The sequence below is a fragment of the Paralichthys olivaceus genome, chromosome 8, assembly GCF_024713975.1.
Source record: "Paralichthys olivaceus isolate ysfri-2021 chromosome 8, ASM2471397v2, whole genome shotgun sequence".
NCBI classification, from domain to species: domain Eukaryota; kingdom Metazoa; phylum Chordata; class Actinopteri; order Pleuronectiformes; family Paralichthyidae; genus Paralichthys; species Paralichthys olivaceus.
The window spans coordinates 25,817,461-26,895,956 of NC_091100.1; the positions used below are offsets into that span (position 1 = coordinate 25,817,461).

The following is a 1,078,496-nucleotide window of genomic DNA, read 5'->3' on the forward strand; positions in this document are numbered from 1 at the left end:
GCTGTTTTTAATTATTTTATTAATTACTTTTTCCTCAAAGCTCTTGTCTGTCATCTGACGAGATCAGAGAGAACTACAGATATCGTGAGTTCTTGCGGTGCTTATGCGATGTGTGCACACAAACCTGTATTCGTCATGGTGTAAATGATGATTTTAGGGTCACTTGAATCTCATCAATGTTTTCCTACCATTTATCGATGCATCACTTCAGTTTTATTCCTATGTACTTCCTTACAGTATATATGTCTTCCCCTACTTTTCCTTACCACCATATGCCTAATGAAAGGCACTTGCACCACCGCCTAAGCACCCTGTCTTCAAATTAGTTTTGATAAGGTACATTGTTAGTGCATTGTTATCTTGAGGCAGTGGAATTGAACTGCACTTTTGACTAACAAATATCTCATCTATAGTCAGTGGTACAGTGTTTTACTCTTGTTATAAGAACATGTAATATACAATATAATATATAATAATCTGCTTGTGTACAAAGTGAAAATGTTTCCTCAGCAGGCCTGGCAAATCCACCATTTGTCAGGGTGAGGTGTGCAGGTGGACTTAAAATGCAGAAGCAAGGTTAAATAACAAAGATTTTATAATTAATAAGGCAAAAAAAAAATACTAGAAAGAAATGACATACAAAAGCAAAACAGGATTCCAAAAAAACAAGATCAAAAGTCACCTGCAAGGAAACACTAGGGGAACAGGAAAAACAGGGTGGACATCTGAGCGGGGAGCAGGAACTGGTGACACACAGACAGACGAGTGACATCTGTCATGACCTCCGATGCTGAAACAGGAGTGACGTCTGAGACTGGAGGTTGCAGACAGGACTGGAGGTAACTGCGGCCCAACTGGGAGCTGAGCTGAATGGCTGTTAGTTCAAAATAAAACAGGAAAAGTCCACAATCAAAAAGTGTCCAACCAAAATCCCCAAACTATCTCAGAGCCATGACACCCTTATAGTTGCAGTCCTCAAGGTACAGGCTTATCTGCCTCTGAAACAGAATGGGAGATGGCACTCCAATAGGTTTAGTGAATGTTGCGCCTAAAGACACATCTATGATTAACTAAGAGACTACATACAACCCTTCTGAACCAACAACCCCCGTTTACACACTTGAGCCCGAGTGTATATTCTTCTTTTCTATCTTGATCCATCTGTCAGTTCCTCTATTATCTTTCCCTCTCTCCTTTCTTGAGGGTTTTTAGTCTTTTACTGCTCTCAGAAATCATGGCCTTGATCCCTATGGGGAAATTTGTCCTGATAAAATGACACTCACACATACTCACATGCAAACGTACTCATATACACTAAAGTGTGCACACACACTTATACACACAAACAAATACACTCACGCACATTTCCAAAAAGCCTGTATTTATCCTAATAAAACGTCAAGCCAGCAGCAAAATGAACCGTAATGACTTTCAGGCTGTACTAATGGCCAATAAATCCTGGATTACGGAGCTCACACACACTCCCTCCCTCTCTCTCTCACTCTCTCTCTCTCACACTAACACACACACTGAGGCACACACTCTAACACACACTCATAGGAACACACCCACACAGGGTCATGTTTCATGGCGTGCTGTGCTGGGTTCATTCAGGAGTCAGATGGGTAAAGTTTTAAGCTGTTTTCTGCTGTTAATGACTGTTGTGCTGACTTTTATAATAACAGCATGGAAAAGAATCATCAGGAATTAGCATGCCAGGATCATTTAAACTGATGATTCATGATGACTGGGACTGAAAGACACACACACACACACACACACACACACGCACGCACACAGAAGCAGCGTTTACACACAAATGCCTCCATCAGAGAATTTCACTTTGTGACAGTTCAGAGTCATTTTCCAGCTAAATGTACAAAATAAAATCCCGGAAGCAGTGTCTCCATTGTCTTTTAGCATCAGCTGTGTGATGGATGCATCTCACTGTTGAATTTTAGTCAGAATCAGCGGGATAAAGTATAAATGAGGGGGGATTTGTGTATGAGAAATTCTTAGGGGGAATTTGTACTGTAATGTGTCGATGAAAATGATTGTTAGATTACACAGAAAGGTCCAGGATAATTCATAAATCTGGAAGCTGAGATATATATGGCTCAAATTAAGCAGGTTTATAGGGAACAATATGAATATAGAAAAATACCACAGTACTTTAAAGTTATAAATTAATCTTTGTGATTTTAAATTCGTGTTAAGCCAACTACTTTTGAAAACAACCACCTGCCAAGTTCCTACCCTTTTCATAAAAAATTCTAACAAAGCGATTTCAGATGATCATCCCAGTTGTGGCTCAGGAGGAAGAGCAGGTCATCCTCTTAGCAAGAAGGTTGGCTCCTCCAGGCTGCATATCTAAAGACTGGGCCACACTTTGCAGGTCTCTGTCGTTCACACAGGCGGAGAGTCTGCTGCTAGATGAGGTTCCTGTTTTGAATACTGTATTTCCTCCAATTAAAGCTACATACAGCTATATATGCATTCAATGCCAGCACAATACTGTATGAAAGCATGCTTCTTCCGAACATGTGATAGACATGTTAAGAGAGATTCAGTCAAGAGAAACAATAGGAATGTATGGGTGCAGGAAGTGTTGCATTTTCATGTGTATGTCATACTCAACAGTTAGACTTTTAAACTGTGGTAAAAGGTCATTATCGCTGTCTATTTTAGCTTGCAGCATTCAGAGATAGTAGGCGAGACTCGGACTCTCTAGAAGAGCAGCAAGGCTTGTGGACCTAAATAAAAGAAAGAAGTTCTGCAATGTACATGTGCCACTACTCTAGCCAGTGTGGCCTGGGCACAAGTGTCCTTGGGCAAGACACAGAACCCTAAACATTGCCCTTGACAGCTGTTCTGTCAGTGTGTGAGTGATGTAATAGAAAACTTTTCTTATAAAAGTTCTGTATGAATCTGTGTGAATGTTTGAAAGTGACTATTGAACAGTACTCTGACTGAACCTTACGCCTGGAAAAATGCAATAAATGCAGTACATTGAGGTCGTAGCCTTTCTGTCAGCTCCAACCAATCATCATTCTCTTCTGACCTCTCTCATCAACATTACTGCTCACGAGATAATTCTTGTTTTTGACCCTACATACACCCACCTGTGTGAGACCAACAATCATGTCAGCCAAAGTCACTGAAATTATTTATTTTCATCAGTTTGGTATTTGATAAGATCATTAATTGAAGCTCCTGACCTGTATCTGCAGGATTGTAGGTATTGTACTGCAGCAATCCATCGAAGGCGGCCCAGATTTCAAAGCATTTGACAGCCACACTTTAGCAAAGAAGAAGTACGGAAAGTTTCTTTTTTTCTTATAGAAATCATTGGTCATCTCGGAGGATAATTTAGCTGAATTCCTTTCAACCTCAGCACTTCACACACTGTAGTGTTTTTTTAGGTGAAGTAAAGAGAATTTCAAAAAAGAGTGCAAACTCAGTGGCAAGGAAAGATGGTCAAGGTCATGTCGAGGAAACATTTATGGCAGAGGAGCACATGGGAGCAGTTTTGCCCTCGAGGCTTTATAAAAGAAAGCTGAGGATCCCAGACAGAAAGTCAGATAGAAAACAGAAAAATAAGATAGAAAGAGGACGAGGGCATACTTTGGTAGTGCATTGACAGAGTTGGTAAACTTGAAGGATCCACATTTCTTTAGGAAATCACATTCCAATGATTATCCACAGGTTATTTTAGTCAAACGAAGGGTTGTTATTGCATGTTTTTAATGTAGGATTCATACTTTATAATGGAAGATGACATGTTCACAATTTACAGGTGCACAGACCACAGTTTGTGCCTAGGTGTCAGAACATATCATGGATGATAAGGTGACTGATTTTCAGATATAGCATGATTGGATCACGTGTGACTTATCATAATAAAGTTTATATTATGGAAACTGATATCAATGGTAAATGGTTATTTAGAACTTTTCTTAAAGCACTTTACAGTACAGTTTTGCCATCCCCCCTTCACACATACAGTCTGGTAGTTGGACAGAGAGACATAACTTTTTAAATGCTGCCTCTGTACACCACCACACTGGATTGGAAATTAAGCAATCAAGATGTGATTGAAGTGTAGACTTTCAGCCTTCATTTAAAGGGTTTAACAAAAATATTACATCACCCGTTTTAGAAATTACAGCCATTTTTACACATAGTCTCTCCATTTTCCAAGGCTGGAAAGTAATTTGACAAATGACAGTTTCCGTGGCCAGATGTGACCTGTTTCTTTGTAATTTCATGACGAATTAAGCAGAGAAAAGGTCTGGAGTTAATACCAAGTGTTGGATTTGCATTTGGTAGCTGTTCATGGAAAGCCTCAGTGTGCGGTTCAAAGAGGTGTCTATACAAGTGAAGGACATCATCTTTAGACTGAAAAAACAAACAAACCTGACAGATAGCAGAAACTTTAGCAGAGGCCATATCAACAATTTGGTATATTCTTAAAAAGAAAGAATACATTGGGTTCCAGACTTCATTCAGTTATTAACTACAATGGATTTTCAAAAAAGGATCCTTTAATTATCCCCATATTTATATTAGTTTGTCCAATTACTTCTGATGGAGTGACTATGTACAAAAATGGCTGTAATTTCTAAATGGTTGATGTGATATTTTTGTTACAGCCCTTGAATTAAAGCTGAAGATGTACACTTTGATCACATTCTGATTTCTTGATTTTAAATCTCTTTTTGCCCATTCATGCAGTGCATCGAAGTGCAGCACTTTTCTCTATCGTTTGTACAATGCTGGAGCAGTCATCAGGGGTAGTTTGGGGTTCAGTATCTTGCCCAGGGACACTTCCACAGGCAAAATGGAAGAGACGGGGATTGAACTGCAGACTGGTTGGTGGACGACCCACTATACTTTCTGAGCTGATGTGCTTTTCAAAAATTGAGCTTCTAAATGATATTTAATATAATAATAAATGTTTTGGTAAACATGCTCAAGCTTACTACAACTCTGTGGTGTAGACCTATGTGTTTCTACTATAAATCAATTACCTACTACATCGACCAATGCATCAGACATCCCATTTACACTTAACATTAAAATGTGTTTTGGGTGAACAGGTTGCAATTAGATAGAGTTTGTCCACAAGATAGGCACAGTTATAGATGCACCCACAACACATAGAGGACAGATTGTGATCCAATTGCCCATACAGCTTTTGGGGGTGGTCATGGACACAGTGTTAATGCTGTTGCATTGTCAATCCACATAGAACAACTACAGTATGTGGGAGGTAACAATAATCACATGTGACTGTGACCTTTGAGGTTTCCTGAAAAGGGAGAGGCCGTCCTCTCTGCAATCCTCACGTTATTCAAGACTCTTGATCAAGACAAGAACAATCAAAAAGCACCAAAACACAATAATGCAGCTTCACAAGTGGCAACCATCTATGTTTGTTGTAACTTAAGCTGGGCAGAGCAGTCAGAACTCAAAGTAGAATGTTAATACTATGGTTAACCAGTGTAATCAGGTTCAAATCATATCTAGATACAATGTGAATACAACATATTTGAACCCATTTCTGTGTACATGCTTACATGCTTGCGAATTTGACCACTGTGTAACATACAGTTATGGCCTTTCCACAGGCAACCAGTATATTATTAACCACCTCTATAATAAATCAAACTTCATCATATCCATTATGTCAGAGGTGAACAACACATACTGGACAGCAGCCCATTTCTAATAATCTGACTACACATTAATAATAAAGTAATAAGTAAATAATAATTAAGGGGAATAACATCTTGTTTTCAAAGGACACATTGATCATAAAGATCTATCCAGTAGAGGTTGGTTAATAGAGGGCGCTATGGCACCGCCCTCCCTTGTGGAGAGTGTTTTATTTATTTTTTTTAATAAAAAGAAATCTTACATTAGCTATGACAAATTATTGAAGTAATTATGTGCGCCCATAAAGCAGACAGGACTAGCCAATAAGGGACCGTTGCTGGGTAAGATATGCACAATGGATTTGGCAAATCAACACTGTCAAAAATAATGCCCGAAGTGCAATTCTGATAGCGCCCCAAGCCCAGTTCCTCAGTGTCGTGGTGGAGGAAATCAGACGGTACGTGCAACAATGACGGCCACAGGTATGCAAGAAGCATTGCAGCTGCCAAATTCTGTACAATCTCTTCTCAAACCTCCATACGAGAGGAGAACTTTGGTTGAAAGTTAAATTAATTATAGAAATTGGACCAGATTAACCTGATATTAAAATCAGCCAACAAGCCAGCAAAAAAGGGCAAACGTACACCTGAGGATATTCCCATCACTGCTACAGCAGAAAGGCTTGGCTAGCAGGATGTATAGAGTATGAGTCACAAGATATCCAGCAGCATACGGCACCTCCTTTTATTTTGTATTAATAGTGTTTGTTAATAGCACTGTATATGTTTCAGGAATGTGTACTTAGTAAACACTATGTAACCAGAATCAGTCTGTAGTCTAATGATGCATTCTCTACTTAATATCTGAGCACAAGGGCAACAACTATTTATCATTTATATTAGTTTTTCAAGCAGCTGATTATTATTATTTTTGTATATATTTTTTTGATTTAGTTTTCTAAGTTTAGTTTTTTAAGTTCGTGTGTGCAGCATGCAGTAAACTGTTAGCTGTCTGTTTTTGTGTAAAAATGAATGACATGTTTATTATTGTTTATTGATTAAATAATTAACTACTATTACACAAAGAAGTGTTTGTGTTTAATCCTAGTGGGATGGTTACTGAAAACTGAGTATGGCACAACACAGCCCCACCAAGAATTATTTTCACCAGCCACCACTGGATCTATCCATCATCCACTGTCTTACATTTATCTGAGTTCGGATCACAATGGCAGCTGGATGTCCCTCTTCTCAGCCACACTTTCTGGGTCTTCCTTGAGGATCCTGTGGTTTTACTAGACTAGATGGGATATGTAGTCTCTCCGGCGAGTCTCTTCCCAGTTGGCCATCCCCACTAATGGAAGGCACTTCATGCGCATGCAATTGTTTTTCTTGGAAAAAAACAAATGTTGATTCGGAAATATCCAAAATTCTTCTCCATGTGCTTTAGATCATGCACTTAGGTCATTAAAGTAAAGCCAATCACCTTTACTTGGGCAGGTCCTCCAGGTGTATTAACGTATATTATGTCTTAAATAGCTGAGCCATTCCCTCTTTCCATGCCTTTCCGTCCTCATTTTTACTCAGTTTGTGTGTGTAATCACCAGAAATCCATCCACTTATGAATGCCAACTTTATAAAGACCTAATCGTTCAATATAGAAACACTGAACTGTAATTTGTGTGCTGGTTTTGCTTCCACCTCTTGTTCTCTGTAACTAAGGCCAGTCACCTCCTGCCGCTGCAGTCTCCTCATCTAGCCCAGCTCCATGTTTGTTAGTCTGTTCAATGTTATTCAATTTGACACCATTTTATTTGTATAGCACCAAATTATAGCATACATTATTTCAAGTCACTTTACATAGTAAAGTCGAGACCTCAGAATAATAACACTGATGACTGTGGTGTGAAAAAACCTTTTATGTAACAGGAAGAAATCTTTAGACCAAGACTTGAGAAAAATGAGAGAGGAGAGGTAGAGGGAAAAGAAAGTAAAGCAAGAGGAGAGAGAGACCAGGAACAGTTGTGTAAACGTTGGTTGAAAAAATGAAATAATGAAAATAATAAGCGTGATATTTATAGATGCACTTATGTTATTAATGATAGCAGCACCAGTTACCATTCTAAAGTGAGGTTTTGTAACAAATATACAGAGAAATGGTTGAAAATCTGTGCACTCCTTTACACACCGAAAAGCTCTGTCAGCTGGAATGTATACAGGAAGTTTAGGCAATACATTTATTCTTAGCCTTGAAGAAACTTACAAGAATCTGTGACGTGGTCCATTGATAAAGGAGGTATTTGTTCTTGTGCTGACTTTGTTCTTCTTGAACCTGTGCATCGCGTGTATTGATGAGTGTGTAAATGTTTTCTTCTGCCTCTCCTGTTAGCAGCTTAACACAAATAATTGGCTTTTGGCTTTAACTTTAAATTTGCGAGATAGGGCTTTTTGAAACATTTTGAAACATTTTCAACACAACTTGATTTATCAGAGAATAATTCATGGTTCTTGATGATAAAAAAATCAGTGGAGTGGTGGGACACAGTCCAAGGAAGAACCCAATAACTTTAGACTGGATCCAAGTGAATGATGGTCGCTGGGGTGCACATGCACATTCACAAAGGGTGCACTCAAGCTCAGCAGATTCCAAGTGACAGTTACAAAGAGTGAAAGAGTAAAGTAAAGAGTGAAGGAGAAGTTCTTGCATTTGAGAGAGTACAGCATTGCATGCCACTTGTGGGTACATTCACAGCTGCAACTGAAACTATGAGGTCTCCCTCTTTATCTACATCAGGAGCGTCTTCTACAGTAGCCCAGAATGGACAAACATTGGCTCTAGAGAGTGCCTTTTGCATTTTCTTACCTGAGGGCCACTGTATGTTCTCACATGTTTGGGAGAGTGTGAGGCAAGGAATATTACGTTTTTTGCAGCTGAATAACCCCAAACTCTGGATGCTACTAAATCCTACACAATGAACCTTTTATACTGTGTTTTCTAAAACGAATTCTTGGCTTCTTCATGTCTTGATGGGATATGACCTGGCCTTCACACTGGTGTGGTCAGGACAGTGTGTTGACCTTTTCAGAACACATGCAAACACATGCATGCTCACATGCATTCATACAGAGAAATACAAACAGCCAGGTTCATTCTTGATGGCAGTATGGGAAGTAGATGTGTCGTTATTGGAGCATATCACTAGATGGACTGATCAGCAGTATTGCACCACACAGAGACACACACGCACACAAACATCTATAAATTCCATGACCACTGAACCCTAGCCGACAAGCTGTCAGTGGACAAAAAAAAAAGACATCTTACAATCCACAATGTGTTTGAATTGACTCTGTTTATGTGAGAGCTTCAACAAAGACATGATTCCCTTCTCAAATCTCAACCCAAGAATCGTCGTACAGGGTGTGTGTGAGTGTACACGTGTGTGTGTGTGTGCGTGCATTTATATTTTCTGCAACAGCAGCACACACTCTAATTGTCTAAAAGGAAGAGCGCTGGAGTTTTCTCAGCTGCATGAGCAACTGCAAAGTGCTTATTTTCCATTTTTCCACACTGCTTTCTGCTGAGTTTTTTATCACCTCAGAGAAAACAAACTCCACAAATTCTTGGAAGGTTTTCTGTCTTTTGCCTTTCATCCATTCTATCCCTCTCTCCACCTCACAGCAAATATATTTTTATGGAAGTAAGCCCTCTTGAATGTCTGTTACTCTTGTTCAGTAAACAGAATTGTATATGAAAACAGAAAGTAGTTTTAGCCTTCTCACACTAAACTTGGTCTAAGACATTTTAGCAGCCTCATTCTATACAGAAAACTTGAAAAGTATCATTAGTTGTTGAAAAAATACTGAAAACCTGAGAATCCCTTTCTCAGGTTGAGACTAGAAACTGGTTTTGAGCATCAGCTGCCGTAAAGAAAACATTTAACCCTCAGAGAAGTAAGGTTGAAAACGTGAAGGTTTCTGGTCAGCATTTGCTCTAATCCTCACTAAGGGTAGTAAGTTAAACGAATAATGCTGCATGGTCTGAGTGTATGTCACAGTGTGGGGATTTCAGTGATTCCGAGGGAACAAAGTAAGACAATTTTCACTAACATCCTTACAAATGTCTGTATTATTGCTCAGTATATACATATCCTGTAATAATACCCAGTAGTTAAATAATAGCAACAATATAAATTCTTTGTTCCAGATTATACCTCAGTAGATCATACACATACCCTTTATGTGGTAAAAATAACTGCAGTATAAATTCTTTGTAGAGTCAAAAAAATGTACCCTCTTATTGCACCATAATTTTTGTGTACTGTTACATAAATGTTATTCTGTAATACCAGATTAAATACAAGGCATGTGTTAGACTGATTCAAGGGTGAGGTCTGAAGACTCAGGCACAAAGCAAAGGTTCAGAAAACAGTCTTAGCTGGCTAAGGTTCAGTACACAGAAGTTCAGTCAGGATCATGCAGAGGCATCATAAACCCAGAGACATGATGTCATACATGGAAATCTACTGGACTGCTCACAGGGAAATAAGAAGATGAAGAGGCAATGAGGTATAGAGTTAGATATAATCTAAAACAATCCAACTCAGCAGCACCACAATACAAAGCTTGTAGTTGAGTGTTTGATGATATATAATGTCAAGTCTATGGTCTGGTCAAGACCAAGGTTATTGATGCAGTTTTACTTACAGATAAGAGAAGGCCAGTATATCAGAATAGCCTCCTAGAATATCAGTGGTGCGACCAGAAGTAACATTGTGTTATTTTATAAGAAATGCCACAATATAGTAAGCTTTATTTTGAGAATCTCCAACCGCTGCGCATGCTAACATGAGCAAAATCTTCAAACTAATTAGAAAGCAGACTGAAGGGTGAGAGAGGTAGCAGCTGGGGGTTTGTGAATCCAGCTGTGGACCATAGTTTTAGCCTTGAGCTGTGTCTGGGCGCGCACACGCACATCTCAAATGCCACCAACATTTTTTCTAATCCACAGGGATACAACTTGGCATCTAGTGGAACCTTCCCTCACTGTGACAGTTTTAGCTCACTGATTCACAAAGTGTATGTGTGTGTGTGTGTGTGTGTGTGTGTGTGCGTGTGTGTGTGTGTGTGTGTGGGCCTGCCTGCCTACATATGTATGTGTTATTGTGTCCATAACATCTTCTCTCTCTGACTCTCACTCTCTCTTCCGCCTTTGCAGCTACACTATTGTCTCTTCTCGGTTTGAGGGATTCAACATGAGTGCTTCAACAGCTCACTATGCTCATTACAAACACACACACACACACACATGCACGCATTAATAAACATACACAAACACACACACACGCACTCTAGTGGCCCGAGGTGGAGCAGGTTGTCCACTAACTGTAGGGTTGGCAGTTTGATCCTCTTTGATACTCTGCCTCCAGAAGTGACCTTGAACAGGGCACTGAACATTTGCCTGAATGAGGGATGTATGCACATAGATGCAATGCATTAATGCTCAAAAGTGAAATGTAAAGCATACACACGTGTGTATGTATATAAAATGAGGATTGCACAAAAAAGGAAATTTCATGCTGGAAAGGAGTAGAAAGAAGTCCATACCTTGGTCCAACCCCCCTTCTTTTAAATCAGTGAACTGTTAATCATGAATATCAACCCAGTGTCCATCATACACAACTTCAGTCATCGCCTCTTTGTTCATACATAAACATCCTCACTGTTCATCTTTTCTCTACAAACATCCACAATGTTCATCCTCTTTATTCAGACATGCTCTCTGATATGTCGGCATCAACAAATGTCAAACCTCTGAGACACCAAATTACATTTTACCCTCAAGCTCCAACCCCCAGAAGAATGAAACATCTTGCCTGGAATATATTAATTTATTGTTGTACATTATGTGTGTAGTCTGTAATTCCACTAGATCTGTGACTTTCATAGTATGTGTCTATACAAATAGCTTCTTAGTTCATGAGATCCTTCAGTGTTTCCAATTCAGAGTTACTCTGTTTGTAGAATGGTAAATGGTTTGTATTTTTAAAGCACTTTTCTACTCTTGACGACCACTCAAAGCACTTTAAAGTACAGTTTTCCATTCACACACATTCATACAGTGCATCTATCAGCAGCACTTATGAGGGGCAATTCAGGGTTCAGTATCTTGCCAAAGAACACTGGCATGCAGATGGGGAACGCTGTAATTGAACTGCTGACCTTCTGGTTGGAGGACGACCACTCTACCCCTCAGTCACAGCCGCCATATGCATATTGAATATGAAGTGCTTTTGTATGTGCTAGCCCACACCTCCACACAGTAATGTGCCTTTTCTTCCCACAACAGTAAAGCAAAATTAATGTGAGAAGAGCGACAGAGATGAGCAGACAAACACACACACACACACACACACACACACACACACAAGCAACGCCCCTTAGGTTATTATAAATATCACTTCTACCTGTGAGTGATTAGAGTGATTAGAAAAGAGCAGAGGATCAAAATTACTTGATGTAATGTGCCTTGTGTGTGTGTGTGTGTGTGTGTGTGCCATGTGTGTGTGTGTGTGTGTGTGTGTGTGTGTGTGTGTGTGTGTGCGGGGTGGGGGTTTCAGATCATGATCCAAGATATATTAGCTAAGACTTGAAAACAACCATAATTGTGATTTTGCTGTAATTTAAATTTAAATTTATAAAGGTTTACAACCAATCAAGGTTTGTAGATAACTACACCTACTGAAATAGATGTCTTTAAAAGTTAGTAGCAGGCTTAGAATTAAATGTTGTTGCATCAGAAATAAAGGTCAATTTAATTTAACATAGTTTTGCATTCCTTGCTGAGACTAAACGCATCTGTGTTCCCATAACATGAAAAAAAGAAACAAAGCTCTCTGTAATATGTATGAGTTTACATTAATATTTGAAAAAGTTGTAGTAAATGTACAGTGTAAATGTTAAATTTACATATGTCCAGAGAATACTTGCTTTGGTTTCTCATTCTGAACTCAGAGTATTGTTGATTTCCTTCAAAACACTGTATACAGTTTGTTACAATTAAACCTAAATCTGAAACATGCAGAACTCAGTTATTCCTTATCTTATAACAATACTTTTTTTTTTAATGACTTAGGAACTGTGCAACAGTGACAAATAAACTGTCTTTGCACATGTCATGTTGGACATGAGTGTGTATGTCCAGGAGCATTTTAGCATAAGAAACAAATTAAGATTAAGATTCCTTTATTGTCCCACAAAATCCACATAAAAAATTAAAACAAGTTGTGTGAGTTTTAACAGTTTGATTCTGTATCTGCCTTCCTTTGGGTTTTTATCACAAGCGGAATGCCTTACAGTTTCCATATTGCACTTTGTCATATAACATCACTCTGCTGAGCCAAATGGGAACCTCAGCATGTTTACATCCCCTGGCAGCTCTTATAGAATGACATCCGTGATAATTAAACACAATACAGTTGAATTCCACCATGACCAATTTAATCAGTCCTGTCTGGATGGGAGGTAAGAATGGTCTGTCAGATGGGAACTGTCTGTCTGAAGGCATGGTATCCAGGGGGACCATGGTGACAGACAGACCAACTAAGAATAGCAGAGGATGGAGGACAAATTCACACCTGGCCGATGATAACAGTTATAAATCTACAGCCATATTTCCTTCTGTTGTGTGTAAAAACTACATTAAATATAAATATGTCTCCTAAAACATGCAGTAAAAAAAAGTTTGGATTCGTTAGAGCCATGTACATAAGAAATATACTGTACATCTTGAGACAACCCTACTCAGAAGTTGCCAATGACAATGAGAATCACTGTAAATGTAAATGTCATTGTCCTTCTAATACACCTCAGTGCAGCTTTCTTTTGAAAACAATGATGCAGTAAAATAAACCACTGTTCTATCGCAAGTAGAGTTAGTTTTGACAACAGCTTTTAGCAGTAGGTTAACTTAACCATGACTAACTCCATGTGTGACCACTAAACTCTGCGGAGTGATGACCTAGAACAGTGGTGTCAAACTCAATCACAGAGAGGGCCACAATGAAAAAGTGGGACTAGGTCGAGGGCTAAACAGGGTCAACATTTCTTAAACAGGATGGACAGGATATTGGATAAAGTGCAAAAAGAAAACAGATTAAGGTCGGCTACATTCTTCTTTTATGTACATGTGCCAGAGCCAGATGTTTGGCATTTGCCAGTTTATTAATGTTTGGGGTTAGGTTCTGTGCTCCTCAAGATGGAGTGAAGGTGTGCATCAGTGAGACGACTCCTGTGTGGGTTTTTGTTCATCTTCATCACAGAGAAAAGCGTGTGGGGGAACTTGACAGGGCACAGACAGCAGCACACAAGCACTGGGATCTCTGGAACACTGGAAACATAATTAACTGACACCAAATACTGGCAGGTGAGGAGGGGCGCTCATTCCGTGTGCGTCTAGCCGGGCATTGCACACCGTGGCTCGGCCAGTGGAGCCCGTTCACGCCACCTGGCTCCCACTCGGTGAGTTGAGTTGGTGTGTCTAGCCGGGCACTGTGCACCGGCGGGCCAATTAAGATAGACATATGATATTTTATCACAGGACGGATATAATTGTACCACGGGCCGGAAGTGAGTGAGTTTGACATCTCTGACCTCACTCCAAATTGAAGCGGATGCGAGTGAGAAACAGGTTATAAAAAAGATAAGATCGAGAAAAGAGAGAGAATAGGAGGAGCAGAAAGAAACAGAGTACAAGCTCTACAAGCTGATGTGCTAAACGCAGCAACTTGTGTAAAACAAGCTTGTTGCTAAGTGAAGCTAGAACAAGTGAGTTGATGGTAGTTACAGATTCATTCTCGAGTGTGTGAGAGAGTTTTGTTGAATGCTAAATGATACACTGCCTGGCCAACTGAGTGTACTTTGTAAGTGTAGGACACTGTTGTTTAGTGAAGTCTTGAAGTATTTTTCACGAAAGTGAGACCATAGAGTCTGCCAGTCTTGTACAGCGGCTCTGAAGGAACAAAGCAAACACTGGCTTTTCAATCTTGTGCAAAGCAGCATCAAGGACGACAGACACATTTGTCATTTTCTCATCAAGTGCCTTGGTTGTTTACATAGATAATGTGTGTGAGGCCATCTACTTGAGCCTATACCATGTGTTGGTCTTGTGTGGTGTGGTCAGCAGAAAGTGACTGACTAACAAAAACCTATTCTGAAGTCAGTGAGGAAATGTTTCATTGTCATTCAAAGGCTCATTATCAAGAAAGTAACGTGCATATAGAACAGTCAGGTGCACAACAGGTGTACACAATACTTCTTACTCACACAATGATCTACTATTTTCTACTAAGTGAAAGTGTTTTCTCTGTAGAAAACCAAGAAGATCCACGACATTGGACTCTGCTTGGTTTATAGCTTGTTACACCTAAAATACATCCACCCACTTAAACTTAGAGAAGTGGATTTGGACACAAACTTAACACACTTTTTCCTTGTGCTTTCGACCATTTACTTGGTTTAATAAAATACTGTTACATGAAGGTCTCCCTTGGTTCTCCTACATGCTTGGAATGACAGGGTGAGGAAGGGTGTTCAGTTGTTATAATGATGATTACAAAGTAGAATTTATAGCAGAAGCTGATACTTTTCCATCTTTATATGAATTTCTTAAGAGAAAGAAAATGATGTGCTGCTTTTTTAAGAGGAACTGTTAAGTTTCGCTTGCTTAATACGTGTTACACTGCCATTATGCTAGCTGAATGAGGAGCTAATATTGGCACAGTACTAAAATAATCTTCAGTCTCCCTCCATCTTTTATCATTATCTCACTTTCATGGGATTCATAACTCTGTGCGTGTGTATGGGCATGCACACACATTTATACTGGTTTGCCTTTGTGTGTGTGTGTGTGTGTGTGTTAAGAAGAGGAGAGAAAAGCACATGCATAAGTGCATAAAAAGAGCATGCATTTGTGTTGCTGGTGACTTTGTGTGTATATGTGTGTGTATGTGGTGGAAAATGAGTGTGCATGCATCCTCTAAATCACATCAGAAGGCTAATGTAGATGTTAAATTCAATCGGCTGTTGCATCATTTGTCTGGTGGATCGTTACTGGTAATACGTCTGTCATATTAGCAAAGCATTCCTCATCTGGACAGAAAAATCTCTTCCCTCTACTCACTGGAATGGCCCTGCTTAAGTGGTTGTATTTTTTCATTTGTGTTTTCCAGAAATTGTGCAATCTCACAAACAAGACAAATGGCATGCTTAGACAATTTATTGTGACTCCAAATACATCCTGGGTTTAATCCAGTATTAGACAGCAGACCGATTACTGTACAGCACAAAGCTATGTGGCATATTTTGTTTTATATTTCACATAAAAGTCCCTCTTTAAAATAGCTGTTTCTAAATCTGTCATCTAAGTATAGCTTGGACTCTGACTTCTGGATCAGGAAGATACTAAACTGTTTACTTTTGGCTGATCTGAATTCTGAGGCCTTCTATTGATTATCATAGGTGAGAGAAGGATTGGCCATCTTTGGTTATTCCATTTATATTTTAATTTGCTTCTTTATTTTTTGATATAATATGGACCACACAGATAAACATTATTTCATAAAACAGCCTGGGTCTGGTTCTGTTGGAGGTTTATTTTTGTTTGTTTCTCTGCACTGTCACGAAAGATTCCCACTGAAGTTCGACTGTATGATCCATTGTCCTAACAGAGCAAGAAACAAATGGGCAAGTAGAGAACATAATTATGTAATCTAGATAAAGTAGACTGTTTGATGAAAGTGTTGCACAACATAAACTGCACAGACAGTAATTATTGAACAAGAAAACTGACTTGTACTGTACTGTTTGGAAAATCATACACCATATGTGGTTTTGTTGCCAGGGAGAGTTTACCCACTTTCAGTCCCAGTCATACTCAAAAGATGCGAAATTCTGCTCCGACAAACTTACTCGAAATTCTGAACAGCAAGCACACTCAAAACTACCATTTTAGTTTGAGACACATTTGCCTAAAATCCAAATGGTGCAAATGTAAAAATAAACCATTTGAGTCAATTGTAGAAGGAGTAGGACGTACATTTCTGGGAGCAGTTTTTCCACCTCTTTTCAGCACGATTGAGACAGAAAGCAGCACTGCAGACTGCAGCAGAAACTGTTAATTTGAGCCCATTTGATCAATCATTGATCAATCAATCAATCAATCAGACAGGTTTCATTAATGGCTTAAAATGAAAAAAACTATGCCTCTCAGAGCAGGTCCTGAAGAATGCAGAGGGATCATCCCCCAAGAGGACCACAGTCCCCAAAGAATGAGGCACCTGATATCTGCTGGCTCATTGACCTGCAGATATCAGGTGCCTCATTCTTAGTAGATAGTGGATGTAGAATAAGACAACACAACACAGTTCGTTATGGATACTCACGTATTTATCAAATAAAATAAGCATATTCTCATTTTTTATTACCTCACTGCAAATATCCAGCATTGGAAAGTGTAGGAGAGAGGACAAGATGTGAAAGTAAAAGAAAAAAGAGGAAAAGGACAGGACAGATGGGTAAAGGAAACTAAAAATTTAAAATTAAAGAAAAAGGACACAGAAGATTAAACGAGGGGAATTAAGAGGAAAGAAGAGTGATGTCGACCTGGAGCATTTTGGTTCTATAATTACCCATCTTGAACTTCAAACAGTTTTTCCACCCATCATAGCTGGAGGATGAGCCTGATTCTTTAAGACAAGTATGTGTTTCTACTAAGGCTTTTGCAACATCTTCGAAATCTTGCTTGGTTAGGTATGCTTTAAATGCATGCAATTTCTCAAGGATATCATGTTTCAGCTCTTTTGTCACTTTGACAAAAGTTGCATCCCTGAAATACAACAGGCGACTATGACAGAGTCAATATTCAACAGAAGATGTGGGAATATCAAATACCTCTGGCCACTGAGAACTTCGGTTTAAATGGGAGTTGGACAGGATGTCAGTGTCTGCCTGGTTGCCTGTGTAACTGCTTGATTTAGTTTGTGCAGTAACTGGTACAAGCTCAATCATTGGGATCATTTTGATGGTTGGCTTCTCTGGAAGCTCAGAAAGATCTGTAAGGCTACACAGTTTGTTGTCAAATTCAGAATATATGTATTATAAAGCAAAGGTGTAGTTTGCTTGAAGAGAATCTTGAAGCCTGCCGATCAAATCTTCAAGTGTGTCAGGTTGTGATGTCATCATCAACTTTCTTATATCTCCTTTAAAGACAATAACCCTAATGGTGAATTTCTGTTGTACAATTATTGGGTAAAAAAAAGATAAACAAGTATTCAGTTACCAGAAGTTCTCCTTGTACCCTTGTATGCTGCTAACAAGAGTACGTCATTCTACTCTAGCATCTTAACTAAAAATAGAGGAGACATCACCCCAGAGAAGTCTGTAAGATCTCAAATACTCACAGTGCCATGCTGACATTTTGTGACAGACAAACAGGATATCTGAGTTTACTGTGACAATATATTCAATCTGTGCAAATACAGGAAAACCTGAACATGATCTAGTAGAGAGTATCATGTCTGGCTTATATTTGACTCCAAGAAACTGATCCTTGCTTTGTAACATTTTGAGCAATTTCTCTTTGAACATTTAAATGGAAAGAAGTGCATTGTCCCAACATCACACATGGAACCAAATTTCCTTACAAGCTGAGAGTAATGTTCCAGATAGTGATGCTTTGGTCTGACATCTGGAAATGTTGACTGCAGCAGCTGTGCTCTGCTATCTTACAGTCCAGGAACTGCAGTGATTCTTCAGTATGCGTTCTTGCCACAGCCAGCTCAATAATGTCAATAATAGAGAGGGATGAGCATTTCCTATGTGTTGTCACACTCAGGGACACAGTGACCAATGAGAAATGGAAGGAGTCACCAATTCTCATGGGCGTTTCCCCGAATGGTACCTGTGGTGGAAAAGCCCCGTCTGACTCAATCTCTCTCCTCCTGCACCTGCCTATCATGGGAGTCTTTGTCTTTGAGTTGTCTGAAACCAGAACTTACTACTCTAGCCAAACACAGTGAAGCTCTCAAGGAATCCTGCAAGGGAGTGAGCACCAAGGTTATCAGCGGCACCATACAAGACTATGTCTTTCACACATCACTCAAGGTAAATGCCATTTTGCTCCAATGACTTTAGATCACAGACAATAGGTTCCAGCACTCTTGCATATCCACACTCTTCGACTGTGGAGGTGTTGCACAGTCAAAGAGTGTGGATTGAGTTGACCTACATTTCAAAGGTATGTTTGCAATGACCCAATATTCTACTTCTAATTAGTAGAATATACTTGCATTTGATAGTAATGCTATCATCAATTTGTATGTATTTGACCACTTCAGCCCAACACTATTAGGTCTCTTTAGTCTATTTTTATTTCAGTGAGTCAGTTATTGTCTAATACTAATTTATCTTGTCTGTCCTACCTCTCCTTTATTTTAACCCTCCTTCTCTCCCAATCTGCTTTCCCTTTCCTTCCCCTCTCCTTAGTTTTTAGAGCATGTAACTGTACAGTTCACAGATATCCCTAAAGAAATGCCCTGAACAAGAGCAGCTTAAACACTGCAAATTATTTGGTTCTTACCAAGAAAAAAAAACTTAGATTTAGAAGTGTTAGATAATTTGTCTTGTTTTAAGAGTTAATTTCTTATTTTAAGTGTTCAACTTTACACTACAATCTTATATCAAGCAAACCTTGTCTTTTTTGTCTCAAATAGGCAGGGAATCTTAAAATGAGGTAAATAACTGTTAAAATAAGATAAATTACATCTTTTACCCAAAGTCTCCTCAAATAAATCTTGTTTTAAGATTCAGTAACAAACTCAACTTGCTTGATTCAAGAGTCACACAAAAAGCATCTGAAAAACAGAGTTTATTTCTCTGACTTCAAGCTGATGATGTTCACAAAACTGGCAAAGCAAACAGAAAACAGGCAAACTGGGTTCACCCAACACAATACATGTGTATGGTATGATACACCCATACATACAGTACTTATTGTTCCTCCAGATTATTGTCTGTGGGCAATAATGTCACAAAGACTGTATTTTATTGGAACAAAGGTATTGTCTTTGAAACTAACTGGAAAATAGGAAATGCAGTCAATTAGTTCTTTTACAAATTCTGTAGCCTGGGCAACATTGGGAACTGCCACCTCATATGTCAGCAACTCTGGATTAAGATTCAGTGTTTCATAACGTTGGTACTCAAAAGCAACTAAAGAGGAATCTATCACAAAGATATCTTTTATCAGTCCGAACACTGGGAAAGCAGCATCTACATCTACAATAATCATAGATTTCCCACTTATGTACTTATTTCCATTGAGGATGTACCATTTCACAGAGACAACAGATTGCATGACCTCTATGCCTAAAAAATCTTTGACTTTTCTTTTAACATAATCAACATTTTTGACAGCTGAGACAGGCCCTGATTCTCTTTCACTAGCAAAAATTGGATGCTCAGTGCCTATTTCATTTTGACAACATTCAAGGAACTGATTATGGTTTGCAAGCGATTTACATACATTTTTGAAATTTAACTTGGAAGCCCACTGCTTAAAATAGCTATGCTTAGCTTCAAATCGCATACACATACTTCTTACTAAAGGACCAAAAGATATGATTTGGCTAGGTAGATGGAGCATGTAATGCTGCTTGGGAATGACATTGGATTCAGAAAAAAGTTCTTTGAACTGATGCAGATGTTGCTCAATCATGTGCCTGAGCCGCAATACAGTTTCTAATGAAATAACAGGAGCAAGGATAATTTGAACAATCTGAATTAATTTGAGAATAAATTTGACATACTCACTGTCCATATCATTCAAAATGAAAGGTAGTATTTTCAAAAGTATTAACATTTGTCCACATGACTGTTTTATTTTATTGTCATTAGCAGCTAAAGTGCTGACACTAATAGGACATGGCTTATCTCGTATATCTAGAGGTGAGTAAGGAAAATTTATAATAGCTGAGTTAATCTCATCTAATTCTATCTGTCCTGACAGAATCAGGTTTTTTAACACAAGCTTTATTTCCATTGGGGCAACACCTTCAAAAATTACATGCATTATATCCTGTGGAGTTTGTTTGATCAGGTCAAATGCTGGAAAATCAACTAGCCTGCTTCTTCTGTTAATCCCGTAAGTGGTTTTGAGGGATGCTTTCAATGTTTCTGTGCTTGCTTTGTCTATTTCAAGACATTGCCTGATGTGCTTTTCCAAAGTTCTTTCAGCAAACTTATTCTCCTCAAAAATACTTTGCATAGCATCAAAGGAGCATTCACAATGTCTACATTTGCTATAAGCAAAACCAACACCTTGTTTAAACCCAGCAAGGTCATGTTGGGCAAGTGTATCTCCACATAAGGCTATCACCGCACCAAACAACTCAATTTCACCATTTGGGGTTTCAATCCTATCACCATTGTAAAGAAGTGTCAGATCTTTTAGGATTCTTTTTAGTATAACATCAACACCGCATTGAGAAATATAATTTGCCTTGGCAATAGCAAGGAGTCTTATAGCAGCCAACTTGGACCTAAATTTTGGATCAATATTCCCTAAAGTGTAATAAAACATCAATAATTTATTTGCAGAGGCATGGGGGCCTAAAGCGTTACATATTTCAATTTCATCGGTGTACAATAGTATTTGCAATGCATTTGGCCTTTGAGAATATAAGGGGTGGGATGTAAAAAGGGCTCCATCAGTAAAATCATACAAGAATCCCTCTCTACTTCTTTGTGGTACAGTGGTCAACATTGTGAAGATTCTAGAATTGGTCAGTAACTGCTTGAGACTTTGAATGAGTGGCACATAGTAAAAACTTTTGTTTCTTAAGGCCATGACCCTTGAAGGACCACGCTTTACCCAACAAATCTTCTGGGACATCACAACTTCCTCTGGGTTGACTGGATTGAATAGTTCCCGGATAGTTTTATTATGTCCATATGCTGTGGTTGAGAAAGGATCCGTGAATGTATCAAAAGTAGCCAAAGCCTCATCTTGGAGCTGAGCAGTTGTCTCTGGATTCTCTTCAAACACCCTTCTGATTCTCTCCCTTAGTGTGTCAAGGAGAGCAGCTTGGTACTGTTGCACCCCCGAGATGACGCTGTTGACAGTTCTCTGTGAAAATATATTAAAAAAAAAAAAAAATATATATATATATATATATATATATATATATATATATATATATATATATACATATATATTCCCCTCATATAATTATTGCTAACAGGCCCATAGTTAACATTGAAATATAGAAAGGAATTATTACAGTAATTATATTTTTTTATAAACATTGTATCAAGGAATTATTATACGATATCAATAGTACCATTAAAGCATTTGTCCATCAAGACAAATTTACCTGTGACAAGTGGCACTGTTCCCGGACACTGATGGCGAATGCCGCTGCAGATCTAGCAATATCAGGTCTGGCTCTGGATGTCACAGCAACAGCCTGCTCCTTCAGAAAGTGATAAAAGTAAGAGTAGATAGAGACAATCAGGGTTGATGTGAATTGTTGTTGTTTTTTTGTTTTTCTTACAGTGAAGTGTTTTTTTTTTTTTTTTTTCAAGATTATAAATTGGACTACAACAAACAATGAGTGTGTAAAATTGACTCAGACAGCAGTGTTATTATTCAGCAAGTAAGTACCCAGCTCTAATTACCGAGGTAACCTTAACTTTACTGGGTACTACTTTGTTTACAACTAAAAACTAAATGAACTAAAGCACGTAAATAATACAGTCTATGAGAAAATGTTTCCAATTATTGCCCTCTGTATAACGTTACAGTAGTTGAAAACATTTTGTCCCATTTCTCCTTATGGAGAAAAGCGTGCCATAATACGGACTAATTGATGAGGAACAGGACGCACGAGAGGGGAAAAAATTATTTTAATCCCACATTTGCCTCACTGGTCTTGGACCTGAGCAGCTCTATCGTCTCTTCCCAAGGTAAGTGTGAAGTTCGTTCAATTATGTGCGTTTCTCGTGAATAACGTCGTGTTACGGAGGTAACTTAGCATTCACTGAAGACAATTACTGTATATGAAAGAGAAAGTGTCTCATATAGACTGTAAAAAGAAGGTCATATAGCCTACTCCTGATTAATGCGTGCATTCCCGGTATGGATTCAAGGAAGCCAGGCTTTGAATACACCATTGTATGTGGGAAATAAAATAAAATAAAACAAAACAAAACACTTTACACAAGTCAGCATCACACAGAGAGCAAATTAATTGGCGAGATAGGCCCTCAGAGGTCAAAACGAATGGAACTGTGGAGACTTACGGATTCAAGGCGGCCGACAGCGTCAGGCTGCTGTGACGGTTCAGGTAGAGAGGCACCAGGTGGGACAGCCACAGTGCTGTCCGCTGCAGGGGTGCTACAGCTGGCAAAAACGGACACACCAAATGTTTCCTGTCCCAGAGAGCGAGAAGAAGGCGTCGTACTCCATCCACTTGGTGGGCTTCCAGTCCGAAAATACTGAAGGTGCGTCCGTTTAATGTGGCGAAAGAAGGAGTTGAAAACTCTAAAGTCCTGTTCACATCCATCAATACCACAGTAAACCCAAAAATCCGGGCTGCGCCTGTGGCTTGCATTAATGTGGCTTAGTAGGACTTTAAGACTTAGAGCAACAAAGACGAAACAAATCATACACCTCCACGCTGCCATGATGCCGAACCGTCTGTAGTGATGCACCGTTGGCGCCAGGTTTGCGCGGCGATATTGTTGTCGCTGGCTGATGACCCTGAGGTGGATGGGGGAGGGGGCACTCATGCTATCATTTGTATTTATTATTTGAACACAAAATTTCTCCGAGTATATGTTATATCATTAATTTTAAGATGGTAAATGTTTTGTTTTAAAAATCTTTTATTAACAAGCTAATGTTTACATCCTCAGTTCATGTCGGCTCATGTCCTCCAACTGTCCCACCTCAATGACGTCAGGATTTACGTTACGTCCAAGTGATTTCCCCGCTTGAGTAACGGAAGGAGGCACGTTACATTCGTGAAGGAACAGCGGCTCAAGGTCAGTAAACTTAATTGAACTTTTAATATTAGTCGCGAAAATCATATTTTAGAGCAGATTGTTGCTGTGACGGTTACCGTTTCAATTGTTTTTCACCGGGGTACTTGCTTAGCAAGCTAGGTGGTGTTAGCTCATGTGCACTTTTGCATGCTAACTAACGAGCTCTGTTTGGCTGTGTTTTTGCTAGGTAGCCTATCACCTGTTAGGCCTAATTCGTCGGGGAGCCGATGAATCCAGAATGGATATTTTTGACAATGCCACTGTATCGGTCTTGGAGGGTAAGTCACAAATAAAGTTTATATTTGATGTATAGGTGCTTTTGGCATATAGTTTGTAGGAATAATAATAAAAGCTGATAGCTAAAGAAAACCAAATTAGTAAATTTGCTATTCATTATCTGATTTTTTGAGTAATAGCCACAGTTGCAGCTCAAATGTGCTGATTAATAATTTAAATGAATTAATTAAATTAGTTAATGTAAATAATTAAAAAAATATGACCAACACTGAACTTATGGCATAAAGGTAGCCCAATGTTTAAAGTCCAGACTTTAACATTTTTACCCTTGATTTTATTTGGGGCTGGCATCTTTGTGAGATAGGCTTATGATTATTTTCGCTGACTTTAAGGAGGCTTCATAGCACAGACAACTAGTTAAACAGTTTACAAATGTGTTGGAGCTCAGAGGGAGAGATAAATGGCACCTCTTTATGTTGCTTGGTACTGTAGCTTGGCATTGCTTCATCTTAAGATATTTATTTGTCATATTACAGCTGCTGGTGTTGATGAGGAGGCTTTGAAAGGCCTTAGCCGGGATGACCTGAAGGATCTTTTTCCTGGTCCTGGAAATTTTCTCAGAAGAAAGAAACTTTGGGAGTTCATCAATCAAAATGTAAACACAAATTGGAATAAATAACAGTTATTAAAATTAAATTGTACCATATTTTAATGGTCCTAATGCATTTTGTTTTCATCCTACATAATCCTAATAGTGTGAAAATACCACAGACCAAGATGCCAGCACTTGCAGTGGAAGCGGGATTATGCCCTCAACTAGCTCCATGCCACCATGCCAGCCGCAAGCCTCCACCCCCATATCTGCTGAGAAAACAATGAAAATGCCAGACCCTCCAGAGTATGTGGTGTACACAGATTCAGAGTTAGACATGGTGCGTAGTCAGTACTTTGCATTGCTCTGCAATGGAAAGGAAAAGAACTACAAGATGTCAAAGGAGCTATGTTGCAGACTTGTAAGGAACACAATCACTAGCATGGTTGCAATCCTGCGTGCTAGTCCCATGGGTAAACAAGCAAGATACCCCTCCAAACTGGAAATGAGAGCCATGTCACAGAAGATTGTCGACTATTATCCTATGTTACGTGATGCTGACACAAATATGCCATATGTAAGTAATATTTTTCATTTTTCTCAACCAAAACTGTGGACAGGTCAGCAACAAGACAAACAATTTATCTCACATTCTTTCACCACAGCTGACCATCTACACCAAAATGTACAAGCGACTTCAGAATATGAGAACTCCAAGGAAGAGGCAGGGCTCCATACCACAAAGAGGAGCGGCCAAGACAGCTCTCTTCAGCGCAGACAACCAGGACATGGAGACAGATTGGACAGACACAAGCTACTCGAGTGATAATACCATACTTCTTGAGAGCAATGATGACATCAGCGGGGACAGCTCTGCAGGTATGCAAATTGTGGGAAAAAAATGAAAGGGTGGCTGTCATACAAATTTGTTTATGACTAAAAGTGTTTAATCATGTGATGAAACTATAGTTGTCCACATTTGTTGAACCAGAGTTCATGGCTAGACATGCACTGTGTTTATATATGCCTATTTTGCCCTGTCATATAATTGTATTGAGAATTTTTTCATTATTTCTAAAAAAAAAAAAAGCATCCCCACTACCACTCCCCTCTGTGCGAAAGAAGCCAAAGAGTGGCACCAAAACATCACTGCTGCCATCCGAGTCAGCCTCATGCTCCGCACCCACGACTGTGATTGCTTCACCAACCACGTCTGCTTCACCAGCCACGTCTGCGTCACCAGCCACGTCTGCATCACCAACCACGCCTGCAAAGGATGTTTTTGGTAAGCCCACCTCAGCACACCTCTCAGCCTGTCATCCATGAAATTGGATTAAAGTTTCCCAAAAAATAGTGCATTGTATTTTAACCACGCTTTATTTCCCCTGTGTTGTTGTTAAAGTGTTAACATTGAAATGTCTTGGCTTGGTTTTTTGTCATTTCAGTGGGCAAGGACAGTCTGAAGATGCAGGCTAGGCACTACAGAACATTGAGCAACATGTACAATAAGCCCAATGCAAAACCCAATCAAAATGATGTTGCTCAAATTTTGGACCTTGAGTTTGAGGCCAGACGGGCTTTCATTGATGCAGATGTTACAAAGGAAGAGGACCGACCTGCAAAAATCTTTGAGGCATATCCATGCTTCAAAGATGTTCGAAATGTATGTTGGTTTGTTGTACTTGAGTTACTGTGTATCCATCTGTGTACTGAATTTCAATGCATTGTTAACTGTTGAACTGTGCACAATGCTGTTTTAGGCAATGGATGAGCTGCGGCGCATAGTAGGTGGCACCAACAGCAGATACATTGAGGAAGTAAAAGGAAGATGGGCAGAATTCTGTGCCAAGGTGCAGTTCTACGGTGTGAGGAAGAAAGTCCTGAAACCCCCTTTCCCTTTGGATGTCCGCAGTGGTAAGTTGCTGTTCCATACAATATGTATATGTATTGATATTTGTACAACATTCAGACCATTCTGTTCATTCTTATATTCTTTAGTGGATTTCACACTCGCCCTCTTCAATGCACTCCCATCCCTCTTCCCCTCACCAACTTCACCACCAAAGAAGCTTGGGAATAGCTGTGAGGCACTTCTTCATATCCTGAAGGTGAGAAATGTTTGTGTTGATTCCTTACTGTCCTCTTTGAAGTGCCTTTATTTTCTCACATTATTGTGCTTGTTCACATTTAGTAACAATACACCTAAGTTCACAGTTATAGATATGACCTAATTTATGTCAAAAGGGGAAAACAGAAGTGCCTCTAGTGTCCCTCAAATGGTGTTGACAGAAGGAAATAACAAAAAATGTTTTGCAAAACCTTTAATTATTTCATTCATTCATTCATTCATTCATTCATTCACTGATGAAACATTAGCACCTTGCATCAGCTTGTATCAGGTATTAAAGCAGAAGTAAGTGGTCCGGTCGTTTTCGCTAATGCTGCGTTCCAGGCAGGCTTTTGAAATCGTAAATTACAGCTTCAAGTCACAACTTACGACTTTGTAGCGTTTCAGGCAACCCACTCGTGTTTTTCCGACCTGTTTTACCGGTGAAAGTCACTATAACGGCCACTCGTAACTTCCGACCGGTGAACTCGTACCAGATCGACCTGGTACCACTTCACGGTCGGAAAAATACGAGTTTCCTTGAACGCACCAAACAGTCCTCGTCCCTACGTCGCCACATTCACGGCGTCCCTTGGCTGCACACACAGCCCTGCATGCCGTTCTTTCTCCTCATTGGATAAAAACTGTAGGATACGATAAATGTTTTCTCCTCGGCTCAGAGCAGAGCAGAGGGACTGACAGACCCGTGTTTCAGTCCAAACACTCTATGTAAGTGATTGCTGTCGGAAGATATAACTATTTAAGACTTATATTAACACAAATATATCACTTACTTTTGCTTTAATCAATCCTAAATTCCTACATCAGTTTAACATGTTCCCCCCTACACTATTGTAAAGCAATTCATCTGATAATAATGAGTGTGAGTTTTTAAACATGAATTTAAATTTAAGAGTGCTCAAGTCATTGGTTGCAACCTGATAGTTTCATTTTAAAAATGATCATACACTTTCAATACATTTTTATGTCTTCTCACTCTCTACGCATTGTTCTTTTTTTTCTGTTCCAGTCAGGCGAAGACCCCACCCTGTATCTGGAGAAGCGTCCTCTCTCCTCCCCAGTTTTGCTTTTTGATGGATCAACCACCATCGTGGCTGTTGGTAATGTACCTGTGACCACCCTTCCACAGGAAGATTTCTCAGAAGGGATGTTGGTGCTAATGGCATACTACTACACGTTGCATTTAACATACCCTAAATGTGTTGCAACGCTCCTCTCTGTTATTCAAACAGAGGTCATTGGTGACACAATCCACGATCAAGATGCCACTAGTGCATATAAGAAAGCAATGGCTGATTGGAAATCATTCATTGACAAGTAGCTGAATGTCAAGCAGTATTTTGTCTTGTCATTCATTGACAAGTAGCTGAATGTCAAGCAGTATTTTGTCATGTCAGTTGTTCTTGTTATTGTTACCCATGCCTTACAATGGTTTTGTGTATTCCACAAGTTTATTACAGTGTCACTTAATTATTTGCTTGAATTGTTTTACCTCATCGAGGCCTGCACTGTAAAATGTAACTAATGGTTTCAACTTAAAAATATGAGCGAAAGGGCTGCCTTAAAATTTCAAGTTAAGTGAAAGAAAAAAAGACGCTACGGTCGCGGCCGCACCCCTGTTTCAGTTGAGTTGTCTGAACTAGCAAATCTGTTTAATTTGAATTAAAAATGTAAGTTCTGTAAATCTTTTGTGTCATTTGATTTATTAATTGATTGAACTGCTTGGTTGTTATTTGAATTTGCAAATCTATCTTAGTTTAATTAATTTTCAAGATAAACCTGCTTGGATTAAGACAGAGCTTAGTCATTCTTCACTAATAGTATAGTATTTTTCTCTAAATTTAATATTTTTCTTAACTAATCTTCAGCTAAATTTGCTAAAAGAAGGAAAGATTTTGTTTGTAATTGCTTATATTTAGTATATTTCACTTATTTTGAGGCTGTAAAAAGTTACTTTTTTAAGTAATCTCATTTTAAAACCAGCATTTTATGCTTAAATTTAGTATGTTTCACTTATTTCTAGGCTGTAAAAAGTTACTTTTTAAGTAATCTAATCTTAAAAACGAGCATTTTATGCTTATATTTAGTATATTTCACTTGTTTTGAGGCTGTAAAAAGTTACTTTTTAAGTAATCTCATCTTAAAACCAGCATTTTATGCTTATATTTCACTTGTTTTGAGGCTGTAAAAGTTACTTATTAAGTTACTCATCTTAAAACCAGCATTTTATGCTTAAATTTAGTATATTTCACTTGTTTAGAGGCTGTAAAAAGTTACTTTTTAAGTAATCTCATCTTAAAACCAGCATGTTTGGCTTATTTTAAGCCTTCCAAACACCTCTGTAGACATGCTTATTTCTAGATTTAACAATCTTAATTTAAGAAATCTTGTCAAGTGAAATTATCTTGCTGCATGGACAGATAATTTCACTTGTTTTGAGTACATTTTCCCTCAGATTTAGTGTTTTTATCTTGTTTTTAGACCCCCCTTTTTTGCAGTGAAGGGATAGTTCATCCAAAAATGAATATTCACACATTTTCTATTCACAGTTAGATCAGGATCTCTCAGTTTAAAAGCTTAAGATAGCTCCAACCAGTACTGTGGAACTTGGTTTGAATCTGATTTAAATTACATATTTAATTCAGATGCATCTTGGGTTAAATCAGTCATTTAAATCTGATTATCATTTAAATCTGTCAACCAATGGCTGTGTTCCTGACTTATCGACCAATCAAGGCTGACTGGGCATGTTATCTACTATTACATTACGTTCACACTGCAAGCCTTAGTGTCTCAATTTCAGATTTTTTCGTAGCTGTTCACAGTATTAATATGGAAGACTGCTTTTAACACACCCCTAGGGAATTTTGAGTACCTCGTTATGCCTTTTGGTTTGACTAATGCTCCTGCTGTTCTGGTGGCCCAGGCTGATGCAGACACTTGCAAATGTGTTGCTGCCTGTTCGGTTTGCACCAGGAGTGTGGTGATTCTGGTGTTGGGTGTGTTGTCTCTGTCTCCCCCTTCTGTTCTGTTCCTATCCTGCAGGTGGTGTGTGTGGCAGGGGGTGTGGCTGGCTTCCTCACTGCAGCTAACAAGGCACACCTGCAATCATTCACCCATCAACCCCTCCATAAAAGCCTGGTCCTGACTCCACTACTCTGGCAGTTAATTCCGTCTAGTCCGGTAGCGAACATTGATGGTGACCTCTGATTCTTACTCCTCGTTTTTTTTTGTTTCGTACTTAACCAGTATTGTTTTCTTTTGCTACACAGACTCCTCGGTGTGCCTTGTTGCTGCTCCTCGGTTTTCGTTTTCCCTTGTGCGTGTTTTCCCTTGGATTATTCGGCCAGCCAGCACCCTGCCTCCACAGCCTGCCTGCTGTTTTCTGTTGTTAATAAACTTTTCGTTAATACTAGACTGCTCTCAGTGTCTGCTTTGGGGTCCAACCAAGAACCACCCATAACAGAATTAACTGCCAATAATGGACCCTGCAGATGCTGATAAGTTTAGACAGGCTCTTTCGAACCAAGGAGTTCGTATGGGTCAGCACGAGACGGCTCTACAAGAGATTATGGAGGCGCTCCAGAATCTCTCCTCCAATGTGGCACAAGTCGGTGGCCGCTTGGACCAGCTGTCTACTCACCTCACCACGACGACGTTCCCGTCCACATTCCAGCTTCGGTTCCAGCTCCAGCACCACCACCACCAGCTCTTCCCATCGCTCATTCTGCACAACCCCGGGAACCCTTCATCCCCACGCCCATCAGGTATTCAGGAGAATTAGGGTCATGTAGACAGTTTCTTCACCAGTGCAGTCTCGTTTTTGATCAGCAGCCACTCACATATTCCTCAGACCAGTCGCGGACCGCCTTTGTTATGAGTCTCCTGTCAGAGCGCGCCGCGGCTTGGTCTGTTGCCATTTCACACGCTAACTCACCCATCTGCGATTCCTTTCAGTCATTCTCTGCCGAATTTCTCAGGGTTTTCGACCATCCCCTACGTAGCAAGGAGGCCAGTAGTCGGCTCCTTTCGCTACGCCAAGGACAAAATTCAGTGGCGACTCATTCCATCGATTTCCGCATTCTCGCAATCGAGAGCGGGTGGGATGAGTGGGCCCTACAGGCGGTTTTCCTCCGGGGTTTGCGGGAGGAGTTAAGGAACGAATTAGCGGATCGGGACGAGACCGCCTCTCTGGATGAGTTAATTTCTTTAGCTATTCGTTTAGATAGTCGGCTCCGTGAGAGACGTAGGGAGAGATCAGAGAGAGAGAGAGACACGCACCTCCCGTGAGACAGACAATGAGCTCTCACCATCGGGGTTCTCTCTCGTCCGCCATCCCCTTCCCACGGGACTCCTTCGCGGACAGCCTCTTCTCCTCTCTGCCCTGAGGAGCCCATGCAACTGGGGTGGATGAGGCTCACTCCTACGGAACGTCAGCGTCGTCGCCTCCAGAGGCTCTGCATGTACCGTGGTCAGGAGGGTCATCAGATGGCTCATTGCCCTGCATTGCCAAAAGGGGGGGCTCATCAGCCACAGGAGGAGCGCTGGTGAGCCACTCATCTATTATGTTGTCTCCTCCTCGTCTGCTACTTAAGGGCACCGTGTCATGGTCACAGGTTTCCCTACCCCTGTCCGTCCTTATTGACTCCGATGCAGATGACAATTTTATTGACTCTGACTTTATTATTCAGTCCAACATTCCCTCTGAGCCCCTTCCTCAGCCTAAGGATGTGTTTGCCCTTGATGGTAGGCTCCTGGCTCGTGTCACTCACTGCACTGTTTCCATTTCGCTACTACTCTCCGGTAACAATCACGAAACTATATCCCTTTACATTATCCCATCTCCCACGTCTCCGCTAGTGTTAGGTCTCCCCTGGCTAAAACTCCATAACCCACACATCGACTGGTCTACCTCCTCCATAACCAATTGGAGTCTTTTTTGTCACTCCCACTGTTTACATTCTGCCATTCCCTCCAGGGGAGCGACCACACCATCTCCACCCAAACCGGTTGATCTTACCTCTGTTCCCTCTGTTTACCATCATCTCCAAGATGTATTTATTAAGGATCTTGCCTTGTCCCTTCCCCCTCATAGACCCTATGATTGCTGTATCAATTTGCTTTCTGGCGCCCCCTATCCGTCCAGTAAACTGTACAATTTGTCCAAACCTGAAAGAGATGCCATGGAGGCATATATCACGGACTCTCTCAAGACTGGTCTCATCCGACCCTCCTCTTCACCAATGGGAGCTGGCTTCTTCTTCGTAGCTAAGAAGGACAAGTCGCTCCGCCCCTGTATTGACTATAGAGGATTAAACAACATAACTATTAAGAATAAATATCCCCTCCCTCTGATTGACTCAGCCTTCGGGCCCTTACACGAAGTGACCATCTTCTCCAAATTGGATCTTCGTAATGCCTATCATTTGGATATATTTTGATATATTTTACAAGATATTTTGAATATCTTGTAATGCCTTTCGGTCAATCATTCACCCATCATCCCCTCCATAAAAGCCTGGTCCTGACTCCACTACTCTGGCAGTTAATTCCGTCTAGTCCGGTAGCGTACATTGATGGCGACCTCTGATTCTTACTCCTCGTTTTTTTTTTGTTTCGTACTTAACCAGTATTGTTTTCTTTTGCTACACAGACTCCTCGGTGTGCCTTGTTGCTGCTCCTCGGTTTTCGTTTTCCCTCGTGCGTGTTTTCCCTTGGATTATTCGGCCAGCCAGCACCCTGCCTCCACAGCCTGCCTGCTGTTTTCTGGTGTTAATAAACTTTTCGTTAATAGTAGACTGCTCTCAGTGTCTGCTTTGGGGTCCAACCAAGAACCACCCGTAACAAGGAGCAAGGCATCCCACCATCCTCCAGCCGGCTTTCTGCACCCACTTCCAGTTCCAAGCCACCCTTGGTCAAACATTGCCTTGGATTCTGTCAAGGTAACACAGCTGTACTCATTGTTGTAGATCCATTTTCCAAGGCTGTCCATTTTCATGCCCCTCCTAAATTACCATCTGCTCAAGAGACTGCTAACTTATTAGCTGACCATGTTTTCTGTGTACACGGCATACCAGCTGACATTGTTTCAGACAGGGGTCCCCAGTTCACCTCTCATGTATGGAAGGCTTTTTGCCAAATTCTTGATGCTAAGGTCAGCTTATCATCTGGATACCATCCACAGAGCAATGGACAAACAGAAAGGGCTAACCAGGACTTGGAGTCTGCCCTGCGCTGCATTGCAGCATCCAATCATTCCACCTGGAGTTCTCACCTGACCTGGATCGAATATTCCGATAACTCCTTGACCAATGTGGCCACAGGTATGTCCCCTTTTGAAGCTTCTCTGGGCTATCAACCACCTCTGTTTCCCTCCCAGGAGAGTGATTTGGCTGTATCCTCTGTTCAGCAGCACCTCAGTCGCTGCAGAAAGGTCTGGAAGGACACCCGTTCAGCTCTTCTTTGCTCTGTGGATGCCAACCAACGCTTTGCTGACGTAGGATTCCTGCACCTGCATTCGAGCCAAGTCAGTCAGTGTGGCTCTCCTCTAAAGACATTCCATTGAAGTCCATATCCAAGAAGTTAGCCCCTCAATTCATAGGACCATTTACTATTGAAAGGGTTATCAATCACTCTGTTGTTAAATTGAAGCTACCGAATACTATGAGAATCTGTACTATTTTTTTTCCCAAGCCCCTTTTTTATTTTTTCTCTCCTGTGTGGCTATCTGGAGCAGGGCGGGGCCTCCTGTTGCCTACCTGTGCAGCTGAGTTTCATCCCCTCATCTATGGGACGATCTGGTTAAGACAGGAGAGATGAGCTGGGTTCTTCTAGACTGAGGAGAGGTAGCATTCCTGGCTTAACAATTGAGACTCGTTCTTCTGATAGTAAGTTTTTTGTGCCTTGCCTTCTTTTGTTCTCACCAGTGTGAACCAGCTGCGCAGCATTCCCCTGTTTGTTCACCTGCATCTCCTCTGGCCTCAGCCTGCCTGCACCACCGGATCACCACTGCCCGCCACCCAACCATCTAACAAATAAACTTTTCCTGTTTTTTGCCACCCTCAACCTGCTGTGTGTGTGTTCTGCGCTCTGGGTCTACGCAAAACTGATCCTTACAATAACTGGGGGAATAATCTTATATTTTTAAACTGATTTACATATAAAATAAACTAATTGTGTAATTTATTTTAGCTTTATAAATACACACCCTATTTCACTGTACAAAAAGACACAAATCGATAATTAAAGTTGAACAATACATCTTAAAACATATCTGAAGGCATCTCATTTTTGTGTCCTCCCTAAAAAACTCTGCATATACACATATTAATAGAACCACTCACCTTTCTGTCTTATTTGTGACAGCACCTTGGGATCCCTGTCAATCCTTTCCACAGCAATGACCACTTGTGCACACAAAAAAAAAAAAATCACACCACTCCAAGCCTGAAAGGAGAAGCTGGCCTTGAACTTGCCAGTAGAAGACTGGTGACAATCCTTCATACGAATGTGTTTTTCAATCCACAAAGCTTGGTATATTTGGGCACTTGAATTCAACCTAACCAAAAGGTGGGTGCTCAAGAGGTTTAAACACCTTGCTGGCAGGGGACGATGCAAGCCAGGGGACATCAGGGTGTATCACTAGGCCATGGGGGGTAGTTTATGTTTTACAACTTGGCATACTCGATCACTGCCTCCATCTCCTTTCCAGTCCCCTCCTCAAGATCCTCTCAGCCAGATTAGATGCTGAAGACCCAAAACATGGCAAGCCTCTCTGATCCTGGATGAGGTCAGTCTTGGCTTGCTAAGTATTTGCCACTCAGAAATGGTGCTGCTCTTTTGTTGCCTCTGTATTTTCTGATCTGCCTCAAAGGTGACCTGAAGGGACTTTATGTGAAGCTCACCATGCAGACTTAGGACAAAAGACCATCCTTATAGACTCTGGTCAAGCCTGTAATCCACCAGGAGAAGTAAAGGGAACCGTGGAACATCTTTATGATGGCTGATGTGATGTGCTTTCACTAGGGGCTGTTGGTAAGAGAGTTGGGGGCTGTTGCCTCAAATATTTTATAAATATATTCTGGCTCACATACCAGACATCACATCTGGTAAAAGGATATTTAACCCCAACAAAAACAGACATGATAGATTACATCATGATATGGTAGATATGTGTCTCTCATTTACAAGATTTTAGTTTGTATCAACTAGGGCTGCAACAGTGAACCCATTATATCAATACTGTGGTCATGTGATGCCAAACTGAGCACACCTCAACATCTACTCTGGCTCTCTATACATTGACTAAGTTTACAAAGTTGGTTGTTTCTACCAAGGCGGAGTTTACGCGTGTCTGATCATATTTTTGTGTGTGTGTCTGGATGGAGAGCACGTGCAAGTAGGACAGTATGCGTGTGTGCTTGCATGCGCCATTACCTTTCCCCCAAGTTATGGGACTATCGTACAGGAGATCCACAATTCGCTTATAGTTATCAACTGCTTATAGACATCAATTTTACCCAGGACTAACGTGATCACTATAAGCAATTTTCACTTTATGAGAATATTGTTGGGAGGCGGAGGAAGCACAAAATTGGGAGTGGTAATATTTTGCTATATTACCACTGTGAGAAAAAATACCGTCACAGCCCTAGTAGCGGTTAAACAAATTTGTTTAAAAAAAGAGCCCAGCAAACCAAAGCCTCTTTCTTCCAGCTGCCATGCAGCCCAAGAACAAGTTTTAGGTTTCCAAGCTGTGCAAAACCCCAAAGCCTCATCTACCTAGCAACACTGATCCTTAACTACCAAGCTATCCAAAGCCTTCACTGCTCAGCAAAGACAATCTGTTCAACTATTTAGAGCTTCTGCTGCTCCTTATCTTCAGTCTGCAGTTTGACCATCACCAGTTCTGATCTCTAGTCTGCCATTCCTGCACTGCCTGGCCTAAGTCAACAGCTGCTGACACTCAGCCAGGGGTCTGCCAATGTTGCCTGAGCATGTTGAAATTGTGGTTCACCAATTCCCTCCTGAACAGTTCTGCCTGTCAGTTCAACCCGGGCCATCTGCCTAAGGACTCTTGCTCCCCCTCAACATCCTCCTGCTGTCCCCCTCAGATATCTTCCTCAGCTCCTTGTCTGCTCTGTTAGGCTAGCACCAATTGCGAAACTATAGTAGTCTTTGATGCGGCTAATTTGGGTCTTTATTTTCTTATTTGTTTTTGACTTGTATTTATGTGATAGCAGCACCAGCTAATAGTTGTAGTAATGATATAAATAATTACAAAATTGCAGTGACCCCTCCTCCATAGACCATGTTGAAAATAGAAAAGAAAGAGTAATAATATGAGTATTAAGGATGTGAGTATGTTTAAACTCACATGTTCTTCTTGTTGCAGCAAGGATTCAGTCCTATATGATAAATCAATGGGATTCAATTTCTCTCCACAATCCAACAGTTAACAGTTGACCCTGGTTTATAATTTGCCAAGGCTACGGCCCTGCTGTTTACCAATTCACCAAAGCCAGATTGCACTAGGTTTACTACAACGTTTTATGGGTTGATGCTCACCAACATCATTATCATGTCAAAGGACATGGGTCTGTGTGGGGATATCACCAAAAATTTCAAAATAACTATGAATAAGCCTTACCACATCACCAAGAGCTGGCTCAGACAAATATGACAGTAACTCATCCAATTTGAACAAAATGAATGGATTTTTCAGGTGAGCACAGGGAACAGGGAACCTCGCTCAATTCATCCCCCTAACTGCTGGGGAGTAACATTTTAACATGCTCACATGAAATACCCAGTATTTCATGAGTCGTTCTGGGGTTTTAATCACTTAATAAGTGTCACTCAAACGGCGGTCCACATTATAGGGACCGTAAAATTGAGCCGCCTGGATTTTAAATACAAAGCACCTCAACCTCGCTCGGCTAACTGATGCTAACCGGCTGCCAGGGTCCTTAACCAAGCAGATAGGAGAGCTGTTTGGCCTAAAACTGTGGATTTATCTCTGAGAGCTTTTGTGGACTTACTGAGGACTCTCAGTTTTAAGTACCTTTACAGACATACTAATATTATGATGGCTGGATCTGAGTCTGAATCTTGCAATCTTACCGTGTCAATGCTGAGGGAAAGCATTATTTCTCTGAAGGCTGAACTCAAGGAGAAAGACAAGCTCATCATGGGCTTCACCACTGTCACCACGACTCAGGCATCACACATCGTGGCCTTGAAAACTTCTGGTTGCACCTGAACGCAACTAGGCCAAGTCTCTATGGCTATTTGAGCGAGCAGGCCCCGTGCATCAATGCTCCTATCTTCATGGTTTTCTGCAGCAACTTCCTCAAGGACACGTGTAATAGCAGGTAGTCTTTCAAGTATGTCGTACCAGACTTGTGTTACCATACTTGTGTTACTAAGTGTTACTTCAAAAAATGGTGTGTGTCCAGCACCAACATATAAACTCACTCACACACACACAAGCTCCCTGAAGAGGAATGAGGATAAAGGACTTTGGAGACCCTGGCTGGCTGTATTAGTTTGTAAAAGTTGAACTTGCACACACAAACCCAAATGTTTAGAACTACGGAACGAAAAAGAAAGAAAAGTGACAGACAACGCAGGAAGCTGTGTTAATGCCTAAGTGACTGCTGCTCTCAGAGATTCCCTTATTATGCCGGCAAGCCCACCTTGTGTCACTCAAGAGTAGAAGCTCTCTTGGTGCTCCAGCATACATTTCTTTCTGTCTGTTACTTTGTGTGAACATAAGAGCCAGACATAAATACATATAGTCACTGCAACTATGCAAAAAAGCAATCAGCTTGAGGGACTGCTTTGATTGTTTTTGGCCTTCTTTGCCAAATCCTTAATACGAGATTGAACGACGGAGTGCTTGCCACTCAAGACAGAAGCACCGTCATACGATTGCCCAACCAGATTACTTTTGTAGTCCAGGGTGTATCTCTCAAATACTTAGATTATTTTTTCTGTCAATCCATTTAGTTTCATCTGCCATTACAGAAAAAACACCACTTTCCTTGACCTCATTTATGATGGAAGAGCGTACCATCTCAGCTAATGTATCCAAAATCTCATTTTGAATTTGATGGCTGGTGTATTTTGCATTGCGAGGCCCTGTCAGTTTCTTTTTTACAACTGGGTCATGGTTACCAATTGCATCCAATATAGCCAAGAAGTTTCCCCTGTTGTCTGCATTGCTTGTTTCCCTGAGACCCATTTGTTAAATATTTTGGGTTGCAGTTAAAAGCAAGACTTCAGCTACAGTTTTGATATAGGTACTATTTTCCTGTATCTGCTTACTTACTTATTTGCTTTTTCCCCTCGCTCAAATTCCTTCCAAGCCATCGTTACATTTATGTGAGCCTCCCCCTTTACACGTACAGCAAATCCTCCATCTTTGTATGTTGCTTTTTTCCCAGTTCTTGTACCCCAACACTGAAGTAAACACTGACTCTGTGCCAAAATGCCTGCATGCATAGCAGTATGCAGAGTCTTGGCTCTGGGAGTATTCGAGCCATGGGTGTTTATGGTACCATGAGGCTTGAACGTTTCTCCTCCTGTCATCCTGGAGTGTTCTAGGAAAGAGCTTCAGATGTGGCTGGACCGGTCCATCAGCTCTTGATTTGGATATGTCTATTTAAGAAAAGAAAAAAAAGCAACTTCACTTATTCAAATACAGACGAGATTAATAATTAAGATCACACAATTAGTGTAACTATTGTCACATTTTACATCTAATGGATGGATGAGGTGTTTATATGAGTGAATCAGACCTATTCATGAATTATCAGGCCACCAGGTTAACATAGCTACCGCATCATATCTGGCTTAAGTACAATTCCAAGTGACTAATGTGTAGGTGTTAGTATACCTGGAGGTCCTCTTGATCCACTGGTCAGTGGGGGCTCCTCTTTCTCACTCTCTGAGTCTGTCTGCTCATCATGAGGTCTTTCAGTAACATCTAAAAATAGAAGTGTCATATTTTAAGGTGTTTGAATAGTTATCCAAAAGGTGTTATAATCTCTCACTCTCTGAGTCTGTCAGCTGGGCTCTTTGGGAAACAACTGAAAAAGAATGTGTCTGACTTAAATTTAAATCCCATGTTAACTAATTTTCAACATGACCTGTATATGAACATAACACACTTGTGGACATGCATGTGTGAGAGGGTTTGTTTACCTGGAGGGTGACCTGGGACCACTCCACTCACTGGGCACTCCTCTTCCTCACTCTTTGATTCTGTCTCTTCCATCTGATCTGTCTGTTTATTCTTCTTCCTGACTGCACCCTTACTGAAGAAGGTAGCTATGTGTGCTGTCTTTCTCTCCATGTCCTTACACCAATGCTAAATGCAGAACATATCAACAGTACCACCATCATTATAGCTAGTACTAGCAAAGTTAACTAAACAAATACATTAACAAAATTGACTGCTCATCTTATCAACTATTACATATTTAGTATGTACTGCATGATTCAACTTATTTGGGGGAGTTATCTAACATTAAAAACATGTACCGAGTCGACACAGATGATAGTCAATTTCCCTGTTATTAAAATGATTAAAAAAGTAATGTAACTTTAGTTGGAATGAGTAAAAAATGTGAGGGATGTGACAGCGCTTTGGTGACGGAGGAGCGGAGTAACTCCTAACTGAGACAGACTTTAAAGACGTCGCGTTGGAGCCGGCCCAGCCTGACTCCGCGGGCGGTGAACTCCGACGGGAAATCCCACCCGGCTCAGGTTACGGAAATGATGCCCGTTTGCTCGGGGTCAGGCTGGGCCGGCTCCACCACGGCGTCTTTACCGTCAACCTTACAGCGGGCTGACAGCAGCGGGGTCGAGTTCGGCTGGAGTTCCATTCGTCCCAGCGGAGTTACTCAGCTCCTTCCTCACCAAAGAGCAGAACTTTTCCCTCACAGACATATTTAATCCCGCTCTCCCATTTAACATAAGCGACGTGGTGAAATGAATTTCGCGGCAGATAATGTCTTATATAGAGGCTGCATTGTCCGTTCAATCCTATTATGAATATTCACCAAAATGTTATGGGTGAATAAATTAATGTATCTAGGGTCAGGCCAGGATTCAGAATGAGGTGGCCACGGCCCCCCCCTGCCACCCCACCCCTCCGCCACTGCACATCGGATCAAATGATACCAGTCGCCAGTAATCCGAGCTGACAAAAGCCGTCTTCATCTGTCTGTTTAACCTGCTGAACAGCACTGGAAAGTCTGCCTTCTTCTCGGGTCCTATTCCCACAATGGGTTGCAGAATTGGTCGTTGTAGCAGGATCCTCAGCCCCACACCTGGCTCCAATTAGTATGCTGTTACAGGACTGTCTATTTGATAATCAGAAAGCCGCAAATCTGCAAAAACTTCATCCCCATAAACTGTCAGAGGCCTCAGATTGTTTTTAATACTCTCACAAACCCCCGTAATCCTACTCAACCCACACCTGACCTCTGTGATTCATTTCTTAAATTCTTTGTTGAAAAAATTTCCGCTCTTAGATCATCTTTAACTATGCCCAGTGACCATGACCCCTCTATCCCTCACATGCGCTCAGCTGTCTTGGGTCAGTTTGAGCCAATCAATCTCCTCCCTACCGGAGGTGGTCCACCATCTGCGACCCACAAACTACCCCTCCTATAGCATCCCTGCTCGTCTTCTTAAGGAATTCTTCTACGCTGTTGGCCCATCTATTCTGTCAATGATAAACACCTGCCTTCTCTCTGGTTGTGTCCCAGAACCCTTGCCAAAGAAAGAAAATCTCTGTTCTCTCTAATTAGAGGCCCATTTCTAAACTGCCCTTCTTGTCCAAAGTCCCAGAGAAGGTAGTTCTCACCCAGTTGCAAACATTTCTAATCAACAATAATGTGTATGAAATGTTCATCTCTGGTTTAAACCACTTTACAGCACTGAAACAGCCCTTTTTAGAGTATTTAATGATTTGATTTTTAACTAATCCTGTTTTCACGTCTAGAAAACTCTGTGGGGATTAAAGGTACAGCACTCAGTGTAGGCTTCTGCTGGCCTGCTGACCAAAAACAAAATGAGAGACCATATCACACCTGTGTTGCCCTCCCTTCACTGGCTTAATCTCTTAACAGACTGGCACCGACTTACTTAGTTGAACTTTTCCATATACACACTCCAGTAAGGGAGCTGAGATCAGCCACTCAGCTCCTCCTGGACTTACCTAAAGCAAGACTCATAACAAAAGGTGATCGTGCCTTTGCAGTAGCCTACCACTTATGGAACCACTTACCACTCCACATTAGATTTGCTGCCTCTCTTTCACACTTCAAATCACTCCTAAAAACATATCTGTTCTCATTGGCTCTCTCCTCGATTTGAGTAAGTTGTTATCCCAGCTGACTTATTTATTGCTTGGCCTTTAACAGGCACAGTCTCAGGATAGCAAGTTGCAGCACAGGTATACAGGATATACTGGTAGCTGAATTTAGTTATGGAAAATGTGGTCCTACACAATTAATCAAGATGTGTTCAAATGGTTCACCTTGTACAGGGATAGGGTGCGAGTAAAGAATTATTTGGTTTTTGGTTTCCAAAATGGTGCCACTTTTCAATTTTATCCCAGCCAGAAAAAATAACTGAGGATGCGCCAATACATTTTGCGAATGCCCAAATGACCTGACAGGCTAAGATCATGGGCTACACTCAACACTTGAACACTAAAGGGAGTTGGCACTACTAGTTGCTGCACAGTATTGTGGTTGCTGCCAGGCCCAGAAGACCACCTTCCAATGAGGATTCCATCCTCAAAAAGTAACTGACAAACCGCTCCTTTCTAATTTCTAAAGCTGCAGACAAACTTATTAACTAAAGTACAGTAACGCTGTTGGCTGTTGTGTTACAACCCCCTGTATTGGGAATTGGGACCGCAAACCAACTTGTATGTGGCCGAACACAGCCGAAGAGGAAAGCTGCATAGTATGGAGAGGCACACATAGAACCCTCATTTTAACAGGCACAGGACTAGCTCCAGCCTTGGGCATGAACACAAAACCATCTGAGATGAGCAGTTTAAAGTCAGTGTCAATTTCATCCTCCTGTTCTACCTGAGCTACTGTTCGAGCTACCCTAGGCACTGTTTAAATCAGCCTGACAGCAGAGGGACTCTGTCTTTTTAAACTGTTCCTTTTCAAATGTCCACTTTCATAACAGTAGAAACACGTATGTTTATCGCAGACAACTGGCGCAAAGGATTCTGGGGTGATTTTTGTCTTTCACATAGAACTGCCCGATCACGGGACATGAATGAGGAAAACATGCGTCAAGGCAAATTCACTGGCAAGCACTGCTGCTCATGCAACTTTTGCTCTTTCAAGTACACCACAATATTTTCAGGCAAGCGTTTCTTAAACTCCTCAAGTAGCACAAGTTCCCACAACTGAACAAAATCCTTTGTTTCAGTGACATGACAGCAAAGCAGATTAAGGTACATACACTGATGCACGAGACATCTCATCTCAGGGTCATAACAAGAGGAAGGCAATAAGATGCAGAAATTCAATTTTAGCGCGACGTGTTGGTGGTCACTACCTGAGAGGGTAGTCTAGTACACAGGAGTGGCATTTATCACTGATGCTGATTTAAAGGAGAGTTGGACAAACAAGGGGGTTTCCAAGTTGGTCACCTACATCCGGAACAGACAGGTCAGCCTCTGTCAGAACACACGCCAAGATAAAAAAATTATCTGCAACTTTTGCCCATACTGAAGGAGCAGGTGTTAAGAATCAGTCCTTTATAAAGCAATCTAACCGTGGGCATCATCCTCAAAGTAACCACAGAGCAAAAAATCTCTCCAGACCTTTTTTGGGGAAAACTTGTATCCAAAGAATAATGGCAAGAAGATTCCAGGCACTCACAATGGTTTGAAAAATGTAAAAGGCCTTTATTTAAATTGGCTTGACAGTTTAAAATACACCCACTAACTAGACCTGTTTAGGATATCTTGTTGATGGACTTCAATCAATGGACTCAATACAATGTCAAAAGTCTTGTTTGAATGCTGCTAACTGTTAGTTTGATCCCATGTGATCCATGTGTTATGTTTTAGCGTACAGTGTATCTTCCAGAGCTGACTCACATCGTGTCTTCCAGTGTCCGAATAAACTCAAGACACTTAGCAGCAATCGGCCTGAATGGCTGACTAAAGAGAAGTGAATCAAGACAAATACAGGAGGTGTGGAGAAACTGATGCTGACATTTGACACCAGCAAGGATACAGCACTCATCCTCTTTTCAGCTGAGAGATCAGGAATGACTAAGAGGAGGGCATGAATAAGTGCATTAAAGCTGAGATGTAACACTAGGTAGCTGGTTGAAGTGGTATCTTGGTCTGGAGTGGCTGAGGGCTCCAAGGTAACATAACATGTGAAAGCTCTGTGGCAGATGCTTTGCCTGGCTGTCCACCATGGTAATTAATCAATGAGAATAAATATCACTGGAAACACCAGAGCTGGAGACAAAATAATTTTAACTACCTAATCTGTGCTATTGTGTGGATAAAGTCTTGCAGTTTTGTTAAAGTTTTGTTGCCTGAGCATTTTCTGATTTCTGAATGTATACAATGTTGAGCAAACTTTAAAATTGAGCTAATTGCTATTTTTTAAAATTATCCTGCCCCATGAATCTTTTGAATTCATACATACTTTTTCATGATAGCTACTTGACATGTAAACAATAAGATAATAAAATAAAGAAAATTATAATAATATGTAAAGCCCACTAATTTATCTGTGAGGAATCAAAACAAATGACCACATACAGACAGCATGCTGTTTAGGTGAGTGTGTGGGAGAGACAGTGAGTTGCAAATATAAGAACTATGAATACTAATGTGTATGTGAACATATAACGCTACCTTCATATATTCATGCGTTACTCTGTATGTGCGTGAGTGTGTGAATAGGTATGACCAGTGATGGATAGGCTGCTGACAATTCAAAGATGTCGGCTCAGTAAAGTATGCTAATGTCAGTCGCTGCTCAGCATCCAAACAAAGCAACACATTCCAGACTGTGCCTGGAGCACTGCTAATTAGCTGTGTATGCACGCGCTTGCGCACACCTCAAGTTTTTCTGTATATCGAATAAGGTCTAAGTTTTAATGATACATTATTATGTCTATTTAAACTGTTAGTCTCAACTGTTAGTTGTAATGCCACTACAGCTACTGTCCTACCACTGTTCTCTCTCTCCCATTCACACACACACATGCTATTTCTGTCTTCTAAAAAAGGAAAGGGTCCACCACCAGCCACTCACATATCACCAAACATGAGGACAATTCACCTCAATAATGTGCCCCGGGAAATTGATAATTTCTTAGTTCTGTATCAATTTCAAAACCATCCATCCGTATACTTTGGCACGTTGAAACATAACTTCAAGCCTACTTTGTGCACCCTCTACAAAAAACATTTGGCACTTATGTGCTGTTTGACCCGATATTTGTATATTATAGCAAACATTTCCTCTCACAATCCATGATTATAACATAAATGATGCAAAAATACAAACATCAGAAACCCTCACACATTCTATGAAATAAACACAACTTTATTACCCTGCAGGCCAAAACAGCCGTAAAAAAAAATTCAACCCTGTGTGTGTGTGCTTGTCTAAAATATCAATGCATGGAATATTACTATTATTATATTGTGAGGGTACCTCCAAATAATTAACTTTTAGGGCTGAAGAGTCAAGGTTCAAGACAATTCAGAGACAATCTGAAGCTTCTATTGATCAGATGATGATGTTTTATCAATTATTATGATGTAATATAAGTGCAGTTATGATGAAGTGTGACATCATGGATTGTTCATCCATCAAGGACTATAGACCCGACCCAAGTCTTATGTAGTTAGTAAAAATCATTTATAATAATGTGGCAGAGCTGGTGGCCATGGCTCATGGGGTAGAGTGATTTGTCCTCTTACCAGAAGGTTGGTGGTTCAACCCCGGTGTTCCCGTTGATTGGTCAAGACTGGAAAAGCTACAGACCATTTCAGATAGCGATGTCCCACTGCCCTTTCATAATGATGTCAGGGTAAGCATCGCCCGATGCTCCGATGCTTTTCATTTGTAACATCTTTTCTTATTGAACATTTGACGGATATGATTCCAAAAACTAGGGTGGAAGGTTTGTAAACTGGCAGTGCCAGCAGGGCAGTCACATGTTACATATAATCCTTATCTGCTATGAAAATAAAAAGTCACTTAAAAATAAAAGATTGTCATTGTCTTTAAGACAAGTAATTGATGAGCCATATGGGTGTAAACTACATCACCAATCATTTATGTGAGAGAGATGATATATTTCTATTCATTATGACCGTTTTTTCAAGATGTAATTCATTACTTAAGAATAGGATCAGAAACTTCAGATGCTGTGTTGAATAATGGATTTATAAAGTATGAAGTGGCAGCACCTTGAGAACTTTATAGGAGACTTAAGTTCATACTGGTTCCCAAGTGTTATTATTAGAGGTTTGATGTCTGAGGCATTACTTCAGTTAGCAAGAGATGAAAAGCAAAACATCATGGTAGAGACCATCAAAATAAATACCATAATATACAGAAACAGAGTTTAAATTTTCACATTGATATAAAAAGAAAGAGATGAGTATATCTAATGTACCTGAAAACAAACATGAATAAAGAAATTAATGAGAGAGAAACAAAGGAGAAACTAATTTGACATATGACACATATAACACATGTATATATATTTATTAACCACCAAAGTATTTTGCCTTTATTTTTTGTACTGTGTATTTGCATGTATTATTTCCATGATTAGGCATATTATGCTCACTGTACCTCATTTTGAATTTCTTTAGTGTGGTAATAATTTAAAGGTAAAATGAAAATAATGTTATGATCATTTCCATCTATATGTTATATTTATAAACATTCTGTTTTCATATTTTACATTTGATTTTGTCTCACTTTCAAAGTATATTCACTTGTGCCTCTCCTAAATTAAATTAAGATGGAGCTGCTTCATGTGATTTTGTGTTGACCAAGTAGCACAAGTGTCAAGTCAAACACAAATCCTCTTTTGGCATTTGTGTATTATTGTGTACGATGAGCACTGACTGGAAATCTGTGCTATCTGTTTTTATGCTCTTTTTCCCTCCTGTCTTTGTTGCATTCAGCTGCCTGATACACACAAAGAAAAGGAAGGAAAAGTAAAAATACAGTGAGATTATTCTAGATGAAAATTCAAGGTGACAGTCATCATATGAACAAACAAAATTATGAGATAACATATGTATTTTTATAAAAGGAAAGTGTGAAATGAGGTGGGCCTTGTGGGGACCAGCGTCTGCATTTCTAGCATGAATGAATAAATCATTCTACTGGCCTGTCCAACTCCAAACACTCCTCCACACAAGACTATTTCTGAGGAAGCACTGCTATATCACTGTATTTCAACTGATAAGACCTCAATGGGAAATAAAGTTAAAATAGTTTCCAACCCAGTCTGGCTTAATAAAACTCAAAACCACAATCCACACACTTGGGTGAGAGGGTTAATGTAATTGCAGGGAGGTTCACTGTGGCAGGAGAGTAGGCCAAACTTATCTATACAAGCTCATTGTGTGTGTGTGTGTGTGTATATCACACAAAAGTCAGTGTCCCCTGAACACACATTAGATGGTCTGGCCATTTTTCTCTCTCTCACTCTCTCTCTCTTGCACACACACGCTGTCACTTTCTGGCTTGTGCAGTTCATTGCTTGCTGGTGACAGAGCTGACAACTTGCTTCATGGCCCCTACACACCTGTCCTGGGTTGGCTGTGACAGGTGTGTGTGCACGTGCATTTGTGTGTGTGTGTGTGTGTGTGTGTGTGTGTGTGTGTGTGTGTGTGCGTGCGTGCATTTGAAGAAAGACAGAGAGAGGAATGGAGAGTGAGAGATTTAGAGGTCATCCAATCAAAGTATACAAATAAAACTCCACCTCTGAGCTTTGCCTGATTCTGCTCATTCCTTTGTCACAGTCCTGTAAAACAATCAGTTGTTCAAACATTAGAAAGGCATGTGGCCAAATACAGGGCTCATCTCACCGTCTGGGGGACAACAAAAAATGTGGATTGGGCTTCAGGTTATGGCAGTGGAGTGAGCGGATGTTTTTCTTTGTCTCACCCTGCTTATTACATTGCTGCTAATATTTCACCTTTCTTCAAAATGTTTAGTAGGCTATTCAGTAACTTTGCAGAATGCTGAGACCACAATAAGAGCACAAACTCAACCAGTATCTGAAAGATGGAAGATTCCGCTGCCACAGGTGATGCTAACACTAGCATTGGGCCCGGTACAAACTCTAAAGGTGTGTTGCTTTAACTTTCATCAAAGGCTCTAAGTTGAGATCACATCACTAAGGTAGTTAATAAACAGAGCCAGCATATGCAGAAGTTGACTAATGGAACTTTCACTAAATTGGATGAGTAAACTGATATGGATGTTGTTGTATAGAACTTTTCAATAAAAGTGAAGTGCTTTACAACAAACCTGAAATTCACAATCTGTGTAAATTAATTATAATAAATAAAAGACAATAAAAGTCATAAACATCAAATGATAAAATCTTTTTCATGAAGATGTGTCTTAAAAATAAAACAGGTAACCAATTTTTCTTGGCTAATCTCTTCTGGCACATTGTTCCAAAGTGATGATGGTTCCAACGGCAAAGGGATTGGTCAGTCCTAGGGACAAGGGATTGTGGGTATTCTTCAAAGATATCCAGGAACACCATAAGGTGTGTGTTGAAGTCCACAAGCATATATATTGTTAACTATATGAAATGTAGATATTAGTTAAGCTGGATTTATTTAGTGTGATTTTACATGTCTAGGATACATTTCACCACGGTTTTTATTCAGTTACTAATCCTCTTTTATGTGTTTTAGCTGACATTATATACAGTGTGCTGTCTTTACAGTGAGCATGCCACTGCCTTGTGTTGATGACCCTTCCGCTCATGTGTTTTATATGAAATATGCAGGTATGTTCATTAAACGTCATGTTACAAACTGTTTTAATATTATGCAGCTTAGATATTTGCTGTTGTTTAGTTAATGTGTCTTGTTATGTCACTAACTGTTATGACTGAAAAGGAAACTAAAAAAGATTGTTGTAGCATGTTATGTGAGGTCTGTAAAATAATTCTGTTTTTTATTTATTTTATTTACCTGAACCAAATTCAACTACATGATCACTAGATTATAGACTCAAAACAATAACTCCTTGAATGAACTTAAAAAAATCATGGAAAGTATTTAAATGGCTTTCTTTCAGCATTAAGCAATTTTGTTAGTCCAACTTGATGCACATTTATAAGGGTTGATTGAACTTATTTACTATCAATCAATCAATCAACATTTATTTATATAGCACCTTACAACAACCAAGGGTTAACCAAAGTGCTTCACAATTGCAAATCAAACATACACAAACAACAAGCACAAGACAAGAACAACAGTTTCAGTTAAAGGCTAGATCAAACAAGTATGTTTTTAGCTTGGTTTTGAACAGAGGCAGGTCAGTGGTGGTGCGTAACTCAGAGGGCAGTGCATTCCAAAGTTTGGGACCTGTTACTGCAAATGATCGGTCACCCCACTGTTTGCTCCTAGATCGGGGGACCTCTAGCAGGTGCTGAAAAAAAAAAAAAAAAAAGTTTACTAAATTAGTGTAAGATGATCTGAACTCCAAGATATATTTGGGAGTTGGATCCCATCTGTGCAGTCACATTCCCCTTTAAACATTTCTCTTTCCCCTAAAACATTTGCACAAATCTTCTCTTTCCCCTAACATATTTACACAACACATTTAAACTAAATGGTGAACATTAACAGAAACTGAGCACTTCTTCACTTCCCTCTGTCTCTCTGCGCCCCCCCCCCCCCCCCCCCCCACACACACCTGTTTGTTTATTTATTTATTCATTTTAACATGTCATCATGTCAAAGTGTCACTTTGTCCTCCCATAGTCCCTCTGGCTCTTCTCTCTATCTCGTTTCAGATAACTCTGGCACTGGGACTGCAGGACAACAACGACTACCATCACCATTGTCATCATTAATTACAATAACTCAGTAATTCATAAATAGATATAATCCTGTTGTAGATCACTACATTGTTATTGTTATAGTCAGCTCTGATAGTGATTGGTGCCCAATTGCTCCCGGTCTCTCTCTCTCCACCTCATCTCTCTCTTCTCTCCCACGCTTTCCACCCATCTCTCCTTTCCTACCCCCTTACTTTTCTTTCCTCACCCCAACCGGTCGAGGCAGATGACCGCCCACATTGAACCTGGTATTGCCAGAGGTTTCTCCCTGTTAATGAGGGAGTTTTTCCTCTCCACAGTCGCCTGTTGACATCACCAGTGAGCAGTGCTGAGCAGCAAACGGAGCAGGAGTCTGGCGTCAGAGAGAGGTAAAGGTGAGAAAGAGAGAGACAGGAGCAGAGAGAGAATGGCAGCTGCTGCAACCATCACCACGCCGAAACTCGTAGATAAACCAGGTACGTGAAGTGCTACATGGAATTATTTCGGCTTGAAAACAAATGAGCACGGTGAAGCCATTAACACCGATGCACCACTATGCAAACGGTGTTACTAAACCTGTGGGGCCAAGGGTGGAAACACTTCCAACTTGGCAAACACTTGAAGGAAAAGCACCCAGACCTGCACAAGGAGTTCAGAGAACGACAGGTAATAAGTTATATACCCATGAAAAAAAGCCACATTCAGTGCTAAAAGTAGCTCTGGAAAAAATGTAAGCCTGTCTTAGTGGTATTTTATTTAATTTACTGATGCATGATGTTATAGTTCTAAGTTTTTCAATTAAAATACAGTCAATAATGACATTTTTTGTGTTCTCTTTTTATTTCGAAAAGTACAGAAAAGTATCGAAATACATGTTGGTACCGGTACCAACACTAGTCCAGACTGGACAAACTGAACACCTTTTGAGTTTTTATGACAATTAAAGGCTGCCACAGTTTCTTTTTCATGTTTGGAAAGCGAGGGTGAGGCGAGGGGAGTTCCGAAGGGAGTAAAATTTCAACACTAGATATCACTAAATTCTACACACTGTACCTTTAGTCTAGTACAGTCTACAGTCTTTAGTCTAGTACAGTAACAGAGCAATATGATGAATTTTCGGGAGCTCTTCTATTTTTTCCTTGTTCAGTCTTTTGGCAGGTGGCAACGGACATCATGGTGCATCCACTGACTTGGTGCACTGTTCCACCTTTTATTTTTATCTCTTGAAGATGGAAAAGATGTTTGAAAAAAAGGAAGAGAGGAAGCCACGCTTTTTGCGAAGCCGTCTTTTCAAAGAGGAGACAATTGATTCCTCAAGTTCTGGCTCCCTTAAACGAAAGGCAAACAGCAAGTTCTGAGGTTTCCACTTCTTACGCAACTCCTTGAAAATGGCTTTGTCAAGGTCTTTGATTATCTGTGGGTTAACAGCTAAGTCAATGTCTTTGACCTCCGCCCATATTCCCTCCAGCAGTTGATGACTTATGTCCATTATGTCGTCACCGATCCTGGTCATCCTGGCATTATCATAGATTTTTGTGATGAGCTGGTCCACAAGAACCCTGACATACATTTTATATCTTTCTGCTGCAAACATCTTTACATTCTCTGATGATATTGACTGATTCGATTCCCTGCTGCTGACCAATGATGGTGTTGACTGATTAGATGAGTTCCTCACCCTGCTACTGACCACTGATGATGTTGACTGATTTGAAGAGTTCCTCCCCCTGCTACTGACCAATGATGATGTTGACTGATTAGATGAGTTCCTCCCCCTGCTACTGACCAATGATGATGTTGACTGATTAGATGAGTTCCTCACCCTGCTGCTGGCCCTCGATGATGACTGACTCAATGTGCTGTTCTTCCTGTTGTTGACCACTGATGATGTTGACTGATTTGAAGAGTTCCTCCCCCTGCTACTGACCAATGATGATGTTGGCTGATTCGATGAGTTCCTCCCCCCGCTGCTGGCCCTCGATGATGACTGACTCAATGTGCTGTTCTTCCTGTTGTTGACCACTGATGATGTTGACTGATTTGAAGAGTTCCTCCCCCCGCTGCTGGCCCCTGATGATGACTGACTCAATGTGCTGTTCTTCCTGTTGTTGACCCCTGATGGTCTTGACTGATTCGATGTGTTCTTCCTCTTGCTGTTGACCCCTGATAAAGTTGACTGATTCTTTGTTTTCTCCTCATTGCTGCTGATCTCTGATGATGTTGACTGCTTCGATCTTTTCTTCCCTCTGCTGTTGATCTCTGATGATATTGACTGCCTCGATGTGTCCTCCTCAATGCTGCTGATCCCTGATGATGTTGACTGCTTCGATATTTTCTTCCTTTTGCTGTTGATCTCTGATGATATTGACTGCCTCGATGTGTCCTCCTCAATGCTGCTGATCTCTGATGAAGTTGACTGCTTCGATCTTTTCTTCCCTCTGCTGTTGATCTCTGATGATGTTGACTGCCTTGGTGTGTCCTCCTCAATACTGCTGATCTCTGATGATGTTGACTGCTTCGATCTTTTCTTCCCTCTGCTGCTGATCTCTGATGATATTGACTGCCTCGGTGTGTCCCCCTCAATGCTGCTGATCTCTGATGATATTGACTGCCTTGGTGTGTTCTCCTCAATGCTGCTGATATCTGATGATGTTTCCATTGTGTCAATGGCATTTAAAGCCTCTGTCACCCTATCTGTGTGGCTGTTAACCTGGTTATTCAGCCACCAGCTTATCAAGGACAGGAAACAAAACACTCTGGTCTGTATGTCTGCATACATGCCCTTATGTGCCTTAGGAACAGCCACTGGACTTGAACTGGGTTCTGCAATCTTTCCAGGTATGATGTGCTCATAGATTAGATCAGAAAGCTGTTTTGTGAATGCAATAACCTTTTCAGATGTAGGCTTTTTCAGTGTTTGGGAAGCACAACTTTCATTTCCACCTCCCTGCTTCTCCTGCTTCAGAAGCACAGCATCAATACTCGCTATCAGTGAGGTTATTGCCTGCCTGCTTTTGAATTCAGTCTCCTTTTTGAATTTCTTTGCGACCTGTGTCAGTATTTGGAGCGTCCCTGCTGATGCAAAAGTCTTTATGAAAAGCCTATTGATTGTCCGCATTCCTTTACGGATTGAGGAGCTTGGCTCTTGAGATTCCTTCCCTTTTTTGCCTTCCTTAAGGATTGACTCAATAATATCATCTAAAGCCTCATAAATCTCTCGAGAAATCGAAGCATTGAGCTTAAGACTGTCATTGAACTCATTAAAGAATGTTGTGATGTCAGTCAAACTATTGTTGATTGTTTCCTGGATAATCCTCTTTACACTTTCTACACTACTGGTTGGTGAACCCTCTGAGGAAATTTCCGACTTGGAACTGATTCGTGACGAGTGGGAGCTTGAAGAGCTCCTAGCCTTCTGAACAGAATGGTCTGTAGTGTTCTGCTCTTCTGAGGAAATGGAATGACTTATCCTGTGAGATTGACTCTTGAACAAGCGTTTGATCTGTTTGTCTGCCTTTAACGTCTTGCAGGCATAACAGATCATCTCCTGGAGTTTATTTGGGTTAATGGTGCGGGATGGTATCCCAGAGCTCACACAGGCTGAGCTTGCAGACAAGATGGAGTTGACAGTCTCCGTCACCTCCTCTACAACCAGGTCTGTGAGTTGATCCAAACTCTTAGAACATTTTGTGTTGCCTGGTGAAAAACCGTTCTTGACAGTGTTGCCAAGAATGGACTGAACCCTTTCCTGAGACACAGGTACGTGGGTACTTTGCTTTGAAACGGCATTGGAGATGGTCATCATTAAGTTCAGCATAAGATCTGCCAACAGTATTGTTGTGGCTTCATCCGGTTTGCTTGACTTCAACAGCCTCCACTGCTCCGCGGTGATCTTCTTAAAAAAGGAATTGAAGTATGGGCGGACAGTCTCAGCATTTATGTCTGACTGGTTACCTGACTGGAGAGTCTGTGTCTGAATTGTCCCCATTGCAACTGTTGTATCAATATGAGTGTGCAAAAATTGTTTTCTCTGAGCTGTTCACACTGCGTTTTCCAAAGTGTCTTGTGAAGAATCTTCTGTTTTTGCCAATTGGCTGGTTGCTTAAGACTGATTCTTCACTTCCTTTTTGTCTTTGACTAAAGGATGATTAAAGGAATTTAAGCATGATAGGTAATTAACGCAAAGAAATCAAAAGAAAGGAATTTAAAGGAATTGAATGATCAAAGGAAACCCCAAGTGAGAAGCAGCCCCACCCCTCAACTGTGACTGTAACAAAGGCAGACAAAAAGGTAATCACTCATTGAACTATATTCATTAGCATAGTATTAGGCTTTGGTTTCACAGACAATATCTGTGCTTGCTCCATCCACTCAGATCAACCTGGTACTGCAGTACCTCCAGGAACTGTGCAACAACTCAGTAGATGGTGGAAATGCACCTTGATGTTGGTTGCCACCAGCTAATAAACCTATGAAGAACTATATCCATTCCTAAAAGTTTTGCTTGATACAAACACATAATTACTATCATATCGCAGGAATTATATGTGATGTAAAAGATCACTTATTTTTAAACAGTGAAAGAAATGGAGCAAACCCTGCAAGCTAATTCAGGCAGCCAACTCGAGCTGTGCTGCTCACATCATGTGACATACCTCATTCTCCACAATCATCTATTATACACACCCACCTTATTAGGCGGCCTATTTAAGCAGAGAGACATTTCCCATCAACCCCTTTGCTCGCAATGCTGCTGCAGTATGATTACCAGTTGCTTCACCCCCTCCACCACCCTAGTATCCACCTGTACCACAGCAATACCGATGCAGCAGCCGGTCAAGCAAAGGGAGTAATGGGAAATTTTCTCTTCTTAAATAGACAGCTCGGTGTGTAATATAGATGATTGTGGAGACTGAGGTACGTCACATGATGTATGTGTAGCCCGGCTATACTGACAGACGGGGTTGGGTTCGTGTCCGCAGCATATTTGTGCCGCTTGGCGCAACACTCTTGCCCTTCTGCGCATAGGAAAAGGCTGCAGTTAAGTGTGTGGCTTGTCTCTCGCCAACACTCCCTGGAGTAGTTCTGCTGTTTTGGCTCTGTGGGTTCTGTTGGGATCTGGTAGCTCTGCCCTACGCTGGTTCTGGTGCTGGCTGGCCGCTTTATTCACGGCATCTCCACCCGTGTTGATCAGCTGGTGGTGTAACCTTGGGCAGGCAACGTCTGACACCACTATTTTTAACCATTGATATATTAATTTGGTTAATTTAGTTTTGTTCCATTTCTATAAATTGTAGGGTTTATTCTGGTTTGTATTTCTGTTATTTTGTAGTTAATTTGTGGATTACTTGTTTTTCTTTCTTTGAGTGTGGTTATATTATTTTCTATCATTGGTCCTGAGTCGCTCCACCAATGGCTAGAGATCTCACTTAATATTTGGAGGTTTGTTTATTGGTTTGACTGTAGGGCTGCACAATTTAAAAAAATAGCACAATACTCATGAGAGGAGCCCCTCTCTGTCTCTGGTCCCCTTTGCTGACAAAAAGTGTCCTTGGAACTGAGCTCAATGTTTTGGAGGGCAAGGCATTGGCAGTAGTTCTTGTTAGCCGTTTTCAAACATGACCTTTAGGTAAAACCTGGTGAATTGGCTGCAGAGTTTACCCTTAGTCTGCCTTTCACACATGCACAACACAGCGAGAGTGTAGCTGATGTCATCACATGCTCGCTGTGGGCTCGTTTGTAAGTGACGCTGCTTTGAGTCGAATTTTAATGTTGGGGCTTACAGACACTTGGATGACACACACACTGCTTATTGGTATTGAGATAATGTTTATTATGATTTTACTCAATATCTGTGGCGCCCCCAGTCAGTCTGTTGGTGTATATATGGCTGGCATCGATAAAAATGTTTATATCAGTCAATAATCAGGATAATTATCATGATAATTTTTTTTTTTAGCTCACGAGTGCAGGTTGTGGTTTTAAACTTTTCTCATTGAACAAGAGAATGAGAAAAAATTTGTCTTACCTTCTCGCTGATGAAAATTGTGTTACATGCGATCATTTTGATAGCTTTTTATCGTAATACATGTTGGTACCGATAGCAAAATGTTGGTACCTTGACAACACTCAAACACAGATGTATGAAAAAAAGCATTAGAGAAAAGCTTATGCATCGTGACATTTAACACTAAAAATGTTTTACCTCAGTCAGAGCGTGGAGTTGACCTTCGTGCACACAAACCCCGAGAAACCTAAGGAGAGGTGGGGAGCTGAATACACCTTACGGTGATACTTGGACATGTCATCAGTGAAGAACCGAGGGTCATAGGGTGTTTCGGGTCTTTGAATCTTCATACACCCTCTCCTGGGCGACCCAGCCGGGGATGATCAGTCCCCGGCTTGTGTCCAAGTGGCGCGTTGTTCCACGGATCCCCCCTGCAGATCCACAGCCACCTTGAGGCTCTCTCCGCGGCCTCTAGCGTGTTCTTGGTGGCTCTTTTGGTGTGCAGACCGTTTGCTCCAAGGAGTTTGAGGGTTCGTGCCAGTGACTGGCCAGCAAAGCCACGGCACCCAACCTCAACTGGCTCGCAGCGGGCTTTCCAGCCATTGCTCCGGCACTCAGCGATGAGCTCGGCGTACTTGGCCCTCTTTCGCTCGTTTGCCTCATCGATGCGGTCCTCCCAGGGGACAGTTAGTTCTATCAGCACCACTTGCTTGGTGGACTCTGATGTTAATACCATGTCAGGGCGGAGAAGCGTGGTTGTGATGATGATTGGGAACTTTAGCTGTCTACCGAGGTCAACTTGGAGCTGCCAGTCGCGAGCTGAGGTGAGGATCCCCCCTGTCGAACTGGGCTGGTGTTTGCGTGCCTTCTGGCCCGGTCTAATGAAGGACATTGACTGTTTGGGGGCAGCCTGGGTCTTGCTGTGCTGGATCGCTGTGCAGATGGCGTCTGCCAAAGATCTTAAAACTTGGTCGTGGCGCCAGCGGTACCGTCCCTCTCCTAGCGCTTTTGGGCAGCAGCTCAGGATGTGCTCCAGGGTGCCCCTCCTCTGGCACAGCTTGCATTCGGGTGTATCTGCTAAGCCCCAGGTGTGCAGGTTGGCAGGGCTCGGTAGGACGTTATAGACTGATTGGATGAGGAACTTGATGCGTAGTGGCTCCGCTCTCCACAACTCTGTCCAAGTGATCTTGCGGGGTTCTGCATGCTCCCACCGAGTCCATGCCCCTTGCTTGGACATGCCGACCATCCTGCTGTATCGGTTTTCCTCCTCCTCCGCTCTGATCTCATCCTGGACCAGCTGGCGCTTTTCCTTTCCCCGGGCTTGGTCGTACCGCGGTTTTGGAAAGCTGCCCAGCCCTGCCCGCCCCCTTGCAACCGAGCCCACTAGCATCTTGTGCCTCAGTCGCGTCTCAGCTCTGGTGATGGCCTCCTGAGCTTGCCACTTTTTCCCAGTCTTCACGAGGATCCCTGCTGTCGTGACTCTGATGTCCGTGGAATCCCTGTACATCATCGCCTCTCTGGTGCGGGTGACTTTGAACTCCTCCGTAAGTCCGCTAAAAGGGAGCTGCAGTTTGGTGGAATGGCCGTACAAGGCGATGCTGCTCAAGGACCGAGGGAGCCCCAGCCATCTCCTGAGAAATTGGCTGATGGACTTCTCTAGAGCCTCTACCGTTGTTATCGGTACCTTGTAGACCAGCAGGGGCCAGAGTATCCTTGGCAGGACTCCGTGCTGGTAGATCCAGGCTTTAAATTTCCCTGGGAGACCAGACTTGTCGATAGTGGTGAGCCAGGTTGCCAGATCACACTTAGTCTGTTTTATGGCTGCTGAGTCCTTCAGGGAGCTGTCAAAGATCTTGCCCAGGGTCTTGACAAGTTTTTCGGTCACAGATGGAATTCTGGTCCCTCCCAGAGCAAAGCGGAACTGGTCAGTCACTTTGCCTTTCTTCAGGACCAGGGACCTAGACTTGGCGGGCTTGAAGCTCATCCTTGCCCACTGGATGAGCCGCTCCAGTCCCTGGAGGAGCCATCTGCACCCTGGAACAGATGTTGTAAGAAGAAAATGTGGTTCAAAAAGTAGTGTGTATCATATTTGTATTTTTCCAACAATCATTATTTTCACATTCCCCTTCTGATTATTACATCCCTCCTTACAAAGCCCCAACATACAAACTAACCCCCCACTTCTATTTCTCACAGGTAGTGAAGTTGCAGTATTTGAAATGGTCAGTCTCAACTGAGTGATGAAACACTTCTGTTTTTTATTCAGTCAAACAGCACGACCCCGCCAGCTGCTGAAACTTTGCTTTGAAATATGGATTGAGATGATCTGTATTTCAAAAACATTCACAGATTTTCTAACTGTATTGTTTCTGTTTTTGAGAAATCAGCAGCAATTGAGTTGAACACAGGCATTCAGGATGGGATTAATACCTCATATACAAATGTTAAGTATACACTTTTTCATTCACACTCGATATCCCATTAGGAAAAAGAGAAACTCATTTTTTAAAGAATGTTTTGCAAATGCATTAAAACTTTAAAAACTTTTATTTCAAAAACTATTTTGACAATTTGTTGAGGCACAAAGTCAACCAGTTCAGAAGGGCACACAGCATAGGTCCTGCAATTCACAGGAGCAAACACTTCTAAAGCTCTTAGTGTTACTAGGAGCACAATGACATGGAAGAACATTTTCTTATGTACAAATCCTCTTCATTTATGTTAGACGCTGTCTCTCCTCGTCAATGTTAAATATTGTTATTTTATCTATTGCACATCTGACATTCTGGGAGAGGGATCCCTCACTTGTGGATCTCACCGAGGTTTCTATGGTTTTCCCCTGTTAAAAGGTTTTTTTTGGTAGTTTTTCCTTACTCATGTTGAGAGTTAAGGACAGAGGATGTCACACCTTGTTAAAGCTCTGTGAGACAAATTGTGACTTGTGAATATGGGCTCTACAAATAAAATTGGATTGATTGATTGCTATGGATAGAGCTGATATTACAAAATGACACAAGCACCACTCACCTCTGTTTTTAATAATAAAAAATACACCCTCTAGATCTAAACTTTACTGGTAAAATAAAGGCATCGTACTGTGAGTTAGACGTCTTCTTAAATAAATATTATTACTTATGTGATGGAAATCTAAAAATAGAAGAGGCTGGGTTACCAAATTTGTCTTTGTGTATTTTATCGGGAGCTTTCTGCAGAAAGGATCAACACAGAGAGTCACAAGGATCTCAGAGTGCAGTCAAATGCAAACGTCCAGTATAGGAGAACTAAGGCTGTTTGTCTCAGCCAGTTCAGACTGGTTCTGTAGGCACAGTTTGAGACAGGAATTAAGACACAGGGAACTTATTTGTATTAGTTTCCTCTGAAGATAGAGCAGACAGAAAATAAGTCCTCGCACAGTCAGTAAGTAATTGAAAGGTCATAAAAGCTTCAGGTCACAGTTCAGTTCATAAAAGGCCAAGACAGGAATATAAAAGTTCCATTTAAACTATAAAAGATTTCCACCACACTTACCTGAGTATATTAGGGTGACAGAGCCTGTTCATGAGCTGAACTTCTCGTAGCATGTTAGCCTTGTTGCTAGCCAGTGTGTTCATTTTCAGTGCCATCACCTGCCCTGTGATCCGATGCTGCACCTGGACAACAAGCAGAGGAGGTTTAGAGTGAGAGAACACACAGAGAGTGAGGTGCACTGCTTCACTGAGAAAACGCCGTCAGTAGATGGAGTTGCATGTTCATTTAAGGGAAAATCCTGCACATTTTTGCAGTTAATAAGGTCACACAATTTGCTACAGTGAGCAGAGGAATGATCCATCTGTGAAGAGATGGCATACAAATTGCCCAGACAAGCCATTGTACACGCACTATTCACAAGCCACAACGAATGCTGTAGTGTGGAAAAGGACCAGAAATCTCAGATTATAGTCTAGAGATGTCCCTAACATCTGTTGGTCACTAACATCCACTAGTAGATGGCACCCTAATAAGTGCCATATTCTCCATCTTGACCAATGTTCTAAACTGGGAGAGCTTTTGACTCTGCTGACTGACAGTAGGTGTTTAGTTTAAAAAGGCATAGAGCAATGATCTGCTGAGCAGGCCCCCTGGCTTTCATAGTACTGCCATACAAGCTAGAAGCCAGTCAGACTTATCTTTAGCCTCAGCGTACCCTCAACTTCAGCCTGTATCAAGGGCAAAACACTTGAAAGGTGCACAACTGAAGATTTGTCCCCAACATCTGTTAACATCAACTGGTGGTTGGCATCATAATAAATAGACCTTCAAACATACAAGAGATATTCTCCAGCTTGTCCTGTTTGAAATATTCACATATGCACAGATTTGTACTGTATTACAATATTAAGCAATACAATTCCTCAAAAATAAATTAGAAATGAATCATTAATTATCAATCAAATGTTTGCATGTAAACAGTATATATAAATATATATATATAGATTTATTTTATTGTAATGATTTATTTTATGTGCAGCAATTTCTCTATCATACATAAATCGTACACCATCGGCACAGGCAATGTGGAGTCTAATATCTTGCCTAAGGACACTTCAGCGCTCGGGAATGGGAGACACAGGGATCGACATGCCAAACTTTTGGTTAGTGGACAACCTGCTCTACCTCCAGAGCTACAGCCGGCAGAAACCAACAAATATTATATCTTAGATCCATTTTTACCTTCCAAAATGAATTTCGAAACATTGTAACATAACACAGTGGCAGCTGAGAATAAGGGTTTCTCACACAGACCAGAGGGTCATCTCAGGAGCTGGACTGTGAGCTGCTGAGATGACCTCTGGTCTCATCCAACAGGCAAGTCCTCACATTAGCTATCAGGCTCCTCTCCTATGGAACCAGCTCCCACTCTGGGTTCGGGAGGCAGACACTGTCCCAGCGTTTAAAGTAAAACTAAAAACCTTCCTCTTTGACAAAGCCTATAGTTAGTTCTGGATCAGGTGAGTCCTGAACCATCCCTTAGTTGTGCTGCTATAGGTTTAGACTGCTGGGGGAATTCCCATCATGCACTGAGCACTTCTTCACTTCCCTCTGTCTCTCTGCCCCCCCACACCTGTTTATTTATTTATTTATTCATTTTAACATGTCATCATGTCAAAGTGTCACTTTGTCCTCCCATAGTCCCTCTGGCTCTTCTCTCTATCTCCTGGCACCGGGACTGCAGGACAACAACCACCTCATCTCTCTCTTCTCTCCCACGCTTTCCACCCATCTCTCCTTTCCTCCCCCCTTACTTTTCTTTCCTCACCCCAACCGGTCGAGGCAGATGACCGCCCACATTGAGCCTGGTTCTGCCAGAGGTTTCTCCCTGTTAATGAGGGAGTTTTTCCTCTCCACAGTCGCCTGTTGACGTCACCAGTGAGCAGTGCTGAGCAGCAAACGGAGCAGGAGTCTGGCGACAGAGAGAGGTAAAGGTGAGAAAGAGAGAGACAGGAGCAGAGAGAGAATGGCAGCTGCTGCAACCATCACCACGCCGAAACTCGTAGATAAACCAGGTACGTGAAGTGCTACATGGAATTACTTTGGCTTGAAAACAAATGAGCGCGGTGAGGCCATTAACACCGATGCACCACTATGCAAACGGTGTTACTAAACATGTGGGGCCAAGGGTGGAAACACTTCCAACTTGGCAAACACTTGAAGGAAAAGCACCCAGACCTGCACAAGGAGTTCAGAGAACGACAGGTAATAAGTTATATACCCATGAAAAAAAGCCACATTCAGTGCTAAAAGTAGCTCTGGAAAAAATTTAAGCCTGTCTTAGTGGTATTTTATTTAATTTACTGATGCATGATGTTATAGTTCTAAGTTTTTCAATTAAAATACAGTCAATAATGACATTTTTTGTGTTCTCTTTTTATTTCGAAAAGTACAGAAAAGTATCGAAATACATGTTGGTACCGGTACCAAAATGTTGGTACCGTGACAACACTAGTCCAGACTGGACAAACTGAACACCTTTTGAGTTTTTATGACAATTAAAGGCTGCCACAGTTTCTTTTTTATGTTTGGAAGGCGAGGGTGAGGCGAGGGGAGTTCCGAGGGGAGTAAAATTTCAACACTAGATATCACTAAATTCTACACACTGTACCTTTAGTCTAGTACAGTCTACAGTCTTTAGTCTAGTACAGTAACAGAGCAATATGATGAATTTTCAGGAGCTCTTCTATTTTTTCCTTGTTCAGTCTTTTGGCAGGTGGCAACGGACATCATGGTGCATCCACTGACTTGGTGCACTGTTCCACCTTTTATTTTTATCTCTTGAATATGGAAAAGATGTTTGAAAAAAAGGAAGAGAGGAAGCCACGCTTTTTGCGAAGCCGTCTTTTCAAAGAGGAGACAATTGATTCCTCAAGTTCTGGCTCCCTTAAACGAAAGGCAAACAGCAAGTTCTGAGGTTTCCACTTCTTACGCAACTCCTTGAAAATGGCTTTGTCAAGGTCTTTGATTATCTGTGGGTTAACAGCTAAGTCAATGTCTTTGACCTCCGCCCATATTCCCTCCAGCAGTTGATGACTTATGTCCATTATGTCGGCACCGATCCTGGTCATCCTGGCATTATCATAGATTTTTGTGATGAGCTGGTCCACAAGAACCCTGACATACATTTTATATCTTTCTGCTGCAAACATCTTTACATTCTCTGATGATATTGACTGATTCGATTCCCTGCTGCTGACCAATGATGGTGTTGACTGATTAGATGAGTTCCTCACCCTGCTGCTGACCAATGATGGTGTTGACTGATTAGATGAGTTCCTCACCCTGCTACTGACCAATGATGATGTTGACTGATTCGATGAGTTCCTCACCCTGCTACTGACCAATGATCGTGTTGACTGATTAGATGAGTTCCTCACCCTGCTGCTGACCAATGATGGTGTTGGCTGATTCGATGAGTTCCTCCCCCCGCTGCTGGCCCTCGATGATGACTGACTCAATGTGCTGTTCTTCCTGTTGTTGACCACTGATGATGTTGACTGATCTGAAGAGTTCCTCCCCCTGCTACTGACCAATGATGATGTTGGCTGATTCGATGAGTTCCTCCCCCCGCTGCTGGCCCTCGATGATGACTGACTCAATGTGCTGTTCTTCCTGTTGTTGACCACTGATGATGTTGACTGATTTGAAGAGTTCCTCCCCCCGCTGCTGGCCCCTGATGATGACTGACTCAATGTGCTGTTCTTCCTGTTGTTGACCCCTGATGGTCTTGACTGATTCGATGTGTTCTTCCTCTTGCTGTTGACCCCTGATAAAGTTGACTGATTCTTTGTTTTCTCCTCATTGCTGCTGATCTCTGATGATGTTGACTTCTTCGATCTTTTCTTCCCTCTGCTGTTGATCTCTGATGATATTGACTGCCTCGATGTGTCCTCCTCAATACTGCTGATCCCTGATGATGTTGACTGCTTCGATATTTTCTTCCTTTTGCTGTTGATCTCTGATGATATTGACTGCCTCGATGTGTCCTCCTCAATACTGCTGATCTCTGATGAAGTTGACTGCTTCGATCTTTTCTTCCCTCTGCTGTTGATCTCTGATGATGTTGACTGCCTTGGTGTGTCCTCCTCAATACTGCTGATCTCTGATGATATTGACTGCCTCGGTTTGTCCCCCTCAATGCTGCTGATCTCGGATGATATTGACTGCCTTGGTGTGTTCTCCTCAATGCTGCTGATATCTGATGATGTTTCCATTGTGTCAATGGCATTTAAAGCCTCTGTCACCCTATCTGTGTGGCTGTTAACCTGGTTATTCAGCCACCAGCTTATCAAGGACAGGAAACAAAACACTCTGGTCTGTATGTCTGCATACATGCCCTTATGTGCCTTAGGAACAGCCACTGGACTTGAACTGGGTTCTGCAATCTTTCCAGGTATGATGTGCTCATAGATTAGATCAGAAAGCTGTTTTGTGAATGCAATAACCTTTTCAGATGTAGGCTTTTTCAGTGTTTGGGAAGCACAACTTTCATTTCCACCTCCCTGCTTCTCCTGCTTCAGAAGCACAGCATCAATACTCGCTATCAGTGAGGTTATTGCCTGCCTGCTTTTGAATTCAGTCTCCTTTTTGAATTTCTTTGCGACCTGTGTCAGTATTTGGAGCGTCCCTGCTGATGCAAAAGTCTTTATGAAAAGCCTATTGATTGTCCGCATTCCTTTAGGGATTGAGGAGCTTGGCTCTTGAGATTCCTTCCCTTTTTTGCTTTCCTTAAGGATTGACTCAATAATATCATCTAAAGCCTCATAAATCTCTCGAGAAATCGAAGCATTGAGCTTAAGACTGTCATTGAACTCATTAAAGAATGTTGTGATGTCAGTCAAACTATTGTTGATTGTTTCCTGGATAATCCTCTTTACACTTTCTACACTACTGGTTGGTGAACCCTCTGAGGAAATTTCCAAGTTGGAACTGATTCGTGACGAGTGGGAGCTTGAAGAGCTCCTAGCCTTCTGAAGAGAATGGTCTGTAGTGTTCTGCTCTTCTGAGGAAATAGAATGACTTATCCTGTGAGATTGACTCTTGAACAAGCGTTTGATCTGTTTGTCTGCCTTTAACGTCTTGCAGGCATAACAGATCATCTCCTGGAGTTTATTTGGGTTAATGGTGCGGGATGGTATCCCAGAGGTCACACAGGCTGAGCTTGCAGACAAGATGGAGTTGACAGTCTCCGTCACCTCCTCTACAACCAGGTCTGTGAGTTGATCCAAACTCTTAGAACATTTTGTGTTGCCTGGTGAAAAACCGTTCTTGACAGTGTTGCCAAGAATGGACTGAACCCTTTCCTGAGACACAGGTACGTGGGTACTTTGCTTTGAAACGGCATTGGAGATGGTCATCATTAAGTTCAGCATAAGATCTGCCAACAGTATTTTTGTGGCTTCATCCGGTTTGCTTGACTTCAACAGCCTCCACTGCTCCGCGGTGATCTTCTTAAAAAAGGAATTGAAGTATGGGCGGACAGTCTCAGCATTTATGTCTGACTGGTTACCTGACTGGAGAGTCTGTGTCTGAATTGTCCCCATTGCAACTGTTGTATCAATATGAGTGTGCAAAAAATTGTTTTCTCTGAGCTGTTCACACTGCGTTTTCCAAAGTGTCTTGTGAAGAATCTTCTGTTTTTGCCAATTGGCTGGTTGCTTAAGACTGATTCTTCACTTCCTTTTTGTCTTTGACTAAAGGATGATTAAAGGAATTTAAGCATGATAGGTAATTAACGCAAAGAAATCAAAAGAAAGGAATTTAAAGGAATTGAATGATCAAAGGAAACCCCAAGTGAGAAGCAGCCCCACCCCTCAACTGTGACTGTAACAAAGGCAGACAAAAAGGTAATCACTCATTGAACTATATTCATTAGCATAGTATTAGGCTTTGGTTTCACAGACAATATCTGTGCTTGCTCCATCCACTCAGATCAACCTGGTACTGCAGTACCTCCAGGAACTGTGCAACAACTCAGTAGATGGTGGAAATGCACCTTGATGTTGGTTGCCACCAGCTAATAAACCTATGAAGAACTATATCCATTCCTAAAAGTTTTGCTTGATACAAACACATAATTACTATCATATCGCAGGAATTATATGTGATGTAAAAGATCACTTATTTTTAAACAGTGAAAGAAATGGAGCAAACCCTGCAAGCTAGTTCAGGCAGCCAACTCGAGCTGTGCTGCTCACATCATGTGACATACCTCATTCTCCACAATCATCTATTATACACACCCACCTTATTAGGTGGCCTATTTAAGCAGAGAGAGATTTCCCATCAACCCCTTTGCTCGCAATGCTGCTGCAGTATCATTACCAGTTGCTTCACCCCCTCCACCACCCTAGTATCCACCTGTACCACAGCAATACCGATGCAGCAGCCGGTCAAGCAAAGGGAGTAATGGGAAATTTTCTCTCCTTAAATAGACAGCTAGGTGTGTAATGTAGATGATTGTGGAGACTGAGGTACGTCACATGATGTATGTGTAGCCCGGCTATACTGACAGACGGGGTTGGGTTCGTGTCCGCAGCATATTTGTGCCGCTTGGAGCGACACTCTTGCCCTTCTGCGCATAGCAAAAGGCTGCAGTTAAGTGTGTGGCTTGTCTCTCGCCAACACTCCCTGGAGTAGTTCTGCTGTTTTGGCTCTGTGGGTTCTGTTGGGATCTGGTAGCTCTGCCCTACGCTGGTTCTGGTGCTGGCTGGCCGCTTTATTCACGGCATCTCCACCCGTGTTGATCGGCTGGTGGTGTAACCTTTGGCAGGCAAAGTCTGACACCACTATTTTTAACCATTGATATATTCATTTGGTTAATTTAGTTTTGTTCCATTTCTATAAATTGTAGGGTTTATTCTGGTTTGTATTTCTGTTATTTTGTAGTTAATTTGTGGATTACTTGTTTTTCTTTCTTTGAGTGTGGTTATATTATTTTCTATCATTGGTCCTGAGTCGCTCCACCAATGGCTAGAGATCTCACTTAATATTTTGAGGTTTGTTTATTGGTTTGACTGTAGGGCTGCACAATTTAAAAAAAATAGCACAATACTCATGAGAGGAGCCCCTCTCTGTCTCTGGTCCCCTTTGCTGACAAAAAGTGTCCTTGGAACTGAGCTCAATGTTTTGGAGGGCAAGGCATTGGCAGTAGTTCTTGTTAGCCGTTTTCAAACATGACCTTTAGGTAAAACCTGGTGAATTGGCTGCAGAGTTTACCCTTAGTCTGCCTTTCACACATGCAGAACACAGCGAGAGTGTAGCTGATGTCATCACATGCTCGCTGTGGGCTCGTTTGTAAGTGACGCTGCTTTGAGTCGAATTTTAATGTTGGGGCTTACAGACACTTGGATGACACACACACTGCTTATTGGTATTGAGATAATGTTTATTATGATTTTACTCAATATCTGTGGCGCCCCCAGTCAGTCTGTTGGTGTATATATGGCTGGCATCGATAAAAATGTTTATATCAGTCAATAATCAGGATAATTATCATGATAATTTTTTTTTTTTAGCTCACGAGTGCAGGTTGTGGTTTTAAACTTTTCTCATTGAACAAGAGAATGAGAAAAAATTTGTCTTACCTTCTCGCTGATGAAAATTGTGTTACATGCGATCATTTTGATAGCTTTTTATCGTAATACATGTTGGTACCGATAGCAAAATGTTGGTACCTTGACAACACTCAAACACAGATGTATGAAAAAAAGCATTAGAGAAAAGCTTATGCATCGTGACATTTAACACTAAAAATGTTTTACCTCAGTCAGAGCGTGGAGTTGACCTTCGTGCACACAAACACCGAGAAACCTAAGGAGAGGTGGGGAGTTGAATACACCTTACGGTGATACTTGGACATGTCATCAGTGAAGAACCGAGGGTCATAGGGTGTTTCGGGTCTTTGAATCTTCATACACCCTCTCCTGGGCGACCCAGCCGGGGGTGATCAGTCCCCGGCTTGTGTCCAAGTGGCGCGTTGTTCCACGGATCCCCCCTGTGGATCCACAGCCACCTTGAGGCTCTCTCCGCGGCCTCTAGCGTGTTCTTGGTGGCTCTTTTGGTGTGCAGACCGTTTGCTCCAAGGAGTTTGAGGGTTCGTGCCAGTGACTGGCCAGCAAAGCCACGGCACCCAACCTCAACTGGCTCGCAGCGGGCTTTCCAGCCATTGCTCCGGCACTCAGCGATGAGCTCGGCGTACTTGGCCCTCTTTCGCTCGTTTGCCTCATCGATGCGGTCCTCCCAGGGGACAGTTAGTTCTATCAGCACCACTTGCTTGGTGGACTCTGATGTTAATACCATGTCAGGGCGGAGAAGCGTGGTTGTGATGATGATTGGGAACTTTAGCTGTCTACCGAGGTCAACTTGGAGCTGCCAGTCGCGAGCTGAGGTGAGGATCCCCCCTGTCGAACTGGGCTGGTGTTTGCGTGCCTTCTGGCCCGGTCTAATGAAGGACATTGACTGTTTGGGGGCAGCCTGGGTCTTGCTGTGCTGGATCGCTGTGCAGATGGCGTCTGCCAAAGATCTTAAAACTTGGTCGTGGCGCCAGCGGTACCGTCCCTCTCCTAGCGCTTTTGGGCAGCAGCTCAGGATGTGCTCCAGGGTGCCCCTCCTCTGGCACAGCTTGCATTCGGGTGTATCGGCTAAGCCCCAGGTGAGCAGGTTGGCACGGCTCGGTAGGACGTCATAGACTGATTGGATGAGGAACTTGATGCGTAGTGGCTCCGCTCTCCACAACTCTGTCCAAGTGATCTTGCGGGGTTCTGCATGCTCCCACCGAGTCCATGCCCCTTGCTTGGACATGCCGACCATCCTGCTGTATCGGTTTTCCTCCTCCTCCGCTCTGATCTCATCCTGGACCAGCTGGCGCTTTTCCTTTCCCCGGGCTTGGTCGTACCGCGGTTTTGGAAAGCTGCCCAGCCCTGCCCGCCCCCTTGCAACCGAGCCCACTAGCATCTTGTGCCTCAGTCGCGTCTCAGCTCTGGTGATGGCCTCCTGAGCTTGCCACTTTCTCCCAGTCTTCACGAGGATCCCTGCTGTCGCGACTCTGACGTCCTTGGAATCCCTGTACATCATCGCCTCTCTGGTGCGGGTGACTTTGAACTCCTCCGTAAGTCCGCTAAAAGGGAGCTGCAGTTTGGTGGAATGGCCGTACAAGGCGAGGCTGCTCAAGGACCGAGGGAGCCCCAGCCATCTCCTGAGAAATTGGCTGATGGACTTCTCTAGAGCCTCTACCGTTGTTATCGGTACCTCGTAGACCAGCAGGGGCCAGAGTATCCTTGGCAGGACTCTGTGCTGGTAGATCCAGGCTTTAAATTTCCCTGGGAGACCAGACTTGTCGATAGTGGTGAGCCAGGTTGCCAGATCACACTTAGTCTGTTTTATGGCTGCTGAGTCCTTCAGGGAGCTGTCAAAGATCTTGCCCAGGGTCTTGACAGGTTTTTCGGTCACAGATGGAATTCTGGTCCCTCCCAGAGCAAAGCGGAACTGGTCAGTCACTTTGCCTTTCTTCAGGACCAGGGACCTAGACTTGGCGGGCTTGAAGCTCATCCTTGCCCACTGGATGAGCCGCTCCAGTCCCTGGAGGAGCCATCTGCACCCTGGAACAGATGTTGTAAGAAGAAAATGTGGTTCAAAAAGTAGTGTGTATCATATTTGTATCATATTTGAATTTTTCCAACAATCATTATTTTCACATTCCCCTTCTGATTATTACATCCCTCCTTTCAAAGCCCCAACATACAAACTAACCCCCCACTTCTATTTCTCACAGGTAGTGAAGTTGCAGTATTTGAAATGGTCAGTCTCAACTGAGTGATGAAACACTTCTGTTTTTTATTCAGTCAAACAGCACGACCCCGCCAGCTGCTGAAACTTTGCTTTGACATATGGATTGAGATGATCTGTATTCAAAAACATTCACAGATTTTCTAACAGTATTGTTTCTGTTTTTGAGAAATCAGCAGCAGTTGAGTTGAACACAGGCATTCAGGATGGGCCTCCACACTGAGGGTATTAATACCTCATATACAAATATTAAGTATACACTTTTTCCTTCACACTCGATATCCCATTAGGAAAAAGAGAAACTCATTTTTTAAAGAATGTTTTGCAAATGCATTAAAACTTTAAAAACTTTTATTTCAAAAACTATTTTGACAATTTGTTGAGGCACAAAGTCAACCAGTTCAGAAGGGCACACAGCATAGGTCCTGCAATTCACAGGAGCAAACACTTCTAAAGCTCTTAGTGTTACTAGGAGCACAATGACAATTTCTTATGTACAAATGTTTCCTCTGCATTTATGTTAGGCGCTGTCTCTCCTCGTCAATGTTAAATATTGTTATTTTATCTATTGCACATCTGACATTCTGAGAGAGGGATCCCTCACTTGTGGATCTCACTGAGGTTTCTATGGTTTTCCCCTGTTAAAAGGTTTTTTTTGGTAGTTTTTCCTTACTCATGTTGAGAGTTAAGGACAGAGGATGTCACACCTTGTTAAAGCTCTGTGAGACAAATTGTGACTTGTGAATATGGGCTCTACAAATAAAATTGGATTGATTGATTGCTATGGATAGAGCTGATATTACAAAATGACACAAGCACCACTCACCTCTGTTTTTAATATTAATAAAAAATACACCCTCTAGATCTAAACTTCACTGGTAAAATAAAGGCATCGTACTGTGAGTTAGACGTCTTCTTAAATAAATATTATTACCTATGTGATGGAAATCTAAAAATAGAAGAGGCTGGGTTACCAAATTTGTCTTTGTGTATTTTATCGGGAGCTTTCTGCAGAAAGGATTAACACAGAGAGTCACAGGGATCTCAGAGTGCTGATGAAGAACAGTCAAATGCAAACGTCCAGTATAGGAGAACTAAGGCTGTTTGTCTCAGCCAGTTCAGACTGGTTCTGTAGGCACAGTTTGAGACAGGAATTAAGACACAGGGAACTTATTTGTATTAGTTTCCTCTGAAGATAGAGCAGACAGAAAATAAGTCCTCGCACAGTCAGTAAGTAATTGAAAGGTCATAAAAGCTTCAGGTCACAGTTCAGTTCATAAAAGGCCAAGACAGGAATATAAAAGTTCCATTTAAACTATAAAAGATTTCCACCACACTTACCTGAGTATATTAGGGTGACAGAGCCTGTTCATGAGCTGAACTTCTCGTAGCATGTTAGCCTTGTTGCTAGCCAGTGTGTTCATTTTCAGTGCCATCACCTGCCCTGTGATCCGATGCTGCACCTGGACAACAAGCAGAGGAGGTTTAGAGTGAGAGAACACACAGAGAGTGAGGTGCACTGCTTCACTGAGAAAACGCCGTCAGTAGATGGAGTTGCATGTTCATTTAAGGGAAAATCCTGCACATTTTTGCAGTTAATAAGGTCACACAATTTGCTACAGTGAGCAGAGGAATGATCCATCTGTGAAGAGATGGCATACAAATTGCCCAGACAAGCCATTGTACACGCACTATTCACAAGCCACAACGAATGCTGTAGTGTGGAAAAGGACCAGAAATCTCAGATTATAGTCTAGAGATGTCCCTAACATCTGTTGGTCACTAACATCCACTAGTAGATGGCACCCTAATAAGTGCCATATTCTCCATCTTGACCAATGTTCTAAACTGGGAGAGCTTTTGACTCTGCTGACTGACAGTAGGTGTTTAGTTTAAAAAGGCATAGAGCAATGATCTGCTGAGCAGGCCCCCTGGCTTTCATAGTACTGCCATACAAGCTAGAAGCCAGTCAGACTTATCTTTAGCCTCAGCGTACCCTCAACTTCAGCCTGTATCAAGGGCAAAACACTTGAAAGGTGCACAACTGAAGATTTGTCCCCAACATCAACTGGTGGTTGGCATCATAATAAATAGACCTTTAAACATACAAGAGATATTCTCCAGCTTATCCTGTTTGAAATATTCACATATGCACAGATTTGTACTATATTACAATATTAAGCAATACAATTCCTCAAAAATAAATTAGAAATGAATCATTAATTATCAATCAAATGTTTGCATGTAAACAGTATATATAAATATATATATATAGATTTATTTTATTGTAATGATTTATTTTATGTGCAGCAATTTCTCTATCATACATAAATCGTACACCATCGGCACAGGCAATGTGGAGTCTAATATCTTGCCTAAGGACACTTCAGCGCTCGGGAATGGGAGACACAGGGATCGACATGCCAAACTTTTGGTTAGTGGACAACCTGCTCTACCTCCAGAGCTACAGCCGGCAGAAACCAACAAATATTATATCTTAGATCCATTTTTACCTTCCAAAATGAATTTCGATACATTGTAACATAACACAGTGGCAGCTGAGAATAAGGGTTTCTCACACTGACCAGAGGGTCATCTCAGGAGCTGGACTGTGAGCTGCTGAGATGACCTCTGGTCTCATCCAACAGGCAAGTCCTCACATTAGCTATCAGGCTCCTCTCCTATGGAACCAGCTCCCACTCTGGGTTCGGGAGGCAGACACTGTCCCAGCGTTTAAAGTAAAACTAAAAACCTTCCTCTTTGACAAAGCCTATAGTTAGTTCTGGATCAGGTGAGTCCTGAACCATCCCTTAGTTGTGCTGCTATAGGTTTAGACTGCTGGGGGAACTCCCATCATGCACTGAGCACTTCTTCACTTCCCTCTGTCTCTCTGTCCCCCCACACCTGCTTATTTATTTATTTATTCATTTTAACATGTCATCATGTCAAAGTGTCACTTTGTCCTCCCATAGTCCCTCTGGCTCTTCTCTCTATCTCCTGGCACCGGGACTGCAGGACAACAACCACCTCATGTCTCTCTTCTCTCCCCCGCTCTCCACCCATCTCTCCTTTCCTCCCCCCTTACTTTTCTTTCCTCACCCCAACCGGTCGAGGCAGATGACCGCCCACATTGAACCTGGTTCTGCCAGAGGTTTCTCCCTGTTAATGAGGGAGTTTTTCCTCTCCACAGTCACCTGTGCTTGCTCATGGGGGCAACTGTTGGGTTTCTCTATGTTAATATTGTTTTAAAGTCTTGACCTTTCAATGTAAAGTGCCTTGAGATAATGTAAATTATGAATTGGCGCTATATAAATAAAATTTAATTGAATTGAAAGTCTACAGCTTGCTTAGTCTCAATGGTAAAAACATAAGAAACTAGTTGTTGCCATAACATAGTTTTTCTCCAAATAGGCAATAATAGTGCAACAGTTTTTTTTTTTAAACTGGTAAAATAATACAGCATAATGCTTCCCCTGATTTTTGAAAGTGCCAAGAGAATGAATCACAGTACCTGTTGCTTAAGCCATCAAAAAAGTCTTTAAAATGAGTGTAAGATGATCTGAACTCCAAGATACTGTTAACACAAACACAGTTTTTATTATTTTTCTGACAAGCTGATTAAATAACTCATATACAGCTCACTGCTCCCTTTATTTTTGAAAGTACCAATCAAATGGATCAAATCAAATACTTGGTACTTAATCCATAAAAAAAGCAGCCTATAAAAATGAGTCTATGCCATGATACTGCCTTGCCTTGCTTTTTACCTTTGACCTTTTGGTAAATTGGACAATGCCATTGCACATTCCCCTTAAATATTTGCACTTGTTAAGTTTTGCACCTGTATGTGCTGGTGAACTCACAGAAACACAGGTTAACATAAGACCATGTCCATACCACATTTATGGGACATTTTTCAGTAGTCTCAAAAAGTCATTTACAGTATAGAAAACTAGTTCAAAATGTAACTGAGAAAAATAAAAGTTAACCCTCCTGTTCTCTTCCTGGGTCAAGGGAAAGAAGAAGGAATGATGGGGGGGGAAGAAAGAAAGAAAGAAAGGATCAGAAAAGGGATGGTGGAAAGAAGGGGGGAGACAGGAAGGAATGAAAGAAGATTGGAAAAGGCGAACAGATTGGTTCGGGGAAGGAAGGATCAAGGGAAAGAAAGTGAAAAGGAAAAAAAGAGGGATAGAGAAATAAAAGAAACAAGGAAAGGAAAGGAGGGGAAGAAGGGAGAACGAAAGGAAGGAAAGGAGGATGGATGGAGGGAGAGAAGAAAAGGAGGAAAGGACCAGTCAAAACAGAGTCAGTTAGACCAAGGGGGACAACAAAGAATCAGTGTCAGGGACTCCTTCAAATGTAACCAGTTATCAGAGCTCCAAATCCTCTCTTTGTCAATTGCAGTGACAATGATTCTCCATTACTTTACTAATGGCAAAGCAATGTTTTGAGAACTTTTTTCGGCTGCCCCCCCCCCCTTGATCGCCGGGATGAACCGTGAGGTGGTCCTCTGCAAGTGTCACTGCCGCCTCCAGCGTCGCTGGCCGATGGTAGCGCACGCATGCCATGGTCCGGTCCGGAAGACCCTCCCCCAGCATTGTTTTTTTTCCCCCTGTCCGATCCCCCTGGCTGCAGCCACCGTCTCGCTGCGTAACGGGCGGTCTGCCTGCCCTAGCCTGGCGTCCCGGCTCCGGCAGATATACCTACCAGAAAAGCTCTCATTAAAACCAGCTAAACTGTGAGCTCCCAGATATCTGCTGCAACCAACTGAATCATGCCTTTAAGACATCTGCCAAGCAATGGAACGAAAACTCCCTTTTGCTCCAGAGTTTTCATATCTTGAAGAAGGTTATAACCAAACTTGTTCACATCCTCAGTTTTACACAAGAGTGCCAAGTAAAATGAAGACAGTGATGAATGCGAGCCTGGAGGGAAATTATTTAAATTCCAATAGATTCCACAGAGGTTGTGTTTCTTACGAGAAGTACCCAGAGGGTTGCAAATCTCAAAATCATCGATGTATAAACTTGCTAAAATTCTCAACTCATCCACTAATAGAAAACTGTTTTCCTGGAAGAATGAACCACCCTGAGAAGATTTGTAAGTAGGTTGCTCACCAGTCACCCTATTACTCTGCTGTGCTTTGTGGTTTTCAACTACCTTGTCTGCAACATCTCTCCTGTCAAAGATCTGCTGCAAAGACTTCAGTACAGGCACATACTGAAAACGTCTTTTTTCCTTGGCATCAAGTATGTACTCGATGAGTTCTACAACCTTAAAGCTTTCTTTATAATACTGTTTGTGGAGATAAGATGTGTTCAGGGGACCAACCTTCCCTTTGGCTTTGAGCAATGGGTTAGATGCGCAGAGAGCAGTGGCTACTTCTGTTACCTAAGACCTATCAGTTGTGGGACTATGTTTCTGAAAAACACCTTCAAGAATGTTCATGGAGAGGGGTAATGTTGCTGAACGTAGCAAGTAGTGCAGTTCCTCTAAGAAGTCATCAATTTCTGTGCCTGGAACATGTGCAAAATGCTCCAACTAGAGCAACGCTGCAGCAAAATTTTGCTTAATTACTTTAGGCAAGTTCTTAGTTACATCCACATCACTACTTGAACATGCATGGTCGGTTTCAAGTGCAGAGTCATCTTGATTAAGTGCCTCTTCCTCAGGATTATCAGAGGATTCTTGTGAAACTCCAGTATCTACACCTGGCTTAAAATATTTAAACATATGTGGGTTGTGTTTCCTATTCTTGTGAGAGTGAAATGTTCTGTATACATTTGTTTGAAAACTGCAAACCCCAAACATACAAGCAACAGTTACATTCCTCAAATGAGTGCTACATTGCTGTAGTCTAAAATGTTTTAGTAGCTCAAATCTACAGGACAGAGATAGATTACACTCCCTACAACTCCACATCTCCTCACCTAAAGAAATTCACTGTTTTCTGAGCAGGCACTTATTCAGCTGAACGGCCGACACAGGTGTGGTTGGATGGAGGACACTCTTTTGGTCAGGAGTTGCTGTGATAAATTGAGAGAACAATCAATTAATGCTCATGAAAGTTAGCATGTAATCACTGACAGACGTGGATCTGGACAAGTGGAACAGGTAGCTAGCTCACAGACAGACTAAGAATTGATCAGTCAATTAGATATGATTAATAAGTTCAAAACATATACAGCAGGATATTTGTGTGATTGTGTAAAGCAGGTGTGTGCTGGTATAATCATGTCAATATGACTATTAAGAGAAAACTTTCACCATGCATTTTGTTTTGCATAGCTCACGCAGGATGTGTGAACAGAAATACTCTGTCACAAGTAAAAATCCTGCACTGAAAACGTTACTAAAAGGACAAAAAAGCAGCAACCCCCCATCCCCACCCCACACATACTTCATACCTTTTTCAGAAAAGATGCAGGCACCAATGTAATGTGTGGTCAGACAGCACACTCTCAGTCTAGTGACAGGACAACTCCAGGGTTGTCACACATGGCTGTTTCTTAAATGATGAAAACACAATTACACAACCTCATTGTGAGTTGTCAAAGACCACACCCAACAGCCTGTGCCAAGGCCCGAACTTAGCAGTCTCATTAGGTTATATATTCTCCTGTTGGCCGAGTTGCTCATGGGGAATGGCCACACAGTGGCTGTTGCCTTGGCCCACACATAGAAGACACTTAAATCAGTCACGTCAGGCTCTAAACTTGTGCAGGTCCAGAGGGGTTGAGGATATTTACTCACCACTCCCCATTATATCAATGTAATTATATCTGTAGAAATGATGAAGTCAGAGACTAAATGCCAAAATCCAACTACATTCTGCTGCTCCAGTCTGCAGCAGTTGTCTGATTGAAATGGAATAGTTTAGGCAGTCCACTCTGATTGGGTTTGTATTTATATAGAGCTTTTCTAGTCTTGATGACCACTCAAAGCACTTCAGAGTACAGTTTCTCTCTCACACACACACACGTGCGCACACGCACACACGCAGCACTTTTCTTTATGAGAAGGGGCAATTTCGGGCTCAGTATTTTGCCCAAGGATACATCGAAAAGGGGAAGACTGGGATCAAACTGCAGACCTTCAATTCTATTTTATTTGTATAGCGCCCAATCATAAAATACATTGTCACTCTACAAAGAAGATCAAGACCTTAAAATCGTATTAAATAAAGAGAAACCCAACAGTTCCTACAATGAGCAGCACTGTGGAGAGGAAAACCTCCCTCGTTAACAGGGAGAAATCTGCCACGACTGGTTGGGGTGAACCTTCTGGTTACTGCTCTAACTACCGAGCCACCCATAGGTCTGTAAATGTCAAACTTGAATGTCGGGGCTAACGGACACCACAGGAGCAGTGTGGAGTACTACTCTAATTTATTTTTTCTTTTGATTTTGTACATTTGAAAAATCAGTCACCATTTCTTCAATTGTAATTGACTTGGCTGCAAAGCTGTTTGAGTCCATAAAAACACTGGAGTTTCAGGAATCTAAACACTTCATCCATACCTAGGTATAGTGGTGAGTAGATAATGAGTGAATCTTTAATTTTTCTCTTTAAACCATACAAATAACATCCAGAAAAGTACTTTAAAAAACTGACTGGAGGTCTGTACGTTTGACCTAAAGAGAGTCCAATTGGATGGACAGTGTTTTAGGGCTGCAACTGATGAGTATTCAGATAGTCAATAAATCTTTTGATTATTGAAATCATTGATCGACTAATTGGATTACGAATCAAACAATTACTCAATGGCTCTTATTTAGCTTTTCAGCTTTTAAATTTAGCTAGTGGTTGTTTTTGGCATGTGAGAACTAACAATAAAGATCAATATATACAGACACACACACTACAAAAGATTAGTGCTGATATAAATCAGCATGCAGATGGTTGAAGACTGGGATTGAACTGTCGACCTACTGGTTGGAGGACGACCACTCTACCCCTCAGACACACTACACAAGGTTTCAATTCCTTTGACATAACTGAGTGACACTCATGATGACGTCTGACTAAACTTCCTGACATACAAGTTACAAAAGTACAGACTGAAATAAGTCTCCTTTCCCATATTTCACAACATAACTTTAAAACTCGTCCACTTTCAGTTTGAAGAGAAGAACTAAAGCTGGAGCACAGGAAATGTAAGCAGAAGAAGGGTAAGTGTGAGCATGGGTACTGAGTGAAAGCTTTATAAAAGTCTGGATCATACTACACAACAGATCCTCACATGCAGACAGCACCACAGCAGCACTGCTCAGACGTCTGCTCCATGATGTAGCATATCATTTATCATGTGTTGTTCTCAGTTTAAAACCCTCAACCAACCACCTGTTAACATTATAAGTTACGAAAGTGGCTCGGCTAAAAGCAGAACAGGTGACAGTTGGCGATGCGTAGGACAGCGCAGATCATGATGCATTATGGGAAAGCATGAGTGCACTATATTGGGGATGTAAGACAAACATCCAGACACCTCTACATAATTGAAAACTCACTTTATAGTGGACTATATAGGGATGAGTCAGTGGTTTCAGACAAAGCCTAAAACTTCTGGATGAAATTTACAAGAACAATTATATTGAATTTGAATTAATCATAAAATTAATTAAATCATTTGATTTAACTTTTGACTTCATAATCAGGGCAGAATCCATGTGCTAAAATGATTATAATTCAACTCAATTCAGATTATGTTAGATACACTAAAGTAGCATTAGTTTTTGTTAATGTTATGTATTACATTTTTTTTCCTTAGTGATGATATAGGTGTTACAAACAATAGAATGAAACCGAAATGACAACAATAAACTGAATATGGATGGGTGGAGGGGGAGTAGATTCTGAGGCATTGGAGCAGGATGTGTAAAGTGAAAGGTGGGGTCATGGCTGGAGTGTAATGGAGAAAATCTGTGATAAGTCAAGGAGCAAAATAGGCCTGAGGAATGAAAACAAACACTAAGAACACATGAGACACTAAGCTGATGCAATGAACAACAGGTGAGTGAGAGCAGAGCTGCAGGGGAAGATCATGCCCAGAAACAGAGACAGACAGGAATTAAATAAATTAAAAATCTTGCTTTGGCTGCCGCCAATAGCTTCAAGACTCATCTAAATGCTTTGGTTCTGTGAAGGCTCCTTTATGCATTGATGCTTCTTAGCAAAGCTTCTAAAAGTGCAGGCTTTTGAAAACCAGTAGGATAGAATGTAGTGGAATATATCTTCAGCAAGTCTCGAGTACTACACAGTTCATGGTGTGAAAGGGTGAGTCATTATTTTCATGGCCTTATTTCCACCTTGAAGGGTCATTTGAACAGGGGATCACAAAACAACTGTTTTCTTTAAAGTATTTAGATAGTAACTTCCCTATATTTTGATTAAAAATGTCGAGTGCAGGAAAGCTGTACGCCAAATGTTTCAAATTGACACCAGGTACTTGTAACCAAATTATCTGCAAAATACATGCCAAACCAACCATGTTGTTGGTCTTTCAAATCAATCAACATTTGGTTGCTGCTACAATAAGATGAACTGTGTGGACAACAATGGATCCATCGATCTTTACAGTTTTAGAGAAAGCAACAGCTGGCCATATTTCTGTCACAGCGGTATAGTTAAGCTGCAAATGCTGAGTACACCAAGCTAAATCTACCACATGCCTGGTTGAATTGTGCATGTTCATCAGGTGCGATCGATCCAGACAGATTCTCACATGACTAAACGCAGTGTACACTTATCCTGCAGAAAAGATTTGTTAGAGACAATACAGCCTCAATGACATGCCCAGGGAAGCTTTTCTAGAAACTGACACAGTCCACCTTTGTCAGTCACTCTTGACTCTTTGGGTTTAATACCTGTAGAGCCCATTGCAACAGCTGGTGCATAAGCAAAGTGTTTTCTCCTGTGAGTGGCTACTTTACGGTCATCAAATTTGACAAACACAGTTTGACGAACATATTTTTATCATTGGAAAAGAAATATGAGCAACTGTGTCACAAACACCAACCATCACATCAACATTTTTGCAGAACATAACACATGTATCTCTCAAATATAGCCGTTCATCCAGACATGTGTGAGATGTTCGAGCATGAAGTACAGTCATCAGTTCAAGCTTTCCTCTTTACAAAATCCTGAGCAGTTATCACAATATATTTAAGACAAGTTTTAAAGAGCTGCTCAGTACTGTTCTCATTTACTAGTTTATTTTTGGCATAAATGTGTAAAGCTGTGCTGACTTTACCTGTCTCGCAACACTTCAACACGACTCTCCAGCATTAATGTCTTTTTGAATGAGTTCTCACTCTGTTCAACATCTCAGAAAATGCAGGACTCGTTTGTCGCACAGTGGTGTTCAACTCGGAGACTTTAAACAGACTAGATCACAAATTTACATCTACATAATTTATAAAAAAGGGGTTTCCCTTTAACTGGATATACTCTCCAACTGCAGCTGCCATTTCCAAATAGGGAATCACCTGATTGTTAAATTTCTTTTAATCTTCCACAGATGTAGGCCAAAAGCCTGTGATCAACCATGGAGGTGTTGTCAATGATCAAAAGCTGCAATTTGCTATATTTAGCACGTAACAAGTTTGGCTTTTCCTCCACAAAGGTGTGTATTACAAGTGTAAATCTTTTCCAATGCCAAATGCATTGTGGATAGTAGTGGCATATAAATTGTATGCAGCTATCCCAGTTGGAGCAGGCAATACAACACAAATGTCATCTGGAATAGGATACTGTGTGGACAACAGTTGAATTGCCTCGTAGTAAAAAGCCTTTATTAAATGGCTCTTACTTGTCCCTGGACTGGCTGTAGTAAAAAGGTCTATCGGGTCAAAGCAGATCGAGGTAATGCCAGACTGTCACTTAAGTTGTTTCTCTTTTCCAAGTGTCCAACTTTCTACCTCAGCGCTAAATCTGGAATATTTTCCATGGTTCATAAGGCGCAGGTTTCTTTTTGGAAAGCAGCTGTTGGCACTCAGAATGCTCCAATTCCTGCTCTGGCACCAGACATTCTCTACAACACTCTCATTGTAAATGGAACTTTGGATATTATCCAATTCATCTGCATCCATTTCAAATGTGCTTCCATTGAAATCAACAATTGATTTGACTGAATGCAGCGCTCCATCACCCAGTCTCACATGATTAGTGATGTAGAAATGCTTGTGTGTCTAAAATCCTGCTGGTTTGAGTTGCACATCTTCACAATATGGTAGAAACAACTGCAAAATGATCCAATTCTGGACTTTGTCTTAGAAAAGCGTACACAATAAACTGCAGATTGTGTGAGTGTGTGTTCCGTAATATAACACCACAATCATTGTCAAGCTTTATGCTATTCAGAGATGTCTAATCTCTAGACAGAAAACGATACTCGGATACAAATGTTACCATGCTCATGTTATTAAATATTGCATCTCATGGCTTGTTCCTGTACCTGTTAAGAGAACTAGCCATATACATATCCTCTGTGGTAAAATTTTGTGATGACGCCTTTTATTTTAACAGACATAATGGCAAACTCATCTTAACCACATCTCCCCCAATTCACACAAATACAATCTTTCTAGAACACGCATTTCCTAATCAATCTCTACTTTAGATTTGGAAATGTTTAAGACGCTGTATGCTATGCATAGGCATCAACAACAAAATGTATATCAAGCATTCTTATAGTGGTGCATTATATTGATTGATTGATTGATTCAAACCTCATTTGGCTGCCTTTTCAACACCATTTGTGTATTCCTGGCAATGTGATTGTATGCAATTTCAAAGATGGTCTGATTAATGCCCAAGTGTGCAAACAACCACTCTACAGTGTCATAACTTGCATGATCAACTGAAAAAGCTTAATCATTTTTGAAGCATGCCCTTTATCCATTTTCTCGGGTTTTTTTCTTCTCGATTCTTGCATGCACATTTCAACACGCCATTTGCCCAACATGAACATGTTTTTCTTGTCTTACTCTTTAGTCACACTGCGGGTTAAAAACATTTTTGCAGACATTGGCAGAGAAAAATTGAAGCAACAAACCATTCTAATCTTTTTTACAAACTCTGATGTGTCACTTTGAATGCTGTTTAACTGATAGGACAATAATAGCCAACAGTGTTTTATCTTGATGTGGCCATCCACAGGTCACATACTGATCAGTGAATTGAATTATATCTTCATCCATGTTCTTATCAATCAGCAGGGAATTCTCAATCGAGAATAGGAATAGGCAATTGTCATGTAGTGAACCACATTGCTCAAATTCCATCCCATTAAAATAGTCCTTTATTTTGCCAACTGGTTGAGAAAAAGACATCAGCAGGGCTGCAACAGCATAAATCACACCTATTTGCATACTCACAGTCCTCAACTGTTCGTGCTCTGCCATCCTGCTACAAAATGCTGTTAAGGTTCTTATGCCACATCAGTGGATGAAAATGTAATGTACTGAACTAAGATTTAGGTGCTCCCTTTCCTTTCCATAGAGCTGCAGACACATGGAGACATGTGGAGCATCCCAATGGAAACACTGGAGAAGTCAAACAAGTTAAAATGCAATTCTTATGAAAGTCCCTCAGGATATCTCCTCTCCTCTTAACCTCACTTGAAGATTTCAAAGTTTATAATCTTACAAGTCTGCATGCAATGTGCATCTCTACAGCAGACAAGACATGAAAAATAAAAAATATTTTTTAAATTTATCTTTTAAAAATCCAACTTATCCAATCAAGGAACTGTGACTAAAGGCCTGTTTCACAGAGAGGTAGGTAGCACTTCAGCTTCTGGTGTTTAAAGTAATTTACTCTCAGTAAATGTTCAAACGTGAATGTGTAAAATTCATTTTTCAGGAGGAAAAAAATACAGAAGAGGCAATAGAATAATAATTAACAACTCTAAATTGAAGAATAAACTTTTTCTTCATTTCACTCTACCTTACCACTCAACATCACGTGAAGGATCTCATCTAAATAATTCCACCTACTGACAAAGAATGAATGACAGGTATTTTGACTGACCCGGGCTGTTCTCAATAAAAAGACATTTGACTCATTATATCCCTTTCTGAAGTTGAACAAGTTGATCGTATGAATCAGAGAAATAAGGTATGTTCAAATGCTTTGAGACTGGCCCTTTTCATAAAGAGTTCATACATTCTTTACTTGAGAGCAACACAGATTAAATCTCAATCCCTGCTCTTTATAGTATCATTGAATATGTCTGGGTTTTACTCCAAAACAAAAGGCCTAAAATGTTCTTTTCAGATTTGGCTCAATAAAAAAAAAAAAAAAAAAAAAAAAGACATCTGGTACTAATAAAAGTCAAAAAAATTACTTTCTAAATATGAAAACAAAAAAAACTAGATTAAGAATAAATCCATGTTATACATAGTAGTGTGGACCCCCTCATTCACCCTTGCATAAATCTGAAAATTTAAAATACACACAACCTCAAAACACCTAACAGAGTACTTTTAACAAAACACCTTTAACAAAACAAAAAACGTCCAAAACGCAAACTAAACCTTAGCAAAGCCGTCCGTGTTCTGTCTGAGAGGAAACTCCATCACATCTGCACAAATATAAAAAATAAGATACCATTCATTATGATATTTCATTAAGTCACAGTGATACTGTGTTTACACATAAACAGAATTCTTAAACACAAAATAAAAAAACAAATAGCTAGTTGGACACTAACACTAATAGTACGAGTGTATTGGATTGAAAACAGACTGGAACCTGTTATAGCAGTTCCAATAAAACACACACGCAACAAATGAACATTGAAAACATAATAGAAAATGCAACCACATCAAGGGACTATAGATCTTTGACTAATATTGCAGAGGCCTCAGCACCTCCACGTGTGCAGGGCATGCTCCAGCTTGCCTCAGTCTTTCAGCTGCCTCCGTTAAAACACGGCCTGATGCTGTGCAGCCCTCTTAGGGCACACCTGCAGCACATGGAGCTCTATGGCTTTGCCATGGGACTCATTGGTGAACCGGTACAGCTGCCCCTGGCGCACTGCTGAATCTAGGCATGCATACTACAAATAGAAAGCTAAGCTAATAGTGTCACGTTCACAAACTGCCATTAACTTATCCACAAATGAATAAACTCAGAACTATCCGCTGTCACATCAATACTTTACACACCCATAGTAATAATGTTGTTCAAATACACACAATGGCATTTAGAAATCCCTCCCTGCCCTCGACAAAGTGTAAAACATTAACTGCATGTCCATAATAACACCACCTTGAGAATTTTTGTATTAAAAATCTGAAATTGCCAGATAATCTATATTTTCAGTATCATGAGTTACTCAGAATGAATAGTAACCACTTTGAAAACTTACAGAAGAAACTTGGAGTAGCTTCGACCTCACCAACATTTAGTGGAGGATGGGTTTGCCGTTTCTGTCAAACATAAAACAGTTCACATTATATCATGGACATACTAATTCATCATCAACAGGCCTAACTACCATGTTAACATCACCCGTACTATATCCACATCCATGCTGTTGTGTAAAGCTGCTTGCAGGTCTAGTTACCTGGAGCACTGTTGCAGCAGACGTAGGAAAAGCGTGTGCTCTGCAGGACTCTTTAAACTGGCTGACTGGTGATCAAGAGCAGCTGCAGTGAAAAGGTGGGAGTTGGGACTGATGATGTGGGTGTGGCTAACAGGCTGGATGGGTGGGATGAATGGAAAAGTACTGAATGAAAGCTGTAGTGAGGCTGACTGGTCAAATTAGGTCCCCTACCTAATTTGACCAGTCAGCCAAGCAATAACACCAGATCAATATTCATGTTATCCACTGTTATAATCCTCTTATTTAGTTGCTCGTCTGTCTTCAGGTGGCCTCCTTAGATTTCCGTTTCCCTTATGTGTGTTTCTTAGTTTCTCTCAGAAGCTCCTGGTTATAGTTGCTGCAACCTAATTCCAGTGTATTTTATAGTTTAGCTTGAGGGACCTCATGTCCCTGTGTTCTTTCTTTGCCTTTACATTACATTACACATCACTTAGCTGACGCTTTTATCCAAAGCATCTTCCAATAAGTGCATTCAACCATGGGGGTACAAACCAAGAACAATAAGAATCATGCAAGTACATTAACTTAAAAAAAGGGAAAATACAAAGTGCTACATGAAAGTGCAACTTAACCTAGACCCTCCACTGCCAAGGTGTAGTGGGACGAGATCTGCCTTTCTTATTTTTGTGCAAAGCTCAAAAGAAAGATATTTATGATAATTGTTTTTCAGCTGCATTTCTATAATTTATGTGTTCTGAACGATTTTGCTATACACAAAAAAACATGTTTTAGAAAAAACTCACATGGCATCACAGAGCAGGTCATAAATATTAGGCTCTCTAAACAATATTCCTCCATGTGGAGAAATGGATTCTTTGTGAAGTCAGCCATTATTCTCCAACAGTGCTGAAACATTTACTGTGCATCATTACCCGTGGCCATAGCACCACATGATGACAGCATTTCACAATTTCCACAAATGTTAGGCCTAAATGACATGCATACAGACACAGTTTTTTTCTGTCCTGCTTATAATAAGCGAACAAAATAGGAACATAAATGAAAAACAGAGTCGATAGGTTCTTCACAAGGTGACAGAAGTATATGCTATTAAATTTCATAAAGCGGCACATAATTCCGACGTTTACTGCATATTTTTTTATCCAAATGTACTTTTTATCTTACACGTTCCAACATTTTGAACTACATCCATACAGTACATATTTTACAGCTATAGTGCTTTTGCACATTACAGTCCATTACTGGAAGCCTTGCATGGAGACCGATTGTTTGTGTGACAATGGGAGACAGACTGCAGACGATTTCTTTCCAGTAAGTTGGTTGTGCTTGATGATGTTTCTAACACGCGACGGATGCAGCAATGAAAAAGAAATCTCAGGCGAGCCATACATGTAGAAGACACCAAATAATATGTCAAGAGAGGATTTGGTGATGAAGGCTGGCGGCAGTGTTGATGTGATGGAATTTATACATAACACCCTTACCAACTGCCTGCCTGCTGAACCACCTCTCACCTGGATGTAGCATTAATTCGGTGTGGCGAATGAATGTGATGAATAATACTTCCAGAACCTGATGAGGCTTTATTGTGAGTTCTTCATTAGATGGCGTGGCTTACTGCCGAGAAAACAGGAAGTTGTTAAAGGACTATAAATGATCAAAAGTAACATCAACCTAATGACACTATTTACTAAATTCATGAGAAGACAGTGTCTAACATGAATACAGGGGTTTATCAACATTTTTAATATTTATACTAAATAAAATTTCTTACAGATGATGAGAGTAGGAATGATAATTGTAATGTAGTATGTGTGAGTAGGTTCATCATATATGTAAGAAATCTAAGGTAATCATAATTTTACGATCAGCTGCTACAATGATCCACGATGAGCCTGCAACCGAGATCCTGGATCTGACAAAGCTCAAGGGCTCGGGGAGGAAGTCAGGTCAGTAATGTGCTGATGAGACATTAATGTGATACGAGGGGAAGTAAGGAAAGAGAGAAGCTTGACAGCTGATAAGTTTGTGTACAGGTCCTGACATGGTTTTCTCATTAGGGTTTGTGCTCTTGACAAGAAGATGACGGTAGATGAGCCTTCTGGAAAAACACAAACTGTGTTTGAGCTTTGTTGTCATCAGGAGAGGTTATTAGAGCTAGCATCAGACATAGCAGGTAGACAGGTAGAGGGATAATAATAGTGAGTGATACCATGCACAGTATATTTACTCATACATAGGAATTACGAGCATTCAGTAATCTTCTTTGTCTTAGTGTTTTATGCTATATTTTGCAAGCTAAGGTATATCACATTCACCCACCATCCTGACACAGATGTCAGGGGCAATTTGTGATTCAGTACCTTGCCTAACAACTGTGTGTGAATGCAGACTGGAGGAGCTGGCTATTGACCCACCAACCTTGCATTTAGTGGATGACCCTCTGTGCCTCCAAATCTGCCCTATTCTCTCCTGCTGCTGCCATTGTTCAGTCTAGCTTTCAATATATGTGTGAAAGAGGGGATCTTTTATGTTGCGTACAAAACATTCCAATATGAATATCATCATATTTGGATTCATCATCAGAGACCCAAGTACATGTCCAAAAGCACTGAAATAACATTTTCATAATGTGTTTCCTTTAATTCAGTCCTTGTGCATAAGAGCTTTGACAATGTTTGCAATCTTTTGTTTTTCGATGTATTGGTGATCCATTCATCACACTGGTTTGAGGGGAATTGAGAAATGTGAAAGACAACTGGGAACATGATGCTCCCATAGGAGCCTTATTAACCTTCTCTACATCATTAACAAAAAAAAATTAATTGGAGTAAAAAAATCCAACCAGTTAGAACCCTACCTTGTTACCACAAGCAAAAACATGGCAAGGAACTTGATGATTGATGAGTCATCTGCCTTTACTTTTATCACTACTTGTGCACTGATAGGTGAAGTATGCAAACAGTGAAAATATTCTGGACAGCACAACTAACCATACAATAAGACTTGTGTGCTGGTGCATGCTGGGAAGGTGTAGCATACAATGCTCCCCAGAAAACCACTGTATATTTTATGAGAATTTGCTGAGGAGCCACTTTATAAGAATTGGATCCTTTTTTTGGAATAGCAAGATATAATGACTTTTTCCATCATGAATCATTGGACCCATGTCACCATAATACAAAATGGCTTGTGTGCGTAAACAGAAATACATGCATGTCTAAAACATGAATAGACACAAACTAACTTGCCTTAAAACGATCATAAACAACACTGTTATAAGTTGGTGGCGAGAGAGTGCGAACACCAAGCTTTGTCAGTTTGTGAAAAGTTCTCTATTAAATAATAAAAACAGTTTAGAAACAGTTTGCACTTTAACTGTTTACAATGTAGTCACTTAGCTGACACTCTCTCCCTGACTACTGGCCATGACTGTAGCAGTGGAACAAGTCAGCACATTTATTTATCAAAAGTTTGGCGCAGCTGCCAAAGAAAAGAGAAAAAAACTGAAAATGCAAATTCAGGAGATGGTTTTGAGACACTGCAAAATTTAAAACACCCCAGTAAATAAATAATAATATGGGAAATATGGTGGTGAATGTGCAGTTGAGCCAGATCAAGCACATCATTAACTCATTCAACCTTTGTTGCTGCGTTGAGGGGGAAAAGTAAAGGATAGAGTAAAAGCCACAGATAAAGTGGGAAAAAGGAAAAAAACAAGGGTGGGTAGGGGGTAAGAAGGCAGATATTTTGCAGAGACTGATAAGGGGGAAAATACAAATGAGGGAGAGAAATAACAAGTCAGATAAACAAAGACGGGAGGAGATAGGACGTGAGAGAAATAAAGTGGCAAATGGAGAGAGCGTAAGAGAAAGCAATATCCAGGTGGCAGACAAGCGGAAACTTCTTCTGAATGGAAAGAGGTGGCACTTCACACCTCTATTGTACTAACTTACTATTGAAAAGAGCTCATCTCCAAGGAGGCATAGAGATGAAGACCACACACACATACACACACGTCTAATTGGAGACAAAGTGAACTTCTTTTCACTCACGATCTTGCATTGACATTTATGTATTTCACACTCTTTTCACCCTTCAATGCATACCCATTCAAGCTATTTATATTATGAGTGTACCACTGTGTAAGTGTGTGTGTATGCAGCCACAGAAGCAGCTTTGAGAATTATACATTTGAAACTTGAAGTCTCAAACATGTACGGTTGCCGATCAGGGGGAAGAGAAGCATCTGGCCTCAGGCCTCTAATTTCTTAAGCAATGACAAACTGCCATATTACTTTAACCCTACAGCATGGGCTTTTTTAAACATTCAGCTAAAGCACAATGATGTCAAGACGAGCAGGCTCAGAATGTGATAATGTAATTGTCCAACCAGCATATTTGGATTGTTAAATTCAGATTTCAGTGGAGCAATTTGGAACCGTTTGGATTTTTCTTGCACACCCAATTTCCTGTTGATATATTAATACTTCAGAATCTAGATCCGTTGCTTGTTTGTGTTCACATTTAAGAAAATAAGAGACAGTTGTGAACATTGTCCATGTCCAATTTACTAGGGGTCTACCAATCCATCAAATAATCTTTGCCAATGCCATGTTTTACAAACTATCATTATTGGTGACACTGTTTCAGGTGCTGGCTGATAGCTACACAGCCACATTAATAGTTTGTAAGAGTGACATTTAACAGTGCAACAGGAAGCACAACTGAAATAATCCTGGCCTGTCAAAACAGCCATAGAATTGTTCTATTCTCTTAAATGGTGCTTTACATTACAGTTTGCCATTCACACACACATTCAGTGCATCTGTGGGCAGCACTTCTTCTATGAGGGGCCATTCAGGGTTCAGCATCTTGCCCGAGGACACTTCGGCATGCAGATGTGGAACCGTTGACCTTCTGGTTGGAGGACGACTGATTTATCCCTCAGCAACAGTCGCATCTTTAGCTGATATGGTTTTTTTTTGCAGCTCATGCTAGCTACACAGATGTCTTTTGGATGAGCAATCTGTTAAAGCATCACTGTACAGTATTAACCCAATGATGCACTGCAAGAGACAACCAGACACCTGAAGTCACTGTCACTCTATTATTGTTTGCACAAAACTGAAAAGTGCACCTTTATGTAACGTTTGTTTCCTTAATAAGGTCAATTATTACATCACACATGGCCATGGATTTTTTGTCTCCTCCCTTTGAACTGGACAAACCTCTTATTTTGACTCGAACATCTCTTAAAGCACCATCATGATTTAAGTTGATTAAGGCTTGTGGAACAATTCCCTACTGCGACATGGAACATTTTGTTAAGAGTGCTTTTCGATTATAGTCCCTCCACCTTGTGTGCATATTACCTCTAAATACAAATTGGCTGAATGTGTCAGTAAGTGGTGCGTTGAATTGCCACTTCCAGGTCCACCCAGGTGGTCTCTGCAAGTGCTTGTTTTACATCTCATCCAGTGTTCTTTTACAGATCATTGTTTGCGAATGAAATGAACCCCCTCCTGTGTTCTTGTCATTTGTGCCAGTCAAAGCACTTATGTGCTGCCCAGCAAGACACAAGAAAGACTGGATCACTGGTAAGAGAAAGACAGAGGAGGCAAAGGAAATATGAAAGAGAAAGACAGAAGACACTATTTGGGGTTAAGAGACAAAAGGTAAAAGGTATGCACTTGTTTTCCAATGGAATCACTCTCAGAGGTATTGAAACAAAAATCTGAAATAGGACATTTCTCACACACCAGTAAACGCTAAACTTTTAAGTTAGTTTCTGAATTATTGTACTGCTAAAATTGTAAAAAAATAAATAAAAAAACATAAGGTATTTGTGCAAATGCAATGGCATGGATGAACACAGGAACCATACAACGTTATTGACCTTAAAAAATTCACAAAAAGAATAAATTATTGACTCAGGAACATGCTACTAACACTGGCAAGAAATGCAGACACAGACAAGGAGTCAGCGGTAGAACGTTTTACTGTAATAACCAGGTACTGAATACGCATTGAGTAAAGTGAGGAAGTGGAGAAGGTGTTTGAGCATGGTGGTGTGGGCAGGTGAGCAGTTTGGATTAGCAGAGGGCTGGAGGAATGAAAACAAACACAAAGAATTCAATTACAAGATGTTGCTGTGGGCTGTACAACAATGTGGCAAGGAGTGGTCTAAGAGCCAGGGTTTAATACTGGAGTAGATGAGTAATGGAAGGCAGGTGTTCAGATTAGAGATGGAGTGACGAACCAAAAAGCGAGCTGAAAAAATGTGAATGTAAGTACTCAACATGTTAAAACTAATTTTCAACATTTTTAATCAAACGAAGAACCTTTTCGTCTGTAGCTTTGTTGCTAGGCAAGAGCCTGTAACGGTTGGACATGGTGGTGACGCAATAGTAAGACCAGACTGTCTCATTTTGGTTCGTCTGGTGCGGTGTTCACGGCCGACAGCGGCTGCGTAGACCGGGTCCTCCGCAGGCTGCTGCCTCTCAATTGAGTGACAAACAACAACATCCCAGATCCTGACAGAACAAAGCACATGATGGAACTGATGGAAGTGCAAAACTCAAAGACACTATTTGGCAATAATATAACTTCTCCAACTGGCTACAAAGTTTTTATGGTGAAACCGAAGTGAAAGCTGTCTGTAGTCTAAGTGAAGTGATGTTAGTTTGTCATTATTCTGGTGAAACTGTGAAACTGTGACAGATGCTCCAAATCATATTGTAAAAATAAAATATGTATTGGAACCATTAGGGACCTAAGGACTGAAATGGGTTTGTGAAAAAGAATGTATCTGTGGTATTATTTAATTGTTCCTTTACTATAGGATTCCCCACACAACAATGTCACAGCCCTATTGCAGTACAAGATCATAATGACACCACAGATCTCTTGCTTACCCAGTCTTACCCTCTCACAAGCTCCTGCGATTGTTCATAGGTTTATCCAATGCATGCAGAAAGCCAGACCTCATAGTTTCAGCTGCAGCTGTGAGAGGCAGTCAGTGCAGTTCCCTCGCATGGAGAACTTCTCTTTCACTGTAGTCTTGTGCCTGTCACTCGGTTGCACATGAGAGCAAACCCTGTGTGTGTGCAAGTGCACCCTCATTACCGCGACATACTGAATAAAGGATGTGCAAAACACTGGTTATGATGCCTTTCCACTTATCAGTATATTTAACCAGGAAGCCAAAATACTTGCGCAATGAATACTTTAAAAAGTGACAACAGCATTCAAAATTTATTTTACACTAATATGTACATTTTTGCAAATAATCTTCAGTTCACATGTTCCAAATTGTGGGGGTTGATCCATACAGATCACGTAATAACTGTGGTCCATTACACCACCACCTGTGGTAATGCTGGATGCAGTTTTCTTTTTGAAACTGTAAACGTAACCAGCAGTAATTGAGCGTGGTACAGATCGGCTGTAGGACTCAGTCCACAGAACTCTGAAGCCACCACTGCTCCACATAGAGCTGTACACCTGAATCAGTTGTCGTTGCTGCTGTCATGATCAACAACGTCACTTAGATCGATGAGTCCTGGCTGACAGTCGTACAGAGTGCTGGTTGCAAAATCGCACCAAATTTGACACTGCACTTGCTTGGGCCCATAGGAATACACAGGCACAGTGTGAAGCCGATAAGATGAGTTCTTAAGATATGTGAGCCACATACAGTCAGACAGACAAGCCTTCATTCCATTTCTTTGTTGTAACGGTTTGATACATCTTAGGCTATCACTGCCATAATTACTGCCATATATATATATATATATATATATATATATATATATATTGGATATCGGCCCAGGAACATCCATGCGTGTCAGGCTCTACTGAAATGCATTTTAATATCACAGTACTGACAATATATTGTAGCTAGCTGATGTTAGCCACTTCCTAATGCCACTCCACAGGTGCGCTAGTTGGGGTTGGAGTGTTCTTCGTCATGTACATGTTTTTGACGTTTGAGAACTGATTCAGAGTCTCAAGCTCACACCCCCCTGACCTTAATTAGTCCATTATGTTTTTTTCTGCCCAAGTGGCTGTCCTGGGGTTCTGTCTCAACTGCAAAGAAGTCCATTTCATCAATGCTGGGTAACGTGGACACAAAGACACGGCCCTTTCTGAACTTCAGACAACTGGCAGCTGCAAGAAGTGCATCTTTGCTATCCAGTACACCAGCAAAACGAGTGGCCTCAAAAATACTATTTGATTTTTTATAATAGTTGTATGATTAGTTATGCATCATTTGAATTTTATATATGCTGGCAATAGCTGAGGACCTGAACCATCCTTAATATCATAGATTTAATTTAGTTTTAAGCGGTTTACAGACCCCTTCATCTTATGATATTGTGATGATTCTCATTATTTTGACTACTGTTGTTTTCAAGATTGCAGTGACTGCTTTCAAAACAAATATTGCAGTAAAACCTGTTTCTTCTGTCACTGAATGGTGCAATGAAACAAATCTTACTGAGAGGAGAAGTATAGCTTCACAATGTCATCTGGAAGGCCAGCTGTCATCCTTGAGAAGATGTCTGTCAAGATGTCCAATGCTGCTGCAGGCAGCTTCATAATGGTGCAGGACTTGGTACTCCTTTTCGTTGAGGCACTTAATGCCCAGTTTGATGCAGAGGCCTTTCAGCTTGTTCATGGGAATTTGTGTTGTTCTAGGAACAGCCTCGTCGAATGAATTCCGTCTCGTGGATGACGACACCAGTAGTTTTCTAAGGCTGACTTCCTCCTTTGTATGTTTGTTTTGAAGTCACAAACTTAAGTGGTGAAAAAAAGTTAAATTATGTTTTTTAAAACCTTAACACCAAAAAAACAACAATTTGGTCATAAGGTATGTGGTCAGCTCATAAGTCATTACAGCACAACAAAAACAAAACAAGCAAACAAGGAACTTCCTCTTACAGAATGCCTGACCTTCCCCTCCCTTATGAGCACATCCACTGAGGACCACTAGGGCCTGGCCCCTCTGAAGGCCAACCCTTGTATTTGGGCCTTCTAGCTCTTCTGCCCTGACTGAATCTCATACACAGGCTACTCGTCATCTAACTCCTCAAAGCTAGTTCCCTCGAGACTAATTCTAATCAGGTTGTCCACTGTGTCCACATGCAGGGGACCCTCTGACTTTAGATTCAATCCTCTCCAGTGCTGATAATCCTGTCATATATATTATTGCCGATATATTATTGGACATTGGCTATGCTGCATTTTTAATTTGTGTTAATTTAACTACAAGTTTAGGATAAGAATACACACACATGTTCTTACATGAGGGCCATCGTCCTTGCCTCTCTATCATGTTACCCTGGAAGTGTGTGTGCATGCATCTTTTTGATGACCAGTTAGAGTGGAAACATGCAGTTTGTGAAAATGTTTGAATTTGAAGTAGAAAGCGATAAATTGATTGACACTTTTTAAAGTTAATGTCGGTAATGAAACCTTAGAAAACACTAAAACAGATTAACTAAAAAATGTTCCATTGTCTTTGTAATGATAATGTTTCAAAGTTATTATGTCAAGTATTTAAAGTACTTCTTATTGTTGTTATAGTACAAAGAACAACTTAATTTCAAAACACAAATTTAATCTTTATTCTGTATTTTTTTCTCAAATGTAACTTCAAATTTATCATCACGTCACTCATCCTGCAAGCATTCTGATGTGCTTTATTGTATTTGATGAGAAGATGCTTTGCATGATCTCCCATTTAACATAAATCTTTCAACTTGTGCACACGTCTGTGATAGGGATAGATGTTTCATCCCTTTAAACTCAGGATGTGAGCAGTCAGTCAGTCAGTCTGTGAGAAAGTGCAACAATGAGACCAGACGTCGAGGAGCTTGGTTCAGAGCTCTGATTTTACTTTCTCACAAGATGTGACATCAATACACAAAAACTCACAGACCGATAGAAGGGGACCCCAGCCCACAGACAAAGTTGGCCTAAAGCCTCAAACAATAGGTTTTTATAAATTTGGGTAAAACCATCCCTTAAATAGAAAAGGTAAAATGAAAACAATTAAAGCAAACAAGAATATTAATAATGTGTCTTTAAATTAGTACATAAAAGAGTACAATAACTCTACAACAAGTGATTAAGGCTAGAGTTAATATGACTTAAGCTAGGACAAAAAGAAAATACCAAAGAAAACCAAATGCTCCCTCCCCCTATTTCTCATTCCTACATGGTTTAGTCCACATTGAAACCACCTGGTGGAGATGTGAAATTCATGTGCACTCCTCCATGAGCACCAGCCTCAACCAGGAAGTGAACTTCAAAGAAGACTTCATGTCAATACTCTAAATAATTTAGTTTGTATATGTTCTTATATTCTTTTCTTATATATTCTTTTAAACATGGTCCTAATTTTTATTTCACGATGGAAGCCAGCCTACTTGTGGAATATTTTGAGTTGCATATTTTAATTGTTACCAAAAGCACATTTTTATTCATTAACACAAAATAATATTGTATGGAAGCTGCACTCCAAAGACATCAGTATGGTGATCGCCTTCAAAGACCTTCATGCAGTCAGACTCCACTCGTCAAATCCCATTCTGTGTGTGTTCATGTGTGTGGTTGAGCTAAAAGAGTGATGGGATTACTCTTGTTATGTGGAATCAGATGTGCTCTGTTTGTCTGCTTTATGTCAGTGGAAGAGGCTGGTCCCAGTCAAAATGTGGGATCAGTGTCAGGATCAGTCACCATCTCCAGTAGCTACGACACACAGCATTTGGTTACCGGGACATGAACATGCCCAACTTCTCATTTTATTTCTGTGTGTGTGTGTGTGTGTGTGGCATGTGGGTCACAATTAAATTAAATCAGTCATAATAGACGGTATTTATTTATGTCTTGTCTTTTATAAGACCAACAGTGTAATTAACCAAAACCCACACAGTGAATTTTAACTAAGTGTCACTTGTCATTGTGATAGCAGCTGGACTCAACTGGACTTTTAAGAGGAAATAACCAGTGGGGGATTTTGCACATTCTTTTAATCAGCAAAAGAGGGATAGTGGAAAACCTGGATGAAAATTGTCCTTCTGATGTGGTCCAGTCTGACCAGTCATTATGAAACAAAGTCATCAGGTCACAGAATTAGCAGAGGTGTATTTAGAAATGGATGGTGAACGCACCCCCCATAATTATATTCATGCCATTGGTTTTCTGTCACTCAGTTGCACATCACCTCAATGATATAATGTTCACGTTGTGGGTCAATTAACCGTGTTTGTGTAGGTACCTTAGTACTAGATTTACTCGACCAGAGTTTAGTACTCTACCAGATTTACTAGATTCACATACAGATTAAAGCATCCACAAGTGTGGGCAGCGCGGCTTTGGTACGGCTCAGCTACACAAGGTCATTTCAACAGTTTTGTCCACAGTTGTCATGTTTTACACAAACACTGTTGGCTTGTTAAACTAATGCAGTCTACCTGCTGTACCATCAGAGAGTGAATAACAGCAGCAGCAGAGGGACGAGGACAAAGGACAGACTCATTTTCATGTTTGTTGAACAGTTGGTCAGTAAAGCACTTTATTGGCATTTTACTTTCTATTGCACAGTAACAGGCGTAGTCGTCATCAACTGGTTCTAGTTACTTCACCTATAGGCTGTCCACTGCAGCTCCACTGTCAGCTCTGCTCTGCTGGCTCCACATTTGTGTGGGTGTGGAGGAGCATGCACAGCATATACAGTCTCACCAAAATCTGTCATGTATGTTGTGCTGTGTGCCACAATAATGCAGGGACAGCTAAGCACCCTCCTCATCTGATGCCTGCAGATGACCTCGAAAGTGTTTTGCTAGTTAGTCAGTATTGGGAGCAAGGCACGTATCGTCAAACTGTCCAGTTATGCAGATCAAGCAATAGTCGAAAAGGTAAGAACCCTGCTGCTGTTACCAATCCGGCTTTAGACATACACCCTGCATTAACATACAGACACAGATAGGCAGCTGTGGCTTCGATCCTGTCCTTGGACAAAATACTGAACCCAAATTGCCCCTGACTGCTGTGCCCGCAGTATATGAATGAAGTGATAGAAATAGTGCTGCGTATAGGAGTGCTGTGTGAATGGTTAAATGTGACTTCTACTGTAAAGTGCTTTGAATGGTCAATAAGACTGGAAATCAGAAATACATAACTAAATAAATTCAGACATATTTTAATAAATAAACATATAAGCGTGATAAAACATAATTAAATCAATTGATGGTTTGGATTTATATATTGGATTTATATAGCGCTGTTCTTGTCTTGATGGCCACTCAAATCGCTTTACAGTACAGTTTTCCATTCCCCCATTCTCACACACATTCATACAGTGCATCTACTTCTATGTGACATCCATTGCATGTCTGTCTGTCCTGGGAGAGGGATCCCTCCTCTGTGGCTCTCCCTGAGGTTTCTTCCACCTTCTTTTCCCTGATAAAAGGATTTTTTGTGGGCAAGTTTTTCTACTCACTCAAACCGAGGGTCTAAGGACAGAGGGTGTCACTCCCTGTACAGATTGTAAAGCCCTCTGAGGCAAAATTTGTTTTGTGAATTTGGGCTACACAAATAAAATTTGATTCGATTTGATCTACAAGCAGCATATGAGGGGCAATCTGGGTTTTAGCATCTTGCTCAAGGACATTTCGACCGGCAGATTGAGAAGACTGGGATGGAGCTGCCGACCTTCTGGTTGGAAGACCACCACTCTATCCCTAGCCCCAAGTCACAGCCGCCCCTAATACATAAATGTGTTTCAGTTTGAGGGATAGAGAGAGAGAACAAGAGTGGGCAAATGTATGATTAATGAATGAATGTGTGCTGCTATAAAGAAAGATTTGACCAATTGAAGTCATTATGTGATGTTTCATGTTAACATTATATTCGGTTCATGCACCGATCCTGTTTCAAACTCGGCTGTTGATTGGCTGTAGATTCTGTGACAGCATTTCAGATTTGATTGTGGTTTACTTCAATATATTTGATTTATTCTATGTGTTCAACTAATATATTGAAATAGCATTAATCACTATATGAGGGGATGGGGTAAATTTTGTCCTCACTGGCAATAAAAATGATTCTGCAGAGGCAAGGATAAAAATGCTCCCTTCCATGATGTGATTGAATGTATTTTTGGATGCTGGCTGGAAATAGTGAAAAGTGATGCAGTGGCGCCCCCAAAGATTTTAACAGGGGTGCCCACATGAATCCATTGAAAATCTTAGGGCATCATACCAAAATGAAGAGCCAATACTGAATTTCATGTATGAACTCTATGCTATTATAGTTAATAGACTAGTTGAAAACCCTGTCAATATGAGAGTCAAGGTATCATATACTGACATACTTGGTTTGTATTAATGCAATTCATTGACTCAAAATGCAACAGTTAACATCTCTGCAGAAATTTGTTTAAACACTTGTAGGGATTTGTTCTTTTTTTACACACAACCACCTTTTTAGAATTGTGTTTTAACATAATTAGTAAATTCACCTTCAACTTTTTTACAGTGGCAAAGGCAGGGTTTATGTTTCTCAATAAAACTAGCAGGGCCATTTTCACTCACATACCAGATGAAGTCTGACGCAATAAAATTGAGCAAAAATAGATCGACTTTAACTTGGTTGTCATATTTAGTCTCTGTAATGAGATGACAAGGCAGTAGATTACTGCTGTGTATGAATAGAATATTCAATTTGGAGAATTGTTTGTTGATTGTTAATGGTTTTCAACCATGCTTCATTACCCTGCGCTAAGCAGGGTGTCGTTATCACCTCTGTATGTGTGTGTAGCCCAACAACACTTGGATTTTCACCAAACTTGGTGTGAATATTGCTTATCTGCACACAATTAACTTTTGCAGCTGATTGATTGGGATGAGAGGGCGTATGTATGCTTGTTTTGAAATCCGCACAGTGAAAGTGGTATCTACCATCATTTGAAAATAAACATCGGATCCCACAAGTTAATTACATGTATTAACTATAGAATGTTCATCTGCACATGGCTGCATCTCTGCTCCAAACTGCCAAGAATTAGCTTATGGACACCCTGGACGGGCTGTTCAGGCTCGATCTTCAGTCTGTTATGGAGCAGATGCAGAAGAGGAGGCAGAGAAGTTAGAAGGCATATGGCTCCTCAACCTGACTTCTTCTAAATTGCATCACAAATCTCAAAGGAGCAGTCATCTCATTTTTTTTTTACATAAACTGCAGATTCCACAATTTTCATTTTTTTAGAGCTGCTTTCAGACATGCCCCGGAGTAGGTTTATGTGTGAATATAAATGTCCTGAGTTTCTGTGGACTTTCCGTGTCTGTCTTTCTGGTATAAAATCTACAGTATCTCTGGAAGGGCCGATGTGATAACCCAGCTGGAAATCCTCTGCAGGATTCACCACGAATGAATTTGGTGGGGAGGGAGGGGAGTTTCTCACACGCAACAGATGCAAAACTGAAAAAACTAAAACAAAAAACAGAAAAATATCTCAGGATGAAAAAGCTGTGCAGACTGACAAAGATGTCAAGATTTTGTGGTTATAAGGGCTGATGCCGGTGTTGATGTGCTGTACACAAAAACAGGTTTTCTCACAATTAATATGTTATGTCTTGCCTCTACCTGCTCCACCACCCCTCACTGGAATCCTGCCTGATGTGTTGCTTTAGTAAATGTATCTGAACAGAGAATCTCCCGCTGTGATGTTGATAACAGGCAACCTCTGATGAAAGTGCGGACCCAATTCTTGGGATATCTTCCTGACGTCCTGTTTGAAAATGGCTTAGGACGTCCACGTGTACACAGAAATTCTCTATCTGCACAGACAGCACTCATTCTCACATGGGCTGGATGAGAGGGGATGGCAGGATTGGCAGGTTAAAAAGAGGGATGAATTTTATCATTTTGGGTCAGAGGGAGTTTTTCTCTCATTGTTGACTTTTTCTTGAGAAATACTTGCATCATTACATGGCTCTAGCAATCCTGCAACTTAATCAGTGAGAGGAAACAATGACTCCATTCAGACCTGGCAATAAAATGAGTTTCATATCTAGAAAGGCTCTCAGTTCATATCTCTACCAAGGCCCGGTAGTCCCCTCATGAAACCCCATTTAAAATTACTAGATCCAGATTTTTATTTGGATTTGCACCAGATTATTCTGAGAATTGAAGACAAATTCAAAAAATACCATATCTTGCAATGTTAGAGAAAGTAACAAAAACAATCCTGGATCTGCTACTTGATCTGAATTGGCACCAAACTTTCAAGAGTTCTTCCATGACCCATACTAACAAACAAACAACTGCAGACAAACACATAACATCTGTCTTGGGGTAAATTTGACTTTAATGTGATTTAATTTACACCTGCTATTATTTTCCCCTGCAGCACCTGCATTAAAGTGTTTTGATGGTCAGGCATTACTCAGCATGTTTGTAATTAATGGATGACCACATTAAGGGGTGTTGTTTTCTATAGGAATGCTTGCTTGTGGGATTTTAAGGCAGACTTAGTTTTGTTTCTGTTTATTTTGTTTTATAGATCTATTTAGTAATATGACTGTCTACATTTATAAAAAGTAGTAGTAAGAATACTACGTCTAATGACTTGCTCATTAAGATTCAGGCTGAAGGTCTGAATTAAACAGCCTACATACAGTTTGACTTGGGATGGATACACGCGTTTCTACGTAGCCTTGACATTCATTTATTAACATATTTGGTACTGGAGGAATAATACTGCCTCTCCTCACATAGTCATGACTTGACAGGATAATAACATTTATTATTAACTGTGTTCAACTTATGTCACTTCTTTTGAGTGAGAGGAAGGAGTTAGGAAATTTGACCATATTGAGATCATGGCGGGAGTGTCAAAAGAGCAATAACCTTTGACTGCTTATCTTTGTATATTGTGTGTGTGTGTGTGTGTGCACTGTATAAAGATATACATTTAATATTATTTTGGAATATTATTTCATGCAAAGGACACAGGCAATAACATTTTATCGCTTATTGAAATGCATTAAATCATGCTCAGCCTTGATAACAGATACACTGCAAATAGTGTGATTCAATATTATGAGTCTTAAAACATCTAACACAACCATTAACTTCAAATCCTTTGTGGCTCCTCTTATTTCACAGTCCTGCACAGGCAGCTCCGGTGAACCAAAAGCCTTCAACTGTCCCAGGGTTGACGCTCCATCTTCACCTCTTGTTGGGTTTGGAACAAAATGCAGTGGATCATCCATGTCATTTAGATTTTGCATATAAAACATGAAAATTAGAAAGATGAATTCAGTTTTCCACTTTTCTTTGTACTCTTGCCTCGGGGTTCTTGAGAGGGCTTTAACTAAGTGTCTGGCTCAGCTAGCATCTGATTAACCAGCAGGACAGCCCAACGTTCTGTCACACCAAGGACCACATCCAGGCTCCTGACTGACAAATAGATGTAGGTTCCGTACAACAGTGTGGCAGTGTTTCTTTACCTATCCAAATAATTCTGGTGCAGTAGCTGGAGCCAGAATGAAATAGAAACAGCCACAGATACAGATGAGTGAAATTAGCCGATATGTGTAACGTTGATAGATCTCCATCAAAGCCACCTAATGGATAAGGAATTTGTGTCATACATGTCCCATCATGTTTTTGCATCCTCCACAAACAAATGTATGATTTGTTTGTAATGTGACGCCCCGCCACCTTTAGATGCTACTATTCTGTGTATCCAGCAAATTGTCATACTCTCTTTCTGTCTCTCATCTATTTTCACAACTGTTAACACTTATTTTGATTATGTTCCACATTGGATCCAAAACTGAAGTGACTTTAAAAAATATAATACTGTCCATGATCCGACCATTTGAAGTGAGCTAATGTTAGCTGTTGCTCGATCTGGATATGCATAGGTAAAAAGTAAGTAATAACAATTATTGTTATAATTATTATTATTATTATTAAGTTGTGCTGCTTTCATTAATAACATCATTACATATATAAATATATCACTCTTACCATTTTCCATTATGAAAAAATATGAATGAATTGTCGAAATGTTCAGAAGGGCTAGCTATTATTGCTGGTGGGCCTGTTTTGGCTGACGGGCAAACAGTTGATTGCCACTGCAACAGGAAAGCAAACCATGCTAGATCAATCTCTTATCATGACTTGCATCAAGAGTCATCTGGTCATTAAAGATTTTAGAGTTAGTACAGACATAAGACTAAGAAAAAACAATTCTGTAATTTTTCAGATTTTCCTTTTCTTGTGTCAAGGGCAGTGACATACAATTATTCGGTTTCATTCTTTCATTTTCCCTCCCCCTGATTAAGCTGAAAGGATGCCCATGTACAAGTGAGAGAATGATAGAGAGGGTGGTGAAAAGGGGCTTGGAAATGAAAATGTAGTAAAAGTGAAAGAATGAGTAAAATATGAAGTTGAGAAGTTAGCAAGGGGAAGAAGAATAGAGCAAGGGAAGGACTGAATATTTGAGAAGGAAAAAGATTCATGAGGGCTTCAATAAAAAGCTCCAGTGAGCACAGCACAAACAGACAGGCCTGATTGTCTTTCTCTCTCTCACACACACACATACATGTATGCACACACAGCAGGGGAATTTGATATCAACCCTGTTTATTCAAACTCGTCCTGCTCATCACAGAATAGCACCATGCATTCACGCCAACAGTCCTGCCCTTTCAGAGAATAACAAGCACCCTTCACCAAAAGGCTGATCTGAAAGAGCAGGCTCTAATCATGGCCGCACAAGAACAGGTGTATACATAGTACACAGGAATATCTGTGCCTGGTGTGGCCTGGAAGTCCCAGGGTCACGATGGAAGAAACCTCCAAGGGTGGTTGAGAATGACTGAGATAAGGTCCTGTGGGACTTCCAGATTCAGACAGATAAAATGGTTAGGGATAGCCCCTAACCCCTAACCCTAAGCAAACAACCTCTCTCTCAATGTCAGCAAAACGAAGAAGATGATTGTGGACTGCAAAAGACAGCAGGGACGTGGACACCCCCCCATCCATATCGGCGATGCTAAGATTGAGATCTGCAGCTTCATGTTCCTCAGTGTGCACATCACTGAGGACCTCTCCTGGACACTTCAAACAGACACCGTGGTCAAGAAAGCTCATCAGCGATTCTTTTTTCTTAGGAGACCGTTACAGGCCTCGGCAGTGTCTCTTATTTCTTCACAGGTAAAGCGTTCCTCCACCCAACGCTACTTGAGGGGATTCTGCCTGGAGCACTGCCCATGGGCCAAGAGCCCAGTGGTCCCCTGTTGTGGCCGTCTCCTCCCCCGAATTGCGACGATGACCAATCCCGCTTTTGTCTGTGAGTTTTCTGTGATCAGTTCGTCTAGGTGTATTTTGTCATAGTATGGGACTAGTGCTGTGCGATATGGACAAAGGTATTTAGGTAATTTTATATCCCAATAACGATATATATCCCGATATAGTATTTTTTCCTAAAATTATATATATATATGAAACGAATGGCAATTTCTTTTCTCTTTTTCATTTATAAAACACAATAAAAAATAAATAAAAATAAAATAAAACACAAATATCCAGTGGACAAATACCACTCAAAATATCTGGTAGTGTAATCAGTTTTCAAGTAATGCAATAAAGTGCAAAGAAAAAAAAAATACAACATTCAAGTATGCCTACCATTTAACAAGTAAAAGTGCTAATAAATGAATGGTTTCAGAGGAATACAAATTATTCAGCTTGTTCTGACATGAAATGAAACCTCTTAAAATAACTTGGCATCAAACCCTCGAAAATAAGCTTTTTTTACGTTTTGTTTCACGTGTTTCACAGGTTGAGAGATAAGAAGACAAGCTGGTCAACTCGTTCAGGCTTGAGACATGATCTCTTACATGTAACTTTGTTCCCACAAGCACTGAAGACCCGCTCGGAGAACTAGTCGCGGGGATACATAGGTATTTTTTGGCAAGCTTTGCCACTAATGGGAAGTTGACCTCATGCTGCCTCCACCATACAAGAGGCTCTTTCTCTGCATCCAGGTCAGCTGTCTGCAGGTACATGTTGAGCTCCAGTTCAATGGATGCTCTGCTTGGCTTTGAGGTGCCTTGGCCTGTGGGTGCTGCTGGTTTCTTGAAGTAGCTGGATAAACTCTTCTTTGCCTTTTTGGCTGCAGGAAGCTCTGATTCATCCGCAGCAGCTGCAGGGACAGCTGATGGTGGTGGAATGGAGACTGCTGGTGCTGCTGTTTCACCTCCAGCCACCAGGTGCTCCATTTCTGCAGCAGCTCTTGTCTTCATGAAGTCGATTCTCTCTTCCTTTATGTAGGCTGTTTTAAATCGTGGATCGAGGAGTGTAGCCATGTCAAGCAGCTTTTCAGTGGTGGTGTCGTCGTCATATTTGTCATTGAGGTAATTCAGGATGCCCTCTTTGATGGTTCTAGTGAGTGGGGACTCATCATCCTGAGACTTGAGGATTTCGTGCTTGAAGAGATGCAGTACAGGTTTAACATAAGAAACAATAACATACTTCTCCCCAGACAAGGCATCTGTAAATTCCATGAGAGGGCTCAATGCCTTGTCCGTGGACTCCAGAATTTCCATGTCTTGCCAGGTCGAGATCAGATGCCTCACCTTCTTGTCTTCAAGGACCTGGCAAATTAATTCAAATGTTATTTATATAGTGCATTTCACACACATAGGCAACACAAGCGCTTCACAGAAAATTACAAGCTACATCACAGAGCACATATTATGCATGCCTAGCATGATACATATCAAATACCTGTGCAAGAGCTTTCTCCTGCTCGATGAACCTGCTGATCATCTGCTGCCGTGAGCCCCATCTGGTGGGGGTCTCACTCTTGAGCTAGTGAGTGGGCAGGCCAAGGTCAACTTGAGCCTTCGCCAGGTCACGTCTTCACTTGAATGAATGGGAGATGGCACTCGTCACCTGCTTGCAGACCCCAACTGCACGTTTCACAGCCGCTTGGGTTTGAGGAGGAGGTATTTTCAGGCTACAGAGATACAGAGGAAACAGAAGAAGGTTAAAACTTTGTGTAAGTGTAAATTGTTTACATTAAAACATGTTTGGACAGCATCAGATAATTACAATGTAGGCATTTTATATTTAAATGTATAGATCAGAGTTATTATAGTTTAGTATTTTTCAACACAGCACTTTGTGAAGGCAACATTTGACTCACAGTCATTTAGACCCATCTCAGTCTCAATAAACACATGCACCAGTGCCTCCTCAGGCTTGTTGTGTTGACACATTGTATATTATAATAAAAATATATTAAAACATGTTTCAACAGTCACACTACAGCAGATAATTACACAGGCATTTCAAAGCATATATGTAGGCCTATATTAACAATATGTGTAATATTCATTGTTAATGTTGTGCTCCACTCACCTATGGCCAGCTGCAGACGGTGCCCAAAGCACTGTAGCCTGTTCCACTCGTTCAGTTGCAATGCACTGATGTTATTAGTAGCATTATCTGTGGTCACGCAGATGAGCATATCTTCACGCAGATCCCAGGATTGAAGTGCTTCTCTTAGGGCTGTGGCTATCATCACTCCCGTGTGGTCTTCAGGGAAGTAGCTTGTCTGTAGGCATCGGCTACTTAGTATCCAGTCGTTGTTGATCAAATGAACTGTTAGGCTCATATATGGCTGTGTGACTCTGCTCGTCCACAGATCAGTCGTCAATGCGTAATATTCCACATGTTGACGTTCCTCTTTCACCTTCGCACGGCATCCTTCATACATGCAGGGCAGCTGGACATAACTGAAGTGTTTTCGATCAGGCATGTTGTATCTGGGGTCAAGGGTTTTCACCAGTGCCATGAAGCCCTTCTTTTCGACAGTATATACCGGGGCCATGTCTTGACATATGAATTTAGAGATGGCGTCTGTGATTTCGCGATGTCTGCGGGACTGCTTGTCATAGGGGATGCCTTTGGTCAACGATTCGTTCAGGCTCGTTTGGTGTGTTTTTTTCTTCGTTTGTGGTTTTGAGGTAGTTTGTCGCATCTTCACGCTGTCTCTGTACTGTTCTTCGTGTCGTGTTGTCAAGTGATAGAACAGATTAGACGTGTTCGAGTCGCTAGTAATGACTTGTTGGCGGCATGTTTTGCTAATTACCGTTTTCTGGTCGGTGTCTGACTTTTTAAATCCAAACCAAAACCACACTATGGAATTCCGGTTACCTCTTTTCGGCACTAATTCCTCTCTGGGTTCTGTTCCCATCGTACTCTCCGCCAAACTCTCTGCCTCTACCATGTTGTTGTTCTTATCTCTGCATGCTCCCCTAGCACTGCTGTAAATGACTCTTTGCGGGTGACGTAAAAATGCTACCGCAAAGTAGTAGCGTTGCTTCAGTTACATCTAGCCGTCATTCATTTTTCATACAACGTGTAATTTTAATTAAAAAAGACGATATAAACAATAGAGGGCTATATCGTACGGTAGACATTTTTACGACATGTATCATAATATCGCACAGTACTATATGGGACTAGTGGTAACTGAGGTTATTTGTTTGCACTAATGTTGGTCATTAATATTTTGAATCATTACCTTTTTATAGATGAACATCAACTAATACATACAGTACTATTTGCTCTCTCCTCTCTATCCCATCCTGTTGCTAAGATGTTTTCAAATTGCACAGAATGTTCTTCTAAATTGCATATCCAAGAAAAGAGTACGTTCCCTGAACAACCACATTTCCAAATTAAGTAAATGGTCTCTTCACCTGCAGTATTCTTTCAATCTTTTCATGACACGTCTGAGTAAAATACTGATTTGGTACTCAAAGTGTTGATGATGCTTTACTCAGTGTTAGCTCATGTGTGAACCAGCTATAGGGTTTAAATCACTGATGCTCCTTCTTCCCTTTGCTCATTTTCGCGTCTCATGTATGTGTTGTAAGTCCATCTGCAAGTGCTGAATTAAATCTCAGAAAGACCAGCATTAACTTTGCTCTTTATTCAACACAAATTACCTCATAATTTGTCTGAGGGTGAAGAAAACCCTTATTTTTTGAATTAGGTAATGATAACAACTTAAATCTGCATGTAAGGACAAAGCTTTAGTAGTTACAGACGTGGAGAACATGAACTCCACACAGAAGCACCCTGACAGTACTAACCACTGCATCACAGTACTACCTATAGGTTTTTTTATATATCTTTATTTGAATAAATGATGCCATAATAGTAAAGCGTTTGCTAAACTTAATTTGAGGGGTCAAATAAAAATATTGCTTATTTCATGAGAAATAATAATATAATATAATATATAATAATAATAATTGATTGAATAAAATAATAATTTATTGATCAGTCTTAAAGAAAGACTAATGATAATTCAATGCTGTTTTACTCACAATAGATAGTAAAGATCAAATAGTTTACTTTCACTTCCAGGCCACAAACATGATAAAGAATAAGTGATGATTAAGTTAAGTATAATTTCATGACGGTTTCTGTGGGTTGGATCTGGTTCAAAATCTTTTGACATCAAAGATTACATCGCAATTAAAGATAAATCATACTTCAGTCACCTCAGTCAATGCTTTCATTAATGTGTTTTTCATGCATGAGATCATGAATGAGCAATTTCAAACTGTTTATTCCTGCTGATAGATTTTAATGCATTACATCAGTCATAATTCATGTGCCCTCACATCAAGTATTCCCAAAACTGTTGTTTACCTGTGAAACAAATGTCATATGCAATTGTCAACAAAAAAACAATGATATTTTAACACAACTCTTTGCAAGGGCAGATAATGTATATATATATATATATATATATAAATTAAGATTTGAACTGCCTAAATATACAAACAGCTTCACTGAAAGGAATTGTTTTGTTGGCTAAATGAGAGAGAGAGAGAGAGAGGGAATAATGCAAATCAAATATCATTTCCTGACAAGGTTTTCAAAGCACATTTAGGTGAGATAGGTGATGTCAACTCACTGTGTGTTTGTGAAACAAAGCAAGCAATTGAAATGTTTGTAAAGCCATGTATTAGCTCCTGACACCTTTCCTCTGTGTAGTCAGATGATATACACTCTCTCCCTGTGTATGTGTGTGTGTGTGTGTGTGGTTGTGTGTGTGTGCATAAAGTGTAGCTTAATTCTGTATGTTCTCTATGTGTGCCCATGTAATTCTATCACCCACAAACAGAAGTGCATGTATATGCATAAAGTATTTACATACAGCACAGTGAACCCTACATTCAAAGCAATGTCCCCATTTTCTGTAGTTCATAGTTAAATATCTTCAATACTATTGTAAATAATAAATAACAACGATACAATAAACATCAACCTTTGCTCTCTGCCACACTGGACCAGTCTGGACTGAAGTCAAAATGGCAAATTCCTAGAAATGTATGAATGAACACCATTTCACTATTTTGATCTTTTTGTCATATCTGATACACAAAGTCGGACCTATCTGTGATGAGCACTCTGTTTTTATTTTTCCATTTAAACATATCAAAATGATATTGATAATTCTGGAGATGTAATAAAACATGGGGCTCTAGTGTAACAACAAATAATCCTCTTAATAATACATGCTAATCACCAACTCTCAATACAAAACAGTTTAAAGAACTTACAGGACCTACAGTCTTCAACATCTTTTAGGTTTGTGGAATATAGACACATGTTGCTACAAGACTGATAAGTTGGTGTTATTTTGTAATGGCTAAGACACTGTATTCACATCAGAGATTCATAAATTAATTTAATTTAACAATAATATTTGTGCATCCCTTATCACAACTTATCAAGAGAAGCACTACAGCTGAGTTATTCATATAATTAAACCGCATCAGTATAGTTTAAGGAAACATAATCACTGCCTGGATTATTTTTAGAGACAACATTTATTTGAAGTGATTGATTTGGACTACCAGTTTAGTAAGGACACAGTTCTGTCCCTCCAGAGGCCTGTCAGTGGCCCTTTGACTAAGGTCAGATGGAGGTAGGTGTGGTGCATTGTATCAGAAATCTATTTTTGTGTTTTTACATTAATAGACAAAATATATCGATTAAATCTGCAAGCAGCATTGAACAACCCGTTACGCCCTTGTGAGCGAGAAGTAATGAGAAGCAGTGAGAGGCAGACGTGATTGTACCACAGACGTGCACCAAACACACAGTCTATTGTTACCCCCGGCCCTTTGTTTTTGTCTGAGCGAATGTCAGAAAAAAACAATAAAACCTACATAAATTAGGCATTTTCTAAATATCTTGTGTTTTGTTTGATGCAACAATTACTAATTGTAAAGAGCCTGAGCAATCTCACACACTCTCATAGGAAATGTTATGTTCTGTTTGCTATTAAATAGGTATCAGGTAAGAATAATATTAATCAGTTGATTTCATCAAAATGCCGAAAATGACACAGATAAAATTATTACCTCAGATTTAAATAATATTGAATTTGACCCTTATTCTCAATATTGTTTATCACTTACTGTTAGTTGCTATTTGACTTTTGTCTTATTTAATACTTACTGACATGTGTATATTCTATTCCCTGCACTCTCTGCATCTCCTAAATAAAATGTATTTGAATATTTCTTTTTGTATTAATAAATCATTAAAATATAATGACATTACTTATAACAGCAGCACAAAGGAACGTTTTATGATGGGATTCCTAGGACTATGAATCTAAATTAAATGAGAAAGCACAATACAATACATGGAAAATATTCAAATGAAGCAGGAGGGGAAAAGTGATTTTATGAAATTTAAACTGGTTACACACACACGCACACACACACACACGCACACACACATACACACAATAAATACGATTGCCCAACCAGAACTAACAAAGGCCCACTACAGACAGTCCTGTCAGCACAGCGAGGGGGGGTATTGTTGCATGTGTTTGTGTGTGGTTGTCCGTGCGTGCGAGTGTGTTTGGGTGTGTGGCTTCTTTCACACACTAAGGAATGGTAATTGTCTCCAGGGAAAGTCTCTTCTGCTCATCATAAGCTATACTCATTTACACTCAAAAATTGGTGTGTGTGTGTGTGTGAGAGAGAGAGAGAGACAGAGAGAGAAAGAGAGAGCATGAGAGATTGTCATAAGTAGAATACTGGACTGGGATTGTGTGTGATACTCTACATGCTGTGTGTGAGAGAGAGTGTGTGAAAAAACCCTGTGTGTATGTCAAAAGCTCATGTTTTTACATCCACACAATCTGTGTGTGTGTGTGTGTCTGTGTGTGTGTGTATATGTACACTATATGCCACACTCATTTAGCCTCAGCTGCTGAAGAACAGGGAATTCCAATAATGATCCTAAAACCTATTTTTATTTTCTCTGTTTGAGTCCCTCACTTTTCAACACATACAGTACATGCATGCACACGCACACGCACAAACACACACACACACACACCACACTCAAACCCTCTTATGTGCCATTCTGGTAGCTGGGGCGATCGTCACAGTTATTACATTGACTGTTGTCTGCCTTGTTACATTTTCACTTTATGAGCTGAGAGCCTAACACGGTCCCTCAATACTTAGCATAGAGCAACTTAGACAGTGTGTGTGCGTGTGGCTGCTGTTTTCTTTTCATCAGCAGATAGGCCACTGGGTCCTGAACTATTTAACAAACCCAACTATTTAATAAGCACAGCAGGCGGACATTTGTGTGTGTGTGTGTGTGTGTGTGTGTGTGTGTGTGTGTGTGTGTGTTTGTGTGTGTGTGAGAGAGAGAGCGGGGAAGGGGATAAAGAAAGACAGAATGAGAAAAAGACATAATGACTATGTCTCTGTGACAGAAATCATTAATAGCATTCAGTAATTCAAGTGATGTATATTAATAGAAAACACACTGGGGGATTCAGAGTTGTCTGTGTATGTGTGTGTCTATCAGGTGACCCAGATTAATGGCCTTACTGATCCCTGATGGATTTAATTGATTTTGCGTCACTGACATGAGGTGGAGAAAATGGGTTCATTAAAAAGATAAGTATAAAAGATATTTAGAGGTACTGGGAGTGGACACTTTGTGTCTAAATGCTAATATGATATTTGCTCTTCGGTTTTGGTTATAGTACTGTACATGCGTGTCAATATCAAACTTCCACTCATCACAAATGTATTAGTTTGATGGGAAGCATATGTGTCTTCATGCCTTCATAATAAATGTAACAAAGCAATTCTCTCAAATGTATTCTGATAAATAAGAATTCAATTCACAATTTTAGACTGTATGCATATGTTTCATTAGAAAACATAGACACACTTGAATTACAGCCTATAATCTTTGAAAGATAAAGTACTTCACAATACTGCTTTACAACCATGTAACTGCTTTAGTCAAAAGGAACTAAAAAGAAGCAAAACTCAGAACTGTGTCTGACCTGTATAAGTCAGTACAAGTCTTACAGATGTTCACTTTTCAAAAACATGACAATAGCACACTAGAGCTGAAAAAATTATTCAAATATTCACTGAATTCAATTCAGTGTCATTTGTATTGCACTGAATCATAACATACATCACCTCAAGGCACTTCACATAGTAGGGTCAAGACCTCAATGTTTTTAAAATGCTAGAAAGCTTAAGTAAATAGTATCTAATATCACTATGAGACTGCTGCTAGGCAATAGTTCTGATAAGGTTTGCGAGTTGCTGATGTATTATTTATTAGGATTCTGAATGTAATTAATGTGAATAATTGATTTCCTACCACAAATCAGTGTGATAATATACAGTGAACTCTGAAATGGTTTTACCGGTGACACCTAATGGATGTCTCTCAGAGGAAGTGATAAATATAGCCCCTGTCATAAACATTACCCACATCATTTAGAAGTGACTGCTTAACATTGTTACAGACACTGGTTGAGGTTAGCCAATGAGAGCAGGGCTCGATTCACGATGGAAAAATGGACCGTGTGCCTTGTGAGAGTGAAACGCTGAACTAGTCCATCACACTTCACCAATACTCTCCCCTGAAGCCTCTGCCATGCCATGACCGGTTTTACAGTGTTGAACCAAACCACCCACCATGGTAAATCCTGTTGGTCCAATATTCTGTGCATACTAACAATAATAAAACCATATTGAATGTCTGTGGTCATTGAGGAACTTTCATTTCTGTCGAAGATGGAACACAGTGACTGGACGTCTACTGATTTTATCTGACACCAGTACCACAAAGCAGTAGAGCAGTTTGTTCATTTTGGAAATGAATTGCTTTATTTTTGTCAGCTCAGTGGTATTTGGCTTCGCTTCAGCCGACAGTGTGAACAATAACCTAGAGTATAATAGGCCTGTTATATTTTTAATAAACACAGCAGGCAACTGTAGTCTGCGGAGGCTCGTAGCTAAATGGATGGAGAGATGGCCAATGAGTCACCATGGAACACTTACTCCTGATTACAGAAACGCAGCACTTGCTGTGCATAACCCCTGCGTGTGTGTGCATCTGCAATGTGTGTGTCCAATTGCACAAAAGATCTTTTTTAGTGCATGAAACCTACTATGTGTATCCATGCTTGTGTGTGTGTGTGTGTGCATGTACTTATGAGTTACAGTTTTTCATTAGCACACAATAATATGTGTGTCCACATGAGTATGCAGACACTTTCTCATCCAAATTTCGAAGTTGTGCATGCAGTCAAATGTGTATGTGTGTGCATCCCATTACTTTCTCTCTAAATCAAACCCAGTCTTAGCAGTTTCTCCTCCTCAGCACCCATTCACTGTCCCAGTGCTCCCCACACAATATTAGATATTTCCCCCAGTCCCCGCGCACTGGCAAGGCTCACCAGCTCACTGTCTCGATACATGCTTTTTCCTGCCTGCGTGACGTCTTTATGTCTGTCAAACAATATCAGGTTGAATCTCGGGTGTAACATATGATCAAAGCGCTGAAGGCAGGGAGTGTTTTACTTCTATTGTCTTCCAGCAGAACAGCTTATGAAGATGAACCAGGGAGACATAAAGGAGAGTTGTTGTTTCTTTTCAATGATCAATAACTTTCCATTCTTAATCAAGTTATATTAAATCTCCAGAATTTAATATTGTGAGGATTCCAATTACTAACTATGTCATAAAGTAAAGTGACTGGAGAAAAGTGAACTAGTGTTCATATTAATTTACCTAAATGCAACCAATGCCTTGCTCTTTATTATAATTTATTTATTATTACCAATGTGTTTTTATTATTGCAGCAGTGGCAGAGGAACTGTGAGAGAGGCTCTCACATAAACATTTATAATACATACAATATTTGCTGATTTTAATAAAAAAAAAGCAAAAAAACATCAACTTTAGTGGCCAGCATTAAACTATTATGGTTATATAAAATAAGATTTATAAATTAAATTAAAATACCGTATTTCTGAAAAGGCAGGATCCAGCCTGCCTTTTCAAAATCATTTATGGCTAACACACATTTTCATTCTGTCCCCTTGGCTGGTAATAAAAATGTTAAACTACTATAATACTATACATTATATATTATTTAGTCCAAATATAATCTTACATATTGTATAACATGTATACATTATATGGTAATTGTCAAAATGATTATAGATGGATTAATAATACATTTACACAGACATGTTTTCAGCATGTTTCAAAGTATTGTAATTAAATGCTCCTTCATGATCACTCAGTGGGAAGATCATATTCAGTGTATTTTTAATTTAAGAGTAAGAGATGAGGGAGTGCATGTGAAAATGTAAAATGAGTGTGGCACATTTACATGTGCTTTGTATTATTTACTAGCAAAACATCCATGTGAATATTTTCTCTTTAGTAATAAAATTACCAATTTATAAAATATATATTTTTAGATTATACTGTTACTATGCAGTGTATAAATGTATAAATACATCATAAAATCATTCAATTACACATATCATACAGTGAATCAGTGTTAGGACATTATAAAATTATATTTGGAATGAACTCATTTAAGTGAGAAACACATGTATTATATTACAGTAAATCAATCCCATTTTCACGCCGTGCCAGTGTTTGGCTCTGACCCCAGTTATGGGAACAACAGATGATTAATTTCAGGCTCCATGTTTAATCCATCCATCGCTTCCTCTATTTAATTTACACTCCCATGAACGATAAGCGCAGCATTCCGAATCACAATGAACTAATTGCTTCTGACTTGGTGTCATGAGAATAAATTAAACCAGGCTCACCTCCAAATACTTCATTTTCCGGCTACATATTTGATTCCAGTTAATGTCACACTTACCGTATCCTCTACCTGTTGTTTTATGATAATGAGATCATTCATTGTGCTCTGTGTCTGGATCCCCTAAACAAAGTGGGATTTATTTATTAAGAAGATGCAAAAATCTTTAAAAGATTTAACACATCAATTATGTGAACATATTCTTTCCAATTTACACTATGAATCAAGTCCATTAATGAGAGTTACATGAAGTCACAATTTGTAATGTCTCAATGTCTCAATCTTTTATTGCTTAAAATAATTTACTTCAATTTCAAATTCTTTGTATAACTCTTTATCACAATTAATATTATCTCAAGTTATTATTCTTAGTTTTGTAAAACCTTCAACAATTAAGAGAAACACAACATTTCCCAGAATCTGCAACACAGAGCAAAATAAATGAATGAAATACTGTATGAATACATCACGCTTCTATACAAAGTATAAATATATTTTATCAAATGACTTTCTTTTATAAAGGTGACATTTTCAGCAGGTACAACACATTTGCATGTTTGTAGTGATACCAGTCTTGGATTTCTATTATCATATCATATCAGTCTGATATCACATCATGACTGCATTCCAGTCCAAACCTGTGAGGCCACGATGCAATCTTATGAGATGTCACCTGCGGGATCATTTGTGAAACATTGTCATTAGATGATACTCACATCAGATGTATAGCTTCAACTTGAATAAATAGGGACCACAGGCAGCAGCACAACTGTATATTGTTTAAACGTGTACAGAATTATTGAATGAGTATAAAACATTTAGGATATGATCAAACTGCAACTCTGGCATATTGTCTTTGTGTATTTTAGTTATATTGTTTGTATCGATTATTTCTCTTTTCTTTTTGTGAACACATCGTTTAATAAAAACAGTCATCCTGTTGAGGTTAGAATATATGTTATGAATGTTTTTTGTGGACGAAGGACAGTCAGTGGGGATCACTCAGAAACAGGTGGATGCTATGTAAAAGATGACAGTGTGTATATGCAACACAACATCTGCAAACAAATACTTCATAACCAATCCCTTATTTTAGAGATGTGATTACTTTTGCAGATCAACTTTTTTTTTATTTCACATTTTTGTCCTTGTTAATGTTCTGCCCTCTTAAATGTGTTCGTTTTTGTTTTTGTTTTGAGTTTCCTGTGTATTTCTTCCCTTAATTAACTTGAACACCATCTATAATCAACATTATTCTGCTGCTGTTATGAGACTAATGTCATAATATTCACCAAACATTTCCAAATTAGCCGATTACTTCAGCCTCTGAACCATGTAAACAAACAATAAAATCATTTCACTGAGCTCAATGCGAGGACACACGATGTTCCCAGAGCTTCACATGAGCCCAGTCAGAGGCAAGATGAGTCTGACTCTGAGAATTGTGTGTTAAAACGTGCTCTTATTAGAAGGCCGCTGACGTGGTACACTTCATTACTTTTTTCATCAAATCAAAACATTTTAATTCCCTCTGCAAACATTTAAATACATGGCTAAACATGAATACATATATTTGTCTCTATTAAAGTTTTTTTTTTATTGTCACTCTGACAGCTAATGGTGATGGAGCCTGCTGCCTCACTCACTGAATCAGAACCCAAACAACTGGTTGTGAAATGCATGTGCAGTGGAGGAACCTCCATCATCCTGCAGTGTAGACCATGCACGTGTGTGTTGATGTGTATTGGAAAAGTCTTAACATCCTTTTATTGTTTGCAGTGTTTCCTTCAACACTGACTTTCCAAGTGTGAATGATCTGTTCTGAAGAGTACAATAATAACATTTTAACATTTTTATATGTAAGAAAATTTGATGATAAGGGGCAAAGAAATTCAAATGAATACATGTAATTAAAGTTGTATATATGTGACATAACATTATGACAGCTATGTTTTATTGTATGTGTGTCAACATCAAAAAATAAACACACACACACTCACACATATTATATTAGATGACCAAGTAATCAACAGAAAAAAAGAAAACCCCAATGATAACATATGAACACATGACATCATCAATACAGGCGTACATAGTGTGAGGCAGCCTACCAGTGTGTTCAGCGTGCTGTGGTCAGCTGTGTCACATGTTTGGTTCAACAAGGGTTAAAGAGAGAGAGAGCAGCCTTCATATTACCCTCCCTCTCCGTTATCCTGCACACTACATCCAGTTACCGACAGCCTCGCGCTCCCCCCGGTAACACGCACTCTCACACACCCTCTGCCTCCACCGCTCTCCTCTCCCGCACGCACACAGAGACACAGTCGCACACACAGACACACACCTGCTGCAGGAGGAGGAGGAGGAGGAGGAGGAGGACAGAGCAGAGTCACCGGGCCCAGCAGAGCATCTGGTCTCCTGTTGCATCAGACACGGCGGAGGCAGACGAGCACCGGGCGCTGCGCGGCTCCAGGTAAGAACTGGGACGGTCTCCGCTGCCGCTTTGTTTGACTGCGCGCCTGCGCTCGGAGGAAGTTGATCACTGAGTGTGCATGTGGATGGAAGCTTGTCCTTGTAGTAGGTGCACGTGGGGAGCGGACTGGCGGCGTTTCATGGAGAAACTCCGGACTGCGGGTCAGAGGCTGTGAGGTCAGCTCTGGAGCAGCCGGTGTGGCTCTGTTTGCTCCAGCTGGTTCCAGCGGGGCAGGTGGCTGCTGGGGAGGTGGACATGCGCACCGGGGAAAACTCCGGACAAACTTCACTTCACTAACAACACTTACACACAGAGAGAGAGAGAGAGAGAGAGAGTGTGTGTGTGTGTGTGTGTGTTGGGGGGGGGGTTCTGAACTGATATCATTTCAATTACATTTAAAAAGTGAAGGGTAATTGAACAGTTAAATATGGTCTTAATTAAAATCTTCATTTGAAAAAGAACAGTTGAACAGTTTCACATTCAGATGTTGTTTTATAGTTTATCACAGTGTATGATGTTGTCTGGTAAACATGTCAGTCAGGACACTCAGACATGTGCATGACGCTCCTCCTGTGGCTCTTTCAAGCATCACTTTGGTTCGTTAGCGTGTTTTCCACAAGTGCATGAAGCAGAACCAGTCACCAGACCCTAAGGCCCTTTTTGTCACCTCTCTTTCATTTCTCACTGCAGCCTGAAAATAAGTACGCATTAACTAAAGCAACACGTGTGTTAATTAACTGGAACCATGAGATGGTGTGATTTTGCTTGGGGTAATGTGTGACTGACACTTTTATTTAACTTTTTTTAAAGGGACTATGGGGCATTACTGCCTTAATTATACTGTGACAGGGAGAGGACAAGTGGGGGAGGTGGTGGGGTTTGAGACATGTATCAAAGGTCCCTGGCTGGACTTGAACCATGCAATTGCATAGTGAGCATCATCAAGCCATTGCACATACATACATGGTACACACACAAAAGCATATAGTCGACTGTAGACTATGGTATATTCATATATTATATTTAATTTAAGAGACTGAATATTTTTTGTCAAACAGTGGCTTACAATTTAATGACAAAATTATCTTTTCTGTCGATTTTTTTTAACCCCTGGAAACTGAATTTTGAAATATAAGATAGCTGTCTATGTATTTATTTTATTTAATGCATTTTATTTGTTGATTATACAGGTATACTGCTTAGAGGAGACCTTAGTTTCCAAGGTTAGTTTGTTGCTCATGGGCATATCAGCACGATGCATGGCTGGCAGTACTACATGACTGAAGCCGAGCTGTCTGCCTCAGGGATGATTAGTGTGTTGATGAATGATGTGTAGCTTTGAAAAGACAATGACTTGCTCAAGTAAAGTTGAATAAAGTTGCAGTTCAAGGTGGTTGAACACTGCAAATACCACAGCTGAATACTGTTGTCACACATGTACTCTTTTTATAAAGTGGCGTCCAGTCTTCAGTATTCAGTTTTACACTAAATCATTCTATGTCTCCGGAATTGAAATAAATATAAACTGCGACGTTTAGAGTTCATGTCTATAAATTCCAATTCTTTCAACAAAGCGTAATCATGCTCAGCCTCTAACCAAAAGAATCATACCTGGGTAAACACCATGAATCGGAGTGGGAGGCTTACCCTCTCTGTAGGGATAATTGTGTCATGCTATATACATTACAACATGAAGTAAGTCAAAAAACACTCTTAAAGATTTACAGGTACAAATGTTGAAATTCTATTTTATCTTTCCTTTTCCATTGCCTCTCTGGTTTTGATTCTTGCATTTTAAGATCACACCCCTGATATCAGTTCAGTTTGGATTATATTGTTAAATATAAATGGTTTGTATTTATAAAGAGCTTTAAAGTATTGATGACCACTAGAGGACGTTTATCCATTCACACACACATTCATCTATTAGCAGCACTTTTTGTTGTTCTATGGGGCAATTTCGGGGTTCAGCATCTTGCCCAAGGACACTTCGGCATACAGATGGGAAGACTAGGGATTGAACTGCCGACCTTCTTGTTGGAGGAACACCGCTCTACCCCTCAGCCACAGCCGCCTCTGTTACATGCTTTCCATCCTTGTACAGTGCTGATATTGTGGTACATATTAATTCAACCTCAATGTGTAATTATTAAACTCTCAAAACAATTAAAGGATTATTTTTACAGTTATTAAAATGTAAGCAATGTTTCAATACATTTTGACATCTAATTAAGTTATAGAAAATTATTATTGATATGTCATGCTTAGTGGTAGTTTCTAGTTAATTATGTTCAAATCAAATTGACTTTATGAATTATGATTAACATGATGACATATTTTGTGGGCTCTGTGTTGTTTCCATAAAATATTTTGTCATTTGATTAAGTGTATTTCTGAAGGAATTAGAGGGTTTTTGTGTGATTTCCCCCACATTTTCTGTCTTTGTTTCTCCTTCTGTAAGTGTTTTTCCTTTTTCTTTTCTGTTTTTAATTATTTTCTGTCTGTCTGGGGTTTTTAATCCTGATCTATACCTGTTTTTAATGAGATAATTTCTTTTCTCCCGAGGAAATGTACCAAAGGAAGAATAATAGTGGGCTGTTGCCGTGTCTATTAGGTCCACCCAGCTAAGAGTAATGCATTGACATACAACAGACCTGCAAAAAATCCTGTGTTCATCGAGGTTATAATGTTCAGTTTTTCTTGAAACTCAGTTAATAAGGTGCTGATACAACTATTGTTGTTTGTGAGGATGGTAAACTGCACTTTACAGTTCATGTTATTTAGCCCATCTTTATTGATAATGTAGAGATAATAAGACTCTGAAATGATCATGCATTTATTCAACAGTTTTTTCTACAAAAATAGAACATTATAACTTTCTTGTTGGAAGGGTTTATGTGACTGTATTCATTTCAACATTCATTAATAAGTAAATAAATAAGTTAAGTTAGATTATTTTCTATGTTTGTGCTATGCAGTTTATGATTTTTCTCGATTGCAAATATGCTACAAATCATAGATCACTCTTTTTGCAGGTTATTAATAAGCTGATCAAGAGTAATTTTTTACACTTGTATGACTTTAATGCATCACTGTGGCAGAAAAACATTTAGACTGGGTGAAGAAACTGATGTGAGATCTGATTAATTTGGATTTAGGCCTTGGGGAGGATTATACTGGTGATGCCCGCCTGAACATGGATTAAAAACAACCTCAACAGTCTGATCAGGCAAGATATTGTAACATCTAAAGACAGAACTGAACACAAACCCACGACAACAGACAGTCTTAGTGCAATCAATGTGGTTTATTTACCGAAGAGCAGAAATTGACAGGCAAGGGTCAAAACCGGGATATCAGTCCGTAAAGCAAACAAATCCTAAAGGGGCAGGCAAGACGGGAATCCAAAATCCAAACGGGTTTGTAATCAGGTCAGGAACAGGCAGGCAAGAATTCGGAATGAAACTGCTGGATAGCTAGGCAGGAATACACTAGACAATCTGGCAGATAAACCGGTAACTGACCAATATAAATAGACTGAACTAATGAGGAAATGGGGAACAGGTGAGTGTGTGTGGGGGGAGACTCGTGAACGGAATGAGGTGATAAGCGGCTTGTGAGGGTGACTGGATCTGGATTGACAGAGAGACATGATTATAAACAAGGCATTGGTAGATAGTTGTGACAGAACTCCCCCTTTTAGGGATGGCCCCTGGTCAGGGTGGTTTCAGTGAAAATCCCTGATGAGGGATGGGTCTAGGATGCTGTGTACAGGAATCCAGGAGTGCGCTTCCGGTCCATAGCCCTCCCAGTCCACCAGGTACTGAAAACCTCTCCCACGGAGTGATGCCTTAATGAGACAGCGGACCATGTAGGTGGGGCCACCCTTTATTAGTTGGGGGAGCGGAGGGGGTCTGGAGGAGGGTTGGAGTAAGCTCTCCTTGACAGGTTTCGGCCGGGAAACGTGGAATGTGGGATGGACCCTCATAGACCGGGGCAGGCGGACCACTGCAGGGTTGATAATCCTGGAGATGGGGAATGGTCCCACGAACCTGGGAGCCGGCTTCTTGTTGTCCACCCGGAGCGGAAGGTCCCGAGTGGAGAGCCAGACACTCTGTCCTGGAGCGCATTGGGTTGCAGGGCGACAGTGCTGGTTGGCGTTGCGCTGAAGGTCAAGACCTTAAAATCTTATTAATATAGAGAAACCCAACAGTTCAACACAATGAGCAGCACTTTGGCGACTGTGGAGGAAAAACTCCTTAATAACAGGGAGAAACCTCCAGAAGAACCAGACTCAGTGTGGGTGGTCATCTGCCTCGACCGGTTGGGGTGAGCAAAGAAAAATGGGAGGAGAGGAGAGTGAGAGAAAGTGGGGAGGGAGAGGAGGGGGAGAGAGAGAGGCGAGAGAGACTTGAACACTTGAGCACCATCAGATCATCATATCAGATCTGACTAGTTAAAATGTAAACAATAACAGTGTAAAGAGTTATTGATTATTATTATATAACAGTCACAATTCATAAAATAATTAATTATTGTTAGTATTGTTTTTATTAACAATAATAATAACAATAATAGTTGCGTAGACAGGACCCTGGCTTCCTGCTCAGGGAAGAGAGGAGGTTGGTGACCCCTGGAGCACTGGAATGGAGAGAGGCCTGTGGCTGAATTTGTGTGAAAATGAGGCACATGGATGGACCTTCTGATCCTCCACTGATCTCTGGGACAGGATGGTGCTGACCCCTGAGTTAGAAGCGTCCACCTCCACCACAAACTGCCGAGAGGGTCTGGAAACGTGAAAATAGGAGCAGAGGTGAATCTATGTTTTAACTCACCAAAAGCCTTATCAGCTTCCAGGGTCCACTGGAATGGAGACCTCTGGGACGTGAGGGCTGTGAGAGTGGCGGCCACTGAGCTACAGTTCCGAATAAAATGGTGATAGAAGTTTGCAAACCCCAGGAACCATTGGAGATCCTTGCAAGTGGATGGCACAGGCCACTGGGTGAGTCCATCATGATACCTCCGTTATTGATGATGAATCCAAGGAACAAGACCTTGGACACATTGAACTCACATTTCTCAGCTTTGACGAACAGCTTGCTCTCCAGGAGTCTCTGGAGAAATTGACAAACGTGCTGCATGTGTTCCTGGGGAGACTTTGAAAAGATAACGATATCATCCAAATAAACGAACACAGACATTGAGCAGGTCACGTAGTACGTCATTAACCATGGCCTGAAACACAGCAGGGGCATTGGTGAGACCAAAAGGCATGGCCAGGTATTCATAATGTCCACTAGGTGTGTTGAAAGCAGTTTTCCATTCATTACTTTGCTTATATGAACCAGATGATAAGCATTTCTGAGGTCAAGCTTGGTATCTCCCTGCAACAGTTCAAAAGCGGAGGCAATGAGTGGAAGGGGGTACCTGTTCTTAGTGACATCGTTGAGACCTCTGTAGTCAATACATGGCCAGAGGATCTTTCCTTCTTTTTCACAAAAAAGAATGCTGGCGATGAAGACGGGCAGATGATCCCAGCTGTTTACGACTCCATTTCTCCATGGACCTTGTTTCTGGGGCCGATAGCGAGAATAGCTGACCCTTAAGAGGTGTGGAGCCGGGGAGAAGGTTGATGGTGCAATCATATGGGGGCTTAGGAGGCAGAGACATGGCCCTGGATTTATTGAACACTTCTTTTAGGTCCAGATATTCACAGGGAATTCCTGAAAGGTCAGATAACTCAGGGCAAACTGAGAGGTTGGAAGTGGAGGGGCACGCAGAATTAAGACACACAGCATGACAGAAGTTACTCCACTGTAATATAGCCCCAGTCACCCAGTCAATATGAGGGTTGTTTTTCCTTAACCATGGATAGCCCAGAATAACAAGTTGTTGGGTGGTTACCTGATATGCCCAGCAAAGAGGAGCAATCTGGTGGGTAACCGTGCACAGGAGTCGACCATCCAGGGTGGTGGTGTTGATGGGTCTCTCCAGAGGAAACCGGTGGAGGTCCAACTGATTAGTGAGCTGAGTTTCTATCAAGTTGCTGTCTGCACCAGAATCAATGAGCACAGAGCACAGCGCCCTCTGGATTACTGGTGAGCCATAGCTTTTACAGGGCATTTATAACATTTATAGTTACATTTACGTCTTGATCTGGCTGTCACTTCGATCCAGAATGACTCCGGGCTGAGAAATAAGACTAAAGTTTCAGTGCAGTTGAAGAGCTTGAGGTACTAAATGTTCAACTGTTCAGTAAGACAATCCGCAATAGATGAGGCAAGAAGTACACCATGTGGTACTTGCATATCGTCACCTTGTTAAAATAATCGCCCAAGTCATTTTTTCAAGTTTTTCAGGAAACACAAAAAACTGAGCCATATGTTCAATATATGATATTTTTTAATTATTTTACTCAACAAGGTTATGACAACATATCACTATTAACATACTAATAACAATGTATGTAATTTTTGTAACATGAGAAAAAAAAAAGACTTTTATGAACATGCCTGTGTGACTTAAGCAATTTAACACCTTTAATTCTCTCAACAATAAAGCATAACAAACTCACGAACTTAACATAATGCTGAGGAGGCATGTGCATCTCCTCACTTCTCCTTCCAGCTCTACTTTGCTGGGTTCTTGACTGATGCCAATAATGTGGCAAATTGTCAAAGAAGTGATGACACTCAACAGGCATGTGTTTCATTGACTGGAGGTCCTGGAACTTTCTCTCCTTGATTGGCAGAGCACATGGGAACATTCTTATCCATGCTATTGGCTCATTTGGCACCTGTACCCTCTATGGCAGTGCCTCCCACACAGAGTCCTCTGAGAAGGACAGCTTGAAATTAACCTTGCCTACACTGCTAAACTGAAGACCCCGCAAGTCAAGCACTGTCGGATCTCCAGCTTTTTTGCCTGGTCTGATGCTAATGAAGTAGGATCCATTCAGTTTCAGGAACTCATCATGCTTGACCACCTTCACGTGATAAGGTGATGGCCTGATTCTTGCAGTCTGGAGTATGATGGCATAATCTCTTGGGGTGAAGATATCCGTAACCATTTTGCGTTCAACAGTGCTGTGCATGCTGTCACACTCCATTTTCGTGTGCCCTGCAACAAGGTATTTCTGTGTTATTAGTACCCCATATTTCCTTGCAAGCTCAGAGAATGCATTGGCCACACATGCATTTCGTTTTTGAGCACAGCTTGCAATTCCATTGTCCAAACAGACCTTCATTATTGGCAGAATCCTTGTCACAGGATTTCTCTTGCCTTGGTTCATCTTTCTGGGTGACATGTGCATCATATTCTGCCTTAGTGATATTCCCATGCTTGAATGAAACACAAACATCACACTGATCATTTCTTGGAATGAATACGGAATACGTCTCTTCATGGAACACATCTGAGAAGTATTTTATTCCAACGGCCCTCACTCCAGCAGTTGCAGCTGCCTGTTGATATTCCCGATGTAGTTGGGAGATGGTTGTGCCTGGGCGAAGTAACTTTTTGTCTTTGTAGGTGTTTGTGCTTCTGTAGTAGTGTGAATCAACAGTGGGCAGGTCTCTCAACCAGTCCTTAAGGAAATCCATGTCATCAGTTTCAAGCTTTGCATGCTTGCCACTCTTCGGTCCACATTTAAGCGCTGGCGCTTCTTTATCAGGGTCAGTGTTGTTTTTGTTTAGCCAGCATCCAATGGTTCTTTCAGGGACACCAAGTGTAGAGGAAAAAAGTGCCTTGCATACTTTGAGACTTGTTCCATCTTGAGGCTTCAGTTGGTAGGACAATGATGAACTGCGTCGGGATACCTCAGCAACTTTCGTTTGCTTTATGTTGAGCTTTGTGACCAAAGTGGAGACATACAACCGACGTTCATCCCAGGTGCTCATTGCCCAAATCTTCTGAAATATCCACTGCCGCTGCTGTTCTGTAATGGTTTGGCAGTGTCGAGTTGAGACTCGCTGACAGAACTTTGAGTTGCAGGGAGGACCCATAGCTTTTGCACTCACTTCTTTGCCACCTTTGCTCTTGTATAACATCCCTTTGAGACGTTTCTCCTTGGATTCATTTTGCTTCCATCTGTCCGAAGCAAGGCGTTTATTTTCTTTTTGGCCGTTTTGTTTAAATCAATCAATCATGTTCATCCTGATTTTCAGGGACAGAGGACTCATCACAGCATGGGCTATAGTTTGGATCACTCATGAAATCATCATCATCATCATCATCAGATATTTCCTCTTCAAGGTGTGGATGTGTCTGCTTGGCATCTTCAACAACATCAAAAGGAGTGTTTAAGGTCTTGTCCGCTCCATCTGAAACACAGTCTTGGCCTGATGCATGCTGCTTCATTTCTTCAACAACGCTCTCAATGTCATTTTCATCGGATGAGGCCTGATCGATGTCTGAATTGTTTAGCGCATCTCTTACCAAAGAGGAAAAACATTTTAACTCTTGAGGTATACAGTCATACAGTCACAAATGGGTGATCATTCTGAAAAATTAATTGCATTGTGTGCAGACACTGCAGACACTGCACAACAGGCACACTATATTAAGAGTCAAATGGTGATATGATTACTAATATTATGTTCAAGTGACATCCTGATTAAATACATTTAAAACAAAACATTACAAAGTACATCTTTTGTAATTAGTTATACAAATCATTTCAAGGTGTTAGATTGTAATACAGTATTCAAATTTCTCTTAATTAAATCTTGTAATGTGGAAAAAATAAGACAAAAACTGGAATTCCACTTTCCACTCTTGGTCCAAAATATCTAAGCACAATAGCTTAGTCCATGCACATCATTAAGTTAGCTTTAGGTAGCTTCATTTAGCTAGCTATTTTGCTGACTAAAAAGACAAAATAACTATGCCGTATTTATAGCCTAGCTTATATTATAGTACACCTCATCGCTTACCAACAGGGGATAAGCTTTGAATCATGGAAATAACTTCAGTGGCTTGGCAGATTTTTCTCCTCCTTGAAGCAGCCGCCATCTTGACAAGCTCGTACAATTGCCTAGGTCACATTGTCTTTTGACTTAGGTAGGCCTACTCTTTGGAGGAACCTTGTGGCTGTGAAGGAGCATAGGCCTGTATGATTGAGTTGATTGCCATCTAGTGACTCTTCATTTAACTGCAGCCTGCACTCTCCACATCAAACAGTAGTGGGTGCAATTGTAGTTTTGTTGTCCAACAGCAAACAAATGAGTCTTGAGTTGGTAATCTTTTAATGCGCATGCTAATGCTACTTATGGTGTTGACCTTTAATAATTTTTTGTTTGGACGTGACACACGGCCTCGCCCACACTGGAATAATGGACAATCCTTTTGTCTATTTTGAAAGGTCAAAATTGAATCATTTCTAAATTTGAATAAAAATTCAGACTCTGCCAATTATTATCATTAGTATAGAGAATAACAGGCAGTTTAAGACACACAAAGTCTTTATATGACTATGGCAAAGCAGCTATAGTTTAGTCCAAGAATAAAAACATGGAGCTGTAGATAAGCATAATGGGTCTCCTTTAAGACATGGTTTTGAGCTAGTAGCCCATCTCTGACTCATCGCGATACCGCATCATTATTTGTGTCTTTCCTACACCACAGACACTTATTGCTGATACGTATCAAAAAGTTTAATAGAAGATGAAGAAACAATGAGACGTGAAGCAATATTTTAACTTCTGGTGTAAAATATCAACAAAGCTCCTCAGGCCAGTTGATGAAAAATGGTCATTACTATTGTGTTGTGTGTGCCTCAGCAGTGAAGCCATTTTCAGACATGTCCGACAGAAATGTATACACAACGCTTTGATGACAAAGTCACGATTCAGGTATCTTCTGTGGTACTGCCTTTTCATCTGGAGATCTTTATATTCTTTTACTTTTTTGTGTCTGTCACATGTTAGAAGCTTCATCAACCTCCCCCACCTGCTCCCAGTAAATCAAGCAGGGGATCTCCTGCTGTGTTCTTTCCAGACTTTCTGCAGACTTAATACCAGGGGGCCTGGCGAAGAAGTCAGCAGAAACTCCTCACTCTGACATTTGCGTTCACGTGTGTGTGTGTTACTTTTGTAGTTTGACTTAACTTTTTGCGATTAGAAAATAAAGAAAATCAAACAGAGGTAAATAATGGATTTGAATCACTGAATGCAGCTTTCTATCAAGGACACTGACATCATGCACAATTCTATGAGTTTTAAATGAATGAGAGATGGCTGCTGAGATAAGTGTATACTGATACAGTTATTAATATAAATGCAGCAGTGCTATCCCCTTCATTTCCTGGTGAAGAGGGAATTTTGACTGTGAACCCTGGAGTCATTAGGCTGTGACACCACAGAGGAAGGCAGACAGATGATATACTTACAGTGGAACCAGATGACTGGTCAACATCTGAAAAAGGTGATGGTGTCAAGACCAAAAAGCCAAATTATGAACAGGAATCAAACCTACATACAGGAGGGTGAGAAATGGTAAAAAATGCTGAGCGGGCACAGGGGATTCTGATTTTGTATCATGATGACAAGAGGCGAAGATTAAAGCACCTATGAGAGAGTGTTTATTGTTGCAATGATGTGACTGCAGAGATGACAGGAGCTTTAGGCACAAAGGCTGCTGGCTGGTGTGTCTACAGGAACAGTGACTATACTTCAACATATCCAGTAAGATTACACAAGATGTGAGTAAAATGGGTCTGGAATTATTGTTGAAAGTGCACATTTGATGACAATGATGCTCAAGCATTAGTGAGATATGTGAGAAAAAAATAGCAGCTCTTCCTCAGCCGACTAAGGTATTTGGTCATCATGAACCCAGCCACAATTACATTACAGTTGCAGTGTATACATCCATCCATCATCATTACAAAGGTGAATGTAGATTTTAGAAGTACAGTATACATATATATTTATTAATTTATTTATTTACATTCCTCATTTTCAGATGATTATATACTTTCTCTTCTTTGGCATCTTATATCTTTGGCACACATACACATATAAATATACAAATATATATATATATTTATATATATATTATTTTAATGTATATAGTATGTACTGGTGTACTGAAACATATTCAGAGAAGAAAAGGGAGAAAATGTGTATGAAGGAGAGAAGGTCCTGCAACCATGTCTTATTTATTGTTAGGTCACTGGCAGGGGGACCCACACTGCTAAATTATGAAGAATACAGCAGTGAAAGTACATGACTGTCTCTCACACACACACACACACACACACACGCACACACTGCATTAATACCCAACATAACAATTCCTAAAAATCTGATCCAGGACTTAGAGTAAGAAACCAGTATCTTACTGAAGATATCGGCAATAATAATGTTGCCCTTATCAATTGTGTGCCATGTAAGCTCTCAAAGGAGTGTGTACAACACATCTCTTTTTTACAAAGGCAGCAACCTTACAGGACATGGACACTTTCTGATACAAATACACCAGAGCCATTTGGCACAATCCTTCACATTACACCCCCCCCCCCCCAAAAAAAATAAAAAATTAATATATTAATATATAAACAGCAACTTGGCTAACAAGTAAGTTGCTCTTTGCTGATGGTTCCAAACGTATTTAGCTAATACTAAATTAAGATTTGTGAACTGTTTATTCACAGCAGCAACTCGACAGTAACAGGAGGCTACGTCTAGCAGAGGTACAACTTTCTAGCAGAGGGCATGTGAGATGACGACAACATAAAAAAGTGTCATTGTAAAACAAAAAGTGACTCAAGCATGTAAGTTGTTAAAAAACACTTTGAAAAAAAAACTGGAATAAAAACAAACTCATGTGAAACAAACAACAAAACATTTCAAATCCACAATTATTGTGTTTCATATATTTAACACATTTGTCCATGTGATCTTTTTTTCATTACTTCTTATTTATATGTTCAATATTGCACACTTCGAGGTCTATATGTCACTGCCTCTCTATCTCAGTCTGGTTCAACACCCTCACATTCCTCCCCAATGTCCAAATTCATGTCCAGCTCACAAACATTAGAAGCTCGTCCAGGGTAGTTATTGATTTCCACCCTCTGCCTGTCTCCCACACAGACGTGGGGATTCATGTTGCAACACCCTGACACATGCAGGAAATCCCCCTCTGACTTAGTTTGAAAATTTCACTTGAGCCTGCAATGTGACTGGTTCGGTGAAAGCTTCTTTAAACTGGGAAAAAAACATTTTGCATTTCTGCCAGACGTGTGTTCTTATTTCTTATATAATCAATGTAAAAGCACATGTTTTATACTCCTGAGATGTAGCACATCATTGTTGTCCTGCTGCAAACACATTTGATTGATTGATTGTAGATTTTTTTTGTATTTCCTTTACCCACACTCCTGTTTGTTGGTGACATTTTATTTAGGTATTTTTCTCCTACCTAATACAGCTGCATAGTGAAGAGTTCATCTCAAAATTAGTAACATATAAATATGTTAATTAAGGATAAAATTGTGGGACATTTTTGACAATATTTCTTTTTTTGGAAATCATTATTTAAAGTGCTGTTACTTTTTATTTCCTGTGTTTTGTAGATTATTTGCTCACAACTCTGTTTTAACATGGCACAAAAATACAATTATGTACACCCTCAAATTATGAAGAGACATCAACTGGGCCGCTCCTGATGCACCACAAATAGGTGATCAACCCAATGTAAAAAGCTAACGTAGAATCTATGCTAACTATTACTTTTCTTTAACTATATATAAACTGTGGTTAACCCTAACCCAATAAAGCTAAAGTACCAAAATAGTGCAATATGGTCAAAATTTTTAAATACTTAAATAAAACACCTTACAATTAAGGTTAATTACTGTTATAATAGAGTTTAATGAAGTAACTGTCATAAATTGAGCTACATAAATAATTGTTTACATACATAAATATGGTACTGTCAGACTAGTTTATTTACAATAGGAGAAATCAAATAAACAACTGTTATGGTTAAAGTTAAATATGTGTGCTTTCTGTTGGGAGTGTCTGCACAGTTTGTTACTTTATTGTATATTTTGAGAAATATTAAATAAATATGGTACAAATTAAATTATACATTTACTTGATGCTTAATAGTCATCATCATCTCTTTCAAGTTGAATTGAAGTAACACACTGTGAAATGACGTGATGTACAATACAATACAATAAATACCTTCCAGTGAACCTAAAAAAAAAACACACGTTGACTCATTGCCCGATGTTGCTGCACATTTTTTCTTAGTTTTGTATAATAAAGTAGAAATTACACTTGTAAGTGTCTCACAATCGCATGAACATTCAAGATGAATTGTGAATTTCTGGATTATGAAATGACTGAATAGAGAAATGTAAAATTGTAAATGTTATGTATGGGCTGAACAAATCCTGCTCAGCATAAATTAATGACCGTGTCAGTAGCTCATCCAGTTTGAAGAAGAAAGTGTCAGGATCCATAGATGCACAGCAGTCTGACTCTCAGCATTTCCTATTTCCTCTTTGACCACTTGCATGTGAACCAGATGATATATTTCAATAATAAACGATATATATTTTACGTTTTATGTATATTTTACGTGTTTAATATTCAACATATTTGAAGACATCTACATAATCCAATTATGGCTTCACAAGGGATGACGTAAGACTAAAACCAAAAGTGGGCATCAGTTTGGGCTAAGACTGTATGATAATTACATACAATTTAAACTTTTAGGGAGAGAACTCTGCAGTTGCCCAATGAGATCCACCAGAAAGGATACTTTCTGCCAAACCAAACTACCACAGGGCAGTCACAGTGTCAAATAATCCATTCCAAAAATTCGGACTGTCTGAGATCATTTTTTAGCATCGAGGAGCCACATATGGCACTGCACCTGCTTCAGCTGTCGGCCATAGTGTTGGCTGTTTCCCTCTGACAGACATAGAGATGAGTAGATAATGACTGGATTGTTATTTCGGGACACAATATATTATCTACAGCCTTTGCACCTGACATTATCAAAAGCAAATATTCAGTCGCTTTAAACATGTGCATCCTTTTGGAATTTTTGATGCTTTAGTCTTAATTGCATTCCACTGATTCTAGTCTGGGCAGTAAATTCAGCCAAAGTGCCTCTCAGTGTGCAATGAAAATGTTGCTATACACATTTATTATAGAAACTAGGGCTGAATATTTTATTAAAAATTTTAATTATCTGTCATTCAAGTTAAGTAACATTCTTTGTCAGGTACAGCCTGAGCAGAGACTGATAACTGAAAAGCAGCTCATTTGCTACCGATCAACTTCAGACAAACACTCTAACATGCAAATGTGGCATGTGTGCATGTGTGTAATTTTTAAATTGAGGGTTACCATGTCCATTCTGAAACTGCCTCCCCGCAAAAAGTGAATATAGAAGGCTGCACTAACATGATGTTGAAATTTGTAATGTGTGAACTGGTGCCCATGCCGATCGTGGGCCGTAGATAATGGACAACCATAGACTTTTCCACTGTAACCTGCACAATAGTATTGTAACAAGACTGTTATGACTTTGATACCTGTCTAAATACACTGAAACAATACCACAAGCCTGTTCTCATGAGGCCCTGCTGTTGCAAATATTGATTTGTGTGTTGACACCTGTTAATGTTGACATTGGCTATGTAGCAAAAACCTACATATATATATATATATATCCCTTAATTTTTTGTGTACATCCATACTTCCATCTATTGCTTTAGTTTTATTTATATGGCCCAAAATCACAAATTAGCCTCAACGGGCTATGCAATTTACACATTAAACACCATTCTCTATCTATAGAACCTTTATCTATGATTCATCCATTCCTGTACCTTTGCAGAGTTGTGGGATAGGGCGGGGTTGGGGGGATGAAGCCTATTCTAGTAAGTGAACCTATAATTTGAATTGGTGATTGTCAAACTGATGATCAAAAGATGGGACAAAAAGGAGTGCTGCTCCCTCTGAAACATTGGGGCAAACTGTTTTCAATGTGTTGCCACTGAGTGTCTTTAAAACTGCTCTTCATCCGCTTCAGATTAGATGACTCTTGCTGCTGTGTAAAGTCTTATCTCAACATCATCTGGAGGGCTGCTCTGACAACTACGCCTTCCAAACAACAAGAAACAAAAATCAATAAATCTATTCCTGAGGTGTGATTTGAGTTCATGCTACAATGAATGGAAGTCAATGTCATTTCTTGACAAGGGCAGCTGCTCAAAAGTGTTTGTTTCTTTTTGACAGTTTCTTGTTTCTTTCTATGTCCTGGCCTCAGTAGAATTATAAAAATCCTCCAATAAGATTCTACTCAGTGGTGGATTCATAAAAAGTGCCACCGATTGGAAATCTGCAGGGAATAGTTTTGATCTTTTTGTGGATGCCTTACCCAGAGAGATGTTGATTGTTTATACAGTAGTGAGGGAAGATATATCCACTCCAAGTTCTACCACGATTTGTCTCAGGAACTTCTCATCACAGATACGTATTGTCAGTCATTTCAAAATGCAACACTAGTTCAACTTTTTATATCGGTTGTAGCAAAGTAAGAGTGATAAGTGTGAGGTTAATGCATTGTTACTCCAGTTCTGTGAGAAGAAGAAAATTTTATACAACTGCAACTCATGAATGCAGTACTGCAGATGCAAATTGAGTTGGTCATAGTGCCAGCAAGTTGCACACAACTTCTTCCAAGCCTTAAAGAGACAGGAAAGTTTTACATATGGAGGATTGTCTGATTACAACAGAAACTCCTTGATTAAATTGTATTATCTGCAATTAGTCTAGATTCCCACTCAAAAATGTGAGTGCAGATGAGGTGAAATGTGTGGATACTAATGAGCATAAAAGGTGCATGGACACTCTGCTTTTAGTTTCGCTTTGGACACCACTCAAATGTCCAGACATGTTTGATGCACTGTCAAAACAAAATCGTTGTAGGCGCTTGAGAGGTAAGTTCAAGGGGAGAACATGTTCTTGATGCATGAAAACAGGGTCTCTAGTGATCAATCGCAGGGACTGTAAACCATGACCCTTTTAGAAAACCAACACCCTCCCCGAAAAGGTATTCCTTGGCACCTCCGAATACTGCATTCATTAGCTCCCTCTACTGTCCTTACCCACTATTCTTGGTATTGTTAATGTCCTTGTTGTAATAAGTAACAGGAAACCCTTCAAAGAAACATACTCCAACATAGCAGGGGCTATAATCTTGTTCCTTCTCAAACCACCCCTCTGTGGACAAAGCGACACCTGGTAAACTGGCTTCACTAGATGTAAGGTCTCTCTTACTTTCCCTTGGTAAGTTGGACTCTTTATTTTAACTGTTTCCTTGTGACCACAGCCAAATGCTTAAGCTGTGCCTCCTTAACTATAAATATCTAGCGACAGCAGCTAATGTGTTGGCTTGGCTTTTGTGTTTTAAAATCTATTCATTTGTTGCCCAATATGAGTTCTAAAGTTTTAAAGGCCTCCATGTTTAAGATCTGACACACCTGTCATTATTTTTTAAACTTTGACACAGCTATTGTTGGTGGGAGTATTAATATCAATATTTATGATTCAGCTAAAGGTTTAGCAAGTGAAGCTTTAGAAATAATTTAGTCCAGCATACAGTATGTCTGTTCCTACTCATAACAGTGGTCACACACTTGATATTGTTTCCACCCTTGGTCTGAGCATCATCTCTGTATGATGTTTGATGCTGTTGTCCATGCTGCACCAAACGCTCCTCTTGAACATGGTGGTACTTCAAAATTTTCTTTACACTTTACACAAATGAAAGCATAAACCCTCCAGATAGAGTGCTACTAAGTAAGACAGTGATAGCTAGGGCATTTGTGGTGCTGTGTTAAAGTAGTATTCTTTAAAGGAACTCTACCCATTACTTCATCTCTTCCTGTAGCTCTTTTTCCCCATTTCATCCCATACTTTCAAATATCAGGTGCTATATCAACAGTGAAAATTAAGCAGTCACACAGTGATAATTGACTTCCACTCACTCTATATGTCGACCTAGGTGTCTGTCCTATGTGATAATTGCCTCAAAGTCAAATATAGCATTTATCTTAATTTGACATTGATCGTAAGAGCACACACTGACTTTAACACACATATATGTACATACGCAAGCAGCTGCTGTCCCCTGTGTAATGCCAGAAAGAGAGGTGATAACAATGTGTCTGACACTCATTTCTCTCCAACAATCTCCAGAGCTGACAGGACACTCTCACTGGCTCCTGTTGGTTTGAGTTAACCACTTCTTAGATTTTCATTTGTTTGAGTTCTGTTCTATAACTCAAGGAACTGAATTTTCACATCCTTGATGTTGTTCAAACACAGAAGGCAAGCATAATCTCAATCAATTTATCCAGTGGCGCAGATGGTTTTGATTTTATTTGGCAATTTACTGAGGGATCAGCCTTTTGCTGCCACCGCAATGCAACTAAGGTGAATGGAATTTTGTTTGTGATGCTAAAAAGTATTGCAAGTATTTTAATTGTCAGGGCTTACTGACACTTGGATGACACCACAGGAGCAGTATAGAGGCATTTAAAGTTTTTTTTCTGTAGTTTATTTTACATTTGAAGAATCAGTCCCCATTTACTTCAATCATATTGGATTTGGCTGCAACACTGTTTACACCTGAAACTCCAAAAGTGTTTTGTGGATTCAAACACTTCACCCACCCCTCCATTAGCATAGTTGTTAGTAGATAATGTGTGAATATTCATTTTCGGGGGAACTATAAATTTAAAGGATACGTTGCAATTAATTGTGGAATTGTAGATGTACTGTATGTAGAAGTTAGAGGAACACATTGTTTTTTCAGCGCATCCACTTCATGCATTATCTCAGAGCACTTAACATTAAGTGTAGAATATTAAAGAGAAACCTTTACAGTTCCCACACGAGTAGGCATTTAGCGAGAAACCACCAGAAGAACCAGACTCAGTGGGAGACCACCTACTTCAACTGGTTTGAGGAGAGAGGAAAAGTGGGTGGAAAAGAGGGGAGAGAAGAGACAAAGAGGGAGGGGCGGGAGCAGTTGTGTTTTAAGACTGACATACTGGTTGTTATATGAAAATAAGTATGGTGATACTATAGGTGTAATGATGTTATTAATGTCAGCAGCACCAGTTAAAGTACATTGTTGCTGAAACTCTTTTTAACTTTGTTCAAATAATCTTCATGTGACAAAATATTTGTCTGAAAAGAAAGAAGAAAAAAGCCGTTGTGTGGCCCTTGCAGGATTGTAAAAAACAAGTCCAAAATGCATTTGCTGATATAACTGTCTGTCACAAACCCACCTGCCTGCCTGTGCCCACCCAGCCCATGATCTCACAGTGCATGACTGGAGTTGTCCCACCAATCCCCACAAGTTAGTGAGTGAGTCATGGAAATGTCAGCTTTTGGCAGCTGTCTGGCAGTGTCATGTGGGTGTAAGCTTTGGTAAGAGTGCCAATGATGGTGGGATGTATCGGTTGTACATTTTCCAAGTTTAATCTGCTCCTGCAGGTTTACCAACCGTAGCTTTAATAGTAGAAGTAGTGATAATGATAATGCTGATAAACAACCACAGAAAGTGTCAGATCTGGATCCTGCAGAAAGAGACAGAGGAGGAATACTATTTTTCTATCAAGTCTGTCTAGCTATAGCTATGGATTGATAAATGCTTTAATCAAACTTTAATCATATGTAAGTGTGAAAGGTTAATTAAGCATTAACATATCAATCAACCAACTCAGCTTGATTGGTATTCACACACACTGAAATGGCTGTATGTCAAAGCTGCCATTCACTGGGAACCTGTGCAGGGTGTACCTTGCCTCTCGCCAAATGGGATTGGCTCCAGTGCCCCCTGCGACCCGCTAAAGGATAAATGAAACAGATTACGTTTTCTAACTTCACTCTGCACCATAGACCATAAAAAGCACACAAGCAATGACAAAGTGACAGTTTATTGGAGACGTGTTTGAGGAGAGCTCACTAATGACAAGGAATAATTCAGAGCATTAACACAGGCCAAGCAAAAAAGACATTACAAACAAGTAGGTTTATAACGGGCACTGCACAAATTGAGTTCATCTTCTGTTGGTTTGGCAGTGATAATGTCTCTCTTGAAAATAAAATGCTAAGGATTGCCAGCACTCTAAAGTTCCCAAAATATATAATTCAACATAAACCTAAGAGACCATACAAAATAAAAGTTATATCCAGACCTGCCACACTCGTCTTTAACTACTGAAACTGTCTCAACCCACATTACTATCACAGACCTAACACTTCACCATGACAGCACTTCCAATACCAAAAGACAAATGTATCATTCAACATCAGTCACATGACTAAACTCTGTGTACATTTATACATTATCCGAGTCATACAAATGTCAAATTCAGCAAATTCAACATCATTTCCAAAACAGAAATTACATCAGCACTCTCCAATTGTAACATATGGGCTTCACAGATAGCAACACCGAGATTCTGACATCCCCACCCTCAGCGCCCCCCCTCTCCCCCTCCATCTGTCTTTCAGGCAGGATCTCCACATATAACTCTGAGCAGACTTCTTAATCGTGTTGACTGTAGCCAAGAAAACTATATTAGTTAACTATAAATAATAATAACTCACGCAGAGAGAGAGAGATCAGGAACATCACATTTGAGAGACAATACATGATCAATAAGTCCTTTATCAATCCAATTTACAGAAACCTTGAAAAAAAAATGTACCCTAAAGGAAAATGTGACCCTGATTCTTTCAGGCTGCTTGGTTTCTCTTTCACAGATCTTTGCACCCAAATTGTGACAGACCAAAACAACAGACCTTTTTTATTTGATTTTATTCTATGAATGTCTTTTGCTTGTTATGGTAAACACTGATACTAATAATAGCATTACTGATAATAAAATTAGGACAGAATAGTAAGTTAAGGGGGTGAATAAATATGGCAGCGTATGTACAGTACATGAAGTGCATCTCTGACAGACACAGTGTGCAGTAACACTTTGAAAGAGGGACAGCTACATTTGAAACTGTAAATTCTTTCCTCTTTTACAGGATGTATTTTATCTCAACATGGCCCCATCTAACACACATACACACACACACACACATACACATCTTATGATTAAGAGTGTGGTTGAAAAGCCATTTTTCTTAGGTAAGACTTGTTAGTTTTTAATTTGCATGGCTTTGATCAGAAAAGCCCTGAAGGTTCCAAACATCTCCATGCAAATGATTTAACCCCCCCCATACATACACACTTAAGCAATCCAGCATCACATACCAATAGATGAACTAAGATCAAAAAGCATGCTGTCATTTTAAATGACAATGCACAGATAACACACTACTCTATGTCTGTGTGTGTGTGTGTGTGTGTGTGCTATTGTTGCCTCGCTAAATGTGACTGTGACTAAGTGAAGAGTTGTCTTCATTTGTTTTGATCTGAACCATTACTGTCCCCAGTGCCATTAGCTAGCACCATAGGTCACACATATTACTCTGACTGGCTCTGTCTGTGTGTGTGTGTGTGTGTGTGTGTGTGTATGTGTGTGTGTGTGTGTGTGTTTGTGTGTTTGTGTGTGTGTGTGTGTGTGGTAGTTGTTGGGGGGGGGTTGGATGTGGGGAAAGTGATGATGTTTAATATGGAGGACAAACCTTGCTGTTTCACATTGTTCTATTGCAGCACGGCATGTTTCACTGTTCACCATGCCAGCTGGGAGCTTTTTTGAGCACTTTTGAGGACTCATGGAGGCAATTTAAAATACAGATATATCTATGGAATTGAACTGTTGTCGGTTGCAGAAACAGCTTGACGGCACAGTGTCAGAAGGGGCAAGATTTGGAGTTTGGTGCCTCTCTGTCGGGGCATCTGAACTAGGTAAGAAAATCCTTCAACATACTACACTACAATGTACTGCTAGTTGGCCCTTTATCTCTAACCGGACCTTGGGCGACGCTTGGAGAGAATGGAGTATCTCTGAAATGAGACAGGCTCCGTCTCCTCATGGTAAACAGATGAAATGGTTAATAGTAAATGGTTGTATTTATATAGAGCTTTGATAGTCTTACACACATTTATACAGTGCATCTATTAGCAGCACTTTTTTTGTTCTTATTCGGGGGTATAGCATCTTGCCCAAGGACACTTTGGCATGCAGATGGGTAGACTGGGGATCGAACTTCCTTCTGGTTGGAGGACGACCGCTCTACCCCTCAGCCACATCTAATGTGTGAGCATGGTCCACAATTCTCTCACAGTACCATATCCCACATTTATTGCAGGTTATTTTTTACAGTCATAATACATTTTCCAATTCATCACCTTTTTTGCAACAGAATAACACTCCCACAAAAAACAACTTCTCACTAATGGGAGATTCCATAACCATGTGTTTGGGTTTGCACACTTTATTTGGCTGGCTGATTCTGATAAAACCTTTAGGCCCCTGGTTAAAAAATGGTTAATTAAGAGGTCCAAGAGTTATTGTTCTAATGAACAACACATTTAATTTGCTCTTCTTAACGCCTAAACAGTAGCAGAATATTTGTCCTGGGTGTGGAGCTAGAAGAGAGACCATGGTGATGGGTGCTTTCCTTTGGTATAATGGTGCTCAGTGAATTTCATTTGGTAAAGGGTCTGTATTTACTTTACTTTTCTAGTCTTGATACACTCAAAGCGTTTTACATTACAGTTTTTCCCATTCTTCATTCACACACAGATTAATACAGTGTGTCTATGTGCAGCACTTTCTCTATGGGAATGGGGCAATTTTGTGGGGGTTCAGTATCTTGTCTGGACACTTCTGCATGTGGAATGGGAAAGACAGGGATTGAACTGCCAACCGCTCCACCCCTTGAGCCACAGGTGCCCAACAGAGTGGACATACCACTAATCTAGTGGTAGATTAGTGGTGTCTAATCTAGTAGGAGCATTTTTTTCAGTAGTATGATGGTCCCGTATCATTAAGGGTTTTATTCGTAAGGAAGAACATTTTACAATTCTATTCTGACTGGTGGAGCCTGGTAATAGTGAAGTCATTGAAGCAGAGAGGGATTTTTCAGCATTTCGTGAGACATGTCATGCCTAATTTCTTTGTTATGTAGGTGAAAAAAAGGAAGTTGTTGAGATTTTTTTGAAATGTTAATCAAAGGACAAATCCAGATCAGTGATAACTTCCATATTCTTGGTAGTTTCACTAGAGGCAAAGGCAATGTATTAGAACGCTTGTTTTGTCTGAATTTAATAACAGATAATTACTTGTCATCCATTTTATTATGTCCTTCAAACATGCTTGAAATGTACCTGATTACTTCTGGTTTCATGGATAAGTACAGCTTCACCTGACTTTGGATTCAAATATGACCTATAACACTAATCTAAGAACTAGAAAACAAATAATTTCCCTATTACAAGTTTGTTTCAAGTAAAAGTCAGTTACCTTCTTAGGTTTAGGTCACTATTAAAGGAAATAATGTAATAAAGTAGAGGAAATGAGTATTCAGCGGTTTGGCTGACAGCCTTATGGAAAACTCATCACCTCATTTATGTTCTCTATAGTCACAAAATAAACATATTTAATAACGGTTTGAGAATTAATGCAAAATTACATTGTTGAAGACATGTAAGGTTGAGTGTCCTCTGATGACATGAGCCTCCGCCCAATGTAACCCCTGGGTATAATACCTCAGCTCTAATGGAATACGTGTCCATTCTAATTATAGGAGATATGAAGATTTTTTTATAGGCTAGTTTTTTCTCTACTCCTCTAATAACACACAGCATCTGTTTCATACCTCAACAAATCCCAGATTCACTCACACATACCTATCAATGCTTTTGAAAGGAACAGATCTGCATATGTTTCTACCACATCCAGCAAAAGCTGTCACAGTTCATTCATTTTTCCCTGGTTGCTTTAATCTCTCTCTCTTTTTGACAGTTGCTCTTTGTGATAGATGGTTAATACATGGCTGCTAATGATTATTTTACGAATGCCTTACCAAGCCTTTGTCTCTTGCTTTCTTTGTTTTGTAACTGTGACACCCAAAACTACCTCAACTCAATGTGCATTCTAAGGTTTAGACCTGTGTTATTATTAATCTTACTTTTTTTACTTTCAATTTTACAGCAGACATTCTAAGTAGTATTGTAGTATTGCTGGATAACTTAAGTAAACTCCCCTACACTATGTTCTTTTAATTACTATGGACATGGGAGACTATATATATGTGGTCCTAGATTCATTAGGTGTCTGTTAGCGTAGATCATTTGATCAATCACAACTACAAATATGTGCTGACCACAATATCAGCTCCATTGATTAGGCCTAAATCTCTTGGTTTTGAAACATTCCTCTAGAAGTCAGAGCCACAATATACAAGAATAATACAGGGACCATATTAATTAATCGTACAATTGTGAGATTCAAACTTGCCAACTAATAAACACAGTGTGTGGACACTGTAAGCGTCTCTCAAAGAAAATGAAGCGTCTGAAACATCAAAATATTTATATTTATTTTATATTTTGAAGAAATTACAACAATATTTTTTTCTGTGTGTACAAGGACTCTGGTTTATTAATCACGATCCCCATTCATCTGCTGCTAAATACCACCATATGTACATTAGAAATATTTTTTATATATTCTTATTTATTAACAGGAAAGCTATAAAGTTCACATTTTCAACATTGGAAATAATCCAAAAAATTAAAAACAACAATCTGTTACATAAAAAGAGCAGACAGTAGACAAAGTTCCAAAATATAATCAAAAAAAAAAAAGTACAATACAATGTAACAAAACATATTTAAAAAATCCCGAGCATTTTGAACTGAGTTGGATGAAGAATGAGGAGAATTTTCCCCCTAACCAGATACCCAGGCATTTGTTCTGTGCCCTCACAAATTTGAGCCTCCAATATCGCAGCATTGATAATAATCTTCTACTCTTTTGGATCTGCTGAAATAGAACTATGTAACTTGTCTCACCTGAATTTAAGTTTAATCAGGGCCTTTAGCCAAAAACTCTGACTTTAGATTGGATCAAGCTCCCAGAGGGAGGGGACATATAAATGACTGTGATGTCAGCAGAGTAAAGAATAGAGCTGAAATTGATAAGTCAGGATCACATGATGTACAATTTGAACAGGATCGGATCTATTATTCAACCCTGTAGGAAGCCTAGCTTCACTTCCAGGAAACTGGATTGATGACTATGTCTATAATTATTCCTTGAGTTCTGTCAAACCTATAATTTTTGTGAAACCAGTTACATGCATTTGTTTCAAAAATAGCTAATGTGAATTAGAATATGCTTTGCACACAACAAATAACAGGGCTATAAAATTGTACTTATTAAAAAATATAGGCTTCAAGTAAGGTGGTTTAATAGGCAGACGTGATGACTTCGTCACCTTATCACTGGTCTGCATTATTAATACAAGGTGTTATCCAAACACCCAAAGCTATTTACAGGTAGGCCAAATCAGATATCACAGCTTACAAAGAGTCCTTGATGCTTAAAGGGATAGTTCACCAAAAAATGAAAAGTCACCCATTATCTACTCCACACAACGCTGATGGAGGGGTGATTGAAGTGTTTGAGTCCACAAAACACTGTTCCAGGGGTAAACGGTGTAGCAGCCAAATCGAACACAATTGAAGTAACTAGCGACTGATTCTTCAGACGTAATAAAACAACAGGTCATTTTCACCAGCTTTTAAGCCTAAAACTTCACAGGAGGTGGCAAAGCTCGTGGACTTAACCACATGATGGTGTGTCCGAGTGTCCGTGAATGCATCTCATAGGAAGATATCGGAGAACTTTTAGGATGCTTCAAGCTGAATTTGAATGTCAGGGTTTGCGGACACTTGGATGACACGAGCAGTATGGAGGCATGTTGTGATTTTTTTATGTTGTTTTTTTACATCTGAAGAAGAGGACACCATTGACTTCAATTGGATTGGATTCTGCTGCAACACAGTTTACCCCTGAAACTCCAAAAGTGTTTTGTGGACTCAAACACTTCACATAATTCTTCCATCAGCATAGTAGTGAGTAGATGATGAGTGCATTTTTCATTTTTTCCGGTGAACTATCCCATTAATGTCCAATAATCAAATTTTCCTCACAAGGACATTATGTGTTGCTAGAATGTCAATTTATATACAGATAACGACTATTTCCAGAGATTTAGAGTGATAGACCTTGAGCCTTTCTCTCATTTTGTTCTACTGCAACTTGCCTTCTTGGCTTCTGGGAGTGTGAGAAGGCCTAATGGCTCCAATGGGAGTGACACCAAACTGGTTTTGATAAATTGTTTTTAAATTACAACATAATTTTATTTGGGCTGCAATTTTCATGAGACTCCCACTGAGAAGTGATTCTGGCTACATTGGGGTTGGCTTACAAACACACACACACACACACATGCAGGCTCTCACACACTCCTGCAAATGTGCTCATGCACATAAACTCAGAGTCATCTGCTTTGGCGAGGATAGTGTTACATGACCTGCAGCCCGGAGGCTAACCTAATTACCACCTCCAAACTACTAAAGTAGTCATTATGAACACTCTCTCGCTCTCTGTCTCTTTATACTTGTCTTTTGCTCAGTTGCTGTTGTTTTTCATGTTCTTAAACTTGCCCCTTTCGTTTCTCTTGATCATATCTATTGTTCTATCTCTATGTTTTTGCCTGGTCTTCTCTCTCTTCTTGTTTTTCTTTGATTCTTTGTGCTGGTTGCTCCTATTTCTCTTTCTCTTGTTTTTGAAATCTCTATCTGTCTGACAGCAAAAGCTTGAGATTGTTGCCTTCTTCAATATGACTGTATTACAAGCAGTCAGCTGTGTATCATTACTCACAAACAAGCATGCACAGACACTTGTGCCTACACACACATACATGCTCTCTCTCTCTCTCTCTCTCTCTCTCTCTGTTTATGACAAACAAGGTTTGCAATGTAATATCAGTGATGAATGACTAAATGATCTGTAATGATCCAGAGGCTCAAATCTTGTTTGCCTTGCCCCACTTAGGGAAAACACACACACACACACACACACACACACACACAAGAGGGAGGTTGATTCTCCCTCATGTTCATGTCAGTTAAGTGCTTTGATTAAAAAAATACTCCTAAAAACAAAATCTCATGTTTTTGCTGCCATTACAATTGAACACTTTTAATTATCATGTTAAAGTATTCATGCTTTCCTCCCTTTTATGGTTATAGTATGAAGCACTGCTGTAGAAAAATCACCATAAAAAAGAGAAAAGGGGAAAGTCATTTTTCACACCTGGCACTGGTCTAACTGGTCTACATCCTGTTCCAGAGCAATGCTGTGGGGCTTTTAACAGCAGCACGACAAATCACAGCGGTTTCAGTTTATTTACTTGAGTTCTATCATTTGAATCTATGTGTTTACTTTCACCATTCACTGCATTATATTGCTGTTCTCCTCTGTCTCCTCTCCTATGCTCACCTTTCACCACAGGGAGGAGCCTCTAGTCTTTTAAACGTTAACCAGAGGTGATCATGCTTTCAACGTTGTGACTCGTTGACTCTGGAGCAACATTCTTCAAACTCGCAGGACAAATGAATGCACACTTTGAATTGAAAAAAGACATCTCAAACACTCGCGTGCTCCGTGCAAATGTTCTGCCTGCTCTCTCTTTGATCTGTTGTCCATTACATGACTGAATGAGACATCACAACAGCATGGAATTGGAAGTATTTGTCAATTTATAAATGAAGACTTAATGTCTATTTTTGCTACATTAATTTGAGTAATTTCCCTTCAAACATATTATTGTATACAGTGTCACCTAAGTAATGTCATGACTTTAGAAGACTTGTTACTCAACTTGGACTGTCATCCTGACTCATGTAGTCACTTTGATTTTAGCTCTTTGACTTAGCACGACTTGATATCCTCTCTATGAACAAATGTTAAAATGTATGTTCATAGATGAACAACAATGATTATAATTTATTCACCCAAGAGTAGGCAATCACACTGCACAAGCAAGATGGACAGATGAGTCTGCTAGTGCACATCAGTGCATCATCAAACTCAAACATGAACGCATTCAGGGGAAACATAATTACACATGTTGACTAGTTACAATAACAATTACACCGATGACAAATTATATCAGCTGTCAATGAGAGGCCTATACCGCTGATCCTGAATGTGCCCCGCTCTGCAAGCACGCATGGGGGAGGAGGGGATGATTTAACTATGATACCATTGAACTGTGATTTGGTGGGTAGAAGCACTAACTATACCAAAATATATCAGGAAAAAAAAAATTTAATATTAAACTGACCAGTGTTTTCCACTGTGGCGGTATGACAGGTGCACCTGCATGCACATTATTTCCACTCTCACATGCAACACACAGATACACAGACAAGAGAGTGGAATAGAAGTTCTAAAAAATGCTACTGTCCATTGCACATGCACCCTCACATGGTTAGATCATGAACTGTATATCAAATACCCAAACAAGCAAGTACCTCACACACAAAGATCCAACTAATAATCCGTTCTGATCACAAACATGAATCACATTATTATACAAAATCTGATAAAGTGAATAGTATGAAATACCACGAAACAGTTAAATGCAATAATTATGAATAAATAACTGTATGGTATTGTTTGAATTGGACAGCTTTAAGCCCATATATGTCAGAAAAATACCAATTAATTACCACTCTGTCTATTCTAAGTTGTTGAGTCATCAGTGAAGGCAAGAGACAAGGAGGAACTTGTTTATATCTGCGTTTATATTTTAATGATATTAAAAGTTCCTTTAAAGAACTTTTCATTTTCCATTGATTTTGGCGCCTCTTCACAAAAGCAGTAGTGTATCCACTGTCACCTGTCATAAAAACCTTGTTCCAGACAGTGTGTGCATTTGTTTTGAAAGAAGTGAATAAAATCAAATGAGGACACTGGTCCACTAGCTCTGGTACTCTTATTAACAGCCCCCACGACTCAACTGTATAGTTATTTTGGGAATAATACAGTAGTACAGTTTGGTGGGCCACCTGGGCCTAAAATGCCAGGACCAATATTTTGTCCCAGTCCGGCTGTTACGTTTCCCAAAATAAAATCCAGAGGATGAGAGGGGTGTAACACAATGAGGAAGTTATATTTTAAAGAAGAACGGAAACAATGGATGTTTTACCATCTTCATTTACAACAATTTAAAAAAATACGTTGGTGAATAAAACCAATTCACAAAAAATCGCACCGGGAACATTTGGATCGTAAAAAAACCAACAAACCAACGCAGTTAACACCAGCCCCAGTCAATCCACAGTAACTTGAATATGTGGACATTGAAAACATTTAGTGTCAAACCAAACCAATAAGTGATCCACACTGCAAATAGTTGCTCTTATATATTACTCGTACACGTTGAACTTTGGTTTGGATTTTGGAGCTAATGCTTTTATACTTTCTTGCTACCCTCATGGTTGAATAAACTTATTGGAAGTCGCTTTGGATAAAAGGGTCAGCTAAATGATATGTAATGTAATGTAATGTAATGCAACAGCAACTGTCTAAACACGTGACCCGCAGAATCATGTTAGGCTTCAGTGAATTATCTCACATCATTGAGATCCATCTGCCACAACTCAAGGAGTACACACACACACACACACACACACACAGAGGAGTACAATTGGACAACAGATTGCTATTGGAAATTCTAATGATGTTGCATGACAAATAATATGCATTGCCTTTGAGCTGCAAATACCACATATGCTGTAAACAGCCGTGGGACACAGTCAGCTCATTAAATGCATTGTTAACATCATTTACAGCGACGGGTGACTGTAGGAGGTTAATTTGCCCTGGAACAGCTAAAGGTAAAAAAAACATTGATTAACATTTCTGTCACAGACATATCACATACACACATACATAATCAGTAACTCTCCGTCTAGCTATGATAACATTTTCCAAAAGTGGCCTTTATTTGGCTCAGCTGCAAATAAACAAGAATATCACAGGTCATTATTTATTTCTTTTTTGTGAGAATGTTGGTTAAATTTTGAATAAGAAGCCATCCTGTTGTTTGATCTGCCCCTGTTTTAATTTCACACAACTTATATATATGCAATATTGTATATCCACCCCTGTGCAAATGTAACCATTGCAGCCAAAATAAAACTGGGTATGAACAAGATTGACAAGTCTATTCACATCTCTTCCCCTGCTGGGTCTGTGGCTCTACTCACTACGACTCTGTGAGAATGTTTTGAAGTATGGGATCCACAAGGCTGCAGTACTGCAGCAAGTGTTGGCAACTGTGTCTGATGAGAGAAGTTTGATTCAGTGAAATTACAGATTTTAATAGGAGAAAAGCTCACTTTGTGAGATTCAGAGCTATTCACTTGTGGCCGAACCACAGTGATTTGGACTAATCAGTGTCCTTTGAAAATGGAGCTAGTGGCAGAAGCTTCATTTAAGTTGTGACAAGTGTGAGGAGTGAGTATTTGCAGCGTGTGAAGATTAGCAGTTACGTCAGAATTGGAGAGTATTTCTTCATAAAGAAGAGCAGCAATCAAGACTAAAGGCCGGCCCTTGCCTGGCTGTGGCGGCCCTGATTGATGCTGATAATAAATATAAGAATAAGCTCTCTTGTGCTTTCAAAGCCCAATAACTAAATATATCTGGACATCATAGCCCATTATGTTGTGGTTTTGAAGAGATTGTTGCTTTTTAATTTCTACTGTCACTTTTATTCGGTTTTTCTCTTTACCAACAACATAAGAGTAGTTCAGAAATGACTACGGACTGGTGGATTTGACAAAGTGGAAAATAAATGTGCCCCATAAAAGGAGAACCCCCCCCAAAAAAAACAATTATGAATATTTGTGTCTTTACTCTCTTTGTCTTGCTCTCTTTATGTGTTTTGTGCCGCTTTATTTGGTCTGAGGGCCGACGCTGCAGTACCGGTGTGTATTTGGGAGTGTATATGAATGGTAGCCATGTCCATCCAAATGACCTCTCCTGGGGTAATAGCTGCTTTCTCTGTTTTATGACTTGTCATAAACACAATCATGCACACACGCACAGGCACACACACACGCCCACACTCACACACATATACACACTGTATAGTGAAATATATTCTCTGTACATGATCCCATGTGTGTATGTGTGAGTACTCAAACCAAGGACCTTTTCGTTCCTCTGGGTGTGGGAACAGTAAAAGCTTCAATGTACTTCAAGCAGCAGTATGACACATATATATTAACTTGTTAACATCCTACAAGAGTAGGTATATTTTCAGCAGAGGAGCAGAGGTGATACATTTTGTATAAAGCACTGTGTGGCTGACAGACAGGAAACAGCTATAATGTTACACACTAACTGCTTTGAACTCCAAAGTCAGAGTGAGACGCTCAGCAGTCTCTGGACTTTCTCCGCCTGGCCTCCAGGTAGAAATCCAAGAGAAATCGATGCGTGAACACTTTAGGGGATCCCTGCTGGATTCACCGCAAGCGAACGAGGGGTTGGGAGTCAGACACAAAAATGTGTGTTGTCACGTGACCTCCCCCTACTTCACTCTTGGTCAGCTGGCTGCAAGAGAATAATTATCGAATCAGCTACTCAATAAGGTGGAAGACCATGACCTGATGTGTTTTGTCCCGCTTTATTTGAGGGCCAACGCTGATGTCACCTCCCACTGTGTGTATTTGTGAGTGTATATGATCATATATAATACTGTTGATTGAATATAAATATATATATATATATATATATATATGTGTGTGTGTGTGTGTGTGTGTGCATGGGGGTCCGGACCCCCCAATCCTTGGAGTGAGAGACTTGTCTCCCTCATTAACATTGCTAAGGTAGCTATAACTTTACATGGTATAATAACATTGAATAAAATCACTTGTGCTATTTATAGATGAAACTTCCAGCGTTTCTAAGTTTTGAAAGCCTGAACCCCCTCTCACACAAGTCAGTGAATTCTTTCCTCCAGGAAGTCGCAGCCCTGCAACAGTTAACTAAGAGCAAAGGATGTGTGAGACATGTTGCTTTAATTTTACCACCAACAATGAGATGTAAAAGTATCCACCATGGCACAGACATAGAGATCTTCTCTGACACACACACACACACAAAACACAAACACGCAGGTCATACATCAGCTGGCGCAATTTGGGGTTCAGCACCATGACAGTTTGACATGGGTTAGAGTGAGTGTTCACACCCACCACAGCCACAAAACCTCCACTATAAAAAGGTGACCCTTCTGCTTGAATTTCATTTTGGGGAAGAGGAAGAAATTGCAGGGAGTCAAATCTAGTGAGAAGAGTGGGTGGGGATTAACCAATGGCTTATAATACCAACCTTGTTGTTGTTTGGATGGAACATCTGGTTGTCATCATCGGCCACAGCAAAGGTTGTTTTACCAAAGGTTTTTCCTCTGACACCTGACAATGGTGCAGTAGAAATTGGAATTACCAGTCTGACCCTGGGGAACAAATTCACACTGCACAACTTCGCACAGGTCAAAGAAAATGAAGAGCATGCACCTGATGTGCCTTCCTCAGAGTGGTCTTCTAGAAAGAGAGGAAGGAAATATTGCTGGTTGGTCTCTGGGTCTTAGCTATGGATGCAACTCTTATCACAGGTGAGAAATGAAGAGATCCTTACAGAAATCCACATGGTGCTTCTGGAGAAATACCAAATGTGATTAGTGATTAACCCATGCTGCCTTCTGACCCACAGCACTGATACCCAAACATGGACCAAACAAAATGACATAGTTCAGGGTGGTAGTCATGTTGGTGGTGTGTTAAAGAAACCAAATTTTTCAGTGGTTAAAAAGGGTCTCGCAATGGGTGTCAGGACAGGGGAAGAAAATGTTGATTTTAGCAAATTTTCCTGCCAAGTATGATGTCGACCTGGTCACAAATGTGCTTCTAAAGCTTCTCTGTGAGGTTGAAATTGTGTCTTGAAATTGTTTATACAAATTGTTGATATAAAGGTCACTATGGTTTAACTGCTCACAACATGCAACCTATGATGTGTGGTCACAAGCCACGATGATTATATTCTGTATGTTCTAAACCAAACTTCTGATGAAAACCTCTGACAAAAGTGTTCAGCAACAGAATGCTGAGCTGTAGGTAGGGTGGTGTCATCGTCACGTTTCAAAACTGCAGTTTTCTTAGTAAGAGAGGACATATAGTTGTATTTCTATCCTGACTGTAGGATGAGTATTGAAGATGTATTGAAATGTTGGGCCTGTGCAGCAAGTGTATGAATACATACATCTTTACAAAGACATATTTTAAATTGCCAAAATACATTTCTGGCTAACAATGACATTAATATAATCCACACAGAAAAACAAACACAGCAGCACAAAGCTTAATACATCTGTTATTAACAGATGGAGAGACAGAGAGGAATAGATAATCTTCAGACGTAAGGAAATAATAAAGTTGAGAAATGAGAGATGAGATAAAGAGAGGATTGAGAAAAAGACATAAGGATTTCAGGCAAACACAAAAATCATTGGAGAGAAAGGAAAGAACTGAGAGAAAAGGTGAAGAAAGAGAAAGGGGGAAGGATGAATGAAAGGACACAAAGTGGAATGGTTTGATATGTACAAGGCTTGATAAACATGAACACAGAAAATAGAAAGAGCAAGAACAGAAAAAAAGAAGAACAAAAGCTGGCTTCAATATGTCACAAGGTGGAACTGAAGTTAAACGGAACTTTTCTAATTCAAGGTCGCTCAGTCTTTAACATTAGTTCTTCCAGAAAGCTCTGAGTGGTCATTGCTCATTGATGGATCTTCATTGTTTTACTTAGACCAGAGAAAAGAAAAACAGAGGCAATACATATTTTGAGCCAAGAGTGGAAAAGACTGTGCTCCAAACTATACAGTCCCCAGGGAAACAGAAAACCACCAAGTGACAGTTCCTCCCCCCTGTTGTTCGGCAGTGTTATTCATAGTACTCTCCAGACATGCATATTGCATACCTTAGAAATTCCTCTCTACATCATTAGTGTCACCTACAGTGTTGTGTGGACCTGTTTAAGTTAATGTGCATAAATGTCTGTCAGTGTGTGTGTATTTGTATCCTTTCATACAGATATGTGTGTGCATACGTGTGTGTCTGTATGTATATATGTATATTTATAGGGCTGCATAATGGGTCCCTTGTGTTTGTATTTCTTAGAAATATTGTGTTTGGCCTTTCATATGAATGTGAAACTATGTATATACAGTATCAACACATGCACACACTGTGCTGCTGTCTACCCCCCCACACAGTGGGATGTAAAGTAGTGGCTTTTTAAGTATGAGACTGTCACTAAGTAATTACATGGAGGAGCCTTAGGAGATGACAACATATTAAAAACCATAAAGAAACACATCTTGATGTACAATAAAACAGCTGCCTGGTGCATAATGCATGATACACCTCTAATCACATTCATTTTTTCCTCGTTCCTCTCTGACCATCCAGAGGCTTGCTGTCCTCTGCTGCAATGCAAAATTTCAAGTATCATGATCATCATCATCATCGATTCATATATATTTTATTAATAGAATAATAATAATGGCAGCATTCTCATTGTTGAATTTTCCAGTGGTTAGCAATGCATTTTTTACCATATGATTTACTGTAGCACCACCATCAGACTGAACATTGTATTCTGTTAAAAGATCTTGAAATATTTCCTCACTTTCTGTATTGAAATTGAATCAATACAACAACAAAAGATAAACACCACATTGCTGTATATTTGCTCAGTGTTTAAAATAAAGAACCTCTGGCTGCTTTGTCTCCTGTCGGCACTGACGCCGTGAACTCACTGTTTCTTGAAATGTTCATCATATGTTTGTGTTTCTGTACTAATGAGACGGAATGGATGATGGACATTTGTTGAAAGGCATCCACATCATTTTTCTCACGGATGCTTTCCTGAGCGGATTTTTTAAGGATTTCCCCACTGATTTGTATTTATAAGCTCTTCACAGGAATAAGTACAAAATGATGGTCCTGCTTTGAATTTATTTACACCCACACACTGAATATGCATCTTCAGTCTGTCATGCACCGGCTGTGCACAATTAGGTTTATGGGTATATCAGTCATGCACATGCACATATTTACAGAGCAGCACAGAGTTATCCCTGCCTTAACACACCTACAGTGCTGTTTGTTCATACTGCATATGCAGGATAACGCTCACCTGATCTACTCAGCGAGAAAGCCATCACAACAAACACTATAATTTCTGATGAACACTGTTAAACAAATCTATGCTCAGTCCTTCCACTCCTCTTTCTTCTGACTGTACCATTTGAGGGATTGAAGAATCCAGAGAGAAGCCAGAGGACTACATCTTCTACATTTATGGACACTTTGACTGTGGACTGACAGATATCCCACTTTTTTATGTGAAGCCTGGTTCAGATGATTCTGACAGTAACTCTGACACAGTCTGGTTTCGATTATTTAAATCTTGAATGCTAACTCTTGACTTGGGTTAGTTTCTGTTGGGGTAAACCAATGTTGTTCACATACTTCCGTTGTACACTGGTGTCTTATGTTGCCACTACTTATGCTGTGACCGTGTGCAAAGGGTCACAGCATAAGTACTTTTCAAACATCTACAGTTGTTGCCATCCTTTAAATCATTTGATTGAAGAGGTTTCAGCCTGTGTCAGATTTAAGTGGGGCTTAAACCATTCCTCGAGTAGATCAATCAAAATAAGTCTATTACTAAAAATCGTTGATTTGAATTCTTTGCCTCGAATCCATATACTGCAAGAAAGATCTTTAGACGGGCCCTCGTACTGTGTTTAACATGAAGACATTGATATTACTGTTGTGCATTGAGTGTGTTTAGAGTTCCACCAAAAGTGCAGACGATTGCCTGAGGAAGTTCACAGATTACGCTGCCAGTTGTTGTTTTCACCACCATTTCTTGTTCTTTGTTCCCCTGTGCATTACAAAAGAACTGAGATACCAGAAAGCATCATTTACAATGCAGACATTTACCCCATAAGTTTTGTTTATGGTGCTGCCTTGAGGTGCTGCTGAAAAACCAAAACCCATCACAGAGTACAACCAAGCTAAAGTCTCCCGATGTACACAGTTTGCTCAGTAACTTTTTTTTAAATGATTACACCTGTATAATTAAAAATAATTGTTTAATTGCAGCGTCGTCTGTTCACAGCTTGCTTTTGTCCTGACATGACCTGGACTCATCACCTGTATGTGTGCTTCTGTTTCGGCATAACAAAGTCTGGTGGCTCCAGCTCCACCGCTAGTTACTGTTAATCGGTGGAGAGGGAAGTAATGCTTTTGGAAAATCCTGCAAACAAGTAATGAATATATTGTTCTATATCATAGTGGACACTGAAATCATAGTCAGTGGCAGGCTGCAGCCGTTTGTGTCTAGCGGGAGGGGACCTCACAAGTTGGCTCGACTCACACACACGAACTCTCACTCACACACGCTCTCTTTTTAGCCAGAAATGTGTGTGGAGCCCCTTCCTCCCCTGCCACAGCATGCACAGGCAGTGCACTACCAACCTGCTCATGTCCTTCTTCCAGATGCACCACCCCAGTCTTTCTATCATCTTCAACAACCTGGGCTTCAGTCTTTCAAGCTACATCCAGCATGTCTACTCCTTCAGAGGAGAGGCTCATGCCAGGAATAGCTGCCCCGCAATCCATCCAAGTGACTGACAGGTGCAGCACTCGATTAATCGATTAAAGGAAATGTAGTTACCACTGCTCAAAATCATCCATAATGCAATTTTGTTCACTCTCTCATCAATGGCTTCACACAAGTTCTATTCAGGTATAGAAGTACTTTCTTGTACAGATGGATGCACCAAATGCCAGTTACTAGCCCTTCCTGGCTACCCCATTTAAGCCATCCACATAATTCTTCTAGCCAAATTCTTAATAAAAGCTGCATCCATCCCCTCTTTCCAAGATATCATCATTATGGACAATGCATCAACCCGTTGACATTCAACTTCACACAGACACAGCTCTTGCCATTCGCTGGCTGCTATAGAAGAAGATTGTCAGCCTCGAGCATTGAAATCTTTCAATTTAGTCTCACTCTCCGTCATCTGTGCTCTATGAACCATACCCCATCACCATAGCTGCCATTCTTTCAGGGCATTAATGGTTTAAAAGGTCTGTAATAATTTACACTGACAACACAGTAATCATTGAGATTCTAAATAAGGGTCTCTCTCATGCCTCAGCTATTACTCAGTTTCAGTGCAGCACAGACTCACATTGCTTTTGGCTCAACATCAGCCGATCCTGAAAGAAGCCCATATTCCTGGCTAACACAACAACATAGCTGATTATTTGTCTCCTTTATCTTTACCCAGAAATTCAAGCACTTAGCTACAGAATCGGACACTCATCCAACGACAGTCCCACCATTTTCAGTTGCAATATTCAATCAGAGCCTGTACTGTCCACGATCTTGGTCATTAGTCTCTCAAGCATATTGTCCCTATATATCGATGACCTCCACAAAGCTTGAAGCCCTTTCAGGGTGCATAATTAGCTTGAGTAGAATGATGCCTGAGATGGAACCCCCACACTGAGACTCCCTCTGCCTAGTCACCAGTGCATCCTCCAAGGCCATTCGCTCTGACACATCTGACTGACTTTTTTTACCAGGAGCACTGTAGCCCATCTTATATCAACCTGCAGCACAATCATTCAGTTTCCCTCATAAATATACAATTTACAGAAATTACAATGTCAGGGCTCCAGACTAACTTGCTCTCACTAGTAGCACTGGTTTTAGGGGCACCGACACAAAATATAGGCACACCACTCACAAATACTTTTTTTTCCATCTTAAGTAACTGATAAATGTATTGGGAATAAATAGAACATTTACAAAATAACAACCACAACAACACAAGTAAACAAGGAACTTCCTCTTACAGAAGGCCTCTCCTTCCCTCCCTTTAGAGCCCATGCCCCTCAGGACCACTAGGGCCTGGCAGCTCTGAAGGCCAACCCTTGTATTTGGGCCTTCTAGCTCTTTTGCACTGACTGAACCTCATCTGTACAGCCTCCTGTAATCCTCTTCTGTGCTGAGAATCCTGTCATTTGTTATTCTGAAATTGGTTATTCTGCACTTTAAGTACATGCAGATTAGGACTGGGTATTGCCACTGATTTCCCAAATCTATTTGATTATGATGAACAAGGTCTCGATTCAGTTCAATATTGATTCAGTTAGGGATATTTCAGTCTTCAATACCAATTTTGCTTGGATATGAAAGAAATTCTCAGAGAACTAAAGGTGTAAACTGTGAAAGGGAACCTCTAACTTGGTGCATTATTTAAAAAAATAATGTAGGCAAATTTTGTTGGATGATATTATCCCAGAAACTATTGTGATAATTACTATTATTGTTATCATTTTAAAACATTTTCATGCCACTGAAAAAATTATAATATTAGAGCATAATCCTGCATTACACCCTTTTAAAGAGCAATGAACGATCAATATTTAAGAATATTCAGTCTGACATTTGAATTAGAATTAAACATATAATATCCTCATGAATAAAATAGACCACACACACAACCAGAACAATAAATACAATGGACTCTGGCTCTGTTAACAAAAATTGCCCTCGAATAAATATTAAACGATTGGCTCAGGGTATATGTAATCAGCTCGGTAAACAGGGTGGGATGGTTATGATTTAGATGACAAACTTACAATCAGTGTTCAAAGTTCAGGTCATACAGATACGAAATGAATAAGTTCATCGTTCTAAAAATGAACTAGTTCACGTTCATTTGTTCCATTTTTTATTGGGATGATTTAGATGAAAAACTTATGATCCTGTATTTAGTTATTCATTATCGATGAATTATCGATGGTGTTGGATCATGAATCCATGTCGCTACTACTCTTTCACTCTGACTGTGTCTCATGTTGTACTGAGCACAAAACGTTGACGACACATTTTTGTTGTTTAAACAATGTTTAACTTAGTCTCATAAACTCTGAAGCGAATCAAACAAACACTAAGTTACTTCATGTACTGATCAGGTCCTGATAACTTGTGATGAGTGTTTATTATTTAAAGTGAGATCAGGTCACAGGACACAAAAACTCCAGCTGGGTACAAACCAACCTTCTGATCATTGAGCAACTGTGGACCAGATAGAAACTCTGTATGTTTCCACTGTTCTTCAACAAAGTCACTTGCCGGCTGCTTCACGTGCACAAGCTGCTCCTGCTCCTCTTATCTGATTGTGTGTAGCTGTGCGGGTGAGCGGGGCTGGGGTCCACACCAAAATTTACTTTTTTGCGGGACATGATCTATGTGTGGTTAAAGGGTAAGTCCAGAGTCGATCCACACACCAAGATATTTATATGAGTCCATTTTCTAAAGTGGCTTTTGAGATGTAAATAATATTATCATCAGCATATAGTTGAGTAGAACAATCAGAAAAGATAAGTGGAAGCTCATTACTAAAAATAGAAAAGAGAAGTGGTCCTAAAGTAAATCCTTGAGGCACACCTCTGCTGAGTCAGTAAATCAGATTTACAGCCTCTTAAAAAAACACACTGCCTTCTGTTGTGGAGAGAGAGCAGTAGTTGTGGAGAAGTTAGACCTGAAACCAACTTGATATTGAGAAAGAATTATCATTGTTAAGGTGCTGTGATAATTGGTTAAAAATAACTTTTTTGAAATACTTTGGCTATGGAACATATAACTGAAATAGGTCTTTAGTTGTTGGGATCAAGCGTGTCCCTGCCCTTGTGTAGAGGAGTAATACGTGCAGTTTTCAAAATGGCCTGCATTTCATATGTATATAATGATAGATTAAACAAGTCAGCCTGTGGAAAAATCAGCATGTGGGATGCTAATTGAATAAACTTTGTTTCAATTCCATCAAGTCCCGGACCACTGCTATCTTTCAAATTGTGAATTGCATTAGAAACATAAGTGGAGTTATTATCTAGAAATTAAAAGAACTTTGACAGGATGGACTGGCATTGGAAGTTATGTGTGTGCTATTTGGAATTAAATTAGAGCAGACAGACGAGAAATGCTGAGTGAATGCACATGCAATAAGTGAGGGATCATTAAATAATGTACCAGCAACTCTTTATTGACTAGCAAAGGGTTTGTGTGTGGCTGTGGCTGAGGGTTAGAGTGGTCTGTACAGTTCCCAATCAGCATGTCTCCCTGTCTAATGACATGTTGCCCATGCTTTACCCCTCTGCCTAAAAAGACATATGAGTTCTGAATTGATCCAAAGTGTTTGCCTTTAACTTTTGACAGTTTCCAGGAAGCATGTTTGTCAACAACTTTGGTAAATTCATAGTAAAATAAACCAAAGCATTTTGAACATCAGGTATTAACTAGAATATATCCCAGTAGTTAAATCAGAAATAAATGTGTCTTGATCCATTTTCTTATATTGTCTGATTCTGTTTTGGCGGGGATCTTGGTACTTTTATTTTCCATACACAGTAGACTATGGAGTGGTCACTAAAACAATCTGACAAAACACCAGCCTTCGCGATTCCATTTGAATATGAGACAAGAATCCAGTCAAGTAAAGACTGAGAGGTAGGAGTGACTCCAGCAGGATCATTAATTAGTTAAATTAGGTTCAGATCTCTGCTAGAAGACCATTTTTTTTAAAGTCATCTAAAATAAGTTAATTGCTGCAATCAGTGGAGTTAATGTTAAATCAAGCAGTTAAATGATTCAGCAGGTCTGGGGGTCTATACACATTTCCAATTGTGAAATATTTGCTCTCATGAAGAATTACTTTAACAAAAAAACATTTAAAGTATTTTGGCTCTACAAGAGGTTTAATTAATTCAGAGGCTAAGCTAGATGAAACATATGTAGCCACACCACTGCCTCTGCTACATCTGTCAGCTCTATATAAGAAATGGTTAGGAATATTGATTTCAGTGTCTGCAATTTTGCTACTCAGCCAAGTTTCAAAAAGGCAGCTATCCTAGACACTTGTTTTATGTGTTGGTCAAATGACATGTCCTGGTCAAACATAACTCCAAGGTTCCTCACAGTGGAGCTGGAGGCCAAACTGACATCATCCAAGGTGACTATCTGTTCAGACAGACAAACAAAGAAAAACACAGGCTATCACTCATATAAAGAAATATCTGAACAATGCACATGGTCAGGGCGTTTGTCTGTTGTGTCTGTTTTGTGCCTCCACATAATTAATCACCTTGTGAATGGATTTTCACATCACTGCATATATACTGTTTAAAAACCTCTTTTATACTGCACAGTACATTTAATGAAGAAATCTGTGTTGCTGAGTGTCTCACTGCTACTTGTACACAATATACTGAATGTGAGTGTGTAGGTGTGATTGAACAGGTATATGTGTGTTTCCTTGGATATGGCAGCGGAGTCATACTCAACTGTCATGTTTCCTCATTTCACAGTACACAGACCAGCGAGAGACAGTGAGAGTGTCAGTGTTAAGTGCAGTAGGAAAGTAGATTGGTTTGAGAGGTATAAAAAATCTCTTGCTGCAGGTCCTTTATATGTCTGCCCAAGTGTGTGTGTGTGTGTGTGTGTGTTTGAGGGAGGGCATGTTCGTACCTTTTGCGTGTGGTTAAAGCTTTTTCACAACATTATTTCATTTTGTGTGGAACTCTTACTCCATGCATGTTTCTGCGTGAGCGTGTGTGATGCACACTGCCGCTCCATCAGAACAGTTAATACATGTGAATGCAAGCTCCAAATAGAAAAACATTGGCAATTTCTGGATGAAAATACCATCACACGTGTGCACGCACACACACAGACACACACACACACACACACACACACACAAACACACACACACACACACACACACACAGGTAGCACTGATGCCTGCAGTCATTCTGAATGTGATATCCTTGTAGATATTGCCTACAGCTTTCTCACTTGCACTCTCTCAGGGTGCACATGAGTAATAAGCTGAATGTAGCTGACCAAGTGTGTATGTGTGTCTGTGTGTGTGTGCACGCTCCACTGCCTCCTCCATCAGGCTGTTATGTGGCTATTTCTCATGGACGTGATTAGCTGCAGACAGGAGCCCTCCAGTCTGACACTGTAATGTATAAGAACAGTGTGATATCCACACTTTGCTTCAGCCAATGGACAAGACCAAACCAACTTCCATCCAACCTTATTCATTTTAAAAATCATATTTTATATTAGCAGCTGAGGTGCAAAAGAAAATAAATCTTCAGTCAAAGCTTTAAATGTTTTCAGTATATATGGCTCCAATCTTCAGGGTGGTACACCACACATCATGCAGCTAGAAAGAAAAAAAAATCGAGTTGATGTAAAAGTAAAGTAAAAGAAATAAAGAAAAATATGTGTATATCATCTAATGACTAACTCCGTACAGGTATCAATGGGACAGATACATTAAAGTGTCACAAATATTTGATGCCATGTGAGACAAGTTATAGTTTTAACACATTAAATAAATTCCTCACACAACCGCAAACATAATTATATATTTTTTTTAATTTGACATCAAAATACTATTTGAGCTAAATATAAACTGGAAGTAAAATATTTAGTATTTCAAACTGAAATATATGTCGAAAAAGTTCAATTCACATCCCTGCAGCTCCAAAACATGTTGAGTATAAGGTGCAAGCCCTGCTCTTGCTGCCATTATTACTCTCCCCAGATACAGCTGAATGCAACAAGTTCAGTTGAAAGGCATTCTGGGAAATGATGAGGAGTAAAATTAGACCGAGCCGACAAAGAGAAAGTGGGCCAAGGCAGCAGTTTGAGGAAACGGTAAATCTCTGCTCTCCATCAAACAATAAGTGTTTAAAAGCACAAAGGATCACAGATCGATGAGATCTAACAGAATAAAAGTGGGCACAAGGGGATTTTTGTCCTTTCATAATGTGAAATTATATAGCTGACACTATAGCTCAGTCTCTTGACACTGTGGTATGACACACTCAATGGGAGAGGAGGTTGTGCGGATTCTTATTAAGACTCCAGTGGCTAAAAACTGCTATTTCTAAAATATGGTCACAATGTTTTTGACAAATTATTGTATATTTTCCAGACCTCAATGAAAAGAACAAACACAAATCCAGGACTTTAAGTGTCATTATCTGGGCCAGAGAGACCACATGCCAACATGAACTCCTGTACTGTGAATTTGACACATTTCCAGCAATGCTTCTTTTGAAACCACTGCCAACTTTGATTCCTTTGAAACACCATCTATGGTAACTCTGACTGAGTGTCCACAGACAAAATGAAACTCTAATCATGCGCTGTTGACGTCCTACCCACAACATTTCTGAAGAAAGTATATGGATCTTAGCCCATATATACTCCACATGATTAATAACCCACTGTTGTCCGGTTTCTCCTAGGTTTTAGAAAAAGTTGATTCTGAACATCTTTTTGCTTTTTAAACAGAAATGAGACATTTCAGTTGTATTTTAGATCAAACCACAGCACAGAGACAGGACTCCTTTAAATGATTTGCTATTTAATGTTGATGCTGGAAAATTGCTGTATGTGTTTTGTTAACTATTAACAATAGCTTACTTCCTTAAAGTATACAAACATTTAAAAACTCTCAATAAATGTTTATAACAAAATCATGAATTAAATTAAACCTAATTCAACTACAATTATGAAACACTAACAGTTTCAGGGCTTATTACAGCAAAACACTTGAAACCCGTCATCAAACTATCCTAACCCCAACCCTAACCCAGATGTACTTGTCCTGGGGTCATGCAAGTGTGTGTGTGAAAACCCAACCTAAGCCTGTCTCAACCTAATAATACAAGGACAACTAAAGGGCACTGTTGGGCCTTGGTGGAGATGTGCGCTCTACTGAGTGTCACTCTTGTTTATTTTGGAATGGTTTAATTAAATTATGACTTTATCAGCATCTCATTTATACCGCTTGATGAAGAAGATACGTTAATCTAAATCTGTAATATTACTGGGTGGGTGCAAATGTTAATGCATCACTTCACTATATGATGTCTTCTTCCGACTTAATAGTAATGTCATGATGATGTTCTAACATGAATTGTTTTTCTATTTATAAGCTTTAACCCTCGCTAAATGTGTTTTTGCATGACTTCATTGTGACTTCTTTGTGACCTTTTCACATCTTCACTTATCTTATGGGAAATCATTTATCTGATCAATATAATCTTTAGATTGTATCTCTATTTTTGCAGGTGTCATCCTATCCTCATTATGGACTTTAGGATCCATCTTCTCAGACTCTAAATTGCCCATATACTGTATATGACAGTATATGTGAATACTTGTTTGTCTCTCTTCCCTTTGAAAAAGGTTAATTCTGTACTACAACTATTAAAATATTTTTGGACACGAGCAATTGAATACTTGAACCAACTGAACCCAGTACAGGTTTACTGCATAAAAGGAACAATCCTGTCTCAAGCATGCCACATGAAAAGAAGCAAATTTCAGGGAAGGGTAGCTCATTTTCTTGTAAAAACGAAGTAAAGAAAGAACGTGTGGGGGAACTAACATGGTCGTTTAGTCACAGTGAGTCGAGTAGTTGTTGGGTGTAGACGTCGTGGAAATGAAACAGACAGCCAGGGACAATATTTTGGATTTTGTACACAGTGATGTTGTCCTTCTCGCTCCTTCAGAAAAGCAGCGAGGTTTAGGCTTTTTGTGTTCAGAGTCAAGGTTGGGGTTGGATAGACAGTGAATAAAGGGAATTGAATGTCCTCATTACAGCTGGCTGTTGAATGTGTGAATGCAGCAATGTATATGTGTTTGTGTTAGTGTTAGTGTTGTCAGGATACCAACATTTCTGTGTTCATACCGAGTCGTGAATTTTGATATCTCTTAAAAAAGAGAGTCACTCTAGCTGAGGGTTTAATTAGTTTGTGAGGCTACCTGTAGCGTGCAGGCTAATCCTGGGTTTGAGCTTCATCACCATGAAATGTCAAACTTACAATTTAATACAGCTCATTATTTCCACGCTCAATAAATTGGTAGTTTATCTGTTAGGTGCTGTAGCATTAGGCTATATATCAGTTGGATTATTGTAAAGATCAAGATCATAACTTTTATTTTACTTTACTAATTTTAGTAACATAATGTCTTATTATAGATGTACATGGGACAGCTGCTGCAGTCTATAGGAAGCAAAGAGTTGAACACACAGGAGACATACATCTCTTATTTAAACAGTCACGCTCGGAGCACACCGGCATCGGAACGACCACTGTTCAGCTGTGTTCTTCTGGATGATTTGTTCATACATTTTTGCAACACTTCCTGTAGGATACCTACACTTTTCAAAATAAAAGCACTACAGCAATTGTTGATGTAATGAGAATTGAATTCAAAATGAAACTGATATTACTAATGATAAATATTTCCCTTACAATGGGACCTTTAAAAGCACATACTCAGGTTGACGTACAGCTCACCTGATAGAGCCGCAGCACCTCAACCCACAGCGGCACAGGTCCGGTGGCCCTTTCTGCACTGTCCTCCCCCATTGTCTCTCTGTCGCCCTTTCACCGCTTGCTCTCCTCACTATTGATTAAACGCAATAAAAGCCAGAAAAATATACTTCAAAAAAAAATTTGAACCCAAATACAAGTGTGGACACTTTAATACACTTCAACTCAAATAGCCTTAGCCATCATTGAATATAATCTTCACAGTTTATTACAGCTCCCACTCCCAAGGTTGAGGTTTTGAAAGGCTGCAATCACTTACTTTCCAGACCTTACATGCATACAAGTGTGCAACCACTGTTCCAATTTATTCCAAAGGTGTATCATCCCAATAACTGCCTTCTTATTCTACTAATGTGATAAAATGACTTCATACAGAATTAGCTGAAATGCAAGTGTCTTCTCTGTGTGAGTATAAGGTGCGGTGTGGATTTTCTTACCCTACATATTTTGCCACAGTTTGATTATTGGGAGCTATTTCTGTATTTACTGAATCAATGCAGGGCAGTGATGGACTCTAATGTAGCTCTCTAGAGGTGACTTTCTCTCTCTCTCTCTCTCACACACACAGACACACACACACACATAAACACATATGCACACTCTCACACACACATATGCCTGTTGCAGAAACATGTAGCCACTTTATCCACCTTGTTCCCTCTGCCTCTCTATTTCTATCTGTTCCATGGAAAACCATTCATCCTCGTCATACCAGAGGTGATTACTTCTCTTGTCAGCTCTTTGTGTGTTTGTCTCTGTGCGTTTGTCCATTGGTGCTGTCGTCATCAGTCAAAGGAAAATTGAAGGAACATCAATTCTCCTTTTTTCTTTGTTCTTCAGAACAAGTCACAGTTTTGGTTTTCAGCAGTCAGAGTCAGGGAGGTGGTCATGGTCAGGGTAGGGAAGTTAAAGTAACAAATGCTAATCTTGTCATTGGTTATTATTGATTTGTGCTTGCTGTCTGCACAGTGAACCTTTCAGTCAGATGGTTGTAATCCTCATCACCAGGGCACTTGATTAAGATCTGTACAGTATATATATATATATACATGTATATATATATACAATACAATATAACCAATCATTTCTACTCTACAGCTTGATCTTTCATTCTTTCTTTTGAATGGCTGGTTGATTTACTGGATCCAGTGAAGACCAGGAGTATCTCATTCTGTCTCAGAGTTGATCTGACATTTTCTCTAAAACTGGACAGAGAGGAAAAACAAGAGAGTCCTACAGCTGTATTCATTAAGAAATAATGTTCAACTGTAATATAAAAATATGATTTCAGCACATTATGCCTTTTCCCCCTGGGCAGGAAAAGTGAATGCCGCACTACAACTTCTTGGATAGATGTCTCATGTCCTTCAAGATGCAATCTGAAGTCTTATCAAAGCTTCTGACAGGCTTCTTTGTGTGATGGATGTGAGTGCAGTATATCCTAAGAAGAAACTGAAATAGTCAGCCTCCCTCCACTCTCCCGCTGTAAGTGCCTGGGACTTAGATATCGGCAGCCTGAAGCACATCTGGGCCCTTGTGATGAGCTTCTTGAACCCTTGAGGATTTATCAGACTGGTAGTACTAATGTACATCACAACCATGGGGGCTCTTATGTTAAGACACACACACACACACACACACACACACACGCACACACAATGTATGAACCCAGAGGTACATCTGAGTCAGTATCATTTAAAGTTCTGGCATTGACCGTCAAAGAAAAAGCCCTGGGACTACGGTCTTTAGCCTCATTATCCTAAGAAGAGAAAAAAAAATCAAGAATCATCTTTTAATCACAGGGTTGAAATATGTTCATAATTACATAAGGGAAATGTATTCACACAAATGACTGGGAGGCTATTCGGCTATCACAGACTTCATTATAATTAAGGAATTTCATCTTATTATTAATAGGTGTGTGTGTAGGTGGGTGTACCCATACAGCCGTCTATGTACTATAGATGTATTTGCTTGTATATGCATTTATTTGTATGTGTGCCTGTGTTTTGTCTGCCTTGTAATTACAAGTTCAATTAGCATTTAAATTGGAATGTATGTAATAATAATTATGAGTCCTGGGTTTTATTATCATGACCCCTGGCGCCACTTTGGGGGAAGGAGGAAGGGAAGAATAGATGAATGGAAGGTTGATGGATGGATGTAAAGGGGTTTGGGGGGAGAAAGAGAAGATGAGGTAAGATGAAATGGGAAGGAATTAATAATGGTGTTGTGGAAACTTTGATGTCCTTGTAATATTAAAGGTGTAGAAGTACAGAATTTATTTGCCCTCCGTGTAGAACATAGCTTCACCTTTATCATATGTTGTCCCTCCTGAAAGTATAATGACATTAGTTTTTTTATGCTTCTGCTCTGGTGACAGCCAGTTTTCGGGTTGTCCGTCCTCAAGAATGCCTTGAGTGAATTTCCTCAAATTTGGTTCAAATATTCACTTAGTCTCAAGGATGAACTGATTCAATTTTGGTGGTCAAAGGTCAAGGTCAAGGTGACACCATCAAGGAATCCTCTTACATTTGCCACAAACATTTACTCACTTGATTCTGGAATATTTTTCTTGAACGTGATATCTTAAAATCAGCCTAAGGGGATCTCTGCAAATTTTGTACAAACATTCAGTTTGACTTGAAAATGAACTGATTACATTTTGGTGGTTAAAAGGTCAAGGTCATATGGCCTTGCATTGTTTTGATTATATCAGGAATGCCCAAAGGGAATTTCATCAAGTGAATGAAGGTAATTGTCACATCACAAAGCACATTTTTTGCCTTGTGAATGCAATATTTTTCTGAAAACCTGGAGGAAATTATTCCACATTTGGCACAAACCTTTACTCGGATTTTATCTTGGTAGCCTGATGTTAAAGGTCATGGTGGCCTCACAAAGTATGTTTATGTTTCACATGAACTTGATATCTCAAGATCAGCTCGAAGGAATGTCTTCAAATATTCACTTGGACTCAGAAATGAATGGTTCGTTTTTGGTGTCTGGAGGTCAAAGGTCAAGGTTACAGTGTCCTCATGTTACTGTGAATGTGACATATTAGGATGGCCCAAAGGGAATTTCATTACATCTGGCACAATTCACTTGAACTCACTAATAAATTGATTGCATTTCAGTGGTAAAAGGACCAGATCATGGTGGCTTCAACAAAGCGTGTTATGGCCTCTTGAATGTGATATCTCAAGACTACTTGTGGGAATTTCATGAATTTTTGATCAATGAAATGGTCTGGGTTTGTGAATACTAGCGTACAGATAAATATTAATAAGGACTGTTGATTTAGGTCCCCTATTCGTGAATGTTTCTCACTTTCAAAAGATTGATTTTGAAGGTTCCATTATATAACTGCTGCTCCCTTCCTACTTATTTGGTCCATGCTTGTTGTCATACTGTCATTCAAGCCATTGATGTCAGTTTCTAATTCATTTGTTGTCACTGCACATGAACAATAAGATTAAATCCTTTTTGTGAAACAGAGGCGATTTCGAAGAGGGTATACAGGGTACCCCTGTGTACTCGCTGGACTACACCACTGATCATAAGTATAAGGAATCAAAAGCAGCCTGAGGAAGAACAGTTGAGATAAAAGAAATGCTTATATGAGGGTTAATCGAGTAAACAGTGAGCAATGAACAAGCAGTCCAATCAGACATACATGGAAGGGAACTAATTAAAGCTAAGACATATTAGCTAACAGACTGTCTTTCCAGCACCTGTGGTTCCAAGCCCTCTGATCATAGGAATAAAATACTCCCACTACCTGTCTCCTCACTAATTTCCAGCTACATAATACCTTAAATTACATGAGAAACTGAGAGAAACAGTGAGAAAAACAAGACCTGGGGAGAAACCTGAAGAGATAATGTCTTGCACTGCCCTCTGGTTTTGCTCTTTGCTCCTGATGGCAGCCTACAAGACTCCAGCTGCCCTGCAGCCCATTTAAAGAGCATTAGAGGAGGGAAATTGTCAGAGAGCCCAGATGGGGTCACACACCATAGAATGTGAGTTATTGTGTGTGTGTGTGTGTGTGTGTGTGTTCAGCAGTTTCCTCTTAAGGTTAGGTATTGTCAGACAGAGTAGAAAGCCAGAAGGCAGAGAAAATGAGAGCTCTTTTTACAGTTTACCTGGTTTCGCAAGACCTGAAAAAACCCACTAATGGTGAGAGCTCTGGTCTGGATTAAATGCTTTCCGATGGATTTTCATTTAAAGCAAACTGATGGCTGTGTCATTATTGCACTGCTTCACAGGGGGTTACTGGTCAGCTGAGTGGGCAGTCAACTCAGTGCAAAGAAAATAGCTCCTTTCTTCAGCATTGCACCTTTTTGAATAGAGTTATTTGATTTTCAATAACAGGCCAGAACTTGTTATGAACACATGGTGGCATGACCTTCATGGATTTTCATATGACAAAAACATACTCCCAGATATTAACAGTGAAAATAATGAATAATAAAAAATCAATGGGGTAATGCATGCCCTGTGCATGTGTTGATACCCAAATCTGACAATGTTTACTGTTTTTATATAGCAATAATGCCAGTTCATAATGACATCATCATAACGTGATTTATACCATATGATACTGAATGACTGGTTAATCTAAAACTGCAGATTGTGTCAACCCAGAATTGGTTCTTACACAGCTTGTATCAATTTGAAAGAACAGGTATGCGTAGTGTTTGACTGCTTGCGTGACCACATGTCAAGCACATCAGCTGGGTAGTGTGGGCATCCCTGGACCTGGTGGTGAGGAGGAGTTTGGAGCTTGAGTATTTTCTTGTATTAAGCAATGAAACTGTTATTTAAATTATTGTAGTTGGTTTATTTTTTATGTTATTTTGTTATATTAATTTGTTGATATTTGTAGATTTAAGTTAAGTATATTTTTATAACAGTTAATCGATCATTTCAACTTCCACTTGACCTTTGCACTATTCAGGCATAGGAACCGTTTTAAGAGTATCAATTTAGCACCAGTCATGGATGGCTTGCAAAGAAAATAATTTTCCCCTAGAATCAAACTCATCAATGACCCCATGCACAATAATGGCTATTTGAATTGTTGTCTGCTCTTTTGCTATAGGCCAGAGAGAAAAAGTCGAAACTGTGACCTCCAGACAGTTGAGAGCAATGAGACAAACTGACCGATAAGAACAATTTTACTCTGTTTCTTACAGGTCCGCAGCAGCAACAAGGCTCCTTTGCAAATTCTCCTTCTGGAAGATGACTCAGCTTCGTAGCTCTAACGTGATTTATCACTAAAGAGTTTTAATTTGTTTATCCAAGAGCTTCTGTCCCTTCATCTCCTCCACCGTAGTTGAGTGTCTTTCAGCTGAAATGATGTTCACTCGCTATGTTACACGAGCACTACACTATCTCTGACTGAAAAAAATGAAATCCATCGATCACACCTCTGTCCTCCCTTCATCCACAGCTTCCCCCTCCCTTAGTCGTCTCAGCCAATGTTTGAAGCCCAGTGAAAGCAGCCCCTAAACATACACAACAGCCGGACTGACTCTGCTCTGGTATAGTCCAGCTCTTTGCTTTTTCATTTTTCATCACTTCAGGCCATCCTTCATCTGGGCCTCTTTCATTTACATACATGGAGCATTAGTAGGATTACAGATAGAATTCAAATCAAATAATAAGTATTTGATTTGGTACATATTTAGTATTGTTAAAAAGGATTTAATGCAGAAAATAAAGTGCACTGGTTAAATTATCTAACTTAATTCCTACATGTGAATGGAGGTGCAAAATCATTATTTTGGGACATAAAGATAGGTGTTCATTGTTAGTGAAGTATATCTCTGAATCAAGCCAGCTACACTGATAATTAAGCTGCTAAACAGTCACTCTAACATTATTTTTGTTGAAAATATTTTTGGGGCTTGCTTTATTTATCAGCGTCTCTTGAAAGGTGCTGTATAAATTCAAGCTATTATTATTATCAGTTTAAAAATTGATATACAGGTATATGTCACACACAGAATGTGCAAGTTGTTTAAATAGTCTGGGAATGATGCAGTGATAGACAGGCAGATAGGCAGTCTGACACAGGTGGCCAAGCAGAGATAATGTGAATGTGTCAGTGATCACATATTACTGCGCCTCCCCTGAGAAATTAACCAGAGTCATTACACATGGCTCAGACACGGAGACAGAGTGAGAAAGAAAGGAATCATGTTGATGATGAGGAGAAAAGCATTTTTATTCCATGACTCCATTATGTCTCTGTCATGCGAGCTGATGGTTATCTTTGACGTTGTCACCACAGACAGAGGCAGAAGTTGAAGGGGAAATGAATTAAAGGTGCTTTGAAATAAATATAAATCATTGAAACTGAGTGTTTATACAGTGCTTGCAAATTCCCCTATTGTGGGACTAATACAGGATTATCTCATCTCATCTTCAGTTGGAATGTGGGTTAACTTCAGTTACCACTGAAAAAGGGTGAAACGTGCAAACAAAAATGGTTATATATATATATACTATATATATATATATATATATATATAATGTAGATTTTTAGCTTAAGGTGATGCTAAAATATTCAATTTATTATAATGTAATACTAAAACACAACATGTTCTTCAAATACCTTTATCAAATGATCATGATGTGTAAATAATAAATAATAATGAAAAAGGCCATTAATAGTTGATACATTGCTGTATTCCATAAACAGCTGAAAATACAGACTATATGCGAAGTCAACATGATTTCTCTCCTTTGCACGAGTCACTTTTAAGCAAATAAAATGTTTTTACCATGAAGTAAATGACATAATTCAGAAAATGTAGTAATCTAACTGGTTGATGATGGTAAATGTTACTTGGGCATCGTGTCTTATTCACAAAATTAGTCACAAGTCACACACTGAAATATATGTGTTGAGTCTATCTGTAACTTTTTGTGGAACAAAAACAACTGAGAGCTGTGTTGTGATGTTTTGCATAGAGCTGCAACAACTAAGTTATAAAAGGGTGCATTTTGTATTTTGGGTTCTGGACTGTTGGTGAGACAAAACCTCATATTTTAAGATATCAACTAATAATTCTGATGTCTCATGATAAATAATTAAGAAAATAATATATATTGATAATGAAAATAATTGATAGTTGGAGTCTTAATTGTATGGTATTTCTCACCACAAAATAATACAATAAAGAACCTTTTGTACTTTAAGGTACCAAATGAAATATGCAAAGAACCATCTCATAGAAATGATCTTCAATCGATAATGACTGTAAAGAACAAGTCTTTTGTAGAACCATATAAGAACCCTTTTTTTCTGAGAGTGAAGGGTCTTGGAGAATTTTCTGTTTAAAAAGAATGGAGGTTACATCTAATCTGCCTTACGTTGCTGAATTATTGATAAATTACAAAAATTATTTAGTCAATGTCATAGCATCTCATACAGGAACCACCTAACAACTAGTTGGTCGATGAAATAACTTCATCCATTTATTATATTTATGTTCTTAATTATCTGTTGGCTGAATCTGCACTTCTCACATATAAGAAGGACTATGATTTCTGAATTGTTCTTGTTTAGTTCATTTGAACCTTGGATTACCCAGTTGATGAACTGGTTTTACTTTGTGAAGAAAGCTGCTTCCTGTGTGTTTACCTCTAGGTGGCAATATTATCACAAGCACAGCAGGAAGAAGACCCAGCTTCAATGTACACTCCTGATCTGTGTTATTCTCAAAGGAGGGGAGGAGCTTTAACTGGAAAGTTTTCCTCTTGGTGACTCCTCTACTTTCACCAGAATGTACTTCTCTTTTCATCTCTGGAACTTAGGAATCTGCTCTTGGACCAAAATAGCAGCCCTTAAAATTCTATTGTAATCACAAAGTCCTTGTTGCACATATTTCTACACGCATTGTACACAACACAGAATACAACATGAGACTGTGACTTAGCTGAAGTGAGCTGAGAGCATGTGTGTTCGATATTCCAAAAAGCAGGCACTGCTTTTATGAAAGTCTAGTAAATTGAAATTGAATTTGCAGGTCACTGTTTTCAATTAAGTTATATTTCTTCATTCATTCATTCATTCAATACGTGTTTGCAGTGTAGAGCAGCATATTGGCCTCAGACAGTCACTGTTGGGGTAGCCTGCCCCTGGTGCTTGTTTACAGGCCTAGATTAACTACTAGGTTTATGAAAGCACCGGTTTACTGTGTCAACTGATTTATGGCATAGTTTTTCAGATTAATTGTATGTATGTTTTGTGCTTACAGAGTATGTTACATATTCCAAAATTACTGTGAAAATAGGGTGGCTGTGGTTCTGGATGTAGTGAGTCGGCATTAGGATTGGCTATTCGATCCCGGTCTCCCCCTTTCCGTGTGCCGAACTCCTAAATTGCCCCTGACGGCTGTGCCGGCAGTGTGTGAGTGTGTGACAGAGAAACTGCTGCACATACTGTAGATGCACTGCATGAATGTGTGTTGGAATGGGTGAATGGCAAAACGGCACTGTAAAGCACTTTGAGTGGTCATCAAGACTAGAAAACAGCTGTATAAATACAGACCATTTGCTATTTGATAATATTACCACACAGCAAATATTGGGCTAAGTAGTATTCTATAGTCTACACAGAAATTAAATTTACTTATGAATGTATTATTGTAAACAAATTTAAAATGTTGGCAGTAACTGTGTGGGTATGATATGGACATTTGAAGATATGCAAGGTGAAATGGCTAAAAACACAATGACTTGCTGATTGGAAAATGAGTGCCCTTAAATTGCAGAAAGCATTCATTGGTTTGTAATTCTTTTTAATGATGGGTTACAATCAGTGCCAGTATTTTTAATGCCCTTAGACCACTTGAGGCTTTTCAGTTATTAACTTCTTTTTATATTTTTTGTCATGTTAATGCCCATAGCATGACATTCGCAAAGGATATGTATTTTTCTGGAATCAAAAAAGTTCACCCTCTGTTCTTTTGATATGTTTATAATACACTTAGTTAAAATACTCCCTCTCAGTGTCTTCTGAACACAAATGTATCCACTGAAAGCTGTTAAACAGTTTTTTTTTTTTTAATCCCACCTTACAACATAAAATGATGCATTCCACGTTCTTACACTTTCTTTCTGAGGTCTTGGCCTATACATTTTTTTATTTTATTATTTACATCATATTGAGCCAGTTCCCCATATATGGTTACAATACACTTTTTCCTGGTAAACAAGGTTGTGTTTATCAAAAAAAAAAAAAATCCCCCCGTTCGGTATGTGGAAAATAATGCATTGTTTCTTTGTTCCTTATATGAAACATTTTATAATTACAAATCTGAAAATGTATTCATGATTAAAACTGATGTTGGTTAAATTAAAATGTCATGGGAAGAGAAACAATAAGTATTTTTAAAGGAGTTTTGGGGAGGGGATAGATTGAAGAGACTACAAACACAATTATAGTGCAAACACATTAACTTTGTTGCTGAGAAGTGAAATATCCCAGGGTGTCAACCCTCCAAAAGAAATATTATTAACATGTAGTAAATGGAAAATAAACTGATATGTAATCATGCTGGTAAAAGGTAAAAATACTGATAATTATGTTTTTAATTTATAATTTACATTATATATTCATATATGAAGACTAATGTTGCTTTAAAAAATTAGGTCATTGAATAAATATAAATATATATATTAGTGCTGCAGGATATTTGAAAACCATGCAATATGCAATAACCTTGTTGAATATTGCGATATATAACAATATAACAATATATCTTAGGATAAAAGAAACGTCTTTCTGTTTAAACGTGTCCGATCACACTGTTTGTGTGTATGAGCATGTGTGTGTGTGTGTGTGTGTGAGTGAGAGAGAGTGAGAGCAGCAGAGTCAGTGTGTGCGTTACTTTTCCCTCAGGTTCTGGGACTATCATAATCTACGCAGTTCTTTCATATAATCAACCGCGGGACGAGATCTCTAGAAGTTTCCATGGTAGAATTTAAACAGTAGGAGGCAGAGCGAGATTTGATGGAGCCACCTCACAATTCTCTCTCTATTCTCTTCTTCCAACAATGATTCATTGACAGAAAAAACCCCATAAATGATCTGAATATCTTTCATTTATTATGTAGGGCAGCAGGGCTCCATGTGACTGGCACAGGAAACACAATTTATCGCAGTTCAAGCTCTTATTTTTGCGATACAAATTTCGTGCATGTTGATATTGTGTTTACGATACATTATCGATATATCGTTCAGTACTTATATATCTATATCTATATCTATAGTGTATATCGTGTTTCATAGAAGTTTTAGGGAGGTTTTTATTATTATTAATATTATTATTATAAGGTAGCCTATGTGGTTGGGAAAAGGTATTGGTTACTGACAAATGTTGATTATGACACAGCACAATCTGTAGTCTACTGTGCTACATAAGCCCTTCTACCACCCCCACCTTCCCTGTCTTTCACCATGAAGAAGTCACTCCTTCCTGCTCTGGTGCAGAACATTGGCACTCGACAGAAATTGTGTGCTGCAGAATTGTCCAATATGGATGTGATTTTTGGAATTGGAAAAAGCGTTGGGGGTGGTAGATGAACCAACAGCATGAGGGAGTATAAACCTCCTGCATCACATCGGAATGATTTCTTCTTTTTTTTTTTTACTCTGACTTTCAGTTATAGGAATAATAGGAATGAAATGAGTATCCGCGGTCGGGCAGGAACCTTCATCATATCAGAGACAGTCCACACTGGCTGGAACCAAACTGATTTTTTATCAAAGGACAATATCAGCTCAAAGCTTTAGCCTAGCACAACTTTAAGCCCTCTGCTCCCTCTCACATACTGGCTTTCTTCCTCTGTGGTATGTCTTGGACAGAGGTTTTTATTTGACAGTACTTCTAGTCGGGTAAAGACTTGTAAGAATGGTCAACTACGCTTCAACTTGGTTCCTTGTTTAAACTCAAACCCAAGACAACCACAGGGATTAAATGTCTGTCATCTCAAGTTGTCCTTCTCTGAGGGACTCAAACACACACACACACACACACACACACACATACAAACTCTGGAAACTCAATGTGTTTTCCTTTGAGGAACTAAAACTCCTGCACAGCTTCAACAATGTGCTTGACAAGAGGTGGCGGCCCAATGTGTATGTGTGTGTGTGTGTGTGTGTGTGTCTGTGTGTGTAAAATAAAACTTCCTTTTGACTCACACCCCCTATGCCTGCAACTGTTTAGCAGAGTGGAACTGAGAACAGGGCTTCACCACTGCCTCTCTGTCCATAGTTTTGATGCTTGTAGAGCAGTGGGAGTGAAGGGGCTCGCTCCACACCATTAGGCCTGGGTTGGGGTTGGGGGAGGAGGAAGCTCCCTCGACTCTGCCCCTTGTCTCTGTACTAACACCATCCCCCCCATCACCTTTTAGGACATGTGGGAGCTTGCTATGGGCGCCATCCACTGAGCTGTCACCTGCCAACAGGAGGCCCTTAGTGGGAAAAGAAGATTTAAGAAGACATGAATAGCTGGAGGAGGAGGAGGAGGAGGAGGAGGAGGGAATAAACATCTCTTGATTATGTTCTTTATCGATGTGGTATTGGACCAGCTCGAAGCACAATTTGTGCAACTTCCAACAATGATTTGAAGTCCTCCACCCAGTATTTTGTGCATGTAAATTCCCAGCTTGATGACACTATGAACAGTATAAAGCTTTGCTGCAGCAGAGAGGGCTTTTTTGCTTTTGAGCCCTGAGTTTCACCACTCAGTCAAACTGTCCTAATCTCTTATGGTGATGGTGATGGGCTGTACGCAGGATGACAGGAAGTTTTCCAGTGACCAGAAAAAGAATCTAAATTTAGAATTGCCGTGATATTCTTTCACCTTTAATCAGAGAGGGCCTGAGAGTCATAAAAAGAGTTCAAAACAGTGGAAAGCATCGAATCTGCACATTTGGGAAATTCCTAACGCGACAAAAATAACTTTTATTAATTAGCAAATTACTTCATCATTAATGAAAATCGGCATTCTGGTTATTTCATTTTCTTCATTAATCTAAATAATTCAGCAATACTGACAGACCTCAGGAAATTTTAGTCAATGTTGATGAGGTTTTCACAAGTTTACACAAGTTACAGTAATAACAAATACAATGGATTGCAAATTCTAACTGTATCGTTATGGTGAGACAATAAAGCAGTTGATTCTTTACAATGAGACATATATTTTTTGGATAGCTGGAAGTTTTCAAAAAATAATGTGTGTCTTCATGAATTAATTTTCTAATGCTTCTTTGATTACCTAATTTACTTGTTTTTCCATATCAGATATCTGAACATTGGATAAAACCAGGTTCAAAATATTTGCTTCATGTGATGTTTGATCTGTTTTTTCAGTCCACAAATCAGAAAAAAACTGCTATAACAACATGCTGTACAAATCAGGCTGTGAATGATATATAAGAACAATCCTCTATAAAAACTCTCAGAATATAGACTGGAATAAGAATGAAACGTTTGGTTGTGATACACAAGTGGAGATTATTGGCACAGAATATAAGAACAATCTCATTTTGAGAAAATAGCCTTAAATATGTGAACTGTAATTGGAATCGAACGGCACAAACAGACAAAATGAGCTGAAATAAACACTGACTGTGTATCTGGGCTCTTTTCCTTCAAACTACTCTGTAAGAAAACTGAAGCAAACTAACCCAAAGTCTCAAAATTGAGCAGTGCATGAAAAAACAGTGTCTACCTCTGGAGTCTCTCCTTAAAGAGCTGGTTCAGTTGTATCATGTTGAAAGTCCAGTGTTTACTCTGTGATATTCTCTGTCGGTAGCTCCAGTCATGTTGAACCGGACAGGTGACTGATGACCAGCTTTACTATCTCTCATCCTGCAGCAAGAGAGCCGGATAACAAACGACAGGCAACAAACGATCAGTACAGGCAGTTTGTTGCACCTTCCTAAATGCACCGTAGACTGCGAGAATTGATGAGGACATTCCACTTTCCTCTGGCAGTCATTTTATAGTTATTACCCCGTAATGTGTTGTAATTCATTCTAGAACCCACATCCATCTGCTCAGCAAAGGGTCTGTGGATTAAACACACACAAGGTTGATTTCAGTTTAATTGAAACCTTCTTTAAGCTCGCATGTATTGTTCCATTACCAAAGATTCTAAAAGGTCATGATAAAGTGTAGATTACTAACTGGTGAACTCAATCATGTTTGCTGACTTATAGGACTAATGAAATGTTCTGAAATGTGCATGTTTGAAATTTAACTCAGTAAAGATGACACATTACAACATCCACTACACAATGTAAATTGGTGCCGTCTGAATTCCACCATAGGTGTGAAACACATCTAAACTTTCTACAATAATTTGTTATATCAGTATCACACACACAAAGACACACAAAGAACCTCATTATTAAAAAAGAAGTACATTTCTTTTGTCTTGGAAAGTAATAAGAACTTGCCAGAGTACCTTTGATAATAGTTAAATGAATTGATGTCAATGTTTAAATCTTAATTAAAATGAAACCCTAAATTAGATGATACTTTACCATTAATAATTACTACAGTGATAAAAAAAAAATTTTCATTGGACATTCAAGAGTTTAAAATAATGTGTTGACTCCTGGCCAGTCGGAACTTTTACTGACTCCACTACAAATCAAAATATCACAATAAAAATGCTTAAAATGATAAAAAAGTAGGAACCTTCATAAAAGCAGCAGAAGACTGACCCTCCTTTAAAGTACAATAACTATCGTGTTTACTGGGTTATGGCCATAGACTAGACAATCAGCTCACCAAGTGTGTGTGTGTGTGTGTGTTTGTTTAAGGTATTTTTTTGTGTGCACAGTGAGTACTTAGATTTTCCATTCTTTTATTTTAATTTTGTTTAATTTGTATTAAATGGAGGTATTAAGAAATTTTCTTTTTTCTCCAATTAAGTGTAACCATCTTGAAACAGCTGCACCCCCCCCCCCCCCCCCCCCCACACACACACACACACGCACACAACCACCGTTTAGATTGTGATTTTATTGATTCAGTTTAATTTTATATTCAATAGAATTATTTAAAACCACACTTACTTCTAACCAAGCATAGTGATGGTCAAGTACTACACGACTGCACAATAAAATTAAGTCTGTTTCACTCTCTACCAGTTGCAGCTGTTCTCAGTTGTAGGTTTCAATACATTTTATATTATAATAAAATACAGCACGTCCAGGAAGACTAACTGAAAGGTTAAAAAAAGTCTTTCTTGAATTAGTTCTGAAAAAGATAACTTGATAATCTAATTGAAATATTTACTACATCTTATGTAAACTTCATATTAAATAACAATGTGCAAATGTCCTCTGGTGTAACAATTTCCACACACACACACACACACACTTCATATTGAAACACCTTATGTATTCGCATTTTATTTTACAGTATATTGAAATTTCACCTGGTTTTTATGGGCATATCCTGTTTAAGCTGTATTTTATGTATTTGTCTATGTGTAGATTCAGTACTTGTTGTGTGTGCTGTCATGTTCTGAAACTTTATATAACAGATCTGATTGTAATGTAGCCGCTGCCCTAAATCCTAACACAAAATCTGCTCTACAAATAAAAATGATTATTATTACTATTGTTAATTAGAATGTGTGACAGTTAATGCTCTTTATATTAAACGATAAACTAAATAATGGACTTGATTTTTGTAAATTGTACAGAATTTAAACATTTTAAATGAATCTGTTTTCTTCCCTTAAGTAATTATCCTTATCAATCAATGCTATTTTAGCCGTTCTATGAACACAAGATCACATTTCTTTTGTCCTTTCTTTCTATTTACCTCTTACCTGCCTCCCTGTCTCCTCTTCATTCTTCTCCTGATACTCCTCTCTTGCATCCTTGCTTTTATCCACATGTGCACTTCATGTCCAAATCACTGACTATACTTGCTGTATTGATGTATTTAGTCCTTTTCACCTTTCCTTCTCTAACTGGTGTCACTGGGAAGTTTCAGTGTTGCTGTGGTTTCTTCCTTTGTGTCTGGGTCAGTAGATGGCGCAGGAGAGCTGCTGTTCATTGAACGGTCCCTGTATTACTGTACAAACACACACACACACACACACACACACACACACACACACATGCAGTGTCATATTATGCATTCATTCATATATACCTTAGAAGAAGTATACATGGTGGAAAGCTTAAAAGAACACGGGGTTATAACAGTATCACTGTTTATTACTGAGCCTGTGTGTGTGTGTGTGTTTGTGTGTGTGTCTGTGTGTGTCAGACAACACTTCACTGTATATTTCTGATGGAAAAACACAGAAGGCTCCGTTCATAATACTTCATTAAATCTTGGTTGCTTTGAAGCTTAATCCTTGAATCATCGTTTACAGAAATGATAAAAAGGTTTTCTTCCGACAGCCAACAGTAATCTTTGTATTGCTTTATCACATTTTCTGTCGCACTGAGAAAAAAATAAATAATCAATATCTGAGAGCATTTTTTGATTCATTTTAGCTTACAAATTTTCTATGGAATTCTTTCCTTGAAAAATGGGTGACCTCAACAGTCTTCTTTTCTCTCTCCACAGCTCTTCCTTCCCTCCACCTTTCAATCAGTCAATGCTGAAGTGAAGAAGTGGAAAACAGCCAATGTAAGTCAAATTTATTTCCTTCCTCCATTTTTGGTTTGCGTCCCATCTCTGCTTTCTGTCCTTGCTATTTTATTTCTTTCTACCTAACCTTACCCTTCAACATTATTCACTGTATTACTATCTTCCTTCTTCACCATCCATTTCTTCCATTTTATTAATCTGTTCAACACCATCCATATTCCTTTTTGCCCTGATCTCTCTTTTACAAATTATTTTACTTTTACAAATGATTAATGTTCCCTTGTTTCATTCTTTCTGTCTTTCCCTGTCCATTTAATGCCATCTCATTTCTTTAGTTCATCCTTCTTTTTCCCTCTATCATCTTTCTTCTGCCTACCCCCACCCCCCATTGTTCATTCCTCACCATTTTTTTTACTTGCATCATGCTGCTATCCCATAATCCAAAGCTCCACAGATGGGGTCCAGCTCCCTACCCACCATACTCGCCCTCCTATCGACAGTATCAAGGCGCATGTGTGTGTGTGTGTGTGCTTGTATGTGAGACACTGCATGAGTGTGAGAGTGAGTGTGTGTGTTTTCATGTTCATGCTTCCAGTTGTGGATAGCGCTGTTGTTTTGTAAAAGCCCTGTCATGACTACTACCCTCTGATATTGTCCTCAGAGGGCTGAGAAAACAGTGTGTGTGCGTGTGTCAGAGTAGGGTTAAGTAGCTAAAGTGTGTTGGCGTGCAGGCAAAATGCAATCTAGCAGAGTGATTGTACATATACAGCAGCTGACTTCATGAGTTTTGTTATTTATGCCTAATTATAACAGTGATGCGATTCGACTTAAAGTTTTAGCTGAAATTTTAGTTTCATGTGAAGTTGGAGAAAATGTTTTTCCTCCTGACTGTAGCTGCAGAGACAACACACAACACTGAAAAATATCAACGGAAGCAGATCTCTGACATTCCAATGAAAAAACACATTTGAAAAAAAAAAAAATCAACATATAAACATACAAAATATAATAGAGACCCTTTCATCAATTATTATTTAATTTAGAAGCACAAAAGTAAGAGAATTACTATACGTATGCATAAGATAAGATAAGATGTGGCTTTACTGATCGTCAGTGGAGGAAATTCGCAAATGACACAGTAGCACAAGGAAGTATACAGTGTAAGGGGACAATATAGTAAGAATAAAAATATGAATAAAAATACTGTATACAATAAAGTACAAATAATAGGATATATACAAGGCTGATATACTTTTTTTCAAAAATGTGCAATGTACGGATAGGGATCAAAGTTGTGTTATTGTAAAATTCACCCACTCTGTATTATACAGTCTACAAAATGTGCAGCATTTCTTTTTTGAAACATAGATGTTAGTGTTTGACTGTGGGTGCTGTGGCGTGGTGCAGTCTAATGACTGATGGCACATGGCTGTGGTCCCATTTACTACAGCGACATGGGATGCCTTATTAATGAGTTTAGATGCTGGATTATCAAGACCAAATTAGATGGGAAAAAAAACAAGACAAACAGGACACACTGAGGAATATTTGGAAAGAGGAGCGATATTTGATGTTGTTTATTTTGACTGTGATCTTCAAAACACGCAGACTAATGTTGGATGCAAATGCGGCAATTGGCAAGGGTGTGTCCAAGTGAGTATTGCTGTGCTTTGTTATACTTTGCTGCTTTAACATTGTGCTTGACAAGAGGTGGCGGCCCTCTGTGTGTGTGTGTGTGTGTGTGTGTGTGTGTGCCAGTCACCCCAGGGTGAGGGGATTAAGTGTGAGCCAATGCAGTAAAGGTTAGCGCTTGGTCTCTCACTGAGGCCTCTATCACACACACAAATCTCTGAAAAGACAGAGGGGGAGAGAGGGGGAGAGAGATGACATTATTATGTGCCCACAGCTCTGCTACCCCAGGGATGAGTTTTCACAAAGCTCATCAAGTCGCCAAGGAACATTGATAAAATCACCACACAAATTCTCAACACAGAGAGTAATTGAACTAAACTGAAGATGAAAAATATTGACGGGGACTTTCTTAAACGTAAGCCAGACTTTGGAGTTCATCATTTTTTTCATTTTTTTTCAAACTGTGGATTATTAGTTCATTTCTCATGGCAGACATTTTAGGATATTTTTGGCCCTGAGATCTCTCAAAATGGCGGATTGGAGGATTGCAACGAGATGAGCTATTAAGGAGGTATGAGCGTGCAGTTGCGGCGTGTGTGGGTATTGCTGTGTCAGCTAATTTGGAAACAGCGTGGAGCAGCTGCAGAATCTTGAAGTCTTGCTGTGAAAATCTGAATTAAAAAAGTAATTTTCCTTTCAAAATTTTCTAGGATAGCAGTAACACGCGTGGTATTTCAGTTAACTTTCTTGTGGTGCTCTGATTTTCTTCCACGCTACAGTACTGACAACTGCTTATGCTATAACCTGTGCTTTTCATTTTCAAGTTTTTTTCCACAATAATAATTGTCTGTATTTGGTTATGTACCAAAACCCAACTCATTTTTTATCCAGTATCTTATAATTGTGTTGCATTTTATGTTGGTGGCAAGTTAATGAGGTCAATTCAGCGTATCCAAATCAAATACAAACACAAGATGAATAACAAAAAAAGATGCTTAGGTTGAAGAATACAGGATAAGACCAGCTCTGTAACATCTTGTTCAGTGGACTCTTACACTTACTGATGCCTTTATTTCTCTAAAACATTCTGTGATTTCTGTTTGCACTATGGTCCATTTAGCATATAATGTGACATTATTTTTCAACGTTCTTAATAAATCATTCGTAATAAATTACCATGACCCTGGTATTTAAACTGAAAGTTGACAGAACAATGAGTGCAGACATATGCCACTGATAATTCATTATAAACCACAAATCTTGATCAAAACTGTCACTGACTCTCATTTGGAATTCAGCTCTGTCTTGCTTTGCTCCAACACTTTTACCATACTTGCTACTTGTGACTGGAAACTCTAACCATGACCTAGTTTTTCCAACTTTGTTGCATTGCAGTGATGTGGCTAGCCAATCACAGTCCCCGCCGTAACACATGCAAACTGCTCAATAAATGACCAAGAATCAAGCCTAGTACAACAGTCTGACGCTGGAACAAACATCCTGTAGCCTAGGCATTGCTAACCGGAACCAATGTTACAATATATGTGGTCTGTTGTGGAAGTGTTTTGCAGAAGCAATCCTGTATGAATTTTGAATAAGTCCCTACAGCTCCTGAGCTGCAGACTAAATGCTGTTTGAAAGTGAAACAGTTCAGCAGGTGACTATTTGAGTAAGACAGACAAAGAATAGAATAAACCTCAAGTGAATGACCTCTGAACTGCCCTGTGAAAAACATCAGTGAAGGCCGCACTAGAGGAGTTTCTATGATAAATATAGGAAATGTTTCAACATGGCTGTGATCCACTTATAATCTTATATGTGATTTTTCCTATTTTCACAATAGATATGATGCATATATTATCAAAGTAATAACAGCATAAAAGAAAGGTCAGGACCACCACAACACGCGTACACCGTGGAGTAGTCAAAAATGTTTTGGAAATTACAGCTGAACAACAGTAACATCCAGCCTTTATGTGTATGTATGCGTTTTTTAAATCCCAGCTGGTACTTCATTTTGGCCAAATCAAAAAAGTCTCTGCATGAGAGAGTTTAGTGCTGTGATACTTATTTATGTATAGTCCCGTTGAGATTAAAAAGGGAGGCAGGCAGCAACACAAAGTACAAGTTTAACAGGTAAAAAACAATCAGAGTTACAATAGAAAAACAAGAATCAAGGTGCAAAACAAACCAAACATGCAACATCGGTAAAAACATCAACATCCCATTGACTTCCTGGTCTTTTAAAATGGATTTAGAAGCATCCAATCAAATCAAATGGTGTAGTTTTAAAAGCTTTTGTAATATATGCCAGTCCGAGAGGACTGATGCAGATGTGCATTTCTGTGTAAGAGACCAAGTGTTTTGAAATACAGTAGCTTATGGTTGCTGTGTATGTGCATGGATGTCAACCTGCATACATATCCTTGACCACTGTGTAAGTGAGCCAGCAGGGGACTTTCTTAAAGTCAAGAGGCCACTTGGCTCAACGCATTCACTTTCCACTTCATTAGCACTCACATTACTTTAGATTAGCAGAAAGTGGACATTTACAGGCAGTGCTGACGCCTGTAATTAAAATTAATTTAAAAAGAAAGATGCAAAGAGAAGTAATTACTCGAAGTGTTAAAGGTTTTCGCCCCGGCAACTTCTCTTATCGTTTTATTACTCTGTTCTTACCAAAGGAAATAAAAATGCAAAAGAGGGAGTGGACTTAGTGAGGAGAGAAATTAAGCGCTAGCGGACGCTCATTAATGACTTCACCTGATTATTGGGAATGGGAAGTCTCCTGTAAAGGTTGAGTAGTTTACAATGAATTTTTTTTTAATTAGAGCGGATTTGCTCTGATTGAAATGAAATATAAAGGCTCCTTAAATAGCTTATCACAACCTCTGTGACTTGCCAAGCCCCCTCCACTGGCTGAACAGTTTTCTGTGGCAAACAAAGTGGGTTTTTTTCTGGAAAAAGGATCCTACATTTGCAAAAACAATATTTATATTTGGCACAGTCACTTAGTACAAGCAAGTACACCTGATAGCAAGAGGGTTCGTAATCCAAGATGTTTGTGTCGTAGACACTGGTGACTCTGTGCATGCTGGAACAGAGAAGAAATAGAGTGAATGAATGTATGACTTATCCTATAATGATTTAAAATAAGAGAATATCCCAAACTTTATAATATTTCCAGTACTTTTTATTAGCTTGTGACTGAATATATTTTAATTATTTAAATACTCTGACATGGAGAAAAAGAGACAAAATAGCAGCCACAGTGCTAGTAGGTGGCTCCAGTAGTAGCTCTAACCTGGGAGCGGGAGCTAGAAACTACTGGGAACAATTCTGAGTAGGATTTGTTTGGTCATATATAAACATGACCAAAGTGTCATTGAACCAAAACTAGAAACTGATTGACTACAATCAATTTAAAAAGTCTTTCAGTGTAATCAGTAAGGCTGGAAGGGTTTGTACTGGTGCAGCGGCAAGTTTTATTTGTGTAAAGAAAAGACAGTATCAAAGAACCTTCTAAACACTCAGTTCCAAAACAGCTGGATGATTGAGAAGATCAGAATTTAATGACTAAGTTCATACCCAGACGCTGATATGTTTGTGTCTGTAATGGTAGATTGTTAGTGGTATTTTAACTACATTATTGAACCATTGTGACTTTAATGGAGATGGAAACCTTTGTATTCTGCCTGTAGACAGTGTTCTCTGTTGTTTGTCAACACATTTTTCTGACTGCATTTGAGCTTGGTTACAACGCTACAGTTCAATTGTAGTTTGTTCTTTTTGCCATTGTTACAAAGTGAGGCTGGCAACACTTTTGCTATTATCACCACATCCCTAGGAAATACTAAAACAAACCACTCCTTAGTTTGTCTCTCCCCTCGTAGCATATTTGTTTCTCCTGAACAGATATTCATAAATATATAGTTCAATTTTAGATAAATAAACAAAATGGGGGAATTTCCTAAAACCACATTTTGTTATGTTATTTGATATTGTACTACTGTTATAGTGAGTTTTTGATAAAATATGCAAATACATCCCATATTGGTTGTTTTGTGGGATTTGTCATCATAAATCATAGAGAACATTTATCTCCCTATCCTTTAAATATATGGATAAAAAATGATGACTGCTAGATAGAGAAAAATCTTCTGCACTGATAGTTGATGAAAGATGGCTCTTTTTCTAATCGGTGTTTACTGTGGTGAATAAAATGATTTCCTGGATGAGCCTCAGTTCTCCTTACTTGAATATATGAGTTCATTACAACGTGGATCTGTGTACAGAACAGTTCTGGTCTAACGTGCATGAGGACCGTCAAACCAAAAAACTTGAAGGACAATAGAAGCATTTCAGTATTATCCCAAATGGAAGGGAACAGATAACAGACACTATAGGTCATGTCATGATACCCATTATCCTCATGAGCGTGGAGATTTTCTCCAGGTTCAACTTTATCCCAACACCAGAGACAGGACGGCAACTCCTGTCACAAAACATAAAACATAGAAAGTGTTTCTGCAGAGGCCGTCAGAGCTCTCAGGTAAACCATCTGTGAGATGTAGTTTTGGTCACAGGTATTACAAACTGGTCAACGCAGGTGGCCGCCCACACTGAGTTCTAGTAGAGGTTTCCCCTGGTCAAAGGGAGTTTTTTCTCTCCACAGTTCCCTTACACTGCTGACGTGAGTGGGGCATTTTGTGAATATTAAATTTTTTCCTGCTCTTATTACACTTATTTAGTGACTTACATTTCCCCACCACACACACACACACACACATACTCACAAATCACCTGCCAAATACCTGCTCACATAGCAAACAAAGGAAAAAAAATGCAACACTAGCTGACTTTTTGGAAAGATCTTATTTCATTGGCATGGACCCAGGGATACCATCCCAATGTGTAAAAACCACCCCATGCATATGCCTCATGTAACATAAAAAATGTCATATTACATCTATAGTGTCATGTATTATTACCAGTATAAATGATGTAAAACCCAAACTCATTGACTTAAAATCGGATGTTTTTTTAATGCAAACTGAAAATGTGAGCAGCTTTAATGTGCTCAGAGACGTGATACCTGTAGACTGGCTAGGATACATTGGTTGATCTCTATGCACATACATCCCCTCAGGTTCTGCTGGAGTGACTCTTAAAATAAAACCATCACATTTTTTGGGTAGACCTTTAAGTTGTGGCACCAAGCAAGAAATTGTACGTGATAAAAATCTGTTCAGAGCCTGTACTTTTTAAAGACAAGCCACTCAGCGCTAAGCACCATGATATGCACTTACCCCATGTGTGTGTGTGTGTGTGTGTGTTTGAGATATTGCAACAGGAACAGTGAACTTCGGACAGCAGGATTTGAATGAGGCATCTTTCTCTCTCTCACACACACACACACACACACACACACACACACACACACACACACAGAGAGAGAGCAGCCTGCTCTGTGTAGATAAGCAATGGAGTTGAGTAGTCACTGAAGTATACTTTAACCAAAAAGAGAGAAAGAGAGATTGATATTGTACATACATATTTACCCTGAGAGAATAAAGAGAGAGAGAGAGGGCAAGGGAGAAAAAGGGAAAAAAGAGAGCAAGAAGGGTGCATATGATGTTATCTCTGAGTGAATATTTACTTCTCAGTGAGAAATATTTGCCTGCTGTGTCTCAGTGTGACAGCACACACAGCACTCACTTACTGCCAGGAGCTGCATGTGTGTCTACAGTTGATTTTCAGTTGATTTTACAATCTTTCTTATTAATCAAAGTATTTTTGATCATGGTGTAAGTCCTAATCTAATGTAGAGACCTGGTGTGATTTCAAAATGCAGCGTGAAAACATTAGTAAAAGCTTTTTTTTTTTTTCTCCAGAAACTGATCAAACAAGGAGCGAAGTCTTTGTAGATGAAGCAGGTGAACCACGGGTAAAACTCTACTTTTGGCAAAAGCAGTTTATACAGTGATCACCATTTCACATGAAGGGAGATACCTGACTAAAGAGGCTGCTAACTGTGACTCTCATTTATCTGCCTTCAAAGAAAACATCTGAATCACTTCCTGGAGGTTACCCTCATGCCAAGCTGACATTCTCTCTGTTGAATCTGAACCGAAATATATTGCTTCCCCATTGCACCAAGCAATTTAAAAAATATTTACCAGCTGGTATTGATTTAACCCTGTATCTGTGTGTGTGTGTGTGTGTGTGTGTGTGTGTGTGTGTGTGTGTGTGTGTGTGTGTGTGTGTGACCTTGGTAAAATGTGGCCCTGGAGACACCTTTAGTGGAGGGAATTACCACAGAGGTGGTTTAGAATACTTTGGCAAGTATATCTCTCTGTCTGTCTGTGTGTCAGGGGGCAGGTTTTGCCATAATGAAAGCATCACAACTGTGCAATATAAAGTCACAGAAGTTTGAAGGCGCTTAGTAGAGGTCAGAATGAAGACCAAGTTTGAAGATGGGTGTGGGCCAACCCATGAGGGCATAGTACTGATGTGACATAATTAGAAGTAGTATGGAGTACTGATGTCATAATAATGCAGTAATTACAAATGATTATTCATCTACTAATATAAGACTACTGAGGGCTTGTGCAATATGTAGTACAGACTGCTGAGTATTGATGTAAAACTAGTCTTGATGACTGAGTAAATGTGTAAAATGTATCTGATAATGATGATAATGTAGTTTTGACTACTCAGTCTCTTAATAATATAGTCATGATGACTACTGAGTATTATTATAAGTATGTAAGTTAAGACAGCGAAGAACTGATAAGACTGCTAAGTACTTCTTTAATAATGTAGTACTGACCACTGAGTCTCATGTACCAATGTAGTAATGACTACTGAGTCTAATATAGTGTTGTCATATCATCTCGAGTCCTAAGCAAGGCAGGAATTTCACAGTGGCCACACCAGCCATGGCCTCTGGTTCCTCTTGCTCTGGCCAAAATACTTTGAAAATCCTTGCATGCCCGACAGCCAGCATGACCTTTGTGTTCCAGCTACTGCAGGGCTGTGTGCAGTGTTCTTTGCCCCATTGCTGTTTTCTCTCTCTCTTTCACTCCCTCGTAAGGCGTCAGCGGCCCGTAAAAACATCAATATAGATTTTACCTGCCCCTGCAGGCAGGCATAATTCAGCACAAACTTGAGAGTAAGCATAGCCTCATTAGGGTGTACGCAATGTGCAAGCACAAATGCATTTACAGGGAGTTGTTTTCACGCTGTGTGTGTGTGAGTGTGTGTGTGTGTGTGTGTGCAACAGACATGTACAGATTATCACCAAACAAGTATTCTCTGATAGTGAAGATGAGTTATAAAACACACACTCTTGTACACACAGAGGACTGCATTTTGAAGTTCCCCTCCACTATGGTATCTGTTTGTTTTTCATGTTCATACAGTTGAATGAGCAACATGGTGTATATTTTAGTGGTCAAAAAAACCCCTTCAAAAACAATATGTCTTTTTAATGTACACTATTATCCAGTTTAGTATATAAACAAACCCACCTTCCAAACTACAAAATAGGCTTAGTTGCACACAATTAATCCTTTGTATATTTTGCAGAGCGTCCTCCTTGGTTGCATAGGCAGAGATTATATTTTAAATGAGGCTGACAAAGGTTTGTGGGGCATCTTTTCACACAAAAAGGGACTTAAAAAAACCGTAGAAACAAAAGTAGAAGTAGAACATATGCAAAAAACAATTTAAACTTAAAATCAGCAATAAATGTACTTTTCCTGTGCACTCAGTCTATAAAGCAGATACAAAACAGCTCCCTGCTTCCAACCACGATAACATATTCGTTTGTCCTGCATTTATAGCCTCTGTTGGTTTTGTTAAGATCACATTTGTGAAGTATCTGCTGCTGGTAATGTCAGACATTCCTGTACGCCAGATGTGGCAGGCCTATCTTGAGTGTGGAAGGCCTGTCATGAAATGAAGAATGAATTTCACCCGACAGTTATGGAAATCAGCTTCAATATTATTGCTATGGCAGCTTTTTCAAAGCTGTTGGAAACATTTACTTTTGGTGATTTCTGCAGTTTTCCTTCATCAGCACACCTTGTTGAGGTGGGGAAATCAGAGACCACTCATCACTGGAGTGAGATAAGGTGAATACAGCAAAGTAGTCACTCAAGCTATAGCAGTCAATAAAGAGTGTGGCATATCTTCGAAAACTATAATTCAGCAATATCTGTCTCGACATATCATCAGTGAGTTTGGAAAGGTGGTAATTTAACAGAGGACTTTTTAATTGTTAGCACTTTATTTATAATTGTCATTTCGTGACTTTAATTTGAAAAGGTAGAATATGTCACTTTGTATAACTGATGGGTAGGGCTGTCCCATAAATCATGGGAGTGCATTTTGAAGTTGGACCACTTTAATGGTCCTTGACATGATTTTGATGATCATGGCAGAATGCTTTGACGTAATTCTAATCATGATGCTTGTAGCATCTGGGGGTCTGATAAGAAAACACCATGCTGTTTAAAAAGACAATAACAGCTTATATATGATAACCCAAAGTATTGTTTCCACTTCTCAGTGTGTCCCATGCATTGACCTATTTGTGACCTCTTCCACAATATAAACACTAAGCCCAAAATATGAATTTCTATTTATCAGTTTGATTGTACAGTATCTCTGTAACATTGTTCACTTTATATTTTTAATATTATTTATAGTTGTATAAAACAATTTTATTTCTACAGTTACTTTCTAGTTTTTTTATATAGTTTTGTATAGTTTTTGCACATTTTCTGCAAATATTTTAACTTTAATATTCAATATTTAATATTCCTGCACATTTTTAATTCCTCTGTATATATTTAAATCCAATGCAAATGTTTAATTTCTCTGTAAAAGTTTAATTTTGCTTCAATTGTTTAATTTAATTAAATTTCCTTAATTCCTCTGTACACATTTAAATTTACATTCCAATTTCAACGTATGGTTACTGTGTTATAAATTAACTCTAATGTATAGTCAAGTCTAATGTATGGTCAATGTATGTTACTGCCACTGGTTGCTTGAACTTCTTTCAGGATCAATAAAGTATCTATCTATCTATCTATCTATCTATCTATCTATCTATCTATCACATGCAAACACCATCTGGATCAAACAATGCTTATGATAGTACTTCTCTGCATTACAGTTAAAAGGAACACAATGTGTTCTATTTCATATAAAATAACCAAAAGCATATTATTATAATTTTGTTATACATTTTTCATTCATTGATGTTGATATTGGTATGTTGGTATTCTACTTTATATATTCTTGTCAATACTAACAGGACCGGTGAGTTACACCATGTAGCCAATAAAATGTAAGGTGTTTTACTATGCTCCAAGTTCCTAGGTTACATAGCCAGCAGCTTCCTGTTTTGACTTGGGTTCCAATTAAGTTTAGCCTAGACTCAACATACTTATCCTTCAGGAAGGTGATCCAAAACTTTGCATTGCACTGCTCTTGTTGAGTGATGGCTTCACAATAAAGGAAGCAGGATGCACCTGGTGTTTTGCAGGTTTTAAAATTCTGATTTGGGCCATAAAGGTCCAGTTTGTTAGATTTAGGTGAAAGGGAACTATTGGCAGAGATTTAATTTAGAATAATCCTCATGATGTTTTCACTAGTTCGTTTCATCTGAATTGTATGAATTGTAGTTTTCTTTACCCCAGAAAAGACCCTTTATATTTAAATACTTTATATTTACATTGAGTGGGTCCTCTCTACTGAGGCCGCCATGTTTTTTACAGTAGCCCAAACTGGACAAACTAAACACCTTTTGAGTTTTTATGACAACTGAAGTTTCTCTCTCATGTTTGGAAGGGGAGGGTGAGGTGAGGGGTGTTCAGCTTCAACAAGTTATTGGTCATCTACCTGCACATCCAGTTACCATCCTCCACAGCCAACTCTAAGGAGACGTCTTCCGTTCACAGTTAGTGAGGACACTCAAAGCTTTAGAAATGGTTTCATAACCTTGCTCTGATCTATGCTTAGCCACAATTGTATTGCAGATATCTACAGAGTTCCTTTAAATTAATTTCTTTGGTTCTGTCCTGACATGTAATCTGGTTTGTTGGACCTCTGGTGTGTGCCCTCCTCAACTTCCCATTTGCTGATAGAGTCATAGACATTTCTCAGAGATTATAGAGATGTACATGATGTACCTGGCCATAATAAGAGTGCCACAGAAAAGGGCCTGAATAGTTTTTGTGAAGATTCTGCTCTAGATTTCTAGTATATTTCCTACACATTTTTATAAACAGTTGTAGTTTGGGTTACTGAGTGTAGATTTGTGGAAAATGGAAAGTGACTTGAATAATATCATTAACTGTTGGTGCCAGGTGACTGGTGTATTTCTGAAACTCAATCCAATGTAATTCAATCATAATTATTCATATTGTGCCAAATTGCAACAAAAATCAAATCAGATCATAACTTACAAACTGCTGATCTCCTTTTCATGCACAACATTTTTATCAGAATGGAGGGGAAAAAACAGTGAGCAGAAGAGAGCAGAGGACCTTGTTAGAATCCCCCCCTCAAAAAATAATAAAAAGCTTGCATGCACCAATTGCTGGGGTTGTTTCTCTGGCAGAGATGTGTGTTGTGTCATACATTGCAATATTGCTGTAACTGTCGTTCAGTGCTTAATCAGCAGTTTTGGGCAAGTTACTGAAGAATACTTAGTATTTTCAGTGACAATATTTATTTCAATGTACAGAAACAAATTAACTGCTGGGAACGGCAGGTTTTATCGTTGTGCTTCAACTCTCTACTGCTTGCAAATCTGTATCATTGTGTTAAGTGTTGCTGAGACTGTGGAACAGGCAACTCAAATTGTATCCATCACTGTGGCCATTATCACTATGATGAAGTAAGAAGTGGAACGATAAAAACATAACTGACATGTGTTGATTGGCCTGTTTATTGTACCTTCAACAGGCCTTTACATCAAGGCAGTGTTTTGGAAATGAGAAATTAAATAAGTATTTCTCATTTATCAGGTGCTTCAGAGGATATGTCGTATTTCTGGCTTGGGCTGTCGACTTCTGGGCTAATGCTGAAAGAGTAGTCAAGGAACATCTGCATTTGTCTAATTTCACATTTCACAGAAAATAAAAGTAACAAGGAATTTAAATTTTTAATCCTTGTAATTGTCATACTTAAACTGGATGACCAGTATTATGCCTTTCAGAGTCCCTCTTTCTTTTTATCTGCCTGCCTGCTACACATTATTCTCTATCTATATCAGTGTGTTTTTCCTTCCTCTCAATCTCTCATCATGGCTCCTTTTATTGGTGACTATTTTCTTTCTTCAATCCTTCATCCATCCCTATTTGCTGCACCTCTATATGTTGAAGTAAACGGCTGTTGGAGGACAAAGTTGGCTGTTCATCATATCAGTATCACTTACATTCAGTCAAGTCAGTACCACTCAAGGTTACTTTTTCTTTTCCATTGTCTCTTCATTCTCCTCATAAGCCTTTTTCAAGTGTTTGAAACAGCAGGTTCTGATCCACTTTTTTGTAATTCAAGGCCAAGGCCAACTGTTTTTGTACATTGGTGAAACCAGGTGTATCACAGGACAAATATTAATGTAGAGGACCTGTCATTTACAACCAATACGTTTAAAATTATCTCATTCACTCAGATCCGATTCAGACCTGGTAATAAAATCCATCTTCAGTCATCTGATCACATGTGAACAGCTCTCAGTACACAAGTTCACACCTGTGATTGGAATATGTATCCACAAGTGTTTCCAGTGACCCACTTGTGATCAGACCTCACTTCTCCTCTCTACATGCAACCAAACACATGTTTATTTCAACCAGGAGCACTATACAGATGGGTTCGATGTTGATGTGGTTGTGTTTCAGTATGATGCACTGTACGCAGCTCTGCCATGATAGAATGTTTTACCGATTGCAAAATGTATACAAAAAGACAATTAACATATTTTGGTGAGTGGTAATATTGTAGTGGTGGCTACAAATATCAATGAATGGGAAATACTGAGAAGTAGAAAATATATTTGATGAGAGGTCAGAGGAGAATGGTCAGACTGTTTGAAGGTGACAAGAAAAGCCACAATATCCTTGTTAACCACTCTCTACAATCATCGGGAGCAGAGAGCCATCTCAGTCAAAAACATAATCTGATGCTGCAGTGGACACAGAATCACCAACACTTGACAATCAAAGACAACAGCATGTCAACCAGGAGACATGTATAGAGAAACAACAGTGCATGATGGGAGTCCCCCAACAGTCTAGGCCTATAGGCGTTATCAGAAAGGAATGTTTTAAGTCTAACCTTAAATGCAGAGATGGTGTCTGAATCCTGAACCCAGAGTGGGAGCTGGTTCCACAGGAGAGGAGCCTGGTAGCTGAATGCTCTACCTCCTGTTCTACTCTTACAGACTCTTGGAACCACAAGAGAGCCTGTATTAAGGGAGCCAAGTAATCTTTTGGGATAATACGGTGCTATGAGGTATTTAAGATATTCTGGGCTTTGTATGTGAGAAGCAGCTTTTTCAATTCTATTCTGAATGGAGCACAGGCAGACAAGCAAAGACAGGAGTAATAATATAATCTCTTCTATTAGTTCTTGTCAGCACTTGTGCTGCAGCATTTTGGATCAACCTATTGATACAGGATGTTTCATGATATTGTGCAATATCATGTGAAATCAGAAACAAAAGGTGGAAGTACTTCTTGTTCCTAATGAAATGCTCAGAGAAGTTCCTGCTTATAAAAAAAACAAACGTTTGATTATTCATGTCTCAGCATCAGCCATCCAAGCCAAAATGTTGAGACTAGCAACATGCACTAGTCCTTCATGAACGTGGCTGGGTAAGGGCAACAAGTACATAACATCTCTCTGGAATAGCCCTTCTTTATTAACCCATCTCTCTTCCTGTATCTTTTTTACTCTCATATCAAACAGACCTGTTAGGATTGCTTGAGATTGCCTCTATGACCTTAGTTATCTTTAATGTTTATCACGTTTAGGAATTCTTGTCCATCTCTTCCTTTCCTCCTTTCTCTGTCAGCTGAAGTTGCAATTATCCTGATTCAGCCCTGATGTTCCACTAAACAGAAACTGCAGAATATATATATATATATATATATATATATATATATATATATATATATATATATTAAGTTGCAGGCTATGTGTCTATGCACATCTGTGTTTTCAACACCCTTCTGTCAATATTTCACTGTGTTCAGCAGTGGAGGTAGATGAAGGCAGGGCAGGTGCAGATTCATAGTGTCGGATTTTTTCCAACACTAATTAAATGTAAACGTGATGCTAATGTGACAGTAGAGCAGTAATGAAATTGGAGGCAGTCAGATGTGATGCTGTCAAAGTGAAAGAAAAAACTGCTCAGGTTGCAGCTCAGCTTTTTTTTTTTTCACGAGTTATGTCAAAGTAAAACATTCATTTTATAACACCCCCAGAAACCATTTTGATTATGAAGACATTCAAGAATCTCAGCTTTTCTGATCAGCCAATTTATTATACATTGTTCGTTATTACTAACGGAACGATTTTCTTAATCTAATGTATTTATCAGTTCTGGAAAAATACAGACAAATCTTTAGTCTACAAACTCAATGTTTGACAATTGCTGAGGATTCATTAATGTGGGTTCAAAGTCTGATTTTGATATTCATTTGACAGCACAAGCCAGTTAACACAATATTGTACCTTGATCTACAAGAGAGGGGAATTGGGAACACACGTAGCTAACTATTCCCTCACAGTTATTCTGGCAAACACATGCTTTATTCGGACTTTTAGCAATGGTACTCTGTGAGAATTAGCATTAGGTCTCCCTGTTGGCTGCCAAAGCTCAAGGGTTGGACCAGTCTAGTTTAAAATGACCATAATTAAACTTCAGAGGAATTAATCATGTATTGGTGATTAATTCTGTTACACAGAGAGTGACTCATACACAATACATCCACCTTTATGTTGAGAGCAGCATTATAAAAATACTACTGCATTTATTTTTCTTAATGGGTAAAACCAGACCAACAAGTATTTAGAATCTTCTTTTTTAAATTAAGTACTATAGGTATATTTTATTTTATTTAAGCATATATATTAACTTTAAAAACTGAGGGTTATTATGAGATCTTCTTTATTTCTTTCTCGTCCAAATTGTACCTATGTTCCCTATTTTACCCTCTTTTGAAATCGGCAGATCTACGTGAAGAATCAGAGAATCACAAAATAAGAATTTAGGAGGCAGAAAAAGATCTAGCTTTAAGGTCCCTGCCTTAAAAAGTAAAGAGACAGGCAATTAGTGTGCTCCATTATTTAAATGTGTAAAAAATCATTGTACATTTATATGTTGTAGTAAAATAGGGCATATGTTTAATGTTCCTTTGCTGTGATTTTCACTCACCTGCTTTGCCACCAAACCAGAAGAGCACAACAGTTTTGCTATTCTTCTTGCTGACACACAATATATGTAGCTCATGTCTATGTTACTAACATTATAGTTTGGTTGTAGGTCTGGTATGATGCAATAGACTGTATCACAGGGTAGAGAAGTGACCTACATGGTCACTGATGTTGGAAGACTTGTTTTATTCTATCATTGTAAAAGAAAACCATCATTTACAATGAAAACTCAGCAGTTTCCAGTAAATTTGTGCATGACAGTGTTCAAAAGGAAATTCAACGTAGTTGTATTTTGCAACCAAAGTGAAGTAGGTGTACATATTGTGACAGGCTTATTATTGCATGGAAAGGGTTGTGGCTGTTTGTCTTTGACTTGTCAGAAAATCAACTCAGCAAGACGATGTGCAGCCTTTTATGCCAAGGGTTTTCATGAATGTCCACAGGCAGCAAAACACACAATTCTCCACCAGTCCATATGCACGATGACACGTATCTTTAATGACTGATCAAGGCCCTACAGTATAAGCAGGGGAAGTCAAATGTATCAATGAATACACACAGACAGTGGATTGATTTTTCTTCTATGACTGTCAAGGAGCCAAAAATGATATTTTCAACATCCCAGAGAAACTGCACAAATGATGGAGGGCTCTGATGGAAAGCATTTTCCTTTATCCAACTTCACACAGCATCATATAGTCTCTCACAGTCTCTCCTTACTGGGAAAAATGGATTAAAAACACTGAAGCTAAGGAAATAAATGCTGCATGAACACGCACCTGAAGAGTACATGCAAAACCTCCAAGTCCAAATAATCTGTGGGTCTTTTCCTACTATATGCTTTCATAGTTTCAAAGTTGGACATTATATTTAATTTAGGATTTGATGAACCCTAAAGCACTTAAATTATCCTCAATCGACTTGTGTAGTATTAAAGGTACAGTCTGTAGAATTTTGTGATATCTAGTGTGGAAATATTAGTTGCAGCTGAACACCCCTCACCTCACCCTCCCCTTCCAAACATGTAAAAGAAACTGTGGTAGCCTTTAATAAAAACTCAAAAGGTGTTTAGTTTGTCCAGTCTGGACTAATGTAAAGAACATGGCGGCCTCCGTAGAGAGGGTCCCCTCAATGTAAATATAAAGTGTTTGAATATAAAGGGCCTTTTCTACAATTTATACAATTTACATGAAACAAACCAGTGAAAACATCATGAGGATCATTCTACATTAAATTTCTGACAATAGATCCCTTTTACCTAAATCTTACACACTGGAACTTTAAACTAAGGGAATATGAATAATATTTTTTGTTTCTTGGTTAACACACTTCAACAGCTGTTTCCCTTTCACGAAACCCATTTTGCTGCAAATAGTTTTTTTTGCTCTTCTTCGTAAGATTAAAACATCAACTATGTTCTCAACTTGTCAGTGTAAGCTCAGTAAAATGTTATCGCATTGGACAGTAAAAGCTCTCCACTAACCTAACAGCTAATACAGTTAATTCTCCTATTGAACATTACAACTCAACTTGAACTAGATGATGATACAGTTTCAATGCAAATCAATATATTAAATAATAAATTAAAAATAGAAAGAAAAGCAAACAAAAAAATAAAATAAAAAATCGCTAACATTTTTTATACAGATATTAAATATGACCATGTCGCTATCTGGGAGATTAGTAGCCCAGTATTACAGCTGATAATGTCTGTACAAAATCAAAGAGCTGCCTAATGAAATGAAGGTGCAGAAGATGTGTATCTTCACACCTAAAAAAACATCTACTCTCAGCCAGGAATTTAGGGCCAATATAATTACCCTGAAGCACCAAAGTAGAAACTTTTACTTCCTTCCTTCAGGAGCTGCTATAATGACTACATGATATGGTAATTAAAGATGATTAAAGATTAGCAGTTTCTGTAATTACACCTTGAACCAAACTAATGTAGCAATCAGAGAAAAGTTTAAGTTTTTTTTACCTTCTGCACTCTTTTATCTCGGAGTCATTTCATATTGGGTTTTTTTTTCTATGAACTATGATTTCTACATGTTCTCTAAAAGAGAGACAGACAGAAATAATTTGTGTAATTAGAAGTGAAATTCACCAATTCTTCATGCAACTCTTCACTTCTTTTGCAAATACTCAAGTGAAAAAAATCTTCAAGTAGGTTTTTCTATTTCTTTCTCAAAGGTTTCACATCTATGCTCACACACATGCACATGCATGCACAGACACACAGACACAGACACGTATCAATGCACAAACACCATCTATTGCTAGATTTTTACAATGCTAGAATGGCAAAATGAATAATGTTGGCCAAACAGTCCAGATCATATATGGTTAGATGTTATTGTCTCTCTCAGTCCCTTTATCAAAAGAGCACACACACACACACACACACACACACACACACACACACACACACACACACACATAACTTTGGAGAGTCTGCTGTGAACTCTTTTGTCATGTTGTGAGTATTTGGTTGTGTTGCAACTAATTGGTTGAGTTGCAAGTATTTGGTAGTGTTGCAGGTATTTAGTTGTGCTGTGATTATTTGGTTGAGGTTGTGAGTATTTTAGGTGCAAGTGTTGTCAAATTGATACGTTGTTTTCTCCATTGGAATGTGTTTTTTCTCAAATTGTGGTCATTGAGCTCTTAAGGACACCGTAGGTTTATCCTACAAAAACATTAAAACTGGCTCAGTTCACAGTGGTTATATCATGCACACATTCCTGGTAGTTCATATATTAATATGAGTTTTTTACATTTGAACTAATTATCAATCATCAAGAATTACATTGAAATAATTGCAGCAGTGACACAGTGATAAAGATGTAATTCAGAATTCACATGTTTTAGAGCAACATGGGACATTTAAACTCCCAATACAAACAGCTCAGAGATTTAATGCAGGTACTGAACTGTCAACAACTAAAAATATAAAACAGCACGAATAAATTCTTCAAGGACTTCCTATTATAACCACAGGCTTTATGGGTATCATTTCCAATATGATCACACTGGGACAGAGGAAATGTATTACAATAGACAAAGGAGGAATTAAAGCTCAGGCTGTGAAAGACTTGGTGAAAGTAATAAATTACTTTCCATTTACCTCTGTTAAGGTTGTAGTTTTAATACTTCATACAGAACTGTATCTGTAAGTGCAATTACTTCTGATAAGTTACATATAGTTCTCTTCATTTCCATTCACTGTAATTTAAAAATGTTATTGTCATATCTGTAAATTGATTGTGCTAATCGGTTCAATATATCTTCTGTGTTAAGTGGTGGTTACTGATGTCACTGTCTGATTAGTTTGAACTGTCTTGTTCAAACTAATCAGGCTGCTCCATTGTGTAGTTGAAAACCAAGTCCACAACTTCATTCAGCTGGATAAAAGGTATTGCAGCAGCAAAATTAATGTTGTGTCTACTTCGTAGACAAATGGCAAGGTGGAAGTGAATCCAAAGATCAGCACCAACCTCCTGTGAATGTCTGTCAATCTGATAAAGTGGAGTAAAGGAAACAAATAATCAAAATGATCTTGCAGGGATTCTGACCCATGGTTTGACCCACAATAAGCATTAGCGTTATTTGTGCATGCGCAACAAGCTTCTAGTCACCTCCTCTCATCTGCATAGCAACTTTCCTGGTTCCAAAATGTTTGCATGCATGGGTTAGAGTTTACATAATACTGCGCACATTCTCCCGTCAAGTCGGTTTAAATAGATGTCAACGTTTGCCTGAGAAGTAGAAGCTTCCATATAGAGCACATAGTAAAGTAAACGCTTTCATAAATGTGACAAGGATGTGAATCATGTGCAATGGCCTCTTTTTATTGTGACAACATATTGATGATAATTTATTAATGTCAAGAACCAAGGAAACAGTTAAAGTAGAATATTGTTTATGTATTTTTTCTTTGACGATATCAATATATCATCGACGGGGTCATCATTAACATGGACACTTTATGGAGCCTGGTGCAAATGCTTTCAGTGCTGTCAGATGATGATGTCTCTGTAACACCATTAAAGCTTAACATAGATGCAGAGGTTTGACAGATAGTTGCACGTCGGCTTCAAAGGGTCATTAGCTCAACAATTTCAGTCACTAATATTATTTTTGAATGCTGCAGTTCAAGGCTTGTTTAAAATCTGTTGACTTACTTTAGCAGAGGTCAAGAGAGGGGGACTGCAGTCCATATCTGGACCCAGACACTGCCCTGTCCGCACCCCACCATATAACTGATAAATCATTGAGAAGTGTCCTGCCTCGTCTAGCATTTATGGCACTGGTTTTGTGGCCCAGAAAATTCACAGACCAATTGCTCCTGTTGTAAATCATCTCACATGATGTCACTCAGCCAATCAAATCTCTGTATTCTGACAAGCAATCCAACAGTCGGTGAGTGAGACACACACCAGAGACAGACACGGGCAGATGAGAGAAAAAACAGACAGTTAGAAATGAGTCCGAAAATTAAGAAGAGTACATGGTGTGTTTGAAAAAGAAAAACTAGACAGCAAAAGCTTTGGACTGGCTTTTATGAATTATTTTATATATTTTAATATTTGTTCTTTCAAATAAAAAGCATGTTAAAGGCAGCAGTGAAAACACCACTACACCATGCCAGCCCAAATCTAAAATCCTGACAGGACAAGCTAGAGTGAACTTCTCTCATCGAACAAAGAAAGTGGGAGTGGGATATAAGCAGAAGAGAAATGTTGGCCTATGGTTTATTTGATAGGGACAGATACAATGTGCACAGACAATAGAGGTGCGGCCGAACACAAAACTTCCCAAAATAACACAAGAAATGTTAAGTTGGTCTTTTGCCTCGTCTCTCACCCATGGATGTGTGTGTGATTTGTACTTAAAAGCGCATTGGAGCGTTGTCAATTTATTCGGTAAAAATTACAATATTTCGGTCAATGCAATTACAGGCAAAAATCTAATAAATTATAAGGAGAATGAAGTTTGTAAAATAGTCAATATTTAATATGGTTTTATTGCTAAAGGTCAGCGATTTTCCACGTATTTGAAATTACAAAGCCTGCTTGGTCCACTGTAATCTTCTGGTCTTTATTTAGTCACGATGTGAGGTTGTGTTCAGCACTGCTTTTGTTTGCTGTCTCATTTTTCTCTAGTTTTCCTTATTTAGTAATTTAAACCAAATTAAGTTTTAAAATATATATTTATTTATTATATTTTTAATGACAAAAAAATATTACAGTTTTATGATACTATGGAATAAATATAATTTATTCTACAGACATGAAAATAATAAATATACTGAAATCAAGCCCACCATTTTTAGAGAAAGTGCGTGTGACTGGTATTTATACATATTTCCTTAAATTATAATCTTGTGTGTCAGTTTGGACAATTGATTTCAAAATATCAGTTTGAATAAATTGAATCCAGACACAATTGCCAGAGTTCATGAAGCTGCTTTTGTTGCATTTAGAAAACTTGGCCTGTCTGGTCTTCTCACCACAAGCGGTGACACTCAGCTAATTCAGTGAGCCTCTCCTCCATGTTGGATGATGAATGTCGGCTAAGCTGCCCCAGTGCTCTCCTGTATAACCAGCTTCCCTGCCTCTCCAGACACTTCTCTATAAATGCCGACCCACTGGGCTAATTTAATAAAAGCCTTTTCTATGTTACCACGGAGACACACCAGGTAATTAAACCCACAGGCTAGCCTGCACGCACATGTTATTATGGGATATAAAATTGATCTAAGTGTGCCTAGGGGTTGCCACAGGAGACGGATGGCCACCACCATGTCTTGTCTCTTGTGGCTGTGGAAACGGAAGGTAAACGAGCACATTAACAAGGCGTCCGCTAACAGTACCCTCTACACACACAAACACACTACTGAAAGGACAGTTTAGCTAATTTATTCTGTAATCGAATAATGAGATTAACAGGAGACAAGACTCCTTCCTGTCTCTAACACCTGTTCAAACAGCATCCACTTCATTTCAATCCACAAGTCAACACAGCCACTCAATTGATGGGCCTTTTAGACGATAAGAAAGATTGAAGTAATAGAAAAGAGCAATAAAGAATGAGGGAGGGGAAAAACATGCTGCAACGTTTAAAAACCTTCATTTAAGACCCTGGTGTGTTTTTAAGCAGTTTCATTATTACGACAAGGTGGAGAGAGCCAGTGAGGATATGTGTGTGTTATTTCATTATTAGTAGGGGAGAAGGGAGCGGAGTCAAGAGCAGGAATTGTCCAAAGACTTTTAATTGGATTGCTAAAGCACTTTCTTAATTGAGTTCTGTATTCTTGCTAATATAAAAGTGTACATCTTTATGTTGTGTTGTACTAACACACACCGACACACACACAAATGGGCTCACGCCTAAATTGAACCCAGGGGGTCAGAGGTAGGAGGAGGAGATGAGATTTGATGATGCCGGACGCTTCAGTAAAAATTCAATTTAGACAGCCTTAGATTGACTGGTTAATTTCTAACAGCTTACCTATAATAGCCTTTCGTACTGTTGCCTTAATTAAGTTTTCACATTGATGCTTTAGTAGGGAATCTGCACACTTTAGAACCTGTTAACACACATTTCTCTGGTGGTCAGAGCCCCCCCCCCCCCCCCACACACACACACACACACACACAATCACTCTCTGTGACTGTGCGAAAACCACGCACTCACACACAAATTAATAAAGCTGTGAAAGGGCCTTGTGGAGCAGCACCTGATTACACAAATACAGTCATCCATTGGATTCCTAGGATATCGGGACCACAGCAAATATGTTGTTCTGTCATGACAAGCAAGGAACATAGCTGCTCACGGAGTTTCAATCCAAATTTAAAATGCTTTTGCTCCCTGCTAGAAAGTGACCGCAGAGGACATGCTGACACTGAGAGTTACTTGACACTTCTCCTAGCTGTAGGCTATACAAGAAGACATACATCTGCCACAGTGTGCTTAAACATGAAATCCAATCTTGTAATGTGGTTGAAGTGGTTGCAGTATAGTTTCTTTGCTCCACTGAATAGATCGGAATGTGCAGTGTGAGGTTAAAATAACGTCTGGAAGTAAAATAGACTTAAATTAATTCCAAATGGTTTTACTGAAGGAGTTTGCAGTGCCCATTTGGAACCTGTTGTCAAGGTGTGTTAACTTTGTATTACCACTTTACACTTAAGTATATGAATTTGAGTGGATTTAATGACGAGCTCCTTTTCTTCCCAGCACATCTGCACAGACCAAGGGACTAGTTTCTCTACATGTCTGACAACCAAATGTAATTTAAGAATGTGATGTTCCGTCACTTGGATTTTGTAATGCTCATCAGGTTTTTATCTAGCATGAGAATGCTCTCTGCTGACTCTGCCATAGCTGATGGCTGCTACACAAATGCTGAGAAAAGCTGAAAATGATATGAAGAGCTTGATTTAAATTGTTCTACAGATATGTCAGTTTCCATTCCTGAGTTTAGGGCCTTGCCAAAAGGTTAAAACCTAATGTTCTAAAATACTGATATTTGTCTGAGCACTTGGTCTCGGTGCTATGGTTCTTTTGATGCAAAAAGCTAAAATGTTGCACAATGAATAATTTATTCAACATCAGGATATAGTTCATTCGTCCTCAAGGGGAAATCTGTTACATTGCTACATTTTATAATAAATTATCAAATTAACAGCACTGAGCAACAGAAAGGCAATAAAAACCCACCTGTCATACAGAAGATAAGTATGAAACAGCATCATGCTCAAAATTATCTTTTAATTGTTTACCTGAATATGAAAAATATGATGCAATTTCAAAATAATTCATAGCAAAGTAAATATAATGTTCTCATAATGTTAGCAATAGCTGCTTAATGCTTAAGTGTGCACATTCACTGACCAAAGTGCAGAATATCTGCCCTGTCTCGCTGAGCTCTGCCATTTTTAGTGGTGAGGTTTTGTAATGCTCTCTTAACTCCTCTTAACTCTTCCAAAAGCTGCACACACAGTATACAAAACTAAGTACATGTTTCCTGTGTATGATGCAGTTACATTTTTAATTTTATGTATATTTAAAAACAAACAGTATAATTAGACTTCACTGAAAATACAAAAAAATACAGATTCACGTGCAATTAAAGTGATGCCTGTGATTTCCAGTTGAAAAAGTTTATAAAAACAGCAATGAACATCAACGACCTCCACAGCTGTGTCCTGGGTTGTGTCTAATGCAACATGAATCTACATGTCGGGGAAGTTCCTTAACGCCTTAACAATAAGAAACCAGATGGTAACACATCAGTAACAGGTTAAAAAAGACAGTAAGTGCGTCTGACTGAAATAAAGTCAGTTTACCTGTGAACATGAAAAAAAGTGATTACACGTGTGAATACGTTTTATTGCTTACAATGAAGAAATATATTCAAAGAACACGTAAGGCTAGTGATAAACTAAATCGCTGTTAAATAAATAATCTACTTCAAATAAACAATTATTGTTACATCTGAAGTTGAGTTTCCAACAACAGCTCTATATTTAAACAGTCTGTGTGTGTGTGTGTGTGTGTGTGTGTGTGTGTGTGTGTGTGTCAAGTCTGATTATCAAGCACTTGGTCTTGGTGCTATGCTTCTGCTCATCGACGCAGAATGCTAAAATATGGCACAATGAAGAATTTACTCAACATCAGGATAGAGTTTATTTGTCCCAAGGGGAGTGTGTGTGTCCATTGTGTTGATTGAGCAGTGAGATGTGAGAAAAGCCCCATTATCTGTACTGATATACAGCAGCTAGAGGATAGGAGATAGATACGTGTCTGTGTGTGTGTGTGTGTGTGTGTGTGTGTGTGTGTGTGTGTGTGTGTGTGTCTCTGCACTACAACGATACATCAACAGCCTTGACCGAGTCAATTTGTTCTGCTCTCCCGACAATTTATCTGTTCCATTTTGACATGCAGGTAATTCACTCTGACAACTCTTGGAGTTGTCAGACACTTGCACTCCAAGTGTTTGTGTGCTTACATGTGTAACCTAGTGTGTTTCTGTCAATGTGTGATGTGTGATGAATCTAATGGGCCATGCAAGTTATTTATATGCTTCACAGTCTGCAACTGAAACATATAAATGGACTTGTTGATTTTCAACCAGCAAGCACTCCTGCCACCCGCTCATTGCCTTGATTAAGGCTGTCATGTCTACTGGTTGACTGATTAACACTGTCACCAGTCCTCAGCTCGCAGCACCCTTTTACACTCTGAGTAAAGTATGCCGCCTCACACCATCACAGGTGATTAGCATGAAGGAACCACATAATGGTGCTATCAAGTGCCTTTTCTCATGCTAAATAGGAATGATTTTAGAGTATCTTATTTTTCAGATTTGAAACCTTTCCTTTTTATGTGTTCATGCAGCCTACAATGCCAACACTTTATTTTTATGTACCGTGTACAACATCAATGGCTTTTTGGTTATCTAGGCTATATAGAGAACATATGTTTTACAGATTAAAGGTTTTTAACATGCATGATAGTCAACGGCAAAACAGCACCTGTTGTTTTCTATTCATTTCTCACACCAGCAGCATCTTGATGTGCACCATTGCTTGTTGGGGCATGTCAGCACATCAGGATATGCTGCTGTCCTATTTCTCCAGCATCAACACACATCATTGCTCCAGAAAATCAGCCGTTTTGCTACATTCATTCCTCGGCACTGCACATTGAGGGCAAGCTCACTCCCAAGTCGTCATATGGACGCTTGGTCTGGAACTCTTGGTGCCAGTGTTTGAAATCACACTGTGTACCCATTTAGTGTCATTTTTCAATGTGCAGGCTAGTCAGACTTTGTGCTCTTTGCTGCAACTGAAAGCTGGTGCATGAGTCAGGCAGAGTTTATGTGTCTAATATTGAATTGATATCAATATTTTTCTCTTCCTGTATTTATTTAGTTTTCCAGACATTGTACTGCTGTTTTTCTATAATTGCAATTGTAGGACCTGGAATCTAATTCCATTTTATGTAGCTGCTTTTCCTCAGTCTTAACACAGACTAACACATCCAGTGTTGGTTTCACTCACAGTTCACTGAGATCAAAGAAGTTCCACAACACTGACACATCTCTGATCCAAAAAGATATTTTATAGAATGGCAGTGATACTCTCAGTGCAAGCTGTCAATACATCTTGCACTACACTTGTATAATTGTGTGAAAGCTGGTTTGTCATTGACTTCATTGCTTAATCCATACTAAGTGTGTTTACCTATGATGACAGTGAGACTCCGCGTTTACCAGATAGGCAATGATGCCCCTCACCCTTTGTTTCCAGAGGATACACTAATGTAACAATGCATGTGCTTACATGCATTTAAATCAACAGTCACACAGAGACACCAGTGGTAATCATGGACTATGCAGTAATTACTGTAAATCCATAGAATCTATTATTCCTAACATAATTATTCTATCAACGTGCTACATTAATGAAACGGAAGAGGAAGGAAAAGTCTCTTAAATGTGCAAAACGTAGACACTTCTTCACAGTGGGACACTGCAGTACAAAATTTATTACATTTAGTTATTATTACAAAAATGAAAGCTTCGATACTCTCGGGAAACCAGAATCTAAGGGTTGACCTTTATACTAAAAAGACACACTAGTATCAGTGACCTTTATGGTTGCTGTTCCTCTGTGGTTGCCATTTTGATGTATTGTATGCTGCCCTGTTCACTGCACCGAGCCCACTACCATGAAGCTTCATCTTCTCTCCTCCAAGGCAGAAAGGGAAACAAGAGAGAACAGTGCACCCCAAAATGGTCAAATAATCAAAGAGGTGCCCCGGTCATTTGTGGATGACAGGATTACTACACATGCATTTGTGTACAGAGAAGATGAACTGGTCAGTTGGTTTTTGGGACAGCCAATGGGATTGTCATAGTATTTTCAGAGCGGCGATTGGCTGTTCTTTGAAAAGACTCTCCCCCACTTCTTAGATACACAGCAGCCAGTCACAAGAGGATTTTATGAAAGCAGTGTATGGCACAAACTCAAGCTGCTCCCTCTTTGTCTCTTATCATCTCTCTAACACTCTCCCTCCCTCTCTCTCTCTCACCCACACACACACACACAGTTCAGTTCCACTAATTGAGTGATAGTAAGCTCGATTGGCTTCCTGTACATTCATTTGGATTCACAATGAACCTCAATGGCCATTCTTTACAATGTAGCATAGATTCGTTTTGTGTGTGTGTGGGTGAGAGAGAGAGGGAGAATCATATTTTAAGCAAATATATATCACCAAATTAAATTTCTAGTTTGTACAGTTTTTCCTGACAAAATATTCATTCATAATTCAAAATTGAGAAAAAGTCATAAAAGTCTGAAAGACAGTAAATAAAGTAAGTAGGCATCAAGGAGAACCATGTTTGCTCGAGTTACACTCTTTCTTAATCCAAAATCATCAATCTTATTTCTTGAGAAACTACAAAACACAGATGTAACCTACAATATGCAGTCAACTGCAATGACCCATGTTCTTCTCCACAAAAAAGGCCATATCCTCCAAGTTGTGTCTCCCAAACTACGCACAATTATTTTAAAAGTCCTTATACTGAGAAGATCAAGTTTTTGGTCTTTCGTTAAACCTTTACTTAACAGGCCTAATCTAATCAAATAAAATTTTAATGGTTTAGCCCCTATTCACAAACCCCCAGATTGCTTCACATTCCTCATTTTAATGCAGGCAACAGGCTCATATGTATCCTATCCTCGACTTTATTATCATAATATGCAGACTTTGCTTTTGTAATATTGTGATTTTATTCTCAAAATCTCCATATTCTTCATCTGTACTTGGCCCGAATCCTCCGTCTTACATTCATGTGTGTTTCCGTTTATAATGCTTGCATACACAGACTTAAATATTTTGGACTCCATGTGGATAGTCCATCTCCAGGATTTTGTGGAGATGACGATGAAGATAATTTGGGTCCCAGCAATCAGCTACTTTCTGTGCGTTCTCTCATTCATGAAAATAGCATTGAAGAGGGAAAAAAAAGAAGCACAGAGATTCTCACACCAGAGAGAGATCAGAGATTGGAATCTGGATTTCAGAGATGCAGAAAGAAAAGTGAAGACTTTTTAGCAGCTTCAACGGTGGGATTTGGAGACCAACTAAAGCAGTGCAGTTAATGCTGTCACCCGTGGATTGTACTGTCACTGACATAATGAAGAAATTGTTCGATATGAAAATGACTTAAAAAAGCATCTCACCACAGCGAGGCAATCAATGGCTGCAACGGGAGGCAGTCAAGGCTAACTCTCCGTCACTAATAGGGATGAAAAAAATATGTGCAATAATTTGATGTTACACTGGTATTGGTGCTGGATCAGGCAGTGGAACACCTTCATTCACAGCAGTATTATACTATATGCAGTAAATAATCTGATATGTTGTCTGTGGCGTGAAGAGCAGCTGCCAGCTGTGTCAGGGCACATCTTCCTGACCTTCACAACAGCGACTCCGGGCTATACCACAGTGCAATTGCGTATGTGACACTCGTATGTGTGCTCCTGTCCTGTCTGGGGGTTGTTGAGAGGTGTCCTGAGACTGAGAGTGTATGCTTAACATAGGTGGACCTTAAAAAAATAGTCCGATGATTTGAAAATAGCTTACATGGTGACAATTAACAATTGACAAGTCCTGCCAGCCATCTCTCTCCGTGCCCTGCATGCCAACTGCACTGTTTTGCAGTGCAGAGGAGTTGTACACTCCCCTGGACAGCACAACAATTAGCAGGTGCATTAATACTTTCAGAATTATATCATCATTAAAGTTATGGAGTTAAAGAGAATGATGTCAACATAATTATGAGGTGTAATTCATACATATTTCTTTGCAATTGCCCCGAAGTAATGAGATATATTTATCCATTAGTGAAACTAATTTCACTCCTACGACAGGTCTCGGCTGCTTGTATAATTCTGTTCACGTCTGAAAGAAAATTCAACTTAAGAACAAATCAGTCCGCAACAACTGTTCTTGCATGAGGTCCTTGAGTTTACAACATCTTCCAGAGGCACTTGGAGGGCAGCAAAACAGTAAGGACTAAGACAACTGTCACACACCACAACAACATAATGAAAACAGTTTAGAATAATACATATAATAAGCATTTTAATCCTGTATACATTTACTTTTTCGTTTGTAACCCTGTAATGTGTAATTTATGTTATCTGTATATGTAAGATATACAGGCCACAGTGTTTTGGAAGAGTTCATTCATCTGAACCTTCAGTAATATGATATAAAACCTAAAAATGTTATGGTTTCATGGCTTGATTAACAAAATTCACTGATCAACCACAAAAAGTATTTACATGTATTAACATTGAATCAATCTTGTGGGTGATCAGTTAATCTTATACAAACTTGTAGGCTGCTAGGTTTTTCCCTAGCTGTTGATCCAGCAGGCCTCTACAAGCACACTGAATATTTTCAGTGTGCTTGTAGGTAAATGGAAATTGTTACATCTTGTTTGTCTGGGAATTCCAAGAGGGACAATCTGTACCTCAGTTAAGGCTCGTTGGGTCAAAGTTACATCAACCCAGTGTCAGAGATTGAAAGTGACAATAAAGCAGAACTCTTGTTGTGAAGTTTCTGTTGTGTTCCTTGTGTTTCACTGAAAATGGGCCTGTCTGAATGACACTTCATGGAGGTTGTCACTCACAACCAAGTTAGTTAAAGCACATTATCTTCTGACTTTTCTACATTATAGATACCGGCAGCAGCGTCTACAGATGTCAGAGTGGCTGATGGAAGGCCCCCCACCTTGAGCCAAACTGTCCTGCAGTTTGCCTCAAACTCTTATTTGGCTATTTGTCTAATATCGCTGAACCATCCAGTATCATTAAGTCTTATCCTGCACTGTGCAACTGTTCTCCCAGGAGCTGAGCAGAACAAATTAACCAAATGTGTTTTCCTCTCCTGCTCTAATTTAATGGAAGGTGCTGCATATTTGCTTGTTCTGTGAAAGGACATCAGTTTCCTCAGGGGAGAAGCTGTGGTGATGGAAGAGAATGGTCCGGTTCTGCTTCCAAATTATCAGAGCACCATGGCACAGAGTGCAGTGCTTTTAAAAGGGAGGGGATGAGGTGATTTGATTGGTTATATCTAAAACCTCAGCAACTGATAATGTATTCCCCCTAATCCAACTCCAACTGGGTTAAGAAAGGCATGCAGTTAATGGAGGGCCCTTAGAAGTCTAGTTATACAGATGTGTTTGTGTTTCCCACTGTGTTACCTATGCTTCACCCAGCACTCTGCTGATGTGTAGAATACTGATGAACAAAGAAAGATCAATGCACGTTCATTACAAAGGCACAAATACATTTCAAAAATCTTCTCTCAAGGAACTCCCTTCTTCCTGCCAAAGGTTTTTGTTATTCAATCTGCCCTCTACACGTCTCTTGTTCTCCAGCTGTGTGTGTGTATATATATATATATACTTGCATTCAGTGTGGACAGATTAATCACAATTGACATCTCACCACCAACCTTAACCAGGATCCAGAAATAACAGTTAGGATTGGTCCTGAAAAGGGCTGGGTTCATATTAAAAAGGTCCTGAAGAGGAAACACAAATGAGTACACACACACACACACACACACATTAGAGGGTTTATAACTGTTTATCCAATTTTCAATAATACTTTGAATTAATCAATACAATACACAGTACAGAAAAGTATTAATATATCTTAAACAGACACACTTCCTTTAGCATGCCCTAGCAAGGCCCCATGCTGTTACTGAATAAAAACCAGCTGATAAGCTGTCAGCTATGCTGAGGACCGAGGAAGACCTTGCCTGTTAATGGGAGTAGATTATTGGGACTGCTGACTGAAGAAGCATGCAGTACACTCTGTTGTTCACCGAGTGTCAAGAGTGTAACGCCATGTTCTGCCTGTCTAGAAGAATCTTAAAAATGCTGCACAGAGCTCTACAATCAGTTGTGCAAGTGATTAAGAACATTTTAATCTCGTTGGGACAGTGGTCAAATACATTTAACAGTTTTACAAAATTATTATTGATTTAACAATCCCGAGTATTCTAAATGGAAGCCATTTTACATGCAGTAAGAAAAACTGTGTTCTTAAAATGATTTTACTTTGGGTAAAATAATTCCAATATTGTATTTCTCAGCAAAAACTCAGGTCCAGTACATCTCATGGACACCAAAGCTAACTGACATCCTGGTTGGGACAAAGATGTAAAATATGGTTGGGTGGAGATTAGGCATGTTATGGTTAGGCTGTGCACAATGACTACTAGTCAAAGCAAAGTCCTAATATGAATAGCTGCACAAACCTGTGTGTGTGTTTGTGTGTGTATGTGTGTGTGTGTGTGTGTGTGTTCTAGTTCAAAGGCAGCAGCAGTCAAAGGCCTCCTGCTGAGTGTGTCAAACTAAAAAATCTCTCTGAACTCCGAATTAACTGCATCTTCCTATCGCTCCTCTTTCGTGTGCTCTGCACCTCTGTGCATTCTATTCTCCTTTCCCACAATTCTCTCTTCTTTCTTTCTGTCCACATTATTTACCTGTTTTATCTTACGTTGTTTGTCTTCACTCTTGTCTGTCTTTTCATTTCTTCTACTTTGTCTTGACAAATATTCCCTATCACTTCTCATATTTTTTTTAAGTACCTTAAGATCTGATGTTTGCCAGGTGACCAGATCATGTTTTATACTAATATCATGAGGAAATGTTCCTTTACATGTGTCAGACTCACATCTTGCAGAATAACCACACATAGTGATGCATACAGAGACCTTAATTGGTCCTGATGATGGACCATATCTTGCTCTTCTTTTGCTTAATGTAGCATAGCGTGCGTTGTACATTTATGGAGGACTGATTTTCCTCATCTACTTAAATTGCTTGTTATTGCTAAGTCCTTCTATCTCCCCAAGTTTTGTTTCCATACAAAAACATTTTCCTTTTAGCACTTCTTCTTTTCTTTCATTTCATTCTGTTGCCATGACAGCCTGTCCGTGTATGTCCTCACTTGCCTTTGTGTTGTCAGTCGGTCTGGCATTTATTTTAACATGTAACGTGTCAGATATACAGACAACATACAGAGCAAAATATAAAGGCTGCGAGTCAGCTTTCTAAATAATGTAGTCTCTGAGAAATGTCCCCATATTAACATCTCAACAAGACATCTATGACACTGCAACAAGACAGGGCCCAAAATGTACTCACCAGTTTGCAATCATTCCATGCAGACTTCCAGACCAGAAGAATAGGATTCTTAGTAGCCACCATATCTATGTGGAGGGCAACCAGCATGTCATAGAGCAGATGAAAAGTCCTGGTGAGCCTCCAAAGATGGCTGGGTTGTCATTGGGCTGAATGTCTCTGGAATAAGCTTTTTAGAGCCACTTAACAATAGTAGTTTAAAGTTGTGTAATGTAGAGCAGGAACCAATGTTCACAGTTATCACATTCAGCTGACACTACAGTGAATCTGAGACATTTCCTTTGCCCTCTGCTGATCGTCTCTGGATTGAAGCCACTGGTCCAGCCTTCCCAAATAAACTCTAAAGCCAAGAAGCAAAGACATTTTAAAAAAAATTAAAACACTTATAAACTTATAGTGTGTGCAATTTTCTTTACTGTAGTGTCTAATGTGAAGGCATCACAAACTCACATTTGATTAGTTAATTTGAACACTAAGTCAAACTGTTGAGACGAGTGATTTTGGCATATGGGAGCATGTATGGAGAATCTAGGGGATTGGCAAGCCACTTTTATCTGATTAAATATTCGCAAAGAAACTTCTAAGATGGAGTTTTATTGGATTAACGTTTCTACCGAGAAAAAAAAAAAGCGCAGAAGAGGACATTTTATAAGCTGTGAAGGATTCCTCTCCATAGCTGCGCCTCTGCCTTTCCAGTAGGTAGAAGCCCAGGAATTAGCTGCCCAGGAGCAGTGTTTCAAAACTGTCAGGCCAAAACTGCCCTACTTAAGGGATTTGTTTAAATGAACCTTGGATATTCTCCATCATCTGTAGCCCCATATGAATGTCAATATGTTAGAATTTAACTTCTTTAAAAAATGTGGACTGATAAGGACAGATGAAAACTTTGGTTGGCTCAGAATTGTAATTGCATTCACCAGATTGTATTGTCTTTGAAGGTACAGTGTGTAGAAGTTTGTGATATCTAGTGTTGAAATTGCATGTTGCAGCTGAACACCCCTCACCTCACCCTCCCCTTCCAAACATGATAACAAACCTGTGCCTATTCTAGGGTAAAGAAAACTACAATTCATACAATTTAGATGAAATGAACAACTGAAAACATCATGAGGATTATTCTACATTCAATTTCTGCCAATAGTTCCCTTTCACCTAAATCTTACACACTGGACCTTTAAATCATTCCTGAAGTTGAAATACGTGGTTAGTTTCATCTGGTTTCATGACGTACTCTAAATTCTGACTGAACATTCTCAAACAAAGCATTCCAGTGCAAAGAAATCTGTTAACTGGTTTGCAACACCTTCCACAAAGGTTTTAGATATGGTGCTTGGATGTGAAATATGGCGGGAGTGCGACAACAACTCTACTGAATCCCAAACAAAAATTTAAATCCAAAAACTAGTCAAACCAACACCTGACATTGTCAGACTAATTGATGGATAGCCTTAAAATGCTTGTAAAAACCGGGAATACACAAAATACAGAACATAATCCCAATATACAGATTGATAACATGCACAAGGTTTTTAGCCTCCCTTTTCTCACCACCTCCAATGTCAGGTAGAAATCATGCTGAGCTACTCACAGAGAAAATGGAGATTACTCGTGTGTGTGTGTATGTGTGTGTGTGTGCGTGCGCAAGTGAGTGACGAGATGAGTAGGGTGGGAAATCTTTGTTGTGCTAATCATTACATTCTCAGCTGACATCAGTAGAGTTTTATGTGCAGCACACACATACACGATCACAGGAAGATACACCCATGGCTTCCAGCTGTTTCTACGCTGTATCCATATAATATGTCTAGAATGTTATATACCATTGTTTCATGAATTATTAATCACCTTAAACCCTGTTTGCACTACACTTCATTCAATGTGAGACCTATTAAAAATAGCCAACCATGGTGATGTCCTGTTCAAAATCAAATTGTAAATTAATAAATAAGTGACCTGTTTCAGATTCAGAGATACATTTTCTTTTTGGCACAAAGAACACTCAAAGCTGTGCCATTTCTCCTCTGGGTATGAAATCTCCATTTGTTCTTCTGGTGTGGTTAGAAAACATTTATTAAAAAAGATATTGGACTGAGTCATACAAGTCAAAATTGCAAAATATGTCCCACACTCCAATTCACTCTACACGGCATTAAACCAGTGGGGACAGCCAAACCCACATATGTTTTATAAAACATTAACTATGACAGCAAAGCATTTGGTAGTAGTCTGTATTTATATAGAACTTTTCTAGTCTTGATGACCACTCAAATATCTCTACACTACAGTTTTTACATCCGCCCACTCACTCACACATACCTACATCTATCTGCAGCACTTTCTATTTCTAACATCAATCATACACTACTGCCACATCTTTCAGGGTCATTTTGGGGTTCACTGTGTTGCCCAAGGACACTTCAGCACATGGAATGTACGAGACAGGGATCGAACCAAAAAGTTTTATGTTGGCAAGCAATTCAGAGTCAAGAGTTTGCACAAAGGCACAGATTCCATCCAGGAAGAGGGATTTTCTAGATGTAATGTCATGGTTGACAATGCTGCACAAAAGCTATGCTTATTATGGTTAGAGGGATTGTGTTAATGGCAAATGGAATGTGGTTAGGCAAACATTGATGGCAGAGTAGTGTATATTTGATTTTGTTGTACATCGTAATAGAAGGTGGATATCTGAGCCTATCAGGGGCTGTGTGGTCGTGTTTACATAAGAAAAATATATAAATAAAATAAACAATTCTCTCAGTCGGTCATTTAAAAAAAATTACGGAACCAGTAATTCTCACAAATATTTTATGCTGTTTATATTGACAGTTATTTAACCTGCCTGCAGTAATATTTGTATTTTTTATTTGACAAGGATCAAAAAGGGGGGAGATTCTCTTGTGTCACGCTCGAGCTGATGCCTCATAGTCCGTCACGCACTCTTCTTCTGCCATTATATTGATCTGTATGTCTGTAAGGGCTTTTTGTTTCTTTTTCTTTTGATTGGCAGAACATTAAAGGAGCTGTTTAACATTACTCGATTGTAAACACCTAATACAAGATTTACTCCTATTATAGATTTGTGTTCTTACATCTTAAATGATTAGTTTCACGAAGAAACAAAAAAATAGCAAATATGTTTATCTTTTACAGCTGTGAGCACCTAAATAAATTTTGTGATATCTTGTGTTGCAGCTGAACACCCCTCACCTCACCCTCTCCTTCCAAACATGAAAAAGAAAGTGTGGTAGCTTCAGTTGTCATAAAAACTCAAAAGGTGTTTAGTTTGTCCAGTGTGGACTAATGTAAAAAACATGGCGGCCTCCATAGAGAGGACCCCCTCGATGTAAATATAAAGTATTTAAATATAAAGGGTCTTTTCTGGGTTAAAGAAAACTATAATTCATACAATTTAGATGTAAAGAACTAGTGAAAACATCATGAGGATTATTCTACATTAAATGTCTGCCAATAGATCCCTTTCACCTAAATCTTACACACTGGACCTTTAAGTGTCCTTGGGCAAGATACTGAACCCACAAATTGCCCCTCATAGAAAAAGTGCTGATCATAGATGTACTGAATGAATGTGTGTGTGAATGGGTGAATGGCAACGAACTGTACTGTAAAGAGCTTTGAGTGATCAAAACCAGAAGAGTGCTATATAAATACAGACAATTTACCATTTCAGGTTGTGTGGTTCTTCAGTCAGACAGCTTAGAATTGCATTTTTGCACACTGTCGACAGACCTTCATCAAATGATGTCACCTTATTGGATAATGAGATTTCTCATCGTATAAAACCTTTGGAAAAATGTAACAGAGATGAAATACTCATTATTTTCTTTTTCTAATATTTTCTGAGTATGTGTTGTTTAAAGAGACATCAAAGTTCTGCCTTATTTCACCTTATTTTCAGATGAATGAACTTGAAAGACAAGAGGTGTTTTCTCACTTTCCTGGCCTTAGTAGAAAAAAAACGTTAATGATAAAAGTTTCAAATTCATGTTCTGAAAAGAGAGAAATATTGGCCACTGCTTGCAAACCTAAAATACTTGTGTTTTTGGAAGTGTTATTCCAGCTTCAAACACTTTAACATCATCCAGAAATATGTACAAAAGACTCCAGGAGAACACGCTTCACAGACCTTATTGCTAGCCTAACTATGTTCTCCACTAGGATTCACGTCATGTTCGCAGTCTTCTTATCAGGCTAAAATAGTGAAAAGTACATGCTTCAGGTTTGCTCATGTCAGGAATCAGAAGAAGGAACATGTACTTTGTTAAAGAAAAAAAGCCAAATCAATGAGTCCTTCTAATACTGAATCTTATTTTTACAGAAGCTCTTCAAAGTTGTTCTTGTGCAGTGATAGCTGCAGACCTTTGGATGTGTGTCATAGTGCTGCACTTAGTTGTTCATGTAACTCACATAAATAGCTGTGTAAAAAGTGATAAAAGCGACTTGCTTCCTGTCTGACCACCACAAACCTGGGCTATCATATATAAAACAAATGTTGCCAAGGTAGTCAGTGTTGAGGCACATACCACTTATATAACTTGTCCACCAACAACACCCTCTTTCACTTTTAAAGACATAAAGCTAGTTAGGATATTTTTTGTGAATAAGTGGGAAGTGTTTTTTTAACTTATTATAAATACTTAATGTGCTCTGTGACGTACACCCGCTGTTCACGCTTCCAGTGCAGCCGACGGTTATGTTGTTAGGTCTGATGCTGCAGTTCTTTCATAAAAATAAAGGGCAAGAGAATATTAACCAAGCTCGACCCGAGCCCAGTGCAGTTGCTCTGTCCCTGACACACATCGTTATTGCTTGTTTACCCCGATTACAGACATTTGCAGTGCAGTTTGAAAAAAATCAGACTCCCCTGCATTGCAGACTAGCTTTAGTGATGTAGAACCTGAGCTGACGTGGTAGAGCAATTCCAGCTGTATATAATTGGCCTCAATGCACAGCGTGGGTTCGGGAACCAAACTCCTGGAAAAGGGACTCCTTTTTCATTTCCCCAGGGTGTTAGGCACCAGGCGATAGTGCCAGGAGCAAAGGGGAAGCCTCTTTGGTAAATAAGGCAATCTGTATCCTCAAACAGCAGCTCATGGTAACCACCCTGTCTGGATCCCTGGGTGGCATCCTGGAAAGGGTTCCACTTGGGTGTATAAGTCTAGGGGACTTAAACACTAACATGAGCAATGATGGTAAAAACTGGATAGAGATTGGGATGAAGGTCCTACCTAATCATAATCTGAGTAGTATCTTGTATCTGGACTTCATGTGATTGCCATGGATTAGCAATAACAAACACCATGTTCGAACATAAGGTGGTTCATAAGTTCACGTGGAACATACTGTTGGCTAACAATCGATGGTATGTTTTTGAGAGAAGCAAAGCTGCCAACTGATCACCACTTAGTTGTAAGATGGATCAAATGGTGGGAAAGACTGTTGGACAGACCTGGAAAACCCAGACATACAGTGAGTTTCACCTGGGAATGTCTTGTGGAGGCCCCTGAGCTTTGGGTCTTCAACCTCTACCCCCCAAAACATTTCTTGTGCATTACGGGGGAGGTGCAATCCAAGTCGGCCATTGTGGAGGTGGCTCAGAGAGCACTTCCAGGTGAACTTGGGAGAGTTGTTTGGCAGAGCGGAGATTCGTAATTCCCCCTGGATTCAAAATCAGCAGTAGAGCTACCACAGGAGAAGAACATGGAGAAACACATAACAGGGACACAAGGAGACCAGAGGAGACACATGAGAGAAGCTTTATGTGTATTCCTGATAGATGAATAATATATGCTAAAAAGTGAATGGTTTGTCTCTGGCTGTTGTGGAGAGACCCCAGTTCCGGGTGGTTGCTTGATAATGAAGGTGGTGGCCTCAGCTCCTCGTACGGGTCCGTCGGCTGGGACACCGCCAGGTCCTGTCCGGTCAGTCAGCTGTGATGTCAATGCAGGCTCCTTGTCTGTCGGCTGTAATGTGATTGCATGCTCCTGGTCCGTCAGCTGTGATGTTGACGCATGCTTTGATACCTGGAGGTGGCTCAGAGAGCACCAGAGAGAGTTGATTGGCACAGCTGAGATTAGTTGGCCAGATAACTCTCCTGCAGGGCTGCAGGAACCAAAACTTTGGTGTGTCAGGAGCCTTTCGAGGACTTTCAGTTAGTTCTGGCAAACCATTTACACCCAGTCTACATGTTTTTTGTGAATTTCAGACTTGTTTGATCCCAGTGTTGCCCCAGTACATAGGTATATGTTTGAATTATCTCTGTGTAAAGGATTAGAGTCTGCAGCCCTGACAAATATTATCCTATAATGGTTTCTAAGACTGATCAAGCAGGTGGCAGAGAGACTTACCTTGCTTCTAACTGCCCAACCTGCTTTGACTGATGAAGCACCTGAGTAATCCCTCTTTGAGTTATATACATTCATACATCACACTGCTCTCCTTTTATAGCTCTGACCACTGTTTAAAATCGCAAGGATTTGGTTTAGAGGTCTACTAAGGACCCAATGATACGTTTGATTAATTGGTGAGTAAACTTGAGGGATAGTTCACTGAAAAATGCCAATTCAATCATCATCTACTCACCACTTTACAGATGGAGGGGTAGGTTAAAAGTTTATTGAGTCCACAAAACAATTCTAGACTCTCAGGGGTTCTCAGCGTTGCAGAAAAAATCAGATAAAATTAAAGTTACCGGCGGCTTATACTTCAGATGTCATCAAACAACATAACAAACATAACATGCCTCCATATTGCTTGTGCAGTGTCATCCAAGTATCCGTTAGCCCGAGCCACCACACGGGCTGTATGGAGGCATGTTTTGTTAATTCTGTTGTTTAATGACATCTGAAGAAGAGGAAAATTGACTTAAATTGTTTCAGATTCGGCTGTTTACCACATGCAGATGTATAATTGTTGTTCAAATGGCATATTCTTCCATTACCAATATATATAACTTTGATTATTTTAATAATTCATTCATTGTTTTCCGTATTTTTTTTTTAAACAAAATTTTCAAAGACTCTATGGGGCATCTCATCTACTTCTTTTAAGTAATCATCAAAAGCAACGATCCTGCTGTCAAATTCTCCACAGACAAAAATTGCCTCAGCACAAAGCATAAATAACTTTGACAAAAGATAATTCAAGAAAAATACAGCCATCCTTTCCCTTTATGAAGTGTCAGGTGGCAGGTGTGACGTAAAAACAACAAATGCATACCTTGATTTCAATCACTTGTTTGTCTGTTCTATCAGATGTGTATATTTCTAACAGCTCAGTCTTAAGGAACAAAACTACCACCACCCCCCAGTGCTTCTCTGATACTTTCTTTAAATGTTTGCATCCATATTTACTGACTTGGTTGGTTCTTTGCAGCCTTTCTTGGTGCATAACACATCTTGTTTCAGACTGATGCAGCTGCTATTTTCATGTGTTGTGTATGATGTTGTAATCATAGAAAATTGGGTGTATTGGTCTTAAAATGGGGGATATCATCAGTTGAGTTATTGGTACATTAGTATCTATTAGTAATACAAAGAGATTATGCTTTTTACCAACAAAAACCTGGTCTGTGGTCAGTGCTGACATTTTTCACTCATATTTTTAAGGCACATTATTAACATAGCAATGTGAACTTACATAGGCGGGTGTACAATGTGTGCGCACACATCTTATACATGTTTCATTTCATGCACAAGCAGTGTAAACTGATTCCAACCTAGTAAATATGCTATTTGATCCTCATGTACACACAAAATATGCAGATAAGGACTACATGCAATGGGCATTGCATCACAGCAACTGTCCTTGTATGCATTTGTGAAAAGGCCATAAGCCTTAGGCACCGAGAGTAACAAACATGAACCAACATGCAAACCATTGGTCTACCAGGCTCCATCAACTTGAGAGACTTTAAGTATTATCAATAAATGGGCAACATGTTTCCTCTGCTGCCTTTCATGTGGATCTGTAGTCTGTCTGAATAGGGCTCAGTTTTATTATTACACATGTCTTACATCATGTGGCTGAGTGGTAGTGAGTGAGACATAGCTACCAAGAGAATTTGAACAAGGATATATTGCACACTCTGTATGTAGGTCCGTTCACAGAGAGTAAAATGACAGAAAGAAGTTGGACAGTCTAAGATTCTCCAGAGTGTAATACTGTTTATCATGACAGGCACCTCAGTGAAATCTTGTACACCCCATGTGACTTTCCAAGCACAGTACTGTCAGTGTCAGAAAACAGCAGCCCTTGTTGAATTTAGTCTTTTCTGAAACCCCAGCGTTTCAATATCCTGTAATGACCTCCTATCCTCAAATCTTTCCTGCAGCTTGCAGAGTCAGGGAGAAAAGATACAAATACAGATGCATTCATCCAAAACATCTTGGCACCAACCAACAACAAACTCTGACAGGGGAAATGTAGTCATAACGAGGAAATTAGTGCTACTGATGGTTATATTATAAATGTGGGTGGATGTTTGAAAACAGCCAGCCTTTTCACTGTCCGACATCCACAATATGTCTGACAGGTGTAGATTTAGTTTGTGTAATCAAACTAAATCTACAAAAAAAAAAAAATCAAAAATCAATAAAAATCAATTACTATACATTTCAGTACAATCAAATCTGTTTGTGCTGTGTGCTTTAACCATTTCACCCAATCAAAGTAGTTGCAATATAAAAGTTCTAAACATGAGAGACAGTTTGTTTTGTATCTCTGGTTCTTACCATCTGTCCAATCTATTAAAACCTAAGCAGAAAGAAAAAAAACAAGTTGACAACACAAACCTCCCCTGAAGTTTTTAAGTCTTTGGTGTTCTCGTTTAGCAAACTTTTGTAAACCCTTATGAAACCTTTTGATTATATGTGTTTCCTACGATAAAATATTTCTGAGGAACACACTTAATGATGCAGACAACTAAATCTACCGCAGAATTCAAAGAAAAGAACAGTGACATCATTTAGATGTGTCAATGTGCTTGAGGAGCTCAACTGAGGTCACCCTTGCTGGCCTTGTGTGCAAACTGCAGGGAGTCTATTTAAAGACCCATCACTGGCAGGGTACCGTCTGACAAGCTTATCCACTGTAGTCTTCACTGTAGATGTTACTGTGACTGTTGTGAAATGCTATTTCATTAGTCTTGTGGAACACAGCGTGGGAAACCACAGAGTGCTTGGGGGAAGATACTTTGAAGATGTGTCCAGAAGGTCATTAGTGCACAACCTTTGTCAAGTTTAAATCTTATGTTTAAGAGTTGGACATTCAGCTGTGAGAACAGTGGAGATAACTCAAGTTGTGTTCTTTCATCGATAAGCTTTGTGTTTGTCGTAAGAAAGAAGTTAAACAAGGACATGCTGATTTTAACATATATTCCAATAAGTAAATAAACGTTGTTACCTATCCAAGGAAATATCTCAACTTCTAATAGTTCTACTGGTCACCAACTATTTTTGGAAGCAAATCATAACCGTAATTACCTTAGATGAGCAACCAAAAATCTAATTCAGTGACCACCTGTAATCATTGCTGAATACTTCTACTTAAAATTAAAATACAATTTATTTCACTGAAATATATGATTTTGAAAATTGTTTTACATTTATGTTTGACTTACATTCAACATCCATTAAGTGTAGAATAAAGTGCATTTGGCCAAATTACCAGTGTGTAAACTGTTTTCCAACAAAGTTGATCTGTAAGCTTAGGTCAGTGAATGACTGCCTTTTTGTAGAAAAAAAAACCAAACAAAAAACACCGTTATGTTTTACAGTTTAGTGACTTCCTCTGACTCTATATGCAATCTGACTCCCCATCAGAGATTAAGGGAGGAAGTCCGGGTGGGAACAGTGGGAGATGGTGTGGCAGCAGCTTTGTGAAGTGAGACAGTGAGACTCTATCGCTCAATCTTAGCACCACTGGTTAAAAAACCTTAAAACAAATAACACAAAATATAATGAATAGAATACCAGATATTGCCAGTGGGGAGACAGGGCCGCTGACATCTTATGCAGACTCCAATGTATCCAAATATATCTTTCTTTAAATGCATCATCGCTTGAACAACCACTGCGGGATAATGTTCCAACAGATGTGGTAGAAAATGTTTTAATAGTATAAGGTCCTAGACCCACACATTCAGAGCAACTTTTATGAGCCAGTCTGGAATACAAAGGAACTACAGTGTAATGAGGAGGAAGAGGCCCCTATAGGCCAGAGTAAAGTGTCACCAGCCTGAGGAGAGTGGTGCTGAACTGCCCTGTACCAGGGACAACTGATGCTGCTGCAGTAAACAGAGGTGAATGGAGTGAATTTCACCCCAACCAGTTTATTTTATTTTGAAGTTTCTTTATTTGCAAAGCTCCAGACCACAAATGGACAGAGGAGATGGAAACTCAATCCTGAAATACTGACTGAAAAAAACAAACAAAGCCTGCAGGTCAAAATGGATACCTTGAGCATAGAGAACAATGGAAATGTACACAGCAATGTAACATTGTACAAACATTCAATACACATCTTTTAGTGTGCCTGATCAAGACTAACATGACACGTACACTGCCCTAGTTTGCTACCCACCTGTGTAATCAGAGTGTTGCAAAAACATAGTAACTCTGACCAGAGGCGGACTTAACCATTAGGCAAAGGCCGGCAATTGCCCAAAATACCATAGGCCCCATAAAGAACCTAATAAACTTATGGATAATATATTTGTTTTACTTTTTCGTTAATTAATCATTTCTTTCTAAAAGTCCATAAGCTAAAACAGCATCAGAATGCCTATAATTCACAAGTAACTAGTGTCTCTACAACCCCCCTCTACAATGGACTATTCCATGAGTCCTTCAGGGTGTAAACAGAGACTGACAGAAGTGTTGCGCCAGTTCAAAAAATCGAGTTCAGTTCATACAGATGAAAATGAACTAGTTCACATTCATATGTTCCATTTTTTATCGGGATTATTTAGATGATGATCCTGTGTTTAGTTATTAATCGATGGTGTCGGATCATGAATCTGTGTCGCTCCGGTCACTTAAACACTGAGTCCTGTGTGTGTCACCTCTCATGTTGTACTGAGTGCACTAATTATGTGGATGACTTATTTTTTATGATGTTTAAATGAGCCTCATAAACTCTGGAATCAAACAGTCACGCAATCACCAGCACTCTCACCTGAGGACCATCTGAAGCCATGGGTTCACCTGCTGTGAAGGTTGGACTATGGAGGGAGGCAGGAGTCCCCGGCGGGACCAACGCACCCTTGGGAACGTCCACGTGGAGATTCCCGGGCTGAATTCAAGCCCATGACCTGAGACTGTGTGCGTGTGCACACACACAAACACATTTTCACTGCTGCTGGTATTTCACATAATGGCCTTGACGATGATGATTTAAAAAAAGGGAGCGTTGTTTGAAGAGAAAGACATGAATATCAAAACATTCAAGGGAGAGGGAAAAAAAGACAGGGACACAGTATGTTATTTCTGTAACTCCATAATTGACCTCCTATTTCCTTGTGTGTTATCTTCTCACTTAAAACAAGATATAAGACAGAGGCCTATCATCAGCTGAAGCTGCTGATAACCAAGGTTATTCCATGTGAATGAACAATACGGTTCATTCTTATTGTACAGAGATCATATTGTTTATAAAAATAAGATTTTACTGTGAGTGCATTTGTTAAACTATTAATATGTTTTGTTGGTTTGGGAAGAAGTTACAAGTAGAACTTTCTTAGATAAATAAGGATTGAAAACATATTGAGAACAACATATGCCGAGGGCCCCATGCCTGTGTTCGCCTTGGGCCCCCAAATTGCTACATCCGCCACTGACTCTGACTGGCTCTTTGTAGTATATGGGAGGTAACCACCAACTCATCTGAAATAGCTGTGTACTTGCAAAACACAGTTCAGTCTTCATCCAAAAAAGCCAGGAAGCCTGTAAACGTGTTATGTGAGATAGATAGAGAGGACATGTAATCTTTCTTTCGTTCTTTTCATTTTCAATAATTTGACACAGTGGTGTTAGCTCAGATTCTAGTAATGCATGCAGTCATATCCTCGTCACAAATAAAAGTCTGCAAAGGGCTTCTGCAATAACAACAGGGCACTGAGAAATAGTGAGAACAAGCAGAATAGTGGGTGTCATGTAGTCCTGCAGTACCTCAAGGAACGGTGCACCAACAGCCGCTACATGTTTCTCTGTCGACCCCAAGACAGTGAGAGATTGGCGAAAAAATAAAACTTAGCTTCAGCGTCTGTCCAAGGAGGACAGCAGAAGAGCCAGGCTGCCTGGTGGAGGTAGGAAGAAGGCTAGCGAGGAGCTTGAGATAAACATGCGGGAATGGGTTATCAGCAAACGGGCAAGCCACGAGAGAGTGTCCCGCAAAATGATCAGGGCGATGGCGAAACAAATGTACGCCACCGTGAGCGACAGCAGAGATGAGGAGTTTGCCGCGAGTGCTGGTTGACTAAACCGTTTCCTCCGCTGCAACAACTTCACTTGCAGAAGACGTACAGCTATTAACCAGAAGGATTTTGTGAGAAAGAAATTAAACGCCTGTCCCACACTGCCGCCTGGTCCCAAATAAACGCCTGGTCTGTTAAGTGATTAAAACAAATAAACGCTCCGCCTATTATTTGGTAATTTACGGCATATCATATATATATATATATCTTATCGCCATGGAGTTACCCTTTTCTGAGATAAAATCACTAAATCACTAAATGAGCTAATACTTCACAGTGCTCAATAGACTGTTCAGAGTAAAAACAAGAAGTAATGCACTTTATTAAATTGTGACAAATGTGTGCTAATGAATATACAGTGATTTCCATTATATCAACATAACTAGTGTACAAATAACTAATATTGTGGCCATAAGTATACGTTTCTGATCCAAAACCGAACAAATGAAAATGACACATTCAAGATTTGTTTTTCACATTTTGTCAACAAGCAATATCCATTTTTTATGTTTATTGATTTATGCACAGATTTAAACATTTAATTGCATTTAGGATTATTATTTTTATTTTTTTTCAAAGTTTCCTTTAACACTCTAACTTATGTTGTACTAATTATGAAGCAAACATATGGACTTGGAAAACTTTGTTATAGACAAACTTCCTTGAAAGAAGCCAGTATTTGTATTCATTGAAATACATGTTGAATTCTGTCCCTGCCCTTAGAGGAAGTGTGTGTTTTGCATATTAAGCAGACATGGTGAGCGGTAACTTAAATACACCCACACCAAACATATGTGCTAGTATCACCTGGACCAGACCAGATTGCATAGAATAACTCTCTCTCTCTCTATCACACACACACACACACACACACACAAACATGCATCAGTCTTAATGGTAAACCTCAACCATATAGCAGCCAAACAAGGCCTGTCAGATGCTGTTGGTTAATTCAGATTATTGACCTGCATACTCACAGTGTGAGGGGGATATTTGGATTCTTACCAGCCTTCCTTTAATTTGAATAACATGTTCTAGAACAACGGGCTCTGAAATTGTTTTCTTAGTGTCGTCAAATTCAGCACTAAGATGTTTACAGAGATAGGTCCATTGTTTGACGCCCTGGGAGGGACATTGGTAACTTGCAGCAGTGCCGTTTGTGTGCTATGATGTTCTTTAGGGTAGTAGGATATAGCTTTCTACATTTGGGTCAACAGTTTTTTATATTTAGTCGTACACATTTTATCATCCTACATGATGTTCTTAATATTGTAGGTGCTTCTAATTGTCATTACATTGTTATGTATAACATCTCAGGATTTACTTTTGATTAAATTAACTTAGGAGGTCACAAGCAGACAGATTTTCAGCGGGGTTTCAGGCGAGTGACTGCTCTAACAGAAGCACAGAAAAGCCTCCTAACAGGCCTTTATGGTACAGTGGCTGTACTGAAGATCTTTCGTGCAAACAGAATATGACAGGCAAATTGGAGTTTGTCAAACACCATTTAAGGGACTCTGAGGGCTTGAGGAAAAAAATGCTCTGGTTGAATGCCGGCATGGCACACTAAGAGAGATCTTGGTCTGAAGCTGAAGGCCAGCTAGGGCCTCTCTGTGTTGATTGTGCATGTTCTCCTTTCGTCTGTGTGAAGTTTCCCTGGGTACTCTGGCTTCCTTCCTTAGTCAAAAGACATGAATCATCAAAGGTTATTAGGGAACTCTTAAAAAACTCAAACGTGTGAAGGTAAGAGCACCGATTGCCTATTGTCAGCTGGGATTGGCTCCGGCCCCCGTGCAGCCTTCGGAAGATAACTAGTATAGATAATGGATGGTGTAATATGACAAACAGCTATTTTTTTTCAATCACTTGGAAAACATAATATTTATGTGAAGCACAGTGGCGGCAGCTTCATGGTCGGGGGCCTGTGGGTCAAAAAATTGAGGGAAGGCTGAACACAGTCAAATAAAGGATTAAGAGGTTTTCAGACTTACAGTTTTCATGTTATGTGGTATGTTTCATAATAAAATGTTGTGATACAGCATCTGACTCTGCTGTAAGGCTCACAGGGCCCCCTCTTTTCTGTCGATGTCTGTTTCTATCTTAATCCTGAGAGAGCATACAAGCAGGGGCTTGACATGTTGGTGAGGTTGTTATACTCACTTGTCAGTTTTCCTATCTGTTTGTCTTTCTGTGTCATGGGAGATGTGTGAGATTGAGAGACTGTCATTATCTTCACTATCTTATGTCTCTCTTTCCCATCTTCCCCTTTGTCTAAATCCCAAGTATGGGCAGAGTTAGACATGTCAGCTACAAGAAAGTCACTTGTTAGGTTCCTATCTAATCTCACCTCTCCAGCCTGTGAGCCTCTGGTGTTTGTTGGTATCGACTGGCAGCTTTTTGCAGGTCAATAAACTCACCTGTTGGCTTCAGAGTGTCTGCGAGTTACATCGAGGCAACACTTTTTAAGGCCAGGTATAATGACATAGAAAACCAATTTCCACTCTGGAGAGTTTGAAAATTATGTAACATTAAACAGCCTTTATACAGGACAATAATACTGCTATAGAAGAGTACATTTTATTTTTTATATTATGCAACATGTCCACTTGTAAGGCTTTGAATTTAGAAAACTGAATTTGTCTTTTTCACTGCTGAAACTTCTATTGTTCAATTTGCTCATTTGGAATCACTGCTTTATTCTTTACAAAAACATGAAAAACATATTTCTGTAGGTGAAGCAAATGTTGCAGCATACTGCAGAAGTAACCGGAAACTAAATTGGTTTGGAGGGAAGAATAATGGTTCAGTCACTGTAATGCTTAAAAAGGAAACCAAACATGTGACCCCAGGAGATATTGTACTTTCCGGATTTGCTTGCAAAGTGATGAAATAATAATCATCAAAGATTCTGTGATCATTCAGTATCATCATTCAGTTGCTACCCTCTGTAAGTAAAATGTGTTGATTGTTGTGTATTAACAGAGCAGTGGTGCAGTCTCTTTACCTTTAACAGTGCACTGCGTAGTGAATCCAAAACTAAGATTGGCAGATGTTGTCATTATGATCATCATGTTATCATCATCATTATCATCATCACCATAACCATCACCATTATCATCATCATCGTTATCATCATCAACAATCTTTTTGGATCTGTTCTTGTAATGAGCTCATAACAGCATGGGAATGATTGCATAGACTGACACACAAACACACACACACACACACACACACACACACACACACACAGCGGAACAGCTGGCATCTGTTCAGTATGGTATCTTCATTGAAGGGGACATCATCTGCCCTCTATCTCTACTTTCCTATTTCCCTTATTATGTCTGTTTCTTCATCACCACTCTTTCTTTCCGTCTCTATTATCCACATGCCACATCATCTTGAATCTACCTACAGGATACACACGCACACGCACATGCACACACACACACACACACCCTTGAACTGGCCCAGTGTCACCTCTTCTGTTTCTTGGCTGCCAAACAAATGCCCTCTAGTTTACCATCCAGCCATTCAAGGATACACACACTTCTTTTCATGTCTGCTTCACAGAGATGACTTGAGAGAATATCAAAGATCCCACCATTCACAATGATTCTTCTGTATGAAGATAGCTTTTCTGGATGTTGAATGTTTGCATGTGTCCAGGTAAAAAAAAAAAAAGACAGGACTTTGTAAGTTTGTTCATGCCATAATGAAGAAAAAAAAAAGAAGGAAAAAGCTGCATCAAAACCTTGTTGGCCTCCAGCGTCTGTTGTGGACAAGGTGGAAAAAAAAAAAAAAAAAGCCACTGCTGTGAGAACAAAAAAGCCTTTATTTCATGGTTTCAAGTTGTCTGTGGATTGTTTTCAAAACCTTTGTCCTTTGGAGAAGTAATTGATCTTAAAAACTTAAAGTTCTTTGGAAAATCTTTTTCACAGTTTTTTCTGCCAGTTAACTCTGTTTACTGTATGTGTTAGAATAGCACATTAAATACAAGCAGTAAAACATAACAACATTTAAAATATTAAAACTCAGAGAAAGCCCCATGTGATTGAGCCCTCTCCCTGGACGGACAGAATTGTCAAATGTTTTTAATTTGATATTAGTGGGCCGCATCAGTTGGAGACGCCCAGTTGACAGGTGAGCTAATGCTAACAGCTAACCGCTACACTGTAGTGTTTGGAGTGATGGAAAAGTTCCTTAAGCGGAAAAGCAACGACACCAACGCTACTAACCCACCAAAAAATGTCACATTTGTACGTAGGTACATCCCCGATTTCATTAAATATGGTTTTGTTAACGGAGGTGAGGGTGTGGAGTGCGGCTTGAGGCTTTCACATGAGGCGCTGAACCCTTCCAAGCTAAAGCTGCATCTTGAGACAAGACACCCAACTCACCCAGCTGGGAAGCCAGTCGACTACTTCCAAAGAAAAGAAAATGGAACCCAAACACAGAAAAGGTCTCTTTGATTTCAAACTCCAAATGTGCAATGAAAGCCAGCTACTTGGGCCTGCTTTTAAAGCACTTCCGTGTTTGCTGTGGCAAATAAGGAATCATTACTATTAGCCTGTTGGGTTGTACTTCATCAGATACTGTCAGTTCAAATTAATATAGAATGTTGTGTGTGTAGGTTTACATTGACTTTTGTACAATAAATCCCTCTGGGCAGAGACATTGGCTTTTTTTGGCTTCTGTCACACCCATATCATTTTTAAAGAACCTGTATTTGATTATTTTTTTTCTGTAAAGCAGGGAGTGGCTTTGCTGTAGATATTTACTACAATTAAGATATAACATAGACTAGAATCAATTAGCCAAAAACAATTAAATATATATGTGTTAATGGGCCCTGGACCACTACATGTATGAAAAGGTGGGCCTTGAAGTAAAAAAGGTTGAGAACCGCTGCAATAGATGGTGCATATAACAGAGCACATCAACAAAATAACAATGTTCCAAACATTCATGGAGAGATGTATTAATGTTTAAAGTATTTATACAAAATAAAATGCCTGACAGAGATGAAGGGAGCAGTAATGAGTACACAATACCATCAGGATTATGACCTGCCATCACAGTCACAATCCATGATTTCGATCAACTATCAAAATCCACAATGTGAAGCCATCCTGGATATGCAAACGATAAAGCACAAGGACCTCAGGGAAGAAGTCAAGTCAGTAACATGTATTGATGAGACATTAATAAGATGAAGATGGAGATGAGGAAGCGGAAAGAGAACTTAGAGTCTAGACCTATATTAGCATAGCTCAGAGCAGGTCCAAGAGAGACCTGAACTATAAGCCTTATCAAAAACAATGGTTTCAAGCCAACTCCTTAACAGAGAGAGTGTCAGCCTCCCACACTGAAACTGGGAGATAAAGTCACAGGTGAGGAGCCTGAAAGCTGAAGGCTCTGGCTCCTAGTCTACTTTAGGGAAGGTATAATCAAAAGATAAGGAAAATTATTGTGCTACATTAACTGACTGTATTGGCTGTGCCTTAACTTTAGGATGAATTAATATGAATGTGTATCCATGAACATTTTCAATCAAATCATAACCCTTTTGTCTCCATCCCATGATTGTGGTTTATTGATCTCTGAAAGCATGTTTTTAGTTTATGAACTCATTGATGGCATTTGGACAATTTAAAAGGACATACATAGGACAGAGAGTCAACAATGAAACTTCTCAAATTCTCAAATGCACACATTTGTGAAACTATCACGTTGACACGATCTTGTTGATTTGATGGTGGTCAAGGGAGGGTTTCATCCCTCCGTTTAACTTGCCACCTGCCATCTCTATCCCCCAGTAGCAGAGTGAGTGCAGCAGCAGAGGCATTGTTTAGTTAAAGGTGTAAGTGTTTAAGTGTGTAAGATTCAGGTGAAAGGGAATTATTGTCAGAAATTTAATGTAGAATAATCCTCATGATGTTTTCATGAGTTTGTTTCATCTAAATTGCATGAATTGTAGTTTTCTTTTGAACTATGAACTGGCTGGGGTCCATGGCCCCCCACCATGTCTCTGAAACATCAGTAATATAACTACTCTGTATTGATGAATCTATGGTGCTGAAGTACAATCATTTGTATATTATTCCATCATTATTCAGTCATTTGTATGCTGCAGAAAATACACCTCTGTGACATTTTAGGGGAGACTTGACTAAAATTATACACTGTAGTGTTGACTATGGATGTATGGTGCATACCCCAGGAGTGAATCAGGTCACGTGACTGAGGAAGTCAAGTTTACAAGTCTATGACATTAAATCTAAAGTGTTCAAGAATGAATCGCTGTTAAAATGCTGAATGCCAACATCCAGAGTAGACCTATACAAAATATATTGCCTTATAGCAGATCTGTGAAATCAAAATCATAAACTCAATTCCTCCTATTGAGCCCCCCTTCCCTGTAAGAAAATGTCCTTTATTCAGTTTTATTTGTTTTACAGCTATACTGACTAAGTCAAAGGTCTGGAAAATGATGCTTCGTTTAGGCACGTAGAAATTGTGTGCCCAGTATCAGTTGCTTTGATTATATTTCCACCTGTTCATATAAACATCCCTCTCACTCTATTCTACATCAAAAGAAGGCATCATACTGATTATCTTGTTTCTAACTCAGTGCAATTTACTCTTTTCCACCAAGTCTTTATTGTCTCCATATTCTCTTTTCTCCCTGGCTGTGGAAATTCTTCTGACCTTAATCTTTCTCTCTTTCTCCCGTCCATGCCTGACCCTTTTATATAGTGAGCCGCGTCTGACGCCAAGCTGTACAAAAGGTGCTGTCACACACAAAACAATGAGCAGACAGGGAGATGTCTCTGTCTGCTCGCACACACAGACACACATACACAAACAAACGGCAGACCAATGCTGATTTTAATCTGCACTGAACACCAAGCTTAATGTGTTTAGCTGCAGCTGTCTGTATTGATCTGTAAAAGCGTGCATTGAAGAAGCTCATGATAGTGTCGGGCCTGTCACCGTTACCTACACTTAGTTTTCCTGTAGTCTGATATAAAGATATAAGAAATAATATCAATATATGTATTGCAAAAAATACACCCTCAATCTTACATCTGATCAAATCATTTTCATTTTTACATTTCTTCTTTTCTTTTCTTCCGTCTTTCAAGAACATTTTATTCATAATGATCTACAAATACATTCTGAATTAATAAGAAAATATTGCAAGTCTTTTCTTGTAAATGAAAAACAAGATAGGATGATAATAACAGCTGAAAAAAGTTGTTGTTTGCTTGTCATAGTCATGCTTGTTATCCAGTTTTTTTAATAATAATAATAATAATAATACATTGTATTTATGCAGCACCTTTCATAGATAAAATGCAGCTGAAATTGCTTCACAATGAAAAGTAATGAGAGATCAAAATGTGTGTTAAAAAAGAAGATACAATTAATTAAAAGCAAGATCACACAGATAGGTCTTGAGGTGTTTCTTAAAAGCTTGTCTCGTGTGTGGTGGGAGTTTGTTCCAAACCTTTGGTGCATAGCAAGAGAAAGCTGCTTCCCCAAACTTTTCATACTTCGTGTTTGGGATATTGAGCCAACCCACAGGAGACAACCTGAGGAAATGATTTGGAACATACTCTGATAGACAATATATGAGGGTGCTGTACCAATAAGAGACTTAAAAACAAGTAAAATAAAAACAATCCTCAGTGATATTGGAAGCCAGTGTAAAGACGTTAAAACCAGAGTAATTTGATCTCTTTTCCTATTTCTCATTATCAATAGATTTTTTCGGTCATCCCGAATATAGTGCATTACAGTAGTCTAGACGAGAAAGTATAAAAGCATGAGTCAACTTCCAGAGTGAGGTACGGTCTTACTCTTGCAGTGTTTCTTAAATGATAAAAGTCATATCGTTTTTGTTGGAATTAAAATCTAGTTCTGAGTAAAGTGTAACACCCAGGTTCTTAACATTTGATTTGTTGGGATGCGCCAGACTTCCGGGTTTGTTAATAATCGTTTGTCTCTGATCATTAGTACCAATTACAAGAATTTCTGTTTTATCTTCCATTACTTTGAGAAAATTGTTGCTCATCCATTGTTCGAAGCTGGAGAGGCAATTTAATCATCATCTGGTGCTATGGATCAATATAATTGAGTATCATCAGCATAACAGTTACAGTTCACACCATGGTCACTCATTTTTTTCCCAGTGGTAACATATATAAGCCAAATAGTAAAGGGCCAAGAATGGAACCCTTTGAAATTTCAATTTCAAAAAGTTATCATGCTTTTGTGAAACATGGTCACTGAGAAATATGTTCTACCAGTGAGGTTTGTTCTGATCCAGTTTAGAGCTGTGCCTGTGATACCAATCCAACTTTCCAGTCTGTGTAAAAGGAGCTTGTGATCTATGGTGTCAAATATAGCAGATAAGTCGAGGAGCGCCAGGATAGATGCATTTTCCTTATCTTCCCTCACTCGAAGGTCATTTATTATTCTCACCAGTGCTGTTTCGGTGTGGTGTCCCTTTCTAAAACCAGACTGAAATCGGTTGTGTATATGATTCGTGAATAGGAATTCATCCAACTGTTGTTCAGCATAAAGTAATAAAGATTTGTTTTTTTAAGAAGGAGCTTTACCAGAGCTGTTTTAAGTTCATCTGGAGTCAGCAATTTAAAACTTCTAAAAGATTGAGAATAATATCTAGTTGGGGTTGCATCCAGCGAACATGTGGAAGACTTCAGCTGCGCAATCATTTTACAAAACTCTGCTTCACTGATTTTTCCAGAATGAATTAGAGTCTGGGAAGAGGTTGGGGTTGAGTTTTTTGGTGTTTCCATGGTGTTCACAATACTGTTACTCATACTTATTATCTTGTTTTCAAAAAATTCAGCAAGCTCTTTATATTTTGATTGTGAGGCAGGACATGTATATTCAGAGAGCAGCAACAGATTTAGAGGTGATTGATTGTTGAAAATAAAAACCTAGGATTGTTTCTGCATGTCTCTCAGAGTGCACAGCTTTTTTGTAAATGAGGAGCGATCTAAAAATCTCTCTGTGGATTGTTAACTTGCTTTTTCTTCACATTCTCTCAGCTCTACAGCATTCCCTCTTTAGCAGACATAGTCTCTCATTTGTTTCATGGCATTAGTTTAGTCTGTGATTTCTTTTTGATATTTCTCAGGTGCCACACTTTCGAGAGCTGATCTTAATTTAGAGTTAAAATGATTTACTGTATCATGTATGGATTTAAAATCCTTGGGCAGAGCTTGATTTTGATTTTGCATGTAAGTACAGAACTCGGCTACTGAGGATGAACACAAGAATATCTATCAAACCCAAATGACAGAACGGAGCGTTAGTGGTCATTGCTTCCCAACAAGAAGGTTGTGGGTTTGAAATGACTTTGAAACCTTGGTTATTAATATGTTGATTGGTTCTTCCTGTCACACTTCAAAGACATGCAGTCAGCGGAGTAACCTGAGAATTAGCTTGCCTAGATTCTGTTCGGTAAGAAGTTCTGAAGACAGAGCATCACAACAGGTGAATAATAGTGGATAATATTTTAAATTGTGTCAGTGTGTGTGTGGGGAATGAACTGTTGCACTAGAAACATACAGTGATGTGAAGTATAATGGTATTTCTAAAGAGAAACACGGAACATAAAAGATCTTGCCTATACATTTCTACAACAATAACCAATATATTTTAACACTGCGGGGGACACTCAAGCTCTTAAAGGGGGTTCCAGTTCAGCAATAATAAAGTCAGGATTTCTTCTTCAGGCTCATATTTAATTGTTTTATTTTCTGTTTGTACTTTATGTTTCTTTATGTTGAAACTTAATGTTTCGATTGCTGCCACTACAGGTTTTTATTGTTTGAAAATAATAATTAAATGAAAAGATACAATAAATGATTTTTTTGTGATACAAAAAGTGCATTCATTTTATATTGTGTAATTATTTGAAACTTATACATTTACATTAAAAAATAATGCAGTAAAGCCTTTTACAGTACTGAATATTTGCTCTAATGAAAAATACTGCACCCTATTAGTGTGATGATAATAACAGTTTTGTGACTATTACTGTTCTAAAAATTAGCATAGTTAACAGGCACTGTTGGATTTACTAAATCAACTTATTGGCTGCCAGCCAGGTTCTGTCTTGACTGAACAGCCCAGGTTTAGGCACAAAAAGTACTTGGTTTGGTAAAATATTACATTATAGCATTTAATACGCACTCAAGGTTGTGGAACGCTCCCTGCTACTACTACTCTAAGGCAGTTGAAGAATCAATTCACTTTACGTCTATACATTTCACAACCCACCCCAGATACTTAAAGTTCAGAGGTGAAGTGTCATGTTGCAGCTGAACACTCCTCACCTCACCCTCCCCTTCCAAACATGAAACAGAACCTGTGGTGAACTTCAGTTGTCATGACAACTCAAAAGGTTTTAGTTTGTGCAGTTTGGACATCAGTAAAAAACATGGCAGCCTCCACAGAGAGGAGCCCCTCCATGTTAATATAAAGTATTTAAATATAAAGGGCCCATTCTATGGTAAAGAAAACTACAATTCATACAATTTAGATGAAACACACCAGTGAAAACATCACTAGGATTATTATTTATTCAATTTATTCCAATAGAATAAATCTTACACACTGAACCTTTAAGGCAATGATGCGGCCCAGACAAAATAGAAGTGAGCTCTACAGTGGCCCCTATTTTACAATCGCAAATGAGGCCCAAATATCCCCAAACTAATATGGGCCTTTGGCAAACATGAAGTGCTCTAGGCAAGATGTGATCTGGATGTGAACCTAAAGTGGCCCATGTGGCCATTTGTGAATATGACCCAAATAATACAAAACAAATTCAGGTCACCGTTTGTTGACATGCGCTATCTGGCTCACTTGTGGCCCAGATCTGGTGAAAAAGAGCAAACCACCACATTCCAGACAGTATGTTCCTAGAAGACACTATTCCGTGTCGGCCAAATCTCAATCAAAACAATTCCCCAAGAAGACCAAGAAAAGTCCCCTGCAGCTGGCACAATAAGGAGGATGGACGTGGTGAGAAAACTTTGTTTCCCAGGTCCCAGACATCTCTGAGCCCTAACACAGTGGTTTGGTTGGAGGAGGTAAATAGGATAAGGAATGAAAACAGGGAGGAGGGGTGGTAGCTTTAAGTATTTCCATTCAAGGTTGTTTGGTTTTCTTGTGGTGATGTGCTGAGAGCCAGGAGAAGGGTCATCACTGCCATCCTGCAAATAGAAAGACATTGTAGTTCAAGGTCGGTTTGTTAAAGCCCTTTTTTTTAACTAGAGTTGTTAGTGTTTACACATAAATGAGTAAATGTATGTTTCCAAACCCTATACCCACATACAATACCTACTCCGAAACATATACTACAGTTGTAGTATCTAGAGTTTCATACAGTGGTGGGTATTGAAGATTCATGTCTGAGGTCCTGGTTAAGGTTAGGTTAGGCTGTTCACAAAGAATGACAGTCAAAGCGAAGTCCTAATAAGAATAGGATAAGGTGTGTTTTTGTGTGTGTGTGTGTCTCTCTCTCTCTCTCTCTCTATGTGTGTGTGTATGTGTGTGTGCACACAATAGAATAATGTGTCTTATCCAACAGTGAGGCTATGCTTATCTCCTCTCACACACTTCATCCCTAGGCTACTTAGACAGCTATCCTGCTGCTCTACACATGAACATACAAACACAGGTGTGCACATACACACAAACACACACACACACACACACACACACACACACACACACACACACACACACTCACCTTCCAGATTTAACAGTAGATTTAACATTCATGGCATTATCAGAAATTATTATTGTGACCATTACGGAAATGGACAAATAATGATTGGAGCACAGACACCGCTGGTCCGTGCATATCAGGATCGTTTTCAGAAACTGTTGGGAGTAGCATCTGAAAGTCTGTTCTGAATTTAATCCACAAAGTGTGATACAATGACAACAGTCACCCCTCTATCTTGACTAGAATGTAAGCTGCAAGGTACATTTTAATTACTCTCCAAAGAAAAAAACTATGCACCAAATTTGAAGATTTGTCATTTTTACAGATAAATGAATGTCCCCGTCTGCAGGGCAAGAGGGATCTCTGAATGAGAGAGAGAGAGAGAGAATGGACGTCACCAGTCACTTCTCAGTGAGCAGATCTCCACCCAGTTGAACACAGTTGAGAGATTCTGGACTTGTATTAGACAGTGCTCTTCACTACCTTTATCAGAATAGAAGGAAGGAATGGAGTTTATTCATCATTCCCTGATCCAGAGATTTGGAGAATTTATGCTAAAGAGCACTGTAGCTTTTCTGGAGGTACTCTCTGTTTAATTCCTCACTTCTTTGTCAGAGCTGTTTATAAATAATTATATAAGAGGTAATGAAATAAACTTAATTTAAATTTAACCTGTTGCATTCCGATCATCATGGCTTATCATATTTCAATGCAAACACAGATTTAAGTTGTTGCCTGTCCAGTCATATGTGACTAGGTTCGGGTATCATTTTATTGATTCCAGTTCCTAATGAATGTGATCTTTGATTCTGACATGGTGAATAGTTAGTCAAATGTTTAGATGACAAACATTTCACAGGAAGGACACATTTAATGAGACTCAAAAGGAGCAGAAATTAAGAATGCTCAGTCCTTCTCAGAGGTTCCACTACAACATTCAAATGTGGTTTTGCAATAATTTGACAAGTACAAGTTGCATCGAAATTATGATTATACAAAACGATGATTCCCTCTGACCTGAGCGCCATCAACAGAGTAGTGCATTAGTATTTTGCATGTGTCTGATCATGCACTGATGAAAATGTGACCAGTTTTGAAAAATTCGATTTTCTTGCAATTCAGCTTTAAATCAAACTTTTATTCAATCGTGAGGACAGCACAGTGAGCTTTAGAATAATATGAGAACCATTTCTCTGTGACCTATAGTTCGGGAGATATGACCCCACAAAAGTTTGACATTTGTACGCCCACATCTCTCTTGATTATGATTCCACACATGGAACTTCGGCTCCATAGTTTTCTCACATGACCAAAACAGCATGACTGTTTTCATTGATACCTGTGACTGTGCTGCCCATAAGTGTGATGAGAGGCACAACTGTAGGTGATTGTGGCTGAGCAGGCACACTCACTCCTGGGGACTGCAAGATAAGAAACACAGTACATTGCTTTAAATCACTGCCATGCTGCCTTAAATGTTTGGCCAGAGGAGCAGCCCGACTTGCAGCTAATGAAGGCCTCGTTAAAAGTATTGTCAGGCTTTTGATTAATTACCAGGGTCCATCTTTCACACTGCTGCTTTCACGTTAATCACGCATGCTAAGTTCTAGCTCGTATGAAAACACAGGTTCTGTTACATTGATTTGCGATGAAGACAGACAGGTCCTGGCAAGGGAATAAAAGGCTCCCTGTAGGTAGAGATGTAAATAAACATGTACATATATATATATTGCATTTGCACTCCTTTTTCATTTGGAACCAGGTTTTGATTCCCAACCCAATTTGTGATTTTATCAAAGAAGGTGAACTGAAATGTAAGGAGGCCAGTCAGGTTCATCACTTCAATTTGTGAGGATGATGAGCATTTTAGAAAAGGAACCATTGGGTTTTTTCTCTTATTTAGAAGTTTCCAACAGCTCCTATCTCTACACCTCTGACACTTTTAGGTCAGTTAACTCAGTGTGTGATCAAACAGTCATTATTTAGTAGGAAGGTTCCCAACTGAGACTCAAGTCTGCCATCCACCATGACACCTAAAGGTTAACAGCTCAACATGAAGCACCTCCATATATCACACTGGGGCTGGTGGAAACATACACAAGCTACTGGTCTCTCACTGTGTCTGATACACACACTCACATACACACACACACAGGCATCAGAGTGTTCTCACAGTCTTTGTAGTGTGTGTGTGTGTGTGTGGCATGTCAGATTGACAATGCAGATGTAAAGCTCAGCCCAGCTGACTGACTCACGCCCTTTCTCTGTCCTCCACAATACAGAAATCCATAATTCAACTGTCATTGCTGTACCCCACAGCAAACCATATCACTGTGTGTGTGTGTGTGTGTGTGTGTATGTTCATTGTTTTCTGACAACATTTTCTCTCACTCTCTCCCCACCAGGTAAATCCCTGCCAGTCTTCTCACCTACAGTACACTAAAAGTAAGAAAATCAATACTTGTGATCTGTGTTTCTTTCTCTCTCCCTTCCTCACGCCCTTGTGCTCTGTCTTGCTCTCTGCGGTTTTACACACGCACACACACACACACACACAGACACACACACACGTGCAGCAAACCCATATTGGACTGACACTTTTTTATACAGTGCTTTTATTCATAAGATCCACAGAAACAAGGGAATAGATGTGTGACTGAATTTCTATGCTGTGATCATATGACCATGAGTACTTTAATGTGGTATTGGCGAATAGGTGTATTTCATTAAGGAAAACCATCATCCTCATATTGATAGGTAAGCAAGCAGGCCAAAACATGTTACACAAGCCTTCAGAAACTCCTGCAGGTTGATTTAGTGCTGACTAAGTCTAAAATCCTGTATGTAAAATGCAAATCAAGAAGTTTATAACTTAATTCCTTGAAAATGCTTGTTTGGAAGTTTTTAAAGGTTACGAAGATATTCATACATACAGTTTTGGTTAATTTAATCTATTTAAAAAATATTGTTTATAGAATTTATGCCTTTTCAGATCAAGTTGTTTTTTATATATATATATATATATATATATATATATATGTGTGGAAGGTGTTTTATATTTACATATACACGTTCACACGCAGATTGTCCATCTACCCACGCAGAGATCTTTAGAGAAATAATACGGATGGATTTGCTATGCACGACGGGGAAGAGTCGTCATGTTATGCACCCGTCTTAACCAAGTAGGGTCGGAAAGAAGTAGTGTTAAATGTGTTCATTCACATCACTTTCTGTGGCATTTCTGTGGGATGTGTAAAAATCTGTCATTCAGCTTTCACTGTGATTAATATTGGTTTTTTCTGACTTGTTAAGCTGTCCATTTTTTTCATGCTGAGGAGCAAAAGCCTGTTGCCTGATTTTAAATCAACTGGTAAAACCTATACAGAGCAGGACCCAAATGAGAAAAGAAAAAAACAAAGACATAAAGTAGGAATTAAACTTCTCGGAGCAGAAAGTTGAATTTGTTCTCTATATTCTAAGGGGGAGGATTTGTTTTGGCTTTAATATATACTAAGTACTTTATATCCATATGAATGACTAGTTTAGTCTTGTGAAGATGAATGTGAAGAGGGGCTGTAATTCCTCTCAACCAGCCCGACATTTAAGGATGTGTCTGTCAGGATCGTGACAAAAAGAAAACAGAAAAAAGATTAAAAGAAATAGCAGAATAGAAAAGGAAAAAGAAATTAAACCATCCAGGCGTTGGTAGCTTAATCCACCTGAGCTGGTTGTAGAAAGAGGTGCAAAAATAAGGACTGGAACAAAGTGACATGCATAGTAGAAATCCAAAGAGATGGTGAGAGGAGAGAGAAGATGGACAGTCAATCGTTGTAAACCGGTGAGAAGTGAGAGAGAGGGAATGCTAATCTCACTTGTCCTTCACACCTGGAGACCTCTGTCATTCAAATGACAGGATGTAACAGGGGTTTAAGTGATGACACTGCTTCATTCGATGTCAGTAGTTTTTCGGGCATGGGATTTGGTCCCTAGGAATTTGTAGTTCACATCTCAGAAGCTATGAGGAATCAAATCAAACATTATAGTAATTGGAACACATTAGACATAACTTTGAGCTCATTGTAAACAATTTATCCATCCGTCACTATACTGTGTGGACTCAATCAGTGTTTCTTTTTTTTAAGGTTAATAAAAACCTACACTCAATCTTAATCTTTACATAACCTGTACAATTTTGCCAAACAAGCCCATTAACCTCATCAACCCTAACTGTAATATTTTTAAATCATTACTGGCCGAATGAGTAAAATACAGTGGAGGTTTAATTTTACCTTTAGAAATAATCTGTTGTTTGTTGTCCGTTTCTCTTGAAGTGCTTGTGATTGTATTGTTCTGTTGAGAGTCTAATACTGGAAGCTAAATGTAAATGATAATCTACTGACGTATATATTGTCATGTTTAGAATTTCTGGCAGACCCCAAAGCAGACCAAAGCGGCAGGATGGTTTTGTGGAATTTAATTAAACAGGCTTAATTAAACAGGCTGGCTGCCAAACAAGCAAACAAACTACAGAGAAATAAGAAGACAAACTGAAAACGCAGAGTGGGGACCACAGAGACTATTTACACAAGCAGGGATAATAGAATTTAGGTGTGACACATTAGAGCAGGTCCAGACAATCACTGGAGCTTGAAAATCAGTTAAGTAGAGGAGAGATACAAGGAAAGAAGCTTCTGAGTAAGGAGACAGATGCATTGTGGGGGTTTTAGTATCTCTACCTTTTGGGGAGAAAGGAATACCTTCTTTAAATGCTAACAGTAAACTCTGTAAACTCGACTTAATTGAATTAAGCCTAGAACGTTGGAGAGGAGGGCTTCTCTTTGTGGTGTTTTTGTAATTGACCATGATAATTTGGCATTCAATATTGATGGCTGTATTAATACTGAAAACTATTGGATTTTCTTTAAGAGCATGCAGACCCATACCGGACCAGACCTGAACCACAACTGAATTTTATCAGTTAAGAAAGCTGGTCCCAGCAACACATAATGTAAAGTTAAAAAGAGACTCTGACCAATTGGCCCCTAGGTCCCAGGGTTCAAGTGGAGTGGCTCTGGCTGAGGGGTAGAGCGGTCGTCCTCCAACCAGAAGGTCGGAAGTTTGATCCCCAATCTTCCCATCTGCATGCCGAAGTGTCCTTGGGCAAGATGCTGAACCCTAAATTGCCCCATAGAACAAAAATAAGTGCTGCTAATAGATGCACTGTGTGAATGGGTGTGAATGGGTGTGAATGGGTGAATGGCAAACTGTAGTGTAAAGAGCTTTGAGTCATCAAGACTAGAAAAGCGCTATACAACCATTTACCTACATGAAATGCAACCTTTGTTGACTTGGATTTAGCTAATGGGGACTAGAGACTCAACTTGGACACAAGGTTTAGTAATTTTACTACAATTTGGACATTGTAGTGTATATTGTAATGTGTTTTAGTAATGAAAAGTGTACTTATATTGCATATTTTGAGTTTGACGACTGAGCCAGCTCCTAAAGTAATCCCTGGCATTCTTATATTCCTTGACAATATGGACATCATCAGATCCCTCTTGAAAAAGTTCAGATCACTACACTTCCTGTTAGTAGAGTAGAAGTACCTAACATGATGAGACTGAATAACCATTTGCCCATCTCAGTCTTTGAACTGCTGATACACACGCACACAATTATATCCACATACATGTTACAATGTGGCATTTAAGTTAATGACATGGAAATAAAATTAGAAATGGAGCAGCGTATTGAAAGACCACTTGACATTTGCAGCCTGATGTGTGAGATTTCTGATGCAGTGCAAGGGCTTTTTAAATCTATCTATTTCACAGTTAGACCAGCATTACAGCCATCTTACTTTACTTACATTGAAAAATAAAAGTAGAGTTTAAATCTTTAAGATTTAATGATTCAATCTTTCTATCTATTTTCAATGGTATGCACTTGTGAATTCAATAACTTCTTTTTGCAGGATTATGAACACCAAAGAAAAAGAAAAGAAAAATAGCCATGATTTGGTTTTTTTTTTATTAATCTTTGATATATTATGAACTACAGTGCAATTGCTGACCTCCACACTACACTGTCCATTTGCTGCGACAGTTACATTAAAATCATAAAATAATGTAAAAAAATGGAGAAAGGAAGAAATGAATGGTTTACTGAAATAACAAGATGATTTTCTTCCTTCCTCACTTCAACATTGCCATAAGGCTCTTCCCATATGCCCCATCCCAATACATATGCTACAAGCAAACTCGGAAATAGGAACAAAACATTGTATCGGCGAATTAGGAATAGTGTGAATTAATGACCTCCCCCCCGCAAGCTGTTAGAATGTTTAATCGTCACTATCTCTGACAGCATGCTGTAAACAGCAACACCTGTTGTAGGGCATTGGCAATTAGTTCCATCGCCTCAAGAAGATGATTTATGAGCTTAAACCCGCAGAACTATAGTTTATGGAGAGCAGTGTTCCACAGTGATAGACATTTTCACACAGGGGCTTCAATTCCAGCTCTATATTCATGACAGCAATAATAGATATAAAAATATCTAACAGTGTTCAAAACGTCTAGCACTTCCACCAAACTTTTTTGGTGTGTTCTACTTGAACTTGTTTCAAGTTGGGTTGGGATCAGATGAAAGGAGCTTTTGGTACTACAATTTGGTACATTTAATCAGACAATGTTGACATCATGACATAATGTTTGTCTGCAGCAACAGCTCAGTTGTCCTGAATCTTCATGTGGAGCCTTGCAGATGGAAAAGGGAACATAAATGATCTGCTTCAAATTAAGGAGAACAGTGATTTGTGTTGATTAACAGTGTTCACAAAAAGCAATCAGCGTCTGGCGTCAATTGTTAGTAATTGATCTGATCGCCAATCAGTATAGCATATGGTGTTTAGGACGCTTAAAATGAAGCAGTCAATAACAGTCTGAAGCGCCCATATGAGAAATGCAACACCACAGTACGTTACAGTCAACCCAGTGAAAGACAAACAGCTACAGCAACAGCAGCATGTCTGTGAAAATAAAGTCTTCACTGTTTAGTGTTTCAAATTACCTGTAATAAAACTAGTGATTGTTATTCTCGCCCAGAGATTGTTTCTAAGTAACTGCAGGAATTATGAGACTTTTAAATATTGGACAATGGAAACAGAGCTATAGTTCTCCAAATGGGAAATATGCAAAATTAGCTGGTTCTGACTGCCACAACTATAAAGGACACATCCACCTCACTCACATTTAATAAGGATATTTTAAATATTTATAATACAGTTCATTTTTGGATTCTGCTGAGATGACAACTGATTAATTTCCATTAGTCAAAGGTAAACTTCAATAAAGGTCCATGTACATCATAAGCATGTAACTACTATCTGCACTGTCACAGAAAGTGCTGTGGGTAATAATAATAATAAGTATTATTATATTTGTTAGTTAGTTTGCTCATTGATTTCAAAAAATCCTAGAATGTGTTTTCACTTTTGGTTATTCATTATTGGCTATTAAGTGTTTCATGAAAAAAAATAAATAAATTCTGCATCATAGTAAAGAGAGGTATTACCCAAAGTTACAATTACACTTTCAGAATAGAAATATTTTAATGTTATGTTACAAGTTATGTAAAAAAACTAATTATATTACAAAATACAAGAGGATGTTAGAGCATTTTAAGACTCATGATTTGAAAAAAGATAGACGTTTGATAGACTAAGCTGTGAAATATGAAGAATCTACCTGTCAACTATAGTTAAAAGGCAGAAATTCAGTTTTTTCAGAGAAATCAAATTTTTTAAAGAATATTTAGAACACACACACACACTGAAAAGTAGTGATGGTCCTGACAGAGAGCTTATTGATTAAATCATTACACCACTAATTGACTGAAGGCATTGATCTTAGCTCAACACACCTTTAAAACAAAACACAAAGAGATGCTGTACTTCCTGCTTTTGGGTGTGGATTTCTTATTGTCCATGGGCCTACTGTCAAACACAATATCCCCATATGTCTTCATTCCATTCTTTATTACCATCACCTTTCTTTGTCTTTTTTCTGTCTCTCTCTCTAACAGTCTCACACACACACAGGTCAATCATGCGCATGTTGAAAAGCACACTCTGGAGCCTTGAGACCCACCACAGTTTAAACACCCATTAATGCTTAATGAAAGCCGTGAAACTGATGAAAATGATTGATTAGATTTTATTAGCTCCTCTGTGGGAAGGTGAGAATGGCCTTTTGTTAACCGATTAGATTGCAATAAATAAGTAATTGGATCGGGGGTAGAGACAACTTCCTCAGCCAAGGATTTGAAACTGATTAAATGTAGTGTCTCTCGCCTCAAAAATCCTTCTGCTGTCTCTTTCCATCCTGATATCTTTGAATATAAATCTTACTATCTTACCAGTGGGGGCATTTTACCAAGCTTCTGAGTCCTGAGTGAGCCATGACATGCAATTGCACAGATGATGCTACTCCAGTTGTCTGTGGTGCCTGTGCTGCTTGACTTGGGTGGCAGGGAAGCAGGTGAGTCTGCCAATTAGTCTTTCAGTGTAAAGTCCTGTCCCTGTAAAGTTTTGTGAAAGCATAGCTTTTCTATGAGCCTTGGCCTTCATCCATGAGTAATTGTCATTGTAGACTGCTGAGAGGTGAGCTTGTGCAAAACTATGTGCGTGTGAAAAAGTTGCCGTCATGTATTATAAGGAACACTCTTGGGTTTTAAAATTAGCCAAAAATCCGTTTAAAACTTTTAACCCTGCTCACATATAATGTTTATTGTTAAAATCTAGCACTGAGCATATAGTTACAGTGATTTTACTTGGAAACATGTCTCACCTCTGGCCTTATCATTGGTGATGTTTCCCTAAAGGTTGAACAATTGAAAAGCCCTTTGAAGTTTGACATTTACAGAGGATAGTTATCATTTTGTTTTATCTGGGTTTAGATGTGCACACACACACGCACACACACACACACACACACACACACACACACACACACACACACACACACACACAGTCTTACCCCTTAAACATCCCTTTGAAGAATTCACTTTTCTGAACAATGCCAAAATATGTTCACAAAGATGTCTTTGTCTTTACACTCACTACATTTCATGTCATGTGTCTCAGCTCCACAGAGCATCACACAGCAGGCTGTATACAGTAGACATGCACAGCTCCGCGCCTGCTATAGGTGAAACAAGGATACAGAATACTCACATACAAGACTAAAGAGAGTAAAACTCATTTGTAACATGCAAACAGCAACACCAGCACACCTGTTGATGCTGCAGTGTTGAGTGGCTCCTAGTTCGGTCCAACTATACACAGCTATACACAGCAGGTGGCCAATTAGCTGCAGCCTGAGGCGGGACCTCCTGCTGTGGTTATAGCTCCTGACCAATTAGAGAGCTTGATTTATAGCAGCAATAATTATAAATACTCACAGGTTTGCGTGAGCTCTTTTGCATAGGTATATATTGTGGGGAACAATATATACATAGAAAAAAGGAGGCATAAGTATTGTGGCAATCCGCAAATACACACATGCTAATACACACAGCCCCCCTATATGGGCTATAATCAGCAACTGGAGCCTGGAGCAGGATCCGTTGTTTGTCAGCTTGACTAACTGTTGCAGTATCAGCAGAGATAAACCTGTTCTATACAGACCTTTAAATGTGCATGGACATGAATATGGTGCACTCTCCCCCTCCTCTCCCCTTACCACATAACTTATACATTGAATTGTTACTCTCTGTATTATTTATTTCAATGCATTGGGTTTTCATCTTTTTGAAACCATTTTTTTTGCTCTTTTGGGTAATGTCTCCACTGTTTACGAACACTATGTGCACATGTGTTGCGTCTCAGGCAAAGGGATCCTTGCTTGATCCTAGCTGACCTTTTACTCCAGATTGTGGTTCTGCGTTGCATTTACTGGTCATAAACAATATAAGATGTTTAGTGATGAGAATTACTGATATGTAGAAGTACCCCCATAGACTTTTCTTCTGTGTATTTTAATTTTGCTCGTCATTTAGTTTATAGAAGATATTGTATCTGCTGTGGAGACTAAGATCTTTTGGAGCATAGGGAAAACTCCTGAAGTCCTTTTTTTACGACTCTGTGATGGCATTAGTAATTTACTTTGGAGCAGTCTGTTGCGGCCGCTTGGTGCAGGGATACCCAGTTGACCCAGTGGAAGTGGTGCGACAGAGGAGAATGAGAGCTAAGATTAAGATTCCTCTTTTTGGTCCCACACACAGCATGCAACATGCAAACATGGGGAAATTTGACCTCTGTATTTAACCCATCTGTGTGAACGGAGCACACACGGAACACAATCCACACAGTGACCACAAACGGAACAGTGGGCAGCCATGAAGGCGCCCGGGGAGCAATTGGGGGGTTCAGTGCCTTGCTCAAGGGCACCTCGGCAGTGCTCCTTCAGTGACAGGTTGATGACACCTGATGGTGTTTGAAGGAGAGGTGCTTTCCTGCAGCTTTAAGACTACAACCAGCTCTGCTCCGAGTAGACCACTCTAAATCTAGGGTTGCACTATAAAATAATTAACTAATTTAATTGTGCCACACTAATTTCTATCTGTGCAATTCAAAGTCTTTTGTGCAGTCCCTTGTGCTGTATAAATTCTGATTACACAATTATTTTGAATTCCTTGTGCTCATATTGCATGCTTACTTATTTATCACTTGTACTTTCTGTTTTCACTATCCCCTTTGCTACTGTAACACAGCAAATTTGATAGTTTATGTTATCTGCTTGTGTCTCTCATCCTTTGCCACTGATGACTGAATTTCACCAAGCTTGTCCTCTTTTCACAACAGCAGCATTCATTTATATTATGGAGTTAAAGCCATAATTAGAGTTAGTCTCAGAGTGTCAGAATTAGAGCTCCTGGATTATAAGTGACAAACATGTCCAGTTTGAGGTAGAGGGCCAGGTGCAACCAAACAACAATCGATGCAGGAGCGCTCAAGCCTCCCTTTTGCAACCGAGCTGCCATACGTACTAGCTGTTTCTGCTACCATTTAAATAAATAGATCCCTACCCCAAGATACTCCAAGATACCCCAAGCTGGTACTGTAAGTGCGTGGCTGTGGCACAGGAGGACATTCACTAATCAGAGGGTTGCAGGTGTGAGACATGGTCTACTCCTCTAGTCCACAAGGACACTTTGACACTGAATGTGCTACCACGTGTGAATGGATGATTGACAGATTAGCACTGTGTATACAAGTACTGTGTGAATGTTCATGTGAAAGTGTCAATGTGACCTGTCTTGTAAACTGCTTTCAAGTTTGTTGAGATTAGAAAAGGGTTAATTGCTTAACTTGATAGTGAAGATAATATTGATCAAAATACCAGGACATTTTCAAGCCTGGGCCTCAACAGATCTTAGTACATTTCCTCAGAGTGTGAAAGGATCAACCTCTAGGCAACAGGGATTTTTAGAAAGGTCAGAAGCTCAGTAAATACTGTCATCCTTGCAGATTATCCACAATTTGCCCTGCTGGCAGTACCAAAGAAACAGCCAGGGACGTCACTAAAATCACAATGAATTTCCCTTGTAGGGATGTGAATATTCAGTTTTGTAACAGTCTGATCAGTGTTGAACAGGTAGATATTGCCAGCTTGAAGGCCGTCAGTAGCAAGTAAAATAAATAGAGAAAATGCAAATAAAAAGATAAATGAAATACAACATTAAGAAGAACAAGCTGGATCTGCCATACCCAAGGAGGTATTTGATCACTGGCAGTCAAGCAGACACAGTTAGTGTCCAGTTCGCTTGTCAGGGAAAGTGGTTTAGTTCAGTAAGTGAAAAGTGGCCTTTGTATTTCTCAAAGCAATGGCTTCACATTAGGACTCTTAGGCGGCCTTTCAACTGACATTATATTCCGCATGGGCGATGAGATTGCCTTCAGATAGAGCAAAACAGCATCATAAAGTACTTAAAAACCCTTTAGGACAGACTTAAAAGTACACAGTGACAGGTGCAATCAAATATCTGCCATACTCTACAACGTGGCTGCAGACAATTTTTAGTTACAGCCAAAAAATAAAGGAGAAGGTGAAATGATAGTTTGGCCAACTGCTTCTGAATGCAAATCAACTGTGTCCAATGTTAGCCTTAAAGTTCAACATGGCATCAGAAAGGGCAAAATATAAGACATTGCAACATTGTAAGAAGCTGATCTTCATCTCATAAGCTGCTTCAAAAGGTAATGTGGCTTTATCTATACCGAGGTGTATTTAACCAGCTGATTATACTGGGAAAGGCCACATTTCTGTATTATAAAGCATAAAACTATCCAATATGTGGCCATCGGTCAGAAAATAAAATGTGATTAATGTGTAAACATGGTTTCTCCACAGAAAGTACCAGTATTATCAAATCCCTTTTGATACTGCTGTAAAAGAAATTACTAAAGACACTGAGATGAAACAAGAATGAAATGGTCACTCCAGTCTTGATGAGAGTTGAAGAATAGATCAAGTTAAAGTTCTAATTACCCTGTTTACTCTGGAAACATTACTCACACTTAGTACAAATAAATATTTGAAAGCAGTGTGGTTAGTGTAACCCTAACTTTGTAGTTTGCAAATTGAGTCTTTGTTTAACCTGATTACTTTTGTTCATTTTGTAAAACGCAAAGCCGAACAAAATGACTCAGTAACTAAACCACAAATGTATATCGTAGATAAAATGATATGGAAAAACATGTCGACCTTATTTTAGTATTTTGGTAATGCAACAAACATGACATCACCAAGACTAAGGGAACGGTCACTCCACACGAAGCCATGCCAATTTGCCTCTTCTATTCATTTGTCTCATTAGTCACACAGATTGAAAGAGGAGATGGTTTACCACTAATACATAGATTATGTGTGACCGGGCCAAATTTTGGGGAAAGTACCAAACTCCAGTATTCCAAAACGAGGCTTGAGACTGATCAGCTAACTCTGGGAAAGAAAGTAGCACATATTTTTTGTCTTGTACGAGTGTTGCCATGGGATGGTAGGAACATTGTAAAAGCAGAGCAATCCGTCTTAAGAACACATACCCTTAAAATAATGATCTCTTGACAAAAGACATAGTCACTCCATACAATATGTTTACTGAAACTAAATATAGTAGTCCTATCATTTTATAATTTGGTACCTGCTAGAAAATGGTGGACTTCCCCTTTTGAATTGGGTTTCATTTTGAAGTATTAAATGTGAATTACGGGATTTGTGCAAGAGGAGCATATATTGCCTAGTACCGAACTGTCATAGTGGTGAGGGAGCCAAGTCTTTAGACAACCCCAAAATAAATTTTCAGACATCCATGAAGATCCCGGGGTAAAAACCTGCTCCTTAACACCTACATTTAAGCGGGGCAGTTGAGGTAGATGAAATATCTGTTTGGGGTGCCGCTACACTTAGACCAAGATCTAGGTTATATATCCCATCTGGTAAGGGAATGTCTGGATCATCAAGAACTAGCTGACAGCATCTGGGAACTTTGCTGCAACTATGACTTAGACAAGCAGCCAACGCTGGATGGGTTAATCCTCCCATGTTATTAGTGCAATATTTCTTTAGTTTTAAATTTGAAGACATGTAGTGCATTGTGACACCAAGAATAAAAACGAAAAAGATTATCTCAAAGATTTGGAACCCTATTCCTCAAGCTCATATGAACTGGGACTTCTTCTTGTCAGATGTTGTTTCTGTAGGTGTTTCAATTAAATCTGAAAGATCAGAGTAGCTATTCTTAACATGTTTAAACCCAGGTGGATAAAAGGCCTAAACAACAAGCCTGCTGTATCTCATGAATGTAACATATCTGACTTCTTTGTGTAAAACATGGCAACCCAAAAAAGAAAAAAGAAACCTCGAAGGATAAGACTTGACAACTGCTTGGCACGCCAGTGAGAGGCCCAGGACAACATTGTGTGTGTGGGCGGATGTGTGTGTTTGTGTGCGCAGGCCTCATTAAAAGAGCCTCTTGTCAAGAGTGCTGTGTCTCACCCCAGATATTCTTGCAGTAAGTTGCATGACTGGGATGTCAGTCCATCTATAAGTGCTTTTGTCATCTAGCACTGTATCTTTGATTACAAAATCCGCCCTCTCCTGGACTTTATTTCTTCTTTTCTGATTCTAATCGTGTTTACCCTTTATCCTCCTTTTCTCTCTTCATTTCCTCTGCATTTGATCTTTTTTTCCATTTGCTTCCACCCTATCCTCCTACATTGCCGTTTTCTCTCACCCCATTCCCTCTGGTCACCTTGAGTTCCTGTCCTTTATCACTTTTTTTCTTTCTTCTTCCCTCTCCCCCTTTTTTTCTCAGTCATTTCTCATCCTCTCCCCCCTCTATTACCATACTGCCTCACAAAATCCATCCCAGTTTTTCCCTTTTCTTCTCTTTCCCCTTTTTCATTAGTTTTTTTCTTAGCTCCATCAAGTAACATATATATTTAAGTAAAAAAAACACACATAAACTAAACAATTAAAAATGAGACAGCAGTGTACAGTAAACAATCTACCTGGGACATTGTTGCAGGACATAAGGGGGGAACAAAATTATATTAGCAAGTAAAACAGAAAAAAATGTCTCACCTTAAAGGTACCTTTATAGTTTCCTCGTAAACCTTATGTTTAATATTACTCACTGAAAAGTGATTTTCATCAATACTAACAAATGCTTTTTTCTTTCTGCCTTTGCTGGGGCACTCCTGCCTGATATGGCCTTTTACTGCCAAAACCTTTTTTTTTTTAACCACAGTGAAACCAAAGACAAGAAATGTGGATGGAATGCATGTCCAAGTGTGTGCTTGTGCATCCTCTGGAACATGCATGTGAAAATCCACATAGACCTGCTTACAGAGAAACACCTTTAATAGTGTAAGAAGCGGTTAAAACCTCCACGGAAAACCTTGAATTTTCAGCATGAACATGTAATTATTGTCCCAAAAAGGCAAAGATACTATGCAGCAAGTTTATCATTTCTTGAAATATCAGTGATACATATAGCTGCTTTCAAACATACACTCAAATTATCTCCTGAGAGATTCACATGTGGGGCTCTGGACATTATCCAGTTTTTTTTTTCCTGCCAACCCCCTTGTAAAAACTTAGGATACTGTGCAGATGAATGCATGTGAGAATACAGCAGGCCATTATCAGGATGATTCACTGCAAGCTACTGGGTGTGTTGATGACATTTCTAACAAGCGACATGCAAAACCAAGAAAAACAAAAATAATGCAAATATCTCAGGATTAAAAAAGGTGTCATACATGCAGAAGACACAGAAATTTTAACAGATGATGTGATTTGAGAGCTTTTGGTGATATAGGCTGCTGCAGCAAAGAGAAACACACTACAAATGTTGCAAAACCTCTGCCTGAAGGCTTGAGAGATCATCCTAATGTTGTGAACACATCTGACAGAGAATCTCCTGCTGCATTCTTCATATGTGTCAAACTCAGGAAAATGTCTGAAAATGGCGATTCAGTCCTCCACGTAAAAAATAAAATAACGTATTGATCACTCAAAGGCTAGATGTAACATATGAGCATATTTGTATTATCTTTGTATAAGACATGGAACCATAAAAATACTTGTGTTTTGCTAAATTTCAAGTCCAGAAGGCAAATGCATTATGGGAAATAGATTTGAAAGTTTTTAAAGTCATGTTTCAGACAACAGCTGATGACCTGCTTAAAGAGAGGAACATAGATACAGCAGTTAGATGCATAAATAAATCCATTGGAAAGCTTAGACATATTTATAGAAAATTCAATATTAAAAGAAAATCAATACAAATTCAAATAGAAGAAATGTTAATGTCCTTGTCGTGTCAGTCACATCCAGTTCCAAAGGAAAGACATTGAGCCTGACAATCTTGATCAAAATAATGTTTTTTTAATTCTAAAGTTGTCTAGGAGTATGATTCTCGCTTGGGGTGCATGAGGTCCCGGATGCAAATCCTGGACGAGCCCCCATTTGTTACAGCTTGGCTCAGGGTTGTAACAACAGGGAAATCACACACACCGATAAGGCCGAAACAATGTGATTTATTCAAATAACCAAAGAAATAAACTCAAACGACGAAGTATGTAAGTATGGTGAGTATCAGTAGTGTAAGGCGTGTGTGCATGAGGGAAAGTGTAGGTGAGAGTGTTGAAACAAATGCAGAAACAAACCCAAACTAAACCGTTACAGAGGCCATGATGTCAGGTGGCAGCTGCCCAGGGAGAGAGGACACAGACTGGGGAAGCAACCCCTTTATGCCTTTTGCTCCTCCCACCTCTCAGGTGCAATCAGTTACTCTCACGACCCACCCAGGCTCCTTCAAGGAGTGACATCAACAGGAAGTCACTTTGTGGGCCGTCACAACAGTGAGATGGAAACTACCGCAATATTTTATCATTTTTATTTTAACAAGACAAACAAGCTTTAGTGCATTTTTTATTTCTTTTTTACAAATTTGTATTAATGTCTTAGAGAATTCACACAGATAGACATGTTAGTCAAAATAGTGACTCATCTTTAGGTGTAACTTACTGGTCTTTCAACACTAAATGTGTCACATGGTTTTACAGCTTTTACTTAAAATTTACTTTACAACTGTGCAACTTTCTCCAGATACGACTTTCGTTAAACACATTACTGTAACCTTTGTCATTTTTTTTGTTAATTTGTATCCAATTCTGACACTACAAAATTCGACATCTTGTTTTACAGTTTAAGTCTGCGCCCCATCGTCTTTACATTTTTCCCTGAGACATCCTTGAGTTCTTAAATATCCTTTCCAGTGTGATTTCTGTGTGTGCACATGGCACTGCAGTCTATTGCCCTTTTATGGGCATTGGCTATGCTAATAGGAACTTAGAAGACATGGTGTTCATCAATGCAAGAACACAGGTTTGGACAATTCAGTTTTCTTAGGAACCTTCTTAAGAGCAAATTGAAGAAACATCTAATGAAGACATTGGTGAATGAGGCCCATTGATAGTAAAAGCCAAAAGGTGTAAGCTCTCAAATGGTTGTATGTGTTTGTTTGTCAGCAGGATCACACAAAAACTACTGAGCTCATTTTCACTAAACTTACTCAAAGGATGGGTCAACAAACAATATGATACTGGGGTTTCTTTTTCACTGTCTTTTTCACCATTGTTAGATGTTTTCACCAAGTGATGCATGGTGCAGCTTGATTGAAGTTAAGGTGAATGTTGGGCCTTGGTGGTGCACTGCTGCAGTCTTGATAACCACTCAATGTGCTTTGCAGTACAGTTTGACATTCACACAAACATTACAGAGCATCTATTAACAGCTCTTTTTTTCTATGAGGATACATTTGAAGTTCAGTATCTTGCCCAAGGACACTTTGGCATGCAGATGGGGAAGACTGGGATCGAACTGCCGACCTTCTGGTGGAAGGTGGACCGCTCTACCCTTCAGCCGCCCACGTTGAGTAGAGGTGTTATACTGTAAAAGTTCCACAGTGTTGTCACCCTCATCATAAGCACAAGGGTCAGAGTTAAATCAAGCCTGATTATTGGATAACAAGTATGAGCTACTGAAATACAAACATCCACATGTAGCATAATTACCACGGCCAGGGAGGTTATGTGTTTGCTTGTCCTTTGTTTGTCAATAGTATAATACAATAACTCATTTCAGATTTCCATGAAACTTGGTGGAAGGATACCATGCAAGAACCCACTAAATCAAGAACACACTAAGTTATCTGATCAAGGACTTTTACTTCACATTGCAAGATTGCAAGCATTCTTGAAAAAATAAAAAATCAGGCATATTTAGGGGACAGCTTGATATAATGAATTCAAGGGCAATGTCAGGCCTTGATAGAAGAATACACTCTACAGACTCTACAAATTGTATCATGTTGAGCTGTACCCTTAATGTTTATCTGCTTTTAGGAATGACCAGTTGTTGACAAGAGCTAAAGATAGATACATTTGCATCATAATGTATTGGGATTGGAACTGCTGACCTACTGGACATGTAAATGCTGCGTCAAATCCACCAGAGACAGAAAGTGATCCAGAGGACCAGCTGTCCTGTGCCCTGCGACTGGCTTGTATACCTGATATTCCAATTAACCAGAAACCACTGTTCATGTGATTGCTTGCTCTGTGTACAGAGAATTATTTTTATATAATCAGTGACCTCGTCTGTGTGTGTGTGGTGTCTGCCTTTATTCAAATCGCATGTGGGTCCCTGCTTTCCAAGATGAGTCCTAAGCCCTGAAATGAAATGCAGCCTAGCCTGTCAGACACACACACACAGACACACACACACACACACACACACACTACTACACGTGATTACACAGAGGGTCTTCCTTGTATGCACCCCTGCGTAATGACACTCAGATAGACTTTCATACATACAACCAGAGAAACAAAATGTCTTTACCACACACACACACACACACACACACACACACACCACAGACACAGGTAGCCTGCCTGCCTCCCATGCCAAGTGGAGGATTACAGTGCAAATCAGAGGCTTACCTGGAGTGACTGTAATGTAAAAACAGACAATCCACCATGATGGCCATCTGGATACACACTGGGAGAGATTGTCAACATTTCGATGTTTGAGTAACATGGACACAACAGCTGCAAGGATGTGTTTCTAGTTGGTCATTAAGCATTTTTCATCTCTACAATCAATATACAGTGACTGATGCAGTATAAACTGGTAATCTAATGAATTTAAGATTTTCACTGATGGTTTTTAAGCTGATTTGACTTTCCTTCATGGCAGAACTTCAATACTTCATTTTGACCCTAAAAAGGCTAATTGCTTAAAATAGGTTTCTTTGTGAGAAGCAGTTAAATGTAGGTGGACCAGTGCAGTATTACAGATAGTGGTATGTCACAGAAGGGAGGCAGACCAGTTTGTTACGAGGTGCAACATTTGTAATAGCATCCTATGGTTTAAAAGACAGCAGTGTGGTAAATGAGCTAATTACACTGAAACTTTTCTGTTGTCACAGTTATGTTTAACAGCAGTTGTTGATGGTGCAGTATGTGAGAGCAGTTCTGCAGTCAGGACATATGAGAGCAATGGGTCTTGAGTGTTTTAACAATTATTAATTGACGAACAACAGTATATGTATGTAAACTATGCTATATTTATACCACAGTTTCATAATAATAAGAATTTGGTTTTAAAATGTCAAACAAATGTGTTTTTCACAGTTACTTGCGCTGTTTCTCCACCGCCCTCCCCTCTCTTTCAATTTCTCTCTCCCTTACACAAACAAATACAATGGCTGGCCTGACACACGAGTGCCACTACATTCATACAGAGCAAACACAAAAGAAAACTGCAGTTACAGTTGTTTACGGTACCATTGAAACATCCAGAAAACATGTAAGTGCAACATTGAATTCATGTTGTTAAGTTATGCATCAAAAGTTTAGTTATGACTTGCCCTGCATTAAAAGAACAGAACCAACAGTACCAATTAGCGGTTGATAAATTATGGATAAATTCTGTTTGATTCACAATTCATGCAATTGGCCTAATTTTCTGCAGTTAGACTGTTAAACTTTATTAATGTTGCAAATATATAGAAACCAACTGTGGAGTGAGCTACTGACTTATTGAAATGGAATTTTATCAGCTGATTTAAATCAGACTAAGTTAAAATAACCAATTGCAAGATCCTGGATGTTTCATAGAATAGTGAAAAGAGAGGCATTAATGTTTCTGATGTTATTTTAAGATCATAAAGTTTTGACTGTCTGCAAATCTCCTTTAAATTAAGTAACCGACAGAATAGTGTGTGAGATCAAAATATGTATTCACAACTAGGCCTACTTAATTTTACAGATAAATAAAAACATGCATACAATGTTAAAAATAAATTATATACAACATTATGTGGACATGATGTAAAAGTCAATGTAGGTTAGAATTTAGAGATTCCAGTTTGAGAAAATCTTTGTTGGTACTGATGTGCATCTATGCAGAGTCTGGCCACAGATGTTGCGTTTTTATACCCCATTTTCCTGGTCTTCCCCCAAGGGCAGTGAATCTCCACCCTGGCGATGACAGACTCTCTCAAACAGCCCCTAATCTCCACTAAGCCATCAGAGGTGGTATTTTGATTGGTGACTGCCTCAGCCTCTCTATCATCAAAGTCCTCCCAAAACAAAGGTTGCACTGATGGACGGTCAGCTGGGCTGGCAGTCTCTCCCAGTGGTAAATCCACCTGCCCATAGGACATCCCCCTCATGGCTCTGACTACAGTTTTTGAGGCTTCATCCACTGCCAGTGAATCATTAAAGCCCTGCTGCTTTAACCGGGGGTCACGCAAGGTTTGCCTGGCCAACACAGATATATTCCACATTGTGAAATGTGTGCTGCATGTCTTAAGACAGTAACCTCATCACTTCCAGGGCTGGGCGATGATCCAACACACCTGAAGAGCAGAAAAACTAGACAGAAAACACATTCTGAAATTATGTTTATCTCTCTCTCTCTCTCTCTCTCTCTATATATATATATATATATATATATATATATAGAGAGAGAGAGAGACCCTTTTTTGCCTCACCTTTATCCAATATAATATCTCATAATGCTGTTATTTAGCGTTGTGTTAAGATAAATGTGTTTAGATAAATATGCAGCTGGAAAAGACCATAAGAAAACATTGAGAAAACAATGAGAACCATTTGTGAACTGACAACAGTGAGATATTAAGGGAGACACATTTTGAACTTTGTTAGCCCATATCTAACTCAATTAGGATCCGAAAACACATGACATTTTGTTTGCATAGGTTTCTCATGTGCCCAATTCAACATGAAAACTTTGTCTTTATCTGTGACAGTGTGGCCAAAAAGTGTGATGATTTGACACGGACTGACCTGCAAATGTAAACCATGGATAAAATGTATATAATGGAGAAACATATTGATCATTAACATTCTATTTCAGGGAGCTCCATTATACCATAGACTTTAACCTGATTCATAAAGACTCAGCATATGAAGCCAACATAGGTTCATGTTCTAGAAAGGTCTCTACTGAAGTAATGGTTTGGTACAGTCAAGGCAAACAAAAGTATCCAAAACAGGCAGTCATACAGAAGGAGGCTATTACAAACAGACAACATTGGTCTGCTGACAGTTTCAAGACAAACTGGCAGGGAGTGAGGGGATGGAGTCAGGGGAGGTCCCAGACTAAATACTCTATGGGTGAGAGAGTTAACAGGACAAAGGAAATGCAATGAGGGCGGAGCAGGTAATCAAAGTGGTGGGAAAGGAAACGATGGCAGAAAGCGAGGAGGTGAGTTTGCAAACTAAAACAGGAAATCAACTAAACAAAACACTAAACCAAAGATGTGTGAACAATTGTTACAACTAAATCAAAAAGAAAAATAACGGCCACAATAAGGTGTAATAAAGTTACCAACAAAACTTTGTTGGACAAGCACTTTTCTTTTCATGCCTTAACTTTACTACACTCTTGTCTGATTTTGTTGTGGAGAAGAAGATATGGTGATGGGAAGGATGTAAAAGAGTGACAATGCAAGGGAGAACATTAGGCATTGTCACATAGCGTGTGTGTGTGCGTGTGTGTTGTGTGGGTATAAGAGAGAGAGAGAGAGAGAGAGAGTTTATGACAGTATTGTGCCACCTACTGCTGTGATGCTGCATTTTAAACAGAAATGCCATCAATAAGTAATGACAATAGCAGCAAAGTGTATAATGAACACACACCCACACACATACAAACACACTCTCACACAAACATACTAACGCTGTCAGATGCATTGTGTAGAGGGCTTGTGGGCAAGTTGTAACCCTCCTAGTTTGCTTGTTTGTGTAGATTTCTGTTGTGATAATGCTTATACCCATAATGAGAGGTGATGCTTTTTCATACACAAACACACACAGAAGAGAGAGAGAGGGTTCCTTGGTTTTTAAATGAGTGGCTGAGAAGAAACAAGAAAGTCTTTTGCATTTGTCAAAAATTTTGAGTAAGTTAAATTTATTTAGAGACAAGGTAAGATGTCTTTGCCTTTCTTTAGACAAAGTGCACTCCTTGTGGTACAGATGATCTCACCTTCCTTGATGCCTCAATCTTTAAGCCAGAGTGCCCCTGGTGCCCCCGCTGTTCTTTAATCCATAACTTTGCTATTGCCAGATAGTTTAATGTCTCACTCAAAAGAATTCCTTAAAGCTTCAGTGTGAAAGATTTAGATGAAAGGGATCTATAGGCAGAAATTGAATATAAAATAATCCTAGTGACGTTTTCACTAATGTGTGTAATCTAAATTGTAGCATTTGTTGTTTTCTTTACCCTAGAATAGGCCCTTTATATCTAAATACTTTATATTTACATCGAGGGGGTCCTCTCTACGGAGACCACTGTTTTTAACAGTACAAACTAAAGTTTTATGACAACTGAAGGCTACCACAGGTTCTCTGTCATGTTTGGAAGGGCTGGGTGAGGTGAGGGGTGTTCAGCTGCAACATGACACTTCACCACTAGATATCACTAAATTCTACACATTGTACCTTTAAAGTAGAATAAACGTTATGTTTGAATAATTCGAACAACAAACACAAAATAATAACAGAACGTGAGACAGAATACTTCACGTTATCAATAATAAACAGCTGTTGTGCATCCCCTTTGAAGACTGATGGTAGGAGTACTACAGCATTGACAATCTGGCCTGAAAAAAGCAAATACATTGTTAAGACAAAGGTGTCATTCTCAATAACACATACCATGGAACATGGTAAAGTTCAAAATTCAAACTTAAATTCATAAATATATATATATATATATATATATATATATATATTGTGTGTTTTTTCAAATGATTACTTACCCGCCCATGTTAACTGATGCAGCTGTGCAGACTGCAGGTCAAACAGCAGCGCAAAGCTTCATGCTTGTCCAGGATCTGCACTGGTAGTTTCAACTTCCGGACTAGCTCATTACACAGTGTGAGCAAATCTGGCAAGAAATCAACACTGATTATTATGATAAACAATACAATTGTAAAATATAACATGCATATTGTATTATAATAAGATTAATTCTAATAAGTTTAACTTTTAAACTTAAACACTTAGCCTTAAACATGGCAAAAGCAACTTAGTCAACAGATAACATTAATATGTCAATGAACTGTTGTAATATACTGGTTATAATACTATAATATACTGGCCATAACCTACTACTCAAGAAATATATAGGTTGCGGCAGTGGTGTTGAAATGTTTATCATTGTGGCTAAGGGGTAGAGCGGGTCATCGTCCAACCGGCCTTCACATCACCTTGACTTCCACACCCAGGTGGTTGAAACACCGTCTTCTTGACTGCAACTCAGCTGCCACCATTCCATTCCATGCACGTAGTAAGTGTTACAGCTTATTTCAGGGCTGGACTGACCGGTTTTAGCCGGACCGGACCATACCAGCTTACATTTTTTGTCGTCATTATTTGTTTTTGTCAGCTTGCTTTGGTGTATTGTTGACATAGCAAACGCTCTTAGCATCTTTGTACTCTCCATACAGTTTATCTCTGTAGCAGTATCATACACCTTAAAAAGTCTTCCCAGGGGAGTAGGCTCTTGCTGTTAATAGTACCCCACGCCATCTGCTATTCAGACTCAGGTTATGGAACCTCCTGAGACTGCACAATACAATCCACCCCTGAACATCCACACACACATTGAAGACCATCATTATGGTCTACCTCATAATAGCTCTTTGACTACCTTTAATGTACATTAAAAGGCTATGAACATGCTAACCAGTGTGTTACCACGTGAAAAAACCTGATTGAAAAGGCCTCCCACTGTTTTCTTGAAAGTCTTAATACAAAGACTGGATCTATAAATAAAGGCGAAACACCAATTTTCTTGCACATGGGGTTTAATTTAAAGCTTGTCTTTGAGAATTTTGTCAATGTATGCAGCAGTGAGTCATGTTGCACTGTAACATGTTCTTTTATTACCATGAGGCACACACTGTTCTTTCTGTTTAGAAAGTCTACAGTTCAGTGGGAGATCCTGAAAGATCAGTGACTGAGTGTGAGTTGGCCATTGGCCTTTCATAATGAATAGCAGTAATTTGATCAGCAGGGCATCTACCTGCAGTATGGAAAACTCATTGCATCTGTCGCCATATTGCTCAAACAAGCACATATTGCCAAATCTAGCAACTTTTTGGACAAACCATAGCTGCTCACCATAGAAAATCTACTCTGATTAATGAGTGTCAGACAGAGCAGCAACTTGTTACCCAGACACATGAAGTTTGAATGGGGTGGCCGATATATTGAATATACGCAATATATCAAAAATACTCTGTATGGCTTGTTCCACGGGACGTGTTTTAGGCAGCATGAAATTCTCTTTGAGTTTCGCTTCTCTCTTCTAATGCCCCTCTCACAGAAAACAGCTCACTCGCTGGCCCATCCAGAAAACTCTCCTGCCCACATGTGCATTTTTGTATCAGGAGAGGAGGGAGGAGAGGAGGGAAGAGAGCATGAAGAGAGCGAAAGAAAGTGAAGTGTCCCAGAGAGTCTACGAGTGTTCAGAGATGGTTATTGACAGTGTTCTTCATGTTCTTTGTGAACACTGAACTGAACAAAATCAGTTTACAAATGATGAACGTGAGCGGCGTTCACTCCAGCTCCAGGCCCCGGGGCTCCGCCCCCACTCAATTTGCTGCACAGTGAGATGAGAGGCGCGTTCATGTAAAGCGGCCGGTCAGTGACTTTGTTGAAGAACAGAGTTTCCTCTCTGATCCACAGCTGCTCAATGATCAAGGCAAGTAATTAATTTTACTAAAAGTTATTTTCTTTACCCTAGAATGGTCCTCTGATATTTAAATACTTTATACAGTATTTATATTAGAAGTAGGTCCTCTCTATGGAGGCCGCCATGTTTTTTACAGTCATCTTAACTGGACAAACTAAACACAGCTGCAACATGCATCCACTAGATGTCACTAAATTCTACACACTGAACCTTTAAGCCAATTGTACCTTGGCTGAACACTTCAAGACGTTGGTAAATCATAGCTGGATTGGAACCATCTTCTCACAATAACAAATTTAATTTTGATGTTATTTATTTTTATAATTTTGAAGCTAAAGAAAAGTTATTTTCCTGTCATCAGTTTAGAGCAGACACACTTCCCTTGTGAGCCACGCATCTCATGCATGTGAGCCATGCTGCTGTTCCAGAGAGTTGAGGTCTTGCCTTTTTTTTCTTGATGTACTGTGCACGGCTCACATGATCTTTTACCAAAGCTTTAAAGTTCATGTACCTCTTGTAAAGCACTTTAGTGTATGTTTTGGCTGAACAGTCATTTGTCATTTATTTTAACAAATGTTTTATTGCCAAAGATGCACAGCTTAAGTTGAGTACATAGGCTCACTTCTATTCAATAAAAAAAGTCATACTAAACATTTCTTGTGCATCGAGTGAAGGTTGCATAAGATTTTTGTGTATATGTAGTCAACATTTAACATTACCAAAAGAAGGAAGTAAACCCTGCATTAGCCCAATAAATTAAGGAATATAAAAACCTCTCTAACCTAACTGGTAGCAGACAAATGATTTTAACCCAGAATGAAGCACTGATAGAGATGGAACAGCCTAATCAGCCGAAATCATTATGTGTTAGCAACAAATTGAGAAAAGCTAATTTTTATGTCACTGTGGAAAGAATCAGTGACTAAAGAGAAATCCAGCTGCTGCTGTGGTTACTCCAGTATGCACATTTAAGGTGTCCTTGGGCAAGATACTGATTCCCAAAATGAATAAGTGTTTGTTAATCGGTCAGTGTAGTGTAAAATGCAAAAGTATTGCAGTTCATTTAACACAGTATTTAATTATAAATAAGGCAATATTGGAAGAGTATAAATGTATAGAGTCACAAAAATGAAATGCATTTAATGAGCAGTTAGTTTTGTTAAACTGATCACTACAAAACAAATATAAAACAGAAAAGAAATTTAAAAAATAATGGGAATTACTTTTTTCTTCTGTCTTTTCAAAATACCTAGCTAGTTTTCTTTTTTAATTTTAGCTTATTCTCCCTTCGGACTTCTACATGTGTTGACATGATGGAATAAAAAGTAAGAAGAACTTGTCATCACCATCTATTGTCAGAAGTGGATGTTAACTTTTAACATTTTAAACATACACCACAATATGACAAAACACAAAATGATGCCTGTTAAATCAAAAGGGAAAACTGTGAATACTGAACAGATGGCTACAACTCACTTATCTTTGAGGTACTGATAAAAAAAAAAAGTGGGGACTGTTGCAAGGATTTGAGACAGATTTTGAATGTTGCAGATGCAATATCAATGCAAGGTTGGGGCCTGTTAACAACAGCAAGTGCTGATCTTGAGGACCACTGACACATCACAATGCCTTTTTGTGAATTTTTGCATCTTTGGCTTAATGCCCAGTCCTTGGTATAAAGACGTTTCAGAAGTTATGTTAATTCTGCAGCCTGTGCTGTAAAGTGACTTTGGATGAAAGTGTTTTTGATAACAGGCATACTGTGCTTGTGAAGTAGACTAGTTAGCAGTTAGCCAGCATACTGGCTCAGTGTGTTTCCAGTTACCATAACCTGCTAGCTCAGTATGTCTCCTTCAACACCTTGACTCTGCGCTAATTGGGACAAACCCCCCATGGTGTGACCCTCAAGGGGAGCAGTTCTGGTGTGTGTGTGTGTGTGTGAGTGTGTGAATCACAACATGAGGAAGGAACAGAGAAGTGATGCTGTTAGCATCAATAATGCTCCCATTGAGCGTTTCTCTCCATTTTTCATATCCGATTGCTTTTCCCACACAACCAACGGGTTACAGTCGTAATGTTACACCAGGTATGGGGCATGCAAGGATTTGGTCATGAAAACAAAGGTTACTTGACCCAGATAAAAAGTTCCTTACTGCAGTTACTGTGTGGGTTCCCAAGGAAGAGTTCCCACTGTTTTTCAACCCCTATGCCAAGCAATGCTGTGGTTTTCATGTGTACATGTAAGTGTGCCTGTGTGTGCTGCATCATTTATTAATGTTGTTGCATCCTTGAACCAGTTTCTTCACAGAAGTAGATGTCATGCTGGGTATTGCAACGGCACACCCTCCCATGTCCTTGGCAATGGTAGTTCAATGCTACTCCTTCTCCTCTCTGCACTCATTTTAACCTATTTAGGGTTGTTTATCAATTAATGTAAGACTTAGCACTGAATTAAATCTAAGTGGCACTTTTTATTATTTACTAGTGAGGAGGCATTTTGATTTGTTAGTTTCTAAAAAAGAATTAATAATCCAGGGACTCATAATCGGTCCATAGGTTGGTGTGTAATAGGCTATTATAGGTATATTAATGACTGTAAAGTGCCAAAACATCAAGTAATATTTAAAAACTGTTAAATATTCACCAGATGATTGCATTGTTGGCAGTTAGTTAGTACACCCCATTTTTGTTATTAAAAAAGCAGTGGGATATTTGGTTGCTTCTGGTCAAAAGTCCCAACTTCAAAAACTGCTGATTTCCATGAAATGTTGTGGATGGGTGGGGCATTACTTACATATACTACTCACGCTATACACTATATGTCCGCATTAGCACAGCTGGACACTCACTCAGCATGCTGATCTGTTTTTTACTAACTACTGATTCTAATATGTGGCTTGATTATTATGGGGTTTGTATAAGGAACATGATTTTGAACTATATTCTGAATGTTACATGGAGCCAATGCAGAAAACCCAAAACAGATATTTTATGATCTCTCCTTCTTGTTCTCGTCAGCATTTTTGCTGCAGAATTTGATGAACTGGAGGCTTTTCATAGACTCACCATCCAGTTGACAGGTAACAATTGCATGGGCTAGTTTCTCAGCATTGTTTTGAGACAGGGTGTTTCCAATTTTTCCGAGTTGGGTAAAAGCTGTCCTAGAAACTTGTTTATGTGTGAGTCAAATTACATGTCCTGGTCAAACACAATGCCAAGGTTCCTCACAGCAGAGTTGAGGGCCAAACTAATGCTTCTCTGGGGTGTTAAGGGCCAAGTACAGTGACTTCGGTTTTGTCTGAATTTAGAAGTAATTCAAGTCATCCAGGCTCTAATGTGTTTAAGGCATTCCTGATGTTTAACAAAGTGATTTAATTCATATGAGTTCATAGATAAGTAGAGCTGGGTGTCATCTGTGTAACAATGGAAATGTTTGTGGTGCTGTGTAATAATATTGACAAAAGAAGTGAAAAGTATTGGTCCAAGCCCAGAAGCTTGTGGAACTCCACGACTTACCTTTGTGCGTATGGAGGGGTCATGGTCAGTGTAAGGTAAAAGCACAAAAAGATTAGAAGTGATTTCAAAACAATGTAAAGACCACAACATAAGAGTGACTTTGACTGCAAGAAATTGATTAATGCTAGTTTTCAATTTGCACTGTTAAAAAATATGTTAAAATAATCCTCGAATTTGGCTTCATTAAAGCCTGGGAGCAGTCTCATCATGTACAGACCCAAACTAAGTATGGGAGTAAAATCACTCCAATAGTAAACATTATCATTAACTCATACTTCATGATGTATTTGGCAGCAACCAAAATCTTGCTTGTGGCCAATATATAATCATAACAGAGTGGGAGCACGGAGTGATGAGCTATAATTAAGCAGCATGTTTTCTTAAAGATATTGCATTTATGTATGTGTATATATATATATATGTTTGGGCATTGGGCATCAAGCATTGACAAAAGTTCATTTTGTACAGTCAATGCATTGTCAAGCATTTCTGATGTTCAGTGGATCGCCCTTGGATTGAGAAATATGTCAGGGAGTTGCTGTGACTCTGAGGCTTGAGGTCAATGTTAACATGCAGGCTCAAGCGCTTGCAGAATAAAGAAGAATGTTGGTGTAGATAAATCTGTATTGTTGACCTGTAGATTTACGATAGCAACACAAGCTATGCTAATCTTTCTGAAGATTCTTCTGAAAAGGGCTATTATAGTACATAGTTAAAAAGGTGAAGACATACATATATCTTCATCAGTTCAAATAAATTCTGAATTTATACTTATTTGAAGATACAGTTTATCATCACTATCTCTAAACTGTCTTGATTGTCCAAATGTTCTCCTTTAGATTATAAATCTAAAGTAACCAGTGCAAAAACTGAAGCACTCACCCTAATATGATCAGCCTTTGTAGCAGCGCTTCTGATTGAGTTAAGTCTTTCAGCAAGTGTTGACCCTCTCCCTATCCGAGGATTCTTCAAACGTAGCCCTCAGCACTTGAAATAATAAGAAAGATCTTAGCATTACAACAGTCTGGATAATAATAGCACCGTTTTTCATTTTCATATATGCTCCCCTCACCAAACAAAAAGGTTGCTCTTATACTTCACTCCCTCCAGCAATAACGACCAGTGAAGGAGTTATTAAGGAACAGTGTAACTTTCCTAAGTGGTTGGATTGTGGATGGGAGTGTTTGATGGGTAAATTAGGAGCTGTGGGGCCTGGAGACTCCACAGCCTTGAGTCTCAGCGCCATGCCAATGCCAAACAATCTATAATTGGCACCAAATAGAGACACCCAAGTGTCACCCATAAGGAGAGTCAGGAAATGAGAGGAATAGAAGAGTCTGAATTAAGAGATGGCAAGACCAGTGAATCTATCACTGTGACAAATATGAATCCAATCTTTCTCTTCTTGTCATTTCTTTTCATTTCCAAACTATCTTTTTATATACTCTAAATCCATCCAAGTTTTCCATGCTTTTTTGTTTCTTTTTTCCTTAATGTTTGTTTCTCTCTAGTTCTGTAATTTCATTGTTCTTAATATTTCCCCATCTGTAAATTTCCTACTAAACAAGCCAGTTAGGTTTAGTCGTGAATATTTAGTTGTGTCACTCACTTTGTGTCATTACCTGGATACGTTGATGTGCATTGTGCATCTGCTGTTTGCAGTGGTGCGATGCAGGATCTACAAAGACAGCTTTATTGATTTTGGTGTATTGCAATCTGTTACATGTCTGTCTGTCACAGTAAGAACTTTAGTAGTTTTACTGCAATTGAGATTAAACTAGACAGGTTGGTTTTGGGGTGAGGTCAGCATGCTAATGATTTTCTTTTTCAAGTCAGTCAACGTTCAAGGTAGGGCTGGGCAATATGGCCTAAAACAAATATTGCAATATTTTTTGGCTATATCGCAATACACAAATTATATCTTGATATTTTGAAATCTCCTTTAAATCACTGTTCAAATGTTATATATTCATAAAAGTCCACAGGAAGTGGCTAAGCTATCAGTTGTTAGCATTTCTGACAGTCCCTGAATGCACCTCTACTAAAACACGGTGTCAATGACCTTGTTTCGAGTCGAATATAAATGTCAGGGCCTTTTAATCATTGAGCAGCTGTGGATCGGAGAGGAAACTATTTGTTTCCACTGTTCTTCAACAAAGTCACTGACCGGCTGCTTCACATGAACGCGCCTCTCATCTCACTGTGTAGCGGAGTGAGTGGGTGCAGAGCCCCCGGGGCCTGCTCACTCCGACCACAGACATACACGCGTTCACTCCTGCTCGCGTTCATCATTTGTAAACTGATTCGTTCGGTTCAGTGTTCACAAAGAACATGAACAACACTGTCAATAACCATCTCTGAACACTGGTGGACTCGCTGGGACTCTTCACTGTCTTTCACTCTCTCCGTGCTCTCTTCCCTCCTTTCCTCCCTCCTCTCCTGACTCAAAAATGCACATGCGCGCAGGAGAGTTTTCTGGATGGGTGGCAGGTGAGCTGTTTTCTGTGAGAAGGGCATTAGAAGAGAGAATTTCGTGCTGCTTAAAACATTCACTTGACAATTTGTACTCAATGGTCGCGATATAGTCATTTCATATATCTCACGTGGAACAAGCTGTGATATATAGAGTATATTCAATATATCACGTATATTTGATATATTGCCCACCCCTAGTTCAAGGTCACAGCATGGAATCTAAGTGTTAGCATAATGCTAATGCGTACAATACACACATACAATTGGAAACAATTCAGTGTAAAGAGAGGAACACAACAAACTTAAAGAAGTTGCTGGTGACGTATACAGGATACATTTGAAAGCAGAGGGATGTACCATATATACCTGCTTGTGTGACCCTGGCTGCAGGACTCAGTTGGCAGAACCCTGAAGCTGTTCCACCGCTGCTGCACAATGAGTTGTTTGGTGAAGCTTTGCTGATGTCAAACTGCAGCAAGTGGCCGTGAGCTGGACAGCAGACGAGAAAGGCATAGATAACTGACAAAAATAGAACACAGCAAGATCAAATGTTTCAAGGAGCAAATTCCCAAAACTGAGACAGAGGTTTAAGTACTGGCGTTGATGGGTAGATGAGATACAGGTTAGTCCACTCAGCAGAGAGAGAGAGAGAGAGAAGCAACGCCCACCAAAACACACAAACACAGAGACACAAGGGAGGAGGAAAAACCTTAGGAGCAGACAGGAAAAAATACTGAGGTCATGATTCACCATGACAGCCAGTAGACAGATTGTTAAAACAGTGTGGAGGCCTTGACAGTCAGTACTGACAGACAAGCTTCAACTTCTCTTAAAGGCAATGGAGGAAACATCAAAGCAAGGTCAGGGTGGTAAGGATGAAGTATACTTGCTATGGCCAACATGTTTTCAGAAATAGGCATTTGATGTATTTAGGGAATTCACCGTGTGATAGGATTCAAATTCCTTTACACTGACATTGGCTTGTGATGAAAGGACAATGTAGCTTTTTTCATACATTTCATATTGCAGTCTGAGTTTGTCAGTTGAGCTCATTTCAGTTTTGACTGACCATCACCTTTTTTATTTACTGGTGAGATCTACCAAGCTGCTGTGGCGGGATACAATCTGTGTTTGTACTGGCTCTGTGTCACTCAGAAAACAGCCAATCTGAATAGAGATTGTAAAACAGACAAAATGCCCTGGTCTTGCTAAAGCTACAGCTACCATGAGATGGATTTTGGTACTTCAGCAACGAACATATCAACACTTCAAACATGTAAGTGTCAGATATGGGATTTTGCAATAGAAAACCACGCTCACTGATTCAGCCTTTCACCACCAATGCCGTCCACACAATCAAGACTCAAATTTGAAGGATTATAATGCACGTACAAACTAATTTGCTAAATTAAGTATTATCCTATAATTTATTTTAAAGGTTCATTGTGTAAGATTTAGGTAAAAAGGGATCTATTGGCAAAAATTATGTATTTAATCCTAGCTATGTTTTCACTAGTGTGTTTCATCTGAATTTTACAAATTATTGTTTTCTTTAACCTAGAATGGGCCCTTTATATTTAAATACTTTATATTTACATCAGGAGAATGGCCTCTGTACGGACGCCACCATGTTTTTTACATCAGCCCAGACTGGACAAGCTAAACACCTTTAGTTGAGGGGTATTCAGCTGCAACATGCAACTTCACCACTAAATGTCACTGAATTCTACACACTGAACCTTTAATGTTCATGAATGCAGACTTTATGTTCAGTGTGAAATATTACATACTGTAGCGAAAACACATTTAAAGAGGGCTAACAACGTCACATAGAGTGAGTATCTCAATGCTCCAGCTGTGTTTTCTTTTCTTTTTGGTGGGATTACACCTTTAAACTTAAACTAGTTATAATGGGCAAGTGAGTTTTCAAGCATTCTGCTAACACCTTGCAGCGCACCAGGGTGATGGCTACATGCAGCCCAAGCCACGTGCGTGTGTGTGTGCGTGTCTGTGTGTGAGCACTCAGTAGTCCAAAAGCCCCCCAACAGTGTTTCGCCGTAGGTGTGCAGATGAAAGGGCTGCCAGGGAGTGTGTATAGACACACAAACGCACACACACGCACACAGAGACAGAATGTTTGAAGTGGCACCCAGCAGCCGAGCTGAGTAGTGGTCTTCTTCAGTTTGACATCTGGCTAAAACCGTCCTGAAATCGGCACATACGGGCTTGTGCTCCTTCCTTCTCTCCCTGGCTCACCATGTATGAATGATTGGCAGTTAACTGTAGTGATGTCACCAAATTGAGTTGTACCTGAGTAAAACAGCTGTGTGTGTGAGTGTGTGTCAGAGAGAGAGCTTGTATTGAACGTTGTGTTGAATATGGATTTAAATCTGTGTCTACATACCAACCAGTGATGTCATTTCATCTTGAGCTGACACGGACATGTTCACCCTTAAATTTCGAAAACCCATTTTTCTAATCTAGACGGGCGCTCTGGGAGTGCATAACTCTGCCAAGGCTAATGCACTATCCAGCCATGTCAGGGCAGAGTTTCCAATTAATCATCGACTGTGGCAATCCGTCATATACTAATTTGCCCTGCCCCTCTTTGATATTGAAACTATTTCCTTACACTGTTCAAAATAACCCAACAGATCTCTAATTTATTGTTTTGCTCCGTTGCTGCATTTAACCTTATACAGTGCTGATTGCTTCTTTATTTGGTGCATTTGCAGACTGCCCACGTAGACAGTCAAACCTCAAAGTTTCCGCTGCAGTTGTGTGTATGGTGACATGCAATGGAGTTCTCTGTCTCATGCCAGAACTGTCAACTGTCTGTTGTTTCTTTCTCCCTCAAACTCATCAACAAGCAAACGTTGTAGATTAATAGGCCATTTTGCACATTTACAAAGTTTTCTTTACCCAAACCTAACGAATTTCATTATAAAACCTAATAAATCTACATTCTGCCACATCTACATCTGACATGGCGAAGGACAAAACGTCCAATCACAACCAGTATAGTTGAAGACCAGCTCAATTGTGTTGCCTGAAAAGAGCCAGCGCTGGCTTGCAGTGCTGTCAATGAGTATCCTTTTAATTTGTTTATCCTATTTGTTTTATATCAACACAATTTCTGCAAACTGTGTGCATTTTGGAATTACTCATACAAAAATACCTTCTGTATTCATAGTAGCCTCAGGTCCTTATTATAATTCTTTAATAGACACATAACCAGTGTACCTATTCAGGGGCCACATCCCTCAGAAGCTGCACTTGAAGACCGATTGCATAGCAATAGTCTGAACAGTTTGTCCCATTTTAAAAGTGTCTGCATGAATACAACTGCAAATGCACCCTTTCATTCGCAAGCAACAAAGGATCCATCTCGGGAACCGTCATGTGCCAACCATTTCCTTGCGTCACAGATGATGAGCTAGCTATGCAGGGGGAGGCAGAGCTGCGGTCCCTCAAAGTAGCTTATGATGCAATGGTAAGAGTAGGACAAGCTGGTGATGCAAATATGAAATCCACCGTAGACCAGACTCAAGTCCCCTGTGGGGTGCAGCCCCTGAATTGGGACACAGCTTTAATACATCTTGCCTACGGGAAAAATTAGGTGTAGCTTAACATAAAGTTAGCAAATGGTGTGTGTGTATAATTTCTATGAAGTTAAAAAAGATGGATTTTTAAATTATTCTTTGTTGAAAAAAACATGTTCTGCAACAAATAAAGCAGTTAAAATGGTGAAAGTTTTGCCTTATTTGTCCTGAAGCTGAAAATAATGGCACTGGACAGATATTCATAACAAAGAATATTATATAAGATGTAAAAAATAGGTGTTTGTCTGTTATGATCAATTATTAATTATCCTGCCGGATGGATTCCATCGATGCTGAGTGTGAATGTGCAGTATTTGTGTTCTCTTGTGCTCTGGGTCTGTCTGTCATCTGAGCTGTCAGTTCCGGTTGTGTAGTAGTAGTTCTGCAGTTGCTGGAACTCTTCACCACTCAGAGGTTTGTCAGTTCTTTTTAGGAAACATGAATTCTCATTTTTCTTTTTACTTTTTTATGTCTCTGTTATGCTTAACTATATTAATTAACAATAATAACTGTATTTGTATAGCATGTATCTAAACAAGATAAGATAAACATGTATTTATTTTTATCTGATTAAGTTTCCTTCATTTTACTTTGATTATTAGATCATTTCATTTTTCATGTTTTCATGTCATACTTTTTCACTCCAGATATAACCTCTGTAGATTGGATCAAATGTGTGTGAGTTCTTTTGAAATTCACCAAAAATAAGTTATATCTTCTGGGATTCCTGCTGGGCTGGCATTCCTTTTACTTGTTTGTGTGACCATGTGTGCATCGATGTGTGTGTGTGTGTGTGTGTGTGTGTGTGTGTGTGTGTGTGTGTGTGTGGTCTGAAGGCATACCTGTGATACCTCCAGCAGAGTTGGTAATGAGCTCTATTGATTGAAGCTGTAATTAAGACCAGATTTTAATAAATCATGTTCCCTGAACCTGTTATAAATTATTCCTGACAGATAGACACTTGTTTTCCACATAACAGATGTCATCAAGTCATCAGGCGGGTTTTCAGTAAAGTGTCATGAAGAGATGTGAGTATTCAGCCAAGTCTAAAATAATAATCCTGCTTTTCTTAATGCTGTGGATGAAGAAAACATGTCTAGCCCTAAACCAAGCTGTTCAACCTACAGTGATCAGACTACTCATTGTGTTGCCTCGACTGACTTTATTTGAATTTCAAATAAACTCAAGAGCTTCTAAAACTTACCAGAGTTGAAAAGCATTTTTTTTCTGGAAAAGAAGCAGCTGGCTCACAATGGTGTTATACTGTATGCGTGCCTCATTCCTGAGCAAGCAATTTCACATTTGGGGCAAAGAAAAATATATTTTGCAAGCATATAAATTACATGCTGACGCTTAAAAAATAAATGGAAGAAAATTATATTATGAATTTATCATTTAATTTATATTTAATTTATAATATAATTTATAATAACAGGACTGTAGTCAGGATTGAAGAAATACTGTAACATGTTCAAATTAATGCTGTTATAATGTTTTAAATTTAAAAAACAACGAATGATGGAATATTTTTTTTTTCTTTTTTTTTTTACCACATTTTCTTTATACTCGCTCAGCAGTCACCACTTGTGACATTCTTTCCACAATGGCTATTCACTATTGTTCAGAGCTTTCCATTTCATCCAAAACCAGCTCCAAGTCAGTTTCTTCATCCCCGAAAACGACAAATGTCTGGTGAACTTAAAGGTTATTCAAGGGGAGTCAACTGCCTAAATAAAAAAAAAATAATTTAACTGTTGCACTTTGTGACAACATTGTTGTGGACAATCGTCAGCTAAATGGATAATCACACAGTGAAAGACAGATGTTTTTTGTTCTGGAGATTCAGGATATTAAAGAGGATAAATAAACATATACATCATTGTGGTAGAACCTACTGACGCACAGGACTCAAACTAAATATGTTTGGATCTTTGAAGGACTTCAGTGCTCTGTTTATAAAGACAGCATTTGCTGTGGTTTCTCGGGCAAACACAAAGATGGAAAGCATTTGAAATATATGAAAACAATTCTTTTTATTTATCTTAGGCTAAATGAAACTGGTTTGTTCTGTTCCTCAGTTACACTGGCATGTTTACATTAAAAGCTTTCATGAAGCTGTTCTGTTTGCTTCTCTCTTTTTATCTCACTCTGTTGTGTTTTCTGTCAGAATGAGCTTTTATTGGTGAATCAGGACACAACACAGTCAGGGAGTATTTACCAAATAAAGGGAATCCCCCCCCGCCCTTGTATGTCGTGTCCTTGTGCCCCCTGTATGATTCCTGTATGTCCTCTGACCTCACCTCCTCTACCCTCCCTCCCTCTGCACTCATTTCTTTCTCTTCTCCACCCAGCTTGCTTCCATCGCTTTCATTTCCTTTCATCTTTGGGATCTGTTTTATTTCCCCCGAGCCAGACTTCACCACAACACACAGTGTAGCAGCCAGTAAATACTTTAGACTCAACTGTATGCAGACTGTTCGCGCTGTAATGACACATATAAGCAAGCTCAGCTACCATGCACTCAATTAATTGTTACTGTGGAGATGGAGGGCTAGGCTAGGACATCAAAATAATTTAAAAAACATACTAGAAATGAGAAAACACTGTGAAGAGAATACCTCCAGCAAGAGCGACCTTCAAAAGTCATTTTCACTGTGCTAAATATTTATAGTATAGTATAGCAGTATTGATCTGCATCTTCTGGAGATATTTCTCGGTATATTCTACATAGTGGTGCCAAATTGTAGAGACAATGGGTTTCTGTTCACAGATTAATGACCATATAATCTATTTCCTCTTTTTTGCTCTAGTATCGAATACTCTGGAAAATGTAACCAATTATAGATACAGACATTGGAAAGTTATCGACAATTTTATTTTGGGTAGAGGGATATAGATGAGGATTCAGGATCAAAGCTCTGGAGAACCATGTAGACTTTCATGGTAAATTATGCAGAATACTCAAAGTCCTCATTAAAAAGGTTAAGGGAAATGTTTCAGTCTGTCTGTGTGTAAGACAACCCTTCCCTGTGTTTGTCAGCATGTGCAGACGCTTAGTGAGTTTACATTCCACTGTGTGTGTGTGTGTGTGTGTGTGTGTGTGTGTCTGTGAGACATCAGGTCACGGTGCTACAAGGATTAGCATGGCAGCGGCTTGTGTGTCAGGGTGCAAACAGCCAGGACATTCACTGCAGCAGTGACATGTTACTGCTGCAGACCTCTAGTTCGAGAACATTTGTCACACTGGTTAATGACGTTAATTCCACTTCAACCTCTCTATCTCTCATGGTTCTGCTCCTTGTCAGCGGCTGTTGAGCAAATCCAATTTGGATACTTTACCCATAGTAACAGGGCGGCATTACTGACTGACCCTTATTCTTCTGACCTACATCAGGCAATACAAAATTAAAGTGTAAATGTGGAAGAAAAAAAGCTTACTTTTGTGAAATTTAGTGATTCATACAGAGAGTGAATGTTTTAAATCTGACGTCTGTCACATATCTGAGTGTGTTTGTTCACATTACATTAAAACCCTAATTTAGACCAATATTGGAAAATGTAGGCAAGATGATCCCAAAGACATCATGAATATGTTGTTTTAATATTTTACAGGTGTGGGCTACTGTAACTTCCTAGGAAAGTCCTATCAGTTAGATTTTTGTTGAAAGAGCTGTGTGATTTATGCAAACATAACCTTGAGCCAGTGAATGGAAGCTCTGATCAACATGCAAAAATATCAAATAAACCTAGAAGCAAACACACAAATCAAAGTATCAGGATATGAAAAAGGAGACTTTGGTGAATATATACAAGAGAGTAGGAGAACAGTAAAATGATCAGTAAACTTGTCTGTTGGACATCTTCCGTACAGCTCGGACTGACGTGCTGTCATCCTCGTCTCGCTGGTCTTCTTGTAGTTGTGTGTTCAGGGGCCCTGACTTACTGCCTGTAAATGAAATGTAAGAAATCCATTTTGATTTGTCTAACTTTTCATATTTCTAGCACTATAGGGATCTTTTTAGTGACTTTGGTCTTTATGATGTTGTTATTATTTGTAAAACCAGTGGCCTTTGAAAACACAGCTCAAGTACTAATCAAGCACCATGTTACCTTGAGGGTTTAGTGCATGTTAAGATGTTTAAAGCAGTCTGAGCAGATTCATGTAAAATGCAAACAGATAATGGTAAACATCACTACTAAAGTTTCAGTGTATTCATATTTGGAGGATTAAAAAAATGGCTGCGGAGAGCTTGGCAAATTTAGGCAGACAATAACAACAGGCATGGGAAATGATCAGCTATGTTTGTGTTAGGTAATAATGTTTTTATCTTTGCTTGAAGACATGATTACTGTTCACGCAGAAAGGATGAATGTGTAAATAAAATGCTGCTCACCGTGAGTTCACAAAAGTACAGTGTGCATAGTTCCCACTGGTCACCTCATTGAGGCTGTGAAGAGACATTTTCTTGGCAGAATGAGTCTGCAGTGATGAAATACATGAATTGCTGAGAAGGGTGATTAGCATTATCGCCTCCCAGCGAGAAGGTTCCCGATTGGAATCTCGATTCAGCAAAGGGTCTTTCTGTGTTGAGTTGGTTATTCTGCGTGTCTGCGTGGGCTTTTCTCTCAATTTTCTCTCTGGTATAGATAATAGATGGATGGATCTATTGCTGAAATTACAGGGTGCCATAAATGCTTTGAGATCATTTTATGAGACTAAATATTGGGTTATATGTATGGTGCGTTACTCTACACTCTAATATCCCATCTGGGATGAATAAATATATATATTTCAATCTATCTGAAATATTATCCATTATTAAAAACTACCTAATAATCATGTTATCTCTGTGCTTTAGAAAAAAAAGTATTTATTTAAAAGACTGGCAAATGCTATTATATTTATTATCAATATCTCTACAAAATAAACCAGCCAAGACATTAAGTCTTCCTTAGTTAGAGTTACATTCAGGAAAATTCCTATATTTATTGTTTCTTTTATCACCATAAGGCATCATTCCTGTTGAATTAGAGGTGGAATAACAAAATGAACCAGTTTGCTGCTTATTTAGTCAAAGTAGGTGTGGCACGCACTAAAGTTAGCACGGTTATGTGGTCTACTGGAAATGCATCCATTATGAGACCTGAGAAGCCCACTAGCTCACCAGCCTACTCCTCTCACTCTCAAAGACAGGTCCCCTGAAGACATGGAATTTTGATTACATTGATTTCCTCTACCTTCTATATTCTCTTTTGGGATATATGGAATACATTAAAAAACAAAAACACATTGTGGTAATATCTGATCTGTTAAATACCCCAAGAAAATCAAGCACTCGAGGGTTTTATGGTTTTATTCCAGTCCAAAAACATGAGCCGTCCCTGTGCATGGCAGTCAGATAGGAGGCATGACATCTTGATTTCATGTGAAGTCGTCAGTTCTCTTGGGATAAATCCAAAGACAGCAAATGCAATTATTTGCATAGCACATCAATGAAAGGTCATTTATGTTAAAGATCTAATGAATAAGGACCAAATAGTCAAGTGTTGCTCAATGAATAATGTGGTATCTATCTGCTGAGCACACCAATAAAAGCTACAGAAGAAATATAACAATGACGTAGATGTAGTGAGCAACTCATCAGGATTATGTTTGATTTTCTTTTTCTATTCTTTTGAAGATTACAAAAAAAATGTAGCAGTGCAAACAAAAAAAAGAAGGTAAAGCCTTACTAGTGGTGGGGAGATGTGGTTATGGCAAATGAACAACAGTCAACTTGGAAATAACAACATTTTACAACATAACCAAACATCTGAAGGCAAAATTTGTTATACCTGTCCAAAGTGACCACACTAAGACAGGGTGTAAATTACAAAAGGAGTGGGTGTGGGGGTTCAGGCACTGTCTGAGTATATGGCATGCACCTCAAAGGAGGCATGGCACCTACACACCTTATGGTTAGAGACTGATGTGCTCTCCTGTCTCTCATGCACATGTTTTATACACTACACACTCATGAACCTGGAGCTGCACATCCTTACTTTACACCACACCATCTAAAGAGCACACTACTGCAATGGGACTGAACATCGGCACTGGACGTGTCCGTCAAAGCTTTGCAATGAAATGCAGAGTTCAATTTATTTATTGTGAAACCTCCAAAATAGCTGCATTCCACCGTTTTCTAGTTACAAAATAGGTCAACTGTCGCTTTTCTGTTCAACGATGAGCTAATTCTAGCAGAATCCAGTGTGTTGGGTTCATAGAATCCTACAGTATTTACGTGTGTGCGGTGTGAAATACCGTCAGTTTTCATTACGGAACATGCTACTGAGCTGTGGACTGTGTGTTGAGCTGGTTTAGCAGACAAAAGTGGAAGGTGTTGGGGGCATGTTTTGACAAAATGTGAATGTTGAGTGGTTTCCATCGGGGTCTGGAAAATAAATGATACATTCTCCATTTCACAGAATTTCATGTGCTCACACACACACACACACACACACACACGGAGCTCCAACTGTTAGCAAAGACAGGATTACCCACTCACCCCCATTTTTCGTTCCTTCTCCAATCACTGTCCCTCTCTGTTTTCTGTCATCCAATGTCTTTGTCTCTCCTGTCAGCACATTTCAAAAATACATTCCCATTTTTCCCCCCATTCTGTCCCTGCTTCCACAGTTACACATATACATGCACCCTCCCCTACCCCCCCAACGCTCTCCGCAGGGTGCCATAGTAACTCGGTGGGAGGGGAGCGTCACCCCAGCCTTACTTTTCTCTGCAACCACACCCCCATCCTCTTCCTGTTTCCCCTCCAATCATGTCCTGTTTGCTCAACTTGTCCAATACCCACATCCCCTACGCCTGCAGGTTGTCTCCAGCTCTCAGCCAATAGGAACTGCTGGTTTCTGCGTCCCAGCAGGGGGTGTAAAGCTGCTCAGCAACAATGAGGGGAAAAAAGAGATCGTAGTAAAAACGATGACCTACTTTTCTCTTTTCTTTTCTGTTTTTTTCAACACCCCTACCTTTTAAATTCCCTCTCCTCTGTACTTGTAAAAACCCTCTTCAGAAAACACCAGCTGCAGAGATCCTCTCCAGGCTGAGTGGGATCAGCAGAGGAAGGTTTGATTCATATGGGTTTTAATAGGGTGAAGCATACTCTATCAAACAGCTCTGTAAAAATACCAACTGCACACCTTCAACTGTCCAGGGTGATCACACACACACACACACACACACACAATCAATCAACTTTCAATAACATTAGATTTAAATATACTATTTATTTGATAGGCAGAAAGAAATTCACAACATTTTTGGATTCAGTGATAAATGTATAAGACAGAAAAAGATCCCTCAAAGTAACATAATGCGTACACTTGCAGATTTAAATGTCTTTCATGTACTGAAATTGTGGCTGCTAGATTCCACTTGATATTGAGGAGAACTGGGGTGTATTAGATATTTCTAATCTATAAGGATGTATTAAAACTTGGCAAAAATGAGACAATGGAAATAAGTACACAAAGGAAAATAAATTGCAGGACTTGTTCATTATCACTGACATTTCTCAGTCATTATTAAATCTAGAGTTTGGACTTTTAAAACCAGTGTAGTTTTTCATATATTGGCATATAAAGTAAATAAGGGGTGTGGCGGCTGTGGCTTAGGGGTCAGAGCGGGTTGTCTTCTAAACAGAAGGTCAGCAGTTTGATCTCAGTTTTTTCCCATTCTGCGAGCCGAAGTGTCCTCGGGCAAGATGCTGAACCCCAAATTGCCCCTGACAGCTGTGACGTCTCATAGAAAAATTGTATGCATCGTATGAATATGTGTGTGAATGGGTGAACTGTGCTGTAAAGAGCTTTGAGTGGCCATCAGCACTAGAAACGTGTCAGATAAATATGTGTGTATTTTAGTAATTTTCTGATTATAGTGGTATAAGCAAAAACCACACACACACACACACACAAAGAAAATCTGGAAGCGGCTTCTTGTCCTCGCTGGGTGCATGTTGGAGTAACAACCAGCAGCTTTGATTTCAGTAGGGAGGATGTAATGATTTGAAACTGCTCACATAAAGGCAACCAACTCACTAGTTCAGTTTTGATAGGCAATGCCAAACACAGAGCTGTTTCTGATCTGGTTCAAATGTCTACTCAGCGGTTAAAACATGTTGATAAATGTCTTCATTCAGGCCATAGCTAATTCAAAAGTGAAAGACGCAGGGATTGGTGACTTTGATGTGAATCTGAAATGAAAACCCTGTGTGATATTCCGTGCAGTGCCCAGAGAGGTGCCTGTGAGATTGGCAGAAAATTGTGACCCTGGAACTCGGTATCTGCTCGTAGTAATTACACAGAGTCTCAACATGGCACTCTGCCACAAAGCCAAAAAAGTTGTCATTAAAACTCCTTACTTTTTGGAGAAGAATGGGAGTGCTTTGATTTAGGTCACAAAAAAAGCGGACTTTTTCTGAAATATAGACACACAGTGCCGCCCTGAAGTGCCAGCTTGGCAACATACCGATGATTGAAATCACAGATATGGTTTTGATGTGGCTCAAATGGTAAGCCATTGTTCAACAAGCTCTGCTTTTTTTGACTATATTTCCTGCCAACATTTCCACAGAAAACCCCCAGTACCCTTCCATATGGCACATGGAGAACCAGTTCTCTTTGAAACAGCTTGATTTTTTTCAAGAAGGAGATTTTGCACTTTGATGCTGATTCAAAGAGAAGTGTGTGATTCAAACGCACAATGGCCCACTAAGGTGCCAACATAATAAGTGCAGTTTTAGGGTGGCCCAGAGCCACACAGATGTAAAATGCAATTAAACCTTAGAAAAAGTATTAGTTTGGCAAGATTTGGCTTTGAACAGTTTACAACTCATGTAAGTATAACCCATCCTCAATCTGACCCATAGCTGAAGTACTGGGAAGTTACAAAGAAGGGATCATTTCTCAAAAGAAAATGTTTGGTTTTGTCTGTAATAGTGTGTCTAACAAACATGAGCTAATTGATCAGGTCTGAAAACAGTTTCAATGTGTTGTGATCCAAAAATATGTGATCTGTGCAGCGGAATTAATACTCTACCTCCTGCCTCTGCGACACCTCGCCCGAACAGTCCCGAGATTTCTGTGTTGCTGTGAAAGCGTTTGAACAGAGAATATCCCGCTGCATTGTTCATGTGAAAGGCAACCTCTGGAAAACGTCTGGACCACATCCCCCCGCAGATCATGTCTGAAGACAGATCAAGAACCCAATGGCAATGGAATCCCTCAAATTACTGTTGGAATTTTGTTGAGACATTTACTAACTAACATTGTTATCCCCAACAAATATGCAGATAACCTTGGTGTTTTTTGTAAGTAATAGAGTTACAGATACAAAATCAGCAAAGAGATATGAAGATACAGTTTTCCAGCATATTCATAGTTACCATCAAACTGTCACTGACATATAATTTAAAGAGAAGATGCTCTATCTGCATTTAGTCCCATCAGCCTGATGACATAAGAGACATTGTGAAATTACTTTAGTTGACTTTGAAAAAAATTCAAGGAGGAAAACGTAGGTCTTATATATCACAAATACATTACACACATACTTGCTCATCATTAGTTGACTAAATTGTTCCTCACATGGTATGCTGATGGCCCACTATAAAAATACATGAATCTAAATGATTGAATATTTGCCTCAATTAAAGGCATTGTGCAGGGGTGGGTGGGGGTGCTGATGACTCTTGAAGTTTAAATGTCAACAATACAACCAGACCTTCTGAAATTAAGAAAATTGACAACAGGTCATCTTGAGCACAATTAAAGCCACTTGATGAAAGGTGTCCTTATTTTAACAGTTTTACACTTACTAGTATTAAAGTGCCATCTCTGCCCAGATATCTTTTATTTCTAAGTGCAGCTGGTTACAATGTACAGCGTAGTGGGGAGCACATGCTGTAGCAGTGAGACAAGAATACTCTTCTAAATTCTTGTTCTTATTCAGTTGAACAAATATAATATGGTGTTTATTTTCCTCCTCTGAACTCCACAGGATGGCAACACAGCACAATATTATTACTGGAACCTTGATGTGGTGGCTCATAAATATTTTGGAATGGGCAATTCTTTTCTTTTCCAATGCTGGAGCCATGAGATAATGATTCTTTTGCATGTTAATGAATGGATTGGAGTGACTGTTCCAATTCCAGGTGGCAGGGAAAGAGATATTTCTTGCTAAAAGCTTTTACTGTGGGTGCCACAATGTATTAATTAAGAAAAGTTAATATGAGGAAAGACATTGGTCATAATGAGAGTAAGCTAGGTTTCAAGCATTTCAACTTCACATGATTCATAATTAACATGAACCCTCATGTCATATTTTAAAATTGTGTATTTAAAATTAAGATGTGCTCAAACACTGTAATTTAACAGAAGTTGCAATATGAATGATCACAATACAATTAATAATTATTTCCTGGTTTAACACCACTTTTTTTTTTGTTTTGTTTTTTGTTTAGTCCTATTCTGCAATATATGCTATAGATTTGAGTGATGAAGTAAGCATCTAAATGTATCTATTTGAATGGGGAAAAGTCATTTACCCTTTTTAATGCTGATCCAGAGCTAAAATTAGTCTAGTTCTGTGATTTGCTCAAATAATATTTAATTGCATTAATAACATGATTTGATATAATATTTTTTGCTTAAACTAAAACCACATTATGTTATTGTTCCACCTTACTGAATCTAATCAGTAATATATATATTTTAATAAAGCCAATTATCTCTCTGCATGTACTGGTCATATTAGTAATAGAAGTGTATTTAACACGATTATAAAGTCTTCAAATTGACTACTGCAACCTTTTGCATTTGACCTTTAGAATTTCAAAGAAACCCAGTAAAAACAGCTCCATATGTAGGGTGGTTAGGATGATTTGCCTAATAAAAAAACAACACGTTTCTTAATTGTAGAGCTGTGTAGAGCGTTCTTTTCCCTTTGCTCTCTCACACACACGTCAACACATTAAGCTGTCTGTCAACTTGGGCTGATCAGAAATCCTTCCGGGTCACTGTAACAACCACGGCTTAATGAGTAGCATCAGCTGGTAGTCAAGATAGCTTCCAGAGACAGTATTTTGGGCAGTAAATATCAAAATGAATTCAAACAAGCAACATCTGATCCTTTATTGGACAGAGCACTGTTCTCAGATCAGATGTAAGGACAGATATTTATCTTTGCATGATGTTTACCTTTAGCTAAATCAGGTAAAGCACGGCTTGACTTGTTTGCTCTGTACAATATATACATTTTTACAAATGAAATAGATACTATTTAAACACTTCATATTCTTACAACCCTTTAGATTCATACTTTACATTTGATTGATGTAAACTACATATATACAATACATTCATTCTGTTTGCACTTTGCTAAATTGAACATTTAGATTTTATCCCCTTAACTCGATAATCCATAATTACAAACATTAAAAACATGTATATTGAAATTTTATGCAAATTTCATTTCAATTAAAAACTGAATCTTTATCACTAAAATTACGAAAGAAAACCCTTAGTTCAGTGCTTTGTGGAAGCATGTTTGGCAGCAGCTTCAGCTTATACTCATCTTACGTAAGTCGCTACAAATCTTTCACTTCACTTCCATTCTTCATGGCAGAGGCTCTCAAGCTCCATGTCAGTTTCAGCTCTCAGGTCATTGTACTGCGGAGATTGGGCTTTGGCTGGACCACTCACGGAGACTCATACTGAAGCCAATTTAATGTTTGTACGTGGCTGCATTCATCCCTCCATCAATTCCGACCAGTCACCATGTACCCCTGATGCTGCCACCATCATGCAACACTGCAGGGATGGTGTTAGCCAGGCGATGAACCAGATTGACCAGATTAGAATTTTGGCCAAGACTTAACTTTTTGAATCATAAGAAAATCTCACTGCCTAACACAAAGATACGTTTTTGACATTGCTACATAGTCAATGTCAGCTTTAACAGCTGAATACCTACCAGTCCGGCAGAAACAACTGGCCTCTATTTATTGAATGCTTAAGTAATTTAGTGAGCCCTCTCCAAAAGGCACACAGAAAATACAAGGCAGAAAAAGAATGCTCAAAATTGAAGCAGCAGACACCAACCTTTGAACCATTCCCCACTGTGCAATTCAGTAACACAGTGGTGCCCAACCATGGGATCAGAACCCCCCTCTTACTACGTTTTTAGCAGCTTTTTTAAGCAGTGATGATCGTGGATGTAGTGACAAATTTAAAGCTTCAAGAATTCTCATCGGTGTTAAAATTAACTGAAATAGTTTGTCTTGCTTACTTTACCAATCAACCACATGATAATGTCTCAATCACAAAGACATTTTTTGTACTTAGTGTGTTGAATGTTTTTTAGATCCATGAAAAGACCTGTTATTAATGTCTCGTCTTTAAACACAAACCAACACCTGCTCACTGTCTGTGAACAATCTTTTTCTGATGTTGGAAAGCTCCCCTCAGAGCCTCAGATGTCTTCAACTCCTACATTATGACTATTTATATTTTTTAAATTACTTACAGTGCAATACAGTTTGGTTATAAACACAAAGAAATATATGGCACAGCAAAAACTAGAGGGATGTGTGTGGATGAGGGGAAAAAGGGGCTCTGTGTAAAGATGTAAAGCGTAGAGAGAGCAGAAAAGCTCTCTCTACGAGAGAGACAACACGACCAAATTCAATAAAGGGAGAAAGAAAAGAGAAAAAGAAAGAAAGAGAAGAGATAGAGAAAAAGAAATGCAAGGTGGCGAAAGGCATCACTTGTTTGGAACTAAACAAAGAGAAAAGTTGGGTCAGAGCCGAATTATATTTTCATTAATGTCTATTTTTTTTACTCACCTGCCCCCATTGGCCCTTTCAGTCTCCTCCTTAACTTCATTAACCTGCAGGCCCCATTTCATTAATACTAGTGATATTAGTGTTTTAAAGTATCCTTCATATAAGTGAACCGGCATACATTTGTAAAATCAGTGATGTTTTAATTAGAAATTAAGAAAAAATTAAGTTTACTATTACATGAAGATTAAAATAAATTGCACAATGATGTTTTATAACTGACAACAGTCAATTAGGATGTGGCAGGTTTAAACTGCAATTGTACACATTTTATCAAGACAGGTTGGGATGATTGTCATCGTCTGTGGCCCTTTACTTTGTATTCAAGGGTCTGACTATTGTGAAACCACACAGAGGAACGATGTTACTGATAATAATCGATTTGACAGAGTCTAGAAGTTAGGTGCTATTGAACACACACACACACACACACACACACACACACACACACACACACACACACACACTCATACACACACAAACACACACACACACACTCATACACACACACACACACACTCATACACACACACACACACACACACCCATACACTCATACACACAAAAAGGGAGGATGCATCAAATTAACTGTAACTTTTTGACATCCCCTCTCAGTGGAGAGAAAGACACATAGGAAACAATTATTGTTGATTGGCTCATGTTTTACTTACACTCACAGACACACATCCACAGCCAATCAAACCAGATGGAGCTGCTCTACTGATGCCATTTACATAATGATAAAAACACCATTTGAGTGCCACCCTAAAAAGATTGACACACACACACAAATACACACTACAAAAAAGAAAGGAAGCCTGGACACACCACTGTCAGTTTCACTTTCTTGCAGTTGGTTGTGTGTGCGTGTGTGTGTGTGTCTGTGCGTGCGTGCATGAATTCCCTAGATTACTGGACTGTTACAGTGGCCAGTGAGAATACGCTCTACTGAACCCTGTCACTGAGAGCGACATGGAGGCAAACACACAGAGAGAGAAAAACTGAGAGGGGGAATGCAGGACAGGGATTAGAAAAAATAAGAAAGTGAGAGAACAAGAGTAACCAATTGAAACTACAGGGAACAACTGAAAGAGGGGACAGGAGAGAAAAGAAAGCAGTGACAGTACTATGTCTCTGTGTGTGTGTGTGTGTGTGTGTGTGTGTTTATGGGATTATTTTCAATTTATTTATGTAGGGACATCAGACAACCATGTTCTGTTGTGGAACTGTCACTTTCTGACACTATCCATTCACATCAAGTGAACGTGGCTCATGTGGAAGAGCAACCTGTCCAATAATCAGAAAATTGGTAGTTTGAGCCCCAACTGCTCCAGTTTGTATGAAGTGTCCTCAGTCAAGACACTGAACCCTGATTTCAACACCTACATGTGAGGATGAGGTGTACAGGGAAGCACAATACACAGAAGCACTTTATGAATGTTTGCATGAATGCATAGATGTAAATCATTGTGTAAAGTGTTTTGAGTGGTTAAGAAGTACAGAAATTCACACCACATTTTACACTGCACCTCCCTGAGACCCTAACAAGTCACTAAGGTACAGGTCATGAGAGCTGCATTCCACAGACGGACAGACGTTTTGGAATTAATAGGCAGATACAAGATTCTCTGAATAAAGACACTGCACAGGGTCCACATCACACCTTGTCCATTAAAAAGGACTGACCCTACATTATCCAAATTGTGTTGGTATGTTTGTGAGAGGGCATGAGGTAGAAGATGCAGTTGTTATGATACTGTTTTCTTGTTCGGTTGGTTGGATACTACAGGAAATAGTTCAGTTTGTTTAATAAACCTCAGTCAGGAACACTTTTATGACACAGTTATGATTGGCGCTGAAGGCTCCGTTCTTTGGATGATCCCTGGATTAGTTGAGCAGCGTGCTAAGATAAAACAGGGAACATGTGCAGAACCCGCTGTTGGGCGTAGCAGGCAAGGTACATTTGTTTAAAATGAATATCGTTTACCACGACCGTGTTTGGACTCTGTGCTAAAAGGTGGAGGCTGGGGCGGTGGAGGCAAGTTGTCGACAGCAGGCGTGGGTGGCAGTGTAGCTGAGCAGGGATCAGTGTGGATGAGGTCGTATTTGAAGGGACCGCTTTGGTGAGAGAATGAGCTGTGATTGGTGGGTGACTGACGAGCACACATAAACCTGTAGCTGACAGCTGAGCACATGACTCCGTGTCCTGCATGAACTAACGCAGTGCTACATTTCTTCATTACCTTTCATACCAGATTTATACAGTGTAACTTTTTCAGGTATAACTAACATCTGTTGCTAACATCAGTGACCTGCTATGTTAAATTAGAGTGATCAACTATTTTCTCCCTGCCACAAGTCACTACACAATAAGCTAAATGAGCACTGTGTGTTATCACACTAAATTAAAAAAAATAGCAATTAGTGTGGCAAGTTGAGAAACAACACTCATAAATATATGTGCTTTCTGTGAGAAACATCTATTTATTGAAGGCAATTATTCAATTTAACTTATCATTTTGTTACCTTTCTTTTTATTTTAAGTCTGTGTTCTCTGCATAGCATGTTGTGCTGTAGCCAAGGCTAATAAGCATCAACATACTTTGTAACTATCGTGGGTTCCATCAACTTTGATGGTGTACAGTGAAAAACTCTATTATGTCAATAATAGCAGAATATATTGTATCTCAGTGTCAGCTGGTCTGCATGGACAAAAGTCTCTGTTCCCATCTGTCTACATCGTCTGTACTCTTTCCACTCAGACTAGTATCTCATGTGTTCTTTAGAGAAAATATGCTTGTTCAGTGACTTAGTCTAGGTCATGTTTCTACTCAGTAAATTCTTTCATGTTGAATGGTGTGTCCAGGAATTTAGCTTGCCATAAGCAAAACAAAGCACGGCAACTGCTTTGAACGAGTATTCAAGCCAATCCTTACCAACTGTGTCAGGGTTCGTGAGAAGGGGAGGACCAAAAAGCAGAAACTAAATATGGTTTAACAAAAAGTGTGTTTTATTTAATAGGGGTAAACATAACAAAAGAAATCTTCAAGAAACAAAAGTCACACTCAAAAACAAGAGTGGAAACACAGGAAGGACAGGAAACAAACTTACGGGGAAACGTGACGAGAGCTGACGGGACACATGAACAGAACTAGAATCTAGATGACGAACAGGACCAGACCAGAAATGACGATTACGTACCAACAACCACAAGGGGGGAACACCAAGACTTAAATACACACTGGAACTAATGAGTAACTGGGGACAGGTGGCACAAGACAAACAGGTGAACCTGATGAGGGCAGGAAGTCAACGGGCGAAAACACACAGGGAGCAAGGACTACAAAATAAAACAGGAAGCACTGAACAAACTTATCAACGAGAACAATAACCAAGACAGGGATGAACACAGGAGAGGCACAGGGTGAAACACAGCGAGGGACAAGGAGGGGAACACAGGAGAGGGACAGAGAGAACAACACAGGACAATCACAGGGTGGAACATAGCGAGGGACAAGGAGGGGAACTCAGGAGAGGGACAATGAAAATACATAACTGTGACAAACTGTAGCTAGAATAACACTTTTTCAGTGGTTTCATTGGGTATGTCTCCCAAATCAACTACTTGGGTATATCAGTACCAAGGTCACACACTGAGATTAATATCTCTGGTCTGCTAGTGCTGCCAGTGCTAGCAACGGCTCAACCATCAAGTCTTTGTGGTTAGAAAATATCTTAAGAATTACAAAAAAGTATAAAATGTTGATCTAATGTGTAAACCAGATATCGGAATAAATCACAGTCAAAATTGCAAAAAATGTCCCAGAGTACCCAAATTAACCATACTGATATGAATCATCACACCCAAAAATATATACTTATAACTAAATAAGAAAATATTAGAGAAAAAAGGAGAGGGCTATATGATTAATTTTTTAACCCTTCAGTTAGTTGGAGGGGTCACAGAAGCTGAGTCTGCATCCAAGTTATATTCCATGAATTCTAAAAAGAAAAGCAAATGACATTGAAAGTGACCTTAATAGATTTATAGCACAGATGACTTGCAAACTTTCTCATTATCTTTTAAATTAACCGAATATTGTTTACATATGCGATACATAATTTGATAAAACAGATCTCAGAATATAGGTAGAATAAAACTAATTTTGGCAGGACTGCAGCAGTAAGCTGTAGGATTTATAGGCCTTAGTGATCGTGCTGAACTAGATTTGGTTATACAAGTGTGTAGAACAGATTGTAAACTAACATTTCAACAACATATTTGGAATTATACAGCTATATAAACACACACTGGCCATCACAGACCCATTTCTGAAATGTGTATGGTAATTAAATTGTATGTGCTTTAACATGTATATCATGATTAATGCACCAAAAAAGTAAATGTTTGACAAAAGTCAATGTAGGTGACTGAGCTACTGACTTGTACTGATACTTAAATAGCTAGTCCCTATTTGATAACAGTGTGATTCAGAGAGAGGGAGAGAGAGAGAAAGAAAGCTTGTTAGTGATAATTACTGATTTGACAGGATCTAGAAGTTAGGTACCAGTTGTACTGAGAGTAAGGTTTAGTGAGCAGACACAAACGTTTGTACATCTATCTTAGTGATGACACTCATTGGCATAATGAGTGTTTGTCAGTAATTGTGTGTTTGGCCAGCCAGTACACACAGAACACTGTGATGTATTTTGACATGCTCTGTTTCTTGACAATAACATGTTTTCATGTTAATTCATTCTTGACAAACCCTTTCATTGGAATGGGAGTGTCAGTCTTCAATTTCAGGTTTTTGTGTGCTCCCATTATGTCCCAATTATTGACTAGACTCCACAGGATAACACAAAGGGCAATGAGAGCATGATCAGGACCACATGAATATTAATATCAATATTTTACGATACAAAATAAATCTGTGCCAATTTTACAAGATGTTTTCAAAATAAAATCAGACAAGGCACAAGTTGGAATAGGTCATTCAGTGTGACAACATAATTATCATCTGCCATTTAGCCATGCTATTTCTCATAGCTCACTTCCATTCGTTTGTGAGCTACATAAAACCAAAAGATGAAAATCAGGAAACAAGCATGCTCAAAAGTCACTGTGCCACATTTCTGACAATATAATGACTAAAAGGGACAAAAGACCAAACAAATCAACTGAGATTGTGCTGGACACTACTTATTTCCAAGTTCAAGTCCAGCCAAAAAAAATTGAATGGAAGAAGAGTTTCACTAATAGAAGTCTGGGAATTACACAAAATGTGTACTGGATGAACCCGCAGCAGGAAATCAATCCTTTGCTAGGGGTGTAATGGTACACCTATTTGAAAAAATTGGTTTGGGCCACTGCACATGTGGAACGTTTTGTTTATAGAACTCAATTTGAAACTTTGTAGTTCCCCCAAGCATTTTTATCAAAGGACCTCATGTTAGTTCAGCTCATGTGCTCAGCACAGCCTCATAGCTTCAGTGAGGCCAAACAAATTACAGCTTGAAAACCCTCCATTATCACTAAAGTTTGGGAACACTATGGTTTCTTAGTAAACTGCAATGACAATGGTCAGACAGCTGGATCGGACAAAAAAGCAAAAGAAAGCGATATATTGGCATTGCTACCGGGTATGTAGTGGTAGCTCATTGAACTTGCCCCCTCATTTAAAACAGCATCAATCAAACATGAGCTTCAGTGTTAAAAGAAAAAAAGTGGACCCGAAAAAAATTGTACCCAAGACCAGATCCAGGACCCATACTGGATGGGATCCATGTTTTTCTCAGTTCAGTCTAAGTTGTGTCCTGTTCTGTTACCGCAGGTCCTGGGTCTGTTTAACATTTTGTGTAAGAAATGAGTGGACCAGAAGTGACCATGTCAGACAGCACGGATGAAAGTCCTCTGTTGATGATAAAAAATAAAAATATATATATGGTAATAAAAGCTGGAAAAGAGTGGCGCTTGTCATTTGGTAAGGATGGGAGAGGAGGTCATTGAGGTCTGTAGAGCCCCTAACTGAAACAAAACTGATGTGCACGTAAGCACACCGTGAGTTTTAATGATACTGCCTTTTAAAGCCATGCATTGAACGTCGGTGGAAGAAAAATAGGAAGACTGTTCAACTGTGAAAGAAATCAAAGCTACCATCAGAGGGAGCCTGAGAGACAGATACAGTGACAGTGCTCTTCAGGACATCCTATAGTCTCTCTGCAGTGATTAAGTCCATTAAAAGAACTGAACTTTTGGAAATTTTGCATGATGCTGTTATGCATTATCACCACCACTGCTTAATTTAAAACATTTTACTGCTGCTACAATATTAATAACATTCTTTTTGTCAAGTCAGCACAGAGGCAACAGGAGCCACATTAGCCACAGAGGAGAGCAGACCCAGAGGAATCCGCAGAGACTCCTCCTGTCAAATAGTCAGCCATGGCTGAACTGTATGAAGCTCTTCATGACTGAGGAGGGAAACACAGTTTTCTTTACAGCTGGTGAAAGAAGAGGTTATTCATACATGAGACCTCCCTGGATTCCAAGCCCCTTGCATGATGCCAGTGAACCCAAATATCCTCATGTAGCCATGTTAGCAAAGCATTACCTGGCTGCATCTGTATCATTTTGACAGCGAAGCCAAACATTTCTTGGCTCATGTGCAGTTTTAGTTTTCCTAGTGGCCGTCGGCTGCTTCAAGCATTTCTGCATTGGCTTTGACAGTCTTCATGTTGGTGCATGCTTGAAAACCTTTATAACAAACATCCAAAGACAAGAATGATCAAAGAACAGTTTATGAAAAAAAATGAAGCTTGATGGAAACCATCCAAAAAACGAATACAAAGTTTAGGACTGTTTTACCCAACACTACTCAGTTACTGCATACCTGTCCAGAGAGACAGTATTAATACACACACCTGCTGTGAGCAGTTATGACCTCTGAGAGCTCAGAGAGGAAGAGTCTCAGGCGCAGTAAAAAACCACAGTTCGGTGTAATGCGCAGCTCTTTACTTTTGAAGAAGGAGTCCCCAGTTACTTCATTTGTGTTGGATTTAGCTGCATCACTGTTTACCTCTGAAATTTCAAAAGTATTTTATGGACTCAAACACTTCACCCGCCCCTCTATCAACATAGTGGTGAGTAGATGAGTGAATTTTCATTTGTCAGGGAACTATCCCTTCAAGTTTTTTGTAACATCCTCACTGTTGGGTTGATAGAGGGAACCTTACATTTTTAGTATCACTACTAAGGTCTAGGATTAGCAAAAAGTGTCAGTATGTTGAAAGTTCATGCCTCTACAATACGTCATTACAACATCATTCTGGGATTGGATGACTGTTGCAGTTTTATCCTTCTGTCGAAATGTGTTCAACTGCAGAGTTTATAACTGAATGACACCAACTGGCACTTTGTGAGTGTGTTGCTGAAAGATACGTGTAATACACAACAATGCACAGGTCACCTGCCTCCCTTTGGACTCTCCTGGTGTCCAGGGAGGACAGAGCAGAGGGCACTGGGACATGTTGAGGGATGGGCTGGGCCCTCTTTGCTCCCTAGATCAGTTGCAGCCCCGGGCAAGAGAAATCCAGAAGAATTGTCCTGGCCCGTCCAAAGAGTATTATGAGCCATCTGCAGTCCCTGAGGACACGCTGTCTTTAAATCTGCTCTGTTGCTTACAGATCCTCACGTGAGCCTTGACAGTACCACTCTATTAAATGAAAGCACATTTTGTCAATCGTTGAATTGTGGTTAAATTGTTCACATTGTTATTAACAGACGCATATAAATACATTGAGTATATTATCAGCACATTTCTGAGAATGCTGAAATGTGTAAATCTATGGAACGTATGATAGTCAATCATACACATTCATCATCTCAGTGTTTTTAAATCTATGCATCAATCGAGTTGGTGTTTTCTCTTTGTTTTTCACTGTTGTGTGAAATATAATTTGTTATTTTCAAACTGATCCAAAATCTTTGTCAAAATCGTATTCACAACTATTTCTATTCAGAAACAGATACACAATGAAAACAAGATAGCCTGCACTCTAAGTTAAAGGTTTGCTTGGAGTTGAAAGAAAGCTTAACAGCCAGCTAGCTCTTATTAGTGAACTCGACCTCTTTTCAACATAGTTATTCTAGTAGACCAGCCACAGACTGACTTACATACCATGAATAGGAAACGTAAGTGCTTTCTGTAGCACTCTTTCTGTTTCAAGGCCAGAGATCAGCAACCGTTGGCCATGGAAGGCAGAGGCTCGGTAGCTTTTCATTCCATCCAAACCCTACATCAGAGACCTTTTGGAGAAAGGTCCTGTGTGTGCAGCTGTGCCTGTGTCTCAGAGAAAATGTCTAAAGCGTTATCGCATTGGTGAGTGTAAGAGACGGAGAGCCTGTGAACAGATATTTCTGTAGAGCTCAGCTCAGCAGGATTTATTTACCAATTAAAATATCTATTTTTCCACTTTCTGCATTCATATTTATTTAGGATTGTTTACAAAAAAACATAATTTCAACAATAAAACAAAACAGAGATAGTTATAACAAATAAAACAAATTGTTCAACTTTTTTGTTTACCATTTAAATAATACTGAGTTCAATCAGTGCATTACTGCATTAACAAATCATCAATCCTTTAACCTAAAAAAATTAAATAACTAAAAGAAATTACCACTAAATGCAGAATTTCTAGGTTCTCTCATCCTTTAACCTCACTTATATTGCAAAAAAAAAGCTTTGGTAGGAATCACTCAATTCAGTAAGATTGCAGGAGCTTAAGACTTTTAAAGTTTAGCCCTTCAAAGTATTTAAAACACTAAAGAATGCATAACAAAAACACAAATTACAAAATAATTCTATTATTATTGTTCCTGCTAAATGTCTCCAGGGGTTACACAAGTCACATTTTTCTTCAGGAGGGCAGGTGTGACCCATTGTATGATGGTGAAAGCAATCAATCATATAATCATTATATATCAGACATGTTTTTGAACTCAGAGCTTTATTATAGCAGTTAGCTTGCCTGAAGACTTAACACTGTATTTATATCCACCACAATCCTCCACTTATTATCCTCCATAATCACTCACAACTTTTTACCTGGAAACAAGATTGACATCTCTCGTGATGAACAACTCAGCTGTGGTATTTAGTACAACTGGAGCATGAGTAAATGTCCAGTGTGACAGAATATTAATTTAACTAATTGGCACTGCCAGTGTGAAATCTATTGCTATTTTATGAAGTTGACAGTTTTATTTAACTATGACTTCCAGATTTTCCTTCGTGGGTAAGAATTGGTTTGATTTGGTGTGATTTCAGTATGACAAGTTTTATAACCAGTATTTAACGATTCATTAGCAGAAACTTGAGGCAACTTAAACATCCCAGCAAAAAGGCCAAAACATCTTCCGCTGCAGACTAAAGACACATCTTTTCTGACCACACCTTGTTTAAAAAATAAACTTTAGTTAAACTTATATGGCACTTACATGTAGCACTTGTAGTTTGGCTTTTTTGAAGCAAATTGTACTTGATTCTTGTTGTTCTGGGTTTGTACCCTCATGGTTGATGCACTTATTGTAAGTCGCTTTAGATGAAAGTGTCAGCTAAATGAAATGTAATGTAATGTAATGTAATACAACAGTGCCTTCAGATGGATTCATTTGTTGTACTGCTCACTGACATCACCGTTTATCCATCTAATCTAAAACAAATGCATTGACAATGTTTTCCATCCATCCATGACAGTCATTTTTCGATAGAAGTATGCATACAAAGTATGCATGTAAATGCTAGTATATCCTCCAGATACACAAATACTTGCTCTCTTATCTTTTAGAGGACACTTATTTGCTTAATGCATTCCATGGACCCTTACTCTAACAAACTTGAACCTTCACAACTTCATGTGCAACCTCAACCCTTACCCAAACCTAACAAAACCTTGTTATGAACCCCAAAACCAAGTGTTAACCCTTATCCTTCTGAAGGTGTGTCAGGAAGTGAAGTCCAGACAAAATGTTCATCCTTTCCCAACATGTCCTTATTCTGTAAGGTATTAAAGTCAAACCGGTCCTCACAAACATAGACTTACAAATACACACAAAGAGAGACACAAAGTCACACTCACAGCTTGATGAGCGCATGATGTGTCAGACCTGCCAGTGACCCAGAAGATTGAAGTGAAGCACTCTGACAGAGCGCGTGTATACGTGTGTCTTTGTATGTATGTGCGTGTTGGTGTGCGTGTGTGTACCGGTGTGTTTGACAGTGGAAAAAGAGCATTTGAGGGCAGAGGAGGCCAAATAAGAGCTCACCCTCCTTTCTGTCCTCTTCCACACACACACACACACACACACACACACACATACAGAGGTGACATCTGGAGTGTTTCTGCCTCACTGCTATTGTTGCTCTCCTGGTTGGAGTGACAGTCGGGCTCTCTCTCTCTCTCTCTCTCTCTCTCATTTTTCTGTTTTAAAATAAAAGCCTTGTGTATTCAGCCACTGATGCGTGTCCCAATCATTCATAATTACGTGCCCTAGAAAAGTGATCTCTTTAATTTATGGATGTGTGTCTGCCATTAGCTTAAGGACCTGCAAAAAGTTGTTGATGTGCCATTCACCTGTATTTGTGTCACCTTCAATTAAATACTTAGACCACTGAGCCAGCAAGTGTCTGTACATACTAAAGGAAGGACGGACACAAGCTCTTTGTCTTTTCAAAACCAATCCTACTTTTACTATTTTTCATAAAAAACATTTAGTTGTGTGCTAGTGTCTGGAATTTGTGAGGAACATTGATAACTCGTCAGAAAACACGTTCCTGGAGGATGGTGCACCCAGATCAGATGCAGTCAGAACACTGTATGTGTACATTCATACATTAATGATGAGTTACTTGGTATGAGTGGAATACCAAGTAGTGTACTAAATTCTTACCAACTATTGTGATTACATCCCATATCTGATATCGTCAGTATATTTACCATGTTATGTTATGCATTTATGTAAAATTATTACAACACACCACATATCACATTCACCTTACTATTTTACTCAGTGGGTAAACAACCAAGACCACTATATCATTTTGTATGCAATGATTCTCCACCCACCTTCCACCCTCACATAGTCTGTTGACTAGCGTGGCTGCTCACACACAAATGTTTCTGTTCTAGTGTAAGTGTTTTTAAATTATGTATCAAAAAAGGCATTTTTCAAATTACTTTTGATCAGTAACACAGTGGGCACCTAGTGACATGAATGCACATGTGCATACGCATACAATTTATCTCATAGGGCTTAACAAGACATGACATCCTCTGCCCTTAACCCTCAACAAGAGTAAGGAAAAACTACAAAAAAACAGGAGCAAAAAAAACGCAGAAAACCTCAGAGAGAGCCACATGTGAGGGATCCCTCTCCCAGGATGGACAGAAATGCAGTAGATGCCATGTGTAGCAGAGAACATCAGTTCTGTATGTGAGTAGGCATATTGTAGATTAAGCAGTCTTGTGTATCACAAAGAACAGCAGTGTACTTATAGGGTGTGAAGCATCATCTATGTGTTGCTGAGTTTTATACCATTCTAGAATAAAAGAGTGTTATCACATTACTCACTTGTGTTTCATAAATAGTTGTGTAACAAAACTGACCCCCATGGTTTAGAATTAATTGCAGAGTTTAGATTACTGTAATTACTGTCATGAGTTGCGTGTTCAAGTAAACTGCACATGTTAAAAGCAGTCGATGGTGAAAGCCAGGATGACTGGAGGAGCAGAAGAATTGGAAAGTCACATGTACAGGACACCTTTGGCTCCCCAGTCAAATAAACTGATGATGAAAGAAAAAGTGGCAGAAAAGTTACAGTATGTTGGTGCTATGCCACGAGAAGACCATGACAATAGCAATACATCGAGCATGGCCACACATTTGGCCACTCGCATGCTCACACAGTTTGCTCACGCAGCAGCAAAGTCTGATTGATAGTTAAACAGACTACAGAGTGGAAGTGAAGTTCTCAATTGTAAGATAACTGCCCTGAATGCCACACCTGGGTACACACACAACTGCAGCTGAAACTATGAGGTCTGGCTGTCTGTGTGGATGGTAAAAAGTTCATGGACAAGAGCGAGAGGGAGAGGCAACGCCCTCTGCCATCTTTTCAATGACTGAAATCTCCTTCTTTATTGCTACAACCAAGACAGTGAAAATATGTGTGATAAAAGGGCTTTTACTTCAGAATGTCCTCATATTGTCAGAGTAAGACTCTGAGGTCACCGGTGAACTTTCATTTTTAAGTGAAATTAGTCTGTACAAACTGAAAGTTTCTCAATGTCAGTTATTGTGTTGCGTGAATTTATGTTTTTTTTTATTGCAAAGTTTGACTGGTTAATATATAAATATATTCCTTCAGTCTGAAATGTCTGTAAAATAGTTTCACATGCCGTTGTAATCTTTTTCATTAATTGTATTTATGATTTATCATTGCTTCATTCAGTTAAACTCATTTTGTGTATTTTAAATTATTCATTAATTTGTTCCCTGATTATTTCATGCATTCACAGACTGAACTTAATGCTTAGAAACAATGCATTGTGAAATGAGTGGGGGCTAGTTTGACCATGTGTTTTGGAGTGGAGGCTGGTTTGACCACAGTCCTGTATACTGCTGCACTGTGTCACTAACTGACCTGGTCCCTTCCTGGTGAAAATGTCACTTATTTTGCAATATGAAGCTATGCAGTATGTAGCCACTACAACACGACTGCTTGATATACAATATCTCTCCTCAGATACTTGACCTTTAGTGACAATAATCCCTAAATTCATTTACCTTCACTGTTTACTCTGTATGCTGTAATTACTCTTATTTTTCTGACGTTCTCCATTACACGTGGCATCTATTGCACTTCTGTCAGTCCTGGGAGAGGGATCCCTCACATGTGGCTCTCTCTGAGGTTTCTACGTAATTTATTTTCCCTGTTAAAAGGGTTTATGGTAGTTTTTCCTTACTCTTGTTGAGGGTTAAGGGCAGAGGATGTCACAGCTTGTTAAAGCCCTATGAGACAAATTGTGATTTGTGAATATGGGCTATACAAATAAAATCTGATTGATCTGAGGAAAGTGCTTCTCTCTTCTTAATTCTCTCCTTCTCTTATCCACCTTTTATTTTCTTCTGACCACAACCTTCCAGCTGTGACTTGTTATAATAATATCAGAAACGGATGCATGGTCGCTACAACAATTTCAGATTGCAGAGCTGTAATATCATTTGGCTGCTATACCACTGAAAGACATCAAGTCTGACATTATCACGTCGGTTACATCAGTTGCCAGATAAGTGGATTTTAAAGGTTCAACTAATACCTGCTTGTTTTTATTGCTGATCAACTTATCACTTCACTGCCAAAAAGACCATCAGGCCAGCGGAAAATGTCCCTGTGCTCCAGATGTGCAGTATGCCGCTGCATGAGAGTATCTAGATCAGTGCTCACAAATCTCCCTTCATTTATCCATAAGTTTCACCCATACCACAACACAGCTTTCACCTCATGTGGTCATGTTATCCTGCCACAAGAATAAAACTCCTATTTAGAGCTATGCCACAAAGAACACTCTACTCCTGTGAAATGTTTCCCTTGATGACAAAAGCAGTGTGGGACAAATGTGATTCTTGATCCAAAAAGTGCGAAAACCTTCTCTATGATCTGCCATTCAACCCAGAATCCAGAGAGAGTGTGTTCTATCATGACTACAGGTTATTGTAGTCATGTTTCCCTTCCCTTTCTTTGAATTGTAAATATCTTAACAAACCTGGAAGATACACAGTTGTGAGATGTGGTAGGGAGGTCTTAGGTAGGAATTGGTGGGCAGTGGAACCTGAGTTCAATTTGCCCATTGTTACAACTTCCAACAGCACATTAAAAAAAACAACTTCACTTCTATTTCCTTTTTAATTTTATTGGAGGGATGAAGATGTGGACCATGAGGTTAGGTTCGGATCAGAACAAACTATTTCAAGTGGCTGAGAATTTATTGAACCAAACTAAAAAGTCTTATCGAAAGCTAAATAAAAACTTTGAACTGCATGGCATTGAAAAAAACAGCACTATCAGCATATACAGATCTCTACTGAAAGGGGTTTGTCCCCCATACCCCCAGCTCCAAATTTCAATCGTTTTTATTTTCTTCTGCATCATTTAATTGCTGTTAGACGTAAGCAGCAACATCTTTTCTTTCATTGTATTGTACTTCCTAATGATTTTTTTTTCTAATGCATGTTTCTTCCTAATTTATCAAATACGATTTTTTTTTTTTTAAATCCATCACATGGAGTTTTTTTTTTTCAGAAATTAAATATTTTTTTGTTAAAATGTAGAGCTTGGAGTATCACACTCCCTCCCTACCTACAATGACCCCAATCAACAAAACATACACATTATAAAGATCCATACCTGAAAAGTCAGCTGCAATGGACTAATCAATATGCTGAACCTCAAAAGAAAGAAATGTCTGTGTATATATCTTTGACTGATAAGAGATACTAGTGTGAGAAGGATGTTTCCTCCTACACTGACCTTGAGGGCTGATTGTCCTCTGCTTTGTTATAAGATGACAGAAATCCCTTAAACAAGTAAAACTGTTTTTAAAACTTAAAGTAGTCCACTAGTAGAATGATTCAGTACTGTAAGACTGAATGTATCCTTAATAACTTTTTCCTTTATTTTTGTTTAACAGATTCCTCAGATACAAGTTGGAGTGCTGTTCTCCAGAGTGGTAAACAGAGCCAGTGGACTCCAGATCCAGTGGAATTCACAGAAACACACATGAACAGAGGTACGCATGTGCAAACACAAACATGGCTCAAGAGTTTGAGCAGGTTGTCCACTTATCGGAGGGTTGGTGGTTCAACCCCCTGCTCCTCCATGCCAAAGTTTATTTGGGCAAGACACTGAACCCCAATGATGTATGATCGGGCACTAAGCAGTCAACCCAATTCATCATTTCCATTACCTTTCCCTGCTACACTGGAAACAATACAGGTATCCATTTATGTCAGACCACAAGCAAGGGAATGAATGCTATTTGCTGAGGTCCACCTTAAAAACAAATATTCAGATCACAATAAATTGTATTTTATAGAACACTGATGTTTTCTTTACTGATGTAGTGTTTAGAGCCTCCCTGACCATCAGTACAAAGACAGAGGTTCTTTTGTCCAGTTTCTTCAAATGCTGTCCAAATGAGTGTTTAAGCTCTTTATCAGAAATATTTTTTTCTAACATACCTGATGGATATTCAGTATATCATGCATATATATCATAACTTCATGTATACTGCGCAATGGCTGGCTAGACGCACACATTGCGAGCGCTCCTATCCTCTCCCTCGCCGAGTATTTGATGATATCAAATTATTTTTCCAGCGTTCCAGAGATCCCAGTGCCTGCTCGGTCAACTTCACCGTGTCTCTCAGTCTTATCTCTCTCTCATTTTCCTTCCGTCTTTCTCTCTCCATCTCGCTCTGGCCAGAGAGCCAGGCAGAGTGCACAGGCTCCACTGGCTGAGCCACAGTGCGCAGTGCCCGGCTAGACACACACGGAACGAGCGCCCATCCTCACCTGCCTGTATTTGGTAAATTATGTTTCCAGTGTTCCAGAGATCCCAGTGCCTGTGTCCTCCCGTCTGTGCCCTGTCAAGTTCACCCACACGCTTCTCTCTGTGATGAAAATGAACAAAAACCCACACAGGAGTCGTCTCACTGATGCACACCTTCACTCCATCTTGAGGAGCACAGAACCTAACCCCAAACATGAAGGAACTTGCAGCCAAGAAAGGATGCCAAACATCTGGCTCTGGCAGATGTACATAAAAGAAGAATGTAGCCGACCTAAATCTGTTTTCTTTTTGCACTTTATCCAATATCCTGTCCATCCTGTTTAAGAAATGTTGACCCCGTTTAGCCCTCGACCTAGTCCCCTCTCTGTGATTGAGTTTGACACCACCATCTTACAGGGACAGTGTGTGCAGGTGAGCATACTGTAGTTAGTGCTGCTAACTAAATTGTGGGATCTGCAGTTTACTTTTAGAAATGATGAAAACCAAATAGCATTTGAAAACAAACAGCATTATATCGCCTCACTCTCCCTCTCTCTCCCACACAAGCACATTGACCCTCTGACAGTCAGCCATTAGCAGCACCCGGAGAAATTCTACCCACCTTGTTGGCCATTACATCACCCATGAAGATCTTACCGTTTTTAGCAGGCAGGTCTCACCTTAAAATCTGTAACATACTGTTCTTTACTGCAGGCTGTCATCCCCACACACTCAGCTCTAAAAGTCCATTATGGAGAGATACCCTCTCAAGTGATATCCACACCAAGTTAGGTGAAAATATGCATGCTTAAAAATCTGCAGAATATGAGAGAGTAAGAGAGAGATAGAGAAACTATGTGAGGGAGAAGTTAGTGACATGTTATCTGCCTCCTGCGTCGGTGGCTGTGTGAGCCAGGATGAGCTGGTTGTCCACTAACCAGAGGGTCACGGGTTTGAGCCCTGTCACCCACATTCTGCGTGCCTAAGTGTCCTTGGGCAAGATACTGAGCCTGAACTTCCCCCCATATGTGCCCACAGTATATGAATCATGTGTGATAGAGAGGTTCAGTTTTGTGGGCATCAATACATAATCTCTCCATGACTAACTTGTCTTCACATGGAGGAGTCATTGTTAACATTAACAAATTGTTATATATCTGATAAATATGACTTAAACCAGCCTAGTGCTGTTCCTTTCATCCCTGGATTCTAAATCCTGATTGAAATTCTTCAAACAAACCATATTGTGCAAGTAAGCAAGTAACTGGTAAGCAAAAGCCCTTTCAAGGATTTTGGAAATAAAGGGAAAGTTTGGCTCTGTAATTTGCTAAAACATCTGGGTCAACAGTGGGCTTTTTTAGGGGGTTTAATAGGTTTAATTACTGCTACTTTAAAAGCCTGCAGTAGAAAGCCAGTGAACAGAGACATATGTATCAGATCTTACATGGAACTGTCAATGAGAGGAATAACTACCTTAAAAAGTTTAGTTGGAACAGGGTCTGAAGGACAAGTTGATGGTTCAGAGCAGAGTGAAGTCAGCTTAGAAAGCTCTATTGAATAAAAGCGATCTTAAAATAAAACTGCTGCTTCAGTTGGTTCTAATGTTTCTGTACTGGACTATTCGTAGGGAAGAGTTGAATATTTTTCCTGATGTTCACAATTTTGTTTGTAAAGAAGCTAATGAAATCATTGCTGCTAAGAGCTTAAGGAATAGATGGTTCAGTCGAGCCTCTGTCAGCCTGGCTACAGTGCTGAAGAGGAACGTGTGGGTCGTTCTTATTTTCTTCTATCAACAATGAATAATTTGAGGTTCTGGCATTTCTGAATGCTTTCTTGTAAGTTATTAGACTGTCTTTTCAGGCTAGGCAAAAATCTTCTCTTTCTAACTTGAGGGATGCCTGTTCTGATGTGTTTGAGGATTATATCATGGAGCTGATCTCCTCTGATTCACCCCCTTGTATTTCAGAGGGATGACAGTGTCAATGGTTGTTTGCAGTGAGGCTGCTGATCTATTTTTTATAGTCATCAACTAGCATGCTGATATTGTGATTATGTTCTTGTATTTTCCTGACATATGGCTGTGCAGCAAATGTCAGAGGAATATTTTCCTTAAATTGTTGTTTACAGTATTATCTGATAACCATCAACTACAGTAGAAGTTTTAACCAAAACCAGTGTAGTTGATGATTGTAAATGCAAATGTATCTCAAGAAAAGTGAGCCAGAGGAGGGTTTTTTGGGAGTTTTATAGAATGTTCCATTTCTATGCCATATGTCAGAACAAAAACATGAGTATGATTAAAATAGTGAGTGAGGTTATTTACATGTTGACTAAAACCAATTGAGTCGATAGCAATATATGCATAACTAAGGCTGTGATCAGAAACATCGACATAACAGATAAATACTCAAATATATAAAAATGAGCAGAATGGTCACTTCTATTAAAGGATTTTTTAACAGTGTATATAACTGCTGATCTTCTGTTCAGCAGTTCTTACACACAACTGATAGAATGTGACACTTTTCTAAACTCTGTCATTTCTGTGAGGTAATAATGATAATGCCAATGCCTCTGCATCAGATTATTGGACTGCTAATTCATTCACTCATTTTGTGTTCATTTTTCTCCTAATTGCTGACTCTGCAGAGCAAGTTGAACTTGCCACCCAGGCCCTTGGAGAAACGAAAGGCGCTGTTTGTCAGTTTATTACAATTTGATTGTAATTGATATTAATAATTAGAAACATATTGCATATGCTTAAATCACAGCAAATTCAACACTGCACTCCTTTAGGAACATAAAATACACATGCCAAGTGTGAAGCCAATAACTCCCCTTTGATCAGAGAAAAAAAGAATCATCTTTATAGCTGCAATGTGCTTTCTTACCTTTATAATTGCACACAATGTTTTAATGGCACAATGAAATCTATATGTTGTACTATTTATCCCCCGACAGTCTAAGAATCGTAACCGCCACAAATCCCAATTTTATTTATTTAGCTAGCTGTGTTTTTTAATTATTGCAATCTATCTATAAGCTGAATTCTCAAGATATGCAAGCCACGGACAGACAGAGAGATAGACGGACAGACATAGATTCATGTAATTAGATGTAAACACATCTAATTACAATGAAATTCTGATCCTCTTTTGCATCTCTGCATATCTTTTATTTACACACCATTTTTCTTCAGTCCAACTCAATCCTGCTAATTAAAATTTCTTCCCATCTTGGTGTCTGAGAATACCCTTATTTTATTAACAGGGAACCTGCTGAGAAACCGTCCCTCAAAATGAGCCAGCCCTTTGAAAACTGACCCTTTTTTTATATCTGAGCACACTGCTGTGCTTTTAACTTAAAGTTTATGCCTTACACATAAGTAAAGTAAAATCTGTTCCATCAAATAGTTGTATAACCTTTTTTTCAAACTGTTACATCACACAATAGTATAGTTTAGAAGTGAATAGAATGGGGGTAAGGTCACACTCTTCATCTGCTGAATGTAAGAATTGGGCCAGTTTCCTTTTTGTCCTCTCAAGCTTGCCTTCTCTCTCAACCCAACTTTATATCCAATTAAGCACTTAACTTGGGAAGCAACTGGGTAATCATTCATTACAGAAAATTAATAATCCACAATCTTGATGACTGAGGATCAAATGTGGTTTAAAAATATATTTTTGATGTATAAATAATATATAATTTCAGCATCATACAGTTTATAAAGATCTCGAACACGAGAATGTAATTATTTTCATAGCAAATGTTATTGAAGGTTCCTTAAATGCATAATGCATTTATTACTTTCCCTCTTCCCATTCTGTCTTCATTAAGTCATCAGATTTCCTTGACATGTTCGCATCTGGCTGCCATGTCCTTTAACATCATCCATCAGCTACTGTGCAATTACTGTAACTATTAACCTATGCAATGATTAACGATTTACGTCTTGTTGCTCATACTGAACTGCTCATATCTCTTATCATGCCAATCCATCTCTAAATCCATTCTAATCAAAATAATGAATCAACCATATGGGATAATTAACCTATTCAGTCTGTGTTGATTGATTCATCAAAAGTGTCTGGATGATGTAGGCTTTTCTTATTATTATGTGTCCGTCTTATTTATGTCTTGTAGATATACATGCATCATCATTTCTGATTGTTTCATCATCATCATGTAGCCTTACCATACTTGAACTGCTATCGGTTCGTAATGACACGCCTTCAACTTTTGGCAGTGAGGCTGGTCCATTTCATATTCTCGATATAGGTTGCTGGATTACTTTGACTGTGCCTTCAAGCACAATGCATGTCATTGAGTCAGAAATAGCAATGCATCCTAATAATATACATTCAGACAGTGCATCTATTAGCAGCACTTTTTTTGTTCTATGGGGCAATTTGGGGTTCAGCATCTTGCCCAAGGACACTTCGGCATGCAGATGGGGAGGACTTGGGATTTAACTTCTGGTTGTAACCATAACGATTTGCACAAAAAAAATCCCACCTTTAGGGTAACATGGCTTGCACAGATGGTATTACCTACCCAATTTTAAACTGAGTCATAACAAACATCACCCAAGTATTTATGTGTGCTCAATCACTGCTGTTATTTTAACTCAACACCAAGCGATGATTTCAACTATTTTATTGGTGCACACCTAATACCACACAAACATCCATGCCATCCTGGCACTTGGCAATTGTCCTAAATCAAATTGTTACTCCAAGGGCCACTAGGTATGGTGCCATATCAAGTTGAGTCATTCTCGTCCATAGTCATAATTTTACCCTCCTAATTTTTGATTGCACTAATTATTGGTGTGAAGCTGCTATCTTTTAGTGTGGCATAGAATATTGCCTCTACCAAGGTTTGTTTTCATTGCCATTTTTGTGTTTGTCTATCCGTCTGTCTGTCAGCAGGATTATTTCAAAACTAATGAATGTATCTCTGGTATTTTGTAGAGGAAAGAGGAAACTAATTTTGGGGGAATATAGGTTAACAGGCAGATCCAGGAATTGTCCTTCCATTACTTTGACATGAGAAGATATGAGATTGCTTGTATGCATGAGTTGCAAACATTTAAAGGTACAGTGTGTAGAATTTAGGGACATCTAGTGGTGAAATTGCATGTTGCAGTTGAACACCCCTCAACTAACCCTCCACTTCCAAACATTAGAGAGAACCTTCTTTCTCTATCTCCTCTACTTCCAAAATCATATCTATTGCAGTTTTAAGTTGAAAGAGTCTGGTAGATATGAGAGATCATATCAGACTTGGCCATCAGCAACTAATGAACAGTCTGTCATTTTTTTCCCCCATATTGGTTGTTAAATAGTCTCTGCCAGACCATTTGTCTGATTATATTCAAAGGATATCAACACCAATACTGCTAATTTCAAGGAAGGTGAAGTTTCTCTGTGCATCTTAGAATGTGAACATTCCAGGTGCAAATATTGATGTACTGTTTGTTAAGTCATTGCAACACTGAATGTGTCAGACTTTGGCGTTCCTGAAAAAATGACTTCCCCCAGAGGTACATGCAGTGCAGTCAGCCGCTCCCCCAGTATCACCGTCACCATGGTCCCACTATTTGTTGACCGTATCATAGAGTGACAGCTCAGCCGCCAGTGCTGTCATCCAACACCCTGCTGCCATTCAGTAAATGCAACAGTGGTAAAGGAGGCTGACCGGCACTAGTACTTGTACAGGAGACATCCCTGAAAATCTTACGTCAGTTAAAAGGCACTCAATCATCCCCAACTGGTCAGATGCAGTTTTCCATTTTGCCCAGTGCAACTGATTGGTCAGGTTCTAATACATCAATTTCCAAATAAGTCAACCCAGTATTTGCCTTTTATTAAATAGCTCATCAGCCCATCCCACTTGCTTGCCCTGACACATGGTTTGCAGAGCACAGCGTTAATGATAGAGACATAGAGAGGAGCAGTAAATTACTGTTAATTTTTTTTTTTATAACTTTTACAATCCAAACATGTATGAGAAGACCCAAAATGCGGACTGCCTGATCACAAAGATTCTGTCCAAGCTTTTTGATCCATATAAATGGTAGATTACTACATCCCTGATCACTATGTGATGCACTTAGTGATTTCCACTGTATGATCAAAGCAATCTTCTTTCATGCACGGGAAATCAGATGTAGAAATGTGGCATTCACTTACAAGAAAGCTAAATTAATAATTATATCATTAACGGACGAACAAACAAAACAGAGGAATATATCTGTGCTTTGGGACTTGTGCAATTTTCTTAATGATGCTCATTGCACAAATTCACTGTCCTGGATTCAAAACCAATTACAGTTGTCTTCCCCTGGCTAAACTGCGCTCGTGTCTGTCCAACACCATAAACTGAAACCACTGAGGCAAGTTTCCCAAGAGTCTCGTCCTCATGTTCATGTGTTATAAAAGGGTGCAGTAAAATACTGTTCACTTTCCTTGACTGATCTTGATCGTTTTAGTTGTGCAGAAGGGGTATCACATAGAGTTGGACTGACATCATCAAAGTCAAATTGTAGATTATGACTGGGCAGACTGTGGCAACCACTGTCTGCGTCACCTGTGTGTAGTCCACTCTTTAGTTTGTCTCAGATCTCTGATAAAAAAATTTTTTTTAACAAATGAGGTAAGAACACTCAGAGAAACATACTTGGACCCAGGCACATTTGAAATATTAAGAGGTTGTCCTTCCTCTCTGAGTTAAAATAAATGGTGATTTTTTTGAGTTATAGTCCTAGTCCTAGTTTTGAAAGTGTTTAAAAGATATTTGGAGATTACCTTATGTGAATCATTGCCCAGAAGTCATACCTCATATAAAAATGTTTCTATTGGTATTTTATTATCTTAATATTATAGATTAACTTCTGGGCAAATACTGACAGCTTGTAATGGGACTTCTGGACAGAAAAATACTTCTTGAGTGGCAAATGAATAAGCCATGATCAAGGACCGGCCTTTTGTATTTGGTGTATTTTGTTAACAGAAAAGTTGATCACTCAGTGCCCCTCAGTGGGATCTTGACACCTGAATACAGAGGTCCCAGCATGCCTATCACTGTACTGTATTCAACAGTAATCCTTTTTTAAAAATATTGCATTCAGCTGCCTCTGGCTGGGAGTTGGCCTACTTCTCTTTCAGTTATGTGCATGAGGATACTTGAGGACAGAAAAAATGAAACACACACACCTTCAATATTAAGCCAAATTGAATAAATAGGTGACAGGCAGTAGCAGTCAATGGGGGCTGGGCAGTGTGCCACACGTTTTTGGACTGAGTGCAAAATGTCTCCTTCTACCTTCTCAAATAAAATACAGCAGCGGTTGACAACTGGGCCAAACCAGTTTTTTTTTTTAACTTCACCATATTGGAGTGAGACAGACACACAGCACAGGTGCTGATCTCCATCATGGCACATTTATGGAATCACTTCCTCTTTAGCAAGTTGTCTTTCAAAGTAAAAGCACAATGTTCCTTTGTTGCCTTAGTGCTTTTAAGCAAGCCAAATTATAAGAGGTCTTTTTTGAAAAGTTGTTACCTTTGGTCTGACGATTGTGCTGATTGCACAAAAGACCTCTGAAACAGCCAACAGTGTTTGAAAAAATAGCACCAGTTCAGTAAATCTTTCAAACTTTTTATAAACCACACCCAATAAGACCAAGCAGATTCAGTTTCATTTTATGAAAAACTTTGACTACATTGCAGATAATACAGGTAAGACTAACACAAACTTTGTTTATAAAAAAACTCTGCACACATCGTCCAGCACGGAAACAATACAAAGTGAGAGTACATTGTAGAACTGAACTGATTCACTAATGACAAAGAATGATGAAAAACTATCTCCAGAGCATTACCACAGTATATATATTGCATCCTTTGCAAAAACTGGCAACTGGACAGTTTCCAGACAAAAATATGGATCAATGCAACTATATATATCCCACTTCAGGCAAGATATATAGCCCAAGGATTAAGTTTGTTTTTTCTCTAAAATCAGTAAATACAAACATCAGAGACAAACTCTTCCTGACACCTCGGGATATAGGCTGATATAAAACAGTTCTCAGTCTAACTGGAGCCTCTCATTCTAAAATGCTTCCACTGTAAGCCTTCTAGGATAAAAGTGTGGCCCAGATGGCTGATATTTATGTTCATGTACGATAATTGGAGTGATAAATGCAACTTTGATCTGCTGGCTTGGCATGTGTTTTCCAACAAGATGATGAATGGTTGGCATTAGACCGCTTTCTTAAAAGGCCTCTCTAGGAAAATCCATTGGCTCTGGTAAGTGAAATCATCACTCTAAAAAAATGAGTGTGAGGGAAAAGGTGCTTTACAGAACCATAAGCATTTGAAAGTCCATGTACATTTAGATGTTTTCCTCATCATGTTCAGTATGGAAATACATGCGTTTTGTTGCTTTATGATTTAAAAATGACTTTTGTATCACAATGTCCAATGTAAAGGAAATTAAACAATCAGGCAATAAATCCCTTATCGCCTCATGGTAAACATTCCCTCTCAAAGGGTTAAGTTAAGAATAATAATATTATGCAATTCTATTATTGTCAAATCCTACCAAAACTGTATCTGTTTAACAAGTAGGTCAAATGTCTCTGTCATAAAAAGCCTGTTTTAATTTTTCTTCTGTGTCGTTGTTTAAAAAAAAAAGGAGAAAAATCTGAAAACTGTCACATCTCAACCAAAGGTTTTTATTTCAACCAACTCAGCTTTTCTAGCCTTTACAACACTGGTTGAGAGGCCCAGGGAACTCACAGACCGATAGCATGCTAGGAAATAATCTCACTTGATGCCACTCAGTCAATCAAATCTGTGAATTCTGACGAGCATTCCAACAATCGGTGGGTGAGACACACACCACGAGAGGAGGATGAACAGACAGAGAAAAGTGGGGGTGGGATAAGAGGAAAAGAAAGGAAGAAAAAACAGGCGTTGAAGCTATTGGCTATTAAGATGTGTAGAAAATGTTTGAAAATTGGTTGAGACTGTTAATTTAAAATTAGTAACAAAAAGAAGAGAAAGCGAAACTACACTAATCCACTTTGTTTTTAATCAAGCATGTTTTTAAAATATGTAAATTGAAAAAGGCATCAGTAAATTATCTTATTTGTAGTTTACATGAGATGTAGATGGTTTGATCACAAAACATGCCTTTATGTTCACAACTGGCAAATTATACAGACAGACTATTAATTAGTTCTAGAGCATAATTACAACCAGTGAGCTTTTTGAATGTTGTTGCTGGTCGGTATATGATTCAACCATTTTAGCATCACATCAACCATTAATTCTGATTTCATTACAGCCACCTAACAGTGATCATGTTTGCATAAAACTCGGTGAGGAGTTTAGTGAGCTGTAAATGTTTTTCCTGATGCTTCCCCCTCTGACAACAATGCAAATAAAGCAAGAAACCCAAAAGGAAATGGACACAAAACAAAAATGGTCAGAGCAACATCTGACCCAGAGAAGTCAAATGCAGCCCATGACATCAGTTAACAAGAAATAGAGATTAACAGTGTAACGAATAGAGCAAAGAGAACGTTTGATGGTACTTTTGTGCATCTTCTCCTCTTCAGCGTGGCCCATGCTTAGGTCAACTGATACGAAAAGGAGTTTTATGCACTGGTCAGAAGTTACTTTCATTGGCGCCACCCAGTCGCACTCCACCAAACCATGCACTTACCAAAAGCCCACTGGTAAAGAGGCATTCAGCCCCATATCTCCCCAACTTCCCCCCGTAATTAGGTGATCAATTATTAACACACCAATAAACTTCCTGAATAAGTAATGCTGTTAAGGCTTATGTGGGGTTTCAAGCCCACTACCCAGACATTTGGTCAAATATTTGTTGTTGGTGTCTGTCGAGAAAACTGTCTTGTTTATTGGATGAAACATTTAGCTAATTTTAATTTTGATCATGTCATTTACTTTAGCCAAGGGAACAATGTTATTATTTAGGGCTGTTAGTCAGCAACAAACTTACGATGAAGCCAGAAAAGACATGCGGGCATATGAAGACTGAAGGGTTTGGAAGTGGTGAGTATTTCTGTTTCTTTTTTGGCTTGTTAGCTCTTTAGGACGCTTTTCTGCCTTCATTTCTTTTTTAATGCTTTCTAATTGAATTCCAGGTCAATTCTGAAATTTCAAGTATGCTTATTTTACTAGTTTACTATTTGAAAACAGGCTATTCAATCTGGGGCTAAACTGAAAAACGTCAGCATTGGAAGTGCTCACTAATACAAGATTAAACCTGTTATCCTGGCTGCCTCACCAACAACAGTAAGGCCCAGACTGTAACCTCCATTCATAATGATGAAGGCTAAAGTATTTTAATGAGGTTTTAAATTATACCCTCTGTTGAAAAAATGGAAATTTGATTAGCTGCAACAGATTCAAATGTTGAATTTAATTTGACTGAATCTCCCAACAAGAAACTGGAATCTTTGGTCTCTCTGAAAGATTCCTTTCAGTTTTGCACTGGGCCATTGGTTCCTGTTCATGTACTGATATGTAGTCCTTATTTTCTGTTGAGCTCTCTGTGTTGATCTGCACACGTGTGCATCTCTGTTTTATTTGTCACAGGTCTAAATAAGTGAGATCTCTCTGTGTAAAGTGATAAAAATATCAATGTAAACAGATGCTTGTATTGTTACACTGATATATTCTGCATACAGTAAGTAATTCTAGTTTTGGGTGTAGTTATTCATACAACCTGTTTTAAAAAGGACAAAAACAAACCTATAACCTAAAAAACCCTATTGGTATATATTTGAAATATTAGGTAGGATATACAGGATATTGTTTATTGATGTATATTTACTTGGATGTTCACTAACACAGGGTAATTCCTCCCACCAAGTTATATTTATGAATAGTAAAAAAAGCAAAAATAATATTGTCAAATGCAAATGCCAATAGATTGCAAAGGGTCAGTGTTTCTGGGAATGCTGACACAAGGCTAAATTTGGTGATGCATTTTTGTATCTAAAACTTTTTTGCAGAATAAAAAGCACTTAATATAAATTGAAAATAGGAGAACTGTGTTCTCTAATGTCTAATGTCGTTATTAGAATCATCCTTGTAGAAATAGTATCCAAATGGAAATACAAATGTAGCCACAAAAACTTTTTATTCTGCAAAACATACACATAGTATCACAATATGTCACGTGAGGTGATTAAAATAAAATAACAAGAGAACAAGGGAAACATTTTAAGTTAAAGTCATTCTTTTCAAGAACTCTTTCAATTTAGTATATTGTTGAGTGCAAAAGTAATTCATAGATTACATTTCAGATCAATTCAGTCACATTATACTTCGTGAATATGTATAATAATATGTATTATATGTGGTATTCTAGTGAGGCAGCTTCTACATTTGCCATTAGATTAATTGTTAATTGTTATTTTTACTTATGAATATTAACACTATAGGAAGGTTGACAACAAGGAAACAGTTCTACTAGCTGATTTGACAAAATACTACTATGATTATGAAAGTAGTATTATTAGTAGTTGCAAGGACACACTGGCATCTAAATTAAAATCTCCAGTGGGTGTTTTGTGTTCAGTAAACAGGCTTGAAATGCTCTGCTAGATTTGAGTAAAAATTTAGAGGAGACTTATCTTTTGAGGTTCTAATGTTCTTATTATTAAGGCAGTAAAATTGTACATTCAGAGACCTGTCAATTTTTACCAAATCACAAACCAGTAGGAAATCAAATTGTAATATAACGTGGTGTTTGCTTCACTATATCATTAAAATCATTAGAATTTTAAATAGATCGAGTAAAACCACAGTTTCTTTTCTACTGCTGAAATATCACGTCTCTGTGAAATGTTATTAAAACATAATTCAAAATGGAATTAAAAACATTTTTCTATTGGTTTGTACATATAACAATTTTCTATACACACACTCACACAGATTGGAATTAGTTTTGTCTGACTTGTGCACATGCAGAAGGCCAGTCCTCTCTTTCATTCAGCCAAAACTGCCTCATTTGCAAAGTCTCATCACATAATAAATAACCATAATTTTTGTTCAAAAGAAAGTAAATTAGTCTGATCGCCCCATGTAAAAAACAAGTTGCTTACAGTCAAGGCTTTGAAGCCAAACTGTAGAAATGTGGTATTTTGTTTTCATCTCTGCAGCCTCTCTTGTCTGACTTTTCAGACTTGTCTATTTTCTTCACCCTCTGCTGTTTCAAGGTTTTAAAAAAAGTGTATATTCTCTTGGGCATTTTGGGAGCCTTTTGAAAATGTCTGTAGTTCTTTCAGTTGAATGTAAAGGAACAAAAATAATGACTAACCTACTTCCTGTACATAAACTAACTACCATCCTGCCTGTTTGGGATTATTGAATATTCATAGCGTACGATAATTTGGACACAGAAAAACAACTGTTTGGTCCGATGTTTAAAAGAACTCATTGTATGTTCAAACTGTGTGATGAGATTGTAATTTTGCATCAGTCGTCTCTTCTCAACCATGAGGGCAAATTAATTCCCAATCAAGACTACACCCTACCTTTGCCCCGTCCTAAACAGATCAGAAAAAAAGCTGCAGCTCATTGAGGGAATAGCCCAGAAGACTACGTGAAATGACCTGTTTTGTTGAGGACTTATTGAGAATTTGCTCGACAAGGTACCTGAGAGGATGAAGTGCAGTGTGGCTACAGTGTGATTTGTACAACAGCAGCCTGTGGAGGATCTATTGCACTTTGCATTCGTCATTAGGTTGACTTGTTCATTTGAGACGGGAGCTCCATCTGCCTCAGCTCCATCACAGCTCTTTCATCTGGCTCATGCTGAGGTGTAATAACTTCCTCTTTTGTTCTTTTCTTCTTTCAATCTCTAGATGTGTCCTCTCTGCATTCACACCCTTCTTGCTCTTTACTCTCGGCATCTCTTTCTTCTTTACCTTCTCTTCCCTACCAACTATTCAGACAGGTTAAAGTAACATGCTGGCAATAATGCCGCACTAACATCTATTGTATTCTGACTTTATTACACTTGTATGTGTTACTGTATATGTGTACCACAGTACCTTCACTACTCAATTATAGTTTACAGCATATTTATTCTGAAAAAAAGAAAAACATATCACTAAATTTGAATAATGTATGATTTACTTACTTTTTGGAAAAAAAAATATATATATATTTGAATACCACGGGGACGGTCACAGCACAAATTAATTATGCATATTTGAAAAACTAATTAAACATTTTATATTATACAGATACAAATTAACACAGACCATTCTTACATTAAAACGTTTTTTAAAATAATGAAAAGGTAGATGTCATAAAATTTTAGATTTTGCACAGTTACTTAACTCAAAAACTGAATACAATATGTGAGTTAAAGTTTAATTTGTGAGTTAACACAGGGTCAACAGTACAATGAAAGGTTAGGTGAGAAGAAACAGATCAGCTCAGCAGAGCAATAGTTAAATTAAAATAAAAAGCAAGGTAGAAAGAGCAAAATATAAAAAAGTCAAATACAACATAATACTCAAAAACTATATCCAGTCTATGGTGCGGTGTATTATTCGAGGATGCAAATGTAGTGACAAGTTTACCTGTATGGAATGTGTATGTATAATTTACTAGAGTTGAGTTGAGAATAAAAGTGCAAAGAGGCAGGAAAACTGATGTGCAGAGGGTCGTTAGTCATGAGCGGACTGCAAGTTTAGGAGCCTGATGGTAGAAACTATTCTTAAGTCTGGTGGTGCATGCAGCCCTGCTCCTGTACCTTCTCCCAGATGGTGGTTAATGTCCTGGATGGCCGGGAGACGTTTTCCAGTAGGGTCTTTCCTCCTCCACCACTCTGCAGTGATTTGCGGCTGTGAGCAGAACTGTTATCGTACCAGACTGCGCTGCAGCCCGTCAGCAAGCTCTCGATGGTGCAACGGTAGACGTTTGTGAGGATGCTCTCATTCATGCCAAATGTCCTCAGTCTCCTGAGAAAAAAAAAGGAGCCGCTGAAGAGCTGACGAGAAAGCGCTTCAGCAGTAATATTGATTTACATTGATTTAGAACAAATAGAAAAAGTCCATGAGATGTTTGTGGCATGTAGAATAAAGCATGTGTCTGTTCTAATAGTGTGAGATGAATAAATCACAAACAAAAGCAATGGAATCAACATACAGATAAACAAACTCATTGCTCGTGTAAATGATGGGACACTTGCTGTTGTGGTGTCCGACATCTGCATGGATACACTGCAACACATTGAATCTGCATTTGTAGAGATGCTGATACCAGAAGTCAACGAAAAACGGCTAAATGACAGCAGCGGTGCAACAACCTTCCCTGTGTAAAATACTATAACTATACAAACGATTTTGTTAGATGTTTAATTAACAGATCGTTGACTGTGTTCATTACCACCAGTTCCTCTTATCTATCCACATTCAACACAATCACAAATACTTGTATTTCCTTTAAAATTCCCAGGATGCATTGCAATCTATAATTATTGACTGGAAATTATGTATTACAGTATTATGATTTAAATGAAAAAGAAAACACCTAAGTTACTGTCTCAATAATGTGCCTTAAAACATTGGTATAATACTGCACTGCTGACTCCAGATCACGTGTTTCCCAGTCAAAAGAATTTGCTTTCTAAAATATGAATATGCAACATGTGTGTCGTACTTTGTGCCACTTAAAGCAGTTTGAGACAGGACTGCATGTCTCAGGGCTCCATTTTGGTTTGGAGGACACTCATTTACTTTCTTTTCTTTAGAAATCCTTCATTTAATGGTGACAGAGTATACGATTTGTAGGAAGCCTTCATTACTTTGTTTTAGTCTCTCATCAACCTGAAGGCCTGTCTGAATGTCTCACCGAAACATATTCGAGGTTGGCTGTCAAAGCAAGGAAACATGGCATATCTGGGTCATCAGGAGTCATTTCAAAATCAATGAAATGACAAAAAACAGAAATGAACATCAAATTGATTCAGAACCCTAACACAATGATGACGATGCAGTTCATTGTTTAAACCTGTAGTTAATGTCAAGTGAATGTCACGTTCTCTTGTGTTCATTTGCATCATGGCTTTCTCTCTCACGCTAAGTGATATTTAGCTTGACTGTTGAAGGATAAAATCACTTCATAAAGAGAGATATGCAGGTGATTCACACATTTTAAATACTGTCACATCCATTGAATAAATAAAGAGCAAATCCGAACAAACTAATTAGCACAGTTTATTTTAAACAGAATTGTTTACTTGGGATTGAAAACAATAGGAACAGAAAATATTTGATAGTGAGATATTTGACAGTACTATTCAATATGTTTTACTGTATTTACTTTAGCCTATCTTATCAAAAACCACCTGCATTTATTTTCAAACATGTCATCAACTATGGGGAGATGAAGTTAAAATGATTAACTAATAACAAAGACAAATAGAATAACAATCACGGCATTCTTCCGCCAAGATCCACCAGCTCCTGCATAAAACCAAATCTGGGTCAGGATTTTTATTTGGATCTGACACTCGTAGAAATATATTTCCTGGATATTTTTTTCAAGATCCATGAAGTTATCTCTGAGAGATCAAAAAAAAGTTGCATGTCATTGTAATCACTGCAGTAGTTTTTGCGTAATTATGAAAACAAACAAATACAAAGGAAATATAACCTCCTCGGCAGAGGGAATAAATAATCGTGTTATTTTTGTCCATACTGAATGCACAATAAAAACAGTGAAACCATTCGTCTAATGATGGATTATTAGAGTTGATGAATATTTGTATAAAAGTGAAGTTAGAAAACTGTGTTCAAAGGCTACTTGTGTGAGGGGATGTCATCATCTGCAGGGTCTCCTCAGAGGTGTGTCTTGTCACCACTCCTTTATTTTTTTTATTATGATGACTGTCAGAATAACACACATTAAAAAAAAAAGATGACTCAGTCATTGTCAGTCTCCTTCACGCAGTTAAAGGGCCCTGCTGCTGACAGTTATATGCACTGGTGTTAATTCCATTTCTGAGACTCAATGTGGCAAAGACACACGCTCTGCAGAGGGTTTGCACCTAAAGGCTTTGTCCATATCTTTTGTCTTTGCCACATTGAGTCTCAGAAATTACACCAGTAACATTTTTACAACAGTAAAAATGAATAGGACCCAGATTTGGTTTTATCAGGGGACTGTTGGATCTAACATCAAGGGGTCAACAGTAGAAGTGGTAGAAACATGTAACCAATACTTGGGAAGTTCCATTTCAATTACAATGCAATTATTTATAAATAATAAAGGCCAGCAATAACTGCTCTGCCTTTGTAAACTAGCAAAGTTAAATATAGACTCTCATGGCTCAATTTTATATTTAAAAATATATAAATCCTATATTGCGTTGGTTTGAGAATGTGTCAAATCCAAAATGGCCTTTACTTCAGCAGTAAAGTCCTGGGGTTCCAGCAAGCTAACCTCTCTGACTTGTACAACAACAGGTTGTGAGGAAAAGCAACTCTCTTGAAGAGGTGAGTTCTCACCTCCTTCACCCTGAGTTCCAGTTTTTAACTTCTGGCTTCCAGTTCAGATTCCCTTCTGCAAAAATGGCAATAGATTCAGACACTCATTCCGTTTCACTGCTCTTCTCCTCTGGGCTCTGGCCAGGTGGGCAGATGGCAGTGATAGCGTTCTTCTGGTTTTTATTGCATAGATTTCACAATTATCAGGTAAAGAAAGCAGCAAGACCAGGAACAGTGCATCATGTGTCAGCTCTGACAGACTCGTTGTTATAATCAAAACAAAAAGAGTGATAACTATACATGTAAATATGTTGCAGCACCAGTTAATATAATTATAATAATAACAACAATGATGATAAATAACAACAACTCATTGGATGCATGGGGCGGATCTTTCTTTAACATCGGGACATAGATTCTCCAATATTTTATTGACTTGGTGGAGATAAGTTCTCTACTGAATGCAATTCTACTTACTTACACCAATGAAGTTATGTTTTGTTTCTGTTTGTTTGTTTGTCTGTTAAGGAGAATATGTTTTTGTCTCTGTTTGTTTTTTAAATTAGCGGAATTACGCAAAAACTACAGATTTCAATGGAATTGTGTGCAAGGGTGGGGCATGACCCGAGAATGAACCCTATAAATAGTGGTGCGCATCCACACCAGGCGTTATTTCCAGGTATTTATTTCATCTTTCTTCAACATTTTCAGTGATTTCCCAGAGAAGAATTCATAGATTTTCATTCATGAAAAAATATATTGTCAATTTATTGCCAATCCTTTATCTCTGACTCAATAATTCAACAGCAGATCTTGATCTATGTGTTTGCATGTGTGTTGGCGTGTTCCTGTACATTCAGTGTATTTTTTCATAGCTAGGATTTATTGTAATTTTGAGATGTTCTCTGCCGAGTTTTCCCACTGCTAATGAGCATCATTTAGCAGACACGCAAACAACAAATTAGTTGTGATTCCCACCTTATTACCTGACTTCAGACAAATTGCTCCATGCAAACTATCTCATTTGTTTGCTTTGACAAATTCAAATTGAGAACAACCTCTTTTAATATGCCCTGGCCATATGGGATTGTTAAGGGACGCTATTCAATTATGAAAGTTTCCACATTGGTAATTAGTCAGGGTTGCAACGTATTGTTTTATGGTCTTGATTGTGCGTCGATGTGGGAATGAGATGTTTTTAATGTGCGCACTGAGAGGATTTTGATTGTTAATGTGATGAAGCTATCCAATCTAATAAGCAAAGCGGGTGACGAACAGACGACTTCACACTTCAACATTTCCTCTCTCTCTCTCTCTCTCTGTCTCTCTCACACTCACTCACACACACACACACACATAGATCAGCTAAAGGCCAAATTATATTTAAGAGAAAACTTGTTGAAGTCTATTGTGATGTTAACATCAATATAAAGACCCTAGAAGTCTGATTTATGATCAGAGTATATTAAGGAAAACTTCTATAAGTATTAACTTTAAAATTAATCACAGCTTGAAGTGCAGAGGGATTACTACACCACTTCTAAATACATAATACTTTTTTTTTCTCCATATGCACTGTACAATATATATATAATATTTATTGGGTATTTTCTTTTCCAAAATAAAGGAAAAGCATAAATATACAGGAACTTTTCCTAACTCATGGCAGTGTAGATGATATTTTAATTTCATTAAAAAACAGAAAACAAACAACACAATTATAAATTAAATGCAATTACAAGTCTGTGAAATGTAAGTCTATGTCTGAAGTTCTGATAGTGATTCATTTGTATTTTAAAATACATTATAAAGACATAATTATGTACCTGCAATGTACAAGGTACACAGCGAATTCACACTCTGCTTGTTACACACGGATTATTTGCCCGTACACAACGTGAAAGCGTTCTTTCTTACTAACATTATAATAACTGGTGCAGTGCCCGCTTGCTCGGTCTGTGGTAATGATGGCTGCAGCATGTTATGTTCATGCTTTAATTAAATGTTTAGGATTTTTTATGACAATTTAAAATATATTTAGAAAATATATTTTAAAAAGGTTTGAATAAGGAGTGTTTGTATTTGTGTTATTTTTTTATAAACAAATAAATATATCCTTCACCCCAATGCAGAAATAATCATGTCAATGTCAAATTGTTAAAAAGAGGCAAAAAACAAGAATAACAAAAAAAAATCCCCCCCCACACACACACACACACAGGATGTCGTTATAAAGGATCAGAATTTCAGATTAAGGAGGCCAACGTTTTTATTTTAAAAAAAGAGGAAAATAATACTCAGAGGAAAACAAACTACAACTTGTTCTCTTGCTTCTGAGACAAATAACACTTTTATAGATTCAGGGATTTTTTTACCACTGCTTATATTTGAATTACTGCACTTGCAAATCCTGCTGTCTTTCTCTGTTTCCAGCCCCAATGAGTCTTCATCAGTCATTACCAGAAGGCCCAATGTAATCAGCCGCCGCTAAACACAGGGGTGAGAATGGGCAATAGATGGGGAAAAAAGAAAGGAAGAGAAAAGAGCGGAAGGGGATGGGGAATGAATCCTCAGATGTGTTGATGAAGTCCATTTAAAAAGGTTTACCCCTGGCATTTAAATCCACTCTACCTGCAAACCATTTGACTTTTCCACAACTATAATTACTATTAGTGAGCAATGTTTTTCAAGTGTTGTTGACCCATGTGTGTTATTTAAGCCCCACTAACAATGCAGCAAGAGGCTTAATTGGCCAGTTATTAACCAGCCACAGGTGAGGAGTGTGTGGGGGGTGATGAAGAGCGATAATATGCAATTGGCGAATAATACTAATACTTATACTATTAATAATTACAATACTGCAACACAGAATAAAACCCAAAAGTCCAGCTCGTGATCTGCGAGGGTTCAATAATCATTACAACCTCACATCTCGAATAAGACTGGACATGTGACTTTTTTAATCTTAGAGCCTTGCAGGGCTAAAAGTTTAATGAAAAAAATGTAATTATTGGAAGGCTAAAAAATTAAAAAAGCTTATCTTCTTGGGAACAAAATGTCCTCAGCAAATTACATAGCAAAGTTAAACATTTTGGCCAGTGGGAAGTGTGAGAGAAAAAACTCATAGAGTGTATTAAATGGAGAGGCTTCATCCTGACATGACAGTCACGGCTTCCCATTAGTTGTGTTTTTTTGTCTTTATGCTTTCGACACACACACACACAGAAAAAAAAAACACAAAGAATTGTCCTGAAGGAATTACTGAACAGTTGGGGCATCCTGTGAGAGGATCCCGTAAGCTTCTGCTCATGCAGTTTGTAATTTTCTTGGTGTTAAACACCACACAAAGATGCTTTGATCATGATCTATACATACAAAGACACTTGCAGTTTGAGGAAATTTATTTCATGGGGGTTAGAAAATAGTTTCAACTAGAGGAACTTCTGTACGCAACAGTTTTTGAATTATTGTTCCATGCATCTCTCATTAAATAATTGTGTTTCATTTAAGTGCAGTCAAAAAGAATACAGGTTTCAAAAGAGACATGGGTTTCCTAACAAACAAAACAAAAAGTGTTTGTTCTGGAGCAACTGCAGCTTTTACATATCTTTGGCCAAACTGTGTGTGCACCCAGTGAGGGAACAATGATTTCAAATGATCATGTACAGGACAACTGGAAACACTTGATTCCAGATGCATGTGAAGTGGATGGATGGTCCAGGACTAGGTAATCAATACATGCTGGAGACTTTCATATTGTCTTTTTGCTGCCAACAAGGTCTGGGCTGGGATTCAGAGACCTTGCCATTCTTGACTTTGTCTAGCTCTAAGTTTGGACCTCTGAATGAAAAATTGATTGACTCCGTGGAAATGGCTGCAGCAAGGAGAACAGATGATATAAAAGAAGAGTGCAGAGAGAAGCCAGGGAAGTGGGGGAACAGAGTTGAGGAGAGGGGAAGAAAAGAAAGGGGAGGTTAAAATAAATTAGTTCAGCAACCCTGTCCCCTACAAATTATGTTTCTATACAGATAAACTGCAAGTATATGGAACAATAAGTATAAGCATATGTTTGTGTGTGTAATTACTATGTATTAAATGTTTTAATTATGTTAATAAATAATTGTATCCAGTCATTTCCAATCAAACATATTTTAAAATAACATTTTAAAAACATATTTGACCTCATGTTTAGGTAACAAGTTTAAACAGACAAGACTGGAGGGTAAAGAAAGAATAGACGTTGACAGATGAAAGACAGAATGACCACATGATATAAAAGAAGTGGGGAGACAGGAGAAGATAAGTGCCAGAGCAAAATAAAATAAGGAGGAAGACGAGAATGTTTAGCAACCCCATTAAAGCACACAAGCTCACACACCCACACACACACCAGTTGCATTATAATAGGATTAGCGCGCCTCTAAATGGAAGAAAGAAAGCGGCGAGACACAAACACACATTCAAACTCATGCAAAGCAAGAAACATCCATTAGCAATGAACAGGCAGCCTCCTTTCACACTATCTCACGCCCCTCTGCATGCTTATTAGTGTATAAGCTTTCTTCCTCTGTCTCACTTGTCTACTGTCTTTATCAGCGACATTCACCAAGTGTTTTTCACACATCCACATACACTGTATGTGATCATCCCGTATGGAACCCTTATAAAATCTCATATTTAATGATTAAAAATCCTGTTATTACAGTGGAACTCAGGTGAGAACTCTTTGATACTCTTTGTGTGTGATTTAGTAAACTCTCTTACCTTCACAAACATGTCAGGGAATGAGCTTTAAAGTTCAACAGCCACAACCTGAAAAGTCTCTTTGTTTGAAGCATGGAGTCAGGAACGGCCAACAAACTCTGTGCCGAGAGCTAATCGCAGTCAAAAGCTCAAGTCTTGCATAATGCTGCCGTGAGGTCACAATTCCTCTACTTATGATGTCATTTACTGCTCCGTTAGAAAATCAGGAACCATCACCAGAACTTAATCAGAATTTTGCCAGGCTTCAAATGAAAAACATGGCACAGATTGTTCCGGTATTTTCTCTTTTAATTAAGAATGTAACGTCTTATCAAATGCCAGGGTTGACAAACCACAGAGAATTTATTTGTTACACTTTGAAAGACATTTAAAAAACGTTGCGCGAAGTCGCTCACATTTACACACCACTGTGTACCAGATAAATGTGGGGACTGTGTGTGTCGTCTAATCCTAAATTAGGACCCTAATTCTGTTTGCATGTTCAAGATGTTTAATGCTCTACTTGGAAACTTTGCTTTCACAGTGGAGAAAAAGAAGAGACTAGAGGCTTTCCTTTTCTTTTGTACAAAATGGCTTGTATAAGGATATATTCCAAATATTGTGGCTTTGTTATATTTTATGAACACATTGGTAATTCAGGACATTTAACCTGAAATGCGACCACAGCTTTTTACACCAAAACCAGAGCTCATAAAAAGCCAAACAGCAGAATTGTCTTTTTTTTCTAATTCTTAATGTTATCAATGAAGTGAATAAGCTCTGGAGCTCTGTCACCTGGTGACTCTCTTAAATAAGAGGACAGACAAAAGCACAGTTTGTGTGGGGGTTGGACTGAGCCAGCATTTGTATGTCAGAGCAGAAATGCATGTGAGGGCCGAGCCATGCAGTGCTAAAGAAAGTGCTTTACAAGTAACCTGATTTAAAGTTGTTTTGATCTTGTTAGAAGCCTTTCTACAGCCAAAGACTGAGGTTAAAAACCCAAAAGAAGGAGCAGATTATGAAACGAAAAGCAATTAAGTATTGTTGGAAAAATGACCACAAAAAAAGTGTGAGACATTGTGGTTTGAGAAATCATATTGGTTTTCCCTCATTTAGCTGCAGGAGGCTTTTAACCATCCAACATTTTATTCTGAAGTTGTCAAGGCAGCAGTTGAGTTTAATTGTTATTAACAGTCTAAAGTTAAAGGGCATGTTGGATGTTGAGCAGTGTAGTTGAATGGGATGTGAATTAACTGTCAACAGGGACTGAGTAAAGCTTTCATTTTTCACCTGGGTGAACTATTATGCACAATCAAGGACAACTGTTTTTTAAAATGTCAGAACTTTGTGCACAGCAGCCACTAAAACTAAATGTGTGAGTCTGTCTGATGTTGTTTCATCCTAGTTAGAGTAGATGTTATTGCTGAGAGGGCAAAGACACTGACATAGAATTCCTTCAACTTGTAGATAACCTCTGAAATTCTGAAATGTTTTCAAGTGGCATACTTGTGTGTATCATAAAATATGGATTAAGCCTGGATTAAATAACATTCCTAGGGCTTAATCCCTGCTGGTTAATCTTTATTTATAAAGCGGGCAGAATGGTTCTTGTGGAAAAGATATGAACAAGGAAAGATATCTTGTTAGATACATCTTTTATTATCTTTCGTTTTATTGAATACATCTCTGTCCTGATTTCTGCTCTGCAATTCAACATTGCATCATGGCTTCAGTTTACCCCAGCATGGCATTGCTGGGAGAATTTGTGCTTCTTTGGAATCTGTGTCTCGGATCATCTCCTTTTGAGTTCAAAATAAGGAAGGGGGGTGGGTCTATGATGCTGGGTATGCAAGTTGGGAGGGAGAGAATAGACTCGGGGGGCGGGGGTGATGGGAGACAGTGATGTATGTTGAGTTGAACAGCAGCAGGGAGCAAAAGAAGAGGACACAGTAGAGACATGGGAAGTAATGGTTAGGTAGATGTTAAGCAGCTGTTCATAAGCTTTTTTGTCTCTTCATACTCTAACTACTTCTTGTTAAATTTACACAAGCTGCACCAGCTGACACTGATAATATTCCCTTGTCAAACATGCGCAGGCTTACATTAAAAAACGTGTAAAATCAAAGCATTTACTAAAGGGGAAATCACTCAAACATAGTAAAACAGAGAGAAATGCTGCAGGTTAGAAAAGTCCAGCTGAAATGAGGAATGATGGAATCAAACATTGTAACTTTACCTTCTATAATAATCATAATAATAATAAATAATAATAATGTACTTCTACTCCTTTACATTAGTTGGGAATATTGTACTTTAAACTTATTATTCATTATTTCTGCAGGTTAAGATTGTATCTAGAAAACATGAGATTAGAGGATGATGTGCTTTCTCATATTAACCGGCGCATTAAATGAGCTGCAATGATAAAATGCTGCGTAAACTCTAATGCAACAGAAATAATAATACCATTTTATGGTTTATGCAAATGTTTAAAATAAAGCTATGACACAGTCACTGCACCTGTGATTGGTGGTGAACTTTACAACAAATTAGGTGTGTATTATAAAAAGGAACAATTAGTTGGTCAGGGAGTGAGTTCAGACACACACACCATCAGCTTACATCCAATTACAAACTCATGATTACCACATTATGAAGCTGTAAAAACTCTTCCTATGCATTCAGTTACATATCAGTTCCTTTATAATAATAGATAGATAGATAGATTACTTTATTAATCCCCGAAGGGAAATTAAGTCGTCATAGCAGCCGGTATATTTGAATACAATAAAATATTGAGGTAGAAAGAATAAAAAACAGAAACACAAGATAAATAGGTAGATAAGATAAGATGCAGTGGCAATATGATGGTAATAGTACTGATGATATGATGGTAATGTTATTGTTAGACAGTATATACAAATAGTACAGTATATATAGTATATAATATAACATAATATATATTTATATAGATTGTAATTATACCAATATAATAGCAGTATATAGTAATAATGGCAGCAACAGTATATAATAATAATAGTAATAATAGTAAATATAATAATAATAACATGTACACATGTTCCAGTATATGGAGCGGAGTGTTGTACAGGGTACACAGTGCAAGGAGACAGGTTTATTTAGTGCAGTTCTGTGATGGTCTTTATTATCCTATTCATTGATTGTAAATGTTAATCTAAAATAAAGTACTGCTTATATTAAAATCAAAGTAAATATAACATTGTCATTAAATCGCTGTTTCTTATTTAAATCTTATTTTAGACAGGTGAAAACCTCTACAGCACTAAAAAAAAAATTTTTTCTATTTCCACTTCATCCAGGTTTTGTGGAATGGGGGAGAAAGTGGCTCATTGTTTTGTTAGGGGGATTTTTTTGTGTTTCTTATTGCTGAAGCTGTAAAATGTGGGTCCTCTAACTATGTCTGTTCTCATCTAGAGAGCAAGGGGAGAGGGTTTTATTATTTCAAAGGGGAAGCAGCTTTGATAATTATTTCTTAAAATAATGATGGTCCCCATTACAAAGATGCATCTTCCACCATGGTCATCTCATCCTCTTTTTGCCATGAGAATACATAATGAAAAGGATTACAGGATTTTTCTCTCTTCTGCTCTCCTTGCTCTTTTTCACTTGCTCACTCTATAGATAGAGTGTTATTCTCCAAAAGAAATCTTTCAGGCATATCCAATTGGCTCTGGCCACCACATGCATGTCTCCCTTGTGGGAATAAACCATAAAAATCTCTTTCTTTCTCCAACATGCTTGCGCACACACATGCACACACGCACATGTCTAAATGAAGCTGTGACTCAAGGAATAGGTCTCTAAGAGAACATCAGACTTCTCATTAAAGGCTTGCAGCTATACTGTCCCTGTCCCCTTTATGTGTGTGTGAGAGAACGAGAGAGAGAGAGAGAGTGAGAGCGAGAAAGAGAGTTTAATGTGAGCAAGTGTGAAACAGAGACTGATCCTGATCTATGCCTGCTTATGTGCCACATTGGTCATTGGTCCTTTTTACTGGACCCTTGCTTTCCACACACACACAAACACACACACACACACACACAAATGAAGTAAATTGGATAGATTTATGTATTTGCTGTTGTAAGAAAATTTTCTTTACTTCCCTTCGTTTCTACCTTCTTATTATATTCTCCTCATTGTTTTTAATTTGTTATGCAGAGGCATTTTTCCCCTTGTTCTTCTTCTGTCTTGTCTTTCCTTCTACCTCCTTCATCTATCCCTTTCCTTTTGAGCTTGCACGACTAATGTTGAGTTGCTGTAGAACCTTATAGTTTTAGATTATATATTGTGATGGCATGGTTTAAAAAAAACAATTTAAAGACAATTTCTATGAACTCACTTCAGTTGCAAAGATGTTTGATTTGGTTTGTTATTTTCATTTAATTGAAAGGCGGCTATATGAAGGTCAGTCTTCGTTTTTAATCCATTTTAACTATAGATACTTTAATACTGAGGGTAGTGTTTGCATATAAAAGTAAATACACCTACAACAAGGCCACAGTGCAGCGCTCTCGAGAGATTATTTTACAGTTAAATGGTATTTTGTATTCAGCCTCTGGAACTAGAGGATTTACATCAAAATGCACATCATGATGGTCAGTTATGTGGACTGGTTCACGGCATCACAATCTGTTGTAGCTAGTGGTTCAGCATGGGAACCGTTTAGAACCAGTTTGCATTTCAATCGGCTAGAGTTGCCTTTGAGCCATGTCATTACATCACCGTATATGTAACTATCTACATGGCTGCACTGTATGAATGTGTGTGTGAACGGCAAACTACTGTAAGTGGTCATTGCGACTAGATAAGCACTACATAAATACAAACCATTTACATATCTACGCCTAAACTGTAATGAAACCACAAACTGGAATCTGTATTCATAGCAGCACACGTTCATTGTTTTCTGCAACCCCCCCCGACGCCGCTCACTTGCTCGTTCTGTTCCTCTCTCACTCGCGCTGAGACGCAGACACTCACACCGTGTTATAAGACACATCTGGAAACTCACACTAGTTGAGAACAACATACTAAAGTGTATAACAACTGGGCAACGATGAGTGGTGGTGAAAAGTGCGCCTCGGTTAAATCTCTTATTTGAAGTTTCAGCTGCCATTCTGAAAACTAAAATACATTTCTGGGGTAAATTAGGTTTGAGTCCTTCATGTTATAGGCACAAAGTTAATTTGTTACATGAAGCAGAGTGACTTCAGTATTTTAAAATATTCACAAAAATGGATTAATGTATTTTATCTTCACCATGTCACAGCATACTGGGAAGAGTTTGGCACAGTAATACACAGGCAAAATATATCTATGCAACCAATGCAGCCAACCGACTGTATTTCTCTCAGTATTCCTCATTTCTGAGCCTCAGGGTGGTGCATGCATGTTGTACCCCAGCAGTGAATAAAAATAGATTAGAACGATCGAGCTAACGCAATGTCAGCTTGATAAATCTACATTTCTGCTTCTTCTCTTTCTTTTTCTCCTCTTCGCCACTCCATACCTCGAGCCGCTGCTGCAGCTGCACTTGCTTGCCTTGGCAGAATGTCAGTACCAGACTTCCTGTATCCGTTGTGTCAACTTTAAAGCACTTTGCAGAGTTGTGTAATTGTGACTTCTTGACATTGCAGCTGCATCAGGCAATAGCCCACCACTGCAAAGTGTGTGTAGTGGAAACACAGCAACAATTGGCATCTGACATCATTTTGACAACTGTCATCTTACCCTAGTGGAAGATACAACCAAGACTGAATCCCACATAATAGTACTATGGTTGAAGAGGTGTTTGAAGGGCTAGATGGCCGCTATCCCTCCATCACATAGAGAAATGGGACAAAACTCCCTTTCACAGCCACGCACAAACGCAGGGGTAGAGCCAAGTGGTAGGGTAAGGGGTGGATGGGACAGGCCCTCAGTGACAGGGGAGAGGGCAAGAAAGCTCATTGAACTCACTGTATGTTCATGTCACTTTGAAAATGATCCTGCCAGTAGAAGCCATTAGGTGATGGTGAAAAGTTATTATCACTGCATTAGGCACCAGCACCTTATGTGTCTTAAGTGTACTTTGTTTTAGTAAGTATCTTCTTGATCTTACATGCAGTACTGATCTGTGGAACACAGCATTTGCTCCATATATGAAGAGTGTTTAACATGTATATTAAGTTACATCCAGAATCATCAGAAAAAGATGAATGTTTGAGTCTTCATCTGAGAGGAGTGGAACCTGACGTGGTGTCCACAGTTATAAAAGGTGGTTATCTGAGGTGTTGTCTGCTCTCACTAGTCAGACCATTCTCCTCTGACCTCCACCATCTTCACAGTGTTCCCATCCACAAGAACGGCCGCTCAATGGATGGTTTTTGTTTGTTTCGTTTCCGGCTCCATTCTGACTAAAACCTGAGCAGACTGTTGTGTGTGGACATCCCAGTGACTTCAGGAACACTCAACCCAGCAGGTCTGATACCAACAATCATGGCACAGTCAAAGTTATCTTCTGGTGTTTACCTGCAGGACCTAATGCACTGTACCGCTGCCACATGATCGGCTGATTAGAAATGCATTAATATGCAGCTGTACAGTTGTTCTTAATCTATAGTCCTTTCCCAGCAACATACTTTATTAATAAGCAGGCATGAATCAGCTCACTCTCTCTTCCATTGCACTGCTGCTCGATCATTTCCTTCCTTTCTCTGTTCCCACCTGTTGTTCTTTGACAGTGTTCTCTCTTTCTTGTTATCTGTCATTTTTTCTCTATCTCATCGTTCTTATCTCACTTTCATAGCTAAGCCCCCCTACTGAGGTAGGGGGCTTAGCTATGGCCTTGAAGTACACTAGCTTAGATTACTGCAGCAGGCAAATCCATCTCCTTTATCCTCCCTGTTTCTTTCCTCCTACCTTCCCCTCTCATTTCACAGTCTTTTTTAAACATTTTGTCTTCTTTTTAAAAAATCTAATTAAAAGTTGCTTTTCTTTCACAATCTGAATTAGGTAAATTTTGTCTTTCTGCTTTTCACACATGGCATCTATGTTAAAAACAACCAGTACTGTTATTACCTTCTCTTTCGTGTGTGTGCGTGTGTGTTGTGTGTTGAGTGAGTGAGTGAGATGTGTGGAGAATGTTAACATGTTTCAAGAAAACGGATAGTGAAAATTGAAAATACACAAATGCTTCTTTGAAGTATAACAGAGACTTTTCAGTCATCAACAAGAGAAGGAACATTCAATGCTTCCAAACAAAGATTCATGTTCATCCTGTCTTACTCTCCATTTCATAAAAAGGCCTTTTGACTTCTTGTGTTGTTCTTTTTTCAAACTGGTACAAGCAGAGGCTGTGTTTTTGTGTTCGATTTTGCATTTTGCATATTTATCAATATTGTTAATTAAAATGACGTGTCTGATGAGGCCGCAGCAATTTTACCCAGTGTTGTGTCCCATTCTTCTAATAATATTTCAGTGGATATTTTTCCTACATTGTGTATATTTGAACAAAAGCTAGTTTAGTATAATTATCACTGACTTACAGACTAGATACAGACCAGTGGCAGGTTAACACTGGGGCTAGATAGTTGAATGGCCCAGGGGTGGATGGTCCATGTTGCTTTTATCCAAGAGTAGCTGAGGTATCAGTAAAGAAATAACAGTTTTAACCATCATCACAATAAAGAGTCAAATGATTCATCTTTAGTTAGACATTGATAAATTAAGTTAGTCTCTGTTCAATATCAGATAATCCATAATGATGAATTAGAAAATACACATATTTTGCAGTGAAGTGTACAGTGGTGGAGGAAGTACTCAAAGATAAAATAGAAATAAATAGGAAAGAATTTACTCAAGTCCAAGTAAAAGTACCACAGGAAATGTTTTACTTTATAAAAAAAGGTAGGTATTCCTTTAAAACAAAGTTAAAGTATTAACTTTAAATAAGTCTACTTGCTTAGTGTATCCTATCCCTTGTGGAACAGTTCATCACATTGTTACCTGGGCTGACTCTCGTGGTGTTGAGTTCTGCTGCAGGCACACTTTGCTCGATCAGTGGAACAGGTTCCCACCTTGATACTGATGACTTTTAAACATTTTAATAACAATGTCAACATGTAACGTACCGCATTGTCAAAATGTACTGCTGTAGAACGTACAGGCATATATGTTGTGTAATAAAAGGGAAAAGTATCTGAAAATAAATCTATTTCAGTAAAGTACAGATACATGAAAAATGTGCTCAAGTATTAACAAAGTAACATCCCACCATATTAGTGACCTTAAGGTGCTTTCTAAAGTGGCCCAACACTAAAAGTAGAAACCATTAATTACGTTATGCTTTTTTGTTTTTCTCACATCCATTCTTTCATTTTCTGTACTGAACAATTATGCCCACATTGTTAATATGTTCATCTTTGTGTTTCTCTTCTTTGAGTTTCTTTGATGTATGACCATTTGATTACATCTGATTTGGAATTAGCCAGCATAATAACTGTCTGCATAATGATTAATCAGAGCCCAGTGTGTGTTAAAAAAAACAGGAAAGAAAAAAATTTTGCTCAGGCTCAACCAGTTAATTTTACTTTTAATTTTTCTATTTAATTTTTCTGTTAGAAAATAATACATATTAAATGTATCAAATCGCTCTGCATTTTAATCTCACAAAACAACATGTTCAGAATGTATTTGAATCCTCATAAGCAGAGGCTTCCCTCCATTTATTCTTTCTTTCTTTTTCTGTCTTTCATATGCTGGAAACAATTTACAAAGAATATGATAATATGATAAAAGATTTCGTCATACAGCTAAGAGAGAACTAATGGATCTGGTTCCAGCACACAGTGTCAACATGAAGCCTTTTCAAACTGCTGGTGCTGTGACAGAAAAGAGACAATGAGTGTAAGAACAAATAATTGTTTAGAAATTGAAAATCTTCCTAATATTTACTGACATATGGTATTAAGGTTACAATATTAATTGTGTTACAGTTTGATACTTTTTTCACATTACATTATTTCACCATTTTGATAGCTTGTCCAAGGTAATTCATAAAGATTATTAATAATAAGATTGCATGTATTTTTTTCTGTGAGAATGGAAGAGATACAGTTCAGTTATGCAGTTTTTTCTTTTTTATTAAAAATTATTTCTGCATGTACTCTGTATGTTCAATCCATTTTCTTTAGTTGAGGTAAAAGTGGTAGAAAGTAGAAATATATTTGAAAACTTCTATTTAGCCTTTTATATACTTTAAATTCAAGTAAAGCTATTCATTAATTAATCTATGGAATTGTTTCCATCATTTTTAGATTCAGATTCTACATACAAAACAACTCATTGAACTACATACCTCACACAGTCTCGTTAATATAAGCATAACTTCAATACATGTTCTTTTGAATATCACCATGACAACAACACCAGAGTACTGACAGCTTTAATCCAAAACAATTAATATCAGTCGGTGCTACGCATCCTCTTCAAATACAGCGTATTAGTCTGTGAACTACAAGCCTTCCCAACTAGTTTCCACAAGCCGGTATCATCTATCATCTATGATATGAACCTGTGTGTGTGTAATGGATATGTCTGATGTCTGGCGTCAGTGTTGACCATATCTTTCCCCGGTGACATTGCATTATTGTTCACGTGACGTTTATTTAGACACACACAAACACACACACACACACACACACACACACATCTTGTTGATGATAATAGGAAAGTCAAAACATTGCAGATCTTCTTACTCTCTTGGCCTCCACACAAAGCTTTTAAAAGGCGTGTTAGGTGCTGCCAGTTGCATATGTAAATCATAATCAGAAAGGCACCTTGGGTTTTTGGAGCAAAAGAGACAAATGCACCCTGAAGATCCTCCCCACCTAATGCATGTGTGTTCTGTCTCTCTCTCTCTCCCTTATTCGTACTCTGCATCCCTCTCTCTCCCTGCTCCGCTCTCTCTGGAGAGTGTTTAAGTCCTCCTCTCTGGGTTTGGAGCAGACATACTGTCTTCGGCTGGAACAGACTGAGCACTAATTGGCTAGAAAGAAGTTTGGAGACAGCATAAAGAAGTAGAGAGAGAGAGAGAGAGAGGCAATGGGAGGGCAGGAGAGAAAGAGAACATGCTGTAAAGTGCGAGAAAATGAAAGAGTGAGTCAGGAATGTTTAGAAGACTAAAAGTACTTTAAACCCATAATGGATCTATTTCCAGACAGGCGCCATTTACACCCCCCCAGCCCCCACCCGCCCCAAACGCACACACACACACACAAACACACACAACCTCCCTTCCCCCAACACACAAACACACACGTACACATTTTTTGGCCAAAGCTAAAAAATGCAATTGCAGAATGTCTCAATTGCTGTCTTATTTTATTTGTCATTATTTTTTCATTATTTCTCTCTTATACCACTGGAAATAATGTACCGCTGAGTTAAACAAAGAGAGATATGGAGTGTTTTAAGGATTTTGTGTGCTCAGTCTCCAGCTCTTTATTTTACTTTACTATTTTGTTACAAAAAAAATAACATCGAATCGTTCAGCATTTTCATCTCACAAAACAATGTGTTCAGAATGTATTTATATTGTCAAAAGCAGGGGCTCTCCCTCCATTTATTTATTCTATCTTTCACACAGTAGCTTAGTTGACTTCCTCACTGAGCTGTCAGCACACCAGTTGTTTTCTGCCCACTGTGTGTGCCCATACGAGTGAAGCAAAGAAAATGCAAATGTTATTTAGGTTTTTTTATTTTAAATAAAAGTTCAATAATTGAAATCTCATATTGTCCTCCAATCATGTAGCCCTGTTGTATTGTGTAATAGTGGACATACATTCATGTCCATCTGAACATGTGAGTAAAATGGACAAACAGCCACAATAATAATAATAATAATAATAATAATAACAATAAAAATGAAAACATTATAATACTGGAAACATTGCACAACTTTGCTAAAACATATTAACATGATATTAATTGCTAAATTGCAATTTACACTGCACAGCCTTTTCTAGTGCCTTTATTATTAATTATTTAAAGAGCATTTTAATTGGGATGCATCACAACATTTGATTCAAATCCCGTGAAACTGAACAAAGTCTCAAAAGCTCCAATGCTCATTTACACTCAGAGTATTCAGTATTGATTATTGTTCATCTATTTCATGATGCAGTCTTAATATTTAAACTTCAGCATATTTTAAGAATATATTGACCTATTTTTTATATTTAACAATAATAATAATAAGCATAATTTATCATACCTTTACAAAAAAGTCACCTTTATTATAAAAGATGATGCAGGTAAATAAAATACAAAACATAATATGTAACACGATAAAATACTATAGTTTGTACTACTTCAATGGTTAAGTAGAATGCATAATACAGTCGGAGTTAGGCAGCAATATTTGCAGATCGCAGATATAGACGAGTGCCTGACCTTAAATTAAAACCTTAAAATTGAGCAGTTAGGTCTTTAAATTAATTGTAAAAATAACAATGAACAGCAGCAACGATTGCTGTAATGAGATTACTTCTCTTAACATGTTAGAAGCCTGTCAGCAGCGTTTTGTATAGGTTTTAAACTTTATATGGATCATCACTTCCAAGTCTTTAAAAGAAAGGAAAGATCTAATTTCTGTAACACGAGTGCACCACTTTGATCACATATAAAGTCAGCTCAGACTCAAAAGTAACTCAGGTTGTAGGCTTCTTCGCAGACATTGGTTGAAAGGGCGCCCAGGCTGTAATCACCTCTGATTTTGAGTTATTCAATTCATTCAGCTGCAAAGGATTTTTTGGCATTCTGTTTTTGATTTCTTCTAGCAAGGACAAAATGAGGGAAATATTAGTGGAACCAGACTTCAGGGTGAGCTTTAACAATAATTTTCTGTTTAGGGTCTTTGAGGCCCTGAGCCCTCCAAGCCCAATGATCATAAATAACATTTGTTTACAACTTGACAATAATTTTTTGTGGCATTTTACAATAATTGCTTATTGATATGATTTTGAACTGATGATGTGTTAGAGGTGAAGAGGGAGCTGAGTTGGGAGGTTATATTCCAACCCTGATCTAGGATCATGCACCTTGAGTAACGACCAAAAGGACACAAACAGCTGAAATGGGATTCCTCCGTAAGGCAGAAGAATTGCTGTTGTTTCATGATGAAAGGAGCAAGTTGAGGTGGTTTAGGCATCTGATCAGGATGTGCTGTTACCACCTCGCAATGGAGATTTTGTCCTTCTGGTAGGAGGCCCAGTGGTAGACCCAGAACATGCATATCTTACCTGGCCTGACAAAACCCCAGAGTACCTGAAACGTTAAAGGGGGTAGTAGCATCTGAGCTTCCTTGTTTAATCTGCTGCCACCATGAGCCAACTCTGGATATGCTGTAGAAAACAGAAGAGGGCTGATGGATGTTGACATGCAATTGTTTAGTATTACTGTCTTCAAATGACAATAATTAGAGTCGAGTAACCACGTGTTTTGTGTAGAGGGTAGCCTAAATAAATAATTGAATACATTTAACAGATGTATCAATTTCCTGTCAGGATAGACACACATGGACATGTTGTATAAAACTGATGTCTTAATGAGACCGAAAAAAGAACCAAGCTTGTTTACAGTAAACAAACACACGTTTGTTCTACTTGTGTGTAATTTTCAGTGTTAGTTGTGACTCCTGCAGCAGAATTGACACCAGCTCATGCTGTTATGTATCGCTGTATCCAGAGCCTTCCTTTAGTCACAATGAAAAACAATAATTCATACTAGCAAAGTTAAACAGATTTAAACTGGTGGCTTTTATAGTAACCCATAGTGTTTTAATTGAAATATCAGTACATGAGTTGAAGAATACCTTGAACGTAGAATTCACTGTGGGGTGAAATACAATGTACAATGTATACAATGTATATTTCAGATTAAAGGTTATTTATAAAGTTTTATTCTTCCTAATAAGATGCCAACTATGACTTATAATCATAAAGATTCTTAAGTATCAGTAATTCACAGCTCTGCACACAACTGTTAAGCCCTTAGTGTAAAGCAGTTTGGCATTATGGATCTTCTAATTTCATATGCAGTGATTATTACAGAAGGGAATGCTGGGAATAATTTTGATTGGAGCCTGCAGAGTAAATGAATTGTCCTGCAACCACGCAGCAGTCTCTGGACGAGAATGAATTACACTGATTGAACACCTCAATAAGTGGGAGTAGGACTACACACACATTCGTGCACACATACACACATGAAGAAACACTCTCCCCATCACTCATACAATTGCACACAGGCCCAGTCTCCATCATACACACAAACACAATCAATTTACACATCAGGCTTTGTATTGATCAGGCTATTTGCTGCTCAGGTCCCCTGCCATGGCCTTTCAATTAAGACGGGAAAGAGAGACAGAGAAGGGAGGACTGAAATATAGATGAGCCACTACTGATTAATAAAATGATCATCATTTTTCAATCTGCATTCCTTCATCAAAACTTAGATCTTTTATCTTTTACTGAAATGTTTTATTGTAATTTCTACTGTGTGTGTGTGTGTGTGTGTGTGTGTGTGTGAGAATGTTTTAAGACATGCAGATGTCTTTTCCAACTTTTCCATGTGTTACTGGTTAAAATGAAAATAAACCAGGATGCCACTCAGTGTAGTACATACCTCAGCTGAGGCCGGACCATTGTGCAATATCTAGTTCTCATAGTAGAAATATAAAAGAAACAAGGAAGTGGTCTGTTATCCAAATTGATTTGTTCCATTGGAACCATTGTCCTTAACAGTGGAGATTCATCTGTGTATTACTCCGCGAAATATTTTGAATGTGTTAAATGTGTGCGTTACAGGAAGTGATTTAATAAACCTATATCCTGCCTTTATACCAAAATGTAATGGGTTCTTTTTCATTTCATTTTCCCACGTCAAATTCTTTTTACTGAATTTGGTAGGAAATAGTATTTTTTGTGTAATCGTCAAACATCGGTGAAAAGATGACCCACTATTCGCAGGTAGAAAAATCAAAGAACACCATTTGGAGAAAGACAGATGGAGGGAATTTTGTAGATGTCCAGCATCATGTCAATAGTTGGCATGTCACCAGTGAGCCACAGGTTCAATCCCCATAGTTTCCTCAGATGAAACAGATTACGACTTCAAAGACATTTATTCAAAGGAAAATCTTTGGAATTGCCACTTAAACAGAAAACTGTTTAAAATATTATATGACTCTCAAAACAGCAACAGCAACATAATTCTCTTCATGTCCACTTGTATGTGTAGTATGTTCCAAACACCTACACCTCAATAGGTCACAAAGGAACACATGTGAAAACTATTTTTATTTTTCTCTATCAACAGAGTACCACCAGAGAGGACAATTGTTCTGAACATACAGTAACAAACTTTCCATGCCATCCTATCAAAGAGAAGGCCCTCCAGTGTTGCATGCTAGCACTGACTGAAGTGTGGTTATTATTTCCACTTACATAGTTGTTATATGTGGATTGACAACACAACTGCACTTACATTTGTGTTCACTGTGGTCTCAGCGTAACGGATCGGATCGAAATCTGTCCCTAATGCTTCTTATCAAGATTTAAACCTTTACATTCAAGTGGTCAAGCTCTATGTGATTGAAATTGAATCACCGGACATGTTTTAATACAGTTGTAAATGGGATATAACACTCCTAGATTAGGTTTCAGAACTGAAAAATGTGAACGTAACTCAAAGTTAACAACACAATGTTTCTTTCCATAACAATGCACCTGCCAAAGCTCCTCGACAATCAGTGAAAACAGAAAGTATAGAAGTGTAGTGTAGGTTGTGATGGATGGGGTTTCATGTAAAAGAGATTTTAAAATAGAGAAATAGATTGATCTTCTAGACCCTGGAAGAGCGAATCAGAGGTGAAGCTTCTCAGTGAAGACAGGACCTTTGCTAACAAAACCCTGAAATCAATAACTCAACTGCCTTGGATTTCTAAAATGATTTGATTTTCTCTTCTTTTGAAAAGGGAAAAATATTCAACAACCAGATTTTTCAATGGAAAAACTATTCAGAAAGTCTATGTGTTGTATGTTTTCAGAGGAGTCAATTTAAGCATATTCAATCTCTCTGGTATCATGACAGTATATCTAAACAGAGATGTGTGTGTGTGTGTGTGAGTGTGAGTAAAAACTTACTATGATTATGTAAAAAATATCAAATATTGCTTCATAATGCCTTTTATAATAAGCAACTGTTGGAACTGAACAGCATGCAAAATCTGACCGTCTAGCTGTGTGGTAATAATGTTGGCCACTAAAAAAATATTTCTTTTCTGAACACCACAAAGAGCACCACATGTCACACGTCAACTAGCACATTAGTTTCCTCAACATAGAAGTGGCAAATGGAATTTTGAGTTCAGCAAAGGCAGGTGAAGCCATGTGAGTATGACCACCAACAACCCCGAAGTCTTCAGCTATCATCTTTGGATAAAACATATCAAAGCAATGAGCATCATAAAATGTTCAGATTTTTTAATTGTATCCATTTGCTGAAACCAGATCTTTAAACCTCTTAAGTGTATTCAACTTAAAACTAAAGTTTTCTGCATGTGAGTTACCTGAATATAGATTGACTTGTTCTGCAGCATTTTGTGATTATGCTATTTAAAACTGAGTTAGTTTAACATTTTCTAATAGAATCAGTACAAAAGCAACATGTGATGCTGCTCCTAACTGACTTTGTACAAATCCTCACCATGCAGGGTTGGGACTCTCCATTCACTATGAACCTTCATCGTGGTTAGTTTTCATTGTTTTGTTTTCCTACTGCTAATACTTTCTTTAAAATGCTAATTTCATGGACTGAGTGAACTCTCTGCTGTTATTTATATTTAACTCATCATTTTAAGCCAGACAATCTTGATGGCTTCTCCAAAACGTCTTGATGGTTCCCTGGTGGCTGGCTGCAGCAAAACTCAAAAGCCCCACCTCCTCCACATTAGCTGATGGGACATTAACCAAACCTGGAAATTTAAAGCAGATGAAACTTTGGCCAAATATTATTTTCATGCTGACCACACTGATGTTCAAGTGTTTCTGATAAGTTTTCATTTTAATACCATAATAAGGCGTCATGACTGACAGCTGAGACTGACTTATGATTGGTTGCCTGAAGTCTCACAGTGGTACTTTTTGATCACTACTGTGCAGAGCCCGTATCCAGTATATTTTTGATAATTTCCACTACATTACTGTTGGATGTTTACAGAGCGGTGTTGATAGCTGTTTGTTAAACAGAGATACACACTCATGCACAGTTACCCTATTTGTTGTCATCTTACAGGTATTTCGAATAAATGCACACCAAGCACTTTCTCTCCTGCAACATTAATGCAATAGAAGTGACCCTTGCTTGAACTCTGCAGTAAAAGATGTGTGTGTGAGTGTGTGTGTGTCAGTGTGTGTGTGGGCGTGTGTGTGTGCCAGCATGTGCGAGTGTGCCCTCCAAAGCCTAGTCATGTCTCTTAAACCTCCCCAGCTAACTAAAGGAAGACAGAACGTCTCACATTAATTATTGAACCACAGAAAAGAGGGGGGGGGGGGGGGGGGGGGGGGGGGTTGAGAGAAAGAGGAAGGGGGGCAGAAAGAGATATTGAGAGACGGATATAGGAAAATAAGATGACAAAGTGAAATGAGGAAGGATGGATAGATGGATGGAGTAAGACAAGAGAAAGACAAGACTTTGATGCTCAGCAATGGAGATGGACAGAGAGCAAGGTGTGAGTCATACAAGTGTTTAATTCATGGTTTGGTTGGGGAAAAAAGTGGTGAAATATTAATGTCTATAAAATGTTTTTGGCTTGACCTCATCACTCATTCACGCTCAGGTCATGGTAAAATAGACTGTTAAGTGCAGGAGGTGAATAGAGCTGAAGTGACATTTTTTAAATTCTTTTTTTACTCATCCACAAACAACAAAGAACACACAAACACACAATTCAACAAAAGGAAGAAAAGGAAGTGAAAAAGAGGTACAGAGAAGAAAAGATTGAAGAAATTGCAAACAATATGCGGTAATGGAAAAATCTTGTTTTTATATAAAAGTATTTTGATGAGATTTAGAGCTTCAAAAATGTAGTCAATTCATTCGGTGTGGCCATCTGTTCCCAGCACCTCTCAAGTCACGCTTTAACCTGGTTTCCTCAGAACAGATTGTGACATATTCCACTTTACTGAGAGTGTCCAAGTGATGGAAGAACAATTTTATAATCTGTTTAGCTGTTTAGAGCTTCCAGATGCCAAAAGCTCCATACATACATACTTATTGGCTATATGTATAATTTTGAGTTTCTGGGCACCTCTAATTGAAGCATGTGTGTATTGCCATCTGTCCATTGAGAAACACACATCTGACAACATATACCTTCTGTCATAGTATTTCTGTAGGGGCAACATTGACAGTATTTCCTCCGCCTCGTACTCCAGTGAAGAATAATTTACCTCAGTCAATATCAACACTGACTACTGAACGATATGCTGCAGCGATATATGGGACTGTGTTATAATGGCTGAACACATTTGTTGGAAAGACTCCAATATTATTCTCCAAATCTATTATGAGGAGCCCATGACCAGGGCAAATAACCAAGTTAGATGGCACCTTGGGGCATTCAGCTGGCACTGTACTGTACTGTAAGTCTCTTCAGCAAGTAATGGTGACGACTAATTTCATGCAATGATGAATTTGAAGTTGTGTTCCATGGAAGCTTCCCTTTTAGATAAGACTGCCCCATTGACACAACCTTCTTTTCTTCCTTGTTAATGTAGAACACATTAAAGAAACAACAAATGAATATCACTCTCTCAAGTAATAGAATGTAATTGTATTACAAACAGTATAATATACATGATATATAATAATATGATAGTAAGACAAATTTATATTCAGTAATCAGGGTGTTCAGACTGCAATTACCCATCAATAAGTGACATCATTTACCAGTTCCGGCCATCAGCCTGAAGTGCTTCAATAGTCCTGCTGTAAAGCAGCTTATTAGCTGAAATAAAGTTGGTCACTGGCCTGCAGGGACATGACTAGGATCACATTTCTGTGGACTAATCATTTTGGAAATAGATATTTTGTCTCTAGTAACTGTTGAACGGTTTGGTAAATTTGTGAAACTCAGTGAATCACTCACTCACTAAGAAGTGTAAATTATCATTTAAAAACAAATGAGCGAAATATTTCCATTTCAGTTAATATACTGGCATGTCGAGAAAGTACTGTATATTTATTATAGAATAATTAATACTGACAGGCAAAGGTGAGCCAGACTGGAACTTTCTTTACTGCCTCTGACATAAAACTGTTTCCCCCACACAGCTGCACTGCTAATCCATGAACATTTCTCCATGTACAAGAAATAAATTGGTACGTTTGTGTATTTGCGGAGTGTTACTGTCTGCTTTTGCACTGTTGAGCTTACTGGTGAACGAGTGATTGTTAAGCGATTGCAGTGATAAATGCAACATTCCAACCAGATGTCTATGGAATAAATCAAGTGTGCTTTTACTGTGACCTTGATAAATGACACATCACACTTAAAAATGCGGCTCGAGCAGAAAAGCTTCATGGATAATAAACAGTGAGTCAGATAAAGAAACACTCTGAGGAAAGGTAGTGGTAAAGAAAGAAAATATAGATATGCGTCACTGTTCATAGGCCAGGTGTGGTTTCTTAAGATGACCTGCTCATTACTCAGAAAATGAACATAAATCAGAAAACTCTCTCAGATGGTCCATCTGTCTGGCAGTTAGCAGGATTCCACAAAAACAACTTGGTAACATGGGCCAAGCCAGAAATTCTCTTTCACTTTCTCTGCAGCATTTCCCATGAATTCATTTATTTCATGGTGGTAACAGGAGTGCACATGCATGTGCACTAAGGTCACACTCACACCTAACATGAAGTGACAAGTGAGTGATAAAAGAAAAAGACATGTGTGAGAGATCAGAATTGTGGGTATATGACAACTATGACTGTCTGCGTGGACGGGAACAACTTTATTTCAGCAGTTACACATAAAACATGCAGCTGAACTGCAGTGACATAATTATCTTGCACAAAAAGATGATTTCACAAGACTTCTCCTGACAGAATGTTATGCAGGCAGCTCAGAAGCTGAAACCTCATTTGGAATCAGTGAAGTAGCGGTGAAGTAGCGGTGCTAACACACACAGTGCGCTTGCCCTTGGGTGAGAGCTTGTGTGCACTGTGTGCAGTGTTTCCGGTGTGTGCGTACTCCAAGGACGATATCAGAGGACTTTTAGGCTTAAAACACAGTGTAAATTAGTTTCAGCATCAAGTCAAATTTGAATGCTGGGCTTCTGCCCACTTGGATTACACCACGCAAGCAGTATGTTATGTTTTCTTTTGTTTTATTACCTCTGGAGAAGGAGTGAATTTTCATTTTTCGATGAACTATCCTTTTAAAGACATTTCTCATTATTCAGGTGGAGGACTAAAATAAACTGATCAAAATCAGAGGGTGCCTACCTCCGCCACAGCCCAACAGTCACTTTTAGATTCCTTGGATCTGCACCAAATTGTGCATACTCATAAAAACCAGTCCCTTGCACATGCTAGATTTCTTTTTTTAACAAGATTCATTAATTATTCTCTGAAAAATCAACTTAACTATTACAAAATGCCCTAACTCACAATGTTAGAGCAAAGTGATTAAAAATGACTGGATCCGTCATCGTCACTCAGAATCTGTTGCGTGTGAGAATGACTTTGAGGCTCAGGCTAATGCCATAGATGTGATAAATTCTGTGGGAATTTTTTCAGAGAAAGTAAATCAAAATAATATTTTATGGATCCCCAAGATATTTAATGATTTCTTTCTTGAACCAGCATCTCCCCACCAGTTTCATGGTAATTCATCCAGTAGTGAAAACACAACCTTCTTCGCGGACCAGTGTGTGATGTAGGTTTTAATAGTTTGCCGATACATTTTCCAGGAAAACCAACTGTCTCCTTGAAACTCTTAAATACTATCTCATTTGTTTTGTCATAATTGATATCTGTTCCTTGTGCAAGTATAGGACTTCAACACAGGAGAGGTTTCCCATGGTTATAGATTGAGGTAAGGGAAGCACTTTGGTTAAGGTCATTGAATAATGCGGTTTTTAGTTGGATGGTTGGTTTTGGGAAATATGTCACTTATTATGAATGAAAAGTAGTTTCACTCTTTTCTTATATATATTGCTCTATTATAAAGATCTATCTGCATTTAAAACCCATCACTGTCAAAAGGAAGTAAAAGTGTCCCTACACACACACACACACACAGAGAGAGACCAGTGATACATGATCTGTCTCTAATGTTCTTAATGTGAGTTTTAGAGATTAGATGATGGAAAAGGCCAGAAACACAAACACACGCACACACACACGCACACACACACACACACACACACTTATGACTCCGGCCACAGTGATAGCCTCTTTGTGTGTATGTGTGTATAAATTTCTATGTGTGAGCTCTTGACGTTGATGGTTTACAAATGCAGACGAATGATCGGCGAATGACAATTCCCGTAATCGTTAGCCCCCAACCCCCCTACACACACACCCTCCCTCTGGCAATACATCAGAGAGAGAGAGAGTGAGAGTCTGTGTGTGTGTGTGTGTGTGTGTGTGTGTGTGTATGTGTGTGTGTGTGTGCACTATCCATCAGGAGAGAGTAGAAAGAGGGGGAGTCCCGAGTGTCACATTTGTCTAGGGGAGAGAGAGGGGAAGAGAGAGCGAGACAGCAGACAGACAAAGATAAAGATAAGATTCTCTATAAACTCCTTTACTAAACTACTCTCTTTCTCTTTCTTTGGTTCTTCCATGGCATTTTTTAGGGTTTTTGTATCACCTATATGGTTTTTATTTATTTTTTTGGCATCATGACATATGTTCCACTTATTAAGTATATCATGATAACACAATCTTACAAATTACCCCAAAAACAGTGTGTTTAAAGCACATAATCATTAAAACAATAATCTATGCACAGTGGACTGTGAAATATGCCAACATTCCTGATGTGATTTTTAATCATTTTATTTGTCATTTCCTTTTTTACTACAAGATTATTTTTTTTTTTGCAACAGCATAGTTTTAAATAATTCATAATAATACATTTTGTCAACCTGGTAGTTTCCTATCTATTGCCTCAAAGAATAATTACTATGCAAGACAATATCATTTAATAATATGTTTTAATGATGGTAGCAAGTCAGTTAAATATCACAAAAATAAAATCAGTCTCCAAATTTCAGAGAAGCAATTCACAAATAAAGTGAACTATTAAAACATAAATAATTATAATAAGATAATTCCTCTTCAAAACTGCACATAAGACCACATTATAATTTAAAGATTTGATAATTTGTGGTGTATTTTGTTTTTTTCATGTGTTTGTTTGTTTTTGCAAAACAGCATGCATTCCAAAATGTAGTAGTTCTTTAATGGAAACATGAGGAAATTATCTAAACAGCAGCATCGTATATTTTGTTTTTCAAAGAAACTACATTTATTCAAAGGTAAAGATCGATAAAATGTGCCAGAATATCAGAAGTCAATTATTGATAAATAATAATTAAGTTACTTAGTCAAACATTAATGTGTAACCAGCCAGAGTTTTACTTTTATCTTTTTCATATCTATTCAAACCAATCGGTAGTTCAATCTGGAACAATGTATTTTATATTATTGGCTTATATTATTATTATCATTTGTTTTGCATGTGTTTTAATCTGTAAATTAAAAACGATTCTTAAATGGCAAATATATGTACATGAGTAAAAATTAATATTTAGTAGAAATGTATTGCATGAACGAAAAGTTATCAAATAAATCACATGCTCAGTACTTAAAGTACAATTTATGACTATTTATTCTGGTCTGTAGGTGATTACATTATAAAATGTTATTTCTCCCTACAAGCAGCACAGTAAAAAATCAGTATTATTGTAGTATTAAATAATTCTTATAAAGAAGTGACCAATACAGATGTTTTACATTTGTTAATTTATTCAATTTGTAGTTTGCAAACGCTGCCTCTTGTATTCTTGTAATCCCTTTATTACAGCTGTATTTCACAGCTCTGTCCTCACGTAACACTTCCTTCATCTCAAGTAATTACATTTTGTAACTATACATGACTATAACCATGACTATAACCATGTCAAATCTTTTTTCTTTTCGTTTTGGATGGACAGTATGTAGGTCATATTGATTCCTATGTTTTCAAAGTATGAAGCTAAATTCAAATCCCACATTTATCCAAACCAGTGATGGTAAATGAATTGTGTGAATGTCTGTCTTTGCAACTAATCGTCAATCAATAATTTTATTTCATTTGTATCCTCTGCCCTTACACCCCAAGAGTAAGGAAAAACTACCTGAGGAAATAACCCTTTCAGGAGAAGACAAACGCATAGAAACCCCAGAGAGAACTAGATGTGAATCCCTTCCCAGGATGGACGGAGATGCAATAGATGCCACACATAATAGAGCAAGTCAACAAAATAACCATTTTCACATGATTTGAAAAGACAGTGTCCATAAATGGATTCAATTATGAATGTTTGAAGTAATTCCACAAAAGACTGAGATGAAAGGAGCAGTAATGACAATTAGAGGTATTTAATGTAACAAAGGAAGAGTCCCCACATTAACCTCTGGAATTTTGACTTAAACTAACTACTGCTGAAGAAAAAAGAGTGAATGAAAAATGTATAAAATAATTGATCAAGCTCAAATGTTGGAACACATTGCCACATCACAATAAACATTCAATGTCCCAATTAACTTTCTGCCAAATGACTGACTCTGCTGTCCTGAGCATGTGTGTTCCCACTGACTATACTGCAACATACATGCTGAGCAGATGTTCCATGTCTCCCTTTGTCTTTTACTTTGTCTTCGTCTCGGCATATTATTGCTTCTTGCTGTCTCCCTTTGTCTGCTCTCTACACCCCCCACCCCCCACACATGCACGTTGGCACAAACCTAGGAAGCAATAACAATCAAATTCCTCCCTCCCTAGTTGTCCCTGACCCACCCACCCCTCCCCTTCCTACACTCCACCACCAGCACCTTTTACCCATCCCTCCCCTCATCTCTGTCCATCTAATTTTATGAGTGTCTGGGGAGTTTGTCTGTGTATGTGTTTTACTTGGTGTGTGTGTGTGTGTGTGTGTGTGTGTGTATCGCATGACGCTATGCATATGTCTGTGTGACGATATTGTGTGTGTGCGCGCGCGTGCATGTGTGCATTCGTAACTCTAGCAGAAAATGGCTGCCTGTCACATTAGCGGTTAGATGGGCTAAAAAATCACCTCAGTAATCACATTTAGATGTCAGGCCCGGTCATGTTAACCTCTTTATTTAGAGGCAGGGATGGATTTTAGGATGGCTACAGGGATGGAGGGATTGAAAGAGACCAGATGCTATTGTTATTACATGTAGGATTAATTTTACTCTTTCTCGATCACTTTATATTGTGGGTCAAACAGATTCTTAAAATTTCATACTTTAAAAATTCAGGAGCGGAGATTGCCACTTTCTCTGTGATAAAATATATTACAGTACATATATTCATTGCTTGTAGCATGGATAATTAACAAAGTCTTTTAAAATCTGAATGTTTCCCATTACAAGTCGAGGTTTTGCTTGTAACTAACTCATTTGTGCTCTATAATCCATCATGAAATTTCAAAAACATCTGTCTGTCTGTATGTGGAGGTATATCTCCCAAACAGTTCTTCTAATTGGCTTCACACTTGGCATGAGTATTTTAAATGGCCCCAGGAGTTTTGTGCAATATGGACGTACCTTCATATTAATAAGAATTATATCAACAGGCGACCAGCACTTGGAAGCAGTCAGTAGGGGTGGGGCAGTGGGCCTTCAGTCTGTGGATCAAGTTTATCATATCCTAATCAAAATCCTTGGATAAACTACAGCAGCAGTCGGCAACTGGCCAATAATATCTGACCATGCCTAATAGTGATTATTTTTATTAATCATATCAGACTGATATTCATGGCTACTGCAAATGCTTATCTCCATCATGGCAGCAACATTTATGGAATTACTTTATTTTGAAAAGTTGTGAACTAGGTGTAAAGATTGTGTTGATTGCTCAAAAGAACTCTGACATGCAGCATATCAAAAAATACACTAGTTCAGTAAATCATTCAGACCTTTATATAAGCCGCACATGTGAACTGTAATAAAGCCAATTCAGAAAAATATTGACAGTAAAACTTAATTGCAGATAAACCAGGAAGGATGTTTTCTAACTTTACTCTCCACCAAAGACTGTGCATACTAAACTCTGCACACAAAATACATAAGCAATACAAAAGTGATACTGTAGAACTGACTGACGAGGACTCACTAATGACAAGGAATAATTCTGAAGTAGCTGTGGCACATTAACACAGGCCAAGCAAACAGACCATTCCAAACAGGCAGGTGTAGAATGGGCTCTGTCTGTATGTGAAAGCATATCTCGAGAACCTTTCATCTTACCTGCTTCACACTATGTATGTGTTTTGTTAAGCCCAAGGAAATGTTGTGTTGAAACAGTATATATATATATATATATACTCAATATTGAAAAACAGCTGTAACAGGGGCAGCTTGGACTCATCAGCACAAGTTACATTGTCAATCACACTGACGGTGTATTCACGATAATGTCAGCAGCAACTGAGTCTCCACCTAAGGGTTCTATGTACTGAGTCAAGCTTCATTGAATAAACAGGTGAACAGCTCTTGGTGCAGCAGCTTTGGTGCGACTTCAAGGTTCCATGGACTGAGTCCTACAGTTGTTTTTTATTGGCTGTGGCTCAATTAATGCAGGTCACTTCTCCAGTTTCAAAAATTAATCTGCAACCAGCATTGCTGCAGGCCAACCAAACAGTCCATTCAAAAAAGGCACTGTCTGGATATTGTGGATATAATTAAAAGTTGAGTGTCTAGCTACATCTGTAGGTGTGCTGGGACACAGCAAGCTTTCCAGCCTCTCCTCCAACACCGCTCCACAAGCTCTAGGTACTTGAGGCGCTTGCGCCCATTGGCCTCTTCCGCGCAGTCCTCCCAGGGGACTGTCAGCTCTACTAAGAGGACCTGCTTAGAAAAGGCAGATGTTAGCATCATGTCTGGCCTCAAAGAGGCTGGTGTCATGTGGTCTGGGAACTTGAGCTGCCTGCCCAAGTCAGCTCGCAGCTCCCAGTCTGATGCAGATGAGAGTGAGCTGGCTGATGGTGTAGACTGTGGACATGGCTTCTCCCAAGCTCTTACAAAGTAGAATATCTTCTGAGCCACTGACTTCAGCACCTGGTGATGTCACCAGTGGTAGCAGCCCCCTCCAAGGGCTGCTGGGCAGCTGCTCAGAATGTGCTCCAGTGTACCCTTTCTGGGGCAGAGAGGACAGGTTGGATACTCACTCTTGCCCCAGACATGCAGGTTTGCCGGGCTGGGTAGCACATCGTAGACAACTTGTACCATGAACTTGATTCACTGTGGTTCTGCCTGCCAGATGTTGGTCCAGGTCAACTTCCTCTCCAGCACTCCTTACCTTGTCCATCCCCCCTGCTGCTACATGCCCACCATCCTATCTTGTACAGGAGACCCTGAACTCCTCTTCCAGGCTGCTGATGGGAATGTGCTTGTGCAGACACATGTTCCTGGATAAGGAACGCTTTTAAAGTCTGTTACCCAAAAAGCAGCTTTCCTCTTTCTGGGGAAGCAGCAGCAAGACCCCTGCACTATTTGTGCTCATCCCTGAATGCTACATTATGTAACACCCTTCAATATCATCCTCGGCATTGTATTAATTGAAAAATGTAAGTAAAATCAATTTGACTGTCTTTTTTCCTATAAATCTTTGTTCGAGGCAAAAAAATGTGACCTAGCTGCAAACCATCAATCAAGGCACAATACAATAGAATACATTGTTTTATGTGGCATAGTCCCTGATTTAGCCAAACCTACATAGGGGAATATAAACTATGAAGACTTCCAACTTGAAAGTGTGATAATGTTTATGCAACTCTGACGACTATGCCACGCTGCCTGGTGTAGTTTATTAATACGCCTATTTCATTGAATTCCAATAGCAAATGATGATATATGATGAACTTTAATTGAAATAATTCTGGTCAAACCTAAGTGCTTTGCAGTGCCTATGCAGAGACAGAAGAAATCTTCTAACAGGATATGTCATTCGGAATCTTTTCATGTTATGTTTGTAATAATTCATAACCTTATTAGACATTATAATGTTTTCTCATTTTATAAAACCGGGTTGGCCGGCCCCTGGTAGAATGTGAAACAGTTCATTCGGGAGTGTAATGTGTGTCTTACTGTCTGTAACTGTCCAGTAAATCCTTATTCAGCCTTCAGCGTCTGTCAGGACTGAATATGTAATCAGAAAAGAGACCACAATCACAGGGGATGCTGTTGCTTCCTTGTCCCTGTCCCTGTCACTCTATCTGTCACACTTACACACTGACTCTCTCCCTTTCTCTGCTGTCAGTCTCTCCCAGGTCAGGACAGGGACACTTTTTCTGCCTCCATGCTGTATTCACAGCAGAACAGAGGTGGTCTACTCTTTTCAAGGCAGTACTTTTTTTATTATCCCTTACATACATACATGCATACTGGGCAAATTAATTGTATTGATATCTTGACTTCAACTTTACCTCTGTTGTTTTCTCGCTGGTTTTAACTGGAATTTGAAAAATATATCACATGTCATAGTATAAGTTATTTGTAATTGTTTATGTAGTTCCTAAATTCCTCAGTTGCACAATTAAGCCAGTGAATTGTTACATTCATTCTTAGGACCACAATGTGTAGAGTTGATGATATTTGTTTATAAGTATAGATAACTGTAACGCACGAGTTGCTCCACTCCATGTTTAACTACTTGTTAGCTGATGTTTACAAAAGCATAATACAGTTCAACCTATTGGTCCTTTTCTTAGCCCAGGGCTAATAGCAGTCCTTGACTCTTGCCTTAGCATACACAGAGGTTTCACATCATTCAAAAGGATTTGACATTGATCTTAGCCTTGGGCCAGTCTAGTTCTGCTCTGAGAACACGCTACAGCTCACTCCTGAAAGTCTTACAGTAAAGATTTGGAGAAGTTGCTGCAGAGTGCAAAGCAGTCAAAATAAGCCTCAAGCCAAATGTTGGTCTCTACTTGGTTTAAATAAAGAAACAACTAGGCGGCTGCTATCAGTCAAGCACAGTGGCAGACTGCCTTGTTGCTAGGAGAATTCTGATGAATCTTGCAATCTGCAATTTGTGTATGATTTGTTCTGGTGTGCACACTCTCGCAGCTGTGCAGGAATGAATAGACTAAAGTAAGACTGTATACTGTAAAAGGTGACTGCTTACACTGGTGTGCTTGCTGTTTGTAATGGGCAGCTATGGGTTTGTTGAGATTACCGTGAGCGCAAATAGCAGTGCTGCTGTTCCCACATAAACCCTGAACAGCTGTATGTTAAAGGCATAGCAACACTGCAGTCAAAAAAGCCTTGACAGGAAATCAGGGGTGCTAACTGACAAATGAGGAGCAAATACTGTATCAGAGCCAGGATCAGCCATGGTGAAGCTGGTTTACATTGCACTGCTCAGCTTCTTTGTTCCCAGCTTCCCAGCAACTTTCAGTAATTATCTGTGAGAGGTGATGTTGAAATGACACTGCTCCGATGAATCAAACCTGATAACACGACATGACCCTGATGAAGTGGGCTTGATGAGACACAGAATCCATCATCTGCAAATTGGCTGCTGTGGAGACTGGCCTATGACCTTCTTGAGGTGGAGCTAGAACATAATGGAAAAGAAAGAGGCAAGGCTTTGCAGCCAAAACTGTATCCTGTGTGAATGATTTCTTGTGTTAACTTTGTTGAAAATGCTTATGTGGACAACAAAGAGGCTGCATCTTAACATTAAAAAAACTACACTGATGAGAATAATAATGTGTCTGAAAGAAATGGATGGGTGAATAAAACATATGAAATCAATTTCTGGCTCTCATATGATTTCTCAGATTTAAATATTGTATTTACCAATCTTAAAATCATATTTATGCAAAAAGTTAGTGAAGCAAATCTTGTTCGCTATAAGACTTAGATAATGACTATAGCTTAGAAAACGTACTAAAATCTTGTTGCGTAAAGTTTAAAAATAACATTTTGCTTGATTTCTAACACGGAAGTATTTGAGCACTATGAACACCAGTGCACAATAATACATCTTCTTCTTTGTCCAGTGTATTGGGAGGTGGCATTCAACATCACTGTGCCTGCTTCTTCTTCATACTTCTTCAGAATGCTCGATTCCCCCCATTGTTTTCATTGTTCGTATTATTCTTTACAATGCAACGTAATACAAACTTCTTATTTTGATCATCCTTTAATGATCTGCTGTTATTGTGACAGAGAGTTGTAATTTAATCCTGTGCAACTCCACCAGTTATGGTGTCACAGAAACTAAATGTGATGTCATAAAAGTGTGCAATATAAATTTATTTCTTTCTATGGTGGAAAAGTGTCTCAAACAGAATAAAACCCAATTAAGCCATGAATGGTAATGGAACATTTATATAGCACATTTTAGTGTTAACGACCACTCAGAGCAGGTCACATTCACCCAACAGTCATACAGCACTTTGATTCATAGCACTTATCCATCATACATTCATACACTGATGGCATGGGGAATTTGGGGTTCGGTGTCTTACCCAAGGACGTGGGGAGACAAGAGGAGCCAGGAATCAAACCAACCTATCCCGGATTACCCCATTGGGGCATTGGGCATTACCTCGGGGCATTTTAATTTTGCATGGAGTGAATATTGAGCTTTGGCACTCCAGACTAGCAGAGGCCATTAACATGGTTATGATGGTGGATCCACATTATTATATTATATACCTTATTGAGGATGAGTTGCCTCCAGATGACGGGAGGTTAAACAGTCCTGACAACTCAAATACAATTGAAAGATAACTATAGATTTTTCATTCAGTGTTCAATCCACTATATTGGCAATGTGATTACAACAAGCCTGGAAGATGACAGCCCAATTACATGTTGTCACGGCAAACGTAAAGAACATAAACATAGAGAATAAAATAGCAAAATCATCGATTAATCCATTTTAAGAGGGTGTTCACAGTGTTCAGTCTATTCCCTGAAGAAAACTATTTTTTTTCTCTGTAAAAAGTCAACTCATGTCTGCATCTCTGTTTAGTTCCCCCCAGTTTCACAGAGCCACACCGTGCTATGTTCAGAGACTCTCTTTTCCATTAGCAGCTTTGGGCAATGACAACCTTTTAACCTCCATCCACTCTACAACACAGGTAGACTCCCCCCCCTCCTTCTGTCTCTCTTTGTCTCTCAATATTTCACGGTTTCCAGGTGGAGACACTTTGGGACAACTGTGGTGCACTTTGATTGACCTCACTTTGTGAAAGATGAATGCAGAATTCGCAAGTTCAGGGTGGGGTGTGTCAGAGTAGCTAGTGTGACCTCAGAGTGTGAATTATGAATAAGCACTATGCTCTGTAAATTTTCATCTTCACTAATTTTTTAAAATGCAGACGTGTGTGTGTGTGTGTGTGTGTGTGTGGGGGGGGGGGGGGGGGGGGGGGGGGGGGGGGGGGGGGGGTATTGTTAGGGTACGGGTGTAAATATAAATCGACTCCCACATGCACTTTAAAGAATGATGTGTCATCTGCAGATCCACGTGTTAACAGTTTGAAAAAGCTTGTCTGCATTTCTTCAGCACAATGACTCTGTCTGCTTGTTTATCAGTTATTATTCTGCTAGGTACAGGATACCAGAGACCTCGGGTTCATGTCCTACTTCTCATGCATGGTTACATTATTGTTACTGAAACTCGTTAATAATAGACACATCTGTCCTGTTAAAAATCCAATCCTTCATTATGCTTTCACTGCAAGGGAAATTTATAAGCCCAGTTTGTTTTAAAGTTGAGCCACATTGAATCATGTGCTAACTGCACAGACGGTCATCCATATATGATGGACATAAAGCCAGATTTTACATTTATATTCATTTATATTCACACCTCTAATAACATCAGCACAACAGTCATGCCAGTCTGAATGAATGTGTTTCTCTGAAAAAAAACAGAACTTTTCCACTTGTGTTTCCTTTGAAACTCAACACTTTTCTCATGTGGTGTGGTTCAGTGTTGAGTTATAATACAGAAGTGTTCATCTTTTATCAGCAGGTTTCAAGTGATTGTAATATTTACACACTATCATAATATGTTATTCCAGTCCTGCAAAATACAGCAAATTTACTTTGAAGCCAAAGGTGTTTTTTTGTGTCTCAATAATTATGTGTCAAAAGGCTGCTCTCGTCTTTTGTGTCTTTGGGGTGAAATATTCCTTCCTGTGGTTGCTGTGTTCAATTTCTCTGATCCGGGGCCTAATTTAGAACCGTTGTGATGGGTGGTGTGGGAAAGATTCATTCACCATTTCTCACAAACTAGTTGGGATCTAAAAAACAATCATGACGGGGAAAAAACATGCCTGTGCTTAAACTCTGATCCCTGCATACAAACAATTTTAGAGACGCAAAATGCAGATGTGAGTTAATGATTTTAATCCAGACCTATTTCATCATGAGCATTATTTGTGTTATTTGTGCTTGTAAGGCATAACTTTTCCATAAGCACCTTTCAATTATAAAAGATATAAACCAACAAAAGAATTATACAGCATAATTTAGAGATTATATGATACATCTAAAGTGACAGAGCTCTGTTGTGAGCCGGGGTGAGAATCTGGGCTTGGTACCCTCTCTCTCTGAAGCGTGTTTTGTTTATTTTGTTCATTGTGTCAAGCACCTAGAGGCTCTTCCATTTTCTATATTATATTTATTGTGCAATGCCCTCAGAGGCCAGTTAAAATAGTGCATGTGTTCACCCTGCACACCTGTAGTGACTCTGAGTGTCAGTACACCCTGATGAAGGCATAAGCCAATACATGTTGATGTATTTTGATGCTTCAAGCCCATTGAAATAAAGGTCTTATACTTTTTTCAAACCACTTTGCCTAGTGCCTGGACCTGGAATGTTCATGCCATTGTCTTTTGATTTTTTGATAAGCCCTCTCCACTCTGGCTACCAGCTGTTGAATAAGGTGACAGGTGTGTGTTTGATCTGATGAACATAAAATAAATCATTATATTATATAATCCCACATTGGTACAATATGTATATATTAAAGTCATTCCTGAGTTTATGAATGCCTGCAGTTTTTGATGGGATCCTTGATTTATTATATTTATGCACTTACTGCATTAACCGCATCAGCAACATGTTGCCACTTGTTTTTCTTTGTGCTTCTTCTCGTTTGATAAAATGATTCACCAGAAAAAAAACAATGATCATCAGGGTTATTCATATTCATACAGTACTTTGCAGTGATGGTTTGTGATTAAATGTGGGCGTGTGGAGGGCAGAACATGAGATGAGAAGTTTGAAAGTTTCCACATGGACTTTGAATTATAAAGGGAATATTCCCTTCAGGTGTGTGTGCGCACAGTTGAATAAATCAGATCTGGGCTTTTGTTGTTTTTTTTTTTGCATGCCCATTTTTGGCTTTTGTGAGCATTTACACTTTTAATTTAAATCCTACACACTCTGATATAAAGGAGCCTCTGGCCCAGTTGTGCCAAGTGTACAGAAATAAGTGTTGGACAGGAAATACACTTTTCTTCTTTTTGTCTTATTTATCATGATACTGTTATTCTCTCTGTATCCAAAGAATGTGGGGGTGTGGAGGTGTCCACATACTCAAAGATTTGTTGTGTCTGTACCACTCTGCGTGGGCATTATGCGACAAGAGCTCAAACCGAGTGGATTCCAAGTGGACAAAAAAATTTAATTAAAATAACTATGTGCAACCATGGCGTCTGCAGCTGTCCAAGTATAATTGAGGCTGACAGTGTAATTTATAACTTATGTGCGTTTCCAAACAACTTTCTCATTGCACATCCTCCAGGCACATGTCTCGGTTGTTTCCAGATATATTTATTTCAACACTCACTGTCTCTTATTCCACTTTCAGGTACTCTAATGAAATAGCCAAATTCAAGCATCTCCTCTGCATTTCTGGTAAGTGCTCTTTCTTATTTCTAAACTCTTCATAATGGGATCTAACTACAAGCATCCACTTTATAATAGGGTTAGGCTTATGGTCTATCCACTGCCTCCAGAAATCTCTGTCGGCCTGTCTGTCTGGATGTGGAACAGACATCTTGAGAAATGTTTATCTCTCTCTTTAATGCTTGGCATGTGTATTGTTATGTGATTTTTGCAGAACAATGCAGTTTGGTTCTAATTTCTTGCAAATATAGATGACTGGAGTTGTTTCATAAGACATTGTTGAATTGAATTAAACCTTTTCTCTTGACTAAACAGATGTACAAATAATTGCTGAAAAGTAAAATTGTATTCCATGTCTCCCATTAGAAATCTAACGATATGATAATTGATTTCCTCAAAGGGGGACATTGATTCAAACTTTGATATCTTGTTGGGCTGCTTTTAGTCGTTCATCGACATGTTATAAGCAATAATGTTTTGAGCCTGGGTCCCAGTGAAAGTAGCAATTCTTTCATTTGAGCTTGCATAGGTGGATAAAGTTAAAAAATCCCTTGAAGTAAGAAAGTTTCAATGTAAAAGGAGAAGAAACCAGTGGTCCCTCAGATATGGTCTGCTGCTTTCCTACATTCCTGTCTTCACAAACACAGAACACTGTGGTTTTCCAGCCTGTGTATCCTCAGTGCATTTGTGTGTGTGGGTGTGTGTGCGTGTGTGTGTGTGTGCCTACGTGCACACACTGTGACTGAGAGTAGTGGGTCTTCAGAGGCAGCTCTGTACCCAAGGCTCATTTTAATATATGTAAAAGCTATGGCTCACTGGAGAGTCTGTACAATGGACTGATCGGCCTCAGGGATGTGTCAGAGACCAGTGTGCGTGTGCGTCTGAGATGAGGGAGACAGTGGCCGAGGTTCGGACACGCGTCAATGGTCCTTCTGCACACTGCAATCACAGCCACTGACACTTAACACACACACACAAACACACACACACCAGTAGGCCCTTAGGTCAGTCACATTTGCATATGTCTGTCCACTACGGCCTAGCCCTGCAGTTTCACTCAATGCTGAAAACTCCAGAGCATTCATTCTCGACTTCCTGATATGTATTGCTCAGTGGACTCTGAGCAGCGCATGTAGCTTTTTTAATCTGAACAGTGTTCCCTCTTTTTTGACCAATTACGGGCAAGCCAGAAAGCTGCAACAGGGTTTAAAGCAACTTGTAACAAGCAAATTTGAACTTATTGACACGGGTCACATGGAATGATTTTCAGATAAATAGTTTTGAACTGTTATGGTAATTGAGTCAATGTTACTGTGCGATACTAGCAGACTCACAGCAGCCTTTTCATACACTATTCTGCTGGGAGTCAAAAAAATAAGAAACTCTTAATCATATTAATGGGTTACACACATAAAATGATCGCGTGTGTTACTCACGTGGTTTGTTCTCAATAACTCGTGTTGTGAGTCAGTGGCGTCAGGTGTACCTGAGACGCCGTTGAGGGTCGACCAATCACATTAGATTAAAAAAAAAAACGTGATTTGAATGTGTTGCATTTCAACAAGAAGCATCACAGGAACATGGTGTCCATGTTGAATCCATCATGTCCTGTCAACCTTTTCATCTTGGGTGGGTGGCGTGGTTTTTGGAGCATTTGCCGACTTATCATTAAACCTTTTTTCTCATTTATTGCCACTTGTCCAGTGCTTATTCGAAACTTGCCTGTTCTCATGTGTTAAGAAGAAGAAGATAGAAGATTTACTTTTATTGTCACGTTAACACTTTACATGCATACATGAAATTGTTCTCCGCATTTAACCCATCCAGTTGGCACCTGTCGAAACACGCATAGAAACACACATTGACAGATGCCATGTACACACATATACTGGAGCGGTGGGCTGCTGTTGCCTGCGCCCGGGGAGCAGATGTTGGGGGGGGGGGTGCCTTGCTCAAGGGCACCTCGGTCGCGGCGATCTAGAGCTACTTCAACATTATTCCTTGTCATTAGTGCGTCCTCCTCAAACAGTTCTACAACGAACTGTCACTTTTTATTGTAAGTGTGCTGGACGTTGTGTGCAGAGTTTTTTATAAACAGTCTATGGTACAGATTTAAGTTGTGTTCATCCTTTATCTGCAATGAAGATTTCATTATCAATATTTTTCGTAAAATGAAACTGAATTCATGTATGTGATTCATATGTAATTTACTTAACTGCTGTTATTTGCATGTCTACTTCAGAAGCCTGATTAGCAACTGACACAATATTCAAAACAAAAGCTATATAATTCTGCTCATTTTAAAGCATTGCAATAACCAAACAAATGTTGTGCTTTTACTTTGAAGACAATTAATTATAAGAAAATTATTTGTGAATTTTGTTACCATGCAAAAAACTATACTCGTTTCAGGTCAGTCCATCTATGTCTGTGTCTCAGTCCAATATGGTAAAATATAAATAATCAAATCATCAAAATGATCTGGTTGTGATTTTGACCCACAGTTTAAAAACCCCAACACACACATACACTGACTGCTACAGAGCACTGGTTGCCGTTTTATTCAATATTTATCATATACTCTTCGACAATTTAAAGTAAACATGCAAAGTGTGAAGCACATTAGATGAAGGGTTTGTGACATATGCATTCCACATTCAAACAGATGTGGAATCAATAGATAGATGTCTGTGTGCCCGCTTGCCTCAGCTGGTCACCCCTCATGGTGGAGTATTAGAGTAAAAAAGAGTAAGGACAAGAAGATATCATTTTGATAAAGGACAAAGAATACAGTGTACTAATACAAGCTAAGAACTATTTTTCTGTGCAGTTGTGTTTAAATCACAATTTCTAAAAGAAGTACATCTTCAAATGGACAAATCTTACAGCGTGTGAACAAATCAAGACATGTAGAACAGCCATAGAGAATGTTTAAAAGATTATCATGTGAAGAGAAAGAGATAGTTGGATTTATTTTCCTTCATCGTTGTGACGGACAACAACTGGAAGCTTACTTGTCCCCAGCTATTACTCAGTCATGTGAAAAACACATAAAGAACAGCTGGAGTGTGAAATTATGACCTGTCAATAGAACAGCAACATTGAATGGCAAGTAAAACAGGAAGACAAAGATGTAAAATAGCAACAAAAACTAAGAGGCACTTTGTGCACTGACTGCCATGCTTAGCTGAAGGAAATTAACTCAGGCATATATGCATAACACAGACAAAAATGGATGGATGCATGCAAGAGACAGCACTCACGCATGTGTGGCTGCACAGATGCATCTGTAGCTTCCCTTACGCATGCTGAGTACAGGGATAATCTTAATGCTATATTTCATGCCTATATAACACCTTTTAATCGAACATCCTCGCTACAATATATTTGACCTATGGTAAGCAAAGCATTCAGAACCTAAGGGTATGTCAGACATTGTTAAAGCTGCACTCTCTACAGTATATTAGCAAGCGTCCCTCCACCTCCCTGGGAACTTTCTAAGAAGCCCTGTGTAATGCTGCACTGGGGTCAGCCAGAGGTTAAAACACTCATAAATATTTTACCTGCTCAACCAGGGGAAGAAAAAAGGCACTATACTTGTCTGGTGTGCTGTGTTCACAGGAAGCACTGGGGGAGAAACAGGGAGGCATGTCACATTGTGCATTTACACTCACAGAAAATAATACTTAAACTGTAAATAGAAAGATTGCAGGGCTGCAACAGCAATTTTACGATGCAAAAAAGTGGAAATCAAATAAGAGACATTAAAAAAAGACAAAATAGATCAATCATCAGAATAGATGCAGCAAAAGCCAAAAATGTGGACATCATTTTAATCACAAGACTGACCTTGATGTGTAAAAATTTTACATTAATTAATAATAAGCTTATAGTAAATTATAATCAATAAATCTGCAGTGTTCACACTGCAGATTTGCATGGGGATTATTGGAGTAGAAAAAGAGACATACTTTGATCTGCTTATAACATCAGGGCACAATTCCTCCTGATTACTTCAGTAAAGCAAGCAAAGAGATGTTTTAAAAAAAAAAGTATGATTGAGGGTACATCTTTTGACATCTATTATGAAATTTGAACATGACAAATTAATTTCAAATAAAATCAAAGAAGAGTAGAGGAATAGTGAATGAAACCTAGTCCTCACAAGAAGGGTTATATAATGTGTGTGTGTGTGTGTGTGTGTGTGTGCGTGTGTGTGCGTGTGTAAAGCACTTGCCCTCACAAGTGCTGGGGCAGCTCCAGTGAGTCACAGTGCCATGTATACTTCTCTCATCCAACATTTACAAGCCTTCTGTGCGCTCTCTCTCTTTCGCTCGCTTTCTCTCTTTCTCAGTCTCTGCCTCTCTCTGCAGCCAACGCATTACCCATGCTCCACCAGATTTTGTCATATTTCATTATCCTGCATTGTCTTTTTTGTCTTTCATGTTCTTGAATTTCTTCTTGAATTTTGAGTTTCAGCTCCCCTTCTTCCCATTTCATATCATCTCACATTACCTTATTGCAGGTCTACTGCATTAGATTGCACTGTACTGCACATGTTACTGCATCCACCCCCACAAAGCTACCACTATTCCCCATAGCAGTATTCCTAAACAAATAAGCTCACCATGAAGTGTTTTTCCTTTGGCTGAAGTGTGATATATGCCTGCTGTTGTTTGTGTTTGGGAAACAATATCACATGAAAGAAAAATAAAATGATGCTTGAGTATTACTTATACCTATTTAAGGAAGTGATTGTTAAATACAAAGAGTGAATACAAGTAGAATCACCCGTGTTGACATGACGCAAAAGCCAAACTGCTCACTGTCAGATGTCCAAATTTACTGAAAAAGTGGTAAGATGAAGGCTGGAGGAACTGGTTTTTTGTCACAAAAAATGCCCTTAAGCACTAATTATCCCACTTATTGGGTAAATTATTTTCTAAATTCCAAATCTCATGCCTGCCTGTAGCCATGGTTGAAAGCACATATGTAATGTAGGAAATAAAAAAGGTAACCTGAGAATTTGTATTTGTTGTGATGATTCACTGGCCTACAGTCGCACAATAGTAATGTAGCCCCGTCCTACTGGCTTTCATTCAATCTCAAGTATTTAATCGGCTTTTAATCCTCTGCCTCTGCATGATCACCTTTAACCTTTTATTAACCTAATGCCAACACTGGAACTGTAAAGTGCTTTGATCTCAGATAGTTTCATTTTAAACTTTCTTTCTGTATGTCAACTTAGTCGCCACTAAGCCTGGTTCTCCTCAAGTTATCCAGGTCACATAGTCAGTAGCCCCAATAATATGTTCTTAATGATCACCTTCAAAACAGAGATCATGCATCAGCCTACTAATACAGTGTAAAACAGACATGGGACATCTGGTAGTGAGGGTTGTTCACAGAAAGTTGGTGGCTCCTCCAGTCTGTATTCGAAAGTGTCTTACAGCAAGATACTAAATTCCAAATTGCCACTGATGATAATGCATGTGTAATTGTATGAATGGTCAGTGTGAATGGGTGACTGCAACTTGTAAAGTCCTTTGAGTGGACGAAAAGTCTAGAAAAGAGCAATATGTAAATGCTGTCCATTTACAGTCCATATAATGATGTGAACATGAAACACTAGAGCTTGGACATGTCAAGGTTAGTGCAGCCATTACAGCTGGCAAAAGATTTCAATGCTCTACTTTAAATATTAACATTTAGTTGTTGGATAAATACCCACCAAGATGCAAAAAAGCTGACAGTGATAATAAACAACTAGTATTAGCATAGAGATGTTTGTTAGCCGTGATAATGGGTATTTACTTTTCCTGTGCCAGAACACTCAGGGCCTGATCTACTAAATGTTTGCGTGCGTAAAAACATGTGCAAACTTGATTTCACCCGCAAAAAAATATGCAAGCTGATCTACTAACGTTGCGCACTGAAGATTCCGTGCAGAATAACAGCCGCTGAAAAAAAAATGGTGGTAGTGGTTGTGACTGCGTCTATGTTTATTATGTTTGAAAGGTAGGTGCTAATCGGCACAGCGTTGCACACAGATGGCTGCTGCCAAACAAAACTGAGCATTCACAGCCACTAAAGAACAGAACATCTACCTCAAGCCTAAAGAAAAATTGATATTCATCATTTCTCCCTATTTCCCTCTTTTTGCCAACATTACATTTTTAGCTGGGGGTTTTCTTTTTCGCATGTTGTGCTTGTCTCCAGTGCATTTATCCAGTGCACTCTCCTCCCTCTCCATTCCCCGGCTGCTCCGTTGTGGGACCGCTTGTATTGCCAGACCTCACCACTGCCTGTACCCCATCTTCGATCCCTCTTGCCAGACTGCACATGCTGCACAATATTGTTCAGAGGCATCTCTTCCACCGGCCCACCACTGTTCTAATTGCCGAGGTTTTATTATGAGCTATTTTTTCGCTGTTCTTTTTTTGTTCTTCTTCTTATGTCCTGCCATCTTCTCTTATATTCATCGCTCTTTGTTTTACCCACTGCATTTACTTTATCACAGATACTCTCCCATATCACGTTTCTTTGAGTCATATTAATTTTTCTTTGCTGTAGCCCAACATGTTTGTTTACCTCTTCCACTAACACCTCCCATTCCATTGCATTACATTTCGCTTTGCAGTCACTCTGCTCTATGTAATGCTCCATGGCGGAAACCAAATTTAACTACCACTGCCTCTACCATGTTTGCATTTGTTATCATTTACGCAATTGTTTTTAGTAGATCACCCATAAAATGTGCAATCTCTTACAATGCACACACAATTAAGCTCTCTTTATTTGGGATCTTAGTAGATCAGGCCCTCAGTAACTACTGTCTGATGCTTGTAGAATCCTGTGTTGTGGCTGTATTACTTCATGACTTAGAGAGTAGAGACATTGAGATATTAGGTATGAATGGGAAAAATTACAAACAATTAAAGATGTCCCTTTCCCACAGTCTGTATGCCTTGCTAGTTTTTTAGGGTATTGACAAAGATTACAACAGCAAACAAAAACATGGATCCAAGATTAAAAACTACACCAAAACTTTCTTTTGAATTGATGTTCTTTGCTCTCACTGATAAAAATAATCTCAGACAGCAAATTCTGCTGATGATTGTATATATATGTGTGTATGCATTAGTGGGTAGTGGTAGTGGTAGATTAGATTAGGTTTACCTTTCCGACGAGCAAGATTTTTTGCAAAATGCCATTTAGATGGGCTCTGCAGCATTACAGTGGCTAGTACTGTTGTCCCCATGCTCACTAAGTTAGCTGGGATTGGTCCCAGCCCCCAGCAGAATATCTGTCGATGAGCTTGCCTTTGGTAAATCTTCATTCGGATATTCAATTCTAAAAGGTTTGGATTAAGCTTCACTTATCACTTTTGATTCAAACCATGTGATTTACTAAACAAGATAAAGGACACAGTTACAGTAAATGCATTGACACAGTGAAAACTGAAGACAAATAAAAACAGACCATGTGACTGGTAGAATAAGATAAGCAACACATATATTGTTACTACTGATTACTAAGATTTGAGGATTGATTTAAAACGTGTCACTGTGTTTGCAAATCTTTGTTCCTCGTGCATGGAATTCCAGAGCAGCACAGCTCCAACAGAAAAACTGTTCTTTTAGTAATGAAGCGATTCTATATCTAACAGGTAGTGGGTGTAGTGCTGCAAGCATGAGTGTAATATGGTCTTGTCTCACAGAGACGACAGACAAGAGATGAATTTATAGCTAAGCCTCAAGATCTGCAGATACAATAATCCAGACATGATTAAATAAGAGCATACATGCATACATACTTTTTCTTAAACTCTGCTTAAAATAAAAAAGTTACATGTTTGCAATATTCCCAAATTAGAGGAAGCACGATTGCACTACTTTTGCGATTAGAGTTTCAACAAAGCACATAGCCAAATTACAGTGCTTAACATTGACAGACAAGTCAAATCTCACATCTGATCAGGCAGAACTGGAAGAACTTTTTCTGAATTCCAGCATTTTCTCTCAAGCCATAACTTGAGAAATCCCTGCCAGACAGCTGAACATAAAGCTGTGTACTGTATGCATACATTTTTTTTTACATTGTTTCTTCAGATTTTCTCACCCAGAGGAAGCATAAGTAGCATAAATGCAAATTAAGTTTTCATGGTAGTAAATAGTGATATTGTGGTTAACTTTATCACAGTACTTGGGGAAACTGGTCCCCTCGGTCGTCTCTGAAAGCAGCTTATTATGACCCATAGTTGTTGAGGAGTAGTTAGGATGTCTGGGTCTACAAAAACATAGGACTTTCACACAGGAAACGGATGCATGTTTCCTGTTTCACACTGATCGCCTTAACAACATGTTTATAATTGTATAATCATGAAATCATAAGTTGTCTAGCCTTCCAAAACCAGACACTAGGGCCACGCAACTCTGTGAGGTTTCTGGTATTACTAATGTTTTGTCTTGCATAAAAGTTAGTTTATATTCTCAACCAAATGACAGGACATTACCCAATGAAGCTGTGCATCTTCAGGTCCTGCAACAAATATCAAAACCCATGAATTGATTCAGTCAGCAGAAGCCCTGGAATGCTTTTACTTTGAAACGGGTACAAGAATTGTCATATTATTTATATAAATGCTTGTGCATATAAAACAGATATAGACATTGAAGCTGTCATGAAAGTTCATTTTCAACATCTGCTTTGCTGTGAACAGTGTGCGGCAGTTCACCAGCCAGATCTTGACTGTCCAGAAGAGAACGCACTGCTCAAGCAGACAGTGTGGCCACTCTAACCTGATAACACGGGCGCCTAAATCAAAAGCTAGACGGGTCTGCATCACACACGTGCCGCAGCCCTAATGAAATTGGTTCAGATGATCTCATCAGAATTCTTAATGATGTAGCACATTATCTATATAATTATTGTGATAGCTGTTTCATAGAGAAGTGTATTGCTGTCACACTGAAACAAAAAAAAATCTATCATATGACATGATTACAAAGTGTGACGGTGAAAAAATATTCGAAACGTTCACTCCAGTGCAGTGTAGGCTCACCAAAATCAATAAACACAAAAATGGTGTATTCAGACTACAACCTTCACTTTGGAAATGAAATACTTAAAGGGTCAGTGTGTAGAATTTTGTGACGTCTGCTGGTGAAGTTGTATGTTTGCACCTCACCCTCCACTTCCAAACCTGAGAGAGAATCTGTGGAAACCTTCTGTTGCCACAAAAACTCAAAAGGTTTAGTATATCCAGTTTGGACGACAGAAAAAAACATGGCAGCCTCCACAAAGAGGACCCACTCCAGACGTAAATATAAAATGTTTAAATATAAAGGGCTCATTGTAGTAACATCAGTAAGATCGTTTTGTATTACATTTCTTTCAATGGATCCCTTTCACCTGAATCTTACAAGCTGAACCTTTAAATATAATTTTGAGGATCTTTGTAATCTTTACATGAATTAATAACTCCCCCCCTGTTGGCTGGGGAATCACTCCCCAATTGCATTCTTCAATCTTTCAATTACTAATGAAAATATTATTTTGGTGACACAGGAGTGAAGGTAGAAAATCCTCAAAATTATTCAAGAGCAAAATAATTGTGAATAAGAAGAGACCATTTATATGTGAGGTGATTTTGGTGAACACAATGTGATAATATTTCACATTATAACATGAAAATGTCTCACTTTATACATGAAACGTTTCATGTTATAACGTGATATGTTTTTCTGGTGTGACAGCAATATGCTTCCAAAATTAAACCCCAGTGCCAAAACAACCACTCAAGAATGAGCATTTTGGTTGCAAATCTTGTATGTGAAGATATTTAGTGAAATTGAAAATGACATCTCATGTTGTCGAGACAACTTTCCTTTGTCATGCTTCTTAACCACTCTATGTGTCCAGTGGCTTTATTGTTAGTTTGTTTGTCTAATTTCAAGCTCAGTGGTTCAAGTTTCATTTTTATTTTCTCACGTCCATGCTTGAACAAAATTGATTCATTTTGTCCACATATTTTCTTGAATTCATTTCCACAACTTGCTGTTTCTGCTTGGGCAATTACAAACAAGATTTGCAGCTGCAAAGAGTGTAACTTTGAATTTGAAAAAAATCCACATGAAGAACATTTCATCGTGATATGTGAAATTGTCTGGCAACATTCTGGTCTTTTGCTTTGTTTTTTTTTAATTTTTTGTCAGATCTTGCAAAGAGCAACCTAGTGTTTTTTTTAAATCTTTTTATCTTTTCAGTCTTGCTTTATGACTTGCTTCTCTGTCTTTCATCATTATATATTCTGAGATATTAGCATGAATCCATGGACCCAACCTGGTGGTTTAATGGTCTAGGGTATTTGGGGCCTTTAATTCCAATCAAACAGGAGACATGAAGGACATTGTGAGTTTTGTTGCTGACCATTTTTATCCCTTCATGGCCACAGCTTACCATCCTTTATTGGTTACTTCTTGCTCCACATCAAAAAGTAAAAGTAATTTCAAACTGGTTTGATATGAATCACACCTTTGGAATGTGGTAGAACACAATATTGACATATCTGCAGAAATAATGTGATGCAGTCATGTCAAAATGGAGAAATAAAACCCCTGCCACAATATGTGTGTGTGTAGTTGTGTTTGTTACCTTGTCCTATGCACATCAGCGTATATATAGATGGCTAACATCTGGCACAACAAGTTGGAGTGAAAGACCAGGAAGTGGACCCCAGAGGCCACAGGAGAAGTCATTCGTATGCAGGTGAAATCAGGCAAGGTCATTGCAAGCCAGCCAGACAAGTTGGGTTTAGTTTGTTCATCTATGTTAACAGGCAACTTCTCAGCTATAAATGGTAGCATTGCCACAAATCTACCTCTAAGTCCAAGGTGATTAAAACCTTTGCAAAATGTCAGTAAGTGAACAACTACAGCATATAGTATGATGTGGGATGTGTGTGCTGGGGGAGGTGTTATGTGAGGCCAAATGTTTGATTGGTTATTTAAAAGTTTGCTTCAATGGTTAATTATTTAACAAATCAGCTTTCCCTTATTAGCAATGTGAGCTTTGTGAAATGGTGCATTATCCTGCTGGAAGTAGCCATCAGAAGACACTGTGGTCATAAAGGGATGGACATGGTCAGCAACAATACTCAGGTAGGCTGTGGCATTTAAACGATGCTGAGTTGGTACTAAGAGGCCCAAAGTGTGCCAAGAAAATATCCCCCACACTGTTACACCACCACCAGCCTGAACTGTTGATACAAGGCAGGATGGATCCATGCTTTCATGTTGTTTACACCAAATTCCGACCATCTGAATGTCACAGCCGAAATCAAGACTCATCAGACCAGGCAATGTTTTTCCAATCTTCTATTGTCCAATTTTGGTGAGCCTGTGTGACAGGAGTGGCACCGAGTGTGGTCTTCTGCTGCTGTAGCAGTGTTGTGCGTTCAGAGATGGTATTCTGTTTACTGTTGCCTTTCTATCATCTTGAACCACTCTGCCCATTCTCCTCTGACATCAACAAGGCATTTTCGTCCACACAACTGCCGCTCACTGGATATTTTCTCTTTTTCGGACCATTCTCTGCAAAACCTTAGAGATGGTTGTGTGTGAAAATCCCATTAGATCAGCAGTTTTTGAAATACTCAGACCAGTCCGTCTGGCACCAACAACCATGCCACGTCACTTAAATCCCCTTTCTTCCCCATTCTGATGCTCAGTTTAAACTTCAGCAAGTAGTTTTCACCACGTCCAGATGTCTAAATGCATCGAGTTGCTGCCATGTGATTGGCTGATTAACTATTTGTGTTAACAAGCAATTGAACAGGTGTGCCTAATAAAGTGGCCGGTGGGTGTATATGGATGAAGGAGCATTAGGAGCTGTCACCCTCAAACTGTGGGATTGGCTCCGGCAGATCCCGGGTTGGACATCAGAAGCCTCTTTCTGACAGAGTGCAGTCCTAGAACAGCGAAGATACTGCGCAGAACCGTCATACTCCCAGTTCTCTGGAGGACCCAAGCTTGAGGAAGACATACAACCCCATAGGGAGTTTTGGGAGGTTTTTTTTTTATAGTAAAGTAAAAGTAAGTCTGTTACATGTAAAAATGAAATTTCAGACACAGCAACCTATTTCAAGGGTAGATCCCACGTTACAAAGGCAAGATGAAAGAGACTGGACTGCCCTGTATAAACATTTAAACAGTCAACTGAGAGAGAAAGGTTTTAAAGATCAGTCAAGTGCATTTAAATCTATACAACTCTTACATCATCAATGGCAGCAGACAGTAAGCTAAGGACTGGCTCACATCAGACACTGAGATAACATGTTCCATCAGCCAGGACGACTGCACCTTGTTCTTGTCTATATAAACGATCTCTTTAGTGCTAAATTCAAGTGCCTGCATATATGTGTGTGCACGCTAGCACATCAGTGCGTCTTTGAAAATATCAAGTCTTCCCTGTAGTGCTCAGCTTCTTTCAGTGATTTTATTTGAACAGCGCATTGTAGAAATCCACTGTGACCAGCTCTCCCCTTGGAAGAGAGGAGACTAGGAGACTCAAACAGTTTGAGAACATGAGAGAGAGAAATTTATTAGGAGACTGTTTGTCCAAAGATATGTCGACACACACACTGATGAGCTACGCAAAGGCCACAGTGTGAGACAGCCAATAACGAGAAATTCAGTGGAGAATATCATCTTGAACAGCTGAAATGTTGGACAAGGTTTAACGGGGTTGTATATTAAAGTTTGAATTCATACAGCGGTCGGAGTGGCACAAACAATATCCAAGGTCTAAAATGTGTTTAAAGGAGAGATCTAATGGAAGTGAATAACATAGTGACCTGAGGTAAAGCAACACAGTTTAGGCAATAAGATGCTGTCGTCTATTATCTTAAGTGTCTTCATTCAGGCCCCTTTGAGGATAAGAGATAGGAAAAATCACCATCAAGAGTGATGGTGGTGGAATACAGTCACATGCTTAAAGGAATTCTTTGATTGTGGAGAAAAGGAAGAGGTGTCGGTGTGAAAGACATCAGGATTGTGAGAAGAAAACATTGACAGCATGGAAAAGTGGAAGTGAAGGACACAACAGGTTCAGGATTATATTTTAAACAAATTTTCAGAGCATAGGCACACGGGCTGTAGATGTCACAGGCGGCTCCAATGGCAACGAGTCATGTCGGACATTGGAGTGCAGCATATAGCTATTCGCTGCAGGCAGTACATATGTTGGCGAAAATGTCTCCTATGTCTCCTATATGACAGCACCTCTTCCAAAATATATATTTGCTGATGCAATCAGTAGAGACTGGTGATAACATTTTCTGGGGGGGCACTGAAGCTAGACTCAACAAATACAACAGCAACACAATACCCCAATCCTGTGGCCTTCATCAACCTGCTGAGCAATGCTAAGCCTGCCACAAAAATGTAGCCTCATTGTGTCTAAGTGACTGTGGGAAACTTTCATGGCATTTTTCAGAGAGATGTTTAAGTCTTGATCCCCGGTCGTTGTCCGCAGTTCCTCCTTGCCGACACTTTGAAACAGCAAACAGATGAAGCAGTAAAATGCATTACATCACATCCAGTTAGACTCTGTTTCTCATAACAAGAGCTGGAGAAGGCGTAAGCTCGTCCTTTTCACTTGCTGCTGAATCTGTAAATCAGGTCGGTCCGGACCAAGCTCCTTTGACCTCTTTGTTCTTGTTTTTGTAAAGAAATCACAGGATTTGTCGCAGTTCCACCTGAAGTCACCATATCTTTGCCAGTCAGCTCACAGCGGACATAACTCAGTGACGGCGGGTCACTGAGTCGAGGGTCGACCAATCGTATTAGATAAAAAAAACATAAATCAGTACCTTGTGGCTGTAAAATAAAAGTAGGATTGTCCAGGGTGCAGTGTCCAGTGAAAAATCTGCAACAACCAATTAAAGAGCAGCCTCAGGTCCTGTGTTTGCCAAAATTATCAGGACCCCATTCACCTCCATTTGGCCGGCGGCCCACTCCAGGAAGTATATTTATATATATATAGACAGAAATGAACCAAATACAACTTGTATTGAATACTCACAGGCGCTATTAATTTTTGTCTCAGTTACAGTGTAAATGCATTATATGTGTCACATTAGACCTGATATGTGTTGATAAATGAATATAATCAATTATCATCATTCACTTAGGCAGACAATAAAAGCAGACCTTTAAGATTTTATATAAAGGCTGCGCAAGACCAGTGGAATCCTAATCAAAAGTAGATGTGACCTTTAAAGTATTTTAAAAATGTTTAACTATGGGACACAAGACCAGGATTGAAATCCAACCTCATACCAACATTAAGCACTGACTTCTTAACTATCATTTGTTAAGAATGTGTCTACATTTATATACTGTTGTTAGTTAATGCATTGATAGTGTATGAATAATAAAACCATGTTGGCAGTTTTTATACAAGCATCTTAGTCTTTAAATGTGAAGGTTTTTACTGTTTTGGGTTGTCAATATGTACATCTCATTTTTGTAAACACAATGTCTCGAGAACAACTTGAGATAATTTCTTCAAATTTAGCGCAAATGTATAGTCAAAATCAAAGAGTTTTTGCATTTTGGTTTCGGAAAGTTAAAGGTCAAGGTCATAGTGACTTCATGTTCTCGTAAACATGATAAATCAGGAACACATATTGGAAATGTCATTACATCTGGCAAAAAATATTCACTTAGACTCAAGGACTGCCTCTTTGGTGGTCAAAGGTTCAGGTCACTGTGCTCTTGGAAAACATGTTTTTGGTCTTGTGAATGCAACATCGCACGAGCAGTTTGAGGACATTTCTTCAAAGTTGGTACAAATAATCACTTAGAGATGATGTAATGGAAGGTCGACGTCAGAAACACCCTGTTTTGCTTCATGAATGTGATTATATGCAGCGTAATTCTAGTTTTGTCTGTGTGTTGGCATGTTAACCTAGTTAATATGATTTTAGATTTATAAAGACTTTTTTTTTTTTTATTTTGTAAAATATATTACAACTCCTAGTTTAATTTAGAATTTTGCATTTAATCTTTCAACCATTTTTTTCAGTTTTCTAGTGTGTGTGTGTGGCTGACTCGGCAAAGGATGATCTGAATGCGATTAGTTAAAACCCATGTGCACAGACACACTCACATACACACAAACAACTGCTCACAAACAGTGATGATCAAGTATTTACACACTGAGGTACCAAACATTTCTCTGTGACATCATGAAGAAGCTAAATAAAGACTTATTTTTCAAATCCATATAATCCAACAAATTAGACAAGGTCTAGATAAATCCAAAGAGACTGAGAGAAGAGAGCTTGTGGTGATATGCACTGTAGCACTGGAATCCAATGACTTTTTAGATGATGAAAGATGCATTTCAGATTTTGTATGTCAACTCAGCAAGTTGTAGTCAGCACAGCTGAGCTTTAGTAATATTTCACTTTTGTTCTTTATTTGGAAATCTTTAATCCATACCCCTCTCTCTCCCTGCTCCCCCTCCCCTCTAATATCCAATTCCTTTTGTTATCTCCGTCTTTCTTTCTTTATCTCCATCTTTTCTCAGCTCTGTATTCCATTCTTTTCACTGCTTATGTAATAAATGTGTTTTGCTGACTCTATGCTTACATCTGTGGACTTTGGTATTTTTTGAGACGTTTAAATCTATTACATTTTTGATGGCATAGATTTGTTCAAAGAGGGTTCCACTATCGTGAAGATAATTAGATACTTGTTTGTGAGCGAGGCTTCTGCCTTCTGAAAAGTTCTCACAGGACCTGTTCAGACCTTGTATTAAAGGGATGGTTCACCGCAAAATGAAAATTCACTCATCATCCAATACAATTCAAGTCAATTGGGACATGGTGTAAATGACCTCTTTTTGAGTAGAACATAAATGTCAGGGCTTATGGACACTTGGGTGACACCACACAACCAGTATGGAGGCATGTTATGTTATTCCTGTTGTTTTATTACTTCTGAAGAAACAGTCACAATTGACTTCAATTGTATTGGATTTGGTCAAAACATTGTTTACCCCTGAGACTCCAGAAGTGTATGTGGACACAATCACGTCACCCACCCCTCCATCGGCATAGTGGTTAGTGGATAATGAATGAATTTTCATTTTTCGGTGAACTATCCCATTAACAACTGTCCTAAGAGATCCGATCACAAGTGGCAGCTTTGTGTACGTGAGTTTGCAACCAGCATTAAAATGTGTCTCCTGTGATGACTTGTGATCAGATCTTACTTCACCGCTCTATATGCAAATAAACATGTACATAATTTCTGTCTGTGAAGACGAATGCTGTTTGAAGATGTGAGTCTGTATGACACACAAGGGAGTGAGTAAAAAAGTGAGAGCAGTTAAGAGGGGTGAAATTAATCTTATGCAGATGTGCAGTGAAGAAAGATTTTACAGATTTAGGAAAGTGATTTCTGTGTGTTTTTTTATTTACAATATGTGATTGGTTTTTTTTTTTTACATTTTTTGAAAACCATGATGTTTTCATGAATGAGTTAATAGTAGTTTTGTTGTTAAAACCAAACGTAAGTGAAATTAAAGAATGTTTTTTTATAGAAAATGTACATCCCTAATAAATCACTAAGCCTTGAAATAGGTCAGTAAAAGTCCCATACACATGAAGGGAGGATTAAATGAAGGGGCATCCATCATCCTACCTTTGCTCAGCAAACACAGAGCAGTTGGTCAAGGGATTTTGGAGGAGAGGAATAGAGAGAGAAATCGGAAGATTAATGAAAAAGGCCAGTGTAAAACAATAATGCAAAAAGTGAACAGGGAGAGTGAGATTTTTCAGGACAGAAGGAGAAGTCAGTGTGTGACCGAGAGTGACACTGCAGAGGGCTTGGTGAACAGGCTCCTTTTATGCAGAGGCACGGCTGCCTGACAGAGAGCTCTGATACGGAGCATTAACTCTCTCACACACACACACACACACACACACACACACACACACACACACACACACACACACACATACTTTAAACCAATAAACACCAAGCTAGTGATAAGGTGCATTACATATTACAAGCTGTAAAATCTGCAGTCAGACCAGATGTGTAAGTATATAAGACAAGCACAGTGGAGGCCGCAAACCTGCTGCATGTGTCCATGCAGGCAGGCTCACAACACTGCAGTCATTGAGATCATAAACAAGGGTCGATCTCATGCCTCAGCCATTACACAGTTTCAGCACAACTCTCGACATCAACCTATACTGCTGGCTACCAATACAGGACAGTTGAATCTCTGTATTGTTGTTATATGTCTAATTGTATAATTGTGAGTTTCCCTCTGCTTGGTCACCAGTGGATTATCCTACAGCAGCCTGTGAAATGCATTTTTACCTCAACCTCTTCACTCAGTGTTTTTCCCTCAAGGTCCATTATACCAATTTCCATTCAAACCTTTTAAACCTTTATATTGTGGCGTGGTATTGTTAGTGAAACCTGTATGCAGCATATTTGTGGTTGGAATACTATGTGGCAAACAAGTAAAACTTCGACCAAATATGTTTATCCACAATGAGACAATGTTGCTTGACATCATGAAACAACTATACAACTATTTTAGCTTTACTATTTAGCTATTTTTTTAAACTGAGAAGACAAAATTACACAGAGCATTTTTCTAACAATTTTTAATTTCATTAATGTTTTCAGTTTTTTCTTGAAGAATCCATCAAACAACGTGGAATAGGAAAGCATCTAAAGTGACAATGCACTGTAAAACTTTAAAATAAATACTTTAGAGTAAAAAGTTCTGCACATGGATGCACTGTATGAATGTGTGTGAATGGGTGGATGGCCAAAAACGTGGTCATCGTTCTAGAAAAGCGCATTAACCCTGTATCACACAAAGCAAGAGAAAATGACTCACTGATAAGATAAACCACAGACATTTTCAAACATTATAAAACATATGGTGTGGAAACATATTGATCATATTTTACACAGGGAACTCCATTGCATCATATAAAACATGAGTCAGTGTCTCTCCTTCCTCCTGTCCTATGTCCTCCTGTCTGTCTGATTCACTGTCCTGCAATACCACTATTAGAGGGGGGGGGGGCCTGTGATGCATATTTTTAAGAAAGAGTCGAAGTAATATAACTTGACAATAACTGTTTGTGCTGCCAAAGCAGAGAGGAGAGAAACAATGTATATATATGGCCCCTGGTTGTCATCCACTGATCTCTGCTCTGATCGTTGTGTGTGTCAGTGTTTGTGTTTATGTGCGTGTGTATATGCATGAAAGTGAACCCCAACCCAGGAGGAGAAGAACATCAGGTGGAACAGGAGCAGATCAAAACAAGGCTGCTCAGAGATACTCTTTAGTTTTAGCATATCAAGCAGACGGCATCCTATACACGCAGTTTTACAGGCCATAGAACAGTTCTAAACGGCAGTATCCAGCTGGGGGCCACGAGCTGAATAGGCCTTTCATAGGCTCGACTTTTTTTAAATACGAAACTTGATGGCTTATCGGCTGAGTGTCACTTCTTCCTGTATCTTTGAGATGTAATTTAAAGCTTTCCTGTGTTTTTCTTAGGTCTTATATTGGCTGTAATCTTTATTAGTTCTCTGTTGTAAATAATTTTTCCTGTTCGCACGCATATATTTTTAGGGCCAAATGTAAGTGAAATGATGCACTTGTTTATTACAAGTTTCGTCATCCCTTCACACAGATGTTCATGCAGTGCCTCTAAATACAAAATATATTTTTTTCTATCACACATCATTCATACACTGCTGTCCGGGGCAATTAAGAGTTAATGTCTTGCTCAAGGATACTTTTCCATGCAGACTGGAGGAGCTGGGGATTCAGACTACAGACCCTCTAGTTAGTGGACATCCACCCACAGATGCACAAAAAGGTAATAACTCCTAAGATGTTGTCATTAAACCCTTATGGCCAAGAAATGTTACCTTTTCTAACATTCCTAGGTAAATAAAAGAAAACACAAATACAACCAAATATATTTGAACTTGAATTAAGAAAGTTAACGTGATTTGTAAAGAATAATGTACACATTTTACATGCACACTGTAAATACAAAAATGAAAGAAAATAAACAATATTAATAGACTGCCATTTATGATGGACAAACTAGGTAACACCATTGTCAGCCGGGAAAACATCATTCATTTTTCATGGGCCAACTGATCAACTAGTAAATTGTCATTTTCCATTGAAGGTATTTACGACCAAATGGTATCAGTTACATGTCAAGCATGTATAATCATATGAATGAAGAGCATACGCTCCAATTTATCAGTGCATTTTAGAGAAACATCCTCCGCATTTAAATAGCAAAGGCAACATTAAGTTCAATAGATGAAAGGACTTAATCAATACATATGCAGTAAATGGATTTGAGGAAAGTTAATATATTCAAAGCGTAAGACTGCAGAACAGGAAAGACTCGTTTATGATACATATTTTACTATCCGGCTGCAGAATACACCAACAGAGATAGCTATTTGTTTCTATTAATATAGCCTTCCACATGTCTTTTAGAACAAAACAAGCTGACGTCAGCTTGTCACATGTTTTTTACACGGTCATTCACTTGTAGCACGGTTCACTCTCCAAGGACAGTCGTATAAATATTTCAGGAGTATGTCAGTTCTTGTGGGGGACAGAGCTGCATCTTCCTCAAATGCACCTGTCAATCACTGTAGGTTTGTGCAGAGATTTTCCAAAATATTTTGGAGGATCACTGCCTGTTCTTCTCAAACTCCCTGAGTGCCTTCACCTGCATTGATGCCAATTACTGGAAAATTAAGTTAGAAAAAAGAAGCTCTGAAAGAGACATTCCTGTTTCTGCATTGGTTTATGCTGACTGAATATTGATGAAGTTTTAAAAAAATCTCCAGAGGACTCAAAGTTCAGAGGGCTCCAATAATCAAATTTCTAACATGAATTTGAAATGTGAAACTCTCAATATGAGTTTGTAGGACTCAATGTTGTTGAAAAGGGTAACTATTAACACTTGAGAAGAAACCTCTTATCAAAAGATAGCATCTCAATTTTAACAGTGACTCACAACCCAGTACCATCACAGAAGAGGTGCAGATGAGGACAAGAAGTCATTAAAGGCCACAAAAATGAATAGTTATTAAAATGAACTCTGATGCACACTTATCTGTTTTGTCCAAAGTATGATCTTTTGTCCCTAATTAAGACAATATAATGCATTTCACTTTAAAGAGGATGTGTTCAGAAAACACAGTGACCTCACTTCAAAGAGACATAATATACTAAATTCAAACCTAAGAGGACAAGGACAGTGGATAATAAGGAAGATGTCACGAAACAAATTTTGATAATGTATCTGAAGGGTGAACAATGGCATTGAAATACTTTGAAGCCAACAATTAAAAAAGATCCTCCCTATCGTGTTCATCAGAGAAGTATTTATCAAACAAGAGAAGACATTTTGGCTGCAGCAGATTTTTAATCTGTTGGCTGAGTAATGAAACAATAAGGAACCATTGATAAAGTAAACCTATCCTGTCATTCACCAATGTTCAGTTGCAGTGTAACCACATCCACCAGTTTATCAACTGCTGTATCTACCCAATTATTACAGGCCCAGTGATGCTCAGTGTCAAATCTAGTGCGATTTGGAAACACAACACATTCAATATTAAAAGAAGTTCAATAAACGGGCAAACAGCGTTCTGGTGATGGGGCAGCAATCCCTCCTATACCAATTCAGTAAATCATTCAAACAGTCATACAAAACAGCAAATCTGGTTTTATTTGATGAAAATTAAATTAAATTTTCATTGCAGGTAAACCAGGTAGGATGAATCCAAAGTTTTCTAACCTCACTATGCACCTTACACTGACTGACTGCACAGCCTTCCTCGTCATTCCTCATCATCTGATTTTTATATTGTATTTTTTTACACTGTATTTATGGATTGTCTGTTGTTGTTGTCATGCACTGACTGACTTGAGACAGGTTATCAAAAGCCCTGCACACAATGTCCTGCACACAAACAATACAAAAGTCACAGTATATTATTAGAGGGCTCACTAATGTCGAGGAACAATTTTGAAGTAGCAATAGAGTATTACCCCACTTTGAATAAACAGACGAGCAGCGCTCTGTAGTAGCAGCAACAAGGACTCATTAGAAGCTGGTACTCATCAATGTTAGTGATGTTGATCACAACAACAGATCATTATGACGATGGCAAAGACATCTGATTCTCCAGTTCAGGAGACTGAGCTTCACTGAATTATGAATAAACAGGTGAACAGCTCTTTGTGGTGCAGCTTCAGGGTGGACTGAGTCCTGCAGCTGGTCTTTTCTTGTTGCAGCTCAATTACTGCAGGTCACTTTGTCAATTTTGGACAGAAAGCTGCAACCAGCATCACTGCTGGCTGAGTAAACAATAGAGGCATGTTGAGAACGATCAGTGCATAGGGTTTTACATAGTGGTTGGTAACATTGTTTTCATTCAGTAATAAACTGTACTTGCTTTTATCACCAGTAATCACATATGAAGCCAAATCAACTATGATCATATCTTATTTGTGGTACCACCAGCTCATGTGCTGTAAAAAAAAGAGGGGGGGGGGGGGGGGGGGGGGAGTTGTACACAGATGTCAGCTATAACAGAGGTTTATTTCAATTAAAATAAGATGTGGTAGTTAGAATCAGTAATTGGAGGGAGTGCATGGTTGCAGTGACCAGTGTGGAGCAGTTTGTCAGTGTAAGCACTTGAGAGCAACACAACGAGGAGCCGCACACAGAGCAAAGAGATGGGGCACACTGGTGTCTGGGTAGGCCGGCTTAAGAAGCTGGGAACTCTGAGCAGGTGTTTTCAGTTAACTTAAAAGCTCCTCAGCTGCAGCTAGTCAAAGACCTGAAAGACAAACAGGCACACAGTACACAGGCCTGAGGCTCTGGTGCCATCACTTTAGGAAAACATGTGCTGAATGTTGGTAGGAGATAAGATTGGAATCACCATCACAGGGTTCAAAGTCACATGTGTTGTATGCCCAACGACCCACCCTGACCTCCCAGAGATTTCTAGTGGTCGTCAGATTTGATTGTCACACTGTAACTCTTGCCGTTGCAGCTCATAAATGACAAGGATTTGTTCTGTCTCCACCACATACCACCCAAATGTGCACCCCTGAAACCTCTAGCTAAATCTGTCAGAGATGTTTAGACCAGCGTCAGGCCTGAGTGTGCTCGCAGTTTGCAAACAGTTCCCAAATTAGCTACAATCTATTCCACAATCCACTTTGTAATGATGAAATATTCATTATCAGGGGCACAGTGGTGAATGGAAAGGTGCTGCCCAGTACACATCCAGTCTATCATTGTCGATCACTGGGGTTGTTGTAGGTTGTTGGAGTGGTGGAGATCAAGAGGAGAGTGTGAGTCAAGAGCAGCTAGCCTGTGGAGACAGGACATGAGTTTCCAGTGTGCTAGGGCTGAGTTCTTGATCTATAAATTAACAGGGAACAAAGAATAAGTCTAGCGGATAGGAAAAAGATTTGACCTCTATGCCCTATCCAATTCACCCCTTAGCCTTACTACTTGGCGCTACCCCTTTGTTTTGCACGTGGCCGTGGACAGGAGTGTCCCATTTCTCTATGTGGTGTAGGGGTAGTTGCCATCTAGCCTTTCAAACACTTCTTCAAACATTTTTATCCCTCTCCCCTGTGGCTCCATTTGGATACTCCTATAAGGCCACCTCATATCAAGGGATAGGGGCAATGGAGAGGAATTGGGACAGGGTCTAAATCAATGACTTGATGATGTAATGTGTTTATTTGCCTTGCATGCAGCAGTCGAATATTCTTTGTCCGTTGCGACAGCATACTTCTCTAGACTGTCAAACTATTGAAAGCTTTTCCAGCTTCTTTTTTTTTTTACCATTCATGTGTCATTCTGTCTGCCTGCTCCATATTTATATATCACATTTCTAAAGGAACAATAACAGCCAAATTCAGTTCAAAAGTGATTTAAAAAGCTACAATAAACCATGGTGATTCTGTCTAGGCTTTTTGTATCAAAATAATAAGATTTGTATGAATCAGCAGGGCTGCTGAATGGAAGTATGTGAAACAAAGTAAACAACATAAAAACCCACCCTTAAGAGTTCTGTATTCCTAAGGAAACACAGGGACCCTCTGTCTGTATTGTTGAGCCCACTGTGCTAACACTGTATCCTAGTTAAGGTAGATGAGCTGCATTTATGCTTTTCTAGAGTCATTCAATTCAATTCAATTCAATTTTATTTATATAGCGCCAATTCATAATTTACATTATCTCAAGGCACTTTACATTTAAAGGTCAAGACCTTAAAACAATAGTAACATAGAGAAACCCAACAGTTCCCACAATGAGCAAGCACAGGCGACTGTGGAGAGGAAAAACTCCCATCCCAGTCATGCATGCAGCACTTCTCTATTACACACCCTGTTCACACACTGCCACAGTCATCAATTTGGGTTTCAATATCTTGCCCTAGGACACTTTAAAAATGCGAAAGGAGACTGAATGTCTTGGAAATGGGGTATAGTTATGGTTATTTTATTCTGCAGTACAAGTGAGGTTAGATTAATCTAAGCTTTAGATTGTATCTGATCTGATGAGAAATCTTGAAAAGTTAGATTTTCTGATCATAGTTTTGTTTACCTTGAACTTTGAAAAAACCAAAAGTTAAAGATCTGTAGATACCCCCCAAGTAATATTCCCACCTGGTTTGGTAAAATTCACCTGTGCACTGATATATTTTGCATACATACACACACATGACCAAACACACACACACACGGGTGAAAACAATACCCTGCATGCATAGCTTTGCCTTTCTGCAGGGAAATTTAAAAAATGGTGGCGGGATCTCTTAAATGCATGTGCAGATGTTACTTATACAAACACATTTGACTGACAGTGAAAATCCAACATACTGTGATGACTACAGTTTTTCTCTATCTTCAAAGGGACATGGTGACAAAAGAAATCATGTTTCTGTCGTAATCAAGGCTTTGTGAGAGTATGACAATATTGGATGCTAAATTGTATGACTTGCTTGTTCTCGGCAATTCATAGAATTCGAAAAGCATTTGATCTGAACCCAGATTAGAGCACTCTGATACTTCTAATTCATCACCTTGAACTGCTTGGTTTAAAAGGATAAAAGTGTGTATCCTTTGAATGTTTCCATATGAATGTGGACTTATGGAGACAAAACAGGTGGATTATATAATCTTTGTTTGAGGGGACAGAATTCCTTTTGATGGAAGGTAATGTGGCCTTGAGCACAAAATAACATTTCATATTCAAAGAACAGACTGCACACAATTAGACAAGCATATAGCCTTGAAATCAGGCATTTTGCCAGTAGTGCGTGTCGTATATTTGAAGAAACTGGGAGTGTGTGTGTGTGACAGCGTAAGACCCTGGCCACGGTCTAAGGATGTCTATTAGCATGAGCTGAATTAATCCAATAGCTGGTACACAATGGTGCCAGTGGCTGTTTAGTGAACACACACACTCACACACACACACTCAACAAATGGAAACCTTTAACAGAATGACAGCAACTTCTTTACTTTGGTGAAAAGAAAGTATGCATGGATCTTAAGTGGATCTGATTGATTTCTATGGTAGCAGCCATCCCAGTGACAGTGTAACTAAACAATTGTAAAAGGGACACATCTGTCCAGCAGAAGCAGATGCTTAACAAGCCCAGACTCAAGTAACAGTCTGGGGCCAAGCCTTATTCTGGAAACTATCCAAGTGAAGCCAACTGAAATGTTTTCTTAACACTCAATAGTCCAAGTAGTCTGGTTGATGAATGCACAGGCAGAAAGCAATCAGATTGCTTGTGGTTTAATGTTTTGCAGGAGAGAAGTTAGTTTACAGCCGGTTGGTGAACTTTAACATCCCTGACACGATACCAGGCTTGTACAAACTCTCAGAACAAGGAGTGCTGACCTGTCCCAATGAGACTTGTCTTGAGAAAGAACAGAAACATCATTTGGCTGGTTTTTGGTCCACAGGAGTACCTACAGGAAAAATTAGGATTCTCAAATCGGCCAGAAATCCCAAAGACTTAAATGTGTGATAGAGGCAAATGGCAGGTAGAGTAAATATTCTGGCACTGGTCAAATTTATTTACTTAGCATTTGCAATTGAGTGCATTGAAAGCCTATCGTCAGAGAGAATACCATATTTACCAATTGCGATAATTAAAAAGCATCTTCAAAACTTGAAATGTTAACAGTCTTTGTGGGTTCGCAGAAACAAAGAGAGCCAAACATACTCAAAAATAACTTTTAAAAAACTTAAGTTTTTAAGATTGCTTCCAATCCTGCTTGACTCAGTAATAGAAACTGATTTACTGGAACACATCAACAACCAGAGATAACATTTGTAACCACAAAATGGGGTTTATGTGGCGTCAAAACATGTGGGGCACTGTATCACTTTAACTCACGAAATGGTTCCGCTTTCTGAAGCTGTCCACGGATCTTTGAATGAACTCATTTTGATGAAACTTTTACCTTGTGTTGCAGCACATTTAATGGAGCAGTTTAGCCTAAAAATACTGGACTGCAACCAGGTCGGCATGTGTTTGCATCGCAGGGAAGATGGACTCCAGTCGTGAAAAGGAATGGAGGAGCTGTCTTTGTGATCTTTGGGATCGTGAGCCAAATCATTTGATAGTCGTAGTGTTTAAAAAATGACATAGGGGGGTGGGCGTCTAAAATGTCCTCCACAGCGGGGTTCCATTGAAACAATTACTATAAATGTACGGCAGGAGCACTTTCCTCTCCATACGAGATTTTATAACTTCGCCAATGAAGTTTGAATCGAGCCAACTAATTTGTCTGGCAAATTAGCTTTAGCATGTCTCGCAGCGTGATTCGACACTTACGACAATTGGAGTCAAATTGTTTTTTAGCATTTGTGCGTCTGGCGTCTTGATAAATGGCTCGTCTGAAAATGGGGAAGCGCTGTTTTAACTATCAAATTAAATGGTTTTTAATCAGTTGGTGTTTTTAATGGTGGCTCAATGCGGTTCAGTTGTGCTCAACACCAACAATAGAAAGAAAGTAATGCGGCAGCTTTGTAATTGAAAGTGCCGTGATACCTCAGTTAAATAGTGGTATTATGATGGTGTTATTTTGGTTTGCTCACTTGCGCAGTTTGACAATCATGTTTTTTGTTACTTGAGGGACTTTGGAATTGGTTTGTGTTTTGTTATAATGGGAATACATTTGTGAAAGCATGATGGCGTATGTGCAGTTGGCAATTATTGTGTTGAGTGTTTTGGCCTTTTCATGCTTTAACTATGAGAATGCTGGCAAATGATGACAAATAATTTTTAAATTAACATTAAAATTTAATATTTAATGTATTTAAGGTGACAGGACACAAGCATATACTCATATTGTAAAACTGTCCTGCCAATAACAAATGATCTTAGGAGCATTGCTCAAAAGCAATAAAGGCATATTTGCCAGATAACATCTCTCCGGGTGTGTGTGTTTTAATGAAGTACATTTCTTGAATTGTGCTGTGCGTTCTTGTCACAGAAACACACACAAAGACACTGGCCTAGCCTTGGCTGTATTTACCTGAAGATTAAGGATGAGACCCAAACTCCTACTGGCTAAAATACATTTACAAAGCCACATGCAAAACAGTAACTGTCAATCTTTGGCAGAAACTCCTCTGGCATTCCCCATCCATCACAAAAGCAAATACTGTGGCTATAATAAGTCCACAAACTTTTTTCCTGCAGTAGCATTGTGCAATGAAGTGAAATAGTCATTATTTTTGGGTGTCTGATTTACGTGGACTGAGCGCTTCACAAAACAAATTATTTCTTGGTCAGAGACAAAAGAAGTAGTTGGTGTGTAAACAGGGGATCATGTTTACATGCATTAACTCCTAAGTGATTGTAATATAATGAGTTTGAGAATTAGGCAGCTGACCAGTTAACAAGACACACACAGTAGAAATTGTAATACCAGTAGGGTAGGTTTAACATTTCTTCTATATTTATTTATAAATTGTTTTAGTCTATCTTTCAGTTTGATTGTTTAAACACAACACAATTATAATTAAATAATAATCATATTAATAATAATACTAGAAATACATTTACATTTACAGTATTTAGTATTCAGGCCATCATGTAGGCAAAATTAATATGCACAAAAGGGTGTGGGATTTCAAAATCTATTCAATAGAATTAGGTGTTTAACTTTTGGTCTAATATTGTAACGTCAGCCATCTATCAAGAGCATCTCCAGCTAAAACAAAACCATTAATAAACAACAAGCTGTACAGCACATATGTCCTTTTTTCTGAAAGGTTGTTGAGAGTAAAGAAGCGTTAAGGGAACATTTGTGGAATGTATTCTTCATTCTCTGAACAGGAGAATTATCTTTAACGTCTTACACTGGTGACTCTACTGTTAACTCACAAGATGTTTCAAATTTTAAATGAAACCCTCTACTTTGGCCAAATCATTTAAAATGTATAAATTTGATTGCCGAATTTTAACTTTGAATTCAGCATAAAGATGAATAAAAATGTATGACAGTTAAATACAAGCACGATGGCAACCTTATTACTACTGACACATTTTTCTAAAATTATAAACATGCTGTCCTTTTTTCTTTGTATCTTGTAATAGATTTGTAAAAAAAAAGAAAATACAATAATTTTTTCTTCTATTTTATCTAACACAATATCTCAGATACTAATTTGATTTACTCACAGCCACCTCCACTATTGCGTGATGTGAGTCTCAAGCATTTCTGCTCTGTAGGCTCCTATGATCTCACTGAGTTATTGAACTCTAACCATCTACCTTGATTCCCCTTCCAGGGTCCTTATTTAAACTGTTTTACTTGTTTTAATGATTCTTTAAATGATTTTCTTTTTTCTCTTTGCATGAAAACTGCCATCAGATCGCTTCTAATTAGAATGACAATCAGCAGAGTGCATACAGTACCTCCACCAAGGCCCAAAAGTGAAATGAAACCACCTTTAAATTTACTAGATCTGGATTTTTATTTGAATATCTGCCAAATTGCATTCACTCATAACTTTACATGCCTGATTTATTTCATCAAGATCCACTAATTATTGTGTGAGAAATCAATGAAATGTTGAAATCTTACAACGTTAAGTGAACAAAAAATTCCTGGTGCAATCCTACCTGCATAATGAAATGTTATTTTCACACTTGAGACTCTCATCAACAAATATGAACTATTATAAATGGTAAATGGAGTGCATTGATATAGCACCTTTCTAGTCTTAAAAACCACTCAAATCACTTTACAGTCAAGTAGATAGAACAAGCCACTTAAAGCAGTTCTCGCTTATTCATACAGTGCTTCCGTACGCCATACTTTTCTTTCAGACATCACTCACACTCTGTGCTGCGCAATCAGCGGCAATGTGGGTTTCACTGTTTTAACCAAGGACACTTTGGTATGTTGACCACCAACCTTGTGATCATTGGACAACCTTCTCTTCTCCTGAGCCACAATCACTCAGCTAGTTTGTGTCCCTCAAAGTTGCATTTTAGGCCCCCTTCTTTTTCACTTAAACATGCCCTTGTTATGGCTTAATGTTAATGTCATCAGCATACATAACATAACTACAACATAGCTGTCTAATAACCACTTCATGCCCTGGCTACATAGTATATGCTTGACATGCAGTATTCCACTATATGTTTGTGTATACTTATGTGTCTGTATGCATGCATGTGTCTGTTCACAAGTACATTTCACTCTTTATTCTGTGATAATGACGATGCCAGCGGGGTCTCACCAAAACAGCCGGGGACAAACATGTTGCTTTTCAGCATTCTTTTTATTTTCACTTAAACAAACAAAATACATTCAAACAACTCAAGTTATATTGGCCAGCAGTTTCTGCTGGCGTCTAAGCTTTGCAGCTTAGCTCTGTCCCTTCAGGTCTCTGTGTTCCTCTCATGTCTCATCTGGCAGCTCTGCTGCTGCCTTTCGAATCTAGGGGAGTTGATTGGCCAACTCGTCTCATCTGTGCCAAACACCTCTCCCTGGTTCACCTGGAGTTGCTCTGAGCCACAGTATAGAACACTGAACTGCTTTTGTGTGAAATGGCGTCATACAAAGTTGAGTTAATAGCAGTAATAACATGCTGGGATGTTCAGGTAAATGGTTTGTATTTAAATAAAGCTTTTCTAGTCTTGATGACCACCCAAAGTGCTTTACAGTACAGTTTTCCATTCACCCATTCACACACACATTCATGCAGTGCATCTATTAGCAGCACTTTTTATCACAGTAATTTAAAAAAAACATAATTTACTCTGGCAACATGGCTGATGAATTCAACTTTCTGGTCATCAGCTGGGACCCCTTGCCCCCCCCCATTCCCTGTCTTTTCTCTTGCATTGACTACCCTCCTGTGTGCCAGTATACTGTGTGAGCGCCTGCTCGTGGTCACACTGGGTCCTTCGCTGCCAAATCAATATCTCATCATGCATGAAAGCAAAACTCTGGAATGGAACAGAATGCATCCTGGTTTGATGGACTCAGAGCGCCAAGTGTTTACGTGAGAGACCGTTTTGACAAGATGAATAGGAAGAGGTTTAAGGTGACTAAAATCAATACGCAATCATAACGCAGATGTATTGAGGGCTCCCTCCACATCACATCTCGGTGTAGTTTGAACAACATGTAAGACTCACACATGTCATGAGCAAGATAGTTCTGTTTAACTGACATTCACAGAGCAGGGGTCACAGTTCTACTGACCACACCACAGTCAACAGACATAAATCAGAATTGGCCAAATTGCATACAGTCTCTTCATCAATGTCTTAATAATATTTACTGTTTGATAAATTAATTGAATCATGGAGGCAGGCAGTAATCCCACAATATCCCGCTGTACATTTTATCTTGCAATTGGTATTAGGAGAGAAAAAAGACAGATCGCTGCAATCTTTAGCCTTAGATATTTTGAGGTAAAAAAAAAGAAAGTTTGGGAACATGGCAAGAAAGAGAGGGATGACAGGGATGGTAGTGAGCAAGATGTGTTGTTGAAAAACTATTATGTTGGGCAGAATTGTATGAGTTGTATGCTTTATTTGTGATAGACCACTGACTGTATGTAATGATGGACAACATGACAGCTCCCATCAGCCATAAATAAGTTGGTGCAAGCCTCTGCAAGGGCCTTTACGACTCATATAGAACCTTTGCCTCTGCCCAGGGGGTCCAGGGAGCTCAGGGGTTAGCATGCATAGCACGGGTGAGTCCCTGGTTCCCCATCACCCAAGCTTTGTCGAGCTTTCAGACTTAAAACAGTCATCAGTGTTAACCTGTAAATTACATGAAACAACATTTATAAAAAAATAGATCCATCATATTTACATAAAATGGTACACAGAACATCTAATTTAGCAACAATATGTATTATACATGCATAAAAAATTTAAATGCAAGTATTACCCAGTAAATCCTTCACATCTGATGAGAGCAAGAGGAAAATAATCCCGAAAATATGAGCATTGTGCTTTGGGCATTTATCAGTAGTTAAGTTTTAAGCATGTTTCGTTGAGTCCTAATTAGCATGACTTAACATTCAAAGGTTGAGAAATCTCCCTAGTGCAAACAATGCAGGTAAACAAGTCAGGAAAGATGGTTGTTATTCCACCCACTTTCTTGCCTTGTCTAGCAGAAGGAGAAGCCTAGGTGAGTGTAAGTATCACGGTGGCAGGAAATAAAAGCAAACACTCACTGTGAAATACAAAATGTTTTGAGAAATAGAATTATTAATTACTAAAAAAATCTTACTTGAGAACAAACTTAATGTGGAATAATGCAAACTTCAAATCATCAGACACAGACATGGCCGGGGCAGGATTAACATTTTTTTTTAAAGCTGATTCAGCTTTTTATTGTTGAAAGGTGGTGAATACTGCAAAAAACATTAATGTTCTCCGTTGTTGATAATGATAATAGAGTTTGTGACTGTTATTATTAAATTGTCACAATAATTATTTGGGCTGTAGGGGGAGCTGGTTATACAAACAGGAGGTGAAGAAGTCTGTGGATACAAAGAGGAGCAATCAGTGACTGGCGTGTTGTTGAGAGCTGTTGTGGAGCAAATAGGATTCAGTCAGTAGAAAAGACGTGTAGTAAGTACTGAGACTGCACTTGTGCCATATTACATAAAATATCTGCTGAAGCATGTACCCTGACAATATTCAAAGTTTTGATAGAAAAAAAATATATATTGACAAACTGCAGCCATGTTTAAAGTCAGAGCAGCCAACTAAAACATTTACCTGATGCAGGGATAGAGCATGACATAAAGACAGTTTCTGAGTGAATCAAAAAGAGTTATAATCTCACATCAGACGTTTTAAACTTCAGATTGCTGTTTGGTGATGTTGTTTGTGCCATCATGGTATATAACATTAATGTGTGCTGAGAAGACACAGGATCTACTGCATAATGGCAGCTACTACACAGCGAGTGACAAAACCGCTTTGATTTGTAGTGTGACAAACTGACAAAGAAGGGGGCACTAGTGCATGTGCAGCCAGAGGCTGTTGCATTGGCGCCCCCTGTAACCAGGGTATCAAGTAATCATTCATCATCACTGATTTGGTGGAAATGTCCTTTCAACTCAGCAATGGTTTGGCCCAAGCAAAGTTAGTGGTCACTCCCAGATTGAATTTTCAGTTGTGGTGTCAGACAATAGCTGGGGAGACAAAGAAATAAATAGAAACTTACTATTGCAGGCCCAAACACTGGGCCCACTGTGATCAATGAGAATCCAGCAAGTTTAGATAGTGTGCTCATAGGCAGCCATAAACTTTCAATTGCTCAATTCACTCCATCTGATGACTGAAATATTTTACCCAATCGAAACATGTTGGTAAAAGAACAGGGTCTGAAAGTTGTATAAAATCATGTCTTTTAAAGTGGACGAAATTTAGGACAGAGCTTCAAATCAGCAGCGCTGACACATCCATCCTTCGAGGTATTTTATTTACAGCTCTGTGGAAGTATGTGGTTATCTTAATCTGTCTAAAATTCTCCTCCTAATATTCGTCTCCCCCAAATTTGTCCTTTCCAGACATACCGTCATCTTTCTCTTTCTCTCCCCACCTCTATGCTGCAGCCTGCTAACATCTCGAACTACAACACGCTCTCTCTCTCACTGTACTCGACACATTTTAAACATTGGCATATATCTTGTTTGCATCTGGAAAAGGCAGCTGGTATATAGTTAGTCCTAATACTTCCCTCCAAAACAAGGTGAATAAGACACACTCTATTTTCTGTGTGACAACTTCAACCTCAACATTCAGCATCATGCTTGACGCCAAGTTCCAGTCACACAAACATCTGTGGTAGTAATCTTGCTTTGAAATAAAGCTTTTGTCATAGCTCTGTGCTTCGGAGTTAAGAAGTTGAGCACATTTTCATCGAAGGTCTAATTGCTAAAACAAAGCAGAGCATAACATGTAAGCTAGGGCTTTTATTGCTGTGTGCAGGTAAACACAACCAATGGCAATACTACAGCAGAGGTTAAAGCCTTCTATTTTTGAAAGAATAGCTAAAATCCTGAACACATTAAAGTGACTAACAGATCAAATGTAAACTTAAACTTCCTTTATTGATCCCACAAGGGGAAATTCTTTTTACACTCATGTTTTCATTTTATACATGCATTAACCCACAATCCCACACACACACAGGGCTCAAAGACATGCACATTTTGGAGAGAGATGGTAGAGTGATTGGCAGCCCCCAGGAAAAGCACCCTATGAGCAATTGGGGGGTACGGTGCCTTGCTCAAGGGCACCTCTCCAGCTACCAGTCCACCTTTGATGCTTATGATCCATGCTGGACTTAAACTGGCCACCCTCTGGTTCCCAAGCTATGGACTGAGCTACTGCTGTCCCAAACGGTTAAAGGGCTGAGACCAGGTCTGGACTGGGACAACAAATCCAACAAATCCGACAACAAATTTGCCCCAGACCGACCCCATCCCTAGTCCTTCATGTATTTCCAGGATTATAATGGAATATCACCTACTCAGAAAAGAATTGCAATTAGAACCTACTTTGCGTAAATTCAACAAATATTATAAATGATTGAAAAAAGAAAAGTGTCTTTTCTATTGATGTTTCTCTGCACCTGTGTTTCTTTTCCATTTTGTTTAACTATTCAGAGCCCAAAGGGGGAGGTGTTTGAAGATGTGACTTGACCAGCCCAGTGTTAATTAAAAAAACAAAAAACACTGGGCCAGGGTACCTGCTTTATGGGCCGATCAACAAATCATAATGGTCACAATTAAACTATAAGAAGGTGACTTAAGCCTGGACAGAGCACTAAAGCTGAAGCTGGTGTTCTCCCCCCAATTGTCTCGATGTTCATATTATGGTTTGACTGTGAAAGTTTGTTCTGTGTCTCAAACTTAAAAGAAAAAATTGCATGATGGTTGTTGCGCAAAACGAGCAAAGTCCAATCCCAAAATGAAGCCTGGGTTCTTTTGGCCCATTTTGACCTTTTGTTTGAAGAGCTCCAGTGAACACACGACAACCACCCACATTCATGGGGAAGGTTCTTTCAGACAGGTTCTTTCAGACAAGAATTGGTTACCATTGGTCTTCTTTACAAAGTGATCCACATTTTCCACGTATTCACTACAGTTATAGAGCACACACACACACACAGAGAGAGAGAAAATAAAACGGGGTGTTTTTAGATACATTAAAGAGAAAAAAAAAAGAAGTTAATAAATTATGAAAACATAATCAAACAAAAAAATGGAACTTACTGAAACCTCAAAGAGATAGTGATTCTTTTCATCATGAAAATGTCATCAATTAAATCATACCAGTCTTCTATGGATGAGGTGACATTTTGCTTTGCCAGAATGTGTAATCTGAAGTTAAGAAAAACTCAAGTAGCAGCCCAGACCCCAGTCAATCAAATCACATTAAAGCGTATACAGATCCTGACAGACTGCACATATCTAAATGGTGGAAATATTGATTATTAGCATATAAATCAGGAATCAGCCTGTTGATGATAATATACAGTTCTCTGTTTACTAAAAATACAAGATAAAGATGCTAGGTCACAAAACTGCTCTTTGTTACTGACATTCAGTTACACAGTGACAAGCTGCTCAACGGGAGACTTATTTATGGCTAAAGAAACAATCCTCAGGCCTCAGATGTAGGTGTCCTCCCTACCCATCCTTCTATTGACATTCTCAGAAACTTACCTGAAGGGAAAATATCGTACCTCTTATTTGGGCTGATGTGGGCTGACCACGAGCAAATAAGATGTAGTCATCGACTGCAGTTACCATGGAAATTAAAGAGAACATATGGATTTGATGGTGGTCTATGGTTACGATTTAAAGGTTCAGTGTGTAGAATGTAGTGACATCTAGTGAAGTTGTATGTTTGCAGCTAAAAACACCTCACCTCACCCTCTCCTTCTAAACATGAAAGAGAACCTTCACTTGTCATAAAAACTCAGAAGGTGTTTGTCCAGTTTGGACGACTGTAAAAAAAACATGGCGGCCTCCATAGAGAGGACCTGCTCCCGCTGTTAATATTAAGTATTTAAATATAAAGGGCCCATTCTAGGATAAAGAAAACAATAGATCCCGTTCACCTAAATCTTACACACTGGACCTTTAATGTTATTTTTTTTTTTACAAAAGATACAACTGAAAGTGCTGAAAATGTCAAGTGGTGTAACCGCAAAAGAATAAGAAAGGTTAAATATTTCATCCATCTAGAGTGTATTTAAGTGTACTCAGAAAAAGAATTAATTATTTCAAAAATATCACAGGACATATGCTGAAATCCTCCTTTTGTTTTCTAAATAATCTTTGAGAAACACAAACTATGTCTTACTCTGCAATAGAGGAACATACATTTTTTCATATTATCATGTTTTTTTTTATAAGAAATACTGGTTACTCTAACCGACACAAGCCAGTTGCACAACCTGACCATGTAGCTTCTACAGTGAAAAGTAGTATTTGTTTAAGGAACAAAAGCCAAAGAGAGAAACAAGGAGACAGTTATGTCCTACTGCTGTCCTGTCCCACGTGCCAGTGTTACAGAATACTGGAGATGGATCATAGCACTTAAATATAAGTGAATGGTATATAAATATTCATCAAAACTAAACAATTCAAAACACCATGGTGGTACAACATAATGATTTAGCTAAAACAGGAAATTACATCTTTAATAAGCAACATAAACTTTTAACCAAAAGGCTTGTTAGAGGACTCAACTGAAAACTGGTGAAATCACACCTATGTAACCACATTTGGTTTAAAGATTCTAAAGTATGTACATGTATCCATAGTACACTTGACCATACCCAAAACAACCAGACTTTGAATTGTGAATTACGAACCTTTGCATGCAGCTTTTAGGCTGAGCATGGGTCCCTCTGTGACATTATTCTCTATCACATGGTCTTCCTGCACAAATTGGAAAAGTGCAAAATGGTTCCTTGAATGGTGGTTGCACCACCTTGACATTTAAGGAAGTTGACTTGACTCACATGATTCCACAAATTCATAATAATATTAGGACCATTTCAGGCATATAAAACAAATGCATGAATAGGCAGAACTAGTTGATAAATTGTTTTAAGAATTGCACTTTTTTAAGCAAGTTCAATTATTTGGTACCAAGTTTTTATGGTAACACCACATTGACACAGCCGTCATCCTCCAAATATTATCAATCAATCAATAAAATGTATTTATATAGCAAAGAATCTGAACAAACAGTTGTCTCAGGGTGCTGCACAAAAGTCCAAGATCTTAAGAAACACAAAATCCAACTTGTTCCACTCTGAGCGAGCATGAGCAACAGCGGGGAGGAAAATCGCCCAGGTGGAAGAAACCTCCGGCAGAACTGGGCTCGGTGTGGACGGTCTCTGCCAGGACCGGTTGGGGTGATGGAGAAAGAACAAATAATATATGGGAACAAAAGGAAATAAAGGAGGGGGTGAGTCACAGTGTCAGGTCAAGGACTGGAATCCAGCCCGGGAATCTCCACATGGATGTTCGCACAGTCTTCCAAGGGCGCAGGGTCCCCCCAGGCACTCCTGCCTCCCTCATGGTCCAACATGCGCAGTAGAAGGACCCATGGCTCCAGAGGTGAGAGGTCCTCAGATGAGAGTGCTGGTGGATGCGTGACCCTCCATGTCAGCCCTGCGACAGAAAGGCGACCTCACTAGGTCCATCCATCATCAGGACCCAAGCCAGGATGGGCTCCAGAGAGCCGCACAGTATGGACCAAGGAGGGGAGGAGAAGACCCATAAATGATTAAATCTACACATTTTAGACTAGACCCTCAAGAAAACAATGTATGCAAATAATTTGTATGTTTAATTTTGTATTTTCATCCTTTTAAATTTGACTAAACCATATGGACACAAAAAATGGACGTCATGTCATTGATACAGACTTACAGACATACATTTGCATAGACATATAGGTATGCAGGTAAGAAGACAAACACACTTACTGGCACACTTTGAAGCACAGCATGGAGGCACTGCAAATAGCAAAATGGCCTTAGCAGAGTGCTGGAGCAATGGCTGCTACTTACTGCAGTCAAAAGAGTTTAAAAAGAAATAATAAAAAAAACTGTTATAAAAGGGAGGGAGGTCAAGAGAGAGAGAGTTGGTCTGAAGGCTGGAGGAAAAGCATGGCACCAAAACTTTAAATAAGAAGAACAACCTCAAAACAGCACAATTAAACAACCACACACTCAAGCAAAAACCCACACACAGACATGTTAACACACAGACAAACAGCACTAAAAGTAAGCATAAAAGTCTTGCAGGATGGCATCCCATGCAATCGCATTGATTTTCATGTATTCATTTCCACAGGACTCTGAAAACTACCAACATTAATTTGCCAGTGTTTGTATCAATGAATGGTTGATTGGGGAATGAGACTCACACACTATGAGTCATGTATAGATGGCATCTTATCTTTAAGAAGAATATTCAATATTCAAGGTATCAGCATTTTCATGCATAAAACAGGAACAGCCACAGAACCATCTTACGATTTCAATGAACTAGAAAACAACATGAGGACAAAGGAACAGTATTTGTAACGTTAAGAGTCCCTTGAATGGAAGGATATAGTGTGTATAATTTAGTTTAAGCTAACTTCTGATTAATTGTTTTATTATTTGCATTAACATGGGTCAAAGCCAATATGGTGTATTTTATGGCGCTTTTCCAGTCTTAATGACCACTCAAAGTGCTTCGAAGTACAGTAAGTGGACGACCTGCTCTACCCTCTGAGCCACAGCAATAAAGACATGGATCTAGGCTGATTTAATCAGCATGTGCTGGGTGGTCCAGCTCTTTGTTTTACATACGAAACCAATTTAGTTTGAATTTGGGCTAAGAGACAGCCAGTCCCCCCACCTTCCCTCTGCCACTGGCCACTGCCGACTAGGATGCCAGTGGATTGGGGCTAAGTGGGCTGATTGCTGAGGGCACAAAGAAAAAGGTATCCCACAGAATAATATCTGAGATGTCAGCTCAAGGCGAAAATCTTCTTTGCCTGTGTAGCTGTTGTGCAGATTTAACTGTACAGAAAATCCCTTTCATGCAGCTCTGCAGAGAGCTTTTGCATGTCTTCCTTCAGGTTAGTAACCCCTCTGTTATTGTGTGTGCAGCAGACAGTCTAAACAGGGCATATTGTGATGTTGACTATAATCCCCACTGGCTAGCTAGCAAACAGGAAGGCTACTAGAGACAGGCTAGAGTTGTGGAGAGTTTATTTGTGTGGTTAGTGTAAGAACCGTGAACCTTTTAAGACATAAAACAACTAGGAGAAAAATAATCTAGATGCTCATTGCTTAGACCCCATCTTAAAACGGCATAAAATGTAGAGTAAATTAAAATAGCTTATCTTGAACAGATCAGTGCAGTATTGACATAAATTATACATAATTGGATCTTTTTCATAATCCCCATTATATAATACATCAGAATATGTAGGCCAATCATAAATCCCAAATTTGAATGATATCTGCCGTTTCAGGTATCTGCAGAATGCAAATCCAGTAAAGTTGAAAAATAGTAGCAAATTATACTCCACTCTGTCATAGAAAACATTAGAGACCTAGTGTGACCACAGAATACAATTAACAACTGTCACAATCACTGCTGAATGTTGCTTGTTAGAAAGACCTGTCATCGGACTCTGCATTTCCCAGAAGCAGAGCATTTCACTACTAGAAAATAGTGTCAAAAAGCTTGTCAGCTCTAAATAATCAGTTCTTTCAAATACAATTGTCGACCCTTCTTCTTTTACCGCTCCACTCTCTGTAACAGTCAAAGTACCCTGCCACTCTACTTCAAAAGTAAATAGCACCTTCAGATTGTACTACCATCTTTCCAGTCTTCTGAAAACATTTAAATATTTTCTGTCATAGTTTATCTCCTGTATCCTACTAACAGCAAGCTACCATGGTCATATTTCAACTAGGGCTTTCAAACGATTAACATTTTAATCAGATTAATCACAGGGTAGCTGCAGATTAATTACAATTAATCACCATTTGTAAATATGCTTGAAAAATCCCAATTTTCTCTGTATGTTGTTGTGGAAACGGAAAGATAAATGACAGAAGGTGCATATATACATTTAACATTTGTTTTTTTTTATTGATGACAAGTCCAAATGATGGTGTTATTAAGATTGAAAAATCTAATTTAATCAAACTAAAACATACCACACCATAATTCAATTTGGCTGTCTGTTTGCTATGCCTCTGAACAAATATAGGATAAATTATCAAACTAAAAGATCACCTCATCCTAAACAATTGTTCCATGTTAGCTTTTGCTCTTTTTTAAATTTAATATAGGTTTAATGATGGTTTCCTTTTTAAACGAGTTTGAAGTTCAGTTCATGCAGATGAAAGTGAGCTAGTTCACGTTCATAGTTCATTTTTTATTGGGATGATGTAGATGACAAATGTACGATCATGTATTCAGTTATTAATCGATGGTGTCGGATCATGAATCTGTGTCGTTCCACTCACTTTAACACTGAGTCCTGCTGCTCACGTCACATCTCGTGTTGCACTGATCACAAAATGTTGACAAGTCATTTTTCATGATGTTTAAATGAGCCTCATAAACTCTGGAGTGAATAAAACAGATACTGAGTTACTTCATGTACTGCTCAGGTCCTGATAACTAGTGATGAGTGATTATTAGTTAAAGTGAGAGCAGGTCAGAGCGGAGGAGGAAACAGAAACTCCAGCTCGATACAAACCAACTGCAGCTTCAGCTCTGATCATGAAGCAGCTGATCACTGAGCAGCTGTGACCAGAGGAACTCTGTGTTTCACTGTTTCCACTGTTCTTCAACTAAGTCTCTGACCGACCGCTCTCACTGTGAGTTGCTCTGAGCGAGTGGGTGGGGGCAGGTATGGTATATGGAGCGGGTCATTCTGCGCATCTTTAAAAAAGGAATGTGTTTATTCCACAAATTAATCATCCTGCGTTAATTTTGACAGTCCTAATTTTAACATAATATTTAGTTTTCTTACACTCAAGGGTAGTATGACAAATTTGTCTGAGATGAAATCAGTCCTTTGAAGAGGTTGTGTTAAATTCTGCATTCTGTTTCCTCAATCTGCTCTGTGGCATTTTGTGGGTACATGTAAAGAAACTTTATTTGAAAGTGAGTCCCTGCTAACGCACTAACTGTGCAACTGGAAAGCAAAATAAAAACAGAATAATTCATGCGGTTGGGATTAATCACATATTAGAAAACTATTCTTTATTTAACATAGTCACAGCTCACCTGTAGATGCATAAATGTATAACATCTATGTTATTTATTATATATATTATATATATTATACATATATTTTCATCAATGATGTGTAACCAGACAACAATATGAAACCTTCTCCATCTCCTAGTCAGCTCAGTGGACTGTTATCATTTGCTGGACCTTCGTTGTCAAGTAACGCTGACAGTTGATTAGGTGTTCCATCCATCCCCCTGACCTCCTGTCCTCGAAGACGTTGTCACATGACTTAAACTCCTGTCACAATTATTTCTCCAGACGTGTCTTGTCATGTCTCTGTTTAGCTCTCAACACTTTCCAAATAATCCTGCATATATCATGTATTTTTTTCTTGGCCAGTAGATCAAATATCACAGAGCATTTTTCTCTCTGTCTTTCTCCTCCCTTGACAATTATCAGAGAATTACACCCTCTCTTCCTGGTTAAATATGGCCTGATCCTCGACCCCAGTCTCCATGACAACAGAAAACACTGGCTGTGCAGTAGCCATGGTGATCAAAGCAGGTGGCTGCTGAGGTGTTTGGGGTGAGGCAGTACAGATTCAGGATGGAATTTTGAGGGAATGGAGATAGTGACGAGAAGAACTAAGGAAAGAAAATTTGGAATGTCTCAGAAAGGAGACTGCAAAACAGGAAAAGAAAGAACAGAAGAAGACAGACAAAGTAAGTTAAATAATTAATGAAGGAATCCATTCTGTTCAAGATGTGTATAGAGAATGCAAAACTTAAGATGTGTCTGCTATTCTGGTTGGTGTTAGCAGAGGGAAAAAAGGTGCTCCTACTTGTGCAGTCTGCATTACCATCCATGTTTAGCATTTATAACACCTATTGTTAGAATTAGGACTTAAAGGTCCAGTGTGTAAGATTTAGGTGAAAGGGATCTATTGGCAGAGATTTAATGTAAAATAATCCTCATGATGTTTTCACTAGTTCATTTCATCTAAATTATATGAATTGTAGTTTTCTTTACCCCAGAAAAGTCCCTTTATATTTAAATACTTTATACTTACATTGAGGGGACCCTCACTACGGAGGCTGCCATGTTTTTTACATTAGTCCAGACTGGACAAACTAAACACCTTTTGAGTTTTTATGAAAACTGAAGCTGCCACAGGTTCTTTTTCATGTTTGGAAGGAGAGGGTGAGGTGAGGGGTGTTCAGCTGCAACATGTAACTTCAACACTTGATATCACTAAATTCTACACACTGTACCTTTAAGTCGAGTCTTACATTAATGGGTTGAGTTTGATTCAGAATTGATGTAATGTGTTGAGCTTGCAGGACTCCAGAGACTGAAGTTGTGTTTGAAAATACCTTCACTAATGTGTTTTATTTTGTTCACTTTGTACAGAATGGATCATTTTGTGATGTAGCTGATAATATGGATTTATAAACACGCCTGCAAGTGGCCAATAAAATAATCTCACTTCATTGGTAAATATACTTGATATCGTCTACGATGCTTTCTAAGGTGCTTTTCTTGTCTTATCAACCACTAAAAGCATTTTACTGTGTACATCACATTCACAAATTCACACATTTATTCTTACTTTAATACACAGCACTTTGTCTATCACTCACCATTCACACACTGCTGGCAAAGCTGTTGGGGGCAGGTTAGGGTTCAGTGTCTGACCCAATAACACTTTGTCATGTGGACTGGATGAGCCAGGGATTGAACCTTCTGTCAGGTTTGGGGCTGTCCCGCTCCTCATCACAGCCACACGCAATAGTTTTACTATTTTAAGAGTTTGGACTTTACATTATGATAAAAAAAAATGTCTTTGATGGCGTGCTGGACTCCTGAAGACACTGAACGTTCGAATCAAATGCTGTGTTTGACACTTATAGAGAACATTTAAATATTGACCAAATCCTGTCGCTGTGTTGGTAGATTTAAAAGATCAATGAAGTTACTGTTTTACAATGATCGAACACTTTGCACAACCTGTCTCTCACAGCAGAAACTCTAATTAAAACACATGTTCCTGCTAATGTGTGATAAATACAGTTGTTACATCTACTGCATGGGAAATATCTAAGACACTGATGTTTCTTTGGGACATCAGGTCACTACCAGGTCACCACTTGGATACTATTGTGGGTAAAAATGTTCAGTCACAATAAAAGGTGCATTTTAATGCAGTTATGAATCTGCAGTAGAAAGACAAAATGTGTTGCAAACACTGACAGAGGACACATATAACACTTCGGCCAGTTCTGTGCATGCACCACTGATGATTAAAGTTGCAAACATTGCTGAATAAGTTTTAACACAAATGCAATTTCATGCAAAAATGAACACTAAAACTGCACTACACCACGTAATCAGCATGAAAACAGCCTTGGCTGCGTCTCTCTTCCAATCTCAGTTCAAACGTGTTCCTTTGGTGCAGTGAAATTACCAAACAGGTGCAAACTCTGAATAGAGACCTAGGAAAATTTGGGGGAAAAATGTGTTTTACTGAGTCAATGTTAATAAGTGGATCATCATTAGGTGATTAGGACACTTGTTAGCTAGTCTTTGTCAATCTGTATTACTGTATTTGGTAACTATATACTAATTGTTCATATGTACAAGTGTATCTGCATTGTAAGCTACCACAAACTGTTGTTGCCAAGGAATCACCTACTGTCCCAAAATTCAGAGCTACAGAGAGCTGATTTTGACCAATATAAATATTTATTTACCCCAAAATGTTTTTTGGCAGAAAGAGAAGTGATTTATCAAATTAATTCAAATTCAAATTTAAGTTAAGAATCCATCAATTTATTTATTTTATTATTTATTTGTGATCTCAGGAACTTAGACTTATAAATTAATCGATTACATTTCATTGGTCAAAGGTAAAAGGTCAAGGTCTCGGTGGCCTCACGTTAGTGGGCACTTGGACTTGAAGATTAACTGTTTAGATTTCAGTGATCTAAGTTAAAGCTCACAGTGACCCTATAGGAATCTAGATGAAGAATATATGTAAACAGAAACTGGGCTGGTGGGAGGAGGCATGCAACTGAAATGCTGGATTTCTGGTTTTATTTGAGGGACTTGTTCACTCTAGCAGATTCAGGGGACCAGCAGGTGGCTACAAGCTGGTTAGCATGGCTAGCAATGTCCACGTAATCTTGACATGCTGTGTGTCCCCCATCGATGATATAAAAATAACATCGAACCATATCGTGCCTGTTTTACCAGCACCATGGTGAGCAGGTGTCAGCTGTGTTTGCAGCGTTTGTGTCTCTGGCTGAGGGGTAGAGTGGTCGTCCTCCCCATCTGCATACCGAAGTGTCCTTGGGCAAGATGCTGAACCCTGAATTGCCCCTCATAGAACAAAAAGTGCTGCTAATAGATGCACTGTATGAATGTGTGTGTGAATGGCAAGTGTTAGTTGGCATTAATGGCATGTTGTTAGGTTAGAGCAGCCACACTACCCGCATGAGCTGCACGTCTCAGGTTGCTCTTCTCGACAGTTGCAGTCTCGCCTTTATTCTCCACTATTTGCGGTGCACGCTAGTGAAAATGATCTTTCACCACAGTTTTAGTGTCTGTCGAATAAGTCACATACATATTTACAGCAGACACGCAGCAGATACGCTCCCTGTGTGAACAACAGACGTGCAAGACGGCTGAGCAGAGACATAGCTGTTGTGTGCTGAACATGCAGCCAGTGTGGCCCAAGCTTAACACACGCCAACTATCCCACGTTTTCCAGTTGGTCATCCAGTTTGTTGCTGGGTTCCTGTAAAAATGGAGTGTCTAACAGGATGAAGGTGTCATCAGTGGAAATGCTTGTAGAAACTCAGAACTGATATTGAAATCTCTCGCGGTCCCTCTCTCTCACACACACACACCATCCTTTCCTTGGAACAGAAAATAAACAAAGTGCAGACTATAATTGCCCTCAAGGATCTGTGGCGCCTGTTGCTGTGCAGATGTGTGTATGTCCATGCTCTGGTCTATTATGGTGTATTGATGGTCATTAAAATTAATGATCAAGGGCTAATGTCACAAAGTCAGAGAAACAAGTGTGTGTGTGTGTGTGTGTGTGTGTGTGTACACATGCATATAAAGGCGACAGGATGATAGTCTTCAGTTATATATAGTTGAGAAGCATGTTTGTGAGCATGAATTCATGTCATTTAGAATGCACACGTTTTTCTGTCCAACAACATAAGAGAAGACATGTGGGACTTAAGATGCTTGGGCATTAAGCATGACCTGACTTTTTCCCCGAGTGTTGGTTAATCACTTGGAAAGGGTGAGAAGTGGGAAGAAAGGTGTGCGTCACTGCCAAAATGATAAACAAAGCGGCTGTGGCTGAGGGTATAGAGGTCGTCCTCTAACTAGAGGGTCGGCGGTTGGGTCCCAGTCTTCCCCATCTGCACACCGAAGTTTCCTGAGGGGGAGTTGGGCAAACAGTGTCATTGCCCAACTCCCCCTCAGAAAAAAAAATGCTGCGCATAGAGATTTATTCAGGGAACTTAATTAAGGTTTGTCTATCTGCAACTTGTGTCCAATATGAGGGATTATATTGATTCCGTGTCACATTGGACACCAGATCATTTACTCACTCTGTGGACAGCTTGACATTTGTGCACTTTGCTTTTGTCCCTTTCATATATTTGCTTTGGCAACAAAGAAAGTGAATGCAAACTAGGATTGAATAACTAAAGATTGATGAACTTACGAGTATGAGGAAGACGGATGAAGAAGAGAGAGAAAAAAGAGAGCAAGAAAGACTTCAAGTAGCCTCTATAGTCTTCACCAGACCTAACACTGTCCCTCTTCCTAATTCTATGCTTCACAATCTCTTTGCTGATGAGGACATCTCACAGACAGACGTACACGTATGCTGCACTGTACAGCAGTAAAACAGCTCGCCTACTGATTCTGAAACACTCGGTTTAACCTCTGGGACGTGCTGGTTTCCTGAGCGCACACGCCAACACACACAAACACAGACCTTTTAAAGGAACAACTTAACCTCAGAGAGTTGATCCTTGCTAAAAACTACTGAAATATGAAAGAGCTGGCAGGAGGAGGAGAGGAGGCTGAGCACATGCAGACACAAAGAGGGGGGAGAGAGGAGGAAGGAGATGCAGAGGGAGTGAGTGAATATTAGATGGGGAGAGACAAGGTCATGGAAAGGTCTGCGACATGTGCTGTGTCAGGGCCACTACATGTTGGGAGAGCTACTGTGGCAGAACAAGCTCTTGCAGGGGTGGAGAGCCTAAAACATCTGACCTCATTCCAAATTCAAGTACTGTGATGTTGTTGAACTTTTCTCAAAAAGGAAAGTCAAGCTTATCTGAAAGAAATTCAACATTATTGGAAAACAAATAACTACTTTTAGCTGAAACTTAATGATTTCATCTTTCTTACATGCACTTTTTTGTGTAGAGGTTATTCTGAGTGTCGCTGCCAAAATAATAAACTAAATAAACTAAATTACAGTTTACTCTACGTTATCTCACAACAGAAAAAAAAAGGAAAATAAATACAGGGACTTCACATGCCTTCTGAACAGAAAGAGGAGACAATTGACAATTGCTTAAAAAGCAATGTAGCAATTTAGCATAAAAGACATTTAAACTATTTACAATATTTTATCAGCTGCCCATGGGAGGACTGATACCACGATCGTCTTCTTACTGCGACCCAGCACCTGCACTGACACTCCTCCTGCCCAACTTGTTTACCTGAGTAGAGTCAATGAGGCACAACCCAAACGATATAATATTTCTTGCAAAGCGTCTGCATGATCAGACCACATTATAGAAAAAAACACGTTGTCATCGTAGTGAAAGTAGCACAAGCATTTCTTTATCCAAAAGGCATCATTGTGTACTGTTAGGAGTGTCATGAATCCCTCAGCAGATCCAACTTGGTGACGTACTTGGCCGTCCCTACATGATCTACACAATCATTAATGCGAAGAGGAAATGAGTTGTGGTGAAGTGATGGCATTTTCTTATCCATTTCCATCCTTTCCATAAGATCTCCTTTTGCACTTTAGCACGCTTTGTTGGGTTGACACAGTGTAGATGATCCCCTAATAGGCAGCTGATCATGCACACTAAGTCATGCTGTGCCAGAAACTAAAAAAGAGGAGAATGTAACAGTGTGACCTGCATAAAACACACTATGACTGGTTGGAAAAAAGGCCAAACACTGTGCCATGCCACCTAATGCTTTGCACCAGTATCTTGTTGAATGGAAATCAGAACGCTATCACTCACTGCCAAAAAACTATGCGAAATGAAAGGCTTGAAGTCACTGTCATCCTCTTCTCGTCCACCAAAAGTTCCTGCCGTCCAGTAATTGGCTCGTACTGATTAAATCCTACAGCGGAAGGGCTTTTACTCGGAGACTGGTATTTTTTCTTTAACGATGGACAGACTGCAATGAGATGACCAAGTAACGACAGTAAAAACAGTGCTGGTTTGTCTCTTCACCAGATGGATTGTGCCAGAAGGCTTTAGGCGAGCAGGTTTTTACAATCTGCTCTGGAGCAGGTTGACTTCAGAGGATCAGATCAACGCCTGTCAACTGCCCAACTTATGATCAATATGATCATTGGACAAACAATCACCATTCTACAGGATGCTGACAGGGAAAAAATAAAAATAAAAATAAACAGCAGCAGATGTTTTCATCAATGTATGGAATAGTTTTGTTGTTCCAGGCTTTCCATGTGCCCACTCTATAAACAGAGCTTCTATCAAATGGAGGCAGATATCACCACAGTAAATACATCACAATTAATTTAGCCTTATTTAAATCAAACAAATAATAATAATAATTTGATTACCAAAAGAACTCCTGGAAGTGATGATGTATTTTATTAAAATAATTATCCACACGTTGTTCAAGGTTTTCCATTATAACAAATGAACATTTTTATTAGTTAAACTGAGCACATTACATGTTCGCAGTACTTTATTTATCATCAGACGTAAGAGTAATATCACTTTATCGATAATAGACTTAACAACACTTGTGTTATTCACAGTTTTTTAGTCTGTCTGCAACGACTGTAAATTGTTTATGTTGTTTCTTCTTACATCCTTCTACTACACTGATAAATGGTATATTCTAAAGATGCAGCGTGATTGGAATTAACAAGTGGGTCTTTTTGACATGAAATCACTTGTAGCTGGAAAATCTAGAGTTAACTGACTCACTTAATGAGCAGCTGCAGGTTAGCAGGATGGCTGTTGTCCAGGTATCCCTGGTATGTCGAATTGGTTTTATAGTCACAGCACTGACCTTACATAGCTCAAGATGTGTTCACTACACTATTTGATAAGAGCACTTTAGTGATTGGTTTGTTTCAGATGGCTGTAGAGCAGCAGACATGATAAAACATTTATGCGGAGCAAGAAAAGGTAAAGAAAAGAATATCCACATGGGAGAAACACACAAATGCAGACAAACAAACATACAAATTCACTGCCTGAGGAATTACAGAGAGGTGTGACAGGGTCAGCTGCTGAGAGGTTCTATTTTCCCACAATGCATTTGTATAAGCCTGCCCAGAGACCCAAACAGAGTAAGATGTAGGTCAGGTTGTCATCAGCACATAAAAAGAAACAACACAAATGTCAAGATGTCAAGACATGCATAAAAGTAACACATACACACACGTTTACATTTGTTAAGTTTGAAAAATGTTTCTGTCGTGTTGTTGGCTAATCATGGCATTTTGCATGGTATCTGCTAGCTTGTTACCTCAGTGTTACTGGTGCTGTTATTGGGAGAAATTACTTTGTACCTTCACCAAAGGTAAAAGGATTCACATAAATCCAAAAGAGTCACAACTTGACACTCTGCACTAGCGACATTGACATGTAAGAACACCAGAATAAACTCTTTACTGGCACAAAGCACACACAGACATATTTAGAGACCCTTAACTTAACCTCAGAGAGTTGATCCTTGCTAAAAACCTAATGAAATATGAAAGAGCTGTTGGAGTGAGTGAAGGGGGATGGAGGCAGACGCAAAGAGGGAAAGAGAGGGTTGAGTGAATATTAGATATGGAGAGACGAGGTCACAGAAAGGTCTAGGACATGTCTCATGAAAATCTATTGTTATCACCTCTTATCTTAAGTAAAGGTCTTGCTTTATTCTAAGAACAAGTCAGGCTGACAGTTTGGCTTTGCTAATCAGCATTATTGTTTATTGACTTTTATATGAATGGAACTCATATTTTTCTTCACTTAAATTACGTCCAAATGAATGATTAAAACCATTCAAATTCACAAAATCAGTATATGAATTATTGATTTCACACCTGTAAATGACTGTCAGATGTAATGTGCAACAGTTCATTGAACTAACACATTTATATAAGATTGGTTAAGAAACTTCCCACCAATGAAAGTGAAGTGTAGGCTGGTCTTTTTGGCTTTCAGAATATGTCTGCAAAGGGAGGGTGGTTGTTTATAATGACTGCTATTATCCCTCCCTCCCTTCCTCTAAGTGAAAATGACATGTTTATACTCACTGACTCTGTGTTTTACATTGAACGCTAATGCACATATGTTCTGTTAATAACACTTTCTTAAACTTTTGAGAGGATACACAGTCCTTAAATGTCAGCGTGTGTGTGTATGGTACGTGTCGATGTGTGTGTGTGAAGCTGCTCTGTTTATGTCAGTGTGTTTAGAAAGTCTGTTCTTTGAAGATATGTCCCATACCTTGAGCGTCTGTATGAATGTTTCCTTACATTTATGTTTCAACTTTCTGAGAGCTAATGAATTACAGACCGGGTTAGACACTCACACTCAAACACACACACACACACACTCACACACACACACACACACACACACAAACAAGGTGAAGAGCGACAGAAAGAGAGGGAGAGAGAGAGAGAAAGAGAGAACACAATAAAAAACGGTTACTAGCAGGTTGAGACAGACATCACATTTGTTGTTTATGTTTTCGCTGTTCATTCTTAATTTTCTAATTCCTAATTTTCATTTTAATACTTCACGACTTGTTAAACATATAGAACACTCAACAAAACATGCCATAATTAAGATGAGTGCATATGAAGAAATAGTAACCCTTAGGCACCATTTTGGGTGTTTTACTGCCATTTTGCTCCAGGACCCCACTAGATGGTTCATTTCCCCCACTGGCTAGTGACTCTGTTTTTTTATGGTTGAAAAGCTGAGTCTCAATGGCTCAATGGATACTTTTTACTATATTCATCTTGTTTTCACATTTGTGCATATGGACCTCTCGGAACAACACCTTTTAACCTAAGCTGCCATCTCTCTCTTTGACATTAACCAAAGAGCTTTTGTTCCATTTATCTGAGCAAACCTTAATTTCCAGTGTGAAAGATGTTTGCTTTGCTTTGTATGCCTTCTATCTCCCACCTCCACTGCTGTTCATTTATCCAAAACATTTGTCACCTTTGAACATAATCCAGCCAGCAATTACATTTCCTACATTGTTTGAATAGCATTTGTTTTGGCTTGGATAACACTAGTTTGACTCTAGATGAAAATTAAAAAGTCAAGTGCAAAATCCTATGTTTCTTTGGGCTTTATGTTGCTGTGTAGGTGGGATAAAGGGTGTAATTATTAGATTATCTCTACAGACTCCATTAAAGGCTGTAAGTAGTCAGACCTTAAGTACCCTGCAACCACTAGAAAGCCCTTCACCGGCAATCACCTCACATTGTCAAGTGCCCAACAATTTATTTACAGTGGCTTTACTGAACACCTTTAAATGGTCACTGACCATGTTTGTGTATGCATGTGTTTGTTTATAAGTGTGTATCTGTAGGCTTATATGAATATAAATGATTGCATGTTCAAAAATGTGCTGGCGTGCATATGTGTGACGGAGTAGGCTGCTCGTGTGTCTAATTTGCTTGTTTATAGACTATAAAAAGACAGCAAAACAAAATCCTGACCCCACATAGTTGTTAAAATGGGACAAAGAGTTTCTGGGGAGTTTGCCATTTACAGTTAGGCACTGTGAGCAGCTCCCCTATGGGAACCAGAAACACCGAGTCCCCTGGGACATCAATGCTGTGTTTTCCAAAGAAGATTTATGACTGTTTATGTTTGGCTTGGTATTTAAACAAAACAAGTGATAAATACCGGAGATATGCAATAAAAGTAGGCTAGACTAACAAGAGGACAAACCATTTAATTGCACTGAAGAAATTTCATAGGATATTAAACCTGAGAAATCCTTGGAGACTATAAAAATGAAAAGGTAAAACATTCTCTTCAGGGTGTGTTTTTGTATGCAGAACAGTACACTGTGATATTTCACAATCATGTGAAAGAATGTTTGTGTTTTAAGAAGCTGAGCTCAGGTGTATCAGTGAAGTCATAAAAAGCTTAATGTTCAAGTATTGGGGCCTTAGAAAGTGTGATGGTTCCAAGTGTCTGCTGCCATTTGTTCTTCTTTCTCCGAGGCAGTGTTCTAATTTTGAGATTGCAAATACTGGATCCATTCATCCTGACACAGCTTTCAATGTTTTGATATACATTGCCTACACATTTACAAGCGAGATCTCTTATTTCTGCCCTGATATTTTGGAGATCAAAATCTCTAGCGGCACTGGACCCTTTCCATTTAGTCACTGAGCTTTCTCCCTGCATTAATGTCAATAGTCCTGATACATTCGAAGCAAAAGAAAATGTGTGAGCATTTTGATGTTTGGGTAATAAACACTGCATCTAGGAAAAATGGGTTATTGATGCATGCAAAATTCATAAATCATTTAAAAATGTCTTCTGAACAGGTCACAGAATTTGCTGAAACATTTTACGCTGGATCTGGGTGTGCCAGATTATTGTTTTGGGGAGTCGTGATTTGTGACAGAAGAGTGGGTGCATTAAAAAGCATGTGATGCAAAAAGTGTCATTGATTATGCTGATGATGAAATTACTGGAAGAGAGAATGGTGATGCCCAAAGTCACTGTCTACAACGACTAACCCGTAACCACAGCCACGAATGTGCTTGCCAAGCAAATATAAATAAACAGCCAAAAATGGGAGTGAGGATGGCTTAACAATGTGTTTTATTCCAAGCAAATTAATCACTAGTCCACTGAGACCAAGTTTCTTGAAAAGATACATCTGAATACCTGTGGCATATATGCATCCCTTTGTGTGTGTGTGTGTGTGTGTGTGTGTGTGTGTGTAGTTTTACACAGTATAAAAAGTGCATATATATGTGCTACCATTAATAATGTGAAATTACTGATTCTAAAAGCTATTGAGAGCCATGATGAGCTGTTATATAGGGTGGGAACTTTTTGTTCACATTACACTTCGTGATTTCATGAGTTTTTGAGATATTGATTCGTACACTTTTAATTTGGTAGAAAAAAGGATGAATGAATGAACCATGCTAAATTATGAATAAACTTTAATTACAATAAATACACAAGACTAAAGTAAAGTCAATCAATCCAGTGGTTTCTATGTGCAGGTTGTTAATTTAGAGATATTCAGGTATAAGGTTTTCCATTCAAAAGCAAACTATCTTCAGAGGGACTAGTTCTTTGTTGGAGGGCAGTTTCAGTGAAAGCTGTTGCCTTTTTTGACTCTTTCTTAATTCAGTCAGGAACACTATGTCATGATTTACCCATTTGTTGCTAATGGGGACACAGTTATGATTGGCGCTGAAGGCTCCATTCTTTGGATGTTCCCTGGATTACCCGAGCAGCGTGCTAAGATAAAACAGGGAACATGTGCAGAACCCCCTGTTGGGCGTAGCAGGCAATGTACGTTTGTTTAAGATGAATATCGTTTAGCATGACCGTGTTTGGACTCTGTGCTAAAAGGTGGAGGCTGGGGCAGTGGAAGCAAATAGTCGGCAGCAGGCGTGGGTGGCAGTGTAGCTGAGCAGGGATCAGTTAGGATGAGGTCGTATTTGAAGGGACTGCTTTGGTGAGAGAATGAGCTGTGATTGGTGGACGACTGACGAGCACCATAAAACTATCGGTAGCTGACAGCTGAGCACATGACTCCGTGTCCTGCATGAACTAACGCAGTGCTACATTTCTTTGAGCACCTCACCAAGTTCAACTTAGCTGTACCTTACTGAAGTGGAGGTAAATATGTTAGACGCTAGTATCTTAACTTAAACTATCTACATGGCTACATACCACCAAGGGGTGAGCAAGAAATTATGTGTTTCTTTAATTTCTCTGTGCAAATGCATTACAAAGACACAAGAGGACTGACCCTATTTGTCCCAGTCATTGGACCCTCACTTTCCCCTGGCCTTATTCCGAACCAGGTCTGAGAGGAGATCCCCCAGGACACCATCCACTGACTCATCAGGAGCACGCCCAGACGACAAAATGTACATTTTCAACTTGAATATTTTGTTCATTGAGATCCTGTGTTTGATTTCAGTGTTCCCTTATTTTTTTTTAAAAGGGTATTTATGTAAATATGAATGGACTTTTCTGTGTTAAGCTTTCACAACACAAAATGAATTCACCAGATTTATTATTATCATTATTTATTGTAAAAAAGACAGATTTAATGTGAAGTGATTCCATGTGGGGTTTTATAAGGTTTTAGTCAGAAACAAACCACCTTCTATTAAACTTTCTGGTTCTGCCTTAATAAAAGTCAGTCAGTCTACAGTGTAAAACATGTCTACATCCTCAGATAAACCACAGCTGTGGTCGGAGTAAAAATCTCAGTCAGGTCATTTTAATAATTTGATCATTTTCAGTTCACCATATCGGACTGATGCAGACATTAGCAGGTGTCGGTTGTTGATCTCTGACATGGCAACAAAATGTATAGAATCACGTCCTCGTTAGCAATTTGTCTTCAAAGTAAAAGCACAATGTTTGTTTGTCGCTGCAATTATTTGTATTGAGCTAAATTAAAGAGCTTTTATTTTTAAAAGATTTGAACTTGGGTCTAAAGATTGTGTCAGTTGCATAACAGACCTCTGAAATGGTTAACATGCGATATATGAGAGAGTCACACCAGTTCACTAAATCATTCAAACTCATCTATAAACCACACATGTAAAACAGTAATAAAGTGAATTCAGTTTTATTTTATGAAGAACATTCACTGTGAAATATTCATTGTAGATAAACCATGGATGAACACTGTCTCAACTTGAGAGTGTGTCATATTTGTGTGAGTATCTCTATGTGTACTCTTACTCAAAGTTATATTAGTTTGTGTGTGAGTGAGTGTGTGTGACATGATCAATTTGCTGTGGAATATATCTAACAATTAAAGTGAAATGGACTAAATGTGATGTAGTTCATAAATCACCCTTTTTATCCTGGCTAAAAGGCCTTCTGTGTGTGTGTGTGTGCGTGCATGCATGCATGTGTGTGTGAGGGAGAGCAAGAGTGAGAGATTATGTGATAGCTATGTGAGAAAGAAACACAAGAGTTATTGTAGGTAATAAGGTTTATTTTCAATTGCTACCAGGTATGTGGGTAAAACAAAGACGTGGGAGAATAAGAGACTCCCACCTCGCATTTTGCTCAATTTGTCTCACTCTGCTCTGCCTTCCTTCTCCCCTCATTTATTTGTCTTTACCTTGTACCTCTTCTTTTTTTCTTTCTTTCTTTTTTTCTATTGTCTAGCAGCTCATTTTTCCTCTTTGTGTACACGTGATTGTGCTCTATTTAGTGTGGGTATCAAGGGATCATGAAGATGTTTTGCCTTAAAAGTTAACCAAAATCATTTAATTGATCGATCGATCCAATTGTATTGGTCTACCCTTTTTAAAAAATTATAATTTGTGAGGGATCCCTCTCTCCAGGGACAGACAGAAGTGCAATAGATAAAAAGAAAAAGTCTGACTGAGATGAAAAGAGCAGTAATTACAATATAGATGAGGTAAAGGTATAGCCAATTATGGGAGAATATGTGAGTAGGCATATTGTATTTCCAAGCAATCTAGTTGCAATCCTAATCCACGATCACCCGCAACCCCCAGCCATGATCGTGAACCATTATCACGATCCACAATCTGCAACCCACCATTTTGATCATGATCCACCATTACGATCTACGATGTGGCCGCAGCAGCGATCCTGGATCTGCAGCGATATAGCACAAGGCCTCTAGGGAAGAAGTCAAGTCAGTAACATGTATTGATGAGAGACTAATGTGATGAAGAGGGAGAGGAGGAAAGAGACACTCCATGTGTCATACGTCCCCCAACAATCTTGGCAAAAAGCAGCATAACAGAACTAGTCTAAGAAAGAACTGAGCCACCTAACTACAAGATAACTTACTCTTAAACATAGAGGGAGTGTTAAAGAGTCTCAAACTGAAAGTGGTAGCATGATAGTTAGCTGATTTTCTTCTGGGTTCATAATAAAACTGGATTAGGGTGTAATTTGCATGGCAGGGAAATTTTAGTGTTTCCTCATAATGTTACCTGGAATGGAAGCAAATATAATGTACATAGAGTTGGGCTGAGCACAGAGCCCTGAGGAACCTTGTGATTATACTTATTATCCTTCCTGACTGATTCTTCTTAAGTTCTGTGTCCTGCTTGTGGTGGGTGGCAGCGGGTCAGTGATGGACTGGGGAGGCATATCCTTAGAGGGTCTCACAGACCTCCATGTCATAGCCAACAGCCAATAGCTGACTGCTGTTAGGCACCAGGATGAAATGCTCAGAGTGATTGTCAGACCTTACACTGGTGCAGTGAGCCCCGGGTTCCTTCTGGACAATGCCTAATGTGGCGTTGGTGTGTAGGCAGTTCCTGGATGACGAAGGAATTAATGCCATTGACTGAACCTCACGTTCCCCTGACCTAAATCCAATTGAGCACCTATGGGACGTTATGTATCGATGCATCTGATGTCGCCAATTACTAGCACAGACTGTGCAGGAGCTCACTGATGCCCTGATCCAGGGCTGGGAGGAGGTCCCCCTTGGACATTATCCACCAACTCATCAGGATCATGCCTAGATATCTGGAGTGCATATTGGTCAGTGGAGGCCATACACACTGCTGAGTCTCATTATGACTTGCTCTGATGAAATTCACACATGTTGGATTTTTTGTTCTAAACAAATTATACAATGCACATCAATCTTGAATAATTTGTTCATCAAGATCTGATGTGTTTCTTAAATTTTTTTGAGCAGTGTATTTTGGCAACACATTCTCACAACATATGGGGTATTAGGAAGTTATAGGCTTAGCCTTCTGAAAGATGATTGGAGGCTTGAATTTCTCATGGATTTACCACAGACAACAGCTGTTACAAGGCATTTTAAGGATTTTATGAATGCATTTCGCCCAACACAGAAGCACACAGCTTTCCCTGGAATATTTCCATTTGTTTGAATGTTGTCAACCATGTTGGTAGTGGTGTACAGTTTTTGTGAATCTGCATAAAATGTAATCTGACTGTACCTCAGATAATTCTTCCTCAACAGTCCTATTTCACTTTCACTGTTAACCTCCAATCCTGTGAGTTCAGAAAGAAACACTAATCATGACTTCTACTGCAGAAACATTTTAGCTTTAAAAATATGTATTTACACAGATAATCAAATATCATTCTCTTAGAATAGAATACAGTCAAATTGAACTAATTTATTAATGTTATTATGCCAATACATCACGGTTATTTTAAGTTTAGGGATCTTATTTCTAATATTACTCATTAAATTATGACTTCTTGTAATTTTACAACTTTATTTTGAAATACTCCTAAATTTAAATTTTTTCTTTTGAGTGTGCGTGTAGAAGAATAATTTGTCTCTCAGGTAATAACACTAAAAATGTATGTCACTCAAATAACTTTTTTAAGATCTAGTAAAAGCTGTAAAAAAGGAGTGCAAAACAACTGCCTTGGAAAATCTCTTCATCTAACAGGAAGACCTTACTTAATCTTTAATTTCCATATAAAGTTAAGATCAAGGATGAAAGCAAATGCCTTGTAAAGATGGTAATGTGCATTAAGTCCTACCGTGGGGAATTTCTGTCTCGAGGCCAATCAGAAGTAACATTTTGGACTAGAATTATATTTGACTTATTAAATAACTTGTTTGGCAAGGGTGCACAATGCAGACATCGTGACTGAAATTAAATCGAGCAACAATACATGGTTTAGGGAATACTTGCAGTGAAGGAAAGCTAATTTGTTATTCTCTATCATCTCATAAATATTCCAAATGGTAAACAGGCTCACAGAAAATCATTTGGTTGGAGAATGATATTGAGAGTTAATGAGTTGAAATTTGTCCTCAGAGTAATGTCATGAGAAAGACAATGAAACCTTGTTGCACAAAGCTTTATGAAGTGATATGACTGCAAGATAAGCCGCCCTAAATCTATAGTGACAGATTTTGAAACAAGCTGGGAAACTGTTGATAAATGTTGTATCATCAAATTCAGGGCACGATGGGAGATTAGTGACACTCAGCCTTTTATTTGTCCTCTGATATGACATCTGTAACAAACAGCACAGAAGTGAATGATTCTATTCAATCAAAGGGAGCAAGTGAAGTAATTGCATGATCGAAGGAATAAAAAGAGGAACAAAGGGTTTAAATCCCACAAAATGTTACACTCAATACCTTTAAAGTGAACTCCTGTGAGACCTGCTCAGTTGAATCATGTGTAATTTGTGACAATCTCAGAGGATTAATTACACTGGAGAGAATGGATTCATTTAATGACTGCTTACATTATGACTATGAACAGTGAAAGACCTTGTCTCTTATCATTCAGAAATATCATTGCACAATAAATGGAACAAACATTTCAGTATTTAATAATCAATAATTGGTTCCTTTATTAACATTGTCAAGGACTATGAGCATTATGAAAATGTATGTATTTGGGCCCCACCAAAGAACTTAATCATGTTTCTTTTTGTCATAATAATGACAACAGAAAAACACAGGGTCATCCTATACCCAGAAGGTTGGAGGTTCGATCCCAGTCTTCCCCATTCCGCACGCTGAAGTGTCTTTGGGCAAGATACTGACGCCTGTGCCGTTCTCTTAGAAAAAGTGCTGCTCATAGATGCACTGTATGTGTGTGTGAATGGCCAGAAACCAAAAGCATTTTGGGTAGTCATCAAGACAAGAAAAGCTCTATATAAATACAGTCCATTTACTGTTGCTCTTTCTTTTCACTCTCCTGTCTCTTCTTTCTTTTCACTTTTAGTAGCCCTCTGCCTCTCTCTGACTTTTGTTTATATCTTGACTGATACTGTATTTGTTATATCATAAGTATCACTATTGCATGTGAAGTGAAGTGAAGTGGCCGACTAATGTTGCTTTCAGACATGCCCTCAACTCCAAATAATCTCCTGATATTATCTGGAGGGGCTGTATGTGAGAACGCAATTGCTCGAGTGAGAGGCTTCTGAGTTTCTCTGGCCAGGTCCCTAGTGAAATTCTGGATGAGTCCATGTGAGAATACAACAGGAGATCCTCCGGAGGATTCAACCTGAGCAAGTGGCCATGCTGATGATCTTTCTAACATCTGACGGATGCAAAACTGAGAAAAACACAAGGAAATATCTCAGGATATCTCACACATGTAGAAGACCCAGACAAAGATGTCAAGAGAGTTTTTGGTGATGAGAGATGACACCAGTGTCAGTGTCAAAATCTCCAGAGAAAGTCCAAACCATATTCTGTGAACATTCACCGAAGTTGACGTCTGAAAAAAACTTTAAGATTCATCAATTGCAAGGATTATATAAATACACACAGAAGTTTTTTTATTTATTACATTTTGGTTTTAGTTGATTCAAATGAATAATTCCACAAAAAGGTATCATTTTTGATTAGTTTTGTCTCTTATATGGATGAATGGATGGATAGATAGATAGATAGATAAATAGATAGATAGATAGATAGGCATGTTTGGACAGCTGGCCGTATTAAGGTCATAGGGTTCGATGCCTGAAATTTCATTCAGTTACCAGTTACAATGTGCCCCCTGCAGAGCGTGCAGAGCCAATGAAATAATAAAAGACCAGAGGAGAGCAGCAGAACGACAGAGCTTCGCTCCGGTGGCACAAAATGGCTGACAACAGAGATGCAATGGCATGAAATGGTATTTGTCAGAAAGACACTGGTTGGCTATGTATGGGGTCTAACCCTGTAACTCTTGAAGTAAAGGGATTATGCTGAGAAGACACAACAAATACAAAAAAAACACTCCCAACGGTTTATCACGTATCATTGCGTGTTAATGTTAGGTGACCTCTAGTGGCCATAATAATAATTATGAGGCAAAGGAGGAAGTCAGTTGACGTATAAAGAGCATCAAAGTAAGGAGAAGTACATGGTGGATGGCTGAAGTGACACAGTAGACTGCTGCTTGTTTTTCACTCAAAAATAGTGATAATTTCTATGTCCTTTAACCAGGGACAAGTAACATGTATGGTCAGTCAGGTTGGAGGACACAATGTGTTTAACCGCAATGCTAGTTTAAAATCATATTGTAGCAACCTCCAGAGAATTGTCACAAATCAGAGTAAACACAGACATACTCATGTCAAGAGTTATAGCTGTCAATACACCATTGTTAGAAAACAAATCTCTGGACAGAGAAAATGATGTAATGTCACATTCAAACACTTATTGATGTTTCAAAACCAACTAAGTGATTCTGAATTTAAAGAAACCAGTCTGCAAGGATTCCAAGTACCAATGACCACCTGATAGCTGAGATCTCACAGAATGATTCTTAACTCATCAGGATCATGCCGATACGTCTGGAGTGCATAAAGGTCAGCGGACGCCATACACACTGCTGAGTCTCGTTATGACTTGCTCTGATGAAATTCACATGTTGGATCACCATCATAACAGTGAACATGGCAGACTCAATTCACATATTTGAGAAACTCTGGCCAAAGCCAATGATGTTTAATGTTAGCCAAAATAGTTCAATGGTTAAAATTTGGTTAACTTTTTACATGATATATATTAGAATATTACAGGATACTGTAATACGTGTTATATATGTGCAGGATATAGGATTGATTGTCCTGAATTAAGATGACCTTGGTGACGTGGAAGGACCGCAACATTATAGGGCAAACTCTGAGTTTAAAGTTTTGAAGGATCAGAAATCACAACTGTAAGTGATGCTGAAAATAAAGAATGTATTAACATGGTTATTATACACTGCCTTCTAACTTAGCAGTACCTGCTTCCTTGGGATAAATGAACTGGCTGCCCAAGGACAATACTTTGCCATGGAACACAATCAGACAGACAGACACTGCTTGTCCAGGGGTGGTCTAGCAGAGCTGGGGTTCCCTGTAGAGTCTGTGCATTGCCTACCGAGTTTCCCATGACCGTTCATTTTGTAAGGGCTTGGAAACATGATGGCTTGTGAAGGCTGAGGCACAATGCACATGACAAAGCACACCAAGAGAAGATAGTACAGTGCAGCGAGGCTTTCAGTCTACTTTCTTCATACTTTTCACCTGCTTACATTCTAGTCCAGCTTCATTCCTCAGTCTCCTGGAAAGAGATTTTATTCAGCTTCTTTGGCAGCATAGTGGTTGTGTTTCAAGAAGTTGAGTGGGTCGGTGGTTCAAGCCCGGTCTCCCCCGTTATGTGTGTCAAAGTATCCTTGGGCAAGATATATAACCCCAAATTGCCCCTGCGCCCTGTATGAGTAATGTGATAGAGACACACTGTATGAATGTGTGAGTGCATGGCAATAAACAGTACTGTAAAGCGCTGGTGGTCATCAAGACTAGAAAAGTGCTTTATAAATCTAGACCATTTCCAGACCAAGTACCATTCTATAGAGTAAGGGGCCGTTTGTCCTTCCAAGGGCCATTTCAATTGTAATAACACCCTTTGTTGGTCAAAATAAATTATCGAAGTTATTGTTTGTGGTTAATATACAAGTGATTTACTGATCTGCTGTTATTTCTTTCATACATGACACAATCTTAAGATCCAGTTGCCAATCAGGAAGCGCTTCTATTAATGTTGTTGCCATGACGGAGCTCAGCAGCCGTCAGTCCATCTGATGAATTAAAAATAATTTACTTATTAAAGGTTCCGGTGGTAATTTTGGTCCGTGATGTGACTGAGGTCCGACCGCTGCTGTAGTTTATCCGCGGACATAGAAGAAGACACTCTGCCCTGCTGCCACTGACTGCTGCAGAGCGCTGGTCGCCTGTTTATTTATTTTGTAGGAATATTAAGCCCATTACGTGTCCAAACCATACCAAACTCTGAACTGCACGTTCTCGGGCCATTAACAATACACATACCAAAAGATATGCATTCCACAGACAGGAAGACAGACAGACTTTAGAGAGAAAAATTGAAAAACAATAATCTGCTCTGTAACAGTTCTTTGAGAAAAAGTGACACTTTATGCATCAAAGCTGTAGGTTGAGCAAAAAATTATTTTAACTGTATCCAAGACTTAAGAACTTGTTTAGCTGCATGTGGTAATGAAGCTTGAGATTGATATTTTTCATCACTGCAACAGCATCCCTGCAAACTACATACACTGGATTGCCTTTATGAGTTCTCCATTTCTCTAGGGCAAGAGCTACTTCATGGGTACTGAGTCAAACGAAGGGCTACCAGTTTGATCCACTCTTCTGAAATAATTTGCTCTGTTTGCCTTTAGTTATATATCATTATTAATGATGGGAAACAGATGATATCAATATTCAACACTTTATTTCTATTAATCTCAGCAATTGTTTACATTTTCAGACGATCACTTCTACAATATATCATAAGAAAAATGTCCAATTTTCACTAGCCACTGACAAACCCTTTTAACAAATCATAGTCAATAGTCAACTTCAATATGGGAATAAAAATTTGGCAGTATAAAAATGAAATAATTCAATTTAATTAGAAACGCATATCAAATTTTAGACGCAGCTCACTGGTGAGTTGTGTTATTTTTAGAACAGGCCTGTGGGCGGCTCATGTGGTCCTTTGGGGCTACCTGGTGCCCCTGGGCACCGTGTTGGTGACCCCTGCTCTAGGGAAACTACAGCTTTTGCATCTACTCTCGCAAAGATATGATAGTGTACCATTTCACCTTATTTTATTGAAAACAATTAGTTTTGTTTTTCTGAGTTAAATTGTCTTGCTTTTTAGAGAGTTAAGACATTGAGTAAACGTCTGGTATTTAATGTGCTGTTCTTGATGCAGAAACATGCCCCTGATTGATTTATGGAGTCATGATTTTGTAAAAGCCTGCCCTTTACTGATCCTTTAAGTCAAACACATATTCACCATTCTCTCTCTCTCTCTTACAGGTATTGGTGTTTCTTTTGGCTTCATCACGCTATGACAGATCAATGAGTACTTCTCTTCGATCAGTAAGACGACGTTAATCACAGAAAAAGACACTGACCCACCTTTCAAGATCATTAAATACTGGTAAGATTGTTTTCTGTCCATGGGAATGTTTTTGTCTACAGTTAATTGGATTAGGAATGGAACAGGAACAAAAACACATAATTAAGCACTCTGAGATCACATTCAGAGATCCAGTGTCAAAGGTGCATCATCGCTGTGTTTCTACCAGTTCATTTAATTACATTAACAAGCCAAAAAATCAAGCATCAGTGGAGTTTAAATATATCCCCACTGCAGGAGGAGGCAGTGGTTCCACACTTAAACAGACTCACCAGCACACAGAGATCCATGAGTCCATGAGTCATGTGTTGGATAGTTGTTAACATATCTGCAGCTTTGACCTGCAGCTTTTCTTCTTAAGGAATTCAATATATTGCACATTGAAGGTGTCCCTGTCACTATTTCCTTACTGTTATTGAATTGTTTGGGTTTTTTCATGACATCTGTTATTATGCCACAAATCAGTGAAACACGCAGTTGTAAGAATAGTGCTCTGCAAAACTTCTGCAATGACCAGAGCTAATTGGCTTTAAAGCCTTCTTCTCATAAAAGGAAATGATATCAGTAAACATGGCTGCAACCTTATTGCACCTATGCATGTTCATTGGCTGTTGAATGTTGCTATGGGAAAGCTGTCTTGCTGGGGTTGGAAAGATTGCAAAATGAGAGACAAAAGAACATGTGACTTCCTTGGAAACCACACTATGCATGTAACCAATTAAAATGCTTCCTGCAGCGGAGACCAGCCAGTCAGCTTCATGGCACTGTGAATCGCTTACCCAGTCACAATGCAGGGTCTTACATATATGAATTACGTAGTCCATACACTGATTATGGTGAATGGTTGGTTTTGGTTTTCATTTGAGCCACATTTACTTTCAGTTGACAGCCAGTTTTGGTAAACAGACCTCACAATCTTCGGACATCAGGACAGTAAGAGGTCGCAGCTCGTAGTGAGATATTAGAGGCTTCTGCTGTACATGAAATAAGGAGCCAATCATTACATGATACATTATATATTTCTCTGGAGCACCACAACTGTCGGTCAAATGACTATAAAATATTTCAATAATAGATATCTAACTAAACAGTTAAAACAATTACTCATAAAATATTTAGCAAACTAATTCATTCATCAATAAATGACTAGATTACTGAGTATTCAATTGATTATTATTTTAAACGGTGAATAAAATAATTAATAATAAAAAATAGGGATTTATATGGAATAAACAGACAGTAGATCAATTTAAAAAGGAGACTCTCTTTTCCTTTGTGCATATAAATTCTCCTGCTGCTTTTTCCTTTTTCTTTAAGCTTGTGCTCTTCCATGACACGTCAGGCAATCAAAGTGGTGGTTACGTTCCATGGTTACATTGTATTATTTGACATCGATATACCAGCTCAAGGCCCAAAGGACAATAGAAATGACAAATGGAAAAAGCAACAGGAAAATAGATTTTTGTGCTTTATTGTTAATTCCATTTTTTCTGGTATTTAAAACTTCATTTTCAGTTTGAAATTTAAATCCAATAATTTATTCTGGAATGAATCCTTTAATTAAAAATAAAAGATTGACTCATTGACCATTTGTTATTTGTACAATATATTGCTGGATTCATATTCCACTTGCAACTTAATGCGCATTAAATATCAATTAATTAAATTCTAAAGTAATTTAGCTTACATGGATTAATTCATTTATTTAATTTCTCAATTCTGTCCATTAATTAAATTCAAAATGTATCAGAATTTATTGACAAATGTATATGCATAAAAAGTACAGTACCTTTAATTGAAATGTGTGAGAACATGTGATAAAAAAGGGGGAAAAAAATGTTTTATATAAATATTTTCCTTATCTGCTTTGTATTCACAAGTATCAACTTGCATTCTTCATTTTGAAAGAGAAGCTTCTTATTGGTGTGTGGAGTCAATATAAAGGGACTTCAAGCAGAAAGACAGGAAATAAGAAAGAATTGAAATCTGATAGTCACCCCAGTCACCAATCCAGGGTGGTGTGGATCCATGCTGTCCTATTTCCCACTATTGACTTTGAGTGTAGCATCATCACACATTGTGTGTTTGTGTGTGTGTGTGTGTGTGTGTGTGTGTGTGTGTGTGCGCTTGTGTGTGTGTATTGAACATGTGCTTCTGTTTGACTTGGAATTACATTTGTCTTGATACTTGTGTATACTTGAAAAGCTTGTGTGTTCATTGTTCAGTACGGTACAGTAGAACGACACTTGTGTTGGGGGAGTGTCTCTGTGTATGTGTCAGAACCCCCTCTGGAGCTTATTTGCCATCTCTATGACAGAGCATACAGCTGCATCTCAAGACAAACTAGGCCAACAGTAGCTCTGCAGAGATGGAGCTGCTGACATTTGGCACCTGTTATCCAATCCCTTAGGACTTTGTTACATCAGAAACTTTCAGGTGTGAACAACTCTTCTATCCTGACCGGGATTTATTTCCCCTACATGTAATATTTCATATTTAACCCTAGGCTATGACAGTGAACTGGAGAGAGACAACATTTCTGAATGATAAAGTCACTACTGCAAACTCCAGATACACTACAACAATACAATAATACAGTTGATGCTGACTCAGATACTGTCTTACAATATAGTATCTCTTGTATCCATGAAGAAAGGATTGTGAGTCTGTAAGTACTGTGGCTGTAAGGTTTTAGACAGCTACAGCAGCATTTCACAAGCGTCCTAAATTTAAATTTAAATAATATATTTATTTGTATTTTCAAGCCAGCTATGACAGTACAGATATAATTTACACAAGTGTAAATTGAAAACTTCTTCCATCAAAAACATAAAAAAAGATATTTACAGATATATTTCATGTCATCTAAACACTTAAACTAACAATGTAGGTCTTCAACCAAACACATGTTTATGTCAAAACACTCACACTGATTATTTTACATATCAGCTGTATTTTTATGACACTGCAGCAGAGTTGCTGACTGTTTATAACAGTTAAATAATTATAAATGAAAACCAACATCAAGTGTGCTGCAAGATGTTCAGCTTGGTTGTAATTCTGTGATGAGATAAAAATCTGTAAAATCTTAATTTCCTACTGAACTTAGAAAAGCTGCTTTCGGCAACATCATAAGTTGGCCAGTTGAAATTGCAGTGAAAGCAAGCTGTATGAAAACATAAATAGGAAGGGATTCTGTAAGATCAGGGCAGTATAAGGACTAAATCCCCAACACGTCTGTGATGATTTATACCAAATAGAACCAAAAGCTGCAGAGAACCCATAAAATGTGATGTTGATACGTACAACTTTCTTTGAACGATGCACACCCACTGCTGTTTAGGTGACACTATTTTTTTTTAATTTAATGCTAATACTGTGCCCAACAGTGTCCATACCAGCATCAGAGGAAACACAATTAATGTGTGGCATCTCAATTAGTGAGGATGGGCTGCTGCAGCCCTACTTTAACCACAGACGTGTGTGTTTTGGGTGTGAGTGTGTTTTCCCCACATATAAATGAGCCTGATGCAGCTTTTATGTGCTGTATTTTGCATTTCAAACCAAAGTGGGACAAACCAGAGCTTTGGAGATGCAGAGGTGACATTTGGCATTCCCAGCAAATCTCCAGAGTTCCTCTCAGAAATTCTATTCTTATCTTTGTTACATTAGGTATGTTTATTTCCCCCAGTGTCTTTATGTTTGACGTACACTTTTTTTCTTCTTTCATGCCATTCTACCTTTTTGGTCCATGTTCTTATGACCTGAATTTGGCCACATTAGACAACAAGTTAAAAGAAACTCAGTAGGTAAAAAGGATGATCATCGATGGGGGGAAATTTGCCTCATTAAATGAAATACCATGAAATGTTTGTACCCATTGTGAAGTATTCAACAGCATAGAAAAGGAGATGTAGAGGCATGACTTGTACAGTATGTGCAGGTTGGATATCAGCAATATTTAGTAGTCTGATGGGGGAAGGAATAAAGACATTTCCGTAGCCATTTGTTTTCTGTGCGGGTGCACAATAGTGCTGCCCTGAGGGCATAACTGAGAATTTCCTGGAAAGTGCATGGCCAGGTTGACTTATAATTCCTTCTGCTTTCTGGACCACTGGCTTCTTCCAGAGAGAGCACACATTTCTGTTTTGTTTTCCAGACTCAAGTGATCTTGTAGCAGACCTTACCAATGTTCTTTAAACAGTTTAAAATAATACAATCAGTGTTCTCATCAACTTTGATTGTGAGTCAAACACTGTTCCAAGGTACTTATACTTCAATTTATTGTAACTGCCCTCTAGGTGAATTGCAGCCAATTACATCAGCGTCAATAGGAAGTGTACAGGCTCTTTGTCGAAGTGTTCCTTGGTCCTGTGTTTTGGTGGCCCGTCCACCCCCCCCTAACTTCCTTGTGCATACTTGCTTGCATTACCTGACCTTCTACTTGTTCCCATCATAATTGCTACAGCACCTAGAGGTGGTCTTCCAATTGAATGATACTGTGGGTCGTACTAACCTGCTGGGCTTGTTTTATTAGGACAGTCTCAAAGAAATACCATATGTTCATCAGTTGTGTCTGTATATGTGTGAAGTAGAAGGGGGGTTGTTCATTTACCATGAATTTCTATGAATAGAATGGTGTTTGTTGCAGCTTCTCCATAAAATGTCGTAAACAGGCGTGTCTGACTGCAGGACCTTTTGGCAGAAAGAGGAGAGCAAATAATAATGGGTGGAGGTTGAGAAAAATACATACCACTACACACACACACTCAAGGGATTGACAAGCAAGGGTAGTGTGCGTAGTGTGATAACTTCATCTCAGCATGGGGGCAAGTTGTGGGAGAGCGAAGTGCCTGGGGAGAAAAGGATTATGGGCAGGGAGTGGGGCGCGGCATTGAGATCACACGCTGAGTGAGAGGACGCTTGACCCAGACAGAGCAAGAGATGCTCATACTATCACACACACACAACACACACACACACTAATGCATAGCTTTACTTAGTTACAGAAACACGAACACAAAGACGCACACGCTCCCTCAAACAAATCTCCCTCTGTCTCCCTCCACAAGTTGCACAATGATTCTATCTATCAAGGAAGGGAGAGTAGAGAAAAGGCTTCTCCCTTGACCCTTACACGGTGACAGATTTATCAGCTGCCTCTCCTCTTTGTCCACCCTTTCCATTCCCCTTCATCTTGTCTCTGTTCCCTTCTGCTGGCTTTGTCTGACTGCATGGCATCCCATTTGACTACCAGTTACCATGGCAAATGACATGCACAAAGAGCATGACTTGCACAATTATAGATCTGTCCATCTCAGTTGCACATGCAAGCAGTGGTGGCATCACACTTGGCGTACTTTGACCTTTTGTGACAGAGAGATTTAACAAAGTGTGAAAGAAGAAGAAAAGAGCAATAGAGGAAAAGAGCAGCAATTAAAAGATAATTATCTCCTAGAAAGGGCCACAACTTAGAAAGATGAAGAAGGAGAACGAGTGGGTTCCTTGCAGTGTAAATGTCAAACCCTTGTTTTGACTTTTTGCCACCTTCTTGTAGTTCTGTTGCTACAGTGTCATTTTGAATCAGACTGACTGCTTTCAATTGAACTTCAACATCCTCTAAAGAAATGATCAAACAGCCAAGAATTATTGCATTTGAAAATCTGCCCATAATTGGCAAATGCTTTTTTTCCCTCTGATGTCAGCTTCACAGCCAACAACCTCCTCTGATTCAAAATCTGAGCAAGCCATTTCTGACCGACTCCAACCTGGCCCCAACACCTACATGTAAACCTATACTCAGAGATGCTAAAATGCTCCTCATGATTCAGTTTGGTTCCCAATAATGACACTTAATCACACTCATACACCATTTTTCTTTTCACATTGCGTTGACTGAGATTTGAATTTCACCCTCTATTAGCCACAATGATCCGTCATGTCTGTTGGTCACACACTGTGTAACATTGTATATATTTGTGGGGATAGAAAATGTTGAACTCTTATACCACACTGTAAATTATGAAACTGTGGCATCAGTTGTTTGTTTGCATATTTCTTTTCAGTGAAATGTTCAAACACATAATGTCAAAAGTCAAAGGAAAGTGTTATGATGAGTTGCTTGTATTATTATGTGTAGTGCAGGGAAATTGAAATAATTAGTGGAAATTACAGCACCTGCCATTTGTATGAGAGCGTGAGAGCACTCTCCTCAAGTAAAAAAAGAAAACGAGTCAGGGTTGGTTTAATATGCCAGCCCTCAGAAAAAAGCTGAGAAGGACCGTTAACACCGAGAGCTTTGATTGAGGCTCGGGGATAACCGAGAATATATCTTATTCCTTCAATTGCCAAATTTGAAGTGGGGTCAATTTTTTTGCATAATATATTTGTGTCCTTTGTCAGTTACATGTCTGTCTATCTCACAGACTAAAAAAAACAATTTTTAGTGTTGGAAAGTCACATGTTTAGGACACATTAACGTCAGTTGAAAATAGTTCATCAATTTCACTTGATTATCCACAAGAGGAAAGTTGTCAATCAACCACAGGAAGCACAAAACTAGCCTCAGTAACTGAATCTTTATCCAAGGGGAGCAGTCTAAACTCTCTGTACAAAGGACGAGTATGTCACTCAATGTGACTCAAGCCTTCCATACGTCTTTTGACGAGTTTGTTAAGCAGACCAGGCCATCTGACACCAGATCATGATTTTAAACTCCATAACCACAGTGCTCCCTCTCTAAGACAGGGGTTCCTCCACCCAGAATAACAAGTTATTCTCTCCACTTCATGGTAATTCAAACATCAATCAGACCTTGTGATGCAAACACACTCAATCCAGACCTAAGCTGTCAGATCCCCAACTAAACAACTAGACAATTAATTCCCTGAGCATGTTCACCTGCAAACAAGTAACCCCCCGTTTTCTGTGTTATCCTGGTTTTGACGAAAAACACAATGCATGATATCTTACAGCTCAATTTAACTTCTGGCTGCTGAACTCACACTCAGTCATCACACTCTGGGAAGTCAGGCTGCTACATAGTTCGACCTCCTGCCAAATTTCTCAGGGGGAGCAATTGTTACGATGACGGCTAAGGTTCCCTGATTAATGTGTAAATACATGAATCTGTGTCGCTCCACTCACTTTAACACTGAGTCCTGCTGCTCACGTCTCTTCTCGTTCTGTACTGAGCACAAAATGTTGACAAGTCATTTTTCATGATGTTTAAATGAGCCTCATAAACTCTGGAGTGAATCAAACAGACACTGAGTTACTTCATGTCCTGATCAGGTCCTGATAACTAGTGATGAGTGATTATTAGTTAAAGTGAGAGCAGGTCAGAGGGGAGGAGGAAACACAAACTCCAGCTCGGTACAAACCAATAAGTAAAAGACAAGCCATAATATTTATGGTCAATATTATCCGTGTCGGACACTCCCCTCCCTCTCATCATTGAATTGTTATTGTTTTTTCCTCAAAGCGATCATCACAAGCGATCTCTCATATTTTTGTTGTACTGACAAATACAAATCAATATTCGATATAAAAGGTTATCAGAGGCCAAACCTAGAAGTTTCAGTGCTGCAAAAAGAGAAGTAATATAGTGCATGTTAAAGCACCCCATCAAATGGACTCCTGAGAGGTTCAGTTCCAAAGCATTGCGACTGCAGTGTAGCTGTAATGGTGTTGTGTAATGTACAGTATATAATAAGGTATTTAATTAGAGGTACAGAAGCCACACTAACACACACACACACACACACACCATGTTTATATGCCAGTATCCATGTTTCATATATGACACTCTCCTAAAACCTGAATAAGGCTTAAACAACAGTGTGTAGAATTTAGTTATATTGAGTGTTGAAGTATGTTGCAGCTGAACACCCCTCATCTCACCCTTCCCTTCCAAACATGAAAAAAAAACTGTGGTAGACATGGCGGCCTCCGTAGAGAGGGTCCCCTCCATGTAAATATAGAGTATTTAAATATAAAGGGCCTTTTCTGGGGTAAAGAAAACTACAATTCAAACAATTTAGATGAAGTGAACTAGTGAAAACATCATAAGGATTATTCTACATTAAATTTCTGCCAATAGATCTCTTTCACCTAAATCTTACTACACACTGGACCTTTAACAAGGTTTTTGACACGTGAAAATGTTGATTAAATGTAGTAACAACGCAGCTGATACAATGTGAGCACTAAATAAATCTGGCCACATGCTGGGTATTTCTGGTTTTGACTGGAGAATATAAGATACAATACAGTGGATGCATATCAATTGACAGGACCCTGATCTTTCTATCCATCATAGATATTTGTATGGCAGATCGTCACCACTGTGATTATATCAACATCCAAATGTGACCTCAGAAAGGCCTCAGTGGTTTCTGTTTTAAAGATTAAGTAACTTGCCATGGTGTTCCTTTCAAGGTGTAAATGAATCAGCCACTGAGCAGAAACGGTAGGGATCTGAAGTCAATAGATGTTGATGACCTTGGTAATTAATGTATATTATCATGCATATTGCTAAGAAGCCTTAAAGAATCTCACTGAAAGTTGCTATTGATGGAAAAGGTCAGACCTGTGTTTTTCTTTCTTTTCTTTATCTCTCTTTCTCTCAAACTGCTATTTTATGAAAGAATTCTTCCCAAAGTGTCTCTAATATTATTACCACTCCAATAGTTATGGAAATCACAGCAGTCTGTTGAAGACATGGCCTTTTCTGAAGGACCCCAAGGATCATGCAGTCATAATACAGTTTTTTCTCTCAATCTCAGTATTTTCTTTTTCATTCGTCAGAATTCCTCCACCTACCTGCTCACACAAGTAAGTCGCACACACTTATGCATTCACTTTCACACATAACTCAAGGACATACACATACAGTGTAGCTACAAACATATGATCACACAGTTCACCTCAACTATATAGTAGACTTGATAGAGCCATTGAGAAACCACACATGAAGTTAGGGCTAACAGATATTCAGTGTTACTACTGTTTAAAATCAATCATACATACATACAGACTTACCAGCCTGCATATCCCAAAGTAAACTGCCTTATGATGAGGTTCTAATAACAACAGAGTGGAAAGGTTCACCTGGCTCTATCCCAGTAAACCTTTTGCTTCAGTATGCTGACAGCAGAGCTTCTACATCTGCAGGATTTATCAGGGCAATATGACAAATCAGCGTTCTATAATATCCTCAAAAATGCTTGTATGCTTTGACGAGGATTTTCCCTGGGTGAATATGGTTTGTTGTTACTTTTTGGCCATGATAATCAGATGTTTTAAAGTTCTATCTTTTCTACATTATATACAGTAATATATATATATATATATATCAATTGTAAAGGACGATCTATCAAGCATTTTTACATGTTGATTAATAAATAAGTCCCTGCACCATTACAGAATCCATATTAAGATAGAAATAGGATTAGATTCAAGTGTACAGTATTGGGTAATTGGAATTCTTGTGCCAAAATAAAATATTTCTTATGTTATGAGTAGAGATCTCAAAAGTGGGTCATGGTCTCTGTTTTTGGTTGGTCCTCCTATAACAAGAAAGCATCCTAATGAGTTTAAGTCCATGAGAGAAGAAAAATGTATTCCATTTCTGTCCCAGGCTGAGAAAGTTTAAAGAACCGCCACAGTAGGGGATTTTCAAGTTGCCCCCTCCTGTGATTCTTCAAATACTGCAACCGTCAAATGGCTTGGGTTTGGATTCAATACATCAAACAGAGGATAGCCCATAATTTCATTTAAATATTAGAGGGAATTCTATCCTGTTCTTACTGTCCTCATTGCTGTAGGCCTTAAATGGAGGGTCATGACTAAAGAAATGGGCCACAGGCTTATTTGTAGTCAATTCAAGTCAAATCTTTATTTATAAAGCCTAGTATCACAAATCACAAATGTTTGCTCCAAGAAGATTAACAATCAGCGCCCCCTCAGTTCTTTGGCCCTTGAACCAGACAAGGAAAAGCTCCCCACACAGACTTTAATGGGAAAAAAGTGGAAGAACAATACAGTGTTCAAAATATGAAAACTGCACTGGCTCTCAGCATGACTGGTGTGTTTTTCCAACTCTGGCTCCCAGGCTGGCAAAGTACATGCACTACTACTATAGAGTATGTTTTAAAACCCCACTGACACTAGATTATCATTAAATAGAGACCCCGGACAGAGACATATACAGCATTCAGGTTTATGTAAATTCACACACGTTTAATTCCCTGCAAATGTGATGCAAAGAAGCAATGCTAATTGTATTTGTACAGCCCTTATTCACAAATCACTATTAGTCTCATAGGGCTTAACAATGTGGTTGATATAAGGGACACAGAACTTTAAGTTGCAGCTGAAGACAAGGGGCCTCATACAAGAACAATTTGTATGAACAGATGTGTTCTTAATTGGCTAAGTGGTTCAAGTGAATTAGGAGAATTTCACCTATTCTCAAACTTTCTTTCAGGTATGAACAAAATTTCAAGGTGGTCCAGACCTGTTGTAGGAGTCACAGAAAAATGAGACTACTGTAATTCAAATAAGGTATTTCACTAATGGATTGTATAATATTGAAGGAATTTTAAATTAATATATACATTACACCTCATAAATATGTTGACATTATTCTGACCAACCCTGCAAATCTAAATAATAATTCTAAGTATTTTCGTGTAGCTGCTAAATGTCGTGGCTTGGTGGCCATAGGAGCACACAAATCCTGATGTACAATTGATGCAGTCGGCATCTTAGGGCATGAAGATGGTTGGTTTGACAATGTCAGTTGTTAATTGTCACCATGGAAGCTATTCTCTGATCATTTATCTGAAACTCACTTCTTTCTCAACGTGAATGATGTCATGCTTTAGTCGCTGGAAGTGCTTATATAACAATATCTCTGAACATGTCACGCTGTTTTACTCTCTTTTCCTTGGATGAACACTTCCCCGTTCAAAGGGTGAACAGAGTGGAGACTTATATTGTATAGTTGGGGAGTTCATTATGGTAATTTGCTGTCCTTGTGCAGGTTTACTTGAATATGAATCAGTGGCATTCATAATGTTTATGCATGTCATTCACACACAGAATATATCATGTCATGTACAAATGATCTTAGTACAACTGAAGAAGTACATTTATGAGCAATTGCTTTCCTTTTTTGAGCATCTTTCTGGCTGCATCCACTTTGTCTTACAACCAAAGATTCTAGAGCACTACTTTGCTCACATTAAGAAGCTTTTTGATTGTTCATTGGGGGACCTAGGTTTGGTTTTGCATATTGTCATTAGCTTGTCTATACAGAAAAGTTTGAAAGAAAAAAAGAGATACCAAGGCATAGTGATTTGTTCTGAATATAAACTACTGCATATGAACTGCTGCATGGGGCAAAATAGCACAGTACAGCTGTCAGATCCCAACAAAGTACACGCTGAAGAAAATGAGGAGCAAATGGTTAATGCACTGAAATAATAATCAAAGCTGTAAGCAGCGTTGAATGTGCACGTGGGGGGTACAGGCAGGACGCTGGTCAACACAGCTGTGTGGCCTCGCTACCATTGGACTCTGTGCAAATGAGTTAGATGCCATTTCTTGCTTGTTTGCATGGCATGATTGCACATTGAGTGCACATTGTGTGTGTAATTCTTGACTGGGCCATGAAAACACATTTAAATTCACTAACCTTACCCTCAACCAAGGTGTTAATGAACTGACTGCTTTGCTTTGACCTATTTCTCATCTTTTAAATCTGTAATCAGAGTGTAATTATGCTGTTGTAGCAGAGGGCTTTCTCAACTACAAACCCATATTTGAATTGTGGATCATGTATAACAACAGTATTGTAAAAGGTTCTGTGTTTATATACCCTTTCAGGTCCAAATGGCTGCTTTGAAAAAGGTGCAAAAAGCAACATTTCTTTCAGAAACCCTCAAAGTGTTGTCTCAACTGTCACTCAACCTGTACTTTGCACCCAGCTCCTAAAAAGTACAAACAACTAAATATCATCTGAATACGGACTGTGATATTCAAATCGTGATGGATTGTTGTTAACGCCCCAGAGTGTAATATTTACAATATCATATATTTCTGTTGGGCAGTAAACTGACATATTCTACTTATTTTAATTGTCTTGTTTTAATATGTAAATGGTTTATTTTATTTGACAGTCATTGAGATTTAAATGAATATTTCTTGGTAGATATTTAAAAGAGGTCAGCATAGAAACAATTAATTAACAATTAATCCAAAAAAACGATTAACAGAATATTTATGTAGACACAATATTAAGTTGTGATGCAACAAAAACATTCAGGAATATGCTGGGTTTTGTAGAATTAACAACCTGACAACCCAGCTATGATGAAGATTTCTTCAGATTGACTTTGCAATCAATGACCACACTTTTAAAATTATAAAATCAATGTGAAGCTAAATGTGAAACATTACAAAACAATAATACACCTCACTGTTAATTTCAGAAAGACTTCAAATGAAAACCATCATCCTTTCTGTAATTTAGGGATGAATAAGGTCTATTGAATAAGTGCTATTCAGTTTCTCTAATGACATTATGACAATACAAGTTACTGTTATGTGAGGTTTTTGCTTTCCATCAGTTTAATTTAAAAGTTTTATCTTTCCAGAAGTGAATTTTAGCCCAATACGCACACTGTCATTACTGAATCAAATGTTATCAATTGGCAATGATTCTCAAACTAGCAGTTTGTCTCCATTGAGATTTATTCTAGAAAAATTCAGTTTCTGTATCTATATTATAGTCAGAATGAGTCCCAAAGGCTTTTAAAATGACAATGACCTGAAAAAGATGTTGCGTCTGTTTGGGCAGATTTGGAGATGCTTTGTCTGTAATGAAACAGTTTTATTGATCCTGATGTAGTAATGTGCTGTGTAAAGAAGTAGTGTAATTGCCATAATAACGACAGTACATCTGACAACCTAAATCTAGTGCTCGAGGAGATGAACTGCCTTGAAGAACAATAAGCTGTGTGTGTGCACGGCCATATGTGCATATAGCTGTGTTTGTGTGTGTGTGTGTGTGTGTGTGTGTGTGAATGGCTCTATCTTTCAGCCTCCAACCCCTTTTTATTTTCCATGTTAAAGTGCCCAGTCAGCAGGACTTGGTGTGGATCCACCAGCTTGTTAGTTTTCTCCACAGACACCACGGACTATATATAAAAGGACAGACACACACACTCTCCCCAAAAGGCAAAGCCAGAGTACTTGGACTGTAACTGGTCTTTACTGACACCTCTATTTTCTTCTACTCTGTTAGATTTTCAGACCGAAAAATAGAAAAAAGGAATCTTTGTTGGTTGGTTTGTTTAGATTTCTTTCTTTTTTCATACATTTAAATTCTTTTGTATGTCTAGTGCCATTTTAACCACTAGCAGGAAGGCCCCGGGCCACTGTATAATATTGCAGTGAGCAAGTAAATATGCCAATATATTACATTTTAAAGTGATATGGCCCCTGGATCTACCTTTGAAATATTAATAGATATTTTTATTTATTGAATATATACTATTCACACTGATCACGTTGTACCTCTTTTACAAATCAGATAATTAAATAATGAGACAAATTAACACAGCAGACTCTCTCCATCTCTCTTCCACCATTCAAGATGGTGACATTAATACACAATTTACAGTCCTACTGAAGTTCCAATGTGATCAATGTTCTCAATGTTCTCAATCAGAATTACTCTAACAGTAGTAAAACAGGTGTCGTACTCTTAACTACTTGTATCTGCAGTACTGTACTGTACTGTACTGTTGCTATAGAATACAAACATTATTATCCAACACAAAAAATAAACAACAATAAACAACAGTTTTTTTACGAAATCTGAAAATATGCAGCAGTCTGCAATTTACTTATGACATATCTGACATTATGACATAAGAGTATCAAGGAAAAATATTGAAGAAATATAATTATATCTTCATTATGGCATTAACCTTTTAATGACACATACGGTATTTATTAATACACTTCTTAATACACTCAACTAAAAAATAACTGGTAAAACGCACGTTAACAGCGAGTGAAAAAAATGTATTTATGTATAAAATAGAAAAAAGGTGTGCATCACAAATTCAGTTTTTAATTGGATCTGTACCAAATTGACACACTTGGAAATATTAACCCTCTAAATGTGCCTGCTTTGTTTTGCATCAAGATTTGTGCATCATTCCCTGACTATCAACAAACACTAAGAAAAATCCCCTAAATTGAAAACGAAGAAAGAGAAAAAATTCCAGAATCCACCTCTAAATCGTCATCTATGCCAGATTTCAATATGTCCTTCGCAGGTACGCGCTCCATTATCAAGTTGGTGTTCAATTAAGTAGTTTTATGTAATCCTTGCTAACAAATCAACACTAAAAAGAACTGCACACCATTGCTGAAACTGTGAATGAAAGAAAATAATTCTAGAAAAGTGTATATCTACATTTTGATCTGGTGATAGGATTGATCAACCTCCTGCAACCTTTTCTCCAATGATCAATTTTCACCCTGCAAAATAAGGGGATATCCTTGGTAGCTTATATTCAGCTAACAAGCCCAACCTTTTCTTTTACATGGAACCTCACGTGGACGCACACGGCACCAGATGACCATTACCTCATATATTCACCTGAGCTATAATCAATAGAGAACTTACAATATAAATAACATGCATATGAAACAATAATTGAAAAGCATAAATATCAATAGACAGCACAGGAGGTTGTTGAACTGTGTTTTTTGATATTCATGATTTTCAAAAAACAGGGTTGAGTCTCTCTGCTCATGCAGAGTATAAAACATGAATAGACTTTTCATGATGTAGGGATTATGTTGGCTACAACTTGAATGCACACAGAATAAAATTGTGTCTGTATGAGCATAAAAACACATACCGGTAAAATGCATTTGGATCAAAATGGACAGGGAAGTGAGAACAGATCTTTTGTGTGGAATAAGAAAAACAGAACGAAAGACCTCAATGAATAAAAAAGAGCAAAGCACACCAGTCGGCTAAGATAACACATTCAAACACCCCTTCAAGGAAGATCACGTGGCACTTAATGTGTTTCCACTTTTTGTGTGTAAGTACAAAGGTACATGGGAACGTGTACTGAAAGAGAGACATCACAGAGTGATCTCAAAAGTATTTTCAGAGCTATATGTTTGTCCATTTTCCTGTAAGTGGAACACTCAATCAAATCACACGACTTGACACTGTGGACTGCGTATAGTGTGTGTGTGTGTGAGAGAGAGAGAGAGAGAGATTTGGCATTTAGTGGCAGACTTTGCCACAAAATTCCCTGGGGTATTTTTCATGACTGACAAGGCTCGATGGATAGCATGTTATATAGCATGGTATATGTGTGCATGTGATCTGGGTGAAAAACCATGTCCCTGTTGTTAAGACATGGGGACATCCTCTCTGCCTGGGGAGGGAGAGCGAGAAAGACAGAGCTCAGTGAAAATCAGACACACGGAGTTGCTACGTGGTTCTGACCTCACAGTCCAAGATGTGGAAGCATCTGTGTGTCACAAAAGAAAGTGGGTGAGTTTACTGTTAGGGTTATGGTTTAATGTATATATGTATATGTATTACCCTTAGCCTCACCACACACACTCACACACACACACACACACACACACACACACACACACTGACAGTGACACAGAGAGAATTTCCGCTTGACTACACACCTGTCCTTTCACTCTGTGGTACACAGCACACAGCCTGACCACAAGCCATGTTCTCTCTCTCTCCCTCTCTCCCTCTGTGTGTGTGTGTGTGTTTCAAAGGACCTCATCATTTACACACACAGCACCTCATAGACCAAAAGTCCTGTACAACAGCCTCACGCCCTCATTGTTTCTCTTTTTTTAATTATTATTTTGAGGTTTATTTTATTGATAATCTGTGCTTGTCTGTACTGTGCTTTATTTCTCTCTCACACGCTTGATCGCTTGCTCCCTGCTCTTCATTCTTACTTTCTTCATCTCCCCTTCATCCCCAGGGCACTCTCTCTTTTGCCCCATAGGAGGAATACATCTGCATGATTTTCCTTCTGAAATGTCCCCAGATATTGTGTGTCAGTAAATCAGATTGGGGCATGTCAGTGGTTGTCTGTGTTTGCATGTGGACACTTGTGTGTGTGTGTGTATGCATGGGTCAATGTGAGTTTATCAGAAACTGATAATGACACACACACACACACACACACACACATTGTGGTTTTTATTTATTTACTTTGGGAAAAGACTTTTTCTTTTACTTTCCATAAGCATTTTATATTTTCACCCCAGTCAGTTAATCTGTTGGTTGATTTGTAAGAAAGATTATGCAAAAAGTATAGGTCGGATTATCATGAAAATTAGTGGAAGGATGCAGTATGTGTCAAAAAAATAAAACATTTAGTTTGAATTTAAAAAAGTTTTTTTTCTCTCACTTCCTATGTCATTGTGACATAGGATGTATTTTATCATTTTCCTTTTTTTCTGAAAAAACAATTCATGGATCTTGATTTTTTTTAAATTAGGCATAATTAGGGAACTGATATTTATGTGCGTGCAATTTGCTGCAGATCCAAATAAAAATCCGGATGTAGTGAATTAAAATATGATTTCATAAGGGGACTGTTGAGCCTTGTCGTGCAGAGTCTTGTCGTGTAGTGCCCTTCATGTAGGTAATTATATTAATATTTTTATCATTATAATCTTTCTGTTTGCTGTTGATTAGTGCCATGGTGGCTATGAAATGTGAGTGAAAGATGTGTGATGGCTTCTCACAGGCTTCAGGTTTAAGTCAAACAAATCCATAGAAATTGCACAATCTGTCAGTGTCCCCATGTTCTGAACGTCGCAGACTTGAACCTAAATGCCTTGTCTTGTGCAGGCTGTCGTATTCTGTAATGTATATATGTTCCAAGGCTGGTAGGAGAGTGTTGCTGTCAGGCAAAGTGTAGGTCAACTGTCATGGGTTATTCCTTCACTCTCTTTCTTTGGCAGAATCTATGAATACAATTTCTGTACAGGCACACTAATAACCCTTTAAGGTTGTTATTTAGACCAGTGTGTAAGTAAGCAGGAAATGTGTTAAATAGGCTGCTTATGTAATCCAAAATATATGGAGGCATGGCGACACTTTTCTCATGCTTTCAGTTTTACCTGATGAGGAGCAGGCTGAGATGACAAAGAAGCATAAGTGCCTCTACCAGGCACCATTTGATTACTCAGTTGGATCAGTAATGCTGATGATGTCACAGGTTCTTTTCTAGCCTCTAAATCAGAGACGTTTGGTTAAACTACGGATCTTGTTTTAGTTCAGAGGTTGTGTTTAAGTCTGGTTGGGGAGAAATGGAGACACCTCACCGATTGGTTCTTATCAGTCGCAACTCGACGACAACTCGACGGTGAATGCAAAGTGCTGCCATCACTTACTGTCAGTAATTTTCATCTCACCATTGGTCCGAGACGAGAAATCCCCAGTATTTTCTCTAACTAAGCAATCAACTGCAAATAGATTATCTGCTACCTGTTTACTGACACACACAGTGAATGTGAATGGTCTTGTGAGATGGGTTTTCATGTGTGTCAGTATGGATGGAATTATCTCTGATGCACTTTAAAATGAAAACGTTGAACCTTAAAGTACAGACACTTCAAAATCATGTTTCGATTATGTTCTGATTGATGAGTGAGTGCTGCTCCAGAACCTATTTTTCCCACAGAACAATGAATATACATGCGTTATGCCTTTTTTTTTTCAAAGCAGATTTACAATTACTTTCGATGCTCGTGATTTGCCCTTGGGCTAGGCGGTGACCTATGAACAGCTCAAGGGGTATCTCTTCATAGATGTTTGTACTAATATTCCATTACATGTATGTAATTTATGTGTGTGTGCGTGTGCCTGCTTGCGGGGTTTCTGTGTGTATGGTTGTATGAAAAATGTGTAAATGTTGTGCGCGTGTAGGCCTCTTTATGCATAATATTACACAAAGACAACATCACGACTGTTTCATTGATTAAGAGTATTTCTTTTCTCAGCCTACATTTTATTATGTGTGTGTGAATTACAATGTGCATGTGCTGCTCGCCTGCCGTCTCCTGTCACAGTCAGGGCAAACAGTTCAAAAACACTCTGACCCTCCACCACCCCACACACACACACACACACACACACACACACACACACACACACACACACACACACACACCAGTAGGGACGTCAGGATTGGACGCAGCAGGGGATCCCCAGCATTCCGCTTCTGCCTCGCTTGGCGTATCGGCAGCACATCCTCTCTCGCCGGCTCACACTTCACTTGAGGAGGGCAGCAGTAACAGAGGACACGCGTGTCTCTGTGCCTGTGGCGCCTGGACAGCGCAGAGAGAGGGAGCTCGGGAGAGAGGTGGTCCGCCACCACAGTGACTTCTCCTTGAGACAAAGCGACACTTTGGAGCAGCTCGCCGAGAGAGAGGAGCGTGTCATCACTTCATCATCGCACCGCGCGTGCTGCTGACAGCCGCGCGCACCGCGCTGCCTCTGTTGTTGTTCCGCGCGCGCCCCTTTATTTTTTGACAGAAAAGATCAAAACAACCTGAAAAAAGATCAAAGCGTTTCCTTTTTTTCCTGCTTCAACAGTTGAGCTCGGTGGGAATTAACTGATTGCGACGCGTGTAAATTGAAAAGGACGGTGCGTCACTATCATGAGGCGAATGCGCTTTTATTCTTTTGCGTAATTTGCAAGATTCAATCACAAAGAGTGAACTTGACGCTGAACAAGTAGCAGAAGTTTTCTTGGGAAAACCAGAAGAAGAGCAACGGGCGCATGGCAGCGAGGATCCGCCGCAGCACCACGAACAGGTAGGACACAAGCCGAGCAGCCAACACGACAGAGAACCGGCAGGAGTACCGCAGGACACGCGCTGCTCCCCCGCGCTGCTCCCCCGCGCTTCACTGTCCACCACAGGTGCGGGTCTGCGCCTCCAGCCCGACAGGTCGTATCTATGAACACATTACTGGGACTTTTCGAAGGTTCTTGTTTGCTTCCGCCGCCGTGAAGAACGAGACGAGCGGTGGACGTGTTCGAAAAGTTCTTTAGATTTAAACCCACTTCAGAATCCACCATGTAACTGTTTCAAATGTGCAATCTGAATTCACTGTCGCGATCAAGCGTCCCGTGTCAAATACAAATCAGAGCTTTGTCTGCGTAGTACTTCATGTTTAGTATCTGGGCGGAAACTTGGGTCCTAATGCGTGTTGCTGTCTAATTGACTTGTCAGATTGTCGAGACTGGGTCTCTGGTCTAATAATAATGAAGGCGATCGTTTCAGTGTGTGGGGGGGGGGACATGTAAAGGTCACTCACAAGAGGAGCTTCAATTCACACTGATCTGAGCTGAAGGAAACAATAATGAAACATGGGGGTCTGCGGATTCTGACAAGGTTCGCATGTGCACATATTTAGAAAATTGTATTGTATATTGTGAAAAACTGCTTCACTCTACACTTTCCATTTTGATAGAATTAATTTCCACACTGTCAACGGGGTGATGGTGATTGTATGAATCGAATTTAGAAGTGGAGGGATCTGTAGTACAGGTAGGACTTTTAATTATAAACTGTCATCTGCCTGCGCACTGTAAAACCAGAACGCAACTGTTCCTCCTCTGCATAGTCCACCGGCATATAGACAGATTATTACCAGCGTGTGTGTGTGTGTGTGTGTGTGTGTGTGTGTGTGAGAGAGAGAGAGAGTTGGAAAGGGGAATGTATTACCATCTTGCTATGAAGTATTTCTCAAGATAGTGAAGGAGCAGGTGTCTCTCTCCTTGTACTTCATCTCTTCCCGTCTCTTATATTTTTTTTATATTTCTAGTGGCAGCGGCAGCTCACTGTAGTCTCTTTAATTCCCATCATGTAAAATGTACAATAGATATTTTTACAATCCAGTATTTGTAATTGTGTGCTTTTATTTTCTAGCTTTTTATAAACACACAGTCCTTCTTCTCTATGGATTTGAAAGTACAGAATGAATGTCCTTGTTTTCTTTGACAGCATTTGATGGCCGGTACTAACAGCAGCTTTGTTCCACTGCATTATTTTACTTTGGGATGGATAGATACGGTCCTCAAGTTGCATTTCATGGAGTCACTTTTGTAAAGAAGCTGGAGCTTAGTTACTGTACAGCAATCGTGTGGATGTTGCAGCAAACGTGTAAAGTGTGTTAATTTGAGTGAAATATCCAAGTACAAAAGTTATTTTCTTTTTTATTCAAAGGAATCTTCCTTTTGATCCTCGCTACTCGTGTCATCGATAGAATTAAACTTATAAAACACACTCATCATGAGAAAGTTGATAAAAGGGCAGTTGTGTGGAGGCAGGTGCAAGTGTTCTATATTGTGCGATCAATGTAAACTCATTTTAAGTGCATTTAACATATATCCAGAGGTTATTGTCGAGCAAGGCACTATATTGATCTAATAGCAATATAATATTGATACTATATTAACATGCACGTGTTGTCTTTTCCTTGAAGTGGCTGCATTACCCCCCTAAGTTGATAGTTATTGGTCCCTGAAGTACAGAAACTGTTTTTAATCTGTACCATGATCTAGTTGTCCCACACAGAAGAGTCATTTATTACAGCCAACAGGCTGCAGTGGCAGACAAATGACTGTACACCACTGTACATTTCACAGATGTCTCACGCAGCCCCCTCGCTACACACAAGAAGAAGTGAGCAGGTGTAATACTGCTTGATAAAGACAGAACTGAAAACTGTTTTTCTTGAAACAATAGAAGTTGATAGTCTCTGGTTCAATAGAACAGATTGCACACAGGTAGGCATCTGTGTATAGGTTATGTTTAAAGGATACTAAATACAGTATGCAGTATATATATTATGTTACACTTATATTCATGTATTCAACTCATCGCTGAGACGTTGTGAAGTTGCATTCACACAAAAAAGACACAGGAAGTGGAGTTATACGGTGACACCTGAGGTGAGGAAGTACATGTATATTCAGCAGCAGCAGAAGCAGAGAGGGAGGGAAGGAAGCGAAAAAAAAAAAAGAGAATCAAAAGAGAGTTTGTTTAATTACTAAGAATCAGAATAAAATCTAGCGCGTGAAGCTCCTAACATGAGAATATTTCTTTCGATTTTTTTTCTTGCTTGTTAGAATGGCATTTGTCTCAGTATATTTAAGCGTGCAGGCGTGGTTGTTTTTAGGAAGATGTGGGAAGTGATGACTTAATGATATTGCATGAAAAAACTTAAGTTCCTCCTGCAAAACTACTTTAATTATGCACTCCTTTTTTAGGCAGCCATAAAATCAAGAGCATCATTTTTACCTGAATTATTATGGTTAATATTTGATGCTTTGTTTGACAGTTGACTTGAAATACTGCACGTTAAAACTTTGCTGTGGCACTCATATTAGAAGAATTTGCACCACTATCAAGGGTATTCACGTAATTCGGTTTGGTGCATCTCTCCAGCTGCAAACACTTTTCAACTCGATTCCATCTGTGTTTTTGTTACAAATGGAAATATAGTAAATGTTTATTTAACTGTAATTTGTTTTACTGGTTGATCACCAGTTGATAAATGAATATAGTGCCTCTAGACTGACCACATAGATCTACAAAATATCTAAATCTGACATTTCTGTAAATCAGGAGGTCATTGAAAGTCAGTGTGTGTAACTGTATCAGGTTCAAAATCTCTTGATATGTCTTGGCCTTATAGCAGCAGAGAAAGATCTAATGGTCTGTGGATATATATCTCCTTACAGTAAGGTGCGGCTATGTGTTAACATTACATTGTGTTGTAATAATCCACAGATTAGATGTGAGTCTTCACCTGAGGTACAAACATGTAATTGTAATTGTGTGAGTGAACTTGTCCGCTGTGTGTGTGTGTGTGTGTGTGTGTGTGTGTGTGTGTGTAATCATTGAAAATACACACACACACAAACACACTCACCTATTTGTGCGCCTGTTGTATGCTTGTGCCTGATGTGTGCTTGTGTGTGTGTGTGTGTGTGTGTGTATTTTCAATGATTACCATGAGAGCCCTCAAACTGAAGATTTATCCGCATAGTGTGTGTGTTTGTGCATGGGTGTATTATCCAGGGAGTGCTCAGACTGAAGATCCAGCTGATGAAAGCTACCTGGAGCTTCATAAATGGATCCTTTGTCGAACGATGGAGCCTGCGTGCGGGGCTTCAGGGCTTTCCACAATTATATAGAGGAGCTCGGCAGTGGGAAAAAGGTAGCCAGCTAAGGGGGTCTGAGGCATGTGAAAACTTTGGCCATAAAAAAGTCTAAATTTGTGGCCACTGGATCAAAATAATGCCACTATTCAATCATATACACTTATCTTTATTTTAATGACTTATCTTCTGTATGTAGTGAATTATTGTCCAGAAGAATTTGGCTTCACCCAAATAGTCTGAAAATAACTATTCACAACTATTTGCGACTGATCCAAATTAGTGATCAGTGCATCTGCACTCTGTTTTCCTACCTGCTCTATAAAACAAAAACTCTGATTCATGTTGCAGATAAACGTCAATATTCTACATGTCATTTAACATGGCATCAGTCCTAAACCAAACAACACAACATATGTGTCAAAGCCTTCAGGGAAAATGTAGCCTCATTGTGACTGAGGTTGCATTTTTTAGAGAGATGTTTTAGGTCTCAAAAAACACCCCACTTACACCACATCCAGTTAGATTCTGTTTCTCATAACAAGAGCGGGAGAAGGTGTAAGTTCGTCCTCATCACTTGGTGCTGAATCTGTAAATCAGGTTGGTCCGGACCAAGCTTCTTTATCCTCTTTTTTTCTTGTTGGGGTGGTTTTGAAAATAAATCACCAGATTTGTCGCAGTTCCACCTGAAGCCGGTCAGCTCGCATGCGGCGGAAGTAACTGGCGGATGTACCTGAGATGGCGTCGAGGGTCAGCCAATCACATTCGATGAAAAAACATAAATTAGTACCTATTGGCTGTAAATAAAAGTACAGGCTGCAGAGAGCTGCGTCCGGTGAAAAATCTGCATCAACCAATTAAAGAGCAGGTCCAGTGGTTGCCAAGACTATCAGGACCCCCATTCTTCGCCATTTGGCTGGCGGCCCACTCTAGGAAGTATATGTATTTAGACAGAAATGAACCAAACACAATTTGAAAACAACTTATACTTAATGCTCACAGGCGCTTACGATTTACCAGGAGCATTGTGTGAGTAATCTATTATTATCTTATTAAATTATGTTCACCAGTTTTTATTTCTATAAATTGTATATTATTTAATTAAATTGATAGAAATTGTATTATTCATAAATAATTATTTGTTTTTATTTATCTATTTTTATTGAAGTTTTTTGTCTCAGGATGCTTGAGGGGGCAGCGCTCCAGAGCGCCGTATTAACCAGCTGCCACTGGTGGTGAGTTGATAATGAGTGAATTAAAATTTTTCCAGTGAACAATCCCCTTAAGGAGGCGTGTGATGCCCTTACATCTTGTGAAGACGCTCACCAGATGAACAAATTTGGGGAAATTAAAATAGACCCTTAAACGTGTTAAAAGTTAAGAAATACAGTGAGAAAAACCTCTGACAAACACGTGAACACATCACAATGATATTTCTGCAAGGCCAGCCAGCCAGCAACAAAATATGGGTCTGTTGCCACCCTAGTGGTCTCTTACTGGTTGACTGGTTAGTTCTACACACACACACACACACCACCATCACCACCACCAACATGCAGTGTGTTTCAGCACATTAGTTGTATGTGTCTCTTGCTGGATGGTTGGTTATATTAAAAGCTGGCTCATTGGTGCTCAGCCACTCGTAAAGATGAGTGTGTATATGCTGGTTCACAGTAGTGTGTGTGTGTGTGTGTGTGTGTGTGTGTCAGTGAAATCTTCAACTGGAACATGGTAGGCCATACACCCCTTTTAAACAGAGATGACACTATATTGCCATGAAGAAGACTCCTCAGTATATATATATTAGTTTACACTGATCCAAATGAGGATGTGCATATTACAGCAAGAAGAGGAACAGCAATGACTTAAGCATTTGTACCTGTTATATGGAGGTGGAATAAAGTTATAACATTCCTGCCTTGAACAGGCTATGTAAAAGGTGATATAAATCACATAGTTTGACATGAATAATACATTTTTCAACTTGTATCACCTTTGCACTCTGCAGTCACGTTTTGCCTTCATTATTTGTCCATGTCTTTTCTCACTGTTTGATTGCTCTAATTTGAAGACGGGACGCACCGTGTTGCTTCAATCTTTAAGAGCTTATTTCAGTTAAACAAGGATTCTTCCTTTTGATTGAATAAAATCCACCATGTGCACAAAACATCCAGACAGATTAGAACGTTATATAATGTTAGGAAATGTATTTGATTATCCAACAATATAGGCAATAACAAAGTGTTAAATCTAAAGTGAATGTAATACCTATTATCATATATTTTTATGATAGACACATTATATTGGATATTTCATTATTTGTGTAATTTTTACAAAAGATTTCCTAATGGCAAAATGTCCTGCCCTCTCCCCTTTCAGCCCATTATGTGCTCCCTGTCTCTTCAGCATGCAAACTTAACAAGATGTAGCCAGTTACCCAGAGTAGCAAAGAGCTCATTCAGACCCGCATATCGACATCTGTCCCGAGTGGTCTGATCACAAGTGGACAATGCTAAGTACATGTGTGAACACACCCAAACGCACCCTCAATGCATCGTGAGATCAGATCCCTCCGACCACATACGGATGTGGTCTAAGATGCATGTGGCCTCACACCTTAGAGAATTGAGTCTGGAGTTTACCCAGTTTGCCTTTCACACATGCACAATGCAGCGGAAGGTTCACTGCATGGACGCATTCACAACAGCAACAAATCCTCAGGCGAGAGGTGAAGCAGCTGGCTGGAGCAGACCGGACAGGAAGTGACGTATTAACTCTGTTGTGGGGATCACGTGATCATTTTTACAGCACCCTGACCTCCGTCGACGGCTCTTATCACCACAAACTCCCTTGACATCTTCGTCAGTGTCTTCTATGTGTGTCACCACTTTATCACTATCTATCTCTCTATCTATAGATTTGATAGATTGATAAATAGGTAGATAACAAACACACATTAATGCACTGAGAACAAACACTTCTGCATAGTAAGACTAGATAAAAACATCATTTTGTGTTTGTAAGCAAAGTGAGACCTGACCTGATCCGGTCACAGGGGAAACGTTCAGGACACATTTCAATGGCAGGTGTGAACAGACGAACATAGCAGCCCCATGTCAGGATTTAGTTTTCTTGCACCAGCTGCAGGTTTGGTTCCAACCAGTCTGTCCAATCAAAGAAAGGATGAAATGCCAAGAAAGTGTGTTATAAACAACCATCAGACTCAAATTATACAAGATGCTTTTTCCCTTGACACACCATATGGCAACGAATTGTGACGTTGGAAGGAGACAAACAGCTGCTGTTATATCTTAACATCTGCAAAAACATCTGCCAAAACATGGAGCCAATTTACACAGTGGAGAGAAGGTAGTAACAAGTAACAAGAGTAGCAAGTTATTACTAACGACATATATCCTCATGTGGATATGAAATTACCTCTATCAGGATACAAGGTTTTGGTAATAATGGCATATTATCAGGATGATATTCCATGTCATTTTGCTGGATTTTGTTTTATGGGTGTTGGTGATGTTGGAAAGTGGATGACAATCCCTAATGCAGTGCTTTCCTCAAGGGCTGGGTGTCGGCCAAATAGCTGCTACTCTTTAAAAGTCCAGCCTGCTCCTTTATTAGGCTCAAACAGTGACCAGAGGGTAACAAATGGAGCTTTATTAGGTGCAAGCTCGCTTTGGCTTTTAATTTTAATTCCCTGTTTGATATGTATAATTAGCCATATTAAAATAAGAGGCTTCATTTTGATCCACTCTCATTCGTCCTGATTCTCCGTCCTCTCCCATTAGGGCAGGGCTGCATATGCATGCACATAAACGCACACGGACACACGCAGACTGAGCAGAGCAACGATGCTTTGGTGGACTGTACCATTCAATTCAACATATGGACATGTTTTAATTTTCTGGCTCTCATCTTATAACGAAATGTTAATCTACGAAGCTTGATATCGACTCACTGAATTAACCTGGGGTTGTTCTATCCATTTACGAGTGCGTTCTTGTGCGTTCGTGTTGAATTTAGTGACATCTAGTGATGAAGTTGCATGTTGCAGCTGAAAACACCAGTGGTAGCCTTCATCATAAAAACTCAAAATGTGTTTAGTTTGTCCAGTCTCGACGACAGTAAAAAACATGGTGGCCTCCGTAGAGAGGACCCGCTCAAGATGTAAATATAAAGTATTTAAATACAAAAGGCTAATTATAGGGTAAAGAAAACAACAATATGTACACCTTAGATGAAACATGACTAGGATTATTTTATTATTTATTTTATATATTCAATTTCTGCCAATAGATCCATTTCACCTAAATCTTACACTGAACCTTTAAAGTTAAAGTTTTGGCCTCTTGAACTTGATATCTAAAGTCTGGAATATCTTCGACATGGACTCGAAGATTTCAAAAACTCATGCCAGTAATTCTAGTTTTGTATAATTAATTATAATCATTATCAATTATTTTTTTGTCATTCTTTCCCCAGTTTATTTCCTTTTTCTTTTACAGTGAAATCTCTCAAGTATTGAACAAAAAATGCTACACTTTGTTTGTATTGGGCTACAAATAATGATGGAAGAGTTTCACAACATTGCATTTATGTAACATAGGAACCTTCCATGAAATGTAAAATTATTTATTAACAAATCTTTACAGTAGGTTAGAATTTAAAACAAGTTACTGAAATATGTAAAAAAAAAAAAAAACTATATCTCTATCTATCTATAACCTCAACCATTGGCTCTTTCTGACAATTTGCTTTATACATGTGAGAAAACTGCAGGGACTCACCAAGAATTTCTCTTCTAAAGTAACTTGCATTTTCCAATACTTTAAAGGTGCAGTGTGTAAGATTTAGGTGAAAGGGATCTATTGGCAGAAATTTAATGTAGAATAATCCTCATGATGTTTTCACTAGTTCATTTCATCTAAATTGTAAGAATTGTAGTTTTCTTTACCCAGAAAAGTCCCTTTATATTTAAATACTTTATACTTACATTGAGGGGACCCTCTCTACGGAGGCCGCCATGTTTTTTACATTAGTCCAAATTGAACAAACTAAAAACCTTTTGAGTTTTTATGAAAACTGAAGTCTACCACAGGTTCTTTTTCATGTTAGGAAGGAGAGGGTGAGGTGAGGGGTGTTCAGCTGCACGATGCAATTTCAACACTAGATATCACTAAATTCTACACACTGTACCTATAAGTTAAAGATCAATTACTTAGCTTAGAAGAGAAAAATATTTTTCATATCAGAGATTGTCACTCCCTTCAGCAAATTTCTTACCAACATGTTTGTTTGTTTTTAGCGCTGTGCACTGCTGAACAACACTGATGCTTCAGTGTAAGGCTCCCCTCTGCAAAACACCTGCCAGCACAGGTAATGATGTATGACAGCACACATGCAGACAGATAAAAACACAGGCTATGTCTGCTGCAAGGGTTGGTAAGGAGCTATGGTTAGGCCAGTGTGTTTACATGAGTGTGCATGCGTGCAGTGGTGCACACACAGCCCACATGGACCAGAGAACAACTGGCTGAGTTTAGTCTTAAGACCGTATTGGCACTTATTTGTTGCACAGGGACTTGGTAGAACTCCCAGAAATAGTGTTTTAAGCCATAGACACCCAACACAAAGAGCTAGAGCACATTGTTCAATTCTCATTTCATTCATGCTTTACTTTGGCAGCAGGCCAAAAACTAGAGCTTATCACTACTGTCTGGACTCACAGAGCTCCTAAAAGAAAGAGGGGGATGTCTATAATATTGTGTTGGTTTTATTTATATATTTTGCAGTAGTAGTACACTCTTGTGGAGGTGTATGTGCAATGTGTAAATGAGAAAAAACAGATGTTCTTCCTGAACAATTTAACCTTAGTATAAAAAGTTCACAAAACATTTTCCTAGCAGTGTTGTGGTGTCAAGTTTCCCTATGGCAAAGTTTTGGTGCATTGGTGTTTTTTCCCCTTCCCACCACCACTACTCCTGGGGATTGGACGTTATGCAACTATTTACCCTTCTTCATCTTGGAGAATTAGTTTGTTAAATTCCAGATTACCTTGCGATGCATATCGCAGGTCATCCTGTATAGTTTTTACCTATAGTTTCAGCTTTTTGTGAGGAGGAAACAATTGTCAGTGTCAGTGAATGTAATGTTTACTGCAAAAAGCTTCAGCCTTGCAAAAGGGACTGACCATACATGCCACACCATATTATGTGTGAGAAACTTTGGCAAAGACAAAAATTTGCATTTGTGTTAGGATTGTATGGCTGTGGGTGATTATTATCTAAGTTTGAATATATCCTAGAAAAATATCCATATCTGAAAAAATTGCCCTTACCATTCCCAGAATGCAATCTACATAAGTCATTAATTTTAATATGAAATAATAGAGCTGGTGAGGAAACTGGTAACAAAGCATATTATTGAGGAAACAGCAGTTAATGGACTATTGTGCTGCGTTTTGTTGATGAAAGCTACACCATTCGAGAAACACTCCTGACAATCTCAAATGTCAGACGCAAGTGATGCAACATTCTCACACAGAGAACTTTTTAGTTCAGAACTTTAAAGAGACAAAATACAAAATCACAATGGGGCCTCACTAATATCAGTGGGTTTCAAAGACTCTTTCATGTTGAGCTGGACAGAGGACTCCCATATGTTCAGTGCATCAACCACCAACTTTTCTTGGTTGTTGTTTGTGCCATGTCCTCAGAGAGGGCTTTTAAGGATTGATTCAGTATCTGTAATGTCCTCTACAGGTTTACCAGAAAGCCCAGTATTAGGGAACTCACTGAAGTGTATACTTGAAGAGTCCTTTCATGCTATATCTGAAATAGTTTCCCCTTTCCCCTTACAACATGGGATGTGACATACTACAGGGAATGCTGGGTCTAGATATAAAAGGTGGTATGTAATCACAGCATTAGCCTTCATGCTGTTGTGACATTATCCATTCTTTAGCCACTTTATAGAATTCTAGACAGTCGTCAAGCTTGTTAACACCGGTACACAGTGTGTTAGGGCCCGCCACACACTGAGGAAATGTTTATGGAGTTGTGGAGTGTGCAAAGCAGCCAGAGGCTACTGACTGCTGCAACAGTAAGAGAAGGTGCACTGTCGACAGAAACTTGGATGTTTTGTTTAGGAGAGATCAAGAACACAAGAAAACCAGATTTCAGCTGGGCTGATGCAGTTCATGGGGAAATGCTGCACTGCTTCGGAGAGTGAAACCTTGCATTTATTGAATGTACTGCTTTACTTAGCACAATGAACTATGCTCATTGACGCAAAGTTCAGTGTCACTTGACACCTCATTCACAAGCACAAAGCTAATTTTATTCAACTTGCTTTGGAAAAGGACCTGACCAAAAAATGCACGACAGAGAATTAAGACAGTTTACTGACCAGATTCCACTCCATCAACAGTTTTATGTTCAGTCTTATGTTCAGAGCCACTTCTATAAAGCCACAGTTGTTTTGCTGATTTGTTGCACTTGGTTGTGATACTTAGTCTGTTTCATCTTGCCAATATTAAGTAATAGATATGTAAGAGACAGAATAAAACCTCTCCTGAGCTGGCTGCACAGTGTTATGGTCCTCCTGGTTTGGTGTGTGTTGTCAGTCATGCTTATACAGCTCTCACTGTGTCATTTCTTTGTGACTTTAATTGAGATCAGTGCACTAATAACTGACTGAATTCTGAGAGGCTGTGTGTTTGTGTGTGTTTGTGTTTTCCATACTGGTCAATTCTTTCCAGATTTCAAAAGAAAGGATCACAAGCGCAATAAAAGACTTTAGTTTCAAGGTGAATTAATCGTCCCCTTGTTATTTATGAAACAGCAGCACAAACCATAAAATAGGCAGCTGAGATTTCAACTATTCCCTTTACTTGAGGCTCTTTTCCTTTTTAGTACGTTTCAGATTTGATTGAATTCCTAAAGGTTGACCGCTACCCCCTAATCCACTTTTCTCTCTCCTTACTTCCTGATTTGGGCCCCTGAGGTTTGCCCTGCGGTGGCGTAAAAGTCAATCAAGTGGCTTTAACTGTAGGGAGGTGGTTCCAGTGGGACCATAAAACCACTACAATGGCCAGGAAATATTAGAGGAAAAAAGGAAGACTTCTCTTGTTAGGTATTAATCACCACCCTCTTTCTGTCTCACTCACTTCTTACATGTACTTTGTGTCATGCAAATACAAATGCTCTTCAGCTCTTGTGTAGTTACTCTGGATGCTGTGTTCCAGTCGTTTTCCAAGGGGCATGAGTGATGAATATGATCTCATCCATCCATTTCTATTGTTCTGTTAAGATGAATGTATGTACATTCTATTTCTCTCTCTAAATAAATAAAGAGGTTAAAGTATGGGCAGGATGTCAAGTTCTATCAACCAGTTCCTGTCTTTACAAAAGTAACTGAAACGGAAGCTAGATCAGTGAATCACAGAGGGACACACCCACATGGCCGTCTTATTAAAGGGGAAGGCTGGGCCGGTAACACTGACAAGCTATCATCAAGTTAGACAGACAAACCATGGCATTTCTCCTCACTCCAATAAAACCAAAATATGACCACATTTTGGGGTGGCTTCGGCTCAGGGGGTAGAGCGGGTCATCCTCTAATCCCTGGGTTGGCGGTTCGATCACAGTCTTCCCTGTTCCGCATGCGGATGTGTCCTTGGGCAAGATCCTGAACCCCAAATTGCTCCAGATGGCTGTGGCTTTCTCGTAGATAATGTGCTGCCCATAGATGCACTGTGTGTGAATGGAATTCTTAGAAGAGCTGCGCTGCATGTTTATGGTGCTGTAAAAAGCAGGAGGGTAGAAGGAAAGGGTTTGTATTTGTTGAAATGAAATACAATACTAGAAAAACATACCCATGGTAATATTATAACTAATGTAAATCACATTGCCCTGACTGCGTGTGTGGTCCTGAACTTGATTGTGTTTGATGCCACATGGATTCATACCGTTGTTCAGTTCCTTTAACACACGTGTTTTATTAGAGAATAAAAACCCATTGAAGCCCACAGCAATCAAAGCCCCCTGTTAATTAGAATCCAGCTAGTTATTAGCAAGGTCTTGTTAATATATTGTTGATGTAATTGCATAGTTAATTGCTAATTAGGCGGCTAATTGTTAATTGCATTGGTTGAACTTGTAATTGATGTGTGGTGATGTTGTTGATACAGTAGTGAAGTGTGGAGAAGATTTTACTGTGTGTGTCTTTTTTTTGCTGATTCCTGACATTGTTTTCAGTTACAACATTTCAATTGTTTGTCATTGCAGGTTGAATTCATTGGCTATATAATATAGTGCAGGATCAAATTTGCCTGTTGAGACCAGTTTGATCATTTCATATTTTCTGAAAAACCATTTATGTCCATGCTGCATCACAAACTGCATTACAATAGGTCAACGCGCTGTCCTTTGTTGTGTAGATTCTGTTGTGTAGCTCTTGGCCTTGGTTGCCATGGTAAGAGTGCACCCTGTATAATACAGTTAGTACAGACACACACACACACACACACACACACACACACACACACACACTACAAAGTTGTTTCTGTGTTGGCACATACAGTAGCTCCTGAGAAATAGAGGGAGGGAGATAGTTAACTGAATTCATCAGACTTACAGTAGAATGGCAAGGGAGAGAGCTGTATTTTTGAGACAGTTAAGTGAAAAACTTTAAATCATTTAAATGATTTAAAAATCATTTAAATCAAATATGATTGCAGTAGCAGGAACGCAAGTAGGATGTCTGTTACCATAGGAACTTGGCTATAGAGGTCAATGTTTGGCTCTCCAACCTTATTTCATATTGATTTACAATGTATATGATTGAAGTTATATATAGTTTGTATATGTAGATAGATATATATACAGTATATATATATCGATTGAATATATAGACTGAACTTACATATATATAAATATTATACTGTATATATATTTTATTTTATATCACACAACGGAGCGTCGGAATGGATTAAAATATATTGTCGAAGACAAAACAACATGAATACAGGTACAACATGATTAACAATAGACTAGTATTATTTTAAAATGATTATTAGTTGTATTATTATAATAATTGCTTTTTGTGGGTTGCGTGGTGTTGAGTGTACAATCTTGAATACTTAATTGAATTAAAAACAGTATTGTTATGTGTGCATCAAGCCCATTGCTGATAATGTCAAAGTGGCATTTAATTATTTATAATTAAGCAGGCCAGGTTCCAACACGCAATGACTCAGGGCCTGTTGCCATGCTGTATTTTATTCTAAAAAACTGAACCTGTGTGTTTTTTTAAAGCTTTAAAGCCTTTGAGTCTCTATTCTGAGCGTTCTAATTTCTGAACTTTCAGCCTCTGGTGTCTTGCATGAAGCTAATTTTCAGGCAATCACTCAGATGGGTGAGACTCGTCACCTGGTAACCAAGAATAATGAAAAGAATGCTCTGGTCTTTTTGTCTACACCAAGCTGAATGATGTACCAGACACTTTCAGAACAAAGACTTTGTGGGTTTTCTGAATGTTGCTGGCGAGTATTGTGCTTTTGTTTTTTTTGACAAAGAAATAAAACCTTTGTGCAGCACTTTTTTGATGAAGCACTGCGATGAAGCACTTCACAGAGCCCACCAGCTCTTTTCTGTGAGAGGTAAATGCATCTGAAATTAGTGAGGGTACACTCATAGCTACAGTGCAGGCTGGTTACAATTAGGATCAGGATCTGTTTTATTAGCCAAATATACAAGCATACAGAAAGTGTCTTGGTGTTCGCGTCACAAATATAGCATAGTAGAATGAGAATTAAAAACAGTGAGGCAATGATTAATAATAAGACCTTCAAAACTGAGATACATTATACATTAAAGTGATGAGAGCAAAAAATGAATGGCACATGAAACCAATAATTAGGTTAAATAACAGTCGAGGTAGAATGTGATGTACTCACTGAAATAGTAAAGTCAATGATTAAATGACAACTGTGCAGCCAGTCAATGATATAAACGTGGAGGCGGGGTGTAATGTTCATTGTACTTTGTTAATCGTATAGTTGAGCTATTTATCAGGACGTGTTCTTGGAGAGAAGCTGCACATGGAAGCTTTCATGGTTCAGTGTGGTGGGATAGGTTGGAAATGATCTCGTCGGCATTGACCCTGCTGGAGTGCAGCTGCTGCATGGCTGACAGTTTGCAGCCAGTCTTCTGGGCTGAGCGAATGATGTGCTGTAGCCTCTGAACAGCTCTGAACTAATGATTGCTTCAAATGAAAATGATTTATATCTAATTATGTTGAAATAAATTGTTTGTTGCAGGATCTGTTGTCCACAGCTGCTTTATATTGATTTAATTCATTTAGCATCTGAGGGCAGCAGGACTAATATGGTATGAAATCGGCAGTGTTCAAAGTGCTGTTTAAGAGCGCAGTGCTGCTACACACACCCGTTTACCACACACGCTTTCATTAGATTCCCCAAAAAACACCAGGGAGAACCATACACACCTCTACACACATAACACGAGCATATCATATCCTGATAATCTGCTTTTATGAAGAAACACACAAATTAAGTAGCATGAATTAGGAGAATGGATAATGGTGTGTGTATGTGTGTGTATGTGTAGGTGTTTGTGCACATACATAACTGACTTCAATTAATCACAAACAAAACAGGCGGCTGTGGCTCAGGAGGTACAGCGGGATGGTTGGTAAATGTACTTCCATGCTGAAGTGTCCTTGGGCAAGACAATGAACCCCAAATAGCTCCTGACAGCTGTATCAGGAGCATGTGAATGAGATGCCTGACTGGTAGACAAAGCACTGGATAGAGGCACAGTGTGAAAATGTGCATGAATGTAAATCACTTGGAGTGGTCGTTAAGTATAGAGAGGAGCTACGTACATTTTTCACCCTCAACTAACACGTCATATCTATTTTTCAGTGTGAACACATGGCAAGTTGTATGTATAATAGAAGGTGATGCTTTAGCATCTAGTCCTCTATTACCATTTCTAACCACATAGTCATAGTGTGTGTGTCAGGGTGTGCAATGATGGCTCAATTTGTTTTTGATGTACCAACAGCAGGGCAAAGCACATCCGTTTATGAACTCAAATGCACATCACATTTTGTTTCTGGTGGATTTCGATTTTCAAGTGGGAAAAAAGTTTGTTGCTTCATAGTTCCCCAGCGAGTGGGCGAAATTGACTTGTCACAATATGTTACTTTAGTTCCATCAGCCTTTCACTCCATTTCTCTCTGCCTCTGTCCACTTGTCCCTGATGCAGTTATACCACATATATACTGACAATTGATGTAATCTGTGGTTCGGTTCTCTATGCCGTAGTGTGTGTTTTCAAAAGCAACACAAGGGGAACCAGCATGCCAAATGCTGAGTCAAGGGTAAAGCAGAACAACTTAAAATTGCTATTCTAGTGTGTTTGCAATTGCATATACATACACAGAGACACAATGACATTGTCATTGGCTGTTCAATTTAGCACCTGCTTCCATTTCACTTTTAGCCAGGTCTGGGGAATGGAACATCATTTCAATACAATATCGAGCTTGCATAAACAGCATTTTCCATGGCTTCAATTAGAGGAGGAGAATGCAAAGACCACTTTTATCACAAAATGTATTTTAGATGTAACAACACGTATATATGTAAACTATTTGGGATAAACTGTTCTTTTTTTTATCACTTATTGATAAAATATAATCTGATCTTCATAGATAACAGGTACTAACCTCTTCTTCAAATGTAAAAAAACAACTGAAAAATTGATAAAATGTCTCCTTACTGCTCCTTTGGTGTCATACAAGTGTCCCTAAGCCCCAACATTCAAATTCAACTCGAAACGAGGTAATTTCCACCATGTTTTTTATCCACTGTTATCCCCAGAGCTTCATTCACGATTGTGCACGGCTCCACGCTCTTGCCCAGGGGCCACGTGATGACATCAGCATTACTCGCAAGTTCTGACCACAGGAGCAGTAGGGTTTTTTTCTGTTGTTTTTTTACATTTGAAGAAATGGTCACCTTTGACTTCAATAGTATTGGATTTGGATGCAACGCTGTTTACCCGTTCACTCTATCGAACAAGTTGTCATGTTACCTGCCCCCTACTCACCTGAATGAAATACAGACCTGCATCGATTTGGCATTCAGCGTCATGTGTTCGTATTTTCTAAAGAGAAAACATAGGAATAGAGCAGCCTTTGTGTCCTGATTCACATTATATTTTATTATATTGCTGATGAAAAAAGAATCTTACCTTCTACTTTCAGCGGCATCCTGGGACTTGATGCTCATTGAACTATATAAGTGGGCTCATCATGTTGGAACCCAGCAAAAGCGGGGCAGCAACACTTTGGGTCCCAAGCCATAATAGATGAATCACACATCCACTGCAGGTATTTAGATCTGTCCCAGTTCACCTGAACAATCTGCATGTGCCTCTAATTGGCTCTCAGCTCACAGCAAGTATATCTTCATAGGCTCAAATTGCTCCAAGAGGGCCTGTCATTGGTCCCTGCAGCAGGGAGGGACACACACATACACACGCATTCATGTACACACTCCCACGAATATACAATCAAAACATATATAAACTGTAAATCTGCATTAGTCATGTGATCATGCAGTAGGAAAAGCAGTTATATTGACCTTATGTCAATATGACAGAAAGTCCAATAATGTATGCAGTATGCTGTATTTCCCACTTATGTGGATATTGTACTGACTTTGCACTGTTCACCTTCATTGTAGAGATTGAGGGAAACAAGGACTCACAGAAAACAGCATGTATCATGCAAACCAGCCTGAGCCTCCAAGAGCTTTGCAAGTAAACATCATCTTCAGTCTCTGAGTCTGACTAAAAGCAGGATCAGCCGTAAGGCCAACTGAAATCAGGGATGTCATAAACCCCCCCACTTGCTTAGGTTAATCTGATGGACGATCTCCTGATATGCGCTCATCTTGACTTTTGTGGACTTTCTGCAGATTTTATACTAGGGGGACAGGCAGAGAAAGTCTGCAGAAACTTTGGGTGCTCTCACATGGACATTTGCGTTCACCCATACTGCTGAGATATCACATTCTTTATAATTTAGGTATATATATATATATATCTCTATATATATATATATATATATATAGAGAGAGAGAGAGAGAGAGAGAGATGTAGATATACGCATGTGGACCAACAACAGTGGTTACATTTTTGATATGGGTGATAATTAATTGAAAATGAGGGAAGGTGCTATTGAAAACTGTCAGCATGTCACCAAATTCAAATCAGACTCAAAGAATTCCTACTGCCTATAGTATTTGCTTGTATCACTGGAATTCGACTTTATCTCCTGGCCCTTCGGTAAATGCTCAGTTAAGTACAGATCATTATGGTCCCTCATAGACTCTTAAAACAATTTTTATGTTCTGTCAAATATTATTTTTTATTATCCCTAGATGATGGAATGTTATAGTCTGGAGCCTTGGACCAGGTTTTAATAAAAGATCAATATCACACCCATGTTGCATCACAATGCAAAAATTTACTACGATATTAACAAACTTGAACACATTCAAGACAAAGTAACCAATTCTCCCATGTTTGTATGATCACATACACTAGATCAGCCCAAGGAAGGAAATGGAAGTCAGTGAAGACATGAGCAGCATCTGTCTGGATTATCAGGCTGCTGATGCGTTGATTTTACACATCTACCGCTCGTCCGTGCCCTGTGTTTTTGATCATGGAAAGTGTAAAAGGCAAAGAGAAACAACATGTGACAGGTCCGTGTGTGTGTGTGTGTGAGGGAGAGAGAGGAGACGTATTTGTTAGTCTCTGTATTGTGCGCACGTGTGCTTATGTGTACATGTATAACATAACTGCAGGCGCTGAGCACAGATAACCTTCTTGGTGTCCTCTTACTGTCCCTTTCGCACACCTCTGATGTGTGTGTGTGTGTGTGTGTGTGTGTGTGTCCAGATGCTGAAACCAGATGCTTTCCTTCAGACTGTAGGCGCCTCTGATAGTGACAGGGAGCGAACACGCACAAGGTTATCACACAGACTCTCAGACACACACATCTCAGCTAGATTTCCAGGTCACATTTTGTGCTCTATGATATATCATTGTATTACAGTATTAATTTGTTTATCATCACTCTACTAAAAGACATGTCACTTACTTATAGGTATTTAAAGATGAAGTAATCCAATCTGCAAACATCTTTTCACATTCTCTTATCTGTAGTGTAGCATTACCCTCATGCCCAGGAATATGTCCTGTACAGATTATTCGCTGCTGTATGTAGGATTCACATATTTCTACTTTAAAACTTCACTTTACACTAACTACTTATATATGTGTTATGACAGAATCCCCACCTCTGCTGACCCACAACTGAGTAAAAATGTTTCCCATTAATAGTTTTTTCCTGTATTTTTAAATAAAATGATGCTACTTTCTTGTTATGGTGGAAATACCTTTGAGCATAATTTAAATGAAATGTTCTTCCAGATTATGGAGCAACATTTGAAACCTCTATTTTAAAAATGAGCATCATCTTCAATGACAAATTGCAAATACTCCAACATTTATAACTTATTGAAGTCCAAACTTGTAATATACAGTCACAATCAGGCCAAGGATCCTGATAGTATAAGATCAAATTTGATGCCAGTTGTATGTACCTCTCTAAGACTAATTTCAGCTTTTACTATAACTGCAAGCCTCAGAATTGTCAATGGAGTGTGATCACAGCCATTTGTCCTCAAATTTACTTTTTTCCTGCATTAAGTTTGTTTAGCCTGCTAGACTATTTGAACAAGCAGTGTTGGTTGCCTAGTAATGGCAGCCGCAAATGTAGTGCAACTTCCTTAGCAACTTACAGCAGGAATACAGCATGACTGCCATTTAAAACGCGATGTTGCCACTACACCTGAACAGCCCCTAATACAATTAGCACACACATGCACACAAGCAAACAAAAACAGTCCTTGAACACATCCATATATTTGCTATCATTTTCAAAAGCAAAAACTCTCTATCTCCATCACACGCACACACACACACACACACACACACTTTCAGACACACAGCGACCCTGTAAAGTAATGGTTTCATGAATAAATTACATTGCAGTAATGGAACAGTGTGGTGTTGTGAGAAAAAGGCTGACGCTGCCATGACAACCTCAAGGGTCATGTGAGGTCAACCGGCGCTGTTGCTGCAAGGCCACCTCTCCCTGAATGTTTGGATTCTGGGGTAACCATTACAGCTGCACGATTAATAGTGATGAAATTGCACATGCTTATGCAATCTCATTTCTAACTGTAATTTTAATTGAGTGAGAGAGGATGAGAGATAACAGAGTCAAGAGGAACTGAATAAATAATGAGCTGGAGATCTGCAATGAAGAAAGATTTGAAGCGATTTAAAAAATGGAAACGATGTGTTGATCAGTGTTGATAGTGTGGCAGTGGCCACAAACAAATCAGCCTCTGTTAACTGAGAATCATAATACTTTTGATTCATTGTGAAACTGTAGCAGGCCAACAAAGTCACCTGGGCAGGCGGTCCTTCACATATTTTACACTGGTAAAAGAATGAGGCCCCTGGTGACTGTATGGGCTCTGAGTGATTGGATCTCAGTACACATTTCCGCGCGTTCAGACTTCATCACCGCAAAGTGCAATATAATGAAGCAGCATAGGCCAAGAAAATGTGAGGACAAAATCCCGTTAGCCAGACACAGACATCAATAACAGATAGGGCGCGATCATATTTTTGTCGTTCCCTTTTGCAGGTCAACATTTATGTAAGAAAACAAAGTGAGCATTGTAATCTCAATTCTAAGCATGAACATTGTAATTCTCATTCTCAAAATTGACATTTGCTAGCATACAGTCTTCTTCACTACCTTTGTGGATGCTGAGTGTTACCTTTTGTTAATTATCTTTTGATCACGAGAACAATTGGCTGGAACATTTATTATTTATCACATGATTAATGACACATGACGTGCGTGTGCTTCCATGTGTAGTGGGGGCAGTGTGTTTTTGTTTGCCTTCTCCTTTGATTGAACATTAACCCAGCAGTGCCCGTTCTAGTAAAGTAAGTACACACCAGCTGTTTTATATCCGCAATAGTAGAGATGCAGCACCTATAAACCAAACTAAAGACAAAAATATAATTAATTAGATTTCTTTTCATAAAGAAGATCTCTAATATTTCACTGTTAGTAGAAGTCCCAATTATGAAGCCGAAAACAAACCGACCTTATATTTACACTTTGTTATAATTGTGTCTTTTTTATTTATCAAGTCAATTATAAAGGAATTTACACCACTGCATTTTTCACACAGTGAGAATTTTTTTTTGACCTTCCTTCAACTGCAGCAGCAGCAGCACCGTCACTGGTAACTCAAACAAGGCAAAAGTAGAACTCAAGGCAAACTTAATGATACATTTAAAGTATGACTGTACAGACAATAAAGAATTGTGTGCACTACAAGTAGGAACCTTATACTATACTATATAATATATTGTTATGTATCTATTTTGCTGTTGAATACATATAAATGTATTCAATGTAATGTAAATAAGGTCAAAGCTAAACAAGATGAGTAAATAAATATATAAGTAAACTGAGCGCAGGAGGGTGACTCACATTTAAAGTCCACGTTGGGCAGCAGATGCAGCCATCACATGTTCCATAGATGTACCCTGAAATTTTCAAAATTTGAGTTAATCATTTTGTAGGATTTTCGTCATTGTTCCACATCATCCTGTCCCATTGAATGTCTGTCACGATGTGTTATGCTGCAGCTTGAGTCAGCAGAAACAAGACATTGATACAGATTGGAGACTAAAAAATAAAAGACAAAAACAACGTGAATTTTTGTTTGAAAATGAAACACTGTTGCAAATATACTTACAGCATTTTGGATAAATTCACTGATTAGCAGGTACTATGGAAAAATGGACAGATGGATAGATAGTTGGATGATGAGGAGATAAAGTGGGAGGGGGTGTGGAAGCAATTCCTTGCACACCTCTCAGTCATAAATATGGAAAAGGAACAGTGCGGCTCAGCCAACCCTCCTACGAGCAGAATGTTATCCTGCTTCTTTGGCAGGGTAAAAAATACCTCTAGCTAAGAGAGATGCAGAGCACAGATAAACAGATGAATGGAGTTACTAACAGAGAGAGACACACAAATAATCAGAATGGAGAGTTTTGTTAAGTTGTTTTGATTCCTCGTTTAAAGTTTAGTTATGTTTTAAGTTAAGTTTTTTCAAAATGAATTATAAGGCTAAATATTAAATAGAAAGAACACTAAAATGTCTTATATCAAAGTAAACATCGATCAGCCTCATTAAAACTGGTAAATGCTTTTAATGATGTATACCGAGCTACCGGAGCCCACAATGGGTCACACATCATTTATATTCAGACACCTAAATATTGCATTAATGTATATTTACTGTCATTATGAAAAAATGGGATATCCTCTGATGCTATAATATCCTCCACTCTTTTGCACTAGAGGTTGTAACATTAATTTACGCATAGCACAGTGGAATTCAGAGACCCAATTTACAACATCATAATTGTTGAATTTTTGAATTGTTGAATCTTGATAACACTGATGTGTTTGCGTGCTTATGTGAAGAACTCTAAATAGAATCAATATAAGTTGCGGAACAGGTCAAAGATGAAGAAGTGGAGACTCAAAGGTGTCGATGTGTTTGCTTGAGTCTGTGAACCTGACGCAGACGATTTATCCGTTTTTAGACAGGATGTCTGCAAAATTAGATCCAGCAACAATGCATTCACAACAGCTCGGAAACCTCCGGAGGATTCATGTGAGGGGTAGTGCAGCATGCTGAGGCAGGCCGTAAAGTATTAATTCCACCACAGAGATCATTTGTTTTTGTTGACAGCACATCAACACTTTCTGTCTGTGCTTATCACCAAAAGATCTCTTGACGTCTTCGTCAGTGTCTTCTATGTATCGCAACACTTTTTTATCCTGACATATTTTTTTGGGGTTGTATTTCATCAATATGCCAACTCAGACCCTGATGATCCCAGGCTGTGTTCTCACATTGACTCATTCGGACATTCTCCTGAGTTTGTTGCAAGAGAAACTCCCATACAGCCTGTTCGAAGAAAGTCTGGAGTTCAGTACATGTTTCAAAGCAGCTTTACTGTGTGTGTCCCTGCCTTTTGCCACATAAAATCTATAATTGCCATTTACATGTTGCTGTTGATTGCAGTAGTTGTGTACTGATAGGTCTCAAAAGGGTAAAGCTGTGATACTGTGATATTTCTAGTTTTAGGTCTAGTTCACAATATTTACTACAGTAATAAGTGTATTCCCTCACATACAAGTATGCATATTTGTCACAGGACAGATCAAAGTACGCATGCTCTTTCTATCTATAACATTTGTATTTAACTATACCTTTCTCTAAATGTAACTGCATTCAACAGCGAGCTTTTTCCAGTGTGGTAACTATTGAATGGACAGCCTGAGGCCCTTTTCATAATCTGGGTCAAGTGTGTCATTGTTATTGACCTGGTCAAGAAGCTGCTTTCACTGTAGCCTCAGACCTCTGCTTTTCTGTCAGCTTTCATCTGTTTTATTTCAGAAGACTCAGATTTGAAGCCTATTTAGTTTTGTGTGTTGTTGCATCCATGTTAACTGTATTCAGAATTTACTTGAGACTCCTTTTCAATCGGGTGGCGGTGCCCTGCTGCTGAAACTCTTTGCAGCTTTTGTAAAGGAGATGGCTTTTAAATGTGAGGAGTGGTTATGGGGTAAATAGTTGTTTATTCATCGTCATGGAGTACATGTGGCTGTTGACATGCATTAGTGAGTAAATAGGAATACTTCTCTGCACTCTAAAAGCTCTTCTACTGATTAGTGAGAATGTAGAGCGATAGAGAAGAGAAGGATTTGTTTATCAAACACCTCCCTCCCTCAAATCTGATTAGCTCAATGTCACATTGAAGAGCTGGACCTCTCAAGTCTCTGGTGCGTGTGTGTATGTGTCTTTTCCTACATGCAAGTGTTTTGGCTCACTATAAAAACATACGTTGCTTTTTCTCTCTCACTGAGATTTCTTGTGTATGTTCTGTGTCTTCCTCTTCCTCTTCGCCAAATCCCTTTTCTCAGTTAATTTACTACCTGAAGGTGTATTTGAGGGTGTTGGGGGGGAGGGGGCAGTTCTTATGTGTATTTAAACTTGATATACACAAATGGAATTGAAATTGATGAGAAAATTAAATATTCATACACTTTATTAGTGACCGACAGGAAACTGGACACCTTACCACATGATTACAGGATTTTCTTTCCCCTCTCAGGACACAACACAGCAAATGCTGAAATAATAAGAAAACTCTTTAATCTTCATGGAAAATGAGACAGATTCGCCATGATTTAGGACATATTTTATTGAGGTTGCCTTTACCAAGCCAGTTCTTCACAATTCCAGGATAAAAAATATATAAATTCAACAATACTGCACCTGTTGTTGTGCACTAATGACCTTTAAATAAACCTGCAACTCCTCTCAGTGATCCTGTTTGCCCCCTGTAATGGTTAAGGCACATTTATCTAGAAAGGATTGTGTGTGTGCGTATGTGTGTGTGTGTGTGCTTCCACCACTGTCAGACTTCACCAAAACAACTCCACAGACACTCCTCTTATCAGGTCATCCTCTGTACAGTCAGTTATATATATTTATATGTATAAAATATCCTTCTTACACATCTGTCAACTATATCTCAGCCTAAAAGCTGGCAAGTCAACCTGAACTAGTCCGAGTTTTGGATGATGATCCATGATCCATGATCCTGATGTCAGATGAACAGTAAAAAGAAAAAAATGAAAACCGTCTTTACAGTCAAATTAGATATATTAAGCATTTCCTGCCGAGAGACCTCCTGCGCTTCTGCAGAAAGCACCAGTCGTTTAGTTAAACAACATATGTAGCCCTGTAGAAGACAGAAGAATCATGTGTTTTATGTCACTGAAAACTGGCATGTCATTTGTATTGCTGTTTACATTCATAGTCAACCCAGAGTCAACGTTTGGTTCGTTGAACCACGGTAATAGTGATTTGTCCCTTGTCTTCATTCAACTGATGGGGTTCTTGCCGTGCCAAAAGGCTTAAAGCCTGAAGGGTGACCGTTGTTAGTGTCTTTTCTATCGTCACACCTTTGCTAGTAAGACAGTAGGAGAATAAATAAATAAAGCATATTGGAAATTACTTGTTTCTGATTTTATACTTTTCCTTTTTTCTGTCCCTAGCTCGGAACGTACAGAAGGGAATGACTCGACTTAACAGCAGATCAGTGCCACTCATCTGCTAGACTGCTCAACAAGTTGGTAGGTTCAACTCAAACCTTCTACTTGTCTGTGTCTTCATCTGTTTCTCACTCGATCCCTGTATAGTTTTTATCTATCTGTCTCTCGGTCGTCCACTTTAGTATAGCTAGCTTTCTATCTTGTTCACTTTTGCTGAAATTGTTCTTTCTGTTTCTTGCCCTTCATCTCATTAAAGAATAAGAAGATTAACACCAATTTGCCTTGATTGGGCCATTCTTCTTGCAGTTCAGAAAATAAAAACGGAAGAAAACATGCTCTGCAATTTGAACACGTGCAGCAAACAAGTGATTGCAATCAATAAAAAAGAGAGAAGGAAAAGGGGGGGAAAAGTGAACAAGTAAAGCAATGAATTGCCAATTTTTGTTCCTGTCAAGTGCTTTTGGAAGGCAGCTCTTGAGGAAAAGCTGTTTCCGCTGAAGGACTCTGACAGCATTTGTGTGTGTGTGTGTGTGTGTGTGTCTGTGTGTGTGTGTGTCAGTCAGAGGCAGTGACGATGGTTGCTCAGCATTCAACAGAGCCTTATTATTAGCCTTTTTAATTTTATTTCCACAATGGTAATGTGAGATTACAAAATCTGCAAATATGATGTATGAAAGAAAAAACAAGTCTCAAGGTCACTGTGATTCCAGGTGCTGTTTTTGTGTTTCACATCTTTTTAAAATGCAGTTTGCAGTCTGCCACAGTATTTTGTGTTTCGGCAGCACAAAGGATGTAAAATATTCAGCATCAATTCTCACTGAGTGACACTGTGGGCATCAGGGACTATTAACTCTCATTTGTTTGTGATGGAGATACTGCTATCATATTTCTGTTTAAGTGACAGGTCAACAGCACATTGTTGCAGTGCTGTAGGAAAATAAACTGACTTCTGTTACAATGTCATCATGGTACTCAGGAAAAATACGGGCCCAGTACCACTACTTCTTAGTGTATGCATAATGACAGGCTGTTTCAGTTCTTCCCCTTACAGTTCAGACTTTAAGAACACAGCTTGTTGAATCCATAGCTTGGGCAGCTGTGTGCCATTCTAATGTTACTTTAGGCGTACAGATTTAGGGGGAAGTTGTCCTCAAATATTAGACTCAAAAAACTCTCGAAGTTGGTTTGCAAAAATCAGTGGTTGGGTAGATTCTGATAAAGCAGTTGCTCACTGGAAACCAAACCCATGTCAACCAATCACATGTCAGAGGAACTGAAATTCACTCCACCCAGACCTGTCAATTGATAATTGTTTATTGCCTTTTATGTAGTGAGACAGAAGATATGATCTTTCACTCTTTCCAACGCCCCTCCCTCCCGCTTTCTTTATTTTTTCCATCTTCAACATTAACATTAACCAAGTGTTACTGTGTGTTAACAAGCCACTGCTTTTTTCCCCTCCCCCTTCTCTTTAGATTTGTATCCATCTTCTTTGTCCCTTGTGTGCCGATAATACAAAAGGGCACATCAGTTACAATTACAACATCTTTTGTGTTGTAGCAAGTTGAAATTGTAACTGAACAGGAAGGAGTAGGTCTCGAATAATGAGCAAAAATGTAGGGAAGTCAGATGGGTGAGGAGGGAAAGCAATAAAGAAATGAAACCCAACATCATCCACGGTGAAGTGAAGTAAAACATGAAAGATATTAAAAAGAAACAGACAGAAAGGAGAGGGGGTAAAATGAGAGGGGAGTGAGATAGGAGAGATGGAAGACACAGGAAAGAGGGATCATGAAAGATTGAGAAGTTGTGAAATTGAAATCAATCATGTTTGCAGTATCAGTTAAAACAACAGACATATCTTCATTACTTTTCTTATTTCTACTGGCTTCAAAACATTTGGTTTAAATGAACTAAACTGATAGATTATCAATAAAAAGTAAAAAAAGTAGATATTATTATGATCATTTTAATTTCACATATCCTCCATCACTGATGATATTATTCTTGCTAGTGGTGCACCACTGCTAGATGAATGTACAAGACAAAGCTCTATTAAAAGAAGTTGATATTTGCTAAATTGCTACTAAATTTCTATGTTAGACCAAATTAAATTTTTGGTTGGTTTCATGGTTAGCCTGTAATAATAACAACGCCCATGTGTCTACTTGTTTGTTTTATGGATGGCAATGCCCAGTGGCAGTGTAAATAAAGACAGACAGCACAGCACACTGCTGCCACCTTTCTGGTCTTCTGTCCTTGTTTATCTCACTTCTGTGTCAAGTCAGTTTATTCACAGTCAAATGACAACATGCATTCTCTCAGGGCACTTATCATGTAGCTCAGGTCGAGACATAACTCTTACTGATGAATTTACAGAGACACAGACACTTGGAGAGAATGACAAGGGAGCATTTTTAGTTTTCCAATCAATTTTTTCACCACAGATGTCCATGTGAGCGTGTTGTTGACTCACAGACGGTGGCATCCCTGTAACTGTCTTTCTTTTATTCATCCCTCTCTCTTTTTTAATCCCAGAGGAGAGAGGGGGATTAGGTGGGAGAAGGGGAAAGGTAGGGGATGGAGAGAGAGAGATTATCCCAGCAGATTTGCACTTGTGAACTCTGTGAAACTCAGGTCAGATAATGTGAGAGTTATATGAACAGAAGGAATGAGAGAAAGAATGGAAAAGAGGAATGAGACAAATGCCAAAGAGTAATAGGAAAAGGGGAGGGTGAGATGATTGGTGGAGTAGATACAGAAAAAGGAATGTATGGATTATTTCAGATGAGCATTGTTGACTTGATTGTTGTGCAGCTGGGACAGAAATCCTGAACCTAAGAAAACCTAACCTAACTGCTTCTTCTCTATAAAGCTCTTACAGAAACCCCTTCTTATATTATCCATTATAGTTTTTACATAGTGTTTACATTTTACTACATTTGATTTTAAAGTCTGTGCAATTTTATCTGTAGCGGAATTAGTTTTTGCTATTTTCTTTTTGTGTTATGTGGGAATTCTTCTTTATTTGAGAGGAGAAGTGTGGACATTTTCTCATGGAGTAATACATTTGTGGAAACACCTTTGTTAACAATTATTTACATGAAAAGACATGAGTCAGCTCAGTATCTGCAGAGCTCTGATTTTGATCTTTAACATTAGATTTGGCTGTAGGCAGCCTCACTCTTGTGGTGCACTTGAAGTTGCGAGTTTGTGGATTAGAAGCCCTACCTCCAGAGGCTGCCACCTTCGTCGCACAAAGTTTTTGGATGATCTTTTTTATCCCCAAGGGGCTATTTGACTTGCAGGTGTAAACACCAGTGCACTCATTATAAACTAGATGGAGTTCAGAAAGCACATACCTCCAACAAGCCTAAGTCTCTATAATACTAAGTTAAAGAAAGTTAAAAGGATCTGTCTGTTTATATGAATCTGCTTGAAAATGCAATGGGTTCTTTTTGAGTCATGCCAACCCCTCCACTGAATTTCATGGAAAGTATTTTTTATGTAATCTATCAAACAAGCAAAAACAGATGAAAACATAACCTCCTTGGTGGAGATAACAATAAATTAGACAAAATAAACAGAAACCAAAAAAACATAGACATACTTCTAAAAACCCTGCTTGTCCTTGTCAAAACATGCATGCAATAACTAGTCGATCTACAGCATGTTTAAAAACAGCCGATGGGACAAATCTTCTCAAGTAAGATTCGTCCCTGCTTAGGTAGGTGTTCTTCCTTCATAATGGCAAGAGACTAAACTCTGGGTGAAGAGGGTGAGTGTCTGCCAAAATGGCCTTTGCCCTCTGAGTGGCTCCAACTTCATAAACATAGCGGAGGTTATTCAAGTTAGAGCAGATGGTATCCTGGCAGAGATTTAGAATCTTCAGCAGTCTGTTCTTGTTAGTCACAAGCGTTGCCAAACCAGCAGATAATTGCAAAAGCTAACCCCCCCCCGACAAAAAAAATCTGTTCTCCTCCAGCATCAGGTTAAATCTGAAATGTGACAGCTTTTTGCTTTGCTTCTGAATCCTTTTCCTTGTTGTCAACTCTCCTCTCATTACGTGGTCAGACTCCACTGACATGTGATGTGACTCTGCTGCTACACTTACAGTTTATAGCTGCAGTGTCAGACTATGTGGTGATAAGTAGTTTCTTCAGTCAATTAACGTTGGCACCTTTACCGCGAAAATTAACCATATGGGAGTTATCTAATTAATGTATTATTGTTTTACTGTGTAACACCAGTCACACGGCAGCGACTAGACATAATTCTCTCTGGCCTGGAGGATAGTGATAAAAAAATGTCTTGCTAATGTGCTGGAACGTGGGCAATCCCAGAACATAGGGGTAAGTAAGACTGGTGACTGCCCAAATTGGTCAATAATCGTGCATTGTTTTTTATATTATTATAATTGTGAAGGACAGATTTTTGTATCTGGAAAGTCAACTGTGGATAGCATCATTATCGCTACCATCTGACATCAGGTGTCTCGTACAGAGAAGCAGTTCAAGATGTTCATTAGAATGGTTATGTGAGAATTTAAATTGCTTTTTGGAAAAGGTCCCTCGATCTTCACAAGCAGATTTCTCTCCTTCACCCATTTAAAATCTGTAATTCGGCCTACACGCTGCCGTCCAAAATCATGCCTCCCCACAGGTACTTAGAAATCATTGCACTTTTTTGTGTTGTTGTGGATTGATCATAAAATTCTTTGCAGAATTATGAGAGACATTTTCTCCCAACTCCTCCATCATCACACCCTTCTCATCTGTTCCATCTGGCAGTGCATGCTGGATTTTGATGTCATTGGAGTCTTTCATAACAGGAATGTGATATGAGCCCTGGCAGTACCTGGTCTCCGTGAACAACCACTGTTCTCCTCGCTCTCTCACTGGATGGCACGGTTTGTGTTGAAACCAAATTCCGGTGCTCATTTTCAGAAAGGTCTATGAAAACAATGTTGCTGGTCTTAGAACCTCTGGAATTCTCTGTGGAGTATAATGAAATGACACAATGGCCACAGTGCTTTCAAGAAATATCTCCTGAGAGCTGACTGTTTGAAATGAAGAAGTTTACAGGGCTGTAGCCACACTGAGAGATGAATTGGAAGACTGATTCTGAAAGCCCTAATCTCTCCAAAGAGCCCGAATCGGCTGTGACTGTATGGACTGTCAGTTTCTTTTCTCTATGAGGTCAGTTGAAACCTAAGAAGAGTGAGTTTGTATTGGTTTTCAATTGTTTTACTGTCATCAACTGTCACCTCTTGATAGTCCAACTAAAATAAGGGACCCAGGGGATGTCTCCTATTTGGAAAGAACAGGTCAACTGATTGTGTATTACATCCCTCTTCTGAGCATCCTTTTAAATATTTACTTTACTTCTTTCCCCTCTCTGTTTGGTTCCCGCTCTCATATTTCATTATTATGACTAAACCATCCTACTTCTATTTTCCTCTTTGCCTTCAGAGCTTTTTTTCTCTTGTGCTTTGTGGTAAATTTCGTTTTCAGCAGAGTTGCTGCTGTTTTCCTTCCATCGACAAAATCCTAACCCTTCTGAATTATCACCATATGATGAAAACTCTGCACCTGTCATCACCTGTATGGTGCTGATGTCAATCCAGACATGGACAATTGGAATTATTTAAAAGAGAAATGTTACTTATTTATCTGGAATTGATTAAAACAAGAATGCCCCAAATGTGTATGTTTTGAAGATGCAATCAAACAATTCTCTGTCTCAAGAAGTTACTTAGGTCATCCATCCTGTGAAACTGATTCACACTCATTACGCCTCTGCTGCACGGTAGAGGGCTGGTTAATGGTCATCTGTGGCATTTGTCTGTCCTCTCGTCAAAGGACAAGGTCACAGTGCGGTATCAACATTTTATGCTACTAAGAAGTTCAATGAAAACACATATACAGACATATACAATCACTATTCTCTTTAATTCAGCTACACATTGTTTAAATATGTCACATCTTGTTATGCAGCATTGTAATGAATATCTACACCACACATTAACACAATGAATGCATATTGAACATTAAAACATGCTGCATGGCTGTAACATTTCTCTGAGTGCATTTCTAGTTTTATTTGTCATCATCATGCATATATACACATCAAGAGTCTTGGGTAACAGATGAGCCAGGATTTTGCAAAGGAAGTGAATAGTGTGCAACCACCTCACGAGAACACATTTTTGTTTTGTTGTTTTAATACCTGCAGCGATCTCACCATCAAAACTTTTAATTGTGTCTGTTGACGACGTGTGTTGTCCACATTTATACACAGGCCACCCCCACCCATCCTACCACTACAATAATTGGATACTCAAAATGTCCAATGTGCTGGACATTGTATGCAGAGCTTTTCATTTACACTATGGTGCAGAGTGACGTTAGAACACTTTCAGTCTATCAAATTGTGATACAACATTTTATAGACAATGTTTTTCACAAAATGAAATCAAATTTGCTTAATTATTTTCACGTCTGACTTTATTTTCGCATTTCTGATAATGATTCACTTAACAGGTCTTCTTCAGAGGCCTGTTAGCTTCTTAGTGTTACAGAGCTCTGGATGCTGGTTTATTACATTTTTTATAAATGATGAATGTATCTCGTTTCCAAATCACACCAAACTCAGCACTGCACTTCCCACTAAGAAAACACATGCCAAGTCCATTAGCACAGCGTATGCAGTCCAAATACAGAACTGTAGACAGACAGAAACAAAGACAGACATTTGCTGAATTAGTTGGTGGATTTAGATTATGCATATGAATATGTTCTCTGGGTTTAAGGTTAATGGAATATTATTTGCTGCTAAAATACGTGAATAAAGATGACAAGTAAAACCAATTACATCTGTCAGCAGTTAAAAATTAATTGATATACTCAAATAAAGAGGAGGGCTGAGCTGTCGCTTTAATACCGATGAGCTTTTCTTCACTTTTCATTGATGCACAGAGTTCTTAATTAACAATTTGATTATTGATGATACATCTGATCAAACTCTATTCATTCACAAATTAAGAAAGATGCATTCACTCCTCTTTTTCCCTCTCCTTTGCTCCCTCATCATAGTGAATTGAATATACCTGACAAATGTTCAACACTGGCTCCACTATAGAGGATAATCAGACAGATTCTAGGACTGATTCACCCTTCCCAACAGTTGCAGGGGTGCTGCTGATTCATGGTTGATCTGAACAGATTTGCGGTTTACAGACAGGTTTCTCTGTATGTGTGAATGCAAATATCCGAGTGAGAGCCTCTTGACTTTCTTTGGACTTTCTCCATTCGGCCCCCTGGTATAAAGCTGTTGTGAGAACACAGCAAGAGAACCTCTGCAGGATTCAACGTGAGCGAGTTGGCGGGTTGATGATATTTCTAACACACAACAGATGCACAATTAAGAAAAAGCAACAAAAAAACCCCACTAATTTCTCTGGATGAAAAGCTGTGCTATACTTGGAAGACACAGACGTGGTGATAAGAGCACATCTATTACAATTAATACAATACATCCCAACTCTGCCTGGTGCACCATCATTTTCTATTACTAATGTATTTTGCATTCATTTGTCAGTCTTTATTTTTACATTAATTAATTCCTATATTTCTGTAAATAAATGTATAAATGTAAAGTACAGTCAACTACATGCATAAATAAAAGTGGAGGTACTTTCACTATAAAAACTAATATATTTCGTTTTACTGTTGTATTCAAGTATTTATTAATGAATGGCATTCACTTATTTCTCATATGTTATCAAGCTCTTTATATCCATCCATTATTTAAAGCTGTGGCTCAGGAGGTAGAGTGGGTCATCCACTAACCAGGAGGTTGACAGTTTGACTCCAGTATCCCCTATATCGTGTGTCTTGGTGAAGGATATTAAGCCCCAAATTGCCCCTGATGGCTGTGCTGGCAGTGTATGATTGATGCATGAAAGAGAAAGTGCTGCATGTGCAGCTGTGTGTGAATGTGTGAATGGCAAAACTGTTCTTTGAGCACTTTGAGTGGTCATCAAGACTAGAAAAGTTCTATATAATTACAGACCATTTACCATACCGCTTATCATTTTGAGACTGGCGGAGAAGCTGAAGTATTTAATTAACTTAATGGCATTAGGATACGTGTCTTTGGACTGTGGGAGCAAACTGAAGTACCCAGAGAAATCCCACGCTAACAGAGGAAGAAGCTGCAAACTGCACACAGAAAGACCAGACAGGCCAAACAGGATTCGACCTGAGCGTCTTCATGCTGTGAGGCAACCGTGCTAACCACTGAACTCCCGAGCTGACTTGGTTATATGTTCATTATTTTTATTTCTTGATCCGCCCGTTAATTTGGATCTGTACCGAAATTGAGTGGGTTCTCACCTGACCCATACTGCATCCTTCCACCAATTTCATGGTCATTTGTCCTGTAGCTTCTGCTCATTAACGCCAGACAAACAAGACAAGAACATAACCTCATTGCCGAAGGTAATTAAAAAATGTTTCAAAAGTTCTTAACAGAACCATGACAAGGAGTGGGACTCTGCGAGGTTTCATTAAATCTGTTTACCAGGACCCTGTACTGCATTAAAGCGTTTGTTGTGTAATTGATTTTTATCAACGTTTCATATCATACAGTTCAAGGGAATGTTTTTCTGTTGTCTGTTGCTGCAGGTTGTGAGGTTTTTCATTAACTCTATCAACAAATATTGAGAGCTTAATCCAAATACATGTGATAAGAGATGTCAATGAATTTAGAGTGAATATTTGGATTTGATAACAGCTTTGACTACATTTAATTGTACCCCAAATGTGTTGCTGTGACGCATTTTATGTCTGCAGTAAGATAATGTTTTATTTGGGTCTCAAGTCAAGCAATACAGCACAGTGGTGCAGCCAGCAGTCAGTGCATGGCAAAACAGATTTTCAATAATACAATGCAAATAAATACGCTACAAAAATCAGCAGGAAAAAATGAGCCCCTCATTTAGGGAATCTTTTCTAAGCAGTAAAATGATTTTAGAATTTTACAGAATGTAAAATGGTCAAAAAGAAAAGTTAAAAAGTACACCCTATGAAGAATAGCATCTTAGTGACAGCACTATCAATGTTACTGATGTCACATGATATGAACGGGTGTATCACATCTATCCCAAATTAGTTGAGGTTATGTTTTCTATGTAAAACCGTGGGTCTGCCGGCCAGGACAAAGATAATCATTCACTTTTCTCAATGATACGGACAAATTATTGATTTATCCTCAAATTGAATGAATGTATCCTGTTTATTCATTACAGAATAAGATGCAGAAGTTATTTGGTAAGAACTGTCTGTGTCATCATTCACGTTGTGTGAAAATAGATGAGAAACAGAGAGAGATGGTGTCTTTGAATTAAAAATTAGGAGTGAGGAAATTGAAAAAAAGAAAGAGGGCAGGATGTCCCTGAATAAAGAATGTGTGTGTTCCTGGGAGCCCTTGAAGTCGAGCAGTTCACTGGACAAAAAACTCAAGAGCAAAGTGATTAAAGAAGCAGCAGCACATAGCTCCACCGTGTTAAACGCCTCTTTAAAGCTCTGGCTCTATTCTGTACACAGTTCATGTCATACTCACAAGTTGCACACACACACACACCCACCCACACTCTGAATAAGGAGACTTATCATTTACATCCATCAACACATAAAGACATTTTTTGATCATCTTTTTCCTACAGTTTTATCTAATGTATGTGTAGATTTCTCTAGTTAGACTTGTGGTAATTGCAAATTAACAATTGAATCCAATTTACGAGTAAATCAGTTTGTCTACTTAAGCAGGGTAAACCGCTGAAACAGTAGCTGTGCTCTGAAAGTAACAAGCAAAATGACAGAATATGTGCTTCTAACAGTACGTACTGCTCACAAGTGGGTCAAAATGGGGTTTTTAAAACAAGCTGAACTGATCACCTTCACGATAAATGAACTGATTGAAGCAGTAGATATCGTATTCTCATTTTGTAGATCTAATCTGTTAATCAGAGGTGTTGATATGTTGTAAATGGACCAGTTACTTTCAGTGAGTAACAATGTATGCAACATATATTGTAATGAATACAGGTGTTAAATTAAAATCCGGTTGTGTTGAGGGTTGATTTCCGATCAGCAGTTAATATGTGATTATCATGTGGCTCCATGATGCTCCTGTTGTTCTTCTTGAGGACATCAGGTCATGTGAAGTGGGAAGTGCAGACTCTGACGTTCAAGGTTCTGCACTTATACACTGACACAGACATATGTTGAATAGAAATAAGAACATGTGGTAAATGAATGATTAGGTTTATTATTACTCCTGAGCAGCTTTGTTCCTCATCCTCCTCTTATTCAAGATGCAATTATAAAAAATGAGATTCATTCTCATAGGCAAATAGAAGGTAACGCACAAACCAAAGACTCTGGACAGTAAAGTGCATCACACAAACAACCACGCACATCAATAACACACATACACACATGCATAAACATCCAGAAGGTAGAGGATTTAGGGCTCAGCGTCTCAGATTAAGTTGATGGTTTATAAAGCTGGCCATGACTGGCTGTCATTTCTTCCCCCTCTCTCTGCTTTACTCACCCTCTCGTTGTGTCTCTTCTTGTGTGTGGCTGAACTCAGTGATCAATATTTAATTTGAGTTGTTAAGAAATTCAAAAAAATGATAAAAAAAAAGACAAATGATATTCTTGCACATATTTTATACTCCGGTCTCTGTGTGGGGAATACAAATCCAGCAAGTCTGGCAACCAAGTGAACAATTATTTTGTGTGAAGGCAATTTAAAGCTTTGTGTAGCAATTGAAAGCTAACTAGTGCAGTCCATTGTAAACCTGCCTCTTTGGAATGGGTTGTTTATTTGGCCTGTGTTAATGCTCTGGAGCTAGAATTATTTCTTGTCATCAGTGAGTCCTCCTCAAACAGTTCTGCTTGTTATTGTTTGTGTGCTGGATGTGGTGTGCAGAGGTTTTTATAAACAGTCTATGGTGCACAGGTTAGTCGGAAAACTTTGCATTTATCGTAACTGGTTTGTCTGCCCAAAGGTTTATAGTCAATGTTTTTCATAAATTGGGGCTGAATGTGCTTTATTACTCTTCACGTGTCTGTTTTTTAAATGAACTTTGGATGATTTGCTGTACTGCTGTTATGTTTTCATACATGCACGCCACTAATTCTGAGGTCTGTTAAGCAGCCAACACAATCTTCAGTATTCAACTTTCAAAATAAAAGCTCTGCAATTCCGCTCAGTATAAACAATGATGACAACACAGGAGCAGTATGGAGGCGTGTTACGTTTTATCTGTTGTTTTCTGTACGTCTGAAGAAGGGGTTCCATTTACTTCAGTTGTATTGGATTTGGCTGCAGCACTGTTTACCCCTGAGACTCCTAAAGTGTTTTGTATGATGGATAATGAGTGAATTTTCATGTTTCTGTGAACTATTCCTTTAATCTTGGTCACATATTGCACAGAAGTGGAGGTCATCCTTACTTTACAAAGTTAGGTGATTATTTATTTACATTCATGAAAAAAACCTTATGTTTTACAGTTGCATTCATGCTTTGATGAATATCAGAGCAGGCATGTACATCACACGTTACACAGTACATTTAGACTGAAAGCTATGAGAGTGGCTGTGTATCCTCCATACTAAATCAAATCTTTGAGGTAGTTTTGCTCTTCAGTAGATATAGAAACCACATAAAACTTTGATTGAAGAATCAATCAAGGGAGAAGCATTAATACAAAAATGAATAGAAGCATACGACATGAAGTGAATGTCTTATTACTAATTAAGGGAAACCCATTCACACACACATTCATACAATGCATCTTTGTGCAGCAAAGACATAGCAAGGACACTTCGGCACACGGAATGGGTAAGACGGGAATCCAACCGCCGACTGATTAGTAAAGCAACCGCTCTAACCCCTGCCACTGCCGCCCTAATGAGTCATTGTGTTGGCAGTCCAACAGCCCCTCACTCTTTCTATCTGAGTTTCTCTGGCTTCATCCTTTATCTTCTTCTGTCTTTGTTCCTCTCTGTGTGTATGTCTTTCCACCTATGCAGCTGTACAGCAGCATGCCTTTATGTTTGCCTCCAGCACAAGCAGAAGCATTATGGAAGTGAAAGAGCGACGTCCATACTGCTCACTCACCAAGAGCCGCAGAGACAAAGAGGGACCATACACTGGTGAGACTGTTCAGATTGCTTACTGATTCTTATTCAATTATTTGTTGACTTGTTTTTCTTTCTCTGTGTGTTTAGTCAGCCATTAAATGTCAGAGATCATTTCCCTTAGGGAATAACACATTGTAGAAGACAATTTAAAGTTCACCATCTTCTATTTACTGCTGCTATGAACACTGCAAGAGCAGGAAGTATGTATAGAAGTGCGTCATTGTCATATACCAAGAGGTGGACTGAGCTGATATTATACTGAGGGGAAAGTCCTTAAATTTGGAAAATGTAGGTTCTGATGAAGAACTTTGGTTCATACAACAGTGTATTAAAACCAACATTTCAAATTAAAAATGAATAACATATATTCAAAATATTAAATAAAAATAAACTGTCTATTAAAAAAATATTTCTGGAATTCATTTGAATAAAACATTTTATTTCATTTTTCACTTGTCTTGATTTTTGCATTCACAGTAGTGTAGACGTGGGAAACATCAATTCTTAAAAGATGGCTCTGGTGTAATTGATCGTGCTTATACTATAGTTGGTGCCAAGTGCTGTCCAAAACAGCTGGATAAATACAACTCAGTCACTGCTGTCAGTTTGCCAATCTCTTCAATAAGGTCTATGAAAAGTGTACACTCAAACTTTTTGCAGTATGATCCCAGGAGGCAACATGATCGAGGAACTTCCCCAGCTTTTTGTCTTGGTCTGTCACTCAGGAATCCACACTCCTCTCAGTTGATGCCACGCACTCCACACCAGAGCCAGACCTCAAAAAATACAATGCCAAAGTAAAAGCCTGGATTTGGCTCAAAATACCTCCCCCAGTTTGTCATCAGACAAACCATCCTAGAAGTAGCAGAGGGTCATGACCACTAGCAACAAGGAGAATCAATGTCAAGGATTCTTCCAAGCAAGGAGAATCAATGTCCTAGCATAAATAGCCCATTGAGGCAAAAATGTTTTAATTTTCCCAAAATGTCCTCAAATAGAGTCCATGCTCCTGATTAAGATTTCAGTTCAAGTACATACACACACACTAGTAGTAGTATTAGGATTACCTCATTTTAAATTGAAAATTCATCATACTTGAGTGCTTGTGAATGTCCCTCTGTACTAGGTTCATCAGGGGACAGTGAAGACTGTACCATTGGCTCTCAGGGACTACGAGTCCCTACTCAGAAGTCCTACTCCTCCAGTGAAACACTCAAGGCCTTTGACCAACACCAAGACCAGACCAGGTAAGAACTGCGATTACACACAAAAGGATGTCTACTATCTTGCACTGATCAGAAGTAGCACTCAGAACTTTGTTATTTTATCTTGCACAATGACAATGAAAGCTTTCATTCATTCATAATCCAATGGATATCGTTAGACCTGTATTGTGGATAGTGGATTGTGGATCAAGCATCACAACATATATTTAAATGACCTTTTCTAACGTATAGTTTTTGCTCATCTGGAATGGTTAGAGTAATTACTTTTTTCTAAATTCTGATATGTGCTCAGTAATGTCTACTTCTTTAAGCTGTTGTTTCTGGTTTGTTTGAACTAACATAGCACTTCCTGATTATACCAATGGCTCTGTCTGTTTTGATTATTCAGTAGGCTAGTTGGCTGAGATACAATTGAGATTAAAATGTATTCCACTCTTTTATGTATATTTGGTTGAGAATAGCAATGTACTGTGTGAGGTGCAGCACCTGTTGAATGGATATAGACTTAATCTTCACCTTTTACTTGAAATATATTTAAATGTGAAATATGTATTTCTAACTTGAAAGCCACCTTAGCTCTGCTACAATAAACATTCATTTTTCAAATGTTTTACAAGAATCCTTAGCTCTTCAGTCAAAGTCAGCGGCTGTTCTTTATTATAGTAACACAACTGACAAATTCTGTTGCTGGTTGCTGATAGGTTACTGTACGGGACAACCAAGGGACACAAAGAAATGGTTCACCGTGAACAGGATGATTATAACAGACAAGGTGAGTCCATTCACAGACACACTCTTTTCTTTCTTTGGTTATCTGTGCAGACTTATAGCAGTTGGCCTCACCTGTTGAAGTAAGTGGGTTACATGTTTTTGCCTTGCCATCGACTCCTTGAAATGTCATATTAATTACAAAATTCCTCTCATGGGTTCTTTTTAAATGTATGAATACCATGACATTGACCCATATTTATATGTCCTACCATATAAATCTTGACTTAGCATATCCAATATCCAAACTATGTGTAGTTAAAACTGGCTTAACACAGGAATGGTCCACAGGAGCATGTTAAACCGATATATATTATTAAATATGTTTGATGGAGGCTTTAATGAGCTATTGAAAGTGACACATCTGCACATTAAAAGAAAAATACTTAACCAGAGATAGCATCCATTGTTCTCTAGCTCCAATTAACACAGAGTCAATATTTGAGGATTGAAAAAAAAATCATAATTACTCAGTCATCTTATCACCTTCGTTTTCATTGCTGGCCTAATTGGAGCTCATTTAAAATTAATATAACTTTTAATTGAACGGCAGCATTCGCTATCTCTTGTTGTGCCATTAATTACAGAAAGCTTTTATAATTTCCCTTTTCATTTGCTAATTGAAGATGAAGAGGCACAAACTCAGATTATACAGATACTTTGTTTGTCTTCTTTTCATTTATATTTTAGAGGATTGTCACCATTTCCAACTGATATGAAATAGGTACTCTTGATGATTTATTAAATTTCATTTAAAAGGAAATCCGTCAATGTAATCTACTCATTAAATACTTTCCCCGGTCTTCATTCTTTATAATATTGCTGGCAAATGGAAATAAACAACAGCCCATTTTAAATGAATGAGACTTGAACTGGTAAAATCATAGTTGTAGACTTGCGTGGTGAAATTACAGACAAATTGGATTATCTGAGCTGCAGAGTGAACTTAGAAACTTTACATTTATTATTCCTGGCTTAATAACAATGAAGATTTTGTAGTCAATGTTTTTTGTGAAATTAATATGAATTATCTTTATTATTGTTCTTGCGTGACATAAGTTTGAATGATTAAAAATTAAAAGTGTTGTAATTCAGCTCGATATAAAGCATTGCTGCAAAAAACTGTTGTACATAATAACAATGATAATAATAATAAAATATGTACAGATTCATGATAATAAAGATGAACATCAACATAATGTGAGTTTCCCTACCAGCTCAGATTATCTCTCTATTCCTCTTCTCCAGTAACGATTGAAGTGTTTTTTAAGGAATCAAGTCAATTAAATAAAATTGTACTTGTACATAATCAAATAATAAAATACATTTTCTTAATACCCAGTGAAAACTGAGGGGTCCCCCCAACCTCCTGCTCCAGTGTAATGCTGGGTCTGACATGCATGATCGGACCTCCCCCCAATAAATAAATAAATAGATAACATAATTACATCATAAGTGATGATTATATTGTGATTATTTTGACGCTCTCATCATGAATGCACTAAGGCTTATGTGGTTATTTAAACATTGATCCTTATAAAACCTGCTGAATTCATTTGAATGTGTTGATGGATAAATGAGGCGTCGCTTCTTCTGCAACACTGAAGTTAAAACACATATATTTAGCTGTGTGTGTGTGTGTGTGTGTGTGTGTGTCTGCCCATCTCTGTCACTCTTGAAACAAAAGTCACAGTTATAAGATTAATTTACAACATTTTTTAAAATATTTTTTCCAGACACCAAGTGTCAATCAGACCCCCTGTATTTCACACCCAGGGAGTTTGTCACATATACATGTACAGTAATATTTACCATTAGTTTGAAGTGAAACATATTCACTAGTATGTATAATATTTAGGGCTGTCAAATGATTAACATTTTAATCAGATTAATCACAGGGTAGCTGTGGATCAATAACGATTAATCACCATTTGTAAATATGATGATGAAATCCCATTTTTCTCTGTATGTTGTTGTGGGAACGAAGAGATAAATGACAGAAGGTGCATATATACATTTAACATTTGTTTTTTTTTATTGATGACAAGTCCAAATGATGGTGTTATTAAGATTGAAAAATCTAATTTAATCAAACTAAAACATACCACACCATAGTTCAATTTGGCTGTCTGTTTGCTATGCCTCTGAACAAATATAGGATAAATTATCAAACCAATCAAACGTTGTCATGGGCTCCTGAATGAGCAGCATTGTTGTGTCACTTCATACTGAAAAAGAATGAGTTCAAAGTTCAGTTCATGCAGATGAAAGTGAGCTAGTTCACGTTCATAGTTAATTTTTCATTGGGATGATGTAGATGACAAATGTACGATCATGTGTTCAGTTATTAATCGATGGTGTCGGATCATGAATCTGTGTCGCTCCGCTCACTTTAACACTGAGTCCTGCTGCTCACGTCACGTCTCGTGTTGCACTGATCACAAAATGTTGACGAGTCATTTATCACGTTTATTCCACAAATGAATCATCCTGCATTAATGCGTTAATTTTAACAGCCCTAATAATATTATAATGAAACATTTAAATTTCAAATGAATTCCAGGCTGTCTAACATTTTTATGTTTCAGGTCAGCATTTCAGTCTTCGTCAGCTGGGAATCTGTGAGCCACCATCACGTCGTGGCCTGGCGTTCTGCTCTGACATGGGCCTGCCTCACCGCGGGTTCTCAGTTGGCACAACCCCGGACTTAGACACTGATAGTCAGGCCGTGATGTCACCAGAGCGCGCCATGCGGCTTTGGGGCCGCGGCGGTCTGGGTAAATCATCCGGGAGGAGTTCCTGCCTGTCCAGCCGTTCCAACTCAGTGCTGACTCTTACTGACACCGAGCATGAGAACAAGTCAGACAGCGACAATGGTAGGGAATCAACCTTTTCTCCCTGTTTTGTTTTTTCCATATGCTCAAATCCTCACCCGATAGATTTTTGTACTTTTGGTATTTCTTAAATCTCAAGGCTTTGATTGGGATTAAATTGTAGTCTGTGGTTGACTGGAAAACCTCCTCTAGGGTTAATCAATTTCTACTTTTCAGTCTTGATTGTGGTCCTTTGGAAGTATGCATAGGAAGCTTGTTTCCATAGGATAGGTTCAATGTCCTGACAACTCTAATGTTCACCACCAGCATGTCTAAATGTCTCCAGTTATTGGGACATTCCTTTATTTATTCCACACACTCGTAGTGGATGCCTCCGGTCACTCTAATGCCCTGTCTTAACACTTACAGGATACAGCAAGTTTCAAGAAAAAAATGTTTGGTCTGGAATCTGTTTTGGTCAAGTCAAGTCAAGTCAAGTCAGCTTTATTATCAATAATGCCATATGTGCAGGACATACAGAGAATTGAAATAGCGTTTCCCTCTTATCCCTGGTGCAAACAGCATTAAACATGAAATATAAAATATCAAAAATATAAGTAATTAAAAGATCAAAACAGGCAGTGGCAAATCTAGACATGTATAAATATGGCAGATATGGCGGGATGAACAGAATTAGCAGTATAAATATAAGCAGAGTTATCAATGGAATATAAATATAAATATGGCAATATGGCAGTATTAACACAATTACAGTATAAATATAAATTTGGCAGATAAAAACAGGATTAAGAGTATAGGCAGTGAAGTCTATCAAAAAATAAGATGTATAGGCCTACAGTGCAAACAGTGTTGTAAACAGTTGGTGTACAGCAGTCGACTGTACACAGTGCAATTGGTTTGTAGAGTTTATTTATATATATTTTTGTTTGGTTTTGTTTTTTGAGTTTATAAAAGTGGCTGGTGCTCACATTCAATTTTTTATCAATTGAATACTGAAAATGAAATTTGTTGTTTTGATCTTATGCTCTAGAAGGAGTATTGGACAAGATTCCTTGCATCCTGTTATTTATTTAATCAGAGAATTTAACCTTCTCTGTGGTTAAATCAGAATGTGGCTCTGCTGGTTGTGGTTTATGTGTGAGAGAAAAAAGGGATAAGGTGTGCTCACCTTTTTTGTTCTGCCAATTTCTCTCATCTGGAGAATCCCATTGTGTTCTGTCAAGGAGGTAACATTTGAACAATTACACAAATCTTATTTCCTATATTTTTACCTATGTTCAATGGAAGATTTTTTTGGTCTGAGACAATTTAATTCCATTAATTAAAGGCTAAATAAAATAATAAAGTACGATTGGAATATTTTTGGATGCTCAACTCTGCGGTAGATGTAATATATTTATTTTTTCGTTGACTAAATACAATTAGATAAAGTAATAAGCAACGGCATTTCTTCTAGTTTGGTAATATTAATGTGATTGTGTGTCTGAAAACATTAAAATGTTATGTTGCTGAATTAAGCATTTTGAAATTGAAGCATCCGTTCAAATAAATGAAACAGTCACAATGAAAGAAGGAAAAAAAACTTGGATAAGGGTGAAACAGGGATCTCTCAGAGTGGTAATCTCACTGTAATTGTAAACCTCCACTGTCTCTCTGGTTTTGAGGGGAGGAGGCAGTACATGGGGTCAAAGGGGGGGAGGACTGCTGAACACAAAAAGTCCTGAGTATTACTGTAATTCAATGTGTCTTGATATGTATCATTGGTATGTTTGAATCATCCTCAACCTAGTTTTCTCTAACAGGGGTAAATTATATTGTTCATAAAGGACTTTATTATTACACACAAATACAGTCTCACACACATACAAACACAAACAAATACATAATGAGCTACACAAATTCACACAATGGGAGATGTAATGTTGCAATTAACAGTGAGATAAAGTGCTGAGTCATTGTGTTTGTAATATTAAGTTTGATAATGTTTTTATTAAATAGCATTATGCTGTCGACATTAATGCTTTGGAGGTTTCACCCATTTCTAAAAGTGAGTCGTCGTCAAGTTTTCAGAGGCTAATTGACTCTATATAATGCCATGTGTGTGTGTGTGTGTGTGTGTGTGTGTGTGTGTGTTCGCGTGCGTGCGTGTGTGTGCGTGTGTGTGTGGCTATGGACTTGAGCTTGTTGGTTTTGAACATTTTAATATAGGAAAGGTAGACAGGGAAAACAGAGATTTTAATCAAAACTGGACAGACATATTCGTTTTTCCCAGGGGAGGTTCCAATGTCTTATATGTTCTGAGACCATGGTGATTGTTAAAAGTAGCACTGCAGAACAAAACTTGACCATTCCAGCTCCGCTTCGGAATCCTTACACAACAAGCCAGAGCATTGGGGTGGGATATATGAGGAAAAGAAGCGAGGAGAATAGCAGGTACTGCTTTTAGGATGTGAGGAAAATGAGAAACCTAATTTACACTATTTATAAAACTTCCCTGTAAAATTAAGCACTTTTTTAAGATGTGCATTTAAAGAATACTTTCTATAATCTTTATGTATTTTATTTTTACTTAACGTTAGAAAATAATTTTTATTTACTTGTGTGGGAATAAAAAGATATTGTTAAAATAGTTCTGCTTTATGCTTCTGAATCGACAGTCAGTCATACTGACATGGATACATCTACTATTTACATATATATTGTACTGAATCATAACACTATAGACATTATGGTCTTCTGGACCTTTGCTTGCAGACATGCTCTCTATCTGGACATCTGAATTTTAAACTAATACCCCTGCATTAGGGTACATGAGTAAATTGCTGTGGTGAAAACACCTAGAAACAGTATAGTAATGCTGCAGTCAATACAAGTGGTTACTGATATATCAGAATAGTGAATATGTCTCTATATATTTGCATCTTATCAAACACCTAAATTAAAAACAGGTCCACATTATGTTAATAGAAAATACAATGTTGTTATAATCATGTTTCCTATGATCAGATGTATATAAATGCCATTTGTCAAAGACAGGATTGCAAATGGAGCTTACAGTGATGTTATTGTGCTTTAAACAGCAGACAATTGGTTAACTCCACTGAGGCACCTATTGTTGCTCAGTATCTTGATACTGATCGTGGTTCACAGCAGACTGTGTGTGTGTGCGTTCGTGCGTGTGTGTATTGCTTGTATACGTGTGTCTAAGTGTGTACAGCAACGAAAAAGTATGTGATTCTATCACCAGCTTTGTTCAAGAGGAAGGGAGAGTACAAATATATATATCACTGGTGGAGAGTAAAATGGGGGAGCGGAAGAGGAGGACATTTTTTTATCTTAAAGAGAAGCAGGGAAAGTTGAGAATAAAGGCAAAACTGGGGAAGGGAGAATCCTCTGCATTGTTTGTTCTCCCAAGAGGAAATATTAGACCAGAGATGTCTGGCTAGCTCCCCAATGGACACATACACACACACACACACATACTGGCAAACATAAACTCTTTTGTGGCATCCGGGTCCATGGGTGCCCAGCTGCTGCTTGCCTGGTTACTTGATATTGGCGACCTCAACTACAGAGACAGAAAACAGAAGATATATTTACTTCTTCTCTAGCCAACGCACTGTTGCAGGTGTGACTATATCTTTGAAAAAGTCCTCTGGTGTACATAAGGTGAGGCCTTTTAAATAAATACTAATTATAAAACCCTTCAAATCTCTGTAATAAGAAGAAAGCTGAAACAAAGGTGTACTACATTAAAAATATATTGTGGAGATACAGCTTATGTGTGTATTTACTGTGTATAGCACTTGTCTAGTCTTGATGACCATGCAGAGTGCTTTACAGTTTTACATTCATCCACAAACACACACATTCATACAGTGCTTCTTTGTGCAGCACTTTCTCTATCATTTGTCACTCACACACTTCTGGCACAGACATCAGGGGCAATTTGTGTCAGTGTCTATCCCAGGGACAGCACAGCACACGGACTGAGGGAAACTAGGATTAAATTCAATTCAGTTTTCTTTGTATAGCGCCAAATTAAAATATAGGTTATCTCCAGGCACTTTAGGTTGAAGGTCAAGACCTTAAAGATTATAGAGAAACCCAACAGTTCCCACAATGAGCAGCACTTTGGCGACTGTGGAGGAAAAACTCCCTCATTCACAGAGAGAAACCTCTAGAACCAGACTCAATGTGGGCGGTCATCTGCCTCGACCGGTTGGGGTGAGCAGAGAAAAAAGGGGAGGAGAGGGTAGATGGGTGGAAAAGAGGGGAGAGACAAGAGAGAGATAGTGGGGAGGGGGAGGAGGGGGAGAGAGAGAGGTGAGAGAGACCGGGAAACCCTCGAGCTGTCTACCTTCTGGTTGGTGGACGGCTCGCTCTACCTCCTGAGCCCCAGCAGCCCCCTTAAGTTATATTTGCTGACCTCTGCTGTCTAAACACTGTGAAGTTAAATTAGGTCTCTGCAAGTGTGTGTTGTGCGTTAATGGCATACGAAGACAGCAATGCACAAGAGATAAAGTGTGGGAGGGAGAAAGACATGATGTGATGGAAATGTAAAAAAGACCAACAAAGGAGAGTGAATCACAGAGATGGAGACAGATAGAAAGATAGAGAAGAGGTGTGTATTTTGTCCTGCTAACCGGATTACTTCACTATATGTCAACAGAACACTTAATCCATTTGGCTGCACTAAGCTACACACACACAAACACTCTCTCTCTCTCTCACACACACACACACACACACACACACAGCTATATTTGTTAGGACATTATAGTTAGGACATTTTGCTTCATTGGTCTCGGTGTGTAACAAAGTCCAAGTTCAATCTTAAAGCCCTCACAGGTTACCTTTTCAGTTTTGTTGATTTTGGCGCCCCTGTGGACAAAAGCGGTAGTGTTTCCAAACCTCGGTCTGGCCGGCAAGTGCATTTGTTTTGAAAGGTGTGAAAAAGCGACACAGCTTTTGGAAGGAAGCTTAGTGCCGAAGGTCATACATCTTTTTGTTGCTGTATGATTGATAACTTATAACAACGTTCTACATTTGTTTTAGCTGTTCATACACTAACCCTAACCCTGCCATAAATCGCCTTATCTGACCCGAGCACAGACATTCAGAATGGTTTTATGTCCTTTATGGAGTAGGTGTGAGGCAAGATGTATGTGAAGGAAGAGTAATGGGAAAGACAGACATTAGTAAGTTGAGTCGATTTAGTAAATCCACATTATTTTCGAAAAATGATCCCCATACTTTGTTAGTTCCTACAGTTTTTTCATAACATAAATAAAAAATAAATATCTAAGCTTGAAGACATGAGATTAAAACATGTTAGCTTTTCTAGTCAAACAATACTGAACACCATCATCCTGACATATCTTGATACATCTTTCAGTGAGGGTGTCTATGCAAAAGAAGCAATAAATGAATCAAAATTAAAAACTGGCCCTCCTGTGCTATTGCCTTATGGAAATCCACTGCCACCTGTCAGCTGCAGACCTTACAGTGTGTCAGCCAGAGGGTGGGATGTGTCAACTGAGAGGGTCTCCAGTGACACAGCCACAAACAGGAAGGCAGACAGATGGAGACGGACAGTGATGGATGGATCTTTTCACACCATGATTTCTCCCAGTGTTTCAGTAAAATTTTCTGATGGTACTTTTTTGAAAGGGATGCAATCGATGGTGTGATACAAACAGAACAACACCAAACTAGACCTGGATACTGTAAATATCCTGTTGTCATTTTACATTTACTATTGATAATTTTTGTCACACTGAATTACAAACTTCAGTATAAGGATTTTTTGGGGAGAATAACTCAGTCGCAGTGTTCCTCACTATGTGTGTGACTGTGTCTACCCCTACTCATTCTACATTACATTGCCATACCCATAAATAATGTTATAGATGGGCCTGCACAAAAGATGGTGGTCCATCTTTTTGCAAAAAAAAACAACTTATAAAAACGTAAAATGAAAGTGGAAAAAAGGGCAAAACTTATTTTACTTAGCAACACTCTGCATGACAAAGACAATGACAGCAAAACACTGCCTAAACACCCTATTTTGGGTTTAACCCCCACAAGTAGATGACATCAAAAGACATAGTACCCCAAAGATTAAAAACTTTATCTCAGGAACGGTGCGTGCTAGAGACTTACTTATTTTGCTCAGAACGTTAGCATTGTGCCATTTCAATAAGGGCTTTGCATTGATCATATCCCTTTCAGAACATTTTTTAATCCAGCCTTGAACTTTACTGTCTTTTTGGAGACATAAATCCATAATGAGAAATTCCAACACTGGATGTTTTCTGTGAATATGTATCCATTGCTCTGAGTTTAAAACAGTTATTGTTGTTAGCGTGGTTGTTCCTGACTTGCCGACCAATCAGAGGCTGTGTTTCTGACTGGGCATGTGCATAGTAGATCTGATCTCAAACACATAGTTCAATTGAATGACATGAGATTGAGTCTTTCCTGGTATCTATAGATGTAGTAATAGAACTAGTGTGGTGTGGCCGTCTGTCTCATTTCAGACAGGAACTGCTCAGGGGCATGGCACAACTGTTCAATAAAAATAAAAACAGAAGGTCACATCTTTAAAAACGTGGATAGTTTTTGATATGTGTTGGTTAGAATGTTCTTTTTTGTCTCCTGATTACCCAGACTTGGGGAAACAATTTTCAAAAGACGAAAACCTTGTTCATTATTGTTCTCTGTGTTATTTGAGTACATTTCTGTTAAATTTAATTTCCATTCTTTTTTGGGGGTGTGTGTCTGTATGATCATATAACTATTTATATATTCATAGGACATCACTGCATTATACATAATCTGACAGCCCTGGCTGTTTTAAAATTATCCATCCAGACACCAACAAGAGTGGGGTTTATCTTGATGCTGCTTATGGTCAGTCTGACTCATAGGGTTGACTTTGATGTTCAAGATGCTTCCTACAGCTTATTTCAATGGTTCTGTTTTATTTAGAAGAAAAATAAAAAATATACTACAAGTCACTTATTTCCTTTCTCATATATTTTAAGTAACACAATGTATTTTGATCAAAGTTGGCTGGGTGGGCCAGAATCTTTCTTTCACCTCTTTTAATTTCACTATTTTCCCTTATATGTGAACGTGTTATGTTATGTTAAATGATATAATCAAGACATCACTGAACATAATTGGCAGGATATTTAGAAATCATCTTAGCTATTAAAAGGGATGGACAAAGGCCACAGCCGAAGTGCTCTGTGAGGCTGTAGAAGTGGCATGACTCTAACTACAGTGTAGTAATGACATATTCTTGTTCTTTATGGTTTATTGCATTCAAAATGGTCATACAGACTCACTGAGCTGAACTTGTATCCAAACCAAGATTATCAGCTATTATCTTTCACTCAGGATAATGCTAATACCTAAACTGTAAAATTAAAGTGTTGCCTATGCGTTCCTACAGCTATACCATGTAAAACCAAATAAACTGCTTATTTCCCTGACTTATTGATAAGAAAATTCTCTAAAACATCTAAGTATTTTTTTCTTATATTATGTTGACGAATTCTCACTCTGTCCCTTTCAGCAGTGTAGAGTCACATCATTGAGTAGAAAAATCTAATCATGTGACCAGAGGAGATGATGAAGGAGGATGAGAATTTGATGTTGTGGTACGATAATAGGTTATGGAAGTTTTGAAGGTCCAACAGTTCATTGATGTGTTAGAGCGAGAGAGAGAGAGAGAGTGATAGCAGTACACACATCATGCAGGCTGCCTGCAGGGAAAAATAATATTACAGATTTCAGTAAGCGCTCTAAAGACACTGAGCCAGCTCACATCTTTTCCTCAGAGTGGGTAACACCAGTTTGTCATGCGTTTCTTACTGTGACATCCTTATTAACAAAGTAATCTTTTCAATAGGAGAGGCAGGGACTTCTTCTGTTAAGCAAAAGTGCTGACTTCTCATCCATAAATGCCTGAGATGCATATAAAGGATTTTAATTGTTTAGCTAATATATTTTGTCATGTAGTATTATCTAAATTACTATATTACAATTACCTGTAACTTTAGGCTATATATTACATATTTTATGATTAATGTTTTTCTAAAATGTTTTTATATGTGATGGGTATGCACCACATAGAATTTTTTTTTTTACAGCATAAGTATATGCAATTATCATCAAACCCCTCACAAGACACTAGAACAGTTGAAGTGCCAAAGCCGCCAAAATCCAAGCTAAAACTTTCATGCAAAAACAAACTTTTTTTTACCTCTATTAAAATTCCCCGTGGCCTGGATGGAAAGAAAAAGCACCTTTTCAAGGAAAGAATACTTTCACAAAGGGTTAACTGAATACTTGAGTGAAGAGGGCTCCCAAAGCTGAATACGTTCTCTCTGTGCCAGTGGACAGGTCAGGTGAAAAACTGGAAAAAGTTTTCCACCCATAACTCCAGTGTTCAGTAGCTTCACAGTAAGCCAGCCCTGCACACACACTCACACACAGCCCTGGTGCCAGTCATATTCAATACAAATTTAGTGCTGACCAGAGAAATCAATGAATAACAGACTAACTGACTAGATGGTTTAACTTTGGCGCCACTAATGAAGACACTTCATTCCATCAAGTGCCTAGCGATAAATCATTAACCATACAGCATCACTCTCTGCGCCTCCTCCTTTCTTTTCTCTCTTCCTATCCTCCATTCTTCTCTTTCCACCTCTCCTTTCTATCTGTGAAAGAATACAATTCCTTCAGGGCCAGCCTGTGGCTGGTTCAGATGGGTTTTACTCACAGCACAGTGGAGACAGACATCACAACAACTCAACATTCAGAGTCAAGGTTTTATATTCTGAAAACAATGGGTTGTGAGCTGGGATAATTTAGGCACTGTGTGACAACAAAACATAAATACAGTTTACACAGACATTTGTGTCGGTAGGTTAGTTGGTAAATGTGTCCAATGTGATCGAATAAAAAACAGCACACTGATATACACTTGTCCTATGAGGATCTATAACTGATAAAACATTGAGAATTGTCAAAAACTGAAAGTGTTTCTATTCTAACCAGAGCAGCTTTTCTAGCCTTTATGGCACATTAAACTGCTCAAGACACTCACCAACTAACAGCATGTATTTTTTACATCTTAGCATGTCTAAAGGGGGACCGGGGACTCGAGCATTTCAGTGCCAGCAACTGCTCAATGTAATTGTTGTGCATATGACAATAAAACCCTTGAACCTTGAACCTCACATGGCGCCACCCACCTAAACAAGGAGGAGTGATTTACAGAATAGTACGAAAATGAACATAGCACGGCTTACTCAAAAAAAAGAAAAGTAGATTTAAAGGTTCAATGTGTAGAATTTAGTGGCATATGCAGGTGAAGTTGCTTGTTCACCTCCCCCTCCCCTTCCAGAGGAACAGAAAGGAAGAGAAAAGCAGGTGTTAAAACTGTTCATTTATTAAGATGTGTGTTTTTGTGTTGAGGCTCTGTATATGATTATTACCTTGGTCAATGAGTTTATGGTTTTTTCTTCTGCATTTGTTTGTAACAAGGATTACGCAAAAACTAGTAAACCGATTTCCATGAAATTGTATGGAGGGATAGGGCAATTTTGCAGTAGATCTGAATAAATGGGCAGATCCAGGAATTTTTATTCCTCTGTATTGAACATGGCGAGATGGGCCATTGTCCTTTGCAGACGTATGTGGTCTTCTAATTATTCAAGTATAGCTTATTGTTTTTATAATGTTAAACATATCAAAAACTGCAACTAATCTCTGTATAAATATATATCAATAAATTAGAAACGTATTAAAATACCAATAATTAGTATTATCAATTACACAAGGAACAAGTCTTCCATTCCTCTTGCCTTACCACACCTCCCCTCTTCTTCCTCTCTTGACCTGTGTTTCTCAGAATCCATTCAACTAGATCCATTACCAGAAGTGCAGAGGGAGAAGGAGTGAGTGAGGTATAGAGAGAGAGGAATAGAGAGAGGGAGATAGAGGAAGTGTTCAGCCTAAAATATTCGACAATAATGTCTCTGAGTTTCCCTGAGTCTTTTGATCTGATCCCTACAGATCACTTATCTTTTGAAAAACAGAAATAAAACAGATTTTTCTGTGTTTTGCCCAACTGCATCTCGCATATGCACAGAAGATATTTAACTTAGAATATCTGGAATTTTAATGGTGCCTGGTTTTTCAGGATTTTAATAAAACAATCCTAAGAAGGCATCCCACCCACCTCACATTAAAATATACAGTATCATACAGTTGTCAATCAATTAAATTTCATTTGTATAGATCATATTCACAAATCACAGGCTGTCTCATAGGGTTTAACAAGGTGGGACTTCATCCGTCCTTAACCTTCAGCAAGAGTAAGGAAACAGGGGAACGACAGAAGTGGAGAAGCAGAGCACATCAATAAGATAAAAATGTTGACAACATTCATGAGAAAAGACAGCATCTAACATAAATGAAGAGGTGTATCAATGGTCTAAGTATAAATATACATAAGAAAATGTCCAACAAAGATGCAGGGAGCTATCTAGTTATATTCATAATCAGCTGCCACCATGATCCAGGGTGAGGATCCACCACCAGAATCTATGATCAGCTGCCATGATCACAATCCGTGACACTTAAAGTATGCTAAATGTTTGCCTGGTCTGATGAATCTGGATTCTGCATGAGGCTGCAAAAATTAGGCTCAGAATTTGGTGTCAACAGCATGAGTCCAGACAGCTGGTGTGTGTGATGGTGTGGACAACGTTTCCAAGTCAGACTTTGGGCATCAACACCATCAATCATGTTCCAAGGCTAAAGTCCATTCGATATTTGTTGCTGATCATGACACAGAGGTTGTGTGTGGATGAGGGCTTAAAGAATAAATTCATAGAAACATCATTAGCACAATTTTTGTTATTTCAAGCTTCTTTTTTCTGGATTTTTTATTTTATTTTATGGATTTCCTTGGGCTATGTGTGTACTGTTAATGGGACATGAGCTATTTTAAGTTATCACCTAGGGCTCTATAACAGACTAAACAATTACAAAAGTTATTGAAAGAAAAATTTAATAAAACTTAATAAATAAATAAAAAACATGTGCAAACCTAGATGATTCTAAAACATGGGTCTTGTCTTTTTGTGATAGCATAACAACTGGTATTTGAATCGGAGGTGCAATTCTTTCATCATGTGAATATGCAGTACAGCTTGGAAATTTCTGATAAGTAAAAAGATGCACTGTTGGCTGTGCACATTAATGCGTACGAGTTTGTGTGTGGGTTGAGAGGGATTGGAAATATTCAAGGTGAGAAGTAAGATCGGCTTTCAAGCAGATCAGGTTCAGATTGGGTTTCATATCTGTCACATTGTAATAGGAGAATTGTTAGAGGACACACACACACACACACACACACACACACACACACACACACACACACACACACACACACACACGCAGTACATCTCCATAACATTTAGTGTTTGAAATTGTTTGTCTCTTTTATGTATACTATTCTATTCTCTTCATTTCTCAAAATTCAATTTTGTATTAATTTTATATGTATTTTATATGTTTTCGTTACATGCTTGTTCCATCTCTCTGTATCAAACACATGCATGTGTGCATGTACACACACACACACACAATCATTATTATGTTGAGATGTGTAATAGGTGGATCAATAGCCATGCTGGTCTTACAGGATCATTTGCACTCTGAAGCAAATGCTCTGACAGCCACTACATCATTAGGACATTGCCTCTCGCCTTGCTCCCTTTTACCTTCTCCTCTTCTCTCTCAGTCTAACACTGTCCTGTAAAAAACATGGTATGCAACCTTTTGTGGCCGGTGAGGTGGGGTATAGGGCAAGTCTGTATTTGCAGGAGGGTTTCTGAAGGATCGATGCTCCACTGGAAACAGGAGACAGCTGTATGATATTATATTGTTGTTTCCTTCTTTCACTATAGGTCTTCAACTTAAAGTGTGTGTATTGTTGTAATGATGACAGTAAAGTTCCTTTATCCTATTGGAAGTATTTATTTTTATTCCATATCAAGATCTTTCCTATGGGGTCAGATCAGTCTCAATATTCACAAATGTGCACAGAAGGATCACAAATACATTCCAATGCACACACAAATAGTTATCAATGTATATAAATGTAAAGAAAATCACCAATAAACTAATTTGGATGAATATATTTCTGCATTTGTGTGTGGATTTTTCTATTTGTTTGTGCATTGGAATGTATTTGTGTGTGGATTTGTATGCATTTGTGTGTGGATCACTCTCCATTTGTGTGGATCGCTCTACATTTGTGTGTGGATCACTCTCCATTTGTGTGGATTGCTCTCCATTTGTGTGGATCGCTCTACCTTTGTGTGGATCGCTCTACATTTGTGTGGATCGCTCTATATTTGTGTGTGGATCGCTCTCCATTTGTGTGGATCGCTCTATATTTGTGTGTGGATCGCTCTCCATTTGTGTGGATCGCTCTCCATTTGTGTGTATCACTCTACATTTGTGTGGATCGCTCTATATTTGTGTGTGGATCGCTCTCCATTTGTGTGGATCGCTCTCCATTTGTGTGTGGATTGTGTGGATCACTCTCAATTTGTGTGGATCACTCTACATTTGTGTGTGGATCGCTCTACATTTGTGTGGATCGATCTACATTTGTGTGTGGATCGATCTACATTTGTGTGTGGATCGCTCTCCATTTGTGTGTGGATCGCTCTACATTTGTGTGTATCACTCTACATTTGTGTGTGGATCGCTCTACATTTGTGTGTATCACTCTACATTTGTGTGTGGATCGCTCTACATTTGTGTACACAGTGCATACAAATCCACACGCTGAAACTTTTTTTGAATTTGTGAAATTTGTTTTACATTTATATACATAGATAACTATTTGTGTGTGCATCGGAATGCATATTTGTGAATCCTTCTTTGTGCATTTGTGAATATTGACAGTGATCTGACCCCATACATTTTCTTGTCACTCAAACAAATCATAACCATTTCACAAGCTCAACCATGTGCATGCTATTTTTATGCTCCTATGTGACATATTATTATTACGCAGGTCTGGTAATCATACTATTGGCACAATCCTAAAGGATGTATCCAGGGGTAGGGTGCAGGAGAAATTCTGAATGTTGATGGTTTCTAAAGACTTAACATGGAGAGGAGAGCATGGCTGTTCTTTGAAAGAACCTCTAGAATACTGTGTATTATGTGTCATTATAATGAATATAAACCCTGATGAGGTTGATCCTGTTAGTCATACTTTCCATCCTCTATACAATGGCCCTTTGATGTTAACTCTCATGTTTCTCTTCACGACTGCCCAACAATTTATAACAGAGAATTACATCATCATATCCTAATGTTTTTCCCCAAGGGAAAAGGAAGCCATGTGGTCATTGAGAGGATTGTACAGTGTGCGTCTCTGCATCTTCATTCCTTCCTTTTGTCGGCTTGCTCTTTCTACTGTTTACATCATTATGATCTTTTTTTTCCTTTAGTGACAGTTTTTTCACATTTTATTTTGTTTTATAATTGTATTTCTATTGCACACAATTCCCTTTAATTTGTACATCATTGAATACAAATCAGGACTAACATGGGGATGATTGTCATTTGGAGAAATGTGCTTGTGTGCTTGCTTGCAGAGATCGAAATTGTTTGTGGCCTTCCAGTGTGATGACTTTTAGTATGAACCTTGTACCAAACTAAGATAACAATGCTGAGCATAGTCAGCTGACACTGCTGTCTTTTACTGATATTCAACCCTGTAGCAAACTGAAGGGATACAAAGGAGCATTTGAAAGTTACACTTAGATTAAAAATGTTTAAATTGGGAAAGGAGACTTGGATTCAATGTGTCAGTGTTGTTCACATTGGATGGAGAGATAACTATCATTTTCTGAATGTCTCACCCTACCTCCCTCTGTTTCTCACATACACTCACACACTGACATGCTAGTCTGCCCAAAAGTGTCTGTGAAGCTAGTGATAGTGTGGCTGACCTGAGCATATGGATGATTTTACTGAGAAACTTACACACACACACACACACACACATACATACACACACACACACACTCCTTTTTTTCATCTCTCTTAGTTGCATACAAACTCACACTCCCACATCGCCTTGTCTGTCCTTGGCAGCTATTTCTAGTGTCATATGGCTTCTAAACGTGATTCTGACACTAACAAAGGCGGTTTAGCTGTGTGTATGAAAGTGTGAGTGTATGCAGGCCTGTTGAGTGGGTTGGCCAGTCTGTCTGTCCCGCAGACTAGTCAGCTTAAAATGACACTTAGATTGCTCCGCTCCTTTCACTTACTGTCTTCTATAAAGCATTATGGTAATATACCGAACAGCATTAGGTAAACAAGTAAAAAAATAAAGAGAAAATAATAATATTTCAGTGAGACATGTAGCTCACTGACAAAAATGTTAAAATATCCCTCAGATACTCAAGATACTCGGTTGGGTACCAGATAAAGAACCGGTACTGGTGCCTGGAATTCGAGACAAGTCCCAGATGTAGACCACACTATCAAACATGGTACAATCATTAGTTTTGTACCTGTACATATTTTGTTGCTACAAATATGGCAACTGCATCATCTTTTAAAAATGTAAACCTCCCTTGCAACCTCTTTTGGCATGCCCTGTCTTACTATGTCCTCATGATAGAATTTCTGTAAATGATTATTGTGACCAAAACAATTCACAAAAGCAATATTAACATGGTATCTGTAACAAAACTATAAATAAAATAAATAAAAAAGATAATCAGTCAATATCATCAGAACCAGATCCAAAAAGTAGCTGGACCCAAGGTGCCAAGATGCTTCTGACGGTCCAGCACATAGCAGCGGGGTGTAAGATGCAAGCTGGGACAGCATGAGGCATAAACCAAGTGGGTGGGATAGTGTACAGAAATATCTGTGCTGAGTATGAATAAGAGGTACCCAATGCAACATACCACCGAAAGTGGTTGAGAATGACAGAGCTCAGATCCTGTGCAATTTCAAGTTCCATGCTGACAAATAGTTACTGACTAACCACCCAGACATAGTGGTGGTCGACAAGGAGCAGGAGGGGGCAGTATAGATGAGGCAATCCCGCTAACAGTAAGACAGAAGGAGCAGAAGAAGGTTGAGAAGAACTACTGGAACACGTGGAAGATGACGTGGGGTGAAATTGAGCCCTGTGGGAGGAGTATTAAAGAATGTGAACCACAAACTGGGAGAATGGTTCCAGCAGATTCTAGGCAAAACATCTGAGGTCTATGTCTAGTGGGGGTGAGAGGGAGAGTTTGGAATATATATATATATATATATATATGGCTCACAATAAAATCTAATAAAATGAATGCTGACCATAAACATAATTATCCAATATTTTAATCCATAATTCATGCAATTACCACCATTTATCAAAGCTTCTGGAGATATAACAGCCATCATCACATGTACAAACTGTGTGTGTGTGTGTGTGTGTGTGTGTGTGTGTGTGTGTGTGTGTGTGTGTGTGTGTGTGTGTGTGTGTGTTTGTGTGTGTGTGAGAGGGAGAGGGAGAGAGGGAGGGGACAGGTTAGTGGTTTGTGCAACAGGAGGTGAGGAGGAGGTATTTGAATGGCACCTCTGCTGTGAGCCAAACACACTCACACACATAGTTCATAAGGGCATGCATATGTGCCCTCTGTTTCCACCCCCATCATCATGATGAGTGGATGGAAGCTTTTAAGTAATCACATCATCTAAAAGGAGAGAACAGAGGTGAGAGAATAAGAAGAACAGGAGTGAGACAAAAAATCTAAAGCTTGTGTGAAGGGAAGGTGAAATATGTTGTTTGAATGAGTCATGCACTTTTCATTACTTCATCTTTTTCACTCTGTCTCCCTCTCTTGGCCCCTTCTCCCCATCCACTCCCCCAACACCACCCCACTCTCTCAAGTCTTATCTCCCTCATTTTGCACTCTCAAGGTATTTGTAATCTGCTTATACTTGTTCAACCTTCTTCTACATTGTAACTTAAGATGGGTCGTGCCCCTGTATGTGTGTGTTAGATATAAGCTGACAGTATTACTGTATTTACCGCCTGCCTTTATTCATCTTGACCTCTCTCTCTTTCTGTCTCTCACAACACATGCATTGTGAAAGGTTCACACCATACAGAATTTTTGTGTAAATAATGATGAAGTGATGGACAACAATGGATGAAAAGATATATGAGAGTGAATGAGAAACAAAGAGCAAAGGAGGAAAGGAAAAGCAAAGTGCATACTTTGAAGGTATGCAGGCTGTCATTCCATCTGTCCATTCAATGCTCCAGCATCGACTTTATGTGTGAGTGGGGCACCTTTTTATTTCATGTTATCTCACACACACACACACACACACACACACACACACACACACAGAAAGAGAGAGAAAGCTGGTCCTGGAATACAAAGTCCTTATCTGAAACTCCGTGTTGGTTTATAACCCTGCTCTCCTTACACTCAGAAGACAGTGTTCCAGGAGCCAGAGTGAGAAAAGGAAACTGTGTTTAATAAAATGCATTTTCACTTGCTGTTTTAAATAACATGGAATTGGAATTTCAGTTTGTTCCTTGAATCATTGACTTTCATTACAGCTCAGATCTGATTAAAATGACCTGAATGACAACTTAACTCTGATTACTTTGACCCAGCTCTGCTCTGGGTGGACAACCAAAGATTAACATCTACCACAAAAGAAAGTACTGGCTATGTTCCTCCACCTTGGATTTTGGATAAAAATAAATGTTTTAATACAATACAGTCCGTACATAAACACAGACAGAGGTCTGGCTATGAAATACTTGGGAAAAAGGTTTAAAAGAAGCACACTATACCATTACATGCATACATTCATACCCAAACCTACATACAGCAACAACAACGATATAATCATAATAATCATAATAACAATCATAATCAGAAAGCCTTTGTTAAAAAGTAAGATCCTCTTTGGTGCATAAAAAACATAAATTAATCTAAAATGTGATTAAAAAAAAAACAACCTTTTTTGTTATATTGTTTGTTAAAAGTATAGAGCTAAGCTTAATGTGACATTATAAAAATGGCTTTAACAGTAAACAAGGAAAGGAGGTGGGGTTGGAGGGGGATAAAGTCTCAAATTATGCTTGTCAATGAATGATTGGTTTAAAGAAGAAAGTGGGTTGATCAGAATATGCATGTGATATCCATGTGTAGGTGTATGATGTGTATGAAAAGGAAGAAAAACATACATACATTTGACAGAAAAACATGATGGTAAAACACAAATACACCCTATAGGTGCTGTGTGTAAATGTAGCCATGTACCCCAGGCTCTACAGATACACACAGCAGTTTGGCGCCCCTTTCACTAAGATACAAGAGTTTCTTGATTTTTGATTAGGGCACGTTTTCTACAACTATAAATCCCTTTCTACGAGAATTCTGTTGTCACTCAGTTGCACAACGGAAGCATTACCATGTTACTGCTTTCAATGTTCTCTTTCTTTTTACAGATCATGGCATGATCCCATACAAAGCTCACACTTTGTATGCAAGCCTCAAATTTAAATTGTAGCTTAAAAAATAGAAAATGAATTATATTAATTTATAATTGACCAAAGTCCGGTTACGAGCATTCCTGTGAGCACTGGGCTGTGATGTGTGCGAGCCGCTACAGTTTCACAAAGAATCAAAGGTTTATTTACACCTCTCAATGCCCAAACATTTCCTTTGTTTGTGACCTCTGTTACAATATCAACCCTCACCACCACATAACGATGTCCAATCTTTCTTCATAGCAGAGCCGTGCACTGCTCATTCATCCACTCACCCCCCCCGGCTGCTCTCTCTCTACCTCTCTCACTCTTTCACTTGCTTGTGTCGACACGATGACAAACACATGCACAGACATAACGTGCGTACACACACGTTAAGACTGGGCACATCTGTATACTTAGACTTTTACATAACACAAAACACATATTTCATATGGAGCAGGGTAGTGAGATGTAATATCAAACAGTCAGTGGCGACACATTCAAAACTTATTCTAATGCAAGGTGTGAATAGAAAGACTTTTTACACACACACACACACATGCAGATTCAGTGGTCTCTTTGGCACACAGCTATTGAACCTTTTCCAGAGGGTATGTGTTCCACTTATATGTCTGCTCATCTATTTCTAAATAATATTGGATTGCCCAATACATCTTGTGTGGCCAAGAATTTATTATACTTTCCATCATGTGACTTTAAAAAGATAGCAATCTGTGTGGGTTTGTGCATTCAGTTGTGTTTGTGTGTTCCGCTGTGTTTAAACCACAGGTGGGTAAAGCAGCAGGTCGCCATCATTTATCCTAAATGGTTTAGTCCACCCCCATATGATCTTAGTAATCACTGTTATTCAGAATGGACTGCACAGAGGTTGACAGGCTAATGCGCCTGCACATACACATGCACTGTTCTCTTCTGCTCCCTTACACCCAGCTACAGGGTGCACTGGTCAAGATGATTACTGTTATTTTGTAGTCTGGCCAGGAGCCTCAAATGTCCAAACTCATTGTGATGCACGCACTGGGAGACTTTATATCATAAGCTGCTTTCTGACACGCACTGAACTCCAGATCGCAGGCAGACCCTCTGTATTCTGCCCGGAGGAGGTGCTTCTGTGAGCGCCAATGTCAGAGTTACATCCTCCGCAGTCTCTGCGGACTTTTTCCGCCTGGCCTCATGGTCTGAAGTGCGCAGAAAGAGAGCAGAATCCGCTGTGTGAAGACAGCAGGCGATCCCCTGCTGGATGGGGGGGAAGGCGCTTCTAACACGCGACTGTAAACACAAAAAATAAAACGGTTGAAGACACAGACGAAGATGTCAAGAGAGTGTGTGGGGATGAGACCAGCGACGGTGCCGGGGTGCCGGGGACATCGTCACGTGATCCACCTCTCGCCTAAATAATGCTGAGGATTTGATGCTGGTGTGAACGCGCCTGTGCGCAGAACATGCCGCTGCATTGTGCACGCGCGAAAGGCACAGTCCGGGTAAAGTCTGGAGAAGTGGGTCCGGTATAGGTTGAGTATACACGGGCTACTTTTTTCCAGACGTCATACCAGAAAGCTCACACAACAGCTCCGCAGCAGACACACTCCCCGCGTGAACGACACACGCCTGCAAGACGCAGCCGTCGCGCGCTGCACACGCACCTGGTGTGGAGCAGACATAGAGAACATCACCAATGTGCCCAATCGGATATGGTGAATTCTGTGGACAATATCCTGCTGTATGCACCCATTTACATGCTCACATACCTCCGATTTTAGGAGGATATCCAGAGTTTAGTGAATGTCTGAAAGCAGCTTTAAGGATTAAGAAAAAAAGACATCTGCTTTTTCCCTCTCACATCTGCTGGTTTATGATACTGGTATCACTTCACCACTTACTTTGTTTAAGCTACTGTTCCTCTCCTCTCTGGTTTGTTTCCCTTCTCTTATTGTAAATCAGCATTGATCAGAGAGGGACCCATGTCACCCACACTTACACCCATATACACACATAGGCAGTTTTATTGCTCCTGAACTCACACTCAAACATGTATATACACACACACACAAACACACATCTCCCCCTCTCACAAACACTCTGAAGGCGTATAGAATCAGTATTGTGTGGGTCAGTGGGGGGCACCAGCAAATACACTGGTGTTAGAAAAGCCTCACTGCTGGAAGGAGGGAAAACGTTCCGCAGGGTTTTGGGATCTAAAATAGCCACATAGAGAACTGCATGGAGGATGTTTTTCTCACGGAAGTTTATTTTAATGTGGGTAAATATGGAGAAGTGCAGGAGATTTAAAGGAATTCCTTCTTCTTCACGCTCCATTAGAGACAGGAACTCCAGAGTGGGCCTTCATGGACACTTTGGTCAGTTCTGATGCTGAAATGCATGTTATTGAGCTGAATTAATCACGACAATTTGTTGACATGGGTCTGAAGATTGAATCGATTGCGCAACAGACCTGTTAAATAGCCGACATGCAAAATGAGCACCAATTAAGAAAATGATTCACTCTTAAACAGTACTAAAGGAAATTCAGTTCCATTTAATGGAAAACACTGACTATAAAATCAGAGCAAAAACAGAATCCAGTTGATCATGGCTGCACAACAGCTGTGTTGCAGATAAACCAGGTAGGATGAAAGCAACATTTTCTAACTTTCTCTCTGCAACATAGATTAAATATATAATGCTCTGCACCCAATCTCCAGTAGGCAAACAATAACAAAGTGACAGATCATTGTAGGTATGTATGGGTAAGACTCACTTATGACAGGGACTAATTCTAGTACCCATAGAATACACAGTTATATTCACAATATTGAATGGGGAGATTAAACTGATTGTTAAGAGCATTTTATCCGTCTAATAATTCGATAAATCTCATATCTCAATAACCTGTCATCTGATCAGCTTCACACTTGGCATGTGTATTGTCATGGGCCCAAGGAAATTCAGGAATTTGGTGCAATTTGGACACGCACTATATTCAGTATTATTCAACTTTTAATATCTGTAGCAATGGCAACGGCAGTGCTTTCATGACAGTGGGAGTCAATACGGTTACGGCTGATTCTCCAATTTGGGGTTCTGTGTACTAAGTTGAAATTCATCTAACTTTAAATAAACATGTTCAGAATGGACACGATAGACTAATGAGCAGAGTGACCCCATTCTCATTTGGTTTGTACTGATGCATTTTGGTTTGCTCAGATATTTATTTTGCAAATGTAGTGGCCTTGAGACATGGACTGAATGGATCATCTGGACTTTCTCCACAGGGGCTGTATGTGCGAATGCAGCTGAGACCTTACGGACTCTCTGCAATCTTTCTCTGGCCAGGGTTACGGTTAGGGACAGAATAAAGTCGTGGAGGGAATAGAAAGTGAGAACACAGAAGGAGGTCCTTCACAGGACTTACTACGAGCGAGTGTGTGTGTGACAATTGTGACACGCAAAACATGCATTAAAAGCAGCAGCATTAAGGATGAGGATAATTCTATACTTACCGCATGTCCTTACCAATGGCTTAAAATCAATATTCCATTAACCTTTATGGGAGAGGATGCGTCTATCAGTATTTTGTGTGTGTATAAGTAAGGGTTATAATAATGTATAGATTGATCAAATATTTAGTTCACACACAACCTGTATCATGACAAAATTTGTTCTGTCAGCAAAAGCTCAATGTACATTTCAGGATGAAATGAGTTCATAGAAAATAACTGGCTCAATAAATATGTATATACTTGTGTTTATTGCTGCACATTCATCTCATGCTTTCTTCTTCCGCCTTTTTTCTCCCTGTCTTGATGTAATAGTCATCATTGAAAAAGCTCAACACACCTTTGAGCTTTTCTAACATGACTTCTGTCACTGACCTTAACACTTTTCTATGAGTGTTAACAGGCTGGTTTTGGGTCAGTGACAAATAAATGCAAAAATGTTATCAAAACCTTTTCATTTGTTAAATATTTATATATTGTATATTTTGTATTTATGTTGGTTTTATTTTATTTGAAAGAACATTTATGTCGTTTTTCACAAAAGACTGAAAGTGACTGAAAATGTCAAGTGGTGTAACTACAAAAGGATAACACGATAAAAATAATCAATTCATTTTAAAATATCACATGAAAATTAATTTCTATTAAGATCATCTCTAAATTAAAAATGTGTGCCTTTTGCAACACAGAGAACGGGCCATATGCTGAAAGCACTGTTTGGTTTCTAAATTGCCTTTAACAAATTGAGCACAAACTGTTAAAAACTATGTTGTCACGCTGCAATAGAGGATAACTTTTCATTCCACATATATTTACTTGTATATTATCATAAAATACTGGTTACTCCAACTACTGACACAAACCAGTTAAACAACCTGGCCATATATATATATATATATATATATATATATATATATATATATATATATACATGTGAGAGAGAGAGAGAGAATGTGTGTGAGTCCTTGTAAAGTACATTCATGCTGCTCTGTTACTGAATCCTCTGTTAAGCCCAGTCACTCCCCCTCTTTCTCTCTTAGTACCTTTGGTATATACATCAGTCCAACACACACACACACACACACACACACACACACACACACACAGCACATTTCTGCTTGTGAGAGTGAGACAGAAAGAGAGAGCTCATGTGTGAGGCTGAGCGGTGTAGTTGCTGTGCTATGAATACATATGCGGTCGGGAAATCGGGGAGATCAGGGCAAAAGAATGCAGAGGGAGAAGAGAGGGTGAGAGGTAGAGAGGGAAGAGACAGGAGAGAGGGAGAGAGAGAGGAGAGAGAGAGAGGGGGAGAGAGAAGAGAGTTTGAGAGAGAAGAGAGGTTGAGAGAGAAGTGAGGTAGAGGGAGAGAGAGAAGAGAGGTTGAGAGAGAAGTGAGGTAGAGGGAGAGAAAGAAGAGAGGTTGAGAGAGAAGTGAGGGAGAGAGGGAGAGATTGAGAGAGGGAGTGCCCTGCACCCCGGTCCTCCTCTCATCCCGCCCCCCCTCAGAGTCCCTCCTTCCAAGTATTTCCTCCTCTCACGATTCTCACCATCTCTCTCTCCCTAACCCCCCCGTCGGTGTCAGCCAATCACATTCTTCCCTCTGCGACCCCCCCTCCCCCCCTCCCCCATGACTCCGCCCCCTCTCTCGCTCTAGCAGCGAGAGAGCTTGAAAGTGACAGGGGCGCAGGAGAGAGAGAGAGGGGGGGGGAAGCGGGGCGGCGGTGGGAGTCAGTCAGAGGGAGGCAGAGGGGCTCAGAGCGAGGGAGAGACTGGTGCACTTTCCCAAACTGACTCAGAGGAGGAAAAGAAAGGAGCGACGACATTTCCATTTTGCGTCTCCTGCCGTCACCTGGAGGCTCCGCGGCTGCAGGAGGAGAAGTGAGAGGCAGGAGCGAGGCAGCGAGAGAGACGTCAGGACACGCGGCGTGCGCTTTGTGAAGCTCCTCCAGAGAAGAGGGGAGCGAGGGGAGGCAGAGAGGAGGTGTGATGTTATTTTCCCCTCGGCAGCGGGGAGAGTCGGTGTCCATGCTGCCTGGAGGGAGCCTGCGTGCCTTCTGGGAACATTAACTCTTCCATTCAGGCGAAGCTGGAGTACTCACACACACAAGGTAGAGCCCGAAGTCCGCTTGGGTTTCCTTCCAGCTGCCCAGTGCGCGCGCGTGTGTGCGCGCGTGTGCGTGCGTGCGTGCGCGTGTTTACCTTTCATGGTTTAAATCCGCTGACTGAATTAAAAAGTCATTGACAAAACACGAGAACGCGCGGGTGTGTTTGGCCTCATGCTTTGATTCGTGGAGGAAGTGGCAGGAGAGAGAGAGACAGAAGATGAGTGAGGTAGATTCGCCATTTGTCTCCCTGTCTTTGATTTCCTTTTCTTTTCTATTTTCTCCTCTCACCTGTTTCCCTCTGACCCCCCCCCCCCCCCCCCCCCCCCTCACCCTCTCACCCTCTCAACTCAAGACTAAAAAGCTAAATCTAGTGGAGAGATGGTGAGTGAGCCCCCAGTCTCTGCTGCTGCAGCCACTTCTTCTGTTGTCTTTGCCTTCTCTTCCAGTCACTTTCTAGTCACTCACACATCAGCTCGTTCGACATCACTGTCAGCTTCTCCTCCAGTAAGTAGCCTGCCGCCAACCAATTAGTGACTGCTGCCTTTGTCTCCTCGCTGCAGTTCTCATACGAGACACACACGAAATATTTCTGCGGTCAATCATACATGGGGAGCATTAGCTTCAAGGCCTGCTTTTGATTTTGAAGCCATTATGTGCGGGCAATATTTACAGAGGAGATTGGGAGTATTGGTATAATTAGAGTACCAATCAATGTGGAGGACATACTGAGAAACAAACTGCTGTCACTCACTCTCACTGGCAAAGTGACAGTGAGGGTAAATTTACACCAGCGAGTTTATTCCAGACAGATAAAAGAAACTGAATTGTGACTCTGAACAAAAAGCAGCTGGCCCTTGAATTAATTAAAGTTTCAGAAAATGTATTTATTTGTTCCTTTTTGATCTATTCTTGTTCTTGCTGTTGATGCTACCAATTATGAGGGTGCTTTGAATTTCAACTTTAAACATTCAAAATGTGAAAGAAGGATAAATCAAGTCGACTTTGAAATGATCACACTTAATATTAATACACTTCACAGCTGCCCTCCTGTCTTTCTACTCGGAGTGGAGTAGAAATCCTCAGCCCATGGTGTAACAACACACCTCAGGCTCGGTTCATAATGCGTGATCACTCAGTGTCTCCGGCTTTCAGCAGTCCTCGGTCCATTGCTTTTGGTTGTGATGACATCAAATCATGTTTGTACAGGAACTGGTGACATGCTGGTATTGTATTTTGACTTTTCTCAGTCTTCATATTTTGGCATTTGTGAAGTTTGGATTTGACCTCAAATGTAGTGAGTGTAGGTGCTTTTTGTTTTATTTTATACAACAATACTGTCCTTACTTACGATAAACACAAGTCCTGGTTCTAAAAGTCTAAATTCAATTAGGAACTGAAGGTGGGAATATGTTCGTCATGCTGCCTGTCACCCTGACATAAGTGAATAAACTGTATTTAACCAAGGAGGTTAAACTCAGGAAAAAACATCTGCAGTGTGATTTGGCTTTCAGGTAATTTATCGTGTCTGCTTCTAGCATTTTGTGCTTTGAAAGGCCTGCTGGTGTGTGTGTGTGTGTGTGTGTGTGTGTGTGTGTCTGTGTGTGTGTGTGTGTGTGTGTGTGTGTGTGTGTGTGTGTGTGTGTGTGTGTGTGTGGGGAGGTGAGGGTTACAGTGGCTGGACTTAGTGCTGCTGCTCAGACACAGAAAGAGAGGCTTTTGCTTTTTGCCTAATCATTTCCAGACATGGAGATTTGCATTCCATAGCTTTCTCCCTGTGCTGTGCGCATGTGTGTGTGTGTGTGTGTGTATGCCTGTGCACGCAGGTCTGTGAGTTTGTCTCTTTTCTCGTTCTTTTCCCTGTGTTCTCCTCTGAAGTTTTACCTTTTCAATTAGAAACATAAATTTTGAGATGCTCCTAAGAACGTGTGTGAATAATGAAGCGGAAAGGAAGTCGGTGATGGATTGAAGGAATTAAACTGTCACTGTGGGAGGAAACCTGCTTAAAAACGACTTTGAATGGACAGATCGTAAAGAAAGGAGGCCAGAGAAAGTGGTAGAGAACATGTGTAACTGATTAAGATTCCAGTGGGTCCATTAGGAATGATACGCCAGAGCAATAATATTAGTATGTCACAGCTGAAAGGATGAAGAAATGTTCACATCCAATTCATACAGATTTATAGCGATAGACCTATTCATTGGTCGCCTGATTCGCATTTCTTAATTTTCAGCAGCAACTTTTTTTCCATACAATTATTTTTTTACACATTTTAGTTTAATAAGTAGAGTGTAGATCTATGTTAACATAGAACTTTTTTTTCTATTTTAATTATCAAGTTCAGCAATTTTGTTTGAATTTATTATTAATATTATTATTAACATTTTATTAAAAAAAGATACAAACATAAAAATACGAACATAATATAATCATCTTAAAGACGGACCGCCCTGACTTCTATATACAAGCATCGGCCATTTATTTTGGTGGACCACTTGCAGATTCAGCATAAAATTCAAAGCCGTACAAAAACATCACAATAGTAACTATTTACATAATACATATAATATATTATACAAATGTATGACACATATTATAAAATGTTTTTGAGCCTAAATCAAAAGGCAGATGCAGAGGATGTTTGACATGAAGACAAATATTCAGTAAGAATTTTGACAAATTCCCCAATATAATTAGCTCATGTGAAAGGTCCCGGATATATTTGATATGTCACTTTTTGTTCACACGTGGGCTTTTTTCTGATCTCTGGAATGTTTGAGAATTCAGAGGACTGGGAGTTTCGGACCTACCACTATGAGAGACTGTGCAGTGAGTCGGTCAGCACAGAGACGTTACATGGTGGTTTCACTAATGAAAAGAGCAACAAAAGAACGTTTGAAAAATGAGTGTCCAACAGCACAAGTTTTCACCAGCATGATTATGAAGCACCTTGTTGCTCATGCCATTATAAGCTGTTTTGATTCACATAAAACTGTGTGATTATATTATTTTTATAGTCAAAGCTCGGCTGAAAAAGTAGTACAAAGGGATTTAAATATAATACACCTAATAACTTTCTATTATGACAGCTACATTACCATTTTTATTATACTGTTAAAACAAAGAAGCTTCAATGAATGTATTAATGGAAAACAATATCCAAAATTTCAAAAAAATCTAATTAAACTGTAATTACTGTCGCTTGAAAATGCCAAATGTGTTATTAAATTAAGCAGCAGTATCAGTATCATTCAACGATCCACCTTATAGAATAATACATATGCAGGAAACATATTTAATAATTTTATAGCTAGAATAAATTGTCACACAGCTTCGTGTAAAACATGAAACTTGGATTTATTTAGATTTTCTATTTATTTTTATGCCAATCATGTAGGCATGATTAACTCAAGTTAAAACCTACTTGGCAATAAAACCTATTTTCCTATCAAAATGGGAATAAGACACAAAATGTACAGCAATTTAAACAGTTTGCTGTGTGAACTCATCTTAAGCTTTTCAGGTTGCTTTTACTGTTCTTTGATTTGGGGTTTTATCTCTTCTATTTCTAATGGTATGTTATTGGTCCATTCTCTCTTGTGGTTTTTTTGTCTTTGATTTGAAACATGATGATTAATAATATGTTTAGTGATGTATATCAGTAGAAATGTCAACATTTATAATTTGATTTTTTTAGAAGGACATCAATGTGAACAATGGAGTCTTTGTAAATTTTACTGTGCAGACGCAAGGTCACATTGTTTCTGATATTTTTTGTTTCACATTATAATTATGTGACCAGTCAAACATCATCTGTAGGATCCCACCATTAATGCAATTTGTAGACACACACACACACACACACACACATGTTTATGGCCATCCATGTTATTGACAGATATGTAGACATTCAGTGAGTGATCAAGAATGTCTTTACAGAACACACACAGTGTTTTGTTTCTTTCCTTGGTTTAAAAAAACAAGCTGTCGATTTCATTTACTGTGCGAGTGTGTGGGTACATTTTGTGTGTATGTATATATTAAAACACGGGTAGCTCAAATCTGTCACCATCCACAAATAGAGCATTATCCCTTGGCAACAATGCCTTTGACAGTCTATTTTGAGAAAGATATCTTGTCTGTGATATAGGGGTCTGCTTTTTGTGTGTGTGTGTGAGATCATTCTTCAAAGCTAGATGATGAAATATAGCACAATGACATCACTTTGAAACAGAAGTAAAGGAATGAATGCAGTGTGTGTGTGTGTGTGTGTGCGTTTGTGTGTGTGTGTTTTCATACTGATATAAATTTCCTGATTACATGCTTACATTACATTACACACACTAGGGCTGTCACTTTTCCCCGAAAATGAATAAATGGCTGTTACCTGACATGTAATAACTGCATTAAGATCTTGTGATAGATGTCGTGATTCTCCGCTCAGTACGGTATTGCTTCACTACGTCCTCCATTCTCATAGCAAAACAAGTAACACTACCAGCTTACTCACTTAACTGAGGTCAAGAGGGCATTTAGAAGGTCAAGCTGATGGTGAGTGCCCTCTGCTGGATCATGAAGCAAACTACTTCAAAAGTTCTTATGAGCTTGAACAATTTCAATATATTAGAATGGTTACAATTCGAATATGAATATTTTTCACACACACACACTTTCTATTTCTCCCAAATTTAAATAAGCTTTATTGGCAAACCAGTACAGAAAACTAACAGACACAAATCAATGAACAATAATGTTCAAATATCCACCATTGTTAAATCCATTAAATAAAACATTAAACAACAAAAGTTATTTGACTCACAAGTCTATAGGACCGGGACGTATGGAAGGAATGTATTTAATATATAGAATAACATGGACAGCCGCAACTTACCTAACGTGTACCAATGTAATCCGTCATAAACAGAGCTTGTTCTCCTTGTGTTTATTCTGATGCTAATACTACACATTGAATTTTCTCACCATTCAGACTAGAAAAGCTGTTTGGCATAATGAATTCCAGTGTGACCTCCATAATATCGTGTACCACTTTAGATAATAGCTGTTAACTAGAGCTAGATTTTGTGGGCTTAGTATTGGAAAGATGAATGAGTTTAGGGGCAAATAAGGAAATCTTGAAAAAAGAGGTAACACTGAGAAGCATGGTGCCAAGAGATACTGAGTGACTTAAACAATGCACACGCACGCACACACACACACAGACACACACATACAAACACGTTCCCCCTCTAATCACCTATACATACAGCACCACCTTCAGCTACTCATGTGCTCATGGTTTATTTTCCCATCACATCATCCGTCTTCATTTCCTAGAGCAGCCAGATAAGACCTGAAAGGAACCTGCTAGTGATACGAGGGTGTGTGTGTGTGTGTGTGTGTGTGTGTGTGTGTGTGTGTTATTTATTTGTATTGTTGGAATGCAGGAATGTTTTAATATGCTCCACAGTGGGTATCCTTCACGGAGCCATTCCTTGGTGTTTTATGATAAAGCCAAACATATCAAGCAGCTGACAACTGGTCGCTAATTTGTATCATTCATGTAAATATATATACATCATAAGAAACAAACCTCTTTGGCAGCTTCAGCTGCATTTAGCAACAGTGTAATGTCAGTGTTAATTTTATTCTTTTCGCCTGTGGGTGTGTGAGGAGCTGATCATTTCTGCTGGCACCAGTCTGCAGAATACAATGCAGAGCAGTGTCTTAAAGATGGGCAGGTGTCCCCACAGTGTTTGCTTATTTTGGATTGGGTTAGCTATCCATGGCCAATACCTAACGGTTGCCCTGATCACAGGCAACATGAACAGCACAGCATGTGGGAAGATAGATAGAGTTTATTGTTTGAAAGGGCTCAACAATACACACACAATTCAAATTTAACATTACATTTAACTCTGGTGGCAATACACTCTCTACATAAATGGGTTAGGTTTCATTCATAGTGTGAGTATGAATATGTTGGGAGTTTTGCACTTATTTAGATTTGCATATTTAAGTACAGTATATTTTAAACTTTTAATGTGATAAGTTTCAACTTCCAATCTGCATTTGCAATAAAACAAAACGCCCACCATCATTCTGTCTTTTTCCCCAAGAAAAGAGGAACAGTTCTGGCTTAATTGTACCAGAGCCTTTTTTAAAGTATTCATTTCGCAGTGTTGGAAAAAATCCCAAACTATACCTAACCTTAGCTGTGCAAACTGTTTGGTATTTTTCTATCACCCTTTTCTGAACTCCAGAGAGTGTCGCACAATGGGGTCTGGACTTTCTCTGGAGTTTGTCTTTCACGTATGAAGATGGTAGCAGGAGATTCATCATCATCATTTACTTATGTAAAACCTTGGAAAACAAATCGAGGTAGACTAAAACACTTTTTTAAAATGCACATTTTTTGAAAAAGTTTACTGTTTGGTATTTTATTTTTTTTGCCATGAAAATATTGTTAGACATGCTGTCCATCTTCCTGCTAGCCACATGCGGTACGCGGTGAAAATAGGGTGACCCTGACTCTCTAGAAAAGCATGCAGCTCACATGTAGATGACCTGATTACATGGGTGCCAGAATGAAAAGCAAACTGTTCCACCATGCACACGCTCTGCTCTCACATCCTGGGTGGCCCAGGCGCTAGGGTGAGTTTATGTTCAGCAGTTCTTATAACAGTTAAAAATTGGAATCATCTTTTTAAAACTGTTTTTGATTATGGGGGTCTGAAAACTGACATTTAATACTGTCCAGCATCAGCCAAAGTTGGAAACAGTATCCTAGAGGCAGGAATAACATGCAATGTGGATTTGGATGAGTCTGTTGTGTGATGGTGTTTTGGTTTTATAATGGTGCACTTCAAATGCAAGTCAAGTAAACCTTTAGCTCAGGATGGGGGACATGTCATGATTTGTCTGTCTGCCTCGCTAATAGCTTGTCAATATTAAACTAAAGCTTTTAGTGACACTACCTGTAAGTATTATATTGCACATTGTTTTGCCTCTGTTGCACCATCACACTTTGCTCCTAATACGATTGTGTAGTTCATTTAAAATCTGACAGCTGTGGAATTGGTGTATCAGGAGAAACATTGTAGAATCATATACTCCTCTGTAGTTATGCCATGTATTAGGCATTTCAGTTAAACTATTTTCAAACATGATCTCCTGATATTGTCCAAACCATCTTGTCCAGAGAGAGACAGAGAGAACAAACAAACTATAGGAGGGAAAAAAATCAAGTTATTGACATGTAGTAAAATAAATGGGGAGGTACAGAGACAGTGAGGGGGAGAGAGCACTTAGTGCATGATGGGCGTTCCCCCAGTAGTCTAGGCCTAGAGTGGCATAACTAAGGGATGGTTCAAGACTCATCTGATCCAGCCTTCATTACAAGCTTTATCAAAAAGTAAGGTGTTAAGTTAAACCTTTAACCTCCACTCTTGTGTGTGGTTTGTCCCTGTGTTACCCCCCCCCCACTGTTTGTCAGTGTGTGTATTACCTTAATGTTTTTCCTATACAGAATCACAACCCCCCCACCAGGCCAACAAATATATCTTTTTTATTTAACTTTGCTAGACAAGAGACAAGACATTGACGTTAAAATATGAACAAGAACATGTACAGGCCTTTGGAATAACAAAGCATTGTGTGTGTGTATTGTTTTCTATAAAAATGCTAATTATGTTTCATGTTTGATTTTAACAATCAAACCACTTAGATCTTACAAAATAATAATAATATGATAATCCTGGAGATTCTTTTGAAATGAAATGAAATGATAACCATTACTATAATGATAATAATATGTATAATCATTCAATTATTATTACTATCATAATAATGATTATGATTATAATACATAAAATAATCATTACTATGGCCAATATATTTATATGTATATGTCTATTTGTTTTTTTTTTGTATTATTATTGCCTTTCACTGATTGGTTCAGCTCTGGGCTGCTCCCAAACCTTTATAGGAGGGAGTTAATCCATTGTGGGCTATTTCCCTTGAAAGCTGCGCCCAGACCCAGAGGAGGGAGCCAGTCTTGTGGGGATTCACAGTCAGTTTGTTTGGTGATAATTTTGAAGCCACAGGCCGCTGTAGTTTCCTGGCATTTATAATAAATAAATAATAATAATAGCTTTATCTTTATAACACTTATCTAAATAAGGTTACAAAGTGCTTCACGCGAAAAAGCCATGGCAAAATGAAGAATGAATTATACTAAAATATATTCAGTTCAGTTCAATTTCAAGGACCAAATCATAACATAAAAAGGTCAAGACCTTAAAATTTATAGAGAAACCCAACAGTTCCCACAATGAAGCAGCACTTTGGCGACTGTGGAGAGAAAAACTCCCTCATTAACTGGAAGAAACCTCTTGAGGAACCAGACCCAGTGTGTGCGGCCATCTGCCTCAACCGGTTGGGGTGACTGGAGAAAAATAGGGAGGAGAGAAGCGGTATCAGGGCCCAGTCATCTTGTATCTCGCGCCACCTCACAGTGACATAACAACAAAATAAACCGCTTAATAACAAAGTGAAAAATAACCAGTGCATTCCACAAGTGCCTGCTTCTTATTGAAGTTCAGTCGGTTACTATATTAAGGCTTGTTTGGCCTTTATTTCTAATTCTCTCTTTGATCTGTACTTGGCCATATTTTAATACGAAACCCTGTTTTGATCTACTTCCACTCTCTAATCCTCTTTCCTCTCCTCCTGGGTTAGGGCTGCATATTCACATTATATATACATGTAATTAAAACATAATTGTCCAAGAAAGAAATGTAAAGATTAACACAAGCAGGAAGTAGTTGTAAAGTAATAATACTTTAATCATCAAAAGTCTACCATCTACACAAACTTAGCAGCTCCATTACGCAGATCCTTTCTTTGTCTCTTCAAACAGTATGAACCTTGAGGATGGGATTCTAAATTTTGTCATGCAAAAATATTTTGCTATCCAAAATGTCTTTGTCCTCACCCCTTTTTCAATGAGAAAAAAAGTCCTTTACCTCATAAGAAGCAGAGGCACTTTTTGATTCCAAACCTGGTAAAATCATTACTCAAATCTTGTTCCAGTTTTGACAGACAGTGCATTACGTCCTCTTTTGATTACTCTTTGGCTCGGTCCCTGTAGGTCTACAGAGGCATCTTTGTTACCTCACTCTGCCGTCTTCTCTTGAAAAGAATCATTTGTGAAAGAACGACTCTCTGGGAGTCTTTCATGTTGTGGGGTCAGGTCCTTCCAAAAGTTTCTATTTAGCCTCCTCCTCTGAAGACTTCAACACTTCATGAAGCTGCATCACATCTTCGATCAGTGATATAATTTGTCATTTCTTTCATCTGTCTTTTGTTTGTTCATGCATGGCATGCCATGCTGAGGTCCTACCTTGTAGATACTAGGCCCAAGAAGCTCTTCACATGTGGCCCAATCACATTGTCACATGTTGCCTTCAGTGAGTGTCTTTATTCTAAAGCAAAAGATGGTGTGTTGTACCTGTTCTGAGAGCCTTGATGAAACCAGATGCTTCTCTTGTGGCTTCCACTGCTAAAGAAAACTTGGTTGGCACTAAAACATCTTGAAGACTCTTTGTGGTCAAGAGACTTGGCACCAAGTACAATCTGTCTGTAGGTTACTGTCTCAACCTGTCCTTTCTGCAACAAATTAATGTTATGAAAGTAATTACCCTGCCTGATAAGTTTCTCTAATATTTGGCAATGTTTCTTGGACTTTAGTGGAGGAGCTGTGGCCACTTCTTTTTCAGTGTTGTGAGTCCGTATTGCAATATACACAATAATGTTCCTTGTCACGCTTTCGTTTTTTACTGTGGCATGTGAACTACCCTCATCCTCATCTTCATACTCGGCTTCATTCTCATCCTCACTGTGAGCCTTGTAATCTGTGTTATAACTCTTGTATCTGGGCCTCTAAGTTTTGGTAGCAGTACTTCTACTGCTTGATGAGGGTGGTTGTGGAGTAATTGTTATTGTGTCAGTAGGTGTTAATAATATTCATTCAAAATGCATGGTTTGATACATAACTTCGAGAATTATAATTTTTTGTAATAGTTAATAATAGTAGCAATAATTATGGAAGCATTATGTGTTGGTCATTATAAAGTCTATTAGTTAATTTTACTTCTATGTATGTCATTCCAATAATCAAATAACATATAATGTAATTAAGTCATTAAACATACAAAAATCTATATTTGCTGTTTTCTTCTTGTTGAAATCTTCTAACAGCTGATAGTACCTGCCGCTTTGTGCATTAACGGAGTCAGGGTCTCAAGTGACTAAAACAGCCAATCACAAAAGTCCCCAGCATTAACTAAATGGCGAATAGGATTGCTGGAATGAAATTTTGCCTGCAGTAACAGACTACCAGACATTTCAGAGTTTACTATTTTTGTGAGGACGTCTTGTTTAACTTCTACAGAATAGTCATTAGGGCCAATGGAGGCTACCCTTGGATTGTTTTTGTTAGTATCAGGGAAAATGTCCTCGCTGCAAAATTTGTCCTCACAATGTTGGTTTACTGTCCTCACAACAACAGAATGACAAGTGTACACACACACACACACATTGATAGCTACTACCATTTTTTTAGTTTTTTTTATTACCCACAAGGACAGGTTTAATTGTTCTTTGTTCTGCATTTTGAATTTGAATACGTGGTGCAGAAGAGTGGATATGACCTCCTTCTCAGGATACAACTCCAATTTCTGTCTTGGGTATAGACATCCATCCATCCATCCATCCATCTATTCATCTATTCATCCATCTATCCATCTATCCATCCATCCATCTATCAATCAATCATACCACTTATCCTTTTGAGGGTTGCAGGGGTAGCTAGAGCCAATACCAGATGACATTGTGATGGGTGCACCCTAGAAAGGTCCCCAGGGAATCACAGAGACAAAAAACCATTCACTCTAATATTCACACCAACGGTCAGTTCCCTCTTCAATTAACCTAACCCCAAATTAATTACAGTACGTTTTTTTATGGTAGAAGTATATAGCCTACATACTGTGTGGTATATTTACACTGTTCACCTATAGCACCCAATTCACTGATGTACCACTGCTCTGAGCTGAAGTGTGAATTTCTGCACAAAAGCTCTGATGATACTCTTCTGATTGAATTTGTAAAGGCACCTAACAATTAGCTGGTTAATGTGTGCGTTCACATAGCCTGGCTGATTCAGTCACAGTAACACTCAGCTAATTGCCTTGCGAGTAATTGACCTCGAGACTCAGCAATGTCTGATAGAGAGGCCTGCTGTAGTCTGGCCATGAGAATTTTCAGAGAGACAGAATAGTTTTTGTATGGCTAGTTATACAGTAGGTGGTTGAGGTGATTGGATTAGAGTTTTACACAAAGTTTTAAAGTGCTATCATATTCAGTAGTTTTGGAAAGTACATTCTTGTTTTTGTGCAAATGCTTGTGCCATGGAAATTCAGAAAAGATTATTTTGTCAGCATTCATCAGGATAGATAACATAACGTTGCCATTAGACGAATGCTTTTTGATATTCACAGAAGAGAGAAGTGGCTAATTTTGCCCAGGCTTTTGACCAATATGGATTTTGGAGGGCTGATACTGATATTCGGGAGTAGAAATTCATGCCAACCAATATTTTGGGCGGGTTCCAATACAATGCATAGTGCTATTTGCTACCACATCATGTTTAAATGTCCACTCTGCTCCTTGTCCTGAGGTTAGGACTCTAATTTCTGCTCAAAAACACCAAGTCATGTCAACAATTTTGTCACAAATACAACCTAGTAATGTTAGGTTTTGGTGTGTTGTCAGATTGAAATGTATTCAATGTGAAGGCCACAGCCTGTTTATAGCATATTATCAGGTGTTCCTTACTTTTGTCCACACCCTGTACACAGTGGAGCTGGGAAGTAAAAGCTCTCAGACTTTAATTCCTAGACGCCAGTTTGTGGCCATTGCTGTTTTGCTTGTGACTTCAAATGGCAATTGGGATTAGTGTGGGCTTGTGTGTGTTCTCTGTTCTCTTGAAAACATCAAGTGGATGAGGTATATTCCTCTCTGTTTGTAGACCATGCTGTAATTCCTCTCTGTTTCTGTGCATGAATTCCATCATGCACTTTTGTATCTATGCTGTTTTTTACTGGGCTGTAAAAACCCCAAACAAAATACAGACAAATATCAATTTGAATCATTATAAAGAGTCTCGGGCCTTGATTAAAAATATAAACTGTGATGCGTCAGTTTCGCCTGCATCCCTGCATGCCTTGTCTGCCATGTCAAGATTCAAGAAGATGTATTGTCATTCCAAAACAAGAGGTACAGGAGGGGAACAAAACTAAGTACTGAGGTCCTTTAAGCAGAGGCAGCAAATAAATACAACAATAGAATCTCAAACTAAACTAAGTTGCTTTCAATGAGCCAGGGTCCAAGAGTGAGTTTTCTGCGGTAATGAATTTGTTGATTGGTTGTAAACTTTGACTTTAACAAAATAGATGACTGAGCAAGCTGGCTGTCTTAACCCTAACGCCCCTATCAGTAATGATCCAATACAAATTCACAGCCACATTTAAAGGCAGTTGGTGGGTTGTCAGTTCTGTAGACCTGCATTGGATTAAATGAACCGTAACAAACTCAAAATGACCCTTAATGGAATCATTTTATGAAAAAGGCATAAACAACTGAAATATCTGTGTTGTGTATGTGACTGAACAATCTCACCATCTGCACTTGTAAACATACTCAAAAGAAACTAGAACTGCACTTAGTAGAGTTCCTACCTTTGCCAATGCCCAACAGTCCCCTAATGAAACCACATTTTAGTGGTAATCCATCGGAGAAAGCGAGAGACAGAGACACAGAGAGAAAGAGACAGAGTGAGAGACCATTGCAGTGGAAAAGGATTAGTGACCTAGATCACAGCAAGGTGCCATTCAGGTGCACCGTGTTAGAGCACGTTCTTGTGTGTGTGATGTGCATGTATTGTTGTCAGCATATTAGTGCTTCAACAAAAACTGCAGTGAATAAAATATGCGTAGTAAATGCTTAAAGGATGTGTATGTTTGTGTGTCTGTGTGTGTGTGTGTGTGGAGAGAGAGAGAGAGAGAGAGAGAGAATCAGTAAGCTTGTCAGGAAATATTAGGAACAGATTGGTGGGAATATAAACTCAAACAACTCAGGCCATTTACGTTTTAGCTCAGTCTGATTGAGTTAGTGGATTTATGGCTTTGAGGTTGTTAGAATGAATCACAGGTAATGAAGTTTGATTAATATCTTTACACTCAAAGCTTTCTCTTGTTTGTTCCAATCTTCTCTAGCTGGGAAGTCCCTCTAACCATTGTTTTACATGCATTCCATCTGCAAGAACTATTATACTTTTCAGTCACCTAGTCAGGTGAACACCACAATAACATGAGATGTCTCGTGTGTCGGGTGAAGACGTTGGTCTGGTAATGTCAATAACAAACAACATGCTTTATCAACAGAAATCGCACTTCAATCAACCCTAAAGTGACACCTGTGCTGTTGCTTTTCTCCCAATTAAGGCCTAGATTAGCATTGATGCTAATATTGTTCATGTAATGTCCTCTAGTGTGAATAGTGAAATGTCTAGTTTTCAAGTTTCAGTTTCGGTCATAGCGCCACCTTCTGAGAACAGGAAATATTTATATCAGATGTGCCTCAAATCTTGTCAGAATAGTCTAAGACCTTGATGATGATTTAAAGAAAAGCCTTTTCAAGATAAGTTGTTTACGTGGCGACGCATTATGGACCACAAGGACTTGCTTGGCATTCTTGAAAACCCAAACTTTGGCACACACATCAGGAGGCCAAACATATTTATAATCTGATGGGGTTGTTTTGCATTTGCCAGCCAAGACTGTGCATGATATCTGAAGTCTCTTGGGTCTTGGGCTGCAACTAACAACTTTTTAAATAATTGATTAATCTGTTGATTATTTTCGGATTAGTTGATTATTAAAAGGGATAAAAAGACTCAGGCAAAATGTTATCCCTTCCAGCAGTTTATTTGAAAATCAACATCCTCATCTTCTATCAATGCTCTTTTAAATATATATTACAGACATCTGCAACTTAATTATGACTATAATTCTAGTTTCAGATATCTACAATTAAGCTCTGATTAGTAGTGATTCAAGTTCAAGTGTGCACAGTTGTTTACAAATTGCCAGTAATGAAGAATACTGCAAAATATTTGATGTCTTGATTATAACATTTTTATAAAGATTATGTCAGTTGATCTCTGTCAGCTCTGTAAAAGGCAAGCTGCTCAGAGGTGGAAGATTTGACCCCTGCCAGCATTATTGGATGCTGTCACCCATTTGACTGCCTGCTGCAGTTCTGTATACTCAACTCTTTATGCCTTAACGTCCTAATGCCACAACCAACTGACATACACAAATGCCATGTCATCTGAGCTGGAGTGTCCTTCACTGTTTTTAATGTCAGTCATCGCTGTCTGTCTTTGTAATGGTCTGAATGAAAGCTGAATAGGCATGTCTGTACACCTGCAAGCCTCAGTGATCAAAGTTCACAGGGAAGGGAGGGAAGATGGATAAAGAGTCAGACATGAGGAGGAATGTTGGATGTCAGAGGGGGGGGGTTTAAAGAGAATAGCAGAAATCCCTTGACGTCTGTCCGAAAAAATGTGACAGAAATCTTTGACAATTACGTGCCTCAAAAAAGGGGACGAAAAAGAATGGTGACAACGTGACAGATGTACATTGTTTCTGAAGTAGCATATTGTATTTGCTAAACAGATGGTAAAGAGAATGAACATGAAACTGAGAAAAGGGCAGACATTTTTTTATTACGCTATTTCAATTCTGATATGATGAAATGATCTGTCCAGTTAACTGGTTTGTGCTACATATACATCTATGTGTCTGAATCCCTAACTTCACTCACACTACTCGGAGGGTAGAGCTGAAACAATGGATGAGACACACTGCTTCACACCACACACACACACACTCATGCACGCACACACACGTCTAAATGTGGACTTCCATGTGAAATGACAGCAGGGTCTGCGTTGGCATTTTAACTGCTGACCCATTTGTCTGGATGAGGCGCATTGACCCACACATATAATCAAGCCTAGCTGCAGCACTTAAAAAAAAAAATATTATTAACACTATTAAACTAAAAATGAATGAAAACTTGCCTCCACATGGCATTAAGGCTCATATTTAACCATCGTGACAATTTTCCAAGAAAGAAGTTCTATACATGCTCAAATAGAGAGACACACACACAGCCGCTATGTGTGTTGACACGTAGTGTGATTGGAGCTAGCTACATGACCCAAGGGTACTTTGCTTCATATTCAGTCCGGTAAATCGATCTTGACACAAGTAGAATTAGATGGAGACAAATGATAACAATAGAGGCCAGTTATAAAAGGCCCTTTGTGTTCGTCAGTGCTCTGCCTTGTGTGTCCATGCTCCTTTTCAGGGCATAATTGTGAATAACTCTTTTGTAGAGCTTTTCACTTATGTAGCTCTGGGGAAGGGTGTGTGTCTTACATACATGTAGATGGTCAAGCTGCCTTTTCGTTAGAACTAATACATCCATTAGTTGTACATCTCATCCTTTGAGGGTCGCACGGTGCTGGTGTCAATCACAGCTAACACTGACTGAAAAATGCTCACACATATGGGCGATATGTAGTCACCAATTACTAGGGCTGTAACGTTTCTCGAACCAAAAATGTCCAGACATCCATGGTTTCGGTTCGCAATACGCAAACACATCTCCTTGCCCAGCCCCACAAACTGCCACAGCAGCAGGTGCAGCCCACTGTTGGTGTGAGGACATTTTGACTGGTCCTCACAAATTCAAAGGGTTGTTTGAGTACGAAGACTTGGTTTTAGGGTTAGAATTAGGTTAAGGCTGGGTGAGGGGCTAAGGATACTAGTAATGTCCTATAGAGAGACAAGTGTAAGTGTGTGTGTGTGTGTGTGTGTGTGTGTGTGTGTGTGTGTGTGTGAGAGAGAGACCATGTCCCCTATCAAAATGTTTTATAATAATTTGGTGTTCAGCATGTTATACTAATCTATTACCCTTGAACTCTCCACCTGCAAAGAAATAAATCATCCTCTGTGTGTGTGTGAGGGTGAGACTGAGTGACTGTAATAAATCTCTCTACCAGTTCTGTGCTGCAGTACACTGATTACAGAGGGAGAGAGAGAACATCTGAAAAAGAGGGAATGAGCAAAGCCAAACCAGAATCCCTCTAAGGACTGGTCAGAGAGGAGAGGAGGGTGAGAAAGTGTGTGTGTGTGTGTGTGTGTGTGAGTGAGAGAGAGAGAAGATCATTGCAGCTATGAATGGACTGACTCATTTTAGAAGTCTATTTGGACATACACACTATTGGATAGCAGCTACAAACCTTAAAGGTAGGATTGGCAAGTTGTTTCGGAAACTATTTATCTTAATTGATGAAATCCTTCGTAATAAATAATAAAGTTGTCTGCTATAAAATATATATGTATAAATGTTTTTTTATTCAGACGGATTTGCCAGGGTACCTGCCTGTCATGAATGACCCTGTTCGCCTAAGTGCACTCTGCCAATGCTCTCACGGCCCATGACCTGCGTTTTCACAAACCGAGCACTGGTGATAGCCAAAAGTTAGCGAGTGAGTCACAGAAAAGCTTGTAGCAGTTGTCAGGCAGTGCACGTTAATGTTTTTCAGGGCGTATCTTTGATGAGAGGGCTGATGGCAGGGATTGGAATTCTCGTATTCATATATTCTAATGTAGCCAGCTCTTGCTAGCTTTTCCAGGCTGTCCAACTCTAGCTTGAACCTTGGTAGAATTCATGTTTTACTCCAGAGACTAGAACCCAAATTGCCCCTTAGCTAACTGTAGTGTCCACTTACTTCTCTTGCTAGTAAATTCCAAATTAATCTGCTCACGTGTGTAACCTGTGTCGTAAGTGTGTGTCTAATGAAATTTGGATAATTAAGGATATAAAGCTGATAATATATAAGAGAATATGTGTTTTGCTGAACACAATTATTTTAGGATTATGCTTTGTAACAAACGATTGGCTGGTATTATAGGAACTAGCTACATCATGCATGTAAGCATATGTTCCATTGCCATGTATTAAGTTAAAATGTTTCAGTTGAACCTTTTTGCTTTTAACCTGACACAGTATTGTCACACAGCCATAGTGAACAGTGATTGCAAACTGAAATAAATGGAGGTCGGATTAGAACACAGTGGATTATTCAGCGTCATAATAATCAGAGACAGAATGGCATGTGCTACATGTTGCAGTTATTAAGGCAGCATGCAGCTCCAATCAGGATAATTATGAGTGAGAGAAACAGAGACGATTATTGCAAATGGTGATCCGCATGGTACCATCTGTCCTCCTCTGCTGCTGTCACACTCACACAAATGTAAATTTGAAGACCAGTATGGACACATATACATCCATACAATGCAGCTGTGCAGACACATAGGCGCTAAATACATATGTATATTGAGGCACACCCACAGTCACTGTAGCTAAGACTGAAAGGAAGCTCGTGAAATACAGTGTGCAGGACACATGGAGACTGAGAGATTAATAATTTCATTGACAGATGCAGGATGGATTTCATTCCATTTGGTCAGTGAACAGAGCAACTTCACACACCGGCAGCTGGGAAAACATGAATCCGTCAAACAGTTTTGCTAAAATGCTGCATTTTTTAAATTTGGCTTTCACATAATCTATCATTATTGCATTTTTGTGAGAGTATAAATCAGCTAAAAGAGAATGTTGCATTAGTCATTGCATTCGTTGCATTATGAGTCTATATGACTGTATATACAGTATCATAAAATACTAGCACATTTATATGGTGAAGTCTGTCAAGAAAATAAAAATGACAGCTTGTGAGTACGTCATTGTATTCTAAGTCTTTGATTTGACAGTGAGAATATCAGCTTGATCTTTACTGACAGATCTGAAACATGGAGCATTCAAGTGAGAATCCCGCCACAGGGGAAATGGCCAAATGGTGTTAGACCTGTTTCTATTTGACTAACTGCTAATTTTGCCTTGGTGAGATGTGGTCCAACACAACCAAATGAGTTGAAAAAAATTGCATATAATATAGATATGATTGCAAAGGTAGTAGTACTTCAACTGAGCAATAAAGAGACACGTGCATATTTTGAAGGTAGTATACTGGAATTTTTGTCAACAACAGTATATCCTAAGGGATGGACATTTTGAAAAACATTACGGATGGTAGCCAACACTTTCAACTCGACCATTACTAACTGTTAAACGTTAACCAATATGATTAAAATGCACACACACTCACACATATACATACACACATAAACATACATCAAATTAATATGATGCAATAATAAATTAGCAGTTTTCCTATGTACTGCATACTCCAAACACAGCCATACCTGTAGTGAGACAGAATCTCAGCCGAAAGCTTAACTGAAACAGAGAACTACAGAGACCCTCCATCATCACTGTCCAAGTCACGTAAATAAGTCATTCGGTTTCCTTCCTCATACCCTGACAGCGAACAGGTGTCTCCTGAGCAGAGGAGGGAATCTCCAGATCATTACTGGTGGGGGAGAGGCACAGGATGCATAATTTAAACACTTCTAGCCCTAATGGCTCAAATACAGTTGCTGCATTTTGTTGAGTGTTTTGTCAATATCGCTCCAGCACTGTGTTAATAGTCTCGTTTGCATACACTCTACACATTAGCTGTTTGTATTCCACTTTCACAACCTCTGCGATGACAAGAGATGCAGACCAGGGCCAGGGGGTAAACACACACACACACACACACACACACACACACACACACACACACACACACACACAAACACACACTTACAGACACTCAACTTGGAGGTTACTGTTAGCCTTAGGGCTAAACCAAAGCAGTCACTGAACACACAAGCACATAAAGGAAGTGGACAGTGTATGCACATGCCTTCTCATGTATGTTTGACCTGGTTGGTCATTGTGGCAGTGTTTTCAGCATACACTATTGTGTGACTGTGACTGCTCCTGTAGCAGGATGCACAGGAGCATAGCTGACTGTCCACAGAAATTCATACACAAAGAGTCCCAACTTACTCCTCTTAGTGACATAAAGCAGCCATATCCTGGCCTCTCAGGCTCAGTTATCTGCTCACCATGATTTTCATGTAAAGGGATATAAGCTCAATCTATTGAGCAGATCAAGGACATAGAGATTGAGACGGACAGAGCAGAGATGTATATTTAGATTTTTTTTTCTTCTCACCATTCTGCTCATTTACAGACCAATAATGGTCAAAATGTTTTATCTGTGTCTATGTTCTGTTGGACTGAAAGGGTCTGTGGCAGATTTTATATAGACTAATACATTTATAATTTACATTTGCAAATAACAGCATAACCAAAAGAATGTTAAGATCCACACACTGCTGCTGTGAATGGAGTAAGATAACATCATACTGACCGATAGACCTACACAGTGTTTCCCAATCAAAGCCGTTGACTGTGTATAAGGATGGAAGACATGACAACCCCCTAAAGTGATTTAAGGTGTCTTGATTAGCACCCAGTGGCTGGCTGCAGTATAAGTCCCGCCCCCTCCATGTTAGTGCATGTTTTTTTTATACAGTGGCTCTGAGAGCTCAACACGTGCAACGCAAATACAAAACATGAAGCAAATACTCACAATAAAACCAAATCCTATGACTCAAGCAAGCCTTCTCAACACAACAGAGGGGTTTCCAGGGGACACTAAAATGATTGAACATGGCTGGGACACTCAACTAATTAACAGGCTCATATTGCCTTGACTGGCAATATAACATGCTATCTTTTTCTGTGGTGTTAATGTGCAAAAAACAAAGCTAGCATGTTATAAAGCTAACTCTGGGTACCCAAGATACAGAAATACAAAACTGATATCATATGCCTGAGTCTGGGCTGTAACAAAATAAAACACCTCATCTTAATAAATGGAGATTTCTAAATTTAAAAGTGAGTTAATCCAAAATTTATTTATGCGCATGTGTAAATTGTGGCTTCCTTGTCTTGAGTTTGAGGGTTCTTACTGAAAAGCAACTTGGGAGTCATAGTTTACTTAATCACCTTAAATTTTATGTACACATTCTTGTACCTTTAGTAAGATTGTGTCAAGATATTTTCTAACACAGTTGTATGGGTGTTTAAACCAAGAGAGTTTACTGTCAATTAGAGCTATATACGTGTTTTACTGCAGGAAGCCAAGCCAATAGTAACTTCTCTTACTTCACAACTCTATATATTCGTGGTAAAAAATGATTTGTGAATAAATAGTTGTCACTAGTGGTGAAAGACAAATGAAGGGGGTTTAACAACTGGTACAAGGGAAGATGCACATTTTACAGTCCACTTCCTATAGGGTACTTTATCTATGAGAGATTAAGAGATTCAGCTTGCTGGCTGTCTTAGTCTGTCTGAGGAAGAAGTGTGGCTGTTGAAAGAAATGGTAATTATTGCTCTCTTTTGTGGAGTCCCCTATGGATAGGACTAATTTATACCACACAGAAATGCGCAAATCATTCCTCCAAAGGACACATTAGCAAAATATGTTAGGAGACAGAATACGTGTGTGTGTGTGTGTGTGCTGCATCTGGCTCTGCCCCTCTTTGAAATGATTTGCAAATGTTAATGCTTGCTTGTTTGTTTGCCGGTGTAAAACCAATCACAACAGGGCTGAAGTGAAAACAAAAGGAAAACTCAGAAACAAGAAGAACTTCAGCAATTTCTGAGTGTGTGTGGTCAGAGGTTTTATCACGTGTCTCTCTCTAGTCACAGTTGTTTATGTAACTGTACCCAGGGGACACAGTGGCTGAACACTCACTTCCAGTCCACAGGAACAAAAGACTGACTTAATCGTACTCCTGAAAAATAAAGACAGAAATGATGGAGAAGGGAGAATTAAATGGGCCAGCTCTGGCCCAGTTTGAGTTTCTTGTTCTATTGTATTTTCCTCTTATCCATCTGTGTCCATAAAAGCGGAGTAGTGACAAAACTAAATCGTCTAGCAAGAAAGGAAGAATGGAAGTGTCTTGTGACGGTTTTACACTTTTTTTCCTCACTGAATAAAAAACATAGAAGTCAATGCGTGCCTGTGTGTGTAAGGGAGGATATACCTGTGAAGAGATAATTGTGTCTCTGGCCTCATGAAATTGTATGACAATATGTCAGGATAAGATCAAGACGAAAAAGAGGTGCCATACATCCAGAAGACAAAGGTGACAACTAGCGATAAGGGCAGATGTCAATGTTAACAAAAGCACTGTGCTTTCTGCAGCTGAATTTATGCTTCTTGTCCTGCCTCCTGCATGCACTACCAGGAGCCGCCCCTCACCCGAATGCTCTGGAAATGTTCCTGTTTTTGTGAATGTTTTTAATATCACTGAAGACATATTATTGACAGTCTGACTTTTTTCATGAGATCCTTAATGTCCTGAGAAGCCACAATTAAATTATCCATGTTGGATAACAGCTCTACAGACACCATTAGATCAACTCAAATCATAAAAAGTTGGTTATCATTATTGATTGAGATGCTGCCGAGTCATGCATCATTTGTTTACTTACAGGTACAATCTATTAAGTTTTCTTTATATCAGAACCACTTTGTAATCAATATATCATGAGCTTTTTGTCAGCAGTAGCCAGTCAAAACACATTATGTAACTGAAGCTGTAGTTGTTACTGTTAAAGTCCACCCTTCTTGTTACAGCTTTATGTTATGCACCCACCCACACAGGAAACAATAGATTGAGTTTAGTATTAGTGTGTGTGTGTGTGTGTGTGTGTTTATATAGTTCTTATATAGTTCTATGGCTGTGATTGACATGATACTCAAATGTTTTGAATTGCTGCAGTGGTCAAACATACTGTAGTAGTGTTAAAAAATGCAAAGCTATTAGTTTGGAGAGGTTTTTATTTCATTGGTCTGCTAAACGTCATATTTATTTGCCTCTTTTTGGCTGAAATAATAATTTTGTTACTTCCTCCACAAAGTCCTTTGATGCAATTAAAATATAATTGCATCAAAGGTGGATTTTATTTATATAAAAAATATAGTAACTTTGATTGGATGGATGAAATTAAATGTAGCTGTTATATTCTCGTGACAAGTGTGACAAGTGTGAATGCAATCTTAAAAGTAGAGCAAAAGACTGAAAGCCCAAGAAAACAGTGAGAGAGAGCTTCATCGGGAAACTTAAGCAATCACATATGTGTGTGTGTGTCTGTGTGTGTGTATGTCAAAACCAAGCCAAGCAAGGATGAAGAATGAGGAGGCACTGAAGGAGCCAGGTGTTCAAAACATAAAAAACACACACTCTCTCTTCAACAGCTGCGTAAGAGCTTAGTTTGCATTTGTTTTATGTGATAAGGGTACAAATGTTCTAAAAACATTCAAAACAATTTAAAATCAATAAAAACTGTTCCCATCAGTTGAATGTCTTTTATAAATATAGTGGGTCAGAACTTAATGTTAAGGTACAAAAAGCATTAACAAAAAATACTAATCCTAAAAAATATATTTTTTTAATCACAAATTGCCATTAATACTATTTGTATGATAAATGTTTTTATGTAGAGAACAGTAATGCAGCTCAGTTCAGCTCAGCTACACACACATACACAGACAGAGAGAGAGAAAGAAGCAGCTGTGCCTCAGGAGGTAGAGCAGGTCAATTGGATTGTTGATGGTTTGATCCATGGCTCCTTCCACCTGCACGTGAAAGTGTCAAGGCAAGTGATTTCAGCAAGATACTGAAGATGTAGAAGCTGTGTGAATGTATGTATGATAGAGAAGCACTTTACAAATGTGTTAGACTGTTGTACAAAGTACTTTAAATAGTTGTTAACACTAGAAACAAAGAGAAAACACACTGTATCCTTCAGTAGAAGTGTTCTGGGCGGCTGTGGCTCAGGGGATAGAATGGTTGTCCTCTAACCAGAAAGTCAGTGGTTCATTCCCTGTCCTCCCGATTCCGCGTGCTGAAGGGTCCTTGGGCAAGATAATGGACCACAAAATAGCCCCTTCTCATAGAGAGTGCTGCACATAGATCCCTGTATGAATGTGAGTGAATGTGTAAATGGAAAAAATTGAACTGTAGCGCTTTGAGTGGTCATCAAAGCGCTTTAAAAAACAGTCCATTTACCATCCCTGTCAAAGTAGCAATATGGAACTTGGGGTGTTTTTTTCCATGATAATAATAAAATGTATAATATTAATAATAAATGTCATTTCTTAATACATCAAATTAATTAATTAAATTCAAAATTAGGAACCTTTTCCAATTGTCCCAGATTTCCTCAAACTTAGTTTCCTGGAGCCTCATGGAAGGTGATTCATTCCATTACTGTTGTAGAAGGGCCAACCCAACTGGTTTTGTCTCCTCGTCTTCCCCTTTATTTTTTTTCACAGTTGTTGGACAGCATGTTTTTTTACACAATTACAATCATGCAATCAGTCAATCAACGTTGCCTCTAGTGCCACCATCTAATGACACTATGCTTGTCTGTTCACTCCAAATGAAGGAAATGCAACATTTCAAAATTTAGCTTCTTAATGGAACCATGGCTTGCGACACTTCTTGCGTGTCGTCTTCATCACACTATCCAGCCCGTCATATCATGTCTACAAATCTACATGGATAAGTAGCTACAAGGTTGGCAGTTTAATTTGACGCTGAAGTCCCTTTGGCAAGATAAATTTCCTCTGACGGCTGTGCCAACAGTGTAAGAGTGACATATGGTAGGGTGCTGTACATAACTGCATTGTATGAATGTTTGTGTGAAGGGGTTAATGGCAAACTGTGTGGTCTTTGAGTGTTCATTAAGATTTACCATTTACATCTCAGGAATTTCTTCAAATGTCGTGCAAACGTTCACCTGGACTCAAAGATGAACTCATTTGTTTTTGGTGGTCCAAAGTCAAAGGTCAAGGTCATGGTGACCTCATGTTCTTGTGAAGAAGAAGGTTAGGAACACCCATCCCACACAACCATTCACTTGGAGTCAAGTAATACCTGGTGAATAATTTGGTGGTCAAACGTCAAGGTCATGATGACACACACAAAACACTCTCTCTTGATCATGATATCTCAAGTCTGCCTTTTGGGAAATGTCTTCAAATTTGGACCAGTTGTCACTCCAAGTTTTACGCTGCAAATGCTAACCCAAAGAAAATTGAAATTCTTTCCCCTAAAAGTGCCCTTTTATTGATTTTGTATTTAAATTATCCTGTCCTTCCTCCGATATGTGAGAGATTTAGAATGAGACATAACACATTTTATCTGTGAAGCCTAACACCATGATAACTGTTGACTTTTTTTTTCAACAGCTAATTACACTCTTGTGTGGCAACACATTTGTTTGAAGATACATGGCTGGACACACAAAGACTCCTAAACACTAATGTACAAAAACAGAACGAAGGGCCACTTTGCATTCAGAAGTTACTAAATGCCAAGGTTGCCACATCGATACACAATTGATTTTGCACACTCTGCTTGTAAGACAGAGCCTTGACCTGATGCTCAGACTGACACTTGACACGGTGCAACAGCTTTGGCCAAGTTCTCTGTCAATTACAAGTGAGTGATGGTGAAGATTCATTGTGAAGTTTCATTGTAGGATCTATAGGGCTGTAGAATGAGTATTGATAAGCTTGGAGTGTGATGAGGAGGCACAGGGACGAGTGGTAGGAGAAATCAGAATAAATAGTTTTGTTTTTCAGGCAGTAACTGGAAGAGTGATGATGCTCTGACTGTGTAACATAATATATAATAAGAGATTTGATTTATACAGCACCTTTCATAGATGAAATGCAGCTTTACAATAAAATCAAAGAGATGAAATAAGATTGATAATAATATAATGTCAATTATGTAAAAAAAAGAAAGAAAATACAATTAATTAAAAGCAAGATCATAGAAATAGATCTTTGTTGTTTCCTAAAACAATCAACCGAAGTAGCGTTTCTGATGTGTGGTGGAAGTTTCTTCCAAACCTTTGGCAAGACAAAGATGCTTCCCCAAACTTTGGGGACTTGACTCTAATGTGACAAGTACAACGCAGGGACTGTCCTTCACTGGCTGTAACTTTATTGCTTTAATCTCTCATGCAACAACTTTTAGTCAAACCATCAGCAATAATCACCATAGTCCACTGCTCAGTCATACATTGCTTTAAGGTTTTGTTGCTTTTGTTGTTGTTACTTTTACTCATTCTTCCAATTCATCATTCCTTTGTTTTCCTTTTTTTGGTTGTATTCTTTTATAGGTTCTCCCATGCCATCCCCCTTCTGCCCATCATCTGTCATTGACCAATCACATCCGCAAACAGGCAGTCCACAGGACAACCTGTTATTAGGCGACACGATTGAGCCAGACTCAGAGGAAGAGGAGGAGGAACAAGAGGAAGAGGAGTATGCAGCCCAGTTGTACTCATCTGTCACACATGGTAAAGGGACATTCGTTACTTCATTAAAAATCTTTATAGAAGCTATTTAGGTTTTCTTTATAACCTCAACAGGATTTCTTTGGTTGAGGTGTTTCCGTAATATTTATACTGAATACAGTTTTGTGTCACATTTAAATACGATGAACACTGGCACATAATATTAAGAGCAGGAAAAAGGTCAAGACATTTGCCCAGTTATTAGCATCTCACTACAACCCTTGATATGTTACTTACATTACATTATACAGATTGTAATGTGTTGAAAGCTTAGCCCATCCCACCAAGTTTTGCCTGTAAAATTGCATCTTGGGAATTTTTGTGCATTACTCTAATCTGCTGCAGGAAATGTCTGGAAGCATCTGCTATTATACTATGGATACATTATCAACCAAACATGTAGCAAAAAACCGGTTTAAATTCTCGACCACAGTGTGTTGGTCTCAAAGAGTTCATGTAAAACTGAATTCATCCCGCTTCCTCTTAACATTTTAGAGCTGTCTCTCTTGCTACTTGCGAATGATGATTGTTGAGGTCACTCAGCACATTGTAGGGGCTTGAACTTCTGATAACTTTTTGTGTGATGCCAATGACAATCCTCAATAGATCAGCTGACCTGGGTGGGAGACTGACATTTTCTCTCAGCCTTTCTTTAATGCCTGTTTCCTTTCCAACCTTCACTTTCTTTCATGTCTGTCTCTGTCTCTTATCATCCGGAACCCTCAAACCTTCTGCTGTTGGAGAGCAACTGAAAGACAGACACCAATAAGGTTTCTGACTCCAACACAGTCAGCAATCTGTAAATAAAAAGAAATAAATGTAACTATGGCTATTTTCTTGATTGATTTTCAGTCTCTATTGCATGATTATAGATGTATAGAGACCAGAAAGTAAGTCTGTACAATATAGAAAGCATTTTGAAAGCAGAACATTTTAAAAACAATCTTCAGTTATTAAGTATGAGCCATTTTCAGCTATGGTGGATAACAGTTATAAATTACAGCCATGCCCAAAACTGTTATAGTTTTTTTTTTCACGTATTAAGGTCACAACACATTCTTTAAACAATTTATTTTCCACATACATGACACACACATACTTATAACTCATAATGGAAACCAAGGTTAGGACACACGTATGGAACAAGTTTAAGTGTTAGAGCCCTAATACAGACAGACAGGACTCTGACACTTGGGTTGAACCAATATGTAATTTGATCAAAACTCAAATCAAGACTTTGTTTTGGTTAGAAACAGAAAACGAGTTAAGTGCAGTGTGGAGACTATAGTTTCCATTCTTGTTTCAACAGTGGGAACACCAGTCCAAGCAGAAGTCTTTGTTTGAGTTTGACACGAACAGGATCTCCTAGTTGCCGTTATGCCTGCTCCTTGAGGCAATCCACATGGCAAATGTTAGGGTGCAAGTTGAGAATGAAACCCTAGTGTGGCTGTTTGAAACACTGGGGCCATAGGGGCTGATTTTGGTTCAAATCAGAGTGAGACCTGTTTGCCTGTGGAGGTTGACAAGCACCAGATGCTATGTCCCCTTGGCTGGCCTGTGTCTCTGGATCAGTCGTCTTATACTTATGAGTTTGATAGGAAACAGACTTTGATGGTATGAAGAAAGGAACTTAGTTGACCACAAGTAGGGTTAGACTACATCAGGAAAGGGGGCATGAAAGGGAGAAATAAAGAGGGAGGCAATTTGGAAGAATGACAAAGACAGCTGCATAGAGTGATGGAAAAAGAGAGACAGACATATGTCTACTCATATATACATTGCCATCTAAACATAATCAGAAACAACCATGAAATAGGGTCCTGAAATGGCTAAAAGGTTGTTCGTGTGTGTGGTCCTCTTTTCCCAAAGTAGTCCCAGTCTGTCCTAACCAGCCAATGTTCAGCCAAGCATTTAAAATTTCACTCTCACCACTTCCTGCTCTTTATTTTTTAACTTTATCACTTATAGCTGTCTATGCCCTTTAGTCCAGTTAATCTTTTTTGTTTCTGTCTTTTTAGGAAGTCAAGCAAGCACTGAAGCAAAGTAAACAAGAGGCCTTTAGCTGCATATTTTCTTGCAAGACATCAACAAATGCAGAAAGCTGTCTTTTCAAAAAACTTCTTGTTTTCAAATGGTAGAGCAGGAAGAGAAAGCAAAACAGGAGAAGAGGGGACAGAATCAAATTTTTTTTTAAACTCAGATAAACATGTTTTATTGGCTGTTTACTGGAATAAATCTTGACTGAAGCGTCAGAGACAGCAGTTGGAAACAATTTTTTTCAGTGTTTAAATATTGCTCATGGAGCCAAACAACCTTTTTCTCCATAGCTTCTATTCTGAATCCTGTTATGGAAGTGTTCTGGAAGCTGGTGAAAGGAGAACTCAGGCTGCAGCTGATGTCTTATGGAGAAGAGTTTAATTTAGAATTGATGCATCAAAGAGACCAGAAGGTGAAACAATATACAAACGCTAACAGAGTAACATGACCAATTTTCACAATTTTCACATCCACGAAAGGCTAGAATTGCTGTCATTCCCTATGTTACATGTAGGTGTTCACATCCTATTGGATACGCCTTAAGTAAAGTATGCATACCTAAATCATGTTGTGTCCTTATGTCTTGCCACAGGTGTAATACGCAAAAGAGTTAAAGTTTAGTGCCTCTCTGTATGGAGCATCTGAGTTAGATATGAAAGTCCCTGAGCCTGGACACTACAATGCAGTTTTGGTTGGTCCTTTATCTATAACCTGACCTTGGTACTGCTTAGAGAGAGAAGGGAGTGGGATCTGTGGAACAAAACAGGCCCCACTCTCCCAATGGCGTACAGATGTAATGTGTGAGGATAGTCCAAGAATCCTCAACAAATCCCATTCTCAATGAAGGACAGTGAGGCATATGCTTAGGAATTACCTTTGTCAGGCAGGGGTTTAAATTGAGCTTCATCTCCTTCAAAATAAGTATCATCATATCATATTGTAAATTTCCACTAAATGTCTTGTTCCCATTGAGAAATGTTCTAGACTACATAAAGATGTCAATGTCAGTAATAGGTTACTTGTATCAATTGTCAAACATCAATAGTCATCAAATGCTTCAACATGGTTTGTTATCACAATGTTAATGGTGACAAACAAATTATAAAGTTTATCCATTACCTTCAACATTCTTCACAGCAGCAAAGGCAACTAACCATGGATAACTGTGAACAAAACAGAGACACTTAAGATTGAGGATTATCCTTAGGTCCTGTCCTATGTCATGTTACCTAATATGCACCTTAACAATCCCCTTAGTACTGCTTGAGTCAAACCATCTCACCATATATTATATATTTCAACTTCAAATGTTGATGTCACTATCTTTACGATGTGGAGAACCCTTAGTCATATGTATTTTCATCGAAATTCTACATTGAATTCCTGATCCGAACAAAACATCTCATTTGATTTAAATAAGATTAGTATTTACAATAGACAATCAATAGTCTTAGTTCCTCAAACTGTTAAACCCAGTACATTCAAATAAATACCAAGTTTGTCTTTTCCCCTTGTGAGTGCAAAGACATCAAAAACCCTCCCCCCTTTACATGTCTCAGAGACGCCAATGCTATTAGCTCTGAGTGGAAAAAGCAACAGAAAAAGACAAGTTTCTTTGCAAACAGCACGATCACGCCCAGGCTTATCGACAATGTCTATGCTGAAAGGGAATAAGGAAGGTCAGACTGAGGTGGGGAGAGAAACACAAATAACACTTAGTGCATTTTATGTTGGGTCCAAGAAGGCAATTCTCCTGAACACCAGAACTAATCAATGATCCATTGAATGAGCTATTGAATGACAGAAAGGAAAGAGAGAGAGGAGTAAAGAAAAATAAACATTTCTCCTCAACACCAGACATAATCAATGATGTTGATGGGGGGAAGAGATGGAGAGAAGGAAGGAAGAAAAAAAGAAATGATCCCTCTTGACATGAGAATGAATCAATGAGCCATTGATAGAGAATGAGGAAGAGAGTGGAGTCAAACGATAAAACAGGTAATTGGGAGGAGAGGAAAGGAGAAGAGAGAAGTCAATCATTGATCATACGATCGAATCTTGGGCTGGGTGGCTGGGATCTAAAGGAGACACATAATGCTTTTTCAGTTTTTCCTTTTCCTCTTATGTGTTGTATATTTTATGCCTCCATGCTGGCAAAAGCCAGGGGCTGGAGGCATTATGTTTATGGACTGTCTGTCTGTTCGTACATTCCATTCTTTTAGAACAAATATTCAATTGGATTCAAGGATGAATTGATTCGATTTTGGTGGTCAAGTTAAAGGATGCTGTGACATCACAAAACACAGTTTTTGCCTCGTGAACACAATATCTTAGGAATACCTTGAGGGAATGTCTTCAATCTTGGTACAAATGTTCATTTTTGAAAAGAATTTAATGGTTAACGGTCAAACTCACTTTGACCCCACAGAACACGTTTTTAGACCTGCGAACTTAATATCTCCTGGCCTGTTGTAATCCAGTAATTGAACATAGGCAAATGACGACTCAGTCTGCAGAACCATGAAACTGCAACACTGCTGCTGCACAAAGAGCTATTCACCTGTTTATTCAAACTCCAATGACGTTTGACTCAGAACACAGAACCCAGCTTGTCTCTTATTTGCTTCCTGAACACAATATCTCCAGGACTCAAGAGAATCTTTTCGCGTCGCGGTAATTTATCTGGCGTCCACAATGCTCTGGAGATTTTGACTGCCTTAAATTAAGTTTGAAAGCACTGTTGACCCCGTTTTAGTTGAAAAACTCTGGGGCTGCATTGTAGTCTGGACTAGGCTTGTTGAAAAATTTAATATACTTTGATACTTGTTCATTATCTCATTAAAACACAATCTCTGTTAATTACCCTTTCAATAGTATCAAAACGTACCAAAGCAGATCCAAAGTAAACACATTTCCAACACAAGTCATTCCCCTAGAAGCGATTATATCACATAACTGCAGGCTGAAGCACAAAAAGGCAGCAGCATCTCAGGGGTAGGTGCGCAACCTGTTGCTGTAGTGAAATAAACTAGAGGTGACCACCATGACGAGTGCAGTATAAGTACCAAACATTATGGCAAAAGAAAAGGGTCTGTGTGCTGCTTGGGGATATTTTGTCTGGAGGACGGATTCTCAAGGAAAGGTGAAAGACTCAAACAAGCCAATTTGTAAAAGGTGTTACAAATTGGTTTCAACCAGAGGAGGAAATGCCACAAATTGTGTAAGTTATAAAAGTGGCCTTTGCTGCTGTGAAGACAGAAGGACCATGTCATAGTAATGCTGCATGAACAGGGACCTTCTATTCCTCTTCAATGATGGCAAACATAAAAAAACATTACACAGCCTTGCAGTTATTAAGTGTATCTAGTCACACGTTTCAGCTGACTAAAGTAACAGAACGTATACCTTATAGAATGAAGTTCTCTGTGACTGCAGCAACGTGCTGGTACTTCTCTAACACACCGAAAGACTCACTTCACTTCTTGCAACAAACCTTCTAGTTGGCGTCACACAGCTCACGGGGATCAAGTCGTATGCAGAAAAATGCCCCCTGACTGTTACTATACTATTTTATCACTAAAATATTATTAATCATGCATTAAAAACCTTCTTGAGGTGAAGCTTGTTTTTCAGCATTATGTAAAGGAGTGCAACTTTTGATTATTATAATTTTTTCATGTACTGAGTCTCCAACAAGACCACTGTACTGTGAAGCAACCATAGAGTAAAGAAAATACAAAAGGCAAAAACAAGTCAGGGAAAACCTTTAAGAATAATATTAATAATGTTTGTATGTGTTCACAGACTTCTTTGTACCAAAACTGTGTATTTGGTTGTTAACAAAAAATGTGTCATATACTGAATTTGTTACTGTGTATTTTTTATTTTTTTATATAGTATTGAAGCAAAGTCTAAAATGTTGGTATTGTGATGACCTTAGTCAGGATGGACAAAAACTAAGACACACAGAAACGATGATGCAATCTTCATTATTCGCTTCTTGATTGTTTTTTATCACAACTCTTAGCAGTGAATCCAAAATGTTTACTTTAAGTAACACCAAAGAATGAATCCCTCATCTTTCTTTTCACAATATTTTTTTTTGTAGTATATCTGTAAGCAAGTGACAAAGTGCAGAATTCACAGTGGAGATTGTTTTAAAACACGCTACAACACATGTTGCTGCTGGCCCCATTTTAGTTTGAAAACTCCAATCCACCTTGTTTTCGTATGAAACAAATCCCTGATCCTACTTTTCACCACTGCTGTTAGTAGTATTAACTGTAATTTAGGAACCAACAACAAATAGATGTCTCCTTCCTGTTTACATTGGCACATGCATGTCCAGTGAATGTGGACGGATGGATCGTTAGAGGATATAGGTGAAGAGAAGGAGAGTGTGACAGGCAGTGCAATGATACACAGATGGAGAAATATTTTGAAATGATTTACTACCATGTATTTTTTACTCCCAGCACACAGCTCTATTGTCTCTGTGGTTTCCTGACTTATCACTGCATTCAGACAACTGATGAGCTGGGTCATCTTCCAAGTCCTGGTTATAGGTATTTTTGATCACATTAATATTCAGTACTTTTTAAATGCTCATCTTGGTAAAGGATGAGGTCAAATGTGGTTCCACCAGGTACTAAATGTTTTTGTGATGTCCTCAAGTATAAAACTGAAATTCCAAACATGAATGTAGCTTGTGCATATTATGAGCAAACTAATATGATTTGTTATAAACCCAGCATTGTACTCCTAATAACCAATCAATGCTGCAAAGGATTAAGGGAACCTTTTCCCATAAATTCATTCACTGTGGTCATTTTACATCATGCCTTTCTGCAGGGTAATGTTGGCTTTGCTTTTGCCTTGTGGATTAGGGATTTATAACCACAAACCAGGCCCAAGGCCGCCAATTTGCACTCATGCTGAATAAACAGCGAGTTTGCATATGAATACACTTGGTCCTCTCTTGTAGAGTATGGAAAAGGCTTTAGCAGTAGCCTTAACCCTCTTCACACTGCATGTTTCAGATGAAATCTTGTAATCTATATGAGCCACAAGAAATGGATGTGAAAAAATCTTTGATATATATTTGCACTTGACATTCCCTCTGTGTCTAGTTTCTGTATGTAAAGCCTGCTCATCTGTGAGGATGAACATGGACTCACTGCTATAAAGAAAATAGGTCAAAACAAACCTACCACAAATATCTAACAGAAGCAGAGTAATTTAGGATGAGTCTGACATGTCAATCATGAATAAAATTCTCCTGAATATTTCTTTTTTTTAAACTTAAGTGTTTATACTGAAAAGGAAACAAGCGAGCAATTGAAGAGCTTGCTGTGAACACAACAAAATGGGTTCCTTGAAATGCTTGCGAAGATTAGAATTGAAAGTAAAAGGACATGCAAAGGTTGTGTTCCTCAGGAATTGAATGAAATGGTTTTTTCATGCTGTCTTTTTTCTTCGTGGTGATTTTGCAGAGGGCTTTCAAACCTTTATGTCAACATTCTGTATTTCCTTCCAAAACCAATATGTCCTAGTTATGACACATACAAAAAATGCAAGGCTGCTTTGTAGAGGTTAGGGAAGCAAATGGTTAAAAAGAATTATTGCTGACTGTAGTCTCATGGTGTCACAGCCAGACTTGACTTTCTTTGGCATTAGTGGAGGTAGGCAGTCTAACTAGTGCCATTCTTGTTTTGTTGACACACCGTTGGATCCACTGAACTGTAGCAGCATACCACCAGCAGGTGTACCAGACCTCCATTGTCATGGTAACAGTAATAAACACATACAGGATTTGAAACACAAATGACTGATCAGGTTTCACATAGATAGTCTGCAGCAGTCTGCTGTGTCAAAGTCCATTCTTCTTGTCTGACCTGCATTTAATATGAACTTTACCTTTCTATATATAATGTCACCCAACTCCCTCCTTTCCTCCCGTCATAATTAGTGTGGCCGCTAGAGGTCACCTAACAATAAGGCTTCACATGAGCTGCTTGAACTAACAAACACAGGTTTCATTTTTACAGAACTGTCTCGATTAAAGACACAAATGATGTTGTGATTTCCCTGGTGAGTACATGAACCCAGGGGGGAATTTATAGCCCATCTGCTGTAAAACTCCTAACAATAGCAAAATTGTTTGTGTGTGTGCCATTCACCGATTTAAAATAGAGAAACAGACAAACATGTAGTTTCAAGTGGCTCACCAATCTGAGTGCAGTTTTCATTCAGATAAAATTTAGATTGTAATACTCTTGCATTAACTTTCATCTAATACTCAATTCAATAAAGTGAAAAGTGTTTGGAAAAAGAAAAAGTAAGATGCCTGCTGGCTGAGAGTAAAAAGGTAAAATAGCAAAAGCAAACAATGACTCAATGATTGCGAGGATCACAGCAAGAGGAAAAGAACAGAGAGGGGGCACTCAGAGATGGAAGAGAGAGTGGATGACGGGTCAGTGCATGGGTGCCGCAGTGGGGAGAGATAAATGTGGGGGACTGATGAGAGGCGCTGAAAAGGCTGCAGCTGTCCATACTTAAAACTTAGTGGAAGATAAGATATTGAAGTGAGAGGTCAGATGAAGAGGATGTTGTATGTGGGAGGGTCGTGAAAAACAGAGATATGAAGGGGGAGAAGGAAAAGATGGAAATTAAGCCATGTCAAAGTTTGATGGTCGATGCAGAGAATGTTCCTTTTGACTGTGTTTTGTCCAAATAATCTTTTCGGTAGAGAACAGATATCTATACTGTCCTCTATCTCTTGGTTTATGTCTCAACATTTATTTGGTCTCCTGTCCTTGTTCCCATTACAATCACTTTCCTTACAATCAGTAACACCTTTCCCTCATTCTTCTTTTCCTAAGCAAATAAATTAGCTGTTTTGGCACAAATCTCAGATAGACACATGACCTGGCACCTGATTTGATTCAAGTAACGAATCAAAATTACATCTGTATCCTGGTCAAGGGAGGATATGTTTTCATTACCTCCAAGTGCCAGTTGACGATCTCCTTGTGTTACATACACACACACTTGACAGATTTTCCATTTCATCATGTTCATCCAATGGAGACTCTGAAGAGCAGAGAGCTTCCTCAATAGTTCAGTCCCCTGTTTTGTTCTTCAAGGCCATGTTGCACTTCAGATGCCTTGTTTTCTATCAATAATGAGATGTTTCCAGACATGACCTTCGGATAAAGTACAGAAAATTGAGTCCAAACTTTAACTGGATTTTACCTTACACACATGCACGGTGCGACGGGAGGATCTCTGCACAAACGCATTCACAACAGCATCAAATACTCTGCATTACTCAAGCGAGGGGTGTGCAGCAGGCAGAGGCAGGAAGTTACATATTAATGCTGCTGCAGAGATCACGTGATCACGTTTCCAGCACATCGTCACCATCGTCGGCTCTTATCACCATAAACTCTCCTGACATCTTCGTCGGTGTCTTCTACGTGTTAGCTCCGCTTTTTCACAACAAAATTGTGGTTTTCTTGTTCGTGTTAGAAGCGTCATCAACACCTAGAAAGACTAGAAAAGCGCTATATAAATACACACCATTTACGTGATCTACGCGGCAGAAATAATATTTTACATTCTGCCTCTGCCCCTGCATGCTGTGCCACCCCTCACCTGGAAGCTCTGGAGACCCTGTTGTGTTTTTCATGTGTGAAAGGCAACTCTGGAGTGTCTGGACCCATTATTGCAATACCCGTCTAGTTCATGTCTGAAAATGGTGGTGGCGTCCACTTGGAGAACTGATTGTCCCTTCTTTTTTTTGTAAAAAAGGAAAGCTTGATTGTGCCAATGAGAGTGGAGTATTTGTATTTGTTTTACAAAACTGCAAACCCACACTGTTACAAAGTGGTGAAACAGTGAACACAGCCTGCTCTCTGTGTAATTTCTATCCATGACCACTTTCTTTTCCATTTTTTAAGCTTTTTTTTTTCTATCTTTTTCCCTAGTATGGGTCAGTAAGCAGAGATGAGCACTCTCCCCATGCATATAGCACAGAGGCAGCTCCCTGCTCAGTGCAGAGGCCTGCCTCACTCCCCTCTCCTTGCCAGGAGTCTAAAGGTGGAATGAGTTTTCACGCCTCAACAAACACGGGTCTTAACTCTTCTACTGACCCTTTTCCACTATGTCGACTACTCTTTTACCTTTTCCAGGATCTATTCTCTCCTCTCTATTCTTTTTTATCCTCTAAATCTCTCACAACTGTCATTCTTGTGCGTCCTCTTGTCTGTCTTTCGGCCTACACCTCTTGCTGTGCCTCTCTTACAGTTGTTCACTCTGAACACCTCATTTAATCTCTGTTGTTGTTGCTTCTGAAACTTTTAATTGACTTCCTCTGTCACCTCCTGTTCTTTCTTTACCCTCTTTGCTCCTGCCCTTTTTCAGTTTTATATCAACACTGATAGAGTTTAACCCAAATACAGACATAGGGGGCAGCTGTGGTTGAGGGGTAGAGCAGTTGTCCTCCAAAAAGAAGGTCGGCAGCTCAATCCCCAGTCCTCCCATCTGCATGCCGAAGTGTCCTTGGGCAAGATGCTGAACCCCAAATTGCCCCATAGAACAAAAAAAGTGCTGCCAATAGACTAGTATGAATGTGTGTGTGAATGGGTGAATGGCAAACTGTAGTGTAAAGCACTTTGAGTGCTCATTAAGACTAGAAAAGCTCTATGTAAATACAACCATTTACATAAGCTTAAAGCTTCAACTGGATATTCATATGAATATCTGAACAATGTTAACATTTTAGTTTGTATATTTGACTTTTGACCAATTTACTTACATTTTTAGACTTTTTGGTGCTTGTGATTTTTCTTGCTTGCACAAAGCTTTTGACAAATGACATCCTCCAAACTTTAACAGCCTACCGTCCAATATCAAGCAAAAATTAAAAAAGAAAACAAACATATCTGGGTGAAAAGGTGGTGACACACTCATAGAAGGCACAGAAGAAGATGTTTAGAGAGTTTGTGGTGATAAGAGCTGACGCCGGTGTCTGTGATCTGCCAGTGGAGTTAATACGTCGTTAGCTCCACACGCCTGCTCCACCGCTCGCCTGAAGAATGCAGAGGATTTGATGTCTGTAAAAAGTGGAAGGAAGGTGGCCAAAGACTAGTGAGTGTAGGAGCCATTATGCTGGATAAAACCAAGATCCAGAAGTCAAGGAAGCTCCTCCCAAGTGATGATCTGCTAAAGGATGACCCCAGAAAGCAGAAACCCAATGATGATGATGAGGAGGTAGAGAAGTAACGATCATGGAAGAACAAGCCCCTGCATGGCATGAACTATTAACAGATAGAAGAAGAAATCCTACCAGTGCCTGGATAAAGCTGGTCTGAAAAATAGCACAGAGGCACTGCTCATAGCAGACAGGACCCCAGCTGCAGGCTGAGCAAAGATGCAAGATGCCCCTGAAACAGTTCAGCATATAATAGCAGAAGGGTGCAGGGAGGAATGGTGCACATGGAACAGCAAAAGAGTTAGAACGTGGAGAGCAGAGATAAAGCATCCGGGTCTGTGTTTTTTATTTCTCTACAATGTGATTTGTTCTGGGAACAAAGTTTTTCAGAAAACTGAATGACCATGAAATTTTGACTGAGGTTGTCTGAGTGAAGATGAAGTCAAGTTTTGTAGTTTCATGCATGCAAGAGAAAAATCCATGTTAAGAAACGTGTTCAGTTCAATTCTGGAAGCATTGCTGTCTCAAATCAAAGTGTATATACCAGCATAAAAACTATGACCTGTCCAGCTATATTTCATTTGTTCCTAAAATGTGGGAATCAACGAATTCAGGTAATATTCTTAATATCGGATCATTCATTCAGGTGACATGGACCCCACTAGGGAATGCTACTTCCCATCATCTGTACTGCACATAGTGAGTTCTATAGATAGCTCATGGTAAATGCTAATTCCCTATGTCATTTTTCTACCATCAATCATTACAATATGCTCGCTGTTTGAAAACCATAACTCCCTCACACATTTTGAAAGACAGTGGGTTTCCTCTGCCAGTGGTTTCATCTCTTTTCCCTCCATCAGTTCTTATCTGTCCTTTTCAGGGTCTGTAGCGCTCTCTCTCTCTCTTTGCTGCTGGTCTGTCTCGCTCTTAATCTTTCCTGTATCTGTATTTTTCTCCTGAAAAAAGAAGCAACTGGAAAGGGTGTGTGTGTGTGTGTGTGTGTGTGTGTGTGTGCATGTTTGTGACCTGAATGTTTATTATCCTGCAGGGATCAGGACTTGGCTGAAGGAAGGGGGATTTAGCAATACAATGTTTGCTCCCTGATGTTTATTTTTGAACATCGAGAAACTGATTAAAACCCAGCTAAAGCTTTATCCTATATTAGGATGTCCCTGACGTTAGAGCTGGGCCACATTAGTCTGATCAACAGGAGAGGAAGAAACTATTTTTAATGACTCAGTTCAGTCGGTACCACAAAAAACCACAAGGGACATAACTTTAATATTGTATTCATATTGTCTGATTAGACAGCAAGTTGCAAAGGCTCATGGGACTGTTATGTGTTTGGCGATATTTAGCCATTTTGACTGATAATTGGTTGATTTTCAGACTTTTGTGGGTTTTGTGTTTATTTAAGTTCACTTGTGTAGTCACCCGGACTATTATGTAGTGTCTGTTATAGGGTCCAGTCCTGAACCCTCAACACAACACATGTAGTTCACTGTAGATCAATTTCTCCTCCACCTACCAGACCGATAATTGTTCCATCTCCAGTAAATATTTATCTACATGTTATCAAAAACTGAATTGGCAGTTGTATTAGATATTGCATGATGACTGTGGTAAACAATGGCAATCAATGGCTCTCTGAAAGACCTCGGACACATATCAGACAATGATGATGGATGATTTCTAAATGCTTCATGGCCCATTTTCACAAAACATCTGAAACCTAAATATAATGATAACGTCAAAAAGATGTGCCAGAGCCAGATGTTTGGCATCCTTTCTTGGCTGCAAGTTCCTTCATGTTTGGGGTTAGGTTCTGTGCTCCTCAAGATGGAGTGAAGGTGTTCATCAGTGAGACGACTCCTGTGTGGGTTTTTGTTCATCTTCATCACAGAGAGAAGCGTGTGGGGGAACTTGACAGGGCACAGACAGCAGCACACAGGCACTGGGATCTCTGGAACACTGGAAACATAATTAACTGACACCAAATACTGGCAGGTGAGGAGGGGCGCTCATTCCGTGTGCGTCTAGCCGGGCATTGCGTACCGCTGCTCAGCCAGTGGAGCCTGTGCACGCTGCCTGGCTCCCACTCGGGGAGTGGAGATTAGGGCTCGCTCGCTCCGTGTTTGTCTAGCCGGGCACTGTGCACCGGTGGGCCAGTTAAGATAAACATATGACATTTTATCGCGGGCCGGATATAATTATACCACGGGCCAGAAGTGGCCCGCGGGCCTTGAGTTTGGCATCTCTGCACTACAACATTGAAATTACAGACACACACATCCAAACTCTTTTTAAGGGATTAAACACACTCACACACGGAGGTGATAAGCACACGTGTGGCATTCAGCGTTTAGCCTTGAAGATTCCCTTATCCCTTCTCTCCTGTCTTTGCTGTATATTTTCTTGAGTGAGGGCAGTGGAGAATGAACAACAGCAGGGCTGGGAAATGGAGACTTGATGCTCTTTATGCAAATCAAATAGCAGCATTGCCATTCATTTCCTCCTGAGCACCCCAGGGACAGCAGAAAAGCTAAACAGCGCAGAGAAAAACTGCAGGGAAAGTTGAAGCCAGGTCAACTTGGAGCTAATATTTCTTCACAGAGTGGGGTCTTGTGTAGGCAGTATTCAGCCTGGCTGAGGTGAGTGCAGCATTGGGGAATATTTCTCACCCCCTGTATGACAAAAAATGTATTAAGTGAATTTGAACCAGATTCAAAGATTCTCACTAATAGCATTGCATTCATAAATTATTTTCATCACTATGTCTCATATTATTTAGACTGAATCTCATTGACAGTAACAACAAATGCATGATAATGAAAACCTGAATGTTAGTAGCTGTTTGTTCTGTGGAATGGTGCTTCAGGGCTGAGCTGGAACATTTCAGAAAGGAAATGAAAAGACGAGGTCACAGGCAGTGTGAACTATTCCATCATTTCTTCCTATTTAACTGGGATTCGTGGAAAAATCTATATATGCTGTCAGTTAAAGGTCCAGTGTGTAAGATTTAGGTGAAAGGAAACTATTGGCAGAAATTTAATGTAGAGAAATTCTCATGATGTTTTCACTAGTTCGTTTCATCTAAATTGTATGAATTGTAGTTTTCACTTGAAGAACAAGTAGTAAAACATGGCTTAATAATTCACATTCTGAGTCACAATTGGCCTGAAGAACACACACACACACACACACACACACAGATGTAGACACATTCTGTAATTACCTTAAATTTCATCATCATAAATTGTAAAGTTCTGCAGTTGATCTTGCTCACCATCTTTAATCTGGCCGTCTAGTCTTGAGGCTAATACATTTGAAGTGGCTGTCTTCTCAACAGGTTGCTGGCATCAGAGTTTGCTAATTAGAGCATCACAGGAATTAATATTTACCTTCATGAATAGAAAAGTCTATATTATCTGAAGTGAATAGTTGTTTGCTTGGATGATGATGAAATCTAATCTGAAATGTGATGGAAGTTCTCTTGTTAATGATGCAAATGTTAAATCATTATTAAAAGGGATGGCAGTGTGGAGAGTGTCTTCAAGTTTGACTGTCCCCCTGAGAGTTCAAACTAATCGTAAAGCAGCTATGCTACAAATGGCAGCTCTACAACTAAAGGGGCTTTCACACCCAACTTCTTTAGTCTATACCTCCTGACTTTTCAGTTTCGTCCCACCAAAAGAGGTGGTCTTGGTCCAGAAACTACGTCTCAGTTCTTTTGCAGAATACACCTCCAGAATACACCCTTTCCAAACCCCACAATCCACATTTTTAGGAGAGGAGGAGAAGAGGAAGGGTTACACATACTTTGTCATATAAATGATTAAGTGTTGACTTCGTGGACACAGTTAACCTGTTCTATGTTTAAAGTGAAAATCTTTAATCTCATTTCATCAAGAAAAATCACAAAACAGAAAATGGATGGATATTCTTTGTGCAGATTGAAGGCCAAGAGTTTCTCCTTCACCTAAAAAGTTCTCGATAGAAAGGGAAAACGGGCCTTTGCTTTTTCTCATTAAAGTTTGAAAAAGTACCACTCTACATTGCTCGATGGTGCGTTGATCAGTTAAAATGCGATAAATGCAAAGCAAAAAAGAAGCCCTTCAACCATGCTTCCCTTCTGTTTGCAGAGCAACAAGCCAATCATCACGGCTCCACCCTGCCTCCTGTGCCACCCCCTCACCGCCAGCAGGCCTCGGTGACAGCTCTCAACCAATCTCTGAGCTCGACGCACCACGCTGGACAGTCCTTGAATTCAACGCGGCAGCTTAACCCACCTACTGGAAGCTCGGCCCCCGTGGCCGGCCAATCACCAGCCGAGCTGCAGACCACGCCCCCCGAGAGTGTCCCGCTGCAAGACAGCTGGGTGCTGGGTAGCAATGTGCCTCTGGAAACAAGGTACCCTGACCTTATCTTTTCATATGTCTCTGCTCTTTTTCTTCAGATACTAAAGAGTTGAAGATGTAGCCATCAGTGTCAGAATGGATGGTAATTGTGATGAAGGAGGGAAATGAATGACTTAGATTGTACCAAGATATAAAATAACCTTCATCCATCACACATCTTTACTCACACAGACTATCATTACCCTGTGCACCACAAGCAGTGTGTGTGTAAGTACAAGTGTGTGTTTGTGCCATTTCACCCTAATAACAATCAGACAGCCCCTCACATAGAATCCTTCAGCACAACATCTCCATGTTACGTAATGGTAGGTTAGCTTACCTGCCCCTATCCTTTTACTTGCCCAGCCTATGTAGCAGCTGTTAGAGCAGAGCTGATTCATACAAATTATAGCCATGAAATACTTTTTATGTTTCATGTAATTTATTATCCTCATGAATTTCTGTTTCTCTTATTTGAACAGATTTGGGGGTAAATAAAGTCTTTCATTCTGACAAAAATAAAACTCTACTTAAAGTTTCACATCAACAAAACTTTGTGATGGAAATGTTTACAATTATTTTATTTCAAATTTGAAAGGTCAATCAAATAATCTCCTTTTTCATTTGATTTTGACTCTGATAATTATCCACATGCATACAAATGATTATCACTGTAATGTTAAGTATATACAGATGCTATGTTACATTTCATGTGCCATGCATTGACTTTCACTGAGTGAGGCTGCTGCATGTGATTTATTTTAAATATTAAGTAAAGTGACACCCAGAGTTTTTTACAGCATTACTTCAATACCTGACTGGAAAAATATGTTTTGTCTTTATTTTTTCAGTCACTGTACTGATAAGCACCTTGAGTGGTAATCAAGAATAATGTATATAAAAATACAGACCAGACCATAGATAACCATGTCGCATTGTTAGTGGCTGTGGCTCAGGAGGCTGAATAGACCAATAAGTAATCAGAAGAATCCATTTACTCCAGTCCACATGTTGAAGTGTCCTTGGGCAAGACACAAAACCTCACATTGCTCCAAATGATTACCATTGTGGAAAGAACAAGTGTGTGTGTGTTTGTGTGTGTTTGTGTGAGTTAGTGTGTGTGTGTGTGTGTGTGTGTGTGTGTGTGTGTGTGTGTGACCAGGTGACTAGAAGTGTAAAGCGCTTTGAGCAAGCTTTATAAATACAGTCCATTTACCACTTTCATCACAATGACTCACATTGCAAAAAGGACTAATGCTAAGAAGAGTGAGTTAGTAATCTAATGGCAGGTTTATCTTTGGCTTTTTGGCCTGAAAAGCTCACTTTGCTGCAAACAAGATCACCATGGTAACTAAAGATATGAGGCTGTGTGTCATGCTTTGAGTAACCATGGTCGGAACAGGTGCTGCATGAACATTATTTTAAATGGTATTTTAATTCAGCAGCAAAACACACCACAATGTTTCATTTCCTGCTTCCAGTTTACTACCATCACACACATTCACTGTTCCCCACCATGTTCCACAAAGCCACTGTACAACATCAAATTAAATAATGTCAGATTTTTAGTCAGAACATTTTTTCAAAATGAGTTTGTTTTGCAAAAGATGATGCATTTAAACATGTCTGACACATTGTGACATGACAAACTACAGAATTGCATATTTTTTAATGCAAGGTTGATAGAAGATCAAGATCAAGATCAAGTGCTTATAATGAAATGTCAAATGTCTTTTTTATTAATCTTGGTGAAATGCTGAAAATTGACACAGACTTCACTTTGTGCTGAAAGTCATAATTTTACTACAACTGGGACAGACAAAACGTAAAATTTAAGATAGAGACAAAGACTAAAGTCTAATTTTAAAGGAGGAGGAAATTGGATGAGATGTAATAGGAGAGTGTGAATGTGGCCGTTTAGAGCTGGTAATCTCTACGCTATTGACACACACACTCTCAAAGACAAATGTTTTACCTTCAGAGAAAAAGACACACACTAACACACACAGCCTCAGATTCATGTGCATGCTACTGTTTTATCAATGGACAAGCAACAGATTATGACAACAGTGATTCTTGCTGTTATGTCTTAATCCTTTATTTAATATTAAGAGCAACGCTTACGTATTTTTCAGCAGCGTCCATATATTTCTAAAGATCTGTATAAAATATATCTACTTCAACAGTTATCTCCAAATATGTGATGCAAATATAGTCATGTTTTCTGTCTAATACGAAGAACATTTTCTGTTGCAGAAATTTGGGAAATACAACCAACCAAAATGATGAGAAAAATTTGTGATGACTTAATTCACTTGTGGATAACTTTTGTTTTAGAATTATAAAAATCTAAAAAAAAAATCTAAAAACATTTCTCCTCCTCTCCTCGTTCAATTTGTGTATTTTGTGTATTTTCCTCTGATCTTCTCAAACTGTTTACAGTTTTTAATGCGACTTCGCTTTTTAAAACTCTTTGCAGTCAGCACAACAGAGGTCGATGTGGACTGTGGCATTTTTCTTGCTTTGACACAAAATGTATTCAATGTCCACATCTTTAGCAATTCGAAAAATGTTCTCTCTTCAACTCAGCCATCAGCAAAACAATTGTGTATTTACAATTCCATTAGCACTTTAGCATATTATAAAAACTGTTACATTTAAGTACAAAACCAAACAGAACAGAAAATTGCTGCCATCTACATCCGACTGGGAATTCAAATTGAAATTGCTTTATGAAGAATTAGGCCACTGATTCAGTATCCAAACTGTTTTTTTTTACATGAAATAAATACATTTATAATGAAACACATTTTAGTACAAACAGGTACACGGAAATATCAATAATCAAATATTGTTCTAGTAGTTTAATATTTTCTTGCACATTTATGCATTATGCTAATTGAAGAGGCAGAAATCAGAATAAGTTAAATTTAAAGGTCCAGTGTGTAAAATTTAGGTGAAAGGGAACTATTGGCAGAAATTTCATGTAGAATAATCCTCATGATGTTTTCACTAGTTCGTTTAATCTAAATTGTATGAATTGTCCTTTATATTTGAATACTTTATATGAACATCATTTTTATGTTTCATGTTTCATGTTTGGAAGGAGAGGGTGAGGTGAGGGGTGTTCAGCTGCAACATGCAATTTCAACACTAGATATCCCAAAATGATACACACTGTACCTTCAAAGGTTTGTGTGGATGTTTGTATGATTTTATGCATTGAGAGAAAAAGCAAGTAAAAGAAACACTTGTCACTGCATGTAGTTGGCGGCAGCTGTGTGTGGGTTATAAGTATTTATGTGGGATTATATAGGAGAAAGCTGTTGTCCATGCTACTGTCACAGTGTTAGGTTTGCCAGCTACCGTTGACACATCTACTATCCACACATTAGTTACAGTCACTTTCTTCCTGTGGATCCATAATCTATGTCTTCCCTATTGTACTTAATGTCACACTTTGTTAAACACACACAAAGGCATGATTCTAAAGTACCAACCTCAGCCCCCTTTGTCATTCCTATTGTCGAAATCACTTAAAAGGCCCAGTGTAAGTAGTGTTGATGTAATGTAGAAGCAGGTTGTAGCACAGTGCATTTGAAAGGCTGTTATTATTAGTGGACTACCAGATTAGTAATGGTTAATAACATGCTCTTCTCAGATAAGCAAACTGGGGTTACAGTCATTTTACACTTGATTATCCAAACACTGTGTATCTGCTTTCATTGACTTACACTTAAACACTCACTAGACACATATACTGTAGACTAGTTAGTATTCAATCTGCCTCCCTGCTCTGTGCTCTGTGCAGCCGCATTTTGAAAACCTCTTCTATTTCTAATGCTGTCTCCAGCTTATATTCAACTGCACAATGCGTATACAAAAAAAACCCCTTTACCTCAAAATAAGATTACAAGACAAATAAAATTTAATGTTTGTTATTCTTTTTTTAGCAACCAAAAGACCTTAAAGGTCCAGTATGTAGGATGTAAGTTCTCCTACATGCTTGGGGAGGGATATATTGATTTGTGGACCCAAGGAAGAGCTGTCACTATCTTGCTAGAACAATTGTCAGATTAGTGTTAATGAACTTCCCACTGTTCTAAGTGACTTCTCTGTATAGCCTGTCTAAGGTTCCCTTTTCAACCACTCCAAGACCCCCCGCATCTCGACAGCTGGAGCAGTCGCTTCCTCCCCCTGATTTCAGACGATAGAGACAACTGCGGCAGCATGATTACTTGTAGGTCCATCACTATGGCCTTAAAGAGCAACATCTTCAGTGAAGTGGAATTTTCATACCTATTCCCACCGATGCTCAGAAAGACTGCAAGATAGTTTCTTGTGGTGTATCAAGACCACTCCAGTTTGGTTTTCTGTTTTTCTAAGTCAAGTAATGAGGAATATCAGGTGAAAAACCAGTGACAGGATGGACAGAGCAAATATTTTAGCCTTTTCTACAGGCCTGGTAAAGGAGCCCTTTTGAACGTGTGACATCAGTTAAGAAAAACTAAAAAACACTCATATATAAAAACAATACCGAATATAAATGTAAACAAATCAATCAATCAAAAAAACACAAAGCCTCACCCACTTCAAATATGATGATATCACAATATAATAATAAAAGTCTAATTGGCCTAAACTCTCATAAATATCACATTTCTGATCAAATTCGATTTGATCGTTAAGAACGAATGTCCCTATTTGATTTGTTCTACGTGATGCATGGTTTTTGTGTATGGATTGAAACATTATGCATTTATAAATCTTAATATTCATATGTAAATCATGTAATACATTCTCCATTAAAGCAATGTAAATGCCATATAAGGCAAACAACTGCAACCGCTGTGCAGGTTTATTGAAGAGTAATAATGCTTGTCTGATTATATAAACATGTTGCACCCTCTCCACAGGATTTGTGTGTCCACTGGTTGGAGGTAATTGAAATATACTCATTACGTGTGCCAAGGCTGTTTTGTTTTCTGCTGTTTGTTTAGTTAGTAGGATTACAAAAAAAATAGTTTCAATGCCGAACAATGTGCTCACACTGTGTTCCTGTGGTGTGGTGGATTGAAATGCAATCTAGTTTGAGATTAAGAAGTTCTATACCTCAGTTGTATGTTGTCTCAGACTCCTGCTTGACCATCCACTCAACCTAGGCGGTAAAAGCATAGGAAATGGTGGTCCTGTACACTCTAAAGAGTCAAACATGTCCTCTATCAGCGGTCAAAGACAAAATACAATATGTTTTTTCAGAGATTCTGGGAGCAGATCTTTTAACACAAATTATGTTTAAGTATAAATTTCAATCTGGGTTTTATTTGTATTTCAGCAGTTGTTGACATCTTCCAACAATCATGGTAAAATGATAAAATCAGCACAGCTTCTTATTCATTATCCTCAATAGTGCCAGATAACTAGAAGCTGCAGTAATCATGAAAAACAGTGTTCATGGTTAAGATGGGTCATTCAAAAATGGCTGATGGTTGGTAAAACATAAATATGGTATGTAGCTTAATGGCATAACCTTACAGCTCATGTAGCCACCACAGTAACCAAAATGAACGTAGTGACCTGATGCTAACAAGGGACAACATTATGTAAGTTTTGTACAGCAGTACATTTTCAGTGCATCGAAACAAAGCCGGTGTCTCATACTAATGTATCACTAGTAATTCTTCTCATTCTCTTCTCTCACCCTCCAGGCACTTCCTTTTCAAGACAGGTACAGGCACCACCCCCCTCTTCTCCACCGCTACTCCTGGCTACACTATGGCTACAGGCTCAGTGTACTCTCCACCTACCAGGCCATTGCCGAGGAATACGCTGTCCCGCTCCGCCTTCAAGTTCAAGAAAACCTCAAAGTACTGCTCATGGAGGTAAGATAGAGTGAGCAGGGAGGAGCCAAACCTGTTGTGCACAACTTAACGCTGCAATATGCAAGGTCGGGACACAACCCTGTCTTGCTGGCTCTCTTAATCAATGCAGACATCTGTAGAGGGGAATGTGTTTTAGTCATAGAAGCATCTTACAGCAGCTCTCCACATTAGGAAAAAAGACTAATTGGCCTGTCCCTAAATGCCTATTTGATGTAAGAATAATATGTTGTGTTTTGATGGGTTGTCAGTTTATGTGATGAACGCCTTTTTTAATTTGAGAACATGGCTGACAGATAGAGATGGCCGGGGCAGTAAAATGCTTTCTAACCATTAAGGGATTTGAAGCTTGAGAAGTATTTGCTGTCAGGTTACCACCAACATATTTCCAGTTTTGAGCATATGGCTGTCTGACTTGAAGTGTCCAGGGTACAGACTATGAGTAGTTTGGGCTTGACTCAGTGTTGCTAGTCTATCTGAATCAGAAAAATGTAAGATGATTCTTGCACATCATTAATCAGGAGTCTAGCATGACTTACACAACAGATAAGTAGTATCTATCCATTTATTTATCTATAATTAAAAAAAAAAAAAGCTGATTGTCAGGGGAATGCCTTCTAAATATATATCCATTAATCACAATGACTAAGACGTATCAAGGCTAGATTTTCTCACCTTGGATTTTATCATATATATATATTTATCATATAAATGCTGACATAATGAACATGAACAATACAGCCTAAAATAGTCACTTTACCTTAGTTGTCTTATTTTCCTGTTGTGACAAGACATCTAAGTAATTTATAACTGCTCTGCATAGATACATTTTTCAACTGGGAGAATTGATTCTTAACAGTTCTCAGGACGACAACCCTGCAAACAAGAGTGGTATGCTTGTTGCATGAATTTAAAAATATACAGAGTTTATTCTAATCAATTAATCACAATGACTAAGGTGGACAGACAAAACTGGTTTGGCTGGGAATCACAAATCAGTAGGCAAACATAACACCACATTAATCACCCTTAATCCCATGCATTTCACTGTAGCTATGGCTGTATGCTTGCACTTCTCACACAGCAGACAGACTCACATTCCAAAACATCACCACTAGAAGCGCAGTTTATGGAGACATGTAACATCAAGCACAGAAGCTATTGGAGACTTCATGTGTAGTACATTGAAAGTTAACTGAATATTGGCATCTGAAGTTGATCAGACAATAGAGATTATACAATTAGGAAGATGTACTAAATCTAAGATATTGTGGAGGTTATTAGAAACAAAAGCAATTCTGAATAAAGCAAAAGTACAGACAATGATTGTGTTTTCTTTCAGGTGTACAGCACTCAGTGCGGTAGGACTATCTGCCCTGCTCTCTGTCCTGCTCTGCTACTGCATAGGTAAAAGCACATGCACACAAACACACACACACATACATACAACATGTTTTTGGCCTCTTGAAAATGATATCTCAAGTCTGCCTTCAAGTTTTCACCGGTTGTTACTTGGACTCAAAGATTTACTGATTACATTTTTGTGGTCAAAGGTAATGGTCATTGTGTATGTAATATGTCAGGTTCACTTGAAGGGACTGAAGCTTTGATTGAAGGAGGCATACAACCACAGAACGGTATTTCTAGTTTGTCAAGGTCATATATACACTCAAGCTCAGATGGTGTGTGTGTGTGTGTGTGTGTGTGTGTGTGTGTGTGTGTGTGTGTGTTTGTGTCATGGGCATTTATTTCAAAGCATCTTTTCAGACTTTCCTGGGACTTTTTGATTAGTACATAACACTAACAGGGTTAGTTTTGGTGTTTTGGAGATGGGAGACCAGTGATGTTTTGTACCATGGTCCTTATAATAATGCTATTCTGTTGTTATTTCTTGACTCTTTCCCTTTGAAACCGCAGATAATTTGAATCAATTTAAGTTAACTTTCCACCACAGCCCTCTGATGTACGGGTGTAAAGTACATCACTTAGCGTCACTTTGATGAAATAAGAGTTTTTTTTGGTTTCAAAGATTTCAGCTTAACTTTTCACTTTATTTTTTAGCTTCTTTAAATCTTGACTAGTTTAATATGAAATGTTCTGTTACTTCCTAAATTTCTCAAAATAATTCTGGCAGAGAGAACCAGTCTTGCATGACTGTTACCCTGGCCATTAATCCTCTTACTTTCTCTCTCTCTCTCACACTCTCTCTCTGTTATAATTTGCCTCTGGTGGACACAAAGTGCAGAACACAAACACAGCAGATTGATGGTAACAAAAACAGTTTATTGTTTGACTGCTGGGTTTGTAGAGGAGGAGATGAAGCTCAGCTGCAGGAGGCCCTGCTCAGCTCCAGGTAGAGACACACAGGGAAGGAGAGCAACAAGAAACAGTGGGGGAAGGGAAAACACAGCGCAAGAAAAGAGGTCGAAAACCTGGCCCTAACAGTGTGGGGCAAACTGTGTGGCTCTCCGGAGCCCGTCCTGGCTCAAGTCCTCATGAGGGATGGACCTAGTGAGGTCGCCGGTCTTTCGCAGGGCTGACATGGAGGGTCACGTAACCACCAGCATTCCCACCTGAGGACCTCCCACCTCTGGAGTTTTTTCCCCGCTGTTGCTCATGCTTGCTCGGTGTGGAACAAGTTGGATTTTGTGTTTCTTAAGATCTTGGACTTTTGTGCAGCACTCTGAGACAACTGTTTGTTGTGATACCGTGCTATATAAATACATTTGATTGATTGATTGATTGAGGTGGTTGATAACCCAGAGAGGCCTCAAAAGGGGACTTACCTGTGGCCGCGTTGGTTAAAGAGTTATGGGCATATTCAATCCAGGTCACCTGAGAACTCCATGTGGAAGGGTTGGATGCTGATTAGCCCTTTCTGTTTGTCCATTTGTCTGTGGATGAAAGCCAGATGATAAGATGACCTTAGCTCCATGGCCTGGCAAAATGCCTTCCACACATGAGAGGTGAACTGGGGACCCCTATCCGAAACAATGTCAGCTGGTATGCCATGTAGATGGAAAAAATGGTCAGCTAATAGGTTAGCAGTCTATTGAGCAGATGGTAACTTGGGAGGGGCATGAAAATGGACAGTCTTGGAAAATTGATCCACAGTGGTCGGTACAACTGTGTTACCGTGTGAGAGAGGCATACCAGAGACAAAATCCAAGGCGATGTGTTGCAAAGGGACAGCTAGGAAATGGAAGTGAATGCAGAAGGCCAGCTGGAGCCTGATGGACGCCTTGCTCCTGGCACACACAGAACAGGCAGCAACATATGTACGAGTGTCTGCATCCATTGTGGGCCACCAGAAGTATCTCTTCAGGAGAGAGAGAGTGCGGCTAACTCCAGGGTAGTATGAACCCACTGTAGGACATGAGAATGGACAGAATCTGGGACTCAAAAACAGTTAGGTGGGCCTGTACCTGGGTCAGGTTGATTCTCTTGTGCCCCCCTGATCACTGCTTCAATCTCCCATGTGACCGCTGCGACAACAAAGGAGGGAGGAAAGATAGTGTCAGAATCTGCATTGGATACCTCACTCATATATTGTCGGGAGAGAGAATCGGCTCGATGTTACGTTTACCTGGGCAGTAGGTTAAAACGACTGAAAAACAAAGCCCACCAAGCCTGTCTGGAGTTTAGCCTCTTAGCTGACTGAATGTATGCTAAATTCTTGTGATCTGTCCAAACCACGAATTGTTGTTCTGCCCCCTCCAGCCAATGTCTCCACTCTTCTAATCCTAACTTGATAGCTAACAATACCCTGTTCTCAAAATCATAGTACTCAAAAACTACTCCCACCTACAATTCTCCCTGCTGCCCTAGCTATGTGGTGGTTATGTTTCTTCAACCATGGGTGGCCAAGAACTAGGGGTGAATTTGCAGCTGAAATGATCTTGAGACGAACGGTTTCACGGTAGTTACCAGAGAGGACGAGGATGAGGGGAGCAGTTTGGTGAGTTACCTTACTGTCCTCTGGAAAACAGTAGCCAAGCTGGGCTGAATGGTGGAGGTTTGCTTTGGACCAACTGTGGTGCGATGTGAGCGCTGGTGACCAGCAGCCAACGAGAACACTTCTCCAGGCGGCGTTCACGCAGACAGTTGTCCAACCTGATAGTTAGAGAGACAAGGGGGTTGAGACTTTCAGGTTCATCCCTGGAGGCAAGTTCATCTTTAAGCTGTTAATTTAAACCTTTCAGAAAAACTCCTCTTAGTGCACGCTCATCCCATTGAGCATCAGCTGCCAAGGTCCAAAACTCCACAGGATAGTTTACTACACTCTTTGACCCCTGACAGAGACTCAACAAACGTTTTGATGCACTGCCATGGCAATGTGGATGATCATAACTTCTTCTTAAACTAGAAAAAAATTCCTCATAAGTCACTGTAGGGGTGAATACACTGCTTCTGCTCACTAGACACTAGAGGATAGACACCCCCCCCTCCCACCACCACCACCACCACCACACACACACACACACACACACACACACACACACACACACACACAGGCTCCAGTCGATTAGCCTGCACTCTCCCGCGACCCTTTGCTCCTGTCCTCACCAGGAGGGGTGTTGGATAATGGGTTAGCGCAGCATGGCTCTAATTTAATGAGGCAGAGCAGTGTGTATGTGTGTGTTGGGGCGGGGGTTCTCACTAATTGGTCCAACTCTCTCTATGATATCTGCTGTGTGAGGAATCCAGTCCACACTCAAGACTACATTCCTGTACAAAGCCATCAACACAAACAGTATATTACTTTTGATTTAACCACAGTTGATATATCAGGTTCTGTCATTGGATGAGGTCCCTTCAACATATTCAATATCTTACTTTTATCAGATTAGACAATTAGACACAGTTTTTTATTTTTATTTCAATGGCCCATTGAAGTTTGTATCCTTTAAAGAGGCTCCCAAACCATATACTAAATATATTAATTTGTTTGATTTGGCTGTTTTGAAGATCATCTAAATCAACAAAAAATTAATATTAGTACAACAGTTATGCTCTTATCACTTTCAAAGATTGTGTTCTTCCTTTGGGAAAGAAACAAAAGGCAGACACCGTCACAGGCACTGTATGGTGATAATCTGGCAGTGCTTTCTGCAGCCCATTTGTCAGAAATGCCTGTTTCAGGGGTTATGTTACTTTAGGTAAAGGTTTTATCTTGGATTTGTTTCCTGTGTCCCACATCATAAACTGTGACCATACAACAAGTCAACTTCGTAAAGTAAATAATCAGTGTTGATTCAAATGATTATAATGTAGATCACAGTAAAGTGAAAGTGAGCAGATGATTTACAACATCGAGGGGTCAGATGTGCACACAGACACACACACACACACAAAGGAAAAGAGAAAGAAAACATATTGTTGGTGGTAGAGCTGAGTATTGTATTGTAAAGCACTTCTAATGGTCATCAAGACTTAAAAAGTGCTAAATAAATAAATTTACCATGTATTGTATTGTAATGTCAGATGAGCTAAGATTTCTTTGAAGTTAACACAATCCAATCTTTCTATCCCTGGGTACTGTGTGTGTGTGTGTGTGTGTGTGTGTGTGTGTGTGTGTGCATGCGTGTGTTTTCATATTTTCTCTTTTGTCATCAAATATGTCCTTTTTTTATCCCTCTATCAATTCTGTCTGTCTTCTTTTTCTCTGCTGTTCTCATTTCCTCTATCCTTGTCTTAACTGTCATATCTTTCGCATCATTGTATTGTGCTCTTTCTTTCCATCACCCTGTGCACTGTATTAACTTGCTTCTTCCATTCCTTGCTCCATCTTCCTCTCCACTTTTTCTTTTTTCCAGCTATGCACCTGTTTGGTCTAAACTGGCAGCTTCAAGAGAGTGAGGTATATGGAGCATTTGAAAATGGAGGAGGTGGAAGAGATACAACCCCTAACACCTTTATGGTGTCCACAGACAATGGTAAGCCCCACTTTAATGCATTGTTATTCTTTCTTTTCACAGTGAAAGCAACAAATAATATAAGAAAGGCTTACAACAAATGTTTTTCTGAAAGACCAGAATTGTTCATGAATCAGCGTTGATGATATTGCATAGTACATGATATTGCCATCTGCTGGTCTCTGCAGTGCCTCTTGCTTTGTTTTCATTAGATGTGAACTTCTGATGCACATGAAAGTGACACATTTTTATTTTCTGATATTTTCAATTTGAGGTCTGAGTCTACTCGTAATAGGAATTAATCACGTAGATCCTTCTGGAAATTACTACAAACGTCTGTTGGTAATAGCACTTTATTATGAATATATATTTTAGTTCATTATAAAAGCCAATTGCTGCAGAGTGGATAAGCAGGACCCTTCTCACCTCTCCCACTACACATTCCAATGATAGCTATTGTGTGGATTTTTATGCCTTTGCATGGGCCAGTTGCCAGAGGCATTATGTTTTCAGGTTGATTGTCCATTTTAGGGGTCAAAGGTTAAAGGTCAAGGTTGCTGTGACCTCAAAAATCCAATTTCTACGTTATGAACATGATATATTTCTCATAACAAACATGAGACAAGAAACAAGATTATCCACAATTCCTGGACCCTCTGTGAATGTGTTTTGTTATTTGTGCAGGTAAAATGTTTCCTCTAGAGAACAACACCATAGACACAGGAGAGGTGGATGTGGGTAGACGAGCCATACAAGACGTCCCACAAGGTTAATTACGCACACACACACACACACACACACACACACACACACACACATTTTCCTGTCCTCTCATTCTATCATTCGAAAGGTAACAGGAGTGAATGAGTGATATACTGCCATTGATATATATAGCAGTTCTTGGCTGACCACATTATGTAAGAGTAATCCAGGTAGCCATGATATATGAGAGCAGTGTTGCAGACCAAATTTCTGCATTTGGTTCTCCTGTGACTGGATGCACCTGGCGCCTCTGGAAACAGAGGGATATTGATATTTACTGAGTGTGTTAGCAGCAGAGATAATAACCAACCAGACATTGTTTTAAACTTCCCTTATCCTTCCCTTTAAGGAGAGTAGGCACCATGCAACAATGTAGTGCGCTTTGTTGACGAGAGGGACAGGGAGGGATGAGGGCTGTCACAACGTAAATTTTGTAAACTATCTATCCCATATTCCAAATACTGATTAGTAATAATATTTTCACAGCATAACCCCACTTAAAGGGAAGAATAAAAGGCTGTCTAGTTATCTCGCCACTAACACACCCAGTACATCAATATCATTAACTCCCACAAGCAAAGAATCGTGGATCAATACAGACAGTCTGTGTTACTGTGAGCACGTTGCTCCTACGTGACCTGGGTTGGTTATGTTCGGCTCCAGCAGCTGACAAAGGTTTATTCTTCCCTCTGATGAGAATCTATATCTTTCATAAAGATACTCATCAGAGTAGGTAAAAGGATTTTGTGGGTCTCTGAAGACCCTTGTCCTCCTCAGAGACTCAAACAATCCACACCCATCCTCTAAGAACGCTGATGTCATGTTTCAAAGGTGATGATCGGTCAGTGGGCGGAGCTTTTATACAGGATGATCTCTTATATCTTAACCTGCGCCGGAGCAGGTTAGCCATTCAGCATAAATTACCTTGGTGATTTACCCCTGTAAGAAGTGAATGAGCTTCATAGAAGCAGAAACCCTAAATTTACCCTGAAGTTACCCCGATAAGTGTAAATCCAGCTTTGTAGTACAGGGCCCAGGGCAGTTGACAGCAATTACAGTACAGGAACTTGACAAGTGTTATGGTGAATCACAGTGTAACTTTAGTTTACCTGTGACTGCTGCCTCTTAGTGCTTATGAACAAAAGATAAATACTTTTCACATGCATCTATGCATGTGTATGCGTATGTGTCTCATAATGCCAGCAATACCATTACCTATCCCAGGACACTGGGAGCTGAGTCAAGGACAAATACACTTGAGCATAGCTAGCTATAACCAGACATCCCAGATTCCAACCATTGCTTGAAAAGCTCCAGACTTTAGTCAGTGGGACAGGTCACATCCACGAAAAAAGACTTTATGGCACAGAACACTGTTAAGATCAGATGCAAGGATAGATACAGCTTCCGCTTTCGTAGTGTATAATTTAACTCTTTTTCAGCTACAACAGCAGTTCAACATTGCCTCACTTGATTTCCCTGGTTGTACAATTTTGTATGGTATCATGTTGTAAAAACTACGAATTACCATAATTATGTCACAATAATGTGATGTTAAAATGAAGAAATGTGACTCTTAGCACTATTATTTTGTTTGTTAGTTTGAAATGTGTTGGAGTTCAAATATTGTTGACTACTTTATTATCACATATTCTTAATATACCCTTTTCAGGTGATACAAATAAATGGGAGGTTTTTTTAAAGAAAATGTATATATTGCATTGCATGTATTGAAATGTGAGTGATGGGTTTGTCAGATCAATGACTTGTTTCTTTCGCTGTAATATGAGCATATTGATTCATATATTCTGAGCATGAATCAGAGACTTTAAATACTGTCTGATTTGACTGGTTTGTTGTTCTATTCAAGGAGTGTTTTGGAGGTCCCAACTATATATTGACCAACCACAGTTCTTAAAATTCAACATCTCCGTCCAGAAAGATGCTCTTGTTGGGGTGTATGGACGTAAAGGCCTACCGCCCTCACACACGCAGGTTGGTCACACAAACACATGCATGAGCAATGACATTTTTATTCATTTGTGTATCCTGAAGTTTCATGATTTTTTTACAGCCAAACTCTCCATAGTGTTTTTTTTTTCCATACGTGATAATAGCGAGAATAACTAGACTTTCAGATCTTATACGCTGTTTAAAAAGATAAAACAGATTTTTACTCAAGTTTTAAAATGGAGACTTAAACAAATCTTCGTTCTTTCTTGCTATCATATATATATAGATATAGATATATATCTATATCTATATATTTATATTTATATTTATTTATATTAGAGGAGACATGTCATCAAAAGTGTGGGAACATTTTACATTCAAGCCTTCAAATAAGACAGCTGTAATTGTACACCGGTGATTTCCCCTGAAACAGCAGCACAACCTAACTGCATCATGAGAAAACATGTTGGTTTCTAGAGACCTGAATCCAACAGGTGGTTGAGAGACCTATAGACTAAATGAATAGAGCGAGTACCAATAGTGAACAAAATGGAATGACGTGCTTGTATTGCTTTGAGTGACAGCCATGCCTCGTGCGTCACACAGACACAGGGCCCATTCAGACACATTTAGAAGGCCAAGATTTTTTCACTTTTGTTTGAGTATCCAGAATTAACTTAATAGATAGAAACAGTGTCATTTCAACTCGTCACACATTTTTGACTTGTCATGTCAGATATCTGGAACATCATTCTGACTAGTTAAAATATATTACTAGTGAGAATTAACTGTAGGTATCTGAAAGTAAAATAATAGCCATATTTTAATGTTATCTTTTATACACATAGAAAGAGCATTGTACAATTTGTACAATTTTGTTTCAAATAAACTGCTGCAAGGATAAAATGTAGCTTTTTTCTTTTTATCCGATAATCGATTCATCGAAAAAATAATCAACATATTAATCAATTATCACTTATTAGTTGCAATCCTAGATGGGATGAACAGTACCAACTTCTAAATAGGTAACATCACCTGATTAAATCCCAAATTCCATGGTGTAGAGTTCTGAGTGTGTCTGTAATATTTAATCTATTACCATTGTGTATTTGTTTCCCTCAGACAAACCATGTTTGATCTAGATGAACTAGACTAGTCTAGAATTGTGTGATATCGAGTCTTGAAATTGCATGTTGCAGCTGAACACCCCTCACCTCACCCCCTCCTTCCAAACATGAAAAATAACCTGTTGTAGCAAGGAAATAGCAAGACCTGACTGTGTGTGAGGCAAAATGGTCATCTTGTGAATATTTGAAATTTAATTCTACCGCTATTGATTTCCCAGTAGAATTGATGAACAGTGGTGAAAAGGAGGGGGGCCATCGACGTGAGGATTTGTTTTGGTTTTTGATTTTGATTTTTGTCTTGTCTCTAAATGTAATCGGGTCCTTCTTTAGACCCATTTTCAGTGTATGGTGAAAACAAGCTAGTTTACTCTCTACATAAGATTTTGGTCAATCCACCTTCAATTTTTTTTAATTTGTCTCATTCCATATTCTATATTTGATCAGTTGAATATGGCAATAAAATGGAAAATTGTGGAAGACAGTTCTGTCACCTTGACATTCTTTGCAGTATGCCTGTTGGAAATCCTCCTCAAGGTCCTCCTTTTATGCTAAATGAAAGTGGAACTAAAAGTGTTTGCATATTTGTGTATTTTTCTCTTCCAGTATGACTTTGTAGAGCTACTGGATGGTAGTCGTCTCATTTCCAAAGACAAACGAGCGCTCAGTGACATGGATGCAGGAAATTCATATCCAGCTGGTGCGCACGAGGAGGAGTCTGGCACCCGTCACATACGGTCCGTGAATGTACACGAGGCTGGTTTCATTCAGTATCTGGACTCGGGAGTCTGGCATTTGGCCTTTTACAACGATGGACGCAATACAGAACAAATCATTTACAATACCATCATCATAGGTGAGACACAGCCATTTATTCTATAAGACTGAATTTCTTCGTAATTACTGTTGAGTTACTGTTACTGTATGTAGATGCACCTTTACAGTAAACAAAATCCATAATATTGTCTACTTAATGCGATCACTACCAGTTAAACTGTGTGATGGAAGGAGGCTGTCCCGGAGACTTGTAATATGTGTGAGTCAAGGTGTGTGTTATTGAGCTGGCTGCCCAACTGAGTCTCAGTGAAGCTGAGAGTGTAGCCGACGGGAGTGTAGTTTGAAGGCTAACATGGTGCTAGTTGATTGGCATCATGTTTAGTAAGGATTTAGGATGTAGGTAGCAGGCTCGAAACAAGGGCTACAGTTGAAGTGGCCATTTTCTTTCCAGTTCAGGGAACCACATTAGCAGCCAGGGTTTAGACAGGACCAGATTCTGAGAAAGAGCAGAAATAGTTCCTCTATTTATTGGACTACAGTAATATATAAAGTCATTGGATGCATTTAATTATCCCTTAGAAATCTTAAAGTCTGCTGAGTCCATGATTTGGCCAATTTGTGCCGTTAGGGCTTGAGTTTTCAGGATGCCAAGGCAGACAGATTCGGAATTATATTTTAATCAAAATAAACTGGCAAAGCAGAATTCCCTGGCAGTACAGTCGAACATACCATTTCCTATGAATAAAATCAATAAGTCAAAGATGAAGGAACAGAGATCGAACATGAGAAAAGTCCACAGAATCCAAAAAGTCACTTTAAAGGGGCCGATCATCTACAATGGCTCTAACACATAGTATGTGAGTTGAGATGTATAGTAGAGTATTTGGTGTTTGTCTATCCCCTATCTATATTGTATTGAAACATATGTCATTTTAATTATTTGTGACATGATGATGTGATATGCAGCATGCCCTCACATAATGTACAATATTTGGTCACTAAGTCTTTATTTGTTATTTTATTTCTCTCTCTCGCTCTCTCCCTCTGTGATTCTCTCTCTCTCTCCCGCTCTCTCTCTCTCCTTTACTAACTCTAAATCAGAGTCAATTATGGAGTGTCCGCAGAATTGTCATGGAAACGGAGATTGTCTCTCAGGAACATGTCACTGCTTCCCAGGATTTCTTGGGCCTGACTGCTCTAGAGGTAAACACGCACACGCACATGTACACACGCGTGCACACACACACACACATACACACACACACACACACACGCACTCCCACCTCACACTCCCACCTCCAGAGAGGTTGTAATTGTTGGGAGGTTGTTATCCCAGTAGTGTGTGACCCAGACCCTCACGTATAAAGGCTGTGCTGTGTTACTCTTCTGTTCCTTTCCACCTCCACTGCCTCTGTGTGTTCAGCCATTTTGCTGAAATGACTGGTTTAATACAAGGGCAAACAATATCCAGCACACTCATAACAGTTTTGTGGCTTTATCAGAATCAGTTCATCTCTTGGTTGTCCCACAGACTCTGTAGCACTGCAATATTAAGAAAGCTGCAATACATCACACTGAAAGCACAGGAAACTGGTTTTATACTGCCTGAGTAATTAAAAGACAGTATCATCCCCTTAAGCTCAACCCCAGTCCAAACTATGCTAATGATGATGATCTTCCTTCCAATAAATTAGTGCCATCTCCCAGAAAACTGTTCTTAAACCAAGTGGTAATTTGAATGAGCCTCCTTTTCTCATGCTACATGCTACTTAAGTGGGATTTCTACTGTGTTAGATCTGGATATCCCCCCACCCCCTCCACACACACACACACACACACACACACACACACACACACACACTGGAAGTGAGAGAGGTGAGAGAATAGACAGATTTAATTTGACACTACTTCCGGCCTTCTTCCTAGTTAGATAGATAGTGTGGTCTTCTTATGTACAGAATGCAAAGGAAATGATTAAAGTTCTGAGAAATATGATTTATTTAGTCCAGTTTGATGATCACAGGCCTGGCGGAGATAGATGAGTTAAAAAGCCTGATGGCAGATAGCAGGAATGACACAGCAAGGTTGAATGAGTCTGTCGCTGAAGGTGCTAGTTTGTCCAGTTTTTCATTAAGGGATGCGAGGCATTGCCCAATAATGTCTGTAGATTTCCTACTGTTCTGTCCTCAACTACTTCCTCCAGAGTGGCGAGCGTGGCGCCTGCATCCCAGCACATCACAGCACAGAAGTGCTCGATAACACATTAGACTGATAAAACATTTTGAGGAGTTTGTTGCACACATGATCTGTATTTACTGTGAAGAAACTGTCTAAAATATGAACAATATATGAAAACTATATCATATCATCCTGTGAATGATACCTTGCTTTTAACTGTGCACATTTGATTTACAATGTGGTCAGACAACATGTGTTAAAGGGTCTTAAGGTTATATATGCAACATTCCCTGCCACTAGATATTGCACTAGCAGCATCTCGATCAAAACAAATGCTTCTTCTGCCACACAGTTTGTGGGCAAAGGTTGGGGGAGCACCTTTTGGCCACAATTTCCTCTCCCAACCAGAAGAACAACTGAATAGAGTTACCCTGTGCACACACATGATCTTACGTGAAGATGTAAATACACTTTGAACATGTGCCTTTACTAGTTGACAAAACAAAGAACGCAGAAGATTGGATCACAACACAAAGGGATTGTGACTTCATTCTCTGCACAGGACACCATTGCTCCAACACATCTTTACATCAACAGTATTATTGGCTGCAATATTAAAATCTCATATATTTATAATCCTTAAGAACTGTCCGAGAGATCATTTATAAAGAACTTCTTACCATCGAAAAGGCCACAGGGCAATTGAAAGTTTTATGTTACCTTGATAAATGACTACATGTAGGGCATAATGTAATAATTTGTCATTCGTGCACATAGACAGTCATTTCTTAAAATAAAATTAACCCAAAATTTGATTTTTAAAAAATCATATTTTTTAAAGACTGATTTATTGCATGGTGCAGACAGTGAAGACGTACAGTGCCAAAAGGAACTGTGGGCTTCAGGTGCCAGTCCTTAAAGCCAATATGTCCACAGTAACTGATCCATCTTTCTGCATGTGTTCAGCTGCCTGTCCAGTACTGTGCAGTGGTAATGGCCAGTACTCCCGTGGACGCTGCCAGTGCTACAGTGGATGGAAAGGGACTGAGTGTGACGTGCCAGCCAACCAATGCATTGACATCCATTGTGGGGGGCATGGCATCTGTATTATAGGTGCCTGCATCTGCAATACTGGATATAAAGGCGACAACTGTGAGGAAGGTAAGCACAATTTCTTCCTAGAAATTACAAAAAAGGTTAATGTAGTGAGGTTCTATGTTTTTGGCAGAAGTTAGCACCCATGCTCTCACTTTTTTGACTCTATTTTGCATAAGTGTCTGTCACCAAGATAATGTAGCTCTGTGAACATATTTAAATGGGAACATAAATAATTGATTTAGCTCACATTTATGGCGACCCATGATATTAATCATCCATCCAATTTGTTATTATTGAATAATAACATATAAATGATTTAACTTGCAAATTTTACATTGCACATGTAGTGTGCAGAGCTGTTTATAAGCAGTCTATGATGCAAAGTGAAGGTAGAAAACATTCTGATCATCCTACCTGGTTTATCTGCAGTGAAAGCGTGGTGCATCGATGATCAACTGGATTCAGTGTTTTTGCACCAAATTTGTTGTCATTGTTTTTTCATAAATCTAAATTGTCATTACTGTTCACATGTATGGCTCATGTATAAGTTTGAATGATTTAATTCATTGGTTTTATTTTTTCATGCATTGCAAAGATCTGTTAAGTAAGCAATACAATCTTAGACGGAAGTTCACAACTTTTCAGTATTTACATACACACACACACACTTATCCAGCTATATTTAACAGGGGACAATAACCAGATTTCATTAGTTCAATCCTTGGTCACCCTAACCCCTTTTTAGTGAGCGAAAGATTGAGAGAGAATTTGCACTGCGCAAAAGAGGTCTAGGTCATGTGGAAACCTCTGAACTGTGGGATCAGGGTTGGGGAACATTTTCTCTTAAGGACTATTTCAATTTTTACAACATCCTTTGTGGACCCTAAGAAATGATTGAACACACTAACCTTGCAATGGCTGGAACTGTTTCTCTTTGTCGCAGCTTCTTATGACAAAGGGTGAATATGACTCTTAGCAAAACAACTGAAACAAAATAAATTAAACATAATCAAACTCAGCCTCACCCTCTGTAGTAACCTGAGATTTCCTGCTGTGTCCTTTTTTTCAATTTTTCTGCCATATCAGTAATTAAATGTAATTCAATTAACTGCTACTGTATTTATATAGTACAACATGTATGATGTCAAGACACTTTGCATAGTAAGGTCGAGACCTTATTTTTATAGAGAAACCCAACAGTTTCCACAATGGCGACTGTGGAGAAAAAAAACTGGAAGAAACCTCTTCTGCCTTGATTCGTTGGGGTGAGAGGGGAAAAATGGGGGAGAGAAGAGAGAGAGGGAGCAGGAAAAGAGGGTAAGAGAGAGAAAAATAGAGACATTTATGTAATTGTTGTAATTAAGCTCCATTAAATGAGTCGTTATAATGAAAATATTAATAGTGATACTCAAAGATGATGCTGTTAATTATCACATTACCCATTTAAAGTAGTAGTAATGATAATGATAGCAAAACATGGGAGAGAGAAAACACAAAGTGAGTGACATGTAGTAATGTAATAAAAATACATGGGGGGGGGGGAGTTGGACAGACAGAGAGAGAAGTGCTCAGTGCATGATGGAAGTTCCCCTAGCAGTCTTGGCCTATAGCAGCATAACTAAGTGGTGATTCTTTGCTTTATCAAAAAGGTTTCTAGTCTAACATTTAATATATTGTATAATGTCTGCCTCCTGTTCCCAAGCTACACTGATGAGCTTGACTTCACCAAAAAGTCTTTTTTCTTTACATCTCATCCAATTTAGCTGCATGTATCAGCTGTAACGATGCTGAGGTTGGTCCTTTTCACCACTGCAAGCTTCAACCCTGGTTTTGGGGGGGGTCACGACAGAAGTTGAACCCTTCAGTTAGACCCCCAATGTGGGTCTAACTATGTTATAGGTATTTGATCTATTAACTCTGTCTCTTCCTCTCTCTGTCTCCAGTGGACTGCATAGACCCAAGCTGTTCAGCCCACGGGGTGTGTATCCATGGTGAGTGTCACTGTCAGCCAGGCTGGGGCGGAGCCAGCTGTGAGATTGCCAAGGCCATGTGCCCGGACCAGTGTTCAGGTCATGGAACCCACAACACAGAGACCAGCAGTTGTACCTGTGACCAGAACTGGACTGGACCCGACTGCTCTTTAGGTGTGTGCCATGTTTAATATCATGTGGTGTAACAAAATGTTACTATGAACATTTTCTTTTAATTTTGTAAAAAGTAACATGGCACTGTGCTTTAGAACTTATTCAGTGCTTTACAGCCATTAAACAAGGACAGAGACGAACCAAATGAGCATAAAATGATAAACATAATAACATGCAGAGCAAAACAAAATTAAGAGTGTTAAAATTGTGAGCCCCTAAGAACACACATAGAAGATGGTAAAATGACAACTTAAAACACAAAGTGCATAAGACAGTCCGTTACAATGTTTATCTATGGGTGTGTGTTCAACGGAACTGTTAGGCCAGAGGTATAGACTCAGATAAAATGTCTCTTTTCGAAGAAATTAATGTAGGCTATAAAAGGTGACTTATCTAAAATCTACCTCCATACATACTGGGAACTGGAAATTTGGAGTGTACTTTTCCAGCCTAGAAATAACAAAATATCCTGGAAATAATCTTTATGGTCCGTGATTGCATTTAGCCCCCTCCATAGTAACCTACATAACATAAGAACCTGTGCAACATGACATGCATGTTGTGTTTTCTCCTGTAGCGCAGTGTCTCCACCTTGTGTTGGCTGTATTCTCATTACAGAAGGCAATGAATCAGTGCAGGGATTGTAAATGTAGTAAATGTAACATTGATTTACATCAATAGGGCTATAGGCTTCTAAGTGTGTGCAGTGTGTGTGACAACCCATTACACTATTACCCGTTAAACTATGCTTGGACAATAACTTGCAGTGTACCTCATGGTGTGATTTGCTGCATTTTGAAATTGTCATGAAAACATTTGTAAGAAAGTAAAAAACAAAATCCCATTCATGACTCACAAAAAGAGGGTCAGACAAACTTATTGTGCAGTTAGTAATAATGGATTTTGCCATCAACTGTAATAAAGAGATTTCATCATGAACCCTGCAATCAGGAGGGTTACTGTTGAATATGCCCGTTTGTGAACAATGGGTGTCCTGAATTATCAAGACAAGAGGGTCCTGGAAGATTATTTCTTCAAAACAGAAGGAAGCTGGCATGTAAACAATGTGGTCTCGGACAAAGGAAACCCAATTTGACTGTTACTGTAAGAAAATGGGAAACAAATAATGGCCTTGGTTATTGTAGTCACAGCTTGTGTGGTGCTGTAACTGTGCTACGGTATTTCCATCATGAGTCATGATTTTCATGGCCACAAGAGTTTGGCAGGAAAATGTAAACATAAGATTGTGACATTTGAACAAATGACAAAGGTACTGAAGAGATAGGTAGGAACATCAAGAGAAAGAAAGAGAGAGCTCTTAAGTGACATAAATGATGTAGAAGTAAGATGGAAAATCACTGGAGGAGGAATGCAGATACAGGAACAGATGGCTTGACATAAAAACAAAGACAAGAGGAAAGGTGTGTGTGTGTGTGTGTCTGTGTGTGTGTGTGTGTGTGTGTGTGTGTGTGTGTGTGTGTTTGTGTGCTCTATTTGTATTGCCTTGAGCTATGAGTATTGTTTTCTCAAAACCATCAAACACAAGTCCAATTAAGTGCTGTCGCTTTCTAAAAACACACACATACACAGATGCAATGCATTACATATGTGCACAGACAAAACATTTTCTGGCTTGTCCTTGACCTTTTTTCTTATAATCTGTCATAACATTCACAGACACACACACACACACACACAGCAGCACACAGTCATACACCCTGATGTGTGATATCTTTTTCTTTCCTCCCTCACTCATGCACATATTTTGAATTCATTGGATTCAGTTCAGACACAAGAAAGCATACAGGCAGAGTTCAGTCAGAAAGCTACACATACACAGGTATAGGTGAATTAGGGACAGACTTGTCACACATTATCAGGACACGTCATTATGGTTATGAGTAGAATCAGAGAATGTTATCTGAAGTAATGTATAACATATGGCAGTGTGTGGATTCAGGTGCTCCCATTGATATTATCACCAAAATGATTTGCCAAGACCCTGTCACATTCTGGTGTGACATATAATCACAGGACAGCTATGTTGAGACAGTGAGCGGCCACTAGTGCCATCATTTCCAGTTCAATCACCAACATGCTATGAGGTGTGATCATGAGTTGATGTTTGTGGTTGATATTTTTCAGCTTGTTTCCAGGGCTTGGCATGAGATCATGGCAACTGCAGGTTTTCATGAAACCTGGGTTGACTGAATTAGACAAATCTTCTTCAGCAGTGAACACATTATGTACTAACAGCAGTGTTGAGGCCACATCAGGTTTAAAGTTGTATTATCCTATCTGTGCCAATGAAATGTTTTCCCAAATTTACATGCATACATAATACTACTAACCATTTCCTTAATTTGAGGTGGCTTTATTTGACCTATATGATGAGATAGAAGCAAACATAGAAGCAGCCTGTGCTGTATGGATGTAGGATTGGATAATTGGAAGCTTGTAAGCAGAGTTGTGCCCTGCAGCCATTCATTCAAAATAAAGAACAGCATCTTTGTAGCCTTGCAAATACAGCAGCACCCGCAGTCTGAGAGCACAGTTAGATCTATGGTGTGAGTGAGACTCAGTCACCAGAGAGTTTCCTGATGTCAAGGACAATGACCTGTAGGTCACTCAGACTGTACTGTCTGGGATAAGTAGCTTTTTTGTAACCACAACTAGAGCTACCTGTGTTGGAGGCAGAGCTTTTTCACAAACATTCCTCCAACTGAGATAAAAAAGGGGGCTGGCTGCTGCAGTCCTCCTTTCATAGTCAGACTAATTTGTATGCTGCTTGACATCAGCTCCTCGGTTAAGTGTAAACATGCCTAAACAGGTTTTTTCACCCTCTGTACAATTGTCTGCCCTGAGTCTTTTACCCACTTTCTCTCTGCATGAAAATGTATTTGCTTTAGCCAGAGAATTAGGTTTATTCTATAGTATTATATGATTGTTATTATAATATACTTGTATACACATACATATTTTATTCAGATTTTTTCATTGGTGGCATTGGCTAAGATAATCTGTGCAGTGGATATCTTTTTTCAAATGTACACTTTATGGGAACATGATATATATTCACACTATGCAGATTTAGAGTATTGTATATGCTGTAGATGAGATTTACTTAAGGAATGTATTTTCTTTCTTTCTCCAACAGAGGTGTGTGAAGTGGACTGTGGCAGTCATGGAGTCTGTTTTGGTGGTGTGTGTCGGTGTGAGGAGGGCTGGACAGGGACTGTGTGTGACCAGAAGGCCTGCCACCCAATGTGCAGCAAGAACGGAGTGTGTAAGGAGGGGAAGTGTGAGTGTGACCAGGGATGGACAGGGGAGCACTGCAATATTGGTGAGTGGATCATACAAGCACACATGCTCTAATATACACACACAGGAATGGGAAATTAGAGTGGTTCTAAGAAGTATCACAGTATGCTTAATTATACACATGGAATTTATAAATTCGAAAGCAAATATTGTGTCACCCTTGGTTTTCCAAAATGAAGTGAAAAGAGAATGTTTTCTGGAAAGTCATGTTAACTATGTGTTCTGTGCAAAAACTCAAACAACAGTTTTACCTTTGAATGGCCCAGATGAACTGAAAAGGATACAGCGATACACTCTCATCTGACATTACTTATGTTTGACTAATGTCAAGTTTTGGATAAAATGTCCCATCGGTGAAAACAAAACTGTAGCAGAATGTAGGATAGATAAATAATTCTTTTTTCATCATAGTTGCTGCCAGTAAAGGAGGAAATGATGCTTCTAATTATATGGATGTCCATGTCTGTGTCAGCTATTTTTGCCATTCAAAAAAACTGGAGCTACAATAGTATCACTAGGTTGTCATGCGGCCATTCCCTTTAGAACCACAGAGTATCTCACAGGGAAAGGTTGCTGCCTCTGAAATTCCAGACGCTCTTTGCAGAGAAACTCGGGACGATCTTAGGAGTTCAATGCATAACCACTGCTAAAAATGAGTAGAGTGACCTTTATGGCTGCTTCCGCTCACCAGATTAACTGCTCTATTAACAGCTGCTCATTGGTTTTAGTTGTCACTAAGAGTGACTCACCCTGAGACACTTGGAGGAGGATGCACCATAACAACAATGATATGACATGAAATCCATCAAAAGCTCATAGCTTGTTTCTTTAGATTATACAGCTGAGGAGAGGATGTCTGCTGCTGTCCCCCTGTCTCTAACCATCACATTTACACCTTGAGTTAGACTCTCCGTGCAGAATCGTTTCTAGTTCAGAAACTGGACATTGCCCAGTTTACATTATGTCCTATGATTTTTCCGAAAGCCAGAGCAAATCATTGTTTAACTTGTTAATAATGGAATATAAACTATGGTCAGTCTGACCCTGGACACTGAATATTCACTTTTCTGTGTCTGTCTATCATTCTTTCCTTTCTCGGTTTCACCGAACCTCTTTTCATTTTTATCTGCTGCTGCTTTCGTCAGTCACTTCTGTGATCAACTGCTGCTGTGATCCTTGATGCAGATTTTTTTTTTCTCTGCCTACTTTCTGGAATAAGGTCTCTTTCAATCCCTGTCTTACTTTCTCCTTCCTTCTAAAGCTCACAATCCGGACATTAGAGTCAAAGGTACAGTAGTCTTCTCCTCTCCTTGTCATCAGCTTTTTTTCTCTTCCTTCCTTCATTCTTTGCTATTCTCTTCATGCTGTGGTATTTATCTGTTTTTTTCAGACAGTGTTCTTTTAAATTTTGGATATCTGGAGTACATTATGTTTTTTGCTCTCATCCCTCGCATCATTTGCCACCTCTGGGGACTTGCACTTAAACATCAATTAAATAAATGTGGTCCTTAGCCAAATATACAATGGCTTAATTTTCATTTTCCATTCAAGTAGTACTCTTGATCTTTTAAAATAGAATGAGAATTATGAGAATTAAGAATATATTTAACTGTAATGCAGGCTTGTTATGATTTTGAATATGTTTCTGTGTATATTGTTCAAATAGCTTTACTTTTTTTTGTTTTTGAATCCTGTCTCTCTCGCACCAATGATTGTAAGCTTCTGACTCTGCAGCATAGGAAATTCTGTGTAAAGACTTTATGTATAATTGCTCAGAGGCAATTCAATGACCAAAACCTACAAGTTCAACTTCACTGCTCAGAGAAATTAAGGGAACACTTAATCGTCACAGTATAACAGCAAGTCAGTTCAACTTCAGGGATATCAATCTGTCCATTTAGGAAGCACAAGTGATTGTGAATCACTTTCACCCGCTTTGGTGCAAATGAAAGTGACAACAGCTGCAATGGAAAAGCAAAATCAAGACAACCCCCAAAAAGGAAATGGTTTTACATGTGCTGGCCACAGACAGCTGCTCTCTCTTTATCCTTCCTGACTAATTCTTCTTTAGGCTTGTGTTCTGCTAGTATCCTTGTCACTATTTGTAGCATGAGGCGGTACCTGCAGCCTAATCAGGTTGCACAGGTAGTCCAGCTCCTCCAGGATGGCACATCCATACGTGCAGTCGCAAGAAGGTTTGCTGTGTCTCCCAGCACAGTCTCATGAGCATGAGGGCCCGACGACCTCTAATGGGAACAGCACCGTGCTGCTTGATTGACATTTGCCAGAGGACACCAGAATTGGCAGGTCCGCCATTGGCGCCCCGGTTCTCTTCACAGATGAGAGCATGTTCACACTGAGCACATGTGACAGGTGTGAAAGAGTCAGGAGAAGCTGTGGTGATCATCCAGCATGTCTGGTGTGGCAGTGGGTCAGTGATGGACTGGGGAGGCATATCCTTGGAGGGTTGCACAGACCTCCATGTCATAGCCAACGGTACCTTGAGTGCTGTTATGTACCAGGTTGAAATCCTTAGAGTGATTGTCAGACCTTACGCTGTTGCAGTGAGCCCCTGGTTCCTCAATTCAATTCAGTTCAATTTTATTTGTATAGCGCCAAGGCACTTTACATAGAAGGTCCCAGAATGAGCAGCACTTTGGTGACTGTGGAGGAAAAACTCCCTCATTAACAGGAAGAAACCTCTAGAAGAACCAGGCTCAATGTGGGCGGTCATCTGCCTCGACCGGTTGGGGTGAGCAAAGAAAAAAGGGGAGGAGAGGGGAGATGGGTGGAAAAGAGGGGAGAGAAGAGAGAGAGATAGTGGAGAGGAGGAGGAGAGAGAAAGACAGGGAACACTAATCAGATCTGACTAGTTAAAATGTAAACAATAATAGTGTAAAGAAGTTATTGATTAATATGGATAACAGTAACAATTCACATAATAATGAATTACTAATAAATATTGTTTTTAATAATAATAATAATAATAATAGTAATAATTATCCTGCAGTTCTGGAGTCAGCGATCCCTGCAAAGAGAGAGGGACTATGGGAGGGAAAAAAAACATAGTTAGTGACATGTATTAAAATAAATAAATGAGTGTGGGGGGGCAGAGAGACAGAGAGAATTGGAGAGTTGCTCAGTGCATGATGGGAGTTCCCCCAGCAGTCTAGACCTATAGCAGCATAACTAAGAGATGGTTCAGGACTCACCTGATCCAGAACTAACTATAGGCTTTATCAAAAAGGAACGTTTTGAGTTTAACTTTAAATGCAGAGATGGTGTCTGCCTCCTGAACCCAGAGTGGGAGCTGGTTCCACAGGAGAGGAGCCTGGTAGCTGAATGCTCTACCTCCTGTTCTACTCTTACAGACTCTTGGAACCACAAGAGAATAAAGTGATCTATTTGGATAATATGGTGTTATGAGCTCTTTGATATATGAAGGGGCTTGATTGTTGAGGGCTTTAAATGTGAAGAGCAGGATTTTGAATTCTATTCTGAATTTTACAGGGAGCCAATGTAGAGAAGCTAAGACAGGAGTAATATAATCTCTCCTTTTACTTCCTGTCAGCACTCGTGCTGCAGCATTTTCGACCAACTGGAGGCTTTTCACAGAATCCTGATAATAAAGAATCACAGTAATCTATTCTCGATGTAACAAATGTGTGGACTAGTTTCTCAGCATCCTTCTAAGACAGGATGTTTATAATTTTCTTGACCGTTGTTAAATCATTTTGTTTCAACAAATTATAAAATGTACATCAGTAAAGATTTTTAACTTTAACAAAAATAATTCGTTCATAAAGATCTGATGTGTGATTTACGTGTTCCCTTGATTATTTTGAGCAGTTGTATATAAGGTCTATGAAGTCTCCTGGAACTAGTCTGTAAAAGATAGATTTTAATGATAGAATGTAAACTTTTGCCAAGTAGAATATAAAATTAAATTAAATTTGATGTCTATAGCGCCAAATACTAACAGTCATTATCTCAAGGCACGTATCATAGTAAGGTCGAGACCACACTATGATAAGAAACCCAACAGTTCCCTCAAGGATCAAACACTTGACACTCCACTGACTGTGGGGAGAATAAATTCCTCTTAACTGAAAGCATTTAGGTTCTGTCATACTGGTTGTTATTAAAATAATAACAGTAATATTTATTGATGTTTTATATAAAAGCAGTACCAGTTCATAATAATCAATCATCATAATGTTGAGTCATGTTAGATGAGAGAGAGAGAATTATACTGTGAGAGCCAGCATTTTTGGAGTTAATCATAAGTAAGAAATCAGCAAATTAATCAGACAATAGAAAAAAACTAAATGGCACATTCCTCTACCAAGGCCCAACAGTCCCCTGGAATTCAATCAAGCCACATGAAATTGCACACACTTATAGATAAATATGCCTGCTTTTTTCATCTAGATCGATGCATTCTTATCTGGGAAATTGGTGAAAATATCAAAAGAATGCAAATCTTGCAATGTTCAGAAAATAGTGAAAAAGAATCTTCTGGTCCAGATAAGCAACAACATATAATGGGTTCTTCCCGGACCCATACCTCATCATTCCAGCAAGTGTTGTGGTAATCCATCAAGTAGTTTGTGTGCAATGCTGCTAACTGACAAACAACCTAACAAATCCAGATGAAAACAGAACCTCCTTCATGGAGGTAATAACTACTAATTACATCATCACATTTCATAAACAACATCCAAACGATCTGTGTGTGTGTGTGTGTGTGTGTGTGTGTGTGTGTGTGTGTGTGTGTGTGTTTGACTGATGCAAGATCACAAGTTGTTTAAGAATCTTTCTCCAGATGATTTATACAAATTTTATTTGAGTGGCTTTTTATTTATTTGCTTTTTTTCATCTGCCTTTTTGTCCTTCTTCCCTCTTGAGTGATTAAAATCTGAATGAAGACAGAAGACAGGTTCTACTGCCGTGTCAGTCTCATCTTTTTTGCACCCCCAAGATCAAAGCTCTTCCTTCCTGTCCTCCTCTTCCTTTGGCTGCCATTTCCATCTGTCCATCACAGAGAGTATATTTGGCGGTGCTGCTTTTGTTTCAATTTACTTTTTTTCCCTAATTTTCCTCCCTCTCTCCCTCGTGCCCTCTCCTATTCACAGGATACAAAGGTAATTCATGCCAAAAACTTAATAAAGGCCTTACTGTCCCAAAATCCAATCACTTTACACTCTGCTTTATCTTTAATTTTCTTTGATTCCGTTTTTTTAAGTCATCCTATTTTTCCAGTTTTGTCCTCTTCTTGTCCTTGTTTTTCTTTCAGTCCTTAGTACAACTCAATGTATCTGTTTGTCTTATTGCGTTATACTTCTGCAGTTACTTCTGCAGTCTCAGTTTTTAATTTGTCCTGTTTGATTTTCTCCAATCACATCATTATTGTCCCAGTCTCTGATTCTCACACACAAAACAAAAAAGAAAGAGACGATGATGCACGCACGCACATAAACACAAACACATACCCAAGGTGTGTGACTCCTGTTTTGTCTTGCATCCACAAGCCTGTTATGTATATATGTCTTAATTCAGCCAACTGCTCTCTGTCTTTCTGTCTTCCATATAGCTATCTTCATTTCCATGTCTATTTATTTCTCTTTCTCACCCTCTGTCCCCATATCTTTACTTCCATCCCTCATTGTCTCTCTCTTGCGAGGCTATGCTTGGTTCTCTCTGTACTCTCTGTTTATAACTCTGTCTATCTGGTTGCCAGCCTCAATGTCTATTCTGTGATGGAGGAATGTCAACACAAGCATAAAGTATAGCCTTCGGAGGCATGCAGTCCAAAACCCTGTCCTCCCTATACTTTGTGTATATCTGTCTACCTGTTGTGTTTTCACATGGATTTCAATTTTTTTTCTTCACTGACTCGAAGAAACAGAGCAGTGAAAAAATCACTTTTTGGACAAGCTGCTATCCTTCTCAGCTGGCTGGATGCAAAATCTCCTAAATATCTTATTAGACTTCACTTGGACGATAAACTTTGTAAAATGAATGTTGAAAATGTTTTGCTTCTCAACTTTGGAATAGTTTGTTTATATGCCCTGATTTCCCTCCTCATATTATGTAACAATAACATATTATTTCTTTCCAAAAGTCCTGCAGCACACATCAGCAAGTTAGGCTTTAGGAAATCTTAATGATTCATGTGAAACTACAACATCAGTGCATTTCACCGAAGGCTGTCTGTCTGTCAGTCTGTGTCCCTCACATGTGGGTTAATGGATTGATCATTTGTATATGTCTACCTATCTGTCTTTCAGTCAGTTCTTCTGTTGGAGAAAGGATCATCACACAGGCTGTATGCCTTTATACACATCAGAACTGAACAAATATGGGTTTTTGAAGTCTGGTATTTTTGGACTGAAGCTGCTGACAGCTTTTCTGCTCATGTGCAATTTGTTTAAACCTGAAAACTGTTACTCATGCCAAAAAACAGGCATTGAGTTTATCCTGAGTCTGACATGAAATTACCTCTGAAACAGCATTTAGACCTTACAGCATGTTTTTAACAATTATAGAATGTTTAAGAGCTGTCAGTGGAACGATATTAAGGATACTAGAGATTTCTTTTTGTTCACGAACAGCTGATTTAAACCTGTTAAATTCCAAACCATCTCAACAGACAGTCACCCCTGACAACTTAAGTTGTGCTGTTTGGCTGGAATAGCCTTCCATGCTTATAGCTTGTATGAGGTTGTGTCACTACCACCAGACAGATGCAGGTGTTGGTTAGAAATGATATTGATAATGATAGCAAAACTGTCATACTGAGCAGTTCGGCTTTGCTTGGAGTCTAATTGAAGTTTGACATTGACACAAAAGTAAATACCCTCTAAGTATTTTTAAGAGTTAATGGTGAGCCATTCTGTGTTCAGCTGTTTCTCAACTCAGGGCCTGGTCAGACAGAAAGGAAAGTGAATTTCCATCAAAATGTCTGCATGTGCCATGGGTTAGGCACCAAATAGCAAATTTACTACCTCTACAGACATTATTTGTTATCTATAGGAACAGACACACTGACTGTCTGTGGGACTGTGTCTGTGTTTATGTACAGGTCAGCCTCTGACCGAACCCCAAATTATCTGACCGTTATTTCGTCACTGAAATATTTTGAATTTTCATGCGGAAATATGTCTAATAGCATAATTCTATTGACTTTGTATTCAGTCTCATAATCTCCGGTACTGCTTCACAAATATACATGGAATTTTCTCCTTACATTATACTTAAAACTGCTGACTTCTATCAGACCAGAGTATTTATAGAGTATCTTAAGCTGAGCATCTAAGCAGTTCCCCTTGTACTCTGTCTTACCGGCAAGCAACAGCTACACTTAAGGTTGAATTTACATATGACCATGAAGACAATATAATAGCTCACACCTCTTACATGCATAATTACAATCTAAGGATATTTTTGCACATGGAGTCTATTTTCCCCATTGTGGGCTGTGAACACTGTTGAAATGCTCATCATGAACAGGAGTATTGCAAAACACTGTTAAGCTGCTATGCTGTTTTCACCGAGACATTGTAGACCATCTGTCCATCCATTATCTACATGGCTTATCCTTGGATATTGGGCAAGAGGCAGGATACAGCCGGGACAGGTCCCCAGCGTATCCCAGGGCCAATAACTAGAGACAGATAACCATTCACACCTATAGTCTAGACTCTCCAATTAACCTCATCTCAATCTGCATTGACTGCAGGAGGAAGCTGGAGGACCTGGAGAATATAATAGACACAGTGAGAACATGCAAACAAGCAAACTCCACCCTTAAATCAATGCCAATTCAAGAACCTTGTTGCTGTGAGGAGACAGTGCATACCACTGCACCACCATGTTCCCCCCAATTTAGACCAAACATGACAAATTACAACTTGATCTTGATGTAATGATCATGAATTAGTTCTTGGTTTATTTCTAGACCAAACTGCATGTATGACGTGTTAAGTAAAAATGTCTTCAGCCTCAGATGGATTTTGTTCAGCAGAGGAGATTTATTGTGCTATCATGGTCTCATTGCTGTTTCAGAGGTGTTTTCATGCTGAGAGGGAAACATTGAATATGATGATCTTTTGGCAGGAAGCTCCAGTACTTCATCCACCTTCAAAAAATGTTTTAAGTTTGAAACCTATTTCACCTCTTGACCACCTGTGACCCCATTTCCCTCAGTCACATTGGTCCCTTTCCAAATGTCTGTCTGTTCCCTGTGTGCAGAGGGTTGCCCAGGACTCTGCAACAACAACGGACGATGCACTCTTGAGGCCAGCGGCTGGCACTGCATCTGCCAATCAGGATGGCGGGGAGACGGATGTCATGTAGCCATGGAAACACTCTGTACTGATGGCAAGGACAATGAAGGAGGTATATATATTCATATATGTACATTCACTGTAAGTGTGCAGATAGATCCATCTGTTTGTGAGTCATTACATCTAAAAATGTTTTATCCTTGTTTTGGTCTGGAGTAATTTAAAGCTGCAGTTATGCATAGAGCTGAGGAAATAAAAATACCCTAACAGCATCCAGTCTGCAATCCAACTGAGCCCCCATTCTCACTTGACACCAAGTAATACAACAAAAAACAATACAGTGAAATGCATTGTGCCAGAGAAGAAATCGACTTACATTGTTGATTAGTGAATCGAATATGTTGTATCAGTTAGCAGGACAGCTGTGGACACACTAAAACCATCAAGTGGGTGCTTCTTGGGTCTGAAAACAATATTTGACATGTGGATATTTGTGATATGGAAGAAACTGTATTTTCTCTTACTGTGAACTGTTGATTACAGATTAACAGACAGTATCTAGAGCAAAGTGTGATTTCATTCCATGATGGATGTCATCACCTACCTTTTTAGGTCCCAAAACACCCTTCTCAGGTTTGTTGATACAATAACTTATGTGTTTCAGATGGCTTGGTTGATTGTATGGATCCAGACTGCTGTTTGCAGCCATCTTGTCAAACCCAGCTATACTGCAACGGGTCACCGGACCCAGGAGAGGTGCTCAGTCTGTCTCCGTCATCTTTGGCTCCTCAGCAGGTAAAAAGCTCAAATTAGAAACTGAATTAAAAAAAATCACAAGTATTATTTTTAGGTAAAACCTGATATGATTTTCAGTGTAGAAAAATATGCCAAGTAAGGGTGACAGGAAGCATCATCACTCCATCTTCTTATTTCCTGTTATCTTTCTTAGGCTGCGAGGTCTTTCTACCAGCGCATTCACTTTCTAGTGGGTCCTGAATCCACCCATGTAATCACCGGAGACAGTCCATTCAATAGAAGGTAATTATGTCTCTGTGGGTTTTTGTGAATTCAGGGCATACAGCACCATCTGTACACTGTGACTGACCAGACAGATGTCAACAGACTCAGTCAAGCAAACACATTTCAGACCATGTAATTGTAAATTAATCTACAGGTCATTTCATCAAGTTTATTTCTATTGATCATGTTCACAAATCACAATTTGTCTCATAATGCTATTGTTAACGAAGAGTTTATGTTTATGTTGTCTAGTGTATTTGCTGTGCAATTTCTCAATGCAATTAGTAAGCTTTGCTTGCGAATACAAATAGTTAGGTTTTAATAATTGTTGAAACTGGGCTTTTAATACAGTTTTCATTACCAGTGGATTTAAATGAAAAGTAACAAGTTATAACCATCAGGTTTCATGTCCAAACTTACATAAACAGGATAGATTATGATGTAAGTAATGTTTCTTTTAATTCCTTCTCTCTTTTTCTTTATTGTTTCAATTTCTCACTCATATCCTGACACTGTGGTGCCATTGTGTGTGTGTGTGTGTGTGTGTGTGTTGTGATGCAGTTACCAGATTTTTGGTTACCAGGTTTTTGTAAATTGTTCAGGCTGTAGAATGCCTTCTCCTGCACCCTAGTCGATAAGGTTCCCAAATGCCTTTGGCAAACATCACCACCTCTGACATCATCCTATAACCCCTGTGAGAGCATCAACCTCCCTGCTTGTAACACTACCTGACAGTGTGTTTAAAGTCTAAACCCATGTCAACCTCTTTCCGTGGCTCCTTTACCAGTCCTGCTGAATCTACATCTTCATATTCAGTGGTGTTTGGATAGTGACTGACAGATCTCGAGCAAATACACATTTCTTTCTACAGTGATCACATCTAAGCAACTAGATGGGTTTTTGCCAACAGAAACTTGGTTACTCTGTATTGATTTATTCCCTGATCTGTGATTTGCCTTGACATCGGAAAGGGAATGATTAATTCACTTGCAGAGAGTGGAAGTGAACCAGGAGGCAAAGGTTCGCCACTGATATATTTGCGTATGTGTGACTGCACCCTAATGGAGAAAAAAATTATTTGCAGGACTTCACACAAAAAGAGGACGACATCAACTCAGTGGTAAATAGTGTGAACACATTTATGCCAGCCATCCAGCCCACCCATCTCTGAAAACTTTGCTGCCGTTAATAATAGCACTTCATCGCTCAAAAAGTATGTTACCTAGGTTTGTAATTCAAGTCACAGTGTACACTGGTCAGATGTAGCCTTCCTCCATCCAAACTGTGGCTGAGTTAACTGGTGCCTCACCGTACTCAAGGACACTGAACCAGTGGTGTCCCTGATGACTCAATTGTTATCAGTATCTTACAATAAAAAACAAAATGTAATATGTGAAATTAGGTAAATGTAGAATGGTGAAGATTTATTAACACTATGTCTCTACCATTTCTCTCTCTCTCTCTCTCCAGCTTGGTGTCAGTTATTCGAGGTCAGGTGTTGACAGCTGATGGAACACCTCTGATTGGAGTCAATGTGACGTTTGTCCACTATCCTGAACATGGATTCACTGTAACTCGCAAGGATGGCATGTGTGTATTTATTTATTATTTATGTCTATTCACAATATGTGTAACCTCGTGTTTGTGCATCCCTTCATAAAATTGTGTCAACTTGGTTTATTTTTCAAAATTGATGCTTTTCCTTCTCAGTTCACTAAATTACTGTAACTCGAGAATTTCTGGAACATAGAGCTACCAGAAATATAAAAGGTACCTGGTGAAATATTCGACGGGGTTCTGATTACACATCTGTTGCTAAAACAAACCAAGTGGTTTTCTGTTTATGTACTGTATATACTGTTGGATTTCTCACCAGTAAAGTTATTCCACAGGTGCTGCTGTCCCTTCTGCACCTCTTGAATATTGCACAGTTGGAGTTTCTATCACAACTGTACCACTCGTTCATCACACTCCATCATCCTTAATCATTCCCCGTGTTCTTGGTAGAAAAAAGTTCATTGTTCATTTCATCTGCAATTTTTTTTTAAATTTACAAATACGTTTTTTGACATGGTGCTAAGGCTTATGTCCCATCAACTTGTTTATCATATCCCTAAAGCACTCATGCACTGTCAATCTGCTTTTACATTTATATGAAGCAGATCAGTGATCAGATTTCTGTTCTACCTGATACTTTGTAGTGTAATTTGCTGTGTGAGAGAGACAGGCAGGCAGAATGAAGCTTCACTGCACAAACTGTCTGAATTTAGACTCCTGCAAAAACCTTTGTAGTCTCTGCAGTAATAGTCTCTTCACATTATGTGCCATATGTTTATGTCAAAAATTTTAAATATAGACATTTTATAATTTAGAAGCTGTGTACATGGTTCATTGCCTGGCTGTCATGTCTATTTTGTAAAGATTCAATTCTAGACATATTTTTTATCTGCACTTTGAAGTATATGCTCTACTTCGTCTTCAATCCACGCCAAGCAATCGCTTCAATCTCAAGTGCATCTGCCAAAGAGCTTGTAATGTGTAAGAGTGTAAGACTAAATAAATTGGATTCACGTGGATGCAATCAATCACTGCAGAACACACATTCCATTACACACACACAGACACATCTTTTATTATATATATACACAGGATTTTACATTGGCTTCTGAACCTAATCCTTAACCTGATCACCAATATCTAAACTTACCTCAACCTTAAAATTGGCTTCACCTTAAAATGCCCTAATTAACTTCATGGGGAGTGATAACTGGACCACCCACAGGATATGTAATCATATGCACACACAGTACACACACTAAAAATAAATGGGTGGTAATTCACTGAGCCAAAAATGTAATGGAAAAGTTTTAGTTAATCAATTACTAGCCAAGTTACTATTGAGGTTAAGTCCCGCTTGCATACATGCTGCAAACACAACTCAGTCAGTAGGTTTGAATGATTTCAATTGATTTAGTTGATAGCAGTGTGTTCAAACCCTACACATGAATTAATCTATGGATCACATTTACATATTTCTTTGTTTGTTTGTGATTGATCTATTGAAGGTTCGATCTCCTGGCTAATGGTGGGGCGTCTCTGACACTGAGTTTTGAGCGTGCTCCATACATCACTCAGTACAGAACGGTGTGGGTGCCATGGAACGTCTTCTATGTGATGGACACACTTGTCATGAAAAAGGTGGGTGGTGTCACTGCCATCTGTGTGGATATTTGTGTGTAATCACAGGGTCACGCACTGATGACGGGCAGCATAAAATTAACTGCAGGAGTCGAGTTTACAGTTTAAAATGTTGCTGGACTTACTTGTGTTTCTTGAAGACATTTCACCTCTCATCCAAAAGGCTTCTTCAGTTCTGTTGAATGGGAGGTTTCAGGTCTTTGGCCTTTGTGGGTCTGTATCTATGTTTAGAGTTGTCATGTTAAAGGTACAGTGTGTAGAAGTTTGTGATATCTAGTGTTGAAATTGCATGTTGCAGCTGAACACCCCTCACCTCACCCTCTCCTTCCAAACATGAAAAAGAACCTGTGGTAGACTTGAATTGTCATAAAACTCAAAAGGTTTTTAGTTTGTCCAGTCTGGACTAATGTAAAAAACATGGATGTAAATATACATTATTTAAATATAAAGGGCATTTTCTGGGGTAAAGAAAACTACAATTCATACAATTTAGATGAAACGAACTAGTGAAAACATCATGAGAATTATTCTACATTAAATTTCTGCCAATAGATCCCTTTCACCTAAATCTTACACACTGGACCTTTAAACAGGTATCGTTTAGACTCTGAAAACCACACACACACAAGTAAAATGCTCTTAGTGTGGTGAACTATGCTAACTAGCTACAGGGGTGTGAATCACGCTCTCGTCAGGGAGGCTAACAAATCATATAGATTAAATCTGCCTTTCTTCACTGTCACAACATCCCCTTTGATCCCACTCGCTCCCTAAACTCTCTCCACAAATATAAGTAAATGCATTTGATTGAGGGAAAAAAAGTTTGAAGTCCAGAATTCATTGAATACTTTCAACTGAGGGAAACAAAGAAAAACTAAATGTCGAATTCCAGAATAATCGAATACAAAAAACAAAATGCTTTTTGACACAGAATCTGCTCTACTCAGCTCTGACACTGACTCCACTAACTGCATTGTTTTTTTAAAGTGCTAAAACTGGGCGGGGGACTGGGGGGGTGAAGAGGGGGAAAATATATTTGTTTCACCTCAATTTACAATACCTTAAATTAAGTTTGAACTTCTGAGAATGGAGTTGTAGATATCATGATCTTGAATTATGAATAGTTAGAATTAAATTGTAGATATCAGAATCTAGAATTATCACCATAATTTAGTTGTAGATGTCTGTCACAGCATTATCCAAGAAGATGGATTCACTTTTCGAATAAACTGCTGGAAAAGGTCAAATGTAGGTTTTGTCTTTTTGTTAATTAATCAATTATATTAAAATAATTGACAAATTAGGCGATTATCCAAATAACCATTAGTTTCAGCCATTCACAATATCATAAGAGAAAACTGTGTGAATGATAATGGATGTTATATTTGATCCATTAATGAACATGTGACAGGTGCAATGCTCCCATGCAATGTTCAAGGTGTACTTGCTTTTTTGACCAACAGCCTCATGCATCATTGTAAATTTACAACAGACATAAGAAACTCAAAATCCAATTTGATGCATGTATTCTACATATTCTAGACATTCTCACAATACTACTAATAATAAGAGTCATTGTTTTAAATTATCGTGATTGCAATATTGGCCAAAATAATCTTGATCTATCTCTTGCTAGTCTAATTTGTCTTTGACGTGACGTATTCAGTCAATAAACTGATGACATTTTATGTCTGTCTCTTTCAGGAGGAGAATGACATTCCCAGCTGTGACTTGAGTGGTTTCATCAGGCCCAGTCCTGTCATTGTTGCCTCTCCTCTGTCTACATTTTACAGGAGTTCACCCGAGGATGGCCCCATCGTACCTGAAACACAGGTTAGAAATACCACAGACCTACCTGGATATAGCTCTAGAAGCATTTTATCTGTTGTCAAAATTGGAACATGTTTATCCCCCAAATATGTGCAAAAAAGATAAAAGAATAAGAATGACATGGTTAATTAAAATGGATCCATTTCTCCCTTTCTGAGCTCTATTGGGTTCAAGTCTGTGATCTGAAGTGAATTTTCGTAGTTTGAAGTCAGTTTTACGACAATGTTTAGATTTTATCTTTATCTTGCGGCATCACCCAACCTCTACTGAGCTTCAACTGATGAATCTCGACATTATCCTTACTGTTGCTTCAGTACCAGCGACAGTGGCCTGCAGCATTATGTTTTGGGGCTGTCCTTCCATCCGTCCGCCTCTTGTTCTTGTGAACCCAATAGCTCAAGAATGCCTTTGTGGAGGTGAAGGGGCGGAGAGAGCACCTTCACCTGCACCACAGAGGATCAGTCAGCACAGGTGAGAGCTGTTAGCTGATTGATCCTCATGCTTGAAAAGGAGGCAGCAGAGCTGCCCTGAGAACACACACTGGGGAAGAGAGACTGGGTGAAGCCAGAGGTCCAGCAGATAGTGCTGGACCCTTTAAGTTCAATATTTTGTCAGTTCTGTTGGCCAGCATTAAAAAGATGTTGCTGAGCACGCAATGGGTGGACTGGTTCGTCTCTGGCTGTCGTGGTGGGAACCCTGTGGCATGGTCTACTGCCACAGCCTTTAAGGAATTTTTTTCACATTTGGTATAAACATTTGCTTGGACTTAAGGATGAACTGATTATGTTTGAAGGAATCCTTTTACATTGGCACACATATTCAGTTGGACTCAGGGATTAACTGATTTGATTTTGTTAGCAAAATTAAAAAAAGAAATTAAACACGATGCTTGTGGAAATGTTGCTGAAATTTGGCACAAATATTAATTTGGACTCAAGGATGACCTGGTTACAATTTAATTGATTGAATCCTATTATTTTATCTGGAAAATTTGACTGAAAATATATTTAGATTTTATATAATTAAAAGCGCATCAATATTGACAACATCTAAATAATATGAGCCCTTGTCTCATTCTAATTGATTTGAAAGCTAATTAAAAGAAACATATTTTTGAGTTTAGCAACACCACTGATATGAGATTGAGGCTTTTGACTGACTGTCAGAGAAGCAATGGGATAAAAACTAATTGAACAGGTCTGGTCTTGGACTTGCAGAAGAGTGTGTGTGTGTGTGTGTGTGTGTGTGTGTGTGTGTGTGTGTCCTTAACCAGCATTTGATCATTTTTGTGCATGTGTGTGTCAGCTGGCTGACAGGGAATGAGTGTGTGTTTGCATGTGTGTCTGAGTGCAGATCAGAAGTACATGAATGGAGTGCTGCTACTTGGCTACTGGTGGAGTCCATTAGAGAGGAGAGCAGTGAGAGGGCAGTCTTAAAGGGGATGTAATGGATTTGTAATGCACACTAAATGCCTAATTAAAAGGCAATGGTGCAGTTTAAGAGTTCATACCATGCAATCCAAATGGATCATTCCCTAAAGAGTCTTTATATTCCTGAAGATTTTTCTAAAATGTATACATATCAGAGCACACACATGCATTTATAGTAGCCACTTGTATATTTTTTATCTTGCAGCATTTTTAAACCATTCTTATCGTGTTGTTTGTTTGTTTTTTGCTTAAATTGATGGACAATTAAGATATTTGTTGTCGGTCTGGGTTTGGCTTTTATAAATCTTTTAAAATGTATCTTCTCTCAATAGCAAACAGTCATTAGTTTGATATTTAGGATATATTTATTACAATTTTCTATACAATGTGAAACAAATTTAATCTGCTATTCACACCTTAAAATATATCTGTTTTTTTGGCCTTACAACACCCCCTCCGATAAGGTTGGGTGCAGTGTTCTGCAGTCTGTGATGTTTCCACATATGAGAGCAGTATGTGAACACACTGCTCATTTAGTAGTGAAACTAAATTAAAATGTGGTTATATGGAAGGAGCCTTAGTCATATATCTATTTTGTTGTGTTCAAAGCTGTTTGTTTGATAGGGACACACATCTCCTGTTTTCATTTCCTGCTCCAAGTGGAGATTTTGATTTGAGGAAGTTAGGTGTGTAGAATAATTTGCAAGTCCCAGTCATTGCATCTTTCTGGCTCTGTGATGGCCTGTAGATGATAACAGACCGGGAACGTTTTTGCTACTGAGGTACAAGCAATATATTTCATTGAAATGAGCATGAAGGCCATCATATCTCTTCTCTTACGAACATTTTACTCACAGAAATCCTGGGCTCTGCTTTCATCTTCTGAGCTTCTGCAGTCTGGTGCTATACTTTTTCCTAACTTACCTGCACTTTAAAGTTGTATGTGAATGCTTGGGTTGCTGCTGCTTATGCTGTCACTTCTTGGAGATTAAATGTGAATTCTTGTATAAATTGATTAATGTAATTATGATTTGGTCCATTAACTGTCACATTCCACTCTATCACATTAAATCAAAAAAGCAGATGCAATCATATGTCACTTAAAGGGATAGTTCACCGGGGGAAAAAAATGAAAATTCACTCATTATCTACTCTAATAGTGAATTGTGAGTTAAATGGCAGGCTTGAAAATTAGCATCTATGGGCAGCACTTTTTCTATGAAGGGAAATTTGTGGTTTAGTATCTTGCCCAAGGACACCTTGACATGCAGATGGGGAAGAATGAGATCAAACTGCAAAACCTTCTGGTTGAGATACCGGTCGGGAAAGTGAAATACTGTTATATGATGATATGCTTTCTGTGTCATTTTATTATTCCGCAGGTTTTACATGAAGAAACCTCGATACCAGGGAGTGACCTAAACCTTATCTATCTGAGCTCCAGAGCAGCGGGATATAAACCAGTCCTCAAAGTCACCATGACACAGTCATCAATACCTTTCAACCTGATGAAGGTGAGAGATATAACATACAACAACATATACCCAAAGCCACTGATCACTGATCAGTCAGCTGGTCAGCATCACTGCAACTGTATGTATGAACTGAATTCATATAGCACTTTTACATCAGAATTTACACAACCACTCAAAGCTATTTACCCTAAAGACCCTTTCAAATAGATTGCAACTGCAGTAACCCTGCAATCTGACACACATTCTTTTCAGTGGCAGTGATGAACACTGGAATGTTCAATAGAAACAAGTATTCAGCCAGGCACTGGATGCACAATAGAGGAAAAGTTGATATTGTTTGAGTGCGGTTTGGGACACATTTTCAGAATCTATCCGAGCCTGAGAGCAAACTGACAGAGCCTAATCAGAACCTGACAGACATTCTTACTTTTTTGTCTGAACCTGATCCAAGCGCAATGTAATGTGAAAAATCAGCTCAGCCTCTATAACTGACCCAACACACTTGGTTCAAGTGGACACGTCAGGTCTGTTTTAACAGTCAGGAAGCTTGTTGTAGGTAGGGGAATTGTGTAAACTAACAAAGAAACAAAGAAATGAACCCTGAACGGGCAGCATTACACAGATTCAGGGCGGTGGAGGGCTGCGTGCTGAATCCGCATTCTATCTGAAGGGCCTTGAGAATCACTTTCACCCAAACAGCTTTTCTAATTTTACTCAGCCCCAGACCATTTAGCAACCTTTGTGTCTGATGCTGTTTCCCCAGGTTCACCTAATGGTGGCGGTAGTGGGTCGCCTCTTCCAGAAGTGGTTCCCTGCCCAACCAAATCTGTCGTACACCTTTATCTGGGACAAGACGGATGCCTATGGCCAGCGCGTCTATGGACTATCTGAGGCAGTTGGTGAGTTCTTCGAGACTTAGTGGAACAAAAACATCAATTTTAGAATGGTTCATTTATTAACCATGCACAAACCTGTTCTCCAATTATATTTGCGTTATTAAAAGTTCTAAAGGAAGATGACATGGGGTTGGTCAGTGATAATTCAGCTCTGATCTGCTACTGTGGATTTATAAACCTAATAGACTTTATTGATTTCATATTTCTCCAGTGCAAATGAGGCTGCTTGCATTGCAATCACATTAATATGCAAAGTTAAATAGGTAAACTGTTCTATAATTGTCCACAGTAACTGAAGGTAATTATGAAGGCATTTCTTTTTCAATTTAATTATTTACAAATTTGTCTATGTACTAATATATTGTTTTAATTCATTTGAACTACTGGTTCATTTTAAACAAAGAATTAATTGAGCTCATGGATTAATTGAGGTACAGTGTTAAATACACTATGTTGGAATCATCAGCATCTTCCCTGGTTTTGGGTTTAATATTACTTTGTAGACTTAATGTTTGACCTTGTTTTTGTGTTTGTATGGATTTTGAATTTGCATATCAGTTATTTGGACATGTAATGTCCTGTGTTTAATCTTCGGATATTTGGTTTTGTATCTCTTTTCTTGTGTGTCTATCACTTCTTTATTTCCTGTCTGTGTCTGCTTTCCCTCTTCGGGTGATTATCCTGATGTGTGTTCACCTGTGATCAATGATCCTTACCTCTCCAGTCTTCTTACCTCTCCAGTCTTGTTTGTTGGCTCATCTGTTCAGTTAGAACTCTTCCTGTTCCTTTGACTGATGTTTCCTCATCTTTGTGTGGGATGTTACTTAATTTATTGCTTGCCCATCTGCCTCCATGAAAGACAGTAAGTCATCTCCTTACATGTGGTTCCTATTTTCTACAAACATCATATCATGTTAATATTTTCACCTTAATTGTGACCCTTCCTTGATGACCCAGGGATGAAAGACACCTTTAACTCTGGAGGAACATGTATTTTTACCCGTAACAGTAACAGTATTGATGTACGAGAGAAGTGGAAATGAAATATATAGTGTATTTAAATTGCACCAGTGTTTTCCAAAAATGACTCTGATATGTGACTGTTGAGCAGAGGGGGTCTCCTCCAGTGCAGACCTGTAAACATGCTGTATATAAAGCTGGAGACAACCACAGCTAAGGTCAAATATAAACATGACTGTATAATATGTACAGTGTGCATACAATTCATACAACAAGAGAGCATTACACTGATCACCTTACAGTAATAGTATTATTCAATATCAGTCATTCAAATCATTCAGTAGAATTTTATTATATGGCCCATATTCACAAATCACAGCTTGTTTCATAGAGCTTAACAAGGTGTGACATCCTCTGCTCTTGACCTTCAGCAAGAGTAAAAGGCAAAAGGTCTGTATTTATAAAGCACTTCTCTAGTCTTGATGACCACTCAAAGCACTTTACAGTACAGTTATATCACTCACCCTGTCACACACATTCATGCAGTGCTTTTACGTGCAGCACTTTCTCTAGTATACATCATTCATACAATGGGGTTTCTTGGGTTCAGTATCCAGGCAATGTCAAGATCAATGGTCGCCAACCCGTCAATAGCGATCGACCGGTCGATCTCGATAGTCTCACTGTCAATCCTAGTAACTTTCTGGCCTCTCTGGCTGCGGTTGTACCGCAGATCAGCAGTTATCTGTTGTTCACATGTGCAGTAAGTTGCCTACTAGGGGCAGAGCTGCTAGTTTATCCACTGCATTTCCTTCAGTAAGTCGGATTATGTATTACACTAAAAGTCAGGACTCTATGGTATGAAGACGCACATCTTCTGGTCTGTCGATAACAATCAAAGCCTCGTTAGGACAAATGAATTGATTCGGAAAGTTAAACGCAGGAGTGCTTTTACTCGGGTTCGGGAAGTGTTGGAAATACGTTCGTGACATAGACAGATAAACATTGTGTTTTACAGCAGAATAAAAACAATCTTTCACCTGATTTTTTATGTTTATCTGTTGAATTTATGTCACAAACATGAATGGTTGCAAGACTTTCTGTATGTGTTTAAAATAAAAGCACTCCAGTGTTTCTGTTGACAGAATCCATTTTTTTTTTGTTAGAAAATTGTGAAATATTTGAGTGTACAGGACTACATTTATACAAGGAAATAGTCAAATTTATGGCCATATTTAAGGCAAAGTCTATGTTAAAACAGTAGCAGCTCCTCTACAGAGCATATTGTTGAGCTGAGAAGCTAAATATTGTGCATTGAACAGATGCTGGTACTGATATTAATACAGTGCATCTATGAGCAGCCGTTGTCTATTATACATCAATCATCGATGCCAGCACAGCCACTAAAGGCATTGTGGGGTTCAGTATCTTGCCCCAGGACACACAGAATGGGAGAGACGGGGATCAAATCGCCAACCTTTTGGTTGCCAATCTTCAAGTTAATGCGTCTTTCAGATACTATTTTCGGATTTAAAAAGTGATGCCGCACACAAGACACCGACAAAGACGTCTAGAGAGTTTGTGGTGACAAGGGCCAACCCTGATGTTGATGTGATGCAAACAAAAACATGTGATTGGCACAACACAGCAGAATTAAAATGTCCCAGCCTGCCTCTGCCTGCTGCACCACCCCTCATCTGAATCCTGCTGAGGATTTGTTGCTGTTGTGAATACATCTCAGCAGAGAATCTCCTGCTGTGTTGAGAATGTGTGAAAGGCAAACTGCAGAGAAAGTCTGGACCCAATGCTTCATTGTTCCTCTGCAGGATATGTATGAAAACAGTTAAAGATTTTTATAGTGCGGCTAATGCTTACCATAGGCATATAAAGCTGGCCAATGGGTTCCTTGTTTGTTTTTTCATAGCATCATAGCAAAAACAAACTTGTGGTTTTACTTTGCAGAGAAGTTTCTAAAGAATTTTCTAAATGTTTCTAAAGAATTCCATGAATTTTGCTGCCATGAAGGAGTTCAGCACCTGCGACTCCTGTCAGTGTCAGATATGATGAAATACAAATCTAATTATCAAATGAGTTGGCGATGATTTTGACTCGTGGTTTAACCCATTACCACCCACTGCTGCAGTTAAATACAAGAACATAGAAACTTGGTCTGCAGACTAAAGGCACACTCCCACACCACTGACCACTGACTACAAGGCGCTGTATTCAAATTCCTCTGACAATTTACAATGCACAAAGTGTGAAAGTGTGAAACCGATGAGATGGACATTCAATGAGATATGTGTTCTTCATGAAGACAGACAGACAGATAGACAGACATTTGTGGAATTAGTTGGTAGACGTACCTCACAGAGATAGGCTGACAGCTCTGACAAGTATCGTCTCAGTTGAAGAAACAAAGTTCAATGTGTGTCAAACAATGTGTTCTTTGTGAGCAGAAAGATGAGATTAACTCCTCTTCATCTTCTAACCCGTCTATTTCCTCTTGCCTGAATCACAGAAGCGTTCCTGTTGGGTTTGGTTTGAACGGAGCACAGTCAAATAAAAGAGTTGACAAACCTCTCTTGGTGCCTGTCTTTACAGTGTCTGTGGGCTTTGAATATGAGTCCTGCCTGGACCTCATCCTGTGGGAGAAAAGAACAGCCACTTTACAAGGCTACGAGTTGGATGCTTCCAGCATGGGAGGGTGGATGCTGGACAAACATCACATTCTGGATGTACAAAATGGTAGGTGTCACAAGAAAACACAACTTGTCCGGTTAAACTGCAGCTGCATGTTCACATAGTCTCATATAAGTGAGAGTGTTGAATGAGTGTTTAAATCAATGTCAAACACTTATTTATGTGAGAAACTTTTACTGCCCTCTCTTTTAACACAGCAGGGGAGTTCCTCATTTTTTTCTTTAATGCTTTGCCCAACCCCCACCTGCACGCACACACAAATGTTTTCCAAGCAGGCAAGTATTTGGATACCTGTGGAGAGTGCAGTACAGCATGAGTGGAACCCTCCTGGCTCAGCCTATATTGATCAATTAACATTGACTAATGGAGAGCAAGATGAAAGAGACAGGAGGAGAGGATAGAGGGAAAGGGAAGAGGGATATAGAGGTAGGTAGATAATCTCCTGAAATTATGCTGAGGAGCTGTATATGAGAACAAAATACTAGATAATGTCAGCGTGAGCCCATGTGAGAATACAGAGAGAGATTATCAAGAGGATTCAAGTAGGCAAATTGATGATGTGTGTCTAACACATAGCAAAACTAAAAGAACTAAGAAGTTTGGCTTAGAACTATTGCCCTGTCAAAAAATATTCTGAAACTTGCACCATGAAACACAAAATAGGTCTATCATTGGTCATCCCATGTCAGATCATCCTCAAAAAGCTTCAATTATTGATGAAATTTGGCACGCTGATTTGGTCATATGAGAAACATATGGAATCAAACTTTTATTTGTCTTAAATGGATGCATAAGGGATATATAAGCTTAAGTTTGGACTTCTTGGGGGGACCTGGTACATGTGTGAACACAAATGTAGCTTAAGTGGCTTGGTGGGGAGTCACTGCACTATGCTAAGATGATAAGGGCAGTGCACATAATAATCCTTCTGTGGGTTTTGCAATTCTTTGGCAGAGTCTTGAGTGTTATAGCTCTCCAGAGGCAATTGAAGCTTCTGTCTGAAACAGATTTGATGACTTCCCAAAGCTCAAGATAGAGATCGTCAGAGGCTCCAAACTTGGAGATCTGCCCCTAGACATTGAAATGGCAAAGCATGAGGGTACTTGCCAGGACTAAGCTTTCTTGACACAGCAAGTTGAATTAATTAGATTGTGAAGAAATTGTGTCAAAACATCCAAGAACACTGCATGACTTTGTGGTTTTATTTAAGAGCAAGCATCACGTTCCATATCTCCCTTTCTCTTTCTGTATCACTTTACAGAAATAAGATATTATCCTAGCTTAGCATTTCCTACTTCCAGCTCAGCTGCATCCAAAAATGATGGGTCTTTATCCAAACAATGGAAAACCAAACCTCCTATATAAGTCACCAAGACTGAAGTAGGAAACCCCTCTTTGCAGATATTTATATATTTATTTTGTTTGTGACATAATGGGCAGAAAGATATTGAAACTGTGGTGACAGATAATTCCCCCTGGCTATTTTGCCTTGAGACCCAGCCTCTCTAGAAGAGCAGGGAAGCTAACACGCAGCAACAAAAGGATCATATGATTGAAAGGCAGCTTCAGGCCCAATCCCATTTCACCCCTTCTCCCTACCCCTTAGCCCTTCCCCTTCTTTTTGTGCATTCACATGTAGGGCTAGGCTGTCCCAATACCTGTTGGGACGGAGTGTTAGGGCCAAGTGTTAGGGCCTTGTAGCCCTCGAAACTGAGACGCACACTTCAAACCAAGGGGTAGGAGAATTTCCCAGAATGTCTTGCCAATCACCGGCAAGCTGGGAGAGACTACATTAATACGGATTTAAAAATTACAATAATGATTGTAATATCTTAGTTTAATATCATTTCAATGTATTATGGTTATGTTTTTCACCCAAAACAATCGCTACTGTGCCTTTGCTCCTATCGCTCATCTTCATATCTTCTCTCCACCAGGTATATTGTACAGAGGTAACGGTGAGAACATTTTCATCTCCCAGCAGCCTCCTGTCATCAGCAGCATCATGGGTAAGTACATATAAAAATTTGATTTATTTGTTTGAAATGGTCATGGGATTTCTTGATTGTTCTTCAATAACTTTGACTTGCATGAGTGATTTCAGAGAGCCAGAGTAAGTGAAAACAATAAGAACTTAATGACAGAATTGAAGATTCAATGTAGTGTGTATGTAGATTGAATTATTAGTTCTAGTGGCCATCAGAGGAACTGTCAATTTCCTTATCCGCTGTAGTCCTTGGCACCACTAAATCCTATTGCTCTGACCCGTGGTGTCAGTGTCCATTTGTTTTTACCTGAAAGAGTTGAGCTATAATTATTGGACAAAAAGTCTTCTGAGCTTCAAGGTATTCAAAAGAACCCCAACTGGGAATTAAATCTAGGGTCTCCATCTGTCTTGCAAATAAATGCTTGGTATAACGGTGTTCAACAACCTGGTCTGATAAAATGTATATGGAATTATATCCAAATGACCAGTCTGTCATGTGGAGCAGAAACCACAGGATCGATTGGTAAAAAATGTATTTCAACATCGTCTTCTAGGAAATGGGCGTCGCCGCAGCATCTCCTGCCCCAGCTGCAATGGGCAGGCAGAGGGAAACAAGCTCCTGGCACCACTTGCTCTTGCCTGTGGGGCAGATGGCAGTATCTTTGTTGGAGACTTCAACTACATCAGGAGGATTTTCCCCTCTGGGAATGTTACCAGTGTCATGGAGCTTAGGTAAGAGAGCAAAAAGAGGGAGGATGGTAGGTGATGGTGGTACTGGAATTTGAATTTGACACATGCTCTTACAGAGCAGGATCCGTGTTAAACTGAGGTCAGTCTGCCTGCTGAAAGCTTGTTGAGTTAACTTGCCCAGCAGTGTTTACTAGGTTAATACTGAATCAGGCCTGCCTGCTAAGGATGGTAGAAACTTTATGGATGTTTTAACTAGCTACAAATGTGAGCAGGATTCTGGTGCTGCTGATGTTCAGTCTAACTATGACAGATGGTCAGTGTGTGCAAGAGAGAGCAAGACAGTGAGTGAGCGACACCAGGGCACAGGTCTACAATGAAGCATCATTTAGATTTAGAAGTCCTTTTGTCCATTTTTCATCCAGGTTTCCTGGCAAAGACACACCTAAATCCCTACACACACACCCTCAGATCTTTTCTGACTAGTTGGAACATTAACTTGCCATGTATGCTTCTCTGTGTGGTCAAGAACAGTTTACTTGTGTGCATTTTTGGCTCAGTCTGACATATTTCTACAAGTCCAGCGTTTGTGGGGAAAAAGGTGAACATAGGCAAATATTGATCTGAATTTGTGGGTGGAGACTTGGTGTAGATTCTGAGAGAGGTTTTGGTCTAATCCCAATTAATATCATTTGGGACTCCATATCTAAACATTTTACTGATTTTTCAGACCTAGGCATCCTAGTTTGACCTTTCTGCACTAGTAGCCCAGAGACCAAAATATATATATAGTAGCAAAACATTGAATTTATTAATTCATTAAGTCTCATGGATTTAAATACATTTCTCTGCCTAAGTTCTCTTGGCATCATTCCTTCCTGCACTCAACTGTTCAGCTCCACATCATGATCATGTGTCTTGTAGGACATTTAAGCAGTGCTTGAAAGTATAAAGGTAGAGTAAGAGAGATGCATTGCCAGATTGGGCACTTTACCACTACTGTTATAAAAATTTGAATACTTAGACTTTACCCAGTGTTAAAGGATAAGAAAAACACAATCATTAAGAGTTTAAAACATGCTAACATGCTTCTGGCCCACTTTCAATTGCTTATTTATTAAAACCTCCAAACTGTCTGAAAACTATTCCCTGTTGACTCCAACGAGCTATAATTCCATTTTTACATATTCACTCCAAACATCTAATTGTTTTCAAGTAAGGTTGCTTTTGTTGTAATGTCTATCAAGCATCACTGTCGACTAACTCTTGTTTCTTCTGTTTTCTACCCTTGCTTGCTTGCTTGTTCTGTATTAAAGAAATAAAGATTTCAGACATAGGTAAGAATGACTAATATCTTTCAACCTATAACCTTTTAATTTCGATGTCCATTTTATGTTGCTTGTACACCTGAGTCTTGTCTTTGGATATTCCATCTTTCAATAAAAACAATCATTGTCACTAATTCCAAGCAGCTTTTAGACCTTAGAGCATCAAGGAGGCCTTAAGATTAGCTAGACATAACATAATTAAAAACTAATTTCATAATCCCACTGTGTACCTTAGCAGTGGGTCAATGTAGCGTCCTGTCTGCCCTCAATCAAACATGAAAGATGATGAAAGCATCACTGCCCAGAGAGAATATTCTAAACTCTTGTTAGTCATATTAAAAAATGTCAAATCAACAACAGTTGGAGCTCTTGGCAAATGTAGGAGAAATTCTTCTTGAATGTTGGGGGTTGCAAATTCTCTAGAGAGCACAATGTGATGAATCAAATCTCTTTACTTCATGCAGCATAAAGAGCACACCCACATAGTTGTTCTCTGCTAGACTTTGAGATTGTCTTGGTATTACTTACCTCAGGAAAACAGCCATTCTTCCATGTGTTAATCAAGCTTTCCTTATTGCATGTTACCTTTTAGTTGATTGTCTGGTGACTCTCATCTGGCTGCTTATGGCATGAACACAGAGCATAACACAGACATCATCTGTGTACCCAGCAAATGATCACGTGGCACATGGCACACAGGCATCTTCTGACATTAACATCACCCAAAAATCAATACCTCTTCTACTGAAAAAATGAAGCTATTCATTTTCAAAATGTTGCCCTTTTGACACAAAGTGTCAACATATAAATAAATAATTACACCAACTCCCCATCTGAATAACTTTCAATATATAGGTTTCCTCTGGCCTGTTTAAATATAAAATACAGATCTTCACTATCAAATGGTATTTTGGTAAATAATTCTCTTTTTTCCTGATCAACTGTTCTGTCATGACTGTTTCGACTTCATCTTCTAACCTGCGTAGTGGCATGCCTATGCCACTTCTGCTCTCTGTATGCTCTTGCTCCCTTGATGATATGTTGTTTCTATTCCCCTGTGTAAGAATGTTTGTCGGAGGATCAGAATTGATTAATCAGTTTGACTGTTGAGTATAATTGGGTCAGTGACTGTGTGTGTCAGCTTATGTGAGGCTTTTTGATTTGTAGTCACCTTGCTCTGATCAGTAGGATTGGAATACAGCTGCAATTCATTTTGTACCAAGAGGCACTATTAGCTAATGGTTTGCACTGGGATGTATGTCTTTCCCCATGTTGTCAACAGCACCTGGTATGGTTCTGTCCACCAGGACAAATTTAACTCTGCAACAAATTAACTGTACCTCTGTATGTGGCCTTCACTGTTTAATTCAGTTCAAAGTGGTAAACAGAGTTGATGTTTCCATAGCCCTTACCATGAAAAATATTAAAGTGCTCTCTTAGGTGTTAAACATTAAATGGTAAATAGTCTGTATTTATATAGAGCTTTTCGGTAACACTTTATATTAGGGAAACCACAAAGTGAACATATCCAAGCACTTAAATGTAATTCATGTACAACAACTTCCTTACTTACCATCAATAAGCAGTAATTAGGAGGTTATTAAGGGAAAACTGTTAATCAATGGAGTAGTTGCAAAATAAGGTCATTAAGAATAAGGCATTAATAAGTGCTTTATAATGACTAATAAAGAGCCAATATGCCTCTTATATCCACGGTAAGAAGAAACTAGTTAATGGTTGATATGTGTTCCCTAATATAAAGTGTTACCAGCTTTTCCTACTTTACAGTTTGCCATTCACACATTCAGACAGTGCACTTATGGGCGGCATTGTTTTCTATGAGGGGCGATTCAGGGTTAGGGATCTTCAGTACACTTTGGCTTGCAGACGGGGAAGACTGGGATTTTGACATTGTCCTATATCCTTTGCTACACTTCTGGCTTGTCGAACAGTTTTGCTCAAGTTAAAGGACACTGTTCTGCCCACTCACACCCAGTAGTTGATAGATTTATGTCCCACTAACACCTTGAAAAAAAATCAGATACATGGAGTTACTTTCTAAATTCATTCCAGACTATATGAATATTATGAAAAGCTTCATTATATTACACATTGTCCATTTATTCATTGTAAGTTGTTGGTGTGGCAGGTAGATATCAGTATCCACAGCTTCCTGGCAGTGACTTGGGAGGGATTGTTCTATTATTAATTTGACATACAGGACACACACATCCTTTGTCATACTACTGCAAATTATGGCCCCATTATGGCCCCTGACAGTGCCCATCACTGTCGGCAATAGACAAAGTTTTAACCGGAACTTTGCTCTTTGAGAGATGCTTGTGCATGAGTCTTATAGAGGTTTACATACACAGGAATGTTCTTTTTCTTCTTTTCACACACAACCAGTCTTACAGGGTGACTGATCTGATTTTCAATTACAGCAGAATGTAATCCGCATCTGCCCTCCCCTCCATATCTGGGGCACTGACTGTGGTAAATGAAAGTATTTTCTTTATGTTGACTCCTATGACGTCAAAGTGCTCAGCCAAAGCACCTACATCATCTCCCTTAGTTTTGTAGCATGCAGCCAAGTTCCTCTATTATCTCTTTTCCTGTGCTGTATCTTGCAGTTGCGTATGACGTCAGTGTAACAGATTATAGTTTATTACCGTAACCGCACCATTATTATTGTAACCATGTCAATAAATGACTTACTAAATTCTCAATCATGTCACTGTCATATTGTAAAACAGATTTTTACACAGTGATGTGCAATGTTTTGGAAGGCATAAATTATGCCCCTTCAATAGTGGCATAATATTACAAAATGCTTGTAAGCAGAGAAAAACAATGAAATATGTAAGATACTTTTTTTGCTCTTTTCTATGCTGTAGGCTGATAGGTTTCTTTTTACTGTCCTCCCGTCTGAAAATTAAATTCAAACTACTTAGTTGTTCTCTATATCTTCGCGTACACTTACAGAGCAGTGCCATGTGTATAGCTTCTTTGCCACCGGCAAGACAGTGATTGGATTCCTGGATTTTTTGACTCATCCAAATGTAGTTTCAATTAAATTTCACTTTTCAATTAAAAAACAACTTTCTCTTGGTAGGACTCATCAAGTTGGTGTTTTATTACCTTTGGTCACTCCTTTATGTTAACTGATTGTTTTTTCACTCCCTCCTGTTCTCTTCACATTAATCATTCACAACATCCTTCATTCCACCTATACATCACTTAATTAACTCCTTTTACAGTCATGGATGTCTTTATTCTGCATTGCCTCACATTTTTCCCTTTTTCTTTATTTACTCTTTATGTCACTGTGTATGATGAGCAGAACAGATCTTAAAGACAGTCTTTACATATATTCTAACACATCAAATGATGAGAGTTGAAGTGATTTCCTGCTTGTAAATAAATGGTGTAGTCTGACTAAAATCATGGATTTTGTCTGCGCTGCCTTGAGTCTTGAAAATGTTTTGATTTTAATGGGACATATCTGAGCCTCTCAAGTACATAAAAACACACACACTGTCAATGTTTAACTATTTTATTTACCAGCCTGTGATCATCTACTGATTTTGACGAACCTGAAACTCATGAACAAAGGATGTTGCACATGTGTGTATCTGTGTGTGTCCATTATGTCTTCATTATCACCAACTCATTTCACATTATGTTTCTGAGATTAAGTTGTAAATCTGCTCTGTTTCATTGTAAATTCATTATCCATCTGTAAAATTGTTACAGCCATAAACCGTGTTTGATTTTTCCAGTCTAAGATCTGGATCATATAGTGATGTGTCAATGGATTTTTAGTGTCTGTGCTCAGTAGTTAAAGATACAACTTGAATGAATTAATTACATCTTGTTTCTGCCTTTCCATCTCTTTGTTATAGCAACAACCCTGCTCACCGTTACTATTTAGCAACCGACCCAGTCACAGGGCAGTTGTATGCATCGGACACCAACTCACGACGAATCTACCGACCCAAGATGCTTAGTGGTGCCCGTGACCTCATCAGTAAGCATTTTTTTAATGAAATGTTGGAAGAAATCAAAGCTTTCAGTTGTGATTTTTTATGAAGTGTGCTCACACATACTGCTTCAAGTGTTAAAAAGGTATAGGCCAGAGACTGTTGCAATTAATGCAGTGTTTGTGTGTGTGTGTGTGTGTGTGTGTGTGTGTGTGTGTGTGTGTGTGTGTGTGTGTGTGTGTGTGTGTGTGTGTACTCAGGTAATGGTGAAGTAGTTGCTGGTACAGGTGAACAGTGTCCTCCGTTTGATGAAGCACGCTGTGGAGATGGAAGAAAAGCTACAGAGGCACAGCTACTGGGACCAAAAGGTACCACAATCCACGAGAAATGTCTAAAGCTGCAGAAATGTTAGACGTCTTCAGCACTGGGCATGTGCACAAAGTGATTTGTTGATGTTCATTGGAGTCAGCCTCTTAAGACTGATTGTGTGTGGGATGTAGCTACTCCACTAAATTGTAGCGAGTCCACATACAGTATTCTAACTGAGAGTTCAGAACTTTGTTGCATGCTCAATTGGCAACAAGAGAATGCAGCTACAGCTACTGTGATGATTTGAATATTAAGTATTTTAAACACATGTGGTCAGTAATACCAATATCTTGCAAAACACTTTCTGTTTAACTTTACATCGTAACAGTTGAGTGTAGTCCTCCTTGACAAGCACTTGCTGTGCTGTAATGCATCACATGTATTCTGTTAATTCAATAGTGGTTCAGTATTTATAAATACTATATTTTAGTTATTTTAAGGTATATTATCAAAATATGAATATGTTCCTACATAGGTGAACATGAACATACATTGTGCTTATAACATACAGATGATCTGCTTATGCATTAAGGTTTTCTCCCTCCAGGAGAATTATTAAATTAGAATCCTCCTTCATGTCCTGGAATTTATGTATTGTGAACAATAATAATAATAATTATAACAACATTCAGAATAATAATCAAATTGATTTACAACTTTATCAACTTGATATATTAAACATTGTGAATGTGCTCTTTGTTTTTTTCTTACAGGGATTGCAGTGGATAAAAATGGCTTGATTTACTTTGTGGATGGAACTATGATCAGGAAAGTGGATCGTAACGGAATCATTTCCACAGTGTTGGGCAGCAATGACCTGACCTCTGCACGACCTTTGACCTGCGATACCAGCATGCACATAAGACAGGTAAAAAGCAAAAGTGACCTGTGAGTGTGTGTGCGTGTGTGTGCGTGCCTGTCTGTAAATGGTCTCCATTCATTACAAGTCACCTGCACCTATTCTGGAATTGAGCCACTGCCCATCTGATGTGGACAATGCAGTGATGTAATTCTAACATGACATTACATGTTAGAATTTACTTTTCATCTGATGATCAGAACTGTTCAGGACACATTCCTTTCTTTGAGATTCAACATGATAACACTTCTAGGATGCACAGGCCAAGCAAACAGCCTATTCCAAACAGGCATGTTTAGAACAGCCACTGCACTAGTTTATGGGAAATATACATATATAGTTCACAGTTCACCTACAGAAACTGTCAAATTGACCATTTATTGCTATGCCTCCTTTGGGGTAGAGAGTCAAATGTTAGCCTGTTCAGAAGTGGTTGCTTTCCCTGTATTCTCTGTCCTGAGGCAGCACAGGTCTGTTCTACCTTGACCCATTTTATGCTGCTGGTAAGCTCTGAAACAATGAAAAAGTTATATTTTCATTCATAGTTTTTGAATACATTTTTTATTAGATGTAGTATCACATCCATCATTTTATAAAATTATAATGAATTAGAGTAGCATATGAAGTGAAGGTTTCTCTGCCTCCCATCTTTCATCTCTACACCCAGGTTCGTTTAGAATGGCCCACAGATCTAGCCATCAATCCCATGGATAACTCCATCTATGTCTTGGACAACAACGTTGTGCTGCAGATCACTGAAAATAGACAGGTACTGTTTATAACCACACTGATACAAATTTGGTTGTTTGCAATAACATAAGTAAACCATATTAATTCTTAACTCATATCCCTGTATGTATGTGTTCAGGTTCATATCGTGGCAGGCCGTCCCATGCACTGCCAGGTGCCCGGTATAGAATACACTATGGGGAAGAGAGCCGTCCAGACCATGCTAGAGGGAGCTACAGCCATAACCTTGTCTTACAGCGGTGTCCTCTACATTGCAGAGACTGATGAGAAGAAAATTCACCGCATTCGACAGGTAATCTCAAGGGAAACTATTGACACATTCTTGTTACTCAATTTCCTGACTTTTAGAAAAATGGCCTGTTCGATAGGTACATTTGAATTATTTTGGCTCTAGAATGACTGAAATATCCATTGTGGTCGACAAAAATAAAAATTGTATCACTCTGTCTTGCAAATACCCTTCTTCTATCTTCAACAGACAATATTTTATTTCAGGAAACAAAAACAAGAAAAACAAATTGTATTATTTTTTGATTAGATAACAAGTGAATGCATTTATGCAATGTGTTTCTTTTTTTGATGACCACTGAAAGGGCTTTACAGTTCAGTTTAGCCATTCACCCATTCACCCACACATTCATACAGTGCATCTATGTGCAGCACTTTCTCTCTCACACATCACACACAGTCTTCAGGGGCAATTTGGGGTTCAGTAACTCATCCAAGGACACTTCATTGGACAGATTGGAGGAGAATGGGATTGAAACACATTACGTTTAGTGGAAGACTACATTAATACATACTGTACAGTATTTGCGAACCGCTACAAGCAGGAGTTCATTGTCAGTGTCTGACAGTTCGGCTTAACAATTACCACAGTGGTCATTAACAGATGGGTTGCCATTTATCATTTTATCCACAAGACTATGGATTCAATAGCAACTGCTTAAAAGAGCAGAATAAAGAACAGTGGCAAATGGCATTATAATGTTCAATGAATTCAACTATTTACAATTCAGCTATTGTGGATGTGATGGAATGTAATGAAAACGATTTACTCAAGTCCGTACTTAAGAAATTGATACCTCATCCTGATTACCAAGACGACTGAAATGTACTCTAAATGATACAATCACATTGCTCCTTTTAGCTGTGGTAATGTTAGCCACATAGTTCTTGACTGTGACCTTTTGTTTTATATATTCTTTAATATTTATTAATATATTTATTTCATATGTTTTATCCATATATTTCCCTTGCACTGACATCAGGCCAAAACTTTGTTCTCATACTTTGACCTTTGGTCGATCTGGAAAATAAAAATCAATTGCATGCCAGTTATGACTCTACCCCCAACCAACTTGCCAAGTTTAGTCAGAATTGGAGGTAAACTGCCAAATATATCAACCTACTGCTTAGCAAGGAAGTAGTAATTACACTCCTGAACAGGAGGAACGTCTACCAAGGGGATTGTTCTGTAACATTTGTAGCTTCAAATATGAAAATGATTTAAACCAAATTTTTGTCAGTCCTGACCCAGGGTCTGACTGTCGTGAGAAATGTATGCCAGATGAATGTCTGATGAACGATGTCAAAGGTTATTTTTTACTACCTCTGTCAAGAATGTTGGTTTTATGTATTTTTTGTAGGATTACATGAAAAATATTAAATTCAATTTATTGCACCAAATTATAATATATGTTATTTCAAGGCACTTTACATAGAAGGAGTTGAGCAGAGAAAAATTGTGAAATTTGCAACAAAGGGCATTTGCTAATTTCTTCTGGGAATAGTGCACCGATGTCAATTAAAAAAATTAGGCATATTTAATGGGGTGATATACAGTGTAGAGTGTACAATTTGGATTTGATCCAAATAAAACTCTGGATCTAGCAGATTCCAATATTTTTATCACGGGGTGGATCACTTTGCTGAAATGTATTTGTTCCACACCTGTTGTTTATTTTTGTAGCTGTAGTAATGAAGTTGACACTTATTGTTTCTGCTTCATTAACACTGTGTTAATTGTATTTCTCTTGAGCAGACAGACAAATGTAAAGCTTGGGTTGGTAATCCTGGAAAAGATAGTTAGGAGGCTACACTTGGAAAAATGTTACTCAATTCGTCCCACCCCCACCCATCAGTCCTCTGGTCAAAGCTACACCCACAAAACACATGAGCGTGCACATCCTGACAACTGCTCGAAGACGATTTTTCAGGCAGGCAGGTTTCTTAGAAACAGACTGGTACACCAGCAAAGGATTTTATTCCATGTGAATAAAATGATTGTGGTGGTCTTTTCTTCTTTTTTTTTCCAGAGGACTTTATTTGTTGATGGCTGATCGGGATGTGAAGAGAATTTCAAAGAATAAGACAAAATGTTTGTCAGAAACAACTTACCAACCTTTAAGAGTAAAACATATGTTGCATTCATTTTCATTTACACTGTTGAGAACAAATAAATCATTCAGGTTATCAGAACACATTTTTCTTTTAGATTTCTACTTTAAGAACTGAACAATCATGTATAGGATTTTTCAGCTTTGGCAGAGGTATGCATTCTACTGTGAGTGACATTCTAGTTTGACTTAGTTTAAAAATGTCTATTTTTGGCTATCACCTCCACTAGGTGTCGACTGATGGAGAAATTACCCATCTCGCTGGAGCGCCATCTGACTGTGACTGCAAGGTACTATGCCACAACTACAAACACAGTTAAAATTAATGTGTGGCAGTCAAAACATTATATGCATTAGATTACACATAGAATATATCTGTGTATATGTATAGAAATATTATGTTTGTTCATAGAATAGAATAGGAAGCCTTTATCATCATCTTACAGTGAGACAAGATTTATTTTGCCACTCCGTAATGTGGATAGAAACATATTTAAATGAATAAAAAGACACAAGATAAACACACATTGCCCCATACATGCAGTCATAAATAAGAATATGTATGTTATCTAATCCCAATACAATACAGTGGTACAATGACCTAATTAAAAACATGCCAAGTTTGTGTCTCACTTCTTTTTTGTCACTCCTCTCCTCCCTCTGTCCTGCAGAATGATGCAAACTGTGACTGCTATCAGACTGGAGATGGCTATGCTAAAGACGCCAGGTTTAATTGCCCTTCCTCTTTGGTGGTGTCTCCAGATGGGACACTGTATGTCGCTGATCTGGGAAACATCCGCATTCGAGCCATTCGGCGAAACCAGCCGCCCACTGGTATGTACAGAATACACTACTACTTTTGATCGTAGCAAAATCAAAACGTTGAGTGTTTTTTCAAGTTAAAAGTAGCTCTAACCCACACCTCTGAATTTGTTTCATTTAATGGACCTCAGGTTTGTTAACTTCTGACTCCGGCCAGAGACGGCCAGAGCCGTGACAGTAAATTGTCACTGTATGAATTAGTGGAAGATACAGTAGAGGAAGCATCAATTCCCAGCGTGGAGACGATGAGAAACTGAACACTGAAAATCTCAGCAGCCCTTTGTAGAGTTATGTGATCACCATAGGTCCCACATCGTGACATACTATTCAAGTATGAGTCCCAGTCAATCCCATCAAGGTGGTTAAGACAAAGGTGTTCCATTTCCATCTGGTACTGGCTCATAGTACTCCAGTCTGTCTTCATGTGTGTACTGGATCAAAAGCAGATGTAATTGTTCCACCGACTTTGAAGTTTTAGTACACATTATTTATTTTGTCATGTTGTACTTATCACATCAGACACAAAGAACCATTTTTCCTGCATGTTTGCACCAGGAATCTGAAACTGAACTTTTTATGTTTGGAAGCTTGACATTTCATTCTACCAGGTAATACCTGGTATCTTTTTGAAACTCGATGGGCACCATCTTTCACCCTGACCAAAGCAGCATCATTAACATGATACACAGATTGGTGCTCAGTGGCTTTCTGTGCCCTTTTTCTCATTCTGTTTCATTTGTCTTCAAAATTAAGCTACTGTTTTAAGGAGGGTGAATTCCTTCATGGGTTGTTCACAGATTCAGTGTGGACATCAGATGCAGAACCTGCCAAGGGACATATTATCCTATTATTTTTTCTCCCATAGTCTACTTCAAATGGAGACATCCAGTTTAAAACTTCCTTGGGGTCCTCATTTATCACCCGGGAACAGGCTGGTAAACGTGTAACCCAGTTAACCCCTCTCTGCTGGCAAGATCATTCATGATCTTTTCCTTAGCACTCTGTGGGTCCTTTCTACCTTTCCTTGGCTTTGGGGGTTGGTACGGTGAACTCTCAATTATTCTGACTTGCATTGATTCCATCAGCCTTCACACTGCTCCTTTAAATTCTCTCCCTTGATTGTGCTGCAGAACTTGAGGTTGGCCATGTTCAAAATAGATATGATAAAGATGTTTTGCTATCTCTGAGCTGTCTTTGCCTTTCAATGGTTTCAGCCATGTGTATTGACTAAAGACATCAACTACAGTATACTGTATATATCTTCCATTTTCCCATATCAAGGATGTCTATCCGACCGGCAGGTCCTGTACCTCTTTGGCCTTAATGGGCCTCGGTATTGGTTTACTGCAAAATCTAGCCTTACTTAACCTGATCCCATCAACTCTAGTCTTCAAGGTGACTGGTTTCCCAGCACACAACAATGTCTGTCCATCCTGGCTTTGAGAATACGGATCTCTATTATGCCACAGCCTCACTAGAGCATTTTGTTTTGTTGTTGTACGTTCACCAACAGGAACATCGAACTCTCCCTTTAGTCTCTTTACTATGACATTGTAGACATCGTCAGACATTGACTGTTGTTGTCCAACTCCCATACATAAGACCCAATGGGTACAGGTCACAATAATGGTTACTTGCAGACCTATAGAAAAAAGTAATACATTTAAGTTAATAGTTTTCTCCAATATGGTCAAACTTGCAAAACAAAGGTCAATAAACAAGTAAATAAACTTGGACATTTGCTCTGAATGATTCAAGTGAGTACATTCATATGGTTTGAAGGAGAATGAAGGTAAACATTTTCCTGTCAGAAGTTGAGCTTGTGTTGTAATTGATGAGCAAATGGTTGTTAATATAAAGGTTTGAGTTTTTATATTTTTTATCTTTAAACTTTTCGTATTAGTTTCGTGATTGCTGAGCGTGCAACTGGTGGCTTTTCTGTTGCTGGTGTGTGTGTGTGTGTGTGCGTGTGTAAGGTCTGGTGTGATGTCTATGGTCTGACGCTCCTTGCGAAAAAAGTAAAAGTCACAACGACAAGCTGTGGGCCTATGCAAATTCCCCGATCCTGATGAACATGAATGTTTTGAGGGCTGAACAGTGCATCTTGTGGAGATGCATGAGATGCGTGTGGGAGGAGTTACATGTTTAATCCTTACGTTTGAAAGCAAAATCCTGCTTTGAAGACTCATAACATTTTATTCACATACCTTACAACATGATGCCTTCCACCTAGTGACTTCTGCAAACTGCAACCAAAAGGAGTTCTATACAGACAGATGATGTTCCATCCGTAGCAGTTTGCATTAGTTCAGAGGACTCACTGACCTCCCTAGTGTATTTATAGTATTTATATAATATAATATACATATATATATACTAGGCTAGTTACTCGATGTAGTTACCTATCATAGCCTTCATACCAATACATTAGCATGCGCCATGTAAGAAAAGATAAGACGAGCAAATAAAATATTTGATGTTGAAATATATTTATTCCCTTTTTTCAAATGTCCAAGCCAGTAGAGAAGAAGACATCCATTTTGATTGGTTATAACATGAAAAAAAAGTGCAACCCATGCATTTTGTAATAGCTACTGCATTATGTAATAACTTATTACAAAATGTGGACAAATTAATTACAGATTGTGTTCATGCTGTTTATTACATAATGCGGGTTTTATTATATAATGAAGTGAAAATGTATTACATTTTTAAGTTTTATTACATAATGTGGTGTAACATACCCTATGGGAAGGAGTATCTAGTCTGGGTGAGTGGAAGTCACACATAAAGATTATTATTTTCTTAAGACTGGAGACTGTCTACATATTTTATACCAATGCCAGTGACTGGATCCACAAAACATACAATCCTAATCTGCTGCTTCTCTTTAAACATTTGACATTCTTTTCAGCCCCTACACCTTGAGCCAGGCTGACATTGTACATAAGAATTTGTTCTTAATGGTTTGCATGGTTAAATAAAGGTTAAAAAAGATGCAGGCTATGCTGTATGTACACTTGATTAAATGGACTGTGCATTTGCAGTAAGTTGTTTGGGTTGAATAGTGACCATGTAACATATACTGTTTCCAAATTCATTAACCCCAATTGGTTCTGTGATGATACTGTGACTGAGTGACTCCATTTGTCCTTGTGTCATCAGGCTCTCTGGCTTCAGGTCCCAGCTTTTATGAAGTGGCTTCTCCAGCCTCTCAAGAGCTTTATGTGTTCGATGTGAATGGGACTCATCAATTCACCATGTCTCTGGTCACTGGAGACTACAAATACAACTTTAGCTACAGGTTAGTGAGTGTGTGTGCGTGTGTGTGTGTAATTTAATACATTTTTGCAATGTAAAAAAGAAAGTGATTAATGACTACATTTGCAACACATCCCTTGCAAAACCTCTCCTTATTCATCACATCTTAAATTTTTTTATTTCTGCAGTCTCTTTGTTTTTCTCCTTTCCAAATATAATCCAATTTTCACTTCATGTCATTTTCCTCCCTTCATTCCTTGACTCTCAGCAATGACGAGGATGTGACTGCAGTGACAGACAGCAGTGGGAACACCCTCCGCATCCGTAGAGATACAAACAGGATGCCTGTACGTGTGGTTGCCCCTGACAATCAGGTGAGTTAAGCAACTCTTGACCGAATGTATCTTCATATATTAATTTCAGCCAAAGACAAATTTGTTTTTCTTAAATCAAAAAAACATTCTGATGTATGTCAGATAAATATAAATCTTTAACAAAAACACAAAAGCTTTCAGTTATGTTCAAGTTTATCTGTATATCTCTAGTATGTCTGTCTGTATTTTTTAGTCTTGCACTACTAATGTCACACATTATCTTCTTATTTCTTGTTAGACTAGGAGAAAGGATCATGTTTTGTGAATTAATGATATATGGCTGAGGTGAATACTGGGAGAATCTGAACATGTAACCCTGCTTGTGTGTGTCTGTGTATATCTGTGTGTGTGTGTGTGTGTGTCTCTCTGTGTGTGTGTATTATCAGGTTATCTGGCTAACCATCGGAACTAATGGAGGTCTAAAGACTCTTACGGCTCAGGGTCAGGAACTGGTCTTGTTTAGTTACCATGGCAGCAGTGGCTTGCTGGCTACCAAGAGCATCCAGATAGGCTGGACTACCTTCTATGAGTGAGCAGAATTATTACTGTTTGATTGCATTTCTGAATGAATGGGATTTGATGGATGGATGGATTTTATGTAAAGTGCCTTGAGATAATGTTTATTATGATTTGGGGCTATACCAATAAAATGTAAATGAAATGAATGGACCTTTGGATTTTAAAGTTGTGCAATATATTCAAATGATTGAACGTTGACTGTTTTACAGCAGTGAAAAAGACATTTCAGCATTTTTGACAAAATGCATATTGTGATTGCTCTCCCTCAAACCAGCACAACTATATAGATTTAGGCATCAATGAAGTATGTTAAAGTAATGGTAAATAACGTTCATTTATTCCTTTCTCCCTGCATTCTCACTGTCCTTGAAGCTATGACAGCGAGGGTCGTCTGACTAATGTTACCTTCCCTACCGGTGTGGTGACCAATCTGCACGGCGACATGTCGTCAGGAGCTGTTGCTGTGGACATTGAGACGTCTGGGAGAGATGAGGATGTTTCTATAACAACCAATCTATCATCAATTGACTCCTTCTACACTCTAGTGCAGGGTAAGGTGCTTACACAAACATGCACGTGTATGTGACAGAGAATCAAAGATAGAAGTATGTTGTTCCAGCACAAATGATTAATTCTTTATTCCTCTGTTATACAAATAGTTTTCCAGAATATTTTTCTCTGGCTACGGTGAATGCACCATGAAATCACTGTCTCCATATGTACTAATCTGCACTTAACAGTATTGATAGAATATGACATTTCTTACTGAATTTCATTCACCTTACATAATGAGAAGCCATCATTTTTTATATTTCCTCCTGTTTAGCCCTGTCAAGCAATTACACACAGACTGTGTGTGAAAGAAAATGTACATTCGTGTATTTTTACAGGTTTGATATCCAAAACAGCCTGCAGCTCATTCAACTGCAGCTGGGAAAATTCATTAAGGCTGCAAGCAGCACTGAAAGGAGGTACACAGGCAGGACACTGGTTGATGAAGCCTTGTGCTGTGCTGTCGGCTGACCACGAAAATGTCATGTACATATAATGATGATTATTACACGAGGCATATTTCACATTGCCAATTGGTGGTGACATGACTATGACCAAACATTTGCTTGGTTATTTTTGGTTGAGACAGGCTAGAAAATTTGGCGCACATTCGACAATGTTTTTGAGTAACAACAGCCTCCCTGTGGTTGAAACACCGAGGTTTGCCAACTGCCAGAGCAACAATTACTGATGACAACTGACAATTTTCACAAAAAAACAAGCAATTTCCTGTTGTCAGTGGGTGAGGAACGACTATGATGGAAAATTGGGATGTAGATGTCTGGTGTCAGTCAGTTACAGCAACTTCCTTTGTCAATGCAAAACAATTACCCTTGTGTCCAGAAATACACCATCTGATGAAAAGTCACAATTTTCAAAATATGTCATCATTAAGGTATTGAAGCTGTTTTCACCAAGTGTGTGGTGGAGGTGAGGGGGTAGAGCAGTCGTCCTCTTATCAGAAGGTCGGCAGTTCGATCCCAGTCTTCCCAGTCTCCTATTCCTCAGGGAAAGATACTGAACCCCAAATTGCTGCCCATAGATGCCCTGTATGAATGTGTGTGTGAATGGCAAAAAAAAAACTGTATTGTAAAGATACAGCTATATAAATGAATGGGGCAGATTAGACAATGTGTATGTGAGTTACAACAACTTCCTTTTCTCAGTGAAACATCACAATTGTCCATGTCACAGTGAAGATGCCATATGATGAAAATTGTAACTTTTCATCATCTCCATCAATCTGGATTTCCTTTAAAATCAGAGGTGGATGTGGTCAACTCAATAGGAGAACAAAATTAAACTAACTGCAGTTGTATGCTTCCGCCAACCAGTGCAGTTTCCATGTATGTATTTCTACATACTTTTTAATATGATATAAGGTCACTGTGACCTTTGACCACTGACACATAATCACTTAAAAGCACTTCGAGTGATCATCAAGACTAGAAAAGTGCATATAAATACAAACTGTTTACTATTTAATCTTTGAGTGACAACTAATCAAAAGAAATTTCCTCAAGCTGATTTTAAGATATCACGTTCAAGAAAAACATAGATATATACTGTGAGGACATTGTGATCTTGCCCTTCGACCTTTGAGATATCACGTTCACAGAAATGGGAGGTACAGACGGACAACCAGAAAACATTATACCTCCGGTGACTGTCTGTTGCCGGTGCAGAGGCAAAAATTGAATTAGGGGGTGCTATCAAGGTGGTGTACCTTACTCATAGCCAAACACTTAGTAGATGGTGCAATTTCTCTCGGCTGAATTTTTCATCAAATGCATTTTGGTCTAATATTTCTTTACATACAATACAAGTGTGTGAGAGAGAGAGAGCTGTCCCTCTATGTTTGTTTGCTTGTTTCTAGGACCCCCCTCAAATATGCAACATCTTAAGGGCCTATCCTTTCAACAAATCGAAATTGTAATTCATCCAACACCATTTTGTTCGCTTATCCAAAATTTGTACTAGATTTGTTCGGTGCGGTGAGTTCATAAAAACACAAGATTTGTCAAATGTGTAGATATGTGGTCGTTAATTACCATTTTATATGTCCTTTCGTGTTCGTCACCCTTTGTTTTTTCTGTCATGAGTATTTTATGGGGATTTTGAATAAATTCCTTAAAATATAATTTATCTGAAATATTGTTATGCTTCTGTCATGATAATTGTCTCTGTCTTTCTCTTATACAGACCAGCTTCGTAACAACTACCAGGTGGGTAATGACCATTCACTGAGGGTCATCTATGCCAATGGGATGGACACACACTACCAGACAGAGCCCCACATATTGGCAGGTATGCGGTTTAAAGCACATCACCCCGATTATGTAAAGTAGACTAGTTATAGGTTTCAGGTCAACTAGATGATGTTCCATACAAGTTGAAATCTTAAATTGTTAAAAGGCTTAGTCTGTGCAGTGTGTATAAACTGTGTGCATTATGAATTATATTTAAATATTTATCATCAGATTTTCATATGAATGGAAATTTACCATACAATACCCTCACATGAGGCCTCATTTATAAAAATACACAGGCGTCATACCAAAAATTTGCATGCGCACCAAAGCCAGAAATGGCGTATGCCATACGCATCAGATTTATAAAAATGTGCTTATGCATTCCTGTCTCCTTTATAACTCACAGTCCGCCTGGAAATGTGAGTTAGTGGATGTGCATCTTATCCAGCCCTCTACACACCCACATTGACCTCATGAATGTTAAGTGATCCGAAGATCAATTTGTTTTTATGGTGAATCATTACACCAAGGAAGAAGACAAAGGAGAGCAACACCTCTGACAGTCAATTGAAGCAATTTATGGATGCATGTTGTGCTTCTGTGCTGATCGGCTCAGTGAGGTCTTCACAACTCTCATCCAAATGTGTGCAGATAGTGGAAAGATACCTATTGTATGGAAAACATCCGCTATAATACCTATCCCCAAAAAAAAAAATCATGAATTCCAAAAAGTGAATCCGAACCAGTTGCTCTTTCGTTTTTAGTGAAAAAAAATCCCAAGTCTCATAAGACGTGACAGTGACACCAATCACAAAGATAATTGTTTGAGTGGTTTTAAGCTATTATATGTACCTTGAAAAAGTGTGTGCATTGCCACAGATGGTATACAACCCATCCTTGATTTTGTAATAAGGTTAGAAACAACCTAAACATTTCAAAAGGTCAATTTAGGAAATACAGGGACTGACTGAAAAGAATTGAACTGTCGGATAAACTATATGATCAGCACACATACCGCTCTTTCATGTTAGCACATATTGATTGTGAACAGCTGCTTTTTTTGCTTTGGATATGCTTTAGATTGCCCTGTGCCACAATAGTGTTGGCATTCTTTTTCATTTCCCTCCCTAGGTGCTGCTAACCCAACTGTAGCCCGACGCAACATGACACTTCCGGGAGAGAATGGCCAAAACCTGGTGGAGTGGAGGTTCAGGAAGGAACAGACACGAGGAAAAGTCATTGTCTTTGGGAGAAAGCTTAGGGTGAGAGGTCTTCTGCTAAAGCATTCCATAAATACAGAACAATAGAATGTCTCAGTATTTCTATTATCCATGGTATAATAGTTTAGTGCTGACAGACTAGGGGTCTGGGGAGATTGTGGAGGACAGTGGTGATGTGGTCTTACAACATTGAGCTTCAGACCAAACACACTGTTTAAAAGGTGAAACTGTTTGTCCCAAGTTATGTGGAGTACAGGGTGCTGCAATTAAGTGATACCAAACACAAGAGCAAGTAATACCAAACACAGGAGCAGGAAAACCTATTTAGGAGTCATGAACAGAAACCTAATTGACGTGAAAAACTGCTGGAATGCAAAGGCAGCAAAGCACTATAGCTTTGGCTGATGAGTGAGGAAAGTGGACCACCATTTAAACAATGTTTAGAGAAAGCTCATGGTGTCTTAAATGTTTTCTGTTGTTCAAGCTGCAGGTCTGAATTGCACCTGGATGCTTTAGCCCCATTATACTTACTGTACCTGTAAGTCAAGTAATGACCCTCTGTTTTAGTGTGATAAGCAGAAATGTGAAAACACATACTGAACCTTGTATTTCCAGATGTATTTGTTTATCAACTGCAACTTTTGCTGTCATTTCTGTCTCCATTTTATGGATAATAGTGATACAGTGGATTCAGCTGATGTTTCTGGTGAACTCTACATTTCATGATACTCTTAAAACACATTTGTTTTAATGTTTGTGTTATAATGGTATCATTTATTATAATATTAGTTCAATTCAAGAGGTCCAGCTGGGCCACTCTTTTGTGATTGGTCAGCCACTTACAGGATGTGTTAGACACATTCCTTATCCAGACACATCCTACTCAGCTATGAACACTGCTGTAGCCATGGTTACAGCGGCCTTTGCTAATACCAATCCAGCACTTATGAAACACTACAGGTACTTTCTGTAGGAGAGGACTATGAGTCCTGTGTTTTTTTTTTTTTTTGCTAAACTACAGTGGGCTAATCCACACAGTGTTGGTTCTCAAACCAATACATGTCAGGGAAGTAAAACAACAAAATACAGCTCCAAACAAATACCTGCCATTAAATTAAATGAAACTACTTTAATAACTTTTTTCACCATTCATGCTATTATAACCAGTTCACTTGACTTCATCAGGCACATCATTCAGACACAAAATACATACTACATAACACGTTAACTGTAACGCTCCTCTCGTGCGCACACAGTGAGCAAGAGTTAGCACAGATAAATTAATGAATCCATCCGTTGTTTTGGTTGGAGGCAAAGTTATCAATGATACGCCGTTCATCCAAAGCCCCTGTCCTTGGCTTGCTAATGGCTAACAAGGCCACGTTGCTGCAGTGGTAATTTCACTTCTGACCATATCTGCCATTATTTGGAAAATCTTGTTTTGAATGTCTTCATGGGTGTATTTGCCATTCAAAGATTGTCTCTCAATTTCTTTGCTACCGTCTCCTTTTTATTGCAGAAGTGTATAATTAATATGTCTTACCTTACCTTTAAAGAGAATGAAAGGGTTATGCTGCTGTTTAATATTCTTGGACTATTACATTCACAAACAAATAGCTAGGACACCCTGTAGGAAAAGGAAAGCCCCCATGCAGTCACTTGAATATGCACAAAACCTCATAGAGTTTCTTTATTAATTGGTTATTAATGTGTTTCCAGGTGAATGGTAGGAACTTGCTGTCTGTGGATTATGATCGTACACTGCGAACAGAGAAAATTTATGATGACCACAGGAAGTTCCTGCTGAAGATCATCTATGACACCCAAGGCCATCCCACTCTCTGGGTTCCCAGCAGCAAGCTACTATCAGTCAACTTGACTTACTCCAGGTAAGCCCTACTGGAATGGGGTATTATAATTTTAGGATGTCTCCTGCACACCTCTATTTGTACTGAATGACTGTATTTTGCTGCAACTGATAGTTTGTCCAGCAACATATTTGTAATATAGAAATATTCAGAAGTCTATGTTGAGATATTAATTGAAGATTGCAATTATTGTCTAGTTTCCTATGCCAAGCAGTTCGTTTACTGAATTGATTTCCATGTGTTTGTTTACTAAACTGATTTCCATGCAATTCTGTTGAGGGTTTTGGCATAACTGAAGGAAGTATGGAGCAGATCAAGTTTTTTTTTCTTTGCTCTGTTAGAGAGATTTATTTTTCACTTTAACATTTTGAGGTTGTGTTTTTTGTTTTCCTGGAATAATCCATGGATCTTGATGAAAGAAATGTTTGAGGGACTGATATTGAGTGACGTGTGCAATTTGGTGCAGATCTAAATAAAAATCCTGATCTAGTGAATTTAAATTAAAGGTAATGTGCATGGGCTTTGGCAGAGGTATGCTCTCCACAAAGAGCCATTCTAGTTTTCAACAAGTTTAAGAACCCCTCTTCATTAAGATACATACTCACTGCTCAGTGATAGTTTTTAACAGCTGGAAATTAGCTTTTAGCTAACTGTGCTACAATAGTTTTGATTGTGGTCTTTTCCATTTCAAAATATACAATTCAATGTTAAACATTAAAAGTATAAACCCATTAACAAACATGTCACACCTCTACGTAACACCTCGATGTCATCAAAAGCTGAACAGCATGAATAAAAGTAGACTGTGAGAACACTTAGGATTGCATGAAACTGTCAGAAATGAACATGTGACGTATAAATGCCAAATGTGTCTGTCTGTGTGCGTGTAGTACGGGGCAGTTGACAGGCCTCCAGAGAGGTCCAACCACTGAGAGGTGGGAGTACGACAGTCAGGGAAGAATCATTTCCCGAGTCTTTGCTGATGGAAAGACATGGAGCTACACTTACCTGGACAAGGTGCAGTACACCTCTAAGGCTTCGATAAAGAGATTGTATCATCACTGTATAGGTATCACGTTTCATGTGTAGGCTGTATATAAACATTTCAATGATGTAGTGCCACATCCATGCACATTAGCTCACGCACAATAAACATGTGTGTCTCAAGGAGAACCAAATAGCGTACATTCATGCACACACACACACACACACACACACACACACACACACACACACTCACAAGCTCACAATCTCCCAAGCTCCCTTTGCTTGTATGGGTGTCATCCAGGTACTCCATCTTCCTCCCACAGTCCAAACACATACAGGTTTACTGGTGACTCTGAATGTAAAATTACGAGATGAATGTGAGTTTGAATGGTGGTATGTGTCAGCTCTGATACAGACTGACGACCATTGGTATTCTGTCTCTCACACAATGTGAGCTAGGCTTGGCTCAAACCCCCCAAACCACTAAGGGAAAGTGGTATAACTAATAAATGGATGACATTCACATGTATGCATTATATAATTACATATTCTAATCTGAATATGTGAAAAACCCATTATTATTATCTATTTTTATTGATGAGCTGATTTTACATGTGTGTGTGACATAACTCAATCATAATCATACAATTATTGAAGAGTACACTTTGCTGCTATGGCCTGACACATTTCACTGACTTGCTAATGCCAAGACCACTCTATAATTTCTCAACCTTATGATTCGGCACCATACAAATTTAATTTAATTGAATTCAACAGCTGGCCATACCATGCCCTCTACCATTGTTGATTTACACACACTTGCATCAAGACACGAAAAGCACTATGCTGGTGTCTGTGTCTCAATACTTGTCTTCATCAAAATATTTTCCTAATTCAGTGAAGGGAAGCTTTGGTTAAAGGTTTTCCAAAGAAAGTAAAAACCCAGCTTTCTAGTTGACTACCATCACATGTCATCTGTGTTATGAAGGGATGTCCAATGTTCCACATTGTGTAAAGTGTCTTGTTGGGCCTCTGTCTGTAATACTCTGATCAAGTTTCTTCAACTTTCTCTCCAACAGTCCATGGTCTTGCTGCTGCACAGCCAGCACCAGTACATCTTTGACTATGACTCAGGAGACCATCTGTCAGCAGTCACCATGCCCAGCGTGGCTCGACACACCATGCAGACCATCAGATCCATAGGATACTACAGGAACATCTACACCCCCCCAGAGAGCAATGCTTCTGTCACTGTAGACTACTCTGAAGATGGACAGGTCTGTATTCATGTGTGAGAACTTTCATTTCACTGCATTGAACTTCAGTTTTTCTTTTCTTTAATTTTCTTAACAGCTTCCTCACCACTTACGAGAAACCTGAAAAGATAGTTGTTTCCAATTATACTTTACTACCCATAATATTATTATACTATTGTAATAATTTTTTGTCACTCTGTATCTCCATCAACCTGCATTATACATATTTTTCAATCCCAAGTGTGACCATGGTCAGTTCTGACAGGTTTGGTGTCAATGGCCCTATTCATCTCTACTGCTTTCTTTCTCTCTCTCTAGCTCCTCAGAGTTGCCCATCTGGGAACTGGTCGCCAAATTCTGTACAAATATCGCAGACAGGTATTTATGTTTTTACAAATAAAGAAATACATAAATTAACATTTATCTGTATGGATTTTTATATTTGTTTATAAGTGCACATCCAATTTATAATTAATAAGTAAAATGTTTAATGTTGGTAACAATAAATCCATAAAGAATGCAAATTTAAATAAAGATGTATAATTAAATATTTGTAGTAAAACTAAGATTATAAGACTCATTTTTGATTTGTTTCTAAATTATTCATTTTTATTTTCTGAACAGTCAACTCACAAATGAAAATTTGTGATTTCAGATTTATTTTTCCCAATTAATCGAATCCAAATAAGATAATCAGATAAAGAGATCAGATGGAATAAATGCATCAATGCTCTGTTTGGTGTAAATGAAGTCCAAAGTAAGGACAGATCAATATAGCGAACAGATGGAGAACCTTGATGAAATCAGGCATATGAAGCAGCTCCAGCAGGAAATGAACAGAAAGTGATGGTACAGTGGATCCTGGATGTGTGGCAACAGGTATTATAAAAGGTCCTTTATTGTAAACACATACTGCACTCTTTTGTTTGTCACATCAGAACAAGCTGGCAGAGATCCTCTATGACTCAACACGGGTCAGTTTCACTTACGATGAGACCGCTGGTGTGCTTAAAACCGTCAACCTGCAGAGTGAAGGCTTCATCTGCTCCATCCGGTACCGTCAGATTGGCCCACTGGTCGACCGGCAAATATTCCGCTTCAGCGAGGATGGGATGGTGAACGCCCGCTTTGACTACACCTACGACAACAGCTTCAGGGTTACCAGCATGCAGGCTGTAATAAATGAGACGCCACTGCCCATTGACCTCTATCAATTCGATGATATATCTGGAAAGGTGGAGCAGTTTGGGAAGTTTGGAGTCATCTATTATGATATCAATCAGGTGAGACAGGATTGGAGGCATTATTTAAGTTACTTGTTTCTGTGCTGTGATGGATTATAAATCCTAATTAAAGTATTCAAACATAACTGCAAATCATTATGTAAGGGTTATGGTTAGCCAGTTATTAGAGATATATTAATCTGGTTTAACGCAGAATTGTTATTTAGAGGTAAAACTTCCTATAAAAAATCTAGTTGGATCAGGATCTAATAGAAAAGGGGTGGTCTGATGGAAAGAAATAGAAGTAAATGGGTCTAAATATAAATCTGGTGCTACAGTTGATTCTAATGCTACTGTGCTGGACAGTTTATCTGCTATTTGTGGGAGGGAGGTGATTTCTTTTTTCTCTGATGGTTTCAGTTTTATTCTTGAAAAAGGGTTAAAGGAGCCACAGTGCTGAAGAGGAACATGGGGTTGTTCTTGTTTTCTTCTATTAGTGATGAATAATAGGAGGTTCTGGCATATCAGAGGGCACGACTTTTGATATTGTAGGAAGACTTGCTGAACTTGCCTTCCCTCTGCCTCAGATCATCTCCACAGCAGTGATGACCTACACCAAACACTTTGACCAGCATGGCCGAATCAAGGAGATCCAATATGAGATTTTCAGGTCTCTGATGTACTGGATCACCATTCAGTATGACAACATGGGCCGTGTCACCAAACGCGAGATAAAGATTGGACCTTTTGCAAATACAACCAAATATGGTTACGAGTATGACGTTGATGGACAGCTGCAGACAGTCTCCCTCAATGAGAAGATGATGTGGAGGTAGGATTATTACATTAACCTTAATGAAGGCACCATCATTTGATGTCACTATACGCTGATTGTATAATTTTCTGGGTTTCCAGGTATAACTATGATTTGAATGGGAACCTGCATTTGCTGAACCCTGGGAACAGTGGTCGATTAACTCCTCTACGCTACGATTTAAGGGACAGAATCACGCGTCTTGGAGATGTTCAGTACAGGCTGGATGAAGATGGTTTCCTGAGGCAGAGAGGAGCTGAGATATTTGAATACAACTCTAAAGGTGGGACATAATATTGAGCATTTTGAACTTACTACTAACCTAACATAGACCTAAAGGCCCTAAAACCCTAACCCTAAAGAATGAAAAACCAACATGTGGAGAATTTGATACCACATCAAAATGTCCTTATGCTTCAAGGTTTTTGAAATTGTTGCTACTTTTGGGGGCAACCAAAGTTTAGAATTGAAGTATGCATGAGAGCTTTCTTCTAACATGTTGTCTGTAGTGTTTCTGTCCTGTTCTGTTCTGTTATGCACTCTTTGAACAATGTGCTGAACAGCGTGTGAGGAAGCTGTAGCTTTTTACTGCTATTTCTATGCTGGATTCACCTGGATGAGCAGCTCACTGCAGGTGACTGATCAGAATCACACAGATGTCTCCACTTCAAGTGTCTTTATTCCCACCACCACAACCACATTTGTTATTCACAGTCTGATGATTGAGTGGTGCATAAATCAACAGAAAAACATACAGAGAAAACTGTAAATGTCACAGAATTGTACACAATCTAGGAAAATATATTAAATAGAAATCTCCTCAGGCCATATAAAGAACATCTACACCCTAATGCAGTGCAGAAGGACTACAGCAGTGCACAAACATGATAAGATAGGCATTCATGCAAAGACGAGGCAACTCTGCTCTCCAGTGTCCAGATGATGATGTGCAGCTTTAATTCCCCAACGTACCTGCTGAGTTACATAAGCTGTGCAATGTTATGAAAGGTGCGGACTGTGCAGTTGGCAATACAACTCTTATAATAAAACTTTTTTTGTTTGTTTGTTTGTTGTTAATACCATACTGTTTGTTAATCTAATCTAATAATTCTTACATGCAACATGAACTTTTGCTGCTTATGATTTCCTCCAACATGTGGCATACATTATTATGTAAACAGCACATTGTCAATCTTTTTGTTCTTATTCTTTCTTTTTGTCATTTGTGATCCAGGTCTTCTAGTTCGGGTCTACAGTAAAGCAGCCAGCTGGTCCATTCAGTACCGTTATGATGGTCTGGGTCGGCGTGTGGCATCTAGAAACAATCTGGGTCAACATCTGCAATTTTTCTATGCTGACCTGAACTACCCAACCAGGATAACCCATGTCTATAACCACTCCAGCTCCGAGATCACATCCTTTTACTATGATCTGCAGGTATCTACTCACTCTCATTCTTTAATACTTATTAGTCTTTTTTGGGCAGGTTTCACTCCATTAATAATTTGCACTGGTATCTCAATAAGAGCGGAGGGGTTGGTTTATCCAGTTGCAATCCCACATTATCCCATAAATGTACTTGTACAAACTACTTCTGTTACTGTTGTTACTTAACAGGTAAGGGAACCTGTAACAGCGACAGCTAAAAATGAACTAGTTTGTAATGATGGATACAGTTAAGAAATCAGCAGCAATGAGAGCCACATTTATAAAAGTAATAGTGACTTCATTATTTATAACCTTCCTGGTACCATTTGTGGAGTTTTAGAAGTAAAGAGCAATAATACTAATCACCATGATCATTGTAATTATGCTCCTAATCTGTGTGATTGTAATATTCACTGTTGCACAGGGCCATGTCTTTGCTATGGAGATCAGCAGTGGAGAGGAGTTTTATATAGCATGTGATAACACTGGAACACCATTGGCTGTCTTCAGCAACAATGGACTATTGCTGAAACAGGTATGTGTGTGAATGTGTGTTTTCTCATGACGCAAAGGTAGAAAGCACTTGAGTGCTCATTTGCTGTCTGAATCACAAATATCTGTGTGTGCAGGTGCAGTACACAGCATATGGTGAGGTTTACTTTGATTCCAACCCAGACTTTGTGCTGGTAATTGGTTTCCATGGAGGCCTTTATGATTCACTGACACGACTTCTGCATTTTGGAGACAGAGACTATGATATCCCCGCTGGGAGGTGAGGCATTCTTACTTATTCATTTTCAGTCCATGACTGAAGATGACTGGGATTGTATGTAAAATAACACTATTCCCACTTTGTAATTATCACATCTGACCAGCTTCTTTGTTACAAAGGTGGACGACTCCTGACATAAGCACATGGACACGTGTTGGTGAAGACCCCCAGCCCTTCAACCTTTACATGTTCCGAGGCAACAACCCAATCAGCAAGATCCACCAGGTCAAAGAATATGTCACAGGTAAGAAGAAAACACATTGAGGCAGATTTTTAGGTCTTGTTAGTCAATGGAAGAAAGCAGGAGCTTTCAGGATGTTGCTCAAGTTTCAATTCTGGGTCTGATTTTGTTCATTTTGGTTTTGGGTAATTTCCAGACTATCTGAAAGATGAATTTAGTTTTAAATTAGATGTACAGTATGAAGTTGGAATTTTTAATAGTGCCTGAGTCCAGCGGTTCTAATAGATGTTGGTCAGTAGTACTGGACTGCAACACTTTTTATAGTAATGAGCTGCAACATCATGAAGACAAGATCTAATTAATCCACAAACGCATTGCAGTATAGTCAGTGTTTCCCACAATTAATTAAATGTATGGCGTTAACAAGGGAACACATGGACGCTCATTAAGGTCACACTCATGCATGCAGTAGCAGGACAGCACAAGCTAGCATGCGGCTATCACTGTAAATAGAACTGAACACACCAAGATGTCTAACTTTATTATGAGAGATGTTTAAATAATGTGGTTCCTTGAGAAACTGTTGCGGGACAAAGAAGGATATGGCGGGCAGCCACAGTCGATAATGAATGGGAATCAATAATAAATAATCAAAGTAATATGCTAAACTGACTCTTCAACTGCTTTTATTTTTCTCTCTCTCTCTCTCCAACCCACTGCTCTCTTTCTATGTAGATGTCAATATCTGGTTGGTTACATTTGGCTTTCATCTTCACAACGCAATACCAGGATTCCCTATTCCTAAATTTGACCTGACACAGCCATCACTGGAGATGAAAAAGAGTCAGCTGTGGGATGACCTACCCGTATGTATCCTATGTGCTCCTATTAAACAAATGTTGAATGCATGCACTAGATCGCAATACTTGAAAAACAAATAGTAAAAGTTGAGAAGTGCAAATGAGGGTTTGAATTCAGGACCTCTTAATAGCAATGATGGCAACTGTGTAGTCCACTAGGCTATCAATTTTAAGTACTATGAATACTACTTTGAAGATTTTATCTGCAAATAGGATTTTTAGCTGAGCATGATGATGTGTAGTATGTTTCCACACTCTGAAGGCAAAGGAAGTCAGAGCAGGTTTAAGGATTGGGAATCTGAGGACAAAGTCACCCTCCACTTTATTTTGCAGTCTATGCCAGATTGATGGTGATTTACCTCAATTTAGGTTTAAATCTTATATACTAAACATCAAATCAGTCAGCATTAAGCAGCAACATCAGCACATGAAGTGAAACTTTTCTCATTCTCTCATCCACAGTCTATCTCAGGTGTCCAGCAGGAGGTGACTCGTCAGGCTCAGGCCTTCCTGTCATTTGAGCGCATGCCAGAAGTTCAGCTCAGCCGGCGGCATTCAAATCATGCCAAACCCTGGCTGTGGTTTGCTACCGTCAAGTCTCTTATTGGCAAGGGAGTGATGCTAGCTGTGATCCAAGGCCGTGTGGTGACTAACGCTTTAAACATTGCAAATGAAGACTGCATCAAAGTGGCTGCAGTCTTAAATAATGCCTTTTACCTTGAAGACCTACATTTTACAGCAGAGGGACGAGACACACACTACTTCATCAAGACCAGCCTACCAGAGAATGACCTCAGTGCACTGCGGCTCACCTCAGGCAGGAAGTCATTGGAAAATGGTGTGAATGTCACAGTGTCCCAGTCTACAACAGTGATGAATGGGAGAACGCGACGCTTTGCCGATGTGGAGCTGCAGTATGGCGCTCTGGCTCTCCATGTACGTTATGGGACAACATTGGATGAAGAAAAAGCACGAATCCTGGAGCATGCAAGACAGAGGGCACTGTCGAGTGCCTGGGCCCGCGAACAGCAGCGAGTAAGAGATGGTGAGGAAGGAGTTCGGATGTGGACTGAGGGAGAGAAAAGGCAACTGCTGAGCAGTGGCAAGGTTTTGGGTTATGATGGCTACTACGTCTTGTCCATAGAGCAGTACCCCGAGCTAGCCGACAGCGCTAACAATATGCAGTTCCTACGCCAGAGTGAGATAGGCAGGAGGTAACACAGCATCAACAAATGTCAGAAAATGATTACGCCTGTGACTGTCAAAGACTAACTAAAGTTTAGTTTTCACAGAAAATGGATGTCAACGAATGAACTGCCTTGAGACTCAAAAATTGCCACTGAAGAGATCCCATGTTTGAAAAGGTATTTTGTACTGGGAAAGGTCAGGTAGAGTATCAATAAGAATAGAAACAATCACTTCAACGCAGCGGACATGAAATGTTATGGAACAACAATTATGAGGATTCAAAACTGTTTTCACGAGTCTGCAAAAGGTCAAAAGAAACTTCTTTTGAGCAATGCATTTTCTCTCTTTTTTTCCTGTCTTCTTTTTCTGTCTTTCTTACACCTTGCCATCTGCCTTTAAACAGTCTACATGCATGCCCCTCTCCCTCCTTCTGTCCGGCAGAGCTATCATGAGTGTCGTCATGCGTTATCTAGCTGTGAAACAGTGGGATGTCAACTCTTTCAAACAGCCAAGTGAGCATTTCAGCAGCCATCGCATCTAGATGAGCTTACAAGCATTTTGACAGCTATAAACTGTCAGAGCTGTCAGCACAACAAATGTGTGTGGATCACTCACCGATGTTACAGGTATCATATATGTGTGGGACCAGATGTGTCACTTGGGGTTATAGACCTCTGTAAGCCATGTCTGTAGGATCTATTGTTTCCAATTGCTGCAGCCATTGAATGGAACTGTTGTGGACTTTCTCTGAGAGACAGGCACAAAAAAGGACTACGATTTGTTTGAAGGTGACGAAGACTGATTTTTTTTTTGTTTTATATATAAAATTGCATTTGCTTCAACTAAAATGGGGATTTTAATCATCAAAAACTGTTTACATACTATTACCTATACCACTATTACTGTTATTACTACATCACCACCATCCGGATGGACCATGAATTGAGCTAAACAAAACCAGAAAACTTTTGTGCTTTTGTTTGTTTCATATATCTATTATCTGTTTGATCAGTTGTAAAATCACTCCTGTGATTTTACAAATTCTACAGCTTCAGACAACAGCACTAACTGAGGAAGCAGGGCAACAATATTGCCACAGCTGTTTCTGATTCTATGTGGATGTACACTTTGTGGACCGGGTGGGTTCTTTGGTCCTATTAAACACTGCTCCACTGTCAGACCTGGAATCCTTCACTTCTGTAAAATGTGACTCTGACTCATAATGCATAGACTTTGTGCTTATATTGGTCAAAGGTAGTAGTATTGCTTGCAATAGAAACATGTTGTTATGGCTTTGGGGGGGCAGGTTTACCGTGAGTGGTAACTAATTGTTGCTTCTCTCTTTGTTTTTGCTTCTCCTTAAAGGGACAGTGCATCACCATCAGTGACATTAATGAGTAACAGTAATAGATCAATCAATCGAAGTGGATGTTTTCTCATCAATCATGGATCTGTTTACTCATGTAGAAGAGTTTTCTTTGTGTCTGTGTTTACAACAGTGGGAGGGCATCTTTCATCTTTTTAAAAAGACAGAATGAGAGTATGAAGACAAGTTGACAATGTTTTATTGGATCATCCTTTTTTATTTTGAAGGTTGGGAGATTCCACTTATCCGTACCATCAATATTAGTCTCAGAGAAAATAATTTATGTACAGTGTTTTTACGGAAAAAAATAAAAATATTTGAAACCATTGTTTGTTTTTCTGGGTTTTACATCATATCCACTCTAGAAACGATACACAGTGGTGTTAGTGTGATGCTCACAACAAAGACAGAAATATAATATATTCATTATATAAATTATTGTTTTAAATTTGACGTTAATAATGTGACAGACTCTGTTACAGATTAAAGCAGTGGTTGTCTTGCCCCCAGCTATCAAACGGCTATTTATGGTCATTGTTTCATCAGTAAGGTACTTCTTTATGCTTTGTGATGTTTTATTATGGACCGGGGATACATTTTTCTGCCACATATGTAGATTTCCTTTCATATGTCAAGTACACCTTGCTGAGTAGTTGTGTATTTTTTAAGTAAGACTTTGAATGCTGGAGTTGAATTTTGTAATTGAGTTTTGGATCTTATCCTTTGTCAGTTTTTCCCCTTTGTGTTCTTTGAATACTGAAGCAAATCCTTATATTCTGCACTATAATTATGATGACCTACTGTGCCCATGTCATTGTGGCAAATGACGATGCCACCATGGTCTCCCAGCAGCAGCCAGATCCGAACCATGGGGATTTATCATAATCTGCCTTTTGGATCCAGGGAGAGTTCATTGGCCAACTGACCTCAGCACAGACATTTTGGAGGGCATGGGCTTAAATGATAAAAAGGGCACTTTTTTTAAACAAAACGTAGGGTCAAGGGCGTGCTCAATGTGTCAGATCGCACAATTTTTTTATGAGAGGAGCCTGGTAGCTGAATGCTCTACCTCCTGTTCTACTCTTACAGACTCCTGGAACACAAGACAGCCTGTGTTTTGGGAATGAAGTGATCTATTTGGATAATACAGTGTTATGAGCTCTTTGATATATGAAGGGGCTTGATTGTTAAGGGCTTTATATGCGAGGAGCAGGATCTTGAACTCTATTCTCTTGGTAACAGTGGTTAAGACCTCATCACAACGTATTGCTCACAGTTTTGTTAGTTAATATACTTGATGGGAGATGTGCTGAGTGAAGAAAGAGTCCTTCAACAGAAGCAACGGTTTCCTCTCCAGACTGCTGAATTGTTTTCTTTTTTATGCCTCCTTGTTACAACAGCTTTATACCAACATATTGCTCACAGTGTTGTGACCTAATGCGCTCGGTGGGACCTACACTGAATGTAGGCTGGCAACAGCTGCGTGGAGATCCTCTCCAGCCAATCGAGCGTCTTGTTTTTCCTCACACCAGTGTATCGCTTGCAGCGTCAAAAGCCAGTACACATACACTTCTATTGATACGCAGTTGACACTGATGAAGCCTGATGAATCTATCACTTATTTGAACTTGACAGACAGAAATGTCTTATTCAGACAAAAACTGAGGTCATTTTAACAGGAGGTAGAGCATTCAGCTACCAGGCTCCTCTCCTGTGGAACCAGCTCCCACTCTGGGTTCAGGAGGCAGACACCATCTCTGCATTTAAAGTTAAACTTAAAACGTTCCTTTTTGATGAAGCCTATAGTTAGTTCTGGATCAGGTGAGTCCTGAACCATCCCTTAGTTATGCTGCTATAGGTCTAGACTGCTGGGGGAATTCCCATCATGCACTGAGCACTTCTCCCCTTCTTTCTGTCTCTCTGCCCCCCCACATTCATTTACTTATTTTACTACATGTCACTTACTTTGTGTTTTTCTTCTCTCCCATAGTCAGTCTCTTTCCTTTTTTCTTATTATATTATTACTATTATTAGTAGTAACTGATGCTGATATTATAAATAACAGCTAGTCTGACAGAGCATAAATATGATATGATATACATCATTTCCTGGTCCCCGCCCCCACCAACCCATTTTTCGACCCATCTCTTTTGCAGTATTTTCTCTGCTCACCCCAACTAGTTGAAGCAGATGGCCGTCCACATTGAGTCTGGTTCTTCCTGTTAATGAGGGAGTTTTTTCTCTCCACAGTTGCCAAAGTGCTGCTCATTGTGGGAACTGTTGGGATTCTCTATAATTTTTAAGGTCTTGAACTTCTGTGCAAAGTGCCTTTATCAAAATATCAACGTGCAATTTTTTCAAGCCAATACATATGGCCATTTGAAATTCCAGAGAACAGCTAAAGACAAAATAGCTCTCCACCAGACCACCACAAACAGGTTAAAAGACAATATTCATAACACACAGGCTGAATTGAACAGGCAACTTTTTGCAAACTGGTTTTAATGAACCAAAGTTTAAACTGTGCTACCTTAAGGAAAAAATCCCTGCATAATGGAAATCCACATTTTTAGCCCAGATATATTAAAACATAACGGCTCCCAAATTTTGACGGAAAAGTCTGATTTATTGGGCAGTTTCCTCTGTCATAGTGAAAGATCGAATGAACTGAATATCAAGACTACTTTTGACTAATAGCAACCCTGTTTGAAGGAGGATAGAAACACATTTCAAGTATTCCTCGAGCAGATTACTATAAAAAAAACTGGTTGACAACACAAAAGAGATAAAACTCAAACACGGAACTCATTCAAAGTCCTTATATTGCTAAAAAAATCTTTTAAAAAAGTCCATTCTAATCTTAAGAGTTTCTTCTGCCTCCCCGCCTCATTTAGCAGCTTCTTGTGGTGAGCTGTTTGGCATTCTAGGGTGGTTGATGGAATTAAAATCAATGACAATCTCAGTCTTCTTGGGCTTGAACTGCCTGCCAAAACATAAAGGAGAAAATACAATACAGATATGAGAATATTAACATTGAAAAAAACGGAAAAAAATACATTTATGACATTCAAAGTTTTCATTGTCTTTTGACCTGAACTGACCCTTTTGTGACTCTTTCTGTCTTCATGTGTCGACTGAGGACAACAGAGTTTTGCTCCTGTGTATGCTAAAGCTGTTTTCAGACATGACCTTGTTGTGAATTTGTCCAAGTCTTGGCCCTTATTCATGTCAGTTATGGTGCAGTCAGTTGATGCATTCATATAAATAATTTAGCTTCCATTTCTACCATGATTTCTGTAGGAGTCAGTATGCTAACCAGCTATCCCCTGGAATCATCTCAAAATGTTCCAGTAGTCACTGTAATGTCCAATCTGCCGTGAAGAAGCAGCACTGCTCAGAGGGCACATCAACAATGTCTTGAGCACATTACCACCACCTGCCCTGACAAGAAACCATGTTCGTCAGAAAAAAAAACTGATACAGTATATATCACCTTAAAGGCATAAAGCAACAGACTATTTTTTTCCCTGTGTGCCATATACCATCGACCTGCAGAGCTGGAGAGCCCTGCCCCCACCGTATGAGACGTACGTATGCATGAAGCCCTGCCATCTGAAGAGGCTCTATCCAAAAAAAACTTGGTTTTATTTTGACACCCATCTGTGCATGTATGCAGGGGGTGAAACTGACAAAAAACCCACAACACATACATGTATACATACAACAAGGTATAATAAAGTGTCCTTCAGAAACAGTGGTTGGGGATTCGTGCGTCGGAAACGAGTGGCTCTCCGGCTCTGCAGGAGGATGTTTTCCTGTGTTCCAGAAAAAAATGTACTACTCACCTGCACTGAATGTCTGCCATACTGAGCAGCCTTCTGGAAGCAGTCATCTCCGGCGTGTCATGATACTTGTCTGACAGAAAGATCACTTCCCTTATACCTGATTAGAGGAAGATATAATTAAGGTTCGGAGGAGGCACGAGTGCAAAATAAAGCCTTAGGGCCTGATCTACTAAAGGTTTGCAAACTTGATTTCACCTGCAAAAAATATATATATATTGTATATGTGTATTTTTCAATGTAGTATTGCATGGTAAGATTTAAATTACCATAATATTTTCTCCTAAAAATACAGACAGTGCATATTGAAATGTTTTTCAAATTTTTATTAATTTCTTTAAGTATGTTAGGGATTTTAAACACCTGAAAATGTTGAATAAGAGAACACATATTCACAAAAATACCACCCATCGGTTTTACACACTGGTTGAAATAAATGTGTTTGTTGTGTCCATGGATTTCAAGCTTTTAGTTACAATGTTCCATCCAATTTCAGAATTATCACGGGCCAACTTTCTGACTAAAAGATGGGAAATGCCCAGGAGAGCACATGGTGCCCACTCATTTACAGTGTGTGCTGTGTGTACGCACTGCACAACAACAACGCAGATAACTCTGTGAAGCCCCCCCCCTTCTCACTTTTCAGTGTTTAATCATATTTGAGATTAAACAATTTTTTTTCTTTAACTGTGCCACTCTCTACCGATACAGCTTTCACTGTATGTGTAACTTTATCCCATGTGTTGTTTTTTTTCTTTTTAGTTATTTTGTATCCACTGCTGACACAACAAAATATTACAGCTTCTTTCCTGCGTTTTGAGTCCTGCGAGCCACCTCTGCAAAATGCTGCGCCCGCCTCCCAACATAATTCTAGAACAGTGGAAAATGCAAGTGTGCGCACACACACACTCTGCTGCTCACCTTTCTCTCTCTCTCTCTCTCTGTCTCTCTGTCAGCTGCCGACTCTGGCTACAGTTCAAATGTTGTTTGAAATGACCATAACATCAACATCACTCATCACATAATGATCGACACTCTTCTTTAATTAGTTAAATTGTTCTTCAGAGCAGTGCGTGCATTCATTAGCTGTCTCGCTCGCCCTCTACCTCTTTCACTGAAACACTGAGTCATCCAGACAGATAGTGTCATTGGAAAGCTGGAGGTGTCGGGGCACACTTGTTTGGCCTGATTCAGTTGGCAGTGCACAGAGTGATAAAGACACAGAGAGGAGCAGTAAATTACTGACAGAGCTGGTAAAACTGTAAAGAGTTTACTGTCCAAATATAAATAACATTTCATGATTTTGAGACTGAACTTCATGGGGGTTTACTACAGCCGGATCACAGAGTTCATGTTCACTGGACTGACCATTGCCAAGATGTGACATCACTTCTCATTACCCAGAGGAAGACATTTCTGCACAACTGCATATATAACATAGAAATTTATTTCATCGTCATCCTTCAGAAATTGGTATCACTCACCCAAGGTTTTCAAGTGACTGGCGTGTATGAGTGTGTTTTGTCAACACTCACCAGCCTGGATGATGAGCTTGGCACACTCATTGCAGGGGAACAAAGCCACATACATGGTGCAGCCTTTCACGTCAGCGCTATTTTTGTTCATTATGGCATTCAGCTCTGCATGGCACACTGTAGGATGGAGAATTGGAATGGTATCCAATCAATACAAGACAAGGTTATTAGAGTTTTGAAATTTTCATTAGTTTTTATTTTTATTTTGTTTTTCAGTTTGCTTTTTTATTTCAGTTTAGTTTTAGTTAGTTCAACAAGTGATTTTGTAGTTTTAGTTTAGTTTTTATTTTGAGGAATCAACTAGTTTCAGTTTAGTTTTAGTCTTAGTTTTTCCAGGTATTAAGACAAAGCCTTGACTTGTAGAAGCTGAAAAAGAATGAAACAATGTGTGACACCAAATATGGTTTATCAAGTCCTTTAATTTCATTCTTTAACCATCACCTGCAGGACAGGAAGTAATCGAGGGAGAAAACAAGACGACAACGAAGCTGAATTTATCTGCAATTCAGTTTAGTTTTAGTTAGTTTTGCATTGTTCATTGTAGTTTTTATTTATTTTAGTTTTTTTGTAATCGTTGTTTTTAATTTTTTCATTGCTAGTTTTAGTTTTCGTTAACTATAATAACCCTGATATAGAAGACACCGCATGTTTTCTTCTTCGAAGTCTAAGAATTTGGTTGTATTACAAACAAGGCTTTGAGCAGCACAAACAAAATTCAGTTTACCTCCAATTTAGTCTGGCCATCCCTCCACCTTACATATACTTTCAGTTTTTGAAGCGGATTGTCAGATTACCATGGATTTTACTGTTGATATACATCATCGTCATTTCCAGCAATCCGGACATTTTCACTTGTAAGAAATGAATTAAAAACAGCTTAAAGACTGTACTTCTTAATAACAGTTGTAGTTTTATTTATTCTCATATATAAAAAAAAACTAAATGTAGATACATACATACCTGTAATGTTATGCATAAATACATAACATTACAGGTGGAATCCATAAAAACGCACAGGGGGGTTGAGGATGGCGTGTGAATGACAATGTCAAATGGAGCAGATGTTATTATTGGCTAATTATTAATATTAGCAAAAATAATTATTAATATTCATCATATCCTAAATGAAAATTGATAATTGCAGGGCAACGCCCTATTATCAAGGACCAACTATCAAACTGTAAATGAATCTCAATTAAGGCTACTGCACACAAGAGGGTGCAGCTACTGCAGCTACGAGAACTCTATGGGGCCTGAGGGGGCGGGTAACAGTGCACATAGAGACTCCGCTGCGGTGTGTGTGTGCGCGCGCGTGCATGTGCGTCTGTGTGTGCGTGCGTGCGTGTGTGTGTGTGCGTGTGCCTTTCTCCCTCTCAACTGAAGTCTCGTGACTCGCTACAGTTTAAAAGTTGATTTGACGGTCGCCACAAAATTAACACTGATCATCACATAATCATCGATACTTTAATAAATGAGTTTAATGTTTATTCAGAGCAGCACATTCATCAGCCGTCAGGCTTGCTGTTGTCCTCTCCCTCTCTCTTCCTCTCTCTCCCACTCACAAACAAACAGTGTGATCGGATGTTTGTAAAAAAATCAGTCTGAGTAAAAACCACAATAGATGTGAGCATTTATTACTTTATGTATTTTGTCTGTCAAATAATTTAAGTGTAAATAACACATTTAAGTGTACAGTACCTAAGAATAAAACTGTAAGGGGAGACTGAGACAAAGATAAAGTAGAATGAGAAAACGTATCTTATTATCTGAAATTTATTAACGATTTCTTCATTGTTTATTTTGTATTATCCTCTACAAGCAAGTTGTCCATCTTTTAAATAGAATTGAAATGATTTAATAATAATTCACTTCCTGTCTCACCACGTTCCACTCTCCAATAGGCCACTTAATGTTGCAGAGTGATTATTAAGTTTGACTCATGTCCAACAGAAATACTTGTCTTGTTGTGAAACCCAATGTAAAAACACTTGAACTGGAGGCAGCTAAAACTTGAAAGGGTTTATTTGCACGGTTTTAGCAAACGGGTTATAAACACACCTTAGCTCGGTCGGAGCGGAGTGTATTGGTTATACATATAGTCCAAATGTCCGATACATGTCCATCGTCACACTGCCCGTTGCATGTTTCATGTATCACGGTGTCACGGTGCTCTGCAGACTTCCCAAACTAAACGATACCTATGCAGTCAATAATATACAACTATGCATGTGCACTAAACTGCACTACAGCATCTGGCTGTCATAAACCATAAGCCGTAAATTAGCACCTAAAGCGGAATATAATTAAATACTAGCAAAACACAATAAAATATATACTTTGACTGTATAAAAATAATTTAAAATATGACGTAGAATAATTTTAGAACACAAGTCAAACCAACTTTAACATTTCGTCACACACAAATGCAGGTTGCTTAGTGGATCCGCAGAGTCACTTTGAATCCAGAAACAAAAACAATCAAAATTATTACAGATTGTGCAAAACTAAAGTAGAATGCTAAAGAGTGCATGTGATATGTCCTCTCACCATAAGGGTATTTTGTGTCGAGTCGATCAGCAGCAGACCGGGACCATGGCAGTAGGTCATCATCACAGCCATTTGGCATACCATTGTAACCAATGCCAACTATCTTATTCTCCTGGTTCACTATACATGCCCCAACCTGCAAAGAAGAAGAAAGGTTCCACAATTCGGTCTGATTGTAAAAGGGATAGTTCACCGAAAAATGAAACTTCACTCATCTACTCACCACTATACTGACGGAGGGGTGGGTGCAGTGTTAGAGTCCACAACACACTCCTGGAGTCTCAGGGGTAAACACAGTTGCAACCAAATCCAATACAGTTGAAGAAGAGGTCACCTTGGCTGAAACACTGTTCACCCCTGAAACTCCTAAAGTGTTAAACACTTCACTTACCCCTCCATCAGCATAGTAGTGAGTAGATAATGAGTGAATTTTCATTTTTCAGTGAACTATCCCTTTAATTTGCTCAAATCATTCAAAGTATCATACAGTACACTGTCCAGTCATATTTCACATATTATTAATATTGGCCTTTATGATATGGACTGAAGATGTTTGTTTCAGATATGAGAGCTAGATTTTCTTCAAACGAATCGTCCTGTTTATTTGCAATAATCACTTTCATTAGAGCATATGAGACTTGCTGGGTCTCAACTAAGCCACTGAATGGAATACAATTGTGTCTAACTATTAATATCATTATTATGGAAGTGTGACTTTTGGGATTTGAAAACATAAAGATGAACTCTTATTTTTTGTATATTTAATTTCCATCGTAAAGCCTTTCAGTATTTGCTCTTGTACTTAAAGTTCCATTTGGTCTTTCTCCCTGAAGGACTGCTACTTCAACTACTTTTTAGTTTTATGTTTTCTCCTATTTTTCTACCTAATGTGTTTCATGCACCAAACACCAAAGCAAATTCCTTATGTTGAAAATCTACTTTGCAATAAATCTGATTCTGCTATAGTAGAGCAGAGCTGTTCTGAAAAAACATAACCTGACAGCATAACCTTCATGTATCTCAGAGAAACAGATTCTACTACGGAAAGAAAGGACAACTATTATACATTTAACTCTCTCCTATATTTGCATCAAGATCTAGACGTTTCTCAGTTTTACACATTCAAAAACTCACATACCTGCGAACTTGGGTCTTTGCTCCTTTGGGCTGAGAGAAAAGCTACAGCCATAAAGTACTCTGGCCATTCTAAGTAGTCATCTCTCTTCTTTGTTATACAGCTATTGAGAAACACACAGAAGAGAGAATGAAATTAAAAGGTTTTTTGATCTAAAACATTTTTTTAAGTTAAGCAACTTTTCTTTTACAGAATTTACAGCTTATTTTTTCTTAGCAGTAATTCCCTCAGTCTACACACCTTTCCAGGTACTTCATTTGTATTTAACTTGTATTTTTATTTCCAACAAGATAGTCATAAGCACAGTCCATTCACAAACCCCATGGGCCTCTTTCGTGATTAACTCCTTAAGTTTTTGTTTTAATTTGAAAGTAAAACGTTCCAAAGAAAACTCTCTGCACCTGTATTATTATATTAATAATTCTAATTATTTTAGTAAATTGAAAGCATTTGCAATATATTCCTGGTTAGCAGGTAAACACCGATAAAAGGGCATAAGATAACAAGGCCTTGTGCACACACAGAAACCACAGAAAAGGAAAAGAACATTAAGAATGAAAATCTTAAGACAGTGGGGCACTGCAAAAAAACTTGAGGGACTGCTGCAGGAGCCCAGCAAGGTAGTATTTAGTAGTGTCAGCAGTGGATGTATTCAACACAAAAGAAACATGAGATGCTGTTACACGTTCAGTGGATGCCGTATCAGGAGAAAGTTGTTAGTAATTGATAAAGTAGAAATTAAGGGTTTTTATCTCAAATCTGAAGCCAAAGAAGACATTGCCAAACATCAGAGAGAGAAGCTGACTGCTGGAAGGGAAAAGGTTTGCCTAACTGGACCAAGACATAGGGACCATCATTGGAAACAGCATTCACAGACCTGGGCCCTGTGTCAGCCGTTGCATCTCCTGGGCACATCTTCCCCCTCAGAATCAGAAAGTAAGCACATTTTTTGGAATTAACAGGCTACAATTGGATGAAACATTCTAACTAAAAGCTGTAGCGGTGAAACCAGGGAACATGTGACACGATTTATATGGAAACACCAGTGTGTAAAACCTAAAGATGGGTGACTTTTCTTCAACATGTATGCACAAAGTTTGCATGCAAAATGTTATAATTTGCTTTTGTAGTATGGACCAAACATTAAATAATTCAAACAATCCAGAGAGGCGACGCCATTGTCACATGAGCTATACAAGGCACTGCATTACCCTCACCTCATCACAGTATGAACTATGTATTAAAACAAACCCAACTGATCAACTATGAAAACATGAGCCAACTTTTTTATAATCTTTTTTTTTTAAATCAATAACCCTAACCCTGATTAAATTGCTAAGTTGTTCCAGCCCTTTTATTAATTATGAAATAGTATGGTCATTTAAATCCTATACTTTCAAATTTAAAGTTAAAACACAAAAACAGATTTTTTTTTATATGTATGTCCAAATGTGTGCAAGTGTGCGCTTGAGTGTGGATTCAGTGTTTACCCAATAATTAATCCTAAATAAGAAAACACTGGTATATGTTAGAATCTTCATAAAAAGGGCATAGGTGGGGTTTAAGCAGAAATCACTTCTTAAGAATGGTTGGTGAATGGGGCCCAATCACACTTTGCATGTATAATCTTCAAGAGAAGGTTGAACATCATACCAACAGTATACAGCTGTTTCCAGCACAGAGGAAACAAGCCGTACTTTCATTTACTGAAATCTCGTGTACGTTCTTTAGGGTTTGTGCCTGAGCTTTGCAGAGAAAACGCTTTTGGCTCAATTTCGGCTTGGTTCAGGTTTGTCAGCATTCTCAGTCGCTTTTTGACTTGTGACTATTTAAAGACAAACACCCAGTTCCAGTGTCAACACCAGCATGTGTAAAGAGATCTCGAGAAAATATTATTGAATCTGCTGTAATCATATTAAACTTCTGGGGGAGAATTCACACACCAAACATTTGATTTGCATACAAATGTGATGGATTGTTATAGATTCATTTAACAAACACGTGAAACACAACTAACGTGACAGAATTACTGTTCTGCACACGTAGTACTGAGGCTTCAACTAATAATACTTTAAATTCCTTCTTGCCTGTAATTATTTTGTAGTTTCACATTTTTTGTAGGACCTACACTTTAAATATTCTACCTTCACTGTCCACCACTGTCACAAACTACTAATCCAACTGCTGTCAGGACACTAATCTAAACATGTGCACTGTTTGTATGTTAATAAATGCATGTATGTACGCACAATAGCAGCTGCACAAACTTTGTGTCAAGTTAAAACTAGTTACCCGTCCATGTGAGCAGACTTCGGCTGCGGAATTTCGTCCATACTCTCCCAGACACGGGGTTGTTCGCTTCACTCTGCACGGTGGTTGGACTGATGGATGGAAAATACCGCGACTGCAAACTACACCTCAACCCGGAAGACGACTTCTTTCTTTTTTGACTCCACCTTTTTAAACCAGCTTTATTAACATCGTTGAGATTTTACTGCAACACCGGACGCTGTAGTTTCAGGAACGCATTTCTCGGACGCTGGATTTCGTGACACTGCCCCCTAACGTCCGCCCGTATCCACACCTGGACGGTGCACGTGGAAGCGGCTCACAGCCGGTAACAACCCGTGTCCCTCTCTGGAGCGCGGAGATCCCACAGCAGAGCCTGAACCATATACAGTCTATGGCCTGAACACACGGATCTTTACGACCCGCGAACTCAAACAGCTACATTTCAATGAATCACAAAGTGGATTTAGCGTGAGAAGGAGCACGCGCCTTCTTCCGCTTTTCAAAATAAAACCTTAAAGGTACAGTGTTGAAATTTCATGTTGCAGCTGAACACCCCTCACCTCACCCTCTCCTTCCAGACATGAAGAAGAAACTGTGGTAGACTTCAGTTGTCATAAAAATTAAAGAGGTGTTTAGTTTGTCCAGTCTGGACTAATGTAAAAAACATGGCGGCCTCCATAGAGAGGACCCCCTCAATATAAATATAAAGTATTTAAATATAAAGGGACTTTTCTGGGTTAAAGAAAACTACAATTCATACATTTTAGATGAAATGAACTAGTGAAAACATCATGAGGATTATTCTACATTAAATTTCTGCCAATAGTTCCCTTTCACCTAAATCTTACACACTGGACCTTTAACAGATCAGATTACAGGGATTTGAATTTTGATTTCCCACAGCTGTAAACTATAATCTACTCTGATCTCTTTCTTCCACAAGTAGTTTATGGGCCTTATATTTTAGATATTCATACATCTTTAACTACTTATATTAGGAAGTACTTTGATCCACTGCAATGTTATTCCTATTGAAAAAACATTCAGCCTATTATTTTAATTTGTTAGTTTACGATAATATATTTTTTACATGAGTACATCTCAAATTACTTTTCCAAATAGTATGAAGAACTTTTACTGTGTAGTTTGTAAATCCACTGCCAAAATCCCTTCTACCTAACAAAATTCCACCTATTCATTTAACGTTGATGTGGAATAAAATTATTTCTTAGTAGTTTATGAGGCTTATACCTTTCCACTTAGTGCTTCTTTAGTGTTGTTTTGGAGTACTGCCAAACAACCTACTAGAGAACAAAATTCAGCCGTATATTCCAATGTCAATCCAGTCCCAGAGATGGCATACTTATACATGCAATATTTCCACCTCCACAGTGGCAGTCGGTCAATAGAAGGCCCTTGTGGAGAGTGTTTTATTTATTTTTTTGTTGAAAAATGTTAACATTAGCTGTGATAAATTATTTAAGTATTTATGTGTTTAAATTTCACAAAAGCATCGCAGCCGCCAAAATCTGTACAATCTCTTCTCCAACCTCCATTCGAGAGGAGAACTTTGGTTGAAAAACGGCAAATTAAAGGAATTGGACCCGATTAACCTGATAGCCAGCGAAAAAGGGCAAACGTACACCCGAAGATTTTCCCGTCACTGCTACAGCAGAAAGGCTTGGCTAGCAGGATGTATAGAGTATGAGTCACTAGATATCAAGCAGTATATGGCACCTCCTTGTCAGCACTCGTGCTGCAGCATTTTGGACCAACTGGAGGCTTTTCACAGTCTTCCTGGGGCATCCTGATAATAAAGAGTTACAGTAATCCAGTCTCGAGGTAACAAATGTGATGACTAGTTTCTCAGCATTCTTCTGAGACAGGATGTTTTTATTTTTCATAATATTGCGCTGGTGGAAGAAAGCTGTCCTAGAGACTTGTTTTATATGTTGGTCAAATGACATGTCCTGGTCAAACATACCAAGGTTCCTTACAGTGGAGCTGGAGGCCAAACTGACACCATCCAAGTTAACTATCTGGTCAGACAGTGATTCTCTGAGATGTTTAGAGCCAATTACAACAACCTCAGTTTTGTCTGAAGTTAAAAGTAACTTTCACTGAAAGAAGTATGACACAGTTTTAAGGATATAGCATTTTATTGTGGAGGGGTAATAGTGTACAAATCATCTACTTTAATCTCATCAGCTGAGGCCTTCGTCCCTGAATAAATGTTGATGGTGACAGTACCTTTCTTAAAATAATTTCACTACATACAGGACTTTCTCATTTTGCCTAAAAAGTCCAGGTAGCTTGTTAGAAAAGCGACAAAGCAAGCTGTGTGTGTGTGTGCAATCATTTATCACATGTTTGCAAATGTTGTGGAAGGTTGAGTGTTCTTCAACAAATTGGAGGTGCTCCTCAGCCTGCAGATTTCAGTCACAATCCCACATGAGAGAGAGAGAGAGGGGGATAGAGCGAAAGACAGACAGATGTGACTGGATGTAGCAATAACACTGATAAATAAAAATGCCTTATTGAAAAGGAATCTGTGGTATTATCTGTAGCTTTGTTTGGACTCAGAATCAGGGAGCACTACTATCTCATGATTGAAAAAGGAAGAACTTACATGTTGGTGATGCTCTCTAGCCTGTCTGTGAGGACCTCCTGGACAAAGAGACAGGACAGAAAAGAAATCATGTTTCTACTCACAGAGAAATATAAGGCAGTTTGATCTCTACAGTATTATTTGTGCAAGGCCCCTGTGTGTAGTGTGTGGGGAAACACTGTCTAATGAGGCAATGAAGCTCTCAAAACTGCTTGGAACAAGAGGATCTAAGCACCAAGCAATTTAAGACATACCACTTCAGTTTTTCGAGGAAGGACAGAAGCAGGTAGCGAAAGCTACCACATCAACAAATATGACTGTGCTGAGCTCCATACCTCATGGCTCAACGTATTGCTAATGCCAAGAAGCATTTCACTATTGGTGAAGAGTTGATCTTCCATGCTACTATATACATTTGGGAGAGATATTGAGGCACAATTGTTAGACTTTTTGAATCTCCATGGAATGCAATTTAGATTGACAGATCCACCGATGTTGACAACAAGGCAATCCTGCTTGTATATATTTCACAAGTCTGTGGATGAGGACAGATCCAGAAAATGTAATTGATTCTACAGGTGTATACATAGATAGTGTTGCTGCCATGACTGGACGGCTGTCTGGTTTCACCCCCTCGCGTTGTGTGTAGCAGATGAATTATGTGTGCACGTGTTTTAATATGTGTCTCAAAAACTCTGAATACACGGAAAGGGAGAGACTCGGATCGAACCACTGAAACTATGGATAGGATGACCTGCCCTACCTCTTGAGCCGCAGCCGCCCAGTGTAGGGAACAACTAGTTTTGATGGCTAGGTCTTGTAAATGTGCTTTAGTAAGATACCTCACTTGATTACATCTTCTGTCACAGCTCATTTAAAAAAAAAAAAAAAAAAAACATAAATAACATTTGACAACAAGGTAATGTTTTCTACCATGAAATATCTGCTCTTGGTGGAAGATCAACTCCCCCTACACCTAACTTACAAAGTTTGATCTTAGAGGCATAGAGGCAGTCTATATTGGGTGGGCAAAATAAGGGTGTTTGCAAACCTAAAAGTACAGACAGTCCTTTGCTCTGTCTCACCTTTGAAGAATCAGGCGTGGTGCTGACGGTGCTGGATGATGGACATGGTTGTGCAGCCTTTACCTAAAGAAGAGAGGCGAAATAGCAAAGGGAAATGCATAATGAGAAGTGTAAATACATTGCATACATTTTATGTGAAATATGGTTGTTGAGGATTCATCTAAAAACTGGCTAGTGGTAGTTTCAATCAACACACATTTTACCACCTATTACTAAACTGTGCAAAAAAAACTGATACAGCTGATCAGATCATTTGTTTCCACAATAGTGTCAATAGTGACAATAGTTAGTTAACTGTAGTTATTTCTTAATTTCAAATCATTTAAATTTGCTTATATTTTCTAAACTAACATATAATAACATTTGTTAGAAATAGCTAATGACAACAGCAATCATACCAAGCCTGGTTCACAACAAAACTACTATTACTGCGGGACCAGTAGATGCATGGCTTATACCATACAAACAAAGCCATACTTTTATGTGAGGAAATACACTTGTTATATCAGTGCTAGTTCGGTGGAGCTAGCTTCGTCGCTAGTCACCTATAGTGCCCTCAAAAATGCTGAACCGTGCATTACAGGGGAACCAAGATGACAGAAGGCTATGTTTGAAATGCAGACGGCATTCACCCCATGACGTTTTTGGTGCTGCCTTCACTACACAGAGTACAACCAAGCTTAAGTCTCCTGGTGTACACAGGTTGCCTGTGTCCTGGAGCAGGCTGTTGAACTGTTTATAAAAACATTTTAATATTAATTACAGCTTCCTTTAGTCCTGACGTAATGGCACTCATCACCTGCATGTGTGCTTCCGCACAAGCGTAAAAATTCAGCCCAACACTATTAACCAAACATTCAAACTTCACTGCACTGCACTTGTCCTACCTGTGGATTGCTCAGTTCCAGTTTAGTTTCCAATAATAAGAGTCTGCTCATCAGATTTTCCCAGCTCGTGCTACATATGGTGACAAATTCTTCTCCATTCTGGAATAAAGAATGGTAGATACAAAAAAATTGCATTCATAAAAGCTCTTTTTAGGTGCAATATCATATCTTATTAAATTGTCTTAGCACTCTCTCTAATAAAGGAAAAAATATATAAAATGGGAAAGAAATGGAAGATTGAAAGAAGTAGATTGTCTCATCAACCTTGTCTGTCTTTCTCCCTCGCTCAAGTTCCTCCAGGCGTTTCTCCAGAATCTTGAGCCTGTCTAGTCCAGACAGAGTATTTTTTAGCTGAGTTTCCATTGCTAAGAGCCGTCTATCCACTTCAGACAACTAAAAGACAGAAAAGACCAGTGTTTTCTCCAGACATTTTGAAGGATAGGTAATAATCACCAAAAACCTAAATCTCAAGGCACAGAGAATGGAAAAACGAAGTTGTCAGAAATTAAAAGCAGCAAGCAAAAAGCTTAACTCTTAATAAACACAAATATAGACATATTGTATTTTGTAATAATACTCTGTTACCTAAGACCTTTGCAAAAACAGCACATCATGAACAAAGTAGGCAAAATGTATCATATATACACACACACATATAAGCTTTCATTAACTTTGAATAATTATATTATATAAAATATAAATGTACGCCTTTACATGCAACATGATATCCTTGTCATCTTTTCCTTCCGCCAGCTCTGAGATTCCATTTTCAGGAGAACTGGTGGCCTGGACTTCATTATGATTAGAGGCGGAGCTTACTTTATGGGATTGGGAGGGGTTTGTGGGAAAAGAGGAAGGATTTTGTATGAGAGTCATACCAAATGACCGGGACACCTGTAACACATACAAACACAATGGCATATCATTATTTTCATGTATTATTGGATTACTATCATTATATCATCCTGTATCGTGTTGGCATCTGATTGTGGATAGTGATGGTGGACCATGATCGAGGCGGCAGCCGATGGTGGATCCTGATGGCGTCATTGGATCATGACGATGGATTGTGGATTATGGTGGCATCTGTTCGTGGTGGCTGCTGATCGTGGACTATGATTACAACAAGACTACTTGATATACAGTATGTCTCCTCAGAAACCCTTTCTGAAAATAACACCTCAATTAATTTACTTTCCATTATGCTACAAACTGTTAATTCTAATCAATGTTGTAAAGAGGGATCCCTCACATGTGGCTCCCTCTGAGGTTTCTTCGTTCTTGTCGGTGTTCACCAACATCTTCAACCTCTTCCTTAGTCAGTCCTTAGGTAAGAGTTATATTTCTTTTAAAGGCTCAATTTACGAGCATAAATATACAAACAAATAGGCAGTAATGCAACTATATTTATTTAATGCAATGTTCACATTAATATAAATTCATATTTACAGCATCGGTTCAAATATTCAGCTTCTCAGTTCAACAATATGTTCTGCAGAGGAGCTGCTACTGCAGCACATTGTTTTTGCATAGGCTGTGAATATGGCCTTAAATATGACTATTTCCTTGCATAAACAATACAAATAGATTAATGCTGCAATAGTAAATTGTCTTGTTGTCTTGTTCCTGTTGTATCTGTTATGTTAGGAACCACAGAGTAAATAACTTTTTCCATATTACTATGGGAACCTGTGACAAATTCAGCAGAGGTGTGGAAAGTTCTGGATTCTGAAATGCATTGCAATGCAGACGTGGTCGTCCTGTACTGTGTTGGTGTCTGCTTCCTCCTCACTCACCCGCTGACCTGCACTCACTTTAACAATAAACACCTTGTACTTGACGCTTACTTTGTGTTTGTTTGATTCGCTCTAAGTTTATGAGACATGTTTTAACCTGCAACACACAAAACATAATGTGACGCGCACAGCCAGCACATCAGGGTTAAAGTGACCGCAACAATCCGAATAGTATAGTACCTAATACTTACACTGCCTACATCAGTCAGTGTTGGATGAGCCTCTCTACCATCCTTGTGTGAGCCTGGACATCTGCCTCTGGGCTTTAACAAACAAACACATAGAATTACTGTTTAATGTTGTTGTTATTACTTTAATAGTGTCATTTCAGGTCTTCTCCTAGCTTCACTGATATCATGCCACAGTTAACAATAGTCACACAAATAGGATTTAATAATAATAATAATAATAATCAAGGCTGTATCATCAACAATCAAGTCCTTGCTTGTTGGTCAATAAGACATGGGTGCAGCCCCTACCTGAAAATTTAGCTCGCCTGGATCCCTGCAGTGTCGGCCACTGCTATGTGTGGCTGGGCCGGCCTCGCCCTGGTCCTGTTTTAACAACCATGCACTGAGCTTGTGTTGGTTTCAGTTCATTGAGATGAATTGATAAATTCAGACAGAAACAATATTTTTTTTTCCCTTTCCAACTTCATCTTTTTCATTCTTTTTCCAGTGTTTTGTTCGCTGATATCTTTGCACTACGGACACCACAGACGACATCAACTTCTGCGTGGAGAACACTCTATCCACCAGGACTGTACAGTGTTTCTACAATAACAAGCCATGGATTGATCCAGACATAAAAGCCCTCCTCAAGGAGAAAAAGAGGTCAGGAAACAAGGAGGAGCTGAGGGGGAGTATCAGGGAGGGGAATAACAGCAACAGGAGGAAGATGGAGGACCAGCTGCAGGAGAACGTCAGCAGTGTCTGGAGAGGCCTGAAAACCATCTCTGGCCACAGGAAAACTGAGACCCAGGCTGCAAGGGATCAGAAGTGGGCAAATGATCTAAATGTGTTCAACAGATTTGATCAGAATAACATAACTTCGTCTCCGTGAAGAGAATTTAAATATATACGTGTTTATTTTCATATAGGGCGGGGAAGTTAGATCCAATCAGAGATCCAATCACTAGACGCATGTAGGGCCACATGTTAATACCAGGTGTGAACACAAGCACTCAGAGCTGTCCACTTGAGATCAGATCACAAAAACCCAATGTTAATACCAGGTGTGTTTGGGGCCAAAGGCACCCACTGCAGAACACCATCACAGCACTGGGCCGCTCCTCCAGCGACAGACTGATCCACCCTAAAGCTGGGCATACACTGTACAAATTTAGAAATGCTGTTGTGGCCACAACTGCAAACAGGGAGAGCTTGAGATGTTGTGGTTGTGTTAGCATTGGGATAACCCTAACCCTTTATGTAGGTTTATCCTATAAAATTAAATATTTATTAGGAATGGAAGATTGACTCCCTGTGGGAAGTTAATGCCCAGAGCAAACTCGCCCTAAAGGGAAGGATAAGGGAAGTTGAATACAATGGTTGGTTAATCTCTGCCGCTAACACACCAAGTACATCTCAATCTCATGCGACAGGCACATGTCTGTGACACTGGCGACTGTGCACAGTCACGCTCTTCCTGCGCACCGGACAATCATGTGCGCTTTGCACGGTGTGTTGTGGCTCACGAGGATCAAGCCATATGTTTTTGTGACTTGTAACGTTTACACCGCAGTGTGTCCTCAGAGTCAGTGTATACAGTGCGTGTCAAACTAAAGCCCATTATAGAGGCTACATCATGTGATCAAGTGAAACGTTTAATTTCTCATCCAAGCAGCTTCTTCAGTTCAGCTCGCTGTAACTGTGTTTACTTCAGATAAAAAGGAAAAAAGGCAAAAGGAATCAACTCGTGGCTCTGCTTCAACTGTGCGAGACAAATAGTTAGGGCATGTTAGAAATTTATCAGAGCGTCCGACGGTCCGTCCGTGAGTGGTTAAGGACCCACGACAAAGCTGAAAATCGGGGGGGAAAAGGCTTAAATTGTACAGTGTATGCCCAGGTTTAGTGTCTGAAAGAGAGGTATCGCAGGTCTCTCCTTCCTGCAGCAGTAAGACTGTGTAATCAGCTCTGCTCCCAGTAGGCCGCACGCACCTTCTATTGATTTTTGCACTTTAACTCAGGCTTCACTTTTTAACTGTGCAATATACATTTCTGTCTGTGAAATTCAATGGCTGAAGCGTAATACATTTTACTGTACATACTGTATTTTCACTATATATATATATATATATATATGTTTTTATTCCATTTATATATCTCCCCATATTTATAAGTATTGCATGCCATTTATTATTCCTTCCTTGATCTCTATTTTTCATGCCCTCTTGCTGCAGTACTGTTGCAAATTTCCCAACTGTGGGACGTGGCATCTATTGCACTTCTGTCCATTCCCTTTTAAAAAGGTTTTTTGGTAGTTCTTCCTTACTCTTGTTGAGGGTTAAGGGCAAAGGATGTCACAGCTTGTTAAAGCCCTATGAGACAAATTGTGATTTGTGAATATGGGCTATACAAATAAAATTTCATTGATTGATTGATTGATATTAAAGTTTTATCTTATTTAATCGTATATCATCTCTATAAGAGTTTAGCCTCCAGTTACTAGCTCTGACCAGCTCTTTGTTTTAGTAGCAGAGGTGAAAGTAAGCTGATACCGACCAAGACTCTGTACCACTAAATGCTTTAGTGCAGCTACGCAGAACAGGGAAGAGGGGACAACAGCAGGCAGTTTGAAAAAAGGTTTGACAAGCAGATGATTGGCAGACCCCCTGTTTGTCACCAAACACAAGGTGATTGTCACATTGTTCTACAATAAAATGGTAGGTTGGTAGAAATTGTACAGGTTATGCAGTCCAGAGACACAACAAAAGAAATTAACCACTTAAAATACTGTACCTTTTTCAGTTGGTTATGTTTCTTTAGGACCAAGTTAATGACGTCACAGATGACAAGAGATTTTCCTTTGAGAGAAACCCCACTGGAGAAACTGCTGCTTGGTTAGTATGGGCTTGTAGTGGAATATATCTCTGAGGACCTAAACACACAAAACACTCAATCGCACATTGTAACAAATGTCCCTGTGAACTTGAAACAACATAGTCTATAGTTGTCATAAAGGAGTCCCAATTCCTTCTGGCAACTCATCACAGCTAAACCCCCCTCACAACAAATATAACTATGCAGTTATAGCTCTGTAAAATAACATTAACATTACTTTAACTTGTCAGTCAACATGGTTATTTGGCTTCTAAGATTGCCGTTTTCTTTTCAGCCTTGTAAATAAATGTGTAACACTTTGCATGGGGGAGCTGAAACATTGTCTTGTATTTATTACACGGATAATTGCACCCTAAAATAATACGTTTCAGCCACATTTAATAGAATAAAATAATTGCACTTCTACTAACACAAAAGCATTTACATTTTATATTCCAGAATTTAACTTAGGCATTTTGTTATTTATTCTCCCCTAAAGTATTGTTGTTAACATGGAAGGAGCATGTGTCAGTTTAGAGTGACGTGTGATGTCATCAGTATTAGAGTGTATATATATACGACAGAGTAATATCGCTGTTGATATGTGTGTATGGATGCTGAGAGTACCAGCTGCTTCCATAGAAGACTTTAGGCTTTAAGAGTGCAACAATAACAATGTGAATTATACCTCCCACCTTTAGGGGGAACTCAAGTGCAGCAGAGAGCAAATTCTACATTGTGTTGCTTTAATCCTCCTGTGAAAACACAATGCTCAAAACGTGTGTATATGTTGTTGTACCTTGTAAAGCTTGTCTGTGAATCGGAGGTCGGTTTTGCCAGTGAGCTCCAGTCCAGCTGACATCAGTTGCTCAGCAAGAGGTGGAGAGAAGGATGTCAGGGTAAAGCTCACTATTGGAAGAAAAGCTGAGGGATCTCCTTTTGACAGACTGATGGATAAACATATAATGTTATTAATTACATTAATATTTAGATTAAAGGTTCAGATTCCACACACCGAAGAGAGAGATCTAGAGGTGAGGTGTCATGTTGCAGTTGACATCTCCTCATCTCACACTCCCCTCCCAACATGACAGATGAAAACTCAAAAGGTTTTAGTTCGTCCAGTTTGGACTAATGTAAAAAACATGGTGGCCTCCACAGAAGAGGACCCCCCCCTCCATGTAAAAATAAAGTTTCTAAATATAAAGAGCCCATTCTATGTTAAAGAAAAATACAATTCATACAATGAAGATGAAACACACCAGTGAAAACATCACTAGGATTATTTTTTTAATTACATTTCTGCCAAAACTCCCTTTCACCTAAATCTTAAATACTGGACCTTTAAAGTCTGCAAAGAAGACTGTTTGCAAAATGCGTCACCACAACTTCACTGTGGTATGCTCGTTGTTTACGATCTGTTAATAAAGAAGAAGCCGTCCCCCTTACTCAAAGCTCCAACATGCTTTTTCTTTAGGTGCATATTACAGTCATGTTTTCTTTGAAGGCTTGAATGTTATGTGTCCCCACTTTAATGATTGCTGCTTCCCTGGTTCAACAAGCAATGAAACAAAAACATATTTTCTGATTGTTTTTTTGGTTCACAACAGTTACATTCTAAAGCACAAAAACAACCTGCAGGAAGATGTAGCATTGCCAGGTTATACAGACATGAACTCAGCTAAGTGCAGCTTGTCTGCTGTGTCCATAATTTAAGTTCATATTATCTACGGCATCATTCTGATTGGTTAAAACTTTTTTTATTGTATCTTAAACAGAGGCAAATATATCATGAACTTGAATTATAACTAGTCAGAATTTAATTGTAGATATCTGAAACTGGAATTAAGTTGCAGATATCAATAATATTTAGAAAGCGTATTTACAAGAAGTGGAGGGAGTTGCTTTTTGAATACTGCTACATAAGATGATCAACATATAAGTAGTTATTTGTTGCTGCCCCAATTTATAATAAAACTTTTCTAGTCTTGATGACCACTCAAAATTGCTTTACAATACAGTTTTTCGCACACGCATTCATACAGTGCATCTTTGTGTCATGCATCATTGCTGACATATCATTACTTGCATGAAGTGGCATCAAATTCCTTATAAATTTGTTGAACAGCAGTTAGTGATGAGAGCATGGTGACGCACATGCAAAGTAATAATGCATTACTTTGTTGATGGCCTCCCAGGCTACTGGATGTGTGCTCGAGTAAATATTAGAGAGGTGGAATCATAATTCTAAGATTAATCTTACTCGAGCTATTTTGCAATACTACATTATTTCTTGGTGGTTATGAATTTCAGTGGTCATTCTTTACTTCTTCTCATTATGAGCCTAGGATGATCTAATTGTGTCTGCTGCAAATCTGTATTTCCTCTGTCCAACATACAGCTACCATGAGCATATCCTGCTGGCCCATCACAAATGATCGGCGGTGACCTGACATAGAATGACCCATTTTAAAACTGTCATTTCATTATTCTAAAAACAGACACAGAAATATACCATGTTCACTGTTTTTGGTGTAAAAACGCACACTGACATGTCTGCAGAGGTCACATTCATTCTGCTTATTCGTCTTACTACTTTATTAACCCTATGCTAGGCTAGTGGAACATGAATCCGTGGTGTTGGGGCCTCTAGGCACTGTCGATCGTTATTGGTAAGATGTAAATGGGACTTTTAACAAGATACAGATGAGCAGAGAAGTGGCATTAGTTAGTTTAAGTGCTTACCCATTGTAGTCCACACATCCTGGATACCTTATCACCCGCAGGAGACTTTCCAGTGTACGAAGACAACCTTGGACATCTCCAGTAGACAGCATCTTTAACCCGGGTCTGAGACAGAGGCACCAGCCTTAAAGGCGGTTTTTTTTGGTTATGTGACAAAACACAACCACTTATATCATGAACCGCTTGTTTCACAGTAATATTCAAACACGATAGACATCATTCGCAGCTGACTTCGATTCTTTTCGCGGCTCCTTTTCTTTTTGCCGGGGATCAACAACAACGAGTGGGATTGGCCGGTGAGCTCTTCTTCTACTGTTGCTGCTTCTTCGTCTTTGCAGCTGAGAGCGTTAAGACGCTACTGGACGTGTGACTGCCCCCCAGAGGATGGACACGGCACCACACGGTGTTTGCGTGTGTGTGTAAGCGCGTGCGTGTGTGTGTGAGAGTCTAAAATATCTCCACAAATAATAGAGAGACAATTCAAAGCTTATATTAATCAGAAACTGGTCAATATATTCATCTGACAATTTGCCCCAGCATGTCCAGGGAACCACTACAGTCTGACTTTTATAGCAACTCATCTTTACACAACTTTAACATTTTTTTTTTATTTCGTTTCATTTTCACATCCCTAGAAAAGATTTTACCTGTACAGCCGATTACAGCCATTTTTCTCTATATTGCAATCCCAGCTTGGCTTATCCCAGGTTTGAGGGCATCTCTCCTATATAAACAAGCAAGGCAGGATTGGGTTCTAAAGTATCTGAAACAGAATCCCAATGCCTTTGATTATAGTGATCTAAGGGTTTGTAAAAGAGCAATATTGATTCAAGCTGATCCTGCCATCTGCAGTCTAGCAGCAGGGGTTGTAACCAATTTCACAGTATGTCCACTGACCAAGGTCATTAAAAAGAGAACATTAGTTATTACCACTTGAGTCTGTTGAATGCTCTTAGTAGTCCTATCCACCTTCTCCCGTCGCTGGACATGCAATGTTGTCCAATCATTAGGGCTAGAGTAGATGTGACAGTGATTTATTTTGTGTTTCTATTACATTCATGTGTTATTTACATAAATTCTCATTGTGTGTATAACAGTTTTAGCTTTATTCTCTCAGGTGAAACCCTGGAGGGTTCAAGCGCATTTGGGAGTAAATAAAAATGAAACATAAAAATATGCTCCACAGCGGTAAATAGGTCGATTTTTATTTCTTTACAATACAACAGTAAAATGTACATTGCATACAGTGCCGAGTTTCTCTGCATCACCCACAGTGAACAGGTAACAAATAAATAATCATAAAGCCATGCAGACAGTCTGTGTTACTGTGAGCACATTGCTCCGTGCTTCATCTCAGGTTGGATATGGTTCCAGCAGCTTACAAAGGTTTATCATATTTCCTTAGATGAGAATCTATATCTTTCATGAAGATACTCATCAGAGTAGGCAAAAGTATTTGAGGGGTTTGAAGACACTTGCCCTCCTCAGAGATCCATTCAGTGGACCATGCACTGCTTGATCTCTTATCTCCAACTTGACCTGCTCTTAACAGTTCAACATAAGATACCATGGTGATATGGTTTTTATTTTTTATCAGATAGTGTCATCTCAAAAAGAATAGGCAAAAGTTACAGTTCAAAGTATTTGGTGGTTTTCCACATAACAAATGGTTCTCTGGACAGGAGCATTGTAAGCCCAGTTTTGTTTTCAGTCTTTATAAATTACATTTTTAGTATAAGATCTATTGGTATGGCATTATTTGCAGATGATGGGATAGCACGAAAAAGAGGAAGAAATATAGACTTTACAGTAAAAAATAGAAGAAAACATGGGTAATGGAGTGGGGATTTTAGATTTTCTGTATTGAAAACAAAGACACTCTATTTTACAAGAAGGAGAATTCAAGAGCAGACTACCATTAAACTTTACAGACAAAGCTTAGAAAGGGAGTAATGTCTCAAATATTCAGGTATATGGTTTGATAAGAATCTTACTTGGTCAACTCACACTAAGAATATTGAGCAAATGTGATACAGAAAATTGTGAGTACTATAACACACAGGAAACCATAGCGCGTTTAACGATTAATTGGCATCAATGCCGACAGGAAATGGAAATTCTCATTGGCAGATGAAAAATATCATATCAGCTTTCACCTGGAATAAATGATGACATTAAACTGGGCGTTTAAGGTATAAGTTGAGATGTTCTTTTCTTACGAGAACAGGACTAACAAAAAGAATATAGCATAGACTCAAAACTGTCTGATCCACACAGTTCACAAGGTGGCAGTAATTTACCTAAAGGTTGTTTGCCAACCGCCATTAAATAAAAAAAGCAGCAGCAGAAGAAGAAGTGGTCATACAGGTCTTAGCACCCTGAAGATAACGAAGAGGCATGACACAGGCAGATGTGACAATCGTAATCAGCAGGAAACAGTACAGAATGTATTTTTAGTCTGTCCACAGTACCATCGACAGATACAGACACTTGAAAACTCACTCCGAAGAAACAGTTAAGTCCAAGAGAAACACTACAGAGGGACTCAGGTGATGCAGGATATATATTCAGATATTCAGGTTTCTAAAAAACACAGGACTCTATAACAGAATCTAAAGAAATATTCATTCTCACTCACTCACGCTCCTTTCCAGATGGTGGCGGTGATGTACCCACACGCTGTTCGCCAACCGCCATTAAACACCAGAAGAAGACGACGACGCCGAAGAAGAAGAAGGAAAAACAACAACAACAACAACAACATGTGATAACCTAGCGGCACTGAAACAGAGTATGGGGAAAAGTAACAGCTGCTCTATCTGTATCCGGACCCGGCTCGGTGAAATGACACCTGGGCACGCCTGGTAGCAGGGAGCCATATTTCCTGCCCCGTCCTTGTGTGCAGGTCGGGGTGTCAGAGGAACCACTGTACTCAGGTAGGTGTCGTCCCGAATGCATGCACACATGCTAGTGACAGAAACAGACACAGTGGCGTGTGAAGCGCAGCAGCATAGCGCGGGCTGCCTGAGTTCGTCAAATGGAACTAGCGCGGTCAGCTAACGAAGCTACTTGCGAGGACATGGTGAGCGAAAGCCAATTCAACCAGCCACGTTCCGCTGTGATCGCTGTCGTGTTGTTTTTGCGACCAATGGTATTCCAGGGAAGGCGGGACTACAGGTCACACTATCCCGCTGGCTGGAAGTTCCAACACTGTAATGTGACAGAGTAATGAACTTGTTTATGCAACACACTTGGCGTCCGTCGGCCTGAGAGAAAGCAGCCAGAGAGTTGTCTCTAATGTTGACTGGACTGACACACACGTGGATTTAACCCGCGACGATGACTTTAAAGCTCTGACAGTGATGTAAGAAGATGCTGTCACTATTGTACCAGCAGGGGTAGGTTGTGTATGTTGTTTATCAGTTCTGTATTGGATGTCGAACAAAAGTCACATTTTAGTGCTGTCTGTCGTGGGATAGGAAAATAGACTTCAGAATACCGAATCAACGAGAGGAAGCATTTTAAGCCAGCCTGTCTTCTCATTCTAAATCAATCTACTTGATTCCACTGAATTCTTTCAGGACAAAATCGTTCAGGTGACTATAGGAGGACTGTGTTTGACATGAGTGAGCCATATGTAGGCAAAGTTTGGATCGAACCTGTGGTGAATTGGTGAGTTCACTAATGCAGTGTGAACAGGATGGTGCCAAACAATCCCCTTATTTTCATCCCAGAGGTTAGTCTGTGTTGTTTAAGGCACAGTGGCCAGATAATATGAGTACGCACATGTCAATATACAAGACTTACTTGTGATCATTTTCAGATACAGTGTTATTTCTTTCATGAACTGACATTTCACTCGGTGTTATGGGTTTGCATTCTTTATCAGGTTGCTTGCAGTGAAAGATCATAGCTGCTAGTATCCTGTGCATTCTTGTATAATGTGATCTTAACTTGATTTCCTGTCCTATCACTAACTCACAGACACACTGAGAAGATGTTTTCTTGTGGGAAATCTTGACTAGTTTATTTAGGGTAGTAAACTATGTACATGCACAAGCATTTCAATATCATAGACAGCTTCTTATAAACCAGGACTACTACAGTACAGCTGTACCAGTATTTGCCTCATAGCATACCCTTTCATCATGAGCAGTACATTGCTGGGAGATATAAAGGAGAACAAGTTAATAACCATGGTGGTCCGACTTGTTAGTAATAAGGCATTTTATAATATTATTGTTATATACTGAATCTCATCATCTAAGTTCGTAGTGTTTACTGTGTTGCTCTGCTGCCATTTAGATGGGTCAGGCATTGTGGAGGCTGCCTCCCAGACAACAGCAGCAGCTTCAGGAAGAGCTTGCAGATCGACTGGCTGACCAAGGAGTAGGAAGACATGAGCAAGGTAATCCTTTTTCAACATCAGATTTAGTTTTGGATTCTGTAGTTTTTGGGTGCCCGTTGTTACCAGAAATCTTTGATATTATTACTTTTGGTTTCAGATAAAATAAGACTCTTGTTACAGAGAAGGAAAAGCCGGTTTGGAGTTCCAGTCCTTAATAAATGTTCAACTTATTGTCATTATAGTAAGTGCTAACTTAAATCAGATGGCAAATTTACTTAGACTTATAAATGCCGGAGATCATTTTACTCATTTATCGCAGATCTAAGGATGTTCCAATTCAATTAAATAAAAAAAAATGTATACCTGCAGCCACATGACAATTTTAAATGATAAATAATATAATATTTATCTGTTAACAATGTAAGTAATGTTTTTGGACAGAAAGTTTAAGTAATGTAAAAAATAAATGTGTCTTGCACCAATTATAAAATGCAGTACAAGGAAAGTAACATAAGCAGCTGGAAACAACATAACACAGCAGTGTTTCCCACAGAATTGGTTCAGTCTATGGTGGTGCATAGAGCAGATGCACAAAGTTCAGTCTCATGACCAACAGAGCCTGAGTGACAGGTACACAGACTAGAGAATGAAACAGAATGTCTTGCATGTATTGTATGAAATACCACTCGCCTCATCTTGCTACAAGGCCTGGCTGTCTACCTGGATGGTAAAACTTTAGCAATAGCGCAAATGTGCAAGATCGAGTGAGCCAAGGTTTTATACCGCTGCAGCTCTACAAGGAATTGACAGCGTGAAGCACTAACTTACAGATCACTTATATCGTTATGAAAACTGTAATTTTTTATTAGGTTCATAATGAAACGGTGGCAGGACAAATAAGAATATGACAGGTCACCACAATCTTGATATTGAATGGGAAACACTGCACAGGTAAAAACATCAATTTACTGCCAAAAGAAGGTGTAATCAGATTGGCAATGTGATGGAAACACGTCCTAATTTATCACTGTCGATATGATATGTGTTGATAAGAAGCAGTTTACAATTTTAGTTCATGGATATCATTTAGCTACATTTCATGAGCTCTTACTATATATATATATATATATATATATATATATATATATATATTTATTTATTTTTTCAGGTTTTTCCTGACAAGTCTAGGAATGAATTAAATTCATGAAATATGTACAATACTGTAGCTATAAATAAGAACCACGAATAAGCGAATGAACTGCATTTATGTAGCACCTTCAACAAGTTATCAAATAGATAACATAACTTCTTAGAATTGAGACCAACATTTTTTCCCAAGATTTTTTAAAAATAAATCTCAGAGGTTTACTGAAATAACAGTAGTTCTGAGCTTGGAAAAACAGAAAGCCATTTAATCAGTTGACACCCCATCTATCTATAAGCTAACTTTGGAGAAAATTCTACAAATTTGAAAAACTGATACAATCCCTCATCATACTGTTATTTTCTATATTGGGGATATCACATATTTAAATACATATGGATTTGGAAAAGAGCTTTAAAATGATATGAGAAATATTTCTTTGTGACCTATATTAAAGGAGATATGACCCAAAGAGTTCAGAGATGTTACTATATATATTAGAAGGAGCTCCATAGCATAATAATAGCGATGTAAATCATGGTTTGGAGAATCTGATAGGACAACAAATACAGTTTCCAGAGCATGACAGGAGTCAGTATCTCCTCTCTGCTGCTGTGACACTGTCTCAACAAACTACTGGTAGATATGGAAAGGGGAGGGGCTGGTTTGTCTAAGACAGTAGATAATCATTCAGAATACATACAAACAGTTTTCCTTTTATTTTCTCAATAATAATTTGCTATTAGCTTAACCACCAAGGCGGTGCTTATGTAAAACATGTCTCCTGCAGACTGTGTACCAAGACGCAGATGAAACTACGTAATATGTCACATATTTATTTAAGTGTTGCTTTTCTATTCTAGTTTTGTTATATTGTTAACATGTCATCTTGGTGAATTTCACTTTTATCTTTTGCCCTAATTGAAATTTCTAGCAGTTATTGCAGTTTCTTCTCACATCATATTAAATACTTTACTCATGGTTCCGATGATGTTGCTTTTTAATGTCTCTGCTTCTTTGACATAAATAATTGTGGCTGGAAAACCTTTGTGAAGCAAGATAAACAATAGATATCCTGGGTGTGTACGTATTTTTTAGGAGAGGATGGAGGTCCACAGAGGAGAGCTCCTCAGCACTGTTACGGCCCTGACATCTACCATCTGCTGAGGACATGCAGGGGAGGTATGAGCACACAAATGCACACTAAAGGCATAGCTACTGTCTGTATCAGCACTCCATTCATTTTAAGTTTGTCTAAATGTACATTAATTCTTAGAAAATGTATTATTATTATTGCCATCATTATTATTGTAATCATTATTAGTCAATCCCAGCTGACATGGGGCACCCTAGACAGCTCGCCAGGGCCAACATACAGAGACAAACAATCAGTCACTCTCACATTGACTCTGACATTCATTTTAGAGTCTCCAATATAGTATCTAACCTCAATCTGCATGTCTTTGGTAAGTGGGATGGAGGCCGGATCACCTGGCAAACACGAGGAGAACATAAAGACGAACCGGTTACCTTCTTGCTGTGAGGCCTTAGTGCTGCTGCTAATGACCACAATGCAACTCAATGTGTTTCTGGAAACACATTAATTCTAGAATGAATCAAACAAACACAAATCCCTTCAGAACTCCTTGGTTCCTAATAACACCCAATAAGTGTTGGAGTGCATTGTTAGAGTGCTGGCCAGCGGGGGAGTAGGGAGGGAGGGTAACCAAAGCAAGCCTAATGTGCATCTGCCCTTTTCTGCTGCTGCAAAATGTACATAGTGGAAACCCTGGATGTGGTAGACATTGGAAATTGTTGAACACCGTTGGGAGAACTTAACAAAAGGCTTTTATTAAGGCATATAGAGGCACAAGCTCAGTCCATAGTGACTTGGCTTGGGAACCGGAGGGTGGCCGGTTCAAGTCCAGCATGGACCGGAGTTGGAGAGGTGCCAGTTCACCTCCTGGGCACTACCGAGGTGCCCTTGAGCAAGACACCGAACCCCCCAACTGCTCCCTGGGTGCCTTAGTGGCTGCCCACTGTCCCGTGTGCGGTCACTGTGTCTGTGTGGATTGTGCTCCGTTCACACAGATGGGTTAAATACAAAGGTCAAATTTCCCCATGTTTGCATGTTGCATGCTGTGTGTGGGACCATAAAGAGGAATCTTAATATTCCCATTAACAATATTTAAAGGGATAGTTCATTGAAAAATGAAAGTTCACTCATCTACTCATCACTATGCCGATGGAGGGGTGGGTGAAGTGTTTGAGTCCACAAAACACTTTTGATCACCAGTACATCAACTGTATTGGATTTGGCCGCAACACCGTGTACCCCAGAGACTCCTAAAGTGTTTGGTGGACTCAAACACTTCACCCAACCCTTCCATTGGCATTGAGAGATGAGTGAATTTTCGGTAAACTATCCTTTTAAGAAATCGCACGTCCCACTGAAATTAGCACAACATTTAGTTTTAATAACAATATACAATATGCCCCATGGAGGCAAGGAAAAAAAAAATCTAAATGTTTGTTTTTGTCTTTTTGTCTCCTCTTTTGGGGTTTCGCAGCTAATGAGCAGCGTGGTTTTATAGATTTGGAGATGCTGCCACCTGAATTAGGCATCACCATACTGTCATACTTGAATGCTACTGATCTGTGCCTGGCTGGCTGTGTGTGGCAGGGCCTGGGAAATGATGAGTATCTATGGCAGGGGTAAGGAGCATCATCTCTAGTTTCTGTCATCTTTTTTGGAGATTGAAGATAGATAGATAGATACTTTATTGATCCCTAAGGAAGTTCAAGCAACCAGTGGCAGTAACATACATTAGAATTGACTTATACATTAGAGTTAACTTATAACACAGTAACCATACGTTGAAATTGGCCTGAGATGAATGTAAATTTAAATGTGTACAGAGGAATTAAGGAAATTAAATTAAATTAAACAATTGAAGCAAAATTAAACTCTTACAGTGAAATTAAACATTTGCATTGGATTTAAATATATACAGAGGAATTAAAAATGTGCAGGAATATTAAGTATTGAATATTAAAGTTAAAATATTTGCAGAAAATGTGCATAGAAAATAAATATAGAACTGTGTTAAGTTAACCCGTGCTAATCGTCTATACAAAAACTCTATAAAACTAGAAAGTAAATATAAAAACTAGAAAGTAATAATGTGGTGATTTCATTGAAGTCCAATTCAATTCTCAGCAGTGACAATAGTTGTTTGTGTGACCTTCTGTGATTTGTCATACAAAATGAATGCTGACAGATACTTAGACATAGAAGGGACAAAGTTCAAGGCATTGAAAATAAATTACATGTTTTAGCCACATGCTTACCACACAATTGTTTCTGACAGCTCCTGTCCTTGTCAGTTTTCTCAGAACTTTCCAGACAAACCATATTTTCCAACATGTGTTCAATAAAGCTCTATCATTTACTTTTTATTTTTTATTTTCATCTGTTCCATAATGCATGTCTTGATCCATTAGACTTTGTAAGTCCACATGGGGACACTGCTCCATATACAACAGAAGACTACCTGCTGGTTACTCATACAGAAGACTATACCTACAACTAGATGAAGGCAGCCTGACATTCAATGCCAACCCACAGGAGGTAACACATACTTGAGTGTGTGTGTAACAATGACAGTGTTTTATTCATTCATATTATTATTTTTTGTATCTGTTGTGTCACTAACCTGTTAGTTTAAGATAAATATCTATACTAAGAAGGTGTGTGTGTGTGTGTGTGTGTGTGTGTGTGTGTGCGTGTGCGTGTGCGTGTGCGTGCGTGTGTAGGGTATCAGTTATTTTATGTCCAAAGGTATACTACTTGACCATCCAACCGAGCTGGCTAAGTTCATCTTCTACACCAGACGGCTCAACTGGAAGATGCTAAGAATTTATCTGGATGAGAGGTGGAAACATGCACACACAGGCCAATTGTTATAATAAGTAACCTAAAGAAGTGTTAGTGTATCTGCCATGACATTAAAGATACATTTATTAGTGCCATTTTCTAAACAAAATTAAAAATTGTGACTCAAGCTTTCCATTAAGAATAATTTGTGTGTATGTGCAGGCGGGACGTCCTGGATGAGTTGGTGACCCTCCATAATTTCAGTAACCAGTTCCTCCCCAATGCTCTGCGGGATTTCTTCAGACACATCCATGCACCAGAGGAAAGAGGAGAATATCTGGAAACCCTCATCACGAAGTTCAGCCACAGATTTTGTACCTGTAATCCAGTTCTTGTCCGAGAACTGGGCCTCAGCCCTGGTTAGTACTTTAACACAGAGTACATACAGTACTAAAAACACAGTCAATATTATTAAACATCTTTGTAGTTGTTGTGAGCCTAATGAAACACTTATCCAGTAGGTCTAACTATCTACCTTTTGATGATCAACATCCCATTATGACGACACACACAGAGAGAATAGTTGAAACGGAAGCACATCATTCATATAGAAAAAAGGAAGAGACAAGACCAAAACCCTACACATAAATGAACAGAGATACATGAACATAAATGACATTCACAGCAAAACCAAATGTGTTATCTTAAGAACGCCTCTAGGGAATTCTGTCTGATTTGGCACAAATGTTCACTTAGACTCACAGACAAACTGACTAGATTTGGGTCGGGAGTTTAATTTCAAATTGTCATGAGAGCCGTTTTCAGACATAAACTCAGAAGGATGTCCGCAGTCTTTATCCAGAGGTTGCCTTTCACACACGATCAACACAGCGGGAGATTCTCAGCTCAGATGTGTTCACAACAACTCAGAAATCTCTGGAGCACTCGGGTGAGACGGAGGACTTAACTTGTATTTTGTTTTCCTCCTCCACTCTGACCTGCTCTCACTTTAATAAACAGGTATCAGGACCTGATCAGTACATGAAGTAACTCAGTGATTGTTTGATTCACTCCAGAGTTTATGAGGCTCATTTAAACATCATGAAAAATGACTTGTCAACATTTTGTGCTCAGTGCAACACGAGACGTGACATGAGCAGCAGGACTCAGTGTTAAAGTGACAGAGCGACGTGGATTCATGATCCAACGTAAACAATTTCATTTTTGGAACCGTGAACTTAGTTCCAATTTTTCAAAAATGATCTATGAACGTGAACTAGTTCATTTTCATCTGGATGAACTGAACTTTGAACTAGTTCTTTTAAATGTGAACTGGCACAACACTGTTCTTAGATTTCTTCTTCATGTATGACACAACCTTTTCATCTTGAGATGTTTTTTAGTTTTTTTCCTGAAGTATCTCAGTTCAGTGCATATCTGAATGCAGTTTAATGGTGCAGTGTGTAGAATTTAGTGATATTTAGTGGTGAAGTTACATGTTGCCGCTGAAAACCCTTCACCTCACCCTCCCCTTCCAAACATGAAAGAGAACCTGTGGTATTCTTCAGTTGTCATGAAAACTCAAAAGGTGTTTAGTTTGTCCAGTCTGGACTAAAAAACATGGCGGCTTCCGTAGAGAGGACCCCCCAATGTAAATATAAAGTATTTAAATATAAAGATTCTTTTAGGGTAAAGAAAACAACAATAAATACAATTTTGATGAAACACACTAGTGAAAATATCATGAGGATTATTTTATATTCAATTTGTGCCAATAGATCCCTTTCACCTAAATCTTACACTCTGGACCTTTAAGTAGTCACCTCATATGAGTCTGGGAAAAAGTGTATGCTTCTCAGCCCCGCAATAAAACAGCAGGGCAGTAATTTTAGTTTGAAAATTATTTGTATCCGCATTATTGTTTCCAGGTTGGTTTTTGTAGAGGCCTCTGTCCACAGGGAAACGCCTGAACAAGAAAACATGTCGCTTTTTCTTTTCTTACCTTCTTTCCATTTATAAACAGCAAAATGGCAGATTTTAGAAAACATCTGGGCAGACAGTCCATCTTATTTCACTGTGGGGATGTTATGAGCCAGCAAAATAATGAACAGCTCCATGATCAGCTGTATCAACACTTACAATGCATGATTATAGAAAAAGTGTGTAACTTTAACATTCCTATCCTACAATTCTTGCTTTTCATCAGCCAAAATACACTTAGACACAGGATATATATGCAATGAGCAAAAATTATCCTACTGTTTACAACTGTGCACAATTTGTATAAAGTGACAGTTTGACCTGAGGGTGGTGCTAGAGGAATGCTGTTAAAGTTTTGTCTTTATCTTCTGGACAACAAACACATTCAGTCAATTTTAAGACAGTGTGGTTAGATTTTATTAAATCTGGTGTGATCTTTAAAAGTTTGGCTGGATCCTGATTGCTTCTTTTTGGGGATCATGTCCTCTTTGGAATATTAATATGCAATAATCCTGAACTTAACCTATAATCACCATTCTTAAACCCTGCAGCTTGAAGACCAGTAGGTGTTGTGACGATAGAAGGGTTTTAAAGTTACTACACTTCAAATCCATTTACCCAACCACAGAAAGAGGGAAACCATCAAGGTTTTATTTTCCAAGTAATCCTGGGCTTCAGTATTGTCAATGGACCATCCATTTATCAACTGAGGGCTTTGCCAGTGTCAGCAGACCATAAAGAAACAATCTCTAACTCAGTTGCTCTTCAGTCTAGAACCTACTTCCACAATTAGTAGCACTAGTAGGATTAAAGTAATTGTTCCAGGCCCAGGGCTACAGATCATTTTACTGTTACTCTGCCTCTCCATAGTAGCACTATACACATCTGTCTGTTGAATTTAACATATTTTAGGTTTACGTTTTAATCAGAAATTCTAAATGCTAATTCTTTACTGCCCATTTTCTTTAATATGTTTAGTAATATATTGGTTCAAAGAGGCTCCAGGCATTGTCCTGTAGTGTTAACATCCCTGCACATTAGACTCTTTACTTGTTCTCCTTAGTGCCACATATAGCTTAGCTTTTTTAAAAGCTCTTGGGAAACAATGACAGCTCCATTAAATCACTGTATGCTGTCATTTGAATTTGGAATTTCCCTCCGGGGATTAATAAAGTATTTCTGATTCTGATCTCTCTGCAGATGCTGTCTATGTGCTGTGCTACAGTCTGATCCTGCTGTCCATCGACCTGACCAGCCCCCATGTCAAAAACAAAATGTCTAAGAGGGAGTTTATCAGGAACACTCGCCGAGCAGCACATAATGTCTCCGATGACTTTGTTGGCCACCTCTATGACAATATATATCTGATTGGACATGTGGCTGCATAGCTGCACCTACCAGCGGCCCAGTATAAATCCTCATACTGCACTGAAGAACAGGACGTGGTGATTAGGACCCTATACATGTCTGGAAAGTATGGAACACTGTGGAACTGGATTGTTCATGTCCTTTAAAGAATGTAACAACAAATAAATCTTATTTAAATATTAGTCAAACAAAGAAAATCCACTGCTCCACTGTGAGACTATGACTTTGCTACCAAATATTAGTGATGTTATTAAAGTAAAATCATCTGAATGTCTTTAAAAATGAAGATTGAGGACAAACTGTGATACTGCACTGACAGATGGGGACTAACGATTGGTGGAGAGTCTAAGAGGAAGGGGAGAACTTCCCCTCTGCCGGGCACATATGCTAGAGGAGTCGTGCTGATTTCCAATTGGACAGGAGTAGTTTCTTGTTCACTGGTAGGATAAAGACTGGTCCACCTATTCTTGTGGGAAGTGAAAAAAAGGACCCGGGCTAGTACCAGATCAGTTACTAGTATAGTATTTACCAGTGCAACTTCTGACAAAGTGTGACCACTCATAACCAGAATTTCCATGTGTCAAGATTCAACTAGAACATTTTTGTATTTTCATCCTACATCTCATACTTTTTGCTTGTGTTTTTTTTCAAGTATGCCATGCTCTCATACTCTGATGAGTGTCACAAATTCATAAGGAGCTGCATGCATTGGAAATCTGACCACTTGTGGACAGGCTGCATCCATAAAAAAAGAATGAAGAGAAGACTTTCTAGCTCTGCTGTTAGAAACGAACAAACCAAAGATTTGCAGAGGCAGCAGTGGTGTTTGCAGACTCCAAAGCATGACAAATTAGATGTTATCAAAGCACAGCTCTACTGTGAGACAAAAGCAGAGGGAATTATTAAACATGAAGTGAGTTAATGAATAAGTAAAGCAGACCATGACTATTATGAGAGGCCAAACTGTACAAGTCCCTGTGACAGAAATATAAATTGTATGACTCCGTTTACACCTGTTCCAGATATGATTTAACCCGATTACATTTACAAGTCAGATAATTTGGTTTGTGCAGGTCCAAAAAACAACTTAGAAGAAGATGATTGCACTCAATTAAGCTGTCATTGTATTTTCCTGCTTTTCGTTTGGTCTTGTCTGTACTCCACTCATGGGTGTCTTGGAGGACTCATGAGCGTACTGCTTTATGTGACTACTTGCTAATGTTTGGTGATTTGGAACAGTCTCATATGGTGATTATTCCAACCCCTGTAGTTAGACTGATTTACACCCCTGTTTAATGTGGTCACAATCCAACCCTGACCACCTCCTGAGGTTTGACTGATCACAGTCAAGCTATCTGACTGCAATCCGATCACCCAAAACACATTTTAATACCAGGTTTCAAATGGACCTTCAACACCTCAGTAATCTGGCAAGCCATGATGGTAAAATGGTAAATGGAGAAACTAACTTTGCATCACATGTTTTAGTTGTGTATTTAGTAATATTTAAATTTGGTATTATATTAATGCTTCAAATTCATTCAGATTGTGTTTAAGATCTTTTTTTTTTTTTCCAGCGAGCCATTCTGTGAGTTTGACTCTATAGAGTTGTATAAAACTGCTGGCTGAAGTCAAATGTGCAGTGTTTGTGATTCATTCATTTACTGTCTAAAAAAAAAAAATGATATGATTTAACATTTTTGCCAAATGTTAAGCTCCAAGTGCCAAAGCTTCAGTCCATAAAAACACAGTCATGGCTTCCATGACATAAGCATAATCCATCATTTTGACTAAGACAATCAGTTGTGTAATTACTTCATAACCGCACTACAGCTGTGATAGGGACATTCTTCAAGGAATGATGAAAGTGCATGTTTGATTTAGCACTCATAACTAACAGTCCTTGATAAAATAGAGAAAATGGTTCAATTTAACATCAAACTGAAGTAGGAAGTTGTGCATGACAACACTACAGTTGAGGAGATGTGCTGTAAATCAGCCTAATATTGATGCTCATTGGCAAACTTGTCACAATTGCCAATAAATGTATATAGCCACAGACACGATGGCATTGAGGCAGTTTTATAATTAAACTTAATTACCAAGGTATATATCATCACCTAGATTGCAAGTTTCAATACCAAAATGAAGTACTTTTGTATTTGTCTTTTATTGAAGTAATTAGATTCTTAACTTTTCCCTAGCTTGGGATTAATTAAGCTTTTCTTATCTTAGTTTATTTTTACCATGCTTAACTTTAAATTCATTTAAATTCATTTTACTGCAGATTAATCATTGCTGACATTGATTTCAAATTGAAACTTCATTGTTCTCTTTCAATTTTCAAGAAAGCCCACTCCTGTAAATATTTGACTAAATCTGGGCTTGACAGTATTGACATCAGTCACCTCTTCTATTGATTCATTAATTGAGGATGGTAGACCTACTATAGCTAATCACTAATGCTAAAATATATATTTTTTAATGATACTAATGTGTACACATTTCATATAGTAATTAAAATATTAAGATAATAGGTACAATATATGGATATAAATAATTATTTGTAAAGATTCAGATGCAAAAAATGAATTGAAAATCAGATCAAATGTAATAACTGCAGCTACTCTATAGTTTTGTCACAACACCACTAGAGGTCAGTCACTCATATTTAGCTGTTCCATGAACTGTCAAACTGTAGGTTGTATTAAATGTCTCATACAAATAAATTGTGCGGTCATTTTGATGATGAAATACTATGCAGGTCATACCAATGTTCTTGTCGTTTATGTTCAATACAGGTCCATACTGCTTTATTAGGGTAAGATTTGGGTTTGGTTAGGGCAATGTTAGGCGTTTAATTGTAATGATTAAGATTAAGGTTATGGGGATAATCAGTCAATTAGTTTCTCCAGTTATAAGGAAAACAAATATGTCTGTGTGTATGTGAGAGAGAGAGAGAATATGCATATATGAGATCAAACAGGTAAAAGTAAATCATCTCCAGACCCAATATGACCTTTGACATTTGTGTCTTTGTGAATATGGCCTATCCCTGGGTGGTGATTATGTTCTGCAAATTAAAGGAGTGCAAAGGGGAGAGATACATGACCTTTTCACACACAAATGTCCACACATACACAGAGACGTACATTTCATTGGTATTCTGTAAATGTTTGACTATATTTGTGAATTGTTTCATATATGCATTTTCATTCTGACTTTTCAAGCAGAAAGTAGTGCAGCTAGTATCTTTTTCTTCTTTTTCTTTTTCCCTTCAATTAATCAGATATGCTTTTGGTGTCCAGCAATCCAAAATTCTTAAAGTATTTACAGTGACACAGCATGAAAAACTCTTACATTTTGTCAAAACTGACACATTATGAAAATGTTTTAATGTGGCACATGTTACAAAAATACAATGTATTTCTACTTTCAGTATTAAATAAGGTACTGAAGGTGCCTGGGTAAAAATCAACTGGCACTGGCATTTATTTAGTCCAGCTCAGACCGGGGTGCCCAGCTCGTTGTCTGGTGGTAGTGAGCCCCATTTAAGCTTGATAGAGATGATGGATGGCCTCCTGAGCCCAGGAGCCTGCACTTCATCAGCACAAGCAACTGAAAAACAGACATGCATTTCAGACTGGAATACAAAAGACTCCTGGTGAAACACTGACGTTACCACAGGTACTGCTGCTATTGTAACTATGGTTACTACCAAAACTCATTCATCATTTACAATCGCTGCTGCTGCTTTAGTAATACTACAAACTATATACACATATAATTATTATTATGACATTACGTGATAAATGTTTTTATACAAATCAATTTGCAACAGAATGTGATAGACTTACTTAAATATATATTCATAAATGACTCAGTTTTTAAACAGTAATGTAAATCAACATATTACTGTAAATTGTATTTAACATACTTAAAATATAACAATGCATTATTTAAATTAAAATATATATTATATATTATGAAAATAGCCAATTCTTGCTTGAAACTATTTTTCCAATATTTCACTGTTGAGTCAATGTGAACTTGGGACACAGTATGTGTATAGAATTAAAGACATAAAGTTTACATTTAAATAAACAATGCAAGACCTTGGATTTTATTATTTCATTTTAATGAGTAGCTGGCACAAACAAAGAAATAAAAGACAATATGGCTGTTATGGAGTATAAAACATCAATATGTTTATTTTCTGATAAAATTGTATTTGTATGGCGCCGAAACAAAACATACATTACTCAAAGCACTTTATATATTAAGGTCAAGAACTTACAAATTATGGAGAAACACAACAGTTCCCACAATGAGCACTTTGGTGACTGTGGAGAGGAAAAACCAATTAACTGGGAAAAACTTCTAGCAGAACCAAACTCATTGTGGGTGGACATCTGCCTCAACGGGTTGGGGTGAGTGGAGAAAAAATGGGGAATGAGGAGAGGTGGGTGGAAAAAGGGGGCATTAACACACTGAAGGATGAGGAGAGGAGACGCTTTACATAGACAGAGGCATGAACACGCCGTCCACCAAAAAAAAAGGTGCATATGTAGGAGAAATGTGTGATTGTGTGACATGAATCCATGCTGCTTGCTATCCGGAGGCTAAAATCTGCAGAATCACATTGTGTGGGAGGTGTGTGTTTAACAGCCATGGCTGTAGCAGCAGGCTTGGGCACAGAACGGAGTTACAGCAGGGGGGAAGCTCTTTGGAGAGCAATTCAGTGACTTTTTGAGATTTTCATTGACCTTGAGAACCATGATAGCTTAACCTGCTGTAGCCCTGGGGCTTTCTCATCCCTGCCTTCAATTTACATTCAGGCATTCATACTAGTTGTGAATATAATTTGGATGGACCTCTAGTTGTTTGGAGTCACATGCTTCTCCACCATTCTCCAAGTATTGATGGATTCATTGTATTTCTATTAACAGTGATTGTGGTTGATCTATTTCAATAGTTAAGGTGTGTTTGTCCTTGCAAAGCACATCTAAATCAATGATCATGGTTGTTTTTGTTGCTGTCTGCATTTAATGTTTGAGAGGTTTAGTTGTTTGTGCCTGCGTTGTTTGGACCCACACGCAAATTTAAATTCAGGAGTTTGATAATACTGGTGTCTACATACAACATTTAGGAGGCACTATTGAGCCATTATTCAAAACCCATATTGGTAATAAATGTAATTTCTGATGTCTTGGCCAATCTGAGTTCTCATGCCTGTTAGCCTTACAAAAATGAGACCAACTTATAAACATTTGCCATGTTGCAGCAGCAGCAACGTTCATAAGGTTTTTTCATCACAAATTTCGGTTGGATTTGGTCTTGTGAAGTTTGGTGCAGATAGGACAATATATAGTCAAGTTGGAAGAACTTCCTGTTTCCCTTTTAGGGTTTCCTTAGCTGAAGGCGGTGGTCCCTGCTTTGAGTTTTCCGGGATTTCCAGGCTGACCCAGGGTTTCTTTTTAGGGAATGGGCAGGCAGTAGCTTTTGGGCTTACTTATGTAACCCATGACAAAGTCTGTGTATTCGCTGATATTTCCACCAGCTGCATCCTCAATCATTTGCCAGTCAGTTGCCTCAAAATAGTTCTGCAGAATCTCGTCAGCCTCTTTGTTCCATTTGAAACAGTCAGATCCAGATTTGTTTTGATTCTGCCTTTTTTCACCTACCTAACATTTCAAAAATCAGGCTGTCCTGTATCAAAAAGATGCAGAAAAAAGAGTCCATGCCTTTGTTACCTTGATTGACTGATTATGAAGCAGACCATTGAGCAGCTGTGGACCAGAGAGAAACTCTTACTTTCCAGCTACTTCAAGTGAACGCTCCTCTCATCTCACTGTGTAACACACACACACACATACATTTTCTCTCGCTCCTGGTATTTGACATGATGGCCTGATACGATGACGATTTAAAAAATTAACGTTTAAAAATGTAAACTGATTCGTTCAGTTCATCATTCACAAAAAATATGAACGCGTTCAATGATGCTGTTCATGCACAACACTCCTCCTCTTGAGTAGCGAGATGACAGGCACGATGCGATTGGACCAAGGTGCAAGTGCAACAGCTCATGAATGATGAAATCAAGTTAGTGCGTGCCCTCCCGGATGTCATAGAGATTGCATTGCAGTGCCTGCAGTTTGAAGAAAATACGTCTTAAATGAAAGTCTATCAGAGTGATGTGGGCGATTTCAGTCTGGTTGAAAATCGATCGCAATCTATTAAACAGGGCTCAGAGCTGCAGCTGATTGGACAATGATACTCAGAGGCAGCAGGCAGGACAAACGGTCTTGAGAATTGGTATAGTTTAATACATTTTTAAAATAATAATGACGATTATAATGATAATTAACAGAATGTATCACTATCATCTTTTTTCCTTTTATTCTTTGGGAGGGTGGTGCCCTATCGCCCCCTATTGGCCAGCTGCCTCTGATTCCAAACCATACCAACAAAGCAAAAAATTGAAATGACAGGCTGATCCAACATGCCTCCTCTTGCCTGTATGCATTCCCGACAGCATATGGACATGCACCTGATAAGTCGGCGGGTGGTGTCCTCCCAGATTTAGGTCAGGGGAACGTGAGGGTCAGTCAAACGCATCAATGCCTTAATCATCCAGGAACTGCCTACACACTCTGGCCACATGAGGCATTGTCCAGTACCAGGAGGAACCCAGGGGTCACTGCACCTGACAATCACTCTGAGCATTTCATCATGGTACCCAAGAGCAGTCAAGATACCGTTCGCTATGACATGGAGGTCTGTGAGACCCTCCAAGGATATGCTTTCTCAGACCATGACTGACCTACTGGTCATGCTTCATGATGTTACAGGCAGCATAATGTTCACCGAGGCTCTTTCATGCCTGTCACATGTGCTCAGTGTAAAACTGTACAGCAAGGCACTTTGAGTGGTCATCAAAACTAGCAAAGTGCTATATAAATGCAGACCATTTACCATCTTCATCTATTCTAATTTCAAAAATGTTCTAAAAATAAAAATAAAAATATAATTTACTGGAGTCATTTGGATTGTCCTAATCATGTCTCGTCATACAAAGTTTAATAATTAAAAGAAGAGGCACAAATGACAGACATAATGAGTGCAATCAATGAGGGGATGTGCAAATGAAAGAACAGTGACGAAAAGAGGCAACAAAGATACATTTCTATAAAGTAATACAGCCTTCACTGCAGTCTGACCTGGAATTCCAAAGAGGGCAGTAGAGAACATACTATAAAGGAATAGTTCACTGAAAAATTAAAATTCACTCATTATCTACTCACCCACCCCTCCATCCAAGTCGATGGAGGGGTGGGTGAAGTGTTTGTTTCCACAATACACTTCTGGAGTTTCAGGGGTAAACAACGTCGCAGCCAAATCCAATACAGTTGAAGTAAATTGTGGCTGTTTCTTCAGACGTAATAAAACAACAGAAAAAACATAACATGCCTGCATACTGCTTATGTGGTGTAGTGTCCGCAAGCCACTACATTCATATTCAACACCGTCATGTTTTTGGCTTCTGAAAGCTTGCTCGGAGTTGCGTTCATGTACACATGGGCACACTGGAAATACAAACACACTCTCACCCCAGGGTGTGCATCCATGTGGCTACGTCCGCTAGTTTAGCAACTTCTGGACCTTTAGGCTAAAAACATAGTGTAGATGGTCTCTTTTCAAGTAGAATATGAATGACTTGCTTGTTTATCCCTGCTAGAATAATCAATAATATTTAATCTTGCTAACAATACATTTTTATTCTAGCTATATACACTAACCCCAGTATGACTGATGCAACGTTAAATTTGCAAAAGACGTGTAAGAGACAAAACATTGGCAGTTTGTCCTGTTATATTTCAGACTCCTCAAAGCAGCTGTTTGAAGAATGCTGCCTGTGTCCCAGCTCTTGTCAGGTGATGTGCAACACTCAGCAGCAGCTTGCAGACCATTGAAGCCCAAGGAGACACACTCACTGACGATTTATTAGTTCAAAAGAAACTAAAAGGCATGATCACATTTTCTCTCTGTCCCCCAGTGTCTGTCTGATGGTAGATTTATTGCTGCTAGCGCACCTCCAGGACAGCAGAGAACTGCTAGCTTGTGTTTTCATTACAGACAGGAAGGAAGGAGGAAATTGAACGAGGTGAGCAGTGAGCATTATGTGAATGGATAAAATCTTTCCATAAAGCTGAGAAGTAGAATAAACACCAGAAGGAGGCAGCAGCTGGCACTCTCCGATAAAGGATTTGTGTATTAAAAATGAGACTATTATATTCTTTTTAATAAAACATGCCCCAACTTTATAGTTGATAACAATTCCAAAATCTTAATTAAATATCCTAGTAAAAAATTACTGCAAAGAAATAATCCCACTGGTGGACGGCATGCATAAAATTAAAAAAAATAATACAAAGTCAAAACCCCAAAATAACAGCAGCATAGAAACTTTGAGTTAATGCAAAACAGGGGCTCCAGGCAAGAGGAAGTGCTTAAGGGGATAAGCTCATAAACTGCTTGTTCAACTTGGGAGAAGCTGTACAAGTGGATCAGTTTTGTCCAGTTCTTTTTTCATTGAAGAACTACTGAGCCTTGTGCTATCAGTGCACTTAAAGGGCTGATGTGTGTTGGCATCATTTGTGCCTGCGTGTGATTGTGTTTTTTGTGTGAGAGTGGGTGCTTGGTCTGCTGGTTAGGATCTTTGCATGCACCTCTAGGTTACCTCCTAAGGTCATGATTGATTGGCTTGGCCTTGGGAGCTGTTGGCTGCAGAGGGGTTCACCTATAAACTGTGATGCGTTCAACACCCTGGTGTCCTACAGTAAAATAGCATAAGAAAGTGTAACCATTGGCTATCAACTATTAATTGCTATTAGCTTATTGTATTAAATAAATAAATAACAAATACCAAAAACCAAGCAGCAGCTCCTGCATTTGTGGAAAAGATTACATTCATTTTTAATATGACGAGTTGTAGTTCCTGATTGAGCAACACCTCAAACACATTTACAAAATAAGAGAAAACATAACTCAAAGCCTGTTGCGCAAGCAAACATGTCATTCAACCAAGTAGATATTAAAGTATTTGCATCTATGCTTTTCAGGAATAAATATAGCAATTATTCAAGTCTAATAAACCAGACTAATGTGCTATGTTCATGTATTTACATTTAATCATTGTTTTAATTTGTTTACTCACATTTAGCAGGTTTTTCCCATTTGACTAAAGAGTAAAGTGAGACAATAATTAAATCAATCTTATATAACAACAAATCTACAGCCGTGTGTAGTAAGCCAGCCAGGTAAGATTTAAAAGTTTAATCAGATGTGTTTTTAAGCATAAGTAAATGTTTTCTCACTATTGCAGAAAGTACAGCAAAGGAACATAGTAGTAAAATTAACTGAACAAAGCTCTTTCCTTTCATACTATTTTCTCCTGCAGGATACCTCACACAAACCACTGCCTGAACAGCAGAATCAAGCTATTTAAAGGAACAGTGTGTAGAATTTTGTGATATCTAGTGTTAAAATTGCATGTTGCAGCTGGATACCCCTCACCTCACCATCTCCTTCCAAACTAGAAAACAACCTGTGGTAGCCTTCAGTTGTCATAACAATTAAAAAGGTGTTTAGTTTGTCCAGTCTGGACTAATGTAAAAACATGGCGGCTCCTCGATGTAAATATAAAGTATTTAAATATAAATGGCCTTTTCTGGGGTGAAGAAAACTACAATTCATACAATTTAGATGAAACGAACTAGTGAAAACATCATGAGGATTATTCTACATTAAATTTCTGCCAATAGATCCCTTTCACCTAAATCTTACACACTGGACCTTTAAGCTTAGTCACCCATTGCTATGGTTTGTGCATTGACACAGATTTGTACATTACAGCTCATTCAGTTAACATGTGCATCTACCGTTAACACAGCTTTTTTACAGGAGCAATGCACAAGCTCCAGTCTTGTCCAGCTGGTGGGATTGTCATCCAGTCTGACCCACTCTCAGGGCTCCCTATGTGCTGCAGCCTAATAGTTTGTTTATTTAAGGAGTCTGTTTGGAGGTAGGTCTCTCTTAGAGCACTTGACTGATTTGAAAAGTTAAGCCCTTGCAATATTGACATCTGGCAGTCCTTCTGATCACACATGCAAGGGTCCACTGATTTATACAGTTCTGAGGCCTCACTTATAACCATTGCATACACATCATTCAGACCTCATTATGACATTTCTCACACAAATGTTGGGATCTATAAAAACAAACGACGGGAGAATGTGAGCTTTTCTACTCTTACTCTGTGTTCACCAACATTTTGGAGGTGGAAAAGTGATGATGCAGACGTGAGGTAGTGAATTAAAGCCAGATTATAATTCCACTTTATCATAAACATTAAACCCAGCTGTTCCATAAGAACATTCAATGGTATAAGATTTAAAACAACTTAACGCAAATTATGCTCAGATACCATTCAATAGCAGAGTGGCAGAGCCAAATGATAAATAGATTACTCAGCTGTACTGCTCTTCTTCTTTTTTTTTCTTTTTTTTACCTTCAAAAACATATTGTGTGTATATTTTTATATTTATATTGTTACATTTTAATACTTGATTTTTTTTATCTTCTTATATTTAGAGATGTCTGACATGCACCAACAACACCAAAAAAAATTCCATGTATGTGTAAACTTACTTGGCAGTAAAAGCTTTTCTGATTCTGATTCTCACCAAGTATGCTACGACTTTAGTTACCATAGAGTGTGTGTATGTGTATGTAAAATTGCTGCAGAGAAAGTCACTGTGCAGTCAAGTGCACAGAGTGCACTGCAGACCACTTATAAAATATAAATAAACTGTGTCTGTGGGTGACCTCAAACTGTGGGATGGGATTAGTGCCCAACCCAGCACTCAAAATTTCACATCCAGAGAAGACATGCAGATCAGCAAGGGAATCACATTTTTTACACCAGGATGGCCTAGGAGGTTAACAGTTTTAAATAATATCATCTTACACTGTACATGTATTACAAAGTACAACTTTGGTTTTCACTTGTTTTTCTTTATAAAATATTGTCTTAGTGAAAATGAGGTAAGCTGCACAGAGCAGACTAGACTGCTTAAATAAAGAACATGCTTTCACTTGTCAAACTTCCATTTCCAAATGAAAGCCCAGGGTTGAGGTCAAGATACCACCGATTGTCGTGATCATTTTTGTCGGGTGTGATTTTTCTGATCGCTTTTAACATAGAAATATGGCATTTTCTTTTAATTTGTGATACCACTGCCACCAATCATAACAAAAAAACATTGATCAGCAGGGCCATTTATATGCATCAATATTGATGACATTCTTTGCATCGACCATTTGTGGTGAAATGTGGGCTTGTAGAGGGTGGTATCTGACGTTTTCTGTTAGGCTTTGATTTACGTATAAGGAAAATTGCCTTCAGGTGTGGATGCTCACTGCTTCGTGAATCTGGTTATTTTTTGCTTTATGCCATTTTTGCTTTTGGGCACACAAACTGTTTTATAAATGAGGCGCCTGGACACTGCACCAGTCTTTCACAGGTGTTGATATGACAACAACCTGCACACTCCCATTCATATCAAGTAACAGGAGGACACCTGTACAAACACAGAACATGTAAACTCCACACAAAACATACCTACACAGCAGGTTTCAACCCAGAACCCTCTGCTGTGAGGCAACAGTATTAACTACTATACCTCTGATCCATCACCTAAAAACATTATTCATCCTCATTCAGCACTGCTTCCAACTATGTTACAGTTGCATCTTTAGCCATGACGTCAGAAAAACCTTTTCACCACACCTTCAGTTGTATTTTGAATTGTCTGACAGACTACTACTACAGACATATCACAAATAAGACTGAAGGTTGAAATATTCGATATACCAGATTACACATTATTAGTGAGGGTAAACAGGTACATACTGTCAAAAGGGTTGTATTTTATAAAGGGTATTTGAGCTAAATACTAACATTAGCATGATAATATTTGCTACATAGCACCGATACCTTTTCTGTAACATCAGTCTGATTATAGCCTGTAGTTGTGTGTGTTTGCTAAAGGATGTGATTCTGTGTTTTGCTGTGTGTTTTCAATAATATCTTCTATAACCGTTAATGTAAACCATGAGTACAACTTCATTTTGAATAGTTTTGTGTATAAAATAGACGAACTGCCATCCTGTCTCCAGCTGCATGTCCCAACATTACAATACATTAGAAGAACCAACTAATATACTTGCAAGTATCTGGGAAACATTGTCCATCAACTGTGACTACGTTCAAGCACCAAGCATCTGAAGGAGACAGGCTTCTGTAAAGATGTGGACACCTGAGCCCAGTGCTCCACCAGGGTATAAGTCTCCAGCATTGTACTCTCTTCCCTTCTCTGCTCTACCTGCCAGCAACATCTGTTTAGTTATCCTTATTTTACTTTCACTCCACAACACTGCACCTTACATCATTCACACTTCCTGATGCCACTGACTACACATCCCATTGCTATTGTTATGTTCAGCTCATAGCTTAGTTTAAACTACTATTTTTGCATCCTTTCCCATTTTTTTCTAGACCCATGAGCTTGGTAATTTATTAATAAATAAATAAATGTAGAAATACAATTGCAAACTGTCTTTAGTTTTTCATTCATTCATTTATATTCATATCACACCTGGCGTCACCCATTACTCTAATTGCAACTACTACAGCATTTAGAGGTCACTTTAACACAAAACATTAATATGGGTCCTCCCCCAAAATGAGACCATAGGTGATCTGTTCAAGCAGCTCCAGAACAAACTGCTCCAGCTTCAGAATGAACTGCTTGAACAGATGACCTACGATCTCCTTTTGGGGGAGGATAGTCGCAGGAAGGATAAATGCATCCAAATACTGAGGTCCTTGAGAAAAACCTGCTCCAAAGCAAAACTGACCTAAAGCATACAGCCAAGACAAGCCTGTAATGTCTTCAGGACAAGTCTCTGATTGTACTTGAGTGGTCCAGACAAAGTCCAGGCTTAAGCCCCACAGAACATCTGTGGAGAGACCTGATGATGGCAGTCCACAGGAACTTCCCATTCTTTCTGAGAGGACTTGAGAGGATGTGCAACGAAGAATGGGATAAACTGCCCACATCCAGGTGTGCATAGCTCTTAGAGACTTAATCAATAATACGTGAAGCTATTTAAGGGACCAACAAGGCTTCTACAAAGTACTACATTTGGGCTCTGAATACTTTTGAATACATTTTTCTTTTACTTTGTCATTACGGGGAAATTCCAATTGATGAGCAAAATGTTGATTTTGTTTATTTAAAACTAAACGTATAACACAATAAAGAGAAGGTGCTTGCTAAATCATTGTAAGTATTACGGTCTACCATCGATGATTCAACAGGTCTGTTTACTGGCTTTAAAATGAACCAATTCATTATACAGTATTCCCCCCCTTTAAAACAGAAGTCATCATAAAAATCATTAAGGCAGAAGTTTCAGTGATCTACTGTGAGACCTCTATTGCAAAACATTAGAGGTACATTAGGTTATCAACATGTAGTAAAACTATATCATAGTAAGATATAATGACGGTAACTGAAGTAACTGGTTTTCAGTGTACCCCAGGGGTATCATGGTTAAAGGAGTTGTGCCCCCCCTCCCCCTTTACAACAGGCATGCTGAGATTCTCATTCAGCAGTGTTTATCCCTGAGTTCAAACCAAATGTGTTAAGACTAGTCCAATGTTAGCTAGCTTTACAGACAACTTTAATTAAGCTGTAGAGTTGATTTAAATTGGGAATCCATACCTCAAAAAATGAATACATTGTAACATAGTTCAGTGGGTGGTTCTAAGCAAACATTTGTGTCATGGAGTTGAGACTAAAACTCAGAGAACAAGTCAAGCCGACTGAACCTCAGTTGAGTTGATGTCTGTGGCCATTATTCAACAGCAGTTGCTCATCTTTTGTAGACTTCAATTTAAACTGTATATGAACAAGTAGCAGACAAAGAAAAAATAAATTCAATTTTGACATTTTAGTGGCATCTTGTCTAACCAGTAAAGTTTGTACTGTACGAGCAATTTATTTCTGTATGAAGAGTGCAGTATAAAACTGTGATAAATCTATTCTGCTCCTGCTTTAAAGGTACAGAGTATAGAATTATCTAGTGTTGAAGCTGCATGTTGCAGCTGAACACCCCTCAAATCACCCTCTCCTTCCAAACATGAAAAAGATCCTGTGGTAGCCTTTAATTGTCATAAAAACTCAAAAGGTGTTTAGTTTGTCCAGTCTGGACTAATGTAAAAAACATGGCGGCCTCCATAGAGAGGGTCCCCTCGATGTAAATCTAAAGTATTTAAATATAAAGGACCTTTTCTAGGGTAAAGAAAACTACAATTCATATAATTTAGATGAAATGAACAATTGAAAACATCATGCGGATTATTTTCATAAAATTTCTGCCAATAGTTCCCTTTCATCTAAAACTTACACACTGGATCTTTAAGTCCAGTGTTTGTCCTGCTGGATAGTGATGTATACTAGGTTCAGTAGTTGTGTATTAGCTGTAAAATCTTAATTATAGTCAGATGGCATTCCTTGAGCCTTTGGGCTCTAGTTTAAAGCCCATCCGATTTTCTTCTTTGTGTCTATTTGCAGCAGCTCCTTAAATCAAACAGCAGGCAGCTCACCAATGTGCTGACCTCGTCACTACACACCAAACAGCAGAAAAAGAAGCTTAGTGTGTATAAGCAGCACACAGACACATGCATTGTGATCTGCCTTGGCATACATTTTCTCTACAATTTACCTGTACAACCGCACTTTGGCATGCAAGTGTGTCTCTATGTGTATACTATTTTCACATATTCATTTGGACTAATATATTGGTTTATAGGCTACCATTTATCAGCAGGTGACCCCCACCAGACACACACACACACACTAGAGGTCAGCTTCTTAACTCACTCTAATCACAGGCGCTATTATCATCATCATAGTGTTATGTGGAAATTAAACACTGAGCCGAAACACTCAAATGAAAATGCTCTAATTACCATTCAGCCCTACATCCTCATGGTATCAACATGTTAAGGAAACTTAAAGTCATTTAAACTAAAAATTACTGTGAGCTTTATATAAAGCCAAGCAGATTTTCTTTTGACCTCTTCCCCCCACACTTCATTAAAACCATTTTTTTTAAAGATTCGTTTTCTACATTTGTTGGTGTAGTTTCTACAGTGATGGAAAATGTCATGCATCTTTTTTCACATCTTCTATTTAGTTTGTTTTATTATTAAGATATCATCCCAAAGAAAACATTTATAAGAATGTTTAACATAATATCACCAGGAAACAATGACATGATGATACCTAAGCAGAAAGTTATATTGGATGTTCTTTGATAAATAGCTCAACGACTACAACTACAACTACTACTACTAATAATAATAATGATACAAATAATAATAATAATAATAATAATAATACAAATAAGATTAAGCAGAAGAATTTCGAAAAGTTTGTGTGAACATTTTTACTTCAGCCAATTTTATGTTGTTGGGTTTACTTGAATTAATTATAATAGGCAGAGTTGGTGTCTCACGACAGCCTTTAGATTCATTATTATTATTCAGATAAAATAATGTTCATTATAGTTCTGGTTTCACAGCAGAGAGTATCCCTGCAGAGCATTCAACGGCGACATCACATCAAGAGCGTCTCACCTCACATCAAGAACAGTTTCTCACGGAGGTTGTCAAATGATATGAACAATTATAGACGGCGACACAATTGAATGCGATATGACTATGCCATGGACCAACATATTCTATGGCTTTTTGTGCATATGAATCATTGCATGCATTTTTCTTTTACAATTGTAAAGTTTTCCCAATTTGTCACATTTGTCAGAGAGAAACCAGGTCTGCTCCAGGCGAGGACGATGGATCTTTTACATTATTGACCATTGAACTTGTGAAATTACGATGTAGCCCACAGTCAGTGCGCAGCTCGGTTGGATCCATAGAGCAGCCTGGTGTGTGTCCGCGGCGCAGCGCGCTCTCATGCCCTGTTTAAAGGCATAATCGGAGCTATTAGGAATGAAGTCACTTGAAGCTGTTACTCATCACGCCGCCACCTCCGCACTGACACGTTTGTTGGAATTAATGAATCAGAAGTTGAATCGCGTGTTTCTGTCATCACGGAACATTAAGTGACAGGAGCAGAACGTGTGAAGTCCTCTGACCAGTATCGACAGCAATTGAATTATTATTAGTAATTCCCCCGCCACATGTATACTATGTATTATTGAAATTAAAATGTGGAACGAACTATGTATGTCTTGCACCAAATGAATGAACAGTTCGGTCAATTGGAGACCTACCTTCAGTCCTGTCCTGAGAGTCAGACTGGAGCCAGTGCAGAGCTGCAGAGAACTGTGCAAAATGGCTTGGAACGAGACTGACATACCACGGATACACACACGGCTTTTCAAATAAAAACACATACCTTTCTTGTCACCCCAGACTGACGGTAGCAGACATTCTGCTCTTGTGGTTATAGTTGCTCCTCCTTAAGTCTCTATTTTTTTTTCTATTCTCCACACATACAAAGATTCACAAGACAGTAATGAATGAACACTGATGAAGACCATCATTTTTGGGAGATTTGTATGCATTCCTCCTTGACATCCCCACAAAAGCAATATTAAGCACTTCTTCTTTAGATGCACAACTAAATATGGCCAAATATATTTAACAAAGAAAGGACAAAGCTCAGATTCCAATTTTTTTATTTTTTACCTGTTCAACTGAATGCACTCCAACACAACGGCTCAGACATAATTTCTACAATTATACAGTTCAGTACCCACTAACTACAACCTTGATTGCAAACCTAACTGATTTCACAGCTCTCTGAATATTTGTTTAAAAACTAGCCTCATGATTTATTGTTGGCTCTCATTATAAACAATTTGAATTATGGGTGTGTGTAAAGATTTTAGCCTGTACACAGTTGTTATGGGGTCTGACTCTTTCCCTCACTTTCTCTCTTGTTTCAGTGTTCATGTTTGTGTTTAAGTGCGTGGAAGGGATATCCTCTCGGCCTTGGGAAAAAAAAAATCAGAGTGCTACAGACTGACATAAAGCAGACTGCAGCATGGCTCTTCCTCTCTCTGAATTCCTAGCCACATTTACACACACCCATATTCACACAATATATTTTACAAACTACAACTTATCTACAAATATTGAGTAGCCATCATGAGAAACGGACTTTCCTTGTGGGTCACCACAAAAAGCCTCAGTGTGAAATGAAAAATCAAAGCGAGTGAGAGACAGCGAGAACCAAAGTGATAGGCTTAGTGCTTTTTGGTGTTGATCAGAAGAGTGGAGCACACTGTGCTGCTCACTGTGTGTTTTCTGTGGCCATCTGTCTCCCTGCTCAATTTACTTCTCCAACCCACTTGCCATTTCTGTGTTTATATTTAAATCATGTTTAAAACAATAAGCAAATGTGTGTCTGGAAACAACAGGAAAGGTTGTCGGACATTTTTAATCAGGATGATGTTATTGGTCATTTTGTGCTTGGGTTTCATCATTAAGCTAGACCTACATATTTGCTTTAGGGAGATACAAAGATCCATTTAAGGACACCACTACTAAAATATTCTACTATTTATGTTGTACTGTTTGGATTCTAAGCACACACTCTCTGTCAATACAAAACATTTTTTGTTGTAGAGTACAAGTAAAAAATAAGACATTTATTGAGGTTAACTTTTTGTTTGTCTATTATTGATCATATAAATCAATAATTTGTAGTTGTAGAGTGTGATATGAACTTGGGTTGTGCAATGAAAGTATAAAATCTGTGAGTGAATTGTGTGAAAATAATTTGATTGGAACATGATAAATTATATAAAGGTATTGATGTGTCAGTGTTTCTATTTCACTAATATTTGTATTCATAAAGGCTAATTCTACCTCTGTTTACAACATGATTCATGTGTCATGTACTGTATTTGACAAAATATTTGTGTCCTTGTATCTTTGATGCTAAATATGGCACATTATGTGATAGCGTGTGCTGGTAGAACAATAAAAAGGCATTTGGACATGGCTGTGGTAATGCAATGAAAGAAGACAGATTGTCTTTCCTGCTGGTTTCATGTGTACAGGCCATCAGATGCTGTTGTTGGTCAGGATGAACAGTAGGGGGCACAACCAACTCAACTAAATGATGTTAGAAAACATGAAGGCAAGGACACTGCTGCTACTCTCCCTGAGCTGGTTACTGCTCGTACATCAACCATCACTGCCATGAGGATCTGATATGGTACAAATAAAAGTGAACTGACCTATACCTCGACTGGTACCAGAACAATAACAGGTACATATGCCACTCCTTCCACTGCTCTTATACAACTAATAACCTTCCACTACCAAAGCTACTGTAAATGTAAACACTGCTGCTTGTAGCCACTGCTGCTAATGTTACTGCTATCATGATTGCTCAAATTTTGAAGAACAAGTCATTCAGGAAAGGAAAAGTAGATGTTTTGAATGATACTTGAAGGAAGTTCGAGTCACAGCAATCCTTCAGTGATTTAGAAACACACTCCACTCACAAAGATGTGACTGTTTTTTTTTATAATAATAACGCCTGAGCCACACTACCTATGTGAAGAGTGTGTGATGGCTTGTTCAGTTCATGAGAAAAACAGATAATAAATGCAATGCAAAAAAATAAAATTGACTAATTTAAAAGGCCTGTAGCAGCAAGGACAAATTAGCTTTTAAATCGGTTTGTCCTGCAATTAGGCCACGTTAATCTGTAGCCAGAAGGACATTTTCACTGTCTATTTAGCAGTGGACCATGCGTGGTACGCATAGAAAATAGGCGACTCACTAGAAGAGCAGCATGGTTCATGTGCATAAAATGCTCTGCTCATACAGGCTCGGGCACATAGGTTCTTTCAATAAGGAAAACTCCTTCGTAAACATTCAGTAAAATTAAATATCCAGCAGAACTGCAAGCAACTCCGTAATTCTTGTTCCTTCCAGAGTAATTGAGTGCAACACTGCATTAAAATCAACCTTGATGTAAAAGCAAAAATAAGGAAAAGATGTACAACAAAATCAAAAAGACAGTGGATTACAATACAAGAAGATTTGTTGATTCTACTGCTATACCACTACTTCTACTATTATAAGAAATATTATTATATCACTGCTGCTACTAAAGTCTTGGCTCGTCAGGTTGTCCTCATTGTTATTGTGTTATAACATATTACCTACTCTGCTGTTATTACTTAAATGGTAATGACTATTGATTTTGTGCTTTTCTAGTCTTTTTTGAAACTTCAAGGCATTTTACACTACAAGTCTCATTCATACAGCAGTTTCTATTACACAACAATTACACACTGCCAGGACAGCTATCAAGGGGAATTAAGTGTCTGGGTCATGGATACATCGGCATACAAATTAGAGGAGCTGGAGATCAAATTAAAAATAGAAAGAGAATCAGGTGAACACAGTGTGTACTTTACACTCTACAGGAAGATTTTTTCCTTAAACACCACACACAAACAAGAGGGCACAGGCTTTACCGTCCACCGACAAAGACCGAGACTATACCCCCCCCCGTGCTGGTCTGCCTACCATGGCCACCTCCTTATTATCCCCCTATGTTTCTTTATTGCTGCTACTGTATATTATCTAATGATAGCAGAATGATATAATGAATGGCATATCAGCCATGTATCAAAAAATACAAAGTAAATATAAAAGCATTTGTGGTTAAATATGAAGGCACACATTGTAACTAGTGTTAATTTTTATCAGCTATTTTTACAATTAGTTTTAGCTGTGTTCCTGGGATGATCAATGTTAGATTTCGTTTGCTAAAGATCTGGATATTATAAATATTTTTTATTTTGTTTATCAGAAGATCAGTTGATAAAAAGCTTCAACATCTTACTGTACTATGAGTTTACTCCTCCAAGTGATTTTAAGCTGAAAGAAAATGAAAATGAACTGCAGAACAACAGATGAGGGCTGCAGCTTTGCAGAGAGGATCTGACATGATGTTATTACTTTAAGCAATACATCCATGTATGAAAAAGAATAAATCAATGAAGTTGTGCCAAGATGCAACAAAAAATTACGTCAAATTCAATCTAATTTGTAATATGAGTCAATCACAAAATGACCAGCTCTTACATTCAAAAAATAACCTTGTATAACATCCTGCAGATAAATCCTTTGATTACAATGTTCAGTTTTGTCAGGACTGTGGCAGAAAGGTTTGACATTGTGTGAGCGTATGGTGTATTATAAAGTAAGTGTTTGTAATAAATTTTGCTCTACCATTTAAAAGATTTGTAAATAACATATTTGGAACCTCTTTGCACAGAGAGCAAGATACGTATACTATACAGTCAGCAAGTATTGGCCAACAGACTTTATTCAAGTCCAGTCTGCATTACTGTGCATTTAATAACAAGTAAATAATGCACAAACACGTAGACACAAACACACACACGCAAACACACACACACACTAAGCACACACACACTAATCACTCTCTTTCCAATGTGTTTCTATCACATTTCTACATGTCACTAACTTTGTGTTTTACCTCTCCTTTAGTGGTTTATTTTAGGAATGTCCAATTCATTATTTATTCTGCAGCCCACAATGTTCATTTCAACATTGTCCTAACCAGAAAAACAGTCTGATCCAACTCTCCCCCATTCTGTGTCCTTGGACAAGTTATTTTACCCAACATTGCCCCTGACAGTAGTGTGTGATTGATGTGTAATACAGATAGTGCTACACAGATGCACTGTGTGAGTGGTGAATAGATAGATAGATACAGTATATAGATAGATAGATAGATAGATAGATAGATAGATTACTTTATTCATTCCCAAGGGGAAATTAGGTTGTCATAGCAGTCCGGTATTTGGATACAATAAAAATACAATAGAATAAGATACTGAGGTAGAACAAAAAAAATAAATAAATAACACTGTGCTGTAAAACCTTGATTGGTTATCGAGACTATAAAAAGTGCTTTATACACCTGTTGACGTTACGGTGCACAACTGAAGATTTTGCCCTCACATCCGCTGGTGGTCGCTAACATTAACTGGCAGTTGGCATCATAACTAGTGCAGAAGACCTTCAAACGTACAAGGAATAATTTCCATTTGGTCTGATTTTCTAAAACAGAACATTTATTGGAGTTGGAAAAGGTACCCACGACTAAGTCCATCTGATTAAAAAATAATTTCACTACTATTGTTATTGAAGGATAGCAGTCTCTTGAGGAGAGCCATGAACCAACTGGCCGAGACTGCTGAGGGAACTCCCATGATGTACTAATCACTCTCTCTCCATTGTGTTTATATCACATTTCTACATGTCACTAACTTTGTGTTTTACCTCTCCTGCAGTAGATTATTTTAGGAATGTCCGATTGATTATTTATTCTGCAGCTCACAATGTTCATTTCAACATTGTCCTAGTCTTTTGTTATTATCTGATTATGACCTTTCATTCCTACAACATCATGCAGTAGATGTTCCTACAATTATTATGATGAGCACTTGTTGCATTTTGTTGCTTTTTATTTCAGGTCTTAAATGCAACTTCCCTCAGAATATAAACCTCAGAGACAAAGACACTGAGAGCAAATGACTCAAGACCTTAACATCTGTTTGTGTACATCTGTGGTTTGGAGGTCTGCTTTGTGAACCACAGCACACACACGTACATGAACACATACAGAGAGAGGGAATCCATCAATTAAATCTTGACCAAATTCAGTTAACCTTTGTTTCAAGGGTCAGAAACGCAGGACCAGGCCCAGGGGCCAAAGAGAACACAATAAACACACACATATACACACACACACAAAGACATTCAGACAGGCCTGTAGTACACATTAATTGGATTAGCGATGGTCCAGAACCGAGTCTGGACATCGTCACTGACCCATCTGCTCAGCACTACTCCTGATGTCTCTATGTCTCTCTGTAATTTTTCTCTTGTTAAACCAGAACTTTATGTTATGTTAATGAATGCTACATATATTTAAACAAACAGGGAAAGTGTAGCTCAAACTAATCTCTTGGAACAATTTTGTGCATAAAATATATTTGGATTCATATAATTTTGAGACAGCAGTAAGTTTTTTTATATACGAACATCACATATTTGGATATTAGGTTAAACAATAATTTCTTATTAAGATCTTGTTATATTTTAAATTAAATTGTCCCAAGTAGAAATAATCAATATCAATATCTTGGGACTTTGGTGGTTATTTTCCCAATCAGGCTACTCTGCCGCAGCATTGGATGGCCAATGTGGATGCTGCCAACAAGTTGCATCATGCAATCCAAACAAGTGAAAACATTTACATTCTTACAGCAATGATGAGACTATTCATTATTTATTCCTTATTTGTTTTGAAAAGTAGAAGTAAATACAGTAAGATTTCCTCAGCTCTGCCAAGCACTGGGGGCATACCCACGATAAGTTATCATTGGTCCTCCTAGATAATATTTGTTATCAAAATTTATTTGAATGACATTTCTACACATAATATACACTTTCTTATTCATTTTTTCTTGACAGGCATAAAGCAAGGTGATTTAGGCTTTTTTAAAAGCCTTTTACAAGTGTCTCAGATTACTAAGTGACCTGTTCCATATTATCAAATTCAGGCAGAATTGTATTTTTTGGCACAAAGAACACTAATAGCCTTGTCATGTATCCTCTGAGTATAATATCTCCATTCTTAAGAAAATATCCTAAGGATTACAGAAAGGTACAATCTGTTGATCTGATGTGTAAAACAGATATTGGAATAAATCGCAGAATTCAAAATTTAAAATGTCCCCAACTACAGTAATGTTCCCAATTTCACTTGAATTGTTCAATATAATTCACAAAATTTTAGTAATCCTTTCCAGAATACCATAAGAGTAAGATGGCACCGAGGATTGCTGCGGTGTCTCGAGCTCCTCACCAACTTCTCATTTCTAGTGTCGTTCTGTTGTACTTTTCTGTTTATTTTAACTTTTTTTGCAACATTCAAACCGCCCAAGCGAGCCCTATCATTCAGTATGATAGAGAACAACTCTTCACTAGTGTATTGGTATTTGTATTTTTAGTTACTTTTATTTTTCTGACACTATTACATGTTGAGTTGCTTGAGGTGCCTGGGATTTAAGATTTTCATTGCCAACATGTACGCTGTATCTGTTGTGCAGATGACAAATAAAACCTTTGAACCTTTGAACCTTTAATGTAATGTAATCACATTCGTGACAGGTGTTCATGATCTATCACGTTCATAAGAACATGAGGTTTCTTTGTGTCTTTCTCCGTCAACTCTAAGTGAGGTTAATTGGCTCTCAGACGGGAGCCGACTACTATCATTCACATACAATATAAAGAAGCAAGCTGAATCATATAATCGAATAGTTCACGACCAACACGTGAATACGCTCCATCGTGACCATTAGGAAATATTCAGTAAGAAGCATCTAATAGCTGGGCTTTAGCTGCTGGACATCTTTGTGAAGCATTATGATGAATTTGGATTTTGCGTTAATCAGTCTCAAGCTAGAAGTCATGAATTACCAATACAATGGATCTCCTTTCCCTATGTCAAAAGAACACAAAGGCAACAACGATGTACAAAAATAATACATTTGATTTATTGACTAATATCTACAAGGAAGGGAATTTTTAACGAGAATGATGACACATGAAATTTGCAAATTGGAATGAATGAACCATATGCATTTCTAGCAATTATTACGTGTTGTATGGCTCCTCTGCTCTCTTTTTCTTCTCTCTCTCCCCAGTTTCCATTCGGGTGCCTCCCATTTCCCTGTACCTGCAGTGTGAGGGTCACAGTGGTAAGAGACAGAGAGAAGCAGACACCCAGCCTCAGTTGGCCAAGTGGCAGCAGTGAAGCTGTGTGTGCTGTGGATGTGGTGATCTCCTCTGCTTCAATTGTGTGTGTTGGTAGTGTGACCATTTAGGTTGTTTTAGGTTGTGGTTTTCAGTTTAATTATTACTGTTGCTGACATTTATACTTTGCCATGACTCTTTTTCCCTGGGTTATTTGTATTGTTACTCCCCTCATCCCCTGGACCAGAAACTGGGGAACATAACAGCAATAGAACAGAAAAGGTGGTAATTTGGGTGATGGTGGCAGGTAATATGTTTAAGGGGGATTATGTGGTAATAACATTAAATTCAACTAATTTATAAGTGAATGAAAGAACAAATCTATAAAAGTACATATATAGATTGTAATTCTGGTAACAGCATGAACCCAGTCATTAAGAGTAGAATGGTATCATTGAACCAAGCCTTCTTAAATGATTGACGCTGTGCTCTGGACCTCTTCAGTTGGACTCAGACAGTGGCTTGGTGGCTGGTAACCTCACATCTGGTCTCTCCTAGCCGGAGTTCTGTCAGCAGTCCCATCTGTTCAGGGTGAGGCCTCATGTACAGGCTCTCTCCTCCAGTAGTGGATCTCTGTCAGTGCAGGCGATTGGTTGGCATATATCTAATGGGTTAGTGTCAGTTTCAACTAATTCACAACAAATACCCAACTTTGTCATCGCAAGTCTATTGCATTGATCATATGACACAAAATATTTAAACAAGGTCGTAATTGAGTTTATAAAAGAAGATTGAAAAAAACAATCATTAGAAGCGTGTTACATCTAGCCCTCGAACTGCTCCTACTACGCCCTCTACACCGGTTTTACGATAACTGTGGTTTGATAATGTCACGATTTCATAACCGTAAGAATTGTAAGAACTACGATATCTAACTATAGTGTCCTGCCTTTTTAAAATTATTCTTTTACCAATCATGGGATAACTTTTATCTTATTGTTTTAACTTTCCCATTTTAAAGAGTGATTGTATGTGTTTTATGAGTTACGCCTGGACTAAATTCAACTATAATGGCTGTGTGTGTGGACTGCAAACACCAGTACTCACAGATAAGGGAAGACATCCTCTTAAAATCTGAGCTTCAGAAGGGTTTGTGTCTGTCTCTTGTCTCCTGTTAGATCTTAGTGCAGCATTCGACAATATTGATCATTATATTTTTTACAGAGACTAGAACAGTTAATTGGCATCAAAGGAACCACCCTAAGCTGGTTTAAATTATTTTTTTCAGATCGATTCCAATTTGTGCAAATTATTGATGAGTCAAAGTTAACCACAGTGTTCCACAGGGTTCTGTGCTCTGCCCAATTTTATTGTCATTATATATGCTTCCACTAGGAAGCATTATTAGGACACACTCTGTAAATGTCCAATACTATGCCGATGACAACCAGTAATACCATCATTAAATCCAGAACAGTGTAATCAATTAACTTAACTTCAAGCATTTTTCAAGGACATAAAAACCTGGATGACCCGCAATTTTCTCTTATTAAACTCAGATAAAACAGATGTTCTAATACTTGGCTCTAAACACCTTAGAGATACATTATCTAATGATATATTACATTGCATCATAGATGACATTGCCCTTGCTTCCAATTAATTACATGTCCTGTCTCAAAAAGATGCAGAAAAACTAGTCCTTTGTCACATCAAGTCTTGATTATTGTAATTCCTTATTATCAGGCTCCAGCAGTAAGTCCTTAAAGACCCTGCAGCTTGTCCAAAATGCTGCAGCATGTGTCTTGACAAGAACCAGGAAAATACATCACATTTCTCCTGTACTAGCTTCACTACACTGGCTTCTTGTTAAATCAAGAGTAGAATTTGAAATTCTCCTCCTAACCTACAAAGCCATTAATAATATGGCTCCATCATATCTTAAAGAGCTCATAGTACCACATCACTCTACTAGAAACCTGCACTCCCAGAATTCAGGCTTACTAGTTGTCCCTAAAGTATCGAAAAGTCTGCTATACAATATGACTACTCAGATACTCTTCCATCATCCTTCAAACTATTACAACTCTACTGTAAATACTCATATTTCTCTGACATTCTCCATTACAAGTTGGATCTATTGCACTTCTGTCCGCCCTGGCAGGCGGATCCCTCACATGTGGCTCTCTCCGGGGTTTCTACATTTTTTCCCCTGTTAAAAGGTATTTATTTTAGTCGTTTACACAGCTCTTCTGGTCGGGCATCTCACTGCTCCTCCATGGCTCCTCCTATCAATGTCGCATCAACTCCACCAGTGGCCAGCACTAAACAACATTTGAACCTCCTTTTTAACGTGTTAAAGGTACAGTGTGTAGAATTTTGTGATATCTAGTGTTGAAATTGCATGTTGCAGCTGAACACCCCTTACCTCACCCTCCCCTTCCAAACAGATAAAAAGAACCTGTGGTAGCCTTTAATTGTCATAAAAACTCAAAAGGTGTTTAGTTTGTCCAGTCTGGACTAATGTAAAAAACATGGCGGCCTCCGTAGAGAGGACCGCCTTGATGTAAATATAAAGTATTTAAATATAAGAGCCTTTTCTGGGGTAAAGAAAACTACAGTTCATAAAATTTAGATGAAACGAACTAGTGAAAACATCATGAGAATTATTCTACATTAAATTTCTCCTACTTTCACCAAAATCTTACCTTTAAAAAACAGTGAAAAGTCTTCACTCCCCCGTCTGGCTACACCTGTCATTAACCACCTTGGCTGCAGTCCTCTCCATTCAGAAAAAATATGAAAGAAAGGCTCCCCTGACCATACTGCACTCCCGAAACCACAAACAACCTCACTTACATCCGACCCAGTCATGTTCAGCAATTCCACAACTCCACTTCTATCAACTCCATCCCGTCTTTCTGGACACAGCACCAGTACACACCCACTTCCTCATTACATCACCACAACAAACAACACTTGAACACAGCCAACATTAGAACCCTACCTAAATCCCCCCATCCAATCAGCAAACACTGTGTGAAACTCGCTCTGTTCAACAACCGGTCACTAAACAATAAAAGACTCATCCTCAATGAATTCATCACCGACAATAAACTTGACAATCTCTGTCTTAAGCCTAGTTTATGCTTCTGCGCGTAGGTGCGGCATTGATGTGACGCAGAAGCGTCACGTCTACACTCCTGGTCATCTCAACTCTCTACCGCCCCCCCAAACAAACCTGTCCTTTCTCTCCGACTGAATTTCTCACCCGGCTCTGCTCCATCTCACCCTCCATCCTGCTACTGGGCGACTTCCATATCAACTCCACAGAATGTAAATCAGCCAAAGAATTTATGGACATACTTAGCTGCTTCAACTTCACCCAACACATGAACTTCCCTACCCATAACCGTGGTCACATCCTTGACCTGGTCTGCTCCACCGGAATTACCATCAACCACCTCACCATCTCTGACCACATCGTCATCATCATGGACATAGACATCCCCATCCCAGAACCCAAACACACGCGCACCATCACTCTCCGTAACATCAAGTCCATCTGCCCCTCAACCCTGTTAGCCCGTCTCACTGAAACATTCTCCACCCTCACCCCCTCCTGTTCCCCTCCCCCACAGACCTGGTCAATGTCTATGACACACTCTCCTGCCTCAATCAGCTTGCCCAAAAATAAATCCAACTCCAACACGGCCCCAGTCTCCCAAGGTTTCGTGCTTGGTCCCCTCTTCTTCATTCAGTACATGCTGCCCCTCGGTAACATCATACACCAGCATGGCCTCCATATCCACTGCTATGTTGACAACACCCAACTCTACATCTTTCTCAAACTCAACAGCAGCAAAACTGAAATCCTCATCATCGGCCCCAAATCAATCCCCAATTCCTGCTAAGATTTCTCCCTCCATCAATGGCTCCACTGTTACCGCATCCACACACACCCATAACCTCGGTGTCATCTTTGACCCAGCCCTCTCCTTTAAACACTACGTCAACCACATTACAAAAACAGCCTTCAAAAAAACAAACGTTGAAAAACTCAGCTGCCCGTCTGCTCACCCAATCCCAAACCAGAGACCACATCACCCCCATCCTTCAAAACCTTCACTGGTCTAAACTGTATTCAAAAAAGAATACCGTTTAATGTTCTCCTCATCCCATACAAAACCCTCCACAACTTCACCCCTCTTACCTCTCTGACCTCCTGCACCAACACAATCCCACCTGACACCTCAGATCCACCAACCTCCTCACCCCTCTTACCCTGTCCAAGCACCGAACCTGGTGGGACAGGGCCTTCTCTGTCGCTTCCCCCTCCCTCTGGAACTCTCCCCCAATACCTCAGACATTCTCCCTCACTCACCTCCTTCAAAAATGGACTCAAAACTCACCTTTTTATTTATGTAATATAATTCTTTTTAATGTAAAATAACTGTCTTTTAACTGCTATAATATTACCTTGTTGTTATTGTTTTTACCGTCACTGTTTTCACCATGTTATAGTGTGTAGAATTTAGTGACATCTAGTGGTGAAGTTGCATGTTGCAGCTGAATACACCTCACCTCACCCTCCCCTTCCAAACATGAAGGAGAACCTGTGGAAACCTTCAGGTGTCATAAAAATTAAAATGGTGTTTAGTTTGTCCTGTCTGGAGTACTGTTAAAAACATGGCGGCCTCTGTAGAGAGGTATTTAGATATAAAGGGCCTGAAAACAACAATTCATACAATTTAGATGATTACACACTATTGAAGACATCGAGAGGGTTATTTTATATTCTCTTTCTGCCCATAGATCCCTTTCAGCTAAATCCTACAACCTAGACCTTTAAGAGCACACTACCTACATTCATAATAAATTCATACACTAAGAAACTGTGCTATTCAACCAAAAATGGTGAGTGATATATGTGGGGAAGTGAAATAAATGAGCTGATGAAACAAACTTAAGAAATAAAGATAAAAGTTGCAGAGAAAGGTCTGACCCTCAGCATATAAATACATATTCTTTTATCTATTTTCTGCAGTTTCAAGGGTTAGCTTGAGCAGGTGAAGAATCCTGACATGAAAGCACAGACCTCAAAAAATCAAGGAGTGTTAAAGGTAATACCAACTTTAATTGCATTGCCCCTTAATTAATCAGTATTTTGTTGTCAAAGTTGTTGCTAGTTTTTAACCTTGGGGCTCTTTCTGACAGAACAAATCAGTATTATTAACTGTTATACCTGTCAGTAATTGTCAAGGCTGTTGCTAGCCTATGAACTTCTTTAAGGAGACCAATACAGAAGTTTCCTTTTCTAATCTCAGAAGCCTTTTTAATAAACATCACTTCCCTAGACTTCTGAATGAGTTCATAATACTGAGTTTAGGTGCAGAAAAGTTTTGAATGGTTGTACCTCTATACAGTCGCATGGCAGATGAGTTCATATTTTGGGTCGAGTTACTGTTACTACAAGTTAGTTACCACAGCTCAGGTCAAGGATAGTCATGTATCAAATATGATCAGCCAAATTTAGACTTTACAGAGGCTCTAGACTGCTAAGCCCTTTATTGTTTGCCCACACGTGAGGATACTACCTCTGTGTTTTATCTCCCCCTGTCTTGTGATGCTAATGGCCCCACTATGTGTCTTAACATAACATGTTCACCGTTAAGCAATAAACTAAATAAATAAATAAATAAGACAAAATAAAAACATAGGAACAAAAATACGTGAGTTATGCATGGTCACCTGTTGTAGGCTAACCTCACATAAATAAGACAAATTGACTTCAGGAAATGGCTGGTGTATACTTTGCTACATGATATGTGGACTTGATAACCCAAAAATGAAAATTCAGTTATTGTCTTCTTACCACTATTCTGATGGACGGGTGGGCAAGGTGTTTGAGTCCACAAAACACTTTGGAGTTTCATTCAGTAATTTGTACCATGTTTTTAGTCTAAACCGCCCTGAACTGTAAGGCTCTACAGAGGGTCCTCCATGGTGATGTCTGCTCAGCACATCACCACGGAGGACCCCTACACCCAACGGTGTAGGAAGAAGGCCAACAGGATTATCAAAGACCCCTATCACCCCAGCCATAAACTGTTCATCATTAAAGGAGCTGGTTGGGCAGGGTCAGGTGCGTCCTATCGATGAAAAGGTTCAAACCATAGAGCAATTCCCAGTGCCTGCAACCAAAAAAGAACTAATGTGCTTTCTCTGCCTTGTTGGGTATTATTGAAGTTTCTGTAGAATTTTTTCAAGTATTGTGGCTCCACACACAGACTTGCTGAAAGGGAAGGCAACATTTGTCTGGTACCTCAGTTGTCATCAATCCATTGACCAAGTACAAGCATTACTTTGCTCTGCTCCTGTTCTTGTTGCTCCACGTTTTGACCGACCATTTAAACTTTATGTGAATGCCATCTATGTAGGTGCAGGGTCCGTCCTCATGCAGGCTGGTGACCTGGCAATAGACATGCCTGTTAGCTTCTTTTCCAAAAAATGTTACTCTTATCATTTGAAGTACTTGGTTGTTGAGAAAGAAGCACTGTCATTAATCCTTGCCATAAAACATTTTGAGGTATATGTTGGTGGTTGTGGTACTCTGGTGCACACTGGTGGTTTACTCTGACCACAACCCCCTAACCCTCCTGAACTTGCTGCAGTGTCCCAATCAAAGGTTGATTAGGTGGTCGCTGTTTCTGCAATCATATTGCCTTGACATCCGTTATGTGAATGGGATCGACAATGTGGTTGCGTTTGAGTTTTGGTGGGAATTTTCTTTTGGAAATGATCCAACTGATGAACACACCTCACTATCCTTAGGTTTTGTTATTTTTGTTGTCTGCTAATTGTATTCAAATAAATTACTTATTTCTTTGACTTTCAACAAGCATCTCCCTCTCTTTTGTCATGGCTTCTGAGCTGGGTCGTGACAGGCAGACACAAGAAAGGGCAGGTGAGCAGCAGGCAACAGTTCAGTTCTGGGCCAAAGATCTTCCAAGGTTAAGACTCAACCCAGGAGCTCAGGCTGAGTGACCAGAACCAAGAACAGGTGAGTAACTCACATACACAAAAACACTGGCAGGGTAGTGAAGAACCTCCCCTGGACTGCAACCCATCCTCCATTGGTGACAGTCCTCCAATGCCAGGTTGGCTGTCAGTAGCTCCCGTTTCCCGAAGTCATAATTCCTCTTGACCCGTAACAGATGTCAGAAAAAGGCGCAGGGATGGAGTTTCTTGTTGTCAGCAGTTTGGTGCCCTCACTCCAACATCAGACGTGTCCACCTCAACCACTAATTGTCTCTCTGGATCGAGCACCTGTAGCATGAGTGCTGCCTTGAATCGGGACTCAATTAAGGAGGGCTTATCAGCTGCACCGGAATAACAACTTCATGCAATCATCTTGAGTCACATCATATTAATAAATGAAATGGATATAATGGAATGGAATAATGAGTAATGTTACTGTTATGATAACGGTGTAGTGCACGTGAGTCATTGTAGAACATCAGCAACACCACTGATTATTTATTTGAATATTAAACAGGAGGCTCCTCCTTCAAGGCATCCCAACTCGACTTGTGATTCTACGATTTAGAAATCAGGCCTGGGCCACACTGGCTATGAGAACAGCTGCAGAATGGCTTGCTTTCATTTCAAGGCGATGTTAACAGATTAGAGCTAGCACACAGTCTGCGTTTCAGCCAAAGAAGTCAGTGCCCTTCTAGAGGTTTGAGGGCTCACATTTTTTCCACATTACGCGTTTCACAGCAGAATAGACAGTGAAAATTATCTTTCAGCACAGTTTCAATGCTTATCTGTTGAATATTTTGTGAATATAAATACTTGTTGTTTCCTTCAGTGCCCTCTGGGAGGTGTACCAGTCTTTACTTCAATCTACTGCTGTGGCCCTATAACTCGAAAAATTTCGAGGTTAGCAATTTAACCTTTATTTCAGGAGGAGGGCATGACTGTGCTTACATCTGTGACGCTTGGTGCTCAATCACAGTTTATGGACAATGTTTCACAGATGCATGCAATATATTAACTAGTCATTAGCCAGAGAGGGGATTGAGTTTATAACACTGGTCTTTACGTAAAAGTGCAGTGTGTAAGATTTAGGTGAAAGCGATTTATTGGCAGAAATGTAGAATAATCCTCATGATGTGTTCACTAGTTTGTTTCATTATAAATTGTATGAATTGTAATTTTCTTTAGCCCAGAAAAGGCCATTTATATTTAAATACTTTATATTTACTTCGAGGGGGTCCTCTTTACAGAGGCCACCAAGTTTATTACATTAGTCCAGACTTAACAAACTAAACACGTTTTGAGTTTTTGTGACAACTGAAGCTATTACAGGTTCTTTTTCCTGCTTGGAAGGAGAGGGTTGAGAGAGGGGTGTTCAGCTGCAACATGTAACTTCAACACTAGATGTCACAAAATTCTACACACTGTACCTTTAAGAATTTTAAAGAAATTAACTCTGTAACATGTGCTACATTGCGAGATATTGCAAATGTTTTACGATCACTAGCAAACAATTTTTACAACAATGCACCCACCCACTGTCCAGTTTTGTGTGGGAAAACAAGTGGAGGATATAGTTCATTTTAGTGCTGATATGGATGTAGAAGTTGACGCGCTAGATAATCTGCTAGAAGTCACCCACCCACTTTACATCATCACAGAGACAGAGGAAGAGATGTTTGGATATCCATCATAACTTTTTTCAAATAAGTAAAAAAAAAGTTCTTAACGTTAACTGGTACAGATTTAAGGTAAAACTGAGTTAAGCCTATATGAGCATATACATAATTAGTATACACACACACACACATTTGTTTAAATTAACAGAAGCACATTAACATGTATACTCATTTTTGAAATTATCCTTCATAATACAAATATTTGAAACAGGAAAAAAAAATATGGAGCCATTCAAACATGGATTATTGTAATCTATAGGCTTTAATGAAATAAATACACAATTTATAAACAAAAAAGAGTAGCAGCTCTAACTAACACTATATTTTTTGTTAACACTATATTGGTTGTGTGTGTGTGTGTGTGTGTGTGTGTGTGTCTGTTAGAGAGAGAGAGAGAGAGAGAGAGAGAGAGACAGGCAGGGGAAAGAGACAGCTGGACTGTGTCAGGACTGATGAGAGACATTCCTGTTCCTACAACTTTGCTGATAACACTGGCACCACACACACACGCACACTCACGCATATAGATATCTCCTGCAGTACACTACTACCACTACTACCATGGGAACCAGACTGTGGGTCCCGCTGTGTGTGAAATTATTCCACCACACAATAACATTTCACAGGGCTTGTGTTCCAGTGACCTCATTGTGGAAAGAGTTAAGATATCGTTTCTTATCCATTGTACAAACACACACACACACACACACACACACAAACAAATACACACACACACACTAAATGTAATGAAATACATTTACTTAATGAGATAGTTCACCCAAAATGTTTTATTTATTATCTACTCACATTCAAATTGGACTCGTAATGAGGTAATTTACAGCATGTTTTGGCCTAAATGTCTTCTGATATCCTCCTCTTGGGCCGTGTTTACACATAGATAACAGAAGACATTTAGGTTAATAACATGGTGTAAATGACACCATTTTGAGTCCAATTTTAATGTTGGGGCTTGAGGACACTTTGATGACACCACAGGAGCAGTATGGAGGCTTTTGATGGTTTTTTCTGTTGTTTTTTTACATTTGAAGAATCTGTCATCAGTTACTTCAATTGTGTTGGATTTGGCTGCCACTCTGTTTTACCCCTGAAACTCCAAAAGTGTTTTGTTGATTCTAATATTTATTAGGCCGCTCCATCAGCATAGTGGTGAGTAGATATTTTTTAAATGTATATGTATTTTGGCTGAACTATCCATTTAAGTACTTTATATTTTATCCTGATTACTACGACTACTGAATGGTATTTCTCTAAGTAACATGATCGTATTGTGAGTAAAGGTAATTCTAGCCATGTTGTTCTTGAATCTGACAACTTGTCCAGAGGCACTTCCTAACATGGTATTGAAATAATCAGGAATATTGAATGTTAAGCAATATATTAAAAATTAATATATACCAACATGATTAATTTTACAGCCTGAGAAATAACAAGGCTCATAAACACACAGATGTTGGAAGAACAACTTCCCAACTTCGAAAAAGGAACCATCCTTAGAGCATCAGGTTACTTTTGATAGGAACACATTAGTATGAGCCCCCTGGTAACCCATAGGAATTGCAGAACAGTGCCTGTAGTTTAAAAAGAAAAAAAGCTTGAACATGAAAGTCTATCAGAGTTATGTGGTTGATCTTTCAATTGATCTTTCATGATGATGATAATCATTAATTTATCATTAATGTATTTTATATTTTTGTTATATTTGTTGTCCAGTTCCACATTTTAAGTTGACCTGCTACTTTTGTTATAGTCACTTTATGTAGAAAACATGTATTTTCAGATGCAGTTGGTTTCAGATCATTCACACCCACCCACTAGTTTTGCACATGGAATCAAATTGACCTAACCTGTATGTATTTGAATGGAGGAAGAAGCCAAAGTACCCAGACACAACTATGAAAACTACACAGACAGGCTCTGGACGGCTGTGAGATTCAAACCCAGAAACATCTTACCGTGAGTTGACAGTGCTAACCACTGCACCAAAGTACTGCCCTATGTACCCACTCAAATTGAGGTAACATGGAATAAGAACTGTGGACATTATAGTAAAGGATAACTTCACAGAAGAGGGGGGTTGAATACCAACAACCAAAGCTGTATTCACTAGCAATTATTGTATTCTTATTTTTATATTTCCAGTATTGTATATACATTTCTCTAATTTTACAGAAAATAATCAGTGAAGCAAATTAAACATGTATCAAAATGGCCAGCAGTATACTGATACAGCTGAGCAGAAATATACCTTAGGTACAAAGTTAACTCTTTTTTTTCTGTAACAACAACCACACAGGCACATGCCTCGATATTTACAGCAATTTGTGGAAATATGCCAACATCCCCACCAAGTATATCCATGGCATACAATAACTGCCCCAAATATGGTCCCTTAATAAAAGCAAGATTGAATAATTGTTTTATTAACAATGTGAAAAAAGAATCAGAATCACTGACTCAAAACTAATTTAATACATTGGCATTGAGCCAAAACACTGGTTTAATATACATTTGAACAGTTCTATCCAATCCACATCTTCTCAGGGGGTTCAGGGACTATGCTTTGCTAAGTGTGTCCAGCTTGGATGGAGTTAGTTGTTGTAAACTTACCTGTTTTCGATCCATGAAGATGATGGCATCCATCAAACCAAACACAGGAAGCTGATTTGGCTTAACAGCATAATCACTGGCGCCAGACGTGCCACCAATGGCATGCGTCTGTGTCTCCGAGTGTGTGTGGAACCTCCAGAAAAGTCAGAGAAGCATTTATTTCATTTGGTGTTTCTTATCCTGCCATATTAGATGCTTATCAGATACAACATGGTGTAAATATACCTTTACCCCCCAAAAAATCCAAAAAGGGTCATTGTTAATCTAACAGCCTGTACATTTTTTGTCAATGCAATTCTTAAAAAGCACTGAAACATTTGCAAATTCAGATGTTTTTTTTAACAATAATTTCCTCTTACTCTACCTTAGTTTCATTGGTGAAATGTGTGCAAAGGAAGGAAATATTTCATCATGACTTTCTCTCAAATAACCTGATTAAAAAATCTGTAAAAACAAAGAAAAGGGAGAACAGTGTTTAAAAGGACCATTAAGATGTTGCCCTTAGCAATGACCTTGTTAGTATGGGTCATGTGACCTATTGTCGTCCATTATCTAATAACAGGCAAGATAACTTGAGTCTTAAACAGACTTGTTTAGACTACACAGACAGAGACAGAAAGAGGGAGAGGAATGTGTGCGTGTGCGCATGTGTATGTGTATGTGTGTGTGTGTGTGTGTGTTTAACATATGGTTTCTGATGACAACCGTTTAAAGGTGTCAGACTGGAGCCACAGCAAATTATCAAAATCAAAGGCACCCAAAGACGAGCACGCGCACACATACACACACGCACACACACACACACACACACACATACAAACACACAGACCTTTCAGCAGGCATTTGTCCACAGCTAAATCCTCTTCACTTTAAATAGTCAAAGACCCCAAACAGCCAGAAATTGCCTGAGCTCTCTCTTTTGAAACATAGATAATGAATTTTTGTGATGTTAAATATTAAACCAAAACAAATCAATTTAGAACTTAATTGTTTATCCAATATTGTTAAGTCAGAAAGTGCCAAGCTGACAGACTTTTACCCAAAAAGACTAAGTGCATACTATATATATATATATATTATGATATATAATATAAAATAAGATAACGCTCTGGCTCAAACATAAATATTCTCTTCCTCTCTCACACAAACACAGCATCTCTGTCTTTCTCTCTGACACAAACAGGGTTTGCTTATAGTTCTTACCTGTTATGGTAAGAAAATATATGAATATATATAATAATAATATGTAAATCATCCACCTGAACCCAACCATACTGCAAGCTGTATATCTGCCCTTGCTCTCTCACACACACACATATAGCTCCAAACAAACCCAAAGCAGCCTACATATGTTGGTCTATGCAGGGCATCAGTGGACCTGCACCTTTTGTTAATTTTATGAAATTGGATGCTGAAATTGGATATTGAAAGTTGCCATTTTGGATATTCATTTTTAATAGTTTTAAGTATTCCTAACTTTTCTTTACAAACATAGTAGCAGTAGTTTTTCCTTGCTCTTGCTGAGGGTCAAGGGCAGAGGATGTCACACCTTGTTAAAGCCCTATGTGACAAATGTTGATTTGTGAATATGGGCCATGCAAATAAAATTTGATTAAATGACTGAAATATAAAAGTGCAAAACTATTTGTATTACAGAAAGAAATAATAAATGAGACCTAACCCAACTACAATAATTTAACACTGACTAACTACATGCGTAATACAATAAAATACTCCAGCTCTCCTTTCTTGGCTATTGCTTGGGTATTTGCTGAACGTCCCTGCACTAGCTTATTGAAGACCAACGTTACATGCTGCTAGAGCCAGGTAGAGAGTGTGTTGCCACCAGAGTTTAGTGTAATGTTAACTAGACACATGCATGTTCATGTTGACTGCAGGGCAACTACTTCAGTACATAGTTCAGGTACCAAAATGAAGCACAGAAGTTTGCATTGTGATTCGGTCCAGCAGATCGGCCTTGTAGGAACCAGTGCCTGATTGGTGGCAACTCTATATTTTATCCTATTATCTTCCTTCTCTCCCAAATAAAATGTTGTTTTTTAAGTGTGTATTAAAGTAATGAATGTGCCTTTAAATTTGATGCATTGGACTGTGGGCAGGGTTTCTCATGTTTATCACAATACAAAAAAGTATTTCATGACCACTTGCAATTTTTGACCATATCAATTCTGACACAATGAACATACCCCCGCCCCCCACCACCACTCTCGCTGTTTTTGTGTCTGTGTGAGTGTGTCTATCAATTCATGGAAATAATATTACTTAGAAGGATTTCTCAATATAATTAGTTGGGGCTGGGATGACACCCCCAAAGTAGAGTAATCGTAAATGCACACAATGAAACAAAGTGAAAAAAAGTTGATGCTACATCCTACCTGCCTGTTGAGGAAAGTAAAATCTTGATGGATGTTTAATCACCACCAACACAGGTAATATTTATCCTGGTGCTGCTGATGGTGAATCTGGCAATGACAGATGGTAAGTATGTTTGTGTGTGTGTGGGAGAGACTTTCTGGTGCCATTGTGGCTGGTCTTTACTGTGTGCCTCTGACCTTGCTCTGTCCTCTTTCTGTTTTGCTTTGGGTCCCACCAATGCAGATTACACAGGATTTTAAAAAAATGTAGTGAGCAGGAGTAACTATCAGATGCTCACCTGCATACATACATTCTCTATCTGCACACCCAGCACTCTCTGTCATAGGGGGATGGAGGATGGCTGAGAGAGGTTGGCTGGTTATCAACCTGTTATCTCATCAGGCCAGTTTTTGGATATTTGTTAAGGGAATGGAATCCCCCTCAACATCCTACAATTTGCTTACTGTCTGCAGGAAAGTTAAGCCATATAACCAAAAAATAATTTATTGAGGCACCTCATTAAAGTATATCAGTTTAACCCAGATAAAACTGCACTTTTCTTTTTACAGAAATCTCTTCTTTAGTGTTATTTCCAAGAAGCTCAATTGGCAGGAACTGTTTTTAGAGCAGAAAAGGCAAGGTAAGGAAAGGCAAATTCAAAGTGCTTTACATAAATTACAATTAGCATCATGGCAAATTGTCAAAGCAACATCAGACAATAAAAAAGCATTTAAAAAGAAATTAAGAGTTAAATACAGTATAAAAAGTTAATGAATAAAATAAATATGAGATAAGAGTTAAAATGACATTGCAGTCTAAGAAATAAGTAATTATTTAATTTAATAAAAGGCTGTGGCAAACAGGTCTTAAAAGAACTAATATTTGCAGCTGACCTGGAGTTCTCTGGGAGCTTGTTCTTCAAAGAAACTGACATTTCTCTCTCATTTCTCTCATTTCAGATATCTCTGACCTCAGGACAACAACTTCTCCTATTACTAATTACAATATCGCAGTAATTCATTATGATATAAAATGTGCCTGTTATCCACAGTAATTAATAGTCTTTACATTGTTGTTCCATTTTTAACTAGTCAGATCTGATACCTGATGGCGCTCAAGTGTCCCCGGTCTTTCTCTCACCTACTTCCCCCTCTCCACTATCCCTCTCTCTTCTCTTCCCTCTTTTCCACCCATCTCTCATCTCCTTCCCCCGTTTTCTTTGCTCACCCCAACCGGTCGAGGCAGATGACCGCCCACATTGAGCCTGGTTCATTGTGGGAACTGTTGGGTTTCTTTATATTTTGATTTTAAGGTCCTGACCTTCTATGTAAAGTGCCTTGAGATAATGTATATTATGATTTGGCGCTATACAAATAAAATTGAATTGAATTGATTTGAATTTCTAAATCCTACTTAGACATAAATCCTTTTAGAATCAATATGTTCTTAAAGTGGTAATAAGAGGACTTTGTAATCGTGAATTCTGACTCATCATTGATTTGTTCAATGCACTTAGTCAATGCTTGTATGGGATTAGAGTCTCCTGGTGGTATGGTTTTGTAAATTTGTGTGATGTCTGCATAACTGTGGTAACATATTTTGTTATTTTCCATAATCTGAGTGAGTGGGAACATGTAGATGTTGAACAGAGGCCCCAAAATGGACCCTTTAGGGATTCCACATGTTAATTTTGTCCACTCAGTAATTACAAAATAATCCCTGTCCCTTAAGTAGGATTTAAACCAGTGTAGTGTTGTGACAGATAGTCTTAACCAGTTTTCCAGTTGGTCTGTGATCCACTGTGTCGAATGCAGCACTGAGATCCAGTAAAACTAAGAATGAGTTTCTGCCATTATCTGTGTTTATGTAGATGTCATTTAAGACCTTAACAAGTGCAGTCTCAGTGCTGTGGTCGAAAAACCTGACTGTCGAAACATTCAAACTGTTAAAAGTTGGACAACTGTTGGAAAACCTTCTCAATTATTGGGAGATTTGTTACAGGCCTATAATTGTTCATTACTAATGTGTCTTGAGTTTTCTTTTTTAAGAGGGGCTTGATGACAGCAGTTTTCAGGGCCTTTGGGAACACAACTGACAGAAGGGACGTATTGACAATCTGAAGAATATCTGAGGCCAAACATTCAGAAACATTTTTAAAGAAGCCTGTTGGATAAATATCAAGGTAGCAGGAGGATGATTTCAGATGCTGTTTAATGTCTGTAAAGTGTTTATGATTGATAGGATCAAATTGTGTCACACTATTTGAGTTCATTTGGAATGGACACAGGAGCAACACATATCCTGCACTGTATATTGAGGAACGTACCTCATGTCTAATTTTCTGAACTTTGTTGGTCAAGATGGAGGCAAAAATCATTGCATGCCCTAATGGGTTGAAGTTCAGATGCAACTGATAAGGGAGAGTTTGTTAGGTACCCTCTGTTACTCTCTTTTTTCCCTTCGGTCCAGCCTGGCATTTCTGCATGGATTTTTTTTTAACCAGAGATGACCTTCACCGTTTTAGGAGCAATGGCATCAATAACACCAGTACTTTTAGAGTTGAATTGATCTACAGGTTTTTTGGCTAAGACACAGAGGACAGGCGTGCAAGGGAATGTCTGAATAAATATTTTACTTGTGTTTTCTGTGATGTGTCGTTTTGTGTTTACCTCTTTTTGAACATTTGTGCACACTGAGATGGAGCCCTCAGAGAAATATTGAGATCATTGGAGATGATTAAGTCCAAAGTGTGCCCTTGGTTGCGTTTGGGCTCCATCACATATTGAGTCAGTCCATAGTTATTGAAAACACAATATAATTATTTTGTGTCTCTGCCATGGGGATTGTCCACAATGATGTTAAACTCACCAACGATAACCACACGGACAAAATCAACACAGATTAAAGACATCAGTTCAGCAAAGTCATCAAAAAGGTTGCACAGTATTTAGGAGGCCTATAGATATTTAGGAATGTGGCTTGAGAGAGGGAATTTAACTTAACTGCCGCATATTCAATAGAAGCATAATTTCCATTGAGTATCTCCTTGCATTGGAGGGAAACATTAAACAAGATGGCAACTGCACCTCCTTTCCAATGCTGTCTAGCCTCACTTATAAAACTGAAGTTGAAAGGGGTTAACTTGATAACAGCTGCACTGTTGTCTTGATCTTAACAGGTTTCAGATAAAAACATAAAATCAAGGTTGTGCTTGGTAATAAAATCATTGATTAATACTGATTGCCTGCCGAAGATCTGATGTTTAATAAAACTAAATTTAATGTGTTAAAAAAATCATAATTTGTACAACTTGCCTATAAATACAGGAATTGAGGAAGATTCTGGCACATTGGACCCCCGGCTTGTACAGGGACAGGCCATGACATTAACTGTGGAGCCTGGACCCAGATCAGTTGGAGATATAAACATATAGATTGTAAAGATATAGATTGTTTCATGGCGTGGAGATAGGGGAGGATTCTGATGACACCATGGGGGTGGGGGGGTGGTTTCTTGTGTCTTGTCCTTGTCAGAGAAAACAGATGGGTGACACAGAAAAAAATAGGTACTGGGTGAAAAGTTCATATGCCTAAAAAAAAAAAGATTGTCTGTGTCCCCAGAAAAAGTTGTCAATAAAGTGCACTGAAGTGACAATACACGCAGTTGAAGCCATGTGTTTAGTGCCAACAATCTGCTTCTTGGCCCCTCTTCTGACTGGTGGTAGAGGGCCACTGGTAAAAACCTATGTGTCCAGGCAGGTGACTGAGATCAACAGAAGTCCTATTTCAGGATTTCATATTGTTGTTTAATGACATCATTTGTTCCAGTGTGCAGCATGATACCAAGTTAAGAATATTTAACTTGAAACTCCATGATAAATGTGAAAGGGGTTATAAAGATAAGAATAAAGATAGAATCAAATTTTGGTGGCAAAAAAACCCCTAAATAGCACAAAAATAGAGACAGAGAGTACTGGCCCATAAGCCCTGAGGTTGCATGTTTGTACATATAAGTGTGTATTTATGTGTGTTTTGAGGGTCACAGAGGCCATTTGGGGTCAAGTGTTAAAACAGGCAGACAGAAAACTTGTGATCTTTGACCCTGACTTGTGCCTTAGTCAGAAAAGATAGATCCTTCCTGTTAAGCACACAAACATACCTCCCTTGTTAATGGTTATGTCGTGTGGTGTAGTTCTGGGCTGTGTCTCTGGTATAAATAGATTCACCTTTGCCCCAAGACATGGAAAATCGAATGAGTCACTCAACACACACACACACACATGCACACACGCACACACACAATCTAGCAGTAACTTCTACTTAACAGACCCATCCAACTGACTGACCATTACATAAACCTAGACAAAGGTGCCCACTGACCCAAGGGGGCATCAAAGGGATAGTTCACCCAGAAATTAAAATTCACTCATTATCTACTCACGACTACTCTGATGGAAGGGTGGGTGAAGTGTTTGAGGCCACAAAACACTTATGGACTTTCAGGGGTAAACAGAGTTGCAGCCAAATCCAAAACAATTGAAGTAAAATAACACACCTCCATACCGCTCGTGTGGTGTAATCGAAGTGGTCAGAAGTCCTCTGATATATTTACATGGTGTAAATGATGCAGTTTTAAAACGAATATGAATGTTGGGACTTGCTAACATTTGGTACACCACATGAGCAGGATGAAGGCATGTTGTGTTTTTTCTCTTGTTTTATTACGTCTGAAGAATAAGTCATGTCACTTCAATTGTATTGGATTCTGCTGCAACACTGTTTAGCCCTGATACTCCAAAGTATTTTCTGGACTCAAAAATGTTACACACCACTCCATCGGCATAGTGGCGCCCTTGGAAGACCATGCCGGGATGGATTCAAGCCCATGACCTGACACTGTGATTCCACCCCCCCTTTCTTTCTTTTTGTTCCCCTATTTTTTTTTTCCACTCACCCCAACCGGTCCTGGCAGAGGCTGTCCACACGACAAGTTTTTTTTTCCTTTCCGCTGGTGCTCATGCTTGCTCAGAGTGGAACAAGTTGGATTTTGTCTTTCTTAAGATCTTGGACTTTTGTGCAGCACCCTGAGACAACTGTTTGTTGTGATACCGTGCTATATAAATACATTTGATTGATTGATTTAATAGATGATGAGTGAAGTTTCATTTATGGGCGAACTATCCCTCTAAGATTTTAAGATTTTTTACATTACAGTACTTTTTGGATTAAAAAAATGTGGTTCCATTTAATCCACAGCCTTACATCATCAAACAGTACCCTTTAGCTTACTAAGAACAAATCACTTGCATTCATTTGAGTAGCTCAAATACTGCAAAAGAGAAATGGTAAATGGTTTGTATTTATATAGCCCTTTTCTAGTCTTGATGACCACTCAAAGCACTTTATAGCAGAGTGTTGCAATTCACCCACTCATTCATACAGTGCGGCAGCACTATTAGGGGCCTTCAGGGGGTTCAGCATTTTTCCCAATCACACTTCGGCATGCAGATGGGGAAGACTGGGATTCAACCACCAACCTTCTGGTTCAAAGACAACCGCTCTACCCCTCAGCCACAGCCATGAAGGATAGACACAAGGATAGTGGGAGGAATGACAAGAGGAAAGAAGAGGATGATGGGTAGTAAACAGAAAAGAGCAGATAGGCAGACAGATTGAGTGCCTGTCTTTAAACGGACTGACAGCTCACACGGAGATTACATTAACTATAGCTACCTTAGTGCAGACATCACTAGTAGCCTGAGGCATGACACACATACACACACATACAAAGAGACACACAAACGAGAGAGAGAGATAGAGAAAGATTACTATCTCATGTAGCTCGTGGCTAAAGCACTTTTCTTTGGTTAGTTCATTCACACGTGGTTTTGCATTGTGTCTGCTTTTGCATTAACAATCAATGCAAATACTTCAATGTAAAAATACTGGTATAAACCTCAGTCAGTTGCATCCTAAAATTCTACCAAAATGATTCTTACATTTGTATGAGGTATTTCAAGTCAGATATATTTTACAGGTGCAAATGTAAGCTGTTTCTGTAGTGCGCTGCTAAGAAATCAAATATGATACAAAGGAAAGGCTTTGGCCATACAGAAATATTTTTTATTCCGTTTTTATGTCACTTCTACAGACTGTGGAGTGTGAAAAAGGACAAGACAGAATGGGGGGAACCTCAGCCACATGGAGAAGAAAAGAACACTTTGTACTTCAGAGATAGAGGGGTTAGCACTGTCACCTTCCAGCAAAATGGTTTCTGGTTAAAATTCCAGCTTGGCTATGGTCTTTTTAGAGTTCTCACCACATCTTTGTTTGGTTTGGTTCACTCCAACTTCCTTCCACAGTCCAAAGACATGCGGTTAGGGAAATTGGAGACAACATATTGACCATAGGTGTGAAGGTGAGATACAATGATACAATGGCAACCTGTCCAGGGTGAACCCCACCTCTTGCTAGAATTGGTTCTAGCTGCCTCCATGACCCTTAAATGATAAGCGGTATATATATATGGATAGATGGTCATAAATGCCATAGATTTTTCCTTTTAATATTAAATTAGCTGTATCCTTTTATTCTGTACAATGATTTATTTAAGTATTACGTACGGATACAGTTTCAGAAAATGATATATAGGAGATATATGGGGATGCTGGGGGAGACATCTTCAAACTTGGGGGTGACAATTGCTCATGTTACTCTGTTAGCGTTTGTATATTGTTCGATCTTCTGGTCTCCTGGATGCATCAACATCTACATTAAAATCAGACATCAGCTGCTGCCTGAGATCTCCTTTCACCAGCTTGCAGAAAACTTCCTCTCCGTTTTGCGTGTAGGGGTAGGATGTCCCAATTCTTGTTGGGATGGAGGGGTAGGGGCAAGTGTTTGGACTATACAAACCCTGAAACAAAGATTTCTCAGACACACTTCCAAAATCTCCCAGAATGCCTTGCGACTCAAGAGACCCACAAATGTAGCATTTTCTCTATCAATAAGGATTTAAAAATTCCAATAATAATTGGAATATCTTAGTTTAATATTGTTTCAATGTATTATGGTTATTTTTTCACAACAACCTGCATGCTAATGTTTTCATTGTTATTGCATGATAATCCCGTATTCTGACTTAATTCCATGTCACATCCCCCTTCTTTGAAGATACACAATGCACCTAAGTTAACTAACATTGCATTATGGCAGGGTTGCCTACAGACCACTGCTAGTAGCCTGAAGTAGTGTGCTTTTGATTGTGTTTCTTTTGCAATGTCTTTATGAACTTTAACGATCAGTTTGGCACTTAGATGTACAGGATTTGGAAGTGTCGCTAGACTCACTTGAACTCTTGACAGGTTTGAATGGCTCTTCCTCTTCGATTATATGGGAAAATTTAAAATAGGCACAGAATTCCTTGATTGGGTAAAGCTGCTGTATGTCTCCCCTAAAGCACTTAGCAAAACTTTTTGCAGGCTTTAATGGATATTGAGGCTTCAACTCTATTAACTGGGTTAGCTGATTTCACTAACCATACATCCATCTTATGTTTTGCAATCATTAAGAATTAAGAATAGGTGTATTATTGTAGTGCCAAATTTTCATCAACAAGATAGTAGTAAGCAGTGAGTTACTGCGCCTCATACTGGTTTACTAGTGATAATTAGTTACAGGTTACTCTCAAGGACACCAGTGACCGAACTTTCCAAAACTTTGTACTTTCATTGTTGTAATTTATGTAAAAGTGTGTATGAAGTTTCTGATACATTTGATGCTTGAAAAAAAGTTAATCATTTGAAAATTTGAGCTAGTGTATCTCATTCTCCTTGAAATTGTAGGCTAATTGTTTTGTGTCTAGCCTTGTACATTTGTGTCCTATGATTGCTGCATTCCTAGTGAGTTTTTGAGGGTTTAAACATTGCCTACTTTGAAAACTCAGTATTCAAATGGAGTACTTGTTGGTCAGTCCCAAATTTATGTTTTTTGTACATTGCATAACTTTCCTCCCCCAGTCTGGTAACCGTTACATCAACAAATAAGGTTGGCCTACAAAATAGAGGTCTAAAACTTGAATGTGTGGCTAAGAATGGAGTCAAATATCCAGCCTGAATTAAATTATTAAGTCCGGATGTCAAATAGAAGAAAATGCCAGGACATTAGCTATAAAAATAGCTAATGTCCTGGCATTAATAATATACACAATTCAATATAATTTTGCCAATCTCTACAGTGTCAAGAGCTCCATATCCTTCAAATGTGCTAGCTATTGATGTGGTAATTTTGGTTGAAGTTATTCATTTAATTATTAAACAAAGTTCCAAATTTGTTATTAAATAAGAATATTTGTAATATTAATTAAATTAAATTAAATTGAAATTGATAGCCACATTTATTGAATGCCCAAAGGTACACCATTTAATGGTCCCATGCTTAAGGTATAATAATCACAACATATTTCAAAAAAGATTGGAGAGCTTAAAAGCATAAAAATTGCATAAACATACAATTGACCCTGATATGTATAACCAACTTTAAAAGAAAAAAGTAGATGAGTAAATGATGTGGGCATCAGATGTTTTTTCTGATGTATGTACTATATATATCATGGGGGACCTTGTCGGCTATTAGTTTGAGTGAAACCTGGATTTTCAAATGTCTTCAGAAGTCTGTATTCCTCCTCTGTCTTTGACAACTGCTTAACCACAAGAAACCTTGCTACCAATGAAATGCTTTCCTCCCAACAAACACTACCTCTTCATGTAGATGTGTGAGTATGTGATTTGTGTGTGTGATAAATCACCACCGGGATTTGGTATCCAGAATCTTATTACCAAGACTTCCTGCCACTAAACCAACTGATATACCCCCTGTGTACACACACACACACACACACACACACACACACACACACACACACACACACACACATACACACACACACATACATACACACACACAGACAGAGAGAGAAAGAGGTGTGCAGTTCACTTGACGAGTTTTGTGGCAGATATATGGGCTGGAATGTGGCCGCAAAAAAAAACTTTTCTGAGAAGGGGGAAATTGGCTACATGGGGTGAACAAAAATAGCTGGAGAGAGGGTGTTCAAGAGCTGTTTGGGTGGTCCGCCCCAAGGATCCAAGACTTCTTGTCATCAGCATTTATAGTAAATTAATATTAATATAAAACATAGTAATTTCTGTGGAAACCATTAAGATATAAATTAACATTTTCATTTTTTATTTTCATCACATTGGTGTTTGCATAATTTTTGTCTACTACTAATACTACTAATATTCTTACCTGCACATGAACTGAAAAAGTCAGTTTCTTTGGATCTCAATCTTGGATGGTGGATCATGATGGTATTTCATGGATCGTGATTGTGGTGGTAGATCCAAGATGGTGCATTGTGATTGTGGATATGTTTCCAACCAGATATCTTAGATATAAAGTATGCCTGACCAAATTTGATTGATTGATTTGGTTAGGGCACTGTTATCTCATGGCAAGAAGATTGAATCACAGGTTTTGCTGGTATCTCTCTGTTGTTCTCCCCGTAATGTGTGGATTTGCTCATGATACACTGGCTTCCTCCAACAGTCCAAAACATGCAGATTGGGTTTAGGTAAGTGGTAGTATACATTTTCCTTTTTGATATAATGGCGACCTATCTGGTACCCTACCTTTCTACTAGGATTGTGTCCAGCTTCCCGGGACACTCTTGAGGGTTGTAATGTTTGCATTTTGGCCAGAGAAGACAGATGGTTTGAAAGATGAGTTAATGACCCGCCAGTTTAACAGTGTGACTTTCAACACATATACAGACACAGAGGTTAAACATCTGAAACCTCCCACTAGTCAGTTATAACTGACAAAGCCTTTTGAGTGAGAAATGGTATGTCTTCAAGAAACAAGTCCAGCTGCATAAGTACACAGCTGTATAGCTGACAATGCAATGAGATCTATCCTATCACAATTCCAAAGGATAGCTGTGCTGTGAAAAGTCGTTGTAAATATCAGAAATAAAGGACGCTAGTCAGAAACTACTATCATGCCCTTTGTAAGGTTTTTCTTTACTCATGTTGAAGGGAAAGGGCAGGGGATATTTCACCTTGCTAAGCCCTATGAGGTGAATAGTGAGTTGTGAATATGGGTAGTACAAATGAAATTTGCCATCCAAATAATTTAATGTGGTTCAAAGGACAACATTTCTCAAAGAACCAGACCATAAAAGAAACATCACACTGCAGAACACTGCAGCCAATGGCTTTGGATCAGGTGGACAGATCCAAACTCGGGTCCAAGATGCTTGGGACATGCACCCTGCCTGTGGTGGGCCTGAAGAAGAGGGTGTTTTGTGATTAAAAGGATGAAACATCTGATGATACTAAGGTACACAACTGACATTATGTCCCTAAAATCATCTGGTTTCTGCTAAAACCTTTACTGGTAGTTGGTAACTTAAATTGTGCAGAAGGATATTTACCATCTAGTCCTATATTATATAATATTATATTCCCTGCATCTCAATGGCTTTCCTTACAACACTGCTAATATTTCCCCCTTGCATTATAATAGTAAAGTGTTCAAATATGATATGGATATTCACTCAAGTGAAGATCAATAAGAACTTTGGAGATTACCCTTTAATTTAAAAACTTGCGACATTACAATGAGTTGGGTACAAAGTATGAAACTGACTTTGGTAAATGCCCAATGTTTGCTTTGGATACAAAGTGTCTCATCTAGTATGTTATACATTCAATGTGCCAATACATTTAATGATCACATTTATGGAATCTTTTGATTGTACTGCTTTACCTCTTGTCTCATCCCAGGATTGATGTAGTTTTTATACAACCAATGGAAAGTTATTTGTTTTGTTCACTTGCTGATGGTCCCTGCCTGCCTTGTTAATCAAAGCCTTGGGCAAAGCCCTGCTTCCTGAACGGCTCTTAGTGGCGGCTGTTGCTGAGGGGTAGAGTGGTTGTCCTCCAACCAGAAGGTCAGCAGTTTAATCCCCATCTGAATGCCAAAGTGTCCTTGGGCAAGATGATGCTGAACCCCAAATTGCCCCTCATAGAACAAAAAGTGCTGCTAACAGATGCACTGTATGAATCAGTGTGTGAATGGAAAACTGTACTTTAAAACGCTTTGAGTTGTCATCAAGACTAGAAAAGTGCTATATAAATACAAACCATTTACCATTTAGTTGTAAACAGAAGTTCAATCTGTAGATCCTGTGCTGTTTTGCAATAAAGTGCAGCAATAAACAACAACGTAGTTATTATCTAGTAGAAATCTATATTTAAAGATTGTGTAATCAATATGTAAAATAGTGTAGAGAAGACATATAATATTATGTGTGTATTATGTATTAGTCATCAGCGTCTTGCACGATTCAGTTTTAAAGCTCAAACATATTAAAGTTGTAAAGGTTGGCAAGGCATTTGTGCGTGCATGTGTGTGAGTTAGTGTGTTGGGGGGGTAGGGGGGTGCTCTGCCTGGCTCGACAGAACATAAAAGCTGGGTGGCCTTCTATTGGCCTGGTGTCTCCTCCACTCAAGATCAGGGGCTCGGTCACCTGATCCTCATAAAAACAGGTTTATTAGATACTCTGAAGATAACTAGGTGTGTGTGTGTGCGTGTGTGTGAATATTCTTTGAAGGACCATACCAGTGTTTCCTTTAATATCCTAGTCATTTTAGTATTACTGTTACTGACCATTTTCTTCTATGTGCTGTTTTTGTTTTATAGATCTTTATTTTTTTCCAGACACTCTATGTGAGTGCAGTGAATAAGACATGGCACACATGTCAAATTTAAAGATTTTGTACATATCACAATTTGGGGCTGTGGCTGAGTGGGTAGAGGGGTCATCCTCTTACCAGAAGATGCACTGTATGAATGTATGTGTAAATAGGTGAATGGCAAAAAACCCAACCAAAAACATTTTTTTATTTTGAGTGGTCAAACTTAGCTTAACAAGTTGTGGTATACTTTGCCTTCAACCCTCAACAAGAGTGAGGACATTTTATTTTAGAATATAGGACAAGATGGTGAATGTTCCTTGTACGTTTGAAGGTCTTGTGCACAATTCAAATTACCAGTCCATGATAGCATGTGTTAGCGGCCACCAGCAGATGATAGGGACATAACCTCAAATGGGCTTTAGTTTGTCATGTTCTTAAGGCCACTGCTGAAATCCTGCTTCTGTTGCTGGACCTGCTCGCAGTCTTTGAGGTTTGCATCAAAGCATCATCCAAGGCTTTTTATAGGTTTCTCAGACACTGTTGGAATGGAGTTTCCATTAATGTAGAGCTTATGATCTGATCTCTGATCTGATGGATTGATCCTCATTCTGGCCCATGTGATGTTTTCTTCAACTTTCCCAAGCAACCATCTGGTGCATGGTGCTGTTATGGTCAGGGTTGACATGTCGTCCATAGAGGCCCTGATTGGTGTTAACTGGACCCCTGAGTTTTGCCACTCACCACATACTACCCATTTTGAAGTTCTGATAATCACCTCTACCAAGGTGAATGCTAGTGGGGACTGCAGCCAGCCATGATGCCCACTTCGAGATGCTGCCATATGGTGATCAAATCTGGTGTGGTGAAGCAGAATTACAGATTTTTGAAGAAAGGCTTTAACCAAATTCATGATGGGCACTGGTACTTTGAATAAGTCGAAAGCAGCCCAGAGGAAGCTATGTGGTACTGAATCAAATGCATTAGTGAAATCAAGGAAGATGACTTGCAAATCTTTCTTCTAAATCTTGGCTGATTAGATTTTGTGTCAGATAATGCTAATGTGTTTTAAACATTCAGAGAACTCTGGAATTCCAGCTTTTTAAATCAATGTATCCACCAGCTTGTTATTCCCCAGATAGGGTGTCACCTTTTGGTCTATGATGCTTATACTGTACATTGAGGAGACAAATGGACTGAAATTGGCTGTTGTTGGCTTTTGGTATCAGTACTCCTCCAGCTCTGTACCAAACTTTGGGTGGAATTTACTTCATCCATACTACTGTCATTAATTTCCACAAGAAGCATAGAAATTTAGGAGCATTCTTATATACCCTATATGGGACACAGTATAGGCCTGGGGCTGATGACACTCCTGTCTGCCTCACTGTGTTCTCCACTTCTTCCCATTTCACATCCAATTGGTGTTCTGGCTGCTCAATGGGTGGGGTATGAGATTGAATTGTTATCAGATCATGTCTCTTTGGATCAGAGTGTGTTCTTTCCAGGTGCTCTTCTAAGTCCTGTTTTCTGGTCCTCAGGGTTCCTCCCTTCTTTGTAGTAAAGAGAGTTTTCACGAACTTGAAGGGGTCTTTAAAGAAATTAGTTCTTGCTCATTCTTTTCTTTTCCGAGCTGTTCTTATAGGCGTTCTGCTCGCCTCAAGGTTGTCAGTCTGTTTTTGATGTTCTCCTGGAGTATGTTAATTCTCTCCTTCCGCTCTTCACACCAGTTCACCTTTGGTTTGTTTTGTAAAGGTTTCTTCAGCCTTGCTGGTTTTCCTGGCTGAGGGGGCTCTAAACCCTTCTTCAATCCCCTTTGTGCTTAAGTTAATATTTTTAGACCCTTTGCCAATTTTCTTCCAGGCACAGGGACACACCTGGAGCTTCTTGTCAGATTCTTCCATTAGCTTCTTGCATTATCCTTGTCTTCCTCTTTGTCGTTTCCATTCCAGGGTCATTCGGCCATTAGTGAGTCATTTTCTGCCTCCACTGTCTCCAACTCTGGATGTATTTTTCCTTTCAAAACTACCAAAAAAATATATAATTTTATCATGGGAAAAATGTAGAAACCTTAGAGAGAGCCACGTGGAAGGGATCCCTCTCCCAGGACAGCCAGAAGTGCAGTAGATGTACCTGTAATGAGCATATCAACAAAAACACAATATTTACAACATTTACTACATCCATGAGAAAAGACAGTGTCTACAATAAATGGAGAGGTGTATTAAAGTTTAAAGTATTTATACAAAAGAAAATGTCTGACAGAGATGGAGGGAGCAGCAATTACAATTGTAACATCAGTATTGCCAATAATGTTAGTGGTCAGATTTTATATTGAAGCAATTAAATTGTAATAATGATCAATAATCAATGATCCACAATTCATAACAATAAAGCACACGGAGTCCAGGGAAGAAGTCAAGTCAGTAACATGTATTGATGAGACATTAACATGATGAAGAAGGAGAAGAGGAAAGAGAAGACTACTTTTTATGATTTTAGCAGTTAACAAGTTGGCCTGAATTTTAGGAGTGCAGTGCTTTGGTGAGGTGATATAGTGCCATGAGCTCTTTAAGGTATGATTGTCCCATATTATTTAGGGCTTTTTAGGTGAGAAGGAGAATTGTAAATTATATTGTAAATTTAAGAGGAAGCCAGTGTAGTAAAGCTAATACAGAGAAATGTAGTCTCTTTGCTTGAATCTTGTCACTACATATACTGCAGCATTTTTGACAAGCTTCAGAGTCTTTAAAGACTTACTGATGGACTCTGATAATAGGGAATTGCAATAGTCAAATAACAAGCAGTAGCAGACTAATAGTGCATCCTTTAGAGACAGGACATGCCTGATTTTTTCAATGATACTTAAATGGAAAAAAGGCAGTCCTTGACGTTAGCTATAAATGTGAATCAAAGGACAAGATCAAACATAACTCCCAGCTTTACCATCACTGCAGTGTTTAGTGCCGAGTATTACAACTTCTAGTTTTTTTATTTTTAATAAGAGAAAATTGCAGGTTATCTGTTTTTTTATGTCCTTGAAATGTGCTTGCAGTTTAGTTAATAACTTTTTTCTAATTTCACCCCCTTCATTCATACACGTACATTGTAAACCTCTGATCCCAAAAAGTTGTTATCAGCCACCACAAATATTTGCTAAATAATTATCTGTTGACAAAATCCACTCTCTGTATTTACACAAATTAAATGTTCAACAACCAGAATAATCCACAACTGTGAGTGATTTCGGCCACATCAACGGTGTTATGTGACTGGCTGCTTGCCCAGGATGTAACGTACCAGTGTGTGTCCACTCCAACCTGCAGAGTACTCCATATGCATCTCACAGTTGCCCGTATTGGTGATATGGTGAAACAAGTTTATGCTAGCTGTCATAAACTTGCTATCAGAAGTCCAGATTTCTTTGTTTCCCAAAGACAGCACATTTAACCAGACACATAATGTACAGCTAGCAGACCATTAGGATATATTAGCAGAATGTGACACAAAGTATATTTAATTAAGATTGCTAACCCCACCTTTAAAAGAAATTTCCTGTCTTCAGCCCTGCCCTTTGGACTGACATCAATAGCTGATCAATAGATGACATATCAATTTAAATATCTTGCCATCCCCTCAGGGGCAGACTGGGTCAATTATTCAGGCCGGGAATTTGACTCCTTTCCAGGCCACCCTTTTCACGTCAAGCACCAGACCTCTAATTTTGTAGGCTCACCCTATTTGTTGATGTAATGGTTACCAGACTAGTAAACAAGTAGGTGGTGCAGTAACTCACTGCCCTCTGCCATTTTTTCAATGCCATCATAAGAATCTCCTTCTCTGCTGCCAGAACCAAAACAGTGAAAATCTGATATTTCCAAAGGCTTTCACCTCCAAATTTTACATCAGAATGTCCCGATGTTGATACTCTGAGGTGGTGAACTGTCATCATGAAGTAAAACTGTGGAAACTGGTAGTTTCTCAATGACAGTCTGTTATATAGTTGCTTCGATTTAAATCTTTCTACATACATTATAAAGTTTGACAAATCATTAACAAAGTGGTAATGAGAAATCATTAATTTCTTATCTCTCAATTTTCTCTGAAATAGTTCACCTGCAGTCGCTTTTATCATTAATTGTATTTATTATTTACACTACTTCTTTCAGTTCAGTTAAATTTGTGTATTTTAATCAATTTATTTATTAATTTGTTACCTACCCATTTAAAGGAAGGTCAAAATCACTCTAACATGCTTAGAAATGTAATGCTTAGAAACAATGCATTGTGAAATGAGTGGGGGCTAGTTTGACCCTGTGTTTCAGAGTGGAGGCTAGTTTGACAGCAGTCCTGCAGTGCTACACTGTGTGAGTGTCACTTGACTGACCTGGTGCCTTCCTGGCAAACATGTCACTTATTTTTCAGTATTTAGCTGTGGAAAGTGCTTTTCTGTGCTCCCCCTTTTCTCTTCTTGTTCAGAAGATCAGAAGTGGGTGCAAGGCTGCTACAACGATTTCAGATTGCAGGGCTGTACTATCTTTGGCTGCTATGTGCGTCACCGAGAGGTCACGTCAGATAAGTGGATTTGAAAGGTTCAACTCATTCCAGCTTGCTATATTATTGCTGATCGAATTATCATTTCAAGGCCAAAAAGACCATCAGGCCAGCAGGAAATGTCCCTGTGCTCCCGATGTGCAGTCCGCCACTGCATCCACTAGATGTAATGGAACAAAAATTGTAGTTCCTACATTACATTTCCTTAAGACTTTGATGTTTGCCAGATTCATATTTTACTTTCAACTCAGTCTAAGCTGTACTTTGTGTTGATGTAACATTAGCATCATCAAATCTTAAAGAAAATGTGTATGTGATGTGGCCACACATCCACAAAGAGGATCCCTACCTAACCTATTCACTAATACCAACTGACACTAACGCTGACTATTTCTGTGTCCTAATTGGCTGTTAAAACACTTTTTTTGTCCAGTCAGATTTAGGGGCGGGATGTGGGTGACACACAGACAAACTGGCAGTGCAATTAAAGTAATAACAGGACGACTGCAGCTCCTTGTGTGTGTGTGTGTGTGTGTGTGTGTGTGTGTGTGTGTGTGTGTGTGGTGTGTGTGTGAGCGCAGCTTTAAGCTATTACCAGGCTTTCTTTTAAACCCTGACCTTAGTGATGTCTCCACACTGACACACATCCTGTGTTTCTGCAAGTAACTACAGCAGCGTCTATGAATTGAAAACAGTCCTTTTGGAACCCTCTATTGTATATTACCTTTCCTTACCTATTAGAATATCTACTTACTTTTTCAAATTTCATTTCTCTTAATTTTAAGAGAAGCCTTATGTGTCATGTGTCCCCCAAAAATCTAGACCTATAGCAGTATAACCAAGAGCTGGTCCAAGGCAGAGCTGAGCCAGCCCCTAACTATAAGCTTTATCAACCTGGGAGATGATTCCAATGAACTTCATAAGTGCTACAGAGTGCTAGTTGCTTGACTATTCATTTTTCATTAATGTTGAACGTACTGCATGTCCAAATCACACCAAACTCGGCCCTGTACTTCCCAAGACCACTAAAAAACACATGGCAAGGATAAAATCAATTAGATCAACAGAAAGACAAACAGGATTTTGTTCAGTCAGTAGGTAGATTGGAATTTATCTAAATGCCAATGAACTGTTTCAGTCTCTGTATAGTAGGAAATGATCATCAGTAGTATTACATGCTGCACTAAGATCTAACAAGAGGAGGACGGAGACAAACCCTTTGTCTGTCTCCATAAATGATAACTTGTGACTTTTGCCAAAGCTGTCTCTATGCTGTGATGTGCACTAAACCCTTACTGAAAGCCATCATATGCATTACGGTTCTGGACAACACATTTAGGAAATGATTCCTCTGATATATTTATTCCACAGCCTTGTGGTAAAATTATTAGAACATTACTCCCACTCTAATTGATGACTATGGTAGAGCATTGACACTGTCACTGCCATTTGAAAAAGAAGGTAGGATGTTAGCTTTTTGGTATAACTTTCAAACACGTGCTTTAAAAAACACACATCCCCGATCAAGCTATTTTTCTTCTAGCATGGAAAGATAGCCTAATTTACAAGAAACCACCCTGAAATGCCAAGAGAAAATAAGAGCAACCCCAGGTTCCTCTTCAGTACTGTAGCCAGGCTGACAGAGAACCATAGCTCTACTGATACATCTATTCCTTTAACTATGAGGAGCAATGATTTCATGAGCTTTTTTACAAATAGAGTTCCACCAGGGAAATAATTCACAACCTCCTGCCCATGAAAAGCACGGCTCACTGTTCAATACAGAAATATTAGAGCCAACTGTAGCACCAGATTAGACCCCTTTTCTTTAATAGATATTTCTGATCTGATTTCACTAGTCTCTTACCCTGACAAAAGTAGACTTTTTAAGTCCCCTTATTGACAGTTCCATATTAAATCAGATGAATATGTATTGAATAATTGGCTTAGCACTGCAGGCTTTTAAGAGATAGCCAACATCGAAGCTCTGTTTAAAAAGCCCATGCTCAATATGGGTTGTTTGAATACCTTAAATCAGGATTTGGACTCCATCACAACACAGAAACAGAACCACTGAATTTACTAATGACCTATTCATGACCTCAGATAATGGACTTGTCTCTATACTCTGCTGCATTTGATACCATAGATCATAAGATTCTGTTACAGAGACTGGAACAATATGTAGAGATTAAAGGAACAACAGTAGGTTGGTTTAAGTCATACAAAGTTTTCAATTTGTTAATGTTAAGAATTACTCATCCATACGCACAAAAGTCATAGAGTTCCACAAGTTCTGTTCTTGAACCAATACCTTTCACTTTGTATATGCTTCCTCAGAAAGCACCACATACACTGTTACCCAGATGACACCCAGTACTTGTTTATGAAGCCTGATGAATCTAATCACTTGTTATAATATATATATATATATGCTTTACACTACAGTTTTCCACACACACATTCACACAGTGCATCTATTAGCAGCATTTCTTTGTTCTATGAGGGAAATTCAGGGTTCAGCATCTTGCCCAAGGACACTTCGGCAGCAGATGGGGAAGACTGGGGATTGTACTGCCGACCTTCTGTTTGGTGGACAACCCCTCATCAACTGCTGCCTTAATTTAATCTATGTGTGCGCTTGTATGCCTAATTATGTAAAGTGCCTTGAGATAATGTATGTTATGATCTGGTGCTATACAAAAAACAATGAAATTGAACTGAAGTTGGTCCGTAAGCAGGAGCTGAGCATTCTACATCTAATCTGGGCATTGTACAACACACCACAACAACACTTTATATGAATTGAATTACTTCACTGAGCAGTCAGGTTATTTCTTTTTTCCCTGAGGAAAAACTGACTAGAACCTAGATCTTGTGAACAAGTATCTCTGATGGCGAGCTAACCTTGTGGACTAAACCATAGTGTGTTTTTTTTAATTTCCTCTTTTCCAACCGGAATCACATGGACCGAACTTTTTATTCCTTTACAACAAAAGTAAAAAAATTGACTAAAGGCGAGAGCTCTATATTTTTGGTGATTTGGTTATTGATTTGGTGATGACATTTTATAATATGATTTTCTTAAACCTTAATTGATGTGTTCTGTCTACATTTACACAAATCTATAATCTTCTGATCAACCTATACCTACATTTTTATTTAATTAATTATTTAGAGTCTAGCAAATTCATCTACAGAGGCAGGACGTTGCATATAAATACTGCTGTAGAGATCACTCGTTGGCCCTTATCACCAAATCTCTCTTGACAGTTTCGTCTGTGTCTACGATGTGTGTGGTGCCACTTTTTATTTTTTTGTCTCTCATGTGTTAGAAACCTCATCAACTTGCTCACAGTGAATACTGTGGAGGATCTCCTGCTGTGTTCTCACTTCAGCTCATTAGGAAATAATGCGTAATTTGCACTAGGGGTTCGGACAGAGGAACTCCACATACAGCCCCTCTTAAGAATGTCCGTTAAGGTTTTCTGAAGTTCAGTGCATGTCTCAAAGCAGCTTTTATGTCCTCCATCAGCGATGTTCAAAATGTGATCAATATCACTGTAGCTGTGCAGTTTACATAGTGGCTGATGTATTGACTAGTCCAGGAGGTTCAACCAGTCTCCTCTGTTTTAACTTTTAACTTTGCCTCAATTCATCTCTGTCTGAACAACTCAGTCACCGCCCTACATGTATGCTCTTCTATGTAAAAAAATTTAAAAAAAAAGAATTGTTCTTATTGCACATGTCTGTACTGCTGGAACACAAGAATTTTCTCTCGGGGATGAATAAAGTATGTCTATCTATTTATCTATCTATTAAGTCAAATATTTCCGGGGGGAAGAAGTGTTCAATCTTAGGTGGGGAATGCTATGAACCAGAGCAATGTAGATGCATTTGTATGTGTCTTGTTGTTGTTGTTCTCCCTCCCCAACTGAGGGTGGTGCTCTTCACCTGTCCTCTGCTGTCTCCCAGCTGGTGAATTGAATGAGATGGCAATTGTGGATTGGACTGTAGACTGCTGGCGCCTACTTGAAAAATGACAGCTGCCGATGTGGACTCTCTCTCTCGCTTCACCTCCTGGACGTCTAACCCGACCTTTCCTCGTGGTTTAGAAGAGATTTCATGGCCTTTGAACGACACTTTTAATGGATCTGAGTATCCTGTTCTTTTTTAATAAATATTGTCAGTAGTGTAAATCGTTATGGTAAAGAGTCCTGATATTTGTAGGGGTGGGTAGCCTTTTCTTTTGTAAATATCTTTTTCTCCTATTGTATGGGAGGCAGGTAAAATCATCTGGATTTAATTTTATGTTTTTTATTTTAGGTGAGTTATAGTGAGGATTAAAAACAGTTAAAAAATATATATATATTGCCCGAAAATGTTTTATTTTAATATTTGTAGTGGTACAACTACCAACAGATCATACTTTTTCTATAAGATTTATGCTGTTAAAGCTCCCCATGAGAAGAATGAGGAAGATTATGTGATCATCATCAATCATTTAACAGCATCAATGTTTAGGTATTTGATCATATTGTATTTTAACTGATTTACTTTATATTGTCCTAAAATTCTCCTCTCTTTATTCTATTATTTGCAGTAATTTATGACTAATTACTTGTTTCCCCCTGAATTGTATAAGACATACATGTGAACTACATAATTTATTTTAAAATAGATAAAACAGCTATCAGTCAGACTTCATTTGATTTATAGTTAATTCCAAAAAGGTGAACAATAATTTTTTTTACTCCTGGGATGATTTTATTCAAAATGTAGTTCTGTACCTGCACATTTGAGACTGTTTTAGAGGCTCTGTTAAAATACAGAAGAAAAAAAAAAAGTTTCATTCATTTGATTCTTATGTACAGTTGTTTATGTCCACAAACTGTCTTTGATATGTGACATGTGATATGTGTCCTTCAGTAAAAATCTATACTAGACACATGTGGGCATTAAATATGGTTCAGTTCCTCTACTGCATTAGAGAATTTAGTATTTTTATTCTACTAATATGACCTTTCACCTCTTTTAATGTTTGCAAAATAAAACACAAAAGTGACACTTTCTTTAGGTAGATCATTTCTTAATTCAATATCTGTGAGTGAACAAACCACTCACAGAAAGTAAGTGCATGTGCAGATAATCATATTACAAATTAAGATAGTGTGTGATAAAAACACTTGTCTTATGAATTAACTGTATTTGTTGTCAATAAACCTCCCTGATTTTGTTCGCTGTCACAGTTTCACATTTCACTCTTAAACCTTGTTTAATATCTTCGTATCCACAATATTTTGAACGGGCTTGTGCTCCCACACAAAGGTTCAACAAACCAACATCTTAACCAGTTTTCTACTACCATTAACAACGAATTATTGAACCAGGGTTTGACAGTCCGGACTTTCTTTGTTAACCGTGTGTTAAATCAGAGTAGGTTTAACCAGCCATGTAGTACTGGCCCCTGTTGGCATTTTCAAATTTTGAAAGAACAGTGAATACAGGTCGTTAACAGAATGACATCGTAGAGAGAGTGTGTGTGTGTGTGTGTGTGTGTGTGTGTGTGTGTGTGTGTGTGCGCGCGTGTGTTGCTTTCCATAATAATAATAATAATAACTGTAAGAATTCGAAAGATAGCAAAAGGAAGGAGGTTGGAGAATATAAAATATAATCTTATATTATACTATGTTATACAATAACTTCATGAAAACAATAAATTTGAGATGAAAATTCAATTCAATTCAATTCAGTTTTATTTGTATAGCGCCAAATCATAATATACATTATCTCAAGGCGCTTTACATAGAAGGTCAGGGCCTTAAAATTGTATTAAATATAGAGAAACCCAACACTTCCCACAAAAAGAGTGCCTTAATACTTATCCTAGTATTTTCATGATGACAGAAAATAATAACCATTGTCACAATCTCTACCATAATCCCCTCGTAGCAAAGCAAAATCAGGTCTGCAGAGTTGGGGGACTCCAGAACAGGTTGGCAGGGACATTCAAGTAGGAACAAGTGTATTATTGTTTCATTTATTGGTCTGTGATATTTGACCTATTTTAGTTTATTTATGAAGTTATTTATTTTTGCTTTGTGTTATTTTGCCCTTGACTGATTGGTCCAGCTCTGGGCCTCCCCCAGACCTTGACAGGAGGGAGCTAATCCATTGTGGTCTGTTTCCCTGGAAAGCTACTCCCAGACCCAGAGGAGAAGGGCCAGTCTTGTGGGCATTCGATCACTTTGTTTGAAGTGTGGTAGTAGTTTGGAAGAGAAAAAGGTTGATTCTGCCTTCCTGCCTCTCACCGCCTGTTTTAGAGCTTGCCATCTGGCCCAGTGGAGCCCTAGCTAGTAGGGACAGGGCAGAGCACGGCCCGACATTATGTCGGGCCGTGCTATTATTAATAGTATTATGGTGGCAGACTAATCTTAGTGAGGGGGATAATGAATTAAATAACGAATAAGCAAACAAATAACTATAGAGAGAGATTATAAGATTAAGTAAAATATATAATAACATACACAATGCAGATTTTACTGAAAAAAATAGCTTGAAGCATGAATGTATTGGTATATTGTAAATGGTAAATGGTCTGTATTCATATAGTGCATTTCCTATCTTTCCACTCAAAGCACTTTGTTTTTTATTTGACATCCACACACACATTATTACAGTGCATCTATGGGCAGCAATTTTTGAGAACAGCATGGCCGTCAGGGACACATTGGGGCTCAGTATCTTGCACAAGGACATGCGGAATGGGGAAGAATGGGATTCAATCACCAACCTTCTGGTTAGAGGATAACCGCTCTATCTAATACTAATAATGCTTCCAATAATAAGAGGGAAAAAAAAAAATAACCTTAACGATGCTGGCAAAACCACAGCACATATGACTGAGAGAAAAAAGAGAAAACTACACATAAATGATAACAGCTTTTTTTATTTGGTATGGCAACTATTGGTATTTTATTACTATCGTTATTTGTATTAATTATACTACTAATACTAATAATAATAATAACAAAAATAATTTGTACATAAAATAGTCAATGTAAAGTTTTGTGGGTTGCATTGTCTAAGGCGTTCCTATATTCCAAGTTCATGGGGAGTTTTTTGGTGAGAGTTAGGGCTATTAGTAGTAGCACTGTTTGTTTTGTTCATTTTGATTGTCGATATATTTCTTAGTAAAAACAGTGTGGGTGACACTGGGATGTGGCAGCCCCGTACGAAAGATAGTGAGTCTATAATTTCTCTCCAAAAATGATTAACCAGTGTGCAGTGCCATATGGTGTGAATATAGTGGTCTGTGTTCTTTTGGGTGCAATTTCAGCAAATTTGACATGAGAATCCCACTATACATATTTTTCCACAGAGTATTGCATTCTCTGTATTATTGTATATTATATGATTTAGTGGTTGGCATTTCCTGTTATGAAGTAAATGTTTCTGCAAGTTACCAGGAGTAAAATCTTGTTGTGGATAGGGATTTGTTTGGATTGTGTTATCCCATTTATATTGGAGAGGAGTTTTTTTTTAACAAGAGAGTTAATTAGCTGAGTTTTAGGGAAGAAGTTCTAGGTTGGTGGGCACAGTGTTGCATTTAGATTAAATGGATGATATAAGTTGATATTTTAGGAATTGATTTGCTTCAAATGGTTTACGTCTGGACTAGGTGGTTGAAGGAAATCCATTTATTATTAAAGGAGATGATGTGGTTTCTTGTTACTGACAAAATCAGGATTGTTCCAGATGGGAGTGAAGTGAGAGGGTGTTATATAGATTTCTTTACGAACTGTTCAGTTATCTGAATAACTGGGAATAATGCATTTGGATATGTATTGAAGTAGGAGATAAGGTATGGTGCTTCAAGTCCTCCCTGTGGTTTTTGGTTGCAAGGTTGCTAGTTTGACTCTCGATTGCTTTTTTTTCACATAAAATGTAGATATTGAGTTTAGAGAACTGAATCAAGTGAATGACAGTTGAGTTGGTATCATTTTACCAGAGCATATTCTTCATTTAATGGATTGTGGGAGTTGAATCCAGTGGTGGAGGACATCTTTCACTGTTGTCAGTGGTGGGGTGAAGTTAAGTCCAAACAGATCTGGCACTCGGAAGGAAATATTAATACCTGAATACTTGATGTGGCCTGTGCATAGAGGGACAGGTGGTGCATGGACTGCCACATCCCAACTGTTACAATGTTATGGGACGATAGATTGATGCTAGCGAACTGAGTAGCTAGAAATGTTTGAGTATGCTTTGATAAGTTTAAAGAATTAGGGGTGGGATTCTCTGAGGCTCCTTTGTGCAGAATCTGTTTCCTTGACCATGAATATATTCATTCATTTAAGTATATGGAGAATGAGCAGAGACTGTGTCATAAACCTTGAGACTTTGCTTTAGTTTTGTCTGTCCGTCTGCTGCCATGTGGCATCATGTTATAAATCAAAGTCCAGCATGTCATTATACACACCAAAAGGAAAGATGTCAACTGTTGGCATTGGGCCTTGAGAGGGATGGCATTTGTCACATGTTTTCCTGTTTGTGACAGTCGTGGATATCAAGGCTCTGCAGAGCTGGAAAGTGTTCAGCTTGATAACAATAGGGTGGCATCTCTTTTGTTTACAGAAGATAACTTTAACAAACCATAAAAGGTCACACAGAAGATGGTTGGCACCTCCAAGGAGTCAGCTGTTTTAAAGTTCAGTTCAAAATAAGGTCACCACTTGATTGTTTCTTTTGTAGATATAAAACTAAACAGACTACAGTGTTAACCTTGCTGGGATTAAGAGCAGAGCGGGACGACATTTCTCTGTGCTTGGCAGGACCATTTATAGGAAGCTGCTGGCAATAACACACCTTTACAACTCTACAATGACTGTATATAAAGCAAGGGAACTGATGTTTCAATGCATGGATCAATGAGTGTAATTGTTTGGTCCTATTTCTAGCTTCTTGGGAAGAACTAGATTGCTTTGGTTTGGATTTGAGATGTTACTCTTCCACAAAGCCTTAGATTCATGTGCTTTATTGTAAATGTATGTTGGTCTGTGGGTGGAGCTTTATCTTGAGATAAAGCACTGATATAGTCTCTCAGAGGAAGGCCACATACAGTGAGTGCTTGTCTATCTTTTTGTGTCTGCAGGCTACATATTAGTAAGGAACACTAACGAAGAGTAATGATCCTTTTAGTTTCAAGAGGATTGTATGGACTATACACAGACAACCACACTTCACACGTAGCTTGTCGGTGAGTGAATGGCTAGTCAGTGATATTTTCAGTCTTTCACTGTCAATGATATAAGTGACTTGGACACTAATCATCAGGGCAGTGCTGTCACATGGCACAATAGGCGGCAGTGTGTGCCTGTGTGTGTGCAGTGGTGGTCTGGCAATTCTTTTGTGGCTTAATGAGGTAAGCAACAACATGCCTGAGGCCATGCTGGAGACAGGAGACACACACACACACACACACACACACACACACTCACACACACTCACACACAGAAGCTGGGCTAAAGATAGTTTCTTCTTCAGTAGCCAAACTTCAGTGGAGTGAATCATAGGGTAGCTCAGATAGGCTCCAGCCCCCCTGCGACCCATAAAGAATAAGTGATACAAATGATGGATGGATAGATGGATAGAATTAAAGAGAGTTAACCTCATTTGCTCAGGTTAGTGATGCACTGCTTGTCAGTTTTATTACCCTTTTAATTTGTACAAATTTCTTTCATTATCGCCTGCTTTATGAGAGATATAGCATCTTATGACATGTGATATTACTCTCTGTACAACAGGAATGGGAATCTCATCAGTTTTGGTGGAGAGCAGCGCTAGATAGCAGTACAGAAATCGTCTATATATAGAAATTTGTGCAAGAAATGCAAGGGGCTTTTTCTTCTATTTGTATCGTATGTTCAGTGAAGTTGCTAGGTGCTTGTCCTGCATCCCTGACGAAGTCCCGTGTGCACAGTCTCGTCACATGCTAGTTCAGCCACTACCACAACAACTAGCCAGTCACCATGGATTTCATTTCAGCATTTAATCAAACTAAATTCATAACATATGAAACAAATCAAAAGGTCATTTGCTGCACAGCACATACCTGTCACACCTGTGGAGGGTTATGTTACCAGTAAATTTAGTTATCTCTGTGATTGACTACAGTTTTTCAGTATGGATTCTGCTGCTGTGAAAACTGGCTGAATTCTTAATAATTAGCTAATTGATGTTTGGTGCTTTAAGTCACTTTAAGTAAATAGCTTGAAGGTAATTAAAGGTGATTAAACTGTTAGAACTCTTCAATTTAGGACATAAATGCAATCACAGATCAGGAGTCAGTGAATATTTTAAAGATTTTTTTATGACAACTCGAGTTGTAGTTGTTGTGGTTTGGCTAGAGAGGGTTGAGGTTTGGGTTTTGAGTAGTGAAGACAATGGAGACAGATGAAGGGCTAGAACAGCATGAAACACAAAGAAAACGTATAGGCAAATTAGTGTGATCAGGTTAGAGTGGCCTGCATGAGCAGGCTCAGATGGGCTGCTCATGCAGGAAGTGTGGCCGCTATTACCCCTTCTAGAAGAGTCGTGGTCTCGCCTATTTACTCTGTGTGCCGTGTGTGGTTCACAGAGGAATAGACAGTGAAAATTACATTTTACCACAGTTTCAATGTCTATTCATCACAACATGAATATTTGCAAAACTTTTTCAAAGTAAAAGCATTCGCTTTGTTGACACGTTTCTGTTGACTAAATATGTTTTGACAAGGTTTTTTATAGTTATGGCAGATAGATAGGAAGATACACGGCTTCATACCATAGTGTCTTGGTATTTAGTTGCACATATAGCTATACCATACTAGAAATACAGTAGTCGTACCAGAAACCTCATAAAGAGGCTCTGCTGCAGACACTCAGCGTGGCCCGGGCGTAATACAACAGGCCTAAGAGATTACATTCCAGAGCCTCTCATGCTCCTCATTTTCAGTTGTTTGGCAGGAAGGTTGTAAACTATTTGGCCAAGGCCAGGTATGTCTGGTATAGGCTAAAATGCAGGCAGCTATTGACTTTCCAACCCCACAGACATGAAAACCTTTCTTGGTTTTTGTAGTAATTCCTCTGATCTAGTGGCACCTCTGACAAGTAATCAGAATGGACTGCCTTTATATAACTTTGTATTTATATAACTGTTTTCTAATCTTATCAACCATTGATTTATTGATCACATTTTCCCATTTACATAAACATTCATCCATTGTGGCAAGCAATTTGGGGGTTGTCTAAGAACTGGGGATGTAAGGGTACAAATGGGCTTAAATGTTTGGACATTCAGTCAATTTTTCTTTCATAACTCTGATGTTTGATGTGAACATTAACTGAAGCTTTTGACTTGCATCTGCTGACCTTGTTTAAACTAGAATTGTTTGTGCAGGTTATGCTCTGTTACACAAGTATAAACATTTTGCCAAAATTCCAGCAATGCACATCTACACAATAAATGCAGAAAGATGTTTTTTAATCTTCATTTAAGATCAAATAAAGGTGTCTTTATTTAGCAGTCGCAAAACTTTAATTGAAACTTCTTTAATATTCTGTGAATGGTTTTGTGACACACTGAAGTAGCTGCTCTCTGTAGCCCCATTTAAGTACACAGTATTTTAAATGTGCTAATTTGCTTATTGGTAAATGGGCATTTTTTCTTTTGCCTTGTTTAAAAATAACTTTACACTTGATGTTAGACACACTAGATTTTCACAGAAAAATTTACACATAAGCAGAAAATATCAACTAGATTAGCTTTTCATATAGTGCAAACTGATTTTAGTGTGGTCTTGTTTACAGATGTTTACTGGTTACATCAATGGTTACATAACTTTGTACAGTAGCACAAGTACCACTCAGCATGAATTATGCTGCATTTATTATCAATGCACATTCATTTTGTCATTATTTCAGCATTATATTTTTTACTTTTTATTCATTTTACTTTATTTATCATTACATTGCTGGTTCATATGTCAGTAAAGTAATAATAGTATTTTTTCTCTCACGTGGATTAAAATAAGATTCACACTTTACACTGTTAATATTATAATATTTATGTGTAATAACAACAATAATAATGTATTATATTGTTAATTTTTGTCTTCAACAGAAAGATGATCTTCTCAATATTGACAGAACACCATTCTGCTCGAGGCTGCGGTTCTACTGGTCAAATTACGTACACACATACACACATACAAAGGGCTATGAGGTAATTGGGGGTCATTAAGGGTCATTAGCAGTGCCGACGCTGTCCTGTGCCATGAGGTCAGACCACTAACTACATTGGTCATAATTTGAGACAGTACAAGACACTAACAGGGCCCATACAGTAGTACTATACAGCAGGATGAAATAGATAATGTGATTGTGATAATGACCATTAAACATCAAACATGACTTAATAGATGGGACCACCAAGGAAGAGGCATAGAAAGAAAGAAAGAGAGAAAGAAAGAAAGTCTTTCATGAATGTGATTGTACAGTGTATACTGTATTTTATGTGTCATCTATTCATTATTTACTGAAAGAACTTTGAAACTGTCTATTGAAAGTATTGTGATTCGTCTTTCCACTTTTATTTTAAGTTTTCAACCAACCGCGTTGCAGATCCTGTCTGACATTCTACATTGCCAGCTAGACTTTTATGAACTCTGGAATCCATGATAGTTTTTAGTGTTGCCTACAATACAAACTAACCACGTAACCTTCCTTGTGTACATGGTTTGATTATTCTACTGCAAATGATAAATGGATTGCATTACATGGTGCTTTTCTAGTCTTAAAACCCACTTCATGGGGTGACTGTGACTGACACAGTAGAGCGATCGTCCTCTAACCAGAAGGCCAGCAGTTCGATCCCAGTCTTCCCCATTTGAATGCCAAAGTGTCCTTGGACAAGATACTAAATCCCAAATTGCTCCTCATAGATGACTTGCTGCCCATAGATGTGCTGAATGGAAATAAAAACGGTACTGTAAAGTACTTTGAATGGTCATCAAGTCAAGAAGAGCACTATATAAATTATATTACTTGTCATATTCAATTAATACAGTGCTTCTACATATAATACTTATTTATCACACATCCCATTCACACACTGAGAGTACAGGGGCAACTTGGGGAACGGTATCTTGCCCAGGGACACTTTGGCATTCAGATGGGGAAGACTGGGATTGAACTGCTGGCCTTCTGGTTAGAGGACGATCTGCTCTACCTCCTAAGCCACAGCCATCCAGGTGAATTGAAAACATTCAAGAAACTTCTGTTGGACATGTACATTTATAAACAGGATATGCAGGGTGGTATGTATATATATGTGTATACAGTATAAAGGTAGTCTCATCAATGCAACAATTTTGTAGATTATTTTTTTCAGATCAATTATCTATTGATAAACGTATAAACAACACAGAATAATACCATGTGGCAAATCTGTGACAGATTTACTGTCATTACCAAAGCAAAAAGGCAAAAGTGTGCAAAATCAGAATGATTTGTATACACGTGATGGATTATTTTCAGTCAAGCAATATGAACTGTTCGGGTGTCCTACCTTCTTTGCACGCTGAGAGGGGTAATTTGTCACTGAGGTCTGATATGGTATGAACAGTGAAAATTGCTTTTTTTATGATTTTGAATGTGTCTTTTGTAATGTATCGCAGACACCAACTGAGGACGCTCTATGATCCATAGCCACATGTGGAGGGAATGGAATCAACTTGACGCGTATGTGGCTCAGCATGACAAAATGGTTGACCCACAAAAGCAATTTGTCCCTGTCAATAAAATGTATATACAGTAGCTGGCTACATATTTCCTTGGCTGTTGCCATCCAGTGGTATATTAAATACTACATATGATTTAACTATTTGTCATTTCCAGACATTTCTGATATCCCAGGCACCAGTAGGTGTACTGTCTACTGTCTCGATTATTTGACTGGACACAACTGAAAAGACATGGAAAGCACATTGTGCAATATATTGAAAGGATAGTCTATGTAGGTCAGTGATTACCAACCCTTGGATCGCAAACGACTGGTCCACCTTGAAAGCCTTCACTGTCGATCCCTGTAACGCTCTGGAAACACTGGCTGCGGTTGCACATACAAGTTGGATTATGTTCTAAACTAAACGCCAGGACACTATGGAATGAAGACGTGCATCTTCTGGTCTTACAATAACAATCAAAGCCCCAGAAAGTGAAACGCTGCAGTACGTGGAAATACTTTCACAGCAGAACAAACAGAAAATGATCTTTCACCTGAGTTTTAATGTTTATCTGTTGAATTTATGTCATAAACAGAAATGGTTGCAACACTCCCTGTATGTGTTTCAAAATAAATCTAATCATAAAAAAGGGGGTTTACTGTGAAATATTTGCAGGAGCATAAACATGCATGGCTTTATACTGTATAGTATTGTTTATTTGAATACACAGGACTGCTTTTATACAAGGAAATAGTCATATTTATGGAAAAGCCAATATGTAAAAACATTGTGGTATAGTAGCAGCTCCTCTGTATTGTTGAACTGAGAAGATAATATTGTGCATTGAACAGATGCTGTAAATATGATTGATATTAATGTGAACATTGTGCATTGAATAGATACAGTGGCTTAACTGCTTTTCTTCTGAAGTCTTCATAAAAGACATTGAGCCTTTAACAGAAATAGCAAAAAATAATAAATATGACCTTCCTTAGTGGTTTTTTTGGAAGATATCAGGGTGGAAGATCTAGGCTTACGTTTGGAAATAATAAGGGACCTTGGGCTTGAAAAGGTTGGTAAACACTGATGTAGATATATTTCTATTCTAGTAAAAGACAACTGAATATTTAAGTAATTAAAATACGTGGTGCATGGTGTCACTCTGCCATTTCAGAATATTAAAGGTGAAGGGAAAAGAAATATGCAGTCCGAAGCAGGGGTTTAAAAATGCTGTAGAAACTTAATTATTTAAAGAAATTAACAAATTGGATTTGTGCTAATGAGTGAAGTACCACTGATAAGCAAAGGGTAACATTAGATTTTTTTAAATGAATTTTAAAATTAAAATAAACCGAGGCACCCCCCATTGGTTAGCATTCAGTTATGGTAGTAGAGTTCAAGACCTGTCCCAATTCACCCTTTAGCCCCACCACTTGGCCCAACCCCTTCGTTTTGCGCATGGCCATGAAGGGGTAGTGTTATCTCATTTGCAATCCACAATTTTCACACTAACATATGTTACTCCATGGGTCAAGAACTTTATGGTGATGTCCTACAACAAGGTTTGAATTTCTTCTTGCACCAAGCAAAGGCCCTCACATACTTTCTATGGTGGAAGCTGGATAAAATCTATCAGACATATTTAGTGACCAAATTTGAAGACATTCCCTCAAGTTGATCTTCAGACATGTTTAAGAATAGGTAGAGCGGTCGTCCTCCAACCAGAAGGTCGGAAGTTCGATCCCCAGTCTTCCCATCTGCATGCCAAAGTGTCCTTGGGCAAGATACTGAACCCCAAAACTGCCCAATAGAACATCAAAAAAGTGCTAGCTATAGAAGCACTGTATGAATGTGTGTGTGAATGGGTGAATGGAAAACTGTAGTGTAAAGCGCTTTGAGTGGTCTTCAAGACTAGAAAAGCGCTATATAAATACAACCATTTACCATTTACAGACACACACAAAATGTCTCCGGCCACTGGATGTCGCCGGTGCGGAGGCATAAAGATTATGCAAAAATTACTAAACATAAAATATCACAAATGCTTTTTCAAAAAATTTAACAAGTTAAACAGTAACCGTGACTGTACTTAACACAACAACAAGATCAACATTAAGAATAACAATTCATACAAGAAACAAGAACAATGGTAAGGAGACCCATGGCTTTAAGTCATGACCCGTCTCTCCATTCAAGCGCAGATCATTGTATGACACCCTCAAGCATCTCCATTTCAAATGGCTACAAGGAAGAAGAGATACACTTAATGATTGAATAAGTGATGATTCATTATCAAGAAATCATAAATAACTTTGGACAGACAAATGCACAGGAATATTTAAACAGAGAAACAATTACGATTGGAGTTTAGCTGTCCAATCAATTTCAACCACGACAGTAACATTACAGATTATGAAATCAGAGGCCATATATTTTCAAGTCTTTCCATTATTAATAGTGAAGTAATAGTCTCTTTATACTGGTAATGAATTAACACATATTGCAAAGTTTAACATGATCTCAGAATAGCATTACCGTCTGGGTGCACAAAGTTGGTGTTAGTATCTGAGGGGGGAAAAAAAACGAAAATTAGGTTCATATAAAGCACTTAATAACCTATTAACATTTATAAACCATTTGCAGTTGCAAAACAGAATACAGGATCATTTTACCCTAGTGTTACTTAAGACACTATAAGAATATTTCTGAAAAGTATTCGATTTAAAGTACTGGTAAACATAACATTTCCACATTTGTTAATAATAATTATCACTATTAGATTATTTCTTAGAGCGAGGACAGCCATTCTACCTGTACATCTTTAGTTTACACATATGAGGAATCTGTGTGATTATCCCTGATTATAAGTGTGTCCTAAGTGTCCTCATCTTAACTAATCTTACCACCTAATCTTACTTGTGGGTACACTTTAAGGATATGCTAATGATTGTTACTATCTTCACACCGTTGTGTTAGTGCATACATGGACATTTATCATGTTCTGAGCTACATTTTTAAAAAAAACGTAAACAAAGCATCACGTGTGTGTATACTGACTCGTCTGTTTGTGTGACAATAAATCAATCAGTCATTGTCAAGGCTGATTGATTTATCAGGCTTGAGGCCTGGTGTGACTGAACAATATGCCAATAGCGGTTAGCTGTCATGTTGAAGAGAACGTTTTCCAAAGAGCTCACTTATTTCAACATACTTGCTGCATGGACTGCAGGACCAGGCTCACATTTTGGTCATGCATTGTGAAAAATGAGGATATAAAAGATGATATTATGACAGCAAAACTCAAGTAACCATGGGTTGGGCATAGTTGCATACTTGCTTGTGTGCATGAACATTTGGTACATGTAAGGGTCCCAGTTTGTGACTTTAAACCTGTGGTCACCTTATGTGTGAGTGACAGCCTATGGTGACAGCAAGGGAAGCATCCGTAACAAAACCAAATCTGATAAAAGTCTTTGCAGATACTAACATAAAGATTACATACATTTACTGAAAGAAAAGTGTGAAAATAAAATGCACTTTTCAAAAACACATTTACGTTATTTCAACTTAACTACGGTAATAAAGAGAAGAGTAAGAAGAGTGTAATCCTTGAACAGCTGCTTGAATCCACTTATTGTACATATGAATGATACACATTTCATCTGATATTCAGCATGCACTATACTGTCTGAGTATGCACCCAATGGATTTTCTAAGCAGTAGGCTAATCCACTGAAATTTGTAAACACAGTCATATACAAACACGGCAATGAACTGATTGAGGAAACATTGCTATGATGTAAATAATGTGTTCAAGCACCTATGCTCTTTTATAAAAAGTTTACAATTCCAAGTATTGAATATGTTTGTTGTTTAAGTTAAATGTTGACAATAAACACACCTGAAGCACCTGAAGCTCCAGACATATAGCTCCTTCAGTTTTAGCCTGAAGAAAAGAAGATTGAAAAGTTAAGCATAATGTTTTGCAGAAAGACTAGGGAAAACTCCAGAGAGATCTATCAGGTATCTCAGAGTGAAAGGCATCATGTGAACTTTATGGTGCTCTCTCTCACCCCATGATACAAACCCACCCTAAATAAATTTAACTGGGCAGCAGTGTTTTCATAAAAAGTCTAAATTAAATGTCTTTACGCTGCACAGTAAAATTTTTGAATAGTCAAAAGGTGAGGAGAAAAAACAAAACAATATCTACTGAATAAAGCAGGCTTTGCTAGTGGGACTTGGGCAGAACATACAGTACATGCCAATTCAATTTGCATCAGGACTTGCCTTTTTGAGGTCATATAGGTTACTAGCAAACTTTTATATATATTTGTACCGCTAATGCAACAAGAAAGACTTTGCATTTTTTCTCATTACACTGTTTAGATCCCTTCAGTCTTTCTCATTAACTGAGGCAGTTCATTTTGGCTCGAATCACAAAACAAGATTAAAATGCATAAAATGCATTACTGCTAAGACACTTAATACATCTTTTAAAGAAGTTGATGTAACACAGTGGTGAAATATTGACCTAATCAGTGAAGCCAAAGTCAAAATCAATGCAAACACTGTCAGAGGAGGGCATGAGTTGGTCAAGTCCAGGAAGCTGCTGCATGCCACAACACCTCTTGCCTCATACAGTATGTCTGTAGGCAACTCCATGTCGAGTGGAGTCTTTTTGCAGTACCTTCACAATATAACTGGGTTATTCAGAAACTTTTCAAAGTGAGCAGAGCAAACATGACCGACTACACCGGTGGAAGGAGCATTTATGTGAAATCAGAGGTTTACTGTATAACAATTTGAGTACAATGACAAATATAAATGAAATTGGCTAGGCATTGTAAACTTATATATATATATATATGGTGTGTGTGTATGAGCTGTAGAATTAGTGCTACCCAAAGATAGAGCTGGAAAGAAGAGCAGTGTTAACTAACGGAGGTGGACTGCAGTAATAAATCAGAGTGTCAGGCTGTTTATTGAAAAGACTGCCGCTGGAGTAAGAATTATAAACAGTGTCTGTACTGTGTGTTAACCACAATGAAATCAATCTTTCTATTTTGCTCTATTCTCTTCTTCTCCATAAGCAGTCAATATAAGCGGTATGATTTTACAATAAACAAACATTTGACAGGAAAGGTTGGACCATTGTTTTCTGGGATTAAGCCCAAGTAAAGCCATGGCCTAGAACAAGACTCTCATTCATATCTATATTATTTCACTTCACTGCAATGTCTTACAATACAATTCCTTTTCCTTATGATTCTTTTCTTACTGTAGTCTCTTTTCTTCTCTCTGTCTGTCAACTTCTCTCTCTCTAAACCTCTCAACCTCTCAACCTCTCTTAGCAAAGGGATGAGGTTTCCACTTTTTTAAAAAACTTTGTTTATGGTGAACTGGCCCTCTGCCAGAATGTCTAACAATCACTCACCCACTGACCTTCACATACATACACACATGCTTTTCTGTGGCACTGCTTTAAAGATGGCTTCCTGTGGTTTGAGGAGAATGTAAACAGAAGGACAAGGGAAGGCTTACAATGTACTGAGGCTGGATTTTCAATAGATGCCTCATTCAATCTATAATCAACTGATCTCTGTATCTATTGCATCCTTCCATTCATCCAGCTAACCATCCAGTGTCAGGTCAGCATGGTCTTCTTTAATGAAGACTTCATAATCAACCTCAGTGTCTGGTTCACACCATGCAGCTGATTCAGTGTAGGATGTGTTTGGCCCAAGCCAATATGTGCCAAACAGATCGACTGATCAAAACAATAATTATTCAGTGGCTCTCCCAGCCTGGGTTCTAAGCAGAAGACCTAATGTATGAACCAGTGCAGAGGGCACAGACCTGTTGATTACGTGTCTGCAGGGCTGTTAGACAGCAGCCTGACCAGTTCAGTACCCCATTACCAGACAAAAACTATTTTATTTGGAGAATCACAAGGAAAGATCATGTAGTAATTATGACCAGAACAACAATCCTGATCAGGTTAAACCACAGTTTTACAGTTAACATTTACATCTTAGTTGTTTTACCTGTTATATGTTATATAAGTTATATGCTTAGTAACAGATTTATAACTATCAGACGTTTGAATGTGATAGAACATGGATCGTTGTTATCATGCCAGCTTGTTTTTAGCATAGCTGCTGTGGCTAGCTCTGCCCCAGACGCAGATCTAGGTATGGGCTTCATGGGCATGTCGGGATTAGAGTGCTCGAAAAAAGAAAAAAAAATTGGAATGTTAACATTCGATTGGTTTTCTGTTGCTCATTGGCACATCATGGTACATTAATGATATCACTGTGTGTATCAGTAAAGCTTGTCACAGTGGGCATCCAATTTCCAGTGTGTGAGCAGCGAGCAGAGAAGCTGAGGTGGTTGTCCTCAGGTCTTCCGACTGGAAGGCTGAGAGAGGGGGAGCAGGGAAATTGATCTTTCTAATCTAATAGCACAGTTATAACTTTGTGCAGTACTAATGCAATTAATAAAATCAGTCACACTGTGAATGCTACTCAATAAACCACAATTTGTTACAGATACTATCAATGTATAGTTTCACAGACATATTGTTAAATTTCTTCGTCAAGTCAGATATCATTTCACAGTTTCATCATGATCACGTGTATGTGAATTTTCAATGTTGTAGGCTAACTTAAATTACATCTATATTATATATCTTTGGAGTGTTGTATGCAGGTGTTATGGTTGGTTTGGTTCCTATTCTGAAAGACATACATAATGACATACATATTTAACATACATATCGAAGTACAGATACAGTACTTTAATGCATCCTCACAGAGACATGACTTTCCCAAGGACTACTTTCGTCTTAATGAAGCAACAAACCTGATTTTACACACCTCCATCAACCCTGCATGGCTGCCAGGTGGGGAGTGGGGGGTTGCCTCCATTTACAGAAAAGATTTTAAATGTAGGTAAATCTTGGTTTTACAATACATTCCAGACTGCCCAAATCACTCTAATCCCAGAAATGGATCACCTCACAAAAGATGTGTGAGAGGCTTTTAAATGCTTTCATGTGCAGCCTTGATATCATTCTCTCTAAATTTCTTTAAGACGTTATAGACAGTTGGAAAAAGTAATTAACATGCTTGTTTTCTCTAGAAAATAATGTCATATGATGTCTTTTTTATCACCTTTTATCCTATTTATTTATTTTTATTATCTTTTTTACTGATATTATGTTATCTAGTTTTTAAGTGAGAGTCTTATATTTATTTATCTATTTATTCATTTATTTGAACACTACTTTGCTTTCGACCACCTCATAGTTGTTGTCTGACTTTCTTGTCACATTGTATCCTGCCGATTGCCGTGTCAAAGCATTTGGAAACGTTTTTAAAGGTGCCATATAAATAAAGTGTATTGTTATCATTATTATCAAGAGCAATGCAAATTACAAACTATACATCTCCATAATCAACAGGTATCCAACATATACCAATATACCAACCTTCCAAATATGTCCTAATTAAATTATTTTTTCTAAAATAGCTACTGGAATGAAGACACTAAAAAGCTTTGCAGAGCTGAGAATTGCAGACCAAAGTAATTGGGTTTTTGAGACCTTTACCGAGTCAGTTGATTGAATTTTAATATGAAAATGATTGCTTAGTATATTGGTAGATAAGAAGGGGGTATTTAATGTAACTTTTTTCATTTTAAACCGAGCCTGGGATCATATAGGTGCTTGTATGCACAGCTGTGCAAGTGTGCATAAGAACAGTTGCCTCCTCCTTCTCTCCAGATTATGGTGGAAACTATGTAAGAGTTTTGCCATCAGAACAGATGACCAAAGAGGATGTTAGGAGCACACTGTCAAATACTGGGTGTGTAATTTTCCTGTCCTGCTGCCAAATACCCACTAAAGCCTGACCATCAATTTTACCTTGTAAAACAGATAGAAAGTCAGATCCAAGATAGGATTTAAAATAAACTGGCTATAAGCACAAACTTAGTGAGTAGAGGATGTGAGGATGGTGGTTTGGGATGTGCTTTTGTAAAACGTACTGATGACATGGGAACTACTGACAACAGAGGACAACACAGTTTGAAAGTTAATTTAGTGTGCAAATGTTTGTGTATGTGCTGTTCAATACCTACTGTATCATAGCACCTTTCCCAGGGTACCTTGGAATCTCCTACCTCTTTTACCCAGTTCATCATTTGCACCTTCTTCATTAGAGAGAGTCATTTAGTTTTCTAACAGAGTCCAGTTTTTATTTAAAAGGATTTTACTCGTGTATATGCTTGAACTTTGACCCAGTGCTAACTATAAAGGTAAATACTACAAGTAACTATGTCCTACACTACACGCGCGTGTGTGTGCGTGTGTGTGTGTCTTCTTAAACTCAGTAGAAACCAGTTTTTGGAAACTCAAAGCTTAGATTGTACTACGTTTTTAATGAGCACACAAAGCTAATTTGCTCCATTAATCATGATGCTGTGGAGCTTTTTCTTAATGACAGTTCTCTAGCTGTAGTGATTCGGTCCCACTAGTATTCCAGTGTAGGAACAATAATAAATGGAATCATCTCGATATTATGACTAAAATGTTGATTCAGATATCCCAGCCAGCAAAAGCTAGCAAGCTATTTGAACCCCATCAGGGCATCCTTGAGTAATTAAGCCATTCATCTGGAAGCTCATTTATTACCTAGGTAGCCTGTGCTGTAATGGAAAGGTTCTGTTCTCTTTGGTCATGAGTCCTGACAGTCTATCAACTTTTCATTCACAAATGCATGGTCTGCCAAATAATACTTCTGATGTCTGAACCTAGATCTAATCCTGGTGGGGGAGTGCTTTAACCATGGGTGCCTCATTACAAAGAAAGCAATTTCGAAAGAGTGTTACTTCATTCTTACGACAAAGATCAATGCTTATGGGGACATAGTAATTCCAATTTGGTTTTTACACTTTACACTTTGAGATTCTGTTTGTCATCAAAACACAGATGCTGATAATTTAAAGGATACTCCAATCAAACGACAACTTTGCTAGAAACTCCATTCCTCAGCCGTTTTAGTTGTTTGTTTGGAGCGGTTATGGAGCAGCAAGCAGGACTAATTATTGAGCACGATTAATCTGAAGCTGAGGACTTTCGGGTTCAGATCAAGGCACATTTGATGAGAATGCTGGGTTTCTCTATAATTGTAAGGTGTCCACCTCACTATGTAAATTGCCTTGAGATATCATATGTTGTGATGTGCTTTACTAATAAAATTGAAATGAATTTGAATTAAAACTTCCAAATGTGGCAGTTTTGTAGACATTGGTGGTAGAAATATAACCTCTGAAAGAAAGCACCATTTTCTTCTTCACCAAAATCATCAACTTTTGAAATGGTTTTTATCTTATTGGACTTGAGATCAAATACTGTTTCTATTTCTGATATTTCCCAATCAAAAATGTGCAGTTATGGCACTATTAATTTAAAAGGAGCCCTAAAGACTTTAATTACACAGACAATACTTTATTGTCAGATCAATTAATTATAGGTTTTGGTCTTGCCAAGTGATTTGTTGAGAAACATATGGACTACCACCCCAGCCTTGTGCTGTAGGTCACTCTTTGTTCTTTTGCTCCAACAAGTGCTGCTTGCTCTTGTAACCTTGCAGTTGCTTTACATTTAATTTCCCAACAGCCGGATATAAACCATCATCCACAGGAGTGGATGTTTAAGGTTAGGACAGACATTCAAACCAGCGTTCTCATGAACTACATTATAGATATCCCCAAAAACTTGAGCTCTCAGACTGTAACAGACAATAAACCACTCAGCTGACTGTTTCAATTAAAACGCAGTGGAACTGTCAGCCCTTCTAGCCATGAAAGAAATATTTTTACCTTTACCTTTTCTACCATTAACATAAACAAATCTGTACCAGATTCAAAACATCCACTTATATCTATTTTTACATGTTACATCTGTTTTGTGTGCATGATGTCCTCCAACTTGAACAACCATATATGTTCCCAAACCTTGGATGCAACCCATACAAGCAGCAGACGCACCAGACCTTTGTTATCACGGTATAACAAAAATGAAAATATGATAAATGAAAACACTGACTGTTTTCATTAAAAGTTCTATGTTTGATTGACCCATCATTCTACTATGGCATGATTGTATTGCTCTATATATTGCACAGGCAATCTATGTTATACATATCTTCATGTTTTATAAAAGGACTATCATATTTTGTTACACTATTAAAGGAAACAAATATTTCACAATTAATGAATATAAAGTTATTAATGTTGGAAATTAAATTGTCAGTCAACATTTTTTAGAAACTATGTAAAATCCCCTGAGACCAAGGTAACAGATATACAACTGATCCATTTCAATCTGTTAGTCCAGTGTTTCTCTTTAGCTGCATTAATGAAACTGAGTGACGTGTGTGTTTTGGCCGTGAGAGAATGTGTAACAGGTGTAGGTTTATAAATGGTATTGTTTTCTCACATAGTATGAGTGTCTCTTCTCTTGTTTCACATCTCTCAGGTTTCAGGAGTCCTTTTCAATGTTTCAATCTGAGCTCTTAGTTTTGCATAGGCAGTAATCCGTCAGATTAACTGTCCCTTTGGTCTTTGGCCATATGGAGACAACCTGAGGAGTTTGACTCATTTTCGTGGCAGAAACGTGATCCTGTACTGACATGGGAACAGCATGCAAACCACATTATTTCACAGTCAAATGCAATTTGTTTTACAAAATAAAGAATTGGGTATATGTGGGGCTTTTGGTAAAAAGTGGGTTTTCCATTGGTCAGTTATTGATTGTATGTCTGATAAAGGATTTTACTAATCATCCCAGGGCAACACTGCAAGGGTCTGTGATATCTGACCACCTGTGATACAACCTGTTTGAAGTCTGTGACAGATGGAAACAGAATCCTATCATCAGGGGTTTAAAACAAAGAAAGAAAGCATGGGAGGTGTTGTGATTTGTTATATAATGTTTAACTTTTTATTAAATCAGTTTCTTTTAACATTGTCTTAACTCTAGTGTTGCTAACTGTGGACGGTTTTTCTGGCACGTGTGACATCATGAACAAAGCTTCAAAAAACATAAATGTGGAAAAGAAGAGAAATTAGATCAAGTGCTGCACATAGATGTGTTGTATGAATGTATCTGTGACTGGGTGAATGGCAAAAACTGTTTTGTAAAGTGCTCTGAGTGGTCATCAAGATGAGGGAAGCACTGTATGAATAGACTATTTACATACAGATCATTTACAATCATAACTATATTAATATAATTATGATCATTAGATAAAACTGCAGTTTCAGTGGTTTTTCTTTTGGGAGCATGTGTAACCCTCAACTGAATCACTATTTTATTCCAATTTATAATATAAAGCTGTAATATAACGTCTGTTCTTTTACATACATCGCCATCATTTTTCTTATTTGTTTTAATTGATATATAACCAACTCTCTCAAGTGAGTAAAGTTTATTTATTGTTATTAAGAAAGTTTTAAAGACTCAATGTTTAATCTTAAAGATCCAGTGCACTAGATTTAGGTGAAAGGGATTTTTGGCAGAAATTTAATATAAAATAATCCTAGTGATATTTTCACTGGTGTGTTTCATCTTAATCATATGAATTGTAGTTTTCTTTACCATTGAATGAGCTCTTTATATTTAAAAACTTTATATATTCCATAGAGGGGGGTCCTCTCTGTGGAGGCCACTGTGTTTTTTACTGTCGTCCAAACTGCACAAACTAAAACCTTTTGAGTTTTCATGTTGGGAAGGGGGAGGGGGAGATGAGGAGTTTTCAGCTGCAACATGTAACTTTACCTCTAGATATTACTAAATTCTACACACTGAACATTTAAAACAACTATAATATTTAAGCATAATCATAGAAAGGAAATCCACAGCAAGTTAGAGTTATCTCATGGTGAATAACATTTCAAAGCTATTGTCAGTGTGATTTTTTTTAATAAATCACAATATTGACAATGTTTTTAGCTTAAAACCCAAGAAATTATTAATAGTGCCTGTGGATTACATAGATAATATTGTTTCATCTGTCCAGTACGTTGGTCATGAGCAAGAGCTTATTACTAGACAGACTTATATTGTGGCATGGACATTCCCAGTTTCCGATTTAATTTTTGTTTTGTCAATCGATCATCATGTAAAAACTGTCCACCTGCAGATGACAAACAGAAACACTTTAATAAAGGGGTTTCAAAGCACATCACAAAATGAATCTCTGAAAAGAAACATGAGCTTGTGTGGGGCCACCATGAGAACGATATCTGCTTTTTGCAGAGTATGAGCACATGCACACTCCCAGGGGAAGAAATCTCTTTGATTATAATGAGCCCCATCATCTCTCTTAGGACACAGTTAGCTTTAATAATTATAAGTCAGTTGTGTGTTGTTCATTTTGACCAACACCAGCTAAATTCCTTTTTTTTTTAAACTGCTATTTTGTAGAATTGAATTTTACGATTGTCACAATTGTACATGATTATATGCACACCAAAATAGGAAAATGATTGTTTTTCTGAGCTGATTGTTTTGATATTAGTGGCAGCTTGTCCCATCATGATGAACAGCATACAAATGCCTTACAAACACTAGTTATTGCATGTTATACCATTCTTTTGTACAACATATACTGTTTAGAATTACAACTGTACCAGAATGTGATGTTTACATCCTATAAAGTCAGTTGAGCTCTGTACATAATGGCCATAGGTGGCAATATTGTAATTGAGACCAGGCATGCAACAGCACTTCATGCTGAAAAGAAACTTCCGCTGCTCTGGAATGTACCTGCACGTCATCACATGGCCTGACCCACACACACACACACACACACACACACACACACACACACACACACACTCACATATAAGTCTACTACTTTTGCTCCTTCTCTTTTAAAGACACACAAACACACGCACACACACACACACACACACACACACACACTTACATATAAGTCTACTACTTTTGCTCCTTCCCTTTTTAAGACACACACACACACACTCAGCCTTTCCTCCTCTGTGTAAATAAACCTGACAAAGTAGTATATATATATATATATATATATATATATATGTGTGTGCGTGTGTGTGTGTGTGTGCGCGTGTGGGGGGGGGGGTGTCTGACCAACTGACCTACAGTCTAATTATGTATCATTATCAGGAGACACAAACCGATCTAAATTACTGCAACAGCTCCCATTCACATAGATGGATTACATAGAGCAGGCTGACACGCACACACACACATGCACACACCACACACACACACACACAGAGAGAGAGAGAGAGAGAGAGAGAATGCAGCCCCCCACTCAACACTTAAAACAAATATAAATCATATGCCTATCCCCACAGAACCCCCCCCCCCTTCTCTCTTCTCTCTACCATACAACCCAGGAGAAATTGAACTTAGCTTTTATAATTTGTTCATATGTAATAATTTATAAAAAATGAAAGCCTAAAAAAACTATGTGAGGGTAGCGCAACCACTTTGAACCACTCATTACATTTAACTAACAATCAAAAGATTTTCTTTCTCTAAAATGTGGTAGAAAGAAATTATAGTGTTTGTTATAACCAGTTACATTTGTACATATATGTCTGGCGCTGGTAACCCACATGATACACCAAAGGCAAACTACTAACTTTTCTGGAAACAAGTAAGCACATATATTCAAATGTTTCCTTTAATGTAAGGTTAAACAGTCTCATGAAAGATTGCACATCATGGTCTCACCACTGCCTACTCCTTCAGAGCTCAGGTTGTAGAGGTCTATTTGCTACGCATTATCTTTATTATGAAATTGTATCTGTTGTCCATTTTCCAAATAATATTATTCTCGTTTTCCTTGAGTGATGTCTCTAAGTCCCTCTGTCAGTCTTAAGGGGTAATTCATGTTTAATGTTAACCCATGTCCTCATGCAGTTCAGTGAACTGAAGTATATGAAATAGTCACAAGTCAGTGGTATGTGTGCATCCTACATGGCATTACTCTTTGCCGTTTGAATATGCAATCTGTCATGTCAACCTCTACACATCCTCAGTGACACAAAACATGCTGATGCCAAGTAGAAGAGCTCAGATTTTAAACATGTGTGAATATAGGACTTGATGGACACAAACACCACACCAAGTAAATGCTAATCACAATAAATTAAACTAATATTAATTTCCAGGACCTTTTCTGCTGCTTCCAAGTGACCAAAACAAACATGTAATATGTTTCCTGGTCCTTTACCAGGAGTGAGAAATGTGGTATGCAAGCTGAGGGTCTTGATAATGAAGCCTTCCTCCCAACTGGCAGTATCAACAACCCAAAGCGACTTACTCTCCATAACTCCCAACAAAGCAATACATGTTACCAATTATTGCTGTTGTAAATATACATGTTTGTCATTCAGACTCGAGATCATCTAGTATACTGTCTTTTTAAAGGTCGAAAGTGGGGATTGACACAGACTGGAAAGTGTCTAGGCAGGAGGAATTTTAGTCAGAATCAAACTCAACAGCACTTCCCTGAGTCTAAATAACAAAATAGTGTTATCACTGAGTGGAGCTGATAACTAGTATTAGTATGTCGCTTGCATGCAAACATAAACAGAGTTACTCCGATGATGTAGTGAGTTCTTGACTTTTTTCCCAATTCCAGTGGTCCTGGAGTTATGCCCATCAGGATTCCTGAATATGTTTTCAGGGGTCTTTGGGAGGTCTTCAGAGGTCCTCAAATGCTCTTTAGTGACTATTAAAGGATATGTAAATGTACAACTAACACAAATTAGGGAGTGTGTTTTTAAAAATATTTTCATTGCTAATTTATTATTTGAACATTTCCAGACTTAAAGTGACCTACCCATTCAAATATTCCTTCTATAAGAGTAGCATTTTACACACTGAAATTAACTAAGATATAAATAGCAACAGTATTAGTGTTTATTGTATTATTACACCATTAAACATGGGTCTCACTGAGTGCTTTATCCAAAGTATTTAATCAATGTCATTCATCAGCAGAGCACATGTTGCTCCAGCTGTGGTTGATGCAATTTATTTATTCATTTTTGCCAGATTTCCACCTAGATTCATAACGGCTCAGTCAATTTCCTTTTTTATCTGCAGGTTTCGCTGTGAGGCTCCAGCCTTTAACAAGACTTCAAATTTCTTATATGACAGGAAACCTAAACCACGCACAGTAGCCTATGTACGCTGGCAAGACAGCTTATGTCAACTTGTTGGAAAGCTCATAAAGGCCATGATTTGGTATAGGATATATACCTATACCGTAGTGGTATTACAATAGCAAAAGTATGCAGTGTTGTGTTTCCCCACTAACTTAATATTAGTGGAGAATTATACTTCTGCATTTCCTTGTCATGGAATATTTAGCAGCCAATTAGACTCCCTTGGGATTACAAAGGGATATTAGCCTTCTAATTGTTATTATAATTAAGATCAAAGCAGAAATGTTGATTTATTTAGGTCATTTATTCCTAAATCATAACAACCACAGCTCTTTGTGAAGTAATTTGATAGCTCTCCTTTTCTCTCTCTGGGCTGAACTGGAAGTAGCTGTGAAGACAAAGCCCAGAACCTGAACTACCGATTCATTTTTTTAGTAAAAGAAAGAACGCTATGTAACTGAATAGAAATAACTGTAGATGATATCAATATAATTGTCATAATATATGTGACAAGTTATAAAGAATAACCTTGGCCGTTAAATAGGGACAAATGAACAGGAAGACGTCACGTAAAGCCGCTGGCTTTTAGTCACGGGGAGGTGGTCACCGGGTTCGATTACAATGTGAGCTCGGTGTCAGACTTACTGATAAAGCTGAGATGTAAACGTTTTGCTGTATGGAATGGTCTATGTGTTTCTTAATTCCATTATTATTATTATTACAGATTATAGTCATGCGTTTTAATGAGATCATTCATAAGATTATTTTGGGGAGCCCTTCACTGTCAATGTTTAAACTGCAATTTCTGAGCTTGGATATGGTCTCATATTTAATTTATTTAGAATGGGGTGCTCTGGAGGCAGTATAAATTATTAATTTAGAGGGACAGCAAAGGGAAATCCAAACACAAAATAATATTTGATTATAAAAAATTTTTTTTAGCTAAAGACAAAAAAGATATTTCACAAATTATCTATTGTAATTATAGACTGCAGTCATTTGGTAATAATGCAATTAACCTACATTTAATCACACACACACACATATATTTATAATAATAATAATATTCTTATCGATACAGGCATATAAACATTTACAAATGAAAATAGGGATGAAATAAATCAATAAGACCTTTTTTTATTTTCATGCATTTTCGCCAACAACAACGAAGCCAATATTCTTTTAAATTTGTTTGTATTGATGGTAAGGTTTGAAGTCAGAGGGTAATTTTGAATAACTTTCAACAACACATTTTCTTCTATCATATCTACCTGTGTGTGAATGTGAAACAAAAGAATCAACATATGTTTTGGCAAATTAATAAATGTGTTTACATTCAAAATAAACTGACATTCGTTGCAAACCGTGCATGTCTGTTGGCCTTCACAGTGTAATCATTTTAAACAAAGTGATAACACACAATCAAACGGGGCCCATCGGAATATACCAGCAGTGGCGGTGGGGGACTTTAGATCGACCATCACAAATGACACACTTGACAGAATCGTGTAGTAAACAGTAGATAAATGATGCTGACTTGTAGAACTACAGCAACTCTGACACATCATATTTATATAATTTGTTGTGCAATACTCTAGGCGTAATTGTTTGAATCCTCTTCCAGATGTATGATAATTGTGTAGGTTGAGAGGGAAAGTTCGATCGTACAGTCAAATACAACGTCAAAAAAGCTTCTGTCCAAAAATTGCAATAGAATTTAACAACATGGTCACCAACAAGAAGGCTATGTCAAAAGGGGAACAGTGACAAGTTTTATACTTTTACTTTCCGCTCTATAACTAAATGTTCGTAGGTGCAGGGAGTGCGATTAGACATCAAACTAAACAGTAATAAAATAGTGATGTGCGTTGAATTTTAGTGACATCCCTCAGTTGATCTCGCTGTAATACAAATATGAAGGTCTGAGCTGATCACACAGAATTTGTCGACTTTAATTAGTACATTAGTATAAATAATGGAACCCAAGCAAAATATGACTTATCAGAATTATCCTGCTGAAAAAACTCCAACGAGCTTCCTCTTGCATGTCCCTATAGCTTATGTTGTAAGACTTGGCTGGTGATTGAAGTACACTCACTGGTAGCTGCGCCGCTCCTCCTCTCTGTCGTCTGCACTTACTGCTGCCAGATCCTCAACTATTACAAGCTCTTGGATTTCTTCTGGAGTGCAACTTCTTTCTTCTGAACTTTTCAGACGCACTTTTTGTGGAAATCGAGCCAGCAACAATCCGCAGACGACTGCCTCGGTGTTTAAATCAGTACGAACACATAACCGGTAAGTGGGCAAGACGCATGACTGAATTAAACTCTGCTCACCAGGAGAAGTCCCGTTTCTCCAACTGGCCATTTCTCCGTTTCCCAGAAACATGTTGCATATTAGATGCACATTTCTATAAATAAAACAAGAAGACATTTAAAGAGGACCAAATAGAAATGGCTCAACATATCTCTGGTAATGTGGAGAACATACATTTGCTTCAATTATGAGATCATTGTGCATGCATGTGCCTCGCTATAACTGGAGAGCAGCATTTCAAACTGTATGAACAATAGACTGTTGAAACCATTTTACAATACATTAATAAACAACGTTTTTTTTATTGTGTAATACATTTTGGGCCTCTTGCACATAAGCTACGGAACTTTCAACTCACTTATTCTTGACCTTGTAATGGTTGAAGAGGTGCAAAGGCGATGTGTGTGTGCAGCAGGTCTCTCCAGCAGGCCCACTGGCATTCAGACTAGCAAACAGAGCGCGCAGACGGGGCCGGGGTGAGGTTTGCGATTGGTTGATAGATGTTCAGAAGTCAGTTTCTCCTCCCCGGTAGTAGAGATGACGTAGTGACTCAGACACGGTCTCTCCCTCCCTCGTACAGACTGGCTTTAGAGCTCAGTATCGACTAGCCAGTGGTGACCCGGTGCTTGCCCAGAAAGGTCCTGCCTTGCCAAAAGGACTCTGACGCACCAACGGTTACCAGCTGACTCAGAGAAGAGAAAGATGAAGGAGATACTTTTTGTGACTTTCTAAATGGAGAAGGAGCAATAAGAGCTGCTGTGACTTTATTACGGGAGGTGGAAGGAGAGGAACAATGTTGTAGAGGAGGAGTTGTGTGGACAGAGCTGAGCAGCACTCCATTTACAGATCTAGACCGGGTGAAGCCTCATGGTGCAGACGTGACAGCCTGCATTCCAGCTGCTCCGGTCGGACCCCGCTGAGGAGCCTCCTCAAGATGCAGTCCGCTCCGGACAACCGTTAAACGGCGAAGGCGAGCCTGCAGCATCCGCGAAGGACGCGGGCGCGCGCGCGTGTGTGTGTGTGTGGCTGGGTGGTGGGGGCTCGTGAGTGTGTGTTTGTGTCACCATGAGTCTTGTCTCGGGCTTCCCTCACCACCCGGTCATGCACCATCACGACAGCCATCACTATTCCTTGCATGCTGCGACTGCAAGTCGATGTCACGAGGACTCCGGAGCTCCTCCTTACTTCACGAGCTGGTTGATAAGCCACGCGGATATGTCTCCCACTGAGTACAGCCTCGCGCCCGGCTACAGTCCAGAGTACCATGGCAACAACAGCGGCGGGTCTACCGGTGGCCTCGACCCCCACCATCACCATCACCACCACTATGGGCCCGGCAGTTTGGTTCCGGGGACCGGGACCATTTCCGTTAATGGAGCTACGGTCGGTATGCACCTCCACCACCACACACACCCTCGGACTGTGAAGCGGAGACCTACGGCCAACCGTAAAGAGAGGCGGAGGACCCAGAGCATTAACTCGGCCTTTGCGGAGCTGAGAGAGTGTATCCCCAACGTCCCAGCAGACACCAAGCTGTCCAAGATCAAGACACTGCGGCTGGCTACCAGCTACATCTCCTACCTGATGGACATCCTGGACAAGGACGGACAACACGGAGACACACAGGCTTTCAAGGCCGAGCTGAAAAAGTCGGAGGTTAGGGAGGAGCGGAGGAAGAGAGAAGCGGTAAGAGCATGCAGTGATATAGCTTAAGAACTTCTGAAGTGAAGGGACAGAATGTATCCTGGAGGAGCTGTGGTAATAACATGAGAGTAAACATCATCATCAAATGTTATAGTTCCGCTTTACTGACAGATTCAGGCCCAAACTACCGTTACTCTGGGTTGCTGGGTTTAGCCTAAAAGAACACTGCTACTTCTCAGCTGACACGAGAGAAGCTAGACTATTCCTAAAGGCAATGTCTGAATACGAAAATGTTGCAACTGAAATATGCATTTTGTTTAATTATCTTAAGGACTAAATCAACCATTATGGTTCTATTAGACAGTGTTATTGCATATATGTAGAACACACACACACACACACACACACACACACATTTGAATGCAGAATGTTAGATTTCCTATGTAAACACGTGGTTTAAAATGTTAAATTAGTAAAATATCATAACGCTATTTCGACTGAATTCATGTGCGATCCTGCACGTCTAATTTGTCATCCCTTCCCGTTGAGGTTGCAGTCACATTTCTTTGATTTCTGTTCTATTATTTCTGAACCGAATATTTCCTGTGATAAATTGCGTTTTAAGCAGGAGCTCTGCGGCCCTGGTTTAACTCATTGTCCACGAATAATGTGCCGATTGGGGACAGCCTAGTTTACTGAGGACGGGAAGACAGATAGGCCTGTAATAGATCGCTCTCAGTGAAAGACAGCAATGCGATGCGCGTAATATTACAAGACAGTTGTGTTGATTTGTTAGTAACATTTTCACGTGGTTATTTTATAACCTTTATTAGAAAAAGCAACTTGACTCCCCACATTAATAAACATTTTTTGTTCTCCAAAATCTTCTCCTGTAAGATATACAGCTAGAGCTAAGATAACCTACACTAAAACTAAAAACATCAGGGTACACAAAGTAAACGACACTCAAGGAATTACACTCGCACATCAGCTATCGCACGTATTGGAAGGTAATCTAATAGCCTCGTGCATCTGAGAGAGACATTTTAACATTCTGGGAAGCACACTGCTAAGGAGAGAATTAGCACTAACATATACGTGTTTGCCCGTAGGCTACTGTAATGTCTGTTCTATTATCTACATAGTTTAGGTCCCTATTCTACTGCCCATACCCTTGGGCTGCAAAAGCTGTACAGTTGACAAATAATTAATTTTAGCACATCCAGGAGATTCAAACCAAATTCAAATGTCTTTGCTTTTTCACAGGAGTACAACTGATATACAAACATTGGTATAAATCTGGACTCTTTTCAACAAGCAGCAGCCAAAAGTATCACACTGCTGCTTTACTCACATTTGAGTCAAATTTATTTTTTCGTTGCTATAAAGGTCATGCTTTACCTTTATACACTAACACAACTATAGTGTGCCTTAAATTTTATTAGCATTGACAAAAGCTGCATGTTGTTTCCACACACATTATCTCATGATAAATGGCTGCCACATTTTATTTTATTCAGAGCAAACGCTAAATCCTAAGTCCATCAAGGGAACTTTTATGTACAACCATATATGACAATACAGGAGGTCAGAATAGACTAGAAGAGGACAGAACAGAATAATTATTTCCTGTCAGCTCTCTAACGTGCTGCCTATAGGAAGTGTTGTGCATAATGGAAGCCAGAAACCATTTTCCCTCACCTTCAAACTGCAATCACTATTAGGAGGATGTAGTTCTTTTAATAACTCATATCAAGTCTTAAATGAATCTCTAGTCCTTGATTTAAATACACACTCTCCTGCTACAACTGAGACAAATATAGTAAAATAAAAATATAATTAATGTGAACAGAGTCCCATATTTTACAAAGAAAAATCCTTCAAATGTTATCTTAGGTGAAAAGTGTGATCCTCATTGTAGTTTAGGTAAGCATGGAATGTTTTATACTGTCAAATGGGGACTACATAAGTGAGTTTGGGTGTGTTTAAATGTTCCTCTAAACTTGCTATTGAGGGGGGAGTTGATGTTTCCAACTCAGTAATTTCAGGAAGTTTACAATAAACATTTTTTGTGAAAGGGAAAATTAGTAACTAAGGACTTCAATTCTTAAGATGTTGGTCTTAATCCGCGCTGTTCCGTTTTTGTTTATTTCAGACTTGCTTGTTGTGGATCTGTTCAGTTTGTTGTTCCACAGTAGAATAATCAATTGATTTTGATGTGATCAACTGATTTTACAGACGCAGGGTCGGGACCTGCTGGATTTTACTCAACGAGGTTTTAAGATAAATTGTGATTATTTTAGGCTATACTTTGCATAATTGTATGTAGGCAAATGACATAGAGCATTTTTTATTTTATCACTTCGCTGCTGCAAATTGACCCTTATCTATTCTATAACTACTATGTGATACAGGCAATAGATTTAGATTTATAACAGTAAAACGACTTTAGTGACGGACTTGCTTGTCATCGCCTGAGTAACGACATGTTTCAAATTTGTTGCAGAGTTCCTTTTTTTTTTTTTTTTTAAAGAACCGTTTTTGTTGCTACCTCCGTGCCTTACTAAGACAGTATAGTTGTTTTACTTTCAGTTAAACCCGTTGGGATGGAAATTGCGTTCATATGCAGCTAGAGAGCATCAGCAGGAGGACATAATGGCAGACGTAGTCTGGAGTGGTCGCGTGCAGACCTCAGTCTCGTTAAAAACCGATGTCACAGATATGCTGCTAGAACTTTCAAAACCCTCACAAATAACTAAACACTGACTAAAGCCTTGTTCGGTCATATTCACACCACACGTGTGAGATTGTAGAGGACATCCACTGGCTGTTTTGACAGGGCATTTAGTAAGGTTTCAGTTTAAGTTATGAGACACTGTGTACTTCATTATTATACATTTTATTCTCACAGAAAGTAATAGTATGGTTTGCAAAAGTGTGGTTATCGTGACTGTTATTAACAGTGACTTATTATTATGATAGATGGACATCTTAGATTTTTATCAAATGATTTTAGTCTATGACGTGAAAAAAAAGGACCTGTTAATATTACTTAAAAATCAAGTGCTAGTGTGAAATCATAATTTATTATTTACACATCCAGGTATTATTTTATCGACGAGCGTTGTGATTTTATTATCTTCTCTTCTCTTTTTCTCTTTTGAATATATCATATTTTATATAATATTCAGGTCAATTGTTTTTTGCTTTTGTTTGGTTAACACAAGTAGAACACATCGCATTCGATGAGGGAGCTGCATCAGACTGTTATTTAAAAGTACATTAGTACAAAATTGGGATTGGATATTAACTGTTTAGATATTGTATTTTTGCAGTAATTGCCTACACACACAACATTCGCAATCGTACCGTTTAATCAACGCAACTGGACAGAAATAGTCGATTTGGTTTTCGAGTATTTTTTTTTTTGTAGACAATTACGCTGAATTTAAAGATCTGGCAGTTTAAGGAAAACCTTGATCTTGTTTAGCAGCTTATTAAGGGCACATTTCTGGGACAGCACCAACCTCTATGGACTGCTGAGCTCTCTTTAATCGATCCCTTTCTTTGTAACGTGTTTAGTTAAAATTTCAATTTGCACCATATTTAAAAACTATTTTCTCGGGTAATAACATAATATTCAGATCAGGTACAACGATAAATATCATGCATAACACATAAATAGTTGCCTATAAGTTTAGTAATAACAAGTGGAACTTGGAAGAGTTCAAATGTTTGCTACCGTGTTGCATTCCGTCACCATGATGGTGGCTGGAGGAATTTAGTGTGTTTACCGTCATCATCATATTTTCAAATGAGAAAAATGAACTAGCGGGAAGGTGTAAATCCTAAACATTTCAAGATTTCAACGCAAATAGAGGATGTGGACGAGTACATTCAACACAGCTGAACAGGAGATCAACGGGAATTCTTTGTCACTGATGGGTTGAGGAGATGTGTGCCATAATTCGTGGCATTCGTATTTTGCTGGTGTAATGGAACACGTTCGTTCATTGCAGTGTTAATCAGCATGCAGAATAACTTGACCTGCCTTCTGCAGCGTGTAGAGCAGCTTGTGTTGTGTGTCAACAATGCACATCCACCTGGCGCTCTCAACGACCCGCCACGGCTCACGTGACGCCCGTTATGGGCGCTCCTGCCGCGTGCAGTTTACATATACTCACATACCAATCTGTAAATTGTGATATTACCTAAAAGAAAATGCAGAATATGAGGAAAATGGTGAATGCGGCAGCTTGAAAGATCTTGTGGGTTTTTGCACGAGGCCTAATGTGTGGATATGGTCTGGATTTATAAAATCAGACTTGTTTTAGAGCGTACGTCCTTGACGCGCTTGTACGCTCATGCAGAAAAGGCCAGCTGACATTGAGCTTGAGGCAGGGTACACACAACAACTGATAGAACAAAGAGGCAATTTAGAATCTTTAATTAGTCTTCAATGGATGACTTACTAACCTATCACTTTATCATTCTTTGTGGTGTAGTATTATACTATAGCTTATAGGCCGATGACGATCATGATGACTGTAGCGTATATACATAAGGATCTTATGCTCATCTGTTTTGATTTTTGTTTTTTAATCGTTTTTTTTGGGGCAGGATTGGGCAAAAAATAGTTTCCTTTTTGCAGTGGCAGCATGAAAACCGTTTGACTATTCAAATGGGCACACACACTGAGACATATGCAGGCAGGCGGATGAGAGCAATTTTCTATTATAAAATGAACTGCAGACAAAGATGTTCATTCAATCAAAGAATGGTTAAGTATGGAGCTTGGACACACATCGAAATAAGTACACCGTGTAACTCATATTTGTTCCAGTGTATTAACCAAACTCCCTAGCCTACACAATATGGATTCCGGCTGCAGAGGAAGTGATGCCTCAGCTGGTGTCCAAACAGACCGTGTCCTATACTCGCTTTCATTAGTACATTTCATCTGTAGGCTCTAAATCTTAAATGCATAGGGAATTCAGAAAAATCTGCAAAGTGAATAAAGTTATTCTAATACAGAATGATTTCCTCATTGTCTGTGTTCATAAAATAAGAGTGATCCATGCTGCAAAACTGGGATTTTGCATTTTAAGTAAATAAAAAACAACAACAGCGCACTATATCTTCTCCATAATCTTAATGCAAATCCTTTCTCTGCAGGTGGAGATCCCTAAGACAACTTCATCATCATCATCACCATCATCCTCGTCCTCGTCGTTGTTCTCCTCATCAGCAGGCGATAAGAAGAGTAAAGGACGAACAGGGTGGCCTCAACATGTCTGGGCTCTGGAACTCAAACAGTAGCGACACCCTCACTACAACAACAGCACTCTTGTTTCCACCAGCTCTGCCCTCAAAGACTGTGACAGCATCGACCCAATCTGACGAACTGTATTGTCTCAGCTTCACACAGAAATGTAAACGCTGTGCAAACGTGTAGCCTAAAGCTCAATTTCCTTTATATTGATGAGACCATTGGCTTGCTTGTTGCGTAGAGATCCCAAAAGAACATCACTCCCATACTTTCATTAAGAGACCTCTGTGACTCTGTGCTGTGTAAAGGTTTAACTTCGAACCCTCATTTCCTCCATACATTTTACCACGACAGAGAAATCTCCCATGAATCACATAGTCTTTGTTCTTTTTCTTTTAAAATAATAGAAAACTATAACACAAAGTTGTAATTTACATACACTTAATGGGGAAAATGGCAACCATCCTTTTCTAGTAATTCAGTATGTTTGATGCCAGTGGAAGACTAATTGAAAATACAATGAATGTCTGCGGGCTTAAGCTACAGAGCACATGTGCATTAGAGACAAGTCAGTGGGGTCTATGGGGTTAAATAACTCACAAACTATTAATAATGTGTATATTTGACCTCAGAAATCGATAGGGTCTACTCTTACATTTGTCGCGCATCTAACAAACAGTTTTGCGGCAGATATTTTCACTGTCAGCTTCTCGAAGACCTCATTAAATCATTTACAATGGTGTGCGGCAAATCATTTTCCTCTGACGCAAATCAGAATGCGTCAGGGATAGGCCAAACCATCTCTCTCTCTCTCTCTCTCTCTGTGTCTCTGTCTTTCTCTGTCTCTCTCTGTGTCTCTGTCTCTGTCTCTCTTTGTCTCTCTCTCTCTCTCCAAACACACACACACTGGGTGTTGACACGCTCATAATGTACTTGATGAAATATATTTTTATGTGCAATGGGACCGATGGCCACAACAGCCTCTGAGTGACAGCGGACATTCACTGTTGCTCTTATTGTACCACAAGGTAGGCTTATGTGAAATTCTCCTTCTGTGTTTCCTCTCATAACTTTTAATTGTAAATGTGGTGACGTCACAGTAATGAAAAGGTATCCATGTTGTGATGTGGAAAATGTGGTGGGACTCTTCTAGTGTGGGATGTAAACAATGTCATAAATTGAATAAACCACCACCTGCTTATGGTAACTGGTGCAAACTGGGTTTCTTTCTTACATTTAGGTGGCCAATGAATAATTCAGAAATAAAAAGGTCATATAGCTTCAATTAAGAAGTAGAAGACATCATCTTTTATATTTGTATGGATCAGCTTGTGAAAAGGGCTCCCTTTTTCAAAGCTGAACAATAATGTTCTCACATTATGAATTAAAAGCTTGCTGTCCAAAAGTATGGACAGGCTAAATAGATGATATAAGGTGTAAAATCAGGAGGATGTATTTGGGTAATCTGGGACATTTACAATTTTGACTTCTGAGATTTATTCCGATATCTGTTTTACACATTAAATCAACATATAATACTCAATCTGTAATCCTTAAGATGTTCTAACTACCCCAGAAGAAATAATTGAGATAGCATACTCAGAGGAGACATGGCACAGCTTTTAGTGGTCACTTTGTAATCTGGGTAAATTGTATTAGCCTTTAAAAAAGCCTAAATCAAAAAAGCACTGAAAAAAATATTACTAAGAAAACGAATAAGAAATGTATATTATTGATATAAAGAACCCATAGTCTAAATATTGAAACTGTAAAATTCATTAAAAACATTTTATTAAAGGTGTAGCCTATCACATTAAAAAAAATCTATTGAAATAAAATAAACAGTAAGCAAATATAACAATAACAGTTTATTCATTCAGTAAGTCTATTGGGGCAACAGTCCTTGCAGGTGAGAGACCCATCATTATCCCATTGTCTTCTTCACATGTTTGGTGAAACCAATGGCTGCAGACCACAGAGCACTCTGAATGGCAATACACAGTACTGTAAAGTGCTTTGAGTAGTCATCAAGACTAGAAAAGCACATTATCAATCATTTGATAAAGAAGGGAAGAAAACAAATATTCAACAACTCAATGCATATTTATTTGCTTGAATATATCACAAAGAATTTGATAACAATTAGGAACATTGTCTAATTTATGACAGATTTATATCCTTAACATTAATCTTGTCAGAATCCCGTGTCATTGGGGGAGGGCTTCTGATTGACATTTCTCCCGCCCATTTCTGGGCATGAAGTCATGTGATATCAGTCACATGATATCCGTTTATTTTGTTACAACATGAAATAGACAGACTGGAGCTAAGGTGTCCCACATAACCCAATATCCAAAATTCCCCAAATTCACCGTACTTGTAATTTTTTTACAATGGAAAAAATCAGGCATAATTTATTTTTGTATAACATAATTATATTTATAATTATATTTGATTGAATTTTATAATCATTTTAATCATTCTTGAATCATTGAGTCTTCCTAATTTTCACATCTTTCTTTTCAACATTTGAATATATATTATATTCACTGATAAAAATCAAAACCTCAAATTAATGCTTTTTCTCAATTGATAATAACCAAAAATGAATGGTTTTACCTACATGTTAGCAAATATCATTGGAGTACTGAAACCTACAACTTAATGAAAAATCATGAATAATCAGGTTTGCAACGGAGTTTGTTGTAGTAAAGACTGACATTGTTAAATACACAAAATGTTTCAATATAAAGGGCATTTAAAGAAGGCTATTTCATGTTACACATAGCTCTACTGTGGAATACATAAGGAAACAATCACAAACACCTAAATGATAACATTATGATTACCCAACTCAGTCAGATTTAAGCTGATTTAAGAAAACTTTTTTGTGACAGATGTAAACTCAATTGCCATAACTAAGAAATATTGAAGTAGAAGTATTACCCTATTTTTGCACAGTGTTTTTAGAAACCTAGAAACTGATTTCATTTTGAAAACAGAAATACTATTCACACATTCAGCTGATCCAAGAAAACAATATTGACATGTTTCTTGGTCTTAACATTGCCATGGTATCTGATGGAGCTGACATTCACTCAACCAGCCTTATCTCTCATCCCAGTTGGTATGCTGATGGGAGACAGGGGGAAAAAAAGGTTGAGAGGATTTTTCTCTTTCTGACAAAGACTAACACAAGATGTAATGGCCTGAGTCTGGCCTCGGGTGAAGACAGGAGTGCAGATAATTAGTGAGAGAGCTGGCGTCAGACAGAGTCGACCCTGAAATGACCAGGACTCACACAGACACACGCACGCACAAACACGCACACAGATCACTGTCCCACTTGAAGGCAGATTGGGACTAAAGGAATCAATATCAAATTAATCATGAAACCAGGAAAGAAAATGATTAATATCCTGCTCATTTAACTCCAACAAGCTTCCCCTTTTGCCACTCTGCTTTGTCTCTATATAAGACTTGCCTGGTGTATATGCAGACCTGTTTTTAGCTGTTGTCCCGGAGCAGCCCTGCTGTGCTACTCCTCTTCTCTGTTGTCTACAGTTACTACTCTTCAGGTTTGACTTCAGCCACACCTCTGCATTTTTTACTTTGTTATTCATGTAAAGTGACTCACACAGCCCAGTTATCTGGAGAGGTAGACAGATGGAGACAGACTGGGGCAGCTGTGGCTTAGGAGAAAGAGTGGGTCATCAACTAACCAGAACGTTGGTGGTTCGATCCCTGGCTGCTTCATTATGCATGCTTAGCTGCACATAGATGCACTGTATGAATGTGTGGGTGAATGGCAAAATTGAAAAAACAATTATCACTTAACAACTGTCTGTTGTCACAAAGAAGAATATAAACCTGTACCATTGACAAATGGTGTAATCATAGTTTAAAATACTGCCCCACTCTTCTATGCGTGGACTATCAGTAAATGCTTCAACCTAATACAGAAATCTGCTGCAATGATGAGTGTGGGCCCACACAGGCCCAGATAGGACAGGAAGTGAAAGTCTTCTAACTGATCCATTAGCACAGTTTGTGTTGACAACACATCAGCCTAATATCTGCAAAGAGCAGTTAACTGGTGTTAGAATGCAATGAAAGACTGAATAAAGTAGACTCCAGACACAGTTTACTTCACTTACATCTTGTAAAGGCAGCGATCATATATCTTCAAGAGACACGAACAGAGCTCAGATCAGTGTACGTACAATCTTTTTTCTTTGTCTATTCCTCTCATAGATGTGATCTTTAGATTAGATTGCCAGAGTCATCCTTAATCATTACTAAGCCATGTCAAGCCCACTTTAGACTGTCATTATTCACATCACAATTTACAACATTGTCATGACATAAGGCAGCTCAAATAACAGTATGTTTTGTGCACATTGTAAAGAATTGATTTAGACATTTTAAACATCATGCAGCCTTAACTTAAGCACTCACAACAAGTAACCTCTGCATACAGATAACATGAAGCACAGATCAGTGATACTTCTTATCCTTTGAGGGTCATGGGGGGAGCTGGAGCCAATCCTAGTTGACATTAGACAAGAGTCTGTGTGTTGCATTTCAACATCAAACACTTAGTCTAAGTAACCTGGTTGGGGCTGGTCACAGGCTCTTCAAGAAAGTACTGTGTTAAAATCCCCTATCTATCCCTTATCAGACACAGAGCTCAATTTATGGAATTCTTTGGGTTTGAGTAGGGGGATCAGGGTCTAAGGCCCATACGTTGTTCTGGGTTTTGGGCTGCCTGGCATTGATCATATTCCTATAGCTGTTGAGCTCTACAGTAGTCTTGACCCATTTCCTTAAAAAGGCTTTTGGTTATACACTGTCCCGAAGCAGTGACATTTAAAAAAAAAAAACAAACAAACAAAAAAGTGGTTTTGCCTCCTTAGTCCCATTATATCCACATCCCTTGTTGCTTCATCTCCAGAGTTGGTTCTGTCCTACCATTAGCAGGGGATGCTTTAGACCAGTGGCCATTACACCCTTATCTGAGCTCAGTTGTCCTAGGTGTTTGTATAAATGCCTGACTTGCTCTTTCCCTTGTCACCACCTCCACAAGGATGCTGTACTGAAGCTTTGACTCCACTCCATTCATAATTGCCTACTCGCCTTGCTGTTAGCCTCAAGAAGATTTGTGGTCATTTCACTCTCAGTAGGCTATTACAGCATCTGTGTAGCACACAAGACATAAACCGCCTCCTGACTCATTTCCTGCTCAGGTGGTGTCTCTACTCAGCAGTGATTTTGAAGAGCCAAGTTGTTCTCAAGCTCAAGCTTCTCAAGTAGCTAGTAAACTTCTTCAGTTCCATGATGGTTGTATGCAAAACAAGTACCAGTGACAGAACACTCTGAAGTATACCTTAGTTCTACATGCAGGTACAAGGAAAATAGCTGCATCAAAATTCTATTTACCTGCCTGTGAATCAGAGGTGAAAGCTCAACAAATCACCAAAGAATACATTGTGTTGTTTACATAATACAGGTCCATCTTAGGTGCAACAGGATACTATCATTGCTACAATGATAGCTAGTTGACTATTGACTGGTTAAGTCATGTCAATGACCAGTTTCAAAACTTATATAATCTTTGAAGGTAACTCTTTCAAAGAGTCTGTGAGTCATCATGCAAATTAAGTAAAATGTTATAAATCATAGTAGAAAAAACATTTTATACCTCTTTTTATAGTATTGAGCATATACTACTCAAATGTATAATTTGCTCAACAGTGCATGTGACAACATATGCAGTTATGAATCAGTTAGGACCAAAGTAATGGAGGAATATATAACATTTGTCAATCAAGATTGTGAACAGCTTCCTCACAGGAAACAGATTGTTTAATTCATTTAGTCTTAGATGATTTAATAAGGCTAAATAGCACTCATTTTGATTCTTGCATATCAGTCTATATTCATTACACTTGAACAATATATTTGCAACATGTCAAAAACCTAAATTAAAATCACAGTGAGACATTTCAAAAATTTTCAAAGACCATACCAATATCTGAATTTACAACAACATGCCCCCACCCACCCCCACTCCCCCAAACACACATCGCAGACACACACTTATCTCCCTTCATGTCTCCTTTCTGTCTGTCTGGCGGCTTCTAAGTCCAGTCGACTGGTGAACATGATAGATGACTATGGCTGGAATACAATTTTTCCTTGCGATAATACCAAAACATCTGGCAACCATTACTTCATGCAGACCCCTCCCTTCCTCCTTCCTCTCTAACTTCCCGACAATTATATGCTGTTGTGTTTACCCTCCACTAGGTGGCACACATTCTTCTAAGGACTGCTGACCCTATGCATTATAGATAGTATTACTTTTGATGCTAAATAAGCCACTAAATGTTGCTTCAGTATTGCATTATTACCCAGAATGAACAGATGGTGGCTATTTCATTTAATTTGTAACTTGAAAAAACTGTATTTTGAAAGTAGAATGGAAAAAAAAGCAGAGAAGGAGACAAAACAAGAGGTAGAGAGAAGAGGAAAGGAGAGACAAGGGTGAGCCCTTGGTCAACCTTTGAAACAACCCCCAGGTAACTCTATTCACCGCTGCTGTACTGCTATCACACTATGAGTCTCACACACACACACACACACACACACACACAGGCTTGTATGTAGACAGATAGGGCCTTCCATCAAAGGACTATGACAAAATGTGTTTTTTCTTCCTCTAATCAGACTTTGCCATGAAAGCAGAGTATTGGATTCATTAGCAGCCAAACCAAAGACAGCAAGCCCATTGTTCTCTTTATATAGATGGTAGGGGGAAAAAAGAGAAAAAGAAAGAACCAGGAAATAGAGAAAAAAAGGATCTGAAGAATTTATGGCTTCTTACCATATGGAGCCTTCTTTCAATTAAGCCTGTGGAGAGCAATCAATAGCACAGCATGTCCTCTGCCCATGGCTTGAGATACAACATGGGTCATGCTACTTTTCAATCTTTGTACCAATGCAATGAAAATATATGAAAAATGAAGTCCTTTTACTCTTTCTTCTTCGTGTCTTATTTTGATTATATTCTTGGGTGAAGATATAGTTCAAATGTAATGGCTCTTAACAAGATGGTAAATGGTCTGTATTTATAAAGCACTTTTCTAGTCTTGATGAACACTCAAAGTGCTTTACAGTACAGTTTTCCATTCATCCATTCACACACACATTCATACAGTGCATCTATTAACAGCACTTTTTGTTCCTCGGCATAGAGATGGGGGAGACTGGGGATCGAACTGCCAACCTTCTGGTTGGAGGATGCTCTATCCCTCAGCCACAGCCGGTCAAAGATACCAAAGGCCACAATAATGTTAATGTTTACCTGCAAACCATATTCATTTAATTCCTCAAATAACATTGAAATATAATTATGAAGAAATTAAGGGCTGGGCTAACATAACTAGTCAATTGACCCACAGAAACCTAAAAGACATTTTGATAATTGCTTAAATTATTTATACTTGTTGTTTATACCGAGAAACAAATAAAATGAATTCAATCCAGTTTCTCAAACGAGAAACTAGACAGATGCTTTTCTTTGTTTTACATCATAAACATGTATTTGAGACTACTAGTTTGAAGAATAATGGATTTTAAAGATGCCATTTTAGGCTTATTTCTGCCAGCCCAATTCATGGGTAAACAAGGATAAAAACAAATTTTGTCTAGTATATAACCATTTTATTGTGTATTCATTGTTTTTAGGCTTTGCTAAGAATCTGATTTATATATTGGTCATATGAAAACTTATTGAACTTTGGTATACCAAAATTAAAGACTGTGGCTTCTCAATCATTATCAATAACCCAACCTGTTTGTATTATCCATAGTTACAAAATCAATTTCTGCTTTAATCTCACTACACACATTATATCTGTATTATAGTCAGAGCTGCTCTGTCAAACGTTGGTTGAAGTGGCATCTGATCAGAATGCCTCCTGGGTGATTTCCTTAAAAGTCTTGTGGCACATCCAATTGAAAGGACACGCCAGAGTAGAGTCTCCAGTCTGGCCTAGTAAGGCCATGAGATCACCCAGGAAGAGCAGGGGGAAAGCATTCCTGAGGAGAAGAACATCTGGAATACCCCGCTTTTACTGCTGCCATCATGGATGGAAGGATGCTTTCACATTTGTATGAATAATGATTAAGGCACATTGTCTCTTTTCAAATCAATAATAATATAAACAATTAACTATGTATTTAAAGTTTACCTTAAAACTACACTGCACTGAGGTTCAGTCAATTTTACAGTTCTTCACTCTCAGCTGACAAACATTCTCTTAAGGAATACAGATTTTTCTATATTGAAAAAGTCCTCAACCTAAATAAATCTTGCCAACCTGGTTTCTTCTACATCTAGTAATTGATTTCATAAGCGAGATGCACCAGCAAATATTATAATATAAACTACATAGTATTTGACAGCCCTATTTCCCTACATGTCTGGCAAATTGGTGGTTGCTTTGAGGGCACTAGTGTCATTTGTTTTATGCTGTCACATGAGCACTAATGTGTAAATGAACATCATTCATTTTGCACTAGTCAAAATATAGTCACTAAAATGGAAATGGTCACCTCTAAGCTTTAAATATAAATTAACCCGGCTTAGAATCATCAAAATATTGTAAATTATTTTTTAAAAAAGGGTTTTACTTTGATTGACTGTAGTGGGAGTGGGTCAGTCGGGCAGGGAATTTATTGGGCATTAGTTGCCATGTTGGCAGGTCTCACACCTCTTGATTCTGGGTGGCCCTCTCATTACCTCTGTTTCCCTCAAAATCAAACCAAAGTGTGTCCGTGGAGAAAACACATCTTACTTCCTCAGTTTCAATCATTTCTAACTTGTTTTTTAATCAAAGACAAAACCCTCAATCTCTGCTGCACAAATAGTCTCAATATGCAAATCAAGTGTGGCATTAGTTTTGTCTTGATTTACACAACTTTCATTGACTGCCAAAATAGTGAAATACATTCTTGATTTTATACCTGCACTAAAAAACAAGGGGCCTCCCGATGTTACCGCTTTTTCAAAAGGCTGACAAACAATCAAGGGAGCCAAATTGAGCTATTTTTTGTAATTACAATATTAATGTAATTAAATAAACACAGTTGTCCTCTTTTTAGATTGCTCAGCAGCTCATAAATCTTTTTCTGTTTTCTTTTCTGTCTTTTTTTCACAATGCCTCCTTCCTGAACTTGTTCCTTATTCTTGTACCAAGACGTCTTATAACATTCATAACAATACAACAGCCCTGTATAACGCTTTATATCATATTAACTATATATGTTTATTGGAATTTTAAGCACTAAAATGTGAAGGCTAACTAAGTGAATAGTTTTTAGGAATGCTTTATGATGTTTTTTTTTTCACTTTTCTTAATGCAGCTTTACAATAAAACTAAGGAACCACAAATTACATTGAAATTAGTCTGGAAATTATAAAAATTGTGTTAAATACAATAAATCACCAACCCAGTTGCGATTCATAGGTCTCAAGCTAATTAATTTATACATAGAATAAAATCATAAGAAGAATACTGACCGTTCTCAGAGCCAGATGTTGCTGAGCAGACAACAAAACTTCACCGGCACAAACATCTATCCTGGTCAAACCTTGTATAGCAGTGATCAGCTTACTAGGAGCAGGAAGTTCGACTTTATGTCTAAAGCGCAATTCCAGTTGATTCACTGTCGTGCTTTCACCTGAAAGGAGATGGGATCATTGCAACACCTTTGGATCTGTGACACCCATCAAGCACACTTCATTTGAAAATGAGACTGTTGTAAAGAGATACAAATTATCCAGCAACATTAGTAATTAACAACATACCCTGGAACACACACACACACATACACACACTTGAGAGGTTTGCGCAGCGCAGACCAGTCTACCGGTGTTTTTGATCACCAGGTCTGGGAACACACATAAAACATGGTAAAAGGTGAACACACACATGTGTGGCCATAACACTGTCAAACACAGCTACACACAGGCACACACATGGACAATAATGGAGCCTGGGTTTTATGCTTTTTGTTGTGTCTGGCTGCAGTTTGTGTGTGTGTGCGTGTGTGTGTGTGTGTGCGTGTGTGTGCGTGTGTGTGTGTGTGTGTGTAACACCATTACAGAAGTGTGTGACATGATGAGAACTAATGGGCTGACTGGCTGGCAGAGGATGGGGGATTAACATGGGGAAACACCAGAAACACATCCTGGACTAAATAGTGTACTTGGTACAGGCTGCAGGAGCAATCATTGCATTGAAGCTGTCATTAATGCAGCACAATAGTTAACTCAGCTCTTTTAGCCACTTTGTATGAATGTATGTAAGCTATGTATTCAGAAAGATAAGGAAAGACATGAGATCAGATTGAATGGCAGAAAGCAAATGAAAGAAAAGAAAAAGAACATTTATAAGGACAGTAAAAGTAAAAGAAAGAAAGGGGAGAAGAACAAAGATGAAAAACACATGGAGGAAGAGGAAGGTAATGGAAAATTCATTAAAATAGGAGAATAGAATAGATATTTAAAAAATAGCACAAGATAAAAATAAGAATGATACATTAAAAACTTGATCACCATATTGCATGTATTGAGATGAGATGCAGCCATCATGCACACAAACATTTCTGCACATTGCTTTCAACTTCATAGATATTAGCATGCACAATCGTGTAATGTTAAAAAAATGTGGGATCCACTCCCTTAATTGTATTTGCTCCAAAAGTTAATAGGTTCTTCCTTGGGCCATGCCCCAGTCTTCTACCAAGTTTCAAGAAAAGAGGATCAGCTTTTGCACAAGCCTACTAACAATTTTCAACTTGTCCTGTAGCACCACCTTGTGACATTTCAGTGCAATTCCCCGGATAAATGGTTTTAAGTAAAGAGAATTTGAGTCCTAGCTTACACCCAGCACAAAGCAGCACCAGGTATACCATACAAATGTTTGCACATTACAGATCCACACAATTGTTGTTAGATCAGCTACTTGGACATCCACTGTCACATTCTCCAGTTCTGCCTCTCCCAACCCTTTCAACACACTCCATGTGATGGTTCTCTCTCCTCTCCCTCTTTCTGAGTATGTTTGTTGTGATTGCCTACACCTACAAGTCAGAGCAGATCTCCACTAGCCGATTCCCATCTCCATAATCCAGTGTCCTCAAACGCAACATTTTATTGCATTATGTCTGTCCTGGGAGCGTGATCCCTCTCCCTGAGGTTTCTGTGTTTTTTTCCTCTGTTGAAAGGGTTTATCCTCTTCTATGTCAATGATTAAGGATATATTATGTTGCACCTTGCACAGATTGTCAAGCCCTATGAGGCCACTTGTGTTTTGTGAAATAAGCTATACAAATAACATTTGATTGATTGATTGATTGAAATACTCTGCTTACTCTCCCCTTACTTCACTTAGTGTGCCGCTCTACCTCCCTCTACTCCTGGGTAACCCCCTGTGAATACCCTGCCCTATACATTCTCCCGGATGTCCCTTCAATATCAGTTACCTCTGCCTCAGCTCCAGGCAAATCTGTTTTCTTTGCACAAGCATCATCCTTCACTACCTAGCATATATCTACCCTTACAAAAGCAATTGCCAAGGTGCAAGCACCTGGCTTTTAAAAGTAACAGGAAATTGCACTGTGATTGGTTCTTGCATGTGTGGCATCATGAAAGATCAGATCATTTGCTTTCATTAAGGCGGTAGTTTACTTAAAATTGAAACCCTTCTCATGTTTTCCAACTCAAAGGAACCCACAGGTAATAATGAGGTGCAAATTAAGGCAATTTATTATCCTTATTCTTCTTGTAGTCGATTACTTTGTTTTTTGGTTTACATCATACACTAAAACTTTGACCTTAAAAAAAAAAAGTTGTACTTATATGTAGCACTTCGTAGCTTTTTTGAAGCTAATGTACTGACATGATTCTTGCTGTTCTGGATTTTTTATCCTCATGGTTGAATGCACTTGTTAGAAGTTGCTTTGGATAAAAGTGCCAGCTAAGCTAAGCTTATGTCAGGCACTGTCCTTTCTGGCATAATTCATTAACGCAGCAGTTAACAAACCATAACTCTAAGTAATCACATAGCAACAGCTTTTTCAAGGATTATGGAAATGAAGGGCAGGTTTGATATGGGTCTATAATTAGATAAAACCTCTGGATCAACAATGGGCTTTTTAAGCAGAGGTTTAATAACAGCTACCTTAAAAGCTTGTGGTACACAGCCGGTTATGAAAGACATGCTAATCTGATTTAATATGGAACTGTCAATTAGGGGGAAAACTTCAGTTCAGGAAGATCAAAAGAAGAGAAATGGTTCAAATAAAAATCTGGTGCTACACGTGGTCATATGGTTTCTGTAATAGACAATGCATCTAGTATATAGTGTGAAGAAGTTCATGAAATCATTGCTTCTCAGGGTTAGAGGGATAGATAGGGTCAGTAGAGGTGTGACTTTCTGTCAGCCTGGCTACAGTGCTGGGAGGGTTCCTAGTTTCTTCTATTAATAATGAATAAAAAGAGGTTCTGGCATTTCTGAGAAAAAAAACTACATTAAAACAATAATCACAAAGGACAAAAAAAAAAAGAAAAAAAGCCAGACTCTACCAAGATAAGCTACAGCGTTAAAGCCTATACTAATTAATCATTCAGTAACAAAAATAAAATATATAAATAAATACATAAATAAAGCATATGGCGAGGAATAGCCAGAATGGGTATCACACAAAATTTGGGGTATCATTCAGGAAAGTTTTTCCTGAAAATCTTTCGTGTTGCTCCGAAGCCTCTCAAGATGTATCCCTGAAACTAGTTCCATTAACCTGGAAAAACAAGGAGCACTGGTAGCTTTCCATTCGCTGAGCATTATTCTCTTTGCAACTAACATACCAAACATGCTGGAGGTTTCTTACACCTGGGAGTTTTTCCTCCCCACTGTTGCTCATGCTTGCTCGGTGGGGAACAAGTTGGATTTTGTGTTTCTTAAGATCTTGGACTTTTGTGCAGCACCTTGAGACAACTGCTTGTTGTGATACCGTGCTATATAAATACATTTGATTGATTGATTGACATAAGGGTCTGCTGTGCAGTATGACGCAGTGCAGCTACAGAAGCTACCGAGCAGCCAAACAGGGCGACCAATGCATCAGGATCAATCTGTAGATCATACATTTTAGAATAAAAATATCCTGCCAGAAGGGAAGAATCTTAGAACAAGACCAAAAGGTGTGGCCTAGAGTGAAGATTTACATCTGTCACATACATCAGATACATTAGGATATCTTATATTAATCTTTTCTTTGGAATAATGTAATCTGTGCATAACTTTAAATTGAATCAACTGCAACCTGGCATTAACTGAGCTCAAATGAATCTTCTCCATCCCCTCCCTCCATATCTTGTCGGTCAACTCTACACCAAAATAACAGACTTATGAGCAAATAGTGACACACATTTTGAAACAAGATGTTTAAAATAAGGATGTTGTTTCATTAAAACATAAAAAGAGTGTTCCTTAGGTGGGTTTGTCAAGTTTTTTCAATAATTTTTAACAAAATATCTAACTTGTAAGTGACAGAAAAAGTGAGCTAGAGATAGGGAGAAGGTTTCCTTCAGCTCCATTTAGGATGCAAAATGATTATTTATGTATGAGTCTGCAAAAGTAGTAAGTCCTTTATCCTTCAAGTAAAGGTCTGATCAGATTGAGATGGAATAAAATTATGGTTAAAACAAGTAGGAGGATGTAACGAAAATTCAGGGGCTTGAAGCACCTTTTTAATCTTTTTTTAAATTTGAAGTGAATTTTGGAGAACAAAATTGTCCCCGACTACATGCATTGGATAATCCTTAGTAGAAAACAGGAGAGCTGGCATACAGGAGCTGTTTTTCTTGCGGCATGCAATTCCAACTGCAACCACTTGGGTGTATCATGGAGCTCATTTGTCTGGGGAAGCTGGTCTTGCCAATAGGGCTCTGGCATTAGTTGTCCAATGATAATGTTGGAACACTGGACAGTGTAACCCCCACCCTTGGCTTTTGTAGGTGGGTCTTGGCAATACGATGTGTTTATACCCCCAGACAAACGCATTATTAATGAGTCAAGTTTTTAAAAAAAGATAACGGATGGTTGATTGGAATATTTTGAAACAAATACATAAACCTGGGGAGCGACACTATTTAAATCATAATTACAAACACTATAAGAGATAGAGGCATCTCCTCCAAAAAATCAATATCTTTCTTCAGCTTGTCTCACTGAATAATAAAATTATTCATAAGTAAGAGTGTAGGATTTACAGGAATAAATAGGCCCAAATAAGTTAACTGATCTCTGGCAATTTCAAAGGTAAGAGATTCAAGAAAAAAAGGATCCAGATTTTCTGAAAGTGGAATAAACTGACTTTTCCTCCAAATAATGGAATAGCCAGACAGGCTACCAAAACATTTAATTAGCGAGAGGAGTGGATTGAGAAGGGATGGAGAAGGGATAAAGGGTGGTCCAATAGAAAAATTAACAAGTCGTCCACATAAAGAGATAGTTTACATTCAATATCCCCCACCTTAACTCCCTTAACATCAGTATGCTGCCTTATACTAATAGCCAGAGGCAGTACCGGTTCACCCAATACGCACACTACGCACGTTGCGTAGGGCCCCGCAAACTAATAGAGCCCCTGTGAAAAAAAAACGTGACGACGTGACCGTCCATCGCAGACGTCAGATTCCCAGTGCATGTGCATCAGCCCAGCAAGATGAAGCGGAGTTATCCCTTGGGGAATGAAAAAAATAGGAAGAAACAGCATGAAAATGAACTGCGGGAACAGCAGTCAGGTAACTCTCCTCACCGGGTGGGAGAGTGGGAGGGACTGTTTAACCGACATTAACAGGGCGGGGTGCCTTGGGTGAACCCCGCTCTCCGTGTGCGTCTTGCTGGCTTCTTTAATTTTAGTTGTAGTATAGTTACAACTGCACTTATACAAAATGGAAAGTAATGGATAAATATTGACTAAGATTGAAATTTGTTTGCTTGGATAGCCCACAGGCAGATATAGATGCAGATATCTTGGTGAATAAATAAAACTCGTGAAATATTATGACAATGGTGCTAAATAAATAATAATGAAATAATATTATAAACAATCACCTACATTTGAAGTATATGAAAGTAAAACTAGTGCAGCCGATTTGATGGAGCTGAATTAATAGTTGCCTTATCAATATGTTTAAAGGGGTGTGAGTGGAAGCACTGGGTGTCAGGTGCGACTGTTTTCACTTCAGGTTAAAAGGTGATGACCTGATCCCATTAGTGAGAAATCCATAGTGTCTCAATGTGGCGTGCATATATCTCCATTCAATTTGATCGAATGCCTGTTCTGCATCTAACGAGATAACTATAGGCGTATCTCTTACTTTATGTTTTGCATACATTATAGTAAATAATCTCTGGGTATTAAAAAAAGAGAATCTGCTCGTAACAAAGCCTGTTTGATTAGGATGTATTAATGAGGATATATGCCATCCCAGCCTAGTGGCCAGCCGTTTTGCGACTGAGGGGTCTATATGCCAATGGATCTCAATCGTCCCTCCCTTTCTTGAGTATTAGACAAATATGTGCCTCATAAAAAGATTGTTGAAATATCTCATTGGCTATAGAATGTTTTATCATTCTAAATAGCAAATGGGCACTGGACTGCAGCCTTACTGCTTAGAAATTATTTCATTGCCTGTTTAATTTCTCAAATAGTAAAATGTATATCTAGATCAAGCTTTGTAACGATCTGTTCAGTCTGTGTCTGTTTTTGATTTCACTTCCTGTTTTATTTTGGTGTCTGGGTTCTTGTGTCTAGCTTTACTTCCTGTTGGTTTCCCCACACACCTGTACCTTGTTGTCATTAAGCATTCCCTATTTAAACCCTGTGTTTCCCCTCACCCTCTGCCAGATTGTCATCATTTGTTTTCTGCCTGTTACCTGTATGGACTTGTTTCTTTGGACAACTAAGTAAAGTTTGATTTAATACTTTATTTTTCTGCCTCACTCGTTTTCTCTGCTACTGAGTCTCTGCCTAGTTGAGGATTGTCACAGTACAATCTGGCCATGACAGACTCAGCAGAGAAAGACGTTCTTCGCTCGGCCCTCCGTGCCCAAGGGAGTTTGCTTCACAGTCATGAGCAACAGCTGTCCTCATTGATGGGTGGCGTGCAGCAATTGCAAACCAGGCAAGACGCTTTTCAAACTTCCCTGTCAGACCAGTTTCAAGACCTATCTACCAAGATGCAACAGATGTTCGCTAGCCTGACAACCACTGGTTCGGCTCCACCTGCTCCCCAGCCCAGGGAGGCTCAACCTGTTTTTCACCCGGATCCCCGTCTCCCCAGTATCGAGAGGTATGATGGTGACCCCTCAACTTGCCGATCCTTCCTGTCTCTCTGCTCAATGATTTTTGAACTGCAGCCTCACTCTTACCCCTCCGAGACCTCTCGTGTGGCTTTCATGATTACTCACCTGTCAGGAAGAGCCTGTGAGTGGGCTACCGCAGAGTGGGACAAGAGGCCTGTTACCTGTGTCTCAGCGAGGAGCTTCGCGGAGGCCCTCCGGAAGGTTTTCGATCACCGCACACCAGGCAGAGAGGCGGCTCGAGGACTGTTGGACCTGAGACAGCGAGGCAGTCGAGTAGCCGATCATGCTACCCACGTTCCAGCGTCGGGGGTCCCGGCCGACGTCACTCACGTTCCGGCGTCGGGGATCCCGGCAGATGCTACTCACGTTCCAGCATCGGGGGTCCCGGCTGACGTCACTCATGTTCCGGCGTCGGGGATCCCGGCAGATGCCACCCACGTTCCAGCGTCGGGGGTCCCGGCTGACGTCACTCATGTTCCGGCGTCGGGGATTCCCGCAGATGCTACTCACGTTCCGGTTTCGGAGGTCGCCGTTCCTGTTCCTGCCCCACGGTCGGTGGTTCAAGCAGTCGTCTCGCCAGTTCCTGTCCCTCGGCTGAGGGTTACGGCGAGCGGCTCTCCAGTTCCTGTTCCTGCCCCACGGTCGGGGGTTCAAGCAGTCGTCTCGCCAGTTCCTGTCCCTCGGCTGAGGGTTACGGCGAGCGGCTTTCCTGTTCCTGTCCCTCGGTTGCGGGTCTCGCCTGGCTCCGCTTCAGTTCCTGTTCCTGTTCCACGGTTGCGGGTCTCGCCGGGCTCCGCTTCAGTTCCTGTTCCTGTTCCACGGTGGCGGGTCTCGCCTGGCTCCGCTTCAGTTCCTGTTCCTGTCCCACGGATGCGGGTCTCGCCTGGCTCCGCTTCAGTTCCTGTTCCACGGTTGCGGGTCTCGCCTGGCTCCGCTTCAGTTCCTGTTCCACGGTTGAGGGTCTCGCCTGGCTCCGCTTCAGTTCCTGTTCCTGTCCCACGGTTGCGGGTCTCGCCGGGCTTCGCCTCAGTTCCTGTTTCTGATCGGCCTCCGGGCCGCCCGCCCGAGCCCCCGGGCTCAGTTTCTGACCGGCCTCCGGGCCGACCGCCCGAGCCCCGTGCTCTGTTCCAGATTCCCACCCTCCTCCCACCCCTCTCAATTTCAGGTTGAGTCCTTGTTTAAATTCATTTATGGACGTCTGGAGCCGTCCCTTGAGGGGGAGGTACTGTAACGATCTGTTCAGTCTGTGTCTGTTTTTGATTTCACTTCCTGTTTTATTTTGGTGTCTGGGTTCTTGTGTCTAGCTTTACTTCCTGTTGGTTTCCCCACACACCTGTACCTTGTTGTCATTAAGCATTCCCTATTTAAACCCTGTGTTTCCCCTCACCCTCTGCCAGATTGTCATCATTCGTTTTCTGCCTGTTACCTGTATGGACTTGTTTCTTTGGACAACTAAGTAAAGTTTGATTTAATACTTTATTTTTCTGCCTCACTCGTTTTCTCTGCTACTGAGTCTCTGCCTAGTTGAGGATTGTCACAAGCTTAGCAGAGTCACTTATTTGAGGTAATTCAACAGAATCCAGGAATTTCTCAATATCTTCATCAGATGCATTACAGCTAGAGATGTTTAACTCTGAATATAGCTGTCTAAAGTATACATTTATCAAGTGGATTAGTTAAAGTTTCACCAGTGGAAGACTTGAGTTTAAGAATGGACCAACTGGCCTGTGCAGCCTGCAATTTCCTGGTCAACAATTTACCTGGCTTATCATTCAATTCAAATTTCTTTTGTCTCAGCTTAAGTATTTGCTAATTAACCCTGATCACTCAAAATTATGTTATATTCATTCAGTTTTTGCTGTACTTGTACTAGTGTGGGAGTGAAGTCTTGATTACTTTCCTGTATTGTACTGTCACATGGCTCTGAAGTAAACGTCAGAGGATAACCAAATTTCTGTCCAGAATCAGTGTAGTCAATAATTCTAAATTCAAATGTAATTAAAAAATGGTCAGACAGAAGAGGGTTTTGGGGAAATATTATTACAGTTTCAAGGTCTGTGCCATATGTCAGAACAAGATCAAGAGTGTGATTTAAACAGTGAGTGGGTTTATTCACATGTTGAGTGAAACCAATCGAGTCTATTATTGATTTGAAAGCTGAACTAAGGCTGTCATTGGCAACATCAACATGAATGATTACCTACTATAATAATTGTACCTGTCTTAAGAACTAGCAGTGATAGAAATTCAGAGAATTCAGATAAAAGTAAGGGGCAGGCGGACGATATATGATAGATAGATGAATTGGTTTATGTGATTTCAGGCTTGAATGGAGTCTGATTATAAGATTTTCAAAGGAATTATAACTACCTTTACGGTGAAGGTTGATAGATAAGACAGATTTAGAGATTGCTGCAATCCCTCCACTTCTGCCCGTGCTTCTAGGAATCAGTATTAATATGGGTGGGGGGGTGTCACTTAATTTAAACCTACATATTCATCTTCTTGCAGTCAGGTTTCACTTAGATGTAGTAAATCGATCTGATGTTCAGTAATCAGATCATTAATGAGTAAGGGTTTTTTAATAGAGTGACCTGATATTTAATAATTTAATAAATTTAAATTTTTGGTAGCGATATAGTGGTTGTTTTAACTTTTATAAGGTTTGAATTAGGGCTGTCAAAATTAACGCAGGATGATTAATTTGTGGAATAAACACATTCATTTTTTAACGATGCGCAGAATGACCCGCTCCATATACCATACCTGCCCCCACCCACTCGCTCAGAGCAACTCACAATGAGAGCAGTCGGTCAGAGACTTAGTTCGACTTCAAATTCCTCGGTGTGTTCATCAAGGATGACCTTACCTGGTCCAGACAAGCGGACTCGGCGGTCAAAACATCCCAAAAACGCCTGTACTTCCTGAGGAGACTCAAGAAGTTTGGCATGTCTGCCAAAACTTTAACAAACTTTTACAGATGCACCATTGAGAGCATCCTCTCAGGCTGCATTACTGCCTGGTATGGTAGCTGCTCCGCTGCTGATCGTAAGGCCCTGCAGAGGGTGGTGAAGACAGCGGAGCGTATCATCGGCTGCCATCTCCCTTCCGTGCAAGGCATCTACAACACAAGATGCCTGAGAAAAGCACGGAACATCATAAAGGACCACAGCCACCCAGGCTATGGAATCCTCACACTGCTGCCGTCTGGAAGACGTTACCGGAGCATCCGAGCACGGACTACCAGACTCACAAACAGCTTTTTCCCCCAGGCCGTAAGGCTTCTGAACCAGCAACACTAACCCACTGAACAGTCGCATCACCATGTACATTCTGCTCCCTCATTCATACAACTTGACTTACTACACATATATTATTTAATTTAATACTTAATTTAATATCCCGCACTCCTTCACCCTGTAAACTGCTGCTAGCCCCTCATTTAAATTCAAATTTAAACTGTTGTACTATGTTATATGTTAAAAGTTATATGTTGTTACTATGTTGTATGTTAAATGTTATGTTAAATGTTATATGTCACTAGGTTATATGTTAAATGTTATGTTAAATGTTATTTACTAGGTTAATGTTAAATGTTATGTTAAATGTGTTATGTTAAATGTTATATGTTACTATGTTATATGTCATATGTCATATGTTATTATATATATTTTCTTTTTATTTTTTATTTTGTATTTTTATTTTATTTTTATCTTGTATTTCCCGTCTACTGCGTAGATGTTGCCTGCCATGTCACAAGAATTTCACTGCTCTGATGACGCTAAGTTATTTGGTGCATGTGACAATAAACTTTGATTTGATTTGATTTGATTTGATTTGAACAGTGGAAACAGTGAAACACTGAGTTCCTCTGGTCACAGCTGCTCAGTGATCAGCTGCTTCATGATCAGAGCTGAAGCTGCAGTTGGTTTGTATCGAGCTGGAGTTTCTGTTTCCTCCTCCCCTCTGACCTGCGCTCACTTTAACTAATAATCACTCATCACTAGTTATCAGGACCTGATCAGGACATGAAGTAACTTAGAGTTTGTTTGATTCACTCCAGAGTTTATGAGGCTCATTTAAACATCATGAAAAATGACTTGTCAACATTTTGTGATCAGTGCAACACGAGATGTGATGTGAGCAGCAGGACTCAGTGTTAAAGTGAGCGGAGCGACACAGATTCATGATCCGACACCATCGATTAATAACTGAATACATGATCATACATTTGTCATCTACATCATCCCAATAAAAAATGGGAACTAGCTCATTTTCATCTGCATGAACTGAACTTCAAACTCGTTCTTTTTAAGTATGAACTGACACAACAATGCTGCTCATTATGGAGCCCATGACAAGCAAGCCCTGCTGGCTTGCAAATATCTAACCACTCCTGCATCCACGGTTCTGTGTGAAAGACTCTTCTCAGTCGCATGCCACATTATGCAAAAGAAACGTTCAACTTTCCTTTAGATTGTGAACCAGTTAGTTTGCCTCAGCAAAACGTTTGTATGATTTAAAAGAGAAAATATATTTTTTTTATTCAACCATCCTATATTTAATTCAAAAAAGAGCAAAGGCTGCCATCCAACAATTGTTTATGATAAAGGTGATCTTTTAGTTTGATTTAAAAAAAAAAAACATCCTATATTTGTTCAAATTGTACGGAGCCCCTAAAGGGACATGGGTTAAAAAAAAAAAAATGAAACGTATCTCGTGCGCACGAAAAAGTATCTCGTGCGCACGAGAAAGTATCTCGCGAGCACGTGAAGGTATCCCGCGAGCACGAGAAAGTATCCCGTGCGCACGCGAAAGTATCACGTGCGCACAAGATAGTTTTCTGGTGCGCACGAAAAAGTATCTCGTGGGCACGTGAAAGTATTGCATGCCAGGTATATTTCGCGTTTTCAGAAAAGAGAATAAGTCCACTTCTGCAGCCATTCTTTGATGCTAATGATCTTAATGAGCACAGGCGTACGGTCAACTACATGTGCTTAACGAGATACTTTTTCGTGCGCACCAGAAAACTATCTCGTGCGCACGAGATACTTTCGCGTGCGTACGGGATACTTTCATGTGCGCACGGGATACCTTCCCGTGCTCGCGAGATACTTTCTCGTGCACACGCGATACTTTCATGTGCGCACGAGATATGTTTCTTTTTTTTTTTTTCTCCCATGTCCCTTTAGGGGCTCCGTAAAATTGAATTATGGTGATGTGTGTTTTAGTTTGATTTCATTCATGGGGAAGCAGTAGCTCAGTCCATAGCGACTTGGCTTGGGATCCGGAGGGTGGCCGGTTCAAGTCCAGCATGGACGGAAGTTGGAGAGATGGCAGTTCACCTGCTGGACACTACTGTGTGCAATCACACTGTGGATTGTGTTCTGTGTGTGTTCCGTGTGTGCTCCGTTCACACGTATGGGTTAAATACAATGGTCAAATTTCCCCATGGTTGCATGCTGTGTGTGGGACCATAAAGAGAAATCTAAATTAGATTTTTCAGTCTTAATAACACCATCATTTGGACTTGACATCAATAAAAAAACAAATGTTAAATGTATCTATGCATATTCTGTCATTTATCTTTCCGTTCCCACAACAAAGTGTTGAACTGAACTCAAGCTGATTGTACATCTCTACCAGTTGATGTAGATCTGTTATGTTTTAAAAATCCACTAGATGTCGCTGTTTCTTTAAGAAGTAGGCCTTTTCTGAGTTTCTCCAAACCGAGAGTGAAGAAGAGAAAATTCACTGGAGACATGAGGAAACCTTATGGCGGAATTTTGAAAGGTAAACATATGTTTCCAACATATATTTGTAGCAGAGGACTTTCTTGACAGAATTATGTGACTTGATGCAACAAAAACAAATCTTAAAAGGGTCAAATAATTTTTTTAAAACATGCTTTCCCAAATGGTTGAATTGTCATTTTATGTTAAAAGTAGAGAAGATTGCTAATGTTATTAAAATTGATTATTTACTATGAAATAAAACATTTCTGATCATTCAATGTTGCTGAAATGATACATTTAATGATATTCTATTATATATGCTGAAATAATTTTGTAAGAGTGATTTTTTACTGTCTAAAAACTAAATATGTTGAAATAATACTAATACTGGTAGTACTATTAATTTTATGGTATCCAGTTGAAATATGTTTGTGTACAACATATTACTAGCACTTTAACAGCACATTTACAATTAAAAGATGGACATCTTTCTATGTAAAAAAGTACTTGTACTTATTGCACGTCTGTACTGCTGGAACAGAAGAATTTCCCCTCCGGGATGAATAAAGTATGTCTGTCTATTTAACTATCTATCTATCTATTTAAAAACATTCTGCGGTGCAGGACCACGTACTATTTAGGTCCTTATACCAGGTTATCCTCAAGACTCTGATGCTGATCTGAGTGATGATGATGACCAAATGGATGATCCTGAATATCAGCCAACAGCAGCAGAAGAGACTGGGGACACTTCTTTTGATTCCACTGATGAGGGGGAAGCTGCCTCATCAAGCTCATATTATAAACCGCCACCCAGTAAGAAGAAGAGAAAAGGGAAAAACTCCCTAAAAACAGTTTCCTTGGTGGAGCCATCAGACACCCCTGACCCTCGTTCACCCTCATAGTGGAGCGGATAAAAGCAACATTTGAGTGGAATTGTGCAAATTATGATACAAGGATGACATTTGTTGTATTTGTTCTCCAAAGGCTTCTGATCAAATCTGTCCTATTGGACATTTGAAAATCCAAGATGGCTGCCAAATTATCCTCCAAAATCGCCTTTTTCCTATTAATTTGTATAGTTTTTCGATTTGTTTGATCTTGGTGTCCATTCCTATGTTTTCAAGTCTGTTGAGTTGGATTTTGTGACTTTAAATAGGGTAGAGCACAACAAATGAATGTTGTTAAATATTTAATGTGAGGATCGTGAAGAACTCTCAGAACTGGTCCCTTACTTCTTTGCGAACAACAATGTCAATTATGCACGATGGATCCCAGTTCACCTCAGAGACATGATGTGCCTTGAGCAACATCCAGAATTGGCAAGGGAGTTTCACAAAGGAAACTTTGTTGTTCACAAGTCGAGAAGAGAATTCTCAGGCCTGGCAATTGAACAAGCCCGTGAGCAAAATAATTCAGTCATCAAAGGGGATGGAGGAGCCATTGGATTGACAGAAGACTCGGTAGCACTTCGTAGGTGGATAGTAGCTGGACCCGAAGTGAGTCATCTAGTAACTGGATATGAGGCAATGTCAGGTATGAAAGATGCAAACAATGACAGGAGACATCATGAGCAGACACTGAGTGCCCAGAGATCTTTCTTTAAGAAGGTGAAAGCACTCTCTGAAGTGTTTCGGTAGATGGGCAACCCATTCCAAGAAGAGTCAGCTGACTTACTAGTGCTAGACACCAAGAATGTTGCAGACCCAGCTCTTGCTGAAATGGTTGGTACACATCACCAGCGGGGCAAAGAACAGTTCAAGTCATTCATGAAGGGGCTGGAGAATAAAGATGAATGTTCATTCTATCATCCAATCAAGAAGAATACAGTTTCTTTCTTTAAAAAAGTCTTAAAGCAACCTGGGGGAGTTCTAAGGAGAAAGTGCTGAAAGATGACTGTCAGTTATTCTCACGACTCTTCATCTCATGCCAGAACAGGCAGTGTGACTTGCAAGAATTCCTCAAGCATGAGAACCAGTCATCTCCTGCATCTCTCAGTGACAGTGGCAAGCTTCATATATGCCAGAAGTCACAGATGCTAATAGGGTAATTAAAACATTTTACAAAAGAATGTTTTATTTAATATTAATATTTATTATTAAATGTGAAACAAAAAAGTTAATGTGACTCCCACCCCACAGAAAAGTGGACTATTTGCCTAAAAAAAAAACATAAATGGAAACAAACAGCCATTGTAATGCTTTTTCTCTTTTGTGCCTCAGGATTGCCAGAGCCAATCTGCCTGCCTTATCTCCAGATCACACAAACTGCATCCCTGTGCCTTTTTCTCCTGTGGTTTTTCCCCTGCTGAGAAAAGCTATGATGGCTCTGGAGGAGTGGCGGCATTGGCTGGAGGGAGCCGAGCAGCCATTCATTTTATGGAATGACCACAAATACCTTTCCTACCTGCGCTCCGCTAAACAGCTGAACTCCCGCCAGGCCTGCTGGGCCTTGTTTCTAGGCCGTTTCAACTTCACGCTCACCTATCATCCTGATACCCACAAACCTGATGCTTTCTCTTACCAAGCAGCTCCTGAGAATGCTGACATCGAGCCAGAGAACATCATACCTCCCTCCTGTATGGTTGCGGCTGCCAGCACCCTGACCCAGGTAATGGCCCACCTAACAGTCTCTTTGTGCCTGAGTCAGCCAGGTCCCAGGTCCTCCAGTGGGGGCACTCCTCCAAACTCGCCTGTCACCTAGGTTTTCACCAGACCCTCACGTTCATCTGGTGAGGTTCTGGTAGCCATCCATGTCTCAAGACACCCGTACCTTTGTGTCCACCTACTCCATCTGTGCCCGCGGAAAGGTCTCTGTACCTGTGCCCAACACACCCTGGTCTCACATAGCTGTAGATTTCGTAACTGGTCTGCCACCTTCAAAAGGTAGCACCACTATATTTACCTGGAGGGTATGGTCCAGTGTCACAGCTCAGACCGTTCTTCTCGTGTTTTCCCCTTTCTCTGTTCCCCTTCTATTCTCCTGTGTGTGAGTGTGGCATTTCTGGCACCTGGCACAAGTCCCACACCCGGTCGCAATCAACTCATCAGCAGCCTACAAGAACCCCGGTCTTCTCTCCACTCATCACCAGATTGTTCCATCACCTCAGCTGTACACACTCTCGTCCAATCTCAAGACGTCTTCTAGTGGAAACTATTTTGTATGCTTCTAATGCTTGTTTCTCTTTTGTGCCTCAGGATAGCCAGAGCCAACCTGCCTGCCATATCGCCAGCTCACAGGATCACATGCTCAGTATCAGCCAGCACCAAGCTTGTAAACTTCCTGCTTCTGTGCTTTATTAAAAGGACTCTTTGCTCACTCACAAACCAATCCCTCTCTGTGATTACTTTCGGGTCCAGTTCAAAAACAAAACTTCACAATTTTCATCAGTTTTGATTGCACCAAATCTTTTGATCTGACTTGAATGAAAAAGGATGTAGATGAGTTGAGGGTGGAGATTTTCACTGTGCAGAGATAATAAGAAAAATGTCTCACTGCCAGCTATCATGGATTATACTGCCCCTGTTAGATCAACCAAGATAGGAATGCATATGTCACTGATTAAAAGGCTGGCTGAAACAGTTGGATACAGCTATTTTTCTACAACTGCTTAATACAAGGATGCCAATAATCCAATATCACACATGTAAGAGTGCACTCTCCACAACAACTAGGAATTGCATTGGATACTCTGGATAACTGTAGTTCATACACATCGAGGAGCATTTAAATGGACTTTGGAGGCCCCAGACAAAAAGGACTTGGGGGACCCTAAAACAGAAACATACCAAACTCTCCCCCCAAGAAACACACCCCCAACCAAATCACATGATTCCTTTGTTCAAACAAAGATTTTTTATGTAGAGAAAGTGCAAACTTTGCATACCAATAATACTGACAAGACTGCTGCATATCTGCTCAAAAACTGTGGGGCAACGGCTCGTCTCAAGCTTTTAAGCAGTATACACTAAAGAATGTTGTCACTGGCAGGTAATATTACATTTGACCCTTCTCAGACTTTATTCGAGGAATATCAGCTTCTGCCATCTAACAGAAGTTCAGAGTCCCACACGCTCGATTGAACAGACTGAAGAACTCTTTTGTTCCTCAGTCTGTGAAATTGTTAATTTAGAGTTTGAACTCTAAGTAGGCCTTAGTGTTCTGTATGGTTGAATTAATGAATTTTAAAGGAATTGCACTACAGCCACTTGTTTTTAAATGTCCACTGCAATGTCATATCTTTATGTATAATGTTTGTAGAAATCGTTTTTGTTCTGTTGTGTAATCATATGTTCGACATTATGTTAAGCAATGGATGCCTTGGGATGCAAGAAAAATCTGACAATAAAAGGTATTCTAATCTACAATAAATAATAATAAAATAAGTGCAAAACCCCACAACAAACAATCTATAGTCATTCTAGTCTTCAACCAAACTGCTGAACATATAAAGCTTTTTGCAGGAAGTTAGTAGCATGGGGTTTCCAACCATGGTTTTGTTGCTGTCTCCTGTACATAGCTTATTGTAAATTCTCACATTACATGATTAGCTGTCTTGGGGTCCCCTGTCAGCTTGGGGCCCCTGGCAATCACCTGCTTTGCCTACCTTGTAACAACGCCCCTGTAGACATCTGGTAAACCGACAAATTAATTTCATTGGTGTTGATTTTTTTCATTATCTGAGCATGTAAAGAATCATAATGCTAGACCAGAATGTGTTTACCAAAATTAAATACAAACACATTTATACATTTTTATACAACAGCTTGTTCAAATAAGCACAGGCATGTTTTTTGTATTTGTTTATTTATCTACCTGGTTATTGTGTACATTACAATAAGTGGGAATTACATTCCCTGTCTGACCACGTTGACAGTAATAAGTGCCATTTGTGGTCATTGAATGCCCTCTAGTTGACATGTGTGTAAACTACACTGACTGACATTTCAATGTTACCTTTATTAACATTAGTGACTATGACTATTGGAAACCAACCTTCAGGAGGTTTCCTAAAGCTTTGTAATAGTGTAAAACTACTTCTTCTTCTAGTTATGGGAAGATCTGACTTGCCATAATTTGAGTGTGCTTCCCAGTTATTTTGCTTTGCTAAAAACCTTGCTTTATGTGTCCATGTGAATCACTGGCCACATTAATCCTGTCCAAAAATGGAAATAAGATTTTTAACCAGTATTTTTGTAACTGGGAATCAAGTCCATATTTGTTGGTATGTGTTAATCTGGGGGGGGGGTCTCCCAGACACAGACACAAACCACTCAGGTTTTAACATGTTTTATTTCACCATCTGCCAAATCAACAAACATAAATTCAAAAATAGCAAATGAAATCACCTTGCAACCCAACTCTCTGGCTCTGTCTGTGATAGTCTTTTCATGTGTCTCCCCTGTGGCAGCTCTCTTTGCTGCCTTTTAAACAAGGGAATAATCATCCAGCCAGGTCTAAACGAGGCTAATTCTAGCCAGGCTTTAATAAGCCTTGTGTTGGGCACTGGCATGCAGCTCGGAATAATCAATTGTAGAAAAGAAGATACAATGTCCCCAAAAGAGGCAAAATCCAGTACGGTTTTTTTCTGCAGCAGAGCCTCAGATGAAAATATTATTTTATAGGATGTCTAATAACTAGATTTAATAATTGATTAAATCTAATATACCTTTTAGCAACAAAAAAAGATTCCACAGCCTCAAGTGGGCGACATCCACCTGAGCCCTTACAGCTGCTGAGGAGCTACACTCACAAAAATATTTAGGCCTAATTCTTAAGATTTATGTGTTTCAATTCCATATAAAATTTCCATCCATTTGAATTACTTAGATTTAACATAAACAGGCCAATAAACTTTATGTGCTGCATATTTGTCAGTCAAATGTAAATGAAACAATTAAGAATAAGATTTATGTAATAATACTAATAAACCAAATGCGTTTTGAATAAACAATGACAGATTTATGTATTCATCATTAATAAATCCAATTTATTTAAAATATTTAAGAATGAGTGTATGTATTCAATATGAATTACTCCAATGTATTTGAAATGCTTAGAAAAAGGTTTATGCACTTTATGCATTTTAAATGAAATGCATAAAGTGTATGTACTTGAAATAATAAACCCAATGCATTTTAAATTTTTAACCAGATATTTTGTCAGCCTGTACCTACAGTAATATCTACAGTAACAATATTATAAACAGTCAAGCTTTTCAAGGCATGTGGCAAGTTAGGGCACTGAAAAAACTCAAAGGCAGCAACACATCACACTACACCACCTCCATTCAGCATGATATAAAGCCATGTAAGAGGAGCTGGCAAAACATACTAGGACACAGAACCAGTGCTCATTCACATGTGTTGTAAAGAAGAAAAACAAACACCGAAAGGAAATGCCCTCAATCCAGCACAACCAGAAGTATGCATATTTAATGTTGATAAATAAAAGTGCAGGAATATACAAGTACAAAAATTAAGGAAAAAGCTATCTCACAAGTACTGAAATTTGCAGCAAGTTAAACACTTTGCTGCACTGCATTCTCCAGAGGGCAACATCAGTGCATCAGGCGAATTTCACAGTCACATATTAACTTTTAGTTTTTGGACTTTTGGTCTCTGAATCAGCATAAGTAAATTTGCTTTTATCATTTTAAATGTTAAACATTTGGATACCGACCTTCCTTACTGCCTCAAGAACTCTGCTTAACTGTATGAAACTTGAGGTAGACAGGTAAATCAAGCAGGATAACTGTAATGCTTATAGTGCATAAACATCTCCAGGATTTTTGAAATTTTAGTCATTACCTGATCAATCCAAGACACTGCCATAAAGCTAAGTGGTTAAGTGGCTTTGAACCACCCCACTGACATGTTTAATTACAAGTGCATGGAGATATTCTGCAGCAATAACAACCAAGAACTGTAAACACACTGCAAAACTTGCAAACACTCAAACAAGCAATGAAAATTGCAGTCGCTTTGCTACACATTTTCCAGAGGGAAAAATCTGCATATCATGTATGAGGCCCATCACTGGAACATCTTAATTTTCAGTGCTTGGACTTTTGGTGAAAGCTTGGTCGTGTCCAGTTCCATCAGGAATTTTTGGAACACTTCAAACATGCTCTTGAGGTCCTTAGGATAGCTATGGTTAAGTGCATAAATCAGTCTGAAAAGCATCACACATCCAAGGGTGACACAAGTCCTTTATATATCAGTGAGTGGAGACAGTATTGTTGTACAGCCTCATCACAAGATGATGTAGTTATGCATGACCCATGTGTGAGAAGGTCTTATTTTATTTTAAAAAACCTGCATCTGACGTTATTCATTCATAAGGTAAGTCTCCCAAAGCCATACACACTAATAGGCCGGGTACAAACCATTACTCCTTGATGTATTTGTCTCTGGCACTGCTTGGATGGCCCGGAGACATCCAATCTGGAAAACCTTAAAAAAGTGTGAGTCTATGCCCCTCGTAGAGTGGGCCCTCAATCCTTCACACCTTTAAGCCAGAGATATAGCCTCCACAATCCATGGAGACCTCCTCTGGCAGGACAATGGCTTTCCCTTATGAAAATTTGCACAGGACACAAACAGATGATCACCTTTCCTGAACCGGGCTGTTCTACTCATGTAGACATGCAAAGCCCACACTGGGCACAGTGTATTAGGCAACTTCTCCTCCCCTGAGGAATTTGGAGGTGGGTGAAACCCCAACAGCTCCCCTGTGGGACATCTGTAGGCTGACTTCACAACTTTAGGCACAAAAGCTGGGTTGGGCCGTAAGCAGACCCGGGCCACCACTGAACACTGATAAGGAATTGTGTGATGGAAGAGGCTCTTGCACTTTGGATGGTGTTGACGACCTGCACCGGCAGTCCTGCAGCATTCAGGTTCCACCACTAATGGGACAAGCCCAGAGCTCTGGGAGAGGGTGGTAAATCTCTCCTTGTGCCTATACTCTGCTCTCTCACCCTAGCTAGGGTGGGGGAGATTGGGCTGAGAGGGGGAATGCATACAGCAGTAAGTTTGGCCAAGGGTGGACCAGAGCATCCACCCCTGGGGCAAGATCTGCTTTACCACTTGCAGGTGTAGAGCCACTCTCCGTAGAGGAGGTTTCCTCTGGACGAAAGTTCTGAACCTCTGTTCAGATTGCTCGGCACGTGTGTCACTCGGAGAGAGAAGAGTCTGGTCCTGCCCCACATAATTATCCTCCGAGCTATCTTGTGCAACTGCAGCGATCAAGTGCTGCCTTGGCAGTAGATGTAAACCACTACGGTGGAGTTGTCTGAGAGATATAAGCATTGGCTGAGACTGTAGAACAGTAGGTAGAGCATTCAGCTACCAGGCTCCTCTCCTGTGGAATCAGTTCCCACTCTGGGTTCAGGAGGCAGACACCATCTCTGCATTTAAGGTTAAACTTAAAACGTTCCTTTTTGATAAAGCCTATAGTTAGTTCTGGATCAGGTGAGTCCTGAACCATCCCTTAGTTATGCTGCTATAGGTCTAGACTGCTGGGGGAACTCCCATCATCCACTGAGCACTTCTCCCTTCTCTCTGCTTCCCCCCACACACAGACATTCATTTATTTATTTTACTACATCAAATCAAATCAAATTTTATTTGTATAGCCCAAATTCACAAAACACATTTTGCCTCAGAGGGCTTTACAATCTGTACAGGGAGTGACACCCTCTGTCCTTTTTCTGCACCGCCTGAGAAACAATGTGTCTAATTTTGGCGATGTTACATAGGTGGAAGAAAGCAGTCTTGAAATTTGTTTTATATGGACATGAAAGGACAGATCTTGATCAAAAACAACTCAGAGATTCTTAACGGTGGAGCTGGAGGCGAGGGTGATCCCGTCTAAAGTAACTAAGTTTCTAGAAAGATAGTTTCTGAGGTTTTTGGTTCCAATTACAAGAACTTTTGTCTTAATTTAACATCAGAAAATTGTAGGTCATCCAACTTTTTATATCCTTAAGACATTCTTGAAGTTAAGTAAACTGATTGATCGATAAGTATAATTGGGTGTCATCGTCATAAAAATGAAAATTAATGGAGTGATTCCTAATAACGTTCCCTTAAGGAATCATATATAAACTGAATAGAAGTGGTCCTAACACAGAACCTTGTGGGACTCCGTGACAAACTTTGGTATGTACGGAGGATTCATCATTGACATTAACAAACTGGGATCGATCTAAAACATAGGACTTAAACCAGCTTAAGGCGGTTCCTTTGATGCCAATTTGATGTTCCAGTCTCTGTAAAAGAATTTGATGGTCAATGATGTTGAATGCAGCACTGAGATCTAACAAAACAAGTACAGAGATGAGTCCCTTGTCTGATGCCATTAGGAGGTCATTTGTAACTTTGACTAGTGCAGTCTCTGTGCTATGATGCACTCTAAATCCTGACTGAAAATCCTCAAATAAACTGTTCTTATGGAGAAAGTCACGCAGCTGATTGGCTACAGCTTTCTCAAGGATCTTCGAGAGAAAGGGAAGATTTGATATTAGTCTGAAATTGGCTACAACCTCTGGATCTAGAGAGGGCTTTTTAAGAAGAGGTTGAATTACAGCTACTTTAAAGGACTGTGGTACAAATCCTGATAATAAAGACAGATTAATCATAGTCAAAAAAGAAGGGCTAACTAGAGGTAGAACATCCTTGAGCAGCCTGGTTGGGATGGGGTCTAAGAGACAGGTGGACGGCTTTGATGAAGAAATTAATGAAGTTATTTGATGAACGTTGATAGGGGAAAAACAGTCTAAAAATATATCGGGTTTTACAGCTGTTTTCAAACTTGCTGTGTACAAGTGCAGATCAGTGCCTGTTGAGGGCAGGAGGTGATGAATTTTGTCTCGAATAGATATAATTTTATCATTAAAGAAGCTCATGAAGTGATTACTACGTAGACCTAACGGAATAGATAGCTCAATAGAGCTGTGGCTCTCTGTTAGCCTGGCTACAGTGCTGAAGAGAAACCTGGGGTTGTTCTTATTTTCCTCTATTAATGATGAGTAATAGGCTGCTCTGGCATTACGGAGAGCCTTCCTGTATGTTTTAAGATTGTCTAGCCAGACTAAACGAGATTCTTCCAGTTTAGTGGCACGCCATTTACGTTCGGATTTACGTGCCTCTTGCTTTAAGCTGCGAGTCTGCTGGCTATACCATGGTGCTAACCTCCTTTGTTTAATTATCTTCTTTTTCTGAGGTGCAATAGAGTCAAGAGTTGTTTGTAAAGAGCCTATAGTACTATCAACAAGATGATCTATTTGTGAGGGGCTAAAGGAAGCAGACAATTCCTCTGCCAATTGAATCTAATAGAGAGGTAAACGCAGCACTAAGACTATCATTGTGCTTGTCCACATGAATAATAAAATCACCCACAATAATGACTTTATCTGTTTTAAGGATCAAGCCTGATGCAAACTCTGAGTAAGGACCGGGAGCTCGATATACTGTAACAAATGAATTATAATTTAGTTTAGGCTGAGGATTTATTAATAGACTTGAGTCAAATATGGCTCCAACTCCACCACCTCGACCGGTGCTTCGAGGAATATGAGTATTACAGTGACTGGGAGGAGTGGATTCATTCAAGCTAACATAGTCATCCTCCTGTAGCCAGGTTTCATTAAGACATAATAAATCAATATCATAATCAGATATTAATTCGTTGACCAAAACAGCTTTAGAGGACAAGGAACTGATATTCAAGAGTCCACATTTAATTCTCTTATTTTGGACTGCTAGAGATGTTGATTTAATTTTTATTAAGTTGTTATGATTAACTCCTCTTCTGTTTGTTTTATTTTTAAATAATGTAGGTAGATGGGAGACAGACACCATCTCTATACATAAAGGATTGGGTGGGCTGCTGCTCTAATGTCACTATGTGTCTTTTTCCTCCCATAGTCCCTCTCTCTCTTTCTCTCTCTCGTCTGACTCCAGAACTGCAGGAGACCAACTATTATTATCATAATTATTATAATAATTATATGAATTGTTGCTGCTATCTTATTGTTTTCATTTTAATTAGTCAGAGCTGATACGATGGTGCACAACTATTCCTGGTCTCTCTTTCCTCTCATTCCTCTCTCTCTCCTGTTCCTCTCTCGCTCCCATTTTTGTATCTCCTGTACGTATTTTAATCATCCAAAACTGCAGCACTAATAAATTCAGAGACAGCTTTGATGTCCCCAATATATAAAATTTAACATAATTATATTTATAAAATGATTTTGAAAAGAGGCTCTACATAGAACGGTAAATATTATACAGTATTAATCCAAACACAGACCTGTCGGCTACTGAACCAGAGTGTTAGTATTTGTGTTTGTACAGGTTCGGTTCCGTTGGGTCTGTGTAAAACTGGACTCAGTTTAGCACAAAGATTCAAGATCACAGATCTATATATCGTGGGATAGGAAATCTTTGTGATCTCTGAACCTTTTTTCCTCCAAATCCTTCCATTTATGCACTCCTCTATCAGTGCCAGTTCATCCATCCCGCAGCATTACGCACAAGTGTCACCGCAGTATTTATATATTAAGAGCAGTCGGACCGATTAAGCTCAAATCTAGGAAATTATTTCGAAATATAAGCTTGAAAGTGAATAGCTTTTCTTTATTTCTTGTGAGTGATCTCCTGTGCTCTCTGTGTGCCTAATGGCACAGTCACTGCAGCGATTTTACACACACTCGTCCTTGATGATATATGCACAGTGTCAGAAAATAAGTGTCCGAAAGATTGATTGTTACAAATCAATGTCCTGGGCGGAAAGAGCCTAGAGGACTCTATGTTAACATCCTGAATGTGTATTTTTGTTTATTGAACACAGAGATCTAAAATGGGGCGAAGAGAGGAGCTCCCTTTTTTTTGGGATGAGGAAGTAAAAACCCTGTTGCGCTTTCTTGGCCGCGATCACTCTGATCGCTTGTTTCACCCTCCTGTTTCCTGAGGGTGCTGGTCTCTCATTTTCAACTGAGCTGGACCGAAGAGACCTTTTGTTGAGTTGTATGCAGCGTCTATCATCTCTGCTTTCCGTGAGTCACTCAGGCTTGAGTTGTTCAGCCAAAGGGCTCTCTCACCTGAGACTGCAAGTCCCATTACATGTCCACAGCCTTAAACTGTGCCACAAGATAAGCACATAATGGGGTCATTAACCACACAGAGCTCGTCCCAGAGGACTGCATTACATGTCCTAGAATCCAGCTGACGGACCATTTCCTTAAGGATTTCCGCTTGATATGCTGATAACAATGTTATGGCATTGAGAGAGCATACTGAGTGTGCAGGGAACTTGTACATCCTCTGGAAAATGGAGGCTGTGAGGCATTCCGTCTTATTGTGCAGAGAGATATAAGCATAGCTGAGACTGCATGTTTACAGTCCTCTTCTCTTTTCATTATAAGTGTTATATATGTGTGGTTTCTACAGAGAGAACATGAAATGAATAAATAATCTAGTCTAAGGACACTTCGAAATGCAGACTGGTGGGGCAGGGGATTGACCCATTGACCTTATTGTGAGTGGACGACCCTCTCTTCCTCCGTTATCTGCTCTTTATATACTTTTTACTCCAAAGAGAATGGAATGCAGCCTGTTTGATCTGCCTCTAAGAGTTAGTTATGTATTTAAATACTTTATAGTTTGGATTTTCATCTGTAAAAACAGTTCAGTCAGACAATTCACAAATATTATTATTATTGCAACAGTAGAAGAGGTTAGTGTTTGGCGTCTAGGCTTCTGCTTCATCACTTCCCCAGATATTAGATTAGATTAGATTAGATATACTTAATTCATCCCACAACGAGGAAATTTACTTATTACAGCAGCAGAAAGAAATTGTAGTATACACTATAGAAATTTAAGTGGAAAAGGCAAAAACAGTCAGAAATATCTGTAACCTACACAATAAACAAGAAAACGACCAACCTGCAAACAGGTAATGTGCAAAAAAAACCAGGTACTGAGGATAAAAAAGTGGCATGATATAAAAAGTATTGTAATGTAAAGTGACCATAATATAAGTAATATTGCAAAAGTATTAGAAATATAAATACAGATAAATAAAAATAAAAATACAGCCATGGTGAGTAGTAGTGAGTAGAGACATGAACAGGAAATTACAACATTATAAGTGTCAGTGTAGGTGTTGTAGAGCCTGACAGCAGCCGGGATGAAGTACCTGCGGAACCTGTCCTTACACTGTGGGTGTAACAGTCTGCAGCTGAAGGAGCTGTGATGGGAGTGGTGAGCAAATATTTATAACCCCCATTGGAGCCTACAGATGGATGCTGGGGTGGTGGAGGGGCTGAAGCAACTGGCAGCAGTACTGACGCAGCAGAGGGGGAAAGCAAAGGGAGGGATGGGGCAGATCCGAGGACCTCACTAAACCATCCAATTGGTAGTAGCGACGGGTGGTGTATACAAAGGGCAGGGACTTCAATAAATGTGAACACATTCCCCATCCAATCATTCCCTGTAAAAAAATATCCAGGTTGTCATGCAGGACCTCAGTTCAGTTCATACTTATTCTGTTTGACATTTGACAGCAAAACTACTGTCCGGTGATTTTTTTTTCTCTGTACCAGCACTGTGCAGGTTGTTAACAAAAGAGGAAAATGATCCTGTTCTGTTTGCCTACAACTTTTTTCATTTTGCAGAGTTATCAAAAGAGGCATTGTGTATCATTGAAGTTAAAAATTCATTTTTACTTTTTACTTTTGTACTAAGTACATTTCAGAGCTTGTACTTTCTTACTTTTACTTGAGTAAAGGACTTGAATCAGTACTTCTACTTTTACGATATCTATACTTTTACTTAAGTAAAGAATGTGAGTACTTTTGCCACCTCTGATTAGTCCTCAGCTCCACCCTGTTGTCACCTCTGAAAGCCCTCTTCTTCTCATTAAGGATGTCTTTGATGTCTTTTGTTACCCATGGCTTGTTATTTGGATAACAGCAGACAGTCCTTATTGGGACAGTGCAGTCCACACAACAGTTTATATAATCCATGAAGCACGGATGGAGGGTTGTACGCAGCCATCTCCATAGCATGCAAGATTTCCCTGGGAAAATAGTATGGACCACATGGTCCCACAGCCAACAGTTCAATGTCCAGGCAACAAATACGGTCCTTGAATGTAATATGACCAGGATTGCACCATCCGTTGTTTACAAAAACAGCAATCCCCACTCTCGGTGCAATCCCTGTTGGTGCAAACCGTCTGAAATCCCTCGATGTTAACGTTTTGGTTGGGAACATCCCTGTGTAGCCATGACTCCGAAAACATCATCAGACTACACTTCCTTTGGCTCCAGGCTATCCCTGTCAGCTCGTCCATCTTGTTGCCTAGTGATCTCACGTTGCCCATGAGGAAAGGGGGGTAGATACTGCTTGTATCCCCTCTACTCCACAAATCCTTGTCGTTTGGCTCTCTTCCTCCTCCTCACCAATCCTTTTCCTCTGCAACTCCGGTGTAATGATGTAAGTACAATGGAAGGTAAATTAATTGAGGAATTATTGTCAGTAATGGTAGAGTATCTGAGTAGCCATATCGTATATCTCTAAGGTGTTTAGGGCCAAATATTAGAACCTCTGTTTTATATGAGTTTAATAAGAGAAAAATGTGGGTCATCCAGTCAATGCAGACAGATACAGTGACTCTACCCTATCTGGTACTGAGTGGGCAATTGTTTGGCAGGAAACAGTTGCCATCGTTGACCTCTCTTCAGTCACACCTGCAGGTAGGCTGACAACCTGGGCAGCACTCAAGGCGCCATGACCAGTCCATGTGTAAAGAAGAACCTTAGTTGTACCAAAACTGACCACTGGGACGTACGCTGTACCTCGGACAACCTATACAAGGCATGGTGAAGCTAGGAGCCCAGCTGGTAAACCTGACTTAGGGGGCTCAAACAGAGCACTTTGACTGTTCTGGACAGGTGCTACCAACCAGTTTCATTACCACTCCAGGTATGTGCACCGCTCACGGTGCCAGTATTGCCCCCTGGAACGTGGGCAGCAGACCGATGGCACTTCTGCAAGGCCGCAATAATGGGACCAGACGCCTGTGACAAAGAGGGTGAGTCAAAAAAAGAAGGCCCGAATGTGCCGAAGAGCTCTCGATAGTATCTGCAAATCACATTGATCCAAAGGATACCAGGGATAGAAGACACAAAACCAGTGGGGTCTTTAACAGCAAGAATCCCACAACGCAGCATCACCTTACTACACAGTTCCACTTCAAGCTCATAATAGCCTATATATTGAATCGCTAGGCCATTAGCTGCTCGTAGCAGTGACCAGTGACAAGACCAAAGGCGATCATAGCCCCAAGGTGCAAATTGCTCCAGAACGAAACTTTCAGTAACTGTGTATACTATGGAACCAGTGTCCACTAAGCATAGAGCAGTGACTCTACAATCAGGACATTAATGTTGGAACAAGAAGCAATTAAGTCAGTGTGGCTCCGCAGCTCAGTTGGAGATCAGTTGGCAGATTAAAGGACCACTGCAAAAAGTTTGGCCTTGGGAGCGAGGGGCCTGCAGCGAGGCTACAGTCTGGGTGAGCTGGATGGAAGCGACACTGCACTCCATATTGAAGACCATAAGCTAATGGCAAGGAGGAGCTACGCCCACTGGAAGACCTTCCCTCTCCCACCTAATAGCCTCACCACGAAGCTCCAACAGTGTGACAGTGGGCTGGTGCTAAAGTTCACTGCGAAGAGAGCTGTCAAGAACATGCTCAATGAACTGATCCTCGGGGAGAACATCTGCGTTAGGCATCCCATCAGGCGGACACTGTTTAACATGTGCCATTAAAGCCACGAGGGCTAGGAAAAACTCTTTCAATGTCTCTCCTTCGAGTTGGCGCTGAGAAAAGAAAGCCTGCTGTAAGGGGAAATATGACAGAGCACAACCACATAGCTCTTGTAAGATGGGCTGGGTCTCATCACTTTCCACCAGAACGGCAGAAGCTCGAACAGGCTGTGGTACAATATAACAGAGGTCTCTGTTGGCTGTTGGTCCATCGTCAGTGACACACAGGATCACCAGGTACAGTTCTTAAGTTTCTTTATTTTTGTCTTTACAGACACGCACACATACATGCATGCTGGTCGTCTCTTGAGCTGTCGTCTCACTGCCTTCTGACCTCACATGTCCCAGCACGCTACTGCTGATAAAAGGTGAGAGAGTCATACACCAATGCAGAACATCTGTGCTAATCCGACTTGCTCCCTAGTACCGATCCCAGAACCACATCCCCAATCTCTACCTCCTGTATAGCTGACACTGATTATACCCCACTACCACAAAGACATTTAAAACATTTTCATTAAGATCCATACATTGTTTTCTGAGAAATCAATAAAAATGTTAAAGAAAGTGAAAAAAATCCTTGATCCTGATTTGGATCTGCAACAAAAAGTAATGGGTTTTCTCATTGAGTCATGCCTCACCCCTCAACAGAATTTCAGTAGTGAAATTCCCAAAACTCGTAGTAGTTCAGTCAGACAACTCACGTCCAAATATTTATTGCAACAGTGGAACAGGTTAGTGTTTGGCGTCTAGGCTGTGACTTAATCACTCCAATGTGTGATCTATGATGCCCCTTACGTGAATGAGTCCCAGCCCCTGCCGTTATAGAGCACTGTTTATTTAAAATGTATCAATGCTGAACATAAGAACACGTGTCCTGATTGACGATTGCCAATTTGACCACTGCACCTCCTTAGCCCCCTAGCAACTCACCAAGTTTAAAGTAAATTGGATGATTTCAATGATCATTCATGCATAAATACATACTTACATTTGTACAGAGATTCATCACATTATTGTAAGATGTAGATCCATGTTGTATTGGACACAACCAAAAGTACAATTTAGGCAGTTACTGTGTTTACATGGTTCATGCAATTAGCCTTAACTGAAAATCATAGGTGTAAACAATATTGTTGTGACTGAAGATCCACTTTTGAAAAACAACTTACAAAATTTCAGTCAGAATTGACGATTTTAATAGAAAATGAAGTTATACCAGAGGCAAAGTCAGAAGTGAAGAATGGTCATTTTCACATTTCACTCAATAGTTAACATGTCTGGGAGCCATTCTGTGGTAAATCATTTTCACTTGAGTATAACATGAAAATCTCATAATTACCACAAGTGTTTATTGCAAAAATGATATGAATCCATGAAAAGAAATGGAAGCATATAAATTGATATTTTCAGCTTCTCCTTAACTGGTGTTTATCACGGCATTTATCATGTTGAAGAAGCATTTTAAAAAAAACAGCTAGCTTCTATCTAGCAGCACAAATAACAGCTTCCTTGTGAAAGAAAGTAGCAGACTTGATTTATTAAAAGCATACACTATACATAACAAGAACCACATTAATACTGCAATTAATATTGTTAATATTATTATTACTATCATCATTAAACACTAAAATGCAGCCAGGTGCAAAGCTTCAGGCTGACAAGTTCTTCTGAAAGAAAAAACTAAAAGTGACATGCAAACACTCTCTTCATCCATTCTTCATCCTCATCGTCTTCATCCTCCTCTTCGTTGTCATCGTCAGTGCAGTATATGTATTAAAACAAAAATTTTTGTTCACAGTTTTTTCCCCCTCACAGCAGTGAGCGCTCCCTATTGGCTCAGGTTTCAGTATCAGCAGCTGCCATCGGCTGAGGAAGGAGAGCTTTAATTGGTTCTCCATCGTTTGGCACATCTTCCAGTTGGCTTTCGAACTCAGATGACAACAGTATATGTATGTGTGTGTGCCAATGAGCGTGTATAATGTATGTCTGTGTTCTGATGTACTGTATAGGTGATTGGGGATGTGTATTTGTGTCTTTGTTACTGTAGTAGTGTGTTGACCTATATACAGGGATAGGCAGTACAAACAATTGAAGGGACACTCAACCAATTCAGTCCCCACTAGCAAGTGAACACAGTCGCTCATTGTCTTGTGAGGTTCTGGAGGAGTCATGTTGCATTATCTTATCAGTGACAACAAATTCATTTCACGAATCATGGTTACACACACACACACTCACACACATATATGTGTATATATATAAATATATTTATATATATATATATATATATACATATATATATACAGATGTTCATATTTTACATGGCCAAAGGTAAACACATAAAAGGAATCTCATTGAGACAAAAGCTCAGGCATCTGATCTGAATACAAGGTCCCATGTTTTTTCAGCTTGTCACAGATTTCTTTATACAGTCATCCGCTTCAAGCACAGCTCTTTCTCCCAAAACAGCCTACAAGTAGTATTATAAGCATGTAATATACTCCAGCACGACAGTGCAGGTTTACTGTACAGTCGTTTGGCAACAGCAGAATAACACTTTATAAGCAAAATTTGCTTTTGTATTTCCCGACAGCACATTTTTCACTTCAGCCAACATGGTAGTGCATTTCTCACATGTACAACTATTAACAATAGTAGATATAGCAAAAAATGAGGATTGTAATAGAAAGACTAACTAAATCTACAGTTATGTAATACAATAAGCAGGTAATATTAACCAAACAAAGATGTTCTGCTGTAGCTGTAGATGTTTGTGCTCTCCACTCTCATATTCCTCATGTTCCAGATCCGAAATTGATACTTAGCTTAACAATTTGATTCCAGAGCCTTGACACTGATACAAGGATGAGGTAATGCTCACAAGTTGTGGATGCACTGCCCAAAAGAATTGTTGACAATATACATACTCTTGTTTTTAGCCAATCCCTGTGTAAGGCGCATGTGTTCTGATAGTGTGTGTGTGTGTCAGTCCATGCATTTCTCAGGTCTAAAAGACTACTAATAAGGGATTTTCAGGCAGAATTAAGGAAAACAATTAGGAATAATAACATCATTATATTATCTGCTATATCAATTACTATAATTCATGGACGTGATTTTCAGGACATTAGTTTATATTCATAGCACTTGCACTCATTTTAGTTGAGATTCTGCTTTTATGCCTATGATTCCTGATCACATCCCTGATTAATGCTGTTATTGCGTTAATGTCAGCATCACTTTTGTCCTAATTGTCTATACAAGATTAGTCTCCATGGAAAAAAAAAAGTACTTAGCAATGATGCACGTTTGTTTAGAAAACTGTCCCCTGTGCTTGTTTTTCATGAAATTGTACATATACCAGCCATCACTCGCTGATGGTCAAGTGATTTCCTCCATAGGTGGGCAGGTCTTTGCTGACGCCTGACAGCCAAGTGGTGGGAGGACAACATCTGTCCAGTCTTTCTAGGCTATATGTTAAAGAGCGAGATCAAGAGTCCTCAGAGAGTTATGATTGGCTAAACTCCAGATTGAAAATCAGGGCAGATCAGCTTTGGTGAGTGGTAATTTGTCTCAGAAGGAGATGACAAGCATTTCCATAATCTTTCAGAGGGGAAGGAATATATGTCTTGACTGGCTGTAAGGCACTGACTCGGGTGTGGTCAGGAGAGGTCAGTCATGCTGAGGCTCATGGGTAATCCTGGACGGAGGTAAGCCACCGGGACACGACCATTCTCACTGGTCGATCCTGTGATGGATAGACGAGCTTTGGAGCGCATTGCATCTGTGAATTTCATCTGTACAAGGAAAAAAATATGTTTGTTATATTTTAATCATCACAGCAAAACTAGATAGAAAACTACTTCTGGTCAATCATGGGCTAATGCTGAACACGAACACTGCCAAAATTGTTCATTATTATGGGAAATATTCTTATTTGCTTTCTTTCCAAGTGAGATAAGACTGATGTGAAATGTAAAAACAGGGAAAAATAGGGAAAGCTATAGTTCCTCAACTGTTTGTTTAAGAAAAAGGCAGTGCATCCATTCATCTGGCACTTCTGAGGTGTCTCTAGCCATACAGCAGTTTACCAGGCACAGTCTGTTCACTCAAGACAAGTGTTGACAACAAGGGGTTGTATTTAAAATGAAAAGAGAGCATAGAAGCTTATTTCCTAAAATGTTGGACTATTCCTTGTTACAACCATGTGAAAATAAATGAGGAGTGGTGTAAAAGTGTAATGTGCAATAGAAATATGACCCACTTTAATGAATATAGAATGAAACATGAGCATGACGAATGACGGTAAAATACACAAGTTATTATCTCTGCATCACGTTTGAAATACTTACAGCTGATTGCTGTCCCCGCTGGAAATCTAAGCAGTTCCCTCCTGAATTTATTTCATGATAGCGTTGCACACACCTTACATTTACTGGTCAAGTATCAACAATCTGTTGTACAGTATATCCTGTGTGAAGTAAATATTAATGCTATATTCAGGTGTAGGATTTCCAGATCTCCATAGACATAACTAACTGCCGATGTCAGTCATACTAATCTTGTAAGGAATCAGAAAACCTAACTGCATTGAATCCATATTACCTGAGCTTAATGGAATGCTATAACATTGTTAAAATTGAATGTTTCTTAATGTTACCATATGTTCTCAAGATAGAATGAACCTGAGACACTGAGGTTTGCAACTTTTATTTTTAAGAATGAAGATGTAATTTTGACAAAGATAAGCGTGGGGTCACTATTCTGTCTTGCTCACAGAGTCTGGTAAAAGAGCAATGAAGAAGACGAAGTCAAGTGATGTATTGCATGGGTGATTAGGTCTGTCTTTGTTACTGTGTAAGTGTGTTTACCCATATTCAGGGATAGGCATGAAGATATTTAAAAGACACTCCACCAATTCAGTCCCCATCAGCAGCATAGTAGTTCATTGTCTTGTGAGGCCCTGGAGGAGTGTTGTCAAGTTACCAGGAGATGTCATAGTCATGTTGCATTGACATCCCAACACTAAACGACGCAGGTGGAGAGAGGGAGGGGGAGAAAACAGAAGCTGGGGAAGCGAGCTCGGCTACAAACTAGGCTAAAGGATAACTCATACAGACCAGCTCTCTCTGTTCTTCATCCACTACAGGTCTCTTAAAAACAAGATGGATGCGATCAGAATGAGAACCTTGATTGTGTCACTTTCATCACAGAGACCCGGCTGAACAACACCCCGGAAGCGGCAATTAAAGAGCAGAGGAGGAAGCGTGTATTTACGTTAACAAAAGCTAGTGCACAGCCACGGACATCGTTTACGAACACTGCTGCCCAGACCTAGAGCTCCTCATGGTTAGGTGCAGACCGTTCATTCTTCCAAGGTAACTTACAATAATAACAATTATTGCAGTATGCATTCCCCACAAGCTGACGCTCAGGTGCTTGGGCACCAAAATCAACTAAGATGAAAAGTTCCTTGTAGGAGCTTTAATATGTCTGCTATATATAAAAGGTGTGTTATGCAAACAATGCAAAGGCTTTGTCATTCAGCTTGATCGTTGCCATGATGGAGACCAGCACCTGTCAGACCCATATTGTAATATAAAAAATCATCAAAACATCAAAATTATGTGGTTGCGATTGTGACACACAGAATCACGGATTTGTTCAGCAGGAAACGCTTGATAGGCTAACAATCAGGTCTACAGTGAAAAGCCTGCCTCCTCTTCCTATAAATATAAAATCATCAAGGCCAAAGAATTATTACTAAAACACGATTCAGAAGTCTTTGCTCTGAAGTGAACAATCAAAATAAAAAGACTTTGACTTCAATACATTTTTGAAAAGGGGGAAGGGGTCCCGATGATAATTTAACAAATCTTCAGGCGTTTTTGATAGGGTTGGACAGAAGTATTAAACTTAAAGTATATTTTCAAGTGTATAATTCAAAAGAGTGAGCAAGCATATGTATATTACTGTCTGGTTATTTTACTTTAATAAAGTTTTTAAAAATGTACTTTGAGTGCCCACAATTTTATGGTAGCTGCATATTTGTTTTTGGCAATACAAGGTTAAATTCACAATGATGGAGTCTTTCCCCTCACCATCCAGTCCTTTTGCAGCTCTTTGAATGAAAGAATGAAAGTAATCTCTGCTGCTAGCACATTGAAGTTATTTAAAAATAGGGATATTGTAAATGTGATGTGTTTGCGTGATGCATGTGTGTCTGTTTGCTTGTGTGTGTGTGTGGAGAGCGAGAGGGAGAAATTGAGACAGAGAAAAGGAAACAAGGAAAATAAGTACCTATAACCCACAACAAAATTTGCTGAAGACAATAAATGGTGCAAGTCTCACTGTAGCATTATGTCATGAATGAATTGAGAATGTTTGTAAAAACAAAGCAACAGGTTGAATTGTGGCTTGGAGAGAAGAAACCTCTTACGTTATCTCCATAATAATAAGAATATTTAATATGATTAAGAATATTTCCACGGAGGCTGATTTTATTGCAGCATCTTATGTTGAGCTTTTGTTGCACTTAATCAGTTTAATTTACAAACCAAATGTTTTGACCATGTTGTGACATGACATCTTGCCTATTTAAGGTCACATTTGTGCTTTATAAAAAAAAGCAACTTGTAGATATTTGCAAGGGGGAGACAGAGACAGAGTGCCCAATATCAGTTAAGAGTTAAGTCTTTGAAAGAAAGATCATCAGTTACTTTCACAAAGCTTCAGCCCTGCTGCTATGTATGGCACCAGTAACATCTTACAGTGTGTTCTCACTGAAGAGTTCATGGGGTTAAGGACATGGGAAGCCCTGCAGTACAGGGAATCCAGGGACTCAAAAGTGGCAACCACAGGCATCCAGGTTGAACAGGCATGAAGTGGAATGCAGGCAAATCTCTGGAAGTGGCAGAGAGTCTCAACCGAGGCAGAAGGCACTGGTGGGGTCCGTTGCAGTAAGACGAGCTGGTGTTGGCTACTTCACAGCAACCAGGGTTGATAATACCCAGGGAAAAGAATGGCAACACCTCATTCAGGAGAGAGATTAAGCAGAGGCGAGGAAAGTTCCACCCAGCAAGATGGTGAGGTCGGGACAGCAAGTGGCATGGATGAGCTATGAAAGTGCACTATAATGAAAGATCTCATGGTCTAACATCTGGCAAGCAGACTAAACTCAGAAAAGGTTCTTGGTCCAAGCTGTCTACGTAGCCCTACCCAGTCCAGCATGATCTGATGTCTGGGGCAACTGCTGACAGCATAGCCATTAAGAACACACCAAAGGCCACAACAACAAAACTAAAAAGAAGCCAAAATTAAGCAAAAGGAGCCCAAACTCAAGATTCCAGCTCTGTAACCAGGCAAGATTATTGAAAACAATGTCATTTTAAGAAGCCTGCCTCTATTTTTATCGTTTTGGATTAAAAGCATTTATTTAGATTAATTAATTGAGTTTAGAGAGATTCTGCAATGATGTGTTCTAGAAAGGCTTTTACATGTCATTCACATACCTAAATGAGTGGCTGGAGCTGCTCTTGAGAAGATGATCAGAGGCCTTATTAACAACCATGACACAAAATGGAGTCTGAAATATGTGAGCGCCATTTCCAACACAAAAGTTATTATCAATACAAACAAATTTGACAGGAGATGTGTGCACTTGCATGCATACTCTGACGCATGTGAATGAACATTTTGGAGATGAGAAAGTGGTGATGCAGATGTAAGGTGGTGAATTGAAGCCAGATTATAGTTCCATCATAAACATTAAACCAGCAGTGTTATTTATGCTTACACAACATAACTGTTCCATAGAAACCTCTAATTGTAAAAGATATAAAACAACTTAAAGTAAATTATGGTTAGATAGACCAGAAAATAGCAATAGAGTTTCAGAATTGAGCAAATAATAGTTTTCAAAAATATCTTGCATGTATCACCAAATACAACATTAATTTTCATTTAGGTTGTTTGTAAAATCGATGAAATGAACATGACTGTGTTGTCATGCAGAGTACAGTGAAGACTACTTAAAAATGATATAAAAAAGTGATAAACTCCAAACTTCCATTTCCAAATAATATCCAGGGGTAGAGTTTACGATACCACTGATTGTTCCGATCAATTTGTCAATGTGTGAAGCGATCGGTCCATATGCTGTAAACATATCAATACTGTGGTAACACTTGTGTGTATTGCTGCATGATGGAAGCAGATATGTTCATCATTTCATTTCCATTCAGTTAATTCAATTAGTAAAACACAAATAATATGGGACATACTTTATACTCAACTAGCACAGTGAATGACCTGGAGGCAAAACTCCATCTGAGAACAACTGGATGCTACTGCAAGAACTGTAAAATGTCCCCCATATACTATTGTATTTATTAACTCACATAATGTTGCCATTGCCCCTTGTTGGGTGTGCCAGTACAGCAGCATTTGACACAGTGGACCACAGCATTCTTTTAAACAGACTGGAGCACTGGGCGGGGATATGTGGCCAAGCGTGGGAGTGGTTTGCTTCCTTACTGTCTAACAGGAAGCTCTGTGTGTCAGTCTTGGGGCCTATTTTATTTTTATTGTACATGCTTCCCCTTGGGAACATAATTCACAGGCGTGGTGTCTCATTTTATTGTTAGTCTGACGATACACAGTTGCACTTGCCTGTAAGACGCAAAGACCAGGTCATGCTGAGTTCACTCACTATGAAATAAAACTTTCTTAAGCTGAACTGAACAAAACAAAGATTTTTGTCATTGGGTCCCAAATACTGCCATCTTCTGGTTTAACTACATAAAGCCTTTGGCAAAGAATATGGGAGTCTGGCTTGACGAAAAGCTACGTTTTGAGTGGCACACCACTAAGCTTGTGCAATGCTGTTTTTATCACCTGAGAAATATTTGTAAAATACAATCCATGCTAACTTTTAAAGACACAGAGACTATTTTTACAGACTCCAGACTGTCCAGAACTCAGTTGCCAGGCTTTTGACCAGAACTAAGAAACATTCATGGCCTTGCTCCCTGCTACACTGCTGACCTTTTAAAACGTTGAGATCGTCTGCAAGAGGTCACTTGTCTGTTACAGAGGCCCGGCTAAAAACTAAGGGGGACAGAGCATTTGCAGTCCGGGCCCTGAGGCTCTGGATCAACCTGCCCATAGAGATCAGGTCACTGACTCAGTGAACTCTTTTAAGTTGCCTTTATCGGAGAGCCTCTCCTGATTTTACCTGAGTCTTAACTTTCTGAATAACCGTCTTTTAATTTATTTGACTGAGCATTTTACACAGCACTTGTATTTATACACTAATGTATTTACCTGTTTCTTCTAAACCTTATGTTTTATGGCCTATCGGTTTTTATGTTGCCTTTGTAAAGCACTTTGTTTTGAAAAGAACTGTATAAATGAAGATTATTCTTGTATATATTATACAATGTGAAGCAATTGAAAACCCTTGCCAGACAATCATGACAACACAGCTCATGGAGTAGCCGGTGAAAGTCCCTGAGCTGTGTGCTCCTCTGGGTGGCCTTGTGAAACACCACACAAAGGAGCTTCCTCAACAAATATAGTATAATATAGTACAATGCAGCAACTTGATTGTTTCAGCCAGTCTTAATCCTCTATTCGTGGGGGGGGGACAGGGGAATACTCACTGGTTGTGTTTATATACGTGATTTGCACGACTAACCCAAATACACATAAATGATCCCAAAGAGTGTTTTGAGTGTTGTGAAAATCTGTGTTGCATTCAGTGTGATCACACAACTAGGGGAGTTGCTGTTGGCCATGGTGATCCTGATTTTGTCAATGAGCACCACGCCAGACACACCATCTAGGTTTGGAGCATGGGGACAGAACAAATGGTCTGAATGGAGCCTTTCTGCTCCTGTAAAGTTTCTGTTAATGGAAGGTTTCAGAGAAACAAATATTGGCCAGCAGACTGACCAAAACACCCCAACACCAGTTCATGAGTTAGTCCTTAGCACAGAAAGAAAAAGAAAAGCCTCCTGTTTATCCTCCAACTCTGGTTTAGCCAACTCTGTCCTGTCACAATAATCTCCACGTCAACAGGCTCTATACGAGTTATTTTAGTGCACAAAAAACCTTAGTGAAGGCAGGGAAGATGTCTTTGCCCATTTATTTAGGACTTAGAGATAAAAGATAGACCTTTACGTGTTAAAGGGAAAAAGCCAAACAGATGATTAGGCAATTAAATTAGTGTTTGGAACAAAGGTGCCAAAAGTTTGGACTCCATGGGTAGCCAACTAATCAGATAAGGCTGTTGTTGCTACATTCCAGTTGTTTCTGAGAAAGATTCTTTCTTAGCTAATAAAACACTAAGCTGACTAATATCACTCTGTTGTGTCAGGTGTTCTTAGCAAGGTGAAGAGCAACGTCCAGGTTAGGTGATCTGTGATTAAATTGTTGACAGGTGTCTTCAATCAGGCCATACAATATTCCATACTGTATGTGTTGTAATGAGTAAGTCAATATGTGAAATGCAACAGTGGTATTTTACTTACATTTGTTCCACTAAGATTCATAGAGTTTGATGAGGACACCAGTCACACCATTCCATCTTTAGAATGAAATTATTGGGCTGCCTAAAGAGAAGCTGGCATTAAGCTATAGATGGGAGTGATTGGCCAATGAATCAGTATAATAAAGAGGATGATTGGCTCAACGGTCAGAAAGGAATAGAAGAAACAGGGAAAGGACTAAGGCACAAGGATGGAAAGAAATAAAGAAATAAACTGGAAGTGGATGAGAAGATGTAGAGAGGAGTACATAATAGTGCAGAGACAGTAGGAGGAGTGTCAAAGAGGCGAGAAAAGTCAGGAGAGGTGAGAAAAAGGAATGATGGGAGTGTCACAGCCATGTACAGTTTTGACCAGATACTTTATATTTACTGTCAATCTAGACTGTCATGGGTATTTTGATCTCCATGTTTTTAATCTTTATCAAGACCAATTGCTGCATTCACACCATACAGTGAATAAACAGTAAATCATATCGCTCCATAATACCAGTCAACCTCAATGGCAAAATTATTGGTGTTATTATTGTGATGTTAATTAAAATACAGATTCAAAGTGAATGTGTTCTAATGAAATCACTTAAATCAAAATCCTGATGTGAACTGTTCATTGTTATGGTTTTCATAAAAGAACAGGTTATATCAGTGAAAAGTACTACATATGTAATATCACCATTATTTAATAAAAAGCATTCATGATCATTTTGTTGTGAATGATCCATAAAACATTCCATCTCCATCAACAATAACTTTTACTTTGACATTTTTTCAGTTGTTCAGTTACTGGTGTTACTAAACTCTGCCTGGATATGTTTGACATTAACATCAAACTAGAAAAGAGGAGAATTTTGACCACTGGAAGACACAGGAGATGTTAAGTTTAACTAATGCTAAATTAACCAAGACTGAAAAAAAGTTTAAAGGTAAGCTTGAAGCTCAAAGAAGGTTTTGGACATGTGCAATGTTTTGATGAGTCATAATGCAATTTGCCACTGAAGTTGCTGTGTTCAATCATAATGTGAATCCAGTTGGATAAAAATTCATTGTCTAAACATGATTTATGACTGTGAGGTGAGGGAAGTTTTAGCCATCAATCATCACTCTCCTACCCGTGTTAGATCTTGACGCTCTCAATGCCGTAAACGTTGTAGCCTTCTTTATAGGTGGCGTAGTTTGGCTGGTGGCTTGGGGACAGCAGGTTGAAGTTGGGGGCATGTTGAGGAGAAGACAGAGTGTGTGTGTAGTTTCCTGTGTGCTGGGGGGACGACAAGGTGTTGGCTGCAACCTTTATAAGAAAATAAAGTCATCGTTACTACTATACTGATTGTATTTATGTAACAATGAAGCTGTGTGACAATAAATGTTTGAGAAGCAATAGCCCCATTAGTGCTGAAAAACTGCAAAAGCAAAATTGTATTATGAGGGAGAGAGAGAGAGAGGTCTGTCTACACATTAAAATGTGAATAACACATTAGCATGCGTTTGTGTGAACATCCCGATGTCATGTTAGAAACAATAAAATACAAGACAACTATTTCACAGAGAGGAAAAATACTACGATAACAGGTGAAAAGCAATGCATTTCTAGATAGAGATTTTACAAATAATTTAATTTCAGATGGTATCAATGTTTTAGATGGTCCAATTACTTCCTAGTAAATATATCCACCAAGCACTTTAATATGAACATCTATACATAAACTTATTGATGGAATTGTGCGCAGCAGTGCAATATCAACATCAAAAGGGTCAGGTGCTTCAGTTCAGGTTCACAAACTGGAAACATTTTGAAAAAATGTAATCTCACTCACTCGCTAGTGCCAGAAAAGGTGAACCTGAGTGTGGAACATCTTATTTCTGAGGATTTTTACAGAGTTGCGTGGACAGAAATGCTTTGTTGGATAGAGATGAAGAAGAAATGCCCATCTCAAGTCCAGAAGGTGACATGAAATGAAATGTCTGGTCAAGGAAAGAAGGGCACTGGGTAACCGGTGGAGGAAAGCATCAGAGAAAGAAAGAGTGATTATAGACTGCACCGAGCAGAGAATCCCAGAGTTTGTTGCGAAAAGAAGAACAAGGACTTTTATAATGGTGAGTGGCTCCCTCTCATAATGCTAAAAATAGCATAGCCACCGCTGTCCCTATCACCCCAATCCTACTTGCTTCTACAGAGGCTCCACCTGGCCCAAGCATTGAATCGGTAGTCTTTCTGCTGAAATTAAAGACCAATTGCCCCCCTGGACTTACCATCAGTCATTGACTCTGTTGCTTTACCCATTAAGACAATGAACTGTTTGGGAGGAGGGTGGAAAAGACAGTTTAGACAGCTTAGGCAGGTCTCAAGTAAAAGACCAGACTCAACAGTGAAGGAAGAGTTATAATTGAGCCAGACTTTGTCTTACTTTGTTTGCTCCTTACCATTGACTCGTGCGCAATGAACCACATCAGGTTATTTCTAATAGTAAGAGTTTGCACCTCCAATGTCCACCTCAGAGTCTCCAAGTATAACCCACCTCTGTAGTCTTACTCCCCTCATAACCCAAAGCCTATTGCTATAGCCTGATAGAAACATAATGCAGATGACTGACAAAAATGTAGAACAGAAACATTTAAATCAAGTTTAAACAAAGTCCACATGAATACAAATATAAATACAGTGGCTTGATGTCTGCATGGAAATTAGTATGGATTTCAGACATGGAAATACTACAATATACATCCCATTAACCACACACCTTTCTGCTTGAAGATATATATTCATTTATCAATGGATTTCAAATCTCTAATCACACAAATTCAGATCCAGATGGTATTTTAGGGAGAATCCTACTTATAGAAGATTCAAGATACAAGTCATACCATTATGTTATTTATATTTGAAATGGATAGTGAGGTAAAACAAAAATTAGTACCTTCATTTTTTTGGCTTCAGCACGGCTCTTGTAGCAGAACTCTACCAGTGCTACCATCATGGCTAGACCCAGACCTCCAACCAGGATGTAGAAGACACCTGCTACGTTACTAAGAGACAGAGCACTGGTCTTCTCCTGGTATGCGCACACACACACGCACACACACACACAACCAAGAAGACGGCAGTCACCCAGAGAAGAGAGGAGTTAGTGGGGTGTTTTTATGTTCACAGCTAAATTGAATGACTGACACACTATCAATGAGTGAGTGCTGTAAAGAGCTGTAGATAAGGACAGTAAAAAGAGCACAGACAACTAAACTAAATCTGACCTGCACGCATATAAACATATTTGAAACACAGTTTCTCTTTGTTGCTTTCTGTAACTGTCAGTGAATATATATACATATATATTTTTTGACCCCACTGTATATTTATACATACACACAACAATCACACACAAACATATATATACACATTAGCTGTTACTTAAGTCCAATGTTAAAATAAACAATAGAAACAAGGGGAACACTATTTTTTCTGCATTTGGCTTGGGAGTCAAATATCTCTGCATCCGGAACAGTTAACCAATATTAGTTCAATATAAGTTTCTTATTAAGCTTTTGGACTTTTGGTCATCATGCTCCATATACAAGTATTTACCTAATCAGTGGAAATTAAAGGCCAACTATTCGAAATAACAACTTCTATTAATGTAATCTGAAACAACAATCTCGAAAGTATCATTTTTGTAATAAGTATCATTCATGGCAATCGTAACCTCTATGCAATGGCTGGCTTTTCTATCTTCTGACTTTTGCTAACTGCCAGTGTGACAATTCAAGATAGGTTTAAAAACATTTGCCTTTAGAAATGAGCAGACATAGCTCCTTTGAAGCACACTGAGCCCATCAACCAACACAGGTATTTTTGCATTTAACATTTCTATTAGAACTGTGAGTATTAGATAAACATAATTGGCCTCATACAAAACATTTGTGTCCTAAAAGTTTCTGACCTTTTTTCTTGTTTGAAAATTGGTTCCGATTTGGATTTGCCCAATTTTCTTAACCAGAGCAGCTTTTGTCATTTTTTAAAATTATTACCAACCTATCCTTGTCTCTCCCAACTACTAAAACTGTCATGTCAGGGTAACTTCATTTGTGAGAAAGTCTTAAAGGAGAAGTTCGGTTTTTTTCAACCTGGTCCTTATTTCCTCTACTCACCCATAAAGGTTTGGAGTAACTTGGAGTCCATCGGACGCTTTTAGATCCACACGCGATCGGCGTATATCCATACAACGCAAGTGACTGGGGCATCCACAATACAGCCTCTAAATAACACATTATCTGCCTCGAAACTCTTTATTGACTATGAATCACCAGCACTGGTCCCCTGTGAGTCTCGCCAGCCTCGGAGCTAGCGTCAGCTTAACGAGTTGCTTTGTTTACATCCTGGGCTTTCACTGGGGTGAGGTCACCGAGGTGCGCAGCCGCAGCTCAGTTGACGATCAGCTGTGTTTGCTGCTGCTAGTTTTGCGCAACATGGCAGAATACTTATCAGGTGCTTCACAGTACAGTTTTCTTTTAAAGCAGCTGTGTCCTGGTGCTCGGGCGTATTCACCCGGTTAAAGGCTAGCTAACTTCAGCTGCAGCCTCAGAGCCAGCGTTAGCTTAGCAAACCAATTTGTTGATTAAACAGGAAGACAACTTGCTCTCGGTTCGCTAAGCTAACGCTAGCTCCGAGGGAGGCGAGACTCACAGGGGACTAGTGCTGGCGATTCATAGTAAATACAGAGTTTCGAGGCAGACAATAAGTTATTTAGAGGCTGTATTGTGGATGCCCCAGTCACTTGCCTTGTATGGATAAACGCCAATCACGTGTGGATCTAAAAGTGTCCGAAGGACTCCAAGTTACTCCAAACCTTTATGGGTGAGTAGATCTACATACCATATGCTGGAAATAAGGACCAGGTTGAAAAAAACCTAACTTCTCCTTTAAGCCCCATGAGACAAATTGTGATTTAAATAAAATTTGATTGATTGATTGATTGATTGATTGATTAAAAGAATTTCAGCAAGTCCTGACCATTTAGCACAAAATTACAGACTTGTGTGGTTGTATTGGAGAATCCAAAACAATTTGAAAGTAATACCAGTACATCTGGTAATGACATCATCATCATCATCATCAGAGCAGCGCTGTGCTGTGACAGAGACAGCATAAACAAAGACGGAATGATTTGGACTCCATGAAGTTGGATCCAGGAAAAAAAAATTCTTAAGCAAAGCAGTCCATGAATAATATGAGAGCTAGTCAAGGGACCATAACGGAGAATATTACAGCTTACATTAGATGAAGATAAATTGTCAGTGGGGATGATACAGAACAAAGATCTTGTAATCTTGTAAACACTGTTGTGTGGGTGATGAAATAAGGCAGTAAAATAAATTGGCATGAAGGTTTATTTCTAAAGCACCTTTCACAGACACTAGTCATTAGGTGCTTAAAATGATGACACCAAATTTAAATAAGAAAATAAAGCACAGTTTAGGGTCAAATGAAATGAAAGCATGATCCAAATTTCTGAGGTTCACCATTGGACCCAAGACCTCAGCTATAGGCACATTTTATGTTTATTTTGTTACAGATGTTTCATAAGTATTAGATATTTAGATATTAAATCTCCAAATTCCACTGACTCAATAAAGATGAATAAATAAAGATAAAAACCCAAGTGAGACAAAAGCAAGTGTTTTCCCCTTGTGAGGAATATTTCACGATGACTTGATAAGTCTTGAACAATGATAAATTTCACTCGACAAATAATTCTAAGTGAATTTGAATTTCAACATTTTTCTTAAATTGCTTCCTTCCTAAACAATCATCATCAAAAATGCAACCATTAAAATTTTTGGGGAACCTGTATTGTGTACATCCAGATTTGCAAACTGTCTGTCTCTGCAGTATACATTGAATATCCCTACTATACACACTACAGTGTGATTAAGCACATCAGCATTTTAGTCCCAACCATGTATCTGGCTGTGTCTAATGTGTGAATACTGTAAATAAATCTACATCTTACTTTACAGAGATCAAAAATAATTCTGTCTAAAAGAGTTTTCAGACAGACAGACAGACAGATGAATGGATGGACAGGCAGACATTAACTTGTGTTAAAAACGAACAGCTGAATATTCAACAGACAAAATACACAGTGGACTCAGTGGATTTGAGTTTATGTTCTACTGTTTTCAGGACACCAATTGTTTTTCTTCAATTCAAATCAATTTCATCTGTATAGTGCCAAATCACAACATACTTTATCTCAAGGCACTTTACATAGTAAGGTACAGACTTTACTATGTAAATTGTACTTTACATACCAAAGTATTTGTTTGTTCTTATCAGCATTATACTTACAGTTTTGAGGGTTGAAGCTCCATGCTTCAACCTGGGGGTGTCACTGACATTACTTAAAGGTGTAACTAACCTGTACTAACAATGCGGTGTTTGTTTTCTTTTTCAGTTTCATAGATATACAGACATATACAACTACTGCAATTATAGAGCTATGGTAACTGTATGTTAAATATGCAGACAGATAGTGTGTTCGACTGATTCACAGACATATACAACTAACCTTATTGGTGGAGTCCTTGAAGCCACATTCTCCTTTATCGTACCACCACTTGTTTTTCATCTTGTCTAGGGTCCCTTGCTCATTCAGTTTCAATACGGCAAGGTTTACTGGCACTCTTCAATGGGAATAACATAAATAACATCATTATCAATGTTATCTTATGTTATTGGTGAGGCAGTGGTTCTCACACTCTGCTCCAGCAACCAAGAGAGGCCCACTCATGTTTCTCATGAATGCTTCAATGATTAGTTTTACAGGAGATTTTTAGAGCAAATATTTAAATGTCCATCGATTGTCGAATGGTGAATAAAAGCTGTTTAAAATAAAGTGCTGTATTGTAAGGGCCCCTCTGTTTGGCCCCTGAGACAGAGGGTGAGATGTGCTGCATTGAAAAGCCTTTCTGCTGCTGTATTTAAGCAGCAGTATACCTCCAGTCCAGAGCCATAGATAAGTAGAGTTTGGCTGGATTGCACACACTCTTTATCAACAACTCATCTCTTGCACTGTTGCTGCCATCTGGTGTGAGGTCACCTGACCCTGGCCTTGCCCCTGAAGCCTGCCCTACCCCTGACCTCAACCAAACAGGGTGCAACACAATGGTGAAAGAGGCAGCACAGATTACAATGCTACCTGTTAGTGGTGCTTATTAGCTACAGCTTCATATGGTATCTACGTGCAACATCCATGAGCAATCTTTCATTCTCATATTTATGTGACGTTGCTTGACATTGCTGTTTAGGTTTCACATGTAGCATTGTTACTGTGCTGCTTCTTTAGCTTTTTTTCTATACACATCATAGCCCAGTGTTACCTTCATGTTTGTGTGTAGTGTGCATATGTGTGTGTATTAACCTTGCTCTCCCCTCCTCCGCTGCCGCATTCTCCCTTGTCATACCACCACTTGTTTTTCAGTTTGTCCAGCAGCCCCTGCTCGTTCAACTTTAACACCGCCAGGTTCACCGCATTTCTACATGAACACAGTGGCTGTTAGCAGTTCAGTTGTTGTCACTTGAGTCTTCCTGCTGGTATGCATATTAGCAGCATGAACTCTTAATCCTGAGCATAAACAGAATAAACACAGCTGAAATTGGCCCTTTTTCTTAGCAGCAAACTCATCAGTTGTAGATAGGATCAGCTTTAACATGTCTTGACAGCTATGATCAACCTGCTGAATAAACAAGAATGCTAAGTTATGTTTTGAAGTCAAACTCATCGAACCATAGAGATACAGTTGGGTTCTGATAACAAGTTCTCAGACGACAAATTACTAATATTTTTGTTTCTCAAGGAGAAAAAATGCTACACAGAACATCAACTTATCAACTTTCTTTGGTTTTTGGCTGGCATTGACGATTGATTTTGTCAATTTATAATACAGCTTGCCAAAAAGCACAATCAAAACTCTTTTGTTGTATGTTCAAGTTTCTCTCTACAAGCTGTTCTTGTGTGAGAGTTTCAATCATTTCAATTTTCTGAAGCACTAGCCATCAGCTCTATTGGTGATGGGGGCACCTGAGATCTGGGAATTTAGAGTTTGGTGACATCACCAAAATAAAGCATCCAATCGGGCAACAAAAATCCAACAGTTTTTAAGTAAGCCAACTAAAAGGAAATGCCTTCAGCATGCAAAAATATGACTCTGTTCAGTGTCTGGCATTTATGACTAAACAAAACAAAAATCCAAGATGCATTGAGATGTGGTCACTCAGATCACGTTTGGATTTGGTCTCTACCACGTATGGTAACATCCGGGACAGCTTTGGCTCAGAAGTAATGGCAGTCCAATCCCAGTTTCCCCTTCTGCATGTCAAAGTGAACTTGGGCAAGATACTGAACCCCAAATGGCCCCTCTGCCAACAGCATTTGAGTGATGTGAAATACAGATCATGCTCCCCATACATGTACTGTAAGAATGTGTGAATGGGTAAATTTTTACTGAAATGTGTTCTGAGTGGCCATCAAGAGTAAAAAAAGCTCTATATAAATGTAGATTATTTACATCAATGTGTCCTGGACCCCACAGACCACCTACAATTTATATAATCTGCACAAGCAGATATTTGTGCTCATTTGCAAACAAATTCCAGTCTTACAAATCAAGTAACTAGACTTCTACTTTAACATCTGTAAAATTTTCAAAAAGCCCAGAGAGATACAAAATTATATATCTTATTATATCTTGTCCATGTGTGATCATATCTCCCAAGAAAGATGTTAAGGCAGGATATGAACGGGGCTTGAATCAGATCTAACTACTCATTTGTCATTTTAGAGATAGTACCATGGTCTCATGTGATTGTAACAACAAAAATTAACAACCACATTGTAATATATGTTCTCTCTTAGGGTTCCGGAGTCAGGCGTAAGGTTAAAGTTATTACTGAATTAGATTAAGGTGGGGCGGAAAACATTGGGAAAATGGCCAAAGGTGACGTCCTAGAGGCACCTCTCTGCCGATATCACTAAACAATATACCATGTCTCTCTGGAGAGGATCTTGCTGTGTCATGTCAAGTTCAATTGTTTAAATCTCTTAGACTTCCAGCAACAACTTTTAAGTGACAGCTTAAAATGATCTGCTTCTCTTTCAGGACTTTCAGATTCACATTTGTATTCATAATGTTCTAGTATGTTAAGACTAAACAAATGCATACTCTGGGTTTTCCCACATGACCAGACCAGGAACTGGTTGCACAAAGTTAGTCACTAACTAGTGTTGATAATAGTATATAACAAAGTATCCTTTCAATATTTTGCTAAGCAAACAATCACTTTATGCAGATCTCTTAAATCCTAGGAGGATGAATACTACGGGAGTAGTAGAAAGATAGAAAGACAACTCTAAAAATTAGAAGGCTCTTTCTTTGCTTGGGACCCCCACTCTTCTGACAACCATGGTTCCTCTGCTGTTTGAGGACAAGCTGGGTGGCAACAATGCAGAGAGTGATGCACTGAGCTCTTTGACATGGTCCACTTAGACAAAAAGAGGGCTCACTGAATCTTTCTTGTCCAATTTTCTCTTCATTGAGAATGCACTGCTTATCTTTGACCACAGTCAAGTCAGATGTAGTCTTCATCTTTCTGCCCTTCTTGCCTATAGATTGCATCAGGGCTCTCTGAGGTGTGCCCGCAGCCCAATTCATATTTCCTAGGGTTGTTGATTGAGCCTGTAGGTGTTCCACAGATGATCTTTCATCTTTTCGCCCACCACCATTCTTTAAGTATAGGAACAAAGGCTCAACACATTATGCCCTGTATGGGCTCTGCATGTGAGCATGACAGCAGGATTCAGCAAAGCTTATCATCTGTTTATGGCTGTAGACAAGTACTGAATCTTTGTGCAACCAACCCAATGGTTTACTTTAATGGGTGTTTTTTTTGTATCTAAAAGATCCTCAATCCAGCAGGAAGCGTGTTCTATTTAATAATATTGATGTAATGGTACGACAAAGGCGGTGAAATAGTTGCGAGTGGTATGCTCTATTTCATGCATAAATCAAGTGAACCTGTCAATAGCAAACTTTGTGTGTTATGTATTGTATCAATGAAGGCTTATGTTCTGTCAGACATTTAAAATACTCTAATAGCATCACGTAGTCTAAAAATGTTTCTGATAACAAGGCATGGGCTCACATCACAACCAATTTGATTAGTTATAAACACATGTGAATTAAGCCCTTCAGTTTCAGCTTTTTTTCTGATCTGAACCCAGCATTTACATTATAACATTAATGATCCACTTTGACTTCAATAGGGGCAATATTGAAAAAAATTATCAATTGACAACAGTTAGATCATGCCAGGAGCAGAGACATGAGAAAAGTGGAACATCATGTTTGCAGGTATTCAGTGCATAATTCAAGCACTGTTGATCTATCAAGAGTTTTACTGACTGAAAAATGAACCAACAAATATGTCTCTGGTTCTACCATGATAAAGGACAACAGCAATCATACACAAAATTTTTGTTAAGCTTAAAGCTCCATTAAGCAATATTTTTGGTAGTAAAAATGAGGGTTACCAGAGTAACCAAAGGTGTTCTCTGTTATCCTAATTCTAAAGCCCATCCCAATAGGTCTTACTGAATTATCATCCCACTATCATCGGATCCAAAAGAAAAGCTCTTCACCAGCAGATGATCTGATTGGATAATCATTTCATTGAAAAAACTAAACAAAAAATGCTGGAAAAGCATGTGAAATAAATGAGTAGTAAACTGAGGTTAACTAACCGAGCATAGCATGATGTTAGCTAACTAAGAAGATCCTGTTAATTTTCATCAAGCTAACTTTCTTCTTGCTCAAAATATTAGCTGGTAAACCTTTGCTTGGTCTTATACATAGACTGTGGCAATATAAAGATGGACAATGCATCGCCACTATTGAAGTGTGAAAAGTGGCGATTGAGGGATGAAGCCCTAGTAGCAAAATTTTAATGATGCACACGATTTACCAATTGTGAGTCAGTCTGAGCAGTCAATCATGATATTTTTAGCATTAGATAAGTCATTAAAACCAAACTTATCAGAAACTTGGACATTTGACGATACATCAGTGTGACAAGACCTACCCAAAATGACATATTTGAGAAAAATGTATTGGACTTGTAGTTTGCTTTATTAATTTAGTCTATGTTCCATCCGCTAACATGGGGGATGCAGGATTTATGACCTATCCGGCCGTCAGCCCTTGGGTGGCAATTGAGACAATTTAGCTTCACTTCTAGGGAGCAATGTTGTCCATCTTTGTATACAGTCTATGGCCTTACAAAACAGATGAAGGAGATGTATATGGAAACTAACCATTAGTCCTCTGCAACTCCTTAGCTCCATACATCTCTTCAGCCGACATCCACGCCCACATTTGAATTATCCAATCACCACCAAAGGATTTGATTTAAATCACACTTTTGACCAAACCCTGTTCACATATTCTGTTTCAATCATAAATATGTCATATTACCTATGGCACTGTGGCTTCATTGATCATCTTACATCATCCTAAAAAGAGACCTTTCATCTACTTGCTGCTTCTAGTATGTCCCATCTGGAGCTGTCTCTGGTCTGTAGAGATGCATACTTGTCCTAGTTCCTTTTGGTTATTTAGTAAAGAGGATTTCTTTTGGCTGTTCAGGTTGTTCTGTTTAAGTTAATACAACATCTTGAACTTTGTTAATATGATGGAGTTTTTGGAGACCTATTACTATGAGTTGCGACTACCATTTTGTCTATCAAAATAATTGCTTAATGCAGCTTTAATTGCAAATTTAACGATTAAAGAACATTGAAATCATCATTAAAACATTCTGCAGGCCAAGGTTAACTTTCAAAACCATCTGACAGAGACAAAGGAGGATAGAGAGAAGGGCAGGGCAGACAGAACCACACAGCCATCAGTGTGCTGAAAAGACACAAAAGTGGGAAACAGTGACTAGCATGCAGCTCAACACAGATAAACAAACAAACAACAAAACACACACACACACACACACACACACACACACACACACACACATTTCCTTTTAAGATTTCCTACTGTGCATTTCTTACTGTGCATGTTGCAGTCTGTAAGTAGTAGGACAGTTAGACATTGTAATTAGATTTTCAGCATTCCAGCATATGCACTGAATATGGTTTAAGAATTGTTTTTGCAACTGTTAAAACATCTAAACTATATTTAGTTTTATATTTATAAATTAATCCTTAACACCTCTGTCTTCACCACACTGTTAACTGTTATTTTTTCCAAGCCCACAAGATTCTACTGAAGATATGTTTAAAATTGGCTCATAATTCTATTATTAAAAAAATCTTAAAATGTGAAATGTCTTTCTGTGATTTCTGCATTATATGTGTTGTTGTACTCTGCAAGACAGGAAGGTGATTATATATTTATAAATGATGAGGCTGAAAAAAGGTCTGCAGTGTATTTTGTAAAGGTGTTATGTAAAATTAAGTAAAAATCAATCTCAAGGTTGTTCTCTCAACCTTCTTAATTCAAGATCTCAATATTTAAAAACATATTCAGAGTCATTTTTTAAATATAATTACAATAGACTCTATGACTGCAGCTGTATCCCAGTGATTATGTAAAGAAGGCCAGTGATGGTGCCAAGTGCTGCGACTGCATAGCATAGATGTAACTCATCTTGACTTTATGTAAGCCCTGTAGATAATGTGAGAGTAATGCTCTAATATTAATATCAATACTCTATACCAATACTAATATAACTTTAGCAAGTCGTTTCACCACGTAACTCTCTTGTAATGTGAATGGTAATTTTGTCTTAATGCTGTGATTTGATAGAAGTTGAAAGTAATGTATAAACATTGAAGTCTATCATTGCAGAAAGTGTTATGATCAACCAGTGGAGGCTTATTACTATGATTTGCTGCTGAAAGCAATAGGGACAGACAATGACTGTATGACATTTCTGGTTTGCAATTAGTACCAAGTTAGAGTTGTTTCCAGGGAACTCTCCTAGAGTTACTTGGAAATTTTAGAAAAGTATGGCACCTGTAAAGTTAAATATTACTGAATATATTCAAAGGATTTTTTGTGGCTAAAATTTGATCTTTTTTAAAAAAAACAAGTGTTTCTTTTGGAAGGAGACACATGACACAAATCATGGAAAACAAATGTAGACACACATAGACAAACATAAGTAAGACACACGAAGATGCACACATAAAAGGGTTCAGGTCATAAAGTCATAAAGAACAATCCCTTGATCCAGGTCTTGAAGAACCAGCTCATTACAGTTGTAGAAAATCTGCAACCAAAGCCTCCTGATTGTGAAAAAAAATTTAATCACCATTATTTACAGTACTGTGTTCTAAAAAGCATTACACCGCAATGTGTAATATATGATACTATCTATACCCAATGCTGCACAGCTGTCGAATTTTTGAGATAAAGTATTTCTTCAAGACCTGAAATCTCAAATTCAAACAACCCACCCACAGTTGTCAGGGCAACCACCACTAGCCATTGGTCAGAGGTGGTAGCCATGGTAAAAAAATACAAACCACTGGGATGATGTCATCAGGGTAGGTGGATTACTATAACAACGAGTAAGCCGCCATGCCCCATTCATCACACTTGCATACTGCAACACCCAATTGGCACTAAGGCTTGGGACCAGACTATATCGCTCCCCATGGTGGGATATTTTCTTGAGCATGGCTGCACATAACCACAGCCAAAGCTCACACTGGCTAGTCACCATCTGACTACTATAGCAGACAGTCAGCCAGTGATTTCTGATCATTACTGCAGAGCACTGAGGGAGGGACATTCTGAATCCACTCACCACCCTAACTCAAAGCACAAAGCAGTTGCATGAATTGCTCTTTCCAGTGAGGAGGAATGAGCTGTGTGAATGGGGAGAGGGACAGAATGCTAGGCAGCAGGTTAGTAGCGTGAATGGTACATGGCAGTGTAGGTTGGCTAGCATTGTTATACTGATCCACCCACCTTAATGGGGATCCTTTGGGTGTAGCGATGCCGTAGCCTTTGGAGTCCAGGTTTCCTCCCACTTTCATGGTGTCGCAGGGCTTCCTCTGCTCAATGTATTCATTCATGGTGGACTCCAGCAGGTAAGCATACTTCCCTTTGGACTTCCTCACACGGAGAACACCTTCTGATGTTTTCTTGACAAAGACCGACGGTTCTGCTGATTTCATGTACTGCCACATCTTGTCAAACAAGGCGATTTTTGAACGCTAAAAACAGAATAGAGCCTATTACAACTTAATTTGAACATCTGGGGTACCATCTTATACTTTTAAATACTAATATGGTCATTTATATACCAAGTTGCCACTCCAATGTTTCTAACAAAGTGCACAAAGAGGGCACATCGTGAGAAACATCAAAAGGAGAGTGCTGCTATTGTTGTTCTTTATTTTTTTTTTTGCATGGGCATGTTATAGGGAGTTAGAAGATATTATTTTGTTTAAACCAGAAGCTTAGCAAAAACTGTTAGACTGTGGACACATGCCATACTAACACACAACATGATCCCTATCCTTTAATTAATCTCCTTTCTTGTGAGTCCTGCTTACATCTAAAACTATAGGTTGCATTTGTGGCAACCTACTTTCTATTAGTTTAAGAAGCCCTCACCCTGAAGAACTCCTTAGTGGATCCAGAGTCCAGGGTTCCATATGCTATCTCTGTCTGTTTAGCCAGGTCTTCAGCACTCTCAATGGGAGAAACCATCCTCTCCACAGTCAGAAAGGCAGCCAGGTTGGCCGTGTATGATGAGATGATGATCAGAGTGAAAAACCACCACACACCGCCTACTATACGACCTGACAGAGACCTGCACACACACACACACACACACACACACACACAAAGAGACAAAGAAAAACAGCCCACAGTATGCTGTTATTATAGTTATCAGAAGTGAAATTCATGGGCATATTTATTTGAACCTAACTTGGGAGGTTCAAGTAAATATGATAATTGAAGGCCTTGTTAAAGAGCATCCCTGGTCTCCCTAGATAAACATTATGTTGCTTTGATAAAAGAGAACAAAAATCCTTAGTAGCTTGTGTAACATCATGCAAACTGTTAATACATTGTTAGTTATACTATTGAAATCCCTGTCTGAAAAAATGGACTGAACCACCAAAGTCTATTGTTGAGTAAGGTTAAAAGGCTTGATTTTGTGTTCTTACAAATGCCAGTATGACTTTAAATGATGTTATCTTACTTGGACAGAATATCAAACTTTCACTTTTTCTTTGGAGAAACATAGAGTCTTTGTCTTAGCTATCTATTTATTATATGAACAATCTACAGATGTAAACCATGCCTCACAAACAACAGATCTCAGAAGACTTGCCATCAAGAGTTGTCAATTTGCAAAAGAAATGATTGATCACTTGAATTGATCAATCTACAGTTAAGCAAGTTGTCTTTAAATGAAGACAATTTAGTTCCTTGGTTATTAAAGTTGCCCAGTTGACTTTAAAGCACAATGCAGGAGAAATCCAAGAATAACTACAAGACTTAAAAGATGAATTGGAGCATGTTAACATCTCTGTTCACAACTCTACCATATGCACAGTGTTACAATGAAGCACAGGTGAGGTTTATAGCATAGGGGCCCTGACCCGAAACCAACAGAGATGCTGTGCAGTGAGCTGAGAGAGCTCACAAAGATATTTACGTGTCTAAGAGCTGAAGCAGTTGTGTAGGATGATGGTCATGCAGGTCTTATGGTTTTGATTATTGGTGTTGAAGGTAGTTTAAACAATCGTCAATTCTAAAGGTTCACTTACATTTTCCACCAACACAGTAAATGTTTAATGGACATATTCAATAAAGGAACAAAATATTATGACTGTGTGTAATTATCTTAAATATTGTGCTTCCGAAAGACGTTATAACTATATTGACACTCAGTCTACACTCTACACCAAAGTTCTCTTATAGAGCAGTCCAACTCTAACAATTTCAGAAAAAAGCACCTCTGACAGAAGCAAACCATGTTTATGAGAAAAGATCAGAAACTCATTGATTCATACTGAAGGAATGTACCATACCAACCTTGGTGAGATGTCACAACCTTGCCGCATGAAAGCCCCCAAAGAGAACCAAAGGGAGTTAAAGATCCCAAACTCATTGGTGGATTCAGTTGTTAATGGCAATGCTCCGTCCTCTGGCTCCTCTAGTGTCCACTCGTAGGGGCTGAATCTGGATACCTACAAGATAATATTAGTGTTTAAAGCTTTGATTTTCCCTGTTGCACTTTACTTAGATGAAAACATGCTCTGTAACTTTGGTAGTGAGGTGTCATACAGAAGAATAAACACTAGATGTGTTGACAAAAGTTAAATGCACAGACAGCATGAAAGGTTTATTCAGTCTCACTACATAGAAAAATAGTGCTGCTAATAATTGTATGAATGAGTGTGTGAATGGGTGAATGGCAAACAGTACTGTAAAACACTTTGAGTGGTCATCAAGACTAGAAAAGCTCTATATAAAGACAAACCATTTACCATTTACCATTTTACATGACGTCTGACAGACAGGTGTGTATTGGTTTGGTTTGTGAGTCTGCTGTATGTGAACCAGCTTCAGGCCCAGCTGCTGTGGCAGAATACTACAGTTTTTCTGGTTTCATGGGTGAAACTACATCCAGCCACATATCTTTACATTCAAAATATTTGGTATAGATTTAGACAACACAGTTTTTCCATCTCAAATAGTGACGCATGCAGTTGCAGCAAGAATAGATAGAGAAAAGATCTGATATTTAGTGATATTTTAGCTAACTTACTAATGCAGTTTAGTGAGGTAGCAGCCCTGCACAACAATGTAGGAAGTTTCCCTGGCATAATACATACAATACTCATATAGCCTACATTCATCCCACAGCCATCACATACACACAATGCAGTTGTGTCTCTCTATCCACTCAAGTTATAAGCATTACTATCTCATTATTAAAAAATAAAAAACAATGATAGCATGTTGTGTATCACCACATGTGGAACCTCTGACATCCTGTTTGGTGGGAAGAAAACACATTAATACCCACTTAACAGGCTCACTTACCAGAAAGAGTACAACACTAACTCCTATATAGGCAAAGACAATGCACATCCAGATTTCATAGGCCAGTGGGTCCAGAAAGGAGAAGACTCCTGGTTTGGATTTCTGTGGCTTTTTGATCATGATGGAGATCCCCAAAGACATGAAGGGTTTGGAGAAATCTATCACCTCTTCACGAACCAAAGTGATCGTCAGGGGAGCAACAGCAATGTCTGCTTTCTGTTGGAAAGACAAACCCAGAGTGAAACTGTGTGATGGTGCGATCTCTCCAGTCAGCTGTTGGAAAAGATGCAAATAAACACACACAACAAGACCAAAGTAAGTGTAGAACTTATTTTCTATATTTGGTGTGATGCCCCATTGTTCCAGGCTACAGAACCCGCTTAATGTGCCCACAACCTCCACAGAACATCATCGATTCATTTAAAACGTGTGCATAGATGTTTGTTTGTTTTGTGTGAACCGTAGTTGTAATAGATTTAATTTGTTTCAAGCACATCTTGCTTGGACTCCCTCCTTGTAATACTACCAAAGAAAAGATTAGATTTATAATTTTACTATTATTGTGTTTATTGCATACAGTCAAATTTTAAAAGCCAAAAATAACCATGCAATATCATAAAGTGGAAAAAATGTTGACTGCCAAATCTTCATTATGTACATACTGAAAGCTGGACTAGCCAGTGTTGTTAAAAGTATTGACATTTAAATGTTGAATGCCTTTATCTAAATAATTGCAATTTAATTTCATAATTTGAAATTGTGCTGTATAATTTCAATAACTGCTTTTCAAAAATTTAATCTGAGTGATAATTAATTCATTTGAAATTGATTGGAACTAAACTACAATAAAATTGAATGTATGCACATAAAATTGAATGCAGATTTAGGTGGAAGAAGACCCATTCCTACAATGCCTCTGATTGGCTTATCTCTTTCATTATCTGCTAATTGCTAACATTAGCCTAACTATGATGCTAACTAGAACTAGCGACATAAAGCCTCTGATGATATATCAATGTTTGTAGGCCATACAGTAATTCATTTCTTGATATTTCAAAATCTCTGAAGCACTTTTTCAAATCAATACTTTTAATGCTTACAGTCCCACCAGAATGGTACGGAGGTGTATTTTTTTATTATAACACAACTATTTTCTCATTATACAATTATACTTTTCACATTTCATAATATCATGGAATGAATTCCTAGATAATACAGTATATACAGTATATATAAAAATAATAATAATAAAGCTTTATCTCTATGCTTACTTTAGGAACATTACAGAGCTTTGCTAGTCATATTGATATAATGTGAAACTCATTTTTGAATTTAAAAAATGTGCAGACAGTGATGGCTCATTTACACTGTTCAATCTGATTGAATTGTACTTCATGCTTGGGTTGAAACATGGCAAGATTGACTGGATCATAATGTAGTATTACATTTTCTGCACGTGGATTAAGGCTTACCCCATACACCAGCTCTCCAACCATACCATTCCAGATCTTAGTTTCCGCATCTCTTGCACCATATTTGCCATCTCCCACAATCCTTAGCTGGTAGCGTATGCCACAGTGCTTTGCGATCTCTGCAGCAAGGTCAACGCAGTAACCTTACATCAGTCCGTAAAAAAAGATAAGACAAACATACAGAAGCACATCAGCCAACACATCAGCAATGTCAGAAAGACTTCCAGACTACAGTATGGAAGGATAAAAACATTGAATATTACACATAAAAATAATCAGCACATATCCATCCAAGTAAAATTTGATATAATGTGAAATATATAAAATATGATGGTGACAATAAATTAGAGTATATTCCAAACACAAACAGTATTTTGGATAGGAAAATGTATAAAAAACATGAAGTGGTTTGGAGGTTGTATAAATGGTATTAGTGCCACTCCTGCATTAAACAGATCTCTCTCTCTCTCTCTCTCTGTGTCTCCCACACACACACACACACACACACACACACTCACACACACCTACATGCACATGCACAGTGCAGTATAAATACATACCTTCATAACGGTCATTGTCTTGAAACAACTCAGCATTTTTCTTCAACATCACGTAGGGGGCTTCCTAGATATACACAAACATACTTCTACTACTTTCATGCATTAAACATAACTCAATTTAACGTAATTATAAGAGACATAAACAATCTGTGTATGAGCTAATAGGTCATGCCCTCTTTTTTGTTGAACTACGCTCTGACTATCACTTTATAGTAATAGTGATATATGTATATATTTTATTTTTAATATAGTTTTTCTAAATTTCCAAAACACTAAACTATAAACTTGATATACAATACGTCTCCTCAGATGGTCATCACCATTATTGACAATAATTCCTCATTTCATTTACCTTCCATTATGCCACAAACTGTTTACTCTAGCTTTATCAATTACTATTTTCTCACTATTTGCCTTCCACTATACTCTCCGTTCCTAAATCCTGAAGGTTAATTTTTGTCAGCATGGCAGTGAAAAGTGTATGACAGAAACCCTATACCAAGGAAAATCTCCTCTCAATGGATGCAGTGTCTGATGATATAGGATCTATTAGATCTATTCTATCTGGATCTGTTCATGTTATCAGCACGGAAAAATGTATTCTCCAGTTGTTCAGCAAGGGAGAGGAGTGCCTGTGATGTAGATGAAGTCCTGTGGTCTGACCCGGCCCACAGTCATAATGCTGAGGCAGAATGAATGATTCACATTGCTTACTGTAAAATCATATAGGTCAGATTATATTTTTTGCTGCAGGTTTTCTAGTTCATGCATATGTTTTCATGTGAAGGAATGTTCAGATATCCAACAATAAACATTTTTTAGTACTTTTTCATTTGCACCACATCTAGAGTGCAGTCTTTTGCGTTTATGTAGTGTGTAATTCAATTCAAGAACTTTATTGTCATTTCTAACCAAACAGCAAAATTGTTCAGTGTAGAATGAAATAGCGTTCTCCAGGGCAGTGCAATTTAGTAGCTGAAAAAAAAAATATTGCTAAGTAGTGTTTATGCATTTAATGACTTAGGCTCAATCCCATTTCACCCCTCTCTCTACCCCGTAGACCTACCCCTCAGTTTTGCACATTCGTGTGTAGTGTGTCCCAATATTTGTTGGGATGGATTGGCAGGGTCAAGTGTTTGGGCTATAAAGCCCTAGAAACAGACATTTTTCAGACCCACACTTCAAACCGAGGGCTGTGAAAATGACTAATATTGCCTTGCGAATTACGAGCACAAATTAAGTATTTTCTCCATAATAAAAATTAAAAAATTATGATTGTATTATCTTAGTTACCAGTACACCTGCCAGTTTCTCAGTAGCTATTATGCTAGTGTCACATCGTTATTGCTGATTTATGCACGATGCACTTAATTTAACCAGCATATAGCAGTGAGGTTACTGAACTTAACTATTCATTTAATAACAAAGCATTCTGGCAGGGTTTTATACAGACCACTGCTAGTAGCATGAAGCACTGTGCTTTTGATTTGACCATGAAATAATGCAGATGAATGGCAAATGTAATTTTCCTAAACCATTATTGCCACAGTATGGAGGGAAAGCAGGAAAAACATGTCCTGAGCATTTACCTTATAATTTGATTCACCTGCATTAGCATAGATCAGTCATTCCCTAAGAATGGACTTTTGAGACAGCACTCTGTTTTGAACTGTTATTGGATTTCCATTGCATATGCCCATGTTCATATACAATTATTCTGGCTATGAAATAAATAAAATGTATGGAAATAGTTGATTCTAGTCTATTCTGTATGGATCATATATGATTAAAGGTGCGAGTTAGCCACGCACATTTTTCAGTGTGTAGAATTTAATTACATCTAAAAGGTGAAGCTGCATGTTGCAGCTGAATACTCCTCATCAATAGATGACATCTCATATTAAACATATGGGCAGTGTCAGGGGTCATCCAATCATGACTGTTTATTCTTAAAATCCACCCAGCAGCCTGAGTAACTTTGCTTATTTTCACTCCAAGTGTTGAATTAATTGATAAATACCAGTATAGTTGTAACAATGACAGTCTTGTTTTCCATCCCCATGGTATCATTGGGGTAAAGGTCTGATTTTGTCACCACCATCTTATCCACCTCATTCCAGTAGCCAATCTAGAAACACACACACACAAAGGTTATATATCTTCCACATAGCCACATGCTGCCATGGTAATACTGATGGCAAATTGATTTTCGAGTTACCTTTACTGGCCCGTTGTTCTTTAGCTCCATTACTGTTACTGAGTAGTTGATTCTCTTCCCATACTGGTCAAATTGAATGTTCCCTGTCAACCCATCCACTCGCACCTATACACACAAATACATATAACACACACACACACAAATACATATAACACATACACAAATACATTTAACACACACACACACAAATTCATGTTTTTATTCATGAGTTTTAATCAATGGTGGAAAATGCTTATCTAGGCACATTTATTAGCTTAAATAATAATAAAGAAGTCGTAGAAGCAGACTAGTACCTAAAGTAAATCTGAAAACGAAAATTGTTTTGGCAGGTGTTTTTTTGTCTTGAAAGCATTGTCAATTAACATGACCCTCATTTACAAGAAACATGTAAATGCCCCCCAACTCCCTCTCTATTATACTGTCTTCATGTTACATAGTAGAGTATGGCCTTTCATCATCAGGGCTTTCTAACAGTAGACAAACTCAGGAGTTGTAAATGCTTTCTCTCTTTTCAGCTTCTTCACCCATATAATCCTGCACACAGGCTAACCACTAACTGTTTTAAGCTTTTATAAAACTAGGTCAGTCTATCTTTGTCTGCTGATCCATGGTTACCTGTTTTAGGGCACGCTCAATCTCCACCCCTTGTGCCCAGGGCACTGCGGGATTGGCCAGACAGTCCCCATTGTTGCCACGACGACTCATGTCTATTCTCTGCTTATGGAGGAAGCGAAACGCCTCAGTCATCACATGGACAGCATCAAATGTAAGGGCTGAGGTATACTGAAAGATAGACACACATTGGCAATGTTAAATGTGAATCAAGATAACAATTTTTTTTTTACACAAATGGTCTTATTTTTATAGGGTTAGATTAACGATGAATATTTGAGTTTTGTTAGATGGAAAAACTCAATGTTAGCAGTGCTTCACGCTAATCTGATCCTTAGCTCAAGGTGATTCTCCTACATATATTCCTGTTTCTGGAGCAATTTTTACTACATACGTGTTGAATAATCCCAATCTTACTCTGATGCGTGTATCAGCTCCAGGATATTCCTTCTCTTCCAGAGCCTCCCATCGTTGGTCAAACTTTGCCACAACAGGATCATCAAAATCTACTATCTGAAACCCAGACACATTCGCTCCACCATACTGGATTTTAGAGAGGTCACCATCTACAAAACCCTGCAACAAGAACAACAGAAAATCATTTCAATTGAAGAATTCTGACTTTTTCCTACATTTGCTGCTATTAACAATAAAAGAACATCCTTAGTCTTGATATTTGTGATCCTGGCCTGGTAATACATGGTACCAGATCAAGACCATATTATGTCGTACTCCCACTTCTGCCGCCAGCCAATTGCTCAAGAACAGTTAAACACCTGATCCAGCAAGGTGCCTTTTAACAATAACTGGCTTTTAACCATAGTTTCATATCAGCCATAAGAAGTGTGTGGATAGACTGAGCTAGAAAAAGCCAGTAACTCACAAGGTTGGCGATGATGTAGTGATATCCCTTTACGTGTCTGCCTATGGTGATAACCTGATGGGAAAAGAGTACAGGGTATGTCATAACATCCAGCAACAACAATGACAACAAAATTCAAATGCACAGCTGTGTTTTTAAGTCTGTTGTTGCTTTCTTGTGAAAACCATGGTTTACCTACATTTACAATTACATGCATCAAAAGGCTCAGGCAGTATTCATGCCTTGACTCAGTGTTTATGGTACACATTTAACCAGGTGAGAAACTGATATAAAGCAAATATTTTACATGAGCTAAGAAAACGTCACATTTTGTTGCACCCATGTTTTGTTAAATTATGAATTCTTGGTATCTTTAAATCCTCGTCACTGGCATAATTGTTACTTGTGTAACCAGTGCAATGCACCAGGACCCAAAGGGTGTTGGGGACCCACCCACGGTCCACATGGGCCTCATGGATGAGCCCACACTGGCCAGTCATAGATTGAGATCGTTTCCATTTTCCGATAAAGATGGCTACATATATTCTTGACCAGGTCAAATGCACAGCTCATATAATCTTATGTCATATAATAAATATATATTAAAGTCTGTAAGAGTAGAACAGGAGGTAGAACCTTCAGCTACTTGGCTCCTCTCCAGTGGAACCAGCTCTCACTCTGGGTTCAGGAGGCAGACACCATCTCTACATTAAACTTAAAACGTTCCTTTTTGATAAAGACTATAGTTAGGGCTGGAACAGGTGCAATGAGCACACACACAACTGATTTAACTAGGTCACTAACTTTGTATTTTTTTCTCTCCAATAGATCTGACACTATTTAACAACAACTATATGTGTGTACATAAAATACATCTAACAATATCATTCTTGTTATTTTCATTATAACAACTACAGTTACACAATTGTTCTCTACCCCCACTCTCTGTCCTCTCCCTTGTTTTCCACCCACCTCTCTTCCATTCTTCTCATCCCAACCAGTGGAGGCCGATGGCCGCCCACATTGGGTCTGGTTCTGCTAGAGGTCTCTTCCAGTTTAAATGAAGCTTTTTCTCTTCACAGTCACCCAAGTGCCTTTAGAATTTTATCGGGATAATGGGTTTCGCCTGCTCCCTACTTGGTTTACCTGTTTTGAACACTCTTTGGTTTTGGTATTTCACACCTCATTGTAAGCCATGTCCTTTCTTTAATATAACCATTAGAAATTATGTACTGGGCATCTATATTTGGCCTCCTCCCTTGAGTCTGTTTGCAGCAGTTGTCCCACAATTGGAGTATATATGTTCAAGCACGGGAACTGTGATAGCTCGAAGATTGGATCTCTACTCCTTCAAAACAACCAATTGAGATGAACCAGGCCTAAAATTTAGACACTTCATGGATATGTCCTTGGTGAGGTCAATCTGGCCCTTTCAGGCTAAGAGTATATCCCAGGACACATTCAAAATATCCAGTATATATTATATATCCTTTATAGCACAAGAAAATTGTGTGAAGAGCGTGATGATGCAACTGAATAAATTTGTGTTCTTCTGTTTCTCTCACTATCTCTGACCTGGACATTCAAATGTACTGGAAATTACTCGATAAATTAATGGATTGAAGGATTTCAGAAACAGATACTGAGACTCATTCTTGAAGTAGTAGCAGTGTGAGAAGACTGGAATTGACCTGTTCCATGATGTCTTTGACTTTGTCTTGTTCACAGTCCAGGATGATGCGTCGCTCTTTACGGATCTCAAGGTCCTAAAAAACAAATTTAAAAATGCATTTCACAGTGTTCAACACCAAAGTCCCTATTATTGTGTAGGTCTGCAGTATGAATCATATTTCTGCAAACACAAAGAGGTGTTTTCCTGAAGTGCAGCAAGGTTCCAGGCTGGTATTTAAGTGCCTGCTTGTAGGATGAGAGCATTTCATCCAGCTGCATGCTGTAGTTTAATTACCATTCTCTGGTTCTTGTAATTTAAAGTCATTTTGTGGATAGTTTAAGTGTAAAAAAATTTCCCCGACAGCTAGCACCAAATTCTTTAAAAAAAACAACTCAATTCATGAGATATTCTCAATGCAACAAAAGCTGTTGTTTCACACAAGGAGGACCTTATGTGCTGAAGGTAGAACTAGTGTATGCACTCTAATCTGGGGACAATATTTACATTCACATTAAAAAACACACATTCTTTTATCATTTATTGTATTTAACATTGTTAGTTTCCACAGCATTGCTGCCTTTATCACTGCACCGTTGAACTAGAACAGGCAACTACGCCACATAACGTCAGCCACTCTGGCGGGATTACATAACAGGGAAGCTCCACACTATCTCCTGTGGAAACGATACTACTGAGCTTCAGATATCACAGTCAGAACTGAATCTTTGAATGTGGCACGTTTTGACAGTGGTGTCTGTTTTTGTGCATCTTCCTAATCTCTAACAATAGAGTGAGAGCCAACATGGTTCAGTGCTTTGTATGAGCAGAAAAACTGTACCTGAAACAGGGAGCGGTAGGCTTCGTCTTTCCTTTCATCTTTTAGGTTTCCGACATTTATTGCTGTAACAACCCATTTTTTCTCGGCTGCTGTGTCCAGTATAACCTGTAGAGTAGAAAGACCTATACAACCAATGGACATGGTTAGTAAAATCAATTCTTGTTGCTGGTTTGTACATGGGTAAAACCTAGCATTACAGGTAAATTTGAAATGCAATCCTTTTAATATCACTGATATTTTTTCAGTGCTTGCCAGGTAAGGTGAAGCTCCACAGCATTTTAACAGACCTGAGTACAATTTTGAATCTGCTTATCGAGTCTGAATCCACTTATATCCCTAATCAAATGTATCAATATTGTTTATCATGTTTATAGATTCTGCTAAAGGTTTTAGCAACTTCTCTGATAACCATAAGTCTACAGTTGAGATGTGTACTTTTTGTGATCTGTGAATATGTAGACAAATCTCTATCTCTCTATCTCAAGTTTCAGAAAAGTAGTCATTATGAGCTACAAATTAGGTACTTCAAGTTTAAAAAACCTGAATTGATAGAGTAAAAATGCCTGATTTCTGATGTAGTCAGATTTATTTATTATTTATATTTATTATGAATTCAATTATGTTGTCCAGCAACCCAAAATAAAATAAAAGACATTAGAATACATGTTTTGCTTCCAGTAAATAAAATCCAACTAATATTTATTTCTATGCATATATATTTTGGTCAGTTTTCCAATTCAAGCAAAGGTCAGAAATATAGGTGCACTCCAAAATCATGAATGGAAAAACACTTCATTCTACGGCCGACTGGTCCGTATAGCCACTGAGACACAGAGACAATTCTTTGCAGTTCTCTACAAAAGAATCACAGAAAGATGATATGATGTAAAAACCCACCATGTGTCACAATGTCAAATAAACAAATATCAATATATTTTTCTATACGGTAAATTTTAAGGACATGACAATTAAAATGCTTTAAACTAGATCAAGGCACTTTATCGCTTGATTATTTGAAAATGATGAAAGCTACTATGACATAACATTGTTTTTCTGCCAGAAATTGTGAAGTCAGTCATTTCCTCTTTGAACTAAAATCGTGTGAGTTTGAAGAACTATATTAGAAATCCTTTAAAAGTTCACAATTATGCAGCAGCTTCCCCAAAATCACATGCAATGTACAGTACGTGATGACTCATGAGATCCTCATTACCTCTGTCACTGTCGTATAGATAGGCAAATTTCTCCCATTTGTAGTACTCCACTAATGAAACCAGTGGACCCTTGATGTCTGGCCTCATCTGGAGAACAAACTGATTCATTCCTTCTGCTGGGAAAGATGGTGTGATGAAGGAGACATGGAGTGTCTCACAGAAGGATGTGATGGTGTTTACAGACTTCTTGTCGTAGAAGCCAAATATGGCATACACACCCCGAGAGAACTGGGAACAAACTGGGAGAAAGACAGAGAGAAACCTTTAATAACACTTTAAACAGAGACAGACAATCAGAGCATAAAGCAGGACAAAGGGAGGCTTTATGTAACAGAAGAAGAATGTCCCTGCAATCAGCACCTCGCAGTAACACTGAACTACTCTTAAACCTTAAGATCTCGAATAACATTTAAGGCTTCTTTGAAACTGATCATCACACAGATTATATTATTACGATGATAATCCATACTTGGATTAAAAACTTTTGTTAACAGTTCAGTTGTGTGTATAAATATAGAGAAGAGAGATGGCATTAGTGGAGATGATGTGTTCAACCATTTAACTAATTTCTGGCAGAAAGAAGGGCAGTCTTGTGAGCTTGTCCAGTCACTTAGAGACATAGACAAAACTTGCTTCCAAGCAGACGGATCGCAGGCTTTGTGCCATGACATATAGTTAGATTTCAAGCTGCATTTCAGGCAATGACGGAAGCTAGTAAAACCAACCAGCTTGTACTAAGTGTTTTATTGCAGAACCAGGCCTGTGTTGATAGCGTCTGACACAAAACCTTTTTTCAAACTTTCTACAAAGTCTTTCATCTTTTAACAATTAGATTTGCTACTCTAACATTTTCACATTATTATCACATATGTTACTTTTGTTGTATTGTGGATGTGTGCTGTTTTACTTAGAGGGTAGACATAGAAGTCGTTTGTGCCTTTGTGGCTGCTATATTTAGCTGTCCTACTTCAGTGACCTTGTTCTTCACTCTAGAAAGTCCAATTTCATATCTCTGGGTAAATTGCTGCATTCATGTGCATCATATCCTGCAATGATGACTGACATCTCCTTAATTAAAGCCCCGTAACATTACATCACTTTAAGGACTGGTAACTTCATACATTTTATTACATCAAAAAGACAAAGGAGATGATATTGGACCCCAGAGAGGTGACAAGTCCATGACCATAATCAGTGAAGATGTTATCGAGCAGGTGAGCACTTTTAAATATCTGGGCATACAGCTGGACTCTAATCTGAAATGGAGTGCCCATGTAGACTTTTGGTGTGGGAAGTTAGCTTCCTATGAAGACTGTTTGGTGTCAGCACCTACGTCATGTCCATATTTTACTGTGCTAGAAAGCATAATTAGATACGGAATGGGAGCATGGTGCTGCACTCTTACAGTCCTAAAATCAAAAATTGAGAATATGGTTAAAACGGCAATGAAGGTGATGGGCAAAAAGGACTAACCTTCCCTTCAGACCATCTACGAAGGTTCTATGGTCAGACTTGCACAAAGGGTTCTTAATGACCAGTCACATACTGTTTTCTGAATTTGACCAGTTACCTTCAGGCAGATGTTTCATAGGCTGTAAGTGTAAGATCAACCACCTCAAGCTCTCATTCAACCCAACGTCTATCACACTACTATAAGGAAACATATTGCTTCAGCTATGCATCTCAATGACCTTTGCATTTTGTCTGGCACATTTTACAATCTGGCTTTTGGGTTTTAATGTCAGTTTTAGTTTTTTATCTTTTATGTGTTATATCCTTTTAGTGTTTTATCATTTTAAGTGTTTAAGGGGAGGTGCAAAATTCCACTCACTTTTATTCTGTGTTATTATTCTGGGTCTTACACAAAATGTCCCTGTGTACTGTAATGGAAAATTATACCACTATACTATATATTATCTCTGCTCATGTATATCATTTCTGCTTGTGTAACTGCCAAAATGACCTTTGATGACCTGCCTCACAGCAGATCCACTAGGTATCTGTCTCTGAAAGATCTGGGACGTCAGAGCCACAAATCTGAGCTCACTGTGCTAGCCTCCTCCACAAGGACCTTGAAAAAGGCCCTTGTTCTGTGTCTTATCTCCTGGGAAGAAGTTATCTCTCAAACATTTACACACATCACCTCTCACGACACACACAAACACACACCCATCTGCTTTTCACACACACATTACCTCTTCACCAAATCTGTATATAAGAACACGCCTGCAAGTGTTTTCTTTGTCTTTCACATCTTTACATGACTGCATGCTGTGAGATCTGTCTGACCTATCTTGCAAGGAATAAAGTATACAAAGAGCATTATTCTCAGATCTCTTTATTTAAGAAGCCTATCTTTCATCAATTCTCTGTCCTGTCTTCACCAGAACAACCTTCTTGATCCTCAAGGCAGGCCAATCAACTGAGACTGCTCTCCTTGCTGTCTCTGAGCAACTTTACACTATTAGAGCAGCCTCTCTCCTCTCTGTGGTCATCTTTCTGGACCTTCCTGCTGCATTTGAAAAGGTGAACCACCAGATCCTTATTTCCTCCCTTTAGGATCTGGGTGTCTGCACTCTCCCTGCTCACATCCTACCTCAGAGATGTGATGGATCCCCTTCTCTTTTCTCTGTACACCAGCTCTCTCAGCTTACTATTACCATTGACAACTTTGTGGTAGCCCCCACCCAGACTGCTAGGAACCTGGGTGTGATACTTGACAGCTAACTCTCCCTTACCAGTGACATTGCTGCAACAACCCAATATTGTAAATACATGCTGCACAACATCAGGAGAATACCTCGCCTTCTCACTCAGAAGGTGGCACAGGTTCTAGTGCTGGGTCTGGTCATCTCACGCCTAGACTACTGCAACTCCCTCCTGGCTGGTCTGTCTGCTAGGGCCATCTGACCTCTGCAGCTCATCCAGAATGCAGCAGCTCAATTGGTCTTGAACCTACCTAAGTTCTCTCACACTACATTGACAAGACACTAGTACTTGCGTACCATGCTGTGAACGGATTGGGCCCAGCTTACATCCAGGACAGACACCCCAGTCCGCCCACTCCACTCTGCATCTGCCAATATGCCAAAAATAGGCTTGCTGCTCCCTCAATGTGAGGGACAGCTAGCCACTCGACAGTTAGCCAACGAATTCACAACTGTTTGCTGTCCTGGCTCCCAAATGGCAGAACATGCTCCTCATTGACATCAGGAAAGCAAAAGGTCTACACATTTTCCACTGCAGACACATCATCATAAAAAAAATTAAGTTAAGTTGCACTTATATGTTGCACTTACATTTAGCACTTTGTTGTTTTACTTTTTTGAAGCTAATGTAATTACTTGATTCTTGATGTTCTGGGTTTGTACCCTCATTGTTGAATGTACTTATTGGAAGTCCCTTTGGATAAAAGTTACAGCGAAATGATATGTAATGTAATCTCATGTCTCCATAGAATCCTTTTTCTAATTTATTGTTTTAGCTCCATGGAATCCTCTAAGAATGGTGATTTCATGTATCAAAGGAACGGTTAGCCTTTCAGCATAAATTTCCATTGTGATCTACCGATACGAAGTGAAGAAGCTTTGTAGGACTGAAAACCCTGAAGTTACCCGCATAACTTCCCATCCATCTTCGTTATACAGGCCTCTGTCTCCTGCTCACCACTTATTTAGAGTTGTAGCTTCCACCGCCACAACACTGTCATCCTCTCATCCACAATTTCTGATTGTCTCTGATAGTGGCAGTTGTATTCAATCTCTTGTCTTTCGACTTCCTCGTGGCTGTGAATTGGTTCACAGCACCCCTGGCTGTTGTGGTCTGGAGGGTGAATTACTCAGGAAAAGTTGTGTCATCCTCAGCATGAAACAACAGTGGAAAGATTCTGCCAAAAGTCAAATATATCTGTGTGTCTGTCTCCCCTTCGGTCTGTGTGTATGTGTGTGTGCGCGTGTGTGTGTGTTGAATACAGGAGTGGACTCAGATGTGCAGGATTCAGATCACCAGCTGCCAGTCTTCACCATCATCCTTCTTAGCTACAAATACCTGGTTCCTCCCTTAACACTCTGCCAGATCATAGACTCTGTTCTCAGAGTGTTCTAAATCAGGAATCCAGCCACCACTTTGAACTCTCCTATTCACTACACTGCTTTGGATCAGACCTAAGCTCTGCCTTGTCCTCACCATCAAGCCCTCTTGATCTCCTCTGCTCTGGATGCTCCCTCACATCAGAACCCCTCCTGCACCCACCTCTGACACAGTTCCATCTTTCCACCTGACATTTGCAAGTTTCAAGAAAGACTGTTTAACTATACTATCCTATCTCAGTCTCCAGTTAGGGCTGGTTGGAGAACGCAAAAGCAGAACACAAACACTTTCTACTAAAGCAGGTCCAGAACAAGTGTGTAGATAGCAGACAAAGGGGGCTCAGTGTTATCACAATGCACTGCACTTATATAGCAGAGCTTTAAGCCTCAGGCCACCATTACATCATGCTCTGATGAAAATAGAGTATTCTGCATGCATGAGTCCTCGTTTCATTTATTTCAAATCTTTGTTGCACAGTTACTGAATCTCAAGTATAAAATAACGCTACAGTGTCTTGTTATTTTTAACAGGGACACTGGGCTCATATTCTTCTGAGAATTTATAAATTAAATAAAAAAACATAGCAGATTGAAACAATACAGCAAACACATTAGTCTCTACACCACAAATGCTAATAATTAACATTTTTAACATCTTTAAAGGTACAGTGTGTAGAATGTTGTGATATCTAGTGCTGAAATTACATGTTGCAGCTGAACACCCCTCACCTCACTCTCCCCTTCCGAACATGATAAAGAACCTGTGGTAGCCTTTAATTGTCATAAAAACTCAAAAGGTGTTTAGTTTCTTCAGTCTGGACTAATGTAAAAAACATGGCGGCCTTTGTAGAGAGGGTCCCCTGGATGTAAATATAAAGTATTTAAATATAAAGGGCCTTTTCTGGGGTAAAGAAAACTACAATTCATACAATTTAGATGAAACTAAACGAGTGAAAACATCATGAGGATTATTCTACAATTCTGCCAATAGTGACCTTTCACCTAAATCTTACACACTGGACCTTTAATTTATTAAACTGTTTAGAATAAGAGAAGAGCAATACTTACAGCAATTAGTGACAGCAAAGCTGTTGGCCACCTCCAAGTTATCTATATGTGGAGTCAGTCTGAAGTCTGCCATCCCAAACTGAACCATGCCAACTCGGAATGCACTATACTCCTGATCTGCACCTCTGGGGAATAAACCACCTGAGACAGACAAACACACACACACAGGACAATGTTAACACAGACAGGAAAACAAGAAAAACATGAAGAGAAGGATCTGAATATATATTGGATTCTGAAATACACATTACAATGATCACAGTATGAGGTGTATTTGAGTATGTTGTATTTGTTTTTTAACTCTACTGCTGCACTAAATAAACGGCTGTTTCTCAAAATGTAACAACCTTGTTCAGTATCATTACTGCAGTACCATCAGGGGGCAGTAGAGATCGTTTTGACTTTAATTCAACACCCAGGGGGTTATTGTTGTGTGCTCCAATAACCACCAGGTGGCATCTGATGTGATTAAAGGTGCGTTCATTGACATAAACATCTGTTCTGTTTTGTGTATACACCACATCAAATTTAACAAAATGGTTATCCTTATAGAAACCGTTATGATTGGAATGTGTTGAGCAGACAGGTGCCTTAAATGCTGGCTGGGAGAAACTCCCAGAGGGATACTAATCACTGCAGCGCCTAACTGATCAAGGCTGAGATGTCAGACTGAAACATGTCCTCAATGAAAGATACATACGAGTACCTGAAGAACTCTCAGACTGTGAGAAGCAAGATTCTCTGGTCTCAAGAAACCAAGATTGTTCAGACATCATGTCCTGAGAAAACCACCTCTAAATAGAGTCCTGATTGTTCTAAATGCCTTCCTTTTAAAATCATGGAGGAAACTGACTCTTGTAAACTTTAAATGATCCTTAACACAGTCCTTTGTCCAAGCTCTGCAGGCAGCTCTTGACACCTTATGTCTTTATTTTTGCTCTGGTGTGTCTTTCAGGATCTGAATATGTATGTCAATGTCAGTATTGACTTAAAGCTTCAGTGTGTAGAATTTAGTGACATCTAGAGGTGAAGTTTCATACTGCAGCTGAATACTCCTCATTTCACCCTCCCCTTCCAAACATGAAAGATAATCTGTGGTAAACTTCAGTTGTCATAGGGAAAAATCCAAATATTTTATTTTGTCCAGTTTGCACGACAGTAAAAAACATGGCGGCCTCCACAGAGAGAACCTCCATCCATGTAAATATAAAGTTTTAGATATAAAGAGCTCATTCTATGATGAAGAAAACCACAATGCATACAATTTAGATGAAACACACCAGTGAAAACAACAATAGGATTATTTTATATTACATTTCTGCCAAAAATTCCTTTCACCTAAATCTTACACACTGGACCTTTAATATTCTTTGCAAAAAAAAAAAAAGATTCTTCATATGTAGACTAATGAGGAAACAACCAAAGTGATGTACGTAACTAAATGGCTTTGCTTTCCCTCAGTATGTTTGAAAAGACTTGTGTTTGTGTATATAAAGACCAATAAGCATCACTCTTTCTTTTAAAACATCAAATAAATATAAATAATCCGCGCTGGTTTTTGAAGTGAGGTCATGCATCATCATCTGCTAGAGCAACAACACTGAAGCTCCATTAGTGTTGTATAGAAACTGAACTGATCTCAACAACAGCTTGTGGAATCCACAAGGATTTGTTCCTCCGTGCTGCTATTATTATCTAACTAACTTGGATCAAACCTTTGTTCTGTTTCTCACCTCACCACAAATGCATAAACTTGTTTTGTGTTTACAGTTGCACATTCCCTGGCATTTTCCAGCATGTGTTACACAATTTGCAGCAGTCTTAATGCATGTATGTGCATTCTTTTAGCGTCTTTAAACGCACCAGCAGCAGTTGGATCTCTCTATAGGCTTCTTGCCACAGTGACAATGGAGCACCTCAGAGCACAGGAGCCAAAACATGTCTCTGCCATTCATAGCTCACTTCCAAGCCACTTTATTTTTGCAAGAAATCGTTTAAATCCTCACATGTGGTTGGTTGCATGTTGCACATAATATTTTGATCACCAAAATGTGTCTCATTTAGGCTTTTGTGGTCAGCTGATTTTCTATTGTGCATCTTTATAAAGTTAAAATCAAACACACTTCACAGGCTTCCTCCGGAAGCACAAAATCCAGGATAGCAAATCTTGTTTAGTTGTGCTTAAATTCCTGAAGATTCAAATGCAAAAATAAATCTATTACGTGGGATTTTGAAGTCTGATGTTGTGTTGGGTTCATTGTTTTGGTTGAAATAGTGAGCAGAAGGATAATGAAAATCAACAATCCAACAATTGGGACAAGGACACAGAAATTGTTCATGTGTGAAAGACAAACTGTGGAGAATATCTGGACCCTATTCCCCAGAGATCCTCCACAGGACACGTCTGAAAACGGCTTTCAAGATTATTAAATGTCAGTAGTAAAAATAGGTCATGGAACAGCTTAAACATCATGAGAGCAGGCTCAATGTATAGAATGATGTAAGAGGGTTACAAAGTTTGTTATTTGGTCATAAAGCTGGTTCATAAAATACAGCTATGTTTCCAGCAAAGACTCCAATAAAAACCTATAGGGGTGCTGTCATCCCCTCAGCTGTCTCACATCCTGTGTCTGTGCCGCTCCCTCATTATTTCTGCCATGCATCAAAGCTGTATCCTCTCTGTGTAACAGTGTCTAATGAAAACTTAACTACCTTCCAATACACACATTTTAGAGAGGGTTTCTCCTTTATGTCAGCGTCTGCAACAAACATCCAACAATGATTTAGTAATATTTGGTATAAAGAGTCTGCTGTCCTCCCACCTCAATATGTCCATGGTTCTGATCCTGATCAGAGCATGGAATAAGCTCAACATTGAACTTCAGATAAATAAATAGATCTCGTAAATAGGCTGTTTTGAATCCAACTGCGTCTCACTCCATCTAAACATTCAACATTATTATCAGAAAAACAGACACATTCATGCTGTGAGGAGAAGCTGTGCTCTCCCTACATGTCCTCTGATTGCACCATCAGTCAATTGGCATGTGTAGAAACTAGAATACATAGTAAATACATGAGTAGATACAAAACAAATCATTTCAGAGTGCTTTACATGGACAAAGAATTTTTTTAAACAATCTACAGTAGAGTTTGGTTACATGTTTTACATATGTCATTCATTGGTAAGCTGGAAAAAATAATGTTTGAAAGTCTTAATAAAATGAACTGAGAGTCAAAGCCGAACTCAAACATGTTTCACACATGGGGAGAAACTAAAAGCTGCTTCACTTTGCGTGGTTCTGACTCTGGCAACACTTCATAATGTACAAGTAAATCAGGTCCAAGAACCCTTTAGTGATAATGCTTTTAAGACAAGTAAGATGATTTCAGAATCTTTTTCAAAAGAGGCCAGTGCAATTATTGAAGTTCAGGTGTAATGTTCTCCACTTTTATTTGTGTTAGTGAGGACTCGCTGTCTGGTTGTTTTTTGTCTCTTTTTCTAAAACCTGTGACGACACTGTTACAAGAATTTCCCCTGCTGAAGATTTTCCGTCTCCTGTTCAGACATCCTTTAATCTGTGTTTTCAAGGTTGGATGATATTTTGGTGTTGAAATTGTTTAGCATCATGGATTCGGGCTGAGTATTGAATTTTAATCTGTTTTTAATCTGGGGCCAAAAATAATTGTTCCTTTCTTTCCCTTATCTCGTACCATATCCATCATGAAATGAGATGTAAGTGAAGCAGCTCAGCAGCTGAAACTGATTGATTTGCATCATGACTTTGCAGTGAACAGTCTAGATAGCAGGATACACTGCTTAAGAAAAAAGATAACAATCAATCCTTCCAGTGGGAGAAGGTAGGTGGGGTTGTGGGAGGAAAACAGGGTGTTACAGGTCAGACAGCAAACTAAAATTAAGTTGGATAATCACAAGCTGAACAAGGTTTGACAAAACAGAGTCTGCACAGAACTGAACCTGTACAAACATTTATTTTGATAGTAAGCCAGTAATATATTATATAGTATATTTTCCAAGTAAATTTGCATTACTTGCCATCTTGGCCCAAAAGAAATAGAAATCATATGGCTATCAGTTCCCTATATATTCCTATTTTCCATCATGATCCATGAATGGGAAAGTGGGAGTAGGTTTCTGAAAAAGATTCCTGGATCCGCCCCCGATCAGGTTCTGCACCAAAATTTTTAGGGAACTTCCTTGACTCTCACTACATCATTCTGCCTTGCTTACAAACATACAGACCAACCATCTGACAAATGAGGTGAGGAACAGTGCTTGAAAACACATTGCTTGGAAACTGAACTACTTTGTTATGTACGAGAATTATGGCAACTTAATTACCTGCAGAAACAAAGGTGATACTTTGTGGAAAATTCAGAGCTCTTCTTCTTTTAAAGAAAAGTAATTGATGCAACAACTCTGCTCCTTTAAGTCTGTCAGACTGTGGTACACTGTCACAGGCCTCCAGGGTTCTCTCGGCATGCACTGCTGCCTGGCTGCATCCACAGTCCCACTTCATCCCAGCAGCAGCATCTGGAGCCTGAGTGGAGCTACCTCACTGTGACAGATCATCCAGTGAAAACACTACTTCACCCAAAAAAAATTCTGTCTTTTTCAACTATTTTTTTGTATTTTTTTCAGTTAGATTTTAGAACTGGTCAAGCCATTTCTAGTGAATGAAATGTGATCACTGAGCATACCAACATGTGTTTACAATTCATTTTCTTAGAGTATTATCAAGCACACACTGACGGGAGAAGAACAAAGGCTTTATCGATTAAATAAAAAATAAATTATAACTCAGCTCAGCTGCAGTAGTTGAGGTGAACTGGCAGAATGAGGTCATAGTTCTACACACAACTGATTGACCGTGAGCAGTGAGAGTGGGGTTGTATGAAGACACGATGGCTGCTTGCACTGACCCGCATGCGGGACTGTCAAGTCTCAACACACTCGCTGAGCTTCTGCCAACAGAAACAAGGCCACCATAAATAATGGTGATTAACTTAGGCTGGATGTCACGTGGGCTCCTGCTCCTCTGCTACTATCAATATTTTCTGTGTTAAGTGTAGGCAAATTACTGCGGTGAGTACGGGCCCTGTTTCACTTCCAAAAAGATCCTCCCACCATTATTAATATATTTACTGGACACTCCACTGGACTAAGAGAAAACCCTCCCTGGCTCAATATCTGTAAATAATATGATCATATTTAGTGGGTACAATCTGGGTCTCCATGAATCGCTAAAAATTGTTCATAGAAAGTTATCTTCATACAACCACCAACAAATACAAATTGGAAAATACTAAATTTACAGCAAACATGGAGGGCAATGAATGATGACATCATGGTGGACATCACAGTGGATGTCTGTTTGAGTCTGGGTCAGTTAGTGTAACCAGTTGGAGATTCAAACATGCAGTGTGCTGGGCTTTCCACTTGCTCTCATAAAAATACCTTTTTAAGTTTATGACAGGAAGAGGGACTGATTTGTGGGCAGAAGAATTTGTTTAATACGGGAGTAGGTTTCACCACAACAGCACATGCATACAGCCAAGCATACAGTATATGACACACATGTACAGGCTGACTGCATACACTGATGCTCAAACTGGAACACCTGAGGCTATGTAAACAAAAAAATTAAAGCAATGCAGTTCACCACACACTCTGAGCTTTACTTTGCAGCTAGAACAGCGGTTAGTGGTTAGTTAGCAAGTCAAATTAAATTTAGAAATCACTGCTGTCTTTTTTTATTTGCATTTTCCATACCGTCCCAACTTTTTCTGTGTTGGGGTTGTACAATACAAATCTAAAAGCTCATCTAAATCTTAACCATCCTGCTTAAATAAGCTGGTAACACACATTCTGGGCCATTCAAGATATTTTTTGTTAACATATATAAACACATATTTATTATTAAATTGTGTGTGGTTTATTTTATTTGTTTCATTTATTCTGTATATTTAATTATCTTTAATTCTGATTCAAATGTTGTAAAGAATTAAGTTTATTGCTCTTTTAAAGTGTGTACTTTCATGATTATGCTATAATATTATGATATCAGTATTATAATGGTTACTAAATAATATCATTTGTCACAATAATATTTCTAACAATGCACCATGTGATTGCATTTAAAGCTTTAGTTCTCTGAGATTCTTTCAAATCAAAGCAAATTGGTATTGTACAATGAAATGCCACCAAGGCAATGAGACTCAACAATGAGTCAGTTATGTTCAGTCTACTTCAGTGAACTACTATATAGTGGGCTGAAACCGCTAAAATTATGTTTTTATTATTTTGTTTATGTTTATTATGTTCATGTTCAATGAACTGCAGTTTATGTGATGTATTGGGCAGCTGTGGCTGAGGGGTAGAGCAGTTGTCCTCCAACCAGAAGGTCAGCAGTTCAATCCCAATCTTCAGCATGCTGAAGTGTCCTTGGGCAAGATGCTGAACCCTGAATTGCCCTCATAGGAGAAAAAAAAAGTGCTGCTAATAGATGCACTGTATGAATGTGTGTGTGAATGGACACCAGAGTGGTCAGGTCACCCTACACTCTTGTAACAGCCACATTCATTAAACATTATTTTCTTTAAGGCATATTTGAAATGATCTGTGATGTAACAATCATATTTCAACACAGTTAATGTCCTAGTGCATCAGATATGTAGAGCCTACTTGGCTAACACTGCTGTTAGCAGTGGACAGTAGGCTTCTTGATGTTTTACAAGCATCTGGTTCAAAAGCAGAGTAGCCAACATTCCTGCATTCAGCGCTAAAGCATCACAGCAGCACAGAACCTTAATTCCCATCCTCCCCCTCTGTTTCTATAACTTTATTTGGAAGTTGAGTAGTTTTAAGAAAAGCCTTTTGAAATTTACAGCATGTCATGCACATATACTGTGTTGATCAAAGTGCCTTCAGGGGCCTCTCAGTTGCTAATTAAAATCATTAGCATTAATGGCGCAGGCTTACGCCACATTAGAACTCAGATCAGTATCAGGAACACATTAGCCCTTTGATTTTACCAGTGGTTGCTCGTTAATACGGGAGGCTGTAGCACAGCCCCCTTCAACATGAGTGAAATTTGTAAAACTTAATTTAATTAGATACAAATAGTTTACTTGTACAATGCACCTGGTAGATCGCAAGTGCCTGTTAGCATTCGATAAAAAAAGGTTTTCAAATTGTATTAGGTTGATTTCTATCTGAATACATATACTTTTGGGTGTGGTGCGCCAGCCAAACGAGAGTGAATGACAGGGAGCCACTGGATTTTACAATACAAATTGTTGATAGCACTCTGTGGAACTCTGGCCTTGTGACCCCGAGACATAATATTTGACAGGTGTGTTTGTTCCGTTCCACCAATTTGTCCTGTCAACTCATTGGTATCAAATGATTATAATGAACTGTCATGTAACTTCAAAATATGTACAGCAAAGTCTATAGGTAGATGCTGGGGTGGAAGTGGGGATTTTGCAATATTTTCAAGTAAGCAGAGTTGTAGCAAATAGATGAGAGGAGTTTTAATCAAAGCAGTTTAAATACGTTGCCATGATAATAAGGTCACACTGGATATGTGTTGCTATAACAAGATATATAAAAAATTGACATAATTAACATAAGCTTACACATGCTAACTTCAGCTACAAATCATTACTGCTCTGAAATATAATATGTTTAGTCTATGTCTGCAACAAGCTTAGATTATTTTCACATTTAGCTATGAACTTTTTCTCGAATAATGGAAGCTAACTGTGTTAGCTGCTAGTTTTCACAGGCCAGTCAGGAGCTCATGTAGTTGTTATGTAAATGGTTGTGTTCACACTCCTCTGGGTCAGAGTTCACACCCACCTCTCCGGCTCCTCCTTCTCAACCAAATTCGGTAACACCTGGCTCCAAACTGCCAAGGTTGCACTGATCATAACTCTCTGCTTTAAAACATCAGTTTACAAACCCATGGGTGATGTCAAGGTAGGTTGCCACTCGGACGAGAGAAAGTCATGTGAGTCTGAATTTGCATTCTTTATTTCAATCAGTTTACATGGAACAGATTACGCCTACATCCACATCAGCTGTTTGTCATACGCAATTAGCTATATCAAAGTATGTGTGTGTGTGTGGACAAAATGAAGCTGTGGCATTTGATAAAGCCACCAGGGTCTCCCCACAGCAACCAAAAATGAACCATTCGCTTTCAAGCATACTTAAAACGGGCAACATAAGATCAAATGAAACTCAACTTCAAGAGTCCAGCAGTCTATGCCTGGCATCTCAGCTTGGCTTGCTTTCTCATTTGTCTCTCATTAGTGTCTCCTCATGTCTCTCCCATGTGGCAGCTCTCCCTCTGCCTTTTGAATCAAGGGAGAGTTAGTTGGCCAACTAATCTCAGCTGTGTCAATCAAATCTCCCTGGTTCACCAGGAGGAGCTCTCTGAGCCACCTCAAGAAAAACTTTGATGGATGGGTAATGATAAACTTTGGGAGCTAATCGGTAAGGTCAACAAAAATGTTGTCCAAAATACATATTTAACAAGACATTTGTAGAAATAATAGCGAGAGAATCTAAAGCTTACATTGATTAGAAAACGATTCATATGTAATATGATGACATTAAGTATGAAGATGTCATAAAATGACATCAGGCATACTTAAAAAATAAATTTTCCAGGTATCTCTACACCCTGTATGACTAAAGACATAACCAAAAGCGTGTATAAATTGAAAAATCTTTTGACCCCTTTTTATCCTTGAGTCTAAATAGAGAATAGGACAGATGGACGAAAACATGATGCCTTCAGCCAGTACGGAGGCATTAAAAAAGGACTTGGGGGGGTAGGATGGGTTGGGGGTCAGTAATCAGACAGAGAGGGGCAGTAAAATCTTTTTGATGGTCCACAGGCACACTGATAAGATGCATTTCTCGCAGTACTCGCAATAGCCAGTTCAATTATGACAGACAAGACCACTGCCTGTGTTTGTGTGCTTGTGAGAGAAAAGTGGGATATGGAGGAGCTAAGGAAATCAAAGTACTGCACACAACTTTACAATGACAATATACCTTCACTGGGCCATTGCTGGTTGAGATGTAAGGCTAACAAGGCTAACGGATACAAAACACAGCCAGCGACATGGCCCATGGTAGTGATAATTAAGCTTCTGAACTACGCAGAAAAGACACAAATTATGAAAAACGCAAGACTGAAGGAGACCATTCATCTTGACAATCAGAGAATCATGTTTTTTCAAGACGTCTCTGCCAACCTGCAGGCGAAGAAAAGCTTTTGACTCAGTGAAAAGGGACCTAGCTTCCCTTTCCACCCCAGACCTGCATTAAAGAGTTGTGCACCCGACTAAACTACTGGTTACCTTAGAGGAAAACGCCACACTTTTGACTCGGTGACGGCAGCGGAGAGGTTTGTGAAAGAAACATTCTACAAAATGGAGGCTGTGGGTAAACGATGCATAACATTAATCCAGTACGCCTTTGGCAACACATTTTAGTTCATTACAGTTTGTGACTGGCCAAATAATTTTCACTATATGTCGCCATCACATTGATCACATGAGTAACTCTGTTGTTTCATAACTGTTATCTTTCTGTGGCACTATGTAATTATGGTTCAGGTTAAATTTTCATCCTGCTTGGTTGTTACTGCCAATGCAGGCTTTAAACATACATTTCATAGATATGTATTGATAACTTGAAAAAGTAACTAAAGAAACTGAGACCAAAAATCCCTGTCTTCTACTAATTATGGAACTTCACAAACTGAAAGCAACGTAAAATGTTTTTCCCACATATAAGGCAACAAAAAGATGGATGAGATTAAGACAATCGTATTATGAACAGGGGGAGAGGGCTGGTAAACTGCTGTTCCTGGCGCATTAAGCAGACTCAGACTGAGAAGGCAATAAACTCTATTTGGACACATAAAGGGGAGCTAGTTTCAGACCCAAGGCAAATAAATGACACTTATCCCTACTCCATTTGTAGTATCGAAACAGGGATTTACTTACTCAATTACCCCTACTATTGGTGAGACAAAGCAATTATCTAAATTCTCGCCAATTTGCAGGAATGTTGACTTTCGCCCAGGCAGTGCAGACCCCAGTTTCAAACTTTGGTACTCCAAATGTATAACTAAAGTGTCTGATCTATACAATGATAAGAAATGTGTGTCATTTGAAGATCTAAAAGCCAAATATGGTATTCCTAAAGAGCACTTTTTCAAATATCTCCAGATCAGAAGTTATATTATGTCCAAGCAGTATTTGACACTTCCCCCTTTGTCAATCTTAGAAGACATCACTGTTAAGTATTTAGAAGTCAGGGGACAGGTGGCTGTGCTATACAATTTGTTTGTTAGCTGGTCCAAAGATTCTTCAAAGAATGTTCTAAGAGCTTGGAATACAGATTTGAACAAAATGGAAAACAGAAGAAGAATGGTCAGAGGATTGCTCCTTGGTTACTTCCAAACTGTAAACCCACATTCCAAACTACTACAATACAAATGGCTGACTAGGCAGTACATCACTCCGGCCAGGTTGCATCACTTTAAACCCAATATCCCTGATACATGCTTTAAATGTAATCATCAGAAGGGGTTGCTGTTCCACCGTATGTGGGAGTGTTTGCTTCTGGAGAGGGTTACCAAACCTTATTAGTCATATGATCGGCAAGTTATGTATCCCATATTTACCCTGACAGTTTTGTGATCTCAAATGATGAAAAGTCTCATGGAGACTAAACAGTGTATTGCTAGGTCATGGAAAAGGCCAATTGTCTCTGAAGTTTCCCAATGGTTGAATGGAATGACCTTCTATGTGGCACTAGGAATGATAAGTTCTTCCACAAAAAACAAGATTGAGAAAACACTTTCTGCAATTATTTGGAAAATTAAGATTTACAGAGGGATGAATGGACTGATGAACTGATCTGATTGTTTTGTATTTCTTTCTTTGTGTAGATGTATCCAGTGGATATGTATATACTATTTGTATTATATTATATAGATGGATAGTTCGATCTTCAGCATTATGCACAGTGCAAAACCCTAAGTTAGTCAATATGTGTGAATAACAAAATAATGACTCAGGGATAAACCATCAGTGAAAGCTTAAAATCAAATCTAAACAGTGCATCAAAAGCTCTAAATCCTTAATAGGAATCTAATGGTAATGCAACGAAACCTCCATCTGATTCAAAGAGACTAGAAGAAGCTCACCAGCATTTCTGTATAAATGTTTTGGGGGGAAATGAAAATGTGACAGAAAACATAAGTCTCTTGGGGGCTGCCACAGTCTACATTTAACCTGCAGACAGAGAGGTGTCGACACTCTCCTCTATGGAAAGCAGGTAAGGATTTTTCCCTTTGTGCATTTGTTGAAAGCACATAGCAGATAGAAGCAGTGAAAGAGTGCCACATAAAAACATACATGATCTCATGTCACATTATTAAATCAACAATTAACTGAGAGTCAAGCTGAGGCTAACCCCTCGACATCACTATGTCCTTGCTTCCTCTGTCAACAGGACATAGACTCATACAGGTAGTTCTACCATTTTGCAATCTCAGCTACCTTGATACAAATTTTCATTTAAGTGAAACAGGTCTTGATAAAATCAATCCACTTTTTTTTTACATAGCAAAAATCTGACCATGCATTTTTGTTTGAAGGCGTTCCTGTGAGCTGTTTCATATTGACCAGACTGGACTGTATTGTATTGTTGCATAGATTTGTAAAAGAGGCAGGAGCCTGGACTAAAACCAGAACTCAAACCACTGACCTTTCAAATCGACGACACCACTCTGTACCTCCTTAGCAGTAGAGAATTACAACCGCCAAGCTACCTTTGACTCAAATTCCACCTAAGATAAGTTATGATATTGCATGCGTTATTATACACACAGATGCATGTGTATTTGTGCATTAGAAGATGATGGTCTTTTTTCTTTCTGCTAAGAGGTAGCAGTAACAAGTAGATTACGCTGATTTGTCTTTTCAAAAATGTGTAGCCAAAGTAGATTAATTTATCACCTTGTTCAAAGGAGTAAAGTTTGTTTTGTATAGCAGCTCCTTTTGCTAGGAAAGCTCTCAGAGACAGATTTATTCAATTTACAAATGTTCAGTTTACCATGTAATATATTATTATTATATATTATGTTCTGCCTATTAGTTGAACAACAATGTCTCTTCTGTAAATCAAGATGTAGGGTGCGCTGTGACAATTAGTTTGAGACAGTAACACTCCTTACTGCTCCTGTTAACATCAGCCAATGAGGCATTGTAAACCTACAGAGAATTTCAAGGTGCAGTGCTGCTGTCAGATAGGATAGATGTGTTGGCAAAACACCACAGGAGCTCAGGGAATCAGTAGCTTCAATACATTGTTCAACTATTGTGAAACATAACTGACAGAGCAAACATGACTAAATGATGCAGCCTGACAAAAACCAGGAAAAGAAATTACATTTCTCTTGTATTAGCTTCACTACACTGGCTTCCATTTAAATTGAGAATATAATTTTAAATTCTCTTCCTCACCTACAAGACCCTTAATAATGTGGCACCATCATATCTTAAAGAGCTCATAGTACCATACCACCCCTATAGAACATGGCGCTACCTGCTTTTAGTTTTCCTGCTATAGGTCTAGAATGTCGAGGGACACATGACTCATGGAGTTTCTCTTTCCTTTTCTCCTTCCTTATCACATCAAATAAATTAATGTCACATCAATACATGTTACTGACTTGACTTCTTCCCTGGAGTCCTTGTGCCTTATCGTTTGCAGATCCAGGGCTGTGACTGCGGCCACGTCGTGGATTATGATGATGGATCACGAATCAGAGATCAGGATCATAATGTCGGATCCTATATCGTGCTGGCTGATCGTGATAGTAATGGCAGATCCTATAACATGCTGGAATCTGATCGTAGTGGTGGACCATGACTGAGGTGGCAGCTGATGGTGGATCCTGATGGCGGCAGTGGATCATGATGGATTATGATGGTGTATCCTAATCGTGGTGGCTGCTGATCGTGGACTATGATTACAACAAGACTGCTTGATATAAAATATTTCTACTCAGATCCCTCACATGTGGATCTCACTGAGGTTTCTACGTTCTTTTTCCCCTGTTAAGGTTTTTTGGTAGTTTTCCCTTACTCTTGTTGAGGGTAAAGAGCAGAGGATGTCACACCTTGTTAAAGCCCTATGAGACAAATTGTGATTTGTGAATATGGGCTATACAAATAAAATGTGATTGATCGATTGACTACAGCCACAGTTACAGAGACAGTATCATACCATACAGTCATAATCAATCAGTCTATTTAGTCACCAGTTAAACCCAAACAACATGTAGATAGCTGCTTGACAAACTGTAATGATAGACTGTGTCTGAACAGTCACAGTTGTGGTCGAGTCACAACTAATAGTCTACTACATAATTTAGACCAGTGTCTATAGATGAGAGAGAAAGTAAACTGTATGTGGCTTTATTAAACTAACTACATTAACCTAATAACTCCCACCGTAAAGGGTGTTCTTAACTGATGAAACAGTGTCTCACTCAAGCTCGGACATCCGCTTACTGTCTTTCAAGTGTTTATTTTCCATAAGCATTCCTATTTACACATGCTAGGCTAACTAGCACATGAACAGTAACCGAGCCGTTCGCCAGGTAATCAACTGAAATGACATAAAATGAACACAAAACCACACTATTAATGACACGGACATATTATCCATTGTATAATGTGCATACATGAACATATTTATAGCATTCAACAAGTTATAAGCAAATTGTATGCATCTCTTAACTCAACAGCTCAGCTTCACCAGTTAAAACAATAGCATCCATATAAAGAAGTACAGGGGGGTTTGCTACCACAAGAGGTCGCTATTACCTTACAACAAATGTTGAATAACTTCACACTGTATGTAAGGTAATACAACAGTTATTAGGAAGAAGATTTCCCAGTGTGACCCTTTGAATGCTCTGTAGTCAGGTGTGCACACATGTATCTTTAAAGACAGTGCAGCCCTATGCAGTGTTCAATGCAGAAGGTTGTGATGACAGTGAAGGCATCGGGTGTAGAGATGCAAACTCGTGCTTTTCTCAGCTGCCCTGTGTGTCCAAAGAAACATCTGTACAGTAACAGTAGGAGCATCACACTTGCAATATAAGTTTGGTCATTATAATCATGATACAAAAGTTTCACACCATTTAATCACTACTCTTACGATATGTGTCTGAATGTCTACATATCGATATGTAATATAAGAAAGACTTTTGGTTGCATGCTTGCTGTCTGCTGCCAGTTATCCCAGTTTCATTTGCCAGTTCTGTTGGGCTGGAATTAATACACATTCTGTGAAGAGACAGACAGAGTAGTGAAGGAATACAGAGACAGCTATGATGTATTATGAGTATTATGGTACTCTGACAGTTGGATTCCAAAATTATGAATTAATTTGGTGCAGTCTGAATAATAATGTCATTTATAATGAACATTTATATTAACTATTAAGTTTCATTTTCAAATTGAAACTATTTAGAACCTGCAGGTGTGATCCACCATTAAAAGAAGGTAGGAGTTTTAAAAGTGCTGTTTAGAATGTGCATTGTTGATTTTGTCAGAAGCTTTCCAGAAGCTTTTCTTAAGTCATAAAGTGAATTTTTGTATGGCCTCTGACAAAAAATACCATGATATCAAAAGAAAGCGATGCCAGTTTACCTCTGTAGTTGCCTCTGTGATACTGCTTTAATTACCCTGATCATTGTAACATCAGTAGCAGTTACAGGTTACATTTATGTTGTCGTTACCTAATCAGTAGTTATGTATGGTATGTTAGCTAGCATTGGATATTTAATTAAGTAGAAAACGTTACATTCATTTGTTAAAAGCTTATTCTGAAACCCTGGTGGAAAGTCATGATACTGCAGGAGCATTCTGTTGACCTCTTAATAATGAACTAATGTCACAAAACTTTTTTTCACTTTGCATTTTACAACCACCACTATACATGTAAATCAAAACACCTATTCTGTTGTCTTCCAACTGCATGTGCCTGTTCAGATTTGTCTAGTTGTGATGGAATGATGACACCTGCAGTAAAAGTTAGGGTTGTTACTCAAGATGGATAAAATCCCTGACATTGCAGCTTCTGACAGCCGTTGACATCTTGATACACCTGCTCATACAACTTTCTTTATTCATTTCTATTGATTATTAATGAATTAACTCACTCATTTATTTACTGATTGGTCTTGTTTTTACTGTTTTTGTTGTTGTTGCCCCCAGCAACAGCACTCCCACCCAATCCCACCTCCCCTCTCCAATGAAAAAGAAAGGATAAGGAAAAGGGTTTCTCCCCAGCCTGAAGGCTGCAAGGTTCCGTGAAGGAGTTCGGGGTTCTAATCTCCATCTTGTGGCTCCCTCCCCAGGGCTTAGGCACAGTTGATGAGATCAGGCATCCTTAAATTCTTCAAGTGGAGTGGGAGGGAGTGCTGAGAGGGTGGTAGGAGCAGTTTCCCACCCCCATGAAGGACAAGGCAACTTTCTCTCTCTCTGTCTTCAGTTGTAATTTTCTCTCTATTTTTATTTCCAGTTTTAACCACTCCCCCTTGTTGCTCCCCAACACACGCGCACACAGAAATCTCAGACACTCACACACTACTATAAAATCTCTCTATAACAAATAGTGCCAACTCCCTAGTTTTTGCCAGAGAGTGAAAGCTGTAAACTGTTAAGGAAACCTCTAACTATTAAAAATATTGAGGTAGGCACTTCACAATAAGATATTTTGTTGGATGATATTTTGTCCGAAGAATATTGCGATGAATATTGTCATCATTGTGAAACAATTTGAAACCACTGCTACAATGATAATATCGTAGCATAATTATGCAAGTACACACTTTCAATGAGTGATGAACTTAATTTTTAAGAGTATTCAGTCTGACATTTGAATGAGAATTTAAAAAGGTAAAAAATCCTTAATAAATAAAAACTAAACCACAGACAATCAAAACAATAAATAAAATGGACTATCTTGCTCTGTCAACAAAATCACTCTTAAATAAATATTAAACATTTGATATATGTTGCCAGCTCAATGAACAGTGAACTAGATGACCTTTTAGCTTTGTATTGTATTTGGTTAGCATTACAGCGTTTCGAGTGTGTGTGTGTGTGTGTCTGCTCATCACATTTTCAATGTGTTTAAATACGAGCCTCATAAACTCTCCAGCCAAACAAACAAACTAACACAAAATGAACATGAGTACTGTTCAGGTCCTAATAACTTGATTGGTGTTGGGGATTATAGTTAAAGTAGGAGGTAGGACACTCAGCCAAAGACAGTACAAATCAACCACTCCTTCTGCTCTGATCCTAATCGTTTTTCAACATTTGTCCACAGTGGAAACACTGTATTCACACTTTTTGTTTCTACTGTTCGACATACATTGCTTGGTTCAACTCCTCCTCTCCCTCCTCTCCGCTTCACGTGTGTCAGTGACTGAGTGGGTATAAAGTCCACAGAGTAAATGGGATGAGGAAGCGACACAACTAGATCAAATACAGTCACACCAACTAAATGTTTGGCGCAACGGTCACTCTTCACAGATTTTTGTACACATGTACAAACTAACTTACTATATACACAGGGGCCCCATACCCCCCCACCCCCATCCAGAGAGTCGTCCCCCTCAATATCATTGCAATTATAAGCCTTGATATTGTCTGCATACATTTTAATAGTAATACAATATGCACTGAAGACATGTCCGCTAATTATAGATGCAAAATAAAACATTCTTAAGCTTTGACATATTGCACCCCCCTCTCCATGCCTCACAGTGGTTTTGTACACTGCTCACCCCCCCACCCTCTCAAACACTCACACTATCTCTCTTTCGCTCAGAGCGATGCGCTCCAGTTTAGACTGACTTCCTGTGAGTCGCAGCTCTGCAACAGTTGTTGTCAGAGGTAAGTCAGACATGTTGCCTTGATTTTACTACTCAATAGAAAAAAAAGCATTTATATTTAACCAGACAGCATATTGTTTGTTTTACCTCACAGTTGAATCTTGACTCTACATGCACCTGCGTCTTCTAATGCACATGTAAGGCAGGAGTTCTATCAACAATTAAAATATTAATGACAGTGAATTATCATCCGATTTTCAGGCCGTTTGGTTTGTTACAAATGTCAGATGTGTATATATGTTACAGAATGCTTGGTTATGATAAAAATGATTTCATAAAAACAAATGTGATCTGTTGTAGATGATAAAGTAGCAACAGTTCTCTAATATTTAAGATAAACTCACCCAAAACAATTAGGTTCTCAGTGCATTATTTTTTCTTATTGCATGAAAAGTGACTACTATGGTGCAATTTCTTTATCATTTTCAAGTCTTAATTTATTGAAAGAAGAAAAAACTCCAACAAATGCTGTTATATATGTTTGTGTATGGTAGGCCTCATAATGTTGTGGACTTGTACACATTGACAGCAAGATATTAGAGATGTACTTCTTCAGGAAAACTAAATCTAATTAGGAATATTATTTACTTTAGCATGGTTAATGTACTCCTAAAAATAACCTGCAAAGAAGAGGTGTCACATTTTTTTCCACTGCACCAAAACGACAAGTATAAGGACCCAGATATATCAAATGCAAGCTGATATAAGAAAGTAATGAAGTATTTATGGAAATGTTTCACAACTGTGTCATCAGGCAAAGGCAACTCAGAGAGAGGAGCTGTCCATTGACAGGCAGGGTCAGTCAGGCAGAGGGAGTCTCAGGTAAGTTTGTTAGTTTTTGTTTGCAGGTAAAGTAAAAAGTAAAGTCATTAGTCTTCTTGTTGTGTTGAACTGTGTAGTTATGAGTATGGAAATCACGTTATTTCTATTCTAGGAGTACGTTCGGTGTTCGGAATTGCTCTGGAAAATGTCTCTTTATCCAAGCAATGCTGGTCTGAGTCTTTCTAAGAGAAATTGTTGACTGTGACAGAATCTTTGTTATGATGAGTACATTATTCAACCACTGCGTAAACAATAGAAACAACTAACAATAGAAGAGCCATACACACAATTTGTGTCTAATTGCATGTATATATATTCCATTACAGCTCCATTCCATTTTCAGCTGTAATGGAATGCAGCTGAAAATCCAGTCCTGTAGGGGTCGTCATACATACCTGTGTTTGAAGGTCCAACAAGGAAACATGTCTCAAGTGCTGAATTTTAATCATCTACCATGTACCTGGCTTTATCTTTGTGCCAGTTAACACCTTGAACACGCGTATGCCGCGCACACAAACCACACACTGCAGTGCACGCGCATATAATACCAGCCTACATATATAAAATTAGAATGTTGACAGAATTGGAGCAATCCGTGGTGAGATGAGGCCTCTCCTCATTGACGGTGGTGGAAAGACGGGCGAGATGAGAGAGGCCCACATTGATGGATGGGGGAGACATGGGTGCGATGAATGAGAGCGGAGGAAACAGCAAGCGGGACAAACGGTGCAGATGACAACGGTGACGCGATGGCACAAATGAGAATCCTACCGATCTGGACGCTCGGAGATCCGCACAACGCCTCGCGCCATAAGAGTGTCACCACAAACAGCAGCTTCATGGTGCTGGTAATGCTCCTCACGCAACGTCACAGCAGCCGACGGCAGGTTCCTACCAAAAACATCACCGACATTACACGCTATGCGAGCTCATGGCGTGATTCCAGGGTCGCTCTCGAGCGTCTCGAGCTCTGCGGATGCTTTCTTCTCTCTCTGTGGAGATGCGCGTGCCACCGCTGCCGCTGGACTGGGGCGCGCGCCGAGGGTTGCCTAGGAATACCGATGAGGCACGAGAGGAAACCGAGAGCAGCCGACAGCTGAACGTGAAGCAACGTCTGTGAAACCAAGATGAGGCTGGCAGTTCACTACGTTAGAGCTATAGGAGTTTATATAGTGACACCGCTGGCCTCTGTACTGTGACATGATTCATTCATATTAAGACTAATTTAACATTATGGCATATGTAATTAACAAAAAACCCTCAAGTTCATTTTTTTCAGTGAGTATACCATTCTAGCTTTCCAGCCTTACACACAGAGTTTATACTAAGCAACTTTAACATACTGTGGCCATCAAAACCCACATTTTCACAAAATGCCATATAACACTACTTGTGTTTTGTGAAATGTGTTTTGACTCTTAGGGCCACTGTGTTCAATGTGTTGCATCCATTAATATGTCTGCACTCCAACCACACTTGATCCATATAAGAAGAGGTAGGTTACAAAAATGTTAGTGGCTCCAGAGGAGTTTGACTAGCAAAAACACTTTTATCACTCTGAGTCTCCCGTCTTGTGTTTTGATTTGTAGTTCAGAGACATCCCCACCATCTTGTCAAACATGAGGATAAAGTGAAGTAGGCATCCGCAGCAGCACAGGCAGCAGCCAATGAAATTGTGTTAAAACAACTGCAGGTGCTAGCCAGTGAAATCATGTTTATGCATCCAGTCCTGACATCTAACATCTAACCCTAACTCCATCAAAGTGAGCCTGGAGAGAGGAGGCAGCTGTGAACCTGGGGGTGTGTTCATCTGGCTGTGGATCCAGTGTACTTCCCTGTAGCATTTCAAGGACAGCTAGCATGGCACAATTAGCATGAATACTGGCTATGTTGTGTGTTCTGAGCAGAACACAGGCACGTCAGGCACGTCCACTGTCAGGCATTGAAGCAACATGTACATCAGCTCCTCGTTTTTAGGATGTAGCCTCATGGATGCTCCACAGAGCTCAGCTGCAGCACAGTATCAGCACCATGAACAGAGATGTCATCTACCAGTCCTGTTGTTTCAGGATCAGCACCTCAGACATCAGCTGCGACACAAAACTCTCCAAGAAAAGAAAAAAACCTGGGTGAGCTGAGAAACCGCCAAAGACAATCACATGCATCCTGCTGAACTCACCTATTTACATCAGAGCGCCACCACAAATGCTTTTAGTGTGTGACAGTGGTCCTGTCAGTCTGTCCTTCCATGTTCTTAAAAACTGCTCATGCGATTGACTTCAAACTTGGTGGATATATGTCGGCAAACTGGAGCAAGTGCAATGTTGTGCTTTTTGTTGTGTTTTTTTAGACCAATGTAAATAAATTACTTAGACTAATTTATAAACCAATATGTCTCTGGTGGCATGATTAAGTCATTTTTATAATTTACTCACTAGTTGTCTGTGTCTAAATCTTTACTGCCATTAACAAGTGAAGGGATTATTCCTATAAATGTATCAATAATTAATAATTTATATTTTAATTGGTTACCTTTTAAACCCATTGGGACAAAGATTATATTCATAATCTCTTCAATTTATTATTCTTCATGCTGACATCAATCCAATAATCTATGATAAGTCACAGCTTTATGATCAGAAAAAATCTATCAATTGTAAATTTGAAATATGTTACTTGTAACTATAATAATAAAAACCAGAAAAGGAATATGAGAAATGTCTAATGTGAATAAAGAAAACATACTTAGAGTCAACTTGTAAAGTAACACTGACTCACACTGCTTACAACAAAAACCGCTTGCACTTGATCGAAACTTTAATTTAATTAATTTAACCTAATCTAATTTTCAAGTTATTCCTCACCTTCTTCAGCTCTTCTATGTTCTCTTCCAGGCAACCTTTAGAAACTCAAACAAAGTCTCCCTTATCTCCATTGTGGCATGAGGCTCATCCTAAGTGTCTATTTACTTGAACATTATCAGTTGTGCCCCCTGACAAAATTAGTAATGATGGGAAATATAAGGAATAATTGCACATATATTAGAATCAAGTCATTTTTATAACAACAGTCTATTCAAATAAATTAATCAAAAGCAGGAAAGATGACATGAGGTCATGTTTTGTACATAGCAGCTGAGCAGGCGACAGGGCCATCGTTGGATTGAATACACTGGAAATAGATTGTGTTGGAACAACAACAAAGTCATGTTTTTCGTTTGATACAAAAAATATTTTAACTAGACAAATGCAATTTTTTTTCAAGATTTCAAAACATTAAATGCATGCAACTAGAAAAGAGAACTACAGACACAACATACATTGGATGATCATAAACAATAATAAAGATTTGTATGAAAATAGTAAAAAATAAAACGTTTTTACATTTTTAGTTCAGTGATAGAGGGATAATATACCATTGCGCTGCTTGACTTTCTTGTTCATCTTTGTATGGTAATTTGAGGGTGGCAACCAACATCAAGATGCATTACTGCTATCTACTGTGTTGGTGCACCATTCCTGAAGGTGATGCAATACTTTGATACATGGAGTGGATGGGGCATGCCCCTATCTCCCTGTTATAAAAATCTATTTAATATATGCTCCGCCTGGATAGGGGAAGGATTATTCATTTGCAACCAGTATCACCTTCAAGAGACTTTTACTTAAATGACTGTATTAATTTTCACCCTTAATCAGTCAAATTCATATCTAACATTTCAAAAAGAATAAAGATGTTAAAAGATATAAAGGTTTATTAAAGGTCTGAAATAAAAACAATAACCGTTTTGGCTATACCACCTTGCATGGAAAGTGCACAAGTATACCTGGGACAGAATTTTTTTTTAAATCAATATTTTAAGGAGATCTATAAACTTCCCACACAAATTTGAATGGTCCCTTAGGGTCCTCTTGTCCCATATATACATGGTTGCCACCCCGACATTTGAGAACATACAAGTTGCTGGAAAATAATTTTTCAATCTCAGATGTATTGTATTTGTACAATCTAATGTATTTGAAAGGTTTAATTAATACAATTATGCTGTAATATTTTATTTTGAATTTACTACCATTTAAATATATTTTAATAACAGTTTTAATAACTTTTTTAATCTGTTAATTTTCTTATTTGCATTTTGAGGTTTCAAGATGAAAAAACTAAAGAATACATAGTATTTGAAAGTGATGCCATGAACTTAGTGTTGCAATGCATTTAATAAATGATTATCAATGTATCTGTATCTGTTTTTGAATTATCAGGAGCAGGATTATAATTGACTTTTAAATAGAACTAAAGGCTATTTCTTGAGCAGCAACAGTAAAGTTCACAACAATAAAATCACTATATATATATTGGACTGGAAATACAGCCAAAAGAACTTTCTCTTGTTCCCCGTCTAACTGTCCTCTTGTCCTTTTCCCTCTTCTGTTGTTGTGATTCGATTCCTGCTGGTACCACTGGGGAGAGGAAGGTTCAGGCTACATACAGGCTAAATTCAGAATGTCACAGTCACAATGCTTATTTCCTGTTGCCAGAGGTGGCGCCATGACTACGACTTACAGTAATACTGGCTTTGAGACACATATTAATTGTTAATTTACAGCACTTCTTCAAGGGGGCCAGGTTTTGCAAGTTTTTGATCATCCATAGTCTTTTTAACAACAATTTCCTGATTCATAGACATGACATCACCAGTTCCAGCCATCTGATGAAAACATCGAATTTTCACAATGAAGCTGAGATCCAGTCCAATTTTGGGACCTTTCATATTGTCCATCTTTACTTATAGTTTCATAAAAGTTCCGGTTGCCACAAAGTGGTATGTAGAGGTCTTCAGGTCAACTCCTATTAAACAGGAAGTTTGGTGTGGATTGAAGAACAGTGTTATCTGACAGTCTTCATCATTAGGAATTTTCATTCTTTCGGCTTTTCTGACAGCTTTCAGTTATTGAATTGCTGTGAAACATAGATCAAAGTGTAAAACATGTCATTTCCTGTAGCCAGCTGATGGCACTATAACTATAACTCAAAACTGGCATTTCTTTTTTTTTGCTTTTTGTCCCCACTGACACATGTAAAGCGTCCTTGGGGCTCTTGAAAGGCGCTATATAAATTAAAGCTATTATTATTATTATTATGTCAATGTCTTTCCATCAGGTTGCATATTAAAAAGAAATAAGGGGCCGATTGGACAATGTATTATTGAGTTACGATGCCATGTCGCTACAAGCTCCACTGTTCAACAAACACTAAAATGCATTTCAGTTTACCATAGCAAAGATCTTTTGACTGCAGGGGACAAATATTATATTATTATTAATATTATACATTTTCTATGGGGAGTCGAAAATGGCTCACCTCCTGTTCGGCTAAGGATATGGCTCCAGGAGGCTTCTATGGCAGTCATACATGTAGGTGAATGAGGTGAAATTTAAATTTATATATTCAATTCAATTCAATTCAATTTTATTTGCATAGCGCCAAATCATAATATACATTATGTCAAGGCACTTTACATACAAGGTCAAGACCTTAAAATCTTATTTAATATAGAGAAACAGTTCCCACACTGAGCAATGTGCAAATATACTTCCTTTGGGTAGTTTTAACAGGAAGCACCACATATATTTCCTTGCAGATGGCATCCAGCTGTATTATCTGTGAAGTCAGACTATCAATCAATCAATCAAATGTATTTGTATAGCACAACAAACAGTTTTCTCAGGGTGCTGCAGAAACTAAAGGTTCAATGTGTAGAATTGAGTAATGAATTTGCATGTTGCAGCTGAATGACCCTCACCTTACCCTCCCCTTCCAAACATAAAAAATACCTGTGGTAGACTTACATTTTTATGTAAACTCAAAAGGTGTTTAGTTTTTCCAGTCTGGACAACTGTAAAAAAACACGGCGGCCTCTGTAGAGAGGACCCCCTCCCAATGTAAATATAAAGTATTTAAATATAAAAGGGCACTTCTAGGGTAAAGAAACAACCATTTGTACAATTTAGATTATTACACACTAATGAAAACATTGCTAGGATTAATTTATGTTCAGTTTCTGCCAATAGATCCCTTTCACCTAAATCTAACACACTGAACCTTTGAAGACGTAAAGGCCTGGATGACCTATATTTTTTTAAACTTCTAAATACAGACAAAATTGAAGCCATTGTCCTTGGCCCTAAACCCCTGATAGTAACATCATCTGACCAGATAGTTACCTTGGGTGGCATTAGCTTGGTCCCCAGCTCTTTTCTAAGGAACCTTCAGGTTAAATTATGACCTGTCATTAAATTCACACTTAGATTAAAGGTCCAGTGTGTGTTTTAATTCATCTGAAGGCTACCACAGATTCTCTTTCATGTTTGGAAGGGGAGGCTTAGGTAAGGGATGTTCAGCTGCAACATGCAACTTCAACATTAGATGTCACAAAATTCTACACACTGAACCTTTAAGTCTCAGGATGGCTCTCTTCCACAAACACAATATTATGAAAATTTGAAAGATTCTGTCTCTAAAGCATGATGATAAACTAGTCCATGCATTTTTTATCGCTAGACAAGACTATACTGACAGAAACTATAAAAAAGAGATTATATTACTTCTGTGAGAGCTTCTCTGCATTGGCTGCATCCCCATTAAATTGTAAAACATAAAATGGTAAGTATTTATATTTTCTAGTCTTAATGAGCACTCAAGGTGCTTTACACTACAGTTTGCCATTCACCCACACACACATTCATACAGTGCATCTTTTAGCAGCACTTTTTTTGTTCTATGGGGCAATTTGGGGTTCAGCATCTTGCCCAAGGACACTTCAGCATGAAGATGGGAGGACAGGGGATTGAGCTGCTGACCTTCTGGTTGGTGGACGACTGCTCTACCCCTCAGCCACAGCCGCCCCCCAAAACATAGATTTCAAAATCCTGCTCTTCAAATACAAAGCCCCATTCCTTGAGTCTTTAAGAATAGAGTGGTAGACCCTTCACCTACCAGCCTCCTCTCCTGTGGAACCAGCTTTAAATTTGTGTTTTGGGGACAGACATCTTATTTATGTTTAAGGTAAGACCTGAACCTTCCTTAATTATGCTGCTAGGCCTTGAGTTTGGGATGAACTCCCATCATGCTCTGAACACTTCTCTATGGCTCTTCGTCTCCTACCTCTGGCCCTCCATGTGTCCTCTCTCTCCTGTACTTATATGCACCCCCCACTCCCTCCTCATTCTGTCTTTGACTCCAGAACTGCAGGATCCAGATCTGGCACTACTCAATTGTTATTATTATTACTATGAATTAAATATTTGGCGATGTAAACATGCATAATCTTTGCTGAAACTTTGTACAAAATACATATGTGCAAGAAATGTACTTGTTAAGTGTTTTTTGCACAAGGGCATGTTTTACCTAAATGAAAATAGGGCATATGTATTATGTCTAGACCCACAAAAAGGTTTCAAGGACCCATACTCCAAACCCAACAGGAAGTCTCACACATCGTACTTTAATGAACTCCTAGAGGATTAATCAGATTGACTTCAAATTTGGTCAGTGTGATCTAAACACCTTGATGATGAAAAGTTGTACTCTTCATGAGGTTTTGTTAGAGGATGTAGCGCCACCTACTAGCAACAGGATGCACACCTCAAGGATGTGACATCAACCATCACTACTATTATTTTCATCATCACAACCATTCGGACAGAGCTTAAATAGGACAGTTACAGAACTGTTCCTGGTCCCCCTGGCAGATGGCCGCAAACACAGACTCCTGCCAGAGGTTTTGTCCTCCAAGAGAGGGAGTTTTTTTCTCACCACAGTCACCAAGTGCTTGCTGTTTGTGGGAAATATTGAAACTTGAGATAACGTTTGTTTTGATTTAGTGCTATACAAATAAAATTCAATGCAATAACAATAGGGCTATCTCTTACATTTTCTAGGGGCCATCCTTTTAACCATTCTGCCCCTCAAAAGTGCTAAAAGTAAAAGAGGGCATCATTGAGCTAGCATACCACATCCATGACAAATCCCGTATCTATAAATTGAAACACTTGCAAGTCCAAACAGTGGTGCATTAATCTGATTAATATCAATCAACATTGTTCTTATATATATATCAGTGTTGATAAACCTCATTCTCATTTAAGAGGACTTTGTTAAAGTATGGAAAATAATTCTCCCAAAACTGCACAGTAAATTCAAAATGACTTTCTCCCTGTTGGGTTTGGCTTCGGGCTCCAGGAGGCATCTTTGTAAGTCTTAGGATGATATACTTACATATTATGAAATGTATGCATGTATAGTTGAAACATCCTTTAATTTGCTTATTCAGGAAGCTTTATCCCAACATGATCCTGTATTATGTTCCTTCATAATAATCCTTAAATAGGTTCCTTGCATCTATGTTGGAAGGGACTGTTCCAGCCCTGGCATCATAATTTCATGTTTCACCAAGACATGTTCTTTTTCATAGGTGCTCCATTCTACATTATATTTTTTCTACTTATATATTTTCTTTTATTTTACTACACACAAAACTTATTTTTTTGTTTTCACAATATAAAATATAACTTAATCTTGTTATATATGATGAAAGCCAATTTTTATCCTTACAACATAACAGATATCTTGTTATATCTTCATATTATCTGCTGGTGAAAGCATTCAAAGTTTGGTTTTACTGTATTTTTGTAAGTAGTATTTGTATAAATGTTTATATTTATTAGCTATTTGCTTTTTGTGTTAGTATTGGAACCTTTTTGTTGTAAACAGTAATGTAACCCACTTTACAAAGCATTTATTTCTAATATACAGCTTAGGGGTATTGGTGGAGACACATCAAGGTTTAGTTCACATTAGGCAAAATATGATGACAGAAACATACATGCAGTGCTTGCTACGTACAGTACATGCATAGGCTCAAAGGGGACTCAAGACAACAGCCCCAAGACTTTATAGTTGTGCCTCTTTACACTTACTCTCAGAGACCAGAGTCGTCTGTGATACTCAATGATCATGAATTGCTGGAAATCTTTATTTTACCAGTGTAGAGTTGTGTGTTTGAATTTGCAATGTCTACTTTCAGTTCAATGTAATATGAATATCAGTATGGTCAGTATGTATCAGGATACAAACCATTTTATTTCCACTCCTCTCCCTCTCTCACAAATAGACCGACCAGTAAACAACATTGAAGAAGAGGAAGGAAAAAGGGAAGAGGGCTCTTGCATAGAGGTCAACGCGTTTGGCAGCAGCAGGTATGACAGGTTTGGGGGGTGGGGGTTTCTTGTTATTTTTATTTTGGGACTTGAGGGCTCCTGTCACTTCGACTGGTTTACCATAACAGTCAAAGTTGGAAAGTTCAAAGTCTCGAGGTAAAGATCCCACGATGCTGAAGTCATTCGATCGAAGGTCCGACTTAGAGGTGCAAACTTTCTTACAGCGAGTTTCAACCACCTGGTAAAAAATAGAGACTGATTGAAATTTGCCAATCGGCATTGTTGCTCATAGAATATATTAAAATCATGTGTAATTTAATGTAGTTCAGGCTAATTTCTGCTCAAAGTTAGATATGTTTGCAAAAATGGACAGATCTTTTGTCCGTAATTTTGTTTGTATTTGTGCACGTCTTCTGAAAGGTCACAGTTATGGACAAAAGAGACAAATGGAGCTGTACCACCAGAGGTCATAGGGGCCAGTGTAGCCAATAGTTCAAGAGTGACTATCATAGGACATGACGAAGAAATCACAACAATCACGGAACTGGAGGAGAGAAGGAGAGACTTTGAAAGTTGGCATGAAACTACAGGCATCTACGTTTATGATGTTACTTCAGACGGGTACAAAAAGCCACTTTTACCTCTTTCTCATAATCTCCTCCACAGTTGACATGTTTGTTAAAAGATTTTTGTCAGACACCCTCGACTCTGCACTGTCCTCTAGTGGAGATACTGTTTAACAACCATACCGACATTAAGGAAGCATGGAAGTATGTGGGCAGTGGCATTTACATTGTTTGAAATGCATATTCTGTGTTTGCAGCATGTGACTGTTGCACCGCAGATCTGCTGCATCTCACAGGAGGCTGTTGTTCACACAGGGAGTGTGTCCGTTGTGTGACTGCAGTGTTGCTGCTTCGTGAGGTTTCTGGTACAACTACTGTATTCCCTATCGTAAAAGTGGGTCTACATGTTAATAGAGGCCCATGTAAAAAGATTAGAGCGGCCACACTGCCTGAGCTTCAGCCACGGTACAGCCACGGTACAGCCACGGTTCAGCCGCGCTGCTGTTCTACAGAACAGAGATCTTGTCTAAGTATTCCTCATACCGTGTGCGGTTCACAGCAGAATACACAATAAAATGATCTTTCAGTTTAAATGTTCAACATTCAAATATGTAACAAACATTAGTGTTTGCAACACTTACTGTACCCGTGAAAGCATTTCAGTATTTCTGTTGACGGAATCTATTCATTTGTTGGGTACATCACCCGACTTTTATAAATACAGTAGTTATACCACACAGCTGCCACACATGTTGCCAGGATGAACAACAGACAACCGTACACAGCAGAACCTCGATCCAGCCGTTCCGTGGTGCTACCACAGCCAGTGTGGCCCGGGCGTAAAGAGAGCCTTATTAATAATTCTTCCTGCAGCACTGCTACTGTTGTTCCTCACAAGCCAAAATCAAATAAAAGCTTTACATTGATGAAAATAAACCCATTGAAGGCTCTTACAGAAAATATGTAATTTACTCTGATGATGATGAAATAAAAGTGTGAATGTGATGCTTATTTCAAATAATTTAAGCTAGTGAGATATGTTCATAAATGTTATTGATACACTTGGCCAAATGTTTTTACCTGCAATGTGTTGACATGTATGGGTGTTCCACCTGTCCCATTCACTGTGTTGTTAGTTTTATTTGACTGCTTTCCTTCTTTCTCTTTCAAAGCTTTTTCCTTGGTGGCCATTTTGGTTTTCTCCTCCTCAATTAGTTTGGGGCTGTTCAGCATCACCTGAAGAGACAGAGAGGAGGGAATAAACAGACACACATAATTTAGCCCATTTTAATTTTTAGTGTATGTTAAAACAACATACAAAGCATAGCATCGTCTTTTTAAATATTCAGAACCACTTAACTGCAAGTGGATTCATTCATAGAAGAGCATGTAAATGTCTGACAATTGGAACTTAATTTGATTATTTGCACAAGTATTGGGAATACAGAATGTTGAGCTCTGCCCTCCCATTCTCTCACTCTGCATAAAAGTGTAGGTACCTCAGGTTGTAGCTCGCTGTTACACCTTACAAAGATGTAAGTCTATACAAACATGGCATTAATCCATCAATATTACACTTTGATATTAACACCCATAGCTCTGTGGGTTAGCTGTACAGACAAATTCTGACAAAAATTTGAGAGGCTAGACGGGATGTCATAGAGAAATACAAAATGCTCTGTTTTCCTGTAGACACGAAGCTAGTATCAGGACAAACATACTTTGTTGTGCAATTCTCCCTGGAGCGGAGTACCATTTGATGTAAGTGCCATATAAGTGTATCTAATTTTGATTTTGATTATTTTATCCAAAGTCTAGTTGGAAGAGCTGTGTCTTTTGTCTGCAGAAGAAGATGTGTAGACTTTCTCCTGTCCTGATGTCAATTGGGAGCTCGTTCCACCATTTAGGAGCCAGGACAGCAAACAGTTGTGATTTTGTTGAGTGTAACCCGAAATGATGAAATGACTCCACCTCTCTTACATGTTTGCACTGATTTGAATTTGAAATCCATATAAAACAAGACAATTATGTCCAACTACCAATCACTATCTTCTCTTGCTCTTAGGAAGAGTGTAATGCAATCCTGCTCAAAATTATTAAAATGCTCACACTAACCTCCCATCTGGCTACATTGGGCTAGAAAAATCATTCAAATCAATTGTGATTTGTTTGTCACTATCTCAGTCAATTTAAAGATTTGCACAGGACATCGTACAATTACAGGTGTGGAGGAATTAAAAATGAAAAGGTTCTGCAAAGGTTTATGTATCCTCTTCACTTACTTTATGGACACTTATTTGAACTTTGCCCTTTGTGTAATCTCTTGGTCTTTCTCTGCCTGTAAACTAACTAATTGTTGCCAGTGATTTGTGGCTTTGCCATTCAAATGCATCCATTGCTGTTTCTTGAGGCATTAACCTTACTCAGTTCAAGTGACACTGCTCTTGGTACCCTACATTTACTTTAGTAAAAGCAAACAATCAACTTGTCTCTGTCACTAGCAAATCATTTATTTGCGCAATATTTAATTCCACCTACCAGTCAACACCCATGAGTGGTGTGCCACCATGGCTGCTTTCTCCTTTCTCTACAGACTGGTCAAGGATGGTCTAACCCAGTGATAATATGGAGATTTACAGTTGTATCAATGTGAAAGTTTGTGTGTATGGACTGACCTGCACCACAGCGTATTCCACAAGTGAAGAAAACCCAAAAAGCAGACAGGCGATGAGCCAAATATCAATAGCCTTTACATAGGAAACCTTTGGTAGCTCAGATGCCAAGAGCATACTCTCACTGGACAGAGAGAGTACTGATAAAATACCTAAAACACACAGATGGTAACACATTAATGTAAACACATGTGAATGATTATTTCCAGTTAACTATTATTTGAATCAATCAAATTTACTTAGGTCAGAAAAAGGGTTTTTAAAGGGTTTGTTAGCAACATTGAATTTATTAGGATAACTTTATGTTACTATGTAATTAACCATGAACAAGATGTGTTGTGGCAGTTTGGCCATCCACCTGTTCAAGCCCACAATTTGCGGGACTTTTTAAAACATTATTCATACACTGCCAGTACGACCCTCTGTATCTCCTGAGCCACAGCCTGAGCTACAGCCGCCCAGAACCATTTTGCTACTGATCTTTTTTTTAAATACATATATGTTTTTTATTGAGCATCAATGGTACAAGGTATCCACAGAACAAGAAACACGAGAAAGTCTAAAAAACAATGCTCACATTTCTGTTGTTTTCTCTAAGAGAAAACCTTAACCTCTCCAGCTTTAGATCACGTAGAACCGATAATCAGATGGGAGCAAAACTTTCCTTCAGTTTAAAAGAATTAGATGCCTGTCCAGCAGGGTGCAGAAGGCCATGGCGTGTTTTACCTCAGCTGAGAGTTCTTTCTTAGGTGGGATACCAAATAGGGCAGAAAGGGGATGTGGATCTACTATGAGATTGTAAACCATTTAAAATGTGTAAATTACTTTAGACTAAAAGTTAGTACATTTTGGGCATGACCAAAGCATGTGTATCAGGTTGGTGGGGGACTGGCAACATCTTTTACAGGCATCATTGAGATTGGGGTAAAATTTAGACAATCTGTGATTAATGTTATAAATTCTGTGTATGATTTTGCATTGTATGTGACTATACCAGGCACAGATGGAGGAGTTGTGGACTAACTCAAGAGTTTTGCCCCATTACTCATCCTTTATTTTGAGCCCCAGATCTTGTCCCATTCTTACCTAGTTTGAGGGGGGAAGACTGAAATGACAGTCCATGGTCCCACAAAAATAAGAAATATTGCCTCTCTATTTGAGATCCACCATAAAAAGAGTATGAATTAATGATTTTGGGGGATTATTCTGACAATGTGTATACTGATTCTCAACAAAATCTAATTTGAAAAAAACGAAAGAGGTGAGATGTTGGTAACTGAAATCTAGTTGCCAGGTCAGTGAAGGATATGAAGATCCCATTGTTATACAGTCATTAATTGATATTGTGCCCTTATTCGACCAAAGTGGAAAGGCAGAATCGATTGTAGATGGCTTGAAATTCTGATTATGGAATGCAGGGGCAAAAGTAGAGGGACTCTGCTGGACGAAAGGCTTTCTAAACTGCAACCAGAGACTGGACGACAGTGGCCGACACAAGAAATTGCGAGCACAGCAATGACTGTAATAAGATCTTGGTGGAAGAACTCTCCATTTGGACCCAGGAAGGCTGATCGGCTATAGATTTGTCCATCCAGTATAAAGGTTTGTGAATATGAGTCGCCCTGTAATACTGTGAAAAAATTGGGGAGTGCAAGGCCCGCCACCCATTTAGGAAGCTGCAAGATCTTTTACTGCCCCTGAGGAAATGTATATTGATTTGTCTAATTTGGCAATTCCAATAAGTGTAGGAATATGATGGTAAAGGTAGAGGAACTTAGGCAGAACAGACATTTCAATCAGATTTTGATTGCCTTTTAAGGACAGTGGTAGAGTAGTCATTCTGACAAAATCCTTTTTTAAGTAGAGGGACAAAGTTGCTGTTGAAAGTGTCTGCTAGGGATTTTGTAATAAAAATACCTAAATATTTAAAACCTTTATACATCTACTTAACCAAACACAATTCACTCTTCCCAAAATTAAGTTTATAACCTGATAGTTGGCCAAATGGTTTTCAATTTGGGAGCGATGTAGAGGGATTCAATACGTAAAGGAATAAATCCAATGCATAAAGTGACAGCTTATGTATTGTTCCCAGGCGAGAAATCGCCCCTCAGATCACAGCCAAATGGCCAGTGACTCAATGGCAATAGAAAACAAAAAAGGGGGTAGTGGGCACTGTTGTCTTGTGCCAGGTTGTAGCTGAAAATGGGATGACATAATATTTTTTGTTGATTTTGGAAGCTACTTAAGCAAGCAACACCTGTATAGTGCTGGAGCTAGGTACATTAAGTATGTTTAAAAGTCTTCTGGTGTTGTAGAAGGATTACTACCCAACATGAAGCCTGTTTTAGCTAATGAAAGGATCCCGGGTAAAACATGCTCGAGGTGGAGGGCTAAAATCTTTGATTTAGCAATATACGTTTAGTAGTGATACGGGTCTAAAGCTGCTGCGAAGTAAAGGGTCCTTATCTTTTTTTAGGAGAAGTGTAATTGTAGCATTAGTAAGAGTTGGAGGGAGACGGCCAAGTGACAAAGTCTCATTATATATATCACACAAACCTGGACAGAAGGAGAGATGCAAATGTCCTCCGTGAATCCATTAGTGATTTGCCACTCTGTAAACCTGTAATCGCACTCATAATCTCATTTGTTGAAATTGGCCTGCATAGATCCTAAACTTAGTGGTATTCAATATATTATCTGTTTTGACTTGAATAGAATCAGAAGTGTATAAGTCATAATAAAATTTGGCAAATGTTTCATTATGGATTTTGTATTATAATTCATTATTGAATATTATTTCAAATATTTTGTCTCAACTCAGCCCTGCATGTCCAGTCCTGATGGTCTCAGGTTGGGTATCCCCAGAAGCTTAGCCTAGGGTACACCTGCAGTTCTGTGTTTCCAGTGATTCACTGCTCCAGATCAGATAAGTGCAGTCTGTACCCCTCCTTTCTCTCTTCCTTTCCCCTTCTCTCCTCAGTGTTTGGCAATATTACTTTTGACTTCAAATTTGATATCCAACTTTTTTTACTTGACCGGTCTCTCCTGATACAGCTTTCACTGAAAGTGTAACAGCATTCCACATATCATCGTTTTTGTTATGCTGACACAAAAAAATATAACAGCTTTTCTATGGGTTGAGTCTATTTATATTTTTAAAGACAATCTTCTCTCTGTCTTTGTCCCACAATAAGCATGCTTTGGTTATGGATTGGGAGTTTTGCATGGCAGATTATGATCAAATTAGAAATTTCTACAACAGAGTTATTATACTTGCCTGTAAATGTTGGAGGCTAGATAATTGCTGTCCCTATCTGACCACTAAATTGAATGTCAATTTATTCAAACATATCATCGAAAACATTTATTGGTGGTACTTACCCAGTGGCACCCTTGCAGCTGAAGCATCAGGGTTTATCCAGAATGATAACCAGGACAAAACAACAATCAATAAAGTTGGGGCATAAACTCCCATCAAATAGAAACCAACCTGCCGACGCAATGTAAAAATCACTTCAACACAGGTGTAGTATCCTAGAAACAGACAGAGAATGAGTAATCATGAATAACTCAGAAAAATACTTGGAAATTAATGTAACAATTACAGAGGTTAAGCAGAGGTACATGTTGGGCCTTATTCACCAACTGTTCTCAAGAGGAAAATAAACCTAAACCTCACTTATAGACTTTCTACAAGGATTCTGCCATTCACCATGTTTTCTAATCTGAGATTTGTTCTTGTTCCTTTTTTTTTTCTTTTTACATTTGTATGGTAACATTTTATATTATCATTATTTATTACAAAAGACACAAGTTTCAGTGCATATTTTTAACTTTTGAAAATTTGAGTCTCTCAGAGAATTTGAACACATGGGTATGTTAAAGAGAAGAACAATTATTCACAAAAATAGGCACTAATCGTTAGGTTTTACACACTGGTGTGCACATATTTAATATATCACCTGCCCCCCTCTCTCTTCTGTGTTTGACAATATTTCTATTGACTTAAGCTCTTACCCTATCAAATTTGTGACTCTCTCCTGATACAGCTTTCACTGAATGTGTAACTGCATTGCATGTATTGTTTTTTTGTTTTATTTTATAGCCCCTGCTGACACATAACAGCCAGTTACACAACCATTCTTATACAGTATTTTCATTAAGTCATGTGTGTGTCCTGCAGTGTCATGCCCTTTTTTTGGGCATTAGCAGGGTGCAGACCTTTGCTAATTAGGAACTCAAGAAGACATGCCATCCATCAATACAAGAAAACACAGAGTTTTCTTAGGAACTTCAAGTATAATGGTGAATAAGGCCAATTGTCTGTATCTTCAGTTCTATTTTTAAACAGCCTTGTAGCTTGTTGCTGCTGCATGCATATAGGATCTGGCAATGAGACATACAGTATGAGATGTGCTGTACCTCATCACCAGATCTCAATCCTTTGACATTTACTAATTCTGTTGATGCAGAATATAACTTATGGAAAGCACAATGGCAGTATCACCTGTAGACGTTGCATGGAAATCAGATAACTCATGTCAATTCTCTGACATGAAGATTATTTGAAAACATTAAGATTACATTTTGACATATCATCATAAAAATAGCGGAGGTACCTACAATAGACTTTGGCAACTTTGCCTTTTATTTTCCACAGCACTGCGAACTTTAATTTTTACTTTGTTGCTAAAATAAGTAGTAGACATATTATCAGAAAGGGTAGCTTAACTTCCTCCTTTTCCACACAGCATCAAATGGGTAAAGATGTGAAAATCTCCAATTGTGCACAGAAAGAAGAAAGCTACCTCACGCAATGAAAGGCTGGAGTTCTAAAACTGTCGATTTCCCAGTAGTTACTATGCTACTATCTATTGTTGTAATAATTGATTACTAACCTGTTCCTTGGTAGTACTTTGTGCAGTTTCCATATTTTATGTCCTCTTGTTTAATGTCAAACTGAGGAAGAGCAATCTCATCCATCTGAACTGGGTCAGACTGCCACATAAACACAAGATCACTGGTGGTATACCCAACTAAAATATAAAGAAGACATTTTATTTTTTACATTTTCAGATTCAGCTTATTTTCTATAAGTGAGTTATTAAACATCATCAGACAAATTAACTGTACATTAAATACTAAAATGTTTATGATTTGTAAAATAATATTTGAAACTTTCTTGTTTTGCACTTTTCCTCCATTGCTGCAGACTGGTGTCAGGCCCTTTTTTATATATCACTATTTCCTGGTTGAAGCAGTTGCATCTGAATGTGTGATTTACCTTATGTGGATTTGCACACATTCAAGTTTTTATATTAATCCTGAATGTTTGGTAGAGTTCAAGTTTTTCAATGTTTCTGGATCACCAAGTTGTCTCCCTTCAGTTAAAACATGTCCATATGAGTAGGATTTGTGACATTACAACTATTTTGGATGCCAGTCCTGGTCCAGAAGCAAACTTGTGTGACATAAAACATCAGGCCAAAATATACTGAGAATGGACCATGCAAGTTTTCCATTAGTTGTAGTTTGCATACTTACATACGAGTCGGTTGAATTACGTTAACCATGTATTATGCTTTTTGTGAAATATAAAGCATATCAGACTTAAATTATTTGCTTAAACATGGCAGGAGGGAGTGTTTCATTTTTTGGAATCTGGAATAGAGTGAGAATAATGTGTCTTTAAATAGACACAGATAAGATCTGTATTTGTTACCATTATATGTTTACCTCCAAAATACAATTAAATGTCATTTGTTTGTTAAACTGCCACAATGGAGGAACAGAATGAATAACACACCATTTTTCAGATCGATTCACTTTCATGTGATGAAATCCTGAGCAAAGAAACATTTGACTGCGGGTTTTTGATTGGAGGGTGACTGGGAAAAGTGGCAAGCATTTCTGAAGGTGGGTGTACTCACAGCTCTCCAGCTGCATCTTACACAGCTGTGTGTCCATTGGGAAGAGTGTAAGATCCAAGGGACAAGACAGCGTCACCGACAGCCTACACACACACACACACAAACTCACAAGGTTAATCAATCAATCAATCAAATTTTATTTGTATAGCCCATATTCACAAATTACAATTTGTTTCATAGGGCAAGAAACAGCCCTATAGTATTACAGGGTAATGCACACTGAATTTCAATTTCTACCAATGCTTTAACACAATGGCAGCATTTAATATGAACTCAATAAGGGAGCATCTAGAGAGTTTGGTCGAATTTATCATTTTTTTAAGAAGCTGTGACTTGTAATTTAAGGATCTTCATTCTCTATTTCAAGTATTGACTCGGTACAAATAACAAAAATTGATTTATTATCATCTAGTATTATTGAATAATAGCTAGAAATGACAAGTAGTTGAGTTTGCTTAACAGTGAACAAAAGAGCAATGTGATAAGTTGGGGGATGGTCGAAAGAATATGTTTAGAATATGTATTTGAAGTCTATATGACTAAATGATTCAGCAGATTTTGCTTGTTGCCCAGTTTTTCCCTTTGCTTGAAGTTCAATTCAATTTTAGACTCTCTATCAACCAACTGCCCACAGTTCTACAATGAAGCAATGGTCCAAAACAAAAAGATAGAAAGACCTTATATGTTATTTTGTGCATGTAAAAATATATTTTGTTCATTAAGAAACTGTGGTGGGACAAATAAGACTATGGTGGACCACCACAACCAAAGCAATCAATGGCAAACTGTATCTGTAACTGTATAATGGACATTTAAAGTGTGTGACTACCTCATGCTGATCAAGACATCTCCATTCCTAAAGATGAAGAGCAGAATATTGTCCTGTGTGACATCATGGAAGTTGGCATGTTTCTCGTTGGCAAAGAAAAGGTCTGGTTTCCACAAACACTGGAACATCTTGGGATCAACTGTTAGTGCTTCACTCTTAAAGTCTGTTGGAAGTCGTAGGCGCGGGTCATTCCATCTCTGACGAAGAAATATATTTATTCTGTAGTCCTACAGAAAGAGACATTGTATTAATAATTTTCACATGGAAACCACTGCTATTTCTAGGACTAGTCCTTGTACCATGGCACTAATAATGATAATAATAAGGATAATAATAATAATAATAATAATACCACATTGTGTTTTACCAGTGGGAAATGGTTGGGTCCCCCATATTATGAAATGAATTATTACAATTTCCTTAGTGATTTCTAGCAGTAGCTGCACAACAGTGATTCATTATTTGAAACAAAAAAAAATTCAAAACAAAAACTAAACCTGACAGCAATGTTAAACAGGCTGTACTTCTATGCATTTGTAGCGCTGGTGGGATGCAGACTGACACAGCTGTGAACTTTTGCAACTACTAAAGATGTTATTTTCTGCATGGGGCACAAGACAGCAAGAATGATGCATTGAATATCATACATTATATCATATCAATGTCATCGGGAAGGCCTGTTAAGCATGTGACGAGTACATTGTAGGTGGTGCTATGACTATGACTGAATATTACTGGACTCTTATCAAATGTGTGAAGTTCAGGATAGATTGGATAATACCTGTATATAATAGAGTTACAACAACTTTCTCTTTATTGGAAAAACATAGAAATGAACCAAACTGTTCATCAAATACTAAAAACTTTAGAGCTCTGGCTTGAATAATAAAAGCGTCCTCACACTCGATGATCCGGCCCTATTGACTTTAAGTGTGTTTGTGGTGTGTGCATGTCTCACCATAGTTGTCTCCTGGATGGACCCAAAGCTATTAATGAAGATGTTTACCCTGGACTCAACCGGGATACCTTAAACACACATACACACGAGATAAAATTGACAATTCCATTTAATGTAAAACCAGTTGTCCAGTTGTAAAATCAGACTCAGGTGTAGTCCTGAACCTATAACTGGTTTAAAATGGTTTAGCAGCCTGGGAAACTCACAGATCAATTGCATGCATTCCAAATCACCTCACACGATGCCAATCAGCCTGTTGGAAGTGGAGATCAAGTGACTGGGGTCACATGGACTGAAGCACTTACCTGAGAGCAGACATTCAGTTTACCTGCACCTTTGTTGAAGAGTGTTCTATGTTCAGTTGCAGAGTGTGTTATGTAAGTAGTTAATTTCAATATGTTGCATTTGATTAAGATTATGATTTGATTGCCTAGAAATGTTTGATTCTGAGCTGTATATTGATTTTGGGAATCTAGATTATGATTTGTACCTGTTTTTTTTATTGTAGAATATTAAACCACAATCGAGAGATTTATTCACCATGACTATGTAAAGCTTTAAAATGGATCTGAAATCTCCTACTCCTCTTTGATGATTCCCATCCACTATAGCATTCTGAATAATGCACACATGAGGGACAGACCCGACAGAAAAAAGGAGGATAAACAGATAGTGATAAGTGAACTAGAATTTGGTGGTGAATTTAGATGTTGCAGATGAATACCCCTCACCTCACCCTCCCCTTCCAAACATAAAAAAACCTTGGTAGCCTTCAAGTTTCATGAAAACTCAAAAGGTGTTTAGTTTGTTAGTCTGGACGACTGTAAAAAACATGGCGGCCTCTGTAGAGAGGACCCCCTCCCGATGTAAATATAAAGTATTTTAATATAAAGGGGCAATTCCAGGGTAAAGAAACCTCATATGTATAATTTAGATGAAACACACTAGTGAACAATGGCAGCTGGATAGCAATTTGTTTTGCCTCTGTAAATGGGCCTGTAGGAGTATGTTCGGATGGTACCACTGCAGTGGCACACATACTGGCACACTATTTTGCAAGAGACATTATAATTTGAAAAGCATGTATTCATGGCCATTAACTTGGTTTAAGTCCAACTCTCCCCCTCCATTGCTGCAAATCTGTCTATAGAATTTCGACAAATTTGCAAGATTAAAAAATAGATTTTCTAAATGGGAAATCATTGATTGGGACAGGATTTTAAATCAATGACCTAACTTACAAACATATTTATTCATGTTTACAACTGATACTCAATTTTTCAAAAGCATTTCAGGGTAATTTTAGCTTTATAAATTTCTATACATTTGACGAAAGGGGAGGAGGTCAGGTTCTAGCCAGAACAGCATCTTGGTGACTAACCACTGAATACTTGCAATGAACCAGAACTTAAAATCTAACCAGCCAGAGGTAGGAATCAAAGAAATATGCCAAATGTGAAAAAATGTCTATTCCTGTTTTCTGCTATGACAATTTTAGTGTGTGTGTGTGTGTGTGCGTGCACGCGTGTCTGTGTGTGAGAGAGAGAGAGAGCCTAGTCGGTCTTCATCCCGTTCCAAATCATTCTGCACACATGGCACTCTTCCAGTAATCACTGCTGCAGTACTGAGGCCACAGCTCATCACTCTTTTCTCCACTAGACTGTTGCAGCAACAACACTATAGCCTTATTCAGCCAGATTCACATTCCCCTACCTGCCCATTGATCCTGTGGTGTGCAGTTGTAACTAAGTTGTCTCCTTTGGTGTTGAAGGTCACAAAGAGGCAGCAATATTAAAATGAGACATATTTTGTGTTTCATAACCAGTTAAAAACTCCATGTAGTAGGATATGTTTAAGGACATGCTAATTACAACCAATAATTTTCTAATTCGTTGACTGCTATGTAAAGATTTCAACATGATGAAACTATTATTAAATCAGTAAATCAGTTTGATGTTATATTCAGTTGTGGGTGAATAGTGAATGTAAACTTGCCAATGCTGAACCAGTGGTTACATGTCACAAATCCTCTTTTAATTAAAAAATAATTCTGATTCTAAATGAGCACATACAAGGTCACCGTTCATCCTGTGGGTTCTCTCTGAAAAGAAAGCATGACCAGTGGTAGCATTACCTTGGAAGTTAGGTCTTATTCTTGGGTCATAACTGACCATCAGACGGTTCAAGATGTTGGAGGTGGAGTTAGCTGGAACCTGGGCCAAATCTTCTGGGGACAACTGGCTGATAAATATGATATTAAAGGGAAACAGATGGAAATAGGCTTGATTAAAATCTAAAACAATGGGAAGATTGCAAGGTTGCACAGTTTCTTTATTCATTTAGACAATACAAAACAAACTCAATGTGAATGAGTAACATAACTATTTTTCCCCCTTCCTCTGGATAGTCTCCTTGCTGACGTCTGATTATGTTCATTCCTTTAAGTCTCCTTAAAGTCTCATCTTTAAGCCTCAACTTTCAGTGAGTGGATTGATTGTTATTGATTGAACATAATTTGCGGACCTACACTTTTCATTGACCTATTCATTTACTGTATTTCAAAAAAGTATTCTGCTAATCAGTGAAATTAAACATGTATGCAGTTTTCTTCATTCCACAAATTGATCGGATCACACCCTTTTCTTCCAGAGTCCGCTTAATTATTTATAAAACAGATGCAATCACATTTCTATTCAACTAAGACAGGGCCAATCACAACCACTTATTTTAATATTTTGCTGTGACTGACAGGTGAGTACCACTTCATAAATAGTCAAGATGGCTTAAGCTGATGTGGAGAAGTCTGTTGGATCTACAGAACAGTTTTTAATAATCTCTACGGTAAGAAGAACAAGCATCTGCAGGTACGTGATTACAGAAATGTTTAATGTTGTTACGCACGACATATGTCCATCCAATTTCATCCAGAGGCAGAGGAAGAATTTAAATGACAAAATAAGAAAATGGGAAGTGAGAGGGTCTCAGTATAGTCAGATATGTCTGATATTAAAAATATATATATATATACAGTATATAAATGTGTGTGTGTGTGTGTCAGAAATAAGTGTGGTATGCTAGTGTTATGGAACAATGACTGAGAAGATAATAAAGAGAAGATGTATTCAGACAATATAGTTTACTTACGATGGACAGACAACTTGCTTGCCTTTCTTTCCTTTCTTTGTGGATTTTCCCTCTTTGGATGTGATCAGTTGCCAACAACACATCATCAACAACATAAAGATCACCAATCTCAATCCTGCAGCCATGGTACCTAAAAGAGATTAAATAGTGGCATAAACACATGCTAGATGTGACACAAAATTTAATATTGACCTTAATTGTTTGGTCACAATGGTCTCTGAATGTGTGTACCAAATGGCTGATTACCCTTGTTTGTAATGTTTGTTTGTAAAAAATAGTGCTATATAGTACAGGCGGTATCCTCTCTAGAGACCCCAACTGATGCCATCCTGCTGATCTGCTAAAACATAAGCATCACCTTAACAATTTACCTACAATAAACAAAATACAAGTTACTCAGAAATTGGCATTAACAAAATTCTGACAAATCTATTATTACATCAATTGTCTATGTATAGAGAATCACATACAATAAATTGTTCTACTGACAGGAAATAAATTAATAAGTCGCACACAACAGTCGCATGCACAGTCACACGCAGCACAGTCGCACGCAGCACAATGCATCTATTAGAAGCACTTTTTTTGTTCTATGAGGGGCAATTCAGGCTTCAGCATCTTGCCCAAGGACACTTTGACATGCAGATGGGGAGAACTGGGGATTGAACTGCTGACCTTCTGGTCGGAGGATGACCACTCAACCTCAGCCACAAAATTTCTAAACTCCTCAACAGTTTATCAACCAAACGTATCCTAAAACTTCCAGTTACATATGGATGTAGATTTGTACAGTCAAAACAGTCATGACATGTTCTGACCAATGTCAAAGTGTTGCTGAATTAACCTGAATTAATACATAAGTGAATGACTGGGATATTGAGTATATCTGACTATGATCTGATAATCCATTTTAAAACTGAATGATTGAAAACATTGTTATAACTACAGCCTGAAAGTAACAGTATAGTGGAGCTGGTGATGAGCAGTGGTGAAACTGGGAGCAGCCTATTTTTGAAAGGTTTTGTTGAGGATTTACTCATGAAAATGGTGAAAAGAAGAAGAGCTGAAGTGTAAGTAACAACTAAACTAAATTGAATATGAACATGCCTCATTATCGAAGAGATTATGAAGAAACTCCTTCTCAAAACCTACTTCTACAGTTTTTGGTAAGATCCTGACATTCACCGATGTGTTATTTGGGATTTGTTCTTATGTAAGAACAGAATTTTCACACACCCAAGAGCACAATCGACCCAAACCCAACAGGCAATTTCAACCAATCAATCACATTTAATTTGTATAGCCCATATTCACAAATTACAATTTGTCTCTTAGAGCTTAACAAGGTGGGACATCTTCTGCCCTCAACCCTCAACAAGAGTTAGGAAAAACTACCAAACAAAACCCCTATAAACCTATAAAGAGAGAGCCACATGTGAAGAATCCTTCACCCAGGACGGACAGAAGTGCAATTGATGAACACAAGAATGAAAATTACAATATTTATTTATATTTGTTAGAAGAAATATCTTTTCAAAATATTTGTCTGAACAACAATTCTCGTGTCGGGTATCCACAGATGCTCAGCTGATGAAATAAGTTAACTCATATTATAAGGAAAAGTCAGAAAGAATATTAGAAGATAATATTATATAGATAATAACAAAAACAATATAAAAGGAATATGGCGTATATTAAATAGAATTATAGGAAATAGTAAGAGACAAAGGATAATGAAACTTACTATATGGATGACGTGGCTAACCATTTCAATTAATTATTTGTAAATGTTTGATTTGACCTAGCATAAAAGCTATCTCCATCTATGGAGAGCTGGAGAAAAAATGTATACGATTTTGGAGAGAAATCCCAGGTCAATAATTCTCAAACCAGTAGATGAGAAAGAACTGCTGGATATTGTTACAAATGTAAAAACGAACAATTTACTGATTGTAATGATGTTGGTGACGAATGTCATTGAGGGGATTTCAAAACCATTAACATACAACTGTAACTTATCGTTCCAAACCAGTTCATTCCTAAACAAAGTGAAAATAGCTAAGTTCCTACCTCTGTTCAAAACTGGGAACAGACACCACTTCACGAACTACACACCGGTCTCATTGCTTCCATAGTTCTCAAAAATACTAGAAAACTAAAGATTGGACACGTTCTAAGAAAAATACAATTTAATCACCAGCAGTCAACACAGATTCAGATCAAACAGATCAACATCACTGGCAATAATAGAGGCAATTGAGGAAATCACAAATGTTACAGCTCATAATAGATATGCAGTTGGGGTACTCCTCGATATCAAGAAAGCATTTGACACAATCAACCATGGTATATTGCTCAATAAACTTAAAGGTACGGTATCAGGAGTATAGCATCAGTGGATCACAAGTTATTTAAGTAAGAAACAACAGTTTTTGAAGTTGGGTAACTACTGTTCAACATGTTTGGCTTGTGGTGACCCACAGGGGTCAGTGTTGGGCCATTCACTCTTTAGTCTGTATATTATGTAATGATTTATGCAAGGTTTCCAATGTATTGAATTTAGAATTGTTTGCTGCTGATACAAGAATCTTTTTTTTCTTGGGAGAATTTAAGACAACGAATGGAGAACATCACTGAAGAGATGAGCAAACTAATAGATAGAAACATATTATCATTGAATTTAAACAAAAATACATGTTATTTTGCAACTATAAAATAAATACACTTGTACAGATAAAGATAGATGGGGTTGAAATTGAGAGAGTGCAGTAGAGTAAATTTCTCACTATAGCAATAGATGACAGACTTGGAAAGCTGGAAATCACACATTAAACATATAGAAAAGAAAATGTCAAGAAGCATCTCGGTATTAAACAAAATAAAGCAACTTCTAGATCAGAAATCACTCTACATTCTATACTGTTCACTAGTCTTACTATATATAAATGACTGTGCTGAAATTTGAGGCAATAATTACAAAACTTCATTGCAGTCGCTATCTATTCTCCAAATAAGAGCAATATGGATTACACAAATGCATTATTCTTGCAGTCAAATTATTAAAATTCACACACCTTGAGGAATTTCAAAAAAGGTTCAGTGACCAAGAGGGGAGGGCTATAATTTAAGGGAAATTTTCATTTTAAAATTCATAGTATACAAACAACCAGACATTTTTGCATCTTAATCTGTGGAGTAAGGCTATGGAACCATTTGATTGTGGAATTAAAACAATGTCTAAACCTAACGAAGTTTAAAATAAAGTAGAAAGATATGTTATTCACAAGTTACAGGGATAAAGAAGGGATTCGACAATCACTAGATGTTTGCAGGGGTACTGTTTCTTTATTTGGTCACTTAATATTTATTGTTCCTTATTTCATCTTCCTCTCTTGATTATTAACAATTCAAATTTGTTTATATTTGATTTGGGTAGCTGTATGGGGGGGGGGGGGGGTAAAGAACATATTTATAAATTATTTTAATTATTTAGGAAGAAGGAGTGAGGTTAAATTAGTTTGTACTTCTTGTCACTCCTTTTCGAATGTAGATTAGACGTATTGTTTTTTTCTCTTTTTTTACCCTCCTCACTGTTTGCAAATAATGTTTTTTTCTGGTTATTTTTTTTTTTCACTCATTTTTCTTTTTTTATTAACATGTTCGAAATAAATAAAAATCAATGAATGGATGTAAGAGTACACCGGCAGTGCTGTGTTTCAAATGATTTCAAATGTTGTGCTGTTAAGCCTGCCTCTCTCCCTTTCCATTTTCCATCTCCAGTCAATATTTCTATTGACTTCAGATTGGAGATCAAACTATTTTTTTGTTATCAATAACTATGCAACTTTCTCCCAGTACAGGGTTTCACTGAAAAATGTAGCTACATCCCATGAATTGTTTTCAGTTATTTTATACCCACAGCTGACACAAAATACACTTTACACAACACTTTTTCTTACAGTTTGAGTGTATTAAGCCACTGTCATTTTATTTTCGTTCAGACATTCATTAAACTTTTCTTTTCAGTTTCTGTGATTTCTCTGTGTGCACATAACACTGCAGTCTCCTGTCCTTTTATAGACATTGACGGCACATTTACCTATGCTAATTGAAAAAATAAGACATGGCATTCATTAATATAAGAACACAGGTGCAAACAGTTCTGCAGTTCAAGAATACATCTTGAATTTTTTTCTTAGGAACATTCTGTAGAACAAATTTAAGAAAAAATGACGTTGGTGAATGAGGCCAACAGTGGCCTGTAATTAATCCAGACATGTATTTTTTCCCCCCCTCCCCCATTCCATGAGTGTAACAGAGAAATTTCTATATGGGTCATGAACATTATTTATACAGGAGGTGTGCCACAGCTTGTCAAACTGGATTGTCAGTCAGGCATCATGACCAGGCCAAGGTCATCAAAGGGAGGCATTCCCTTAGAAAATGTGATCATTCAGACTTAGTCATATCTCTTAAGAAGATTTCGATACAGCAGACCCCCTTCAATCAACTTTATTTTTAAATGCTGAAAATGCATCAACTTGACCTTTTGGAACTCTTCCTCCCTAAGATAGTGTACCATCTGTGTAAAAATATTACACAACTCTCCTGTTCTTATGTACTAATCAGGAGACGCATTAAAAACATTAAGGTTTTAGACAAGGGTTCCCATTATTCTTTTGATACTTGTAAGTAATTCCAGCAGTTTTTATGGCAAAATTAATTATTCCAAAGTCTGCTTGTTTGTTTTTCCTGAATAAACCTTTCCACGTCCTCTCAAGCGATGGTAAAGTAACAATACAGGAGTATAGTCTTTGCCCATACTGCTCACCTCTGAAGAAGATATAGTAACAGTTGTGGAATGTGTAGAATTCTTCCACTGCTTCTTCCACTGTCTTTTTGAATCAAATGAGCTATTTAAATTGCACTGGAGAGCTTATGTAACTAATTAATTAAATAAACTAGTTGCTAGAACTAATGATCAGAGACTAGATCCCCTTTGAGTTAAACTAGTCTGACTGGCTGATGATAAACTCACAGCATTGGGGTTGAAGATTGAACTAATGTATATTAGCTCAAGTCCGTACCATATCAGTCATAGAAATCCTTCATCAAATGGGCTCTAATCAGGATGTTAAACTTAAAATTGTGAACATGCAATAATGGCAGAGTGAATTCATTCTCTTCACCAGAGTATAAATTGAGTTTCAGTGAAATCTTTTCATCCTTTCAAAAAAATCCCTCAGGGGATCGTACAGGGGTCGAAACTTTGGGTTGTGGCTTGCAGCGGTGAAGGTGCCAGATTGGTAAAGTACTCAAGCATTTTCCATGAACGCACCTTGTAGGAAGATATTAGTGGACTTTTACTGCCTGCATTGGAATTAAAAGAACAGTTTCCTGTTAAAATAGCACTGAGTATCTGCACTCAGGGGCTTGATTCTGATATAAAAGCCATCAATGCTGCCCAGAGACGTTTGAAGCCAGTTCCAATTCTTTGAAGGTCATCAGGTGTAAGAAAGCATCATTTTCATTATTTTGTTTGCCACCCTGTGGATTATATCATTTACCGTGGAATGCCAAAGGCTCTTCAGACGATACAGTAAAAAGTTGCACTTGCCAGCCAAAGTAGGAAGACAAGAACCTCTAGGCCGTGACACCAACCTTGTCCTTAAACGTAGGGTAGTATTTATTGTTACACTAAGATCTTTGTTACTATGTAGCTTGAATTTTATGTCTCCCTTGTAAGTAGCTTTGGATAAAAGCGTCTGCTAAACGACTAAATTAAAAAAAATAAACCAACCATGGTCAAATGGTGAATGTGAAAAACAATGGGTCTGGAGAGGCAGAAGCCAAGTCTGAGCTCACACTGGCCATCAAAGTACAGTGCTAATACAGGTACGTGGTGGTTCAGTATACAGTACTGAGCTAAAAACATAAATATAGATACTGATAAAACAGTGTATGAAGCTAAGTGACAAAACAAAAGCTAATAAACCCGCACTAGACAAATCTGTGAGTTGTGGCGATAAAACATGTAAACAAGAGCAGAACAGATAATCACTGCGGCAAACAAGTTTATTTCTACATTTAAACATGGTAATTATAGTCTTTTTTTTTTTTTATATTAGACCAGGGTGGGTCATTTTGGAAAAAGCACTGGTCTTTAAACTATGGTGGAGATGTGAGCAATGGTCTTTCAGAACCATTTAGTTACTTGAAAAAATTTCCTGGGGCTGAAAGTTTCAGGATATTTTGGTCAAATGCAGTTTTTCGCTATCATGCTACCTGCTTTCAACAAAAATAGTTAAAATCATTATGTTCATAGTAGTCATAGTTATTGCAGTAGTTCAGCATGATAACATTTTCACAATTAGAAAAAATGAAGAACTATCGGAGCTTTCACATAATAATCTTCATAATAATAATAATGATAATAATATTTATTTGTCCGGCACTTTTCGATACTAGTAACAAAGGGCTTTACAACAGACAATATGAAACTTAAAAGAAATAGTATAAAAATAATAATAATAATGCAAATAATAATAACAACAACAACAATAATAAAGACAAAGATACACATAATAAAATAATTTTGAGAAAAAACGAGTAATCGATTCTGCAAGTCTCATCTCTTCTGGCAGATTGCTCCAAAGTGTAGGGGCCCTCATGGCAAATGCTCTTTTTGGTGTTAAGACAAGAATTCGGAATGGTTAGAAATGCCCTACCAGAGGATTTCAGACTGCGTCTTAGCTCATAGAGAGATAAAAGGTCTGAAATATAGGGAGGGGCCAGTCTATGCCTGAGTAGTCCAGTTTGTTTTGCATGCATACAGTAATTAGTGTTTTAATTAAATGTTGTTTTTTGGAGGCTGCTTATATTCCTAAGTCGATGGTGAGTGGGGCCAGTAGGAGGAGCTAGTGGTTGTAGTATTTTGGGGTGCCACATGCAAGGAAAACATTATGGGGATGGTGTGTGGAAATTTAAAAGTCTCATGGAGTGGAGTGTACAAGTTAGCCGCAAGGAAGCAAGCTGCAAGTTAGCCAGAAGCATTAAGCTGCTCAGAGCATTGGGATGAAGGAAGAGCTCCCCAGAACAAATTGAAATTGTCAACAAATCCAAGACTGTGATGTCAGAAGGCAGACTGTATAACTGCTATTGAGACTGCAGTCCAAAAAATGTCACCTGTTCCAGCGAGAGGTGACTTATTTGGGCCATGTGATCAGTGAAAAAGTGGTGGCTACAGATCCAGCTAAGACAGCAGCGGTGAGGGACTGGCCAGTACCCCAGACAGTGAAGCAGGTAAAATCCTTCCTAGGCTTTGCTGGTTATTATCACCATTTCATACCTTCTTTTTCCAAGATCGCAACACCATTAAATGCCCTGACAGGTGGTACCACCACACCTGGAACAAAGACAGCTCCGGTAAGCTGGTCTCCAGAGAGAATTTGATCAACTGAGAAGAGCACTGTTAAATGCACCTCGCTTGGCATATGCAAACTTTTTTCTAACCCTTTCTGGCTGTACACAGTTTTGAGGGCCTGGCAGCAGTGTTGGCACAAGTACAAGGAGACAAAGAGCGAGTAATTGCTTATGCCAGCTGCAGCCTCAACCCAGCAGTGCGGAATGACCAGAGTTACAGCTCCTTTAAGCTGGAACTGTTGGCTCTGAAATGGGCAGTCACATAGACGTTTAAGGACTATCTCCATTGTGCAGAATTCACTGTCTTTACAGATAACAACCCTTTGGTGCACCTTGAGACAGCCCAACCTGGAGCAGTGGAACAAGAATGGGCGGCCCAACTGGTGAGCTTCAAATACACCATCAAATACTGCCCAGGTACACAAAATAAAATGCTGATACTTTATCCAGGTTGCCAGAGCAGAGAAGGGAAACAATGCCACTGCATGTTGACCAGGTCATTGTAGAGGGAGAATACTCATGGGAGGAATGCCAGACCAAGGACTTGGATCTCTCCCGCTGGAAGGAGCAGAAATTGCCCCGGCCTGAGGTATGTGATCCCGCCTCCCTATACATGAAACAACAGCTCAGAGAATGGGACAAAATCCAACTGAAAAATGGTGTACTGGGAAGAGTGTGTGAAGAGATGGGCTTTCCAAGTGGCTGTTCCAAAGCAGGAAGCCAAGGCAGTGTGGAAAACATACCATGACGGGATGGGCCACCCCAGCAGTGAAAGAGCTTTGGCAGCTCTACGGCAGTACTGTAACCGGCCCAGGATGACCCAGGACATACAAGAGTGGATTGAAACCTGCCCACAGAGTGTGTGTGCCAAGGACTGGCCTGAGGTGAGAGCCCCTTTATTACCCATAGTTACCTCATACCCATTTGAGTCTGTTGGGGTGGATTACCTCTCTCTGGGATGCCCAGATGACCAGTACCCCTATATCCTTGTGATGACTGACCTGTTCTCAAAGTATGCTCTTGCATCAGCACCTACCAGAGACCAGTCTGCAAATACGATGGCCAGAGCCCTGTACAACTTATCCAGACGTATGGATGCCCAGAATGTATTTTGACAGACCAGGGGGCCGCCTTCGAATCATCAATGATAAATTAACTTTGCCAGCTCTACGGATGCTAAAAGAGCTGTACCACAGCAGATCATTCCCAGGGGTATGGGGCCTGCAAGAGATTCAACCAGACCCTCTTGAGGCTGTTAATTTCCCTGACAGAGACCAACCAGGCACAGTGGCCCAACCAGCTGTTAGCTCTCATCCAATAACATCACCCACAGCACAACAGGGTTGACCCCGTGGTGTTTGGGAGACATGCCAGACTGCCGATGGACTGGGCAACTGGCCTGAGCCCTACGATGTAGCCTTGTACTCTTCAAGGCTGGGTAAAACAGCACCATAAAGCTCTGAGTTATGCGTACGAAGCAGCAAAGAGACAATCACAGCACAGTCAAGATTGGGATCAGGTACTACTACAACAAATGAGCCTCTGCTTCCAGGGGAGCGGGTGCTCATTTGCAACTTCAGCAGGAGGGCTGACGGAAAGTTGAGCCAGAGATGGACCCCAGAATCATCTGTAGTGGTGACTCAGCTGAGGGAGGGCCACCCAGTGTATGTCCTTAGGCCAGAGGGTAAGGAAGCACCAACACAAACACTACATCGCAATAATCTCTGACTCTGCCCCTTAAATATGTTACAGGACAGCAAGCCAGTGGGGGAGCCACACTAGTTGCCCTCTCCCAGTTGGTGTTTTCCTGGTTTGATTATAAGCTCTACCCAGCCACTAGCGGCACGTTTTTAATAACACTGCATGTTTATTTGGAGGATCAAAAGTGATTACATCCAACTGTGATAAACTGGACCACACCAGACATGGCCCAGGATTGGAAGACTCGGGCCAGGGGGCTTCTTATAAAGGACTGGATTGGGACAGGTAGAAAGAAGAGGAAAAAAGGACGCAGAGGACAGGAGTGCAACACCATGACCGGAGAGTTTGACACACCACAAGGTTGACTGTGACACCGAGGTAGTTTCCACGATAAATGGGACACCGAGATGAGGTACGGGATGAGGACCAGTGAGTCAGACGTGATGGGAGGCTGGAAAGACTCAATGCCTGATAAAAGCTAAGTGAAGGAAAGTTAAACAAGGAAATGTGACGTGTGTGTGTATGTGAGCCGGTGACTCAGGGTGCTTCCATCTCCTCCCCAGTTGTGAGGACGAGACATGGCGGATCCAGAACCGGAAGAAAACAGCGCGACAGCAACATGGAATCCCCTTTGTGGGCGCTCTTCCCCCCATTCCCAGGACATAAGTACAACACTCCCTTTGCTGAACTATTTTACCACCCCACAGAGACGTTAAAGACGAAGAATTTGTGTGTAGATACACTTGAAACTGGTTGATATCTACTGGGGTACATTTTAGTGATTTTTAGCCACTTTAATATCCATTTTTAAACCTTTTTGCTGTGTCCATTGAGTTTTTTTTATCATTTTTAAGTGGCTTTCTTTTTAGTTTATCGTAGCTGAACGCCTTTTGTTTTGATTCTGCTATTTTAGTGACATTAAATAAATAGTTTTAAAGGACCACCTGTGCTGCTCCATTTCTCAAACAGTAGAATTCACTTTGTGTTACTCGTACGACATAAAAGAGAACGTCACACACTTGAGTAACACAGCTTCTCTCTGATTTTCCTGTTCTCACCCCACCATTCTCACCATATCACTCTGGGCTTTCCACTGTTACCTTTCTCTGAACTCGGCGTTGCTCTTTCCAAACTGAAAACCTCAGGTCCCATTACCTCCATAGAGTTCTTTGGCATGACCCAGGCATCACTCTGCTCCTGTCAAACTATCTTCTGGCGGACAGATGCACCAAACGGCAACTATTGTACCTCCTTGGTCATCTTAAGTATGCTATCCGCATAATTCCACAAGGGAAACCCTTCCTCTCCAACCTGTTGACCAAAGATGCAGCTGTCTCATCTGTCCATGATAGAGTCGTCCTGGACAATGCATGCAAAATGGAAATGCTCCTGTGGCAGAATTTTCTGTCCTCTTGGATCAGAATTCCATTCTTCTACTATGTCATCGTCACTCACCCCGAGGATATCCAACTTCTCTCAGATGCAGCTCCTTCCGCAGGTTTCGGCAGCTATTGCAGATGGAGATTGTTTACTTCTGCTTGGTCCCCAGAGTATAAATCTTTCATCATCTTTCATCTTCATCTGCTTTTTTTGAGATATATCCCATAGTCATAGCCGCCGATTTTTGGGAACATGAATGGTTCTGGAAGTCTATACTCATCCACACCAATAACATTGCAGTCGTAGACATCTTCAACAAAGGTCCCACCTGGTCTCCAGCCATTATGCAATTCCTGCGCAGACTCGCAATAATAGCACCATTTCATCCTCAGGGCAGCCCACACCGCCAGCTATAACAACATTGCTGATTCACTGTCTCTGTAATCATTAAAAATATTCATACTTTTGGCCCCAGAATCGGTTACTCGCCCCATACCAGTCCCACAATTTCTAGCCACAATTTTCGAATAGCTCTACTTCAAGGCATTTCATGCCACATACCACCTGTCCCTCTGACTGTTTTGGGGTCCAACATCAGCTTGGGCGGAATGAGCCCCAGACGTAACCCCCGCACTGAGTCTCCATCTGTCCAGTCCACAGCATATCCTCTAGGACCAGCCTAACAGAGAAATTCTTCCTTCATCATCATCCTCACCCTTTACATCCATTCATCCATCCACAACCTTAATTTCCACCAAAGGTTTTAACAATACATTGTCATGGCGTGGTCCATGCTAGTGAACTGATAATTGTGGCATGAAACTCCTAAATGAAGTTGTTACAATTCTATGCCATCATGGTTTTAAACATAGAAGGAATGTTTATTACAGGATTTAATAGACAAGCTAAACCAAAACCCCTCTCACCCTGCAGATGATTTAAACAATAATGTGAAAGTTACAGTGCTTTAAATTAGGTTGTAGTACTTTTGGAAAGGAACTTAGAAGTTAAGGTTTTTATGCTATGATTTACACCATAGTGTTGTAATGTGAGGTTATACCATTTTTATTTACAAAGGAGCAGCTTCAATTTTGCCTTTTCATCCTCTGAAGGACCTTCACAGCCAGGTCCTGTCTTAACATTTTAATAGTAAAAAATATTATTGAATTGTTTATATTCTTTATTATGTATGATATTATGAAATATACACCTCTATATGTACGTATGTGTCATCAAGACTAGAAAAGCGCTATATAAATATATACCATTTATAGTCTAGTCTATAAGCCCAATTAGTGAGATTGTTATTTTACTCAAGCAGTGAGATGAACTCCAGGGAAAGGGGGATGGAAAGGGGCTCACGCGAGTAAAGTGTTTGTGGGGGCTGGGTGGTGGATACTGCGGCGTCAGGACACAATGACACAGCTCGCTGGAGCTATTGTGGTCTCTCTCACACACACACTCACACACAGATATCGCTCTCTATCTGACAGAGGGAAAACTGTAAGAACTCATTATATATTCTGCACACAGGTGTAAAATAGGTTCTCTTAAACACATACTTACAAGGACAGGGCAACACTGAAAACCTTAGCCCAAGAACACTGACTTCCAATCTGCACTGAACATGATTTACAATCTCTTTTCACACACACACATGCGCGCTCATGCGCGCGCACACACATACACACACACACACATACAATGTATCAAACATTAAGAGACATTGCATATTTCTTCAATTCCTACCTCTGGTTGGTTGGATTTTCAGTTCTGGTGCATTGCGAGGATTCAGTGGTTAGCCACTAAAATGCTGTTCTGGCAAGAGTCTGACTGTATGTCCTTTCTCCCCCTCTCTCTCTTTCTCTGCTGAGCTGTCCTGTCTGTGTTCCTTTAGCTGCACTGCTCCTGCATCCTATTCTGAGTTCCTCTCTGCCTGCCTTGGGGGGAGTCGCACTGTACTGTTATTGACTCAGAGACTCGTAACTCAAGTGCTTACATTTCTACATCATTACACTGCATTTTACAAAATAGTTCATTTAGAGGAAGCGCAAACACACAATAAAAGAACAAAATAAATTAAATTTACAAAAATCAGAACTTAATATAATATAAATGTAGAGATAAGACAATAATGAAAACCAATCAAATTCTCCAAGTCCCCAAATTGTACCCTGTATAAAACAATTCTGCAGTTGAATAAAAAGAACAATAGCAGCACATCAAAATCCCATTTACTGTTGGGCTATATAAAGTCTACCAGTACCACTGGATAATTTTATTGATGAGCTGTACAGAACAGACTGACTCCACTCATTGTACTGGATGATATACATGCATCTTAATAACAATAAACTAAATAAAAGGAAAGTTAAAACAAGCACTGCAAGTCAGGATATGCAGCATAAATGTAAATTTAAAAAAACTTCACAAAACCTGAGGCCCTCAGTCAGGAAAAATACTGTTCCTGTGGTGCAAGCTTTTGGTCCTGATGGGTGCAGCCTCCGGAGAAATGGGAGTGTCTCAGGACGTTTGTGTCCATAATTGGAGGTATCCACCACAATCTTTCAGGCTAAACTGGAGGTTTACAAGTCCTGTAGGGAGTGATGCTCTTTGCTAAGCAAATGATCCAGTGTAGTCTGACCTTCTCCTTGACAGTGGAAGCAGCATGGCAGATGGTGATGGAGGAAGGACTTAATTGCATGAAGTGCACCATCATTGTCTTTGATAAATGACTGCAGCAGAGAGTGTAGGCTCTGCTGGGCTTTGTTGATGAGTGGTTTGATGCACAGCTTCCACTTGAGGTCCTGTGTGATCATGCTGCCCAGGAAGCAGAAGTAAATGGTTTTGTATTTATAAGGTGCTTTTCTAGTCTTGATGACCACTAAAAGCGCTTTACATAACAGTTTGCTATTCACCCATTCACACACATTCATAGGGTGCTTCTTTTTTTTTTTAAAGAAGTACTCTACAATATTTACCTTGGGAGTCAGACAGGGTAATGGGGATAGGTGGGGCTGGCCTTCTTATTGAAGACATCCATCTCCACTGTCTTAAAAAGTATTAAGCTCCAACTTGATCTTCCCTCACCTGGTCACCAAAGGAAGAATGGTGATGTCTGCAAACTCCCAAACCTAAATGGATTGATGACTGAAGGTGCAGAAAAGCATTGGAGAGAGGATGCTGCCAGCTTCAGATGTAGTTTCCAGTCTGAAAGAAAGTCAGTGATCCACCTGCAGGTGGTGTCAGGTACACTCAGCTGGGAAAACTTGTCCTTCAGTGGAGTTGGGTTGATGGTATGCAAGGCAGAGCAGAAGTCCTAAAACAGAATCCATGCATAGGTTCCTGCTGGGACCAAGTGCTGGACAGTGTAATTCAGAACCATGTTGACAGCATTGTTTGGAAGACCTTCTGGCTCTGTTGGTGAACTGCAGTGTGGTCAGTAAGTACTGTGGTTGTAGATTTTTTGGGAATGGTGATGATGGTGGAGGATTTAAAGAAAGCTGTCAAATGACAGGTCACCAGTTGTTAAAGATGTCTATGAACACCTTGCACACAGTGCTGGATGGAGAGAGTGAGTTATGGATGATTTGTGGCGATTGTGCTTCTGAAAAGATCTGTTAACTTGTCGCTCCAGGATGGACAGAGTCATCAAGACTTTAAAGTCTTTATCTGTCATTGTGGTGGAAATTCTTGGTGAGAGAAATTAAATAAGAATTTTCAGATCGAACAGTCTTTTGTGAATTTATTGTAGCAGAGACAAAAATGGCATGTCAGGTGCGACTCCAAAAACTCCCAAGTACTCAACACAACACTCAAGTTGCTCCTTGGTTTTAAAAAATAGACATTTTATTTTTTACTCTCAGTAAGTTATATAAACAGTAAAATCGCCAAACTGGGGGAATAGCACCAGAGCACCACCTGTAGGGAATAGAAGAAAAGGGAGGGAAGGACACCTAATTATGGACCTGTCTAAAATCATGTGCAACCCATACCACAGCACATCAAGTAACATGTAACAAGTCCTTCGAGAACCTGATGACTTCTCCGACGCTGTCATCCCAAGCCAGCAGGTCTTCCTTTAACCAGCGACCCTTCCTTAACGCAGATCCCCCGACCCTTGTTGCCGCAGCACCTTGGCTTTGGTCGACCCTGTCTTGATGAGCCACTGCGCCCCGCACATTTCCTCTCGAAACTTTTCATACTGTCCATACAGTATGTGACAATGACACTATGGGAAGTTCTGGAAAAGGGGCATAATGAATGTTAAAGTGTTTGGATACATTTTTGACCATTCAAGCACAGAATATCTAAAAGTTATGAAGTTAAGAATTATTAGGTAATGACTAATTTAATTGTTAAGTATTCCCTTAAATATGCTTTTATTTCTGAATGCTTGTGGCTATAGTGGTGAAGTTTATATTGCAACCAACTGAATAGCCCTTTCTTCACCCCCTCCCTTCCCGAGCATCAAAACGCAAACGACCACATTGAGCTGTCTTCTCTCCACTGATGAGGTGTCTTTAGAATTAAAATTTCATTTGATTATTAAGGTATGTGTACTGTTTTTGATAGTTAACATTTAGAAAAGTTGTGGCAGCATCAATACACAGTGGTGTTTATACCGCTGCTTTTTGTTTACATCTTATTGAGCAATGTACTGCAACATTAGCTTTTCAGCACATGTCAGCCATTGAACAATAATTATATGAATATATATTGGGATAGTATCTTAGCTGCATACTTCTCATCTCACTTCGTCATTGTTCTTGTCTTCATACAATTATTCAGGAATTGAGTCTGGGGGCAGCCCAGTGAGCAAACCACTGTAGCCATGTTGACCCACCTTTTGATTTTTCATACCTGGTCTTTGAGTGTCGTTCCAGGCCCTCTGTAACCTTCATACAGGACCACAACTATTCACACACCTGCATATGCATCAAGGCAAGGCATCAAACATAAGTGACTATAATGTGGGGAAAGGCAATTATTGTTATCATTTTTGTTACAATATTATCATTTTTATATCTGTTGTATCTTTATTTTTTTTTTATTTTTTTTTTTATATTATTGTATATTATATTAACATATCGTTATTTTTTATTAATGTATATATATATTGCCCTTAATTCAAAAGAGAGTCATTCAAAAAAGAAATGTATCAGATCTGCTGTATTTGTTTTGTATATATATATATATATATATATATATATATATATATATATATATTGTCCTCCAACCATCTGCGGTTCAATCACAGTCTTCCCCATCTGCAAGATAGTGATCCCCTGAATTTCCCTCATAGAAAAAAGTGCTGCCCATAGATGTACTGTATGAATATGTGTGTGTGTGTGTGTGTGTGTGTGAATGGGTGAATGGTAATAAACTGTACTGTAAAGGGCTTTTAGTGGTCATCAAGACTAGAAAATAAATATATAAATACAGACCATTTATCTTATCAGGATGTCTGATTCAGTCCTGGCTAAACTTGCTGACATCCTGGAGAGATGAAGGGTAGCAACAAATTACACACTGGACACAGCAACGCCATAAAAGCCCTTGTCAAGCTGGGCAGCACACCCCAGACACCCGTACGAGAGAGGAGCACCATCCTCAGACATGGCAAAGAATGGCAAATGTTGGTAGACCTCAGAAGGCAGTTGGTCTTCCCGAGAGAGAGTGTAGCAACTACTCTCCAGCCAGATATAGTCATGTGGTCTGTAGTGGAGAAATGCGTCTTAATCCATGTTCAAGTCCAGCATGGACCATAAGTATGGAAGGTGGACTGGTAGCTGGAGAGGTGTCAGTTCACCTCCTGGGCACTTCTGAGGAACCTTACTTTACTGCATGTATATAATGAAAAATGAGTGTAAGAAGAATTTTCCCTTGTGGGATCAATAAAAGGAAGTTTAAGTTTAAGTTTTAATCATCGAGCTGACCATTTCTTGGGATGAGGGCATGACAGCAGCCTATGAAAGGAAACACCTCAAGTACTCTGAGCTTGCAGCAGAGTGCAGAGAGGCTGGCTGGAAAAGCCAACGTCTTCCCAGTTGAGGTTGGATGTCAGAGCTCTGTCTGCAGAGCAGCAGTTATACTGCTCCCCAGGGCTGGCATGACGAGGTCAAACCTGCAGAAAGGTAGAAAGGAGCTAGGAGACGAGGCAAAAAAAAGGAGGAAGGAGAACTGTTGGGGTCCAACACCTCAGGCATCCCCAATATGCCACTGTCCGCCCACCGGTAGAAACATCCGTGAGCATAGATATCATGTTCAAGACAAACATAATTAGAATTGCCCTCCAGGGACAAATAAAATTGTTTGTGTGTGCCTAATGTGAAAGGATTCCCTCAAGGCGTTAAAGAGATATCACATTCACGTGGCAAAAATGTGGGGTCATAGTGACCTTGGACCACCAAATTCTATTCAGGTCATCTTTGAGTCTAAGTGAATTTTTGTGCCACATTAAATGAAATTCCCTTGGGCATTCCTGATTCTGTGTTCAAATTTCATACTGACACAGCTGCCTATGACTATGTGACCTTTTCACAACACACTACTCTATATTATGCTCATGATGACACAATGAAACTTTCACAGTTTGGTCAACAAATCACTGTCACTAACAAACATAGAGCACTATTTATTGAGGCTTGAAGGAGCATCACATGTAGCATAGCTGATTGACTGCATTTAACCACAGTGAAGATTTAAGGAAACAGTAGTCTGGTTTGTTCTGTGTGCAGTTATCTCAAAGTTCACATTTCCCTGTGTTGCATAATCAGGCCGCCTGATTTTAACAACTGTGCCTTTCTGCTTCCAAGGCCCAGTCTAGCAAATCACATGCTGCCATGCTGAGGGAAAACTTTCTGATGCTTTTACTGTCATTGAGGGAAGTCCTCATACAAGCCACTGGGAATGCGTACTATGTATTGTCTATTCAAAATAGATGTATTATGATATTAGTGTTGTCTGTGTTAAGAAGGAAAGTTGGAATGAAATTGTAATGCAGCCTGTATGAATCAGGTACCAAATACTGACTCTTTCCTATAGCTTTACAGAATAAAACATGGACTATAATATAGTGCCTCGCTGTACTCCCCTTTTAATGACACATTAAGAAAAAAGTTGTTAAAACCATTTGTGAGAAAATGTACCAAGCTAGTTTGAACTGAACCAATGTTCTCTTCACATGAATAATTTGAGGATCTTGGGTTTGAAGAACTGCATCTTGCTGGCGTCCATCAATGTCACACTCTCCTGGGCTCCCAGGAGGTGCTGGTGGGCATCATCAAACAGCTCCTTCCCAATTGCAGCCTGGACTCTGTCCCGCCATGCACTCAGTTTGGGTCTGCCATCAAACACATCCAGGCCGGATCCCAAAGGCTGTCATCGGGACAAAGGGGGGAAGAGAGGGGAATATTAATGTGGAAAGAGCCAACTCTTAAGCCACCTCCTCTGACTACTAATCGCTATGATACGTGACACAAACAAAAAACATATAGTTTCGTTTCAGTCACACGGCTCTCATCAACCATGATCAGCAACTGTATTTTGTGCACTAACATCTCCATTTCAAAGCAGGGACTAGGAACAGAACAGAAAAGTCAGCAGCTTTCACTTCAGCATATTTAATTAAAACAAAATTAATTAAAAGCAACACCACAAATTGGCTATTTAGAAGCTAACTCCGGGTTGTTGTTTGTGGGTTTTAGCAGCCAGCTGTTGTCCAGTACCAGCCTAATTTCACCTCAGCTACTACTCTTATAGCATGACTGGATAAAAAATACAAGGAGTGTATGTGCCAAGCTAGGTCTTGGATGGGAATGTAAAAATGTGTGCATTTTTGCTTTTCAACTTTCAACTTTTCAACTCTATGTCTGATTCTCCCACTGGCTTTGGTTGTTTTCTCTTGTTTCTTGTTGGCATGCTGAATTACTTCTCCAGTGCTCCTCTGTTTATATGTGGCCCTAAGTTTTTATATAATGTTACACATGCTGGAAGTGGAAATATGCTCTAACACAGCAACACTGTTTTCATCTGTGAATATTCTCCTCGGCAGTGACAACCTCTTCCTCCTCCCTGCACCGTAGTCCCTCCGAAGTGTATTTGGGTTCATTTAATTTCAATAGTTTTCTTTGCATTCTTTTATCTATCAGATTATTGTCTTGTAGTTGTTGATTTAACCACTTGATTTTGAGGAGGATGTTTTGATTAAGCTGATTGATTTTGCACTCCCAAGTGGACAAAGAGCTCTTCAGTGACTGCTTGGTCACTTTTAAGATTGTTTTTGTCTTGCTGGTGATATGAAAAGGTATATTATCACTAGCATAGAACTTCTGACAACACAAAACATCTAAAACAGTGTTGATATTCAGACTGGTTGGCAATAAATGGTTATTGCTCTTTATAAATCCTCTGGACATGGAACATTTTAAATGTTTACCTGCATAACCTCCACAACGGCAACCAGGTCAGCCAATGAGATGTTATCTCCTGCAATGAATGGCTTGTCCTGAATAAACTTTTCCTCCAGGAGTTTCAAGGATCCATTTAAGTCCTCCAAGGCTGAATCCAACTTGTCCTGTGGGACATCCACGCCCAGAATCTTGGGAATCAAAAGCTACAGCACAAACATAAGAATCTCAATTAGAATCACCTGCAAGTGCTGGTTACTATCCAACTACGTATTTATTAATAGTTTCATTTTTGCCATTTTTCTCCACTCACCCCAACCAGTCAAGGCAGATGACCGCCCACATTGGGTCTGGTTCTGAACACATTGCTTTCTCCTTTAGTCTAACAGCCTTATTTCTTTCATTCAGCACAAGCTCAATGAATGATGGCACATGTTGCTCTGTTAGTGACTATAAATTGTACAGTACTTTTCACGATCTATTGTGGGATACAATTAGTCAACTATAGAGTATTCAAATGTTCTCATTAAGCGCTACAAAATGGCTAGCTCACTATATAGTTTACTTTGTCATGAGTAGTGAGAGATATTTTGGTGATAATACAAAATAAACATTTTCAGGAGGAGATAATACAAACTGATATAAGGTCTGAGAAAATTATCTTTTCCTGGAAAACAATGAAGGTAAGCAGAAAATATGCAGCATTAAATTGATCACTTCACAAAACAGCCTGAGGGTATCACAGGACAGAGGGTTCAGCTTGTGAGTGCATGGTCTCCTTGTTCTCTCTTCTCGTCCTGGCCAGAACATTACTTTTTCCTTACACTCATTTAGTGTGGATCATGATGGTCACATGCCTTCTGTGTGACCAAGTCCCACTGTTTTTATGACTGTTAACTTTTGAGTTTCCTAATTATGTAAAGTATCTTCAAATAATGGTAAATATATAGCACTTTTCTGTTCTTGATGACCACTCAAAGCACTCTACAGTACAGTTTTGCCTTTCGCCCATTGACACAGTGCTTCTATGTGTCGAGAACAGCACAGACGTCTGGGGCAATTTGGGGTTCAGTTGGGGTAGGATTGGATTACTGTCCACTGAAGTGTCGTGGAAGTAGAGCATCATTTTTAGGATGTTCACAGAAAGCAGTGATCACAGTTATGCCCATCCTGATGGGGTGTGAAAAGAAAATGACACAATACAAGATAACTTTTTTGAAAACCAGTTTACAGCTTGTTTCCAGTAAGAGTGTATTGTTCTGTTTCATTGTGTTGGGATCAGTAACAGTGAATGGTGAAAACATGCCCAAATATATAAAAGGCAATAGGAAGCATAAGGAAACCTAGAGCTGCTAATGGAGCACTGCCCTTATATAAAGTACGTCCTCCAGCTGACCTTACTTCTTCACAGCTGGAGGGAAAAGCTCACACACAGTAAATGACCATACCTTGAGCCAGAACACCTTGGATCCATGCAGACGCACAGTTGTGTGCTGCCATGACAGATACTCGTTGATGCGAGCACGTTGGTGGAGGTCAGCTGGGTACCAGAAATCTGGAGTCTTAAACTTCTCTGCCAGATACAGCAGGATGGCAATGCTGCAGAGGCAAACACCACTGATGAGCACCACATGGGCCTCACATACAGGACATATTACCAATGAATGTTTGAATTATCACCTCTCAGCCAGGCAGAAGTCTCCGTCTCGCAGAGCAGGGACTTTTCTTATTAAGTTGATCTTCCCAAATTCTTCTCCATACTGCTCACCTGAAACCAAATAACTATGATCAGATATTCCCTGATGTAAATTTTCTGTTGGTTCAGTCTATTGACCTCGTTGATCTATTGACAGGGTTCTTGGTGGTGTGTGGCCTGTTTCTGTGGCCTGTGAAATCAGTTACTGGGGAGAAAAAAAGTTAACAAGGATAGTGGCTTCTGTCCAACTTTTCTGGAGTGGACCCGGGCGTGGACATTCCTTATTTCTGTGTGTGTGAACAAGAACTTACCGTCCAGCAGAGACAGCTTCTTGAACTCAAAGGGGATGTTGTTCTTTGAGGCGAATATGTAGACGGAGCGGCAGGGCTGAGAGTACAAGTCCAGGTACAGCTCAATGTCCATGACTGCTCCTCAACACTGTTCCTTCTGCTGTCTGTCTGTTGCACTGACACACCACTACAAGATCGTCTTAGGCAACAAAGATCAGTTGTTTGACTAAGATACTTAACCCCCCTCCTGCTCCCAAGACACATGTTAAACACATTTGAGGAACTGGTGGTTTAACATTAGTGCAGTGCCCATTCTACACATGCCAGATAGAGATTCCTTGAGTTATTAGAACTATCTCTGTTTCCACAATCCTTTTTCGAAATTGTAAATAATAAATGTTTATTGTGATTTTAAAAATTATACTTCTTTAATACACTGCAGAGCCTATACTTCAGAATCCTTCCTTGTCATTTGTGAAAACAGTTATACAATATACTGACACTGTTTTACTGGTTCAGCTTGATTTATAGTATTGCAGCAAGAAAATGAATGTTGTGCTTTTATTTTGTAGACAAATTGTTTAAGAAGGGATTGTATGAATTTTGCTGCCATGACAGAGATCATCAAGATAGTATATCTGTAGCTGTAGTTTATCCGAAGATGCAGAAGACAAAACATTCAACTCAGTCCACAGAATGAAGACACACTGCCCCACCTCCACTGACTATACAGTAATGGTCGCTTGTTTATTAAATTTGTGTCAATTATTATTGCACGTCCAAAACACACCAAACTCAATTATACTGCTTTACAATTTTACAGTGCTCTTTCTCAGACCATTTACGATACACATGCCAAGAGTGAAGCCAATAAGATGATAAGTTTACGAGATATGGGTTCCACATACACACAGACAGACGTTTGTGGAGTAAGAGTAAGTAAGTAAAACTGATAATATAGTCTTATAGAACAGTGTGAAAATGTCTTGATCTTTCATCAGCCAATCACAAACCAATCTTTTCTGCAATAGATAGTGTTTATATTTATCTTCTCTGTGTATACAACACTTCTTGTGACACAAGAAATTAAGTACAAACTTTTACAAAAACAAAGATAAACCAACAAATAGATGTGTGAGGTTCTTATTCAAGCTACAATAACTCGCAGTAATGTACTTTTAGTCCTTCATGTGCTGAAGATTGTTAGAAATAGGAGCACTCAGAGGAGGGAACAGTAAGCTGGGGACTTTCCTTACAGACAGGAGAAATAGTAGTAGAGGAGTGAAAGCTCTTGCTCCATGTCTGTACTCTCTGATGTGTCTCAAAGCAGTGTGGAAGTTGAAACAATAACATGGTGGTATAGAACACTGGGTCGAAGGTGAAAGACTTGCATCTGAGGTCTTTAATTCTCAGACTTCTATTTGTTCCTGCTGAAATGAGGGCTTAGGTAATGTTTTAAAAATGATATGTCATTAAATGCACTGATTACATTATTATGTCGTGGTCCTGGGAATAAATTGTACAAGTACAACTAATACAATAATAATACTAATATTTAGTCATGCAGGTCTTATATACTGTAATCATTTATAAAAAAAAATCTATCTAACTAACTTGGTCTGGTTTATCTGTGGATTCTATTTTTTTATTGTCAAAAAGGAGAATTTTCAAATGGCACCAAACTCTGAAGCAAAGCATGTTACAAGGCACACAGGTAAAACTTCGATCCCATTAACAAACAAGTTCAAGATCTTAATCTGGCTGGGTCACACTGACGGAATAAGAGGAATGGTTTCATATGGTTGTGGAGCAATTTATGTATTGAGAAGTTTCTAGTTATATATGGAAGTAGAATAATGACAGGAAGTTCTTTTCTGTATAGTCAAACAGTTTGTATGAGACACTGCAGCCACACTGCACTCTGTTCCCTGTATCACACATTTGAACCCCAGTCCCTGCTGCACTACAACAGATAATGTAACATTGTCAGATCAACTATTAATCAATCAATCAATCAAATGTATTTATATAGCACGGTATCACAACAAACAGTTGTCTCAGGGTGCTGCACAAAAGTCCAAGATCTTAAAAAAGACAAAATCCAACTTGTTCCACTCTGAGCAAGCATGAGCAACAGCTGGGATGAAAAACTCCCAGGTGGAAGAAACCTCCGGCAGAGCCGGGCTCGGTGTGGACGGCCTCTGCCAGGACCGGTTGGGGTGAGTGGAGGAAAAAAATAGATCACATCTTATCATTTTCATGATGAGCCAATCCTCCATAACTAAGAGCAGCCATAGTAAGTCTGTTTTCTATCAACAGCCAAGGTGTTTCCCGGTGTTTTTCACATGTCACAGTATGTGTGAATCATGAAATGAATGAATGCTGGATTCCTGTAGCTGCCTCAGTGTCAGATCCTTGGCATTAGGCATATTGGGTCACAGTCATGTCTTAATTATTTAGTTAATGATTTTCCTGCTTTTTTCCTTCAAAAAACAACCAAATATGTCACAAGCACGCAGCTTTGGTGCACATGTGCTGCTGCTCCACTCCAGTAGGTAGAGCTCTGCTCAACCCGCACAAAAGGCAAAGAAGATCACCCGTTAAGTCTCGCGACATTTGTGAACGTCGCAAGGTCAATTGCGTGTACGTGAGCTGCCGGCCTGCGGCTGACAGACACTCAGCGGTGACCCGAGCAGAGAGCGACGTCACTACAGGACCGCATTTTGCAGAAGTTCACCGGTACGAGCTGCACTGATAAACGCGGTTGGTGTGAGACATGGCCAGAGGAAGCCGCAGCCGACCCTCAGCTCAAGCGAGGTAACACACTCTCCAGCCGCCTCAAGGGACACAGTCCTGGGGCTCACACGCTGTACCCCTGCGGCATTCAAGAAGCTCATGTGACCTGTTGTAAGCGAGAGAACACGTCCCGTACTGACACGTCACTGGAGGAGTTTATCTGACTATTGATATTTAAATCAATATAGCAGTGTGATGCAGCGTAATGTGTAATTATTGTTGCGTCATAAGTCATTGAGACCATGTGAGGTAAGAGTCCCCGCGGCAGACATGAGAGTGCATCTATCCCTTGACCTCGACGGAAAACCTCACGAGGTTAAAGAGATATTTAAAGGAGAAGCTCTTAGGTGCATCACACTGCGAGGTTCTAAACCACCTGCATTTATAAGAGAAGATACGCACTATACTATACTCTGTGCTGGAGGCTGTGCGCATTCACTACAGATATTTATTCAAAATAAAACTAATAGAATTGAAATGTTGAAATAGTATAATGTGTTAGGAATATACTTGGAGAGCACCATATCTAAATATGGAGAAATAATTGATTGTGTCCATTTCACAACTGGGGGATTGGATGACTTTTATATTTTTATTCAGTTCTGAAGATAATATTGTAAAAGGTTAATATGCTTGTTGTTCACTGTGACACTTGACTGGACATGTGTGACAGGAGGTCAGACAAATGTCAGGAGAATAAAACTGTTCTATTTTTTTACATTTCGATGGGTATGCCCGGGTGACACTATGAGGTTGTGTCTGACTGATATTACACGTACCAAGTGGAGTTAAATGTTATTATTTCAGCTCAGTAATTATGACAAAAAAGGTGCAAAAACAATTTTGAGATTGTATGTGCCCCAGTTACGTACATACTGGGGTGTAAACAGCAAGCAGAGTCTAAGAGCCAGGGACCCTGCAGACATGAGTGTCAGAAAATGTGTGGGGGGTTTGTTGTTCACTTATGCTTATGAATATTGCTGCAGGAGATTTTCCATTTAGACGGTTTTACAACACAGAAACCTCTGGAGTGTCCAGATGAGGGGGGTGGGGGGGCGTAGCTGCAGAGACGGGATGTAAACAATACATAATGTGTTTTAGTTTACAGCAAATCAAGAGTGTCAATGAGGCGGAACTGTTACCAGCAGTTTTGGCAATGCTTTGCATTCACAGCTGGTTGGTGTTTAGTCATGCCGTGACAAACTGGTGAAAGTGGCGACTCGCAAATTATTCGGTGCTACAGGGTCGGCGTTTTTCTAACTGAGGCTATTATTGGGCACATTTCTGCACACTGTGCAAAGTGCATGTCCAGAGCGTGACTGTGCACATCTGGCATTTCAGTAACAGGATGTGCCTGGCACATCTGGAAATGGGGAGAGATTGAGGTGTAGTAGGTGTGTTAGCGCTGGGACAACCAGACATAGCCAATCATAACCTAATTCTCTGATACAGTCAAGACTGTGCGTGTGTTCGTCAGTGTTGCAAGTGTCGGTTATATGTGGGGCAAATTATATGTAATATTTTAATACTACAACAACTATTTACTGAAAAATTAGGTAACCATTCTCTTAACTGAGGTTTAAGTGAACATAATATTGCTTGTTAAATAGCACAATGCAGAGTGAGACAGAATGTAATTTTTAGGTGACACAGTTTACCCAGACTCAAGTGTAATGTTGGTCCTATTGAAGTTAAGCCACACTGACTCAGTGGAAGTGTTATTGATAATGTTTCTTCATTAGACAGTCATCTTATCTACTTGGCTCTGTTTGAATAACTGATCCTGTCACCCAAACATGTCGAATGGCTTAATGTACAAGAAATTTTTCTTTTTTGTTTGTAGCCCAGCTCCATCTTATGCTCCTGCTCCAGCTCATCCGCCTCCTGCCTCCTTGGCCCCGGCTCCTGCTCAGTCCCAGGGACCCGGTCTCATGGCCCAGATGGCAACTACAGCTGCAGGGGTGGCCGTAGGCTCGGCTGTGGGCCACGTTGTTGGCAGCGCTCTCACAGGAGCTTTCAGTGGCAGCAGCAGCAGCAGCAGCAGCAGCAGTCAAGAGCCCGCCAAGTCCTCATACCAGGTGAGAGGTTGAGAGGACAAACAAGGGTTTCACCTAGTAGCTAAAAAACTATATGAAGACATTCTGAATGTGAATTAGGAACATGAGTGTTTGAGTTGTGACCAGTAGCTGCCTACAGAGGCCGACCTCCATCACCAAACCTGTCTGCTGCTTTTCAGCCACTCTGTTGGTGCTGATGTGAGACTAACTCAGATATCTGTTGATACCACTGCAGGACCCCCCCCGGCCTGCTCCAGCCCAGCCAGGTCCCTGTCACTTTGAGGTCAAACAGTTTCTGGACTGTGCCACCAATCAAAGTGACCTGACTTTATGTGAGGGTTTCAACGAGGCACTCAAACAGTGCAAGTACTCCCATGGTAAGTCTGTGGTGAATGATAGCTGCAGCTACACAACACAATTTTTGAGGTTTAAACAGGTTAAACAGGTTAGCCTAGGGGATTATACTAATTCACAGCCTTCATATTCACTCTGTCATTGTGGCTGGTGAATTTACATAGAGGTGCAGATACCAGTGCTCACACACACATACACACCTGGTATTAATGTGGTTTTTGTGATCCGATCACAAGTGGACTGCTAGTACAGGTGTGAATGCACTCAGATCAGATCACGATCCGATCACACCAGACCACATTCGGAGGTGGTCTGGGCCCCACGTGTCCACATTCTTTAAACAGTGTGAACATGAATGCGTCCTGGGCCACATATGAAGGACCGCCTACTCAAGAGACATCTTCTGACCCGCTACGGTTTCACTATGAGCTTAACCTATTTTTACTCCTATCTGTGCCCATTAGGGCTGTCAAAGAATATTCTAAATTCGAATATATATTCGAATATTAAAATAAAACAGATATTCGATTGTGAAAATTAATATTCGGCTGTGAAAATTAATATTCGGCTGTGAAAATTAATATTCGACTGTGGAAAAGAACTCAGCGGCTGCTTTGCGAGTGGGGCGCACTGCATGACAGGTCAGGCCACAGGAGTTGCACTTGCACAGCGTCACTCACTGCTGAAAGTGAGACGCGACCTGGGTTTCCAGGCGGGTAGATACAAATTTGGGCTGGAAACACGGGCACTTCAAATCCTTCTTCCTGCGACCCTCTGTTCGTCTCACTCACTCATTCACTCACATACACACCCACGGTCTTTTTTTACAGTCTAAGTTTTACAGTTAGTTCATTTACTTATTTTGTAATGTGTAGGTATGTTTTATTTTAAAACTGAAATAAAAATACCTATAAAAGTAGTTATGTCTCGTTGTATTAGTTTGTCCTCCTGTTATTGACATAATGCGCATTGCGCATGCACATGTATTTGAATGGTTCGAACCTATGTGTATTTTTAGAGCAAATATTCGAACGTCATTTTGGAGTAATTTTGACAGCCCTAGTGCCCATACGTGGAGTTTTTAATGGCCATCGCCAAAATACCAACACTGACCACGACATTGTGAATGATTCTTTTCTTAAATGGTGAAATCTTTCTTCACTGCAGCTGCACGAGATTCATTCAGTGCCTACTGACTCCTCTCTCTCATGCCAATACACAGTGACATCAGACACATCTGTAAACTCTGTCAAAACATCATAATTTGGTTTTAATTAACACAGACACGTTTATTTGCATGGATAGCGGGCAATTGAGATCCAATCACAAGTGGTCACAGGAGACACTTTTAGGACTTATGGGGGGGTGGGTTTCGGATTCATTCATCCTGGGAATAACAGAGATTAACAAACAAACATGAATATAATATATGTTAATGTTTTTTTCCTGCTTCTCTGTAGGTATGACTTCACTGGTGTGAAGGATGTATGTCAGCTGCCATGACCAACAGATTTTAGTCATGAGAGATGCCACAGAAACACACACACACATCTGAATGCCGGTCCTCAGGCCATCGGCATGGTGGTTCTGTTTGCTTTGTTGATCGATGTGAAATATTTTTACATAATGTACAGTGACCTACATTTAATAAACAGCTGTTATCTTTTTCTGTTAATATGAAGTGTCTGTTTCTCTGTTACACCTTTTTTTAAACACAAACAGCGACAGCCAGTGGCCTCAAGGCGTATCTCCTGAACACCTTGAAGGAATTCTTTCACATTGGCACCAACATTCACTTAAACTTCACAAAGTATGTTTATGTTTCACTTGATCATGATATTTGAAGATCAGCTTGAGTGAGTATCTTCAAAATTGGTACAAACATTCACTTGGACTCAAAGTGAAAGGTCAAGGTCAGAGTGATCTTACGTTCTTGTCAATGTGATATATTAGGACTGCCAGTAGAGAATTGAATTACGTTCGGCACAATTCACTTTGACTCATGGATGACCTGATTAGAATTTGGTGGTCAATGATCACTGTGACCTCTCAAGGACATGTTGTGCCTTGTGAATGTAATATCCCAGGAACATCTCAAGGGAATTCTTTCAAATATGGCACACATGTTCACTTGGTCTTGGTGGTCAAAAGTCAAGGTCACAGTGGCCTCAAATAAAAAGGTTTTTGGCCTCTTGAATGTGACATCTCAAGAATGCCTGAGGGAATTTCTTTAACTTCTTTCTTTAAATCACTTGTCACTTGGACTCAAAGATGAAGTAATTCAATTTCATGGATCAAAGGTCACAGTGACCTTATATGAATCTTTGGAATAAACAATTTAGAAATATGTACATAGTCATTTTGAGATAAAAAGTCTAATACTGGGCCAGATACTGAGTATAGACTTTTCCAACACGTATACTCTGCTGCTACTTGAGTCTCACTAGTTGGTCAAAAGAATTCACTGGAGATGGTCAGAGTTCAATGCAGTAGAGTTTATTCTTTTACAAGATGTAAACACGAGCTGGCTCCGGAACCCAACTGAAGACTGAGGTTCAAACCAATCAGGAGGTGGATCTCTCCACCTCCTGATTGGTTCAAAACTTCTGATTCGTCCCGAACCTAATGGTGTCATACTTTCTCAAGTTAACTTTGTCTCCCCCCTACAGTTATGCTCAATTCTAATGGTGTATTAGAGCAACAGTTGTTGGCCCAATTTTGACATTATTATAAATTTCATCATTTAAGTTTCGGAGGCATCTGATTCAGGCCTTATTCGATTTTGGAGGTCCTGACCTTATACTCCATTAGATTCAGGCGATGTCTAACTGCTTTTTTTTAAATGATTGCATTTCCACACGGTAAAAATATGTTCAACAAACAACCAGAAATGATTATGTAAGGGCGCATACATGATTACATTTCTTTATGCTGGATATATGGCGCTGTCTTGGGAAAGCGTACAGTTGCAACCAGAAATCTGTTTTACATGGGCTTGACCTGTGCTGTCATTCCCTTAGAATGACACAGATGACATACAGCTGTAACATTATTAACCTGCCTAGCAACTAATTACAATTTTCCTTCCAATGGAGACTCTCCCTGTGTCTGCTGCTAATTAGACATTGCCCCAGGCTGCATACAGTTCCTGGTGCTCTTTGTACACAGACACACAGTTAAAGCACATAAGCACACAAAGGATAGATACATACAGAATTGTCTACAACAGTAACTGCACTGGATGGTGCATACAACCGCAGTGATTCTAGTTGTTATTTTGCTTAATGATTTCCACCACAGCATGGTTCTGATTATACTCAGATAAACAAGGACTTTTACCTGTACGTGCGTATTTTACACTGTGGTGTTACTTTAAGGTTTCTTCATGCACTTTATTTGCCAGTTATATCCATATAACGAATGAAGGGACCCTGCAGGCTTCATAGGGGGTGCTACAGCGTCCGGTTGTGCTTTCAAAATAAAAGGTTGGGTAGTTACACTGAATGCATGCAAAAATCTACCATCCAAAAGAAGAAAATATGAATCCGATTTCTATAGAAAATCAATATAACAAGCAGCGGCAACAGGTTAGTTTAATCCTGACAAACGCAACACGTGTATTTTGAAAATGTCAACCGGAAGAAGTACTATCCGTCATTGTATATGAATCATCGGTTTTTCTGGTCTGCAGACCTCGTCCTCACACTGAGCCGGGAGCGTTGAGAAATATCTACCAGTATTAAAGATGCCTTTTGTCGAGCTCCAGACTAACCTGCCGGTCAGCTCCTTCCCCGAGGACTTCACGATGAAGTTGTGCAGCAGCACCGCAGCAGCTCTGGGAAAACCTCTGGACGTGAGTTACGTTTCCACCTCTGTCCTTTTTATTAGTGGAACTACTTGGGGTGGAGGGAGTCCTCACATGTACGTGGCTCTCAGTGCCCGTTGCTTTAAAGCGTGTGTCTGACGCCTGTTGCTGATGACAAACGCAATTTCCAGTTCGGGACATAGCGAACCAAAACCAACATGGACCGCAGGATAGCTGTCAATAAAAATGCTACAGGGAAGTATGCTGGAAATAAATTCCACAGCTAGACAAACACACCCAGCTTCATTTAATTTAATTGTCCCAGTCATTGTACAGTTAAAAGAGACGATGTGAGGAGAAATATAAATGAAATGAGAGACTATAACTAAAATACAACTATGTCCTTACAGCCTTACCGTAAAGGCACAAAAGAGGCGCAACAACACATGGCTTCACCGTGCATCTCACACATGACGGCTCACTTTACTGCAGTAAACTGCTGGTACAGGTTGTCAATTCTCCGGATTTTACTTGGAGGTCATGTCTGAAAGCGGTTGCCACATTCTAAGCGAATGAGCAGCGTTTCCATTGAAGCCTTCAATGCATATAGCCGTTTTCAGACGTGACCTGCGGACAAAGTCTGGAGAATTCACACATGCATGCTCACACATTGACTCCTCCTGGATTTCTAAGGACTTTATACTCGGAGGCCTGGCAGATAAAGTCCATGGAAACTGCGGAGCGTCTCCCTCGGACATTTGCGTTCACACATGCACTTCCCCTGGTGAAAATAAGGACAAACTGCAGAGTCTCCTGCATGTCTGAAAGCAGTTAAAGTTAGTTATAATTTGTGTGTGTTAGTAAGAACCAATCGCTGAATGCAATGCATCCTCTTCCTCCCACTGTACAAAAATGAATCCAAGATATCCCAAATATGGGGAAACTGCCCTTGTGCTGGTGAGGCTAATTGGAGACACCATTTGGACAGAAGTGAATGAAAAGTGGAGCCACAATATCAAAGCCCCGCAAATGCACCTATCTCCACCAATTGTGAGTCAATCTGAGCTGTCAATCATGAACCCTTGCCTTGCTGTTATAGCATCCAATAAGTAATTAAAGCCAAACTTATCAGAAAAAGGAAAACTTGAACATACAAACGCTCCAGAGTTTATGAGGATGCATTTAAACATCATGAAAAATGAGCCATCGACATTTTTTTCGCTCAGTACAACATGAGATGTGACGTGCACAGTCAGTATTAAAGTGACCGGAGTGACACGGATTCAAGATCCAACCCCATAGATTGTTAACTAAATACATGATAAGAAGTTTGTCATCTAAATCAGACTTTCTCAACCATTGGCCCCCAGCCCATTTGTGGGCTGTGAGTGCCCTCTAGTCATGAAATGTTTTCAATTTGATACTAGTGGGCGAATGCAAACAGGTGAGCGAATGCAAACAGGTGAGCGAATGCAAACCATTGGTCTGTAGTGTGTGGAGTGATGGAAAAGTTCCTCAAGCGGTAAAACGCTAACACTAACACTACTAATCTATCAAAAAACATCAAATTTGTACGTGCTCCACTACATTAGCCTGCCAAGGAATATAAGATCAGCAAGGCCTTCTCTGCTGACAGTCTGACCACTCTTACCCAGTTGTTGCAATCCAGAAATGCTATGAGCACCTCAGAGTCTTGCCCTTAACTCCCTTCAACCTCTACCCCTTATTGGGTCAGACATACCCCACCTGTTAATCTGAACTCGACCGGTGCACGCAGGCCCTCCAAGGACACACTGGGCTTGGAAAAATGCTGCCTGCAGAACAAACATGTCTCCACCTCACTACTGATTCCCCATCAACAGTTCTCTTTAGGAATCTGGATCGCCTTTGGCAAGTAGCGCCACTACCTTACATAAGTAAGAAGGTTGCTACCCATTCTAATCAGGACCAGCAAGCCACTGCCCTACTCCAGAAGGCCTCCACCAGGGGGGCTTGATGGCACACTGCGTTACGCTACTGTACTCTTCTTGCAGACCCCAGCAGTTACACCATGTGCTCCTAAAGAAGCGGTTCTACCAAGCCTACACAGCACTATAAGGAGTCTCAAGGACCCTGATCATGCAGATTTCTATTGCAAGGAGATCCGAAGATTTGAGCAGGCTGGCTATTTGGCAAGATATCCTTCTGGCAAGGTTTCGGCAAAATACAAAGTATCTCCCGGAAGAGGTCATCCAGTTTTAAAAATGTAGGAGTCTGGAGAAATGCATTAGCAAACAAATGATCTCAAATCAGTTCATTTTCCATCTATCCAAAAAGGCACATGGCGTAGCTAACAATCTCAAAGCACCCATACTGGGTTGCAGTCTCATCAGCACTTTGAAGATGTCTGAATGTGTGTCTTCAAGCTAAAGTTCACTTTTGGGACAAAGTACTTTTCAAGCGCATTCATGGCTACATCAAATATTTTACCTTTTTCTGGAAGAGTGTAGAATAGCTGTTGTCCCTCGGGTCTCAAGCAATGTAGTAAGACTCCACATCACCTTGCATCTGGCCATGTTTCTCCTCTCGCATTCATCAATAGCATTTTATCAAAGATTTTCCACCATGTTTCAAATAGATTTGGCGGCTAAACAACATGATGAAGGATGGTGGACTTGGACTGGAATGCAAATCCTCATTGCAATCCTCAATTTGTTTAGCGTGAGCCCAGCATAGGAGACAAGCATATGGTTCTTGAACTGTTATGTGCTTTATTTAGCAACTGCTAACAATGCTGACATGGCTTCATGTTTCCCTTACAAACCCATTCTGCTTCTCTCTCGTAACCTGTACTCTCTACCTACTGTACCTCCTTCTTCTATTCTCTCTATAGTCTCACAGTGACACTTACTGGTAAGGGGTGTAACAGCAGTAGGAAAGCACAGCATAAGCGTTCACATGAAATCCTCTCTGTTTGTAAACACGACACTCATATCATCAGCTCTGAACACAAAATATTGTAGACTGGGAGTAACCTGACAGTATAATGAGACACTTTTAATAGAGGTGTATGTTAAAGACTAGTTCTGCCCACTAAAAGTCAATGTGATGCATCAGTCGATTAGACCCCAAGTCAACCCCAATCTGTTGACTAACTTCACTTGTTTTTAATTGCATCACTACAAAAGACCAGCAGTGTGATAGGTTATTAACTTCATAAACCATCTTGTCTCAAAGTGAAACACAAAAATATCTGATGGACACAGATGACAATATGATGCTGGGCAGCTGAGGCAGGGTAGGATGACACATTATGTGGTGGTTTCTCTGACACAGCTCCAGTGCTGACCTCTCAGACAGATGCTGGTATGATCTACTTTCCCACCATCCAGTGTAACTGTTACTGAATCGAAATGGAGACTGTTGTGAAACAACTTAACTTAGATTTACGTCTATACCTTAAGCTGAAATAAGAGTTCAGATGTTGATTCAAGGCTGGTTGGTTGGCTTGATATGCAGGAGAATTAACTCAAACTTGGCATTTCTATGTGTAATTTGTGCTCAATCGCCTGTTCTGATGATCAATGTTATACTGACTCAGCCTCACTAATGTTGTTGGGGTGGTTGTCTTTCAGAGGATGAATGTGGTGGTGAATCCTGGGCTACCAATGCTGATGGCAGGCTCTTGCTCTCCATGCCTGATCCTGTCAGTGTCTGCCATCGGTGTGACTGACTCCGCTGAGAAGAACAAGGAGCACAGTGCCAAGATCTTTGAGTTCCTGACCAAAGAACTTGGTCTGACTGAAGACAGGTCAGCTCTGCCTCCAAACACACTGCGTCATCAGGTTATTTTAGTGCAGTAAAAGCACAGTCTGCACATGTTTGAGAGCTGCCACAAAACTAACACAAACCTTGTTCTGAAAATAGACAAGTAACTAAACTAAATGACACTAGTCATAACTTCAACAAGCTGTTTGGCTGTATACCTAAGAATCATTATTATTCCATTTTTGATTCTGTATTTAGCACATTTTTAAACAAGGTCTAGCAAACAAGGCTACTGAAGACAGTACATCCTCAGAGTCTCATCGCAGAGCACACAGTTGTTTAAATATTAGTCAATCAATTGTATGTCAGAGAACAGACTGTGTTAGGGAGATTTCACAGCTGACCTGTTAACTTTCATTTTGTTTGGCCTGGTGTGAAAGCTATAAGGCGTACTTTGGTGTAGAGTTAACAACTGGATTGAGAATGAGGGTCTCTCACCGTCAATCACCATCTTTCCTTGGTCAAGATCAAGTGAACTTAACCAGGTGTAAAAAGTCTTTATTATAACTACAATGTACAGGAGTTAAATTGGACCTCCATTTCCTTCAATGTCACAGTGTTAACAACACACACGCAATCACTTTTTTTAAAACCTGTTTCAGACTGCCTCTCTGACTGTAGAATTTAGCTTTGTGTGTTTTGCTTTCCATTTGTCACAACCTGGCTGTGACAAGGAGGGAGATGACAAATGTTGATGGTTATATCTACAGACATTTATTTAAACAAAACAAGATAGGAACCATAATAGGAACCATTTAGCTGACGTTGACTGGAGAGTAAGGCATACTCCTCAGGGAAACTCTTCTGTTGTGCATGCTGCTGAAAGAACGACTCCTCATAGGATCTCTCAGGGGTGTGAGAAGTTGCATCCAAGGACAAGATGATGTGTTGAGAGGTGCCATCAAATCTTCCCAACACCAGAAGTGGAGGATGTTTGGAAGAACATAAGTAGTACATAAGTAGTGCTACGGACCACAGATTTTCTCAACTCTGTAGCTGCATCCTTAGAAGTTGAGGCTGGATTTAAGGATAAGGATTTTTCCTTTGGTGATATCATCTGCTGAGTTTCTGACTGAATCAATATACATCCAGTCTGAGGCAGTAGCATAATCTCTGTGATGTGATGGCCAACAAATTCACACAGCAGGAGATCTCTGCAACTCCTTTTAGATGGGCCAGGCTGGGAAACATTGTGACTCCAATGTTGAATGATGGAGTACTTGATGCACTGGATTCTTGTGAATGAGTTGGAGGTGGGGGAAAGCTCCGTTGTTGTCCTATTGTTGCAGGGTTAAGGCTGATTCATGCTTCTGCGTTGAAGCTACGCCGTAGGTATGCACGTAGCCTATGCATGTGGCTGACCATTCATATGTGTGTTTGTGAGACACCGCCGAAACGCTAGTGGCGGTAGAATTTTTATGCTGCAGTTGAGTGTTTGGTCACAACAAGTGAAATTACTGCTGTCACCAACCAATATGTCTTTCTTCACCCCCCTCCCCAACTCACTCACAGAGTCCTGTGTCAGAAAAGTTCACCATAGAAACCCATTGATCACCCGGGCCATTTAGTATACATATGTTGCTTTGCATTTATCATTCAATACATTTTTATTTGCATAGCTCATATTCACAAATCACACTAACAAGATGCAACATCCCTTGTCCTTAACCCTCATCATTTATCATTTATATTTGTGGGTGTGTAGAGGGCAGAATATGTGGCAGTTCCAAGTACGCACATTTCCAGGTGGCCTGTGGCACTTGGTATTGATTAACATCCTTCCCCATCTGATCACAAGTGGACAGCACTAAGTACAGATCACATGTAGCCACAATAAAAAATGTAGAGGCAGAGGCAATGAAGTTAATTCAAGATTCAAGAACTTTATTGTTATTCTAACCAAACAGCAAAACTGTGCAGTGTAGAATGAAATAACGTTTCTCCAGGGCAGTGCAATTTCAATAGTAGCTTAAAAATGTAATCAGTAAATGGTAAGGTTATTAAAACAAGGAGAAACAAGCAATATACAATAAGGAGACCTTTGAGCAAAACATATGGCAGAGTTTAAGTCAAAACAACTGTACAAGTGTCTGGTGCATTTAAAGGTATATTTCTTTAGTGACAATTCAGATAAATAAAATGTACATTTTGTATTTAAAGTGATTGATTATATTATTAACAGGTGACACTTGGTGATAGTCTAGAATGTGGGAATAACAGCAGAGTCAGAAGGGGCAGCTATTTAGCAGTCTGACTGCCTGTGGGAGGAAACTGTTCAACAGCCTTGTTCTTGTTTTAATGCTCCTGTAACGTTTGCCAGATGGCAGAAGAGTGAGCAGCTTGTGGAGGGGGTGTGAAGAGTCTTTGAGGATGACCTGAGCCCCCTGGAAGCAACGGCTCTGTAAGAGTTCTTGTACAGAGGGTAGGGGGCCAACGGTCATCTCCTTGGTTTTAATGGTGCACCAGTTTTCCAGGTGTTTGATCTCCTTCCTGTACCTTGATTCATCATTTTGATGAGCCACTGTGGTGTCATCAGTAAATTTGAGGATGATGTTGTCCCTGAATCTGGCTGTACAGTATACTGCAAACACATGTTAGCAGTGTGAACAGCAGTGGCCTGAGCCAACCCGAACTGACTGTGGTCTCTCCCCGTCAGGAAGTCCAGAATGCAACGACACATGACAGCATGACACATCAGTTTCCCCACTAGTCTCTGCGGAATGATTGTATTGACCTGAAGTACAGGATTCTGGCGTAGCTGTTGTTATTGTCCAGATGAGAGAGAACTATGTGCAGTGTGGTGGCTAAGGCATCCTTACAGAAGCAGTTTGGGCGATAGGCGAACTGCAGGGGATCCAGTGATAAAGGGAGGCTGGCATTAAAGTGAGGTTTAACCAGCTGTCGAAACATTTCATCATCAGAGCCCCGTCGCCCTGACCTCCATAGGGCAACAGGGCATTAATCATTTCAGACAGGCTACGACATATTTCTTTGGTACAGGGATGATCGTGGATGTTTTGAAGCATCTGGGTACAACAGCCGGGATAATGGTGGAGTTAAAAATGTCTATCAGAATGTCTGCTAACACCTCAGCACATCTCTTGAGTACCCCGGAATGTTATCAGGACCTGCCGCTTTCCATAGGTTGACTATGAAATTGAGGTTTTATGTCATGGAGTGGTTCTGGTATCTGGTATCTGGTTTCCCACAGATACTATGACCCACATCTTTCCCAGACATCTTGCAGTGAGGCCTGAAGTCAGGCCAGGAATGTTGGCCACAAAATGGTAAAGGGTCTGTATTCATATAGCATTTTTCTAGTATTCATGACTACTCATAGCACCTGACTTTATAGTTAAGCCATTCACACACAAATTCATACAGTGCATCTATATGCAGGACTTTCTCTATCATACATCATTCATACACTGCCAGAACAGATTCAGTATCTTGCTAAAGGACACTTCGAAAAAAAGAATAGTGGACGACCCGCTCTTCCTCCTGAGCCACAGCCAGCCCCATGAAACTTTGCTGTGAAAGATCTCACAGGCCGTTACTGCTCATGTAGTCTGAGTTGTGTTCTGTGTTGTTGTCATATTTGAATAAATATTTGACAGTCTTCTCTCATTGACAGGATTGTTATTCAGTTCCACGCACTGCAGCCTCACCAGGTCGGGAAGAAGGGAACTGTGATGAGCTTCTTGTGAAGGATGTTGTTGTTTCTGACACAGGTCACAATCTCAGTCCTAACAGAAGACGAAGTAGACAAAGAAAAATTTGTTTTTATCTCACACTTGAGTAAAGATTGTCACTTTAAAGGCACTTACTGTATTTTCTTTTCATATCCATTGTGTGCCCTGATCATCTGTTCAGAGGTTTGAAACTGAAAATATATTTTCATTAAAAACATGGAGTTTAACTGGACTCTGGACTCAGTTTGTCTCTGTGTGTATCTTGTGGCCTCTGGGAATGAAAACATGTATGAAAAGGCTGTCAGCCATATGTGTAATGCAACAAAGCTGATATTTTACCCTTCAAAACTAGATGAATGGAAATGTTCAAATTAAATCTTATAAACACTTTAATACCTTTTTTATTATTACAGGGCTCCAAACTAACTTTTTACCTTGGTTGCACTGGTGTGCCTAACGTTTTTATTTAATTTTTCAAATATTTATTTATTTATATTCACATATTTTCAAAAAATGTCATGGTGCACTGCAGTAATACACCTTATATACCTTATACTGTATATCTTGACAGTTCCCAATTACATTGGTAATTTCTTAGCTAGGGCTGGGCATCGCAACTAATTTCCCAAATTGATTTGATTTTGATTCAATATAGATTCAGTTAAGGATGTTTTATTGTACAATACCAATTTTGCTTGGATATGTAAGAATTTTTCAGAGACCTGAAGCTGTAAACAGCAAGGAAACCTCTAATTTGGAGCATTGTTCAAAATATTGTGGTAGGACTGTCACTATAACAATATTTGTTGGACGATATATTGTCCCAGACATTATTGCTATTATATTATATTATTGTCATTGTTTTGAAACCACTGCTAAAATGATGGATGAGGTGGTCTTGGTCTGTATGGACTATGGTAGTGGTACAAGGATAAACATAACTGCAGGGACTGAATCAGCATTAGACATTCCACTAGTGTCTTATTCTTTGGCGAGGGTTGGTATCTGGGAGGTTTGGACAACAGGCGGCGAACACTACCCAGTATCATGTATTATGGGAGAAATAGTGGATGTGAAACAAGGTGGTGGAATCCCAAAGTGGATCTGAATCAATGACTAGGATAGACTATGAAGATATAGATGAAATACATAATCAGGTAAATTCAGCAATCATTATGGCAGCAGAGGGTTCCATACCCAGGACTTAAAATAGGACTAATAGAAAATTGGTACTATGGTGGATAGAGGAGTGTCATCAAGCTATAAAAAACAGGAATAGAGCATTCAGACAAGTTAAAAGAACCCATAACATGCAGCAAATGATTGAATATTAAAAGCTCAGGAGACAATGAGAAGAACAATATGTCAAGCTAAGAGGCCAAGCTGGAGGAAATTTTGCAATAAAATGGGTAGAACAACACCTGTGGGAGAGATGTGTAATGATAAAGATGATGGGAGGAGACAGAAGAGAATGGGAATATCCCATTATTACATCTAATGAAGAAATGGCAGTCTCAAATAATGGTCAAATCATTTGCAAGGATACATAGTTCAGAGAATCTATCAGAAGAAGGGAGGGTGAACAATTATTCAGTAGCCGGGTGTGTTAGACAGGAGAGAAGAAGCAGGTGGATGACAAATAATAACAAATCTCACTCAGAAATGGCGAGAGCAATAAATAAACCTCCAACCTCTCCAGGCAAAGATCAGTTTGTTCTGACATGTTAAAGCATCTAGGGGAGGGGGTATACTTTAAACTGCTGCATCTCTATAACAAATTTTGGGAGGAGGGAAAATTACCTAGTTCATGGAAAGAAGCTGTAGTGATCCTGTAACGATGGGCTCGCAGTTACTAAATACTTTAATTGTGTACCGTCATTAAATCATTTCTTCGAATATGCACAAATACCTTTTTAATAGTTCTTGGAGGGTAAAACTGATAAGGAAGTGGGCAGGGGGAAGTTTATGCAAACTAGGAGATATTTAATGGTATGGTAATGTAAAAGTACAAAAAGCTATTGATGAGGTGGTGGGTTAGGAGTAGGGGTTTAGATTCTCAGTAGAAAAACTTAAACTGTCTTTTTCAGGAAAACAATTGCGAAAGGGTAACAAAGTTAAAAGATTTTTAGGGGGAAGCAGTAGCTCAGTCCATAGAGATTTGGCTTGTGAACTGGACGGTGGCCGATTCAAGTCCAGTATGGACTAAAAAGTATGGACTGGTAGCTGGAGAGGTGCCAGTTCACCTCCTGGGCATGGCTGAGGTGCCCTTGAGCAAGGCACCAAACCCCCAATTGCTCGCAGGGCGCTTCTCCGGGGCTGCCCATCACTCTATCATCTCTCTCCATATATCGCATGTCTATGAGCCCTTTGTGTGTGTGTGTGACTGTGGGAATGGGAACGGGGAGCAAGCTGTTCAGTGATGAGACAAAAGTGTTCAACCTTGTTTTGACCTATGTTGGATTATGACAGTGTAGCGTATGGATCAGCATCCGTATCTTTGTTAAGGAATTAGATGTGACGCAGGCTCTGGCACTGAGAGTGTGTCATAGGGATTTTAAAACATCACCAGTACCTGCCCTGTGGAATTTGGTGAAATGCCAAAAGAATTAAGAAGGAGACAACTGATGTTAAACTATTAGGTTCATTTACACGGGCTCAATTATTCTCATCCTACAAAGGAAGTGTTGCAGGGATGCTGAGAGACTGCAAGATATCAAATGCACAGCTTTAGTTGAGTAGGAAATATGTTTGGGGTGTTTGGGTTGAGGATAAGTCCTTCAGTGGTTTATCCAGTGATGGCTCCGTGGAATAATGTGTGGCCTGAGGTGGACTGGTACTTGCTGCAGTAGAGAAGAACAGAAAATGATAGAGTAGATTTGGTAATTACATTTGACTATCATGTAGTGAAAAGTTATGATTTTGTACTGATTTATCCAGATGGTGCTGAGAAACCTGAGACTGGAGTGACTGGATTTGGGGTGGCAGTACAAAAAAAGGGAATTGGGATCAACAGGAGAACATCCAACAATCAGAGGGTTCACACAGTGGAGATGATAGCAGTGTTGGTCCCATTACAATGGTTGGGAAAAAAACTAATAAGGTGCTTATTTGCTCAGATTCCTGCTCAGTCTTAGAAAGCTTAATGTCCCTCCATTCAAATAGTTGTCAAGATGTACTATATCACCAGCACAAGAAACCAAGGGAGTCAGGTAACAATTGTGTGGGTTCCACATGGAGCATTGGGGTGAAAGGAATGAAAGGGTGGATGAGCTGGCAAAGCAGGCTTTAGATAAAGAAAATATGGAAATGCAAATGAATATTAGTTAGGCAGAGGCAAAAACTATAATTGGGGAAAGAACCAACCAATTGTGGCAAGAAAGGTGGGACAGTGAGGGAAAGGGAGACATCTGTACCAAATTCAAAAGAATGAAATTAAAGTTAAGAGGATAGGTAGTGGATTCAGGAAAGATGAAGCTCTTTTAGCAAGGTTAAGGTTGGGTTACTGAGCACTAAACAAAACACTGAACTCGGTAGGGAAACACTTGACAGGGTTGCGTGAGAAATGTCAGGGAGAGGAGTGAGAGGAGCATGTCATTATGAGTTGTGTGAGGTATGGGACACTAAGAGAGACTATGAGGGATGATTTAGTAAATTAGCGGTGCAGGTATATGGATTATGGGTAAAGAGAGCACAGAATAGGGTGTTGTTCAGTTTCTGAAGGGATACAGGGATTTATCCTTTTATGTGTATATTTTTTTAGGGGTGTAGAATGTAAGCCTTTTTCTCATCCACAGAGCAGAAGGTGGCGGTAATGCACCATTAAACTGGATGCCAGCCGCCGTAAAACAAGAAGAAGAAGAAAATAATGAGAAAGCTTCCGGACAGTGATCACGTCAACACTCCACATCCTGGCTGTCTGGGCTTTTCTACATTATCTTAAGAACAATTTAGTGACGTACTTCTGGTCGCACAGCGACCCCACTCTTCATACCAGCGTCGTCTGAAAGACAAGGGGTCATCTCTATCTACGAGGCCGCGCAGTGACCATGTCAGCGGCCGTGGACTTCCATTCTAAGATCGCCTCCATCATGGAGGTTCTGGCAAACGCGGCCGTTGCTGAAATCTGTAAAGTTGTGGACGACGGATACGTGGTGGTTCACCTGGAAATGTCCCGGAGCCAGAAGGAGAACGAGTTCCTGCGGAGGAAGATCAAACTGCTGGAGCTGCAGATCGCCCGCTACCGAGCGGAGAGAGTGAGGGGAGCGGAGGCGTCCATCAACAGCCGCTTCCCCGGAGTCCGCCTCCTCAACCGGCAGAGCAAGGACTCACCGGCCGGTAAGTTACCACAGCACCTCGCTCCACCTGTTCACACCGAGTGATCTATGAATCCAGCACTTTGTGTGTACGTCCACGTGCCTATTTGTGTGTAGCCGTTTTCATACATGGCGGATGTTGGCAGAATTTGGTCCTGACTTTTTCCCGAGTTTCCCTGTCAAACATGATCAACCAAGACGCATTCACAACAGCACAGACGTTTTCTGGAAAAGTCCGCGAGAGTTTTCCTTTCTTTTTCATCAGCACCTCATATTGGCCATTTGGAGCCAGGCTGAGCTTGACATGACCATGCTTGGAGGAAAAAGGGGGAGCTGGGTCCGACCGCTGAACTCTTAACCCGAGGAGTGTATACAAATAAAGACCCTGGCAGCAAAACATCCAACATCCACAGCCCAGGCTGGGGTTTTCTGTGGCTGGGCTGAGGGGGTAGTGCGGTCGTCCTCTAACCAGAAGATTGGCGGTCTGATCCTAGTCTTTCCCATCTGCATGCAGAAGGAAGGGTCCTTAGTAGAGATACTGAAGCCCAAATTGCCCCTCATAGATTAAAAAAAGTGCTGTCCATAGATGTACTGTATGAAGGTGTGTGTGAAAGGCAAAGCTGTACTGTAAAACGCTTTGAGTAGTGATCAAGACTAGCAAAGTGCTGTATAAATACAAACCATTTACCATTTTCCAACACAGCTTCACTACGTAACTACATCGACTTACACACAACTTTTTACCTGATTAACTTCAGACATACAGCAGGTAATCACAACACAGAAAGTTAATGCTGCTGTTAAGTCACACATAAGTAGTAAACATTATGTTAAAGTGAACTATCACCACATCCTCATGGACTTTTAATAACTCCCATTAATGCAGGTCACATTATTTAAATTGAGTCGCCTGTGGCAGAAACGAAATAAACATGGTCATGCTAATGTTAGTTATATTTACTGTACCTTTTTATCGAGCTTAACTTTAACACCTGGCTAACACAGGTGTACAGCTGTGAGGGAACTGATAGGCCCAGCATTGCAAAGCAATCGGCTAACTAGCTAGCTTAGTTAACCTCGTAATTCACATTCACTGGAACAGTTACTGGCGTGCTAACACGTTCCTCATCTTCAGTCAGAACACATAGAAACACATCGTAACTTTAGTGGAGCACAGAGAACACATGTGAAGATAAAGCATTAACAAAACAACGAGTTTACTCACCAGACAAACCGGATATCAGCTTCTCTGTGTCTCGAGTTTGCCACTTGATTGTAACTGAAGAACATCATCATATCTAACGAATGAGACCATAATAACCGGTGGGAATTTTGTTTTGACGGAACATTTAAATTTCTAGCCAGTTTGAGCCAGCCCCTGCTGGATTTCCACAGTATTACGCCGCATTGGTTTCATCTTTTGGAGCCGGAAGCTACGTGCATTTTTTATATACAGTCTATGGTGTGCAGTGAGGGGACCTCTGCCTCCAGATCAGCTCAGTGGAAATCAACAGGACAGCAGCATACGTCTTTTCAGGAACACAAACAGTCTTTAGCCATCAGACTGTCACATGTAAGAAGTGTCATCAATCCCCAAACCCGATCCCCGATCTTCAGTTTAGCTGTCTATGTTTCATGGTTCACATTAAATAATTTATCTTTCAATATAAAAAAATCTAACTTCATCATTTTCAGTGGCCGCATCCCCGGCCACATATCCTTCCTCCTCACACCCCCTTCTAATCTGCACTCCCTTTACACGTTAACAATAAAGTCCATCACTAATCAGAAGTTATTAGGATCTGAACATCACTGAAGTTTATTTTGTGTTTGTTTGATTCACTCAAGAGTTTATGAGACACGTATTTAAACACATTGAAAAAAAAGTCCAACATTTTTACACATTGCAGTTCATCTGCCATGCGAATGTCACTTGACCCACACGACCAGGACATCAGGGTTAAAGTGACCGGAATGATCCAGATTAATCATCAATAAATCTGGGAAGTGTGACAGATGAGCATGCACACACACACACAGTCCTGCTGACAGGAGAGAAGTTCTTCCTGCAGAAAGACATAACAGTGTTTTAACTTCAAGTTGAAGAAGCAATGCCCCGTTCATCCATGAAGACATGATCATGAATTCTGCAGTTTATTAGAAAGAGACAGAGTAGCTGAGTCACATTTGAAATAATCATGAAATTAAGTTGAAGTGATCGTCCTGCCCTCAGTGATGCATTGAGATGCATTTAATTGTTGACGTGTGAATCGTCTTTGAATCGTGAGGCTAGTGAATATTTTAATGTAGACTTGATACATCAAGGAGACCAGAAAGTGGAACAATATACAAACACTAACAAAGTAACATGAGCAGTTTTCACCCCCAAGTCTGAAGATGTCTCCCACAGCATCCCCACACATCTTCCTCTACTTGCATCATTCATTCTAACAGCACATCAATTTATGGCTCGAATGTGTTTGCATCCTGTTGGATAGTTAACTCTAAATCTGCGTTCCTAAACAACATTGTGTCCTTACGTCTTGCCCCTGGTGAAATACACAAAAGAGTTGAAGTTGGTGCCTCTCTGTTTGGGGCATCTGAGTTAGATATGAAAGTCCCTTAGCATTGACACTACAATGTACTGTTGGTGGTCCTTTATCTATAACCTGACATTGGGTACTGCTTAGAGAGAGAATTGAGTATCTGTGGAATTAGACAGGCACTCTTCTCTTAATGGTGTACAGATAAAATGTAATAGACACTATATATACATAATATGGTGTAGTGGCATATACACTAATGTGTGAGGATATACAAAAAATCCTCAACAACTAGCTAGTAGGAGTTTCAATGACCTGTCTGTTTTACATGCTGACTCTCAACACTGGTAATGAAACCTCCCGTTGGTCAGTTAGAACTGACAAAGCCTTTCAGGTGAGAGGGGAAACTGGAATGACTGGATGACTGAGAATCTTCACAGACATTCTCCTCCTAATGTCCCTCCAGGCCCCTCTCTGCAGGGCAGGACCAGGTTCCTGAACAGAGGTAAAGGGACTCAGCAGTGTGTGCAGAAAAGCCAGCCTATCAACCTTGACCAGGATCCTGATCAGGAGGTCGTTACCACTACCAAGACTGAGGTATCTATTCCACATTGCACAAAGACCAGAAAACCAATCTTCTCATGTGCATCTGCATGCAGGATCCCTATAAGTCTAACTTTGACATAGCTGCAGACTGTGTTTATCCAAGCTGTTCCACCAGGACTCACCAAAGTTATTGTCATTTTTAAAAGTCTAAAGGGGGGCACTCAAACTGGTTGTATTGTATTTAATGTAAAATGTCTAAACCAGAAGAAGGGGATGTCCCACCATTAGTTTTCTCATATTTTACGATGGCAATCTAAACTATTTTAAAATGATTGATTATGAATCAGGACGGCGGTTCGATCCTCAGCCTTCCCAGACTGCAACCCAAATGGCCCCTCATAGATGTTGAATGCACTAATTGAAAGTCGCTTTGGATAAAAGCGTCCACCCAATGACATGTGATGTAATCACCACAGACATCCAATCACAGATGAGACTAAATTTATGTTTCAGTGGATTGTCACTTTTTATTCCAGTTTGGACTGTCACCATCACCATCAAATTTTCACTTAATAATTATCATGACCAAAGAAATTCACAAATGACTGCATTTTCACATCATATATTGAAAATACATTTTATCTTAAATATCAAGTATTCTTAAAACTGCTGCTAAACATGATCTAATAGCAGTCAGTTATGCAGGGAGTCACACTGGGGACACCCACTAACCAGTCATCTACAAACTGATATATTAACTTGTCATCTGAATAAACTGGTCAGTTATATCTCACACTACAAATGATTGTGAACTCAATACTCTCACTTTTTCAGTTTTTCAGTGTGTAACATTAAGGTGAAAGGCATTTTTAGCAGTAATTTAATATAAAATTATCATAGTGATGTTTTCACTGGTGTGTTTCATCTAAAATGTATGAATTGTAGTTTTCTTTACCATAGAATGAGCTCTTTATATATACATGGAGGGGGGGGGGGCGCCAATGTTTTTTTTCTGTTGTCCAAACTGGACAAACTAAAATCATTTGAGTTTCATGCAGCTGAAGTTCACAACAGGTTCTATTTCATGTTGGGAAGGGGAGGGTGAAATGAGGATTATTCAGCTGCAACATGACACTTCACCTCTAGAAATCACTAAATTCTATACGCTGAACCTTTAAGCTGTTTTCAGACATGACCTCCGGGCAAAATCCGCAGTATTGGCTACTGAGTTTACCCAGTCTGCCTTTCACACGTGCACAACGCAGAGACACGTTCTTTGCACAGATGCGTTCACAACAGCATCAAATCCTCCGTGTTATTCAAGTGAGAGGTGCAGAAGCCGGGTGCAGCAGACAGAGGCAGGAAGTGATGCATTAACTCTGCTGCTGAGATCATGTGATCATGTTTACAGCACCCTGACACCATCATCAGCATTTATCACCACAAACTCTCCTGACATCTTCGTCAGTGTCTTCCACACGTATAACCGGGAGATATTTGTTTTCTTTTAGTTGTTTTCATTTTTGCGTCTGCAGCTTCATCAACCCCCACCTGCTCACGATGAATCCAACGAGGATCCCCTGCTGTGTTCTCACATCGACTGCTCCTAGATCTCCACAGACTTTATATCAGGAGGCCCGGCTAGTATACAATTCATAGAAACTACGGAGCATCTCAATCAGACATTTGTATTCCCACATACGTCTCCTTTGGATAAAATACAGACTATCCGCAGAATCTAGTGCATATCTGAAAGCAGCTTTAAATGCACACAAACAAAGGTCAGCCTTCAGATGCAACACCAGATGAAAATTCTTCGACAGCCATGGTTTTCTTTGTGTCACATAGTAAATATTCTTACAAGGATTTAAGTAACACCTTTTTAGGCTAGATGACCACTCAAAACATTTTATTCACAGTCACACACACATTCATACAATGCATCTATGGGCAGCACTTTTGTCTATGAGGGGGAAGACTGAGATCGAACAGCTGACCCTCTGATTAGATCAAATTCTATTCCCTCGTCACAGCTGCCCCCCAATTAATTTTTAGTTGCAGCCTTAATGTTAACTCAACAGGGGGAAATCAGAGCTTTTTGTTAATGATGTCACATTGGAGGAGGAGAAGCTTGTGAAATGTTGATGTCAGTAGACCAAAAGAAAAGAAAACCTGAGTTATAGTCTGGAGGTGTAGTGTTTGGTGTAATCACTTATAGACTTGAATTGATTTCTGGGGTTTCTCGACCATCATTAGACATAGGCTCTGTGTCTTAGCTGAATGAATAGAATTATCTGTGCTGAACATTCTCTACTCTACAGAGACAATCTGTCTGGTTCAAAACGATATGTGTTTTATATGGAAATTAGTTCGAAAAGTAGGGATGATCTTATATATGAGGATGAGATGATGATGTGTTCATCACATCAGATATTTTTTGGACAAGTGTTTGTAGCCTTAACATTGGTGAGTAGATCCAAAGTGTCTTTGTTTGATTGGCTTGTGAACATACAGCATGCTCTCATCCACACCTGCCTGCCTAGGACAGTAAAAACTTTATGGGTTTTTAGATGGTCCACTGTCCCACTAATGATGCAGGATTTTCCACTGTGCTCCTCATGGCTGGTTGACTGTGACAAACTGGTCTGTTGTCAATGCATTGGTAAGAGCGCACAATGCTACAATGATGGAACGGCACAAAAAACACAATAAATTAAATACATTTAATTTTTAAAATTAACATTGGGGTGAGGATGTTGCAGTTATGCAGTACACTTTTTTTTTGCACATGCTGGGAAGTTTCTATGCATCTGTCAGCACCAGCAAGGCTCTTGAGTCATCAGTACCTACAGTACATTTGTGCAGAGTCATGGCCAGGGGAGATGTCTGTCTGTGTTATATATGAGCTTTCTCAAGATTTAGGAAAATGTACTTTGAATACCCTGTTTTTTTACTTAAATGTATTGATAAATAATAAGGATAAAATAACTTGTATTCATGATATATTTTTTAAGGGAATAATATTTCATGTAAATATCTTTTTTGAAGGGACCAGTCAGTTGTCTTTGAGATTGACAGCTTCACAGTAGCCCTTGTGTAGTAAGGCCTGCCGGCTCTTGCATTGAGATGGATCTATCAAATATTGTTTCTCACATGTGTTTTCTTGTGTATTTCTTTCAAACCATGATGTTTGCTGTAAGGTCACAGTGAGAAACACACATGTAGCAGGACTATTCTAATAACATAAATAAGTTAGCATTGCATGATTGTGATAAATACAGTGCTTGCAGAGGGTATGCATGATTGCCTCTCTGATGCTTTCATTCTTCATTGTTTTGTAAGGCTTCCATTAGTATATAAACAAATAATTATTATCATTGTGTGTTGTTTGCTATATTTATATCAATGGATATGTATGCAGGTTTATTCTTGTTATGCATTTTATAGTAGGATTTAGGGCTGGAACTAAAGACTATTTTCATCAATTATTAATCTGCTCATTGGTTTCAAATTAATTGTTTAGTATATGATCAAATGATGCTAAAAACGAATGTGTTCTGTCTCATTTGACCCAGAGTTAAAACTTGTTTACAAAGATTTATGAAAATGAGACTGGACACATTGTTGTCTCTTTTTACTTGAAAAATTTCTGAAATTTTAAAATAATTTTAAATATATATTATAACAACAAGAACTAACACATTAAAATACTTATTGTTTCGGCTGTAATAGGAACAATTAGTCCCCATGTTACTGCCAGCAGAAGGTGTTTTGAACGAGTTTGTCCTCTCAGTCAGCAGAGCTGGTAGAGGAGGGGGAGCTGCTGATCATCAAGGTGGAGGGAGCGATGGAGGCCATGGGCACCACCAATGAGGCGCCGCCAGACTCAGGCATTGGCACTGGAGGAGGTGCCAACACCACAACTTCACTCCACGCAACTTCAATGGACCGCAGCGATGGCAAGCCGACAAGATGCAGCAACATAATGGAGGTCAGTGGATCTGACGTCATCACCTTTGTTGTCGACAGGACAGCTGAAACTCACAGCGGCAGGGACACCACCCACAGCCTCCTGCTGACAGGAAGTGATGTCAGAGCAGGGGAAATTCAGCCTTTGAACTCAGACTCTCACGTGATAGCACGCAGGGATGCTGTGCCAACTTCTTGCATTGATGTAACAGATAGCAGGAATGCTAATGTGGCTGTGTTAGATACCTCCAAGTCTTCTCTATCAAAAGTGATGTCAGACAAGGAGGGACAGGAGTGTGAGTGGTTACATATAGACCAGACAAATAGAGAAGCAGGCAGTGGCAGATGTGAACAAACTACATTACCCATGATACAGTGTGCTGGACTGGAATCAGCAAGACACAGGTCAGTGCAGGCAGGGTCTTCTCTCCCTCTTGATGACACTCCAGGAACATCATCAAGCAATAACTGTGATGCACCCAGTCTGGTTTTGCTCCATCCTGTGCCCCCCCCGAACCACGGCCACAACAAAACCATCTCTAGCAGGTGCCGCCCAGCTTTGTACCCCGTCATGGCCATGGATCGTCCATACAGCTGCACCAGCTGCACCAAGCGCTTCTTTCTGCAGTCTGACCTGCAGAAGCACATGGCCAGGCACACAAGGGAGAAGCGATACACCTGTCTACTCTGCAGCAAGAGCTTTGTGTGCCAGAGTCAGCTGGACATCCACTGCAACGTGCACACAGGAGAGAGGCCCTTCAGCTGCTCTGTCTGCAACCGACGTTTCTCTCACCCCAGCAACCTCAAGAGGCATGAGAAGATCCAGCACTGAGCACAGACACCAGACCACCAAAAGAGGTCCCCACAAGTGGCCTAGACTCCTCAAAGCTTTTCATCAGAAACAGGAGCAGATTAAAAGAAAAATGCAGGAATCAAAATCCGGATTTCAAGCAGCACCTCTCTAGTTTAACTGGTCTACTTCATCATCCAAACTGTCACAATTATCATACCTTCGCACAGCTAGGACATCATGGGCCTCATAACCAGCCTGAAAGATGCGTACGCCACTTTTCACACAAATGCTAGGATGCACTTACACACTAACTCTGATGTGTACGAACATTTTGGAGACTGGAATATGATGAAGCAGACATGAGGTGGTTTCGGGCTCTGTTCTTTCTATCGTCCTCTCTCACTCACTGTATTATCCACAGCAGCAGCAGTGTGTCAGTGTAATTTCTTTATCAATGACATCACTGCGGTCTCATGAATTCACTCTTCACCTCACAAACAGTGTCAGAGAGTTTTGCTTCTTCTTTTTAACCCGTTATGTCATGATTCACTGTGTTCATTGGTCAGCAAGATCATTTAATATTCCTTTATGGTTAAATGTGGGCGTGTAGAGGGCAGAATTTGAGGCAAATGCACGTACAATCATTTCCTGGTGGACTGTGATTTATAAAGGGAAATTGTGTCACAGTCCGACACCATTGATTATTAACTAAATAAATGTGGTAGTCAGTTTGTGTGAAGCACAACAGAGACACGCAGATATACACACACCCACACACACTCCTACAGGAGAGAAGTTCTTCTGGCAGATTATTATGTCGCAGAAGAAGTGACGCTCCGTTTATCCAGGAACGTAAATATGAATTCAGCTGGTTATTATAAAGATCAGTTGTACATGTGAGTGATTAGAAAAGATCAGAGTAGATTGTTGACTGGTGCTGAGTAATGTGCTGGGGGGATGATCCTTCTAAATAATCGTTCATTAATCGTAATCGGTTACGTAAAAGGTACAATTTTGAAATAATTCTGATATTGATTTGAAGTCATATACTCCAGCCCTAGTTCACTTGGACACAAAGATGAACTGATTCGATTTTGGTGCTTGGAGGTCAAAGGTCAAGGTCACCTAGACCTCTCGTGCCTGTGAATGTGATATATTCGGATTAACTATAGGAATTCACCTTGATTAACAGATTAGATTTCGTTGTGTCACAGTGGCCTCAAAAAACATGTTTTTGAATGTGATATCTCAAAATTATTTGAGGGAACGTTTGATCAGTTGTTACTTGAACTAAAATATTGGTTTTAACATGAAATCGCAAAATTATTTACAGAAAGCAAATTCTTTTTAAAAACAATTTGAAATATAACATTTATACAGTTACCTTTAAAATAAAACCATACAATAATCATCAGCCTTCTGATTTCCTTTGTGTTCACGTAACTCCTGAGGATTATGACTGATTAATGATTGCATTAGTCGCAGCAGGGTAATTCACTGCATCACAGGAAACATAGGCACATTGGGGAATTTTTGTGAACTGGATTAAATTAATACCCTATGGGATAATGAGGGCCCAAAGTCTCCGGCACAGTTCTTTTTGTGGTTGTGGGCCTGAAAAGTTTGGGAACCTCTGATGTAGAACTCCATAAATGATTAAAATGAGTGGGGGAATCAATGTGCTCTGTGTGGCTCTACAGTCAATGAAGATTTACCCTTTTGAAATGGTAAAGCTCATGTTCAGCTAAGAAGCTGCACCTTCAACTTAGCCCAGTCCACCAATATAAGAGATTTCTTTTTATTGTCCCACAATCATGCACACACAGCACTACATGCAACATGGGGAAATTTGACCTCTGCATTTAACCCATCCGTGTGAACACAGCACAAACTTATTGTCAGTAATGGTATAGCATCTGTAGGAAGAAGCTCTCGCTTGAACAATTATTTTGAAGTCAGTAGTAGTAGCCATAGATAGTAGCTATAACTGTAGAGATGTTTGCCTTTACTTTCATTTCATGCCATAGTGCAGAGATGTCAAACTCAAGGCCTGCAATAAAATATCATATGTTTATCTTAACTGGCGCGCCGGTGCGCAATGCCCGGCTAGACACACATGGAGCGAGCGCTCCTCTCCACTCACTTGCCGAGTATTTGATGATATGAAATTATTTTCCAGAGATCCCAGTGCCTGCCCCGTCAACTTCATCTTATCTCTCTCTCCTTTTCCTTCCGTCTTTCTCTCTCCATCTCACACTGGCCAGAGAGCCAGCGGAATGCACAGGCTCCACTGGCCGAGCAGCGGCGCGCAGTGCCCGGCTAGATGAACACGGAACGAGCGCCCCTCCTCACCTGCCAGTATTTGGTGTCAGTTAATTATGTTTCCAGTGTTCCAGAGATCCCAGTGCCTGTGTCCTCCTGTCTGTGCGCCGTCAAGTTCACCCACACGCTTCTCTCTGTGATGAAGATGAACAAAAACCCACACAGGAGTCGTCTCACTGATGCACACCTTCACTTCATCTTGAGGAGCACAGAACCTAACCCCAAACATGAATGAACTGGCAGCCAAGAAAGGATGCCAAACATCTGGCTCTGGCACATGTACATAAAAGAAGAATGTAGCCGACCTAAATCTGTTTTCTTTTTGCACTTTACTTAATATCCTGTCTATCCTGTTTAATAAATGTTGACCCTGTTTGGCCCTCGACGTAGTCCCACTTTTTCATTGTGGCCCTCTCTGTGATTGAGTTTGACACTGCCTTAGTATCTTGACATTGCGGTATAGGTAGAAATATAAATGAAATATTAACACCTCTAATGCCAGCAGGGATATTAACACAGTATATCAGATATTTATTTCAATTACAGCAGATTTAAATTATAGATATTTTATAGATATGATCGTTTGTTGCACTGATAATAAATAATCAGAGTTCTCTTTAAAATCTAATAAACATGATTTTTTAATATCACACTTGAGAATTCCTCGTTTTCTTTTGCACATATTAACCCGTAGGATCAAAGCTGTGATGATCTCTAAAGACTGACACTATTTGAGTAGCTGGAGCAAACTTGTGGTGTAGTATTGTGCAGTAAACTGTTTTAAAGGCCTAGATAAAGTTTTCCTTTTCGTTTGACTCAGGCATCCTGTCACTCATCGTCTCACACTCATCACATCATTTTAAAGATGTAACTGCATGTTTAATCATTTAAATGTGTAACAAGAGCTAGTAGAGGGAGGTTTACAAACAAATGTACATATATACACACAGTGAAGTTCAAATGTACCCATAAATCATATTTTCAGAGAGTTTAATTGTATGGTTTCATTTCATGAATAGTAGTGGAATAGACAGTGATCAGATTATATCGAGCACATACAGTATATTTTACACATCAACCCAATGACTCCTGTCTGAAGTAATAATTATTGCTGTGTCAGAGCCTTGTGGTTCTTTTTTTCAGCTAAACACCTTCCTCCTTTTTCCAGGGCCAGGGACGTCTGAAAAACACGAGCAGTCCTCAGGAGGAAAAGATGCATGAAGCGCCAGGTATCCTTCTGTTTTTCATTTCCCATTGTTTTCTCATGTTGGAAACACAACTGACATCATTTGGACCTCTACCAAGCACTATCACCAAGCACTGGCTGCCCAAACAGCAGTGAAGCATTTTCTGTATACAACACATCCATGTTTTCCTCCTCAGCTGCTCTGTAATGCTTCATTTAAGATTGAAAGTGCATCGGTGCAGTTCAGTGATAGGTTCCCAGGCCATGTTAATGAGGCCAGCACCAGTCGGGGGGGAAAACTGAGGCCATGAGGTTTGAGTCCTGGAGACATACAGGTCTTGGAGAGATATTTTATAGACAAATCCATTGATTGATTTAGAAAATAATGGTAAAACTGGTATTGAAAATAAGTGTCTTTAGTTACTACTCACAGCTGGGCTGTCGACACAGAACACTGGTTATTATGCTTCTGTCAGCTGACGTGTAAAAACCTTATATAATGAAAGGCGCTATATCAAGCCATCATCATTAAAAAAAAACTATGTTTCTCTCATTATGTTTCTTTGCTGTTGGCTCATCAGGTGACACCCCAGAGAAACAGAGACCTTCCCAAGCCCTGCTGGACTGGCAGGAGAACAGTGAGACTGAAGATATGCAGCAGCCATCTTGCTCCAAACACACACTACAGAGTGTACCAGTAAACTCCTCGTTCAGTCAAACAAGGACAAATGTTGCCTCTGGCTTCCCAACTGCCCCCAGAATGCCTGAGTGCAACATGGATGGGATGAACCATGAGTCTAAACAGGACATCATTGTGATAAACTCAAACAAATCGTCTTTTGGACGAGGTGGAGGTGACAGAGCTGATGAAGAGACGCCTCTTGGCAATATCAGGTCCCAGAATCAGCCACTGCTGTATATTCAGATTAGTGACTCCCCCAGTGAAGTGATGTATGAAGCAAGTCACATCTCTTCCTTCAACAGTCCCCCTGTTTCAATCGCAACAGTGGACTCCCAGTATCAGCAAACACAATATTCATGGTCTGAAATGGGGCAGATGGACAGTGCCTGCTCCTCCAGTAAGAACCACCTTCACGAGTCTGGTTCAGCTCAGACCCAGCAGCAGCAGCAGCACTGCCTCCCCTATGCATGCACCTACTGCTCACGCCGTTATGGCCACCAATGCCAGCTGCGCATCCATGAGCGTGTCCACACGGGGGAGAAGCCATACCAGTGCACCAAATGTGGGAAAAGCTTCGGCCAGTTCTGCAGCCTCAAGCGCCACCAGATGGTCCACACGGGGGAGAGGCCGTTCCCCTGCCCACATTGTGGGAAGCAGTTTTCGACCTCCACCAATCTGAAGGTCCACCAGAGTGTCCACACTGGGGAGAAAAGGTTCCACTGCTCCAAGTGTGGCAAGAACTTCTCCTTCCTCAGCAACCTGATTAGACACCAGGCTCTGCACTCTGTGAAGTAGAGCCACTTACCAAGTTTATGTTCTTTTAGGGACAAAATAATGTGAACAGCTTACAGTAGGATGCAATCAGAACAAAATCACAAAAACCCAGGGTGGTTTGTCATATTCACATTACTGTCATAGTCACATTGTTGTGTAATGCTCCCATTATAGTGTCATGTTCACATTGTTGTGTAATGTTCCCATTATAGTGTAATGTTCACATTGTTGTGTAATGTTCCCATTATAGTGTCATGTTCACATTGTTTTCTCACGTGCACAATATTTGACATTATTGTCATGCTACCATTATTTTATCATGTCCACATTGTTCCACACTAATGTAGAATGTGCACACTACTCTATCATGCTCACGTTATCATGTGCTGCTGATAAATGTGAAGATATTTATTCATGGTCTGTTAAACTCGTGTTATGTTTCAGACATCCAGAAATTCTTTATTTGTTTGCCTCAGTGAAAGTTGGAACCAGTTTCCTGCCACTCTTGGTGAAACACAACCAATGAAGTAACCGAAGTTCTGCAGCTTCTGCTATACAACATAAACTGCCTGAGCAAGTGGATAACATTAATGCTACTTATTCTGATGCTGAATGTTTCCACCTCAATTCAGCTAAAAGTAAAAAAAATGTTTTAAAAGCACCTAACGGTTTAATGCTGCGGTGGGAGAGGCAGTGAGAAAGTAAGAAAACAGATTTTCAGAAATGGCTTCGGAGATTGACAGCAGAGACGTACGGTGTTACTGTAATATCTATATATACAATTGATGTATAGAGCTGTATATACTGTTATTATGTGTTATTTATGGTACAACTTGGAATATATTTGCCCAGTTGACAAGGCTGAGGATTAACTATAGGACTAACTGGCAGATGATGATGATATGATACAGAACTGAAGTTGAGTGATGTGTACAATTATATTTCAAATAATAATAAAAAACTAGGGCTGCAAGAAGCACTGTGCGAGCCCGAGCACTTGTGCACTCCTGATGCATCCGCGGGGGAGGGCGGATGGTGACCGGATCAAACGGCTACGTATAGTGTGCGTTTTGCGCACCGCGGAAAAGGTTAACTTTCTGCATCCGTCAGGCAGCATTAGACCATGCCCACTAATCATTCATTGCGGTCCAGGCCATCAAGTGGACACCACACGGTGACAGATAAATAAATTACATGTCTTCCACATTTCATACAGGTACAAAAAATAAATCACAAATTTTAATTTCTTTTTCCTTTTTGGTGAAAATATTTGGTGAAGAATCTCATCTAAATGCTACCACATCGTAACATAAAAAAAAAAGCATGACAGATCTTATCATGACCAAACTGGACATCTTTCAATGTAGCATTTCACTCAAAGTCTGTATACTTAGGCAATTTTCATAAGAGTGACTTCATGAATTGAAATGCTTTGGAACAAAACATTTTCATAAAGAGAGGAACTTCATACATTCAGGACATTCATTCTTCTACATTAAGAGCAACTGTCACAGATTAATTCTCTTAAGTGATAATGTTGGTGCTGATTGGACAGCTCCTCTCAGTGAGCACCAAGCTTTTGTCAACACAAAATAAACTCTTAGGACTCATTTTACTCTTAAACATGAACAAAAGTTGTCTCTCAACATAAAATGACACACACCAGTAAGTTTAATAGAGTTTTCAACCCGTTATCAACCTGAAATAAAGGAGAGAAAGAATTCTCTACAGCTCTGAGGAAGCTTTGTCCCTTGGTTAAACCATGGTCTCACACTGCCTGCTAGTGACCAAAGATGCAACAACAGCTCAATCATCTTGATTTGACATCATGAAGCATGAACCATCTTCGCACCGCTGTGGCTAAACTGTTTGAGGAAAAGTCACAATTCTGACCATGAAGTATGATGAATCTTCTATGAAAATGTTGAGAACATTTGAGCTATGTATTGTAAACCAGCCAGGAGCAGGGTGTCAAAGTATAAAACGTGTCACTTCCTGTAGCCAGCAGGTGCCACTGTGCCAATAAGTAAATATTGCCATGGCTCTGTTCAGGCTGGGAGTCTGATTAGTTTGAACAGTTTAAAGCTGATTGGACACTGTACAGAGGATATAAAGCAATTTTTTTTGCGTATTATCAAATATTGACGTCATGCCATGGTCACACCGTGTGACGTACACTAATACTTATAATAACTTCATGGAGTTGAGATGAGATTCACTGAATTTAGAGTTGATCTGATGATAACTCTAGGAGGAGTTCAAATAGAATCAAATATTTGAACTCCTAGAGGAGTATTTTTGATATTTTTTCAGCTATTTTGCCACGCCTATTTCTTAAAACCATATGAATGTCTTCATGGCTGATTTTCCCATGTGGCAAAATCAAGATGATTTATGATTATCTGGGATTGATACACATGTGTGCTAATTTTCATAACTGTGCACAATTTAGGGCGAGTAATAAGGTATGATTAAAAGGTGAAGTGATTTGAAATAGGTGATTGTAATCATGTTTTAGTACAAAAGCAGCATCCAGGAAAGGCCGAGTCCTTCAGGAGCAAAGATGGGCCGAGGATCGCCAGTTTGCTAACAAATGTGTGAGAAAATTATTGAAATGTTTAAAAACAGTGTTCCTCAAAGAAAGATAGGAAGGGGTTTGGATATTTCCTCCTCTACAGTGCATAACATTATTAATAGATTCAAGGAACCTGGAGGAATTTCAGTGCGTAAAGGGCAAGGGTGCAAGCCTATGCTGACTAACGGTGCTCTCCCATCCCTCAGACGACACTGCATCAAGAACTGTCATTCATCTATAAGTGATATAACTACATGGGCTCAGGATTACTTTGGCAAACATTTGTCAAGCATTACAGTGCGTAGTTACATCCACAAATGCCAGTGAAAACAAAGCCTTATGTTAACTGTGTCCAGAAAGACTTCTCTGAACTCAAAGGCATTTTTGAAGAAATGAATGCTGTGTGCTCTGGACTTAAGATGAAAAGAACCATCCAGACTGTTAAGGACCTGATATAGTACTGTGACGGATGGACCAGTGATGGGTTCGTAAACCTGCGTTTTTACTCCAGTGGTTACGGTTTGCAGATGAACCCGGATGTAAACAGAAGCAGCCTCACCGAAGAGCAGCGGACAGCAAGATGAACGACTCCTGCCCACCTCCCCTCAGGTGTTTGACCGCATGAGGCAGAGCAGCTGTCCAACACACCAATAGGTGGTGGTTTGGCTGACAGAGCCGGTGAGGATGGAGCGTTGTGTCAACTTGCATTCTCAGCTGGCCTCTGTCATGGAGGTGTTAGCTAACGCGGCGGTGGCGGAGATCTGTCAGCTGGTGGACGACGGCTTCGCCTCGCTAAGGCTGGAGATCTCCCGGAGCCGCAGGGAGAACTTGGCGCTGAAGAGCCGCCTGCGGCGGATGGAGGTCCGAGCCGGGGAGAGCTCCCACAGAGAGCCCGTATCGTCCATCGTGGTCACCTGTGCCTGCAGAGGTTAGCCGGGCTCCGTCACAAACTAACACATCGAATTACTATCACTGACATGGGTCCAGTCATAAATAACACATTTTAACATAAGGCTATTATTGGTTCTTCCTGCTGCTGTCTGCTCTGATAGCACTTCACAGGTTAGTCGATGAGCCGATCCACATTCATTTAAACAGCGAGTCAGCCGAATATGTTTATTTTACGTTATGAATAACAGTTCCATCGTGTCAGCTTGTTTATTGCGATAATTGGATGTTTTGCTCAGATTGAATAATAAACCAAATACTTGTGGACTGTTGATCTTTAGATAATTGCTCTATTATATGGAAAATTATAAATCACATGGTATTTTCTAGTCTAATAGATACATTTTGAGAAATAATCAGCAGATGAATTGATAATGGTAATAGCACTGCATTTATGTTGCCCTTTTCTGATGTTAACGACCACAACGTACTTTAAACTACTGGTCACAATCACCACTAACACACATTTCTAGTGTCTATAACTCTGCGTTGTGGTGTGAGTGAGATAAAGACACTCTGAACTAATCTAACATACTATGTTGGCCGTTAGAAAAACAACAACACAAGACATATATAAACCCACATACCTGTAATTGTACACAACATGGTCACAATCTCTTTCATGTGAATACTGTATGTTCAGGACCTGTAAAACATGCATAATATTACTACTTGCTTCTTACTAATGAGAAGAGTCCCCACAGAGCATGCTAATGTTACACATGCACAGCAGCTCAACAGCACACACATGCCCCGACACACCTCTTCTCCAACATGCAGGTTTACACATGAACAGTAATAGATCACTACACCAAAATATAGCATCACTAAAACAACATTACATATTGTCAGTAACTTAACATCACTTTTACAAACCCAACTCAGAAAAAGACGGTATAGAAAATACAAATAAAAAAGACAGCAGTGATTTCTGAATTAAATTTGACTTGTATTTCATTGCCGACAGTATGAACATATATTTTATGTTTTGTCTGCTCAACCTCATTTTATTTGTACATAAACATCCATTCCTTGCATTCAGGCCTGTAACACATTCCAAAATAAGTTGGGACAGGGGAAATTTAGGGCTAGTAATAAGGTATGATTAAAAGGTGAAGTGATTTGAAATAGGTGATTGTAATCATGTTTTAGTACAAAAGCAGCATCCAGGAAAGGCTGAGTCCTTCAGGAGCAAAGATGGGCCGAGGATCGCCAGTTTGCCAACAAATGTGTGAGAAAATTATTGAAATGTTTAAAAACAGTGTTCCTCAAAGAAAGATAGGAAGGGGTTTGGATATTTCCTCCTCTAGAGTGCATAACATTATTAATAGATTCAAGGAACCTGGAGGAATTTCAGTGCGTAAAGGGCAATGGTGCAAGCCTATGCTGACTAACCGTGCTCTCCTATCCCTCAGATGACACTGCATCAAGAACTGTCATTCATCCATAAGTGATATAACCACATGGGCTCAGGATTACTTTGGCAAACATTTGTCAAGCACTACAGTGCTTAGTTACATCCACATATGCCAGTTAAAATGTTATTGTGCCAAAAGGAAGCCTTATGTTAACTGTGTCCAGAAGCACCGTCAACTACTCTGGACTCAAAGGCATCTGGGATGGACCATAACATAGTGGAAACGTGTATTGTTGTCGGATGAGTCAGTATTTCAGGTCATTTTTGGAAGAAATTAATGCTGTGTGCTCTGGACTTAAGATGAAAAGAACCATCCAGACTGTTATCAGCAACAAGTCCAAAAGCCAGGGTCTGTCATGGTATGGGGTTGTGTCAGTGCCCTTGGCAAAGGTAACTTACACTTCTGTGATGGCCCCATTAATGCAGAAAAGTACACAGAGATTTCAATAAGACAATGCAAAACCACATTCTGCACACATTACACAGGCATGGCTGCTGAAGAAGAGGGTGGGGGTGCTGGACTGGCCTGCATGCAGTCCCGACATGGCCACAAAAGAGAATGTGTGGCGGGTTTTGAAAAAATGACCAACAGAGACCCCGTACTGTTGCACACCTTAAGACTTGTTTGCAGGAAGAATGGGACAAAATGACACCTGAAACGCTTCATTACTTGGTGTCTTGAGTCCCTATTTTTGAAATACTGTATGCCGCAAGAATCAAAATTGAGTGTTTAGTGTTTATTTTGTAAAAACAATACAATTCATGATTTCAAACATCAAATAATGTGCTTTTGTTTTGTTTTTACTGTAATACAGGTCAAACATCATTTATTAATCACTGTTCTCAGTTTTAATCTTAAATGTAACATACTGTCCTAACTTTTTCTGATTTAGGGTTGTACAACACAAAACTAGCAAAATTTGTGAGAGCAAAGAAAATGCATACTCTACCAAGGAAAGTCCAAAGCTAAGAGGAAGTAATCTTCCTGGAAGTAATCTTTGTGGAAGCGCACAAATAGAGTATTCAAAAAACAAATGCTATACTTCCAGCAATACTCCCTACTATTTTACCCCTCAAGTTGGCTCATACATTTAGTATAATACCAAACCTACTTATTAACATAACTATGAAAGAACATAGTAACGAGAATTTAACAACAGCTAAGAACAAAACAACCAGAAGTGGCGATCCGCACCTTTCAAAATAAAAGTGTGTACAATTCGTGTGGGAATTTCCTACAACCCTGTTCATAATATAGCGCAACAACATACTACTACCACCCACGGCGCTACTATTCATTCTAGCTGTTCATCCAATAAGCAGCCTGAGGAAAGCTTTGAGTGAAAGCTTCTCAACCAATCAGGGGCTTCTACCCCACGTGTGGAGCCTGCCCACAGGCTGCATTGTTACCAGCAAGTGATCCAATGAAATGAATAACATTGGCGCGCAAGCTTTTCAAAGCAAGCAATGAATGAGACAGACAAAGACGATAGCTAATATGAAACATAAACACGACAAAACAAAGCAAATTAGCTTGTTTTCATATAGCTTCACAAAGAAATACAAGGAAACTCCCAACATATTAAGTACGGTTACGAGTGACGACAAGTGACGACGAGTTAACGTTCCCATATAGCTCGGCTGCCCTCTCCCCATCAAGTCCTCCCGTAGCCACCCCCTCACACCAACAAGGCAAGTAACAGTTAGACTAACGTTAACGTGTCTGGCTGTCTGTATGCACATTTTCTGGAGGGAAAAATAATAATGGCAGTAGGCAGAGGTAACTTATGATAGCGTTTCATGTGTTATAGAAGACAGGGTTCAGTAGCCTGGCACCAACACTGTTCCCCACGAAGACCTGTCACAACCTCCGCTAGACCTGTCATCGATAGATGAGCCTGCAAGCCAGCCAAAACTCCAAACCTTCCCAGCCACACACATATCGGGGAAAGCTGAGTTTTTCTGACAGGTGGTACTCAAAATTCCCGTCCAAAGGTCTTGTCATCATTTCCCTGAAGCAGCTTATGAGGATAGATTCATTAATACTGGCTTCAAAGACTGGAAACATTTTTCTGAGGGTTGTGGCAAACATGAAGCCAGCAGAGCACATGTTGCAGCGCTGGGGAAAATGGATGGTTTTAAGCAAAGTCACCAGCCAGGACGGGGAAATATTATTAACCAGCTGAACAACGATGCCAGCGACAAGTCCTTCATTGAAAGACATAGACAGCACATCATGACAGTAATAGATCTCGTCCTGTTCTGTGCAAAACAAGATATTTCATTGCGTGGGCATCGGGAAAACGCAGATGCGTTAAACAAGGGTAACTTTTTTGAACTACTTGACCTGGTTTCCAAATATGACCCAGAAATAAAAAGGCGACTGGATGAATTACCCAAGAATGGTAAACTACTGCACCACGCTATACAAAATGAGATACTGGAATTCGTAGCATCACTCCTTGTAAAAAAAAAATAAAGGCAGATTTGCATGATGAGCCAGACACATATTATGCGATTTTAGCAGATAAGTGCAAAGACTTGTCAAAAAGAGAGCTAGTGGCAGTATGCGTCAGATACCTGCACAACGGCACATTGAAAGAACGGGCTGTGGGATTTGTGGAAACAGACAACATGACTGCAGAGGCAATATCTGCTAAGGTTTTGGAAGTGCTGGAGCCGTTGCAGCTGGACCCGGCACTGTGTGTCGGATTTGGGTTTGACGGCGCATCAATCATGTCAGGGCACAGACATGCCAAATTTCTGAAAATTCAAAAGCAGATGCGACCAGGGCAAAAAACACTGGAGCTGGAGAGATCCTGTGATGTGCGGTGGAGCTCATAGTCTAATGCATTCAGTAAGGTGTTGACACTCCTGGGACCTATTTTGGATACCCTCGCCACATTCTCCGAAAGTTCTGGCCAAACAAAACTTGAAGCTGACTCCCTACTGCACCAAATGCAAATGAAAAAGTTTTTGTTTCTGCTTGTCACATTCAATCAGTTATTTGAAGTCAGCCACTACGCCACTAAGGGCTTGCAATCTTCCACACTATCAGTTACAGTTTGTATTGATCTGATTGAAGGGCTCAAGGACAGCTACACACAATTCAGGAATGAAAATGATGCATTTGATAAAGTAATGGCACTGACAGATGAGCTGATGAATAAACATGCAATTGTGTGCTGGGATATCAGTAAATCACGCAAGAGGAAGTTGCCTGCCAGGTTATACAATACGCACGTTGATTCTACTCTGGGCAAATCATCACCTGTACAGCAAAACTCGGACCTACAGAAATTGTGGAATGACATAGTGGACAAGCAGATTATGGAGCTGAACACTCGTTTCAAACCTGACACATACGGCTTTATAAGAGCAGCTGCTGCCTGCTTGCCACTGTCAGACACCTTTGGTGACAAGGCTCTCATCCTGCTCGCCTGCGCGCACTTTTCCATTCCCTGTGGAGGACGCAGAGCACACTGTGTTTGTGCAGCAGCTTAAAAGAAAGGCAAAGGCCAACAAGAACACAAACAAGAAAAAATAAACACTTGTAGAAGTGCTTGATGCATGCCCCCGTGATATTTTCCCCAACATGAACAGTCTCCTGAGGGCCCTTCTCACATTGCCCATGACGACATGTACTGTGGAGAGACTCTTTTCAGCTGTCAATCGGATAAAAACAGGCACCAGGGCTACAATGTTGACAGATAGACTGAACTCTTTGTCCCTGCTTTCATTTGAAAGGGAATTAACTGATTCACTGGAATATAAAGACATTCTTGCTGTGTTCAGCACGAAACCCCGCCGTCTCCTGCTGTAACAAGTTAAAGCGGTTGAAGTAAGTCTGTAAGTTGTTATGCTGTTTCTGGTTAGATATGTTATTCATGTAATTATTCTGAAGAACTTTTGGATAGTTTTCCTACTGTTTGTGTAAATAATCTTGGACTCCCTGTCTGCCGTGCTGGGCAAATAAATGGAGAGAGAGACAGACCCTCCAAAGATATAATTCCGTTTCAGTCTTTTTGTGTATTGAACGTTCAAGAGTGATAAATGAAGTTAGGCTTACTGCCAAGATGTATGTGTTTGTGCGCTTCAGCACTGAGCTGAGGACAGTGACACAAGAGCCACACAGGTAGGCTACTGAGTCGCTGTCCTCAGTACCGCCGATAAGCACCTGCCTTCAAAACGTATTAAATATAGATGCAGTCACGACCACCACAATTATTTTCAAGCTTTATAAATCAAAACCATTTGCAAAATTCAAGTTTTTGCAATTACAATTTTTACTACTGTTATTCTGCACGCAATCCTCAGTGGATCAGCTTGCATGTTTGTTTGCGGGTGAAATCAAGTTTGCACACGTTTTTACATGCGCAAACCTTACGTAGATCAGGCCCCTACTATCTTCTCACTACACCTAAAACAGCATGTCTACAGAGAAGGGTTCAATCATTCATGTGCAATAAAATAAGTAGTATTCAGTCAAATAAGTTTTATAGTTTTATAGTATTTTAAATCTACATGTTAATATTTCCCGTGTCACAACCTTGATATGTTAACACCTTCCAATTTCAGAGGATATTGTTTTAAATCATTTTATTCTCCTGAAGTAGATTCTGTTAGCATCTAGCATCAAGTTGAAAAGAAACTGGCTGCTACATGAATTTGTTTTGTGAACAAAATGCCTATAATGTCAACACCGTCAAAAGCAACTCCATCAGATTTGACGGTGGTGACAGGTGAATTACAGAGTTGAAATTCAATGGGAAGGCATCATTTTGTTGTGTTTTTTCAGTCAAATATAGAAATAGATAGAATGATAGTTTGGCTAATATTATATCAATGCTAAATATGTGGCATCTGCTTTTTTAATTGATAGTCATGAACTGTATCAGGGTTTAGTTGAGGAAACACAGGGCTTACACACATAGTTCAGAGAAACACTTTATAGGTCGAGCATAATGTGAGTGAAAATGAATTTTTGTTTTGGTGATGGTGTTGACACAAAATAAGTGATGGCAAGGCAAAAAGCACATTTTGTAAAAAAAGAGAAAAGTCGGGAGGTTTGATCAAAGCATAGCTTAGTACATGGTAGATACATGTAGTTTAATCTGTTTGAGTTTAAGGTTTTATTTCTTCAATATAGGATCCTGTCGTACTTCTCAAGAATCAGTTACCATATATACATTGCTCCAAAAAAACGCTTAAAACACACAGCAGATCTTGATGAACGAATTATTCTAGTTGAAATTCTTTACTGATGTATATTATATAATATGTAGAGGGCTGGATTCATCACCACAAATTAAATCAAAGTAAAAAATTGAAATCACAGGCTTATCCAATTCATAATGTGAATCAGTAGTGTGTATGGCCCCCACAATTAATTTGTGGATGGTGTCCTGGGGGACCACACCCGGATCAGGACATCAGTGAGCTCCTGGACAGTCTGTGGTGGTACTTGGCAATGTCAAATACACTGTCACATAACCTCCCATAGGTGCTCAATTGGATTTAGGTCAGGGGAATGTGAGGTTCAGTCAATGGCATCAATGCTTTCATCATCCAGGCACTGCCTACACAGTCTGGCCACATGAGGCATTGTCCTGCACAAGGAGGAACTGCACCAGCATAAGGTCTGACAATAACTCTGAGCATTTCATCCTGGTACCTAACAGCAGTCGAGGTACTGTTGGCTATGACATGGAGGTCTGTGAGACCCACATCATATACATGTAACCGTCCTGTTACAAGTGATCCAGTCAAAGCTTCAACAGAAAATTTGATGATGGAGAAACAGAGAGTGGCTGATCATAATTCAACAGAATTATCTGTGTTGATATTATTAACATCATGCAGATGTACAAAGGAAATAATTAGCATATGTACTGAGCACAGCAATACCTGGTAACAGTACTGAAACACAGTACCACCTCCACTGTAATGAACGCATAGTTTGTATTGATATAACCGTGAACATATTGTAACAAGCAACTCTGATTTCCTATGAACAGATCTTGAAGAAGATGGATCGAACATTACAAAAAGAGACATCGGGTCCAGCAAACAGGAGAATACTGACCGTCAGCAGTTACAGGTCAGTACTGTCTGCCGCCTCGGCTGAAATTCCTGTGAGCTGGATGTTGGCGCTGTAATCAAGCTTTGAAAAAAAACGTTCACTGGCCAAGCCCCTCACACCGTAAGTCTGATTGGCTCAAAATTTCACACACATGTCCAGCCAATGGGGTTCTACAAAAAAGCCAATTGGACCATAGAAGTCCGCCATAATTTTTTTTGGGCAATTAAAAAACAGTAATCTCACATCTCCTTTTTTTCCAACAACAAATTTGGTATACTGTATTGTCAGACTGAAATACACATTACTATTATATATAAACCAGATTGGTCAAAAAACCTGGCTGCCGTTAACCCAAACCTTTTGCCAACGGCAGAGCTTAACAGGAAATTGGCCAGACTTTATTAATCTTGGTAGAACCGCCGGGGATCCCTGCTGCATTCCCCGCAAGCAAGTGGGAGGGTTTATGATGCTTCAAAGACAAAACAGACACAAAAATGAAAACAAATATATCCAGGTGAAAAAGTAGAGACACACACATAGAAGACACCGACGAAGATGTCCAGACAATTTGTTGTGATAAGAAATGACAAAGGTGTCAGGGTACTGTAAACAAAATCGCGTGCGTGATCCAGGAAGCAGAGTTACTACCTCACTTCCTATCTCTGTTGCTGCCCCACCTCTCATCTGAATAACGCGGAGGATTTGATGCTGTTGTGAACGCGTCTGTGCAGAGAACCTCCCGCTGTGTTGTGCATGTGTGAAAGGCAAACTCTGGGTAAACTGCATAACTAATTCTCCAGATTTTACTCAGGGGTCATCTCTGAAAGTGGCTTTAGACTGAAGTAAATCTGCTCAAGTGACTTTGTGAAGCCTGAAACCTGCTTATTGCTTCTTGCCTCATATGCGGTTTGGATTTGTGCAAAATATATATATATTGGCCTGCATTTCAGACAATTGGGGTTAATCTTTGGGTTTTAAATGTATGAGAGCATGAACCAGTTAAGAAAGTGGTGAGGTAGCCACCTCTTACATATATTTATATTATACATGCTCTGTTTGTTTGCTACTTTTATTAACACATTATATGTTGTTTAGTAGCTCTGTACATGTGTTATTGTCAGTGCAAAGAGTACAAGAGGAGGGTGGAGATGGAGAAGAGAGAGAGAGCGGGAAGAACCAGGTGAGAAAGCGGACAGATGGTGAAGTCAAAATTGTTAGTTTGGCACAACATACATTACCTCAGTGGACTACATTCTAAAAATCACATCTTCATTTAAATGCTTTTTCTAAATAACAACATATGCTATTTGTTTATTTTCAAAATTCAAGGAGAAAGAGAAGAACATGGAGATTATTTGAAAGATGAGAGAGTGAGAGGGCAGATCAGAGAGACAAATGAAGAGACAGAAAGAGAGCTGCATACCAGACACCAAGCTGAAGCAGAGAGGGCTACCTTTTTGGTTGAGGGGATAAGGACACAGGTCCAAAACTTTTAAAGCTGTCTAAATACCCATATGATCAGTTTGGTTCCCAAAAAATAACCTCTCAACAGAATTGGCTCAACAGCTTAAAATGTCTGGAATACTCCTTAAGGAAAAATGTGGCTTTCTGCTTTGCTTGCCAGGTATTTGGTAACATTTTTAGAGAGGAGGTATTTGTGAATGGTGGGGTCAAGAAGTGGAGAAAGGCTTTAAGCATGTTTCAGAAACATGAATCCACCCAGTCACATGAGGACAGTATTGTTTGCTGAAACAGCTACAAAGATAGTCTGTCACACCGAAATGTTGTACAGCAGAGACAGCCAGTTCTGCTGAGATCAGAGAGAGAAGGAAGTATGCATTTATGCATGTCACATTCTCATAGGGGCTGAGCACCCCTAAAAGTCGGATCCGAGAATCCCCCTGTAATTAAATTTGTTACTATCGGCATAATCTTTATGTTTTTTTACTTTTATGTTTGAAGTGGTCGCCATCAATTGTATTGACTTTGGTTGCAACGCTGTTTACCTCTGAAACTCGAAAAGTGTTTCGTGGACTCAAACACTTCATCCCTTGAAAGGTCCAGTGTGTAAGATTTAGGTGAAAGGGATCTATTGGCAGACATTTAATGTAGAATAATCCTCATGATGTTTCCACTAGTTCGTTTCATCCAAATTGTGTGAATTGTAGTTTTCTTTACCCCAGAAAATGCCCTTTATATTTAAATACTTTATATTTACATGGAGGGGGGGGTCCTCCATGTTTTTTACATTAGTCCAGACTGGACAAACTAAACACCTTTTGAGTTTTTGTGACAACTGAAGCTACCACAGGTTCTTTTTCATGTTTGGAAAGAGAGGGTGAGGTGAGGGGTGTTCAGCTGCAACATGTAACTTCAACACTTGATATCACTAAATTCTACACACTGTACCTTTAAGTGACATTTATAATAATGTGCTTGTAATCTACAAAATGCCATTTTAACAAATATATTATACTTGATAACTTTGGTAATCTGGTATCATATTTATACTGCAGCTTTTTGTAGTGCAGCAGCTGTTAACCCATGGTTTCTGTCTGTCAGCCAGCGGATGTGTTGGGGCAGCAGCTGGAGCCAGAGGCTGCTGTGGTGAAGAAGGAAAGGCTGGAGGAGGCAACAGTCTGCTGTGTGCTAGAGGACCATGAGCCAGCAGCTTACAGCAGCAGTATGTATGAACAACTCCAAGCAGACATGCTACTCATTGTAAATGTAGATCTCCTGCCCCCAGCTCACTTTACATTTTCAAGGTCCAGTGTGATTTAGGTGAAAGGGATCTATTGGCAGAAATTGAATATAAAATAGTATGAATTGTTGTTTTCTTTACCCTTGGATGGGCCCTTCATATTTAAATACTTTAAATTTACATCGGGAGTGGGTCCTCTACATAGGCTGCCATGTTTTTTACAGTAGCCCAAATTGGACAAACTAAACACATTTTGAGTTTTTATGACAACTGAAGCTACCACAGGTTCTCTTTCATGTTTGGAGGGAAGGGTGAAGTGAGCTGCAACATGCAACTTCACAACTAGATGCCAATAAATTCTACACGCTGAACTTTTAAGTTATAAAAGCAATGTTTTAGGTCAGTCCTGATAACTTCTCCATGAAAAGTCTGCACTGAAAGCTGTTGCATTACTTTGATGTCTAAAGGGTGAATAAATGTGCTGATTATCATTATTATCAAACAACTTTAACAGAAACATAAAATGTGAAAGCTTAAAAGCTAAAAACAGATATATAAAGACAGCAGTGTTATAGATGACATCTCTGAAACATGTAATAAGTCATACACATTTAGCACCAGGTAAATGATAATGAAGTGAACATTTAAAACTGTTCATATTATTATTCCTCTGGAAGTATCTGAAAGGAACAGCTTTAGTATATAGCTATATTTTATGGATGTTTTAATGTTCGTTGACATGGGTTGGATTTCTCTTGGTGCTGCTGATGGTCAACCTGACTGTGACAGAGAGAGAGAGTAGGAGAGCAAGGTAAAGAGCGCTGTCCTTGTGTTCTCTTTGAAGCCATTTGGTTTCAGCTTCAAAAATAAACTGCAGATCCCACTTTTGAATTATCAGTATTTTATTATCAGGTCAACTTTAGGATGCTCACCTGCACGCATAGATTCTGCACATCAAGCTCTCTCTCATTGGGGATGGGGGGGTAGCTGCAAGGGGATGGATATTTGATCATTTGGGTTAAAGGTGATGGCATCCGCCCCTTCCCCTGCAAACTGCCCACTATTTATATAGAATTTTATTGATAGGATTTTATTGAAAAATCATTTCTTATCATATTCAAGGAATTAAAGGTACAGTGTGTAGAATTTAGTGATATCAAGTGTTGAAGTTACATGTTGCAGCCGAACACCCTTCACCTCACCCTCTCTTTCCAAACATGAAAAAGAACCTGTGGTAGCTTCAGTTGTCACAAAAACTCAAAAGGTGTTTAGTTTGTCCAGTCTGGACTAATGTAAAAAACATTGCGGCCTCTGTAGAGGGGACCCCCTCATTGTAAATATAAAGTATTTAAATATAAATGGTCTTACCCTCTAGGGTATAGAAAACTACAATTCATACAGTTTAGATGAAATGAACTAGTGAAAACATCATGAGCATTATTCTACATTAAATTTCTGCCAATAGTTCCCTTTCACCTAAATCTTACACACTGGACCTTTAAATCATCAAGACATCACTGTGAAGTCAGAAAATGACATCATAGTGTATCAGTGCAGTAATGCTTGCAACCAATGGCATGAGAGAAAATCTGCTGTTAATTTAGCTTAGACATTCTTTGTCATCACATAGTATAAATTGCATCATGATGACACTAGCACATATTATGAAATGGCATTATTACAATATAACAAAGATAGCATTGCCTGATTTGAAACACAGGGGTATTTGGTTTTTATCTAGCCAAATTGTTAAGTCCCTTTTTGTTTGAATCAATTTGTGTATTTTTTTTTCCTGACAGTTGAAGTCCACTTTTAACATATTGAGCCAAGAACAAACAGAAGAATTATCATCATGTGTGATTTTGACCAATGTCAGCTCACACTTAAAACCAGCTTTTGGTCTTAAAGTGTGGAGATATGGATGGATGTTATAGCTGGGTACTCTGAGAGTGTTGATACTGTTACATATTTAGTTTTAATGAGTAAGATAAGAAGATTGATAAAAAAAATTATTCTCTGTTCATTCCTCAGTTGGATCTCAGTCTCTCTCTTCTGCTGCTGAGAACAGAGACAGTGGTTCAGCCCAGTTTGAAAAACAGGATTTAGTCGGACTTGAGGCTCAGCAGGAAGAAGAGAAAGAGCGAACAAGTCCGGATGCTCATCGTGAGAGCCATAGAGCCGCACCAGGATGTCCAAACAGAGACTTGACCAAGGAAGACAAGCATGTTGTGGATCTCAGAGACTCTACTAGTACAGATCCTAATGTACACACTCCACTGATCAAGACACTGGTGTCAGAGCTGCCTTTAACAACAAGTATGTGTGGTGCTGCAGCAGACTGGAGGGAAGAAGCAATGTCAACACCAGTGAAACAGGAGGCTTCGTGGTCTGAGGCCTTTAGGTCATGTGATGCTTTGGTCTCTGTCACTAGAAGCCAGTGTGTGAATAACAGTAGATTAACTTACAGTCACCACACAGAGAGACAAGCAGCCTCTCTGGATGACTTGTTCTCGACTACAGAGGTGACCCAGTCTCTTACGACTCCCCATATACATTCCACAGATGGAGTAGCAGGCACAGATGAGTCACTGTCAACCCGTTGTTTTCCAGTCCTTAGTAGCGGCAGTAGCTTGGGGAACTCTTCCATGTCAGACTGGCTAACGGGCTCCTCCTTCAGTAAGGCCTCCGCTGACTCCAGGAGCACAAGTTTTCCCAGCACCACAGAGCAAGCATACAGCTGCCAGCAGTGCAGCCATCTTTTCTCCACTTCCAGAGACTTGGTGGTGCACAAGCGCTCCCACTCTGGGGAGAGGATCTTCTACTGCCACCTCTGCACAAAACCCTTTGTCCATCCACACCAGCTGAAAACCCACCAGCGTGTGCACACGGGGGAGAAGCCGTTCAGCTGTGCACAGTGTGGTAAGCGCTTTTCCCAGTCCAGCCACATCAAGAGACACATGAGCGTTCACACAGGCGAGAAGCGCTACAGTTGCAGCCTGTGTGGGAAACGCTTCTCGCAGGCCTGCAGCCTCAAGGTGCACCAGGCTGTGCACACCGGAGAGAGACCGTACAGCTGCAGCAAGTGTGGGAAGAGATTCTCTGTTCTGGGAAATCTGGTCCGCCACCAGAGCGTCCATGTCCACCAGTGAAAACACGCACACACAGCCATTACTGGCTGGCCTGGAGGGCGCACAAGTGGGCCTGCTGCGTAGCGGGTCTCTTTACAACCACCTGTAGAAGAGGGGCAGGCGTCAGCTTTGACGGCTGAATGCGGATGAAGGGCAGCAATTGGTCAGACCCGAGCCTATTCCGTCGCCTGTGCAGACAATTGGGTCCAAATCATACACATCCCCTGGAGAAACTGCGGAGCATCTGCGGAGTTCAGTACATGTCTGAAAGCATTTTTATTGGTGATTATTATTGCTCTTTCTTAATGATATTTCCACATATTTCTAAACACTAGGTGTTGTTGGACCAATAATTGAGCTACATAAAACATACAGTGAATGTTGACTTAAAAAGTCTTAATCCTTATTGATAAAAAATATATTTTGCACAGTTGTCTGATGATGATGGCTGAATAAAAGAATGAATGAAACTCGATGAGCCTAACTGATAATATATGAGTTTATTATGATGTGGATCTGTCGACAGAGAAGGTTGTTGGTTTAAAAAGCTTCCAGTTCAGCAGGTGCTTTAGAGTGATATACCCTCCCGAAGGGAAACAGTTACCAGCCTGCGTCACCTTGGATCTCTGCTCAGACTCTCAAGGTTTACCTCATCCATCACAGACAGGCCAGCACTGCCTTGATGCTAGCATCTTACACATACTGCACTCTGATAGAGGCTCTCATGACCTCAGGTCAACCAAGTCATAAATGGCTTCAGGCTTAGTGTAAGTCAACTTTTTTTAGGGCTGTTAAGATTCTTCAACAGTTGTGATTATATTTGATGTTGATGTGTGCTGATCAAGTATAATGCCAAGAAATTAAGTTTAATTCATTCCTATTTTGACATAATTTATTCTAAATTCAACCTCTGTATTTATGACAAGGTTACTAAAAATGATATATTATTTTTTGTCATGCACAGCTTATTCATATCAAGCCATTTTAACAAGTTTCATTTATCTTACATTTATTTAACTGTTTCCAAAATGTCATTTAAATTCATCCTAGAACAAACAAAGTGTGTGTCATCTACAAAGAAGATAATCTAAAAACACATCTTGGCATTCTACAAAGGTCATTTAAATACAACCTAAACAATTCTGGACCCAGAACTGGACCCTGTGGAACACCATAGTTTACTTTCAAAAGTTCAGAAACCATATTATGCATAGAAACGTATTGCCACCTATTTATTTAAATAAAAATAAAGTAATGCATACTCGTCTGATATCATATTTATACATTTTATGTAACAGTATTTTATGATCAATTGTGTCAAATGCTTTTTACAGGTCTGTTAAAACCCCACACCATATATACCAGGGGCATTAAAGCAAAATTCAAGAGGTCCAGTTAGAGAGAATTTCTTCAAGGAAACATCATAATGTCTAACTGACTAAAAAACTGACAAATAAAACAAAGAAAGTAAAATAATGGTGTAGACACATGTTGAAAATATGTCACTTCTCTTGACATGCTTACATTGTAAGGCAGTGGGCCGAGTTAAAAGTGGACATGAACAGGAAACAAGGTGAGCACCAAACTCTGACGCCATGGTTCAAATAGAATAGAATAGGATAAAATAGAATTGTATTGCCCTGAAAGGTGGTATAACCAATGCAAAGAAAATGCATGTGCTTGATTTTTCCCAATACAGAGAGTCATTATTAATCAGCACATATTTTTGTAGCACTTTCTTGATGACCACTCAAAGTGCTTTCCAGTACAGTTTATTGCCATTTACCCATTCACACACACATTCATACAGTGCATCTCTGGGCAGCACTTTTTTGATGAGGGGCTATTCGAGGTTCACTATTTTTGGCATGCAGACGGGATGACAGGTCTCGATTTTCTGGTTAGAGGACGGCCGTTCTACCCCCTCAGCCACAGCCGCCCCTTTAGAAATACAAAATATGGCACACATTAAATCAATAGGTGCCAAATGTCAGTACCTGTGAGCGCATCTGTGTCATTGAGTATGTATACAGGGTCAATAGGGGGCAATAGTGCGCCGCCAAAGATAGAAAGGAAGATAGATGATCGTGATACATTCTGTTAATTATCATTAGAATAGTATTTATTATTTTTAAAAATCTATTAAATTATACCAATTCTCAAGACAGTTTGTCCTGCCTAATGCCTCTGAATGGCATCGTCCAATCGGCTGCAGCTTCGAGCCCTGTTCAATAGAGTATGGAGCAATGTTAATATGGCTAAAAATCACCCACGCCCTCGTCGCTTTATTCGACGCTGCGCGGCTTCGAGCCGCGTTCACTGCCAGCTTCAGCACAGCGCGGCAGGCAGGAACTGGAATCCCACGTTGAGCGCCAGTGTGGCAAATGAAAAAAAGAGTCGCTTTTCAGCATATTTTACTAACACACGTGACCAAACATAAAGTCCAAACTTAACATAAATTGTCCAACTTATAATCTTATCAGGCTCGTCGTTTCTCTCTCCCCATGTGCGTCCCTTGTGCGTGTCTCTCGCCGCCTCGGCAGCTCTGCTGCTGCCTTTTAAGCCTGGTAACCTCCATGCCTACAACATGCAAGTGCAGGTTAATGTGACAACACTCAGGATCCTCTAATGATCATCTTTCTGAAGCATTGAGGCATTAAGACTGTCTGTTTATGATGCTGTTGTGTGAATGACTTCACTTTACTTGATTTTAACATTTATTTTAGCTGCATCCACAACTCCCTCTTCTTCCAACTGCACCTTGTTGAGGCAGATGCCCCCTCCCACCCTAGATCCTACCTGAGGTGTCCTCTGAAAAGAGACTTTTTTATATGTTGTGATTTGATGCTGTGCAATTAAAATGTAATAGCATGACTGATGAATACAAGCCTTTGACTTTTGATATTATGATATCAGGCAGTCTATATATAGAATATGTGTATTATCTATTAGTTAATCATGTGCACTCAGTGGTTCTTAATGTGGGTGTGTTTGATTAAAAGGAATAATGTAATTCCTTGTTTCCACCATTTATCTGTCAGATTTGGCTGCAACACTGTTAACCCCAGAGACTCCACAAGTGTTTTATGGACTCAAACACTTCACCCACCCCTCCATTTGCATAGTGGTGAGTAGACAATGAGTGCATTTTCATATTTCGGGGAACTATCCCTTTAAAGCCTGACGTGAAGCTTCAGAACAGGAAAATCACTTACACTCATCTGACTTGGTTCATGTTTCTGTGTGCACAAAGATTTTCCGATTTCAGTGTAACATCAGTTTCAGGTGCAGTCTCCATGGGGCTGGAGGATGAAATGTAAATAAGGAGTTTTTGTGGGAAAGGCAAGATTCTGACTCAGCTGACTGTAGTAAAGCTGAACAACAAACTGACGTCATCAGAGGGCGACCCGTGCACTTCATAGAGACACAACATTTGAGCTGCACACAGTCAGGGACAGATACACAGAGACTGTGAATCCGGCTCCTGGTATTTTGCATGTCTCCGATCACACACCAGCGTGTGGATTTGTTGACACCCGAGCACTGCGGCGCACGCCTGTCCGCGCACGAACAAACACACAGCCGAGACAATGATGGCGGACTGTATCGGCTTTCAGGCGCAGATTGCCTCGATCATAGAGATACTGGCCAACTCTGCGGTGGCGGAGATCTGCAAACTGGTGGACGATGGCTTCGCGGCGCTGCGTTCCCAAATGGAGCAGGAGCGCGACAAGAGCGAGAAGGAGAACGACGCGCTGCGGCAAAAGCTGCAAGACATGGACGTGAAGATGAGGAGCTACCAGAGGAAGATGAGGAGACGAATTCAGCGGGAGGAGTTCAGGCCACCCGAAGGTAAAGAGGTGGAGGCAGCAGCCGGCCTGCTGTGGAGGAGACATTAGTCCGAGGGAGGCAGGACAAACACACACATGTCCTCATACACACTGTCATGTCACCACACCAACTCCATGAATGTTAACGATCCGGTCCAGTTGTCCTGCAGCCCTTTAACATGAGATCAGTGGAGACGTCGCCCTAAAGAGTAAGTGTCTGCTGGAGAAGAATTTTCACATCCGAGTAACCCATATTTCTTTCTTATTAATGGCCTATGATCTATGAAGAATTAGTAATGATACTAATTGCAGCTCGTTATACCTTTGTAACTGGCCTCCACTGGTCTGCAGCTGAGCAGACACTGTTGGATTTCTTTGATGTTTCCACATGATCTACTGCTGCTGGGCTCCAGTTCATCCCTGTTTATCCCACTGTTGTTTGTGGACAGGACTTGACTTTGGTCTGTCTCGTGGCAATAGAAATAATGTTCAGAAAAACCAGAGTGACCCTCCTAAGAGCTAAACACATTTTTCATCTCTATAGTATTAAAATAGATATTGTATTCCCATTTGTACATTGAAAAAGTTATTGGTTGCTGTAAGTAATCTCAATGTAAGTGAGGGATGACAACAAGATCAAAAGTCCCCCATCTTTGAGGCTTCAATGGGTTAATTAACTCTTGACACTTCAAGTGGTCAAATTCGGTCGTTGTGTTGTTCCCTCCTCCACAGCTCCGCAAAGAGACACCTTACTGTTCACTGATGGTTCTTTCTCACTCGTGTCATTTTTTCCAGCAACAGCAGCAGCAGCTGTTTTCATAGAAAAAGCTCTGATAAAACTACTGCCCACCACCTGCTCAGCAGCAAACAGCAGACAAATGCAGCTGAGAGACAAGCTTCTGAACTGAGTGGAAAATTTAGCAGCTAAAGATACAGATATATCCCTCAGGAGGTGGTAGAGACCAGAGGCCCAATTTCTAAAAGAGTGTGTAGGATTCATACTAAAATTGTACGTGCACACAAAAGCCGAAAATGGCATATGCTAAAAAGATTCAGATTTATAAAACTGTGCACACGCACATCTGAAGGTAATTTTCTCATTATAAATCACACTCCCCCTGGAAATGTCCGTATGTGAATCTACCTCATATTCCGCCCTATGCTCGCTGAAGTGGCTATTTGTCCAAAGGATGTTTCTTTCAAAATAAACTTAATAAAAAGCCACTGAGGCACCAGTCTAGTTGGGCAGGCAACCAAAGATGTCCATTGTTCATGCTGAATTCATGGTTGGGTAGATTTTCCTGTTCAAAAACACCCTCATGCTCTGGTAAAAAAAACTTTTCCCTTTCTGGTGCTTCCCCTCATTAACATCCCTACTTAGTGTCTAAAAATATAAATGCTAAAATAACAAATAATAATAATATATCAAACTAATGAAATAGCTTCTATACCCACATTCAACCATAAATGGTCAATGCAAAGCCCCTCATGAATTTTAAATTATCCTGCTCACTAATGGGTTTCTACAGTGAATCATGGCATCAAACAATAAGGATGAGGAAGCAAAACTCTCTGACACTGACATTGAGGTGTTTGTGAGTGAGGTGGAGGTGAAGAAGTGCGTTGAAAAGTATTGTAGACTGTTACTGTTATTCCAATTGTGCTATAATTTACAATATAAGGTTTTCAACTCAAAACTCAGACTACAACAGTAAGTCTATGACAGTGGTCAGTGCTCTCTGCACTGATTTCACATTCATTCAGTTTACACTTTGTGCTGCACCTAAGGCTTAAAAGGACAAACTCTGATTATAGCCTTTACTGTATTGAGGTAGACCCACCTGCACCCCCTTAGCAGCGCAACTGCACTGAGGTGCATGACTCCGCTGGTCAGCAAGTGACTCTGCTCCTCTGATGTTTTTCTAATCACTCACACTTAATAACTGATCTTTATAAAAACCTGCTGAATTCATATTGATGTTCCTGGATAAACGGGGCGTCACTTCTTTTGCAACAATCAATTTAAAACACTGCGTTGCATCTTAACCTTGATGTCCTGACTGGCCACTTTATTTGGCACACCTGTTCAATTGCTTGTTAACACAAATAGTTAATCAGCCAATCACATGGCAGCAACTTGATGCATTTAGGCATCTAGACATGGTTAAGATGACTTGCTGAAGTTCAAATCGAGCATCAGAACTGGGAAGAAAAGAGATTTAAGCGACTTTGAACTTGGCATGGCCTCCACAGTCACCAGATCTCAATCCAATAGAGCACCTTTGGGATGTGGTGGAATGGGAGATTTCAAGATTCAAGATTGTTTTATTTGTCACATACACATTCATACATAGTACAATGCATAGTGAAATTGTTTTTGTTCCTGCTACCACAATAGTAATAAATTAAAATATGAAGAAAATAAAGACTAGAACTTGGAAAAAAAAGTGTTTAAAGGTTATTTTTGCCTTAATGCTATAAAGTGTCCAGTGAATAATAATAATAGATATTAAATATTGACATGTGAAATTTACAGTATTGAATATAAACATGTGAAATTTACAATTTTGCAGTATATACAATATTACAGTGCAGGTGATTGAAATAGTCCAGTTCAATGCTCACTATTGAGCAGACGGATGGCCTGTGGGAAGAAGCTTTTCCTCATCCTCTCAGTGTTGGTTCTCAAGCAGCGGAACCGACTTCCTGATGGCAGCAGGGAGGGGAGTGAGTGTCCGGGGTGGTGGGGCTGCTTCAGGATCCTCTCAGCTCTGGACCTGCATTGTTTGGTGTAAATGTCCTGCAGGTCGGGTAGAGTTGTTCTGATAGTCCGCTCGGCTGAGCGGACCACCCTCCTAAGGGCCAAGAGGTCCTGTTTCTTGCAGCTGCCCATCCATGTGGTGATGCTCCCACTCAAGATGCTCTCGATGGTGCAGGTGTAAAAGATCCTGAGCACCTTGAGGGGGAGCCTGAAATCTCTGAGGCGTCTGAGGTGGAACAGACCTTGCCTGGCCTTTTTAATAGTCCTGTCTACATGCAGTGGCCAGGACAGGTCCTGTGTGATGGTCACACCGAGGTATTTAAAACTGTTCACCCTCTCCACCTCAGACCCGCCGATGCAGAGCGGACGAAAGTCACTTTGCTGCCTCCTCCTGTAGTCCACGATATATATCGCTAAAAACAACATAAATCTATTGTGTTTGTCTCTGCATGGATGCAGAGTCGTCCACATCGTGATGCATCTAAGACTCAAGAAATGTCCAGAGCTCAAGTGCTCAACACTGCAGGAGACGTGGAGGGAGGGAGGGTAGAGATGAAGTCTAATCTCCCAACCTGATGTTTAGATTTAATATATAATAATGATTTATAAAAAATAAAAAAGCACCCCAGAAAAAGGGCGCGTTCTTTCAAAGAAGAAAAGGAGCAGGGGTTCAAGCCCCCCTTGATGTGTATGTGTGCACGTGTATGTCCCTTGTATGTTTGAAGGTCTACAGCACTATTTAAGATGTTAATCACCAGTTGATGTTAGGGGATATTAGCAACCACCAGCAGATGTTAGGGTCATATCTTCAGTTATGTACTTTAGCGTCATCAGGTGTTTCTGCTTTTTAATCATAATGACGTTACAAGCCAAACCAGAGGGTAAAGGTAAATCTGACAGGGTGTAGCGGCGTAAAAGCTTCCTTGGACAGTGCTTGCTCAGGGTCTTGTGTTATTTTCCAGGACCTGATGACCATCAGCCACTGGTGTCTCTTCATGTCTCCTCAGAAGAGAAATCCTTTCATCACATTTCAAAGGTAAAGATTAATCGCCAGAATGTTTCTGTGTTTCACTGAAACCACATTAACACACTGTTTTTGAAAAAGAATCCACATGATTTGTCAGAGGAATCAGAGCAATGACATCAGCTACAATCCTCATGTACCCTGCAGAGATTTTGATGGAGACGCTGTTTGCTGACTGTTGTTTTTTGTTTGTTTGTTTTCTTGGAAGTTGAAAAGTTCTTGAATGCCTTGCCTCCCTCACAGTCTGTCACAGCATAATTGTGTAACAGAGGGTTTATTTCTCTGTTTTGACATCATGCATTCCAGTTAACCACATTGCACATCGTCCCAGATTATCTCACATCAGGAACAAATAAATTAAAGTTATTTAAATGTCAGTGTACATTGATAAATGAGGGCCCTGGTGACCATTGTGTTTGAAAGAGTAAAGACACACCGGAACACTACTGCTATCTTCTTCCTTCTGATGTGGATATGACTGATATTCAAGCCCAGATGGTCTTCCTCCAGTAAACAATGAAAATATTTAATCCACATGTGATGAAATATCTTGTCATCTCCTGATAAAATAACCTGTTATACAGTATATACACCATACACATCTCTATCCCTGCAGAATTTCCATGTGAATATATGAATATTACATTCATATTGTGCTCTGAAGTACAAATAAAGACATTTTCATATCACATCCTCTGCCTTTGTCCCCTATGATTTAAAAAAACAAATGAGGATGGACCATGTTTTTTAATGTCAGAAAGTAACCATAGAAAAGTATAATTGTGTCCTTTTCCAGTGTAAATATCCCAAGTGTATGTTCCCATCACAGACGGCCACAGATCAGGCCTGATCCATAGGTCTAAAAGCAACGCTTTCCATACATGAATACATTCACGTTACAGCACCAAGTGACCACGTCAGTCAGCTGCACATTTTAGCTCCAATATTTATATTTTTATATCTACATGAGGACAGGTGCAGCAAGAGGAGCATTAGTAGTTTTGATACATTATGTTTGTGTATATACTGCAGTGTTAAGCTCATTAGCATAAACACAACAGACGCATCTACTCTCTGTCAGTGTCGTCTTAGTTCTGATGTATTGACCTCACACCAGTGTTCACAACCACAGCACACTACTTTCCGAGCTGTAGTCTGTGAGGAGTATTAGAGCATGAGATTCTGCAGCAGTAGCTTAAGTCTTCATTTTGCTATGAATAAAGTCATTCGGGGATTACAACGAGCCAGCAGACCTGAGATCAGTTGGTAAAAAGTAATTAAAAGTAGCACAATAAATGTATCAAATTGTGAAAGAGAAAAAGTCATGACTAAACACTTTATGTTAAGTTCTTCAATAAGTAAGTAACAGAGTAAAATGTTTTGTTGTCCTGTAAACCTTCACAGCAGGGTGAGACCAAGGTGCTGCCTCTGGTGAAGCAGGAGAAAGTAGAAAGAGACAATTGCAACCTGGACCTCAAGGTGGAGGTGAATATCAGGGCAGAGTGTGGCCTGTCAAATGGTAAGTGCTTAATTAACCGTTACAGTATTTACTCTAGTTTGAACATGTTTATTCCTCTTCACAAAGATGTCAGGGTAAACTTAAGGATAAAGTAGAGGTTAACTGGTGCAACATTTAAACCTCGTCTGAACCAAATTTACCGGTTGAATAATGAGTTATCTGATGAGTTTTAAACATGTAAACCCTTCTACCTTAAGCCATGAAACTAAAAGAGAAACTCAAGAGAACTTCAGATATTTACCATAGTAGCAAATGTAACAGACACATCTGCTTTCTGTTTTATACATGCTTCTCCCCCAACAAGCTTTGCAATTAGTTTATCACTTGAGGCACCATATTAGCACCCTTAAACAAACCATCCAATCAGGATGAAGCATTCACCCACTATGAAGCACTAAAGGTATGAATCTTCGCTAGCCTCACAATTCGATTACGATTCACTAGTCAACACTTCGATGTATCTTGATGGATCTCGATTTATCACATCCTCAATTTTCTATATTGCTGCACATAGCTGCTCTTTTATCAATTAATACAATACAATCACTGTTATTTAATGTGTGCTGTAATTTACAAAATAAGGTATTCAATTAAAAAATCAGACTGCAGTCTAAGCCTTAAAAAGAAACCTTTGATTGTAGCCTTTACTGTATCAGTGTGGTCTCAAAAGGGATCTATTGGCAGTTGTCGTGTAATGTTGAATCCGGCTCAAATTGAGGTTTTTTTACCCTAGAACAGGCCCTTTATGTTTAAATACTCTATATTTACATCTGAAGTGGGTCCACGCTACGGAGGCAGCCATGTTTTTTTTATAAAAAACTATACACACTTAACCACTTGACCCCACCTGGCCCCCCCTTAGCAGCACCACTGCACTGAGGCACATGACTCCACTGGTCAACAAGGGACTCTGCTCCTCTATATCTATCTATCTATCTATCTATAAATATATGAGATTAATTGATTATGTTCTGTCTCTGCATGGATGCAGAGTCGTCCATGTCGTGATGCAGCTAAGACTCAAGAAATGTCCACAGCTCAAGTGCTTAGGAGACGTGGAGGGAGGGTAGATCTCCCCACCTAATATTTAGATTTTTAATTTAATCAATATATTTGTTGACAGGGAAGCTGTACACAAACAGAATATAATTTATTAAAAAATAAATTAAAAAAGCACACAAACTCACATCACATTTATGTAGTTAGTAATTGATAATTGATGTTGGATTATGAATCCAGATCACTCTAGTCACTCTAACCCTAATATCTTGGCTGTGTGAGTCTTGTGTTGTGTGTGGCAAATGTTGGACTATTTTTGTGTTTGTGTTAAAAAAAACAAAAATTAATTTAGACCCAGGTCCCTGTAGTGGAAATGAAAAGTTCTTTCATAGGTTCCTACTTCCTGAAGAAAGCTCCTGCTGTGGAAACACAGCTGAATTGCCAACAAACCAAAGAGTTTTAAGATGCTCAACAATCAGATCATGAACTCATTTCATCAAAAAGTGAAACCTCACTCACAAAGTTTAATCCAGATTTGTCCCCAAGTCTGATTCACTCATATACTCATGTACATTGAGCTCTCCAAATTCACTTTATCTGTTCTCTGAGTTGTTCCTTTTTCTTAAAATCCACTCACGCTGTTGCTCTGTGACTTTCTGCACCTCCTCAGCCCTGGAGCCCAATGAAGAGATCCCCCGCGGTGATGTTGGTGACACTAGTATCACCAACATCACCCCTTCAACCCCCTCCACCAAGCAACCCTCTTCCTCTCCCACTGACTCCACAGTGGATCTGACCTGCCCGCCACGAGGCAAGCATAAAGCCACCGAGGCCCCTGGAAACAGTTTGGCAGACAGCAGTGGGGGCCTCCCGGCCCCTGAAGCTGCTCGCAGGGAACTTGGAGTGAGCCTTACAGATGGTGCTCTGAAGCCAGAGATCCAGACAGATGATTGCATGGAAGAAGAACTTCATCCCTCTCAGCTGTCAGCCCCTGTAGCATCAGATGAGCCCAGCCCCGACCGCCTCCACAGCCTGGGCCTTGACCTGGTCTGGATGCAAGAGAGGGTAGGCCATCTTGGTGCAGCGTATGCGGTAGCACAGTTGGGTTTGGGAAACACAGAAACTGGACACCCCTCTGCCTCTTTTTCCTCACAGGGAGGAGGAGACAGTTTAGATTGCCCTCCAACTATTCTTTTCACAGGTGGAGCTCATGAAATGGCTGCTTTTGCTGCCTCTTTTGACATGGCGGCTGCAGCCGCCACTGCTGCTGCTGTTGTCACTGCCCCACCTCCACCCCCTCCCCCCCCCTCCCCCATCAGCTCCTTCTGCCATACCGACCAGCCATAGGCGGCCTTATAGGAGCAGTGCTGCCTCTTCTAAAGATCCTGTGTCATGTGCAGTTTGTGGTCGTCTCTTCCCAAGTGCAGCTGCCCTGGAGCTGCACCAGCGGGTGCACTCAGGGGAGAGACCCTACACTTGCCCTCACTGTGGGAAGGGCTTCGCCCAGCCCAACAACCTGCGGGTCCACCTCCTCATCCACACTGGGGAGAGGCGCTATCGATGCACACTGTGCGGGAAGAGTTTCATCTCGTCCAGCCACCTGAAGAGGCACCGCACAGTCCACACGCAGGAGAAGCCCTACAGCTGCTCGCGCTGTGGACAGTCCTTCAGCCAGATGTGTAGTGTTCGCAGACATCGGCAGCAGTCCCAGTGTGGACTGTAGACTTCCCCCCAGATGGGGTGGATAAAATCTTAAACTGATGGGTGAATAACTCAAATCCCTTTATATGGGAATTCATGCATCTTATGTAAGCATGAGCAAACAAGAGAAGGTTGTATTCTGTGATATCATGACATGTAGAGTTTATATATGTCCTAGACCATAGCAGTAACATGTGAACTCTGTTTTAAGGTGGCTTTCCCTTTCAGACCCTCAACCTTTTCCTCCTCTATGCTTCCGACAGAGGATCACAGAGTGGACTGTAAAAGAGTGCCTCAGTGTCGACACCACTCAATCCATCCTTTTATCATGAAATGGTCATGTTTATGACTGACTATCTGGTTTACAGAACTTACACACACTTGTGCGGGTCATGGAGCTGATGGTCATGGTTTATCTTGGATCATTTTAGCTGATGCTTTCCACTGACCAGGCAGTCAAACGGATTGAACACAACCCTATTCTGACCACCTGACAGCTCTGTGGTATTTCAGTTGACCTGTGAAATTGACTTAAAATCCATCAAACTTTTACCACATTTGAATCACAAATATCTAATCTCGCCTTATTCAACTGTGGTTTCATATTTCCAGACAGTTCCAGCTGTCTGTTTTAGAGCTAATCACTCAAGTGTGCAAAGGTTTTTCAGTTTTTTGACTGGAAGCAGGGAGGACACGTTAGCTCAGTTAGCTTAGCTCAGTTAAAAGAGAAACACCTACACATTCCAACAACTCTGAATGCTGCTTTTATTTTATGCAATCATCACATGTTGTGATGAAAAAGTGGAAAATGTGACATCAGGAGCATGTGGCTGTTTGTGAGCGGAGGGATGACATCACACAGTGTTGCTAAACTCACAATATTTATTTATTTATTTATTCATTCATTTTATTTGCAAGGGACATTGTACAAAATAGAATATAAATGTGCACTTGATCTGTTTAACCAGAGTTAGCTTAAAGGTCGTCTGAATATGCAAAGTGAAAAAAACAACACTGAACTAACAGGACACAATACAAAATTACACACAATGGTACATCTTTCTCATACACACCTGTGCACACACACTCACATGCAGCTATCTCTGAATGTTCTCTGTTTTGTTCCTTGTTAAAGGGGGTACTCTTGTTGAGGGTTAGGTTCAGAGGATATTGCACCTTGTTAAGCCCCATGGGAGAGATTTTGATTCGTGGATATTGGATAAAACAACCTGTCCAAACTAATCACTACTGGTTGAGCCATGCATTGATTGCAAAGAAGGTCATTTGTCCTTCATATTAAACTCAGCAGTTATTCCACACACATAAATGTTTAGTTGTTCTGTTTTTGTGATTCAAATTCCTATTGATTTCCTTCAGTGTTTGTACAGTGTCTTTTACCATATCTCTCATATACTCATACAGTTTTTTGAGACAAACTAACACTTTGGAAAAAGATTTGTCCACAGTAGCATTAAGACTCCCTCACAAATTCTCTCATGATAAACGTTTCAGCTACTTAGATATTAGCTTACATACTTCAAAGAGTTTCCTCACATCTGCTTAAAACTGTCTGATAAAGCTATAACTCTTCATGTCATCTGGTCAGACTTTCCACTCAGTTGTGACTTTCACATAGAATGTTTAATGCAGAGCAATGAACATGTCAAGCACAATCTGCTATTGATGATTTTTCTAAATTTTATGAACCAAAAGTAAACAAAGTCACATACTGGCGGAGAGGCTATGCCATTTGAATTTTTATACACTAGTGATAAACTTGATTATAACCTGAAAACTCAATAGGGGCTGTTTTTCCAGTATCCTACAGAGAAAAACAGTGAGCAAAAATATTTAAATATGCCAAACATTCTCAGATTCTATCTTTTGACATGACTTGTACAACCTTTGACATGTGAAAGACCAAACAATCGTTAATTGCTTGAGATAAATCTGCACAATAATAAGAATATTTTGGTGTAACATTTTTTCGTTTTTACAGGGACTCAGGAGTTCTTTTGAATTATGATCTAGATCAATTATTACGCCAAGATATAAGTTCAGCAAAAATATTAATTGTTTTACCTTTAATGAGAATGCCACCAATGTAGAGCTGTGCAGCGCCTTTTCCAAAAGTGCTAACAAGACAAACGTTTTGTCTTTCTAATGTCCAGATTAAGACATGATACAACACAGTCAGCGGCATACATTTGCACCCGTATGCACTCTAGTAGGATATCATTAATGAAAGACTACATAAGAGGGACTTAGAACTTTTGGTTTATGGACAGAGCACCATTAACTTGAGTATGTTGTGAGATAAACTGTTGCTGTAGATGAAAAATTCAACATAAAAAGTTAAGAAATGAGAATGTCATGGCTAATGGTGAAATGCTTCATATCAAATACAACACCAACTCCTCATTTTCTTTTATTTGCTGTGTTAGGTGTAAGGAAGCTGTTCCAGTGGAACAGGGAAGCCTGTCCTGACCAGTACTGTCAATGAACCACAGTTTGAGATTTATTGGATACCAATTTGGTATTGAATAAGAACAACTCTGGAGTTGTTGGGAGATGTTTTCTGATGACACTAGTTGTTTCTAGTCTTTTTGCTGGACCTATCTGCCTTTATTCAGAAATAATATTAAATATAATATCTCCCTTTCCTTACTATGAAAGAAAACACAACTCAAATGTCAGACTTCCTTTAAAGCACTTTAAATGTCCCCATAAAATCCTTAAAGCCATGATACACAGTTTGTTCCTCATAATGTATTTGTCCTATACAGAGCCACCTGCTGTTGAATGGTAAATTATTTCTTAAATCAACCTTGTAATGCAGACCTGCACTTTCTCATGTATGATTGAGTTCTGTTTATATGTTGTGTTCTGAAGATTGCATCTGTCACACTAATTGTCAGTATATACAGTATGTATGTATATGGAGGGGAACATATAATGACACCCCTCTGCTGCTTTGTTTCCCCAGCTAGGCAGTGAGATGAGAATATTTCATTTTTTTGGATACAAAACGCAGTTGAAGTTGACTTTCAATTGTTTAAACCTGTTCACAGGTTGAAGCCTAAGCTGTTTTTTCATGTTCATTTTTGTTCTCAATGAAATATTAAGGAACTGACTGTAAAATGATGCAGCGTAAAACATATATATCGAAGGATTGTGTTTTTATGTGTTGGTGTTTGGATGTCATTGGCACTAGCTGTAGGGTACACAGCTATAACAAATATTTTGTCATTTATTATTCTTTCATGACCTGTTCCAGTGTTTAAAAATGTATAGGTATCATTAAACATGTTTAATTGGTTTGCAATGAATCTGCCTGTGCTGTGGGCATTATGTCTGTGCTGTAATCTTTCAATAATCTGCACTACTCATGGAATCTGTTTTGTTTTCTGATGTTCAGATTTAAACATGCTGGCAGGAGGGGAGTTATTTGTCGAGGAACGAGGTCATGTACACTATGTTTTTAGCCTAAATGTCTGTTGCTATCCACATGCGAACGTGGCTACGGAGGAGGATAACAGTGGATATTTAAAGTCAAAGTGAACTTTGTTGTCATCCAGATCATACAACAAGAAGCCACAGCATAACGAAATTGCATTTCTCCCAGCTCCATCTGCAAATGCATTATGTCTGTGCTGTGATGTTTTAAAATCTGGACTACTCATGGAATCTGTTTTGTTTTCAGATGTTCAGATTAAAACAAGCTGGCAGGAGGGGGAGTTATTTGTCTTTCAAATGACAAAGTAACTGATGTACAGTATGTATGCATCTGTTTTGCCCAAGTGGTGTTCGAAAGTGAAAAACTAAATTAACCACAAATGTACAGGTTTTATGTAACAGCAGATGTCCTCCGCTTGTTATACTACAGTGAAAAAAGATACTAAATAAATTCTGTGCAAATAATTTACATAAGTGTGAACGCAAAGTGTGTCTGCTCTTATTTCAGACGTCACTCACAACAGCCAAGCAGATGAGTAACTTAGTCATCTCTCTCTCTTACACCACACACATGAACAAAACAAGGAACATTCTCTCTTACCACAAATACAAAAATCTGTAAGCAATATGATGTGAATATGCTGGATAGCTCCCTCAATCTTGTTGGAATGAAATTGTTTTGTTTCAATTACTCCACTGCAGCTCAAAAGGAAAGACCTTGGAAAAATAAAGTAGGGGTTTTCCACTTTGATGTGTCTTAACCCAGGTGAAACACAAGAGGACGGGGCAGACAATCACAAAGGCGGCAAACTACACATAAATAGGAAGAAAAACAACCAGCCCCACAATGGAAGGAATATTAAAATAAAGCAGGAAATAAAAGAAAGTTCAAAGAGTTCACATGCTCAAAGAGTCCCTGTAGGGTCCTTAAAACTGCTTTCAAATATGCACTGAACTCTGGAGATTCTCTGCACTTTCTCCAGAGGAGGTGCATGTGTGAACACAAATGCAGGATTGAGAGCCTCCGGATTATTGGTGCCTGGCCCCCTAGTATACATTCTGCAGAAAGTCGGGAGAATCCGATGTGAGAACACAGCAGGAGATCCTCTGCGGCATTTTAGAAGATATGAGTTTATGGGAGCTGAATATATATGTCTGCCTTAAATTCAGGCAGGTTTGGAATTTCTGACATTTCCATCCCAGTATACACACACATTAAATTACACTGTTTGCCATGACACTGAGACTCAACTTATTTTCCCAAAAATGTTAGTAGCAGGCCTACTAGTAACTAGTAACCCTTTAAACGATAAAACCCAGTCTCTATCACGCAGTAACTCGATTTCCCACAGGTGTATCACCATCGTCATTCATAATTTCCGCTCAGCATTTGTCCGCTTTGCTTCATCACATCAGTCCAGTAGGTGGCGGTTATGATAAGCCATTTCAGCACTTAATCAAATCACACTCCTATTAATCCACAATAATTATCTCAATTGGTACTAGTCAGCATTACATTCATAATGTGTCAAAAATCCTTAAAAACTGAATGGTCATAACCTTAATTTATGATGTCTCCAACAAATATAAAAGGATTTCGTTTGTAAATCTCTCAATCTTGTTACTATCTGTGGAAAAGCAATATAAACATTGTCCTGTCTGTGTGCATCCCATTCTTCAATATAAAAAATGAAAATTTCCCAATCCAAGAGCTTAATGGAAGATAGGAAGTTTAAAACTTTTCAGAGTGGATCATGTTTGACCTTTTTCTGAGAAACATTGCTATGAGTATTAAAAAACAGAATCTGTTGCGAAGGCATCTCTACTTTGAATCAGCTGGGCATCTTTGAGAGGTACTCAGCAGGTATATGACCTGTGGTGTACTTCCGGCATTTGAATTTGTTTTGTTTTTTTCATCTCTGTGCACTGCAGACACACTTGAAAAGATAGGTGTGCCGTAACATATATGTGCTGTGACAGTGTTGCTTTTGGTTGTGAGCACCTCTATCGACAATAATACATTTGTGCAGGCAAAAGGCAAATCACTTGAATGGCCCCTTAATGATTTAAAAATTAGAAATGGGGTCCTCGCACCTCTTCAGGCTGTGGTTGTTGAAAGTGACCAAACAAAACTGCAGAAACTGCAGCTACTGTACCCGCCTCCTGTCTGAAAAGTACCTTGATGAGCTAACGGAGTAGAACATGCACTGTGCATGAGGGCATCAAGTACATTCTAATGACCATCAATCTTAATAATCCCTATAATAAACTGTTTAGATAAAAAAAAACATAATGGGCTCAATTTAGACCATTAGAGGTAACACAAGATGACATTCATACCTGTATACCATATCATAGCATGATTAAAAATAAATAATCTATAAGGACACACAGTTAAGCATGAAATGGAAATTAACCTAAACATTAAAAGTGATGAAAAATGTATGTGCAATTTTAACACACCTTTTTTTATTGTTCTTATCATGTGATATATTCTGGTTTACTGAATAAAAGAAGCTGGGAAAATCATTCTCTGGCCGTTTAACGTTTATTAACCGGATATGACGCAATATATTTTGAAGCGGTGCTTGTCGACAGATGAGAAGCCACCAGAGTTTAGCCATCGTTGCCTGCAAACATTTAGTACGTTGGTTTTCCACCGTTGCTGTTATGGTTTAACCAAACATACAATATTCCCTATCCCCACCAGAGGAGTTAGACTGTATTTTCACCGACTGAGCAGCTAGCGAGCCACTGACTGCGGGAACAATGACCAGCCGTCTGGCCTTCCAGACTCAGCTGGCCTCCATCATGGAAGTCCTGGCTAACGCTGCCGTGGCGGAGATCTGTAAGCTGGTAGACGATGATTATGCCGTGGTGAGTTTGCAGATGTCCCAGTGTCAGAGAGAGAACAAAGCCCTGAAGAGGAAAGTGCACCTACTTGAACTGAAGATGGCGAGAGGGAACGCCGAGCGGAGGCTCCGAGAGAGCGTCACGAACTGTAACCGACCGAGGGTGCAGATAAACACCGGCGACAGGCGCCGGGAGTCCCCGACGGCCACCGGTGAGATAAGAGATAGTATTCAATTCACCGTTTTCACGGCAGTCATTTTAACATCAAATAGTAGACCAATACAGATTTTAGTGATCACATCCATTCCAGTTCTTCTCTATTTAGAGGGTTGGGCTTGTAGTTACCTACTATTTCATGTCAAAATGGCTGCCGTGAAAGTGATCTATTCGATTCATTCAGTTTTAATTGTATAGCACCAGACCACAGCATACATTATCTTGAATACAGCAACTTCTAAATCTGTAGCAGTTTTGTACAATCAAACACACCTCAAGCTGGTGTGCGTATGCTCATATGTCTTTACCCTTGTGTGTGCTTAGTGCGTGAAAAAGTTGAAAAGGTAAACACTGAAGATGTTTAAAGATGCTGTGTGACCAGTTTCACCACATTGCGTTGTTGCATTTGGAGATGACACTGTGTTACCACTACGGGAGAGACAGACATTTGACAGAGTTGGCCCCCTCACTATTCTCTATGCAGGTCACTGACAATTTCCACTGTTGTTATTTCTAAACACACATTTGTCTGTTTTTTATGTAGGTGGAGTGTTTGAGCGGCAGATGGATATCCCTCTGTGGTCTGACAGAACTGTCACACGCAACACACTCAGCCAGGCAAACCATTCTGACAACATCCAAAGTAAGGTAAGCACACCAAGTGATCGAACTGGGAAGCTATTCTGACATGTGCATATATTGTAGCTGCAGGAATATGAAACAGGCTCTTACTGACAGAGTGGTAAATTTCTCTGTTGTGCAGTCTCCAGATGTGGAGCTGGTGGAGCCAGATGCAATATTGGTAAAGGAGGAGATGGTGGAAGCGAACATGTTACGCATTGAAGAAACAGAGGACGTGCCACTTATAGGAGATGATGGTGAGTATCGACAGACAAAGGTTTTCTCAATTGTCAAAAAACGAGTCGGGCGCCAGACAGGACTTCTTAACCTGTCAATTAACTAAAATATATTGTTGGAGAGCTAACCTCGGTAGTTTGTTATACTAGTTACCAAAAGGGATCAAAGGCAAAGGAATCACAAGTGTGTAGAATTTTGTGATATCTAGTGTTGAAATTGCATGTTGCAGCTGAACAAGAACAATGAAAAAGAACCTGTGGTAGCCTTTAATTGTCATAAAAACTCAAAAGGTGTTTAGTTTGTCCAGTCTGGACTAATGTAAAAAACATGAAGGCCTTCGTAGAGAGGGTCCCCTCAATGTGAATATAGTATTTAGCTGCGAGAACTAATGTGAATTGCAGGACACATTGATCATCGACACTTCGAACGCACCTTGCGGCCCCGGGTTCCTCCCGGGGCTACGCCTGTCTGAGGGTCGCTTTTTCATCACTCGGAGACGCTCCCCCGCGTCTTCGCAGCTGGGGCTGTCGCAGGGGAAATGGTTTTTATGTTGTATTCAGTTCAGTTGTATTCATTGGAGAGGGTTTGTTGTGAGTGGAAAATGAAGGTAATGTGTGCGTTTGAGGGGGTTCCTTCAATCTCCATGTAGAGTGAAGTTTCAACTTGGCCCCTGAGCTGAGTTTTAATGATTTTCAGAATAATTTTAACAATGCTAGCCTCTGTGAGAGTGGATTTCCATATTTTTCAGAGAGCACTATAAGATTAAGCAAAGTCTCTGATGGTTTATTTCTCTTTTTTGTTTCCGGTTGAGACACGCTCAGCTAGCTCGTCCATTATCAGCTAAATGGTTTCAAATCGGCTTGAGCTGTTTACAGTTGATCAGGCAGTTTCCCACCAGTTGCTAGCAGTCCCATGGAGTACAGTTCTGAAGGTGGCCAGATCCATCCATCAGATAATCGACACAAAGCAAGAAAGTCATGGTATTTTAACAAATAAGTGAGGAGATCAGTGTCATCATTCGACACTCCATAGGTAGGAAAAGTCAACCTGATATGATCACTGTTAATCATAGCTGAGGTTGAAGCTGCAGCTGTAGATGGTTTCTCCAAAATATAAACACTAGAGCTTGAAGGAGACAGGGTAGATTTGGCTTCTAGATTCCAGCTTTTTTCCAGACAGGAAGTTTTCTATTCAAGACTGTAACAGTTCTTTACTTTCCATCTCTAGTTTTGCAAGGTTGGCAGTCACATTCATTAGCTCAGTGTTACATGCTTGAATTTCTCTGATAACTTGCAGATTAATTCTTCAGCAATTGTGTAAAAACCTTTGAATTTACACTTAAAGTTATTCCACCATAAAACTGATATCTGACAGAAGGGAAGTCTCAGAATTTTCTCTACACCATCAGTTTGACCCCCTCACTATCTTATCCATATCTGTTTCCTAAGGATGATTTGCACTTACTTTTTCTTTCCAAACACACTGTCAGCTCTTTAATGGCAAGACTTTGTCCTTCCATTTCTTTATGCATTTTGTCCAAACCCACTTGGGTCTTTACTGCTATTTGATTCAAGTCCAGAGCAAGAGTAGAGATTACTATTCGAAGTTTACATTGGAGATGGAGAGGAAGCTGTAAGATTCAAAAGATTTCCTGCATCAGGTGAAGAATGCATAGCCTCAGCTTCCCAAGCAAGGGTCTAATTTAAACTAGGGCTTGGCGATATGGCCTAAATAAATATCGCAATATTTTTAGGCTATATACGATACACGCTATATATCTCGATATTTTGAAATCTCCTCTAAATCACTGTAAAAATGTTAAATTCAACCCTTTGATGCGCATATTTCACCAGAATGGTGATTCAAGTAGACCCTTCTATTTTTTTTATTTGCATGCAAAAAGGGGAAAATCACAATCAAGTTACATTTAGCAAACTTTTTATTTTTAACCATGCAGCTGCACTCATGAGATTTTAATAAATTAAAATAAATAAGGTAGGCCTTCCTATTGTTGCTTAGTTCTCAGATACTGTTAAAAAAGAGAGATCAAAGCAACAAAAAGTGCCTTCAACAAGAATCCTTGAGAAAGATATTCAATACCATATAAGTTAAAGTGCACTTTTTCTATCTGACCATGTTCGTAACAAAGGTTAATTTTAAAAACGGTAAATAGAAAATAGCATTGTCTGCAAACCACAGAGGCAGAAGTCCAGGCTGTGACTGTGAAAACTTCGCTGAACAATAACATTCACATCACAGGAGGAGTGGGAGTGTTTCAAACAGACATTAAGTAAACTTCATTAACTGATCCGGGGTCTCATTTATAACCGTTGCACAAAACGGGGCCTGACACAAACGTTTATAAAAACAAACGTGACAGGAAAAATTGTGCATTTCCACACAAACTCTGACCCATGCATACGAACAGTGGTGATGCAGGAGGTGAACTGAAGCAGATTTTTGATCCACTTCATCATTAACATTAAAACCAGCACCTTAAGTTGTGCTTGAGCAACATAACTATTCCATAAGAACCTTCAATTGCAAAAGATATAAAACAAGTTACAGCAAACACTGTGTGTGTATCATCAAGGACATGTGTGTTTAAAATCGCTGTAGTGAACATGACCGTGCCATCAGGCGCACAGAACGCACTGGAGATCACTCACAAAAATAAAGAAAAACAATTTACTTTCAAACTTCTATTTCCAAATAATGTCCCAGAGTGGAGGTTAGGATCCACAGTGTGAAGAAATCAGTCCGATGGCTCTAAATATATAAATACTGTGGTGACACTCGTGTAATGCTGCGTGATGGATGCACACGAATGGAAGGATGATGAGGAAACAAGGGCTCAGTCATGACTGATCAGCTGATATAGATTCTATAGATCTATGATCTTTGTACCATCCCAGTACAAACACAAGCATATAATAATAATAATAATTCTTTTCAATTGTATATATTGGGGACCAGTGTTGTCACGGTAGCAACATTTTGGTACCGGTACCAACATGTATTTCGATACTTTTCGAGAGCGAGAGAGAGAGCGAGAGAGAGAGAGAGAGGCACTGTAGTTCCCACGACGACGACAGGCATGCTATCCGATTGTCGGATTTAGCTTCTTTCCCGATAAAAAAAGAAATGTTGGCCTTGCCACGCAGTTACAGCAGATGATAGATGGATTAACATCTTTAACCTACAGATGCCGCTATTCCACCTCATTGCGATGCAGCCTTATTTTAACCTACTGTCTATGCATGCGGGGATGTGGAATATTTATTTATTTATTTATTTTCGGGGGGACGTAGTCAAGGCGGGGGGCCGTTGTCGTCAAGGCGGCCGCCTTAACTATAAAGCGCTGCGGGAAACCCTGAGTTGGAAGTGTTTCCACCCTTGGCCACACATGTTTTGTAACACCGTTTGCAGTGGTGCATCAGTGTTAATGCTTTCACCGTGCTCATTTATTTTCAAGCTGAAGTAATTCCATGTAGCACTTCTCGCACCTGGTTTATCTACGAGTTGCGGCATGGTGATGGTTGCAGCAGCTGCCATTCTCTCTCTGCTCCTGTCTCTCTTTCTCACCTTTATCTCTCTCTGTCGCTAGACTCCTGCTCCGTTTGCGGCTGCTCGCTCGCCTGCTTGCCCACTCGTCCCGGCTTTCTCGCTTCGGCTCAAATTGGTGCGCAGCGACGTAAAAAAAAAAAAGTACCAGTCTTATCCAAGTGCTGTATAGTACCATTTTAAATGCATCAGTACCCCGGTACCAATTTAGTACCGGTATACCGAACAACCCTATGATGGGGACATTACAGCTTTCTCTGAATTTAATAATCCTGCAATCAGTGTATTTTCTTTATTAATGACATCACTGCTGTAGCCACCAAAGAATCTCTTTCTTCACCTCCACCTCCCTAACAAACACCTCGATGTCAGTGTCATAAAAGTTTCGCTTCCTCTTATTGCTTGATGCAGGGACTCTGTCATGACTCACTGTGGAGACCAATTGTAATTTCATATTAATGAGGTGCTTTGCATTGACTATTTTATAGTTGAATGTAGGCCTGTAGAGGGCGGGATATGAGGCCTCCAAGTACAACGTTTCCAGGTGCACTCTGATTTATAAAGTGAACATTACGTTCACTCATGTAATAGTGTGAATGCTGAACACTGCATTCAGCTGTGCGTGTGCGCGGTTTTATAAGTCAGAATTTTCTTTTGGTATGAATCCCACGCACTGTTTCATAAATGAGATCACAGGTCCTGTTTATTAGTAGTGTTTATAAGTTAAAGTGAGAGTAGGTCAGTGTGGAGGAGGACACAGAAACTCCAGCTCGGTACTAACCAACCTTCTGATCATTGAGCAGCTATGGATCATAGAGGAAACTTTATTTTTATATTATTAATGTTCTTCAAAAAAGTCACTTATCGGCTTCAGGTGAATGCTCCTCTGATCTCACTGTGTATGTCGCTCTGAGCAAGTGCGTGTGTGTGTAAACTCCAACTCATTCCGACCCCACGCAGCGTTCACTCTCTCACCACTCACATTCACGTTAATCATTTGTTAACTTATTCATTTCGTACAGCGTTCACAAATAATTTTAACAGCGCTTTCCATAACCATCTCTGAACTCTCATAAACTTGCTTGGGCTCTTAACTTTTTCTCGCTTTCTCCACACTCTTTTCCCTCCTCTCCTGATACAAAATGCATGCAGAAGACTTTTTTGGATGGGCAGGGGAGTGAGCTGTCTGCTGTGAGACAGGCATTAGAAAAGAGCATGAGGAGCGAAACTCCAAAGAGAATTTCATGCTGATGGCTTAAAACATTCACCTGACAATTTATACTCGATGGTTGCACTGTAGTAATATAATACATCTCACATGGAACAATACATCGAGTATATTTGATATATTGCTCACCCCTAATTGAAAGAATGCACATATTCCTTGTGAGGGGAATTTCTGGGCTGGCCAGAGACATTAGATGTCTGTACTTGAGGATGATGTGGAGATGGGAAGTAAGTCTGTAAATGTGTACTAAATATACGGTTTGCACCAAAAGTGTGTGTAGGAGTATTAACATCAGGATCTTCTTTGCCAAGAGAAACTGACAGGGAAACTGAGGAAGGCTGTGGTTTAGTCATAATGGCATGTCGTGTGTGCTCTTTATCTCTGAATGAATTGTGGGGAATGTTATGTTTCACAAAATGTAATATTAACAGTAATTCTCAGAAATCAAGTTAACTACAATAGCAGTCCAAAACAAAACACTTGAAAATTGCATCAAAGGAAAAGGAATTACAAACAATCAATTCAGTTAATAATTAACAATGATTTGAAATTTGCAAGAGAGGGGGCAGATCTAATATGGAGTGGTAAGCTGTTCCACAAGTTTGGGGCTGCTACTGCAAAGGCTGGATCGCCTCTGGTTATGAGCCTTTTTTTAGGCAAGTCCAGGAGCAGCTGAGTGGCTGACCTCAGCTCTCTAACTGGATGTGAATATCAAGGAGTTCAGCTATAGGTAAGACAGTGCCAGTCCATTAAGAGTTTTAAAAGTTAACAATACATTTTAAAATCGATCCGGTGATGAACAGGAAGCCAGTAGAGGGAGCGCAACACAGCTGTAATATGGTCCCTCTTTTTCTTTCCTGTCCGGAGGCAAGCAGCTGCATTTTGGATAAGCTGCAGGCATTGATTAGATCGCTAGTCTAAGCCCACTTACAGAGAATTACAGTAGTTAAGTTGAGAAGTTATGAAGGCATCGATCATCCTCTCTAGATCTTTAAGTGAGAGGGGCCTTTACCTTAGCTATAAGTATCAACTAAAAGAAAAACACAAAGAAAAAAAACTGAACACCAAGGGGGGTTAACATCCAGCAGTTCAGGGTGTCCAAACACAATAACCTTAATCTTGATTTCATGTAGTTTGAGGAAGTTTAAATTCATCCATGATTTAATGTTATTGTTAACAGGGGCTGCAGTGAACTCTTAGTTTTAAAATTCAAGGGCAAGTATATTTGAAAATCATCCGCGAGGCAGTGGAAAGAGACATCATATTTCTCAAAAACTGATGCTAGGGGCAACACATAAAAGGAGAATAAGATGGAGCCTAGAATGGACCATGAAGGCCGCCCCTGAGGAGTAAGCACCCAGGTGGACAGAGAAACTCCTATCTGTTAGGTAGGGCAAAAACCAATTCAATTAAATTGTATTTGTATAGTGCCAAATCATAATATACATTATCTCAAGGCACTTTACATATAAGGTCAAGAACTTAAAATCTTATGAATATAGAGAAACCCAACAGTTCCCACAATGAGCAGCACTTTAACGACTGTAGAGAGGAAAAACTCAGTGCAGCACCTTTAATTCCTACACAATAAACGTGACAGGATTGAGTGATCAACGTTGTAGAAAGCAGACGTCTGGTCTAACAGAACCAGGATGGCGTCTCAGAGTCTCCTGAATCAACAGTTGAAATCAGATCGATTAAAAAAAGAGATGGAGTCAGAATCAGAAGTACTTTATTAATCCCCGTAGGGAAATTAAACAGAGATATGAAGAAGAATCATGGCTCCTACATGTCTTCTCTTCGGGTTCATATCACAGTGATGTGCTGCTGTTCATGTTAAATCACTGTTACAAAGTTTGCAGCTAATGTTAATCTGAAGGCTTTAATGTAAAGTGTTCTCACTTTTGACGACTTGTCTCTGCTGTATCTTAGCGGTGCTTGTCTCCACCATTTTTCAAACGTTGACTCCAGAGAAGAGACGACGCTGTCAGGTGAGCTAAACAAAGCATGGGATTGGCTGGTTTACTGCCCCAACCACAGGAGATGCCACACTGGGGTGGCATGTATTATAACATACCAGACTGATCGGTTACTAAATTAGCTGCTAACTTTTTGTTTGTTGCAGCCCTAATAAGATATTATGTTTGTTCAGGGGGAAACGGTTTGTATGTTGTATTCAGTTCTTCGTAGTCCGACCCATGGAGAGGTAGGTAGACATGTTTGTGTGTGCTTGGATGTCTATCTTTAGTTATGAAGGCCAATTTTTGTTCATTACCATCATTATGAGGGCATTTTGGCTGGTCCTCAGAAATTCAATGGGCTGTTTGAGGGTTAAGACTTGGTTTTAGGGTTAGAATTAGGTCAGGGTTAGGCTTTTAGTTGTGATGGTTAAGGTGTGTGTGTTTGAGGGGGTGATTTAACCAGAGGCAAAGGGAATAGGGGAAGCCAGGAGAGTTTCATTATGGAGACAGACTTAGCTTTTTTTTTTTTTACTTAAACCCGGACAGAGACGATCCCAGCCCAATCCAAGCAGGTCAGACAGATTTTTAATCCACTTCATCAGGCTCAAGGGATCAGCTCATTTGCCTCTTTGTCCAGGAAAATTGTGAGAAACCAGCTGGTTTGAAACTGCCAAACCATCTTCTTAAATGTTTGTCACTTTTCTTCCTCTTTTAACAAATATGTCCAAGAACTGGTTTATCTTTAAAATTATCTCAATCCTTCAGATCTCTTCCATGCTGCCTTTGTCTGATTTCCCCCCTCCTTTTGGCTAACAGTTGTGTCTAGCTTATCATATCTCTTTTTTTCTCCTTACTGCTACACTTTAACATGTGCATATGAGTCTATTCCTTGTATAAGCTGAGTCTGACAAATTAATACTGTACTCAGGTTTGAATTGGCTCTTGTGTTTTTTATATTTGAATTTAGAACTGGTAGATAATTCATTGGTAGTCAAACACTCCTTTTAGAATCAATTTATACTTCAAATGAAAATGATCTTTTCTGCTTTTTAATATAAGTTCTCGTTGCTCTTCGTGGGCGTGTCTTCCCATCTTTATTTAAGCGCATGGTCTATTTAATTCCACAGCACTGTTTCTTCATTTCTTGTTCAAATGTTTTAAAGTCCCTCCAAACCCTGGCCTCTCTCAAACATTTCTTGAAATCTGCCTGCACTCATATATGCTGTTGCTGCAATTATGTCCTGTGCTTCAGTTTTAGTCTTTCTCCATGTGCTCCCCATCTGCTCTCAGATGTATGCTTTTATTCCTGTCACACTTTTTCTGAGTTTAGTCATTATGGAAAAAGGACAAATATTCCATGGTAGTAGCTTCTCTCTGTTGGTCTGATACTCTCAAAACCTGCAAGGAATGTGGGAAGTGAGCACTGAACTCAAGTAGCATCCCTCAATAGCTAGGGTTGGGGTTTGTTTGTTAGGGCAAACAACAGTTAGCACAATGTTACTGTGTCTGCAGTACAGGGTGACTGGTAGTTATTGTAGGCTTATGCTAGCAAACCACCATAAGTGGTGGTTGTAAGAGTCAATGTTTTTCATACAATGAAAAACAAATTTGCTAATTCAGTTAATCTTATTGCGGTTGTACTGACCAAAATGCTTGTGTAAGAAAAATTGTCACCATCAAGAGACAGTGTTTTAAACTTTTTTCTCCATCCCTTACCCCATGTTGTCTCTTTGAAGGAGTGCTGAAACGTGTCCATCGTGAAGTATCTGGGGAGAGACTGAGGCTTGAAGAGCAGGATACCCAGATCCAAATCAGCAGGACCAGGCCTACAGGCAGCAACTGCAACAGCAGCAGAGGAGTGGAGGTCAGTGACTCCTCTCCTCTTCTTAACTGTGAACTCAGTAACTCTGTTGAGGATAAAGACTCCCTGCAAGAAACCATAAACCCACAGCAGTATATCGATGACAGCGGGGACTCACAATTTGACGTGTTGCGTGACAATAAAAGTGCTAACTCGGTTGAGGAGTTTTTCGATGAGCCCTCAGGGTTTGGGGTGGCAGGACAGAGGCTGTCTTGTTCATACTCGATGGCGGCGGCTGATTTCCCATCGACCTCGTCAAATGTGGATGGTGGGGCTCGTTACGCCCCCGGTTTCCTGCTGTCCCTGCCCTTCAGTGACAGCCGCTCAGCACATCATCGAACCAGCACCAAGGAAAGACTGTTCGTTTGCAGTTACTGTGGCAAAGCTTTTAACCGGCCAAAGAAGGTAGAGATCCACCAGCGTATCCACACAGGGGAGAAGCCTTTCAGCTGCTCAACATGCGGGAAGATGTTCTCCGAGGCTGGGAACCTGAGGAAACATCAGCGTGTCCACACTGGAGAGAAACCGTACAGCTGTGGGATGTGTGGCAGAGGATTCGCCTGGATAAGAAACCTAAAAACACACCAGCAAAAGAGCCATCCTGAAATTTGTACTGAAGAAGAGACCCGGTAACAAACCTAAACTGTCCTCTGAGACAGAAAAGACTTTCTGCTCAACAGAATGGATATAAACACTTGTCTTTAAATCAGATTTTTAAATGTTTCACATTGTAGTTAACTCTAAGAAACCTTAAATGCGTCTTTCTTTGGAGAATAAGATTAATTAGAATATATCTGCTGCTAGACTGAATCTGCTAGGGATGCATCCTCTGGACAGAAACTTTGAACTTTTGTTAAGTTTATGGTGACTTAAGCAGTCCTCTTCATCGCCTCTGTCCTGGTCCGGTTAAAGTTTCAGAGTAAGAGGTGACAATGACGGTTTACTTATATATGGGCCTATACTGTCTTGTTTCATTTGTCTTTTTGCTATACAAATGCTTCGGTGGTACACAGCTGGAGCCATGAGGATCTTTTCTGCTGGAGTTTTTACTGTACTTTTACTGGATCCCAAGAAACACAGTGTTTGTCCGTCTCTCAGCACTTTCTGATTTCCCCACTGTATCTGAGGCTCTCAGCTGCAATCTTATCGGCTCTCACTGAAGTAAATTATTACAAATGGTTCACACGTAGCAGGAGACACTTGGCTTGGATCTGTACATGAGATTTGTTGACCGCAAGAAAAATATAGTTTCACCACACAGATGATATGATGATGTTCATAAACTAAAAGTGGAAATAAAATTGTCTTAATTGTCTCTGCTTTGGGAAATGGTCCTTGTTTAGTAAACCATAATATTTGTCATCAACACTCTGCAGTCAGTTTATTGAATGACCGCACGTTAAAATGAACATAGTGGTGTGGAAATGTCTCAATTCTAAGATGCATTGTGATGCAGACATAGACGATTCTCTATTGCAGTGACAAAAATAATAAATTACAAGTTTCTGCTATGTTCATTTTGTAGCTGTGGCCCGCCTCTGCAAAATTATTGACACCGCTGCTTCAGGATCAGGGCAGCAGTCATTGAACATCCAGTCGCCTTTTTGCATGCTGGAGTATTGAGTGTCGGAGTGTCCTCCCTTGCTACTCCCCCTCTCATCTATACTCACTTTGCACTCAAACAATAAACACCAACACTAATCAGAAGTAATTAGGACCTGCACAATACTTGAAGTTGACTTTGTATTTGATTTTCTGAGGAACACATTTAAACACATTGAAAAAAATTCCAACATTTACACGTAGTTCAGCGAAGCCAGGACTTCTTGTTTAAAGTTACCAGAGCGATTGGGAGTCATGATCCGACACATCAATTAATAACTAAATATATGTGATCTTCAGTTTAGGTCTGGAGAGCAACAGGGATTAGCACACACACACTCAGCTGTGGCTGAGGGGTAGAGTGGTCATCCTCCAACCAGAAGGTCGGTAGTTCAATCCCTAGTCTTCCCATGTGCAAGCCGAAGAGTCCTTGGCAAGATGCTGAACCCCGAATTGCTGCTAATACATGCACTGTATGAATGTGTGGGTGAATGGCAAACTGTAGTGTAAAGCCCTTTGAGTGGTCATCAAGACTAGAAAAGCTCTATATAAATTACAATTTACACTCACAGGCTGCAGAAAGGTGAGAAGTTCTTCTGTCACATAATAATTAACATTTTTATAGTGCCTATCAAGGGACCCAAGGACACTTTATGCATGTTTGAGGGATAAATATGAATTTTGAGTCGTTTTGTAGTAGTGTTCCTTTTAACTTAATTGATTCATAAAAAGTGAAATCCAACAACACGTCGGGATTATTATAAAGATCAGTTCTAAGTGTGAGTGAACACAAAAGAACAGAGAAGCAGAATCTCTTGTTGATGATATAGTTATCCCCTCGGGTGTTATCTCGATATTTTCTGGGATTTTGCAGATAGCGATAATTACACCATTGGTGGAGCCTCTCTGTCTGGAGCAACTGGGTGAATGAAGGTTAGAGTGAGGGAAGAAAAAAAAAAGAGGGATAAGACTGAGAGACCCACACACACACACCGTGAATGAGAAGACAGGCTCAGTGATTTCTAGAACGCTGGAAAAATGAATGTTGCATTGAACTGTTTATGCACTACACTTCACACATGTTGAGTTAGTACTCTTTAGCTGCTGGTTCTTACATTTTTATGCCTCCAAGCCAGCAACAGCCAGTGGCCAAAGGCATTATGTTTTCGAGTTGTCCATCTGTATGCGATACGAGGAACAAACATTCACTTGAACTTTGTTTTCATTTCATTCGCCATGGGTCCAAGGTCATGGTGGCCTCTAGAAGTATGTCTATTTTCTTCTTGTACATGATATCTTAAGATCAGCTTGTCTTCAAATTTGGTACAAATGTTTATTTGGCCTCACATCCCTGTAAATGTCAGTAAAGGAATCCACGTGAAAGTCAGGACGGCCTGTAGTGAATGTCTCGACATCGGATACAATTCACTTGGACTTGCTGATCAACTATTAGATTTTGGTGGTCAAACGAATGAATAATCTCAGTCAGTGCTTTGGCATTTCTTTACTGCATTCATGTGTTACTATTGGCTAATACACACTACTATACACTAGTACTTATTTATGTCCAGTCAAACATAGGTCTTAAAATATCAAGTGTCTCTCTTGATCATCTTCTTTATCAAATCTTGGCTTAAGTTTCATCTGCCACTCAGGCGTTTAGTCTCATGGACATTGTGTGTTATGTGCATTCAGGGACGTGCACAGACATTTTTCGGGGCAGGGGCTCAAGTGAAAAAAAGAGCAGTTCTCATAATTATTTATTAAAAAAATGTTTAAAACAAAACGTATAGTAGAACATCTCTGACTTACTGAACAATTGATTTTATTAAACTCAGGAAATGTTAAATACTCAACAGTTCACACAGAGACAATGGTCTTCTTGGTATTCACAAGGTTTATCACAAGAGCAGCAACATCAAAGGAAACGATGCATCTTGATGTATCTCAATGTATCAAATCCACAATTCCCTATATTACTGCACATGGCTGCTTTTTCATCAGTTTATATTAGTTAATAAAATCAGTCATATGAACATTCTTTTTATTTAGAAAGTCCTATGAAAAGTATTGTAGACTGTTACTGTTATTCCAATTGTGCTGCAATTTACAATATAAGGTTTTCAACTCAAAACTCAGACTACAACAGTAAGTCTATGACAGTGGTCAGTGCTCTCTGCAATGATTTCACATTCATTCAGTTTACACTTTGTGCTGCACCTAAGACTTAAAGGAGAAGTTTAAATTCATTGTTGCAGAAGAAGTGACGCCCCGTTTATCCAGGAACATAAATATGAATTCAGCAGGTTTTTATAAAGATCAGTTCTTAGTGTGAGTGATTAGAAAACATCAGAGGAGCAGAGTCACTTGTTGATCAGCGGAGTCATGCACCTCAGTGCAGTGGCGCTGCTAAGGGGGGGGTATTGTACCTCAATACAGTAAAGGCTATAATCAGAGTTTGTCCTTTTAAAGGAGAAGTTCGGTTTTTTTCAACCTGGTCCTTATTTCCAGCATATGGTATGTAGATCTACTCACCCATAAAGGTTTGGAGTAACTTGGAGTCCTTCGGACGCTTTTAGATCCACACGCGATTGGCGTATATCCATACAACGCAAGGGTTCGGGGCATCCACAATACAGCCTCTAAATAACGCATTATCTGCTGTGAAACTCTTTATTTACTATGAATCGCCAGCACTAGTCCCCTTTGAGTCTCGCCAGCGTCGGAGCCAGAGTTAGCTTTGCGAACTGAAGGCGAGTTGTCTTCCTGTTTAATCAACAAATCTGTTCGCTAAGCTAACACTAGCTCTGAGGCTGCTCGTTAGCCTGCTGAAGTTAGCTAGCCTTTAACCGGGTGAATACGCCCGAGCACCAGGACACAGCTGCTTCAAAAAAATACTGTACTGTAAAGCACCTGATAAGTATTCCTCCATGTTGCGCAAAACTAGCAGCAGCAAACTCCGTGTAAACAAACACAGCTGATCATCAGATGTGCTGCGGCTGCGCGCCTCGGTGACAACACCCCAGTGAAAGCCTGGGATGTAAACAAAGCAACTTGGACTCACAGGGGACTAGTGCTGGCAATTCATAGTAAATAAAGAGTTTTGCGGCAGATAATGCTTTATTTAGAGGCTGTAATGTGGATGCCCCAATCACTGAGGTGCATGACTCCGCTGGTCAGCAAGTGACTCTGCTCCTCTGATGTTTTCTAATCACTCAAACTGATCTTTATAAAAACCTGCTGAGTTCATATTTATGTTCCTGGATAAACGGGGCGTCACTTCTTTTGCAACAATGAATTTAAAACACTGCGTTGCATCTTAACCTTGATATCCTGGCGTCACTTTATGTCTCGTGTTGTGTAGCAGGATTAAACATGTGTCTCATAAACTCTAGCAAATAAAACACAAAGTAAACGTCAGTCTTTTAAAGGTCCTAATAGCTTGTGTGAGAGAGTGAGGAGGAAGCAGATTCAGACAGAGACTCTGACACAGACTTTAATGAGCGTCTGTCCTGAAGCAGTGGTGTTGTGATTATTCAGCAGCAGGATATCTTATGTGTTGGGTTGTTTTTAACATCACATGTCCTCTCTTTGTCATGTGCAGGACGATGAGCCAGATGTGGTGCTGGTGAAGGTGGAGGAAGTGGAGCCACTGTCGGGAGCACAGAACCGGACAGACCTCAGCATACAGGAGGGTGAGTAGACTCATACATTGTGAGATATAACTGACATCACCTTATTGGGTCTTAATACATGAAATACATGCACCTGCCAAATCCTCTTTTTCCTGGTATGGGCACTTGTAATTTTAGCAATTTCTAAACAAAATAAAGGAGATCCATCATTGAAAAAGCCATTTGGAACAAAACATGTTCATTTTTTTCATAATAAGATGTGAATGACCCTTCTCATGTCATGGCAGCAGATTAAAAACAACATCAAGTCACTATCAGTGTGTATTGGTCAGCCATATAGCCAACCTAGTCTAGGATCTCTATTAGGATAAATGGCATCTATCCCACTTTGGACGGAGTGGCTCTCATCTATAGACATATGACAACGTTTATAAGACAACATGAGGACAATCCAGATTATAGACTAGGAGGCAGAGTTGCAGCCTTACATGCTTCTCTGAGCTTCTATTAGAGCAGTTACCCTCACAATATACCTCACACTATCCTAATGTGTCTCCCCCCAAAACACCTAAATTAATCAAATCAGAAGTAAACAGGAGAGGAGTAATACATTATACATAAAATGTCTTTGTTAACCTGCTACGTACCACAAGCTCTGCTCAAAAAGCCCACTCTTGATCCAGATGCTTTAGCTAATTATAGACCCATATCAAACATTCCCTTAATTTCCAAAATCCTAGAAAAAGCTGTGTAATTACTTAAATTGTAACGGTTTGCTGGACAAATTTCAGTCAAGATTTAGAATCACAGCAGAGAAACAGCACTATTAAAAGTCACTAATGACCTTTTCATGGCATCAGATGATGGACTTGTCTCTGTACTCGTCCTGTTGGATCTTACTGCAGCATTTGACACCATAGATCATAAGATTCTGTTACAAAGACTGGAACAACATGTAGGGATCAAAGGAACGACACTAGAATGGTTTAAATCATATTCATCAGATAGATCATCAACAATGTCCCCTCCATGCACATGCAAGTTAGTCGGAGAGTTCCACAAGGTTCTGTCCTTTGACCGATACTCTTCACCTTATACATTATATGCTCCCCTTAGGCAACATCATCAGAAAGCACCACATACACTTCCATTGTTACGCAGACGACACCCAGCTGTACATTTCTATGAAGCCTGATGAATCTAATCACTTAGTTCAACTTCAGGAATGTCTCAAGAACATCAAGGCCTGGATGACCCAGAACTTCTTACTTCTAAATTCAGATAAAACTGAGGTTCACTGAGGTACTGAGGATCACTGTCTGAACAGATAGTCAACTTGGATGGTGTCAGTTTGGCCTCCAGCTCCACTGTGAGGAACCTTGGAGTTATGTTCGAACAGGACATGTCATTTGACCAACACATGAAACAAGTCTCTAGGACAGCTTTCTTCCACCAGCGCAATATTTTACAAATGAGAAAAAATCTGTCTCAGAAGGATGCTGAGAAACTAGTCCACACATTTGTTACCCCGAGACACAATCTGTGAAAAGCCTCCAGTTGGTCCAAAATGCTGCAGCACGAGTGCTGACAGAAAGTAGAGGGAGAGATCATATTACTCCTGTCTTAGCTTCTGTACATTGGCTCCCTGTAAAATTCAGAATAGAATTCAAGATCCTGCTCTTCACATTTAAAGACCTTAACAATCAAGCCCCTTTACATATCAAAGAGCTCATAACACCATATTATCCAAATAGATCACTTTGTTCTCTTGTGGTTCCAAGAGTCTGAACAGGAGGTAGAGCATTCAGCTACCAGGCTCCTCTCCTGTGGAACCAGCTCCCACTCTGGGTTCAGGAGGCAGACACCATCTCTGCATTTAAAGTTAAACTTAAAACGTTCCTTTTTGATGAAGCCTATAGTTAGTTCTGGATCAGGTGAGTCCTGAACCATCACTTAGTTATGCTGCTATAGGTCTAGACTGCTGGGGGAACTCCCATCATCCACTGAGCACTTCTCCACTTCTCTCCCACACTCATTTATTTATTTTCATACATGTCACTAACTTTGTGTCTTTTTCCTCCCATAGTTCCTCTCCCTCTTTCTCTCTCTCTGCAGATATCTCTGACTCCAGACCTGCAGGATAACAACTATTATTATTATTATTATAAATAACATTAATAATTCTTAATAATTAATTATTATATGAATTGTTGCTGCTATCATTAAGAATCAATAACATCTTTACACTGTTGTTTTCATTAGAGCTAGTCAGAACTGATACCTGACAGTGCACAAGTGTTCCTGGTCTCTTTTGCCTCTCTCCTACTTTCTATGCAAAGTGCCTTGACATAATGTATATTATGATTTGGTGCTATACAAATAAAATTGGATTGAATTGATTTACACACACTATACAACTCAATACAACATGGAGAATGAACCACACAGTACAGCATATCATTTGAAAAACCTGAAGAAGCCACATTTAATCCTGTCTAGTTGATTGATTGAGTGTGGCAAAGAAAGTTACTTAGTATCCTTTTCTGTTTATCCAGGGTTGGTGGAGTCAAGCACAGATGACAGAGGAGGGCTGCCATTTGATGACACCACGCAAGCTTCCAACAATCAGCTTTTAGACCTGCAGGAGTCTGGGGGGGGCTTCTCAGAGGTCAGCTATGGCCGTTCTTCACTGTGGACGAATGGGGGGAGTAGATATTTTCATGACAACAGCCTCCCAGGGCCATCCTCACACTGCTCCCCCCTGTCATACCTGTCAGGCACACTCATTGGCGCAGAGGCTGGCAGCTCAGGGAGGGGATTGGCTGTTGAGAATTCATCAGGAATGTTATTGGCAGTTGAAAACTCCAGAAGCTTCCACTCCTCCTTTGAGCCGCAGGGTCCTGTTATAGATCTTTCAACGGAGTCTAACCCTATTCAGGCTCTAGGTCACACACAGGGGGTGCAGCTGTCTGTTCAGGGGTCCCAACCATTCCCAGACCCAGGTCCGAGTAAGGGTCAGGGCAGTTACTGCAGCACTAATATGCAGCAGAAAATCCCCAGGAAGAGGGGTTGCATATGTAGGTTCTGTGGGAAAGGGTTCTGCTCACAGGCAAACTTACACTCTCACCTGAGGACTCACACTGGAGAGAGGCCATATGGCTGCACAATCTGTGGCAAAAAATTCTCCCAGTTCTGGAACCTGAAGATCCACAGGAACATCCACACAGGGGAGAGACCGTACCCGTGCCCTCTCTGCCCAGAGAGGTTCTCTGACCCCAGCAACCTGAAAAAGCACCAGAAAAGACACCAGCCAAAGACATAAACATGCAGTCAGCAGTATCTGTTATTATATTATGTAGAACTAAGCATTCATAAATACTTATGAAGTTTATCGATGATAAAATAATAATAATAATAATAAGACCACATGTAGCTCACTGGAGCCAAAATATTCACAGGAAAATTGATATCTTGAAACTTTAAGTTAAAAAAACAAGCATACATCATCTGTTCACTTCCAAACAACATGAATGCCTCGATATTTTTAACAATTGCTTTTCATATAAAATGTTTTAAACAATAGCCAACATAAATGAGTAGTGGTTGGTCTGCCATAAACATCGAAGACTTGTAGTGCGACTTGTAGTGCATTGGCCCACATGATAAATAGTATAATGTTCATTTCCACTGCATGAATTAATTCAACTACAGAATCGTGTCATTATCACTGCTCTGCTAAGGACACTTTCTATAAAGGACATAAATAAATAAGTCTTTGGGTTCTGTGTCCATAAGCAGCTGTTCCTGTGCTGTAAGCGTCCATGTCCTCATTTAAGGTCAAATGTCTGTATTTATATAGTACTTTTCCAGTTTTGATGACTCAATGGGCTTCATTCACCAACCGATATTAATAAGAAAATTCTTCTTAAAACCTACTTTCGCAGTTTTTACGATGAAAATAATCTATGCACACTCAAGAGCACTCTCATGCAGCATGACTTCTGCCATTCTTGTGCAAAATAATCAGTTTTCTTTAATCTACTGTTATATGGTAAGATTTAAACTATAATATTTAATCATCATTATCCTAAAAAAAGTCAGACATGTTTCTGTGCGTATTTCTATTTAAAATTTTAAAAGATTTTAAATACATGAAAATGTACATAAAACATTTACTCACAAAAATAGTCACCCATTATTAGGTTTTCTGGTTGAGTTGAATGTGTTTAATGTTTCACATGTTCCATTGTTTTACAACTTTTAGTTAAAATGTTCGCTCCAGTTGTAGCCTATTTCTGACTTGGAGACAGGAAATGTCCAGGGGCCTTATTAATAACAGTTACATACTCACAAAACTGGGCCTGAAAGATGCGTACGCCACTTCTCATGCAAGGGTGGGGTTTATTTTGGAAAAAGATGACGGGAGAAGGTGTGCACTTCTACGCTAACTCTGACCACTGCGTACGAACATTTGAGAGACGGGATGATGCAGATGTGAGGTGGTGAACCGAAGCCACATTACTGTTCCACTTCATCATTAACATTAAAACAAACACCTTTAGTTGTGCTTGCGCGACATAACTGTTCCATAAGAACCTTCAATTGAAAAAGATATATAACAAGTTACAGTAAATTATGTTCAGATACCATTAAACAACAGAGTTGCAGAGCAGAGTCATTCATAGATTTTAATAATATCTTCTAACGCTGTGCGTGTATCATTAAAGACGAGTGTGTGTGTAAAATCAGTGAACGTGACCATGCCATCAGGTGCACAGAACGCACTGGAGATCACTCACAAAAAGAAAGAAAAACTATTTACTTTCAAGCTTTTATTTACAAAAAAATTCCTAGAGTGGAGGTTAGGATCCACTGATATGTTAAGTTATTGGTTCCATTGCTCTAAATTTATAAATACTGCGGTGGCACTTGTGTGTGATGCTGGTGATCAAATCAAATCAAATCAAATTTTATTTGTATAGCCCAAATTCACAAAACACATTTTGCCTCAGAGGGCTTTACATTTTTATGGATGCATGATTCTGATAGTGTGCGAATGGAAGGATGAGGAGGAAACAAAAGTGTTCAGGGATCACACAGATTGACCCGACAGAACCGAACCTCTACAAACAAAGTTCTCACCACTCTGGTTCATTAGCCGACAGATCTGTGTGTGGTGATTATCATTGTATAATATTTACCTTTCTATGTAGAGCCTCTTTTAATCAATAAAAAAAAAAAGTTTTGTTAAATTTTATAGATTGGTGATATCACAGCTGTCTGAATTTAATAATGCTGCAGTTTTGGATGATTAAAACATGTGCAGGCAGTGTTCTCTCTATCATACTCACTCACTGAATTATGCAGCTCTTTCAGTGTATTTTCTTTATTAATGAAATCACTGTTGTCACATAAAAATTGCTCTCCACCTCACAAACAAACACCTCACTGTCAGTGTCAGAAAGTTGCTCTTCTTTTCATAGCTTAATGTAGAGGGCAGAATATGACTCAGATCCACAAACAACAAGTACTCTTTTCATGTGGAACATGTGTGCAAAATATTTTTCGAAGTAAGAGGGTTTGAGTTTGTTTGTGTTACCAAGGGAAAGTGAGAACTGCAGATTGTGAGGATGGATTACTCAGTCGTTGAACTCAATCAAATATGCTAATAAAACAAGGGAAGATAGAAATAAGGGTCTGTCTCTGATATGAACTTGTTTCAGATACTGAATCTTTGCATTGCAGCCTGAGATTTAGCCATATCAATCACACAGATATAAAACAAGAAAAATTCAGCCACTGAGATTGTTTTATCTACAATAAACTCTGTTCTGGGGGAGTGTGTTATTTTAAAGTGCTACTGTAGTACAAATGTATACAGTAAATGTAACTGTAGCTTTTTATATTGTGTCACAATTTTGTAAATTCCTCAGTGTCCACAGTTTGTAATGTAAATAATTAAAACTATTAAAAAAAAAACATGAATTTGTCTTTTTATTATACATTACAAAATTGTGACACAATATTTTTGTTACATTTTAAACACAGTGAATCATTCTAATTGGTAATGAGCATTCCTTTGTTTGCAAGTAGAATCAGATCTCAGGCGTCCCTTGGGTTCTCCGTGGGTGTTTTGTATAGTGCCGGCCCCCAGTGTGAACCTACTGCCAGTGCTGTAATGTGTTATACAGTTCGATCTGTCAATAGCAGCAGTTCACCAGTCAAGACAGACCCACACTGGCAGAGTTATCATGATCCTCCTCAGGGCTCATGGTTATCAGGAATCCCATCTCACAGTCTGCAGAGTAAGAGCACAGAAGAAGGACAGTACAACATTTTTAATAAAATGCATTACCCCCCTTTTTTCTAGACTCAAGGAAGTCATTGCTACAGGAATTCCAGTATTAACTCTATGTAAAAGAAGTTTGTCAAGATTAAATTTTATGGAGGTCATATTAATCTTCTCATCTAAAACTAAGAGAAACAAAGAGGCATGTTTCCCAACCTGTGTTTTGTTGTTCATTGAGTCCCATCGCCCTGGTGGGATGTAAGTCTGAATGACGACTCTCTCCTCCCTTTCCCTCCCCAGTCTGCAGACCCTCAATCGACCCCCATGATAACAGAAGATTCCAGCAGTAAAGTGGCAGTCAAACTCCGGGTACCAGATACCAAAACGTCAGCCAACCCCAACACGCAACCACCAGCAGCACAGAGATCCAGTAACAGCACCACTCTCAGCTCTGAGTACTCTCTGTTTGAGCTTGAGACATTCTTCACACACTGGGCTCCTGATAATGACTCTGTGTCCGCCCCCGGTGGCCCCTCATGTTCTTTCAGCATTGATGACTCAGCAGAGTTCGACCCAGATGGAGTAACTATTGTAGAGGCTGAGCCATCAGTCTCCTCAGCAGTGAGGATTAGTGGAGGGCAGAGTTTGTCCTCTGCAGCTGGATGCTCCACAGTTCACATCCAGCCCCCTGTGTCACAAGGTAACTAGCCATATTCTTTCCTATCAGACACTGGCAACTGCAGCAACTATATATATATAAAAAAATATATATGTGCAGTTGCTTTTACAGTAGATATATATATCTATATCTACTGTAAAAGTTGTATTACCTTGAAGAAAGAGACAAGGTACTCATGTTGTAGATACTGATTTGTTGTAGTGCTGTGAATGTTTCATTCAGGGAGGATGGTGTAATGACAGTGGGCTGACTCCATGTTTTTTCTGTGGCCAGCTCTGTCAGCAGGGACTTCTGTGTCCGTACCTCAGAGGATCCAGGTTCCATCTTCCCAGCATCCATGGAGGAGAACACCAGCCACGATTAAATGTGCACAGTCAGTGAAACAGCAGCAGCACAACAGCCCCTCTGCAGTGAGCACACTGTCCTCCAGCACAGCTGCTGCCGCTAACAGTAACAGTGGTGATAAAACAAGTGTCTCTGGTATAAGCTCAACCTGCAGGACAATGAGCTCCACTATGGCTCCACAGTCAGCTTTAGCTGTCAGGGTATCCCCAGAACTGTTAGCCAGCATTGATTTAGCAAATGCTGCACAGCAACGAGCCAGCCTCCTCGGTCACCACAGTAAAAGCCAGGCTACCAGTATTGCATCCGGTGAGCGCCGCAGGAAAAGCTATGTATGCCAAGCCTGTGGTAAGTCCTTCTCTGGCTTGTCCAACCTGGAGGCCCACGAGAGAGTCCATACGGGGGAAAAACCTTTCCGCTGCGACACCTGCGGGAAACACTTCTCAGAGGCAGGGAACCTGAAGAAGCACCAGAGGGTTCACACCGGAGAGAAACCCTTTAGCTGCAAGCAGTGTGGAAAGAGTTTTGCCTGGATCTGCAATCTGCGGACGCACCAGCAGTCTGCCACAGGCTGCGGATCACAGCTCAGGGGAGAGTTGGGCCTGGGCTGATCTCACACACTCTGCTGATGTTAGCAGTATTTTACTCACACACACTAACACACACCTTGTACTTCTATCTTAGTGAGGACACTCTTTGGCATAAGGCATTCCCCTAACCCTAAAACTAATTCTTAACACCCCTTTGAAAGTGCAATATACAATGATTTTAATCTCTTAAGGTCAATGCTCAAAATGGTCCTCACAGAGATATCTGTACAGGTACACACACACACACACACACACACAGATACCTGGCCTTTTCTTCAGTGTGAAACAATGGCACAGCAGCAATATGTGAAAACATCTAATGTTTTGTGTCTTTACCAAAGTAGGTTATGTTGTTTTTAGAGTTGTGAATGTGTTGTTCCAGGCACTCACTGCTTTTTTTAATGTAGCTTGATTTGAAAGTCAGCATATGGAAGAAAATGGCAACATATCAACTAGCTAACACTTGACACTTACTTAAGTCACAAAGCAGAAGTGGTTGTTTTGAAGTTGTTGCTAGTGTATTATTGATTATTTTGATAAATGGGCCAAAGTGTTGCTCAGTCTTCCTCTAAGCTGTTCTTGGGTTGTTCTCTGAAACACACTTCACATTTAAGTAAAACCACAGTTAATTGCAGGACATTAATGTAGTGGTGTCATAACATCACAATACATGTCATGTAGCTGATGCTGTTATCAAAACCTACTTCCAAATAATACATTCTATGTGGGGCAATTCATGGGAGCAGCATACTGCCCAGGAATATTTCGGCATTGGGCTGGCATCCGAGCCGCTGACCTACTGGTTGAAGGACAACCGCTCTACCCCATCAGCCACAGCTGCCCCAGCTGCCCATCATAACAACCATGTTCAGCCTGGATTGAATGGAAAGAACAAATGTTCTGCATATGTGTTTTATACTGTATGAAGACTTTTAACATTGCCAGCTCAAGCCATAATCTTATAATTGTGAATATTGAAATAAAAAATAAAATAACAGTCCAAATTTCAACCTAATACATTTTGTTACTTATTAATGTCATGGAATTCTGACTAATAGTCATAACAAGAGTGGATGTCAGGCAGGGCCATGGCAGTAGTGGCAACCACGATCCATTACAGGGAGCAGCCATGATCCATGAGAACCTGCTGGACGAGAGAGCACAGAAACTCCAGGGAAGAAGTTTAGTTAGTATCTTACATTAATGAGACATGTATGTTTAGAGATGGGGATGATAATAGAGAGGGGGGGGGGGATTAGCTGCAAGGTCCTAAGAGACTTATTGGAGCAACCTGGTAACAAAGAGTTGCAATAGTCCAGCCTAGAAGTAACAAATGGATGGACAAGGTTTTCTGCATTGAGAAGCAATGCGTCTAATTTTGGCGATGTTACGTAGGTGGAAGACAGCAGTCTTTGAAATTTGTTTAATATGGACATGAAAGGACCGATCCTGATCAAAAACAACTCTGAGATTCTTAACGGTGGAGCTGGAGGCGAGGGTGGTCCCTCTAAAGTAACTAAGTTTCTAGAAAGATAGTTTCTGAAGTTTTTGGGTCCAATTACATTACTTGTCTGAATTTAGCATCAGAAAATTGTAGGTCATCCAACTTTACTATATCCTTAAGACATTCTTGAAGTTTAGTTAACTGATTGGTTTCATCAGGCTTGATCGATAAGTATAATTGGGTGTCATCGGCATAAAAATGAAAATAAATGGAGTTATTCCTAATAATGTTCCCTAAAGGAATCATATATAAACTGAATATAAGTGGTCCTAACACAGAACCTTGTGGGACTCCGTGACAAACTTTGGTATGTACGGAGGATTCATCATTGATATGAACAAACTGAGATCGATCTAAAAAATAGGACTTAAACCAGCTTAAGGCGGTTCCTTTGATGCCAATATGATGTTCCAGTCTCTGTAAAAGAATTTGATGGTCAACGGTGTTGAATCCAGCACTGAGATCTAACAAAACAAGTACAGAGATGAGTCCTTTGTCTGATGCCACTAGGAGGTCATTTGTAACTTTGACTAGTGCAGTCTCTGTGCTATGATGCACTCTAAATCCTGACTGAAAATCCTCAAATAAACTGTTCTTATTGAGAAAGTCACGCAGCTGATTGGCTAGAGCTTTCTCAAGGATCTTTGAGAGAAAGGGAAGATTTGATATTGGTCTGTAATTGGCTACAACCTCTGGATCTAGAGTGGGCTTTTTAAGAAGAGGTTGAATTACAGCTACTTTAAAGGACTGTGGTACAAATCCTGATAATAAAGACAGATTAATCATAGTCAAAAAAGAGGGGCTAACTAGAGGTAGAACATCCTTGAGCAGCCTGGTTGGGATGGGGTCTAAGAGACAGGCGGACGGCTTTGATGAAGAAATTGATGCCTTTTGCTGTTTGTATTGCCTGCCACCTGATCTGCTGTGAGGCTGTAAAGACTGTTACCAACTGTCTATGCTTTTTGTGCTGCATTTGGGTTCAAACCATACCCGTTACATGTTGTAAATTTAGATTGTTTTAGTTGTTTCACATTCAATGCAGAATGGTAGCTGCACATAATGCATATCAAATGATGTCTGACCATTATTGATGTAAACCTAATTGAACCCTTTCCTTTTTGTTCTCAAGTGTGTTTTTATAAGGTTGGGCACCACTTTAACTCTTAAAATTGGTTTATGATACTTAAATCCATCCCTGATTGTAACAGACTGGCAACAGGAAATCAGACATTGTCATACTGATGCCCTCAAGATCACACTATTAAATGATATATGTCATGTAAGTTAGTGACCAAATCACTACTGATCTGTGTTAAAACCTGTCATTACTAATTGAAATGGCTGGGTAGCTCAGCCAGCAGAGCATGAGACTCTTGACATCAGGCTACAGGATTTCACCCAATTTGGGTGATACAAATTTCTCCTTATCAATTTAAAGAGGTTATTGTACATCTGTTTGACAACAGCAACAGCGACTCTATTTCAACATTTAGTTTTAAGGTGAGTGTGAGGGCGGGGGGTGGTTAGGGCACCAACTGCTGGACAACAGGGAGAAATGGCTCAGCTGGTGATCAGACAGCTGTGCAGAATCAGGTAATCAGGCCATCAATAAGAGCACGCTGGTAAACTGGTTCTGTTCTCTTGCAGTAGGCGGGGATCCTGAGACTGGAGCAGCCGGTGTGTGGACGTGTGTGGGTTGAGAGACCCGTGTATATATATGAGTGTGGTTGCCAGGTGAGGCGACCAGAAATAAAGACTGTTGCTAAAACGCCATTCTCTCCTCCCCTGTGTACCCGGAGTGGGCCGAGTATTCCCACAAGTGGCGCCTGAACAAGTACCTGAGAGGAGCGCATGGAAGGACAAAGCCTCCTGGGACAAACCCTCCAGCACCTGGCAGCGATGCAGGAGAGCACCGCAGCGCTGCACCAAACCCAGACGCAGGCCGACATCCCGGCGTATCAGCGCGAGGACCGGGCTCTTCTGCGGGGACTGATGCAGCGTCCGGCCACCCCGCCGCCCGAGCCAGGGACCAGCTCCAGTCGGCCACCGACGGTGGCCCTCCAATGAATGACCCCGGAAGACGACACGGAGGCATACCTGGACCTCTTCAAGGGCATGGCGAAGGCCTGGCGAATCCTGGACCGGCTGGGCTGCACGCCAGAGGGGCACCGACGCCGGTTCAGGAGCCTCGCCTTCGAAGAAGCCGTCCACTCCTACGCGCAGCATCCCTTGATGCGGCGAGAAGATGGCTCCATCCGGGACGCAACTCGGCGACTCATAATGAATGAGTCGCGTAGGCTGTTCCTCAGGGCCCAGCCTACGCATCGGGTCGACCGACACCATGGGGGGCTCCTCAAACACCAGGTCAGGAGTGCTGGCGGTGCGGCCAGTCGGGCCACTTTTGGCGGGAGTGCCCGCTGATGGAGGTGTGGCAGCTGGTAAGGGTGGCCAGGCCGCCAGCCTCTTCCCGGAGGCTCCTCTACTCCCACCGCCCCCTCCCATCGGTGAGGCTCCTCTACTCCCACCGCCCCCTCCCATCGGTGAGTCCCATGGACGAATTTCCACTTGAACAGTCTCAGGACAAGACCCTCCGCCACGCTTCCGATCAGGTGGTGAGTATTGACGGCTCTGCCGTTTCTCCAAATGCAGCACACACTCACGCACACTTTTCAGTCATTAGGGACAGATTGTACCATGTGAGACAGGAGAGGAGATCACCCAGTTGTTGGTGCCGAAAAGCCATCGGGAAATGGTTTACCAGGCGGCTCACTATAACCCCATGTCAGGGCACCTGGGGTATGATAAGTCACTGAACCGGATAATGGCCCGTTTTTATTGGCCGGGCATTCACTTGGGGTATTATCCGAGAAAATTTGCCCCAGGCCTAGCAACGTCAGCAGCGCCTGTACAACAGAGGGATGAAACTGACAACTGAAGAGATAAAGTCCTTGTATTACTCCCATCCTCTAGCTCCAAATTACTTGCCAAGTGGCAAGGGCGCTTCGTGGTCACACGACGAGTGGGGGAGGTAGACTATGAAGTGGTGCGGTCTGACAGGGGTGGAGCAACACAGATTTACCACCTCAACCTCCTTAAAGAGTGGAGAGAGGTGGCCTCTGTTTCTTTGGCTACCACGGTGATAAAGAGAGATGAGTTCAATTCAATTTCAATTCAATTTTATTTATATAGCGCCAAATCATAATTTACATTATCTCAAGGCACTTTACATTTAAAGGTCAAGACCTTAAAACAATATTAACATAGAGAAACCCAACAGTTCCCACAATGAGCAAGCACAGGCGACTGTGGAGAGGAAAAACTCCCTCATTAACAGGGAGAAACCTCTGGCAGAACCAGGCTCAATGTGGGCGGTCATCTGCCTCGACCGGTTGGGGTGAGGAAAGAAAAGTAAGGGGGGAGGAAAGGAGAGATGGGTGGAGAGCGGGGGAGAGAAGAGAGAGATGAGGTGGAGAGAGAGAGACCGGTAACAATTTGGCACCATCAAAATCAAGGCTAACCATAACAATAACAATGTATAGATCTACAACATGACTAGATATATAAATAAATTGCTAAGTTCTTGTAATAAATGAAGACAATGGTGATGGTGGTCGTTGTGGTCCTGTAGTCCGGAGTTATCTGAAACGAGATAGAGAGAAGAGCCAGAGGGACTATGGGAGGACAAAGTGACACTTTGACATGATGACATGTTAAAACTAATAAATAAATAAATAAATAAAGAGGTGTGGGGGGGCAGAGAGACAGAGAGACAGAGGGAAGTGAAGAAGTGCTCAGTGCATGATGGGAGTTCCCCCAGCAGTCTAAACCTATAGCAGCACAACTAAGGGATGGTTCAGGACTCACCTGATCCAGCCCTAACTATAGGCTTTATCAAAGAGGAAGGTTTTTAGTTTTACTTTAAATGCTGAGACAGTGTCTGCCTCCCGAACCCAGAGTGGGAGCTGGTTCCACAGGAGAGGAGCCTGATAGCTAAATGTTCTACCTCCTGCTCTACTCTTACAGACTCTTGGAACCACTAGAGAGCCTGTGTTTTGGGAACGAAGTGATCTACTTGGATAATAAGGTGTTATCAGCTCTTTGATATATGAGGGGGCGTGATTGTTGAGGGCTTTAAAAGTGAGGAGCAGGATCTTGAATTCTATTCTAAATTTTACCGGGAGCCAATGTAAGGAAGCTAAGACAGGAGTGATATGATCTCTCCTTCTAGTTCCTGTCAGCACTTGTCCTGCAGCATTTTGGACCAACTGGAGACTTTTAACAGTCTTCATGGAGCATCCTGCTAATAGAGAGTTGCAGTAATCTAATCTAGAGGTTACAAACGCGTGGACTAGTTTTTCAGCATCCTGCTTAGACAGGATGTTTCTAATTTTGTTAATATTGCACAGATGGAAGAAAGCCGTCCTAGACACTAGTTTAATATGGGGGTCAAATGACATGTCTTGGTCGAACAACACTCCAAGGTTCCTCACAGTGGAGCTGGAAGCCAGACTGACACCATCCAAAGTGACTATCTGGTCAGACAGTGTTTCTGAGATGTTTAGGGCCAATTACAACAACCTCAGTTTTGTCTGACTTTAAAAGTAGAAAATTTTGGGTCATCCACGCCTTGATATCTTTGAGACATTCCTGAAGTTGAACTAGGCGATTAGATTCATCATGCTTCATGGAAATATACAATTGGGTGTCGTCTGCATAGCAGTGGAATTGTATGTGGTGCTCTCTGATAATGTTGCCTAAGGGGAGCATATATAGGGTGAAGAGTATTGGTCCAAGGACAGAGCCTTGTTGGGACCGGAGGTATCAAAACCTGATTATTCTTCTGTTATGACGACCATCTCTCGCCGAGCCAGAGAGGTTGCTTTGTTGTACGGTTTGTACCAGTTTGTCACACTTCTGTTCGGGTTGTTCGGGGCCCCTGCCATGTTTCAATGCCTCATGGACCGAGTACTGCAGCCATACTTTGCATATGCTGCAGCCTACTTAGATGATGTATCATTTATAGTGAGACCTGGGAACAGCATATGTGGCAGGTGGGGGCAGTGCTTGAGTCCCTGAGGCAGGCGGGGCTCACGGCCAACCCGAAGAAGTGTGCGGTGTGGGACGGAGGAAGGTACGGTATCTGGGGTACCACTTGGGGGGCGGACAGGTGCGGCCGCAGGTAGAGAAGACCGCGGCGGTTGCAGCCTGCCCGGCGCCCAAGAAGAAAAAAGAGGTCAGGAGGTTCTTGGGGCTTGCCGGTTACTACAGACGCTTTATCCCAGCCTTTTCGGAGCTGACCAGCCCCCTGACCGACCTGACCCGAAAGGGTGCCTCAGATCTGGTCCAGTGGACGGAGCAGTGTCAGCTGGCATTTGAGAGGGTTAAGCTAGCCCTCTGTGGTAAGCCACTGCTGTATACTAACTTTTCTCTCCTTTTTGTCCTGCAGACGGACGCCTCGAACAGTGGGCCGTTTTGTCCCAGGAGGTGGACTGTACTGTACATTAGCATGAAGCTGGCTCAGAGGGAGCGGAACTACAGTACAGTGGAAAAGGAGTGGCTCGCCATTCAGTGGGTGGTCGGGGCCCTCCGCTATTACCTCCTGGGGCGCCCTTTCACCCTCTGGTCAGACCTTGCCCCACTCCAGTGGCTCCACTGCATGAAGGATGCCAACGCGCAGATCACTCGCTGGTATCTGGCTTTGCAGCCGTTCAACTTCCAGGTGATCCACAGGCCGGGTAACCCGGCCTGAGTCGGGCGGTGGGGGTATGTGACGGCGGGGGATGGTTAGGGCGCCAACTGCTGGACAACAGGGAGATGTGGCTCAGCCGGTGATCAGACAGCTGTGCAGAATCAAATAATCAGGCCATCAATAAGAGGTTCTGGTTCTGTTCTCTTGCAGTAGGCTGGGTTCCTGAGACTGGAGCAGCCGGTATGTGGACGTGTGTGGACATGTGTGGGTTGAGAGACCCGTGTATATATATATGCGTGTGGCTGCCAGGCGAGGCGACCAGAAATAAAGACTGTTGCTAAAACGCCATTCTCTCCTCCCTTGTGTACCCAGAGTGGGCCGAGTATTCCCACAGTGAGTTTTACTGGTGAGTTTTAGCACCCCTCTTTTAATGTTTAATTGCCTAAGCTAATTTTCTTACAGAATACCACTGGACAGGGAGGACCATGAAGAATGTATTTCTCAGAGGAGACAGGCAGGATGCTGGGGGATGTAGGTGCAGAGGAAGGCCTGGATGATGAGGGCTTTGAGAATGCTGGTTTGTCCCCTGCTCCATCAACAGTTCAGCTTCAGCCCTTCCTCACTTCACCATCCTCAATGATCCTTAACCAACCACCCTCTCCAATGCTACAGCTGCTGGTCCCTCCAGAGCGCCATGACCCCAGTAGCACTGGAGAAACATTTGCTCCGATCTTTTTTTTTACATTGGCTACATGACAGATGTGTTGTGATTCAGTGGACGGCCTAGCTGAGGACTCCGTGGGCCGAGGACTGAAACTGGCCAAACATTTATCAACCAGCAGTCCATTACCACCATAGCACTAAGGCAGAACTCTCTGCCATAGTACCAGCAGCGTCATATTCTGTGTGACATCAGGTTGTTGGACAATAGGATGCTTCAGGTCACCTGACTGTTGCTATATGGTGTATCTGAGTCCATCTTTGTCAAACTTTGTAAAATCCATAAGTGACCCATAAAATAGGGCAAATACTGACAAGGTGTCCTGGGTAATAGTGCAGAGTCATGCAGAGCACTATTCAGCAGAGGGCAATCACACAACCCTCACAGAAGCCCACACAAGCCCTCATCAAACAAGCCCTGCCTTGGCTCACTTGTGCTTTCATCCCCACAAGCCCTTGCAGTCCTTGCTTGACTCCTTCCTTTCCCCACCATTTACGAAGGTCTTACAATCGGACAAAAATAAATGCAGCCAACCAGGCCTGTAACAGTTATGGGTTCATATATGGACCAATAAATACATAAGTGTCTTTATCATTATTTGGCTCTTAAAGGTACAGTGTGTAGAATTTTTTGATATCTAGTGTTGAAATTGCATATTGCAGCTGAACACCCCTCACCTCACCCTCTCCTTCCAAACATGAAAAAGAACCTGTGGTAGCTTCAGTTGTCATAAAAACTCAAAAGGTGTTTAGTTTTTCCAGTCTGGACTAATGTAAAAAACATGGCAGCCTCCATAGAGAGGACCCCCTCGATGTAAATATAAAGTATTTAAATATAAAGGGCCTTTTAGGGTAAAGAAAACTACAATTCATACAATTTGGATGAAACTAACTAGTGAAAACATCTGCCAATAGTTCCCTTTCTCTAGACTTACACTGGACCATTAAAACTACAAAAGTGTTTGTTATATTTCAGTCAAGTCAGTGATATGTATTGATGAGATATTAATGTGATAATGAGGGATAAGAGGAAAGCGAAGCTCCATGTGTCATGTGTCCCCTGACATTCTAGACCTATAGCAGCAAAACCAAGAGCTGGTCCGAGACAGACCTCAACCACCTCTAACTATAACCTTTATTATAGAGGAAGGTTTTAAGCCAACTCTTTAACAAAGAGAGGATGTCTCTGTAATAAAATGTGATGATCAATAGTGTTGAATGCTGCACTAAGGTCAAACAGGATAAGTACAGACACAAACCCTTGATCTGAAGCTATTAGTGACTTTTGCCATGACTGTCTCTGTGCTGTGATGAGCTCTAAACCCTGACTGAAAGTCTTCATATACATTACTTTCCTGGAGAAACTCACACAGCTTATTGGCTACAACCTTCTCGAGGATTTTAGACATGAAAGGGAGGTTGGATATTGGTCTGTAGTTGGCTAAAACCTCCGGGTCCAGGGTGGGTTTATTAAAAAGAGGTTTGATTACAGCTAGCTTAAAGGACTGTGGTACATATCCTGATGATAATGATAGATTGATTATATTCAGTAAAGTAAAATTAATAAGGGGCAGAAATTCTTTAAATAACTTTTTAGGAATGGGATCTTAGATACAAGTTGTGGGTTTAGATGATGAGATAATTGAGGTCAGCTGATCAAGGGTGATCAGAGAGAAGTTGTCTAAATAATTAATAGGATTCTCAGCTGTTCCAGAGATTTCTGTGCTTGATGATGTATCAGCATCAACTGAGGGCAGGAGATTGTAGATTATATTCATAATCATTAGAATTTTATCATTAAAGAAGTTCATAAAGACATTCTCAAGACAATTCAGGGATAGAGGAATACTGGATTCAATGGAGCTGTGACTCTCAGCCAGCCTGGCTATAGGAGGTTATAGGAGACGCTATCTTTCCAGGATAGGTGATTTTCAACACACTTGTTGGAGGGCAACTTCCTTTCTAGTTTTTTTGATGATTGTTTTAATTCACTGTTGGAATTATACCAGGGGGCCTATTTACTATGTTTAACATGCTTCTTTTTTAGAGGGGCTACAGAGTCTAATGTTCGAATGTTACTAGTCAGTGGAACTAGGGTTTTTAAAAATGTCCTCAGTTGAGGGATGATACATAGTTAAATGTATCTGGAATAATTTAGCTACAGCACTATTGGGTAGACAGCTGGAAAAGAGTTTTGCATTAATGGCAGGTAGAGCCTTCAGCTACAAGGCTCCTCTCCTGTTGAACCAGCTCCCACTATAGGTTCAGGAAGCAGACACGTTCATCTCTACACTGAAGGTTAAACTTAAAACGCCCTTTTTGATAAAGCCTATAGTTAGTTCTGGATCAGGTGAGTCCTGAACCATCCCTTAGTTATGCTGCTATGGGTCTAGATTGCTGGGGCAACTCCCATCATGCACTAAGAACTTCTCCCTTTTCTCTTTCTCTCTGCCCCATCATTTATTTATTTATTTTAATACATCTCACTATCTTTGTGTTTTTTCCATCCCATAGCCTCTCTCTCTCTGTCTGTTTCTTTATCTCTCTCTTTTGCTTTCTCTCTCCCTCCCTCTGCAGGATTATCTGACTCGAGATCTGCAGGATTCAGACAACAAATATTATTATTATTATTTTATGAACTGTTGCTGCTATCCTTAATACCATCTTTACATACATAATTATCACTCATATTGTTTTCATTATAACAACTAGTCTGTCAGAGCTGAAACCTGATGGTTCTGACTGTTCCTGGTCTCTCTCTCCTCTCTCACCTCTCACCTCTCTGCTCCCCCTCCCCAATATCTCTCTCTCTTCTCTCCCATCTTTTCCACCCATCTCTCCTCTCCTCCCGATTTTTCTCTGCTTACCCCAACCGGTTGAGGCAGCTGACCGCCCACATTGATTCTGGTTCTTCAAGAGGTTTCTTCCTGTTAAAAGGGGATTTTTTCTCTCTCCACAGTCGCCAAAGTGCTGCTCATTGTGGGAGTGGTTGGGTTTCTCAATATTAAATAAGATTTTAAGGTCTTGACCTTCTGTGTAAAGTGCCTTGAGATAATGTATATTATGATTTGGCGCTATACAAATACAATTGAATTTAATTGAAAACACCCCCAATGCCCATAAAAGCAAACGCGCCTTCAGTCCTGTGTGCACACACAGAAATCACGGAACAGAAAACTAAATTGAGGCACAGTAACAAAATTTCACTGGGTTTAGGACTGGGTTGTTTTTTTATTTGTCTCTATCCTAATGCCCTATCTTATCTTATGTGTTTAAAATCTCAGAGACACTTTGAGCAGAAATTAAGAAAAATTATCAATATATTTTTAATATACACTGAAAGTTGTCATTATAAGATAAAAGTGATCAAATATTAGGTAATTTGTCTCTTTCAGCTCTTCACCGAGGAAGCGCGCAATAAATACTGAACAGCAGCACCGCCCCCGTCTGTGCCCAGATACGTGCCGGTTCACGCCGCTCCATGACGCACGCTCAAGTGGACGTCTCTGCTGCGTCACTTGCGCGCCGCCTTGCTTCTGATGCACTCCTTTTCCCGAAAGCCTAAAGATAGATGTTTCGATTTCAGGTGAGCATTGTGTCCCAAAAAACCCACGTTCTCCCGTGCGAGTCTCGGTTGTGATGGTTCACCGAGAGCAGGCAGTCATTCTAAACCGCTGCATGTGTTTTTACACGGTGTGTGTTGTCTATTGTTTATGCGCCTGCCATATTCAATGCGGTTGGTGGCGGCCTGAGAAGCAGCTCGACTGCCTGGCTGGTGAGTAGAGCCGCAGGGTAAGGGAGCGCTTTCTCAACACCGGTGACAAGATATTGGCTTCTTGTTTCATTAATAATCCTCCGGTGTTTGAAAGTAGTCAGAAGCTCAGCGTATACTGTATCTTATTAATACAGGGCAGCAATTTTCCATCGACGTGGGTAATACGTGATGTAACGTCAGCATTAGCATTTTTGGCTAACGGCTTTGCCTGCTCCCTTCAGGGTATCAAAGGGTCGTGGATAGGAGGTTCTGGATTGTGTTTACTCATATTGTTTAGAATTGCACAGTCATAGTGGAGCTTCTAACGTGTACACACAATGTTTTACAATGTTAATACCTCGAGTTTGTTGTGCATCTGCATTGTCTGAGTGAGGAAACACGCTCGCTAACTGCAGATGTGACATAACAGGAATATTACGTTACTTCGCTGTTGTGTTGTATGTCCAGAGTCTCTAAAGTTGTAAACCTGTAATTTAGTCGTGACAAACAAGATGAGTGTTGAAGGTAAACAAGATTCTAAACTCGGTATAAACTCTGTTAAAAAAGCTTAGCATACTTCAGCGCTTTAGCCGCATCATGCTACAGGGAAAGTTTTCATGCCTTCATGCCAAATTAGAAATGAATGTAATCACATGTAGTATTTTCATCGGCTCAACGCTACCCGTTGGTCATATGGTTTAATGTGACAGCGTGAAGCCCAATACCTGCCTCTGCGTCGAAGCTACACCCGTAGCCTACGCACGGGGCCGAGCATTCATAGTGGAGCGTATGTGAGTCGCGCTGCAATTTCACCGCCGAAACGCTTGTGGCGGTAGAGCTTCTATGCAGGTGTTGAGTTTTTCTGGGCCTCATTTTCAAATCCCTGGCCTCTGTGTTTACTTCAGAACAATGAAGAGTGTTCTTCAGCGTAACATTTTGGAGTTGGAACTGACTGATGTTGAAGTGCATCACTTACTCTTAAAATACTGCAAAGAGGGAAAAAAGGTGTTGTCTGTGTTCATTTCTTTAAAGGTACAGTGTGTAGAATTTTGTGATATCTAGTGTTGAAATTTCATGTTGTGGCTGAACACCCCTCACCTCACCCTCTCCTTCCACACATGAAAAAGAACCTGTGGTAGACTTGAATTGTCATAAAACTCAAAAGGTTTTTAGTTTGTCCAGTCTGGACAAATGTAAAAAAAGATGGCGGCCTCCGTAGAGAGGGTCTCCTCAATGTAAATATAAAGTATTTGAATATAAATGGTCTTTTTTGGGGTAAAGAAAACTACAATTTATACATTTTATATGAAACAAACTAGTGAAAACATCATGAGGATTATTCTACATTAAATTTCTGCCAATAGTTCCCTTTCACCTAAATCTTACACACTGGACCTTTAACTCAATTTAACAATGCAATTCTACAAAGCGGACCAATCACAGCTCTTACGGTATGCAACGCCTCGATGCGTAGTTACATTTTTGGGGTACACATCAGGGTACAGCGTAGCTTTGACGCATTAAACAATAGCAGATTGATGGTTTACTTGTATTAACGTTTTAATAGGTGAAAGCAATATTGGTACATCAGCGCCACCAAGTCTGGTGCAGACAGCAGGGAGCCATGCAAAGCTCCACTAAGTCCACTCACAGTGTTAATTTGGGGTTTATATATCATATATGTTTGGACCATAAAAAGTTATTTTTTTATAGATTTTAATGGATCTGTCTGTAATTTACTACGCTTCTCTGTGTCTCTATCATTCGCTCTGTGTGCTTCGTCAACTGCACCAAAACAAATAGAGTGCTCACCGACACCTCCTCCAGCTCCATACTTTTACTAAGTTTAGTGTGTAGTTTTTACCCAGACTGAGTTTACACGCCTGTCCGGTCACACTGTCTGTGTGTGAGAGAGCAAAGAAGAGAGAGAGAGAGAAAAAGAGGGAGTGAGTGGTTGATGAATGCGCGCGCTACTCTGACTAAAGATTGAACTCATTAATAAAATAATCGATCATTATGTGATGATCAGTGTCGATATTGTGGTGACAAACAAATCAACTTTTAAACTGTAGTGGAGACGTCAGCTGAGAGGGAGAGAGACAGAGAGAAAGAAACACACACACAGCTGTGGGGTGTGTGTCTGAATGTGTGCACTGTTACTTCTCTCAGGTTCTTGAATCATAAGTAAGCTTAAAAATTCCTCAAATTATGAATTTTACTTGGGACGAACGTGATCACTAGAAGTTAACACAGTAGAATTTAAACAGAGATGAGATTTGACAGCCTCTCTCTATTCTCTTCTTCTGACAATGATTCTGAATGTCTTTAATTCAGTATCCAGGGCTGCAGGGCTCCATGTTATTGGCCAAATATATTTTGTGGAACCCGATTTATTGTAGTTTTTGACATCTTTTGCAATATGTCTATCACAATGATATATTAAGCAGCCCAATATGCATCCCTACCACCTTCATCTCACCCCGTTTCTTATTCCCCCATTTTCCCTACTGTCGTTGCAGTCCCTGGATGATGACTGTACACTGGAGGAGGAAGATGAGGGATTGACAGCAGCGGAAGAAGAAATAGACCAGTTCAATGACGACACCTTTGGAGCTGGGGCCATCGGTAAGTCTCACATGATTAAATTGAAAATGTGTTTACATTGAGTTGAATTACTGTTCTTAAAATTCAAGTTAGGATTCCTTGTCTGTCAAGGACCTAAATTTGTGTCTGCTCTTCCATTTTTGAATTTGCCTTTTGTTGATTAAAAAAACAATTTATTATGTTGAGACAAAAAGGTTCAAGAAAAACCACGGCATTGTGTTTTCGGGTCGTCGTCTGTCAAACATGTACCAAAAGACCCCAAATTTACACTGTAAGTGGGCATAGTGGAGCTGTGCCTGGCTCCGTGGTGTCTGCCCCACGGGCTCAAAGATGGACTCAAAGATGGACTCAAAGGTCAAGTTGACCTCATGTCCCTGTGAATGTGATATATTAGGACTGCCCATAGGACATTTCATTACATCTGGTACAATTCACTTAGAATCACTGATTAACTAATCCGATCTTGGCGGTCAAAGGTCAAGTTTGCCAAGGAAACATATTTTTGGCCTCTTGAATATGATATCTTAAGACTGCTTGAGGGAATTTCTTCATCTTTTGATCAGTTGTCACTTGTACTCAAAGATAAAGTTATTATGTTTCAGTTGTCAAAGGTCACAGTGACCTTACATGAATCTGGAAAAAAAGTTTGTAGAAATATGGACACGGAAACTTCACTCTTTGGTGGAGGTGTACAACCACAGTGGGGTAATTCTATTTTTTTCCATGCATTAATTTCAGATTACAATGAGACATCATAGTTTTTCAATATCAGTTAAGACAGATGAAATTAAGGTGTTCAAAATGTTTAGTGAAGATGCTTTCAGCTGTTGTTAGTGACCGTCAAGATCACACTCATTTGTGAATTTGCCTTTGAGACACTGTCAAATTTATGAACGAAAATAAGGCTAATCTGCCTCTAAATAGCACAAGCTTGTATATAAATATGTCTCTGTCAACCAATAAACTATCTCCGTCTTTTCCTTTTACAGATGATGACTGGCAAGAGGAACACAAACGCCTCGCAAACCTTGATGAGCGGGATGGGCAAGGAGCCGGTGCTGGAGGAGGAGGAGGAGGAGGAGGAGGAGGAGGAGGAGGAGGAGGAGGGATGGAGAGGAAATCAGATTTAGGAGGAACAGATGACTCATCCTCTTCCCATCTCGCTATCTCTGCAGGCCATCATCCCTTTCCATCTTCCCTTCCGTCACTCAACTTCTCCTCGTCTTCCTCTGGACTGCCTCCACCAGGTCAGTCATGTGATAAAAGGAGATTAACCATCAGTGCTAAATTGATTGGATCACAACAGAATTGCTGGCCAAATAATTGGTTGTTTGTGCTCTGACATGGAGCGCAGTAATCCAGACTTTGGAAAATCTATCATTTCAGATGTAGAGGATCGAGGAGGGGACGGTGACTTAGCTGAGTCCCTGGCGAGACTCATCCTGGAGGCAGACCCAGCCATCGCTGGGGTCGGAGCCACTGAGAGGCCCTGTCCATCCCTGAGCGCCACAGGATCCACCCTTAGTACTCACCACAGGTTTGATCAACCAAGAGTCCTGCCACAGCACTCCATCCCAAATCCCACCCACTCACACCAGCCTCCACATCACCCTCAGCACCAGCTGCCTCCTGGGCCCTCCACCTCAGGTGAGAATGAATGCAGTAATTTACTTAAAATTGCCTTATTAAGCGAGAAAACACTACATTTGTGGGTCTCTCCCAGCTTGCCTGTGATTCTCAAGGCATTCTGGGAAATTCTCATAGCCCTCGGTTTGAGTGTGCATCTGAAAAAACTCAGTTTCGAGGGCTGTATGGCCCTACCACTTGGCCCTCCTCCTCTTTCTCAACAAGTATTGGGACAGCCTACCCCTACACATGAAAGCGCAAAATAGAGGAGAAGGGGTGAAATGGGATTGAGCCCTCATGTGCTAATCAGGACAAATATTCAGACTAATGTCTAATAGTATAAAATTATATTTTATATGATTGAATGTCAAAGGTAAACTCCACTGTGACATAATAATGTCCTGCACTACAATTTTCTGGCCATTACTTAACACCAGGTTTCAGGAGCAGAAGTGGGAATTGCTACCCAAATGCAATGATTCTAGTTCTCCATTTGTTTATAAAGGATTCTCTTTTGTCACCCATTCAAAACCACACACATTGCTAATCTAATAATTCACTGCATTTTGTTCAGTCTAAACTGTGCAATGGTGTCATCGTTTATCTCTGATTATATGTTCAGTATTGTCTCCATGTGGTTCTTGGTGTTACATTGCTATGGAGTGCTTTTGTCTTTACTGAAATATTTTGGATTTTGATGAACCCTGTACTCCTCCAGGCATCCCCCTTGGTCCTCCTCCAACATCAATGCTCAGCTACCAACAGCAGCAGCACTTGCTGCGCAGAGGATCTGCTCCAATCGCCCAGGTAAGCTGTCGAAGGCCATGTTCAGACTTGGTATTAACATCCATCCTGAGAGATCTGATCACAAGTGAACATCACGGTTCACACATAAGAAATTGCCCTGAATGTCTCTCCTGTGACCACTTGTGATCCAATCTCCCTTCCTTTCTTTCGAAAAATATCGCAATACCCAGCCATTAAAAAAGAATGTTACCAACTTCATTTTCTTAGTATAGTTTATTAGTATTTTATTAGAGAGAGCTGATAAATGTGCTTCTCTGGAGAAAGATTTAGGTAATTTATAACAGTATTGATCATCATGATGATCAGTGTTGATATTGTGGCGACAACAAATCAACTTATAAACTGTAGCAAGTTAGAGAGAGAGACGGTGAGAGAGCAGCAGAGTTTGTGTGCGTGTGTGCATGTGTGCTCTGTTATTTCCCTCAGGGGGGAGAGAGAGAGACTGACTACTGAAGAGAGAGACCAGGAGCAGTTGTGTAACCCTCAAATTTAAGCTCTGTTGTGGACTGGTTGATATAATGAAAATGACAGGAGTAGGGCTGGGGCAACGTTTATTAGCGCAACGTGCGCTAATGTGTCATAAAGGAGGTTGCTGCAAAGAGCAAGCTGAAGTGGTCGCCCGTGATCATCGGAAGCATAGGTCACCAATACTCAGACCGCAGTCCAGATCCGGACCCAGATTCTGTTCTTTGCAGACCCAAACCTATCATTATATTTTGTTGGAGCGTTTCTATTTTTGTCATGCACAGCTTTTCTGGCATTTACGGTGGTCTTTTTTAAACTCCATCTAGGAGTGCATCAGACCTATTTGCGTTCACACACAGCGCCTCCAGAGAATATTCCGATGGTCGAGTTCAGTGCACGACTTAAAGCAGCTATAATGTCACTGCCCACAATAATGAAACATTGGTCTTTGGTTCGGCTGAGTTGATCGAGAACTATTGAAGTCGAGAAGTGCATGATCTGACTGGACAGATGATGCTACATTTCAATCACAAACTTTAAGACAGTTCTACATAATCTCCTGATTAATAATTTAACACTGTCATTTTTTAAAACGTCCACTCACCAAGCCTTCCCTGAAACTATTTGGAGCCTCGTCTCTAACTCTTCTGGTCTAAGATACTCATGAAAAATTACACAAGTACAATCCCTTGATCTGACATTTCTGTTATACAATGTCTTTTTCGTATGTTTTTTTCCACATCGGGTGTTTGCAGTGTTTTCTACAATGTCGAACTCCACTTTGTATTACTACTTTTTTGACAGTAAAGAGAGAAATGTACAGTTTATATTCAGATTAAAATCATTTTGTGAAAATGACATCATACTATCAGATATATTCTATTTTATATAACTGTTGTACCAAATTAAAACATATCACTGAATTGACAATGATTTAAACTTCACTTGTTTAAAATCCTTTCTGTTTGAATTTGGCTTGAATTATTTCTCACTCTCAGATGAACTCTCACAGTATCTGGGAGAACAATATGGGGTTTGGGCCGGTCAGTGTCACACCAGGACTTGTCACACACATGGAGGTGAGGGTCACTCCTCTTTTTCCTCTTCTTCATCACTGTCCATTTGTGTCTTGTTGAATATCTTTTCCTCAGCTTGTGTTTCAAGGCTTGGCATGTGAAATTTCTCCCCAATGAACCATTATGGAGCAGGGGGGGGGGGCACAAAGGAACATTTACCAAATATTGTAATCAAAAATTATGTTTTTTGCCTATTCCAAACTGTTTTTTATTGGTTCCATATCAAGTTTTTTAGTCCTTGATCCTCATCTCAGTCTTTTCATGAAGGTTTCTGCTGTTCAATAAATTCTGGGATTTTTGTCAATTAGATTCTTGGGACGCCTTGTATTAGATCAGTGTGGATAAAATATGCTTTTAACTTCAGAGGACAAAACCAAGGACCAGCTTCCAAGCACATAATCATCTTTGTCGTGCGGTCAGGGTTAATTTATGTTTTGTTTTTTTTAATCTGAGGAAAACCCTCAGGTCCTGGAGAGTTAGCAGAAAGCTACAGTGTCTTCCTGCATGATATCTACCTCAAGATCAGCTCGAAATCATTGGGAAGTGAAAGGACTTGAAGGCGATTGAATATGTTTTTTTATAACACTGCTGTTTGCTGCAATGTTTTGAACAGTAAATTAAAGACATGAAATTGTTGATACAAATTCAATTGAGAAACAATAGTACAACACTTTTTCTCATGCATTGTGCTTAAAACTTTTTGATCTCTCTCATGTCAAATTTACAACCTTCTTCCTCTTGCAGGATAGTCCACTAATTTCTATCATCAAAGAGGTGGGCCTTCCTAAATTACCTCCTCGGGTTAGGAATGATGAAGGACTGGATTTTTCAGAGAGGGTACCACCACCTCGGTCTTCTTCACCTGTGATTGGTTCCCCTCCAGTGAGGGCCGTGCCTATTGGGACCCCGCCCAAACAGCCAATAAGCCACAATCTAAATCATCAGGTATGGAGACAACCCTGATACTGGAATTTTTCCTCTGTCACCCTCTCCTTTTCATTAAGGACAAAATAAACACTGGATCTAATTTCTTTTTGCAAAGTATGAAATATAGTATCTAGTTGGTGTAGTCCCCTACCCCCATCATAATTTCATAATCACTCATTATTTAGTCAATCCCAATGTATTGGCTGCACTATCATGGAGCTTTCATGTTAATTATCTTTATATACAGTCAATGGTTGTAGTATTAACTTGGCTGCATCATGCTGCAGTATTGTTTTACACTATGTTAGCACTGTCTGACCTCGTCCTCTGAACTAAACATGTGTGCACATCTCTATTTGTATGTGTAGACGCATCATCCCACAGCAGTTCATGTGAGAGCCCCGGTCCAGCACAGATACCCTCCTCCTTTCCCTGAGCGTCTGTCACCCAACACCCTCCTCAACATAGCTGTAAGTTTTCCCTTTATCCTCTGTCCATCCTTCCCTTAGTTCTTCAGCTCTGTGTATACATGAAATCATATAATGTGCTCGGATTTTCCTTGAGGTTTTAATGGCACAACACCAGTCAGTTAGTAAGGATAAACTGTGCTTATTGCATCACATAGTGTCCATGTTATGTTTTTGTTGTTTATTATCGGCTGCTGTTTTGAGATACAGTATATGCAGAACCTGGAGTCTCTGCTGGTTGTCATGGGAATTGCCCAATTGACTCTACACATTTCCATCTTTGTTTTATGTTTTTATTTAAGATGAATTTAAGAAGCAAGTGTAATGTAAAAAGCAAATTTCCCAAGATTTCACCCTTTTTCTTTTCTAAATAAAGAGAAAAAATTAGCGTAACACACTTCCAATCTTTTTTATTACAATTTATCATGAGCTTTATGTAAATTTATATCTACTGATTATGTCCAGAACTCTCCGCTGTGTCGCAGTCCCTTCCCTCCTGGAGTTGGTCCAGTTCTGTCTCAGATTCAACGGGCCAAGCTGCTCAACTCTCAAGTAAGTATCACACACACTCACTCAGCCTTTACAGACTGGTATGGCTCTACTGACTCACTACTTAGTTTTACATGACAACTCTGGAAACAGAAAAGCAGAGCTTGTAATGATAAATCCTGAGAAATGTGATGAAGTAATGAATAAGAAAAACTAATGAAAGACACGAAATTGTAAGAAACTACAGCACCACAAGAATGAAGGTGGACTTTTTTTATGTAATACTATGGAATGAGTGCTCTGACATTTTTAGAGAACTGAAAGAGTAGACAAAGCGAAAAAAAACATTCACCTCAAATAAAAAATGAAAAAGAGAAAAATCAAAACAAATCCAGCCCAAATGGTGTCTTATTATCTGTTGACTGGCTAGGGTTTGTACATACTTACTTAATTATGTAAAACTGGCAACCCCTCAAGAAAGGCACAACTTGGAACGTTAAGAAACTGCTTCTCAATCAGGGAAACACAAATTTGCCATAGACAGGTAAATTTAAGAGATGCATTGGGTCTATGAATATCAGCCAAGCTGGGATCCTGTTTGGGAGCTTCAGACTTGGCCTTGACATTGAAGGTGGTGAAGAGCATAGTTTTTAATGGCATAGACTGCATTGTGACAACATAGGTAAGGTGGTTCAACTGTGCTTTAGCCGGTTAAATGTTTAGATAGATGAGAGAAGAGTAGAGTTTGAGCCTCACCGTAATAACAAGGTGAGGCTGGCTGAAAGTCGTCCCCCCAATGTGAATCTGCACTGTAAGCTTTATGACTGACACAGGATCCCCAGTAGTTAATTAGTCTCTAAATCACAAGTCCCCCGCTCACACTCGTCATTGTCTTGGTATGTGTCTCTATTCAGGTGGCTGGTTTTGCTCGTGGTGGGCCAGCGCCTCCTTTGTTACCAGGTGGTGGAGTTTTCAGGCCATTCTTCGGGGGCCCTCCTCCTCCACATGGTCACCGAATGGGCCCACTGCCCCCTCATGGTCCCCCTAACCACACGCCACCCATCCGCCACAACACCACCCACCTTCACCCTCAGCACAGACGCATGCTCACCCAGCGCATGCAAAGCCGAGGAGGGTAAGTGTATTTGTGTAGCTAGAGCTGCAGTGTCGCACAGCACTGTGGTCCTGTATCACCAATCAAAAAGAAAATATGATTCTCAACACACCTCTGAGCAGGTGAAACATGTAACATGTCACTCAAACTGAAATTGCCAGACAGCAGCTGCCACCTTTAAGTACAATAGGATGCACAGACCGCCCACAGCACCACCGAGTCTTTTCATACAAGAGCAAGAAGGACAGCTCGCTGCTCAGAAGAATGATTTAACTCATTTATAAAAGTATCAATCAACATCTAAACTGTTGCAAGTCAGAGGTGTGTGTGTGTGTGTGTGTGTGTGTGTGTGTGTGTGTGTGTGTGTGTGTGTGTGTGTGTGTGTGTGTGTGTGTGTGTGTGTGTGTGTGTGTGTGTGTGTGTGTGTGTGTGTGTGTGTGTGTGTGTTAAACTACACAATTCTTTTATATAATCAAACACTCATAGTGAAGAATTTTGACATATTCCACAGTAGAATTTAGTCTTGAGGAGGCGGCATGAGATTTGCCGGAGCTGCCTTGCAATTCACTATTCTCTCGGGCAGTAGGGCTCCATCTGATTGGATGGCACATGGACAACATATATTGCAGTCTTTTGCGGAATGTATACACATATGTGTATTGATATCGCAATGATAATACATTTTCCAATATACTTTGCAGCCCTAATCTCTGCCTCATTGCAGGGATCGTGGCAGGACCGGAGGGGACCGGCACAGCAGGGACCCCTACAGTAATCTGATGACTCAGAAGGAGAAAGAGTGGGTAACCAAGATCCAGATGATGCAGCTGCAGAGTACTGACCCTTACCTTGATGACTACTACTATCAGGTTAGTTACTCACTTAGGTGTGCCCTTTTAATGGTTTTAATGATTTGTATTTAATCTAAGTGAGTTGAGTGCAAATAATATTCAGGGCTTCAACTAGCTGTTATCACCCCAAAGAGATTATGTTTTTGTTTGGGTTTGTTTGTCTATGGGCAGATTTTAGTATAGTCAAGTTGAGTGGAAGGGTGTGGTACGGGTCAAGAAAGAACCCAAGAAATGTTGCTGCAGATTCAGAATTTGATTTTTACATCAAAATTTTCTTTATAATTTGTGTTTCCCCTACATTTTGTGCAAATTACCCTCTTTTCTGTTTTTGTACCCACTGACACAAAGCGTCTTTGGGGTCCCTTGAAAGGTGCTATATAAATTCAAGCTATAATTATTATTATTATCATTATCGCTATTACTAGTATATGCATTTAGCAGCTATGGTACGCAGACTTTTTTTCATAACAAGCACAGAGTAGGCCTGTAGCGATAATTACTGTCTCGACTTATTGTACAATATATATTGGTATATATACATAAAAATATGAACTCGATAATGTTGCTGACCTTGATAAATTGTGTTTTCATGCATGGTCTGCGTAAATCTGTGTATCATTCGTTCATATTGAATTAGAGAACCAAAATTGGAAAGTTTAAAAACAAGTCATTATTATGTTATTCATTTATGAATAAAAAATAATAGTTTGATTTTCATAGTTTGGATTTTTTGCTCAGATCAAAAATAGGAAATGAAAAAACAGGTCACGGGCTCAACTTGGTTTTGATATTTAATATTTAGAGTATCAGCATGGATAACTCATCTAGCCTGCCAGTTAAACAACCCATTTTCCGATTTTGTTTTGATAATAGAAAATGGACAACAAAATTGACCCATTAACCGATTTTCAGGGTTAGGGTTTCAAATGTTAATTCTCATTATTTTGTTGATTTTTTTGATGTATTATGGTAAGTAATATGCCACTTGCCGTCTACCCAGAAGACAGGAACCCTTTTTTGCAGCTCAACCCTGCTCTGAGCAGTTTTTTTGTGTGGTTAACTCTGATGATTTATGGATTCATGGATCTTGATGAAAAAGTCTGGCCTGTTCTTTCCCTGAGCCTTAGGAGACATTTCTGGATTGCTTGTTTTTTCAGACTAACGGTCCAAAAATGTAATATTTTAAATTAATATTCCTAGAGTATATACACGTGTGTATGGATATACAAGTGCCTGTATGGATGGCCTGATCATTTCTCCCACTTAAGTTTGGCCCTACTCATCAATGATTTTTTGACTGATACTGTTATGATGTTTGCTGGCTGCAATATTCCTTCTCAGAATTCTCCGATTTGAGGATTTGTTGACAGACATCACATGTTTGACATTTTAATTAACAGATGACTATTATAAATCCATTATAATTGAGTTTTAACAATAATGTAAACAATCATACCTTGCTCAGTGTCCTGTACTCAACTTTGAAAAAGCATTGAAGGTGTACTTTAGAAATAAGTGACTGAGAATATTGTGGTGAACCTTCATTTAATCACATCAAACCTATATCCATATTTCACTGAGAAGCAAAAGTCACAAATTATCTAATATAAATAATCCTAATGGCTCAGAGTTCAGTTGATGGGAACTGATGGAAAATAAGACTGAACTGATCACCTGTTTATTCCACAGAATATGAGCTCAGGCAGAAATCTCTGTGAGTGAATGTTAAGCGTGTGGAGACCAGATGTACAGTCACTTTGCTACCCTTTACTGTTTTACCATAAATCAGATTCATATCCACAATACACACCAGTACAGTCATCATATTACATTATGTCATTCTAGACAGGACTGAAATGGGACATGCCCATGTCTCCACAAGTGACAGTCTTCTCTCTCTCTCTCTCTGTGCATGTGCGTGCGTTCGTTTGCGCCATGTAGAATTACTATGAAAAAATGGAGAAACGTCAGGAAAGGGAGAGAGACAGCAGCAAGAAGGAACACACCACCAAACTCATCACACCACAGGTTGCCAAGGTTGAACACACCTACAGACCAGGTAAATGACAACAGAGCACACCAGAATATCTTCTCTACATATTACATCACCCACATGGACACAGGAGACCTGTATTGAATTTTGCCTGGTGTTGTGTCAAAAGTTCAGTTTGCAGGATCTTTAGGTAAACTGACGGTCTCTAGTGTCAACAACCCCCGCAAGATGATTGATGCTGTGGTGACCACTCGCACAGATGATGAGGTCAGTTTGTGAACTTGTTTTCTTTTATTTTGAAGCAATTACTTAGTGTTCTCCAGTGTTTACTGTGGAGGTTTGGGGCAGGGATTTAATTTCGATTATGAGAGCGATTTTAAATAAATAAATAAATAAAAATAAATAAATAAATAAAATAAGATTCTTGATGCATCAAATTTTATTTCTATACTTGCCTCATGATTTGTGCTTTAAAAAAGTATTTTAGACTGTTATTGTTATTACAAGTGTGCTGTAATTTACAAAATAAAGTTTCAAAGGCCTTCCTCCTTGGCAGCATCGAGGTGCATTACTCCGCTGGTCAACAAGAGATTCTTCTTCTCTCCTGTTTTCTAATCACTCACACTGAGCTGATCTTTTTGCTCAATTCAAATTTATGTTCCCGGATAAGCAGGGCATCGCTTCTTCTGCAACATGGAAAAAAAACTCCATGTTGTGTCACATTTTGTGGGGAAGTGCTGTCCTGGCTGCAGCATTAGTGTGTGTGTGTTTTTGTCTCTGTCTACCCATCTGTGTTTATTATTATTTTTATTTATTCATTGAAACTGTATTTTTACAAAGAACTTAAAAGTTCTGCTGCTCACTTCCGATTTCCTTTCTGTCTGCCTTTAGGAGAAAAGAGAGAAGCAGGTTTGGAATAAGAGGCGACAGATCCTGTACACTGTAGAGAAGGTATGAGGATGGCTGTGCATGTAGAGACAGATACAGCCCTGGATCCTAAATACACCTCTGTGACACTTTTCTGTCCTTCCATCCAATCCTGTCCTCCAGATGTACAGTTTGCTGCTGGAGGTTCAAGACTTTGAAAAACGTTTTGTCCAGGCCCCAGAGGAGGACAGGGAGGCTCTGCTGGAGCAGCATAAAACCAACACAGTGCAGCTGTGCAACTCTCTGCGGGAGAAGGAGTGGGATGATAGGTAGGATGGAGGGATAGATAAGACATAAGTATAAGATCACCTGATTACAAGAGCTGCTCATAGCAGGTGTTGTTCTAATATGTGAATCTACACACTAACTCTTTTCTATTCCTCTTAATAAGAGTAAGTGACGAGCAATGTGTGATGATCATGTCAGTGAGGAAGGGCAAACGGCTCATATCCAGACTCCTCCCCTTCCTGCCCTCACCCCAGGCCACCGCCATTGTCATGGCGATTGCACGCAACCTTCCTGCCCTGGCCAAGAAGGACAAGCAGGACCAGGTAATGATTTAAAGATGTTCATCTTGATGCTCCTCAAAAACAGCCACATTCCTTAAATATGAGTGGTTATGGTGGAAAAGTGTCTCTGCTATACCCTAAATGTTCAAGTTTCATCTCACAACAATGTATTCATTTTTATAACTGTGCCAGTGACAGCCACCCATACACCCTGATGAAATGTCTTAAAATTTTATATTTGCACTAAAAGATGAACTGATTTGGCACAAATACTCATTTGGACTCTTGGATGACCTGATTAAAAGTCAAGGTAACTGTGACTTCACAATTGTTATCTTAAGAACACCTAGAGAGAATCCTCTCAGATTTAGGACAAATGTTCCCTTAAACTTATATATTAGCTGATTAGATGGGGGTCAAAGTTCATAGTGGCCTCATCACAAAACATGTTTTTTGCCTCTTGGAAATGATATTGTAAAGTCTCTCTTTATGAGCAGTTGTCACTCAGATTAAATGATTAGATTTCAGTGGTCAAAGGTCACTGTTCCCTAATGAGTCTGGGGGAAAATGTATGTTGACTGAAACTGTACTGGTTGGTGGAGGCATACAACCATAAGGTAGTAATTCTATTCATTTATCTTTAACTCTTGGTATGATGGAACACATTTAATGTGTCATTTTATGTCTGTCTTGTTCTTCAATGACTTATGTAATTAAGTTTCTCTCGCAAAATGAAATGGATAATTTTTAATAAACCGTGAACTAGAGGTGTGCATCTTCACTAGCATTTGATTACGATTCAACAATCAACGATTAGAATGCACAACGATGCATCAATTCAGTAAAATGTTATTTGTATAGCGCCAAATCATAATATACATTATCTCAAGGCACTTTACATAGAAGGTCAAGACCTTAAAATCATATTAAATATAGAGAAACCCAACAGTTCCCACAATGAGCAGCACAACTGTGGAGAGGAAAAAGTCCCTCGTTAACTGGAAGAAACCTCTAGCAGAACCAGACCCAGTGCGGGCGGCCATCTTGCCTGACCAGTTGGGGTGTTCTAATCACTCACATGTAGAAATGATCTTTATAAAAACCTGTTGAATTCAAATGTATGCTTTTGGAAAAAACATTCTTCTGCAACAATGAAGTTAAAACATTGTGTTATTTCATAATCTGCGTGAAAGACTTCTCTTCTGTCCGCAGCCTGTATGTTTGTGTGTGTCTGCTCGTCTCTGTTGCTATTCACACAAACTTATAATCACGTGTATTTAATTATTAATCAATGATGTTGGATCATGACTCCAGATTGTTCTGGTCACTTTAACACTGATCACCTGACTGTGTGTGTCATGTTACCTTTCATATTGTTTGTTGTAGGGGAATGTGTGTGCATGGTACGTTTAAATGTGTGTCTCAAACTCTAGACTGAATAAAACAAACGCAATGTAAACTACGTGTCCCAGTAGTTTCTGATTAGTTTTGGTTTTTATTTTTAGTGTAAAGTGAGCGCAGGTCAATGGGTGAGTGAGGAGGAAGCAGACTCTGGCACGGTACAGTATGACTGGACCTTTAATAAGCGTCCGTCTTGATCCTGAAGCAGCGGTGGTTATAATTACTCAGCGACGGGACGCTAAAACAATTTATGTAGCAGAAAACAAATGAATAGATTTTGTGCTGTCACTGCCTCGATCGATACACAGTTGTCTACATCACGATGCATCTAAGAATCAAGAAATTTTCAGACCCCTTCCGTGAACTGCACAGAACACTTTAACCATTTTCACCCTCTGTCTGTGTCCGGTCCAGGTGCTTTGCTGGTTAGTGGAGCCCCTTTCTACCGTGATCCAATCACTTTCCAGCTCCGCCATCACAGACCTGCTCCAGGAGCTTCAAGGCAGTGAGGGCCAACTGGCCACAGTACTGCACAACAAGGTATACACACAGCAACTCAATAACTTGAGAGCAAAGAAGTAAGAATAATGACACTCTGGTCAGACTGATAAATAAACCTCTTTTCACATGACCAGTGATCAAGCCTATCTATTGGTTGAAATGTTGCAATGCAACCCCTGCAGCCAACCTCCACCGGGCAAACCCACGTTATTTTGCCTCAGATGCTTGTTTACCGCAGCCTTTTCCTCTCTTTTGCTTCATCAATGTTACCCAGGGTACTGTCAGTTGTTTGACGTAGACTACATGCAGGGTGTTGGACCAGAGTACCAGGTCTGTTCTCAGGGTGGTAGTGACAATGTGTGGGGGGGGCAATAAGCTAAATATTTCCCAGTCTCGGGCTTCCTCCAGCTGACCACACCTAGTCAGTTGAGGAGGCCCTCTCTGTGTCTCTCTTTCCCTGTTCGTCTTCTCAGACAAATGTTTTCCGTGGAACTACACTCGTTGTTTTGGATGGCAAGGCATTGGTAGCAGTTATCTTTGTTTTAATTGTTGCAGCCAATTGTTTGAATTGTTGCTGCCAGGCATGGTTGTATATCCACATTACTTCCCTGGGAGAGACTTATTTTACAACCAGTTAGGATGGGTCTGAGCATAGAAGGCAGGATGGATCTTCACTTAGCCTCCGCTGTAGGTTTTTGGGTGAGGGAAGGACATCATAGGTTGCTCTTCAATTTAATTAATCATGAATAAGACTGAATACTTGGAAACAAATGACTACATTTGTGAGCTGGGGTTGTACTGAGAGGGGGAGGAAATCTTAAGTATTAAGAGACGAACGCCCAGTCCACTCTTCCTGTGTGAACGGCACCATGTTACTACTTCGTGTCTGGTATGATTACTGTAGTTTTTTCTTGAATAAAAGCTCAGCTATAAATGCAACTAAATGTCAGGACTCTAAGGTGGCTGTGGCTGAGGGATAAAGCGGCTGCTTCCAACCAGGCAGTTCGATCCCCAGTCTTCCCCATCTGCATGCCGAAGTGTCCTTGGCCAAAATGCTGAACCCTTCATAGAACAAAAAGTGCTGCTAATAGGTGCACTGTACGAATGTGTGTGTGAATGGCAAAACTGTACCGTAAAGTGCTTTGAATGACTAGAAAAGTGCTTTAAATACTAACCATTTAAGGTATGAAGCTGTGCATCTTCTGGTCCTGTAATAACAATAAGAACCTTGTTAAAACAAATTAATGGAGGCAGTCAATAGAAACGCTAGAGTGTTTCTACTTGTGTTACAACACATGTTGTGACATATTCCTCAGATAAACATTAAAATGGTGGTGAAACATAAATTGTCTGAGAACTGCCTGCAGTACTTGGAGAGGACAGGTGAGACCTTGAATTTCTGGAAGAGCAGCTGAACCACACTGCTGACGCAGTCAGTGTAGACACACACACACACACACACACACACACACACACACACACACACACACACACACACACACAAACACAAATAGACAGCCATTTCACACACCCCTCTGCTTGTTTCTGTCTAGTTTGGTGTGACACTTCTGTATCTTATCCTGAGTGAGGGAGAGAAGATGCAGAGTTCAGACCCCAACTGTCAACTCATGGATGACAATCGATGGTAAGTTATTAATGCTGTGACAACACTTTTGAAAATGTCCCCATTCTCTCTCTTACACACACTGACCCCCTCTCTCTGTCCAGGACTGAGTTGGTATTTTCTGTGACAAGGGAGCTGCTCAGCGTTCCCTCCTCGTCCCTCTCTCCTCCCCTCGTTACCCCTGCCAACCTGCTCTCCCTCTTCTCACGTTATGTCGATCGACAGAGGCTGGAGCTGTTACAGAACAAGTTACAGTGAGTTACATCCACTTGCAAGCATACTAGGTGACATACAGTAAGAAGTTGGTTGTACTGAAGAATTGTTCAGTAAATGTTTTTGCTTTGAAAGGATTCAGATTTAATATGGTATTAATATTACTCAGGTTATGTCATGAATAATTAATTAAAAACTTATAATGTGTTCTTTGCCTTTCCCAGGATCTCTTCATTGTCCAGGTAGAAGTTACTACAGACATCAACTTGAGACCTTCCCCTCCCGATGCAGACCTTTCTTTTTTTGTGTAAGAGGGGAATGGTGTGAGTGATTTGCAAGGTGAATCCATTGTGGGTCATTTTAATCCAACAGAATCTCCAGTCGTGTGCGTGTGCGTGTGTGTGTGTGTGAGAGAGACAGCGCATGAGATGGCTGAATGACAATTAAAAATTAAGTCTGCATTTTAAAATATCTTGTTTCAATTATGCCTGTGATGAACCTTCAAATTAAAAGTATTTCTATTATATAAGAATGTGGACTCTGGTCTTTCCTATTCATCCTCATCATTTTAAATGTCTCTGTCTAGTGTCACACTGCTGGAAACTGTGTTGGTCAGTGTTCAGAAAACTCCCCTGATTTAGCATTGGGCTTGGCGATATGACTTCAAATCAATATCCTATCCCAATTTTCTTTTAACAACTGCACCTCCTGGGGGTTTGGTGCTTGGTCTTCTCCTGTTCATCCTCTACTTGTTCCCTCTTGGTAATATCATACAACAACATGGTCTCTGCTTCCACTGGTACGCTGAAGACATCCAGCTCTACATCTCCACTAAATCCATCACCACTGCTACTCACTCCACTCTGACCAACTGCCTCACTGACTTTAAATCATGGATGCAAATCAACTTCCTCAGACTAAACTGTGATAAATATGATATGATCATCATTGGTCCCCATCCCACAACGCATCCAATAAAGTCCTTCTCCTCACCCCTAAAGCCCTCCATAACCAGGCCCCCTCCTACCTCACTGATCTGCTCCATCACCACACTATCCTGTTGGGACTACACAGATGGGACGTGATGGATCCAGTTTTCACGTTATCATTAACCATTGTCTGTTGGCCTCTGGTAGATGGCTAAGAAACATACAAAAGCATGTAAGCAGGGCATAACCCTATATGTAGGCCTATAGCAGCATAACCCTAATATGTAACAGAGAGTGACAGCAATTCTAGCCTTTCATAAATGATGTTAGAATGGGTGATGCAAGGTGAAGGAGATATATTGGGATGCTATGGGAGACATCTTCAAACTTGGGGGTGACAATTGCTTATGTTACTCTGTTAGCTTTTCTATATTGTTCCACCTTCTGGTGTCCTTGATGCAGAATCACTTCGGCCTGAGTGCTCATTTCGCCAGCTTCCAGAAAACTTCCATCACACAGCTGGCTGCCCCACCTCTCACCTGAATAACTACCCCACTTTATCTACTTATGGTGGTGGTAGTTGTCAACAATTGACCCTATGACAGGACATACACCTTTGGCCTTTAGATTGAAGGCCTGACGCTCTGTGCACCGAGCTTAACAGACCTGTGGAGAAATTGAGAAAAGAGAAGGGTAGGGTAAAAGATGCCACCATTCCATTTCATCTTCTGTCCAGTTTGACCTTTATAAAAAAGTACAATTAACACAAATATAAATAATGAAACCAAACAAACATACCTTGAACAACATACATTATAAGAAGAAGGGGGGGGGGGGGGGGGGGGGGGGGGACTTCTTTCAGTGGGCTAGGGTTAGATAGTTATATCATGTCAGTTCTATAATCTATGTTCAAATCATGCAGTATAAAAACATAGCTCACTCTAATACATGGATACATACAACAAAGTATAATAGTAAAGTGCCCTTTCATGTGATATTGGTTTAAGTCATTTGTAAATCCAACAATAAACATATCTATACACAACCATTGAACGGAAATACATTTTTGCAACTCGAGCATTTCCTTATCTACACTCAAACCAAAAAACTACTTCAAACAGAATGCTAGTATTTGAAACTGGATACTCGCAAAGTCAGAGTTTATGTGAAGTATTTAACGCGCATAATGTACGTTATTTATAATTGGATTTATTTATCTTTTCATACCCGATTGCATCAACCCATTTGAGCAGATTTGCCCAGTAAGTCAATGGGCCCTGTCATATAGAATAGCGCCGTTAGCTATTTATAGCTAACTATAGTTAACTGTAACGCCGTTGGCTCCGTGGCGCAATGGATAGCGCATTGGACTTCTAGCTAATGTGATGTCATTCAAAGGTTGTGGGTTCGAGTCCCACCGGAGTCGCTTTTATTTTGGGATTCTCAATCGGATACAAAGTTAATATAATTGCAGCGCCAAACTGCGTAGATTAGTGTTCAATTAATAATTTTATCTAAACAATAATACACACTGAAATTAAACAGACATCAAGTAAATTTTAAAATTGTGCAAAAATCACAAAATGTGATTTCTGGCAAAAATAAACTGTAAGAGATAAGAACATGTGCATTTATTTATAGTCAATCAATCAATCACATTTTATTTGTATAGCCCATATTCACAAATCACAATTTGAGCCTGCATAGAGCCAGTATTTGGTTTTGTCCATTCTGCCTGGGCTTCTGTAGAAATATGTTGATGCAACATCGTGAACTGTGGAAAACGACCCATCCGTGCAGAAGATATAAAGGTCTCATTGTAAGGTAACAAAAATACAAGGATATTTTCTATATGTTTCTGAGGGTTCAGACAGTCTGAAGGTTCAAAATGATGCAATATGAAATTATGTCTATTAACTCCAACCACTAGATGGAGGCTACTTCACAAAACATCATACTATGTGCAGTCTAATAATCTCCAGCTATACAGAGTCATGGTGAGAACAGGTACACACACACAGACGATTCAGAAACAGTGACACAAGAGTGTGGCAGTTTGATTCCGTTACCGATTGGAACATTGATTATGGAAACTCCGAGGACATCAGTGGCCTTTCTTCTTCAGCTGGCTGCATGCATGGCCGTAAGAAACTCAAAATTATCAGTATATCATCATACATTTTGTGATTTATAGCATTTCTAAGAATAGTTTTGGTTCCTTGTGAAGATTTTGAGATATTTTTCCAGAAGAGAGGTGACAGGAATTAATTTTGTGTTGGTCAGAAAAGTGTGTGAGTAATCCTCAGATTTCACTGTGAAAAGGTTTTATATAGACTATTTTTTGGAAGAGAGTAGTTATGCTCTTAATTTTTCAACATTAACTTTAAAACAGCTAAAGAAAAGCTACCCACTACTCTTAATAGTTCAGCTGCTCGAGCTGAGTGTTACCTGGCTGCCTCCTGTCCTGACAATGCATACTTGATGAAACATGTTCAGTAGCCCGAATCTGGTGCAGATTTGGGTATGCTCCCTGATCAAATTGAATATTGACATGTCTCTAGAACAGTGGATGAATAGATCACTTGAGGATGACATTGTTATTTGCTATTCCTTTGTTTTAATTTAAGCTCACCTGCAATTGTTTTTATAGTTTTATATTGATAGTAGCTTCTATTCTATTTGAAAAGCAATCTTTCAAATAAAAGTGTGAGAATCAGTTAATCACTGACTTTCCCTGACCCACTAAGAGTATATATGATAACTAAATGCTGTATTTACAGTAATGCACATCCACAATATTCCAAGCAAGTAAAACATGTAGCATTTATTCTTTCCATAAGGGTTGAAGGATTTATCCAGTTGTAACTTGTTTGTAGTTTCTTGACTGGGTCTGACTCAAGTTTAGATTTTCACTTGTCTTTCTATGTCTATCCAGGCCCCTGTGCCGTGTGATGACAAGGTGGCCAGTTTGGAAGTGAAGATCCAGGGTCTGTTGAACGTCATCAATGACCAGCACCACTACATCCAGGAGCTTCACAACAGCCACACCCAGCAGCTGGAGAGCATGCCCAACTTACACCTGGGTCACGAGAACCTGTACAGAGGTAGGGCTAGGTTTATATTGGAGATCCATATGTTTGTGTCATCATTAGCTGCTTTCAGACATGCACTGATGTCCGGATAATCTATGGACATTCTCCAGAGGGGCTGCATGTTGTACAGGAGGTAGAGTGGATCATCCCTTAGCCAGAAGATCAGCAGTTCGATCCCCATCTCACCCATTCTGTGTACTGAAGTGTCCTTGAGCAAGATACTGAACCCCCAAATAGCCCCTATAGGTTTGATCTGTGAAAGTGCTGCACATTGATGCACTGTATGTATGTGTGAGTGAGTGAGTGAATAGTAAAACTGTACTATAAAGCGCTTTGAGTGGTCATCAAGACTAGAAAAGCTTTACACAAACACAGATGAAATGCAGACGAAGGAGCTCAAATGTCCGAATGAGAGCCTCTGGACTTTCTCAGCCCCTGGTAAAAACTCCAGAGAAGGTTCAAATGAGTGGATGTGGGAACACAGCAGGACATCCAACTCAGGATTCACTGTGAGCGAGTGGAGGACAGATCCAAAACTAAAAAAATACCCACGAAGAATACAAATTCCTTAAGATGAAAAATACCATACAAGTAAAAGACACCTGTAAAAAAACCAAAAGAGCTCCACTTATCAGCTTCATCACTTTTCCTTAGTATGAGTGTATTTTCTTTATTCAATAATGGATGAAGTGATAATTTGTAATGTTGCTAATGTCCCTTTTCCACTGGGCAAAAACCTCATTAAGACCCACAAACAAATTATTTGAAGCACTGCAGTTCTTCTCAGCTCTAGAGAGCTTTTTAGCCTTTTCCCCCATTTCAGCTCCTTGTTTTAGTTTTACAGCTCGGATTAATCTTGTTTTGTCTGCAGGATATGTTTTAAACACAAAGCTCTGATAAAGTGTTCACTACCTGCTCAGCATCCAACAGCAGACACATACAGTAGTTAGCAGCCAGTTGGTATACACAGTGGAGCATTTTGCAGTATTTAGCAACACAGGTATTTTCCACTGGAGTTGGTGGATACCAAAAGGGAGAGAATGTTATTTTTGTAGGGAATCCACACGAAAACTTATCTTGCTCTGTGCCTACTGTGTAGGATGCTGTAAGTTAGCTGAGAAACTTTATAAGGAAATAACTCATGTGTCAAAGAAAAACTAAAAGAAAATCAAAATGGAGCAAACCTTTATCAAGCAGCCAATCAGTTTGTGGCAATGACCCTGCAGTTGATCATCCTAAGCCTGCATCTTAGAATCTCAAAAAGATACAAAGCAAACTGTTCCCATCTACTGCATCAATGCCATATGATTTCTACCTGTGTTGAATATTTCACCTGGTGAAGATATATATATTTGTGCATATGCACAGACTGTTCTGAGGTGTTTGCAGATGGTAATGTGGCCAGTGGGCTCTATGTGATCCTCCCTGACGGCTCTCCCACCGCTCTGAGTGTTTACTGTGACATGAGCAATGGAGGAGGATGGACCGTCTTTCAGAGGAGAAGAGACGGCAAAGAAAGCTTTGACAGGTGTGTTTTTCTGTGTCAGTTTTACACAAATTAAAAATGAGAATTCATATGTCAAGAAATGTGACATTGCAAATGAATGTGTGATTCAATTCAATTCAATTCAATTTTATTTGTATAACGCCAAATCATAATATACATTATCTCAAGGCACTTTACACAGAAGGTCAGGACCTTAAAATCAAAATATAAAGAAACCCAACAGTTCCCACAATGAGCAAGTACTTTGGCGACTGTGGAGAGGAAAAACTCCCTCATTTACAGGGAGAAACCTCTAGCAGAACCAGACTCATTGTGGGTGGACACTTGAGCGCCATCAGGTATCAGATCTGACTAGTTAAAAATGGAACAACAGTGTAAAGACTATTAATTACTGTGGATAACAGACACATTTTTATATCATAATGAATTACTGCGATATTGTAATTAGTAATAGTAAAAGTTGTTGTCCTGAGGTTCAGAGGTCAGAGATATCTGAAATGAGAGAGAAAAAGAGAGAGAGACTATTGGAGTACAGTGAAATAGTCATCGACATATAATAAAATAAATAAACGAGTGAATGTTGGGGGGCAGAGAGAAGTGGAGAGGTGCTCAGTGCATGATGGGAGTTCCCTCATCAGTCTAGACCTATAGCAGCATAACTAAGGGATGGTTCAGGACTCACCTGATCCAGAACTAACTATAGGCTTCATCAAAAAGGAACGTTTTAAGTTTAACTTTAAATGCAGAGATGGTGTCTGCCTCCTGAACCAAGAGTGGGAGCTGGTTCCACAGGAGAGGAGCCTGGTAGCTGAATGCTCTACCTCCTGTTCTACTCTTACTGACTCTTGGAACCACAAGAGAGCCTGTGTTTTGTGATCTGTGTGTCCATTGTTTGCAGAGAATGGGTGGAGTATAAGCATGGATTTGGAGACCTCTACTCTCCCGATGGAGAGTTCTGGCTGGGAAATGAACCTCTACACTATCTCACCTCCCAAGGTGTGTAAATGTATGCATGTGTGTTAGTTTTTGGATGATATGTCAAGCCTATTCAGATTATTACCTGTGAAACTCTCTGCCTTCTAGGAAATTACGACCTACACATTGACATGGAGGACTTTGAGGGAAATCAACGCTTTGCAGAGTACAAGAACTTCAAAGTGGACAATGAAAAGGTAACACTGAGAAAGAAAATGATTCCTTATGCGTTATGGGTTAGGATTGTCACTCCAAAATAAAGCTTCAATAAGATGCAAAGTTTTGAAGAAAGCTTTCTCACATTCTTTTGTAGAATTTAACTTTTTAATAAAATTCTGCAGAATGGATTCATTCTGTACAATGAATCTAATCCTGTCCTTTTGTAATCCACTGCACACTTATCCTTTCTTTACAGCTCGTAACAGCTCTGTCTTTAACCTTGTCATCTCTTCTTTTCCCATAACAGCAGAGGTGTTATTTAGACTATGTGTCTTTGTATTTTATGTTCTTTGCTATGGAAACAGCAGCAAGGATGTCTGGCTCTAGACCTGCCAGCTGTGTTCCGTCTCTTTTATTCTCCACTTAGCTCATTTATTCATACATCTACATCTCACTGCTGCTTCATTTTCCTCTCAACTTATCCTATATCCTATTATTGCTATCATGCTCAGTCCCCCTTTCTCTTCTTTTCTCCCCATCAACCCCCCCCCCCTTGTTTGCATATATTTATGTCATTCATAATCACACCATCAATCAGTCACATGTTATTTGTATAGCGCATATTCACAAATCACAATTTGTCTCATAGAGCTTAACAAGGTGTGACATCCTCTGCCCTTAATCCTCAACAAGAGTAAGGAAAAAATACCAAAAAAAACTTTTAACAGGGGGAAAAACTACAGTATCAGAGAGCCACATGTGAGGGAGCCCTCTCCCAAAACAGTGCAATAGATGCCACATACTCTACTGAAAACAAAACAAACCTTAAAATGCTTTCTATGAAGAAATAAAAAATTTGAATGTCACTCTGGATAAAAGTGTCAGTGTAAATGCACTCGTACCAACCGAAGATAATTCAGATCATTTGGCTTTTTCTCCTCTTTCCTCTCAAAGGACAAGTATCAGATACATTTGGGAGACTACACTGGGAATGCAGGGGACGCGCTGGCTGATTTTCACACTCCCCCTTCTGCTGGGCAGAAATGGACTGGTCCAAGCGGGGTCAAATTCAGTACCTTTGATCAGACAAACAACAGCAATCAGGAAAACAACGACGCCCAGTGTATCAGACACAGCAAGTCAGGCTGGTGGTTCAGCAGGTAATGGATACACTCTTCAGATTTACTCAGACTTTGTCAGTTCTCAAATTAACATGTATTCCACCAAATTATGTTTCTCTTTTTTTATCATCACAGGTGTGATTCAGGGAATCTGAATGGCCATTACTACAAAGGGCCGTATCAAGCCATGGCTGAGGACGGTGTGGTGTGGTATACATGGCATGGTTGGTGGTACTCCATCAAATCTGTGGTCATGATGGTGCGAGCTGCTGACCTCAAGCATCCACTGCCGGTCATCGCTCCATTACTTAGGCAACTTGACAGCACAGACAGTGTTGACAGTGATGATGTTGCTCGTGGCCAATAGGCTGAAAACAAGAGAAGAAGCGGCATGGGTCCTCAACTGTTTTTTTAATCTTTTCACATTTGTTACTAACTGGTTGAAGTCAGTGACATGTTCACGTATTACTGCTGTTTGACTTTTACCATTGTATTGGTTTTATCATTTGAAATAAAACAATGTGGATTTTAATAATTTCTCATATTGTATTTATTCTGTATACAAAGTACAATATAGCATGTTCCACTGAGGCATTTTGGTAACATCTGAGGTTTTTCAGGACAAACAAACAACAAACAGACAAAGGGGCATTTTTTAATGTTAGTTAAACAGAAGCCAGTGTCAGTCAGTTAAGGAATGTCTGGGAGTTTTCTCTGTTGAAATGATCGCTGGTGTTTTTTTAAGGTGAGAGAGACATGAACTGATCAGTCACTAGTTAGGCTTTGACTTGGGCACATGGTTGTTTTACGTGTGTGGTCTGCTTTATCTGTTTGTCAGAGAGAGGTTTAACGGAAAGAGTAAATGGGGAGGGGGATTGATCCCTTTCTTATTAAATAAACTGCATATTTGGCTCTGAGACCGTATGTGTGTCTGAACTGGCCTGCTCACACTTAACATCCAAGGGTGAATACATTCCACACTGTAGCTTAAGTTAGAGGTTGTGAAAAGCTAACATGGAGAAACATTCATTCAAAGGTTCATGTCAGCAATTCAAGGTCAGTTCCTCAGGTTTGCTCACAGAAGGACAGGTACCAAGACAAGTTCATCAACTGCGTCTAGAGGTCCAAAACAGATTGTTTTTCTCATCCACCTCTCAAACAAGAGGAGTATAAAAGAACAGGATGAGCTGTACAACATAATGAAAGACAACAAAAAGGTAAGGACAGTCAACGAGAGTGAGGTGCTATTTACAGACCCTGAGGTGTGCCTGATATCTTTTTTTCAGGAAGATTTGTTGGTGAACCAGGCATTTGGTTGAGACTGATAGAGAGCAAGGCCAGTCCCATGCTCAGACTCAAGTGCATCAGTGCCACTGCAGTCTTCTTGCTTACAAAATAAGTGTCATTGTATGCAATTTATTTAATATGTACAAATTTATTAAGTAATTAATATCCAACAACACTGCTGTGTTTCTCTTCCGTCCTTCCAAGGCTTAAAAAGGTGATAAGGGGAGTCAGGGGGCCAGAAAAGAGAAGGGGGGTCGCTGTCTGCTTTGGGGTTATCTAGGCGATAATGGAGCAGTTGTGGGGAAGGAGGCAGAGTTCCTTGGTGAGTTGAAGGAAGAGGTGGGTAAGAGGTGGCGGGGACTTGCCAGCAGGTCGCCATTGTGCAACTTCCACAGCAGCTCCTCTTTTTCCATGGACAGACGCTTGTTGACCTTGGACTCTTTTTGCAACGTCTGCTGGAGTATGGCCTGTTCATTGGACAGCTGCCTGGAGGGGGAGACAGAGAGCTGTGACGCTGCAGGGAGACAGTGATAGAAACAGCTGAGAGGATAACTGAGGATAACATACTGGTCAGTTCTGCACAATCGAAGAGGTCAGCCAACAAAATAAACTCACATCACATATCCACGTTTTCACTGGTCAGATGACACCCTAATTGCTAAACAGTATATTTAATTCAATGACACAATGAGCAAGCACTAGATAGTATAGAAGCTTTCATACAGACCAATGTGATTATTTGTATTATAGTGATTCTCTAGTTTTGATGACCAAGATTCAAGATTCAAGACTTTATTTATCATGTGCAACAATTACATACAGCAGTCACTGGCAATGAAGTGCTTGGGCCACAGGCTCCTTTCTAGCCATGCTCAAAAATATTTGAAAAATCACACAAGCAAAAAAATGGATTTAAAAAAATAGAATATAAAAAAATTAAAACATATATAATAAAATATTCTCCTAAAATATAAATTATAAACTAAAATAAAGTATATTACTACTGAATAGACTGAATGAATGTAAGTAATACTGATTGGGATGTGCAAATATAGCAAGGTGCAAAGTTTAGAGGAATGACATACGTTGGCCAGAAGGCAGAACATTTTGTGGCTGGGGTGATAAGGGTCTTTAATGTAAACAGAAACAGTACTCAAGTAAAAGTATTGTTACTTTATAATTATAATGACTCAAGTAGAAGTAAAAGTACTCATAAGTACTTGAGTAAGAGTAAAAAAGTATCTCATAAAAAAACTACTCAAGTAATGAGTAACTTTATGGCTGGGGTGATAAGGTCTTTAATGATCCTGTTGGCCTTCTTCCTACACCTTCATCCTGTAGAGGTCCTCCATGGATGGCAGCTCCGTCCTAGTGATGTGCTGTAACTTTGCTGTAGAGCCTTCCAGTTCAGGGCGGTGAAGCTGCCATACCAGACGGTGGTGCAGCCAGTCAGGATACTCTCTGTGGTGCACTTGTAGAAGTTGCAGAGAATCCTGGAATACATGTTGAGGATTCAGGGATCCTCAAGAAGAGCCGTTGTCTGGCCGTCTGTGTGGCGGGTCCAGGTCATATCATCACTGATGTGAACCTGAAGCTGCGGACTCTCTCTGTTCTTCTCCCTGTCTCTTCCTTTGTCCACGATCAGCTCCTTCGTTTTGCTGATGTTGAGATGAAGGTTGTTGTCCTGGATGTCAAGGCTCTGACCTCCTCTCTGTACAGTACATCCAGTGCATCTATGCTCAATTTGGAGTTCAGTATCTTGCCAAAGCACACTTCGGCATGCAGATGGGGGAAGACTGGGATCGAACCGCTGACCGTCTGGTTAGAGGATGACCACTCTACTCCTTCAGCCACAGCCTTACTATTGTTAGTGTTAAATCCTTTAACAGTGGGGTCTCAAAGTGATGATACCCCCTCCTTATTTCAAAGTCAGTGGGCTGAAACTCCCCAAACATTACAGAGAGGTATTTACTACTAAAATGTGTCTCACAAGAAAATACACTGACTCCAGGTGGTCACAGAGTGTAAAGCCTGAGAGGTTTGATAAAGACAGATGGAGTCAGTGAACAACTAACTGGAGTGGCAAAACACACACACACACACACACACACACAGCAGGAGCACATACTTGGAGAGAGCCGCATGTTTGTCATTTCTAGCCTTGTAGTCCTCGTTCTCTTGCTGAACCCTCTTCAGACACTCCTCCAGTTTCACATTAGTCTCCATCTGCAACACACATGTAATCTGATGTGACGGGTGTTCCTATGTGTTTCATATGTAAACAGAAACAGTATTCAAGTAAAAGTATTGTTACTTTATAATTATAATGCCTCAAGTAGAAGTAAAAGTACTCATAAGTACTTGAGTAAGAGTAAAAAAGTATCTCATAAAAAACTACTCAAGTAGTGAATAACTTCATTCAAATGTATTGTGTTTTAACAGGATATTAAGAGGTACTAACATCATTGATTGTAATGAATAAAGTAACTAAAAACTTGGCAAATGCCAAAAAACATGCTGATGTTGAGCACTGTTTGCTTTTAAACATCAAGAAAAAAAAACCTTCCCTAAATGAAAGGCTTGGATGCAGCCTGCATTGTGTGCACATGCAAGATAGGATGATGCGGACATTCAAAAATGAAAATAATATTCTAATAAATTTAACAAAAACATTCTATGCCATTTAATATACACCTATAGATAGATAGATAGATAGATAGATAGATAGATAGATAGATAGATAGATAGATAGATAGATAGATAGATAGATAGATAGATAGATAGATTACTTTATTCATCCCCAAAGGGAAATTAGATCATCATAGCAGTCCGGTATTTGGATACAAGAACTTTAAAACTAGGTCGTAAAATAAACAGGTGAAGAGTACAAATGTATGCACATGGTACCGTATACAGAACAAGATAAAAGATAATCTTTTTGACATTATTGTGGGCTTCTTATTATATAAGAAAGATTGATCCTTACCAGTTTGTCCATCTCCATGAGCTTCTTCTCCTTCTGGTGCAGCTGGTTGTTCTTGATCTCCAGTACCACCTTCAGACTCTCAAGTTCTTGCTCCAGGTACACTGTGTGGGAGTCCTTCACGTACAAAACAGCAAACACACACACAGTTAGAGCAGGTTATGTGAATCTGTGATGCTCTACAAAGAAGTAGTTGAAATGTCTTGTGAACAAATGAACACTGGTGGGCCAGAGGATGTGACTTGATGCCTAAATAATTGTGGGACTCATCCTAACCAGCAGAGAGAGCTGGTGTTGAGCATAGTGAAATCAATTAACTAAACTTCAAACATGTTTCAAGGACATAAAAACCTGGATGACTCGCAATTTTCTCTTATTAAACTCAGATAAAACAGAGGTTTTAATACTTGGCTCTAAACACCTTAGAGATACATTATCTAATGATATAGCTGCGCTAGCTGACATTGCCCTTGCTTCCAATGAAACAGTCAGGAATTTGGGAATCATCTTTGATCCTGATTTGTCCTTTGATTATAACTTAAAACAAATTTCTAGGACCGCCTTCTTTCACTTACGTAATATCTCAAAAATCAGACATGTCCTATCTCAAAAAGATGCAGAAAAACTAGTCCTTTGTCACATCCAGACTTGATTATTGTAATTCCTTATTATCAGGCTCCAGCAGTAAGTCCTTAAAGACCCTGCAGCTTTTCCAAAATGCTGCAGCATGTGTATAATAATAATAATATAGCACTAGAGCACTGCACTCCCAGAATTAAGGTGGTGGATGGTGGACCCTGATGGTGGCAGTGGATCATGACGGTGGATTATGAAGGTGTATCCTAATCGTGGTGACTGCTGATCAAGGACTATGATTACAACAAGACTGCTTGATATACAATATGTCTATTCATATAATCTACCATTACTAACTCCTTAATTCATTTACCTTCCATCATGCTACAAACTGTTTACTCTAATCATTGCTTTAAACACTCGTATTTTTCTGATGCTCTCAGTTATTTGTGGCATCTATTGCACTGCTGTCCGTCCTGGGAGAGGGATCCCTCACATGTGGCTCTCTCTGAGGTTTCTACTTTCTTTTTGATGCCACATGTAACTGAGAGCATCAGAAAGTGAATCAACAGAAAATACGCAAATACGTTTGTGGCATAGACAGATAAAAATTCTGTTTAAGTGCAGAATAAACAGCGAAAATTATCTTTCACCTGAGTTTTAATGTCTGTTGAATGTATGTCCCAAAAATAAATGGTTGCAGCCAGGCGTGGACTGGCCATCGGGAGCACCGGTGGCCTGACACTCATTCTGGCCTGCCGACTTCCACTGTGCAACTACAGAGCTAAGCGCGCTGTGATGAACGCCGAACTCAGGCCCAATCACAGTGCTCAGAGCGCAGCAGTGCCTCATGAACCTCCACTGCAACATGTAGTGGAAAGCCCTGCGCATTCTGAAAGTGACAGTAGTCAAAATGGACAGCAGTCAGCAGCAGGAGAGGAAAGGTGGAGCAGAGAGAGAGAGGATGAGAAAAAGAAAAGCCTTGGCTGCAGAAGCAGCAAAATACAGTAAAATGGGGAAACCCATTGGTGGGCCAAAGACGAGACCTTGAGGAATGTATTTAGAAGCTTTGCAAAGCCTGACCGTGCACTTTACACTGATCTGGTCATCACTTTGGATGACTGTTGAGTTGGCCAATAGCATCCTGGAGGAGCGGCAGGACATTGATGCTGAGGCTCAAACTGCTCTCCCAGAGAAGAGAATGACACAAAACAAGAGACAGCCAAGTGAGTTGGCAGAAGATGAGCCCATTGCTAATGCAGACATGGATAACAAAATCGACATCCACAATGATCCTGGACACTGTTGAAAGTATTCACAGCTGTATGCAGCAAATGCAGTGCTGTGCACAGATGTCTCCTGCATGGATCTGAAGTGTTTTCCTGAGATCAGAGAAAAGGGCCTTCCAGAGACAGCCATGAAGGAGATCAGTAAATGCTTACTGGGATTTGAATGTGTTTTAACTGAACATGGCCTCTTGATTTCAGCAAACTATTTTTCCAAGAAGAACTATCTTTACACCTATGAGAGTTAATATGGGTTTAACACTTGTATAGTTAAAAAATTATTCCATGAGGGAGTTAACACTACACAAGTGTTGAGGAAAACTAACTCTGGTTAGAGTAAAGAAATGTAAAATTTTAACTCCAAAATGAGTCAATGATTACACTTAATTAGTGTTACATTACTAACTCTCCAAAAAGAGTTAATCAACACTGGACCCATAAAGACACTTCAGAAGAGTTCAAATCAACTCTGACAGAGTAAATTTGGATATGCTGATTTTGCTTTGATTGTTATAATAATAACAGAATGAACTGTAAATGTCTGAGTAAGGGCGCACTCCAAATATAGAGATAGCTGGTCTGACCGCAATCCTTGCTCCTGCAAACCACTCATTTAGAGTTTTCATTCTCTTGATTCTTGACTTGACCTGCTGCCTGCAAATTGGCTCACAGCACCACCTGCAGTTGTGGCATGGATGAAGGACATTTTTGAGAAAATCCTCAGTATGACCACTATGTCTTGCTTGTAGAATATCTTTTTCGTACTTGTAAAACAATATTTTTGTCATGGGATATATTCTTTTATACTTGCAGCAAATAAATGTTTGTTCATGTAAGATTAATTTTTGTACATGTAGGACAAATTATTTTGTAAATGTGAGATTATGTTTTGGCACTTGTATGAAATGTGAAATGGTAAATGGTTTGTATTTATATATGTGTTTATAGCGCTTTTTTAATCTTGATAACCACTCAAAGCGCTTTACAGTGGTTTGCCATTCACCCATTCAAACACATAAAGTGCATCTATTAGCAGCACTTTTTTTCTGAGGGGTAATTTGGAGTTCAGTATCTTGCTCACGAACACTTCGGGAAGGCAGATGGGGAAGACTGGGAACCGACTGCCGACCTTCTGGTTGGACGATAACTGCTCTACTCCTCAGCCACAGCTGCCCACAGGGCCATTTGTTTCTGATGCATTATTTATTAGAAACAAGAAGTGTATTTGTTTGTCACGTGTTTTGTCTTTGCAGGCAAAATGCATTAGTTTCTTAATGGTGCTTTGTAATTGCAAACCACACTGTGTTTGCAAGTGAATGGTGGGGAATTTGTAAATAATGTTTTGTTTGTTTGTGAAGTTATGGCATAGATTTAGCTCCATAGAACTGTAACTGGATAGAATCCTATTTGTGTGACTCCATAGGGCTCACAGTCCCTTCACTAACTTCCCCTCCAGCCATATGGTGGTCTTACCAGATTCTTGTCTGTGAGTATTTGCCTCCTCCTCTCCTCCTCTGCCTGAAGCTTCTCATTCAGAGACTCCTTCTCTGCCGACAGCTCAGATATTTTCTCCTTGTAAGAGAAGGACACAGACATGCATCATTCACCAGTGAACGTTGAGTTAAGGTTAATATATCAATCATCTTCCATAAGCCATTTTCCGGCCCGAATCTGTTTTGTTTTTGTCACAGATTTGTTTCTGTGTGAATGGTTTGCTCCCATTACAGTTTAAATTGCAGGAGGTCTTGCATGGCAGTGCACATCTTCTTACAACATTCAAATATTTCTATAATTAATTCTCATTTTTTGCATGTTTTTCTGACCCGTCTGGAAACATCTGTGGTCTGATTGCTGCTGTAGCTGTGTGCAAAGCACTCAACCTCTAAACAGCCTACACTGTGAATCACATCAGCTACATACATTCAGTGTGTGCATGCACATTGTTTCAACATTAGGTCCACATTTTACACACACTTATCAAGTACAGCATATTTCTATTTCCAGTAATGTAACCTAAAATAATCCAATGTGACAACTTTTTGGGGGGATATATTAACATAGGAATTAAACATATACAGAGAGAGAAGTTTCAGTCTGTGTCAGGGTTTTCTTCAGGTTCTCCAAGTCTGTCTGCTGGATCATCTTCAGCTCTGAAACACACACATCAGCATCAATTAAGCAAACAAAGTGACATCAATTAACAACTAATCCTGAAAATATTAATTTAATCTATGAAAACAATTAATGCACAAGCGGTACATTTATCACTACAGTCAGTTTAGTATGTACAGTTGTGTGTCATGTTGGGACCTACTATTTGTGAACCATAGTTGGGCCTACATGTGTCGCTAAAAGTCTGACCACACTTCTTTGTTCTGAAGACAAAGGAGAGCTTCCAGACCTCAGTATCCCAGGGTATTTCATTTTCACACATAGGTGTTAAACCTGCCCCTGGACACATCTTTCAACCACTATTGGTCACTGTGTGCCCCATGACCCATGAGGTCATGAGGACAATAAAAGTCCAGTTCCTCCTCTCTTATTTATTTTCCTACCGACCTCTCTGGGAGGAGAGGTATAGCTCCCTGGGAGACCTCTCTCTACCCAAGCTCCTTTGACCTCCAAACAAGCCTGCCTGGAGCAGATGAAAACCTTCCAAAAGGCAGCGACGCAAGAGCCTGTATAAGAACTTCAGCAGCAGCAATTGGCCAGGACACAAGGTCTGACCAGCAGATGCACAACAACAGGAGCCACAAACCAACAAGACCATTTCACTGGACTTCAAACAGCACATCAGAAAGGACCTTTCTCCCTTTTCATGAACTGATAACAGAACTGGGTTTAATAATTACACTAGGCTAAGCAAAGGACTGTTATATTTTATTTTGTGTGTTATTTTGATTTGTGTTGTGATACTTTGGTAAAAAGTTATTTGAAAGCTAAGGTAAGTTCTGTTATGCTGTTCGTAGAATCATCTAACTACTTTCTCTAACCTGGCACCAACACCTCACACTCTCATCTCCCCAATTATGAAGCTCCTTATTTGTAAGTATTTAAAAAAATGTATTCTAGGAAAATATGACATCAAATTCCAGTCTTTATACTACTCTAGAATTTTCCTTAAACCTTTGCTGGCCCAAAGTTGGCTACCCGGATCTGCCTTTCCAGGAGCTAAACTGGAAAAATGTGTGGCAAATAGCAAATTCTGCACCACATACCAAACATTAATTTTATTTAAAACAAAGGGGTTCATTGTTTGTTTTCTTTGTTTCTTGATATCAACTGAATAGATTTACAGATTCAGGGGTAATTTGGAAATTACTAAAGCCATCTTAATCTCTATACATGCAGGGATGGAGTCTGAGCTGAAATAGTACGTTGCTGAGTTGGCTGAGCTGCCCAGTAGTACCACTGGATATTCAGCACATCGAGACCCCCTGTCATGTGGTAAGAACAACAGTGACACCCAAGTTTTGGGAGAATATTCATTTTTAGGATCGTAATCCGTCCAATTAAAGATATAGGTAAGAATGACCATCTATATAATGATTTTATTTAGTCTACATTGGGTTCATACTTTTGTCAATTTCTGGCACAATATGAATGCCAAGATATGTAAAACATTCAGTTGTATTAAAAGAGGAGATCAGAGGTGTAGGATTACGTCTTTCCTCCTCCTTTAGTATCATAATCTGGGATTTTGCATTATTTATTTTGTAATCCGAAAACACTCCAAACTCTCTAATCAAATCTAGAAGTGCTGGTATAGAGCTATGCAACTTTGAAAGAAACAATATTACATCAGCCACATATAAAGCTATTCGATAGTCCAGTTGATCTATTTTTATACCTGAAATTTGGTGTGTGCTATAGCTAGAGGTTCCACAGCAAGGACAAACAGGAGGGTAGAGAGAGGGAAGCCCTGCCAAGAGCCTCTGGGGATGTCAAAAGGTTTAAATACCATATTATTAATAAGGATCTTTGCAGTAGGATTTGTATATAGTATCTTAATCCATTTACAAAAGTTCACACCACAGCATTATTTGATTTCCTCCTTTACACTGTTCACCACAAGCAGTACATTTTTGAATTTGGCCTTGAGAATATCCTCTGAGCTAACGTCGCCGCCAACTTTCATTGCCTCCGCTCCATTGCCTCCGCTCCATCTCCACCATGAGCACTTGTAGCTAGCAAGACACCTTTCTCCAACTCAAAATTTTCAGTTGGCTTTTTTAGGTGACATTTTTATAGCCAGCATTCTTGAGTTAATGTGGCCAATAAAATAAAATTGCCCTTTCTGGCACTTAAAGATTAAAACTAAAGAACTTTTACAGGATTTAGTTCAAGTTTGAAGTGGAGCAAAAACGAAGCAACTGAGCTTTAACGCAAATGTTGTCTACAAAAATGTTGCATAAGTATGAATTTTGCCAACCTCTACACTGTCAAGAACTCCATATCCTTCAACTTTGCTAACTACTGACTTGGTAAATTTTGTTATAGTTATTAATTTAATTATTAATCAGAGTTCCAAATTTGTCTTTTCCCTTCCTTTGAAGACATATTTTTTTGATAGCTAAATTTATTGAACACCCAAAACCACACCATTTAATGGAGCCTAAAGGCATAATAGTCACAACACTCATGACAAAGTTAAAAAGCTAAGCTGTCATTTGTCATTTTGTCGTTTGAGCAGCACTAGGTCTGGGAGACGTTTCATCATGAAAATATTATACTATTAGGTCGCACCATGCACCATACAATTTTCCAACACTTGCCTTATAATAGGGTGGCTGTCATCATACCATCATACCGTTTACAACACTGAACAGTCACGCTAATTGTGTAAAAAAATACATTAAACCATTTTTTAAAAAGTCAAATCTTAATATTTCTTAATATATTTAATAAAAAATCTTTATATTTACACACCTCTAAAAAGATTAATCATAAATACTTATAAACACCTTGCATGAATATAAATCATTCAACAACAAAACAAACTCCCATTATTTATTTCTATCGCTGTTACACAAGGGAAGGGGTGTCCATTATATAATTCTGTGGCTTCCTAATCTCTGCTAACATATTTTTAATTATTATTACTTTGATTTTAAATGTATGCAAATAAAAAAAAAAAAAAAAAATACTTATATTCACAGGTGAACAGCAAGGTAGGACAGCCAAACAACCCCGCTGGGAAACATCGGAATCAATCAAAACAATCAATAGATGCATTTCTTAAAATACCAGAAGAACTTAATTTGCTCATATGTTTAACACTTAAACATCGTTATCTAGTTATAATATCCATAATTAACCAGACATCTTGTAATGTTGCCCCGCCATTACACTCACCTTGTATTGAGGTGTCATACTGCTGTTTGACAGACTTCATCCTCTGGCTTTGACTCATCTCCAGGTTCTTCCTTTCTATTTCCTGCTGGCTCCTCAGCTCATCCACCTGAAGACAGCAGAAACAAAGGAGATGCTACTACAACACACACAGATATAGCAAAATACAGGTAAATGTATCAAAGTAAACAAGGTTAAACCCTTGTACTCCCTTGTACTTGTACAAGGTTAAACCCCCCATGAATGAAAAGTGTGGAAAATCCCATCTCTGATCATGTTGTGCTGCCCAAATGTACCTATGACATTACTTGAGCCTCACAGTCATGCTGCAGTATGTTCAAATCCCACAGTTTAAACAGAAGGTCGGCGGTTCAATCTCAGTCTTCCCTAGTCTACATGCCGAAGTGACCTTGGACAAGATACTGAACCCTAAATTGCCCCTACTCATAGAGAGAGTGCTGCACATAGATGCACTGTATGGATGTGTGTCACTTCATGAAAATTGGGATTTTCGTCTGTAAATGGCACTGTAAATTGCTGTGGAAGTTCAGGTTCAACGATTGTTCACAGGAATCTGCAGGCAGCACAGAATTGACTTGGGGTTCCAATTTCTGGCAGTTTTACAAGTCTGAGAAGGTTGGCAGTTGACCCCCCATTCCTTGGAGAGGCTAAATGACAATGCTGTGAGCTTTACAAATGCAAATCAGGATAGTACTCACCAGTGGTGCAGAGGTTAACCCTTTTTCTAAAAGGTACCAGCTCCATTTTAAGAAAATCTCTGGTATAAATACATTAGGCTTAGCATAATTATTAAGATTAAGATTCCTCTTTATTGTCCCACACACAGCATGCAAACATGGGGTGCCTTGCTCAAGGGCACGTCGGCAGTGCCCAGGAGGTGAACTGGCACCTCTCCGAGGTGGCCACCCTCTAGTTCCCAATCCAAGTCTCTATGGACTGAGCTACTGCCTCTCCCTTTAGAATCTTAAATCGTAGCATGAATAGATTTCCCTTATGTAAGTTAGGGTACTATAAGGAATTACATTGTATACCATGACCCATTGTCAATGCTATGAAAATAAATATAGAAACAGTGCCATTTATTTCAACATCTTTTTGTAATACTCTCCTCTGAGGGTTAGTCTGTTCCCCTGGACTGGACTGAAACCCACCTCTTCAATCTTGCCTGTAAGCGCCATTTTGTTATTGTTTTGTTAAACCTCCCACCTCTTGGGGGAGTAGTGCCGCTGTCAATGAGGCAAGAGGTTAATATAATCAGGAGCCTGAAGAAGCCTTTTAACTGGTAAGAAACAGTTTTTGACCGTGTGGTAATGGCTGTGAAAGGATGGTTTGATTTGTTTTGTGGGAAATACAGAAAAATGGTTCTGCTCTTTTTATTGTGGAAACCCTGACGATTTTAAGCAATAAATCAACTTTGTTTTGGAAAGTGGACACTTAGTCATTTTTTCACATGTCTAAAGAATTAATCAGCAACCATGGTGGCTTCTTTTGATTGGCAACAGGGCCACTACATTGCCTATGAACACTATCCTTAATCTCAAACACCATGCAGAGTGGCATGACTACAGTTATCTTTTTACTAGTTATGGTTAAATGCACAGTGGATTTTTTTTTACCATACATCTACCAGCAATCCACTCAACAGGAAAAAAATGATGCTGGGTATGATGTGTCTGTGCCCTGCAAGCTCCAAACTTCTACTGGCTAGTCAGAAGTACACAGCTTTGCACACAGGCGTCTGCACACTGGGACAAATTCAGACAGAATGCCGCCTAGAATCTATGACCCAGAGGCTGCAAAGAGGCATTTCAAGCCTCCCATGATACCCCAGGTCTGGCTGTAGGCCTATATGATCTTTTCACTGGCTGGGCCAGTTGTGTTGGTGCAATATGTACACACTGTGTGTAAATAAAGCTTTGATTCAACTTATACCTCGTAAATGTTTTTTCTCTTTTCACCAAATTTGATATTAACGTCACTGATATAGTGTCAACGATATGATAACAATGACATGAATATATATAACATATAACATTAAATGGTAAATGGTTGTATTTATATAGCGCTTTTCTAGTCTTGATGACCACTCAAAGCGCTTTACACTACAGTTTTCTATTCACCCATTCACACACACATTCATACATACAGTGCTTCTATAGCTAGCACTTTTTTGTTGTTCTATTAATCTATTAATCATCACATGAATATATGCATAGTCTTCAGTAACTTCAGTGTTTTTGGTATAGGCTTACTAATAATTCATATTAATTAATGATTAGTAATAATAATTATTATGACAATTATTATTATTGTGATTATTATTGTGTGGGACTCAAGTCTGTCTTATAATGACCCAGGGTGACCTATAGTAACAGATCTACCAGTCATTCACAAGTGACTTTTTGTTTCAGGTTTGTGGTTTCGTCTCAAGTTCTAGCCAGGGGTTTTACTGTGATTCATATGCTAATTAGATCACACCTTTGCTCTGCTTCTCTGTGTATGTATAACATGACAGCAATACTAATATTGTGCGTGTGTTCTCACCTGGTGCTTCATCAACATTCGGCACTTGTCAGCTTCCTCCTGGTACGTCTGGTGGACTTTGTCCCACTCTGTTTGGTAAAAACTCCTCAGTCTGTCCCATGCACAGAAACACACAAATAGAAACATCTTGAAAACAGTAATGTCTGCAGGCTTTAACTTTCAGTAATAACAGTGTGGTAACACTGCAGAGTTTTAGCTTATTTTTAAAATTGCATCCCAGCAGAGGTGAATGCATACCTGTCTTCCAGCTGCACCAGCTCCTCCTTGTGCTGCTCCGCTAGACTTTTCAAAGCCTCTCCCAAGCGGAGGCGCAACTCCTCCCTCTCATTCTGCAGACGTTCACAGCACTGTGATGATGTGACTAGAAGGAGACAACGAGAGCAGGGGTGAATGTTAGTTTGTAACTTTGAAAAAGCATAGAGGATGTACTTTAGAAATAAGCGTTGACTGAGAATATTGTGGTGAACCTTCATTTGATCACATCAAAAGCAAAAGTCACAAATGATCTAATATAAATAATCCTAATGGCTCAGAGTTCAGTTGATGGGAACTGATCACCTGTATAAGACTGAACTGATCACCTGTTTATTCCACAGAATATGAGCTCAGGTAGAAATCTCTGTGAGTGAATGTTAAGCGTGTGGAGACCAGATGTACAGTCACTTTGCTACCCTTTACTGTTTTACCATAAATCAGATTCATATCCACAATACACACCAGTACAGTCATCATATTACATTGTGTCATTCTAGACAGGACTGAGATGGGACATGCCCATGTGTGTGTGTGTGTGTGTGTGTGTGTCTTCCTCAGCATTCCAATACAACCACATTCCAATTTAATTACCCCTACGACAGACATAGGATCCAACCCCCTGAAACATCTGCAAGTCAGCTCAGAAGTATGCAGCAGGACTCATTACTCTCATGACTAATTTAAACACTCACAAGCACATGCATGCTTCCCTTTGTTCCAGTTTGTTCCTAGTCTGAAATATTTAGGAGAATATCAAGATAAAGGAAGGAGCAGCTGGACTGATAAAGAGCTCTGAATCTCTCTGTTTTTGATTATGTGATTTCTTTGTTCTTGGCACTCACACATTTTGAGACAGTAGTCTGCCACTCAGTGACATGTTAGCATGGAGCAACACACACACTGCATCAGCCTATCCTAACATATAACATGTGGTAACAACTGGCTGTAGCTGAGACAGTGCTGTTTACCTCTGAATGGAGCTTTATAGAATACGTTTTTGTGTCTGTCACTGTGGTGATGGAGACACAAGGCAAATGACAGCTGAGAGCAGCTTAGACAAAAGCTTGCTCTTTATCACGTGTTGTGTGTATGTGTATTTTTTGTGTGGGTGTCAGAGAGAGAGACACCAGGTGTGAGTGGCAGTGTCAAACAGTGACATAACTTCAGGAGAGGATCATGAGTATAAAATGAATGAGTACAAAAAAAACACGACTGCAAGTGATCACCTGACTTAACTGTATTTCTGTTTTTAGAAACTAAAGATTTAGTTTTGATTAATCTACTTTTAGTCTTATGATTTGTTCTCCTCATACTGACAGAAATTAATAAATGTGCCAGTAAATAACAAATAAACAGGTTTAGGTTTCATGTAGGAATTGCCACATATGCAATCAGTGATTCAACATTTACCTATTCTCCCTGAATCTTTGTAAAGCAAAGCTTCTCAGACAGTGTTTCTTTAGCACTAACAGTATGTCATGGGGGAGGGAGCAGGGAAACTGCTTTTACCCGGATCCTCTACACTATAACACTTACACTATAGGACAACTAGTTACAACTACAACAACTATGACCACAGCAGGAACAGGTTGTTCCCATTCAGTTCGATTTGGAGAAAGTGAAGAGGCCGCTCTGTGTGTGAGTGTGTTGCCAAACTTGTTTGTCCGTCCAGTGTGTGACTATGTGTGCCAAAATGGTATTAGCATGACTGCTCTGTGTGTGTGTACGCTGATACTCACTTTCAGCTGTCAGATCACAGAACCACACATGGAGAGCTTTAATCTCAGGCGCCACATCACATTCTGCATTATTTCAATGTTGCTGATCTTAATTTTACTCATTATCTTGCTGTTACTTTTACTCTTTTGTTATTAAATGGTGTTTCCTTTTTGTATTGTATCATGTTGTTTTTAGAATTTGACATGACGCCTCTTGTGTTTTATATTGAATTTGCTGTACAAATAAACTTACTCAGCTCATCTGATGCATTTAACCATTTTTGAATAAATTGTTAAATTATTAGAAGTATTTCAACCTAGCAAACTAAGCCTATTATACTGTTTGGTGGCATAGAGCTATTTCAGTTTGTACTCTGGATTACTCCAAAGCTAAAGCAGGTGGCAGAGATCAGGTGAAGAGTTAGTTTTTCTGGTTGTTTTACCTCGCATTGACACTAATGTGTCAAAATTGACCAGGTTGATGTTAATGTACAATCTCTTCATCCTTGTGTACACATTAAAAAAGTCATTAAAAACCCATTTACTCAGCTCACACCATTCAATTCAATTCAATTTTATATGTATAGTGCCAAATCATAACATGTGCAGAGGCTTCTCCTGCTCTGGGCATTTCCCAGCTATGAGGAGCAGCTGCAGCAGTATAAAACCACATATAGGACTTTATTTTGAATGGCTGTTGACCTGCCCTTCATAGGCTTTGTGTACAAGTGTTGTATGCAACGAACAAGGGAGAGAAAATGTGCAGGGGTAGGAGCAGGCAGCTGGCAGCAGGGGAATATGTGCAGTTACATGCGTGCAGTAATGTGTGTCTCTTACCCAGCTCATCTTGGAGCTTTGCCAGCTCCAGTGATAGCTCCTTCTTCTGCTTCAAAGCCTCTTCACACTGCAGAAAACAAGATACTACATTTAAACAGACTTAGTTAATATACAAGCAGAGGCGCTGAAGCCGCAGTTAGATTTCATTCATACATATTTCCCCCTCCCTAACAATGTTAATCAGCTGTCAGCCACTGTAGTGTCAGTGCACTGTATAAGGTTTTAGATTTCTAACTTAAGCCTTGAAGCAAGTGTAGACTTTGCAATGATCAAAGGTGACTGATTGTAATCATAGATTACAACTCCTCTGTAGTTGAGTGTGAAGTCTATGGTTACTTGAACATAGATGAACATAGGTGGAACAATTAACAAAACAGTGTCCATCTTACATCACTGACTGAACTGCTAAAAATAAAAAAGTACAACTCTAATCAAGGATGAACAGAAACAAAAATATAACACACATGTGCAAACAAGTGGACAGCCACACACAGTCGAGATGAGCATATCAAAGTGCACCCATCAGCTCTAAAAGAGAACAATATGATCCTATAGACCCATGAATTTATGCAATATTTTCTCTTTCTGGTAAACACGCACACACAAACCACAGCAACTGAGCATAAGGAGAAGTGCTTTATGTAAATCGGAGCGTTTAAGCTCCTGCCTTCTAGCTTTTACACACACACACACACACACACATACACACAGTGTAAGGTCACTTAAGTGAAAGAGCAGATAAGGACCAGAGACAGCATTTAAAGAAAATAAGCTGCTGAGAGAGCACAACAGTGACAAAAGGTGTCATAACAATATGAGACAAGGAGAGTTCGGTCCACGTTGTTACCTCGGTACGATGTTTCATAACTTATCCAAAACATTTGTGATCCTGATGAGGCAGGGCCCGATTGTTTGGACTGAACAGCAGCAGTCAACACAGTGATTGTGTCAAAGTGGAAAATACAAGACAACCCCTGAATTCCTGTGACCCACTCATTCAATTCCTTCCGAATCCCTGACCCGACCGAGAAGATGCCATGTGAAGACAAAAGAGCAAAGATAGACCAGCACACACAACGCTCACACACCTTGCGTCGATGGAGGGGGGGCTTCCTGCGCTTTGCAAGGGATTTGCTGGCCGTGGAGCCCATGACTCGACAAACACTTAAAAACACAAACACAAACTCTCTCTCTCACACACACAGACACACGCACTGATTCTGTCCTCCTCTCTCTGTCATTCTCTCTCTTTATTACACTGCTCACTCTGCCCCTTCCACTCCTCCCCCCACCAGTTTCTCCTCCTCCTGTCTACACACTGTATGATGGAGGAATGCAAGTTATTTCTGCACCTCCTTCCTCTTGTCTCTTTGTCCCCTTACTCCCATCTCCTTCTTCCTACATTTACACATGAAACTGGTGCAACTGCATTATCTAGATTTAACTCATGCTTTTCTTCTTTTACTCTCACCTTAAACACAGACAAAACTGAGGTCATAATCCTGGGTCCTAGGCATCTCAGAGACACTCTGTCTAACCAGTCGGGTAACCTAGATGATATCCGCCTGGTTCCAAACTCTACTGTGAAGAACCTAGGAGTTATCATTGATGAAGATCTGTCACTTACCCAACACATTAGTCAAACCTCCAGAATAGCTTTCTTTCATCTGCATAATATAAAGAGAATCAGACACATCCTGTCAAAACAGGATTCTGAAAAACTGATTCATGCCTTTATTACGTTTAGGCTAGACTACTGCAACTCCCTATTATCAGGGAGTTCCAGCAGATCCTTAAAAACCCTTCAGCTGGTGCAGAATGCTGCTGCACGAGTACTGACAGGAACCAGAAGACGGGATCACATTACTCCTGTCTTAGCTTCACGTCACTGGCTCCCTGTTAAACAGAGGATAGAGTTCAAAATCCTCCAACTGATACAACAATCAGGCCCCATCATATATTAAAGAGCTCTTAACCCCTTACTGCCCCCACAGACCACTTTGCTCCCTAAACTCGGGACTCCTTGTAGTGCCTAGAGTTACTAAGAGTAGAATGGGTGGTCGAACTTTCAGTTACCAAGCTCCTCTCCTGTGGAACCAGCTTCCACTCTCAGTGAGGGAGGCAGACACAGTCTCTAGATTTAAGGCTAGACTTAAAACCTTCCTTTTTGATAAAGCTTTTAGCTCAACCCTGAACCATAGTCATCCATAGCTATGCTGCTATAGGCCTACACTGCTGGGGGATCACCCAGCAGGCACCAGCACCTTCTATCTTCCTCTCTCTTCTTCACTCTCTGCCTGGTTTATTTTGTTATATCTTATTACATATCTCTAACTACTTGGGTCTTCTCCTCCCCTCCTTGGTCCATACTGTGCAGCTCTCCGAAGCCCGTCCTGTTCTATCCACTCCAGTTCCTGCCCTCAATCGAGGGTCCCGGCAGTCGTTGCGCCAGTTCCTGCCCCTCTCTAGGGGGTCCCGGCAGGTGTCCCTCCAGTTCCAGTTCCTGCCCCTTAGATGAGAGTCCTGGCAGATGTCCCTCCAGTTCCTGCCCCTTGTTGAGGGTTCCGGCAGGCGTCTCTCCAGTTTCTCAGGTCAAGCCAAAGCAGTCAGCTGCCATCTTTTCTAGAGCCTCCTGTGTCTCAACAGCAGTGGCAGCTACCATCTTCTCCTGAGCCTCCTGTATCTCAACGGCAGCAGCAGGTACCATCTGCTCCAAGGCCTCCATTGTCTGGACAGCAGCGGCAGCATCAGCTGCCATCTATTCCGGAGCCCCCTGTGTCCGGACAGCTGCGACAGTGGCAGCTTTCATCTTCCCCTGAGCCCTCTATGCCTGGACAACTGTGGCAGCTGCCATCTTCCCCTGAGTCTCCAGTGTCTCGACAGCAGCTGCAGCTGCCATCTTCTCCAGAGCCTCCTGTTTCTCAACGGCAGCGGCAGCTGCAGCTGCCATCTTCTCCAGAGCCTCCAGTGTCAGGACAACTGAGGCAGCTGCCATCTTCCCCTGAGTCCCCTGTGCCGGGACAGCTGTGGCAGTGGCAGCTGCCATCTTCTCCAGAACCCTGTGTCTGGACTGCAGCAGCGACAGTCCTTATCTTCCCCTGGACCCCTTGTGTCTGGACTGCAGCAGTGATAGCTGATATGTTCACTTTCTCTAGAGCCCCCTACTTCTGTCTCTGACTGGCCTCCGGGCCACGCGCCCAAGCCCTTGTGTTCTCTGACTGGCCTCCGGGCCGTCTGTCCGAGCCCCTGTGCTCTTTCCCAGATTCCCTCCTCCGGACCTCCCTCCTTCCACCCATCTCAGTTTCTTGTTTGGTCCCATCTCAGTTTCATGTTTTTACCATCTGGAATCCAGTCCTTGAGGGGGAATTCTGTCATCTTCAATTATTTCCCTAGTGAAAAAGACTGTTTTTCCACTGAGAATCTTCACTGCCAATAATAACCCCACTCCACCAACTCATCAATTGCTTCTTGCACCTTCCTAATTGCATGATCGATGTTTCTCCCTCTTTTCCAAAATGTTCCATCACCCGCAAACAGTGATCGGCCTATATATACTGGTAGTTTAGAAAAGACATAATTTATCATTAGGGTGAAACATAATGGGCTTATCACACTAACCTGAGGTGTACCATTTCCAACTGTGTATTGGTTTGACAATTCTGACCCAATAAATACTAAATAATTTTCCTTCCAGACAATGCTTTATCCAGTTAAAAACTCTCCCACCAACTCCCATCTTTTTCAGCTTAATCAATAGTCCTTCATTCAACATTATGTCACTAGCGTTTTCTATTTCAAAAACACTTTACTGACTCTTTATAAGCCTGAGCCTTATTCACCTAATTTCAGTGCATGGAGGGGTCATTGTTGACATTAACAAATTGAAACCTATCTGATAAATATGATTTAAACCAGCCTAGTGCCGTTCCTTTGATCCCTACATGTTGTTCCAGTCTGTGTAACAGAATCTTATGATCTATGGTGTCAAATGCTGCACTAAGATCCAACAGGATGAGTACAGAGACAAGTCCATCATCTGATGCCATGAAAAGGTCATTAGTGACTTTTAATAGTGCTGTTTCTCTGCTGTGATGGATTCTAAATCCTGACTGAAAGTATTTCAACAAGCTGTTACTATCTAAGTAATCACACAGCTTTTTCAAAGATTTTGAAAATAAAGGAAAGGTTTGATATGGGTCTATAATTAGTTAAAACATCTGGATCAAGAGTTGGCTTTTTCAGCAGAGGTTTAATTAACGCTACCTTAAAAGCCTGCAGTACATAGCCAGGTTACAAAAACATATCAATCTGATTTAATATGGAACTGTCAATTTGAGGAAAAAAGTCCTTAAAAAGTCTAAATGGAATAGGGTCCAGAATACAAAAGTGTATGGTTTAGATGAGATTAAATAAGTTAGGTCAACATGTTTAAATAAATAACAGGATTCTTAGCTGCTCCTGAGATTTCTCTGCTTGAAGATACATTAGCATCATGTGTTGAAAATGGCACCTGAGTGTGGACTTGGATCATGAGCCTCTCACTGCTGCCTCCTCCCTTAAACAGCCATTTCTCCAGTCGTCCTATACAAGCATCTAACACACAGTACTTGAAATAGCAACTCTGCCATATCACCAACATGCGCTCAGTGATGTCTTAATAATAGCCTGTGGGTGCTCTGCTCTATTTTGGAAAGGATAGTGTGCATATAACTGTTAAACCCCTCCATTAACATGTTCTATTTACATGTACAAACACATCCACCATGTCTCTAAATTGACGTGAGGCTACAGCAGAAGAAAGGGATGAATCAAACACTGTAGTCATACGATTCATACTAAAAAAATTACTAGAATTATTGATTGAGGTGGGGGTGTTGTGTACACAATATAAGGTGCATCTAAGACATTCTCATTAATAGCAGTCCAAGGTCTATCCAGAAATTCAAAAACTAGACTGAAACTATGATTGTACAGTTACACTAAAGAGAGTCGCTACAGAGTCAGTTCAAGTCTAAAAGAGTCACTACAGAGAGTCACTATAGAGAATCACTATAAAGAGTCAATACAGAGTGTTGCTACAGAGAATCACGAAAAAGAGTCACTACAGAGAGTCAGTGCAAATCATGACAGAGATATACACTGATGCCAACATAATGTAAAAATGTACAAATAATTTGTTCCCTTGCAGTAAATAAATAAGACAGCTTTTGCTCCACAGCAGGTGGTATGAGTATTTTCACTGTTTGTAAAAGGAGTACCTCTGTGAAGAGATGTTGGATGACTGTAGCCAGAGCCTCCACTCTCTTATTCCCCTGGACCAGAAGCTTCCTCAGCTGGTTGATGGCCTGGTTGTTCTTCTCTGCCTGCTGTTTGCTTAGGTTTTGTTTAGCTGTAATCGCCATTCCCTCCACCGCGGCAACCCGGGCCACACCAGGTTTGGATGCATTCTGCATGCGGCATCCAGTTTTGGGGCTGGACCGAGACCCAGTTCTTGCTTTGAATCCAAGCCTTTTGACTTCAGTGACAAGCATTGGGAGGACAGCTGTTACTGGCAAATTTGTATTCACCAAGTTTGGTACCTGGCAAGACACCAAATAATGCCAATATAGACAATTATCAGAAGACCTGGTGTTAGAGAAAGATAATTGTTCAATAAGCAAAAAAGAAAGAAACTATTAACTTATAAAGGAAAACTACATAGCCAGTCAGCAACACCAGGAATAATTTTTATAAGAAAGGAATAATGCATACCTGTTCAGTTGAAGGATGTAGCTGGTTCTGGCTGTTTACTTTGGCGGGTGCTGCTTGTGAGCTGCTGTTGGTGTTTGTGGGTCTCGCTGGAGCCTCCCGGGGTTTGTTTTTGTCTACTGCAAATGAGAACGATGACCTTTTAATATGGGCAGCCAGCACAGCATTCAACGCGGTGTCTGCACTCAACCCATTAACAATCATGACAAGTGTTCATCGTGACAGTAACCTGTAACACAGAACATGTGAAAACACAGACACACACACTGCCACCCAAACATCCAATACACACCAACACACACACACACACAAACACATGCATCTCACATGATAAAAGACAAACATATACATTTGGTAAAAGAAAATACCCACTCTGACTGTGCTAGTCTGAGACAGATGCATGATGGGATTATGGTGTGTGTGATGAGTCCTGAGTGCATTAAGGAGTACATTACCAGAGACAAAGCAATTAGAGAGAGACAACACACAACTTTTCCTCTCTGCCTCCTCTTCTACTCTGTCTTCGACTTCCTCTACTCTCTCTCTCTCTCTCTCCCTCTCTCTCATGTCATATCATATTATATTGGGTACATTGTTAAGTACAGGTCTAGTTTCATCCATATTGTGTTTGTATGTATTTTTCGAAACAAATCTTGAAATTAAGTTTTTAATTGATTTAAATTTAAAATCTGACTAGCGCAGCAATTTGCGGGCCTGAGCCCACATGAAATGGCTCTGTGTTGCATGCGTTTTGTGCACTGGATAAATTCAAAGGATAAACACTTCACTTCCTGTGTCCATCACGCAACGCATAGCCACTCCCACTAATCACGCATTATGGCCCACACATTCAAGTGCAGACCACAAATAGATAGTTAGATAGACGGATTAAGTTCATTGATCCCAGTTGGGAAATTGTTGTGTCACAGCAGCAGGTCAAGGACATTCAGAGTAATAACACAAAGCTAAAAACAAAAGACTAAAATGAGACAAAAATTTAAGTATAATTAAAGAAGAGACAAGGTGCAAAATTGCAGTATTTGTTTGGACATGACTAAAATAATAAATATGACTATATGTAGTAAAATTACTATGAATATAATATGAGCATTAAAACTAAAAACAATTGACAGTTGTTGCAGCAGTAATTACTAGTGAGTAGTGTGTAGTGTTTTTTGGAAAGCAGCATACAGTCTGGGCTGGCAAGGTGTTTGCTCACAGAATTTGATGTATTCTGTTATGCAGTCTGACATGCTGTTGATGTCCTCCCCATGTGGCTCACAGAGCACATCCCAGTCAGTGGACTCGAAGCAGTCCTGCAGTGCCTCAGTGGCCTCCTGAGTCTACCTCCTCACAGTCATTGTGGATGTAGAATGCCGCTGGACAAGAGGGACATACTTTGACATCAGCAATACCAGGTTGTGGTCTGATCTGCTGAGTTGGGGTAGAGCAGTGGCACTGTATGCATCCAAAGCATTTGCATACAGAAGGTCCAGTGTTTTATTGTCTCTTTTGGGGCAGTTAACATACTGGTGAAATGAAGGTAAAGTTTTGTCCAGTGTGATATTAATAAAGTCAACACTGATGGCTTTGGGATGATGAGTTTGAAGCCTTGCAACAGTGGTGTGAATGGTGTCACTAGCTACAGTCGCATCAGCTAATGGAGGACTGTAAACAGCGTTGGCGGATGTGGCTGTCTTGGCATACGTTTCATCTGTGGACTTGAATGTCTCAGTGGACATTTATATGGATGTCTTGTCGGCCAAAGCAGCGTCTTTGTCCTCCTCAAACTCCCCTGTATTCTCGTCAACATTAGGATAGGTCAGCCAATGGCCCTCCTCTGTCACTGTCAAGGATTTTTATCTTCAGAAGTCCACAAAATACCATCACCTGAGTGATGCTTCCCCTCTAATGTAGCTTGGATAAAACCGTGTTTTGTCAACTTGTAGTTGGTAATTTAAATTCTGCAGAAGACCTTCAAACATACAAGGTACATTCACCATCTTGTCCTATATTCTAAAATGATTGCAGGAACCTCAGGACAACAACTTTACCATTATTACTATTATCAATTACAATATCTTGTTAGTTAATTATGATATGAATTGTGCATGTTATCAATAATAATTAATAGACTTTACACTGTTGTTTACATTTTAACTTGTCAGATCTGATACCTGATGGCACTCAAGTGTTCTCTGCCTTTCTTGCTCCCCTCTCCCCTACTTCCCCCTCCCCACTATCCATCTCTCTTCTCTCCCCTCTTTTCCACCCATCTCTCCTCTTCTCCTCCCGTTTTCTTTGCTCACCCAAACCGGTCGAGGCAGATGACAATGTGGGCCATTGAGCCTGGTTCTGCTAGAGGTTTCTCCCTGTTAATGAGGGAGTTTTTCCTCTCCACAGTTGCTAAAGTGCTTGCTCATTGTGGGAACTGTTGGGTTTCTCTATATTTAATACGATTTTAAGGTCCTGACCTTCTATGTAAAGTGCCTTGAGATAATGTATATTTTGATTTGGCGCTATGCAAATAAAATTGAATGTTTATAATGAATCTGAATGTTTAAAACACATTAGCATTATCTAGCACAAAATCTAATCAGCCAAGATTGAGAAGAAAGATCTACAAGTCATCTTCCTTGATTTCGCTAATGCATTTGATTCAGTACCACATAGTTTCCTCTGGGCTGCTTTCGACTTATTCAAAGTACCAGTGCCCATCATGAATTTGGTTAAAGCCTTTCTTCAAAAATCTGTAATTCTGCTTCTCCACACCAGATTTGATCACCATATGGCAGCATCTCGAAGTGGGCATCATGGCTGGCTGCAGTCCCCACTAGCATTCACCTTGGTAGAGGTGATTATCAGAGCTTCAAAATGGGTAGTAGGTGGCGATTGACAAAACTCAGGGGTCCAGTTAACACCAATCAGGGCCTCTATGGACGACATGTCAACCCTGACCACAACAGCACCATGCACCAGATGGTTGCTTGGGAAAGTAAAAAAACATCACATGGGCCAGAATGAGGATCAATCCATCAGATCAGAGATCAGATCATAAGCTCTACATTAATGGAAACTCCATTCCAACAGTGTCTGAGAAACCTATAAAAAGCCTTGGACAATGCCATGATGTGGTCATGCTTCCTGGCAACTCCGGTGCCGACAGTTTGGCCTATTACCCTGTCTGATGTTGCCCTCACAAGAATTGAGAACATAGAGAGAATCATCAACTCCTATGTGAGAAAGTGGTTAGGAGTCCCAAGATGTCTGAGCAACATGGACCTGTATGGACATGGCATCCCCGAGCTGCCTAGCTCAAGTCTTGTAGAGGAGTTTAAATGCACCAACTCAAGGCTGGCGATGACCCACTCAAAGTCCCAAGACACATCTATACTTGCTGTTGGACCATCACTGACCACGGGTCAGAAATAGAAACCAAAAGAAGCAACTCAACAGGCAAGAGCAGCACACCAGCATGCTGACATTGTGGGCCACTTACAACAGTTAAGAGGAGGTTTGGGCTTAGGTCAGAGTAGACCCCTGTGGAACAAGACAACTTCTTCACAGCGGGCGCAAATTGGTAGTCCTGGAAGTCCAGTGTCAGGAGGCAGCAGGATGTGCAAAGTCACTGAAGCAAGACAGGGGCAGTGGGTAAAATGGGAGGGCATAGAGAAAAGGAAGATCAAATGGAAGGACCTGTGGGGAATGGAAGCAAGTAGGATTAGCTTCCTGCTTAGAGCAACCGATGATGTCTTTTCCACACTCTAAAACCTTCAGCAGTGGCTATCCTGCGCACTATGCTCAACTACAGATGACTGCTTGTTTTTGCAGTGACGCTCTTTAGGCTCTCTTTCACACTTGCAACTCATCTGTGGTCACGATCTTGTGCTTTATGATATCAGTGGCAGCAGTGGACTCTGTCTAAACTGTAGTCCACTTCTGCAGCAGTGGTCTACAGTTTGGATAGAGGAACACCAGGCTGCTCGATGCTAGAGTTTTCTATTACCGCCATGTAGAAGTTGACCATTGACTCTGGAAACCCCCACTGCAATGCATCCCGAGTTTTGGGTAAAAACGTATGCTCTTTTTCCCCCTGGCATAAGATGCTTCCTCAGGTGTGGCATTAAGATGATCTGGCTCGCACACATTAAGTCTAGACTAAGCAGTAAGGGCATGTACAGCTGGTCATCACTAAGTATACTGTATGTATGCTGATTGTGATGTGAGCATCATGGAGGGTGAGGAGCAAGTTAGTTTTCGCAGAAGCTTTACTCTCTTCTCCATTGGCCATAACCAACTTTGGTACTTTGCTCAGGCTTGTAGTCTCCCCAGCCCTCTTTAGGTTGTTCCACAGGGTTCTAGTCATCAAAGAGTATGGGCACCCTGAGTCAAAGACGGCATCTCCCTTTGAGCCTTGGACACTTATTGGTAACACCAAGAAAGTTGGAATGCCCAGATCAGAGGCCACATCTGCACCATGTCCATAGCCCTGACCACGTTCAGGTTTCTTGCTGGATCTTTTGCCAGCACGGTCCGAAGAGTTGGATTGCTGTATGCAGTTCCAATAATCTTTGGAGTTACCCCAATCCTTATCTATTAACCCCATCATGACAAACTGGTTAACAATGGACACAATGCCACGTAGGCCACTGGCCAACCTTGGGTTACATGCTCTGAGGATTCGCCGCACAACTTCCTGTTCTGCTATATCCACTTCAGGCAGAGCGCACGGTTATCACATGCAAAGTCCCTTAGGCACTGATTTGGTGATTGCACATTGGACCGGAGTTGCTTCTCAATCTCAGACTGGTAATCAGTGGACAAGAATGCCTCAAGGTAAGCATTGTTGAATATTTACCAGTTAGATATTTTGCTGCAGGCAGCTAACCACCAGCTCCATGCTGGCCCTTTTAGAACAGCTTGAGGGTGCCCAAGAGCTCAAAGTCACTCAGTGGTCTTAGAGTAAGAAAGTTCTCACATTGTTCAATAAAATCAGTGAAATCAGCGGAACTCCTTGAGTCACCAAACTGGAGAACTCCATTCTAATAGGTGGTTTAGCATAGGCTGCGGTCAAGGGTGGGAGTGAAACATTTCTCCCGGATGTTGGACGACTGGCAGGCAAGGCTTCCATGAAGATGGAAGTAACAAAACTAAATTTCAGCCCCCTCATCATTTTAAATTGAAAAACAAAAGACTGAAGGAAAAACAAAACTCATGTCAAAGCAAGCATGATCCGTAAACAACAACATCAACATTAATTTTATCATCCAGCATTCCCAGTACGGGCCACCACTCTGTAACAATTTGCCTTATGGGGAAAATAAGGGAAGTAAAAGACACATGCTATTCTTAAGGACAACGGGATCTGTCACGCTGTGTATGGATGCCGCCTGTTGATCCTCTTACAACAATAGAACGATACGACATAAGATGTGAAACCTTATTATTTGTCCAAATAAATTATGCTAAAATATATATAATAATGGAATTGACACCCACAAGTTGCAATTATCAGCTTGTATTTTAAGGAAATTAAACTAAACACTCCACCTACCTGGTCGTCAACCTAAAAACAAAGACTGGAAAGGGAGCAAAACATCTCAACTCCAAACAAAACGTTTCCCCCAAACACCACATTCACATAATTCATCAGTTCATCAAATGAAATAGTTTTTGCAACTTAGTCTCAGAATCGCAGGTGTGGCATGGTGAGATTGCTGCAGACAGATATATAAAAGAATATATATATATATATATTTAAGAAAAAGAGTGCTGGTCCCACGATAGTCCCTGAAAATTTCACAGAGGTAATAATCCCGTTTCTTGGAAATAATTATTTGTGTTGATTTCATCAGGTCCGCTGCTTTCCAGAACTTTGCTGGTCCCTCAGCGGCATGCGAAAAAAACCTCCTCCTGGGACGTCACCCCCCATTTATAACATTCAGATAGAAAAAATAATATACAATAAACAAATAAAGATTCCCTTATTGTTTTAAATTTAGGCTTCTGACAGACAAACCATAGAAAGAGTATTTTATGTAGCTAACAAAAGAACAGATTACTTATCCTCCCCTTCACATTTCTGTACAATAAAGTGAACTTAGGTGACCTTTACAACAGTATGCCCAGTGGCCTAATGACAAGAACACACAAGTCAAAAATCCTGTAAAGCTATTGGAGTCAAATCAGGGCCATCAGCTTATTTACCGATTGCAAACCAAAAAAAATGCACAAATGTTCAACACTCTAGTGTTTCTGGTGGATTTTGTCTAAACTGAACTCAAAGCATTGCTCTTTTAAAGCTGCTTATGTTCTGTATTCGCACTTAACAGAATTGTGATTATACAACAATAGCTGGACAGTGGATCATGTGTTTGACTTTATTCTCTGGCAAACAATGTGCCTATATCACGCACACAAAAATCAAATATATAGTTGTACTTCACTGTCCTATATTATATTCTGTTCAGCTGAAACTACAGAACCAGTATTGTGTTGTCAATTAGGCAGTTAGATGATTACCTATATTGTAATAATATCTCTTTTACATTTAATCTCAGAACAGTGTTCTGTCCCACAAACAATCTGATGTCCCCTGTTTAGTGTAATTTTATAATTTACTGTCCACAGTATTTCTGTAGTTTTTGTGGCTGTGATCTGTGACTGTAGAGCTAGCTTCAGAGAAGTGTTTGTGAAGCCGGAAGACGTATGCAAGAAGAAACTAAACAAGCATCAATGACTTATCATCTCTGTGTAAGATCTGTGTACGTCACAAGTTTTGCAGATGGTTGAGTTGTGTGTGTAGCAAGTGGGTGACAGTAATTGTCTGAGTGAGATGGTGAGATTTCTGACTGGAGCAGTCAGTTAGAAGCTAGCATTACATTTGTGAACTAGCAGGGAAATGTATGTACAGTTCAGGCTGTAAATATTTCAGTTAATAAATGCTACATCACCTCAAGTACCAAGGCAAGACTAAGAACACAAACGGCTGCTGTCAAATATGACAACAGGATGAATAATTTCAGTGTAATCCAATCATTTATTGACTACTGCTCACTTTCAAACCACAGAATGAAAGGATTGATGTTGCAACACAGTCACGTACATGGTCTCCCTCACTTCTGTAAATACCCCTGTCAGTAACACTGCTCCTTATATTTATTACATTTAGAAAAACCATGATGTAGTTAGCAGCGGAGTTACACATTGAAATGGGGCTTTGGTGGGGAAAAGGTCTATAGCTCAACCTGTATAAATGCCCCTGCACACCACTATATTAATGTTGCAGCCAAAGCAACACTTACAATGAGCATGAGAGTTCATCTTGGCTTACATAATGCTAACATTGTGCCACTGAGCCCAGTGAGTTACTCACTTTTTATTTTCACATGGTCAGAGGTGCTCAGCAGCATACTGCACTGTAACACTAAAAAAACTCAAATACCCATGAGTGCAGACCATGCCATGTTACTAAGAAGAAACATTCCTTCCACAAATAGAGAGCATCCATTCAATGGCTGAATAAGTAAAAGCCAAATTGGTCCTTGGCCATTCTGGTTTGTGTGTTTGAGTGAGTCAAGTGAATGGTGACCCTCTTGGTTTGGATATCACTGAGCCCGCAATAGCTATACGAGAACTGACATCCCCATTGTAAGCCTACTTATCTGTAAGCCCCGCTATGTAATACAGAAAGCCCCCACGGTTAAGGAGGGACAGAAGCTACCATGTAGGAAAACAGGGGGAGCCGGAGGAGGAGTTGGTCAGAAAGGTGTGAGGCAACTGATCTGGAGTCAGGCTGGTCATCCCCTGAACAAAGATGAACCTAAAACAAATGGCCAAGAAAGCTGATCATTTAGGCATTTTATTCAAAGGCAACCTTATCCATCAGTCAGTGAGAGACAAAATTTAAAAATAAAAAGTATGGAGTTATATGTGAATGAGTGATGGTTCTTTATTATGGTATGGTAAAAAGATACACAAGACTGGCAGTATTTTAGGACCAGCAGGTGTATCCAAAAATGCCAAAATACTTCACAGAAACGAAAAGTAATAGAGCTGAGAAACTGTACATTTTCTGGAATCCAGTTTTAAACATAATTAGCTCCTCTGCTTGGGTGTGGCAGCATCCTATTACACCACACCCGGGCGTTTGTGTATCTGTGGCGGATGATTTTCCAGCACCATAAGAGCACATGTTGAAAAGGAAGATGGTGGGAAAATAGATGGATGTATGGATGGATTGATGACAGATAGATAGATTAGAGGTTTGTGATGGGACACATTGTGTCAATGAATCTGTTGATGGGTGGAAAGATGAATGGTTTGAATTGATGAAACGCTGGTGGATGGTCAGATGATTGGATTGGTATATCCAGACCTGGATGGAAGACCACGGTGTTCTTCCTGCATCCCGACAGCAGCTGCAGATTTTGGAAAAGACCTTTGGCTGTCAGCTTCACATGGAAGTTGGACAGCGATAGTTTAGGAGACCATATCATGCCTCTGTTTGTCCTCCAATAGTCTTCAAGACTCTCAGCACTTTCTTCACTTCTCTATCTCAAACAGTCCTGGGCTGAAATACTGTTTTTGTTTCTTATGATCCAACTCTCCACTGTTGCTCATCTAACCAGTTAACTGGTAAATTATCCCATGGTTGTGAGTTTCTCCCATTAGTTTCACATTAGAGTCTTCAGTCTCTCTTAAGTAAAAGGTCCCTTTTCTTTATTTCCAGAAATAAAAATAATCCCACAGACAGAGAAAATGTTTAGTAAAGATTGGTGCAGTAATCTGTGCCTTGCGTCGCCATGAAAACCATGTGGACATCAGAAAAAAGCCATAAAAACAAACAGGAAAAAAAGTATCTCCGTGAAGCCAATGCAGCTATGATAGAGTTGCCACCGTAACACAAAAAACAAAGGAAAACAGCTCTCTACAGCTCAGCCAATGGTCAACAATGATATAAATAGATGATGAGGAATGAGGAGGACAACAAAAGAGATGGCGCTTGTGTGTGTGTGAGGAAGGGGGGAGAGAAAATCCTCAAGGCTAGTGATGATAAGTCCATCTCTGCTGTTGGACGCAAAACAACACCACAGCAATCTATCCCACTGATCCACCCCAGAGTGAATTGTGTGTACAGTCATATACATGTAATTCTCATTTACACATGCATACACACTGATTAGTTCAACAAAGACAGGCATCTACAAGCTCCCTCTATTTTATTGCTGTTTGTAAATGACTGTGAACAACAGGTGACACTGTGAGCCACTTTACAGGCACCAGGAAGTCAAGAACCAAGAGATTGAACATGATTGAATGCAACAGCCACTATCAGAAACGATCAGATATTATAGACGAGAGGATGACAGCGTTGTTGCTATGGAAGCTAAAAACTCTAAATAAGAGGTGTGCAGGAGTCAGCACTGCGGTCAAACTAGCTGTTGTTTGTATCTCTGTAGTCAAACCAGCCACCTCTAAATTTGGAATGCGAGCTTAAACAGACATTTACGGTACATGTTGAAATGGCCCAGAGCCTTGTATGAAATGTCAAAGGCTATTTGTTTCTGAAGCATAATTTATTGGAAATGTGTAGTGTATTTATTTGCTGTGGCATTTTGTATTTGCAAAAGAAAATGCATTCATTTGTTAATGGTGTTTCGTATTTGCAAAACACTACTGTTTGCAAGTGAATCATAGGGAATTTATAAAACATGTTTGTTTGTTAAGTTTAAGCATTAATTCAGCTCATTCAAAAGAAAGCTTCAGAGGTGATTCATGCGAAGATCGGATGTGATGTATGTTTGTTTTACACAAACACACATTACTTGTGCAGCTTAGCTTACAGTAAAAGGTCAAGGAAGTGCCTGCTGCTTTTACTGTTGCCCTGAAAATCACATAGAGCTGAACCTCTGATAGTACCATCATTATTTCTATCGGTGTTAACAATGATTCTCGCTGTTAAAATGTCATTTCTATGTATCCCCTGTGCCACATTTTCAATAAAAACATTGAGAAAAAAAAGGGTAAAAGCGATATTTTAAATTTATGGCAAGATTCAAGGCAAAGTCTATGTGTTACGGCTGCCTAGGATATGTATTGCTGTGTGTTTATGGTAAATAGGCTGTGCGGTCCCCGGTGCAGGATTGACTCCCACGGGTGGAAGTGTGGCCTGCCTTCATTCAGCAGCACCGGCTGTTGTCTCTTCCCCCTCCTCCCAACTGGCAGATTCCCAGGGTGCCCTACCAATCACCGGAGAACATCTGCCCTACATAACCTCCAGTTGAATCTTCAATCTGGGCAGCATGCCTTAGATTGGACTAGTTCTGGAATTTTTTTAGTGTAGGATTTGGATGATAGAAATTGTTTGAGTACACCACTTTTGTAGTTTTGTATAGCCTCAAGTGAGTTTCAGGATGTTGGTTATATTGTGTTTTGTTAACAGATTTAAAGTTTATTTTTTTGCATCTGTTGTTTTTAAGTAACATCATTAGCTTAGAGTGAGAGTCCTCTTTATGTTACATTTAGTTGTTTGTTTGAGCAACATTCACAAGCCACTGTTTATATTGAAAATTAATCTAAGAACTGAAAATAAATTACTTTAATTTAAACTACCCATTCCAACCTGGTATATGTACTTCCCTTTCCCTCTATGAGCTAGGGACGTAACACTATGCAAAAACAATGTGCTGCAGTAGCAGCTCCTCTGCAGAACATATAGCTGAACTGAGAAGCTAAATATTGTGCATTGAACAGAAATTGCAAAATAATAAATATGACCCTCTTAAGAGGGTTTTTTGGAAGATATCAGGGTGGTTGATCACGTCTTGAGTTTGGAATTAAAAAGTTACCTTGGGCTTGAAAGGGTTGGTGATCACTGCAGTAGAAAATTGAAGTTGCTTGTCTTGTTACTGTAAAGGTCTGAATACGGGCTCACTCCAAAATTAGAGGCGACGGTGGTACCAACGATGGCTGGCTTGACCACAGTCCTGACTCCTGTTTTATGAGCACCAACTCCTACTACTTTTAAAGACCACCATCATCAATACCCTACAAGCAAAATATTTTTCATGCAAGAAAACATCCAAAATACATATTTAAACGTTCAGTGTGTAAGATTTAGGTGAAAGGGATCTATTGACAGAAATTTGATATAAAATAATTCTAGTAATGTTTTCACCAGTGGTTTTCATCTAAATTGTACCATTGAATGGGCCCTTTATATTTATATTTATCTCTACGGAGGCCGCTATGTTTTTTACAGGAGGGTGAGGGGAGGGGTATCCAGCTGCTACTTCACCACATGCTACTTCACCACTAGATTCCACTAAATTCTACACCCTGAACCTTTTAAGTGTTTATTTTACTAAACTTTGTGCAGGTAGATTTCAATCACAATCCATATCTTTATTTTTTCAAAATGAGTTATTTTCTCACCCTCTAAACCAAGAATATCCTCCTCAGCAGTACTTACATAAACCAAACTTTGCAGATTCATTCCTGTCAATATATTAAATTTAACACAAGCTTTTAAATATTTCTGAAGCTTTATCAGCAACAACCAGCTTTTAAAGAATTACATCATGTGAAGTCTTGTATAAAATAACAGAACAAAAGAGCATGCAAGAGCATCATCCTGGTTTGCCGCTGAGCAGAAAGTTGACAACGCCTTCAGTGTTATATACAGTAGAAACTGTAACAATGCAGGATGTTTGTCAGTGAGGCAAATGTGGTCTTGAGACACTGAAACACAGCCTTTAGACACTAACATCTACATTTACACACTAACATCAACACACACACACACGCGCACACACACACACACACACACACACACACACACACACACACACACACACACACACACCCTTAAACAGCCTCTCTCACATGCTCACCTGTACTGTTGATCCGACTCAGTTTTCCTAGGCCACTTCTTTGCAAGGGATACTGGGAGTCCTGTTTTGTCAAGCCCTGATTGGCAGAGGTAGCAGCCTTTGCTGCTGTCTGACTGGCTGCTGTTGTCTTGCCTGTGTTGTGGTTGGTGGCTGCTGGCGACTTCAGACCTGCAGGGAAGATGCAGAAGAAGTCAAATCCCATTGTGAGACCAAGGTTGTGGTTTTTTTCATCTCTCCACTTGGGGGTTGACTGTTGATCCTTAGTCTATCTTGTCACAGTTTAGGTGGCCACAGTTGTGAGAGTGAGTCCACCCCAAGTTACATGTCCTATCTTATCTCAGAGCTGCAGAATCACAGAGGATTTGAAGCCAGACTGTGACGAGGACTTCCCTTCTCTTGCTATTTTATCTGCATTGTTTCACAGCCTGATTCTCAGCTGGAGTCTGTATTTTTGTATAAAAGTCTGCTCCCTCCCTCTTTCTGTTTTATCTCTGTTCCCTTTGTAATAGGATCACACGTATTAATCAGTCTGTGGCCCAGACAGACTACACAGCAGAAACAGTTACATGCCGCTTCCTCCAGCACAAATGAAACGTGACTTGCCATCTAGTCCCTGTTATAGGTGGAGGTTAAGTTACAGTCATTCACACTTTTAATATAAAGTATGACTGTCTGTCTCATAACTGCTTTCAGACATGTGGAGGATTTGTTACTGTTGTGAATGCGTCTGTGCAGAGAAACTCCCACTGGGTTGTGCACATGTAGGGGTAGGTTGTCCAAATACCTGTTGGGATGGAGAAGTAGGGCTAAGGGGTAGGGCAAGAGGAGAACCAGGAACACTTGTGCACAATCAGGTATCAGCTCTGACTAGTTAAAATAACAGTGTAAAGATATTATTTATTATTAATGATAGCAGCAGCAATAATATAATAATTAAATACTAATAAGTATTATTGTTAATAATAATAATTAGAATCACGTATTTTCACATAATTTCATATCCCACCCCCCCTCTTTGAAGACACGATTTACTTGATTGAACCAGTGTATAGTAGCGATGTTACTGAATTAAACTGCTCCTCTAATAACAAAGCGGCCTGTCAGGGTTGCATTACAGACCACTGCTAGCAGCCTGTGTGCTTTTGATTCATATGTGAAATAACTTTTCAATTTCACATGTCATTGATTCACCTGCATTAGCATAGATGTTATTTGGATATTATAGGTTTAGTAACTGCAAACAGAAGCATTGGTTTATTCAAGATTTAAGAATGTTAATTCAATGACATCCCAGGAAAAATGTTTAGTCATGTCTGTTTACATCGATGACTACTGAAGACGTGTCAGGTTTTCGTGACGATTACTGATGATGTAACGGCTTCTTGAAGGGCTGTCCCAATTCGTAGGGGAAGATTTCAACCACCTCAAACAAGAGGTAGGGGTAGGGCCAAGGGGTGAAATGGAATTGGGCCTCTATTCATCTTACAGGTTCATGTGGAAAACTAAAGACAGCATTTAACATTAAACATAATCTGCATTAACAAACCATTAAAGAAACACAACAAACTGTCAGAGCAGCCATCTAATGGCCAATGAAGATACATAGGATGATGAACAGGCTGCTAATCAAACTGAAACTCACAAACACAATCAGCCTCTAAAATGCAGGTCATCAATTGTTGGGCGTGAAGGAATGAGAGGCATCTATTGCACTTCTGTCTGTCCTCTCTAAGGTTTCTACCTTCTTTTTCCCCTGTTAAAAATTTTTTGTGCATAGTTTTCCCTTACTCTTGTTGAGGGTAAAGGGCAGAGGATGTCACACCTTGTTAAAGCCCTATGAGACAATTGTGATTTTTGAATATGGGCTATACAATTTATATACAATATAAAAATTTATTGATTTGACTGATTGATTACACACTCACCTGTGGCCATGGTCCTGGCCTGCAGAGACAGTGTTCTGGTCCTAATGACAGGAGCCTTTGGAGCAGCAGTGTTAGCACTGATGACTGTGTCACTGGGACTACAGGTGCCTTGGGTTGCTGTTGTGCTGGAGCTGGGGGGCTTTGCCACACTCTGGCTGCCCATGGGACACATGCTTCTACTGGGCTGCTCATCTGGCCTTGTCCCTGTTGGTGCTGGAGAAGCTAGAGGAAAGAAGATACATCAGAAGAGGTTAAAATGCTTTCTGTTGTTTGAAGAACGTAACTTTATAATGTGGCCATTGAAAGAGTCAGCATTCTCAGGTAAATGTGAATCCTTTGAAAAATAATAAATATCTAATAAAAGTGGAATGAAAGCAAAGATCAGACTGTAACTGTAGACATATCTTTACCTTGTCATCCAAACCAGATGAAAAATTAGCAAATTGTGTGGAGGTGCAATACACCGACACCGTTCTCTCTGATACATCTAAATACAGAGCCTGAATATTACTATGGGAACTAGGAATCTCAAACGTAATCAGGTCGCCATAACAAGCTTGTGATGTGTGTTATTGTATAAGTCTCCTCAACTCCCAGTTTTCACTGCATCTGACTTTAGAGCAGTGGTCCTTAAACTTATTCGGTCATGCCCCACTTTGGAGGAGGAATATTTTAAATGCCCCACCAGCACCACTGCCCCAACAATATGATGACAAAACAAGCCACGTTTAACTTGTGTATTGAAATAACATACATATGAACATTACATTCACATTTCTTTATGTAATTTCTGATGCACATAAAAAACATTTTTCAACCACTTTTTGTGTTCAGTCTGTTTGCTTTCTCAAAACTTCACTACAAAAATAACAATAAAGTTAAACTTAATTTAAAGGTCCACTGTGTAAGGTGAAAGGGAACTATTGGCAGAAATTTAATGTAGAATAATCTTCATGATGTTTTCACTAGTTCATTTCATCTAAATTGAATTGTAGTTTTCTTTACTCTAGAAAAGGCCCTTTATATTTAAATACTTTATATTTATATTGAGGAGACCCTCTCTATGGAGGCCGTCATTTTTTTTACAATAGTCCAGACTGGACAAACTAAACACCTTTTGAGTTTTTATAACAACTGAAGGCTACCACAGGTAAGAGATAATATTTTTTTATGACATTTATCACTACATTCCTCCATCAATCTGTATTTTTTCAAAAATACAAGAAACAAACTTTGTAATAAAGTTAAATCTGTACTGAAAAAAACATACATACTTGGCAAGAAAGATGGGCAAGTCCCTTTGTCAGAACTCAAGTTTTATCAATGCATTAAAGGCTGCAATGAGATTGTTTTGCACTGCACATCATTTCAAAATGGGGTTGCAGGCTTGATAATCCCCCTCTTATGTCATGTTCAATGTTGAGCCTAGATCTGTACTTTGTTTTCAGTAACAGCAGAAAAGTCCATCTCACAGAGATAGGATGTGTCAAAGGGAAGCAGAATCCCCACAGCCCTCTTCACCATAGTCAATGCTTCCTCTCCACACCAAGCCAGAATTCCCCCAGTGTATGTGCTGTAAACCTCAGCATCAGGGTGGAGTCATCTCAATGAACTGGTCCTCTTCAGTAGAACCAAAATCAGCAGGTGGTGCTGCTTTGACTGGATCTCTCACCCAGTCATACTGAACACTGTTGTTTGGGTACTTTTGACAGAATCCTCTCAGGGAAGAGATGTGCTCCTTAAGAGATGGAATCACTGTAGTGGCTCCAATATCACTGTTTTCAGCAAACTCACTCAGATTCTCAAAGGAATCAGTATTTCCTTGATCAAGTCGCCTTGCCCCTCATTTCAAGCTTTTGGCTGAATGCACTGATCTTGTTAGCCAGGTGTGGAAGGTGTTTGTCTCTGCCTTGAAGCTGAAGATTTAATTCATTCAACTTTCCATATACATTGCTGCGGTAGGCCAGTTTGATCAGAAATAGTTCATCACTAAACTTGTTTGCAAGTTCATGCATCCTCTCCTCCAACAAAAACACCCAAATTTCCTTTCTGAGCTCAAAACCTCTATACCTCACAAGAGCCACTGCCCTTTGCCGTGAAACAATACTGTTAGATTTTGAGCTACCATCACCTCACAAAGTGCAGAGAACAGCCGTGCTTTCAGGGATCTTGTTTTGATGAAATTGACCTAGTTAACAACCTTAGACAAAACCTTGCTTAGTTCAGCGCTAAGCTGCTTTGACGCTAGCGCTTCTCTGTGTATAACACAGTAAGTACATTGAGCATTTGGCGAGACCCGCTTGATCAGTTCCTGCAATTCCCTCCTTTTCCCTGCCATGATCTGTGCTCTATCTGTACAAACACCTTTACAGTTCTCCACCTTCAGTTCTGTCAGGTAACAGTCAAGAAGCTTAAAGAGCTCGCCCGGTGCGGCTCTACTGTGGACATGCAAAACAGCAAATCTTCACACAGTGACTCTGATGTGACGAAACAAACATAAGCAATAAATAAGCAGTCTCTTTTGCTATCAACAGCCTTGTCCATTTGTAGGGCGTCATTGGACAGGGGAATAACCTTCAGTTTTGAGGAGCTGGTCTCATCAAGTATTGTTTATACCATATCTAAAGCTGCGGAGAGTATAAGTTCCTCTGCTATTTTGTATGGTTTCTTGCACTGGGCAATTCTGTATGCAACTTTTAAAGTCAATGGACATTGAAAAGTTTGGATGTTTAGCATTATTTCACATATAAATCAAAAGCAGTCTGCTTCAGCCTACTAGCAGTGGTCTGCAGGCAACCCTGCCAGGATGTATTGTTATTAGAGGACCAGTTGTCTGGTCTTACTTTTTCTTGGGTGTTAACTTGTTTTCTATACCTTAGAATGGGCCTATTATATTTAAATACTTTATATTTACATCAAGGGGGGTCCACTGTATGGGGGCCGCCATGTTTTTTACAGTAGTCCAGACTGGACAAACTAAACACCTTATGAGTTTTTATGATAACTAATGGCTTCTACAGGTTCTCTGTTATGTTTGAAAGCGGAGGGTGAGGTGAGGGGTGTTCAGCTAGATGTCACTAAATTCTACACACTGTACCTTTAATGCTACTACTAGGAACAATAATATTTTAATAAATTAATGAGAAAATTGGTCTGATCACTCTTAACATCAATGACACCATTATCTGCATTAACTGCATTTCGTTGCTTAATACTTGTGACATGACCAATAACAATGAAGTTGAATCTAATCTTATCTAATCTATCTGCACAATCGTAGTAGGTATTAGTATTTTGATAAAACACCCTATCATGTTAAAGATGTAACTGACATTATTTACTTCCTATAGATAACATGATAATATTGTTTTGTGATGACAGTGTACGTGAGGTGAGAGAGGTACTGACCATATATTTTAGCTTAACAGCCTCTTAAATGTGGGCACACTCTTATCAGCTGATTGTATATAGTGTTTATGAGTCTGTGTGTGTGTGTGGGTGGGTGTATGTGTGTGTCTGTGTGTACAATGGAAACAGAATCTTCACCAGCAGTGGAAAAGAGAGGGAAGTTAAGTCAGCAGTAAAGGGAAACCACACCAAAGATCACACCTTTGCTTGTGGCTCCATTGTTTTCGTTGCTTCCCAGTGACGAAGAATTCAGGCTTGTGGGTAATCCCTTAACAGGTAGTTTAGACAATGTGGGTACAACAGGTTGTCCAGCTGACCCAAGTGCTGGCTGCTGATGGGATGTTGGTCTAAAGACGGGGCTTGTTGGACTCCCAGCAATCAATGCAGATGCTCGCTCTGTGGTGCTGCGAGGTTTGGGAATACCTGGAAAAGAGAGAAAATACAAAACAATAATTGTGTTTTTTTGTATGTAACGTGTAATTAACAAACAGGCCAGGTGGACTACATTGGAAATAGAAGCTCTACTGTATAACCTATTAATCACATTTATAAGTGAAAAAACACATGACCACTGCTAAAAACTTCAGTTACCAGAGTGTTGAATCCTTGTTCTACACTTTGTTTTGTTCAGTGTAAACAGGCACAATCAATGTAACGACAGGTGTTCATAACAGTACTATACCAGGATCTCTGTGGCTACTGGTTGATAAACTAAAATTGCACCAGCAAAAGGGGCAGACTGGCCATCTGGTCATTTCTGCAGAATTACAGAACTTCCATTGGTCCAGGTTGGCTGGTGGCCACCACACATGCATCGTGTTTTATTTTATTATTTGTTATTAGTATCATTTCAGAGAGTTGCACTGATAGGAAAAGCAAACATTTGCTTCTTGGACGCCAAGCTAACACCCAAGAAGAAGTTAGACTGGAAACACAGAGCGACAAGCGCCTACGCAGCGTGAGTGTCGAATGGAAGCAGTTTACTTTATTTCTGTTGGTTACAACTTAGTGGGACAGTACACGGGTGAAAAAATATGGATAAAGATCCAAGAAAATGGAAAGAAAAAGGTGGGGCTGAAAATTTAAGAGAGAAAAGGTTGAAATCCCAGGAGAGTGATGACTCAAAGTGTCAGACAGCGTTGCACTGCCAGCAGCAGCAGTACATAAAATAATTTGAGACTTTTTAAAGACTTGTTGAATCAATTTTAAAGTGACTTTTAGAATACATTTTGATAAATGTGTGAGTTACTCTAGGGTTAAATCCACGCAAGAGTATTCGTGCCACTTCACAGAGGAGAAAATGACAGAAATTCAACTTTAGCTGCTAGGATCGCATTGTTTCCTGTCAAGACAGAGATATCTATTGTGCATGCCCTCATGTAGGACAGAGGTCGGCCATCTGGTCTGCAGCCAGATCCCTCCCGCAGCAGTAGCAGCAGCAGCAGCAGCAGCAGTAGTGGTGGCATACATAAAGTCCAATAGCCCCATTTGAGTGAAGAAGAATTTAATGTTGAGGGCGGGGCCCAGAGTGCAGCCTGGTATGGCCACCTTTCATGATGATGAGGGACAGAGAGCTGAGCTGCTGGAAGGGCAAGTGATAAGAACTGTGTGGCTGGTGTTACCTATAAACTTAATCGATACTGAATTACTCTCTATTACAGCTTCTCCAGTGAGACTTGGACTACAGAACATTCACAACAAACGTGATAAATCTTCTCACTGACTGATCATATCACTCCGTGTAACTAACTCATCACTCCCATCAAGTACATATAAAGTGGACCATGTTAATTAGTGCCTCATCTCACTTAAAGAACAGGATATAAGTAATTATGTAGTTATGTAGTTATCTAAATTGTCAACAAACCAATCTGCAAAATAAATCCCGGAGAATACTAATCTCATCCTAAACTCCTCCCTTTTCTCAGATGAAATGCCCTCATTTCAAATGTAATAAAAAACAAATTTCATACTAGAACCATAGCAAAAAAAAGAAAGTAAGTAAAGCATACTGCAATCTGAAAATGTTACATGAAAAACCTTAATAATCAGCAAACAAAGATCCAGCATTTTACTGAATGTTCATAATCAGTCCATATCTGTCCTTTCAGTGGGAAATAGGGGTCACTCAGAGCAACAGCCTCTGTGGCATGTGAATAACCTGTCCTGATCGAGTTACTGGTGGGCTACCAGAATGTGTCCCTACAGGTCCTGCATGAGCAGTGTCAGTCTGTCGGAAGCCTTTCCAGGCTCAGAAGGTCCAGTGTAAATGGGGAGTGAACAAAATAATGATGTGCACCTTGGAAAAGTGTCCATAGGCTGTGGAGGTTGTTGGTTCACTGACACTAAAAATGTATCCCAATGGACCAATAAGGCTTTGGATAATCATAGTGAATAACTATGAGTTTGAGGAACATTGTAAGGTCCAGGATCTACTGTATTTTTTTGTCTGTGTAGTGTGATCCTCCAGATCTCCACACTGATATGGTTTGAACTTCGTTGAAGAGGTACTCACGCTTTTTTGAAATCTGGCTTTGAAATACCAGGCAGTACAGGTGACAGGTAATATCATAAAGTTCTGAATGTTGAGATTACATACAGATCCTTCCATCAGAGTATAGTCGTCTTTGTTACTGCCAAACCCTAACCCTGCCCTCATTTTACACTTAAACAATAAACACTCATCACAGGCTATTAGAACCTGGACAGTACTGATGTTTACTTTGTGTTTGTTTGAATTGCTCAAGAGTTTATGAGAATCATGAGACAGAGAACCATTGGAAAGTTCTCAAATGCTTCGAACAACCAACTGTGCACAGGTGTACCAACTGAGGTGATGTAGTGCTGTTTTAAAGGCAAATAGTAGTCTCATAAAATACAAGTTGTATACCGTATACGTTTTTTTATATTCACTGCAATTTTTTATGGAATTGACTGGCAACTGAAATCTATGCATGGTATAGTTTTTTTTAACTAATTCTTACATTGGTTTCAGTGGTTGAGATACAAAAAGAAAATACTGAATTCCTTATGTTGTCCTCACAAGTGGCTCTCTTACTGGGAAATGAAGAGAGGTTTTCAGGATTCTATAGTCATGGAAATGTGAAATACAATGTCTATCATCATTTTTGTGGCCTGAATCATACATTCTTTCCTCAGACCAAAGCAGAATGAATTTTCCTGAGGCCATGACTCCCTCCATTAAATGTCTCTGTGTGTGTGTGTGTGTGTGTGTACAACTTCAGAAGGCTGTTTTAGGGGTTATGGTTACAATTTGGTTTGGGGTTAGGCATTTAGCTGTAATGGTTAAGGTTAGGGTAAGAGGCTAGAGATTGCATTATGCCAATGAATGGTTTTACTTGTCTTTACGCTGTTAGATTATGAGAACTTGTCTTCCTTATGTTGATAAAAAAACAAGGCATAATGTAAATGATTGTTTATACATGTGTTAAGGTTAATGTATGCTTACTGTTACAGCCACCCAAATCCTAACATATATCATTTCACATTGTTTGGTGTCATTTTAAAACGTCACTCATGGCATATTTAGTGTCAAAGTTGGAAGAGGATGTTTTAAATGGCAATGAGGATATGGAGCCTGATCTCCAGCTGAGCATGGAGGCCCCAGCAGCCCTGTCTGTCCCAACTACATGGGTGGACAGGTTGCTACAGTGTTAATTCTGTTGCCTTTAAGCCAGACATATTTTTTCGGGTGGACACTAAGGTTTTTGGAATGGCCTCTTCTAAGGTGACCATGCGATCATTATGGATGCAATGGGTGTCAGGCACATTCTCATATAGTTTCAAAAATAACACTGAGCCTGCTTGTAGTGGTTTTCTAGGCTGCAAGAAGTCTGACATTGGTACTGTTCAAATCCCAATGTACTATAACAATGTTACAGTCTATTATTATAGCAAGTGCTTCCCAATGTATTGTTGCCTCTGCCTCCTTCTTTCTGATCAACTAAGATGATTTATTGGTTTATCACATGCTTCCTTCCTCCTTCTCCTATTCGTAACTTAAGGTAAGGACAAGCAGGAAGTGCATTGCTTCATTTATGTGTAAAACTCAGGTCCATGGGTTGAGCCGTGTATTTTTCATGGAGCCTGTTCAAAACTCAAAAAGCAGGAACCGGTTTTAACATAAAACACGTTAGAATAGAAAACTGTAATTAGTGTCAAAATGTTCATCTCATACAACAATAGAATTACTTCTGTAAGATTCTCAGTCTAAACCAAACTCTCATCAACTTAAAGAAGTGAAAGAGAAAGGAAAACCACTGCTGAGTTCCTGGTGTCCTCAAACTTCATTCAGGGCAAAGGGTTAATCTGAATATGCCTTGACTGAAGGATAATGTGACATTACAGCTCAAGGAGAAGACTAAATATACATACAATACCATTAAATACAAATGGGACTTGAGTCTTTGGCAGTGACAGGACCCAAAATCACAGTTCCTGTCTCAGGCATTAAGACTCACTGGCATCGATTAAAACACAGAGTCCAACAAACATGTTGATAACTACACATCAAAGTTATCCTACTTCGCACTCATTTTGTCAGAATAATTCACAAATATTGTGGACATATATCCACAGAAATCAGTTAGTTAAAACTTTCTCCTACTTTGATTTACATTTCTACAAACATGAGTCCTGTCTGGCAATGAGGAGGTGGTGGGAGAGAGAGACCCTAATCAAAGACATATCCATCATATAGTCATTTAAAATTGTGGGGTCCAATATTTTGGTCCCTACAAAGCGGTTGGACTCATGGGTTGGACCCCACTTGTTTTGTGGGCAAATACAGTTAAACAAACCCGCACACACAGTGTCCCTGGTGGTGAATGTAGATCAGTAGTAAAACTTGTACTATGACTGAAGCCAACAGGAAACATCTGGCTTCATTTGGCTGTGTTTCTGATGACATGCCAGAGGACAGAGCAGCTGGATTCAGTTACAGAAGAAACTTAGGTAAGAGTTGGCTTACAGTAGATCTTCCTCATGCTTACGATTGACACAGAAAAACACACATGTAATATGTACACAATCATCTGATTACACCAATCTGAGTATTTTAGTGACTCTATGCCCTTTGTAATTGCTTAAAACTAATTCGCCTATCACATGCAATACATGAGCCCTGTGATTGCTACCATGACTGACATGACATAGTTCATGTCCCCCTCAATTCCCTGCACTGTAAAGTCAACACAGACAAATCAAAGGGATAACTAAGCTTCCAATCAGAATAAGATTTCAGTCATATCACTGATCTAGTAGCGGCTGGTGAAAAATATTCTTGGTGGGGCAGTGCCGTGCCATACTCAGTTTTAGGTAACCATCCCACTACAATTTGACACAAACTGCAGGATACCAGTTCTTTGTGAAATAGTAGGTAATTAATTAATCAATAAACTATAATAAACATTTTTACACAAAAACAGTTTACTGCATACTGCACACACAAACTTAAAAACTCAACTAAGAAAACTAAATCAAGATAATATATATAAGAATAATAATAATCAGCTGATTGATAGATAATGTAAATTATTAATAGTTGTTGCCCTTGTGCTCAGATAGTAAGTAGAGAATGCATCATTAGACTACAGACTACAGAGTCTGGTTACTAGTGTTTACTAAGTACACATTCCTGAAACATATACAGTGCTATTAACAAACACTATTAATACAAAATAAAAGGAGGTGCCGTATACTGCTGGATATCTTGTGACTCATACTCTATACATCCTGCTAGCCTAGTACGTTTTCCCTTTTTCACTGGCTCGTTGGCTGATTTTAAAATCAGGTTAATCTGGTCCAATTTCTTTAATTCACAGTTTTTCAACCAAAGTTCTCCTCTCGAATGGAGGTTGGAGAAGAGATTGTACAGACTTTGGCGGCTGCGATGCTTCATGCATACCTGTGGCAGTGTCGCAAGATTTCCTGATTTCCTCCACCACTACACTGAGGGAAAGGGCTTGGGAGGCTATCAGAATCACCCTTCAGGCATTATTTTTGACGATGTCGATTGGCCAAAGTTTAGTTTGCCGTGCGTGTATCTTACCCAGCAACAGTCCCTTATTGGCTACTCATCTCTGCTTTATTGGCGATTTTTTCAGTGCCCCTGAACCATAGACTGTGTGCCTGAACACTCGTTTCCCACACAAATCCACTGAACACATTTATTTATATGTTATACAACACACATTGGGAAATACTTAAATAATTGATCGTAGTTTATGTTAGATTTTTTTAAATTAAAAAAAATTAAAAACTCCACAAGGGAGGCCCTAGCACCCTCTATTGACCATCCACCACTGCACTGGTCAGTGATCCGTTCTTCTTTCATGTCTTCAGAAGGAGCTACAGATTTGTTACATTCACTTCCTACAGAATGACAAGCAGTAACACATTGTGAATCATAATATGCAGTTTAGGAAATCTGTCGTCCTTCTCAGGCCTCAGTCCTCTTGGTAAAAATTGTATGCAACATAGCAGGTATTGTGCCTTGCATGCACCACAAATGATGGATTGACAATACCAACCCAGACTTCAACTGCGGAGTCAATGTATAAATCAGCGCAGCAAGTGTGCATTAAAATGAAGAGTAATGAGTCCAGGCCAAATTCAAAATGGTCCATCAGACAGACATTCAAAGGACCCCATTGAAGGCAATCTCAGTATGAGAGCAGGGGTGCGTCTTTCCCCTCTGTATCAGCAAGATACAGAGGAGAAAGATAAAAACTCATTTGTCCTCTTTGCTCGAGGACAAATGAGTTTTTGTCTATCAGAATGTGACTTGTACAGGAAGCAAGATCTGGTTTCTCTCTCTCTCTCTCTGCATTCCCTGGTCCCTCACCAAAACTGTAACCATCATAACTAATTATTTAAATAAAAAATAAGGATCTATCTATCCTCCCCTTTCTTTCTAAAATCCTTGAAAAAAATTGATGCTAATCAGCTGTGTTGCTTTCTCCCGAGAAATAATGTACAGTGCTCAAAAAAATTAAAGGAACACTTACTTCTCACAGTATAACACTAAGTCAGTTATACTTCAGGGATATCAATCTGTCCATTTAGGAAGCACAAGTGATAATGAATCAATTTCACCTGCTTGGTGCAAATGAAAGTGACAACAGCTGCAATAAAGCAAGACAACCCCCAAAAAGAGAATGATTTTGCATGTGGTGGCCACAGACAATCTGTCTCCTTATCTTTCCTGACTAATTCTTCTTTAGGTTTGTGTTCTGCCAGTGTCCTTGTCACTACTTGTAGCATTAGGCGGTACCTGCAGCCTAATCAGGTTGCACAGGTACTACTGTTTGCACTGTATACTCTTAATCCTGTTTTTATCTGCCACATTATATTTATACTGTAATTCTGTTAATTCTGTTAATACTGCCATATTTATATTTATTTTATATTTATATTCCACTGATAATTCTGTTTATATTTATACCGTTCATTCTGTTCATCCCGGCACATCTGCCATATTTATATTTCTACTCTTTATATCATCTAGATTTGCCACTGCCTGTTTTAATTACTTATATTTTTTATATTTTATATTTCATGTTTAATGCTGTTTGCACCAGGGATGGCATTATTGATAATAAGGTTGACTTGACTTGATTTTTTTACAGTTTTGAGTGGCTCTGTCTGTAATTAATCGCTCCTCTTGTGACTCCAAACCAAGCACAACACCATCTCCTCCAGCTCCACATACATTTACTACACACACATTTCCCTGACTGAATTTACACGTGTCAGAGATAGAGCAGCAGATTCTGTGTGTGTATGTGCGCTGTTACTTCCCTCGGGTTCTGGGATCATTAATAAGCTTCACCAGTATTTTCTTCCTTATATAATCAAACTGCTCATAGTGATTAAGGATCATGCCCAGACGAGGTTGTACACACTACTGAGTAAAATTATGAGTTGCCTTGATAAAATTCATGCAAGTTGGATCAGCCTGTGATTTCAATTTTTTTACTTTGATTTTTGTGTGGTTTAGAATCCAGCCATCAATTGGTTGAATGATTCTGGTTTCTTTTGACCATTTTTGCACCTTTTTGTTCTCAACAAATTATACAATGTACATCAGCTAGGATTTCCAACTTGAATAATTGGTTTATCCAGATCTGATGTGTGATTTAAAGGTACAGTGTGTAGAATTTTGTGATATCTAGAGTTGAAATTGCATGTTGCAACTGAATACCCCTCACCTCACCTCTTTCCAAACATGAAAAAGAACCTGTGGCAGCCTCCGTAGAGAGGACCCCCTCAATGGACCTTTAAGTGTTTCCTTACATTTTTTGAGCAGTGTATGGTTTACAGCTCATCACAGCACAGAGACAGCTTTAGCAAAAGTCACAAATGAACTTCTTATAGCTTCAGATAAAGGGCTTGTCTCTTTCAAAGTTTTGATAGATATTAGTGCAGCATGTGATACTATTGATCATCACATTTTACTACAGAGACTGGAACAGTTAATTGGCTTTATAGGAACCGCCCTATGATGGTTTCAATCTTATTTATCAAATTGTTTCCAACATGTGCAAATTAATGATGAGTCACCTGTGTCCACGTAAGTTACTCACAAGGTTCCTCAGAGTTCTATGTTTGGCCCAATTTTATTTACTTATTCATGCTTCTGTTAGGACACATTATTAGGACACATTTTGTAAATTTTCCCTGCTACATGGACGATACCCAGTTATACTTATCTCAATCAAATTTATGAAAACAGAAGAAAGTATTGCATGTTTTTATTTAAACTCAGACAAAACAGAAGTTGCAATACTTGTCCTTAAACACCTCAGTGATGCATTAAAGGGCCCATATTTTACACATATTGGGATTTAATTTGAGGTATTGGTACCCCCCAAGATGATATATAAGTGGTTTAAAGTCGTAAAAACTACTGCAGTGTGTATTTCAATGTCCTCTCTTCTGCCTCTCTCTGGCACTGCAGGCAGCACAGGCTGCCTCATTAATTATTTATAAGCCCCTCCTCTGATTGACTGACTGTACTCTGAGTAACACATGACCAGGCCTATCACCGTTCTCATTCTAGCGCATTGACGAAATCTGCAGTAAACAAGAATGGCAAGAGTCACGTTATTATGTTTAGATGCAGCTGTAGAAGACCTGCCACACATTCACAGTTGGTTACAACAGGATGTTTCTGAACGGTTAGTTTCACCATGTCTCATGTTTGTTCAAGTTTTAGTAGGACAGTTGGCCAATGTAGGAGTAAGTCCCAAGTTTCAGTCCTGAGTTTTAGGTTGTTGTAGGTTGAGGGTCGGTGTTGAAATGAGCCTTGCCCCGGCACGTCAGATAAAATAACGTTATTAGGCTGCTAGCTCAGCAACATGTCTGCTTGGTGCCGTGTTCGGGGAGGAGGGGTGGTGGGTTTGGAGGCTGGACTGGTACCGGATGGGTGGTGCTGAGAGAAGAGTGCTGTTCCCATATGACATCACACGGATAGGAAGTAGGAAATGAGTCATTTCGATAACATTTTTCTTTGAATGGACTGTGTGAAAAAGTCTGCGGAGTGATGTTTTCACACTTTGAGGGTACCTACTGACCCCCTTTAAGTAATTAGGTTAGTAAAACCCCAGAAAATGTATTTTACACAATATTGGCCTTTTAATGATATAGCTACTCTGGATTGCATTTCCCTTGCTTCCAGGGAAATCATTAGGAATCTGGGAGTTATCTTTGAAATGGATTTGTCCTTTGATTCAAATTCAAGACATATCTTAAGGACTGCCTTTTTTCATCACATAACATTGCAAAAATTAGGCACGACCTTTTCTTCAAATTTTTCTTGTATTAACCTCATTACACTGGCTTCCTGTTAAATTTAGATTATAATTTAAAATTATCCTAGTCACCTAGAAAGACCTTAATGATATGACACCACAGCCACATCATGGATCGTGATGGTGGCTTGTGACGGTGCAATAATAAATTGTGGCAATAGAATCGTGTTCATGGATCATGATTGTGATGATGGATCGTGATGGTTGTTCGTCCATCCATCCACCCATCCCATTCTCTTGAATGCATTATCTCATGAATGCCTCATTGGAACTTCTCTAAATTTGTTTCAAATATTCACTTGGACTCAAAAATTAACTGATCTAGATCAAGGTCACGATGGCCTCACGAAACATTGTTATGCTTTTTGAATGTGATATCTTATTATCAGCTTGAGTGATGTATTTAAATTTGGTAAAAACATTCATTTGGACTCAAAGATGAACTGATTTAATATTGTTGGTTGAAGATCAAAAGGTCAAAGTCAGAGTGACCATACGTTTTAGTGAAGGTGATATATCAAGACTGCCCATGGGGAGTATTATTACATCTGGCACAATTCACTTGGACTTATGGGTGACCTGATGAGAAAATTTGTGATTTGTGAATATGGGCTATACAAATAAATTTGAATTGATTGATGGACTGATGGATGCATGGATAAATGGTTAGATGGAAGAATGGATCACACACACACACACACACACACACACACACACATAAGGACTTCAGTCAGACGTCGTGGCCTCTTCCATGCAGAGGTAAACATCCTGCTCTCTGGAGACCCTGCCACCAGCAAGTCCCTGCTGCTGCAGTAAGTCATCTGTACTTTCTGAAATGTTCCTCTTTATGCAACATTACAGAAGATGCACACTTAACATAAAGAGAAACAAATTCACCATCTGCACACACACCAATACCAGTGCATGCCTGTCCATCAGCAGGTTGTTCACTGTCTGTAACAAAGTGTGGACAGTGCAGACAACTCACGGCTGCGCAATGTCACACTCATTTCCTGAGGTTTTCTTCGAACACACACACATACACATGCATGCACAGACAGACAGACACACACGCACGCACAGAGGGAGTACAGATACACAGTACATCTGCCGCATGCTGTTGTGTATTTAGACCTAAGTTTTCATTATGGTTCTGCTCTGAAAAAGTTTTCAAATCTCTTCATACAGACAGAAAACATGTTAACTCACCCTGGCTCTGACTTTGGGTCTGCCTCACTTTTGTTGGAGATCCACCCCCACTGCTCTGTCGAGCTTCTTCTAACATGGAGCCGTCAATCTGGGATTGCTTGGGCCCGGTGCTCCCCCGTCCTGGAGGTCCAGCCCCTGAGCCTGGAGGTAGAGCTGGTCCAGAGGCCTTATCCAGCCTAGTGCTTTTCCTCTGCAGCCTGGCATTAGGCACTAGTTTGGAGGAGACTTTCTGTAAAAAAAGCTGATGTTTAGTGACGGTGTCCCAGGCGAGGGGTCCCAGCTTGGAGTTGCGCACCGAGACCATGGTGTTAGCCATTCTTAGCTCAGAGTCAGAAATGTGAAGGAGGGAAGGAAGAAAGGCAGTGAGGGAGCAGAGGGGAGGAGTGAGTAAAAGAGTGTGTGTTAAAACAGAGGGGGAGGAAAATAGAGAGAGAAAAGGAAAGAGAGGCAAGAGGTAAAGCTGGTGTGTGTACTGCAACCACCAGAGAGGTAAAGAAAAAGTTATTTTGCTATTGTGTTTTACATTCCCCCTGAGAATCCTGGCTCTGACCAAGACAATTTTTTTCTCTCTCTCTTGGCCTCAGCCATCCCCATCCCTACCCCCCTCTGTAAACACCAGCACACATGGAGTGAGTTTGGGGATAAGGCTCTGGTATCTGTCTCAGCCTTTTCAGAGGACAACTCATTGCTCAGCCCTTTGTTTATGAAAAAAACCCACTTTATTTTAATATAAAATCCCTGATGAGTTTTCATTCAAAAAACTGAGGGTGCCTATTTTCCTGCAGAGTTAAAAAGCTGAGGCCATGAATAACTGTAACACACCATGTACACATAACATCACATCTTGATGTGGTAGCTGGCTGCTCAGCTGGGCTGAACTGATGCTCTGTTTGCTAATATAGAACAATATAGGGTGTATTAAAGTACACGTGGAACTCTGAGCAGCCAAAAAACAAATGAAGTTAAAGAAGGTCATCAGAAAATCTACTCTAACCACCCAGGCAGCTTAACACATGCCACATAACATACTGACCCACAATTATATCATCAAGTCATCAATGATGAAATACACAGTCAGTGCATGATCAGAGTGCACAACTGATGGAGGTTGAGGACAGGAAACAATCTCTTTTGGATTTAAGTTTGTGAAGTTTTGCCCTTGTTTGACTTGTATCACAGGGGAAACAAACCCACAGCACATCCAAACGCACATCACATATGACCAGCATGACACTAAACAGGATCCATAAAGTCAACAGAGGTTGTATACACAATCATGGAATACATGGAAAAGATATGCTTGCATGTCATTTATTTGTTAATGTTATACTATATCATTTAAACAATTCAGTGACAGATTGTTTGATGATTAAGCTACTGTAGTTAGAGTCCGCAAATAGAACCTTGGCCAGGTCCCTGTGAGACCTGTGACTTTTAAGTGTAGACTGATGCTGAAAAAACACTCATATTGAAAAGGTTACTGTATATGTAGCAGAGCTGACCTACGACACACCCTGTGCTCAGACAAACCCCAAGGCAGCCTATTATAGAGAATGCTGGGGCAGGATTTAAACCTGTCACTGGCTCAGTGGATCTTTAAAAACCACATACCAGAGACAGTGCACACAGTGTTCATGTACCACTCCCTCAGTTAAAACACATTGCACATTTTAACCACTTACATAGCAGGACGAAAAACATAATATACCACAACAACACAACTTGGGATAATCCGATTCATCAGATAATCATTGCGTCCCTAGCCATTGGATACCTCTAGCTACCTAACTATACCAACCAGCCTAAACCTACCTACCTCTAACCTGTTAATGCAGTTATGCAGTACACCCTGCCTTAGTACAAACTGAGCTCATGTTAAAAATATCATAAACTATGTTGCATAACTTGCATCTAAAACCAGAACTGTTTTTGATTTCTCTAAGGCATTTGAAATAAAGATAGCATTTTAATACTGTATGTCAGACGTCACTGCGCACATAAGGCAGAGCGGCTCACTTAAAATAAAACTGAATTTGCTCACATGCTCAATATGCTCACCCTGCTTTGAGTCCTTGGTTTCTCCACAGCTGCCTCTGTCATTATGACCACCTTTGTAGGGTCATCCACAGACTCCTCACCAGCATCTTCACTTAGATGTGTCTCCACACACTCAGCTTTTCCCTGTTGATCAGGCACTTCCTGGACAATCTTCCTGGAAATGTCCACAGGTCCTTCCTCAGACACCTCAGACCCAAGAGAGCTGAACGAAGCAGAGAACTTTTGACCAACAGCTCCGATCTTCTTTTCTGGCTCAGCAGAGTCACTGGCAGCTGTCTTTAGGTGGGTTCTGAGGTTACTGCTCTTTCCGTTGACGGGTTTCAGCACTTTAAACACTTTAACTGGATCTGCAGATGACCTTTGACTTTTACCTTCATCCCCTGTCTGTGGTTCCTCCCTTCTGGGAACAGCTTTCCTTCCATTAGCTGGAGCTGATTTTTTCTGCTGAGTAGAAGAGAGATATCAAATATTAGGTCCATTGTTAGGTCTACAAATCCTGATACATTTTCCGGTAACACTACACAACCTGGCTGGGTGTTTTAGGTGGGGATGGGATGGGCCATGACCTGACTTTAGCCTTGACAGTTTTTAGTTTGGAAACTCTCTTTGCCTCCACACTGGTTGGTTTGATGACTGTGGAGGCAGTGGTCCAAGGAGCAGGGGCTCTGGCAGCCTGACTGGTTTTGGGGCGGGTGGGTTTGGAGCCCAATGTACATCTTTCAGTGTATTCAGGAGATTTGTCTTCTTTAGAATCATGTGTAGGATTGGTAGACAGATAAGATGATGATATCTGAATGTCTTTATTATGGTCCTCAGTAATAGGAGGTTTTGTTTGGCTGTCCATTGGTATTTCAATAGGGCAGGTAGCCTCAGGCTCTTCTAACACCAGTTCTAGCCTCTTACCATCATCTATATCCACAGCCACGGTTACCTCTGTCTGGAGCTCAGTCACTGGAGCAGAGCCACCTGGGATCATGAAGTCAATGCTGAGCTGACTCGTAAAGCTAGTGAGGGCCTCACTGTTCCTCTGTAAACAGGTGTCAGAACTCAAAGACAGAAACCAAGCCTCCTCTTCATCATCTTCATCATCATCATCATCATCAGGGACTTCAGTTGCATCTGAATCTAGAGTTGAGCAGTCATGCCTTATTTTAGTGCCACTACTGAGGTCATCATTATCACCACAACTAAAGTTGTTTGTTGTAAGCGACAGGGCCAGAGTCAGTTTGTCATTATTGTTCCAGGTGTCTTGACAGTACTCGCCACTGTTGGCGTCCAGGTAAACAGACACAGAGTTGTCATTTGATTCTTTTAGTACTGTTTTTTCCTTTCCCACTGAGATGTCATTATTATCGTTGACTCCACTATTTTCTTTTGGCACCAATTTTGAAATTACGTCTGTAGTTTTGTCATTTGGTGTCATCTTTGTCATTGTCAGGATGACCTCAAACATGTCATAGTCCATGATACTGTCATTCCGGCCTCCACTGAGGCTGCTCAGACTCTGCACAGTCCCAGGAGAGATCTCCTCCAGAAAGGAGGAGGATGAGGAGGAGGAGGGGAAAACAGAGAAAGCGTCCCTCTTTTGGTCTCCTGCACTGTGAAGAGGGAGCCTCATGCTGGATCCAACTTTCCCCCTGACAGGCAAGCTCTCACTGGACTCTGAAACACTCATGTCTTGGCCAGGAAGGCAGAGGACCAATTAGTTGTGAAAGAACAAAAGATAGATCTTTTTCCAGCTTAAATCCTCTTTTTAATAATGCCTGATATAATATCCTCTTCATTCAGCATAAAACCTTGTATTTCCACCCATGTGTTCTGATAATATCTTTAGTATGTCATGGAGTTGCAGTGGCACTAATATGCTGCATTACCTCCAAAAGTCATCATGTGCTAGTTCAGTGCAGAACTAATTTAGAACAATGTCCTTTTAAGAGCTCAGAGACTGATCTTCACATCTTATCTCTAAAGGAGAATTCACATTTCCAGGACTGTTGCTGAAAACATCTGAAAAAGAAAAGGGAGAAAATAAATGAAAAGTTGAACTAAAACATTGAAATCAGTGGAATTACTTTTAAGTCTAGACAATGAGCCTGTTTCCTTTCAATAGTGGTAAAAAACAATACTGACGGAAATGGTCACATTGAACAAGCAGCTGAAAACCTGAAAAGCATCAGACTATGACAGTATATGTGAAGAATGGCTGCCCCTTTTTTACACATATACTGTAAATTGTTGATAGATATTTGGGTACACCTGTAACTGATGAAAACTTAATAATTGTTTTACTAATTATTTCATGTTCATGTTAATCTTATTTTACCATGCTGAGGCCACACTCTGTTTTCTGTTTAAGCAGCCCAGTGTTTGCACACTATTGGTAAATGGTCTGTATTTATGTAGCACTTTTCTAGACTTGATGACTACTCGAAGCATTTTACACAAGCTTTTGCCATTCACCAATTCACACAAACATTCATACAAACATGCTGCCCTCTGCAGGCTGTATTCATTTCTGATCATGGCAACAAGTATGAACAATTACAAGCTCTTGGAATATTTTCTGATGAACATGCATGTTAATGGAGTGTTAGGACCACTCACAGTAAGTGACACTCTTTTTGGAGGTGAAAGGTCATTGAATGTTTTGTTTTCGTTGCTGTTTGTCTGTCTGTTAGCAGGATTACGCAAAAATTACTCATTATAGAAATTGGGTGGGAGGTTGAAGTATGGGCCAAAGAAGAATCCCTTTGATTTTGGTAGATCTGGACAAAGGGGTGGATTCAGGACTTGTTATAATTTTCGTTAACACTGTGAGGCATTTTTTGACAGTATCACACATTTATCAGGTAGTAATGAAAATATCTTAATTAAAAAAAAAATATCTGACATATTAAGGGAACTGATATCTATGAGTATGTGAATAATTTGTTGCAACTTTGAATTTCATTTTACGGTTGGTAATCTACAGCCCATACCATGTTCATTTGAAACCTATTGTAACACAGCAAACTCAAACTCCACTATGTGTGTGTGTATATGTGGGTCAGAGACAAAAAGACATGAGAGGAGCATCTATATATAGCCGATCAGATCCAGGACACTGGTCCGTCTCCACTTTCCAGTAATGACAGAAGTCCCTGGAGAGTCAAGGTAGACACACACAGCAGACACGTAAGCTGCTTTCAGAAATGCACTGAACTTTGGACATCCTCTTAATTTTTTCTGGAAGGAGGTCTATGTGTGCATGCAAATGTCCATATAATATAATAATAATAATAACTTTAATTGTATACTACTCATCTAAACAAGGTTACAAAGTTCTTCACACAAAAAATCAAAACCAAAATCCTGGCAAAATGAGGAAGGAATTATAATAAAATGTATTCAGTTCAGTTGAATTTTAATACAACTCTCCCTGCTGAAAGACATTTGCACTCCATCCATATCAATTTTCCAACCTAAAATTGTGGTTCCCTCTACAATTACAGCACTTTGGTTTCACTCCTTCTCCACACCTTACATATTTATGTTCTCCACCACTCTTTGCGCATCCTCTTTTTCTTGTGCACACTTTGGCCACATGCCCACATTCCTGACAGCTTAAGCACCTCATTGGCTTTGGTATTTACTCTGTCTCTCTGTATCTTAGAAATCCATAATATAATTCCGATCAAACTCCACCAGGAATGTTTCCTTTTTCTATATTCCTCTAGTCATTCTTTTCAAACTCCTCACTGAACTATTCCTCACCCTCAGGTTCTCCACAAGTTCCTTCATATTAACACTGTGGGGAACCCTGGAAATCATCCCCTTCAACCACTGGCCCTATGTGCCCCGACTCTTACAACCCTGAAAAGTTTTACTTTTCCAACTCAAGTCATCTTTATTGCCTTCTCCACCTGTGCCTGCAATTTTAAATCAAATCAGTAAGTTTTCATCTCCTAAAACTCTTGCATGGTTTACTTACTCCACCCTCCCCCTCAAATCTTACCATAATATTAAGCAGTCCTTCCTTCTGCTCCTTCTCTTGGCTGTCTCTTCCCTTGCTATCTGACCGACCTTCACTAGAGCCTTTTTTGTTCCTCACTCTCCTGGCTTTTTCCCTCTTACCAGCTCTTCCCACTCACTTTCCCTCCTCTTATCTTCCTCACTCTGTGATGTTTTTGTCATTATCAGATTCTATCCCTGCCATCCTGTCAGAGTTTGCTAGGAACAGTGTACGAATACCATCACGGACCTATAAAGGTCATCAGTCGATATTCCCACAGGCTTTTCCCCAAAAAAGTCACTCCTGCTGTTCATCAGCCCGATGCCCAGAGGCATAAAATAGACAGTGCCTTCCATCTGGCATTCCCTTTGCCACTGATTGCACCCAAACAAGATTTAAGTTATCACACAGTAAGACTGAACAACAAATGTAGGCAGACAATGCCACATTAGAGTCAGGCATAGTGAACATATCACTGTCTTTGACATAAGGCCTCTAGTACTAAACTGACTTCCTCTGGCTTTTGCCCCTGAACTGCCCCAACCAATCATCCTCATACATTCCTGTCATTCCAATCATTTCCGGCATTATGTTTGTGTGTGATCTAGTGCGTGCGTGCGTGTGCATTGTGATTTAAAAGACACCTGTTTCCTGGTATATTCTATCTACATCTAATCTGTGGGAGTTGACCCAGCCAATGCAAATTGTATTAAGACACTCGTATGGGACAACAAGTCCAGTGATTTAACCAATGCATATTGTTTTACATACTGCAATATGTCAGCAGATATGCAGCACAAAGAAATCTGATCATGCACAATGAAAAGATTGATACAGTATGGTAAATATTCTATAGATGACCTTTTAGAACACTTAGACATTGACTTTGGCCATTAGTGTGAGAGAGATGTTGATTCAGTGTGTTTAGACTGTATTTAGTGAACATTTCAGCAGACTGCCTGTTACATTTCACTTGTTTCTGTGTACTGTGAAAACATTTGGGTGGCTGTGGCTGAAGGGTAGAGCAGTCGTCCTCCAACCAGAAGGCTGGAAGTTAAATCCCCAGTCTTCCCATCTGCATGCCAGTGTCCTTGGGCAAGATGCTGAACCCCGAACTGCCCCAAAGAACAACAAAAAGTGCTACAAATAGATGCACTGTATGTATGAATGTGTGTGTGAATGGGTGAAAGGCAAACTTTATTGTAAAGCGCTTTGAGTGGTCATCAAGACTAGAAAAGCGTTATATAAATACAACCATTTACTATTTACATTACAGAGAGCACAAATGAAAACTTTATGCAGTATTGCTAACATTCACAATCACTATTAGATATTAAGAAGAGATCAAAGGTCCCTGAAAAACATGTCCTTCAAGCTGTCACATGCTATGCAATCACCCCCTGCATTTGCCAGATACTTCACACCTGAAGAAACCCAAAACAATGATTATTATTGTTTTATTACATTGTTATTATTATTATATATTTTTTTAATTTCTATTTTTTGTATTATTAAATAATTTTGAGTTCACACAATTGACACTTCTCTACTTATCTATGTATGGCAGCTAACATCAAACACAGATTTCCCTCTTGCAGGGTGCAGCAAACAGTGAATGTTTTGTAACAGCAGATGTCAATGTTTAACAGGTAGAAAGCTAAAGAGGGCCACAGTGCACTTTGAAATGTTAATATTTAAATGTTGTGCAGCAGGACACTGTTGACTGTACAACAGTCATGTTGTCAGTCATTTCCAAGTAGGATGTTGTTTCTTTAGTCTTCTTTGGTTCTTCTTTTTCTTTCTTTTCTTCCCACATAGAGAAATTGAGTATTTTACTTCAGAGTGCTACAATACACCAACAATGTTCAAAATTACACCAGTCAGAGAGGCACCGTTTGGGTCCAAATCAAGTTCATTTAAGAAATTCTATGCTCACACTCAGCATGGACTGTCAGTGTCAAAGCACTGACACAGCAATTCAACTTAAGTCTCTCCATACATCGCACTTGCAACCTTGAGCCAGTACTGTGCGTTAATCATCTTCGTCTCCTCAATGAACGTGTTGTATGAAGTTTAGCTGCACACTACTTATTGAAATTTACTGGATCTGTGCAAATAGGTACTGGAGCGCAGCCGATCAAAAAATTAGACTAGAATGGGTTCTGGCACTCACCTAAGTATTTTCCATCATTGAAATACAGGAGCAGATCTGCCCATATATGGTCAGAAATGTTCATACAGAGTCAGAGCTCTACAGTGGCTACACTGTATAAGTGGCAACTTGTAAAGTTTCCAATAATCATTAAAATCTTGAAAACAGTTCCTATGAGGCCTCAAGTCAGACCCTGTGTGGCCTGTTGGATGTATTTCTGCTCTTCAAACCACTGTATGATCCTGTTTATACAGACTGAGCCTCTTCTGGGAACAGTGACACCCCACCATCAGACACTGAACTTCATTAAGAGCAGGTTATGTCATTAATCCGTCAGTCTTTTCAATCACTCTCACATGGGACCTGAACCAATTTATAGATGTTAGATGTGCAAAGCTTTTGGTTACTTTAAATAAAAATGCTGGGATGACTTTCACATTAAATATCCTTAATCAAAAACACAAATCCTGCGACATTCAGGTTCGACGATACATACATTATGAGAGCATTTAGTTACATATGCGATCATCTCAACAGAGCATCTGGAAATAATCGCACCCACTTGCTTCAAAGATAACAGGGGAAGAACTATGTCACCCAGTTTATGTGTTCAGTTTGGCCACAGTGCCATCATCCCGATCTTACCTCTTGTTCCCTCAACCAGCATCCAAGCTACTTTTATGTGGATGTCTGCTGGTGGAGATAGATGTACATTTTCTATTGACATGACAAGCTCTACTCTGCCTTGGACTGACTTATTCTACTCCTGCCTAAACCTAATTGGTTCGGTCCTAACCAATCCAATCAACAAAGCCAACAATCATTAGCCAATCACAGGCAGAGGAGGGTGGGTTATATCAACTTTATGGTAGGATTTGTAAATTTGCATCTTACTACTGTAGCAGTGATCGCTAGCTTAAGACAAAAACATAATAAAGTAAAAAGCGTCAATCATCGACCAGCACCTTATTACTTTTATTAAGATGTATTTTGCCTCAAGGCCAGAAACTGCAACCGACAGCACCTGCTTGCTCATGCTAGCAAGGGGGGATATTGAAGCCCATTCATCTGAATCCAGATTTTATGGATTAACTGCTGATGGAACAACTAATATTACTACTCATACACTACAGAGCAGTCTTCATCCAACTTGCAATTTGTTGACAGCAGCCATATGCCTCATTGTATATTTTCAGGACCTTGAACTTTGTTGAGTGTTTATTTTATAATTAGAGAATCAGCAAAGTGAAATTTGCTTTACCAATTACTTAGGCTGCAACAAGGTTGCCTATGCCTGACAAGGTTGTGAGTCTGCGCCACAGTCACCAAACACATCTGTTTCTCTTTGAGCAACACTGGACATGCTAAGAGATCACAGAAGTGTAAGAGGGGAGAGCAAAAAAAAAGATCAAAGGACTATACAGACAGCCCCTAAAAGAGATAACATTTTTCAGGCTTCTCCACAGCCTAGCCTTAATGTGTGAATTTTTGATCCAACTGTTGCAAAATATACTGCAGAGTCAGTTGGAATAGACCTTTAAGATGGCTCTAAGCAGACACAGGGAAAGGCAGGCATGTGATCCGAAAGTTCAGTAAAAGGAATCACTGGGGGTTCGGGCTGGAACAGAGGACCCAAGCAAAAGAGTCGACACAGGGATCAGGTGAGTAGTGTGCGGAGCACAGCTTGATGCGGGAATTCACACTGCTGGAGATAGCAGGCAGGTGATCAGTGAAAGTCACACAGATGTGTCTGTGACCTTTAACACACACAAGTGCAGGTTGAAGGGTAGAAACACTTACAGGGGAGTGTCAACAAGTGAAAACACACAGGCAGACAGAAACCAGAATTACCGAAGCAGATCTTGTTTTCAGCGACAGAAGGCTGAGTTGTTTTTAGTGGTTTAAGCGAGGCAGGTATAGGCAGGTTCAGCAATGGGTGATCATTCCGAGAAGAAACGCAGGAGAGTCTTGCATGGCAAAGAACAATCTGGCAGTGTGAGTGTGTGTGTGTGACTGGGGCTTAAATAGTGGCTTTATTACTGATGAGGAGCAGGTGTGCGAAGCAGGTGAAATTAGTTGGACTGATGAGATGTGTGACAGACAGGCTTAGTGAAGGCAGGGTGAGTGAACTGAATGATGAAAGGAGCTGAATTGTGACACTAGCACTGCTTTAGCCCTGTGAGTCAGTTGCCAAGTGTGCTCACAAAATACATAGCCAAACACTGGGATGATGCAGCTGTGGATGAGATGGTCCACCAGGTTGAAACCTGTGCCTTGTAAACAGGCCTGAAAATGCCCAACACTGCTTCAATTGTGAGCAGAATCCCACTTTGCCAAACCATGGAGTCAGAGTCAGTGGTGCAGGATGCAGTAACAGTGATTTTGTGATGAGAGTCTTAATTTCCACAACCCCTGAGCATAAGGTCACATTTGGACTGTTATAACTACTGGAGCACCTGGCTTGCAACTCAAGGTGTATTTGGTTTGTTATAAGCTCCCACCCAGTATATTAATGTTCAACTGCCATTACCTGATAATCACCACACATAACTTTGCATATTTGGATATGTTCTTGTGTGCTGTGTGCAATAAGCTTTTGGACCTGTCTATTAGAATTTTATTAGCCGCTGCTGAGCCGCTGCTGAGCCGCTGCTGAGCAGTTAAGATTCAAGGTCTTTATATTGTCATCATACTCAGGTACAATGAAACTGTAAGAGGCCCCTCTCTCCAAGTTATATCTATATACAGGTGTAATAACCTCACACTGATATTTTGTTTAAAAAAATTGTGCATATTAGGATGTGCTCTTGTGTGCTGTGTGTATTGCAGCATCATGGTATTGTTATGAGCTATTATTATTCAATAGCATTTGTTTTACTGAGTTTCTGTTGGACATTGCTACTGTTACAGGTCCTGCTTGTTGGTATTTGCTGTGTTATTGGCATTATTGAAGGTTTATGTTGCATTTGTATGGAGAGACACCTGAAAGAAGCTCTGACACACGCAAACATGCTCCTCCCACTTCAGAACCCCCAACTTGAGACCTCTACTCATGGCCAAACATATACAGGAATTTGATGAAGAAGAGACACTTCCAAAATAAGCATTTACTACAAGATAATAGTTGTAATAACTAAACTATTTACTGTACAGAAGAAATAATGTATGTTCCAGAATGCACATTCATGAATGTGCTGATATGGTATAAAACTAGTGCCATAGATAAAACTTACTTGTCTGTTTCCCTGTTTCCTTCTTTCTGGAATGCACTGCTGCAAAACATGTCCAGCAAAAAAAAGCCTGTTCAGCTCGCATGAACTCCTCACTTCAAGCAGACATACACTCAGCTGTCTGTCCTAACACACACAATCCTCCTCACACACACATGCACAGATACACATACACCCCTAGCTGCACTGCATTACACATTCATGCCTCTTATCTTATTCCATCACTGCTGGGTTTAAGTGTGTGTGAGCACACAGGCAAGGACAGACTGTGCATGCAGTGTCGGTGGCTGAGAGGAGGGAGGAGACAGGAGAGGGAGGGAGAGAAAAAGGAGGGATACACCTCCCTTTTTGGTTCTGCTGTTCAGTGCAGTCATTATAAACTGTTGTTCCTGACTGAGGGAAAAGACATTCCTCAATGGAAACACACACATACATTTTCCTTTACACTTCCTCTGTGAGTGTGTGAGCAATTCCCACACGTGACGTTGAGGAAGGTGTGTTGCGTGTGTGTTTGTGCATGTGTGTGTGTGCACACATGCACACTGAGGCCAGGTAATCTTATTCATACCAGGGTCACCCTCCACCTCCAAAAAAGTAGGAGTAGCAGGAGTTAGCCCAACTAACTGGATTGGCTATTGCTAAGCAGTGCAAGTCCTCCTCCCTATTATTGGCTGCAATAGGCTAGGGGGAACCAGAGAGGGAGGTTTTCGACTAAAAAAGAAAGGGGCAAAGAGACCAGTGTAATCTGATCATAAAGCGGAAGAGAGGAATCGAAGCCGAGGGAGGCAATGGTGAACAAATGAAAAAAACGATCTGTAGCTGGGTGGGAAAATATGTCTATTCTTATTAACACCATTAGAGGGCACTGTCTGAATTTGATTCACTCCTGTAATTGATGAGGAAACAGGAATGTTTATGCTGAGGAAACCAGAAGATAAGAAGCTATCTTGCTCCCGTAATGTACACGCTAACTTTTTCCTGTGAATTTAAACTGCTTCTGATTCTAAATATCTGGTAAAACTTGACTGTTGGCATGACATATCAAACGGTAGACATTTAAAAGTTACATATGCTTTCAGTGCATGAGATGTGTGTGCCTATATTTGTGAGACGATAACAGATAGGAGAACAGTGTGGTCTGGAAGAGTGCTGTGTCCTGCCAACAATGTTTGTGCTCTGGTTTGGAGACACAAGTTTGTATGTATTGAAATTATACACATTCAATGTAAAACGTATAGGGCCTATGAATTTGAAGTGTGAATTGTGAACTTATGGCTCTTTTTGTCATAGGATGAGCCACCATAGCTATTAAGGTACTCCTTCAAAGCCTGGCATTTATTTTTAGAAAACTGTATTTTTTGCAACATTGTTGTGCACTGTATTTAGTTACCAGTGTAACGTAACTTCTTTTCACAGTTTCCTGTAGTGGGAGTATATTATGCAATGTAAAGATTTTACACATTTGAAATCATTATTCAGTTACATCACTAACCTGAAGCAAGCTCATGGGACATTTGGTAATAAATTGTACATTTCTTGAATATCAAAGAGCTTGATTGGGTTCATCAGATGTTTGTTAATCCAAGTCCTTTTTCTATTTAGTGTTAAGCAAGTGATTTACTGAAATGCTTACACCATTAAGCTGAAGTAATATCAAAGACTGTCTACATAAACTTTTGCAAAATTTTGTTTTGTTTTGTGCACATCCATAATCTATGTAAATGTTATAGTGTGTTTTAAATCATGCAGTGTTGGATGAGTGGGAAATATCTGAGGTTCCTGCAGAGGTTTAGATGCATTAGAAGGGCTGGTTAATTTTATATCAGTACATTTGTCAAAATCTCTCAAAATTAATGCAGGTGTCTTGATGTAAAAGGTTTTTTGCTCCCTCTGTATCTCTTTGACTTTCTTTGATTTTAAATAAAGATGAATAGCAATTAATACATGAGAACAGAACCAGATATGATAAGATATGATTTGTTTAAAAAGCTTTAATGTAGTTGTAATTGACAAAGGTGTCGGTGTAGGATTCCAATATATTATATATAATAGCATACATTCAAAAGTAAAGCTAAGTGGGCTGATTTTTTCTAAATATTGCATTGTATCACACATTTACAGACAGGTCTGTCTGTCTCTTGGGTTTCCTAGCCTGTTTTCTTTTGCAGGTTGTAACATTCAGCCCTCACGCCACCTTTTTTTACTCACATTGTAACCATCAACAGACAAAAATGCAAACAACAAGGAAGTGAAGGGACTGTCAATGAGAGTGTTAAAATGTTACTGTTAATAATAACAACTTGCAGCTAG

The 1,078,496-nt window shown here is 39.3% G+C and overlaps 20 protein-coding genes, 4 long non-coding RNA genes and 1 other non-coding gene across 54 annotated transcripts; 14 read left to right on the top strand and 11 right to left on the bottom strand.

Annotated features, from left to right (window-relative positions):
- Positions 1 to 19,984: 19,984 nt before the first annotated feature.
- Positions 19,985 to 23,143, bottom strand: LOC138411245 (uncharacterized). Its single transcript, XR_011243899.1, has 3 exons — positions 23,016 to 23,143; positions 22,088 to 22,186; positions 19,985 to 21,840 (listed from the first exon to the last, which is right to left on the bottom strand). It is a non-coding gene; the product is annotated as an uncharacterized lncRNA (long non-coding RNA).
- A 568-nt stretch (positions 23,144 to 23,711) lies between these two features.
- On the top strand, positions 23,712 to 28,895 carry LOC138411243 (uncharacterized). Of its 2 annotated transcripts, XM_069530758.1 has the most exons (9): positions 23,712 to 23,759; positions 23,947 to 24,037; positions 24,533 to 24,651; positions 24,752 to 25,165; positions 25,254 to 25,467; positions 25,679 to 26,251; positions 26,349 to 26,502; positions 26,587 to 26,696; positions 27,726 to 28,895. In XM_069530758.1, exons 6-9 carry the CDS (start codon positions 26,054 to 26,056, stop codon positions 28,035 to 28,037), a joined length of 774 nt encoding a protein of 257 aa, XP_069386859.1. In that variant the 5' UTR covers positions 23,712 to 23,759; positions 23,947 to 24,037; positions 24,533 to 24,651; positions 24,752 to 25,165; positions 25,254 to 25,467; positions 25,679 to 26,053; the 3' UTR covers positions 28,038 to 28,895. The 2 variants fall into 2 exon arrangements, with proteins under 2 accessions (XP_069386859.1, XP_069386858.1); XM_069530757.1 differs by lacking the exons at positions 26,349 to 26,502; positions 26,587 to 26,696; positions 27,726 to 28,895 and having other exon boundaries at positions 23,718 to 23,759; positions 25,679 to 25,987.
- A 3,333-nt stretch (positions 28,896 to 32,228) lies between these two features.
- On the top strand, positions 32,229 to 33,805 carry LOC138411246 (uncharacterized). Its single transcript, XR_011243900.1, has 3 exons — positions 32,229 to 32,658; positions 32,901 to 33,039; positions 33,126 to 33,805. It is a non-coding gene; the product is annotated as an uncharacterized lncRNA (long non-coding RNA).
- A 22,956-nt stretch (positions 33,806 to 56,761) lies between these two features.
- Positions 56,762 to 70,237, bottom strand: LOC138411213 (uncharacterized). Its single transcript, XM_069530632.1, has 3 exons — positions 69,492 to 70,237; positions 66,128 to 67,963; positions 56,762 to 60,273 (listed from the first exon to the last, which is right to left on the bottom strand). The coding sequence occupies exon 2, from the start codon at positions 67,911 to 67,913 to the stop codon at positions 66,276 to 66,278; it is 1,638 nt and encodes a 545-aa protein (XP_069386733.1). The 5' UTR covers positions 67,914 to 67,963; positions 69,492 to 70,237; the 3' UTR covers positions 56,762 to 60,273; positions 66,128 to 66,275.
- A 1,278-nt stretch (positions 70,238 to 71,515) lies between these two features.
- On the bottom strand, positions 71,516 to 82,835 carry LOC109627298 (uncharacterized). 3 transcript variants are annotated; one of them, XR_002202592.2, is made up of 5 exons: positions 82,726 to 82,835; positions 82,528 to 82,588; positions 74,558 to 74,616; positions 74,081 to 74,176; positions 71,516 to 72,853 (listed from the first exon to the last, which is right to left on the bottom strand). It is a non-coding gene; the product is annotated as an uncharacterized lncRNA (long non-coding RNA). The 3 variants fall into 3 exon arrangements; XR_011243869.1 differs by having other exon boundaries at positions 74,558 to 74,658; positions 82,726 to 82,834; XR_011243870.1 differs by lacking the exon at positions 74,558 to 74,616 and having other exon boundaries at positions 71,519 to 72,853; positions 82,726 to 82,821.
- Positions 82,836 to 101,262: 18,427 nt separating this feature from the next.
- LOC138411295 (E3 SUMO-protein ligase ZBED1-like) lies at positions 101,263 to 102,755 on the bottom strand. The gene is made up of 2 exons (XM_069530908.1): positions 102,541 to 102,755; positions 101,263 to 102,407 (listed from the first exon to the last, which is right to left on the bottom strand). Exons 1-2 carry the CDS (start codon positions 102,580 to 102,582, stop codon positions 101,541 to 101,543), a joined length of 909 nt encoding a protein of 302 aa, XP_069387009.1. The 5' UTR covers positions 102,583 to 102,755; the 3' UTR covers positions 101,263 to 101,540.
- An 11,549-nt stretch (positions 102,756 to 114,304) lies between these two features.
- Positions 114,305 to 614,852, top strand: tenm3 (teneurin transmembrane protein 3). Of its 11 annotated transcripts, XM_069529751.1 has the most exons (63): positions 114,305 to 114,451; positions 174,687 to 174,749; positions 233,723 to 233,762; positions 293,433 to 293,531; positions 347,801 to 347,847; positions 409,081 to 409,204; positions 436,769 to 436,839; positions 452,803 to 452,880; positions 464,907 to 465,029; positions 466,144 to 466,264; positions 466,945 to 467,015; positions 469,600 to 469,887; positions 518,443 to 518,622; positions 534,016 to 534,283; positions 539,979 to 540,152; positions 541,492 to 541,556; positions 545,966 to 546,085; positions 546,749 to 546,832; positions 548,697 to 548,821; positions 550,510 to 550,759; positions 551,782 to 551,883; positions 553,825 to 554,019; positions 555,900 to 556,100; positions 559,258 to 559,443; positions 560,683 to 560,709; positions 567,675 to 567,821; positions 568,374 to 568,504; positions 568,659 to 568,747; positions 570,200 to 570,319; positions 571,795 to 571,927; positions 573,632 to 573,760; positions 576,570 to 576,701; positions 577,426 to 577,561; positions 581,123 to 581,266; positions 583,159 to 583,230; positions 583,763 to 583,940; positions 585,212 to 585,232; positions 589,129 to 589,253; positions 589,467 to 589,574; positions 590,289 to 590,443; positions 591,102 to 591,203; positions 591,303 to 591,476; positions 593,814 to 593,873; positions 594,255 to 594,417; positions 597,571 to 597,709; positions 597,935 to 598,040; positions 598,427 to 598,569; positions 598,932 to 599,110; positions 601,314 to 601,418; positions 602,495 to 602,625; positions 604,303 to 604,472; positions 605,342 to 605,468; positions 606,518 to 606,715; positions 607,013 to 607,072; positions 607,633 to 607,977; positions 608,505 to 608,749; positions 608,833 to 609,014; positions 609,966 to 610,168; positions 610,584 to 610,694; positions 610,789 to 610,931; positions 611,051 to 611,175; positions 611,848 to 611,978; positions 612,435 to 614,852. In XM_069529751.1, exons 9-63 carry the CDS (start codon positions 464,927 to 464,929, stop codon positions 613,188 to 613,190), a joined length of 8,478 nt encoding a protein of 2,825 aa, XP_069385852.1. In that variant the 5' UTR covers positions 114,305 to 114,451; positions 174,687 to 174,749; positions 233,723 to 233,762; positions 293,433 to 293,531; positions 347,801 to 347,847; positions 409,081 to 409,204; positions 436,769 to 436,839; positions 452,803 to 452,880; positions 464,907 to 464,926; the 3' UTR covers positions 613,191 to 614,852. The 11 variants fall into 11 exon arrangements, with proteins under 11 accessions (XP_069385852.1, XP_069385851.1, XP_069385855.1 ...); XM_069529750.1 differs by lacking the exon at positions 436,769 to 436,839; XM_069529754.1 differs by lacking the exons at positions 436,769 to 436,839; positions 585,212 to 585,232.
- Positions 614,853 to 617,011: 2,159 nt separating this feature from the next.
- Positions 617,012 to 626,250, bottom strand: dctd (dCMP deaminase). Of its 2 annotated transcripts, XM_020083676.2 has the most exons (7): positions 625,878 to 626,250; positions 624,463 to 624,507; positions 623,589 to 623,688; positions 622,451 to 622,586; positions 619,904 to 620,020; positions 618,372 to 618,468; positions 617,012 to 617,509 (listed from the first exon to the last, which is right to left on the bottom strand). In XM_020083676.2, exons 1-7 carry the CDS (start codon positions 625,916 to 625,918, stop codon positions 617,413 to 617,415), a joined length of 633 nt encoding a protein of 210 aa, XP_019939235.1. In that variant the 5' UTR covers positions 625,919 to 626,250; the 3' UTR covers positions 617,012 to 617,412. The 2 variants fall into 2 exon arrangements, with proteins under 2 accessions (XP_019939235.1, XP_019939236.1); XM_020083677.2 differs by lacking the exon at positions 624,463 to 624,507.
- A 1,950-nt stretch (positions 626,251 to 628,200) lies between these two features.
- On the bottom strand, positions 628,201 to 638,335 carry cep44 (centrosomal protein 44). Its single transcript, XM_020083924.2, is given in 12 exon segments — positions 628,201 to 628,303; positions 628,507 to 628,544; positions 629,571 to 629,633; positions 630,458 to 630,556; positions 630,722 to 630,850; positions 631,172 to 631,351; positions 632,445 to 632,516; positions 632,733 to 632,807; positions 635,214 to 635,267; positions 635,269 to 635,352; positions 636,094 to 636,241; positions 638,040 to 638,335. Coding segments are annotated over 12 exon segments (1,098 nt in total). The 5' UTR covers positions 638,132 to 638,335; the 3' UTR covers positions 628,201 to 628,239.
- A 2,326-nt stretch (positions 638,336 to 640,661) lies between these two features.
- On the top strand, positions 640,662 to 652,392 carry fbxo8 (F-box protein 8). Of its 2 annotated transcripts, none has more exons than XM_020083663.2 (8): positions 640,662 to 640,975; positions 642,345 to 642,447; positions 644,630 to 644,713; positions 646,102 to 646,246; positions 647,036 to 647,162; positions 647,348 to 647,466; positions 647,631 to 647,827; positions 650,589 to 652,392. In XM_020083663.2, the coding sequence occupies exons 2-8, from the start codon at positions 642,345 to 642,347 to the stop codon at positions 650,774 to 650,776; spliced, it is 963 nt and encodes a 320-aa protein (XP_019939222.2). In that variant the 5' UTR covers positions 640,662 to 640,975; the 3' UTR covers positions 650,777 to 652,392. The 2 variants fall into 2 exon arrangements, with proteins under 2 accessions (XP_019939222.2, XP_019939223.2); XM_020083664.2 differs by lacking the exon at positions 640,662 to 640,975 and adding an exon at positions 641,226 to 641,437.
- A 1,742-nt stretch (positions 652,393 to 654,134) lies between these two features.
- Positions 654,135 to 663,609, bottom strand: LOC138411184 (uncharacterized). The gene is made up of 2 exons (XR_011243839.1): positions 655,054 to 663,609; positions 654,135 to 654,374 (listed from the first exon to the last, which is right to left on the bottom strand). It is a non-coding gene; the product is annotated as an uncharacterized lncRNA (long non-coding RNA).
- A 73,070-nt stretch (positions 663,610 to 736,679) lies between these two features.
- On the top strand, positions 736,680 to 744,205 carry hand2 (heart and neural crest derivatives expressed 2). Its single transcript, XM_020083740.2, has 2 exons — positions 736,680 to 737,771; positions 742,905 to 744,205. The coding sequence occupies exons 1-2, from the start codon at positions 737,151 to 737,153 to the stop codon at positions 743,046 to 743,048; spliced, it is 765 nt and encodes a 254-aa protein (XP_019939299.1). The 5' UTR covers positions 736,680 to 737,150; the 3' UTR covers positions 743,049 to 744,205.
- A 37,052-nt stretch (positions 744,206 to 781,257) lies between these two features.
- Positions 781,258 to 842,224, bottom strand: LOC109627207 (glutamate receptor 2-like). Of its 5 annotated transcripts, none has more exons than XM_069529951.1 (20): positions 841,929 to 842,224; positions 823,303 to 823,443; positions 818,146 to 818,385; positions 816,933 to 817,054; positions 816,114 to 816,188; positions 814,444 to 814,497; positions 813,978 to 814,136; positions 813,564 to 813,731; positions 812,949 to 813,053; positions 812,751 to 812,858; positions 810,731 to 810,794; positions 810,171 to 810,313; positions 808,699 to 808,914; positions 807,685 to 807,839; positions 806,251 to 806,449; positions 805,600 to 805,847; positions 798,126 to 798,240; positions 794,481 to 794,615; positions 792,678 to 792,853; positions 784,679 to 784,819 (listed from the first exon to the last, which is right to left on the bottom strand). In XM_069529951.1, exons 1-19 carry the CDS (start codon positions 841,996 to 841,998, stop codon positions 792,683 to 792,685), a joined length of 2,688 nt encoding a protein of 895 aa, XP_069386052.1. In that variant the 5' UTR covers positions 841,999 to 842,224; the 3' UTR covers positions 784,679 to 784,819; positions 792,678 to 792,682. The 5 variants fall into 5 exon arrangements, 4 of the variants coding, with proteins under 4 accessions (XP_069386054.1, XP_069386053.1, XP_069386052.1 ...); XM_069529950.1 differs by lacking the exon at positions 798,126 to 798,240 and adding an exon at positions 798,978 to 799,092 and having other exon boundaries at positions 841,929 to 842,222; XM_069529953.1 differs by lacking the exon at positions 792,678 to 792,853 and having other exon boundaries at positions 781,258 to 784,819.
- Positions 842,225 to 849,939: 7,715 nt separating this feature from the next.
- LOC109627305 (glycine receptor subunit beta-like) lies at positions 849,940 to 876,929 on the bottom strand. 2 transcript variants are annotated; one of them, XM_069529955.1, is made up of 12 exons: positions 876,730 to 876,929; positions 864,724 to 864,814; positions 864,478 to 864,607; positions 863,468 to 863,574; positions 861,334 to 861,401; positions 860,376 to 860,602; positions 859,547 to 859,629; positions 858,515 to 858,652; positions 856,998 to 857,150; positions 853,617 to 853,765; positions 852,022 to 852,177; positions 849,940 to 850,613 (listed from the first exon to the last, which is right to left on the bottom strand). In XM_069529955.1, exons 3-12 carry the CDS (start codon positions 864,600 to 864,602, stop codon positions 850,320 to 850,322), a joined length of 1,500 nt encoding a protein of 499 aa, XP_069386056.1. In that variant the 5' UTR covers positions 864,603 to 864,607; positions 864,724 to 864,814; positions 876,730 to 876,929; the 3' UTR covers positions 849,940 to 850,319. The 2 variants fall into 2 exon arrangements, with proteins under 2 accessions (XP_069386056.1, XP_069386055.1); XM_069529954.1 differs by lacking the exon at positions 864,724 to 864,814 and having other exon boundaries at positions 876,730 to 876,928.
- A 4,675-nt stretch (positions 876,930 to 881,604) lies between these two features.
- gstt1b (glutathione S-transferase theta 1b) lies at positions 881,605 to 885,602 on the bottom strand. Its single transcript, XM_020083654.2, has 5 exons — positions 885,399 to 885,602; positions 885,072 to 885,159; positions 884,840 to 884,990; positions 883,421 to 883,597; positions 881,605 to 882,360 (listed from the first exon to the last, which is right to left on the bottom strand). Exons 1-5 carry the CDS (start codon positions 885,508 to 885,510, stop codon positions 882,163 to 882,165), a joined length of 726 nt encoding a protein of 241 aa, XP_019939213.1. The 5' UTR covers positions 885,511 to 885,602; the 3' UTR covers positions 881,605 to 882,162.
- Positions 885,603 to 887,481: 1,879 nt separating this feature from the next.
- On the top strand, positions 887,482 to 892,259 carry chchd10 (coiled-coil-helix-coiled-coil-helix domain containing 10). Of its 2 annotated transcripts, none has more exons than XM_069530734.1 (4): positions 887,482 to 887,596; positions 890,017 to 890,251; positions 890,466 to 890,607; positions 892,045 to 892,259. In XM_069530734.1, exons 1-4 carry the CDS (start codon positions 887,520 to 887,522, stop codon positions 892,062 to 892,064), a joined length of 474 nt encoding a protein of 157 aa, XP_069386835.1. In that variant the 5' UTR covers positions 887,482 to 887,519; the 3' UTR covers positions 892,065 to 892,259. The 2 variants fall into 2 exon arrangements, with proteins under 2 accessions (XP_069386835.1, XP_019939485.1); XM_020083926.2 differs by lacking the exon at positions 887,482 to 887,596 and adding an exon at positions 887,984 to 888,194.
- Positions 892,260 to 894,222: 1,963 nt separating this feature from the next.
- Positions 894,223 to 902,120, top strand: ddt (D-dopachrome tautomerase). Its single transcript, XM_020083767.2, has 3 exons — positions 894,223 to 894,437; positions 898,004 to 898,179; positions 901,831 to 902,120. Exons 1-3 carry the CDS (start codon positions 894,330 to 894,332, stop codon positions 901,901 to 901,903), a joined length of 357 nt encoding a protein of 118 aa, XP_019939326.1. The 5' UTR covers positions 894,223 to 894,329; the 3' UTR covers positions 901,904 to 902,120.
- Positions 902,121 to 905,687: 3,567 nt separating this feature from the next.
- On the top strand, positions 905,688 to 919,992 carry LOC109627508 (zinc finger protein 154-like). 2 transcript variants are annotated; one of them, XM_020084035.2, is made up of 5 exons: positions 905,688 to 906,223; positions 909,211 to 909,341; positions 913,084 to 913,281; positions 917,543 to 917,603; positions 918,142 to 919,992. In XM_020084035.2, the coding sequence occupies exons 1-5, from the start codon at positions 905,935 to 905,937 to the stop codon at positions 919,035 to 919,037; spliced, it is 1,575 nt and encodes a 524-aa protein (XP_019939594.1). In that variant the 5' UTR covers positions 905,688 to 905,934; the 3' UTR covers positions 919,038 to 919,992. The 2 variants fall into 2 exon arrangements, with proteins under 2 accessions (XP_019939594.1, XP_019939595.1); XM_020084036.2 differs by lacking the exon at positions 913,084 to 913,281 and having other exon boundaries at positions 905,732 to 906,223; positions 918,142 to 919,429.
- A 2,124-nt stretch (positions 919,993 to 922,116) lies between these two features.
- LOC109627304 (zinc finger protein 235-like) lies at positions 922,117 to 935,998 on the top strand. The gene is made up of 4 exons (XM_020083795.2): positions 922,117 to 922,519; positions 929,974 to 930,056; positions 932,601 to 932,721; positions 934,771 to 935,998. Exons 1-4 carry the CDS (start codon positions 922,276 to 922,278, stop codon positions 935,886 to 935,888), a joined length of 1,566 nt encoding a protein of 521 aa, XP_019939354.2. The 5' UTR covers positions 922,117 to 922,275; the 3' UTR covers positions 935,889 to 935,998.
- A 3,276-nt stretch (positions 935,999 to 939,274) lies between these two features.
- Positions 939,275 to 951,626, top strand: LOC138411234 (uncharacterized). The gene is made up of 4 exons (XM_069530733.1): positions 939,275 to 939,719; positions 943,421 to 943,494; positions 944,887 to 945,001; positions 946,671 to 951,626. Exons 1-4 carry the CDS (start codon positions 939,458 to 939,460, stop codon positions 947,345 to 947,347), a joined length of 1,128 nt encoding a protein of 375 aa, XP_069386834.1. The 5' UTR covers positions 939,275 to 939,457; the 3' UTR covers positions 947,348 to 951,626.
- A 2,088-nt stretch (positions 951,627 to 953,714) lies between these two features.
- On the top strand, positions 953,715 to 977,845 carry LOC109627507 (uncharacterized). Its single transcript, XM_020084034.2, has 8 exons — positions 953,715 to 954,221; positions 954,771 to 954,874; positions 954,990 to 955,104; positions 963,574 to 963,701; positions 968,905 to 968,995; positions 971,491 to 971,603; positions 975,525 to 975,924; positions 976,177 to 977,845. The coding sequence occupies exons 1-8, from the start codon at positions 953,927 to 953,929 to the stop codon at positions 976,854 to 976,856; spliced, it is 1,926 nt and encodes a 641-aa protein (XP_019939593.2). The 5' UTR covers positions 953,715 to 953,926; the 3' UTR covers positions 976,857 to 977,845.
- Positions 977,846 to 988,161: 10,316 nt separating this feature from the next.
- patl1 (PAT1 homolog 1, processing body mRNA decay factor) lies at positions 988,162 to 1,006,628 on the top strand. 4 transcript variants are annotated; one of them, XM_069530729.1, is made up of 20 exons: positions 988,162 to 988,334; positions 991,022 to 991,127; positions 992,096 to 992,353; positions 992,493 to 992,753; positions 993,451 to 993,539; positions 995,003 to 995,083; positions 995,825 to 996,025; positions 996,376 to 996,477; positions 996,940 to 997,026; positions 997,878 to 998,098; positions 998,802 to 998,946; positions 1,000,870 to 1,000,987; positions 1,001,091 to 1,001,188; positions 1,001,813 to 1,001,872; positions 1,001,972 to 1,002,117; positions 1,002,240 to 1,002,399; positions 1,004,173 to 1,004,298; positions 1,005,813 to 1,005,904; positions 1,005,988 to 1,006,137; positions 1,006,321 to 1,006,628. In XM_069530729.1, the coding sequence occupies exons 1-20, from the start codon at positions 988,320 to 988,322 to the stop codon at positions 1,006,340 to 1,006,342; spliced, it is 2,538 nt and encodes an 845-aa protein (XP_069386830.1). In that variant the 5' UTR covers positions 988,162 to 988,319; the 3' UTR covers positions 1,006,343 to 1,006,628. The 4 variants fall into 4 exon arrangements, with proteins under 4 accessions (XP_069386830.1, XP_069386832.1, XP_069386831.1 ...); XM_069530732.1 differs by lacking the exon at positions 988,162 to 988,334 and adding an exon at positions 988,404 to 988,523; XM_069530731.1 differs by lacking the exon at positions 996,376 to 996,477 and having other exon boundaries at positions 988,184 to 988,334.
- A 1,736-nt stretch (positions 1,006,629 to 1,008,364) lies between these two features.
- Positions 1,008,365 to 1,008,451, top strand: trnar-ucu (transfer RNA arginine (anticodon UCU)). Its single transcript is given in 2 exon segments — positions 1,008,365 to 1,008,401; positions 1,008,416 to 1,008,451. It is a non-coding gene; the product is annotated as a tRNA-Arg (tRNA).
- A 559-nt stretch (positions 1,008,452 to 1,009,010) lies between these two features.
- On the top strand, positions 1,009,011 to 1,014,246 carry LOC109627685 (fibrinogen-like protein 1). The gene is made up of 7 exons (XM_020084413.2): positions 1,009,011 to 1,009,168; positions 1,009,961 to 1,010,129; positions 1,011,486 to 1,011,645; positions 1,012,523 to 1,012,620; positions 1,012,708 to 1,012,796; positions 1,013,713 to 1,013,918; positions 1,014,015 to 1,014,246. Exons 1-7 carry the CDS (start codon positions 1,009,112 to 1,009,114, stop codon positions 1,014,244 to 1,014,246), a joined length of 1,011 nt encoding a protein of 336 aa, XP_019939972.1. The 5' UTR covers positions 1,009,011 to 1,009,111.
- A 1,048-nt stretch (positions 1,014,247 to 1,015,294) lies between these two features.
- LOC109627302 (microtubule-associated tumor suppressor 1 homolog) lies at positions 1,015,295 to 1,076,497 on the bottom strand. Of its 5 annotated transcripts, none has more exons than XR_011243934.1 (18): positions 1,076,190 to 1,076,497; positions 1,067,340 to 1,068,820; positions 1,066,814 to 1,067,257; positions 1,064,756 to 1,064,984; positions 1,053,915 to 1,054,136; positions 1,050,306 to 1,050,527; positions 1,048,381 to 1,048,548; positions 1,036,490 to 1,036,605; positions 1,035,997 to 1,036,317; positions 1,030,739 to 1,030,805; positions 1,028,166 to 1,028,289; positions 1,027,929 to 1,028,019; positions 1,025,367 to 1,025,472; positions 1,022,088 to 1,025,204; positions 1,021,485 to 1,021,583; positions 1,018,153 to 1,018,266; positions 1,017,295 to 1,017,392; positions 1,015,295 to 1,015,652 (listed from the first exon to the last, which is right to left on the bottom strand). XR_011243934.1 is itself a non-coding variant. In XM_069530845.1 (18 exons), the coding sequence occupies exons 2-18, from the start codon at positions 1,068,486 to 1,068,488 to the stop codon at positions 1,015,439 to 1,015,441; spliced, it is 3,855 nt and encodes a 1,284-aa protein (XP_069386946.1). In that variant the 5' UTR covers positions 1,068,489 to 1,068,820; positions 1,076,190 to 1,076,484; the 3' UTR covers positions 1,015,295 to 1,015,438. The 5 variants fall into 5 exon arrangements, 3 of the variants coding, with proteins under 3 accessions (XP_069386946.1, XP_069386945.1, XP_069386947.1); XM_069530845.1 differs by having other exon boundaries at positions 1,022,088 to 1,022,161; positions 1,066,814 to 1,067,254; positions 1,076,190 to 1,076,484; XM_069530844.1 differs by having other exon boundaries at positions 1,022,088 to 1,022,161; positions 1,076,190 to 1,076,484.
- Positions 1,076,498 to 1,078,496: the final 1,999 nt, after the last annotated feature.

Excerpts from the sequence above, each read along its gene's own strand:
- LOC109627685 (XM_020084413.2), top strand. The coding sequence starts at position 1,009,112 with ATGGAAACTCCGAGGACATCAGTGGCCTTTCTTCTTCAGCTGGCTGCA. Across the intron at positions 1,009,169-1,009,960 it reads AGCTGGCTGCATGCATGGCC|GCCCCTGTGCCGTGTGATGA; the intron begins GTAAGAAACTCA and ends ATGTCTATCCAG. Across the intron at positions 1,012,797-1,013,712 it reads TCAAAGTGGACAATGAAAAG|GACAAGTATCAGATACATTT; the intron begins GTAACACTGAGA and ends TTCCTCTCAAAG.
- patl1 (XM_069530729.1), top strand. Across the intron at positions 997,027-997,877 it reads CCAAGCTGCTCAACTCTCAA|GTGGCTGGTTTTGCTCGTGG; the intron begins GTAAGTATCACA and ends GTCTCTATTCAG. Across the intron at positions 998,947-1,000,869 it reads TTGATGACTACTACTATCAG|AATTACTATGAAAAAATGGA; the intron begins GTTAGTTACTCA and ends TGCGCCATGTAG.
- LOC109627508 (XM_020084035.2), top strand. The coding sequence starts at position 905,935 with ATGTCAGCGGCCGTGGACTTCCATTCTAAGATCGCCTCCATCATGGAG. Across the intron at positions 906,224-909,210 it reads GAGCAAGGACTCACCGGCCG|GCCCCTCTCTGCAGGGCAGG; the intron begins GTAAGTTACCAC and ends ATGTCCCTCCAG. Across the intron at positions 913,282-917,542 it reads GATGCAGCAACATAATGGAG|GGCCAGGGACGTCTGAAAAA; the intron begins GTCAGTGGATCT and ends TCCTTTTTCCAG.
- LOC138411213 (XM_069530632.1), bottom strand. The coding sequence starts at position 67,913 with ATGAGCTTCAAGCCCGCCAAGTCTAGGTCCCTGGTCCTGAAGAAAGGC.
- tenm3 (XM_069529751.1), top strand. The coding sequence starts at position 464,927 with ATGTTTGCCTCCAGCACAAGCAGAAGCATTATGGAAGTGAAAGAGCGA. Across the intron at positions 560,710-567,674 it reads TCCGGACATTAGAGTCAAAG|AGGGTTGCCCAGGACTCTGC; the intron begins GTACAGTAGTCT and ends CCCTGTGTGCAG. Across the intron at positions 597,710-597,934 it reads AAATACAACTTTAGCTACAG|CAATGACGAGGATGTGACTG; the intron begins GTTAGTGAGTGT and ends CTTGACTCTCAG.
- ddt (XM_020083767.2), top strand. The coding sequence starts at position 894,330 with ATGCCTTTTGTCGAGCTCCAGACTAACCTGCCGGTCAGCTCCTTCCCC. Across the intron at positions 894,438-898,003 it reads CTCTGGGAAAACCTCTGGAC|AGGATGAATGTGGTGGTGAA; the intron begins GTGAGTTACGTT and ends GTTGTCTTTCAG. Across the intron at positions 898,180-901,830 it reads CTTGGTCTGACTGAAGACAG|GATTGTTATTCAGTTCCACG; the intron begins GTCAGCTCTGCC and ends TCTCATTGACAG.
- LOC138411243 (XM_069530757.1), top strand. The coding sequence starts at position 23,998 with ATGGATATTTTTGACAATGCCACTGTATCGGTCTTGGAGG. Across the intron at positions 24,038-24,532 it reads CACTGTATCGGTCTTGGAGG|CTGCTGGTGTTGATGAGGAG; the intron begins GTAAGTCACAAA and ends GTCATATTACAG. Across the intron at positions 25,468-25,678 it reads CAGCGGGGACAGCTCTGCAG|CATCCCCACTACCACTCCCC; the intron begins GTATGCAAATTG and ends AAAAAAAAAAAG.
- hand2 (XM_020083740.2), top strand. The coding sequence starts at position 737,151 with ATGAGTCTTGTCTCGGGCTTCCCTCACCACCCGGTCATGCACCATCAC. Across the intron at positions 737,772-742,904 it reads AGCGGAGGAAGAGAGAAGCG|GTGGAGATCCCTAAGACAAC; the intron begins GTAAGAGCATGC and ends CTTTCTCTGCAG.
- chchd10 (XM_069530734.1), top strand. The coding sequence starts at position 887,520 with ATGAAAAACTCCCAGGTGGAAGAAACCTCCGGCAGAGCCGGGCTCGGT. Across the intron at positions 887,597-890,016 it reads CTCTGCCAGGACCGGTTGGG|CCCAGCTCCATCTTATGCTC; the intron begins GTGAGTGGAGGA and ends TTTTGTTTGTAG. Across the intron at positions 890,252-890,465 it reads CCGCCAAGTCCTCATACCAG|GACCCCCCCCGGCCTGCTCC; the intron begins GTGAGAGGTTGA and ends ATACCACTGCAG.
- LOC109627207 (XM_069529951.1), bottom strand. The coding sequence starts at position 841,998 with ATGAAGCTGCTGTTTGTGGTGACACTCTTATGGCGCGAGGCGTTGTGC. Across the intron at positions 816,189-816,932 it reads CCTACCGCTCCCTGTTTCAG|GACCTTGAGATCCGTAAAGA; the intron begins GTACAGTTTTTC and ends TTTGTTTTTTAG. Across the intron at positions 805,848-806,250 it reads CCACTAAGGAGTTCTTCAGG|CGTTCAAAAATCGCCTTGTT; the intron begins GTGAGGGCTTCT and ends TTCTGTTTTTAG.
- LOC109627507 (XM_020084034.2), top strand. The coding sequence starts at position 953,927 with ATGACCAGCCGTCTGGCCTTCCAGACTCAGCTGGCCTCCATCATGGAA. Across the intron at positions 968,996-971,490 it reads AGACCTCAGCATACAGGAGG|GGTTGGTGGAGTCAAGCACA; the intron begins GTGAGTAGACTC and ends CTGTTTATCCAG. Across the intron at positions 975,925-976,176 it reads CCAGCCCCCTGTGTCACAAG|CTCTGTCAGCAGGGACTTCT; the intron begins GTAACTAGCCAT and ends TTCTGTGGCCAG.
- LOC138411234 (XM_069530733.1), top strand. The coding sequence starts at position 939,458 with ATGATGGCGGACTGTATCGGCTTTCAGGCGCAGATTGCCTCGATCATA. Across the intron at positions 943,495-944,886 it reads CCTTTCATCACATTTCAAAG|CAGGGTGAGACCAAGGTGCT; the intron begins GTAAAGATTAAT and ends AAACCTTCACAG. Across the intron at positions 945,002-946,670 it reads AGAGTGTGGCCTGTCAAATG|CCCTGGAGCCCAATGAAGAG; the intron begins GTAAGTGCTTAA and ends GCACCTCCTCAG.
- LOC109627304 (XM_020083795.2), top strand. The coding sequence starts at position 922,276 with ATGGAGCGTTGTGTCAACTTGCATTCTCAGCTGGCCTCTGTCATGGAG. Across the intron at positions 922,520-929,973 it reads GGTCACCTGTGCCTGCAGAG|ATCTTGAAGAAGATGGATCG; the intron begins GTTAGCCGGGCT and ends TCCTATGAACAG. Across the intron at positions 932,722-934,770 it reads GCCAGCAGCTTACAGCAGCA|TTGGATCTCAGTCTCTCTCT; the intron begins GTATGTATGAAC and ends TTCATTCCTCAG.
- LOC109627305 (XM_069529955.1), bottom strand. The coding sequence starts at position 864,602 with ATGGCTGCAGGATTGAGATTGGTGATCTTTATGTTGTTGATGATGTGT. Across the intron at positions 857,151-858,514 it reads AAAGTACTACCAAGGAACAG|GATACTACACCTGTGTTGAA; the intron begins GTTAGTAATCAA and ends GTCTGTTTCTAG. Across the intron at positions 852,178-853,616 it reads TGGAATACGCTGTGGTGCAG|GTGATGCTGAACAGCCCCAA; the intron begins GTCAGTCCATAC and ends CTGTCTCTTCAG.
- gstt1b (XM_020083654.2), bottom strand. The coding sequence starts at position 885,510 with ATGGACATTGAGCTGTACCTGGACTTGTACTCTCAGCCCTGCCGCTCC. Across the intron at positions 884,991-885,071 it reads GACTTCTGCCTGGCTGAGAG|CATTGCCATCCTGCTGTATC; the intron begins GTGATAATTCAA and ends TTGCCTCTGCAG. Across the intron at positions 883,598-884,839 it reads CCAAGGTGTTCTGGCTCAAG|CTTTTGATTCCCAAGATTCT; the intron begins GTATGGTCATTT and ends TTTGTGCTGTAG.
- LOC138411295 (XM_069530908.1), bottom strand. The coding sequence starts at position 102,582 with ATGATCAGCAGGTTCATCGAGCAGGAGAAAGCTCTTGCACAG. Across the intron at positions 102,408-102,540 it reads AGGAGAAAGCTCTTGCACAG|GTCCTTGAAGACAAGAAGGT; the intron begins GTATTTGATATG and ends TTAATTTGCCAG.
- fbxo8 (XM_020083663.2), top strand. The coding sequence starts at position 642,345 with ATGGGTCAGGCATTGTGGAGGCTGCCTCCCAGACAACAGCAGCAGCTT. Across the intron at positions 642,448-644,629 it reads AGTAGGAAGACATGAGCAAG|GAGAGGATGGAGGTCCACAG; the intron begins GTAATCCTTTTT and ends CGTATTTTTTAG. Across the intron at positions 647,828-650,588 it reads AGAACTGGGCCTCAGCCCTG|ATGCTGTCTATGTGCTGTGC; the intron begins GTTAGTACTTTA and ends ATCTCTCTGCAG.
- LOC109627302 (XM_069530844.1), bottom strand. The coding sequence starts at position 1,068,488 with ATGAGTGTTTCAGAGTCCAGTGAGAGCTTGCCTGTCAGGGGGAAAGTT. Across the intron at positions 1,025,473-1,027,928 it reads GAATGTTGATGAAGCACCAG|GTGGATGAGCTGAGGAGCCA; the intron begins GTGAGAACACAC and ends TGCTGTCTTCAG. Across the intron at positions 1,018,267-1,021,484 it reads TACTCACAGACAAGAATCTG|GACTCCCACACAGTGTACCT; the intron begins GTAAGACCACCA and ends TTGTACGTGAAG.
- dctd (XM_020083676.2), bottom strand. The coding sequence starts at position 625,918 with ATGGACGAAATTCCGCAGCCGAAGTCTGCTCACATGGACGG. Across the intron at positions 624,508-625,877 it reads AAGTCTGCTCACATGGACGG|GGGGAAGATGTGCCCAGGAG; the intron begins GTAACTAGTTTT and ends TCTGATTCTGAG. Across the intron at positions 622,587-623,588 it reads GCAAAGACCCAAGTTCGCAG|GTTGGGGCATGTATAGTGAA; the intron begins GTATGTGAGTTT and ends TCTTCTTTGCAG.